This window comes from Anser cygnoides, chromosome 23 (assembly GCF_040182565.1).
Source record: "Anser cygnoides isolate HZ-2024a breed goose chromosome 23, Taihu_goose_T2T_genome, whole genome shotgun sequence".
NCBI lineage: Eukaryota > Metazoa > Chordata > Aves > Anseriformes > Anatidae > Anser > Anser cygnoides.
In genome coordinates, this window is record NC_089895.1 from 4,431,403 (window position 1) to 5,474,345 (window position 1,042,943).

General features: G+C 51.0%; 18 protein-coding genes and 4 long non-coding RNA genes across 76 annotated transcripts; 15 read left to right on the forward strand and 7 right to left on the reverse strand.

Annotated features, from left to right (window-relative positions):
• The first annotated feature begins 13,927 nt into the window (after positions 1 to 13,927).
• Positions 13,928 to 26,623, forward strand: GPR157 (G protein-coupled receptor 157). Of its 3 annotated transcripts, none has more exons than XM_048067335.2 (5): positions 13,947 to 14,633; positions 20,663 to 20,876; positions 22,617 to 22,808; positions 23,294 to 23,557; positions 25,148 to 25,745. In XM_048067335.2, exons 1-4 carry the CDS (start codon positions 14,257 to 14,259, stop codon positions 23,513 to 23,515), a joined length of 1,005 nt encoding a protein of 334 aa, XP_047923292.2. In that variant the 5' UTR covers positions 13,947 to 14,256; the 3' UTR covers positions 23,516 to 23,557; positions 25,148 to 25,745. The 3 variants fall into 3 exon arrangements, with proteins under 3 accessions (XP_047923293.2, XP_047923292.2, XP_047923291.2); XM_048067334.2 differs by lacking the exon at positions 25,148 to 25,745 and adding an exon at positions 25,753 to 26,623 and having other exon boundaries at positions 13,958 to 14,633; XM_048067336.2 differs by lacking the exons at positions 22,617 to 22,808; positions 25,148 to 25,745 and adding an exon at positions 25,753 to 26,623 and having other exon boundaries at positions 13,928 to 14,633.
• On the forward strand, positions 26,569 to 48,787 carry LOC106044298 (solute carrier family 2, facilitated glucose transporter member 5). Of its 7 annotated transcripts, none has more exons than XR_010826362.1 (14): positions 33,396 to 33,910; positions 35,470 to 35,568; positions 36,044 to 36,204; positions 36,699 to 36,823; positions 38,825 to 38,977; positions 39,065 to 39,190; positions 39,468 to 39,655; positions 40,034 to 40,144; positions 40,346 to 40,447; positions 40,849 to 40,924; positions 42,035 to 42,162; positions 42,811 to 46,230; positions 47,051 to 47,158; positions 47,448 to 48,787. XR_010826362.1 is itself a non-coding variant. In XM_066982208.1 (12 exons), exons 1-12 carry the CDS (start codon positions 26,676 to 26,678, stop codon positions 43,045 to 43,047), a joined length of 1,524 nt encoding a protein of 507 aa, XP_066838309.1. In that variant the 5' UTR covers positions 26,569 to 26,675; the 3' UTR covers positions 43,048 to 48,787. The 7 variants fall into 7 exon arrangements, 2 of the variants coding, with proteins under 2 accessions (XP_066838309.1, XP_013049699.2); XR_010826363.1 differs by having other exon boundaries at positions 47,056 to 47,158; XR_010826361.1 differs by having other exon boundaries at positions 42,811 to 47,158.
• Positions 45,119 to 54,148, reverse strand: CA6 (carbonic anhydrase 6). The gene is made up of 9 exons (XM_048067637.2): positions 53,248 to 54,148; positions 51,712 to 51,894; positions 48,508 to 48,656; positions 48,281 to 48,376; positions 48,030 to 48,096; positions 47,630 to 47,787; positions 46,615 to 46,738; positions 46,265 to 46,363; positions 45,119 to 45,732 (listed from the first exon to the last, which is right to left on the reverse strand). The coding sequence occupies exons 1-9, from the start codon at positions 53,327 to 53,329 to the stop codon at positions 45,119 to 45,121; spliced, it is 1,572 nt and encodes a 523-aa protein (XP_047923594.1). The 5' UTR covers positions 53,330 to 54,148.
• Positions 54,149 to 60,465: 6,317 nt separating this feature from the next.
• ENO1 (enolase 1) lies at positions 60,466 to 73,234 on the forward strand. 3 transcript variants are annotated; one of them, XM_048067332.2, is made up of 12 exons: positions 60,466 to 60,583; positions 63,561 to 63,654; positions 64,831 to 64,926; positions 67,439 to 67,497; positions 68,361 to 68,430; positions 68,643 to 68,776; positions 68,919 to 69,141; positions 70,648 to 70,845; positions 71,082 to 71,283; positions 71,675 to 71,783; positions 72,213 to 72,271; positions 72,769 to 73,234. In XM_048067332.2, exons 2-12 carry the CDS (start codon positions 63,570 to 63,572, stop codon positions 72,836 to 72,838), a joined length of 1,305 nt encoding a protein of 434 aa, XP_047923289.1. In that variant the 5' UTR covers positions 60,466 to 60,583; positions 63,561 to 63,569; the 3' UTR covers positions 72,839 to 73,234. The 3 variants fall into 3 exon arrangements, with proteins under 3 accessions (XP_047923289.1, XP_066838311.1, XP_066838310.1); XM_066982210.1 differs by lacking the exon at positions 60,466 to 60,583 and adding an exon at positions 60,762 to 60,785; XM_066982209.1 differs by lacking the exons at positions 60,466 to 60,583; positions 67,439 to 67,497 and adding an exon at positions 67,093 to 67,151.
• A 14,468-nt stretch (positions 73,235 to 87,702) lies between these two features.
• Positions 87,703 to 320,284, forward strand: RERE (arginine-glutamic acid dipeptide repeats). Of its 11 annotated transcripts, none has more exons than XM_066982188.1 (23): positions 87,703 to 87,842; positions 160,658 to 161,128; positions 178,858 to 178,928; positions 207,413 to 207,518; positions 208,976 to 209,072; positions 212,635 to 212,739; positions 228,189 to 228,237; positions 231,977 to 232,101; positions 232,803 to 232,902; positions 245,022 to 245,120; positions 269,973 to 270,053; positions 302,708 to 302,870; positions 305,000 to 305,092; positions 305,854 to 306,053; positions 307,209 to 307,370; positions 308,788 to 308,901; positions 309,545 to 310,615; positions 310,736 to 310,929; positions 311,732 to 311,954; positions 313,125 to 313,848; positions 315,561 to 315,707; positions 315,962 to 316,142; positions 317,215 to 320,284. In XM_066982188.1, the coding sequence occupies exons 2-23, from the start codon at positions 160,804 to 160,806 to the stop codon at positions 317,246 to 317,248; spliced, it is 4,464 nt and encodes a 1,487-aa protein (XP_066838289.1). In that variant the 5' UTR covers positions 87,703 to 87,842; positions 160,658 to 160,803; the 3' UTR covers positions 317,249 to 320,284. The 11 variants fall into 11 exon arrangements, with proteins under 11 accessions (XP_066838289.1, XP_047923270.1, XP_047923274.1 ...); XM_066982185.1 differs by lacking the exon at positions 87,703 to 87,842 and adding exons at positions 136,971 to 137,128; positions 137,484 to 137,620 and having other exon boundaries at positions 309,545 to 310,929; XM_048067313.2 differs by having other exon boundaries at positions 309,545 to 310,929.
• Positions 320,285 to 320,598: 314 nt separating this feature from the next.
• SAMD11 (sterile alpha motif domain containing 11) lies at positions 320,599 to 542,506 on the forward strand. Of its 16 annotated transcripts, XM_066982196.1 has the most exons (28): positions 320,599 to 322,878; positions 323,180 to 323,263; positions 369,122 to 369,241; positions 369,881 to 369,982; positions 370,177 to 370,300; positions 371,265 to 371,306; positions 373,105 to 373,401; positions 374,341 to 374,538; positions 375,711 to 375,795; positions 377,434 to 377,519; positions 378,749 to 378,835; positions 381,959 to 382,066; positions 403,991 to 404,085; positions 428,087 to 428,128; positions 429,433 to 430,241; positions 431,836 to 431,927; positions 468,103 to 468,281; positions 477,784 to 477,834; positions 497,145 to 497,269; positions 511,304 to 511,396; positions 516,827 to 516,991; positions 521,545 to 521,689; positions 528,997 to 529,112; positions 529,430 to 529,508; positions 529,755 to 530,461; positions 535,443 to 535,567; positions 539,330 to 539,440; positions 542,072 to 542,506. In XM_066982196.1, exons 15-28 carry the CDS (start codon positions 429,449 to 429,451, stop codon positions 542,318 to 542,320), a joined length of 3,030 nt encoding a protein of 1,009 aa, XP_066838297.1. In that variant the 5' UTR covers positions 320,599 to 322,878; positions 323,180 to 323,263; positions 369,122 to 369,241; positions 369,881 to 369,982; positions 370,177 to 370,300; positions 371,265 to 371,306; positions 373,105 to 373,401; positions 374,341 to 374,538; positions 375,711 to 375,795; positions 377,434 to 377,519; positions 378,749 to 378,835; positions 381,959 to 382,066; positions 403,991 to 404,085; positions 428,087 to 428,128; positions 429,433 to 429,448; the 3' UTR covers positions 542,321 to 542,506. The 16 variants fall into 16 exon arrangements, with proteins under 16 accessions (XP_066838297.1, XP_066838295.1, XP_066838296.1 ...); XM_066982194.1 differs by having other exon boundaries at positions 320,599 to 323,263; XM_066982198.1 differs by lacking the exons at positions 320,599 to 322,878; positions 323,180 to 323,263 and adding an exon at positions 362,510 to 362,673.
• LOC136786871 (uncharacterized) lies at positions 422,357 to 430,145 on the reverse strand. The gene is made up of 3 exons (XR_010826364.1): positions 430,004 to 430,145; positions 426,784 to 426,867; positions 422,357 to 425,101 (listed from the first exon to the last, which is right to left on the reverse strand). It is a non-coding gene; the product is annotated as an uncharacterized lncRNA (long non-coding RNA).
• NOC2L (NOC2 like nucleolar associated transcriptional repressor) lies at positions 542,490 to 588,835 on the reverse strand. Its single transcript, XM_066982207.1, has 19 exons — positions 588,705 to 588,835; positions 588,466 to 588,612; positions 587,739 to 587,910; positions 587,042 to 587,170; positions 586,314 to 586,434; positions 585,380 to 585,470; positions 584,012 to 584,090; positions 582,378 to 582,488; positions 581,748 to 581,861; positions 580,893 to 581,081; positions 578,517 to 578,656; positions 573,564 to 573,675; positions 567,721 to 567,834; positions 567,438 to 567,539; positions 562,902 to 563,045; positions 556,691 to 556,804; positions 552,448 to 552,583; positions 547,968 to 548,111; positions 542,490 to 546,047 (listed from the first exon to the last, which is right to left on the reverse strand). The coding sequence occupies exons 1-19, from the start codon at positions 588,722 to 588,724 to the stop codon at positions 545,917 to 545,919; spliced, it is 2,310 nt and encodes a 769-aa protein (XP_066838308.1). The 5' UTR covers positions 588,725 to 588,835; the 3' UTR covers positions 542,490 to 545,916.
• Positions 588,836 to 589,053: 218 nt separating this feature from the next.
• Positions 589,054 to 608,698, forward strand: KLHL17 (kelch like family member 17). Of its 8 annotated transcripts, none has more exons than XM_066981997.1 (12): positions 589,054 to 589,155; positions 591,642 to 591,855; positions 597,908 to 598,153; positions 598,522 to 598,643; positions 599,090 to 599,311; positions 600,125 to 600,241; positions 600,768 to 600,981; positions 601,049 to 601,238; positions 601,417 to 601,584; positions 601,928 to 602,016; positions 604,610 to 604,791; positions 605,360 to 608,698. In XM_066981997.1, exons 3-12 carry the CDS (start codon positions 597,943 to 597,945, stop codon positions 606,068 to 606,070), a joined length of 2,226 nt encoding a protein of 741 aa, XP_066838098.1. In that variant the 5' UTR covers positions 589,054 to 589,155; positions 591,642 to 591,855; positions 597,908 to 597,942; the 3' UTR covers positions 606,071 to 608,698. The 8 variants fall into 8 exon arrangements, with proteins under 8 accessions (XP_066838098.1, XP_066838097.1, XP_013049733.2 ...); XM_013194279.3 differs by lacking the exon at positions 589,054 to 589,155 and adding an exon at positions 591,952 to 592,127 and having other exon boundaries at positions 589,473 to 591,855; XM_066981996.1 differs by lacking the exon at positions 591,642 to 591,855.
• Positions 608,699 to 611,256: 2,558 nt separating this feature from the next.
• PLEKHN1 (pleckstrin homology domain containing N1) lies at positions 611,257 to 630,857 on the forward strand. 3 transcript variants are annotated; one of them, XM_048067341.2, is made up of 15 exons: positions 611,257 to 611,574; positions 612,858 to 612,957; positions 617,289 to 617,435; positions 617,598 to 617,678; positions 618,521 to 618,608; positions 621,390 to 621,514; positions 622,260 to 622,427; positions 622,723 to 622,803; positions 625,645 to 625,714; positions 626,026 to 626,180; positions 626,918 to 627,112; positions 627,488 to 627,724; positions 628,770 to 628,880; positions 628,996 to 629,044; positions 629,234 to 630,857. In XM_048067341.2, exons 1-15 carry the CDS (start codon positions 611,495 to 611,497, stop codon positions 629,422 to 629,424), a joined length of 1,878 nt encoding a protein of 625 aa, XP_047923298.2. In that variant the 5' UTR covers positions 611,257 to 611,494; the 3' UTR covers positions 629,425 to 630,857. The 3 variants fall into 3 exon arrangements, with proteins under 3 accessions (XP_047923298.2, XP_066838100.1, XP_047923299.2); XM_048067342.2 differs by having other exon boundaries at positions 611,263 to 611,574; positions 622,278 to 622,427; XM_066981999.1 differs by lacking the exon at positions 622,260 to 622,427 and having other exon boundaries at positions 611,258 to 611,574.
• Positions 630,858 to 634,774: 3,917 nt separating this feature from the next.
• Positions 634,775 to 641,473, reverse strand: PERM1 (PPARGC1 and ESRR induced regulator, muscle 1). Its single transcript, XM_066982000.1, has 4 exons — positions 641,327 to 641,473; positions 638,947 to 640,842; positions 638,039 to 638,155; positions 634,775 to 636,095 (listed from the first exon to the last, which is right to left on the reverse strand). Exons 2-4 carry the CDS (start codon positions 640,838 to 640,840, stop codon positions 636,016 to 636,018), a joined length of 2,091 nt encoding a protein of 696 aa, XP_066838101.1. The 5' UTR covers positions 640,841 to 640,842; positions 641,327 to 641,473; the 3' UTR covers positions 634,775 to 636,015.
• Positions 641,474 to 704,430: 62,957 nt separating this feature from the next.
• Positions 704,431 to 705,817, reverse strand: HES4 (hes family bHLH transcription factor 4). Its single transcript, XM_048067760.2, is given in 6 exon segments — positions 704,431 to 704,516; positions 704,518 to 704,586; positions 704,589 to 705,040; positions 705,188 to 705,275; positions 705,378 to 705,473; positions 705,632 to 705,817. Coding segments are annotated over 6 exon segments (885 nt in total). The 5' UTR covers positions 705,743 to 705,817; the 3' UTR covers positions 704,431 to 704,447.
• A 29,907-nt stretch (positions 705,818 to 735,724) lies between these two features.
• On the forward strand, positions 735,725 to 741,454 carry LOC136786882 (uncharacterized). The gene is made up of 3 exons (XR_010826420.1): positions 735,725 to 735,998; positions 736,095 to 736,142; positions 740,424 to 741,454. It is a non-coding gene; the product is annotated as an uncharacterized lncRNA (long non-coding RNA).
• An 8,116-nt stretch (positions 741,455 to 749,570) lies between these two features.
• On the forward strand, positions 749,571 to 830,841 carry AGRN (agrin). Of its 6 annotated transcripts, XM_066982315.1 has the most exons (38): positions 749,571 to 749,789; positions 756,077 to 756,338; positions 782,354 to 782,374; positions 789,887 to 789,934; positions 798,226 to 798,441; positions 799,360 to 799,584; positions 800,485 to 800,709; positions 800,814 to 801,020; positions 804,829 to 805,050; positions 806,272 to 806,466; positions 807,073 to 807,273; positions 808,536 to 808,681; positions 808,811 to 808,916; positions 809,129 to 809,242; positions 810,527 to 810,691; positions 811,239 to 811,382; positions 811,556 to 811,680; positions 811,965 to 812,070; positions 812,249 to 812,635; positions 812,724 to 812,858; positions 814,052 to 814,179; positions 815,837 to 815,951; positions 816,258 to 816,377; positions 816,620 to 816,964; positions 817,884 to 818,076; positions 818,567 to 818,782; positions 819,042 to 819,271; positions 819,745 to 819,879; positions 819,994 to 820,090; positions 820,353 to 820,517; positions 820,679 to 820,790; positions 821,487 to 821,498; positions 822,416 to 822,532; positions 822,705 to 822,894; positions 823,331 to 823,418; positions 826,167 to 826,391; positions 826,989 to 827,092; positions 827,734 to 830,841. In XM_066982315.1, exons 1-38 carry the CDS (start codon positions 749,604 to 749,606, stop codon positions 827,889 to 827,891), a joined length of 6,186 nt encoding a protein of 2,061 aa, XP_066838416.1. In that variant the 5' UTR covers positions 749,571 to 749,603; the 3' UTR covers positions 827,892 to 830,841. The 6 variants fall into 6 exon arrangements, with proteins under 6 accessions (XP_066838416.1, XP_066838417.1, XP_066838418.1 ...); XM_066982316.1 differs by lacking the exon at positions 821,487 to 821,498; XM_066982317.1 differs by lacking the exon at positions 782,354 to 782,374.
• A 1,375-nt stretch (positions 830,842 to 832,216) lies between these two features.
• LOC136786885 (uncharacterized) lies at positions 832,217 to 837,955 on the forward strand. The gene is made up of 2 exons (XR_010826430.1): positions 832,217 to 833,833; positions 837,567 to 837,955. It is a non-coding gene; the product is annotated as an uncharacterized lncRNA (long non-coding RNA).
• Positions 837,956 to 846,314: 8,359 nt separating this feature from the next.
• Positions 846,315 to 877,208, forward strand: LOC106044308 (tyrosine-protein phosphatase non-receptor type 11-like). The gene is made up of 16 exons (XM_048067327.2): positions 846,315 to 846,349; positions 857,878 to 858,000; positions 865,985 to 866,179; positions 867,611 to 867,803; positions 867,892 to 868,011; positions 868,266 to 868,379; positions 868,789 to 868,885; positions 869,430 to 869,509; positions 870,198 to 870,353; positions 871,060 to 871,191; positions 871,364 to 871,518; positions 871,837 to 871,904; positions 872,472 to 872,623; positions 872,846 to 872,946; positions 874,046 to 874,164; positions 874,558 to 877,208. The coding sequence occupies exons 1-15, from the start codon at positions 846,330 to 846,332 to the stop codon at positions 874,128 to 874,130; spliced, it is 1,791 nt and encodes a 596-aa protein (XP_047923284.1). The 5' UTR covers positions 846,315 to 846,329; the 3' UTR covers positions 874,131 to 874,164; positions 874,558 to 877,208.
• A 485-nt stretch (positions 877,209 to 877,693) lies between these two features.
• RNF223 (ring finger protein 223) lies at positions 877,694 to 882,023 on the reverse strand. 2 transcript variants are annotated; one of them, XM_013194262.3, is made up of 3 exons: positions 881,733 to 882,023; positions 879,270 to 879,401; positions 877,694 to 878,935 (listed from the first exon to the last, which is right to left on the reverse strand). In XM_013194262.3, the coding sequence occupies exons 2-3, from the start codon at positions 879,319 to 879,321 to the stop codon at positions 878,088 to 878,090; spliced, it is 900 nt and encodes a 299-aa protein (XP_013049716.1). In that variant the 5' UTR covers positions 879,322 to 879,401; positions 881,733 to 882,023; the 3' UTR covers positions 877,694 to 878,087. The 2 variants fall into 2 exon arrangements, with proteins under 2 accessions (XP_013049716.1, XP_066838422.1); XM_066982321.1 differs by lacking the exon at positions 879,270 to 879,401 and having other exon boundaries at positions 881,733 to 882,014.
• Positions 882,024 to 901,582: 19,559 nt separating this feature from the next.
• C23H1orf159 (chromosome 23 C1orf159 homolog) lies at positions 901,583 to 920,142 on the forward strand. 4 transcript variants are annotated; one of them, XM_013194283.3, is made up of 11 exons: positions 901,583 to 901,686; positions 903,324 to 903,440; positions 907,047 to 907,202; positions 907,348 to 907,438; positions 909,497 to 909,572; positions 911,491 to 911,595; positions 912,498 to 912,563; positions 913,908 to 914,042; positions 916,049 to 916,074; positions 916,395 to 916,425; positions 917,330 to 920,142. In XM_013194283.3, the coding sequence occupies exons 4-11, from the start codon at positions 907,367 to 907,369 to the stop codon at positions 917,425 to 917,427; spliced, it is 609 nt and encodes a 202-aa protein (XP_013049737.3). In that variant the 5' UTR covers positions 901,583 to 901,686; positions 903,324 to 903,440; positions 907,047 to 907,202; positions 907,348 to 907,366; the 3' UTR covers positions 917,428 to 920,142. The 4 variants fall into 4 exon arrangements, with proteins under 4 accessions (XP_013049737.3, XP_047923583.1, XP_047923581.2 ...); XM_048067624.2 differs by lacking the exon at positions 901,583 to 901,686 and adding an exon at positions 901,732 to 901,880; XM_048067626.2 differs by lacking the exons at positions 901,583 to 901,686; positions 912,498 to 912,563 and adding an exon at positions 901,731 to 901,880.
• A 15,831-nt stretch (positions 920,143 to 935,973) lies between these two features.
• On the forward strand, positions 935,974 to 973,286 carry LOC136786859 (uncharacterized). Its single transcript, XR_010826330.1, has 5 exons — positions 935,974 to 936,176; positions 963,755 to 963,978; positions 966,612 to 966,718; positions 967,467 to 967,546; positions 970,043 to 973,286. It is a non-coding gene; the product is annotated as an uncharacterized lncRNA (long non-coding RNA).
• Positions 973,287 to 1,004,511: 31,225 nt separating this feature from the next.
• Positions 1,004,512 to 1,022,576, forward strand: TTLL10 (tubulin tyrosine ligase like 10). The gene is given in 14 exon segments (XM_013194268.3): positions 1,004,512 to 1,005,854; positions 1,005,977 to 1,006,080; positions 1,006,489 to 1,006,595; positions 1,009,294 to 1,009,459; positions 1,010,363 to 1,010,481; positions 1,011,215 to 1,011,335; positions 1,011,982 to 1,012,067; positions 1,012,291 to 1,012,462; positions 1,013,304 to 1,013,475; positions 1,014,883 to 1,015,023; positions 1,015,895 to 1,016,011; positions 1,020,255 to 1,020,348; positions 1,021,373 to 1,021,596; positions 1,021,598 to 1,022,576. Coding segments are annotated over 14 exon segments (1,929 nt in total). The 5' UTR covers positions 1,004,512 to 1,005,692; the 3' UTR covers positions 1,021,742 to 1,022,576.
• Positions 1,022,436 to 1,031,759, forward strand: LOC106044313 (probable pleckstrin homology domain-containing family N member 1). Of its 2 annotated transcripts, none has more exons than XR_010826332.1 (11): positions 1,022,436 to 1,022,576; positions 1,023,778 to 1,023,856; positions 1,024,387 to 1,024,533; positions 1,025,343 to 1,025,429; positions 1,026,595 to 1,026,667; positions 1,027,302 to 1,027,438; positions 1,028,751 to 1,028,897; positions 1,029,558 to 1,029,702; positions 1,029,791 to 1,029,866; positions 1,030,439 to 1,030,515; positions 1,031,220 to 1,031,279. XR_010826332.1 is itself a non-coding variant. In XM_013194266.3 (11 exons), the coding sequence occupies exons 1-11, from the start codon at positions 1,022,488 to 1,022,490 to the stop codon at positions 1,031,292 to 1,031,294; spliced, it is 1,074 nt and encodes a 357-aa protein (XP_013049720.2). In that variant the 5' UTR covers positions 1,022,436 to 1,022,487; the 3' UTR covers positions 1,031,295 to 1,031,759. The 2 variants fall into 2 exon arrangements, 1 of the variants encoding a protein (XP_013049720.2); XM_013194266.3 differs by having other exon boundaries at positions 1,029,558 to 1,029,644; positions 1,031,220 to 1,031,759.
• Positions 1,031,760 to 1,034,003: 2,244 nt separating this feature from the next.
• On the reverse strand, positions 1,034,004 to 1,040,503 carry TNFRSF18 (TNF receptor superfamily member 18). The gene is made up of 6 exons (XM_013194291.3): positions 1,040,201 to 1,040,503; positions 1,038,457 to 1,038,588; positions 1,038,054 to 1,038,141; positions 1,037,466 to 1,037,551; positions 1,036,396 to 1,036,524; positions 1,034,004 to 1,036,199 (listed from the first exon to the last, which is right to left on the reverse strand). The coding sequence occupies exons 1-6, from the start codon at positions 1,040,373 to 1,040,375 to the stop codon at positions 1,036,048 to 1,036,050; spliced, it is 762 nt and encodes a 253-aa protein (XP_013049745.3). The 5' UTR covers positions 1,040,376 to 1,040,503; the 3' UTR covers positions 1,034,004 to 1,036,047.
• Between the last annotated feature and the right edge of the window lie 2,440 nt (positions 1,040,504 to 1,042,943).

Genomic DNA, 1,042,943 nt, shown 5'->3' on the forward strand with positions numbered 1-1,042,943 from the left:
TGTTACTGAGGGTGATAATTGACTTCAAAACTTTTATGTTAGGTGGTTTTTAATTTTTTTCCTAAGTAGACTAGAGATAAGGATTATTTTTCAGGACCTGAAAGTAAACACGCAATATTTGGTTATGATTGCCATTCTTTTCTAGTGACTGCTCTGCTTCTTACACTGGCAACCAGTAATGTTAAAGATGAATCATCCCAGCAAAGTTAGTTTGCGTGCAGACTAACGTACGCAGGCAGGCAACTGCAGGGAGCTTCAGATTGGTCCCTGTAACCCTCTGACACTGGCAGTACTGGTGGGGATGTTGGTGAGACATAATCCATGCAGCTCTCCTGTTTCTTCAGGAGCTTGTAGTTGAGCAGTATAATATATCTCGGGAGGGGGGAATCTAGGGCTCTGCTTCAAGCCTAGCAAAGCCACATGCACTGTGAAACTGTGTTGGCTTTGTGAATTGACCTACTCAGCCTAAATCCCAAATGGGGCAGTGGCAAAGGACTCTTAAATAGTAGGAGGCTCCTTTTCTCTCGGCCACTTGCTGCCTCTGCACCTGACCCAAGGATGCTGAGTGCAGAGAGCTCTAGTGGCCACGCTTCACTCTAGTCATTTCAGTGGCTTGTCAGCAAGAGAAAGCTGGTTCCCTTATTTCAAGTAGCTTCAGAAAGCTGAGGCACCAAGGAAAAGAACAATTGAGGGATGAATGATGTTGGAGCAGTAACATGAGGTTAAAAGCACTGCCTGGGAAACTGCACTGACTTCGATGGAGAAATGCGAGGGATGCTTATTGCTTTGTCCTTTTGACTTCAGATGGAGATTCTCTAGAACTAGTTTTGTGGGTTTGTGGGACTCTTTACCATTCTTCACTTAGTCTGACAGAGATATCTGTGTAGACACAGAACTACAGATAGGCTTTAGGTAGGGAGTTTGAAACTATGAAAAATCTCTCCTTATCTATTCTGATAAAACTCATTTGGAAACAATAGCTTATGAATTGTCTATTGCTGCTAACTGACCAGTTGTGTTCTCTAGTACTCTGTTCTGTTTTGAACTCTTTTGTATCATGGAGGATGGACAAGCTTGTAATGCAAGTGACAGGATCATACTGTCAATGAGAAGAGAATGGGATGTCAACAGGCCAGGCCAGAAAAACAGCACATATTTTCTTGTTTTGAAGCATGGGGGAACTAGAGAATTTGCTTTTAGTATAGATTTTGAAAAATCTTTTCCTTGCACTCACTCTTGCATTGGTTAAATGAGAAATAAAACTGCTTTCTTGGTGAGATTTCAACCCTCCTTTGTATTAAAACAAGGTTATTTCTATCTGCTCTCTACAGCTGGATGGAGAAGACTTCTCAGCAGGATTCCTTGTGTGACTGGGGATCTTTTTGAGTATATGAAGAAACTTGCTAGTCCATTATATAGGCACATCACTTTTTTCTTGAGTTTGGAAGGTAGAATACCAGTAATCTTCCAGTGACTGGTACAGACCATCTCTTACTGGAAACAAATTAATAACACACGAGCCATTGTCTGTTTCCAGAGAGACTCAGTTGAAGGGGCTTACACAACTGTGGGGCTCTAATCCCAGCCTTTAGTTTATGTGCTTTTTTTCTATTTGCGTTTGAATGTGTTGTAGGAGCAGTGACCAGACATCAAAACTAAACCCAGTCTATCTGAAGCCATTTTCTGCCTGAAACAAGATTCCTTTACCCAGATAACAAGACAAGGCTTAGGTAAGAATTACTGTACACAATTTTGCACCTGAACAACAATAACGGCAATATATTGCTGAAAAGTGAGTCTGAATCTTTCACTGGAGCCTTTCTGTAGGTGTTCTCTGTTAGTGATATGTGTCTGGTGTTATTTCCTTTACAAGGGAAGCAGCTGAGATGCAAGACTCATACCTTGAACAGAACATTGCAGTGCATTCATGATTGACATGCGTCTTACAAGGGATGATGGTCTTTAGTGCAACTGTGTTAATTCCAGATAGTCCATGCCAAGTGCTGCTAAATGCAGGCTATATTTATCTCAGAAGCCACCTGAGGACGAAGCTCGATGCAGGAGCAGTGTCTGGCACTGCTTCAGTGCCTTTAAGCCCTGGGTGGAGGAAATGTGGGGCGGGAGGATGTGCTGCTGGGGAGCATGCTGAGGGTAACTGCCCTTTCACCAGCCTTGGTGTCAGCATGCATCTCATCTGCTTGTGCAGATGGGAGGGCCAGAAAATGTGCTGAATATAATCCTGAAATTCACATCTTCTTCCCCTCTGCCCCCCATGCTTTGGCGGTGCGTGGGGAACACCTCTCAGCACAGAGGATGATGGCAAAAGCAGCCAGTGCGTGGGACTCTTCTGGAGTCCTCTGGCTGTTGTGGTGAGAAGCTGACTGGCCATGCTCATCAAAATCTGAATTTCCCTAATGTGGCTGGGCAAGGTGAGAAGCAGTGCGGGCAGCAGACCTTGTTCTGACACTCAGCATCTTGCCCTGAGGCAAAGATACACAAATCCCTGCCTAGACCTGAAGAAAGTAAAAAGGCAAGTCCAGAAGGAGTTTCTTTAAAGATCCATCAAAATCCTGATAGAGGAGGAGCTTAACAAGCAAGAAAGGCAGAACTGCTGTGACAGTAAAATCTGCTATGAATCATGCTGGCAGTGTCCCCTCTGTCCCAGCAGATTGAATTGCAGAGGAGGGGCAGGTCAGGAAGTTCTTGGGTTCAATAACCTCGTCTTTCCCAGGCCCATCTGGGCTGTAAAGCCACAGGCTTTTTTGCGTGGCAGTGCTGGGGTAGACATGGGGCTGCAGATGGCTGTTGACTCCAGGTTTATGATCTATGGCTAATGTTTGTGCACTGCTTGGTTAATGACTCATGCATACATGCTTAGGTGTGGCGTACAGTCCTGAGAGCTGCGGTGCACTGGACTCTGCCCAGGTTTCTCCTGCGGTACTGAATCAGCAAGACCCCTGAACAGCCTGCTATGCTTAGCTGCTGCAGAATGGAGCCAGTTAGGGAAAGGAATAACCTCGCTTCCAGGAGCTATGGCAGCGTTGGACAGAGCTATTTTGTCCAAGTCACCATCGAACACCTTCTGTGGCATGTCTCCACAGAGATTAATGCGGCTCATGTAGATGTGGGAGCTGACACAGCTGCTAGCAGAGCTGTGAACTGTTTGTGTAAGCTCCAGAATGACAACTTCTTAAAGCCCTTCTCGAAGATGCTAGACAGGGAGAACTGATGTTAATTGCATTTGACAAATGACTGCAGAGCAGGTTTAACAGAACACTTCTGCCGTTAACAGTGCTTCTGCTTAAGCCTTTGGGTGATGAGGTTCAATTTGTAAGGGTTTTGTTTAAGTTAGATAAGCTTTGGGGGGAGCATTGTTTAAAGGAAAGCAGTCAGATAATATGCAGAAAGTTTAATGAGTGAAACACGAAGGTGCATCTGCTCTTCTCGTAACAATTGCTAGCTGCTCTTCTGACCGGTGAGGCTGGACTGCCTTGAAGAGGTTGCAGTCAAAGCTAAGCTGTGGCTGTTGCTCATCTCTGAGCTTGTTTGGGAAAGAGGAGGTGGGGAAAAAAGGTAATGAAAGCTTCATTAAACGTTATTTGCGGGGGGAAGAACAGGATATACTAGAAGGCAGAAATCAGTGAGCTTTTTTGCTTCATGTAAAGATTGAAATCAAAGGGAAGCTGTAATCAGTCACAGAGTGGTTTGGCTTGGAAGGAACCTTAAAGCCCATCCAGTTCAATGGGCAGGGACCCCTCCAACTAAACCAGGTTCCTCAAAGCACCGTCCAGCCTGGCCTTGGGCACTGCCAGGGATGGGGCACCCACAGCTTCTCTGGGTAACCTGTTCTAGTGCTTCACCACCCTCTGAGTGAATAATTTCTTCCTAATATTTAATCTAAACTTACCTGTTACGAGATTAAAACTGTTACCCTTTGCCCCATCACTACACTCCCTGATAAAGGGTCCCTCTCCAACTTCCTTGTAGGCCCCCTTTAGGTACCAGAAGGCTGCTATAAGGTCTGTCTTTAAGCAAAGAATGAATTGTTTGCCTCTGTTGTGAAGGAAGGCACAAGTCTACGGTATTGCGTGCGGATAGGGTGAGAGGGGTTCCACTGCACAGTATGTAGAAAAATTCAGTAAGTGAGGTATGTGTTAATTCCACGGCTTTATCTTGTTTTGATGTGAAGGTTTAATATTGCATGAGCCAGTGGGATTAGCCAGGCCCGGTGAGAACTGCAAATAAAGATTCATTTGGGTGAGATGTGGTAGATTTTAAATGTCATGTTTCTTAAGGTGTGGGAGGAGATGGTTACTACTAGATTTTCTTCAGAGTATCCTTAACTGCACTGTGTTTTACAGCATTTGTGTCTGTATTTCTTGATGGATGAGGTGATTTTGGCCGACAGACGCAGCTGTCCTGTAGGTCTTGGTAATGTAATAACCTGGACTGCTGCCTCAATTTTCCCTGCTATATGTGAGAGTTTTCGTACTTCTTGGAGTGCAGAGAGGTTTGTGGAAAGGAGATGCTGAGAGCAGATCTGGCTTCTGTCTGCAACGTGATCCCGGGGCTACAAAGCTACTGCTTTTCCACTTGTCATCTGCAGTAAGGCCAAGCCTGCAACCCTAAAAACTGTTCCTCTGAGCTGAAATTAGGAGGGTCAGGCATGCAGCAGGCTCGGACTACTTTATTCCTGTCACTTTATCTGTTGCTTACCTATCTTGTGCAATTTTTGCCCGTCCTATTGTGTTTTACAGAAGGGAGCTGGTAGTGTTTGCCTCTTCTTTTTCCCTTAGTTCTGCTTTCTTTCAGACAGCTCGTGACTCACTGCAGAGGTATTGTCCCATGTCTTTATTAGCAGCGAGGCTGGCCTGCAGGAGTGGTGGCAGGAGGTGGGGTGGAGTCGCAGCTATATCAGAAAGCCGGAACTGTCGGAGTTTGCAGCGAGTCGGAATTATGAAGCAGGTGCTTGCACCTCCCTGGGACCTGTGCTCACCATGCCTGCGGTGTACCAGCCCCGGCATCGGGAAGCTGGGGTCACTCGGGAGCTCGGATGGACTGTGGGTGCCACTGCCAGCTGGACCACCTACTGCAGCACTGCAAGGAGTCGGTAAATCTCTCTCCTACCTAGGGTCCTATCAGTGCATTTCATAAGGAAAGTTTTTGCTCTGTGTCGTTTTTTTTTTAAAGGCAAATGGTGGTTGTTACGCAGTTTTTGTACTTGGGAGATTAGCTTCCTATGGGGTGTTTGAGGATGGGAGGAGAAGGAAGTGACAGGAAATGTATGATAATGCTGAATAAGCATTGTGGGGACTCCGTCTAGAACCCTTTTCTGGCCAACTTATTGGCATACCCCAGGTGTTGCAGTAGGAGATAAGATAATCAACAGTAGTTTGGAAAATTTGACACTAACCCAAAAGCCAGGATCTGCATATTGTAGGACACAAATCAGACTGAATTTATCAAATGTGTTATCTTAAAAAGGGAAAACCTTTAGGTTACAAGTCAGGAAAACTACTTGGAGAAGCAAGATACTTCCTCCCGTACCTGAAGATTCGTAGTAAGAAATCCAAACAGCTTTGGGAGAAAGGAGAGAAATTGTTTTTGTTCTGCAGCCACTGCTATAGTGCTTTATATATAGCTTTAAGATTTTTCTCTGGCATGCCAGTTCACCCGAGTAAGCAGAGCAGACTCAGCTAGACATAACTTATGATTCTGTGGTGTAGAAACGGGCAAGGTTGATTAGAAGAGCCTGCACAAAAGTGAGCATCCTGATCTAGTTTTAACTTAGCCTTTCTTTAAATAGGCAGCTGAACTGGCTGATATCCAGGAGTGTCTTCTAACCTAAATCTTTTTGAAGTTTGGAAACTGTCATTTAATCTTTTTTTTTTTTTCCTGTTGCTGGGTTTCACCCACCAATTTCGCAGACGAAGCTTCAGCTGTGCTTTGCCTTAAAACAAGAAGCACTTGAATCCCCCAGTGATAGGATCTGCTTGCATCAGGCTTCCAGCAGGAGAGGTTTCAAACTTCAGAGAAACCTTGTGTAGTTCTTCACGTAGTAGCTCAAGGCTTGTGAGTGGGTCAGTTGCTGCTTAGAACTCCCCTTGACAAAAGGATGACAATGCTGGGAGTGAACGTGAAATAAATGTGCCTGGTGAAACGCAGCTTATGGTATCACATAGTTCAGTGATGACAATGATTTCTGCAGATCTTACCTGACAGGACTCTTTACCTTTCTTGGAATGCAGTATTTCCGTAACAGGAGAGAATTTCTGTCCTCCCCACCCATCAGCTTGTTTTTATAGCAGAGCTTTCTGTGTGGGCTAACTCCGTGTACTGTTATGTGATCCACCAAACTCATTTCCTGCTGCTTTGTCACCCGCATGGTGACAGTGAGATCACTGTGAACTGAAACAGGTCTTGTGTTATCTTCTCTAAAGGGAAAAACCCCTTAGGAGAAGCTGGAGATAGCAGGACAACCCCCGGCTGAGATCTCTGGGTGCCAGGAGCAGGACTCAGTGGGTTAGACCTGAGAAATTTGTGTCTAAGATGCTGGCCCCAAAGCATCTTTCACTGGCCCTGTTGTGCTTAATTTTTAGTGGCTGAAAAGGGTTTTACAGTCCCCGGATCAGGTAATTCTGCAGTCTCATTTCTCCCCGGAGGAGGATGAGATGTGGTATCTTCCTCTTCTGTACCTGATTGCTTTGGTCTCCTGTAGCTGTGCTTGTCCCTGACCTGGTAATTGCCTTTGAGATAGTCTGGTTTGTTCTGATCCTGGTGGGAAATGTTGGAGGGACGATTAGGTTATTGTTTAAACAAGATAGCTAGTTCCAGAGTGGGACGGATGTGTTTTCAGGGCAAGAAGGTAGGGACTGCTGTCAACTCTTGATTTTGATGTTTTAGAATTGTTTGCTTTTTTCCTCAGGGTTAAAAGGTTTACAGTCAAGAAGTGATTTGTTAATTAATCGTTGCCATCTCCTGGGAAGCAGGGAACGGAGCCCTTGTTCTGTTATCACGATGCCTGGTGGGTATCTGTTCTCTGCCGTGGTGTTTGATTGGTGTGCAGTTACTGCACTTCATTTCACCTTTGTTGGTCATCTCTGATAGCATATAGAGGGCTTGAGCTCTCCGTTACCTCCACTGCTGTACTCTACAACAGAAGCCACTGAACTTCATCCAGCGACTCTTGCAATAAACCCAACTGGTCTGTCCTGAGTTACTGTATGCTTTCCTGGAAGACCATGTGTTGCAAATGCTGGCCATTCTGGAGACTCAGTAATAGCCAGGAGTTCAGGGTTTTAACGTCTGTTTCTCACTTGGAAGCATTTCTGATCCTTGCCTTTCAGCTGATGCTGCCTCCCTTTGCAAGATGGCAGCTTTGTGATAGCTGTTGGAAGATGAAATGAGAACAAGACAGAATTTAGTTTCTTGGTGCTCTATCTTGCTATCCAAACACAAACCTGTCCTGTTTGAATTTCTGGTGTTCCTAACCAGATACATTAGGAAGGAGGGAAGGCTTAGATGTCTTGGACCATGTTAGAGGCTGATGAAAGCCAGTGAGCTTCTAGTCATGCAGCATGCTTTACCTTTATATTGCAGTGTTGCACAAGAGACCCTAGGAGTAATAACGTGCTTTTGAGGCTATGATGCAAGAGTTGAGGAATTGCTTTGCCCTGAAGGCTGCCTTCCAACATGTTCACATGTTTCCAGGAACTGAGGACTGCAGGAATGCTAGATAACACCACGTCTGGTGCATCTCAGGCTGTTCCACATGTATAATAGGAAAGTCAAATGGCTTTAATACAAGTGAGTATTGGTTCCCTTTTTTCTTTTGTTTTGCAGATGGTTTTGTTTCCAGAGAATTCTTCCCCTAATACCATGCATGACCTAAGAGCAGAGCTGTGCATTCAGGTGAACCCACCTAGAGCTTAAGCAGTCCTGTGTCCCTAAACTATTAAGCATCTGGAAACACTCTAGTGGTCCATTGTCTTGCCTGAACAGTGTTGTGTGAAACTTGGGAACTATTTGAGATAAAGAAAGCAGACACGTAAGCTGGGTTTATCTTGTTAATATTTGTAATGCTCAGAGGTTTTAATCGAGACTGTGGTTAAAGAACAGGGTATCTGTCAATTCATGGTTTTGAGACTCTTCTCCCTGGAGAGCTGTTTCCTTTAGTACTGCTGCAGTTACCTCATTGACTCCTTGTTTGTCCCCAGACTCTTGCCTTCTGTGAATGAGAAGAAAGGAGGAGACAGAACAGCCCACCCTAACTTCTCTCCTTGTGTGATGCCAGCTGTGAGTGTTTCTTTGGCAGTGTCTTAGCTGGTTGTTGTGAGCAATAGTTAAGGAAGCAATCAGCAAGTATACTGCCCTAGAAGTGCTACACATTGTTGGGCCTGCTTCATATCTCCCTGGCTTGCGAGGTGGATGGGGATCCGGGCTGGGATGCTGCCCAGATGTACTGTGTTGCATTGGAGCTTGGGTTGTCTGATGGAGCAAAGAGCTAACATGAAAAATGCTGCGGGATGCTTAATGTGGTGACTGCATCAGAGATGAGATGAAGAAAAGAAGATAAACATGTTGCAAGTTGCTTTTTTCTTCCTTTGTCCTTTCCACATGTATTTTCTTTAAATAAAATTCCAACTGTCATTAGTAATGCTGCAGAAATACAACATTAGGTACTGGGAGAAGAGCCTGCTTATAGGAAGAACTCATCTGAGTAATGACAAGCTGGCTTTAAGCCCAGCTTGGGGAAAACTCACCTGTCGTCACTTTCTCCTGGCTGCTGGTCGGCAGCTGTGTTGCAAGTACATGCATTCAGGAGCCCAGAAATGTAGCTGATCTTTCTGGGGAAGAGTTAATTAGGTTTTAATGATGCAATGAGACATTTGATCTTGCATCCTCTGAGTAGGAGGGAGAGAAGGAGGATTTATGAGGGGAGGAAAAAGCGAATCTAGAATATCTGATCAGTTCTGTAGAAGGGAATGTAAGAGCACATCCACCTTGGAAGAGGGAAAGATCTCACCCAAACCTTGTTTTAAAATTCCAGTATTCATGTAGAGGATAAGCTTTCATTAGTTTTGATTAAATTAGGTTGGCTTTGTTTTATGCTCTGTGGCCCTCACTGACTTGCCTGAGTGTCGTGATCCAGGGGCATCGCAACTACAGCCCTTCTTAAAACACTGACTTTGCCCACGCTTCTGTATACCTTTTTTTTTTTTCCAGACACAAACATAATTGCACCGGTTGCAGGGAGTTATGGAAATCTATGAACTGTCTGGCAAAGCTCTGCACTCAGAAGATAATGGATGGCCAGAAGGGAGCAGAGCATCCTTCTGTTGCAAGTCTTCTGAAACTTCATCTCAGGCCTTTGTAGGGTATTTGTCATGAGACAAATGTTTTGAGCAAGTACATCAGCTTTCCTGATTAAACTACTATTTTTGATGGCTTTTCACTTCTAGGTTTATTCTTCATAGAGCAAAGGTAGCCATCAGCCCTAGGATTTTTGGGAGAATAAGAGGGTTGTTTTGCTTTTTAACTTAACTCATTACAGGTAATAAGAACAGCTTTAAACAAACAAAAACAAACAAACAAACAAAAAACAAGTACTGAAGGATTGCGATGAAGGTTGCTGCAAAGAGTTCCTCTCAGTACCCTGCTCAAGTGCCCTGTCCCAAAGTGTCACTGCTCCTTATTGTCTGAGCTGGGTGTTGGCTGGGTGGCAGTGATGCAATGAGTGGCTGGAATGTGGCTGGGTCAAATACATGGTCCTCGACCTGTCTCACCATATAATTCCTGAGCAACTTCACTTGTGTTAATAAAGTCAGCGGGCTTGAATTCCTGTCTATTGCAATGTTCTGTATATAACCTTGGTGTGCCAGGGCTAAAACCAGGATGGGTAGCAGTGATTGTCAGAAAATGTGGGCCTTGTATTTCAAATAGTTCTGTTAAATGTGCTCTTTGCTACCTGGGAAAGAACCATATGATGCAAACAACGCAACGCCAAGTGACACCAGCGGGGATGTGGCCATGGCTGACCCCTTGGTTGGGCAAATTGTAGTAGCTGTGCACAAGTCTGCTGGGACCTGAGCAGTCAGCATCTGCACGTGGAGAGAGAATTCGTGAATTGTTTAAATGCAGACATTTTGTCTGTACTCACTGAGGGAGGGTGAAGTGTATGGCGTGGTGTTTTACTGCACGTTTTCAGGGTGATCTTTGGTTTCTGGACATCAGGTGTTAAGTGTCCTCATATCAATGAAAGAATTAATCTCTTGGGCTCTGTTACACCCTTTCCAGGAAGGAGAATTGTCTCTGCTGCTGTGCACTTCATCTGTTTCAAATGACTTGTGTGAAAACGTGAGGTTTCTGGCTCAGTGACCAGGGAAGCCAGCAAACTTCATGACTTCTCCTGCTCGAGGGGTCTCATTATTAGCTTTTATGTTCCTGTCTCATCTGCGTTAAAACTGTGGGATGTAGGCAGAGCTTTCTGTTGCAAAGTACAGTGTAAAAGCTGCACCCCAAAATACAATTATTTGGCCTATTTTCCTGTTGCTAACTGTGAGAGATGCAGTCCCTACATTTTTCTTAGACCAGATCTTAAATGTAGCATTGTTTGCAGCATACTGTTCAACTGTGAACGCATAATATTAATACCTTTATTTTAATCTGTGCAACCACAGCGTGAAGGAACATCCCATATTAATCTCCTAATTTAAATTTGAAATGAAAAAAACTATCCCAACGCTGGGAACATAATTCATTGATTGTGCTGGCTGGATTCCAGCAGTGTAACTAATTACATTCTGTCTGCATTACATTCTCCTTGCTGCTGGTGGCTTTTTTTTTGTGGGTTGTTGGCTCGAATTCTTGTGCGGGCTCCGCAGCCTGACTACGCGTTTTTAATGCAAGTGGAAAACTGCTAGAAATGACTAAGCATCTCTCCCCAGTGAAGGGAAAGCCGTGGGGTTGCTGGTTAGACCCAGTACAGCATGATGTGGGTGGGTAACAGGTGTGCCCTGTTTCAGCAGTTGTGTGCACGCTCCTTGCTATCTCCTCTCCCAGCTGCAGGGCTGTTTTTGGGGTGCGGGTGGCAGCCTGCTGGGGCTGGAGCCCCAGAGCTGCAGCCATGGGGGGAGCATCTGTTAGATGGTGGCGGTGGCGATAGGAAAACTTCTCTGCCTGGACCAGCAGTGACCTCTTGTGGGTGGCAGGGCTGCCTGGGTGTCAGCAGCCAGTTCTCTGTTGTAATGAATGCAAAGGTGGGGAAGGGAGTTTGGATTTTGTTGTCTGGGTGTTGGAAACGCGCAGCTATACCTGGTGTCAGGCTCTTGCCGTGCTGAAGCTGTGATGTGGTGGTGTCTGAATGGTTGTGGAGCGATTCAGACTGTTCTCTCCCCTTGGTGAACCCACAGCTGGCTTCTGAACCCACCAGAGGAGCAGGAAGGAGTGAGAGCAGGACTTGTGCGCAGGTACCTTTTCCATGACATCTCCTTGTTTCTGCCAAAAGCTGTCTCACTGCTCTGGCACAAAATTGAGAGTTATGAAGTACTATGCCAGCATCGTGGTTGTGGTATGCAAGAAGGGCTGGGGGGTCTCAGCCCCTAGTAATCACTTAAAAACCCTGAGGCATAAAACAGGTTCCCAGTTATTAGAGGACTATGCCTCAGCCCACCTTCCTGGCCAGCTGCAAAGGCAAAGTTAAAACAAAAACTAAAATCTTGTTGAAGCCTTTTTTGCAAATGTCAGTACACTACGTCTTGGTTAGTGGAAGTGAATTTGGCATTACAGCTCAATTGATGTTTTATAAGATGCAGGGGGCAGCCTGTGTGTCAGAAAGCTTTCTAAGTAGCTAAAAAAAAAAAAAAAAGAAATTGCCCTTCCACCAAGTAGCAGATTACTTCACCACCCTGTGACTTTGACTTCTCCCTGCTCTGAGCTACACACAATACTTTCTTAGAATTGTCATGTATTTTTAGGCAGTTTGCAAATCTTTCTGTTCTCTGGACAGCTGCGGATTCCCTGAGACTGACAGGCAGACAGCTGCACCGCTGCCCTGCGATTAAAGGTAACGACACCAAGATTACAGGAATGCCACAGAGATGCTGGCGGTGGATGGATGCCTTGCACATGCAGAAGTCAAAAAATAGAAGGTAGTCCAAGTCTTGAAGTTATCTGCCTTTTATTACTCAGTTTTGCAGCATTATCTCTGCATGCCCTGCTGCTGAATGATGACTTGTGTGTGCAAATTAACCATATTCCTATTTTCAGGAAGCAGGAAGAGATCCTGTGCCTGTCCTATTAATTTCTGATTGCCAAGGGCAAAATACATCTCTGTAAAACTGGACAACACCAAAATTTGCAGCTCTGCTAACTTGTGGTTGCAAGTCAGGTATTCCCTGCTATCCAATTCTAAACGAGTTTAAGTCAGGCCATAAGCTGTGGAAATAAATTGTCTTGCAAGGCTTCAGAATTGAGCTGTATTGTAGAGCTACATCAGTCACACACACACCCTCCCTCCCTCCCTCCCTCCCTCCCTCCCAAAAAGCAACTTTCAGGATCCAGGGCTGGAGATGAAGTGGTTTGTCCGGATGTTTGTGCTAGGTGGGTGAGCCTGTCTCTTTTCTTTTGTGCTATAAAAGTGGGGGAAGGGAAACCAAGGAACAAGGAAGAAGCCAAGAACAGAAGAGTGAGCACTGGGAATGCAGCCTTGACCCAAAAAAAAAAAAATTTTTTTTTTTGGAAGGTCAGATGGTAGCTAAAGCAGGCCTGGAATAATGAGTAGTTAGTGCTATTAGTGTCAGATTGTGTGCAGGGGAAACACAAGTTGCTGCAGCTTCCTTTTTCTATAAAGAACATACAGAAGGCATCAGGCGCCACAATAAACTTCTAAATGTACTTCTAAATGTAGAAGCCTGCTTGATGGAAGTTAACTGAGTGTTAAAGGTCAGAAAGGTACGTAGAAAGATCTTGTTTCTAAACAGTGACTTTTAACACAGAGCAAATGACAGATGCATCAAAGTGAACAAGAAGTATGCCAAGCCTGTATATTGCAGGAGAATCAGCAAATTGAATTTTAAAATGTGCTGAAGTTCCATCCAGTAACTCCTTGGAAAGTGCTGGTGTGGCTTGTACTTGGATGTGGATCTGGGGCAGAAGGGATGGGTTTGGACAGCACAGGAGAAGCAGCTTCGAGATGGTTTCCAGTAAAATGGTAATAGTGGAAAAAAGTAGAGTTAAGTACTGGTTATCCTGAAAAACTTGGTTGTAAACTGGTGTGTTCTTAGTGTAAGGTGGCAAAAATACGTGATTTAAAATGTTGAGGACCCCCTTCTCCATTTGGAAGATGGGGATGTAAAACTGAAACAGCATCGTGGCAAAAAGCACTGTGTAAATAGAAGACGTTTGTTAGAAATGGGGTTTCTGGGGTGTGTTGGATGGCTTCAGGTTCCTAGGAGAAGGTAAGGTGTGGGATAAGGCACCTGGCTTTGTGGGTCAGATAAACCTTGCTAAAATCTGAGCTCAGCTGGGATCCTCTGTTGCTCCTGCTGGGGGAAGGATTAAGCTGTTTTAGGGTGAACAAGAAGGATTAAGCTGTTTTAGGGAATGAGACACCTGAACCAACAACAAACTCCACTGGAAACTGAGCACATCGGTACCAGAATCAAAGCTGAGAGATACGAGTTACCTGCGGGGAGGCCAAGGAAGTATCAGCAAAGCGAACAAGGACACCGTTCATTAACGACAGAAATACGAAATGTGCTTAACGTGGTAGTGAACCCCCTTTTAGTGCCTGCTTAGGGGTGTCTGCCTTGCAGGTCCCCAAGCTACGGTGTGAGTCGAGGGTGCTGTGGAGCGAGGAAAAGGTAAAGATGGGGAAAGCAAAAAGGGGTCGGGGGGCTCCCGCTGAGTTTGGGGGGCTCTGCCTGGGCTGCGGGCGAGCTGCGCGCTCTGCTTGCAGAGGAAAGGAAGCAAGCATGGCTTCGGGACGACGGTTTAAAATAAAAAAAATATAGAGAAAATAAATCGAAGGGCATCGAGCCGGCCCTTCCCCTTCCCTGCCGGCAGCTGTGCTCCTCTCCCTGCGAGCAGAGCCGGCTGCGGGCTGGGGGGGCGCCGCCGGGGTGTCCGGGGCGGGGCGGCGGCAGCGGGGCTGCGGAGGGAGCTCCGCCGCTCCCGGCCCTTCCCTTCCCTTCTTTTCCCATCCCTTCCCTTCCCCTCCGACCCTTTGCCGGCTCGGTGCTCGCCTGGCTCCCCGCAATGCCCCGGCCGCTGCCCCCCACGGAGCTGTACGCGGCGGAGCGGGCGGTGGTGCTGGCCTCCTGCCTGCTGTCCTGCCTGGGCTCCAGCCTCCTGCTCTGCACCCATGCCCTGTGGCCGGAGCTGCGGACTCGTCCCAGGCAGCTCCTGCTCTACCTCTCCTTGGCCGACCTCCTCTCAGCCCTCTCCTACTTCTACGGGGTGCTGCAGGACTTCGACAGGACGTCGTGGGACTGCGTGCTGCAGGGCGCCCTGTCCACCTTCGCCAACACCAGCTCCTTCTTCTGGACCATGGCCATTGCCCTCTACCTCTACCTCACCATCGTGAGGGGCTCGCCCACGGGGGCCGGCTTGCTCTGCTGCTTCCACGCGGTGAGGTGGGTGCCGCCGGCCGCCCCGGCGAGGCGCGGAGCCCGTGGGTGCCCCCCGTGCGGCACGCTGCGCTCACGGTGCCCGCTCGCTCCTTGGGGATGCCGTGCCCTTCTCGAGTTGCTTGAGACCAGGGGTTTTGCTGCTTTGGGACTAACCAGCCCTGCTTGTTCCCCCCCCCCCCCCTCGCCGCGCCCTTGAGAAGAAATAGAGACGTGGAAAAGTTAAAACGGGTTGCTTAAGTTGCAAAAAGAAATGTGCCGGTGACTCAAAATCCTGCCTTCTCCCCCTCCGCAGCCTGCTCTGACATCCTAGCAATAATAACCCGAAAACTTGCGTTTGCACTCCCTGCCTGCTGCTGCCCAAGCTCCCGTGTTTGGGATCCGTTTCCCAGATTTCCCGTGTCAGCCGGGTCTGTTTGTCCTACCGTTTCTTAGCAGGTTGCTGTAACCCAGCGCTCCTAGGGGAACCCAGACCACAAGCGAGGAGGCTGCGAGAAAAGCGCTCTGAAGGTTGTTTTGGCATGTTTGACTGAAAGCGAGACAAAGCAGCCCACAGTGTAGCTCGATGTCTTGGTTGCTGCTGGTTAGTGAGCTGATTTTCCACATCATGTTTAGTAAAAGCCTTCATTATGCAATTTGAGCTTGTGTGATCATGTGCTACCTCCACGCCGAGCAAAACAGTGATCCCTTAGTGCTCTGGGCTGCCAGGCTTTTGTACTAAATTATATGAGGAATGATTTCTTAAAAAAAAAAAAAAAAAAAAAGCATTAGGGCAAGCAAAGGAATGGTTTTTATTCGGTCTGTTTCTCAGTGAAATATTTGTCACCTCTTACTGTCGACAGCGTGACTTGGGAGATGATTGAATTAGAGCTAAGTAAAGATGGGGCAGTGAAAGACATTAAAGTTAAGAGGGAATCAGGGAGGACAGGAATCCTGCCCCACCTCTTTTAATTGCTGCTCGATGGCCAGGTCTGCCTGCGAGCAAGCCCGAGGTGCCTGCACATGTGGCTGGCTGCACCAGCACCAGGTGCAGGAGATGAAGTGAAATGCAATGAGACAGGAGGCAGCTTGTTTTCTTTTTTTTCCTTTCAGTTGAGGATGATGTTGCACTGGGTGACTTGTGAAGAGGAATTGCTGGTGAAGAGCTGCTGGGGCTGAGGGAACAGAAACAAGGAGCCTGACTTCTTCACGGGCATGCTGTTTGCATCAGGCTGCATCAAAGAGCTGCTGCAAACCTGCCCCACTTGTAATTTCCCTGTCTGCTAATTGCTCTGAGCGTGAGCTGGGTCTGTACTTAAACATCTCTGCCTGGTTTAACGCTGCTCAGCCTCATCAGATACAGGGTGCAGAAGGAAGCTCGGGGAGGCTCAGCGAAGTGCTGCTGGCCCTAATCTGTGCGCTCCTTCACAGCAGTCAAATCCCGAGAGCACCGTGGCGCTGCGAGAGAGGAAGGGAGTGTTCAAACTCAACTTCCTCCGGGTGAATTTGCTAGGTTTATTTGCAGGGCTCTGCAGTCAAAATCAAATGCCATCTTCTGCTCTAGGTGTTGCTCAGCTCTGCTTGCCCTGTTTAAAGGGCAGCGTAGATAGCTTTCATCCAAGTCCTATTTCCAGGTTCTGCTTCATAAGTGGTGACTCCCATTCTGTGCTCAAAGCGTCTTCTTGCTTTACAACCTGTGTGCAAAGCAGGGAAAACAAGTGAGGACCTGTCCTCCGCCCAGCCCCTCCTGACACGTCCTCCTTCCCTGCATTTCTGTCGCTACCTGAGAACTCCATCATAAGCACAAGTTCTGGACCTTGTGCTTGGCAGGGGCTCCCCCCAACACTTTTCAGTGCTTCAGAGTCCTTCTGGCTGTCTGTTGTGCTTTGGCCAGAAAAATCTTGTGCCATACATGTAGGAATTTTTGCAACTAGTATGGAAAGATCCCAGTGTGTGCATTAGCTGCAGGGGATGGGTGAGGGAGAGCAGCTGGGGGCAAAATAAAAGGGGGCAAAAGACAGGTAATGCTCTAAGGATTTAGAGATAAGTTTACGTATTTTTGTCTAGGCAAGAACCTGGGGCTTCTTTTTTTTCCTTTTATCACTTCACAGGTTGCTGACACGGTCATGCAGTGACCGCCATGCGAAGAGCTGTGCTGAGATGCGCATCTGGCAGGGATGGAAGGCAGGACGGGGTTTGGTCGTGCACGAGTTTTCCAGCCCTCTCAAGCAGCTGCTCATCCGGGGTGAGTGTTTGTAGCAACGCATACTCCTTTAACATTGAGCATAACCAGAGACTCTGTTCCTTAGCTGGGGAGAGCTGGCTAAGCCCATGTTGGAAGTTACTACCTGGAATTTTGTTTTTAGGGAAATCAGGACGTTGCAGGGGATGAAACCTGATGAACGGGTTTGTTCCTCATCGAGTTGAGTCATGGTAACACATGCACCTCTTTTAGAGCTAGACTGGGCAACTGTGGGCCCTGGTTTGTTTCTAAATGTTTGTTGAGCTCAGATGAGCTTTGAAAAGAAGCTTGCAGCTAGCTTCGAAAATATTTGTAGTACTTGTAAGCTGCAAGTTCTGGCATTGGGAGTGTACGTTTCCAGGCTACCTCACTTGTTCTGGGTTTCTAAATGTCAAGCATCGTTTGGTCAGGCAATGGCTTCTTTGCTCTGAGAGCAGCTGATCCAAACTCAGGGCAAGAAGTGGGCCAGATCCCACCAAGGGGTTGCTTCTTGCTTTGTATTTGATAGTGGTTGATGTTGACCTCTGAAGTGTTTGCATTTCATGAAAGGGCTGTGCAGATGTTTGTAAGTATATATATATATATGTATATATATGGAATATAAGCATATATATATGGAATACGTGAGACCCTTTCATGTACTATTTATTGTATTGTGCATCTGAGACTGAAGTACATCTGTACTGTCACGACTGTGCCAGTGATGCACTTCAGAACTGGACAGTCGAAGTCCCTAAGCCTTGCCTGTGAGGTGCAGGGATCTCCTGGATGTGGCTGTGGCTTTACCTCTCTGTTCAGAAAAGGCTGTAGGTCAGGCCAAGCCAAGGGAAACTGCCTGGCTGCCGGCGTCTCAGCTTTTAAATTCTCTGGGAGGAATCTCTGTGTGGTACCAGCAGCTTGGTGCTTGGGTACTGCAGACTCGGTTAATGTTTGGGTAAGAAAATGCAGAAATTAAACTGGGAGTAGATTTGGTCTGGAGTTCTGCTTACGGCATGTGCTTGAAACAAGTTGGCTTGGATCTCCAGAAGCCTGATATTTCTCTTGAAGAGTAAAAATTCCAGTTCCCATCAGGAAGCAGCTGCAGGTTGCTGTAGGATGGCTGCTTGTCTGACCTGTGCAGGCCAACAACTGCGAATCTTCCCTGCTCGCAGGAGCCAGTGGGGGAGGAAGCACCTGTCCAGAGTAAATCAAAGTGTGGTGGTAAGCAATCCGACCTCAGGCACGCTGAGGACAAGAAAACCAGCACAGCATGAGTCCTCGCCTCACCTCATATAAATGCAGCACTTGTGTTAATCTGGAGTGATGTGCTGGATTGGATAAATTTGTATTAATGGATTGCTGGGTGCTCTATTAGGGAAATAAGTGCAGTTGTATCTGCCTGAGGGATGGGATTGCCTCCTTTTATCTCCTGCACTGATGGCATTTAGATCTGAGAGGCCCAACCTACATAATTACACTGTGGGGCTCAAAGGAAAATTTCTGCCTCTTCGTGCTATCTTGGATCCCTTTTATTCCAGTCTTCAAACTTGCTTTGGGTGTGTATAACGTATTATTTTCTGGCTCTTCTAGATAAGTATGAAGCATTGGTATTTTCCAGTCCTTGGTAATCTGTTCTCTAGGGGGTTCTTAAAAATAATTTAATCATAAGTCTCAGTTCTCCTTTCCCCTTTTCTAAAACATTTTCAAATAAGCTGGAACTGATGAAGTTCCTTGAAATGTCTGATTATTTTCTAGATTCCTTCCAATTTCACTTTGGGTTTGTAATCCTTTGTGCTTAATGTTAGTTGTGATAACCTTCTGATCGCAATACACTCTTTCTGTGAAAATTGAAGCATAAATTAGGCTCCTGATGAGTGGCAGTTTTCTTCCCCATTCTTTCTTTTATTGGTTAGGTACTGGAAGATTGCTTTTTTTTCTGTCCCTTGCTAGTGAGCTGTTAGTTCATACTGTAGCCTCTCCTTGTGTGTCTGTATGTCCTCACACTGTTCTTTTATATTTATAACTAGTAATTTGACCCAGTTTGATCTTCTCGTATCATTCTCTTTCAGTTTCAGGTCACCATGGAGATCATTATTTAGGCAAATTAGTTCCTTAATACACTTCCTTTGTCCTGCTGCTGGACTCATTTGTGCTTATGTCCTTTAATATGGTTTCTTAAGGAAGGGCCAGTTCTCTTGAGCGCTTATCCTTACCTTAGTGGTCAGTTCTTCCAGGCATTGAAATGTGAACCTCTGAGCCTAAAATCCTTGTTCTTGGGCCACTTCGCCATTTTTACCAGAATGAGAAGGTTTTGAGAGGCGTAGTAGGAATTTTCATGGTGGCGGTGATGCCTGGTGTGTGTTCAGAAGGCTCTGATAACAGCACAAGGAGGACTCCCTGCAGCAGAACTGCCCTTAAACACCACCGCCAGCTTGGGTTAGCACCAGCCATTCTGAACACAAGAGGGCAACAGGATGTTCCAGGTGAAAAAGCTGGAAAAAAAAGCTGAAAATTTGACTCCGAATTTCTTATACCCTTCCATTTACTTTCGTTTTGTGTATGTGTAACTGATGTTAGGAGCACGATCCTGTCCACGTTCCCTGCAGCTCCTCCAGGCCACCAGCAATATAAGTATGAACCAGGAAGGTGATGAGACCGGTACAGTAGCAGCTGTGTTTTCTTCGCATCTGGAGAGAGCAGGGCGTTCATGCTGGAAGCTCAATCTCGGCTCCCTGAGGCATTTGTCATTTTTAGAGGAACTGTCCCTTGTAAGCTTCCTCAGAAACATTTTCTGAGGGTGGATGTGGGAAGGGCAAGTGATGTGTTTAGCTCCAGTGTTTCAGCCACGGAGTGACGTGTGAGCTGTACAGCGTGGGCTGGGGCAGCTCTGTGAAGTCCTGGGTATTCACAGCCAACGGGAAGGGGCTGGGTGTTTTTACATCTGGGTTGGGGGAATCTTTCGGTTCTTGCTCATGGCTTTTTGTGGGCAGCCCGAGCTGCTGAATGACTTAGTCCATGTGTGTCACCGCAGTTATTTTTCTGCTAGGTGCTTCCCTATATCTGCCTCTGCTGCAGGACAGAAGCTGAAGTCAAAACACAGCTCCAAATGATGTGAAACTGACTCCTCTTTGCTTCCCCAGTTTTAATGCTGTTACCACCAGTGCTTTTCCTTGGGAAGAAACTTTCCCTTGGTCCTTGAGAAATGACTCTTGCTCCCCAAATATTGACTACATCTCCATCAAAACAACAAAAAAAGCAAACCACCACTACTACTAGCACCACCTTCAACTACAAAAACAGAAATGATGCAATGAAATTATGGATTTCTTTGTGTCACCTGTGCAAAGTGTCACGTAGGAATCAGTGTGAGGGTTTGGCTGCGTGTGTTTTGAAAGCTGTGAACGGGCCAGCCTGCTCTCGAATGGCTGGCTCCTGCAGGATGGGCACGTTGTACCCTGCTTTTCCTGCCACATCCTGGACCTCTCCTGCTAGGTGTGCAGGCCAGGTTCCAGTTCTGTGCTCAGGCTGGCGCATCATTATGTGTCTGTCCTTTGTGTGTCCTCCAGGCCTGAGGTCCCAAGTTCCTAGAGTGGATCCCTGGGAATTGAAGTGGGGTCTGCCTGGGTTTGTGTTCCCCACGGGGTGCTGTCAGAGGCCTGCCTGTCACAGCCGCTTCCCTTAGGGCTGGTACAGGAGTGCTGGCATCCTGCAGGAGGAATTGGCATCCTGTGTAATGAAGGATCCCTTCATCTGTCACACATTTCTCCCAGGGAGTTGGGGGGACTAAACTGAGCGTGTTCTCAGCTTAAACTTGCTTCTTTCGTTCTTTCCTCAGCTGGGGAGTCCCCCTTTGCATTACGGTTGCGGCTGTTGCTCTGAAGAAGATTGGCTACGATGCCTCCAATGTTTCTGTGGGCTGGTGCTGGGTCAACTTGGATGCAGAGGATCGGCTCTTGTGGATGCTGCTAACGGGGAAGGTTTGGGAGATCCTGGCCTATGTGACTTTGCCGGTGCTCTACATCCTCATCAAGAAGCACATTAACAGAGCGGTGAGTACTTTGCTGCTTTCAGATCACATTACAGGCTTGCTGTGTGATTGTATCCTCCCACTCTCTGAAGATTTCGCTGTGTATTAGCAGCTACACAGGCAAGAATTGCTTCATAAACTGCTGAAATACGTCCAACTGCTGGGAGAAGCAGTACCGCTGAGTCAGCAGCCCGTAGCATCATTGCACAATGACTTAGCACCAGAAGAATGTGAAAGCCTCTTGAAAACTTAAGGGGTTACGAGATGAAATGTGAGTCCTGCACTAGGAATTGAGACAGTGTGTGAAGGACAGAATTCAGCTTTTATCAGTCATCCATACAGTTCCACTTGTACCAAGCCTGAATTTGCCCTCTGGTCTGACTTACCTAACCACAGTCATTTTAGGATCGCTAATGACAGCTTGTGTCTGAGTCCCTATTTGTACTTGCAGGCTTCAGAGGTTTCTTTGCTGCTGTTTATGGTGAACACAAAGAATCCAGACGTATTGGACAATACTTGCATAATAGAAATGAAATCTAAGTTATGAGATTGGCAGAAAGAACAACACCTAGTTAGTTGCATTAGAAAAAGAAATCCGGATAAATGTCCTTCTGGAAAGTGTTGCCGTGCACACCTGCTTGCTGTGGTGAAGCTATGGCAGTAGTAGTAGTGGATAAACACAACTCTGGTGAGGGCAAGGTTTCCCAGATGAGCTGGAAGAACAGCACAGTCCGTACAAGTCCCAAGGGACCTGGGGAAGGGAAGCTGGGAAGGGTTTGCTCGTGCCAGTCACCGCTACGGACACAAGGCAGACAGGACTCAATGTTCCAGCAGCTGTTGAAGATAGCAACGTGACTGCCTGGAAAGCCGATCCCCCTCCTGCTCTGCCAGGGACACGTGGCTGCTCTGCTCTCCCGTCCTGCTGAGAGCCACTCGATGCTCGTAGCAGGGTCGGAGGAGCGGCATGTGGGGCTGGGTGCATGCGAGGGTCTTCCTAAATGAGAGCTGAGGAGTCAGGGCTGGGAGTACCGGAGCACAGGAGGACACTGCATGAAAGATGTGTGTGCTCAGTAGCCCTGATGGCAGGAGAAATAGTTTTCAGCAGGACAGCTGTCCTGAGTTTTAATCTCTTCACCTACATTGCCATCCTGGTATTCATGATCATGTGTCCCCGCAGGTGCTCCATGGGTTGTGGTGACCTGCTCTCCCCCATCCAGGCTGCTGCGTCCATCCAGCAGCTTCCAGCATGGAAAGGTCCCGGGGCCTTGTACCTCCAACCGCCCTTATCCAGGGCATAGATCCCAGAAACTTTTTTCTGCCTGTAGTGTTACAGAGGCTCGCCGGCTTGTTAAACCTATAGAAGACCATTGCTAACAGTATGCTGTCAGAACTCAAGCACCAGGTCCCTCACAGGGACTGCTGGAGGCTGGTGGGATTGCTGGATCTGTAAAAGTGCCCAGCCAGGCACCGGGAGAGCAGGTTCCTGCAGCAGTGATTTGTTTGTCTGACCCAGCAATGTAGGGCATAATAAAGCTCTAAGAAGGGCTGGATCTCCTTTATTCGCAACTCCTTGGCTTTAGCAGGAATGTTTGCAATAGTGAGGGCAGAATGTGTCTCAAGACCAGCGCTGTGTAACTGTGTCCATCAACTGCCCACAGGATGCAAAAACTGGGTTGGCTTTGGAAAGAATTCCCAGAGCTCAATGTCCGGAGTGTGTAGCCTTTTTGTTCACATTTTTGTCTCTCCTCCATCTCCATGGAAGCATGCAGCGCTCTCAGAGTATCGCCCCATTCTCTCAAGAACACCGCTTCAGCCCCGGACTTCCATAGCAGATAAAAAGCTGATTCTCATCCCTGTCATCTTCATCATCCTCCGCATCTGGAGCACTGTGCGATTCATTCTGACGCTCTGCAACTCCCCTGCAGTGCAAAACTCAGTCCTGGTTGTCCTGCATGTAAGTATTGGCCAGGCAGTGCGTTAGAAGGAAGGTCTGGAAGGGAGACGGAGCCTTGTTGCTCTCAACATCACTTTCTGTGCCAGGATGCAGCTCAGGCTGGCACAGTACATGCGCCTTGCAAGAGCATCGGCTCCCTGGGATGCTCAGCAGTGCTGTTCCAGCATCATCTAGCGGACACTGAGAATAACTGCAGTGGGAGTGCTGGCTACAGGCAAGCTGCTTGTAGGAGAAGCTGGGTGCCTGTCCTGGAGCAGGGTCAGCCTGCTGCACACCCAGACCAGGCTGCAGGAGTGGCACAACAGCAGCCTGTGCCGTTTTGGGGTGTGAGACTGGTTTTTCCTCTGTTTTCCTCACTTAGGTGGGAGTTGCTGACAGCACTCCCTGACTTGATGTGACTTGGTCTGACTTGATGTTTGCTGGTTTGGGTGTGGGGGGTGTCGGTACAAACAGCACTGGTTAATTCCTTTCTTGCCCCCTTGCAGGGAATCGGTAACACGTTCCAAGGAGGTGCCAACTGCATTATGTTTGTCCTCTGTACGCGCGTGGTCCGGGCTCGGCTGCTCTCCTCTCTGTGCTGTTACCGCTATGATGACTCGGGTTGGCCTTCACCAAGGTCGAGCAGCAACAGGCAGCGCCCAGACCCCGCTGAGAGCGACAACGTGCCAGACCCCGAGCGGACGAAACCTCTGCTTTCCAGCACCTGAGCCTGCGCTGCCCACGGCTCTGCACTGACTTCATCTCTCTGGGTAAACTGCCTGGCTTCGTGACCCACTGCCAGAACTGGGGAGCTGCAGCTGGGGAGGACTGGGGGGGAAGGGCTCCCCTGTGGGGTAGGGTTCTGCTCCTGCTGTGTGTGTTCCCTGCCTGACTGCAGGGATGACATGTACATCTCTTCGGTACTGCACAGTTCAGATGCATTTAGTGCCCAAAGTGTTCCTCGTATCGTAATGCAGCCCCTGCTGCCATTTGTCACAACAGGCGCCTGGGGGTTGGTGACTCGTGCAGGTTTATGTAGGAAATCTGCAGGAGGCCAAGCTTGGCATCAGTTCTTTGTGGCTTCAGGTACAAGGTTTGACACTGGATGATGTACTTGATTTCATCTGTGTAAGTGTCTTGATTCCTTGGGCTTGACCTAATGAGTGATAATTGCAGAACATGCGGGAGTTTTGGATTTAATCCATGCAGGAGCCCCTGGGGCTGGGGCTCTGTGTGGGCTTCTGCCTGCAGATTCTGATAGCGCTCTTGTGTAGCTGAAGGTAGTCAAAGCCCAGCTGTCCTGGCAGCTTAGGTTAATGTAAATGTGCTGGGAACTGCAGTCTCTCCAGGAAGGGTATGAAGCCCCGTGTCCTCCCACAGTTGTGCTTAGCCTGCAGGCCATGCTGAGTGAAAGGGCCAAGCCTGGGAGGCAGCGAGCTGCTCTGGGGCGTGGGCTGCAGCAGGGGCTGAACAGCTTGGAGAGGAGGCTTAGGGGGATGTACTGAAGGTCTTTGTGCCTCTCTCATGTACTTCTGGTTTGGTCTTCCCAGATCACAAAGCCTGAAGGGGGGAAAAAAAAAAAAGGCAGATTTTTTTTAAATCAATAAACAATTCTTTTTAATCTGTATAACAAGCTTTTGCAGAAAGAGCAGAAGGCTCAGGAATTGCTCGGGGAGAGAGGGCAGCTGTCAGGCTCCCACTGCTCCAGGCACCCAGCTGTTCCAAACCTGCTCGTACTACTTTAATTTTAGTCACCTTAACAACACGCAGAACAAACTGCATGGTACGGTGACCTCACGGGACTAGGCAGAGGCGAGTCCTCTTAATGCCAAGTCTTCACTTCAGGGAATAACTTTATTAAGATATTAATACATCTAAGCCCTCTTGTACAAGAGCTGTGTAGGCTTGGGAAGGTGGAGTCCTCAAGGGCTCATTAACCCATTTCATGGGGCTGGAAAGGGGCTCAGTTCTTTAGCATCCCCAGAGCCTTTGAAGGATAGATGCAAGCATCTTTTATCTCTGGTATAGATGACTTCAAGAAGTTTTGCCTGCTTTCAGAAGTTGTTTTTTTTTTCTCTTTTAAAACTTCTAACAGCTAAGTAGCAACCTTGGTAGCTCAACCTTGTGTTAACCCCACGTGGCTTTAAAAGAGGAGCTATATTAAAAACTGTTCTTGCAGAAAGGCAGGATAGTAAATCTTAAATGTTACAAGACTTAGAATTGTGCTGTGTTCACTTTTTTAGAGCCAGCCCTGAAGAGACAGTAGAATTGTCACCAACTTGGCTAAAGGAGCAGGGGAAAGCAAAGCAAACAAAATCAAAAAAGACTCCTTGTTCTCAATTTCCCTTTTTCCATAACAGCAGAGTGCTGAGAAATGCTTTTGGAACAATGTGCAGCTTGACAGAATAACATTCCCTGCTCCTCGGGGTTCGGGGAAGCATGCTGGTTCGTGAAGATCAGCTATTGGCAGCAGCACCTGTGCTGATACAAGTGGAAAATCTCTGATGACAGAAGCCTTCATGCAGGCAAGGCCAGGGAAGTAAAAATGGCCAACAGAGAAGTTCCTAGAAGTGTCTTTAGTTTCTAACGCTGCAGCTGATCACAGCCTAAGTAGTCGCAGGGATGGGATAATGGGAGAGGAAGGGTCTGTGATGGGCTGCAGAAATGTGTGGCTGCTCCCGGCAGGTCCCCTTCAGTCTCTGGCACGAAGTGCAGGAGCACAGTGCTCCCTGCAGCATCAGCTGTCTGTGAAGATGTCTGAAGTCTTCCGTGTCAGGCACGGGCTGGAGCAGTTGGACTCTGAGCCTGTTTTCCCCCCCATGCCTCTTTCCAGCTTCTGCAGGGTGATGCCCCCTGCAGCTCAGGCTTCAGCAGGCCTCTTGTCCTGTCCCAGAGCAAACCCGTGCGCCCTGGTGCAGGAAGAGGGGACGGTTCGGGATTTTTAACTGTGCTTCATGTTGTGCAGGTGCAGGATCATCCCAGAGTCCCACAGAGGGAGCTAAAGGCCGGGGAGAAGCACCGCTGGAGTGGCCGAGGAAAATGAAGGTGTCCCAGTCCTGGGCGTGCAGATCCCAGCTGCGGTGGTCATGAACTTTGCTCAGGACCTTCTGGAAGATACTGTTTGGCTGCGCTCCAGCCTCTTGGGTTTCTTCCCTCCTTCTCCTCTCCTTCCACCATAAATTTTAAAATTGTTTGGGGTTTTGCTTTTCTGTCTGACAGGGCAAAGATGTTGTTGTGAGTTCTGGGGTCAACAAATATGGGGATAGGGAAACTTTAGTAGCAGCTGGATAGGACTGTCCTGGGCATGGGTTTCAGTCCTGAGGTGTGAGGTCTCCCGGGGAGCTCTGGCCTGGCTCCCGTTCTTCACTGGAATACGGACAACAGTGTGCAGACACACTTGTTTGGTGGCGAGGGATGGTTCCTCTTCACGTTTTATTCCTCCTTGGTGGTCAGGGGTCATCATCATCCTCAGGGTGCGTGGTGGCTGCATGCTTATTGCCTCCTGGGGATATCTCAACTCCGCAGACTCCCGGTGCTGAGGGGCACCTGGGCTCACCAGCCCGGCCTTTAGCAAGGCCAGCCCTCGCCGTCCGCAGGAGGACGCCTGGCACGTGCTGGCCTCGTGCTGGCCTCCAGCCAGCCTCTGCCAAAGCACAGCCCATGGCCTGCTCCTGTCCTGGGAGTGTTTGTCCCGGGAGTGTTGTATCAGGGCTGGGGAGGGGACAGTTTGTTGGTTGGAGATACTGTGTTAATTTATTTACAGCTCCTCACTTGCTTGTGTTTTTTTTTAATATTTTCTCCAACTTCTACAAAATAAAGTTCTGTTTCTTTACCGAGATGTTGTTCAAGCATGTTGTGACGGGCCCGTTGGCACCTTGAAGAATTTGGATGGGGAACTGTTGCGAGGTCAGTCTTCAGGTTTCTTGTGTGTCTGGCGTAAAGACTGGCCAAGGCATGTGCCAGAAGACAAATCTCTTCTACTGATACGTAGATTAATATCTCTTCCTATCATTTTATATATATAGAAATGTAAACTTTTGATGAGTTCGAGCAAATCTGTTCACCGGTTTGCGTTATTATGTCTAGTTCCCCCTGGCCTATTGCTATGATCTGTGAAAAGAGCAGTGTGTGGGGCTTGTTCCTCATAGGTTCTGTTGACCTTATGGACTGTGGTGCCTCAGCTGTGTGAGATTACAAATGTTGCCTAATCGTGAGATTACCAATTGAATTTTCTCCAGATGAGGCCACGCTGTAAGGTAGGTGGGACTAATTCTGGGCAGAGCTGGAGCTTTCCCAGGGCTTGCCCAAATAGAGAAAATTCAAGTCTTTATGGAAAAAATGGGCAGGGTGACAACAGAGTAGTGCTGTGTAAGGTGCCGTGCATTCACAGTTGTGAATGAACTTTACTCAGATTAAAACTTTGGCCATTTTACAGGGCTAGAAGCAGCCGGGGCCCTGGAGCAAGAAGTGGTGCTGGCCCATGGTTATATTCAGAACTGATTGAGCAACAGTGTCTGTTACTGATTGCACAAGGCTTCCCATGTGAGATATCTGCTTTTCTGTGGCTTATAACTGTGCCCCATATTTAAGTGGTTGATCCTAAAATGTTCTCTGCTGGAGGCCAGCTGCACCGCAGGCGAGGAAATGAGCCTGGATGCTGCAGAGAGCAAGCAGAGGGAAAGGTGTTTGTTCTGCAGTGTTAGAAGTGACTGAAAGCCCCTTGAGGTATTTTGGCTGCTCTGTCAGGGGGCTTTGCATCAATGCCCTGCCTTGTGTCTGCATTACAAGCCTTTGAAAAAAAGTTATCTTGTATGTCAAGGGTTGTCTTTTAGTTTATCCTATATACTGCGATGTCTTTTTGCACCTTGGAGCTCCTGTGCTCAGTGTGCTCCCGTGCATGGACCTGGGGTTGTGGCAGAATGAAGGGCAGGAGCTGTGTGCTGGCTTCCAGCAACCATCCTGGGGGGTCTTTGAAGCTCACAGAGGTTCGAAGGATATCAAGATGGAAAGAGCTGTGCTCAAGATGGGTGCTGGCTGCCTGTTACGGACTGTAAGAGGGGAGCCAGAGGAGGGGAAGAAAGAAAAGTTGGGGCTGCAAAGAGCAGAGCTTGTTAGACCGACAGAGCTGAAGGGCAACCAGGCAGGAAAGATGAAAGTGACTTGAGGTGGTTGGAAGGGGAGGACAAAAAGCTCTTAACAAAACGTTAAGACTAACTGGTTAGAAAAGGACTAGCCTGCAATGAACCCTCAGTGTGGAGGAGAGTGGTCTGTGTGGAGGAGGCAGGCGTGGGATGCAGGGACAGATCGGGTGGAATGAGAGAGCAAGCTTTGAAATGAGGGCAATAAAGAGCAAAAGGCTGTAGTGGCTGCAGGGTGCTTGCCCACACTGTTTCCTGAGGCAGGAGTGAGTTAGAACTTGGTGAATTCACCCCTCACCGTTACATTCATCTGCTGATACTGGTTTGGTCACTGCAAAATACCATTCCTCCTTTTATTTTTCTTCTTTTCGCGAGACTTGAGTCTATCAGCGCAAGGTGATCCCTGGCTCCAGGAGTGAGCCAGGGCTCTGTAGTGTGGGAGGATTTAGGCGGTCTTTTACTTTGTGAAACGTGGAGCTTGTGGGTTTAACGAACCATCTGCTTGCAAGAAGAGGATGAATCCTCTTGTTGCCGAAAGCAGAAGAGCTTGGAAAACTAATTTCTGGCTGTGTCACTATTATCTCCTCTCCTCAAGAGGAAGAACTGTTCTGGAGATGAGACCAGAGTGCTCTAATGCTGCCAAACCGAACATTTGTATTGTACAAATCACTTCTGCTACTCAGAAGCAGCAAGAATGTCTCTTGTGCTGTGCTGTATTCCCCAAGTCTTGTAGCCCGTGCAAACACAGAGGGAACCACAGAAAAGGATGCAGGGTGGCATGAGCTGGTAAAAGTCAGGTCTTGGCTGGGATAGTCAGTACTTCTGGATGGAAAAGTGAACCCAGTGAGGTCCAAGAGGGCAGTGTGGGTATTTTGAATGGTCGGGTGCTTCTGCTGAACAAAGTGCAGATGGAGCTTTAATGTCCGAGCATTCCAACGCTTCCCGAAGCATCTGCTGCATCACACAACCATGCCAATGGAGAAAGGACCGGACAGTTCCCGGCCCAACTTATCAGGGCGTGATATGGTAAGTTTACAGACCTGCCTGCTTATCTGGGGGATGTGTGTGTGACTGCAGCTTTTCTGGGATGGTCTTTGACAGTAGCTGTGGAAAAGGAAGAAGGATGCTACCCAGTATTGCCTTTGTGCAGCAAAACCAGGGTCTTGATGACCTCTGAGTAGCAGAGCTTCTTGTGTGTCCATGTTTATCTGCAAGATGTGCCTGTTTAATCCAGCACCCCCATCTACTCTGGGTAGGCATTCAGGCTGCCATGTCTGCCTCTTGCTTAATTGCCTGGAAGCCACTGATGCAGCTAATAAAGCAGTGCCTGTATACATCTCGTTTGCAGGCAAATCACTTGTTACCTAAATTACGGTCTCACCAGTGGTAGCTCAGGGCTGCGTTTGGTATTGATTTAGCCTTGCTACACATGCAGTTCCTTCCCAAGTTGCAGGTGAAAAGGCTGCCAGTGTCAGTCCCTGGACGTGTTGTGCTGCGGGGTGTCTGCTAATGAGTCTCCTTACCGCAGGCATTGCCACCAGCATCACCGCCAGCCCCTAACCTAACCACAGCTTTTCCACTGCTCGCTGCTGATGATCTCAGCTGCATCTGTCTCCAGCAGATTTACCCTCCTGGAAACAAAGCCTCACCTCTAAATTATCCTTGCCCCCTCTTGCCAGAGATGGTAGGGCTCTGTAGGATCCAGGTTTGAGCACAGACAGTTGAGCTGGTCGTAAATACTTCTCTGCGTACTTGCATGGGAACTCATCGTGCAGTGGACAAGTGCAGAGGAGAGAAGATAACAAAGCTGGGTTAATGTCTCCAGGCAAACACACTCCGTGCTCTAGCAGATGTAAGAAGCTTAATATGTGCTGCAGCTGAAATGAGAAAAGTGCCTGTAAAATTCCTGTGAAGTTGGCTCTGCTCTTTGCTCAAGTCCAACGGGATCTGAGCAATTGGAGGCAATAGTTATTCCCCTGCAATTACTGCGAAAGTTCAAGGAGAAGTTTGTTCACAGTCCTGTCATCCTTCATTGATATCTCCCAAGCTCAGGGCCAATTACCACCTTAGGGAGGTTGTTGCCAGACTCTTGCTGCGATTGGCAAATATTCAAAGTGTTCTACTGTCATAAGCAAATATTTGTTCTCTGATGAAGGATTTCTGATGGCAAATATGTGTCCTGTTTGATTTCTGTCTATAACAAGGTTATTTCTTCAAACTCAGGGAAAGAGTTTATAAACCGTGACAGATGTCTTCTTTCTTATGATTACTGAATATTGGAGTGGCTGCCTGCCTGCCAAGAGCTCCCGGAAGAATGACACTGGCTTCAAAAAGCAGGGATTTTTCATGAGAAGCTTGTCCTTTAGAATTCCCCACCTGTGGGGCAGAGCAAGTCACGTATGAAGCTTTTTCCCTCTTCTGACCCAAGATCTATGAGTGAGCTATAACCTGTCCCATTTATTTTGGGGTACTTTGAAGGGTTTTGAAGGCAACGTGAAAAGCTGAGTTAGCTCCAAGTGCCTCTGTTGGTGCCAGCTAGCTGCAATCCCTCAACGGGAATGCTGAGGTAGGGTGAGGGTTTTTGAGCTAATGAATATTCTGGTTTGCATCTCTGTTCAGTTAAGACCCCAAGGGATATGTAGGGCCATGATGCAGGAGCAACCTTTTGGGAGACACGGGATGTGAGCCACTGAAATAGTTTCCACGAGAAAACTACTGAGTGGGTTGTGTGAGTCCTGTAGGTTCCAATTCGTCACAATATCCAAGCAAACAGTGTCTTTGAGGTGGTTGGCTTACACCAAATCCAGGAAGGGACAAATGACGAGACTAGGGACCAAGTCGCACTGCCCTGAAGCAGCAGGGCTCTGTTCCCCTTCCTATTTTTAGGGCAGGCTCTCTTCCCAATTTGTCTTATGACAGGCTTTGCAAGCTGTGCTTGCAGTTTGAGCTGGCACCTAGTTAGTGTGTCCGCCCCTGCAAATGGCTGCACAGATCAATTCCTGCTGCCAACAGCATCGTAGCTTTCACATAAGTAGCTGTAGCAAGTAGTTGTGGAAGCCCGCAGTGGGAACCTGGCCAGCATCATCTGAGCAGCTGGACCATTCCTGACCAGCGCTTTCTGCTCTGATTCATCTCATCTTTTACAACACCTCATATAAAAAAAGTGAAAGACATTCAAGGACTTAAAAAAAAAACCAACAAAATGCTGAGCGCAGGATGACTTCACCACACAGGAGGGAGGCTGCGGCCACTCGAGGCATGCGTGCAGGTCGCGTGAACACCTCTGACTCAAGGGATGCGTTTTTTAAGCTGGGTGCTGAAGACAGACCAATAACAATGCGGTTTCGTTCTAGTTGTTCCTGCTGCCAGAGGTATCTCTGAACTTTGCATTTTGCTGATAAACTCTAGGAATTGTAGTTAATTGTTAACTAAGTCCTGTGCTGTTCGAAGTAGCCTCCTCGTGTAGGTGGTTAATACTTAGCTGGCAGCACGGTACACCGTGTGTGGAAAGAAAACTAGTATCATTTGCTGTAAAAATGACATGTTCTGTGCACTGTCAGAAATAAACCTGAGAAGGAAGAACCTGCAATCTGCTCTTTTGGCCATAGGGAGAGGGAAAAAAAAGAAGAAAAAGTATGTGTTTAGCTGCCTTTGATTTCTCTTGCCCCAGCAAAAAAGTATGAAATAATATATGTAAATAGCAGCCAGTACTATTCAGCCACTGTTCAGTGGTAATGGGTTGTTCTGTTTTTATAAGGGCTATGTGTGATTTTCACTGGAATCAGTCAAGGTTTGTGTAAAACTGAATGTTCCTGATGTCAGTGCCTGGCGGCGTTCTTAGCCCTCACTGAGCGGGCGTTGCCCTGGCTGCCTTGCTGGGTGCGGAGCTCCTGGAAGACAAAACTTTTGGGCTCGAGGCAGGGCAGTACACCTGGTGGCATCCACATAACTTGGTGTAACTGCAAAAACGGGACGTCTGCGTGAGCCTGTCAGGGCAGACATCCTTCCCATAGGGACCTCCTGTGTAATCCAGTAATGCGGAGAAGAAGCCCTTGTGCTCTCCTCTCATATACACGGTGCCCACAAATCCAGGTTTTAATGTGGAATTCATCAATGTTTTCTCTCGTCTTGTTCTCTAATGAGCCAAAGCAATTACCAGCCCTGGCCAACCTCGATGTTATTCACCGGGGTGCTTTATTATGCTCACTCTGGCTCAGTGAGCGGTGTTTGCACTTTCAAAATCGCACACTTAAAGGTGTTCCTTAAAGGTGTTCTGGTTTTGGTCCTGACCAGGATTCCTCTGGCGGAGGTGGATGTGAGCTGCAGGTTCTTGTGATGCTCAACGAGAACCTGCAGCATTTTTCTCTCTGAATCCATTCCTGCTCTCCACTCTGGTCTCTGCATTAATCAGTTGCTGAAGGTATCTTTTTCCATCTCTCCTTCAATCCTTGTTTCTCCCTGATTTATTTTTATTTTTTTTAAATATTATTTGCATTGTGGCTCATAAATTGGATTACTTTACTGAATTTCACCTATCAGTGTTATAGCTGATCAACACTAAAGGCGTTTGATAGAACTGCTTGTGAAGCACTTGGCTTTTGGGTGTTAAGCTCTTACTGCATTTACTTTCTTTGAGGCCATGACTTAGATTAATTGGGAAGAATTTCGGAGTAAATAATAACAAAGGGATTTTGAAAGCAAAAGATGATCCCCTGAGGTTAGGGGGGGAGGATGTGGAACAAGCAAAATCTATCAGCAGCTGTCACCTTGCTGTTCTATTTCTATCGAATGGTCTTTGTCCTGCAAAACTTCTTCCTGGGTAAAATTACTAATGGGTGCAAAAAGACATTCAAGGACACGCAAAAGAGAAAAAAAAATGCTGAGTGTAGGTTCTGTGTGTGATGACTTCACCGCACCGGAGGGAGGCTGCAGCCACACGAGGCATGCATGCAGGTCGCATGAACACCATGGACTCAAGAGATGCATTATTTTTTTTAAGCTGGGTGCTGAAGACAGCCAGGCCAATAACAGTGCAGTTTGGTTCCAGTTGCTCTGGCTGCCAGGGGTATCTGTGAACTTTGCATTTTGCTGATCAACTATAGAAACTGTAGTTAATCATTAATTAAGTCCTGTGCTGTTCGAAGCAGCCTCCTCGTGTAGGTGGTTAATACTAAGCCGGCAGCGTGTACACCTTGTGTGTAGAAAGAAAACTGATAGGCTTTGCTATACAAACAGCGTTTTCTGTACACAGTCAGAAATAAAACCAAGAAACAAGATCCTGCAACCTGCAGGAGTGCCCCGAGGGAGCTGGGCTGGGTGGGGTGGGACCAGGCGTGGTGTTTCTGCTCAGGGGTAGATGTGCAATTGTGGCTGCAGGAGGGCTCGTGCAGTCCAGGTTTATCACTGTCCTATGGCAAAAGCCCTCTCTGGGGGCCCTGCTCCCATGGAACACCGATTTTTTTTTATGGAACACACTGGTCACCAGGCAGTGGTGTGGCTACAACAGTGCTGGAGCTGTAGCGTGGAGCAGCAGCGGCTCTCCTGCCACAGCCCCATCTGTTCCACATACCTGCGCTGCAGCGAACAGCTCCTCTAGCAGCTTTGGCGATAAGCCTGCTCCTCCTCATTGGGCAGATGAGGATGTTTCCCCTGTAGCTGGGCTCTATTTTGAGTCTGGAGTTGGCACAGGAGCACCTGAGAGTGGTGACAGACTTGAACGAGGGAAGGGAGAGGAGACAGAAAGGAGACGCGCAGGATTGGAAACCCAGCAGTCAGCTCGGACTTGGGCTGGTGTTGCTGGCCGTGGATTGGGTACTTCCTTGAAAGTCACGGGAGCGATTTTCTGTCCAGGCAGGGCGTTTCCATCCCCTGTGTCATCTGTTTTGACTATAAAAGTCCGTACTCAGCATCTGTGGTTCAAAGCCCAACATGGAGCCGAGCAAAGATAAGCAGGAGAGCTCCGACTCGGAGGGAGGCTCGAAGGGGGTAAGTGAGCGGACTCTGCTTCCACTGCTGCCTCCCCTGGAGATGCAGAGCGGGTTTGGAGAAGTGAGGGTTTGTGGTGGAAGGAGAAGACCGGGATCTGTTGGGCTACATATCCACAGCTGGTCTCAGAGGGAGAGCAGGGATGTTTGTGTTCCCGAACCCAGTTTGTCTGCAGCGTAGCACTGCTCCCCTGACTCGCTCATTGCAGCTGACCTACTGTGCAACTTCGGGGTGAAATTCCCTTTCTGTGTGCAACTTTTCTATCCTACTTTTGCAAGTTTTCTATCCTACTTTCCGATCGCTTTCAGGCTGCGGATGTTTCTGCGTAGGGCTGCCTCCCGCAGCAGCGTGTCTGTGGGTTCTTGCACAACACGGTGCTCCTGCGTGCCAGGGGCTTTCCTAAAAGTGCTGCATGTGTATAATTAACACCAGTGGCTCTTCCAAGCTCTGGGGATTTGTTTAACGACAGCAAGGCAATCTGCTTTTCATTGCTGTTGCAAGAGTGTCAACAGTCTGGTACTAGAAAGTGTTGCTGGAAGCCTCAGCTTTCTCCTGATCCTGACTTGAATTTCAGTCTCCTGCAGTCCCTTAACATGCAGATCTCTGCAGGGGAGCTGCTAGAGCTTCTGGAGAATTTGGGGGCTATAAGGAGTACCGGCAGCTATTTGGACATAGCTGTCATGGTTAGAGCCATGTCAGATCCCCCATGTCGGAGCCGGGCTGAGTGCTGGGACATTTAAAAACCTGCAAGTGTTGCCAGAAAATTGTATGCGTCTGAACGAAAAGCAGTTTTATTGCTGCAGCAGATATGAGACACATTAGTGAGCTATAAAACAAAAAAAACCAGCTTAGTCAATAAAGTAGGGCCAGCTCCAGCCCAAGGATGGAATTACAACTAAATTGCTGCAGAAAGCTCGCACGGCTTGTAACCCTGAGGACCGTGTGTCTACAGATGTGACTGGTGTGCAATTCTGCTCGGGGTGGCGATTTCGTCCTTCTGTTTGGCTGCCAAGCCCTCACCGAGCTACTTGGCCAAGTTGTCATTGGCTTCAGTGGCGGCTGGATAACCAGCTCGATCCTGACACATGGCGGGCAGAGCAATCCAGCGTGTGAAAGCAGAGCAAATGACCAGGAAAGGGATTTTTGCCACTTCATGCGAAACCCCACCTTTTTAAAGCTTTCCTGAGCCAGCATCCTGCTTTATGTCACTAACCAATTTGCATGTTGCAAACAAGAATAATTGCATGCAATTTCTTTTTTTCCCTGCGGGGTGGTATTTTAAGCACGATAACATCAAAATTATTTATCATCCAAATGATCCATCAATGCCGGGAAAGAGCGGTAGAATGAATTACTGTAATGACTATGTGCAAATCAAGCAGAACAAAGTGAGTTATAACAAAAACAACCCATTGGGCTTTCTTTGAATGGTAACACGAAGCCAAAAACACAGAAGGCGGGTCTGAAGGTATTGCTGTATGTTTACAGGGGGACATTTATGCCTGAAAGCCAAACCTGATTCTGAGGTGCTGTGCGTGCGTTCTCTTGTCTCTCTACAGAAAATGACACTTTCACTTGCGCTGGTAACGCTGATCTCTGCCTTCGGATCATCTTTCCAGTACGGCTACAACGTGTCTGTGATCAATTCTCCAGCCCCGGTAGGTTGGACTGCGGACCATGGCCTAGGAGGTTTATAAACAGCAAAGTGGAAGAGGAACTAGATTACAGGTGTTTTGTGGGCAAATGCCCAATGTCTAAGGTGCTCACGCTTCTCCACATGTTGAACCACCTGGAGGTGGGTGTGTTAAGGCTGTAACGTGGCTGGTAGGGCTCCGTGCCCAGCAGTGATGGGGCATGAGGAGTGTCTTCCCTTCTAGGAAGCAGACAAATCCAATCAGGCAGGTTAATTTGTCTAAAATCTAATAAGGCAGGATAACTTGCGTTAACTTTTATCTAATCTAGGCTTCTCCGTTGCAACACTCTCTTGCATTTGTTTTCCAGCTCAGCCTTTCTGGTTTTATCAAGACATTTGTTTAAGGCTTTATGGCATTGATTGTTTGACATTGATTGATCTGTGCTTTTACAACACGGATGTTTTGCATACTGCTAAATATGCTCTGTATTTCGTTCCAGTACATGCAAGATTTCTACAACAAAACGTACACAGACAGGCATGGCGTCTTTATGGACAAGAACTTCCAGACGCTGCTCTGGTCTCTCACCGTGTCCATGTTCCCTCTGGGTGGCTTCTTCGGGTCCCTCATGGTGGGGCCTCTGGTCAACAACTGCGGCCGGTACGTGACGGAGCTGGGGAACGTCCTCCCCGGGCAGCGCGCTGGGTTCAGATAAGGCTCGTCTCACCGGTCACTCCAGCTCGCTGAGCTCATCAGAAGCTCAGCTGCATCACGCCACTCCGGTCCTAAAGCAGATGGGCTGGTGATTAGCAGCTTGGGAACGTGCTGTCTCACGTGTAGAAGAACTGATATGGTTTGGGGATGGTCAAGGCCACGCTGGGACCTGAGCCAGGTGGACAGCCACAGGGAAAGCCCTGGGAGCTGGGTGCAGCTGGGTGCAAGTCCAGCCCCGGCTGCTCAGGTTTCCTGAGCTTGTTCTTCATTCCCTGCAGGGCAAATGAGACAATCCCCATTTTCCCCTTGCCTACTCTTTAGGATGGCAAGTCCTTTGAGTTTTGGGCAGCGTAACCCAGGGGAGGGTCTATCTGCTATTGGCCCGGCAGCTTCCGTAGAAAAATAAACTGATTTCTGTCTCTGTCTCCATGACTTTGCAGAAAGGGCACCCTGCTGATAAACAACCTCTTCTCCATTGTTGCTGCAGTCCTTATGGGAACCTCAGAGATAGCGAAAACCTTTGAAGTAATCATCCTTTCACGTGTTATCATGGGGATTTATGCTGGTAAGTGAGAGGTTGGACAGCGAAAGGAGAGCAACAAATATGATATTCTTGGCTATGTAAAGGGTTTTTTCCCAACAGATGGCTTCACAGGTAGCATATTTTAGCCATACAGTTGCATAGCAGTTCTGTACTTGCTTGAATAATGGTTCTCATCTGCGTGTTGCAGAAGTATCAGAGATCTCTAATAGGCAAGGGCAGTGGGACTGGGGTTTGGGCTGCACAGAGGAGGTGTCTGTAGCTGCAGCTGCCCTCCACAGTCAGCGTCTGCTTGGCTCCGGGGCACCATCAGCCAGGAAACCTGCTGCTGATAATCTGTTTTCCCAGACATCTTAAAGCAGATAGGCTGGCACTTTTTTTTCTTTTCAAACATAATAGAAAACAGAGTAATCCTTCCAAACCCAAGTCATTGAAGACAATGCCAGATCCATTCCTGGAACTGGTTGTCCTTCCTGCAGGAGAAAAGAAATATTTGGGGGAGGGTAAAGGGTGCAGGGCCACAGGATTTACTGCAAGGCTCCTGGGGAGCCAAGAGGAGGGCTGTGAGGTGCTGGAGCTGCGGTAACGTGGACCAAAGAAGTGCCAAAGGCCTGGTGCCCCACACGCTGCTGTGCTGGGCTCCTGCCAAGGCAGGCTGATAAGTGTCCTGACAACATTCAGACCCGAGTAATTGGCTTTGGCTTAGCAAGACTGACGTGCTCCATGATTTATTAGTGAGTTCGGATATCCTGTGTGGATAAAGTGAGAAAACAAACTGGCACAGGAAAACAATGCTATCTATAACACGCGATTGCAACCGGTGAGGTAAGGCAGGAAATGTCTGGTCTGGTTGGTTTTGTTTTGACTTCTTGCTCTCGTAAGCCGGACAGCTGCTTTTAGCATTGCTTTTCCAAGTTGCTACAGAGGGATCTGCAAAGAGGGATCCCTCCTTTCAGCTATTTATTGCTGACAGAAGAGTTAGGACTGGCTGTCCTGATCTGTGCTTTGCAGCCTTGCACTGTGGAGGATGCATATGGAGAGGGAAGGGAAGCTGCTGGGCCAAGCCAGCTTCGGGCTCTGTCAGGATCCAGGCACGGTTCCTCCCAGCAAAAGGTGCAGCTCTGGTGCTGGGAGCACCATCGAGAGCCCCTCTGTGGCAGGGCTTGATCAGCATAGGTCTGAACACTTAGAAAGCCACCATTAATTGAATGCACCAGACTACAAGTCACTGCTAGCATGTTTTATTTTATTATTTTTTTTAGGGAATTTAAAAGGATGGTTGTAGTGCCAACATCAAACACTACACCTCGTGAAGTCAGTTTTACAATGTTTTCTACCTGCATTAATATTTCTTTCTATGACTTTTGGCCTTCAGATAACATCTTGATCTCCTTTATAACCCAAAGTGTGTGAATGCTAGGAACTTTGTTAGCAATGTAAGATAAGAGTGGTTTGGTCATTTGACTTCTGGAGTTTGGGGTTTGCATGCCAAGATTTACAGCCTAAGTATGGGAACTGGCAGCTTGCAGGGGTTACTGGAGCTAACAGTGCTGTGTTCCATAAAACAACCGGTCCTCAGTGTGCTGGTAGACTAGAAATACTCCAACATGCTACCGGTAAGAGAAATCTCAGCCCATCAATGCTCTCTGCAAACTGATACAGAGCGATTAATGGAGTAGTGAATTTCTAGGAGCAAGTGAGAGTCCCATCCCTCTACCATCAGCTTGTTTGAGTACTGATTTCTTACTGAAAGGAAGTAGAAATTCCTCCCTTACCTTTTGACTTTGTTTCCAAATGGGAAGCAGCACACACAGTTTCTCTGCATGTCTTCTATGGAAGTCCTTTGCACCCCGTGTTGGGAGGGAGCTGCTTTGAGGAAGGTGAAGAATGGACACTGAGGGCCCACAAATTGTCTGCCAGCTCTGCAGGCGAGCTCCTGCCAGCCTTCTCAGGCTCCTAAAAACACTTTGCTCAGTGTGCTAAGGTCGGGCAGCTGCATGACTAACATTGCTCTCTAACTACCAGGTCTGGCCTCCAACGTGGTTCCCATGTTCCTGGGAGAAATGGCCCCCAAAAATCTGAGAGGTGCCATTGGGGTAGTGCCCCAGCTTTTCATCACCATTGGGATCCTCATAGCTCAGATCCTTGGTCTCAACAGCATCCTTGGGAATGTTGAAGGTAAAGCCCTGGCTTGGGAAGTTTTCTGTGGGCTCCGCTGGGGAAAGATTTCTCCCAGTCATCGTCATCTTGTCACCTTTGTTGCAGGCTGGCCTGTGCTACTGGGGCTCACTGGGATCCCATCAGTAATTCAGCTCCTCACATTGCCATTTTTCCCTGAAAGTCCCAGATATCTGCTGATACAGAAGGGCAATGAAGATCAAGCACGACAAGGTATAGCACCATCCTTTCCTGGAAGGGGAGGTGGAATGGGATAGGTCTGGCTGTGGGATGTGGCTGGCAGCAGCCAACAATGAAGCAAGAGAGTGTGAAATTATTCACTGATGTGTTGCTGGTGGATGGGATTCTTGCTCCTGTCTCTGCTTGTGTGAATCCCTAACTTCCTATCCTGGGAGCACTGCTACTGCCCATGGTTTGCATGGTGGTGTGTCTTGCTTGGAAGCAGGAGAGCTTTCTGGGGGTCCGTAACTCACCTTCCTCTCCCTACTAGCTCTGCAGAGACTGAGAGGCTGGGATGATGTGGATGATGAGATAGAAGAAATGCGCCTAGAAGACCAGTCAGAAAAGGAAGAAGGACAGCTGTCTGTACTCACCCTCTGCACCTTCAGGGGCTTGCGGTGGCAGCTCATCTCTATTGTTGTCATGATGATGGGCCAGCAGCTCTCGGGGGTTAACGCGGTGAGTGGGAAGGCAGTGGGGTGAGCAGTAACGAGATGGGGCATGGATGATGTGGGACAGCACTGACATGGGAGCTAGAACCTGGGAGACACGAGTCTCCCTTCATCAGGGACATCGGTTCTGTAAGATGTTACGGGAAGTTCACCCTGGCCAGTACCAAACCAAGTACACACATGGTCCAGAGTCCAGCATCCTGCAAGGATGGTTTGGACATTTTTGGAGTAAGATGCATGTGCCTGGATCTAAACACCAACATCTTCAGTACTGAAATAATGTGGGAGTTCCTGTGCACCAGTTCCAGGAGGTAGAAGCAGCCAAAATGGGGTTCCTGTGCTCTGCCTTTGGCCACATACAAACACAGCTGTGGTTTTGCTGCAGGTCTTCTACTACGCGGACAGGATCTTCCAGTCAGCAGGTGTGGAAACCAATAACGTGCAGTACGTCACCGTGTCGATAGGTGCCATCAACGTCGTCATGACTTGCCTCGCTGTAAGTTGCTGTTGGGGCTCTTTGAGTTCTCACTCGTCTGTTCTCACTACGTGTGACCCAGGTTGTCACTTACACCGCGAGATGCTTTGGGCAGTACATGTTCTGCACTGTCCCTTGCTAAATACCACCTTAATAGAATTTGCTGGAATGAAGTGCTGTGCCCCGGGGATCTGGTCTCTCACCCCCTCCTGTCTCTTTCAGGTTTTCATCGTGGAGTCCTTAGGGAGGAGAATCCTGCTCCTCGCCGGCTTTGGCTTGTGCTGTGGTTCCTGTGCGGTGCTGACCTTGGCCCTCAACCTCCAGGTGTGTGGCTGGGTGTCTCGGTGGGCCTGGCCAGGGACTTTCTGGGGAACAGGCCCTTGGTGTGTTTTGAACTGGTTTCTGCACTCTGGGAGGGGGGCAGTACGGAAGATCTCAGTACTTGAAGATCTACCTAAAGTAAACCCAGCAAGAGCTACAGTCCTGCTTGGCTGGGTACCTCTCCCAGCACGTTGTGTTCGTACCTGTTGCACCCATTTGTTGGAAGCAAATATTCTACACAGACTATGTGCTATGTGGCTAGGTACGTCTGCCTGGACGTAGCTGGGAACAGAGGAGGACACTGCTTTAAAAAATCCCTCAAATCTCACCGTGAATAGTGCCTTGAGTGTGTTGCTGACTTCCAGGCAGGAACCAGCTCTAACCTGTGATTAAATTCTTTGCAGAACACCGTCTCCTGGATGTCTTACCTCAGCATAGTGTGTGTCATTCTTTACATCATCGGGCACGCTATTGGAGCCAGTAAGTACACATAATTTTGTCCGGTCTCCTCCGCAAGTTGGGTAAAGCCAAGTATTATGCTGAACTTCTCATCAAAAGCTTTGTGGGGCTGATCCAAGGAGATTGCATTTCCCCTGTGCAGCCATGCACCTTGCTGACTGTCAGCTAGGTTTATGCTCCAGTGGGCCCTGTCCACGGGTAGGGGAGCATCCAGCTTTCAAGAGGAAAAACCAAAAGCACGATTGTGCTCATCATACCTGGGATGCACCCAGTAAGACCTGGAGCAAAGCTGTGCTGAGATGCTGAGCCCTAGCGGCTGGGCAGAGATTCTGCATGCTTGCATTTATGGGCAACAAATCAAATTAGGAACAACTCGAAGTACATGTGTGGCACTACAGATCACTTTGCAGACAGGAGTTGGTATTGCAGATAGATGAGGATATTGGAAAGGCTGTTGCCTGACCCGGCAGCTTCTTAGAGCGATTGAATTGCCTGCTTAGTGTGGAAAGCCCAGCCAAACCCTTGGTGGATGCAGCAATGCAGTTTTGAGACTCCTGTCAAGGTTTCACTGGCAGATGGAATTACATTTAACCTCTTTTTTCTCCATGTATGCCGTCAGGCAGACTGAAGTGCCCACAGGAGGGATGTTGCTGGAGGGAGAACACCAGGCCAGCTGGAAATGTGGCCTGACCCCTGTTGTGATAACGTTTTCTGTATCTGCTTCATCACCTCACAGAGGGGGCAGTGCTGTGAAGGAGCCTGGTGGCTTGGTCCACCAGCACCTGTTTTCCCAGCACCTGCATATGTTGTATTTTTTTCTATTTTTAAGAAGCGATGCTTTGCTTAGATGCTGCTTGTAGGATGCTCTCTGGAGATGCATTTCACATTTATCAGTCTTGACAATCTTTTTGTGGTTAAAGTACAGCCATAGGAGAGGGAAGAGGCTGATTGCTGTGTGTGAGCTTAGGCAAGTCAGTCAGTTGCCCAGTTTTTTGTTTCATTTCCCTCTTGGATTTATCAGACGTTTCTAAACACAAGTTGTTTAATAAGCTACTGAAATAAGCGATGTAACCTAGGAATTTAGAGTGAGGGATTGCCTTTGGGGTTTACAAACGTGTGACTCTCTTCCAGGCCCGATCCCCTTTGTGATGATCACCGAGATGTTCCTGCAGTCGTCCCGGCCTGCTGCCTTCATGGTCGGTGGGTCCGTGCACTGGCTGTGCAACTTCGCCGTGGGGCTTCTGTTCCTCTACATGGAGGTAAGAGCAGGGGATGGGGCAGGCCTTCAGCTTAAAATCAGTACCTTCACCCCTGTGTTCCTGCAGAGAGCCTTTTTAAGCCTGGTCACTGTACCTGCCCAGGTTGGTTGCCGGTACCTGCGAGCAGGATTACAGATATTACAGATAAAGGGCAACAAACTGATGTTAATCAGCAGTTCTCTGATCACATCTGTTGTGCAATAGTTTGAAATAGTTATTTTTCCATATGAACGTCTGATTCTCAATTCAGGGCCATAGAAAAGACAGCAAATTCCCCATCTTCCATAGTGGGGTGGATGTCTCAGGGAGCCAGCTTTAGCTTTTGACCGACAGGTCACCAGTTCAAACTGATCCCAAGTAGTAGTGACCCATAAATTGATAGAGTTTAGCCTGAGCAGGGGGAGCTGGTGAGTTTACTTTGACTTGTGTAACAGACCCTCATGCACCTTTTCCATTAAATCCATGGTGGTGATATCAGAAGACAGAATCTAGAACCACCCCTGGCTTCCAATTGCTCAACTTAAAGTACATGCACACCACTGTGGTCGCCTTTCATAGATGATACAGGGTTCAGCATGTCCAAATCATATAATGTATACATCTGGGGTATTGCCCTGGCCTTTGCTCACTCTTCTTTTCTTGCTCCAGGCTGGACTGGGAGCCTACAGCTTCCTCATTTTCTGTGCCATATGCCTCATCACCATGGTTTACATCTTCTTTGTTGTTCCTGAGACGAAGAACAAAACCTTCATGGAAATCAACAGGATCATGGCCAAGAGGAACAAGGTGGAGATTCAGACAGAGAAAGAAGAGCTCATGGATATCCACACTATCCCAGCTGGGCAGGCAGAGAAGAAGAAAGAAATCTCCAACAGCGATCTGTGAACACAAACTAATGTTTGGTCTGGCCCAGGCACTTTTCAGGATCTGCTCAGTGGGAGAACGTGGCTTGATACTGATCTTTCATCCAGACTTTCTGCACACTTCCCACAGCAAGAGTTTCTAAATAAGCCATTATTGTGTCTTAAGAGTGTTCTCATTGTGAGTGATTAGCAGGACCGCTCTGCTTCACGGCCCAGCACTGCTGAGGAAAATTCCCCATTCCTGGTTATTTGTCACAAGGAAAGGGCAATGCCCGCAGCCAGCTCAGTTCCTGCCATCAAGGAACTGATGTCACAGTGTGATGCATGTCCCTCACGTCCTGACACATCTCAGCTGACACAAACCAGCACCGGGGCTGGGTTTTGGTCAGTCACGTGCAAGGAGTGCGCCATATTCCTCCTTCACGTAGCCGAGGGTCCAGCATGAGTGATGGCAGCTCTTCGGTGCTTGGTGTTCTCTGAGTGGAGAGGAGCAGTTGTGCTGAGATGTCTTGTTAGATGGGTTGATAGCAGTGTTTATCCTGTCCCCTACTGTCCTTCTGTGTGCTTCAAAGGACCGTAAAAGTGGAAATACACATCACTCAATCTCACCCCTGCCCTGCTTACCAGACTCTCCCTTACATCTCAGCCCTCAGCTGTTGCTGATGAGTCCTTCCAGAGCCTTATTCTTGAGGTTAGGAGTCCTCCAGCGGTCTCGTGCTTATTCACGGATGGTTGATAACCATTTGTTCCAGCGGCACTCCAGTCTTTGGAAGTAGCTCACTTCACTCTCTGGTGCTTACACTTCAGTTGCCCAAGGGTGGCAGTCTCTCTCTTAATCCTTTAATAATCCCCAGATCCATGCTGTGTATGCATGAGCCAGGTGCACCTTGTTCACTCCCCAGAGGTGGTCCTGAGCTCAGTGAGAACCTCGGTGCTGTGCTCCTGGGGTCAGACTCAGGCCGATGGATGCCTGCGCAATGACTGTAGGGCAGGGTCTGCTTCCAAGCACGGCCAAACCTGTCTTTAAGCAACTCAATGCGAGAAGCTAAAGTTAGTTTTCCAAAAAAATTCATCTCTCGGGTACCTGAACCTTCTTGAAGAAGTCTTCAAAGGGTTTAGAGCTTGGTCCTACTACTGGTTTCTTTCTGTTGTTTTCCCTAAGGGCACAGCTCCACCTGAAGGCTAAAATGGTTTGCAAAAAGCTGAGTCTGAAGGACTGGTGCTGGCCCGCAGAAGAAAGCAAATTGCACGCTGATAAAAATGGAGGATTTCTTAAGGTGTTTATTTAAGGGGTTTAACGGTTAATTGCTGCATAACTTAACATGTGGAAATTCACACAATTGTTGTGCAAGGTTGCTGCCCTCCGTATGGAAAAAAACAGAATTGTTCAGCAGCCTGGCACGGACTTGGTGTTGATGCTGGCAATAGTCCTTCACGTGACGTACGTCTTTAACCCCAGGAGACGAGTGTCCTACATGCCCTCAGTCTTGTCTTGTGATGTGTACGTGTCAAAAAAGAAGCTGCTTCCAAGCTCAGTCTCACCATCCATTTACAGAAAGGACACGTCACCGAGCAAAGCGCAACGACTGCGTAGGAGCCGCGCTGTCCTTTGTGTACCCTTTACTGTCTGATACATCTGCAGCGGAAGGGGTGGTGATTTGACGGTGAAAATAGGAATAAAGGATGCGTGCAGGGAAGACGGCGAGACATGGAGGTGAGGTGAAGGATGTGAGAATAGTTTTACCTGAGAAAGGGGTTCTTTTAACCAAAGAGTGGCACTTTGGCATATGAGAAGAAAGTCTGTGTATGGGGACCTAAACCAAACTCCTAGGAGGGATGTGAAGATGCAAGGCATTGGACTGCCCTGAGTTGTTCTCTGGTTTTTGCCTCTATCTGAGCGATTGATAGAGGCTTTGCCCCTATACGCTTACTTGGAAAAACTAAGCAAGGTGCCTAGTGAACCTATAGCAAGCAGGAGAAACAAGCAATCTAAAACAATAAATGGAGCAAACTTCCTTTCTCATTTTCCCCAGAAAGTGGTTTGGATTCTTTTGTTTGTTTGTTTTTTAAAAAGGGGGGGGGGGGGGGGGGGGTCACTGACAGCTGGTGTCAGACTCCAGAACCACCCCTCCCAAGAGGGTCATGGAGGTTTCTCCCCATGCTACGATATCTCCCTTGGGGTGCCCTGCTCTGCACAGCGCAAGTGCCCGAATGTCTGCGGGACTGAGGACTTGGCTCCACAGGTTCACGTGCGTCATCCACCCTGCAAATCCATTGGAGAAGGCCCCGAGAAGAGTGTCTCTGTCTTTCCCAAGGACAAGCGTCCCTCCAGCCTGGCTCATGTACCCTTTCTGGATGCTCTTTGCTTTACTGGCGGCTCCATTGAGCCATAAATTTGCCATTCCAGACTGGGAGGCCCACGTCATGCAGAAGTGCAGCCAGTCCTGTGCCTTGTGGTACAGGGGGAAGCTGATGAAGTGGCCTCCTATCCACAGCCCCACATCTGTGCCCACGGTCAGCACTAGCTCGTTATCCCTCTCCTGCGTGGAGTAGGAGAGAACGGTCTGACTGCCAGCGTGCTGGGCTTTTGTCCAGAAGCATAAGGTGAAGGCTTGGAGAGACATATCATGGAGGGGATGAACAGTCACAAAGCTCTCAATGTTTTCCACGGGGAAGTAGAAAGCTGGGAAAGAGCTGGATTTAATACCTGAAATAACCAAAAAGCCAGCTGTTACGTTTTTTACTTGTTTATAAATCAGCCCAAACCCTACAGAGTGCACCCATGGGAGCTGGCAGGGCTGTTGCAGCTTTGGCTGTCTCGAGCCACAGTTACTGGCACGTTGTACCAACAGCAGAGGGGATTGAACTGATGAAAACTCAGCTCCCACACCAAACTGTTTTGGGAAAACCACTTTTTCCCCCTTTCTTTTTTCTCGTCTTTTGTAAAATGGAGACATTTATACTGGGGGAACAGTGAGCTTGAAATCCTCCCCGTTTTTAAAAACGTGCTTACATGTTGCAGGACAAAAATGCGGTTGCTGTGAGAGTAAATAGATTTGGGCTGGATGTAATGATATTGTAGCTCATGGAACTTCTCCAGTTGGCCTTGATATGGAACAAAATTCTACTTTTATACATCAGCAGCAAACCTGTTAATGATTTAGGCCATGGAGAACAGCAGGCATGGGCTCTTCATCCTTGGAAGGTAAGCTGGACCTGGGAATAGACGTTTTTCTTACCCACGTGGCTCACTCCATTCAGCAACTCTTTCTTCATGTCCTGGAGCTGCGTCTGGATCTGTTCCAGTCTGAGGCTGAGCTCTTCTGGCTGGCATTGTTCTAGAGCAATCAGACAGCTGGACTTACCGAAGGCCAGGACCTGCATGTGGCAGCTCCCCTGCTTTCTGGCTTGTAGGAGGTTTGGGGAAAAGCTTTGTTTTAAAACGTGGTGTATCTCAGTACACCAACACAGGGGGCTGGTGCATGACCTACAGCCACCGTGCTCCATGAGAAGCAGGATGTGTTGGCAGGATACAGATCTCCTGCCCCCTGGGGAAGGTTTGGGGGTCCTGCCTGCTGACCCCCGTTACCTGGGGTGGGTTTGGCTCGGAAGGAGGCCTCCACCAGCCGGCCGTGCAGGGGCTGAGCGTGCCGGTAGTCGTTGCGCAGCGTCTGGTTGTGCCAGTCCAGCAAGGTGTTCTCCAGGAGGCTGATCTGCGAGCAACGCAGCCGTGTTAGGGAGGGCAGCAGGGTCAGTGCTTTGGCCTGGTAGTGCTTGGGGTTAAACCCAGCAGCTTGTGACAGGGGGACCCTGCAGGGTGTCTCGCTGAGCATTAGCAAGGGAAGGGAAGAGCCTGTCGAGGCTCTTATCAGCTAAGTCATGGTGAAGATATTTTGCCTGAAGGAAGTTATTTTAACTCTGACCCCCTGGTATGCATAGATGTAAGTGTTCTGTGGCTTGCTGCTTTCTCACAAGCGCCCACTAGTGCCTTCCCACCAAAAAGTATACTTTTTTTCCAATGCAAGCACAGTGATCCTGTACTGCTGTAATCTCCGCTTGACCGTGTTCTCATGGAAGGAAAGTTTGTGGTTCTTTTTGGTTATGGAAGATGAACTACTCTGCAAGATTCACCGGTAAGCTGATTTTACTAGTGTTATGGAGCATGGCTGAGCCCTCTGCCACGCAGCCAAACAGCAAAAAAAAAACCACCACAAACCACTTTTCTAAAAATCTGCCAAATATTCTGTAATGATTTTAACACTATGAATGGCTCTTTTATGTCTTTTTTTTTTTCTTCGTCTTCTTGACTCTCTCTTTGTGGTAGTTTTTGTGTTCTTGACTCTGGCTGGTCTCTTTTTCTTTATGTAGTGCTTCTGTATGGTTGAGTTTAACTGAGCAGAGAGCTTTGTTATTGCTTGCCAGAGCTCAGGTCCTACAGCCACCGGTAGCTGCTGTTGCTCTGGAGTCTGTTTGAGAAATGCCCCGGTGGCAGTTCTGCCGGGCTGTTCTCCAAATCACTGGAGATTGGAAAAGGAAACGGGTGTGGAAGGACAGCATGAAGGAAAGAAGCTGCTGTGGCCGGTGAAGAGCCACCACGTGCGTACCTGCGTGTGCGACAGGACAATGGGAGAGTCGAAGATGGTCCAGGTCACGCTCTCGGAGCAGGGTGGGGTGGTGAGCGAGCCCTGGTACCTGTAGAAGTGCAAGAGGTTTTCTGGCAGCATGGCTTGGACGTCCAGAGAAGTGAGCTTTGTCGATTGACCTCAAAAAGAAACAGAGGCAGTGTTAACAGCTCACGGTGACCAAAGAGAAGGGGTGTCCTGCACCCCACCCTGCCCTGGGGGCTGCTGCTGTACGGGCAGGGACAGCATGATGTGAGTCGCTGAGGATGCCTGGCCACGTAGCTGCAAGCAAAGCAGTGGCAAAAAGGCTGAACCTAGACCCAGGACATGTGTACAGGCTTTGGGAAGATCAAGGGTGGAGAAAAGCATCCCCAGGACTTACCTGCAAACTTGATCTTTGCCAGTTTGGAAATGAATTCACTGTAGTACGTGTTTTCAAAGTGCCCCTCCTAAACACAGCACAGAGAGTAGAAAAAAGGTCGGTGACCTGCCTGTCCTTCTGCAGCACTGGTCAGCCTGGGACTGACTGAGCCTCGTTACCCTGTAGGCTGGACGTGCAGCCCTAGACGGGACCAGAGTACGGCTGTGGGACAAACTGACCACGCACTGGCCTTGCTCGGAGGTAAAACCTACCGCATACAAGAATGCAAGCACAGCCAGTCCATTCGGCTTGTCTTTTGCATCTTCAAATCTCGAGTACTCGGCAGAGTTGTAATGGACAATGTGCAGCTGCCGGGAGAGAGACAGGGCCATTGAGCGAGAGGTGACAAGTGCCTTCCTCACCCTCAGCACCCTAAAGGACTTAACTCCAGCTGAAGGCAGAGTCCCCCTTCCTCCCTCCAGCCCGCCTTTGCAGGTACCTCTGCAACGTATCTCATCCCGTCCAGTGTGTGCTCAGAGCCGCTGGTCTCCAGGTCCAGGCCCCCCCAGTGCAGATGCATCTGCACCGCCGTGTAGAGGCTTGGGAGCCCTCGGGCGATGCGCAGGGTGGGTGGCAAATCGATCTGGACTGAAAAAAAGCAGGATTGGAGACAGCAGTGAGTGCAGAGCTGATTGTGCTAGCACTGTCTGTAGCGTTTTTCCCAGCTGGGCAGCTCTGGCTTTTTCCTTAGGCACCAATAAAAATGGTTTAATGCTTGTGCCTGGCACCGCACATCACATCTTGCAGGGCTCTGCATGCATTTGTTCATCTCGTTATTCCCAGGGAGAAAAGGAGGGGGTCAGAAATAATGAAGTGGCTAGCCTCACCTAACTCTTCACCATTATTTTCCATGTTCTGGGCTCTGTGGCTGCGAGGGATGGGCGTGCTGGGCCAGAGCCCTGCAAATCTGAAATGGCTGCGTTTGTGCTGGGGGGGCTGAGAGACAGAGCCCTTTGTCTTGCTTTGCTGGTAGCATTCACACCAGGGCAATGAAACATGGGTCCTCCTGCTGGTGTACTGCCACAGATTATATATTAGGGTAGTAAATATGCTGAATTTAGGGCTTAAAATGGAGAATTGCTTCATCCTAGTGAAAGCCCAGAGCATGTTGTAAAATAAAATAGCAACTCTCATTGCTAAAGGTAGCACCGTGTGTGATTCATTAGTCAGAGCTTGGGTTAGAGGAGAGAGTTTCTTTTGTTTGTAAAGTGTTGACAGCCAGACAAGATGAGAACATGTTTCCTTGTGATATCCCAAAGCGTCTACAGTGGGAAATAAACACCTACCTTACTTTTTATGTAAGATCCCTGCTGACTGCCTTCCATAATTAGGATTATTTGCCTCAAGTACCTCATTATGGCCTCTACCTTCTGCAAAACACAGCCAGCGAGCTGTGTTCTGAGTCTAGGGGAAGGTTAAATCTTCCGAAAGGCATTTTGTGTAATTGCTTTGCTGCTAACAGCCCAGCTTCTTTCTGCTTCTTGCCCTGGATCTCCAGGTAAAGGGGGAGAGAGTTACTGCTCTGAGCTGGACCTGTCTTGTGGCCCCACAATGTGGGTTCTGCAAGGGAACAACAGCACACGGGGCCGGGGTCTTCTCCCACCTCTGGCCTCCAAGGGGTTGAGGTAAGTAGTTAATGGAGGCTGTACATCAGGTGCCAAAAGTGCGGCTGGTTTCTTAGGTGAGAAACTGGTTCTTCAGCACCTGAGAGCCCGAGCAGAGATTCCTGTGGATTAATCCATTTGCTGTGCCTTTCACATAGGCTAACCTCCTTTAGATGTGGCGCAGTGGGAGATTTTCCTCGTGGGGTATTGGCACCCTGTGCCAGCCCCCTGAAATCAGTGGGAAAACTGCGCCTGTCTTCGCAGGAGCTGTGAATGCAGGCTGTCGTTTTGCCTTTGTGCTTTATTAAAATACCCCGCGTTAGAGCATCGCTGTTTTGATGTTGACAAGAGAATAGGGAAAGGCACACGTGCAGAGATGTGAAAGCTAAACCTGCAGGAATTGGTGTGCAGGCTGTCGGGGTGGCAGCGCTGATATGACAGCTTCCAGCTGAACGTCAGGCTTACGTGGGGGACAAACAGGAGTGCTTATTCATGATGATTTTTAGAAATACAATCACAGCACTCTCTCTCTGAAGACAGCGTGTTTCTCATCGCTTCAGTTCCTTGTTCTTGCTCTATATTCTTTTCTCTCTGCTGCAGAGAGACGAAAGGACTGGTGTGGGGGATTAGAGAGCAACCAGGCTCTTCGTGTTCAAAATGCCTTGAAAATACTCATCCCCCTGCAGCAGTTATTGGGAAATTCTTCTCTTGCTGCTCATCTGTAGTCTACAAGCGTTATCCCAGCAGCACCAGCTGATGAATTATTTAGATAATGAATTACACTGCAGCAGGAGCATCCAGGACCTCCTAAAGGAGAAGCCTTGCTCTGAGGCTGTGCAGCCAAAGGCAAGGCGTTTAACTCAGGCTGTGCTTCAGCTTTCCTTCCTGAGGGCTGTAAGGAGGGCTCATCCTCTGCCTTGTGTGACTACGGCTAACCAACCATCGGCTGCCAGCTCACTGCTGAGCTACAATTCTCCCATCCCATCACTTCTGGTTCTCACTGCACAGGGTCAAAAGATGCATTTTGTGAATGCGGAGACGAGTCAGTATGCCTCAAACGTCACTTGCTCCTAAGGTCCTGCAGTTGTCAAGTACGCTGAAAAAGGAGCCAATCTGTCATGCTCCTGCTGCCTTTCATCCCTTTTCAATGTCTAACAGAGAAAATATCTTGCAGAAATGTAACTAATTCTTATTTTTCTGGTTTACATATAGGTTTCTGAAAAGCCTTTCTGTGTGATTGGGGAAATCAGCACAACCAGGAGAGCAGAATGAAGTGAGATGGCAAAGCAAAGTGTGTCAAGTTAGGAAAATAAAAAGGACATTGTCTGTGAACAGCATTTCAATCAGCTAAACCCAATAATCTATTCCTGCCATGGCATGAGTTTGACATCCTCTCAGGGCAACTGCTCAGCCAGGGAAGAAGAAAACTTTCTACCCCTAAGGCAATGCTGGCTCATTCACCCCCACTGGTGGCACTGGCCTTGACTTGGTGGAGGGGTATGTGATAATGGCAGAGTGCAGAGGTGGACACGTGGGAGGCATTCCTGTACCCTGCGTGTGCTGGGAAAATACATACCTGAACTCATAAAGTCTCCTTTGTACTCCGGTAATGAGTGCATGCTGCGCTGCCCAGACAAACCCTCCAGAAGACAGACCACAGCCTGCTTTACAGCTTAAAAGCAGGATGCTCTCAGGTTTTTATTACTCCACTGAATGCACTGTGGGTTGGTGCAGGGTGCTAACAAAGAGGCATGGACAAAAGGCTGGGGTTTCAGGCCAGACCTACCATTACCAACATCTGCACTTCAAAAATGTGAGGCTTGGCTTTGCTGCCAGCATTGCCCGTGGTCATGGCAGCAGTGCGTGGGGTCCTGATGCTGCATGAGCAAGGATGGTGCATGCACCGTGCCGTGGGTCAGGGGCCACTGAAGCCTGCAAAATGGGGCTGAAGGGGGCTGTATGAGCTGTATGTCTGCTCCTTTGCCAGCAATGAGCTCTTCTTTTTAGGCAGGAGATGAGCAGGCTCCCCCCAGCCTTACCTGAATGGCCGTTGTTGGTCATCGTGAAGTCCCCCTGCAAGGGCTCGTCGTAGCCACTCAGCTCCAGCTGCAGCAGCTGGGGGTTGTGCACCACTTTTTTCCTCTGGATGTCAATGGGAGACTGGCGCTTGCCAGCGCAGGCAGCAAAGTGCTGCCCCCAGTGCTCTTCATCCAGCTCGCCCTCTGTGCGGAGGAGAAGCAAACCAGGTCATTAGGATGGGGCGGGAGCTGCTGCTAGCTCAGCAGCCAGAAAATATACATTATTTTGTCTGCAGGACAACTGTGCTGCAAAACATGAGACCTGCATTGCAGTAATAGCCCACTGCATTCACCTCCTGCGCCTGTCTGTGGAGGAAGCAAATGCAGAGGACAGCTGGCATGCTGGATGCTGTCCTTTTTCCAATGGCTTTAAACCACTTAACTCCAATTTGAATCTTTCCTGCAGAGGTCTGAGTGCTCCTGAAACTGCTAATTGCTGCTTGAACCCATCAAGGCTATTTGCACTCTCCCTAGTGCTATATTTACGACTTTAAGGCTAAGTAGAAATTTTGATGCCATCTCTGTCATGGCTGTGACTGACAGTCTCCATGGAAACCTTTTCTTCTCTTTACATTCCCCTCAAACTGCAATATATTGATCAACAGAGACTTGTCTGCCTGAGACAAACAAAGCTAGAGCTGAGGAATAACCAGCACGTGACTGTTGCACTTGCTGAGTGCAAGCCCTGCGGAGATGGTTTGGAAGGAGAGGTGAGCGTTTTAAAAAGAAAGTAGATCAAAGCTATTTCATCAGCCCCCTAATTTTCTAATTACTATAATCACAGCCACAGCTGGGGATTTGTTACCATTTGCCAATTCTTTTTATTTTATTTAAGAAATGAAAGTTTGCAGGAATTTTGTTTCCTGACATTGATTAAATATGGAGGGCTTAGGCGAGGCAGAAGGAAATCCAGCAAGGAGTTCTGCAAACAGCTTGGTGGGCTAATTGCAGGATTGCATCCACTCAGCCACAGCCTTTCCTTCAGCCTGAGTCCCAGCCCACTGAAGAGTGTACAAGGACTGCCATTTACTTCAGCAAGTTCTGCAAACAAGCTCCTGAAACAATTACAAATCAAATAAAGTTTCATGGGATCTATAAATACATAGATGAGCACTTTTTTTCGTGACCTGTTCTGAATAGGATGCAACAATAAAGCAATGGACAAGCAGTATTTAAAGCTTTTCCTTTCAGGATCATCCAAAGGGCAGCTTTTATTCTAAGACATTGCAAAGATTTTCCCCATTGTTCAAACCTTTTGGGTCTGCCAGCCCTGACAATGCGTCCTCACTGCACAGGGGAGCACAAAGGGGTGGCATTGGGGAAAACCATTTCCAAGATACGCAGCCATCAATAAAGGGGAATAAATCAGCTGCTCGCTGGAGACCTCTCACTAACAAAAGCAGTGTCCAACTGAGTGTTGCCTCTGCAGCACAGAAAGAATGCGTCTCAGCAACTTGGCAGGCAGCAGTGATCCCAAAGCAGCCTCATTTTTGTTACCTTTGTATGTCCAGTGCACGGTGTGAGAGCAGCTCAGCTGCAGCAGCAGCAGCAGGCGCAGTGGGGCAGCCGGGACGCGCATCTCTCACTGCACCTGCAGGACCAAAGCAGGGAGCACATTTCTTTAAAAACCCTCAGGAGGCATGAATACCACTTTTCTCTTGGTCTGGTCTCTCCAGCACCCGTCCTGCCCTGCTCTTCACCCATCAAAACTATACCTAACAATGCCACAGGGATATTTTGTGTGGGCGCTCTGCTCTATGCACAAATGAGCCAAGGCACACAGTGTTTAGGGACCAGTTTTCCAAAGTGCTGAGCTTTCCCAGTCTTATTAGAAGTCAGAACTGTAGACACTTGGCTCCTTTGAAAGTCAGGCTTCTGAGGCCAGATTTCAAGAAGCTCCACACCCACTGGTCTAGGATTTCAAGGTGTTTTGCTTCCAACACCTTCCCTCATCTCTGAAAACCTGGGTTTGGGTGTGAGATTTGAAACCTTTGGAAAAATCAGAGCTCTGAAAAGCTATTTACTCTGCTGAAAGACGCAGGCAGGATGCAAGATCCTGAAGCCCTAATTTTTAGAAAACTTACAGGAATTCACTTCAGAGCTAAGAGGTGTCAGATGTCTGAAGGCTCTCGTGGGTTTCTGTAGCTGCTCTATACATCATCAGACACTTGATTTCCTTGAAAATGTGTCCCAATCTATGAATTGGCCAAGAAATACCAGCCTTAGAAGGCCTTTCCTGGTTTGTTGTTTTGTGCAGTGTGTGTTTAATGTTTGGGAACTGCTGTAATATGGAGTTAATTAAGCAAATGCATATTTCTCCTTCTCTCGCCCAGAGAAGTCATTTATCCTGACAGCTGCACTGAACTGTGGCAGGACTGAGCTAACCAAACATGCCCTGCAATGCACTCCATAATCCGTGTGGATCCAGTTGGGTAAATAAGCCTTGAAATTAGCTGAGGGAGAAATTTTGGGGGTTTAGAGCTGTTTGCACACCCGGATTCCAGACAGCAGCACACGAGGGTGTGAACAGGCGTCAGGAACCGATGGTGGCCCCTGCAGCCGCCTGTCACCCTGCCCGCATGGGTGGCATTGGGGACAGGCTTTGTCCCTTGCCTGCACTTCAATCGCATCAGCCTGTGCTAAGGGGTTGAAATAAAACCCTCCTGATAGCGTGCTGGTGCCAGCGAGATGGAGATGGCAATGAATTAATTTTTAATGGAGCCTTTGCGACACGCTGCAATTAGGACATTTCACTTGACATCAGCAGGGGCTGCGGGTGCTCAGCACATCCCCACACCACATCTCTGTTATCTCAGATTAGGCATCACGGGAGTCGGAGGCAGAAAAGCCGGGATCCCTTTTCTCCACACGCTCCCTCGAGGCCTCGTTCCTCTCGTACAACATTTCGGTGTGCTTGGCGAAACCCGCCTTTCTCCAGCATCCATCCGGGCACGCTGGCTGCTTCTGCTGAAGCTCTGTGACAGAAACGGGCTTTGAGGTGGCCAGAGGTCCCCACCTGAGCTCCTCAAAGTGGGGTCTGTCACTTAAAGAGCAGACAGGGCTCCATTTCATGGCCTAACAGCTCTCGGCACTACCTGCAGTTCATTCAGCCTAAATTTTCTTTTGTTCACCAAATTACTCTTAGCTGTAGTCTTTGTGTTATCTTGAAATACTTTCTCCTTTTCAGTGTCCAGTGTTGGATCTTCCCTCTGCCTTTAGTGGGAGGCAGGCAGGGACATGACCTGGGCACAGGCCTGAAGGGTGCTGGCAGGAGCGTTTCCATCGCACCAGGGCCCGTGGCACAGCCCGACGGAGTCAGCGTCAGGCCTCCAGCAAGGCACACAAAGGTGCTGTGGGTGGGATAAAGAAGGAACCATTGGGTGACAAGACAGCTTGGCAGTGTGTGCAAATGCCTGCTCATCTTCAGAGACGCTGCGTTATTAATATTTTATATGTATCTGCACCTCCTTCCTTAAAAACACTGGCTGTGCTCCTGATTTCCTGATGTTATACCATGCAGAGGAAGCACGTTTGCTGCTCGGTCTCTCTGGAAATCAATATTAGTGTGGTGTAGACACTCGCAAAACCCCCGAGCCCCTTAAAAAAGCACTCTCCATGGAGCAGCTCTGGCAAGGCGGCCGCTGCCCATCGCTGTGCAAGCACTTTTCCTTCCTCCTTTCCGCTGCATGGTGCATTGAGCAGCTGTGACATCCAGCGGCCAAACACAATACGGTGGGGTTTGGTGCAGAGCCTATCCTGCACAGCAAGAAAAACAGAGCCCCTTCACGTCTTCAAAGGGCTGTGCAAACATTAATTCGTTAACCCTGCACGGCTCAGCGGGGCAGATGAATGTAGTGATGCCGACAGCACACGCGAGAAGGGGAAACATCACTCTATCCATAAGCAATAACGAAGCATGGAAATCAGCTGGCCAGCTCTCCAGGGAGGGGATGAGCCCACCCTAAGGCTTGAGTGCAGGACCCTCAGCACCAGCTGTGGTGGGGCCATCAGGAAGCTGCAACTCATTCGGCCTCTGATGGTGAGGCCACAGCTGAGGGCTGTGCTCGTCCTCCCCAGGGCAGAATGGCTGTGGTCAGGGGTTGGGGAGCCGTATGGGAGGGCACAGCGGAACCAGAGCTGGTCTGGAGATGTTTCATCAGAGCCTGGCTAAAGGAAAAGGCTTCAGGGGGATTTTCTGAAGTTGCGGGAAGCCTTTGTTGGTAGATGTGAAAGGTAAGGAAGGCAGCATGGATGTGGATTTGGGTTATGAAGTACAGGGGTGAAATCAGAGAAACAGGACTGTAATGATGTCCTCTGAGTAAACGGACTCCAGCAGTTAACTGGGATTGCTGTTGCTGTGATAGGTGAACAGGGAGATAGAGGAAACTAGAGAACCAAGGGGTGAGAACGGGGAGCTGGGGCTTCCCCGTGGAGCAGCACACGGAAGCTGGCAAACCTCTGTTCCAGGAGAAAAGAAAGAAACAGACCAAGAGAGGGGTTTTCCACAGCTTCACATTAACGGGGAGGAACTGTGGGCATGAAGTCTCCAACAGAGGCTTAGTCACAGCGGTGAGCGCATTTCAGGCTTGCTCAGCGTGCTGCCTGCACAGAGGCACAGGAGGGAGGGCAGAGTGCATCTGCCGAGGGACTCGGAGCTGCACAATTGCTGCTGTCCAAACTGCTCCATGTGAGCAACAACCAATGCTTCCAGCCCACGGGAGCTTGTTTTTAGTGGGAGTTATGGCTGCAGCTACTCCATATGCCATAGGGTATAGGATCCAGGAGGACAAGCTGTGTGTCTACGTGTGAATTCATCGCCTTAAGCTTCCTTTCCAGCCCCTGCAGTGAAGCAGCCTTGATGTAGCTGCTGCATGTTGTATGGGTATCGTTGAGATCAGTCGTGCAGGGATGCTCAGCAAGAGCAAGACCACATGCACCGCAGGGGGCAGGAGTAGGAGCTGAAAGTGTTTCCCACGAGAACAAAGTTGATTTTTAGGGCAGGAAGACAACAAGAAGGAAACATAAAACCCTGCTGTCTGTGCCGTACCTGTTCTGCGGCAAGAGAAGCCTGCTTGATAGCCCTCGTGCTTTGCATAAGTCTTATTCACTCGTTAAGAAAACAAACGAGTCATTATTTGTTTCACCCCTGTTTTTTGGTTTCTATTCTCAACCCCCCTAACTACCAAACGTAATTTCTGGATGGCTGGCTGACCGCTCGCCCTGCTAGCAATGCGTCCAAGCGAGGGGGTGAGGCCTGCTCGGCACGGAGGCACCGCGAGGCCCACAGGCCTCCATGAAGGGGGGTTACTTCACGGTTTGGGCGAGCAGCAATGGCCACAGAGCTTGGCAATTAATATCCAGCTGCATTAAAAGCTTTCGGTTTCCCCTCGGATCACGGTAGCTGTTGCGAAAGGCGCTCTTTGGTAGCAGCAGCCTGCCTCGCGTGTTGGTCCACATCCAAATAAACCTCTACCACCACCTGGAAGTGGATGCGGTGGTTTGCAGGCAGGTTGGCATCTACAGTAGTTAAAAAACAGTATGTATTTTCCCTGTTTCAGCCATTCTATATGTGTTTTTTTTTTTTGATGTTGTCATGGTTGTTGTAGAGTGATGTATTTTAAATATAATCTGTTCAGAGCATTACGTGCCTGACACACTCCTGTGCGCTCCTGGGGGCTGATGATGGATCCACGCCACGTTACACAGCTCCACACAACCCAGTGCCCACAGCATCCCTCCCTCAGACACCGGCAGTCGGTCTAACATTACCCATACCTTCAGCAGCCGTGACACCTCCTTGGGACTGCACAGTCGCCAAGCACCCTTCCAGAGACCACCAGGTACGCAGAACCATGCCTGAGACCCGCTGGGGTTGGAGAACGTCTAAAGGCGGATGGCTTAGATAGTTTCCAGGACACTAACCAGATGGGAGAATTAGGAGAAGAGGAGGAAGCTACAAGCTTTGAGAAAGCCATCAGGTCTGTCAACTCCAGTCATTTCATCATTCCCATGCCTAAAATCTGTGGTGTTCAGTCACACAGAGGCCGCAAGCCAAAAGGGGGCTGAGAAGCTTGGAAAATCAGAGGAAGTTTTGATTGCCTGGAAGAGAACATCCTACAAAGGCATGCAACAATTGTAATAGGTGCCCAGAGACAGCGTTAGTCAGGCTCTGCCGTTACCTTTCCAAGGACCGTTCCTCAAAGCCACCAGGACCTGCAGAGCCCACGGGGAGAAGTGGGAATGTCTCCTGCCTCTGACCTTCCCCGGAGCCCTCGCCGCGGTCAGAAGCCTCCGTCACGAAGCCACTCGTGCTCAGGACTGCTTTTCGGAGGAAACCCGTGGAAATAAGGAACCCGTGGAAAAGGCTGGCTTGCAGGAGCTGCGGGACTGAGCAGAGGTGAGTGGTGCGCAGCCAGCACCAGACACTTGCTCTTCAGCTGTGCTCTGGGGAAGGAAGAGAAATCCCTGCAGCCTTAAGGAAATGCATGCACAGAGCAAAAGCGCACGCCCTGGAAGGCAGCCTGCTCTGCCCCGTGGTTTTTAGGTGTTTTAATGCCCTGGTGAACAAGTCCTGATCTGCAGAGGCTCTGCTCCCCTGGCATCCTTGGTGGTTTGAACCAGCAGCTTCACACCGCTCATGAGTTATTGCAAGCAATGAAACGAGCTGCATGGAGCACACTTTTAATTTTACCATGACCAGCAAAGCACAGGGCACGAGCAGGCCTTGCAATGGAAGGTGGGCTTTGCTTTCTGCTGCTGGCTGGGGGTGCCATGTCCGTGGTTTTTTTCTCCAGCTGCTCCATCAGTGTGCTGCACCGATGTGTTTGTGTGGCTCTCTGGGCTGTCAAACCGGATTACAGCTGCAGCGGCTTTATGCTTCCTGAAACTCTCTGTTCCCAGTGTCTGCCCCATTAGCCACATGCCCCCCTGCCAAAAATTATATTTGAGTATTTGATTAACTGGTAACAAGCCCAGACTCCCACAGGAACTCGTGCCAGCCAGATATCTCATAGCCTCAGGGATGCTCAACTTTTTCTTTAAAGAAAGAGAGGATGAAAAGACACACGAGTGAGCAGGGGCACTCTTCATACCAGCTCGGACTTCTGTTTGATTCCTTGTGGCACAGAACAACTTGAAAAAATCTGCTGACCCAGGGAAGGCTATACCAACACCTGAACAGTGCCAGGCCAGTGCCGCCTCCAGCTACTGCACAAAGGGGATGCTGTGCTAAGCTTGTTGCTTGCACGCTGCTGGGGTCAATTTGCCTGCTTTGCACGGGTTTTGCATTTGCAAGGAAAGAAGGGCCTGGCCACAGGACGAGTGGCAGAGCTCTGTCTTTTGGCAGGGTTTGGGTGCACAGGGGGTGCAGGAGGGTTTGCTTTTCTGCATGCCCCAGGCTAATCACGACCTCTCCTGCTATGTCTTTACTTCCAGAGAGCCCCTGCCATGCTCCGCTGTCAGGCTCAGCTACTGCAATGCTGAATTTCCCTTGCTTTTAGGATTAGGATTCCCTGTGCTCCGGCTCTATTACAACACTCAGCATGATTTTCAAGGCACTTTTACAAAGTCACTCAGGAGCTTTTTTGCAAGGACTTCTACCCTCCTGCACCCAGCACCAGGCAGGATAAGGCCTCGGGGTGGTCAGTTGCTGCTGCCGTGACCCCCAACACAAGGGCAATAACACACAGGTTTGGGGGATCGGCACCCCAAAGAAAGACTTACCTATAAAGCAAGTTAACACCTCACTGCAACGCAGCAGCCTAAATAATTATCAGTGACTAATCTGATGCTTTTTTCTTTGCAGATCACCCGTGGAAAGACTGGAGCTTTTCAGGAGCATGCATCGCAGCACCCATTTGGGAAAATAACGTTGTGGCCAGCTGCTGAGCTCCGATTTTTTTATTTATATATATTTTAGATGCAACGTGGTCTTCAAGCACGTGCCTTGGGGCACCAGTTCCCTTGTGCAGAGCTGAGCTGAAAAGCTTTTGTTCGGAGCTGGTACCCGAGGAGTGGTACCGGTGGCATCAGTGCTCCTGCCGCCGCTTCCCCCCGGAAATCTGAAGGGCCTTCACTTAAAAACCCAATAAAATTTTATTGTACGTGTGACTGATCGTACCCTAATAAAAATTCCCTTCTGCCCAGCCCTCCCCGTGTCCACCACGTGCTGCTGCTTGCTGCTTTTTGTTGCTGCTTGCTGCTTTATTTTTTTTCTGCTTTTTTTTTTTGCATTTTGCTGCTTTTGCCTTTTTTGCTTATTTTTTGCTTTTTGCTGCTTTTCTTTTTTTTTTCTGCTTTTTTTTACATTTTGCTGCTTTTGGGTTTTTTGCTGCTTTTTTGCTCTTTGCTGCTCTTTGCTGCAAAGCTGCAAAGAAAGGGAAGGAATCCCTTGCCTTGCACGCCCGCACAAGCAGAAAAGCCCTGTGGCTGACCTGCAAGGCTCTCCTACAGGAGGACACCAAAACCCCGGGGTCTCGCCCCAAAACTGGGGCTCGTTCCGTTCCCCCCCCGCAGCCCCGCGTGGTTTGCTCCGCGCTTCCCCCCTCCCCGCAGCCCTCAGTGGTTCGCTCCGCGCGGCCCCGCCCCCCTCGCCGCGGGATTTTCCATCCGTCCGCGGCACGTAGCGCACGCGCCCGGCGCCGCCGCTGGCGCGAGGCGGTGCCAGCCAATGGACGAGCGGCTCGGCAGCGCGGCGGCCAATGGGAAGTGGGTGGGCGGCAAAACTGGCGAATGGGGGGCGAGGGGAGGGAGGAGCAGTGGCACGGAGGCTATATAAGGGGGCGGCGGAGGAACGGTCCCTTCCCAGTCAACGGCGGAGCGGAAAGGGTGCGGGGTGAGTGAGGCGGCGGCGGCAGTACCTCACGGGACCCCCCCCCCCCCCCCCCCGCTCCCTCTAAGGGGGTCCCCGGTCTTGTGGGGGCTCGGGCAGCCGCGGCGGGGCCTGGGCAGGGTTTAACGTGGGTGTTTGTATCGTTACACAGCCGCCGGGCCGGGTTTGGGCCTTCCCAGCGGCGGCAGCGGGCGGCGTCCGTCAGGTTCGGGGGGAAATGTTGGGTGTTCGGGGTCAGCGCTGGGAGCTGGGTGCTCTCGGTCCCCCGGCGGGGTTAAATTGTGGCTTTATTGAGGGAGAGCGGGCGGGGAGCAGCCCCCCGTGGCTCACTGCGCACCTCGGGGGGGGGGTGAAGTGGGGGAAAAAATGGATTTTTAGGTGGCTGGTCTCGCGTGGGGCCGCGTGGAGGCTGTGGGTGCCCCGCCGTGCCGCTACACGCTGCTGAGTCACAGGGCTGGGGCTCGGGAGCCTGGCAGGAAGCGGCGGAGTTGGTCACCCGAGCCCCGGGCGGAGGCGAGGCGGTGCGAGGCCTCCTCCATCTTGCTGGAGAAGGAGAGGGAAAGCGGCGCAGCGCGCCCCGGCCTTGTTTCACACGCCGTGCTGCCTGTGCTTCGTGCTGCGGGGCACGGGCGTGAGTTAACACCACGTGGAGCACCGAGGGGGAGAGCAGGAGGTGCCTCTGGTGGTCCACACGTGCCTGGTTTTTAGGTGTGCTTCCCCACTATGTTAGGAGCTGATGCAGTGAAGTCAAGGTCTGAGGTTATTTTTCCAGCGTGGTAATGGTCCGAGACTTAGTCTTACAGCGTATCACTGCTAGCTGTATGAAAACCATGTGGGTAATAAGACCTCTCAACTAACCGGGGTAGTTCTTTCTGGCCAAACTACTGCTGGTTTTTATTCTCTATTCCAACCCTCTTAACACGTGGCTAAGAGAAGTGCGGCTGCAAAATACCTCCTTTGAGTTCAGCTTTTGCATTGCTAGTGCTGTGTTCCCTGCGCGGAGCACAGCATCAGGTAGGAGTGGATTTCTTGGGCCCGAGTTGATAGTGAAGGCAGTTCTCAGATTTGGGAGTGGTGCTGCAGGCTGTAGCTTAGCCTTGCGGTAGGTAACAGCGTGGGCGCCCTTGGGAAGGGCAGGGAGCTGGTGTGCGTGGCTCCTCACCCAAAAGGAGACACTGACCTTGCCAGCAGACTAGCACAAAACAGGGTTTGAGGCAGTACGTGCATAAAATACCCCGCTCGTATTTGCTTGTGTTTGGCTTGCTCCATCACAAAGTACAAAGGTCTGGGGCAGGCAGTGCTACTGATGAGCTCTTTTCAAGCTTGTGTACAGTTAGCACTTCCACAGCCAGACCTGTGCAGGGGCAGCTCTTGCTTTAGAGCTGAGCTGTCTGCAGAGAGGGAGGCAGAACACTCCTCGCTCAGCCTGTGAGGAGCTAAACGCCATCAGGTTTAGGAATTACTCAGTGGGAAAACTGTTTCTCGAACACAGAAGGGAGGGGGCTTGCAAAATGAGCCAAGAGAAGTGTGAGGAATTTCTGGAACAGTGTAGTGCTGTGAAATGCCTCCCCCTAAAGAAAAGGGGAGGGACTGTGGGGGAGGTCGTTTGTCAAGGACACTTGGGTAGTGTCAGACCTGGGGTACGGATGGAAGCTCCAGCAGTGTGTGCTGCTGGAGTGACCCCTGTATGAAGGTGAGGAAACATGACTGCATTGTGCTAAGCCTTCCTAGGGAGCTGCCTGTGCTCTCAGAGTAGTGCAGCTCATGCTTTGTAGCAAATCTGTGGCTCTGAAAAGGAAAGTGAGGCGTAAGTGCCAGCCTAAAAAGCTGTGAAAGCCCTCTTCAGATAAACTGAAGGCTGTTCATACTGGGCGTTGCTTGGAGCAAGTGCAGAGATGTCTGCGTGGATGGGACTGATAACGGGGGAGTTGCAGGGATTTATTGCGAGCTTGTGTATTCCCCAATTAAAGCAGCGGCAGCACGGAGGCCAGGTTGAACTGGCTTACTCTGCTTCTTGTGGCAGTCATATCATCTGTCAGCACGTGGGTCTTACAGTAAAGCAGATGATACCTAAAATACATGAACTGCCTTGCGTGATCTGCTGCGAAGAGGCACTTTGAATCCAAGGGGGCGAACAAATGGCTGCCCGAGCCTTTAACGTGGGGAGAGGACTTTGCAGCGCAGCAGGAATGAGGGTAGGAAGCTGGCCCTGTGCAAGCAGCAGGCTTTCTGAGAGGCTCTCATCGGAACTTCTCAGTAATGAGTGATTCGTGGCCGTTCCCGTATGCAGGGTTTCCACCCACACGGGCTTGCCAGAAGCCAGCTTCCAGATGGTTCTGCTTCTGAGGCTGAGCTCGCTTCTCTGCGGATGAACTAGTTTGGTGCTAGTCCATGGCTTACAGGCATTTGTCTGACTTGATTTTTAAAATGTAGCTGAGCTTACATAAGGCGTTCCTTACTGCACTTTTATTAAGTAAAAATATATAGGTGGGGGGGAGGGAGGGTGGCATTCAAAGGACTGTGGTGACTTTTTCTTCTCTTTAAGAGGAAAGGCTATTCCTGTAGATGTTCTTCTCAAGAAAGGGCATAACTTGCTGCTTAGTTAGAGCTGTGGCCGTCTGTTGCTATTTCAAGATAGGTTACATTCGGCTCTGAACAGCTGCTGTGCATACTAAGAGCTGTTGCCCTCGAGTCTTTTATCAAAAAGAATTCTAACTAGCTGCAGAAATTTCCTGTGTTGGGATTACTTGGCTGCTTTTATATGGTAAGCGGTGGCATTTCTTTAAGACTCTGGAAACAAGGCTTCTGCTTTTTGATGGCTCTTCCTGCCCAGGTTGAGATTCCTGTCCTCCTAATGAGAGACTCCAATCAAGTATTAAAAGTTTTCCTATTTGAAATAGTGTGAAGTGAAGTTTCTGACCTGTTCTCATAACTACAGATGATGCTGCAGAATATAAATTAATACTGCACTCTTTTTCAGGTGTTCAAGATGTCCATTCTCAAGATCCATGCCCGTGAAATCTTTGATTCCCGTGGGAATCCCACTGTTGAGGTAGACCTCTACACCAACAAAGGTGAGTCCTTAGCTCTAAATCGTTTTGGTTTCTGTTCCAGACAGAACTGGAGAGGCAGTTTCACAATGGAATGATTTTTAAGTGTGCTGCTTTTTGCAGTCTAAACTGTAAAAGTATTAATCCAAACAGTGCAACGTGCCTTCTTTCCCTTGTCCTGAGCTCAAACTGGGATAGCACTGGCATACTCGGGGTTAACAAGGCCTTGGTTCCTGTTCTTAAGTAACTGCTAATTGACTTAGTTTTTCTGTGATCACGAAACCCTGTATGACTGCACTTGAGGAAGCTGAATTTCTCAAGCGGTCGCTTTGTGTAATCAAACAGTCCTCTGCTGCAGAGCTGAATCCTGGGTAGGGGTTTCTTCTCTGCATAGGTAATCAGGCATGACTGAACAACTTGTCTAATTGGGTTTTCCCATATAACATCTTACATTTCTAATTTTTGTAGGACTTTCCTTTGGTTTTTGTTAGTTGTTCATCCCATATCTGATGGGATCTGACAAAGGCATTGTACAAACACATACCAGTGTGGTTTGGTGGAATGAGCACACACAATAGCTGTCATACACTAACTAAATAGCTGATCTTTCTGCCTCAGAAGATTAATGCAGTCATTTAATGAGATTGCCCCCACTAAGCTCTTTGCTGTCGTGAGATAAGGGAAAGGCTGGAGATTGAAGTTGGCATCTTGAACCACAGGCAGCGTACCAATTTGTTCTTAAAGTTCAGCACCCTTGACTGGAAAAATGGGTTGTCCAAAGGGCTCAGAGCTCAGATGGACAAAACAGGCCTCTGAATTGTCCCTTGTGTGCCTTTACCTTGCAAGAACCTAGAAGCTCACCTGCTAGATAAATGGGGCTGAAAAGCAGATGCACTGAATAAAGCTACCTTTTAGGAAGGAGAATGGATGGCTTTCCAAGCTTACACTTGAAATGTGGATTGGAAGAGAGGCATATTCCTGTGAGCGAGTCAAAACCTGCTGTAGGGAGATGCTGCTGTGTTGGTGACACTGTAATGGAGCAAACAGCTCACTCAGGGTCACTAAGTGACCAGAGGTTTGGTTTAGAGCTTACCTCTCCCATCTCTAGGGGTGGAAGTATGTGGTAGGCTGGGGTTGTGTGAGCGGGGAATGCTTTGCAGGTTAGAATGTGCTAAGAGAATTCTTTTTCTGTTTAAACAGGTCTGTTCAGAGCTGCTGTTCCCAGCGGTGCCTCAACTGGAATTTATGAAGCTCTGGAACTTCGTGATAATGACAAGACACGCTACATGGGGAAAGGTAAACCTGAGATTCGGTGCCTGGCTTCTTAACAGTGGCTGTGTCTCTGCAGATGGCTATGCTAGTTAGCGTTAGAGGAGACATGGGCTTTTTTTTTACTGCCTCCCGTAGTCTGTACAAGGCGTGGCAATTAAACAGAAGGGGTGAAGGTGAACAGTGAAATGGTAGTGCCCTACCCACGTGTAAGCTGTGTGGTGGTGGAGGTGCGGCACGCTGCTGGGTTTTCCAAGGGACACTGAGGAGAGGGACTGCCTCCAGCATCGCATTGTGTGCGGGGCTCAGGCACGCCGGCTGGCTGACCCTGTCCTAGTGCAGTGTGCTGAAACACGCTTTGTTATTCCACTTCTGTTGCCCTGTACGTGGTGCATGTGAGAGTAGGGTGTCCTAAGAGCATCTGAACTACCTGTTCCAAAAGGCTTGGTGATGCTGCAGCTAGTCACAAGATCTCTCTTGTAGCCCAAATTTGTCCAAGAACTATTAAGTGCATCTGCTGTGGCACTGTACGCTGCTCAGCTCACAGCATGTTAAGTCCTGAGCTTGAGGTTTATGCCAGCTGCTGACCACAGGTAACATGCAACTACACTAGTAGCAGTCACTGAAATGTTTTCATTTCAGGCTGCATTGTAGCTAAAGGCACTTGGTCTTTGTCTTTCATTGCAGATGGTCCTAATACGTAAGTTTGTGTTAGTGGCATACTATCTTAATTGTCTGTGGACTGATTCTAAGTCCTGAAAGGCAACTTGGCAGTAGTCATGAGACTGGCTTGGAAACAAGCATGGAAGAAAATGAATAGCCGCATACAAGATGCCATTAACTAATAAACACCCTAATAGCAATTCTTAAAACTACTCTGGGAGCTTGGACAGTAGGTCCAAGAGCTTTTTAACTTGCTGCTGTAAAACCACTGGTGGCGCTTTCCAAGTACGCGCGATCAATTCACCTTTCAGCTGAGAGAAGCAATTTTGTCAGTACTCCAAACTTTTGTCAGTCAGATGAAAGGAAGCTGAAATATTTTGTGCCTATTGAGAAAGTGGTCAGAGTGGATAGCTGCTGAACTGAACTTGCAGAGAGAGCCATGTCTGAGAAAATTCACGGTGGTTATTACTTCGATACAAAATAAACCTCAGATTACTCAGTATCCCAAAGAACAGAAGATCTTAGGCTATCCACTTAGGGCGCTTTTCCTTGAGAAGAGTAAAAGTGTTCTTAGCTCTGTGTGCTAAATAGGTTTGTGTGCTTAGACCTGCGAAGTCTGATCCTGTAGACAGTTAACCGGACAGTAGCCTAAGCTTCTGCAACAGGCTATTACAGCTGAAGGTTTTTATCACCCAGCAAATAACATGAGTCAAAAAAATCACCGCATGGGATGAGTTGCAGATAGCTGGAAGGCCTTTTGTAATTTAAATCTGCTGACTTAGACTATTTGAAAGGCAATTAATGTGGTTCAGGGTGCACTTAATTAGCATTCACCAGGTTCTGAAGCCTAGGTCTTGGGAGACATTTAAAAGCTCTGCAGGGATGACAGCATTCCTGAGGCTAATGGTGTAGCTGGCTAATGATGGCCTCTGCTGATGGGGAAGAAGCGAGTTCTTAGTGCAGCTCCTGGTTTACCTGGTGGTGGGCCACACAGATTAAACAGGGCGCTGTGTTCACACGCATTTCCCTATGTGAGGCAACATTCAACTTGAACACATGCGTCCAGGTACGGGGCAGCGTGTAGGCTTTTTGCACTATATTGAGTGTCAAACATACTCTAAGGTGATGCTTTAGTAGTGTTACAGAATGACAGCGTAGTGAAATGCCAGAGCTGCTGCATGCTTAACTAGCAGGGAAGCCTTTTTCTTTCCCCCTACTCATCCATTCTATGAGCAGATAGAAGTAGCATATCCTAAAACCTTTATTCAGCCACTAAAGGTTTGGGTCCACAGTTTTGCAGCATGAAACCAGGGTGGAAAGAACAAACACAGCCTGGCTGGCAGCTGCACAATTTTTCTCTACCCTTTGAACCCTTTTGTTTCTGGTCTACAGCTCAGTATCAGACACTTGCTAACCCGTAGGTCTGTTGCCCTACTTGTGTCCTTTTCTTGTCCTTGCATGACTGATTTTGTCTTTGGCTGTGAGCCTTCATCTCTTCCTTGATTCTCTTGTCCATTTCGCTTCTGTCAGGTGTATCCAGAGCTGTTAAATATGTTAACGAGTTCCTGGCGACAGCATTGTGTACACAGGTAATGGATGTGCTTTCAGTGCAACCTTGTCACTTGGACAAACTTCTCCAGTGCATGGTCTTGCAAACTAACATTGCAGCAGGCATTCCTAGATGATGCTTATTTCATGCAACTTCCACTCAGCTGGGACAGGGTCTGTAAGTGTTCAGATCTAGCAGTAAGCTCAGGTTGGATTGGGGTTTGAGTAGCATGAGGTGGTATTTTTGAGGTTTAGTTGTTACTGAGATCTACTAATGCCTGCGTAACAAGTGTGGTTGACCAGTGTCTGATTTGCTTGTTCCTTCCAGGTGTCTCAAAAGCTGTTGAGCACGTCAATAAAACAATTGCACCCGCACTGATTAGCAAGGTAGGAGTGATCTGTCTTCTGCTAACATCAGCTAATGCCAGTCCAGTGCATCCTAGCTGATGTTTGTCTCTAGAGACAGTTACAGGAACCGTGTTACGTGGGGGATGCTAGCATGTGTACCGGAGTGCATGAGAACAAACTGACTTACAGTAATTGCTTCCCTTAATGACTGCGTATCTAACACTTAATCAAAACAGTCTCCAGCAGCCTTAAGCACCTGGGAACCTCAGTGGAATGCAGCTAAGATGCAAGCTGCCTTATGCTTAAAAGGGTGGCTGAATGGTAGGGGGGGACTGGCTAATCTGGGGGGAATCTTAGGGGAACATTAGGTAAGTTGGCTTGAGTGAGATTCCTGTGCCATCCGTGGGCACTGAGCACTAGAAAGGATGGGGCAAGGCAGTGATAATACCTAAAGTGACGGCACATTCTTAGCCATGATTGCAAACATTGTGTGCTGAGCTATAAATGGGTTTGTGATCTGAGCATGCTGGTTGTCTTGAAGCTTGAAGTGAAGGAGCAGGGGGTGTAAATTGGAGCTTTCTTCCATGTCAGGCTGAGAGCAGCGTAACTGGCCCCATAGTCAGGGAGCTAAAGGACGTGGCAGCCTTACAGCTCTGTCCGAATGTCTTCTGTCTGAAGAACAAAACAAGCTTTTGGTGTGCCCAACTTACGTCAGCCTTGGGGAAGTGACCAGAAGATGCTGCTGTTTGATAATGGCCAGAAGTAGTCGGCTCTGCTGTTGGGTAGTTGAGTTGCACTTAAGCAATTCCTGGTGCCTGCCAGCGAAATAAAGATGCAGTGGGTAGGTGAGAGTTCTTAGAGCCATGTTTTGCTTCATCAACGTTTTGCTTCTTTCTCTGCAGAATGTCAATGTAGTGGAGCAAGAAAAGATTGACAAACTGATGCTGGACATGGATGGATCGGAGAACAAATGTAAGTGGGCTCTGTTGTGGTAGGCACGAAGAGATAAAGGTTGTTTTTACAGAAGTCTTGTTTACCTTATCAGAAACACTGTGTACTGCAAACAGTGTGCAGCGCACGGCTTAGGCTGTGCGCTTACATAACTGAGACCATAATAGTGCTGGTACTGCTGAATCTCTTCAGGAAAATTCAGCATTTCTGTAAACAACTTCTTCCTATTTCAGCTAAATTTGGTGCCAATGCCATCTTGGGTGTATCTCTGGCTGTATGCAAAGCTGGTGCTGCTGAAAAGGGTGTCCCCTTGTACCGTCACATTGCTGACCTCGCTGGAAACCCAGAAGTCATCCTGCCTGTTCCTGTAAGTCTCCTGATAAGGCTAGCTTGATCTGGCCAGGTGCTTCACAATGTATCCTGGTCTCGGATCAAGCTTTCTTGATAGCGGAGTGTCTCTTGCTGTTGTCCGCCTACACTGAAACACTTCTCTTTCTGGTTACTCCAAGGCTTTCAACGTGATCAACGGCGGCTCCCATGCTGGCAATAAGCTGGCTATGCAGGAGTTCATGATCCTCCCTGTGGGTGCTGACAGTTTCAAGGAGGCGATGCGCATTGGTGCAGAGGTCTATCACAACCTAAAGAACGTCATCAAGGAGAAGTATGGGAAGGATGCAACCAACGTGGGTGATGAGGGTGGCTTTGCCCCCAACATCCTTGAAAACAAAGAAGGTAAAAATAAGCTTAGTGGGGTGGGAGGTATAACTGATCACCTGTTTCTTTGCTCTCCTTCTGTCCTGACAAGCTTTCTAAGATCCTGTTGTGATGCGGTGCAGTGTAGAGCTACTCTCCTCGAAATCAATTTATGTAGCTTGACGGGATAGCTTTCACTTCAGTGCCTCATCAGTACTTTGCTTCTGAACCGCTCTGAGGGAATCTTACCACCTGCCAGTTAAAGGGGTGGTCTGGGCATGTCTATGCATCTTGGGCTTCCTAGAAGTCAGCGGTCGAAGTTTAGTGGACTTATTTTTCTGCTGACAAAGGAAGAAAACAGTTTGCACTGTGCCTGCTGATGTGTGGGAGTGCGTGTGGGCCAGCCTGGGACACAGAGGCACTTGCTGTCTCCACAGCCCAACAGTTCTGTTCAGAAGGCTGCAGGGGAAGGGGGGCACAGTCTGTCTTGTGGAAAGTGAAATGCTTGTTCCTACAAAAATGATCTGTACCCAGAAGGGCTGTTTTATGGCCTTTTTGTGCAGAAATGGAGCTGGTAATAAGCCAGTACAGTGCTACACTCAGGTTGCTTGCATCCTTGAAAGCAGCTAGTTACAGTATTGTTGAAGTTGGCCTCTGAACTGAAGCTGCCTTTTCTGATACTGAGGCTAGTATCTTTTCTGATAATGAGCCAGCAGTGGAAATCCACGTGTTCCCTGTATCCCACGGTTAAATGCAGATTTTGCTAGGTCTGTACCCCGAGACATCAACGGAGATGACCTTGGGTGACTATTACAGTCCGAGGAATCTGTGTTGCTGGTAGCAGCTGCTCTTGCAGTTTGTACAACATGAGCATCTTTAAAAAAACACTTTATGTAAGCTTCCTACTGTAAATAGCCTGGCTGACCTGGCTGGTTGGCTTGGAGTCAAGGATGCTTGAGGGAGTCTTCCTGGCTGTGAACGGACTGAGTTTCCTTGTTCGGACTCTGCCAAACAGTAGCATAGTGGGTAGTATCCCAAGACTCCTACTGAGCAGTTAAATTCTCTCTTCTCTAAATAAACGTGCAAGAGGAGAACAGGTAGATGGAAAGAGAGGGTGTCTTGTGCAGTAGCAGGTTGTGTATCATTGCATGTCAGGATTTTGGTGTTCACTTCTGTCATGGTCAGCACCTGATCTGGAGCTGAAAGGGATTGATGTGTGGTCACTTTCCTGCCCGTGTTCATAAAGCAGCAAGAAGTTGTAGTATCACCTTGTCTCAAGCTTGCTGGCTGACCTGTAGTCCTGCCTGAAGAGATCAGAAATGCCATAGAGGTGTCTCAGGGGTATTACAATCCAAAAGCAGTATTGAAGTAGTAGACTGTTTAAATTAGTGTAGAAGCTGCAGCGTTAACATTTTGTGTGGCCTTTGGGCTTTCTATAGGGGGTAACGGAGATTCCTGGCCGAGTGAATATACTGTTGTTGGTAACTGATTAGCTTCGTGTTGAGGTGTTGAGCAGGAACTCACCAATGCCTAACTGTGTTTCAGCCCTGGAGCTGCTGAAGACTGCCATCGGTAAGGCTGGCTACTCTGACAAGGTTGTCATTGGCATGGATGTGGCTGCCTCAGAGTTCTACCGTGATGGAAAGTACGACCTGGACTTCAAATCCCCCGATGATCCCAGCAGATACATTTCTCCTGACCAGCTGGCTGACCTGTACAAGGGCTTTGTGAAGAACTACCCAGGTAAGTCCTTCAACCAGGAAGCAAAATAGTTGTGGAGAAATAGGGGTTGATTGAAATAATTTAGGATGCAGCCTCCCTTGTCTGCAGATCACAAGCAGAACAAACCAGCTTTCTAGGAGTTGTAGCCATGTTTTTTTGGGGTGGGTAATGCTTGTTTGAAAGCAGGGTTAGCAACGTGCTGCAGGCCTGACCTTTCATGGTGGTATTTTGTTAAATCTCCTTCTGTCTTCCTCTAGTGGTGTCCATCGAGGACCCATTTGACCAGGATGACTGGGCTGCCTGGAAGAAGTTCACTGGCAGCGTTGGCATCCAAGTGGTTGGTGATGATCTGACTGTGACCAACCCGAAGCGTATTGCCAAGGCAGTGGAGGAGAAATCCTGCAACTGCCTCCTCCTCAAGGTCAACCAGATCGGATCGGTGACAGAGTCCCTACAAGCGTAAGTTGTTCTCCCTTCTTAGCCATGTCACGGAGGGGGATCCTTGAGTGCATGAGAGGGGGACTGTGTAATTGAGGGGGATGAACGTAGAGAACAGTGCAATAGAAATCTGATCGGACATTAGTGAGGCGACTAAAAGGTAACTCATAGAGGCTATTGGCAAGCAAGCCTGTACCTTCATGGCCTTGAAGTCACATGGGCGCGTCGAACACTGCTTAAGCATGTGTAAAAGCAGCTTGTTATCACTGTTTTCACGTGATTCTAGCCCTGACATACCAAAGGGCAGTTCTGTCTTGCCAAAGCAGAGAATACCTGGTGCTTGGCAGCAGCATTAGAGCGAAGGTCGCTATGCAAATAGGGTGGTGTGACGCTTTGCCTGTCTTTCTTCCAGCTGCAAGCTTGCCCAGTCCAATGGCTGGGGCGTGATGGTGAGTCACCGCTCTGGAGAAACAGAAGATACCTTCATTGCTGACCTGGTGGTCGGCCTCTGCACTGGTCAGGTTGGTGTCTGTACCTGCTGTAGTTCGCTTCCTTGTCTGATTAGACAGTGCCATGGTGCATAGCAGGTGGGGTCTGCTGTGACTTAAGGCATGAAGACTTCCTGCTCCTATGTACAGGAAGCTGATCTGCCTAATGGGACTGTGACATGGGAGCATGTTATCTTGTGTAAACTCACCTTTAGCCATCAATTAAACTTCTGAAAGTGAACTCCATTGGGTGTGTCAGGATTTGATACGGAAGCTGTTCCAAAGTGAACATTCCTTATTGCTCCTGAGCACTATCATGTTTGAGTGTACGGGTATTCAAAGCCTGGTGCTGAAATCAAGCTTGTAATTGCGCTTATTACTCTAAATAGAGTAGTTTTGTAATTGCATTCATGGCCTTACTTCTGCTATAGTTCCTGACCAACCTTCTGATTTCCCTTCCAGATCAAAACTGGTGCCCCCTGCCGATCTGAGCGCCTAGCCAAGTACAACCAGCTGCTGAGGTGAGACTTGAGATGGGCAAAGGGATAAGGGCTAGGCCTGACATAAAATGGATGCTCCACTAATGCATTCAGGGCACAGCTTGCTCTTCTGTGCAGCTTAAGGACAAACTGATGCTAGTAGAAATGCTTTTGGGCTGGTGCCCTGCCTGCAGAGCTGGCAGTGGGATGAATGATGAGTTGAATGGGTTATGGTCATAATGGAGACACAAAAGGGGAGCCTCGCACAGTGTTCAGTGACGTTGTCTCTGTGAAGTTGTCCTTCTGACTGCATGATGCAGTTGCCTTGGGCAAGCGTTTCAAATGTCTGAGCAGAGTTGGGTAAGGTGAGGGTTACTGACCAGGGCAGCTAAATGTGTGATTGTTCAAGTTGCTTGGGGAAACTGACTGGTGACCCTGATGGTACCCTCAGTGCCTCTTAGATCAGGTGGTTTGGTGTAAGGTCAGCGGCTGTGCCAATGCAGTTCTGCTCACTCAGCTTTTTCTTCCCTTGTCTTCAGAATTGAAGAGGAGCTTGGCAGCAAGGCCCGCTTTGCTGGAAGAAACTTCAGGAACCCTCGCATCAACTAAGCTGCGTGGATCAGACACCCCTGTTCTGGTTTAAAGCACTAGTCACCTACTTAGATCACAATTACCCGTATTAGAAAGATGAGGGCAGCTGAAGGAAAAAGACCGGTTTGCAGGTCCTCTCCCTCCCTAGATGACTCCTTCACCTAGTGTTTCCACCAGCTCTGATCTGTTACTTGTAACAATCTGCTTTTGTAGAACAATCCCAGTGAGGTTTTGTGTTAAACATGCTCCGGAACCATGACCCGTTGACGCTGGGCATAAGCAATTCCCTTCTCTGCCTGTCTGGTCTTTGATGTTTGGAGCTGTTTGACTTGCAGGACAGCAAGAGGTACCTACAAACAGAGATAGTAGTGTTTTTACATGTGATAAATAAAAAGCATCAAACAACCCAACAAAGTGTGGCTTTGAGTTGCTTTGGGGGGGGTGAGGAAGAGGGGTACCTGTGTCTGCATAAGTGTGTCCTGTTTCAGGGTGCAGAGTGAGAGTTGGACTAATCACTGTGCTTTGGGGGTGGACTTAAATTGCTTTGTGACAAATACACGAATAATTAGCTGTAAGTACGTGCCTGCAATCAAAAAGTGGCCTTCAAGGATGTTTTTTGTGAAGGTGGGATGAGACATAGGTTTTGAACTATGAGATCAGTTACAATCCCTGAGGGAAAGAGAGAAGCTCAGGGCCTCCTTAATTCAGCAAAGGTAAGCTGTGTCTGGGCGAGTGCTGTGATTGTTTATCGTAGACCATTGCAGATCTCTGCTCTGTCTTTTTATAGCATTACTGGGGGGGGGGAAGCAGTGCTGGCCTTGGTGTATAGCAAGAAGCTGACAGTTAACCATCTTGAAGGTAATTTGCAGCCTCCCTCTTGATCTGCTGCTGCTATATGGTGTACTTCAACAGGACGTGAGCTGTGGGACAGTACTGCTCCCAAACCCTTCTGCTCGGAAGAGGAAACTCAGGGGAAGCCCCTGAAATCTGTTGTAACAGCGATTCTAGGAGGCTGTGATATTTTTCATAGAGACTTTTATGTAACAGCGCAGGGAACCCTGGTATGAGTGGGATGCCATGTTGAATTAAAACCAAAACCTTAATTAAAAACTGCTGTATTTGTTTTATCATCACTAATAGCACTCTTAATACAAGGTGTAATTGAAAGTTGCTCTGATAGCTGCACTTAATTTTTGCCCTATTAGTAACCAGGTACTGTATTTCACAGAGGGGGAAGAAGAGACTTCAGGGGCTTTCCAGCTGTGTGAGAACAGATGGCCATAAACAAAAGGCATATGAGCAAATATTAGTTTTTTTTCCAAAAGCCTTTATTCTGTTCAGGTTGCAGCTCTGCTAGGAAGGGAAGGCGGTAAGCGCAAAGCGGCTCGTTCCTGGTCACTGCTGATGCTCTTGAAGGTGAGGAAAGAAGAACCCCTTGGCCTGGGGACCAGCAGGAGCCATGTTCGGGGTTCTGCCCCCAGCACCGTGGGGTTGCTGTCAGAGCAGCAGCATCTAAAGGGCAGCAGAGGTGTGATGTTAGATGCTTGCCAAGCAGGGAGAAACGAATTATTGCACAATTGAGGGAGGGGTTGTTTAAGCCAATTCCTACTGCTTATGGTTTTTTTCCCCATAATGGCTGCTTTGTGAGAAAAAGATGAATTCCTGATTCACTTCAGTGGCTGTTCTGCTAGTCTTTCGATACCAGGAGATTAAAATATCCACGGCTGGAAATTGGTAGTGTGAGGAGCACAGCAGTGCCCCGCTGTGGCTGTTGCTTGTTTTGCAATGGTTCCTTGCATTGTAAATCGATTTTGTATTTGCTATGGTTTAAAATCAGTAAGCAGGAAATTAAGGCCAGTGATGCTGCAGAGTGTGCTTTAAGATTTTATTAAAATCAAATTTTTCAGTTTTAGACTGAAAAAACCCCCACAAACTTCAAAAGTCCCTATTTAAAAAATACAATGCTGTAACAGAGTAGTGTGAGGACTGAGTCATATCCCTAAATAAATCTGTGCATCAGAGGTTGAGGTGGGATCGTGCCCTGGGAGGAGTGAAGCCACAAGAGAGGCTGTGAGCCACTGGGAGGTGCTGGGGCTGCCTCATGCGAGCGTGAGCAATAGCTGTGAAAGGCTTCAGCACACAGGGCCCTGTTCACGGGGACGCCTGGCTTCTGTGGTCTCCCTTGATGGATGTGTTTGAACTAGAAAGGCTCAGCTGCTGTTGGCATTTCTGAAATACCTCGTCTCATAAAACGACTGGGGAAAGTGCACCACCCAGACTGCCAAACACCCCTCACGGGGGCAGGGAGTTCTCGGTGTCTGTGCTCCAACACGGATCTACAGAGGGAGGAAAATAACAGGTCGTATATGCCGCAGTGTATTTCTGATGCGAGTAGCCCCTGTGCAAAAGGCTAAAGCCCATCTCAGGGACAGTGGCCACGGCCCTCTTCATGCACGGGCATTCAATGGAGTTACGCGGAGCTCCCCTGGCCCAGGCTGTGTTTGTTTGGAGCCAGCACTGTGTTTTGCAGCATCCAAATGGCCCAGCACCCGTCGGGGTGAGGTGAATTCAGCCCCCAGCCGTGGCTTCGGCTCCTCGGCCCCGCAGCCAGCTCAGCAGATGGGGTCTGAAAGCAAATGCAGGCACAGCTGGCTGCTGGAACAAACCTCCCTGCAAAGACAATAACTGGTGCAATGAAACCATTCCTGCTTTGTTGGGCAGCTGGCAACTGCTTCTCCTTATGAGATTTATCTCCTCTGTCAAGCCCTTCTTAAGAAGAGCTTTGCTATAAATACCAAATTTACCAGCCCCAGCTCAGCCCGTGGTAAATGCTTCCTCTCGCACAAATTTGTCCTTTCATGAGGCATTGGCCTAAGCTGGTTGCACTCCGTGCAAATTTGAAACCTGGTGCAGTTTTCACACATAGCTGATCTCTGAATTAGACCTGTTAAATGAATAAACCAGCTAATTACACACAAATCCTATCAAGGGATTTTTCTTCTGTCAAAGAGGCAGGCCTGTAATGTATGCAAAATGGTTTGGAAAGCTTTCTGTAGCAGAACTGTGTCAGGAAGCAAGAGCCACGGTTGGTTTTCACCTGGTGCTTCAGCAAGTGAAGGCTGGATTCTCAACCCACCTTACCTGGGCGGGTAAGGCTGTGTTGACACCTGGAGGTTTTCTTTTAGTAAGCAGAAGAAGGGCAGGAAGGAGCTGGAAAGCAGATCACCGGCCGCTCTAAGGTGACAAAGCCCTGCCTGGCTGTGACACGGGGACGTGCACCAGCAGGGGCTGGCACCAGGACCGGTGTCCTGGTGTGCGGTTACAAACTGGGGGGAGAAAGAGGGGGAGTTCACCGAGCTGGAGTCCTCTCTACGGGTGAATAGGTTGGTCCCAGCTCTGACAAAAAAGCTTTCTGTTAGCAAAGCCCAGGTAATAATAATTCATTATCATTCACACCTTGTTGTCGGTGTGTGACGGAGAGCTGCCATGGGTACAGTTACAGACATAGTGTGTCTTACAAAAATTGCACATAAAATGGCAAGGTTAGAAGAAAATCAGTCGGGTTCTGAAGCCAGAAGCTGTTCAGTCAGATGCTGTCGGGTTGTACGTGCCTGCCTGCACCAGCGATACTGCCCCACGGTGTCGGGCTGTGCTCACCCCGTCCCATCAAACCAGAGCTATGTAAAGCTTTCAAGTGAAATCACAGAGAGTATTTGGGCCAGATCAGCGAGGTGCTTCCAGCTGCAGACAATTCAGGCTCCACCTAATGAGGCTGCAGTGTTGAAAGGAGTTCCTCGCAAAGGAAGAAAGGAGACTGGAATAGGTAAGTGCCGAAACGCGGGGCCCTGGTTTGTAGATAAGAATGTAAAGTGCGTTAGAGGAACGGGAACGATCAGTAATTTCGTGCGTGTGTTTGGAGTGAGGGGAATAAGCGAACAGGGAACACGATTTGATTGCAGAAAATCAAAACCTAAACCCGCGGCGCTGGAGAGGCGGAGAGCTGTGTCTGCTCCTTAATCAGGGCTCGAGTCCTGCTGCACGGCTCCTCACCTCTCTGCGCTGTCCCCACGGAGCTGCTGCTCGAAAGGCTGTGCTTTATACCGGAGTGCAAATGTAGCACAGCCAGTGTCTTTATTACTGTAATAATTTGCAGGGCTGGCACTCTTTGGAGTAGAAGGAGGTGTCAGCTTAGCAAACATGGATTGGGAGGCTATTCTGAGAATAGCAGGCAGCCTTAAAAGCAGAGCTGAAGCGAGAAGCAGGCAGAGGAGATGACTGATGAGCAGAGAGGAGAGGCAGGTGGCACTTCGGGGAGCTATTCAGGTAACAGGATACATAATGGAGTGATGCAAAGGACTGGAGAGGGAGAGCTCTCCCATTACCCGCTGGCTCTATTTCCAGGTTCCTGGAGGTAGCTGCTTGGCCCTGTAGCCCAGCCCGCTCTTAGCGTTCGTTTCCCACCAATATCTTGACTTTTGGCTCTTGTACTGGCCCCATCTCAAAGAGCTCCTTTGGGCAGGAGGGAACGGTGCCATCCTGCTCTAATTGTCGAGAGGCCAAACGCGTTAAGGGTTGGCTTTCTCCCTAGACATCAGCCCCTCTAGGGAGCCAGCACAACACTCAGAAATAGAAGCTGTTAGAGCCAGGCATGGCTTCTGCTCCTCTGGTTACTGAGTTTCCAGTTTTGTGGCGTCAGAACGGGGCCCTAACTGCCAGCTGCAGCACCAGCGTCAGGCCCAGCAGCGCTGCTGTAACCTTCCTGCTCCTGCTCGGCATCTAAATTCATCCAGCAATCACGGCGTCGCTTCTGGTGCGGCTGCTGCTGGGTGCTGACTGCCCGACCCCCTGCCTGGTGGGGACAGCAGGGGATGTCACTGGCTTTACGCATGTCCATGACACACAAAATCTCAGAATATGGAAGGGACGCACAAGGCTCATCGAGTCCAACTCCTGCGTCCCTAAAGCACCAGCCAAAAAATCAGACCATGTATCTGAGAGCGTTGTACAAAGGCTTCTTGAACTCTGGCAGGCTCGGTGCTGTGCCCACCGCCCTGGGGAGCCAGTTCTGGTGCCCGACCACCCCCTGGGTGAGGAACCGTTCCCTAACACCCGGCCCGACCCTCCCCTGTCGCAGCTTCAAGCATTTCCTCGGGGCCCAAGGACACGGTGCTGGCCGGGGTGATGCTCTGGATTGCTCAGTGCCCCTGCTTCATCCCAGTCACTTTTACTCCCCAGTTTTTGTGCCATTCCAAAATGTCAGAGAGATTTTCCTCCCAGACAATTGATTTTAAAAAGAAACAAAACTGCAATTGAGCAGCACATCGATCTCGCTCCCTGCAGGAGCTGCTTGGCTCAGTGAAATCCTGAGACTCACTCTGATTTTACCACCTCTAGCATGGGTGAATGTGGTTTTTTTGTTGTTGTTGTTTGTTTTTTTTTGCCTCCTGCTTGCACCTGGCAGGCCCTCACGCAATGCTGTCCCTGTCTCGTCCTGTACACCCAGCTGCAGCCCGAGCATCCCGGGGGAGCCTGTGGCAAGCGCTGCCTGTGCCGTGCCCTCCGGTGTCCCCATTAAGGGACCTCGGCCAGCCCTGCCACGTCTTTGTGGCTGCATGCAGGAGCTGCAGGAGCTCGCAGACACAGAGATGTGTGTCAGCAGCCACGGAGACGCGTGTCAGCGTCCTCGCCAGCCGGCGGCTGTGGGAGAAGCCCCGCTGCAGCGCGAAGGAGCAGCAGGAGCAGGTGATGGGAGCACAGCGGCCACTTTTTCCCCATCAGGAGGGTGTTCGGCTCGCCCTGCACACCGGTCAGGCTTCCCCAGGGCGGCTGGTGGATGCGGGGAGAGGATCCCAGCGGGCGGCCGGCCAGCCCTGCCTGCCCTGCAGCGGCAGCTCGGGCTGCAGCCTCGTGCTCCCTTTCACGGCGGGGTTTAAAGAACCGTGCCAGGCACCGGCTCGGTCCCACCGCTCCCTCCGAAGCGTTCGTCACTGCTCTCTTTGTATCGCTGGGCAGAATGATTTCCTTGTGGAGGCGAGCTGGGGGCGGCTGCGAGAACAAAATGCGAGGAGCCTTCCCGCCCGCGCTCCTCTCTGAGCAGGTGGGGACCGCAAGGCAGGAAAGCACCAGGTCCTGGTCACCTCCTCGTGCCGGCCTCATTTTTGTAGCGCCTGTGGGGAAAATCTCCTGCCTCTAATACAATGCACAGGTTCAGCTCTGTCTAGAAACGCGTTTAACCATCCGGGTTGGCATTTACAGGCTGAAGGTACGGGGGAGAAAACGAGACAGCCCTCGTTACACCCCAGCCACCCAAAGAGGCCGGGGAGTCCCACAGTGGGGGTGCAGCCCGCCCGCTGACAGCAGCCGCGGGAGCACCCGGGCTGGTGCCTTTCATGAGAAGACGAGGGCTCTGCGTGGTGTCTCTGCCCCACGAGGGCCGTGTCCCCTCATGTCACCCCGTGTCACCCCGTGCTGCCCAGAGAGGGGCTTTTGGGGAGCAAAGGGCTCCTTCCCTGCCTGCTGCTGCCCTTTGGGTGGCTCAGCTCCTGCCGGCAGCGGAGGATGGCAGAGCTCCTCTCTGCCCACCTGGAACTGGTTACGAACTTGGCAAAAACGCTTTGAGCTCGAAATATTAGTTCCGTGCTGGTGTGTTTTGTTTCAGCCTTTAGAGAACAAAACGCTTGCCCTAACTTGGTTTGCTTTGAAGGGATGTTGCTTTTGAAAACTCCTTAATAAAGCTTTCAAAACAAACTAACAAGGAAACCAAACACTTCCTGCCAGACAAAACATTTTCTTTGCTGATGTTCCACATTGCTGCATGTCTTGGTTTCAGGGTGACCCAGCACAAGACGTGCATGGGCAGAGGGACAGGAACGGGGATTTTGTGTGCATTTAACTGCAGCACGGGAGTTGCCTGACGCCCTCAGCCCACAAAACCCACTCACGCCCCTGTTGTTGGGTCTCTTTTCCATAGCGTGTGTTTTATGACGGGTTTTAAGCCTACAGCTCATCCAAACCCACCAGCTGACTCCTGCTTTGCTTACAACACGCCCGTGAACAGCGTCGCTCAGCGAGGCACCGAGGTCCTGCAGCAGCTAAATTACTCAAAGCAAAGGGCACGGAGAACTTCGTACGTCCAGGTGCCGATGTGCCTCGGCTGCTGGCTGTGGGCATCATCCGTGTCTCGTTGTACGTGCGTGTCCTATCTCCCTGAAATTTTGCAGAAGGGTCTTGAATAATATATATCGCATTAGGCAGGCGCTGAAAGATGAGGACTGACGCTGCTTATTCAGCTAGCTATGCGGGTATTAGACCGAGATGCAGCTGAGACATTTGTGTTGCCTTTCTCTTCCTTCTCACTGTGACCAGAGTCCTGGCGGTGTCTGAGGCGGTGCCTGGAGGATGTGCACATGCAGCCCTGCCTTGGTCCTGCACAATGTGCTGGGGATTTTTGTGTCAGAAGCCTACTGCACACGGGGCAAGGTTGGCATTGTTGTGAGTTTTTGTGCAAAACCAAACAGATACCAAACAAAAAGCAATATATGCCAAAGCTCCCAAGCCAGTGCCTTGGTGGGTAGGTGACAAATCCTGCTCACTGAGCAGAGCCTCTTGTGGAGGCAGGTTCCAGGCTGCGCTCCTGCCTCCACGCTATTTTAGTTTTTATTTGTCTCATTGTTGCGGGTCTGCGAACACCAGCTGGGGAAGAAAAGCTCCTAGGCTGCAAAGCCTGGTGCCTTTTGCTGCAGTTCCTCAGCTAAGTCCTTGCCTGGGGGGTTTGTGCTTTGCTGTCAGGTTCTGCTCCTGTCTGCTGCAATAAGCAGTGACTGGAAGATGCACGTGGTGGCTTCTCTACGGGCTATAAAGCCACTGGCAGTGAGAACAGCTGAATTTGGGGCTAAAAAGTGCACTGTCGCATCAAAACCCAGAGAGCAGGTGGTGCGAGGTACCTGCAGCCTGAACCCATCTCCAGCCTGAGCAGGAGAGGTGCCTGTCCACAGGAAGGCGGCTTCTTTATTAATTAACAAAACCTGGCAGCCTCTTGTCCGGTGGCATGGGGTAAAGGTGGGTGTTGAGAGCAGGGCTGCGGTCCCACGTGGGTGCTGATCCTCGTGGACCTGTGCTGGGACCTCGGGTTTGTCACCTCTCCATCGCTCACCTGTCCCGGGTGGGCACCACGGAGCAGTGAGCCGGGGCAGGATTCGTTCCTCCATTTTCTGCAGCGCTTTGAAGACATCGAACGCTGAGGGGAAAAGGGGGTGGAAGCAGGAACGGTGCTTGAAATGGAAATTTTCCCTTTTCCGTCACTATTTTTTTTTCTCTGCCTTTAGAAAAGCACATTGAAACGTGCCATCAAAGGTAACGGCCCCGCAACGCCAGGGAAGGAGCAGCCACAACGGGGAGGCGAGAGCCGGAGCCTCCTCCTGGAGGAGCGCGTCTGCAGAGGGAAGGGCGAAAATGCAAATCTGAAATCAATCCATCTCCCTCTGCCTCGCACGCTTTGGCCATCTATAACAGTTTAAAGTGAAGTCAGTGGCTGAGGACAAGAAGGGAAGCTTGTAAATCCATTTACTACTTTCTGCACTGAAGGAGAAGCAGCGAATTTATAGTGGAAACGCAGGGAGGGCACGGATGAGGTGTTCCACATCAGCGGTAGAGGATGGCTCAAAAATATCGGAGCAAACCTTTGAACAAACAGAAAGCCTCGGGATGCGGAGGCATCGAGCAGCTTTGTGGGCCCTTCCTCCCTCCCTGCCCTGGCTCTGAGGGTTTTTTTAGAGGCACAGAGGTGTCTGCACCACGGCTCCCCGGGGTTCCCCCTTTGCCTGTGGTCCCGTTGTGCTGACCTTGTGCCAAACGGGCACTTTCCTGGTGGAAAGAAGAGGGCGAGCATGCCTCTGTCCTTCCTGCCTGGGGCTGGAGAAGTGGATCTAAACATGCCCAAGCCTGATTTGTGGATCCTTTTTTGTGGATCCTATTTAGGATCCTTTTTGCAGCATTCTGCTTGAAAGGACCGCTTCCAGGGCGGGATGCTATTTAAAAGCTCTTTGGCGTGAAGAGTAAGTTTGTTATATTTCCTTTATTTACCAGGTTTTGTAAAAGCAGTAAATCATGGAACAGATTGCCCTGTAACTGTCCCCAGGTGTAAGGAGGACACAGCAACAAGCCCCGAGGGGCGACGCGATTAATCCCGCTCCGGAGGAAAGGCTGCCATTAGTCATCCGCAGCTCCGGCACCGGTGACTTTCAAGGTGTACAAATCTCTCGTTAGATACATCCCATGTTCTGCAGATGGCCATTTTGTCTTCTCGCTGCATGCACTGGAACATGCCCAAGTGTACAAAAATGAGAGGAGAGATTGTTAGGGCTGAATTTTTTTTTTGTTCGTTTTCAATGGGATTTTTTCCCCTTTGCATGGCGCACATCCTGGGCTTTGATAAATGAGTCTCACCAGACACTGTGGTAAGCCAACCTCTGCTAATATTCATTATGCAGAACCCACCAGGAAATGGTCTGAGTCAGGGAAATGGAAAAGCTTTAACAGATAAAAAGAAATATATATATATATTTTGTTCCCCGAGGAAACTAATTTATAACACTTAACATTTCTGGGATGTTTCAGAATATTTAAAACCAGGCGTTTCAGAGCCGTGTGTGCTATCAACGCTTCCAAAACTTCACAGCAAAGACACAGCGACTGAGCCACGTGCAGAGATACAGACAGGGTGCTTTTCGTGGATCACAGGAGAGGTGTTCAGGGGAGGCTTTGGAGCCCGGTGTTAAAGAATCGGAAGGAAGCCGCCAAGGTGGATGCAGGCTGGGAACGTGCTGCGTGCCACCGCGGCCGTGATCTGCGGGGGGAACGATTTGCTCCTGTGATAACGGACTGGCAGCTTCCTTCTCTTCCAGCGTCCCTGAAGGCACCAAGAGCATCCTCCCCGTGGTCCCCAGCGGCGTGTGGCCACTCGCTTCTCCAGCCCTTCCGAACGCATCCCCTGGCTCAGGCATCCGTGCGGGTAGAGGCCCTTAGGAAACAGACCTGGGTTGGCCAGCAAGGAGTTGTGCGGAGCGCCGGCTTCAAAGGCACGCGAGGAGAGCTCAGTGGGAAGCACGGAGTTGGAGTGGTTTGTTTTCAACTCTTTATTTTTCTAACAGGCAAATATTTTGGAAACACTTTGTCAGTTGTTACAGTAGTAAGTGCTCCAACAAAGGCCGCGCAGGACACAGACCCCGATTCAGCAGTTCATCCATATTCAGCGGGTTTTTTTTTTCTGAATTGGAGCTATAGTTCCTGCCCCAAAGAGCTTGTACCCAGGGGACAGAAGATAGCTGGCACGGGCTGCGCACATATTGCTCCCTCCCACAAACAACTGCAAACTCTGACAGTCACAACCCATTTCTGTAAAGTTTTATCAGATTAATGAATAAAATGATTCTTTTTAACAGATGTTGTCGAGCTGCTGGAATTTTATGTGTGTTCAAACGTGTGGGAATGTGCTCAGATTGATTTAAATCTCATTTACTTTGCTTCTGCTTTCATTGCAACCCATGCAGGCAGTTTTAAGTAGAGGTGACTGCTTGGAAGGGGTTCCCACCCATCCACCCTTCGAGCACTACGAGGCTTCCTAAAAGTTCTCTGCTAATATAAATGAAAATGGGATCTGAAATTCCTGAGATTTCTACAGTAAACAAAACAAAACAGAAAAAGCCCCAAAACAAATAGTTTTCATTTAAAGGGCAGGTTTTCAGATATTACAAAAGGGAAAGAAAGAATCTAATCCTGTTTTGCGAGTGGAGTTAGGTCATCTGTGAAAGCCTCTCAGAATATTATCTTCCAAGCTAATCGCTGTATTGACATTTGCCTGTTTCATTAGAGCTGGGTTTTTACTGCATTGCTGAGGTTAGAACCTGACTCATCTGTCATGGTCAAGGACTGGTTTGTAATTTCATGACTGTGGAATAAAAAAAAAATCTCCTCCTCTCTCGCTTGTTTTAACTGGCTGGGTTGAAAGGGTGGTGACAGATTTCTCAGGATTGGTATTTTTTTGACTCGATTGTTCCTAGTCAGAGTTTTTTTTTCTCATAGATTTTTGTTTCATTCAGTTGGCAAATAGTTTTTTTTTTTTTTTAAAAAAGAGCCACGTTAGAACACACATGTAAAGAGATACTTTTAAAAAGTTAAATATATCACATATAACAGACGCAAGACTAACAAAGGGAGAAGGAAAGAAATGTTATCTAAACCTGCAAGGAAAAAACAATCCAGGCCAGAACTAAGTCAATTATCCATGTAATAAACCTCTGTGGCTACTGACTGAACAGATAAGTTCAGACTCTCTGTAATACGCTGACAGTAAACTTTGCAGCAAAAGGGAAGTGTCAGAAAAGTTTTATGCACACGCAGGAAACAGATCAGCATCTGAAAGGAGACAAAAGTGTCTGTGGAATCCTCCTTTACCCAGAGTAAGAGTTCTTCTTGCATCACCCTAATAAATCCAGAAATGCTTCGCATCATTATTATGTAAATGTATTTATTCCCTCCCAGAGTGTTTCTAAGGTTTGCTGGCTGCACTACAGATACTTCTCTCCACCCACATGAATGTTATCTGGATTTGGCAGCAAAGTTGTCATGAAACACTTTAACTCTTCACGCATTGATGACCTATTTTGTCTGAAAGTGATTTTCCTTTTGCATCAGTGCCTGCTTTCTGCCCCTTTGCGAAGAGGTATTTTGCCACTGGCTCTTTTTTATTTTTCTTTCCTAATGAAGAAGATGTTTGTTTAGGATCATGGAAAAGTAACAGACAAAGCAGAGCATGTTTTTTTCCATAACATAAGACTGACAATGCTAAACATCTGTAGTTTCCACCGTGCCTTTGCCTCAGTAGAAGCCGAAGGCACGACCGGCGGAGCACGACTCCGCATTGAGAGGCCCGAAGGGGAGCTGGCAGGATGGATTGGGACAGGTCTGTGGGAGCGTGGAAGATGGGAAAGCAGCAGATGAGGAAGGAGCAACACTATTTATTTTCTGCCAACCCCAAGGCACACTGCAGCCTTCTCCTGGCACACCTAGAAGCGTGCTTTTGGCTAAATGACCTCCACAACGCGGCGGCTGCGTGGATGGATCCCTGTGTGTGCAGCGGGGACACGCGGCCCTGCCATTGTTTTGGGAATAGCGATGGGGCTGTGGTGTGACCCTGCCTGTGGCCAAGACAGAAACATTTCCAGTTGGCTGCAGAAGCAGTGTTTCGCATCCAGAGTACTCAGCAGAAATGTTGCTGCATCAGATCTTTGGAAATGTCCAGGGGTAAGGAACAGGATTTTGAGGATTAACGTTTTCTGTGTAGGTACCTTCTGTAGCACGTTGGAATTTAAGTCTCTTTGTGGATTTAGCCAATTAACCTTCCTCTGCGTCAGCACTCCTGTACCTCCCAGGAAGGCTGGGGGACAGACACATGAAACATCACAAGGATGTCAGAAAATGCCTTGCTAAAGACCTGCTAGGATCTCACGTAGACAATCCATATGTATATAAAATATTTTACTTGTAGAACATGCCCAGTCATTTCACCATCCCTCTCCCTCCAGCAGGATGTGAACCGTGAATGTCTGCAGTCCCCAGATAGGGGGACAATGATCTCTCGCTGCAGCTTTTGGGTCTTCCTTGATCTCCCCTGTGTTGACTCAACCTCATGCTACTTTAGCTGGTAGAAGATTACAGGACAAGGTCTGTGGCTTTGTTTATTATTGTCCACAGGGAGGGCTGCCTCTCTGCCAAAGAAAACGCTTCAAGTGCTATTCCTGCAACAATCCTATGGTTAAGAAGCAAACTTATAATTGGATCACTTGTGCGTGGTATGAGGATGTGGGGCTGCCTGCTGTCACTGGCTGTGAGTAATCACCTGCTTCTGCACTTCAGCCGGCTGTGCAGATTTCAGGAGGTACATAGATGTTAGTTACGCGGCGTAAGAGGAAATCCCCCACAAATGGACTTGTTCTTTGTTAATGACAAAATACAGCATCAAAACGTCGCGAATAAATGCTTCTAATGCTCGTGGGGTGACGTGGAGGTTAGCGGAAGGGGAGAGGGAGAGACAGAGGGGGGCTGCTGTGGAGAATTTTTGCCATCACAGGGATGGAGACTGGAGAAAGCTGAAGGCACGCCCGCGTTGTGGCAATTTGTACAGTTTTTAAGGCATACGTCCAGAGACCGAGGAACGTGAAATTGTAATTAGCAGAGAAAATAGGAGAGATGGAATCAGACTCTATCAAGGACAGCTAAAGTATAGCCTCCAAAATGGCTGTGTCAGACATTTAACTGATGTGCATTTTTAGACGCTTATCTAAATTAGTTATTAGAACACAATCAACTCTGTGTCTCAACCTCTGGTGATAATGTCCCTGAAGTTATGCTAGGGATAAATTTGTCCTGCATGCTCAGGGTAAAGAACTAAATTCCTCTGATGTGCAGACCTCAAATCTCCTTGTGTGTGCCTTTCTCTTCAGTGAAAACAGTTCCCACTTCCCTCTGCTAAAGGCAATAATGTTAACAGCCTCAAATGTATCTCCTGCGATACCGCTGGAATCAGCCATGAAGGCAGTTTATAGAGACAGCAAACAGTTGGGGTTACACAAGTGTAATTGAGGGCAAAATCTGTCCTGACAGATCCTAGTGCTTTTTCAAAAAGGAGATGTAATTCCACACGAAATTTCTCAGATCCCCAGGAAGAATGTGTGACTTTCTTTACGGCCATGTGATTTATTTTGCTGGCCCGTGTTCTGCAGATGAAAGCTAAGGTTAAGGTTAAATAACAAGTTTGCTCTATTTATGGCGCAGGTACCTCCGTGCTATCTTTCGTAACTGCGTGATAGCTCAGGGCTGAAGGAGCTTGAAAAGCTCCTAAGTGACCCAGCGCTTTATTAATTGCCACCCAGTAATTGGGAATTCTGCTGTTGTGACAACATCCTCACCGCACCGAGCGATAAGCAGCAGCCTCAGCTTTTTATCTAGCCTTGCACTTACACATAATCCCAACTTTCTGCGCCAGCCCAGCGGCTCGACGTGAGCACCGTGGCCTGAGAGCTCTGAGGTGCCCGAGCCTCGGCGCAGACAAAGGCACAGCTGTAAAATTTTGCTCCGCGTCGCTTTAGCGCCTGCTGAGGAGACTCGAAAAGCGTTTATGTGGTGACGCTGATACACGTTTATTTATTGATGAGAACAAAACGCGGCGGAGGGGCTGTGGGAGGGCACCGTGGCCTGGGTGGCTGGGGGGCTCCGGGGGGGGGGGGGGGGTGGATTCAGAACGGGTGGGGGGCTCCAGGGTGGCTTGGGGGGGCTCCAGGACGGGTGGGGGGACGGAGGATGGGTAGGGACTCCCCCAAATCCTCTGCCCACCGCTGCCCCCCGAGGGGACACCCAATGGCAGCTCCCCCGTGGCATCATCTGGAGCCACCCCCGGGGCTGCTGCGGCGGGGCCGGGCCCCACACACCCCAGAGGGGCAGGAGAGAGCCCCCCCCAGGGCCGGGGGTCGCAGCGGGGCGCCCCGGGGCCGGGCGCTTTTTGTGCCAACCCCCCCGCCTCAGGCGGGCCGGGCCTTGCCCAGCCCTGCCCGTCCCCCCCGCTCCGCCTTCCCCTTCTTCTTTTAAATCACTTCCATCCGCTCCTCCCATTGGTCCCGGCCTCCTGCCGGGTCACGGGGCGCGGCTCCTCCTCCAATCGGCGCGCCGGATACTGGCAGGCGGCGGCTCCGGCCTGGCTGCGTTGCTGGGTGCCCGCTCGCTGCGTGCTCCGTGTGTGTGTGTGTGTGTGTGAGGGCAGGGAGGAGGCAGCGCCCGGCCGCTGCGCCCCACAGCCCCCGGCCCCGCTCCTTCCCCTCCCCGCCGCCGCCGCCGCCATGCCCCTGGGCCGCCGCTGAGGCACCGCGAGGGGATCTCCGCCGCCAGGCAGCCCGAGGGGAGCCGCTCCCCGCCGCCGCTTTGTCCCGGCTGCGAGAACGGAGCCGCCGCGGATGCTGTGAGCGCCGCCGAGGTACGGGGGGGAGCCCGGGGGAATGAGGGGGAGGGGGGGAGGCCCTTTCCGCCCTGCCTGGCCGCGATATGTCGCGACGAGCCGACAGGGGAGCCCCCCGGGGAGCGGGGGGGGGGAGCGGTGGGATGGTGGGGCTGTAAAGCCGGGGGTTGTGTGTGGGGGGAGAGGCTCCGCTCGGCCGCTTTTTGCCCTTATTTTAATTATTATTTGCTCTCCGTCCGCACGCCGAGCCCGTATTTTGGTTTGCCAGCGAGTGGAGGAAGGGCGCTGAGAGAGCTGTGGCTGGAGAAGGAGGGCAGGGAGCGCTGAGCCCGCCCGGGTACACAAAGGAAACTGCCTCGGGGGGTAGGTGCGGAGCCACGGAGCGGGGGCACCGCGCACCCCGACCCCGTCACGACATCCCCAGTGCCGCGGGGAAGCCTTTTCTTCCCTTTATTTTTATTTTTATTGATTTTTTTTTCGTTTCTCAAGCGCGAAAGGAGACGCTCGCGATCGGAGAAGTGGTGGGAGGCAGGCAGCGGTCGAGGTGTCGCCGCCGAAACTGGCTGCTCAAGAAATCGCTGGGAAGAAAACAATGTGATTCATTGTTGGAGCGCCTTTCCCCTCAGACTTATTTTCGCACGCTGGCTGCAGTTATTTTTGATTTACTGACTTCTTATGCGGAGTTTTTCCTGGAAGCGGCGATGTTCTTGGGGGCGAGGAGCTCGGAATATTTTTATGCAGTCAGCGGGCTAAGGTCTGAGGTCTGTTTACTCCTGAGTTTCACTGACCAGTTACTGAAAGCAACGGTGTTATTTTGCGTGCGCAGGGGTGTAACTGAAACGAGAAGCCTCATCCAGCAGTCCTTAATGCTATAATTCGGTAAGAATGATGGCTCTCTCGGAACAAACCTGAAGTGACACAATTCCCGTAGCATGCCCCCTCTTAAATGCAAATTTTTAACCAGATAAAAACAAACGTTGTGTCAAAAGGAGTACGGATTGTAAAAGGCGTATGCCAAATATTCAGATTAATGGGTGATGTATGGTGGTTTTTGTAGCCCTAGTATTACCAGGCAAACATTTGTTTTGTGTACGCTGCTCCCTTAGAACTGAGAAATCCATGGTGGCTGCGAGGGGTGGCAGCATCTCTGTGATAATAAAAGCACTTCTGGTAAACGCATCTTATCTTGCCTTTCCTCCCTGAGCTCGTCCTGTAAAATTAGGAACCGGGGCTGGATTCGGTGGCCTGGTTTGGATGAGTGGCGATTGGGGAGATTTGTCTGGTTGGTTGGTGAGGTCTGGAGGGGAGAGAGGGAGGTGGATGCACACAATGCCCAGGCTTGCGAGCTCATTGTTCTTGCCGTATACTCTGCTGTGTTTGGGACTCTGCTCTCACGCAAACACTATCTCTTTTTCCTTGGGCAGTGAAAGGCAGGGAACGGGAGGCATTTTCTACCTTTCCTCCTTCTCCGGAGTGGCCTTTTGGTAACCTCGTGGAAAGCCAAAATAGTAAATTAGAAGCTAAAGGATGCCAAAACGTTCTGTACGTTCTTCCCTCCTCCCCTCCCAGCGCTGGCTCGGCTTCTTTCTCTGTAAGTGAATGTATAAAGAAAGAGGGAGCACATGAGGTGAGACTCTGAAGCACACTCTTTTGAACCCCTCTCAACTTTCTTTCATGTTCTGCCTTCTCCCCCCACCCCCGGTGAAAAGCCTAGCTAGCCTGCAATAAAAATCCTTCCTCATGAGGTCTGTGTGTTGGCTTTGGGATGTTTGGTCTGGGGGCACGTGTAAAGGGAGACCGCTGCCAAGGGAGAAGGCTTTAGAGAAATGCGTTGGGATGATGAAAGTAAAAGGAAGCGTACAGAGCCTGGAAGGTGATTTCAGTGTAGACATAGTTTCCTTTCTTGATGATCATTTAATGACTTTTGTTTTTACAGCAGCATCTGTAAAAACAAAAACAATTACGGTGTGTACTGAAGCTGTGAAAAGCGACTGCTGCGCGAGGGCTTGAGCTGCTCCACAGATCATGTTATCAAGCCTCATGTAAAGCCTCCCCCGGCTTCCCGATAACTTTAACTGGCTGATGATATCGAGGTATGCAGAAGAGGGAAAGAAATAGCATGTGGGTGTGAGGAATAGATGCCAGTGTGTTAGATCCCTTGGAAAAAGTGTACTGAGAGTAGGCAGCAGTGACTGTCATAGCTTAACGGAGCATTGACTGAACGGTGAAGCTTCTAAGTTGTTTCTGACTCTTTAGCAGGCTTTGTTGTCTGACTGGGGTAAACGGCTTCTTTCTTCTGCTTCCTTACCCAAATAAAGCGTGCTGATTGCCCCTGGGTTGAGGGCACTTCTTTTTATTGTTCTGCCACTCGCGTAGCTTTGGTTGTGGCTACAGCATGGTTGTAGGTCATTGTCTGCGCCGATGCTATGGCTTGAGCTCAGGGAGAGGTCCAGTGGCATACTCGTGTTGCCTCTCCGGCTTTATGATTCCTTTGGCATGTGGATTTATGCTCTGGAGCGACCGAGAGGGGGATAACTCTCCGTCTGGACAAAGCCCTTGATAGCCCTACGCGAAATGGCATGCGTTTCTCGGGCAGAAAAGGTGAGTGGAGCTGGGAGAGACAGACCTGCCTTAAGCAGTAATTATTTAGCTGGGTTAAAAAATGGTGATTTCATTGAATCTGGGAGTTCATTTTACTGTAGTGGGGTTTTTTGTATGCATGCAGAAGTCTGTCTGGTGGAGTTGTGGGTAGAGGCTCTGTGCTGCCGCAGCACAGGGCTAATAATCAACAACAGTCACGGTTGCGAAGAGCTGTGCTATGTTTAATTCTTGATGCTGATTACAGCTTAGGTGAGAAAAATGATATTCTGCCGTTGCTATTTTACTAATCGGTATTTTAAATAACGTGCTGTTTGTAAACTTACTGTCATAGCCACAAAATGCGTCTCTCTGTCCTAGCCATACTGGGTGGTTGGTGTGCCCATAAAGAAGTTATTTTACTTTTGGGAGTGGGAGGGGGAAAATTGTGCCATGAGCATATAGAATTTTGCAAGCCCGTGTTACTGGCTGTGTAATAGCACAGCAGAACCTGTGTTATCTTCTCAGCAGAGCTGTTCATACATTAAGATTGCCCGAGGGTAGCTTTGATTTCATTACCTGCCGTATTTAAGGACACTGTAAGCTTCAGTGACACGCTGTGCTCCGTGGTGTTGGCATGTGAACGCGGTGCTGGATTTGTAGTTAATTTCTGATTTATAAGAAATGAGGATGATTGGGAAACAGTTAGGATGTTATACTGACACGAGTGAGCATCTGCACACATCTAAAAAAATAAAAGACAGTTCCCTAACTTTGTGATGTCCATTTTCATTTATTTATTAGGCTGGTGGCCTGGTTAGGCTGGCTATTTTTAAGTTTCAGCTATTTTTCACTCCGGTTCTGCTATGGAAATGTATTGTAATTGGTTCAGTTGCGTGAAGTCCACACAAATCATCTTTCTTGACTTAAAAGGGGTAAGTGGTATCTGACGGCAGCTGAGATTTAAATCAATAGGCTCAAAAGAAGGCATGTATAAATCAAAACAAAACATCAACACCAAACTATCTTGTAACTCAGAGCACAAACAGTTCATCTGAGATCTGTTTGTTTAGTCTGTGTGTGTGTGTTCGGAGCTGCTTGAAACGAGCCTTGTGTCCCACTAATGTGGAGTTGGTCTGTTGCACCGGGGCAGTAGGAAAATACGTGAGGCTGGCACTGGTGCAGAAGGCATCACGAGGAGGTCTGCTTGTGGTTACGTGGGCTTTGGAGGTGATGTTGCTAGGAAGGAAACGGAGCCCCTTCGTGGGGCGATGGGAGGCGTTGGGGAGCAGGAGCCACAACGCGGTATTGTGCTCTTTCTGTTGGGCTGCCAGCAGCATTTTACACAAGCTTTTATAACGCTGGTAGCTGTGCCCAACTGCTCTTTTCAGAGGGCCTGATGTATGAACAAAGGAGCAAACAAGATATGAATACTGCGCTGGCTCCTTTTGATTTCAGAGTCTACTGAGGCAGAGAATTGCTGTAAGTGTCTGAAAAAACAAACAGATTGAAATATTAGCGACTATTCCCATTTCAGTAGGTTTTTTTAAAACAAATGTCTGTGCAGTTAGTTCACTGAGCATCCAGAATAGCGCGCTGACCTGGGGAAAAGTGAAACTAGCGTGGGTGCAAACATCAGTTTTCTCTCGGTGCCTAACGGGGACGGTGATGGCCCTTTTTTGGGGGGAATTCTTAGAAAAGTGTGCATGAAATGCACTGTATCGGAGCTGGTGGTGCTTCTCTGAAACGGATGCATGAAGGGTTGTATGCATAAAGGATTTTTGGCACCTTAATTCTGGTAAAAGTGCAGCTCTGAAAGTATAGAGCAACATAAGTAGTGCATGCATTTGTTAAATTCAAAAGTGAATTTTACAAGTGAGTTACTGAAAACCAGGTAATTCTTTGAACACGTGCGTTGTCTTTTGTTCCTACAGAGCATGAATGAGAGGTTAGTTAACTGTTGGAAAACTGAAGGTAAATGGAAGAAAATGAGGGCTTGTTAATTCTGAGGTCTTAGTTGCTTTAAGTATTCTACTTGAGTATATTTAAAAAAAAAAACCTGTTACTGTGGTGTTATTTATCCCCGATACTGAGTCAGTTTTGGCCTGTTTCAGCTACGTAGCGAGATTTCTTTCACAATTGTGGCTGCGATGTGGTGTTTTCTAGCGCGTGCACCGAAGGTTGCAGTGTAAATTTATTTCCCTGACCGGCAGTACTAATGGTGCTCGTGTCCTAGTAATTCTTCTTAGGAGGCAGAGCTTGCAAGTCCTGAGGCTTGCCCCCTCCATCACCAGTTCCTTCTTCTCTCTCCCCGTCCTTTGTAACAGCTGAAGGGGCCAACGGCCTCGATGTGCTGTGTACTGAGTAGTGAAGCTTAAAATGCCGGGTTCAGTCTGGGCCATGCCTTAGCGGGGATGTAATTAGAGATTTGTTTTCCCTATCAATTTGCTGGTTTGCACAAAACTTTGGGGAATGTCGGTTATTGCTGGGATGACTGTCATGGCAGGCTTGGTTGAAATTTATCGTGCACAAAAGTTACTTGCACGGAACGGGAGGATAAGGGCTTGAGGAGGGGGAGGAAATGAGGGGATTATAGAGGTTTTTTTCCTCCAAGGGACCAGAAAGAAAGAGAAAGGAAGTTGTCTCACCTCATGCTCATAAATATTTCTGTCCATGGCAGTTTCTCATTTACGCTCATCTTTTCTGATAGTCAACCATTTTGGGGTGGAAACAGCCAAGTTCTTGGGCACTTTGGCCCATCTTCCTGCAGATGGAAGTATTCTTAGTGAGCAGCTGGTCTGGGAGCAGGCATCTCGTACAAATGATGATTGAGATACGTGGGGGGAACGTTCATGTTATATTACGCTAAAAAATAATGGAAATGATAGGGAGCAGAATTTCTTACTAGTGAGAAATCACTGTTAAAATCTCAGAAAAGCAAGCTTTTGTTTGGTTTGACGTGGCTCTGGGTGTGTTTTTATACCAACTCTCCAACAAATGACTTATTGTGAGCCTGACGCAGCTGAGGGGACAGAAGAATGAAGAGCTGCTAGATCCTGTTTGATCTCGGTTGTCTTGTAAGTGATATTTAATAAAATTCTTAAGCAGATATTATGCGTTGAGCTCTTGATCCTACAGACAGATCTCTGTACATGGAGTCCTGCCAGTCCGAATGTGTGTAGGGGAATGGATGGCGGGAATCTCTGCCTGGGGGGACTGATGATCATGCGTGCTGTACGTTTAACCTGTATCTATTTGTGCCCAAGACCTGGTAAGGGCTCATTAAGGAGCTCGCGCAGAATAAGTTGCAGTGGAACTTAATGAATGTTCGCAGCTCTACAGCAAGCGCTGGCTCCTAATGGCAGCATCCGTGAGGTGCCATTTATCTTTCCCTGAAGGACAGGTAACTTCAGGCAGCCCTGTTTACTTCTTTCCTTCAGTAAATGGCTCTGGGCACTTAGCACAGAGTGGCTGTGACCCGTGGGACCTTGTCTGTGCCTTTATGCCTTGAGTCAGCAGTCTGTGTCATACTGCTCACACGTAACCACCTACGTGCTACGTGAATTGCCACATTATCTTGTTTTGGGTAGTATCCTGACAAAAGGTGATTGTCGTTTTGGCAACAGAAGCTCTAGAGGAGAGAAGTTTTAAGTTCCTTTAAGTGAGAAGCTGTTCAAAGCGTGTGTAGGCTGCGGGAGAGCTGCGATGTGTTGTGGCTGGTAACCTCGTGGTGTTCGAGCCGCTGCTGGAGGCGTTGAGGCAGACCTGTGATGCCAGAGATCGGTCGCTTCAGTGCTGCCTGTGAAATCGCTGCGGTCTAGCAGGAGCTTGTAAGACTACATAATACCCTGCTTTAAACCTCAGTACTTCTTATAGCTATGTGGCTGTGTCGCAATATAAAGCGGGATGAGCTAGGCTTGGGAATACCGGCGTGGTGGAATAGGCAATTGAACCAGTCTGATGGTCCCCGTAAGAAGCTCAGCGTTTTAAGCAACAAGTTTATTCCCTGGTTTGAAGAGGGATGGCAAGTTCAGTTAGTTATTAACTACGTGTTATAGTATATTGAGGTATCAGAAGGTTAGTGCTGGATGTCAACATTAGTAAATATTTAGGAATTTTGAATCTTCAAAAAAAAAAGGTATGTGTGACATTAACCTGCGAACACCAGCAACCACGAGGGGCTGGAATACATGGTGTCGTTGTGAAAACACCTCTTTATTTCTTCCTTGATTTAGGAGTCTTCATCCATTCACGCACGTTAACCTGAAAAGTGGCATGAACGTGAAAGAAGAAAGCGACAGCACATCATAGAATTTCAAGTGCCATAAGGGCTGTGTTTCTTCAAGACACTCTGCCCCACGAAAAAGAAAATCCTGGAGCATAGGCAGCCAGGGCCTTCAGCTTCGCTTAGAATTCAGAATTCTGGGCATGTGAGAAGGTTCTGCAGAGCAAATGTTTCATGGTGATAGTGTGGACATGCACAGTTAGGGCTTTTTCCCACACCTCTGACTAAAGAGTGGCTCAGAGCTTGGAGTTGAACTGAACTGCTTTTCTGTTAAGCTTTTCTGCTGTGTGTGGGGTTTTCTTGTTTGTTGGAAATAATGGTGCTCATCTGTTCTTTGGAAGGTTCTCACCCACAACGATGGCTTAACCTGTTTCTTGCAATTCTCCCCGTGTTGCTTTATAATTCTTCTGTTGATTTTCTGTCTACAGTAGCCTTAAAGCAGATACTTCACTCCTTGTTCAGGTGCATCAGCTTCACTGGGATCATAATTTAATGTAATTTAGAACTTTAGCGTGAACTTCTGCTTCATAGGAGAACTTAGATGGGTGAAGTTGCTTAAAATTTACCTGGTTAAAGCTCAATATCTGACAAGATTCTGCAAAAGAAAGCTTTGCCTCTCTCCTTATTGTTAGTTCATTTTAAAATGGGGGAAAGACGACAGGTTCTTAAGGGGAACAAAACACACCCGACAGTAGTTCAGCCACCAACTCTTCTGGTACGTGTCTCTGTGCCAGAATGATACATCTTACGTAAAAATGAATGCAGTGCCTCCATTAGAGATCTTCTAATGAGGTCGGTGCAGGAAACTTAAACACTTAATCCTCATTTTTACAAACTGGGAGAGAGATGCAGAAATCTAATTTATGTCTCCAAGGTCATTCATTTTCACTTCACAAAGCTTAATAGACCTGCCTTTGACCATTGAATTATGGTGCTTGCCCTCTAACACGAACCTTTAAGATGAGAAACTTTACTTGATAAAAGATGAACTTAAAGGTACCTGTACTCCTGAAGATTTCTGAGAGTCAAATGCCCAGCTAGTGAGTGCCATCAGGGGATAAAACGGCTTACCTTAGGGCTGTTTTGAGCTGTGCTTTTAATTTTTGATGTATATTGTTTCTTGAGACTTCAGCTACAGACTTATTATCACACACAAGTTTATTTGATATTACTGGGAACAAAATCCAAATGGTCAAGTGTTTAGTGAAGTAAAACCCAATTTTTTTGATAACTTGCTGTGATTTGACCCTGGTGTCTGTGGTTAATCAAGGTAATCTTCTCCCTTCTTGTTCTTCAGAGCAGTTTCCATGGTAAATTTTATATTCCCTGATTGATTCAACTGAACCCTGTGCAGAAGCTCTGGAAGGCTTTCAGATGATGACAGTAGAGACACGGTTTATGGCTGATCTTGTGTTGGCTGGCCAAAGCTCGAGCAGGATATTGTTCCAGAGGTTAAGCTCTAAATCAAAGGGATTGAGAGAGAAGGACAAAATGTGGATAACCCACTGAAGGAAGAAATGTGGGTGGAGTGCGGTAATGCAAGTGGTTCTCCTAAGCCACAGAGGAAAATAAAACAGCATAACGTCTGAATAAAGGGAATATGGATTTAGGGCTTTTGTTCGTACACAGTGTCGTGGTGTAGGGGGGATTTTGCAATGCATGCTTCTGGATGATGGTCTGAATAATGTTGGGATTAGAAGAGGGCTAGTCAACTGCTACCATATGCTCTTGAAAGAGAAGTTAGGCCGCATCCAGGTCCTCTTCTGACCTGCTGAAATGCTTGTGGCTACTGTTCAAATGCTTTCATCAAAGCTTTGAGGCCCTGTACAAGCTGCTAGTAGTGGCAAATCAACTTTCTTAATGGTAGAAATGCGTAGGGAGGAGCTAGAACCATCAGTGACACTTTGCTGGATACCAAATGCCCATTAGCAATTGGTATGGTTTGCAATATATTTGTTTTTATGGCTTTTATTCTTTCATAATTATGCCAATTTCCATGCTGTGGACTTTGGGATTCTAGCTGCTGTTAGTGTTTTTTGGCCGTTAGTGTGTTTGAGGACACGCTCCTTTTCCATCAGTCTGAGTCACTGTTACTGCTCTTACTGCTACCTTCGGCGGCTGGCGTTGTTAGGTGCAGCTCTGTGAGCAGCGTATCTGCTCGTTTTTCTGCTCGGAAAAAGTCATTTGATTCTTATTTCCTGCTTCTCCTCGTGTTGAATAGACTTAGTCTTTTATTGTTGAATTTTATTGTCTAACGGCATGCCTCTCTTTCCACGTCTGTAATATACGAAACAAATGGAACTGGCTCCACTTGTACTCGCATTGTATGTCGCTGCTCTCCACGCAGGCTTACTGCAATTCATGAGAGCCCTGTTCTCTTTCCTAATTATTCATCAAATAACTACTTGCATAGCTTTTTGTCCCAAAGTACAAGTTTAGGAAGTATTATGTGGAAGGTAATTACTTTTGTGTATGTATAGTGAAGCCTTCTGAGTCCTGATAAATTATATTCACGTTTTTCCTTGCTGGGATTTTTCTGAGGCCCTAGTACACGTGTTGGAAATAGAAAGAAAGGCTGGGAGGGCTTGTTAATGAATGAGGCCTCTTGTTTGTAACATCCTGTTGGAAATTTAACGTGTTTCCTGTATTAAATTCCACAGATATTTTAATAAGGTCACATATTTAATTCCTGGAGATGGTAAATGGCCGTGCTGCAAGTCGACAGTGAGAGAGGCTGGGAAGATTGCACGTTGTTCATCCACAGCAAGGATTTAGATGGTGTTGGTATTGCAGTATTTGGGTTGTGCTCCTGGCACTTCGAATAACTTGTTGCATGACCTTGAGCTCAACTCACAGCGCTTGTTTTTATTTTCTGCTTCTGAAATAGGTGTGATGATACACGGTCAGTGTTACCAGGAGGTTTTAGAGATGCTGAGCAGTAGGAAAAGGCTTGGCTTGATATTTCAGAAACGAGCAAATCTGTGCTGTGGCAAACCTTTAGCTTTCTGCCTATGGTATATAGTTTTTTTTTTTTAGGACTAGAAAGCTTTGAAATGATGAAATATGCGGGGAGTTACCTTTTCTTGCATTTGTTGCATCTTGGTGCATCATTGTTACCTACTGATACTTGTCTGTTTCAAAGCAGTGGAGGATCTCCTGATAACAGGAGCTGAAGAAAACACCTGGTTCTCTCTTCTTGAAGGGAAGTTATTCTCCCTGGTTTATAAATGACTGTTCTGCTAGCTGCCAGATTTTAATTGTTTTAAAATTTCTAGCTGAGGCTCTCAGAAGTGTTTTAGACCACAAATCTTTTCCTGATAAAGTTGGCATTTAAAATAAGCTTTGTATGGATTACTGTAACTTCGTACTCCCTGGCTTATTTATTTGGTTTTTTAGCAGAAAATACAGGCCTTGATGCTTTGTAAGAGCAGGATGTCTCTCAGGTATTGCTAATGGGGAGCTCCTCTCCTTAGTCTCCCTCTTGTTGCTAATTGACTCTTTGCTCGTTCTGAATCAATACTGGAAATACGTTCTGAGTAACGTTCCCTCCACCTCCTTCAAGCATATGAAATTGGGATTTTGCTTTCAGGTGTACAGAGGTGGAGATATAAATGTTGGATGAGTTTTCTGAGATGGAAAGAGGTGAAGTCGCCCATTAGTAAGCTAAGGAAAGCCAGGAGGTTGTTCTCTACGTACGTTTGCTTTTGATGAAGGTGTTTTTTCGAAACGAGTTTAGTAGGAAGGCAAGCTCAATCTCATTTAAATGTGGTTCTTGAAAATCAGTATGTGGTTCAGTGGGTGTGTGGAAAAGCCTGAAATTCTCATTCTCTAGCCCTTTTTGATGGGGAAGGTGAAGAGGAGGGAAGGGCTCCAGAGAGGAGACTGAAGGAGGCGAGATGCTTGCAGTGCAGAAAACAGATCCTTCTGTGATCTGGGCAGCTTTCTGTCTGAGGTGCAGCCAGGCCTGTTCTCTGGCTGGGTGTGTGGCCTTGAGCTCACGGAGCCTTTCTCTCCAGTCTGTGCTTAGGAGAAGAGGTGGTGGTGGTGATCAGCTGGTGACAACTAAACATGCAATACTCGTTAAAAGAAAACTCGATGCCATACAAGCAGTTATCATGGAGCATGTCTGAGGGATGGGGAGAGGGTTTCTTTCTCTTTCCCTCATTTTCTGAAAGTATTAGGCATGCGTAGGCATGAGCTGTCGAATGTGGTTTTTCTCTGCTAGCGTCCACTGAAAGAAAAGGAAGATGATGTCCGTTGTGTTTGTGTTCCGTACTACAACAATGCAGAATGACACCAGACTTTACAAGATGCCTTAAAACTACCACTTGGCTGTGGCAGCACAGCCCTTAGTTTCCTTTTGTACTTGGACTTGGTCTGATGCTTTCCTGTCTAAACTTTATGCTGTAACTAAAGAGCTGTTTGATTTCATTTAAACTTATTTTTTTCTGCACTCTGCTGTGCCTGGCTTCTACTATGTCTTAGCTGTATTTTTTTCTGTGCTTACTTTTCAGTGATTTTTTTTGGGGTATGTGTGTGTTACTGGCTTTTATTTGCTTTCTCTCTGTTTGTTTTGTTCCAGAAGACTTTATGAAACTTGAGGGTTTTCCTGTAACTTGCGATTCCATTTAGGGTTGTTGCTTTGCAGCCGTTGTCGCCGTGTATTGCCCGTACAAGATCTGAAGACTCTGAGAGCTTCCTAGTTTGTTGTGTAATAGCGAGAGAAGGACCACTGAAAGTCATCTTCGTTGATGCATTTCAGTACAGCTAGTTGCCCATTAAAATTATCTCCCTTGGAATCTTGTTTTTAGCTGCTCCCTTCCTGACATGCTTTAAAAAAAAAAAAGGGAAGGATTTGAATGGCAGCAAGGGTTGAAGATAATTGATAAGCCAGTGTGTTGCCTTTGTCCTCATTGTGTACCTTTGGTACTGGCTGCGGTCCATTTCAAATCTGTCTTTTAAGAAATCATCACAAAATCTTAATCTCAAATATATCAAATTATGTCATTGAGGAAAAAAATATTTAACCGATCAGCTTGGCTGAGCCCCCTGATGTTTGATACTCTGCTCTTTGCTTTCTTCTCTACTGATGAAAATGTAGCAGTAGAAGGCTTTGGGTCTAGACTTTATTTTTAAAACCTTAACAGAAAGGTTTCCTTGAAAGCATCAGAACTTACCCTGAACGTGTGGTGGGGTCTGGACACATGAGGCTCTCTGTATCAGTAAAACCTTGTCCTACACCCCCGACTACTGTATGTATTTTGTATCCAAAATGCTTTACTCTGTAAGAATGATGCGGGGCAAGGAGAGTCGATCAACAAACGCGGCACTGGGAAGAGCCCCAGGGCTGAGCTGAGGCACCTGAACAACTTACGGACCAGCTGTCGAGAGGCCTTGGGGGAAGGACTGCTTCCTCCCCTCCAGCGGTTGTGTTCAGGCAAACATCTTCGTATAAAAGGTATTTGAAATTGAGAAAGTAATGGGTTTCTGTGAGAAGACCTCTCTGGGTAGTGTCACTTACACGTCCCTTTGAGATCGTTGCCCGCTTAGTTCCTTGATGCTAACAATTCTCAGGATCATCAGTTCCTGCCTGCCGAAATGGGACTTCAGGGGCCAGTCATCCATAGCACAGTCTGATTCCTGGAGCCGTGGAAAAATGTCTTCTGTTTCAAAGGACTGCAGACGCTAAAAGTGTTTGTCAGAAAGAGCTTGCAGAGCGTGGCATGTGGCTGATATGCTTGCTCTACTGATTTGATTACCTATGAATTTGGACTGTAGATAAATTGGCTGTCAGGGTGGGCTGTAAGTGCTGTCTCTATAGCACAGTACAATTATATTCCTTTTTTTTTTAAACCACTGGTATCAAAACAAACCTCTGCTTCTCTGGGGACTGAACATTGCCGAAGCTTGTATTGGAGGTTTTCACATTAGTGCGAAACTGCTCAGAGATAAGGGTGTGCAAAATGTCTGACATTAGGGGGTAGCACTGGGCAATGAAATGGAGCAAATCATTTAAGAGGAGTGATAGCTGAGATGGGCTATTGCAGTGCAGCGTGTGGAGAACTTCCTACCAGCTACAGCGCCCCTCCCAAGCCCTTCAGGAGCTGTGTATCCATCCCAGTTACACTTGTCTGTTATCATTTGTTGACTATATTCCTGAAAAGGCAGAGCCTTTCAGTAAGGTTTGCTTTTTTTGACAGCGCTGGTGCCCACATTTCTCTGTATTGGTAACTTGTATCTGAAAATTGATGATCTCGTGTAGGAGGGGAAAAATATTTGCTATGCATTTAATTCTCAGTGAAATGTCACAGATGAAACACACTTGAAGAAGTCTGCGTTAGATCGCAAGGTTTAATTTTGCTAGCTTGTGTACGTACACTTTTTTCTTCAGCACGGGATTTCTCGCTGTTTTCTCAGTGTGAAAAGATCCCATGCAGTGCCTTTTGTCAGGGCACAGTCTAATCCAAAAGGAGGTTGTATGAAAAACTTGGTGGTTTGGGCAGCATGCTTCTCAACAAGAATGTCACTGCTCACCTACGTGAGATGTTATTCTCTGTGTTAGGTTTATTCAGTATAGATTTTTTTTACTTTTGTGTTCAAGAGCATTTCTGTTGTGATTTTGAATAACGAGGAAGCTAAGAATTAGCTGAAATCTTTTGAGATGAGAAATTATATCGGGTTTGGGATTCAGTTGGGTGCCCCTTGGGTACCAGTGAGAGGCTCGATTGCTAGCACCACGTAAGATGCTAGGCTGAAATCTTGGCTTTATTTTACCTTCTTCTAAACCCCGTTTGAACTGTGGCGATGATTACTAGGGGAGCGTTGTGTATTTATGGAAAAGAACCAACACTTCAACAAAACCGTATGGACCTGTCTTCTGATCAGGTTTTTAATGTGAAAAGAGCTCCCCTTGAATTACAGGGCTCTGGTTAAACGATCGCATGAGGTGTGTTTAAAAATAGCAAATGCATTTTATGTCTGGTCAAATAAGGTTCTTGGCATTCAAAACTCGAATGAAATCTATGCTGACTTGGGTCTGACAGCTCAAATTCTATGCTTCTTGGGAAGGAAAATTGCTTTCCCTCCTCCCCCCGTTAATTCCGTGGTGGCCTGTAACAATGAATAATCTGGTAGTGGATTTTCCTTAAAAGACTGGGATCTATAACTCCGTAAGCGTACTTCAGTTCAGCAATTTAAAAATAGTTTCTCTAGTGCTCAAGTTAAGGCAAATGATAATTTGTGGAAACTAATTTTTCAGTGTGAAATGGTCTGTTGAATGCTTCTTTGCCGCGTTTCTGTGCACTTCACTTTGCCAGATTAACAGAGCTATTAATAATAGCTGCTCTTGCCTTTTCAGCATGACAGAGTTGGTAAGCATGGAGCTATATGTAGTTTGTATTTTTAATTAAACTTGTACTGGGATTATCTTGTATTACCAGTTACCTTCGAGAAGATTATGTTCATAAAAGGTTCATCAGTGGTTAAGTGGAAGAGATTAAAGTGATTGTTGGCATGTTAGTTGAATTATTTGTTGCCTACGCAGCATTTGTTCTTAACTTTAATTTGCCAGTAATGGCAGACGAGTAAAATGCAAGCGTCTGAATTTTAAGTCTACTGTAGCTGAGAAAAGAGAGCTGTGTTTTTGGAGTGATCGTCTATTTCATTTTTTTATGTGATGTTTAGAAAAATTGAGGGGGAAAATATGCTTGTTTTTGGTGTTTCCATACAGTTGCTTTGCAGTGATAGTCTTAATGGCGTGATCAGGAAAGTATTTTATTAAAGAATAGGAAACCTTGCCCTGCTTAAAGCATGGAGGGCACAAACGGTCATAAAGAACTAATGAGCATGTTCTGGAGAAGATTGCTTCAATTATAGCGGGCTTGTAAATCCTTGCTGCTTGGGTCAGTCAATGTAGGGAAGGCAGAAGGAATCCTGTGCTTAGATAATGTGTTGAAATAGGATGCTTAGTATGATTGTACGCATCTAGATCTGTTTAGTATTAACTGTGAAATGTGTTGCGGCAGTAATAATGAATGCAGTGGGTGCCTCTGCTGTTATCAAAACGCATTAACAAGTTTTGCTGTGCTTGAATGCCTTTCATTGTTACGGTTTCTGGTTCATCCTAAAGCAGTAGAAGTAAAAGGCATCCATTCTGTGCCGATATAAACAGCTCCTAGATGCTAGACAAACAGGGACGTTAGTGTGAGTAAACATCTGTTTAGCTTTTAATAATGAATACCAGGCAGGTTGTAGAACTTCCAGCTACAGTCGCATGTTTTTAGCTACAACAAGGAAAAAAAATAGGGGAGATGATCTAGCAAGGTTTTATAGCCTCTGATTGCACACACACATAAAGGTAATGTGTGAGATGAATTTTGGTGTCGAGCAAGTTGTTAATGGCTATCTCCAAATCAGGTTCCTCTGTGTTCTGTGATGCTACAGAAATGCATTGCACTGTTCTGCTCTGTGTATCTTAAAACAAAAAACCTCCCATTTTGACTTAGAACTTCCCTTGTAGCTCTTTGGGTTTGCGGGGGCGAAGGCAGGCCTAGCTGTGCATGGATAGATTGGAGTCAGTGCATCAGTGCTCACGCCAGCAGTGTGAGCTGCCAGCTGTAGGCCTGCTGCTTCAAAATGATGATGATTCTGAAACTGGACATCAGCACTAGCTCTTCCATGTGCTAATACACTTATCTCAAATTTGGAGACATTTACGACGATCAGGAATTCTAATCTTAATCAATATTAGGTTGCCAAAAGTGTATTCTGTTAGCAGTACATCCAGTTCATCTTCATCTGATTTCCTGTTTGCCCCATGATGATGGCTGAAGTTTCTTATGTGCTGGGCTGACTGAATTTAGAGGCTGCTGGTTTGTGTTGTGGCCGTATTTAGAGGCCATGTATTGAGTGAGATGTGTGTGGCCTTACTTTGGAAACTTCATAAGGCACTGATTATTCGTAGTCTTCTGCTTTGAGCTGTGAAAACACAATTCCTGTTTAAAAAAACAAAACCCCTCCAAAACCAGGCTTTCGCTACAGAACTTCTGATGAATGTGTCACCGTGTTTAGAACCATAACTTTTTTCCCTTGTTCTTACAGCTGGGATATATATATACGTATACACATGCTAGCTAGTCACCACGTGGTGGCAATTTCCTCTGTACAGGAATTTGTGTGGATGGAAAATGTGAACTTTCTTTACTCAAACATGAAGACCGCAAGCGTGCTTTAACTTAGGCGTATCGATTGTATTGATCGTTCCGTTTTCCAAATGGAGCAAGTTTGAGAAGAGGCATATATCAGAAGGGAATATAAAAAATTAGCATCAGCTGTCTTTTGGCTTGAGTATATCGTGAATTTCCAGCCTGTAAAATGTTAAATGTGATTTTTCAATTACAAAGGTTTAGCAAGGCTTAGAGATTATTTTCTGAGATTCTGAAATACGTACTATATTTAATACATAATGCAAAAGGAAAATCTGTTTTCTTAATGTAGGGACATGAAAATGGAAGCGGCTGCAACATTATGCTGCCCTGATGCAGCGCTGATGCTAAACTTTTAGCAGCAGATTAAAAATTGATACCTCTTCCTATTCTTCATCCTCCAGTACACTCTTAAAACTTCTGCAGTTTTAAAAAAGTTTCTTATAGAACTGTTCAAGCTTCTATACGTATATATTTTTGTGTGTAGATTTTTATGGAATATTAAGAGTTTGTGGTTTAGGTAGGCGAAAAATGTGTGAGCAGTTTTCTTCTATAAATGGGTGAGTCTGTGAACAAGAGCACTGTGCAAGTTCAGAGGCTCAAATGAAATCTTTGATAAGGAGCGTGACGTCCCTTGGCTGCAGCAAAACCATACCTAGGATCAAGTAAACAATATATGAAATTAATCTAGTAAAATGGGAAGTAAATGTGTAATTATATCTCAAACGAAAGACAGATGTTGGGAACCCAGGGATTATCAGGGCTGGTATGAAAAGCATGTAACAGTCTGATGCTTGTTTGAACCATATGTTAGCTCTCAAATGTGAGTTATATACCACTGAAACGGTTCAGGATACTAAAAAAACATGTTCTTATACTTTCTCCTGAGGATTAGGAAAGTAGAGAGGTTAAGAGGAGATTTATAAGGCTGTCAGAATATCCTGCTAGGACTGGAAACATTTGAATTCAGTGGGACAATGAGCAGCTGACTACAGAAAATCCGTCTGCTCCGATGGCAGAGTGCAGGCAGTGCCTGGCCGTGGTGGCGAGGTGACAGAGGGTTCGTACTTCGTCACTGTTGGCTTCTGAGACTAAGCAGCTCTGTGCAGCTCTTGGAATGAGCTCAGCCATCCCCAAATATCTCGCACCTAGGTGCTAACGTGTATTTACGGAGTGCATTCAGTAAACGCTCTTGCCTCGTGATCCAAGAAGCTGAAATTTTAAATTCCTTAACAGAGGCTTTTCAGTGGGCTGAAGGTGGCCCTGTGCAGCACTCACCAAAGGGGGGAGTTGGAGCATCACTCACAGTGGGATTAGGTCCAGCCATAAACTCTAGTTTTTGTATATGAAATACTTTTTTCTGCTAAATTCTGAAGTTCTTGAGTTCTTCTTGCAGTAGAATTAAATCAGTAGGAAATGTGTTTTAGGACTGGTCCGTGCTGACCAAAAATAACCCCAGCAAACCGTTTTTTTGGTCTGAGTTATATTGCCTTGCTTTTTATTTTTGTAGAAAATGCTGTAGCAAACCTAATGCTTGAGTTGTCAACCCCAGGTTAAACAGACACGCTAAGATGACAACTGAAAGCTCAGCGCTTTCTCTTCTGGCGTGGTGTTTGCTCTCGGATGTATGCGTAGTTGTGTTTTTGCAGCTTTGTCTCTCAGCGAACAGTCAAGGTTCAAGGTTTGAGATGCACAGAAGGTTGCTCATTCTGTGCGCGTTGTAGCATATTGTAACTCAGAGACAGCAGTGAATTGAGTGATAGGAGATATTTGGTCTGTTGTGAAACATTTCTCCCTTTCTACCTTGTTGTTCTGCTCACTTTGTATCATGCGGTGGGGAAAGTGGGTATTGGAGAACTCAGCTGCAGTTAGGGTTTGCTCGAGTGCCTTTAAGCTTCGCTGGATAGATAGAGGCCAAACCAAGAGCAATGCTGGAGAACATGGTTCTTTTTTTTTAGAGTGGTTTATCTACCTGGCTAGATTGCACCAAGGAGAGGTGGGATGCAGATTTAAATACCTGCAGTAATAGTGACATTATTTCCATGTAAGGCCATAGTTCCAAAACAAATTGCTCGCGTATTGCGGAACCTAGTAATAGTGCTTGAACTTCGGTGTCGAGCGCTGAAAAGCCGCTCAGCAGGGAGGGCTCTTCTGATTTGTGGCTGTTGATCTTTCTGCTTAGTTTGTTTGCTGTTCTGCAAGCAGCTTGTACAAAAAATATCAATAGTTTTTCTTGGGTTTGATTTGATGCAAGCTTCCCCATCTGTCTTCCTAGTTTTTTGTTAGTTTGTGGTATAGAAAGATGGGCAAATACTTCTGGGTGGTCAGCTATTGAGTAGAAACTGAGTTATATTTTTGTCATGTACTTTGGGATTTTGAGAACTTTAACTTTTTCACTGATGTAGCGTTGTTTGAGAGCAGAACTCAGTTGTGAAGGTCTACATTTAAGCCTGCTGGCAGAACTCAGAGCAGTTTAGGAGTTGTTCTGTGTTGTTGAAAGGTCAGGGCTTCTTGCGGTGCAATCCGTGCACCTTTGAAAATGTGATAGGTCCTGTTTCATGAATATGAATTGATCGAATGCCCTTTTTAATCCTGCACAAAGTTAGTTTGAGCAAATATCTTGATCATTAGGTGTGTAAAAGGTAGGGTTATATTAAACGTGAATAGATGAGTTGCCTGCTATTTGAATATTTGGTGAGTACATAAAAGATTGTTTGTATATACGCACGTGTGTGTGTAATCCCCAACCAGCCAAAGAAACTTCCTTATTAGAATAATTAGAGATCTGGAAAAAAGAGACAGTTTGCCTAAGGAAAATGAATTAAAAGATGTCTTTTTAAAGCGAAAGGACTGGCCTGATGACTGTGATTACAGATTGACTGTCTCTTAAAGCAAATTTTGAGATAGCTATGTTGCCTTAAAAGGTCTAATAACGTTAGTGGGCCTTGAAGACGGAACATCTATTTAAAAAAAAAAAGGAAGGAAGAAAGAGTACCCATCTGGTCCTCTCTTCAGTTGTGTTTTGATACCATTATCTCGTGAATTGCACTGTAGGAAATGGCTGCAATGCAACCTAGTGTGTGTTGGCTGGCCTCCCACACACCCCTTTGAGGGATGCAAATGGAAGGCTTGTGAGCATTTTAACATTACTGTCTTGTGTCCCTGTGATAGGTTTGACTGGGGCTCGTGGTATAAAAGCAAGTGGCCTTACTCTGAACTGAAACTGGCCGCTTCTAAAAGCGTACTGAGAACTCCTGGTTGGAGGAGTTCTGTGGCTTTGTCCATTGGTTTTAGCCCAGTGGTGGGACACTGAAGTCAGTGATTCCCGTGGTGTGGTCATCTTGTGCACTGCTGTTAGTCCCTGTTAAAAACCGTGCACATGCTTTTTTCCCTTTCCCTAGGTCTAATCTTCGTTGAGACTGGGGATTGGTGCATAATTACTGCAGTTATAACGTGGTAACACAGCTAGCAGTTCTTAATGCAAGGAGCAACAACTTTTAAAGCTGTGGAGGTGTTGGAAGTACTGGGTAATTCCCATAAAACTTAGCAGGTTTTGCAGTGACAGCCAGACTTCGTGCCTGGAGCCTTTCACGTTTATACAATTGCCAGCACTAAGTCTTCTGACCATCTTTTTCTAAAGGACCACAAACATTTGCGTGGTGCACAGGGCACTTCCTGTAAGGGTGGCTTGTTATCTCCAGCTGGCTTAAGGTTTCCTGGTTTCTCAGGTGCTCTTAGTGGATAATGTGAAACCCCACGTGTGGTGGGGAAGAGTATCCCCCAGATTCGCTGGGATAGAGGAGGGTGGTGTGCTGTTGGAAGCGAACAAGTCTCTAAAGAAGCAGGGAAGGAAATAAATGCGAAGCCGCTGCGTGTGGTGCCAGCTCCATGATGGAATGCTCTGTTCTGGAGCATCGCAAGGAGAAAATGGTCACAGCCTGACAGCAGCATCAATGGGGCCTCGGTGGAAACGAATGAGGACTTGTATCTCTCGAGGCTATTGTTGAGGGCAGACTGAAGGAAATGTTTAATGGGTTCATGCTTTTGAAATAATTCTATAACTGTAAGGGAGAGGAACGCGCTTTTAAAAATGGAGTGAGCAATTATGAAAAGGAGGTTAGTCACCACTTCTGTAAGTGGTTCCTTTTGTCAGAGAGTTGAGTATGTAGCGTTTGAAGAAGCATTGGGGAGTCAGGAGTCACGGTAATCGTGGGATTCCTGTTCATTTATTTATTTTGTGATTTCAGATGTGGTGCGTCTCTGAACGGCTGTGAAATGTGGATATTTGCCCTGAAGAAAGCTTAACATACGCGTAGGGGTAGAATTTCTGGTTTTAAAGGGATTACCTCTGCAAAATTGAACTTCGTACAGATATTGTGTACCGTCATCTCTCTTGTTCTTGGATTTTGGTGCTTGGGTTGGACAAGCGTGCAATTATCAATGTGTTCATCATAACGGCAGCTGTACTGGGCTGGCCCCCTGCAGTCTGGAACCCGTGGTCAACTGCAGAGGGGTCTGTAAATATTCAGGAGGAGAAATGGTAACTTGGATCACCTAAAACACAGTGGTGCATGGGACTAGCAAGAAAAGGGTTGCTCCAGGCCTTCCAAGTGCAGTACCTGGCGTCTCCTGGTGCAAAGCAGGTGAAACAAGAACAAATGATTGAGCAGAACAACATTCGCATGCATGAGGCATTATTGTAAACAGGCTTTAAATATTGGAAAACTGTGATATTTCTGGCAGTTTATGAAGCTCTTGAGGGTTTTGTTTAGTACAGAAACTTGGGATGCGTGGATGTTCAGTTCGGTACTTTTGACAGAACAGTTCTGGATAAGATGGTTATACTGGTAGGCACGTGGCTCAAACTGTGGAAGAAGTGGGATTGTTTCTTGCTCATAAAATGTGTGTACGCTGTCACCCCCCACCTTTCATATACGTGTGTGTTTTATGGAAAAAGGAAAAATGAGTACTCGCTGAACTACTAAGAATTGCGTGCTGTAGCAATGTATCCTAACCAACTAAAATTCTTGAGGTAAAGATGGGAAGTGTTTACTTACATCACTTGCCAAGTTTGGTACTGTTTTCTGCTCTTTTTAAAATGCTTTGAGTAGTAAAAGCCTTCGTTTCCTCCGCACTCCCATTACCGTATTGGGAGCTGGGAAAAAAAAAGGCATTTTCTTAAATTAATAGAGTAGGTTGAGTTCCAGAAATACTAAGCTGAAGTGATTTTTTTTCCCCTTTTACCTTGTCAAATTAACATGATTGCATGTTTCACTTTTTATGCTAAAGAGATTCTGATCTTCAAAGACAACTTTCAAAAAGACATGCTGGTTCAGCCAAGCAGACTAATATTTTAGAAGGAATATTACCGGTAATAAAAAAGACAGAGTTATGATAGTTTGATGCATTAATTTTAATAACTTTTTGTACAGCTCTTGAGTCAAGATGTGTGAAATTGAAGGGAAACATGGCTCTTGGTTTGACTGCAGTGTATTTATACCTGATGTACAGCTTTGTCTTGCTGAGACGTAAAAAGGCTGGGTAAAGGCTGCTGTAACAGAGGTGGGAGGTCATTATCTAATCATTGTTTAGGAATTGCATGACCTTATATCAGTATTTCTCCTGTTTGTGAACTCTGCCCTTCAAACGGGGCAAATCACAGTAAAAATTATCTTAAATTCCATTTTCTCAGCTAACCCCAATGCTATTGTGATAGGACGGAGGAAGCCTGTGGTCTGTGGGGCTGTACTTGTCCTTGCCAGCAGAGGTTGGGAAAGGCTTCCAGGCCTCTTCCATGGTGAAATTCATTCACCAGATCAGGAATATCTGCCTTGTACTGTACAGGAGCGTGGCTGACATCAGGTGCTTTCAGTTGTACATCAAATGCTGGTTGTACCAGCAGCTCAGTGGGAGCAGTCGGCTGAGCAAGGTCAGCTCCCTTGGCCGTAGGAGGGCAGGGACCATCCACAGCTTGTCCTCTGGTGGGCTGCTGCAGGAGCTGATGGGGTCTTGCTTCTGTTGGGATTCAGTGCAGGTGGGTATGAAAACTCGTGAGTCTTGATTTTTCTCAGGTTAAGACAATAATAAGTAAACGTGCTGGGCTCTGAGTTCTTCGGAGATTCCAGTTTTCCTCAGAATGGCTTAGGAGATGGTGAATGTAGCAGGCCTAACTAGGTGCATACAAATGGTATTACTGAGTTAACCTCGAGTGAAAGCTTGTCTTGCTTCTGTCTTGGTAACCTAGCTTACAGGTTTTCTACAGTACTGCAAAGAGAAAGTAAAGGAGAAAAAAAGTCAGGACTTCAAAAAACAAATAAAAAAATATATTTTCCTTTTCCTGAAGAGACTGTTACTGAAATTGAGTATGAGAAAGAAAGAAACGCATCTGTCTTGCCATCTAATCTCTCCCATAAGAGTTCCAGCTCTTTGATGAAATATCAGGGCGCCTCCCTCCACCTTTTAGTGATGTGAATGTAACGGCTTGTAGCTGGTGAGCAAGAGGGGAAGAAATGGAAAGCTGTCCCACTGCTTCCCTCTGCCCCATACGTAAAGCTGCATGGATTTCTTTTGTGTTCTGTTTAGCAGTGAGAGTTCCTGCTACGTGTTCCTGCCTCTTCTTCAGCAGATCTCAGCCACCCAATGCACGTGTTCAAAAGAGATGTGAAAATCAGCAACAAATGCAGGTCTTCCACTTTGTAAATATGGGGTATAAATAGGATATCTAACATGTTCCTGGGAAATGTCAAACTTCATTTATCATGATAACCATCAATAATGCACCAGATGTTTTGACTGCATTTAGGTTTATATTAAATTAAGCATAAGCAGGGGTGCATGAAGTCCATCTGTAAAGCTGCCAAAGCTGGCACCATTGACAACTGCTTTTTGCGTTCTGTGGTTTTCATTTTTTTCAATTTTTTTTCTTGCATTGATTGTAACTGTGCTTGTGTGGCCTGTGTGTCCGTTCACGTGTATTTGTAGGAGGTGCCTTGCTTATAATAACAAGTTGTTCTAAAATTAGTTGGCTTCCTTCAGATAAGCTGATACTCTTAAGTTAATACTGCTTTGATCAAGAATTTTTGGTTCCTTCATGTCAATCAGTTCTTGTCTTAATAGTTTAATAAGTAATTACACTACCTCTGTCCATTTTATTTGGTGGAATGCAGCAAACTTAGAAATGGTAAGAATTAGATGTAATAATTCTGCTTATAAGAAGACTTGAGCTGGATTGTGTTTTGCAGTTAATAATATCTTTGCCTTAAGTGTGGTCCGCAATGATTTGTTGGTGTGTAATACACAGACTCTGTAACTGCTGAACTCGTGCACGTAGAGTTCGTACTCCTAGGAGCTGGTACCAACTATGCTGTGGCTGTTGAGCGAAGTGCATCTGCAGCGTGGTTCTTAGCTCCGTGTGGAAGCAGCAGGGTAATTAAGATGGAAAACCTTGGAGATCTAACATCCCCTCCCTCCTTCCTTAGAAAATCAGCTGCATCATTGAAAAAAAGGCTTGAAAAGCATGCTCTAAAGCCAGAACAAACACCCTGAAATTTTTATCGTAATGTTGCTTTTAAAAGTCCTAAATGTCCTCTATTTAAAATGAAATTCTTTTGTATTAACCTGCTTTCATATGCTAGCTTTCACCAGACTGCAGAATTGCCTGATTTGACTTTCTAATGTAACTGTAATGAATCTTCTGGGAAATGGAGCGATTGAATGCATATACTCTGCAACTCCATTGTAAAATATTCTGTCAGAACTGGCTATATTTCTATTTTTTATTTATTTTTATTTTTTTAAGGGGAGGGGGTGTCCCTGTCAGGTATTAAAGCCTAAACCAAACGTCTTCTCTGGGGAACTTGAGGAGTGTAGGCGCTACAGTGTGTAATATCACCTTGATTAAATATATTTCCAGCATCATATCCGTAAATATGCTGGGTGAGGGTAGCACAGTTATATTAAACTCAGATGTGCTTTTGGAGAGAGAAGAATAAAGACGAAAATTATTGGCCGATAGTCTTGTAATGGGCACAAACAGAGCCGCCGTGTGTTATGCATGAGCAGATAGCAAGGTGAAATATCTGTTAGCCAGATAAAGGCTGTATGCATCTGTGTATAATAGACCATAAGGACACTTCTTCTATAGCCATGATTGTAATGTAAGCATTATATTCTCTGCTTTACTGTAGCAGCTGGTGAGCTTTTTGAAGGGGATTTCTGCGACTGGAGTATTTTTGTAACTGGTCTATCCATAGTGTTTGTAATTGTTATAATGTAATGGTGTTTTATCCGTGCGAAGGAGGAAATTGAACACTGGAGTTTAATAATTTAAAAATTTATTAGTTAAAACCTCATGTTATAATTAGCCAGATGCTGCTATTTTGAAATGGTTAGCCGCAATTAGCGTTTTTAAATAGAAGGGTCTCGCATTTAATGCTGCCTGGCTTTGACTTTGAAGATCTCATTCTTTAGGACCTACTGAAGTCCAATGTTGAAGGTAGATTTTCTTTTTATTCTAAGCAAAGGCAGAAACCCTACTGAAATTTCAAGCTAGGTAAGTGAATTTGAACTATTTGATTTTTTTTTAACAGGTCTGAGGGTGGAGTGTGGTTGTGTGGTTTTGGGGTGTTTTTAATAATTTTTTTAAGCAAAATATGTTTCCTATATGCAATGTGTCTGTAGGGGCTTTTGTATCGCGGTGAGTTTTCTGTTTGTTTGGGTATTTCAAAGGTAGTAAAAGGAGAGCTGTGGCTGCATCGATTGTTCCTTTTCAACCACAGAACACAAGCAAATAGGCAGCCATCTGGTAATAGAGATGTGGGACATGTGTAGGTAACTGGCACTAAGAATGTGCGGGACAAGATTTAAAAAAAATTTATTAGTTTTTGTCACGGGCAAGCTTTTTTAATAATAGCAGCCTGAGTGGTGCGTTGAAGCATCTGATGGGCCCTCCCGAGAGAGGATGATTATACTGGAGAGATATCAAACTATGAATCATTTACACTAACCTCTTGTGAAGCACAGCTTGCATTTTTAATGAAGGATGATTGCATTTCATAAACAGACCTTTAAAAATTAAAATAATATTGATCTTCTTTCACTTAGCTCTATTAAAACAGTAAGCTATGCATCTCCTAATAGCTACAGGACAGATGATTTTTTTTAAAAATAAAATATATTATACCAAAGTATGCCCAAGCCTCTACAGAGGGTATGTTTTTGTGCTTAAATGCTGCCTTATCCTGCAGCTGTACTTGCACAGGGTCTGACCTGCGAACAAAAGACCATCTGAGAAGTATTGCACACAATGTATGTGAAGGGGAGGGGGACTCCAAGTCCCTGGTACTCAGCTTGGCACCTCGCAGCCATTCCTTTCATACTTCATTTCAGGTCTGAAATGCCTTTTACTTGTGCTCCCAGGGATGGCCGTACCCACATACTATTGTGTATTGTCTGTGTTGATACCGTTAAAGGTGGTATGTGTAATCTTGATTTTTTGGGTCATAGCTGTAAAATACCCATCTTTGGGCTGCGTGCGTCTTCAGGACGGCTGTTGAGATAGGGGGAGATGGCCAGCTGTGTTCTCGGTCTGTTCTGAGCGCCACAATGTGCAGCTATCTCTTTGGGCTGTCACAATTTTGTTTAATTATGTACGTTTCTAGGTCAAAGTTATTTTAAAACCGTAGACTGATCTGGTACTGTCTATAAAATCCAGGAGAAGCGCTAGCCAGCACCATGTTAGCTCTTCATAGTAAGTGACATCAATTTTAGCTGTCCACGAGCTTACGAAATAGTTCCATATCCAGTAAGTCTGCTTGTAGTTGTTTGGAAGAAAGGCTCTTTCTAAGAAAAACTCTGGCTTCCAGATAACACAAGAGGGGAACTTGATTTAGCTGGAGCTCTCCGTTGTTGGCATTTCAGATCATCTTCTTCCCAAGCTTGGAAGTTTCCCATGTCGTTCTTCTAGGAACTGAGGCAGGCTGAATCCATCGATGGTGGCAGAAGTTTTTATTAACTGTGAAGTATTCTCCAAGTGGTAAAAGGTAGAGGTTAATTTCAGGCAGAATTGAAAATGCAGATCTCTTGATTGCAGAAATATTAGGAAGTTTAAACCGAGGAAGTGGAAATACTCCTCTCCCCTTCTGTAAGGTAACTGAAAGGGCAGCCTTGCATCAGAAGAAGCAAAAGCAATGATGCTAATCTGAATAAAATATTGCTTTTTTGTTGGTACACATGGAAAATCCTATATATCTCTTATATATATATATCTCTTCATGCATATGTTACCATTTTCTGAATAGTACAAAGCTACCGAAACCAGAGCTAGTCTGTTCTGCTGCTCTGCTCTGTTTATAAACTGGGAAGTTCACTGGAAGCATTGTAGAGATGTAAACTCTGATTGCTTCGAAGTCAGAGGTGGAATTTGTGAAATATTTTTGTTTGCTTTAAAATCCATGTTGTGTTTTCCAAGTTGAAGACAAATGAACACAAAGAAGGTTCTCAAGTCCTGGAAGATGCGGAGAAAATGGGCTGTAGGTCAGCTGGAGTCTTATTTTGGACTTCTGTTTTTCATGTAAATAACCCTTTTTTCTGCTGTCAGTCAAGTTGGGCAATTGAAATACAGGCTGACGCTGCACAGAGACGATGTTCTGTGGACTTATCCCCACATCGTGCCAGTGTTTTTTCTTCTTTCCCCTTTCTGGTTTCCTGCCATTCCTCGGTCCATTTCAGCAGACTGACGTGCATCTTCCTGTCTCTGAAACCAGTTAAAGCAAACCAGCCTTTTGTCAGGGCATTAGGGAAAAGCAGTCTTCGTTTTGAGTCAAAGGCTTTAAAACCTGCGTGTGTTACTGCTTCAGCATCTAGAATTTATTGTACATGTTCCTGTGTGGCGAGCGTACGTGCCGTGTTTATCTGGAAACGAAATTTTCCTGCCAGTTGTTGCCATTTTGCATTCTGCTTTTGTAATCGTCTTTTATAAAATGGCTTTATTGTTCACTGATCAGGTGCATCCTGACATAAATAAAACATTGGCAGTAATTGGCTGTGACAGATTTTCAGCACTCCCTCTTCTGCGGTGCGTGCAGCCTCTGACAGTTACAGAAGGCTGCTACAGAGCCCAGTCCTCACACAGGGAAGTCCCTGGGGTAATTGGCTTTGACGGGTACTGGTTGCTGCAATAATACTGATCCATGAGCTTGTGTGAGCTGCATAATGCCTGAAGGATTTTGTACCCATCAATACGTCCTCAGCTTGAATCATTTTTTTTCATACTCTTTCCGTGGCAGTTTATTAAAAGAAATACTTGCTACATTTACAGTGTATTTGGTATCTACACAACCTCAGCTGTCATGGTAGATGAAAACACTATCCTGCAATTCTGTGCATAACACCACTGTGTGTCTGCAGCTGATACAAAGAAAATTCTGCCTGCAATTGCTGGAAGAGGCTTGCAGTTCAAGCCTCTTATTTGCGTAGGTACCTCGATGTTTTAAAACAATCTGTGGCAATAAAACGTGATAGCAGTCGTGCTCTTGCCAGCGGACTTTTGCTTGCTAAACTGGAGCCGTGTGAGCAACCCCCAGAATATGAGAAGGCAGAGATGTAGATGTTAGAAATGTGAGGGCTGACGGTTTGCAGGTTACCACAGCTGAAGGCATGATAATCTATGGTTTTTAGGGAACCAGCTTTAAAAGGTTCCAGTGGTATTTTGGGAAGCCCTGTGCAGCAGACCAAGGCTGCGATAGCTGAGCAGTACCTGTCCCTGAACTGGATCCTGCTGCTTGCCTAAAGTAAAATCCTGTTGGTGTGCACCAAACATCTCACCCATGCAATGGAATCCGCTTGAACAATGCATCTTTAAGAAGGGCAGAAATTCAGGGACTTCTGGCTCCGTTTTGTGCCAGGCTCTAACTCAGAAGAAGTAGTTGTTCAGATGTGACTGGGATAATTGTCCCTTTTGTGTAGGTTTGTAGTCGTGCAGTACCGGTGTGTTGATGACTCTCCTGGGGAAATGGCAGATAACTGATGGTAAGGGGATATTCTGCATCTCTATTTTTAGAAGGAAAACAGTGGAACGAACCCCCTGGCTTACTTGTCAGCACGGGAAGGTCTGGCAAATTTGAAGCTCCTTGCTTCATGGATCCAGCTCTGTCTTGTTACTGAAAATGAAGTTGTATATCTAATTACATATTATGGAGAAGCAGCTCGTAATCAGTGCCAGGCTGGGTGTTTGCCTTTGGTTCAGTTTTCCATGAGAACAACAAGTCCAATTTAGCACAGATTTTGAGGTGTGTGTGTGTGTGGTGTTTTTAAACCATCAATCTGTCCTGAGCCTGTTAGGCCAAAATCCTGAAGCAAGGCGTTCCTCACTGTATGGTCTTCCTCTTGGTGCTTTGAAGGAAAAAGCACCGAAATGTCATTCTTTTCACTAGATGAGCACAAAATGCAAATCGAAATTTCTGATATTGTATTTCCTTTGTTTTTTTTTTTTGGTTTCTCTCTCCTGGAAATTACAGTAATTATTTGGGAAGAAACCTTTCAGAGGCGGAAAGCTCACTTTCCTTCACAAGTGTTCTCAAACTAGTAGGATTTTATCCTTTTGCCCTTTCAAGCTGTTCACACCGTGGCCGGTCGCACAAATTCTGCCCCATTGTGATGGGTAAAGCATCCCACGCTGAAAGTCTCGTCCTGTGCTCAGCTCTCCTACTGGCCTCCCATTTTGAGGCCAACTTGCTGCTTCAGTGTCATGGCAGAATCACTTTCAGTTGCCTCATTGTGTTTTCCAGGTAGGCTTTAATTTGAAAACACATTGATATTTAAAATAATTCAGACTCTTTCGTAGTGCTATTGATTCTTATTTTTTTTCTCCTTCCAGGAACCAAAGCCAGGGAGTATCAGATTTTCAAATTCACGCAGCTAAGCCTTGCGAGTCAAAAATTAAATTGTGGAATGCAATTCCAGGGTAATTGATTAATGTAATTACATGTATATTTGACTAAAATTGGGTTCTGCAACATTAGCAATTTAATTACAAAATGCATTATGATTGTAAACCCAGCAAAAAGTATTCTGTTGATAAATGTAGCTGCTGGTTCATATCCTGTTGGTTAGGGCTGGTCAGTTGGATTTCAACATCAACTAGTTTCAGCGGTTAGTGTGTGAACAAGTGAAGTACTCAAATTTGCATCAAAATGAAGCTTGCTCTGGAAATATGAGCACAGTGCAAAATTGCTTAAAATTAGACTCAAGCAAAGTAACTTTAATCCTCATGGCTTTAGACTCTTGCATGCAAATTAGATTTTAAACGTTGTGTCTTGTGCCAGCTAGTGAGTTTTCTTTATCTTGGATGTCATTTGGGAATGTTGAAGCTATTTTGGAGGAAGCATTTTAGCCTGCTATGTTTTTTCTCTCTCTCTGCTTCCACATCTGGTTTAGGTCAGTCTTTCACGAGTGTAGAGTGAGAATCTCAGGGCAAGTCAGTTCAGCAGCTGACTCTGCCTCAGTAATTTTTTAAAGCTATTTCTGAACTTGCTTTTACAGGCAAAAACCCTTGACTTCCAACTAAAGCAACTAAAATTCTAGTAAGAGCATCAATTGCCTGTTGGCACAGCTGAAGACCTTTGTACGTCAGAAGGGAAGGGCTGCACGCAGGATGGAGAAGACCAGTTACCAGGCTGTGCTGCTTCTGACTCCGGTGGTTTTTCGTTTGGGGAGTTGGGTGGGGGATTTCAGAAGTGCAAACACTTTAGAGCAGAACAGTTGCCTAAAGATAGGTGTCTGAGATAGGGTGGGTTGGCTTTTAGGTCTTGGGAAGAGGCGTGGATGTATTTAGAGGCAGTTTCATTGACTAAAGCAGCCCGTTGACCACTGCCAGCTTTTGAGCTTTGTTTGGCTGCGTGATCAGGCCAGTGGGGTGCCTTGCCTTCCCTCTTCTTGCTCAAGCGGTTAAGAATTTGTTTCCTGGGAAAGCTCTAGTGAGGTAAACCCAAGGGGGGGTTAGATTGCACTATTATGGTGTGTATTTTTATGAAGGGCGCTTCGTGTGCTGTTATCCCAATCCACCCAGAAGCAGATCAGGTTAACTGGGTATTCCTTCTTATTTCTTTTTAATCCCATGCTGCTGCAGTGTTATTCCAAATGATTTGTCCATACAGATAAGCCAAACGTTTTAATCTGTTTTGGCTCCGTTCCTTTTTCTGCTTCCCTACATGAGAAAATTATCATTCTGCCTTCTGCCAGTCGCAGCGGCAATGAGGTGTGCTTCTAACTTTTAAAAAACCTCCTTCAAATTCCCAAAGCGAATGGCTTGTCTCCTCTGTCGTCTTACATCTGAGGGCTGACAAGTCCAAACCATATTTCCTAATGCCGAAGTTCTCGTAAATCAAGGTGTAAATCAAACTGACTTTGCATTCTGTACGTAAGTGCAGTTTTATTCCTGTTTGTGTGTGCGTGTGTGTGTATATATAGGTGTATGTATTTTTAGCTTTGAGTTCAAGAAGGGTAATGCTCTCATGCTCGTACCAGCCACCCACTGCTGAATTGTTTTAGCTAGAGGGAATTTCCTCCGCTATTGGTGTGTGTTTGAAGAGACGTGATTTAATCAGAAGCGCTCACGTTCTGCTCAGAATTACAGAAAGCCCCGTCAGTATCTTGAAGAAACTACACAGTGACTCCAAAACCTTGTTTGCTCTGTCCTCTAAAGGAGGTGCAGCACAGCAGGACCCCTGAAGTAAGGGTTTGTTTGGTGAAGGCAGCTTTTGGTGTAATTTGCTGTTGTTGTACAGGCAATGTAAATAATTGCTGGGCTTGATTCGTGTACTTTTTGATGCAAGCAAGAAACGAGCAGTGACAGGCAGGGGAAGCTAATCTGCATGGTATCTGTACCGCAGAGCATAAATGTGGAGGATTGTTGCACTGGCCAACGCTCCAGCATTTAATATTAGTTATAATAACTGTCAGTAGAGGTCACAGTCTTGCTGATCCAATGTGAAAGCCACACAATCTTGTTAGCGGATACTGCAGCACAGGAAAGAGGATTACATAGCAGCTATAGTTCATAGTGTATCTCTTCATTGCTCTCCGAAGATGGTTGATTTATTTTTCAGGTATATGAATGACAAAATACGGAACTTGAGTTAACTTAATTTCTTCATAATATGTACCATGTAATACTTCAAATGTGCTCTTCTAAATAACCTCATAATGATCCACAAGCTTGTCTTGACTTAAGAAGATTAAGGAATTAATGTCAAATTACAGACATAACTGCAAATAGTATTTACTGTGCAGCATGCGGGAGAGGTGGACAGTTGACAAACACTGAGTATTTTCCAGATCCTTTTTTCTCTTTAAAGGACGAAGCACAGCTGTCACGGCTTCGCGTTGGTATGCCCTGAGCGTGCATGGGAAAGAAGATTGTACTGGCCAGTGAGCCTGTGGTTCTGTTTCGTAGAAGGTTCGGCTGAAAATATGGGCAGATCTGCTTTGAAGGGGAGGTGTCGGTTTAGTTCTACACCAGACATTTTTTTTGGTAGGTCAGCAAAGTCCAGAAAGGCAGCAGTTTTTACAGGCAGAGCGTACGTGTGCAGCGCGCTGGTTTTGGTGCGAGATAGTGATGAAATGCCTAAGGAGATTGTCTGTTACATAATGCTAATGGAATTATGGTTGGATAAACACTTTAATATGAAGGAGGGAGAAGATGCACAGACTTCAGCTGTGGGAGGCATAAATGTTGCTGCTGAAAGCTGTGGCGGAATTTCTGAATACATCTTTAATTTCAGTGTAGCTAGTTAAAAATAACATGTAATAAGTCTTAGTCTTCCTGGCTGTAAATGGCTTGCCTTAGCTGTTCACTTTTGGTCAGGTGAAAGGGAAAAACGAGGTCTGGGAAATGCTCTCTTGCAAAAGAGGGGGAAGCTACCAGGATTACGTTTGAGTTGCAGGTATTGTGTTTTTATCTGTGCGCTGGTTTGCTTATTTTCAGAACCAGAACAGTAGTGGCTCTATAGGAAAATAGTAATAATAGAAAAAAGCTTTATGCTAAAAACTGTGGCCAGACTATTGATCCTTTTTGAGAAAGAAATCAGCACTGAGAGATGTAGTAAAGATTTGTAGTTATTTAAGACTCTAGATGTCTCTTTCAATAGATGCTATTGTTAGCCACTGGTCACAAGCTCTGAATCACTTCTTGTGCTAACGACTATTATAAAACTGCAAATCCTGTGTGTGTACAAGTTTGGAGCTGTGAACAGGAAGTCCAGTAGGTATGTGAGCTGTAAATGACATTTAATTTAGATCTTAAAGCTGGTTTTACAGTTGTCGTGGCTCAAAAGCCAGGTTCTTTAGAAATGAAATGATTAATCCGGAAATGTGTTAGGTAGTCTGGCACTTGTTTCCATCAGAATATTGGTAGAGATGGCATTCAGAATGATGGTATTAAATAATAAGCTTGGGAACTTAGCTTTAACCAGCGTAAAGAAACTGCTTTTGTTGTATATCATGGTTGCCCGCTGAGTAGTACGGTCCTGCTTTTAAGAAACATATCGGGCACTTGCTGTTTTGATTATCTTGATCAAAACCAAGAAAAAAGATGCGTGTAGAGTTTTGAAGGAAGACAGAGTCCTCTTCAGATTACACGAAACACCTTAGGGTGTTGGAGTGATGTGTCTTGCAGTCCAAGTAGCTTAGCCCAGTTTTGTTAGCGACGAGGTGGCTGTGAAGTTGATTTGCACTTGCATTTCTTAGGCAGTGGCAGGAGCAGCTGCTACTTTTGAACGCTTCTCTTCCAACTAGTATTTCTAGGGAAGATTACCTGTGATGGAAGTCTACTATATCCTTTCTGCAGGCTGCTTCTCTATGTTCCTGTTGGGGAAGGGAGAAAATCCCCCGTTTGTTTTCCTGGCAATGACTGCGTGTGTGGGAGAGACAAACCATTTTCTTCTGCCTCTTTGGCTTTGTTGAGCTTGTTCAAAAAACCTTGTTTTAACTCCTCGTTTCTCTTGTGATTTGTTTTAAAGGAAATGGTTGTTTGAAGATAGCCTTGAATTCTTACAGCCCTTAGAGTTCTTACACTTACTGCCTGTGTCCAAAAGCAGGGTCTTCAAGAGATCTTTTTGAATCCCCTTAGATGAAGGATGAATATCCTCTTCAAAGAAAGATTAGAAGGATAATCATAGATTTTCTGAAACAGAAGATATGTCTGCTGTATGAGATATGTGAGTAAAGCTCAAGAGCATGACCTTGCGTGTTTACCTGCTTCTCTGTTGGAGAAAATGTGGTGCGTGGCCTGAAGAATGGAGTGGGGGGTTATGAACTGTGGTTATGAACTGAGATTACTTTTGGAGCTCCCTAGAAATTGCTTGCATTGTGTAGCTTGCTTGCTATCCTCAGTCATCAGTTGAGTGTCTAGCAGCAACAGCTTAATCTGTAGCATTAAAACAAAAAGGCATTATTAAATTCTGCAGCCTGTTTTGTTTTGTCGTGTCCCCCTGCTACCCTGGGCTCAGATTTGCATGCAATAAGACACTAATAATTGTGCATTGATTAATAGTTGCTTATTAGATGCTCTCTGCGTAGCTCCTTTCTTGTATCAGTGTTATCATTTGCATGTACCTGCTTTAAGCAAATCCTTAGAATCAATGAGCAAGGATTTAATGATGTATTTCACACAACAATAACTTATACTCATTTGAGATTCAATTGGGCTTTCTAATAGTAGTTTAATAACCAAGTGGATTTTTAATTAAGTAACTGACGTCCTACGCATTAGAATCTTTCACTTAAAAATAGTAATTAAAAACTCCAGCTCTTATGAGTGAGAGGTAATCTCACAGATGTGACCAATGTTAAGCAGAGCAAGAACGGCTCCTTCACTCCACAGTCGGGCTGATGGAGTAAATCGGAGCAATAGCAGCTTCCCTGCTCACTTCATTAGGTCGCGACACATGAAGTCTTTGAAAACAAAATGTAATCTTTACTCAACGTGAGCTAGTTAGCTATCTTTCCGAGTGACAGGGAAGCAGCAGTTTTTTGAATAGCTTTGTATGGTAATTGGAGGTAGTATCTTACTTTGTCCTATCAGCGTGCTGATAGCAGATTTTTGGGGGGAGATTTTTTGCTGACATTTTAACGTTCTCCTGAATACCTAATAGCTTTATTCACTTCACGATGAAGGAGGCAGCCAGAGCTGCCAACAGTATGGGGCCAGTAATGAGAGGATCAATTTCTTGCTATTAATTGAGGGAATGGTAGCATATCTATTCAACTTTCCTATCTGAGAAAGAACTGTTCTGACATGGACGCCTGCATCACTTGATAAAATCAAAAGATTTAATGCTGCTTAGGTCTTTAAAGGGTAGGCAGGAGTCACCTGAGAGCCAGAAGAAACAACATCCAGAAGTACATGCAGAGTGTTCCTGCATGCCTTCTTTCAAAAGGGTTCATACCTAGGAAAAGAGATGGCGATGCTCATTTCCTTGAAGTTTCAGGTAAGAAACTCATGTTCGGAAGTATACACCCTTCTATGAATTCTTCAGTGCTTTGGGGCATCAAAATTAGTAGCTCCTGTCATTATGTATTTTTGGTAAAAGGCTTATCTGGATGGAAAAAGCCATGCCTCTTTAAGTGATGAAAAGTGAGTCCTAAAAACAGTTGTTCTCCAGGATTGATTTATGCTTAAGGTAATTCTAAGAGCTAACCACATCAAATAGTTGACTTATTGGAATTTGTACTGAAAGGGGCATGTGTTAGGCTGTGTTCCTTTGTAAGACACTTCTCTTTTTGTTAAGTTTTTTTGTGCCTGTCAGTAGATAAGATGATGTGTTTGTCTGCAAACATGAACAATTATTTAGATGAGCTATAGAAATGCAGGAAACAAATATGCAAGTGACATGAAAAATTCAACATTGTTTTAGTAAAGTATGTTGGTAGCTTTCATTAATATGAATTATGTTGTTGATAGGAATTTTGTTATGACATGAATATACAATTTATTCTGGGCTGTGCATATGTGGATGGGGGAGACGTTTCTGTTGTTTTAAAAACACACAAAACCCCAAACCAACCCCCAACACACCACAACTTTGTTCCCACAACAGTGGGGCAGGAAATAAAAGAAGGGAGGTGCTAACTCCAACCTAAGAAAAAACCTTGGTTAAGCTTTTCCTGGTCTGTGACAGGCTTCCCAATGACGAAATTGACTTGAGTACAGCGCAGTGCAGTTCTTAGCTTTGCCAGTCCTTTTCCCTATCCGTTGAATTTTCATGGTAGAAAAAATTGTCAGAAGTGGAAGTAGTCGCAAGCCCTCTGGTAGAGGAAGGCATCTCTGGGAGCTGGGCTGGGCAGGCTGTTGCGACGTGGTGGTCCTCTATACACTGAGTAGTTCAGAGGGGGGAGTTTGAGAGGGGCGTTTGGAAATGAGACGTGTCAGCTGGGATGATTTTGGAGTTTGGTTAGCACTAGAAGGCTTTGTAACACTGGTCTCTGCTTTATGCATCCCAAGCATTCTCCTGGGTGTTGGTATTCCAGAGGAAAAGTAACGGCTTTTGCTGGGGAGAAAATGCTTAATCCAAACACCAGCAATGGGTGGAAGACGAGGTACAAGTGTATGTGCATACTGAGCGAGAAGCTTCGCTGCTCGGTGTCTGTTGTTGAGCAATATTTAGACCAGAAGCTCTTCTAAACGCTCGTTACAAGGAAAACTGTAAAATTTTACAGGCTGAGCGTCCTTCCAGTGGACATTGTACTCTTCAAAAAGATTTCCTGTGTGTTGTAAAAGCACCACTCTTTCATAACTGAACTTTCTCCGAGTTTAATTTATGTCTTATTGCCAAACGGCAGAAGGTGGTTGATAATTGTGTTAATGAGAAGTGTCAGCGTGCACAGCTCAGCCCGGTGATGGTTTGGGTTTCTGAGCATCTTTCTGAGCTCTGTAAGAGGCATCCAGACCTCAGCATCCCTGCGCATCGCTGTGTTCGCTGCTGTCTGTATCCGCTGGTTAGATCGGGGCATGTTTCAAACCTATTGACGTTTGGCTCTGGCTTTCTAGTGGGCAGAAAGGAGTCTTTATTTCCTCTTCATCCAGTTTCATTTAAATTCTTTCTGCTTCAGACCCACCTCACAGTGCATACAGCTTGTGGGTATGTCAGATGTATTTTCATAGGAATGGGAAAACTTGTAAGTGAAGTTATGGCTTAAAAACAAAGCCACGTGCATGCCTGGTGACATAAAAACAATTGAAGGGATGTATTGCCTCTGGGAAAGGGGTGGAATTATTGTGGGGGTTAAACGACGGCACGGAGGTATAATATTGAACAAGAGCAGACTGAATAATGCCCGCAGAACTACTAAAAACCTGCTCAAAGGTGACAAAACAATTTCAAAAGGTCGTTCAGAATTGCAAAAAGAGCTGGATGCAATGAGACACCCTCTGCCCGTGCTCATTCGCTCACCTCCCTTCCACCTGGAGCGGTGGTGGATATCTAAGTGATGTATACGCTTTAGGTAAGTTCAGTAAATAGTGCGTGTCCCATGACATCTGAAAAAATGGTTCTGTGTTTAATGGCTGTTATCAGCCGTTGTGTAAAAAAAAAAAAAATTAAAAAAAAAAAGGAATCTTACTAATTTTTAGAAACCCGTGGTTAGTCATTGGGGTGTGAATTCCGGGAGCTAATGAGGATGGTGTTGGTGACTTGCTGTCACTAAGGAGGAGCCGACTCCAGAGGGCGCTCGGAATCAGCAGTGCTCTCCGTCCTTCCAACGTGCCAAGACCACATTTCACTGAAAAAAGCAATAAAAGTCGCCGTGCTTCCCTTTTGTCTTTCTCCGCACCACCGCGTGACATCTCGGCGTGCTGGAAGCGTGAGTATTGGCTTGGGCTGGAGACTCAGAGAGGCCGATGCATCTGAATTGCTCAGCTCTGGGGGATTCCTCCTCGAGGCTTCCAAGGCACAGTGAGCTCCAGCATCCTGCCCATCGCTGTCGTGCTGGCTTAAATCATTGGGATGTTTGAAGTAGCTTTTCAGGCCTTTATAGAGCATAAATAAAAGGATGGATGGTTCCAACTTGACGGCGTTTTTTTCCCTGCCTTGGACAGGAGGTAAAATACTGCATTTTTGCCTCGAGATATTCAAAAAGCAAGAAGAGGTGGTTTGACCTGCTGTGATTTTTCAATACTCCTTTTTAACAACTAATAATAACTGGTAATAAAACATGTAATGTGCAAATCCCACACTGAGATATCATGTAGGGATTTTTTTCTGCTGTTTATAACTGCCCCTGTAATATTTTTTTTTCTTTCCATAGTCCTGCAACCCTTCCCGAAACAATTCAGTAACTGTTCTTGGGAGGTTGCTTCCTACCTGAAGCTTGCAAAGCCTGAAGTTGTGAAAGTGAATGCCCTTAGTTGTAGGGCAGCAGCTTCCATCTCAATTTCCTTTCGGTTTTGGCAGTTGCTGAGGAATGTATATCCACGGGCCCGCTGTACGTGACTGAGGCCAAGTATTGGAAGTGCTGTGGCATTTCAGAGAGAATCTGTGTTGCTATTCTCAGTTACGGCTCTGACTTTTAGAGTAACTTCCTAAATTAAAAGTTGAGCTCCTGAGAAGTATTTTAAAAACTGAAAACATAATGTTGGCAATAATTACATAATAGAGCATATACTTCCAAGTAGCAGGTAGCTTTTCAGCAGATCTTCTCTGAGCATTTTCCTCTAATAACTAAGTATATGTATGAATCACTCTAATTTCAGGTCTTATATCAGGTTGTAGTTCAGGTTCTTGGCTGGAGAATATTTACATTGCAAATGTGCTGTCTGTTCTGATTGTTTTCCCTTTGTTGCTGTGTGACAAGAACGATGTGTTTCTCTTGCTCCTTAACAGGAAGTCTTGATAGCTTGGAATTAGGGAGCGAGGTGGTTGGCCATCCTGTATTTTCACGTTCTGAGTGTGCTTCACCTGTTTCCTATGGAAAAGAAAAAATGGCTCCCCTGAATATACATTCAGGTATACAAAACTGGTAATTTTGCTTCCAACTTGTGTGGTTATGAGCATAGTAATTGTTTCAGGCTGATGGAAGATTAAAACTTGTCTCCCATGTCAGTTATTAAATGTGGGAATAGCTGCGGTCTGTGGAATAAAATATTTGATTTACAGTGCAACTCTGTGAAAGGCTGTAATGCAAGAACTGTTTAGGTTTGTTTGGTATAAAAGCTTCATTTAAGAGGAGAAGAAAAAGCAGCCTACTAGAGCGTTTCTGGTTGTGATTTCTATTTTAGTAGGCTGAAGCCCAACGTGGTGATTTGTGTGGTATAATGATGGTAATTCAGAACTGGAAGACGAGCCGTCTGTAATTTTTGAGCCTTTCTAAGTGTTACAGCTCCTTATCAGCAGAGCTAACAGGAGCTGAAGAGTCTGTAATGCGGGGAGCTTTCCTTCCTTCTCAAGTGCTAAGGTTAAAGTTATTATAAGCATGTTTGTTAGCTTTTGTTGGTATAGAAGAGTGCTTTGGACACTTGCATGTTGTTGCCGGGGATGTATTTTTCTAGTTAACGTGGTGAGCAGTTGCTTAATTTGCAAAGCTGTTACTTCTCTTGATCCTGACTATAGTAAAAATCAATGTGCTCTCTGCAGTCTGAACTAATAGGAATCAAACTCATTGAAGCATGAAAATGGTTTAATCAACAGAGAGCAATCTTAAAGGTTACTTTAAAAAGAGAAAAAGGAAGAAAAAAGAAAAACCGCCACCACCCAAGCTCAGAAACTAAAGAGCAAAGCACGGCACCTCATGCCGTAAGGTAGATTAATGGAAGGAAGACTGAAAAAGGTTTAATTTGAAATAGTGATATTCTTAGGAGCTACTGGATTTCCAAGTCTTTTTAACAACCCCATCCAGCTGCTTATTATCTCTGGTCTTTGAATAAACTGACAAAACTGAGAAATAACTATCGGTTTCTTGGTGCCATGAAAGGCACTCGGTGAGTTCATTCCAGGGCCTGAGTCCAACAGGACACTCAGGCTTGCTCTTGACCTCATTTAAATAAGCAGGCATCAGTGAACAAAACCAATCTATGGCATATCTGGTTATTGGTATCCCAAAGTACAGATTTTATTGAGAAGGAAGAAGGGAAGAGGAACAGCGTTAAGTGACAACAGTGTTTTGTCGTCCACTCCTCCGGAAAAAAATCCGGATAGTGTTGGGGGTGGAATTTAAAATGTTCTGCTTTTGCTGTCTTGTGACCCTGTAAATTGGGTAATGGACGAAGCAGCTATTCCTACACACCTGTAAGGGGAGGCTAGGGAGTAAACTTGCATTTTGCTTTCTTGAAATTGCCTTCGCTGTTAATATTTAACCACTACTAACAACTGTGCTTTACCACTGAGACTGCAAATAGAGGCTCAGATTGTAGCCTAGCTCTCTGGTTCCCTCTCCTCTAAACTTTAGTTGATGGTTTTCTGCTCGCTTCTGACAATTCCCTGTTGAATACACTTTCCAGCCATGCCTCGTGCTGCTGTACACTGGCATCCTCGTGGAAATGAAACAGCAGCGTGACCCTTTTCACACGTGGCTTGAGCGCTTTCACGCTGGAACGATGACTGGAGGTTATAAAGAGGGAAGGGATGGATAACCGGGTGCGTGTTCTGCTTAATGATTCTTTAGGGAAACTGAAATAGCAAGTGTAACCTTTAAATTATGTTTTCACATCTTGATATGCCACCTTTGGCACATTCAGATCTTAAAGTAAAGAAATAAAGTTTATTTCATGAGGAAGTTGCCTGCCAAGCTTTAATGCCAGTTGTCTTAATGGATTATTAATGAACTCGTGAGGTGTACGTGTATCCTTGTTACTGATAAAACACTAGCATTAAAATTCAGCAGTCCCTATCGCTACCCTAATCAAAGGCTAGATGTTATGTTCAGAAGAGAATGAAATTATAGCTCAGAGGCCAAAGAAAGAACACCTTTGACATGCGATACGTGATATGTTAGAGGACCTGCCTGTGCTCCTCTGGATTTTCGTGTGCTTTGCACGCTTTTTTTGTTGCTCTTTAGTTCGTGTCGGGATGAATTGAGTTGTTAGCTGGAGTGGAAACCACGTATTTTAACTTCCAGTGGTGTTGCTTACATTCATGCCCTGTTTTTTCTTTGTGCTTGCAGTTGCGCTGCTGTCAGCACTCAAGGGGAAAACTGAAGGCTTAAAATTTACAACTGCAAAATCAAGTCTGGACGTGGTCTTTGTGGCTTACTTGAATTTGCAGCGTTTCGGTGTTTGGTTTCAAATACCATTTGTTTTAGGAGTCTGACACTAGGTGGCATGCTGCAGCTTGACCATGCTGGTGATGAGCTGATTAAAAAAAAATGGTCCTGGATTACTTCTGGGCCCTTTTTGTTGAAGGTTTCTTATGTTTCTATGCAGTGGCTCTAAAGCTGCTTATTTATTGTTACCTGGGAAGCCCGCCTCACATCACGTGAAACTCTTGCATTCCTTTTGTCCAGAAACATTAGCTGGTCATGTAAATTCAATGTAGAACATGTAAATATTTTCTTAAGTGAATGTTTGTTTTTTGGAAGTGTCCTTTGATAGGTACATATGCGTGTGTTTCAGTTAGGGTTTGATTTGCGATCTGCATGCAGTTGATTTCATCAAAGCTGTCATTTTTGGAACACAATTTGGAGGGGGAGGGAAGGGTACTTTGATGTTTGCAGTTTTCTGCAAGTACTTTGAAGAAATTATGTAGATAGCTCTCACTTACATCTGTCTTACCAACTTGCCTTGAAATTATTTGTTTGCCCAAGTCTCGGGATTACGTCTTCCAAGCTTTTTAGTCTTGGCTTCTGTGATGTCTTTCCATGCTGTATGAAGAGACCCCAAAATAGGAGACCTGGGATGCCTCTTCTGTTAAACTCTTTGTTAATTCTGGGCCATTGAAAGCACAGCAGCAGGGAAAAGCTGGCGTGTTGCCTTGAGAGCCTTCCTTGAAATGAGGCTGATGTGGGTGTTTCTGGAGGAGCTGCCCTGCACAGGAAAAACCAAGGGTGCCAGGGGGCCACGACCGATGTGCTTTTGCTTGAAGGAAGTTCAAGTCAGAATCCAGTCATGTGAATGGGATTTTTTAAGCCCTTGTGTGATTTGTGTTAAATCCTGGTAGGAAAACATGCCTTGTTTTGACAAGTAGCCCAGAACTGATTTACATTAAAATTTCCAGCAGGCTCTGTTATTTTCAGCGGAGGGTGTTTAACAAGTTAGTGTAAAGCGTGCTTAACTCGTTGCCACCTCTTCATCTATGGTATGGGAAATATTGTGAGAATAATTTTGAAAGGCCCTTTCGGCTGTTAATTGGCTGATAAAGGCTATCAAAAAATCTGCTGCTCCGCTTTGTTCGCTTGAAGCCTCTGTGTAGGTGGCTGAAGGCTGCTGCGGGAGAGGTGTTCCTCCTTCAGCTAATCCCGCTCTGTTTGAAAAACAAATCAAAACGAGCTGAGTGCGGCAAGCTGCTTATTGAATTTGCGTGCTGTAAGGCAGCTCATGTTCCTCTCTAAGCAGTACGGCTTTAAATTGGTCTTTATCAAGTCTTGCAAAGCGGAGGGAGACCTTTCTCAGTGGGACAAAAGGTCTCATTTCCTAGGATAGCAAACGGTCGCGTGGAGAAGATGGACACGTGCTAACACTGGGTTGCAGTTCTTACCCTAGTATAATTTTTTAATGCTCGTAGCAAGTGGATGGGCATGTGGTTGGGAAAAGAATTGATTTTCAACCAAAATAATATTGCTTCCTATGAGACAGAAGTTGTCTTCGTTTGCTCTTGTAAATGAGTACGTAAAGGGAATAGAAAAGGAATAAACTCGGTCCCTTCTCATCATTCCATGTTACGGGGGATTTTGGAGGGGCGCGGTGCCTGGATGAGTTCCCTACTTGGTATCTTCTCCCATAGGTTTGGGAAATCAAGTGTTTCTTCTCCATCTAATGGAGCTGGAGTCGTGTGGTTCCAAACTGCTAACATATTTTCAAGATTATAGTAGAAACTTCCTGTTTTTAGAGCTTATCTGACCGTCTGGAGGGAAAGATTATTATAGCTATGGTCACATCCTGTGGTTATTGTCACTTAGAGAGGGGGAAAAAAAGGCCTATTGAATTTTCTGAAGCTTTTTAATGTGAAAGTGATTATTATACAAAAAACGTTGAGAGCTGTAGTCACGTTTTCTATCTCCACTGTGACTTCAACAAAAGACCATAAATCCACAGCAAACTTTACGTGTCGGTTAGCTCAGTGTCTGCTGTACTTGGGGTGTTGAGAAAATCTCTTGGTAAAGAATCTGTCTTATTCTGGAGAGATTGTAAAGGAAGCATTTGGCAGTCATTTCCTTTAGCTCGTGAGTATAAGCATGCTTTATATTATAATAGTTTAAACATACCACAGCCTGTTGATAGAGGTATCAAATTTTCCATTCCCAAAGTTACTTTTAGTTGAAACTGGAGGGAAGAACGGGCAAGCTTCCATTGTTTTACAACTGCTTTGATAGAGTTGAAAAAGATGTTTGCTTACTTCTTCCTTCCCTGCTTTTCTTTAGCCTCACAGCCCCCACCACGGGTTTTTGTATAAAAAACAGCACTAACTACTTCTACCTACTGAGGGTTTTATTTTCTTTGGTTTTACATACAGCTGAGAATAAATGTTTTCCTGCTTTGTTGATCCATTTCTTAAATTTTCATATATGTTAATTTTTCCTTTTACATACGGCCCTTTCTTGACAAAAACCTTTTGTTCTCGTTATTTTAAGATATCCTCTAAACTACATTGTATATCACTTTGTAGTTAAATTCAAGGAGTTGCTGAACAGGTTGATGTATTGCTGTATGTGTACTGCAAGCTGGCAGACGCTATTGGCATTAGCTTTAATATTCTTGGTTTACCTTACGTTAGTCTGTAACTTGGAGTTTTTCAGGACAGGGATTTTCTGCGCCCCTCCTCTCCCCTAACAAAAAAAAGAAAAAGAATTCTTGGTTATAAAGAATAAGAGAAAACAGAGTAGAGAAAAAATACTGGAAAAAGTGATTTCTGTGATTAGCAGACACGCTCCTTTTCTGCTTAACTTTCCGCCTTGCCTGGTTTGTTTCGATTTCCTGATGTGAAAGCCGTAGCCGGGTTTCAAGTTACTTGTCTCGCTGCTCGCTCCTTAGTAGCATGGTCGCAGTATCCCAGCTGAACTTATTACGTTTTGTACTTACATACTTATCTAAGTACATAAAAGCTTTTATTGTAAACATCCTGCCAAGTCGCTGGGTTCCTCAGCTCGTTCATCCATATGACCTTTTTTCATTTTTCACTCGGCTCTTCCCAAAGCAAGCATGCCGTCCTGCTGGAATTTCCTCCTCTCGGAGGTGCAGCTCCTTTGGAGCGCCGTCCTTGAGTTAAGCTTCAACTGTAAAGAGAAAACGCTGTCCCCCTCCTCTGCCTCGTCCTCGTCTTCATTTTCTCTCTTCGTTAGGCACGTGGAAGCCACAGAATCAGGAGGGACAAGACTCCACAGCCCCTCTGGGGGCCTGTACAGTGAAGCAGTGTTCCCTGGTGTTTGGGGGGAGCCTCCTGTGCTCCAGCATGCGCCCGTTGCCTCTTTGTACCTTCCCTTCAGGTATTTATAGGCACTGATGACACTGCCCTGAGCCGTCTCCTCAGGCTCAGCAGCCCCCCATCTCTCTCTGATGGTCCTGAACCAGACCCAGCGCTCCAGGTGCGGACCCAGTGGTGCTGAGCCGAGGGAAGGATCTGCTCTCCACCTGCTGTCTGGCTTGCAGCGTTGATGTAGCTGGTGAACCGAGTCCTCAGCATTTGAAAGGGGAGAATAGGGAGGAGGGCACGGGCTGACACTGTTGTGATCACTCACTTAATTGTGTGGAGACTTGAGATCGCAAAGAGCTCCTAGTGGGCTCCACAACAACTGTTTATTTTTTCTTTTTTTTTTCCTCGACACTTCTTCAGCTAGGCCTTTCTGTAAAATGCTGAGATTTCCAGCATGTGAAATTGCTTTAGCAGTCTTCACAGCTCCCTGGGGGAACAACTTTTGTTTTCTCTCTTCCCTACTGTGACAGAAATGCTGCATGCATCCAAGATGGTGTATAAAAATAACCGAGCAGATTTTTTTCAGGCGTGCAGAATGGAGTTATGCAGGACTTTCTGTATGTCCTTGAAGTCTCTATCACCATTCTGCAGCTGAGGTGATGCACTGACTGTACCAACAGTAATTTTTTGGCTGCCTCACAGATTCTGGATGTGCTGAGAAAGAACCCGAGGCGACTTGTGATTTTTGCCTAATAACAAGCAGTAAGTACTGCCAGTGCGCGGGTTTTGAGGGCTAATTTATTTCTTGTTCTTCAGAGGATTTTGTCTGCGCTTGTGCTTTGCTCTTGACATCAAGAGAATTGTGGCCCAAAGGTGTCACCTGGTTCCGGGCACCCTGTCTGGGGTGCAGAAGGGGACGGATGATGCGGTTGCTGGTGACAGTTACAGCAAGGGCAGTACTGGAATTCTGGGGGCCGGGCGTTGGGGTGGTTGGAGGGGTTGGAGTTGGGGTTGGGGTTCCTCAGCCCTCGCTGTGCCTGGGGGGTCCTCCTCCAGAGCATTGAGGTGGGGTTGGATTTTGACACTGACTTGTAAGGGCTTGAGATGTGACTTGAGGTCATATGAAATATGAATCTGAATGCTACGTAAGTACGGAAAAGAAATCCTAGTTGTTGAGCCATAAAACACGTGATAGAGAAGCCGTTCGCTTCAGCGGGATCCAGGTTAGATGCTGCATACCTACAGGCTTAAACCACAACCTACAAAAAAACCCTCCTGAACGCTCTGAAGTTCCATGGCCCATAAAGAGTACAGATTCCGTTTGGGGGATTTAGAAGAGGCAAAAAAAAGATTGATCCAAATTTCAGCAGTTACACAGCAAATTAAAATAATTCTTCATCTTCTGGTTTGTTAGGACTATCGCATGCTGTGTATGTAAACTTGTGGGAGAGGAAGTGGGCAAGACTCTAATTGTGTTTAACTCGGCTGAGTTTACATTCTCCTTAGGCTTGGATTACAGAATGAAATGCCCTTTTGATGATGTTGAAGCAATAGTAATATTACACTGAATTTCCTCTTAGAGATGGCTTTTCGGGAGTGCGGAAGAGTGCCCCCATCTAATTGAGGAACGAGCTGTAGCTGAATCAGAGCTGGGGCACGAAGGTGCTTAGGACTTGATCGATGTTTCCCTTGGGGTGTTCAGGTGTACTCACAGGCCTCGGGAGTTTAAATTGTCTGCTTCAGGCTGCTTATTTCCATGAGGTGCCATTGCTGTCTTGGCTGGGAATAAATGCACTGTCAGTGGCAGTCTGGAAACTTTTGATGAGGACTGGAATTAGTGACAGAAAAGCGAAGCGGAGCTGTGATGCTATGAAGCTGTTAGCTGGTTCTCCTTGAACCTATTCCCTTCCTCTTCTCCCCACCCCATTGCCAAATCCGAAGGGAGAGCCTGATTTCCATGAGAACAGTGTTAAATCCCCTTTTAAAAATAGGTTCGGCTTAGCAGGGGTTTAATGTGTTACACTTCCCAGCTTAGGCAGGCAATGCTATATTAGCTTTTAGAAAGCACTTGTCATAATCACGTCTGCATGTGTTCTTAAAAGTGAATTTAAGGCATTTTACGTCTTGGCTATGGTTTGTGCAAGGCGGGCAGTGTGCTTGAGTCTGCTTTGGCAGAAGTTAACCGGGTGGTAACTCTGAGCTGCTCTCAAGTGTTTGTGGGACGGGACCTCTTTGTCTTGGTTGTCTTAAAAAATAAGAAATAAATTGCCTGTTTAATCTGTCTAATCTCATTAAGTCTGTTTACAGTCAGCCTGTATTTCCAGTGTATACATATCTGGTAGACCTCGGTCTGCTCCTTCGGAGCAGTTTGTCTCGTGGGTGAAATATTTGTGTGCTTAATGGCTGATCCTGTTGGAGGAAGCGGAGAACGCTGCTGGTGGATAGATCCTGTGGCTTGGAGGGAGTTATAGCAGCGTCCTAGTCTTCAGCTTAGTGTATCTGTGTGTGACAGTCTTCAGATTTGGTAGAACTTGTGAGAAGCTATGAGCGATTGCGCTGCGGGTGGCATGTCTAGAAAGCAGCACACTTTGCAGCCCTTTGAGGATGCGCTGTCACTTCTCGGTGCTCAATCTTTCTTAAGCTGACGTGCGTAGGTACGGTGTACAAAGCGTTAGGTTGTTCACGGGAAGCACTGAAACAGCAAACTGCGAGTTAATGGGTGCTTCCCAGCTCTTTGCGTAAGGAGAGGTGTGTGTGGGTGTGTGTGTGTGTACGTGCTTTTAAGCAGTGTCAAGAGTTACTGACAGCGAGTCAAAACCTTATTTTTTTCCACACTTTCAGCTTTTATCGTTGATTATCCTCACCTCCAGGTGCCCTGTGTAACTAGTGCCCGTAGTGGACTTAATGGCAACTCCTGGGCCACATGTCGAGGCCCATGGCATACGGAGCTCCTCCGATTGCACATCGCCTGTCTCCTCTCATTACCTGCTCACTGTGACAGTGAGAAACACGGGCTGGAGCTGCCATGCTCGGAGTGTGCCCCGATAACCAGCACATGGCAAGCGCGATGCGCTGCTAGCACTTGTTCCAAAGCTGCCTTTGGGTGAAGCTCCGATCGAGCCCGCTCTAGGTCTTTGTGTGACTAGCTGGGATGGTTTTTGTGTGAGTAGTTGGGACGGGTTGTGTGCGCACCTAACTCGGGGCTCGTCCCTTTCTCAGACATGTGTGCTATTAGCGCTGATGATAAAAGAAATGCTTTTGTGAGTTTATAATGCTGTGACTAGCAAAGGTGTATTTAATGACCAAGAAAAGAGTTTCATCTTTTATAATCCATTTTCAAAAGGAAAGATGAAAAGTCTCCGTTGCAAAATGGAGCTGGAGGCTGCGCTCAGTGCATGGGTTTTTTTGAATTTAACTCTGTGAAACGGGGGCAGATCTACATATCTCGCAGGAAAGCCAATTAGTGAACTTTGAGTTGCTTCTGATGTCAGTGATTGAATGCCGGAGCTGTTGTGTTCATTCAAGGATCTCAGATGTGCTGTACAAAACCAGGTGGGACCTCAGATGGCTGCACTGCCACCTACCACGCTGCCAAACCCTGACGTTGGTTTGCCCTGGCTTTGCGAGGCAGCGTCTGAGGCTCGAATCCAGTCCTGCTGTGCTCAGACTGCTGGATGTTATTGCACTTTGCACTGTTGAACAACTTTAATTGTAATGGGATATAAAAAAATTCTACAGATTCATATTTCTTTAATTTGAGTGCACTTTACCAAAATACACTGACTTCTAGGATTAGCAGTTCGAAGTGGCAGGGAACTCTGTCCTAAAGTGATAACGTGTTTTTGAACAAATCCCATCAAACGGTATTTTTTTTAAATACATGGAACTTGGCCTGAATGAACTTACTGCTGGAAAGCTCTTGGAAGTCATTGGAAGTAAATACTTCCTCAAATGCACACTGGAGCAGTAAGTTCCTTTCCATGGCTTGCCAGATGTCAGGCCATATTTGATTAGAAAATTGAAGTGAGGATAAATGCAGTGGTTGCTTTGTGCTGACTTGAGGATTGAATTTCAGCTCTGGCAGGTTTGGAGCTATCACACAGCTACTTGGTTATGAGGCTTATTTTGAAGCCGCTCGCCTTTCCAGCACAGGCTCCAGCTGAGAAGCTGTTGTACAATGGATATTGCGGGAGCAGAGCTCGTGCTGCACACCATTTTCAATTTGTATCGATCATAGCAGTCTTGCAAGGTGGCAAGGGCATTAGAATTAATCAGCTACTTGTGCTTCAGCTGTGTTAGTGGTTTTAGGTAGCAATTTCCAGAAAGTACAGCATAATTTTGAAGCTGGACCTTTGTCTCCTGAAGGACTCCTTGTACAAAACAGGAGGCATACCTATGGATAAAGGGAGGGGAAACACGCAGCTACAAATAACAAACAGCGTCAGGAAAAAAATCACTTAGCAGACAGTACTTGAGGGTGTTGCTCAAATTAAGTGGTTCTGTGAACCTTGGTTCTCCCTTTCTGTAAGTTAAAATACTACTGTGGGACTGGGAAGTGGATGCGCTCGGCAGGGCAGCAGCGTGCCCTGGTTCATTCATTACCCTCAGGTAATAAATCACATCGATGGCTTGTTTTGCGTTTTCCTCCGCGATGGAAATAGCAAAGCTTTGCTCTAAACCGGGGCTGGCGCTACCAGCCGAAAGGCTCCTTGGTGTCGTTCAGGCAGCCTCCACATCCGCGGGCAGACACGCGGCTAGAGGTAAATACCCGTTATTTAAAAAAAAATAATAATAAAATATGGCCGATTAAGTACAATTAAAAGGAAGAGGTTTTGCTGAGCAGACAAATTCCTCTTGCTGCTGGGGAGCGGGGAGGGCTGGAGGGAGGAAGGCTCCTCAGGAAAACGGCTCGCTGCTCCAGCAAACCTGTGTGAGGGGGGCCTGGGCGAGGCACCTCTGCTCGTTGGGGGACCCCTCTGGACCCCCCCCAAGACCCCCACTTTGTCCCCTCCCAGACCTCCACTACACTCTCCTACTCCCCCTTAGACCCCCGCTGTACCCCCTATGCCCCCCCAGACCCCTCCTACAACCTCCTAGGCCCCCCTAGCCCCCTCCAGACCCCCACTACAACCTCTTATGCCCCCTAATTCCCCTTAGACCGTCACCTCAGGCTCCCCCCTGACCCTCTTAGGCTCCCTCCTGACACCCCTACACCTCCTTAGACCCCTACTACACCCCCCTAGCTCCTCCTAGACCCCCCTTAGACCTCCCCCTAGCCCCCCGTAAACCCCCCACCCCCTCCTAGCCCCCTCTACCCCCCATCCCCTCGCTCCCCCCGGCTCCCTGCCGCCTCCTCCATCCCCGGGGCCCCGCCGGGTGGCCTCGGGCCGGGCTCCGCGCCGGGTTTTCCCCCGCTCCGCCTGCCGGGGCCGTGCCCGCCTCCTGCTGCCGCCGCCGAGCGGGGGCCGGGCCCGGTGGCGGCGGCGGCGGCGGCAGCGCCGTGAGGGGGCGGCTGAGGGAAGGAAGGGGGGGACCCGGCGGGGGGCCCGGGGGGCGCCGCTCCTCGCTCCGAGCCCCGGCCCCGCAGCTGGGCGGCGAGGAGGAGGGGGCCTCCTTTTGTTCGCCGGCTGCGGCTGCTCCTCGCTGCCTCCTCCTCCTCCTCTTCTTCGTCTCGACCCCGCCGCTGAGGTGAGTGAGGGGCTGGGGGCGGCTGCGCCCCGAGTGCTGCTCGGGGGGGGTTCGCCCAGCTCACGTCCTCGCTGCCAGCACCTGGCGCGAGAGCTGGCCCCTGCTCCTGGTCTCCTTTCCCTCTTGGTAGTTCTCATGTGGGTTTCAGTGCTTTTGTTGTTACGGGTTTGGGATTTGGGGGTGTTTTCTTGCCTGCTCCAGAAAAAGTTGCGCCAAGTCGGTAGGTGAGGCCGGCCGGAGGAGTTGGGGATGCGTTCGGACACAGGGCAGCTCTCCATAACAAATGCTTTGCTTCTGTGCCCTAAATATAAACAGGCTAAACAGCTGTACTGCGCTTAATTTTTACTTCGAGCAGACGCGGTAAGAAGATAAAGAATCACATTTGGCTCATCTGGACAGACAGCTCACCCCACGGAGTGCCTGCCCATCACCGAGGGCTTCAGCGCAGGCTGTGACTTCTCCACCGGCGCTTTGAGGTGCTGCGAGGCCACGGTGGGTACCCTGCGTGGCAGCGGCCGGTCCCGCTCTGCGTGGCTGGGTTCGGGCTCCTCTGGAGACCCATCGGCCTCCTCCCAGCCTCCTTTACGTGTCTGGAAGCGCCTCCGGGCGAGGAGAAGCTCAAAATCAGCGTTCGGCGTGAAAAAGAGGAAAGTTGAGAAGAGAAAGGCGGCGTGGTGTAGCCTGAAACGTTCCGTGCTCCACCAGTATGGTTCTTCTGGGAACTCCAAGTTGAAAGTAAACAGGATTTAAAGCCCTACAGACAGAGGAACACTATTCCAATGTAAAGCCATTAATCTGCAGGCAATTAGTTCCAGACGCGCAACCAACTCTGCATTTTTGTCAGTTTTTGTTCTTACAGGCGATTGCATTTTTGAGTACTTATAGTGCCTAGTAAATATCACAAGACAGACATTTTAGATGCTTAACAGCAAGTTGAGAATTGTGTGGGAGCAGCGTTTAAATGCTTTTATTTGTTTTTCCAACCCGGTAATTTAGTAGTGTTTAAGCTATTTTTATAAAGATCTCTGGGAGCAGTGAAAGGTGGTTTTGAGTGTGGAGCACTTGAGCGCTTGTTGTGCTCTGGCAGGCTGGTGCTTGGCAGGCACTTCTCCAAGTGCTATTTGATCTGGCTGCAGGATAGAATGGACTAGGATTACACCATTTTTCCCCCCCTGTGGCTGTTTGAAAGTGATGCATCAGCGAGCGGTGGTCAATAGCGTATTTCAGGACTTAAACCGTGTGTATTCTCCCGAAGCAGGTTTCCAGAGAAAGGTAGTTAAGATTTTGTCTTGTTTTGCGGTCAGGATTTATGAATTGAGGCGAGGACTGACGTAATCTATCCTACCGCTTCCTTTGTGTGTTTTATAGTTGATAGTGCTTTGTTTTACTTAAAATAGCCCCGGCTGTTTCTCAAGTGCTTTCTATCTCCTTTGTGCTGCGGCCTTTGCTAGAAGCTGGCAACTTGTTCAAGTTGTGTGTGATTGTGCCTCCGTGAGGAAATGGTTCCTTCGCTTTGTCACTGAGGTTCAGGGAATTGCTTGTATGTTAAGTGGATGAGCCTTTAATTTTAATTACCATAATGCTGTACACAGCTGTTCTGTCAGAAAGCGGTGCCTGTCGGCAGTTTTACTACAGGTTGCAGAGTCTCTTGGTGCATCTCCCAACCCCTCTTTGGCTTTCTTTTATTTATGTAGCTGTGACGAGATGGGGCTTTTGTTTCCTGATGGGAGTGGGTAATAGCTCATCTGTGAGAGGGCTTTTGTTTTGATTTTGCATGTGAGGAAAGGAAAACAAGCTATTTATTATTAAACTGATGCTAAGCCTCCTTGTGGTTAGGTAGTGTGACCTTCCTCAGCCCATCGCGTGGCCAGGGGCAGTGCTGACCGTCATCTCGCAGGGCCAGCGTGGGCTTCTTGGGGTTTGTACTGTGAGTTGCTGCCATGGGGAGTGACCTCCACGGAGGTGAAGCACTTAAAGGGTTGCTGTGCTCTCCATCTGGAAAAAAAAACAGTAGAAACAAAGCCAGTCCCCTTTGGCACCTGAGATTAGTCTCCTACTGCTGCAGCTTAGACCTCTGCAGATTGTGGAGTTACCCTGGCTCTGACTGCAAATCCAGGCTGACGCACAGCCTGTAGTCCAGCCAGCCGGTGTTGATGGCCTAGATGAGCGGCCAGCCGGTGTTGATGGCCTAGATGAGCGGCTTAGGTTAGATGTGGTTGAGGTTTATGGGTACAAAAAGCCCTGTTCGAGTAACTTTGTTTCATCTTGGTCACAGGGTGCTGCAGCTTTTTAGGAAAGGTCTCTTTCAGAGATCTGATGTTTGCCTCTGTAAAAAGCAGGGAGCTTTATGGGTTTGCCCCTGGATGTTAGGTCAGAGTGTGTAAGCTGGGCGGTCCTGGTTCTGGGACTTTGAGCAGGTACAGAGAAGTTGTGCTAATGCTCTGTTTGCTGAATGAGGAGTAAAATCAGCCTGTAAAACACTGAAAACCAGTAGTTCTGACGTTTGTTGGTACACACTGCCAGCGTACACCTGACATCCACTCGCTGGTTTCAAAACACCAAAACAATAATGAAGACAGAGGGTGCAGAAATAGATACCGTGTTGAGATGATCATCATGCATTCAGTGCTGTTTTCCCCTAAGGGGTTTTCAAATTAAGGATATTCCTTTGCAGCATTAGCCCAGCCTCTGACAGCCGAGTGGATTAAAACACGACGGCTGGAGTTGTTACAGTCCCAGCTGTTGGCCTTATTTCTCTGGTGGTCATCGTTATGCTCAGCCCCCCAGAAGGATTATCTAGATTGTAAGTGGGACATGGTTTTGACCCACCATGGTTTGGTTAAGTAATAATTCTAGTTGAGTTGAATACACTCTGCAGAAAGCAGAAGCAGCTCAGGAGGGAAGGTACAAGTGCACCAGGCAATTCTCTTTTAGGTGTGTGAGGGTTGCAGGGACTTGGCTTCCTTGGCTCCTAGCGAGGAGCTCCAGAGGAGCAGGTAGAACTGGCACCGCCGCCTCTGCGTTAGGGAGCAGAAACTGCGTACAACCGGTGGGGTAAGGCTCAGATCGGTAAATGACTGTAGGAACATTGAATTGCCCTTTTTTTCATTTAAAGTGTAAATAAGAGATGCTATCATAATCACTGTTCCTAAATTAGAAGGCTTCCCGATAATCTGATGTGAATCTCTAATGTTCAGTTGCATGGATCTGCTTCATGTAGTCCATCTTTGCCTGCAGAGCATGGTGTGTGGCTCTGCAAGTGTTTGCTCCGAGGGGCAGCGAGAGCGGCTCTGGTGCATGAACAGAAGTTGTGTGGGTCCCTGATTCCACGTCACACTGGGTTGCACACAGCACGTGGTGCAGTGAAGATGCCCAAACTGAGCTGGATAGGCCTCTTCTCAGGGTAATTTATCAGCCACTGCTAAAGAAAGCAACAGCCCACATCGGTGTAATACACTGAATTAGGTAATAGAGGAATAGGACCCATGAAAAACTTCTTATAAGCTAGTTAGCTCTGTTTATGAAAAGTGTCGTGAAACATCTTGAAAAGGATCAGAGGGAAATGTGTTTTTTATACTTCAACTTTCCTAACAAAGGTGAAATCCTTTCCAGAAGAAAGGACAAAAATAATATTTATTCCAAAGTTAGCCTGGGGTGGTGGTTTGAGTTGTGACCTTTGGATGCAAAGTGAGAACAAATAGCGGTGAAAAATGTAAATGATTAAAACAAGCTGGCCTTCTTTAGGAAATGGTTTTGGTCAAGTTTTGCCAAGAAAAGGCTGTAGTGATAGGATAAACACTCGGCTACTGGAATAAATAATATTTGATTGCGATGTGTAAGTTTTCTTATAACCACGTGGTTTTTGTGTGGTGGTGGGTTTGCAGTTCTGGCTTTCCCTGATGTTAGCAAAAGCATGAAATTAACGGTGGCTGTGAAGGCAGTGCTGACAGCGGAGCTGTATGCTTGCTCTTGGGGAAGTAACAGCAAATTTTGAAAGAGACTTGGCTTGATTGGGTAATAGCAAGTGTGGAATAGCAAATCTGGAATGCAGTAATATTTGTTCCTAGTTAAATATATGCAGGTTTTCTAGTTAGTCTTATTTTAAAATAACTTCACTGAAAAGCTGTTTGATAGGTAAACCTTTCATTAAACCCACCCAAACTTGGCATAGCTGCACTGTTGCATCTGTAGCACCAGTTCTGTACACGCAATGCGTCTTTTTCTTAGGTGCTGATTTGAATTTTCTCAGAACATTCAAAACCGAAGATGCTTTGGTTTTGGCAATGTTTTCTTTGTGAACTTGCTTGTTTAGAGAGATCAAAATGATCTGCTTTTGAGATAAAGCTGAGATTCTCTTAATAGGCAGTAACTGTTTCTGCAGCCTCTGGGGTCTGACAAACTTCTGTTCTGTGTATACGGTTAAAATTTCAAGCCTTTCATGGTGGGAATGTCAGGTTTTGTGCATGTGCTAATCTTGTTTCAGGAGGTCAGGGCCTCTGTGTTTTGATAGTTGTTGGGAACTGGCGAAAGTGCAGAGTGTAGCCATTGCACTGGATGTTTTAATCCATAGTTCTGTCATTCCTCATCCATCTAGGTAGTAAAAAGCAGTAAAATGTTCAGAAATGTAACACTGGCAGTGTAGCTCTAGGTTCTCTCCTTCCTGACTGTGGACGTTTCAGTCTCCTAATCTTATCGTCTGCAAAATTAATCTATTTACCTCGGGCAGAGCCGATCTGTTACTTCCGCTGACCTTGGGAGGTTCACAGCCTTTTGCTCCTGCCAGCTTCCCTCCCTGGGGTGCGTGGCTTGGGAAGGCACCCGGCGGGGAGGAGGCGTTTAAACCCGAGCACGGGTTGGAGCCGGGAGCTCAGCTCATTGCATCTTTCCGTGTCGTGCAGTTTCTGGGGTTTAGTCAGTGGCTGGTGACTAAAAGTGGCCTCAGCAGGTGGCTCAATTGCAAGATGATATGGAAATGACTGAGCCAGAGCACGACTCGGTTCAGCTCGGGCATTTGGAAGAAAAAAAAGCCTCCATCCTTACGGGATGTGGTAACAGCCCCCTGTAGAATTGGCTTTTCGCAGGCACTCAAAACATAGTGTATTTGCTCAGTTTCCTATTGAAATCTAACAAAGGAGCCAAAAATCAGATTTCCCTTTCCTGATAATAAAGCTATTCCTTCGAGATCAGAGCTGGGAATGGATTTTTTTGCTGCAGCAGTTGCTGCTTATTAACGGAATGCTCCCAGGTAATCTCGTATGCTGGCTTGGCGGAGCGGGTGTGAGGAGGAACACGTCGAACCCGCGTGCTTAATATTCGAGTATTGTAATTGACTTCAAGCTGGAGACCCAGCCTGTTTGTAGTTAAGACTGATATAAAAGAGTTAAGAGCAGCCCAAGGTTATTAGATCATTTGGAAACTGATTACCCTTTCACAGTGTAATAAAGTAATTATGAATAGTGTATGAAAATTGGTTGCAGTCTGTTTCAACATTATGACTGCCTGTCTTTAAAAGGAATTGCATTGTCCTCTTTTGTGTTGTTCTTATAATTTACATATTCAAAGCACGTTAGATATTTGTCACTTCCAGCTGTAAATGCTAAATAGCATTTAAAAAAACAAATTATGCCATCTGTTTGTGTAGGTTTCTGTGAGGTTTCTCAGTTCTTGATAATATTTCACCTTGGGTCTGTTCTCTTTACAGTAGTACGTGCCGCTGTTGCTAAGGGAATACGAAGCGCGTCCTGGTCGGAATTGAAAGAGGCCTTTCACGCGTGGAGCTGGTGGGTGCGACCGAGCAGAGCTCTGGCAGCTGGTGGTGGGGCATTGCCCTGCAGCCCCGACCTAGGGAGAGGTGGGGGTTGGAAGGAAGCCTTTGTGATGCTCTGTTTTTGATTTAGATAGCCCGTGATCAAATGCTCCCATATCAAGCTGAATTTTTCAGATTTTTTAAAACGTAGCCTAATGTGATTTGTGTGCAAATGAAACTGGCAGCTTTGAGCAATAGAATTTATGACTAAAATATTGTTAATGTTGAAATAGGCAGAGCTGTGATCTCTAAGGCACAGCTAGGAATGACTTGCCATGGGATTGCGTGTGTTGCCTGTGCACCTTTTACCAGTCCCCTCTTTGCCAGGGGGCCGGTTCAGCTCCTGGTGGGGCTGCTGCTGATTTCTTGGCATCTAACAGCACGCCCTGAGTACTGGCACTGCTTGGGGTTGTCTTCCCTGAGGGTGGTAACGAGGGTGGGCAAGTGCTAGTGGTAATCTCCTGCACTGTGTCCCCCTGTCTGCTGGTCCAGAGCCTGTATCTGGGGGCCAGGAGGATGTGCAGTTTCCCCTAAAAAGATGTGTGACCTCTGCGGGGTTGGTAAAAGCAGTCCTGGTGGGTTTTAAAACATGGAGACAGCGCTGTAAATCGGAACAGTGCAGGGATGTATGTTTAGCTTACCGAGTTTGACTTTTTTTTTTCCAAATGCTGCTGTATAAAGTTATACTTTGTCATAATGTTTTATGGAATCCATGCTTAGGGCTGAGTGGTTTCCTTCTGAAGACATGCTGTGGTATCTGAGATGCCAGAGGTGAAGGAACAAGATAGTTATATTTATGCTCGTGTGGGAATTCAGCAGCGGATTAGAATTTCAAGAGCACTACAACACTTCTGACAGCAGAACCTTTGCTCGGTACTTATCTCTCTGCTCATTTCAATAGAGGGAGTTGTTGGGGACAACTTACAAACGCTGTCTGTCAGGTTAATGAAATCCTGAGGCCGTTTTCCTCTCCATGCGACCTGTGCAGCGCTGTGGGGCGATTTGGTGCTGACCTCAGGTTCCTGGGCACTGCGGTGGTCACGGGAGCATCCTGCTGGATCTCAGCATCATGCAGGTGCCGCAGCGTGTCCAAAACGGTGCACAAGGGCTCTCTGATAGCACAGCGCCATGGCTTTAAGCTAAATTGATATCTTAGGCTTCAGTTGCATGCTTTTATTGAAGTTGAAAAATGGAGTCCTTACCGGGCTGCTTCAGAACACTTCAGCTGGCAGCTGAATAACTGAAGAGCACGCTGGACACAAGGCTACCTTTTTGTGTGCTCTTACATCTTTATGAAGGTTCCTGAAGACTGCTGATGCGGCTGAAATACCCCTTGAAAATATTAAACGTGAGATTCTGCGATGTGGTTTGTGCATTGCTGTCACGGATATCTGAGTTCGAGGGGCCTCCAACCAGGCCAGGCATGCTTCATAACCACTGGTGTCATTTGCTTCAAAACCGAATTTGTAATGCACTCTGTGTGTTTGAAATGTGCCAGTAGCTCCAGATTGGTTTGAGTATCTTCCGTGGAAGTTCTGCAGTATGTTATCTGCTTTTCTTCAGTAGATAAACAAGCGATCGAGTCCTGTGTGGATAGATGATGAGTAAGAAGAACTTTCCCCATGGTTATCTTGTTTAAAACCTTTTCCTGTCTCTTACGGCCTAAATTGTGCATGTGATTTCTTCAGTTGATTTTTATATCGGAACATAGGTCTCAATATGCGAGGAAAACAGTTTTGTCTGGAATTTATAGTGTTTTTCCCTCTCTGAGTTCTTGCTTTGTTTTTTTTTTTTTTGTTTTGTTTTGGGAGAGAGTACATGGTTTTTGTTTTCCCCAAAAGGCCAGTCCTTTCTGGAGCTTTTAAAACTCTGAACAGCATGAATTAAGTTATACCTTAACAGTTACCTTAAGTTATACCATTAAGTTATACCCATCCAGGAAGTAAAAAAGAAAGAAGTATGCACGGCGCCACTGTAAAATCCTGAAAAGGTTTTCACTTCCCCCCTTGGGTGAGGGCTTGATGAACGTCCTTCTGTAGGAGTTTCTCTTGCTCTTTCTTGGCCTATCAGTGCATTCGATGCTAAAATGCTGTCCACAAAAACTCGTTTCAGATTCTTTATTCAGAATAGGTGCAGAAGAGCTCTCGAAATGCCTGCTAGTACCAGGACTCATTCTGATTCACGGGCCAGACGATAATTCAGTGCGTGTTGGGAGCTAGTTGGCAGGTAATAAATCTCACCTAAGCTGTATTTGTTATCCCCTGGGAGAGGCTGCAGGACTGCTGGAGAAAACAGGCTGATCCCCGAGGTGCTGGATGAATTTAATTGGGTCCCAATTGCTGGCGCTTGGTGCGACTGCTTCTGCAGTGTTCTGTAAGTGTGGCTCTGAAGCCAGCTCCTGGCTAGGTCGGTGTTGCAGGAGAGCACTTTGGGACGTGGAACATGGTTTCTGAGCTCCTGCTTGTCGGGCTGCTGGCTGCTCAGCGGCACTGAGTGATGGAAGCTTCAGAGGTGCAAGTCCCCCAAGGTCACAAATAAAACTTGGTTTTGTAACGTTTGTAATAAATACCGTGATTTGGGAACCAAGGATGGTACAGCAAAGGATCACCAAGTTTTTGTTTGGAAGAACAAGGAGAATATGGTGCTCCTGGTTTGTTACTGTGGAATAAATAAGGTCTAAAAAAGCATGCCCTGGTCACAGATGGATTAAACACTGCTGTGAGCAGCTTAGGGCGCTCTGTGCAGCCTAGCGTCCTGTCCAGCACAGGCTGCAGATGGACAGTTTGTAACCTGATGTTTTGGAGCTGTTAATGGCGTCTAACCTTAAAACTTCACCCTGAAAATAGAGTTGGGAATTTCATACCTTTTCGTTTGGAGGGGAAAAAAACAACCTCTATTTTGCAAGTGTTTTCGGTATGATGCATGGCTTGTGTGGTCTTAATTTACATGTCATGGGGTGTTAGCATATAATTATGGAGTTTTTTTAATTTTCACATCCTCGTTCTTCTCTTTCAGTGTTTCTGGACTCTTATTTTCGTGAGACTGTTGTTCAGTACGCGAAGGATGAGTACCTCCAGATTTAGGGAGGGCGTTATCTGCCACCTCCCGACTGCTGGTGGTGGCAAATGATGAGATGTGGTGGTAATGTAATGTGAACGAGGCCAACAAATTCTTGTGTGGCTTAATAAGGGTTTGCTTCAGTTATTCTACACTTAATGGTTTATGGTCTAATTTTGCAAATCACTGTGCTCAGCAGCTTACAAGATCAGACCTAAATACATTAATCCAACTATATTGCCTCATCCTGTTACATTAGATGCCATCACTTCAGTCATACAATAGTTAAGAGTCTGCACTGAGAGCACTGGAAGTAGAAATTAATGTCTAAAGCATGACCAAAGTCAGAAGTTATTTCACGCAGCCTTAAAACACTTCCTCTTGTTTTAATTAGAAGCAGGCTAATCACTCGGAGTGTTTCTTAATATTTTCATCCTTTTCTCATGAAAGATGCAGGCAGTTATGAACTGCTTTTCAAGTGGATTTATTAGCGGTGGCCAGCAGACTGCTGATGCAATCCTTCGTGCAGCAAGGGGAGGCTGCTGTTAATTTGAACCATAATGCATCGCACTGAACGTGTGGTGCTTCGGATCTAAGGAGAAATCCAATTGCCCAGGAGCAGGAACAGGGTTACAGAGAAAGTGAATTTTTCTGTTGCGTTTGATGCTGTGTATACATAAAGGAGGAGGTTTGAAGGGGGGGGGGGGGGAAGCAGACAAGCTCGCTCACCAACTTCCAGAAATGCGAGTAAGACTTGAGGGAAAAACCACCTGCGAGCTTGCAGGGTGAGAAGTCGTATCGGATGCTGTTGAGTAAATAGAAACCTGGTAGTGGTGTGCAGTGCGAAACCGGCAGGAGCAGCGGTAGGTCGGAGCTCTCCGGGCTGCCGAACGCGGTCTGCAAGCAGCCTGGGTTTGCCTGTGTGGACGTGCCGAGAAGCGCGTGGCGGTGCAGGTGGTAGCTGCTGCTGCACCTGCACGTCGGGCTCAGCCTTGCCCAAGCTCACCAGAGACGGCGTGGGCATTGTGGGGTCCTGTGCACACCGGCGTTTTCACTGACTGCACCGCAGTGGGGTGATGCTGGTGAGAAATACTGGAAGAAGGAGCCTGCGACTGCAGGACTGCTGCTGTTCCCTTACTGTGGTTTTCGGGGGTGAAATGAGCTCGGTGGCTGTTTTAGCAGCCCCTTTGTTAAACTAAATGCAGATGAGAATGGATGCTGCTCCGTAGCAATAAAGTTGCTGCTGGGAAGAAAATACCTAATAGAGAATTTGAAAGGTTTTAAAAAAAATTCAATAATTGACTCATAATCAGTTCATTTACTGCAGGTTATAGGTCTGTAAGGTACTGCTGCCTGCTGCTGTCTCTGGAGTATGCTGAATTCAGAGAACTAATCTCAAGGCTTTGAAACGCTTTGGAAAAGCAGGTTCAGAAGTTGGCTGACCTTTCGAATATCCTGCTTGTGTAATTTCTGGTATTCGGTGAATATAACTAAAAACAATCTTACTGTAGTCTGTCTGAAGAATACAAAAATAATGTGTAATTGTGGTGTCAGTAGTGGATTCTCCTTCTCTGTTGTGCTTGCATGTTGGTGGCTGGAGCTGCCGGCTGTGCGAGGGCAGTTGAAGCAGGAGCTGCCGGTGCTGGAGGAAGCACTGCTCCTTCCTAACTTACCATCCGAAAATGACTACAGGCAATGGGCTTTGTTTGCTGATCTGTTCTACCTGATGGCCCTGCGTTCAGGCAACCTACGTCTGCTAATTTTCCTTGCTGTTAGTCAAGATCCGTGGGATTTGTGCGGTTCCTGTCTTGCGTTAAAGCCTCGCGATGGACTGTTGCGTAATTAGCTGGTCACTGCCATTACTATCGTACATGTTCAGCCTTGGCTGATGGCGGTGTGGGAGGAAGCTGGCCCTTTGATTAAAATGAAATCATTACAATTGTACATTACATGTTGAACAAGGGAATCGTGCCTTAATATTAAGGGGTGATTCGAGTTCTTACTATTTGAAGAGGCAAGAAGATAAAGGCAGGGACTTGGGATGCTGACAGTGTTTGCTGTGATAGGCCTGTAGGCACAGGCAGTGTAGGGTTTGTGTTTTAAAGGGTAGTGATGCAGTTGAGGGGAGGAGGTGGGTGTATGCTTTGTTTTTCTGGGTCTCTGGGGTATAGTCTGCACCAGAGGCTACTGCAGACCTGCCAGGGCCGGGTGTGAGCTGGGGCAAGCTCAGCTGGCCGTCTTTAGGGATGTCTACAAGGTTTTGGGGTGCAGCTGTGCTGGAAGTCAGACGCCAACATGGCCAGCTTTGGTTCTTTATCGCTTAAAACTTTACCATACGACCTCTGAGATGCAGACCCCCTTGGCAAATAGCTTTTAACACGTGGTTTGAGATCTTTAGCGTGGGATATGGAAAGGTGATGAACTGTTGCACTGGCTTACTGCAGGTGAGCTTGTATTTAAACAGCCCACCTGTCTCCCAACTGTCTGTGCTTGCACTTGTTCGCTCTTGCACGCCGCGCTGTGTTTGCTCTTGCGGTGCTGTTGCTGCTGCCTCATAGCAGAACCTGCTGGTGGAGTCCACGAGCGGAGATCGAAGGTCACGCTTCCGCTAGGAAGGTTTTACTACTTTAAATACTAAGCGTTTGTTACCGTGTTCCGTAAATGCACTAAAGGAAGTGAGATGTAATTTAATACATTGCAGTTGTTAAGTATTACGAAATGATGAGGAATATGCTGACCGTTTGCTGGAGGCAGCCTCTAATACGGGGCAGAGATCAAGCCTGCATTTCACACACGAATAAGCACTCTTAAGCTCCTGATTACAACAGTGCTTCTGTGCTGGGAGGAGAGGCTTTGCCGGGAAGAAAATTCAGATGTCTGTGCTGTCATTAAGCAAAATAAGCTGCTGCTCAGAGAAAACGAGACTGTCTGAAATGAAAGACAGTTTCTCTTGACAGAAAGCTCATTTGTCTAGATGCCTACGTAAAAGTGTTTTAAAACAGTGGGCAGCCAAACACGTGGCCTGCTAATGCTTATTGCGCTTTGTGATAACTTTGTACAATTTCCCCCCTTGTTTTGAGACGGAAAGAGCAGAATATCCCTGCAATTCCAGTGTTGTGGAACTTGGTGGGGCTTTATTTAGTCCTATAGACGGTCTCCGCAGCTCTCAGGGTGCTGCTTTCTTTAGATGGAAATCGCTTTAATTACGGGCGCGATTCAGTGGAAACGTCTGGTCAGTCAGCCCACCCTGCAGTTACTCTTCCATTTTGAGTAATTCAGCTAAGCAGTTGTGTGGAGTGCAGTGAAACAGCTAATGTGGCCCGAGACCACAATTTTTGCCTTTGATCGCCACTCAAAGAAAGGTTTTTCCAAAAATAACCTGCTCTAGTTTTAGTTTGAGTGGTTTAAATGAAGATATTTTGGAGGCTTTTTAGAAGATGAAAGGCTTGGGGAAGGGCAGAGGTTTGGAGAGGGGAAAAGGATCCCATGGAGAAGAGGCAGGGCGGTGTATGGTGAGAATGCAACACTGGAACGAGTATCTACCAAATTGTCAGGGAGGAAGGTACCAAAATAAAAACCAGGATGGAAATTTAAGTTAATTAGTTTGGGGTATGTAGAGATCTACGTGCAGTTACCTTTGTTGTTATGGTCTCACTCAAATCTGTACACCCCAGTGAACGTTTTCAGTATCGTGCCATCGTATTTTTCTTAAAAGAAATGACTTTGCAGGAAGGCGGAGGTGTGTGATGCACTGGCAACTCCGACAGTCACGTGTTCCTTTTAAAATTAGAGCTATTATAAAATGGGGGTGTGATTCCACTTCATGGAAGTGTTCTTCAGTGGTGCTGTTGTGTGCCAGGAATTTCTCTGTATGCTTTGATTTCTGTCTTGGTGCTTCCCTGCTCTGAATTTACAGCATTTGTAAGTGCTTGTATTTTACCTATTGTAGTAAACACACTAGAGATTTCTTTTTTTTTTTCCTGAGTTGCCTCACAAGGAATCCAAATGAATGGCATTCAAGTTCTGTCCTTCTTTTTCCTTCTGAGAATCTGTTGTCTTGTTCCAAAACCTCTCATCAATTTAATTTTCCTACAGTACGCAATGGTTTATCAGGAGGAGGTGTGGTGTACTTCTTGGTGCATGGCTCAATCCCATGGCTAGTGTGACGTGATGGCAGATGCCTGCTGCTGCTTCTGGTCCAGGTTTGCCACCCTGGTCCCACTTTTTGTCTCGTTTAGTTTATATTTTGCTGGCTGGCTGGTTATTCTACAAACCCACTTCTGGCTTGGTTGCTGGAAGGCAAGTAGAGCAACTGTGGCTGATAAAACCAGAGTGTTCCCCCAAATCTGCTCTGTTTCCCAGCAAATTCTTTTCAACTTTTCTTTTTTAAATATTGTTAAGCAGCCTTACAATGCAGATGTTTTCTTGGCTCCAGACGACACTGCGTTCCCCGGATAATAGTTCTTGTTACAGCAGCAGCTCTTTACGGGTCCCCTGGGCCTTTTCTCCCCTGAACAGCCCTTTAAAGTGAGGGAGCACGTTGTATTGTAGGAACACTTCAAGAAGTCCTATTTTTTTAAATGATGTTATGGGACTCCTACTTTGCATTACTCAGACCTGTATTGTAATAATCATTTACATTAGCCTGAATGACTTTGGAGAAAGGGAAGCAATACGTGGTTTTGTATTTACTGTCTGTTGATCATTGTTTATTCCCATGTATTACACCTGTAGAAGCCATTCCAGCACCTTTTTGAATTGCCAGAGGAGTTCTGAGCATCGCGGCTTGGTAGAGTGGATCAAAGCAGAGGGCTGGGACCTGGATTTTGGCACCCGAGGGTTCCCCGTCTGCTCAGCTCTGCTGCTGCTTGCTGTGGGTGTGAGGTGACCGGGGGTAGATGCTGGGGGGCTCACTTTAGCGGTTTGGACATCACGGGCTGAGCTTTTCACTGGTGGCAGCCTCACAGCGTGGGGTCTGCAGGCAGCTGAACGGCCCTAAATTAAAGAGGGTAGAAAGTTGAGCTCATTTATCTGAGCCTGGGAGATGTTACTGGGAGTACAGAAACTTTCTAACACTATCGATTTGAGGTTGTAGCTCTTAAAGAAATCGCATTTCTCCCCGGAATTATGTGGAATTGCATTACTTTCATGGAAGCCTGTGTGTAAAACTGTCGATGTTTTCAGAAGGCCTTTCTCAGTCCGCTGTTGCGAATATGGGGCAGCAGCTGGGGAGGTAGGAGCAGTGACTTACCCGCCAGGTATCATTATATTTCCCCCGGTCCTTCAGTCCGCCTCTGTGGTCAAAGCTGACTGTCTTATAAAAATGTTGCTCTTACTACTAACTGAATTCAGGACCTCTTGCAGGTAGATAATTGTTCTGCCTGTCCTGTGCCATTTAGAATCACAAAGTGAAATTTCCTTTTCCTCTCCTAAACCTTCACTGCTCCGGCCTTTAAAAAGCCTCACAGTTGCCAGGGGATGCTGGCCGTTTTCTGCAGGGGGGTTTTAAGGTACCTGAAATGTTCTTGAGTTAAATGAAGTGAAATGTGTTCCTCCTCTGCAAGCGCGGGTCTGAAGCTATGTAGAGTAGACTATCACTTTCTGTTGCTAAATAGAGAACTAACGTGCTAGTCGCATGAAATCTTGCTTTGTTTTGGGGAAGAATCTCCTTCACTCTTCCTTCTTTTTTCCTCCCACTCCTTTAAGTTTTGGAGCATCAGCAGTCGTGTTGAGAAGACAGGGACCTGGGCTCTTACCTAAGCTGTAACTCGCCCGTCACACAGCCCCTCGCCCAGGATCTCAGGACGATGCTGCAGAACCTCGGTCGTGTTGGTGTGAGGTGGGGTGTGCGGGGGGAGCGCTGCAGCGTGGCGCTGCACAGCCTCTGATCTCAGAGCTGTGAGCACAGCCGATGGAAGGCACAGCTCAGAGACGCCTTCAGAGAGCTTTTGTTCTCCTTTTCGCAGGTCAAGTCTGGCAAATAGCGAGGGGGGAAATGAGGCCGTTGCCTGCGGTGAGGAGCACCTTGGGTTTCTGCCCTTCCTCCAGTGGCGACTGCTGCTCAGCCACGAGCTGCTGCTGAAGGCAGTGCCTGTTTGTTTCTCTGCATGCTGGCTTCCTCGGCCATTTGGGGATGATTAGTGGCGAGCAGTTCAAAGTGAACAAACACGCTTTTAATTGCATGCACTTACAAGAGCTCTGAACTGTAAATATGTAACTCATAATGACCATTCCTGGCCAAAGTGTTCCAGAGCTGTGTTTGTATTGTAAACTCAAAGCGCAGTGAAGGAGATAGGGAAGACAACTGATAAGAGGCATATCATTCATTGGAGAAGGACTCAGAAGAGCTCCTGAAAAGGCCTGTAGCAGGCTTGCTTCCAGGCAGGAGGGTGCAGGCTGGTCCCATGGGCATTCGGGAGCGGGCAGCGAACCCCTTGTCACCCACCCTGCTGTAAAGCTGGTAAGGCAGCGGCGTTGGCAGGGCCCTTGGAGGAGAGGGCCTTGGAGGACAAGGTATGTGGTGGGGGTACCAAAAACCTGACCATCCCTCTGGTTAGCAGTGTTGTGTGCTTTTCTGTGTCCTTTCTGGCAGAGCAGGGTGACCTAAGGTTGTACCACTGACGTGTCGCACTTGGGGTGCTGGGGTGGAGAAACACGTTCCCTGTGGGCTAAGGTACAGGCTGACTCCTCTGTATGGTCTGTAGCCGTGCTGAAATTATTACAGAAATTGGTAATGTGGAGGTTGTCAGAGGCATAGAAGAAGCCTGCATAGCTGTACCCAAGAGATTTCTCATCTGGATCACAGAATATAGACGACGAGTGCTCTGCCTTGCACGTTCTCCCACAGAAGGTAGGTCTGCTGCAGGTGCTGCTGCTGCTTGGGGTAGCCGGACAGATGTTAGCTATCTAAACATTGTTTTACTTTCAGTAACATCAGCCAGGAAGAGTTCTGCTGGTTCAGGGCTGCCTGAGTTGCTTGGATTTTTCTTTTTTGATTTGATGTTAGAACAGGACTCGAAGTGACACGGCTGTGTTTACTTTAATAACCGGGTCTTCCTTAACATCTTTTGAAACTGCTTCCAGATTGTTTTCTCAAACTACTGGTTGAAAAAAAAGTCACTGTGCACCATGCCAGAAGAATTTTTAGTGAAATAACCTTTTCTCAACTCGATCCCTGCCAAGCTTTCATGTTTCAATTTTTCAGGAGTAATTATCAGGAACAGAAGAAATGTTGAGCCTCAAAGTAAAGGGTTAACAGAGCAGCGGTATTACACCAGCACAACAGCTAGTGCAGCAGTAGTAAGGACTGCTTGAATCCCAATTTTTTTTGGCAGCCCATCTGTGTTTGGGCTCGGGATGTGGCAGCTGACGGGAAATGCTGTAGGTGAACTCAGCGGGATCTGCATTACAAGACTTGGGGCAAGTATCTTTGGGGAAAACGTCTCCTCTGGAAAACCTCCATGAAATGCTGCGTGGTTATAATGGTAGAGAGCTCTTGCTGCATCTTTTCTTTTCCTTCTCTCCTTCCTATGCTGGCATCTCATTGAGTTTGACTTGAGTTTGCAACCCGTGCGGTGTTGTCGCAGGGCTGCTGGCTCTGGCTCTCCAACTTGAGCTTACAAAGGATCGTGAGGGTGGGGGAATGCTTGTTCTGAGGGGTATCTGGAATGAACTCTTAAAATACTTTGTCACCTCAGTGTCTGCAACTCCTATTTTCAACAGCAAATAGAAGATAAGGGAAGAATGCGGGAGAAAGTTGATAACAGATGTGCTTGGCCTTTTCTGGAGCTTAAAGGTTAAACTTGTGTGCTTCCATGGGGAGGCTGAGCCCATGCAGTTAATTAGCTTTATCACCAAAGGTGGGATCTTGAAGTTTGAGCTGTATACAGGCGACTGTGGGTGCTTGGCTTGGCTGTTGCAGCTGAGATTTCCTTTTCCCAGTGCTGCCTCGTCAGGCTCCCTTTTCACAAATGATCCTGAACATTTTTTCTTAAAGCAGTCCTTCAAACCTACTGAATGTACGGGGGAGTCTTTGTGGGCTGATTCTTATTTATTTAGTCCTTTGCACCAAAAAAAGTGTATAAACTTGAAAAATTCTTCCTTGAAGAAAATCCGAACAAGTCCGTGGAAGGAGCTCTTGTTCCAGCGATTGCAGCACATAGTTCCTTTAATCTGGCATTTGCTGAACACAGTGCCTTTTTATCTTGCAATACGAGACTGAAGGCTTCCAGAAGAATGGTCCTGTTGTGTTTGTTAAGACCGCCGACACATGACCAAACAAATCTTGTTAAAAGACTGGTCTGTCTGGCTGCCTTAAACAAGAGGAGCTCTCCTCCATGGTTTTCCTTCCCCTGTGTACTCCGTTGCCTTTTTATTTCACTCTCACAGCGTTTCTGTTGGACTTGCTTTCACATTATCTTTAAAACCTGACTCTTTAAGTATTTAAACCTCTTAAGTGGTATTAATGTGCAAAGAGGTGCTATGTATGCCCGTTTCTCTGGCAGTGGTCTCCAGGTGTGTAGAGCTGCCTGTAGTGGGTGGCTGCAGATCTGGCTGGGATAATTCGATTCTTGGGGGCAGTGCTGTCCTGGCTCGGGTGGGAGGCCGTGGAGGCGTTTGTGTCTTGACAGATAGTGGAGCTTGGATTAGAAAGATTTAAAATGCTGGAAAAACTCGACCAGGTGCTTTTGTGGTAGTGGTCACGTGAAAATTAAGAACAACTGCACTTGAGATCTTTAAATGAAGGCTAAATCGGGCCTGCTTGACTTCCTGTAAGATTCTCTGGCAATAACTCTCATTCAGTTTGTGTGTTTGTATAGTGTGAGTGCACACCCACTGAGTTTGGTACTATTTATGTTGTGTCTTGGCTCTGTAGAGCCACAAGCTTGGCACGCTGGCCAGAGCAGGAAACGCTTTCATCCAGTTTGCTTCTGGATTCTGCTAGAGCTAAAGGAGACTTTCCGAGACACATCTGTCCTCCCTTGTCAAGTTCCAAATCTGTTAGTTTATGCTCAAGATAGGAATTCAAGCTCTTCCTCCTATGCTGGGAGTATTCAGGTCAGCCTTCAAATACATTGAAGTGACAACGGTGGTGCATTTCTCCCCACCTCTGCACTGCAGCCTTGCTCTTGAACTCGTGCAGGCAGAGGAGTCATCCTGGAGACTTGGAACAATTTTAACTGGTCTGAAAAACCAGCGTGGTGTTAAACACCTTTTCTATAGAAAAAGTGTTTGGGATACCAAACCAAGTAGCAAAATGCCGTAGGGGCAGCGCTGTGACTTGCTGAAGCAGCTGCTTTTGGACTTCTCTGGGCTTGGGGTGCTTACTGCCACCTTCCCTCATCGTGTCTGGCGCCCGTAAAGCTCCTGTCTCCTACCAGCACCCTGGTTTCTCTGTTAGTTTCTGGAGGACTGCACATTTTAACAGTCAGGGCACTTGGATGTGATCTGAAATTGTGGGTGTCTGCATTGCTGCTGGAGAGCAGAGAGCAGAAGTCTGCTGCCAACGGCTCTGCAAGCACACTTCTGGCGTGTGTTTGAGTTCTGAGCAGTTGAAGATAACAAGGACCTTTAATGTTTGAATTCAGGTGTAGGCTGGGTCAGGGTTGTGTTAAATGGAGCCCGGACACTTTGTGGAGGAAGGAAGGCACTGCGCGTTGAAACAGCTTCTCTTTCTGGTGGAAGGAGTTCTTTCAGGACAAGGAGTTTTAAGACTTGCTGCACAGTAATGACTTGTGAGCTCTCAGAGAATTTCCCCCTCTTCATCTTACTAGTTTTTAGATTGGCCTGAATGCGTGCCTTCTGCTTGCATTTTGTTGTATTTTCCAAGTGTTTCTCGTGTGCTTTATGGTGCCTGAACCAAAGAGCAGTAAGGATTTAGGGGCATTGCTGCCAGAAGGAAACAAGGAAATAAAATTCTCCAGTAGTGCTTGAGTGCTTATCGTGGTTGTTCTTGCACAGATATTTTATGGAAATGACACTCTCTAAGCTGATGGTATCTTGAATGAGTTGTCAGTTGGACATTATTTAATAACTGGAATCAGAGAAACGAGCTGTTAGGAAGGGTTTCCTCTACTTCAGGACTTGCTTCTTATTTCTCTTGTCATTGCTCTTAAATGCTTACATGCTGTTGCTTGTCATGCGGCATCTTCTGTAAATGTAGAACAGATTAGGAGAGCTTTTTCTTCTGTGAAACAACTGGTGGCATACTAGATGGAGACGGTTATCCCATGGCATACATAATAAAGTTGGATAAATGGATGAATCTCAAGATTATTTAAAAAATATATTAAAGTACAGTGTGATTGCAGTGAGGCTAACATTATTTCCTGAGGTTTTACTGTATTAACTGAGGGGCCAGGGCTGTTCTGCCATTCCTTTGTATACCAGTCTCAGCCACTGAGAAGTGAATGTTTCTCTAAGCTAAATTATTTCTTTCCTTCAAAATTTATCTCTAAGAAATTCCCTATGGATGAAGCAGTAAACCAGTATCAAAGGCAGTTAATAATCTTCAACCTGTGGGGCTGTAATTTGATTTTTTTTCTGCAGCACGATGACAGCAGCAGCTACTTTGGTGGTTGTTTGGTACAGTGTGAACGAAGAGCTGCCAAGGAGTAAAATTACTGCAAAACCCAAGCTACCGAACTTGCCAAGAACCACTGAGATTCTCAATGTATTTCCTTCTAATGGCCTGATCCAGATTTAAACATCTGTGTAATTACTGTATTTGGCAGTATACATGATGTATTGTCCCAGTTTACTTTAGAAAACAAAAAGCAAGGCTCAAAATATTTTCCTAGTTTCTTGTAACGGCGTTAGTTTTATGGGCCCCATCTCATTCGTGTATAATTATGCGTAGAAGGATAAAAGTCCTTAACCCTCCCCAGCGTGTGTAATTTCTGAAGGATGCTGAGCCAGCAGGTAAGCGTGCACAGCATTTACAGTTTGGGTAGGGGTGATCAGGCAGCAGGATAGCTTTTAAATGCGGAGATCATCTCCGTATTGATGCCTGCTTCTGTCCGCCGGGTTGGTGTTCTCGGGTCTGGGGTTAGTGGATAAAAAGTGGGCAGGCAGGAGTGGGAAATGATGCGTGTCACTGGGGAGGCAAAATATGTCCAGAAATCTTTAAAGCGTGTTTGGGTCACTGTTTAAATGATAAATTATTGAATGCTGGTGTGGTAACGATGTCTTAATTAGTGGTTGCTGCTAAAACAGTTTTTCTTTGCTCTTCTGGCAGTCCTGCTACGTGGTTGAGGTTTTCCTAGTGGTTGTGCAACTGCTCCTAGGGTTCGATGGCTGCTCTCTTCTTAGAGAGGCAAAAATAGTCGCTGTTCCATGATGACGGTGGTTTAATCCTGTCATGTTTTTGAAAACGGAGGGTTTTTAATAAAGTATATCGCATTTCCTAGACTCTTTCTGTAGGGAAGTTGAGCCATGCTTGTGATGAGATTTCACAAGCGTGGTGTTAGGTCTGTGTATTCGGTGTCACTCTTCCGTGCAGAACTTGGTTGTGCAAAAAAAAAACAAAACACCCAAAGCATAGTAATTGGACAAGTAATAAAAACACTGAAGTACTTAGAATTTAATCTGAGAGAAACAGCAAGGACTGAAGTCTACGTGGAGAGCTGTTAGCTGCTGCAGGTCGCTTTGTTCTTGCCTTTACTGGTGGGAGCTGGAAATTGTCCCCCTGCCGCCTCTGACCCCTGGCACTGGAGGCTTCTCCATGGCACTTGGCCCGGCGCGTTGTGCAGGGCTGTTCCTCCTGCCAGCAGCTTGCCTTCGCCTATGCCCACAAAAAGCGATGCTGAAGATGGGGAGAAGAGCAAGGGGAAGTGCACTTGGTGTGCTATTTCTGGAAGTGATTTGCCTGCCAGCCAGACGCAGCTCAGGGTGCAGTCGGGGCGCGTTGGCCCACGGACGGACTCTGCTCCTGTACAGAGGTTTGCTTAAAATTTTCTTCTAGAGCCAAGGCTGGCAGGGGTAGCTTGCAAGGAAGTTGTCTGCTTTTCCCAAATCCTTCACACAGCTACTTCTGGTTCCTCGGGACGTAAAGCAAGAAGGACCTCAGGATGTTCAAGATGCGGATAAAATTAACACGGGTGAATTGTCTGTCAGTTACCATCAGCTTTATTTTACTTTTGTTCTTGATTTCACTGAACACAAAACACAAGGACTAGCTCCTTGGCTTCTTTCTCTCTTAAGTTCTCCAAAATTACCAAAACTAGAATATTACATGTTAAACAGGAGACAGCAGTGATATACTGCAAGAAAGATGAGAGGCGATGGGAACAGCTCTGCAAAGGAGAACTTCCTGTTAGGCTCCAGATTCTCGTTTTTCTGCCTAACTCACAAATGGAGTCTTTGGGAATTGGAGCAAGTATCTGAGAGTGGCTGTAAGTGCCTGCATCTTATCCATCCGTGGAGGTCACTGAAATAACCTAATAGGTGTATCCTGTAGCCTTCAGTTCCTAGGCTCTACAGACGGCACAAAGATCTTGTGTACATAGGTTGAGACACCACTACTTGTAATTTTAGATTGCCTCGGGGAAGTAATTAGCTTTCATTCACAATATTTATTTATTCTCTAAAGTGAATTTTGTTGTATCTACAACAGGGGAAAAAAATACGCTTGCTATTGGGGAATTTCGTAGCCTCTAGAAATTTAAGGCACTTCTTATTGCGTCCCTGTAGACCGGCGCTATCACTGTTATCTGCAGCTTCTCCGGCAATTGACAGGTTCATTGTGGGCTTCTCTCCTGGAGCCGCAGTGGGCTCCCCTTGTGTGTTACCGGGACGATGGCAGCTGCTATGAGGAGGAAAGAAAATAGAATCATTTCTTACCTGGATGATTGGTTCGTTCGGGAAATGCCTGAGAGATTTGAGCCCCGGCCCGAGCTGTGCCAGCAGAAGCAATTTGTCTCTCTGGCTATTGCCATTGCTGGAGGTAGGAGTCAGCAGGGACAGGAATATATCGTAGCCTGGGATTCGGGTAGCACCGAAGGAAATTTCAAATACACAGGTTCACTGACTTCTCGGCTGACTTATTAAAAATCAAAGTAGTCTTTTTCTTCTGGAATGTGGTTTCAAATACTTAATGGATGAGCATTCAACCTCCTTAGGTTCCTGACTTCTGCGCTGGGAAGTGCTCTAGCGTTCTGCCCAGTGGAGTAATTTCCAGTTACAAGAGCTCGTTCAGGTTCCTGCAAAGTTGCACGTTGGCAGTGAAATGGGGTTTGTACTTCTGTATGTGAATTCAGAGGCTGCCTATATAGTGGCTGTGCTTTTACTGATGGTATAGAATCCATGGTGTAAGATGGGGCTGAATTATCCTAATGATTCTGGTCTGTACTCCTCCGAGGATCTCATCAGTAAATAGTAATGGGGTCTCTTGGAAAATATAGGTACAAGATAGAGCTTTGGTGCTCTATTCTAGAATATCGGGATATCCAACGTCTTTTCTGAAGGGGTGTGTGACCGGCTTCCTGCGAGCCCTGCCAGGGTTTTAGGATTTTTTAAAAAAAAAAAAAGGAGGGGGTGGAAGTGAGGGGGGGAAAAATAACTATAGAGTACTTCTCTCTTTGGTCATACTTAATTTATTTTTTCTCCTGCTGAAAGCCGAGTGATGGGTTGCCCAGTTCTTACCCTGAATTGATTTAGGCCAAATCGATCTCTTACCTGTTAGAGACCTTGCTGGAAAAGGTTCCCAAAATGTTTGTGTTGCTGGCTGGCGTGCAAAGATGCAGCATGCAGCCTGTCAGTCCAGATCAGCTTGATCCGAGCACCAAAAGGACATTTTAAGGAAACTCCCTTTTGAGCCAAAGGAAAAATGGGGCTGGTACTTTTGAACCTTTTTGTTTGAACTCAACAGGGGGGTCTCCTGGGGGCTGGGTCCAGGGATCTGGGGCAGGGAGACGGGCAGGCACCTGTTCTGGGCACTGGGCTGTGGTTCGGGGATCCCGGCCCACATGTCTAAGCTTGCAAATGCTCTTGCAATGGCAAGTCCAATTTTCTAAAACTTGCATTGAAGGCAAAAATAATGCAGTTGACGTTATGAGTATTGATTAAACGATCAAGGAGGTAAAAGCACAGGATTATCTCTTCCCATTCTGTTCCCCAGCAGGAAACTGAATGTGCAAAGTTGATGGGTTATAAAATCCACCTCCGTGTGCTCTGTCATTGGTAAAGCAAGCATGAAAGTTGTCTTTGATATGCGGAAAAACAAATTTTGTGAGTGCATTTGTAACTGCTGGGTGATTTATTTCCATTTCATTCATTGCTGTAATCTCTGGATTACAGGTTAGCGCTGTTTTTGGAAAAGCATCTGGGGTCGAGGGAGGACTTCCTAGCTGCTTGTGCCGCCTCTGTAGGAAATGATTATCTTTCTGGAGGGAACAAAAGAATTTGTAAATTTCTAAGAAGCCGGGAGATCTTTTTGAGGATGGAGATAACTTGTGAAGTATCTGTAAATTATTTGGAGCTATCAAGCTATCATTTATGCATATGCTTCAGAAGGGCTATCTTGTATTTCGCAGTCTGGTGTTTTCCCTGCTGAATTGCTTTAGGATGTGGGGTTTTCTGTGTTTTAATTTTTGTTTTCAGAAATTAAAAGTATGTTGAGTATTAACATGGGCTTTTTTCCCCTCTTTCCTCCCCCTTCCTCCTTCAAGAACCTTTTTAAAACGCTGGGGTTGTTGGAGTGGTTGAATTTTTCCTGGATTTGAGTGAGAAATTCAGAAGACTGAAGCCCAGGCTCACTGTCTACCTTTCACGGAGGCCCAGCCGTGAGAGGACAGAAGAAGGCACGTGGCGAATCATGACAGCGGACAAAGAAAAAGACAAAGACAAAGAGAAGGACAGGGATAGAGACCGGGACAAGGAGCGAGACAAGAGAGACAAGGTGAGGGAGAGTGAGAACTCGCGTCCTCGGCGGAGCTGTACGTTGGAAGGAGGTGCCAAGAATTATGCAGAGAGCGACCACAGCGAAGACGAGGACAATGACAACAACAGCGCCACCACGGAGGAGTCCACGAAGAAAAGCAAGAAGAAACCACCCAAGAAGAAGTCCCGATACGAGAGAACCGACAACGGTGAAATAACGTCTTTCATCACCGAGGATGACGTTGTGTACAGGCCCGGAGGTAAGAAACTCCTACGTTATGTTTCATTTTGAAAGTAATTGTGCACCTGAGCTACCAGTTAGCTGGCTTCAGCAGACAGTGCGATGTGCTAGCTGTTAATCTAAGTTGGGATTGTACTGGGGGCAGGCTGCCCCATTTCCGTCGGAGACAAATGTGGATACACATGCAAGACTTTGTGTGTGTAAAATCCCATTTATTGGAATGAATTTAGGTCCTCCTTTAAAAATGAGCTGCCCTTTTTTCTTTCTATTTGTTATCTGTGTGTTGTATGGGATCTGTGTCCAACAATTAATTCCAAAATGAAGCTGGACAAAGCTCTGAGCACCTTGGTCTGAATTTGAAGCTAGACCTGATCTCTGCTAGAGATTAGACTCGGTGGCGCATAGATTTATCTTCCCACCTTTCTGATCAGTTCTTCTGTAAATCTGATTTATTTGCAGAGCTCCTCTCCTGTCTTCTCCTTGTGCAATGTGAATCAGGTGACTTAAGATACCTGGTATCTCATTAATCCCCCCTGACCCCCAACAGCCAGCTAACGCCTGTGCCCAGCAGCTTATGTGTTGGTCAGAACCAGCAGGGTCGGTGTCAGCAAGTATCTGGGTCTTTTGAGGACAGGAGCAGAAGCTTGCGGTGTCCTCTGGGCGTCTCGGATGTGCCACTTAATTACTGCAAAGTTCACATAAGGTTTTTAGTCTTGTGTAAGGTTTCAAGGTCTGACCTGCAGCTGCTGCCAGCTAAGTCCTGCCTCAAAATGAAGCTGTACTTGAAAATTGCAGAGATGATTCAGCTGGCTGTAGTCTTTATTCTTGCGTAGAAATTTCTAGGTTTGTTTATGCCGTATCTTAACGGAGTTAATTGCAGTTGTTTGTTCCACCACAACACACAGTTTTCTTTGCCTTCACTGTTCAAAGCACTGGCTTAGGGACTGTGGTAGTTCCATATTACTTTGTAAATGATCACTGTGGTATAGTAATGTTGCTGAAGTGAAACAGAGATGAATTCCAAATAAAAACCATGGAAACTAAAGAGGTAAAATCTTGTCTGATTTTCTTTGAGGTGCTGCATATCTCAAGTACTAAAATTTCATTGTGTTGGTACAGATGTAAATGTTTTAAGTGCTCTCTCCAGGTGTAGGTTCTCTAAAATGCTACTTGTACGTGTGGGCAGCTGCAGCTGGGTGGTATGTACCCAGGCTGGGCTGAAATAATGCTGCTCCATCCTTGTTCTCCTGGGCAGAAGGTGTAGTCTGCTTTCGCACAGAAGGACAGGCATTTGTCACAACAGCTCACCTATTGAAATGCTTCAGATGGATCTTTTGAACGGTTTGAAGCGGTATTTTCCTCGTGTTCAGGACTTGTAGCTAAGTAATATTAGTTGCTTGAGCAGCAGCAACAGGGAGCCTGCCTAAGGATCAGATTTGGAGCAATTTTACTGCCAGTGTCAGGAGATGAAAAATAGGATTATGTTAGGAACAGCTGTTGTGTGGGCCCAGCAGTACAATGCGATACGCTGGCTCCCACTGCAGAAAGACTTGGCTGAAAATTAAGATGGAAAATCACTGTGGTCTCAAGTTCCTTCTGGAGCAGAATGGGGAGGAATTGGCTTTTTTCTCCCGTAGCTGCGGTGCTTGGAGTAGCGGTGGTGTAGCGGCACCTGGGTAGAGGTAGGTTTGCAGAGCAGCAGGAGTCACTCCTGCGGCTTTATCCAGAACCTGCACCTTTGCTAGAGAGTTGACAAAGGAGTTGATAAATGCTGCTAACATGGGGAGAGCTTCAGCAACTGTGATTTATCTCCCCATGAGAGATTGCATTCAGGAGAGAAGGCTTTACGCACAGACGGTGGTGGCAGGAGCTCCAGCAGCGGCTCACAACTTCTGCTCACCAGCGATCCTGCTCCGGGCGGCTCCGTTTAAGCACTGCAGAGCAAGGTGAAATCTCACATCCTGCTGCAGCAGGAGCTGCTGAGCACTGGCCCAGCATCTCTCGGGCCTCCTTAGGCTGCGAGGAGCGCGTGTGGGTGATGCTGAGGGAGAGCAGCCTCCTCTCAAAGCTTTGTTGTGGCTGTGGCAGACCCAAAACTGAAGGAGCTAGCTGCTTGGGGAAGCACGTGTCCATATATCAGCGCTGCTTGGTGGGGTCAGGAGGGGGCTGTAGGGTCTGGGAACGAGTTTGGGAGCTGGGCTGCCCAGCCTCGACTGAGGGTGGTGCTGGCCACAGGCAGCTGCCTCTTCCTTGCCCATCTTCAGCTCTGGTTTTTCAAACGAAACAACAAAGGTGGTTGTATCTACGTCTGTGCATATCGAGTGAAGGGCGAGGAAAGCCACAGAAGCACTAATTGGAGAGGTTTTACACCTTTCTGTCACTTAAAAATCTGCTTACTGAATTTTATGGGTTTTGGTAGGAACTAGCATGAGATGTACCATTAAAATTTCACTTCTGCTTGCTTTTGGTGCTTTTAAAAAAAAAAATCTTGCACCTGTCTCTTGTCTTAAACTGCAGAGAGCAATGAGAACATGTATTCTTGGTTAGCTAATTGTTGGAGGGATGGGAGCCTAGATGAGAACTTAATTGACTGGCTTGATTTTTTTAGTACTTTGTTTTTAATTGAAAACGTTATTTCTTAACAGGAGTGAGCTCTCGAATTCACACTCCGGTGCATAATGTGTTCTAAAGGAATTACAGTACGTATTGCAGAAGAAAATGTTAACTTCTGTCTTTTGGCTAGGTTAGATATAGGGAGATTTATTTGTAGCTAAGGGTATAAATTACAAAAATTTTAAGAGGGATTAAGAGTTTAAATTAATGAGACTCGCCCAGCAAGGATTAGGAAGATGAAAGTTGAAGGTGTGTGCAGAACGGATAGCTGTCTTCGGCTCACATCTCTTAGGCCTTAAGGAAAGGAAATCCTTTCCATTTGTCTGATTCTGTCTGTTAAATACTTTTATCTGATGTGGATGGATGTTAAAGGTCTGCATTTCCTTTCTGTGAAGTTCTTGGTTAAAATCTTCCTCTGTCCCATTGCTGTGCAGCACTTAATCCAAGACTGGATTTTCTTTGTGCCGAGCTCAGCAGTTATTTGAGTAACAGTAACTGTAAATAAATAGATAAGCGAGATCCTTGGATTTCTCTCAAATGAAAGGTTATGCTGTATTGTTCCTGTATAAATACTGTTCCTATTAATTTACATAGATATAATGAATGTATGCGGAGCTTTAAACCATGCATTTAATTTAAATCTGAGTAGAGCTCCGAGACAACGCTCTGCAATTAATCTTCTCGACTGCGTTGGAAAGCACACAGACCTAAAACCTCTTGGCCCACTTCCCCATCTGTCCTCTCCATTTTGACAGCCTCCCTTCCAGTTGCTTTCATGTCCATTCTGTTTTCAATTTTGTCTCACAGTTCTTGTTATCAAAATGGTTATGATAAATGACTTCTTTGCACAATGTGCGTTCACATTTGCTTATAGGTTTCTTTAGCATGAGGTCATGATAGTATAGGATCGTTGCATCCAGGCAGATTTGTTTTTCCTCCTTTTAGATTACCTAATACTGACATTCCTTCTATTTCCAGTGCAGATTGACTCCCCCCGATGCTCCCAGCTTTCGCCAGACTATGGCGTGGTTCGAAAGGCTTGCTTTCCCATGCAGCTCGTATCCGCACGCCGTGTGGGGAACACATGGCTGCTGGCTGTGTGGGTGTACTCCAGGGCTGCGTGGTTTTGTTGTGTAGGGTTTTCTGCAGTTCCCCCTACGTGATTGGCAGCCTGTAAGCAAATTTGAATACTTTGCTACTCTGCTGTGCAAATCAGACCTTATAACTACATCTGTTGTTTGGGTTAGGCAGTTGGTCTCTGTAGGATTTGCTGTATAGAGGAACATATTGAAGTGCCTCTGATGGCTGTCAACCTATCACACTGGACTTCGGCGGCGGAGGAGCTCGTAGAACAACTGTCCAGGCTTTTTCCAGGAGCCCTGCTGCTCCAAACACATCTGAGAGTGGATTTCCTGGAGACCCTGCGTCTGATAGCTGGTCGAGGGACTGATTTGGCTGGCTGAAAGAGGGAGCTATGTGCTGGAAAACAAATAGCAGGGGCAGTAACTCTCGTGATGCTGCCCAGAAATGGAAAGACAAAAGCACAGAGATGCTGCTGGTCTTGGGAACCTTTTTTCCTTCTTCTTATGCAAGGCAACAGCATGCTTAGTCTTATAAGGACCCTGGTGTGCGGAGGTATTTTTATCATTTATCTTCGGCTCGTTTTTAAACATAGGCGTCTTCAATTTCCAATAAATTGTCCTTATGAAGTAAATGGGTTAAGGTTTCAGAAAACAGACACAGCAAGAAAATCCGCATCAAAAGACCAGCTGGTTCTGTGGCTGCTTTCATTGCCCCCTTCCTTTTTGTTCTCCCATCTCTTGTGTGCCTTTCTGGGGGGAGGAAGCTATGTGGTCCCTGTCCCTGTTGAGTCAGGAAGGGGCCTGGCTGTGTCAGAGCCATGGAAGATCCTCAGAGCTTGGTTCTGGGGTCGTGGTGCTGCTGAGCACGCTGCTGTGATGGCCCCTGGACTGGAAAACTCAGCTGGGTGGAAGTTGAAGTTGATTTGGAAAAAAGCTGACTTGCTCTGTCACCTGGGGATGAGGACAGCGCTGTTTGCTCTGCCTACATAGAAACATTTAAAAGGATCTGCAGGGATTAAAAGGATTTCTGCAGCTCTGTTTCTACGATGACATCGGTAGCTATATAAACAGCACATCAGCAAGAGGAGTCAGTGCCAGGTGAGGGGAGGTGAAATGCCTCTGCTGGGAGAGCGCATGAGAGGATTTTTATCTTTTTCTAGCCCTCTGGCAAAGGGCTTTGCAAGGAGTTAGGCGAGAGCCTCTGCCCTAGGTGGTGAGAGGTGGACACAAAGCTGGGCTGGAGGTGCTGGGAATGGGACAGGCAGCGATGCTGTGCGGGGGCAGGCACACCAGGCACACCTCGCTGTCTTCATTAGCTTCCAAGAAGGACGAGAGACTTCTGTCTCAGGATATTATGCCTTCGTATCATCCATCTGGGGTTTGGCCATATGCTTCTCCACATGGGCTGGCTGTAGTCAGGCATCTGCTCTTAGGTCCAGTTCGAATATGCAGCTCGGCAGCTCAGCGTAGCCATAATGCAGTATCACGGGTTTCAGCATTCATTTAGTCTTTTAAATGGCTTCAGCAGTCAGGAGGTTTTTGATTTCCGTAAATCACAAAGGACAGCAGTATGTTGGCCTCTGTTAATGAGCAGAAAGTGTCTTAAAAACCTGTGAGTGTTGCTGTCGTGACAGCGCCTGGGTTCTGTGCTTTGGTTTTGGGAAGTGCCTGTCTAAACACCGAGCACTTCCTACCTTTGATGCGTAAAAACGAATTGAAGCAAAGGACCCTGAAGTGCTTCCTTTTGCCTGCTGAGGATGGTGGGTAGTTACCATATCCTTCTCAAATATCCTTTTGTATTTGGAAGGGTGAAGTAGAAGCAAGCTAGATATTCTCCTTTTGTCTGGGATAGCTTTTCTGAGCTTCTCTAAGGAGATGTCTGGGTGTTTCTAGGTGGGTGCAGTCTAACGTTTGGGACAAGTCCTAGGACTGTTAGCAGTGATAATAGTTGTGCCATCTTTCTGCTCCTTACCTGGCTTGCCTTGTGTCCCGGTAGTGCAGGTGCTGCCAGAGGGAAGCCACGGGAGCGCAGGAAGACTGATTTAGGTCCCTATTTCTTCTGATAATGATACTGAGATCTTCATCTTACCGTAACAAAACTGTGAGCTGTCTTTGAGATCTAAAAACCAGCTGCTGCTGCTGCTCTGGGTGGTGTGCAGTGCAATGGCAGTGCAGCTCCTTCTCTCCCCTAAAGTAGCATTAAGTGGATCCTGGCACGCCTGGCCCAGCACACACACAAAGGGAACGTGTCTTGGAGATGGTGCGGACAATCCCCGGGAAAGCTATTGGACTATTTCTGTTTTTATTAAGGCATGCAAAATCACTGTTACTGGACTGAAAATGAGATATAGCTACCAGAAAATACAACTTGAGTACCGACTGTTCTGGAGGTGTGGCTTGATGTCACCAGTTCTGTTGGATTTCTGTCCCCAGAGCTGTTCAGGAAGCACAACTGCAACCGAGCAAACTGCTGACACAGCTGTTTTCATCTGGAAAACCCCCAGCAGCTTTATAAAAACCAAACAAAAAAAGCTAACCAAGTAAACAGAGGGAGGAAGCACTTTTGTTTTAAGTGGTACGTTGGTATTTGGGTTGGAGAACGTCAGTGGAATTGCAGTGCAGGCGTTTGGCTCGCTCCCTGACAGTGATTGGCTTCTATTTGACATTGACTCATGTGTTTGTCAGCCTTCCAGATGCTGCCTTCTATTTATTCTGACAGCTTCAGCAGCTGAGAGAGGCGGGCACGCCAGAATTAAAATACACAAATACATGTATGAATTATGTATTTGCTATCAACCTTGAAGTTCTGGCGAGTTTTTTTAGATCTGCTAAAATGCTGGAAAAAAAAGTAATTCTGGGAAATCTTAAAAATCTGAGTTTTACACTAGGACAGAAGGAAGAAATAGAATGGAAGTACTTGGTTCAGCTGTGCGTTGTGATTTTGGGAGGTCTGTGAGCAGCCTGCTTTCCTGTCTGTTGTGTGGATTGGCCTGGTTTGCATGGAGGTGTGCTGCTGAACGCCTGCGTGCGTGCTCGGCGCCTTTGCCACCATCTGCTTGCCTCGGAAGCTTTGGAGCTGAAGTGAGCGCATATTTGGGCATGGTGCACGACGTATTTCCCTCTTCGTTTGCAAATGTGTTACTGTGATGAAGCTAGAGCACCGAAATAACCAGGTATTTGGTGACAGACTTTGAGCTGCTGCGAGTAGGAATAACCTGAAGAGCTGCGCTGCTTAGCGTGCTTAGAAGAGTTCCCCTGTTTTGCACACTGGTGCCGCTGTGTTTGCAACCTTGCTGCATATGGGAACGGTGATGAAGAAAGCTCCTAACAACCTGCCAGAACAAGAGATTGTCTTTGACTGCTGTTTTAGTGGAAACAAATGCAGCAGTAGTTAAAAGACAGAAAAACTAGAGCAAAGACCTGGAGTAGTAGTTGGTCAGACATAAAACATCAGGAAGGTTAACAAAGTGTGTAAAAGCATCACAGGAACTTTTTCTTTTGAAGTTGAAATCCATAGAGAACAGTTTCCACGTGCAGCTGAAACTTGTGCTATTCTTGTTTTTCACTACTGGATTCTTTTATTTATAACAGCCGCTATAATTTGTTTTCATTCTCAAAATTTGAGATTTTATTTTCCAAAAAGAAGTTTTGTAAAGATAGAGTAGGTGAATAATAGTATTCCTAGAAAATAATTAGGCTTACGTGGCAAAATGTTTGCTACTTAATTGCTTTTAACTAATTCTTTTGTATACAGGCTGTTAGCAGAAAACAAGCTGAACTGAATAGTAAGACACTGTTATTGTGTTCTTGTCTGCTGCGGTATCATCACTGACTCCTCGAACAAAATACTATTCAAGGTAACACGTGAGCTCACTGCAATGTGTGCTGTGTGCAGTGATCTCCGTAACGTGCTCCCTGAGGAGCTTGTAATGAAAACCAAACCAGTTTGGTAAAGCAGGGGTGCTGCGGAGCTGTTGCAGAGTGGAGGAGGAACTTCCCTTGACGGCCTTGCTGGTAAGGTGGTTATTTGTGTCTGCCACTGCCGCTCTAATGAAAGCTTGAGCTTTAATTACCGTGGGTAATTGTAGGACACGTATCCAAGAAGTTCTGCAGGCTGGCTTAGGGAATTATTTTTGCAGAGGGCGAATGTGGGAGGATGGCGACTGACCATAGAGGAACGCTGTAGGGGAAGGAAGGCAGCGTGCTGTTCCAAAGTTAGGCAAATGGCAATCTGGAAATAAAAACACGGTGTGGGAAGCAACAGGGGGAAGTGCGACTGAGGGAAGGGATTCCTTGAAGTCGTGGTTTTCAAGGAGGGAAAGTGAGTCTGTGGCTGCAGTAATTGCTCATGGCCTGTCCTCAATGTATTTCACTTAAGAGTTTGAACTTCTCCTGTATTAATTTACCAGCTGCATTTCCTGCTTTTGCCCAGTGGAAGTTGCCACGTATTCTGTTGACCACCGGATAAATAGTAAGAGCGTGGCCAGCTCTGGTGGCAGTACCTGTGCCAGGTGTGCTCCTAATGCTCCTCATAACATCTGTGCTGGGAGCGATGCAGCTCGCTTCGTGCTCCAAGCAGAAGGTTGCTTAGACATTTTATTTGCATTGTTTGCTTAGGAAAGGAATATACCTAAATGTAGAAATGATTTTCATTTTCTTTGGTTTAAAATGAAGTTATGCTTGTGTTTTTACTGAGGTAATTGTACTCTTCTTTCCTTAATAGCAAGGAAATCTTTTTTTTCTCCCTGAAGTGGGCATTTCTTGTTGAAGCAGCTGTCTAGCATACTAGCTTAATTATTTTGCTTTAAAACGAAGGAAGAAAATGTAACATCACCACGTCGACACAACGTGAATACTCTTCTGCTGTAGGATCGGCCTTACAGCTGCTGCACTAATTTATTCTGTTAAAGGCATCTCGGAGCGGTTCACAAATTTAAACAATAGGAGAATAATTTCAGAAAATGTGTTATTTGATTGTTTTTTAAATACAGATGTCTTCTTCAGTGTTGCCAGTCTTGATTTAAAAAAAAAAAAAAGGAAAAAAAGAGCAGGTAGCTGAGCATCAGTTTAGCAGCCAACAGGGAGCACATCACTGAAGCTTCCTCACCTGGCTGTCAGCGTGTGCATCGCAGCAGGCCTGAGGCAAGGGACTGCGGGGCTTTGAACACAGAATGATGTGAAAATACCCGCACCCACTGGCACCTCTTCTTGGCACAGGTGTTCCTGCTCAGGGCTGCACCAGCAGCTCATAAAATGGATTACTTTCTGCCCGTTTGTTTGGGAAGACAATTGGTTGGGCCAGTGCTAGGGAAATGATAAGGGCTGTATTTTTTTTTCCAGTTGAGGGTTGCATGAATAAAGCCCGTAGGTATCTTTGTGAGGTGGTGTAGTGTGTTGGGCTATAATTAGCAAAAGGGTGGCTAAGGGGGAGATGTTCAGCAACCAGTTAGTGTTTGTGGCAGGCATGGGAATAGATGGGTTTTCTCTTCCAAGCCGTCCTGGTGTGCTTGCTTAGCACATAAGAGCAGGGTTATAATTATGCAGGGTCCAGCAGAACAATTTCATGAGCTCAGAGCCATGTCAAGACGGCTTGGAAACGAGGGAGTGGAAGGGGCACGAGAGCATCCCAGCCCGCATCTGTGATACAGAGCCTCTGTCCCCAAACCTCTGGAGGTTTTTGTGCCCATCAGGCAGTTGCGTGCTGAGCCCTGGGATGTTGGCGGACATTGGTCAGATGGTTTGGGGAGACCTTAACGTCTGTGTTGGTTTTGTGTTACTCAATGCTTGCATCTCAGGTGTCGGAGAGATCCTCCACGGCGATCGTTCTTCCTTAGGAGTGTGGTGTATGTTGCACGCTGAGGCTTTTAATTGGAAACAAATGAGGATATCTGAAAAAAATAGAAATAAAAACTGGAGTCACGTAGCTGTGTGGTACATTTGTGGTGCTGCTCGTGTTTTGTCTTGCACAGTGCTTTATAAATAGGTGGCCGTGAGGAGCTGTTGACATGCATCCAGTCGGGGCTGCGAGACAGGTGTGTGGCCAGGTAGGCATTTGGAAGACAGCAGCGAGAAGTGTTAGGAGCAAATGTTGTGTCGTTATCAAAAGTGCTCAGAGCAGAAGAGACTGTTTTAAATGGGATGTGAGCAGTAAACCTTATCTGCTGCTAAAGAAGCAGCTCTTAGGCTGGATGGCTGTTTTGGAAATTACTTTCCTTTTTTAGTGGCCTGCGCTATTAATGCCACCATTCTTTCTTTCAACGTATTTAATTGAAAAAGAAAACCTACTCTAAGACAGGAGCATCTCCTACAATGAATTAGTGGCCGAGCCCCTCCAACGAAGGGCTGAGCCCTTCTGTTGTGGCGTGTTTTGGCAGCAGCAGCACGCATCTTGCAGGAGGAGCTGTGCACGGTGTCGTGGGCGTGCGTGGCAAGTGTGGAAAAATAATTGGTGTGGGAAATGCTGGAGCTTGGTGCCTGAGCTGCAGAACAGTTGCTTTTGTAAAATTGGGAGCTGCAGACTACAATTAACTGTCATTAATTTTGTTGAATAGAAATATGTTCCATTTATTGTACAATCAGGAGCTAGGCTTGAATGAGTTTAAATAGATGAAATCTAAATTATACTGACAGTCCATTAAACAGCAGCAGAAACCCTTTAAAGAAAATGGATTCACTATGATACCAGTTTATAATAAAATCATTTGCCAAATAAGAACTACAGTCCAGGCATCGGGAATACTCCTGTGAGTTTCAAATGAACACAGTAAATTGCTTGAACCATTTATTGCAGAACAGGGCTCGAGCACATTGTTTCCTGACAAGGAGCCAGCAGCGTTGCTTGAAATCTGCTCAGCAGGCAGTGACACCGACAGATCAGCCCAGCAATTTGTTTGTTGTCAGCCGTGGAGGGGGAAGAGGTAACGGCACAGCTCCCTACCTGCCAGCAGGAATATTTTGCTAGGTAAATCCACGCATCTAGGGGTCCCGATGCGCTCCTCCTCGTGTTCAAGTGTGGTATTAAAGCACCGAGCCGGATGTGTTGCTGGGGTTAGAGGTCTGCTTCCAGCGCTCACCTGCCTTTGCAGGGGTTTGGGGTTTGGTTTCTGGAACACCGGCAAATTCAGATCTCAGCGCTTAGAGCTTGCTGAATGGTGAGAATTGTTATTCTGAGCCCGTCTAAGGTAGCACTTGGCTGTTAATGACCCGTGTCTGCTAATGTCCTTCTCTTAATTGTATTTATTCAACTTTCTGGGTGGCCGTGAAGGGTTGGGGCAGGTAAGTACTGTGACACTGAGTCTGGCTGCGGCAGAGAATTTGGGGGAACCATTGGGGTGGAACCACTCCTCACTAGGGGTGAGGGCAGCTGAGCTCTTTGTTTCAGGCACCTCTATTATGGGATGTAAATACCTTTTACGTATTTGTCTCCCAAAGGGTTGGGGACCATCTCGATGATGGTTTTCCTTTTTCTATTTTTTTAACCCGGGGTGGTAGTGGTGGAGCAAGCACGGGGCTTGCCTGGACACTTCCCTTTAGTTTCTCAAATGCATCACAGGGATTTCTGCTGCGCGCACCTGAATCTGTAGATTTAGAGGAAGTGGGATAAGTGCTTGTTTAAAAAAAAAAAAAAGGAAAAAAGAAAAAAAGAAAAAAGGCTATCCTGCCCATCTCTACATTAAGGTAGAAGCACTGGATGTGGTACAGGCAGGGTAAGCATTCACAGAGCATGGTTTGAGCACACTGGCCGAATAGGAGCCGGCAATAGTACTGGCTACATGAGCCTGCTTGGCTGCGACAGCGCAAGAATTGTGCGCGAGCTGTTTGAACTCGCCATCTGCTGAGCCCTGTCCTCATTTCACCGCTGTACCTGACTGGTTCAGAAGTGACCATTTGCACGTCCGGCAGGCGTACCATTTGTCAGGACATCTAACTCTGATGTAGAATATCCGAATAGGAAGAAAATGAGGGAGAGAATGTAAGGTACTGGGAAATGTGCTGAACCGCTGGTTGCTTGCAGCTGGGCCCTGAGGTCTGGCAGGGTTCAGGCAGCTCCTTGTCAGTGGCTTTCAAGGAACATCTTGGAAGTGAGCGCTGTGCAGAGCGCCCGAGGCCTTGTTGCTTGGGTGATGCAAGTGTTGACTCATTAGCTAAAACCCCAAAGGATTAATGGGGAAGATGGTTACCAAATAAACTGCTTTCTTTAAGCTGATGAAGGTTTGTGTGCTCGGTGAGGTCGTGGCTTGTTTTACCAAAAGATCTTGAAGCCCCTGTGTGTGTGAGCTCTAATTTTAAAAGCAGCTCTCTGTGTGGGCACGCTGATGTAACCCTTCAAACCAGGGCACTTGTGGTGAGCATCGAAGCCCGAAAGAACCATGGCTCCGTACCACGTGCCCTAGAAATACTTTGGACTCCAGGGGAACGTTTTACATGAATAGGAAAGAAAGCGAATGTACTCAGGGTGGAGAATGCAGTGAGTGTGTGCGGGGAACATAGATTTCTTTATATTGCCATTAGAGCGGTGAAGGTTATGGGGAGCTGGGTTTTTCGTTGTTTTTTTTCCACGTCGGAGAGTTTGGGTTATCAGCAAGCTCTGTGGTGCAACAGGTTGGGGCTGAGGAGGCTTTGGAAGCTGTTACTTGCTGTGGAGGAAGGCAGTTTGTGGGTTTGTAGCACAGCCCATTCCCTGGGTGCTTGCTGGCCTCACGCTTCCCCTACTTGCTCATCAGCGCAGGATGCTGACAGTCCTTCAGCACAAGCAGGGAACCTGTCCTGCACCTGCTCTGCTGATGTTCAGAGCAACGTTTTTTTGCTTTCTGTAGCTGATCGTGTAGCTTACCTTGCAGCAATTTCCTTTTCGCACGGTGGTGCTGATGCAGGGTACGTAGAATCTGTTCCCCAGTCGCAGGGGACGCTGTCCCCAGCGGTGCCGAGTGGCTGTGGGTGCTGTTCTACTCATGCCAGTGGTGTGAGTGCTTCGCTGGAGGGTCCTGAGCCATGCCCAGCAAGCGACATCCCCGTGTTCACTGCTGAAGGAGTCCTTGCAGAGGCGAAGCAGCCAGCACGGGCGGTGGCAGCGGTTGATGGAGCTGTAACGGGGTAGGAAAGAGCAAACGACTGGGAAGGGAAGGTCCACTTGCGTGGACGTGACACCAAACCGTGTTTAAGTAAGAAATGTACAGAAAAGCATTTCTAGTCAGTCTGGGTTTTGTTGGGCTTTTTGAAGTGGAGAGGATTGACCGGTGGATGAAGTGAATATTAATATTGCAGGAGCAAGTAGATGGCTGAAACACACCTGTGCTGTGGTTCCCTTTCAAGAATAATAGATGTTGAAACAACTGCCCAGAATTTCTTTGGGCTGTCTGAAGGGAGAGTGCATTTGGGTCCATCGTGTTTTAGGCTGACAAACAGCCTCGGGCTTCAGCCTTCCATTTAGCACACGGAGTACGTGTCACTCAAGCTACATAAAACTGCTGAGCAGTAAAAATTCAGAAGCAAGTGAACTTGTCTGTGTGAGGAGCATCTTTATTTCGGGACTTCTTTTTTTTAAGCTGTTTCTTTTTGAGGGATGGGGCATCTTCTGCAGTCGGCACGCAGTGGCGGTAGATGCTCAGAGACAGAGCAGCCCGCACAACAGCGCTGAGAATCGACTGAAGTTGTCAAAGTCTATGCAAAAGCTCTCTGCAGCCACATACAGCTGAAATGTTGCACAAGTATGTGATCGGGGGAAAAAAAGGGTGCAACAGCACATTCCAGTCTCCAGTAGCCACTCCTGTAGACTCACTTTCCTTTTTTTTCATGGGCATAAGCCTTATCAGTGTAGGTTTGCATTTGGAAAACAATGCACAGTTGTGTTTTGTCACCTGGGTCCACGTAGCTGTTCCTCAAGATGATGTATTTGCATTTAGGATCTCTGGTAAATGAAAGTAATTGCTTTTTATGGTGGGTTTTGAGCGGCTAATGTGGCTGCATCCATAACTGTTCCTCCTTCTGGCGGTTTTCCAGTTTCTATCTCTCTCGGCATTTCCTTGCACCCGAATTAACTTGTTTTCTTATCTCTTCGGCCTCCATTGCTTTGCAGTCGCCTTAACTGGATGTCATCTTTGTTTTTCGCGTTGGCAGGCAGCCAGGTGTGCCTTTCCCTGCTGCGACAAACCAGCGAGTCGACGTGTTTGCTATATCCATGGTAGCTGCCAGATTCCGTTTCTTTGCTTTTGTCTGCGCTGTTTCAGGCGGATGCTCAGCCGTTTGTTCAGCGTGCTGCCTGAGAGCACCCAGACAGGGAGGCTTGAGGAACTGAGGCATTAAGGGAAAAGAATTGCTAAAGTTGGTCCCTGTATCTGAAATCTCGTAGCTTTTTATCCAGACTCCCCAGCGCATCCTGAAAAATTTCTCCCGCATGGGTGAGAACCCGTTCCAGCAGGTAACTGCACCAGCCAGGACCCTGAGCAGCTGGTTGGAGTGAGCAGAGGGCTGTCAAAATGGAAAGATTGGGCAAGGAAACCCAGGATAACAGGAAAAAAGGTCAGGAAAACATGGATTTCATGTGGCTCAGGTGCTGTGGCTGCTGAGTAACTACACTGAAGCACGCCCATCAAGGTGAAGAGGCAAGGAGGATGCGTTTGGTGCTTACCTCCCAAGGGAGTCACTGACAAATTCTGTAGGATTTTGAGGATTTGAGATGAAAAGTACTGTATGAGTTACAAGCCGAGTAGATTACAGTTCTTCTGGTGTTGATGGTTGATTACATATATGATATTTCAAGCTTTTAAAATGCACATATGCATGCTGTTGCGACAGCTGCTGCGATCCGAGCTAGGAAATATGGAATTTGAAATTGGTCATTTGGGAAAGGCAAATTGGGCTCAATCTGAATGGAAGTAATTCTGCATAATTCTACGGAGATACCGGGGGTTGTTACATAGGAATGCTTGTAATAATTTTCTTATTAAAAAAGCAAAAACATCGTAGTGTGGTTCACATCCATCAGACTTCTTTTGAGCCTGTTGCTGCAAGGCATTTGGTTTGTCACATCACTGATAGGAAAAACAAGCCGCAGAAAACTTTAAACTGGTGCTGCTTCTGTGGGTACCTGCGTAGCCTTGCTGTCTAGCATAGTTTCCTGGGACCCCGTAATTAATAGAGGTTAATTTAGTAAATCCTTGGGTTGCTCTAGCATTGTGTTCTCCTGACTGTGTCTCCTCCTCTGCTCCAGTGGTGGTGGTGTAAAGGACTTGCAATAAATTCTGCATGAGTTAACTCTTCCCTGAACCCTTCCCTGCCATCTCCTTTTACTGCCAGAATTCTTTGCTCTAAAACTTAACCTTATTTAGTACTTAAAATGCATTTTTTCCAAGCACCTGCCTTTCTGGTGCTGATTGTTTCACTCTGCAGTCGGTTGCGTTATCCTTCTGCCTGTCAGCATTGCCTCCAAACGTAGTTGGGGTTCAGTTCCCTTCGGGTTGCCACCTGGTAAGCAGGTGACAGCCACGTTGAAGCAGAATTCTTTGTTTTGTTGGCATTGTTGTGCCATGCAGAAGTTCCCAAAACAGGCCAGGCCCCATATGGACTGTAACCGACAGATTCTAATCCTGGGTCTTTGATTCCTGCAATGAAATAAGCAATGTATTTCCAGCTCAAATCCATTTTGTCAGGCTTGTTGGACCTCACAAATGCTGTTGTGAAGCGATTAGCAGCACGTTTTGTGATGGCTGGGGGCTGTTTGGGTGGAGGAGCCTGTTTTATAACGAATGGTGTAAGTGGAAATCTGACCCTCGGCTTTTTGGGCATCGCTTGGGCGGTGGCTGCTGGACAAGCCGGCAGGAGGCGGCCACTTGGGCTGTGACAGCGCAGGGGCACGGAGGAGGAGGAGGAAGGTGCTGTCCCTGGACAAGGCAGGGGTGATGATGATGAGGAGGAGGAAGATGCTATCCCAGGAGCTCCCTGTGCTGTCACTTTGCCCTCGGTTTCACGACTCCTGCACGCACTCATGAGACACCCCTTTGATCCGTCCTGTGAACCTGTGCTCCGTGGGTTTAGGTTTTTTAATTCAAGGAATTGCCCGATGTGTTCACCACGAAGTAGCAGCTGTGCTAAACGGATTTTCTTTTGAAGAGGAGGAGGGTCTGGGTAACCTTTTCCCGTTTCTCTTTTAAAAGCCCCTGCTACTTGAGCTCTCCTAGCAAGGCTCTGGTGACAGTTGAAGCGATTGCTTTTAGCTGTTTGCCAGCTCTCATGTTCTCTGGGGACGTGGGCCGCGGCGAGCTGTGCTTGTCAGCTGGAGAGCTCCTTTCTGCAGGAGTCAGGGTGACCTTCTGCCTGACTTTGATACTTACGTGCTCTGGCACCAACCTGATTTGTAACCTCCTGAAGACCAGCATCTTTTCCAGTCTAGATTGAAATGCTGGTCGGTAAAACTGAGAAATACCTTTGTCTTCGAATTGCTGCCACTGAATGTGCAACTTCAGCTGTCCTCACCAGCAGACTCGAATTGAGGCTGTACGTACGGGTTATTTTCTGATCTACAGGGAAAAGAGGCGCTGCTGCTCTGATTGCATGGCTTTGCAATTAAAGGAAGTGTTAATTTGGTGGGTAGCGTCTATAATGATGATGGAAGTGAACAGTTTGGACGTGAAACACGGCATGCCTGGCTTCCAGGTGTAATGCTTCTGGGACTGCTCGTTTTTTAGAGACCTGGGCTAAAATGCCTTGACGTGCTGCTGACACGGGGCAATCCAGGCAGCGCAGGCCGACTGGCAAATTCCTGGAGACGATCGGGAACAGTACTCAGGAAGGTAAAGGTATAGAAAATGAGGATGAAGGAAAAGAAGTGATTTCAGTTTGATTTTAAGTGATTGATAGGAAAGCTGGAATTATTGCCTGCTTTTCTCCTTCTGGTCTCACTACTGAGATGGGAACAAACATCTTCTGGTTATGGCGTGAGGTATTGGAGGGTAACTCCAAGCTTCATCTCCTTGCTTTGCCCCAAAAAAACGTCAAAACCAACAACCAAACAACAACAAAAACATCCCCGAAAACAGGGGGTGAAACACAAATGATGCTGCATCCTGAGGAGCGTAAGAACTAGAAACTGCTTGTTTTGAGTAGCTTCGGGGATTTCCAAGGCAGGAAGCAGGGCTTCAGTTGCGTTTTGAACGTGCCTTACAAAAATCTCTGACTTCGTTTATTTTTTATTTTTTTAGAAATTGTGGGTAGGTTCATGGAGAATCGTGCACAGAATATCTGGTGTTCTTTGTGTCTTCTGTCTTTAAACAGCAGTTAGCTCTCCAAAAAACAGGAGAACACAATGATTGTCCCTTCAATACCTGCTTGGCTTTGGGAGCAGCCTCTCTGCCTTCTAGCAAGCTGTGTGTGGACGTGGTGATATCTAGGGGCATCATCATTAATCAGGCAGTTCCTCCCCATCTGTGCTGTAATTTTATTCCGAAGCACTGCTTTTGTTGCAATTATTGCCGAGACTGTTTTTAATACAACAAACCTTATTTTACAGCAACCTTGTAGAGTCCAGTTGTCAAAAGCAAACCAAAATAATTACTCTGTCTCTGTCATGTCAAATGTAATTTGAGAAAGCACAGCTCTTCCCTGCGGTAAATCTAATTTAGTTTGCTGTATTTCATCTGTGATTGGTTGCCTTGGTTTTCTTTACAATTAGAAGAGAAAATATGTTAGTGCTAGGTTCCTAATACCAACTTAACCACAAAAGATTTGATTAGTTTCCTGTCTTATTTTGATCTGGTTCATAGGTTGTGACCTGGTCGTTCTATTAACTGCTTTCACAGTGGGCTGCTATGACTTCCTTTGTTTTTCTAGCAAAATGTCTATTCAAATCAAAATTATTTTATGCTGCTAATTCCCTTATTTATCATCATAAAGCATCTAGTTGCTATTTTTAGATCACACTTGGAATAAATTACATGGTATGCAAATGAAATGGTGGCTCTTTCTAAGCATAGGCTGTTTTTAATTTATCCTGTTTTTGTGGTCTTTCTTTGAGGCACAGAAGTTAATTTCCATTATTTTAAAATCTTGTTTTTTAAAGATTGCGTATATATTGAAAGTCGCCGGCCGAATACGCCGTATTTCATCTGCAGCATTCAAGACTTCAAACTGGTAAGAAAAATTTTCACATCTCCTCCTTCTCCTTTTCCCCGCCCCGTTCTCCAGTGAGATGGCAATGTTTGAGCCTGCATCTCGTCCCGTAGCTCCCGAGTAGTCCTCCTAGCTTCTGAAATAGCAGGAGTTTTGCTGCTAAGACCGAGATCTCTGCTTGTATAGATGAAGTTGATTGACTAGGCTGTAGAGTTGGAATTGCGGGCTGCTTTGTTATAAATCCCCAGGGGAATGAGCCTGGAGTTGGGCACGCTGGGGCTCCAAGCTCATGTTTTTTCCTGGGCAGTTTGCCCTGGCTGTGCCTGTGGCTGCAGGTCAGATAGCCCAGCTGGGGGAGCAAAGCTTGGGGGCTGGCTTCTGGTTCATCTCAGCTCATCGACGGACTGCGTGGAGACGCAAAGAGACGCTAGGCCAGTGTGACAGCGTCTGTTGATGAGAAATAACGTAACGTTTAAGAACCGTGTAGTGCTTTCTTCTCTTAAAAGCAGAAAGCTGGGGACCTGTGCCAGAACAAAGAGTTGGAGTTGCGGTTTGCCCCTTTCTATCCCAATCTGTACATTAAAACATGAAACATTTCCTTCTCGGTGTGCAGGAGCTGCACAGAGGAGCCCTTGCTTGGGGTGCCGAGCAGGAAGCCGCCACCTGTTGGACAGGCATGGCCCCTCTGCTTCCTTTGGCCTGTGCCCTGCTGGAGCAGGGTGTTTGATAAAAGCAACCTACTGCTCATCTTGTGGGGAGCCCGGAATATGTAGTAAGCTGTCGTGCCATCCATGTGTAGTTACAGGTGTAGGTCTACTATCTGTTGTCTTCAGAATTCAGCTTCTTCCAGGCTTTCTTACTCAGATTTTCCATTTCAATCCTTAGAAGTTGATTTTTTTGTGAGACCACAGTGGAGCAGAACATGCAGGCTTTCTTTGGTGTTGATGTCCTTGCTACTGGTTGGCACCTGGGGGCTCCCTCCTGTGCACGTCTCTCTGCTCTCCCTCCCTCTCGTTTTTTAAGGAGATGTTGGCTTTTTAGTTAATGTAGCCTCAGTTGTTGGAACACTGTACTGCTCTTGCCCATCAGCTGGTGCTTTTGTGTTTGAAAGGAATTCCAAGGTGCTAGTTGCCATTCGGGGCAGAAGGTCCCGCTGAGCTGCAGTGCTTGCCCAGGGCGTTAACAGCACCAACAGCTGAAGCTTCTCTTGTCAGCATTGGTCTAATGCAATGTGTTAAAGCTTACTGCAAAACTCTGTGGGAAGGGCATCGCATGATGTTTTAGTGCCTTTAAAAAAAAAAAAAATAGCGGGGTTTCTCTTTTCTCATGTTTTCAGTGTGCAAAGGATATGACATCAGTGTTGCTGGCAATTTTCTGTATTTTGAAATGGAAATAGTACCGTTGCTTTGTGTTTACTTTTGCCTGCTCTGAGGTCTTTATTTTTTTTTCTGCTGGATTTTTCTTGCTGACATAATGCATAAAAGAAACTTGTAGAGATGACAGAACCAAAAAAAACCACCAAAAAACCTTTGATGCTGATTATGCTTGCAAAGATGAATTTTCAGTGCATTTGTCACTGTTGATTTTTCTGCTGGGAAAAGGAAAGATGTACAGTGGAAAGGACACTTGATTTCTCCTCTCCTAGTGCCAGATACCAACAGGAAAACAGTCTTGTTTTGCCTTCAGCTGAACATGTCAAGTGAAGCAGGGAAGAAAAAGTCAACAGCTTTGAAATGTCGCCTACTAATTAAGTACATTATCATTTTGGTTATCATAAATACAAGGTTTGGGCTGCACGTATGAGTCTTAGCCTACACTTCCCAGTGCTCTAGGTGCAGTTCAGACACAAAAGTGGAGTTTTATTTTTATTTTTAACCGCTAAAAAGGTGCGGGGAGGAGTTGAGATGACAACTGCTGTCTGATATATACGCACAGTTTCTTGCAGGGTAAAAAGGGTCAGTCCTGAGAAGAGGCTCGAGTGCTGTTCAGTTGTGTTCTTCAAGTAAATTGGAGTTCAACTTGCTCTTTCCAGTAAGACCTTAAATCATAGTTGGATGAGTTTAAGTTTATTGCAGAGCTAGGAACTGGTTTTATGACGCCTACGTAGTGTTTAAGCTTCCTACATTTGACGAACAGGTCGAAGGAGGCAAAGGAAGCAGAAGGAGATACTGAAATAATGCTATATTGCCTCTGAATGGGCTTGTTCCCTCTCACGTTATTAGTTGTATTAGAAAGCGCATCTCTTTTAAGAGCTGTTTTGCCTGCTTCACTTCTACAAATAGCAGAGTGATTTAGGAAAATGGGGGAGAAGTTACTTGTGGAGCAGTACAACCTCAAGTTACAAGTGCAGGTGCTACAAATGTCGGAGCAGCTTGTATTCCAGTGGCTAGATCTGGTGGCACCGAGGAGCCAGTAAGTGGTTTTCTCATGTGCTCTGTGCAGTTTCAGCAATTATTGCAGGTACAATGGCATACTTCCATGCATTAGTTCATACTTCCATCCCTGGTTTCTCTTGACATTAAGATGAATCCAGCCTACTAAAACTGATACTAGAGGAGCAGCTCTTTTGCTTTCCTGAAGAACGATTGCGCTTCACCAGTGGCCATAAAATCCTCATGATGAAGCTTTACTTTTTACTTACTGCTATTTGTCAGCTGTCTCTACTGCCGTCCTGCTTTTTGTTGTTCCGTGCAGCTTCGTGTGAAGCAGAGCTGTGATGCTGCCGAGGTTGGTCGTTCCCTTTGAGTTACCGGCTCTTGTTTTAGGATAAGCCGGGGCTGGGAGGAGGAGCAGCAGATTTGGTTCCCAAACTCGTTGGGGACAACCGGAGGACCGAAGCAAGTCTTGTAGGTCTGCCTCCTGAGTCAGGAAATCAAGTGGTTTGTGTGTGGGAAGAAGTTCAGTGATTTGATCAGCTCGGCTTAACCGGGTTAGGAGCTGTCAGGGGTAACATTTATCCTCCTTTGTCTTCCCCAGTTCTGTTCCTGGGCTCCTTCCAGCTTGCTGGGATTCGTATAAACAGCTGGGTGGAATTGAGAAGTAAAATACGATTAACTAGAAGTGTTGTCTTAGGGAAGCTGTCAGCAAAAGTGGCACTGTAAGTAATTGCTGTGTCCCTTCTGGGCTGCCAGTGCCGCAGGAGCTCCGTCAGGCAGGTTTCCGTGTGGGATGAACGTCATCGCGAGCACTTGGACAACGCGTTCATCGTCTCCTGTGTTCCTGGGGAGCTGCCTAACACCAGGTCTGATAGCAGAACTGCTCTGCTGGGAGAACTTCTTGGCACGCTTTTAAGGCGTGCCGTAACTACTCAGGTGTCACGCTGAAAAGGAGTTGATTTGAAGCCTGGGGAAGCCCAGGGAGCGCTGCTGGGGAGCAAAGATGAAGGCAGAAGAGACATCGCCTGTTCCTTCACTTCTTTCCCCCTCTGATTTTGTAGTGCTTGCAGAGGCTTGGACCAGGCATGGACCTTGTGGCTCAGTGTGAACGCTCCCAGTAAGACGTTTGTAAGGGTGGTTTGCAGACCCACTGGTTGCTCGCAGCTTCCATGGAGCTCAGACATGGGGCAGGCGTCAGCGGCTGCAGGGACAGCTCCCGAGCACCCTGCCTGGGTGGGAGTCACGGGGCTAAGATTGAGAAATGCAGTTAATGCAAGCAGGAGGGCTTGTTACTGATGGTGGTATGGTAAATAAGAACGGAAAGTACTTCAGTAGCCGGTGGCAATTCCCTGATGTTTTGCTACAGCACTGTGTGCCACTTGTAGCATTGCCAAGTACCTGGAACTCATTTTACTGGTGCATTTTAAAAAAACGAGTCAAATTTTCAGGTCCCTTTGTTGTTTAGAGTGGCATATGATATGAAAGATACTGCAAGGTACAAACCGGTGTGTTTTTAGGGAAGCTTTCATTTGTGCCTTTTGCGGTGGAAGATGCCACGGCAAGTACAAATGCACTTGCACTTGGCCTGGCCACAAAACGACGATTGCTCTGAAAAGCTCCTCTTCTAAATAGACACAGTTCCTTTCTAGTGGGGTATTATTTTAGGATCCAAGCAAATGTAGTGCTTGTTTAGGACCCAAGCAAAGGGTTGGGAGTCACGAGTGAGGTAAGTGTTTTTAAGGCACGATGTCTTGGATCTCTCCTGTTATTTTTATCTGTCTGAGCATTGCTTTAAAAAGCTGATGGCATGCAGGAGCCGGGAGGGAGTGAAAACTCACTTGCACGTTTCAGCTGCTGGCGGCATGCTGAGATCTGAGTGCTGGGTTCAAAAACCAGCTGCCCATTGTAGGAGCCTTTTAGCTTCAAAAGTTGGTAGGATGTCGGGATGGATGGGGGAAGGGATAGCAGGGAAAACATGCAGAGATTTGTCTCGCTCCATTTTTGACAAATTAGAAGAGTAGGATTGGTCTGGTTCCTATTGAACCCTGTGTGCTTCCTTACTCCATTCAATAAATAAAGTAAAATCTGTTTTCATAGCTCATATTTTCCTCCTTTTGTCTTCTAATCTGTTTTGTCTTCGCATAATTGAGATTTTTGCTCCAATTTCTCCATCTTCGGTTGTCACTAGCTGGGGTCTGTTGAATTGATAGCGAATTTTAGTGACTGCATTAACTTTGACAAACTTTCTCGCTGCGTTCGTTCGGTGTGACAGCATCCCTGGGACTGATTACTGGTATCTGTCAGGTGCTGATGGAGGCACGGGGATGTAAACGTAAGGGTGATTGGTAGCCCTGTGACAAACCATCTCGGCTGTGCCTGAAAGGTATGCTATAGGAAGTCTGTAAATCTGGCAGGCAGCAGAACTTAGCATGAAGGTAATTTTATTGATTGCTCTTCAGAGGCGGAGAGCGCTGCCAAACCCACTGTAGCCTGATCTGAACCAGATCTAGTTGGCAAAGCTTCCTCTGTGCAGAGATCTATTAAATTCCAGAGACGCGCAGATCTAATACAGTGCAGTAATGGAGCTGCTGCAAGAAACAAAACAGCCACAGGTTTCCAGACAGTGCCATTACTTGAACTTCTTTTTAACTCTACCAGATGTCTTCACTAATAGCCTTTTTTTTTCCTTGCTAATACAGCTTTGATAAGGTAGCGCTGGTTACAATGTGATTTAAGTTTAATCCTGGAAATATTCAGGTGCGTGTTTGGCACGGATGTTGTGCACTGATGACAACAGACCTCGTGTGCTAGGAACACGTGTGTTTTCACTTAAAAACCTGAGCGTAGCATCATGTTTTCACTAGAAGGCTTGATTTCTGCAGTAGCATTCAGTAACCTGGTTGGTTAACCTTTTTGTTGAAGGGAAACAGCAGGAGGTGGTGGAAGAGCCTTGACAGAGGAGCAGAAAGTGTTTCCTGTGAGTCTCGTCTTGCTTGGACAAGGACGATTTTTTTCAGCTCCTTACAGAGCCAAGTTGCTTAAATACAAATTACGCGGCACTGGAGCAGACACGCTCTCCAAAGCAAAACGATGTGCGGTGCTTAGAGACAATGTGAATTGTCTTTGTGACGGATGCTGCGCCGTGCCACAGCACCTGTGCCGCTCACCCAGGACTGTGCTGTGGATAAATGTTAGGAGGAGCAAGATCTTTGGAAATCTACTGATGTATTTTTTTCCCCCCTCAATTTCCCATTTACTATACTTGGAGGTACTGACTCTTAAAACACAGCTTTTGCCTCCTCCTTTCCTTGGAGAACGTGATGGGGTGTCAGGTTGTGCCTAAGGAGGCGATATGCTATAGATGCTTCCTGTTTGCTTTGGTTCGTCCCTGTTGAGTGATTGAACTTCAGTTTTAAAACTGGGATTTCCTTAGTCCGTCAAAAAGTATGAGATGGTTGACTGTACTTAAACCAAAATAAGTCATCAGTGTTTTTCCCTCTCTACTGACTGGGTTATTTTGTGCAATTACTGATGTGAAACACCATCTTAACCTCTCTTAGCATTAATTCCTTCCTTGGGAAACACTCCCTTACCCTTTCACTGTTAAGCTTCTCTTGGCCATCTTATGGTGTCAGTTACTTTGCAGATACTTTTCATGAGAAACAGCAAAGTACAACTGGAAAGCTGGACTGCATGGATACAGCTTGGAAAAGGGCACGGGAGTGTGGCTTTAATGCACCACTGACGTAATTTGGACAGCTTTAAGGAGGAAAGTGGTGGAAGGTAGCACAGTATAAAAAAAGAAAAGGATCCATTAACATTTAATTCAGGGTTCATTTACCAATTTTTGTTTTAGAACAGTCATACAGCTTGGAGCTTAAGTCACATGTGCAGGTCAATAAAATAGAAGCAATTAATGCTGAGGTGCGTGTTTTAAAACATCTTTCCCCCATGTTTTACTGATAAGTTTTTCCTTCTGTGTGAAAACCACAATCGAGGCTGTGTGCGCTGAGATGTCCCCTGTACGGCAGCCTGCTGCTTTTGACTGAACTCTGCAATAGTTCAGTTGAATTCTTAACGATGCAGCTGTTTCAAAAGCAGCCCATTGCTGTCATAAACACAGATTTTCTGGTCATCACAAAGTTATGAAAGGGCTTGGATAAGGGGAAGATGCTCTCTCTTCCAGCATACTTCTTGTTTGGTTTAATTTGGCTCAGGTCAAAAATGTTAAAAAAAAAAAATAAAAAAATAATAATCTACAGCCTTCTCAGACAACTTCTTAAACATGCTTCGGTTTTACAAATAGACAGCAGAATAACAACTGGATTGTGTTTTAGTTGGTAATGCAGAGTAAGTGAACAGAGATGATTTGTCTTCAGACCCTAAGGTTTTGAACTTCAGTGGTTCTGAAATAAGTAGCTGGGAGTCAAATGTTGCTTCGTCGCACAAATGCTAGTTTTCCAAAACTGATACAGTCTCTTCAGTCACTTCATGCAGTCCTTCAGATTTAAGCCTGATTTCAGTTACTTATCCTATAAAAGATCTTAATACTATTGTGGTCCAGGAATTGAAGTCTAAGCTCTGCCAAGCAAGTCAGACCTGGCCCAGATCCATTTGATCTCCTTGTTCTGAGTTTCTGGCAGAAGAACATTATCCTGAATTCCTTGTGCACATAGCTAAGGATCTGCTCAGGCACTCATGTTTCTCTTTCATGCACCAATATTTTTGGCTTCTTCACCCCCTACTCCCCCACCATGGCCTTTAAAGATGTTTTTCTTTTTTAATTAAAGGCTATGGTTTGAAAATAGACTTTCTCCCTGAATTCCCTTTGGATAAGGCCATTTGACGAAATGGGTTTGGCTTCTCGACAGATTGAGGATATAGCTTCATAGTTGTAGTTTTTAATGAAATAGTATTTAATGGTTTTCTTCTTTGTATTATAATCTTTCTAAAGTGAAGTTTCTCTTAATCTTCGTTAATGGTAACAAGTCCTAAAATTCAGTCCGTTCCCTTTATCTTAATTAAAATGTTGATTGTGATTACTTCCAGATGATACGAATACATGACTAAAACCTAGATGACTGACTTGTGGAAGAAAATCCAATTAATATGCAGGCACTCAATTAATATGCGTGCACGGTGGTCATTGAGATGGCTTTTGATGCTCAGCACTAGGACCTCGGTGAGCTGGAAGGATGCTCCGTCCAACCCTGCCGACTGAAGGGAGGAGGCGATGCGTGGTGCTAGCCAGCAGCTTGTAACTGGTGCAGAATCTCCAGAAAAGCAAAGCTTTGTTTCGGCATGGATCAGTGGCTTACAGGAAAGGCAAAGGAAATCAGGAATTTGAGGTTGATGAAGGGTAAGAACCCAGCTCTGCTGCTGCTGAAAGGATTGCTTCCAGAAGTGAGTCTTGGTAAAGGCAGAAATCAATCCTGCGAGTATCAGTGGGCATGCAGATGGCTTGCCTTCAGCAGTACGAGCAGCAGCAGTTTCCTCTATTCTCTCAGGAGTTTAGGGGAAGAGGAGGGTTTGTTTTTGGCTTTGTTTTCACCTTCCAGAAAGCCAGTGGCTTCCAGTAGCAAGGATGTTCGGGCTGGCTGCAGGACTGGTGCCCAGGATATGCTGGCAGGGCTGGCCAGCTGCAGTAATTTGCCCTTTGTGTCCCGTGGGTCTGCCAGAGAGGCAGGAGGAGGCATTTTAGAAATTCCCAAGGAGTTATTTGAGGTGGAAACCTCTGCCGTTGTAGAGCCAAGGATCTTGTGCCCGGCTCTTCGTTAGGTAACCATGTCATAGCAAATGTCCCTCCCAGTTACATGAACTCGCCTGCTTTAGGGAGAGCGCTGGGAGGTTACGAGAGTGAGAAATCCCGCAGGAGTTTTGCTTTCGAGCCCAGCAGAACTTCCAAAGCAAACGTTTGGTGCTGTGTGTGGAGGAGCAGAGGTGCAGGTGGCTTGCACCAAGCTCTCGATCTGCCCAGTGGTGTGAGCCGCCTGCTCAGCGGGGCGTCAAAGCTGCTCCAGTGGGTTATGGCCAAAAGGCGAGGTGGTTCTGGGTTAGGAGGTGCCTTCGTTCCCGAATAACCAGCTGTTGGCTTAAATACGACACAACAGTGGTAGGTGCATTTAAAATATGAATGCTTTAATTATGTGGTGCACCTAAAAGCGTGTGTACCCAGCTTTGATTACTACGTCTGCACTGAAATTGAGTCAGGCAAGGAGCGTTGGATGCTGGAAATGCTTTTCTGTATGCCGAGATCACCGGTGAAATGAGATGACCGAATACTAGTATTTTGGGAGAAAGAAGCAAAACAGAATGAGAAACTGCCTCAATTTCAACTTCCAGCCCCAGTAAGAGCACTGGTGATCACAGGATGTTATATTTACAAGTGTTCTGATTAAAATTTAATTAATTTACTGAAACAAAGGCAATTGCAGCTTACTTTCTAAGTTGAAAGGGAAGAAAGCCACATCCAAAAAGAAGGGGAAAGCGGATCTGACAGGCGAGTAGTTTGTGCTTTTTCTCTGCAATAACAGTTGGAGGTGAGGCGAGAAGTTGGGTGAACAACCAGAAATACCAGAGCGTGGTCGCTGCCAGCCGGCACCGCCGCGTGGCTGTTGGTGTTCCCAGCGAGCTCGCTGCCCATGATCCACGCTAACGTGTGCAAATAAAACACACCTTGCCTCCAGTAGTGGTAATAAGAAATCTGCCTTCTAATCCTGTCCCATTTAAACCTTTATTGATATGAATTTCCAGCGTTTGATAAATGAGTCCAGATTTCCTTTTTAAGGTTTTTCCTTTTTTCCCTCAGAGGGAGAACCCAAGCAGCAAATGGATTCTAGCAGCATGCCTCTGATTTATCGTGTTTCGACTTAATTTGGTGTCACATTTAAAATGCTAATGGGCTACACTTTGAATCTGAGCATCAGAGAGAAACTTGCGGTGCTTTTAAAACAGAAAAACGGTGCATTTGCCCTATAAAAGAAAACATTATTAGTCGTGATGCAGTTGCCCTTTGTGCCTGTATGTTTACTTGATTGAAGCATCTTGACTGTGGTGCTTTCTCCTTGAAGCCTGATTTGAATGGAGTATACAGCTGGATTGCCCCAGGGCCTTGTAACAATTTATAGTCTGGATGGAAAGGCAGAAGTGCATAAAAAGACAGTTGTGAAATGCCGCTAGTGCCCTGTAATAGAAAATCTGTGTATGGTGACCTTGTCTGGGAGGGCCTGTGGGATCATTTTACTGTGATCCAAAGGGTTATAAAATGGAAAGCATTGCGTCTCCCTGGGAATTAGGAGGGAAAAATTAAGAGATCTGTTTTTCTAAATTATGCAGCGCATGCTTCCTCTCCTTTGTATTCTTCCCGCATGCAGCCTCGTGTTTTAGGAAACATGTTAAAACGAGGATCTGCTATTCCCTGCGCTTTCATAGGAGCTGATGCTTTTGAATGCAAATCTCTGGGTGAGGTTTCTGTAGCCACAAGCATTTATGTATTTAAAAGCCTCGTTCTGTTTGTAGATGAATTGATGTTCTGTTCCTGAACTGCAGCTGAATTAATTTGTGGCTAATTTTTCCTGGCCGGTTATGAGGCAGCTTGACCTTTCCATTTTGGTGTGGAAAAAACGCTGATTAATAGAGATCCTGGCTTCTCCAGCTTCGTCTCCCCTTTGCGGCCAAGAAAGGCTGAAAGATTTCCTTTCTGCTCCAACCCTTTGCTCGAGCCGCCGCCGTCCTGCGATCGCACAAGGCTGCCTTCAGCCCAGCTCCGCTGGCCATTAGGATCCCGAGCCGACTCGCTAATAAGAGGGAGACGAACGAGACGTTTGAAGGAGCGCTGAATTATTTAAAATCAAAAATTTAGCCTGCAAATGAGATTGGCTGTTAGGTCTAATGCGAAGCAGATTGAAATGCCGCCGCGATTACGGTGGGGCACGCGTGGGGCAGGGGATTAGTATGAAAATGTGGGCAGAGAGGGGTTTGGAGGGAAGTGGCAGGGATGATGAAGAATCAGAGGTGACAGTTTAAGGATTGCATGGCAGGAGCTGCACGGTGATTAAATTCACTGATGCTGTCATCGAGCTGTAAGGCTGAAGATAACATTCTCTCCCTGCGCTGAAAACAAGAATCAATACAAACTCCTTGACAGGGGCTAAATTATTAAATAGAGCCTCTCTTACAATGTTTCATTAGCTGGGATTTACCTCAGCTGGTGATTTGTCAGCAGCGCAGGGAGATTTGCCGGGCGCATTTTGTATTAAAATCATTCCAGATGCATATGAATCCATGTTGATAATTCCCTTCCCTTTCACAAGGCTCCTCGATAGATTTGTGATTTCCTTCTGCCCAGATGACACTTTGAGTTTTCACGCAGACGTGAAGCTGTGGTGCGCGGTGGGGTTAGGGCTTCGCACGTACGTGGAACAAAAAAAATCCTTCTGTGCTAACAGGCTGCTCTGCAAGCGCTGAATTGATTTGCTTGCCTTTGGTGTGTTAAATTAGCAAGCGATGTGGAATGTCTTTCAGATGAGAGATCACAGTTGCAGAGAGAGGACTGAGCCTGCTCTGGATTTCTGGGTTAACGTGGGTGTTGGAGTTTGGCTCAACTTGGTGTAAAATAAAGCAATATTCGTCTAATTTTGTCGTATTTCTTCTGAAGGCAGGGACAAAAAGCATCAAGCCCGAAGCAGCCAGCGCAGCGTATCTCACACACCCAGGGCTGCGTGGAGGTGCAGTCAGACCTGGCCGGCGCTGGCAGAGATCCGTAACTCCATCCGTGACATTATTTTGTCAAGTAAAGAGCGTTCAGGATTTCTGTGGGCTTTCTTCGGTTTGTTTTTTCTGAGTAGCTTTCACAGCGTAACGCAGCGGCGCGACCAGCCGAATCCGTACGGAGCTGAGGTGTCGCAATAGCGCCTCGCCTTTTGCAGACGGAGACAACGTTCGTATTTGGGGGTTTAAAACAGATGGCAGCATTGTTAAGAACAGGGATTAAACAGCTGGGAGTTAGGACGATATGTACATCATTTTAGGGCTCGAATCCAGCTCTTCCTCCATGTGCCCTAGATTTGTACAACCGAAGCCCAGACCGTACGATTTATGGGTTACATCTGGGGGAAAGAAGGGAGCAGACACCCCACAGAACACTCCACAATTTCATTTTTCCATGCGATCGCCCCGTTTGTTTTTGCAGCGCTGGGCGTTTGGAGCGACCGGAGTTCGCAGGGCTGGCTTCCTGCCACCTGGGAAGCGGCCGCCTGTCCGCGGGCTGGCGGGGATTCACCCAGCGGAGGCTCTGGGAGCCCTTCGCTGCCTCCTGTGTGAGGCTGCTGAAGCCCTTCCTGGAGCAGCAGAGCCCTTTGCTCGTCCTGCACCGCTGGCACCAGGCTGGTCTGCGTGCGCACGCCTTACGTGCCCCCCAAAAAACGCCATGGCAGGCAGTGCTTTCCAGGGAGTTGCTGATGCTTGTCAGCTTGATTTAGATCAGTGAATCGCTCCCTTTCCTTGTGAAGCTGTTTGCTTTTGAGAGCCAACTCGTGTGTAAAACAGGAAAGGGAATTCTGAGAATTGCGGGGACAAAAATAGGACGCTGTGAAATCCCAGGCTCGTTTTTTGCAGAATTGCTATTGTGTTATTTTTTCCTAATTTAAAAAAAAAGAAAGGAGGAAGGAGCAATTGAAACAAATCCCATTAATGCTCTCCCCACCCCTGTTCCTGTCTGCAAGCCAAGGACAAAAGCAGATATTCTGCAAATGGGGAAAACATGAATATACCACTCGTGGTGGTATGTAATCAGGATTGCTTTTCACATTGTGCCTCGCCAAGAGGGACATACGTGGCTGATAATTTGTACGCGGGAACTTCTGCGGACGTAGTACAATAGCAGGGGCTTGACTGGAGATACAGGAACCACTTGCATCCTTCTGTACATTTGATTCACCCATATTTTTAGATTTTTAAGGCATTTGTCATGGCAGTGCGGTCTTTAGCACCTTTTGAATTTTTTTTTGCTTTTGTATTGTCTTGTTTCCTTTTAGCAAAGTAAACCTGGCTCTTTCCGGCACCTGGGGTTGAGATAATTGACTGCTAAATAAATCAGTAGCTGTCATCTTGGAAACAGAGAGAAGAAAAAATATTATTTCTAGTTTTTTAAAATATGCATTAAATGGTACATTTGCTGCTTTACATGTAGCAAGAGAAAATGGAGCTGGAACAGATTTAGCCATGTCCTCCGGTGTTGAATAGTGAGGGCATCTGTCATGTTTAATAATGCTTCTGACCTTTAGGATTATTGAAGTTGAAATTTTCTCTCTGGTCATCTGGGGGTACTTGAGCACTGTCAGATTTCCTGCGTCTGTGCGAAGTCTCCGAAGATACATTGTTATGCTTCATAAGCCGGTGGAGATAATTCATTAAGGAAATTTGTTTTCCCACTTTCAAAATGGTTTTCCTTAAGGAAAGTGAGATGTCGTTACGATCACTAAGTCGTAGCGTGGCCCATCCCTCCCCATTTGCTTGCCTGCCTTTTGCCGGGGTAGGGCCACCTCTGGCCTGCTTCGCTCTGCTCCTGCAGGCAGCAGCGAGGCTCTGAACACGCTCGGCGTAGCCTGCAGGGACAGAGGATGTGAAGAAGGTCCCACCACCAGCTGCTGACCCTGACGTGGATGGGGAGGTACCACCCTGCTTGGTCTTGTCCCAGCTGTGAAAACCGTCCCCGTAGCTGTGGTTAGGAAGCACAGGGATCTTTCTAAGCTAAGAAGTCCTATAAGTATGCTTGGACGTAAGCCGTGGGCAGAAAAGAGTCATGCAAAATGTAAAATAAACATTTTCCTTTTTTTCCAGCTACTCTGGGGGAAGCACGATGGAGTTGCAGTGGGGTTCAGTCACAGAAACGTCACTGACGCTGCCTAATTAAAGGTTTTGTCCTAACTGCTCTAGATTTGCAGTTGTTTCCAGCAGTGCAAGGCTGACAGGGGAGGTGGCAAGCGTCGGTGATCTTGGCGGAGAAATCTCTCCACCTGAACCCATGCAGAGACACGAGCGTTGTCAGAAGCCGCTGCTCGGCCTTCCCTGCTCCACATCAGCTTGGCTGGGCTCCTCCTTCCCTCTTCCATGGCCATTTCCTGATATTCAGGACTTGGGGACTGAAAGCCCCAAGGTTACTGGCACGCGTGCTCATCTCCAGTTCTGGGTGACCTCCCTTGCATGTGTGGTCTTGAAGGCGGAGATTATTTGGGCTCTCTCCTGTACATTTCAGGCTGGCCATGCTGTGTCACGGCGTGGTGATTTAGTGCAGAAAAAACAAATTTCCAGGGAAGATGGCTCTTCTAAAACCGGCCTGGCTGCGGGTGAGAGGTGCAGAAATAGTGGTATGTGGAAGGGAAATGCAGGAGATGCTCTGAGTGCCCCTGGGACGCGTGCTGTGCTCCAGCAGCAGGAGAGGCAGGATCGGTCCTGTAGGGCAGGGGCTGAGCCTGCAAGGGTGATGCTGAGCATCAGCTGCACCTGGTGACGGTCTGACGGAGCTTCAGGTCTTCTGCAAATCCTGCCCAGAAGGCAGGCGTGAGGTCTGCGTGCTGCTCAGGGCTTGTTCGGAGGCATAAATGGGGCTTGGGGGCTGGCTGCCTGCCTGGTGGCGCCAGCCTGAGAGTCTGGTGTGCTGCATAAAGGAGATAACCCCGTTCTTCTCCCGGCTTGGGACTCGGAGCGAGGAGGGAGCAGGGATGTGATGGATGTGCGTTTTTGACTCTGTAGTCGCTGAACGCCAATCCATGGAGAATTTGAACTTGTAATTTTGATTAAAATGATTGATTTTAAATCAGCCTGCGTTCGTTTTGGGCCATTAGAGGGTATTTAAAAGGAAAATAACTCTTTAATTAAATTAGTAGTGCATAAGTATCCTCCTCGGCTTTCTAAGCAGAACTTCTGGTTGTTGGTAGGGTTTTTTTTGGCTTATTCCTTTTAGGGCCTTGTTTCTTGGCACATCTTAAGGTTAAAAGCAACACAATTATTAAAAACAAGTTTTATGCTGAGCCAACTTTCAATTTTATTTGAGATCTTTTTCCTTTTGGAAAATCCATTACCTGTGGTGTTCTGTAAAACGTCTGATCCACGCACCTGTAGGTACTGTTGATACAACTCAGGGATGCTGTACAGAGCTGCACTTTCCTTTTATTTGTAAAACATCTTTTTTTTTTATAGCAGTAAAATGCTGCTTGTAATTACAGCACCAAACATAAAGCAGAAATCCATCTAAATGCAAGGATCCCCAGAGGTAAGGTTCTGGCACCAGGAGCTCGAGGAGCGATGCTCTGAAAGTTGTTTTTCAGCAGTTGAAATTTTCCTGACGTGGAGGCAATGAGGGAGGACTTGGGAGCTCCTGCGGGCACTGGATCGGGCTTCCTGACGTGGTGTCTGCTCCTGCTGCTGTGATTTGCAGCGAGTTCCTTGAGATGGGAGTGCTCCTTGGCTTTGTTACTGAATTAAACAATGGCAATGCCTTCGCAGCAGTCTCTAGATAAGAGCACGTTAGGCGAGATATACAGCTCGTGTTTCTACTGAATTTCTATAATAAAATGATCTACTGAGTGACGCAATTAAACCATTACAAGAGAACACCTTAAAAAGCATGCTGGGGTACAAAGCCTAATTACAGGTGCCAAGATTGGAAGGATTCATCTTGTCTTTCCGAATGCTTTCTGTTGTCAAACCCATCTCCTTAGCAGCGTACTGCTTACACACAGCTGGGACGAGACGTTGGCGGTTTCTCTCTTGTTATCAGTACGCGTTCTGTGATTTTCTTAACCTGTCTTGCAGTTGTATGAATATGTGAATCTTCCTGGCTCTGCTTAACTTTTCCTTCCTTAGGTCAGTGAACTTGTTCGAGGTGTCTGAAGGAGGGAGAGAGGTGAAAGAAGCACCCTAAGTTCAGCCGAATGTCCTGGAGGTCTTCAGAAACTCTTGGAGCTCTAAGGACAAGATGAGAGTTGGAGCTTCAGGGCAAAACCCTGGGTAGAGCAAATGCCCGAATCTTAGGGTGCACATGGGATCTTCGTGGGGACATACACTGTAAATGAGATTTGACTGACTGTAAGGAAGGCTGTTCTGTTTACAAATCCCTTTCCTTTTCTATCAGGCCTATCCCCCAGGGCTGATGAACGCTTGGGTCTTGCTCTTGCAAATTTCGTAGCTAATTATCTGCATGGTGCTGTTCTCTTTTAGAGTTAAGATGTGCATGAAGTGGATTCATTACTAGTCACAGCCAGCGTGAGGGTTTTGGCAGGTCAAATAACAAATTTAGTTCCTTACAACGCTGAATTTTAAAGGTGCTGCTGCTGGCCATGTCTCATACTGATGATGACTGTGAGGGGAAAATGATTCATCCCTTCTGCAGTGGCTTGCAGCTGAGAATTCCAGTGGATGTGATTCGGACGGACTTGCGTCACACAGCTAACCCCACAGTGCCTGCACTTGGCCCTTTGTGCTCTGTATCCTCACTTCACTGGGAAAGCTGGCTACTGCTTTGCAGTGAAATAGCCTGGGAGGCGTGCGTGTACCCCGTGCGTATGAGGTAGTGTAATGTGCATCTTGGTGAAATGCTCGGAGTGTCTGAGAAGTGCCAGAGTAGCTCTGTCTGTTGCATAAAACATTTGCAACTTGATCTGTATCATCTGTACAGGCCATGCTTTCATGTATGGGAAGGATTCTTGATTAGAGGAAGGCCACTTGACACTTCACCAGTTTTTTTTTAATGTGCAACAGGAGCAGCAATGAAGGTGGCACTTGGGTGTTTGTCACTTTATCTATCCATAAAAGAAGATGGGAGGGAATGGTTAAGATGAGGCTTGCACAAAACCTTGCAGAAAGGAAGGGAGATGGAACATGAATGCTTTCGAGAAGGGAACCGCAGCTGTTTACACCCTACTGGCTGCAAACATGTCTGGAATATTTGATTTATAGAAAGAATCAAGTAATTAAGATAAAAGAATATACATGATTCACGACTGTGAAATATTAAGACATAATTTATGCTCTGTATCTGCTGTAGTTATGATTAGTGACCTAAGGCTGTTGAACTTCCTCTTTATGGATTGCCAAAATGCTGTGACAATTTTCAAGGGAATTACTCTCTTTGAGTTTAAAGAGATGAAAATGGGCCTGCTAACAAGGACCAGCTTCAGTATCTGCTTTCATATTCTTCATGTTTAAAGGAAAAAAAAAAAGGAAGAAAAAAAGAAAAAAGAGGCAATTAGGTCCTTTAGGTGCTTTGATATGTTTGAACCTTAGGACCTGGTGAGACAGAAAGAAGGTGCATAATGTATAATATGGCACAGTGAGAGCAATGCATAGCGAGAAACCTGCAGAAAGGCATTCCCTCGGATGCTTTTCAGAGCGTCTGTTGCTGAAAAGATTGAGAAATAGGCTTTCAAAAAAAGGAAGCTATTATTTCAAGGCGTTGGTTTTCTGGTCCCGATGTGTTGTGGTGTTTTGCATATTTGTATTGCAAAATTGCTCGTAAACATAAGAATTCTTGCTCCCCGCGCTGTGCTCATGATCAAAGGATATTATTATGGTCTGTGTAGACTGTGATTGAGTGCTTCCCTGCTTTAGTTAAAGCAAATTGTAAGGAAATCTGTGAAAATTGTATACCGATTTCAGACGTGGTTTGTGTGTGCTTGTCTGAGCCCACAGAGCATCTTTCCGGACGGGCGGTGGCGGACCAGGAAAATGAGCAGCTGAGGGAGTAGCTGGAGCATGCCTACATTTGAAATATGCTAATGGCATCGTAAATATTTAAATTTGAGCTAATATTGCATCATATTAAAGATTCATTTATTACTGCACTCATCGGGAATCACTTGGAGGACAAGTGCTATAGCTCACAGTAATGTAAGTGCTGGGAAATGGCTCGTCGCGGGGTAGCTGGTGCCAGGGCATGAATATTTGATTTCCCTTCGAAGGTAAGGAGTGCTCAGGTGGCTGCACACCTTTGGGGTCAGGCTCCCGGAGAGCCGGGGCTCTTCTTTCTTCTGTTCCCAGGAGCATTCCTGCAGCTCTCCAAGTGTTAGAGCGTGCAACACGTGCCTTGTGTCAGCCTGGGCAGGCAAACGGCGAGGTGCTGCGGCCAAAACTGGAGGAAAGTGCCTGAGCTTCTCAAACATGTGCTTCAATATTGATTTTAAGTAGGCTCTGCTCTCTAATGTATGCCTCAAAGAGGGGGAGAGCAGCAAGTTGTGCTATATAATCTCTTAAGGGATTGGGGATTTTTCATAACAATTTTGTAAGTCATGCTGAGAAAATTGTGTTTGATAAAAGGAAAGTCATCTAAATAACGAGAGTAATCTAAATAAGCTATCTCTAAAACAGTCAAATAAGGTTTTGCACAAATTTCCTTACGTTTTAGTAACACTTGGTTAGGGTGTTTTGTTTTTATGCGATTTTTTTTCTTCTTGTAAGGTACTCTGCCAGGTTCTGCAGTTACAGGTAATGGTTGCATACAGAATCCGTTATCAGGTGGCCTGTTGTTTTCCATGTCTTTTAAAAGGAATTGGCTAGGATGACATGCTTCATATTAAGCCTTGTGCCCAGAAAAAATGAGGCAGGTGCAAACATCCAGTACCACCAGTACATGCTGACTTGAGTTGAACGTTTGCATTTGGCAGAGATGGGCTCCTTCCAGTGCCTCCGGTAACGAAGTAAATTAATGGGAATTCTATAGGAGGACTGTATTTGTGGAACTTGTTCCTCCCAAAGCATTTTCCTTCTGAAATAATGCCTGGACTGCTTGAAAAAGGCAGCTATTAGCAGCTTCATTTAGTCACGTTGTAGTGCTGTGAGCGGGGTACTGCCCAAGACAAACGATTAGCCCTAGATTTGCAGAGTGCCTGGCTGCGTTCACTCCAGTCGTAACTCAAATGGGGGTGCTGCTGGTGTCCCTGCTATGCGTACCGTATGTTTAAAAAGAATTGTGTGCTTTTGTTTCTGATGACTCCTGTCTTGTGCTTCATCTCGGTCCTCTGTCTGGTCGCCCATGACTTCCAGCACCTGCGGGAGGGTTTTCTCCTTTGTATCCCCCTCCTAAATTCTCGTTTGAGCCTTTTCCCTTTATAGCTGGTAAACACGTCCGTTTTGTTCTCCAGTGTAGTTATTTGTGACTTCAGCATTTTCAATATCGGGCTATTTCCAGATGAATGGAGGACATCTTTCCAATCTCTTGGTTTAGATGAGATTGCAGCCTGTGGGCCTGGGTTGGGGTATATTTATTTAGTGCTGATTTACATATAAATACAAAGAAAAAAAATCACGTCCTGTGTTGCTAATGCTAGGTACTGAGACGGTGGCAGACAGCAACTGTCTGTATTACAACCCCTGTGTAGTAAGCTACAGTGCTGTCTTCTACAACTTGAATATTTTTAAGGCTGCTCCTCTGTTGCCTTGACTTGCTGCTCTGCTTTCTTTCACGATAATTCCTGACAGCGTGGTTTTTAATAAGGCTGTGCCACGGCCGTGTTTAGCAGCCAATCCCTGAGCGCTGTTCTATGAGATGAGTGGAAAACGTTTTTTTTTTTCTGTTTAAGATGTTAGCTTTTTCTCTAGCAGCACGTGCTGGCGGCGGTTTCCTAGAGGATGCAAACATTCCGGTTAGCGACGGTTTCGCAGGCAAATGTTACATCCTCTGAGAAGCTGCCCGAGGAAACATTTACCTTCCAGCTATTTATCTTCCAGGTACGCTTGGCTTTCTCACAGTAACAGCGTTTGATTGTGTGCTCAAGTAGTCAAGCCGCAGTAATTAGGTGCTCAGTCTCTTCTGCTGTCTCTTCTATCCTTTTAAAACCCAGCCTGCAACCCAAGTGGGCCAGTTTGCGGGGGTGCTTTAATTTTTCCTCTGGCATAACGTTCCCCAGACGACGAGGTGATATTTTACCAGCCCGGTGACCCTTCCAGCCCCGTGCTGGGTTTGCAGAGTAAACTGTCTGCTGATTGTTTTATCCTCCCAGCTCTCGGTATCTCTTCGTTAAAGGCAGCCCCCTTAGTGAGATGTTCAAGAAAACGCGGCCCCTCGGTATTTAAAAGGTGAGAAATCTGTTTAAGCTGTGTATGATGACATCAAATGGCCCCACTGCTGTGTGCCGCTTGTTTTAGTAGAAGGGACGGATGCTGCTGCTGGTGGTGCTGAGCAGTTCCATGTGAGCTGGTTGCTATCAGTGACACTTCATGGCAAGTGTCAGGCGTGGTCTGAACGGTGGCTTCGTTTCACCATTGCTCCTCTTTAGGCTAATGCTCCAAAAAAAAACCACCAAACCTTAATGGAATTTAATTACCAGAGCATATATTCAATGATTAGCTAAATGCATCTGTAATACCATTAGTTGTTAGGGAGCTGTTGCCTTATTACGCTTGACACGGGGCGCGTTTGATGTACGACGTGTCTGCGTGGCGCAGCACCAGCCGTGCTGTCGGGCAGCGTGTTCAGGAGGGTCGCAGCCATCCTGCCAAATGTTTTATGCATGGGGCTGCCATGCTACCAGTACAAATGGTGGTGGAGAGGGGATATCTCCATTGCTTTGGTGGTGGCTGGGTGCAGCCGCGCCATGCCCTGGGCATCGCCGAGTCCTTCGGCGCAGCTCCTGCGCCCCAGGCAGGCTGGGACTCGCAGGAGCGGCACGGGTGGCTGCTTGTTTTCCCCAAAAAGGAGCATTTGGCATGGAGGGGAAGGTTTGTGAACCCAAGAGGGTTTTCTAAAGGGGGTGAGGTGGGTGGGCACGCCGCCTTCCAGCCCCAGCAGCTACGCTGAAGCAGGCTTGCTCGTGGGAGTTGTGCGCCGAGGCACTGCGGTTACTCTGACACCGTGAACTGCAGATGGGATTCAAAGAACATAAAAGGGAAACGGAGCAGAAAGATACCACAGAGGGCTTAAATGAGATAGTAAGCAATGACCCAGAACCTTCGTCAAAGATCTTATGATAGTTTGATTTTAAGCAAGTCAGTTTTTAAGCATAACTGCTTTTTTTTTTTCCATGAGATGAGATTATCTCGTGTCAGTTAGAATTGCAGAGGAGTTACAAGGGTGGTGGTGTGCTTAGGTGCATTTCGTTTATATGTAAACAGGGAACTTGCTGGGTCTTGCCACAGAAAGCAGCTTTGTTTCTAGTAAAGCTAAAAAGTTTATGGTAGAAATACTGCCGTTTGTTTTAAATGCACAAATCTCTTGTGGTCATTACCTAAAATAAGTCATGTCCTTTTTTTCTCCTTGAAAACCTGGATGAGGCTGGGTTCAGTGCAGCTTTCTGGGTTGTTCAACTGCTGAAGGCCTGTGACTGAATATGTTTAATCTCCGATATTTGATGTATTGTGAGGTTTAGGTGGCTCTGGTCCTCCGTTTCTGCCACCAGCTACAAGCAGGGAATGTGGGATTCTCTTTGAGTGTCGTAGGTGAGGAAGAAATTGGCTCAGGAATTTGGGTTGAAAACACAAATAACTTGGGGAAAGACTGCATGGAGTCATTTCTCTCTTGGTCCCAGCTGGCCTTGTATATAATCTCAGGGAGGATGGTGTTGGTTTGCTGGGGAGTGGGATCGCAAGGACATAGGGAACAAGGAGCTGTGGTTGTCTGTTCTTCAGGCTCAGCAGGCAGCAGGGGGCTTTGTGCTATGTTTTAATGGCCCTGTGCCATGAAGAAACATGGTACAAGGACAAGACTTCAGATAGTTACCTGTTCTTTAAAAACATTTCAAATAAAACCTTAAAATGCCATTTCAGCATACTATTTCTCAGTTGCTTTCTAGATTTTTTTTCCCAGGTGCAAGCAGGCGTAACTTGGTGGCTTGTGGCAAGCGGCTTGTTACAGCTGTTCTCTGGGGCTGAGGTCCTGGCGAGGAAGGGCTCCTTGCCTCGTGCTATGTTCATTTGTTCCTCGTGTTTCCCTTTCATATGGTGCCTAACCCACAGATTGATAGCCTGTCACTGGCATTCAGCACGAGCATTGTTGGCCTCTGTGTGTCGGGGGGAGCTGCCGACACGCACCCCTCTGCGGCTCGCTTGGAAGCAGATGACGAGAGGATGTGGATCTCAAAAGAGTGAGAAAAGAATGAGCAGAAAGCGGGATGGAGGGACTGAAAGAGCATGGTCTGCAGGTCTGCAGCCAGCTCCTGGAGCCGGCGTGGTAGCGAGGGTTATCCTTTCTGAGGTCTGGCTATTGGAGAGCCCAGCCTGCCTCCTTCTTGACCCTTCTCCTCCCTTCTTGACCCTCTGCAGCGCTGTTTGGCCACGTAGAGCATCACCAATGTGCCCCATCTCCCAGCTAGGGTCATATCCAGGCTGTGAGCACGTAGCTGGTGCCTGCAGGAGGCGAGCCGACTGCACGGGGGGAGCCTCCTGATGCAGCCAGGCCCCGGGGTGGAGTGGTGCGGGTCGCCTTTTGGTTTGAATTAACGGCATATCGGCTCTGGGGTGACCGGGGTTGGTTTGGGCTGAATTATTTCCGGATGTTTTGGACATCTGGAAAGCAGAGAGTGTGGGGGGAGGGAAGACTTATGAGTGGCACTAAAAACAAAAAAGCACGAGTTGGTTGGTAACTCTTATTCTGTATTGATTTTTGTAGGATTTTTTTGGGGGCGGCAGGGCTGTGAGGAGCAGACAGGAGAGGGAAGAGGAAATGCATTCAGCTCAGTTTGTTGAGCTTTTGTCTTAAAAGCACATCTAGCTGGAGCACAACGAAATCCCGTGCTGACCTACATCCTTCCGAGGCAGCCTTAATTCGCTAAGGCCGATGCCAACCCCTAGCGCTGTTTGTGGGCTGTTTCTGGTGGATCTTCCTCATCTTACTGGGCCATACGTGCCCTGGTGTTGCTGCCCTGTGACTGTAAAAGCCATCGCACCAGAACCCATCGTGTCCCTAAGGTGGGTATTACAGCGGGATTCGATAGCGTGCCTCTTCTGATCTCAAGTCTAGGTTTTTTTTCTAAGACCGTCTAGCAACTCTAATGCCAAACCACCCACGCTAGGAGACAACATATGGCAGCTCCCGTGAATTAACATGCGGCTAAGTAACACATCACCTGGTGTTTTTAAAAAGGCTTCAGCCTCGGTAGCTGGATTTGGAGTTCCTGGCGACGCATCCGTCTCCCCTCGGCGCACAAAACACAACCGTGCAGTAAGGAGTTGTGTTTTAGGGCCTTGCAGAGGAAGGTCCGTGCCGAACAAGTGCTAAAAGGTGCAGGCAGGCAGATGGCAGCTTCGTACTCGCACGTGGGTACGTGGGGCTGACTTACAGGTGTGTTTGTAGGGCTTTCTGCCTTTCCCTTCTCCTTCTGCAGGAAGCAACTGTCTGCAAATAACCTGGCCGTACCGCTTAGCGTGTTTGCAAACAGTTCTGCCTCAAATGTTGAAGAAGAAATAATGTTCTGGGGAAAGCAGAGCAGCTCGGAGCCCAGGCACCACCGCGCTCCTTGCAGAGCCCCCGGGAGCGGTGCGTCCCCGAAGGCGCAGGGGTGTGGGTGGGCAGTTCAGAGGAAGGCGAGCCAGAACCCTGTTCTACATCCCGGAGTTATTTGTACACGAGGCTGAATTAATTTCCAGCACACGGAGGTGACTTCGTGAATCCCGGAAGCCGTTTCATCCGTTCAACGTGTGAAGAAAAGGGGCACAAGAGAAATTCCTGCTGTAAACAATCGCAAAATGTCAAGAGCAAGACACGGTGAAAAAAAATCCTATATTGTTTTGTCAATAAATTATTCTTTCTCCTACATAGATCACAGAAATGGGACTTTACCCTGGAAACAGCAATATTTGATACCCCAGGCAGCTTATTCCCAGCTCAGCTCACACTTGACTGAATACACTGATCGATTATCCGCGGCTTAACCAAGCCTTCTCATTTCCTGCCTGCCATTACTGCGCTCAATCAAGCCGAGGGAGCTTTGTGGCCTGCCTTGTGCGCCGAGATAAGCCATCAAGGCATGTTTCTATTAGAAAAGCTCTTGTAGCTGGAACAGTCATTAGATAACGCTGCTAACGGGTGGAAAGGTTGCGGGCTTTGTGTCAGTCCGGGTTAAGAGGGCAGGAGCCGAGCGGGGCTGCCTCTTCGGCTCCTTGTGTTGGAGGGGATTAAAGAGCACATCGCCCTGCTCTTGTGCCACGTTTGGGTTTCCTGCTGCGCGTCGATGGCTCGCACTTTTGGACAGTGCTCCCCTTCGCAAGAAGTACTTCAGATAGCTGTTAATATGCATGCAGCTAAATGAAATAATCAGGCTGCAAAAATAACATTCGGTTGTAGTAATGACCTCTGCGTTTCCAAGCTGGATTTCCTTGGCTTCGGCAGCTGTTCAGATTTCTTCTTATTTAATTAGAAAGCAGCCCAGAAGAAGATATCCTGAGAGCATGAAATTACACGTGCTGCAGCGAAGTGGAAGAAGTGACCCTTGCTGTGTTGCTGGGGCTCCTGGTTTCCAAACGGTCTCACGGGTGTCCCCTCGCCTTTTATTTCCCGGGGGATCTTGTGTGGCTGCTCTTGATCCCCTCCCCGCCCCGATAATAAATGTCAGGAGTGAGTGAGCGGTAGAAATACAGGTAGCAATTCAGCAGGGAAGGCTGAGGGGATCGATAACCGGAGCGAGTCACATTACTGCTGGCATTGGAGGCAGGCTGCTGCAGTGTCACGGAGCGTCATTAGGGCTGTTTGCATGCAGGAAAATAATTTTTGGGGAGGACAAATGCTGTCCCAAAGGAGCAGGTTAATTTGTAGCGTTAAAAATGAAATATCTCCATTTGAACTGGCTTTGTGGGGCTGGAGTTTCTGTGCGTGTGAGGCATTTATTTTGAGCAGTGGAGTCACTGTTAAAATATTTAACATCTATTAAAATAATGCAAAGAGCCCTGGTAGCTTAGAATTAATCACGCCATTTTTTTTTCCTGATAGGGGAAAAAATGATTTTTTTCTGATTAAAAAAATTCATTGTTGAAAACACGTTTGAAAGGAAAGATGTTCTTTTCTGTGTTTCCATTTTGCTGTTTGTTTCTTTGAAGCAGCCACCGTTCGCCCACTCCAGCGTGCCCATCTGTCATCGGCAGCATTTGGTGCGTTGCTTCCCCAGCTAGCTGTGATTGAACAGGGGATCTAAATAGGGCGAGTAATGAAGGATGCTGCTGAAAGCCCTCTGCGAGAAGCTGCAGGACATCTGTGACCATGTGCACGATGTGGTTAGTCATAACCCTGGGAAGAGAACGGGCAAGCTCTTCAGAGGGGAATCGTAATGTGCTGTAGCTCTGTTTTCCGGTGCTTTAGAAGGAAATTGGCACCTTGGAGTTGTCAAAAATGCTGTACAGAGGTAGCTTGGAAGAGAACCCGCAGGCCTTTTCCCCCCCACTTCCTTTTAATTTTCCCCCCTTCCTTTTAAAGAAGTTCATTTTGAAATGGGTGGCCAGGTGTTGGCCGACTGGGATGCTTTAATCCATTTACAGGTTTTATCTTGTTGAATGTCCAAAACTGGTTCATGCTTTAAAAAAAATAAAAGTGTTGGGGGGGAGCAAGAGCATCAACCACCCCTCCAAGTGCGTACTTTGTGAGCACTGCAGTGACAGACAGTGTTTTTATTTATGGGGAGAATGGAGTTTTGTAGCACCAGGGATCTATTTAGAGCTGAAAGACACTTTAAAGCACTTGTCATTTCTGTGATTTCTGCAAGTCTGAATTTGACATGCGACTATCTGCAGTCTCCGCGTGTAATGGTGTTAAAAAAAAAAATATAGTAACACTTTATAAACTAGAGGACACTTGCTCTTTTGTGTTCGTGTCGCTCTAAAATAACTAGTCTATCACAGAAGTTGGCGTCCTGACACCTCTGAGGGTAGTCTGCTCTGTAAATGACATACATATTTAGAGAGTTGGCTGACAAAATAGCATGTCTAGGAATGCAAGGAAGGATGTAAATGTGAAGCACAAGATTCTGACAGACGTTCTGTGTTTTTAGGGAAATTGAAAGTTTGGGTTAAAAACCCACTATTGTGCATGGCGGATAGTAGAGAAAATACTTTTCAAAATGAAGCTTTCAAATTAATTGGACAAAAAGCAGCAATCATGGTAAAAAGAGGTATTTAGGAAGGAGCTTTGATTGCGTAACGAACTGCCCCAAACAAATCAAATGAAAAACCCAACAAAAACCCTCACCACCCAGCTGCCCCAACCGATACCAGCAGAGCACAAAGCAGCGTGTTACTTTGGCAGCGTATTTTTAGTTCTGTCAGTCTAGAGATTTTTGTTTTTAAAAAAGCCAAAGGTTTCCTTGCACACCTCAGTTGCAGGTGGTGTTTGTGCTGCTGCCAGGTGTGTGCCGTACACGTGCCATCGGTGATGGAGATGGTGAGAAGCAGCCAGCGCTGCGGGGTGTGCTGCCTTCTGTTTCGAAGGGTATTAATCTGATGGTTTTTAATCTGATAATTTAACATGTGCACATTTGGATGGGCCGTGTTCATCTTCCCTTGTAACTTTTAATTCATTTAAAACACCTGCTTCACAAACTTTATATTTGATAAGTTACAAGCATAGGAGGTTGCTACATACAGTGACCAGTGTCTTCAGCAGCCACCAAACCCTTTTCTCTTTGTGTTGATGAAGAACTGGGAGGTTCTCGTGGGAAGAGGGGTGAGAATGAGGTGGGCCTTGTGGCAGCAAGAGGAGAAGCCTGCTTCAGCCAGGCGTTTCTTTTCTCTGAGTTTATCGGGATGCTTTGTAAGTGCGGGCCGTAGCCTCATCCCCGAGCTGCTCAGAGCCCTGTGCTCTTCTGTGACATACCAAGAAACCAAGACGGGGAAGTCGAGTGATTGCAGCGCCATCTCCTTTACAGCCTTGGCCTAATCCAAAGTAAAGCCGTGACCTCCCGTCTCGTAGTTGTGTATGGGATGTCAGGATGATGAAAGCCTCCGACAGTTTTGATCTCTCCCTCGCTCCTTCCCTTTGCTGTAACGTGTTCTCACATATTTTAAGTGAAGGATGTGCCTTCACACGACATTGTCACTCTTCTGTTTTTTCCCCCAAACCATTCTCTTGTAGCAGAATCACCGTAAGGGTACATCAGACGCTGAAGCCATTCATTCACCACTCTCTACCTTTTGTTCTCTTCATGACCAGCTCTTGTTGGCCAGGATGTGGTGGTGTCTTCTTTCCCTCAGCTCACACCTCTCTTGTTGCGTGCTGGTTGTTGCTTAGGCTTGTGGTGATTCAGTTTGTAGATAAGCATCAGTACGTGCTGTCCCTGCCAGAGTGCAGTGTAGAGCTCTGGTCCTTCTCTTCTCTCCTCTGAAGATTTCCCATTCAAAAACACCACTGCAAAAATGAAGTCATGTAATTTGTTGTCTTCCTTCTTCATGGCTGCTTACACGTAGACGCTTAGTTCCCCTTTACCGTGCTCCTTGGAGTGTTGTGCTGTCCAAGAGGACCAAAGCTTTAGCTCTTGGTGCTTGTCGCAAGCTGTCCCCACGCACCCAACGGGTTGCTTTTAGAGCCCCGAAGTGATGGCTGGTGAGTGCTCCCGTGGCTTTGTGTAGCACGCTTTGGGTGCTCTTCCTCAGCTGGGAAACAAAGAGAGAATTTGCAGAGCAAAGCTAATGCTGAGATAATGCTTCCTGTCTTTGTAACACGCAGCCCTCGTTAGCACTAATGCAATTTATGAACTCGTAGCAAGAGGGTAACAAAACATCCACTTGGATTTTTTTTTCCTGCCTTCAGAATTCGGAGGCTGTTCCTAGAGGTGGTGACGCACAGACCCTCGTTCAGCAGCCGCCTTCTCGTACAGCAGGCAGCACAATTCCTTGTTACCTCCCAGACTTGCCCATTTGATTTCTTCCATGCATTAGACAAGTTTGTCATCTCTAACTGCAAATGTGTTACTTAAAAAAAACAAAAAAAGAAAATGGGGTTTCTTCCCTACGGTGCAAATATACTTAGTGTGGCCTGGAGTGGTTTTTGAGGCGTTCTCTGCACAGCACATGTGGTCGTGCTGGGTTAGTTAGGAAACTTTTTTCTGGCACAATGCTGCCACTAGCAGTTTTTTTGTGGTATTACGTGTGGTTTTAGTCAAAGGCTTCAAGAACTGCCTTTAATGGGAGGATTTTCATGTTTTCTACTGAGCATAAATGGTGGAAATTGTTGTAATAACCAGACTGATGTGGCCAGAAGAGACGATAAGAGCTCTCTGGTCCAATAACCTGTGATTTAACTGTTAAATGGGAGTGTTAAGGCTGGTCTTAGAAGGATGCAGAGAACCACGGCCCAGAAACCCAGCGGTGCTGGCAGTTGCATCACCCCGAAGGAATGCTCGTTTCCCTTTCGGCCTTCCTCCCATTCTTGGGGGAAGAATCAGAGGAACTCTGAGTGTTTGGGTAGGAGGAAGAGTCAGCTACCACAAGTTTCAAAGATAAACCGATGCAGATTCTGTAATAACTGGATCTAAAAATTATTTTCAATTGGTATTTATGTTCTGGTTTCCTTCTAAGAACAACAAACTGGTAGCTGGGTTTTCAAATAGAGGAGGAGCCCTTGAGGGAGATAGCTTTGTGTAAATCTTGCTGTTGGCTTGGAGGGGTATGTAAGCAGTCAGAGCCTGTAATTATTGGGATTGAAGTGCAGCATCCTCCTCTTTTGTATAAGAGGGCGTAATAAGGAACTTTTACAATCATGTCTGAAACCATCTGTCCTTGGTTTCTGCTGGTTACAACGGTTAAGAGTGATGACATTGAATTATGCTGGTGTTGGTGTTCTTTTTCCTGTGTTTGGCACTAAATTAGTTGTATATGTAGAAATTAGCCAACTAAGATAATGCATGAGGCCAAAAATTCCAGTCCTTTTCTGATCCCTTCCTCTTCTTTTCTTGGTTTGTTTTCTGTGAGTGAATCCCTTATATTTGCTGGTCAGGTACAGAGATAAAGCTGCACGAAAACGGAGTAGATCGCTGTTGTCTCTAAGGTTGAAAGTCAATTTGTCTCATTAGCACGCTGCCCTTGGTTCATTGCCACAGAAATCTGCTTTCCTCCCTTCTGGGTCTCACCTCAGATTTTCTTCTGTGATTTTGTTCTGTGGAAGATTGTGTCAGCTGTGGTCTGATTTCCTTTTTAGTAATGCCTTTAGACCTTCTTTTTCAGAGTAAACGGGACCATCTCCTTATGAATGTCAAATGGTACTATCGCCAGTCTGAAGTCCCAGATTCAGTCTATCAGCATTTGGTTCAGGACAGACACAATGAGAATGGTAAGTTAGGCTCTCTAGAGGAAGGCCTTCTTTACTTGTACTCTGAATCTTGAGTTTTAACAGCCCAGAAAGCAAAAACTCGCGCATAGGGTTGTGAAGCAAGGACTGTTGCTGAGAACAATGCATCAGAAGATGGATGATAGTGTTTGCTTTGTCCTAACCAGTCTTATTTCCTGTAACCATAGCTATTATCAGATGTTTCAGGTATGATTTAAATCTGTGTAGTATTATACTAATGTTTTAGAGAAAACAGAAAAGAAAAATAACGTTGAATGCTTTGTAGCCCTTCTGGACAGTGTACTAATACCTAACCGTCTGGAGACAAGTTGTCTAAAGAAATTGTGAATCTCTTCTCTTGATTCTGCTGTACTGTCATGAGAACTCCTTTTGAAGCTTTACCTTGCACGTATGAATGCTCATTTTCATAATATTGCAGTAAGTGATGTAACTGAAGCACCTTAGCTGAGTTTCCCCCTTTTCTCTTTAAAAAAAAAAACAAGCATAGTCTTGGGTTTAATAGCAGCAGAGGAGGAAACTTCAGTACATATTCCAGCGTCATTTATCTCCTGCCTCTAGGGGAGACATAACATTTCTTCTGTTATTGGGGAATTTCCTTGAGGCAACTGTTAAGATTCTGAAGATGCTCAAAGGTGAACTGCGGTGGCAAAAGTTGATGCTTAACATAGGCAACACAGCAGCTTTTTGGTACATGACAGTACAAAGCTGGGCATACCGTCTTGTTTTTGGAGACATGATGGGCGTTTTGCCTGTGTCTTTAGCAAAAGCTGCACAGAAATAACATTTTGCTAATTTATTTGAGAGTATTAACAAATATGTTATAGGCGCAATGTCAAAAAGTGCACATCTATTGATAATGTGGCTGCTTTTTTATGTGGTGCCCTTGTAGATGAGGAAAAATATTTCTGTGCCTTCGTCAACGGTATCATTAAGGAAGTAATGGAAAAAAGTTGTCTTCTAGTTTTTATTTAGTGCTGAGAACTAATTTTCTTTATTTGACCATGAATGCTAATATTTATCTGTCAGAGCGCTAAGCAGTGCCGTCAAGATTTAGTTGAAGATTGGAAATAAAATATGCAAACCAAAACCTTAACCCAGAAACCAAAAGTCAGTGGTAAATTTGCTAAGCTCTTCCCACGTAGGACTGGAAGTTTACTGGTCAGTGCATAAGGTGCTATCCAGTGCCCCTAAGGCACCTTGCCTTCAGATACGGCAGGCGAATTCCCATGTAAAAATTATGGGAAATAACCGCGTTGTTTCCGTACCCTACAGGCCACGTAAGCAGTTTGAGCGTTTGCCATTGTAACGCTGAGCAATGCGTGTTTGAGAAACATCCTCCCACTTCGACCTGTAAGAAATACCTGCAAGATGGCAAAGGAGGATGCTTTCAGACTGCAGCTAACATGTTGGTGGGGTTTTGTGTTTTTGCTTTCTGGCAGACTCTGGACGAGAGCTTGTTATTACAGACCCAGTTATCAAGAATCGAGAGCTCTTCATTTCAGATTATGTCGACACTTACCACGCTGCTGCCCTCAGGTAAGCTCCAGAGGATGTGGTGCAGCGTCTCTGAGATGGATGAGAACAGAGCGAGGTGCCTTTTCTCTGGTTTTGTTGGGGATCATTAGCATACTGCTCAGCTTTCTCCTCGCCTCCTGCAGTAATTAACTTGTGTTATCTGTTCTCGTTCAAAAAGGAGCTGTAATTCTGCAATCTCATTTTAATCTCAGTTAATCAATGTTGCTCAGAAGATATTGTTTCCCATCATTGCCAATTTAGATTATTGCTAGTTCCTGCAGAAATACTACCCTTCCCTCCTCTGTGTTTGATTTCGCCATTAACAATAGCGTCTCTTTGCAAAGTGACTGTTAGTATGCAGCCCTGATAAATTGCATTAAAGACTTTGCTCTGAGGCACTTGTCATTGTTGAAGCTCAGCTGAGAGCTCCATTAAAAGCTGGCTGTGCAGACAGGAGGTAATGGGCTCCCCGTATTGTTCTCTGGACTGTCTGCCCTTCCCTGGGGGCTGCCGCTCTCTTTGCCCGCTAAGGTCTTAACTGAAGTTGCTAACCTTTGGCCAGGCAGAGGGGATGCACCGTGACTTCATGTTTTAAAATAGGCACAGCGAGGCATTATTTTTTAGCAGGTTTTCAACATGCCATACATGCGAGGAGATTGTCAAAATGCGAATTGAATAATCTCCCCGCTAATAATGCTCAGATGGTGTTTCGCCAGAACCATCTGGAGACGTTTTCTTTGTTCAGAGTCACTTTGCTGAAGCCACTCGAAGACAAACTAGCTGCCACTTCTGTTACAAGGGTGGGAGAAAAGTCTTTGATTTGCATATTAGAGGGTTTGTGATAAACTTGAAAAATTCCAGTGGTGTACTGTAATCCTGTGAAATTCCACAGCGCCCTTTTTTCTGTTGCAGAAGGTAGCCAGCGTTAAGGAACAAGCTAACGGAGGTGGGCTGGCCTGACGGAGCCGCTCTGAAATCAAATTGTCCTCTTAAACGGGGGGAATTTGAACTCTGGGTGTGGAATTTTCATGGGAATATTTTATGTTCTCTTTCTTAAAGAAAAGATTCAAATGGAAATTTGCATGTACCAAGCAGACTTGAAAAATAACATTCTCTTATTCCCTTCTAAAAGGAGTGAAGGCTGCTGACATCCTAACCTGGTCACCTTCTCAACCTTTCTTTGGTTTTATCTATCTTTTTTGTTTGGAAATGCATACCATAGGCACCTCTCAGAAGACTCATTTTATTTTTCTTTTTTGACATAAGGTTTCACTGTTTTGGATTTTTCATACTTTTGATAATTCTTACAGGCTTGTATATGGTATCTAAAGATGCTGATAATTGGGAGGATGCACTTTTGCAGGATAAAGATTTGATTTTGCTGCATGTTTTTAGCAAATTGTGATTAATGCTACCAAGTAATTTTTAGTGTACAAGACATAAGGGTAACTGTACGTGGTGTTCTTCCAGTCTGAGAACACGCAGTAGGCAAAATACATTGTGATGCCTGAAAGAAAGGTTAACTTGAAATTCTAATTTCCTAGAAAATGAGATTATTTCTTTGCCCTCCGCAAACAAATGGCTCTGGTCACACAATGAGTTGATGACAAACTAGGAAATAAAACCAGTGACTGTAACTTCCAATCTTCTGCTCTAACCAGTGGAAAAATGTAACGTGAGGATACTTGTGGATTCCTGTGGAAACGTGTAATAAAAGTTACGGCCTTTTTACCTACATGGTGAAGCTTTGTAGTAATCTCTAGTGCTATTTTTCTGAAAAGGTGTGTATTGCTTTCATGAAAATAGCTAGTACAAGCTTACCTGGACAAGAGTTGTTATTGACTGTCAGATGAATTATTGGAAGGAAGCTAAATCTTTTTATCCCAGAATTCTTCTAAAATGAGAATTTCATGTGAACTGTCAAAACAAATATCCCTTTTCTTTCGAAGTGAGCAAACTAGGAAGCTAGGTTTAGGACACCAAGGGAAAATAACACTAGCAAATAAGTTTGTTTTTCAGGATTTCCCTGTGTGAGGTCTCAATTACAGACCTTGTTAATGTCCCATTCCAACCTGGTGTGACCTGTGCGCAATTCAGTGTTGCTCTTGTTTGCCAGGAAGGCAACTGGCTGGGAATTAGGCAATCACAGGGACGGTTATGTAGCCCCAGCTCTCAGGATAGCCAGATTGATTTGGTCTTAAAATGGACAGCAATTTGCTCACCTTCCCTGTCCTCCTAGTGCCTTTCCCTCCCTTGCAGTAGGTGATGATGTGCACAAGGGCTCATGATGTGGAGCCAAGCTGTCCTTAGCCACTGCTGATGGGAAGCTTTTCCAAAGGTTAGGAATGGAAGCAAGCTTAGCATCTTGACCAACCTTCTAGGGCAGGTTTTCACATATACAGTACTGAAATATGCTTCTCTGTTGAGAAGAGTAGGCAAACAGATCCACTGTTATTACAGGTAAAATAATTATTCACCTTGTGTTGGTGGCAGTAGCATTTTTCAGCTATAACCAAGAGAGGCAAACCTTTTTACAATGTTTAATAAGCCCCACAACAGCTTATGTATAATTGCAAACACTATCCAGTAAATGCAGGTGAAAAAGATGCTATCTGTATTAATACCAGAAAGCTTGACATGCTCAAACAGAACAAAATCTTGTACTTTATTGCACTGAATCAAGTTCAGATAAAAAGCACAAAGTCTTGGGCTTGTGCACATTTGTTTCTGCTCTCCTCTGATCTGGTTTACTTGGCTACAGTGAATTGCAGTGCGGTGGGTGACGGAACATGGGCAGCTCTTGCATCCCGACAGCCCAGCAAACCCTTGTGGAAGTCAGATGCAACTTCTTGCAGCTAATATTCATGCTCAACCTCAAGGATAATGTCTCTATCATGCTATATTAAAAAAGAATTATTAGCGGTCTGTTACAGAACAAGCTAATAAATTCCTATTCTCTTTCTCTCTCTCTCTCTCTCATTTTGGAAGTGTTTCATGTATTATAGAAAACCAAGTAGAAGGAAAAAACTCATATTTGCTGTTCCGTGTTTGGAATTTCCATCATTAGGACTGTAGTCTAGCTTAATGCATAGCATGGCTTTGTTTTCTGTATTTGAAAGCATCAAAACTTTCTAAACTACAGTTTTGTATAGCTTTATAAATAAAAAGCTGGCTTCCCGAGTGAAATAAATAGTAGAATTTTTTGAAGTTTCCTTAAAGCTTTAATTGTAAAAAAGCTATAAATTGTATAAACCTTGAAAAAAAGGTATTTTCAGGATTCTAGGGCAGATACTGTTTGTTAGTCTACCTGATTAATTTGGGGCTCCTTAGGACTGTGTGCTGGCTGAGTAAGAATTAATGAATGTCTGTAGAATATAATCTGAGACACTAACTGTATCTTCTTCCCTTGCTACCATGGGAAGAATCTATATGGATGTTTGTTAGAACAGGCTTGTATTTATGACATCTTATACATTTACAAGAACATAAGGATCTCTGTTTTATAAACAGATTGCAGTGGTGTTTAATTAAAATAGCTGTTATTCGGGATAGAATTCTAATAACCATTTTTCCTTTCTTTCAGAGGGAAGTGTAATATCTCCCATTTCTCTGACATATTTGCTGCTAGAGAGTTTAAAGCTCGAGTGGATTCATTTTTCTACATACTGGGCTATAATCCAGAGACAAGGTAAGCGAAGCGGCTTTTAAAGACAACCTTTATGACACATTTGAGCCTGTAGAAACAGAAAAACTTTGGAAGGGAAGAAAAGCTAAAATCAAGTATGATGCTGATAAGAAGGCAGGGTGGAAGGGAATCTGAAGGGGAAGCTGCCAGTTCCCACAAAGTGTATATACAGGAGAAAGAGATGACAATTCTGCAGCAGGTCATGATATTCAGTTGCATTTCTGGGTAAATAGCTTACTGTTTCCAAACAGATATTTCAAGATGTGATTTTTTTCTTTTGTTTTAGAAGTTACAGGCATTAGCAGGGATTCTTAGGGGTGTCATTGATTAAATGCACACCTTGGAAAATACTTTGTAAAATACATACACATCTTCTAGTAAATGATGTCGAAACTTTGACAGTTAAGAAATAGTATTGAAAACTTCTAAGTGTGGAAGTTCATGTTCTCATGTGTAAACGCCCATACCAGTCTTCAATCAGCTCTGCAGTGCAAACCCAGCTGATACTAGACTACCTTCATTATTTTTCAAGTCCAGATGCCAACCTTTTCATTTATGTAGCTCTATAAACACAGAGAAGAAGCCTTACAAATACTGTCCTGAAGAGTTTGCAGTCTAGGGGCGTAGTTCTGTGAACACTCGAGTAAAAGCTGAGTAGGGCTCAGCAAGGACTGTGGCTGAATGCAGAATTGTTTCTTTCAATAGCGAAAACGTAATTAGCTTGTGGACCTTTGATTTTTAGAGATGCTGTTGAACTAGTGTTATTTTAAGTGGGGATTAGATAGGCATACAAATAATAACTATATTAATTGTTACATTGGAGATGAACAGTTTTTAATACAGATATAAATCTTCATGCTTCAGGGCGTAGGCAACCACTAACTGCTTGCAGTTACGAAGAAACTGTGTGGGCATATGTAATTGCTTGGTTCTCAGGTTTCCTGTACCTTATTCTGAAGTGTTTTACATGTCTGTATGTTTGAGACAGGATATTGGATTTAAGTAAACTCTTTTAATTGATTCAGACTACATCGATAGCAAGTTATGTCAGCATAGGTCCCTAGGATTGTCTAGGAGGCAATCTTGCTAGTGCATGCTGCTGAGCTCTGGGGGGGCTGAAAATACCACGAAATCCTATAATATTTGAAAATACATTATGTTCAAGTGGTTTTTTTGTAACAACATCTGTGTTTTCCTGGAGCAGTCCAACCAGGTGAGGCAAAGATGAAGTTTGGCTCTCTGATACTCAGCATCACACCTGACCCCTGTTTTAACTTTGTCACTTTTCTCTGATGCGTTTGGATTTTGAGAGAATGTTAAATGAACTCTTCGTACTGCTGTTCAAGTTGCTTTTTAATGAAGGACTTCTTTGTGAAATGCCATTTATGCTGGAGTTGTTGGCACTTTTAAACCAACATTTTGTGTAGAAGTAGCTGTTAATTCTCCTGTCTATTAGAAGGTGACTGAGCCTGAAAAGATCAATGAAATGACAAAGCACAGCACTGAGTGATCAGCTAATTGCTCAGAGTAGCCAGCTCTCAAAACGTAGGCTTTTCTTCAGTTGGTTACAGCCACTTTTTCTTGATTTTTAGCTCTTGTTTTGTCTTGAGTAGGGTAGGTTTTGAAAAAGGACCCGAGCTTAGGCTGCTTGATTAATGATGACCTGTGTGTTTGCTACTGCATTGCAATGCTTGCTTCCTTGACTCCCTACTTAAGATTTATTTGGCTTTTGGAAGTAAAAGTATTGTACCACGTTTCAGGATGACCTGCTAATGGCTTGCCTATAAAAACTAAAGTTTGTCTTGAACTCGATCTGACTTTGTAGTTTAGTGTTTTGTTTCACATAGAAAGGATGGAAAATGTTTAAGGTTTACAATCCTGTGTTACAGGTATCGCCTCGGACCCCCTCAGTTGGCCTGTAGAAATGTGGGGTAGGATTTGTTCTTGGAGCAAACAGCCTTGAGCTGTGCATTGTGCCTACAAAGATGTATTTCTATTTGAGTGCTTTTAATTTGTGTTCACTGCAAGATGCTCGTGTGCTTTGCCAGGACTCTCAAATGCAGCTTAGTGTGTTGGGAATCCAACCATTTTCATTTTTCCTGGGTTCTATTTAAACAAATAGAACCAAATCCCCAAACCCTGGTGTGCTGCAAGTGTAATGAAGGAGGTCCCTTTGTTCTGGATGCGTAAAGGAGAGCATGCTTTGTCCTTTATTTTCTGTTTGAAAGCTTGTTGACTGCGGGTTTAGCCCAGGAAATACCTGCCGTGATCCTGTTGGTGATGGTTCCGCGGTCCGGAGGCGTCTGTACGACCTGTGTGCTTTGGGATAACTTTGGTCTTCACAGCGTATGTGAAGCTGGTTTTGTTTTGCGGATTTTGGGGAAAGATTGCGTGCTACGTTTCAGTAATTCTTGCATCAGTGAGAAAAATCTGATAGATGAACATAAAAAACAATCTTCAAGCTAGACACTGAGCGTTGTCACCTTGAATTGAGTGTTACTCAAGCTAGTAAGCAGAATGGAAATAGTTCTTGGGTCTCCAGAATATGGAATATATCCACCGAACACGTGTAGCCAGCTGAGAAAGAACACTCATTTTATGATGAGTACGTTAAAAATAAGTAGTGTTTGCTGGGCGAGGGATATATTAGAGAAGGGAGCTGAGTGCGGGGACCTGTAAATCTGACAATGACTTATTCCACAAACAGGGAATCCCACAAAACTTCTGGTTCTCCAAATGGCAGGAGGAGACCAATACTTTGTCGGAGAAGAAATGGTTTCTTAGGTTTCTTAGCATTCTAATAATTATGTTCCATAATTGATGTGTTATTTTTAGTGGTGTTGGAGGTTATATTCGATTTGGCTGAGAAGTTGTTTTTATTAATGTCTTACTTTTGGTTTCCCATCCTTGTACAAACGTACCTTGGAATATGGAGAGCAATAATGCAGTGTAGATACCTAAAGCTAGGTTGGGGGGGAATTAAAGTTATCGATAACTTAGCAAGAGGTACGTTTATGTCATTACTCTTCTGTGTGTATTTTCCTTTTCTGGTTTTGAAAACAGGATGATGGATAAAAACGAACGCCAGCTGTTCTTTCTGAACCTCCCCTTTACTTTATCAGGACTTGGATGCTTGGGCTGCAGGCTGGGAAGGTAGCAGAGCTGGCCCTTAGTGTCGGGGAGCTCAGGTGGGTTTAGAAGCATTTTGAGGCATACAGCGTTGCCGTTGAGAGGCATTCATGGCCAAAAGACAACAGCCCTATGTATCACATCAGAAAACCAGTAACCACAGCAGCTTGCAAGCTGTTGGTTTTGGCTCCTGAGTCAGAAATGAGCTCTGCCTGTTGAAAGAGAGCAGCAAGGCTGTGGAGCACTGTCTCTGCCCTTCACCGGCTCACATCTTATCCCCCTCCTTCGCTACAGCCACGGTATCTTGTCCCAGTGTAGTGCCAGAGGGTGCAGATGCTGGCAGGAACTTTTTCTCGTCTTCCTTTTGTGCTGTGACATCCCGCATGGACTGAGAGGAGCAGCTCTGAGCTTTCTGGCTCGCGGGTAGAGGCACGCCACCTGCCAGCATTCGTTCCGCTCTCGTGGCGTGCTGGCCTGTGGCAGGCCGTCAGCTGCATTCGGGAGTGAATGAACACGGTACGGGCTTCGTCTGACATGGGCATCCTTAAATAGGCATGGATTTTAATGCTCCTGAATTTTGCTTGGAACTAGAGGTAATCAGATATTTTTCTACAAACACCATTCCTGTAGGTCTAGGAACAGGTACGAACAGTGTATGTTAGCAAGTCAAGAAGCCAGGGTGGAGTTGTGTGTTAGTAGGGTTTGCAAAACTTCCTCCTGAAATTGTCTCTTTTGGAAAAATAAATGTAATTAAGAAATTGATACCTACAACCAAAATGTGAACAGAGTCTCGGTAGGACTGCAGAGCTCTATTTTTCCACTGGATCCTTTTGCCTTGGTACTTTTCAGCAGTCAAAATATTCTGGTTCCGTGCACATTACAGCACCTAGGGCAGTGATAGAGGGGGAAATAATCATTGAAATGTACCCTTATGTCTCAAAGCAGAGCCTTAAATGAGTTCCCATTATGCTTGGTAGGACATTATGGCAGTTTGGGTCGTGGTTTATTTAAAAAAGACAATTCCTGCAGCATATCGTAAGTCCCATTAAAAAAATGAAAGTGGTTAGCAATTTTAAATGCTATCAGGAAGATATATAAAATGGGGGGCTCTGTGTGCAGGGTGCAGATGCCTTCTATATGTCTTAAGAAATTAGGGCCAAGTTGTTTCATGCCAGCCTTGTGTAATAGACCCAGGACAGAATGAGGGAGGTGCTGAGCTCCCTTGCATCACGCTGGTGGGTGCAGTCAGCTGTAGAAGTGCCTGGCAGTGGAGTCCTCTTAAACAGACACAGGACCCTCAAAAACTGCGTTTAGGTAAATCACTGTGCGCCTTCCTTGGGTTGTGCTTGTGGCTGCTGTCACACGTACTGATGTCACTGGCAGCACGTGATTCCTGTACATCCATATTTCAACTAACCCCTGAACTGGAGGGTAGCAAAAGCTGAGGACTTCTTCTCAGGTGTGTGTTGTGACCTCACGAAAACAAAAAGTGATCTGCAACAAGAAGAAATGAATCCCCAAGTGCATTTCAGCTGTAGTCAAAATGAAGGCCAAATACTTTTGTACAGATGAGCGTTCTCACTGAAAAGTGGTCAGCTGGTAAAGGCTGTGCAAAACCTTTTGGGTTTTTCCTAGGTGGTAATTGGGTAAAACTTGATCAGACAGTCTCGTTCATTTGTTGCCCTCCTCTCTTGCCTCTAGAGTTCGGTAATATTTCTATAACAGAAGTGTATCAGTAGAATGTTGTGCTTTTTTTTAAAGCAACTTATGAAACCTAATTGTGTTTCCAGAAACTAGAAATAAATGGTCTTGCTTAATATTAAAAACTACAGGAAATTTTAAATCTTTTTTTTTGGCAGAAAAACAAAGTGAGCCAGGCCCCTCTTCCCTGTGTATCGGGGATCAGCTCCTTTAAAGGGCTGATAAATGAGCTTTGGTAGCATCAGACGGTTTCAGCAGAGCCTTGGTAGCTGAAACACTTGTGATGCTGATGTTTAAATTATGTTTGCAGGCCCCGGGAAGGAGCCTGACTGTCATTGAAGGCTCCCAGGAGGGGCCGGGGGCATGCGGTGGGCAATGGGAATCCTTGAGAGTGGCACTGGGATGGTTTGAAGGGTATCCGCCTGTGTTAGGGTAACGCTTTCTCACCAGATCGCTGCCTGAGAGAGAGAATTTGGGATTGTTCTGTGGCCTGGTCTGTTCTGCTTAGCCTTTGTTAGTTTTTTAAAATTCAAAATATAAGAAACTTTTTGGGCCTTTGTAGCCTCGCAGTGAATGCAGGCATCTGCTCCGAAATAGCGGCAGGGATCCTAAGGGAAGCGCTTTATACTGCAAGGCACAGGGACGTTACTCAAAGACACGCAGCTACGAATTTGGCAGAAAGTGGCACTAATAAAGAGCAATGCCCAAGGTGCAGGATGTGACAAGCGAGGCGGGTTTGGCCTCCCCTGCCTTCACCGTGGCGGTGCCGCGGCGCTGCTGATCCGCACCCTCTCCGGCCGGGTGGAGGTGAGGAAAACCGCTGGGTGCTGCTCCCCTTCCCTGCAAACCCACCGGGACACCAAAACACCAAGCTCCCCGTCGCTTTGCACCTGCAGAACCCCCCAGAGCCTTGTGATCGGCGTTACTTCTCGAGAAGCCGATTGCAAACTCAGGGTTAAAAACCAGAAAGCTTTTGCAGGGTGCGTCTTCGGCTCGGAGGAGGGCTCGGAGGAGCGGCGGCGCGGCCGCGTTGGCTGTCCCAGAGCCCCTGGCGAAGGCCCCACTTCCCTGCACACTAGCTTGGCTGGCGGGAGCCGCGGCGGCGCCCGTCCCCGCGCCGTGTTTACGGAACCAGCGGGCTCGAGCCTGCTTGCGTGGGGAGGCGGCGTGCGGCCGAGGGAGGGTCACAGCACATGCTCAGTCCTGGCAGTCCGAGGGCGAAGTTTCTGCGTTCTGCGTGCGGGCTTAGGTCATAGCACAAGCTCAGTGAAAGCTCGCTGAGGTCTCTCAGCCTGCATGTGCCTCCATTTTGAGTTGGTAGAGTGGAAAAGGCAGAGTTTGAGCTCTTGACTAGGGGGTTCGGGAATACAGCTAAGCCCACCAGAGCCTGTCATAGTCATGGATGATCCATTCAGCCCCTGCAGGTAGGCTGCATCGCTCTGGCCTCCCCTAAGCAAACGATGATTTTTTTTGCTGTTGTTTGTGACTTCTGCGATGTTTATGGAATCATGTCATTGCTCGTGCATGTTCCCCAGGACCCTGTAATCCCACCGGCTTCGCCGCGCAGCTGTTCGTGCGGTGCATGAGGGCGCTGAGCAGGGGATCCGCTGGCGCAGGGGGTGCATGTAGCAAAACGCTGAAGCTCTCCGGGCTGACGGTTTTATTTTTATTTTTTTTCCCCCCCTCCCTTCGTGGTGCAGTTTTGATTTCGGTCGTGCTGTCTGCATGCCAACCTTGTGGCAGGGCTGGAGGGAGCTGCAGAAGCAGCCTGCAGGATGCAGCGTTACAGAAGCAGCTGCCGGGGAGCGCTTGGGCCCGCAGCAGCCGGTGCGGGGAACGTTTCGGGAGGCTCAGAGCCCGGCTGGTCATGGGTGTGTGGTTCTGGGCACGGCTGAGGGGCAGCAAACAGTCGGTTTTTCCTGAAGAATTAAAAATCCAGGTCGCCAGCATAGTTCTCCTTGCTTGTCAGTCGCATGCAAATAGGACTCGTGCATCTCTGCCTGGAGAGGCTTCTCGCAGGGCAGCTGGGGAAGCTGCAGCCACAGCTGCCTTACCAGGCCAGCGAAATGGCTTGCTAAAATGTTTTTAGCCTGCTGCTGAGCAGGATGAGGACTCTGTTTTGTGTAATGATAGCACGGCTGCAGCTGGCCTGAGGTCCTTGTGGGCTAGCTACAGCCGGCAGTGACTTGTTGCTGCTGAGTGTCTTGGTTGGAGAGGGCTGGGCATTGTTAATGAGCAGGAGCCAGATCAACTCCGCAGCGCGTTCCCCTGCCCCGACCTTGTGTGTGATGGGATGCTGTAACCTGCCCCACGGGGTGCTTGGGGCAGGGGGCTTGTTCTCCTGGTACGGGGGCGCATCCAGTACGGAGGTGTCAGGCTGGTCCCTGCTGAGCGCGGTGACATCTCCGGAACCAAGCAGCCACGGTGGACCTGTTGCTGCTTCACCCGCGCGGTGTGTGTCACCGGGCCACCCCTCCTGCCCTTGTCAGAGCAGGTGATGAACCAGGCTGCTTAATTGCACCCACATCAGTGCTGTGTCGGTACCTGAAATAGCGTTCCCTTTTCCATTTGTATGCAGAGAGCCTAAAGAGCCAGGACGCTTGTTCAGCGTGGGTCGCTGCTGAGTTTTGGCAGTGGTTGGAGCGAAGTGGTGCCCAGTGCCCCTAAACTTGTCTGGCTGAATCGCTTGGTAGTTAAGTGCTGTCTCCGTAGGCCGAGGCCGGGAAGCATTCTTATTCCTAATAAAGGAGCTGCTGGAGTGCCTACGGGAGCATGCTGCTGCTGTGCAGGAACACGGGGGTATGAGAACTGATGTCTTTAACATCTTATTCGTTCACTTACAAGCAGGAGTGAATGCATACGGGGGGCGTACAAAGCAGTCTGCGTAGTGCTGGTCCTCAGCTATCATTTGTGCACACCTTTAAAAAGGATTTGAAGAAAAAACGCCCCTTGTAACTTGAAAAGAAAATTTGTTCACTCATATTTTTGAAGAGTATGAGGTGAAGTTAAATTGGCACAGGTGGGCAAAACTGGAAACACCTCCAGGTTGTTACGAAATGTGTTTGTCAAACCCAAGTAGTGCATTTGGCACAGCAAATCCTGCTGGAACGATAGGCCAAATGCGGCGTCCTTTGCTTAATCACTTGCACATGAGAGCTTGTGGATGCAGCCTTGGCTGTGTCAGCTCCCGGAGCTCCCCGCTGAACGGTGCCCCTGGTGCCAGCCCTGGGTTGGTGTGGAACTGGGAGGTCCCTGCCCCCAGTGGATGTATAGAGGTGTTTTTTCCTTGTGCTCTGCTTGCTGCAGATCATTGGCGTTTCTGAAATCTTGTTTTTTCCTTTCCCTTCCACGTGCTTCAACACAAATGTCTTCCACCAGTCGTGCCGCTCGTGGGGCTGGTCAGCCAGCGGAGAGTCAAAGCAGCTCCTTAGGTCTGTGCCTGCTGTGCGGGGCTGTACGAGGGCGTACTTGGGTTAAAAAAACACCACCACCAAAAACTAGCAGGCAGCCTACTTCTACCTAAGTTACCAGAGGTGCTGGCAAAGTGTTCAGTGTGCTGCAGAGACCCCTGTCCTTGCTCAGTGCGTGGGATTGCCCTGCAGCTCCTGCTCACGGTGAATTTTTGGGCTGTGGGTGCCCAAAGGATTTTCTCCAGCTGGGAGCCTGGTGGTGGGAGCTGCTTGGAGCTGCAGCTCTCTCACCACACCCTGGTCGAAGATGTAAATTTATGAGGGGAAGTACTTGTATTCTGTCCTTTGGATAAAGAAATGCTGGCCGGGTACTTGATAGCCTGAACTCTTTTTTTCTGGCTTCATTTTTGCTTCTTTCAAGGCTGTAGATCAGTAAGATGATCTCTCCCCCCTTCCTTCCAGTTCTCTAGGCAGTGATTTGTTTTAATTAGAGCTTTGTATTTCCAGGTCAGCAAGGCAGAATTAGAGCTATCTTCAAGCTTGCTTTGTGCTTTGCGTTCTTCATGCTCAGCACCTTTAACCTGTGCTGTTGCTTCCTTGTGTGACTGCTGTGCAAAGAAGCTGGACCCCGGTGTTGCCCAGCAAGCTGAGAGACTGAGCAGTAGGTCTGGCCTCGGCGAAGCTTCGTGGAAAGAAATAAAACTGGCAGATTGCTGCCTGGTCCCACTGTCCTGCATATACACTGCCTGTGCTGCAGGAGTGATGCTGATGCAGTATTTAGCATGATCCAGTGGCAATTACTTGCTGTGGGAAGTGCAAAGGTATTGCCCTGCCATTTTAGAAACTGTTCAAGGTAAACACTGCAAGCAACGTGATTTCATGTTGAACTCATTTACATACTTATTTGTTCTGCGTAAGTGTTGCTTGTAAGCCAGTACCATTCTGGTGACTCAGAACTCTGCATGAGGCTTTAGAAATTATGAAAACAAACCAAAATGTTAGAAATGAAATTTTAAAAATCTCGTACAGAACAGCTAAAAGAGAACCTCAGATCCTGCAGGGGTTTCTACTAACTCATCCTTTTGGCTCTGTGCTCAAAGCACAATGTTACCCACGCAGGTAACCCCTCGATGGAGAGAATGCTCGTGTCCTTGCAAGAACCCGTTGTCACTATGGCTCTGCCCTGACTGCTTCCATCGTGCCTTTTCAGCAGAGGAGAAGAGTTGGGAGGAGCGGGTAGTCTCACTTCTCAAATTGAAACCCATTGCAAAAATAACATTATCTTGAAAAAGCTTTCCCTGTCTGACTCAAACTTCTGCAAGTACTTCCTTCCTCAAACAGCAGCGTGGATGCAGAAAGCCCAGTCCTCCGCTTCCTTCAGGTCTGCCTCTGCAATCAGCCGGCAGGTTGGAGCTTGTGCTGGGGATGGAAGTGTTGGGACACGTTGATTCATTCCTGCTTTAGATTAAGCAATCTCGAGAGATGTTCCCACATGAGTTTATTTGGCAGAAATACAGGTTGAATTTTTTTTCACTCGGAACACAAAATTGCTTCTGCATTTTTTTATTATAACCCATTACTGTACAATAGGTTATAAATGAAACATGCTTACTAGAGGCTGAGTGCTAACAAGAATATTTTCTGAGCACTAAGATGTCTAGAAAAGGGATTTTTAAATCTTGATAAAACTGTGTTAAGACACAGGTGCAAGCTGGGCACATGTTTAACTTCAGGTGAGATTTCTGATGGTAGGAAGTAATTGTTGGGACAAGTTAGCGAGCTGTTTAATTTACAGGTTGAGATACTGTGTACCCACGTAACGAGGGCAAAATCATGTGCCTAATCTTTAAGCGGGACTTGCTGCTTGTTTAGAAGGAGGAAAGAAAAAGCCACCCCTGTTATTCTCAGGCATCCAGCTTACAGGTTTGTGGTTCTTTGGTTAACGTTTGAATGTTGCGAACTTGGTTGTTCCATGTGTATTTTCACTGCGTGGCATGAGCACGTAGCTGGCGGAGGAGCCCGCCTGGGTCGGAGCGAGGATCCGTGCGGTTCAGGGGCCGTGCGCAGGTGCCCAGGAAAGCAGGAAGAGGGCCGTGAGATGCTGCCCACAAACACGGCGCAGCTCTAATTTCTGCTTTGCATCACTGCGCTGAGGCGTTAGAGTGGTTCAGTGCTGCAGAGAAGCAAATGTTGGTGAGCTCTGTGTCTTTAAAGACAGAGCCTGCGTGCTGCCGTGTGAGGGAGGAGCGTGGCGAGGCGAGCTCAGTTTTGTCGTGGGGATGCACAGAATAAAATGAAACAACGTCCAGCCGAGTGAGCTCTTCAGTGGGATGCCAGGCAGCCTCGCAAGCCCCGCTAAGCTCTTTTATAACCAGCTGAAGTTGGCCTGCAGTAACTTCCTTCTCTCTGGTTTTGTCCCCCTAGAGATGGAGCAGAATGATCCTTGCCAGATGTTTTTAAAACTGCTTCTGAAGACTGTTTTTTTCATCTGGTGTGTAGGAGCATTTGCTTGAAAGGTTTTAAACAAACAAAGAAACAAACAAAAAACTTAAGACTTTCATAACGACTTCAAACTTTTACTTACTCTACAGAAACCACAAATATCCGGGAGTTGCCTTCTTGTGTCTAACTTGAGTTTATGTAACTGGTTATCTTGCCAGTGACTTTTTGGTTACATCAGTGTAAAGTGTGTGATTGCAATTTATAATTAATCTGTCTGAAATAGATGTAATCTAATCTGGCTCTGAATTTTAGTAAGTAATTTTTTTTTTTGCTGAGCTTAATAACTAAACCAAAATCTCCTAAGACTCAGTAGTTAGTGCTAAATATTTGTATTCCTTACCAAAAAAAAAGACCACACACAAGCCAACAAAAAAAATCTGCATATCCTACTTTTAAGCTGTTTTTCCTGCTGCAAAGAGGATGGGAAAAGCTTCTTGGGAGGTCATTTGTGGCTGAGCATTTCTGCTTGTTTATAAACAGCTTTCTGCTGAAGCATCCCGCTAGCTTAATTACAGATCACCTCGTATACAGAATCGGGAATGGTTATGCCAAGAGTGGTTGAAGAGGTAGCACAGAATGCTGTCCTACATGTGCAGTTCGGGCTGATTTTTACTTTATTTTTTTAAATAACAGTAATATCAAGCTGTTTTCACGTTCTCTGAGCTGCGGCCGGCTGGTGGCAGGTGTTTCAGAGAGGCGGTGGAAGCACAGTGCATGGCGAGGAGCAGCGAGTGCGTGGTGGCCGCAGCAAAGTGCATCTGAGCCATGGACCATGAGCGGGTGAAAGCAGCTGGGGAGGTCCTGGAGAGGTCCTGGGGAGGACTGCAGATGGTTTGGTGTGGCTCTGCGGCACTACCACCTCTCTCACCCCGTCTCGGGCCTGTTTCTCAGCATCAAAACCGTGCAATTACTGCATAGCTTGTGTCTTGCTGAACTTCGGTGGTTTAAAAAAAAAGGGAAGCATGAAAGAAGCAGTAGCTCAATTTCGGAGGTTGCACCTTGTGCCCTTGATCCCTGACCTGGCAGGTCCACCTTCGGCACGCCCCCTGCCTGCTGCCTTTCAGAAGCCTGCCTTCCCGACAGGAGCTGTCACCGAGCCTGCTGGCTTCAAGGGCTGCCCTGGAGCCACGTCAGGGGCAGCACAAAGGTAGGGCGGTGCAGAGGGGCACTGCTCGCAGGTCTGCAAACACATCGAAACCACCTCTGAACTCCGCAGAGCTTTGCTGGGAATTTCCAGCCTGGAATTCAGCACGGCTCTGGGGACAGCGTGAGAGCAGTTGGTGCTGCAGATCCTGATCCTGAGTCGTCTCAAAGCCGACCTCAAGTGTTTCGTGGTAGCTCAGTCCCTCTCCCTTGCCTGTTGGGAGCAGGGGCTGAGCCAGCTCCGGTGCATGCGATGCCTGGCACAGGCAGGAAGGCGGGTGACTAACGGGGGGGCTAAGCTTGTTTCTCTCCTGGAAGCCACACAGGAGCTGGTGTTGGCAGCCTCCTGTCCTCCTCCTTTCTGCAACCGGTAAATGAAAGCCCTGTGCTGCCTCCTGTTCCTTTCCCTTCCTCACCTCTGAACCACCATCTCTCAGCAGCGCTGCTTTTTGCCTCGAACTGCCATCCTCCCCCGATGCTTCGGATCAGGCTCAAGCATTCCTGAGCTCAGCATCCCTGAGCTTTGCCCCGCTGCTCTGCTCCGGAGGCTCCTCGCCTTCTTGATATGCAGTCGCAGGCTTCCATCTCCTCTCCGAGCAGCCCCTGTTTACTTTGCAGAGCACAACGTTGCCATGGCAGCGGGTTACTTTTCAAAGGGAACATCTTGTCATTATATTTAATCCACTGCAGCTGAAGAGGACTGAAATATTAAGTTGTTGTTGCCATGGATACTGCTTTGTTACATCCGTTCCTTTTGTGTCAGATTTCATACTCGGCGTTGGGTCCTCTTTTTTCTTCCCCGCCGAATAAACACGGGGCGCCTCTCCATTATTCTCGTAATTGCGCGCCAGCAAGATAATTTAGCTTCCAAGTCTACGGTGCGTTTTAGTTTCCAGAGGGAGAAATTTCTTTCCATTTGCAAACCCATTCCTGGGGAGGTGGAAGCTGCCTGCACAGTGCTCTACAGGTCGCGCGCCCTCGCCGAGCCATCGGCTCCGTGCCCTCGGGAAGCGCGGGGCAGCGTGGTCCAAGCGAGCTCCCTGCACAGCAGCTCAGTCCATACCTCGGGGGGCAACTTTGGGGCAGGAATATAATCAGGAAATTTGAAACAAGCGGTAAAAAGGCACACCCAACTGTTTCTCTCCTGACACGTTACCCGCACTTGAAGAATCGCGGTCAGACAGCCGCGAGTTTTCCCAGCGAACTCCACACGAGCGCCGTTACGAGCACGGGTCCCATCCAAGGTTTTGCTTTTATCTTTGCAGCTACTAACAGGATGCTACAGCATGTGCGGTCTTGATTCTCAGATCCTTTATTATTCATATTCAGTGTGATGCAAATGAAGGAAATGGAAGTTAGGGAATATTTAGATTTTTTTTTTCCCTACCTACCCAGAAAGCGGCTTTACCTTTCTGGTAAAACGCCCAACCGATTTGTGCAGAGCTTGGCTCGTGCGAGGCACTGTAGCTGCACGGACATGTTTCAGGTTTGACTTGCACTGACTAGTAGAGAGGTGCACGGCTGTAAAATGGATTCTGGGAATCGAGGAAGAGCATCAGCATTTTCGTGGCAGCTTCCCCTTTGTTCCTTACAGGGACAAATCCTGACACCCTGTAGCTGTAAAAAAAAAAAAAAAAAAAAAAAAGGTGCATCAGAGTATTTCATTTATAACTTAGTTGTAGGTACAAAATGGGGTTTCTGGGTGAGTCATTTCTCTGCATAACCTGGAAGCCAGAGGATGGTGTCAGCTCGACGTGCAGAAGCATCCATGGGAGGAAAGGACTTTGACACGTTCTCCCTTTTGGGAGAGTTTGGCACGTGCAGCTGCAGCGTAGATCGGCTTCCCAGGAAGGCGGCGTTGTGTAGGCATCGGGACATCAGCCCGGGTATCACAGAACCTGTTCAGAGTCCTGTCTGACAGGCCCCGCTGTCACCTTGCCTTGGCTAAGGTCCGTTCAGATCTGCTGCTGCAGTTTCCCCACTCGTGAATAAAATTTCACAGTGCTCAGCACGGTCAAGTTCAGTTTAATAAACATTTGCAACGTAGTTTGATGTGTTGAGATGAAAATGTTTGTAAAGATATGCAAACGGGCATGTCAGAAAATCCTCTGGTTTTATCTTGTGATGATACTCGCTGCTTTGCTTGGTAGCTTGGCACAGGGCCGGCAGTTTCTGGTGGTGGTTCTAATTTCTGTGTTTTAAAGAAATGTGGTTTCCTTGATGGCTTGCAATCACCATGAGCGTAGCGGGGCGAATATGAAATCCTGCAGGGCAGCAGCTTGCTTGTCAAATGATGTCGTTATTCCTAAAACAGCAAATTGCAAGATGAACTCAAGTTTGCTGTGCCAGATGAAGGATAATTTTTAGGCTTCTGCATACCTTCTTCCTTGCCAGTGGGTTAAAACTTGTAAATGGAAGATGTCTGTTTAAATACACGCAACCTGGAGGCGAAGAACAATGTTGGTCTTGACACCGAATTTCTTCAGGTTTGGTTCTGGTCCTTAATACTTATTTTACAGGCATCTGGGAGGGTGACGGAGCTTTCTTGACGGTAGCTGTGTTCAGTACCCCGAGTACTGGTGCTGAGGCACAGATGCCGTTGTGGACTGGTGAGGTGGCTCTTGCCAAGAGCTGGGTGAGGAAGGAGATGGCAGCAAACGAGCGCCATGGCTTAAAATAGCCACTGGGAAAGGAGTATGCCAGTAAATAATTTTGTTGGTGTGCCTTGCTGATTATATGGTAATTCTTTTTATAAAGAAAAAGGGTCAAAGGGCAGGCCTTAGTGATAAAGAAGCTTTATTTATCCTTGGTTAGTCAAAATCTCATAGGAAAGATAGCTTCAGCCATGTCAGATAGCCTGGAAGAAATGGCATTATTGCTGCAGATTCTGGTAACACGAGGCTTTCTGTTCAAACGTTAATAACACATATTTTTTCTTCAAAATATTTTCTTTTTCCAAATGAAAATGCCCATCAAGGTGTCCATAAGGAACATGTTATTTCCCTCGTATTTTTCTGTAGCTTAGTGCTTTGCGTGTTGCGTGCGTTATTTTAGATCTGGTGTTGAAATAAGCAATTAATGGATCTTCGCCCTCGTAAAAGTCAGATGGATGCTCGCTGGAAGGCGATGCTCTGCAGAGCAGGCTTTAGAGCTGGCTGACTCAAGCACTGAGCAGTTCAGAGCTGTAGAGAACTGTAAAAGGGCTTTTAAAGGATCTCGATTAGAAGCCAGCATTATTTCTGTATTGCGTGGCATCTAAGCTTCAAAAGGAGCACGATGTGCATCCCTTCATCAGCTGCCTGGTGCTTCCTGCTGCTGTGACTTCAGACCACACCAGGGAATTACTCTTGGCTCCAACAGTGTGACTAAAACCTTCCAGACTTGTCCCATTGGTTTTTATCATTTGCAGTGTGGCCTGTAATATCCTGAGTGTTTCTTTTTTTTTAAAAATAATTTTTGCTTCTCTTCCATTTGCATTGCAAATGCAATGACAAAAAACGCAGACCATAAGCCTGAGTTTCATTAATCATACTTCGTTCTCATTACTGGTTTTTCTTTTTATATTAGGAGGCTAAACAGTACCCAAGGTGAAATCAGAGTTGGACCCAGTCATCAGGTAAGGGATTCTGTTTGTACTTTAATAGCTAGAGGACGTGGTTCTCGGCATTTGATCTGTTCAGAGGACACTTATTTAAAATTGTATCAAATAGTGCTCAAATTGCTCAAATACTGTGAATTTCTGAGAGTAATCACGAGTTCCCTAGAACTCCTTAGCTTAGTTAATGAGATTAATCTGTCAAATGTTGATATTTGAATGGTTTTTGCTAGTGAAAGTGCTATGGGATCGATTCTAGAATTGGATGGCTATATATATTCATATAGGAATATGAATAACTGCTGGAAATTGAGGAAAAAAACCCAGCTGTTGTTGGGCACATTCTCTGGAGTTAAAAATGAATGCATGCTTAGCTGATTTTTACCAAACAGTATGTTAATTGACTATATAAAAACACAAAGAAACAAAACACAACTTAGTTTGGTATTGTTTTCCAGTTATAGTCAAAGTAGATGTTTTAACTTCCCTTTTTATGGTAAAATTGTCAAGTTGGTAGTATGTTACCTATGGCATTTGAAGTCCTTTTCATTAATCAATGTTTGAACAAAATGAAGTTCTCTTAGGAGTAAAAAGGCAGCAGGTTTCCAAGAAAAAAAGATGGCAAACTTACAAGGTAGGGGAACTTTAAACCTGCAAAAGATTTTCCTGACCAGCAAGTATGTTGAGATACACCTGTATTTTTATGCACGTGCTCATCTCTCAATCCAGGACATGGTGCGTTTAAGTGCGCCCATTGTTACGGCTGTCACCAATTCAGAATTTGCTGTGAATTTGTTTTCCCTCTTCCATTTGTGACTGTGCTCTTTCTGGTGTCACGTCTGTGGCTCTGCATTTCCTCCCTGACCCACGCTTTCATTTGCAGCCTGTACATGCTCTCTTCATATTTTTACATGTTAAACAGAGTTTGGGCAACGGTGGCACTTGAGCGTAAGAGTCAGTGGGGCCGTTGTGTATTTACTCTTTTGTCACTTGTCTTAAAATGAAAGCAGTGTTTGTAATAAGAGCAATTTTGGCAGCTGCTAGGGATGGACCTTTTTCTAAATGCCCTCTTTGTGCCCTGCCATGTTCTAACAGCACCATGACGTAGTCTCCTACTGTCAGGAAGGGGTTAGCTGGTCCTCGCCCTTTTGTCCTGCATAATTTTGACACAGAACAGCTTAAATTCTTTTTGAATGGGAGGCACGGTAATGCTGGAGGATTATTATTGAAATATTATTATTATTGAAATATATCTCTTACATCCATACACTATGGAAGTCATGGCATAAGATTTTATTTGTATTTCCCAGGAAGCTTTTAATGTAATTATAAAAAAAACACTTTCTGATGCTGTAAAGAGAGGATAAACTTCAATTTTAAAGATGGGAGAGCTCAGCAATGTTGTTTGTTTGTCTCTGAGAAGTAAAAAGAATTGCAAGGTCTTAAAACCAGTGCCTTAATTCATTTGGGCTGTTAAAATTTGAGAAATCATACAGAATGTGTTCAAGTAGTGGGAAATAGAAGATATTCCTTCTGTCTTTCATGAGTGTGGGAAATAATCTGCTCTTACAACATTAACAACTGTTCTGGTGGATCTTTGGTGGATAGCTGGCTTGTAAGGCCAGGGCTGGCACTGGGAACAGTCTCCTCTGCCTCTGGGGCTGCCTTTGTACCATCCCACCGCTGGATTTTTTTGCATCCACGTGATAAATATTCATTCAGACTCCTTTTTCAGTCTTGTTTAACAACTGGTGATAGTCAACGTTTGTATAATTTAATCCTCGAGGTTGCTTTGTATTGAGAGGAAAAAGTTCTTGTCAATTAAACCTGTATTATTCTTTCTGTTAGTCATAATAAGAGTACTGTAAGTGATACTTCCAAAACAACCTTCATTTCAAATTGTCATGTAATGTTTTGGCAGGTAGTAATCAGCTGTGCTGGAAGATAAAATTGCCAGGTGCAAGTATGGATGGAGAAAAATAGAATGAAGGAAGGTCCACAGTTACCGAACACTGCTAATTTTTGCTGGCTCACTAGTTCAGTGTTTTAAAGTTGCACAGTTCTTTTATTATATGCCGAGCATCTGTGGTTCTGGCTAGTGTCACCTCCGACAAGATGTGTTCTCATCCTGTTAATTAGTGTAAGGTTTAATCTCACGAGATACGAATGGTGGGTTGCAGGTTTTGGCTGAGGTAGGAAGTCACACTGAAGATTTTTGCCGCGTTGTGTTGCAGTCCCATTCATTCAATGGGAGGTGTGTGAGCAGCCCCCTCTACGCACAGCTCTCTGTTAGCTCCGGGTATGGGCACGCTTCTGCCTTCCTGAGAATGAGTTATATGCACGAGAATCCAGAAACACACCCATAACTACCCTGAGGTCCCACTGGTGTTTTCTGATGATTTCTGCTGCCTTCCTTTTCCTTGAATTATTTGTTGCAGAGGGTACAGGACTGCTGTTTGTTTTGTGTGTATGCAGATGTCAAACTACTGCTTGTGTTTTAACAGGGAGTGGGGATGTGAGTGGAGCTAAATGCTTTGGAGAATTGCAGTTATCAAAGTTCATGTATGGAGGAGGAGAGGGATAGCAGGCCTCTACTAAATGTTCTCCTCTGGAAACTTCTGGCTAGCAGCTGACCAGAGGTGTTCAAGAGGAAGTTGCTCTTAGGAGGAACTCAAGTAATGCTGAGCTTGTTCCTGGGGCACGCAAGGCTGAGCATTGGTTTGTGAAAGCCCCTTGGCTGCTAGGAGGAGGTCGGTAGCATGCAGAGCTCGCACAGAAATCGATGTCCTCGTGGTGTGATGCTTGCTTATCCTTTTCCCAAAGAGAAGCTCAATGACAGAGCCGCTTTCCCAGGGAAGAAGTAAAATAAAGTACAGATTAAAGAGCAGAACATGAAAGACATCTGAACCTGCGACTTGTAATTACTGGTTATGTATAAACGTTGCCTCTCAAATATGTTTAGCGTTGTAAGTATAGGAGGTAATTATAGGGCTTAAAAGCTGTTTCCGAAGAGGCTCTCAGCTATCTCATCCCATTGCAGTAGATGACTAAAGATGCTAATTGAGTCTCTGGATACAGTGCAATGCTTCCTTAGAGGCAGGGTTCATTTCACTGAGCTATCTCACTTTCAGGAAATTTCTTTTCCTCTTCGGATTCTTAATAATTTACAGAGGATTTTGTTAAAACTTAATGTCAAATGTATATTTTTTTTTTTACTGAGGTATCAAAATAAAACACATGCTAGCCATATTCTTGTTGTCTTTTATCGTTATAGCAGTATGTTTTAGCCTGGCAAGCAGGAGTTGTAACAGCATCTTTTTGACAAATGAAATCTATCTTTCACAGTAGATTGTCCAGCAGTATTTGATTTTAGTATAGGTGAGGAGTATATGTGTGGTTCAAAATGGCTTAATTCCACACTGGCATTTCTGCAGGCAGGATTGCACATGGTATAAATATAGAAGGGCTTCACGAAGCTGGTGGACTGGGAAGTGGTTTTAATCCCGCATGACTGGCAGACAATGAACTGCCCTTTTAAAAGGACTGCTGGATAAAGTGGATAGATCTTCATGACTCAGTTTCTCCATAAATTTCAAAAATGTGGATCTAATCTCTTCGTCATCTGTTGCGTGAACATCTTCCATCTATGAGTTGGGATTATTCCAGAGAGTTTACAGACTTTGGTAGTAGTAACGCTTGTGCATCCTCCTAACATTGACAACTGCAATGTCCATATGAACTCTTCTTTTTTTTTTTCTAGGCAAAGCTTCCTGATCTGCAGCCATTTCCTTCCCCAGATGGTGACACGGTGACACAGCATGAAGAGCTTGTGTGGATGCCGGGGGTCAACGACTGTGACTTACTCATGTACCTCCGGGCAGCAAGGTAATTACAGCCAGGCCACTCCCCACATCTTCAGAGTGCCCTAGCAGACATGTGGGCTTCCCCCTTGTGCAACAGTTGGCTATGGTCACTCCTTTAGTATTTTTTTGGTTTAGCTGGGTAAACTGAAACGTATAGTCCAATACACGGATGTGCTGGTTTGATGATGCTGGGCGAGCACAATCGCTTTTCAGTTATATACAGAATTTTAGTATGCTTGCTAGATTAATTAGATTAAGAAATATCAGGCTTTTACACTAGTGGGCCTCATAATTCAGAATGTGAGTAAATGAATTAATTCTAGCTTGCAACAATTCAGAGATGTTGGGAATCTGCAGTTTAAGCCAGCTTTGTAACGTAATTAAACTAAATTTGCAATAACAAGTTTGCTGTCTCTGGCAAGACTGTGCTCTTGTGCCTGTAGGTTACATCTCCCATAGTCCCAATCACGCTATGGTACTACCGCAGTGCAAATTTTTAATTAATACAATCCACTTTACATTGGAATTATTTCATATGTCGAGGTGACACAGGTCTGTAGAAAATGGCAGCGTTCATGCGGTGCCTCATTTTACTTATTTCTGCAGTTTGCAAGGCCCTGAAATTCGTTATTTAAGGTGTAAATGTGCTATTTCTGTATTGCATGATGTGTGCATCAAACAGAAGCTGAAGGATTTAAACTTTTTTCCCCTCAAACTCTGAAGGAGCATGGCAGCTTTTGCAGGCATGTGTGATGGAGGATCCACAGAAGACGGTTGTGTTGCAGCCTCCCGTGATGACACTACACTTAATGCACTCAATACAGTAAGTATACGGAGCTGCTGTATGGATGAACTTGTTACATTTAATTCTTGGCTGCTTTAAACCGGAAATGCATAAAATATTTAGGAGGTAAAACTGATTTTGGGATGACACCATGAGTAAGTCAGTAGCCTAGTCTATAACAACTTTGCTTCAAAGTTGTTCAACTTTGCTTCACCTAGGATTCAAAGACCTAAACCTGTAGTGTTCACTCTAAGTTCACTAAAAATTTAACAACAACACTTTTGGGTGATGCCTTTAAGATTTGAGCATGTGCGAATGTTCAGTGTAGCAAGCTGCTCAGGTCAAGCCCACCAGCTTAGAAGGGTTGCTCACCCAGCTGACACCTGCCCTGGCCACAGGTGCTTTCATTCAGTCCAGCTAGCTACTGTGTGTAGGAAAGCAATCTTTATTTCATCTCAGGGCACTGAGTTTTCCTTCTCTATATAGCGTTCTGTACGTGGTAATGACCATCTGAAGTTTTTCCCATGTGTAATTCAGTCTTCATTATTAGTATTTGGCTGCGTGTATGTGCAGTTCTCTTGCGTAAACATAATTTGTGTAAATAAAGTGTTACCGAGTGGTTATATAGGTGTGAGTGTATGTTCAGATGTTCACACGCTTGCAGCGCAGCCACAGTAACTGTTTTGGGAAGGGTGGGGGTCACTAACACCAGTAAATCATGATACATGGAATGGTAATTCAAGGCTCAAGCTGAAACAACCTGTCTGTCATCCCGTGTTTCTCAGTAGCAGAGTGAAATCTCTTGGCTTTGTATTCCCCGGAGCCCTGTGTACAGGTTCTGGGGAGTTGTGGTGGTAGTGACTGTAAGCTGACCTTTGCATCTTCATTGTTTCCTTCCTGAAATATAATAAAAGGAATTAAGTATAAATGGTCATCTGCTACACTGAAAAAATACATGGACAGATCTGCTGACTGTACTAACAGTTTTTGTTCTGCCTCTTTTTAAGCCACCTTTTATGCACAAAACATATCTCAGGGGCTTGAACAGTTGAGTTCAGGAGCTAAGTGATGATTATCGCAACAAAGAGCGGGTCCTCTGTTTAGAGGTAGTACTGTAGGCACGTTGGTCTTTGGTTTTATTAAAGTGAGAGGAACTGACCTTATCAAATTAATCACATCTATTAAAAATCCTTTACTGATTCTTTACTCTCAGTAAATCATCTCATTGCAGGGAACTTTTAAATGCTTCAGAACATTAAAAGAAGGTCTCTGCAAGCTATAGACCAGTTTGTAACGGGTCCAGTCTGTGATTAGGTATATATAACTCAATATCCACACTAAAGTTAAAATTCTTGTATTCTTAATGGGAAAATCGTTACTGATGTGAGATTAGTTTACCAAAAGCACTTGCCTTTTGTTTTTGCTTCCATTTCTGCCTGATTACACGCCTTCCAAGGAGCGCATCACTTTTTGTCTGGTTTCCTGCAGCACAGGAGTAGAATAGGATTAAGACCTAAAATATGCCCCTATAGTATTTATAAAATAAATGGCAATAGCACTTTCATTCTGCAAAATGATTGAGATATAGTCAATACACTCACATATTTAACCAGCTGAAATCCAAGATGAAATTTTGTACCCAAATTAAATGCTTGTTCTCACTTCCAGATCTGCAAAGTCAAGTGTTATTTCTCAGTTAGCTTTGCAGCATACTTCAGAACCGAGATGAATACATAAATCTTACTCCTTTGCTCCCTTTACTTAAGACAAACCAGCGTGTTAAAGATTTTTATGCTGTTAAAGAATTGCAGTTAAGTCTGTATTGCACATCCGCTTCGGTTTCTCATCTGTTTTACATGTTATTTCCTTCCTTTCCCTTGGGATGAATGCCATCTGGTTCTGGTGCCTACCACTCTGGAGTATTCTAAGTTGTTCCCTGACATCCTTCTTAGAGACTCAAATCTCTGCTAAGACCAATAATCATCAAAGAGGAGCTTTTGGAATTGGAATTTCTTTCCTCTTGTCATCTATAATAAAAGACTACTGCAGAAAATTCATTTAATTTCACTGCTTTGCTATCGACTTTAATTAGCCCCTTTAATCCCTTGGGAGTTTATGGAGCCTGTAGTTGCACTTGTAGGCTTCTTGCATCCAAGACTTTGCTTCATCCTGATATATTTTTTCTGTTCTTCCGTTTCTTTTTGTATTTCTGGTGCACATCTATTTTAGAAAATCGGCGCTGATTCATTTTCTGAATGGGGGAGGTTTTCACACTTGTGAAATAAAAGCACTATGCAAACTCTTAATGCAACCCATTGAAGAAGCTGGATTGTTTTTGTGTCAAAAATACTTCTGTTGTTGTCATGGCTCCCGCCACGTATCACATCTTAATGTGTAACAGCAACTGGTGTTCTTACAGTCAGCTCCTGTTAACCTTGCCGCCTTCTTCCAAGTTTCTCTTGGAAGTCTGGTGGTTCACGTCCTCTCTGTTCCCCTCTAGGCTACTTTTTCTCCCTGTATTGATACCGAGTAGTTCCCACTGAGCAGAGCTCCTGAATGTGGAGTGTTGGATGATCTTGGACGTACCATCTGGAAGGTTTGACCTGAACAGAAAAGTCCTTAGACTTCTATGATGTTTATTTTATTCCTGCTGCAAAGCTCTCTGTGCGCTGCAATTGGGGATCTCAACTTTTCAAAAGCAGTGGAAATACTTGATTTGCTCACTTTGAATTTTTTCTAGAGAAGTGTTTTCTTACGACCAACAGTTCTCTCAGGCAGGATGTTTTAAGAAAGTTACTTATTTCTGACCCTACCCTTTTTGACTAATTTAACAGTTTAGATGGGTGATTTGTTGTCCTGACAAAAGGTGCTCTTCTAAATCTTTGTGTTCACAGTGTATTTAAAACAGATATCAGGTTTATCTGATAAATAACTTCTGAGAACATTACCCTGCCCTGAGTTGTGTTTTTGTTTAGAAATTATGGTATGTAACCCAGAAAATTAATGGAAGAGAATTGATACGGTGTGATTTCTTATTATGGAAATCCAATAAACTTCAGAGCAGCACTTCATATAAATCAGTCTTGACAAGCTCCTTTGGTAGTGCTTTATTTATGTAATAACAGATGCTGCAGCCCCCAAATGATTTATTGTTAATTACAGCAGATAGAAATGAAGATCATGGAAGGCCCAATGCAACATATATATCAGCTCCTTGAGGTGATCGTTCACTTACTGTTACAGGTACACCTCAATTCCTGCTCCTTGGTTGGGCTCTTGAGATTTTGTGCCATGTTTTTAGTTGCAGCCCTTAAAATTGCATTAGACCTTAAAATACTGGTCAGGTAAAGTGAAAATATGCGTATTTCTGGGTCCCTTCCAACTCGGATATTCTATGATATTTAGTAGGCTTTTGGTTTACCGGTTTCAGAAGTGGACTAGAGTGTGTGAAGCCGTTTGACTGGTGAAATGGTAGGTGATGGTAACAATTTCTTTTATAGCTGCTCAGTTCCTCTTACCTTGTGAGCTGCAGAATCACATCTCTTCAAGTCAGAACCCTTCTAAGTGTGAAGGGAAATACAAATGTTAATTTGAGTTAGTCCCAAACCTTGTTTTGGGTCACTGTGGACAACGTTACTGCCTTCGGAGAGCCAACATGGTTAGCCCGCTTTTGTAATTAATCCTCTGTAGCAATGCACTTTGCCCTCTTTAGCCCTTCTGGGCTTTGAGCGTGGATAGGCTTCGCTTCTTAATAATCACAAAACCACCAAAAAGCCTCCAAAAAGACTATATGCACAGGATATCTGTGGAGATCCTTAGTTTGAAAATCATGCAGGAGGGTCAGGACTTAATTAGCCAATATTTTTTTGCCTGTTCCAAGCTAATTGAAATTTGGAAATCCTTAGAAATCATTCCCTTTCCAAGTCAGGCCAGCTTAATTAACTGTCTTATTTTGCTCACCATTCTTTACTTGCAAGCTCATTGCCCACTCTAATGACATGTTCAGTGTGGGAAAGCATCTGACACGCTGCTTTCTTCTATTCCATAGAAGGAAGGAAAAAATCCCGTGGAATTATTTTTAAAAATGGCCAGTTGTGGTGCCAGTAAGTTTTACTTGTGGATAAATTTCTTTGTAACACGTGCATTGGTGTGTAGCCTGGCCCATCTGTAATACAGATGTGGAGCTGGGGGGGAAGAGTTCTGGTTTTCAGATGACAATAAATCCTGCACTGAAATGTGGCAGGGTCAAATTGGTGCGTGTTCAGACAAGCAGGTGAAACTGCATTTATATTCCTACGTGTGTGTCCTTGTCCTCCTGTATAGCTGTAGAGGTTCCAAATCTGTCATCACATTATGCAGAACTCCTCTTAGGAATCTCAGCACTTGGGTATTTCTTCACTGTGGGACTGAGAACTCTTCGGAGGCACGACCCTGTGTTTGGTTATGGAGAACGTCCTTTTTGTCCTCTCTTCAGCTAGCAAACAGCGTCAAAACATTTAAGCAGGTTATTGCACTGTGGCTTGCCATGTCAGACAACTCAGGGTAAGGTTTTCCCATGTGATTTTGTATTGCCATAAGAAAAAAAAGTAATAGAAGTTTAAATATTCCTATAAAAGGGCCTCAGAAGCAGAAATGACATTGTGTTTTGCTTTTACAACTCTCACATCATGTGAGGCATTAAAGAACATGTTAAAGAACATCATTAGAAGAATGTGTGAGAGTGGCTGGTGTCCCAGGGAGCTCTATGGGAAGTTTTGCAGAAGCTCATTGAGACGGAGCTGTGTGTAGGAAGGAGGAGTTGCTAGGGATTTCTTCCCCTGTCCTCATCTCACCACAAGGGTGATGTCAGACCTGCACTGAAATCATGGCTTCATCTTCCCTAAATCATGGCTTCATCTTCCCTAAATCATGGCTTCATCTTCCCTAAATCATGGCTTCATCTTCCCTAGATGAGTAAGCAAAAACTAGCAAGGCTGTTGGGTTGTCGTACTTAGGATGGAGGTATCCAAAGGCTGGAAGAAATGACTTTTAAATGTCTTAATGTGTTGAGGTGTTACAGGAATTGGAAGATCCTGCAGATCTGAACCATCAAAGGAAGCGTTTGATGCTACAACAGAAGATAATACCGCTTAAGCTAGCGTACTGCTGCACGGAAGGAAGAGGAAAAAGTCATATGCTAATACTGTACAAATCTCTCCTTACTAATAGCGTTGTTCTGACTTCTCGTAACACACTGTTACACGGGAGCACGTCATTATGAGTGACAAATGTGACAGCGTAATATCAGTTTAAGGAAATTCAGTTCGAAGTAACATGTCACCCAGACAAATTACTCCCTGTTTTAACTTGCCCTTGGACAAGATTTTCTTGTTCATTAACTACAGACAGGGTTGAAAGCATTAAAAATTATTTAAATATATGTTAGCATTTCTTATTATTACTAGTTTTCCTTTTGGATGAGTCTTCATTAACAGCTACTCTCATGGTTCAAATGAGGTAGCACAGCACTTCAGGGGCCATCGCTGTCTGCCTGGGCGTGTTGGAGAATGAAGCCACTTCAAGTCCATGAGACAGTTTTGCCACTTTCAATTTTCACTCATCCTTATCCTTGCTCTTAGGGGGGAAAAAAACTTCCGTGCTCTATTTGTAAGATGAGTCAGGAGATCTTTCAAAAGAAACTACTGAAAGGGCTGTGAAAATGACTGCCACGGGTACTTCCAGAAATCATTCTGGAATATATAAAATATTCAACTTTTGGAAAGTATTTCTTTAAAATGCTCTTGCATTTAACGTTGCTACTTCTGTGGGTAACTTGCAGGGTCTTGCCCTTGTGCAGTGCTAGCAATGCTGTTGTGCTGACCCAGGAAGGAGCTGCCCCAAGGAGCTCCCTCTGCTGTTCTGCATTTTGTGTCTGTGCCTTGAGCTGTTCGCGGTGGCCTGGCAGTACCCAGTGTGACGAGGGGATGCAACACAAGCATCTGGCTTTTTAATCTGCATCATTAGCATCTAGATCACTCTGTAGCAATTAGAGCTATATAGAGGCTTAAAATAGATGAGAACTAGGGGTAAGAGATAGAAGTTGCTGCATTTTTAATTTTTTTTCCAAAGTAGCGAGGGCTGATTTCTGTATTTTCCAAGCTGACAGATGCCACAAATCAGATATTTAAAAACCAGAGCTAGCAATAATTCTCTTCTGAAGCAGCTGTATTGATTTCTGTCACCTCCTGAACTTTTTTTGTTAGTTTCAAATTTTGTTGCAGGCCAAGCTGTTAGACAACTAGTTATAAATCAGCGCTTACCAGCGAGCTCGTTGGTGAAACAAGGCTGTCAGGCAGAGGCTTTTTGTTGGATAGCTTGGGTTCTTGATTGCTTCAAGATTTTGTTGTCCTTGGGCACCAGAGGGAGCCCAGCAAAATAGTTTCCTTGTCCAAAAAGGCAGTGTTTTTTCTCTGATCCAGATTGTTCAGTGTGCGTGCAGCAGGTGGGGAGGAGTTAAAATTTAAAAAAAAACGGGGGTGGATCCATGGCATTAAGGAGCATTTGGGGCCAGCCTCTCGTTGGGCACTGGGCATGGCTGATAAAAATCAGACCTTGCCGTTTCGGAGGATGAGCATTTTAAAGAAGGCTACACATTTGGAAATAGGCTTTGCTCTTTCACCTAGTGCGGTGTTTGCTGGGGAGCACATTCCACTTGCAGAGCAGCAGAGACAAGTCCCCCTGCTAGCGACCGGCCGGGGCTGCCAGGAGGGCTTGCTTCAAACTGAAACCGCTCGGCTGCGCTCCCAAAAGCAGCCGGCTGAATTACATTTCATATTAAATTAGCTATCTGGATTAGCGTAATTATGCCACCAGAACTAGCTACTCGAGCCACGTGGCAGTAATTCTCTCTCCTCTTTTCATTTTCCTTGTCTTCTTCTCCCTCCTCTCTATTTTCTACCTTGTTAAGCAGGCTGCAGTTTTACAGAGCCGCTGTCTATCTCGACCGTTGTTGGCTTCAGTGAGAGGAGCAAATCCCTTGCTAATAATCAGTGTTCTTAGGCCTGCGTAGATTACAATAAATAGAGCTTAAATGGGGGTGTTATGTAAACCTTTTCTGTGCGGTACCAGGCAAATTCCAGCCTCTTTTACAATTCACTGCAGCATCCCGCTTGACAGCAGTGAAAAATGTCTTTTGACTCTGCTGTATTACTCGAGGCTTAAAACGCTCTCGCAGTACCGGTGGTATTTACCTCGTGTTGGGCAGGGCAGGCTCTCTATCTCTGCGCCCTGACGAGTGACATGATGTGTTCGTGACCGGTGGTGGTCCAGGGGAAGAGCCAGCACTTGACCTGGAGGGCTCCCGGCTCCCAGCGCTGTCCTACGGACGCCGGACACGTCCGTGTCCCCACGAAAGCACAGCCTGGCTGAAAATCCCTTCTGCTTTTATTGGCTTTTCTGGGTAGGTTTCAAAGCAGTTGAGCAATGCTCTATTACAGTGCGGTTGCAATTTTTCCTCGGAGAAAAGGACTCTGGAATCTAGCAGCGTTCTTAATGAACTGCAATTATTTAATACTGTAGCGTGAATGCAGCCTAACTCAGCCAGGCTTTTCAGCGGGGATCGTAATGACTGTAATTGCGAAAGGATACCTCGCTGAAGGAGAAGCTGCCAGATGCAATGCCGTTCTGATCGAAAAAGGTCACGGTAAAAGGGACATTTAAATTAAGTTATAAATTACAGTTGAAGAACAATATTTTGATGAGCGAGACCAGGGATGTCAGAGCTGCAAGATGTAATTCATGGGTTCATTACTGAGCAGAGGTGCCTGACAGCTGAGCCATGCCAAAAGGAGAATTTATTTGCAACATCACGCAGACAGAAAATGGCAGCTCGGCTGAGAAGCTGTGGTGGAAACTTGAAACCTTGTGGTAATGTGCAGACTTTATGCTAATAAGGCTTTCCTGTGATCTAGAGTTGTTTAATGACTGTTGTAATATAAATGAGCTTTTTGGATACGTGCATATTGAGAATTCTTCTTTAATCTAAAATCCGACCCAGTGATGCACAAGTTGCTTTATTTTCTGATTCCAGGTTTGCAAACAACTGCAACAAACGTACTTACACGTTATGTCACAGCAGTTCAAAATTTAGATGCTAGAGTTAACGTTAAAAACAATAATTCTCTAGGTGACAGGACGGTAATCTGGTGTTTATAGCAATACCTTGAAAAGTTCAACCAGAAGTTAATTAAACCATAGGCAGTCATCATTAGCTATTATTTATATGTTCAAGTTGCTTGCCAATAAAGTGCTTATATATATTAAATGACCAAAAGCAATAAGCAGAGAATGATCCATCAGCCAGATTGAAAGAAGCAGATTGAACTCGGGCACTTACACACAAATACATTTTTCCTTTTGCTGCATTATCCTGCTCCTGGCACTTAGAAAAGCATTTTGTCCCTTGATCAAAGTCACGTTTTTCAGGAGGCTCCAAACCCGGGCAAGTTCTCTTGTTTTCACTTCTGTTTGTTTTCTCTTACATGACTTCTTCCTTCTGTCTGTGCTCATGGGTTTTGTGGTTTGAATGTAACCACTTGGTCAGAAGCTACTGCTCCTATCGTCTGGTGGTGGTTTGGGGCAGTTCTGGCAGCCTGGAAACATGGAAATTTTTCGGTAACCGGCGGAGTTGCCTGTTAGCCCAGTCCTTTCTTTCTCTGTCTGAGTATCTGCAGACCGAGAGGTTTGGGCAATAGGGCAGCCAGGGGAAAAAAACAACACTTGTTGTTCCTTGAGGCAAAATACAGGTTCCCTCGACCTTACAAAGGGGCTTTGGCATGGCTGCGTGTTTTGGGAGGGAGCAAGGAGGGAGAAGGAACAGAAGCTCTATTCTCTTCACGCTGTCAAATTTCCAAAATGAAAAATCTTTTAGGTGGTAGCACACACAGAAAAAAGCATTTGCAAGGTGAGCTGGCAAAACAAACAGTCCTTTTTACTTGAAGATGGATGTGTTCCCAGTTCTGGAGAGCAAACAAGGAGAAAAACCTCTGTGTGCCCAGTAGAAAAGACATCTTATTTTCCTGCCTTTAAGTAGGTATTGCATACCAGAGGAGGCTTAAAAAAACAAGTTACGAAAGCTGTTTAAAGGCAGTCGCGTTGTTTGAGTGTTGGCACTGAGCACTGGCACTGCAAGTCTGCCTTTCGGCTCTTATCGTTTGGCTTGTGGGAGGTGGGCTGAGAGCACTGCTCCTCCTGCGTGGAGCTGCGGTCCTGGGAGCTGGCACTGACGTGGGCAACAAGGCTGGTTTGGGAGCTGGTTTGTAAGCTGATGCTCTGCTCCACGTCAGGAAATTTCACCTGTGGCGAGGCGTTTGGAAGCAGTGAGTCCTATGAAGTCATCTCGGGTGATGCATCGCGCTGACTTAGAGCAGCGTGAGGTGCTGCGATGGCCCTGATGTGTTAGTGCGTCCTTTGCAGCAGCCTGCGGAGATGGGAGCTGGGACAGGGGTTGGGGAAGAGATGACTTTTTGCAAGCTGGTTGCTCAGTGAAAGTCCAGATAGTTGTAGTTACTGCACACGGTCTCTGTAACTCTCTTGTAGGCGCCACGTAGAAAGCTGAATAGAAAACGATCCTGGCTTAGAGTTTTCTCTCTTGTTCCCATTATATTAGCCAAGCACTTGTTTTATTGCAGTAACACCCTGTACGCGATTGTTACTTCAGCTGGTGGTAAGGGAAAAAATGTTCAGGCATGCAATTAAGGCAACGCTGGTGATTGTTCTAAATCCCCATCCCAGGCTCTGATCAGAGGTCTTTGTTCAGCAGTGACCTTTTCTTCTTAGAAGTCCTTAACTTTCTCTAAAAGACGTCCCTCGAACACAAACAAATCCTGGATGCCCCAGTGACTTGGGGCAAGAGGTAGAAGAGCACCTTCATCAGTTCAAGGCCTGCTCGTACTGTTCCTGGAAGATTTGAGACAATTTGTACCAAGTGTTACCTGTAACGTGCTAATTTCTCCTCTAACACAGCCGATGACATCTCCGTGCCTACCAGCAGGAGGTATGCAGCGCAGCTCTAGAGGGCTGTGCACTTGGGCTTTCACAGCTAACTTCAGTCCTCGGTGGTTTTGGACCTCCCAGGTGTTCAATAGCGATTGTTTATCAAATTGTTTTCTGGAAACTCAGCTATTCAGGTGTTACAAAGGAGGCTCCAAATTACTTGGAACTGAAATTTCACCAGTAAATAGAATAAATTAGCTGTTACTTTCAACACGTTTAGGGACGTCACTAAGGAAAGTAATTCCTAGCATGCTCTGCACTGCGGGTGGATGGGCTTTGCAGGCTGTCACAGTCTGTTCTGTGGCATCCATGACCAGAAAGATGCGATGTTAATAAAATAATTGGGAAGATTGCATGCTGTGATACATGGTACCCCAATTCCACCACTTTGTGAAGTGCCCCAGTATGATGGGCAATGGTGCCTTGTGTGAGCTCGGCACTCTGTCCTGGGAAATTTCCTACCCACTTATGATATTATTGAAAAAGTGAGCCCTGTTTTATTTAAAAAAAAAAAAAAAAAAAAGGTAGTGTGTGTACAGATTCACCAGCTATTTAAAACCTGCAAAGGCCCGAGTCGACAAAAGCCAGGACGTAAAAGTGAGGGCCATACAGATGTGCGTTGCTCTCACAGCTGCATGAGCCCTGCTGGTGGTGCAGGGCTTTGCTTCCACCTTGCCAGCCTTCACCATGGTCTGCAGTGGCCCTTGCAGACCTGTTGAATGTTCTGCCCTATCGTTCACAGAAATAATTTCACTTTTGACATAAGAAAAATGAGATTTTTTTCCCATCCTCCTGTAATCAGGTTTGGTATAACCATATTAATAGAGACAAAGTAGTTAGTACCTTGTTGCTGTGCAGGAATTGTATCTGTATCCCTGTTCAGTTCAGCAGACTGGGACAAGTTCAAGAATTGGAGTACTCATTGAAATGTTTTTGGAGAGGGATGGGCCGTAGGGCTGGCAGCACAGATGCTTCTGGAGGGTGGGATGCAGAGAGCTTGGGATATGTTCAGGGCAGGAAAGAAAAGCAGGAGATAACGTATGGAATTACAGTTTGGTTATTGCTATTATAAAGAAAATTTTTAGGATCTATAAAAATCTGTGATGTTAGTCAATAGCTGTGGTGTCCTTAGCACCTTGTTTAGCAAACTCGCTCTTGTCTGTGCAGGGAAGTCTGCATGCAAATCCTTCTCCCTTCTGGGTATGGGAAGATAATTCAGTTTCTGTCACCCCAGCAATATGTCTCTTTCTTTTAGATCACTTTCCGAAGATATAGAGCAGGCTCCTGACTAGTCCTCCAGTTCTTAAAATCCCACTGTACTTTGAAGATAGGACAGGCGATAAATCTACAGCGTGCTAAATGTTTTCTATCAAGAGTTAAGAGCTGGAGATTCTCCTGGGCTCATTGCTGAATGTTTTTCTCAGTGTAGTTGTTTTTCTACCTCACCCTGATTCAAATGTCTACTTCAGACAGCTTTTGATCATATACTTACCTACTTTTATGGTAGAAAATAAGGTACGGTGTAGGCTGTGACCATCTGAAACAGTAATGTCAATGTAGACGTTCCTACTTGCCTTTATGTACTCCTCTTTGTGGAGTCTTTGTGTTTCTTTTCCGTATTTGTTTTTCAATAACACGTTGATCTTTGCAATGCAGTAAGAATCCTGTAAAAAGAAATTTCTGGGTGGTAAATCTGACATCCCATAGCTTGTAATCGCTCCTGTATGTTAGGTTTTTCTGGTTGGCTATACTAATTGGAACAAAGTATTGCTGTGTAAAATACAACTTGTTTGAAAAATGCTTTGGAGCTTTTTACAAATTTCCTTGGAGTTTATAATGTAAAAGATGTATTTTTAAAATATAACCAAAAATATTCAGTGCTTTATGGCCTCAAACATCATCTGGGAGAAATCCAGGAAGGAGGGGGAAAACCATACTTGTTTTAATGCTGTCTCTGCTACTAATAAAATTCCAATTACCTTCAGGTTGTTTAAATTCCACTTCATATATCAAGAGTAGAAATAATTAGGTGTAGAGCATCTCATGTGGCCCCCTTTAGTTTTTTCTCCAATATCGGATCACTGCTAATTCCATTGAATGTTCTATTTGTCTTCTTTATTTTTTAGCTACACGAAAGTAACTATGATGCTGGAAAAGCCCTGCAGCGGTTGGTGAAGAAGCCCGTGCCCAAGCTGATTGAGAAGTGTTGGACTGAAGATGAAGTGGTAGGGAAATGAATTATTCCCTTGAGCCTTATAGTTCATGTTGCTTCTCTCATTCATTTTATTTTTTTCCTAAAGAGGTTATTTTTATGGGAAAGAAAAGACGCAAATAATTTATTGCACAGGATACATCTTTGCACACTCCTAAGTTAGTGGGCTCTCATTCAGGGTACAGAACTTTATTAGGCTATTTTTCTAATAAAGAATGAGAGGAGAGGATCAAGTGACTGTTGTTGAGAGGACTCCGTAGAGCAGATGAACAGCTGGAAAACCTCTGGGCTCTAAATTTCACTTCTGCTTTCACCTCCAGGCAGGCTGGCCCCATCCATTAATTGGAGTAGGACAGGATGTAAAAAGGCACATGAAATATTGTCCTGGATTTGTACCTGCTGGTGTAGGAGGAGGCTCCCAGCGTCAGCACAAGTCGGCTAATGGGAAGCTAGATAGCAGTGTTTTCTCCTAAACCGAGTTTTAAGTCTCTTTTTCCCTTCATACGGGGTATTAGAAATTGCTTGCTGGCATTGTTCTTGATGGATGAGTCTTTGACAAAGAGCAGACCAAAAGGAGATAATAGGGAAGCTGGGATTTAGCCACGCCATCTGCATGCACGCTCAAGTATGCAGGACTCGTCAGGCTCCAAAACCGTGCTGAAAACAGCGCATCCATCTTAAACAAAGCTCCCAAAATAATGTATGGACATGATGAATGTGGGGCGTACAGTAAATATACAGCACAGCATCATGTCCTCACTGTTATGGAACTTGGATTTGGGTCCATACAGTTTAACATCCTGGTACTCTGCAAGCCTCATCCACACGCACAGCCTAAGGAGGAACCGGCACGGTGATTTCTCTGGCGTGTGCAGGTAGTTACAGACCTCTAGGGTATCTGGTTGGGGCCGTAGTGCCAGAGGTGAAGGAACATGTCAGCATGTCATTCATTCCTTCCTTCAGCCAGAGGTTGAGGTTTTTGGTCTATATGGCTTCAGATGGAAATTCCTGCTATTGATATTAGCCTACTAAAAGAGTAAGTGGTAGCCTATTAAAAGATTCTGCAGTCTGATGGGGGGGGGAACAACTTCTGACCTGAGAAAGACACCTTTTCAGAAAAGCTCTAATTGCCAGAGAAGGTGCTGGGAAAGCACTCCACACTCCCAGTCAAATGGACCACATTTTGTATTCTGGTGTCTTCTTGCAGGATTTGGGGGAGATGATATCTGTGCAAGAATTAAAAAGGCAAAGGTTTCTCCTTGTGGTTTGTTTGTTCTGCAGTTTAATTGCTGCAATTGTGAGATTGCTGCTGGCTTAATTTTTATGTGTATGACATAATGCAACTGCGCTTATTAAAGTGTTTTGTAGGGTTATAAATCACACGAAGTTGGGAGCAAATTCTAGGTTCTTAATTTGCTGACAGCTAGTAAACAAGCAGATTCTTATTCTTTCTGAATAAATAGCAATATTTGTTGCATTCAGCACAAAAGTTGCATTTTCTGGCAGCATGTGGAAACCAAATGCTGTTGTTACAACCCTTTGTTTGTCAGACCTTGCAGCTTGAGCTCACACAGAAGTACTTGACTGCAAACAGGGAGACACTTGTGCATTTTCACTATGTGGGAGAAGAGAAGTGCTGAACGAGTTCACTTGGATTAAGTCCTAAAAATATTTTGCATTTTAATGCTGCTGTTAAATGCACTTAACAAAATAGATTTATGTGAGATGTAATGTGTAAGAAGATGGTGCCTCCTTAGCAAGCTGACTAGGTATGTCTGGGTTGGTGAAAATGGAAAAAGGTTATTTCCTAGCTCAATAATTAGGTGGTGGTGTGCACTAAAATAGAAAATCAGATGGCTGAAATTTAGCTATGATAAAATATTTATCGAAGAAGAACCTCAGACTCGCTTGTGGTTTTTACCTTTCACTGTCCAAAAAGCTGCTTCTCTCATGTATGTTAATAAATATGGTCTAAATGGAAGTAGAAATTCAACTCGTCACGTGTACCTACCAGGTGTCTAAATGAAAAATCTGATTCGGGGCAAGACAACATGGTTCACGTAAAAGAGATGAGCAGTTTTGTGGATTGCTGGTTTTTTTTGGAATGAATGAAGTTTTAAGGTAGCTAATTGGTAGAGTAAAAGTACATTTGAAAACATAAATAAAAATACAATTTGTGTTCTTTTGTTAAGTAATTAAACTGGCATTGGTGCTGTAAAATAGAGCTGGTAATAGGTGGTGTTTTTATGGGCTCTTAACACTTTTTAATTATTCAGACGGTGGCTGGAGAGACTTTTTTTAAGCTCTAGTTTATCTAAAAGCCTTTCAAGGATTTATTCCAATGAATTGCGTGTACTTGCTCTCTCCTCATCCATACCCTTGTGCAAGAGCTAGATTAGGGCAGGCCAGGCTGTGTAAACCTGTGTTCAGGTCGGCTTTATTCAGAAGCCCAACAAAGAACCTTTGTGGTAAGGAGGGTGCCTGAAGTGGTAGGGTGGAAGAAGATCATGCGCTAGCACGGCAGCAAGGCGAGCAGAGGGTGAGTAAAAAGCCTAGAACGTGCTTTCCTAATACGGTTTTCGGCGATCTCGTCACAAAAGGGCATTTTGTTTGGGGCGCTGGCTGTTGGAACAAATGCTTCAAGTGCCTCGTGCTCGCTGTGTTTGTCCTCACGCTGTCATTACCTCCGTTTTCTCTGCCTACATTCTTTCTGTAGAATGGTTAAATTGAACGCTGCCAACTCCTCTTCTTCTGTGCTGAGGGTTTTTTTTTCATTCTCCTTGTTTTTTCCATCAGCTGCACTATGCTGAGAATGCCAGAGCTGCTGCAGCTCGGGGTTTTTGATCAGCAGTCCGTGTTAAATGGTAGAGAACAGAGCCTTGCGAGCAAGAAAAAGCAAAATTTACTGAAAAGTGAAACATTACTCCAAAAGTGCAGCCCCTGTGAGTGCAGACTAATGATCGTTAACTCTATAAATCATTGTCAGTCTCTGCTCGTTTTATCATATTTGTTCCTGTTCTGTTCCATCCAAGTTTCCAGAAACACTTGGCAGCCCTCCAGCCTCGGCAGAGCCAAAGATCAAACTGTGCTCTTATTTATAGACAGCTAAGCTCCACCTGCAGAACTTCATAGCTTGTTTGTCTCCGGCAGCTTGTAGAAAACTCCAGATTAAAGCAGCTGCACTGCACTCCTGAGCCTTTCTGGGGCTTGCAAGGCAAAGTTTCCTTCTCGTTGGCTCCGCAAACCTGCAGCAAACTCCTCCTGCGCCGTACGTAGGGTGCTGCAGCTGCACGGGAGCTCCACAACCACGTGTTTTTCAGAGGAAAAGACTGTGTCAAACCCCAAATCTGGCCAAAATAATTAAATTTCAGGGAGAACATTAGTGTTAAGTGTGTCCCCCCCATGTTGTGATGGGAAGCAATGAGAAGGAGGGAGCCTCAGGTGATGTGTGGTGGTGACCTGAGAGTGGCACTAGTGAGGGAGGTGGAAGACCTGGGTCCAAACCATGTCCCCGTTTGTGCTGGGCTTCATCTCCTCTTGCAGCCCAGCAAATACCTACCGAGTTATTTTTATAACTCATATGAATAGGCAGGTGCCACACCAGGCACTAAGCTCTGCTTAGTTAACCCCCTGAACTGGGAAAGGCTCTGTAAATGACCAGCTCCATCCCGGAATGGCTGAGGCTGGAGGCACCTCTGGGACCACCTGGTCCAACCCCTGCCCAAGCAGGGCCACGTAGAGCAGGTTGGACAGGACCACAACCAGAAAATAATTAATAAAACTAAGTCACAGCTTCCCTTGTCTCGTTTTTTTCCGCTCCTGCGATTCTGATCCTATAATATTCTCCTTCCCCCTTGTAGACCCCACAACAACACGCTCCCCCTTTTGTTATTATGAGTTAATTTTCTGCCAGCCCTGTAAGGTCAGTGTCCGAAAAGCTTTGCTGTAAGAAGAGGTGAGGTTGTATGGCCGGGCAGAGGGAAAGGAGCACCGGGGCAATGTCAGGTTAGCAGGTGGCAAAAGCAACCGAAGGGGAAGTGTGGGCACACTGATGGAGGGAAACAACTGGCTCGGTCCAAAAGTCAGTCTTCAAATGCTGTGCTTCCTTAGGTCAAAAATCCTCCGAGTTGGTTGGTGTGTTACTTGCATGAGTGTTTTGAGTGAGTTCCTACTGTGCCGGGGTGGTTACTGTAGTTCCTTCCTCTGTGTCTATGACAGCCAGGCTTTGTCCAGCACAGATCTCTGCAGCTTTCAGGAGGATTTGTGATCTGATGCTGTGTGAATAGCTCAAATTTATTGTAGTTAGCATTTAACTCTTTCTGCGGACTATCCGTTGCCCAAAGATTAAGCCTTTTTTGTTAATTAAAAGCACTTTGCTGCCTGTGACTGATCTATCCGGTAGGAGTTGCCTTGCAGTGATCAGAACTGATTAAAATAAAGGATGGAGGTTATTTTTACTACTGATGAAGTGGTTACAGAGGTTTAGATCAAATTAAATAGAGGATAAAATTTACCACTGATTGAATTAAACGGAAGGCTCTGTAAATATGAAGATGGAGGTTTGCTGTCTCCCTGGTGTTTCTAAACCCATGGCTATTTTTAAACCTTTCTCATTCCAGTACGTATATTCGGGGGCACACTGAAAACCACAGTCTTCCCTCCTGCCTAATAAAACCAGCTGAAGCAGCTCCTTCACTGATGCATCTAGAGGCAGCTCTAAGAGCAGCTGCTTCCTGTTTATAAAGGCTGCTGCTCCACCTGACAGCATCAATCTCCAGCGTGACTTGGTGAGCAGGGCTTGGTTTCTCTTGCCATGCTGACAAATTTACTCCTGCAGACAAATTCATCGAGCAGTTGTGGTGCAGAACGCCGCATCGAAGCGCTTTCCAAGCAAGCACCCCGCAGACCAACGTTGTGCAGCATCACCTGGTGGGATCCTGCTTGTTAGAGCTGGGCTGCAGCGCCAGCCAGAAAGCAGCAGTGAGGTTCCAGGTGGACGCTTGGTTTGGGAAGAAGCCACGCAGCGTGCTGTTAGGACAGAGCAGGTTGTTTTGACCACGAATGCCATGCCTGACGTGAATGGCATGATGCTGGGGCAGGGGGACCGACCTCACCCCTTGTGCACTTGACAGGCCGATGTCCTTCACCAATGCAAGGTTAGAGTAGCCCCATTTCCCTTCCTTTTCTTCAGCTGTGTTCTCTAATCCCCAGGACCTGGTAGCACGTGGGCTCTGTGACGCTCCGGTCTGCTCATCCTGCGTGCAGCCATGGGCTGTGGCATAGGCAGGACGTAGCGTTTGCCTTTCAGTGCACTGAGACAACAAAAAAGCTTTGCTGGAGCTCAGCCAGGATTTTTGGAGGGGAAGAGAAGTAATCTGTTCTGCATCTCCTGGCCACCTCTAAAAGTGGCTCTTTGTGTCTCTGACAGTACGGGCAGTTTTGATGCAACAGTCAGCGATCCCTATTAGGGGTGTGGTGGTGCTGGTCAATTAACCTTCTCCAGATGGAATTATTTCAAAAATTACGTTGAAATTGTAGTTTGAAACCTACTGACTTAGAGCTTTTTGTCTATCGGGAATGACTGCAACTAACCCCATTTGTGAGCACCTGAATTTGAACTCTGGAGCCTGTCTTGAGGATGTGCCGCTTCGCTTTCCCCATGTGCCAGACCCAGAGCAATGATCTTGAGCTGCTTTCAGTTTAGTTTGACTTGAAACACCCCCATTTTCTGCTGTGGTTTCAGTGGAAATATTTCCCAATAAAAATTGTCCTAATGGGATTTCCATTCTCTTGGGACAAGACATGCTCTGAAAGCAGCTTTTATAATTTCAGTGATGTTCAGAACAATTCCGAGCTTACGCTTGCTCCTGGTCCCAAAATGAGCTGTATCTGCACACTTCCATTTCAGATAAATAACCTATCAAATGACTGTCATTTACAACGGATACGATGTTCATCTGAAGTTTTAATTTAATGAAATAGTTTTCAATTCCGGCGTGCCCAATGTATTGGGAACAGTGAAGGAAATAGTCCAGTTCTAGCTGTTCTTCGCAGAACAGTTCTCTTTTTTTTGTCTCTGTTCAGTACATGCTTTTTTTCTGTCTTTTTATCAAAAGTACCACCAAAATCAATACAGCTTACAGGAGAGAGAAATACAAATCAGAACTAAAAGAGAACCTCTAGTTTATTAGGTTTTTAATTAAACATGATGAACACATTTTAAATAACACAAAGGCCTCAGGCAGAGCTGCATCTAATCGAAACAGATTAAGTCACCCGTCCACACTTGGGTAGTTATTAATTCTGTTTATTTATGCATGCTTGCTGAAGGCAGAGTTCACTGCTGCTGTGTTGCAGTTTATTGCACAGGGAGGCTTTTGCTGCATGGAATTGTGCTCCTAATTAGCATTCAGATGTTGATTATGAAGAACACTGGTGAGGCTAATTGAACCACCTCTAAAATTCAGGGCTGCCTTCCAAAGTTAAGAGAATCAGGGTGAAGCAGTAGTTTCTGCATTATTTCTTGGACTCTTCCTCCTTTTTCTCCTCCCATTTGTCCCATCTTTCAAGAGATGTTAAAATTCTCAAGAAGAAAATGTAAAATGTTCCTTAGGAAGGAGGTTTTACTCGTGCATCTCCGTGCAGAATTGCTGATGACACACTGTGACATCCTTGATAACTAGCTTTTATCATGAAATATGCTGCCCTTTAAATATTTTACATTGCTTTTGATGTAGAGTAGTTGAGGTAAACAACCTAGATTCAAACAACCTCTTAAATTTATGTGCAGGGATAGTTAATCCTTGCTGGCGATAAACCTTAATTGGCCATGTACATGGATTTACAAGTTCATAAATTTTAAAATATCCACACCTGGCTTCAGCTTAAAGCTCATTTGTCATAAAATACAAGTGGAGATCTGTCTGCCAAAAATGACAAGATACAGCAAACTAATTCCCTAACGTGTTTACGAGTGTTTGTAATCCAGTGTAGCTGGTCAAGAAATTACTTATGCAAAACACACGTACTTATTTGCCTGGCTTTTCTGCCTGGAATCATCTTCAAATGTCTCTCATCTGCCCTTTTTGGAATATCTGCTCATGAAAACATTGTTTTCATTGCTCATTCCTTTGAAGCCAGCCTTTTCAGTTATGCTGGAAGACAGAGCTGCTTACTGGGGCAAAAATACCATGAATTTTATTTACTGTTTATATGGCAGCTATAGAAAATGTGATTCATAGCAAAATTGAAACACAGCCTCTCGAACGGTGAGAAGGGAAAAAAAAAAATCATCAAGGGATATTTGAAAAGGAGGCTGGCATTGCAAGGCTGCGTTTGAGTAATTGAGTGGGCTTAGAAGGTTAAGATATCACTTGCTGCTTGGTTTTAATTTTTTTATCCATAAAAAGTAAACATTACAGCTTCTTAGCAGAGTACCAGTTCCTGTTAATGTTTTCTGGACTTCAGGAATTAAGCCGTCCAATGCTGTTTGCAAGTGCATTAGTCAAAAACAGCTGAAAATTAACTGAGGACTGAAAGAAAAACAAGCCATGGTCTAGTAAGTCCTCTATTTTAATAAGAATAAATCAAGTTTTAGTTTAAGAATAAAGGTGGAAATGTACAGTCCAGACTGTGGCATATTCTAAGAACTTAGGCTGTAAAAAAAAAAAAAAACCATCAGTCCTCATGGTAAAAAGTAACTGATGACGGATGAGAGTCGTCTGCTTGGGGGAAAAAAAAAAACAAAAATCAATTATTTAATAGTTGCATAAAACTCCAGTTACTTAGCAGTTGACAGATACACGAAATTATGAGGTGTAATACAGCCAGAAAATATAATGTATAATCTGGCTAGGAAAGGTGAATTTAGTTTAAATACAGGTTTTTAGACAAAAGATATCCATCTTTAGGGTTGTGATTAACTTGCATCAGTCTTTGATCCAAGCCCTTGTTTAAAGGGATCAATATTGCACATACAGCACTGAGTTTATTGTCAAGTCCTTTTGGAAATGAGACAGTGAATTAAAAATCAATTATACGTGCAGAAAAGTTTGTGTAGGGCAATCAATTTTGTCCTTTTAGTTTGCAGAAAGATTCCATTGTTTAACCAGCTGTGAAGAGGAATGAATTTTAAAAGCCTCCAGCAAATGAGATAGCCCAAATGGGGTGGGGGTAGATTCAAAAAAAATTATTTCAGCATTTCATGTTCAGCAAAGGCTGCCTTCAGGGATAAATCTATAAATCCTGTCAGTGACCTTGGCTTCAAAATGGGTGATTTCACTGCTTTCGTTAATCTTGATCTTTCCACAGCTGCCAGATAAGTTAGCCTTTTCTTAACAATATCATTATAGTTTTTGTTTGCTTTGTTTAACTGCCATATGTTTCTTGATTCATCGTCTTTTCTGCCTTCATGTGGAATATTTTTATCTATTAAGTACTTACCATATTGCTGATCCCCCAAAATAATACAACAAATATTTACACTGGCCAGTTGCCACGGCTCAGAGGGCTATTTCTGCGCGGGGCCGGGAAGCTAAACTCCGAGCTGAACTCCTCTATAAACTAAATAATTTGTAGGTGCTTTCACAAGTTGGGCTTTGGTTTTGTTTCCTAAAAAAAATAGCTTTGTAATAGGGAGACAGAAGCACAGTTCGCTGTTGCCAGAGGGAAGGAATCTGCTGCCTGGAAGATTAATAAATGCTCTAGCAGTTGATTGTTGAAACCATGTTTTTCATCTCATTTTCAAGGGCGTCTTAAAAATGGAGATCGCTTACACTTCGTAGCGTTCTCGATCATCTTTCCGTGTTCATTTCAAAACGAGAACAAGACACTGGGGGACTTGAGAGATTGCGTCTGTTCTCCCATCGGGCAGAGTGGTTATTTTATAAATGAAGAGGGCCAAAAAAGCTGTCCTTCGTAGTTTCTTAGCAACAGAGCCGGAGTCGGGTTTAACGTCCGCGCGTACCGTACAAGTGCTATGTATAGCAGCACGAGCTGTGCAGCTCGGCAGCGTGGCGGCTGAAACAAAGGGCACTCACCCAGCCCTTGGGCAGGGGAAGAAAATCAGCCCAGCGCACCCATACGATGCACGGGCTCGTCGTCTTCCTCCTCTCGCTGTCAGATGATGTTCTGGGCAGGGGCACAGTGCCTGTCTGCACTGCTCAGACAGCTAATTCAGATTTTTGTCTGCTAAGAGATCTGGAATCTGATTTAAATGTAATACCTTCTGTCCCGTTCCTCTCCAAAAGGAAACTGAGTCACGGCATTAACAGTAGGAGCATCAGGCGAGCGCAGGGATTGTCCTAATTTCCTAATTATGGCAGCTTCTAGGGTTAATGCTTTTGCCACAGCGAGCAGAACCTAAGGAGCCATTGCAAGTGTTCGTGTTGTAATCACGGTAAAACTAACCCTCCCATCAGTTTCTTAATTTTTTAAATTTAATTTTGAAAGGATACCATGTATCAAAGCTGTCTTGCTTACATTCCACTGACCTATTCACTCTCCGTTTTTGTACATGTTTAATTCCCAAATTCAAAATTTTGTAAAGATCCATATTTGTTAATACTATGACGGACTTCTGAGTCTGATAAATTTCATAGGGTATACTTGTCATGGTTTGCTTCCCCTTCTGAACACACATTTAGTAAATGGCCTTCCATAGGTTTTCTGGCTTGCGTTCCTTGATGTACATTGACCCAAAGTCTAGGATTGCGTGAGGGTTTTCATGGTTTTGAAAACAGTTCTTAAATTTAAATACAATAGTGTTTAGCTCTCTGTTTTCAGAAGATTTTTGATTGTTTTGGAAATGCTCTAAAGAGTGTGATTTAAATTTTACCTTTCCTAATGGTCTAGAAGGGGGACATCCACATGGACTGGGAGTGACATCCACAGTTCTTGGTTTGATTTCAGATGTTGTCAGTTGCCCCGGCATGTTTCAGTAGTTGGAGTTTATCTGTCTTGCAGGAATTAAGGAATTCGCATCAGTCTAAAGACCCTATCTCCATAATACCTAAAAGTGCAATTTTAATATAGTAATAAGTAATGGTGAAGTGCTGTGTTGTTTTCCATGTCAAGTGTACAATAGAAATGCCCAGCATCTTTCCGAGTAATTTTGGCTTAGTCTAAGTTGATACAGGTGCAGAGTGCACAGTTACCCGTGTCAGAGTTGCTGCAGTCAACGCACGGAGCCCAGGAATGGGTTACTTGCTACAGCAAGCCCCTGCTTTGCGCTGGTTGCGACCTAAACCATGGGAAATTGTATTATTTTTTTCTGCTAGCCTATTCCTGTTGAGACCTGGGAAGGTAGTCTTAGCCGTGACTCGCACCACATGAAAAGCTCTTCAGCTCGCTGTGTCCGGGGTGGTGCTTCTTGCTGTAAAGGGTGCAGAAGATTTCAGGCACAGTTCCTTTGTCTTTGCCATTGCACCCGAGGAATGCTATCCTTGCAGAAGGATGTTCCATGCCCTCTTTGCATTTCTGGGAATATTTATTCCAGTTTGTCCGTGTCGTTTGTTTTCTCTAGTGAGGTGAGAGTCTCATGGTCTCAAGAAATTGCCAGGCTTTTACCGAACTCAGAGAGTTTCTTTTTGTAGAGGCACCTTGGTTGGGCCGTGCTGCCAGCGAGAGCCATCGTGAGCTACAGGCGTAGGAAATAAAAGCTATCTGTTTTGCTGCCTTGCAAGTGGTAATTCAATATTTTAGATTGTTTGGGCAGCGAAGGGTAGGGTAGCGCTGTTGAACTGCTTAAGCCTGATGGATGGAGAAGAAACACGTTTTCAGGATTGCAATGCATAACCCAGATGGAGCGGCGTGACGCAGGGGAGGCTGGCAGCTCCGGCTAAGGAATGGGAGTCTGAGGCTGAACCCTTACTGGTTTAGGCACCTGTAGATAAATAAACCATCTTCAGGAATTGTGGTGGGGGAACAGCAGAAGCACTGTCCGGGATGCTGGGGACTTGGCATCCAGATGAACCTCGGCGACAGCCAACTTGAGCTCCATGGCAGAGAGCTTCGCAGAAGGAGAGCGATACCGAACCAAACGATGACGGCATCTGGAAAATGGGAGTTGTAGTATAATTAAGGTTATTTCTGAAATACGGCACTCTTAAAGTTTTGATTTTAATGTCAGTAAATGCTCATTTTGAACGGGTATGTGATTTTTCTAATAGCTATGAGGAGAAAAACCAAGACAAAACAAAAGTAACTTTTTCAAATGCCACTGGATTTGCTGTGATCCTGCCTGACAGCTCATCTGAGACTTATTTACTATGGACCAGGGGATGTTACAGCAGAAAATGACAAAATTCCTCTTTGAATTGGTATAGTGACATAGTTCTTATTTAAGAAACTCTGATTACTGTCACAACATGGATGCTCTGTGTGCTTTAGCGCTCAGGACTTATCTTTCCTGCACAAGTGTAAGCAGTCTGAATGCCAAGCTACACCTCATTTGCAAGTTCTGTTTGCATGATAAATTTTATTTTTCTAATCTTCCCTATCAACAGCGCTGATTTTTTTTAATCTTTCAGATGACATAAAATGCATTTTAATGAAGCAAATTATATAGCTTTGTCTCCTTTTGTGCACAAGCGGGGCGGCCATATTCAATTAGGCTGAAAAATGATCATTTGTTCTATTACAGGCTGTAACAGAGCGAGAGAGAAAACTGTGATCCATCACCAGTTGCTCAGCTTTATGTTACTTAAATCACTTGCCATTCTGTCAGCAGCTCCGAACCCTCTATGGGAGCCATTATTTAATTTAAGTTTGTGGAGGTGTCACTTGTTTGATAATAGGCTGCTTCTGTAGTAGACGCGGAGCGACTAAATATTAATCATTTTCTGCATCCATCCAAGATTCCTAATTAGTTAGAAGGGTAACAGCGCCAGTAAAGCTAATGATTATGCTGCCATAAAAAGAATGTGACAGCAAATAAGGACTCGATCCAGCGAGATGCTGAGTGCCTGCCAGTGCTGGGGAGCCTGCGGGAGCTGGGGACACCGAGCGGTGTGCGGGGCAAATTGGGGGGCTTGGGGCGACCGCCGGGGGGGGGATCCCATGGATTTGGGAGTGCAGATGCCACCTTGGAAGGATCCTGTTTCCTGTTTTGTAGCAGCCAAGCAGCTCGGCTTTCAATCTTTTTTGAAAAGTTCGTTGTCAGCACAGAGGAAGCTCCCCCGGACAGCCCGTAAATAAGCTGAGCCGCTGCAGAGCTCCGCTGGAAGGGGCGTGCGGTTAGGTCTGCTCTTCCTTCCTCCTCGCTCGGGGTTGTGTAAAGGCTCTGCCCTGCTGCTCAGGGTGCAATCAAAAACAACCACTTGGTGCTCCGTGTCTGATGCTGCTTTTGTGCTTTTGTGTGCTGTGGTTTTGAAGATACAAAGTGCACATCGCTCCTGGGTTTGTGGTTTCGCTTCAGCTTTTACTACCCTCTGATATCTCGCTCGCTCCCCTATCCACTTGTGCACGATCCACCACGTTTTCTTCCTTGTTTTTTTTCTTTGTGCCCTTCCTCTTCTCCCTTACCCCCCCCATTCATATTATCCTCTCAGATTTATACAGCTCATAGGCTATATGGGGAGATGGGTCAGACAGGGGCTTATGCATTTAGAGGACCCAAATAAGCATCCCAGCATATTTCTCTCGCCTGGATTGGAGTAATTTCAAGCACTCAGATCAACCATTCCAGTTCTTACAAATTGGAGAATGCAAAAGAAGGCACCTCTGGTTTATTAGGGTGCTTATTATACAAAGGAGTTTACCTTCTACGGAGGACACTGTCTGGGTCTGTAGGTCTGGGGAGGCGATTTCAGAGTCTCAGCACCACTTCTTCCCCGAATACGCACCTTTCACATTCCCTTTGCCACCGCTCTCCTTTGTTATACGTGCATTTCTGGGCCTCCGTTTCCGATTCTTTTTTTCCCCTCTTCTATTCATGGCTCACTTTTTCATATTTGGCACCCTCTCCCCCCCCCCCCGCCCCTTGACTAGATGTTTTGATTCAGAGGCCCTTACACAAAAGAAAAGGGAACTTATGAATCATCTGCTTCTTTTTAAAGCTACTTTTATGCGTTGCTGCCAAGATCACCGTATGAGCCAACGTCTTCCTCGGTAATTGGATGGCGGCGTTGCGGAAGTGCATCAGTCACTCGCTGTGATCTTACGTTCGCGGGACAAAAAAGCAGCGGATAATTGAACAATGCAGGTTGTAGCGTGGGTCCCCGTGTCACGGGAGCTTGCAAGGAACCGAAACCTCGCGCAGTAGAAATTAGTTTTAAAGGGGGGGGGGGGGGGGGAATCAGAGCTGATAATTATCAGCCAGCTCAGCTGACGGCGTGTCCACTCTGCTGTAAGCACTCCGCTTGCAGATTTTGGTGCTCGGGCACGAGCTGCACAGTGAGCAGCCCCGTTCCAGCTCTGCCAAGGGAGCCGAGGGGCTTGCTGACATGCCGTCTGCTGTCTCTTGGTGAGGACAGCTCACGGATTTCTCATCGCTAACTTTTTTTTGATTGGCAGGGCTTTGATATAATAAAAGCACTGGTGATGGTCAGCAAACCCGGGTTCAAAAACGGGTGGCAACCTTGGGCAGTGTGGCACTGAAGATGGCTTTCTGAAGGGCTGTAGGAGATCTGGAGCATTGTGAATGTGCTTGTGTCAGTCTCAAGTGTCGAAGGCTTTCTGATACTGTGTCACACAAGGTGGAAATGGAAGCTGTCTACTTTCATTTCTCTAACTGCAAGGTTAGAAATTCTTGAACCATCAGAACACCCCCTTTTTGTTGTGAACACTTCAGCAGGATGGAGAACTCCTGCCTTACAGGACAGAGCTTGCTTTCTGCTTGGTGCAGGTCTCACGCTGAGCCTAAGTCTCTTAGCTTGGGATTTATTTTGTCACCGATGTATTTCTTAAATCCAGATGTGCTGTCTCAGGTATCTCTTCACTGCGCTGCAGAGTGGCAGGTGAATCCTGAGACACGTTGAGGAAGCTTGTGGGGGTTGTTACATGCCTTTTTAGTAAGGGTCACAAACTAGGATTTTTATCTTGGTGCTTGAACTTAAACGTGGGCACTGTAACTGCAAACAGCCCCGCTGTTTAATTATTTACTCGGCGGAGTCACCTGCAGAAATATTTGCCTCTCTATGTGGATAATTTCCTTGGGGATTCTTGCCACCATTTTGTCTCATTATTCTCGGATCTGTTCGTTGCTCTAAAGCATGGGAGCTCTTGAAGTGGTTTTGTTCATTTCCTTCTGTCATTTGCAGCAAGTCACTGTTTGACGGCAGAAATACAGCCTCCAGAATAATTGACAATAATGGCTGAAATCCCAGAGGAACAATATTTCCGCAATAGGGAACTTCCACTAGAAATACAGCGTTCGGGTCTTGAAAGGATCGTACAGTACATTTCAAGTAGTCTGAGTGCAGCTTTTTGTCTGCAGTGTTACAAATCGAGTGAAAGGACAAAAAATGGCACTGAAAGAGGAGAACTTCGGGCCTGCATAATGGTGTTAAACTTGAGCAAATTGACGTGTATTTTTGCAACTCTGTATGAGCCACGTAACACAAAGATAAGTCTTTTCTGGGGGGAAAAAAACGAAGGAAATGGAAATGTTTGGGTGTTTAAGTAGAAAGCTCAAGTTGGAGGCTTATCTTATGCTAAGCCTCAGGTTAGTTATTACCTGGTGGTCTGATCGTGCTGAGCTGCAGCTCCGGGCTGGGACGGGTGCGTGTCTGTGCTCACCCAGTGCCTACAGCCGGAGTTTTACTATTGATAACTTCATGGAGATCTGCTCTGTGGGAGCAGCGAGGTGTTCCCTACAGTGTTCCGAGCTCTGTAAACGTCACGGTAAGAAAAACACTAAGAGGAGAATGAAATTCAGAAGGAAGCTAATACACGGTGTTTTCCTCTGGGCTCGTTTCTGCCTAATAAAGGTGACGAAACGCAACGTCTTCAGCCCCGTGGATGGCGGTGCGCGTTCCGGTGTTGGCATTACTCAAGGAAATATTCACAACTTGAAGAACGTGCTGGCGTTGTGGGTTTTGGTATGGGTGTTTGAGGTGTGGAGAATGGGAGGCAGGGAAGGTTAATATTCTGAACCGATGCATGAGGAAATGTTGTGTAGTAGGGCACTTCATGTTCCACGTAAGGGCGGCTTTTGCATTTTGTTTCATGTTGCACGTGTTGCTTATACGTATTATTTTGTGTATGCTTTTGGATTCTCCACTTCAACTATTTTCATCCTGTTAAAAATAATAATAATTGAACTGTTAATTTTAGATTTAAGTGTTTTTCACCAATTCTGGATGAGCATTAGTCTAAGAAACAAAAAGCAAATAGCTTTTTACTCCTGGAAGTTTGCAATTTAAGAGCTGAATTTCTGCTGCTTACCCATGTTAAAGGGAGATCCTTTCAGATGTCATAAGGGAAAGGAAGTGTGTCCTTGGAAAGAGATATTGTCCAACTTTTTTTTACTTGCTGTTTAGTTTTGATATACCAGAAGGCTTTTTTTGTATGCTAACTTTTTAACAGCAGTTCAAAATAATCAGAAGTGAATCTGTGTATAGAAAAAGATAATCTGAAGTAGAATCAAAAGCTCGATGTTGTCTCTTGGCAGCAGCAAATTGTTTTGTTTTTCTGGGTCACAAATGTGCCAGACCTTTTTTCTCTTTTAACTCTGCAAATGCCTCTAAAAAAAAATCACTTAGGTGAAAACGCACTGAAATCTTTCAGCTTTGTTTGCGGTGGTGAGAAACTGTTGATTGCAGGAGACGACAAAGTTCAGGTGCTGGGAATAGATAGCGAGCTTGGGTGGTTTTGTTTTGTTTTTTTTTTTTTTTAAGCCCACAGAAAGGGCTGGGCTCAGAAGCCTGGTTCATGGACACGTGCAGAGAGAAATAGTTCGGTGGAGATGACGGAGGCTGCGGGAGGTTTTGTGGGTCCCGGAGAGCTGCACAGGTCTGGAGCCGGCGTCGTGCCGGGTAGGTGGGTGTCTGCCGGCAGAAGGCCTGCCACGGGCATTTAAATACAAATGTGGGCAAGCTGGCCTACCCAGTTCCTTGCGGATGGAAATGACTATGTTTAGTAGCATGGGGAAATGCCTGCAGTGTGTGTGTGTACCGTGGGCCTGGGTGCTTGCAGCTGTCGGGTGGCTCAGGCTCGCTGCGCTGGGGAAGCTCTGCCTGCAGCGGGACCCGGTGCTGCCGGGGTTCTGTGGCCTGCCCGGGGTATGGGGGACACCACATCTTGTCCCCTGGCTTTACTGGGGGTGAGCTGTGAAAGGAACAGCCCTCAACTCAGTTCTCGTGTGTGCCTGCAGCTCGCCTTGCTGTCGGACGTGTCGCAGGCACCGCCGTGGCATTACAATGGATCCTAACGCTTGAGATAATCCGGGAATTGCATTGCCAGCGAGGCAAAGCTGTTTATCAAATACCCTTTCTAGAGCTCGGGAAAAGTAAAGTCAGTTTTCTTTTTTTCCTCCTCCTGCTGCTGCTTTAATATCCAGCCCTTTTTTGATCTGTGCACCAGCATCTGATGTGCCACTGCAGGCTGTCCTTAGATCAGGTTTCTTGGCGCGCTGTTGACTTTATCTCGTTTACCGGATCACATTTCTGTTGCCATACGCCGTGTGATTGCAGCCTCCCCGCAGCTCTTCAACAATTAGCGACCGAGCAGGAAGCGTGTGTTCATTACAATAGCCTTTTGATTCTGGTTTTGCGATCCTGTGGCGGGGCGGCGGCACCGCTCGGCTCTGACAACCAACTTCCCCCGGCTCGGGCTGCAGCGATCCCGGTCGGATCTGGCCACGTTCTGGCACGGGGAGGGGTGTTGGTAGGGCCATGAGCTTCCAGCATCATGGGAGCGTCGTCTGGGGACGTGTGGTGAAACGCCCAGACCTGATAAACAAGGAGGCCGCGCTCAGAGCAAAACTGAATGCTCCTCATTTAGGGGTAATTGATTTTTATTTTCTGTCTGTTTTCTTTCCTCTTGTCTAGGCTCTTGCCCAGAAACAGGTACAACATTCACCAGCAAATAAAAGCCTTGCGAACTGCTTTGGGTGAATCTGAAATCTGTCTCTCTACAAAAATAGCTCTGTTGCAATACAGATGGTGAAAGAAAGCAGGGGTTAGAGCGTGAGGTTAGCAGCATCCTGACAGCTCGGAGCCCGGGGTGAAGGAATGGTTGATTTCTGCCCTGGCTCTGGAAACGCCTGGGAGCTGTTGTGTCACCTTCGATAGCGCGCTGCCTTTGATGCAGGTTTCTGCATTGATCCTTGGCATGAAGCTGAGAAAGGAAAGAAGAGATGGAGAAACTGACAATTGGGCTGTAGTTCGCACTGTGCTGCGATTTAGAACTCTTCCCCCCTTAAAGCATCATCCCCGATAAAAATAAATAGAAATGAATTTGGGAAACCTTGAGGTGAGCACCCGGGCTGTTCCTGCAGCTAGCAGGAGCTAAGGGAGCCCTTTTCCCAGACCAGGTGTGGTTCGGGGTCAGAGGCACGCGGCTGGTACCACGGCGAGAGCGTTTCTGCATTCTCGTAGGAAGGGAGAGAGGAGAGAAGGGATGATGAATCCACTCTGACCTCTGGAATGGCAGTATAAATACGTTATTGAAAATTCTAAATAAATGTGTTTGTAACCAGTAATCCTGCTCTGCATGCAGTCTCATTTAGCCAACTGTGTATGCAAATGTGCTATTAATGTGTTTGCATCCAGTATAAATATACAAATCTAATCTGTTTATATATGTAATTTACACACAGCTGTGCTCATGCTCACTTAACACCAGTATTTTCAGCGAGCGAGAGGTATCATGGGAGATCTATTGTTCAAAACAAAAGCTACCAGTGCAGCACCATGGCAGGGGGATCATTATCATTTCAGGATCTTTTGGCATTCCCTTGAGGGAGGCTGCTTAATGACTCTCCGTCTGTGTGCGCGGCTCTGGGTATCCGGAACGGGCTCCGGTGGTGCTGCGCGCCTCCGCATCGCTGCTAGGCTTCGGGGCTGAGCCCCTGGTGCTCAGGTTGAGATGTAGGGTGTAATTTTGCAGGAATACAAAGTGACCCCAAGGGGAGGGAGAGCTAATTGCTCAGCACCTTTTAGGCCTTGCCGCTGATACATTTCTTGTCTTTTTCAGTTTGTAAAGGACAGGTGATCTTACAGGCATATGGCCTGGGGGTGTATGGATTTATGGCATGTAGATGACCAGCAATGCACTCTGAAGAGCTGCATTGAAAATCCGATGAGAATGTTGGTTCCCTTAAATATAGATGGGTATTTAATGAACACCATTAAAATGTTGTTTGTGGTTTTTTTTTTCCATATTATCTTTGAGTTAAAGGCCTTGGTGAAAAAAGAACTTGATTTTCAGAATATGAAACTCAAAGGAGAATTTTGCCTGGAGAAAAAAGAAAAAGATTAATTGTAACAAATGCACAAGAAAAATAAGCAGGCTGCTATCTATTAAGGGTGAATTTGGTTTTAGTATGTGTTGTGAACTAAGGTCGCAATCTGCATAATGAAGAAAATAATCACGTATATTTTGGAGGTAAAGGATGCTTTTAACAACAACAAAAAGTACCCAAAGACATAGAAGATTCTCCTCTTCCAGCACTTCTGTGCAGAGCAATCACCTGCACGTGCCTTTCCTCTTGGCCTGGCAGTCTGGAAGCACATTTGTGTCCCAATTTACGAAGCATTTACCTGTTCAGAGTCACGGAAGGGGCACATGAAAAAAAAGCAAACAACACAACCCCCCAACAACAACTGCCACTTCTCCCAAAACGTGTCATTTCAAGGCATGTAGCTGGTGATCGAGCAACAGCAGCTGGCGTTGAGGGGGTGGCTGGCAGGTATGAGGGCTAGTGCTTCGCTGCTGCTGTGCGCTGCTGCTCAGAAGTAGGGTGAAGCATCGCTGCACCGCTGCTCCACGACCTTCTGCAGGCCAGATGGATCCGGGAAGCACTTGTGTGTACAGCAGTCATGGAGCACAGGCCATCTCACTACAGCACAGGGTTGCAGACCTCTTCAAGCAGTTGCTGGAACCACCCTGTGAGCAATTTCTCCTACCTTCGATTGTGTTAGGGAAGAGCAATGAGGCCCTGTAATCACGACCTCTGCCTTGGTGCAGTCTCCTCGGGAGAAGACTCAAACGTGTGGGTCAGTGACGGCCCTGCATGCTGCAGGGGACAGAGAAGTGCTGTGGTGGAGGTGGGACAGAGCAGTCCCATCCCCAACCTGAGACATGCTGTAGGCTAAAGGCAGATGGCCCTAAGCAAGCAGCAGAGGCACAGATATTTCTCCAAAGATTTACTACAGCTTCCACTTACGTGCATGAGATGTGCTCGCACCTCTCCGATGCGGTGTCTCCAATGCTGAGGCCAGGGCAGCGGCATGCAGAGATGCTTAGGGAAGTATTACGGGGCCTCCGCATTAAACAAGTTTGCCAGCTGGGTGATTTTTGCAAGCTTGCTGTTAACTGATGTAACGAGCGCTGGATACTCGTGCTGCTGCGAAGGGTAAAATTGCTGGCTACTTCAAAATTAAATTTAAAAAACATAAAGCAGAGTTACGGTAGTGACAGGAAACAATAAAACAAAGGAAGTTCAGATGAGGTTGAAGCATATCCTGTTCTCCCAGCAGCAGGCCATATTAAAGGAACATAGTAGAGGCCTGAATATAGATTTTTCTTGACAGTTCCTTTCCCAGCAGACTGATTTTAGAGGTTTCGGGTGAGCTTTGCTGGGTCACGATGCTCGTTCCGTACTCTACTGTTGTAACCTAGAATATCCTCTTACCTCGGGACCAGTCCCCTTCGTGGCCCAAGGATGGGCGTCCTGAGGCTGAGAAATTCCTCTGGAGTCTCCCTCCAGCCCTCTCCCGTGATGCTAGAAATTTTTTTTTCTCCCTCTTTTCTTCTGTAGCTTTCTGTCCTCTTCGTGTGGTGGGATTTGAGTCTCTTAGTGTTGTGCTCTGGAAGCGTTTGACTCAGTGACCAGACAATGTCTGTCCATCTCTCCGTCTGCATCACCATTGTGCAGCTGCCAGGTGCCAGGCTGCGTTCCCTGTAACATAAAACACCTTTTTTGGTTCTTGCTGGAATCATTTGCTGAGCAGTACTTGGTCCTATCTGCTACTGGGCATACACAACTCCTCTGAGGTAATGATACAGTAAATATTAGCATCATTTTCTGCTATAGCCAGGTGTAATTTGGTGGGACAATAACTGTGAATAAGGGAAGTTACGTTCTGTAGGAGATACCTGGCGTCTTCAGGTTAACCTGTCTCCTTGTCTTAAGGCAACTGTCAGGATACTTCTGTTCCTGGAGGACAGTATGTATCATTTAACCTTATCAGCAAATGCCTTTATTTGCACTGTACACACATAAGCGAAATATAATGTTAAAAACCAGCCAAGCTTTTAATAAAATGTACTCTGCGTGCTGAAATCCAGCCAATGTGCGTATACTATGTCTGCATGCTAAAAATTGTTTGGGGCGATCTATAAATGTGCTGAACATTTAAGAGTTTTGCAGATACAACCAAATCTCATTTTCTTTCCAGAATAACTGCCATAATTTTTCATCCTGTGAAATTTAAGAAATAAAGATGCTTTTACGCATTTAGTGTTTATTTGCTGTTAACTATTAAAGCCCTGTAAATCTTCTTAGCACATTTACTATAAAACTTAATAAGGTGCATTAAACTTGGAAGATGGTGACAACTTCAGCTGGCATCTGCCTAGCAAATCTCAGGCCTTTCAAAACGTGCACTGTACCTATTGCTTTCATGATCATAAAATCTGTATTGGAAAAAAAATCATACGGTGTTTCCCACTCTAACTTCCCTTTTTTATACACTCATAATTTAAGGAAATGTTTGAGAGAAGAACTTGTTGTTCTTGGACATGGTCTAAAGAGGGGATTTTTTTTCTTTTAGAAAAATTGAGGAAAAATCCTTATTCGTTGGATTAAGAAGGAACAGAAAAGCCTCTGTATTTGTGTGTTTGCAAATGTATTGCATTACAACATGTTTTTCATTAATTAACCAGGTGGGAGTCGTGGGAAGGGAAAGAAATAACACATGGCTTCTCTTAAAGAAAATACATTTGATCTAAACCCGATTGAAGCATCACCTCAGAAGAGACATATTAGTAGGAGTTACAAATTTGCAGTTTTATCACTCGTCCTGCCTTTCTGAAGCCCATGAGGTTTCCGTTTGAAATTCTTAAATTGATTAAACAGGTTATTTTTTACTAGATGTTATTCTTGTGTGCTTTTAGAGCCAGCCGTATCTTCGATTTGTGCAGTAAACAAGATGAAAAGTGAACTGGGAGCCTCAGTTCCCAGTTAAAACCTGGGGTGCTGAATTTCAGCATGCAGCAGCAAATTTTTCCTGCCAAGCTGTAGTCTCTTGATAATAGAAACCCTGACGCATAACCTTAACTACAGCTTTGCAATGGCATTATCATCACATTGATAAACATGCCATCTGAGCTCTGTTAGTCAGAACATAATGGCTTTGTGTATCTTGTCATGATATTTGTTTCTCGGGATAAAATATGGGACCTGCAAGGAACACATATGCAAACATTAACATGCTTGTTCCTTGTTCTTCCTTGGTTATTTATAGCTCCCTGTTTACACATTGGAGCAGGATACTGTAGAACCTAATAAATTTTACTGGGGAAGCTCAAATTATAAAATGGCATTAGGAGATCTTGTGTTCTGGCTGGTCAATAGCCATGGTAACCACTTCATAAAATATCTCTGACTGTCAATATTGACTGACCTAGCAAGCCATGGGATTTCCTAATGCTGCTTCACAACAATAATTACCCGTAGTATTTTTGTCAGCTGTGTTACAGTTTGTCTTCGGTGACAGTACAAACAATAATGCTGACAGTCCTGTCATATGTCTAACTTTAAAACATTACTTAAGTGGTAAAATTGGAATGTTTATCTTAATTTTTCAAAATACAGAATTTGGATTTTCAAACCATTGTGCTCTAGAGCCACTTGTTTTTTTTTGCCAGAGCTCCGTTCTCATGCATCCATGGGTTTAAGGCTCGTTGTACTGCAAGGCTACTTTAATTCGTCGGCTGTCGTTTGCTGATACCTTCTGCGAGTGCCACGTCTCCTGCACTGTTAAAATGCAGCCTTAAAATTTGTTGCATGTCATTTGTGAGGAGAGAGAATTCAAACTGTGTTAGGCAGCCTGTTTTATGACAGACAGAAGAACAACAGGTCGCTTCTGATTTGGTGTGTGACTATTTGGTTCTCAATATTTAAATGCGTTTAGGAGAGGTCTCTTGTGCTGGACTTGGAGAAAAGCGGTAGCTGGTTTTGTTGTGGGCTGAGCGAGAGCTGAACATAATGCCTGAATTAATGGAAGAACGGGAAGGAAAATGTGGAAGAGAAAACGTTTAAAAAAAAAAACAAAACCACAAAAACCCAAGCCTTAAGTTTCAGATTTTCTATCTAAGTTTATTGAACTGCTTTTTATGTGTGGTTGTTGAGAAGAGTGGCTGTCTCGTGCCTTTGAGTAGACACAACTATTTTATAGCTTCTTGCACTGCCTCAGTGGCCTGGTGCTCATTTTATACGACACTGATAAAGGTGGCAGTATAATTGCCCGGGGTTTCGGAGCGCCAGAAGGACGGCCTTCAGTCACGTTTGGAAACCTGGGGCGGCGTTTCAGGCTCCCTCAGACAGGCTCTGCTAGGCTGATGTTCCCGGTAGGGATTTTTGACGTCTCCTGAGTCAAATGGAAAACAGTTTGTCATAGCTGGTTGGTTGGTTTGGTTGGTTTTGTTTGCTTTAGTTTTTGATAGTTGAATAAGAATACGAAGCAAATGTAAAAGAGTTTGGTTAGAAACCTTCTGAAGAAGATGAATAGACTTCTCCCCTGAGAATTCAGGTACATCGTAGTAAGTGTTAGGTAAAATGAGGAATAGGAAACCAGGCCTTTCCTCTTTATGGGGACCACGTTGTGCTCTCCTGTTCCCCGTGCCTTTCACCCATGGCTGGAGTGTCACAGCTCTGATTTCTCCTCCTTCCCCCCAGCTTTTCATGTCAAGTTCTCCCATATGCTGTTAGCTGATGCCGCAGAAGTGCCGTACTGCTGATAGCGCCCAGGAGGCAGTGGTGTGAACAGTCCGAGCTCCCTTTGGATTGCCTGCTCTTAAATCCTCCTGCATGTAGTTGGTTTTCATTCTTTGCCATAAGCTGTAGACAGGACTGGCGCTGCTCTTTCGGGATGCCGGGCCTGGCTGGAGGAGGATGGTGCCACTGCCATCTTTTCTAGCCCAGAAACACAAGGTGGCAGAGGTGTGTACATGGTGCCCCCCCCCTCGGTGTAATTAAAATTCCTCGCCATTCACATGGTAAACAGCCAGAGGTATGCATGCGGATCAGCGCACAGGCTGTGGGCAGCTTGGTATCTGGTGATCTTTGGGTGTGCAGGGCTGGGACCGTGCCATTAATCCAAGGGGCCCGGTGTGGGATCACGAGCGCCCCAGGTGCTGAACTCAACTCCTGTCGACTCCTGCGTGCTGGGTACCCTGATTTAGGGGGAGTGGGTGTAGGTTTGAACCCCACAGGGTTGAGATCTCAGAGCATGGACCAGGGGGTGTTTGGTCATGTCCCTGTGCCCCCGGCTGTCTCCATGGGAACCCTGGTGGTCTTATGGTTTGGAGGGTCGCGGTGAGGTGAGGAAATAGTTCTGTGATTCTATGAAAGATCTCCTCGGGTGGGAGCAGGTGTGCCCAGTGATCTGCCGGAGGCTCGGTGTTGTGGTGGGCACTTGTGGGGCGTGCAGAGTGCTGGTGTGGCAGAAAATTGATTGCCCTTCCTCAAATTCCCTGGCCACCACAGTGTGGAAGCCCCACGTCGGTGTCTGCAAGAAGACTTAGCCCAGAAGGCATTAAGCCAGCCTGCTGGGTGCGTTTGTACTGGGGGAGCTGCTGCTGCTCCTCTCCTCTGTGCCCTGCTCCCCTTCCCTCACAGGCAGCGCTCGGTTCGTGCCCTGGGGGCTCGGGCCTTCGTCTCCCCGCCGCCGTACCGGGAAGGGGGGGGACAGCCGCGGGGGGCAGCCGGGGGCTCCGGGGGGGTTTTGTGGGGTTGTGTTTTGTGGGGTTGTGTGCGTGTGGGGCGATCCAGGCCGCCTTTTGCGGCGCGCCCGCGGCGCCCAGCCCCGCCGCCATCACACGCTGGGCGGCCGCCGCCTCCCGCCCGGCCCCCGGCTCGCCTCAGCTCCCGGCGGCTGCTCCGCGCCGCTCCGCCCGGCCCCCGCCGCCCTTCTCCCCGCTGCCAGCGGCCCCCGGAGCCGGGGTCGAGTCCCGGGGGGACCCCGGAGCTTCCCCGCAGAGCCCCCCGGCCCCCCTCAGCGGCTGCGGAGCCGGCGGAGGGAAGCGGCCGAGCCGCCGGGGGGAGCTTCCCCGGGAGCGGGCGTCAGGAAGGGCGAAGCCGGGGGGAACGCGTTGAGCCCCCCGGCACCTCCTGCGGAGCCTCCTCCTCCTCTTCCTCCTCCTCCTCTCCGCCGCCTTCCTCCCGGTCGGGCAGCAGCGCTGAGGGACGCGCGGCGAAGATTGCGGCCGTGGCGGAGAAGGAGCGGCTGCGGTACTGACTTTCTTCTTCTAAAGCTTCAAACGCTGGAAGTTTGACATAGGAAGGGATCTGGCTTGATTTTTTTCTCTCTTTTTCGGGGGCTTTTCGAAGCCTTTTCTGCCTGCTCCGTCGCTGCGTACGTGTGCGTTTCCTTCCATCGGCAGTCCTTGCGCTCTGAACAGTTTGGCAGTTGTGCTGATTACCGAGATCTTTTTGTTTTCCCCTCTGCTGACATGCTATTTTTGTTATCTTTTATCGCAGAAACGTTTTATTAAGGGGTTGAGGCAGTACGGCAAGAACTTCTTCAGGATCCGAAAGGAGTTGCTTCCGAATAAGGAGACTGTGAGTACATTCGGACTTTATGTAATTTGCTTTTTCTCCTGCTGCTTCAGTGTTTGATCTCGCAGAACTGTTTCCTTTTCACCCCGAATTTGATCCCTTTCGGATTAATGCAAGAGAAAACGTACAGCCGGAAAAGGTGGCTGTAATTTTTAGTGCAGTTTTTAGGTCTTAGCGTGAAAGCTGTTACATAAAATCGGCGTCGTTGCTGGACCGAGTCATTAAGGTTGGATGAAGTGTATTTCTGGGGGGCTAAATCTAATTTTAAATTCTGACATTGCGATGGGATAATACATTTATGTCACCAAGTTGGGCTCGAATGGCAGCGGGTAATTAAAGAAAGCCGAAAACAAAACAGAATCTAATTGAACGTGGAAGGAGGAGGAGGTATGTGCCGCTGCTCTCCGACCTGCACCATCCGTGGTGGCGTTTTTAACTCCTCGCTTCCTGAAGCGTGCGGACAGCAGAGGTGGAACTTGAGTTTCTGAATCGATCTGAACTTCATCAGGCTGCCTAACTGTCAAATTCTATTAAAAACCCTGGCAAGTGCTTAGGAGGAGGGCGGGCAGGGAGGAGTGGTTGACTTCTTCAAAGGAAAGAAGGGTTGGGAAGCCTTGGGAATCTAGTTAGTTTTCCATTAGTCCTAATTGCCGAGCCTCTCTAGAAGCTTCGGTTTCCATTCTGCAGGTGTCATTTAACTGCTGGGAGGGCGGTTTTAGAAAGCAGCGTTCGTGTTTGTTCTGAATTTAGAAGGGGGGATAACTCCATGAAAAGTGAGGCAGAGTAACTGGTTTTTAGCATTTTCAGTGTGCTTGCATTAATGGTTCTGAAAATATTTATTTAAAGCATAACCAAGAAGAGGTCGTTTAGACTTTTTGTTTGTTTGTGTGGAACTTGGATGAAAGGAGGAGCACTGCTGTGAAAATATTTTACAACCTGTAAAACCTGCGTACTGTAAGATGCTTCCTTTCTCCCCTTCTGAGATGTTCTTGTGACGTGACCCTGTGATATCAGTCTTTCATCAGTAAATAGCTAATAAGTGTGTGAGTCAAATAGGAAGGGGAGGGTGAAGCGATTCCTGGGGTGCCTCAGCCAGCGTCTCTGTTCACCGATTGCCTTGAGAACGACAGGAAAACTTAGTTACCGAGCAAGTGTAGGTAGACCTTGCTTTGGTATTTAGTTGGATTTTGAGGCACAATTTTGAGGCCCAATGTTGGAAAGATGGCAGCTTAGAAGGAATGCTGAAAGAGTGTGCTCCTAGCAGCACATAGTCAGCTTCAGCAGCCCTTTCGTCTCCGCTTTAGAGCAACTCCTAGCAATGCATTTAGGACAGATTTGGGTTTACTTTAGAATGCATTCTGGTGATAGTGAAGTTACCAAGAGGCAAAAGTACTCTTTTAAAGTTTGAATTACAGTGAGTATGAAATACAGCTTTAAATAAAACATGTCTCTTTGTGCTAGAGAAAAAGAGTTTGCAGGAGAAAAGAAAAACTAAAGACCTGAGAGCTGGGGGCATGTGCCTGACCCTGTTTCTGCTACTTGACTTCTGCTGTTTGCGTTTGGATATCAGGCCGAAGGCTCTGTAAAAGGTTTGCAAGTGGTGTGAAATTCGATACAGGCTATTATTGTGCAAGTGGTAGATTTTTGTTTCATTAGGTCTGAATTTTTACTGTCGGGAAGACTAACTACTAAGTTTGAGCAACTGGAAGCCGTGTGTTCGTGGTTTTGAGCAGGCTGTTTTAGCCTCTAGTGGTAACTGATCTACAAGTAACCTTTGACCGACAACAGATTGTTTAATCTCTGTTTCCTATTTTTGCCCACAGGTCTCCCTTCTGCTCTCTTTTAATTCCCACTCTGTTTTCAGACAAAATTTGCAGCAGTTTTGCTGTAGTAAGACCCACAGGATAAAGGCTGTAGTAAATAGTATCTGCCTATCCAGTTTTGCTTTTCCTCCTTAGAGTGGTATGAGGAATATTGCAAATTACAAGGTTCTGGAATTAATTTGTGTATTTTTAGGTCATCAGAATAACTTCAGAGACTTTGCTTGTCATTCTTCTATTGCGATGTGAAGTAACCCCCTAGCAATTCCAGAAATGCTAGAAAACAGGCCTTATTTTCCTGTTTAGCCACCATATTAACATGAGGTAGAACTCTAAAAGCCTTTATAGGCACACAAGGGAACTACAGCAACTCCCAAGTCCTGCAAAAGCTGCTTGAAAATGAGACAGGGACATTCTTGAAGTGACTTGCCCTAAATGGAAACCAGGTTATAGGTCAGTACAGCCTACACACTTCTTATTTATTAGGAGTTTACCTAACCAGTCGCTGAAGTCTGTGGCGAGGGGAGGCAGGCTTTTTTCTTCTCTGGAAAACCCACTTAAAGTTAAATCTCCTTATTTTCCTTGCTTTTTGTATAATGCATGCCTTTTCTAGATACTTAGGCTGCTTTCTCTGGGAAAGAACTCCTAATGCCTCCTTAAGCCCTGCAGTTGGAACATTGCAGCGGTGGAAGATAAGTAATACAATAGAAATACCAAATTACTGTGAAGACTAGGCCTATTTTATATTAAATCGAGCTGATGCTACTGTAAAGGAAGTCAGAAGTTAGAGGTTCATGTGACACTTTCTTTTATAATATTGGAAGGTGTACAGTGGCCATGGAGAGGTGAGAATTGAGCCATACTGTAGGAAGTTTTCACAAGCATGTTAAGAAATGCCCTATCTGAGTTGTGCCTTTGCTTTTTTTTCTCTCTCTGCAGTTCATGTGAGCTGTTAAGAAACCCCTGTGCTCCTCAGTGAATGTTTTAACTAATGTAACACGTTTTTTTCAACGTTTTTAACGTAGTTACTTCTGAATGAATAACCAGCCAGAAAAGATCTTTATGAAAGAAAATATTGACTTCATATCAAAGCAGTGTTTTTGTTTAGGTCTTCCCTCATCCAGTTTATTTCAAAGCAATTATGTCTAAGAGAGGTTCCCAGTGGGCACGAGCGTAAATAGCTGTAGCATTCTTTCTCTTCAGGCTTTTATGAGCAAGAGACACGGGAACTAAACCAGCTCTTATCTGAGCATGCCCCCTGCCGAAACGGGAGTGCTGAGGTTGATTAAGGAAAGCCAGTGGCTTTAAGGCTGGATCAGCGTTAACCGTGTGATGCTCTGGAGAAAAATTGCCTCCATGTAGATGGGCTTAAATAGAGCTTCTGAAACTTCCTTGGGTTTCTGCTCAACTGTATGTATCTGTCCCTCCATTCTCTTGTGTCCTTCCTTTCCCCTTCCTCTTGAGTAGCTCTCTCTTGTCGCCCAGTTTGGGAAGTACTCTTGTGTCCTTTGGGTCATGCTTACATTTTGGATTCTTCCCCATGGTAAGCCACGAACTTTTAGAGACATCTTTGTGACACGACCAGTTTTCGTGAATAACTTCCATTTAAATTCCTGTGTTGTGAGATGCAAGATAAACAGCTAGCAGCAAGGTTTCGTAATTATCTGATTTGGCTTTGTCAGTGCTTTTTTCTTCCTGTTTTGGGTTAATTCGCTAAAACTTGGTGATATACAGGATTCTCAAAGCGTTAATGATTCCCACTCCGAATTCTTCAGGTGATTACACTGAGCTACTTGAATTGGAGAGTTTCAGAAGTACCAGCATCGATGGGCACATGATAAATGGACTTAAATGCCTGCAAGATCAGGGCATGATTTTCTGTGTTCTCGTAAATAGCTTAGCTCTGTGTCAGTGATGTGCAAAAGGTAAATAGAGACACAAGTCCAGGAGGAGGACATCACGTCACGGTGTCAGCTTGCTCGCATTCAGAGCTGGGTCTTCTTCCACTGGAGCTCCCGCAGCCCTCTTTGTATTAAATGTGTTGTCTGACCAGCGGAACTCCAACGTGTTGGCCACTAGAAGTGGAGGGGACGTTTGTGATTTTCCTGCTGGTAGGTCTGCTTAGGCTTAAGCCTAATAACACGTGTTAGTCACTGGCCACCACATTTGCTGCAGTTGAATTCAGGCTTTGGAAATACCTTCCATGGGAATAGGCCCAAGTACTTATTACTTCTTCTGCCTCTTTTTAAAAGTGGGGCTGACACCTCCCTGAATGCTTTGAGGTTCTCAAATGACTCCTCGTGCATTCATCAGAGGAGTTTATGGTGCACGGATTGTGGCCGTGGTCTAATTGTCTGCTCGTCTCTTCCCCTGGTGAGCCTTGTGGAGCTGCTTGCTGAGGGAGAAGTCTAAAAACAGAACAGTGAACCTTTGTGGAGACTTGCAGGCTTTGGTCTAATTTTGTTTTGAATTTCTCCGTTAAGCACATAGGCATCTCTGCTGTGTATGATTTTTGGTTTGGCTGCTTGGCAAGAGACAGCAGAGTGTGATCTGAAGGTCTTACCTCTGGGTGGATGCTTCTGTATTTAGCTTTAAAACACAGTGTAAATAAAAGTAATGAATATCAACTGCCTCCCTTAGATCAAAATACCTGCAGGGTGCTTTCTCATGTGCCTGCAGACTAAACGTGCACCGATTTCTTCTTTAGGAAAAATATTCTCTGTTATGGTAGTAAAAATCCTGCCCAACTGAACGCTGTTTGGGATTTATCCCTGAGACTAAATAAGCTGTCCTCTGTTAATGTTAGGAGACAACACGAGCGCAATGTGAGCTTTCAGCATAAACTTCTGTTTAATTTTAGATTGGAGTTTAGATAAACAATTTTATTCTTGCCTCATTAATGCTTAATCTTGTGTTACATAATACACAATATTGGCTTCCTGAGTAGCTCTTAAATATAGCACAAATGTGCGGCGGCTGAAAGGTCACGGCGGTTGCCATATGTGGAGCCTGGCAAGGTGTTTGTCCTCCGACCGACGCGGCTCTGTGCTGTGCTGGTCGGGTCAGCAAACAGCCCGGCAGTGCTAGTGCAAAATGCCCCGGGGCACGCGGGTGGCAACCGTCCTCCTGCAGCATAATTGCTCAAATTGCAGCTTTCCTTTGATAAAGAGGGGGATAATTAGGTGAATATCTGTAGGTCCCTCACTAAAAAGTGATTAGTTAGCCCTACGTTGACTTTTTAATATTTACACGTAGTGGTGTAACTTACTTTTACCGGTAGCTGAATTGGATTGTGGCTGCAGCCCGGGCGTTATCGCTGCTCTCCCTTCCCAGAAGAACTAGGTTTTGTTTGATGGTGTATTTCCCTAATGAGAGCATATTAATACGCTGCGTGGTCCAGCCCTATTATTTCCTGACTTGTCTTTGCTGCAGGAGCGTTCAGAAAGGGACGAGCTACGCAAGCCTTTTCTGTTTGAAAGCTGAACCTTTTTCCTTAATAACTTGCTGTAGCCTCGATGCAGGCCGAGCTGAAATTTTCCATTAGGGTTTGAAGTGACTGCCAACATAAACAGCCACTGCTTTTCATTTCAGCTCTGCTCGCTGCTGCTAGTGCTTCCATCGCACGGCTGTTACACTCGGAGGGTTTTGTTCTTGGTAAAACAGGGACTGGGCTTCACGTTTTAAGAACGATAGCCTAGGACTTTTTTTTTTTTCTTTAGTCACAGCAGATATCCTACTGGGCCTCAGCCAGCTCTGAAAGCAGGCCGGGGCATCGGTTGGTTGCTTTTCCTGTCTTAAGTGAAACCATCGGGTCGTTTGCATAACAAACTTCTGTAGGGAACATGTTGCCATTTTTATTTTTTTGCCCTTTTTTTAATGAGTGACTAGCTGAGCTGATTGAGGGGGGGACTCTAAACGGGAATGTTTGGCTTTAAGATAAAGCAGGGTACCGAGGAGGCATACAGTAATCCAGTTCATGCTTCTCACCAGGAGCAGAATAAGCAAGCCAGAGAATTTTATGAAATGCTGAAAAAGCTGATTTTCTGAGAAGCTGAGCTCAGATGGAGGTATTCCTAGATTTAAGTGGCGCCGAGCCTAAAGCTGTTCACAATGACCAGATCATCTGAGGGGAGCTGGGGATGTGTGCTCAGTGCGATTCGGCTCGTTTCTGTGAGTTTAACTGTTAAACCTATTGCAAATGTCATCATTTTATTGGATAATAGAACTGAAGGTTTCTAAAGGTCCTAAAGAGACGTGAAAGTTGCGGTTTACCTCGGGTGTACACCGTGTTGTCTTCATCTCCAGAGCTGATCTCGGTCTTGGAGGTGAGTAGAGCTGCCAGCTGCGTGCTTTGGGCAGGTGGCGGTTCCTACCCCGTGGTTTACATGTTGCTGTCCCTTTTCTTTCCTCTTCACAAGTTTCTTCTTTAAACATAGCATATCCTGGAGTATCTTGCTTCTCTCTAAACCCTCGCACTGTGAGCTGCCTTCTTACATCGACTGCTGCCTGCTCACCCAGGGCCACCGATCACGGACTGGGGTTCCATTGTCCAAAGCCCCAAAACCCTTTTGCATACCTCTGTGGCTCTCAATTTCACAGCAAGGAAAGCCAGAGATAGAAAGTACCTGCTGTGCTTTGTTTTTATTTGGTTTAAATCTCTTAAGCTCGCTTTCTTCATTTTCTATTGCGTTTTACTTTTGTGCTGTGAAGGTAATTTACAGCGTCATCAGCTCAGAAACTGGGCTGCTTATTTGTGTTTCTCACTAAGAAACCTTTGTAGGTGAAGAGCATAAAAATAGAAGGTGCATTCACTGTGCCAACTGGACTCTAGAATTGCATTTAGTATGGATAATAAATCAACTCTGTTTGCACTCTGTTTTTTTTTTATTTTACTTTACAAGATTGAAACCCATTGTTTATTTTTCTCTGAAGGTTTAGAGGTAGGTGGAGGTAAAATATTGTTGCAAGCAAAAGAAGGCCATTAGGCAATTGCATTGTGTTCTGTCAGAGAGCCAAAAAGGACAATTTCTGCTTTGTAGGGAAAAGTATGTATTTGAAGATCTAAACCAAGATTATTTGGGAAATTGATACAATATTGTCCGAGTCTTTCTCTCCACAAGTGAGAGAGAACAATGCTTCCGTGACTCCTCGTAATCCTGTTACACCGCATTTTCCTTACCTTCTGTTTATAATTCACCAAAGTAAGGCATTTTATTGTTTTGTTTATTTTCTTACTGTGAATTCTCTTTTTTTTTTTTATCGACGCTGAAGGGAACGTTTCTGTTCATCACCAACTGTGTACTTTTTATTCTGCATTTTTCTTTCCCTGCGAGGAAAGGTGTTGGCTTTTCTTCTTTTTCAGCAGTTGTCAGATTGCATCAAATCTGCAGACATCAATCCTAAGGTCCTGTGAATCTCAGATACATAAAATAGGTATCTGTTTGAGAAATTGTACTGTTTATTTTCAGGATGGAGTCTTTTATCCTGGCAAGATTCTTTTCCACGGATGCTGTGCACCAAACAAACTCTTGTTTGTTTCCCATCCAGGCAGTGACTGAAGATACTAAAACTTCGAGATGGCTTTCAGAAGGGCAAAAATAGACGAGTCATTTGAAACAACAGTGATATTTGTGGAACATCCTGTCCTAGAACAGTGTTAGTGTTACAAAATTTGGGTAACTGCAGGAAGAGATTTGTATAATCCTGCCCAGTGTCTGATTTTTGAAATGGCTTGGTAGAGAAAGATTCTAGAAGTATCCTCTTGGGGTGCTAGCTTTATATACCCCCAAGTGACACCTAAGGATCTCAGGATCTTTAGTCTTGCACCTAAAAGGCAGCGCTGTTGGGTTTTTGCAGGTGAGGAGCTGAGGCAGAAGCCAACCTAGTGACCTGCTCAGGGAAACAGAACACATCTGTGGCAAAGCAGGAAGATATGCCCTGATGTCCTTAATGCTATTTATACCATTTATATTTATACTGTATTATTGGTATAAAAGTGTTGTTGAACAAATCGTGTCCTATAAGTACTTGATTTAGTCACTGGAAGATGTGTATGGCTCAGTGGCTTTGTTTTATGGCAAGTTAGATTTTTAAGCATTAATGTGGTATTCTAAGATGATGATGTCCATTTTTTGGGGGAAAAAAAGCCCTGAAGGGGAGAACACAATGTAGGCCTCAAGTTGGAATAGCATCGTATTGGTGCTGCAGATGATATCTGCCTGGTGCTGGGTAGGCCCTTTGTCTTACCTAAGCTAACTTGTTAAAAAAAAAAAAAATTCTGTATGGAGCAGATGCAGGAATTTTTAGAAGGGGCTTCCAGATACGGAAGATGTGGAGTTGGGTTGAGAAACGGTAAGTTTTATGGTAATTACTCAGGTCTGGTTTGTTGACAAACTGCAATGAAACCCAAGCAGTTTTTGCAGCTCGTTCAACTTGTGTGTTTAAACTTAAAAGTTTATGGCCTTTGTGAAATTGGGGTTTGTGTATTTGCGTACTTGGACCAAATTTTATCCTTATTTTCTGCTGGAGGCCAGTGCAGACTGCTCGAGGACAATTTTTGCCAGAGAGGTGGCTTGCTTATGTTTGAGGAACAAGCTCTCTGTCTTGCAGCTTGAGTTTTTCCTCCTTGTCACCCTCATTACTTTCTTATCCTAGTTAGGGATAACAAAGTTTAATTCCTAATATGCCATTGATGAACGAGGGAGCAGAAATCAGATTGTAGCTGACGTAACGGGATGACACCCACCTAGCTCAGGGTTTTTGGAAGAGCTACCCAGGTGTTGTCTCAAGTGTGTATTCACCATCTGAGGGAGAGATTACCGTTTCAAAAGGTATTGCAGCAGTTTTCTTTGAATGTTCCAGCTCAAGAAGTAAGTAAATGTGAGTAGTTTTGGCCTGCTGTGAGGTTTGTGCTTACAGGGGAGTCGAGGCAATGTGGAGCTGCTGGTGGTGCAACACAGCTGGTGGTTCCTTAACTTGGGCACCCAGAAAGTTGTGGACCAGGATGCTTGGCTCAACACAGCACACACACACCTTTGGGGGCAAACAATTGCCCCAGAAGAAGCCATCAGGTGTTGGCAGAGAGTAAACTCTACTTCTTAATGCGTCTTCCCTGTCCCGCTGGGCATGAAATTCGCTTTCCCCTTATACAACAGATCATCGGCCTTAATCGTTGCTTCCTGCCCCAGATGGCACTGTAAGAACTGTATGTATCTGGTGTTCTCTTGGCGTAAAATCAGCCCCCAAATACATTATTCAGTCGTAAATATCCTGTAATATGCTGCTATAACTGTACTGAGAGCAAGACAACAATAACTTGGGCAGACAGATGCACTCATTTTGTCAGTTTTGTTTCAAGCCAGCTGTAAAAAAGAAGCAGTGCTTGATTGCTGGATTGCTGGGGTTTGTTTTTTGTTTTTTTCCTTGCCAAGGAAAACTCCCTGGAATTATACAGATTGTGGAATAAACTGAGAACAGGGAGTTAAGAATAGTGGCTTTTGTTTCAAGGGGCTGTGGCGCAGGGGAAACCAAGGCGGTCTGGGGCGATAACAGGTCATTTAACATCAGAAGCTGAAATCCCATGTATTGCCATTTCCCCTTCATATTTCCGAAAGAAAAATGCTTATCAGGCCCCCAGACCGCTACTGGTTTCTTAGGGGTGGTGGTGTTATTCTTTTGGGTAAACACCTGGTTTTGTCCCGGCAGCGTGTCCCTGAGGGAAGCAATGTGTTCTGCCGGGTGGTCGGCTCGGTCTGCAGGGTGGGAGGAAGGCTGCAAATCCGACCCCAGCCACAGAGTGCCATCAGACATCGAGTAGCCAAAGCAGCTTCCACAGAAAGCCTTTTTCTTTTTACATCCTATATGTTAAAAAACCTTAGAATGTCGGAGGGAGTTCCTTCTGGGTTGTATCTGTCAAGATGAAAGTTTTCAATTCCTCTTTTCTTCGCAAACATGAAGTTAGAAACTTGCAGGAGATGTAAGTGGGCGAGGGCGTTCCCATGTAATCACGGGGTTTAAGAACTTGGGGTCTTCAGAAATGGACCAAGTGCCCTGAGATTAATGACGAAATCGAACATACTGACGGTTGGGAAGTCCTTACTGGTTCTGGTCACCCGATAAATCGAAAATTGGCAGGGAATGCTGTTTCTTTTTACGCTCCCAAATTCCTGTGCAGCAGTAAGAGAAATCTGCCGTTCAGGAGGTGCTGAGAAGTACTCGGGCTGCCGTGACGAGCCGCATCGTTCTCGCTGGATGGAACAGTTTGTCTCAGTCCTCTCCTCCCTCCCCCAGACATCCTCTCTGCGCTCCTTTTTCCCTGCCTCCGAATTTGCCTGACACAGGCTGAATTATTTCGTAGGATGTCTCTAGATCCTAACCTTTAAAGAAAGGGAGAGTGCATTCCAGGTTAGAAACCAGCTCGTTCCTCATGCAATTTGAGAAGTCCTCCCTGTTGTTTAATTCTTGAGCCTGCTTTGTGCCTGGTGCCTCTTGTTGTGTAAGCACTAGCACGTCCCACAGGAACTCCTGATTTATTTTGCTAACTCTGCCCTTCTCTCTGTGGTTCAGAAACCTCTAATGATCTGTGAAGCTCCAAGATTTCTGAGTCGAACAGTAGTAGTTTTAAGAACCTCCTCTACTACATAAAAGTCTTAACACTTTCCACATGCTGCGTTTTTGACCTTCTGAAAAGCTGACCTCACACAAACCTAGTCTGTAGAGGAGCTGGGCGCCCCGGGCTGGGGCTTGTTAGTGCTATTGTGAAATTCGGGGGGGAATGAAAACTCTGGGCTTTTGGCCAGCAAGAAAGATGTGATACAGTCAACGTGTTTGTGTTGCCCTTTGTTACTGTTAGAGTTTGATTAGCTTTGTTTCCGGTAAGCTTAATTACGGTTCTTTTTTTCTTTTCTTTTTCTTTATGGCTCAGAAAGCGATCCTTGCCAAAGCCTGAATTTTTCATTACCTGAATTGCCCGTAGGAGGGAACTGCAGAAATACATCATGCCAACCCCCAAAAATACAAACCGCCAAACACAAAACAGAAAACCCATTAAACTGTAAAACCAACCCTTTTCTTTTTCTTGTTCCTACAGCCCTACCGCTGCTGCTTTTCGTACGTTCCTTTTTCTTCCCTGAAGTCTCTTTTAGGCCTTTAGTGTTGATAATGAATTCAGAAAACGTGCAGGGCTAACTGCATTGCTTGGCTTTCCTAAGCCAGGGCATGCTTGGCTATCGTGATCTTGGAGTCACTGCAGCTGGACCGCATAGCACAGGGAGCTGGGAACGACCTAGGGAGGACTGTGGGGGACTCAAGGAGAAAATACAGTGCAGATATTCCATACACCACCACCAATTAAATCTCACATTCTGGAATCACTCCCAGCCCTGCCAGTGCTTTAATGCAAGACGAACTTGTGCTAATTTTAGTGCATTGCTTTCTTTGTGGTTGTCTTTGTACCTTAATGTTGGCCTGTCTTGTTACAGGTTTTGCTTACCAATAGTTTTGATGCTCGGGGGTGATACTTCTCAACTGAGCAGCCCAAGATAAGGAGAGGGAGGCTTTGCCATTATAAATGCGCGCTTATTAATTTTGAAAGCCCCAAATGCACAGCGTGTGTTGCCTCTGGAGGAGAGGGTGCGTCCTGTAAGCATCATTACCCCATCAGAGATTGTGCACTTGCTTGGGGTGCAGCTTTCTTGCCTGTACAGCATTCTTCGCATTCGATCGTTGTATTTCACTGGAGCTTGACTTCTCTGCAACCTGGATGTGAGTGAGGACTAGGCTTCCTGCTTAGGTTTCCTTTCGCCATCCTAGAGCAGAAAAGTTGCAGTGTATAATGTCTTAGATACTGGAAGAAGGTAATTTGCAAAAGTGAGTGTCTTTTGGTTTTGACCCTGGTTTTGTTCTGCAGAATTTAATAATTTGCAGGTTCAGGTGTGATTAAAAATGAGCCATAAACCGTGCACGCTCTGGATGCTCAAAGAGCATGTGGAAAAGCGCATTCATCCCAGTCCCCACTGTTGCATCAGATCCAGCAGGTAGAATAACTCTGTGGGTTGCGTATCTGGACTTTCACCTTGGTATGATGAAGTGACATGGACAAAGGCCTTCCACCTTCAATGCTGTGTTAAAGTTGTATTGATTTAACAATTCCAGCTCATGTTCTTATTCTGTGCTATTTGATGTGATGGATTTTTGTTGCCTGGCTTTAGAACAGTCTTTTGTTGTGAGCATAAGAGCTTCTAAAAAGAATTTGTCTGCTCACCGTGGGCACACAGGTCTCCTCTCTGTCCTTCCATTATTTATATTCTTGTAAGGTGAGTAATGTTTTTGTTTCTGAGAAATCTGTATGTTTCTTACACTTGTAAGCCTTTCAGAAATGCTACAAATGGTTTTCAGCTAAAGGATGAAAAGGAAGAAGCTGAAGTCTTGGTTAGGTTTGAACAACCAGAGAGTTTTAACCTGTAGCTGTCCAAAATATGTTTGGGAAAAATGCGTTTAATTTTGGCAAGTTTTATTTAATAGTTGTGTATCTACTGTAGGGAGATGGAGATTATTATAAGCTGCTGGTCATGGTCATTATGAACGACCCCACTTGCCCCACGGTGACTTCTGAATGTTTTTCCTTGGAGCATATCGATAGCGCTGCCGAAGACAAATGAACGGGGTTGTTAAGCATTTAAGTGAAAATTGCCCTACCATTTTCCCTCCTCCTCCATTTACTCTTTCCTAGTGCTTATCCCGTGTTTACACAATCTTGAGTCATCGCTCTTCAAAAAAAAACACACCATGCTGACATTTAGAAATTGTGCTTGTACACGTTTTCATTGCTCCGGCAATTAAATAGTGTGCAACAAATTCACGTAAACTCCCACTGAATACTTCTTACATATTTATATATTTCCGTCTTTGCCAAGCCAGCGTTAACCTTTTGTCCTTTCGAGTTACTGAAGCACAGCTTTAACCTTTTCAAGTCACCTTACGTAGAAGAGAGAGGGAACTTTTCAAACTTCGGGCTTCACGTTGTGTTTGATTTCTCTAGTTGTCACCTCGCAGCTGAAGGTGGCTGTGATGCTGCAGGCTGTAGATAAACAGCCTTTCTGGTGTACTGCTTGGTCCTGCTTCGTCGTTCCATAAAGGTCACGTTAAAACAGGAGGAAAAACCAGGCTAGCTGGGACTTCTTATCTTAGGAGTAAGAAGTTCTTTGGACTGCTGATTTTTGGATATTCTTGCTTCATTCTCTCTCCAGGAATACATCATCTTTTCTCCCTCGCTGAAAAGAGCCCGTTGTGTAACCTCCCTCCCAAACAGCCTGCTCATCACCCTCCAGCCTTTGCAACTTCCCTGTAGCTGTAGCCCTCCGTTGGCAAAAGCAAGGCTAATGAGAAGAGGTAGTTCCTTTAGTTGGATGAACATCTGTCAGGGTCTTTACAGATGGAGCAGTGCAGGGGAAAAACAGTGAGGAGGAAGCTGGTGGCTGGATAGACGGCTCTTGGTGGGCGTGCTTTGCTCTGGCACTGCCGTGAGACCTGTCCAGGTCAGCAAGTGGAAGGACGGGGCTGAGTTCAGCTGGCCTTCGAGGTACCGACCATCCCGAGAGCCCCCATCTGCTTTTATTCCTCCTCTCCCTCACTCCCCAAGGTCGCTTTCATCTGCAATTCATAGTGGGGCTTTGCATTTTGTTTCATTAGAAGAGTTCTTGTTGAAGGGCAGCGGGAAAGTTAAGTTAGATGCTGCCAAGGCTTTCTTGCCTCTGCCTTATTTTGCCTCATCTCTGCCATAATTAAAGCTGACGTTGCCTGCTCGAAGGCTGCAGGGTTCCTGGCAGCTCTGCTGCCCGGCTCCACATGGGATCCGTTAGCCACGGGGTGCGCGCCCTCTGCGACGCAGACACCAAGAAAATCAGTTGCAGGTACCCACATCTTTTACAAACAGAACCAGCGCACGCCCATCCCTTAATTAAATCCTTAAAAGCTCTTTTGTAGGAAGCTTGTCCTTCTCTGCCCAGGCCCTCGGAAGGAGAGCAGCTCGGTGCAGGGTCCTTGCTGGCTGTGCACCTGCCCTGGGTCCCCACGGGTGGCGCGGGTTTCTCTGAGCCTAGTGAGTGAGCAAACCCCGCTGAGAAGCGGCTGGGGAACCACAGAAAAGGCTTTGTTCGCGTATTTGACAATTGGAGTGGTTTCAGTGAGGAGACTGCTGCGCGGTAGCATGCGTGTGATGAGTTAGGGAAACGTGAGTCATGGAAAACCTGTCCTGCTGCTCGCTGCCTTGCAGCTCTGCTGGGAAGGGAGGCTGTCTGATGAGTAGCAGCAGCTTTCTTCTGCAGAGGGAATGCAAGTGGAAGGCCTTTAGTGCTTTGGGGGAAGAAAATAACCCACGTGAACACACACAGCCAGTATAAGAAGCCATTGTTTGAATTTGGTGTTACACGACAAAGCCCTCAGATACTTTTTGGAAATCTGAATTTGAAAGTTTGCTGTGGGAATTTGTGCCTAGTCGAGCTCTCCCTATGGGTGTTCCTGCACTCAAGGTAATCTGCTCGGAGTGACTGTAAGGACGTAATCTGTGGTAATTGTGGGTTTGTTAGGCTTTGCTGCTGGTTTTTTTATTTTTAATTTCCAGAGCACTGGGTATAGAACAGGTGGGACTGTAACATCGATCATAACGAGTAACTCAGGCTGGATCTTGCAATGCTTTAGCCTTTTCCCACATTTAATCTATTCAGTAATTCAAATATCCTCAGAAGTCTCTGTGCCTGTACAGCAAATAACTTTTTTTTTGAAGCTAGCACCTCCATCTAAAGCCGGAAAGGAAATTGACATTTTTCTGCATTGCTAGATACAATTCTTTGTTGTGTTGACTGTCTTCTCTCATGGTAAATGAAAATACGCAGACATCCATAAACATAGTACCTGGAGGATGTCCTAGTTCAGGCAGCAGCCTGGATGTTGTCCCTCCCGCGGCTGCACTCTTGTTTGCTGAGTCCTCGCAGGTAAGAGTCACACAAAATGACCGTATAAATGGACGTATTACTGATCAACGTAGTCCAGAAATATTGTAATAAAGCTTCCTCCCTCTTGGCTACTCAGGAGTCCAAGGCTAACTATTGTACTGAAAGCCCCCTGGCTCTTTCTGTTGCTGTGTCTTGTTCCACTAACTTAAGAAGAAGACGAGAAGGTCACTTGGTTTCCAAGATCTCTTGCTTTTTCCTCCCTAGACCACCAGCACTGGCTGCCACGTAGGATAGTTAGAGCTGGTGGGGCTCACGTATCTGATAATACAGTTGCTTACCCTTCAAAAACTCAATTAATGTTAACAAGCCCATCTCCTAGGATACAACACTACCATCCAGTTAATGACTTGGGGTTGGGGGAGAGGTCTGTGTTTCACGTTACTCCTAATTTCTGGCACTGCTCGTACCAGTGCGTGTCTATTCTCCAGTGGAAAGCAGTGATATGCATGGGTGTCTCTTTGCAGCGTTAAAATTGCAATGAATTGTGCTTTTAAGCAGTGTGGTCTCACTCTCAGCTTGTCCACATAGGAAAATTGGCTAGCACGCTTGTACAGCAACAGTGTAATTTTATTAGAAAGCATTAACCTCGTTCCAGGATAAAGTGACTGTACTTGGACGTGGCCGGTACATTATCGGTGTGTTCTCTGGTTCCCTCGCCCTGGGAGGCTACGAAGAGTTGATTGGAAGGAACAAGAGCAGTGCAAGAAAGCTGCCTTGGTGGTTTTAAACAACAACAAGCAAATCAAAACTCCCACAAAGCAAAATTATAACAACAGTCAAAACACGTGAAAAGCCCATCGCTCCAAATCCATCGCCTGAGCCTCGTGAAACTACAAGCAGGCGTTGGGGCGGAGGTTCCAAACACAAAGGGTCTCGCAGCCTTGCAACAGCTCTGCTGCTCCTGAAAGTTCGTTCTCAAAGGTAATTCACAGCTAATGTCAGCCTTTTTGGAGATTATACCCTAAATACCCTAATGCACTACGGGCAGCCCAGTTCCTTTTATCCTGAAGGGCGCTGCTTTTAATGCTGAAAGTACGGAGGCAATTATCTTGGGGTTACGTGGCAGTTGGGTTTGCTCTGGCTTGTGCCTTGAGAGTCCTGTGCTGTGATTCTCCTTCTCTTTCTATCTCTTTATAGGCAAACCTGCCTTGGTTCAAATCCTTATTTGTGGTGTTGCTATTGAAGATAACAATTTGCTTAAGGGTATTGCCTGGTGAAGTGAGCAGTCCTTGAAAAGCTTGGCATGCTATTAAAACACAAAAAAGCTATTGTGATAATAGGGCAAAAGATGAATTACTGATGTGCATGGGCAGATATGTTGGGCTGTGGCAAAGTCTTGAAAACTTCCTTTGAGTGCAGAGCACCAGGTTAGTGTGTTTATCCAGTAGTGCCAAACAGAAAGGTGTTCCCTTTCTGAGAAGTTTCTCTGTATTGAACAATAAGTGAGGTCTTCCAAGCTCTCTCCACCCTGCACGGAAAAATTATTTAGGAAGGTTATTTAGGAAGGGATTTTTGTTTGTTTGTTTTTCAATTTTCACAGGTTGATGGTGCCTTTCTGAAGCACACGAAATGGAAAACAAAAACGGTGTGTTTATCAGACCCTGTGCAGTGCATACTTTCAGGCCACGCCAATTGGAAATTGTTGTGTGGGTCCTTGTGAAATAGAAATGCTGGAGGAGGCCAGTTGAAGTGCTGCATTATATTCATACCAGCAGCATTATTCTGTGTCACTTGCATCAGTCAGACGGCTGCTTTGCGAGTGGCTGAAACTTTAATAGCAAACATCCCTCCAGGGTTTGTAATTTCCCAGACAAGATGGCTGAGCTGATAGAAACATTTCCACCGCAGCCTTGCAGCAGATGTTTGCCCCGGTGCTGGCTGAACAAACGCCGAGCGTAATTCGTTCCTGCCTCCTCATCCTCCTTCGGAGGACCTCTTAGCTGGCACGGCGTATAAATCGATACGTGGTGCTGGGTGGAAGCGAAAGCTCCTGAAAGGGAGGGTCGGTGGTTCCCACCGTGGCCTGCTGTGGGTGTGCAATTTCATAAGGAGCTCTGGACAGGCAATTAACAGGATGAATTGGTTATTTGTATCTTCAAATGTGGATATTTGTTTGCTTGCCTGGGCTTTTCAGGAGCATGGAATTGGCAGAGGATGTTTTTCTGCTCCTGCTCATATATTTTTTGTTATTTAGGTCTTCTCTAGCTCCAAGTCTAGGTCGCAGTCACCCATTTCACAGGAGGCTGGAGCTTTGCTGTGTTGCTGCCCCTCATCGCCCTGCAGAGAGGGGAACCTGAAGCAGCTCGGAGCTTACACAAAGTCCAGATCAATCTCTGGTTATTTTTCTCTCGCAGTGTTTTCTGTGTCCTGCGTGCCAAAAGGCGGGGAGTAGATTCAGACTCCTTCAAATATTCTGATCCCTCAAGATGCTTGTTGGCTTCTTGGGAACGCTGCCGGGTGTTTGGTTACTGTCACCAGTGCTGCAGGTCGAATTTGAACCGGGGGGTTGGAAGAATTGCAAATCTTACTGCTGCTGAGCCCCTCGCCTGCTCTGGAGACGTGAGCGTGTAGCAGTCACCTGCTGCTTGCAGCTTGGCGTTCTTGGACGCTGAGCGCTTGCTGTTATTTTTACACGGTATAAAATAAGCAATGTAAAAATCCGTACACGCCTGAGTTAAATGTCAGGTGTTCGTTGGGCCTCTTGTGTGTGTTTGTGTATGAAAGATTCATGAAATGTTTTAAAGAGATGCTAATAGCACTGCTGTGAAACCGCCACAGAAAAATCCAGTAAGTGATTCCGTTTTTACAGGGCTTCGTTTTCTGTATTTTCTCTCCTTTTTATCGTTAGCACCATTTGCACGAAAACAACATCTGTATTTGTCTTAATTTGCTGCTTTTGTTTTATTCGCACCTGAAGACACCGCTTCTTGTCCTGCTGTTGGTAGCAGCGAGCTGCAGCAGCGTGGAGTCCTGGGGGATCCTCGCTGGGCTCACCCCTGCGGGAACGGCCCGAAGCCCAGGCAGGGACTTCAGCTGACACCTAGGCAATAGGAACGTACAGATAGGTGGAGAAATCATGCTGCTATTTTACAAGCAGTACCTGCAAGGATGGACCAAAAATAAACGATAAGACTTAGGGGTGTTACTGTGATTAGTTTAATGTGGGGGAGAAATGAGAGTTGGAGTGATGAGGGATGACTTACAAAATGATGCTCGAGAAACTCAAAACACGCTCTTAATGTATGTCATTAGATCCAGCATGGTAAAGTGGTTTTTAACTGAGAAAACAGCGCTTGTGGTCTCCGTGATGTCTTTTCCAGAGTTGGATGATGTGTCAAATCTCAGTTATTGCAAGATTGCTGCGCTACTCGTGTCAGCTGGCTGGGTGGTTGAACACACTCATAATCAGGAAGGAGCTCGCACCTCAAGTGCGTGGTTTTCTGTTAGAATTGCCCCAAACCTGGTTGCAGTTGGTAGAGCAGGATGCTGCCAACCCCAGAACTGGACAAACAGGTAGGGAAGAGTTAAGCTGAACAGAAAGGCTGTTGGGAGGTAATAACGTTGCCGTTGAATAACTTGAGGTGATGAATTGTTTGAAGCAGCAGATGCATTTAAGAGCTGAGATGGCTGTCACTGCTGTGATTTGCTCCTAATTAATGGAGAACTGCACATAAAGCTGAGAGCATTCTTAGGCTATTGAATATTTCATATGGAAAACACGGGGATTCTGCATTTAGAGAGGCTGCGGAGATGTCAACCACCAAGAACCTTCCTCTAACACATCGCTTTGGAAAGTACTTCTCCTTCGTGCCTGCTGGACCAAAGCGACCGAGTGCGTCTCAGCGAAGCCTGTTTGTAACCTCTCCCGAAAGCAGCTACCTACTGCAGCAGGAAAACCCTCACACCTCACTGTTTTCTTTGACTGTCACTTACAGGTGAAGGAAGCTTGTTAAAAGGAGGTTTCTTTTTGAAGCTGGGAGATAAAACGCTGCGGTCGTGGTGGTCTGAAGAACGTGGAGGTCTAACGTGGGCATGTGTAAAATGTTTTTCTTTGCGTCCTTTGGCTGAAGTTCAGTTTTCTGTCTTAGGAAATCAGTATTAGTCTAAATTAAAACAGGTTTTATGAGGGTAAGATCGGTGCTTTATCCCAGCTGCTTCACTCCCTTTGGACACCAGAGCACTCAGACCGGAAGAGTTCCCTGTGTCGAGCAGAGCTGTGCTTCTCCTTCCTAGCAAATACTGCCTGTCAACATTGCCCAGCGAGTAAATTCTGTTAGTGCCACGCCGGTGAGATTTCCTCTGACACGCCGCTATGATCTTGCGCTGCTGAGGAGTTGACAGGAGCAGCGTGTTACAGCAGTGGTACTTAAACAGCCTGGGTAGCATCTCTTCATCTCTTCATCTGTGTTCCCTCATCACCCAGACCCTGCCAAGGAGACCTGCAGGCTCCTCGTCGTGCAGCCGCTGCCCCTTGCAGGCATCCCTCCCCTTCTGATGCCAGAGGGATCGCAGGGAGGGACGAAAGGCAGAGCAGAAGGATGGTTTGACAAGCCCTGTGAAGGGAGGACTGACTTCATCTCGTGCGCCTTCTCTTCTGGGGTGACCAGGCTCTCCCCAGCTTCTGTAAAATGGGAGGTCTCAGCCTATCCCGTAACCGTGCTGTTGAAAATCAAGCACTCAAGATTTTGAGAGATTGTTCCAAAGTTTGGCTGCAGGAGAGGCTTTGTAAGCACCGGAGAGGCCAGGGAAAGAAAAAAAGAACAAGATAAGAGCCGGAGGGTTGCCAGGCTGCTTTGCCACGTGATGGCAGCGTGGCCTTCCCACCGCAGGCTGCATGCGAAGGGGCAGTGTGCAGAGAAACCCTGTGCAGAAGTTGCAAGTGTTTGGTGTCTGCAGGAAGCGTTAGCTTGTGCGATACATGTGGTCGTTTGCTGAGCTTGGCCCCGAGCCCAAGCGCTGCTAAATACCAGCCTTGCTTCACAAAGGGAAATCGTCCCCAGCTGGAAGGAGAGATGGGAACGTGTCCCCAACATGGAGCCGCTCGGCTTTCCCCTCGTCCAGCTCGCACGTGCGGAGGAGTCAGCACGCTCAACATCCACCAGCAGCTTTTTTGGCACTGCGCTGTGTCGCTGGGTCTCTTCTCTTCCTGAAGGATTTTTTTATAGTGCAGTATTTGGCTGTCATAAACCCAATGCTCAACGCACATAAACCAAATGCAGAATGCAATGCAGCTCAGTCACGTAGGAGGTGACGTTGCTTTGAATGCTGTGTCTAGAGCCACGGGTTTAGTTTTGGGGTAAAAAGTCTGTTCTTCCATTCTTTTGGGGGAAACTAGTTGTTAAGCTAGCCCAGCTACCACCAGGTTCAGCACAGCACTTCTTGCTGCTGCCACCTTGGTACTTCTCTTCGGGTGTTTCTAAATTCTGTCTGTGACGCTTTTCAGACTGATGATGGAAATGCTAACAAACCTTTAAGTGGAGCCTCTTGTGTGGCACCCTGTAATTAAGGGTACGTGTACCAAGTGCCAGCGCTTGTTGGAAATGTAGAATGCTTCTGTAGTGTGTGGGGGTGTTGTTTGTTGTTGGTGGGTTTTTTTTTAATGGTATAGTATATAGTTTGCCTTTCGATAAACTTACAACAATTCATATTCCAGCAATTTGGGAAACTTCGTGGCCAGAGCTTACCAGTTACCAGTCGAGTACCCTTTTAGAGTGTGCTTAAGAACCAATATATTCCAGTAGGCTTCATTTTCTCGAAGGAGGCCGGCAAGTATTGTTATAACCTCTTTGTTGCTGTTGTTCTTTTGAAGTTCTCAATTATAAGTGCTTCTCCTCTGGTTCCTGACACCTCGGTTGCTGTGCGAACACAAGCCGCTAATTAAACTGATCACTCACGCTGCCTAGTGGCGAGCATCGCCGCGCTGTGCCTGTTAGACACGTTAGCAGGGAACAAATGGCGAAACGCTCGGCGCGTTTGGGATGCCTGATCAGGGCCTCGTGGGGTGCCCGAGGTGTGTTGGCACAGCCCGAGTGCCGCAGCGGAGGATTTTTGGGGCCACACCATCTCCCTGGGGGCCACCTGCGTGCGGAGCCGCAGTTCTCTGGAACAGGTCTTGTGCAGAGCCAGCGGCATGAAGGTGCCTCTTCCAGCGCTGCAGCTGCTCTGTGGCAGCCACGGGGTTCATCAGAAGATGAGCCTGCCTGCTGGTGGGAATCTCGGCTTTTATTCCTGGTTCTGATGGCAGTTAATTCGGGGGTTGATGAAAATCGTTGCCTCAACTAACTTGTTCCGGTGTAATTCTTTTCTGTCCTGCACCGCCAGCTCTCTCAGAGGTGAGCATCCCTGCAGTGGAGATGGCAGCAACGTGAAAGGAGCCCGCTGTTTCACCACGACCGAGCTGAAAGGAGTGAGGTTTTGGGTTGGCACGCTCCGTGGAGTTGTGTGGGTGGGCTCTGGCCCTGCGCGGGGAGGACAGGACTGGCAGCAGCAGCCACATCTCAGCTCTGGACTCACTGTAGCGTGATTTGCAAGACCGCATGAGTCAGAGCCCTAAGTCGTACCACAAATTAATGGCTTTGGGGTTTTGGTCTTTTTTCTTATCCCTAGTTGTGAAGTCGGGATCAAATTCACTTTCCAAGGGAGCAGCAAGGCTTAATGCTCGCTGGAGACAGCGGGGCAGAGCAGAACTGTTAGGAATTAGCAATTTCTTTCACTTTTGAGCTCACTGCATAGGCATTATAGTAAGCTGCAGTGAATTGGGCTTTTTAATATTGCTTTACAGCTCTTACCATTGTCTTTTAGTTAAGTTTTGCTTGCTAAGGAATTTTTTTTTCTTGAAAGAAAGAATTTGAGACTGGAAGGAGCAACAATAACTGAGAGATAAGCTGCTTATGTGGCAGCCCTTTTTGTGTGCGTGTGTTTGATGTCCTGCCTCAAGATTCATCTCCTCACATATCGCTCTGGTAAACAGGAAAACGCTTGGAGTGCCCCCCAGCCCTCCGCACTTAATCTAGAAAATCTACTGATTCAGAGAAACGTTCTTTGAGAGCAGTAAAAGGAAAACAGCTGTTCAGGGATCAGATCCAAGAGAAACCAAGTCTGCTTAAAATCACGGCTTAACGACAGGGATGTCTGTCTGAGAGAGCTTTTGTTTGCAAGACGTTTGGTACTTTTGTCCTGGCTCAGCCCGAAGAGGAGGGCAGGAACCTGCCCGTCTCACACCGCTGTGCTGGGATAAAGTTTTTGGTGATAGGCTTGGTGGTCCGGGACAGTTTATTCGATGCTTTCCAGGTGTAAAAGGGGTGGCTGTGTTCCTCCGCCTGGCTTGGTCAGGTGTCGGGCATCCTGCAACAGAGGTTTTTATTAAGAGGTCAGATTTGGGCTGTCTGCAGCCTGGAATCGGGGCTCCGGCAGTTCTCCCCGTGGACTAGCCCGTCGTGAGGATAGCTGCAGGAAAAAAGGGCAGGCACATTCTTCTGTTCCCAGGTGACTGCGTATACACTTTCCTCATTAGCAGGCAGGATTATTTTGTGTAATTTGTTGCCTCCTGTGTCATTTTTTGGTGTTTTCTGAGTGCCGTCGGTTTAAATACGACTTCAATAAACCGTCCAAACTCAGCAGCTCCCCTATGGGTCACGAGCTGCAAAGGGAGGAAGCTGTATGTCAGTGGAGATAACGCTCACGTTTGACAAGCCAAGCCTTGTGTGATTCATCACAGATGTGTTTGGGAAACCTAAAACATCTGTTACACGGAGATGTGGAACGCAGGTCAGCGTGCAGACACATCAGCCTCTGAAACCATGCTGCTGCGGCAGGGTTGCCTTGCTGGGGATCCTCAGAACCAAGCGGGCCTTTGGTTCTTATTTCTGTATTTAAACGAAAGCAGAATTACGGAGTGTGACATTCGAAACACAAGTGGCTCATGCTTGATTTACCGTTCAGCTCTTCTTGCACTGTTAAAGCAGGAAAATCTCACCAAACGTTCAGAATTCCCTTTTTTTTTTTTTTTTTTTTGCTTTGGATGGTTTTGTTTCCTTGCTTTTCTGGTTCACATCTTGTCAGTGACCGCTGCCTGCCCAAGGGAGCAGTGGGGCTGGCAGTGCAAGCGGTCTGTGATCTCTACTTGGAGGCAAAACACACGTTCTCTAGAGAAATAAGGGGAAAAACTGTCCACATCATGGGGAAGCACCGCACCTGAGTGGTGTCGGAGTCTGGTCACGGAGCATGGAATAGAGGCAGGCTGGTTTCTAAGCCTGATAGTTGTGAATTAACCCAGGGAAGGCACGGGAGGCCTGGAGGTACCAGCTGTGACCAAGGGGCCAGTCCTTGGGGCCCATAAGAAGTCATCGGGCTCACCCGTCTTGACTCGTACGGAGAAGCTGCAGGGAACCCCCAGGAACCGAAGATTACTCTCCAGACCATCCAGGGTGCCCCGAAAGTGCTGAGCAACATCACCCATTCAGCCTGAAAAGCTCACGGACAAGCTGGTGAGGACTGGCAGGCAGCTGGAACTTCCCTGGGACGTGGCCCGGGCTCCAGGGGCTACTCAGGTGAGGCGAGCCAGGAACTTGCACCGAGATGTAAGCACTTCTCCATTTAAAGCCATCTTTTTAGATGAGTAAAATGACATCCCCCCTACCTCTGTGTAAATATCCAGCTGACCACGAGAGGAATGTGTTTGATTATGGAACGCGTGTCTGCTGCAGCTAACGAGGGTGTGGGGTTTTAGTGCCCCTCTCTTGTATTCTAGTGAGAGAAAACCTTTCTTGTTCCAAGCAGCCCAAACCCAATATTTTCTGGTGGCCCTTGGGCTGTGGCAGCAGCGCTCCGGTGAGCCTGAGGCATCCAGTGGGGTGTTGCAGTAACGCAGGGTATTGATCGGAGGGGACAATTAGCTGGGAGTGGTTTGCTTTTAGACACACATTTGTGGTAGTCGCTCTGAAGTAGTCAACCACCAGAAGGAGTAGACCTAAAAATCATGGCAGGGCTTGGTTCTGTTGGTGCAATCGTCATCATGCAGTAATAATAATAAAAAAGACACGAAAATAGCACGTGAATACCTTTCTGAGATTCAGGATTGAGTTCTTGGCGGAGTATTAGAGTTATTTTTTTAATACTTTGCTAAAAGAAAATTAAGGAATTTCAAACTGCTGCTGTCCCTTCATTTTGGCTGTCACTTTGCGCACGCCCATTTGCAAATTGATCTTTGGTTTGAATTAATGGAAGTTGACACGCGAACCACAACAGAAAGCAGCCTGGTTTGAGATAAAATTACCCACGTCTGTCTGTATTTTGGGGTTGCTTTGAATAGCTCGTTGTGCCTGATAATTTTCAGCCTGCACAGAAGCCATAAACCAGCAGCACCGCTGTGGTCGGAGGAACCTTTTTCATTCTCCGGCAGCCATTACGTGCTGCCAGTACAAAAACATTTTTTCTTAACAGTCTTTTTCCTAAGCTCAAAAATGGATTTCCCTCCAGCCACTGTCATTCAATTATCACCTCAGGAAATGCATAGATATAACTGATGATCCCTTTAAACCATCCTGCAGTATTCCTCCCCTCCCATCCTTCATTTCTCTCCTCGCTCCAGTCATTAAATGTAACATTGCCGATGTATATTTTATAGGGTGACCCTGACGGCTGTCGCTTTGAGGATGTGCAGAGATAATAAGATTGTGCATGTAATGAAGGGCAGATAAATAGAAAAATGTTTACGGGAGGGAGTGTGGCCGTTTTAACGGCTTTATGGCTTGCTTATGCACGCTTGTTCTCCCCCCTGTGCACAGCCACGTGAAGCACCACCGGTCCCTTTGCTTGAGACGGTGGAAATGTGAAGTGTTAGAGGCATCGAGGAGAGGTGGTTTTCTTCCAACACCTGAAGCCTGGCAGCACACAACCACGCAACGTAATTATTGAGCTGCTGGGAAAAGAAAGGCCAGGTAAAGGGTTGACGTATCGGTGCCTGGCACCTTCACCGAGGAAACCCATTCCTTGCGTTGTACTGTCAGCTTTTCGAGGTCAGTAGGGCTGGAAAAGTGCGTGAAGGGGGAAATACAGGACCTAGGGTAAGCTCTGCTCCAAAAGCTTTTCCGAATACCCTGCGTTTAATTCATCTGGGCGTTTCTCCCACCCTCCTGATGGTGCAAGCAGTGATATTGAGGGCTTCTGGCTAAGCAGGGCAAGGTGCCACTTGGGACAGCCCTGGGCTCTGGGCTTTGTGGGTTGGAAGATGGAAAGAAAACTGCTGGCTCAAGAAAACAGCAACTTCTCCCACCTTTGCTTTGCGAAAGCAACTCATCCCTGTTCCGTGGAACTGTGCTGGACATAGTTCACCTGGCCCGGGTGCAGTTGTTAGGGGTGGCGCTTTGAGCATCAGGGTAGGGAAAAAGGGAAAAAATAATAATATTTGCATTTGCTAGGGGAAAATGGGCTCTGCAGGATGGGACACCCTCGGTGCTGCATGGGGAAACGCGAGGGATGGGGTTGGTGAGGAGAGGAGGGGCAGAAATGGAATGGCTGGAGCTCAAAGGGGTCAAACCAACGAGGACTTCCAGAAGCTTTGGTGCTATGAACCGCAAAGGGGCGCTGAGTAGAAAGGAAATCCTTGACTGATGTGTATAAGGCAAGCAGGTGCTTAACTCTTTCACTGTTTTGATAACCTCTTAATTGATCAAGTTCCAGAGCATACCTGGTGATGCCGGCAGCAGCTACGCGGTCCTGGAGAGCTGTAGCTGACGCTATCGCGGAGAGGATCTAATAATTAGTAATGGATGCAGCCAGCAGCCTGCGAGCTCCTCTGGGGATTAGGGACTCTGTTGATTAACAAAGAGGAGTCTCTGGAGGAAGAAGCTGTAATTGCAAAAGCTTTCTTTTCATTCTGGTGTGATGTACAGCTGGAGAGGGTCAGCAGCTTTCGCCTGCAGCCGAGGTTTAAAACAATGCACCAGCTTGCTCTGCACTTGGTTTTGCAGAACTGCTAAAGCTGGTACTTAAAGCCCTAAAAAAAGAGAATTGGTCACCTAGAACAGGTAGCGAGGGTACGTTCCTTAATATGCTAATTATTGTATTTCCTGCTGGTGTGTACAACCTTAATTGCAAACACTGGGAAAAGTTAGCAAATGAGCTACGTGAAAACCGTGAGTTAGATGTGGCACAGAAGTGTGGCACCGACGTTTTTTTCAGGCTTCGGGCAGTAACATTTAGGTTTCTCTGGGGTTTGCCAAAACAACAATCAAGGGGTAGGAAATACCAGATGGAAAGAAAAGGCAGCTTGTAGTGAGGGCAGGAGGAAAGCTGAGCTCCGGAGGAGCAGCCTGCCAGGACTGTGCTTCGTAAGGATGAATTTAGCCCAATTAGCCTGGTTTTGGGTTTTGAAGGACTTTAGAGCCCGACGGTCACTGCTGGACTCTTCATGTGGCATGAGGCCCGATCGGTTGTACTTCCCACAAAGGATTGATCTTGGCCTGTTTATTAATCTTCTGTCTCTTTGTTTGCTTACCCTCTGTTACAAAAGGGTGTGCTGAGACGTAATTTGTAGGTACTTCGTTGGTTTGTCACCGAAGGGAGGATGCTCTACACTGCTGGAGTCTTGCTGTGTTACTGAAGATAAATGCTGTTTGTTTCTGTTTTCCAGTGAGAGATTATTTACATCCTACCAGGTGTATTTCTTTCTGTTGCTTTTCCCTAATTTGCAGTCCCTGTTCACTGCCTCCTTTCTACTTTCGCTTCAATTACTCTTTGTCCATTCCCGTGCATAATTTTATTGTAGGAGTTGGGTTTAGTTTGCCCTCTCCTGTTAGCCTGAGTGTTTTTTTTTTTTTAATTATAATTTGTTAATGAGGGGAAGTATATTCTCTTGGGAGAATTTCTGTGTGTTTAGGTAAAGCGAAAAACGAAATTATTTTAGTCTCTTGGCTGTTTCGGGAACTCTGGAGCGAAATGTTGAGGTTGAAACATGTTTCAGTGCTACCAGGAGCGGCACAGTGCTGCAGTGCCCTGTTGTGTCGTAGGCCTGCGTCAGCTGCCTGAAGAAAAGCCAAATTTGTGGGAGATGGAAGCTCTGTCTGTTCCCGGCCTGTAGAGGACTAAGCAAGGTAGCGGTGCTCAGCTAGCAGGAACAATTGGAAAGCACAAAGCTGTATAGGATTGCAGGTTTTTTCCACAACAAAATGAAACCCAGAAGCTACAGATGGAGCCTCAGCTGGGTTCCCAAGGAAGTCTGTGGCTGTTCCTCTATTTGGGGTGAATTGACAGTTTGGCAAAAAATCCCAAAGACTTATCCTGGGTTTCTTATACACCGATATCCTCTGTTGCTTCCCACTTGGCCAGACAGTTTTTTCAGGAGTTTGAAATCCAAAAGGAACTGAAGGAGCTTATCTTGCTGTTCGCAGAACAAGAAGCAGATTATTAGGACGGCCGATCTTCTCCTAAAACTGTAGGTAGAGCTCTTAGCAGAGACCAGGCAGAGCCAGCTGCATTGCCGTCCAAAAGATAAAACACCAAGCTGCAGATAAAATACCGAGGCTTTCAAAATGTGCGAGAGAACCGAGACCTGCGGGATGTTCCTTCGAAAGCACCACGCGATTTTTAATACGTGCTTTGTAGCGTCGGTAAAATACTGCTTGGGTTTTAAAAGTCCCTCTTAAAATTCAGTAATGTTTCAGAGGATGCAGTGCTCCTGTGCACCGAAGGTGGGCATTAATCAGTGCTACTGAACAAGCTGCTGAGACTTATTGCTTAATTAGAACATATGCAAACCCATTTGTCACAGCTGACAGAGGCACCCAGACCGAGCGCACAGCTGTAAAAACGCCGAGGTTCGACCCTCCTGAACTGCACCTCGGCGGTGCGCTTCCTCGTCCCTGCTGCTGTTTTTCTGTACTCGAGCTCCTCTAATCCTCGCAGCTTTGGGGCACGGGGATGTGTGTGATGGTGGGACCGATCCCTCCTGGGCTGGGTCAGGGGTCAGGAAGCAGCAGGACGCTGGGCTGGGCTGCAGGTGCCTGCTAGGAAGCTGCCATTTCGCAGATTTGGGCATGGGTAGCCCCTTGTCTCGATTTGCCCCCCCATCTCGATTTGCCCCCCCGTCTCGATTTGCCCCCTGGCACACAGACACTTGAGCAGATGCTCTCACCGGCGCTGGTCAAGCCCGGGGGCTCACTGCACGAGGAAGGTGCTGGAGACTCTTCTCACCACGGGACCTGTGTTGAAGTGGCCTGAGTGAATAAAATCTCGCTGCATTCCGGGAAGATGGTGAATTCATTAAGACCACAGCTGGACAATCTGTTCCCCTCCGCTCTGCCTGCCTGCCGGTAGGGCCACTGAAAGGAGTTGTTGTTTACCTCTTCTGTTTAATTACAGGCAAGCTATCCCCCCCCGATTTTTTTTTTACTCCTCCTGACAGTGCTAGGCTCTGGGGAAATTAACCAGCAATTATTATGTTTGCTCACTCCGTTCTACCAGAACAGATACTTGAAGGTAAGTTGATGCATTCGTGCGATCGCTCCGTAGGAGCAGGCTGCTGCAGCGGGGCTGCCGGGGCCTCTCACAGCAGCAGTGAGCACACAGTGTTAATCCTTTGTTTACCTAAGGCAAGACTAAACACAAACACAGGGCACAGCTTGTACTGTGTATTTTACATTTGAAAACTGCTGATAAGAAGTGAGAAAGCAGGGCAGGCCGCACTCTGCCTGCTGGCAGTTTGCGGAAGGTGGGGAAGAGTTAACAAGGGCTGCCCTGGTGTCCTGCAACGTGGCTGCAGAGCTGGGCTGAGCTGCTAAAAAATTTTAGCAAGGGTGAGGGCAGGGGATGAAACTGGTGGGAGAGGTCAGAAGGGTGCCCCCGTGCCAAGGAATTAACCCTGGCTCCAGTGCCGGACTGCAGAGGAAGCTGTGCCGCTGCTGGAGAGGATCTGAACCGTTCCTTTCTCTTTACAAATAATCCCCAGCACAGATGTAAAGGGAGATGAAGCATGACTTTCTTCTGTGTACCTACAACGTGGGGTGAAATGGCCTTGGCAGGAGAAGGCAGGAGATTTGAGGAGCTGTGAGCTCCCGATGGGTTTCAAAATTGGTGAAAGCTGAACCTGGCGAGGAGCATATCCCCTCCGTCGGGAGCCTTCGGGAGCTGGAGGGTGGCCGTCCTGGAGGGAAGGTAGTGATAAAGTCCTGAGTGAGGCTTCCCACGTTGCTTTATGTGGGTTCGATAAACCACTTGGGACATTTAATCAGACCTCAAAGCCAAAAAATGGAGTTGCGTTGGCTGGAAAGATGCGGAGCTGCTCGTCTGAGGAGTGGTGCTGAAGCAGGCTAACAGGGCACTCGGTGGTGGTTTTCCTTCTGGATACCGGCTCAGTACCTAGAAGGGATGCCGGGACACGGGACCCCTTCCTGCAGAGCCCTTGTGTCTCAGCACCAACACCGGGAGCGTTGCTGGAGGAAAGGTTTGGGGGTGCTTTGAGGGGCCCTTCGGTGAGCGCTGGTGTTGCTCATTTACACCTGTGTCGAGGGTTGCTTTAGTGTGCTGTTGGTCCCAGAGCTTGATGCAGCAGGGGCACGTGTTGGTTGCAGGCAGGAGAAGAGGGCACTGGAAGCAATCAGACAGTCCTTCTTGCAAAAGCGGTCTCCTCTGGCCAGTCTGCGCCCTTCAGGCTGCTGGAGTGGGCCAGGGGACGGCCCTCAGGGTCGCTGCTTTGAGCAGCGGGTGCAGCCCTCCCCAGCCTCCCGTGCAAGTCGTGTCCCTCCTCCTCCATCAGCCAAGAGACCGCACCACAGGTAGCAGTCTTGGTGGTCTCCTCCCTTCCTTAATCTCTCTCCAGAATTTGGAAACGGGGAGCAAGTCAGGCAGACGTACTGGTGCAGCGGAGATGGTTTGGTGCACTTTAACCTCATGTGGTTTTAGCACGCTGCGAGGTGCTGAACGTATCGGCCGCGAGACCTCGCGGAGAGGTGAGGGGAGCTCGCCAGGAGCCAAATGATCATTACAGGCCATTCATGTCAGCAGCGTTTATGCTCCTCTGTTTGCTTGCAAGCAAAAACAGCAGCTAATTTGCAAGGCTGCCTTTTGTAAAAGGGCCTTTTGATCAATGCTCGCCTGTGTTAATGTTTCAGTAGGCTATTGATTTCTGCAGCAGCTTTTGTTCCCTGAATTTATGTGCGATGGGTTTCGGCGGCGCACGCTCTGCATGTTTGATTAACGTTCATTTGACTTCCCTTGCAGCGAAGCTGGAAGCTGTTTTCCTCCCTGTTTGGAGAACCAAAGCTCTCCCGACACAGCCCTTTGTGCTCGAGCTGCTGCCACCCATGCAGTCACCAGGACGCGTTTCTAATCCTTCCAGGCTCGCTCCACTCCAGCCTTTAATCCCGTAGGTAGACAATGTAGTACCAGATAGCCAGGCAGCTAAGAAGAGCTGGCGTGGAGTTTTTTCAGCGTAGCACGTCTGCCCTGTGTGTATCACTCTGCCATTTTCTCTCCGTGCTTCCTCTTCGGCTTCTCCTCCTCCGGCTTTGTCAGAAAGTTGAGTCATTCACTGACTCACGTTGCTGCAGCAGTCTGATAATAAATTTAATATTCTCTGGTCATTTAGCGGGTCCAGATTTCGTAGATGTAGCAAAATTAATTGTTGAATTCAACTTTTGTTTCAGCTTTGTCGGCGTGGTTGTGAGTGCTGTTTTGAGAGGGTCTCGGGGGAGAAAAGTGTTGTGATGATGAAACTAGCATTTTTCATAAATATACACAATTTCTTTTTCTCTTTTTTTTTAAAGCTTGTTTTATGATGCAGCGCATGCGTAAGTTGTTAAACTCCCCTTGGGACCTGATGGGTTTGCGATGTGTAAATAGAGCTCCAGTAGGTTCCCACTTCCTATTTTATGATGGGAAGAAAACAGATTGGCTTGCACTCTGCCGTTGCCATATGTCAGAGGACACGTTAATTCACTGACATACAGACAGGGGATTTACTGACTTGTTCCTTGGTGCTGACACCTGAGATTTGACAGAAATGGACGGATGGATAAACTGGCTGCTGTCGTTTCCAAGAGACTTTCTACCGCCGAAAATCACCGTGTGAGCTTTTCTGCAGAGCTCCGCCTGCCTCCCGGCACAGGTCGTCGCCTCAGTTTGACAAACAGTTGTGCTGGTGGACTTTGAGCCCACTCTTAATGAAGCAAAATGGCATTTCTAAAGCAAACACACGGGGCTGAGCACGCAGCAGCACAGCACGGTGCTGCGTGTCAGGACTCTGCGTTCCTCCTCGATCTGCCACGGCTTGAGTGCTTGTCGCCAGCCGGAGCCTTTGAACATCTGCAGCCTGTACCCATTTCCCTCCTCGGTTTTAGAGTATCTTCAGAAAAAGATGGATTTTTTCGTTAGGGTTTTTGTCCTTCAGAGTGTAGAACTGGGTGTAACGATTCGTTTTCATCACTTATTCCTCCCCGCCAAGCACCACTCTGGGTAGGATTTGGTGTGAATATCACTCAGGGTCTGCGGTGGAGAGCAGCAGCATCAGTCCCGGTCTGTGGCAGAGCAGATTAAAAATGCATCTCTCTGCCTTTTGCCAGAAATCAGAACTGCGGTTGTGTTCTTTCCTGGTGCTTCTATTTTTAAATTAGGCATTGATAAAACTCTTTAAGTGTCTCAAATGTCAGCAGTTAACGTCTAGAACAACATCCTTCTTTTGTCTTACAAGTGTTTCGGTGTTACAGATGTTAGTTATGGCTGTAATTGCTTGTTTGAGGCCCTTGGGAGAGTTTGGATTAAGGGTGTGTCTTTATTAGAGTCAACTTGAGTGATCTGCCCAGAGTAAAGGCTGCAGGATTTCCCCACAGAGAGCGGGCTGAGGTTATGTTATTAGATCACATAAAATGCAGTTCAAAGGCACCCTTTTTGTGGGCAATTCAGGTATGTTTGTTCTGATGTTGATTTTCAAGGGGCTGGTTAGAACTTCTCCATTTCCTCTTGCGACTTGAAAGAAACAACACCTTTTTACCTTAGAGGCAGACAAGTCGCCAGGAAATGATGGGGTTTCAAAGTAAGAGAAAAGAGATTAAAACCACATGCTGTTCTTTAGTTCGGCGTCGCATCCGCTAGTTTGAATGGCAGCCGCTCCAGTTTTTGAATGTAAGCCAGGTTCATTATGCTATGGAATTATCGCTCATTTCTCTAGGTGAGCTCTTTTAACTGCTTAATTAATTTAGATGTGGGCATATATATTCAAATTAAAACACGATTTGCTGTGGTATGGTTGAGTGTTATGGTTATAGACTTCTGTTGAACGTGTTTTTATTCTAACTTTCAGCTTCTTAAGCAGCAATCTGTTAAAATACCTGTATGTAGGATGTAGGTTGGCAAAATGGCCGCGTCTGTTTGCATCAGTCCTTACTCTTTCTGTAAATACCAGAGAATTCGTAGTAGTCATCAGGGTTTTGTTCTGACAGCTACTGAAGGATGGTACCAGTGTGGACGCAGAGCCTCCCGCGTGTGCAGGATGCTGCAGCAAAGCAAGGGCACCCCCTTCTGAACTGCTGAGCCCAGCAGTGCCAGCAGCATCCAGGGCAGGCTGGAGAGCTGGACCAGCACCCTGTCTTTTCTAGTAGAGGAGGAGGAGGTAGAGGGGGGTGAGGAGGTACTTGCTTACTTCTGTTCCTCCCCTGCCAAAAGCAAGCAAAAAACATTGAGAGGTTTTCTGTTGGATCTAAAGAATTCTTTTGTCTGGCTGAAATGCATCGTGAAATACAAAACTACACGTGCACGTCCATAGAGCGAAAGGAAGGAAAAAAGCTGACAAGTCAGGCTTGCATGCCCCTCTAACATATTCCTTCTGTATTTGCAGGGAGAACTAATCACCTTCTATTACTATTGGAAGAAAACCCCTGAAGCAGCAAGTTCTCGAGCCCACCGTAGGCATCGAAGACAGGCTGTGTTTCGGAGAATTAAAACTCGAACTGCTTCCACTCCTGTCAACACTCCCTCCAGGCCCCCCTCCAGCGAATTCTGTAAGTGGAAGCTAAAAGCAATGCATTTATCTTTGTTTAGATGCAGGGAGCAACAGCAATGTAATGGTGCTGTACCTTCGAGTGAACGCAGCAAGGAAATGGAGTTCAGGCAGCTGCTCTCTCCTGTTCCTATACGATTATGCTAGAATGTGGTAGGCGGCTTTGATCAGCAAGTGCTGTGTATTGAATTGTCTTGGCATTGTGTTGCACCTTCTCCAGGCCTATTACAGTAATGGGAATGAGAAAATGTGAAAAGAAGGAAGTCCTATCCCTTTCCATCCTTACTTGGTGACCCGTACCTTCTGCTTCATCGTGGTCTGTGCTGCAGTCAGCACTCCTGTATCGTAATGTCTGAGAAGTACTTTGGCCTTGATTGAAGCAGAAGGTTCTAAACAAAGAATAATTACCCAAACCGGTGAAATGTGCTGTGTTGCAGAGGATTATGATTAGTAATGTCCATATGGATATATCAACCTCCACCCTTAGGTAAAAGGGTGCGGTTAGCTCGTGATTTCTAAGGCTTTCTGTGAACTAAACCCAGCAGCTTCTAAAGAAAAGGGACTATCTGGAAGTCTGGAGTTGGCCCAATCTTGTTAATAGGGGAGGCAGAGGATGTGGTGAGTAAGGCAGGACAGAGAATTGTGGGGAGGGTAGTAGTGAGGTAGTAAGAGACAGCTATTAGCTGCTCTGTGCTGAAGGTGATAGGATTTATTGCTGCTTTCTGTGCACACAAGTGCGGATCTTGACTCTTACCAGCTCGATCCAAGACACTCAGCACTTCATGTGGCTGAAAGGTCCCATCCGTATGCAGCTGACTGCAGAATGAGAATAAAAGTGAATTTAGTAAAAGAAACCAAGTTCCAGCCTGATGCTAATTTTGGAGTCAAGGTTTAAACACTTGTGAGAATGAATGTAGAAATTGTGGTAGTGCCAGCAGCTGCTGTTATTAAATGGACCTTGCGTTGATTAGAAGGGTAATGAGTTGATGACAAGCACTGGTGGCAAGTACTATAACTCCCTGTAATGTGCATGTATGACAAAATATCCTCTCAAAACCTTTGGAAAAACACTATTCTTGCATCAAGGACTTCATTCCTAATTAAAGATGCGAACAAAAGAAGCCACACATCAGAATGATATCCTAGACAGGGTGTTGTACTTGTGAGAAATTATAGATCCATTACATTGTGAATTTATAGCAAGTGGCTAGAAGAAGGCAGTACTCTCAGTAAGGAAGGATTTCGTTGTGAGTTGTTTTAGAAGATGAGGAAGGGTGCAGTTTTTGTGGTGACTGCAGATTTTCAGTGGTTTAAGTGATGCTTTTTAGCTCACAGCATTGTAGTCAGATAATGTATTGTATGCTGCTTGCCACAAAGGAAGGTGGCCCTGGCCATATTCTCCACTTCTTCAAAACACAACATTCTTGAAATGTAATTTTGCCACTGGTTACAACTCTCAAGGAGGCTTGCAGTAAGAATTGGAAAGCTGGTAGTATCCTTATGGTACCTCTCATCCAAAGGAATCACAATATGTTTTGCAAACTGGTACGTTATATGCAAGCATCATCTCATCCACGCACTAAACACATCGAGTTCTTGGGTCAAATATAGTCGCTGTGTAAGAGAGTACAACAGCAGTCCCCATCTGATTTAGAAGATGAAGTTTAAAAACAAAATAAAAAACAGAAAGGCAGCCACAGTCTCTGTCCAAGAAATCTAATAAGCTATGAGTTAGATATAGAATATTGTGTGGTTGTAGATTTGACTGGTTTTAGGTGCAAACCTCCTTTCTCTCATAAACTGTGCTTTAAGAACACAGCTTCCCCCAGCAGCACGAACAGTATTTGAACAAGTAATTGGAAAAGTATCATATAGTGAATCAAAAGTTCTGTGAATTGTATCGTTTGGTGCGTTCCTGGAATGCCTTTTTAATCTGTAGGCTGACCAGCCCTGGCCTTGTTAGTTTGCAGAATCCGATAGGATGGTCATCCAAGGCAGGATGCTTGTAGGAAGTCACAGACTTTATGTAAGAACTGTCATTTTATTAATGGTTATTTCAGCCAGGTAGGCAGAAACAGAAGATCATGCTGAATTTTTTCCCTCTTCTCCCCTTTTTATTTACTTACTCAGTGGACTTGAGCTCGGCCAGCGAAGATGACTTCGACAGCGAGGACAGCGAGCAGGAGCTGAAGGGCTACGCCTGCCGCCACTGCTTCACAACCAGTACGCACCTGACTCGTTGCTCTATTTCCCTCCCCTCTGCTACTGCCTATCTAACCCAGGTTCATCCAAGCCAGAGCCGTTCTTGTACATGTACAGATGTTCAAAAAATGGGGTTGAATCAGCTAAAATAGGCAGCATTCATAGCAGAGTTAATCATGATTTACTATTGCAGTGACAGAGGAGAGTCTTGGGAAGTAGCCATTTTGACAGTAAAATCTACTACTATATAATCCGTTTGTGATAAGCAAATGGACATTGAACTGTGAGTGTCACATACAAAAGTTAATAACACTGCACTAGTGCTCCTCTGCAGTGGCTTCATTCCTGTAAGTATTCCTGATGTTTGGGCACATGCACGGCGTGGTGAAAGCCCCAGTGTAAAGGAAGGAAACAAGAAGTTCACAGCTCAGTTCTCTTTCAGAAGCCACAGCTTTGGAGAATAGTAGCTGTCTGTTAGTTCCCAGGTAGAGCAGATGAGACTTCTCTTTGTTATTGTCAAAGTTGCAGTTGCTTAAGTAACCAAATAGTTTTTAAATGGAGCACTGAAGGAGATATGTGCTGGAAGACAGACTAAGCCTGCAATAGCTCAAAGTTTACTGGAGGTTTCCAGGGCGTAGCTGCTTGTAGAAAAGCAGATGCTTTTCTAATTGTTGTGTGCCTTTTTTTCTTTTCTGTTTTTTTTCCTTCTAATAATGTAATTTGCTTGTGCTGAATATCTAGTAGATAGCGTATATCTAATCTGTCGCTTTTCCTGTCCCAAGCCTCCAAGGACTGGCACCACGGCGGTCGAGAAAACATCTTACTGTGCACCGATTGTCGCATTCACTTCAAAAAATACGGAGAGCTGCCACCTATTGAGAAACCCGTAGACCCTCCACCCTTTATGTTTAAGCCTGTCAAAGAGGAAGATGATGGACTTAGTGGAAAGCATAGCATGAGGACAAGGCGGAGTCGAGGCTCGGTAGGCTTAACACTCTTGGTTCCTTCGCATTTCAGCTTCTTCTGTAAAGAGGGGGTGTTGGCTGGAGAAAGGTGGTCTGAAATGACCCTTGTTTCCTCTTTTGTGCCTGTTTGCCATGGCACGTGCCTGCTGCTGGGTTTGTGTATGTGAGGGTGGGATTTGCTCACAGGATGAGGCCGAGGCTTTCGTTACAGATTTTGTACTAGTTTACCCTTCCAGCTGCGTCCTGTCAGAGGTAAACCCTTGGGCTTATTTTAAAGGAAGAGCTTAAAAAACTTCAGTGCTATTCATGTGGTCCCGCTGGAGTTAGTCGGTTGCCTGCAAAAAGCTGACGTTGGCTCCTGTGGTTATTGTGCTCTCACAGCGGTTTTACTCGCTGTGAAATGCCAAGATCCTTCCTGTGTGCAAGTCACTTGTGAGAACTTGGATGGCAACTCTGGCTAATTTAATGTTTGCTTTGGGTTTGTGGTGATGGCTTTTGTTCCTTGCCCTCCCCTCTCCATTGTTCTGATCTTGCTGATATGACCATTGCTTCTAAATACCTTGTGAGGCTACACGATCAGGTAAGGTTGGCTTCATTGGTTTTATGGTAGCCTGTCATCCAAAAAACTGCTACACTGGGAGGGAAACAGCATTAATTACTGGAACATACTCACCTGTGATTCCTATGGACCTGACAGGTCCATTGCATAGCAGGGACAAAATGAAACAAGTTGGTTTTAGCAACTGGTCTTGACTGTTTGAATGCCAACAGATGGACTTCTTTTATGGAACGTTAGGGTCACCTCCCACCTCATCCTGTGTGTGTATGCACACTTACAAACCTGTGTGCGCATTTTATGAAGAAAATTCAGCATGCCAACAGCAGCATCTGTGGGAACATCCCTAGACTGTTCTCATTTCTAGCAGACACTACTAAATAAAATAACCAGCATTTAATGTCTTAGTGGAGGCATATTAAGGATTTGCCTCTTCTACTTTGAAGCCCAGATGAACTTTCAGCGAAAAACTGTAGAAAGGTTCACTGCTCTTGGTTTTTCATCTTTCAAATTCTTACCAGGTGTGCTCCATCCATGTCCTTTCTGAAAGACAGGAGAAAATGAGAAGTTGGCAAGTGTTAACTTGGATAAACTTTTATTCTTGTTGCACAAATAGATGTCTACACTACGTAGTGGTCGTAAAAAGCAGCCAGCCAGCCCTGATGGTAGAGCCTCACCTATTAATGAAGACATCCGCTCCAGTGGCCGCAACTCTCCTAGCGCTGCCAGCACCTCCAGTAATGACAGCAAAGCAGATTCGGTGAAGAAGTCCACCAAGGTAAAATTTCCCCCTTCTTTTGCGTTAGGACCGGACACCTGAGGCCCCTTCAACTGGCTAAATACGATGCAGATTCTAGGGGGCCAGGGAATCTGTCAGTGACCTAGAAATTCCTACTTCTGTACATAAGCAAAAGATGTAATGGTACATCTGACTGATGCTTTGTTCCCGTGCTTATGGATGTGTAGCGATAAAAGCTGTTGAAGTATCCCCACGTAACCTTACTGCTCTCATGATAAACTAATCCTTCATTTTCAGATGCAAATGCAAGCATTAGGCTCATGGAGGTAATACAGATCAGAAGTGCTATATCTGAGACAAGTAGACAGTTTTGTGTTTTTTTTAAGCAGTACTTAATCTTTATTTATAAAGGAATATGAATATGTAGTAATTGAGACTACTTCTGGTACTGTTTTTCTGTATGCAATTTGCTTGATTTTCAGAGCAGGCTGACAGTTCAGCCTCTTTCAATAAGTGCCTTTCTGAGAGAGTACTGAAGAAACGCGGCTAGATGAGGAGGGAAGCTTGCATTAAGCACTGTAAATTAAAAAGTAGCAAGTTAAATATTTGTTTAAAAAAAAAAAAAGGAGCGTGGGGCAAGTTGTCACTTGACAATACTGAGAACTTAGCAAATATGAAGGAAGGTTAGGTAATTGCAAGGTTTGTAAACGCATCCCAGGCCATTAAAGAAGGCAGGAATCTTGTAATAGATACTCCCTGGTAGCCCTGTGCTGGGGGGTTAAACCTCTCAGAGTATCAGGAGTAAAGACCCTCATTTAGTAGAAGGAGGCTTACCTGGTGCCTGTCTGCTGCAGAAATTCTTGCTCCATCCTCTGTTAACTGCTGGTGTTGGTCTCCTTTACAGTATACTGGGCTAGTTTATCTGATACAAGTTCTTGATGGACTCGATTCTGCAAAGCTAAAGGTGGAAAGACAACTGTTTTGTTTAAAAAAAATACTTCCTCTCACTCGCTGCTTGAGACAGCAGCAGTGTGATGAGGAATGCTTTACATGTTACTTGTTCCTGCTAGTTTGTGTCAGAAACGTCTGCAGCCCAAACTGTCCCCTGGGTTTCTGCCTGCAGAAGTGAAATTGTAGCCTTGTTTTGAGTCCTGGCTTAAGTTTGACCTCCAGAGGGAGTGGTTAGAGCATAATGTAGGTGAAGGGCTTCTGGGAGCTGCTGCTGGCAGATGAGGGAAAGCAGCAGCAGCAGCTCCAGGACAGCTTCCCCTGCAGCCCGTAATTGGACAGAGGTTAGGTTGGTGTCACATACTGACGATCCCAACTTCTGATCAGTTGTGCTCCCTAGGAGCCCTTCTCACTTATTTGTACTAAACATGATAGCGCTGGCTTGCATTCAATTTACTTTTGCACTTCCATTACTGGTAACTGCTCTGTTCTGCTTCATTTGTGGCAGAAAATCAAGGAAGAGGTATCTTCTCCCCTCAAGAATTCTAAGAGGCAGCGGGAGAAGGCAGCGTCTGACACAGAGGAGCCGGACAGGTCCAGTGCCAAAAAATCCAAAACTCAAGTGAGTCCCACAGAAGAGTATTTTCACTTTGGGGAACAGTTTCAGAGTGGGAGGGAGTGCAAAGCCACCAACAAACCAAAAACAGAAAATCAATTTAAGCCACAGCAAATTTTAACTTAATCTGTGGCTGGAAAGCAACCCGTATTGTAACGTGTTCCTTCTGCTGGAAAACTGTGGAACAACACAGGGTAAGTTCAGGAGTCTTTGTGCTCGTTTGTTTTAGGATCAGCCATATAGGCACATAGGTGGTTTATTTCTACACACACACCCCTCAGTTGTTGTTTTTTTTAATTGGCATTTGTCTTTGCCTCTTCTGTGATGAGTTAGAAAAAAGAGCACTGGAGTTCTTTTAATTTAATGGTATCAGTGCTCAGCTGAATTACTTTTAGGTTGCCTTTTCAACACTTAGCTGACAAGGTTCACTCCATGGATAGGAGTATGTCCGCACACTCCAGTCTGTCCATCTCTCTCCTGTGCTGGGGAGCCCAGAACTGACAGAGTACTGTAGTGGCATTGCCTCTGCTGCTTTAAGTCCTGTGAGATTCCAAGGGCGGTACTTGCTCTTTAGCATAGATCACAGGCTGGTCGTGCTCTGTGTGCAGCTTTCTCACGCGCGCTGGTCTCTCTTCCCTCTCTCCTGCAGGAGATCAGCCGGCCAAACTCTCCCTCGGAGGGCGAGGGCGAAGGCGAGAGCTCTGACAGCCGCAGCGTCAATGACGAGGGGAGCAGCGATCCCAAGGACATTGACCAGGACAACCGGAGCACGTCACCCAGCATCCCCAGCCCTCAAGACAATGAGAGCGACTCGGATTCATCCGCTCAGCAGCAAGTGCTGCAGGCGCAGCCCCAAGTGCTCCAGGCGCAGAGCAGCTCTGGCCAGGCTCCTCCTCCCACGCCACCGATATCAGCCCAGCTACCAGCAGCGCTGCCAGCAGCCTCGAGTGCTGCTGCAGCTCCGCCGCAGGTCTCGCCATCGGCATCCCAGCCCCCCAGCCAGCCCCAGGCCCCCGCACCACCACCTCCTCATTCTCACATCCAGCAAGCCCCAGCTTTGCACCCGCAGAGACTGCCGTCACCCCACCCGCCCCTGCAGCCTTTGAGCGTGTCTCAGAGCCAGCCTCCTCCTGCCTCCTCGCAGCCCCACTCGCAGCCGCCGCTCCACGGTCAGGCGCAGCCCACCCCTCACAGCCTGCAGGCCCAGCCCCTCCTGCCTCATCCCGTGCCTCCCCAGCCGTTTTCGCTCCCCACTCAGTCGTCGCAGTCTCAGGTTCCCCTCCAGACCCAAGCGCCGTCTCACTCGCACTCCGCTCTCCAGGTCCAGGTGGCGCAGCCCGCCCTGCCGGCCGCGACCCCGCTGCAGCAGGCTCAGCCTCCGCGGGAGCAGCCGCTGCCCCCCGCCCCCATGGCCATGCCTCACATCAAACCTCCCCCTACCACCCCAATCCCTCAGCTTCCCACTCCTCCGTCCCACAAGCACCCGCCTCATCTCTCCGGCCCTTCTCCGTTCTCCATGAACTCCAACCTGCCTCCGCCACCTGCTCTGAAACCCCTCAGCTCCCTCTCAACTCATCACCCTCCATCCGCACACCCGCCGCCGTTGCAGCTGATGCCTCAGAGCCAGCCGCTGCAGTCGTCACAAGCCCAGCCTCCTGTCCTGACGCAGAGTCAGAGCCTTCCCCCATCTGCCAGCCACCCCCCCTCCGGACTCCACCAGGTATCTTCCCAGCCGCCCTTTTCTCAGCACCCGTTTGTCCCCGGGGGCCCGCCTTCCATCACCCCTCCTTCTTGCCCCTCCACCTCCACGCCGCCTGCTGTGCCCGGCATCCCGCTGCAGACTTCCATCTCCACGTCAGCAGCGTCTAGTGGAAACGTGCCAGTGGTGACATCCTGCACGCTGCCACCCATTCAGATCAAGGAAGAAGTCCCGGATGAGGCTGAGGAACCGGAGAGCCCTCCTCCTCCACCCCGCAGTCCATCACCGGAGCCTACCGTGGTGGATACGCCGAGTCACGCCAGTCAGTCGGCCAGGTATGGAGGTTGTCAGCAACCTTCTTAATTCCTTCCTTAATGCGCCGTCTTTCCTTGTACATACGCTTTTGGGTCCTTGTACGGCCATGTCTCTCTTGCTTGGTGTTCCAGTGAAGTTCAGGTATCACTAACCTTGACCTGGAAGCAGACCCCACATTTAATTGCCTTTCTTTTGGGCAAGAAAATAGTTTTTTAAAGGCTTCCTTCTACTGTACAGACTCTGCATTAAGCAGTGACTGTGTTCCCTGCCACCCTTCCCAAAGATAGCTAAGATCAGAGGATTCAGATACACCAACCTTCCTGCCTCCCATGCGTATTTTTTGCAATAACGCTTCCTGAGTTCCATGAGGGGAGATTTTGCATGGTTAAATTCTCCTTTGTCTACTAGTTGCTGTCCTTTGGTTTGCTGATCAGTTTTTTATTGGAAATCAACCAAAATCTTGGCTATTTACGCTGTGGGAGAAACATTTTAAATGCGTGTGAGAAATGAGCTTCTGTGAGAGTTGAGTGTATTTTACACGTGCATCTTGGTAGCCCTTGTTTTGAGCATGATTTTGCTGTTTTTCTGGAAAGGTGCTGCTTCAGCCAGCGTATTCAGACAGGGTAGCACAGGTTGTACTTGTGAGAGGGGCTTTATACTCTATGTAGTAATATAGTACAATTAATTTCTGTTGTGGCTTTCAGGTAGTGCTCTTGTAAGCATAGGGTGATAACTTTTTTCCCCTCTGTGACATAAAGCTCTTAAACCTGAGATTCTTCTACCCTTGCCAGAGTTAAACTCTTCCTGTTTTGTTTCTCTCAGGTTCTATAAGCACCTGGACCGTGGCTACAACTCATGCTCAAGAACAGATTTGTACTTCATGCCTCTGGCAGGATCCAAACTGGCCAAGAAACGAGAAGAGGCCATTGAAAAGGCCAAAAGGGAAGCAGAGCAGAAAGCGAGAGAAGAACGGGAAAGAGAGAAAGAAAAGGAGAAGGAAAGAGAGAGAGAGCGGGAGCGAGAAAGAGAAGCGGAAAGAGCTGCGGTGAGTTTATTTGGTAGCTGTTGGAGGGGGTTGGCATGGTGGCATCTGATCTGGATGGTCACTTTCTTCTCTTTAAAGGAAACGGTGAGTTTCTACTCTGCATCCATTCTTGGCGTGCGGGAAGCCAGTGCAGCTGGTTATAGCTGGGCCAAGCGTCTACATCACTTGCAGTGCGAGTTGGGATACGAAAAGCCAGCCCTCCGCATGTGCAGATCTAATGAATTCTTTTGTGTAACTTCCGCTACCTTTGCAGTGCAGGCACAAGATTGCTGTCTGCTGAAAAGGGATCTGAAAGCTTTTTAAATTTGAAGTAAACTTGATTAAAGGCACATCAGTTCTTTATCCTGGGAAGACCCAAACTCCAGTCTCGGTCTAAAAAGCCAGTGCAGCTAATCCTTTTTTTTTTCTGTGGCTTGTTGGAAAGGAATGATTACATCTGGGCCTGCAGAATTGGGAGGTTGGTAATGCATTACTGATGCTGAAAAACAAGGTGCTGCAATCTTCCCAAGTGCTTTTCAGAGATCTGAATCATAGCTGTGTGTCTCTGTAGAATCGTAAAAGTGAGGATGTAGCATCTGTCCATTAAGGGATATGTCACGTATGGGAACCTGGCTTTATTTAGGGGATACAGATCCTTGGACGGCTGCAGGGGTAAACTGTGCTTATTGCCCTCCGCAGAAGCGCTGTGCTGCCCTTGTACATGTGGGGAGAGCAGGATGCAGAGGAATTCCCGTAGAAGGAGTGGAATTTGTTGTGCTGCACATCGTGGAGATGAGTTTCCTTGGGTTTAGTAAGTTTTGGGATACAAGCGGGTCTGGAGAGCAGAGGAAGAACACGCTGCAAACAAGACAGGCCGTGTGCAGTGCCACGCAGCAGGCAGCCTTTGCCCAAAGCTGTGACACGTACCGTCGAGCTGCTTCTCTGCTAACTGTAAGGCAGTTAGTGAGCTTTGAGGCTGCCACTCCAAAGTAGCTATCTTATGGCCTTACAGGCTAGACAGAATCCATTTCTTCTCCAAACCACAGGGGAGTGAGCACATGTAACAGGAGTCAGAAGGCTCAGCAGGCTGAACTTGGCCCCTCCTGGAGCTCGAAGCACAACAAGGGAAGTGCATGCTTGTGTTCTTAAGCCCGGTGTGTTGAACTAAAAATCTCTTTTTTTAAAAATCAGCAGAAGGTGTCCAGCTCTTCCCATGAAGGCCGTCTTGGGGAGTCTCAGCTCAGTGGGCCAGCACATATGAGACCTTCATTTGAACCTCCACCGACGACCATCGCTGCCGTGCCACCATACATCGGTCCAGATACACCTGCTTTACGAACACTGAGTGAATACGCCCGTCCTCACGTCATGTCACCAACAAACCGTAATCATCCCTTCTTTGTCCCCCTGAACCCCACCGATCCGCTTTTGGCCTACCACATGCCTGGCCTCTACAACGTGGACCCCACCATCCGGGAACGAGAGCTGCGAGAGCGGGAGATCCGGGAGCGAGAAATCCGGGAAAGGGAGTTGAGAGAGAGGATGAAACCTGGCTTTGAGGTGAAGCCCCCAGAGCTTGACGCGCTGCACCCAGCAACTAACCCCATGGAGCATTTTGCCAGGCATGGTGCACTGACTATTCCCCCAACGGCAGGACCTCACCCGTTTGCTTCCTTCCACCCGGGTTTGAACCCGCTGGAAAGAGAGAGACTTGCACTGGCAGGCCCGCAGTTACGGCCTGAAATGAGCTACCCTGACAGACTGGCAGCAGAGAGAATACACGCCGAGCGGATGGCATCGCTGACAAATGACCCATTGGCACGGCTCCAGATGTTCAACGTTACGCCTCACCATCACCAACACTCACACATACATTCGCATTTACACCTACATCAGCAGGATCCTTTACATCAAGGTGAGCCCCGGGACCTGGGCTGAGCAGGTTCCTAGGGAGCCTCTCGTGAGCAGTAGAATTGGAATTTCATGTAACATAATCTCTTTTTATTTTTCGATATGACGTGACTTTTGAACAGTATAAGGTTGTGATACCTGAAATGCAAACCATTGTTTTTTGGAAGGGTGCAGGGCAATAACACAGTGATGAAGTAACTGATGGTAACGGTACAATGGTCTTCATGGAGACTGCATGGCCACTGTAAAAGGCTTGGTGTTTAGGAGCTTTTAAAAACACAGTGAGAAGAGACTTCATCTCTAGCCATTTGACATGCCAACCACGTAGCCTTAGTTAATTTGAAATTGCCTGTCACAATTTTCAGAACCATCTAAATTTATGGGTTGGCATCTTTTAGTTACAGTGCATACTTACGTGTAGAGAAGTTTTTCCCAAGGTATTTAGTGGTGTCAAAAATGAATTGGTGCCTTGTTCATTTCTAAAGTAAGCTACATGGTTATTCCTCTGAGCATGTCAAGAGTCTGGCACTAAGCAGAATTTCTCTGGTTTTCTGGTAGTAGACTGGAGAGAACATAGCAAGCAAGGCATCAGGTGCAGTAGCAGCCAAGTAAGAAAATGAAGGAAGTCCAAGTACTCAGAGTGCAGCTCCTGGTGCAGCTGGGTACAAACGTACTGTCTGTGCAATAAATATAGCATGCTTTGCCTTGGAGCATATGCATTGAACATGGCTGGGATGTCTGCTTTTTGGAGTAGGGAAGGAATTTGAGTGCTGGTGCAGAACCTGAGTTGTACAGCAAGGCCATCAGCGGTGTCTTGTGAGATGAAGTGGTGGGAGGGTTACAGGTGGGAGATGATAGCTGTGAGGATCAGCCTTCTTAAAGCCATCAGCTGTGGACTTTGGTTGGGCCTGTGCAAATTATGGACTGGCACGGTTTCAGGCAGGTTTCTGTACCCCCTTGGTAGCAGAAGAAATTTGTCATAGATCGTGTCTCTGGAAGGATCCTGTTGTCGGGTAAGTCATTTAACGCCTCTCTGCAGGTAGGTCTAGATATTGCCCAGTTACTTGTTCTGAAACAATCCAGTGGTAGGTAGAGAGAATAAGAAGGGGCTGAGAGGTAAAGACTGAAGAGCAGATTGTTTTTTCAGAGACATAGTCAGCCTAAGGTGTTTGCCAAAAACCACTCTGAGCATATGGGGAAAATATAACTATGGTAAGCAATGTAAAAAAATTGTACAGGGGACAGATCTTGCAAGACCAAATAAAGGTAAGAGCAGACCTTTTTAAGTCTTCAATATTGAACAAATTTCACTGCAACATCTCAATTTGCCTTTGTTAGTCAGAGCAGGTCTCATCACAACCACTGCTGCAGTGTGTATAGGGACAGCAGAAGCAATGTCTGAAAGTGAGAGCTTAGATGGTTTTTCTCTTTGATTTTTCTCCTGTCACTTGGTGGATTTCTTTTTGTTGTTGTTGAAATTGAAAGCCCTGTGTTGTTGCTTTGACAATTAAGACTGTTTGGCAAGCAGATGTCACTTCAAACACTTCAAGATAGAAAAGTGGGTTTCGAATTGGATGGAGCTAAGCTCCTGGTAATTACACGCCAATTAGGCCAAATGCTGATCCAGCTCAAGTGGTAACAGGGCTTTTGATCTCCCAACAGTAAGTGTTGCTTCCCCAAGCAGTTGATTGCTTTCTTTCTTTGCTTCTTCTAAAGGTTCAGCAGGACCTGTTCACCCGCTGGTGGATCCTTTAGCAGCTGGACCCCATTTGGCACGCTTTCCCTACCCACCTGGGACCATCCCCAACCCATTGCTAGGGCAGCCACCTCATGAGCATGAAATGCTCCGACATCCAGTCTTTGGTGAGAGCATTTTATGGTCCTTCTCGGATCTCTTGATCTGACCTGTCATCTTTTCCTCTGGGTCTTAGCGTTTCCTGGGAGGGGGAGTTGGTGGAGTTGAGCTGTAACCTCGGGTACAGCTGAAGTTGGGTTTTGTTTTGGTGTGTTGGTTTGGGGGGAGAGGGTGGCTTTGTGGGACAGCTCTGCAGACCTCATAGCAAAAAATAAATAAATAAAAAAAAATGTTGGAAAGCACGCAGCTCTCTCTGTTTCAGGTACCCCTTACCCACGGGATCTGCCTGGTGCCATTCCACCTCCGATGTCAGCAGCCCACCAACTGCAGGCCATGCACGCCCAGTCAGCAGAGCTGCAAAGACTGGCAATGGAGCAGCAGTGGTTGCACGGGCATCCTCACATGCACGGTGGTCATCTACCAAGTCAGGAAGATTATTACAGGTGAGAGGTGCCACGAAGGCTTTTGGAGACTAAGAGGTGCTACGGCTTCCTTCACGTTTCTCCACATTCCTTCTTTTTCTTTTCTTCCTGAATTACTTCTTTTCTTACTGTGTGCTGAGGTATTGTCCTGATGCATGCGGGGAGGATGGTGAAGCTGCAGTAAAACCTAATTTGGGCACAGATGTCAGGGCAGATTGAAAGCTAGGCCCAAATTATTGGCACAGTACTTGAGCAGTTGAGTCGTTTATTGCAGGATTACCTCCGAGTGGTTTTAGTATGATTGCTGCCTCTACATTGCTGTCTCTTCTTGAGAGCAGTGCAGGAGGAAGGTGGGTAAAAGTTTTATGATTGAGAAGCAGTGAGGAATTTCTTAAATCTGTAAATTTTAAGAAATGACTAAAGGCAAAAGGAGATTGAAATCTGTGAATAAAATCCTGAATTAACAGCTGAGAATGCCTAGGTGAATCACGCGAGTACTTTCTACCTAGAATGCTACACAGTGTTGATAGCAGAGTGGTTCTCTTGGCCTGCCTTATCTGAGACCACCTTATTTCCTGGTGGGCAATGGCCGGTGAATGATACGTCAGCTAAGAAGAAAAAGCCTTCAGCACCTAGCAAAGGTCATTCCGCATGTCTGTGGGCTGTAAGGATATACAGGAAACAGCATATTAAATACCTGCCTTGCACTGCCTCGCTCTGATGTTTCCGTCCTTGCTTCTGCTCTCCAAAATTACCTGCTGGCCTTGCGCCGTGGGGGCAGCCAGCCTGCCTGAAGCTGACTGACATTTCGCTTGCAACTGCAGATAAAGCCAAAGCTTGATGAGCTGGCACTAGTGATCTGGCTCACATGTAAGGAGCGCTTCGGTAGCGAAAGGTCATCGCTTCCTCCCACAGCAGACAGTGTTATCGCTGCTGTTACAGCGGTTCTCATTTTGTGCTGAAAGCTCAGAAGTCCTCTTGCAACCTCTGTTCCCTTCAGGGCACCCAGGTGAGGTTAGCAGGAAGACGAGCTGTCACTGAAGTGTCATGACACCTCCTTCGTTTGTTAAAATGAGTTTTCTTTCTTTTTCAGTCGACTGAAGAAAGAAGGCGACAAACAGTTGTAATAAATTATTTATTTGTAATGCTGGCTATGGAAACCCCAGTCCTTGGGAAGGAGTGGAACATTTTTACATACAATAAGAGCTACAAAAGGAAAAGAATATCTTATAAAGATTTCTTTATATATTTAAAGCAGAAACAACCACCCAACAAGTAGAGACTTATCAGCATAGCATTCATTTGTAGAGAAGATTTCTCAAGACTGGTGTGGGTCTCCCTGCATGACAACGTATTCAGAAGCCTATTGAAAATACAGGACTGTGTGGAATATTCAGAGAACTTCCTGCAATCTTGGTTTTTTTCTTACTAGTTTGTTTTGAGTAGGTGCTAGAATCAGGTTCACAACACAAGTCACTGTGCGTGAAGAGACACTCAATGCATCTATAGCTATTTTAAAAAAAAAACAAGGATTGCAAGTAGGTGACATAACAAGCTCTGAATCCAAGTGCTATAATAATAAAAATCTACTTTTATTTTAATACATTGTAGGAAATCTTCATAATTTTAAAGAGAGCTCAGTTCTGCAGCATGGCTTTTTAAGTCTGTAAATAACTTTTTTGGGTAGAGGGGAGAAACAAAACAAAACAAAACTCCAGAAACGTTTATCTTGATTTTCAGTAACATCACAAGTTGTGAATTCCTACCTGGTATTGACAGAATACAGAGCTGATTTTTTAATAAAAAAATATATATAGTTATCCCTTTAATTAAAGGGAGTGATGGGTATCAATAATTTCAAATGGGTAAAAGCTTGAAATTTGGTTTGCTATCAACAATAAGCATTAAAGGGAGTTGCAGGGATAATGTTGCAAATGACTGTTTCTGTTCTTGGTTTTTGTTTTTTGTTTTTGTTAGTGTTACATCTCTCTGTTTTGCAGATGATTTCTGTTGAGTTGGGTTTCTCAGCAGTACAGGTGTCCCTTGGAACCAGCTTACCCTTTCGATGCCTACTTCAAGGGTTCATTTTCAGTGTGGCCATAATAAACCTCTTTCCTATTACCTTTTTGACACGTAGTCTAACTACATTGGTTTTAGATTATCCCTTATAGGATAAGCAAAAGTTCAAAGAAATAATCTGTTCTAAAATCTTTTTTAAAATGCTCCATGGCACAAACTAGTACAGCCAGAATTTTGTATGCATGTGCATATTTTTGGAGGATTTGCTCTTTCTGGCCTCTTGTGTTTGATATACTCTTAAGAAAAGAGGACTAGGCAACTCAGTGTTCTTAAAGTTGTTTTGCAGAGACCAGTCTGCATTTCTCTGACTGTTGAAATTTTGTTTTTTTGTAAGCAAAAACTTTTTAACTGCCACCAGTTTTCTGTATCTCAGGAACTTATTAATGAAAATTAATCAAAAACATGGACAGTAACATTTACTGACTCCCAACCCTACGGGTTCATGCAGAATAACTCCTGTTGGCTAGTTCCCATGGGGGTGGTGAAAGGAGAGGAGCACACAGAAGGCCAGTGAGCATTATTTTGGAAACAGCTCTGCTTACTGTCTAGGCAGAAAGGTTTTGTTTGGTTTTGTTTGGTTGGTTTTTACTGTTTTGCCACTCTTTTTTTTTTTTCTCCAGAGCAGAGGGTGATGCAACCAATGGACATCTGAATCTGTTGGCCATGTTTTCTGCTGGTGCATAACTTCCCCCATTCCCTCTCTCAACTCATGAGCACTCTATCTCTGCCGTCGTAGACTGTTAAATGTGATGGTTGTGTCATAGGACTGTACTGAGCCATGTTTGATAAAATTGTAGTTAATCATACGCTCTAATGGAAGGCATGGCACGCACAGTGCATGGGTCTCGATCCAGAGCTGGTGTTAGTGCCCAAAGGTTATTGTTGGGCATTACAGTAACATCAATTTACGAATTAAAACCTTGCATCAGGGTGTTCTAAGCCCATTTTAAATCGAGAGCATATGAGAGAGGGAGAGGAGGATTTTTTCCATTGATGCTGACCTTTGTTTTCTCCATTCCAGATTTCTCAGTGCTCAGGAACTGCAGTAGCATTTAATCAGTTCCACCTGCTGTGTGTGAACTCTCTGAAGGCGTTAGCAGGAACAGCTAGTATTTCTGACATTAGGAAGCCATGAGGTCAGTCTAGAGCCAAGGATGGTGAAGTTTTCTTCAGTCAATGCCTTTAGTTTGTGTCTGCAGTGATCAGGTGAATTAGGAACTAGTTTTCTTCTGAATAACGTTTTTAACTTTTGCTAAGGGGAGCAGCCAGTAAGATGGGTTTGCTCAGCAGACAGCAGCACGCCTTGGTTGATTTTAAAGGTCTAATTAGGCATATTTCAGATAGTTCTCCCCTCCCTGTTTTTACTGTGTGGAATTTGGGAGGTTGGGGGCATACAGCCATTTCTTCTGAATCTTTTCTTCTGCTGTTATTTTTAGCTACAGTTATTCTTAAGAAAAATTTGCTAATTCCTTCTACTGCTCCCTCCTCTCTCTGTATTTTTTTTTTCCAAATGAAGCGTTGCTTTGCAATCTGAGTTCAAAAGCTATTCATCGATCTCGCTTATTTGTTTCCAGATAAATATTTTGATATTTTGGGGAATTTTTTTTGCGTCATTCAGCCAATAAGCACTGAAATTCTTCCATTTTAGACCTGTGATTAACTACAACTTTACTTGCAGTGGCTTTTGAAGCCATCTTGCTGTTCGATGCCCTGTTAAAAACAACCCAGACCTTTTGATTTTCTTTAAGAAATCTCTCTTGTTTTTCCTCAGTTTTAAAAGTTTATTTTTCAATTTTGCTTTAGTGTTTTTGAAACGTCTCTCTTGTTCTATGTCGTCATGGTTGAGCTTGTTTCACTGCACCGTTAAAGCAGAGTGTACATTCTGACTGCTACATTTATATATATCTTGAAGCTTAATGTATATATGAGTAGTTTGCCATGGGATAACACAGTGTAAACAGAGTAGAAACCCAGAAATCGTGACTTCTGTGTTCTCTCCATTTGAGTATTTTGTAATTTTTTTGAAATATTTGTGGACATAAATAAAACCAAGCTACACTACAGCAGCCAGGTTTTGCCTGCAAGCGAAATGTGTCTGTTGATTGTTGTTAGTGGGAAAAGAGTATTTTCATCTGGGGCAATATGGGATGCTGGCACAGCCATCTTCTCAGTTTCAAAGCTTGTCTTGTCTCTTTCTTGGCTTTACTTTTCCTTCTGTGAGGTTATTTCATTTTTAATATACAGTACACAGAACACCAACATCATGTCCACCTTTGGAGTGTATTTTGCCTACCCGAGGCTCGTTTATGCTCTAGGGCCATACTGTGCAACTTCAGCATTTTTTTCCCTTAAGTTGAGAAGTCGAACTGAAAAGAATGAATTTGTAAGGATGTTTTGGTTGTCATGACTTCAGGGGGTTTCTGTGTACAATGGTAATGTGTTGTAGCCACTGATCTGTTTGAGCACAAACAAGTAGTTAAAATGAAGTGTGTGGAGAAGGTCTCACTGCATCAACCAGTGAAGAGTAGAAAAGCAGGACAGTTCCCTCAATTCTATTCTATTGAAACAGCGTAGATGCTGTCATTTTCCTTTATTTTTGCTTATGAACCAAAGGTGTTGGAAAAACATACAAGGGAAAATGAGTCTTGATGACTCACGAGGGTTAACCTTCAAATTAAATTAACAATATGCTATAGATGATCCAGTAGCTGAAATTTTTTGTGCCTCTTATTTTCTAAGAGATGTTACTTTGTGCCAGTGAAGTCTTCTTGAATATGACTGATACCGGGCTCGTGAGAGATGCATTCCAAAGTGATGATAATTGTGGAGAGGAGGGTGCACAATAACTCATTGTCTATTCATTGCTTGCTGAAAAGCTAAAATTTGCTTTCAAATTGCATACACTTCTGTGTTTGTGTACATTTGTAATGGCTCCTTGCCCTCTGTCTATCAAGGATTATAATGTGTTTGTATGAGCTAGCTGTTTGGGTGTTCCGTATTTGCAGTTCGTGATAATCGGTGTCTCCAAAGCTTAGGAAAACGTCGTGCTGCTGCAGAGAGAGGTGGTGAGTATCTTTACAGAATAAATGTTTGGTCAAAAGGGAGACAGTAAGGCTGCGTTCTGGATCTGTTCCTCCTTTGTGTTTGATAAATGATTTTTCAGAAATAGTGAGGTGTCCTGACTCCAGTTCAAGCTAATGAGTGTTCTCAGCGTGGTAAGAAAAGAGAGCCCTGTTGTTTGAGCGCGCTTGGAGCAGACGGAGCAGTTGCAGACAAATTGCAAAGGAGTTTGGAGCTGCATATTTCAAGAGTCTGCTCTATTTATACCCTGTGGCATTTTGTAAGGGGAAGGTCAATTCTGTCTACTGGAAATAGCTTCTGAAAGTGCTTTCTCTAAGCCTGGCTTGAACATGTGCCATGGTATTTATTTTGACATATTTTATTTATTTCTTTTTTTAATTTCTTGTACTTAACATAGAACTTGAATGGGCTGAGGCTGCCCTCCCTTGCTATAGGTTGTTGAGTTTCCAGACTTGAAACGTTGAACCCTACAGGGACAAGGCCAAAGAGGATTTTTATTACTGCATAAATTGAATGATATAGTTCCTATTGCAGTGTTGGTCTTGTAATGCCAAGGCATCATTAACACAAGGCTGAAGGCTAGAGAGCCGTCCATCACGTGGCTGTGTTACAGGTACATTACCAGACTTCATTCTAATGGCATGTCAGCTGTAAAAAGTAACATGGGCAGCGAGGTTTCAGGCCTGTCTAGGCCGTGGGTAGCTTTTTATAACATATATTCGTTTAGGTCTGAGGAGAAAAGGTGAAGCCTGGTGTTTTGTTTGGGAATTTGATTGTTCTGTTCTTTGAACATGGGAAAAAAGGTAGCTTGTGTTGCCTGGCGTGAGATTTCTGTTCTTTGTAGGAGTTTCTGTGCATTGGGTTTGGTCCCTGAAGATGTTAATTTGTTTTAGGCAGTAGTAGCAGGAGGCGGAAAGGAGAGCAAGGGGAGGGAAAGCAGAACAGCTCTTTACATGTGTATGCAGTATTAAATATTTGGTTTGCTATAATCACTCTAGTAAACAGCAGCAAAATCTGCACTCTAGGCAAGTGATTAAGTTCTCAGTTTTCCTTTACTTTTGATGATGGCGGAAATGAATGCATTGAATGTTTGAAAAAGTTTGTTTACAGTCATCAAAATGGCTGAGGAAGGCACACTCGCCTGTCCTGTGGCACGTCCTGCCCTCAGTGGTGGAGCAGTGAGCTTATTTGCCTTATTTATTCCTCTCAAAGCCTGAGACTAAGCCTGGTTTATGCTGAAATATTAAACTGAATTTGTTATTCCCAGCCCGGCACCTAGAAGGACTTTTGCCTGGGCCCTAAAGCTCTTTGTGCTTAGAGGTCTGAACTGAGGCGTAGCAAGAAACTGGTCCTAAAGCTCTTTGTGCTTAGGGGTCTGAACTGGGGCACGGCATGGGTGGCATAAAAGTGATATTTTGGGAGCTGTATCTACGCCAGGTGGGACACTTTGGGGCTGGGGAGGGGATTTTTCCTCACAGGGTGATGCCCAGCTCGCAGCTGGGGCCATGCAGGCTGTGAGGACCTGACGAGCCACACCTGGGCCTGGGCCCGGAAGGTTCCAGAAGGAGCTGGGAGCCCTCAGCATGGTGGTGTGCAGGTAGGAGCTGTGCCCCGCTGTGGCAGGGAGAAGGGTGACAGAAAGGTGGTGGAGGGAGCCTCAAGGCCCAGCCTCTTTCCTGAGGGCAGCGCTGGCTGGCTGCCTGTGGAGGGAAGTGAGAGCCTGAGGGAAATGTGTCGCCCTGTGACCCTCCGGGTGGTGCCCCTGTGCCCCCCGGCAGTGTCCCTCAGCCTGGAGCTGGGTCCCCCCCAGGCTCCCCAGGTAGTGTCCCCTTTTTCCCTGAGGCAGCAGCCCCTTGGCTTGTTCTGTGCGCTCAGTCCAGGCCGTGTTGCTGTGACAGGCACCCCTCCAGATGTCCCGGTCACCTCCGTCGCCATCTTGGACGTTTCTCCTGCCTTGCTGCCTTGCTCTCCACGTGTGTGAGGTAAGCTTGAGAAAGTTTTGCTGGTGGTTTTTTTTGTTTGTTTGTTTTGTCTTTTTTTTTTATTTTATTTTATTTTTACAAATGACTGTTCTGTTGTTTCACCCTTCAATGCAAGATAATTATCCATGATTTTTCTTAAGGGTGTTGACTTTGCAAAAATCAAACTGGAGCAACAGGTAAAAACAAACGTAATGCAAACCGTACATCCCAAGTGGACAGCTTGCCTGGGCTATTTTTTGTTCTTTACAAATGCTCATCTCTGTAGAAGTAGTAACTTTCCCCTGCAAAATCAGCTATTTCTGTATATGTAAAAAAATGTCCTTCCTCCCTGCCCTGTTCCTAATCACCATCCTCTTTCCACAAGTTCCCTGCATAAACTCTTAGCATAACTCAGAAGTACAGTTGTAAAAGTGAAAGACCCGGAAAAAGATTTATTTTTGCATCTTATTTCCATTCTTTTACTCTGAATGACTTTGTTGGGTCTTTCCAGCTTCTGAAATCCCATATTGCAGTTTTATCTCATTATTTGCTAGCTCTTTAAATATTTGTCCAGCGTTTTTACCTGTGGCAATGTCACCAGGAGGAGCCAGGCTCTGCGAAGAACTCACTTAGCTTATAAACGCTCTTGTCCCTTGCTATAGCCCCAAGGCTGAGTTCCTGCACCAGGGAACATGTGTACGGGAGAGAAATTACGGAGTAAATTGATGCACTGGCCTTGGAAAATAGCTGTGCATGATGTCAGTGGAGCTGCATTTCACTTTGCCTGGGGACTTGGTTTTCCTGGAACAGGCTATTAATCGGATCTGCTAGATGGATTTTTCTTCTGGTGTTGTAGCTTGTTTGAATGAACCCTAATTACAAAGTCTAGGCAATTACAAGTAAAGGAATCCAGTATTCACGGCCTAGTAACTTGGTTGAATGTACGCCTTCAAAACACACAGCCACAGCTACATAAGGGGTTTTCCTCCCTCCGTGTTGGATTGTTTTATTGTCATTTAACCATCATTGTTTTATCCTTCTTTTGGCTTCTCTCCAGTCTTCTTCACCACTTAATGCTTTTTCTGCAGTAGCAAATAAAATGGGTATTAATAACAATATTTTATGAAACGCAAGAGGATGCTCGGTAGCAAAGGAGTAAAGGAACATGCTACTTGGCTTCTCCCAGAAGCTCCAGTGAGCTTCAGCACTTCGTAATAGTGAGGTTTTTGTTTGTCACTGTGACAATTTATTGCAAGTGGGGGGAGAGGATTAACAAAGGGAATTTAACAGGCAAAGTGTCCATTTTGAAATACGGGAGTTCTCCAGGTGCTCTTATTTTAACCTGTGAAAGGGTCCACTCAGCCTTAAATCTTGTAGTGCGCAAAACGGCACCATGTCCAGTGCGTCTCCAGTGAGGCATTTTCATGTTGCAAATGTTCCTCCAGCCATTCCTTGAGGGAGTGGAAACATAAGGTGAAGTGAGGGTCACCGTTTGGATTTATTGACGCTGCGTAGGTACGTGGCCACCAAAGATGTGTGCTGGGGGACAGGGAAATCTCCCTCCTAGCTGAGGTGTCAGGCAGGGCGATGAGCTTGAGAAGCATGTCAGAAGGAAGGCTGGAGAGTGGCAAGAGTTGTGACAGCCTGCGGAGCTACACCTTGGGTATTTTGAAGGGTTTCTCTGCAGCCCATATGCAGATCCCTGTAACGCACTGTGGTTTGGTGCCAGTACATTTCTCGCTTGGCACATCTTTAGTTCAGCTCCGAGCGCTACCATGTTAGTTCTTGAGAGGAGAAAACGAATATAGTGCTGATCTCGTAGGAGAAGCAGCTGCACGTTTGCGACTGCTGTCACAGTTTGAGGAGCATGCAAGTGCCTTGTGCTACAGAACTGAAAGGGTTTGTAAAATGCTAGGGCTGACACAGGGCCGCTGTGAAGTGTCTCCCCACTTGAAATGAAACAGCGTTTAATTAAAGGTTCCATTACGTGCACGTTTGGTGCTGACGTGCGGGGACCCTCCAGGTGCAGGCACGCCGGCAGGAGAGCAGACAGGTTTGTCTGCAGCTACCTCAGCACATAGGGGAAGCTCTGTCTGCGTTTGTGTAGGCTGAAACTTGTTCTGAGTTGACCTCAGACTTGGAATCTGAGCAGAGGCTTCAGTCCCTAGGATGGCACCGAGCTGCAAGTACTGACTCATGCAGATGACAACACTTAAATAATCCTGACTATATCCAGTCTCAGAATCTGTGGCTTATCTCTTCATCACGTTGAAACTATAGGGTTTATTCAGTTTCTTGCCCCTTCCGATCTACTTTTTTTGGCACGTAGAGGGTTTGTAATCTTTGTCTGTCCTTCATCTGTCAAACTGCTGCATTAAAGCCTGGCCTGTGCTGGGTTTTACTGTAGGTGGTATTGATCAGGGAGGTGAAAATCATTCCTTTTCTTCCTTGGTGTAGTTCTAGCGGTTCAGTTTCCAACTGTGGAAATAGCTGTACTGGAATGAAGCTAGCTGATTGCAAAATATTTATTTCTTTCTGATAGGTAAGACAGTAACGCATAATTTTATTGGTAATACCTGAATCCATTGCTTTTACTCTTTCAACTATTGTGTTACGAGACAAATTTCAATCATAAACAAGCCTCTCAGTGACAGCAGCAAAAAGACGCAGGTTGGTTATTGCGCACTGAGATTTCTCTAGTTGGGGATGCTGAGGGCAGTGAAAATCCTTGTGGGATCTGTGCTCCCCGGGGAAAAAAGCCCCTAAAAACAGGTACCTATGCAAAGCACTCCCTCGCCATCAGTATTGAAGCCACGTACCCTGCATTTCATTTGTCAGGTGTCTTGAAGACTTAGAGTGTAATGAACTGAGGAAGGGCTGGAGGTTAAGCCTACACGGTGTAAATTTGTGGTGGTGCTACGGTGTTTTACAGCAGCATTGAATCTAGTCCACTGCCAGCGGGTAAGGGGACGGTTCTGAGCCTGGTGATAGCAGCCTCGCTAACTGCTCTGTACACCTAATGCAGGGCATTTTAACAGAGTTTGTGCTGGAAAAGTCAGTTTCAAGATGTAAGATCCTTGCTGCTGCTCCCTGAGGTGATGATACCACTGTCCTTTCACCTGTTGCCATTGCTTTGCCACAGACGGTGTGACTACAGACACAGGGTGCATGCAGCGGGGCTGTAGCAATATTTTCTTTCCTTTTCCTTGGGTGTTGTTTAAAGCAGAGCTGCCTGGCTTTACTAATTTCTTGTGGAGACAATACCTGGGGCCAGGAGCTGTTGGGGGAGACACTGTGACAGAAACACCTTCATCTAAATGTAAATGCTGCTTCCCTGCCTCAGGCTGCCTTTAAGAGGCTTTTTCTGGGGGAAGTGGCTACAAGGTAATGGTCCCAATCAATTTATTCATGTCAAGAAATGGTCTTTTATATGCTTATTTGAAATGTATTGTTCTGGGGTGATAGGACCACATTTGTTTTTTAAGCAGGTGACTCAAATGGAATGAGAATCAGGGAGCATAAAGGAAAGGGAAAAGAAATCGTGTAAGGCTCCGTGCAGTTCGGGGAGGGCTCTGCTCGGACTCCTGAGTGCAAATGGTAGGAACTAACAGGACATGGGGCAACGGGTGCTGGGCATAACCAGGACACGACTGCCCCTGTGCTCCTCTGTGGGCACTGGGGCAGGGGCAGTCTCGTCTGCTTTGGGTTTTGGGTTGAGAAAGGGAGTTCAGCAGAGTCCCAGCATGGACGGGAGGATTTCCTGAGCCACTCAGTCTGACCGTGAAGCAGCATCTGCTTGTAGCTGACCGTCTTGGGCAAAGTCAGCTTGAAATTCTCCAGCATACCCACTCTTGTCCTGGCTTAAAGGGAAAGCAGGTAAAGGGGTGCCAGACCAAAGAGGAAAACAAAACTCTTTCTTTATGTATTTCACATTCCACAGCAGAGTGTGAATTCTGTGTGTGTTACCTGCCAGCAGCCATACAAGCGGTGCCTTTTATGCATGGCATTTCATTGTCCTTTGGCTTGGACTTCAGTTCGAGGTAACCTCACCGTGCTGTTCTGACAGCAGGAGGCTCACGGGCACAGGCAGGTGCTGACGGTGAGGCAGCCTGCTCTGCCAGGGGCTCCCAGTCACTCCGGTCCCCTCTGCAACTCCAGGCTGCTATTTCTCAAACTGCATTTTGGCATTCGTGCCAAATTACTTAACAGCCCGTTGAAAGATGCATCTGCTCCGCAGGGCCTGGGTCCGCGGTTTGCCCGGTCTGTCCAGCTTCTGTTTGGCTCTGCCACACATCCCAGCGGTGGCACGCTGTGTCTCGGTGTCCCTCTGATAAAACGGAGAGGGAGATACTGACTTGCTACAAGTCATGTTTTGCTCTTTCAAAAGAGTGGTGAGCAGGTGGATTTCTAATACTCATGCAACATGGATGCAAGTGGACTTAGCTTTGGAGACCCTTGAATCCTAATGGCTGCGGAAGAATTCATGATTGCAGTCAGAAAATATTACCAGATAGGGTTTGAGCATAGGTTGCTGGGGTTGCGTACATCTTCTAATCTGCTAATAAGTGCCTGTACTTACGTGGTGTGGATCTGGCCCCTGAGGCCCTGGAGCCGGCAGTAAAGTAAGGCTTCGGTCTTTGTTGGTCTTCCCTAGTGCTCCTGACGAGTCGTGGTTTGGAGCAGAGGCGGCTTTTTGAAGTGGTGCATCGAGAGCTGGTAGTTACAGCACCACACAGTAAGAGAGATGCTGTTGTTCAGCTAGATTTCCATGGAGTAATTGTGAGCAGGGCTTGCGATATTCTGCCTACGTGTGTAATCCCTGTGGGACAGCTGCTGCTTGCCCAGTCGTGTGCTGCCGTGCCCAGTGGTGTGCTAGCTCTGAACACTGGGACGGGACGCTCCAGAGGATGAGCTTGCCTTGCTTCCCTTGCTGCAGCCTTTGGGAAGCGGAGATTTGGTTGTTCCTTGTGGTGTCGAAGCCATTGCAGTGCATAAGGTCTGCCTCCTAAGCAGATGGCTGGCTCGTCTTGCTGCCCGAGGAGCAGCAACTTCCAGGCCCCTGGCTCTGTCCCCTCGGAGCCTCTCGGTATGTGGCTGCTTCCTTTTTTACCACCAGCCTCGCATGGCGCCGAGCAGCGTTCCTGCCCGCTGCAGGCCCTGTGCATTTCTGCGGGTGCCAGCCTCAGCTCGGAGTCATGCAGCACTCCCGGATGGTGGGGGGCCTTGGCTGTTTCTGCCCGGGCCCCCGGGGGCTCTCGGCTGGCTGATTTTTGTTTACAAGATGGCAAATAAGAAAACACGAGCAGTTGGCCGCCGTCCCTGGCATGCCTCGCTGTGCCCAGCTGGGCGGCGGGGATACGGGTGGCCGCTGGAGCGCTGGCCTGGGGTGGGGAAGCTCCCTGGGAGGGCGGCCTGAAGGACTGGGGGCGATGGATTTGGGGGCAAGTGCCTGCTTCGGGTTCTGGCTGGGCTCCCGTGGCCCTGGCCAGGCTGCAGGTTGCCACCGGGGATGTTTCTCAGCCACGGGTGCCTTTGCAGCGCTTGCCACCGGATGGCAGCAGATGCTCGGGAAAAGGATTTCAGCCCTCGAGTGCTTCCAGGAAAACTTGAGGATCTCACAGCAGCTGCTGGACCAGAGTCCTGGGCAGCAAGCAAGCCCTCCACCAACACTGCGGCGTGCCCGTGAGGCCCAGCACCACCTGTGCCACGCAGCACTGCGTGCCCGTGGCTTTCCTCGGGGTTCGTTGGCTTTGCAAAAACAAGTTTCTGCCACCCGAATTTCCCAGCTGCCGCTTTTACTCCCGTCCTTGTGCAAGCTGCTGTGCGCCTTTTGGCTTTGTCTGTGAAGAGCAGTTCTTTTGCTGTGCTTGTTACCCATCAGAGGCTGGGAGACACAGACCCGTCTTTAAGCGAGTCGCTCTGCGTGTGTACGTATTTACAGCGTGGCAGGGGACTGCCTCGGATTCCTCGTCCGGACTCTCGACCAGCTGTGTGGCCCCACACGCGTCCCACCACCTCCGGGTGCCCTGGTTTCCCTCCTCGCGAGCTGTGCTTTTGATGCCCTTGTAGGGAAACGGGGACGTAAACACGAGGCAGCTGCCCGGAGAGGATTTGTTTCTTTTAGGTGGCCTCTACTCTGGACTCACTCTTGAACTGGAAAAATACACAAGCCATGAAATAATATTTAATGTATCAACCCCAGCTAGCACCAGCCCTCTTCCACACCATGCAGCAGCTGGGAGGTGACACGAGGGGTTTTCTTATAGACTTTCTTTGGCTTCCTTGCTCTGAATGTCACAGCCTCGAGAGCTAGTGTTTGCCCGGAGGGCAGAGCGGCGTGCTGTCAGGTGCTGCCGAAGATAAATGCCAGTGAGGTGTGCTGCGGTGATCAATGGCTCCCGTCAGGCAGTACCGGTCTGGTAAGGACCGGCCTTTATTGTATCGGTAAAGGATGCCCTGCGTGAAATGCTCCTGACCTTATTGATTCCGCACGCGGCGCCTGCCCACCGCGGGGCTTGTCTGGAGCCGTCTCGGGGAGCGGGGCTGGCTGCAGGCGCTGCTCGCAGCGGTCCCGGCGCGGGCGGTGTGTGCGCTCCCTCCCCGGCCGTCTGCAGGGCGAAGAGGCAGTAAAGGAGGTCAGGGCGCCGAGGCTGTTTGATCAGACAGGGCGTTTGTTTGCTGGGCTGGCTGCTCCCGTCAGTGGCTCCGACGTTTTCTGCTGGGGTCGATGTCCACCTCCGCGGAAAGTCTCTGGGTGGCAGATACCGCGGAGTGAAAGCAGAGGCCAGCGGGCTGCAGTGCGACGAGGTTGAAAAGCAGTCAGGCGGGCAGGCAGGAAGAGGACAGCAGATACTTAGTGAAAAATCAATTTTAAAAGACAGAAGATGATAGCAGGGGCCTGCTCGGACAGTTCCTGCCATCTCCCCCATTCCTTCCCTGCCCTCACGACGTTGCAGAGCTCCCCAAAAGCTGGCCGTCCCTCAAGGCTGGAAGCCGGGACACGGTCCTCTACCAGGATCAAGTGTTTCAGTTCGGGGTGTGGGCACCTGCTCTAACGTGAGCCGTGCTGCTCCTCATCCACAGTGGAGAATATCTGAGGGCACGACGTGGTCGCAGAAGCCACGGAGCTCTCCTGGGGCATTTTGTTGCAAATCGCAGCCCGAGGTCTTTGCTGCCTCCGCTCCGTGCGTGGTGCTGGGGTCGGGCCGTGGCGTCAGCTCGGCCTGCGCTGGTAACCGAATTTCCTGGCCGCAGACGATGCCTGTGTGCCTGCACGCGAAATGGGCAGCGGTACCTCGTGTGGCTCTCCTTTGTGTACAGATTGCGAAGAGATTGCGGCGAGCTGACGATACCTAAGAATTATTTAAAGTAAATTAATTAAGGCGGTAATTAGCAATGTTAGGCAATAGCTCTAATTACTGGTGGCGAGCTCTTTGGGGGTAGGAGCGGTGTCTTGCCCGTGCTGAGAGCACCAGCAGCACTTCGTCAGTGTTCAGAAAACAGTCGGGGATTGAGCAGGGCCTCGGAGCACCCAAGTGTTGCTGGAGGTCCCCGGGCGAGGCGTGGGGAGCTGACAGCAGGCGCCCAGCTCCTGCCTCCCTCAGTGGCCTGTGTTTCTGTATCAATGTGGGGAGCGTGTGTGTATTTATCTGTGTGCTGAATTTGTGTGTGTGTGTTTGTGTGCCACGCTGCTTGGGCACGCAAACCTGCCAGCAAAACGTGCATGGGATCTGCTCTGGGTGGTGGTTCCAAGCATGGAAATGCCTTTTCTTTTTGCCCCTTTTTATTGTCCTACCTCTCAGCTTATTCAGACAGAGGGCTGTGCTGCTTTCGCCAGCCCCTGATGCTGGGTTTCCAAGGCGGGCAGGATCTGTCCCCCCGGGTGGGGGAGTGCTGTTGCAACCTGCTTGGCACCTTTCCCGGGGACCTGGGCGCTGACCCTCTGCAAGCAGTGTCGCAATTCTTTGAGGCTGATGGCTTTTTAATTTCTTCCAACTCGTCTGTGTAGATGTCGTTCGCTGCGGTGTCTCCAGGCCTGGCTCTTCATATGGAAGTGTTTCGTGACGGTTCCCCGTGCACTTATTTCTGGGGGGTTTCTCCAGGATCTTCTGCAGCGCGCTCTCCCAAGTGCTGTTTAATACTGACGGGCCTCATGAAGGCCAAGGCAAGCTCCAGGTGGTTTTTGTTTCAGCCACTGCTGGAGCTGTTGCTGGGGCTCCTGTGAGATGAAGGGCGCGAGGAAATCACATCCCAAACCTCCCTTCCAAGGGGAGAAAGGCAGCCTGTGCTGCCTCAGTGAAATACCCGTCAGCACCCCCTGAAGGGAGGGAGAAAAATGTTCCAAGCCTAAAGGCAAGGTGAAATGTTCTGCGGCTGAGCTGCACTCAAAGAAGCTGAGCCCAGTGAGCCTCTAACCTCGGCTGAAGTGCTCGGTGTCTGCTTTTGTAGCTGCTAAGGCCAGCTTTACAGCCAGTCTGGTCGTGCTCATACCTTGCATAGTGTAAGAGTGTAGAAGCATTTGGGTGTCTTAGGTGCTTAGAGATGCGAAATAACCCAGCTATCGAGTGCCAGAAGTGTCTCTTAGGTCTTAGAGCAACTTGCTGTGAGGTTTAGGGCTCCGCAGCAGGATCCGGAATTGGTCACCAGCTCTGGCTGCTTCTAGCCTGCTGTGGCTCAAAATCAAGGAGGCAGCCTCTGCCCCATTTCAAAGTACATTCCTGCTAAAAACAGCCCCTCTGGAGCAGTGGTCGGGGTGTTTTGCAGCAGTTTGGGAGGGGTGGACATCTACACCTCCTCCGCTTGAACCTGTATGTGGTTTGTGGCCAGCGGGCACTGACAGCCCTGGAGGTAGCTCTGGCGATGCTCATCAGCGTGGCGGAAGGAGAGGAAGGCGCAGACGGATGTGGAGAGGCCGAGACCATGTCACTCGCCCCTTGTTTCTGTCGCTGCCTGGCCCAGACAGTCCCTGGCATGCACGTGATTTGCACCTGCTTGGCTTCTGGAATGCTCAAACCCGTGACTTATTCCAGCTGAATCGCGTGAGCACGGAATACCAGAACTTCAGCAGAAGGCATAAAAACGTATGTGCTGGGATGTGGGAAGAGATCTCGTGGACCTGCTTTGCAGTTGCAGAACCATCTGTGTGCAGGGTCCTTCTGCAAAGGTGTCCTCAGGCCTGGGGCAAGGAGTGGGAAGGCCGCAGGGCCGCTGTGTGCGTTGGCGTGGCCTGTCTGACTGCCTGAGTCCCAGCCAGGTGTGAGCAGTGAAAAGTGGCCAAAAGTAAGCCACCTGATGGCCCCAGGGGCGAGCTTGGAATGGACCAGCGTGTTGCTGAGAGAGCCTTCTTTGGCTCGCTTGTCCTCCTCGCAGCCAGGTGTAAACCCTCTGCCCGTCAGCCCTGCCAAGTACGCGGGGCAGTTTAAGCCGTGCCCTTTGATATTTAGCATCTCCTGTGCCTGGGATCTATATTTGTCAAGTGAGAAAGAGCGAGGCCCTTGGCCTGCTGCCCAGCATGTGCCTGGCATCCAGCTGGTGACTTTTCAGCTTTTATTTTTAATACGATATTTGGTGAGGAGGGAAGTGACAGCACCCCATTCCGCCATGCACACAGGAGCACGTTTCCCTCTGTTTCTTCCCTTAACTAGCCGTGGTTTTTTTGGTGGCAGAAGCAGATTTGACCGGAAGCAGACCCCCAGATGACTCACTTGTTGTTTCCAGCGAAGAACCGCTCTGTGGGGTCTGCTCAGGAGTCCCTCCCGCATCCCACCTGCCCAGCTCCTCGTCTTTTGCAGCATTGCTGGTGGGGAACAGCTCTTTCGTGTCACTCTGAATGCCTCTGGAGGAACGGCAAGATTAATGACCACCTCCCCTGCTCCCCATCCACCTCTACCGTTTTCCTTCCCCCCTCCGCCTTCCCGGAGCTGCTAGGTCAGAAGTTTAAATCCTGCTTTGAGCAACTCCTGACTTGCTACCGGCTCCTACACAGAACTTGTAGTGGTTGGATTTTAATAATTCCCCTGGAAACGGGCCTGCTTAACATCGCATTACTTTCTGGTGTATCCGTATATAAAAAAAAACATGCTTAGAAGGGCCTCCTTTGAGTTGCTCTTTCTGTGTTGATCCATGGAGTTGTCCAAAGTATTCTTGCCTTCTGCTGCAATGGATGAGAAATGGCTGCTGTTAATTCTGGGTAGTGACTGATTTCACTAGATTAAATATATAGCTCTTTATTAACTTTATTTTTCACTTGTCTAAGATCTGCTGTATCGTAAATACCTTTTTCAGTGTGAAAGTCCCTTCTGCTACCTCTGATGTCCCTGGTCCAATACTAATAGTGATTTCATATGTACAGGGAACAGGATTTGCAGTTTATTTTCTGGAGAAAACTCCTTGGACTGCAGTTCCATCTTTCTACCTTCCAGAAATGCTCTTTCATTTCGCTTTTGCTGCCAAGCCCCCAGCCACTATCTAACTCCTTGTAAGTCCCCCCGAGTCCACATTCACAGCTTTATCTCATCTTCTCTTTTGTCTTGAAGACGCAAAAGGAGAGTGCCAACCATGGATTCGCTCTGAAAATGAAATTCCAAGTCTGCCTTTTTGGGTGGGAGGGCTTCTTGACTGCATCTAAGGCAGAGGTGAGACCTTGAGATCAACAGGGTTCATCCCAGAGCCTGTGACCAGCTTTCTGGAACAGGCCAGAGCCGGGGGAAGAGAAGTAGCTACCTTTAGAAGGTCTCTCACTGGAGCTGCTTTTGCCTCATCAGTACCCAGGGCTCGCCAATCTTTTGTTACCCTCCCCTGATTTCAGTGAAATGCAATATTAGTTTTGCTTGCAGATGCCTGGACGTGCGGGGTGAAATATATCCAAGTGTTACAGTCCTTGGTCAATCTGTATGGCTGCTGAATGCTTCCTATGAATTGCAAAGCACATCTGTGTTCTGTCCGCATCCACGTGCACACCATCTCTGGAGAGCCACCCAATCTAATTAGTAGCCATTGGGGAAGAAGCTCACTTGTTAGGACCGAGATACAATAAATAAAATATTAGCTAGAGGAGGTGGTGAGCCAGGAGATACAAACAGGGCTGTGCAAAAGCTTTTTTTTTTTTTTTAAAAAAAAGAAACACTGTGGGGAGCCCACAGTGAAAGGCGAGACTGTCAGAAATGCGCACGGTACGATGCTCGCTGCCTGCCCCTGCGGAATGCCTGGAAATATGCAGACACGGGCTTCTGGGAAATCAATCCCATGCACATGACTGTGCTGCTCTTTTCCCAATAGCAAAGAAGGATTTCAGCACATGCTAGGGAAAAGACAGGAGAATCCTTTCTCTGTGGCTTGTGTTTCGGCATTGGTGCCATTCATTAAGTTAGCCCTGTAAGGATACCTGTACGGGGTGTTAATGGTTCAATGAACAGTGCGCTTCTTCTGAGAAGGCTTTCCTACCATTGCCTGCTCAGTCTTTTTCAGTGTTTCACCTTCCTATTCTGTAGACTCGTGAATAGTATGAAGCTTGAATTGCTGCTTGTTAAATGCGCTGAGATACGGAGCAAAAATCTGCTGGCGGGGCTCGACATGACGTTGGGAAGCCACGGCGAGAACAGCCTGTCCGTCTGTCCTAAGTGAAAGATGTGCTGGATTTTGCTTTGCTTTCTAGCAGCTTGGGCAAGAGTAAATAAATGTTGAGGAGGCTCGGCCTAAAGAAAAGCTCATTAGTTAAAATGGGTCCTTGGAACCCACTCTCTCCACGTGTAAAACCTCAGTGGTTGGTTTTGCCTCCGAGTGGTGTGTGCTGGCAGCAGCACTACCGCTGGTGCGGCAGGTACCCCTCGTGCCTGTCGTGCTGAAAGCCGCCGCTGTGCTAGCGGGTTTGTTGTGGGCAGGCTGGCCACTGATGCAGGACCGTCAGAAAAAGCCCCGGTAAGGAATTCGTAGTAGAGGGTGAGAAGGGGGAAAGCTTTGTCTTGATTTTCAATTTGTAGGTTAAAAACACGCGGTTCAGGGGAAGGAAAAACTCTCCGTGGGAAGTGGAGACGTTGAGGTGGGACGGTGTCGTAGCGCGCGGCCGTTTGGAGGTGTGGGGTCTCTTGTGCAGGCTGGTTGCGTGGAGCTCCTAGGAGGAGAACCGCTAGGTGGGGCAAAGCAAGGTCAAACGAGTCCTTCTAGGGCAAAAGAGCAGTTAAAAAATCATTTTGGTTCTTAACAGGAAGGCAGCGAAGCGACTAAAAAGTGGGTGTGATATGTTGAGATAATCTAATATACGAAAGTACCCTGGAGGCAGAAGAAGCCATGTTTAAAACCATCAGCAGCCACTGGAAAGCCTTATCAAGAACAGCAGGAAGATGGAATAATCAATCCTAGAAGGAACGCAGCTCATTGCTGCAGCAGGTAGTGCTATAAAATATTTCACAGCTTAGCAATGTGACTTGGATCGGCCAAAACCCAGCAGCTGGGTAAGGCGTGAAAAGGGAAATTTTGGCTTTCTGCTGTCAGGAAGGGTCGCGTGACACTTTTTGCAGGAGACCTCTGGTTCCAAGTGCTGGGAGGTGAAGACGCGTTCCTCTGCCAGGCAGGGAGCTTTGCAATTTAACTGGGTAGCGCGTCTTCCATGCATCGTGTTAAACTGGCACAAAATGCCGAGCTTCTCTGTTAAAAACTGTCATAGCTACTGCTGTAGCTGTGCAGTGGTCTTTTTCCTGTAGATTGCTTTGAGATGTATGAGGGTGGGCTCTTGTTAATTGGTTTGTTCAGACCCGAGACTGACAACTTCATGACGATTTCCCAGCTCCCTAGTGAAGTCTAGCCGGTGGCCGTTGAAGTCACAGAGGAACTTAATTTTCTGCTTCTGCCCTTACTGTTAATTTCAAGGATTAAAATGATTGAAAATAGCCATGGTATTTCTGGGGCAAAATCCAGCAGCTGGGGACTCCCTGACTTGGAATCTGAAGCAGAGCAAGTCAGAACAGGCCTGTGTCATTGCAGCTTGGACTTCCTGGGGCTCCTGAGGGTTTGTGCCTTAATCTGAATCTTTTTTTGTTCTAAGCTGACCTTCCTTCGAATGCTGTGTAGTCTTTGGGGAGAGGATTCCTCTCTTGGTACTAAGAGCACCTGGCTTAGGCCTCTCGATACCTACTGAAGTGAGGGGTGTTGGTGCTCTGCGTTGCTCTGGAGCACTTTTATCTGGTTGTGTTCCTTGGCACGTAAGCACTGCCCTTGTTCGTTTTCACAAGCCTCAGCCCTGTATGCATGTTTATATACATAGGTCCGTACATAAATACGGATACTTTATGTTGGTACCTATCTATCCTCACAACAAAAACACACAGAAGAGAGAGCTGCTCTCTCACTCAGCAGGTTTTTGAAGTCAGCCAAGGCAGGGAGGATCTGGCTGTGCAGCGCAGAGGCGAAAGGAGCCTTTCCAGGCATGCTAGAGGAAGCAGATAAGACAAACCACCAACTTTGGAGCCCGAAAAGGCAGCGAGCGCTGGCACATCTGAGCTTCCAGCCAGTGCTCTGATCGTGGCATGACGGAAATGGGACAGAAGTTCAGTATTACCACTGGCTGAGCACAGGATAATGAGGGCACAGACAACCATGGCTGGGCTCATTAGCCATTCTGCTGCCCAATTAGGCTAGGAGCTAATTGCTCATTAACGAGCCCGTACCTGCTGAGGCAGCTGGGCTTCCCTAGAATTCGCGGCTGGAGCCACAGCAGAGACCGGGGAGAACAGAGGCACGATTTGAAACCAAGGAAATGGAAAAACTCGGCTGCCACCGAGGAAGGGTTTTGCTGCCTCTGCCGCCGCTCCCCGGGGACGGCGGTTCGATTCCTGGCACCGCTGCTGCCTGAAAGGCATGTCAATTAGCCCCTGGCTCCCTCTGAAGCCTTCCTCTGCTCCTGGCATCCTACAGCCCCGCGGCTAACGACGTGGAAAAGGACCGGCGGAGGAGAAGATGCTGGGGAGCTTAAGGTGGAGGGTTGTTCTGACCTGTATGTCTCTCCTGAGCGTCCTCTGGAAAGAAGCCAAGGTCCTGACGGGGAGGAGGAGGGCGCGTGGTGGTTTGAAACACAACAATCGCAGACAAGGGGGTGGCAACAGGATCCTGGAGAAACCAAAGCGCAGCGCTCCTGCAGGGTATGGGCTGTGGCAGCCCCAGCTCCTGGAAAAGGGGAGGTGGAAGCACCCATGTGCTTCACAGCACACGCCTCAGCTGTCCTGGGACACAGACTTGTTCTATTTAGCAGTGAAAGCACAGAGACCGTGTCGAGAATGAACTCCTGTGTGCGTCCCGAGGTTATCTACAGCACAGATAAGCGTGACAGTCTGTTGCCCACACCCTGCTTGACATGTGGGGTGAGGAGTTCCTGCCTAAGACTGGAGAAAAAGCTTGTATTGACACTGAGGAGTGTTCTGCACGTGCCCCGATGTCCCGTGTGGAGCTGTGGGTTGGGTTTAGTTACCAGTTTGCTGCTTTCCCTTTATTCCATTTCCCACTGTTCTGTATGGCTGCTTTGATAACTTAGGCTTTTTTTCTTGGCTTTTTTCCCCACACTAAAACAAAATACGGGAGAATGGTTTGGTGTGGTTCCAGCTGTAGGTGATGGTGGAACCAACGCGAATTTCATTTTTACCTGGCCGTGACTGGCATGTAAATACTGAACAAGGACCTGTATTGCCTGCGTTAGCAGGCCTCTTCTGCGCTCTTCTCTAGTCTGGATCTTACTGGAAAGAGTGCGCTGGGCTCTGGTAGAATACTGGGCTAAGACTCTGCATTAGTTTCAGTGTATATGGGTCAAATCCGAAAGCAAACGCAGGTGGGTTTGTGCTGTGAATGTGTGCGGGACGCTAGCTGGCCAGAGAGCAGAAGGTAAAATTCCCCAGGTGCAGGCGTATCAGGGCGGAGGCGTTCAGCAGTTCCCAAGCTTGGTGATTCCATTTTAAATCTCCAAGAACGATTCTCTTACTGCTCTTTTTACTAAGACAGAAAGTATTGCTGTCCCCTATCAGTAAATAGCTGAGGAGCTTGAGGCGTGGAGTCAGGAAAGCATCCCGTGCAGCGCTCGACGCAGCTCGGAGACCCAGGTGTCACAAAGACCCATCATATTGTAAAGACCCAGGCCTGCACTGTAAGCCGTAACTGAATAGCTTCCTTTTCTCCGTGGCTGGATTAAAACCAGACGGTTTTATTTAATCAAAATGAGCTGAATAGTGTCTGAGGCTTTTTTTTTATTTACAGAGTATCTCTCCAAAAACCTCCATGCAGAGCCATCCACCGGGCAGCTCCATAGTGACACTGGCAAGGGACGGATGCTCTCGAGAGGCACGAGGAGGGAATGGTGTAAGAGCAAATTTGGGAAGGTGTTTTGGAGCTGCAGGGGAGAGTGCTTGTTTATTTATGGTAGTACGGTGTGCGGCTCTGAAGGTGGATGAATGAGCAGAGGTGAGACAGGGAGTGATTTTTTTCAGGTGGCTAAATTCCACTTTTGGAAGATTTTGCTTAAAAATCATCAGAAGTCAGTGCTGTTCAGTCCCTCAAGTGCCATGTTTCTTTGAGAAATGGGATTTCAGCCTCACAAACACTTCGCTGCCGTTGAATTATTACTTCAGGTCTATTAGGTCAGTGTACTGGAAGCCCGTGGAGTGGTTTTGAGAGCCAGGAGAGCAGTAATTGGGCTGGCTCCTGCAATAGCTGAGGAGCCAACGGCGCTGCTCAGGCGTCGGAAGGGGATGGGTGCCCAGCCCCTCCGTGCAGCTGTACGGCCCTTTGTCCATTCAGCACAATTTGGTATTTTCCATTCACCCCGAGCTGTGCCTGGTGGGGGCTGGAGGCCATCCGAGAGCAGCAGCGGGATTACTGCACAAACATCTTATTTTAGTTCGCAGACTCCATGTCTCGCAGGGAAGCAGAGGAGCCCTGGATTAGGCTTCACACTCCCGCGTCTTTTGGAGCTGGCCCCATACGCCTTTTCTGTGACGAGGTGGCTGCAGGAGAGGGACCGGGGAGGGAAGGAATGCATTTCTCATTATGAGCTGCAGCCTCTCTGCTCTGGCAGCCTGGGAAGAGAAATTTTACCTCCCTCCCCAGGCCCTCTGCCCCCTGCAGCTCGCTGATTATTTTTGGCTGAGGTGGAAAGCACAGCCCTAGCATTTTTCCCATAGGGGAGTGACCCGGGCGGGAGGGGAGCGAAGCCTGAGCCGTTCTCTTTGTGCTCTTTCAATTAAAAGCCACGCTTTGCATGTCTATAGCCCCTTTCCTCCCAGCACACCAAGGGGCTTGGAGAGCCTACAGGCTCTGCCAGCCCCCTGCCTTCCCCTCACCCCTGCTGGGCGGAAGGGGGGGAAACTGAGGCACGGAGGAGGTCACGCAGGGAGGCTGCGACCTGCCTGCCGCTTGGCCTGGGCTTTTTTCCTGTGGCTCTTTGCTGCCGAAGGCCCTTACACCCCGCTCTGCCCTGCCCCGAGCTTCCCCCGGCTGTTGGAGCCGCAGCTCCTGGCTGGGTTGGCGTCTCTGGGTCGCGCTCTCTCAAAATCCTTCTTGGAAAGCCGGCACTGCCAGGCGGAGGGCTGGAGCTTTTGAGGAACGTGGGAGCCGGGCAGGCTGCGGGACATCCTCCGAAGGCGCGTTTGGGACGCCGAGTGGAGGGACAGGCTGTGGGGCCGAGGGCCCTGTGCCTGGTGGCTGCTCCCGCTCGGGGAAAGCGGCGCCTGGTGCGTGGGGTTAACGCGCCGCCGGGTTTCCCAGGTTCCCCCCCCTCCCCTTGCACTCCCCCACGCTCGGCAGCAGCCCGGCTTGTTTTCTCAGCTAATAGAAAGCACATGAGCAGCGCAGCCAGGCACGGCGACAGCTGTTGGGAATGATTCGCTTGGGATGCAAACAGGAACCGAACGCTGGCTGATCCCTCGGCACAGCCCGGCCGCTGCTCCGGGCCTTTCCAGGGGGGCTGCGAACCCCCCCCCAGCCCCGGCCGTGACTCACTTCCTCCGGCCTTGGCGGCAGCGCTGCGCAGGGAGGGCTGGCGGAGATGCTTTGGGGCATGAAACCTCCTCCCGGGCCTCTTCTTCCCTCTCCCCTGCCCCTTGTGAACCTGGCTCGCTCTGCTCCGAGGGCATCGCTGAGCTCAGCGCCGTGTGTCGTGGGGAGATGGCTGCTGATCGTGCACCCTGCTTTAGGGGGGTGATTTACTGTTTGCTCATGTCCCTTGTTGTCCCCTGTTAATTTTCTGCTGCCACCCAGGGCTGATACCTAGCCGATGAGGGCTGTCTGCGGGATGGCTTGCGTTGGGCTTTACTTTTCCTTATGGTTTGTCTAACAGATTTAGAGCTTGTTTTGAGGTCTGGTGTGCTGTGATGGAGCAAAGTCGAGAAGGGCAAGGCTGGAGCGTCTCAGGGCATCGGGAGTCCTGGCTTTCCGTGGAAGGCAAACTGCCCTTCCCAGCTGGATCCAGAGGTCCCGGGGCGTGGTTTGTGCGTGGCACAAGCTGTCTGCACCCTGCGCACGCAGAGCTGCTGGGTCTGACCCGGCCAGCCCTCTGCTGCTCCAGCCCTTGCTGCTCCCGGCGTGCGGGCAGGCGTGGGAATTACTGGAGCAGAAGAGACAGGCGGAGGTGCCACGGCTCTGGCAGCAGCAGACAGAGCGAGCGAGAAAGGAGATGAGGAGAGAGAGAGCCTGATCCTCTCAGCCTCTCCGAAGGCTTGGCAGTAAAGCAGACGGTTGGAAGGGCCCCTGGCTCCAGGCGCCGTGGCTTTTTCAAGCAGGAGGGCCCCGTTTTAGGACTACGGGCTGTGATTGCAGCAAACCCGGGGAGCTTGGGGGGAGCGCGGCGACACCTGCTCCGCTCTCGGGCCGCCCCAGCCGCCGTGGCTGCGCTCCAGAGCCGGGTGTCACCCATGGGAATTTGGGCCGCGGGACGCCAAGCCTGGATGGCGCCGCCGCGGCCCCGGCCTGGGGACAAGCTCTGAAATCGGACCCGGCTCCCCCCGTGCTCCAGCAGGGCGTCCTGGCTGCGCCGCTGGGCCTCCACGTCTCTTCCCCTGCTCTCTGTACCCCCTCCCGCCGTCCTCCCCCTGCTCCTTCCCCCGTCCTTGCCCTTTTGCACCGACGCTGCCCTTGGAAGCGGGCCTGGCAGGTGGGATGTTGTCACCGGGGCTGGCGCAATATGGCACGGTTGAAAAGCACTCGGCATCTTCCCTCCTTCCCTAAACCCCCCGCATTCCTCCCGCGGCCTCCGGGCTGCCTGGATACCACCCTCAGCTGTCACGGGATAATAGCCGCCGAGTCCTAATTACAAATCTCCCCGGCTCGATCAGAGGGCGGCTGGGCGGCTCCATCTGGATAGTCTCTCTGGGACTGCACCCGGGGGCGGGGGGGGACCAAAAGGGGAGGGAGCGTCGGGGAAATGCTGCACAAATGTCGTGGTGCTCAGAAGCCTCCAGGCCTCCGGCCCCAGCCAAAAATAATCAGCCAGCTCCGGGGGGGCACGGGGCTGCGGGGAGGGCGGCTGGAGCAGAGGCTGTGCAGCAGAGCACAATGAGACGTGTGCGCGCCTCGCCCAGCCCAGCACGCTCCGCACGGGAGAGGGCAGATGGACCTGACCCCAAAGCATCTCCCGGGGTCCATCCATCAATCCCTCTCGTGCCCCCCCCCCCCCCCATCTTGGGCTGCCTGCGGTGAGGGGGAGAAGCTGAAGAGGTTTCATCAGCTGCAGCATTTCCAGCGGAGACGTTGGAGACCTGCAGAATTTCCATGACAAAGCACAGTCGTGCACAAAGGCACCTGCAGCCTCCCCGCTGCCTCCCCGCAGCCAGCTGACTCCTGAGGCCGCCAGGCTGTGCGCTGCCCGCCCTCCCCGCTGGCTGGGCTATGGCACACTGCTCAGGAAAGCCCCTGGAGGAAGGTGCCTCCCAAGTGCAGCATCCTGAAGTGCTGAGTCTGGTTTAGACTTCCCCGTCCCCAAGAGGAAGGAGCTCTCCTCTTAGAGGATGTGGAAGCACCGCAGGATCAGGCCTCCTGGTGTTTCTGCCGGATATCAGGAGATAACCGTGGGTGGGGAAGGAGGTAATAGAGCACGGATGGAAACAGGGACTGAGAATACAGCAGGGACAGGTACCCTGAGGGCTGAGCCTGGCCGCAGGGCACGCTGGAAAAGGGTGGAGGCGCAGCTTTGTGCGCCAGGGGCGAGGTGGACCCTTACTGCCAAAAGCTCGTGTTTAAGGAGCAGGGCCAGCACTGGGAGGAGTGCTCCAGCGCTACCCCACGAGATGCCATTTTCTCGCTGCTCAGACTCCCCTTTCAAACCCAGGCAAGAACATTACGTGCTGCTCCCAGGAGGCATCGGAGCGTCTGGAGCTAAAACCCGCCGGCGCTGGCAGGGAGCGCTCCGTCCCCCGGCAGTCCCCCCGCGGGGCAGCAGCCCCCCGCTCGCCTTCCCGCTCTGCGCCGCCTCTTCCCCGACTCCCTGCAGGGGCTCCTCTTCCCGGGAGTTATCTGAGGCCAGCAACGTGCCAGCCGCCGCCGCTCCTGCTCCTCTTCCGCCGGGTTTAACCCAAGGTCAGGCAGCATCGTGGCATTCGCAGCCCCGGGAGCTCTTGAGAGATTTAATTTTCAAAGCGCTCCCGACGTCCCCCGGGACGGACCTTGGCGGAGGTCCAAGGCCCGTGACCGCCAAAAAGCACCGCGCTCGGCCAGACCGGCAGTAACAGCTCGCCCGCTCTGTTCCAGCAAAGGAAAGCAGCAGCGTGGTGGGAAAGGGGAGGTGGGGGGGACGGACCCGAGGCCCTTTTGGCCTTCAGCAGGCTCAGCGGTGCCTGCAGCAGCGCGTAACCTCCAGTTGACACGCCGATAAAGCACACGAGGCGGAGCTGCGTGTGTGCAGGGGCTTGTCCCCTGAAGGCAGCTGCTGGAAAGCTGCTGCCCGCCGCAGACAGAGGGGTCTGTGTGTGCCTCTGCAGGAGGAGAGGGTTTCCAGGGATCTTTTTTTTTTTTTCTCCTGGAAAACAGGGCAGGGGCTGCCTGGTGCCGAGGGAAGCGGGGGGCTCAGCAGCGTGGCTCTGGCCGCGGAGCTCGTAGAGGAGCACTGGAGACACTTTTATCCCCAGTCAGCCCGCGGGCTTTGCCAGCAACCTCAGTCCTGACCGTAACGGCGGCTGCTGTTCCAGCCGCCAGCTCCACCAAACACAAACCTTTTGAAATGCTTCCAACCTGGTCTGCTCCCCCGGCTCCTCCAGGCCGACGAGACGGCTCGGCCCCGATGCGCGCTTCCTGCTGCTCCCACCCTGGCTTCCCCCCCCCTCTCCTGACGGACCCCCTGGGTTTCTTGCAGGGAATCCGCTTCGGTTTCTGGGTGTCTGTAACCTTCCCTCACTCATTCCTGGGTTCTCGCAGCCCTTCCTCGCTGCTGCTTCTTGGTCCAGGGCAGCATCAGCAGTGCAAAGGCGGCCAAGGGGGGTCAGCCCTACAGGTGTGCCTTTCTGGGGGGGACTGTAGGCTTAGTAAGGACATATGAAGAAAGTGAGGGATGTTCTAGGGTTTAGGATTACCTTTGTAGATCATCATGACTTTTGTAGAACCAAACCCTGTTGTGAATTCACTCTGGCCTGTCTGGGATGAGCTGGGCAGAGCCGTGTTTGCCTTTCTCATCACCGTCCTGGGCTGGACCGTGCTAGGCCAGCAGGGGACTGAGAACGGCCTTGGTCTACCCGCTTTTATTTTCATTCTCTTAGCAGTTGTAGAGGCAAGACAGAAATCAGGGGAGGAGGAGAGGGTTATTTTAACACTGCCAGTCACAAGCCAGCGAGCTGGGAAGGCAGGGGATGTGGGGTGTGTGCAGGGGGAAGCAGGGGGGTTGCGAAGTCTGAAATCCTCTCGTGTTTCTGTAGGCAGGAATGCAAAACCCAAACCAGAGGTGGTTTTGGTTTTGACCTTGTAAAACGAAAACATGACGGCTGAGCTGGTGCCAAACCCCATCGCCAGCAGATGCACTCTGGTCCTTCGCCCTGCTGCCCATACAGGGAGCAGGAGCCCTGCTCCTTCCTGGGTGGCTCCGACCATCGGGGGGCTCCGACATGCCAGAACCATCAATAAATCGCCGTGGATCGATAAATAGCACGGGCGTACAGCCTAATTGCTAGGTGAACTGAATAGCCAGTTCCCGGCCATGTAAGTAGAACGGAGAGGTGTCTGAAAGTCAGCGTGTGTGTCTGCAGGAGGCAGGGTGCTGTAGGGCAGGGCCAGGTAAGTGTCCTGTCCTTTCCCGGGTCCCCGCTGGGCAGCGGGGCAAGGTTTCCGGCCGCGGGGCTGGGGCCGTGCCCGTGGTGCGGGAGGTCAGGGCCCATCTTGCCCAGCTCTGCCCTCAGCCCTCGGGGTTTGCCTTTCACGGGGATGGAATTTCCCGCTGAACGCGTTAACGGCACGCTTGGGCAAGGCGACCGCTGGGTGTGACGCTAGAAACGCGTCTGTTCGGGATTTTTGGTGTCCGCACATAATGCCCCTTTTGCAGGCACGGGGAGGCCTGGGCTCTGCGCAGGGCTAAGAGCAGCCGTGAATAACTTGGTGGCGCAGCTACCGTGTGCAGCCAGAGCGGCTGCTGGGTTTCCTGAGGGCTGCGGCAAGTGGTAGTTTAAAAAAAAAAAATCAGGGGAAGGGGGAATAGTCTTCCAAAATATGGAACACCTCATAAAGCTGGGGAGGTAGGAAGCAAGTCAGGCAGTCCCAGCCGTGGTTTAAGCTCACAGGAGGCATACTGTACAGTACATAAAGCCCAGGGAATCAGCTCAGGATGCCGACTAATGAGCTTTTTAATTAGCTGCAATTGCAGGCAAGGTTTAAAACCCAAATAAATAAGTAAATTAAAGATTTAAAAGGCTGAACGCAATCAATGAGGGGTCAGCGCTTAAAATATTAAAATGCTAAGGCAGTTAACTTTGCAGTAAGTTTGCAGCGCTGAAGCCGAGCTGCCCCTTTAAGGAAGCAGGAGGCGCTCATTTTTCTGGTCTGAAGCCCTCTGGCTGGAACATGCCATCTGCAAGGAGCCATAAATCATCCTGCGCTCGGCAGTCTGGAGTCCAGCAGGGTCTCCGTGTGTCCCGGCCCTCGCTTGGAACCTGCAGGGCGTTCGCTGCGAGCCCGGGGTCCTGGCCAGGCGCTGCTTTTGGCTGCCACCCAGGTGTGTTTCTCCCTGGCCGCGTCCCGCGATGGACGGGGAGCCACGGCCAGGAAACTTGCAGTCAGCTTGGAGGCCTTCGCCCCGCTGCTCTGCCGCCGCAAAGGGTCTGGGTGCAGCGGGACTCCCCGGCTGTGAGCGCTCAAGAGATCCCAACTGCGTTGTGGTGGGGCGGGCGGGTTGTCGCCCCCCTCCCCAGCTGCCTTCCCTCTTCCATCGGGGCGCAGGACTCCTTCCGAGCTTGTCTTTCTGTTTCACTGCCACCGTTCTGCCGTGGCAGCCCCTTGCCCCCAGCCTTTATCCTCGTGCAGTGCCCAGGTTCCTCCCGCTGTAGGTCTCAGCTGCAGTTCGACTGCTGGCACCTCCCCGGCCTTCCCCTGCTGGCAGCCAGACCTTCCTCGCTCCCAGCACCGGCAGCGAACTGCGAGGGCAGTGATCTGCAGAGCCCGAACTCGAACTGCCTCAACCCCCCAGATGTCTCCCAGCTCCCCTTCATGGCGGGGATCTGAGAATTTGAGCATCCGCACTTAGTGGCTCCTTCCTTGGTGTAACTGGGGTGCAAATAACGAGGATGTGATCCGTCGTCGGGGATGGTGAGAAACTGAAGGGCACGGCTCATCTGCGGCGTTAGGACCGTGCAGTTGCTTTGCCAGCAGCCTCGCGCTTCGCTCATCAGAAACGCAGGGCATGATTTCTCTAATACCTTTAGCAATTTTGGTGTCTCGTGTCACGGTTCGGAGGGCAGCAAAATTTATTTAAAAGTAAAAAAAAAAGGCACTGAAAAATTCCAGTTTTTTTAAGGGCCACTTTGTTTTTAAGCTTGCGCAGCTCTGAGCACGTAATTCACTTTGCTGGCTCGCGGGTGGAATTTAAAGCCGCTTTCGGGTGGCGGCAGCCTGTTGTTTTGGGGTGCCGGAGCAGCCCGCGGCGCGCTACGGCGCGTGGCGTTCAGGAGTTTGTCACCGGGGATCTCAGTGCGGCTGCACACACCTTGTGGGGGGGCTGTGCAGGGACCCGGGCGCCTGCCTTCTCCACCACCACGGGGCACTGAGGTGCGTTGGAGGGGGCGCAGGGGAATGGGGCATTGCCGGCAGCACGCCGCCGCCTTTTTCACGTCCTGCGTGTGTCAGAAGCAATTCACAATCAACTGGGATGTCCCCTTGTGCCTTTGCGAGGAGGCAGAGCAGGAGGAGAAGCTGCTGTTCATTATGCTGACGCCCCTGGCTGCCTTCAGGATCGGAGAATGCTAAACAGGCTCAGACCCCCCAGGTACGAGGGGCTTTGGAGAGCCAGGCGAGCCCTGGAAGAGGAGGGCTGGCTCCGGCTCCCTCTCTAAGTTGCGCTGGCACAAGGACGACAATCACGTCCTAGCGTATGGGAGCAGCAGGAAAAGCACTTGTCTGGGCGCACGGTGCTTCGCTGGGGCCTGTTGTTGGAGGATCTCCAACAGCCTTGTGCTTATCAATCGGTAAAGCCTCGCCTCGCGCTCCCAGGGAGATAAATGCTGTTGTCCTGGGGGGGGTGGAGGCACAAAGAGGTGAAGGGAGAGGTGGGCATCGGTTTGGGGGTGGCTGGCACCCTCTGCCCGGATGTCAGCTGGCAGAGAGCCCACCTGAAAGGAGTCTGATATTAATTGCAGAGGGCTGGGGGCAAGGTGGTTGGTGTGCAGTAAGCGCAGAATGGAGCACGTTTTGCCCTGCTTTGTCAGCTGTGGTTTCGTTTGTCAGTGTCCTGCCTTACTGCATCCTCTGCGATTCCATTCTTGAGACTACCCCAGATAGGAAGCTGCTGTTTTGATGAGTGTGTTCCTCTGTGGTTCCTCTCAATGCCATTATACACGAAAAATCCCTAGGGACACCACCTGAGCTTGCACCCAGGCTTTAGAGGTATCAGGAGGGCCAAAAGGGAACCTCTAGTGAGCCACTCTGGTGGAAGGCCTCGTTGTTTTTTGCAAGAGCAAGACAATAAAGCACAAATTCAGAGCTGTTGGCATTTGGATATGCAGTAGGGGCCAAATGGGTTTGTTCAAATGATGATTTACTGAGACTTGTGTAAAAGAGGGGGACAGAGGAACCAGAGAGGCGGGAGGCAAAGAAGAATCCAGCCCCCAGTGGCCTTGAAAGCGATCCGCAAGCGCCTGCTGTCTCCATGCTGATGGATTTGCTGTCACCTCTCCCTGGCATGAGGTGACAGATTTCTCTGTCGGATGAAGCCAGAACCAATAGCCATCCATCACCGTGAGGACGGACGGGAGCAGGAGGGAGGCATAGCGAGGGGGGAAGCAAGCCTTGGCAAAATGTTTCCCTGCCCTCCTTCCTTGTCAGCGCCGGGTCATGGGGAATAGGTCCTGTGCGTGCACACGCCGGTGTGGGAGTGCTGCTGCTTGTCACCCGAAGCACGGGGGGATCCGAGTCCGGGCACAGGAGCGCAGGGGCATGGGGGGAGCCGTCTTCGGAAGGGGATGATATCTACTTGGGAGACTTTCCTTGGGGTTTTTATTACCGTGTTATATCATACCGCGTCGTGCTATCCAGTCACGGGGGAACGGCTCCTGGAGCTGCCGGCGTTTTTGGCCTGTCCTTTGCAAACGCTCGCAGCGAGCAGATGGAAGGGCAGGTCACTGCTGTGCTGCAGCTGGGCCAAGGCTCTGCCGGAAGGCTTGCCAGCTCTGCCTCCCTCCATGCACGAGCAGCGGAGCCAGAGCCCGGGAAGTCTCTGGGGCACCCTGCGTGCAGGAGACTTCTGCTCCTTCTGTCTCGGTGTGAGACAAAGCGCCGTGGTTAGAGCTCCCGGCCCTGCCTTTTTACTCCTCCGGAGCTGAACCCAAGACAAAGGCAATGCTCTGCCCACCCAGACCTGTGTTGTTGGGCAGAAAAATAATGCTCTCTCCGCTCCTGCAGGCTCCCCGCTGGCAGGCAGTCGCCTTGGTTGCTCCATCCCCGGGGCGTGACGCGTGCTGCGTCAGAGCTCAGGTGGGTTATCCTGCGGGGTGCAGTGCTAGGCAGGACCTCGGGCTCGGTGGTTGCATCCCCAGCTGTGCTTAGTGCCTCCAGAGCCGCTCCAGCCTCTCCCTGGGCTCTCTCTGTGCTGTTTCCAGCCCCGGGCTGTGACAGCGCCTGCTGCCCACCTTCATCTCGTGGTGCGTTGGTGCCTTTGCAGCCACGTTTTGTTTTGCATTAAAATCTTCCTGCCCTGTCCTGTTGATCAGTGCCTTCTGATGGGTGCCCTGCAATGAAATGATTTAGTTAGTTCTCACAGCCAGAATGGAAGAGCAAATGTAAGGAAACGACCCGTAGAAGCTGTGTTCATTTAGTGCATCCTTAAAAAATGTGTTTCTGGTGCAGGGAGAAAGGATGGCTGACCACCAGAGAGAGACCAGGTACGTGGAAGTGTTTCTATACACCTAACCATCCCACAAAGCCAAAAGGAGTAGGGCACTTCATTCGTTATAGATGTTCTTCTTAAATCCTTTGAAGCATATTTCTCAGTCCTTTTGCCCTCTAAATAACTTTGGAAATCTGGACCAAAACTCTATACACGCTGCTTATTTCTAAGTTGCTCCTACAAGGAGCTTGGGGGGGAGAAGCCCTACCTGTTTGCTGAAAAGCAAAGAGCCTGAGCGTTCCCTTAAACTGAATTAGCACGCAGAAAGCTTGGGCTGCTGCTGAAGCTTTGCTGCTCCCAGGCCTCAGACTTTGCATCTGGTTTTTCATTTGCAGTAGGCTAATATGCTTTGACACTGCACCCCTCTGGGAAGCTGTCGACGGGCAGTGTCAATATTTCCTTCTGAAAAAAAAAAAAAGAAAAAAAAAAGAAAAAAACCAACCCCCCATCCTCTAAAGCGTTGCTTTACAATGTGCTTTTCCGAATTAAATTACGGAGCGCGCAGGCTGGAAGTCTCCACCTGAAGAAAACATTCCCAATACCTGTGCATTCCCTGCATCCCTGGAGTCCATTTGTTTTTTGTTGTCCTTTCTTTTCCATCCCCTCCTCTTTAGAAAAAGAAGGGAAATGCGAATATTTGCTGTCATTGTGGCAGCTTCTGGACTAGGTTCTGTCGGTGTCTAAGCCTGGATCTGTGCTGTCAACTGGAAGCGCTCCAGTTTTCAGGAGTCAGGCACCCAAAACTTGGAGATTAGCATGAAAGTCAGGAAAATCAAATACAGGTGTGTGGGGGCAGTATTTCCTCTTTGTTTTCTTACCTTGTTTCATTGTTTTACTTCTTGGTTTTGATGCTCTAGCTTTTATCCTTTCACATTTTTCTAAAAACTCACGAGGGCTAGAGGAATTCTCCTTTAAAGGTATGGGTCATGGGCATAAGCACTCGACTCTGGGACTGAAGGCTTCATAAAACCCACTAAATATCAGAAGACCTGTGGGATTAAATTGCAGGCGTTGACAGCAGCCGAGGTGTGTTCTCCCCGGGGCTCTGGCAGTGCTGCTGGGGAAGGCGAAACTCACACTGCTGTTTTCCTTTCCAGCTGGACAATTCTGTCCGTGGGAGGAAAGCAAGGAGGGATGCAAACCCGTCCTGACTGCCACCGGTGCCTGGCGTACACTGTTAGCATTGTCTGGGGGGCTGCTCCTTGCCAGCCCTGCTCCGATACCTGTCAGGTTCCTTGGCAGGCCTTTTCACTCCGTTCCTATAACCCCGATCTCGTAAGCTAACTGAAAACACACCCTTCCTATTCTCCCTTTTATTTTGGCTGCGTATGGAATTTGAATTCACCATTTTGTAAAGGGCCAAGGTGAAGTTCCTGAACTTATACAACTCCTAGAGAACTTTAAATAGTGCATTGTCTAGCTGTGAACCGTTTACCTTGAAGAAGTCTCGCTGAACTAGCAGCACTGCGTTATCCGACTGTTGTGCCGTTTTACCCTTAAACAGACTTCCAATAAGCCGACCGAAGTCAACCTTGCGAGGTTTAATGGCTGGTATTTGGGGACTATGCAGGGAGATTGTAAAGACCAGCACCACTTTGCTGACTTTATAGCCTCCAGCAGCAGTTACTGTGAAGCGGTGTCGCTAGTCCATCACCGGAGGCTTTATTCCCTTCTGAGCTTGCAGCTGAATACCATCTGGCCCCGGTGATTTAGTGCCCCTGAGTTCCCCCGCTCGGTCATAACTTCCTCCTCGGAGATTTTGGTGTCTGCTAAGGCCACGTCCTGATTTCCTGTGAGAAGGGCTCTCGGAATAGGAATCTCTCCATTGTCCTCTATGGGGAAGGAAAAGACAAGGCGTACAATTAACTTTCCTACTACTTTCTTTTAAGTGGAATGAGGGCTTATAATCATGCGTACATCCTTCTTGCTGCTTATTTATGTATCCTTCTGGCTTAAGAGAGTATTGTTAGATGTATTTCATAGAATCATTCAGGAATATTCTTCTAATATTTTCTTATTATTGACTCCGATTTCCTATTTGAGCTACTTGTGGTGTGGATTGAATTCTGTGGCCCGTATCTTAAGAGGGGCAATTGTCTTTCTCAAGGATGCTGAGGAAATTTTGTACTTGTTTTCTGAACTGTCCTGATTTTATTCTACCTGCCTTGAATCCCATTCACTCAAGCTCTGTCGCAGTGCCCAAAGTGGCTCGCCAATCAATGTGATGGTTTTGGATTTTCTTTCTTCCTTCCTTTTACTTTTAAGTAGTCGACTGAGGATCTAAAAGGACCTTAAATAAATAAAGAAACCCTGTGGCTGCTGCAGCTGTAAGTTGTTCCCTTCTAAACAATCCTGGCGTCTTATCTCCCCCTGTTTTTATTTATGTTGGCTGGGCTAAGTGTGCCCATCCAGTGCCTGCACCAAACAGAATAACAACAACCAGAAACAGAAAATAAAACCACGCGGATTTCTGTCTGTGAAGAGCAACCAAGGACCTTCTTGGTCACGCATGGCCCAGCGCTTCCATGGCAGCTCCTGCGGGAACACCTAAAAGGTCGGGTCTGGATGCGCCGTGTGATGGTCGCTGCTGTGCTGTGGGTGGGAGACCCGCCTCTGAGTGAGCTAATCCTGACCTGGAAGAGAGAGGGAGCCCGCTAGAGAGAGTCTCCACCCCAGATAATTACCTAATTACCTGAAAAGTAGGGTTAATTAACCTGGGCGGATGGCCACAGTCATGACTGTGCAGCTTCTGGGCACGGAGCTGGGCTCGGGGTGTGCTTTGTGCTGTGCGGGCGGAGAGCTCGTGGGGCCAGCCCTGGGATTTCTATTCAGATGTGCTCTGCGATCCCCTTAATGTATCAGAACCTCATGAATGCTGAATTAATTAACTTTCACTGTGATTTCATGGCTATTTAATGATCTCTTTGTTACGGGTGGAGAACTGAGGCAGAGAGCAATTAGGGACTCTCTGAAGGTCACCCAGGAATTCTCTGGGAGAGCTGGAGACCGAAGCCAGCGTTTCCTGCCGGTGGTTCAGCCACACGCAGCACTGCTTTCTCTTCTGTGGACAGGTGCGTCGGCTCGGAAGCTGCATCCCCGGGATGACCGGCTGCAAGTTGTTGTGTGCACGGTGTCGGGCGGTTAACTCTTGAGAACTGTGGGTTCATTCAAAGGTTTTTAGATAAACCCTCGCTATGGCATCCCGGCTCTGTTCAAACGCGGGAAGGAGATTAAAGGTGAAGTTTCAGCGCAGAGCTCATCCTCAGGCAGGACAGAAAATAGAAGCGAGTGAGTTCTCTGGGCTTTTCCCCCAGCCTGGCGATGCTCCGCTGGCCAGAATGTCATTTCTGATTTCGTCTCTGCTGTTCTCTCGTCCGTTCTCATTAACCCCTTCCCCTGTGTGAACCCTGCAGCCTGCACGGCGCTCTGCCCTGCAGCCAACATGACTGCTGAGAGAATCTTTCTGCCTCTCTGAGCAGGACTCCCCAGTCTGTGGATTTCCTGCTCTTCTCTTGGGGCTCTCCTCTAGTCTTGCCTGCTTTATATTCTTTGCATTTTAACTGTTTTGTGGCTCTCCTTTCTCCCTTGCCACGTCCAAGTCTATGCCACCTCTCCCTTTGCTAACAAAATATTCTTCTTCCCTACGAGACCTCCTTAACACCCAGGAGCTGGCAGAGCTGTGTGTCAGCTCAGTAGCTCTCGCTGTGTATTTTGACTAGGAGAGTTTTGTCTTCCTACCTGCCTCTTGCGAAGTCTGCCAAGGTGAAACTCCGAAAGCTGCTCATTGAGGATCCAACATTCAGCGTCTCACCACTGCTCACCGACTCCGCTTTCCCATGACTGCTCCGTAGCAGTGGCTGCCTGCCATGCTGTGTGGTCTTGTCAGATTTTTGGTAATGCCTCTCTCTGCCTCCGAGTAGGTTTTGGGTAAATCTTCTGTTTTATCTTCAAAGCACTTTGCAAATGTGAACCCATTTGCATGCCATCCCTCTAAGGCACATGGCATTGTAGGTCTTTAACAGAAAAGGAGAGGAAGCCATAGAGGAAGCTCATTAATTTACTCCTAATGTTACACCCTAACATCTGTTCTGAGAGCTACAAAGTGGACGTGTATTTGCCCAGAATTTATCTTTATCTGCCATTTTATCTGGTAGCCAATTATTTAGAAAAAGGTTGCTGTCTAGATCTGCACTACACAAATGATGTCTCATTTTTTATGCATCGTATTATCAATAATATCTCATTTTATAAGACTTCCTCCTTCCTTTCCCCATTCTGTGCCAGGGATGTGTTCATTCAGTCACCAGATCCTAACGATTTTCAACACGCTCAGCTCCCCAGGTACCTTTCAGGAAACGTCCCTAAGCCTCTTTGCACCTTGGTTCCTCAACTGTGCAACCGCTAATCTGGGTCCCTTAACCCTGGAAGGTCTCCTGCTTTATTGGCTTAGTAGAGATCTGATAAGTGTTCGGTTCTGGCGTTGGGAATCCAAGAATGGCACACAATGAAACGTAAGGCTCCTGCAGAATTAGTGTTGTGTCGGTCAAGTGAAGTGTCTGAGGACTTCAGAGCTTGCCCTTCCCTGTAACTTTCATCTCAAGAGAGCTACCACGGAGTGTACTGATGGCTCTGCTGCTAGGCATCACCAGGGCTGGCAGCAAAAAGTGTGAGACACCGAGAATTACAATAGGTTTTAGTAAAGGATAGCATATGCTTCAGTAGAAGAAAGGGAAAAGGGAAAGTATGCCGGAATATATTCATGAAGAGGGACTCATTTGTTCCCTGTGCTGTTTTATTAATGCAGTGGACCCGCTCCAGAAGGCTACACCCTGTCTTACCTTTCATTTCAGACCCAATTGGGTGAATCAGAGGCCTCCTCTGTGTGAGGGTTGCATGAAAAGCACGAGAGACGTTCTGTGAAAAATGTGTTTAACAGGAGCAGAGCCATTGCTCTTTCCCCACCTCTGGCGTGAAGCAGGTGCTATGGATAGGGCATGCTGAAAGCTTTGTAAATGGGGTCTGGATGGTCACGAGGCGGAATTTGCTGCTGTCCAAACAGGAATTCCCAGTTTCAGACCTCACAAGATTATTAGTGAATAAACACTGGAATGCTTTGGAGCGATGACATAGGCTAGTCCTATGTCCATGGAGGCAGAAATCCCATTGCCGTGGAGAAGGGGAGGCAGGAAACCTCCCGGTATCGGGGTTTTGTTTAAGTGTAAAGGGAGGGAGAGTCTCCTCTGTGAGATCTCTCTCATCTTGTAGTTCTCATTTGTGGTGGGAGGAATGGCGTTTTGGAGGTGTCTCCAACAAATAAGCTAGCCCAGGTTTGCTTGTGCAGCTCTGACTTGTGACTACTCGTTCCCAAGGTGGCCATGAGGGGCACTGCAGGGTAAGGAATGGGGCCAGCCACACTGGTCCCAAAGTAAATTTGGTTTCAGAGGACACCACAGGGCATAACCAGTAATCCCCAGTGAGGCTGAAGGGCTGCCTGCATTTAGGGTTTACGTAGTGTGGCACAAACAGGGACGGTGCTCCCATCCGTGTCCATAAAGCCTTAAAGGTTGAACGCTGGGTGGGGGCAAAGGAAGAGCATGGGTGCACACACTTCTAGGGTAAAGGTGTGAGGGTCTGGCTGCCCCTGAAAAATGCATGAAAATGATCAGTGGTGAACATGTGGCACTGTAGGTGGGAGAGGAGAGCCTACTGTGGGGTCAGAGGAGAGGGGTTTGGAGCTTAGGCTGTGGGTGACGTTGCTGTCCATGCTACCAGTTCCCTGTCTGACCCTAGACGAGACCCTTTAAAAATTATTTGCAGCAGTTTCCTCACCTGTAAAATGGGGCAGCACTCGCCTGCCTGCGGGTGAGTTAGATAAATGTCTCACTGCCCATGCCTTGTGGATGTGAGGCGTGACATGAGCTGGGTTAGGACAGGTTTGTGTGCTGCGTTGGGTGCAGAGGGAATCTGAGAAGAGCTTTGCAACCGAGGCATGTCTCTGTCACTTACTCACTGCCATCATTCTTGTCTCCCGAACAGACTTTTGAGAGGCAGATGTCTGTCGGATGACAACGTACCGAGAATTCTGTGGCGTAAAAGCTGTGAAGCATAAAGCAAATGAGAGGATGTGGATGTCTAGATTAATGGGAATGGCTCTCTGAAGGTGTGGTGTGTATTTGTGTGTGCGTTACACACATCTGTATTGCCTTACCTCTGTGCGTCTGGCACAATCGCATGTAAGTGTGTGTACTCACCCCTGCGTGTATGATCGGGTGCCTAAGTACACGTAAGAGTGCCTCTGAACGTGTTTAGGGACCCCTACGTGCATTTTGGAGTGTCCGTGATCACTCTGGCGCAGATACCTCTGTGTGCAGTCAAACAAGACCTTTTAAATGTTAGGCAGTAGGGCGGGCAACCTCCTTTGGCAACCGTAACTGAAATGCATGGTCCAAGGCATGGCCTTAAAAGGGTTTTAAAAAAGCTGAATGCATCATTATTGACGTTTTGATTCCAGAATACATAGGGTCTTGCTGCAGAGGCGATGTTTTCTCCTTGGAATATCATTCAGGTTGAAGAGGGCAGTCAGGTTGGTTAATTTGGTTTGAATGAGCACTCTCTAGAGGCTACAGGACTAGCTGCTATTATAAGCACCTGCTACGGCTCACCTGCATGGGGTAGCGTACCGAGTGACTGCCTGAGATAACCGGTTGATGAATGGCATCTATACGTGGTATCAAACAGTACCAAACGCTTTCAGCACAGTCCTGGCTAAGTGCTCGTTGGATGCAGCATATCTCCTTAGAAGGAACGAGGTTAATTTTTTTTTGTTGATGAGAACAGGTGGCGAGAAGCACAGAAAGCAACCTAAGGCCGCCTGAGCCAGGCTGTGCCCAAGCAGCGCTCTGGGATGAGATATCGATGAGCTAGGGTGCTGTGAGGATAACACGCGGTGCTGGGGGGCGAGGAGGGCTTCCTTCCTGCGCCAGATCATTTTGAGCAGGCAGGGCCCGTGCCAACTCCAGTTTCATGTTGACTTCTCTCGAATACAATGCCTCATTGTTCAGGGGAGACCACTTCATCATTTTGTCAGTGCCATCGTTTACTATCTTAATTCTCTGGGGAGAAGGCGAGAGGAGGGAGCAAGGGGGTTGGTTACTGAATCTTAGAATTTCAGACCTGGTGTTCGCATTGTTCCTGCCCACACCAGCCTCTTGCTTCACGGCGAGCTTGGACGGAATTTTTTGCTTTGTTTGTGTTTTTTTTTTAATCGTTGCCTCCCATGTGCAATGAGAGATCAATGCTGCATTAATGGAGCAGCCTCACCGCTCTGTGCTGACGATGCACGGAGAGCAGGGGGTGTAGACAGCAGCATAGTTTTCATGCACAAACTTCTGTTTGTTTCTAATACCTTTCATAAATAGCCCCTTTAAAGTCAAACTATGGATATGCACTCACAAGCCTGAGTGCCTAGAGTTCAGGCTGCTTTCCTGTAGTTAAGCACGGGTGAACCGAAAGGCCCCACAAAACTAAGGTATGCTGACAGCTGTAAGGGCCTTTGGAAAGGCAATTCAAGCCACCTTGCTGCAGGCTGAAGCAACTTGTTTTTCCCCATTATCTGCTGCAGCGAGGGCACCTTTGGTTTGTGTGTGGGTAAGCTGGCCCTCTGGCAGTGTTGTTACCTGTTGGCTAGCGAGGTGGCAACTGAAATGGCTGCTCCATGGCTCCCCGCAGGGGAACCCCGCTTGAGAGCAGCAGCGGATCTCCTGGTGCAACCTGGCAGGCTGCACTTTGTCAGGAGGGGGAGCAAGGGGGGAAGTCAAGCCTGGGCTCTCACCTGCTCGTGCTCTCATCTATCACCTTGAATTGTGTTGCAGGATAAAATTACTCATCCAAACCTAATGATAAATTAAATCAAGCCCGGAGTAAAGAGGATTAATGGGCTGTGCACGCACGTGCACGCGCTTGGCAAAGCGGCCGTGACCCAAGCAAAATTTGAAATGCCTGCTGGAAACGATGAAGCCGGTCACAAGGTGGGCTAGGGAATGCTGTGAGGCTCCTGCGTCCCTTCACAGAAATACAGCAGGCTATGGGAACAGCTTCCACCCCGTGAAAGCGGAGAGGACTCCTGGAGGAGCCATCTGAGCTGTGTAAGGGTTTCTCCATGCAGGAGGAGTCTCTTTCCTGCGATAAGGGCCTCGTGTAGGTGGGGCGAGCCATGGGAGAGGCAGGCTTTTAGCAAACGACTGTATAAGCCGTAAACATATTTGATGAAGGCCAACAGCACCTGTGTTGTTCCTGGAGAAACAGCGGGCTGTGTAAGAGCAGGGACTTGGAGTATGAACTGAGTGGGAGCGTTTAGCTGCTGCACACGGCTGCTGTCAAAGCCCGGGACAAAGCAACTCTCGAAGCTTCTGTTTGCATGCCTGCCGTAAAATGCAGCGTGCTTTTGGGGCTGGGAGCTGGGAAGTTTAGGTCCTCTTTCCTGCTCTGCTCACTTTGGGAGGAGCTCTGTGGGGTCAGTGTCGTCGCTCACGCTAAGCCCGCCTGAGAAAGCAGTCCTCGGGATGCCCTTCAGCCTTGCAATCCACGAGCGTTACTGGCCTGCACCACCGAGGAGCTGGGAGTCTTTGATTTCTGTGCCTGCTGATTAATTCAGGGTTGTGAGCACTACAAATCCTTAGCATCCCTTTGTGTGTGAAGCACCTTACAGAGGCCTGGCACGCCGCGGTGACAGGCACCAGCCGGCCCTTAGCAGGGGGCACTGAGGCACAGCGTGCTCCAAGTGACTGCGGGTGCCAGGTGCTCTGCCTGTGCCCTCGCCGGCCTCCCTCCCACTCAAACCGCCAGCTCACATTGCCTTATCATCACCTGACAATGTTTTTCAAAATCAACAGCCTCGTAAAGCTTTTCCTAATCTACAGCAGATGCCGTCAAGAGGCCAGTTATTAGCTTCACGGGGGGGAAAAAAAGAATAACAAACCCCAAACCCAACCTTCCCCCGGCCCACCGCACAAAGCCTCCCTAACAAATAAAGTAAATACGTCGGGGGGGTGGGTGGTTCATCCCCAAAGCAAACAGGGTATTTCGCTCCCTCTCTCGGGTTTGGCTAAAAAAAGCAAATAAACCACAGAGGAAGCGCGTCATGGTGCAAACCGTAACCAGATGGCGCGGGTGCGAGCGTGGGAGGGGAGAGGGGGTTTCTCCGAACGGAACATGCGTGTCGAGGAGGAGAGCTCCGGGCAGGGGCAGGCAGCGGCGGGCTCCTGGTTGTGCGGGTCGCCCCCAGCCGCAGCTGGGACCCTGGGGTGGGCTGGGGAAAGGGGGAAAGCCTGTGACTGAAACCGAGACTGCTGGGGGCCGCGCGTGGAACATGAAATCGAGTAGGGCAGGACTCCCCGGTATCGGCAGCAGCCAGCACAACGTCTCGCTCAGCTCCTTTCTTTTTCTGTTTCGTTGCCGCGTGCTGCTGCCCTCCGTCAGGTGCTGCTGCCTCTTCTCTCCCACCTTCTGAGGGTCTCAGAAATCGGTCGTGGGCCTCCCCTTCTCCCTGGGCCTGTCCACCCTGGTGAAAGGGGCCTGGCTGGGGGCATCCCAGGAGCCAGCACGGCTCGTGCCTTCCACCTCTGCTTCTGCCTCCTGAGGCTGCCCAGAGACCGTTCCCCCTACAGCTGAGAGGTGGGCATGGGTGCTGGCTCCTCAGACGAGTCTTGAGCCTCTGATGCACGGAGATGAGCTGCGTCTGCGTGCCCTGTGCTTGGTTCCTCTCTCGTTAGCAGCACCCCTGCTTTGTGTTACGAGAACGTGGTTATGTGGGGTGGTTTGCAGTGGTGGGGCGAGCAAGAGCATTTGGGAGGGGGGCATTACTTCTGACTCTGTAAAATGTAAATCCCCTCTTGCAAGGGAGTCAGAGTTCTTATTAGGCCCCTTTCTGAAAGTCCCCCCCGCGCTACCACAAAACCTCCAGCTGGGGTGGTGCTCGCCGTGTCCCTGGGTAGAAGGTCTCCTCTTCTTCCTCTGCTTTGGTTTGGTTTGGTCTCGTCAGTGTGCAAGTGAAGTTTTGGTTTAGGGGCTCAACCAACAGACAATTATGAAAGGCACTGGGGCACAGCCTCGGAGACCCGGTTCAGCTGTGATGCTTTGTGCGTGTGCTGCCTGCTCTGGGTGTCAGTGGCAGTGCACGAGGGAGGTGCTCACACTCAAGGACTGTCACACAGAGGACAAGCCGAGCCGCAAGGATGCTGGTCTTAGTTCTTGAGAATATCCAGTTTCCATGTGCTACTTGGCCCTAATTTTCCCAAAAGGCATCAGGGCTAGAAACTGCAAATAATAGTTTGAAAAATGGCCTAGAGCACCTCCAAGTATTAACTTGTGTTCTGCCTTAGGCCGGAGTGATGATCGTTGGCATTTTCAATGGGGAAACCAGGGCACAAGGAAGAGATTTGCCTTGGCAGTGAGCTGATGTCAATACTGGGAGAAGAATCTGGGGGGTTCTGGTTCCCAGTCTGGGACCTGGCCTCAAGACAACTTCCTATTTTCCTTCCAACTTTTTTCTCCCTTCCCTTCCTCCCTCCCCTCTCCTCTCCTTACCCTCTCCAAATGCAGACTTCTGGTCTGAAGCTTGCTCCCATAGCGATAGCCTTTGGTGAATTTGGGAAGACGACTGACTTGTTTAGCTGTGATACGCTTTTTCTGCGAGTGATGCGGTACCCGGAGTTTGGATCAGTAGGGGCAGCGACGGCTTGGCCCCACAACCTGAGCCCTACACGTGGGAAGTTGTGTGGGTTTGTATAAGGCACATGCAGGGGAAGGCAGTCAGCTAGGGAGGGAAAAGAGGGAAGAAAAGGGAGAAGGCTTTTAATTAGGGTGATGGAATGAGCATGGGCAGGAAGGGTCGTGGGTAAGGTATGGCGGGGCTGGTGGATACGGACCCGAGGAGGAGAGCGGTGTCTGAATGACATGTGGGGTGACAAGGTGCAAAGAAAGAGGTCTGTGGGACGTGGCGCATGGAAATAAAAGACGGAGAAAGGAGAACGGTGGTGGCGAGGTTGCAGAGTGGGGTCTGCCAGGAGCGACTGGGGCGCGTTTGGAGAGAGCTGGGAAGAGCCCTGAAGGTGGGGATGAAGGCAGGCCCGGGGGCAGCTTGTGCGAGGCGGGAGGCAGCTTTCCTTGAGGGCTGGGGAGGGAGAGGGTGAGCGTGCAGGGTTTGGACGGGTTGGTGCTCGGAGGGTTTTGGCTCGCGCGGTGCATTAGCAGCAGAGAGCCCGCAGCGCTGTCCTGTCGGCACGGCTGCTGCGGCTCCAGACGGTGTGCTGCGAGCTGGGGGGCTTCGCCCGGGGGCAGAACCAAGTTATGCCTTTTCCACCCACGGAGTGTTTGAGGAAAGGGCTGCTGCTGCAGCTCCTCTGGCAAGAGGGAGGTTTGGGCAGACCAGCTTCGCCAGCCAGAATGAAAAGGGAAGGATAGAGGGGAAAAAAACCCGGCAGACAAATAAAAAGCCGTCTGTTTGCTCCCCCAAAGGAGAGGCAGGCGTTAGCACCACCCCCCAGTGACTCCTGGATAATTAGCATGTCTATAGAGCAGAGCCTCTGGCTCTAGGCATGCAACAATATTTTTCAATGAAGCAAAATGCAGATTTTTCCTAGTAAATCCCGTGTTAGCTCCTGCCTCCCTTCCCGTTTCCCACCCCGGCAATGCACAAGCAGCTCCCGTCCCCTGAACGTTCAACCACTGCTGCTGCAGGCTCCGGGGGACACGGCGAGAGCTGCGGGGGCAGGGGGGCACAGGAGGAGATGAACACCAGCGGCACAGTCAGGATCCGAGAGCCATGCTGCCGGAGCAGAGGGACTTCTCTCTGCCTTAACCATCTTCCCCTGGTGCCGCTGGGACGAGCTGGAGGCAGCCGTGGACGCGCTGGTAGCTGTAGGGCTCCCTGCGCCGCCCGCTAGGAGCAGCGAGGAGTGCCAGGAGGGTCTGCAGGTCCTGGGGGTGAGATGCGACCGCAGCAGGTAACAGAGGTAACCTCATGTTCCAGCTCTAAATGAGGGTACGGGCTGCGGCCAGGGCTGGGCTCTGGGATTTCAGGAGCCTGCGTGTGCAAGTGGAACAGGAGAACAGTTTGTCTTTGCCAGCTGAGGCGGTGATAGAAACACGTGGCGTGTGATGTTTTGTCCTTTGGGGCGAAGACAGGGTCTGAAAGGAGCCCCTTGAACTGAGACCTCAAAGGTGAAGGAACAGAAGTTTTCCAGGGAAACTGAGGCACGGGGAAATAGGAATGGTGCGGGTTCATGAAGAGAAATGGTGCCAGAGCTCCCGACTGAGCTCCCAAAGCAGCTCCTGCAGGTTAGGGCATCGAATTGCCATTGCTCGCACCCCAAATACACCCCTGCTCCGGCAGGTGAGGGTAGAAGCGAAGAGCTACGTTTCCACCTGAAGCCAGCTCCAGGGGTGGCGACGTGCTGCTGCTTCGCAGGTGACTGCGTTGTTCATGAGCGCTCCGAGCAGGTAACCCCAGCGACAGACACCAGGCAGCTGATGGATTTAATGGCTCTGTTTCTGTGGACAGCTGCTTTTGCATGGCAAGCAGGGCGGTGCGCTGCCAGCCTCGGGATTACGGTGCCACGCTCCATGCAGCGGGCTCCTGATCTCCGCAAGCGTCCCTCCGACAGAGACAAGAAGCCAACTGTAATGAAATGAATGCCACTCTGCTAGGAGCTCTGACCCCACGTCTTATGCAAACTTTTCCTCTGGCCTCTCTTAACTCCGCGTGTGTTGCTTAATCTCTAAAACGGGGACAAAGACCGCGATCCGCTTGCGGAGTTGATAGCAAGGAGGAACGTGGCCCTCAGCCTCTAATCCCGCAGAAATGCATCTCCTCAGGGGGCATTCATCTTCAAATCCAGCCTTTGTGGCTTGGGCTAATTGCTGGTCAGCGCTAGCAAAGAACACTGACGTGACACGGTGCTGACAGGCACTAAACCATAGCTGCGACATGAAGGGATGGGTCGGGGGGCTTTCCCCGCCCGGCCGAGGCTGTTAACTGCAGCTTGTTCTGCAGTCGTTTACCTCGGTGAACTTTCCATGTCTCTAATGGATAAGCGGGATTTTTCCGCATTTAAATGTTTGTTTGTGTTAGGAATCGCTTCTTGATATCGACGTTAAATCTTCCTCATCCTGAATTTCCCCACCTTTGCCATGTCCCTGCGAGGTAGGGTGAGAGTTGGCTGCCGCGGTGAGTGCTGTTTCTCCTGCTCCGAGCAGGGCGTTTGTGTCTGAGCGCTGCTGGCACGCATCCGTTGGCTGGTACTAGAAAGCAGCAACATGGGGCTAGAATTAGAAATCACATTAGCCCTCCCATCCCTCCCTCTTGGCAAAGGGTGGGGCAGGAGAGAGGGTGGGAGTTTTAGACGGCGGTTCTGATGAAATCCATCTCCCTTTCCCGGCCCTCTGCATGGAAGCAATCCCAGCAAAACAGAGATGCAGATGGTCTCACCCCTGGAGCCAACGCCTGTGTCAAGAGCCTTGGAAATGTGAGACCATACCACCAATGAAGTTCAAACGGCATTGAATATCTGCTGTCAACGCTGAGTAGATTCCCCCACCCTTCTTTTCCTTTTTTTTTTTTTTTTGTAGTTGCTGATGCCTTTCTTGTTCTGTTTCTTTTTATTTTTGTTTTTGTGTGTTTTGTTTTCTGTTTTTAAGCCTTCTTGGGGGCCTAAAGAAAGGCTGATGAAAAACAATCACCCCTGCTTGGACGGCTTGGCTAAGGGTTTGATATCCCACCGTGCGATCCCATCTGGAAGGGTATTTTCCAGGTATATCGCTGCGTCTCCTGCGTTCGTTCACCTCCCTCCAGCATTACCACACGTCAGAGTTTCAGTGGCAGCATTAATACCAGGTACGACGGGCCCACAGCCAGCCCCACGGGTCGCGGTCCAACGTCTGACTTGCACAAACGGAGGCGACCTTCAGGTCGTGGCCTCCTGTACCTGCAGGGACCGCCTGCCCTGCTCGCTGCTCTCTGCGGGGAGCGCAGCCTCGGTGCTTGTGGTCCTCCAGCACCCGCCTTGCCTTTTTGGCACGGCCACTGCTCCATCCCGCTGGGTCCTCAGCGCAAGCTCTCTTGCCGTGAGGATGCCATCCTCTGACTTAGTGTAGGTTTTGTTCTCGCTGAGCCTTCTGTTTTGGTAGAGTGGAAGCTAGACGGCCTGCGCACACTGATTGCATTTCAAGCCCTGCTGATTCATGAGGTACCACGCGTTACTTTTGCCGTTGGTCCCTCCAACAAAGTGAAAAGGCCAGGGCAGATGGGTCAGGATGCTTCCAGGGCTGGGGCTTGCCAAGCCTGCTGGACCAACATGCCTCGTCCTCATGGGTTTGGGCACAGGGTGGCCGTTTGGGCACCGTTATCGTGTGGGCTCTGTGGGATTAGGGAAGTGCTGCTGACGTTCTGGGCTGTTCTTCACAAGTTAGATCACAAATCAGGTTTCATCAGAGTCTATGAGAAAAATTTGCGTGCAAGCCTGGCTTGCGTCCCCCGTGGTACACGTTACAGGGCTGGGATAAACTTGTGTCCGTCTGTCCCAGGTAGGTGCAAGTCATGGGCTTCTTGGGAGGATGCTGCAAAGAGCTACAAACTGAAGGACCAGCCCCTGACCTTCCTTTGAGAAAGTTAGTAACAGTACATGGAGCTACTCAAAGCAAGGCATAGCAGAGGAGAAAGTATTGAGAAGCTGTTTGGTACTGGCTGTTTCAGAGTGAATTAGTTTGACGTTAAGAATTTCTTTCCAGGTGTCACTCTTATTGCATCTTTTCTCCGCTTTCAGTCTTTCATAACTTGCTGTTTTTTCCTTCTAGTCCTAATTTTTCAGGGGACTGACCCAGACAGCTGACTAGCCCTCTCACTTCTCCGAGCTTTTTCTTTCTGTAATAAGTGGCAGGGATCAAAATAAATCAGTACATGTCTGCAAGAATCCAGAGCATGTGGACATGCAACAATTCACTGAATATTCAGAAAGAAAGGTAGAGAATTAATCAGATCTGCAAGGCAACTATGAATCTAAAGGAAATATAACCATGATAAAATTCCCAGTGCTGGAGCAGCGTGGAGTTTAATCATTGGAGACGGTGAAAAGCTTGTGAATGTTTTGAGGCATTTTTATTCTTTCAGTCATGTCTTTTGAGATAAAAAGTAATAAGCTAATTAAAATGTACCCAAGCGTGGCTATGAGTAATAAGGTGAGAGTATGGACATAAAATAAACAAAACCCAGCAAACACACAAACAAATATACATACAGTCCTTTTGTCTGGTGCAGGCTGTATGGTCATGTTTTAGCTTTCTGAGCACAAGTGATATCAGAGGGCATACGGGCCGCGTTACGTGCTCGGGCAGCTCGTTCGTTAACGGGTCTGACGGGGGGTCGGAGCGGCCCTGTTTTGCCCTTGCACTGGTAAAAAGCTTGTTTGAGAAGCAGAGGAGAAACAGTGCTGTAAGGGATGAGGAAATGAAGTCCTGGTCAAGCCAAAGCTGCAAAATTACTTTTATCAGCGGTTGTTTCAGAAGAAGGCAGCAAGTCCGGAGGAGTGATGTTTGTGAACATGCACGGCACAGGCATTACGATAAAAAGGATGCCTCTACTTGCCAGAAGGGGCTGGATGCCACTTGTTTGTCTGTGCGTTCTGGTTTTGACTGAAGAAGGGAGTCTGAAAGGCATTTATTATTTAACTTGCTGATTTGGGAGAGGCGTGGAAGAAGCACCGCTACTGACCTTCAGGTGAGCTGCGGGCTGGAGCTTCTGGGCCATGTTCAGTGCTGCTGGGCCCACGGAGATGAAACTCAGGGCAGACCCGGACCTTTGTTGGAATGGTGGTGTAGTTTTGTGTGTTTTCTGTTGCTGCAGCTACAAATTTGGGAAAAGGACGGGAAGGCATTTGAGCGAAGGGCTTGAATGTGAGGAGGTAGCAGGGCTCTGTTTGATAGGCCTCTTCTTTGAATTCCGCTTCAAAAGTCTGAGGGAATGGTGGTGTGCGTCCATTACTTATTTATTTCTTCCTTCAGATTTCCAAGCAGGACTGTAGGTGTGCACCTCTCCCATAAATTAAACATCACAACGTAAACAAAGGGCTGCTCATAAATATCTCCACCTCAACCCGTCCTTATCAGAAGTCTTGGAGGGAAGGAGGTGGGCTCTGTACCATGAAGCGGAGACTTCCTCGCTCATCCTTTAGCCAGAGAAGGTGCAAACAGATCTCTGTTAAGGCCCTAGCTCATGTTTGTTTGTTTTTTCTGCTGGAATTACACCCTGCTTTTCTTTCACCTGCGCTGTTACCTCAAGCTCAATTCAAACCCACTGATTATTTTCTGGTGCAAAAATTCTTCTCCTTCAGCTGATGATGCTGACAACGCACAGTATCTCTCTGCCCTAGCCTCGTGCCCTCTGCAAATGGATGTGTTTGCTGCGCCCAAGGTTAGTCCTAGCTTGTGCTGCCGTGAAGCCTTGTGTGCTGCCCCAATGGCTCTGCGGAAACGCAAGGCCCACTGGACCCACAGCACGAATGCTGAGCTGAAACCCGGTGAATCTGAGGTGAGATGTGACTTGCCCTTCAGCAACAACTTAGAATGTAAGCTGAGAAACCTGCCACCTGAATTTCTAGACCTTCTCCTGGTCTGCCTGCGGAGGAGCAGAGGCTTTGCAGGAGAGTGAAGTGGGTGCAGACCGCCCTGGTGTGCTCTGCCCCAGGCTGTGGGCATAGCCAGAGAGCACTGCCAGCAGCGTGGTACCCCCTGGTGTGTGCCCAGCACCGCCTGCAGCAGCTCTGAGGGAACCCCTGGGCTCCATACCTCCAGGGCAGACGTCAGAGGCAGAGAAACAGCCCTTGCTGTAGCAGCACAAGGACTCGAGGAGGCCGGGGGGAGCTTTTTCACACTTGACTCTCCTGCTGCTGCAGGCTGGGTGCAGCCAGCAGCTCCATCGCTCTGGTTCTTCCTGCCCAGAAAGCGCTGTTTCCATTTCCTGCCGCAGTGGTGAGAAAAGCCTTCACATTGCTGCCTTCTCCCTCGCCCTATCAACCCCCTCTCCCCAGTTGAGTCTGCTTTTTGACACGCAGCGTGCACAAAGGGGTACTCCCCTTCCCACACACCCGCTCACCGGGCGGGCAGCCCTCGGTAATCTCCTATGTCTCATTCACAGAAGTGCTTGCTCTTGAAAAGAAATGTCTGGTGGTTAACGTGGTTCCAGTAAAATACCTAGTGAGTAGGTAGCTAATTTCCATAATACAGAGAAGCATCAAGAAAAGAAATCTCCTGGGCTTGGTCTGCAGCAGAGCAATTGCCTCTCGCTGACAGCAGGCGTGCGTGCTGTGCTCAGGACTGGCTCAGGCTTGCTTAGTGCTAGCTTTCACCCTTGCCTACTTAGAGGCTACTGAATGCGGTTTAAACCACATGTGCTTGAACTGGTGTTGAACCTGTTAGGGAAAAAAAAAAAACAAAAAGGTGTTTTTCCAGTGTGGGATGGGGCCGAGTGGCCGTACAGAGAACTGCCGTCACTGCTGTGCTCAGCGAGGGAGCTGCACCCCACCAGCGCTGGTCCACCAGCCCTGGAGAACTCCGCTCCAGCTCAACATCTGGTTTTCTAAATGCCTCTGCAATGCTACTTTTTTTCTTTTTTTTTCCTCCCCAAATGCTTCTCGAGCTCTGTTGGCCGACTTGCATCTGGAGGTCAAGTGCCTTGCCCCCGTAGGTCATGCAGCAAGCGAGCCCTTTGATCCTTGTCCCGACAGACGAGAGCAGTCTGAGGCACTGCTGCTGCCGGGGCTCAGGTCTGAGCTTCAGGCGTTGGAGGCAGGGCCCGTGGGGGCTGCGAGCTCTGTTGGCTACAGACAGCGAAAGGAGTAGCTGTTTGCTTCAGATTTGACCCGGTCTCAGGCCTGAAAGCAGGAAGGTTGTTCTGTAAATGGCCTGAAGGTGTGAACCGCTTGTGTTACCACCCTGTTCTTTCACCTCGGGGAAAGTGAGATGCAGCATTGCATTTCAGCTGCGGTGGGCCACGCACCCCGAGGGGCCTGCTGGCTTTGATGGGGGTTGCCGAATGCTCCGCTCCTGGGATTTGCAGCCCCTGTTAATAAAAGTGTTTGGGCTCAAGCAGCACGCGAGCACAGCAAGAGGTCAGTCCCGGGGCCCTCAGGCAGCAGGGTGCAGCTTTTCTGGCTGCTCGCTCCCGCAGTGCATGCACAGCCGCATGCAAGCTCAGAGACGCGGTTGTATTTACATTGGGCAGGTTGGTTTTCTTCTCCTACCCTGATGCCTCCTCCGCTCTCTCGTGGAGGCCTCTGGTGCTCTGTGAGAGCCGGTCGGTGCAGGTGTCCTCTGTATCCATCATGTCCCAGCATCCCTGGAAACCTTGTCACCGTTACGAGGGCTGCATGAGAAGACAAAGCGCTGCCTGACCACCTGCCAGGAATATCTCAGTGCTTAAATCCTCCTTTTGTGAGTAGGCAGGCTCGCATGAAGCCGAAGGTATTCCAGCCTTCCTGTTCTCCCCCTTGCAGCCCTCTCCACCCTCCAGCAAGGGGAGCTGAGAACCTGCTCCCTTCTCCTCCATCGCAGCTGCACCCAGGCTGTCCCCAGGTAAGGGAGGCAACATCTCTGCGTCTCTTTACAACCTGCGAGGGCTGACTCCCATCCCACGACGTTTGTCTCTGGCCGGACTGGGATTCTGACTGGAAGCTCTTGGACAGGAGCCTGCGCCCCGCCAGCTGATGTGCTGAACAGCTGCTGCAGGAACGCGTTTCACAGCCACGCTTCGCCCTCTGACCGCTTGCTCTCTTCCCTGGGTCTTGGGAAGACCGCATGGTCAGGCTCTGTGCTCCTTCCTCAGCCTCCCCCGAGCGTGGCCGAGGAAAAGCCTGACCTTCCTCTCCTTGCTCTGCGGGGAGCTCCAGGTCTGCTGCTCAGCGCAATACCACCTTTAGCACAGGTCTGCTAGTCGTTTCAACAGGCGCGGGGCTAGGTTTTGGGTTAACGTGTCTGGGAGCCTGTGAAGGGCTCTGCGGGAAGAATTCTTCCCTCTAAGCTGTGTTTCTCTGTACCCGTAGGCTCAAGTTTTGTGTTCCTCTCCCAAGGTTTGTATCGGGGAGGGGAGGGAATGTGGTTGCACGTGGCGTTTCTGGCTCTCTGCATGGTATCAAAGCCATCTAAGTTGCCCCTGTGGTGCCCAGAAAGGAGGCAGATGCTAGTAAAGTCCTTTCTCAGTTTTTATTTGGGTTGGCTTCATTCTGGGGAAAGAGTTTCGTCCTTCTTCCTGCTTCCCCAGCCACCGTCAGGCAAAGGAGAGAGGCGTTGTGGATGTGAGGTCTGCCTAGCGGGTGATCCCAGAGTCACAGAGCACGGGGAGGAAGGCAATGAGGGGCTGTAAGCACATTAGTAGGAAATGCTTCTAAAACCATGTTAGAAAAGAACACGCAAAAAGGGAGCTAAAAATAGGCCCCATCTGACCAGCACCACTGCTCCCACCTTCCCTTGCTCTGGCTCCCCTTCGGACTGGGGAGACAAAAAAAACCATTTCTGCCTGCTTTGTTCGGTGCTTGTGGTGCTCAGCTTGGCAAGAAGGGACCCCCAGACACTTGCCTCTGTGCTTGGCTTTTACATCCATTTTAATATGCTCATTCTGACTGCTCTTTTCCATGCGTGTATGTGTGTATGCACACAGATACGCACACGATATATATATATACCCCCCTTCCACGCAGGCAATCCAGAAAATCTTTGCAAAAATGAGCCTTGAAACGATTTGAACTCTGTTGCACGCTTTGGGTCCCTCCTGGCAGCATGAAGCCCGCAGCTCTCAGCTTCCCCTGATTTCTCTGGTAGGTGAGGGCTCTGGTGGTGTTTTGGACCACACAGACACCGTGGCACGGGGACTCTGCCCGGGAAGATGATGCCGTTGCTACACAGGCAGCTGGAGCATTGTTACAGTTTAATGCAATTTTGAATGGCCTTGAGTCTGCCTCTTGTGTTTCCCATTTACATATTCACTCGGCATCAGAGGCTTGCAAAGTGTGCTGCCCGGCCCTCGGCCACACTCGGAGACCTGCACCCAGTGGAAAATGTCAGCCTTAAAGAACGTGAAATATTCTGAATTGTCCCAACATTGCACTCCAAATCTTAGGTATCTACTACCCCCTCCTTGCACAGACGGTGCAGCAACATCTTTTTATTTATTTCTTTATTTTTAAGCTGGAGCATTCAAGCCTGGTGTCTCCGTTCAGCTCTGATTGGCCGTAGTGTAAAATACGACGGTTGTTGTAGAGTCCCAGCTGGCAAGGTCCTCGCTAAATATTTTGCAGATCGGGAGACTGTTGAGCAGAGCAGCTAAATGACTCACTCAAGGTTCACACAAAAGTTCGGTGACAGCTGGAAGAATCAACCCCCGGATCCCCAGCTCCCCTTCGCCTGGCCAGCGGCAGGTATGAGATGTCAGGAAGGAGCACTGATTTCCCTGGGGCCCCGTGCCTGGCGGATACTGCCCATCATTTTCACCGCAGCACAACATAGCCACGTTGTCACCGCACGCGTCGAGCTCCGTGGCAGCTTGAAAAGAATGCCACTCATTCATAGGAAATCTCCTGAGTGCGATGACCGAAGCTGGGGAGAAAAAACTGTGGGGGCTTTGCACATGTTGTTGCTCCTTCCCTACCTCCATGCTTAAATTAAAAACAAAAACAACCCTCCCCCCTAAAAAATCCACCCAATTGAAAGCATTTGTCTCCCTTCGAAGCAGTCAAACATTGCAGAATGCAGAGGCATGAGTGTAGGCTTGCGCCTGTGAGCCTTTGCTGGCCAAGTTATGTGGCAGTGGGTGCTGGGGAGTCCACATGTGCAAGGAGAAGTGGGTCGAAAGGGGACAGAGCTGCTGCTATATAAGGCTTTTTTTCCCACTTCTTGCCAACATAATCAAAATAACTCACTTACACCTAATAAAATAAAATGCAGAATCCAAAAGCCTTCCTTCCCTCCAGCGGTTTGTCTGGATCCCATTCCTTGAAGCTGAGCTGAGAAAGCCACAGCGGGTTTTTATTATTATTATTTTCTGTTAATTTTTCTAGAATGAAAAATTCTAAGCGAGGCAGAAGGTGCGGCATATTTCTGGCACAGATGGAAGGCAAGTGCTCCTAAAGCTGATGGCATGATGGGGACCAAACTTCGCGGTAAGTTAATGTCTTTGTTTTTTTCTTTTTTCGTTTTTTTTCCCCTTTTTTCTCTCTCCCTCTCGGTTTAATTTAGTCCCTGCTTACCCACAGATAGGTGGGGTTTATCACCTCCTTGTCTGCTCGAAGCATATGTGTGTATGCTTTTTCAATTAGATCTGATATGCCCTTCCCTTCTGTCCGTTTCCATTTAGGATTGCTTTCCATCACAGCTGCAATTCTCCAAACTACCGGAGAATGAGTGTGGGAAGTATCAGCAGCCCTTTACAACGTGCCGGGAATGACCAGAGATGACAGTTGTAAAGGTGAAAGAGAAAGGTACTAAAACATAAAAGCAAGAAATTCCACATGGGTAGTGGCAATCTGACAAATTAATTAACTCTTCTGCATATGTAAATCATAACGGTGAAGGGGACTGCTCCTGTGGTGAACTCAAATGCAAAACTGATGGCCTAGTGGGTTGGAGATACAAAGCTGGGTGTTCTTGGAGGCTCTGAGTAAAGCTGATTGTGAAATGATCAACTGAAAGTGCAAGTCTGTCAAAAATTTTCTGAAAGAGTTTGCAGAAACATGTTGATTTTGATAAAAATTTTCAGGGGAAAGGCACCAAAAGAAATAGCCGTAGACTTCACCATTTCAGACCTCTCCTCTGACCCGGATGCGTCATCTTGAGTCAGGGTGTTGCAGGGGCAGATGCAGCGCAGCTGTGACCGCATCAGGGAGTGCGGGAGCACCCCCACCCACCCTGGTTGGCCGTGCCGTGGGGCACGTTGACCCCTCCAGCCTGACTCACGGGGTGGGCGAGGGACGGTGTCACCAGGCTGCAGCTGGGGGGTGCGCGTGGTCCTGCGAGCGTGTGGCCACCCCGCTCCAGGAGCCCCCCCGGGCAAGAGGCAGCACCCCAAGGCCAATTGCCAGAGCCTGCACGTTGCCAGCGTGGTGGGACATCTGGGCTGAAGGAGGCACCGAAGCTCCTTCACCTCTTCCAGTAAATCTTCGTCGTCGTTCCCACAGTGGGAGAAAGCGAGGCGCAGAAGTATGAACGTGACTCAGCGAGTCGATGGTGGAGTCGGTGACCGAGCCTGTAGACGCTAATCTCAGTGCTTGTTCTTTAGCTACAAGACTGTCTAGCGTAGAAGAGGGATTTATATTCATGTTCAATGTTTTCTTTTTGCTGTCATGCATATTTAATATGCATCTAATAAATGATTGACTTCCACAGCTTGTGCCGCTGCAGCTATGAAAATATACAATAACCTGGTGCCTCTTATCTTTGTTTCAGTTTCGGTTAATGACCGAGATGAAGCCCGTCTTTCAAACACAGGTAAGTGGTCTCTGCTGAAGTCACTGGGATCTAGGCACATGCTCGTGAAGGTGGAGGTTGCCCATCTTTATTACTCGCTAAGTTATGTCTTAGAAACTACCATGTCATTTCCGCTTGCATCAGGACTTAGAGGTTGCTGCATATTTAAAAAAACCCCAAAACCAAAAAACAACAACTTAAATCTACCAGACAATGGTGACTAGTCACGAATAAAAAAGAAAAAAATGCTTTACAGTGATATGAAGGTAAAGAAATGAGTTCCATATGGCTGTGTGTGTTTAAGAGCGCAGATTTAGTAGGGAGGCAATGGGGGCTGGGACCCTTTAATTTCTGCTACGCTCTGTGTCACAGTGACGAGGGAAAGTTATTGCTGTCACCAGCGGGTTGCACCTAGCCCTGCTATGAGATATCCACTCTCCTGTGTCCTGCCTGTCCCATCACGTACCTGCTCCGTCTTTCTCAGCCTCAGTAAATCATTTTTCACTCAGCTACCAAAGCTCTTGGTTTTTATGCTCGTGGTTTCCCAGAGTCAAATCCTTGGTGTTGGTCAGAAGATGTCACATATGTGCATGTCATTTACCTTGTAAACCACAACTTTTTAAAGAAGCAGATGCAAAGTACGTAGGAAAACTAAGAGCACTGACCCAATCACAACAGCAATCTCTTTTTAGATCGTTACAGTATGTAACATCTCTGAGTGAAATGGAGTTAATCATCCAAACCTGTAATTTTCAAGTAATCTCCAATCTGGATTGTTATGTTATTACCAGCAGTAGCCAGCATTTGAAAAGGAGGCAGCAGAGAGTTTCTGTTAAAATGAAATCAAAAATATTTTTTCAGTGGCATGTTTAAAAGCTGAAGCATCTGAATGCTTTTTTGCAATCTGTATCAGCGAGTCGTACCTGGTGAATCTCTGCCTAAATCAGTGGCGGCAGAGGGAGCGTGTAACAAAGAAGAGAAAAAATTGCACTGTGTAAGATTATGGAAATGCCATGCAAGAGGCATAACATGGTAATTTGCAGGTTGGGATGAGAAAACATTAATGCTCAATTTCTGCATATTGAGTTATTATGTGCAAGTTATTAACAGTGTAATTGTTCAGCTCAGATGCTGGTGGCAAGAGATTTCAGATGATAAATATGTCTCCGGCATAACTCAATTCTTTTCACTAGAGTTTGACTAAAGGACAAATTAGGTCCCTTATGTCCGGGAATGAATTTGGTGGAAGCAGCCTGTATCAAAGGGCCTGGGGATTTGAGATTGTAGGGTACAAGATGAACATAAATATTTCATAGTGGAGAATAGTCTTGACCCCTCACAGAAAACCTTCTGGTACAGGATTCAAATATGCAGCATCGCTGATTCTTTTTGCATGCACCATCCTCATGTAACATTGAAACTACCTGCTCTGTTTTCAGTTTTGAAAATAAGGAGTAATTGTCACTTCAAATTTGACCTGCTGGAGCAGACACAGTTCCATTAAGACACAATTCTTCAACCATTATCAACGCTCAGTACAAAAACTGTCCTCTTCCTCATTATTTCACAGCTAGATTGTTAAACATCTTAAGCCATTTTGGAGGAATAATAAAAACAAAAAGATATCAACAAATCAACTTTATCTCCCTAAAAAACAGGGAGGAATGAATTTCCCTAGTGCCTTCCACCATCATCTCTCTCTTATCACGAAGGAGGGACTGTGCTGGCTTGCTGAAAAGAAAAATGGGAGGGAGGAGAATGCAGCCACTGGGGAGGCTGGAGCTCCCTAAACGTAATTTCCATATCTTGTTATTTGCAGGCTGTGTCCTGATCGGGCCGAGTACCCTTTGGAGAAGTTTTGCTCCAGATGCATCAGCTCAGGGTGGCTGCTGCTAAGGAGTACCGAGATGCTCCGGCCTTATCCATGTACCACAGGGGACCTGCAGTGCACTCCAGGAGCAAAACGCGTGCCTCAGATCTCTGTTCCTCCAGCGGCTCGAGCTGCACACTGCTGGTAGCTCTGCATAACCAAACCTGTGACGGACCCAGAAAATACTCTCCTGTTCAGTGGCGGAGGAAGCACAAGCATACGTAGCTCTGCACGGCTACCCCACAGGTACGGCTCTCCAGCGCCTGTCCCATCTCCCTGGTGGCTTTCTGGGCTGCTTTGGGTACACCTGAGGAGCTCTGCTCTCTGCTCAGGGTTGCCACCAGGGCAGGCAACAGAGACCCTGCCAAAAGGTGCTCGATCCCCTTAGGGAAAAACCAAGCCGACCTCCCCAGCTCAGCCTCCTCTGCCTCCTGTTTGAACCCCACAAGGTCCAGCCCTGCACAAGGGACAGCAGAGCCACCGGTAGGTCTCCCAGCCCCCTGGGGGGGCGGCGGCGGAGCCTCCCCACCACCCCTGGGGCTCTGGCCGCCGGCGGCCACCCGCCACCCAGCCGCTTCCAGGAAGCCAGCCCCGTCGCGCCGTCTGGGGCCGCCGGCGGCTCCGCGGCCGTGCCCTTGGCTGCCGGCCACGGTGGGAGGCCCCTGCGGTTCTCCCAGCTTTGGGCGGCCGCCCGGGGGGGTCCCCGACGCCTCCCCTGCACGCCGGGGGGAGAGCGAGGAGGGGCTGGGGTGAAACCTTGAATTCACCCCCCCTGCCAGCCCCAGCTTTGAGCCCAGCGGGAGGAAAGAGGGGAGGCAGAGGGCTTGTTCTGCTCCGGCAGCGTTTCTCTAATGCGGTTACATGGGCTTGAAATGAGTGAGTGTTTACCGCTGGAAAACACTGCTGCTGGTACCTCTGCTCCTCTAGAGCGCCAGATCTGTGTGTTTAAAATGGCCAGGCCGCTGGAGGAGCAAAGACTCAAAAAAAAATAAAATCTAATTCTAAGAGCAAATCCTTTTATTGAGCATGTGTGTGGCTTTCTGTGGTGCTGGGAACCTACAGTTCCCATATAAAACTCAGCTCCTAATTCTTCCCTGTCTTTTCCCTTCCCCAGGCTCTGTCCATTGTTCTTGCTTGGCTCCGTCACTGAGTCCATGGCAAACTTTTGTCCATATGTCTCCCCAGGAGCCATCCGAGGTGTAGGTCGGGCTGTTATTATCCCTGCTTGGGAGAAAGGAAACTGAAACACGCCTCAGGTCACCCGAGGAAATCTGCGCTGGATTAGCACCTGAATCATTTGTTCTGGTCACAGAAATGCTAATTTCATTAGCATTTCAACATCTGAGCAGAGCCCCGAGTGATATGGCCGCGTGGAAGATGCAGGTATTTCCAGCACCAGCCCTACTCCACTAAGCTCAGCGGTGAATTTCTTTTGCAGTGGATTGAAATCTAACCAAATATTTTCTTTGGGCTTGGTTCTCCTTTCATAGCATTGTTTTATGCAGAACCAATGTAAGCAAGAGAAGAAATAATTATTTTTTTCTTTAATTCTTGTAGGAAATTTTTTTTGCTGTGGAATTATTCAACAAAAATCGTGATCGCTGGTAACACACTGGGATATCTCAAATGAATGTCATAAACTTTTTTTTTGGTGCAGTCCTTTATTTCTGCATTCTTTACAGCAGGAGTAGGAGATAATGGGGTTGGAATGTCCTTCTTGAATGTTCATTTTATTTTTTTTGTCAAGGAGGATAAAACTCCAGCTAATCCTGCCATAAATTTAGGTATTCCTAATGCTTCAGTATTCCCACTTTTCTTCAGGCATTAGGTATGTAATCAGTCCTGTGCCAAAAAGGGAAATAAAAGAAAAATTTGGGATTGTAAGCAGCTTAAAAAAAAAAAAAGAATAAAAAAAGTACAAGCTGCCCAGTATTGCTCAAGTTCAGATGGTTTTAATAGCTTTCCACTGTAACCTGTCTGGCTCTGCTGTCCCTCCACAGGAAAATTGAGATTTGGGAGCGTGCAGAATCTGTCTTGTGGCGATTTACATGGCTCAGTACTCTTAGGACAGCAGCACAGCGGTGCTTTGCCCTCTTACAGTAGTGTCCCATTAAAGGTTTACATCTCTGCTCCTCACAAACCCAGCAGAACTGAGCAACACCCCCTGCTAACGCATGGGGCTGGTAAGAAAGGGGCTAGCTGTGATGTTTGGAGTGTGACACGTGGCTGAGCGTGTCGGGGTCCGAACAGAAAGGAGGAACAGGACCAGGGGGGCCCTGACCAGCAGCGCAGCCGCGCAGGCGATGGCCCAGTTTGAAGGTGGGCTGTGCTTGTGTAAAGGCTGTCCCTGCTCCCCGTGGGGCAAGATGGGCATCTGCCCCACCGTGCTCCTGTGGGGTTGGGATCTGCTTTATGGGACCAGGGCGTCAGGAGCATGGAGCAGGGCAATGGGCAGAAGGAAGCAGGGCTCAGAGCAGCTTCTCCAAAATAAAGGAGGAACTAAAGCTGCTTTGGGGAGGGAAAATGCATACGAGGTGTCTGCTATTTCTGAGCAGAAGCTGCGTTCCTGTCAACCAGCACGGTGGTATTTCCCTGCGGTCTGCTCCACGGCTGCTGCACCGCCTTCCTGATGCCTTATCGGTAATTGGCGTTATATGATCCCTTGCAAAGTAACAGTTCTGCCTCCTTCCCCCTTCTTCCTAGCTTCTGTTGACTTTCTTTCCTTTGCTGCTTAGCCCATGGCTTATATTACAGATATATTTAAAGAAGTGGGTTCTTTTTTTAACTTTTCTAGGCCTTGTTTATTTCCTTAGGAGATATCAGTTTGAAGTATGTACATGTTAAGAGGTGCAAGAGGTGCTGTGCTTCTTGACCAGTCTTTTTTTTTTTTTTTTTGGTGGGGTTCTCTTACGCTTTCTGTGGCTTGAAAAGGCTTTGGTGAGAGAAGAAAGTTGATAGAAGGAAACCAACCTCAGCCTATGAAACTTTTCCAACACAGTGTACTTGTTGTTACGGCTAAATGGCCACTCTGCTCAATGATGGGCTGAGGATTGTCCAAGTCAGCAGTGGAAAACCAGGCTAGCTATCAGTATAGCAAATGGGTGGTCATTTTCATGACATCTACCCTTTCTCAGGTAGCTGGGTAAGAAGAGCATCCACATGGCTTCCATCAAAACCTGTCCTGCTGGCCTGTTTGCAGGCAGCCCGGGGAAGCACCTCTGTGCACTGCAGGCACAAGGCCTTGGCCTGGCCTTCCCACCAAGGGGTGCTTTCTCCGTGAGCCATGCAGCTGGTGATCTGGTGTGCCTTGCTGGCTGCTGGGGGGCTTTACAAACAGGCCAGCTGCTGTGAGGAGGCCACAGCCGTGCAGCTCCCAACTTTGGTTTTTATAAGCACCAAAATAGACAATGGGGAAAAAATCAGAAATAAGCAAGCTGGCTGTTTTCGATTAGGAGCAGCCCGACTTCAGTCTGCGCCACAGGCACTCGTGTTTGCTTAGCAGTACAAAGAATTATTCATACGAAAGTGGATTCCTGGAGCAGGATAAGATAGCAGGACCTTTTACTTGCTCCCGTGGGTCCATTTCTGGTGGGCTCCACTAGCATCTCGCTGGCATTTTGTGGGAGGTGAAGCCTGTGGAAATGCACAGGGGTCAGTGAAATGGTCCCTTTGTCACTAGGCAGCTCTGGATCAGGCCCGCTGTGTGAGTTTCCCTGTTGTCTCCAGCCTGTGGGGGTTTGCTCCCTTTTGTACTTGGGTGTTCCTAAACTAAGATTATGGGGCTGTCTGTAAAAGCATTGAACAAAACAACCGGCCTGACTGGCCTTGGGGCTGTGGTTTTAGGCCCTGATCTTATGGTTGATCCCTGGTTTTCACACCTGGCAGCAAAGCATCTCTTCTTGGCTTAGCAAACAGCGGTTATCTGGTGTAAAAAAAGTTATCTGCAGGTTGTATCGCGGACCTTTGAAGTCAGGGTTTCTTGACTGTATTCCCAGCTTCTCCACCAGCTCCCCATGGGCCTCAGTTTGTGCGCCTGCAGAGTGAGGATAACCATCCCTACCTGCCTTGCAGGAAGGAATATTTGATTGAGAGGTGCCTGCGCTATGAGATGCTCGGATGAAGGACGTAGCTGGGAACAGTTCTCACTGCTCTTATTAGGCCCTGCCAACAGAAGGGAGAAGAAGTTCTGTGCTGCCTTGCTTTAAATAGGGCACAGTGTGAGGCACAGATACAAATGAAAACCGTTCAGCTTGTTTCTTTTCTCTTCTCCCCCTGCAGAGAACCTGGCCCTGATTCTGCTGTCATGCTGGTGCAGAAGAGCAATTCAACTGGTGTCAGAAGATTTCCATTGACATAAATCTAGTGTAAGCAGGAGTATTGTGGGGCTCTATATTGGCCATTTTCCACTTTCCAGGGTGAATGTGTGGACTTTCCCTCAAGCAGACCAACCTCAGTAGGCATATTTTTTCCTCTTTGTCCTTGTCCTTATTTTTTCTTCTATTTGCTTGCGTTACTTAACTCCATAAAAAGCATCTTCCATAAATGCAAGTGGAGGTGGGCATTAAAATAAGACATAGCTAAATGTTTTAGAGAGACTTCTCCACTTGCCCCTGATACTCCCTTCCAAAGTGGCAATCATGTATGGATTTTGCTATCCTTAGGCAGGCAGCTTTGCTGATATTTTTCATGTTTATTGATGATTATTATTGATAAAATTTTATTGAAGAATTTTGTGTCTTGGCATTTTGAAGTGTTGCAAACTTCCTGCAGAACAAACAGGCCCCTATACTAAGGAACTTTTGAGGTAGCAAAAGGTATGTGTGATAAAGAGCGCCTGATCATTGAATCAGATTGAGATGTAAGGTCAAGCTTGCTGTTCTGCTTTCATGCAACTTCTCCAGAAATTCCCCTGGTAATAAATAATAATGATTACCTGATTATCTGTGAGGCATAATAGCAGCTTTCATCCAAGATCTTAAAAACTCTTTGAAAGGTGGATTTTGCAAACGCAGAACTGCAGCGCAGGGGATGAACAGCTTGATTTTTATCAGACAGCATTGAACTTGCCATAGGGGTGCACAGGGGAGCGCGTAGCAAAAAGGGATTGAATTCATGCTTCTTGCAGCTCTGTCCAGTGCCTCATTTTTGTGGCTGGTTGTGCCACACAGTTCACGCAGTCTCAAAACATCCTTCTGACAGTGTGCTTTCTTTTTTGCCTTTTTTTTTATCGGACCCTGAGCCCTGTGTATGGTCTTCCAGGCTTATCTTTGAGACAGGTACTCCTAGAAACTTAGATCTGGTTGTAGAGATTGGATGCTTCTGAGCAAGAGGGTTGTGTTCGCAGCTCCTAGGGAGCAGCCTTGCAAGGTGACCTTACACCTGAAAACTGCAGGATTGGAAGGGTTCTGAGCATGATGGAAATCCACTGCTCACACCGGGTCATGCATGCATGCAGGCGGGCAATGACGTGTAGAGCATCTTCCAACATTTGGGAGATTACAAGAAAATCTTTACTGCTGGCCCTGTTCTAACCCATTCTGTTTTTTAGAAAGATGTGGAAACAACTTATCTAATGTAAATGTATTTGTTTTAGGTTTTTCCTCCCCCTCACGATTTCTGCCAAAAGCTCTGGATCGCTGTGGTCAATGGCATCTCTGAAGGACACATGGGCTGACAGACAGTAAGTTTGCTACAGCAAATATTGCAGTCTTTTCCAACAAAGGCAAAACAAATCACATGTTGTCAGTGGTATTGCAGGTCAAGCATGAAGTTGTGCCATCTCCCACAGTCTGAGCAGAAAAAGAAATCTAAGCGGTGAAGGCAGACAGAAAAGATGGCTGGCTGACCCCCTCAGAGCTGCCTGTTTATTTTACTTATCTTTTTATGTCTTTTTCTGTAGTTTTTTTATTTCTTAACGCACTGAGCTCTCCAGTTTTCTGTTATTATAATGAGGAGTTTAATTCATTGCCCAGCACCAAAGCTCTCCTCATGGTGGTACAGATTGGACACCGGTTTTTTCCTGTCCTTCTTATCAGTTTATCAGAGATAACTCAGCTCAGTGCAGATTTGAAACATTTACCGTATGCTCAATGACTTCACCCTGTCTGGGAGGAGGGAAGGAGCGGGGAGCACCCTTAATCTGTCTTTCCCTTGGCCAAAAAGGTGGCAGAGGAGGGGCAGTGTAAAGGAGAAAGCTGGTGTCAGCTGAGAACCTTTTTTCCTTGCTTCATCTCTTCTTCCAGTATCTCCTCTCCCTTCCCTTCTGCTCTCTGCCCTGTGCTGTAGCATTGCTGGTGACCTTGCTGTCTTCTCCCCTGCCACTCCTCTCCATCAGACAAGGTGCTTGAGAGATCGGGGGCCCCATACAACTGAGGGAGAAGCCTTGTGGAGTCATTCCTCCCCCTTCCAGCCGTGAATATGGCCCAAGGGGCTTCTAATCACTTTCTTTCATTCTGCACACAATGAGTAGTGTAGCAAAAGCTCTCAACTGGGGAAGGAAAGGGAGAGAATTGCCAGAGGAAGAAAAGGATGGGAGGAGAGAGACGTTTCTCTCTTTATCCATAAAGCTGGAGACTTCCCTGTTCAGGAAATGAAGGTCCTCTGACCCCTGGAGTCTTTTTCCTACAGTTCAGACAATGTGCAGATGTTCTGCCAGGCCTTGCTGCACCCGTTTGATACCTATAAAGCTTTTACATTCAATTCTATCGGGTTGGCTCTTTCCCAAAGACATTAAATTCACATAAGAAATAAAAGCATTTTGCAGCACTGGAGGTATTCATACCTTGGGAAGTCCTAGAGCTTCGTGGGTGGAACTCAGAGAGAACCTTCCCAGCAAGGTGTCCTTCAGCACTTCAGGACACCGTTTCCTATAGGAAAGCCATTTGTCACCAAAATATCTGGGGCAGGAAAATGGATAACGATGGTATAGGGATGGCTGGCTTTGCTCTATCAGTGAAGAGCTGAGAACACAACATCCAGTAAGTGTGTGCATCTAGCAATGATGGGGTAAGAAAAAGGCAAATATTTTGCTGGCCTTATCTGGGGAAATTACTAGGACTATCCATGGAGGAGAAGGGTGGGGAGCAGCTGTAGAATCAACAAAGTGTACCTGGAACCTCACCTCTCCATTTTACAAGGAAGCAGCCCCTCTTAGAGGGGCTGTGCAAATGCTCCCAGCTTCTTTTTTGAGACCTTTCTGGGGGTGAAATCTCACGGTTGTGTTGCTAGCACCTGTCAGAGCCTGTAAGAGCTGCGTGTGTTAGATGTAAAGTTTTCAAAGTACAACAGGCCCAGAAACGCTTCCCTCCATGCATACATAAGATACTGTGATTAAAAATGCACCCACAGAGAGGAAAATAAAAACAACAGCCCAGAAACTCCTTGAAGAAAGATATTTATGTCCTAAGTTGTAAAACTAGCCAAGCTCCCCAAAGAAACAGCAGTAACAGAATTTAGCTGTTGGAACCCAGAGACGCATTGTTCTGATTTAATAATTAATGTGGAGTTAATTGAGGCTTTTACTGAACTGAAACAGGATAAAAGAAACCTGCCAGTCTGGACGCCATGCTTCTCTGAGAACAAGTTCATTCTGTTCCCCTGTGACCCCCTCCCCAGTCCCTCTGCCACACGCCGCCCCCCTTTCGTTTCCCCCAAAGGGGTGTGGAGCGTGACCACTTCTGTTCGGCGCACAAAACGAGAGGCAGGGAAGCAGGGAAGGTGACCACCGAGGCTGCTGGGTGTGGGGAAGGGGGAGCTGAGAGCAAGCCCAGTCTGGGGGTGAGCCGAGCTTTCCTCCTTCCCTCTCCTGGGCCATTGTTTGACAGCAATTTTCCACATATGCGCTGACTTGGGAATTACTGAGCCATGCAGCAGTCACAAAGGATGCCTCCGAAAGGCAGCAAAAACAGACAGAGAGAGACAGGGAGAAGCTGGCTCCGTGTTATCTTCAAGAAAGTAAATAATGACACGGGTTTATGGCTTAAAATGTAGTGCTTTAGAAATTAAGGGTTGCACAGAATGTATCCTGGACAAAGTGGCTTTTAACCCCTCGGAGCCTGTGCAATGTGAAGAAATACTTCTCAGGCTAGCTGGGAAAAATGGCCGAATTTTGGTGGCAGGGCTGTTGGTTACTAGAGAATGGGACGATAGGAGAACCTTTCAGAGTAGGGCATGGCTGCTGCACTAGATTTAGGTCCTCTGGAAGAGAGTTTGGAGTGGCCTTATACCAATTATACCAATATACCAATTATACCATTATACCAATTTCAAGGATCTTTGGATGAGAGTTTATCAGAATTTATCAATAATCATGAAGGAAAAGCTGTTTTTATAGAGTTTTTTTTTTTTTTCTGATCACGACAGTATCAGTGGAGCAGAAGGTGCTAAGATGTATGAGTCTTGGAGCAGATCTGCCCTGAATTCTGGCCCCTGCAGTCTCCTGCCTTGGGTCTTTGTTTTTTTGGAAAAATGCAGCCCACTGATATATTGTGGTGTGTTAGTGCAGAGGTGAGGGAGTTTTCCTCATATGGAAAGGGTAGAAGAGTTTCTGGGAAGGAACGGCTCCTCGATCTCAATTCTCCTTTCCTTCCTTTCACCCCCTCCTGTCGGGGAGAGCCCTGCTACTTTCATTCTCCTACCTAGAAACTGGAGCAAGAGCAACAACTGTTGAAAGTCCATGAGATTGTGACCACTTGCAGTTTGCAAGGGGGAAGGATCTCTGGACATCTTCCCATTTAGTAACTGCTCTTCAGCAATTGCCTCCAAAGAGGACCTTTTTATTTATGTTTTCCCTTTATTCTTCTAGGTTCACTGAACACAGTGAGAGGAAAACCCCAGCCGGGAGCACCAAAAACGTGCAAAGCAAAGCTCCTCTATGTTGCTGACAGTCACTGGGATCGTCAAAAGAAGTGAGGTACGCAACACTTCTTTCTCATTTGGGGTTCAGACTCTCTCTTTGGAAGCAGGAATGATAGAACATTGGGGTTTCTTCCGTCCAAATAAATAGGGTGACAGAAGAGATTACTAGGCTTGTAGGAAGTGCTTTTTCACCACCTTTAAGTCCACAGACCTGTATGTGGAGCCCTGAAAACCACCTAGGATGTCATCTGCAACGTATACGCTGTCCTTTGAACACTTCTCTCCAGATCGCCCTAGAGTCTTCATGCTGGAGACAGTTTCTAGCCACATCTGCTACACGTGAATTGCAAGGAGTTAGGAAGTGCTGCCAGTGACAGCACTTACAGAGGGGCGTGCTGCTGCATGCACTGCAGGTGTTTGGGTTCTGGGAGACATACACATTCCGGATACGAGATGGGGACTTTCTGGATAAAACTGCCCAGCTGGTCCGTGTACTATCTAAAAACTACTTTTATAACTTGAAGAGATCAGTGTCTGTCATTTGAGCTCTTACTTTAGAGTCTCATAGCTGGAGATTGAATCCCTTATTCCGAGAAATAATTATAGCTCATGTTAATGGGTTTGCCGGTGAGAGGGGGAGAGGGAGAGTTTTACCAATCTTAGTCTACAGTGATGTAAAATGAATGACGTAGTATTTTGCACGTATGGGAACAGTGGGGAGCATTATGCTTTTTCAGTGGTAATCTGTGAAACGTTCAGGTTTGGGCGCTGACTGAGGGCACAGCCCTTCTGGGGTTCCATCTACGTGTGATATCTGCGTCTGTGCCAGCCCCTTGCCGACCATAGGTTGGATGGCAGGACACGGGGCTTGCTGAAACCAGTACTGTAAAGGGTGGGCCCAGTTTAGAGCTGGGATCTGTTTTCAGACTCCACGGGTGGTTGCTGCTAGCCCACCTGACAACGTTTTGGTCAAGGAGACCGGAGCAGTAGTTTTGCCCACTGAACAGAAATGTGTCAGGTTTCAAGTTCCTTCATTTTTATCTGCTAAATGTGTTAGACATGGATTTCTGTGGGTTAAAACAAGAGAGTTTTGCAGGAATTGGTGATTTATTGTTCTTCATTGTGTACTAGCTGGGCCTGCAGGGGATCCTGCAGCACACATCTGATCTCTCAAAGGCCTTTCCTGCACTGGTGCTGGGTTGTTGCGGCATGCCAGGAAGTAGATGTGCAGCAACAGACCTGTGATTTTTCCTTCCTCTCACCTGACCGTGGGCAAACCCCACTGGGTAAACTTTGCAGCACAGAGCGCATCTCTGAGGGTGGGAGAGGGGATGCTGGGCACTTGGAGAATGAGGAGAAAGAGGGAAAGCTCTGAGGAAGGTAATCACACACTTCTCGAGGGTCATGTGAACACGGTATATATGTGCCTGTTGTGAGGTAGTGCTTTAGGTGCATCCCTGTTTATTAAAAAGGGATTTTTTTTTGCATCTGACTTTATTGATACACCGTGGTTCAAAGGAAATTAAGAAAAAAATACAGAATTGCAGCTGTGGAATATTATTATTTATGCGCAACCCCTTAGTAGTCAGAAGTTCCTCTGGAGATCTATTGATTCTGCGTGTGGGTGAGTTTTTGAACTGCAGCTGGTGCTGCTCTAGCTTTGTTGCCACTTAAGATAATAAGCTGGTCTAATTCTGTGCACGGCATCCTGGCTTCCACAAGAATGGAGTTATGCCAATATTGGTAGTTTGGGAAAATCACTTCGCAAGTGTGTGCCAAATCCCTGGAGGGTTTGCCGTTCAGAAACACAGAAATTAGAAGAAAAGAATGACTCCATTGATCCGGTTCCTAAACTGTTCATTGTATGACCTTAGGCAACTCATTTAATTTCTGAGTGCCACAGTTTATCTATCAATAAAATAGGGATAATATCTATTTATTTCTTACAATAGGTTGGGAAATCTAATAAGAAAAAATGTTGGCAATAAGCTTTTGATCCTGTAAAAGTAAGAGAGGACAGCAAAGGACAGTATTATTTACAAATTCATGTTTCATTTTTTCATGTAGTTGACAATTTTATTGTGCTGTTTGGAATTAAGCTGATGCTAAACAATTATCTGAAACAGAATTCAACAGATTTTTGATCCTGGCTTGTGGGAGGTTCCGATGTGACTCTAAATTTAGAGTTTCTCTTTAATTTGCTCAGGCAGTTGAATTCATGTTGGGTATTCAGCCCCAGACAGGACATGTACGCTGGCTCGCACAGCTTCCATGGATCACACCGACCTGTTGTACACCGTGCCATCGGTCTTCTCTGGTTTAGGCACGATAGGTACAGCCCTGGGGGCACAGGTAGGCTGACCGGGTGGTTTTTGGCTGTGTCCTCTGCCTTTCTGTGGTTATTCTGTGGTTTTGGCTGAGTCAGTGTAAGAGAAGGGCATTGACTGTGCTCTGCTTTTGTATGAAATCGGTCCATAAACAAAATAAATTGCAGGCCCAGCTGGAGCTGTGAAAGCAAGCAGCACTGAAAAATGAGCCTCGGATAGGGAGATTTATTGAAATGAGCCATACACTCACACCAATATGTATGTATATGTGTGCGTGCTCATCTGTATCTGTACGCGTGTCTGTTGGAAAGGTAGAAATCTAATGACTGTACAGTAACCATATAACGTCCTAGTGAAGAAACGAACATAAATGACAACAGAGGTATTTCTTTACCTAATGAGAAAATTGAAGAAGAGAGGAAAAAAAAGAGGAAAACACACACCAACATATTCTAGGAGGGGTTTATCATCAGCCAGACCTGAGGTGCAAACAGAAGGCCAGGCTTTCCCAGGACTGTGGCCTGCCATTCGCCTGTAACGTTGACCTGGATGAGGGGAGCAGACCCCAGATGAAGGCTCCTTCTCAAGGTCCCGCAGACCTTATGAAGAGCCCAGAGGGCACGTGTGCGTCGAAGAGAACCAGGCAGAATCACACCATACAGTGTAGGAGAATTTTATTCAGGCTTTGAAACACCCAAAAGGGGATTAATAACCGTAATTAAAAAAAGGAAAATAAATCTCCTGTCCATTAGACAGGAAAAATCCTTTGCCTCCCTGCAGGAGAGAGGAGACTGGGAGCTGAACAGAATGTAGGATGCAAGAGCAAACTGTAACCCAGTGAATTAGTCTTAACTATAGCGAAAACAGCGCTTGTGTAAATGAGGCCCCTAAGGGCCGATAACCAAGCAGTAAAATGTTACAGGAGGGAAGTAAGTCAGGGCTATAAACCTGGGAAGTCAGGACTGGGTAGCCAGGATCTGGAGCATAAAACAGGCGAGATTAAAGGATGACAGATGAGGGCTGGGAAGGATGCATGAATCCTTACTGGCCTAAGGATTCTAATTCCTCTGAAGGCAGGCTGGTTCCTCCGAGTACTGCCAGGCACCAGAAAATGACGGAGATGCCCACTGAGAACTTGTGAGGAGAGTGGAAGAGTGAGCGATGGATGATAAATAAAATAAGGGAACATAATCAAATCAACATTGAGTGTATTTGATTTAGGAGGACACCAATGAATAGAGAAGGGGAAGAAGGCGGCAGGGTGGGAGTTACTGTTGGATGAGACTGTGGCTTGAGTGAGATATAGTGCAAGCCCTAAATTATCATCATCATTATTTTTTGGCTGGGCTGTGTTGTGACATCAATACCAATTTACACTCTGGGTGAATAGCACTTACTACCTTCTTGTCTTCATAAATTGTGCATTGTCCTTATTTATTTGCTTCCCTGTCCCCTTCCTCTCCTCCTGCATTGCCTCCCTCCTCCCTTATGCACTGACGGGGATGGCGAATCCTTGCTATGTCCTTGAGGAGCTTGACATTTAACCCCAGTTCTGAGTCCCCAGCTCCACGCTCCCTTCTTCTGTGACAGGTATAGCAATGTTCCATTTATATTCTTTGTTGTGGGGAGGATGGGGTGTGCAAAAGGAGGCAAGGCTGGCATTACTTTTGATAGACCTGTTAGCAAGTGCACCTCTTTTCAGGCAGCTGGTATTTCCGTGATACCTGTGGTCCTCTTGTCTAGCTGTAAGTTGACGTGTTGAGTGTTCTGAGTCAAAGCCTTCTTCCTGACATCATGTGTTACACGCTCAAAGGTTGTAATTTTCATACTCGCTTTCTGTCCAAATTTAGTAAGCCATCTCATGTTGTGAAGGCCCACAAAAGCACTGCTGTGGCATCACAAGACATCTTCAAAACTACCCTCAAGCATGTGAAAAGCAGGTCACATCATGGCAACCCCAGCACTGCCTGGAAGCAGGTCAGCTATTTTTTATATGTCCGCAGAACGGAGCTGCTCCATCTCTCACTTGTGTGGACTAAGTTCTAATAAAAAAAATCATTCTGCAAGCCACTTGCCTTCCCAGGGCATCCATTTGATGCCTATTGTAATGTTAAAAAGGCACAGTCTATTGTTTTTCTTTGAGCGTAATATAGCAGCTGAGGGGAAAAAAAACCATCGTAACAGTGACCACATTATCTTAGGTAACTGCGAGATCTCTCTCTCTGCTGCTCAGAAGGAACATAGCTAGAGAGACAGAACCCATTCCATTTCATTTAAGAAAATACTTTTTTTTTTTTTTCTGCAAATTTGTGTTGGCATTTTCATCCTGCAGAAAATGAGGCATTGAGAAAGGTAGTGTAGGAGAAGCATTAAAGGACAATAAAATCAAGTATATCCCAAATACAAGACCAGTCTTGAACTATACATTTTATGGAACTTCTGCAGAAGGATAGGGAAGTAATCTGAATGTAGACAAAGAAGTGGACAGTTTGATTTTGGATCCTAAGTACAGTCTATCCCAGGTGAATGAACAGATCCCAGGTACAGTAAAGTTTTCAGAGATTGGTTGTGCATCCAGCCTCCTGTCACTCACCTCCTCCTTTCTCATCTTCTTTGATTGATTAGAAGATTTTCTTGCTTGCTCTTTTGATGTGAACAATCGAGGCCACCTGTCCTGAGAAGGGGAAGAAGATGACATTCAGTTACTACATTTCCTTGGGGGAGGAGGACTTTCACTCAGCTGATTAACTTCTGGAGTAAAGATGGAGATGGGGCAGTCATCTTTTTTTTTTCTCTCTACTCCTATGTACTCTTTTTTTTTTTTCTGTTGGTGTAGCAAAAAAGAGGATGAAACATCTATATCAGACAGATGCCGTGTAATTTACAAACCTTTTTTTATCCCTCAGCAAGTGCTAGGGGCTAAAGGATTCCCAGGTTCAACCTCCCTGCCCAGATAGCTAGAAAGGAGCCTAGCAGAAGGTATAATGCTCTTTATAGCACTTTGCCTCTTTTTTTTTTTTTAATATACTTTTTTTTTTAATACCTTTGAATACATACAGTTAAAAGGAACAAAAAGCATACCCAGGATAGTGGGGTACTTTATCTTACAGACTGTCAGGTGAAGCTTTTGCATACTGCTAATCATTGGTATAAAGGAGGATAGGACTGCAACTAGGGAAAAGAAAAACAACGTCCAGCTGGGTTGTGTTTCCAGTTCCTATTAGCCCTAGATCCAAAAGGGTACGAGGGGCTGAGCTGCACGTTGCTGGAGCGCGTGGGTCTATAAATGGTTAGCCATTCTTGCTCTAGGCTGAGATCTCGCTGCAGGATTTTTAGCTGATGTGACTTTTGATTTTTGACATTAATTCCCGCTATGTGACTTCGTAGGAGAAAAGGTGTCTGTAACCATTAACAAGAATAATTATGGAAGGAGAAGAAATCTTGAATTGGAAAGATGATAAACTATCATCTTGTGTCAGTCAGCAGAGATACACTGGTTTTCGCTGATAGTTTATGCTAAACCACTGCCTTTTACACTGAAACAGCTGAGTTGTGCACATGCTCTACTGTCCTGCCTTTGCGACTGGGTCAGTGATTAAGTGAATTAGACAAAGTCCATTTGGAAACTGAGTGTGTGCCAGCTTCCTTTTTCAGTTCCATTTGAAATTCTGATATAAACTAAAATAATTCTGGCTCAAAACTGGCAAGCTTTTTCAGTGGCTTAAAATCACACCTTAAATTGATCTGATACCCATCAACGTATGGGATAACTGGTGGTCTCCTCATAAACTGGTTTGCCTGTTGGAAGGGCAGATGGCAAAGCTGAAACTAACAGTTCTCAGAATTACGTCTTGGTGATGTTGTAGTGGATAACTCTTGGCTGTGGCATTGTTATTGAGCATGATGTTGCCCTCAACCCGTCCACATTGCTTCTCCCACAGCAGAACCTGAGGAAGAGGGTGATGGCACAACCGCAGCATGCGGGGCAATTGCTCTCACACGAAATCCCATTGACTTAAGAGGGAACTTCTACCTGCGTGAGCACCACCATTGCATGTAAGGGTGCAGAAAACCCAAAACTAGGTGCTTGGTGAACTCAGAAGGTAGACAAACAGAGAGTGGGAAGGCCTCGGTTCATGTGTCGTTTCATTTGGCACACAGGTGCCAGGCGATGGGCAATGTCACTATTGGAAAAAGGGCAGAGACTTTTCCTGTGCTAAAGGATTACAGATTTAATCTACAATAAATCCTGTCTCCTGTTTTCTAGTGGTATCTCCAGCTCACAGTCTCTCCTGTCATATTCCACACCCAACTGAATGTTTATTACTATATATATGGAAACACTAGGCCTCTTCCTGATTCCTGCATCACGATCAGTTCATGCTCTGATCTTTGCAGCCAACAGAACAGAAAGCTGGGAATTTGCCTACTTTTGAGAGTCTGCTTTGCTGAAAAGAAAATAGATTCAGATAATGTATGAAGCAGCCTGGAGCTGGTGCCTGCCCAGAGGAAACAGGCAAAAGAGGGATAGACTACTGAAAAAAAAAAACAACCTTATTTAGGGGTAGTAGATTTAATAATCTCTAATAGAATTACTAGTAAGGAATCTACATGCTCATCTCTTTCCTGTAAAGTTGTGGGTTTTTTCTTTTTTTTTTCTTTTTTTTTTTTCTCTCTCCCGTCTGTAGCCTGCCTTCTTCATCTGTAGGGAATCAGTATGTAGACATTCTCCTAGGACAGCAGCTGATGATGGTACCCGAGCTGCAAGGTCATGTCCTTGCATAATACATTAGGAGATGGTGGGTTTGAATATGCTTAACCCCGTACAGGTGCACAGGGAAGAAGATGGATGCAAAGAACTTTTTTTTTCCTGCTGCTTCTGTGCAGGGGGCAGGGCAGAGGTACCATCTCTGAAACTCCTCTTCCACACGTATGGTGCCGTGGGAATCCAGCCCAGACTAGAGTGGAGCCTAGCCCCAGGCACAGGGCCTTGGGGAACAGCTGCCAGCGTCGAGTTCTCCTTTAGCTTCCCTCCCCGCCCCTCATCAGCAGAGACTTGCAGGTGGAGCTGAGCTTTTCCTACTACACCGAGTTGCAATAATGCAAACTAATTGCCAGGGTGCAGCAAAGAAAGCTGAAACACCTGCCAAAAAGATAGAGCAGTTCCTTTACTTCCATTTTCTGCCTGTGTGAAAATAGAGTAAAAATTAAAATCCTGGGGAGCGCTCACACCCTCTCAGGCTGCAGCTGAATGATGGAAATATTTGGAACTTCACTGCTAGCCTCTGTGGTTTGTTTGATTTGGGGGATGCAGGAGATGTAGATGGCTCCCCAGTGCCCCATGCAGAATAACGTGCCTTCCCTTAGACACCACTTTAGTAAACATTCTGGGTAAATGTTGGGTAAGAACTGCCATGTTAGATTTTCTGCTTTTTTGTGCCTAGTCTTGGTGACAAGGGAATCTCCCTAAAGATAATGACTTGAGAGCAGTGTCATTTCAGTTTTTATTGATGCTGTGGTCTTGGACAAGTATGAAAGAATAACTTGGCAAGAGGTGGTGGGTTGGAGAGCAGTAGGTAACCCCCTCTAAAGAGAAAGGCATTAAAAAAAAAAAAAAGGCAGCATTAACTTTTAAGTTTGGATTTTCCAAGAATGAATGCTGGACAGATGTAAGCCCTGAAATATGTGATTAGTTCACTGTGTTAAAGGAGTGCAGCTCCTCTGGTTTGCTGGTAGTCTGCATCAGGAACTTATAAGACAATCAGCAACTTTCTTTGGGAGCCCTGTTCCACAGACCCTGGCCTCAGTGAAAGTGCACATCAGGCGGTGTTTACAGGGTCAGGACCCAGGGGACCTGTGATTTGCTCCATCAGTGCCACGGAGCACTCTTGTGACCTAGTAACACATTTCTGAGGAAGAATATAACTCCATAAATCCCAAAGCCAAACTTTTAATGTGAACATTGCAAATTCTTTTGCCTGAACTTCAAACGTGATCAGATTCATTGTTTAATTTTAATCAGTGTTACACAATAATCGCTCGCCCAATTTTATTTCCAAATCTCAATCCACCTAGCAGTTCTGTACACAAATGGCCCCTTTCTGTTCACGAGCATCAGTCGTTAGTAATTCTTAGCTGGATTAAATCATTAGGCCCTGATCCCGCAGACGGCGTTGGGTTATGGGTAATTGTACTCGGGGATTAGCTGGCTGAGTTTTCTGGTCTCATCTGGGTGGAGTTGTTTGTAAACCACAGGCGTTTGCGAGACTCGAGATATTAAAGAATTCTGTGGCATGGTTCATTTACTTTCATATTAAGCACGCCTATAATACCAAAAATTTTGGGCATTAAATGAGATAAGGAACATCTGAAAGGAGGAGATTTATTTGTACATATTTCATCATACAATTTTCTGTATGTGAAAGATGCCTAAAGCTACACTGTTTGAAGTCATTCTCTATGGCTAAAAGCGTTTAAGGACATTTGTTCCCTGGCTTATATTTATAATATTGTATAGGCAAGATCTGGTATTCAACACAGAAAAAACTGTCTGAATTTTGAATGTAGGAATTTCAGGATGGGGCCCAAAATTGGATGAGCTTTAGGACGTTGCCCTCCTTTGGGAGCACCCAGCACTGCCTGCAGGATGAAAGCTGGACTCCTTGGAGCAGTGACGTGATCTAGGGGCAAGTCTTCATCCCTCCACGATAAGCAAAGCAGAACTTTTAGACAGATGATAAACACCCAATAATCCGTGCTACTAATGGAAACGCCAACGATCCGTTAGCTCCTTGGCATCGTGGCCAACCGGTTAGCAGCAGCCACCAGGCTCATCCAGTTCCCAGCCACCCGTCCTGGTTGGGATTTCTGTGGTGCAATCAGCCTGGATCAGGGCACAGGAATTTGGGCCGTGTCCGCAGCTGACTTGCCCCAAGCAGTTCACCTGGGCTTCTCACGATCCTGCAGACACCGTTGCCTCACGCAGCACCCCTGGGCTCGATGGCTGAGATTACAGAGCTGTTACCTGGCTGGGCAGACGGGCCCGTGCCCCGAACACGCCGCCGCTGTGCTCCGCAGGATGAGGCTTTCTGCTGCTCCCCAGCCCTGGTGGACAAACTTCTCCCTCCTGCCCTCCTCCTGACCTCAACCTGATCTGGAGGAGCCGCTCCTCCTGAAGGTCAGAGATAATTCACGTGGTGTCGTGCTGTGTCATTCACGATGAGTGACCGCACTGGTATGATGAATGGGGAAGGGTCAGGCGGAGCGCTAACCCTAGGAACAAATCCGTGGGGCCGCCACCGGCATTTTATTTAGCGTCTACGCAGCGCCTTCCAGGCTTTCTCCCTCAGGAATGAGCAGCTCGCCCCTGAAAGGAACTCAGCATTTTCCTCGTTTTTCCCCCCCTGACTCCAGGAGAAGGAGAGGGTGAGAAGCATTTGCAATTCTGTAAAACTTACGAGCACAATGGGTAGCCCATCTAATTGATAAGCAGCTTTAAATCTCGTTTTTCAAGGGTTTGTATCGTGGCACTGAAAATTGCTGAAACTTGGCATTCAAAGCTCATCTGGGGAACAACTCTTTTCTTCCCATCTCTTTTTTTTTTTAAGAGATTGCGTTCTCGCATTATCTTGGATCTTTTCTGCTCCGCAGCCTCCCCTCCGACCCCCCTCTCCCGCCCAAGTTACAATTTCTGGCAGAGTTTCTCAGTGAGCAATTGCTCACGAGGGCTCCGAGCTCTGCCATTTTTCTCCCAGTGGGAGCTTCATCCCTGCATTTTTCTGGAATTAAAAAAAAAAAAAAGTCCATTTCTCAGGGTTTTGTTACCTGAAAGAAAGAACAAACGATGCAAAGGCCCGAACAGAAATTTCCGCAGTGCAATGCTCTTTGTACCTATGGCCTACGTGTTAGTTAAAATCATGTCTGCAGAGGGCCCACAAAAATGCCTTTAAGACAATTCATTTCCATTTTAGATCAGCAATGAACCCTGTTTACGTGAGGGTTTTACTCCACTGGCTATACCACTATAATTGAAGCCATATAATTTCTCTAAGCTGTGCTAAGATAAAGCACATATCACGACGGTGTAGAGCTGCATCCTTTTAAGGGTTGCACTCATAGAGCTTTTCTGATTAAGTCAAATTCTTCTCTCCCAAATACGATACCGGTATGCTGGAGAAAAGGCCATACCAGAGCTAAGAGATGAGCCTAGCCCTCACCTTCTGGTTTTCAGTGTTTCTGGACTACGGCAGCAAGGGAAAGGGTCGGATATAGGGGCTGATTTGCAACGAGCACACTTGGTATGCAGCACAGGGCTGAATTTGGGGGAACACTTCCCTGCCGTGTTATGGCCACCTCTGGAAAAGCCGTGGGATGGGCTGGGGAGCAGAATCCTGTGCGTTTGTTGTAGCATTATTTTCCTCTCCCAGTCAGCTTCTTGCCCCGGGAGCGTGCTAACAGCATGCTATCAGTGCCGAGAGGAGTCTCGGCTCCGATGTGACGGATGTGGCCCTTTGTACTGAGCAGGTGAGTTTCGTGATGAGGTGTGAGATTTGCCACCCCTCCTTAGGCAAGATTTTCATTGAAGTCGGCGAGACTTTTGCCAGATCTGCATTGTCAGGACTCCTTCCTGGCTCCTGCTTGCACAGCAGTATGACTAAAATGCTCCACTATCTCATTCCCACTTTTTTTTCATCACCTATTTTGGCAGGGCTAGCATCGTGTCCCTGGCCAACAGGTTCCTACACTGGGATGCACTCAGGTAAAATTACCACCAATTCTACTGGAAAGTTTGCCTGCCTCAGGTCTGCAGGCATGAACACAAAGCCTCTTTCTCCTGTTTCCATTATTCCAAAACAGCTTAAATTTTAGTAATAAAATATTGCAGGCATTTAGTCCATGATACGGATTAGGGACCCCTTGGCCACTTAGGAGTAGCAAACATAATTTAAATGGCAGATAGTTTTGTCATTTGAAAATTAGCTATTCTGTATCTGAAATAACCGTTTTTTGTGGTGGTTGGCATGGAAACAAGGAGAGCCTACAGGTCCTGCTCCAGACACCTTCGTAACCCCAGTAGAAGGCAATGGGAGCCTGTGGAAAGGCTCTGCAGCTCTGAAAATCTACGTAAAATATCTCGCTTTTATCCTCCCGAAAGACCTGATTTTGAAAATTAGCTTTATTCTGAAGTCTTTGCTGAAGTGGCGACTTGCAGCGGTCTGAGCTCAGGTTGTGTATTTGGAGTTAAGGTTAAATATTTCACGTGTAAGAGCTCCTTCCACACCGGCTGGTTCCTGTGCTCTGCAGAACAAGGACACAACAGGCGAGGGCCCTGCTGTAGTTAAGAGGACACAGCCCTGCTCCTGTCGGTGTCCTGTCCCTCCGTGCTAGAGCTGAACATCGCTGGTGGCATGCTGCTACTCTCAAGCCGTGCGGTATCAGGTAGAAAGGGTCTTTGGTAACTACGGCAAGTTTTGCCCCATTTTTGGATAGGTATTAGGCTGAGTCTTGTCGGTAATTTGTAGAGATCGCTATGCTTAATTTTCTCATCAATGCCATCTCAAGAGAGGAAAAAAAAAAGTCTTCGATATGACTTGATGAGATGGGGCAAAACATCACCGTTTAGTGATGAGAAGTGATGGCATTTCACTGAAATGTCATGGCTTCAGATACAATCTGTCTCTCCCATTCCAAAATGATTTCCAAGAAGGCAAAATTGAAAGTGGGACCATGATGATAAATGAGCGAGATTTTTAACTGTCTCGTTGAAATACAAAAAGCCCTTCGTCTTACATAGGAAGGTTTGTTTTTTTTTGGTGTTTGAAAATAAAGCCAGAAGGAGGACATTTCCTTCGGGACCTGTCGGGTCAGGCATGGTGGTGATTAAAACGCGGTCCTGGTCCTAACGCAGTTTTTAAAGTAGCTGCCTGATGTGGGGTTGTGTCAGATCCCCTGGTTGAGGGAAATGCTGACGGAAGGAAAAAGAAACACGGGGAAACAACCTGCATCGTCTTCATCACTCTCCCAGAAACTAAATGCATGTCCATGTGAGGGGGCAGGAGAACAAGGTGCTCACCCCAGTTTCTTCTCTTGTAGACCTCTTTCTCTTAAATATCCACCGTGCCGAGAGGGAGACGGGCAGGGGGTGCGAGGATTTGGAGCTGTGCTGCGCTGTGTCTGGTGCTGCAAAGCTTCTGCAGGGTGGCGGTGAGGCCTGGGACGGGTGGCTGTAATTTACAGCTGAGAACATGCTTTGTAGGACCGACTGGGGGAAAGCTGAATCTCGAAATGATTCGCTTAGAGCCGAAGCCTGCCTCCGTGGAAAGTCTCGCTAGGTGTGGAGGATTTTCTGGCAGACACAGCCCCAAGGGATGGGGCCGGGGGCGCGACTTCGCCTCTTCCTTGCACCACTGCTGCTTGGAGACCACCTCCGCTGGAGCGTGGCACTCGGTAACTTAGACTTTTCCTGTCTAACACCAGTGTCCAAGGGTCAAAACAGCCACAAAGACCTCAGCGTGGAAGCTGTTCATGGCTAAAACATCCCCAAAAGCACCGCAGCGGACGTGTAAAAGGCCAGTAGCGGTGCTCTGGTGTGCCTACGTTCGGTGGGCTGGTGCTGGCTGTATTTGCACGCGCGACTTCTGCGTTTTATTTTTGCTCTTTTAGGGGATTGTCGGTGAGCACTACAGCAGGACATCCGTGCTGTGGCCCCCCGGAGCTCATCGTTCCCCCCCCCCGCAGGGCGGGGACCCCCCGGGAGCCGCGGCTGTGCGGCTGCCTGGCTGCGTGCGGCCGCGCCTCCGCGTTCCTCTGCTATCAGCCCTGCTGGAAAAAAAAAAAAAAAAAAAAAAGAGAAAGAAAACAAGAAACCCTCATCCCCGGCCGCCCGGGGAGCGCGTAGGCGGCTGCGGGGCGTGCCGAGCCGAGCCGAGCCGTGCCGAGCCGCAGCGCCCCGGGGGAGGCAGCGGCCGGGGCCGCCCGGTTAATTGGGACCTGGCGGCGCCAGCTGGGGCCGGCCCCGGGCAGGGCTCCCAGGGCACCGCTCGGCCCCGTCCTTGCGTGGGGTTTGGGGTTTTTTGTGGTTTTTTAATCTCGGTTTCCTCCCGCCCCCGCCCCGCGGATGCCGGAGGCTCCGAGCCGCGGCTGGGGGCGGCCGCCGGGGCTGTGGGGTGGGAGCTGCGGCCAAGGGGGGTGGAGGGGATGGGGAGGCGGAGAAGACCCCTCGTCCCCTTCCCTGTCCCTGACCCCGTCCCACCTCCTCGTCCCTGTCCCTCTTCACCGTTCCCGTTCCCATCCCTGTCCCTGTTCCCCTTCCCAGCCCCTTCCCTGTCCCTCTTCACTGTTCCCGTTCCTATCCCTGTCCCCATTCCCATCCCTGTCCCCGTCGGTGTGAACTGATCCTGGTGACGCCAGGGCTGGGGGAAAGCCTCTGTCCCCAGCTGTGCCCATTTCCCAGACACAGTTTATTCACCAGGTCCCCTGATGCTGCCCATACTCACACAGTTTAATGAAGCTCTGTCCCCCTGTGCCTTCATGCACACTGCCGAACACCCGCCTTGACATGACACGTCTATGGCATGGTTTTTGGTACATTTATTTTTCTTTTTTTGCAACCAAACCGATTAGAAGAAAGCCTTTTATGAGGGACTTACAGCTGCGTGGGCCTGCATGTAAAGGATTTCCTTGGACGGTTTAGTTTTTATCCTTCACGTTGCGAGAGCAGTTAAACAGCCCGGTAGGTTCTCAGAGATAGATGCAACAGCTCCTGGACCAGACGTGTGCATGAGTCTTGCTGGTTGCAACGCTGAGCGTGTTCAAAGTGCTGTGGAGCCCAAGGAGGAAAATTGCAATGGGTTTTGTTTCCTCCTGCGGCATCGTACGGTGAAGGGGTTGCGGGGCGGTGGGTCCGTGTGGACCGTGGGCGTATCAGCAACTGGGGTTCTTGTTTGGCCTTTTCAGGCATACACGTGAAGGTTTTGTTGCCAGTTGAGTTCAGCTACTGGGAGAACTGGGAGAATGGGTTGTACTGGGTTGGGAGATAAAGCTTGCGTCAGCTTTGGCTGTTAACGTAAGGGGGAGACGCGGGTTTGGGGCTAATGAAACGTGAAAGTGGAAGGGGAGAGAGAAGTACAAGGCTTCGGATGCTGTCATAGTTATTGCTCTTTTTTAATAAGAGCCGCGGATGCTTATCATCTTGGTGAATCAGGTTGCGTTAGGTGCCAACACTGAGGCACCCACGTTTGAAAAGTGCCAGCTTGCTGGCAAGGTCACAACAACTTGGTGACAGATCTGGGAACAGCGGCCGGGTCCTCACCCCTCTGCCACCGCCTCGGGCAGGGCGGAGGGAACCAGGGAGCTGTAACTTAGGGAGAAAGAAGTACCGTAATGAAGATCCTGCAGGAGCCAGCTCAGATGCCTGGAAGGGAGAGGCACAAAGCTAGAACTGAAAAGATGAAGGACCTCATTGAACCTGAAGTGCCTCATTAAGTGCAGTACAGCCTGAGCGTGCACAATGGCAGATTTTTCGGGAGATATGTAGAGAGCTCAAACTGGGAGGGGTGGGAGAAACGGGGAAAACAGTTCCCTTCCAAAAATACTGAAGTTGAGTAGTATTAGATATAAGGAAGAAAATTAATTATTGTATGCTTACAAGGTAGTAACACACACCGTCCGTTTTAGCACAATCTGGTTATGTGGCGCTGCCTGTGTACGAGGAAACAGAGTTGTCTGCTGTTCCTGGCTCCTGATTCTGAAACGCCAAATGCTTGCTCTGTGCCTCATTTTTTCCACAGATGAGCCCAGGGTAATAAGTTGATATCTCTGAGTCTTTCTGCACAGAACTGTAAGGCAGTAAATATCCATTGGGTCTGAAGCAAAAGCAAAGAATAGATATACTCATAGGAAATTGATGTGGAAATTCAACCAAGTATTGAAATATTCAGGAATATTGAACAGCAAGTTGTTTGCATGCAGTTCTTAGTACTTGGGGATGCTGCTTCTGAAGCGTGGTTTATTTGGCGTTGCTGCTACATCAGGAATTGAACTAATATTTGCCCATGTTTGGTGATTCCCTGGCAGCCCCTGGTGCTACCGGGAGGCTGCGAAAGGAATGTTTGCCAAGCGCGTTGCAAGCTTTGGGTGATGGCTGCTATGGCTGTGCAAAGAATCACCATGAAATAAATCAATGGCTTGCTGGAAAAAAAAAGAAGAGAAAGGGATCTGGAGAAGGACAGCTGCTTGAAGAGCTGACCTCTTAGGAAGAGGGTGACTGAGGAACTCCTGCCAGTGTTGCTCTAGCGCTGGGATTCCAAGATGTGAAAATAGGAAGTGCGCTGTTTCTTTTCAAGGGTCTCAGCCACGCGCACTGCTCAATTTATCTTCCCGGCTGGACCTACGCTGATAGCATTTAGCCTTCCAGGGGCCATTTCTCTGTTATTATTCTGATTAAGCTGGCGAAGTTTGAGCGAATGATGCAGTGACTTGCTGTGACTTCCAGTGGCTTGCTGGAGAAAGGTTTGCAACTCGACTGCTCAGCTGAGGAATTGTCAGCCTGGTGTTAACTGGGCGCTGAAGTCAAATACCGCTTGAGGTATCTGTTGTATTTAAGCCCAGGGAAACTTTGCTGGACGGGTTCCTTTGTAACCTCCTCTCAACATCTTGTCATTGCGTCACCAGAAATTTCACACGCTTCCGCAGTTTGGTTTCATCTTTTGCATGGGAGGTGGTAGGCAGCCAGCCGTCGCGGCGAGGGATGTGACCAGGGAATCGGGGAGTGTGGAAGTGTCGCCAGGTGTGGGTCCTCCACCAGGCAGCATGGAGACAGTGTTTTGATAAAGTCCTGCCTGCGGCAGGCTGCCAAAGTCTTTTACAGAAAGCATGGCTTTTGCAGGTGTTGATGGCAGCAAAACGGGTTTGGAATGGGTTGCGATAAAGGGAGTTCTCCTGGGAGGTGGAAAAAGGAGCAGTAAATATCTGAAAACTGCTTGGTCACAGAAGGAGCGAAATGTGCTTGTTGGGACTGCCTTCTGTTGGACCAGACGAGGTAGACAATCTGGGGGCCTGGTCAAAGCCTGAGATTTCCATGAAGTACTTTCAATATTCTCTCCAAGGATAGGACTTTTTCTGACCCAAGGACTTAAACAAATTCCTCAGCATTTTGGTTCCCCAGGTCCCGAAGGGACAGACGCCCTTTCTTCTAAATGCAATGAATCAGAAGCCCTCGTTTCAGGTGCCCTCTTGGCTGATCCTGCTTTGAACCCGGTGTCTCTCTTTCATCCTTATTTCTGGGTCTTTCTGCATCCAAGTAACCCTCTGCTCACTCATCTCTCCAGTACCTGCCTCCAGTCATGATCCCAATCTTTGATTTCAAAGGAACTAGATGGATTTTCTAGCCTAGTCTGCAGCTTTAAACTGGAAAACGCAAACCGGGAGCTAGGAAACAAAGCAGAGCAGTGATGGGATGTGTGAGTCTGGTGGGGAGAGAATCAGGGAGAAGCCCAGGATTTGTGTCCAGTAACCAGGAAAACGTACACAGTACAAAATTATTGCTTTTGCTGATGTAAAGATTATATTTTATGTCCGTTAGTGCATTTCTGTGATAGACCTGAGAGGTTGCTGCCGTGATCTATAAATCTTTGTTCTGAAGGGGTTCTGTGTGCTGGTATCCCTGATGTCGAATTGTTTTAGGGACAGATCTGATAAGTGATAAAACATGCAATTACTTTGTGTACGTTCTCTTTTGTTTGTTTGTTTTAAATACGTGCATTACAGCCGTAACGTGACTGCAGCTATAGTCCCTCCCCGTTAACATTTTCAACGCAGGCTCACTTACCCTGGGTGGGGCTGAGCAGGAGTTTTCTAATCCAGGTACTCGGTGAGATAGCACTGGTGGGCTGGGGTTTTGTGTCGGCAGCACCTCAGTTTGATAGTGGTCTACAGGATGTCCAGCAGCACACAGGCTTCCCAAACTACCATGCAGTGGGCATCCTGCTACGCTCGGTGAGGATGGCGTGCTCCTCTGCAGCTCTGTTACGCGCTGGTGGCAGGTGGGATCCTGGCTGTGCCGTGGAGGAAAGGCTGCCCTGGTTCCGACAGCGATTAACCCAGCGACACAGAGCCCTGCTGACGGCGCTTCGGCAACTCAAAGGGATTCAGGATGGAGGTTTGGAGCACAGCGTGAACTGTGGACATGTTGGATGTTACCCTGTAGACACAAACACGGTTGTGAAATGATCAGTGAGTCACCAATGCAGTATAATCACCGGAGACGTGCCAAGCACTGGGCTGTCAATCACTCTCGAATTGACAACGCACCCTTAAGTGTGTGCTACGCCTGCCCAAGGCCCCGATATAAATCCTCTTGCAATGGGGGAACACGTGTTCCTTGTAACACAGGTATGTACACAGGGGTGCCCTAAGCACGTCACATCATTCTGTTATTGATGGGCACCTCCAGGCCTCCACAGGGCGGCTTGTGCTTAGCCCTAGCAGCAGGGGAAAACGCTGTAGAGCTGAATAATGCTTCCCAACCTGCGGCTCCTGTTGCACGTGTGTGCTTTGTAACAGACATCTCCAGTGCATGTGGTCACCCCTGCCTCCCACAACCCAGTTGATGCAGCAGGGATTCGGCACTGCGAGTGTGCAGCCTGGAAGGACTCCGGGAGGGAGAGCGGAGGGCTCTGGCTGTGAGCAGTAGCCGGGTTTGCCAGTGGCATGTTAAAGGAGAGGATAGAGCAATGTGGATACAAAGGTGACTCTAGAATGGGTGCTGCAGAGAAAAGCACTCCCCATCGGTGAGTGGCTGTCCTGCAGTGAAGACAAGGCAAAGCTAGCCCTGTGCCTCCTGACTGCGCTTATCTGTAGAGCTCTGGTGTGCGCAGCCCTTGGCAAGTAGGGTTGTAGATGCCAGACATGCTCCGTCGTCTGGATCTGTCAGCACTTCTTTTGAAGTTCTGCAGATGTTGGTGCAAACGTTCCTGACACGACTGAAAGAGACCCGTTGAATGGAGAAGACCATGAGGCTGACATATGGAAAGGTCCGAGAATTTTGGTGTGGTTTACAAGTGAGCTGCTGTATTGAACAAAACAATTAGCATCGCTGAAGAGCATTTCAGCACTGTGTCTGAGAAACGAGAAGGATGTTTTGATGTTTCCTCAGCTACATCCAAGGCAACTTCCTAGTCTGCAGCTGGAGATACGGCCATTGTGCACAGGATCCAATTCTGTGCCAGTACTTTCCTCCTGTCCTTTCAAGGCTGGCATCACTTCCACTCCTTTTATCCTCACCGTCTCTGTGCCGAGCAAGCACAGGGATAGCAGGATGCTTACACACACGACTTTCTTGCAGGTATTCCAGCCAGGTACCTGATAGACGCTGGCAGGGTGGTGCAAGCCTGGCGTTTCCTTGCTCTGGGTGTTGTCAAAAGCAAGTGCTTTCATTAGAAATGGAGCTGGCGAGTGGCAGAGTACCTGATATCTCGGCAGACTTTGGCATATGCGCAGACACAGTGTGGTGCACACACCTCCAGGATCCAGGTGCAGAGGGGGTTTGGGAGGAGAGGCAATACCAAGGCGAGTTTGTGTAATAAAAGATGGAATAACCATCTTTGCTGCCTTTCTCATGCAGCATAAAATAAGACTGAGACTGAGGGGCTGGCTTCTGGCGATCTAGCCGTGGCAGCATGAAAAATGAGGAGGAGTGTGATAAGAAACTAATAATTTATGTTCCAAGCACAGACTCACACCAGTGTGGAGGGAAATTTGTGCCAATAACTCCTACTAACTCAGAAAGGCACGCAATCTTTTATTGCACAAATTATTAACGACCAGAAAATAAATGACTCTGTAATCAGATTGGTGCTGCCGGCGCTTTTCGTTTCTCCTTTTATTTGTATAAATTCTGAAGCCAGTCCACCCCTGAAGCTGAGGCAACGGGAACTTTTCCTGGCCCGGCGCCATGCCTGACAACAGAACAGATTAAACGGCGAAACAGAAACGCCTCGCTATCTCATTGCCTATCAGAAATGGGCTTACCCGACAGATGTTTGCTGGCCCCTTCGGCACTAAGCAGCTTTGTAGGGATCCCTGGCTTGGGAGCGCATCGCGTGGTGACCGGGAGAGTCAAACAGCAGTGTATGGAAACGTAGGGGGAAATAACAGCTCTCCGTCATCTCTTGGCCGTGTCCCTTTTCAGGCTGCTTTCTTCACATCCTCGCTCTGTCCTCGGGGCTGTTTGTGTTGTGCTCCATATGCTCCTGCTCTAGTTTTTCAGCGTTAGTGCTTAACATTCAGCAGTGCTGGGCACCGACAGCAATTGCCAAAATACACCGGAGCTGTGGGTCCTCGATCCTCCTAAAATCATAAAATCAAGTCTTTGGGCCTCGGACTTGCCTGGTAAAAGGAGCATGAGGAGTTGGGTTTATTCAGACAGAGTCCATATGGAAACAAAGCGTGGAATATTTTCCCCACCAGCAAATGATTACATCCTGTGATCTTTCTTGAATTAAAATCTTTATATGATGCTAATGAAGAAAAGAGGCACCGACGGAAGACGAAACCTCGTAAAGAGGAGAGATGATGGCTTTTGGATTGGCTGCAGGCTCCCTTCTGTGTGTCTCCCGAAGGAGGGGGCGCAGTGTTCCTGCGGGAGGAGCGAGGAGCTTGGGTGTGATGCCAAAGCGAGCTGAGGAATGTGATCTGGGCTCGAGCTAGTCGCTATTTGCAGGAGGCGCAGAGCGAACCGGAGTGGTAGAAGCAAACAACTTTGAGCCCACAGGTAGCTTTGGATCGAGATCTAAGCTTCGCTTGAAAGTTATCTCGATAACACACTGAACCCGTATCTCGGGCGGGGTTCCAACCCCGGGGGATATCTCAGCCCGAACCTGACGTTTGCAGGACTCGCTGCGTCCCAGCCGTGGGCCAGAGCAGCCCTGCCCTGCCGCCCCGACCCCAGTGCCGACCCGCGGGGCTTTTTGGCCCCGGACCCAAGCCCAGCCACGGGGCCCAGCTCTGCAGCCAAGGGGGGTTTGCTCTGATTCAGGTGACCCACAGCGGCCTGACCCGGCTGGGCCTCATTTAAGCCCAATATTTAAGGTTTTTAGGGTGAGGTTTCTTTCATAAGCAGCGTCCCTTGAAGGCGAGGGAGTTGCTCCATATGCCGTTGGAGGCTGCTGGCCGTGTTAGGCCCGTGTATTTTTCGGTTGGTGGGGAACAGCCATCTGTACAGACTTACAATTACGGTGGTGCTCAGACATTCCTCTCCCCTCCCATTCCCCGTTCCCGTTTGGATTGTGTGAACCAGATGATAAGGAAGAAAAGTGTTTCTATTGTTAATCCAGCCCGTTCGTTATCAACGGCCCTATCTCCCCGATGGCTTCATCTGAATAGGGAGGAGGGGGAGAGTTGCTCTCCCTCTCTCTTTTTTTATATTGGCGAGGGGGTGTTGGTGAAGGTGACCACAGCCGGGCTGCAATAATGAATAATGTGCAGATTGTTCCCGGGGACTGCGAGTGTTTTATTAATGCAGGTTTTCTTAGACTGAATGCCCAATCACCACAGAACCATGAAACTCAAATTGCCTTACAGCTCTCTCATGAACATACTTTTAATCTCATTGACCTGTCGTTATACTGCAACACATAAATCCAGGTTTGGAGATCTTATGTCCAATCATAAATTGGGCTGGCAGACTTCCGATCAACAGAATAAAACTGTCTCCTGTGAGGTGGGTTTTTTATTTGTCAGCGCTGTTCCAGCAGACAGAGCGGAGGTGCAGTCAGCTTTTCTTAATAAAGTATTCTTTAAAAAAATGGGGGAAAATCGGAAACCCAGCAAGGAATTCACAGGAGAGAGAGAGAAAAAAAATAAGGTGACTTTTAAATAACATTAATGTTGGACGTAAACATAGAATGTGGAAAATTGTGAATTAAGGGGTGTTAGCTTCCACCATCGTAGAGAAATGATAGGAAAATAGAAGAGTTTGTGCAGTGGCGTTCAGACACACAATTTTGGCCATAATTCTGTGTGTTTTCTGGGGGCAGGAGAGCACTTGTACCAACTTTATAGAATTCTTTCCTCTTTTCTTATGTCTTTTTCTCCTTTTACTTAAACGAGCAGTCTTGAGGAAATCTAATTTCCCCCTCCTTCTTGTCATACAGTGCTTTATTTGGATGCAGCAGAGAATGAGGGATTTGAATTTTCTTTGGGTCGGTGGGAAGTTGAATATGCAGGGAGACTTTGCTGTGCTGCTATCAGGCTGGGGGTAGTCATGCAGAAGAATTTCCTTGTGTGAAGAAAGATTACAAGAGGGAAATCCTGCTGGGCGCTGAGCGTGTTCGGGGTGGTGCAGCAGGCCCCTGTGCGAGTGCTGTGGACAACGTCTGTTCTCCTCAGTACAAACGTGCCCTCCAAAATGCTGCTAGAACAGGTTTGCGTGTGCATTTTCTCTTGATAGATCACCGTAGAAGAAAGCCCTGTGATGGACTTCTCCAGTAGATCACACAACTCTCATTCATCCTCAGTGTTTCATTTACACAGACACCACCTTTTTAATGCTCCCCTGTCGTATGTGTTAGTCCATAAGATAATACACATGTTGAAAATAATAATTTCATACTCTCGCACTTGCTGAACCTATCTTTTGTCTTCATCTCCCAAAGGGCTCTAGCAGACAGCAGCGCAGGCTTCCCCGAACAGAGCTACCTCCGTCGTACTTTGCATCCTACCCGCCAGAACCCGCTCTGCTGTGGAGCAGGTAAGTCAGTAACGTGCACCACCGTTACACGTGGCTCTGCCAACCCGTGCTGAAGCCGAGCCGGTGGTCTGGAGGCAATGTGTCCTCTCCTGTGTGCGGCTTCTCTGAGGGCTTGTTGCTGCCAAGAATTCTCCCTAAAGAGCAGCTGAAGTTCCGTATTCCTCAAAACGTGGAGACCTTCTCCCAGGCTTTCGAGAAGAGTCTGGGGTAGGAGTGGCTCAGTTAAAGAGTTTCCTGGGCTTCTCAGTGTTCTTGGAGTGTTGGCAGGTGAGAGCACCACTAAAACCTGAAGAGCTCTTGCATTAACGTGTCCCAGGCACCTGCACCTCACTGCAGCCGCATGCTGGGCAGGCAGGCAGTGCCTCCAGGTAGCCCCACTGGTAGTTGTGTTGCTCTGAGGTAGCAAAGCTTTGGACAAAAGTGCAGTTTCTTGCAATTGCATCCCTCCGAGTGCTGTTCTGTGGCGTGGCAGCTGCCGCCAGCTCTGGCTCTGCTCCTCAGCATTCCAGCCTTGCCCCCATAACAATTCAGCAGCAGTCATCTGAGGAAACAAAGTACTTTGGACTCCCTCCTCTAGGGCTTTCTGTCCTCGTGGTATTTTGTTGAGGGCCTCTGTTTTCATAGCGCTGGGATAGATGGACTCCTAAAATATACAGCCAATTACACAGCAGAATTTATTAGACTTTATTCTGGTGCACGTTACGTGGTGGGGGTGGGGAGGAAAGCGCCAACTCTGGAAGGAAACCCATAGCAACTGAAACTGTAAGTGTGAGGATTAGAAGTCCCCATAAATATACCTGACTTTGCCATCACTGTTAATTAAATGCAAGTCATGAAACACGGGCCCAGAGCGCGTCGGTGACAGGGAGCAGCAGCGTTCAGAGGCAGGAAGGAAGAGTAAGCAGGGGAACGGCTCCATGGCCTGGGGCTGAGATGCAGAGCACAGCCAGGAGGGTTAAAGCCACGCAGGTGATTTAGAGCGAGCCCTCCCCAGCGAGGCAAAGGGGACTCTCCAATCAGTTATTAATGGTTCCTCTTTCATCTTCTCATCTTCGTGGGTTTAATTGTGAATTATCTGGCGTGCTGCGCTGCTCCGCTGTGTTTTCTTCTCCTGTCCCAGTGAGGTGATAGAGGAGGATGTGCTGATGCTAACAAGGAAGCCAGGCTCGGGGAAGGCCTGTCCCCTCTCAGCTTTGCCTCAGGGCTGTGCAGCTACGAACTGTGAAGCTCTCTGGGCCTCACGCTGTGATTTACTCAGCTTCTGAGGCCTTCTCCCCTCCAAATAATGTGCCAGGATTCGGCTTCTAGGAGCAGTGGTGCTCGGGTTCCCTCCAGATACGTGTGGCCCAGAGGGCCGTGTCTGAGAGACCAGGATGAGGTGCTGTGTTAATTCAGCTCTCCTGTAAACAGCTTCCTCATTTTCTCCCCCTTGTCGTTATTCAAGCATTTTTCCTTTCCCAGCCCTGTTTCGCCTTTGGTAATCTCCCCAGCATGTACTCCATCAGCACTCCTGTGGGGCTTCTGTGCCTAGGAAATAAAGCCCATAGTTCAGCACTATCCATCTAATATCTTCTGACTGGTTTTAATCATAGCATTTTCCATTTAATTGGGAAGGCAGGCACACTTTGCATATTAATACAGCACAGCCTGCACCTCCTGAGCATTAAAAGCATAGATGTCTGGGATGTGCTATGCAGCGGCTGTGAACCTGCTGGGCGTCTTTTAGCATCTCTGTGAATGGGATATTTTCAGCAGGGCTGGTTTTTGTCCTCCTGGTGGAAGTCCATTTGAAAAAAAAAAAAAAAGAAGAAAAAAAATTATTCCCTCAAAAAATTATATGGATTTCAGCCATTTAAATAATTGGTCTGTAGACAGTGCAGCCGTTGTTCTGTCTGTTGTGTCCATTGTCTTTCTTAGATCACAACGCTGCTGGTCCCATTGTCTATTGAGGACAGCCAAAGGGGAATATATCATCTTCCCTCCCTTCAGAACTGTTGGTCATGTAGCTCTTTCCCCTTCTGTGATCCATCTATTTTCATGAAAGACCCATTCTTTTTCTTCTTGGCTTCATACTGCCACCCATCACTGGAGCCTGTCTGTGCAAAACCAATAGTTTTGTCTTAATTTCACTGTGGTTTTCATGACTCTTTCTTCTCCTTGGTCAAAACTTTCCTTAGGACAGGCATATTGGTTTGGATTTGGAGGTGGTCTCAGTAGGTCTTTTACTTTCATGGTGAAAAAGCTTTTCTAGAGCATACTCATACGCACCTTGCCATGTGGAAGGCACGGAGGGCATTTCTTACTGTGATTTACTATCAGCATCAGCTGATGGTGCGTTAGATGCTGTCCAGAAAGACAGCAAATGTGCAGTTCTGTTAGAAAGAAGAGGTGTCTTTTTAGACTCCAGATAGGTCCTGCTTACGGTTTTCATATTCTCTTGTAGTCTCTCTATCCCCAAAGTTTATGGCATATGTGGTATACATCTTTAAGGTTCCCGTTCAAAGTCAGGAGAGAAAGAAAACTGATGAGCTGAGTCTGTTCTGACATTTGCATTTATTTCCATTATTCACAAGAACACAGATCTAGAGCCCTGCCATCTCTGAGAACAGTTGCCCATGGTTTTGTACGGCGTGGTGCGAAAAGAGAGGTGTGCATCAGGCAGTAACTTGCAGGCTGTGTGTGGCAGGGATTTTATCTTCCTTTCTGGTTGAGGCACACTGGCCACAGTGCTGGGTCTGTGTAATTTGTGTTGATTAGATAAGCCTCCCTGCTTTTCCATTATTCCTGTTGAAGCCTTCAGGAAGCACCTGGGTTATTCAGCACCAAAGTGGCTTCCACTTCTCCTGGAAGAAGTCTGGAGTGCTCGGGTGCTGCTGTAAAGCTCGTTAGGCTCCCAAGCGCTGGCTCACAGCTCCGCAGAAGCGCATAATGATGGCCCTGGGGGAATGGCGTTCTTAACTGGGGATTGTAGGGTACAATCTAACGCTTTGTCCTGTGTTGGTCATTGTGATCCCAGAGCGAGATCCACAGTACGCAGCGGGCACTTCTGTGGCTTCACCTCGTAGCTTGTGCTCAGGGCCGTGTCCCTGAGAAAGGGGTGAACCAGCGATGCTGTGCGGCCTCACCTGCTCTGATGCCACACAGAAGCCTGTTGGGTGGGCACTGAGAAATGCTTGTGTATTTAGCTTCCAAGCTTGGGAGGATAACACAGATGAGGCCAGATGAAAAATAGGTAGATAGATTGGTTTGGGTTATAGATTGTAACCGCCGCCAAGGCAATGCAGCATTTCAGCTTTCAGGAATACCACAGTGTCCGAGCCAATTCTGTCCTGGTTATCAATAGATTCAAGAGCTTATCAGCAACCACAAACACATTCTTTTGCTCTTTGTGTTTTTGCCATTCTTCAGTGTGACAGCAACCCCAGAAAGTTTTCAGGCATCATTGTACCAGGGACCTTCTGGAGGCTGGTCTCTTGTGAGCTGGCGTCGTGGGAGTTGTGACTGCTCCCGGCTCCAGTGTGTACCATGGAGAGGCGATCCAGCAGAGGCGCGCAGTTTAATTATAGAGGGAAGGCTAGGTCAGGAAATCTAGCTTTCCAGAAGTTGGTGGTATGATAGTAGAGGGTAAACAGAGCCAGATCTTGCATGCTGCATGTGTTTTCCTTGCTGATCTGTCATTGCTCCTGCAGCCTGTCAGTAGTCCTAGTCACTCCTGCTTTTCTGGTCTAGTAAGAGCTATGTCATTGCGTCTCTGTCTTGACCTACAGTTCCCTGTAGACTTCATAATTATGGCCTTCTTTAAAACAGACATCACTTACCATGCCAGAAATTGTCACGGCGTGGGGGAGTAGATCAAAATCCATTAGGGAACAAGAGGTGACTGGATTCATTTCCACCTGAAATTTCAATTAAGCATTTCAGCGTAAACCAAACCTAGACAGAATGACTCTGTTTTTTGGATTTCAGAATTGGTTTGTCAGGAAGAAGTAGATGGAGCTTTCCAGAGTTTAAAAGTGTACAGCAGCGCTACAGACAGCTAAGTAGAGCTATAGATAGCTGTAAGTATTTCAGATGTTGAAAGCCACAAATATGTAGAGGTTCTCCTCACGTTAATTTGTCTGCTGTGTCTGAAAGCTGGGTATCCCAATGGAAACAGTCAAAACAGATTCTTCTACTCATTGTTATTTCAACTAGAAACCCGGTCGTCTTTGCGTTTGTTGGAGCTTGCGCTAAGCTAGTTCCCAAGCTAATATTGTGGCACTTGTCTACTAGGTTCTGGTTCTCCAAAGCATCCAAGAGGATTAGTATCTGTAACAGCGTGCTCAAGGAACATGCATATGCATCTCTGGACCCTTTATTGAATATCTGATTGATACTGAACACCACGCAGGGAGGCAATTCCTACAGAGGAACCATGGCTCACCCATTACTGCTGTTCACTCTGTGCTTTCTTTTATGGAGAGGGGCCGATAGCCAGCCCCATCATCCATGTTGTTACAGACATTGTGGATAAGAGTTGTGCTGCGAAGCGCCTAACCCATTTCTGAACAGGGAGGCGGGCTCCTCCGTGCTTTGCTGTTTCTGTGAGTTGTGTTATTTCTGAAGTAGCAGCTAGCAGTTCTCCGGTGCCGACGGCATGGCTGCATCCCAGCGCCTGTTGGGCTAGAAAACTGGAGGCTTGAGCTGAAACCTGCCAGCTGATTGCCAGTACCTTTGGGGGGACAGCTGGCTCTCTGCGTCTTAACAGCAGCAGGCGGAGTGTACGGATACCGCGCCTCCAACCCTGGAAAGCATCTGCTTGCAGCACCGCTGTGGAAACAGAGGAATAATACTGCTGGCATTCTGCACCAGGCAGGAGCATAGAAAAGAGGAAATTTTGAAATGGCAGTTGATCTTTTTGTAAAGGAGCTTTGGGTTTCACTGCCTTTTTAAAATTTCTCTTTTTCTTTTTCTCCCCCCAGATATTTCACAGGTCTGGGCTATTTAACACTGACCCGTAGTGAGTGAGCTTCTCAGAGTAGTTTGGAGGTTTCTTTTGTTAAGTGATGTTAGCCAGAGAGGCCTTGCATGGCCTTTAGCATGCACTAACATTGAAGACAAGATGTGACACCCACGTCCTTTTTTCTTATACACAACACCTCCAGCCTTCCCCTGTTTCTGCCACTTTCTTTTTCCATATCCCCAGGAGACTTATTTAAACAATTTTCTTCGTCCGTCTGTAATAAAGCGCAATCACTGACCACCTATGTTGCATTGGAGTTGTGACACATAGTTATCAAGGACCTATATCAAGTTAGAGAAACATTACGTTTCTTATTCTCAATGGACAGAAAAGAAAGGAGGATCACAGAGGTTGTTTGTTTGTTTGTTTTTTATTTTTCTTATTTTCTATCTTATAGTGAGACCGTGAATTGCCCTGAAAGAGCACAAGAGGTTGTTCCTAAGGCTGGAAGGCATTAAAGAGTCGAGGGGGTTCTTGTCTTTAGCACAATATGGTTTTTGCAGTGGTTGTTGCTGCTTGAAAGAGGCCGGTAGGTACGTGGCGGTAGCAGACTGGCGTTTCTGGAAGGTCAGTGCTGGGAAGGGGGGCTACAGGCAGGATAGCAGAGATCTTTGGCATTTCCTGGGCTATGAAAATAGTTCTGAGTTCTGTTCTTTCGACTGGCGACAGGTGTAAGGTGCCTTCTTATTTACTAGAGACTCGTGAAGATGGTTGGGGGGAGAAAGCAAGGAGAGAGAATGGCTAGAAAGCAACCGAATCAGCAGCTTAATCAGCAGCTTGTTGCTGCGAAACACAAAAAGGATATCCCAAAAATTTAGGGACTGAGAAGCCACTGGGCTGCTTTGAGTCCTGGTGTTCTTATTTGACTGGAAGTCCCACGCTCCTGGCCCCTGCCGCGCACATCTTCCTGAACACGTCCTTCCACAGAGTTGGTGTGTGTCTGTGAAATGAGATGTGTGCTGTGTGTGTATACATCCACACGCACAGAGCCGTGTACAGAAGCCATGCAGATCTGGGGGACAGCCTCGGGAGTCCCCGGAGACCAGGCTGTTATGGCACTTATTTTGTGTCACCCTCATTTCTAATCAGACACACACACATGCACACACCTCTCACTGGCTCTCTTCAGCCCTGTATCTATTTTCTTTTATTATCCTGGCAGGAGACGAGCTTCATTAGGGGAGTGGAGTCTCTAACAAGGATGGGGAATGGCAACAACAAAAGGATGTAGCAATATAAAGTTATGTCAAAAAACCTTTACAAGAAAAACGGCTGACATTAGAAACAGTGTGCATTAAAAATTCAAGACGGTTGGAAGCAGGGGCAGGACTGGAGAGAGAGAAACAAATAAATACCCAGGCTTTAAACTAATAAATCCTTGTATTTGGGAAATGCATCAAACCCTGCATGCTATTAAAACCGGCTTTATTTCTATTATTGTTAATAACAATGATAAATATATTTTTTTCTTGGATCTCAGTGTGGGCTATCTGCATTTTAAATACACACTTAACTGGCTAAGCAATCTTTTCCTTGTACTGTTTGCTGCTAATATTCAGTGGCTGGGAAGGCTGCTTCATTGTGCCTGAAATGCAACTGGCTAACTGGGCCCGGCAAATCATTTTGGCTGTTCCTTGACCAGCAGCCCCAATTCAGTCAGCTCCGAAAAGTTACGCCAACCCATCCACCCTGGTTCTTTTGGCTGATCAGATAACGCTGTCGATCCGGCTATCCCTGGTTTTGGCTTTGTTTCTTTTTCACCGTCAGGCTCTTTGCGGAGAATCCGTTGACCCAAACACAAAACAGCCGTAGGCTAACCTGTGGGTAATAGTTTAATTTGTTTTTGCAGGGAACTGAGAAGTCCAAATCTATGTGCAAAGGGAGAAGGATTTGGAGAGGAAAAGTTAGACTGCTGTGCTCTTTAAGCATTAGAAAATTAGGATTTTATTCTTATCTTAGCATCCGGCCCTGAAGGTCTCTAACACATACTTGTTTCCCTCCTCCTCTGTGAACTGGCCAACACACCTGTACAGAATAAATCTGGGTCCTGAAGTCCAGTCCTGCAATTAGCAGAGGTTGGAATCAGAACTGCCACTTGTGTCACCTGCCTCTAGAGAGCTGAAGACCTGGGTGATGGGCAGCAAGCTTCTTTCTCACCGTCTGGCCGAGCCGCACACCTTCGTGGTGACGCCCTGAAGGCAGGGGTAGGTTTGCCGTGTTGTTCCCCTAATTCCGAGAATTCAAAAGAGGCCCTGGATTCTCCAGCCTGACCAGTCTACTCCTTCCCACCTGCTCTAAATTCATGCCGAAATTGCGATTGCTCCCCCCCAGCTCCTGAGCCTGAACTTGCAGTGGCAGACGAGCGTGCCCGATGTTTTCCAGGCGGAGGCAGAACCTCTCGTGGTGCTGCTTTATCTGCTTCTCGGGGTGTGTTAGCAGACGCCGATGGGTTGCAGCACCGCGTCTGGATTTCCTGCGGTGTGGGGACCTGGCTTCCCAGCCTCTCCTTTGTGTCAGGTTTCTCCCACTTTTTACGAGGCTCATTCATGCTGTTGTAATTACAGACTTTTATAGACTTTCACCAAACCAGTTCTACCCACCTTTGGTTTTAAATGCAGTTAAACAAAGCACGGCGATGCACAGAGGTTACCGGTGGTTCTTGGGAGTGTCGGAGGTTGGGCAGGGTGTGGGGGCAAAGGGTTCCCCTCGTCTGAGAGGACAGCTTGCTTTTGTTATTTCTGTACAGCCAGCATGAAAAAAGGGTGAGAAGAAAACTCCCAAACTGGGTGGCAGACTGTCACCCTCTCCTAAAGTCTGACAGCTTTAGATTTAAAAATAAAAAAAGTCCCAGAGAACAAAGGAGATGAAACGAGGAACCTGTTTCTTTGACACTTTCAGCTTTATTGCTTTAGACGTGGGAGCAGTAGAGCCATGCTTAATAAATCCTGGGATTTGGGAAGTATATCAAACTCTGCGTGGTATTAAAACTAGTTTAATGCCTAGTGCTACTGTCTGCTCTTCTTGCCGCTTTCCAAATGGCTCAAACAGTCTGCCAGGTGCTTTAGACAGGTCAGAAAAAGAGACTCCTACCCACAGCTCTCCCGGTAGCAGTCTCTGTCTGTCTTTACCTACTTGTCCTTCCTTGCTTCTAACCCAGCAGACAGACACGGGCTTGTCTTTCTGTCTCCATTATGTATAAATGTATTGGTTTTACATGAAGAATGGGATATTCTGCTGGACACGGAGGATTTTTTCCTGTTTTCTTGCTACAGATGTTACAGGTTCCTGGAGGTCTCTTTCTCCCCCTATTTGTGTCTCTTCTCCAGTTATCTTTCCTCAGCAGCACAAGGTGGGATATTGCCGAGTTCCCTGTCTTGCTCTGCTTGGTCAAGCAACAGAAAATCTCCCCCAGTTTCTTCTAGCCTTCAGGGAGCCGTATCGTGCCTCGACAGCCAAGCAGCCCACCACCAGGTTGGGATCCGTCGCCCTTCAAAGCCTGCTCTCTGTCGTGGCGGCGTGGCGAGGGAGTTATCCTGTTGTTTGGAAGTGTCAGTGGCAAGGGGCAGCTGTGTGTTGTGGTTCGCTTAACGCCTCCTCCTGGGTTTCTTCACGTGACATAATGCCACCCAAACCAGAGGGAAAAAAGCTTTGCGTGCAGGCAGACGGAGGAGCATGGGAGCCGGGTATTTTTCAGCTCCCTCTGTGATGTTAGTTCATGACCCTCTGTGTCGTATAATACCTGCGCATGTTTTTTCACTGCCCTTCCATGTGCAGCAGGGCAGGGAAGGGAGGGAAAGAAGGTGGTGAAAGGCAGCTGGGGTCAACCTGTTGACAGCAAAACATCCACTAAGAAAAAAATGTTCACTTTGAAATGCCGTAAAACAACCTTCGTTTCTGTATTTGTTTGTACAGTTGTGTGTACGTATGCATGCAGGCTCTCTGTCTCTCTCACAGCTCTCCTCTTAATATTATTCATCCTTATTACATATCATTATTCTTTATTATGATTTATCTGCCGTGCCACGACTTTATTATGATTTATACCCCTGCCCTCAAAAGAGCTTACAGAAGGCATCACATGGCGAGAAGATAGGCATCCCTGCACAGGGGAAGAAACGTGGCTTTCTCCCTGAGCAGTGAGTCGAACTTTTCTTCTGAGCTATAATGAACCTCAGTTCTTGGCTTCAGCGAAAGGCTTTTGGTTTGCTTGTACCAAGGCTACAAATCTAGCTTTCACCCAAGGTTATGGTCCCCAGTTCCTTTGCTGCTGAGCATGAATAACTGCCAGCAGTGCCAATGGGAGCTGCTTGCTGCTGGAAATGGGGGAATAATGTCCCTACCTTCTCCTGCTGCTTCTTCTAGATCTTGATTTTCATCTTGCCTATTAGAGAGATTCATTTAACGACTGCCCTTGCAGCAGGCTGATCCTTGTTCCGGGTGGGGAGGAAATTCCCTGGACTGCTCTATAACAGCTTCACTCTGTGCTGTGCTTAAAATGATTCACAATTTAGGGACGTTTCCACAGATCAAACCGTCCCAGGAGGCGGCATTACCTCTTGGGTACATACGTGTAAGCAACAGTGGCCCAGCAAATGATGCTTTCTGCGTGCCAGTAGCATTTCGGTGTTCACGTGAAGGAACCTTAACCTGTCAGCTGTTTGTGAGCAAAAAGGTGCCCTCTTTTGTCAGTTGTGCTGCTTTGTTGAAGGACCTGAAGGAGTGAATTGCCACGTCTCCGGAACCTGGAAATTTGCTCCTCTCTTTGGTAAGAGGGTGACTTAGCTCCCCAAACCAGAACACTGAAGGAAGGAACCTGCTCTGCAGGCTAACGCCAGAATCTTCAAAGCAATGTAAAGGAGACCAGGGCTGTCTCCGAAGGAGACTTTCAGAACTAAGTGTTTGGGGAGCACAAGGACTTGTGCTCTCCACGCCTTCAGACTTTTTCACTGGGAAAAAAAAAGGTGTATTTTTGCAATACAGGGACTCCATTTTTTTTATGGCCAAGGCCTTACTGCTTCATACACATTAAAAATAAATTTGGGCCAGACCTTGAGCTCCTTTGGAAAGGCCAGTCAAGACAGCAGCAGGTAACAGGGAGAAAAAAGAGGGAAGATGCGAGATCATAGGAATAAGAGAACCCCGGACCTTTCCTTAAGAGAATATTGCTGTTCCTTTTGAAGCGACTGAATCCTCTTGTGTGCCCCTATGTTTGCCTTCAGCATCTTACCGCGTCCATTCCATGCTCGGTGTGCAGGCTCTGCCACCCATAGAGCCCATCCCCAGCCGTGGCTGCATTCCCCCTGTCCTGCTCTCATCCCTCCCTCATTACCGTGCTCCTGTGACTTTCCTCTGAATGCACACAGGAAGTGGCAGAGCTGTCAGAAAATCTGGATTTCCCGGAGATGATGTTTTTCGTGGCAAAGAAGGTCAGATTTTTTGTGTGTGTGTTACGGGAAACCCATGACAACGATAAAAACAAAAATGCCCCACCCTCGTGCTTCGTTAATGGCCGTGATTTAAATGGTCCTGATGAGAGGGATAATCGCAGCCGGGGAAATGGGTCAAAGGCAGAAAGAGGAAAACCTTCGGAGAGCCGCTTTGGGGATGGGAATACAGCAGTGAAGTGCTGTTTGATGGCATGGATGCTCGCTTTCGGTATGGGTCGTGCATTGTAACCTGGCGTAAATAATCTCTGAGGGCGGTCAGAGCTGTGTGCAGCCCGGCGTGCCTTGTGGAGCCCCCTTGGCGGTGGGATGCCTGTGCGGGGTAAAGGAGGAGTCAACCAAAACCTTCGAACGCAACCAGCTCCCCTGTGGCAGAGCCGAGCTTAGGTTTCTGCACAGTGTTTGGGTTTTTTGATCTGGCATCCAGTTCGGATGCCTGAAGTTTCTAAAGCTGGCCTGGCGTGACTCTGATCCTATTTGAAACGTTGGCAAAACTCATGTGGAATTCAGCAATGCGAGAAAGAGCCGGGTTTTGGAGCGCATCAGCGGCTGGGGACAGGGACTGTCATTTGCCCTTTGTCTGTACGGCACCTAGCACGACACGGTCCTGGCGACAGGAGGCTCTGAGACATAATGGCAATGCAAACAGCAAATAACAACGTTTTGTGAGGTGAGCAGGGCTTAGGGCAAGCATATATGTATGTCGCATGCATGCATGTGTACGGGTAAGTGCCAGAGGCAGGGACTCGCAAATATTTAACCACAATAAACAGAGACACATTTTCTTCCCTTTTCCTGAGGAGCCGGTCATCCATCCAGCTATTTTATTTATTTATTAAATATCACTGGAGATAGTTGAGCAGCAGGGGCGCGCTGCTCTGTCTGCCGGCCGATGATTGCCATCGGGCTGGAGAAATCAGTCATTTCTGGCACGAAAAAAACCGTTCGGTGGGTTAATGATGCAGGGTAAATACTGACAGTGGCCAGTGGTCTGAGCACACCAGACATGACCTAAGGGAATCATAGATTCTGAGGGGGCTGCTGCTGCTGCTGCTTCTCCGTAATGTGATTGCCTCTTTATAATGGCCTCAACTTTTTTTTTTTTTTTTTTTTCTCCTTCCCCTTTATCATTATTGACCAAGGAGCATCAGTGAGGCCGGAGAACAAATAGTTCCCTGATGGTTAACAACAGGCCCTCCGCCGCTTGCAAAGGCGAGCCGGGCTCCCCGCTCCCTTTCTCCCCCATCGCGACAGAGCTCGACAGGAGGCTGCCCTGCGGCTGCGGGGCCAGGTGAGCGCGGGCTCCGGCACGGGCCAGGGGCGCAAACCCCGGCCCCACCGCTCCCCCCTCTCCATCCCCATCCCCGTCCCCGTCTCGGCGCTGCTGGCCGGGGCTGTTTGCACAGCCTCCCCCGGCTGGGGCTGGCTCCAGGCTCCCGGGGGCGGGAGGTGCCGCTTTTCCAGCGGGTATTTGTCGGGTCAGAGGCTGCGCCGCCCGCCGGGCTCCGCGCCTCGCTCCCCGGGTTATTTATTGCCTCGCTCCCCGGCGGCAGCGCTGCGGCTCCGGGGCTGCTGCCAGCAACCCGCGGCGGCGGCGGGGAACCCGTCGGGGGGGTTCCCGAGAAGCGACGGGGCCGTTTGTGCGCGTGTTTGTCCCCGAGCCCGGTCCCCGTCCCGCTGCCCCCCCGCTCCCGGAGCCGGAGGCTCGGCGCTCCCCCGGGGGCTGGTGCCGCCGGGGGGCGTCTGGTGGTCGTTGGGGGGGGGGGAAGGAGGGGAAAAAGGGGGGCGGGAGGCTTTTGTGGGGGTTGGTTGATTAAAAGCAGGCTGGAGCTGAGTTGGAGGGAAAGGAATCTAATCTATTTCTAATCGGGGTTTGATTTGGCGGAGCTGCAGGCAGGGTTAGGGCACAGCATCCCGACCTCCAGCGTGGTCCTTTGGCTGAAACTCCAGGCACCCCAACGGGCTCGTCCTCTCCTCCCTCCAGCACTAGGAAGTCCCAGCAGGGAAAATTTTGTCTTTCAGGCTTCTCAGTGCTTGCAGCCTTCACCAGGAGGTCGGGGAGGATGTGCAGCCACTGAGTGCGGCGACCCCGTGGGCCCTGGGGCTGGGCACAGCTGAGCTGGAAGGGGGACTGCCAAAGGACAGGGCTGTAGCTCACCTCAGCACTCGAACCCGAAGGTCAAAGGATGGGAGAGAAGGTGCAAACGTGCCCGTGATAGCCTTTGGAGAGCTGCAGGCGGTGTGCTTGGGCAGATAAGCTCAAGTAGTGGGCAGCCCGGCCTGGAGGACGGGGTTGGAGCTGTGTCAGCCGGGCATATATGCGTGCAACCACACACCGTGCTGCTTCTGGAACAGAATTACTCAAATTCCACATGACGACACTGTTAGGTGATTTCCATTGATATTTCTGTTGAGTCACTCTATGTAAAGTTGGAGTTTTAAGGTACAAATGAACGCAGTCCCTAGGCTGACCTTATCTGCTCTTACTGGCTGGGCTATGTTCCATGGGTACCTGTCATCTAACGATCTCCCAGTGCTATCCAGATCTTCATTAACATTTCACCCTTATTTCAGCTTGTTTATTTCTTTGCATGCAGATTTCCTGTGCTCCGAATTGGTTTGTTTCCCTTGCCAGCAGGCTGCGTGCGTGGGGTCCCTCCACAGCTTTCATCTTCGGGGTTGTGACGTGAGCCTGCTCTGAGCGGTGCGATGGGAACACCACAGCATCGGGGAGAGGCCCGACTTTGGTTGGCTTGCTGGAAGGAAATGCCCCTGCCTTGGGGAGGATTGCCATGGCTTATGGGGAAATGGTCTTGCTTCTAAGTTTGTGATGGGGATTCCAGTCCGAGCTTTACCATCCGTACCTTCTGCAGCAGTTGTCCCTCGGGTAGAGGAGGCGTGCTGGAAACTCTTCGAGAAAGGGCAGGCAACTCTAGGGTCCCCGCATGGGGCGGCCACGCAGCGTGCATTTCCCTTGCTAGGGCAAGCAGCTCACAATTCACTCTTGCTCCCGACGGCTTGACTCATTAAGGTGCCTTTCAGACCTGAAACTTCTGTCCCTGCTTGCAGTGTATCAGCCCGCTCAAAACATGTGGGAACTAGCGAGCAAATATTTCTCTCTCACGGTGAGCTCCATCTCTCTCATCCTGATACAAGTCCTTGGGCACAGGGGAATACAAGAAGCCAAGTACGTATCATTTTGTTATAGTTCAGCTGCATTTCTCTCCTGGTGTTACCTGCTTGTCTGCAGATGCACCAGGGTCCCCAGGGCTCCTGAACACTTCTTTTTATTTTTATTTTTATTTATTTTTATTTCCCCATCTGCTGCCCTCACGTTCACTCCTGGGCAGTGGAAATGTACCCCAAAAACCTTTGTCTGTGGTTAATGGGGAGAGGAGAAAAGAGACTGTTAGAAACTTCTGGGACGTGCCAGGACAGCTGTTGATATGGGCAGGTCAAAAGAGACATGCACGTGGAGGGAACTTTTTACTCTGGAGGCAAAGGGGACTGCCCATGCAGGTGAGAAGGCCAAGGAAAAATGCTAACGAGTGCGAGGTGGTTAGCAGCAGTCAGAAGCTGCTAATTATCCCACGCTCCGGCTTGTTCTCATGGGAGCTGGGAAACTCGCTCTTTGATCCGCCTGTAGTTCATTTTATAATTGGATGGGGGTTCCAGATGTTACCGCCGAGGGTTTTAGGGAGCTGGTGGGAAGAGAGAGTTGAATCAAGGGCCTCAGACGGTCACCAAGGTGTTCTCAGTGTTTTGCTAAACAAGAACTTTGAACATCTTTCACCTTCTTGTCCTTACGGAGTTACTGATGGGGCTCTTTTGTATCACCTCTTGAACGCTCTTTTCTTTACCATAGTCACCCTTAAGGTTCCACCCTTTTTCACTCCAGTTTCATGGAGAAGAGAGCTGAGTGTTTACTTCCTACTGCTTCCAAGAGGTTTGAATTGCATTAAGTTTGTACCACATTGCTGCAGTTCTCTCTGACTAGTCCAATAAATAGATTTACTGATTTAGTGGCATTTAGTGGTAGCTACTGCAGCAGCAAGGCTGGAGAGGACTCCAAGAACATGAGTGGAAAGGGAATTTTGAATTTGTCATTGCAGATGACAAATTTTGAAAGCCTAATTCTGGCAGTTAGATCATTTCATGAGCAGTGCATCCAACCTAAGCAAAACAACTGGAGATGTAAAGATGTAATTTTTGCACTAAGTTGCTCATGAATGGGCTACGGCTCAAGATATTAGCAGAAATCAGCAGGAGAGGAAGAGTCACGCTTCCTGTCTGCTCCACGAGGAGACGAGTCCGCTCCCAAAACGCCTGGTCTCCCAGGAGCTCTGATTACAGACTCTCACTGCACTGCGGGTTCCTGCGCTGTTTGCAGAAGAATTTCTCCTGTGGCAGACTGGAGACTGATAGGAACCGAGAAAGAAGGTCGGCCAGCTATAAAAGAAGTTGCAGAAGCACCGGTATAGTTAAAGTACCGTGGATATAACAGTGCGATCTCTGTTATTATTCCAAATAATGCCTTCTCTCATTGAGTAATACAAATAGGGTCAGAAAACTACCTCTCAGAACAGCTTCCAAAGCGGGAATTATGCAGTAAGCAACGGCTCGGTAATTGTATTGGTAAACTGCTGAGTGCAGGCAAACCCTGGCTCCAGTAGCAGTCCCAGGAAACATCACAGAGGAGGGCATCAGTGCTGCTAAAGGGCCAGTGGTTTTCTAAAGAAATGTTTTCCATAGCCAACTGTATAATCTGAAATTAGGCAATAGTGCCTAGAGACCACAGTGGCATACATGGATGGGAAGTAGGAACAACCTCTTGAGGACCTCCTTATGACTTAAGACGCCCAGCCACATGCACGCTGTGAGCGCTTACAGCTCCAGGTTGGACAAAAAGCTGCATTCACCCAGCACACACACTTGTCAGTCGTGCTTTGCTGTTGACCATGAGCCCTGCATGGAGTTGTGTCCCCTGCCAGCTGATAGAGAGGGGCATGCGACACGCAATCCCCATCCTCGATGGAGCCTAAAGGCTGGCTTATGGGACGATTATGGGAAGTGTGTTTTTCCACCACCAAAAGAGGAAGGTACTGCACAGCTTCCTCGTTGTTTGCGTGATGAGAATAGCTTGATTGAGGTCTGGCCATCCAAATGAAAGATGTCAGCCCTCCCAGAAGGACTCCAAGTTGCTGTTCCAGAGGTGGCCTGGAACCTTCTGGTATCTGGAGCCTCCTCCTGTTGTACTACACCACTTGTACACTACGTCCTGAGAGTGGAGTATTTCTTCTGTGAGGGTGGAAGTAAATGGCAGGGGCGTATGCAAACTGTGAGCAGCAGCCCTGGGGAATGGGAAACAGGAGATGGAGAAATGGGGAGGAAGAATGGGTGGTTCAGCCCAGAGTAATGCGGGTACAGCATCCCCAAGCACGTCCATTTATTGAGGTTTGCACCATGTCCCGGACTTCTCAAGGCTGACACTAAGAGGCTTGTATTTGTTTTATAAAGAGAGAAATGAATGGCTTAGATTGCACTGCTGTCTTTCAGGAAGCAAACTACAAGTCTGATCAGAGTGGGGTATAGCATTGTCCAGGTGTATATGGCCGGTGTGTCTGTATCTTCATGTGCGCATGTGTACAAACACACAGGTTACTTCTAGGAAGCACAACATGTTGTAGTCTGAAGATTAATCCAGATTAGGATTTGATTTCCGTATTCATTCAGTGAGAACATTATAATTTTGTAGTTCTAATGAAAATACTGTATATGTTGGAACAATGACCATTCTTGCAGCCAAACACAGCAGTCCCTGGTGAGTTATACTAGCTCTACTCTCTCAGGTATTAGCAGGGGGAGGGGGGAGAATCTTGCACTCAATAATATATGGATCCTTAAAGATTTTTTTGAGCAAGTAATAATTCTTTAGAAATTAAGGCTAATTAAAAGCAATACCTTACCTATAAATGCATTCAGTTACTTTGTCAAGATAATTTTATTTTTGTTTCCTGTGATGTTGCCTTGTGCATCCTAATCAGCGTTTTGCTGTAATTGTGATGGGAGGCCATACCACCGAGACAGGCTCCTTTAAAAACTGGAAGGAAGTAGCAAGCGGTTGGACGGTAATAGACTTGAGTGTCTTCTGGATATTTACAATGGATTAGGCTTTTTATTTTAGGGTCAGTGCAGCCTTAACCTGAATGCAGTGGTTTATGGCCAATGCCAGCATCGCTTCTGGGTGCAAAGCACATGTGAGAAATGCCTGTGTGCTTGATGTGCTTGAAAGGGGAAAGGGGAACTTAGAAAGATCTCTTCCCTCCACTGCTCACCCTCAGTCATTGATCCCAGCTTCCTCCTAAGTCTTTCCTGGGTAGTGAAAAATGAAATGTGTGATGGAACCCAGCTTTTTGCCCCTTCAGCTGTTGGCACATCTGTTATTCTGCTGAGGATGAGATGCAAGTTACCATACGGCTGAAATGTTAGTGACTGAAATTCTGGCGACTGCCCCCGAAAAGCGAAGCTAATATTTCAGCAGCTTGTCTCTTCCCGGTCGGTATGCAGAGAACCTCAGGTTTGATATTTTAGCCCTTCTTGTCTTTCTCGGAGCACAAAGCAAAGCAAAATTAACCCTCCTGCTTACCCAGAGTCTATTCTCTGCGTGCACACGCCTGTGCGTCGTTGCGTGCTGGTGTCTCACAGCTGGTGCCCCTTGGTACCAGGCTGTCCCAGCTCCCTTGGGCTGGTTGCTGCAGGACTGTACCTGCTCCCATCCTGTCCGAAACCGTTGCTAACTCCGTGCTGCAGACAGCCGAGGAGAGCAATAGCGTTTGTGAACGACACAGCGTTCAGAATGCCTTTTTATACTTTCCTACCAAAGCAAAACTTGAAACGTTGTGCCAGTGTACCGAGTAGTTTTTCAAGTGCGTGCTGACAATGTTATCTATTTGCATGTGTGTCTTCTGAATGCGAAGAGTGAGTGAGAATGGTTTGTGCCATGTGTGGATACAGATTAGTTTTGGCTAAGGCAAGGAAGATGTATGACAAATAAAATCCTTTTCTCCTGCTGTGAACAAAATAGTTATTTGTAAGTATTTGCCAAACAGTTTGGATGAGCAATTTTAAGTGTCAGGCATCAAAATTACTTGCAAACTGTTTGCTTTCTGCATGTGCCACTTGTGTTGTGTTGTGGTTCGTAATTACTTGTTTTTGCTCAGTGACTGAGTTATTGAACTTGAGAAAAAACAGAGATATAGAAATATATAGTATGGGATAGGGATGAATGAGGAGTGCAAACACCCGGTGAGTTGTGCTTCCCAGCTCTGCTTTATGGAGATGTTTTCTCTGTTTTACGAGCAGAGAACCTGAGCTTGGAGTTGCTAGGTGAATTGCTGCAGTCACAAAGTGAGGCAAAATAGGCAGAAATAGAAGCTGGAATGCCTGACTCCACATGTAGAAAAGTTCAAGTTTGGAAGTCTGACAAACAAATAAAACTCGGTGCTAACTAGTTGCAGCAGGCAGCTTCTCTTGTCCACAAGCATGCTGCATTTGCTATGAAGCAAGGCAAGAAGAGCAGAAGAGTTGCCCTTCTTCCAAATCACCATAAAGAGATTCAAATGTACAAATGCTTGTTTACATATTTTTTGAAATTCCCTTTGTTTTGTTTTTGTTATTTTTTTTATATCTTATCTAAGTTTTTGTTTGATTAAAGCACTCTGTTGCAGTGTAGTCATGGCAACAAGTTTACTTGAATGAGTCTCTTTTTCTAGGAATGTAAGATATAAAAGAAAAGAAAAACAAACCCAAACAAGACAGGCCTTCATGTGGTCCTGACCCAGCCTTTATTCATAATGATGGAGGCGAAGGGAGTAGTGAGTGAGGAGCGAGCACGGAGTTGTTTATGTGCATTTGACTCTGTGAGTTTGCTGGAGACTCTGCTTATGTCTGCGACTGTTCATACGAATGCCTTTGCATATCTTTTATTCAAATACAGCGTGCTTGTGCATGACCACATAAGAGCTTTGGTCGCAGTGACGACGAAGTCCTGACTGCCTCCCTGTACTGAGCTGGATTGTTCTGGTTACAATTTCAGAGAAAGCACAGCGGCACAGACTTTGGTGAGAATTCCCCGGAGAAGCGCCGGTCCACGTTGGTGCACCTCCTCTGTGATGTCTGCTTGGAATACCCTGTTAATTCATTAACATTTAGCTACAGCAGATGGATGGTTGCAGTCATATCTGGAACTGCAATAGAGACATCACCCAGACTAGGACCTATGCGTACGTAAAGTTTTACGGTGCTGTAACAATAATTGTTCAGAAATGTTCCCGGTGGAAGTTGCACAGCTGTCTGGTGGGGTGCGGCTGTGCTAGCGGAGAGGTGATGTATGCTAATCCCATAATTACTAGGGCATTGACTACACAACACCGATTTCTAGAAAGGAGGAGAATTAGAACAATACAAAACCTGTCTGCAGAGATGCCCAGTGATTTAAAGGCTTTCGAACATGTTAGCCCTAATTAATGTGAAAGCTGTAAGCCGGCTCAGGTAGTGTGTACTTCAGCACCTCCTAAATTGGTTAAGGCAGGTTCTACCTAGCCTTTAATTTGACCTCTCTAGCATGCATTAAAAGTAGTTACACCTTGATTACACTAGACTCTTGTGACACTTCACTTCCAAAGGATTAGCTAACAAAGTTCATCCGCCTAGTCTAAACAGCTGTGCTTTGTGCACACGTGTTTGTATACACTTGTGAATGAGGGGACAGGCCCTTGGCTGCTTCTTTTATAGCACTGTTTGATGCTGGGGTGGCACGCCAAATGTTATCTTCTTCTTGGTGGCCGCTGATTTTTTATTGTTTTAACCCAGCAACAGATTCCAGCCGTGCCCGGCTTCTTGGATAGCCAGTTTTTCAGTGTTTCTTTTTGTTACTATGATTGTAGGCGGGAGGGAAGGCAGGAAGTTGGAGAGTGGAGTAGCGCAGAGTGATCTACAAGTGCTGGGACACAGCCAAGCTTTAGATTAATACATCATGACCATCATTTCACCATCTTTTGATACAGTGAGTTTTTCTTAGCAATGGAGCAGATTAGAGTAGAAAAAAAAAACAAAACTAAAAACAAACTTTAAGGAAAAAGAGAATCTGGTGATGGCTTTCTTCTGCATTACAGCTTTGATATCTCAAGTCTTTCACAACAGCTACAAATTAGCAGTAAATAACATCCCAGGAGAGAGGAATAGGCGAGAGAGAAAGATGCGTTTTTAATTGCAATATGGGCAAAAAAAAAAAAAAGTATAGTTAATACAGAGAGAAACACGGGGAGGCTGTCCAACGGCTGGAACTGCAAAGAAGAAGGCACTTGCCTTAAAAGTAAAGGGTCAGAGAGAATTGTTAATATAACAGCAGCTTTGATACTTAAAGCCTTATTCCACTGGTGATTTCTGTAAGTGCTCTTTTTACATCACACAGGCACCAGTTGAGTGTAGCTAAATTTGTTGTTTTCCAAAACCTTTGTAGGGAAGGGCAATTTCCTGTGGGCCTTGAACACTGAAGTGTGAAGTCAGTAAAAAAATTTTCCATTGGTTTAAATGGAAATAGGAATCTGCCCTTTTAATTGAAACTTCTTGTTGCAGAGATCTCAAAGCTGATTCTGATCCGAATTTCCAGCATACCTGAACTCCAACCACTGAGGAAGGGAGATGAATCAGTACTTTTATCCTGTTAGGTTTTCCGGTGCCGTATCCTCTGTATTGAACTACGTAGATTGGTCTCACTGGTGCTCTGCTATATGGGGTACTTGTAGGGAAGGTGATTTGGAAGAGGTATTTCATGAAAATACTTGGATGAGAAGAGGTTTTTAACCCACACTGACTGTCCCGGGCCGTTCTCTTGGAAGCAGACAAAGGTAGGAGGTAGGGATGTATGCAATTGACAGCTCTGGTTTGTTGTGTAACCTCATACTACCCTAACCCTACTTCCAACAAAGAAACAAAATACCTCTTAGTGAGTTCTAGGGGGCTCCTTTTTCTCCCCAATAATTCAGTGTAAGTGGCAGTCTTCTGTATCAATGGGATTAAAAAGGGTACAGCCCAGCAGTTCCCGAGGAAGCCCTTTTTGAGAAGCAAACCCCTTTCCAGTGTCCTCCTTGCCAACCCTCCGCCCCTGAAGACCCTCGTGTGCCCTCTCTGCTGCTGCTCTTGCTGCTGGGCTGTCAAAATGTCTCTCGTAATGAAGCAGTCTGGCCTGAGGCTAGTATTACCTCCAGTACTGATCCTGCTGAGCGTGACTCTGGCAGCGTGGCTGGGCTGCTCACGTGCTGCAGCGAGCACAGAGCCCGGCCACACCTGGCAAGGAATAAAAGACAAAAAGCCGTGAATCCTGTCTGTTAGAGAGCCTTGATGTCCTCCGAGGCTCTAAAAGGGACTGGAGAAGGCATGAATTTGGCTGGCTCGGGAAGTGGTGGTGTGGCTGCTTGGTCTCCTGCCTTGTCTTTCGGTCAGCTTAGGGTGACTTGGTAGGGTCAGAGCTGTTGCTTTCCATCACGGGTGTGATCATGTCAGGCCAATTCTGGGGGAAAGATCGAGGAGAGGAGTGGGGAGAGGAGCTGTTAACTTGCAGTCATAAAGGGCTAAGCACCCCACCTTCATTCGGGGAAATGACAGGGCCCAGGGAGTACTGCCCCATTCGTTGAAGGACCTGCTTAATTACCTGAGCTCTCCTGGTGTGCAGGACACAACTTTGCTGGCATCGTTACTTTGGGGCTGTGAGAAACCCCTGGTACGGCACGGCCAGCCAGGGCTGTGCTCTAGGAGCACTCTGTGGAGTCGGTCTGCCCATTTTACTTGTGCCTGGGTGCCTCTTTCCTCCCAGCCTCAACCTGCCTTTCCTGTCAAGGGGCAGAGCCTGCACCTACAATGAGTTTTTAAAACACTCAGCACCAGGGACCTTTGATCTCAGTTAGAAACCCAGGTTTACTGTCACACGTAAATAACAAATTACATATAGGATGTTCCCTCTCCTTTTACGGGTAGAATAATGGAGGCCTCTCCAGGATAAGTAATTTGTCCACGAAACTGATGACAGAATAAGGAGGAAAATCCTTATCAGTTAACTTTCAGACCTGTGCTTGAAGCACCATCTCTTCTTGTAATACGCTTTACAGGACAGCTAGCTCTTGGCTGCTGTTGACACATTTGATCAGGAAGAAACAAAAGGTCCTGGTTTTGCTTCAATCCAAGATGATGTATTCCAGAAGTGAGGAACTAAACGTTAGAAAACGATCACTATTTATTACGCTTAGTGCGGTAGTGCCTCTCTGAGCAGATTAAGAATCATGCTTTCACTTTGCTAGGTGCACTGGAAACACGCTAAAAAAAGACGGTGATTTGCACCCCCAGACTTTAGCACACTCCAATTCCTTAGTCTGGCATTTGCAAAGCATACCTGGTTCTCTCTTCAACCACGTGTGCGTGGATTTGCTTAGATCTCTCTGATCTGCTCGCCAATGGTGAATCTGTTTACACTAATCCTGAGAGCTCGACTCTTAAGAGACTGGAGCTGAACAACTTGAGGCTCCTGCTGTTGGACTCAGACTTCCAGACAGAGCTCTAATGCTTTATTACAGTGAGGAGGGGTAGGGAGGACTTGGTAGTAAATTTTAGTACTTGTAAGAGACTGATGGCCTTGAATCTGTGCCTCTTGAATCCCTCCAAACTTTGCTGAGGTCTTCTGGAAAGCCTCGTGTGTGTGCAGGAAACGCAGCCTGGCCCAAGCCCTGCACCTCGTGTTGAGCCACCATCAGGAAGCCTCCCTCTGCCAGTGCTTGGCCAATGCACCTATGTCTTGACTGGCATCAAATACCCATTCTGGGGGGACCGAAGCGCAGCCAAGTAGATGCTGCCCTTCCAGAATGAAGTCAAAGCATATTCGCTTATGAGTAGGTTCAGATCTGAGCCCAGTTTCTTTAGAGATTGAAAGCAACTGAGCTGACATGCAGTGGGAAAACCCCACGGCAAGTCAGCTTTTCCTCTGAAAAGAGAAGGTAAATACAAGTCCTCTGGGTTAGGAAAGGTTTCATCACAGGTGGCTGATAGGGGCAGAGCGGACGCTAGGTGCTGTTAGGGGAGCTGAGGGAGCAGCCAACCCACGGGATCCGAGGGGCCTGGAAGTGCCACAGGAGGACGTGTTCCTACAGGGTGAAGGCCGTTCCTGCTCCTGTGAGCCCTCCTGGAGGAAGCCTTGAGACCCACCTTTGAAGACGGCCAAGCTGTCTGCACTTGGAGGTGAAGTTGCCATTGCGGATGGAGGTGGCAGAAGAACAGCAATCACTACGACTGTAAAAGAAAGCAAGCTTTGAGAGAAAATACTCATTCCCCTCTAAAAAATGAAAAGCAATCAGCCCCGTGAAGCCAAGTCACAAAGAAAATGGAGTCAAATGAAGTCTGAAGCAGCTCTGCGAGCCCTGCAGAGAGCTCGGGGCAGTTGTAGGTGTGCCAGGCGAGGAGGTTTTCTAGGAGGACAAGAGCAGTTCTGCTCACCCTACGGCCTCCTCACCTGAGCTCCATCCAGAATCATCGCACGCTTTTGCAGAGAATGCCTGTGTCTCCCAGAGCCTCTTCCAAGCATTGTTCTTGGTTCATTAGGTGATAATAGAAAGTAATTTTTCCCCTGTCATCTTGAGCAATCAGAGGCATTAAGAATAAGAGCCTAAGCCTGAAAGCCTAAATGAGAGGGCTTGATGGGTATGTATATCTGCCTCCTTCATTAGAGCAAGAAGTGAGAGGATTGCTCCCAGAGCTTGCATTCCTTGCGAATAAATAGGTGAGGAAGAGTCATGGTCAAACAGGGCCAGGAGATGAGATTTGGGGCTTCAGGTTCCATTCCCCGACCTGCAGAACCCCGGAGAGCCGTTTTCCTCCCCCTTTGCTGTGTGAACCAACAGCCTGTCCCACAAGGGGCCCATCAGAGGACACGGTGGAGAGAGGGGTTCCCATCAGCTGGGGGCTGCGGGGGGCAGAGAGCACCCGTGAGATCTCAGGCAAATCACTTGGTGCCCGAATGTGAGCTCCTCACCCCTATTAGCCTGTGTTCACTCATGGTGGGACTGAGTAGCTGCACGAGTAACTGCGTAAACCCAGCGTGCGTACGGCATTCACGCTCTGGATCTCAGCCTCTTTACCGCTAAAATGAAGCTTTTTAGCTTCCTCGTAAAGGTGCTGGGAGGTGGTGGGCCTTCTCATCTCTGCCCCGAGAGCATCAGAGAGAGGGCGCTGAAGGGGCAGGGGCTGGTTGGAAACTGCCCCGCTACCTCTGTCAGTGGCTACCAGAGCAGACGGGAGAGATGCAAGCGAATCCATTTCTCACTGTCCAGAAGGCAAGTTTAACTTGCCACCACCTCCCCTGTAAGAAAATATGTACTAAAGTGTGCACCTTGGAACAAAATCAAGAATTGTTGTTGTTTGGGATGGGATACCAATGCCACCTTGTAAGACCTGTGGAGCATATTTCTTGTACTGTGTTTCAGGGGATAATTTCTTTTTATTTCCCTTCCAGGTAGGATTCTTCCCACTCAGCCGATCCCAAGCAGCATTAAAGGTAGGGACCTCTCATCACCATCACAAATCTCCGTAACAACCACACAACTTAATTTTGGGCCGCGCCGTCCTCCTGGGTCTGCTCCGCGTGGCCGTCCACTGCGGCTCCTGACACAAAACCAAATTACAGCACACCCCCTACTTCTTCCTCCATCCCTAGGGGGGCAAAAGAGAAGGATCGAGCCCTCCTTCTCCGGGCTTTTCCCACCGGGAGCCTGCCAGGCAGAGCAGCGCATGCAGCCAGGCGTGCGGAGGGAGGCGAGCCCGGCTGGCAGGGGGCAAGCCCAGCCGCGCCAGCCGCCGGAGCCGGGCTGGCGGCTCCCCTGCGGCTCCGGAGTTGGCTCCGGAGCCGGATCCGGAGCTGGCCCCGGAGCTGGCCCCGCCGGCCGTCGCTCACCCCCTGTCTCCCCGCCGCCGCCGCCGCCGGCGCGGCGCTTGCAAGCGCCTCCGCTCTTTAAATGGGCCAAGTTAAGAGAAGCGGCGGCGGCGGAGGGAAAGCTTGTTTGGTCGGAGTCTGGGAAGTGCGCTGCGACTTCGGAGCGCAGATCAATATATGTCTGTCCCGGCTCGGGGGAGGGCCGGGGGGGCGAGCCGGCAGCCCGGCAGAGAGCGGCGTTCAGGGGCTGGGGGCGCCTGCGTGGGGAGCGCCCGGCGTGCAGGAAAGCACGAGCTGGCGGGGCTGTGCATGCGTGTGTATATATATATATAAATATGTAGATAAATATATATATGCACACACATATCTCTGTAACATAATACCGTGTTTGGTTTGTTTTTTTTTTTTTTTTTTTTTCCTTAAATTCCGCGCAGGAGTGGGAATTAAATATACCAACCGGCGGGGCTCCGGTGGGAGCGGGGCGAGGGCGCAGGGGTGCAGGTGGAGGGGGGGGAGAGGCCCCCGGGAAACTTCTCCGCCCGGCCGGCTGGCTGCAGCCCCCGGGCGCTGCGGGGCAGGGCAGGGGCGGCCGGCACCGGGCGGCCCCCGGGGGCCGGATCCTGCCCGCGCCCGGCGGGCGCCGGCGGCGGCGGCGGCGGCGGAGGGGAGGGAGGCGGGTGGCGGGGTGGCGGCGGCGGGGGCGCAGCGTTTCATTTTAATTATCGCTTAGAAATAAATAAACCAGGTGTCAGTTTAAAGGAAGGAGGGGAGGAAGAAGGGGGGGGGGGGGGAGGAGGGCGAAAGGGGGCCGGGTGGGCGGCGGGGAACCCTCCAGCCTGGTGAGAAGGTGGGTCGATCTGGGGGAATCAATAAGCGCTTTTTTTTTTTTTTTTTTTTTTTTTTTTAAACCAAAATAATGTCTACGGCAGCGGAGACCTCTCCGAGATGTCAGGTATTAGTCCGGAGGGGCAGATCTGCGAGCCACACGGCAGCTCCCGGGGCTACGGTACATTAGGCTCTCCGTGGGAGAGGGATCCCAGGGAGCTCCGCTGGGGAGCCAGCCCAGGAGATTTGTTCGCGGGCTGCTCCGGGGGATACCAGCCACCTCCGGCACCCGAGCGCCAAAGGTGCTCGTGTTCCTGCTGCTGCTGCTGCTGCTGCTGCTGGCGCATTTCATCCAAACTCCAGCCAGAGCGGGGGCAAGTTGAGCCGGAGACATCAGAGCCGCTGCGCTTCGGAGAGGCGAGGGCGCCCGGGGAGCGCAGCAGCACCATGCCTGCTATCAAGAAGGAGCGACTTGACAGGGAAGAGCTGGCCCTGGCAGCCTTCAACCAGCCCATGGAAACCCTACCTGACTATCTCGCCCCTCTGGCCGCCGCTGCCATGCCGGTGGTAGCCCCCCACCCGCCGGCGTACGAGCAGATCTTTGCCCACCGCGCGTACCTGGGCTTCCACGAGAGCCCCCACCCCTCCCACCCCCACCACCACCTCCCCGAGGACCTGATGCTGGAGAGGTTTTCCTCCATCCCGGATTTCCAGCCCTTCTTTGACAACGGCGAGCCTTGCATCGAGGTGGAGTGCGGGGAGAACAAGGCGCTGCTCTACATCAATAAGTTGTGCCAGGGGAGCAAGGGACCCTCTATCCGGTACCGGGGCGAGTGGCTCACCCCCAACGAGTTCCAGTTTGTCAGCGGCAGGGAGACGGCCAAGGACTGGAAGCGCAGCATCAGGCACAAAGGTAGGGGCGCTGCCCCCCCCCCTCCGCGCCCCAACAATTTTTGGGGGTCCCCAAAATTCTCCGCTCTTCCTCAGCATCCTCCCCCTCGCCCCCCCCCCCCCCCCAACGCTTCGGCGGCCGGATCCGGGTGGGGGGGGGGGGCTGTGTGGGTGTGTGTGTGTTGGGGGAAGCGGGGGGGGGGGGGCTCCCCGTTACCGGGGGGGGGAGCTCGGGACCTCGTTTTGCTTCCCCCCCCCCCCGGGGCTCTCCCCGCCGCCCCCCAGCCGGGCACCCCGGGAGCGCGCAGCGCGGCTGGAAGTTTTCCCAGCGATTTGGCAGCGCCGCCGGGGGGAGGAAGAAGAGGAGGAGGAAGAGAGGAGGTGGGGGGGGGGACACGAGTTGTGTTGGGGGGGGGGGGGGAGGCGTCTCCTCGCTGGGGGGGGGGGGGAGAAGTTTCGCTCCGTGCGGGCACACGGCGGGGGGCACCCCGGGGGCGGCGGTGGCGGCGGCGGCTTGGAGGGGGGGGGGGGGGGACAGGACGGGGGGGGGGGGCAGGGACTCGGCGCCACGGGGAGCGGCGGCTCCGTCGCGCCGGGGTGAGGACGAGGCAGCTCCGGGGCGGCGGGCGGGGCGCCGGGGGGGTGTTCCCCCGGCTGCTGGGTGGTGCGGGACCTCCGCCGTGCCGCCGGGGGGGGGAGCCGGTCCTCCCCCCCCCCCTTCCCTCCATCCCTCCCTCCCTCCCTCCCTCCTTCCTTCCCTCCCTCCTTCTCTCCCTCCCCGCCGCAGTCCCGGCGCCGGGGCCGGCGCGGCGGAGCTGCTGGTGCGGGCGGCAGGTGGAGGCAGAGCGGGGAGCCGCAGCCGGCCGGGGGGGGGTCGGGGGGGGGGAATGGGGAGGGGAAGGGGTACGGGGGGGGGTCAGGGGGCGAGGAGCGGAGCCACGCAATTAGCGAGAGCCGGGGGGGAAAGGGGGGGGGGGCTGGGGGGGCGGCTGACACCTCGCCCCGGTTATTGATCGCCGGGGGGGGGGGGGGGGGGGGGAAGGGGGGAGCAGCTTCGGGGGCTGCTCCGGTTGGCAGTGCCGCACGCCTTTCCAAGGGAAAAACCAACAGAACGGTTAAAAATCTTTTTTTTAAAAAAAAACCTTATTTTTAAAAAATTCTTAATTAAAAAATCTTAATTAAAAAATATTTATTAAAAATCTTTATTTAAAACTCCTTATTTAAAAATCTTAATTTAAAAAAAAAAACTTATTTTTTTTAAATCTTAATTTTTTTAAACCTTTTAAAAAATCTTAATTTTTATTATTATTTTTTTAATTCTTAATTTTTTATTTTTTTATTTTTATTTTCTCCCTGGCTGCCTTCAGGAAACCTCGGTTCCTCCGGGGTGAGTCAGGAGAGGCCCGAGGCTGAACTGGAGGAGCTGGGGGGGGGGGGGGGGGGGAAGGCTCCGGGCAGCTCGGGGAAGGAGCAGGCAGCCGCCGAGGCGGGTGGGTGCTGGTAGGCAGGGGAGGGTAGCGCCTGTCTCCCTGAATCCTGTCCTCCTGTGAAGGTGCTGATCTTTCTTCTTTTTTTTTTCTGCTTCTCCTCCTTGTTTCCTTCTCCTCTGCATCCAGGGAAAAGTTTGAAGACTCTTATGTCCAAAGGAATCTTACAGGTACATCCTCCAATCTGTGATTGCCCTGGGTGTCGAATTTCGTCTCCAGTGGTAAGATTACTGTTAAAATATGTGCTTTAGTTAAGACATCCCCCCTCTCCTCCGCCTCCTCCCCTTAAAAAAAAAAAAAAAAGAGCAAACCAAAAAAAAACCCACCAGCCCTTTGCTTCTGTGCTCAGCAGGGGTGGGAGCTGCCAGTCCCTGGGGCTGCCAGCGCTGCCTGCGGACAGAGCAGGTGGGGAGAGAGGTGTTTAACCCAAAGGCTGCGGCGCGATTGCGTGGCTTTCGGGGGGAGCCGGCTCCGTGCAAAGGGCCAGCAGCTTCGTCCTTATCCTCACTCTTTGATTTCTGTGTGTTTTGCAGAGGTGTAAAATGGATAAATAAAGCAGAAGGGAATTGCGAGTGCACCCGCGTGCTAGAGTCAGAACAGCCGCGGTTTACAAACCATTAATGATTTTTTTTTTAAGCTAAACTGAAGGAGGAACGGGCTCGTCTTAAACATTCACAAGTTTTACAACGTTCATCGCGTAGATCGCTACTTTTGTAGATCTTTACAGCACAACTTTTGGGTTCCTCTCTGCCTTTATCTTGAGAACTTTCAAAATCTCTATACGACATCAGCATTTTCATCCAAAAGATGCTGGTGCTGTAAATAAAAAAAAACCTACTGAAATCATGCTCAACTGAGGCATTAAAACCAGTTCTTCGTGTGCAGGAGTAACCATAAAATACAGAAATATCAAAAGGCGATGGCAAAGCTGTTGGTTCATGGAACTGAACCAGGTCTTGTTCTGAAAAGCCATCCGAGACTTAGAACATAGCTGTCAGTAGCACTGTGGGAGCAGCTGCCACTTGCGATTTGCTTCCTTTAATCCACTAAAATTAACCAGTTTTTTTTCTTTTATTGTCTCTATGAGATCCGAGGGACGTTCTCGTTCCACCCGCAGCATCTTGGTGATGCGGCACGATGGACTTGAGAACTGGAATGCTTTCTGCATGGCGTGTGTATGTGCATGCGGTGTACGTCTGCAGGCAGACACGGTCACAGCTGTGGGATCTGGGTCTGTGGGGTCAGGTTGGTGGAGCAGCCGTCCGGCCCCACCGGGCTCCCAGGTACAGCTACGCTGCCTGACGTGGTGTCCTAAACCCAGCAGGGCGGACGGACCAAAACCTGGCGTTTCCGAGGGACTGCTGTCGTTCCTCTGAGTTTGGGGGCAAAGTGGGATGCTGTGTGATAAGCTTGCTGCCGTGTTGAGTTCTGTGCATGCTTTAGCTACTAATCTGTACGGACTGGAGGCCAACGAGCAGTGATCTGAAGACCAAAGGGATTTGCAGCACTTGCTGCTGGGGCTGAGAAGTGTCTGGCCAGGTGATGCTGGCTGCTTGTCGTTTTCTGCGTAGCGAGTTGCGGGGAGTGGTGGCCAAAAGGCCACCTCGTACTTCCCTAGCAGCAGCATTTTTTAATAGATGCGCGGGGATGCTGTGCGTTTACAAAGGGAGGCAGCTGGGCATGGAACAAAGGCTATATTAAAGCGGCTTTTAAAATAGAACTGAATTTGAGAAGTTCAGACGGGAAAAGAAGGGTTCGTGTAGTTTTGGGAGAGGAGAAATGAATCCCCCCGGACTCGGCTCCTACTGCTTCCCCGCTTGTGTGAGCTGCTTGCAGGGGGTTTGATGTCAGAAAGCGCACAGCAGGGCCAAACCCCAGCGAGAGCTTTCATCCAAGCTGTGTTTCTCAGCGCGTACTGCATTTTCTGGGCTGTGATTAGGCCGTAGTCCTGACCGAGCGACAATTTCACGTTTGGAACCTGAAAGCTTTCGGTAGTGCCTGGTAGCAGCTGCGTGTGCTACACGTTCAGAACAGTGACACAAGAAAGGGGGTGCCCACCCCTCTCCACGTAGCGATCCCAGACGTAGGTACCACTGCCACCAAGGGCTGCTTCTCCCCAGGCGTGGAACCGCCTTGTGTTTTGTAGCGTGGATGAGTAGGGACGTTCAGGGCACCCTGGGTGCTTGCGTTCAGACGGAGGCACGGCGGTGGGCAGCCAGCTCCATCCTCTTCCTCCCAGAGCGAGGTCGGTCCCAGGAGAGCAGGACCCCCAGCCCCTGCGTCGCCTTGGCGTGGGGCTGGCTGGCTGTTGGCGGCTCTCCGCATCCTGCCCTTCTCGCTGCTGACGCCAGCAAGAAGAGGCAGCGCTGCAGGGCTCGGGTCGAAGCCCCCCGAGCTCGGGTCGGAGCCCCCAGCCCTGTCTGGCGCCACGCTGCTCCCCCCCCGCCCCTCCGCCTTTGGGGCCAGCCCTGCCGGGGGCTCCCCCACCGTGGCTGGGGAAAAAAAAAGTGGCGCCCGGCTCCGTCGCCCCCCGCCGCCCCGTCGCAGCTCGTTTGCTGCAGCTGCAGACAGCGGCCGGCGCCGGGGCCAGCTCCGCCACCGACCGCTGGTTTCCTGCGAGGCGGAGGGGGAGCAGCCGCGTCGCGCCGGCTGCACTGGCGCCTTCTCCCCCCGGGCAGCAGCTGCCCCCGTGCCGGCATCCATCCATCCGTCCATCCGTCCGTCCATCCATCCATCCATCTACCCACACATCCATCAGCGGGGGTCAGGGGGAGCCGCTGCCGCCCGGGAAGGCTGCGCGGAGGGGCTTGGGGGGCCCTCGGGTGGAAGAGGTTGGGGGGGGACAGGGGGGACCCCCGGGATGGGGGGGGAAAGGAGGGTGCCGAGGGGAGGGCAGGGATGCTCTGGGTGGACAGCGCGGCGTGTTCTTCCCCACAGCCCTGCCGAGAAGGGGAGTGGGGTGCTGCACGTCCCCCCACTGTGCCCTCCCGGAGGGCGGCGGTGCCCCCCGTCTTCCCATCCTGCTTTCCCCGTACCCAGCCTTTGCACCGGAGCTTTCCCAGATCGGGAGGGGAGACGCCGCGCAGGTCTCGGCCCCCGCAGTGTTTTTGGAGGCGCGGGATGCCAAGCGTCCCTACGAGAGGTTTTGAGGAGGGGCCTGCCCCCACGCGCGCACACGTCAGTTCTGGGCAGACACGGCTCGTCTCGCTTGGAGCCCTGGATGCCTTCCAGGCCATTCTGGTGAAACCCGTTCCCTGCAGGGTTCCCCCCCGTCCCCTGCGCGCCTCGCAGCGCTCCCCAGCACAACGTCTCCGCTTTCAGACCCCCGGCAGGGGCCGGGCTGGACGCTCCCTCTTGAACGTGACCTGTGGCTCGCTGGCGGCGGTCTGTGCGGCCGGGCGGAGGGGGGAGCCGAACGATTTTTGTCGAGAGCAGCACTAAAATCTTTACCGCTAAAACAGAGCGTCTTGGGTTTGCAAAGTCTGGCATCGCGTGTCCAGTGTAGCGGAGGGCGGGCGTTTCTTACGAGACTTTTACTTGGGTTGTTTCCCTTGTCAGCACGACCCTCACTGCGTGCTTGGTGCGAGCCATGCTGCCTCTGAAGGTGTGCTAGGGCTGGATGTCAAGGACTCCTCATCCTCTTTTCCGATGGAAAGAGAGGCTGAAAGGCTGCCCGCGGTGGGCTTTGAGGTTCAGGCCGCAGGTACAGAGGGCAGGCAGGCTTCTAAAAAGTCTTATTTATTTATTTTTAAATGTGCCGTAGCTGCATTCAAGCCAAACAGAAAGCACGATAGAATGTGTGGTTTTTTGTTTTTTTTTTTTCACTCTATTTCCTTCGTTGCATGTCAGGACACATGGTAATTGTGCATAACTTGGCCGATGACGATGGTAATTTGTTTGGTTACTGGGGTGGTGTTTTGCTCTTGATTTGATTTATACGTGCTTCTTTTTGTTTGCTGCTGCTTTGCTTTCTTGTTGTTGCTTTCTTTCAATGCCCCCGAAGATAAAGCATTAGTCCAAGACTTTGCCAAGGACAGGAGGAGTAAATATCTGCTTCTTTAAAACCGAGATGACAGCAATCAGCAAAGGCCCTGTTATTTAGCCCTAAGACCGCTGAGCGCCCTGCTGCCTGCCCGTTCGGAGGGGCTCTGCGCCTCCCTCCAGCGTGGCCGTGCCTGACTTCTCCTGGGGTCTGGCTGCAGCTGCAGGCGCTGCCCTGCCCCGGGGGTGCCCTCCTGCCACCGCTGCTCTGCGGCTTGCCAGAGAGCCAGGAGCAGATCTGCGTGGGGTAGGGACAGCGGTGCCACCGAGACCCCTGCGCGCTGGGACCCCAATTCAGAGGCTGCCCCCAAACGGGGACCGTGCCACGCTGGGCGTGAGTCTTGCGAGAGGATTTTGCTGCAAAAAGAGGACTTCGCCCGCTGCTGGAAAATTTAGTTGGCTGCCTGTAGAGGCAGGATTAAGTCTGAAAATTTACTTTTAACTGAATAGATTAGATTTAGGTTCCTTTCCGAGCTGCTGTGGCCTGAAGGATTGGAGCTGGAGAATCTCGGGGTTTATGTGAAGGGGGCTGTTCATAACTTTGCCTTCGCGTCTCTGGGGGCTGCCTTATGAACGTGCAAAAAGCCCCTCTGTAAAGCAGACTTATAAACCTTTTTATCCCCCCAAGGTCTTTGGCACAGTCTGTTGATTTTTATTTGTGGTTTCATGCTGATTTGGATTGTTGCTTTTAATCCAGCACATTTTAGTTTAGGTTAGCATTTGTTGGAGGCTTTTTTTTTTTCTTTTTTTTTTAAACAGACTTCACTCAGGTGATTTTTAGGGCATGTGTGCTGTACTGGAAACTTCTACCATAAATCCGAGCTCAAAAGTTTATCCAAAATCCATCAGGCACCAACTTCACAGAGAGACTGGGGATACGGCACGCTGTGCTTCTGAGTGGACAGACCGCAGCTCCCGTCCTTACTGGGAGAGGTGAGAGGCTGAGCGCACGGCCTCAGCTTGCAAGGTTTCCAAATCCAAAGGCAGCAGGAGCACGTTTGTGTGCTGCTCTCACAGGAGGGTCCCCGAAACCAGCCGTTCTTGGGCCATTCAGCACTGTGCAGGGGAAAACTGGCAGCTGGAACCGGGGATGGGTGCGGGTGAGAGGTGCTGCTGAAGGCATTCTGCGCTGGAAGTTATTCCTGCTGGTCCTCAGGCTCAGCTCGGGGACAGGGCACGCTGCCACTGCCTGGTGCTGTCCGGCGTCAGAGGTTTGGAGGGGGGGGTTGCTGAGAACAGCTAGTTATTATTTTACGCAGGGGCAGAACAAAACCAGATCAATGGGACTAAGAGTGCCAGCACAATACTGAAGGATTTAATTTTGTGGATTATTAAATACCCTCTGGAAAGGAAAATATTAATTGGATTGCAGTCTTGTGAGTGAACAGCAGAGACGTATAAGCAGCTATGGCTTAGGAAAATAATTTTATCTTCCTGTGGATTTTAAAGAGGTCCAAGTGGGGGAGGTCTACCGTAGTGCAAAAACAGTGGTGAAGATTTCTGCTTTTTGGTGAGCAACGAGGAGAAACTGGGTGCAAGAGGTCTCGTGTGATGGAAGGAGCGAGGAAGCTCCATCTGTGAGCTCAGGTTAGTGTCTGTGAAGTGTGTGAGCAATGGGCTGGGCTGACCCACCGACTTTTGGGGTGGTGTTGGTTCCTTGGGAGAGCCAAGGCAGAGCATCGCCTCTGCCGCTGCCTGTTGTGCCCTGCGGCGGGCTCAGGGTTTTACGCACGAAGGCAACGGAGGCAGGATGGGCTTTGCAGCCAGCACTGCTTGCCTGGCGAGCTGTTGGGTTTGTGTTCCACCAGGCCTGGAGAATCTACTGCAAGAAAGTTACACCTGGGAAGAAAGAAGGATAAATAAATATATAAAGCAGTGAAAGCAGCAGCATCTTGTTAGCGGTGTGTCAAGGGCAGTGTAAAGGTGAGATAGGATAAGTAATTTTGCTGTCAAAATTATTTAGAGATGTCATTAAACTGCTTAGGGCTGTCTCTGCTGCTTCAGGGCACAGACACCTGGTTTTAATTTGCAGTGGTCTATGTCCAAACCTGCTGGCCTTATTCAAAGGGATCAGTGCTAATTTGGAGCCTGGTGGCAAATGCCTTTCGTGAACACGGGATCTAAATGGCAGAGGTGACTAAAGGACCAGAATTAACTCCCTCATAAACTCTGTTCATTTTTCTTTTCCTGGGGTTGTAAAACTATAACGTAGTTAAGTTTGCAGAGCTGATGAACTTTTCAGATTGCTTGTTCTGGTTCAGCTCTGGGGAAAGAACAGAGAAGCAGTCTTGTATTGGCCCCAGACGTTGGCAAAGAGACCCACGCTGTTCCTAATGAAGTAATGCTTGGTCAGAATTTTGCACTTGCAGAATTACTTTGTTTTGTCTATAATTCTTTTTCCTCCCCCCCTTTCTCTCCCTCTCTCTCCTTCCCTCCTTTCTGGATTGTCTTGTTCTGTTCCTTATGCACAGTCTGTTTCCTTTCTCCGGAAAACTTCTTGCCACACAGCAGACACCGGTGCTGACTCTTGCTTAGCACCTCTGCCCTCTTCGCTCCCTTTTTCCTCCTCCAGATTGAAGTTCACCATCTTCACCAAGTCAGCAGCTGGAGAAACACCTTTCTCAGCATTTCGGGGCTCCTTTCTGCTTGGAGCTATTCAGCTTCCTCGCTTCTGGTAGTGAAAAACTCATTATCAGTCTCTGTGTCCCAAATTTGTGTTAAGGGTGATGAAAAGACATCTGAAGAGTTATTTATTGTTGCAGGGTTGTAAGTAAAACGGAGAGCATCCTCTTTAGCTTCCTTGCTTTGCTCTTATTCTGCTCCTGTCTGAAGGTAAATCTTCTGTGTGTGCCACCTCCACTGCTGGAGTAACAGTGCATTTCCTTTCTTTTACTTTTGCCTGTTATTTAAAACAAACAAACAAAAAACAGAACAGAGAGGAAATTACACGTTCCCCTGGGTCATAAATATAATCTGATGTGGGATTTTGTTGTAACAAGTCGGAGGAGGAGGAGGGATGGATGAAGGGAATTCCCAGGCTAGGAAGGTTCTTGTTCATTTATTGTAGCTCCACTCAGTGTGGAGCTTGTCCCTTCTCCTGATTTCGCTTTATTTTGCACAAGCACACAGAACTGCAAAATCCAGGAAAACCTTCAAGCCAAAATTTGCGCTTTTGACTTTCTGTATGAAAATCTTCCTGCACGCCAAATCCCTCTGTTTTAAAGCGTCGAGATCGCTTCAATCAGCGTGCAAAGTAGACTTTTTCAGTCTCCTGTATCTCCAGCGAGGCGGACACCCGCGCCTGCATCTTCCAGCACGCCACTCGCTGGAGGCAGCCTCCCTTGGTGCAACGCGTGCCGACGGCAGCGAGCGCTGACTGCCGTCCCCAGGGCTGCTCTGCTGCAGCATCAGAGCAGGGCCTCGTCCAAACCGCCGGGTTTTTTCCAGTGGGGCTCTTGCCAGAGAAAGGTGAACAGGATTTGACCCCAAGTTGCAGCTGGGAAAGGGAACGGTGAGATAAATGGGCGAGCAGCGGGCAGGGATGGAGGCTAAGTGTCCTGCCGCTCCTTGAGGGACTGAAGAGCTGAAAGCTCCCATTATTTTGCACACTAATTGTTCATCCGCATTTGTGCTGCCGCAGCAGCTCTTGCTAGTGGAGATCTCCCATATATTTGGCCAAAGGCGCTGTATTTATACCGGCACATGTCCGCTGCTCAGCTCTGCCGAAGTGGTGCTGGGGCAGTGACGTGGAGCAAGAGGCCTTGCCACGGCTCGGTTGTCTGAGAGCATCTTGGTGCTGCCTTGTGTTTTATCGCCTTGAAAACTGGGAGAAAAATGACTTTGGAATAAGGTTTCATTAGTACTTTGAAAAGTAACAGCATTTTCTGTCTTTAGATGTAAGTCGGTGGGCAGTACCCATGATTTTTGCATTGTGCTGGTCAGTTGGGGAGGTAGAACCTTTCTTGAGTAGCTTCCAGATCATTAAGAAGCAGGAAAACTTCAGAGCTTTTGATGATAGAAGAGATACTTGTCAGCCCTTTGGTCCAGGAAATACATCTGCTTCTAAACTATTTCTGATGATGGCGCTGCAACAAAGTCGTGTGTTGGCTCGTATCTGATTCCCGGTGTGGTGTCGGGAGGTGCGATCGCTTCGGATCGTGTAAGAAGCAGCTCGGGGATTTTAAACAGCTTCAGTGAACTTGGGCATCTTAACCACCGCAGCTTCTTCGTATGAAACTTTTCTCTTGACAGAAAGCAGACCACTCCGCCCCAGCCCGAGTGTCTCACCCCTAGGAGCTCGTGTTTATCGCCGCGTCCCTGGGGCCTCGCAAATTCAGCGTTACGAGTAGGTTCCTCTCCGACGGTAGCTACTGCTCTGCCTATCTCTGCCCATCAAATTGCAAAAACTCCCCCGTAACCCCATCCTTTCTTTTTATCAGGCGATGAATGCGATAGGTGGTACTCAGCTCGGCTGGAGCTGCTTTTGCCGTGTTGCTAGGGCAACCGGAGATAGCCCCCGAAGACAGGAAAGGGCAAGCATTCCTTTCTGCCACCGGCTGGAGCATCAGTGATTGAATGAGATTAGATGGAATTAGATAATCCTGAAATTCACAGTGATTTGACGCCAGGCCTTTATTAAATAAGTAAAAGTACCAGCCCTTATAGGAAAAACGAATTCTCGTAGATCAATAACTTTTCCCACCATTTGTCACAGCTGTGATTCTGAAGATCTCTGTTTCTGTGATATGGGGTGAACCACACAAACAACCCTTTTTTTTTTTTCTCTCTCCCAGAGGGAACTATGATATCAATCCCTCGTTTATATCCCCCTTGTGATTCACCCACTTAACCATAAAGTACACTTAGAAAGGAAAGCACTACAAGATTCTGTAGTGATGGTTCAATGAACTACGGCTTACAGGAGTTACTTAAAAATTGTACACTGGTACTCTTAACTATAACTGTGTTTTAGGGTCTTTTTTTTTTTTTTAAAGCTGTGTGTTTTGAACGGCAGTGTAGTTTTTTGTTCCTCGTGTGTTCAGTGCCTAAAACTGCTGGGACCTCATCTGTGCTTGGCATGTGCCTCGCTCAGCTGCAGTAGAGTTGATAACACTGTATTTTGATCGAAAGTAGATCTGGGTAAAGTGAGCATGGCCGTGTGAATGCAGGATTGGACTTTGATCACAATCAGTCTAGATTTACATCAGTTTGACTCTGTTGACTTCTTTTTCATCTTCGGACTGGCATGGCTTGCATCAAAACTTAGCCTGCATCAGAGGATACCCAGCAGAGCACGGAAAATTTGGTGTCTTCTGTCCCTCAAACAGTTTTGTTTCTTGTCAAGCTAAATTGGCTCTTTCTGAGCAGAGGGCTGATTTATTTATTTTTGCAGAGGGGGTGCTGTCTCTCGGGTGAAGCTCTGAACACCTCTGCAGGCATAGGGGACAGAACGTGGTCTCAAAGCCATCAGGAAGGAGCATATCCACAATGAGAAGGGCAGCCTGCCTACTCTCTATAAGGATGCTTTTCATTCTGAACAAAAATATATAATAAACTAGGCCTGTTTTTTTTGTTGTTTTTTTTTTGTTTTGTTTTGTTTTTTTTTTTTAAATAACAATGTGATTCCTTAAAACATTTTCGGCTAGAAATTCTTGAGCGGGTAAATCAGGGCTGTAAATCTGTGTAAGTCTATCTGCACTTGTTTGCACCAGCACCGTGGATCTGGTTTTCTGAAGTCTCACCTTACGTTGCTCTGCTGTATTTCTCAGAAATAAGTTCAATAAAAGTAAATCAGTGAGGCTGATAAGCATTGCTGTCCCCTTATGGGTGCAGAGGGCAAAAATCTTCCTCGCTTTGGGAGGATTTAGTTTCATTGACGTCTCTGCTATTGTCTTTAAAACATTATAGAATTTTTAAAAAGTATCTTAAAAGGATATTTGAAATTATATACTCTACAAGATACTGTGCTTTTCCTCTAGCAGTGCCGAAAAGCTAACTTACTGAGAAAAATCTCATTGTTTTGGTGGGACTCCTAATACCCTGGACTGTCTGTCACATCAGGGTCTAGAACTAAGGATACACAAGGATACAGGCAGTCTGAATTGTCGCCCCTGCCTTTATTTAGGATTCAAATGCACTGAAGAGGGCTGAGTGATGAGCTGTCACGTCCCACTAGGAAGCAAAGCCAGGGCTCCTCCAAAATACAGAAAAATCTGGGGTTTGGGTCTTTACCCCGTGACAGAAGATGATTCCTGCTGGTGATCAGGTTTCCCACCTCTCCTGCCGGCTGTTGGCTCTGGCTGCTTTGGGAAACGAAGCCCCACTGTGCGAGGCAGAGGAGCTGCTGCCGCTTCCATCCAGGGCAGAGTACCGCTGGAACTACTGGTACGTCCTACGGGAAGAGTAGGAAGCAGTAGGAAAGGAAATGAGCCAGCTGTTCATGTTTTCTTCAGGTGGCAGCTTCACCAGGGTTAATCGTGCCCTGTTGCCTAGAGGTTTGCCCACAGGACCCCCAACCCACTTTGGGGGAACCAGAATCCTTCCTGGGAAGAATCTGGCTTTGTAAGTGTAATAGCGGCGCAGTATAAAGACCACACATGTGTTCAATACATAATAAAGTCTAGGTATCGGTTGCTTCAGTGATTTCCCATGTTTGGAGACCAGCCTCCACCTGGGGAGGTCTCCCCGAGCTGACAAAGGAAAATCAACTGGAAACACACATGGTGCAGAATTCCTTGTGGTGAGGATTGCACTCCAGCTTGAAGTTGCTTGCATGTTTTAAATTGTACCCTGGAGAAGCTGCCCTTAATTTGTTGGAACTGTACTTTTCCTCTTATTTTTCAATGCCATCTCAGTGCATGATACTTTTTCTTAAATGCTGCGTTATGCGAAGGCTTCTTCTCTGTCTGGAGGGAGCTAGCTGACACCGAAGAACATAACAAACTTGGGTGTTCGAGGCTCTTCTGTGGGTTGGCGTTGGGGAGATGCCTGGTAACCATGCAAAGCACGGGGCATTTGGAGAGAAAGACTTTGCTTTGGCTGGTTGCTATTTATTACCACTGAATCCCAAAATAATAGACATCAGATTTTGAGATGTCAGTTGGCAGCGATCCTGCTGCGTGTTCCCATGGACAGACAGGCATGGAAAGCCAAAACAAAGCTACTCAGACTCGGTATTTGATGAAGAAAACCTGATCTGTAATGGCAGAACGAAACCCACAGCCTGCACCGCGGGACGGGCGTCCTACGAGTGCTGGCGCTGGCGGAGGGGAGCGGTGGGCGCTGTGGGCTGGCAGTCAGGTGTCTGCTGGGGATAACCCACCGTGCTTTCTCAAGCCTCTGTTTCCAAAAGCAGCTTTTTATCTGGGTTGTTGGACTTGGCTTACCAAGAAACGTACTTTTCTCAGGGCCTAAACACCTTTTATTCCCTTTCACATCACAGGGCTGTGCCGTGTTTGGTACCTTTGCACGGCCTTCGGAAATGTGGGCACTTTCCGTGATTCAGCTTCCCCATGTGCAAGCTGGGGAGAGCACCGCCAGTGCTGCTTATGGAAATCAAATATTTAGAAATATGGGTTAAAAGGACAAGAGACCACTGTTACCATCAAGTTTAAGGTCTGGTGCTATAATAAGAAATAGGACTTCCCCAAACCGGTTCCTCTTTATGGTGGCTTGTCTTTGCAGTTTTCTTTTTAAGGAAAGCATGCAGTTGTGATTAAAGGTCCGTTTGTGTATTTATCCTAATAAATAGTTTCAGTGGGTAGCTACTCACACTATTTAGGAAACATTGATGATATTGCTAGTTCGGGTTTGTTCCGTGTCACATTCCTGCCACTTGGTCCCCTTACAGCTTTGTATGTCCTTCAGAACTCCTTTTAGTACCCATCATGAAGCCACCTCTCAACCTTCTCCTTGGTGAGTTAAATGGAGCGAGGTTCTTCAGGCTGTCCGTGTAAGGAGGTGACACCAGACCTTTTGTCTGCATTACCGCTCTGTGAAACCTCGCACTGTACCAGCATCCGCCTTGAACTGCTGGCACTGAATTCAAGTGGTGTCAAGCACACGTGTGTGTGTATGCATGTGTCTGAGTGTATATATCCACATACACACACACGTATACGTGCACACGTGTCTGTGCACACTGTTAGCTTCCTGCTCTGGCATTTATATGTTCATGTCATTGATACTGCTATGGCGTAGCCCATGGTAAACCTCTTCACCTGAGTTCCACCCTGACCTTGCACCTTGTTCAGCATCCCTTTTTCCTGGGTAATGTTCCCAGATGTTTAAATGCCAGCTTCTCCCTCTGTTGTGTGTCTGTGACCCTGGGATTTCGATACTCGCCATTAACTCACACATTCGTGATAACCACCAAACACCAGTGATGACTCTCTTTTCCTCCTGGTTATCGAGAAAAATATTAGAGAGAATTGGTTACGTGCTTATATTCTGGGATCTTTTTATCACCTTTTAATCCAGTTAACTTGGGCTGTGTTGGCTGGTAGTGCTCTCATTTCTCATTCAAAAAGTTGTATGGTGTAAGATCAAATAACTTGCAGAAATCTAAGCACATTACACAAGTACAATGGTCTCAGCGAAGAAGGATACCGTATCAGTTTATCATCTTTTCCATGAACAAACTTTAATTTGCATAAATTATATCGCCCTCCTTTAATTTATTACCGCTTGTCCAGTTTCCTCTATTTCATTATTTCTCCTGGGGGTTATAAAATTACTTGGATTATCCTGTTTATGCTTTTTAAAACACAGGCCCAGCGCTATGTTTTCCCGTTTACCTTGGATTTCCTCATTGTTCTGAGACTCATTAAAGATCAAAGTCAAGTATATAAAGAACTTCCCTGGCTAAGTCCTGAAACTCTCCGAGTGCAAGTGATCCAAGTCTGCTGATTTAAAACTATATAACTTCAGAAGTTTCAGCTTGGAAGCCTCCTAATGTATTGCTGGAATGAAAAGTATTTCATTTTCGTACCAAGTTAGAGCTAGCTTTTACTCCCAGTGCAGAAATGAAATATTTATTGAACATTCTGATTTTTTCAGCGGTTCTGACAGTTCTACCATTCCCATCCAGTTACAGACTGAAACCATTAATACCTCCTCTGCTTAATAAACCAGTGTTTACAAACCAGTTTGGAATTCTCCAACGAAAGAAGGAATTATTAAAATTACAAGTGCAATTATTCAAGATTAGGATCTTTATAATGGGCGAGGAAGCAGAGGCCTTCCCCATTACAAAGGGCCCTTTACTGCGCGTTACGCTGATGAGATGTCCAACTGTCTTAACGTCTGTTACTCCTTAGTTTTTGGTTTATGTCTCCGGTGGGATTGCTGCCTTCTTTGCTTCCTGTTGTTCGGTGCTGGTTTAATCAGAAGCCTGGCGCGTGGCTCAGCTGGTGGAGCCTTAGGCTTCTGCGGAGGGCAGGATGCTTTCCCTTCCTCGGCTCAGCGCCGCTTGCCAGGCTGAGTGTTTACAGCCTGCGGGTTCGGGTAATGAATAGATGTGCCGGGCTTCAAAAACCCGACCTCTGTGGCTTTCTGATGAAAGCCAAGCCGTTCTCCCCCACCTGGATGCTGCTCTAGCTCACGCTCCTTTTCTGGCTGCTTCTGTTTTCTCCCGATCTTCCAATCAAGCCTTCCCGCTTGGTCGCCAGCTTACGAAGCAAGGCGGCGTTTGAATTATCCGAAGAAGCCCGCACCGTGTGTTTTGTCAGAGCTCGCTCCTCTTCAAACAAGCAGATCTGCCTTCCCTCGGTGTTTGCTTTAAATGCTCTCGGAAAGGTCTCGGCGCGGGGCTGTACGTGCAAGAGAAGAGGTGGGGATGTGATGAAGCCACAGCACAAAACTCCTCTGCTCCCGGGAGTACCCAGCGGGAGACGCCTCGCCGTGCACCTCCCTCTGCTCCAGGCCCGTGTTCTCCCAGCTCTGGCTGGCAGAGATGCTGTGCTGTTAGCCCGGGCTGGCGCAAAGCATCTTGATGCCCTGCGAGCTGTGAAACTCGACATATGCCGAGGCAGCAATAGGAGGAGGATCTCTCCTTAAAGCTTCCTGGGAATGTTCTGACAGTATTTCATCTGCCGGGGGCTGCGGTGTCACTCAGGCTGATCCCAGTAGGCCAAGGGCTTAGAATCAATAACGCCCTTGATCAGCAAATAATTCTACCTTGATCAGAGAATCCTGGTAATTAGAGCTAGAAAGGATGTATGGCATCACGCAGCCTGCTCCAGAGAGCCCCGTAGCACTCTGGCATCTGCGTGCGTGCTTCTTGGGGTTTTTTGGGCCGTTCTTGTAACATAGCGTTAGCCAGGCTGTGCATTGTTATTTTCAGGAAGTACCGTTACGGGATGCTCCGCTATTTTTCCTTGATATGAAAATATGAAAAAGCCTGTTTTAAAAATGGAAAAGATGAGGGAGAAGTGGGGCGCGAGGAGAGGAAATGACCCCTTCTGATCACCCGCGAGCAGAGCTGGAAATAGAGTTCAGTCCCTCAGCTCCCGTTCCCTCTCTGTGGACGCCCTGTTCAGCCTCAGACCTCGCTTGGGTCAGCCCCCAGCCTGGCTCCTCCGCTTCCCTGACCAGAAGGCATTGTTCCTGGGGGTGCTCGCTTTCCGTGGCTTGCTCCATCTTTGCCTGTCGGCTAAGACTGACCAAAAAGAGAGGCCCTGCAGCATTTTGGTGTGGTTCGACAGCCTGGTCCAAAGGATCACAGCCAAGCCACGGCAACAAGCAGGCAGCTACCTGGCAGTGCCACCCACGGCTGGCGATGCCGAGGTAGGTGGAAGTGGCTTCCCTTTCTCTTCCTTCACTGGTGTCTTCGTCTCTCCTTGGGTTGAAACTTTGTGTATTTGGGACAACCTTTTTGGGGCGAAATCGCGTCCGTGGGATTCAACTCGGGGCAGAGCTCAGTGGAAGGCAAAAAACGTGTTGGGTGGTGGCAAAGGACGGCGCTTTGTTTTACGCAGCTCTTTGGTGGGAGCTGCGAGCAGGTTTTCGGTGGCATGAAGCAGAGCAGCTGGGGGCTGGGTAAAGGCTTAAAAGGTTTATAAGTGAGCGTGTGGGAAATTGGTTGGAGTGTGCTGTGCCAGGGCCAAGTCTGCCCCGGAAGAGTTTAGTCATCGGCATGCAAAGCACCGAAAGGCAGGGTGTCACACGCCGCCGGGGCTGGTGCGGAGGGAAGGAGCTGTCACAGCAGTAGCTGCTCATTACAGAGCTCCGAAAATGAGGAAATAAAGATAGCTTTTCATTTTTTTTTGTGTGGCTGTCTGTGTGAGCCCATCAAACAGGAATATGGCCGCTTGCCTACAAACAGATTAGCTTTTTATTGCTTTTGCCACCTCTGTGATGCTGTAAGGCCTAGCTAGACCAGAGATAGCACGATAAATCTGGTTTATATCAACGTGAACTTTGATATATCTTATTAATATCACACTCATGATTTGAATATTTAAACATGGATGGCACACACGAAGACGTCATTTAGCTTATGCTTGCTTTATTTAATTATTTTAGATTTATACAACGCCTGTCATTGGCTCGCAAGTGCCATGCAATTAATTAAACCTACCAGTCACTCCAGGTGGAAAATGGGCTAGGAAAAAACCTCAGGAGCCTCGGCTGAAGCCATACAGGATGCCTCCGAGGGAAGCCTGCGTGGGTTAACGAGGGCAGGGATTGCACCGAAGTTTGCCTGGGCAGAAGGAGGAAGGGAAACGGGGGGGCTCACACAGCCACAGCAAAACATCTCGACCCAGAGGAAATGGGGGGGATGTTCAGAAACCCGCGTGGCCCAGAGCTTTGCTTACAGTCGGGCCTCTTTGCGAGCTGCTGTTTCAGCACCTCTTGCAGGGAGCCCGACAGAGCCACACCAGGCGGGGGGAGCAGTTCCTGCTGCCTCAGCTCCCACTGGGATGCCAGCAAGGTTTGGAAGTGGTTTTGCATTCAGTGTCTCAATTTTCCCCAGTTTCAGCCTTACTTTAACAAAAAACTGTCAAGAAACGGGCTGAGGGGCTGCTGGGGGCTTTCACGGCAGGGCTGGCTGGCTGCAGAGTCTGTGCTGGCTCCTCACTTCTCCTGCCCCTGCCTAGCCCCCAGACCACAGTTTTCATCAGAATTACACAAACAACATTATATTGATGATTATTTTGGGCTCATCTTGCCCACATACCCCACAGGAATTTGCAGCCCTTCTCAACGTTTTGCATATGCAAAATTTCTAAGAAAGGAAGAAGTTAATGAAAGGCAAGTTCTCGTAGGTGGGAGTCAGAAAGCACAGGGAGAGCCTTTCCCCAACTTGGATGAAGCACTCTTGACCAGAGCAGCCTGAAACGTGTTTGAGAGGATTCTCTTTCCCTTGGTACTGCTGAATTACCTCTTAATAGGCTGCAGAGAGCTGCAGCAGTGCAGCGTGAGCTCCCTTCCTGCACACTAAAGGTCAAGCGTAGCCCCTTGCTGTTGCAGGAGGTGACACGGCTGTTCTGAGTAATTAGTTTAAAAAAATGCATATGTATCTTTGTGGTACCAGAAATGCTGACTAAAATCCAGAAGGAAATAACAAAGCAGTTGCCCATATGCATCCGATAAAAATTGTTTGACTCTATGAAATATCTGCCGTGCCTTTGTAATAAAATTAGCAAGAAGGGAAAATGCCTGGTGAATACAAGGCTAAGAGGCTGTCACATGTTTTTTCCAAGTGTTGTCTTTAAACAGCAGCGATCTTGGGGGTCAGGATTGTTCCTTTGTTCTGTTTCTCCAGCCCCGAGCACGGTGGAGTCGTGCCTGGGGACTCGTAGCTGCTGCTGCAGCCCAGTATTTGGGGATACAGCGATTGGGATGCCGCGGTGCTCTCATGCTGGGATGTGGGTACCTGCAGTGATAAGGATCGCGTGGACCCGTGTAAAAGGGGCTGAAAAAATCCCACGTCTGGCAACGCCGAAGACAGAAACCAGGAGATGAGCTAATGGGCAAGAGAGATGGAGGACGCTTTGTAGAGGACTGGGAGACATCGTCTGAGCGCTAATGAGGTGTTTGAGTTTTGGCCAGGATTAGATGGGGGCATTCTGCGTTTGGCTTGACAAGTTCAGCTGGAGAAGGGCCAGAAGACTCAGAGCTTGGGTCCTGGAGACTCCAAGGGTGTATAACAAAGAGGAGAGCTACCTGCTGTCTCCTTGCTGTTCCCCTGCCTCGTGTGCACAATTTCCCTGCCAGCGAAAGGCCAGCAGCCCACAGGACCAGACAGAGCAACTCTTTGGACTTGTGCTTTGCTTCCTTGCAGATAAGATAGCAGATAACTTTATTTTCAGGAGAAAAACGAGGTGTGCTCCAAGCACGGATCGGCAGGTGAGGAAAGACAGGAATTTAAAGTAAGTAGAGGGTGGCTCTGAGGAGGAAATAGCAGGTGAGAGGCAATTGCTCAGGAGCTCACGCTACACGCTCCTGATTTAAAAAGCATATTCACTGCTTGCCTGGTTGCTCCAAGGTCAGGAAGGCGGCAAGAGTGGTGCCAGCACAACAGGTCTGCAGGAAAATAAGGCGCCCTTGTGTGGTATCCCCCCTCCAGGGGAGGTGGAGCTCCTCTAATCTCCTTCCTCTTATCCCTCTTCCAGCTGACCTCCTGGGCTCGGTAAATAACATTTCAGGAGCCGCAGGAACCAGTGAACAATGAGCGGCCTCCCAGGGAGCCAGAAATTCCTTCCACCTAAATAGCAAACTTTGCAGTCTTTGCTAAAGAATCCACAGTTATTATTCATTTAAGTGGTGGTTTGTGGTTTTTTTTCCCCCCGATATGTATATATATGCCATGCCTTGTCTGTCGTTTACCCTCCCACTTTAAATGTGATTCCAGAGGGGGTTTTTCTGGACCTCCAGCTGGCACCCAGTGGCTGAACAGACCCAGCCTTCTGCCCGTTGGAGTGCCTGGTGTTGGGTATTGCTTTCCTCTTCTCTTGCTGTTCTTGTTTAGGGATGGCTCACCTGCCTGATTACAGCGCAGAGGGAGATAGAGGGAGATTCGACTGAGCCTTTGGAAATGTCTGGAGGGATTTGTCCATCTGATCCCTATTTATTTTAATAGAGCATTCAGACCTCGAGAGCTGCCTGTCAGACCTGATTTTGTGTCTCCAGAACCAACGGGTGTAAGGTTTTGCTCACTTGATTAGCCCTTATCTTGGGTTTCTCCTTGTATCCATCAGCGTTTGGGTTTGTGTTGGTGTTTTGTGTGTTTTTTTTTTTTTTTCCCTGTGCAAAGACTGCATCCTAGAGTTGAAGTGATGCTGTTCTGGACCTCGGTACTTGTATTCTGCTTTTGTTTTGAGCTGGAGCGAAGGAAATCCAGAGGAACTGTTTATACCCGTGTGAAAGAGACAGCATTCCCCTCCTGCACGTGGGGCTCCCCGGCCGGGCTTGGTGGCTGAGGTTTGCAGCAGGGATCCCTGCGCCAGTAGCCCTGCATCCCTGCTCCCCTCCTCTTCCCTCGATCTCTGCCCCCTTGTTTCTCTCCCTTCCCTTGGCGAGTGCTGCCGCTTGCATCTTCTGCGTCTCCTCCACTGGCTGCTTCTCGCAGGGTGGGGTGAGGAAAGGGGGGGGTGGTGGAAATTCCTGCAGTGAGCCCCAACCCTTCCACCCCCACGCACTACCCTGGGAGAGACCCAGACAGGCGAGGTGACTCAGCTGGGGCTGGCTGCGGCCTGGGGCTGCCGGTGGGGAAATGAAAGGCCCCCAGGCAAGGCAGCCAGGCAGCTGGGGGTGGTGGCTGCCGCTTGCTTTGCTTCTCTCTTTTTTTTTTTTAAGCCCAGGGACCTCGCAGGGCGCAGGGGAGACGGCTGCTGCACGGGCTCCAAGAGCCTGTGGGAAGTAAAAAGGGAAAGCAAACCTGTTACCAGCAGGCTTCAGGTCAGTCTGCAAGGGTCCAGTCTTTCACCGAAAATCTTTAAGATTCAGCAAATGAGAAGCGATTGAAAAGCAGTGGCTGAACCTCCCAGGTTTTTTGCATCACGTAGGTGACTCTGGGGCAAGGTCCACCCGAGCAGAGGACCGGGAGCAAGATTCGGGCTGAATCTCTGCCTGGGGTGGTCTCCAGACGGGGATGGCATTGGCCTGCCTGCCTCTGGAGGTGGTGACCGTGGAGGGCAAAAGCCAGGTCTGCTGTCAGGATTTAAGGGGCTCTGAGCTGGGGTGGGATGAGCAGGATGAGTGCTGTAACGCCCCTCGTTTCCTACCCTTTCCCTGGGAAACGTGGGGAATTACTGGCTTTGAGCTGCTCCCCCTCCCGTGCCTTCTGGACATGCGGGCGCACAGGTGTGCCTGCAGAAATGTGTGAAGACATGTGCGTGCTAATGGCACCCAAATATAGCAGCTGCTCCTCGCTCCTGTTAACCTGTCAAGTGACTCCTCATTCTCCTCGGCTTTGTCAAGCCGTAGGTATTACTCATTTCCATGACTAATTCCCTACGGAGGGCCCCTAAAGAGGGTTAGAAAATGAGGCCTCCGTCGCTCTGGGGCACAAAACATCACGTCTTTTTTTTTTTTTTTTCCTCTGAATTTGGCTAATGAGAGGAGAAACTCCCATAGATAGACTCGAACTGCAGACAGGGAGTCCTCAGACAGGTTTTCTTCTCCATGGCAGCCGTCCTGGCGCCCTTCCGAGGAGGCGTGCACACCGCTTCTTGCAACACCCTGAAACCGGCCCTGGGTGTCTGCAGGAAAGCCCAAAGCTGCTAATTGGGGCCGGTGCTTTCTGCAGGAGGAAGACGTGATGGAAACGTGCTTAGGGTGGGATTTCACTTTCGCTTTCAGGGACTTCCTTTTCTCAAACGCAGACGCTCGCCGAGTAAAACCGAGCTGCTTAACAGCACACAAGAGGATCATGCGACCGCAGAGAAGTCTGTGTCTTCTTGGAGCGGCGGGGGGGGAATTAGGATTGGCAGAGTGTAATTGGTAAAGCTTGTATTTGGCTGGGGTTTTGGTTTTAACAGGCCCAGAAAAGCGCCAAGCAAATAATAAGAAGTTGGGACCTTAAATTTGCTCTCCAGCACCTCTGACGGCAAAGTATACCCGAGTACACTTATTCAAGAAGGAAGAGTGCCACCTATTGAGTCCCACATTTCCCCTCCTCGAGAAGGCCGAGCATCCCATCCAGGTACTTTCCAGGCACGGCTCCACACCACTCACGTGGTGGGAAGGAGCCACAGCCTGCGGTGCTGTACTCCTGCAAGGGGAAGCAAAGCGTGCCCATTAAAAGCCGGGTATTTTACGTTACTGCAGCTGTGCCGTGTGCTATAGAAGCAGATGTCAGTTGTTAGAAGTTGCCATCAGCAATCTTCCAAGCAGAGACCATTTCGTGGAGCAGGGTCTGTGTTTAACGTGAAGAAAACCCACAAGGCTTCCAAACGGTTCTGGGCGAGTTACGTTGGTGCTGCTTGACGTGCATCGGGCTCTTTGAGGAGCTGGGGAAAGACACGAGGGGACGTGGGTCCGGTAAGCGCTGGCTGCGTGGGCAGGGTTTGGTTCTCCACGTGGCCGTCGTGGAGCCTCTGCCCGTGGCCGAGGGGTCACCGGGAGCCACACAGGGCAGCCTAGCAGCAGACTTCAGTTCCCACCTCAGGGAAATGCTTAAATGCCTAAGAAGGGAGATAACGGGTACCCAGACAAAACGTTTCACCTTTAAAAACAAAAACACCCTCCTCCCCCCGGATTTCGTTCCTTTAATTTGGGTTCTGGTTTTCGCTCCCATGGGAAATGAAGGTTTTTTCCCCTGCTCAGAAAACTCTTCCCTTTGGTATTTTTTTTTCCCTTTGAGCTTCTTGGTTTTATTCTTTTGATGAATTATTTACCTCTCTTGGGTTTGGGGTTTTTTGTATTCTCTTTGTGTTTATCTTCAAAACATACAACTCCCAACACTCCCTAATAACATACCACCTCCTCACAGTCCCCACTTCCATTCAGCACACATCGCAAAGCCACTGTATTTGTTGGTCATTTGTCTCCCAGTGTTTCATTTATATATACGGGTGTGCTGTAAATCATGCGGTGTCGCCTCATGGCGTTCCAGATGTGCTGGGCCACCTGGTAGCGTATTTCTGTGAGTAGTTTTGGTTTATCCGTGGCTTTTGTTGGTGCATGCTGTCTGAGCAGAAGCTGTAGGGCTGGTGCTGAGTGACCCCTGTGGATGCTGAGCGTTGCCCCAGTGCTTGCAGAGCTCACCTAGGAGGGAATCATGCAGAGTGCAGGTAATTCCCAGCTAGGTTTCTTTCTCGGGGGCACGCTGGGGTCTGAGTGGTGGGAGCACCAGCCGTGGGGACAGGACCTTTCTGTCCCAGTCTTGCGTCTTCCACCAGTCCGCAGTGTGACAGCGAGCGAGTTGCCCCACCATAATACTTTTCCTTTGGTCTCACTTGTTTAAAAAATGGTATAAAAGTACTTTCAGGGACATAAAGCGAGAACTGCGTGCCCTCGTTGCAAAAGCTGCTGGCCTAGAAATGAAAGGCCACGGCGAGCTGGAGTGCTGTTACCGACACAATAGGGCTGGACTTCAATGCTTGCACATCTTGGCTGTTGAGTGAGAAGGACAGGATCCACGTTGTGTTTCCAGGAACTGCTCGTGGTGGAGCTGCTGCTCGGCTCCTTTCTGTCGCCATCGTCAGACCCACAGCGGTGCTGTCTGGCACCCCATTTTTCATACGAAGCAGCAGCGCCAGGGTGGGTTGTAGGAGATGCCTCTTTGCCTTGGCTAGCTCGTGTTAATCTGTGTGTCGTCCTCAGTAGTGACAAGCCTCCTCCTGCTGCTCCCGACCACGCTGCATTTTGATGGACTGAGGGCATGTCAGTCCTTAGCAAGGCCGAGGAGGAGGGAGGGAGTCCCTGGAGTGGCAGCAGCCACGCAGGAATTTGGCACGCTTTTTGCCTCATGCCTGCTGCTCTCCGACTCTTTCATTAATTCCACTCTGTGCCGCAGCTGAAGAGCACGTATTCAGACTCTAAGGAGGCATGTCTAGTAGTTGTTCAAAATCAGTTAATTTTTTATTGGATTTGAAGTCGGACTTCATGGGCCAAATCCACCCCTGGAGGGCCGAGGGTGGGGAACAGGAGGCAGCCTGGGCTTTCTCTGGGTAATTGACTTGCTCGATGGTGTCCACCCTCTCTCTCAGATTTGCACAAGAAACCTCCCCGCCTTTGCTTCTCCGCAGTGCTAGGGCTGAGAGGCCTTTGTCCCTGGCAGCCTCCGCCATCAAGATGCATTAAATTAAGCATACACACACACCGCAGCCCTGAGGCTATTACCCCCCCGTGCACACAAATAATCCGTCGTGGGCTAAGCAGAATAACTTATGTTTGGACCCTGCTCTCGTCCAATTCATTTCCACACCTGCGGGAGTGACCTTCAAAACTTGCTGGAGGCTCTGTCTCCAAAGTCGTTTTCTCATTAGTGGGAATGAAATGTACTGTGGGGCTGCTGCCGCGTCTCCGCATCTCCGGAGAGCCGAGCGCCGAGCGAGGCTTCCAGTCCCTGCCCTCGGATCATGCCAGGCCCTGTCAATCCCTGTCAGCTTTCCAGGCGCCCTGCTTCCCTGCCTGCTCCTCCTTTTCTCTCCGCAATAATGTAATTAAGATTAATGAGAGGTCCTTGCGGCACTGCCACAAAGGTTTGGGTGCGTGGGGGCTGCTGTTTCAGGTGCCTGGATGGATGTGCCGGAGAGCGGCGTCTGTGGTGCTGGCAGTTATTTGGTGCTCCCTGCCACCCCTGCTCGGAGGAATGTCTCTGCTCGCTCCCTCTGTCCTCCTGATGGCTGCACCTGGGGCTTTCGACCGGGACTGAGTGCCGGAGCCGCTGGTGAGACCTTGTGCAACGCAACCATTGTGCCTGGCATTGGCATTGATGTGAGTCATGCTTGGAGACCTTGGCTTGGACTCCTGGTTCAGGTGTTTTGTGGCTGACAGTCGCTGTTTTACACCATGAATACAGCCAGACCCTGCCCCAAAAGCATCCAAAATACAGAGGGGGCCAAGGCAGAATCAGCCCCTGGCCTTACCCGCGAGTAAGGAGACTGGAGGAGACCTCCCCTTGCTGAGCGGTGTCCTCATGATGGACACAGCAAATGTAGGGAATATCACTTGATATCTTGATCACTTGATCAAGTGATCACTTGATCACTTGAGGGACTCTTTTAAAACAATACGATTTATTTCCGTAGTGAACGTGGTCTGGTGGCAGTGTTTCCTTCATCTCGGGCGTGCCCTGGGCAGGTCTGTAGTGCTCTTAGAGAGTAAGGGGAGAAAAAGCCCAGACCCTCCCGTTGTGCTTCGGGTCCTTGCCATCCATCAACCAGGGGTCACAGCAACTGCAGATCATATGCTCGGGTCTCAAAACCTGCAGGAAATCAGTCTTTGTTACATGGAAAATAAAGCAGTCTATGGGGAAAATAACCATAAATGTTCATTATTTGTACAGGAAAATCAATTTGTAGGCCAATTGACCAAATAAAGTAATACAATTTGCTGGGAAATTCCCTAGGTGTGGCAGGCAAATCACGGAGTGGAAATGGCAGCGGTGGCTTTAGAGGTTGTCTGGTGGTTTGGGGGTGGGAGGGATCAGGGGAAGGGAGGTAAACCAGGGAAAATTAAGAAAAGACAACAGAAAAGACTGCTTTCTGCCCTTCTGCTGTGCAGCCAGCTGAAGGGAAGGTCCTAATGAAAGGAGAAGCGGAAACTGTTGGTTTTTTGTTTTTGATTTTGGTTTTGGTTTGTGTTTTTTTTGTTTTTTTTTTTAATATCACAGAGGGTGTTGGAAAAAAGGTAGCAGTGTCACCACGAGTGTGGCAGCACGGAGGGAGCTGTGAGAGGTGGCGCGGCCGTGGTGTGCAGGGGGTGACAGGGACACGACCTCCCTCGCTTCTCCCTCGTTTCGTGCCCAGCCCACCTTGGGCAAGTCAGTTGCAGCCTGTGTGCGTGGAGTAAAATCAGCTAATCACCCTGCAAGGGCTTTACGGTGGTCCCGGGAGTCTCGTGGCAGGGGTAAATGCCGTTTGCAGCCTTCAGTGCCGGGCCGAGCGTTTCTGAACGACGGCACCGGGGGTGGGCACCCCGCGGCTGGACAGCGATCTGTCCCAGGGGCGCGCTGACACCGGTCAGGTTTGAAACGGTGAGGATCGATTTGTCAGTCGGGCTCCTCCAATTATCCCAACCAGATCCTTTGTGCTCCCTGAACTGGGAGGCTGCGTGGGCGTGCGCGTGTGAAGGCGATGAGACTGGGAGGGAAAAGGACATCTTCATCCACGTTTGGCTTTAAGGGATGCTTTTTTGACCACAGCACTAGGAGGCATTGCTAAGGCGGTGCAGTCCAGCTCCTGTGACAGCTGGAAAGGCTCCCCCAGAGCTTCTGGTCAGCACTGGATGGGAATGTGTTGTCCTGGCTTTGGAAGAGCAGCAGAGCGCTCTCGGTTCGTTGCCTTGCATGCCTCCATCACGCTCTGCACCGCTGTGAAACGCACCCACCGCTCCTCGCCTGCCCCTTAACCACCAAAAGCTCCGTTGTGCTTTCCAAATGGTATCGCCTAACGGCAGCGTCACCACAGCAGGTAACAGGCAGTTTATTTGCTCAGATTTCACTTGCTTTTGGCTCTCCGTGTTGGGGAAGGGGCTCGGGGGAGGCCATGGCTTCGCGCCTGTGCAGCTCTGTAACAACAGGCTCCTTCCCAAGCCCCGAGTGGCACTGCAGAGCTTACCCTGCTTTGACAAACTCTGCCAGTCCCACCATGCCTGCACCTTTCTCTGCTTTGTTTTGGTATTGATAGTGTGAGAGTGAGATGTTTGCATAAACACCAGCCTTTTTTTTTTTTTTTTCCAAACGTGAAAGCAACACCCTAATGAATATTTGGAGTTTTCGTGTTTGCTTTGGATTTCCCAAGTTTGCTTGGCCGTCGGGAGGGTCGAGTCGATCTGAGGAAGCTTTGTGGGCAGACCTGGCTGCTGCTCGCTCACTAAGTGGCCGCCGTCTCCTCAGATTTCTCTGCTCCCTCCTTAGTGCTGGGGGAAGGCTCGAAACGCTAAGGTTTGGGTGGCTTTCAGTGCCTTTGCCGGCCTGGGGGATCTCTGGGCAGGTGCTACGTGCACTCGGATGCAACGCAGAGCTCTGGTTGTGCTGGGCGAAGCTGCTGCTGCTTCTCTGCTCTCAGCTGGGCTGCTTCAGTTCTGAGGGAAACTGCTTAGAAATCTTTTTTTTTTTTTTTTTAAGCTGGGAAAAAAATGTCCTCTTGTTCATTTCCATTTGGTTCTGGCCAGGACGTGAGTGGCGGAAAAGTCAGGAGGCTTTTCGGGTCGGTCTGACACCAGGGTGCGTGAGGGGAGGATGCCTCGGGTCGGGGACCCACAGTGCAGGAGCTCTCGCTTTTGTTCTTCCTCTCATGGCCCTGGTACATTATGTTTTCGGTCACCAGTGATTACGAGGCTCTTCTGTGTTTTGGAAGGCCAGCTTTTAAGATGTTTTTAGACCTGATTTTCCAAAGGAACCAGCTGTAGCTCTCAACAGGGAACAGCTCTCAATAGGTGCAGCAGCAGCAGCAGAATCTTCTTCCATGTGGACAGCAGAGCAGGCTGTAAGCCACGCTTGGAAATCTCAGGGATCTCAAAGAAATGCTTTAAGCACATGTCTCCAGAGCAGAATATAAGGATAAACCCCAGCTGAATTTCCCTCGCTGAATTATTTCAACTTTGCAGGGAAAGGCTGTGTTCTCTTGGACCTGATGAAATGAAACTTTGGAGTGAAGCGTTAATTCCTTGGGGGAATGATGGACAGTTATTTTGTTCTCTTGTCTTTCTCCTACCTGAAAGGTAGAGCAGTGAGGTGCGTGAGGAGAAGAGGAAATGTCTGAAAGCATCCGTGCCCTTTTGCTCCTTGTCTCTTCACCAGAGTGGAGGAGCAGGAAAGGAAAGAAAAAAGAGAAAAATGCGTGAGTTTTGCTTTTATTTAGGAGATAGCATCAGTGTACCACATCCTCAGTTGGTGTAAGTTGACTTTTACTCCATTAATGCTGACTTACATTGCCTGAGGACCTGGCTTCAAATCTCTGCTTCCTTCTTTTCAACCTCAGACTGAAATGGACAAAGTTATTTGATGTGGGACAGACACAGAAAACAAAGACCACACCACACCAAACTTCGGCCTTCTTCCAAGGAGTTTTTGAAAGCAGGTAGCTCCAAAAGGCTGATAGATTTTCTATCCTGGGGTATTTCCCTTCAAAGACTGGAAATTCCACTTGGCTTTTCCAGAAGAGCATAGCTCTGACTCTATTAACAAATTATCCTTTAGGCTTTATAATTCACTCAGAGGTAATAAATGGGAAGCGTTTCCTTCCGTTTACAGGTCTTGTTCATCTGTTTCTTTAGGGCTCCAGAAAATAATGTTGTTAACATTGATGGGAAGAGCTTCCCTCCTGTGTAACTTTTTTTTGGGGGTTTATAACATAAATAATTTCTCCAGTTATAATAGTACCTACAGTCATGTTGGTACTCTTCATCAGCGCGTCCTTCTCTGCTCCAAAATGCTTACAGTATAAATAAAGTAGAGAAACAAGGACGAGGGAAAGCGTTACTACTGGCTTTCTATAGCAGGGAGACCGAGCACAATGGGGTCAAGTGAGTTGCCTGAGATCACACAAGGAAGTTGTGGTTAAGAGCAGTCTTCTTCTTTGACTTCTTTACTCTCTCTCTTTCAAGAAAAGAATGAGATCCCCTAAAAAGGGGCCTGGACTGTCTGTACTGGAATTGATGGCTTAGTATAAAGAAGTTGGTGCAAGCAGCCCTGGATGGTTAAAGGGTTTAAGCAAAAAGACTCACAGCGTGCCTGATCATTTGTGTGTCTCTCATGTAACACAGCTGGGCTAGGCTGCAGGTCTAATGTGAGGAAGATTAACATCATTTTTTTTCCTGCCACATGTCTGGAACTACTTCTACTACACAGCAGCTGAGAAGAGATGTGGGGGAATCACTCTTGGTAGCACCTCAAGCTGTGGAAGACAGTGAGATATTTGTACTGGGGTACCCTGCAGAACAGCTGGTACCTTTGCACCTGGGAGTGCAGAAATCTTCCCTCCCTTTCAGTTAAGTTTCAGTGTCACTCCTCCAGCTCCAGGACGTGGAAGTGCAGCCTGGAGCATCAAAAACCCCTGATGTTAGAAGAAGCAACCTGCATCTCTCTGAGGACCAAGCAGTCCAGTTAATGGACCTCAAGAAAACACATGGATATTGACTAACGCTTGACCTTTCTTCTAAAGTGCTATTTAAACAGAAGGAGCCAATGCATGAAGTATATCCCCAGCTCAGAAGATGGAGTAACACTGGTTGTTTCCCTCTCCCATTTGCTCTCAGAAGAATAATTGCAATTTGCCGTCTAAGCATTTGCTTCGTCAGTTTTGCTGCAGCAAAGCCCAGTTGTCCACCTAGGACTGTGCCGTCTGACTTGGAGGTTTGCACCCTGAGATTTTTGGTGCCCTGAGGAAAACTTTGAGATTTCAGGGTTTTCATTATTCACATAACTCTTTTTGTTAAAGGAGCCCTTTATCACAAAGCACACCCTTACCAGAGCCCTCCAGGTGTTCAGCCATCCTGGGTTCGTTGTCAGTCTCCAGGAAAGCTTTTTGATACGAATCTTGGGAGTACCTTCCCCCTCTCAGGAGGAAGATTCCTCACACTTGGCCATCTCAAAATTCTTCCCACACACAGCGAGGGAAAGCCCTGCTGCAGGACGTTGTAACAGCTTCTTAGACCTGCTGCAGTCACAGCCTGGCTCTGAGTGCCCCATGGATAATGGGATCCTATAAGGTAACGAGGTAATGGGAGTTCTTTAACTCAGACTGTTACGAGCTCTCCTCTTAGGCTAGAGAGGACAATTTGAGAGCAATCTCTGCAAGTACTTAAATTGCTGCATGGAAACTGATTATTCTGACCTCTTCTCCGATTGGGGTTTAAGAGATCCTGGCTTGTTTGAGAAGAACATTGGATGCGAGTCTTCCCGGACAAGGAACCAGAAGAGAGAGGTTCATTGACAAAGAAGGGTGGTTGAACAGATTGACACCTTGCAGCATCAACTGGCGTGCAGTGAGGGCTGCCAGCAGTGATTTCAAAGCATTTTGCTACCTCTCAAACATCAACGATCTGTCAGGTATCCTGCTAGAAATCAACACAAAGGCTGCTGCGACCTGCGTAAAGTAACACACAGGCTGGCATCAGCCCAGTTTGTTGTTGTGGGCAGGTAGGAGGAAGACGACAGTAAAACCCACTGACATCCACATCTAAATCACTTATTAGACTGGTAAAACACCCAGGGCTTATCTTCTGGGAGGATGCACGCTGTGCCGTCAAGGTGGGTTTTTTTTCTCCCGTTGACCTAGGCCTCAGTAACTGTAGGGAAGCCAGTTTTGTTTCTACAGATCCAGCTACTCCAGGCATCACAACCCCAGAAAATGGATCCCAGTTTGGGATCTCACTGCAGGAATGCCGGTGCGGTGGTGGCGTCTTTGTGTTGAGCCACCCCTGTCTGCAGGAGGAAGCGTTCAGTTGTTGGGGCAGCGAGTGTTGTTTGGGCACCCATCCTGCACCTTTTCCAGAGAAACCGGATCAAGGACCTGGAAAAAATCCAGTGCATGGCAGGACCCTGGGAAGAAGGTCTGCCCTTGCAGCAGGATTTATTGGTGCCAGCTGGGACTCTTGCTCTGTTCCTTCCTGACACTCTCCAGTGAATGGCCTTTGGGATTTTTTGCTGAATCAGGTTTTGCAGAACACGTCAGTGAGCGGTTGGTGCTGGATCAGGCCTTGCCAGAATATGTCATTTCTCTTTCCTAACTGCTTCATTGCCTTTATTGCTTTATTTGTATACAACCTTAAGGGGGCAGGGACAGAACTGAGAAGCTCCTGCGTCAATGCTCTTCAGAGCCTCATATGAAGCAAACTTGTCCGAGCAGGCCAGCTTGCTCACATGATGGAAGAAAATATTCCAGGAAGAAAAGGGGAGTTTACTTTGACCTATTATAAACAATGGTGTAAAAAGAAATATTTTGCCCAAATTGAGACGTGTCTGTTTGAACAAAATATCCCTTTTTTGCAGAGTTGCTGGGCAGGATTGGCTGTTTGGGAATGATGGCTTGGCAATTACTTGTGAGTTCGGCTGCTTAACTGTAAATATTGCACTGAAAATGGTGGCCTAGGATGAATGAAAAAGAGAGGAAGAATAAGCTCGGTGGGATGCATTTGTCCTTGTTTTAATGCGTTCTACCTGTAAATGTCAGTGTTCTTTATCAAAGTGAGGAAGTGACACTCTTGCAGGAAGGGTAGCGGCGGCGTGCCGAGATGTGACTACCTGCGATTGTGCAGTAACCTGTGGGCAAAGCTGGGGCAGAAGCAAGGTTTTCAGATGTCATCTTCTTGAGGAGATTCAAAAACCAGGGGTGGGCTGCACCTTGGTCCTCTTCGTGTTTGGGGACTGTGAAACGGGGAACAGCAAAGGGACACACTGCTGATGGCTGTCACAAGACAGAAAGTAGAGGCAACCAACTTGTTTTCAGTAAAGGAAGAATTGATGACAACTCAGGACTTCTGGTGAGGAGACATCAGGTGTAGACACAGAGGGCTTGTTGGGGTGCCCAGGTGGATCCCCAGAATCTCTTGTCCCCTTGGCTAAGCTCTTAGAGCCGGCCATGCCAAGCTGCCTCTTCAACGGGCCTCTGCTCACTGCCAGGGCTTGTAAACTGCGTTCGTGAGACCCTACTGAAGAAAGTGACACGGTCCCCAGTCCTGGAAGAGCCTTTGTGGTCTGCACTGCCTTCGTTTCTGCGTGTCCCTTGCTGTCTGTACCTCGAGCCATCCCTCCTTTCCGTGCTGGACCAGCGTCCCGTCGGCGCTGCTGGAAAGGGATGCCGAACACCAAACCCCTCAGCCACCAGGTGAGGAGCTGCACCGCAGCTGGCGGGGAGGCAGGAAAACTGCTGCAGAGGAAGGCTGCTGGCTGTTGGTTTATTCATTTGTTCATTACCAAACAGGAGACGAGGGCCCGGGCGGCTCGTTGGGTCCGTGACCCCCCTTTTGGCGGAGGTGCAGGCGCTCCCGATTCCATCAGCCCGGTACGATGCTGGCCTCGGGCGCCTAATGAAGGCCCAGGGGAAGGCGGGGGATTAGCTGGGCAGGCACCTGGCCCTTTCCTGGGTGTTTAATCACGGCCGAAGGTAAACGCCAAGCCTGTCATTTAGCCAGCAAGGGGGTGTGTGGGCTCCACGGGTGTGTAATTTCCCTAATGAAAGCCATTTGACTGGGTTTATTATTTGAAAAAAAAAAAAAAAAGATTCCAGGCTCTCAGAACCTCCCCCTTTCCTTTTCCATATCTTTATTATCAATAAAAAGGGAGAGAAAATGCTGTCTGGACTCGAGGATTTCCTTCACATATGGAACAGATTTAGCATTCCTCAGCTCCCAGCGTTGGCAACGCACCAAGCTCCCCTCTTGCCTCCCCCCAGCATCCCCTGCCTGCTCCCCGTGTTTCCCAGACCTACGTATGCAGAAGGAATGCATATGCTGTTGTTTCTGCAGTTGTTGGTTTTCATTTTATTTTTTTCTATCCGATAGAAATCATATTTGCAGAGGGTTGAATCGCAGGCACGTGAATCGTCTCGCAGACAGCTCTGATGTTTTTATCGGTGCGCAAACTCTTGGGGCGTTTGCGTCTCTGCGCCTTTTTCTGGTGCTGATGTGGGTGCTGAGGGAGCGGTGTCCGTAGGGACTGCACCTGCTCGTCGGCTCGGGTCAGTTCCCAACGGGATCAGACATCCGGCGTTTGGCGGGCGGTTCCTGTGGACTGGCGAAAGCTTTGATTTCATGTGCATTTTTTTCCATGGCGTTTTTTTTGCCTTGCAGCTCTCCTCGCTGAGGCCTTTCCATTGCTGGGATCAATTAAATGCTCACCAGGGACTCTCGCTGCGAGGAATCTTTCCTTTTCTGGCTGCCTTTGAATGTCACACCAGGGCGTTCAGCTGTTTTGACCTTGTTGCAGTAGCTCCCAGGGCAGAAAACCTTTCCTAAATCCTCCCTTCCCTCCTCTCCCCCAAGCCCTGTGCTCTCCGCCCGCCGCTCCATCTGCGAGCTCTCCCAGGGCTCTTGTGCAACAGCTCGCTCGTGGTATTCTTGGCTGGGAGCGCGTGGCTCCAGGGGAGAGCTGCGAGGGGGTTGGATGGCTGGGTGGGGGGAGAAAGATTGCATTTTGTAACTCCTGACCTCTCCTAGCCACACAGGGCGGAATTTTCCCCTGCTCTCTGAAAGGGAAGAAATTCCACTACCTTTTTTTTTTTTTTTCCCCCCCATCTTTCTGATGGTCCCTTGCTTTCATGGCAGAACGAGCGGGCTTCTGGGCTTCACTCAGGTAACTTTCCACCGTTCCAGCATCATTGTTTTGTTGTTTTTTTTAATTGTAGCTGCATCTCTGTTTGACTGATCCGTAATTTTAAATTGTGTGTTGGTACCCCTCTGATTTTTTCCCGGGGAAAGGAAATATTCTTGCCTGTGATTTTTCAAAACCAAGCCAACCCCCCGCCCGGACAGTACTGTAAGAGAGGCAGTGAGAGCAGTCAGTGGTGTCAGAAGACCCCAGGAGGGTGAAGTGGTGAGTGACGGAGGGCTGGGCTGACGCAGGACCGGCTGGGGGGGGCGCAGGGGAGAGAGGGTCACGGGCTCCAGCTCCAGCTGTGTTGCGTTAGCTGGTATCATAACCCACGGAATTAATTGTGTGAAGGGGAGGGAATCCTAACGTGGGAGGCAGCTCTGCTCTGCCCCCAGCACTCACCCTTGCAAGAGCTTTGGAGAACTGCAGGAGTGTTTTACTCTCTGGCTAGGCTAATTAAGGCGAGGATAAACGATGTTCGTTCTGTTCTGTGCCCCCACTGCGTCCAAGGGGCAGGGGAAATCCCTGGGTTACGAAGGGAGGGTGCCAGCCCTGAAGGGGCAGAGCACAACTTTACCTTTCCCTCGTGTGGGTGAAAATGGAGTTATTTAACGGGGGAGCTTCGAGTGCCAGCTGGGAGGCTCATTTAGTGGTCACCTGCCCCTGCTAAAGGGGGCTCCAAGGAACTCCGCATTGTTCCGTGGTTTTTAGTTAAATCCTGCCTTGATTATTGGGCTCACGGAGGTGGTTTTTTTTCGTAACTGCTGAAAGTTTTTTCCTTTGCCTCACGTGCACGCTCCCAAGGGGCTGGAAGCTTTTCACGTGGTGCAGGGGTCAGTGTGTAGCAGGAAGGCTGGAAAGAGAGAAATTCTGGCAAATGTAATGCCTTGCTTTTCAACTTTGGGAGGCCCCCAGTGAGCTCTTAAATTTATGTTCATAACTGATAGTTTATTAGGGATCATTAAATAGGGTTAGTTTGGTAAGATCCAGCACAGGCCAAACCACGCAGTGCTTACAGTACAGGTTTTATCTTCTGCTGAGTGACATGGTTAAAAAGTTAAAAAGATCACATTTTCACGAATTTTAACTGATTTTAAGTTCATTTGCTTTTGAGATTAAAAGGTAGACAAAATTATTCCAATGGAAAGATGCACGTGTGAAATAGTTCAGGTTCAGCTGTGCTTGCGGGTGCCTTTCAGGGCAATCAGGTGCTTTCTCAGTTAAGCCAGGCTGCTAGCTTCATCTTTGTTGGGGCCGTGAATTAAAAACAATCCAGCCTTTCAGAGGACACGGACAGGGTTCTCTCTCAAGTGTCCGACCTCCATGTGAATACCAACAAATTGGGAGGCGGTTTTCTCTTTAAAATACTCAAACTTTATTAAAGGGTCATGGCTCAACACCAGCGTTCCTGTAACGTATGAGAGCCCTCTGTAATGACACTCACACAAACGCGAGCTTTTTTAATGCCAGATGATGGGGCTTACATCAAATACTATAAATCCCGACGTACCTCCCCATATACAGTGACCCCACTGCGGTCCCTGCCTGGATTCTTGCACGTCACGCTGCTCAATGTGCGTTTTGCTACCTGCCACCATGAGCAAAGTGACATTTGATAACTGAAGCAGTATGACCGCAGGTATCTCAATATCTTCACCTCTGCAGGTGGGTTCCTGTCCTGTCGTCTGTCTGCACGTGGCAGAGGACTTCAGCAAAAGCCAGAGTCGTAGGAACGGCTCCTTGGTGGATTGCTGCTCACAAACGAGTGTTTTTTATTTACGGCTTGGACCTCTGCCTTCCCAAGTCAATGGAAAGACAATTGATTGTAGCAGGTTCTGGACCAGCCTTCTGGCTACCTTTGTGCTTAATTTAAAAGTAATGTGTATCTACTGGTGAATGCCTCTAAACAGATTAAGAAAGTGCAATTGATTCAAAACTGACTATAGATGAACATAAAAGGCAAAATTGATTGTCTCGGTCTATTTTAATTTTCTGGGAATGCAGAAATGTTAACAAAAAAATGCCCCAAACCCAGTGGCATAAATACAAAGTACAAAATAAACACAGTTTAAAAAAAACACATTCCCAGGGCTGGACTGCAGGTGTTTGCAAGGGCGCTGGAACTGCTGTGGCCCTGTTCCCAGTGCTGTCCATTCGTGTTCATTCGTTTGTTTTTAGGGGAACAAGCTGGGTGATACCCACACAGATATGTATATATATTTGTATGCTATACGTACAAATTTGTACCTTATACATACAAATATATATGTGTATATATACGTATGTATGTATATTTATATATTTCAACTTTAGGTGTAAGGATATGATTTTTAGGAAGGCAAAGGACAAGCATTTTAAGGAGCAGGAGGAAGTGGGAACTGGTGCTCCGGGTCCGGTGGGCTGTTTCTGTAGGTTTAGTGCCTCCCTTTTTGCTGCACTCTCGCTCTTGTTAGGGCTGATGAGTCCCTGGGTAGTCACTGAGACCCGGTAACTGCTTGAAGGTACCATAATGGCCATAAAATGATTTTTAGTATCTGATCAGCGCTATTCTCTTTAGCCTGCAAAGTCACAGCAGAGAGCGAATTGCAATTATTTTGAAGCGGAAATTTGCACACCCTCCCTCCCCTCCCCCTTTAATTGTTATGATAAATTGCAACTTCAGGAAAATATATAAAGCTCTGGCGTGATAAAGCTCATGCTGATATCGAGTCCTGGCTTTTTGGCGTGACAGAACTGTGGTGCAAATCCTGCCCTCTCTTTGCATTTCCCTTCCTCCCCTCCCGTTTTCCCTTTCTCTTCTTTTTTCCCCGCTGTCCCTTAGCCACCGTGCAGCCCAGAGCTGCTTTAGGCAGAGGATGAGCTCTGTGCACGTTCCTCATTTGCACTGGAGCAGGAAAAGGGGGCAGGGGCAGAGATGGCCACGTATGCAAAAAGTGTTTAGGGGCATGAGACACAATTTATATCATGTCCCCCAGGCTGCAGGCAGCGAGAAATCTCTGCGAAGGGCCAGGTGAGTGGGGCTCTACTGCTGTCCAAGGGAGCCCGCAGGAGAAGGAGAGCATTGCAGGTTGTCACGTACGTGCGTTGGCCCCTGGCACCATCAGGATTCACCTGCTGCAGCTGGGTCTTGGAGAGCCACCAGCAGAAGTCACAGGAATGATTTCCCCGTGTCCAAGTCTGGGCATTTTCCCTCTTGCTCTTTTCCCAAGGATGCCCTTTTCTTCTTCACACTGCAAGAGCAAAGTGCACAAAACCTCATGAACAACAAATCCGGCTCAGAGGGTGTCTTTTTCCTTCTGTACATGACTTTTCCCATTTTGAAGCCAGCTTGGCCCACTGCTCCTCTCTCGCTGGCTGTCTGCAGTTCACAGGCAGCTGAGTTCTTGGCTTGGAAGTGCATCGGAATGGAAAAGCTAATGTGCCTCCTTGGGGCGATGCCTTCCAGATGGATTTAGCTAATTATCACAACGATTAGGGCTCCCCTTAATGACCACAACTGGAAATTTATTGACAGAGGTAAACAAGAAGTTTTCGTTTTGTCTTGGTGGAAAGTTCTTAATTTGTTTAATTAAAAAAACATGGGCTCTTCTGTCACTTAGGCTTGCTCCGCTCTCCCCTGCAGAGAGCCTGACTGGCTCTCCCACGACATTTCCATTTTGCCAGGTTTATTTGGAAAGTTGGAGTTGCTGTTGCAGAGAAAATGTTGTTAGTTAAGCATTGCCATGCACTTACTTGACCTGTTTCACACACCTTTCTTCGTTTTGTTCCAGTCCTTGCTAAAACCATAGTTCTTCTGTATCACTCATCTTATTGAAGGAAGTATACACAAACAGTATGCAAAACTGTTTTACCTCCCCTCACTGGTTCTCTGCCCAGTTTCATGCTCTTGTTTGTGATATTTTAAGTTCTGTGGGGCAGTGACATTGCAGGCTCTTTTCCTGGGTTTCTAATGTAGCGTCTTCCACTGCAAATGCTCCTGTTGTGGCTCCCTGGCTTGGTCGATCACAGATTAATACTTGGGGTGTTCAGCTCAGAAACGCGCTATCACAGCGAGAGCTAAAAACCCAACGAGCTCCAATTTAGACTGCACCAGGCTTGTATCCTCTTGTGGATCAGGCACAGAGGGTCCAGGGACAGGGTCATTTATCATGCGTTCTCCCTGCTGGCAGAAGATAGGAGGTTGGGACCAGGGTCATGCTGTGCTAGATTCTGTACACAAACACAGAGGCAGCGAAAAAGCAGCTTTTGCCCCCTGGGTGTTTTCCTCTGGTTTATTTGCGTCTTGTCAGAAGTGAATTGTTGGGGGCCAAACACTGCCAGGACCTCCCAGGGGAAGTCAGGACAAGGCAAGACCCACCAGATTCCTCTGGACATGCAAAAGAACAGTGAAAAGTAGCCTCAATAATTCAGGTTTAGATGGATGTGGACTATTCACTGGTATGGGAGACAAACCTGCTGGCTGGCAAAGGGAGAAGTGTTCTGGATTATCTGGGTCATGTCTTTGCTGCGCTACTGCCAAAGGTTGCATTTCACCTATTCTGCTGTGTTAATATGTGACATTTGGTGGGAAGTATTCAGGAGAGAGAGTCTGGAGCCTAACTGTGCTCCATCTTCCTTTCCTGTCGGTGTGAACGAGAGCCAAAGTAGGAACGGAGAGGTGGGGAGAGGCTGGAAGTGCATGGCTTGAGTGTTGGAACTGGAAGAGCTCGACAGAGACGTGCCTCTACTGAAAAGTCCTTTGCCAAGTGAGCATGGCCTTTGCCCACCCACCATGCCTGTGTGAACCTGTGTTTTTGAGACCTGGGCAACGTTGCTGTCCAGAGCTACCATTTGAGAGGAGCTTCTTGGTTCTGGATTGCCTAACGAAATTCTTGTTTTCTTCTTTTCCCCTTCTGCCCTTTCCTGTTGCAACTGATTCCACCCTGTGCCAGAACCGGGGTCGCCTGGCAGAGAAGAGGACGATCCCCCTGCCTCCAACCAGGATCCCGAAGAAAGAGCTGACCTCAATTTTCTCGCATAGTGACGACAGTGAAGAGAGTGACAAGGGCAATGGTCAACACCCCGAAGTAAAGCAGGAGGAGGATCTCCATATCAGTATCATGAAAAGAAGGTACTTTCCTGCCAGGGAGTGCTGGCATTGCAAGAGCAAAGACAGAGAAAACTGGGCAGCAGGTGACCACCCTTTCTGGGTCAATACTGCCCGGGCTGCCCGATGGAGTCACCTCCAGGGCCTGAAATTCAAGTGCAAATGACCCATTATAGTTCAGGAAGAGCAGCTGGATACTCTCCTGTGCTTACTCACTCCTGTTTGGGGCGAGCAGGGCTCTAAGAGGCCTTGTATCATGGGTCTTGTGTTTGCACTAAAGGCATCTGCGTTTGCAGATGGTGATTTTTGTTCCATCCTCTGCCCAGCATTCTGCGTCTTTGTGCCTGGGGAGCCAATGAATCGCATGACCAAGAATCTATGGGCCTTTTACACAGCCATCTGAGAATCCACAGAAATGTATGGGTCAGAAGGCCTGTCTTTTGCTCTCGTTTGCCCAGAAGTTCTGATGTAATAGAAACTGGATAATTTAATGTTGGTGAGCAAAGTTTGGGGTGGAGATAGCAATGATGGTGGTAGTGACGTGTTCCTGATTGCATGTCAAAGAGCATAGCCACATCTCCCTGGTCCTCTGTAGTACAAAAGGAGACGTAATGGAGTTGCAGGAGGCAGAGTCACTCAGGGTTACCTCAGCACTTAATATTTTGGTTACGTCTTGTTCAGTACCATAGACGTTCACACAGGAGCTCACGCAGGGTTAAAGGAGGAGGAGGAGGGATTGCTTTGAGTTACGTTCAAGTAACTGTCAGCTGGGCTCTCATGTAAGGCCTTACTGCCAATAATATTCAGCTGCAAAATTTTGGGTTCTCTTATCCTTCACAAGAAATACGGTGTTTAGAAGACCTGTAACTACAGGAAAATAAATACCTAAAGGTGATGTGTCTCAGCCTCCCATGCATATCATTGCAACTCATCTTGATTGTCATCTCTCTCTGATGCATAAAATCACTCAGATCCTAAGACAAGCCCTATAAAAACAGAGGAGTGGAAACCGAAGGCATGTAATTGCTTTTCTTATGTTTTATGTGTTTCTCGCTCCTGAGTAGATGAGCTATTTCCCCTCTTGCCTTCCAGCGGACGCTGGTACATTCAGCAACAGAGAGCTCGAAAGTCGGGAGACAGAACAGTAGCCAGCTCTTCTCATAAAACCCACCTGTAATTAAAGTCAGGGTTTATCATTGCAGCTGTCCGATGGCTGTGGCCGAGGGTTATCGCTCGGAAATGAAAAGGTGGTCGGGGAAAGCATCTGCCCTGTCTGTGCAGGCAGGAGCCGCGGAGGGGAGGGAACCCTCCTCATCAGTTTGGGGAAAGTGCCCTTCTTCTCCACCCCCCTTTAATTATGCTCTTAATTCTGCAAAATTACAGCGCTAGATTGTTCTCATTAGGAGGGAGAACGTAATGAATGTTTAATTGATACGCTGGGCCCCCAAAATATAAAGTGCTCTTATCCTAAATCTTTAATTACTGTAATTGCTCTGCCTTGTTTATTAGGAAGTGAAGAAAAAAAATACTCGGTAGTTATTAGCCAGTGGTCCCCCAGCTTATCGTGTCTGTGTTCTGCACTGCTTTGAGTCCGCTTCTCTGAAGGTCTCTTGCCTGAGCGTTGTCTCGATTCCTTAGAGCAGTGCGTGAGTCTAGCCAGGGAGGTTAGAGTCTCGTTGGTTTTGCACGGTTGTTCTCCTTTTCATTTTCCTGGGAGCTCAGATAAAGCATGGGGGGAAAAGCTAGAGCAGCCGAGGCCAACAGGGGCCAGGCACCACTCCGCCGGGTGCAGTAATAGCAGAAAAAAAGAGCGCGCGGCTTCAGCGCTTGCTGCCCTGGCAGGGAACATCTACCGCTCCCATCCCTCGGCGTTTCCAGCACTCTGACCCCTGCAAATAGACGGTCCCACAAAATCATCATCCTCTTGTCCCGGATGGGGGAGGACCGGCCGTTCCCACCTGTTTAAGGGTGAGGAATGGGAAGCAGCCTGACCCCGCTCCCCCGGGGGGGATGAAGGTGTGGTGGGGCTGGCTCTGGAGGCAGCAGCGTGACGGCCAGACAGCTCGCAGACATGACAGCTGGGGCCCGCCAGAGCCAGCGCCCCATCTGCCTTCTGCCTTTAATTCACCTGTTGTATCCTCCCCGCCTGGTGCTGGATTGGGCTGAGGTTTTATCGCCTCCCACTGAGAGGAAGAAATAGGTTAAACTGCGATAGCAGGAAAACAAGGTCAGGGCCTGAGCAAACCTGTGGTTTCCTCTCGTACCCCTGGATGGCCCTCACGCACATTTATTTTACAATTAGAGACAGCGGCATTATTGCTTTGGAGGTTGTTGCCTTTTTTTTTCCCCATTCTCTATTTCCTTAATATTGACTGTTTCCTTCCATCGTTGGCACAAGGGGATGCTTCCTGCTGCTTTGAGGTCTAGGCATCGGTAAAGAAAAGACCCAAAGGATTAGAACAGGAGCCAGAAGCTTAGTTTCTTGGTTAGTCTCTCATTCTAGCCTTTGACACTTACTTCATCCGTGACCTTAGGCATCTGCCTGTGGTGATGGCCTTCAGAGGAGGTCTGAGGACTAAAAGCCTGCCTCGCGGTGTTCTTGCAGCGTTGAAGTCGGTGCTTTTCATTGCGTGCCAACTTATTTCACTACCAAGCCCTTGCAAAACTGTGTCACTTTGCGGTCCTGCACGTGCGTAACGAGTTTTGCACTCTAATGAGCTTGGCTCATCTGCTTTGAAATCCAGGTGACCCAGGCTTAGAGGTGAATGTTTCTCAGCTCGTAGTGAGACCCCTTGAGTCCTCTTTAGCCTGCTTTGCAGGGTGTGCTAAGTAGCCTTTGTGTTATGCCTCCTGTCTGGAAAACAGGGGGCTTAAAATCTTGTCTCATATAACCAGAGGCGTCTGCTGAGCTTGATACCGTAGCTTGATACCCAGACTGTAAGCACTTAGGGAACAAGCTCTGGAGATTATTGGGACAGTGCTGCAGAAGAGTAATAGCCTTTCCTTTTGATCAGAACTCGGGTTCCAGAAATCTTGCTCTTCTACAACCTTCCTTAGTGCAACACTTGCATTGCCTTAATCGCTCCGGGGAGGTTCAGCTGTGCTGGCACCTGCTGAGGACGCTTGGCTGGCTATGAAGACAGTTCTTCCTTTATGGTGAAAGGAATGATAACAATAGGGCTTTTCTTTACTGATTGATGCACCTAGGTCACTGGTATAGTTACTAACTAGAAGTTATCCCAGTCTGTGGCTTAGTTCTCCCCTCTCTGCTTTATCCGAGACACAAAACGAAGCAACGTAGAGAGATTTGAGACTACAAATTCCATATTAACTTCCTTCGACTCATTGGGAAACTCTGACTGGTATTACTGGGAAACACATTACCTCTGCAAAAGCCTGGGAGCTTTTCATGTTGAGGTTGAAGCTGCCTTAAAGGAGTTCCATTACATTGTCCCAGGAAATCTCCAAACAGAGGAAGCTCAGAGTAGCTGAAGAATAAGGCTCAGCTTTAACAGCAAGATGCTGACATGCTGTTGGATTTAAGCCCAGCGTTGTCTTGTAGGTGCAAGAACATAATTTTTGCTGTTAAGACTGGCCTTTTTCATTAGTATGGGAGAGGAGGAAAAGAGGGAGGAGGGATGTAATGGTGGCATCTGAAATTTGCCACAATAGGTTGGGAACTGCTCATGAAACAGCTTTGGCTAACTCCCCAGCAAAATGCGACGGCGTGGCTAGCAGTAAGAGGCAGTAATGCTTAAGCACCTGTTAGAAATGGTGAAAGTTTTTGATCTGACCGACCATGAAGGCATCGAAGGAACCCTTATGGGATATTAAGTAAATATGTACATTGGACTAAGTAATGGGCAGGATAAGTACAAAAGGACCTGTATGGTGAAAATGCCTTTAAAGTTCTTTTATTTAAAAAAAAGTGGATTGGGAGAAAAAGTAGGAGCAGATTGTACGATGAGAGCACACAAGGGGCTGGGTTCCTTGCCAAATATTGCTCTGAAATTAAAGCAATTTTGAGGAGGAATAAGAGGATAACAAATGTTGTCCTGCAACAGCATGCTTGTGTGTGCACTGGGGAGGTTTCTGGAGAACCTCACACTGCCCTTAAGTCTTCCCTTAAGTCCCCGCGTGTTCTCTGGCTGGGGCAGCAGCGTGACCCCAATGCCCAGCACCTGCCGTGGGACTTGCGGTGCTTTTTCAAACCAGCACTTGAAGCAAAGGTGCTTATTCAAGGACTGGTGGGATGCTGCCGTGCATCACATACAGAGCCCAGAGGGGCAGGGTGCCTTCCCCTGCCCCCAGCATCCCCCACCTCTCAGCGTTCTCGCTCCGCATCCATTTTCTGATGGCAAAATTACTGACCTCCGCTCAGCCCTAATGGCTAGCGGCTGTCAGCCTTTCCACTGCCTGCCTTCCTAAGTGGAAAGCTATTTCTGATATCCCATAAGGCTGCTGCTCTTTGACTCCCTAATTGATTGAAGATCAAATCCAAGCACCCCCCGTTGTATTTGTCACACGCACCTGCTTGTAATTCAGGGCCGCGAGGTCCCAGCGCCTTCCCCATTGATGTGCAGGGTACACGGCACCGCCTCTGCCATCCTCGTCCTTCCCAAAACGCTCCCAGGCACTCCCCCCTGGCGCTGCCCTGGGGGGAGACCCTTGAGACGCCCCCCTCCCGGAGGAGCTCGGTGGATGGCGTGATGCTCACAGCGCTGATGATTTACCTGCTGCCAAGATCCCTGGGGTCTGGGCTGGGTGGGCAAGGCTCGTCCAGGTGGCGTAGGACTGAAGGGAGAGCGGACACGGGGCAGAGCAGGATGCTCTCTGGGCTCCAGCCATGAATCAGGCTCTTAGATTAGACTCAATATCCCTCCTCCTAATTGCCATGACTCGAAAGGAGGGAGCCAGGGCCCCTCTTAGAGCTGGAGAGAGATTTTAATGCTTCAGGACACTTTTCTTTCACAGCCTCCACTGGCTATTTTCTGTTAATTGGCAGGTCAAAGTCAATCCCTTCTTCCTTCCTCTGCAGCCCTTTATTTTCTCTTCTTCCTCTTTCCTCCCCCTTTCTCTCTTTTTCTCTGAACCATGCACCACTTAATAACAGCCCCCGTATTCAATAAATATATTAAAGATCCATCTGGGAAGCGAAGGCTGGACTTGGTCCAGAGTGCCAGGAAGCATGTCGTTGACCTAATGAGGACATATATTTGAGGTGGGGGGGAGAGAAGGACAATGGCTGCTTGTCAGGGGTGTTGCAGGATAAAATACAAGATACAGCAAGAAATCCCTTCTTGCCCAAGAAAGAGATAGGAGGCTGGAAAGAAAGACGAAGCATGAGAACGAAATCCAGTGAGTGCTCTTGGCTGCCTGCGGCTCCTTGTAGCTGACCCTTACAGCATCGCTTCCATGGCAGGGAATGACCAAGACACCCCAAGTCCAGGTCTCAGTCTTGCTGTAATCTTTAGGCCATTCTTCCAGCCGTCGTGTGTGGGCTTCCCTGGAAGAACTGCCCTGTTCAGTGCCTGCACGAGCTTCGCAGCGTTGGCTGCAGGTAGCGTGATGGGGCTGCAGGCAGGCTGTGGAAGCTGAGACCCTGTTAGGAGAACAACGAGCAGGTAGGAGGAAGGAGAAAAGAGCAGGTAGGAGGAAGGAGCTCGCTCTGACCACCCAGCCAAGCAGCCTGGGCAACGCCACCTGCAAGCATAGATCCTCCCAAACTGCTCACTGCGACGTGCATCGTGCCTACGCTCTGCGTTCCCATGCACGGTGCTGGCACCTAGAGCCTGCCCCAGGCACGCTGAATTCCCTCTGCCCGTGGTGGTGCTGGGCTGTGCCAGCTGGACAGACATCCGTAGTTCCCCCTTTCTCCAGCACTCTCCCTTCAGTGCACTCTCCTGCACCGGAGGACGTGGGGAAGCCTTGTCAGTGTTTTTCTCTCCCTGGCAGCTGGGACCCGTCGCTGTAGCTGGACGCTGCCCGGTGTTTTCCGCGCTTCCATGGCATGCGGAGAGCCAAAAGGCGCAGCACAAGGCGAGCTGGCCGCGGTGCAGGGGCTCAGCTGCAGGACGGGGCTGCTGCTGCTGCCCCTGGCGTGGCCGGGGACGCCTGGCTCCCTCCCTTGGCCTCTTCCGTGGTTGCCACTCCGGTGTTGGAAGCCCGCAGGGGCCTCTAGAGTAAAAAGAAATGACAGGGAAGGAAAAAAAACAACTTAAAAATTAAAAACTATCCCAGCTGCTCTCCCTTATTTTGCCAGCTCTGTCGCTTTCTTTTCTGGGCTGGCTTCTCATTCCAGTGCAGGCTCCAGAGATGACTCGAGCAGCCTCAGCCCTTCCTGTTAAATCCCTTTTTTTGGTTTCACGTACGTTTTTGAGTGATTTCACTCTTGGTACAGACCGAGCCCTGACACTCGGGTCCCTCCTTGCCGGGGTGCCTGACCCAGAGGTTTGTGAACCCCCTGCTTACATCCTCCGAGTGCCTTGGCCCTGCCTTTGTTGGGATCCTGCCCCTGCCTGCTGCCACGGGACCCAGCGGGGCATTTTTGTACTGGGCTCTTCTACCTGACCACACTACACCTGAAATCGTGGCTGGGTGAGGAGGTGGGAGAGATGGAAGTGGCCGTCCTGCCTGCCTGTTTTTAATTCCCCCCCCCTCCTTTTCTGTTATTAATTTGTAAGGAACCATCTCCCGCTCACCATTCTCTATACGACCCAAGGACGGGCTTGTGTAGCTGATAGCTTGCAAATTATTAGTAATTTGATTTCAATTGGATGAATAACCCGTTAAAGCAAAATGTACATTAGCCTCAGAAATCTAATTGGTGATAACGGCATAGAGACGTGGAAGGAGCGCTTGGTTCTGCTCCCCATCCCTCCCCCCGCCCCCCCCAAAAAGATAATTAGGATTTAATTTCATTCTCACCTATTCATTTGTCTAAATATGGGTGTTTAATTATCCATCTCGGCAGATAGCTGTCTCTGCCTCTGCGTGGATCTGAGCTGTGCCTTTCCTACCAGCCCGGCCCTCCCTGCTACTCACAGCTCTCTGAAGCGGTGTCCTTACACTTTGAAGCTGAGCTGGGCTAAGCCTCATTAGGAGCCCTGCCTTCCCCCGGCGCTCAGCACCGCTGGGCTCCATCCGGCCTGCTGCAGACCACGAGGAGCCTCGTTTTGTGGAGGGCTGCGAGCATCACTGCAGGGCCGGCCCCAGGACAAGAGCCCCGAGCCCGGGCGAGCTCCTGGTGGGCCTGAGCAGCTCGCTGGTGGCCCAGCACCCCCGAGCACTCCGTGGCCCACTGCTGGACCCCGAGCGGGGCTTGCGGGAGCGCTGCTGCCTTCAGAGCCCCGTGGGGCAGCTCACCGTAAAGCTGCCTTTCCGAATCGTCATTTTTTTCATCAGGAAAGGGACCGTGGAGTTTTAGCTAGACAAACACGGTGTTTAATCTACCTATAGCTCAGGGACAAACCCTCCAGCGGGATGATTGTTCCTTTTCTCTTGCCTTTTTTTTTTTTCTTTTTTGAGGGCACCGAGGAATGTTTTATAGACAGAAACAGGAGAAGCACGAGGTCCCTTGTCAGGCTCATGGTTCAATTTCCAGCAGTTCGTGGCTGGGTGGCGTTTGGAGCTCTCCCCACTTCCACTGTGCAGCTGCCAGGGTCTGCCTGGCACCGTGCAAGGTGCTGAGCTGGAATTAAAGGGGTCTCCTGGAGGTCTGTGTGTGCAAGAAGTCAGGGATTTTATGGAGCAGTGCAAAATCAGGCTTTCCATCCCCACCAACAGCACTCTCTTCTGGGCCAGAAGGACCAGGAGGGCTTGGGCTGGCTTCAGTTTGCTTTGGATTCACATCAGCTTACCTGGAAAGCCCAAATGTGTCCCGGTTTGACCAAACCTCTGCTCATGGAGATGTTACTCAATGCCCCAGTTTGGCCTGTGCTTTCCCAGAAGTTCTCAAATGTTGGCCGAATTTTAACTTTGAAGAGCAACTGTTACCTGCTGCAGGCTCAGTAGCTGGGATTCACCTTTTGCCACTTCTGTTTGCAAACAAAAAGCTGGGAAGGTGGAAAGCTGGGGTAGGTTTTCTAAACCATTGCATATGAGGAGAAGGTAGCATAGGAAAAACGAGGTACATGTGGAACTAATAAGTACAGTTCTGAGCACAGCTTTATTGGTGGAACTTAATATCTAATAAAATCTAACAACCCCCTAAAAGAAGTACTCACCCCTGAAAGAACCACTCGGAGAGCAGCCGGCCTCCCTTACTGAGCCAGTCCTGCAGGGAGAGCACAGAAGATAGGTATCGCATTAGTAAAACCTGCAGAAGCCTCGTGTCTCGGATGTGGAATTATTTCCGTGCTGAGCATTGCTTGCAGCTGATTTCTGAACCAGGCTGCAGCAGGGGCACCCGTTCAGGAAAGCACTCGAGCAGCCACTCAGACCTGGGTTATGTCCCATTGACTTCCCCGCTCATGCTTAAGTGCTTTCTGGCCCAATTCAGGGCACATTCAAACCAGAACAGGTCCCTTTTGCTTCAGCAGCCTTTGGATTAGGCTTTTTCTGCACTCTTCAGCTGCACGCTGCTGCTTTCCCTAGCTGGGGACAGGGGCAGGGGCGCCGTGGGGACGCTCAAAACGCGCAAAAACGCATTTGGCCTCGCGGCGTGCGATGTTTGCAGGCGCTTCTGTTCAGTGCTTTTGGGAACCCCGGGCTGCAGGAGCCGGTTTGTGCGCACAGCCAGGCGTGCTCGCAGGCAGACGCCGCGATGAGAGCGGCGTCGTGCGAGGAGCTGGGCTCGCGTGCCGGTTTGGTCTCAGCTGGCTGGGCTCCTCATCAATCACGCTGACGCGGAGAGCCACGGGTGGTCACAGCCCTCCCCTGGGTGCCAGGGGAGATCGCTGCCCCTGCTATCAAGTGGAGACGCCGGACCACAGAAGGTCGGCGTCTGCCTTAGCCCTCCGGGCGGGTGCAGATGCTGTCCTGTTGAAAAGGGTAGCAAAGAGGGGAAAAAAAAATCAAAAAAAGAACAAAACCAAACAACAAAACCCAGCCCCCTTGGCCGCCCTGTCTTAATTTAGGATGTTGTTCATCTCGGATCTGCTTTTCCTGCTTGTCAGCAGGCAGAGTGACAGAGTATGTGAAATTAATTTCCGAGGTGGGAAATTGCTAATAATTTATTTACAGCTGGGGCGGGCGTGGAGGAGGGAACGCAGCGCAGCCGTATTTGGGTTTTCTTCATAAAATGTCACTGCTTAGCCCTTTCTGCTCCCTGTGAACGTGCCCCATTAGTTGAGACAGCGTCTTGCCCCTGTGCCTGGTAGGGAGCTCACCTGCGGGTCTCATTTACAGCGCTGTGAGACCCCCTGGGGGTGCTCAGCCCCTCGCAGCACCCCGCAGAGGCTGTGGCGGAGGGGTTGGGGGCCCGAGAGGAGCGCGGGTGGGTTGTCGTGGTGGAGCTGCTCTTGTAAATGGCGAGCGATGCAGCATTCAGCCTGTGCCATTGACCTCTCTGTTTGTTTGTCAACAGGATACACACCCACTGGGATTTAAACATCTCCTTCCGAGAGACCTCTTGCAGGTACCATTTTGGGGCACCCTCTTTGTATGGTAGGCCAAGAGTTTCTGCTATGTTACTGGCGTGTGGATGCTGTTAGATGTAAATGAACATTTCTGATTGTTGGTGCCGGGGGGTTTTCCTCTTCCTTCTTTCTTCCTTTTTCTCCCCTTCCCAAATATCCTTCCTTTTGTTCTTTTATTTGGGGGAAAGTTGTCTTTGGGGGGAAACACTCATTTTTGTGTTGGAAGGGAGGATTGATTAGCCTTGTAAAGAAAGCCCATTACTGTTTTTGTAATATATAATATATGCATATAATATATGCTTACTCTAGTCCCTTTTTGGAAGAATGTGGGATTGGGGTGGCCCTAGATGTGTGTATTTCCTAGCTGACATGAGAGGCTGCATCTCATTTGCAAAAGTGATCCTTTGCACAAAAGGCTCATTGAAGGCCAAAGATACTCCCGAGTCACTCGGAAACTTAGCTTAAAGCATTGCAGCCTTAAAAGGTGGGCCTGTGACTGCAGGGAGCAAAACTCCCTGGATGGCAGTGCTTGGGTAACAATATGATAACGCTGAGACGCCCTGCTCCTGAAAATCTTATATATGTAGGCATCCAGCTGCCATGCGTAGAGGTCATACTCCAGTAGGAGCTTCTGGAGCCATCGGGGCTCTGCTTTTTGTAGGGTGAAGTCTGAGCTGGGTGAGCTGCAGCTGCAAAATGCAGTGCAAGAACATTTATGTGTTAGCTTGGGAGAAAGTGGACATTCAAAAAAATGACCAGTATTTTACAAAACATAAATAATAGAGATGATACTGAATTCTGAATTGTAAGAACAGAATCGTAAGAACAGAATTGTAAGAACAGATCGCCAAACCAATCTGGTCTGCTGGTTTTAAAGTCTGATTTCCTGCAGTAGCAGATGCCCCAACAAGGTAGAAGTTCCTGAATCAAAGATATCCAGTTACGAACATGAATATTCCTTTGTCACCTCTGATGTGGTCAGTTGATGCTCTGGGCGTAGTGTTCAATAGTGCGTTTTCTCTGTGTTGCTAGTAGTCATCAACTTTTCTAATGCTTTAAAAATCTAGCTTAAGATACTTGTCTCTTCATTCGAAAAAGAAAACTGGAATTTTGAAATTCCCTTTCTAAACTTGGTTGCCCCATTTGGGTGAAAAGGTTGAGCCTGGCAGGTGCTGCTTGTTTTCTAAAACAACGAAAAATGATTTGTGCAGCTGTGAAGCTTCTGGGGGCACACCAGGAGGTAGGTAGGGCCCAGAGCAGCCCAGACTCTGGTTCTGGATGCGCTAGAAATCAGAATGCTGGTCCGTTGGGTCTGCCTGCAAACAGCAGTTCGCTGATGACTTTTCTGTTGTGCTAGTAGTTTCTGATGCTTCGTGTAAACTTCCTGTTCAGTTACAGATTAAAAAGCAGTAGGAAAATATTACTGGTACTACTACTGCTGCTGGTACTGCTTGTGGAAGCACTCACTGCGTGCTAGGTATCTCACACGTGTAGGACTCGGTGCAGTAAATGCAGTGTTTGCTCAAGGGAACGGTGTTTGAGAGCTTCAGAACGACATCCATCCCCCTCGGTGTTGTGGCTGACGTGGGCATTTCTCTGTTTTACCTGCAAGCCTCAGAACATTTTGCAAATACAAGTACCAGAGGCAGGAGGAGAGTATCAGAGATGATTTCCAGCTCCATCACCTGCCCTTCAAACGCAGTGCTAACAGCTTCTACCTCTGTTCTGTGCGCTCCCAGCAAAAACTGCGGTACCACGGTGAAAGTGGGCAGCAAAGAAGTGAAGGACAGATGTTCTCTGTCATTTTAACCCATCAGCAGGTGCCCACACCCCAAAGTGAGGACAGTTTGGACTGTTCTGTTGACAGCACTCGTGTGTGAAGGTGATACCTGTGCACTTGGAGAGACAAGTCCATCCTATCTGAGTGCTGGGCGTGAATTACGTCCTGGCGCTCCCCTGAGGCTCAGTGGGGGTAGCAGGGAGTGCAGGGTGGGAAACGTGAACTGATTCATGTGCCAGTGGGGAATGGGCGAGGGCAGAGGGGTGGATTTGCTGGTATTTAAGTAAGCGCAGACTTTGTCCCTTAAGCACAAGAAACCATAATTCCTAAATTCTCAATGTTCAGCATATAAAAACCCCACCCTGATCAGTAAGCATCAAGGAGCCAGTCTAGAAGGCACATCTCACCCAGCACCCTATAAAAAACAGCTGAAAGGTTTTTTGTTGTGCTTTTTTTTTTTTGTATTGCTGACTTTAGAATAAAATTCCTGTTTTGTTGCTGTAAGCTTTTGGGACTCTAAAATACAAAAGAATGGATTCCTTCCAGGCAGACCCTTTCATGATAAATTTCAGCCTGGAGCAAAGTTTTATGGCTGAGTTATAAACTCCTAAAAGGCAGAGGTTTGTAATGGAAGTGCTGCCACAAGCCTTAATTAATAGCCATATGAACAACGATCCTGCAGGTTAATACAGCTGCAGCTAAGGGTGCAAACACCTTTGGAAATTAGACTCCCCATCTTAAAAGAAAATATTTCTGAACCTGCGATGCACAGAATAAAATAACGATCTGTCTTTTATGAAAGCAAATACACTTCTTGGGCTCCCCCAGCCTGTTTGCTCCCTTCAGCTTAGCTCTGGCCTGGTGGGAACATCGGTGGTTCCCCCTGGGAACACAAGTTTTGCCACTATGTATGGTTAGTCCGGCTGTCAGAAGCTGTGCCCATCTAGCTATTTCAGAAGAAAACAACCCGTGTTCTGCTATGAAGCAAAGGAAATAATTTGTGGGTTCTGTGTGTCAGTCCAGAAAAAAAAAAGTTGTATATGTTTAAGTGACCTAAGTTGCCATCACGCCTCTGTAAAACATCTGACATATCTGGAATACATCGTGGGGCGGCAAAAAGGTTTGGCTGACCTTCCTTCTCGGTGACCTGCATAATTCAGTGCCTGGCAGCTGCACAGGTCACCCCAAACCCATGCCAGGGAATCATAATGATGCACCACACCTGTATGAACCCCCCCTTGGCCACACTATGTTAAATGAAGAAGGTCCAAGAGCTGCCATCTTAATTTACCTGCCTCTTTGTCGTGCCTTTGATCTTCCTTTCCAAGCTGTCAGAGGGTACGCGGGTTATTGGGTTCAGCCACCGTGGAATTGCCGTCTGTGTTGCCCTGGATGAAGACACGTAATTGGGTGTAATTAGGTACAAGGCATTCGGTGCAGAGAACCAAAAGCTCGAGATAGGAGCATTGTCCTCAAAGGGGAGATTAGGATCTCTCCTTGTCTTGCCAGCTGCTTTGCTCCCTTCCCTTTCAAGCTTTGAAGATAACACTGGGTTTGAGGTTTTGTTTACAGATACCCTTCCTTTAAAATTGCCCGTTCGAGGTAGAATTCCCTTGCGTGGACATACTGTTCATTGAATAATTTGCTGAAATGTGTTAAAGTTGTTCAAAACGAGCCTGTCAAGTTCTAAAACAGCGAGCACGAGGTTAAAGCCTGCTCTTTGCTCTCCCGTGGGTTTCAGTGAGCCCCAGTTGCTCAGCACCACAGGCAGGATTACCTTGCTGAGGTTGGGGCATAGCACGGAAATAAATTGTAGAATAAAAAGGAGTTCCAGGGAGGAAAAGGATTTTCCTTCCATTTGTTGCCACTCGATATCTTGAGGGAGCTGCAGGGAGGTGAGTGAGAAATAGATAAGAGGCCGTGGGTGTTAACAGCACGCTGTGATGCAGCTCAGCATGGAGAAACTTGGTGCCCATCCGAGAATGTCAAGCTGCTGTCAGTGCAATTAAGCCAGCCCTGCTTGCAAGGACGTTGAGAGGTTGTTTAGTGTTGACCATGTTAAAGAACGGTAGGAAAGAAGACGCTAATTAATTTGGTGAAAGCTGCACGAACAGGCACGGAGCATAGCTGGGCATGGGGCTAGGCAGCGCGACGTTCAGCCACGTGCTCTCCTCTGGCTGCAAGGTGAGCAAACTCTGAGAGAAAACCCAAGGCAGCATTTAAGTCTTTAGAAACAAAGAACTTGTTGGACAGGTATAAAGCAGTGACAAAGAGGCAGGAGGAAGCAAGAAGAGTCTCTTGACTGCTGCATGAAGACAAAGCCACTTGGGGGGACACTCCAGGCTTTCTGCGCCTCCCAGGGGATAATTTCTTCCAGGTATACGCTGCATGAGGGCTGCATAAGGACATGGAAGGAAAACAAAGGCATCGTGTGCCCAGAGCAAATAAACTGCATGTAACAAGCACAGTTTAAACAAAGATTACAGTGGTATGCAGCCAGCCTTTCTGGATGGGCACGGACCAGATTAGAATATGTTTCAGGCAGGCAGACGTTTGGCCAAGAGCCTGTGCATCTCGTGTGTGTGTGTTTAAATCTGCCTGGAACGTACTTAGTGGGCCTTGCCATGTGAATTTCACCCTGCCATAAACCCTTACAGCCAGGGCTGAGTTGAAACAGCAGTGCTGTAACTGGATTGCCCCAGGTACATGTTTGGTCTGTGGGGTGCAGCTGTGTCCCGTTTAGAAAAGGGTATTTAAGGAGGAACGAAACACGTTAGTCAAGAAGGAAGAGAGCAGCAAACAAATCAGGCCAGGTGGAAGGAGCAGATGAAAAATATCTGGGAAATGGATCAGGAGAAAAGGAGATCCACTGATTTAGCTCATTCCTTTGGAAGATACTCCGGGAGAGAAAAGGAAAGCAGGGGAGAACAGAAATGCAGATGGTTCTGCCCACGTCAAGGCTGGTCCTGACTCAGCAGAAGGCATTGCTGAGCGATGCAGGTAATGGTATCAGGTGCCCGAGCATCCTGCTGCACTGCCCTCTGAGGATTGATACAAGCTGGCTTCTGGGCTGCCTGTTTATTTATTTATTTGCTTTTTTATGTTTCCTCATAAGCTTTTGCCTTCTAATCTGGAAGACCTGAAGTAGGGACTGAAAGGTCACAAGAAGCTTTTAGCAGCTGGGAGGTAGATGTGAGCCTTTAGTGCCCTGCAGTCTGTAGCATATGCTGCCAAAAGAGCTGATACTGGTCAGAAATGTTTATTCGTAAATGAAGTTACAGCAGAAAAAGCAAGCAGCTTCAGAGGAACAGGAGTGCCTTCAAATGGGGACCTGCCTGCACCTTCCTTGGTGGTCCCTGATTTCTTCCACAACACGTACGGAGCTGCTTCCACAACTCGCGCTGACTTTGGAGGACAGCTGTGGAGCTGACTCTTGACTGCATGCTGCAGAAAGCTTAAAAAGATCCCAGAGAAAGACCACTGAAGGCATTAACCGTGGCTTCTGGGTCGGTGTGGGGAGGACGTTTATGCATCACGATGCTGAATTTGGCCCTCGCAGCTTAGTTCTGCTGCGTCTGTGGGACGTAGACTGCCTCCGGAAATGTTTTAATCCTCATCCTGGCGGAATATACAAAGAGCTCTCACCTTTGTGGCTGTTTAAGTTAAAGCTCTGCACCAGGACGTGCTTCCTGAAGGCAAAGCCAATAAATACAAGGAAGCTCCTGGCTAATGCTGCTGCTGGCAGGCAAGGCCTGGCTGTGCGGACACAATATGTTGGAAGGAAAAGGCTTTCCAGGTGGGTGAGCGCGGTTTGTTCATCAAACAGGGACATACCTGTTTGGTTTTAGACAATAGCTGCCCAAGTAAATGGACGCGCTCTTTTGTTTAACTAGAAGACAAGAAATCAAGTAAATCCCTACCAAATCCGTGTAACTGACGGACGTTAACAGAACATGCCGCGTCAGAATGAAGAGCACGTGGGAAGGTTCGGCCAAGGAGCTAAGCCTCCAGGTCTGTAGGAAGGTACGAGCAACTTTTGCTTTGCTTGCCTGAGCCCCCACAAAGTGTCCGTGTGAGCACTGAGATACTGAGACAAAATGGGAGGAGCTGCCAAGTTTTTATTTGGAGCCTGATCCTCCATCGGCTGCTTCGTGAGGGCTTCAGACGGCAACGTTGCAGACTTCAGGCTGTGTGCTATAAGATATTTGCTTTCCCTTTTTTGCGAACCTAAAACCCGCAAAAGGCTGGCAGGGAACAAAGCCATTCCTGGACACCACCTCGCTGGAAGGCACTGGTGAAAATCAGCTCTGGAATTGGCTTGTGGTGGTGTGCCCTGCACTCCACGGAGGCTGCTGGCAGGATGCTCCCCAGGGCCCACGTGCGCGGTGAGTTAGGTCTGGGATTTCCAAGGAGCTGTGCAGAGCAGAATTACCCGGGTGGCTTTTGTTTCTCCCTTTCCTGTAGGTCTGGAGTTATCCGTGGCCTTCTTCGTGCAGGTTCTGGGATGAACATGCTTGTAGGGAAGAATGGATGAGCTGGGAGGAGAAAATTACTATATTGGCTTGCTGAAAAGCATTATTTCATTTGAAATAATTATTTCATTAGTGCTACTCTTTGCCCTTATATTCATTCACAGAATGCTTCATTTGGTGTTGGGGAAGGGAGACCATTTAGGTACTGGCAGAGATTCAGAGAAATGGTAAAGGTGGAGAGGTCTCTGATAAACCAGTTTTAGCCTTCATTTCAAAGCTAGAAGGATACGATTATATTTCACATAAGGTAGGTGAGAAAAGCTCTTAGATACCTGCAAAGCAAGGGAAAGAATCCTGGATAAACCAAACCTGTGAAGACATCCTAAGGCCTTGGGATAGTGTTGAGGTGTTGTACCCTTGGCTGCAGCTTTTGGGGAGCGTTCTTGGCGCATTTCAGCAGCGTACAGCAGTGTCCTCCTGCTTTTGCATTGCCTGTTGGATCAAAACTCCAAGGGCGTGTTTCTGGAATAGGAGGTTTTCTGACTGCCCTCCTCACACCCTACTGGGAAATTGAAAGGATTCCTATTTAAGTCTGCCTTGCCCTTAATACATTGGATATGTGAGTGATTCCTGTGGATCATCAGCTCCCACTGCTCATCGCCTAAACCTGTACCTTATCACCCGTTTAAAATCACTCATCTGAGTATTTTAATATTTCATCAGTTCAAAGCAAGCGGCTTAATGAATTGAGAGAATGAGTAGAATTTGGGATATTTAAGGGACCTTATATCCATTAGGCACACCAGCTGCATGTCAGTGACACGTTCTTTTTATTGGCTGAGCACAACATTTCTGTTTGTCCATTACTCAGTAACTTTGGAACGCGGCATCCAGACAAGTCCAAGGCTTTAGGGAATGCTCCGCACGTCAGCGGGACGAGCCCATTGATTTCGGTGCAAATCAGACCGGCCAAAAAAACCTGTCAGGAGAAAAATCAGGACCTCCAGGCTATCTGGTGCTGCAGGCAAAGGAATCTTTTAGCCCTTCGCTGCACTTGCATGCAGGCAGCAGGAGCTGCTGCGTGGCTCAGAGGGTGAGGTTGGGTGGGACTGGGATCTGACAAGGAACTGGGATTTCAGAAGTGCTGCTTATGGGACACGTTTGGAGATCCTGCAGGGGAGGCGTAGGATCTGAGGGAAATTTGGGGCAGATTTTGGGATGATCAGGTTGGCGCTAATGACGAACTGTGGGACTGAGCGAAGGATTTATAAATTAAATAAATAAACCACAGCAAGACCCTGGGAAATGAGGGATGGGAAAATGAAGAGATGGTGTGGTTCTGGGAGGAGGGAGGGATCCCATGCGAGGCAGGGAGTGGTGGAGGTTGTCTCGCAAGTTCTGTGTAGTGGAGAGGCAGGGAAGAGCAACACGGAGAGAGATTTTAGCCCCCAGAACTGCTTTTCTGATTGCTGTGGTTGCCTTCCTTCTTCTCCTAGTGGAACTTCTTTTACTAGTGGCCAAGGTGAGCTGCAGGCTGTGGTCAGGAGGGATCCATAGCACGGCCTTGATGGATGCTCAGAGGAAAGACGTACAGACGCCTGCACGCTCGTGGCAGGGCCGATGAAGATGGACGTTACGGAAAGTCCTGAGCTCTGGGGAGGCCGTGACGGGTGCTGTGCTGCCCAGCGGCTGTGTGCACTGCAGGCAGAGGTCAAAGATGTTTTTAAGGGACAAGTCGTGTGTTTGAGTGCCCAGAGATCTCATTATTTCTGATAGGCTTTGTGGCCCTCTCCCTTTCCCAGAAGTCACCGTGCCCCTTTGTCCCGCGGCACAGTAAGCTTTTTGGCTCCAAGGTTGCAACTCTGGTGGAAATACAGGACTCAAGATGCCTTAGGTCTGTCGGATAGTTTCTCAAACTCGGGAGCCCTATCTGCGTTACTGCAGGCAGGAAGGGAAATCCAAGGCTAAAATGCTGGGTGGGAATTCCCCTTGCCAAATGCTTTTGTGGCACCTTCACAGACGGGCACAAGTCAAACCGTCTGTCAGAGTCAGGTGCCATTAGTGACTGCCTCTGTGTCTCATCTCGGTGCTTTATCTCTTCACCATCTCCAGTCCAGCATCAGCGTGTAGTTCCATCTTCCTTTTATTTATGGGCTTGCGGAGAGCTGAATGACGAAGCAGGATTACAATAAAAACATCTTTAAACTTATTTCCACCTCATTTTGGAGTTGCCAGCTCTACTGATCATTTTTATGAACTGTCATGAACATTAATGAAATTTTATGAGCATTTTGCTCAGGACATTGCAAGATGATTTTTTTTTCCTGAGATAAGTCTGCAGGGAGAGTTAGGCCTGTGTCGCTTGGGGCTGGGGCTTTCAGGTGTCTCAGCTCCCTTTAGTTTGTAAAACTTGCTCACTTTCTTCTTGCCTCTTCCCCTTTCCTTCCCTTCTTGCCCATGCCCGATGGGTGGCATCTCACCAGAAGGAGGTGTGTGAGAAGCTGGGTGCTGGTAAATGTGTGAAGGTCCACGAAGACTGATGTCTAAGAAGGACAGAGAGTGACTGAGAGGTTTTTTTTTAAAATGGTGAAGTGTTAGAAGGCAACCAGAAGAGTGAGCAATAAAGATATAACCCAGGAGCGCATGGAAAGAAAGGCAACCGTGCCCTGAGCTTTGCTTGTTGGAAATCATGCCTCTGTCTTCAGCCTAGGGTGCAGAATTCTCCCCGGGTATGCCGTGCTCTCGGGGCCGTGGAGGCAGGGCGAGACTTTCTGTTCGCTTCAGCAGGCACCAGGCTGGGTTTGTGGACAGCCCAGTTGGGTTCTGCACGCGCAGGTGTCCTTGGACACATCGCTGGCCACCGACGTGTCGCCAGGTCTGGGCTTTGGCAGCAAATGGAGAAGGTGGAGATGAACGCGAGAATTAAGGAGAGGGAAGCAGGAAGCACATCACAAGCTCGCCTCCCAGCCGCTTGGCGCCTTGCACAGGGGCAGGGGTGGCACGGGGGGGGCGTGCAGGAGGCAGGCAGCCCCTCTGCTCCTCGGGGCCGCCCGTACAACGCTCGCTTGCCTCCAGCTTCCCCGCCTGGGGCTTATCTGCCTATCTCTGATGGAAAAGTGACAACACGGGCTGCCAGCGGGTCACGCTGCCTATTGTTCAACCGAGAAACAAACTCCGCTGCTCCCCCCCCCCCCGCCCCAGCCACTTCTTTATTAGTCGCCTGATCGCAGCCTTCAAATCCTTGACCCAAATCCTCCTGTGCCCAGCTTTTAGGTCTTATCCTGCTCTGGCTGCCGTGTCCGCCGTCGACCCGCGAGGGAAGGTATTGGCTGCGCGCCGCGCGATTAGGGGGCTGCTGCCGGGTGTTTTGTGCTGCGCACAAGGTGATAAGCGGGGAGAGGGGAGGGGAAGAGCCCCCCGGTCGGTCTGAGCCGCCAGCTTTCCCCGATCCCCAGCCCTCCCCTGCTCCTGCTGACTCAGGCACCCTGGGCTTAGCGCCCGGCACTGTCGGAGGCACTGACCTTGCCTGGCCGCGCGCGGCCCGCTGGCACTCAAAGGCCATGCCGGGGCACGGCGAGGGATGCCGAGGAGAAAGTCGGCGCGCTGGATTTCACAGCCCGAGGCGACTCCCAGCTCTGCTGGGTGGGAGGACGGTGACGCCTGCACTGCCCTGGTGCTGTGCGGGTGGCAGGGAGTCACAGCAGTCATCCTGCGAAACGCCCTTTATTTTTTTTCCCCCCTCTCGCTAGGGAAGTGGACACGCTGGTGAGGAAGAAACTGCAAGGATTCATTTTATCTTGTGAATCCGGAGTCTGCCTGGGGTTTGGAGGTGGAGGCTCTCTCTTTGCTTCCCGAGGGGCAGAGATTTTTTTATTACCTCTTACCTGGGCACCTGATTTTTTTATTACCCTCTTACGGGGTGGGCCTTCCTGGCAGGGTCTGTGCAGGAGGTTGGATGTGCCAGATATAACAGTTCCTTCCGGGGCTTAAACTCAATGAATCTGTGCTGAAACGGCCCTCAGAGGCTGGATGTTAAGGGGAAGGGAGTGATGCTGGTGGCGTTTTACGGGGGAGCTGCAGTCAGGTATTTCTCCAGCAGCAGTGCGGTGCGGGCAGTCCCCGGTCACCTCTGTGCTTCCAGCGAGCCCCAGGTCCACCTGCACACGGTAGGGAGGTAGAAGGTGATTTTTTATTTATTTATTTATTTTTGGAGTGTATTTGTTGCTTTGGAAATCAGAAATCAGTTTTGTTTTGGGTTTAAGAAAATACTAACCAAAAAAAGCAGGAGCCTCTGCGTGGTAATTTCCCACCAGCCCTGACATTGCATAGCCGTGCTGTTACATAAGGTTGTTTCTCGCTGCTGTAATGATGCAACAGTATTTATAGACCAATCTGGGTTTTCCTTTTAATGGCTTCCATAAAAAGCTCATTATTCCCCTCGCGCAGGCACGGGCTCATTTACATGCTCGTCCCGTCGTGGGCTGTGCTTCGGGCCACCCCTGCGGCTCGGCTGGTTGCTGACCGCCTCTGGCAGCGGTCCTGTCCCATCCCCGAACCAGGGTCTTGTCTTCTGGGGGGACGGAGAGTAGGGGGGAGGTTGGTGGGGAAGGAGAAAAATCACTTTGGTTGCTGCACGGTCTGGCAATATTGTTTTTTCCTCGGAGCTGCAAACTCGCGTCGCGCTGGCGAGGGACTTGGCCTGGCTCGGGCGGGTTTATGTGATACAGGGAGGGTGTCAGTGCAGAGCAAGCAGCGTGTGGCTCCGGTACCCGAGCCAGGGGGACCTCTGAAATAGGTCCCTGAACCGGACACAAATCCGGACGAGGATGGGGAAGGAACACCGTGCGTGCCCCCGCTGAGCCAGGAGGGCTGCGCGGAGGTGCTCGGCTCGTCCACCCCGGCTCCCCCTGCCTCAATCAATGTCCTCGCGTCTCTCCCTCTGCAGGCCCTGACATCCCTCCTTTTGCATATCGGATTTTTTTTTTCTTTATTGGAGGGAGGGGCAGAGGGTCGGGACAGTTTTATGGCAACGGTATCGATCAGTAAAATTTAATATAATCCCTGCAGTTACTGAGTGATCGTTAAGGGGATGGAGAGCTGGTGAAACATATTTAAAAAGAAATATTTTTCAGTTTTATTTCCTCCCGTGCTACTTTTCTGAGCCTCTCTTCTCTTCCAAACCTGGCATCAATCTCCTACTTTGCATCCCTTCAAACCCACCCATACATTTCTGACCGGGTTTTCACAGCTTGCCTTTGGGTTGATTAAATATTAGCAAAAGACTGATCCAGGCTGATCCCGGGCGACGTTCGTTTGCCATTTCCTCAGCAAAGCGCCTTGCCGCTTTTGGATCTAGGAAATTTTGTGTCTGCCGAGAGCATCACTCCCTCTTTTTATCTCAGCTCTATCTGCAGCTCCTGTTGCTGTAGTGCCAGGTTGCCTCTTGGTGTCTGATGCCTCCCACTCTCTCAGTGCCCACGTGCGTCCCTGTGCGGATGGGGAGCGGCGGCACGAGGTGGCGAAGCGACATGCCCAGCAGCAAATTGGAGCAGAAGAGAAACGACAGCTTGGGCTTCGAATGTGTGCTAAATACCCTAACCGCCGGAGCAGCCTCTTTGGGGCAGGGCTGAGCGGTGCTGAACCGCAGGTGAAAGAAATTCCCTCCCTGCAGTCACCGGTGCTTTTCTCTTGCCTGCCACCCAGCCCAGAAAGGCTGCTGTCAGCGATCGGAGCCCGACATACATCAGGCTGCTGGTGGGCGATCTCCAAAAGGCTCACGGGGCTTATCCTGGCCCACCCTGCGAGGAGAACGGGGCACGGCATTGGTAGTGAGGTTCCTGCTGCCTCCTTAGTTTGGAGAGAGGGCTGCAGCAAACCAGGAGGCAGCCGTTATTGGAAACGATCTGAATTTCGACCAGATTTTCCTCTTCCCCTCGCCCTCCCCCTCTGTGCAGTCACTCTTTGCAGTCACTTGGAGCAGCGTGTTGCGAGAATCGCCAGACCCTGCGGGCGCCTGGCTGCCTCTGCTAGCTGCAGAGACTCTGACACTGATTTATATTTTGGTTAATTGTCTCCATCCATTAGTCTCCTCATCCTTCTCCTTGTTAAAGATGCAGTCGCTGCTAATGTCTGTAAATGAAACACATTTAAAAGGCATTGCTCCCAGCCTGAATCCGGCTTGGGTTAATGATCAGCGGAAGCTGCCACCACCCTCGTGAGCATCTTGGGGTGGTGGTGTCTCCGTTCGGGTGCCCCCTGGGGCTGGGCAGCCCGGGCGTCCGTCAGCAGCTCTCTGCTTAGCCTGACTCAAGAGGACAAGAGATCGAGGGGCCTGCTCCATCCTTGTCTGCCTCCCTCCTTGACTCGCTCCCCACTGAATGTGCTGCCAGGGCTGGCTCCAGAAGATGCAAGGGGTCATCGGGCAGCAGGGAGAGGTGGCTGGGGTGAGGGTGCAAGGCAGGGTCCAAACGCTGCTCCGAATGGGGACCAGGGGACGAGGCAGGACCAGGAGGGGTCTCGGAGCAAGAGCTGCAGATGCTGCAGGTCAGGGGCTTCTGCTGTAGGTGCTGCTCAGAAGAAGCCCAGTCGTTCCCAGAAGTCAGCCACACGGGGTGGCTGCTTGTTTGGCCACCACAGCCTCCTCCTAATTCATCTGGGTGTCCCAAGGGACAGCCACACTCAGCAAATTTGCCAGTTCGGTGGCAGTCCCCGTGATGGACTCCTCCTCGGGCAGGCACTAGGGCTCATTACCCAGACGGGGTGATGCTGCCAAAAATGCAGATGAGTCCGCAGGTTTCAGTGGCAGCCTCTCCCAAACAGACAGCTCCTGTCGGGGTGCCATTTCCCCCAGCTGATGTGGCTCTCTGTCCCCTAGGGTGCCTTTTTCCTGCAAGCAGCGCAGCGATCGCATGGCTTTGGTGCACCATTATGCTGCCAGTACAGAAAGGCTCATCAGAGCAACCAGCGCTGGGGAGACAGAGGAGCAGCCGGTGCCATTAAACACAGACAGTGCAGCAGTCAGAGCGTTCGGAGAGACCATTAGCAACGCGGCTTTTTTTCCTCCAGTGGTAATTTTTGCAGCCATTAGTTATTAGTACGTCTCTCTGCTGCTTTGCAGAGGGGGCTTCTTGTGTCAGAGCACCGGGGAGTGACAGGAATTTTAGATTGTCAGCCCTGATGTGTGTCTGGGTGGTACAGTTATCCTTGTCCTGACTTTACTGCGACACTGCTCACTGGATTTGGTGAGAGGTCTGGGGAGAGGAAGATTTTTGTTGCTGTTTCCCATGCCTAGCATGGAACCTGCAGCATACAGCCCTTGCTGCACGTGTGCTCCCCTGCCCTTCTCTCGTTTTGTGCAACAGGTCATAGGTATAATGTTTTTAGAAACACCTTTAGAGGTCAGGTGGCCACTTTCTTAGAGAGCAGCTTTCATCTCATGCCATATCCAGGTAAAATCCAGGAGCCATTTGGTCTCGGCCCTTTAAGCTGCGTGGCGGCTGCTTGCACCACGCACAACGTGGGTTGCAGTGCGCTGGGGAGCTGCTCAGCTGCTTGTGGCTTAGGCACAACCTTCCTCACAGCTTTCCCGTGTTCCCGGTAAGTGGATCTGTTGCTCCTGTGCCTTGGCTTCATTACGACTTGAAAATTGCCCAAGCCATAATAATATCCAGCCACTTCTCCAACTGTTGCTTTTGGCAGCGAGGCAGAGCCCGGTGGCAGAGCGGGGATCCTGTTGGACGGCAAGCAGCCTGCAGAAGCCTCAGATATTCTTTTCAGGGGAGGGCTGGGCAGGGCAGAGGCAGAACAGACATATGGCACGGTGGTGGGATGGTTACCTCTCCGAGGCTTCTTGGAGCACGGTAGTAAAGAAGCACTCAACACATTGCCACTGCCAGTTTTGCGCCTGTGAGGCCAGGTTCATCACAGGGTCTGTGCCACTTGCAGCACTTCTCAGAGCTTCGGAGTTACCCCTGAGGGAAGTCCACGGTGCTGTTAGGTAGCTGCTGCCTTTCCTTTATTTATCAGAAGGGACATCTTTGTGAAGGTAAGCTCTCACTCCTTCATCAGCACCCACCTCTCGTTCGCCACACAAAATGCTCATCCTTTCTGAACGTTTACTGCTCTCCGCTGCTGCCAAGTTTGATGTCACAAAACCAGGCTGGTGGATTCAGGGAACGAGCAGCAGCACGTCAGCTGTAATTGTAAGCGACAAAAGGAGTTCAGCTTTACCGGGCACGTTTAGATGCCCTGTTCAGACACAGGTCTGGCCGAGGCTTGGTGTTCTGGATCGAGGTGCACGGGATTCGAAGTTGCCACTCAAGTCTGCTTGTGCTGCAAGTTCTCTGTAAAACTTGGCCCACCAAAATAGCAGAAATACCTGAGAAGCACGTCTTCTGACCAGAGCTCCAGTCATCCTGGGCCAGATACCAGAAGAAAGATCTTAAGGAAGGTTGTGTCCATAACACTGACCTGCTTCCCGGTCAGAAACAAACCTGGAGCCTGCTGGAATCCCTGGCACTAAGTGCTTGGTTTTCCACCCTTGGTTTCACTGCAAGAGCACAACTTGCTTCTGGGAGGTGGAACTGCCCAAGCAGCCATCCCTCAGCGCATGTGAAACACACCTGAATTACTGGGGGCCCCCCAACCATTAATTACCAAACCCCATGCAAACTGAGCATTGCCATGGCAACCTGCAGCCCTACAGAAGGCTATTTGTCTCCTCCTTGACCTTTCAGGAGATCTGTATCTTGCTCAAGCCCCCTTCCCTAATCCGGTTTTTAAAATATAATATTATGCTACTGGAAGGGATCAGACCTTTAATCTGATTGTGTGTGCATGTGTGTTTGTGCGTGTGGGGGGTGCCTGCATTAACAGGCACCCGGCAGCAACGGGGAGACGAGACAAAGGAAAAGCAGAGCGTGCCTGTGCCCTGCTGGGGCTGCAAGTGAGCACCTGGGAGGAATTTCTGCCTTCGGCACACCAAGGGGGAAATCCTCCGCATGGGCAGGACCTGCCCTCCCCAGTCCCCCTGGTGCAAGCTCCTTCCCTCTGGGGTCAGGCAAGAGTTGTGCTCTTGCTGCTGAGGACTGCGGATGCTCTCGCACCCCTGTTGGTTTTTCCTTCCGGGAAACTTCCATCCTTGTCTTCAGCTGCATTAATTTGTGGTGCAAGCACCCAGGTTTCTATGTGTCTGTTGGTATTCCTGAAGCATCTTAATTCTGCATCTTAATATCCCCCAAGCCAGACACTCTTTTTCCTCTTGCGTTCCCTCCGGGGGAGCGCTCTTCAGTCCTGTGTTGGCTCTGCCCGCTGGAGCCCTGAGCCCAAGAGTTTGTTTCCCATTCTGTGTACGCTGGGATTAATGTGAGCAATATAGGGGGTGCATAAAGACAGAGGAACAGCCAGCCTTTTCCCCAAGGGACTTTTGAAAACACCGTTCTTGTGCCTTGAGAGCAAACTGAACACCAGAGAGCACCCTGCGTCCTGGGTGCGGGAGGGGGCGTCAGTTCTGTGCCGTGCCAGCTGTTGAGGCAGCCCCAAAACCTGGGCACGTCCATGAGATGGGCTCAGACTGGGGGGCTTTTTTGCATGGGATGGGGGCACAAAAATCCAGCAGGAGTGGGGGTGAGGAATTGGGATCCAGGTGGTCGAAGGGAATTGGTGCAGGGCCATCATCGGCCACCTGGGAGCCAACGACTGCCCAGGTGCCCCTCGTTTTGCAGCGGTGCGGTGCTCGCTGGGGCAGCATGCTGCACAGGGCACGGTTTGCCTTCAGGAAAGGTAGGTGCTGGCTTGAATTTTTCCAGAAACTGTTTTCTGTCGAGAAACACACTAGGCTGTTTCTAGGAGTTGTATGGCAGACGGACAAGGCAGGGGGTGAGGCAGTGTGACCTCAGGGAAGGTGCAAAGGCAGTTGCAATCTTGGAGTCCAAGGTGGCGAGCGTGCAAAAGCAGGGTGACTTCTGAAACTGGCTGGTGGCTGGGCAGAGCCCTGCCTCCCGGCTAAGGGGGAGACCTGAGATTCTGTTAAAAAATTAAACTTTGACTAGTTGTTGTTTTTTTTTTAATGGTATTGGGATGAAAAGCAGTCAGTTGGGCTTCACTCTTTGGAGGCTCAGGAGGGTCTCTGGTAAAAACGAGGCTGGTTTGCTGTCTTGAGCAGGCACGGGTAAGGTGGAGGTGGCGGAGCTGTCTGCAGAGCTAAAGCTGGCTTGATTCTGTGCCCCCAGCATGGTGGTAGAGCCCCATGGGGTCCAAGCAGAGCCTTCCACAAGTACGTCCCTTGTTGGAGAGCCCACGCGGTCACTGGTGTCTGACTCCAGCTGCGTGGGGCCGTATTTGCAGGAGCCAGCTGGGCCTACAGGATTAAAAAAAATGCTTAAAATCTTGACCTAAGCAGCAAGGTATTTCAATTTTTCATGAGCTGATCTAGCCACCCCTCAGTGTTTCTTTTTTCCTGCTAAGACTGAGCCCCAGCTCCAAGCTGCCTCCCGTTGTTCCGGCTGTGGAAGAAGCCCAGAACAAAAAGGCAGCCTCTGCTTCAAGCCTCCCGTGCAGCGAGGCAGCAGAACAGCTCCTGGGGACAGGCTGATGTGTTAAAAGCTGCCCGAGCTGCAGTCCTTCTCCCCTTTCCTCTCAATGTCACCTTGGTGTTCGCTTTGCCTTCTGCAAAGGTGTTCCAGCAAAGTTGTGATTTCTGGGATCCTGTGTGGTTGTGTGGGTGGGCTGAGCCGGGTTCAAAGCCCGCTTGGGTTCCTGGTCCTGCGCGGAGTTAGGACTTGCAAATGCACCTTTTGATATTGTGACGATTTTTAAATTTAAGGTCATGGAAAATCTAAAAACGTCCGTTTCTTTTTGGAAGAACAATACCCGTTCTGGGGTCTGTCTGCTGGTTCTGGTTTCCAGCGGCTGCATCGCGTCTTGGAGGGTCGAGCCACGTTCAGGAGTTGCTGTGCCCTTTTCCAGAAAGAGAGGCAGCTGCGTTTTAGTGGTGGATAAAAACCCAATTCCTTTTCATAGCTCTCTTAATGTGTTTACGTATGAGAGGGGCTTTGGGCTCGTTTGGGATGCAAGACACTCTGCAAATGCAAAGATGTAATTATCCCATTTTTCTCTTCCTACTCCCTGCCTTCTCCCTCTGCACTTCTGGCTCATCTCCTCCGCCCTTTCCCAAGCGTTGTGCTGATGGCAGCGTTTATCTGCATTTGTCCTCTGTCCCTGACATCCAGTTATTGATTGGCATGATTAAAAAGAACTGATAATCACTTCACATTAATCCCATAAATGACTTAAGACACCCAAATATTTGCATAATGCATCTTAAAGGTGGCAGCTAAAAGAGGATAAGACCCAAAACTGCTTGGCGCAGGAGAAACGGGCTTCCCACTCACCTGTGGGCTTGCTTAAGTAATTAGCCTTCTGCTTGCATAAGGAGGAATCTGAACTGGTTTAGCGGAGGAAGATGCAGTGGGTGCTCAAAGGCTTTGGGATTTGAGCATCCAGCCCCGGCGCTGGGGCCGCGGGGGGAGCAGCAGGGAGCGGGGCAGCGGCTGCTGGAGCGGGAGCCCGGTCGCGTCTGCCGCATCTCGTGAAAATCTGGAGCCAGACGCCCGCTGAAAGTACCTCTGTCTAAAGACTTTCTGTCATAAACTTATCTGATTAGCGGGGAGCTAGACGACAGATTAGCCCCTGCTTCTGCACCGGGGCTGGGCTCCCCGGAGCATCTGAGCAGATCCGGGGCTGGTGCCCAGAGCCGCTGGCTGGGGGGGGGGCAGCAGGTGGGGAGGAGGTGGGGGGAGAGGAGGGGGATATTTAAGGGAAGACGATCGCGAGGTGGCTCCGCAGATAATGCACCCTCCGTGCTGTCCCGCGGGTCCCAGGTGAGGACGCTTTCTGCGGCCATGTGCTGCCTGTGGCAGCGGCACCAGGCGGGCGCGCTCCTCGTGTGAGTAGGGGCCGGGAGGGCAGCGGGGGCAAGGCTCCGCTCCCGGCGCGCGGGGTTTTGTAAGCGTCTCTGCTTCCTCTGCCCGTCGTCTTCCTTTTAGGAAGGGGAGAGGAAGGAAAAGAGCCACGTCTAGCTCGGAGCAAGCACCTCGTGCTGGAAGGTCGGGTGGTTTAACGTAGACGCAACCCAAAAGAGAAGGGAGACGATCCAGCGTTTCCATTTAGTATCACGTATAGGGTTGTTGGTTTTTTTTTCTGCTTGTTCTTCCTCTTCAGTGTTTGTGTATCGTTTATTGAGAAATATTTTGCAAGAGCTTTGCAAGCCAAAGCATTTGCCAGCTGAACTGCAGTATCTGCTACAGCGACTGTCTTTTCGTGTTTGTGCTCTCCCTCTCCATAGAAGGAGAAAAGAAAAAAGGCTGAAGTAGCCTACTTGACAGCAGCCTGATGCGAGGATAGCAGGCACAGTAATGCTGAACCACTCTAATGGGTGCTCTCATCCCAGAAGGAAGGGAGCATTATTTCAGGAGTGAAGAGTTGAAAATTAGTTTCGTAAATAAGTCTGAGCCGTGGGCTCGGAGTGATGCAGATGTCCAGGTTCACGGTGGGTTTCTCTCCAAGAAGAAAAACAATTCTTCAAGTAAATAAAGTAGGCTTGTGTTCCAGCAGTGACGGAATGGAAAAACTTTTTTTTGAGAATAGAAGGGTGGCAGCTGATAGAAGACTATCAGTTATTTCAGTTCAAGTTTCCTATTAATTCGGGAACAGATCTGCCAATTCGTGCGCTTTCAGTTTTTCCATCTGAGATGTAAGTTCTGGCCCACGCAAGTTATATCTGGCAGCACTGAAATCAGGAGCTCTGGCAGCTGCCGAGTACTTTATGGGAAATGAGAGGGCTGCTTGGGAAGTGCTTCGTGCTCGCTCTCCGCTCCCCAAAAGTAGAGGAGGTTACCTTGGAGCCTGGCGGCTGGGGGGGGAGAACCTTTCCTGCAAGGCGGCGATGTCAGGGGCAAACAAAAGCAGCTTGCGCACGCGTACGCACATACACACAGAAATCAATTACGTGGTGGCAAATAGGATTTCCTTAACTTGGTGCTTTTCTGCTCTGTTGCAGCCGTGATAACGACCTCTCCACTATCATCTCCAACCTGCATCAGAGCCGTCAGCTCGTTATGCCAGAGACCCAGAGCCGCTGTGAATTCAAGAGGAACAGCATCGACGTTGGCTTGGGAGCAGCAGGTAAGGGGCTGGAGCAGGTCCTGCTGGCTGGGGCTCAGTGACTTCCCTCCTCTCTCTTTCACCCCTCCATTTGTGCATTTTTTCAGCAGCTCCTTTCTTTTTTTTTCTTTTTTTTTTCCTGTGGCTCTTCGTGTTACACTTCAGAGTGAGCTACGTGAAGTCTCTTAATATTCTGGCCAGAGATTAACATGGGAAGGATTTCTTGGTGTTAAAGCGGTGCGGTCTTTTGAGATCTCAGCCCTGCTTTATTCTCAAATCTAGTGGTCTGTGTTAAACTACTGGCAAAGGAGCTTGCGCCAGCAAAGAAGTGAAATGTCCCCAGGGTTAGTGTCAAGTGAAGCAGAAAGGCCTTGCAGAGAGCACGGTTTGATTTGTAATTTCATTAATCAGAGGTTCCCCATGCTGCCTCTGTGCCTGCCAACTCCTTTGTGAGCGTGTTTGTTTGGTTTTGGACTGCTACCTGGCTTTTTTTCTTTCTCTTTTTTCTTTTCTTTTTTTTTTTTTTTGGAAGTTGAACTTCCTTGACGTGGTGAAAGCAGGAGTGCTGTGCCTGTCTGGATGTCAGAAAGGGAGCTCTGGGCAAGGGTGCTTTGATGGTGGATGTGCGTCAGCCAACAAGTGAGGCACTGGTAATAAACCAGAGCTCTGCTTGCTGCTTGCAGAGCCTACGGTTTGCTTTTGAGAATAATTAAAACTTGAGGAAAAAGTGGGAGTAATGCTGGTTTTTCTATTCTCTGTAGGGAAAACAGCAATCTTTGGTCTTCCAAATCAGACCCGGATCTCTCTGTGCATGTTAATGTAGGCCTTCCCTGAAAATCTGTGTGCGTGTGGTTTTGTTCATACTTGCCTGTAAGTCATTCTGTTGACCACGTAACTTAACCCGGGATCCAAAGGGAAGAACACCACATCTAGTGCTCTTTGGGAATGCCTTTGGAGGCACCTGGTTCGCCTTTTGCTGAGGCTTGACCCCTTTCCTCCTGCCTGCAGGGGCACCTGAGCTGGTGCAACCGCTTCTGCAGGGAGCGTTGGGTCCCACGTGTGTGTAGGGCTGAACTGGGGGATTTGGGCTGTCTGTAGGGCAGCCACGAGCAGCTCCCCCTCCTCGCTTGCACAGCTGAATCTCCTTTTTCTCTTCGTTACACAGCTCCAAGAGACAAACTGGCCAGAGAGATAAGTTGTTCTGTACGACGTTACTCGTGTCTGGATGTCTCAGCTGACCTCGCGTGTTACAATGGGTTTTAATAATGTTTGCTTCACAGGGAGGCTGCTGGGCTTTATCAGTGCTGCTGAAATTCTCCGAGATCCTTAACATTCCAGAAATGCAAAGTGCACTTTTCATTCCCGTCAGTGTTAAACAGGAGCAAAGATTAGATGGTGAGGTCCTCGTTTGTGCTTGCTAGAATTCGTGCTCGAGGTTCTCCGGTTAGCTTCTGAACCATAAGAAACGGCGAGAAATATAAAACACAGGCACCACACAGGGGTTGTAGCAGTGGGGACGGCAGCGCTTGGCTCTGATCCCAAGGAAAGGCTGAGCAATGAAAAAGAAGAGGGCTCGTTCACACGAGAGGCCACCAAGCAAGTGACAGAGCCTTTCAGGACGTGATAGATCTGGTGTGTCTAAAGAGAGCCGACCAGCAAAAGAGCAGCTGGGGGCATGGTGGGGATGTTGGGTATCCGAAGGGAGAGGGGCTTTGTCACATCTCCACGGGGATGGTTCAGCTCTTGCTTTGTCCCTGCTGCCAGGCAATAGCTCGCTCTCCATGGCTATTTGATCCAAGGAAGGCTCGTTTGCCAAAACCTCCCCAGAACCTGCCAGCTCTGGGTCTAGGTGTGCTGGTCTGGTACCTGCACCACCACCGCTGGAAGCCAAGGGAACAGAAACAAAATGTGCTGGGGTTTGTAGCTGCTGCCGATTACTGGATTTATGCCTTGTTTCTGTTTGTTTTTACTGGCATGAGTGGGAGGGGAGAACGCTAGAACTAATTGCTGCGTATATAATTTTAAGAGACTTAATGTTGGGTTAGTCTCAAAGACTGGCTGTTGTTTAAACCTCTTAGTAAGGGGAAAAGAAACGTGCCCGCAGCTGCCTGCCGTTTGCGCTGTATGCCTCTGAGAACAAGCACTGCGTGTTTGGGTTACGAGAATATCACAGAGCGGTGTTTGGAGATGGACGGCGCTGAATAAACGATGCTAATGCAGACCTCTGAAAAACTCCCGCGTCACCCGTGACCGTAAGCTGCGCTGCTCTAAAAGTAAGTCGGAATCCGATGCTCGAGTGTTCGCTGCTGCTGGGTTAGCATTTATGGTGTGCAGCGAGCGCACGGTCCCAGCCAGCAGGGGCCGAGCGCTCTGGAGGCTGAGCTGCAGCTCGGACCGAGGGTTGTGCACGCTCAGGACGAGGGGTGAGTGTCTGTGGATTTTTTGGCTATGGCTGTAAGCGGGGGAGTGAGAAACGGGGATAGCACGACTGGAAGAGATTTGTTTATTGCAGGGCCCCCGGGGCTAAGAGGGCTGAAGTTGGCAGGGTTGGTTGGTTTATGATTAATTCTGCGAGAGTCGCTTGATTTATAGTTAAGGCTAAGATTAGAGGCAGTGCGATAGTTTTGAACATGGACTGGAAAATTGGAATAATTACTGGATCTTGAGTGGTCTTTGAAATGATGGAAGGGGCTGGAACTACTGGAAACGGATGGCATGTAGGGCTCGGATGAGTTCTGGGGGGTAGGTGAGTCTGGAGTCAGGGTTCAAACCAGAGCTGGGCTGATGGTCAGGTCGAAAGGGACTGAGGAGAACATTGCTGGAACATAAAAGGCCTGTGGTTGGAAGAGCAGCACTGATATTAACATCCTTGGAAGGTCTGTGAATAACTTTTAAGTGAAACCAGGTCACTGTATATCAATGGTGATGGTTCAATTTGGGAACAGAGACTGAACAGCTCAGTTTGGGAAAGCAGAAGAACTTCCAAAATAATTGTGTCCTGAAAGACTCGGATAGGGTTTGGCCCTGGCCAGAAGAGGGGCTGATAACCCCTCGTGGTGGGTGCCGACTGGTTGGAGCAAGGAGCCTGGAGGAGGCGCAGTCTTAGGCCAGGGGCAGCTGGGACAAAAGAAGTCACTGTGTTTTGGGTCATGAGAGGCCCAAAGAGCTACAACGACTGTGGAGTCAGCACAGACAAGTGGCTGTGCTCCCCGTTGCATCGCTTACATGCGATTGAGACAAGTGTAGTGACTGTCACATGCTGGCAAGTTTAGCACCTACAGAAACCTGGGCTACCAAATCTGAGAGCTCCAGTGCTTTGAAAATAGATTGACCATCAAAAATGATAAGACCGTTACTGCTAATCTACAGAGATAATGGCAAAGGAGGGTAGTTGTGTTACCAGAGAGTGAAATTTTTTTGGACAAGATGCATAACGCCTTCCACCAGTCTCAGAGTACGTTGTAAGGATGCACGGGTCAACCAAGGCATGGAGAGGCAAATCTGCCCAAGGTGATAAAGCCAACAGCAGAGCTCTGTTTCCTGGCTTGTCCTCCCTGGCTTCTTTGCTAGACCTTTCTATCGTTATTCCACTGTGACAACAGGACAATTTGGATTAAAGCGTGCTCCTAGAGATTCCCCATGTGAGAGATTTTGGGTGCGGGGGGTGTTCCCCCTTGCTAGGATGTGTGCTGGAGGAAGAGCTCTGGATAGGAATGGCTGGCAGCCTCACTCATGTTCAAAGCATCCCCTGATACCGGGCCTTCAAAAGAAATAAAGAATGCCAAGAGCAAAAACCTACAGAAACAAACAAAAAAACCCAAACCCCCTGAATCCATGCTCCAGCCAGTGCTTCTCGGTACGGCGCCCGGAGAGCCGGCACCGGCAGGGGTAAGCGAGGCTTTTGCAAGGACAGCAGAAGTAGGTGGCCGAGAGGCGTGTCCCGATAAAATCTAATTGCCCTATCGATCGGCTCCGGAGCCGCGCTCGGCTGCGGGAATGATTGAGATATTCTTACGTGTTTGATGCATGGGAGCCGTATCTCACCGCCCGGGGCCCACTGGGGACCCGGGGGTGTTGCAGCGATCTCTTAATCACGGAGCAAACCCGCGCGTGTTGGGCCTGCTCTGCGGCACTGCAGATTTATTACAATTATTATCACTGATGCACTTGGATTTCCTTAGGTCCCAGGGGGTGCCGGGTTTCGGGGAAGAGCTGCCCTGCTCATAACTCTGAATTTTTAACTGGCTGAGGAAAACCATCTCAGTCCTAGGTTAGGAATTCACACATCTGCACCGTCGTATCCTTTGCTTTTCATGCCATCCTTCCTTCCGTCTCATCTGGGTTGGCTGTTGGCAGTGTCAGGTTCTCACGCTTTTAAGAACAGTAAATTTTCTGCTGCTTCTGCTTTCTCTTCCTCTCTTTGTGGCTGGGAGTGGAAGAGCTCGTGCTTGCAGGTTGAGAGCACTGGTTCGTACGGTCTCTGGGTAACGGCTGCTCACCAAACGGTTGTGCAAGTTTCAAGCGTGCAAATATTCATTGCTTCCAGCACAGACTGTGAATGTTCGTGGAGGATTGGGGAATGTGATGCAAGGGAAGGGTGTTGGCCCCTCTGCCAGCTCCAGTGCTCCCCATTGATCGCAGTGATATCCAGCTCCTCTTCTGAAGCCTAGGTTATATCTGCGCTGGGCTTCCACCCAGCTGCTGGGTTTAATCTCCTCCTCCTCTGAGCTGAACCTGACTTCATAAAGGTCAGTATTATTATTTAAAATTGGAGCTGGCTGATGCAGCTGCTGAGAGGGGAGGGCGGCGAGGTGCCCCCCTGTGCGGAGAGGAGAGGCGAGCTGCTCCCCTGGGGCTGGCAGTCTGCGGGAGGGCAGGGGAACACGCAGGGAGCCTGCCTGGAAAAATGGGCTTTGGCCATGCCCAGAGCTCCCGGGGCTGTTTACCTGCGCGAGGTCGCTGCTCACTCCTCCCTTGGCCCCGCAGACCTGATTTTCCGTTCGGTCCTTCTCTCGCGGTGGTGCTCTGCAGCGGGAAATGCCGGAGGATGCTTTCCTTGGTGCTAATTAAATTGCAGTCACGATGGGGATGTAATATGCCAAATGGAGGAAGAAAGGAAAAGTACCTATAATGGGGGCTGTACTTCCTTGGGAACACACGGAGACAGCCTGCGTTGGTGAGATTCAGTAAGAGGCTTAGCAACATCTGCAAAGGTAGAGCAAGTGTGCTGAAATGCCTCCGGGGGAGCGCGCGTGGGAGGGGAGGGCAGGCGGCGAGCCTAATGAGAATATAAAAGTCGTTTCCAAATGGATCAGATAAAGGCGAGGCAGCAGACAGGGTACAGCGGTGGCACTACAGAGGGGCTTACCTTGAGAGCGGATGATGGCACAAGGCACTTTTAATCTTAATTGAGAGAGAGAGGCACACACGGGGATGAGCAGAGCCGGGGCTGCTTGACAAAGGCGCGGCGGCAAAGCTGGCGGTTTGCACATCAAACACGGATTTAGAGCCCCTTTAAGCAGCTAGCGGTGTGCCTGTAAACAAGTCCAATCCCCTCTATCCCGTTTGGCTAATGCAGCCTGCCAGGGGAGGGCGGAGGAGCCCTCGTGGAGCTTCTGGGGCAGGCACCCGTGGCTCTCCCTTGCGTGGGCACACGCTGCTCGAGGAGGTGCACACGCGTTTTGCAGTCCTGGTCCCATGGCCCTGCCTCATTTCCCTCCTGCAGAACTCCTCTTTCTCCTCCTCTCCTAATTCCTCCTCTTTCTCACCAAACCCCTTCAGTTCTGCAGATTTCATGGCTTTCCATTTCCAGGAGGACTTTTGCACGGGTAGAAGCGGAGGCAGCAGGCTCGCTGGTGCTGGAGGAGGCGGTTGGATCTTCCCTCTCCTCCTGCCCCTCGTGGGGTCGGCTTGATGTCTGAACATGGTCTGAGAGGGCACTTCATGGGCACAGCAAGTCCTGGTGCTTTTTCTCTTGTGTCTCAAAAACATCCTGAAAGAGATCTCTCTCCCTCTCCAGGGTTGTTTGTTCTTCTGTATTAAGGCTCCCGTTTCCCATCTTTCCGCTTGATGCTCTGTTGACTAAGAGAAGGAGAAGGAGAAATTTCAGCAGTGAACTGCAGACAGCTTCCCGTGTCCGAAATCAGTCTTGGGACTTTCCTCTGCTAGGGAGGAGTTAATGTGGGGGCTGAGAAGGAACTGGGATCAGGGATGTCGTAGCTAATGATTAGAGACAGAGGCACAGCAAACGGCTGTTTTCTGAGCGTGTGATAATGAGGTAGGATGCAGGCATGTTTTCATTTAACAAAGCAAAACAATAACAAAAAAAAAAGCAGCAGCCTTTATTGAATTGCTGCCTTAAATTGAGCAGAAAATCAGCACCAAGAGGGCATCTGGGAGCTGTAAGCCCAGCCACCCTTGTTCGCATGTTTTTCCACGAAGGACAGTTGTTCGCCTAGGCAACGTGAGGGTCTAGGCTCTGTCGGTGCCGTTTGTCCACTTGGCTCGGATCTGGAGAATTGTCCTTTCTTTGTGCTCCATTTAAGTTAATTTTTATTTTTTTCTGAAGCCTGGCTGGAGGCAGCCAGCATCCTTCTGTAATCCAGATGGAGGTCTTGGGAGGTGAAGGAAAAATGGGAAAGCCAGACATGGAAGCACTCTGCATTCCCTTTTGCCGTGTCCTGCATAGGTCAGTGCAGTGCCTTTTGCTGGTGTCATCGTGAAGGTTCGGGCTTTGTCACTGCAGGAGGAGAAGGAAATAAGGTAGTTCAGTGCCCTGTGCTTGGAGCAAGCGGCTTGGCCTCCCCTGTGGCCGGTGTGCTCCGTGCAGCCCAGCACAGCAAGGACACAGCATCCGTGGCCCCGTCCGCTGGCTCAGCCTCCAGACTTAGGTTGGCACGCGTGGTGGCTTTGAAACGGAAATCAGCAGCGATTTTCTTCCTTTCCTTGCAGCTCTAGGAGGAGCAGGATTATCCTGCTTCCAAAAATAACCTCCTCCCTGCTCCCACCTCCTTTCCCAGGTGTCTCACAGGCGGCTCGCAAAGCGCTGAAAACGAATCGTCGGCACGGTGACACCTCCCTGATGTTAAATACAGAAATCCAGTACGGATCGTGGTCGGTACCTGACATGTCCCCTTCTGTGAGCCCCTGCCACGAGTCCGGGTGATGCTTCAGAGGCAGGGCTTTGGCAGTGCTCCTGCTCCGGCACACGAATTTGTCGTCAGGTTTGGATGCTGCGGGTTTGGTCCCGCAAACCTGAGCCTCCTGCTCTTGCTGCATGGCAGGTGTGACCCTGTTCCCCCCAGCCTGCTTGCCTGGAAAGCTTGCCCTGGGATTTGGTGCTCGGGTAGCAGGCATGGAGCTGCCGCCCCGCTCCTTGTTTCCTTGAAGCCGAAGCCCTGCCGGGGCAGGTCCTGCCTTCCAGCGCTGCTCCAGCACACGCACCCTTTGGCAAAGCATGCCCGAGGGCTTCTGGTGGAGGTGAGCCTCCCCGGTGCGAATCGAGAGCAGGAGATGGGAGGGGGTTCTCAAGGATGTGAGTGCGAGGAACCAGCTCCTAAATGAAATGAGATGATGCGCTCTCCCCGGGTGCAAACTTGTGGCATCAGACCTGGTCAGAGCAGCCAGCGGTGCCACGTGCTTTAGGTCAGGCATGAGTGGAGCTGGGAGCAGCTGTCCCAGGGTGGAGGCCTGGGGGTTGGAAAGATTTTATTAACCCTTTGCCATGAGCAAGAGGAGGGTCGCCTGCCTATCTCATTAATTTTTCAGCTCTGCACAAGCCTTTTGTTCCAATTCCTTTTCTTCTCTTTGCTCCTCTCCCATTTCCTGCTCTTTTCCCTCCTCCTTGCCTTTCCTTGGTTCTCAGACCCTTTTTTCCCTCCTTTTGCCTCCATCCTTACTCCTCATCCCACACGCGCGCCCTTCCTCCCTCCCATTCCTCTTCCTCCCTTCGGTTCCCGGGTCCTCCTCCCCGTTGGCCCTTCCCCACCCTCCCTCCATCGCCGAGCTCCTGGGGAAGAAGACAATTCGAAGGCTTTCCTCTGCTCTCAGCTGAGAGGCTCCTTCCCTCAAGCCAATCAATGGCAGCCTTTCAGCCCCAGTGGGGCTTGGCAAACATTAGATCAATAAGTTATTAGCACCATTCTGTCAGCTGTAATGTGGAGATTGATCGGGGCCGGGGCTCCTGCATGCTGCCTGGCACTTCCCCAGCCTGATAAAGATGACAGATTAAGGGAATAAGAAAAAGGAATTAAGGAGTCTGGCTGTCAAAGCTGTCACGGGTTGGAGGAGCGCTGTTTTTTTCCAGGGGCTGAATGAGTGCAATCGGACATTTAAATGGTGCGAAGGGCACAGCACCACCAGCAGCTCTGTTGGAAACTGTGATCTTGGGCGTTCGCTTTCATAAAGAGCTGCTAGGGGTGGAGGCAGCACCAGGGAGCTGGCGGGGACCATGCGCGGCAGAGCCAGGAGCCCCTGGGGAAACGCCAGCCCTGGCCCTGCCACACCGCCCCGTCTGCCTTTTGGGGTTGTGTCGTATTCCCCAGGACCCAGAGAGGTATCTGTGGCAGAGGACCGGTGCCAGGTTTCATAGCTTTTTATCACGGGTAGATAAATGGAGGCCAGACGACCGCTGCCTGGGAGGTTTGTGGTCCCTCAAGGAGACGCGGCGCGATCCTTATTGGAGCCGGGCTTAAGCCTTTTGATTTAACAAGCTTCCCCCTCCTCCCGTCCTGCCCACGAGAGCAGCTCCTTCCTAGAGCTGGCAGGATCCTGGACTTCCAGCCCAGCCTCCCTCCTTCAATCTTTTCTGAAACAGAGTGGGGATTCACAAGTTTGCAATCGCTAAAAAGCCTCTCTGCAGCATATAAAATGAATGCAGATCTCTCTCTTAAGTGCAGTATATCCTCTCCATGAGTGTTTTTCATACTATGAATATTTACCACCTTTTTATGGCTCGGCGCATGCTGTAAAAATGAATTTTGTAGGAAACTGGGCGACGAGGGGACGTTGGAGCACCTTCCCTAATAAACAGCCTCGTTACAGCCGGGTAGGAGGACGGCTCCAGCACGACCTGCACCTCGTTCCTGGGGAACTGAAATATTGGGCTGGCCTTTTAGGAGCTTGGCTCCAGCTAGCGAGCACGAGGAGGTGGGAAGAAGCAGGATACTGTTTGCCTGGTAGGAGGAAAGGCAGATGGCCCAGCGGTTGGAGCTGAGAAGGGGGATGCGGGCTCCTTCCCAAGGCTAGGAAAGGCTGGTTGATGTGTTGTACGTCGGGAATCCTTCTACGACACTCTTGTGTGCTCCTGCAGCCTGTTAGCTGGCATTTAGGGAGGAGTGGGTGACACCGGGGCTGCTCTCTGTATTTCACCAAGATCCATGAGTGACAGCCGCTGACCCTTGGCTGTTGGAGCCCTGCTCTGCTCCCGAGAGCGACCGGACACCTCTCTGCCAAAATTAAGTTCTCTCAAAGTGAGCAGGAGAGGAAAAAAACACCCTTTGGTTACTTGCTATTGCATCCTCCTTGCTCTGTAGTAAGGGACCGTTAGCGTGCCCCATTCCTCCCTCCATTTGGTTGCTTTTTTCTTCCTGTTTCCAAGAGCTTTTGCCCCGGGGATCTTGACGTGTGATGCTCAGGGGAAGTTTGCAGATACCTTGGTCTGGGTTCGGGACTGTCCTGAGCCAGGAGCGTGCTACTTGCCCTGCTCTTTCAAACCTTTGTGCTGTCGAGACTGGTACAGCAGCCAGCAAAAGGACGCTCTCTGCCCAGGAGGGCTTGTGATCTAAACCTAAATGACAACCAACAAATAGGTGCAGATGTGGAGAGATGAAGGAGCAAGGAGAGAACCTGATGCGATAGCTGAGGCTTGAAGCCTGCTGTCTGCCGTGTCCCTAAAGCCACCGAGCTGACCTGCTGGGCGGAGGCTGCTGCCTTTATTTTGCTGCTGCTCTGACATCCCCTTTGCAGTGACATCTTCCCCCTTCCTTGATAGACCCACCGCTGCCCCGTGAGCTGGCACGCGGCCGCATCGTCCGAGCATCCCAACTTGCAGAAACCCACCGCCTCCCTTCCCCCAGCTCCCCCAATATTTCCCCCCTCCCCGTTCTCGTTGCCCTCAGTTAAATTATGGCCCGTTATTCCCATGACCTTGTGCTTCGCTCTGCCTTTGTTCCATTGATTCCTGCTGGCAAGGGACGGGGCCGATGTGCCGCCAGGCTCCACGCTGCTCCGCGCAGCCTCCCGCCTGGCCCCTCGTCCTCCAGCCTTTGTTGTCAGCAGCCCTGCGACTTGGCGAGCCGGTGCTGCTTCTCGCCGGCAGGGCGCAAGCCCATCGAGGGGGGAAAAAAGTCTCTGGGGTCCCTGCAAACCTGTCACGTCGGGCACGGTAACAGGCTGAGCAGCGGGACTGGAGCACCAGAGCTGCCTGAGCGGAGCAGCTCCGCCGGTGCCAAAGGAGAGGGGAGAGCTGCGTGGAGTGGGATGCTGCCAAGGCATTTCAGGCCGGGCAGTGGGAATTGTCATCCCTGGGGTTTAAGGTTAACGGGGGGCTTAAAAGCAAGGGAAGATGTTTTCCTCCTCTAAAAACAGCGTGGAAGGGGGTGGATGAAAAGGGCTCTCTTCCCTTGTTAGATGTTGGCTATCAGAGCCTGGGTGGATTCCCATGTAGCCTGGCTCGCTTCTCTGTTTACTCAGGGCTTCTGGGGCCAAAAAGCTTTCACAGCAAACCCAGCGATATGGATAGGGAGCGTGAGATAGGGCTTGATCTCCTCCCGCGGCGTCTGTAGCACAACACAGGGCAGCAGCGCTTGGTGCAGTGCATCTTCCACTGTAGTCCACCCATTTCACAGTGTTGGGAGGGCAAAAATTTTGGGACCACCTCGAAGTTGTTCGTTTGGCCTTCTCCAGGTGAAACCTGTGGTCAGCTGTGGGGACAGGTTGGGTCCCCACCTTGCTTTGATGCAGTGTGCCCTCGGTGCGTCCTCTGTGCTGCAGACCCACTTGTAAAGGGTGGAGATAACGCGCCCCCCCCCACCACCACTTTGGGGAAACCTAGAGATAAGTTTTCTAATCTGCCCAGCTGACTTAGGCTCCCGAGTCCTCTCCTCAAAGCTGATAATGAGGCTGGGGATCCTCAGACGTGTTGGTGAGCGTGGCCGTTAAGTCACCCAGCTCCACGGAGGGCCGGGAGCCCGGGGATCAGCGGGACCCTGCCAGGTGACGTTCCCACCCGTGGCCTCTAATCGGCGGCCTCTAATTCCCTTCCCACAATGGGAAACAAAAAAATAAGCCATTTTGATTTCTAGATCTTGAGGGAAAATACCAGACTTGGTTTCCAAAAGCTCCCTGGATCGCCCTCTGTGCTGCCTCGTTGGGCCAGGAGCAGCTCCGAAGGCGGTGCAGGGTGTGGGGCCCGTGGGGTGCTGTTGGGTGCTCGTGGTCGGGGCTGTGCGGGCGATCAGTATGCCTGGGGCTTCCTCCGGCACTCCCCGCTTGTCATATCGCCTGGCCGAGCTTCATAACGGCGCCATTCTGCTGATAATGTCTTTCATTTTCAGCCGGAATATTAAAAAACTGCCCTGATTTGGCCGACTTGCTATTGAAATGCTTTGCGGAAGGCAGGGGAGCGGAGGCAAAAGCAGGGATTGGGAAAAACAACAGAAAATAAAAGCCCACGCGACTTTTGTCTGCCTCCCCATCTTCACCCAAGGGTGGTGTTCCCTTTTGCAGGGGCACGGCCTGGGCCGTGGAGTCGTGGAGAGGGCTAGGATTGGTGCTGTGCTATGATACATTGCCATTGAGGCTGTACCCCAGAACTGGTAACCTAAGTGGGCACCTGCCTCGTCCCTGCTCTGCAGATAAGGAGGATGAGGAGGGTCTGACCTCTGTAACGCTGGGCTGGGATGCAAAAGGCTAATCCTGTGGTCTCCTACTGATGCAGGAGGTCTGGGGCAGGTTGTTGGATCTTTGTGCTTCAATATCGGCTGCAAATGATCCCCTCTTCTTCGCTTAGCATGTGTCTTGTTGGGTTAGTTCCACTTCTGGGGGCAGAGGCATCTCTGGCACATCCCAGGACTTTGCCTTAAATGGAAAAAAATTTTCATTCTGTGGTGTGACTGCCATCAAAAGTGCTGGGGAGGAACCCAAATATAGCCTGGCTGCTTTGGTGCAAGGTGAACCTGAGGTGCGGATCATCTAAGAAGGTAATACATGAACATGGGGATGCCTCAAAATCGGGCTCAGATCCTTGGTAGTTGTGAATTCAAAGCATCTTCGCTGCTCTTGTTATAACTGCTCCACCACGTAACTGGTGCTTCCATCTCCTCTTCCATGGAGCCTCCCCTGCCCGAGGTGCGCCAGAACAAGCCCTGCTGGGTGTTGCTGCCCCCTGGCCAGGCTGGGAACAGTGAATTGTGAGCGGGGCACTGGGACTCGGTTCTTCCAGAGCCACAGGTCCCAGATGAGCTCCTGGGGAGGACATGCTGCAAAATCTCCGGCACTGAGGGGCTGCAGCGTCAGGGTGGCATCTCCAGGAAAATCACCACGAAGAAGGAAGAAATCCTTGTGGCTGCCTCTGTGCCCTGTGGCCGGGCGCTTCCTAGCTCTGACGCTGCCTTGGCAAGCTGCTGCAGCTTTGGGGAAGTTACTGGAAGGGGAAACTGAGGCAGGAGGAGGGCTGAAACGCACATCGTGCCGACAGGCTGACTCAACACCTGGAAAGGGAAGCGCCTGGGAAACTTGAGCGCTGCCACTGGCTGCCTCCATCCCTGCCCATCTGTTTTCCAGTCGCTGCTGTTTTGTTGCATTTACTTGGGGCTTCGGTTCCGGCTGGCTGCGAGCCTCCGCAATTGTCTCTGAGTGCCAGCTTTGTTACCGGGCTGGGAGACAGGGTCGGGCGAGATCAGATCGGCGGCAGCCCGTGCTGCGTAAAGCCGTGCAGTGCCACTTGTGGCTGTGCCGAGTGCCAGGAGTGCTCCCGGGATAAAGGGTGCAGATCCGCGCTCGGGCTCTCCCGGTAAATGCAGCGCCGAGGCAGGACCCCGGGCTTGCAGAGCCGGACCCGAAGTGGTGTGCAGTGATTCTGAGTACGAGGGGCGGTCGCTCGGCTCAAAATGTCACCTGCAACCGAAATCATTTCGCTGCTCTTATAAATAGCACCGAGGGGTTTTGTAACCTTTCTTAACTCAGACGCGCCGGGCAAATTGCAGAAGCTCTGCACGCATGTTGACTCACGGGCAGGTGCAGCGTGTGCTCACTCAGATACGGTGCTTGTTTGCGAGGTTTATTTATTATTATTTTTTAAGATGCTGCATCTTTAACAAGCGCTTGATAGATGAGAATTTGATGCGTGCAGTGACAAACAGTCTCTTCCTTCCTGCCCATATGCAACATCATGCTTTCAGTTTTCCCCAGCATTATTATGGGAGGATATTGATTTTAAATCTGTTCGGGGACGCTGTAATTGTATATTAGATATTTTGTGTTGGTTTGTAGGGCTGCACTAATGCAAAAGGCTTGAGCGTTTCCGTACAATCTAGAGGGGGAAGATTGCTAAGGACCTTGAGGTTTTGAAGAGGAGAGAGGGAGGGAGGGAGGGACGGGGGGAGAGAGAGAGAGAGATACTGTGGTAGGAAGATTCAGAGATCTGTTGTGCTTTTTTTGTTGTTGTTGTTTTTTTCCTCCCCTTTCTCTCCCCCAGTTGCTTTGCATCAGGGCATGAAAGGAGTGGAAACACCAGGGGGACAAAAGGCAACAGAACAAATGATGAAACTCAGTAAGGAAATCAACTGGATTCAGAATTTATGGCTCGAAAACGTTGCATTGATCAGAGTGCGAATAGTCATTATGTGCTTTCGGACTGCGTGATTAGGAAAGCAGATCAAGGCTCTCAAGATGATGATTTTTCTTACTTTCTTTTTTTTTTTTTCCTCTGCCTGTAATGCGTGTGTGTGTGTTTGTGTGTGCGAGAGGAGGAAAATACCAAAGTCTCGCTGGCTGATTCTGCAAAGAGGAAAGTACAGCCTTATCTGATGCTCAGGTCTCTCCTCTCTCTCCTAGATGAGATTTTAGGCAAGAGAAGAGTATGTTCTCCCAACAGCAGCAGTGAGTGTCCTTTAGAAAGCAAGAAAGCCCGAAGTGAGTCCCCAAAGGGTAAGTGCCGCTTCTCCCTCCCCCCATCCCCTTCCCCTTTCTTCTCCTTGCTTAAATGTGGAACTTAATTGAAATTAGGGAGGGAGGGAGGGCTGGAGAGGCTGCGGCGGGGTGCTGGAAGTCGCCAGCGCCGAGGGTGCCCGGGGAAGGCTAGCAGCGCTCTCTGCTTTCTTTATCTAATCGCAGGGAAGCTTGCGGCGCGAGAAGGGAATTGCCTCTTAATTAGAATAATTATTTTAGGGCTTAAAAAGCAAGCTGCAGCTTCTGCAGCGGATTTTAGGGGTGTTCCTACTTTTCAGGCGGCGTGCCTTGATTATGCGTTTAATATAAAAGATACGGAGAGGCTTATCGTGCTGGCATCTGCTCCTTTAAAGGGAAAAAAGAGGAGCTAGCAGGGAGGATAGGGCTGCCTGCTTGTTTCGTATGCATTTATGGCACTGTTCCTATAGAGATGGAATCCGCGGAAGGTTTGTCTTTTTTAGGGATTTTTTTAATCTCCCTATTTGTTTTAGGGCTCCTTTCTCTAAACGTGATTTTCAAACTTTCTTTACAAGCGGCGAAGCGGGGTGGGTAATGGAGCCTGCAGTTAATGAGTTTGTCTCCAGGTTGCGTAAATGAGGGCTTGCAGGCCGTTCACTTGAAGGCTTTGTTGTTAAGTTCAGACTAATTAGCTGTCAGTAATGCCCACCTCCATCACCGTGCCTAACCTGCACTCTTCTGGCTATTTAAAAAAGAAAAAGGCAGGCTGGCTGGCTGAAGCTAGGTCCTGTTTTGTGGGTTTGGAGGCCAGCAGCTGAGCCTCCTCAAGGTGTCCATCCTGAGTAACGAGTCCAGGGAATCTCAAGGGGGACTCGTACGCAGCAGTTTGTCCTGAAGCCTTCTGAAACCGAGTACTGTGTATGATGAGATGTAAAGATATATCACAGAGACTTGTACCACATCCTGATCTTGCATAACGTTCCCGTATATTGTCTCTTCCTGATACCTTGTCCCCAAATTATGATCCGAGAGGCAGCATATTTTGAGAGGCTGCCGAACGCTAGCGTCGCTTCATACAATAAAGCTAGCATTACCTAAGAACATCCTAAATCTCTTCTTTCACGTAAGCATCTCCTGTCTGCTAAGTCCTCATTCCAATTAAAGGCACCTTAGCTTTTTCCTGGGCTTCTCTGAAAGACAGAAAGATACACTGCTGCTCTTTGCTTGGTTTCCCTGCTTGGTTCGCCTGCCCTGCTCCTGTTAGCCCAGGAGTTTCTGGCCGCTGTGCAGGTAAGTTCCAGCAGGATGCTGCTGTGGATTCCGAAATGTGTTTGTTACATGGGAGCATGGGCTCCTGTGCCACAGCCGACAGACCTGCTGTCTGCTTTGCTCGTCTGCTGAGGCTGTGTCCTTCCCAATTCCAGGACCACGAGGCTTAGAAAATGAGCCCAGGTAACAGCAGCCTCTGTGGCCTGGCTGAGAACGGGCTAAACTCCAATCAAGCCATCTGAAACCGAGCTGCTGCATTTGGATTCACCCTAGGAAAGCGCCTGAACCTGCAGAGATGGAGGTTTTGGCCTTTGGAGCAGCCTGGTCAGGCCATCCCATGCTGTTCCCTTCCTCTGCCTTTCTCTTCGCCTGCGTGGGCTGAGCGTGCACTAAGCTAAATCCCGCTCCCTAACTCCGGGTGACTCAGTTTGGGATTCCCCCCGCTCGCTTAGAGCGGGGTGCCCAGGAAGCCCCGCACACCAGCAAATTTTGAGTTTCCACTCCCACTTTTTTCTCAGAAAGCCTTCCCCGCCCTTTACAGCGGTGCAAGGCGGAGTGGAAACTCTGAGCTGGGCCTTTTGCTAATCCCCCACATTACCTGTTTTTTATTGCATCCGATCACAGGGGACTCCCCTGCTCTCTCCAGCACCGCGCAGGCATTTTAAGCCTAGGCTGTGCTGATGCTAGCACACCGTTAGAATAGCTGGGGGGAATAGGAACAGAGTCTTTGGTGCTTTTAGGGCCTTTATTTGCCCACTCCCTGCAAGGCAGAGGGAATAAAGGCGGGGTAGAGCTGGTGTTTCTGTTTCCTGTGCCCCGGACAGTGAGAGCAGCTTGCAGCTGGGAGCTTCCAGACTTGCCGTGCCACTGGCAGTCAGAAGGATGCGTGCTGTGCGTGGGCCCCAGGGGCTGGTTATTTGGGATTTGGGACCCACTGCTGCAGAGTGGATCCCAGCTGTGCTTGGTGGGGACAAGAAGTGAATTCAGCCTGAGATTTAGGGGTGGGAGATGGGGGTGACCGGTGGGATTTTGCAGCATCCTCGCCAGGTCTGCGCTGCGCTCCGGTCTGCGCCCGTCCTTTCCCCTTGTGCCCCATGCGGGTGCTGCAATCCTGGGGGTGCACAGTGCTTGGTGCCCCTTGCCTTACAGCCCTGATGCAGCCCTGGCACTGCGGCCCCATCTCCCAGCCAGCTTTTTGGAAAGAAGTGACCCCATGCCTGCCACACATCTTGGGGACAAGGCCAGGAGAACAGGGGCAGGCGGGGAAATCACCGCCTCTCCCTCCCCGAGCGAAAAACCACCTGTGGGGCTGGAAGCCCTTCCAGCAGGGCAGCAGCAGCCCTCCCTTCCCCCTCGGCGATGCTCGCCGCCGCGCGCACGCCAGAGATCAAAAGCGAGCCCTATCTCGGTGGAAACGGGGCCGCGGCGGCGCGGCTGTCAAACAGAGCAGAACGTTCTCGCGTCTCGTATGGAAATGCGAGCGGATCAGAGGCTCGGCGCGAGGGCTGCGCTGGCAGGTCACGGAGGAAGCTTTCTCCCCGGGAGACAATTCCCCAAGCGAAGCCCTGGCTCCCGAGGCAACGGCGTGGCTGGAGATGTGCTTCCCCCGCGCCTCGAGACGTGCGGTGAAACGGGGTGATGGCAGGAAAGGGGGGGGGGAAATGGGGAGGAACGTTTCGGTTCCCCTTCGGGCTGCTGTGAAATAAATCTGGTGTGAGTCTCGTCATTTGGGAGGGTTTCAAACCAGGCTGGACCAAGTGCTGGAAAATCCAGCAGGAGGAATGTTGTGCTCACCCCCCGGGGCGGGCTGGTGGCCTCACGCGCTGCTCTTTCTGCCACTCTCTTTCCTTTGCTCTTGGAGGTGATTCAAAGCAAAACAAAACCTTACTGCATCCTTGGTTAAGGAAGTAGACGGGAGCTGGATCACAGCTGCGCAGTTCAGATCCAGCTCTGACAATTTGTTCCTTTATTTCTTATTTTTTTCTGCGGGGGGGGAAATCCACACGTTGTCTGATCTGGCTCCAGCCTTGCCCGGTTGTCGTAGCACAGGAGGGGCAGGCTGGGTGCTCCTGGCCACCCCTGGGGCTGTGACGAGGTGGTGCAGCACCTCCACATCCACCACACCAGCCCACATCGTCCAGGAGCTGGTTTTTGGGGGGGCTGGCGGTGGGGAGAGGGGGTCCCCGTGGCTGGGGTGCAGGGGGGGATGCTCGGGAGGCGCTGCCTGGCTCTGCCTGCCCGGCGGCAGTGCCAGAGTCCGTTTCACACCTGGCAGCTGGAGGAGATTTGGCGAGATCAGTCTCTCCCGCATTACCCCCCGGTAATGACAAAAGCAGACAGCAAAGCTTCAGCAGGGCTGGAATTATCGCTGGCTGAGTCATGTGAAATCTTGGAGTTTTCAGCGTGGAAAGCTCAGCCTTTCCCTGGGCTCCTCCTTCCTCCTCGCCGCCCCCCCTTGCACCTGAAATCTGCTCTGGGGCTGATCGGATGGAGTTTATGGTAATTAAGTGCTATTAACTCCCCTTCTCCCTCCTTTTTTTCCTCTAATGACACAGCTGTGTAAAAAAAAAAAAAAAATCAGTGATTTCCCTAAAGCAGGTCTGCGGCGCGCGGCCTTGCTCCTTAGACCTTTGCTTAAGAGCATCAGAAGGGAGCAGGAAGAGTTTGGTGCACTTGTGTGTCCCCAGGGAGGTGGCAGGGGAGATGGGGATGGGAATTGGGTCGCTGTCCCCATCCCCGTGCTCCTTCCACCGGTGCCCTGCAGGTTTGGGTACCTGCAGGTGCGGATGTCTCTTCTTTTGGGGCAGGGTTTTGCGTGTGGTGCAGGGTGGGGATGAACTCCTGGTACCCGCCAGCTCGAAGAGGGTCCCAGACCCACGCTTTGCGCAGGAAGCCTGTGGTCCCCGAGGTGCAGGTACCTCTGCTGGGGGGGGAGATGGGTGGTTGCAGGTTTGGCCCCAAGTCGCAACGCTGGGTGAGAACCCGTGCTGAGCGGGGCGCTGACCTGAGCCGGAGCGGGCTGGAGATTGCCCTTTTTGAAGTGTGGTTTGGGAGCTTGGGATGCAACAACCCCTTTTAACTGAAGTTGTGCACAGATTTTTTTCTTTATTATTTGTATATTTTTATGTATATATTTCCCCTGCCGTGCCGTGGCGGGGGAGGAGGTGGTCGCATTGCTACCTGAAAGCTGCACCCCCGGGTGCGAGCCCCTGCACGCTCGGCCGTGCAGTGGTTTGGTGGCAGGCAGCACGTACCGCCTGGTTTGTGGTGCTGAGCGCCCCAGGCGCGAGTGAACCAGCCCCCCCGCTGCCGCGGCAGGGTCCCTTTTTGGAAGCATCTCTTCCCTCGGGCTGCACCGGGTTGCCCCAGGCTTTCTCATCAGAGAGCAGCCTTAGGAGCCTTTCTCTCACCTGATGGACATCCACAGCTCTTTTCCCAGCAAGGTGCCCGGTGCCTGCATGGCTGTTACAGCACCGCCACCGGCGTAAAATAAGCGTCCTGCTTTCGGAGCCACCACCCTGAAGGGGATCTGGAAGCACGGCCGCCTGCCACGGGCCCTGGGGGACCCGGTGTGGGACGCAGGAGGCAGGAGCTGGGGCAGGCAGTAGGGTGGTCTCATCATTCACCCAGCGCAGTGGGGGTCCTGCCTGCGCCCCCGTCCCTCCTGCCTCTTCCCCTCGCTGCTGGGAGTTCCTGGGCGAGTAATGAAAAGGTTTTGCCCCTGGGGAAGATCCGAGATAAAACAGCCTGAGAGCAGCCACCGCCAAGGCAGAGAACGGTAATTACTCGGAGCTGTGCTTACAGTAAACACAAAGCCTCTGCGGTTTCAGCTCCCTGGCTGTCAGGCTGGGATCCCTGCTGCCCAGGGAGCAGGCAGGGCCCTCCTCAAAGCTCGCAGGCGTTTCGGGCAGGGGCAGAGGTAGGCGTGCTGGGCCACGTGTAGGCTTTTCTGAGTGTGAGGCTGAGCAAGCCGTAGCGACTGCACGTGGTGCTACGTCTCGGGGCGCGAGGACAGCTTGCGAGGTTGAGTTTGGTGTGTGCTAGGGTCGTGGAAATTGTCCTAACACCCCCCCACCCACCTTGCTCTTTCCTTTGCCCCATCCCTGTACTCAACGTGGTTTTTCCACCGTGTTTTAGTATGGAAAAAAATAAAATAAAAGCCCAAATCTCTCTGCTCTTCAGAAAACTCCCACACGCCTCTGCTGGAGGACGCGGTGACTCAGATGACCCCGGAGGAGCACTACAGGCGCATGATGTCAGCGCTGAACGAGCACGGCACGTTCGAGGAACAGCAGCAGCAGCGGCTCTACCAGCTGGCCAACAGCATGGCAGTGCCCAGCCACGGAGGTACGGGCACGGCGGGGACACCGGGGCTTGGGTTTTCCAACGGTTATGGCTCGTAAGACGTTACGGTACATGGCTATCATGCAATGAATACAGGCGGTGCTAAAGAGGATCCTCTGGACCCTTTTTCCCCCATCTCTCAGGAGGTGGCTACTCTCAGCCATCTGTAAGTGCTAACACCTTCTGGAGCGACCTGTATCTGGAGGAGATGAGCCACCACATCGCTGCCGTGTATTTTGCAGGGCGGTGAGGGGTTTCCTTCTGTTCCTTTGTTTCAAGAGCTTGTGTCAAGCCGTATATTCAGAATCCATGGTGCAAGTCTTACGTGGTCATGGTGCAGAGCAAGGGGGACGAGTGCTGGGGTGAGGCAGGGGGCTGTGGCAGCTCCAGATGCCCCTGGCATTTCGTGATGGGGTCTGAAGCAGCAAGATGATGTCGCAGGATTTAGCTAAGCGTTGATAATGCCAGGCTTAGAAAGTTTGTGGAGTAGTTGCTGCCCACAGACGTAGCATAAATTGGTGTTAATGACCTTTTGCCTTAATGAGAATTAGATATCCTATGATTTTACGGACAATTAAAATATGCAGATGAAGCTACGTCGCAGTGAAGGCAGCTCAGCAGGCAAACGCTGAAGTCAGGGGGACAGGTTCAGCCATGGTGTCATCTTTTGAAAGCAATCGTGTTTGCATCACCAAGGATTATTGTGGTCCTTCGCTAGCCGAAACCAGATCTGCTGTGAAGTGAGGGGGTGCTGCAGGGACAGAACCTCCCCTATACCCCACCTGCTGAGGGCTTCATCAGGGCATGGCTGTAAGGACCACGTAGCCTGAAGCTTCCAGCACGAAGGAATTGTCCCCAGACCTTCCCAGGTCCCCTGAGGTTGAGCTGGGAACGGCTGAGGGACCCCCCCAGCCCCTCTTTATTTGCTGCCTGCCGTGTGCTGCTCGTTGTGCTGCTCTACGATGCCCGCCTGGCTGCTGGCTCGAGGCTGGAGCAGTACAGGAGTATTTCTGCACCAATATTAGTGTTGAAGAGAAGATGCTGCCGCTCTGCTCTTCAAAACAAGCTGGTGCTTGTAGTTACGGGAGGGGAAATCCAAAGCCTGGCTCCAAAACGCATCAACAGGTACCGCCGTGTGCTGCCGCCCTGCTCTGCGCAGGTGCCAGCACCTAACGGGGGCTGCGGGAAGGGAAGGGAAAGGAAAGGAAAGGGTCTCTGGAGGCTTTGGCCTTCAGCTGGGGAAGAAGCCGCCCGACTGCAGCTGGGCTGCGGGATGCCGAGCTGTGCCTAAAGGGGGCACCAGGCGGTTGCAGGTTGCGCCCTGGGAAGCGCTCGGCAGAGCGCGGGGGCGCGACGTCCCCGCACCGCTGCAGGGTGCTGGGCCCGCGGGGCGCCTCGGCCGCCTCCTTGGCCCAGGGGGAGGCTGTGCGGGGTCCCGGCGGGGTGAGCCAGCTCTCTGCATCCCTCGGCACGGGGGAGGGGGGAGAGATGCCTCCGCTCCAGCGCGGGGAGCAGAGCTGAGGAGTGGTGCTGTGCGAGGAGCCAGGGCGCGGGGGCTGGCACGCGCTGCCGGGGGGGTCCGGGGGAGCGCGAGCAGCGTCCGTGAAGCATCCAGCAGGAGCTGGAGGAGAATCTCCAGTCTGGAGTGCAAATCCCCGGGGCTCCTTGTTAGGTTAATGAAGAGGCTGTCTTCTTTTCCACTCTGTTTGATTTGATTGGCTTCTCTGGGGGCAGGAAGGCGATTCCTTTTGCTGCGGAGTAAGAATTTGCTCATCAGCAAAGGCAGGGGCACAAGGCTGTGCTTAGACGAACGGTGGCGAACACGGCACGTGCCTCGGTGTTCGGCTGTCCCCTGCGTTTACAAGAGGTGCAGGGCTCCTGCAAGCACAATAGTTTTGGGGCAAAACCATGCGCTGTGGGGCTGGAGTGGTCGCCCTGTGAACACAAGCGTGCGAAAGCACCGGAGGTCGTGCACAAAGGGACAGCACGTCCAGACGCTCAGGTCTGCCTTGACCGTGCTGAATACATGCTCTGTAATATTCAGCACCAAACGGGGTGCGTGCACACCTGTATCTAACAGGAGAGCCCCCTTGCCCTGGGCACCTGCTGGTGCCAGACACAGACCACACGCAGCGGGTGCCACCCCCTTCTCCCCCCACGTCACGAGGAAAGTAGCTCATTCCATTAAAAGCCTGACGCTTTATTTATTATTTTTTTATGATTACGATTAAATCGTCTCCTCAGCCTTTGCGGGATGAGGGGTCACCCTGAGGTTTTGGGGTGGGCAGGGGAGAAGAGGAGCCGGCACCGAGGGGCTCTCCGGTACCGCTGCCGAGACAAAACTTGGTGAATTTTGGATCGGCTCCGCGCCACGGGGCTCTGGTCGGGCCATAAATTATTCGTGCCACTACAAAGCGCAGTTTATCTGCGGGCTCGCACGGAGGCACCAATAACATTAATAATTTAAAAAATGTTAATAATTTAGAGATCTTTTTTTTTTTTTTTAATTGCTTTTCTCCCCCCCCTCCCTCCCCCTCCGCCCCCGTTCTCCCAGCGGCATTCATCCGGCATTCTGAATTCAGGCTGTCTCCGTGCCTGGCTCCTCCATCCGCCGGCGTCCCCCTGTCAATCACTCTGATTTCCCAACTGTCAGAGTGCAGGATTGTAAATAACAGATCCTCGGGGGGGCCGGGAGAGGGGCAGGGGCATGGGGGGGGGGTGGAGAAGGAAAGGAGGGAGAGCAAGAGGAGAAGGGAGGGCGGGCGTGCGGGGGGTTGCTGCGGTCATTCGGGATCAGTGCGGCTCCTGGAGCTGGCCGCGCGCCAGCCTTCTAAATTACAGGCGCTGTGGCAATCAGGAGCGACCTGGGCTTTGCAGATAATTAATTTATAAACATTGGAGGTGCGCCGTCCCCGGCTCGGAGAATTCTCTCGGCTTTTTTTTTTTTTTTTAAACGCCATCCGATGGGGTTTTTGGTGCTCCGCTCTTCCCTTAGGTGTTTCTGCAGCTGGAAATTTGTAGGGCGTTTGAGTGTCTGTCCCCTCGTTTGGGGAGGGCTGTGAGTGCATGAACGTGGCTGGAACCAGCCAGGTACCCGTGTGCTGCTTGTTCCCAGCCCCAGCTTGCACACGCTTTGAGCCCTGACCATGGCAAAAATACTCGATGGGGCTCGGGCACAGGACGCGTGGATGCTGCAACCCCCAAGACCAAAAAAAAAAAAACACAACGTGCTGGTGGAGGAGAGCAAGGAGAGGGAAAGGGTAGCGTGGCCAAGGTTGCGCAGCACGCTCGCATTAACTTTGCTTTATTAATCGGTTGTGGGAAGAGGGCTGATGCACGCTGCTTTGTGGGGAGGGCTTGGAAATCGCAGGCTGCTCCCGAGCAGGGTGTGTTCATTAAGATAAATTCTCCTCTCCTCCTCTCCCCAGCTGTGTTTTGGTTTCCTTTCGCAGAGTGGCACGCCTGAGTGTGCGAAGGAGGTTTCCTGTAAGCGTGCATCCGTGTGCGCGCGTTTCCTGCGTGTCATGTGAATGGCAGCAGAGGGTTTTGTTGTGGGTTAGAAGCGAGCCGCGTGTAGGAACGAGGTGCTCCTGGTGCTGAGCTGTGAGAGCAGCTGCACAAAAAGCCTCGGTCGGTGCAGCTGGTGCCCGCGCCCCTTGCCCTTCTCGGAGGTTTGTCCACCTGTGGCGGTCCCCGAGGAGGAAAGCAGGGCGGAAAGCTGTTGCCCGGGCATCTCCTGGTGCTCCCCAGCAGCCCGTGGCTCCCCGCTAGCCGTGGCCGTGTCGCCCATCGCGTGGCACTTGGGTGTGTGGCCGGGCCACCCGCGCTGGGGGTGACAGCGTGCGACGTGCCACCGCCTGGGCGATGGGGAGGTGGGGGGGAGCTTGAACGAGGGGTGCGTTTTTGCATTTCTCTCGGGCTGATGAAGGCGCCGAGCCCAGGGCTGGAAGTTGGGGGGGGGGGAGCCCCTCGCCGTGCCCCAGCCCTCTCCCTGCAGCAAAACCGCGCCGGGCGCGCCCCAACCTGCGCGAGGGGCCCCGCAGCGCTTTGGGGGGGGGGCTCCGGGTGCTGCTGGGGCTACTCCCGGAGCTTTTTTTTTTTTTTTTTTTTTTGGGGGGGGGGGGGTGGATTTTGGGGAAGCAGCCCCCCCTCCCCGGCCCGGGTCCGAACAGCTCCCGCTCCCTGGTGCCCCCTCCCCGCCTGCCTCCTCCCCTCCCTCCGCCAGGCAGGCAATTAAGCAGCAATCCGCCCCCCTCCCTCCCTCCCTCCCCTCCCGGAGTTGCACAATTTCCTCCGCTGCCCAACTCCCTCGGCGGCGGAGGCGGCTCCGGCTCCGAGCCCCCCGCTCTGCAGGGTGAGCACCCGGGGGGGGCCGGGGGCTGCGGGAGGGATGGAGGGAGCGGGGGGGGACCCGCTGTCCCCAGCTGGGGAGCCGGCAGCAGCCGGGTTGGGAGCTGGGGGGGGGGGCCTCCGGGCAAAAGGAGGGTGGCGTGGTGGTGTTTGTTTTTTTTTTTTTGGGGTGGGGGGGTCGCGGCTGATCCCTTCCCTCTCCCCAGATCTGCTCCGGGCTCGGCAAGAGGTGGCGGCGGCGGCGCGCAACCCCGGCGCGATGGAAGCGCACATCCCCTCGGGCAGCAACTCGTCCAGCCAGCGGAGGAAGCAGGGGCTGCCCCAGCACAGGGACACCCACTTCCCCGAGAGGTACCCGCGGGGGGGGGACACGGCTCTGCCAGGCCGGTGGGGAGGGCTGGCCGCGGTTCCCCCCCCCCCCCCTCTCCGCCCCCGGGGCGGGGTTAGCTCCGGGCACGGCTTGGGAAAGGGGCTGCGCTTTTTTGGGGAAGGGCTTTGGGGGTTGGGGGGGGGGCTCCAAGAGGCCCTGGGGGACCCAAGGGGCAGCGCACCCCTGGATGAGAGGGCACGGAGGGTGGGCTGCCCCTGTGTCGCCTCCTGCGGGCGTGGGGGGTTTGGGGGTTTGGGGGTGGGAGAGGGAGGGGGCGATGGGGGCTCGCGCGCTGCCTGCCTGCTGGGAGCCGTCCCAGCCCTGCCTGGGATCCCTTACCCCAGCCCGTCCTTCGGCACAGAGCAAGTTCAGGTGTTGAAGGTGGGGTTTTAGAGCTCCCCCAGATAACGAGAGAGAAGGAATGCACTGGGGTAGAATAAAAAGAGAAGAAATTTCCCTTCCTTCTAGAGGAAGAAGGAGGCGAGGCTTCCTTTTTCCACTGACAGGAGTGCTGGAAAGCTGATTTCCCTCCCTCCCAAGAAATTCTAGCTCATTTATCTTGCTCTGTGCCACAAGCCATTCCCTCCGCAATCAGGAACTTCAGAGGGAAATTAAATTAAAGCTGCGTGAGCTCCTGACAAGGATCGCAGAGGTGGGGATGCAAAGACTTTGGGTATCACGGGACAAGCAGTGGAAAGCTCCAGCATCTAGCCTCGTCTGGCTTTCATCTCGGGGTGGGGGCGGCTGGATCTACGGATTATATAGTGTGCGTATTAACCCACTGCATTTAGAGTCCCCCCCTTCGTTAGGGCCTCGGGGATCCCGTCTGTTTTTCCCTCTCTCTGAGCAAGGAGGCTGGGCGCAGACCTTCCTCCTGCAGGGTGCACTTTGGCTAACCCGCCCCACGAAACCCCAACCCAGGCCACGTGGATCGCAGGAAGACCTGCGAGGAATGCAGGGATAGAGGAGCTTCAGCGCAGCCAGGCATGGGGGAAATTTTCTCCAGCTATGTGTGGCCTGGAGAAGCGCCAGGCCAGCCGGAGGGCTGCCTGGAAGAGCCCCCGCGGAAGGGTGGAGGCGGCGTGCGGGGAGGCGCTGCACGCAGGGGGGGCAAACTGCAAAGGAGGGAGATGCGTATCGCGCCCGGAGGTGCTCTGCTGCCGGGCAGGTGTTGTGACGGAGCTGGGCAGGGCCAGGAAGCGTTAAATTGGTTGGGAAGAGGGCAGGGAGGCAGCCAGCAGCCTCGGCAGGGGCTGGAGCTAGGAGCTGTGTTCCTCCCCGCACTGCTTCTATTCGTGATCCCGTAGCCCTACAAGCTGGCACACGTGAGACGGAGATCCCGGCAAGGTGAGGAGGGGAGAAGAGCACGCAGGGCCCCAGCCTGGCGTGGATATTGAGAGAAGTTCCTGCAGGCCCTGGGGTTCAGTTTGCAGGGGTCACCCCGTGCCTCAGTTTCCCTTCACGCACTGCGATGGGGCCCTGGTTTTAGGGATTTTCCTGGGGTTTTAGGGATGCCAGGAGAAGCCACGGCCATGCGTTGCAAAGCAGAAAAGCACCATGTGGGTTAAATCCTGCCTTCTGTTCTCCCTGTTGATCTTAGCTTTGGGTTTTGCTCTTGGCTGCCGTGGTCTCTGTCAACCAGGTAAATCACAGCAGCCTTTCTGCACCTTATTGTGCAGGTGTAGACGTTGTAAAGGGTTCAGGTAGGCACTGACAAAGGAGGCGGCGATGGAGGAAGCGGGCTCACGTGCGTAGGCAAACCGTAGGTAGATTTATGGCATCTCCTTTCCCAGGAGCAGAAGTAATAATGCATGATGCGGGGGGATGCGAGCTGTTTGGCGCGGCGTTAAAATTCCATTTCAGCTTCCTATCGGGAGATCTGCGGGGATCAGGTCAGCTCTCAAGCGTGGCAGCAGCGTGGGCAGGAATAATTAGCCACTCCAGGCGTTAACGTCTGGCAAAGCGAGGGGGGGAAAACCCACGCAGGTGACCCGGTTCTGCTTAGCAGGGCAGCGCAGCGGCTCTCGCGGAGGCAGCGGTGCGGGGACCTTTGCTAGCAGGAGCTACCTACTCAGTGCTCTGCTTCCCGGGTGTGAGGAGGGTGGGAGGCGAGGAGTCTGAGCCGGGGAACGTCTGTGAAGGGAGGTGTGTGTCCGTCTTTTTGGGTAGGTGTAACGAAGCACACGGTAGGAAGATGGGTGCTGGCTCTGCAGAGGATGATACGCCTGTGTGCGCTCCTAAAAACACTAAATGGGCATTTTTTGGGACCAGATCCGAGGTCCTTTTAGCAGAGCGGTGTTCCCTTCACCTCTCCAGCTTTCCCAGCTGTCGGAGGCAGTTCGTAAAAGCTGTGCCTCTCACAGTGTCCGTGGCCAGACCTGGAGCTGGGCTGCTGCTTGAGAACCCGTTTGGTTTCGGTTTCCTAAATCCTTCTCGAGATCGGTTCAGCCTCGGCTTACGGAGCGCCAAGACCCGGTGGTTTGTTTGAAAGGGCTGTTGAGTTAGCTCGGAGTTATAAAAAGACTTGGAAGAGGAAAGGGTACAGCTCGAAGGTGTCACTGTAACTGCTCCAGCCTGGAGAACTTCCCATCTCCAAGCTGCTCCGGCTCCTGCAGAACCGGCAGGTGGCTGCGCCCCGCAGGGACTGGGCTGCTGGGATCCCGCTACCTCCCGAACTTTTTGGCAACGTGCTGGCTTTGCTGCCTTGTTTGGCCTGGCAGGTTCTTAGCCAGGGTGCTCGGCTCCGGGTATGTGGTGCAGGACCTGCTCCTGGGCTGTGCTCCGGCCCTGGAGCTGGGCAGACCCCGCTTCTCACCAGGGCAGGGTGCTGAGCACCAGCACTCACCTCCTCGAGGGGAAAACTCCTGGGCCCTGCAGGCGCTCAGGCTGGGCTGGGCCAGCTGTGGTCACCGTGGTGGGACTCGGCTCAACACGACGTGGCAGGAGGGCATTTGGAGATGCCAGGAGCCTGTTCGTGTGCCCACGGTGGGTGTCCGGGGGAGCCAGCCCTGCTCAGGACAGGAGAGGGCAGGCAGGGACAGGGCAGGTGTTGGGGCAGATATTTGTAAGAGCATCCAGCTGCCTCTGGTCCCATCCACGTGAAGCGTTAGGGACACAACTCGGGCAGGAGGAGTGCCAAGGAGCGAGAAATGCTGCCTGCATGAGATGCCATCAGCGTCCTGATCGGCCGGGGCTGGGTGCTGAGCCCTTCGGCTGGAGCTTGGTGGGTGCGGGAGCCCCAGGGCTGGGGGACCTGCCCCGTGCCCTTCCCTTACACTCTGCATCCTTCAGAGGCCTTCCCCCGTGCCCGAAATACCCAGCGAGGATGGGGTTCTTTCCTGCTGCCGTTGATTCTTTCACCACCTGCGTCCTTCCCCCTGCACTGGGGGGTTTCCCTTTCCCCCCCGTGCTCCCTGCTGCCCTCCTGCTCTCACCTTGGCCTGCCCTGCATCCCCCTCTCCACTCCGAACGCTGCATGTGCCTTCCTCCCACTTCTGCACCTCCTCGCCTGGGCGAGGGGCAGCGCCGAAAGGCCACGGAGCTCGACCTGCCGTAGGGAATTTGGCTTTAGCACCGCTTTGCATTTTGAGAGCATGATTCCCCCAGCCAGCCCCTCCACGCCTAGGACAGCAGAGGTACGTGTCCCTTTCTATCTGGAAAACCCAAGCACCGTTTTTTTAGAAGCCTTTTCGTTTCATTCAGTTTCCCTTCCTGGCACTGGCAGCGTCTGTGGATGGCGAACGAGCCAGGAGCTGCGCGCTGCCTGCCTATTACCTCAGGTTTAAAGTGTCTCTCCCCATCAAATGCAAAGCAGAAGCAAGCAGGGCTCTCATGCATTTTTTTTTCCCTCCTTCTTCCATCCGTTCTAAATTTATTTCCATGCCTTGCCGGTTTCAATCTGCATTTCCTGACCCCCTCACGTCTCCAGCCGCAGCCTCTGCTCAGAGCCTGCCGGGGGGAGCAGGAGAGCTCGGGAGGCTGCGAGGGGGTTAAGGCGAGAGGCTTGGCTTTACCAGTATAATGTGTAACCCCGTAATGACTTTAAATATTGATTATTTGAAGGCCATTAGTGCTTATTGTTAAAGAAAAGTCAATACTTTTTAAGCCTCGCGAACCATTTGTCTCCTGTTAAAGGACATATCAAATTTAGCAGCATGCAGCGCAAATCCCCTAATACCCTGCTCCCAAGCCTCCAGCTGGCATATTAGGGGAAAGAAAGGGGCTGGGGGGAGGACTGGGCAGCACCAAGGAGCTGCTCTCCGCAAGGCAGGGACCAGGCTCATCGGGTGGGATTGCCAAGGGCTAAATTCACGTCCTCGGGGCCCGGGGCTGTAACTCAGCCCTCGCTCTGGGAGGAGGAAGAAGAGGAGGAAGGAAACGAACGGGGCTGGTACCTGCGTGGGAAAGGATGCGAGGATTTGCATTTCGGTCTGCCTGAAAGCATGCGGCAGCCGTGGCTCAGGTCTCGGGGGCCTTTTTCTCAGGGGCTGCCTTTTTCTCAGGGGTTGGCTGTTTCCAGGCTTGCCGGGAAGCAGTCGGCCGGACCCGTGCAGGAGGGAATCAGGCTCCCCAGCTCCGCACCGGGGCCCTGCTCCCTCCTCCTGCCCCCGTCCCCGTGCCAAGGGCCAGGTTCGGGGGGGCAGCAGCATCTTCCCTGTCTGCATGGCCCCAGGCTGGGTGGGAGGCAGGCAGGCCTTGTCCTTGCGGTGGGGAGCATCAGTCTGCCAGCAGGGAGCAGGTCCCTCATCCCCCGGGGATTTCTGGGGTCGCCTGCTTGTCCCACGTGTGTTTGGGGGGAGCTCCAGTCCTGCCCAGCAGACAGCCCGGGGGGCTTGGGGTGACCCCCGTCGGGCAGGTGCAGATGCATCCCCCTGAATTTTCTAAACCCAGCTCATCCCCAGCACGGGCAGTGCGTGTGCAGCGTAGGGACTGATACGTTCCCCGCAGCCCCACCAGAACCAGCGTGGGCTGCCGGTGCTGGCCGTGTGTGTGGCAGCAGGATCAGGCCCCCATCTCCCTCCCTCCCCAGCTGGAGCATCGCTCGCTCTCTGGTCCGTGCCGCGAGCTGATCCCTGCTGTGCTGGGGAGCTGCGGGGCTCTGCTGGGAGCCGGAGGGACTGGCCGTGAGCAGCCGTGAATTCCTTTGGGATCGCGGTGAGCGCAGCATTAAGGCGTAAGAACAACCTCTGATTAACGCTGTGCTGCCACCAAAGGGGGAAATGTCCTTTTTTCCCCTGCCCAGCCCCGATCCCCATCACACAGCGTTGCTTCCTGGGTCTCCCCGCGGCTAAAACCCAGAGCCTCTCCTCATTTTTTAGCATCTCCCTATAGGTCCTGTGCCTTGGGCCGCTGCGCACTGCTCCCAGCACCAAATCCCCTTCCCTGTGTTTGCAGAGGCAGGGAGGACGCATCCACCGCTTGCCTGGCCGCGGAACGGTTAAAAGCGACTTGATTTCCTAAATTGCTTCTTATAAAACGACCAGCACGTCTGCCAGCCTCGTCTCCCCATGATTACAGCTAATTACGATCGAGCGGACACCTCCTAGCCCCCGTCATGCCGCTTTAATTGTCCGTTATTCATCTGCAGGCTGTCCGGGGTGGCAAAGCACTTGGCAGCCCAGCGACCGAGGCCTCGGCTAATTGTGAGGCCTCGGGGATTAGGGCAGGTGATTACACACTTCATGGTGTAATTACATAAGCATCGCTTGGCTGCTGCCCCGGCTCGGAGCCGAAGGTCACGCGCTGCGTTACCTGAGATTAATTGGAGCTGCCACCGGAGTGCGAGGTGCTGGCGGAGCGGTTATACGATTAGCATTAACATTTCAGCAGCGACGGATCGATCCGTGGCTCTCCTCCAGACACAGCGAGCTGTGCAATTAGTTTAGAGGAGAGCTAGGGGAGGAAGGAGGAGGAAAGGAGAGACGGGGAGACAGGCGGAGGAGAAGGGGGGGAGGCAGGGAGGAGGAGGAGGAATTTCAGAGGGGGCTCGCAGCCCGCCCGGTGCTGCCCATCAGCCTCTTGCAGCGTTTCGTGGTGATTTTCAGGGATTGCTGCACGGAACGAGGAGGAAACAACAACGGGAAGACCTAGGGAAAGGGCAGGCAGCGTTTCCTTGCGGTGTTCATTGGAAAGCTGGTGCTGCAGGGAGCCGTCTGCCCGCCTCACCCCCAGGTCTCACCCCCGAATTCTTCTCAGCTGGCTTTTCACGAGCCCTGGGGGCAATCCGTCCCGAGCTGGGACGCTCACCTTAGCACCCCTCAGCCCCACGGAAAGGGGGGGCGCTCCTTGCCGTGAAGTCGCCCGCGCCACCCCATTCCCTTTCTCTCGCCCTCCAGTCTCTCCCGAAGCAGACTTTATAGGGAGGCGTTGTAAAATGAAAATAAACGGCGCAGCACTTGGCTTTGCCTCTAGATGCCCTGGTGAAGGTAATAATGTTGTAAGTGGCCATCAAAAGGAATTAAGAGACATGCAGCCGGAAAGCAGAGATTTGCTTGCAGGCTCCCAGGACAGATTTGACTAATGGAAGAGACCTTGGCTCCTATTCCCTTCCTGCGTATTCTGTTTTTTTTTTTCCCCCTCCTATTTTTTTCTGCAACAAGCAAGCAGGCTCTACCTGCCTTGCTTCTGGGCATTGTCCTCTTCCCCACCCTCAAACCTGCCTCTTCCAGCTTGCCGGTCACTTTCCACCTTCCCCAGCTCCCAAAATACTCCTTCCCGCAGACCCCATGGCACTTTGAGCTCACGTCCCTCTCCCCAGCTCCCCTCTCTCCGCCTCACATCCCGCTTTTCTTGCCAGAACGGGGGATCATCCCTCATCCCAGCCAGGACAGAGATATCTGCGAGACATCCCCGTGATGCCTTCAGATCTTCACAGCCCCAGCTCCTCAGATCTAGAAGGACTTTTTGGTTGTAAGGGAGCTGAGACAGAAACCCAAGCTTGATGGGAGGCTTGATGAAAGGCAAGCACAACATCCTCAGCGTTGCGTTTGCCAGCTCTGGGCAGCCAGGGATGCTTTGAGCACCCAGCTGAGAGGAAATGTACTGGAGCAGGAGGGTGGGAGGCAGGTAGGACCTAGGGAGTTTTGGCTGATTTCTGCCCCATCTGGTTCTGCTTTTCTTTATTTACTATTTTCTCCCTCTTTTCAAGTTTTGCGTGTGGGAAATGGGCACCTTTCTTCTCTCAGTCCAGCCCCAAAAAAAGGGATGCTCTTCCTGAGCCAGGGTCCTCCTGTCGCTGCCGATGGAGCCTCCAGCTTTTCAACGTGGATTTCTTTTCTGATCCCCGCAGGGAGATATCCCACCCGCCGCCGCTGCTGTCGCCCCAGAACGCGCCCCATATCGCCCTGGGGCCCCACTTGAGACCTCCTTTCCTCGGGGTGCCTTCGGCCCTGTGCCAGACACCAGGTGAGTGCAGGAGGTGCCTGCGGTCAGCCAGGGAGGTGGGCAGGGTGACGGTGCTGGCTCTGGCAAGCTGTCCCTTAGCACAGGCACGTTTTCTGTGTTTCCCTGCTCTGTTCTGGCTGCCGTGCAGTGATGGGAGCAGGTTGCCTTCCTCTTTTACTGCCCCCCCACCCTCCCTGGCCCCGTGTTTCAGCACAGGGTTGGGAATGGGTTGGGTTTTGGAAGCTCTCCTGCTCAGCCCTTTGGAGAGCTCGCCCCGAGTGAGCAGGGAGTCAATGCTGGGCTGAATAACCCCGTATCGTTGTCCTCCCTGTCCCCAGGTTACGGGTTCCTACAGCCGGCACAAGCAGAGATGTTTGCACGGCAGCAAGAGATGCTACGAAAGCAAAACCTGGCAAGGTAAAGAGCGCGGAGGGCGAGCCCTGCCCTTCTTTCCCTGCTAGCAGGCAGAGGGCTGCGGGGTGCTGGGCTGGGGGACCTGTGCACAAGCAGCAGAGCGACATCCAGACGATCCCAATGGATCTGAGGGTGTGCGGACCGCTCTTGGAGATCCCCCAGGCTCTGCTTCAGCCGGGCTGCGGGTTAGCAAGTTCCTCCTGGAGCCCCCCCACCAGCGACCGTCCCCCTCTGCCTCTCCCCGCGCAGGTTGGAGATGTCGGCCGAGATCATCCGCCAGAAGGAGCTGGAGAACCTCCACAGGCAGCGGCTGCTGGCCGGCGACCCTCTGAGCCTCCACCCGGGCTTGCCCCCGGACCACCCGGCCCTGCGCAACGTGCACGACATCCCCGAGGGCCACCCGCTGCGGGAGGAGCTGTCCCGGCGCAACGCCATGCTGGTGCTGCGGCACAACAACGCGCCCCTGCTGTCCCTCAACCCCGGCGTCCCCAGCAGCGCCACGCCGCCCAAGGAGCAGCCGCGGCGGGGCAGCAGGAAGGCGGCTCAGCACCGCGCCGAGCCGCAGGGGCCGAGCGAGGCCAAGGAGCCGGCGGAGCCCCGCGGGGCGCGGGACGGGGCGCCGGACTGTAACGACGAGGAGATGAAGGACTCGGAGAGCGACGCGGACGTGAGCGACGAGAAGCCCGAGAGCCTGAAGGCGGAGAGCAGCGGCTCGGCCGCGGAGCTGAAGGAGTGCAAGGAGACGGGCAAGGGCTGCGAAGGGGCCAAGGAGCTGGGGGAAGGGGCCGCCGGCCCAACCGCGCCCTGCAGCTCGTCGAGCGCCGAGTCCCCCAGCCACTTGCTTGGGCCGGGCATCAACAAAAGTGAGGTGAAATACCTGCCGCCAGCCTCCATCCCGCCGCCCCAGCCGCTGCCCTTCGGGTTTCCCTACACGATGAGCCCGTACTTCCACGCAGGTGGGTGTGCCGAGCGGCCGCGGGGCTCGCTGAACGCGGGGCTCGTCCCCTTGCCGTCCTGCAGCACGCTCGTGGTGGCTCTTCTGCATCTTTTAATTAGAGGAGAGGCCCCCCCTTTGCACCAGAGCAAGTCAAGGGTGACAACGAGCACCAGCAGGGATGAAGCAAGGCCCAAGCACGTGAAAAAGGCGAGGGCGATGTGATGGGTTAAGGGACCTTGCAATTTCAGGGACCTTCTCCAGGAGCCATGGTTAGGAGAGATGTAAAGGCAGCTTCAGGGAGAGGTGACACAGATGACTGGCGGCAAGGTGCTGCCCTACAAAGGGACGGGTCAGAGGTTTTGTGCCTGGAAGGGAGGCCGGAAAATCAGGAAAGGCTGTTGGGCTGCGCTCGTCTGGTGTTTAGCCAAAATCGTTCCTTCCCCTGCAGCGACTTGCCCATCGGATGGGACAGGCAGGCAGGGAAACCACGACCAGCTCTCCATCATCCCCAGCCAAAAGCCAAAGCCCGCTTCGGCTAATAATAATTAGCGGAGCAATTAGCAGGAGGCAGGAGCACGCGGAGGGAGACCGGGGGGCACGGCACGCGGGGCGCCGAGCCTGCCTCCTCTCCATGCAGAGAGCCGCGGCGGCGGGGAGCGCGGCTGCCCGGCGCTCATTAGAGCTGCCTTCCAGCCAGGAAGGAGGAAGCGATTTTTCGATGACAGGCAGGTGGCCGGCGTGATAAATATTCCTGCTGCCAGGGGCTGCCGAGGCGTCCTCGCAGGAGCCCTTCTCTCCCGGCCATTAAGGGAAGAAGCACGGCTCCGGCGCGCGTCGCCCGCGCGAGGCTCCTCGGGGAGGCCGGGCTGTGCGCGGGCTCGCTCCCTCCCCCAGCAAGGCACGGGTTCCTGTAATAGCCCATTTATTATTATCACTTCGACTTTATATCACGAGCGTGTCTGGAGGCCTTGGCAGAGATGAGCATTTCTGATTTTGCTCCTGATTTGTGGAGCCCGCTCCAGGTCTCTTCCTGAGGGCGGTTTTGCTTTTGGCGAGCTTCGCTCGCGGTCGTGGCTGCTAAAATCCTGCCTGCTTGCAGGAGGGCAGCACCGGGCTCGGGCTCCCGTGTGCCAGGTGCCGTGTGGTGCCAGGAAAAGCTCCTGGTTTGGGATGAGGGCGCATCCCCTGCAGGTGGGGGAGCCGGGAGGAGAGCTCAGCCGCTGAAATACCGAGGGCTGCATTGATCCAAGCGCTGCAGGGACCCTGGGCCGTGCCAGGGTAATGTGCAGCAACAACAAAAAAAAACAACAAAAAAAAAAGGGTTTTGGCCCTTGAGGAGTGGCTCTTGGAGACAGGCAGGCAGGCAGAGCTGCACCAACCTCCCCCCTTGTGCCAAATAAATCCCCAAATACTTTGGAGGGCTGCTCTGCTCCTTTGGCCTGGCTGGTCCCGGCGTTGCGCCGCTGGTGTCAGAGAGTGCTGGCTTTGTGGCGTGAGACAGGTAACGCGGCCGTGGGCTGGGAGGCAGAGCGGGGAGAGCAGCAGCTGGCTGGAAATGACGGCCGAGCCACGGCGGCTCCTCCGGGCCTGCAGCAAGGGAGCTCCTGCTGCGGAGGCAGGGAGCCGCTCGGCGTCCCCGCTGGGAGGAATATTGACGGCAGGCAGAGCCGGGTCGATTCCCGCAGCCGCCTTCTGGGGACCTGGCGGCTGCCGCCTGACCTCATCTCGCCAAGGTTTCAGCAGCCCTGCTCCCCTCCTCCTCCTCCTCCTCCTCCTCCTCCTCCTCCTCCCGACGTCGACGAGGTGAAGGATGGAGCGTGCAGGAGGCTAAAATCCTCGCATCGATCCGGAGGCTGGAGAGCAATTAACGGGAGGCTGCCGGTGCTGCGCCGTGACCCGCACCCAGGGTGTGTAGGAAGGGGGTGCAGGGGTGGGTTTGGAGGGGGAGCAGTGCAGATCGAACAGCACAAACCCCCCCAAAGGGGGCTGCCCCCCCAGCGGGTCAGCTTTGCGCACCGGTCCCCCGCTGGCACCCGAATCACCTCCTGCAGCGCCGGGGGCAAAAACTTGTCCCCGCAGCTCTCCCTCACCCGTTCTGCCTTCGGCTTCTCTTCCAAAGCAGCTGGACGTCAGGAGGAGGGAGAAAAATTATAAATGGATTGCGGCCGAGGCGGCGAGGGCTTGTACGTGGACACCTGCCCACGAGCCCGGGCCGATGAATCCTTCCCGCTGCCTCCACGCCGGGCCCCATCTGGAGAGCTGCTCTGCAATCCATTAGCAGCCTCCCAGCCCGTCATTTATCACGGGGCGAGGCGGGGGGGGCCTGGCAGGGAGTAGCTGCTGCCCTTTCTGCGTGCTGGCGGGCCGGCAGGCCCCGGTGACATGTCATTATGGCACCAGACGGCGCGTCCCCTCGAGCCGCTGGGCACCCATTTGTTCTCATTCTCCGAGCTGCCGGAGCGGGGGGCAGCCCTCGGTGGGGGCAGGATGGGACCCCCCCGAGCAGCAAGCTCCAGAGCCCCGGCTTGGGGTGCTGAGTACCTGGGGTGCGATGGAGCCTGCTGCAGCCACGGGGAGCCTCGGGGCTTTCCTGCAGGGAGTGGGGCTGGTTTCCCACTGGTTTCACTGGGAAGAGGCGTCCTCCGTCCGGCTTTTAGGTTCCACACTGCAGGAATTGCTCGCAGGGCAGAGCCCGGAGCGTGGCTCTTTGCCTTCCCCTCCCACCAATATTTCCATCAGTCGGTGCCTGTGTTTTCCCGGTATAAACGGGAAGGGAAAACAAACTGAGATAAATCGTATTTCTCTGCGTGGGTACATGGAAAATCTTTCTTATTCCCACCCATTCCCTGTCTTGCCCTCGCTCTGTCGCTGTGCCATATGCCTGCATGCATCTCGACCTCCCCCTTGCTTTCATCTGGGGGGAAACGGGGGCAAAGGAAGGAAAACCAGAGAGGAGAGGGCTCGTGGGGGGGCTGCACTTGCACCAACCCAGCCCTGCGGGTGACGGCGGTGGCCCTGCACAGCACCCTGCCCCGGTGCGCGCTCAGCGCCGTGGGTACATGGCTGCGTCCCTGGGGGGGCTCCCGGCCGGGGGGCACTGCCCGGCCCCCTCCCCGGCTGCCTGCAGGGCTCGTTCCCGAGCACCGGGCGGCTGCGCTGCGATCCCTGGCTGGCTTTTGGAGCACGGAAGTGCCTCGTTTTGGAGGAGCTGGCTGTTACGGGCAGGTCCCCTCGGAGACGCTCGCTCTGGCTGCGGCCGGAGGCGTCTCGCCCCAGCGCTGCCCGTGCCTGGAACAACTGAGTGCGGCTGTGCTGCTGTGAGTGCGGCTCCAGTTCCTGCCCTCACCAAGCCGCGGCCGCCCTTCCAAAAAGCAGAAAGAGGATTGCCCTGCCCCGGGAAAGAGCAGCCCGAAACGGCAAAAGAAGCGGCGGGGGGAAAGCCCTCAGCCCTGTGGGTGTTTTGTGAATTTTAACAATGCTCGTCTCCCAGTCCGAGGAGCACCCGGAGCTGCCTGGACACCGGCGGGGTCCCGGCCGAGCCGTGGGCGCAGCGGGATCGAGCACCTTCCACGCTCGGGGTGGGGACAGGAGAGGGGCCGAGGGGTGCTGGTGCCCCCCGTGCGCCGGAGGCGGTGCCGGCAGCGGGAAGCTCGGGGCAGAAGGGCGCTGGAAGCGGTGAGGTGGCGTCTGCCGGCGCCTTGTGCGGGCTGCTGCTGGGTGGAAAGCGTCGTCCTGGCACGGGAGCACGCTCTGCGAGTCCTCTCCTTTCCAAGGTCCACCCTGGACCTCGGTGGCTTTGCCAGGCAGCTGCTGGAGCCCCCGTTTGGGGTTCCCCGGTTTGTGGCTCTGCCGTTTGCGCTCCCCACCAGGACTTTCTGGGTGCCGCTGTGCCCTCGGGCTGCTGCCGGAGGTGCCGACGGGCGCCGAGGAGCCGCAGCGAGGGGCCGTGTTCCTGGTGCTGCTCCAGAGCCTGGGGGACAAAACACAAACCTACAAAAAGGATCATTTTGTCAGGATAAACCCCCGGGAGAAGTATTTTTTGGGGTAATTTGTTGCTTCGTGCCCTGACGTGTAGCATTTATGTCCCTTGTAAACTTTCACCCTGCCCAGCACAGCTCAGGTCCTTGTCAATGACCCAGCTGACGCCGTGCAGCGGCGAGTTCCTCACGTTAATAACGCTTTATTTTTTTCCCCCCAAAGTGGCATTTCCTGGAAATGGGTTTCTTCGGTGCTTGTGTGCGTGTCCTTCCGTGTGCTGTGGGAGACGGGAGGAACCTGGCTGGCTCTTCCCTCCCTCCCTCCTTATTCCTGTGCCTCTCTCTCGGCTCTGTTGCGATGCCCCTGGGGGTGTCAGGAGCCGGGGGCACCCGCAGCGCTTCTCCCGTTGCCCCCGTGCCGCTGACACGGCTGGGACCCAAACACGCTTCGCAGCGCTGCCGTCTCGGCCAGCCAGGGCCGGTGGGACGGACGGACGGACGGACGGACGGACGGACACACAGGCGGGTGTCGGGCTGGGGACGTCTCCGTGCCGTGGGGCCGGGGCCGGTTGGCATTCGGAGCACGTAGGCAGGAGCGGGGCTGGGGGAGAGAAGCCCCCGGGGCAGGCGGTGTTCCGCTTTGCGGCGTGTGCAGAAACGCTCCTCGGGGGGTTGTTTTTTTGTTGTTTTTTTTTTCCTTCCTTCTTTTCGCCGCCCTCCCCCCCCCCATCTCTTCCCTGCAGCTGAAGAGCATTAAGCACATGAAATGCATTAGCTGGGATTTTTCCTTCCCCCTTGCCCGCCCCACCCCCCTTTCCAAGCTGGGGACCTCCAGGAGGAAGAGGCCTATGAATTGACCCTGCCCAGCGCTTTAATTGACAGGTCATTAAAGATGAATGTGCGGCTAGAGAAAAATATTCAGATTGCAGGCTAGTTGTTGTCCGTGTGGGATTTTAATGATTTATGTTTCTTTCTCCTCCCCTCCTTCCCCCCCCCCCCCCCCCCCAACTCCGAACGCTGCAGGCACCATGGGAGGTCTGTTTCTGGATGGCGAGGAGAGCCCCGCGCTGGAAGACATCAGCAAATGGACAGTGGAGGACGTGTGCAGCTTCGTGTCCAACTTGTCCGGCTGCACCGAGTACACTCAGGTAAAGCACCCTCCAGCCCCAGCAGCCTCCCGGCCGTGCCTCTTTCTCCTCGCGCTGCCCGTCCCCATGGGTGTACGTCCCGGAGCCCCGCGCTCCCCGTAGCTCGTGTTTCTGGCGGATCGCTAAATAACTCCTTGCTGCCGGTGCCGGCCCCAGAAGCAGCGGTGGGCGTTGGGGGTGGACAGCGGTGGGACACTGAGGAGGGAGAGGGTGGGAGCAGGGTAAAGCTGGGAGCTTTGAGCTCTCCTCCCGCGCCCAGAGCGCCGTGGGGCAGAGCAGGGACAGGCCCTGGTGTCACAAGCATCCCCGTAACCTCCGTGCTCACGCTTCGGAGTGATGCTGATGGTGATTTTTTTTAAGCTCATCCTAGAATTGCTGTTGCTATTCCATCAGCGCTGGGGGGGCTTCGTGAAGCCCGCTCGGTGTGAGGTCGCGAAGTGCAGTACAAAAACCAGCCCCGTGTTTTTGGCTTCCGCATCTGCTGGAGCCCATTATCAATGCCCCATTGAGAGCGCACCGACGGCGAGGGCGCAGATTCCTGAGCTGTCTGGGACAGCCTCGTAAAGGGGGTCCAGTGTGCTTGGAGGGGGTGGGGGGAGAAAGCAGCAGATAGAGAGGCAAAGGGCCAGCGCCGAGGACAATCCTGCCTTTCAGCAGAGACGCATCCGAGGCTGAGAACGGATCTCAGCAGGGAGGAAGGAGCAGGATTGGGCTTTCCGGACACGCAGCTCCAAGAGGAGCTTCCCCGACTGGCAGCAAGGGAGGGCAAAGCTCTCCTTGGGCATCCTGGCTGGTTGGAAGTTGGTTGCCAAAAAACCCCGTCCTCCAAAAAAAAACCCTTGCCTCTTTAGTGCGTCAGGCAGAAGTTGTGCCCCCCACGAGCCCTTCTGAGAAGGGTAAGGCTCAGCACCCAGCTCCTGCTAGGGCTGCGGCGTGCGTATGGGGCTCTACACGAGAGATTCCCTTTAGGTCCTGCTGGTGTTGGCGTGTGCCCTGCAGAGAGGTGCATGCACCTCGCCCCGAGGGGACGGGGAAGCTGGGACACAGCCTTTTATTTTCCATATGGAAACCTGGAATTGCCCCACAGCTCCCTTTAACTCCCAGGTGATGGGAGAACGTGCTTTCACTCCCCAATCTCTTTCCTCGCCCCCTAAACCCTGACGTTAATCCCATCACTACGTGCTTTGTTACCACCACCTGTAAACCAGGGCTGCTTCGGAGCAAACACCTGTGCGTGCATCCAGAGGCAGGAGTTAGGAAGGGGAACGCTTCTCATGGAGGTGCAGTACACACAGTGTTCCCTAGGAGGAAGGAGAGGGGTTTGGGCTCCCCGTGGCTCAAGGTGTCTGGCTCAAGGTTTTGGCTGGCTGGGGGCCTGCAGGGCGAGAGGCAGTGGGTCTGTGCGTGGAGGGGAGCTCGGGGACTGCTGCTGGTGGGGACGGCGAGGGATGGGGTCAGCACGTACCCGTGTGCTGATTGTTTGCGGGGCAGGGACGTGAGCCCAGAGGAAGGCTCCCGACCCAGGCACGCAGCTGCCCACACCAAGGGAGCGCCCTCGGCGCGGCGGCACTGCGCCCTGCCTGCGGGGCGCAGGCATTCCCAACCCCTGCGGGGATGGGAATAGGGGATGGGAAGTGAAGTCGCCTGGGAGCCGGTGGGAGGCGTGCAGGGATCCTTCACGCAGCCACCTCGCAGGAGGCTCATCCATCCAGTTCCTCCTTGCGTGCCAGCCCCTGGTGCACCGGCGGGGAGAAATCAATCGCTCGCCGAGACAAAGGTTCGGCGAGCTCGGCGCGCCGCGAAAATGTTTCACGATAACGGGGGTGGCTCTAAACAGCCTCGTGTCGTGCCCTCGCTACGTTGCGTTTTGCTGGGGGTGCGTGGTTTAAAGGGGTGGGTTTTTATGCGCCGCGGTTTTACGCTCAGCAGGTTTTTTACTCTGTGAAAACGCCGGCGTTTGGGGGGACCCAGCTCCGGGGCTGCGCGTTGCAGAGCCGCTTGTTCCCGTCTCCAAAGCCACAGCTGCCGGGGAGGTCTGGCACCGGCCTGCAGGCTGCTCCTGCCAGGAAAAGCCAGCGAGAGCATGGTGGTATGCGGTGCGCGTAGAGCCGCGGCGCAGGCAAACAGGAAAACTTGAGCAGAAAAAAACAAAAGTCGCCGTTTCTGCTCCCGGCCCCCACCGATCTTCGGCTTTGTCCCCGCCGCGGGTCGGGACCTGCGGGGCACCCGAGAGCGACGCTGTTCTCAAGCCGAGGCTTTTCGTGCCGGGTTTTAGCGCCGAGCGGAGGGAGGCGGTTGGCTCCCAGCCACGCTGGCTTCGCAGGAAGGAGAAGAAATGGGTATATTAAGTTTCGTGAGGTCAAGGAGCAGAAACACGCGCTGCAGTCAGGAGCGGCTTTGCTGGTGGAGTCCAGCAATAAAAAAAAAATAAAAGGTTCGCAGCAGCTCAGCTGCCGCTCCGAAGGGATGGCTCTGGGCTAGGGGCTGCTGAGAACGAAGCCGTTAGAGGAAGATGAAAATTCCCCTCGCCACTGTGCTCAGTGAGGGCACGGCTGTGCAAAACCACCACGCGGCGAGGCGGCAGGATCGGGCCCCGCAGGCGGCTCGTTTGGGCAAGCCTCCAGCGCGAGCCGGGCTGTGAGAACCGCTGCGGAGCGGAGGTGGGGTTGGGTTAAAAAAAACCTAAAAGCACAACAAAACAGGCCCTGAGCTGACATCCCCCGAATGCTGGCAGCTTCTGCTCGCACCGTGGAGCCCGGGCGTCCGGAACAAGCCCCGGGGGAGCCGGGTGCAAGCACAGCCCTGCTCTGCCTACAAGGACCGGGGCAGTACGCTCACGTAGCCAGCCCTTAACCTTTACAGCACCTACTAGGTGGAAAACTCCAGCACGACCCTGTCAGTTGAGACAGATGGAGGCAAAATAGGACTTTTTTTTCCTCCCCCCGGCTGTAAGACTGCGTTCAAATGGTGCGGTTTTGCACGGCCGGGTGCGTTGGGATGCCTTGCTATGAAATTGCCCTTTTTATGGAGTAGCCTGGCTGCCGTGGCTGTGAGGTGTGTGGCTGCCCTGCACCCGCTCTGCTTCGCTCAGCTGCCGCGGCGCTGCAGGGGGGATCTAAGCCTAACTGCAGGGGTAACCAGCAGCGTGTGCCCCACAGCGCTGGTGGCGTTTTGTCTGGCGATTTTTTTTGGAAAACGAGCAGCTTTGAGCAGGAAATGCGTGACCAAGAAGTTTCTCCTCCTCACCTGCATAGACCTCACTGCAATGCTGTTGGGCTGCTGGGGCAGCTTTTTCCAAATAGCCACGAAAAAAAAGGTGTGTGATGTAGGATGTGTCAAAAATTTAGCTTCGTATGGTGTCGTCTGTCCTTCTTCTGGAGTTGGGATAGGGCCTGGGACGTGTCTCATCTGTTTCTCACCCAGGATCATACGCGGTCAGCTGGGCTTACTCATCGAGGTGCTCTTACACATGGCTGGGTGCTGACGTGGGGGAATGCTCCTGAGCGAAAAGGGGAAAAAAATATCACCTCCCAGCCCAATATTTGAAAAAAAATGTTATTGGTTTATTAAAACTAGCCCACCCAACAACCTTCATGCACCTTGCCACGTCTCCATTTATGCGTTGGCTCCGGGCTGTGGATTCAGGATGTTTAATACGGGTGTGGTGAGGGATCTTCTGTCCCAGCTGTGGTGCAGCAGGCGGGGGGGAGCCCCTCGGCCAGCTCCCTGCCACTGCTGAGCCTGGCCCCTGGTTTCCCGCAGGTATTCCGCGAGCAAGCGATCGACGGCGAGACCCTGCCCCTCCTGACGGAAGAGCACTTGCTGAACAACATGGGGCTGAAGCTCGGCCCCGCGCTGAAGATCCGCTCACAGGTAGGACCGGTCCCACCGCCGGGCGGTACCAAGTGGCACAATTTAAGGTCGTCCCCAGCTGGAGCAGCGCCGTCGGGGGCCCTGGTTTAGTGACTCCCATTTTCCAAGCAATAATTGTTTAGTTATTTCATTTGGGTTTCGGGAGCGCTTGCGCTGGCCGCCAGAAATGGTGCATGTGCTCATCAGTCACGCAGCGCTTCCGAGGCAGACAGCACGGGCAGCGTGCTGCAAATAGCTCGGGACGGGGATGCAGAGGGAGCCTAAATCGGCCCCGCTGCGGCGAGGCGAGGTGCTTGTGGCTGGCCCCACAGCCGCGGCCCGGAGGGAGAGCAGCTGCAGCCAGACCGGGGAGGCAGGGGATGCCAAATCAGCTCCACCTGAAAATAGCCTGCAGGGACTTAACCGGGTGAAGCCATTTCGGGAAACGTGTTTTTGTTCTAGACTGACTGCAGGGCCTTCTGCTGCTTGTCTCCCTTGTGTCCCAGTGGCTCTGGGCAGCTCCCTTTTTGGGAGCTGGAGGCACCAAGGCATTTAGCAGGCTCAGCATCAGCTGGTGAGCGCTTTCCCTCCCCGGTGAGTAACGAACAGCCAGCTCTGCCCCTCCTCGGCTGCGCTAGCAAGCGCCTGCTGAACGTTTCTGTCCCGGGCTAGGCAGAGCTCACCGGGCTCGCTGCTGGCCGGGGGCCGTGCTTGTGGTGTTCACTTGCGCTGTGACACATGGGCAGTAGGAGCTGCGTTTGCCTCTGTTGCTTTAACCAAGTTCTAGGGGAACTGTATTTCCTTCCCAACAGACCAGTTTGCTCCTGTAGCACTATTACTTTAAAGAAATGCCAATCCTCCCCAAAACACCTTTATTTATTTATTTATTTATTTTTTCCTGACTTGGCTCCCAGCTGACCGTGGAGGTTTGCTTTCCTTCAGTCGGGTCACCACGACCCAGTACAGTTGTCTCCAACTGGAGCGTCTTTTGGCCACAAAGCTGGCCGAGCAGCTCTGCTACAGCTGCTTTTTGTTTTTTCCCCATCCATCCAACAAGCGGCAAACAGCTTCTGACACCCGGCAGGACCGGGCTGGGCTGTGGGGTGCCAGCATGCAGCTGGTTGTGCCAGCGCCACGCGTGTGCACGTCCCTGGGCTGCACGCGGAGCGTCACTGCCCTGGCGTAGCTGCCCTGATCCACGAGCTGCGCGTTTGTTAGATTATGTTAAAAACAATAAGAGAACCTTTACTGCTTTCCCTACAGCCCTCACTGTTTATGAGGGGGCTAATAAAAAGGTTCTGTGGGCAATTGTTCCCCGTGGGTCAATTCAGTAGGAAATAAAACTCTTATGTTTCTTAAAAACCAGAGAATGCCAAATAGCTCACAGACATACTTAGATTGGCTTTGGCTTTGCTGGGGGGGGGGGGGGGGGGGGGGGGGGGGAGGATATGAGATATGGGCTGAAGCTCGAAAAAGCCTGCTTCGATTTAATCAATAGTGTTTAAAGGTCTCTAATAAGGCAGGGGCTGGGGGGGGGGGAGTAAGTGGGGGAGCAGAGTCCTGATGTTGCTAACTGAATAATGCCCCAGTTGTCTGGTTTGAGCACAAGCCTGTGTTTTTGTTTAAGCCTAAATGTGAACCAGCTGTGTAGGTGCTGGAAAGTTGTGAGGCCTTTGGCCCTTGCTGGGAGGCAAGAACTGCTGCAGGAGAGCTTTCTCCGGAGCTGCAGAAGGGAGAGGCTGCAGGCTTACAGCTTCCTGCGCTGCTAACAGAAGCCACCCTGTAGCCAGATTTTTTTTTTTTTTTCCCCTCTCCCCCTCTTCCCATTAGAGCAATTCCTGCTCTTCAGAAGTGGGCACCATGTGCTGGCCTGCAGACAGCTTACTGGTGGTGTGGGGCTAGCAGAAGCGTTGTGTTCGATCAGTGGTGCCTGCTAATGGGCTCACCGACGAGGCAGGTAGTGCCAGCTGGCCTCACCCCGTACTCGAGGCAGCTGCCCACGGGGTGCCCCCAAAGCCTGGTGCCGCAGGGCGCACAGGGACGGACGCTTCCCACCGCTGCGTTTCAGCTGGGGGCCACGCAGAGCACCGTCACTTGGCCCTGCAGCCTTACCTAGGTATGGGCTCCAAGCGCTCCAGGTTTCCACAGCCCCTTTCTGAGACCCCCGAGCATTTCAGGGGCTGGATTGGGGTCAGCAGTGGGGGTTCAGGCTTGCTTGCAGCCTGGAACTCAGCAAGGCCTCCAGTGCTGGACACACGCAAACCACATCGCAGGGGGAGGTCCTGCGCTGCCCATCCCAGCACGTCTTTAGCCTGTGAGAGGTGAGCAGGGCTCCAGCTGCACATTGGTGCTCTTTATGAGCCATGCACCAAAGCGCCCAGCACAACACGGAGCACGCCGGCACAACAGAGCCCTTTAGAAAAAGGGAGGGGGGAAGAAATCTTCCCTGGTCTTCTCCAGTATTTCACCAAGGGGGTTTTGGTGCATCAGGAGTAGCAGCTCTTCATTCAGATGGCGTAACCTAGCCTTTCTTTTTTGGATTACAGCCCCTGGGACGCGGCAGGACGGTGCAGCCCCTGCGGCTTCCTGAAGCCGGGTTGCACGCACTCAGCCCTTTAACCCCTGCGTTTACTTTCTGTTTTTTTTCGCTAGGTCGCCAAGAGAGTGGGCAGAGTGCTGTACATGGCAGGCTTCCCCATGGCTTTCCCTCTGCAACCCCCCGGTTTGAGGCCTCCGGAGCGGGACCTGCCCCCCGCCGACCTGCGGCCGTCCTCCACGGGCAGCGTGGCCTCGCCCTTCAGCAGCGGGCTGCCCTCCGCCAGCCGCATCTCACCAAAGCAGGAGAACGGCAACCCCGCCATCCTCGCCGGGCTCAACGACACCACGAAACCTCCCTCCTAACTGCAGGCCGGCTCGGGGCTGCTGCTGGAACTGAGCTTCAGTGGGGGAAAGCGAAGGGACCGCGGTGCGAGAGCAGGAGAGCCTCCCTCAGTGCGCGACGCGGGAGCGAGGAAGGGAGGTTTTTACTTCTTTTTTTTTTTTTTGGATGCATTTGCTTTTTTGTTTAAAAAAAAAAAAAACAACAAACACGGACGTTTTAAAAACTGTAAAAAAGGGAAGGAAAGAAAACTATCCAAAGACGTATCGAGACGACACGAGTGAAGAGGAAGATGATGCTGGAGGCCAGCAGCGGTTCCCCTTCCCTTCCACACCCCTTCGCGCTCACCAGGCTGATGGGGAGCTGGGGCCGGGGAGGAGCGCTCCTCTTCGCCTTCCGAGCCACACGGCTTTCAGGAACTCCTGGCAGTGACTCCGAGCAGGGCCAGGGACCGGGCACTGCTCCTCCCAAAGGTACTCTGCGCCCCCGAGCGAAAAGCAACCCACGGAAACGGCAAGCACCCGCCTTCCCGAGCAGCTCCTCCTCCCTGGAAACTGTACTCAGTTCCTCATTCAGGTGTCTATGCATCTCTAGCGACTTTTAAAACAATACCAAAGACAGACAAAAAAAGAAAAAAAAAATAGAAAAAAAAAAAACCTAAAAGGCAAGTTCCGGTCCATGTTTACTTCAGTGTGGATGGTACGGCACAGGCGGCTCGCTGCCGTCCCTCGGCTGGGGGCTGCCCTCTCCCCGGCGCCTTTTCCTTGCAGCACACACCCGGGAGGACTCTGCCCGCGCTCCAGCCCCGCAGAGCTGCTTTTTTTTTCCTTCGTTTTGTTTTAAATAAGAAAAAAAAAAGTGTGTGTGTGCTTAGGTGGGACGAAGGGTCACAGGCCTCACTCCAGCGTGGCCCTCTCCCTCTGTCGCGTGTACTACGGACTCGTTTCTACATTTGGTTTATTTTTTTTTTTGTTTGTTTGTAGGGTTGGTTTTGTTCCTTTTAAAGCCTTGTTACAGAGGTGGATGTAGTTGCACATTCTGGCCTGCTGTGGACCATGAGACGGATACCTGTGCGTTCCCAGAGGAGGGGGAGGGATGCTGGGGGTGGGGGGGGGGGTCAGGCTAAAAACCAAGGGGCAGAGTTTTTACTACTGTGAATGAGATGGTAACTCCTGGGGGTGACCCCCTGTGACTTGTACAGTTGTGAGCAACAATCACATGTGGTACTTTTCTCTCTCTCTCCTCTTTTTTTTGTTTAAACGTTGCACGTGCTGCCGTTTTTTTCTTACAAAATAGCTTGGTGGTACATTAGCTTCTTTATATTGTAAAAAAAAAAAAAATTGTCATTATCCATCACATCACGATAAAAATGCTTTCCAGCAATCAGTTTAAATAAAAAAGAAAAACACTTAATTTACAAATGGTACCTGGCTTCCTGAGCCCCTCGTGGATGGCTGCTTTACCCAAGAAGCCTCCTTTGTTGTGTGCACGCTTACCTGAGCCGTACGCATCACTGCCGGGGGTGGGAACTTGGTGTTAAATGGCAAAAAACTCCTTGCCCAGCTAAGTTAAGGGAAATGAGGAAGAAACAACCTCTTTCTTTTGGAGGAGAAGGTAAGTTAAACCTTTTTCTTGTAGTTCGGGCCCTACAAGCCTCATCCCCGCAGCCACATCGCGGGCTCCCAGCTGTCAGTGCCCGGGGACACCGGCTGCGTTACCAGGTAGGGAACCTCACTCTGGAGCAATCCTGCCCCCTGCTAAAGCAGCAGGTGCTCAGCCCCCCCCTCAGGGCGCTCTAAATAATAAATAAATAATAATAAATTATTAATTTCTGAAGATCCTTCCTCCTCCTTACGGGACAAAGGGTATCTGGGTGCATGTTTAGGGAGGACAGGACTAATAATTATTGTAACTACAGCTGGGGGAAGAAAGAAACCACACCGCCTTTTCTACCCCTAAGCTCCAAAAACCATAATGAACTGTGAAGGAAACAGAACCAGTTCCCCCACAAGGCTACTACAGCAGTGATTTACCTGTTTACCTGCATAGCAGTGACGTTTGAAAGCAGAACAGGAGCAGCACTGGGTGCAGGGCAGGAAGAGCGTAATTACAGCTTCACGTACACCGAGCTGTTATCACTTACGGGTGGGGTGAACGGGAGAACACCAGCCAGGCTACAAGACACGTGGCTTGACTGCTCCTTTTTATCTGCAATAAGGGAACGTTTCTGAGCTGTGGTTAGTCCTGCGCCATGAAAATAGAACTTTAAAAAAAATATATTTTAAATGTTTTAAAAAAAAAAACAAAACGTCTTCTTGTGGTGTGCCTGGAGGGGAACACGTAGGCAGTGCAGCAGGCAGCGATGAACAGGCCCGTGCAGGCAGCTTGGCCACCCCAGCGCTGACAGCTAGCTAGTGGCCTCACTGAACGGGGACAGAGGAATACAGATAGCATTTAGTCCTGCCCCCCCATCTTCCTTTCAAAAAAAAATAATAATCTGCATTAAGGAAAAAATGCTCTTGAAAGGCACGGTTAATTTTCAGGAGTGATTTTGTCAGATACACTGAGAACACTTAAACTTCTACCACTCAGCAAATCCCCCTATTTCCAGTTTACCTGCCAAAGAAACGTTTCCGAGCTGCCAGTCCTGCAAACTCCGGCCTCGAGAGAGCTGTTTCCGTTTTCCCAGCAGAACACGACCTGGAGCTGCGCGGTGCCCTCCCTCGAGCACCCCTCCTGCAGGAAGACCCAGACCGAGCTGCTCCCCGCTGCCGTGGGCGGCCGGTTTGGAGGGTGGGAGCGAGGCAGGCTGCCCGAGGCGTGCTGCGGTCCGACCGCTGTTTGCAGGGCTCACAGCCAGCAGCCGGGCGCGTTCGCCGTGCTACGGTGCCACCGCGGGCGACAGCGGGACTGTCACAAAGCACAGGAGCAGCCTGGGTGCCCCTTGGCTCACCAAGCACGCGGATCCTGGGTATATCCAACAAATCCTGGGCAAATCCTACATTTTTTTTCTGATGTGAAAAGCCTATTTCCTACGTTATTAGCTTTGCCTCTTGCTCCACGCTGCTCGCGCACCCTCCCTTCTCCGCCCACATCCCAAGGCTTATTATTTCAGGTTACCGTACACTTGGTATCCTTACAGCCTGCCTGATCTGACCGAGCTGCCTCTGACGTTGCCGGTAAAAGCTTTCCGCTTGCAGCGAGGACACAAAGCCCTAAACGCTCTGCGCACTCCTTGAGGACCCTTGGCTAAAGAGAGGGTTTGGGGCAAGGGCCCGGAGCAAAACGGGGGGGCTGAACAGGCAGGAGGCCCCTCAGACACAGGGTCTGCTCCTTCCCCTGGCCAGCAGAAGCTGAAATGGGACCCTACGTTATTTAAAGCAGGAGATTTAAATGAGGGCTTTTTATTACCTACGCCGAGAAGTTTTACTGGCTTTGAAGTGCCCAAAAACGTTACCAAAAATATATAGTCGGTAGAAAAAGCTTGAAAAGTCCAAGCAGCTGCTTTGCCGTGTCACCGTTAACAGTCCTTGGTGGCACCTGGGGCTGGGTCCCCCCCTTACCACCTCCTGGAGACCAGCTGGGGGGGTCCGGCGGGGCTGTAAGGGCCAAGAGGTGCTCAGTCCTCATCGGAGAACGCCAGGTCCTCCACAACGTCCTCGTCGCCTTGGGCCAGCTGCTGGAGGTCAGCCCGCGACAGCCCCCGGGGGCCGGGCCTCTGCTTCTGCTTGCCCTCCGTGCTGTCGTCCTCTGCGGGTGGAAAGAGAGAGAGAGCGCGAGGTGTAAATCCTGCTTTACTGGGGGGCAGGTGGAGGCAACTCATCGCTAATTAAGCCCAGACACTCGTTAATTTATTGGCAGCGCTGCAGCTCCCTGATAGCGGTAGGTGAGCGCTGCAGGGCGCAGCACCGGCAGTGAGGAGCTCGGGGAGGGAGGGGACGAGGCAGGCAGTGCCCCCAGCCCTCTGAGCAGCCTTCCCCCTTCGGAGATCCCCCTGGGGGGGCGAGGAGCTGACAGAAAGGAGCTGTCGCAGGTACCTGCAAGACTCCCAGATGTGAACCTGGCCCCGAGCTCCCTCCTTTTGGAGCGGTGTTTTTAATAAACACAGCGGAGAGCTGGTTTCTGGGGGCTGTGCAGGACTCTACACGTTCCCCTTCCCGGGGCAACCTCCCAGAAGCGGGGCTGGAGCTCCCCTGGCCCTGCGGACCATCCCGCTGAGCCCCTGCCGGCACCGTGCTGGCTCAGCGCTGCTCCCTCGGAGCCTCTTGCTCTCCCAAAAGGACAAAAAGCCACCTCCGGCTACCCGGACCGGGCTGGGTGCTCAGGACAGCTCACGGTGAAAACCCCACCGGTGGCACCAAAGCACCAGGTCTCCCAGCCCCCAAGGGAGGCTGCTTTTCCCCAAGCGTGCCTGCGTGCAGCGGTGGGCAGGGAGGAGCAGCGCTGCCTCGTTCTCCTTGCCAGCGCTGTCGGAACTCGCGCCGAGCCCCCATCTATTCCGGGCGACGCGGCTGGGCTGTGCGTGCCAAGCCACAGCCATCTGCCACGCTAAATCAGGCAGGTTTTGCTCTCACTTGGCCTCTTTCCCCCTTCCTGCTCTCGTCGCTCCCCAAACTGGTTAAAAACAACAAAAAAAAAACCAGGCTGCACACGGGAGCTTTTTGCGGCTGTTCCCCGCAACCGCGCATCACACCCAAAGGCAGGCAGGGGCGCAGAGGCTTGGTCCTATAAATCCCAGGCCTAGGCAATGGCAAAAAAAAGAAAAAAAAAAAAAAGGAAAAAAGAAAAACGGCAAAGGAACAGCAGAGCAGGCAGAGGAGCCCTGGCAGGCCCAGCTCCCGTCTGCTCGCGTGGCAGCGACTTGGCAGAGGCAGGCAGGAGCGAGCCCAGCGCGGGCCCTGCGCCCTGCCGGGGTGCAGGCGGGCTCACGAGCCGGCTGCGGCTCTGTGCGAGGGACAGGAGGGGCTGACACAGCTGCAGCAAAGCCTCCAGCCCCCCTGGTGACACAGCTGCTGCTCGGTAGCCTTTAAAAATACCACCCTGGGCTGGCGGCCTCATGCTGACACCCACCCCTGCTGCTTCTCTGGGTGGAAGTGGCCAGGCAAGGAGCAAAGCCAGCGGATCGAGCAGAATGCGTAGTGTACGCTGGGAATAGCACTCACCTTCAGCACAAAAACCCCAGGTGAACGCAGGATTTGGGACGGGAGCCCCTACCTGTCCTGTCCCGGTAGGAGCTGCTGAGAGGCAGCAAGCACCGCGTTAGCCCTGCGCAGCGCCCCGCAGCCCCGAGGAGGAGCACGCCCTCCGCACCCCGGCGCCTGCAGAGAGCCTTGAAGCGAGGTTTCTGCGCCCCGTGGGGCTGCGCTGTACTTGCCGAGTCTGTTTGAGCCTCTCCGCAGGAGGCCCCTGCGAGGAGATGAAAGGGGCTGGTGGCTTGTGAGAGCAAGGGCTGCGCAGCCCTTAACCCCTTCGCTCGGCGCGCGCTCAGAGCTGGCGGGTCTCCCCGCGCGCGTGCCGAAATCCCTCCTGCCACCCCGCAGCTCGCGAGGGCAGCACAGCGAGGGCAGGGGAGGCAGCTCCTTCGTAGGAGAGCCCCCGCGATGCAAAGGAGCCTGCGGCTGCCAGCGCTGTCAGCAACGCCCTTCCCCTTTTCCTAGGAGCACTACTCACCATCGGAGTCGCCGTCGTCTTCCAAATCTTCCTCGTCCTCCTCGACTTCATACTCGCCCTCGTCATCGTCATCGTCCTCACCGAAGTCCTCCTTGCTGCTTGCTTCGGAGCTGTCATCTGAGGCCGCTTTGGCTTTGGATTTCCCTGCAGGTATTTTTACAGGGTAAACGGAAAATCGAGGGCAGCACAGGGCTGTGTGCAGGCAGGGCAAAGCACCACCACCCCGACACGTGCTAAAGGGGAAGTTCACCACTCGATTTCTCCTGCCACATCTCCCCAAAAGCCTTTTTGGCTTACACCGGAGCCCAGAGGAGGATGCACAGCACTTCAGAGGCCCCTGCTAGAGGTCAGGATGGCCGGGACACAAAAAGGCAGAGAAATCACCCCGGAAGCCCCAGGCTCTGCGGCTCCCTCCTATTTATTGAGCACCGCGGGCGCAGCACCCAGCGCTGGTCATGAAAACGCCTTTCTGCCCTGCTGGGGGGGGGGGCGTGAAAGGTAGGAGAGGAAGACGGACAGAAAAACATGAAGAGAGAAGTGGGCCTACTGAAGAGACTTGAAAAAGAAGAAATAAGCGACGAAGAAGGTCTGGTTCCTTCACCTGCACCCCTCAGTGGTTATTTGCCACTGCAAATGGGCAGACCCCGATTCAGGGCATCCTTTTACACCCCTTTTAGCCCTGTTCCCCCTGACAGTCACAAGGAAAAGGTGCAGGACCGGACGCCCCTGCAAACCCCCTCTGCAGGTGGCTGGGAGGGAGCACGCAGAGCCTCGGGGCCTCGGGAAGCGGGCTGCTTTCCTCCCCCTCTCTCCCTCCTCTGGACAGGGATTTCACCACGCATTTCAGTGCCAGCAGACACCGACATGTGTCCCCAGGGAGCAGAACCTCCAGCCACCGCCGAGCTAAGCCCTGCTCGCCTGCCTGCATCCCAACCTGCCTGGGCAGCCGCTTGCTCCCATTTCAGCCCCTCCGCCAGGCAGGCGGCGCGCATCCTTCTCCCGCCGCGCTGCTCGGCATCTGGTTTTTTGCCCCGTCCTCCCTCCTCCAGCAGCTGACCCGTGCCGCTCGCTGAGCCGGGTACGGAGCCATCAATAAGCTCCCTGCCATTGCCGCGCTGCCACCCATCCGTCAGCCCTGCCGGCGGCCCCCCGGCCCCCCCCCCCGGGAGCTGGACGGCAGCGCTGCTCGCCGCGCCGCGGCTTATCGATGGGCACCTGAGCGGCTCCGGCGAGGGGAGCGCGCTCATCCATCACCCGGAGCCTGCGACGGCACCGCCGGCTCGGCTGGGAGCACGGAGAGAAACCAGGGGCGGGCAGGAATCGGTGTCGGGCTGTTCCTGAAGGCTGGGACGCAGGCAGAGGTCGCTACGAGGGGATTTACTGAGCTGCAGCCTCCTGCGCCCCTCCAGCGAGCTGGGATCCTGCCGCCCTTTCCACCAAGGTGCGCAGGTCCCAGGGTAGAAGTCAAGAGTTGGGTTGGTGGAGGCAGGAGCACATCCAGGAGACGGTGTCGCGCGATGTTTAGGGCGCTGCAGGGCTCCCCTCTTCCTCCAGATCCTCCAGCTGAGGGCACGAAGCAGGAATTTTGCCACCGAGTGGTTCTCCTGCCAGCAGATGGGAACGCCTGGCCTCTCCCTACACACCCCCGGCCCCCAGCAGCCCGGCATGAAATCGATGTAACGTGATTACGTGCGGAATAAATGAAGAAACCCGCCCCAGTTCATTAGAGGCACGCCGACACCTAATGCGGGCAGGTCCCGGGGAGACGCCGCGGCCACGCCGCCTCCTCGCCTTTAATTGCCTCGTGCCGAGGCCGCCCAGCGCCTCTGCCCAAGCCGTTAGGAATTTCCAGGAGCCTTTCCTCCCGGAGAGCCGTCAGCTGGTAAATGAGAGCAACGCAGGAACCCCCCCGCCCCCGGCACGCCGCGCAGATGGAGCAAACCCACGCTCCTTCCTCCCCGCCGCCTGCCTCGTCCCACCCTTGCACGCTCGGAGGGCCCTAAAAACGTGCAAACCCGTTTCTCTCCCATCCTTGGACCTTGCAGAGACCCAAGCCAAGGGTTTTTCTCCTGCCTGCCAAGATGCTTTCTCCCTCCCGAAGGGCAGCTTGTCTTGGTTTTGTGTTTGCCACCACCCTGCCCCCTCGGGGGGGGTGCTGGGGGTGTCCTTCAGCTCCGCCTGCACAGAGCGCGAGGCGAGAGCGGGGGGAATCTCCCCTCAGCCCCGCCAGATTTAAAACACAACTGCAAATTCATTGCTCTCCTTCCTTCCCCGCCACGCAGCCGTGCCCGCTGCACGCACCAGTTCGCTGCCTGCCGTTTATTCCCACCCGGTTCCCAGCCCGGTGCGGAGCGAAAGAAAGCAGCCGGAAGCCCCTGAAATAAGCAGGAGTGCTGGTACTGATGGAGCAGGAGCTCAAACCGCGATGAAAACCATTAAAAATGCTCCGTACACTTCTTAGCAGGGACCCACAGATCCCCGAGGCTCTGGAACTGGCTCCTTCCAGCAAGGACTCCGACCAGAGCCTCGCGTGCTGCTGCCAAGCCTCGCTAACAACGAGCGTGGACGCGGCTGGGGATGTTCGACCTGTCAAGGGAGACCCCCGTTCTTCTCCCCATCAGCCCTGGGACCCCCGAGGCGTGCCCTTGCTCCCATCCCCGGGGCAGGGAGGCTGCGGCTCACCAGCCCCGTCTCTTCCTGCCCCCGGCTGGAAGCGGCGCTGCCTCAGGAGGGCTGGTCTGCTCCCACCGCTTCCCAGATGCCCCCCAGCGCACCAGTGTCACGGTTTCACAGCCCCGGCATCTCTCCTTCTCGCTTCTCAAGGCCGGCATGGCCAGCAGCCCCAGCTACGTTCCTTGTTTCCTCCCCCTGAAGACCCATCCAGGGCGGCCTTCTCTTCCTGCTGCTCGACGTGTCTCTCTTGGGAACAGCTGGAAGCCGATTCAAGGCGACCCCAAGTCCCTCTCCACGACTTCCCCTTCGCCTCGTTTGAGGCTCGGAGGCTGTTCCGCACCCCACGCGGGGCAGGAACGAGAGCTCATTGCGCGCTTCTCCCCAGACGTGGGCGCTTTTCCCCACCTCTCCGTCCTCTGCCCCCTTCCCAGCGAGGAGGCACGCCGCTGCCCGGAGGGGACGGGGACGTCGCCCTGCGCCGCAGCACAGCCCTGCTGCTCCGCTCTTTCTCCACCCAGCGCCTCCGGACTCGTGGCGGGGACCCCGGCACGGTGGCTCCTTGAGATGGAAGATGCCCCCCCCGGGGGCCCGTTCCCTCCCAGCAGAAAACTCCCCGCTACGAGCAAAGACTGCGGGGAGGCGGCTGGGCCAGGAACGCTGGGCACTGCTGGCACTGCCGCGCTGCCACACGAGGTGTCACAGCGGTGCACTGCCTTTTTAGAAGCCACTGGGGCTTCTCCAGATTCTTCAGAGGCACCCATTTGTTTGGCAGGCAGGACAATGCCACATCTCAAGGACGTATCTCAGCAAACCGCCCTGATGTCACACTGATCCCTTAGACTTGCCCGTTCTTTGCTGGGGCACCGACAAAAATCCACTGACTTCAACCTCAGCGCGAGTTTTCTGACCGTTTCTTCCTCCTGTATCACAGAAAGCTGCGAGGTGGTCACTGGTCCTGTGCTAAGGCTCAAGACTTGTGCTCACGCCCCACAACACGTGCCACGGACTAGGACTTTGTCTGCAGATCCCATCTCCAAAAAGGAAAGCCCCGTGTTCCTGCGAGCCTCCCTGCTGTCCAAATGGCAATGCATTTCGAAAACCCGCGCTATCCCAAACTTCCCGAATCGCAAACGGGACGTCCAAGTTTTCCTCAAGCCATGTGGGCAACTTTTTAGGCAGGTTCCACAATTTGCTACGGCCCCCTCGTGGTCAGAGCCAGTGAGTGGCACCGCTCCATTTTCTCCAGAGGCTCCAGACTTTCTTGGCTCACCAAGAATACTTTGCAATGTCACCTGCTGGAAAATAAACTCACCCAAAGTGCATGCAAAGAGAGGATAACCGCTCTTCCATCAAAGGTTCTCGTTCCGGTAACCAGCCCCTGGGATAGCTGCTGTTTGCAGTCATGTATACAATGAAAATCAAGCACGCTGCCAGGTAGGACAATGTCCTTACTCCTCTTTTACACGTGGGGAACAACAGATGGATTTCTGCACCTCCGCCCACCGTGCAAAAAAGGCAGCAAACACTCCGATGTTCTCCAAGGTTTTGGGTCAGGTATGGAAAAAAAAAGGACTAATGCAGAACCCATGGGTTTAAAATGAGCTGGAGCGACAAAGTGGGAGAGAAAAGCCTCCCAGCTGCCTTCTGTCGCTCTGAAAAGCCACCATCGTGCTGTGCTCCCTCTCCACGTCAGCCTACCTTTCGAATTGAACATGGCTAGCACGCGTCTCCCCTAGGGCAGAGCTGTACTGCCCCACGTCACAGAGAAACCCGGACAGGAGAGGCGTGCCCAGCCCTGGAGCCGTACCTTTGACAGCAATCCCAGTGTTCTCCTCATCAGAGTCAGTGTCCAGCTCAAACAGCTCCTTGAATTCCTTCTTATCTTCCTCCTTCCTTTCCTCTTGCTTCTTGCGTTTAATTTGTGGGAAGTTCAAGTCTTCAAGCTGGAAAAAAAAAAAAAAAGAAAACAAAACCAACGGTAAGAACGACCTTAATTTGTACTTTTGAACACAAAACGCTGAGCGCAAAGGCAGGAACTTGGCCTTGCCCTGTCTGTGGAAGCCACGCAGCCAAGAGCAGTTGGGTCTGCCTGCTGCCAGCCAGGAGGCAGATCTGTGAGTCCATCACAAAGCCGAGCGCAAAGCACCGCTGCTCCCTTGATCTTTACCCAACAAACCACTCGTGCTACGGGCCGCTGGTACCTCGGCACGGTCACGATGCACGGCACCCCTGCCAAGCTGCCCGTCCTGGGGCTCAGCACGGAAAGCCCGGAGGGATACAGGAAGGGATACCTCCGAAGAAGCAGTTTTCCACCAGTGCCGAAAGCCGTGGCAGCTCTAGCAGGCTGTCTTCTTGGCTCTAGACTTCAGCCCGGCTGAATAGCAAGGTGCTGAAGGTGCTCAAGGTCTGCCTCCGCCACGGCTTGCCCTGTTGCTAGCCCTTCTGGAGATCAACGGGCCAAGCCTTGCTGCTGCAGCCACGGCCAATATCAATGCCATTAAGTACTTGCAATTGACACCACCTCGCTGCTCTTTACACCTCTCCGGAGGGGGATTAGGGGGAGGATTTACTCGCCAGGGCTCAGGCCAGCAGGGCGAAGATAATCAGAATGCAAATTCGATCCTGAGTGCTCTCCGAACATCAGCTGCCCGCTGCCTGTGCCTGGCTGCACACCTCCTGGGGAGCACTCATGCATTAGCACACATTAGCTTGCTTGGAAACATTCGCCCTGCGAGTAATAACTCATTTGCTCTCTCCCACCCGTCCCTCCACCCCTCGACGCTCTCCTCCCCGGCCACAGCCGCTTCTCCACCCCTCCCAGGAGCCTCCCCTGGCGGGAGAGGCAGCGAGCGAGCTCCGCGCAGCTCTCGGGAGGGCGAAGGAGGCAGGCGTTTGTTCCTGCAGACAATCCCAGCAATTTCTCCCAACCCGTTTCATGGTTACGGTCCCCAGCTGGGCAATATCGGATGCCGGGAGCCGAGCGCTTACAAGCAGTAACCTGCAGCACCAGGATGGAGACTCAGAGGCTGCCCGGAGAAGGGGAGAGGGGAGCAAAGCAGGCTCCTAATTTTCAATCATCTTCCCACCCGCTCTTTTCCGCTACCAGAGACTTCTCCTTCCACTGGCCCTGCAGAGACCTCGGTGCTGGGAGGACACGTGGAAAGAACACAACCCGAGGGTGCTGGGGGCTGCACCCCGTGGCACACGGTCACCACGCTGCCCTGATGCTGGCAGCCACAGGCAGCACCTTGGGGCTCTCTCTGCCACGAGCCACGCTCGCTGCAGTCCTTGTCTGGCAGCTATCACTCCTCAGCAGCTCCTGTTTTTAATAGCAGGAGCCACCCAGCAGACAGTTGAGGCTGAAAGTGTCACCATCCCGTTAAACATCAAACAAACAGGAGGAGAAACCCTACAACAAACCGCTTGCATCGACCGCCCGGGTCCCTGTTCCTCAGTCCTGTTCTCCACGAGCCTGGTCGCTGCTGCTCCTCCGGCAGCAAATGAAATGCAAAAACCTTGCAGGGTCTCATTTTCCCCCTGCAATGCCTTCTGAGGGTTTCCCCGCAGCACGTCACGCAGGTTTCGAAGTGGGGCTGGAGCTGTGTAACAAGCCAAACGTTTCGTGCACGTGATGGGGAAGTCTCCTCCGGTTCTCCGAGCTCCTCCAGTTCAAGGCGGCAAAGGGGAGAGATTTCTGTCCCCACTGAGAAAGGCTTCTCCAGCACCCCGTGCAGGGCACGCACAGCAAGCAGCAGAGACTCTCAGGTGGGACTTCCCAGGCAGCACGAAAACGCAACCAAGGGCCCCCATTTCCGAAGGCGGACTGGCTTTGGGTGGCATGCACACCGGCTGAACTCCATCGGAGTGTATTACAAGGGACCTGGGGCTGGATCACGCCGAGCTGTACCACCTCTGACTGTCCCAAGCTCCACGGGAGTGCCTTCAGGTCCGACACCTCAAAACGAAGGCACCAGAGCTCCCTACTGGCTGCACAGCGACCACAAAGCAAGGGAACGAGGACCTGCACGGAGCCACCCCTCGCAGATACAGCCCGCGTTCATCACACAGGGGCAGTAATTAGGTAATTTGGGGGCCAGTCTTTTAATCCCCAGCTGGAAGGTCACTACAGACCGAGCCTCACGAAGCCGATTAGTCTGCATCCCATTAAAAACCTTTGGGAAAAGCAAAGGGAACGGGCAGACGGGGTCAGCGTTGTTATATAAGGCGAGCTGCAGCTCGGAGCAGCTGAGAGCCGGGCTGATTTTTTTTCTCTGTTATTATTTTTCCCCCCAATGGCTGCTAATGGGACATGGATTTTCCCAGCCCTAATGGGCCTCATGGCGTTCACTCTCCTGCTGGGGCTCACAATGCTGCATCATTAAGCTAGCGGTCCCCACCGAGAGAGACAACAGCCCCATTCACCAAGCAGAGATGTCAGGCAGCCTCAGAGCCTTCTGAAAGCTAACTCCGAAATCTCTCTCCACCGTTTATCTGCTCAGCCCGCTTCCTCCAGCGGGGAACAAGACCCTGGCCATGCCCTCAAACTTCCCCTGGTTTCCGAAGTCATCCTCCCGAGCCTCGCTCTGCCAAAGCAACCCCCCTCCAAAGGGAGCTCCTCTCCCTTTCAGCTGTGGCCACCCCACACTGCTCCGGCTCACCTCCAGCCTTTCCCACGAGACGGGGGCCTGCCTACCCACAGCTTATCTCCTGTCCCCTTGCGACAGCTGCTTCGGTACCAGGAAAAGTCGTGGCTCGCACCAGCAGGGCCAGTTTGGGGCCAGGTTAGCCCCGCTCCCAGCCATCACTTCTTGCTGTCTCTCAGCCCCAAGCACGCAGTTTCATTTCTGCAAGGGCCACCTCCTCCTGCTGGGCTTGCACGGAAAACAAGAGGTTCTTTTTGTTCCCTCTGCACAGCTGCCCCGGGGGAATTTCTTATTCCCCCTGTCCTTATCTCGGGGCTGGTGCACGGTGCTGAGCATTTCTAGGGTCTCGCAGGTCTCGTAGCACGCTCTGGGGCTTGGCTCAGAGCCAGCCATGCTCCCGTCCCATCGATTATTTTAATTGTTCCCCACCATACGCTGGAGACACCAATTATATCTATTTCCTGCTCCCTGGCCAAGCAGCCTAGCTCAGCCACTTTCATTGCATTAGCATCGAGACAGCTTTCCTTTAGGCTCCTGATGTGAGCACAGCTCCCTCCCCCTGCTGCATCCCAGAGCGCGGTGCCCCGAGGAGCGGCCGGGGAGCCTTCCCTTGGGCAGCAGATGTGGGAAACGGCAGGCTGAGCTCTTCTGTCCAGACAGCAAGTCCCACCTCGCAGCCAGCCACCCGCGTGGGAGAAATAAAATGCAAACCAGAACTCATCTCTGATATTCCCCTTGCGAAGACGAGAGTCGTCTTCCCCTCCCTGATTTCTCGCAAGGCTGGGCTCCAGCGATCCAGCCACGCTCCGCAGGGCTGGACAAAGAGCACAACCCTTTGTTTTCCTGTTAGGAGAGCACCCTGAAACGATGCGGGCTGCCCAGAGCAACGTGAGAAGTGGGGACGAACACGCAGAATGGGCATCGTGTGTGTGTGTGTGTGTGCCCCGAGTGCTCCAGCACAATGGGATCTGTTACCCAACCCACCTCTGTGGTACGCTATTTCTGCAGACAATTGCTCTATTGTTACTGTCTTCAGCTCCCCGTCCTCAAATTACAAAGGCTACCGGGCCAATCCATCCTGAACAGCGTGAGCCTGAACAGGGACAGAGAGAAATCTACCCTGGCACTACTTCACCCGTCTCACCTAGGGCTCCATCGGGCAAACAGGGTACAGGCAGGGGACACAGACTCCTAGAGAGCCCAGCGAGACAAATCCCCAGGGGGCTGAAGACACTGCTGTCCAGCCACAGCCACGCTCCTCCCCAGAGTGCCCGGTCCTCACAGCCAGAAAGCTCAAGCCCCTTTCAGCCTGAGCTGGCTTTCATCAGCCACCCCCCTGCTGCCAGGACAGGGCTCTCCCTTCCTGCCCCGGCACAGGTGATGTGCACTGAGTCAGGCGTTTCTTACCCTTTCTTTGCCGGTGATTTCCAGCTGAATCTCCTTCTCTCTCAGCTTCTTCCACTGAGCGTAGTACTTGGTCAGAGGCGTCCCCTCCTCTTTGACCTGCTTCTCCCACTGCTCCTGTGGAGAGAGAGAGGGGTGCAAATTTAAGGGAGGTTTGCAAAGCAGTTCTGCAACAGTACCCTGGCAAGTGCAGAGAGTTAGGAGCAGAGTGAAACCGTTAGGAGCAGAGTGAAACCACCTTTCTGCAGCTTCTGGGTAGGAAGCTGGCAAACACGACTACGAATGCGAGCAGGATGGATGTGAACGCAGGCACAGGCACTCAAGCAACCACCGAGTGAGGAGCGGTGCGAGTGATGACTCTCGTGAGGTCGAGCAGTGCCTGGGCACTGCAGGGAGATTAAAGAAACCCAAGGATGAAATCAGAGGGCTAGCCAACGCAACAGCTCACTCAGTAGCCCAGGACACCCATGGCACAGGTTTCTAACCACCACGGAGGCGCAGCTGACAGACAGCAGGGTGTGAAGTCCTCCGAAGGGGGGTGGCGCGTGAGACGCTTTAGCTCCTGGAGGACCACCAAGGTTTCCAAGCATGCTGGCCTGAAATGTGGGTTCCCAGATCCCTGCTCTTCCCTTGGGGCAGAGGCCTGGTTCTCAGAAGTGCTGAGAACTCGCAACAGCTCTTCCAGACCAGCTCCATGCCTTCTGGGACCCACTGGTACTATCCTGGCCTCGGATGCTCGCTTCTCTCTAGCTGTAGGGAGAAGACACCGGTACAGCAGTCAGGGCAGACAACGCAGCCTGCTGTGAAGGTAAAGGAATTACTTCAGCTCAAAGCTGAAGGCAGGAATCACAGGGATACATCAGAGGATCTATCAGGGCAAAATCCGCCCCCTGCTCTTGCAACGGAGACATTTGATCGCCTGCTAAGTTCTTTTTTTAATTCAGGAAAACCTCATGCAAGCATTTACAAGACCTAAACACAAAAGGAGTTGGATTGCCTCTTCCCCCTGTTCTGTGGCCAAGTGTTTATTTTTGCAACAAACATTCCCCCGCGGGGGCTTGGCCTCATCCCAGCCTTGGGAGAGCAGAGCACGAAGAAACGCCGCGCCTGCTTCCGCTGTCCAAGCAGGGGGAGTACGGAGGTGTAAGCGCTGGGAATAGTGGGAAGCAAACGGGATGGTTACAAGGGGTTTTTTGGGGCATGTTAGTGCTGAAGGGGGTGGGGGGCAGCACGCCAAATTAAAGCACACTCTTTTTAACCTGCCAGGGTCCCTTAAATTCAAACCCGCAGAGAATTGTACCTGGTAGCTGGATTGCCACCGTGCCCAGAGGCGTTGCGCTATCCCACAGGAAAAAGTCAATTTTATATTTTATATAAGCACGGCCATGACGCACAAGTAGGAATTTAACAGGCAAAGGAGCAAGGGAACGAGCAGCAGGAGGGGTTAGTTTAGATACACTCGTAGGCTAGCACAGGTCCAAAAAGATTATCCCGAATCCAGGGCTGAGAACAAACCCAGAGCTCTGCGTCGGTACCTGGGGTACACGGTGCTGCTGCTGGGGGGGGGAACAAGCGGCCAGACCATCTCCGTAGCACAAAGCACAGCAGCAGCTCTAACACTCTTACCCTGAGCCCGAATGGGCTCTGCTTCTGGGGAGCTGAGCCTCAAAACTCAGGGGTTACGGTGTGTTCACTGCAGCCTGTGAGCCGAGGCGCAGGGAGGAGCGTAAAGAGGAACAAGACGGAGAGAGCGGACCTGCGACGGGCAGAGCGAGGCAAACAAGCAGCGCAGACGGTGAAATACATCAGCCTCCGCCAGCTCCTGATCTGGCCCGTCACCGGGAGGGAAGTGGAGACGATCTGCGGCCTCCGCGGCCGGCACCAGGCGCTGACCCTGGGCAATTAGGGGGCGAGCAGCCTCCGTCACCCGCCCTCTAACGGCGCAGCCTGCCCGCGCACCCCGCACCAGGCGCGTAGCGATACCGCAGCCAGCCGAACGGCCCCTTGCTGGTAATCCCCGGTCCCAGGCTCACGGCTCCCACGGGACCCTTTGTAACACGGCTCCAGCTCTGCACCGGAGCCCGTGGCTGCTCCCCAGCCTCCTCCCGGCGGGCTGGCAGCAGGGCTGATGGACCTCTGGCTCCGGCAGCGCCGGCTGGAGGAGACGCCAGCCGGCAGACGGCGCGGCTCTCCTGGCGGTCTGGCCCACCGCTGCGGCACGAGGAGTAATTCCTGAGGAGCACAGAGTCACCCCCTTTATGGACCAGGCTCCCATCAGGCTGCCAGCTGCAGGCAGGCAATTTGTTGATGCTGCTCGGTGCGGAGAGCTTCTGAGAAAGGCTCTTCTTAGGGAAGGCAAACGTCTGTTTGCTCTGACGCGGCTCTTTTAAAGTGTGCTGGATCCAGAGATTAAAAAATAAAAATAAAACAATCCCATCTTTCTAGTCAGCATGCCTAAATGGGAATTTTGAGAGCGGATGCTACCATACCCACCTCAACCGTTTGCAATTCTCCTTTTTATTACTGCCTCTGCATCACTGCGCTGCCAGGGGACAGCCAGCACGGATCAGCCCCCAGTGCCAGGGCTGTACGAACCTAACAGAGATCACTGAGATGGGGATGGAGGCAAATCTGGAAATCCCACGGAAACGAGGCAATGCCTTCCGTCATCTCCTTCCCTCCCTGGGCTGGGCTGGTCTCAAATGCAGGACCCCCAGAGCCCTGCGTGGAGCCCCCGAGCTGTGCCACGGCGCGTGCTGCAGGTCCCGGCGAGCTCTTCTCCTCCCCTGCATTGTCCCCTGCCAGGCCAGGGCCCGGGTGGGTGCTGAAGAACCTCAAGTCAGAGGTGCCCATCGCACATCTGGACCCAACAAACAAATCAAGGAAAGGAAATTCAAGTTCTCAGCCTGAAAATGCTGTGGGAGCATCAGGCTGAACGCAGCTGGTGTGCCCAGCCCTCTGCTCCGCAGTGCCTGGGATACCCGAGGGCTCCCCGCACAGCCCCTCCACCTTAAGTCAAAAGATGTAGAAAAAAAATAACATAGACCCTTAGGTAAAACAGCGAGCTTTCTGAAGTCCTCCCACTACTCAGGAGTGCAGAACCGATGGCACTCATACCGTTTATTCCCCTCCCTTAAACCTATTGCTCTGCAACTCCCCGCGATGAACGCTGCATTTCAGCACGCTGCGTGCAAGAACGGGCTCCGAACCTGGGCTCCGCTCCTTGGAGTGGGGCAGGCACAAATGCAGGGATGCGAATACCAGAGAGCATTTGCTTTCAATTGCTCTTGCTGGCAAGGGGGACACGCAAATACTTTTGGCCTCTCTTCTTTCCCTCCCTTCCCTTTTCTGGCAGTGTTTGCTTTCGCACAAGTGCCAATGCCCCGCGTACGTTGGAGACAGCCTGGCAAACTCAACCCAGACTTCGAGGGACACTCCAAGCCGTTCTGGGAAGCCCGGTCTCTGCGGGAGCTTTGGCCCTTTTTGGAAATCTACACCATCTGTTTGCACAGGAGCAGGGGGAAAGCGCAGGGTCACCAGCCACCAAACTCGTCCCAAGGCACGGAAGATAAGCCAGGATCTTCCACGCCACAGAAGCGCCGAGCTGGCTGCTTCCCTCGCTCCCGGGAGCACTGGGAGCCCGTTAACCCCTGGAAGAGAAGGGCTCCCTTCTCTCACAGGGCAGCAAAGTGCAAAAATACAGATGGCACTGGCAATCTAGGCATCCCCTCCGAGCAGCACGCCACGCTGCTGCTGGATCCCCTTAAAGGGCAGGAGGAGAACCCGTCCCCAAACAGGCTGGGCAAAACAGAGCTTGTTTCCCCAGACCAGCCCCAACGTTACCTGCAGCAGGCTGCCCCTTGGGAGCCAGCCCCGTCTGCCCCACGCTATGCAGCCACCCGGGTGCGATGCTCCTAAGAAAGCAGGTGCACCAGCATCAGCTAGGAGCTGTGCAGGCAGCAAGATGTTAAAAAAAAAATCACTTAGTCCTTAAAAAAAAAAAGGGGCTGCTGCCAGGGTTGCTGGGAAAAGCAGACAGCGGCAGAGTTGTTGGAAACCCGTTTTTTCTTTTCAGCCAACGATCTTCCCCAGCCCATCATTCCACGGAGCCCTAGGGGCTGAAATCTCTACCTCTGCGGAGTGGGTGGGTGGTCACAGCGCTGTCTGTCCGCAAAAGCTACAGAACAACAAAACCCTAACCACTGCGCTCCAGACGGGAAGCGCAATTCCTCTGGCAAAGCAGTCCGAGCCAGAACGGCGTTTACAGAACCCAGGACTACTCAGTCTCTTCAAAACCAGCTCCCTCAACCCCTTAATCCCGGAACGGCAGTGCCGTGTCCAGGCACTGACATGCCAGGATTTCAAAGGGTAATTTTCCTGCAGTTCCTGCCCCTCGGTATCTGACGATGAATTAGTCTGCGCTGCAACCCCTGCTCCATGCCCAGCTCCTCGCTAACACGTGGAGCTTTCGGTGGTGCAGACCTCCAGCCCTCCCAACGATACCATGTGGCCACAGAGCCATCACTTTGATCCCATCAATTACCTCCCAGACACAGATATTTTCTCCTCTCTCCTGCCAGGCAAGGAATTATCGGACTCACCGCCGACTCTCACGCAGAGGCGTGCACGCACAGTCCACCTGCAGAGGTTGCTGCGCCGGATAAATGCAAAGCTCCCCGTCCCAAAGGAAAAAGCAAACAAAGCTTCATTAACAAGGCTTCCCTTCGGCTTCGTTTACATAGGGCCTGCATTTCAAATACCTCGGAGCTGAGCAGGTCAGCAGGTCCCAAATAAGGAGGAAGCAAAGCAAAGGAAACAAAGCTTCAAGCGGGGACGGTGAATGGGCTCTCCATCCCTGGGAGGGCGTAGCTCAGAGCAAGCAGACTCCTGGAGTAGGGGAAGTGATGAGAGAGGCGGCCTCTCCAGCTGCGCACAAGCCAAGTGGCTTCCTAACAAGGGTGAGGAATCAATGGTGTGTCTTGTAAGACAGGAAGGTAACGGTACAGGAGTACAGTCCCCTTGGAGGCAAGGAAACGAGCACGAGCAGGTTACCCTCCTACCCCAGGCCTGTAGAGAACAGCACAACAGAATGAAGACCAGACAGTTGCTTCTGGAGCGTTTTAACAGCTCCCTGCTTCGAGCTGAAACCAGCAGCTTCCAGCGCCTCCATCTGAATCCAGCTGGCTGCGGCAGCTTCCTTACGGAGAGGCCCTGGAGACCAGCACCTCTTGGCACGCCTCCACAGGCAGCTCGTCTCCGCCTGCTCCTGTCACGGTGCCTTACCTCCGGACCCTTCCCAGCCAGGGGAACACCCCTAGCCACGACAGGGTTTTTCCAGGAAGACAGCATCTCAGTCTGTTAGTCAGATGCACCCTTCAAATATACTGTTTTCTACCTGTGCTACAGTTCAGTTCCTAATATAAAAGGAAAGGATCTTTACCCTAGCTGCTCTCCACCTCATCAGCGAGGCAGAACTGCCCTGAGATTCAGCTCAACACCACTACGGGCCCTACGAGCCGCCCAGGGCCACTGCAAATTTTCTAGGCATTGAATGTGCTCAGCATTTCCTCAGCAGGACGGATGGTTACTTAGGCTGCAGACAGAAGAACACGCCAGCATCTCTCCTGAGGGGCAGCTACAGTGCCCAGGATACCTGCTCACAGTTCTCAGGGCTCGTAACTTTAGTTGTCCTACAGTTCTGTCTACACAGGAGAGCAGGAAAACGGGGAAAGGTTTGGCTCAGGATTCCGAACGGTCCCGTAGCAGTCAGCTGGTGGCTTGGTTCTACGCTGCTGGAGAGGTGTCTCCACAGACCAGGAGGAAACAACGTGGTTACAGGGGAGGCAGAATCCCCCCCTTCACCTTAGGCACGAACTGGCACCGGTGTATCGGCAGTGGGATGATGAAAAGCAAGAAATTTCCCAGCAGGGGATATGCCCCAGCAAGGCGAGGCGCTTCCATAGATGTGCGTGTGTTATAAATAAGAGAAGGGTGTAATTTATGGCCTGAGTTTTCCATGAGGCTCTTGGCTGCAGAGCCCTGCCAGCTACAGCATCAGAGCCCTGCCGAGCCCGGTTGTTTGTGAGCGTCTGCCGCACCCCACAGCCCCGTTTCCATGAGCTCGTCCTCCCTCCTCCCCCTGCCACCCGCTCGGCCCCGGCAGCCGGAGCCTGACTGTCTTTCCAGGAAGCCCAAATGGAAGCAGCAGACTCACCACAGACTCCCTGCTGGCCACACCGAAGGTAGCTTTCTGACGCCTGCTGGCGATGTAGGCAGAATTTTCCTGCAGTTTCTCCAGGAGCTGCCGGATAGGCTTGCAGTAGTTGGCAATCTTGCATTCCTTCAGGAAAGATTTTAGCTGGGAGGAGGGAAAGAAGAAGAATGAAAGCCACGTAACAGTTTCCACAAACAGACCCCATCGGCAAAAAAACCATCTCCCCGCCCTCGGTGAGGGACAGCACGGGGCGCCTGCTCCCTTCGGTTCATACCCCGGACCAGCATCCTGCCACCCTGGGCTGGGAGGATGCAAAGAGATACAAATATCTGCACGCAATCTGGCTGTGGGGCTCGCTCAGGAACAGCTCTCCGCACCCTTTAACTCGAGCTCTTTCTGAAAGGACGTATCGCTGGGGTTCGAGCAGCACAGCGACGGATATTGGGATGGGAATCCCAGAGAGGCGAGGCTGTGGATTGAGACCAGAGGCTGGGGTTGAAGGCAGAGATTGAGAAAAGACTGCACATGGGGGTGAAAGGGTCTGTGGACCGGGGCTGAAGGTCTTTGCGTGGCTCGGTGGGAAAACTCGGGGCTGTCGGAGCTGCAGGGCCGTGGGTCAGGCCAGCTGGCCACGTGCAGGGTCATACGGGGTGAAGTTTGCTTCCCGTCTGACTCCCAGCCCAGCTCCAACGGGAACCTCCTGTTTTTCAAGGGCACAAACCCACGCAGGCACCACACAAAAATGCACAGAGCAACCCTCGCTGCGGACAACCCCCACGAGCATGTGCCTAGATAATTCGGTCTTTTAAGACCCAAGGGCTTAGGTGGGACGGCTGGGACGAGAGCCAGTCTGCCAGGAAACCACAAACCCTGCTGCTGCCCAAAAGGGCCCGGTCCATCCTACCTGCAGGGAACCGGCCCCTGCCCTCCCTCTGCGCAGGAAACGCACTTCAGTGCCCCCAGACAATGAGACCGTCTCACTGCAAACACCACGTTTTTGTGGGGTTTTCTTTTTTTTTTTCTATCTCAGCAGCGGTGTCCTCAAGCAAACCCCCTCTCCTCCCCAGCAAAGATTTCCCCCACCAGTCCAAACCACCACGCGCGGCTCTGACACAGCGGTGAGGCAGCCGAGGATGCTCTCGACAGGGGGAGAGGTGGGAGCGTCCGGATTGACCCAGGGCTTCAATTTCCATTTCGGCACACTGCCTGCTAAGTTTTCACCAGCCCCAAGACAGCTCTCCAAATTCAACCTTCTCGCTAGAGCCGTGCACACACCAGCCAGACACTTCGATTTAGGGAAAGGGACCCAACGGGGCAGAAGAAAATGGTTAACCACGAGGGAGCCTCCATCTCAGCTGGGACCTGCAGATGCTATCACGATGGAGATAACGGGCTTCAAGTCAGCAAATGCGGTAGTGCCTCCTCCTCCCCTTACAGCTTCAAAAGTTCTGCCTCAAAAGAGAGAGATGGGTAAAGGAGGAGGACGTCTCCCGCCTGTCAAGCCTGCGGGTTGGCTTGATCTTACACGCCGAGCGGGGAGGAATTAAACGTTAACCGAGGGACGACGGTCCCACCCAGCCCCTCTCCGTCAGCACACCGCTCTCCTGGCGGGGCCTGCCCCACGCAGGGGGAACGTGCCCCGTTAGCTAGCGGCAGGGGCTGCTCTCGCCCCTTTATCCACCTGTCTGCACTCGGCCAACTCGAAAAACGGGAGTTAAAGGCAACACCTCGCCCCCTTTCCGCCGAGCAAACAGCCCGTCCAACACGTACAAAGAAACCGTCACCAAGCGCTGCTGCTGCTGGCCAGGCCCGTCCTATTCTCACCCTTCCTTTCTAAAATATTTATTTTTCATGGGCGCTGCATATTTATCTCCGCTGAGAGATGCATTTGTCATCCCATTTATCTCCCTTGATCCCCCCGGCTGCAGCCCCAGATCCATTTCATCCGCTGCCACATACATTATCATTTTTCTTCCGCTGCAGAGGTGTCACCTGAAATCCTGCAAGATCTCGGGCTCTATCTGTGCGGTTTGGCGGCGTGTGCTCACGCTCGGGGCCGTACGCTTCGTTTCTCCTTCGCCCCTCCTCTCCCCGACCCAGGCAATCCCTCACAGCCCCACTGCTACCTGCCACGGATATTAACGGAAGGTAATGAGATCTCAGCCCTGCGTTAGGAGGCAGGGAACAGCCACGGCAGTGAAAGATAGAGGGGAGAGAGAGAGAGAGACAGGAACTCTCTGCGTGCCTTTTTCCCCTCTGCCAAGCACAACAACCACAGCTTTCCAGAATAAAAGCGAGCGGAACATGTGTTTGTGTGTGCGTGCACGTCGTTAACATCTCTTCCCAGCTAAGCAGCTCTGTGATTAGCGGGGTTGATCCTGTCCCACTGCCAGCCTCAAACACCGAGGGTTTATACCAGCGGAGACCGCAGCAAAAGCCCGGCTCCTCTTACAGTAAACGACACAGGCGACTATAAATGATCCGCTGCAGCTGGGCTCGCGTGTTCCAGGGGAACCCAAAGCAACCCCGATCCCCGGCTCTCGGACAGCAGAGGCAACATCCAGCCGGGAGCAGAGCGAGCAGGAGGAAGGGCCCTGCCCAGACCGTGCCACCTCCTGCCCCCTCCCAGCAGCACCACCCCCTATCCAAACCCCTCCGGTTTTCCCCTTTAACCTCCCACCTCCGCTCCGTGCTGCCCCGAAGGACCCTACAGAAGAGGGATTCTCTTCCAGGCCCCCAGACGCACGCCCTGAGCTCCTCACCAGCCTGCGGAAGCGGCAACGGACCCGGGGGTCGTCCCAGCGGCCGGGCAGCAGGGAAGCCTTTGAACCGCCTCCCTCCCCTGCTGGCTCTGCTTTCCTTTGATCCGCCCGGCTGCTTCCTGCCTTCCAGGCAAGGAGGCTTCCCGCGTGCGGCCTTCAGGCCGTTCAGCCCAGCTTCTCCCAAAGCCGCTGACCAGAAGCCGAGCGTGCGGCGCAGCCCCCGCCAGCTGGAAGCCAGCCCCCGCGACGCGGCACCGAGCGCAGCGTGAGCTCGTCGGGAGAGAGAGAGGAAGGATCGGGGCAGATGGATTTTTATAGTTAACTGGAAGGGTGCCAGGGGAAAAGCCTTCCCCCCCCACGCACTTTCCCGAAGGCTCCGAGATTTTGGGAAGCTAACCTCAGCATCCCGGGCCCAGCAGACGCCACGAGGCTGCGGTTAGCGGCAGCCGAACAGGAATCCGATAGCACGAATTCTCTGCAGAAAGCCGGGCTGGTCCCGGGGTGTGTTTGGAAGCCACGGGGCACTCGGTGCCGGAGGGCCGTCAGCCGCTCCTCCTTCCAGCTACAACATCGGCTCCGACAGCTTCGCTGCTCCCAACAGCCGCTGGCTGAGACCAAGGGGCTTTGTTCGCCGCTGATAAGCGAGAAGCGAAAGGAGAGCAGGCACGGGAGCCGCTCTGCGAGCGGGGAGGCTGCCTGTCAGCTCGCATTAACCAGGGCAGCCGGCTGGCAGCTAGGCAATGCCTCTGCCAGGCTGCAGGGGCACAGCCAAGAGGCACGTGCCCCGCAGCTGCCAGCCCGCCACAGACAGCAGAAGGAGCAAGATTTGCCTCCCGAGCAGCCTGTGGGACCCGGCGAGACGTTGCTGCCGCATCGACCAGAGGCAGGGCAGCAGCAACGTGGGCAGGCACGCCGGCTCGTGGCATCGGAGCAGAAGCGTGTCCCCCCACAGAGGATTCAAGAGCAGCCCTCTGCCAAACTCGTATGGCACCTGCCGCCTGTGAGTTAAAAAAAGAGAGGAATGGGAGGATGCGAAGGAACAAGCTCCAGCTCGTTTGCACTGAGCAATCCTCCTGTGCAAAGCAGAGAGGTCGCTGCTCATTCGAAACAAGCCACCCAGCTTCAGCCCCCAGCATTAGGGGAGGATTACGCTTCATACACCCAGATACAGCCCCGTTAGGCTGCCTTATTGCAGAGAAAGAAGTACGTAAACATGAAGTGGCGAGGAAGAACTGCCTGCCATGGAGTGCCAGGGCAGAGGGAAAGGAGAGCACTTTGCAGCAATGCTGTGAGGTGCGTTGAGGAAGATGGACAGAGACGGGAATTGGTCTTAGGGAGAAAGTGCCGCAGCTGGGGGGGACACAGGCTGGGAGGGAGGATTGCCGTCTTGTGGAGAGCACGCGAGAAAGGCCCTAAGGCAAGGAGAAACACGAGCTCTGAGAGCACAGGTACTGCGGTGAGGTAGCACAGCAAATCTGGACAACTCTGAATCGCCAAGAACTGCATTCACTGGTCAAAAACCCATCTCTACAGCCCTTCATTCCACTTTGTCTCCCAAAAGAGTGGCTCACACTAAAGCCACTTTCACCTACCTTCAGCCTCCTGTTAGATGTGATGCCTCCGTTCCTCCCTAAGAATCCCTTAAACACAAACTGTGACTAGGAAAAGGTGAACAGCTCTCCCCTCACACTATCAGGACCATCTAAAGTTCCCTGCTAAGTTAAAGGACCTTATCCCACTCCGGGGGCATTCCACGGGGTGTCCTATACCTTACCTGGATGACAGTGGGGAGAACCAACTCTGGGAACCCAATGCTGTGGGCTTGGCAGTGGAGATACTCAAGGATCAGGTCATAGAGCTGTTCGATGAGTCCATCCTGGGCAGAGGAAGCAGAAACAGAGGTATCAGATAGGAACTAAGCTCCTCAGCTCCCAGATTGGGAAATGAGCCTCTAACCTACAGGACAGGATCGCACAACGCACGGCTAGGGCAAGTCCTGTTTACAGAGCAGCTGTGTTTCCACGGATGTGCGCTGTCGGCAGCTGGGTTCCACTTACTCGGAAGGCTTTCTCCTGCAGGTTGGCGTTGGAAAGCTTCAGGATCACCGCGAAGTTTATAGGCTTAGCGCTCATGCGTCCTGGCCTCTTGTTGAAATCCACTTGCTGGAAAATCTGCAAGAGAAGAAACTGAGTGTAAAGACGATCACACCACGAAACAAACACGCACCAAATGACTCAACCAAGACCACGCAGTTGATGACAGAGCTGAGAAGACAATCCCAAAATCCTTGCTCCTGCCTGCTTGTTCTGATCACCGTCCAACAGCTCTTTTTAATGCCCTAGCAAAGGACAGCTTGGGAGCAAACACCAAGCATAGTCGAGGCTTTAGGGACCTGAGCATGAAAGATACCACAGAAGCGTGATGTAAAAGGGAACCAACACCAGCAACAGCACAAGGAGCTTGAGGTTTGCTCCTTGGACCTTGGTCAGAAGGGCAGCACTGCAAAGCTCGAGTGTACTTCGGAGCTGTCCCTGAAGACGAGGTGCTTTTCAACAGCAAGACTAAATGCTGCTTACACCAAACTATTACCCTTTTATTGTCATTGAAGTAACTGCCTGAAGTGTCCTAGGAAGCAGATGGAGCAGTAAGTCCTTTTCGCAAACACCCCTTGCCAGGCAAGGTTTCTGGTCTAATGCCTTTCCCACCAGTGTCCCTTGTACCAATTATAACTGAACAGACTTCGAATAAGCGCATATTATTCTCCACGGACACATTTCGCTTTATGGCAAGGGACATGGGGAAAAAACTGGCCCCCTTCCAGAGTCTGAGCAGAGACTACACACATAGCTCCTCAAAAAGAACCACAACGGGCACATACAACACCTAGGGTAAAGCTGGATGCCAAACACAACGGTGTATGTCAGATGGCAGACCTGCACCTTCGCTGTTACATTCTTCCAGAAATGGAAAACGATAATGCTTAATGATAACACTTAGGGAAAAGAATATTTCTTTCCCACAAAAGCCACCTTCAGCTGAAATCAGCTGCAGCCAGGATCTGCCTTCGTCCCTACCCTGGGTAGATATCAGAGAAGAGGGTAGGCTATCCAAAAAGACCCATGCACTGTGCTGCTTGCCTCTGAAGCTGTGACACACAGAGGAGGACAAGGTTTCTGGAATGACCAGCAGCACAAACCTGCCCTTTCCCAGCCTGGCAGAGGCAGACCTCGGCAGAAAGCTGAGAAGAGCTGCACAGACCACCCGAACCAGGGCACGTTCCCAGAGACTCCCATCGGGGGGTAACAAGGGGCGATCAAGGGAGGCGTTCACTAGTAACAGAGCTTCATTCCTAAATGCCAGCCCCAAATTACCAACCAGTAACCGTTTGCACGTCCGATGACAACCTCTGAGGGGACTGACAGGGGACGCATCCTGCCCGCCCATGCCTCTGAGCATCTACGAGCAGCCTGAGGTCCCTGCCTCCAAGGCGCTCAGACCCTAGAACCCGCAACGCTTCTAAATATCACTTTCGAGCAGGAAATAATTTCTATTCCCTCTACGCAGCGACGCATTCATCATCAGACCCCAAGCGGCCTGGCGATGCAGCACGCTGATTGCTAGAGGGTGACGTGGGGGAAAGGGAGGGCGCTCGGGTCACATTGGTGCCCCCGGGCCAGAAAAGCATGGAGACGACTATTGATTTTTTTTTTTACATTTTATTTGTCAATCCAGGTTATTTGGAAGGGAGGGACAAGCTTGGTGGCTTGTGAAAACAAAGAGCCCTAGCCTAGGGAATCGATGCTATAAACCTCGTTATGCACGGTTATTTCTTTGGCCAAAACAGCAGTATTGATCCCTGAGGTCAGACGCATTAAAGAAAAAGGCATCAGGCTCTGTGGGATCCTAACATGCCACTAGGCAAATGGGAAAATACAAGCAGAGGTTTTGAAACCCTCCCAGATGTGCTGGGGAAGCCGTCGGGACACGTGGAAAGGGGAAAAACGTGGTTCCCAGCCCCAGATTGTGCAGGACGGCTCAGACAGCAGCCAGGCTGAGAGAGAGGATGACTACGTCTAGGAATTCTGTGGCAAGGCAGAAAGGTGATAATGAGGGACTAGAGGGCCAGAGAATGTCCGAAGCCAAGGACTTGGCTCAAGTGATAACCACCAGCAGACAGAAAAAAGGACCGGAAAAAAAGGGATTTCCAGCAAGCTCTAGCTCACCGTTCTTACAGTGGTAGGGTGAAGGGTGCTCAGGTGTACAGCCTGCACCAGCAAAAAAACAAGTCCACAGCCCCAGCACCCTTACTTTATTACCCCCACCCCATCCCCACTTCTCTCTCAGGCTCCAGCAAAGCCTCCTGGCAGCTGCTTTGATCAGCCCGAGGCTGGCTGCCCCAGGCCAGCCCCCAGCAAGGAGGCAGAGCTCTGCAGGACCTGCCCGCAGCTTCCCCGCGGCTGCTCCAGCACCCTCCACCTCACCCAGGGCCCCCAGCTTATTATGGGGTTATTCCTCCCCCCCATACAGGACAGTTCACCTCCCTTGGTTGAACTAAGTGAGGTTTCTTGAACCTGCCAAGGTCCCTCTGAAGAGCAGGACGCTGGTGGTATATTAACTCTTCCCAGCTTTGCATCTTCTGCACACTTCTTGATGTCCTTGTCCCTCCATTCAAACCATCAATGATAACATCTCAGGCCCCTGACGAGCACGAGCCCAGCACCGCACCCCGCAGCCTGCTCCTCTAGCCCCCAGTTCATCAGCTTGCCTCTGAGGAACGTGTGGGAGACGGCATCCAAAGCCTTGATAAAGGGAAGATGAACACACTTGGCTCTCCCCTCATCCACCGAGCCAACCGTCTCTGTGTAGGAGTCTATTAGAGTGGTCAAGCGTCATTTCACTCAGACAAATCCTGGCACACGCGGGGTTGTGCAACTTAAAAGCTGCAGCGTAGTATTTGGAGGGAGGGGAATGACCAGGGTAAGGGACACATCTTCAGTTGGTGCAGAGGTTCAGCTTAGCGAGCCTAAAGTTGGTAGTTTTTCCTCTGCATAATAATGCAAAGAACCCACAGCTTGTAGAAAACTAACTCCAGACCCATGCTTAAATGCATGACAAGGTCCAGCATTATCAGTCCCCAACCTTTGCAGCAGGTGATTTCCTCAAACAAGCCACCACCCACGTACGTTGCTGGGCTTCAGACCCCCTGGGGACCTTCTCCAAAGCAAGCTGCACATCCAAAACAAAAACTCAAGCCATTTAAGTGTCAAAGCGAAAAACTCGCACCTGCCTAAGCACGTCAGGGTTAACCTCTTTCCCCGGTCCTCCACAGGGAAGCTAGTTTTAAATTGGCATGCCAAGCCTGCCTGGGGGGAGATTTCCACCGTGTTTATCCACACCTGCCTTCCAGCAGATGAGCCACCAATTCGCCTGCTGCAGAAACTAGTGCCTGTCACAAAATAATTGAAGTGCTGGAAGAAAAAAAATAGAAAGCCTGGGATCTCACAGGCCCTCCAAGGGTGGGAACAACACAAAAATAAAAGCCTGCCTGCTTTACGCTTTCTCTCAAGCCATCCCCTCTCATCGGAGAGGTAATTTTAGCAAGCTTCTTTCACTCCACCCTGAAAAAGCAGAGTCAAAAGAGGAGAGAGCCCTGGGTGCCCGTGCTGGGGAGCATCAGCCCCTGTCAGGCTGCATCAGGCAGCCAGCTCTCACTTCGACTGGCAGGGGCTTGGGGAATTCCCGTGCCTGTGGGAATTGCACAAACACTCAATCTGCCGTCTCCTGAAAGCACGGCAGCGACAGGGCTGAGACAAGAGGTAGCCAGGGCTGGTCTTCTTGATGGCGAGGGGGAAGGGAAACAATCGTGGTCCCTTCTTACAGAAGGGTTTTCAAAAATCAACACCGAGGCTATACAAAGCCCTCAAAAAAAAATGTGGCTGAGCTTTGTGCACATCTGGTGTCGCTAATTCCAGAGCCTTACTTCAGCTGCATCAGTGACTGACGGGGCAGCCTGCCGTCCTTCATGGCAAATGGAGCATGGGAAGGTTTCGATCTGCTCCCTGACCCCAGCCGTGCCCCTTAAACCTAGCGCTTAGTCCCAGCGCACTGCTCAGACCCTTCTACCCCACGACGGTTTGGATACCGGGTTTAAGATGTATTGTTTTGTGACACAGGCCTGCTGTCCACTGGCAGAGTCACTGCCAGATTTGTGAGCTGGTAGGACAGGCTCGTTGTTAGAGCACCAGGCTGTCAGAACATGTCTCCTCCTCCCAGCAGCACCAGACACCTTGGGACTTCGGGCAGGTGAGCTGTCCTCCGCGCACTGGGGCTTCCTGCCACCTCACCTGCTGCACACATCCTGGCCTGAAGACAGCTCGTGGTGCTGCACCAAGCTGTAGGAGCATTCAGAGACTTCTGAGAGAGCAGGAGGGAGCTCGGAAGAGATGGAGGGGCAGAGGGAACGGCTCCTGGGAACTCCAGAGGGATCCCTTGCAGGAGCTGGGAAGGACGAAGCGAAACGCTGGCAGCTGCTTGGAGATTTGAGTTTATCCCTGCCACCTTGGGTTAAAATTGGAAATTAAAGGAGTGTGGAAGCATGGGAGCAACACGCGTGCAGGCATTTACTCTGCCTCCGTCTCTCCTTTGTCACCAACACCTGGACAAGGCAGGCCCAGCAGCGCCTCGCACGCAGCGGGCTCGGATGTGGTCGGGGGCGCGCGGAAGCCGGGAGGAAGCTCAGCGTGCGGTGTGGTAACGTCTGGCTGGGGCCCGACACACGGATTGTAGCCGAGGTGTCGGGGCCAGAACGCGACGAGGGGGAGGCAGCCCCACGGGGAGGGAAGGTTCTCTCCCAGAGTTATTAAAAATAAAAAGCAGAGGAACCGTCCTCCCCCCAGGCTCTGCTACCGCGGAGCGGAGATGCCTCTATCGCTAAATCTGGCTGGCAGAATTTCAAGTGTGTGTGAACAAGAGGAAGGAAGCAGGCAAATGGCAAAGCCGCACAGGCCAGGGCCAGGGCGCAGCGGAGGGGGGCGGGAGAGCAGGAGGAGATTTATAAACATCGCTGGCTTCCACAGGCTCAGAGGATGTGGTTTGCAGAGGACGTTTACAACAACACAAAACCACAAATGCCTTTGCTGCAACAGAACTTGATTAGGAACGAGCCCAGCTGACTCAGGTCATTTGTTACAGAAGCCTCCCTCATTCTTCTCCAACATCCAGCCTCACGCTGACCTTCGGGGGCTTTGCATTCCTCACCTTGCCCCATTCTCCCACAGCAGTGCTTCTGCAAAGAAACAGGGCTGTACCACTTCTGTACTACCCTCTCACAGCAGCAAGGCTACGAAGCCCTACGTGGAGAGACATCAGAAATCTGATGTATGGAAAGCTGGATGGTCTCTGAGCCTTATCCTAAGGAAAACACAAGGCACCAGTATCTCAAACACACCGCGTTTCGCCAGGCTGCCTTCATGGGGATCTTTTGACCAAATTAATTCTTATTTCCTGAAGCGCCTTTTTCCTTCCATCTCCCTTTGTCTGCGGTTATGACAAACTCTTCCATTTGCTAAGACACAAACACATCAACGGGATTGAGTAACAGCGTGAGGACTTACTGCAGCCACTTGAGTCAAAGCTCTTCTTTGGAAATCCTTCGCCTATTCCAGTTGCATCAGCCAAACCACCTAGGAATGCCTTTTTGCACCCAGCTGATCTCAGACACCGGAGAATATAAATCTAATCCTATTTGCTAACCGCACAATACATAGTCTGATGGCGTTTGCCAGGGAGTTTAGGGTGTAAACAGGTCCCAGGGGGAGCTGTTGGTGGGTTACGGTAAATATGAACCTGTTCATTAGGTAGCAGGCATCAGCCATCCCTAAATCAGCAGGACCCAACTAACCTCCAGGATAAATGGCAGCACTGGGATGAAGGTCCTGGTGCTCTCGGACAGCAGCGTAAGGGCACGGATGCAGTGCATGCGCAGTGGGTAGAACCGAGCCGTGGGTACCAGCCTAGGGAGGAAAAAAGAAAGGGTATTAGGCCAGGTTAATGCAGGAGCTGCACTCACAGCTTCCAGCAACGTTTTAGAGCCCTTCCTACTCTGCAAAAGGAAGGGAGCTTTAGTATCGCACAGCAAACTGAGCTGCTGAAGCTATCCCATAGCGGGGAAAACTTCACGTGTGCTTAAAGCTGTAACACCAACAAGCAGGTTCCTGCAACCAGAGCACCAGGTTCTTCTGGGACAGGGGAGGGAAAGTGCTACAAGCCAGGAGCTTTGCAGACGAAGCTCGTCACTGATGCTCTTTCATCACGTTCAACACTTTCAGCTCTCGTGCCGCCAACACAGGGAGGTATACGAGGAGAAGTGGCAGGAACCAGCAGTGAAATGCTCAGCTGGAGCAGGAAATTTGACAGAGACGGGCTCCCCCAGCATACAAGAGGGACTACAAGGAGAAGGTGTTAACCAATTTCAGGCTACATACCCTCTGTGTGCCCCCAGAGCTCATGCTGTCACCTCAACAGCAACGCTTGTCACCTGGAACGTCACCAAGGCAGAAGGAGCTGGGCTAGCAGCGACCAGCGTGCCAGAAAGGACAGAGCAGGAACGAGAGGGGCCTCAGCAGATCTGCTCAGCCCTCTCCAACAGAGGGAGGAATCACTCAGGTGCTCCTCTTTCAGAGAGGAAACACAATTGAACTGCCAGTGATGAGCAGGGAGGGAAAGAGGCCACCTTTGACCACGCTTGAAGCTATTATGCCCTTGGATATTAAAGGGAACTGAGTACAGTCGGCTGCCTTTGTAAGGTGGGGCACAGCAGGGTCAGCTCCCCCCGTGCCACCTCAGCCAGCAGCAGAGAACACAGAGCCCATCATCAACCCCACGGCCACCCCTAAAAGACACCAAAGCTCGTTACCTTGCCACTCTACAGACCTCTTGCTATGCACGACTGTACTTGAAGACAGATGCCTCCGGCATTAACAAGGCGTTTTTCCATGGAATTCTCAGACAACAGCCCCACGCCCAATAACTACCTCCCTCCCCAACAAATACCTCCCTCCCCACCCAAAGAGAGCTTGCTGAGCGATCCGGGGGAGAACACACCTGACCTGGCACCGTAAATCACCTCCACCTTCCCCACACACTAAATAGTGAAATAATTATCACTGGATCCATTATAGGAATAAATCTACTTCACGCTCCTGATCTGGCAGCGCTAGAGATGACGAAAGCCATTCTCAGGAATTAATTGATCGAGGGATAAACCTGTTAAATGTATAGATTTACTGTAAACCAAGACCATTAATTTTAGAGGGCTCTGCGATGCAACAATCTGTTTAACTTCCCGATGGCTGGATGCACAGGGAATACAAAACACAGCTGGGCCTTGGCTCTGCTGAAGATCTGACCAGAGGTCACACCAGCAAGTTCAAATCCACTTGCTTTGGTTTACAGCTCAGGCATTTCATCTCAGAGGAGAGTGCTCTCTGTTGTCTTACCGTCACCATCTCCTGGAACACCTGCCCTGCTTCTCCTGTGCAGCAGGCTGCGATGCAGGGAACAGCCCCAAGGCATTTTGAGGCTTATTTTTACTAGATACAGTTCCTTCTGTTCTACTCCTGTCTGGCCACAGTCTTTTTCTGACTGGGGAGAACAGAGAAAGCTTCTTACAGCATCAGTCTCTGCCCCACCAAGAGGGGGCAGCCAAGGGAAGGAGTGCAAGGACGCCAAAGCTGTGCTTGCATCTGTACCTGCCTTCTCCCTGTACGTGCTGGGAGGCTGGAGACCAACCCTTACAGGGCATCACAAATCCTCATGTAACTACAAGCCAGGGAAGAACCTCACATTTACAGCCTGGAGTAAGAGCAAGGTAGGAAGCCAAGCAGACAAGGTCAGAAAAGCACTTCCCTTCATCCTGGAAAAAGGAACAACAGGAGCTCCTGCAACAACTCTGCCACAAAAAAAAAAAGCATGAAAGAGAAACGCAAGCATGCAGACCAGACTGAGAACTTTATGGACCACAGAAGCAGAGAAAGAAAAGCCGATAACGTCTCCTCCATGTTCTGTCTCTGGAATACCTACAGCAACAACCCAGCAGTCAAAGCAACTGCAACCTTTCAGCTGTTTGCAAGATCAACACCGCTGATTTTTACAAAGCAATGCCATTAGCAAACTCAGCAACGAGGCTTTTTCCAGCAGCACTGAAGTCAGAAGCGATCAATTCCAACATTTTTTCCATTCAGCAGTCTGCCTTCCCCAGATCACATCTGGGCATGCGCAGCTTGGACACGTTTCAGGAACGGACCCCATGTATTATTAAAAGTAGTTTCAGCGTGTTTTATATGCTGGAGAGCAGGGAGAGGGAGCAAGAAAACGAGGGAGCTGATTTTAATTTTAGCAGCAGCCCTCTGCTCCGAGTTACCGTATTTAATCACGTTTCCAATTCTGCCTCGGTCCCTGCCTAGAGCAAAAACAAACCGATGAGTGGCGGTTTCTCTGCAATCCCCTCCCGCAAGCCACCAGGGTGGCACAAGGAGCTGGTCCTGCAGACAGACAGACACCCTGCTCGCCGCCCTTTCGCTGGAGCAAGGCGCCACCTCCTGGTGCTGAAGGCACTTGGGGAAGGAGGATCTCCTCCAAGGGCTATTTATCCCCATCCAGATGCTCCCAGGAGGGCAAGTGAAAGGCTCTGCAGATGGAAAGGCTGCACGGCATCCTTCCCTACCACCCCATCGCACGCACCTGGGATCTATTTCTATCTTCCCCGTGCTAAAATTCATCTCTCAGGCTCCCAAACCTTTGACACCTTGTCAGATGGTGGCTGTACTCTGTGCCAAGTACCTCTGCGCAGCATCGCGGATGCGAACAAGTTTTATTTGCTGCTCTTGCTGAGACTCACCCAGTTCACCTTTCCTTGGCCCCAGCTCGCTGATTTATCTGCCTGGACAGGTAGAAAACTGCCTCGACTTGTCTGCAGGACACCTGGAGCTCTGCAACAGCAGCGGGAAGCAGCCTGTGCACATGGGGGATGGGGAGAAGGATGCATGCACACTAACGATCGTTTAAATCTGCTTATCTTCATCACCACTTGGGAGTTTTTCAAGACTAGGCGGGAGGGGTTTTAAAGCTGAGAATCTGGTTACAGAGCTAACAGGATTTCAGAGATCACCAGAGATTCAGAAATTCCCTCAACGCCCATTAACAACAGCTTCAAAGCAGAAAAAATTCAAACAGACTGATAGGGAAAAAAAATTCTTAGCAGAGACGTATGAGGAACAGTGAAGCTGCCCTTAGTCCTTCAAATTGTAACAAATACACAAAAAAACACATCTCCTAACTGTATTTACAGAGCAGGAGATGAGCACTTGACTCCGTACTTTGGCACTGTCTCCTGTCAGGCCCTGATGCAAGTCAGTACATTCTTTCCCTTGCCACTTTGTACAACTGGAAGGATAATCTGCCCAGGTTATTCACATTGCAACTCCCGCGGAGCAGAGCCATCATCTACCCTGCACACCACCTCAAAGAAGAGCCTTACTGCTGCACCAGTACTGACTGGTGTTAGGAGCTCATCTCCCTTGATTTCCCCATCACACACAACACTGGCACCCCACGATAACCCCTGGCAGAAACTCCAAGACAGTTCAGCTTCGCTAATGGAGCTAGAAGAACCTTCAGCTCAGACCACTAAACCTGGCTAATACCCTGGAAGTAAAAAAAACAACGAGAGAAGCTTTCATATTGCTCAAAATAAGCAAGCAGGCTTTTGTATTGGGGTGCCCAATTAAAAAAATAGGAGACTTAAGCACACTTGTGATTCCAAAGCCAAGTCCTCATCTCCTCCCTTCTTTCCACCCCCCCCCCAAGTAGCTCAGCTCCGAGACTATCAGAAACCGCTGAGCGCGGCGTGCTTGCACTTGGACAGCTCCACAGAAATACCCAGACAGATATAACTTCTTGGAAAGAGCTCTCAAGAACGGAATTCTGCCTGGTGCTGCCACTGCTCTACTTGTGACAACATTCCAACAGATATTAAAAAGGCAAAACTGTCCCATCTGGGTTAGTACTTCACAGGAATAGTTGCACCTACTTGGTTATTTTAAGCTTACCTTTCAGATAGCGGCCTCTTTCTTAAGGAATTCTCAGGGATATAATGCTCCAGCAGTTAAGGTATCACACTTCTTAGCAAAGCAGAATTGGACCAGGCACCAAAACTAATGGCACTGCTCTGGGTCTCCCCAGCTCCTCACCAGATGATAGCAAAAAGGGGTTCAAGTTGTTCAGAAATGTGCCCGGACTGCACAAACTCCACAAATACTCTGGAGCACGGGGAAAAGGAAGCTCGTACTATTTTCTGTCCTCACTGCTGTGCATCACATAGCTACTTTTGAGTTTAGTGGAGAAGTGGCTGCGTTTTGACAGTAAGCCACCAACTCTGGGGCCTTCTTTAAAGATGGGAGCTCATGAAAGGACCCGAGCTGGACACCAAGTCAGAGAGAAGAACTCAGAGCCCTTACGCACTGAAGTTGGTTGTGGTGCAGGTTATTCTCCCCTAGGCTCTCTCATCAGCTGAACACACGGGGGCCAAACTCGAGCCCAATCCTTCGTGCACAGCATCTGATTTCACACCCACTGAGCCCATGATCTCAGCTGGTGAAGCGGAGGTGCTGACTTCCTCCCGAGCAATCCTTTAATTCCTTCACACAACGTGCTCGCAACACGCCTGCGGCTGGAATACCTCAATCAAAAGCAGCTCTCAGGTTAAATCCAAATCACACAACACCAACACCCCTTAGTAATTGTTTTACCACATCCAACAAGAGAAGTACTGCCAGAAGAGACAAAAACTACTTACTTTATACAGCCAATGATGACCTGGGTCAGAGGATAGATCAAGGGCTCCATCACCTCACTGGGGTAGATCGTGCTGAGAACCCGACACCAGAAATAGAGGCAGTGGACGTACTGCCAGTTGTAGACAGACTGGAAGTTCTCCTGCAGAAAAGGGATGAACACAAAGACATGAAAACAGGGCACCTGAGAGGGGCTCGCTCTAATTTCTCTCCACAACTCATTTTATTTCTTTCTCCTACAGGACACCGTGCGCTGCCCAGAGGATAACTCACATTCTAGCTGTGGCTTCGATGCCGGTGGCTCATCCACCACCCAGCAGATTCAGATGCCTCACACCGTAATTTAGTACTGGTTAGTGCCTTGGAGGAAATAACGCGCAGCACAGCCTGCTTTTCTTCACAAGTACAGCTCATTTGAGAGGGATGATTTAATGACTCAGCTCACAGCAGATGGCGGGACGCGGCCAAGCATTAGGAAGCCTTTAACTGTTCCCTTCGCTCACAGTCCCGGGGACAGCCACCAGGAACAGCCCCCAGGAACCCACAGGTAGGGAGGCTGGAAAGCAGTACTGCTCTGACAGCCTTGTGAGTTGCCTTCTGGCCTCTGCAGACCACAAAGAGGAAAAAAAAAGCACGTAAACTGCTATAGTAGGAAATTCCTCTGGATTTCCCCTCTTTGTACGCAGACTCCCCTGGCTGTGATGTAGCAGCTTACCCTTCCCACTCAAGGCCTCCCTTCCCTCAGCTGGGTTAACTAAGCCCCCCTACCCCCCACCCCACCATCTCTGAAGCATAACGCCAGTGATGATTTTAAAGACATTTCTACGAGCATTCACTGTCAGAGCGAGCACCGAGTCACCAACCCACCACCACTTGCAGAACTCGGCACTCCTCCCTGCTTTTGGAGAAGACGCAGTCCAGGCCAGTTGAAGTTTTCGACTGCAGAGTAAAAACGACAGAGCTGGGAACAAACTTTTCAGCTCCGTTTCTAAGCCAGCCTTTACGGTTACCAGCAAAAACAATGCAAGAGGCCAGTGTGTCTGACAGGCCGTGACACCGAACCGGTGGTTTCAGGCTGGCTCAGACCAAGTCTTGCACAAATCCAAGACGCGTGGTTTTCCAAGAATGTTTGGGCAAGCCCCTACTCTTTCCTGCCATGTGCTGGAGCAGCCCCTAATGCCAGAGTAAACAGAAGCCCAGAAAGAGCGCAGAAGTCCCTTAAGGACACTCTTTCCAATGAGTTCTGCAGGCCCACATACTCCCCAGAACGCGCAGCATTGCGCCAAGATCTTCGGAGATAACATTTAAAATGTTCCTCAGCTCCAACCTGCTTCACACAGACTTTCAAGGCTCAGGTCACCTCTTTTGTACGGTGAAAGCAAGACGTGCAAAGTCCCAGAAAAAGGACAGAAGCCCTGAACTGCAACCACTGGCCCAAACCTTGTGACAGGAACTTCAGCTGGAAATGGCAGAGCTCTCACCAGCTCAGAGAGGTACCAAGGTCTGTTCTCAGCTTCTCCTGTAAACAGCGACCTGCTCCCGTAACCACCTTCCACAGCCACCCACTGCTCAATTTAAGTTAATTGGCTTACTGCTAGGATTTATACCTTTTGGCTGTGCTGATGTCATTTAAAGTTCCCGCAACCCTCCCCAGCTGTGAAAACAAGTGGATTTAGGTCTTGTCTGGGCCAGACTCAGTCTTACACTGAGTGTGTAAGAAGCCAACACAATCCAATTAGGGCATGCGTATACATCCCAGACTTCGTTTATCCCCATGTCTGAACAGCCAGGAGATTTAACCGGTCACCAATCCTGCAATGTTTGGGAGCAGCTCAAGCATTAATCTACAGGGATCCGTTTTGCTAACCGTGAACAAAGCCAGGATTAACAAGCTGACTCAGATTTGCTAGGTCAGACTGAAGGTGGCCCAAATCAGGGCTGTTCCCAAAAGGTCTGAGCTGCTTTGTTCAATGAAGCCTATATTGGATGGGCAGCACCAGCTGCTGATAAATTGGGCAGATGCACACACCAGGGTCACTCCTGGTCTTCTTTACCCTGGGCTTTTGCAACAGAGGCTGCAAACTGTAAATGCAGAAGAGGGAGAGTGCAAATTCTTGCAAGGTGAGGAGAGAGAAGTGACTCCCACCCTGCAGTGGCCTGTTCTCTCCTTCATTGCTAAAAACTGACACAGAAAAGAAGAATTCACAGACAGCTACTAATATTTCAAGCTCCCAGCCCCAGCAAATAATTCCTTGGCACATTATGAAACGGATCTGACAATTACTGACATTTCAGAGACATCACCAAAAGCCTGAAGTGGCTACAGGACCTCTCCCTCCCCACAGGAGGGTTCTCCTCCCACGCTGATGGGCACCTACCTTCTTCTTTATGGTCATAGCACTGCGCAAGTGAATGGCGAGCTGCCGGATATAGATGAAGGCATGCTGGTAGGAGATCTGGGTGTCCAGGGCATACATCTCCGTCAGCGTCCGCTGCATGAAGTTGATCATGGGCAGCACGTTGGGAGAAGTAAATCTCGAGTTCTTCACAAAGGAGATGTACATTTGCTGTTGGGGAAAGAGGACAACATACTGGTTGTCAGAACAAAACCAGTGTTTTACTAACCTTCCCCACCCAGGTGTTGCCAACCACCTGTGAAGTGTTCCTTTAAGGACAGCCACTTCAAAAAAATATTTGAAAAGGTAATTCAGCCTACTCCTTCTCCAAGAGTCAAAAATCTTCTCTCACCCATACATTGTTCAGCACAGAGCTTAGAAACGTCCCTGCCATGGCTCCTCCACAGGAGGAGGAAGGAGCTGCGGGATGGCTTTAAGCCATACAAGCTTAAGGCTGGTCACAGTGGTTAATGCAGCTCTCTGGTAACAAACAGTGGTAACAAAGCAAACTGCACTTGGGAGCCTCAGCTATTAGCTGAGAGCAGCACCAAGTAGTGTGTCAGCGCTTGAAGAAAGCCCTTGAGAGGCTGGAGGATGAGTGTTCATCCAGCAGACAGACAAGTACCAGAGGCATTCTCTGCTAAGACCAGGCCCACGTGCCTCTAGCAGGAACAGTAACAGCGAGCAGGACACCACTCTTTGACCTGCAGAATTTCTCCCATTTAATGTTGATGGGGAGCCAGCACCTTGCCCCGCCTCTGAGGCTGCAGTGTACGCCCTATGTTCTTTGCATTTGACTTCAGAAAAGCTACAAAGTAGAGGAACCACCAGGCTTACCTTCAGCAAGGTATGCAGGTACACGTCTTTCTTCTGGCGGCAGATCTTGTTCAGCACGAGGAAGGCCAGTACTCTCACGGTTTCCTCGCCCGTGCTCCACAAATGAACTGCTCGCTGGGAAGGAAAACACACAGATAAGCATCCCAGCCTCGCCCTGCTACAGCTTTTCATTTAAAAATCACCCTATTGCCCTCTTTCGCTCTTTTCCGCCTCCATTGTTGTTCTTAAGCACTCAGCAGTTGTGACTAAGTTTCTGCAAAAATATTCCACCCGCAGCTCTGGAGTGAAAAGCTATCGCAGACACACACAGACTCGGCACACAGGCAGCAAGCACTCCATCTGCGGCAGGCAAACAGCTTCCCCAGAACACCCCCACGTCACTTCGCGTAGGGACTCACGCTAAGCACACACACAGCATTGTGCTCACTCATCTTTCCCTGAAAGAGCTTCACGGCACTCACAAAGCCTGGAGGAGAGGCACGAGTCCCCTCCGGGACCAGACGAAAAGCAAGGAAGAGTCCAAGAGACCGGACTATCGTGGGATCCAGTCCAAATACCATGAGAGCCTCATTTGGAGGGGTAAAGAAAGTACTTGAGAGCTGAATGAAGCACCACAGCACACGGCCTTACCTTGAGAAGCATACGGCACTGCTTCGGGAAGGTCAGATAATAAGGCACTATGGCACTGACATGCTGAAGGACTGCTGCTCCAACAGAGGCTTCTGTTAAGCAAGACAGAAGCTACAGGAAAAAAAAAATCCTAGTTAGTACATAGTCCTCATCACCTCTTCCTTTACCATTTAGCATTTGTATTTCGCTGTTCCCAAGTAATTCTGTGTTCCAAAGGACTGGAAGAACAGCCTAGCAGGAAGCCCAAAAAACCCAAGCTGTATTAGGAATGGAGCAGGTCCACGGCAGGTTAAATAATTCCCCTGAAAGAATATCATCTTAGCAAACAGGAGCTCAGGCTATCGGCACCTGCCTTCATCACTTAAAAGCCTCACTCGGATATATTGCAACAACTCCATCTACATGAAGCTTACAACTTCCTACAGACAGCACAACACCGATGCCATTGTCATCTCACCACAGATGGCCGAGGCGTGATGAAGACGCTCTCAGTCTACACACAGCTTGCTTGGGAACAGACCATCTGAGCTGCCTCATGACTTACAGTGCTTCACCAGATTTTTTTTAAAATGGGAAGCAGGAATGCTACCGGGTATTTAGAGGTTAACTCGAGCTCAAGAAATAGGTTAGAACATCATCCTGGTATTTCTGGGTTATTCAGCTCAGTTCACCTGCAGCCAAACCCCAGTACAGAATTTTGTACTTTCTAATTTGTTAAGCTCGAAGTCATTTCAATTTCAAAGTTCTGCACGATGCAATATCCACTGTTGCCTGAAATTCCAATTGCTGTAAGCAGAGACGTTTTTCTAACTTCATTTTCTTTCTCATTCTCCTCCTTGCACTGCAAGGACTCTGCAGTGAACAAGTCTCCTGCAAAGTCCCTCACACAACAAAAAGAAAACACTTTTCAGAAACTATTATGCTGGAAAAACCCTGTCATGAAGCATGAGGACACTCAGAAGCAAGCACAGGACCAGGAATTACTTCCATGACTGGACTGCCAGCTCTTCCTTTTCTTCTGCAGTCTTTAGTTCTGCTGCTGGTGAGAAGCACCACAGCTTCAGGAAAAAGCTCTGCCGATCAAAATGCTGTTTCTGCTAAGTCATTCTGCCATCATCACCTCACAGCAAAAAGGCATCAGCACCTTATGTTCCCTTCCCTCAGCTTCTGAAAAATATTTCAGTGACACTGTTAGTTTTGTATTTTTATGTTCCATACTTGGGGATGTCGTATGTGCCGAGCAGAGCTTTTCACCCTCATATTTACTACAAGAAATGGCATGATCATAATACCAAAAAAATGCATTAGAAATTCAGAACAGCGCTGCAAACTACACAGACGTTAATTATTTTGGCAGACAAATTAAAGCAAAGAATGGCCAGAATGTTTAACTAGCCCTTCTTTACAGGCTACCTATTTTCAACCAGTTATTCTATGGAGCTCCATGCTATTTGTTAGACCAAAAACTTCCAAAAAAAAAGAGACACGTGCAGACTCACAGGTCACAAGTGCCCAAAGCTCCAAGACCCACTGAGACTGCAGTGGGCAGAAATAATCTCAGCAAATAAATTAATAAATAAGCTCACTGATGCACAGATCAACCCTGAGAACACAAACATGCTGGAATTTCTTACTTGGATTGTACAGGTCAGGTACATTCTTATGTCCAGTCGCAGCTTGCTCCAGATTGGGCTGCTGGAAGGGAGGACCATTCTGGAAGTGAAGAAGAGTTGAGTTTAGCTTTAAAAAAAACACAAATTAATGCTTCAGTAGCAGAACAGTGAGTTCACTTTCTTAGTATTGCCAATGAGTAAAAGCAACTGCTTGTAAAGCAAAAATAAAAAGTAATGATTTCGCCACAGACGCAGAGAAGTACTTCTCACGTCATTACAAAATTTGATTCAAGGCAGAGTTCAGCTTCCCAGCCAGGTACCCAGGTCTCAAACTGATTCAGGGAAACTAATGATAGCCAGGAAGTCTGACGGAGTCTCCCTGAATCCCTCACAATGTCATCTTCTGATCATTCTGCAGCCACTGCCTGAAACACGGAGTAGGCTGTCTTGTAGCAAGAAAGGTTATTTCTGGGATCAGTCTCTTCCAAGCTTTTGGCATCACACTTATGAAGTAGCAGCCTTAAGCCACCCCAGAATTCAAACACAGCCTACACCAGTCAGGCTTGTGCAGTGGAAATAAAGAACCAGAGTTTACTTCTCAGACTGGGCACTACTGACAGGAGGGAATACAGATTTTTAGCTCACCATTCCCATCATCCACAATACAGAAGGGAAAGTGACTGCCACATAAATTATCCTGGAGCTGAAACATTTCTGACAGATTCAATTCTCACTCTGCTCAACACTGGGAAAACGGAAGGGCTCAGGTTATGAAACCAGTAATTAAACAGTGTCCAGATGAAACTGCAGCTGGGAGTCACAGCTAAGTAAGGCTGCTCCAGCTTGAAGTTCCATACTGGGACTTACCTGGGACATGTACTTATATCAAGTATGATAGATGCATGGAACATACGTTGCCATTCTGGAAAAGTGGATAAATTGTACAACTCTTCGCCCCACTGCGTGCTCTTTTCCATTCTATGTTCTAACAGTGAGCAATCCAACTCTCAAGCCACCAGACTGCAGGGTTAATACAACTGCAAGCACTGGATTAAGTCACATACCTGCAATACTCTGCCTACACTGAACATAGAAGGGTTGGCTCCTTTTTCATTAAAATGCCTTCTTGAATACAAGCACATGCAATTCCAGATACCTTTCTGTTAAACCCTGTGCTCTCTGTAAACAGCTGGAATCTAATGTTAGAGAGGGCACTTCCTGGTGAAGAAAGGAAGAACCTGGCTAAGAAGTCTCTGAATACACTCAGGCAACTTTAAAATTGTTTGGAAAGAATTACCATCTTTTTCCAGCCTCAAAGCCAGGATGCAGTTCAGAAAAAGCCCTGCCAGCTTTCTCTCACCTGCAGTTCTCAGATCTCCTCAGACTTACTTTTGTTTGTTCTTCGGGGCTTTTATAAGCAGCAGCTCTTGCAGGCAGTTGAAGAGGTCCCGGACACAGAAGGACACAAGGGCATTGAACACTGTTTAGAAAAAAAGTCAAAAAAGCATTTGTAAGTGACTTTCTACATATTCCTGGATTCTCAGCAAACCTGAAAAGAGCTCTCTAAGGAGCTGAAGCCAACAGAACAGCAGAACTATGGAGTTTCCGTAAGCTTCTAGAAAACATCAGTTTACCTTGCCCTAGAATTCCTACTCAAATAGCAAGGCTGTAACTGACAGCCTTACGGCACAGGAGCCTTCTCTGCTCTCCACATGAGGAGCACCAAGCACAAAAGCAGCCTGATCCACCGCTAGTGGTCTATACTACCACCACTCTGCCCCCAAACATAACAGGGATTCAAAGATACTTTTTAAAGGGTCGCATTACAGAATGCTATGGGGTAAAAAGACAAAAACAGCTCAGTAAAATTAGTTCTAAGAGGCAACAGCAAGAAGCAGCAGCAAAAGTTGTCCAAAGAACTTCAGTGCGAGGATTTAAACAGTACCTTGCTCGAACTTCTAAGAAGTCTGACGAACAATAGGCGGTTCGGTGCCCCAGCTTTGTATGGAATACAGCAGTAACACTGACAAGTCTGGCAGCCAAAGAATTCTGTCCAATGTTACTACATGAAAATATACAAGTAGTTTCCTCAGCAGTCTTCAAGCCCCGGTGTTTCATGCTGACCAGAACACTTACAGGCTGGGACACCAGAAGAGACATCACTCCACACTCACTAACATGAAGATAAGCTATTTAAGTGAAACTTACCCTTCCACAGGCTTCGTTAACTCCTGCCAGTACTTATTCTTTTCTAATAGCTAAACTTTCCCTCCCAGAATGAGGTATGGGTATGCTTGGCACAGAAGTATGGCAATCAACTCACCTGCAGCATCAATGACTTGATACTTGCTAGGGTCAGCCCCACCATTATCTCCTTTGGTAGTTGCTACAGCTGCTTTGAATGCCTGAGTGATTTCATGGAAGAGTCTTGGTGTTAGCCGTCTCTGGGGAAAGGACAAAAGACAAGCAATAGTCAAACTCTGAAGCACTCTACTGGGACAGGAGTATTGGAATTACTGTAAGTTTGGTTGCAAAAATAGCTCCATCCTTTCACATGAAGAAAAGCGTGAAGACAGTTAACAAATGCTAGTGGCCTTCACTTGCTCTAAAATAGGTTTCTAGGACATTTAATTGGTTGGGGGTTGAGGAACAGAGACTTAGCTGCAAGCAATTATCCAGTCTGACCTTTCCCTCCCCCTCTTGGAGGCAGCAAGCTATTTTATCACTGCTCAAAATGGGACTTCAAAAAAGTTCTTGGAACTGTCACAGACACAATGGTTAGCAAGGCAACGAACAAGAATTAATCATTCTACCTATTTCTGAACCATTCCAGTTTCTCTAGCTTCCCCCCCATGAAGGAGTCAGAGTAACCTTGCAGACCAAGCAAAAATTGCAAAGACAAATCGTATTAAGAAATCTATGAGTAGGACTGTCACCATCTTCTCCGTACTTGTGAAAAACAAACAAAAGGTGGTCTTTTAGAGGTGGTGACATGTGGAAGAATATTAAAGGAGAACACTCCAGTGCCTTGCATTCTAACTCCCTGCTCACCTCTGCAGCTTTCTTCCATTCTTCAACCATCTTCAAGCTCACAGGAATGATATCAGCTTTCTTACGTTTGGCTGTTTTACGTTCTTCTTCATCTTCGTCGTCGTCATCATCATCTTCATCACTTGCTTCCTGGAAAAGTTTTTATGAAGACCGAGTAAATGCTTACAAACTTATTTTCTGGCCCTGCCTCTTTCGCTGAGCATCTGCTGAAGAGGAAAGCATGCAGCAGCAACCGTTATTAACGCTGTTATCAGCACTTTGTGTAAAGCAGTAACAAAATCAAGGTTACTACAAATTCCAAAAAAAGCTACTTAACCCAAAAAAAGCTACTTAAGTTTTACAGCTTTGCTACACAAGTACAATGTGCAGTAATTAAAGTCATCAGGAGAAAGCATGTTGCTTGCAGTAAAACAAACTCCCAGTTGGAAAGCAAACACAAATCCAAAGCCACAGGGAAGATATGCTTTAAGGCTCTGCTTTCACAAACTCCTCGTGCTCAGTTCAAATCCACAGCTGACTTCTGATTACAAACCCGTACAGCTGCAGCTGATCTTTGGGGAACCTCCTCCCTGGCCACCTGTGCCACCACAGGCCCCACTATACTTTGCCCCCGCACTGAAAGTCAAACACTTAACATGTACTTGATTGATTTCAGCTGGAATAACTGATTCCAGCCATCCAAATTAACGCCTGGTACCTCCAGTGTATGAGGGGGTACGTGCAACCTCTCGTCCTCCTCATCAGAGCTGTCTGAAGCATCGAAGTTCAGCAGAGTGCGGTCGTTTTCTTCCAAAAACTTGTAAAATTCAGGATCCTTTTCCTTCAGCCGGGAGAGCTGGTCTTTGTGCTCAGACGCCTTCCCCTTCTTTCTGTTAGGAGGGGATTAACGGGCGTTAATTCACCGCTCCAGCTCCTGCTGGGGCTGGAAGGAAAGCAGGCAGCCTGGGGGCAACGAGGTGCACCTGGGACTAATGGGAACAGTGAGGGGTTTACCGGGGCTGGGCTCCCCTCCTGGAACCCTTTTAATACCCATCCTGGAGGGCTTGCCAGAGAGTGTTTTAATGGGGGATTAAAGAAAGTTGAAGTTTAATGGAGGACTAAGAACAGCTGAACCTCGTGGCAGACCGTGAAGTTGTGCTGGGCATATAGAGGTACTGGCCAGAGGTTCTGAAGAGCAGCCTATGAAGGAAAAAGTCAGGTTTTTTTTTTTTTAAGTTTCTCAGGTTTATTTTTGCAAACTTTTTAAGTAAAAAGCATTGAAACGTTGACATTTAATACTGAAGAACGCAGAAACCTATCCCACGTGAGAAACCCGATGACAGACACTCAGTAAAGCCCCACCTGACACAAAATCACTCATTTTCCACTTATTTCAGCTTCTGGGCCAACAAGGCCCGAGCTGGGCCCCGCAGCCCGGCCCTCACCTGGCGGCCGCCTGGGGCCGGGGCCGGGGCCGCTCCCGCTGCTTCGGCTTCGGCCTCGCCTCCTCCTCCTGCTCCTCCTCGTCGCCGTCGGGCTCCGACTCGAAGCCGGCCGTGAGGAACTCGTCCACGCTCAGCTCCGCCAGGCTCCTGCGGGCCGGGAAGGAAGGGGTTAAAGGGGGGGGGGAGGCCCCGGGCCGGGCCTGGGCCCCTCCCGGTTCCCGCCCCCCCCCGCCGCTCACCTCCGCCCGGTGCCCGCCATGCTGCCGCCCGCGCCGCTTCCGCTCCCACAATGCCGCGGGGCGGGGAGGGGCGGGGCTAAGCCCTGCCGGGGGGGCGGAGCCACGCCCACTGACGGCGGAGCCACGCCCACTGAGCGCGAGGCCACGCCCACTGAACGCGAAGCCACGCCCACTATAAACGTAGCCACGCCCACTAATGTCTTAACCACGCCCACTGATGCCTTGGCCACGCCCACTGTCGTCTTAGCCACGCCCACCGAAACGGAGCCCCGCCCCCCCCGTGGGCGGAGCCCCCTCCCGGTCCCTCCGCAGCCCGGCGCCGAGCCCCGCCCCCAGCCCCGCCCCCAGCCCCGCCCCCAGCCCCGCCCCGGCGCGGGGCCGGCGCGGGCAGAGCGGAGCCCGCAGCACCGGGCACCGGCACCGGGAGCGCGGCGGGGCCGGACCGGGAGCCGTGAGTAGCACCGGGGGCCGCGGGGAGCGCCGGGACCGGCCCTGCTCCCCCGCACCGGGACCGGGAGGGGTATGGGGGGAGCCCCCCCCCCGGGGCCTGGCGGCGGCGGCTCCGTGCCCAGCCCGCAGCGGCCCCGGGGAACCGGCGGTGGCGGCGGGGCTGGGAGCTGGGGGTAATCCGGTGTGCCCCCGCCGGGTGCAGCCATCCCAGCTGTGCTCCCGGTAACCCACCGGCCTCTCATCACCGGGGGGGGGGGGGGGGTGAAGGGCACCGGGAGAAGCCCGGTACCTCGGGGGAACGGGGGGGGGGGGGGGGAGGCGTCGGGTTTGGGGATTTATTTATTTATTTTTTCCCTCTTGGCCTCTGCGGTGAGCGGCGGGAGCCGTCCTCCCTGCTACGGCATCCCCGGGCCTGGGGCAACCGCCGCTCGGTGCCGGGGTGGGGGGTGGGATTCGGCAGCCCCCCGGTAGTGTTCGGGGGCTGCCCCGCTCCCCGCATGGCCACGGTGCCGTGCGGGGTCAGGAAGGGGCACAAACGGTGGCCCGGCTTTTGGGGGGGGTCTCGGTGTCCCGGGGCAGTCCCCGGGAGGAGGCAGGGTGCTGCCGGGGTGATTCAGCACCGCGGGCATCCCGGGAGCACCGGGAGGGTGCCGGCGGCTGGCGGAGGTGAGCAGAACCATCGGCTGGAGGGAGCCTGGGGCGGGGGGGGGGGGAAGGGAGGAAGGATGGGGACCCCCCGACAGGTTTGTGGCAGCGTTCGGGTCCGTTACGATCCCGATTAGAAGGGGCTCGGGCCCCAGCGGGTATCGCGGCGCTGGTTTTAGGAACGATGGCTGTAAGGAAGGCGAGATGTTGTAGGCAACCTCACGTGCCTTCGGACTCTGGTTCCTCCGTGCTGCACGGACCCCACGTGGGAAGGTTATCCGCTATCTTAATTTTTTTGAGCTCAGGCAGGGTTTTCTTAAAAGTAACCCCGGCCGTCGCTTCTGCTGGCGGACAAGAAGGATGTTCGGAGGAGAACTTGCGCTGCTGGACAAGGACGGGGACATGGAGGTGCTGCAGGCACCCCGGCCCCGGTGTGCTGCCGTGGCACGAAGGCCTGGTGGTTAGGGGCGCTGCAGCCGAGCGATCACCTCCGTGGAAGTTTCCCTCCTGATCCGGGAGCATCCGGTGGAGGTGTCTTCAACGAGGCAGTGTCCTGGGTGTCTTGGGTGTAAAGATGTGAATTTCCTTCCTGAGAGCTCACCAGGCAAGCAGCATCCAAATCAGAGCAGAGCGGGAGCCGGCAGGGGTGACAGTAGCCCAGCCTCTCGGCTTGGTAGTCCAGGATCCGAATGGAGTCGCTCCTTCGTGCCTGGGGTTACCAGGAAGGTCCCTGGTCGTCCCTTCTGTCAGCCGAGGGCAGCTTGGTGGGCGAAGAAACCTCTCTTCCCAGCCCGCCTCGTGCCCTCCGTCCTTGCTGTCCTCAGCACCAGCCTGGGGCTCGAGGAGGCGTGCCCTGAAGGCCGCAGGTCCGCCGAGGGGCCTCTTCTGGTCTTGCTTCGGCGCACTGCAGGCCCAGCAGCCCCAAAATCACACAGCCTGGCTTAAGCCTGAGCTCTGGCTCCTGTATTTTCTCAGGTCCCGTCGCTTTGTCTCCAGCCCCAGAGGCAGGGGAGGCCTCCCCCTTTGTGTCCGGCCCGCAGGCCCCGCTGCCTGCCGTGCAGGGTGCGACCCCTCACGGGCAGGAATTTGAGCTTCTTCGGCTCCAGCTCCCAGCTTCTGGGACCCTGCGTGATGGCCGGTCCTTCACAGCTTCCCCAGCGAGTGGTTTTGGGGAGTTTTCCCTGGTCTCTACCTCAGACCTGACCTGGTTCGGTCAGAGATGGCTCCTCACCCGTGATGGCCGGTCTCCTGGCCTCTCCTGCATCCCCACCTTGCTTCCATCTCTCCCCGGCCCCGCTTTAGGCCGAACGTCCTCTGTCCCCCAAACGCCTGCCCAGGAGGAAGCATTTTGCGGCCCTCTCCCACAAGTGGCAAGGACACGAGGGCTCCAGAGGGCTGCGTCCGGGTGCCCCGAGCTCCGGTCTCGTCTCTGCTCACCTGCCTGAAAAGCGAGGTGGGGACGGAGATGTGCCTCACGGGGGAGGTCAGCAGTGCCACACTGATGGGCAGTGCTTAAGCAGCTGTTAATTAGTGCTCTTTGCTGCCTGGAGACTTGCTCCATGCCCACGTGTGGAGGTGTGACACTGCTTGGGCCGTGAACTAGCACCTGGTCCGACAGCGGCTTCTCTCCCTTTCCTGCTGCGGGGTGCTAGGAAGGGGCAATTAGGACGTTTCCAGCCCTTGGTGGAAGCTGAGGGCTTAGATTTTGTTTGGATTTTGGGATACTTTGCGCTGGGCTGTAGGAACTGCTGCCCGGCCTCGCTGCAGCTGGAGACCTGCGCATTTTGCTGAGCACCTCGAGGCATCTTTACAGTTGACTTTCCGTTTCTTGTTTCTTCCCAGTATGGGAAGCCAAAACTCCTCGGGTCCTGCCCCTCACACCCGATCGCTTGGTGTGACCCAAATGTCAGCACAGACGCCCCTACGTCCCTCAACCGCGCGGTCCTGCTTGGAGCTGCTGCCGTCCCCTCTCTGCAAGACGCCGAAGGCGAAGGCTGCAGTGGGAGCTGTCTGCGGGAGGAGTTGAAGAGGGTGCATGAGAAGGGCGTTTGCCCAGGTAGGCACTAGGCGAGCTGGGCTAAAAACCTTCCTCTTTTAGTTATGGGAATATCCTGGTGCTGAGGTTCTGCCTTGCACCCCCTTCTCTGAGCAGATTTGCTTCTGATGATGAACTGGGATAAACTGGGAGCAACTTGGTGCTGGGTTCCCGGACAAAACGCCCCCGGAGAAATGGGAAGAGAAGCTTCAATGAGAGGAGACCTCCAGCCTTCCGTGTGCACCAGAACCTATTGATTACAGCCCACTGAGCTGCTGAAAGGCACTGACTAGGTCAATGTGCTGAATGCCCTTCTTTGCCTGAAGCCAGCGCTCTGCCTGTGCTGGAGAGCTGGCAATCGTGCGCGCTTCTCCCCTGCCCTCCCCGCCCCCTTGCCAAGGCTCCACATCCTCTCTGGCAGCTTGTCACTTCTCTGCAGATGTCTAGACAGGAGGATTCAGTGCGTGTCAGTTATGCCTAATTCATTAAAAAAAGAAAAGAAAAAAAAAAAACACCCTACCGAGAGCTGGGGATTCTCAGCCCTGCAGACTCAGCGCTGCCTGTGGTGCCCCTGCAGGCCGGCTCTCGGCAGATTTATTCCACCGGTCGCGGGATCCACGGCGTGAGGGTTTGGGGGGACAGGAGGTGGACGCGCGTGTGTGTGCCGACAGCGGGTGCCACAGCCAGCCCCGGAGGGAGAGGAGGGGAGGGTGAAGGGATTGGGATTGATGTGCATGCTCATAGCAGCTGTCTGTCCTTGCGGTTTATCACAGCCCTGCGTTCTGGCCGTGCTCCTGCCCTCCACGGCGCTCATCGGGAGCCGGGAGAGGGGCACGAGGCATCCGAGCCCTCGGTCTGGCTGCCCGAACCCGCCAGCTTCCCCATCGCTGGTCCCTCCCGAGGCAGAGCTGGTGCCAGGAAGGCCAGCTCCTTGCCCCGTTAGGCCGTATTTCCGTCGGTAGTTGCAGTCCTGACCTCCGTGCGGGTTTATTTTGTAGGTATTTACTGCCGTAAATCAATCGCGGCGGCTGGATCCGCAGCTCGGAGCAGCTGGTGCTGAGCCGCCAGGGCCCTCTGCTTCCTCACCATCGTAACGTGGGCTCTGCTGGGCTGAGCACCCGGTTAACCTTGGGTAAAAGGACCGAGCACGAGCTGCTGCGTGCTCGCGGTGTCCGCTCAGGCTCCCGGGACGCAGGCGGAGGGTGGGAGGGAGGACGGAGTGAATTTCTAACCGAGGGCACGGGGGTTTCTGTCTGTGAAGGGACGGCCCTTTTTGGGGACAAGCGCCCAGGTTTAGTGCCTGCTTTGCCTCTCAGCCCCGGGTGTTTGACGACTGGAGGATTTCCAACCCGCTTCGGTTGTGTTTGTTGCAGAGAAGGGAGCGGGGGAGGTGGGCGTGCAGTTATATTCTGTAATCAGCCGCGCCAGGACCTCGGAAAGGAGCAGGAAATTTGGGATACCCGAGTTGGGGCAGGAAGGGCAGGGGGAGTCCGTCTGCTGTAGCTTGTGAAAACAGCCCCGGCGTCTCCGAGGTGCCTGCTGCAAGAGGATTACTGACGCAAAAAATACTGCTAGTCATCCTAAAGCTTCTCTTCAGAGGCTTCAGAGCCACGGAGGGGATTCTCCAAAAGGGCCGGCTCAGCGCGGAGGAGCCCTGCGCCTAACGGGACCTCCACAAAGCCCCGAGGAAGGGGAAAATTTGCCGGCGGGCCGGCAGCGTTCCCAGCTGGATGCCTGGGTGCTGGTCCGTGCCCCCGCGGTGCTCTCACTTTGCGGCAGCACAACGGCAGCTATTGTTACTGCCGGCTCAGCTGGTCGTGTCTTATGACTGCTGAAGGCAAGGAGCAGTCCCCGGGAGCACAGGAGCACATCCTCTCCCTGCTCCGGGAGGGGGGAAGAAGAAGCTGCTTGCGATGCTGTGCACACCCAGGGGTTCCCCGTGCCCCCTTTTTGGGGGTCCCTGATCCCTTTCCCCAAGTTTTACCACGTGCTGGGTGTCTGGGCTCCTTGCTGAGTGCTGCGTGCAGGAGGCTGCTGCTGGGAACAGCCTGGGAGCCCTCTCGGAGGGGCTACAAATAAAAATGCCGGGGGATGGTGTAGGGGAGAGGAGAGTGCACTCGGAAGCACCAATTCTTTCCTTTTTGACCCCGCCGCCAGCTCCTTCCTCCCCAGGGTCCGTGCCCTTGCCCTGGCCCAGGGCGAGCCTTGCTGCGCGTGCCCCAAAGCAGGGCTGTGGGGCTGGTTTCCCAGAAAAGGGGCACGGGGATATCAGGGACAGGGCACCCGTGGGAGGGATGGGTTTGGGCATAAAGTGCGTCAGGCCTTGGGGAATATCACGCCTTAGGGGAGGGTACGGCACCTTGTCCCCAGCACCCGGCCAGCTGCACAGGATGTCTCCTTGCTGGCCCGGCGCGCATAAAATCCCCATCCAGGGCCGCCAACAAAAAGCCTTTCTGCAGGGCCTTCCTGGGGAAAGGGCAGCCTCCGAGCCTCTCCCGGGAGGATGCTCTGTTCCCTGTTTATCGCTCAGCACGCTTCTTTTCACTCTCGGCAAAATATGTTTTTTGTTTTTTTGGTTTTTTTTGTGCGAAGAGAACAGGCCTCCCTTTGGGCAGGGATCATTTGCATTAATTAACGGAGCCGTTATGCACGGCCACGCTCTGTCGCATAGGAGCCAAACAAACGCCTTCTTTTTTTTTTATTTATTTTATTTTTTTTTTAATTCTGTCATAACCTAGGAGTTATTACAAGTCAGCCACCGCATCCGTTACAGCCGCTGCGGAACACGTGCGCCCAGGCCGCCGCGTGCTCCACAAAAGTGGGCTTGTGTTTCCTTCCCCCCGCCGGAGCCCTGGACACTGCCTCGCTGTCTCTCGCGGTCCAGGCGCCGTTCCCCGTTAATTATATCTTCGCCGGGCTCGCAGCCCTTCATTTCCTGGGAACGAGGCTTCACGAGGAAATGAGGAATAGTTAGCGCTGCCGGCGAGGCTGGGAGCTCGGCGAGCAGCGGGAGCAGCGGTGGGGCGTCCTCTCCCTTTTTCCCCCCACCGATTTTTATCCTGGCTGGTTAAAGCAGAGGAGCTCTGACGGGAACGAGCCGTTTCAGAGCAGAAGGAGGACAGGGGCCCTGTGCCCACTGCAAGCCTTAAGCCAGACCCGTGCCAGTGGCGTCCACGTTTTGGGATGGGGACCCTTCCCCACGGTGCCTGCGGGGCACAACCCGTGGAGCAGGGCATCAACTGCCAGCCTGCCTGCTTCAATAACCCTGCAGAGCTCGGCGTTTTTATCATGTAAGGTGGTCCTGGCTGGTGATTTTCTGGCATTTTAAATGCGAGTGTGAGCCTGTGCGGTGCTCCTAGGCACAGCACCTTGCTCGAGGGCCCCCCTGGCACAGCAAATCAGCCTCCTAGGGTTTGTCGTGATTCACCTCTGCGTGCGCTGATGCACGCAGCTGGGAGGCGGGGAGGCTCTGCAGGAGCTGTTTCCCTGTGCAAACGCTAAGGGAGGGACTGTCCCGTGGGCTGGGGATGCTCTTGGGATCCCGGTGGCACTGGGGTGGCTGGGATGGGGTCTCCCTCGGGCGCTGCTCCCTGCTCGGCGCTGCACGGGGCCGCAGGGGCGAGGGGGGCACCGGTGGGGCTTCGCTGAGCCCTTCGGAGGCTCACTGCAGGGAAAGATAACGTCCCCCTTGTCACGGCCTGCATTTGTACTTGCCCAAAGTCACGCAATGACTCAGTGGCAGGGCTGGGAAGAGAGCCCAGGACTTCCGACCCTCCTTGGAAATGCATCTGATGGCTGGAGCTGGAGATGCAGCGGCATCGCGGTGACCTTCAGCCCGCCGTGCCCTCTCTCCCCGCTGCTGGAGCCGCCTCGTGCGCTGCCCTCCAGCCTGCCTGGGGAGGCACAGCGTCCTCGCGAGCCTGCCAGCACGCCGAGCAGCAATCCCAGCTCCCTGCTCGCCTCTCCTCTCCTGCCCTGTGCCCTAGCGGTGCTCGGGGGGGGGGCTCTCGGTTACAGCCGGGGCACCGCTGCCGTAGCGATGGGGAGCAGTGTGCTCGGTGGGGCGTCATCGCACAGAGAATCAGGCTTGCGGCTAGGAAGGGGAATAAAGGAGAAGCGGTGTCTGTTCTCTGCCACTAAACCAGGTCTGGGAAGGGAGCTGCTGAGCCCGGAGAGATGCTGAAGTGCCTTCGTGCAGGCACCTCTCCCCGCGGTGCCCGCGCGCGTTACCCGGCGCAAATGGGGCGCCCCGGGGACGTCGCAGCTTTCTGAAAGCTCAGCTGAGGGGCTCGGGAGGGGAAGGCCAGTTAACGCTTGGGATCTTCTTCCCTTCCAAGGGCACAGCAGCATCCTGCTCTCACTGCTGGGAAGCATTCGCCGTGTGCCCGTGAGTCCTCCTCACTGTCACTGCGATGGGGAATCTCATATCGCACCGATGATGCGCGGAGAAGAGGGCATCGCAGGCCTCCCTCCTGCTCAGAAAAGCTGTTTATTCATCTTTTTCCCTCCCCCAGACTCTAGTACGTGATACAACTGCTATTTAAAAATGAATAGATGGCTGCTTTCGTGGCTGAGCAGGCACAGCGTGGTGGGCTTCTATTTTTAGGCCGAGCGCGGCTGGCGACGTGGAGGTGTCGCGAGGAGCAGGGAGGCGGAGGGGATTCTCTCGCCGCAGGGATGCGGGGGCAGGCGATGAGCGCAGCACGCTGGCTTTCTTCCTCCCAGCTGCCTTTTTTCTCCTGCTGCCTCCCCCGGCTCCCTCCTGCTGCTCTCTTCTTCCCTCCCCGCTCCCCCAGCTCGCCTTTGGGTGCCGCTGGCAGGGAGGCAGCCAAATGCCTTTCGAAACGCAGGCAGGAGCCTAGATGCTCACGGCAGGGAAAGGAGGAAAAAAAAAAGAAACATCTTTGCACAAATAAATGCCCTTGTTTAGGCATTTTTTTGTTTTCTGAGAGCTCAGCAAGCTCACGCTGCTGCTCCCCGCGTGCCCAGAGGCGTGCGCACAGGCTGAGCTCTGCATCGGGTCCTGGCCGCTCGGTCGGTGTCTCTGTCCTTTGCTGTCTGTCCGTCCCGTCCTCCTCGTCAAACAAGCACTGCCTGAAGCCCAGGGCCAGCTGCTGGAAGGACAACATCAGCCGGGGATGGTGCAGGGGGGCTCGGGGCTCTGCTTTGCCCCCGCTGCCCATTGGGACCGGAGCTGCGGCAGGATGGTCCGGGGCAGCCTTGGGGTTGGATGTGCCTGGTTAGAGGACACGTGGCGGGAGCGAGACCGGCATGTTAAAGCGTGTGTCCCCTGTTCCCGTAAAGGAAAGCTCAGTCTTTGTCCCAAAAGAGGCTTGAAATATAAAAAAGAGAGAACTGAACCCCAAATCTGCAGGGCTCTGTGCTGGGGCTGTGCCGCTCTGTGCTGCGATTGCCTTTGCCCTCTGCCTCGTCCTCCTGAATTGTTTTTGGGCAGCTCTTTGGGCTTACCTTCTGAAGGCAGATGCTGTGCAAACCTCCTGGCGTCTTCTGGAAGCAGGAAGAGATCAAGCACCGCTCAGAGGGCTGTGGTCCGTAATGCCCCCCTTGCATCTGGGACCGCGGCATTCCCTGGTTGTTACTTGTTCAGTCTGACCCAGGTTGTCGTGTTCGCTGTCTCGAGTGGCTTATTTAAAATGCGCTTGATCAACGCAAGGCTGGCAAGCCCTGGTGGCACTTCTGAGATCAGTGCTGCTGATGGGACGGAGATGCACACGGTCAGGCTGATTTGGAGGCGGTGTAGCTTCGTGGAAACCCAGCGGGATCACAAACACAGAGCAGTGCCCTCCTGGAGGCGGGGAGGAGGATATTGATCCAGAGATGAGCCCAGCAGGGAAGCGGTGGGTGTCAGCACTGCCACAGAGCAGCGAAGAGCCTCAGCGTCACCTTGCACAACTCGTGTCCCTCCAGGGACCGTCCCCTCCCCATTGCTCAGGAGCAGGGTGCTGTTTCCCTGCCAAGAGCTGGTCTTGCTTGGGGTCTTTGAGGAGGGACCCATGGGAATCGTCAGGGTCTAGAGCTGTTCTGGGTAATGCTTTGTTTCTCCCCCCATCAGCGACACCGAGAAGGGAGATCCCACCACCCGCAGCCATGGAAGGCGGCGTGCAGCTCCTCAACCGCGACGGCCACAGCATCTCGCACAACTCCAAGCGGCACTACCACGACGCCTTCGTGTGCATGAACCGCATGCGGCAGCGCGGGCTGCTCTGCGACATCGTGCTGCACGTGGGCACCAAGGAGATCAAGGCCCACAAGGTGGTGCTGGCGTCCTGCAGCCCGTACTTCCACGCCATGTTCACAAGCAAGTAGTCTTCCTCTCTTCTCCGTGGCACGGTATCCCAGCTCTTCAAACCATCTGTTTTCCACAATCCCCTTCCCTTTCTGCCCTGCTCCTGCCTTGTGGAAGGATGATGCCTGTGTATCATCTCGGTGAGCAAGTGCATTCCTCATTTGGCTCCCTTCCGTGCAGCGGTTTGCCCGTAATCCCCTTCCCAGGTACCTTGATGCCCATCCTGCAGACGTGGACCCCGTTCCCTGCTGCTTCTCCCCGCGGAGAAGTGGGCAGGAGACCTTCCGTGGCCGTGATGCCGGGCTGTGGATGTGGCTTGTTCCATATACAGCCAAGTCCGCTCCCTCCCGCTGAGGGACTTTGTTCGTGTGTTGCCCCAGATGAGATGAGTGAGAGCCGCCAGACCCACGTCACGCTGCACGACATCGACCCGCAGGCCCTGGAGCAGCTGGTGCAGTACGCTTACACGGCTGAGATCGTGGTGGGCGAGGGCAACGTGCAGGTAGGAGCCTCCCCAAATCCACCCTCTCCACAAAGCTTGTTTGAGGCTTACCTCTTGGGGATCTTCTCGCCCTCTGCTTGGGACTTTCAGCTGTCGTTCTGTGATGCCACCCGCGTTCAGCAGTGGTCAGGGAGTTCCTCTGCCCTCCTGAGCCCAGAGATGGGGTTTCTGCAACTGCTTCCTTAAAGCAATATGGCAACGGGCAGCTCTAGCCCCGAGCATCTGCCATTCTCCTGCCATTTCCTATCCCTCTGGGGTATCGTGGGTGTCCTTCTTGGCTCTTCTTAAACTCAGTCCTGTTGGAAACAGAGAATACTCTGTCCTCTATGTGCTTGTGTGCATGCTCAGTAAACCTGTTCTGCCATTGACCTGCAGTGGGACAAGGGTGAAAATGGTGTTTCCTTGCCCTGGAAACTCCCTTTTTCCCCATTCTTTTCCACTGCCAGACACTTCTTCCCGCTGCCAGCCTGCTTCAGCTCAATGGTGTGCGGGATGCTTGCTGCAAGTTCCTCCTGAGCCAGCTCGACCCATCCAACTGCCTGGGGATCCGGGGCTTTGCCGACACGCACTCCTGCAGCGACCTCCTCAAGTCTGCCCACAAGTACGTCCTCCAGCACTTCGTGGAGGTGTCCAAGACAGAGGAGTTCATGTTGCTGCCCCTCAAACAGGTGAGGTCCTGCTGGAGACGTGAAGGTGCGGGCCTGGCGAGGCTTTTCTTGCTCTGTCCTGGAAGGCACAGCCAGGAGCCCGAGGGGCCCACAGAGAGGGGACAGGGGTTTGGCGGGGAAATGTAGCCAGAATCCGTGCTTTGGTCCCTTCTGTTTGATGGGGAAACGATACGTGGAGGAGTGCTGTCAGAGAGCGAGCTTAATCCCCTGTGAAATAGGGATGGGAGGCTAGCAGGGAGGATAATTGCTGGTGCTGCTGCTCGCCACGTGAGCTCTGGGTGCGCTGCCCTCTGCCCGGGAGCACAAGGGGCACATCTCCCTCTGTCCGTCCTCGGGGCAGAGGGGAGGGAGCATTTCTCCACCTGCTCCAGCTCTGTCATCCTTTGGCAGGCGAAGCGAGCCTGCTGGGAACAGCCAGGGCACCTGGCTCCCTCCCATGAAATATTGAAGGGCCGCGTGCGGGCAGAGTCGTCTGCCTGAGCTCGCTGATGCTTATTGGAAGTGTCAGGCACTGCAGCAGCTTCAGACACAGGAACGGGGGGGGAACGAGCCAAGGAGGGTGGCCGAGGGCAGAGCTGGCTCCGCACCCGTGCTGCAAGGAGGGGGAGCTGCACCCGCCTGCCAGCGGGGACCCAGCTGCCCTGCGGATCCTTCCTCCAGTGGCCGTGCACCCCTCGGCCACCAGCACCTGCGGGAGGCTGCTCTCTGCCCCTGCCAGCGCTGTTCCGCTGGCCGCTCGCCTGCCTGTGGGGATAAATCCCTTGCTCCTGCGCTGCGCCAGCTGACACCTGCCTTTTCCGTCCCTCTCTGCAGGTGCTGGACCTCATTTCCAGTGACAGCCTCAACGTGCCGTCGGAGGAGGAGGTGTACCGGGCTGTGCTCAGCTGGGTCAAGCACGATGTGGACAGCAGAAGGCAGCACGTCCCCAGGGTGAGGGAGTCTGCTGGGTTCAACCCGCCAGCTCCCAGCGTCTGTCGGGGTGGGAACGCGGCTGGAGGACGCTGCGGGGTGGCCGGAGGGCAGGGTGGCCCCGGCACCGGGCAGGGTGTGGGCAGCAGAGGGGGGTCAGCCCCGCCTGCAGACTTCGTGAGCTTTCCCACGCGTTCTCAAACAAGAATCTCAGGCAAACGTAATCAGAGACTTCTTTCAACTCGTGCCTGTGTCTCTGCACCTTGGAGCCTCCCGCCATGGGCACGCTGGGTGCGGGAGGGCTCCGCAGCCCCATGGCGAGGATCACTGCTCACAGGATGAGTGCTGGAAGAGGATGAGGGACGTGTCCCGCTGGGCTGAGGGCTCCTAGCCCTGCAGGGGCATGAAGGCAGAATTGCTGGCTTTGTCACCAGCTGCCTGTTCTGCCAAGCGAGCAGGATGCCAGGGTTTTGTAGGGGTGGCATGGGGGCTACAGTAGCCAAATCCTTCCCGCCCCGCTGATGGGATGTGACCCCTCTCCCTTCAGCTCATGAAGTGCGTGCGGCTGCCCTTGCTGAGCCGCGACTTCCTGATGAGCAACGTGGACACGGAGCTGCTGGTGCGGCACCACTCGGAGTGCAAGGACCTGCTGATCGAAGCCCTCAAGTACCACCTCATGCCGGAGCAGCGAGGGGTCCTCAGCAACAGCAGGACGAGGCCACGGCGCTGCGAGGGGGCCAGCACCGTGCTGTTCGCTGTGGGTAAGGCACCACCGGGGAGGGGATCGCCCCTTCCGCGCGCGGATAGCCGTGCAAACCCGCTTCCCAGGGCCTTGGGACTGTTGTGTGCTCTGCTTTGCCGTCCCGTGCGCAGGTGGGGGGAGCCTGTTCGCCATCCACGGGGACTGCGAGGCCTACGACACGCGGACGGACCGGTGGCACATGGTGGCCTCCATGTCGACGCGCAGGGCCAGGGTCGGCGTGGCTGCCATCGGGAACAAGCTGTACGCCGTGGGCGGGTAAGGAGGGCGGGGGGACAAGGAGGGGGCTGTCACCACCTCTGCACAGAGCCGTCTGTGCTCTCAGCTTTGGAGGAAGCTGGGGTGGTGACGGGGATCCAGGCCCTGGGTTTCTCCAGCGCACACCCAGGCTTCCCAGCCTCTCACACGTCCTCTGTTTTTTTTTTTCCCCCTCCAGTTACGACGGGACCTCTGATCTGGCCACGGTGGAGTCCTACGACCCCGTCACCAATTCCTGGCAGCCCGAGGTGTCCATGGGCACCAGGAGGAGCTGCCTGGGCGTAGCGGCGCTTCACGGGCTTCTCTATGCTGCTGGGGGGTACGACGGGGCCTCGTGCCTGAACAGGTAGGGGATCGCCCTGCTGCGGGCTCCTCCGTTGCTCTTGCATGCACTGTCCGTGGCGCTGGGTGCCTGGGGAGCCCCCACTGTCTGCTCCTGACAGAAAGCCTGGCCCTGGCGTAGATTTCTTGCAATCCAGCTCTGCCTTCCAGTGCCTTTGGCCCAGGGGAAAAGCACCCCGTAGCCTTCTGCCACCACAGCCCGTGACCTTTGTTAGTTCTCCCCTCCGTTTTCCCCCTCCCTTTTTCCCAAGCTTTCTGGGGAGCTGCCCACGAGGCTGTGTCAAGGGGCTTTGACCCGGGCTTTGCCAGCGTCACACCTTGTGTTCCTGTGTCCCTGCCTGCTGCAGCGCAGAGCGGTACGACCCTCTGACAGGCACCTGGACATCCATCGCTGCCATGAGCACCAGGAGACGCTACGTCCGGGTGGCGACGCTAGGTGGGTGACGGCACGAGGACCTGGCTTCTGTGCAGACCGTCTCTTGCGTTTCTGGGTGGTTCCTTTTGATGTTCTTCTGTTCTAGTCGCTGCCTCGCCTTCCGCAGGTTCCCTGGCTGCGGGTGCGGGTAACCCAGCCGTCCCTCTGCTATGTCCTGACGCGCTCCCTGCCTTTGCCTTCCTCCTCAGCCTCCCTCGTAGCTGGGTTCCAGCACGTTCTGGCAGCTCCCCAGGGGACCCAGTGCCCCCACGACTTGTTCCTCGGCTCCTTTGTGCTCACTTCTGGCTTGGAGCACGAGGGCTGGCTGCGGACGATCCCCCATCCCTCGAAGGGAAGAGGACACCTTATGGGTTTTCCCTTTTGACAAGGGGGCAGTTCCCTTACTGACGATCCAAGCAGTAGCGCGGGGTCAAACCTGTCTCTGCTGGGGGTGCCACGCCACGATGTCTCATGACTCGGCCGAGTGACTTCTGTCCTTAGGGAGGATGTAGTGGGAGAAGCGGCCACCTCATTACTTCGTGCAGCTCTGGGGTTAATGCAAATATGACTCCCCCCCTGAGCTGGACCCCCCGTGGGGATGCCAGGGCAGCACTCTGCTCCCCTTTATCCCAGCATCTGCTGCGAGGCGTCCCCTGGCACCTCTCCCCTGACTCGTTCCCTGCTTCCAGCTCTCGGTGCTGACTCAGAGGTTCCCTCCCCTCCATCACCGGCTCGCACGCCGCCGGCCACGGCCTTTATTGGCTTTCCCCTGCTCCAGCCTCCGCTGCTAAAAATATCCCGTGGCTCTGGCGGGGAGCGCTCGCAGCTCCCCTAACGAGGAGCTCGGGAAGCAGCAGGCGGACGAGCTCTTTGGGAAGCTTGCGGCGGGGCTGAGAGATTGCCCGATGAATATTTCACAGGGCTCCGTGCCGCAGGGCAGGGGGGAGCCGTGCGAGCCCCCTGGGGAGCGGGGGGCACCCATGGGGGCACCCCACGCGGCGTTTGTGGGGGATTATGCGGGGACCGGGGGGCTTCAGCTGATTCCTGCGTGTGTCTGACTGTCTTTGCAGAAGGCAACCTCTATGCTGTTGGGGGATATGACAGCTCGTCCCACTTAGCCACGGTAGAAAAGTATGAGCCCCAGGTAAATCCGAGAGAAAGCGTGCCTGGCAACCTCTTTTCTTTCTCCCCTCGTGGTGGGTGTCTGACGGGGCCCTGCAGAAAGAGAAGGGCCACACGGGCTGCTGGAGGATGTAGTAGAAGGCGAGAGATCTGCTGCGCGTGGTTTTGGAGCAGATGGTTGCTGTAGTTTAAGATGTGACCACGTCCTAGCAAAGTATTGCAGCGAGAGGGGAGCAGAAGGGGTGCCCAGCTGAACCCGGGCAGCACAGACCTGCCCGCCTCCTTGGCGGCACGTCCCCGTGCGCAGCCGTGAAATGGGGCAGTAGCAACCCCTCGTCCAGCTCTTCCGCAGGGGCAGAGCATCCGTGGGGGCAGCCCAGAGCAAATGAGCCTGCACCCACCTCTGAGATCTCTCTTTGAGGTTTTTAACCACCAGATCCCTCCATATCCTCGGTGCCTGTAGGCCAGCTCGAATTCTCTAGGAAGAGCAGTTCTTGTTCACGTCTCCCACCTTCCAGCCCGAGGTGTTTGCTGCGTGCTCACCCAGGGCACGTAGCAGGGATCGCAGTCGGCTGGGGACACGTGCTGGGTCTGGGGGCTCACAGCTCCGTTACAGCAGGCTGCAGAGCTGCAAAAAGATCAAAGGGAAGGTCCTGGAGGTTTTCTGTGAGCCGTAAAGCCACAGCCGCGCCTCGTAGAGGTTTGAAATAGCCACAGCTCCGTCCCCGCGCCTGGGTCGGCTGTGACATGCCTGGTGGCCTGGCACAGGGCTCTGCTCGGGGGGTGGCAGGGCTCCTGCCGGCTGGGGCTGTGCTTTCCCGAGCCTGTCGGCAGAGGTCTCTCCTGGGGCCTCGCTCTTCTTCCTGCTGGAGATTTGTTTCATTTGCAAACTCTGGGTTTGTTTGATAGCTCCTCTGGAGCCGCAGGAATGTCCCAGAACCCTGCGCTCACAGTCCTCCCAGGTGCTTAGCTGGGAGAGGGGGAGAAAAACCTTCCCCCTGGGAGCTGTGAATAGCGATTAATTTGCCTCTCTCCTTCAGCAGGAGCAAACCAAACCCGTGCAGCGGAGATCTCCACTCTCCATCGTCCCATGGCATCTCTGCGATGCCCCCAGAATGGTTTTTGCAAGGGGAGGCTCACGGTTAGCTTGCAGCTCGTGCGGGCGGCGTGCTCTTGTCTGCCCGCCGCCGAGCTGGAGAGCCGGCTTGGCCCCGTGGGGCTGGGGCTGAGACGGCAGCCAGCGGTGCTGCAATCCAGTGCTGCTGCCGGGGCTGTGCGAGCAGCTCGTGGCCTCTGCTCCAAATAGCAGTGCTGGGAGGGCTGCTCCTCGCTCGCCCGTTGCCCTGGCCTCTTTGGATGAAGGGGAAAGAGCTGGGGTCCTGCCAAAAGCGTTTTCTGCGGGGAGGGCTGTTAGCTCAGCATGGGTAGAGCAGGGGGTGAGGGGAAGATGACTCGTACCGGTGGCTCACGAGCAAACATTTCCCCCTCCCAGATCAACACCTGGACGCCCATTGCCAACATGCTGAGCCGCCGGAGCAGCGCAGGGGTGGCCGTGCTGGAGGGGATGCTCTACGTGGCCGGCGGCAACGACGGGACCAGCTGCCTGAACTCCGTGGAGCGCTACAACCCCAAAACCAACACGTGGGAGAGCGTGGCGCCCATGAACATCCGCAGGTAAGGAGCTCGGGGCCAGGAGCTCGTCCCTCCGAGAGCTTTGCCGCACTTGGCACGGCGAGCGGCGCGCCGCAGAGCGTGCCCCAGGGGCTGGCCGGCCCTGCAGCTGGCTGGCTCCGTGCTTGCTGCACAAAGGCAACCCCCACGTCCTGCTGCTCTGCGGGGGATTTAGGGGTGTGCGTGTGTGCCAGGAGGGACATTCTGCAGCGGGCATTGTCTGCTGAGGGATTTATTCCCGGCTCTCTGCATGGCTGTACAGATTCAGGTGGTGCAGCTGGCTGAGGCCACGTAGATGTCGCTTGGCTGCGGGAGGATTTTAGGCTTGGAGGTCCAAGAATTTTAGGCTCCTGTTATTTAGAAATGGCACTTCTGCAGTGGGAATTGGATATGGGAGTGAGGGGAAAGACTCAAAGCTCTGCACTTCTCTCTGCCATGAGCGCACAGTTTCTTTTCATGGGGCGTTTGTGAGGCCGGGCACCCCCTTTTGTGGGGTGGCAGAGCTCCCCCGCACCCCGCGTGTGCTGCGCTGGAGCCTCACACCCCTGTGGTCTCTGCACGGTCCTTCCAGGAGCACCCACGACCTGGTGGCCATGGACGGCTGGCTGTACGCCGTGGGTGGCAACGACGGGAGCTCCAGCCTGAACTCCATCGAGAAGTACAACCCGCGCACCAACAAGTGGGTGGCAGCCTCCTGCATGTTCACCCGCCGGAGCAGCGTGGGGGTGGCGGTGCTGGAACTGCTCAACTTCCCACCCCCTTCCTCGCCCACCCTCTCGGTGTCTTCGACGAGCCTTTGACAAAGGATCAGGACCTGCCCTACCTCAAGGGGACAGGGGCGCCTGGCGGAGCACCCGGCCGCCGTGGCCCGCCCCGCGGGGCAGCCGGTCGTTATAGGAGGAGAGCGAAGGCACCGGGTGCCACCTCCAGCCCCGGCACCCCCAGGGACCCCGGAGCCATCCCCGCTCTCGGTGCACGCACGGGACCCTCACGGCGCTCAGAAATGTGCTTCCCGGGGGAGCACCCTCCTTCCGGGGGGCGAGGAGAGGGGGTGCTCTCCGCCCCGTCCACAGACTCATCTCACCGCCCTCCCGAGGGGTGTGTATTTTCCTTTGGGGAGGGGAATCTCGAAACCATTGCTGCTTCTCGGATTCAGACGATCCGGCCGGTGCCGCACGGGCGAGCACAGCCAGCCGTGGAGGCTCCCCAGAGTCCCGTGGGGTGCCAGAGGCGGGCGGCGCTCCTCCCAGGGCCACGGCCGGGTGTGCAAGCGCTCCTCTGAATGTCACTGTAGCCAAACTCTTTACCAAGCCTATCGTGCACTGTTAAAGACTCTGAGGCCACCGCATGGTTCTCAATGGTGTCTAATTGATGCCTTAAAATAAACGACTGAAGCCCAGCTGAGGGACAGGGCCCGGAGGAGGCGAAGTTTGGAGACAAAGCTGGATGCAGCATCCAGATCCCTCGGTGTTTCCAGGCTCAGCTGGCCCAACCTCATTCCCAAGGATCCCAACTGCCCGTCCCTTTGGGACGGCCCCAGACGGGTGGGTTGGACTTGTTTGCATCGTGCCCAGGTCGATGGCCCGGGTTCAAGCGGCCGCGTGGCTGCCTGCTCCCCGCACGTGCTCCTGGTGCACGGTCTGGTGGGAACAGATCGGCCTGGCTGCTGCTCCCCTCTCTGCAAAGCAGGTTCCGGGTTCGTGGGGAGGGTCTCGGTTCTTGAAGGAGAACGGTCCGGCCTTCTGAACGAGGAGGGTTGCCTGGTGTTACTTTTTTTGGGTGTTAATTTTTCACCTTTTTTTAATTTGAGTGCCAGTATTTTAATTTTAATTACTTCATATCCTTTTATTTTTACGCTCTCCCGGTATTCCCCATCCCATCTGCTTTTAAGGCAGCAGAAGGGATGCAATTACTTTTCTTAATTGTTGATGAGATGATGACTGTGTCCTGGAAGACGTTCTCTAAAGACGTGTGGGTGTGTGTGCATGTGTGAGATACCATATGTACAGCGAAAGCAGCATGGAAGGGACCATGTGCAATTAGCAACTCCCTGGCAATTAAGCAGCCACTTTAACTAAAGGTTGAATAAATTAGCCCTGCAAATCACAAGCCTGTCCTTCCAGACCCGCCTGTGCCGTGGGACCTCCTGGGTGGTTGCTTAGGGTGCGATTTCGACGCGTGTGCTGCAGGGTGTGCGCGTTACGGGGGAGAGACTCAACCCCTGGTACCTCAGCGGTGCTCGCATGGGGCACTGGAACATGCTCCGGCTGTTTGTTTGTTTTAGACTTAATGCCTTTACCCGCGTGCCCCCGCTCCTTCTTGTTCCCCGTTTACAGAACTCACAGCTCACTTGTGGTGGTGTCTGGCCTAAGTTTTCAAGCGGCGTGGGATTTCCTGCTTTCTCTTCTCCTTGGGGTGGAAAGAGAGCTTGAGACTCCCCAACTTAAGGCGATTTGTCCCGCGATCTGATTTCTCCTGGACAGGTGCCTGCATGTTTTACAAGCCCATTTACAGTGCCTAAAGTTGGACACCTGAAATTACCAGCTGCTCCTGAAAATCCAGACTGCTTCTCCCCCTGGCCTCTCCCCCAAGACAGTCTGGGCTTCTCGGGCTGAGGAGGACGTTTTGTTTCTCAGAACAGAATCGAAATCCGCCTTTTGTTCCCCTGCCACTTCCCAAGACTCTGCTGGAGCCAGCCCCAGCTCAGCAGCTCTCCCCTTCCTGGAGATTTGCACCCTGCAAGTGGCCAGGAGGCTCTCGCAGGTTGCCTCTTGGGCAGCACGGCGGTAGGGCTGCCAAAAGCGGTGGCATTAATCTGCTTTGTGTGCAGTGACGATGAACTAGTGAAATCCGCATTGGTGTGCGTGCGAGTGTGCGTGAGAGAGGCCTCGATCCTTTTCTTCCCGTTCCTGTAAGCAACATCAGGATTTTAGTCTTTTGCTGGGCTCGTTTCAGCCAGCGCATTCGAGGTGCCCTGGGCTTTAGGGTCCCCTATACAGGAGGGTCAGCCTGAAAGCCTCACGGTAGTCTCAGAAAGGGGCTGATGCTGGGACGCTGAGGCCAGCGTAAGGAATGGGATAAGGAGAGCTGCAATCCTTTGCAATTTACGCTAGAAAAGGTGTGCAATGCTGCCCTGCCTCCTGAGGGTCAGGGAAAGGGGCAGCGTGACTCCCGTCACCCTCCAGTTGGGTCCTGAGCAATACCACCCCGGAGCCTGCTGCGCCGGACCCTGGGGAGGAGGGAGCCTTTTGTGTCTGATGTCCTAACTATGCAGGTGCTCACGGCTTTCCCCTAACGGGAAACGGAGGAAGGAAAGGGCGAAATCGTTCCCCAGCAGCTTGCGGGGGTCCAGAGCACCCCAACCCACACTGTGTGGACACGAGGTGTCAGCATCTGCCCCGGGGCGATCCCGGGGCTGGAATTGGTGCTGCACACCCCTTGCCTCGGCGGGGATGTGCGTCTGTGTGTGTGTGTGTCCGTCTGTGCGTAGTACCCTGTCCGAGCCGGGAGGAGAACCGTCCCGACCCTCTGCCGGTTTTACTTCAGTGGTGTCTCGCCCCAAACGTCCCTCGTGCCATTTCCCACGTGAGTTTCCCCCGGCTGAGGGGCGGCTCCGGGCTGGGTGTGTTGATGTGCTTCACCCACCGACCCCCCCTCGGGTGTTGCAGGGGGATGGCCGGGGTGGTCGGAGCCCCGACCCCACACGGGGCAGGGGTTTGCTCGGCCACCCCGGTGGGCAGACCCCGTCTAGCCATGTCAACCCGTCGTCACTTTGATTTCTCTGTAAGTTATCTGACTTATTTATGTGGAACTCTGTTTCTCTGAATTTTTTGCACTACATGGGACTGGGGAGGGGATACAAGCAATACGAGCCAACATGTACAATAAAGATGTTTTCTTGAATACAGGATCCTGTCTTCTGCATCCGTTCTTCTCCCTTCCCTGGCCCCGCGAGCACGGAGACAGGTAGCATTGCCCCGTGCAGAGGGTGCAGGGCTGGGACTGTCCTCCCCCCAGCAAAACCAAGGCAAAGATGCTGGCGGTGCTGGAGCCCGCTGGGAAAAGCCCGGCCCGAGGCACGGGGGCTTTAAAAGACAGACTGATTTACACCCCTCTCTGCCTTTAAATTCCACTTGGGGCTCCCCAGGAGTCCCGATCTCCAGCGCTGCTGACAGCTTTCCCCTGCGGTGGAAATGAAAACCGGCCGAGAGCCACCCTCCCTTACCTCCAGCTGTCTCACGCCGCCTGCCCGGGGGGCAGGAGCTGCTGCCTGGCCCCATGCGGGCGGCGGGGAAGGCTCAGATCTGCCTCCACGAGCTGCTGCCACTCACTGCTGGCTAGGGGGGGGAAAATGCCAAACCCATTTCATGGCAGCCTGAGGAGTTGGGGGGGTGAAAAGGGCAAGGAGAAGCTGCGTGGCAAGGGGTAACCACATCCCGTGGGGGCCCGGAGGGGAATTTTCCCATGCGCGCGTGAGCCTACCCCTGCAGCAAAGCCCCGACGGTGCACAGCGGCCGCAGCACGCCTGGCTGCTGCCCTGCCCTCCTCCCCACCACTCTCTAGGCTCAGTCCTGGGCTTCTATAAATAACTGCGGTGCTGCAAAAGGCTGGAGCCCGGCTGCTTCTGCCCCTCCTGGGAGCAGAGCCCCGGGGGTTCGGGGAGCCGCCGGCCCCGTGCGCCCAGCGGGACGGGTGGCAGCAGGAGGGGGGGCAGCTGTAGGGTTTAGAGCTGTAAGGTTTGGAGCTGTAAGGTTTGGAGCTGTAAGGTTTGGAGCTGTAAGGTTTGGAGCTGTAAGGTTTTCTTTAGAGCAAACACGCCAGGGGGGAACGGCACGTTGCTGGTCACAGCGCCGATCGCGTTAGGCACGGCTCTTAGGAGGAATCCTAGTTTTTCCTGAAAAAAACACCAGTTGTTGCTGCTGGCTGTGATTCTGGGGGGCTGCCAGCAGTCACTGGGATGTGGCTTTGCTGTTGGAGAGGGAAGGGGACTTGCAGAAGTGCCCCTGCATAAAACGTTGGGGTTTTCTGGCAGGGGTCCCCAGAGGGATGCCCGGCTGCTTTGCCCAGCCGTGAAGGGTTAATGAACTCTGCAAGGAAGAGGCTGTTTTGAAAGTCAGCCGTGTGGAGGCCTTTGACAGGTTTTATGGCATGTCTGTTATCAGCGCCTGGCTGTACGACCGGCTCCGTGGGGCTGCGCTGCGTTTGTCCCCGCGGGGCTCCTCCGGCTCCCAGACGGGGCAGATGCAGAGCCCAACAAGCCCGGTGTGTCTGCAAGGTTTCACCTAGCAAACCCCACAGGACTCAGGCAGGTCTAGGAAAACATCCTCGGCCAGTTTTTGAAACCCCTTGTCCGAGGATCTCCCAGTCTGGGAGCTGCCCCAGCGAGAAATGACCTTTCCTGTTTAAAATACGCACGCTTTGGGTTAACCTTGTCCAGCTCCTCTGTCCCAGCATCGTTTCTTTTCGCCTCCTTGCCAGCTGCTTGCTGCGGGGCTGCTCCCCACAACAAGACGGAGCTGCTGGGCTGTCCCTCGGAGCAGCGGGGTGACAAATCTGCCCCCTGACAAACCCATAATTACGGGATCGGGCACCTTTACCCCCTGAGACGTTGCTGTCCCCGTCGGCTTCTTCCACTCCTGGCCGATGCCGTGGTCCTGCAAGACTCCCCGCAAGCAGACAGCGGCGATCCCAAAACCTTTCCTGCTCAGGGCTTGCAAAACTCACATGTGAATTCCCTGCGTGTTTTGTGCTTGCCTTTTTCACACGCACCTGCAGCACCAGGGGAGGAAAAAAGTTTCGTCGCTTGCTCTGACTGCGCTGCCTGGCTTTCCTCAATCCCTAAAACAGAAATATTTATTCTGCAGCTACCTTCTGCATTCCCATTGACGGCTCGCTATTAGCGTGACCACTTCCACGCAGCAAGGGGCTCACACCACAGTCAGGAAGCTCTGTCTGGATCCTTTTGAAGTGTTTCTTCTAAAAGTAACCCTGTAGTTTTGCTTATCATACACGTCTCCGTTTGGGATTCGCTTCCTTTGCCAATTTTCCATAATTCCTAGATTTTAACGTGTGTGTAACTTCAATATATATATTAGCTTTCCCACATTTATTTATTTTTCTGCTGTTAGTTATACTTCGAATCTATTACCGTATTTTTCTACCATGTGTTTCACTTCAAATCTAATCCAGGCTGCCCCTTTCCAGCTCATACAACCGTCCCGAGCTGCAGCCTCCTGAACACCCTAAGCAATAATCGTCGATATTTTCTTCCTGCTCCTTTTTTCCTTTTTTTTTTTCCCAGCCGAACCAAGCGGTGATTTATTCCCTTTAGGAAAAACGCTCCCGAGGAGCTCCTTAGGGGCTCCAGCCTCGTCCCGTCTGCCGAGCTTCGGTCTCCCCATGCCTCCTGGGAGCAGTGCCCATGCGTGCCAGGGCATCCATCCCTGCGGGTGCCGCGGTGCGCACGGGGCCGTGGCGCTGGAGCCGGCACCCAGCCCCTCCCCGCGGCACGCAGCGCGTCCTGGCCCCACGCGGGGAGGGAGGAGAAGCGGAGCAGCTGAGAAACCTCGGCCAAAAGTCTGTTTGCTCGCTGCTCACACCCACAAGAGTCACTGCAGACGGAAGCGGGGAATGGCTGCGTGACACACCGACCGCCCCGGCTCCGCGCGCCCGCTCGCTGCTCCCAGCTGCTCCCGCTGCCGCCGGCATGGGGAACATAACTTGTGTTCCCCAGGCACCTGGGAGGTTCAGGCACTCGTTCAGAAGGAAACCTTCGCTGAAGAAAGGGTGAGTACGCTCGTTTTTATTCGGGACGGTTTTTCCAGCTGCCCTGCTGACTGTCTCCATGCGGGACGGGGCTGAGCCCCGCTTGGGGAGCCCAGGAGTTGTTGGCAGGCCCGGCGAAGGAGGGCTCCTGGGGGGTTTTGGGTGGTGCTGGCAGTGCCAAACGTGATCGACTGGCTGCCAGCACCTGGGAGGTTATTGCGGGGCTGTGCTGGGGTACCCCAGCGAGGCTGCCCTGAGGAAAAACCTGATTTAGGTCATTTTGGGTTGAAAAATGGAAACTCCCCCCCCCCGTGGGGCAGATGGGGCGCAGGGCGAAATGCCTGACGTTCCTCCTCTACACCCACAGCCTTTTATACGTGACGCCCAGAGCTGTGGTGCCGTGGGGTGGAAAAGCAACCTTCACATCCCTTTAATTTCAGGTGGCCCCGAATCCCAGCACCCTGCCCCTTCAGGCCGATCCCTGCTTGTACCCCCGGAGGAAGAAAATACCTGTGAAATCCTCTCGGGGCTTTGGTGTCGGGTGCCCGGGACAGCACTCGGGTACCACAGTCCCAAAATAGAGCCCGGGAGGAGACGCTGCCACCGGTCCCGGGTCTCGGGGCTGCCCTAAACCAGGAGCAAGGCAGCAGGAGTCCGTGGGAGAAGGATCGGGGGATTGGGACCCCGAGGGCTGATACCGGTCCCGGCTCCCCGGGGAGGTGAGAGGCGAGGAAAGGTGCTGGGAAATCCCAGCGAAGCAGTCCCGGTGCTTCCAAACCGGTGCCTGCTCCTTACCGGTGTGCGCATCAGGAGGAGCTGGGGGCTCTGCTGGGAGCGGGAGGAAAGGGAGAGGAAAACCACAGAGCTCCCAATAAAACCTGGCTGTGTGCATGTGCGTGTGTAAGTGCCCACATCTCCGCGCCGGGGGGCTGACAGCAGCCTTCGGGGCTGGATGGGGCCTCTGCCTTCTGAGCAGAACATCCTTCCCTACTCCTTTGGAGGCTCGGCTGAGCCCGGCTGATCGTCTGGCTATGGGAAGAAATGATAAAAACAAAACAACAAACCGAAACAAAACCCAAACACCGACAGGTGCAGCACAAAACCCATTACAACCGTCCCAGGCTGTTTATCAGCCCATTAAAGGGCTGGGATGATTAGAAAGCCCATGACAAATTGCTTACTTAGCGTTCCGACTTCCTTATTTCTGGGAAGAAATGAGAATTCGCTACGCATCAGCCTAGCTCTGTGTTTACATGCGTGTTTTGTTTCAGTTTTTCTTTTTTTTTTTTCCCTCCCCTCCGTAGGCAAAATGGCAAGAAAAAACTGCCCAGCTTTTTCGGCATAGACGGAGGTGGGGAGAGAGATACAACCACAGACAAAATCCTGCAGTACATCCCGGGAAAGGCAAGTACCAACGCATCCTGCCCCCCTCCCCAGCCTTCCCAGGGTTTCTTCCCACCCATCCCAGGGCCAGATGTGTGCAAAAAGGGCCCCGAATGGGGTGGCGGCAGGTTTGTCTCCCACCCACCACCCGGGGGCTGAGCCCCCTGCCTCTCCTGGCAGCATCACCGACAGCTCGAGGTCCCTAAAGAGGGGTTGAGGGGACCTGCCGTGTCCCAAAATTCGTCTGATGGTTGTGGGGTGCTGAGGGCAAGGCAGGCAGCATGGTGGGAACATCCCCCCCACCCACACACACACCCCGTTCCTCTGCTCGTGGTTCTTTGTTTCTGGGTCGCCCCGTTGGAGGAAGGGAAAATGAGAGCGAGCGCTCCAAGGTGATTCATTCCCACGCTGGAATGAGACGGAGCAGGCGGCACGCTCGCGGGGAGCCTTGGGAAGATAATCAGGAAGGGCAGGTCTGCCCCGGGCACGTAGCAGCCCTGCGGCCGTATGGCCCGCTTCCCAGCCCCGCTCGGGGCACGCTGGGGCGCACCGACGAGCCCCGATGCGTTTGCCTGGCTTTTGGGGTTGCCCAGGGCCGCGGATGGAGCAGTCCCGGGCATGTGCCCCCCTCCCGTGTGGGTTTGGGGAAGGGGAAACTGAGGCAGGGGTCGCAGGACGGTGGCGGGACTTTGCCCCTTGGGTTTCTCAGCTGGTGCCGAGATGCTTTGTCGGGGGCTCGGTGTCCAGGCTCTAGGCAGTCCTCCAGCTCGGAGGGGTGGGTGCTGTCCCCTCTGTTTGGGGGCACCCTGGTCGGTGCAGGGGGAAGCTGTTTGGCTGCCCGTGACTTCTGGCTGAGGGCAGTTGGGGTGGGCACGGCTCCCTGCCTGCCCCCAGCGGGGCCGTGCAGCACCTCGGGGGGACCAGACGCCGCCTACGTCCCCCGGGAGAGCTGCGGTGGCAGCAGGTCCTGCAAAAGGAACCCCGCGAGCTGCCGGGAGAGAGGTGGCCGAGGATGATTCGCAGGGGAGCAGAAGTGCGGGATCCCCTCGGGGCAGGAAGGAGGGAGGAGCAGCGGGGTGGATGTTACCCCCGCCGGGGGCGGCTGGGATCCACGCTCCCTGCCCAGCCGCAAGCATCTTGTGCGGCCGGGAGACAGCCACGGTTTAGTCCTTTTCCCAACCCTCGTTTTTCAAGGAAAAAAAAAAACCAGCAGGAGGTGACCGGGTGCTGCGGGGCTTTGGAGGGACTCGAACATCCCCATCTCAGAGGCGATGGGGTCACCCGCGCTGTGCCCATGGCAAACAGCTTGGGATGAGGGCAAGAAACATCCCTGAAAACCTGTCCCCATGACCCCACCGTGGATATTGTCCCTGGCACGCCAAGCCAGCCCCCCAGCTCCCACCCAGCGCCTTTATTCCCACTTTCCCACACCTAAAATTTGGCGGGGGGGAGGACGGGGCAGAAGAGCAGCGCTTCTCCTCTGCCTGTTTTATCATCCGGCGGCAGCTTTCGGCGCCCCGGGGCAGCAGCAGCAGCAACCCTGCGAGGCTGAGCCCTTCCTGGGCCGGTGACTCAGCGGGGAGTCACCGGGGGCTGCAGGGGCTGGGGCAGGTTAATCAGCAACCGGCCCTACCTGCGGGATGAAGCAGCGGGGACGGAGGCGGGGAGCGAGGATGTGTCGGGGTGGTCACGCTGCTGCTCACCCGCTGCGTCGCCAAACCCCGGGAAAAATAAGATTTCCAGGGGTCCGTGCTGCCCGCGGCGCAAGGGGACAGCTGAGATGCCCCAAAAATGTGCTCCTTGGGCAGGGAGAGGGTTCGCCCCCAGCACGACCCAGCCAGGGGAGGGCTTCCAATCGCTGATTTCCTTTATTTTTGGCTGCGCGAGGTCGTTGTGGGGTTGCCGGTGCTGCTTTTTGGGGGATGGCTGGGTGCGGGCTGTAAACCTGTCCCCCAGTGGGCTGCCCCGGGGACGTCCGAGGTGTCTGCCTTCTGCAGGGCTGGGTTCACGCAGCCTGGAAACTGCCTTTGTACCCGGGCAGAGCATCAGGAGCTTGTGGGGAAGGGCATCGAGCAGGGGCTGAGCCCAGCCCAGGTGCTGGCCAAGCCACGGGTCCCTGGCAGGAGCAGCAGAGCCCATGCTTGGGACGCCTTGTTCGCATGGCCAACGCACCCGGAGCGCTGCGGGTCACCGCTGTGCCTGGTGGGGACCTGTTCTCCAGGGATCTTGGCGGAGGACCTGGTCCAGCTGCTGGGTTTGGAGGTGCCCAGCTCCCAGCGCCGCCCTCCTGAGATGCGGGCAGGGACCTGTGGAAAGCTGGGGGAAGCTCCCCGGTGCCTACTCAAAGGCTGTGTGCGGTTTGGGTTTAAAAGAGAAAAACAAACGGGTTAGAAAAGTCCAGGAGAGCCCTGCCGGGTAAAAAATTGACCAGAGCAGTCCCACTTCTTCCTGCAATACCTGATGAGGAACGATAAGACGGCTGGCGCTTGAAAGGCTTCTCAATTACATCTTTCTCAAGAGAGAAAAATCCTGCTCCCCCCCCTCTTTGACCCTGGCCGGGCGAGCAGCTGGGCTGTGCCCAAACTGCGCCGTCTGCCTCGCTGCAGCTCCGCAGCTGAGAGCTGGAGAGCTGAAGCTGGCCCCAAACTCCTCAGCAGGCTGTTTTTGTTAATGTTTCACTGTCTGTGCCCTGGTGTGGTGGCCTCGTCCCCATCGGGGCATCGCATCCCCCCTAAAGGTGGGATCTGGAGATGCTGCTGCCCTGCCCTGGGCTTGAAGGAAGGGACGGGGGTGTCGGGGGCACCTCACCCCTGCGGGGCTCTTTGCCAAAATCACTGCTGGCTTCCCGGCGTCCAGGCTGCTTTTGCATCCCGGGGCCTCACTTATTAGAGGGCAATTTCAGGCCGAGATCCGGCCAGCAGCATTGCTGGGGCAGCCTCGCTGCTCCTCTCTGCGTCCCTGCTCTCATTCCTGCGCCCCGCCTCACCCCGCTGCCAGGTTTTGTTATCGGTGCCCCCGCCGCCAGCCGATCGGCCGCTCCGTGTTCCGGCAGCAGCTTGCAGCACCAACGCAATCCTTTCCTATGCTTAATTGCCTCTCGGTGAGAGCGTTAATTGGCAGCCGGCGGGTTCCTACCTCCAGGGGAGGATCCGGGTGCATGTGCACGGGTACCCGCGTGGAACCGGCTGGAGGGAGACGTGGAGCAGAGAAAGGCTCAGCCTGCACCCCAAAAAGCCGCCTAAATCCACGAGGGTGCGGCGGGAGCTCCAGCCCTCGCGGGTGGAAGGCTCCTGGGAGGGGATGGGGGCCGGAGATGGGCAGGGTGATGGGTGAGGAGAGGGGTTAATGCCATTCCGCAGGGCTGAGTCACGGGGGCCCCAGCACGGATCTGGTGCGCGCTGCTGGCTCGCCATCCATCACGGGGCGCAGGCAGCTGTCTCGCTGGCCGCCGGCGGCGGGGGAGCGAGGGCTGCGCGGGGCGAGAGCTGTCACCCCATCCCCGTGCGCCCTGGCTCCCTGCTAGTTCCTGGAAATGCTGCTGCGACGAGCGGGGAGCCGCATGCCACCGCCAAGCCCTTTGGCATGGGACAAAACCCAGCCTGCAACGGGCAGAGCGGGGTCCCCCCAGGGTGGCTTCGCAGCCAGGGAAAGCTTGCATCTCCCACCTGCCTTTCTCTTTTTCTCTGGAATTAATATCCCGGAGTCCGTGGCGTGCCTAAGACTGATATTTAGGTCTCGGATGTGCACGCAGGGTGTGGGCCTGGGGGGATTCTGTGGTCTTGCTGGGATACAGCCCCTCCTTCACCCCAAAGAGTCAACCAGCCTCCAGGAAAAACCAAGACCGAAAAGAACATTCTCCCCAGAGAAACTGCAGGGAGAGCTTTTCACCCCCGGGCTTGGCGCAATACCCCACGGGCTTTCGGCAGCGCAGTGCAATAGGGGTGTGGGTTGGTGTCATTGCACAAGGGAGGGATTTCCATATAACCAGGGCTCAGGAAATAAGAGACTCCCTGCCTGGAAGGCAGACTGTGTTTGCTGAGCCTGGGTTGATCCTTGCTCCAGTGAATTTAATTAGGACGGCAGGGGGTCAGCTGTGGAGCTGGGCGACCCTAAATGTAGGATGTGCTTCTGCGCCCCCTCTTTCCCACCCCATAAAGCCTCCTTTTAGCTCCCTATCTCCCCAGGCCCGCCAGCAGCACCCGAAGACAGCACGCTGGCATGGAGACCCAGCAACAAACAGCAGGGGCTGGGCACCCTCCCAGGTCACCCTTTGGAGGACGGGTCATGCTGGGAACATCTCCTCCATCCAGCCCTCCCACCTCTGATTTGTTTCTCCTGAACCCTTTGTACAGCACATTCAGAACCAAGAAAACCAGAAAGAAAACCTGGACCAGAGGTTCCCCAGCCTATTCAAGAGGGGAAGGAGGAAAACGGTTGTCAGGAACCTGGGGAAAATCATCTATTACTCCAAGGTCAAGCTAAAGCTTCAGCACTGCCAGGTAAGTCACGGCACGGGCCTGCGGGCTCGGAGGGGCCCTGCAGGGCTGGGAAGAGACGAGCACTTTTGGGCAACGGGACCCATGGGGACCTCCTCCAGCTATGGCTGGTGTCCGTCAGAGCCCCCCAAAAATGTATTTTTATTTTTTTTTTATTTTCTGCAGGAGGTGAATGACTGCTACCTGGAGCTGTTCCAGTCTTACCTGTACTTCCAGTCCATGGGCTTCAACGGGCTCGCCTACCAGGTAGGGCATCTCCTGGGCAGCACGGCCAAACTGGGGGCACTGGGAGGACAGAACGGGACGGGACAGGACAGGCAAACCCCGCTCCTGGGGCTGTGCTGGCCGCCGCTGAGCAATCTTTTAACCTGGTGGTGCTGGTTAATTACAGGCAAAGGCTGTTTTGCCAAAAAAATCACAGCCGAGCAAAGCCTCAATGCACTCTTCCTCCACGGGAGTGAGTATCTGCAGCTGAGCGTTGCTGTTTTGGGGATGTTCGGAAAGTTCGTCCCTTTTAGAAATGATTTATTGTCTTCTAGGTCACTTGAGGTTAATGCGATGTGACAATGCAGTCTCTTGAGTCAGCCAGCAAGCCAGCCTTCAGCCGAAAAGACACATGTCAGAATATAAACAATATCACAAAATCCCCTGTCTGCCTTATAAACAGCCCCTCAGATTATTAATTCTAAAGGAATTAAAAAGAAATTAATGTGCCGGCAGTGGCCGCTGGACATTACGGCAATTTGCATCCTTTACAGCCCTTGTTCAGAGAGCCCAAGACAGGGAGCACAAACTTGTCATCTGTCCCCGTGCCTCGTTGCAGGAACCCGGCAGCCCAGTTTTGCTTTATGGGCATTTTCATCTGGTTTTCTTCGCTAAATCAGCATTGTTTCGTTGAGCTTTCTCTTAAAACCAAAAGATTTGAAGCGTACGGAGAGCATTCTGGCCAGCAGGGCTGTGGACATCCTGAATATTTCCAGATTTCTGCAGTCCAACCTGCTGGGGCCGGGGCTGGGCTCCCAGTCCCCCACGATACAGGGGTGCTCGTCGCCCGTCCCCCGAGATAACGGTGCATCCTTCTCGCGCAGGGACTGCTGCCTCTGAAAGAGCTGAACGTGTGTGAAATCGAGACTGGGAAGAGCCCGGGGCAGGAGGATCACGCCTTCCGCATCACAGGTCGGTGCCTCCGCGCTCGCTTCGGGAATGGGGAGCAAAGGGTGCGTTAGTCACATCTGCCTGCTCTTTGTCCCCCTCTGACCTAGTCCCAGAGGAAATCACACTGAGAGAGGAGACAGGGAGGTGATGCTCGTCCTCCCACCGTTTGCATCCTTCCCTCCGAGGCTCCGAAATCCCTGGCCACGGATGCCCAGGGCTGCAGGCAGGGAAGGGGCTGGGGGGGGAGCACAGGGGATGGGCCGATGGGGCACCTGGTGGTGGTTCCTGCAGGAGCTGTGCATGCTGATGTAGATTTGAATGCAAACTGCAGCAGTGCTGAGAGGTGAACGGCCCCACCAGTAACACCAGCTGGGTGCCATCGTAGCACAGCATCACTTCTTTGACTCTCCCCCAGCAGCACTCCTGCCTCCATGAGCCTTTTAGACTTTTCTCGGCGAGATCTTCCTTTATAAAACGTTTCCCGGGATCACAACCTGCTGCAGCATGGCCGGAGGCTTCTTTGGGCAAAGTCATTACAGAGCTGCAGCAGCCCCAAGCCCCCAAGAGGGGCAGTTACAGCTTGAAGTGCACAGAAATAAGCGGTTAACCCTGTAAAGACAGAGCCAAGGAAGCTCATTCGTGTCCTGTGCCCACTGCTAGAAAGCCGTGCAATGGCCACTGAAACAAAAAAAATAACCTATAAAAAGGAGCTGGGAAAAATGACCCACTAATTTTAAGGACTGCCGGGTTGTTGCATCATTGAGCTGCGTGGGGCAGGGCTCTCGAACCCTTTTTGGCAGCCGAAAAGACGAAGGAAATCTCCGCGCAGGGCTGGGCGGACGCGCTCTGATCGCGCTGAAACGCGGGCGAGCGCGGCTGGGTGGAAAATCGCCCCGAGCTGTGCTGGGTTTGGGTCCTGCTCAGGGGAAGAACAAACCGAGGCTCTTCTGGCAGAGGGAGGTGGTTAGGAAATAGTGACAAGGAGAGGCCGGGGAGGCAGCGGTGTTTAGGAAACCCGTGAGATCAGCGGAGCAGTTTTATTTCTCCGCTGGAGCGGGAGAAACCGAGGCGCAGCAGGAGCAGAGCCTGGTGTGTGGCCTCAGGGTGGGAGTCTTTTGTCTCATGACTTGGAGACAGAAGACACGAGCCCATCCTCTTGTGAAATCCTGCGGATTTTCCCCAGGAACTGTGCTTTCTGGGCAGCTCGGTGCCTTGGAAGGTGCCAGCACCGTCGCTGCTGATGCTGGCACCTTGGCTGCTCCAGGCTCTGGAGCATCCTGGTGCCCCTGCCCCAGCTGGGGGTGCTGCAGCAGCTTTTTGCTGGCTCCAGGCAGAGCTCTGGGTGGGAACGGGCTGCAGCCGCGCAGGGAAGTGGCTTCGTTGACCCCGACCTTCCCCTGGGAGCCTTCCCACGGAAAGGGGAAGCGCGGGGCAGACGAAGGGCGCACGAGGGCCGGCACAGGTTGCTCAGCCCCGCTGCGTCACGGCGCTGCCGCAGGCTGTGCTGCTGGAGTTCCTCTTCTCCTTTTTCCCCCCCTTAGCACCCCGTCGGATGTGGCGGCGAGGGGTGGCAGGGCACGCAGTGCCGTGCTGGAAAAGATTCCCGCTGCCTCTGCGATGGTCTGGGTGCTCCGAAAGGGCTCGGAGCTTCCCGAACATCTGGATAACGTTGTCACGTATGCACCCTCCCGGCTGCCCTGCACAGGGCAGGGAATCTCTTTATCTCCGCTGCAAGGGCAGGGAAATCAAGGCAGGGAAAGAGGCGAGAGCTCGGAGCCACGCGGGTCGATGGGCACACGGGTGCCCAGGGCTGCGTGCCACCGCAGTGCTGCGACGGGTCTGAGCACCGTGACTCACGGGCTGCCACTCAGCTGCCTCGGTTTCCCCACCTCTGTGTTTGTGTTAGTGCATTTCTGGACAGACGGAGGTGTCTCAGAGTCTTAATTAAGCGATAGTCGCAGATAATGCAGGAATTACGAGATGACAGGCGCTCCACAGGAGGGCAAAGTACCGTGTTTATGCCGTGCGCTCGTTATCTGAGTACCTCCAAGTCCCATGAATCCAGGCCTTATGAAGCATGCACCAAATATGGCTTTAATTGTGAGATCACGGGTAAATTATTAATCACAACGTCCATTCTGCAGCGTGCCAGAAATGATTATTAACGTCATTAGGTTGTCTCCGCAGTGAGTAGCAGGGGGTGTGTGAGACTGGGGCTTGTGCTACGAAGGGAACGATAGCCGGAGACGCTAAACCCAACGAGATGTAGGGCTGTTCCTCCCTCCCGGGCCACGTCTGAGAGCAGCTTCAGCTCGTCTGGCACAGGCCCTATCTGGCGAGGCAATAAACAGGCAGTATTGGGAAGCTGCTGCTGCTCCATGTGTTTGCAGCCGAAGCGAAACCAAGAGCACCACGATGGTTTGGCGAGGCGTCATGGATGCTTTCCGCAAGCCGACGGGGGCTTGCGGAGTTAAAAGCTGCCTGCTGTTCTCAGGCGTGACTTTTGGACTCTTGGACTTTTGCTCCTGACTTGGTTTTGGACAGAAAAAGGGCGGTCAGAGCTAGAGGTGACCGCAGGAGCTGAAGGTGCCGGCGAGGTTGCCTCCCGAGAGCTTCCCAGCAGCCCGTCCCATGCCAGGAAACGTGACGGAGATGGTGGCGGCGTGGGCTGGAGCTCGGTGGCCGGAGAGCAATGTCCCAGGCAGCCTGGGGTGCGATGTGCTGAGCCAGGACAGCCCCGGCCAGCTGATTGCCCTGTGATGCTCGTGCCCTTATCTGCTCGTCTCATCTCGTTTCTCCCAGGTCCTTTGCTGAATCCCCTTATCGTGTTCTGCCCGACTGAGTCAGAGCTCAAGCAGTGGCTTTACCACCTGGAGAAACAGATCCACCTGAACGGAGGGAGCCTGGGCCTGCCCTTCCTCTCTCAGGTGAGCGTCTTGGGCCGGTGAAGCTGTGTTAGAGGGGGACAACCCCTCCAGCCAGCCGCTCTCAGCATTTTCCAGCACCTTTTTCCGTCCTCCTTTGGGGCTCGGGGCTCCTCCAGCCTGCAGAGCGTGAGCAGAGGGCAGGGGGTGGAAAGGCAGCGGAGCTCTGGGTCCGCTTCCAAGCGCTCCCTGCTGTGCTCGCTGCTATTTCCAAATGCTGGGCGGAGACGTGGGGTTTAATCCGGGCCCGATCCCCTCTTCTCCAGGCTGGCTGCTTCCCTGCAGCAGCCAGGAGCCGCCCCTCCGGTTGGCGTGCAGGGGTCCGGCAGGGTGTGGGTGCCAAAAGGGAGCCCTGCCACCCAGGGGTGCCGCACCACGAGGTTTGGGGCTGCTTCGGAGAAATTCTCACCCAGCTGGCTGCTGGTGCAAATGTCCTGAGCTTGCAAAACATTTCGGAGGAGGAGGCTGGGAGCGGGGTCTAGCAAACAGGACCAGATTCAAGAGGCCTGCCTTCTCTTCCAAGCTTTAGGGGGTGTTCTCCTCCCCTCCTGCCTCTGTCTGCCCACGTGTGAAACGTGGATATTCCCCTCTGAATTCCCAAAACGTGCAGATGATGCTAGGCTGGAAAGCTGCCTCCTGCACAGGTTTATTTGATCTTTCCTGCCTCTGCCCCGCTTGAGAAGTGTCCTGCCGTGGGCCCTGTGCTGGCTTAGCGCTCAGGGGAGGACACAGCTTCCCTGCTCCTCAGCCCTGCTCCTGTCCCCAGGATGACTGGCAGCAGAGCTCCATGGGGAAGGAGGAGCTGCGGTGGTCCGTGCAGAACATGCCCGTCCAGGAGTGGAGAGGGACCCAGCGGGAATCCCTCGGCAACGTCCTCTGTGCTTCCAAAGTGAAGCTTCAGCACTTGCCTTTCCAGGTAGGACGCAGCCTCGGGTCGGCCAGGCCGATGGTGCAGAGCCCTGCCCAAGTGCTGCCAACCATCCAGGGGGTCCCCGAGGGCTCCTTTAACCCGCGCCCCTGTAAATGGGACAAGGTTTGTCACCGTTCCTCCAGCCCAGCTGCGGTGCCAGGGGACGGCACGTGTGCGCAACGAGCATTTGGAGGTCGGGGCTGGCAGCTGGAGCTGCAGGAGCCTCGCCGGGAGGCTGTGCCCCAGCAGCAGCTGGGCTCTGTCCCCGGGGCTGAGCCTTCCTCCTCTTTGCTTTTCCAAGGAACAGCACGACCGGCTGCTGGTGCTTTACCCTTCCACCCTGGTGATAGTGTCTGAAGAGCACAACACTTTCTACTTCAAGGTAAGTTCATTCGCAAGCCTCTTCTCCCTCCCTCCCCAACCCACCGCGGCGATTTCAGCGCGGCCCCAGCTCTTTGTTCCCCTCCACCCGGCTTTCCCTGCGCTCCCCGTCTTGGCAAGGGCTCTCCCTCCACGCTGCTCCCTTGCCAGCTGGCAGGCGAGCAGGCAGAGGGATGTTGCGAGCCATCTTCCCATGAGAAACACCTTGCCCTCCTACAAAAGCCCCGGGGGGAAGGAGGTGGCTGCCAAGGCTCTGGGAGGAGGAGGTTGGCGTGCTCCTGGGCGGCCGTGCCGGCGGCTTCCCGAGCCCCTTTCTGCGGCACTGCTTGGGAGCGAGGAGCACGGGAGCTGCATCTGCATGGCCTGCGGTGTGAGCCCTTAAGCCCCCTTGCCAGCATCCGTCCTAGACACGGCTGTGATGGCTGTTAACCAGCCCGGTGCTCCCCGACCCTGTTTTCTCGTGCTGCAACGAGTGTGCCGAGACAAGCCGCGCACTGCCCAGCTGGCAGGTGCAGCAGCACCGGGACGTGGCGGTGCTGAGCTCGGCGGTGTCCTTGTTAGCTGCTGAGACAGGAGCCAGGGACCAGGGACGAGGAAGCCCTGTGGAGGTGGAGGGCTTGTGAATTTGAGCGTGAACCCGCCGGGGTCCTTCGTGCTATTTCCCCATGCCCATGTCACCGCCCTGAGCGCTGCAGGCTGCTTGTAATTCAAGCGGGAAGACCTGCACGGGGCATCTCACTGGCTGCAGGAGGCCGTGCCCGCAGTGGGAAGGGGCACGAGGAGGGATGCACACCATTAAAAGCTCTCCTCTCTCAGCCACCCGGGTGTTTTCCAGCAGCTGGTGGCTCCTGCGACACGCCTCCGACTGCGCCTGCTTTCGGGAACGCGTACTTTGCAGCTCCTGGGAACGGGGCACCGCGCAAGGGGGGCCCTGGGCTGGGCTCCCGGATTAACTCATCCCTTTTGAAACCTTAAACCAGATTTGTCTTCCCCGGCCACGCAACGCTGCCTTCCCACGGTGCCGGAGCGTGGGTCCGCGGGCGCCTCGCTAGCGGTGCCGAGGGCAGGGCTGCGCGGCTGACTCACGGCCGGCTCCCTGCAGCACCAACCGGCTTTTCCACGGGCGTGCCGGGGCACAGCAGCCTTCTCCCAGGGCTTCTGCCAGCCGGCTTCCCTTCCTTCCCCGCGAGCAGACGCCGAGCCCTGCCTCTGGTGTGCGAGGGAAGAGCCTGGCCCTTTTGTTCTCCGGTTTTGGGCTGGTGCGCACGGGGCTGACCCGAAGCAGCCGGTTCTGGCGAACCGCTGGTGGGAAAATGCCCCCAGGCAAGGTGTCGAGGGGGCGCAGGGGGGCTTCTAGGAGGGGGGCCGTGCCCCAAAAAGGCTGGAGGGGCTGCACGGGCAGCGTGCATGCTGTTTGCAAGGGATGCTCCGCGCCTACCCCGCACCAGCCCCCACCCACGCACGGCACCCGTGTGAGCCGAAGCATCAAAGTCCACCTCTGACAGCAGCAGGGGAAACTGAGTCACGGCGCGGAGCTTTCCCTCCCACATTCATCCTCCTTGCGCTGCTCGGCCAGCAAATTCCTTGGCTGTGCAGGAGAAACACTGTTTTTTTAGAAAAAAACGTGTTTTGTTTTTTTTAAAAGGGAGCTGTGTGTGCCCCTGGGGGACTGCGGCGAGGCAGCCGCCCGCACAGGTCCCCGACACCTGCAGCCTGTGCAGCGGGGACAGTGAGGGCGTGATGAGTTGTGGGGTTTTTTTGCCAGAAACCTGATTTTTGCAGCTGGAGAACTCAGGGAAATGGATCCCAAGCGACTGCACCTTGTGCAAGGAGCTTAGGATCGGTGACAGGGCTTTGCTCCTGCTTTCGGTGCTTGGTGGGGGGCACGGTGAGGTGGGCGCTCGGGTTTTGGGCACTGCGCAGGTCCCGCGTGTGCCATCCCGGCCAAAATTGTCCCGGGGCCACTGCCAGCAGCAGGGGTACGGTGACCAAGGGAGGGGAGCAGGGGCTGCAGGGACCAAGGGACGATGTCCCGCTCAGCTCACAGAAAGGGAGAGAAATTAAAAATAAAGCAGGGAGCTCATCGGCGAGTGGTGTCCAGCGCAAAATCTGCTTCAGCTGCTCGCCCAGGGTGCTTCTTGCTCATCTGGGGAGCCCCAAAAAAAGAGATCCCGATGCTAATTCAGCGCTGCCAAGCCCTGGGCCCTTCTGCCAGGCTGCACAGGGAACCAAACTGTCACCGGTGGCACTTGGAGCAGTGAAACCCCCACAGGCCACCGGAGTGGCATCCACATCTGAGCCCCACGGCCCCGGAGCTCACGTTTCCCCCGCTGGCATTTACAGGGCTCAGCCCTGCCTTTGTGAGGCTTCGCAGGGTGCGGGTGCTGGGGATTCCTGGCTGCGAGGCTGGAAATCCCAGCCCGGCACGTTCAACCTCCTTCAGGACCACGTTTGCACAATTTTCTGGAGAAGTCAGCTGTTAAAGCGTGGGAAATGAAAGCAGGGAAAGGCATTTTTTCTGAGCTCACTTCTCAGGGAGGGCTTTGTAAGGACACCCACGGCTCGTGCAGCCCCGCTGCCTTCCCAGGCTTCTCCCCATACCCCGTGAAGATCCCCCAGCTCCCTCCAGCTCAGCCCGGTCCTCGCTGCCAGCACTGCTTCACGGCTCTTCTCCTGCTCCCAGCTGTGCTGGCAGAACCTCGCCGTCAGCTCCTGAAGCCTCTTGGCTTCCCTGGGGGGCAAAAATCTGGTGCAAGGGAGCGGAGCCAGCGGTGCCTGCTCGGGCGGGCGCACAGCCCCCGGCGCAGCCCGCGTGTGCTCAGCCTGCTTCTCTCTCCGCCAGGGCGAGCTGCCGCTCAACGCCATCCAGGTGTTTTTTGAAGAGAACGAGAAAACCTCCTTTTTGATAGAAGGTGCGTGTCCGCCGTGCCGAGGGCTGTGCCGGCAGCGGCTGCGGAGCTCGGGCTGGTTTCGCTGGGCTGCTGCGAGCATCCTGGCACCCAGACCTGGCGAACCGAGCCACGTGGGTGCCATCCTTTGGATCTGGGCCGCCTTTGTCCCCGTCCCACGAAGGCAGAGCATCCTCCCGCGGCTCCCGTGCTGCTCTGGATGCCCGCGGGACATGGGGAGGGACGGAGCAGGAGGGGTGCCCACGGGTTTTTGGAGGAATCGCCGCGGGCTGCGCTCGCCCCCAGTGCCAGCGGGACACGGTGCTGTTTTACAGGCCGGCTGATCAATTCGATCCGGGTGATCTGCCGCAGCTATGACGATTACCGGGAGTGGCTCGACTGCCTGAAAACAGCCCAGTTTCGAAACGCCGACTCCTCCCTGTCCGGATCAGAGAGCTTCTCGGGATCAAAGCAGCCACACCTCGGCCAGGTAACAGGCGCTGCGGGTTCGCGTGGCCCCCGATGGATGTCTCCGGGGGCTCTGCCTGTCCTGCCTTTGGCCAAGTGTGAACAGAATACTCTTGTGACACAGCAGGCTTTGCTTCAGGTGCCCCACTTGAAGGCTCGAGGTGTGCCAGGGGAGGTTTTGTGAAGGATTTCTTGCTGGAGAGGGCAGTTGGGCACTGGGACAGGCTGGTGTTGGAGCTCCCAGCCCTTGGGGGCATTTCAGAGAGGTGGGGACGCGGCACTAAGGGACGTGGCTCGGTGATGGGACACTGTAGGTCAGGCTGATGGCTGGACTTGGTGGTCTTGAAGGTCTTCTCCAGCCTCAATGGCTCCATCATTCTATGCCTCTAAGACTGTCATGAAGTTGCCGATCCCTGCAAACTAGCTTTGAAGCCCTACTTTGTACCATATAGGCTGATATTACACCGAATTCCCCCAAAAGCAGATCCCTGGCTGCAGCTCACAGCAGTGCCACGCAGTGAGGAGCTCCCAGCAGGACACCACCAGGGTCCTACAAGGAAAATCCCCCCGGTGGCATTGCAGGGGGATGGGGTCGGGGTGCCCGGGCACCCACCTCCCTGCTGCAAGCACCCCTGGGTGGGCTGGACCACGGAGCCACGGCTCCATCCTGCCCAGGCTCAGCCCCAGGGAGCAGCACAGAGGGCAGGGTGTGGGGATGCTCGGGGTGCTCTGACACACCCCCCTTCTCTCCCCCAACAGCTTGGTGGCAGCGGGAGAGGCTCGCTGGCCTCCGATGGCCGCACAAACTCCTGGGCATCCGGAGGGAAAGGGGCCACCTTGACGCACCTCTCCCAGAACAGCGGCTCCTTCCACGACGCACAGTCCTTCGTGCTGCTGTCGGAGGGCAGGGTGCTGGAGGACTCGTTCAGCTCCAGCTACTCCCAGCCTCTCCACGTAAGTGAACCCCCAAAACCCGGGACATTTGTGGGGTCAGAGCGATCCATCCAGGTGCCCGGGTGGGCTGAGCTCGCACGGTCTGTATTCGCGGCGCGGCGTTGCAAATCCGTGCTCGGAGCCTGTGTTTGTCCTGGCTCAGCTCTGTCACTGCTGATAAGGGAAAGGCTGATAAACACCCCCAGTTCTTAAATTTTTTTTGCATAAGGGTTGTAGGTACGGGTTGCAAAAGGCTGGAGGCGGCCACACGACCGTGGGGGTGTCCCAGCACGGAGTGGTGCCCGTGGCACCCCGAGCAGGGCAGCGATGGTGCATCGGCTGCGTGCATGCATGCCCAGGCTGTTGGAAAGAGCCCATTTCACCTTCTCCTCGCAGTGCCTGCCCCATGCCAACTGGCCGAGCACCGGGCTGCCCGCGCAGGAGCTGCGGAGGGGCGGCAGCGCCAGGAAATCCAAAGGCAGAAGCGGCCAGGATGCGGAGAGGACGGCGCGCGGCCTCATCCCCGAGCACACCGGCGGCGAGCTCGTGCCCGCAGCGTACAGCGAGCCCTACTCAGCAATTAACTCATGGCATCGCCCCACGGCCCCCCCGTCGCACCCGGAGCTGAGCAATGTAAGCGGCTGTGGGGTCTGGGGGCTGCCCTCCTGCCTGGGGTGGGTGTAACTGCAGGGATCTGGTGCCCGTTTCTCTCCGGTGCCTTGTGCTTTCCTCACCGGTGCTGTAAGGCAGCGGGGAAATCATTTCCACAGGGGCCAGCCCCCATCCCCTTTGTCTGAGAAACATTTGGGGTCATCACCCCGTTCCTGCCTCAGTTTCCCCACCTGGATGGAGCCTGGCGGGTGCTGCCCCCCCTGCACACCCGGCTCCCTCGGCACACGCAGCGCGGCCGGATCCGTCTGCCTGCGAGAGGCACCCCGTGCTGCTGCAGGTCGCCTCCCTGCCTCGGCACACAGCTTTTGGGCTCCCGAAATCATGCCCCCGGCCATTTCTTTTCCTGCTGTCTGCCTGAGCCCGAGCAGATGTGGCACTGCAGGACCGGCAGGGCGGCGGGCTGGGGCAGGGCACGGCACGGCTCGGTTCTCCTCCAGCCGGGACAGAGGCAGAGGGAACAGGTTTCCCCTTGCCTTATCGCTCGATGCCGGTATCACAGCAGCCCCGGGAAAAGCCAGAAGCCACGAAACAAAGGCCCAGGCTGAGATGTCGCCCAGCCTCCAGAAACCGGAGATGAGTCAGAGGCAGAGAGCGCCTGATCCACACCCCCCCGAATAACCGGGGGCCTGCTGGAGGCGATATTTCTAGTTCTGTGCATCCCTTAGCAGCCTTGGCTGGTGCCCCCCGTATCGCTGAGCCCCCTCTCCCCCTGGAGGGCTCCTCCTGACCCTGACCCTGAGCCGCCCGTGGGTTTCGCCCTCCTCCCTTCACACCTGGCCACCCTCCGTCACCCCTAGCGGGGTGCTGTGCGCGACCTGCACCCGTTCTTTCTTTCGCGGCGAGGGCTTTTGGCACTGGAATGTAGCAGAACTTGCAAGGCAGAGAGAAAAACCTTGTTTTGCCTAAGTCTGCAGCAACAATCTGCTCGCAGCAGGGCTGGTTCACAGTGTGGGGGAGCAGCCGGTCTCCACGGCAGGCATCAGCTCTGCAATTTGTTCTCTTTAAGGTCCTGCAGTGCCCGAAGACCTCCCAGCCCCTGCCCAGCAGGCACTGGAGGGAGATGCCCGGGGCGCAGAGACCTCCCCAGCCTCCTGCTGATGCTTCTTACCTTTCCAGCGTGAGTTGTGCGAGCAGCCCTGGCTCAGCCCGGTGCTGGGGTGCAGGGGTGGTGTGAAGCGCTCCGGGACTGCGTGGCTACGCCGTCCCCATCAGCACATTTTTTTCCTTCCCAGGTCTCATCCCTGCCAGAGGAACATCTGGGCCCCCTGCTGCAGCCACCAGGTGAGACCCTCGGGAGCTGCTGGGGTGCCGCAGCCCCCTCCGCTCCCCCAGCATCGCTCGGAGCAGGGCTGGGAGGGCACGTGGGGGGACTCGTGCACGTCCTCCCTCTTTTCTAACCCTGCCGGTGACGGAGCAGGCAGCCACGGGGCGCTCAGCAGCTCTCCGAGCTCCTCTTTTGCTTTCCTGCAGGTGACAGCAGCGGCGCTTACGACCTGCCCGAGGGCTGCTCGCGCCGCGGCTCCGCGGCCTACCACGACTACGCCGAGCTGCAGAGCTTCCAGAGCGACTTCAGCTACGACAACCTGTGGGAGGCCGAGGGGAGGGCGCCCAGCACCCCGCGGGGCTCCCCAACGCCCAGCCCGCAGTTCTACCAGGCCTGAGGAGGGGTCCCACGGCCAGGCACACAAAAGCCCCCGGGGCTCTTTTCCCCCCTGGGCTTCCCATCCCGGCGGGGTGCAGGGAGCAAAGGGAGGGGATCTGTGATGAATCCTACGAATTGCCGTTAAGCCAAACCTTCCCCCTTGAGCTCTGAGGTCTGGGAAGATGTAGGGGACGTGCCCGGCACAGCGCGTGGGGTCGGTAGCGATAGCTGTGCTCGTAGGGTTGTCCTCCTGCAGGATCGGAGCTGTCTGGCAGAGATGGAGAAAGAAAGCCAGGGTCTTTGGGGAAGTTCTTTCCATTTTATGCAAAAAAAAAATCCTTTCCTGACGGTGCTGGCTCCAAACCATAGCGCGACCTGCAATACTGAGAGCCTGACACCTCGGAGGTGGAATAAAGCAAGGTGCTGCCACAAAATAAGCCACAAAATAAGGCTCGTGTTTACCCAGGACTTCCCAGAAAGGATGCCCTAGGTTCCCCCTACGGGACCGCGTCCTCCCCTCCCACCTCTCCGCACATCGCTGGGCCCACACCAGAAGCTGCCTGGGGTTACTTGGGCAGGGAGGGAAGGAAAAAAAATCCTCTGCAGAGACCTGCGGCTCGCTCTGCCCCCCGCCACAGCAGCAGCAGGATTCAGGACACAAACAACAGGGGACAGAGTCTCGGTGCTATCTCTTTGCAGCCTCTTCAGCCAGATCCTTTAGCACATACAGGGCAGCAGCAAACCCGAATGTTTTTTTTTTACCTGAGGCTCCAAATTCTTAACCTTTGTTCCCTAAGGAGGCTGCAAGCCGAGCATAGTAGCAAAAAATCTCGATTTTCATTCTTTCACTGGTGCAAACAAAACAATCCAGGAGCTCTTTGTACTTGAATATCTATGCATTGTATCGTAGTGTTTTGTTACGGTTTGTTTTTCGGAAGGCAACCAGCCAAGTTTACATGTAAGGTTTGATTGTATTTTATGTATTTAATGTGTAAATGTGTCTGAGTTGTAGATCTATTTAATTTTGTAGCTGAGTTGTAGGCCTATTTAATTTTGTAGCCGTGGATGACCTTCAGTACTGTAGAACGGGCAGCTCTGTGCTCCTCCGTGTGTGTATGTGTCGGTTTGGGTCTTCTAGCTGTTATTGTTCTGTTTCAGGTTCACTTTCATGTTAGGAAGATTTGTCCCTAATAACTTAACCCCCAAGGACCTATTTATTCAGGACGGGATCTCAGCAGGGAGCGGCAAAGGCACGTGCTGTCCTGGCGGGGGCCGTGCTCGTGGGCTTTTAATGCACGTTGGCGTTAAAGCTGTCACCACGATCCTTTTAATTGTGTTTTTAACGGCGATGTCTGCGTTGTACCAAAGGGGGAAAAGCCCTCCCCGTTACTGTAAAAGTTCCCCGGTGGATCACTGTGAGCCCGTGCAAATACAACAAACCTTCTTCTGGAAGACTTTTGTTCTCTCTTTTTCCACCACCTGGCTTGGTGGCGGTGAATTTTCGCCCCTTGCTGCTGTAACAGACCCCTTCCTGCCCTGAGGACCTTGTGTCCCCGGGTCGGGGAGGATCCCCGGCGTGCTGACTCCCTGGGTCAGGGCAGGCACGTGCAAGCACCTAATCCCAGAGCAAAGTCTCCACCGCATGGCGGATTAATGCCAAAGCTCACCGGCCTCTGCTTTCCCCCGGAGTCCTGGGGGTCTCGGAAAGGAGCTCTCCAAGCTGCCTCCTGCACCCCTATCGATCAGCAATGGGTGGACACAGACGCAAGGGGCCCCCGACAGCAGGATCCTGACCCAAAGCGCCTGCCAGAGCTCGCAGAGCTCCCCCCAGCTACGTCGGGGCTAAATTTGTCCCTTCCAAGCGCTGCCCTTTGGACGTGCAGGCTGCTCATTTCTCACGCCTCCAGCGCCGCCCCCGTGCGCGGCCGCCGGGGTGTGCGCGGCTCCTATTTCGGGTCCTGGACTGTGTTCATGCCTCGGCACCTGAGGTATGGCCTGGCCCTGTCCCCGCCGTGCTGCCGGGCAGCGTTTTGGGGTGACAGGCGAGCCTGCCCTTAGCACACGGGCGCCGTCAGGGTTCGCACCGATGGAGAGCTGGGCTGGGGGTGTGGGCACGACCCAAGCGTCCCACCTTTGCCCAGCTGCTCAGGAAGACCTGCTCTCTGCTCTTTCTTTGCTGCTACCCCATAGCAACTAAGGATTATGATGGCAAACTGCCACTGAAATGCTTGTACAGCCCCTGCCTACAAGCAGCTAAAGGAGTTTGGCTTATTCCCCTTCCCAGCTGGGGTTGGGTCCCCTATAAGCAGCCCTTCTCCCTGGTCTCCCTCTATTTATCCCTGCTCGGAAGGTTGTACGGTTTTCCCAGGCTGGCACCATTAATACACAACAATTTATGTGCATATACAAGCCCTAAAGTGTTTCCAAACCAGCCTCCACGAGCATCAGACCGGTCAGGCCTCCCACCTGAGCTCCACAGCCCGCCTTCCCTGTCGAGTCATTGGGTTTGGTGGCCTTGGGTTTTCCTGAAGGTTTCCCATCGGGATGCTGACCCAGGAGCTGTGTCCACCTACACCTGCCTGGTGGCCGGGAAAACTTTCTCATGCTTTTTCTCTGATACTGTCTCAGCAGACAGAGGGTTTAGAAATAGATGGTTTGCTTAACGTGGCACCAGGTGTCTTGGTACAGGTAGAAAATGGAAACTGAAAATGGAAACTGTAGTACCTGTGAACGCGCGAAATACCTCCCTTTTCCTGGAAAATGCCTTCATCCACCCCAGCAGCAGCAGCACAGCCTGAGTGAGGCTGGGGGGCACATCCCGCGGCTCCGCGCGGTCACAGGACACCCGCCTCTATTCGCAGAGCAGGTGCACGGCACAAGGTGACATTCACTGCCAACAGTTCCCCCTGTGACAGATAATCTCGACTCCTTCGCTAGTGCTAAAAGCCATGAATTGGGTGTTGTGCCCCCTCGAGGTGTGGGAACCCCCGGGAAGAGCGCGCTGCCCCCGAGCAGGGACCTGGCGATGCGCAGGATGCAGCGGCTCGGCGATGCGCAGCTCCCTCGGGGATCCTCGCTGGGAGCCCACCCCGGTGCCTCGTCCTGGCCTTGCTGCCCCTGCGAGCAAGGAGGGGGCAAAAGGCAACGCCAGCCCCGCTGCAGCCATCCAGGGCTGGCACCAGCAGCCCTCAGACATCCCTCTGATGTCCCGCGAGAAGACGGCGATGACGCAGAAATGACCCAGCAGAAATGCCCGCAGGAAGCTTTGCTCTGATTTCATTACTGAGAAGGTGAGGCAAAAAATAAATAAATAAATAAATAAATAAATAACAGGAGCTGCTCTGGCGAAGCGGATTGCTGCAGGAGAGGGGGAGAGGCACAGAGCCGTGCCCGCCCCGGCTCCGGCGCGCATGGCAGGGCAGCGCGTGGTATGCCCCGGCGGCCCAGGAGCGTGCACCTGCCTGACTTTTTCATCTGCTTGGCACGACGAGGTGTCAGATGTGGGAGCTACGTGCGAGGCGAGGAAGCGGGGCGGGATGGCACGGCTCCCGCTGCCGGCCCTGACGTTTTCTTCAGCGAAGTGCAAACAGCCTCGCCGCCACCGCGAGGATGCTCCGAAAAGGTCGTTTCTATTGTGGTGGCCGGGGCTGTTGCAAAAGACGGTGAGCTTCTGGCTGCTCCCTCCGGGGACAGATACAAGCAGGCTGACCTGGCCGTGGAGAGAGGCGAGAGCTTAAAAGGTCAGAGAACAAACCAAGCGTTAAAACTGCAGGCAAGCCCGTGCTGGTTTCCTTGAAGGACACCGGAGACGCCGCTGCTTGAACGAGCACAGCAGACGCTCCCGGAGCTGCTACCAACGAGCTTCTTGCAGTATTTCCCGTTGCATCTGCAGTGGACTGAAAACATCCATCTTCTGAAATATTTATTTCATCTGCTTCTGCCAGCGGAGAACAAAAGGAGTGTGAAATGCACCTGTGACCTGGTGGATAATCTGGTGTCTTCGGTGACTTGTGCAGGGGGAGGTGCCAAAGCACATTTGTTTCTCCAAGCCCAAGCTCTGAAGGACCAGATCCCGACGGTCCCAGGCAGGCAAAGTGCTCTCACCGCAAAGCAGATGGGCGCCTCACGCTGCCCGTGGTGTAACGTGGTCCTGAGCTCTTCTGGGAAGAAAGCTGGCGCAGGTTTCACACCCTGGGATGGAGACATTGAGGCAGAGAGATGGACTCCTGGAATCAGAGTGGTTAGGGTTGGCAGGAGTTGGGGTGGGAGTTCAGGAAGACACAAACCAAGGGTGTTAGAAAGGATCAGGTGCGTGCCCCCATCCCAGAGCTCCTGGAGGAGCTGATGTCCTCAAAGGTGTCCTCAACACCGTGGCTTCTGGCCAGGAAGGCTCCCAGATCCACCGAGATCTCCAGGCCAACTTTGCACCACTGAGACAAACCAGGGCAGCTTTCCCAGCCATTTTGCCTGGGATTAAATTTGGTGATTTCTGGCACGAGCCTTTATTAGCTGCCAGCACTGCACCTGGGAGCGCTGCACAAGCTGGGAGGGAAACTAACTGTCCCTGCACCTGCAAAGCGAAGGGAAAAGGTTATTTCTTCCAGGCTTGTGTGGCAAGGCTAGAAAACACAAAAATCTGAAAAATTCAAAGCGAGGAAGAAGCCAGCAATGCTTGTTTGTGGTTCAGCTTCCGCTGGGATCTTCAGTCTGCAGGAGGAGCTGTGCAGGATGAGAGGAGGGCTGGCGGTCCCAGGGCCCCCTTCCTTTCAGCAAGCCTGTCTGCTGCCCTCCTCTGCCCTTTTTCTGCTTTGCTCAGCTCCGTGTCACTTGGTCTCCCAGGAAAGCCCTGCAGAATGAAATCGCCCGCTTCCTCCAGCTGTTCCCCCATTACCCACCCGCCACGCCGAGGCTGCCGCATTTCCACCTGCCGCTGAGCTCGCGGGGAGCGCTTAATGGATTATGGCTGGATAAACAGTAAAACTGAGCATATGTGAGCCTTTCCACCTCCCCTCTGCCTGCCGTGCTCCTGCGAGCGAGGTCTGCTCGGCAGGACTTCCAGGGCTGCAGTGCCAGGCTGTGCAGGGAAGGACGGAGCAGACCTGGGGGCTGCTTCCCTGCGCCCCCCCCCGTGCTCACCGCTGTGCTCGTGGGCACGGTGCGTGCTCAGGGACAGGCCCTGGGGATGCAGCCAAAGGGGAGGAAAAGCAGCCCAGAACCCTGGGTGCTCCGTCCTCTAGGGCTCCCCATCCTCTTCTATGCTTTTATACCAGCAGACCCAGTATAAATTGATTTCTCATCCTTTAAAACCCAACACTCGTTCAACAGCTCCACGCGTGGACGATGCAGACAGAGGAAGGCACGCAGAGGTGTTAAATGGGATAGATCTTTATTAGAAGCTTTCAGCATATTAAATATGTTCTCTTCCTTCACAAAACTCTTCCTACTGAACATACAGCTACTATAGTCCATATAGAGCCTGCACATCCCTCTTACCACCTACTGCTACGTGTCTCACTGTGCAACCACAGTGTGCTCTCTTATCTGCAATAATACACGGTCTTAAGTGCAACCCCACACACATTAAAATTACATGGCACTCTGCATTTCAAGGAAAGAGCCGAACCTCTCCTTCTGTTCCAGAAGACAAACCCTTACTGCTCCTACAAAGCTCATAGGCAGACCCACACAGGCATTTGGGGCACATTTCCCCCCGGTACCTTTGTGGATCTGGTCCCTAAGTGCTTAACAAATCTCACGTTTGTGCTGTCGCCAGACTTGGGAGTGCAGAAAACCCTCATGAATAATGCCCTTGGGTCCCAGGACGACACTCGAGACAGGGAAGAAACCGAACCACCTCCTTGGTGTTTTCCACCCCCTTTCCGTGCCGGGTCTCACCCCCTGCCCCACAAAGCCCCACGCTCACCCTCCATCCCCTCCCATTTCATGTTCCTAGGACGGGAGGCAGCTGAGGCCCCAAGTGGAACACCTAGACCCTTGGCTGGCCAAGTGCCTGCGCCCCGTGTCCTCTCCAACAAGCTCCTGTCCTTGCCAGGGCTCTTCCCTTCGTTCAGCCCCTCTTCCTGCTCTCCTCCGTCCCCTTGCTGTGGCATCTTCTTAGCAAAGCGCCATGCTGGGCAGAGACAGCTCTTCCCCAGCTCTCTCCTCTCTTCCCCCCAACCCTTTAGTAGGACACGAAGCCCTTTTCCTGGCTTCTTTGGCTCCCTCCTCCCTCTGCTGCTCCCTCCAGCGCCTTCCTTTGCCCCCAGCTGAGCTCAGCAGGGAGGACGGGCGAGCAGCGCCCTGGGTCAGACACCGTGACTACTCCTAGCAGATGGCACGAGGATGCAAGAAGTGTGCAAAGAAAGAACCGAGCCAGCCCACGCCGGGCTCCTCTTGTGTCCAGTACAGGTACAAACCGCCTACCGTATTGCCAACGACCGCCACGGGAAGGATCCTGCTTCCTGTGACACCCTGTCCCTTTTGGGGATGGGTCCAGAGAAGTCTCGGTGCTGGGATCCAGGCTTCCCACGCTGCCCAAGGACGAGGTGCCCGGCCCCTGCCTCCTCCGTCCTCGCCCGTCCCGGGGGAGCACCTCCTGCGTGCGCCGGGGCTAGGTCCGCGGGCGTCCTTCTCTGGCCTGCCGTCGGAAGTAGCGGATGGCGGACAGCGTGCCAAAGCTCGCCAGGAACACTGCAAAAAAAAACCCATCGTGGTCCCACGGTGAGCCTTCTTCCCAACCCAAAATATCCTTCTCTCAACGTGAGGGTCACAAGCCACTGACCATGCACCAAGACCCTCCTGCCCTCACTCCTTGTCCCCACCACGCTGAGTTGTTCCCAGCACATTCAGCCCCACACTGCCCACAGCTCGGCAGACCACATTTATTCCCGCAGTTTGGGCACGCCGTTTTCCCAAAAAAATAGCTGGTTTGGAGGGAAAGAGCACACAGACTTCACGGGCTGGCTGAGACGTGCGGGGAGTGAGCGCTAGGGAATCACACGAGGCATGGATCCAGTGCTGGTGGTTGCGTCTGGAGTGGCTTGTGGCCATTTGTGGATGGGATTATCAATAAAAAAGCACTTCTGGAAGAAAATCCCATCTCCTGGGGCCCGCTCTGCCGAGGTGTTCAAGGTGGCAGCCTTACCTTGGTGCTGGTCCTGCTGCGGGAGTTGTTGCTCACGCAGGACGCCCATCCCTCCCGAGCAGCTTTGCGTGCCCCGAGAGAGGCCAGCTGCCGGGTCGCTGGAGGGAAGGACCCTTTGGGAAGGGAGGACATTTTGGGAAGGGAAGGACCTTTTGGGAAGGGAGGACATTTTGGGAAGGGAGGACCTTCTGGGAAGTGAAGGACGTTTTGGGAAGGAAGGACCTTTTGGAAAGGAAGGAGATTTGGGGAAAGACCAGTGGAAATGGTGATGAAACATCTACGCTTGCCTGGCTGGGTGGTGGTCTACAGGCTATCGTGGAGATGTCTGATCTTGGATGAGAAGGTCACAGTAGGGAACCTGACCAGAGCTTCAGGACATTCCCTTCCTTTTCTACTGTTCAGACCAGGAAGATGCCAAGAAATCTTTTTTTCTTGTGGGCTGTCTGCGGATATTCTGATCCCAGCCCAAAGCAGAAAACACCCCAAACTCTGAATCAGAAAATGCAGAGCTACAAACAAGACCTCGGGGAGAATGCACACAGAACGAGGCCCTTCTCTGAGCCTCTGGTGCGGGTTTTCAGCTTGGTTCATAGGAGAGGTCAGCCTGCCCAGCTCTCTGCCCAGGCAAAGCCCCTTACACGCTGCCTTACGCAATCCCATGGCACGAGGCTGCGGCCTGCTTCCCGCACCCCCTCCGCCGCCTCTGCCTCGTACTAAGAAGGCAACGAAGAGCAGGCCAAGAGCTCCTTGTGATTGCTGCGCGGAGCAACCTTAGCTAACGGGCTATTCTCAGCCCCGGGGTGTCAGCTTCCTGCGTGACCTTCGTGGGGAACATTCCTCCCCGGAGAGCCCATGGGCGGCGCTGGCCCCGTGCCCTGCTCCTCGGTGCCACGTCCCGTGTGCTCCCCCTTCTTGCCTTGCCACCAGCTTGGCTGTGGCTGGAGAGGGGGACCGAGGGTTGTGCTTTGTGCAGGCTGTGTTTTGGGGCACGCGTGTTTTGGGGCACGCGTGGGGATGATGGAGGAGCTGGCAGGGTCAATGCGCCACCGGGGTGGTATTTAGGAAAAAGATTATCCCTTTGTGGCACATTATAAAAATGCATGTACTTGTTCCATCTGAGCTGAGGGAGGGTAAATGTGCACGCTTGAAGTCGTGGTGATGCTCCTTGAAAGCAGGGACCTTAAAAAAGCCTCTCCTATCCCCAAAACCCCATACTGGTCCCTAACTGAGGCTGGATGGAGCGGGGATAAAGCCAGGCTCAGCTGAAGGCAGCAGACACCGTGCAAAGAGAAAGACCCTAAGCAAGCAGGACTCAGGACTGACACTCCTACGGGACATGTTAAAAAGCAGCAGGACTCTACAAAAACAGGAAAGTGTCTGCATTTCCCTGCCAGCACCATGGGGTCCGTTAGCATCCCTGCCTCCCTCCCCGCCGGGTCCTCCCCCAGCCCCTGCCCGCCCCTCTCCCCCAGCCCCGCGCCGCACGCACTGGTTTTCCAGGCATCCGGAGCCTGCAGGTCGGAGGTTTTCACCGCCCAGGAGGCGAAGGCGCAGAAGACGAGACACATGTCCTTGTGGGTCAGCGGCAGCGGGGCCTCGGGTATCCCTGTGGGGACGAGAGCAAGCTTCAGGACACCTCGCAGAAGTAGGTTATTTTTGCTCCCGCGTTTATTTGATCAGGCGTTTAATTAAAGCCGGATTATTAATTAGCTACCACCGTGGCACAGGTTTTTCTTGTTTTTTTTTTTTCTCTGTGCAAACAGACTGGGAGCTCTGTTTTGAGGCGCCCCTTGGGATGAGTCACTCGGTGTTTGGTTTTAATATTAACGGGAGGCACTGCGGCTCTAAGCCCCGCGTAAGCTCTAAGACAAATACGCCGGCTGTCCTGGCGGTCAGACCCGCTCTGCCTTCTCCCCCCATCCCTCTGACCTGCCCCCGCGCTCTGGAAGCCTTTGGGGTCTCTGGATGGCGCTTTGCAAATCTCAGCCCGTGTTTTTAAGCCCCCCCTCACCTTCAGCTGGATGTGTTCCCCCCCCATGCACACTTTTTTCCCCCACTAATTCAAGATCAATCAGCAACCCAACCTCATCAGCCTGCGGCTCGGCAGCCGCTGCCTTATCTCAGGGGCCTGAGGGCTTTGATTTTGCTCTTTACCCTCCCATCCCCTCGCCAGAAACACAAGTACATGGTTCAGTGGGATGGCACGACTGCAGGGACAGCCACACCGGGTAGGACAGGGACTTGTGGCCAGCCCATCACCCCACTGCAAGCACGCTCAGAGCAAAGCCGGCCATGCCCAGACCTCCCCCGGGTCCCCGTCCTTCCCGCGGGGCCAGCAGCACCATGAGCATCACGAGCAGAGCCAGGGGTGCTGGGCACGGGGTCGCGGTGCTTTACCTCTCAGGGCAAGGGCCATGTCCAAAGCTTGGGGCTGCGCCTGGCCTCTTCCCAGCGGCACGAGGGCGAGCGGCTCTCCGGATCCTCTCCGCGCCAGAGCCGGCGGCACCGGCACTTGGCCTCTGCCAAGGTGAATCGGCCTCTGCAGGAAGGACCTCAAAGCCCCCACGGCTTTCTTCACCTCGGAGGCTGGCGTGGTGAAGAAAAGCCCCCGCCAGCCCCCCCTGTTCCAAGGCCCGTCGGGAAAGAAGTGTTCGTACAGCTCCGGGACCGTGGCAGCCTGGGGCTCTTTGACCAGCGCCAGGTCAGGTTCCTCTTTCTGCTGATCGCGGTCCAAGCTGCTCAACTTCTTTCGCTTCCTCTCTTTGCCCTTGACTTTTTTCCTGTTTCCTTCAGGTTCATTGAAAAAGTATTCATACAGTTCAGGCAAGGATATTTCCCTTTCCAAGGGTGTTTTCTCGCCCTCCACCGAGTTCACCATTGCTTCTTCTTCCCCTTGGGAGTCACAGAACAAATAGTCGTACATCTCGGGCCAAGTCACATCCAGCGAGTTTGCCCTTGCGCAGCCCCCGGCTGCAGAGCCTGGGGGGCTCACCTCCACGGGGGGCTCAGCTGCAGGCTCCCCAGGGCCCCCCCTGGCAGCATCCCCTGCAGGGACAGCCACGCTTTGGGGACGGAGAGCCTTCCCCTCCTGGCACGCCTCTCCCGGAGGGTCTGGGGCTGTGGTGGTAAGAATCACCGGCACATCGTCGCGCACGCCCGATCCCCCTGCCTGTCCTGCTCTGGGGAGCTTGGGGGCCCTCGTCTTCCCGGGGGATTGTGCCCCCGGCTCCTTCGCCTTCTGCTTCGGGGGGATGCTCGTGGGCACATCTCCCTCATCTGTTCCAGGGCTGGCTGCCGGCCGTTTGCTCTCCGCTGCCTCCTCGCTCCCCAGCCGCACGGGTGCCGGCTTGGCCGCCTTCTCCTTCCCTTTGCTCTTCCTCGAGGTCAGCGGGGAGGACGATGGTGCCCTGGTGGGCGCCCCGCTGCCCTGTGCTGGGGTCCCCGCTGGCTCCCTGTCCACCGGGGTCACCTCGGCAGCACCGGCTCCGCGCTGCTTACGGCTCTTCCTCATCTGCGCTGGCACCTTGGGTCTCACCACCTCTGGGGAGCTGGGCTCCGGCCCCGCTTTCTGCCCAGGGTCTGGGGGCCGAGCCGGGCAGCTGGGAGCAGCCTCCGGGGCAGGGCTGGGGGGGAGGTTGGGAGGGGGTCCCTGCACCCCAGGCTCCACGCAGGCAGCTGTGCTAAGACTTTTCCTCGCCGAAAAATCCGGGGAACCTATTTGTGCCACCACTGGGCTTCCACGGGGCTGCTCCCCCCCGGCATCCCCTCCGTGCACAGGGGCACGGGGTGCAGCGGGGTGGCCAGCAGGCTCCATGGCCCCACTGCTGCTGCTGCTGCTGGTCGTGGCTCCTTCCCCCGATGCCGTCTCCGGCGCTGCCACCTCGCATGCCGCGTCCTGCCCTGGGATGCTCTCGGCCGCGGGGGGACGGGGCGGCTGCGTCCCCTGCGCGCTGGGCATGGGAGCGGGCAGCGGGCAGCCGGGCTGGTCGCTCCCACGCAGAAAGCTGCTGGCCGAGCACGGGTCCGCTTCGTCCTCGTCCGCCCCGGGCACCCCACGTGGGGAGCAGCTCGCCCTGCCAGCCCCTGGCCCGCTGCCCGGCCTCGCTGCCAGCTCCCCGTCCGCGCTGGCGCTGCGCGGAGCGGGCACGCCGTCCCCTTGCTCAATGTCACTGAGACACTGCTCCTCCGCCGTGGCCAGGGAGGCCGGCGCTAGGTCGCATTCCTCGGCCGCCTGCAAGAATTCAGCCCAGTCCCTGTCGTTCAGCTGGATGCTGTACTCGAAGTTATCCATGCCTGCAGCGGCAAAGCAAGGGGAGGGGGCCGGAGAGAGCGGGGTGTGAGGAGGGGGCACCAGCATCCGCGGTGGTGCATGCCCCCTGCCCCTTGCCCCTGCCATCCATGGTTTTTTGGGTGAAATCGGTTGAAGGCGAGGGTGGCTCACGGCAGACCCAGTGGGACAGGTACTGCTGGGCTGGGTATTGCCATGACCACCCCACCCAGAGCTGTTTTGGGGATTGCCTCTGCTCAGCGCCACAGCAGCGTTGCATCTCGCACACCCTTTTTCCTGTAACCCAGGTGAAAAGTGGAGGATTTGTTCTCCTTCCTGCTGACCCGGTGACATGCACGAAGGTGGCAGGCAGCGCAGCCCACGCAAGATTTCAGCAAGCCCTTCCTTACCCCTGGGTTTTGGGGAGGGAGCTGCAGCAGAGCCCAAAGCCAGCAGGGGGGGACCCGGCAGCAGGAGGAGAAGCAGAAAGCCCCCAAAGCCGCATCCTACCTGTGCCACAACCTCAGCCGGTGGTGGAGCCATTCAAAGAGCCGCGCTGGAACCTCCTCCCGGCACAACATGATGCTGTACCCTTGACGGGGGCAGAGAGCTGGGCTTCAGCACAGCTCCATTCACCCGCTAAAAATAGCCCCGAGTGTCACCTGAGCCCCGAGTGTGATGGGTTCGGGGAGGGCAGACCCATATTTAGAAGCTGATGGGGCAGAGGCGAGGGTGGCAGCGGGCTCATTTCCACCCTGCACCCCCTGAAGTCCCCAGGACCACTCCTGATACCCGCACCGCATCTTCCTGGGGGTGCTCCGTGGGCTGAGCATCCCAGCAGGGGCACGGGAGCCTCGGTGGGATCCTGGGGGCGAGCACGGCATGGGGGAAAAACCACCCGTGGGTCAGCAACCGGAGCCAGAAATAGCTCCTGGAGCCAGAAATATCCCCCAGCTCCTGCCAGCCCCTGGTCCCAGGGGGCCAGAAATATCTGCCCTGCCCCAGCTGCCCGTCCCACGGGGAGGAAGCTCCCCTTCGTGGCTGCCGTCACGCACTGCACGGCCCCGCGGCGTGCCGGTGGCGCGCAGCCCTGCGGCGTTCCCAGCTGGAGCGCGCCGGGGGAGCCTCGACCGGGCCACGCTTCCTCTCCTTATCCTGCGGGCTGACGCACGCGGGGAGCTTGTCAAGCCGAGAAAATATGGAAGGGAAGAGCTCTGCTGTCTTCCCGTCCTATCTCGTTTCGGATCTGGCTACACCCTGCTCCCGCTCCCCCTCACACGCGCTCGCAGACGCAGGAGGGAAACCAACTGGCTTCCTTTTCTTGGCTGCAGCCGCTTCCTTCCCTTTGAGCCCAGCAGCCGGGGGTTAGTCAGAGAAACCTTTAAACTCTGCCTCGCAAACCGCAGCAGCGAACATGAAAGCGGCAGACGCAGCGAGACGGAACTGGAAGCCAGCAGCGGGCTGGCGGCCCGCGTTATCGGTGTCACATTGAAACCCAGCGCCGGGGCGGCCGCACACCAAACCCAACAGGAACTGCACACACCCCGCCACATGTTCCGCCCCGGCCTGGGAGACACAAACAAGCCTCCGCGCAAGAGGCATCCAAGTATTTATTTAGCTGGCCGGGCGAAGCCCACACACCGTCCTTAGGGGAATTACACATCTGCTAGCACTTCCCCGCCTTCCTCTGGGGCGACCCTAAAGGCGCAGCGGGGACCTCAAGGGCAAGGCAGGGGCCGTGCACGAAGGACGTCCAGCGGGACCGTCTCCAATTTCCTCCCGGCGCCGCGTGCCCGGCCCCGTGCCGCTCGGGTACGCCTGGCTCTGGGTCACCATGGGACGCGGGGATGCTGCAGGGGATGCTTGCACCTCCGGAGCAAGGCGCGCGGCGGATGCCACCTGCCGAGCCGCAGGCACGGCTGCCCTGGCGCTCCCAGCCTGCTTGGGCACTGAGGACGTTATATAAATAACTAATGTCAACTTGTAATTAGAGACGGGACTGAAATAAAGCAGCAGATGAGGCCCCTCTCTGCCTGGCGGCACAGGACGTAGCGTAGGAGAAGGAGCCAGGATCAAGGGCACGGAAAAGGGAGCTGGGCAAAGAAAGTGGGAGCATATAAAGCCCCCCTTTATGGCCCCCACGTTCGTTATTCCCAGCACAAAGGGAAAACTGGCAGGGGGAAAGGAGATATCGGAGCTGTACAGAATAATAGTCAAAGATAAGCAATTTCCTATCCAGCAAACTCCACTTGGGAAAATTCTACCTTCACAGGGCTCTTAAAATCAGCACTAACAAGTCACGAGTATCAGGTTTTTGGCAGAACGCGTTTCAGAGACAATGCAGCTGAGAAATGTGGGTTTGATTACAAACAAGCCCTCCCTGCCCTGATCGAGACCCATCACATGGTGTCTGCACGGGGAGGAAGAGAGCGATGAGTTTGCAGGAAGAGGGCTGGGGAATAAAAAAAGCACAGTGGAAAGAGAAATACATTTACAGCTTCAGGGGCAAGGCTGCGTCGTCCCGTGCTGCCTCCCACTGCCTGGGGCAGACTCGTGCCCACTTGGTCATGCCTTCTGCTTTAGCTGGATCAGCATCCTTCAGCCTCGGCCACTGCTCGTGGCTTTCTCTGCCCATCTCCAGCTGATCCCTGCGCCCCGGTCTTCTGCCCTGGCAGCGGCAGCCTTTCCATCTCGTGATGCCCGCCCCTCGATGCGTTTCTCCCCTTCCAGGAGCTCCCTGTGGGCCGTGCAGATGGTGGCAGGGAGCAGGGAGCGCCGTGAGCCCTCCCTCGGGATGGGGAGCGGGCAAACCCTGAATTCAGCCCCCCCCAGAAAGCCCGGAGCTTGCAGCCACTCGCGCCGAGGAAGGGGTTAAGCCTGCACTGAAACTTGGAGCGCAGCGGAGCTGCAACCACCAGGCTGGTTTTGCTGGTTTGGGGACAGGTGAACGCTAGGAATGATCACCCCCGAACCATAGGAGGTCTGCATTGTTTTTGCCTAAGCCCTTTAACGGTGTTATTTTTATTTTATTTTATTTATTTTTATTATTTTATTATTATTCTTTTTTGCCTGAAACTCTGTCCCCAGGCTCTCTTAAAATTCAAGCCCATGCTTCCCGGGAAGCCAGCAGTGGGCTCACTCAAAGGTCAGCCTCCGCTGCCTTGAAACTCAGCCCGCGCTTGCCTGAAACCCTGCCAAGCTCTTCCGAAAGGCTTGTATCCTGGCCTGAGTTTCGGGTTGCTAATCCAAGTCTCGCTGGGTTTCAGGTTTCCTTGCAAGCCTTGGCTCTGCTCGCCACCGGAGCAGCCTCAGGACACAGCTCCCGGCTGGCCGGGGCAGGGGGGCAGCAGGAGGACGGGTCCCCACGCCAAAACCAGGAGGGGACGAGCACGAAACCGCAGCAGCAGTCGGAGGGCAGCGAGCCCTGGACGGCCACAAAGCTTACTGAGCCCATTGCAGCACTTAAATCCGAATTACGGCGTGGTAAAGCCAGACCCGTGCGTGGGTTGTGGTGCTCGCAGGGTTTTTGGCTCGGGACCAGCAGCCACAAGCCAGGTGGCCACCGGCACGGCACGGCCACCCCGTAACTCACGGGGTGGTGCTGAGCTGAACCACGCTCCCTGTCACACCCAGACAGACACAGCCCCTGTGTCCTGCTGCACGAGAAGCTGCGGGGCTGAAGCTGCAGCCCTCGGGAATCCGAGTCTCATTGCTGAACCCGCCAGGAGCTGCATTTCACCTGGGGAGCATTTTTTTTTTTTTTTTCCTTCCGTTTCCACTAGATGTCACTTACAGCCAGAAAGTTACGGGTTTCCCTAGGTTTTTAAGCTCCTGATGCACAGGTTTCTGCTAATCCCAAAATGGGGGCTTCGATGCCCAGGGCATTGGGATCGGGATGGCGTTAGGGCAGGCGGGTAAGGAAGGGGAGGTGTGTGGGGGCAGCCAACATCTCCTTTTGGGATCAGGCTCCCTGCAAGACGTCACTGTGTCAGCTGCTTCCAGCGTGCCCCTAAAAGATTAACCAGTTATTTTGTCTGCGTTCAGAAAAAAAAAAAAAAGATATTTTGGGGAATCCCAGCTGGGGGTGAGGTGGTCCTCGGACCTGCGTGGTTTTTCTTCCTTCATGGTGTGAGGGAAAGGGCAACGGTAGCTGGAACTGCAGCCGCAGCTCCCTTTCTGTCCGAGCCGCTGATTAATTACGTTTGGGGTTGAAAGGGCCTCCCCTCCCACCCTCCCCTCCCACCCCAGCCCCAAATGCAAGCTGCTCCGCATCCGCGGAGCTCCCTCGAGGCCCCGCTGCCTCCGGCCCCGCGCTGGCCGCCCCCTGGCCAGGAGCTCCGGCGAGGGCAGGGCGGCCGAGTTATCCCAGCTCCCAGCAGGTTCCAGTTACTCCAGCTCCCAGCAGACTCCAGTTACCCCAGTTCCCAGCGGATCGGCAGCACCACTGACCCCAGCCCACCCACTGGCAGCAGCTCCAAAGGGCGAAGGAGAGGTCGGCTGCAGACACCGGTAGCTCCTTGCACGGGGCTGCTCCGCCAGGGCAGAGCAGGGGAGGCTGCCTCGGTGCAGCCTGGCTTGAATTAAATCAGCCTGGTGGCATTAACCCGCTGACGGCTGCAGGATGGGAATCCCCAGAGCCTCCTTTGCTACGGGGAGCTGTGCTCGGGGTGCCTGCAAAGCCGCTGCTGCTCCCTGACACGGCACTGGGGCCAGCTGGTGGGTGGTGGCGGACACGCATTGCTCTGCACAAGCTGATCCCCGAAACCTGAGAGTCTAAATATCAAAACAGGTAAAGCTCTCCGCGAGCTGAAGGCTCCCAAGGACCTGAGCACATCCTCCACCTGTGTTTTAAATACGCTGCCTCCGGTCCCCAGCGAATTAAACCTCCCCCTCCTCTGACCAGCTCCTCGCAGGGAGTTCATTTGTTTCCCTGTTTCGAATACAAAAGCCCCACGGAGGATCGTGGCCAGGAGGATGACAACCGGCGGTCCTCATCTCCTCGGCTTGAAGACTGTTAGAGAGGTTTCCGAGACAAAATCGGGATTAGAGCTGGGCCAACAACAGCCCTCGATTATTGACTCAGTGCCTCGGGCGCTGTGCGTGCTCGGAGGGAGGGCAGCAAGAGCAGAGCCTGAGCTGGGACAAAGCACGGGGCGGCGCTGCCATCCCAGTACCTCCCAGTGCCGCCCAGTACCACCCAGTGAGCCTGCCTGCCAGCATCTCTTGGGGAGAGGGCAGGCGAAGAGGAGATGCAAAAGGACGGGGCTGGGATGCGATGTTCCAGCATCACTCGTGCCCTGGTTTTGGTGGAGAAATCAGAAATCAGGGTCCCTCGGCGCACACACAGTGCTCCCAGCAGGACCCAACAAACCCACCTCTTCTACAAAAAAAAAAAAAAAAAAAATAAAGAGAGAAGTCTTTTGAGGAAATGATGTTGTTCCTGTCTTTGGAATAACTTCAGCAAAGCCCTTCCACCGCAGTGATTTCTTCCCATCTTCCTGTCTCCCTGTGCCACATCTGGGAATCCTATTTGAAGTGCACATTTTTTCCTCCCTTCCTTAACGAAAGTAAAATATTTCTTCCCCCTTTTCCTCGTGAGGAGGGGGGGGTGGATGTGTGGCTTGCATTTGTATTTGCATACCAGCTATTTGGGTTATTTCTGAGTGATTGCGTTCCTTTGCATGCTGCAAAAAAAAATTCTTGTGCTCCTTTTGAAAAGAACTCGAGGCAGCAAATCCTGGCCCGGGGTGGTAAGGACGGCTCGGTTTTTCAGCTCCAGTCGGGCTTTTTCCTGGCAAGGGCACGGAGAAGGCTGCGGGGTTGCACACCGATAGGGTCTGGGATGTGTTTTAGGTCACCCCAGCCCCGTGGTGTCACCGCGTTTGGGGCTCTCCTCGTGTTTCAGCGCCCTGGCCGTACACCAGGACGCAAGAGCTCAGCACAGCAGCTCCTGCTCTCCTCCTGTGCCAAGCACAGCCCCGTGCCACCCCGCGCTGGAGCCTCCAGGCGCTGCTGCAATAACGCTGCTAATAATAACGACGACAGCCCAGATGCTGACGGAAACCTCCGCGCTACCTGGCGCTGCCGGTGACTGATCTCTGCCCATTGATTTAAGCAGCTGAGGCCAAGCCGGAGAGACGACAGCAGCGGCAAAAAGGGCAGGAGCAGACAGCAGAGCTGCAGCTGGAAGGAGATGAAAGGCTGGGGAGGAGCGCGGTCTCTCCCTCCTCCCTTACCGCAGCGCGCGGGGGCTCCTCCGGGCTGCCGAGGCGATTGTGGGATCGCCTTCCCCCTGCGATGAGCAGCACCGAGGGGATGGGGTGGGCGAGGGGCCGCTGACCCCAGGGGCTGGGATGAGCCAGCAGCAGCCGACTGCTCGTGCACCTTCTCATTTCTCCCCCCACGGGGTGGGGGGGGGCTCGGCATGGGAGCAGGGCTCCCTTTGCTCCGGCATCTTAACAAGAAGCAGCTGCTGGAGGCAGAGCGAGGAATGGCCCAAGGAAAAGGCCCCGCTGCATTAATTAAAGGTCACGGGGCCATTCCAGAGGCTTCCCAATTACCTCTGGAAGAGTGTCGCTAATGTGAGATAATGATGTCATACGGCCACTAATGAGGCGGGTTAACCAAACCCCACCGCCCCCTCCCCAGAGGATGCGCCGGCACCAGCGGGGCGAACACGGCCACTCATCCCCCCCACCCCGTACCCCTCCACGTCCCCTTAATAAGGTGCCTCCCGGCGCCCCTTTGCCCATAAAGGAGCCAGGGGAGAAAGGAGGAGAGGCCAAGCCCCTCTTTGAGGTTTTTGTGCCCAGGAGAAGTCCCGGCGAGGCCCTTTCTCCCCTGTGCCCGTGAATTGCTCCTCGGGAGTGATGTCAACAGGATATTGTTCGGCCCTGACCCTGCTCCCTGCCTCGCTCAGACCAAATCCAGCCCCATTAGCGCTCCTTAATTGAGCGTAATTTGAAGCGAAAAATCTGCCTCCCAACGTGCCGGGGGGAGACGGAGCTCCCCGGGGCGGGGGGACGTGGTCCCGTCCTGGGGACAACCCCCAGGTCCCGGGGTAAAACCCTGACTGGTGGAGGGGTCCTGGGTCAGCGTGGGTTTGGGGACAGGCAGAAATCGGTGTTAAAATGTTAATTTCCATCCACCCTCTGCTGTTTGTCTCCAGTCCCAACGCCTGGGCAGGCCCACGGTGTAAACACCTCTTGGTCTTAGGGCTCGGGCACCGGGCAGGAGGGAAGGGGACAAAACGCTGTAACAGGGATTAAAGTAAGCCCCAAAATGATAAAAAAAATAAAATAATAGATAAAAATAAAAAATAAAAATAAAAATAAAATAAAAATAATAATAATAAAAATAAAATAAAAATAAAATAAAAATAAAAATAAATAAAATAAAAGCCATGGGGTCTTGAGTTCCCTGATTTGGAGGAGGGAAGGGGAGAGAGGGAGCGAAGAAGCACCAAAAATAAAGCAATGCTCACATCTGAAGCTGGTCGTTTTCCACCCAGCGCTTCAAAACTGATGGAGCAGGGCAAGCGGGGAGACCTCAGGGTCGTGCCCCTGCGGTGCTGTGCCCCGAGCAGGGCTTGGCAGGTCCCAGCCGAGCAGGATGGGTGCGGAGCCAGCCCTGCGGCATCCCTGGGGGCTGCTGCTGCTCGCGGTGCTTTGCCCCTTCCCGTGTGCGGGTGGCCAGGCTGCTGCAGGGGGGCGATGCCTGGGACTAATCCTGCTCCTGCTGGGTGCCAGCACGCCTGGACACCCGCTGCCTCGCCAGCGCAAGAGGACAGAGCTGGAGCCACCGCGCAGCCCCCGAGAGGCGACCCGGGGTTATCAGCAGCTTCTCCTTGGCCTCTCCCTGTTGTGTCTCCTGCTGGTTATTTGCTCAGGCAGCCGCTGCAGCAGCTCTGATTTGTGCCCTGCCTGAAGCACGTCCCGAGCCTCTTCCTTTAGGCCCTGCCTTTTGCCTTCCCAATCTCTCTTTCAAGGCACTTATTTCCAGTTTCCAGCAGGAAAGGCCAGGAGCTAGCTGTAGGAAAAAAGGGTCGACCTTGCCCTAAGCATGAAGGAGCCGCGGAGCTGCTGGGCACCACCTGGAAGGGGAGAGGAGAGGGAGGAGGAGAGGCTGCGGCCACCCTTAGGGCCGGCTCCGTGGGATGTCGGCTGTTTCACCGTGCCCTGCACGGCAGATCGCAGCCCGACCCACACCGAGGAGCTCGAAACGAGGGCTTGCTGCTGAGAAACCGTGACAACAGCCACCTCCAGAGGGGCTGACATCCATCCCCTGTCCCCGGCTCCAGCCGGATCCTTACCCGCATGCACACACGCACGAAACAAGCCAAGCCTGCTGGGGTGGGAGCTGCCAGCTGCAATTTATCAGGCGATGGGAAGAGACAGCACATGACTGGAAGTGAGGGAGCGTTTGCAGGGGGAGGCAGAGGTGGAGGGAGCAGGGATCTCTGAGTTCTCCCAGGAAGGCAGAGCTGAAAAGTGCTGGGGTTATTAATTATCTGCAGCTTTCATCCCTCCCACATTCTGCAAGGAGGAGGAAAAAAAAAAAAAAAAAAAGTTGTCAGGGCAAAATGGAAATGGGCGGGCGAGAGAAAAGAGATGAAAAGACTAACGGCAGAGAAAGGAGGAGCAGGGGGTAGGCTGGGACCGAGGCTTGCTGCAGAGAGGGTGCCAGGGCCGAGAAAACACGGCGCTCGCTGATAAGGAGCTTCCTCGCCCATAGGGATCCCATTAATTCCCCCAGCTCGCTGCGGTGGCCAAGGGGTGGGGTATTTTCCGTTCGCCAGCACGATTACATCTGCTCCAGGAATTCTGCTCCCATGGCTCCCCCAGGCTGGGTGGGATTTTTCCATGCGCTCGCAGATCGGGCTAAATCAACACAATTTTTTTTTCTAGCGTGGCCCTAACCTGCGGCAGAGGAAGAGGCTGGGAAGGGCTGGAGCAGTAATCCCTGACCTTTGCTAATCCACAGGCAATAACTCCAAGCAAGAGGCATGCTGCAGGCGACGGCAGACTTTGCTCTCCCCGTGGGCAACGTTTTTAACCTCAGCGGCAGACGGGTTTTGCTGGCAGCTCGTGGGTCAGGGAGCTGCAGGGGAGCCGTGAAGTTGTCAGGAGCCCCGGCTCGCTCCCGGGGTGGATCCTGAGGGCTCTGGTGGGAAGGCCACGGGGCTGGGAGCTTCGGGAAGGCTGAGATGTGCTGCTGGCCTCCCCGGAGACCTTATTCAAAACACAGCACCTCCCTTTGCTTACTTCTTCATTTCTAAAATGAGGATAATGAGCCTGAGACCTTGGAGATGGAGCTATAAAAAAAACAACCGCCGGGTAGCAACCGAGGGTGTTGCAGCCGGCTGGGAAGACGCTCCTGGTTCCAACCAAAATATAGATGTTCTGAGCAAATTCCTTTAACCATCCGTTAGCATCGGGATCCCGACCAGTGACCCGCGGCCCCATTTTTGGTTCAGGTCTTCTGGCCTCACGCATCCCTCCTCGGCCCTAATGCAAATAGAGGCTGCCACCAAGCACCACTTTTATGCAAAAAAACCAGCCCTTCGCGGCACACAAAATATTTCCCAGCTATAAAAAAAAAAAAAGCACATAGATAGCTGTGAAGATGAGCACCACCTGCATGCAAATCCATCCTCAGCCCCCTCTTTTGGCTACCACGGGGCTTTCTGCTGTCCTCGGGGAACATTGCCCAGCTCCATCGGGCTTGTTTTAACCATGCCTTGTGACTGCCACCTTGCAACCGGCACTGCTGCTCTTCACCCCCAGCTCCTGCCCCATCCAGGGCGAAGAAAATATCTCAAGCACAAGGAGCTGCTTCTCTGATGTCACTTTGTGCATGCCAGGAGCCGGCCTCCAGCTTTTAAAGCCTCCTGGCTCCTTTGTCCCGGCCATAAATCAGGGTGTCTTCCTTTGGAGCCTCGGCCCGACTTCTCCCGAAGCAGAAAATAAACAGCCAGGCTGTCGCCGCTGAGTTATGGGGGGAGTTTAGAGGCTGCGAGTGTGAAGAAGTTAATTGCCTGACACTCGAGTTAATCACCCTGAGACCGCAGCAGCAAGGCGCTGAGGTTCGGTGGCAGGGCTCAGCCACCCCAGGGCGGTGGCACTGTCCCCTGTCCCCATGGCACGGTGGGTGCTGATCCCAGGAGGCACCCCTGGGTGCTGCTGACCCCCCCCCCATGCCCGCTCTCGCTGGTGCAACCGCCCGGATTTTGCAATCCTGCTCCTCGCAGCTCAGCTGTGGGAGCTCGGAGGCGTTTGTGCTCACCTGGATGTGCGCGAGGAGGGGTGTGCTGGGGCGAAGCAGCACCCGGTGCCTTGCCCGGTGCTCCTTTGGGTATTAGCACAACCACGGGACCACTGCCAATGACCCCGGGGGCTGGCGTGGTGCCCCGAGCACAGGGACCTTCAGCCCAGGCAGCAAAAATCCAGCACTTGACAGCAGCGAGCAGCCCCGGGTGGATTTCCCCACCCCACACAACATTTTCCACGTGCCCCCATCCCCGTGCCCTCCTGGGACAGGCTCTGCAGGCAGGCACAGAGCGCTCTGGCCTCATTTATGAAGGCATTTTTGGCCTCTGACAGTGCCAGGGCCGTGCTTGGTCCTGTTTCACGCTAGGCTAATGGGATCCATGTGCCTCCGGGGGAGGAGAGCGTCTGCCCCGGGCTCGTCTCCACAAAGCGCCTTTGTGCGCTGCTGCTGTGGAGGGAAGGGGCTGAGCACCGCGCTTCTTCCCAGCACGCGAGCAGGAGCAGGTCCTCTGTGGACGTCAATAACCTCAAAGCAACGAGGTGGAGGCAGGAGAAATGCAAGGATTGAGGAGCATCGCTCCCACCAGGCTGCCAGCATCACCTGTGCACACAGTGGTGGTGGCACGCGGCGTTATCCTGCGCCCTCCTCTCCTCCCTGTCTGGCACTCCCGGCCCCACGCTGCTGGGGCCTCTCAGGCAGGGTGTGAAACCCTAATTGCTGTTGACAGCCGCCTGGCCGGGGTATTTACACCCGAACACCCAGGTGTTGGGTGCTGGGTGCTCCCTGCTGAGCTCAGGGCAGAGCCTGCCCTCCTGGACCCCCTCGCACCTCCTGGATCTTTTCCTCTGCACAGCACGTGGAGCTTCGGCTGGGCTTTTCCCTGCCCAAACATCTCCCAGGCTTGAGCCTTCCCCGGGGAGATTCCTCCTCCTCTGGCAGCACGGAGTGCCCCACAGTCCCCAGACAAAAAAGCCTTCCCCAGCCCTTTAAAGAGCCGCCAAGGGTGTCTGGAGGCAGCAACCGCAGCGCGAGGGTGGCTGTGCTCATTGTCTCCTTCCCAGACATTGTCCCCTCCTGCGGTCCCGGGAGGGGACATCGGGGCGGCCCCGAGGGATGCGTGCCCTCCTCGTCTGCCGGGCACGGAGGTGCCTTGAGGCCGTGGTCCCTGGGGGCTGGTGGTGGGCAAGGGGCAGCGCGGAGGGGAGAGGCAGCGGGGTCGGGCGAGCGGAGCATCCTCGGGGACCACCACCACTGTCCTGGTCCACCCGTGCCATGAACAAGGGGCGATTTCTCTGCCTATCCCCCCCCCCCAAGATCCTGCCCTCTGCCAGTCCCCGAAACGGTTAAGCCCCCGCAGATGAAAGGCATCCTGGGGATAGGCGAAGTGTTATAAACAAATAAATAAAATGTGTGCGCGCGCGGGGGGAAAGGGGAGGGGAAGGGGGCTCCCGGGGAACGAGGCAGGCTCGTAAAGCGATGACGCACGCACCGCCAGCCGTGGAATGATGCCAGGGGATCTGGAAAACAGGTTCGAGGGAATTGCAGGCTCCTGCCCGTTCCCCCTGCCCTGGGCGAGGAGCAGGAGTTGGAGGGGCACCGGCTGCCGTGCACAGCCCCCCGGTGATCCCCAGCCCTCCTCGGCTGCAATCTCCATCCCTCACCCACACAGCACCCAGAAAGTCCTCTTATAGGACCCGTCCTTTCTCCACGGGATGGGCCGAGCCCTTTTTCCACCCAGCTGTGCCCTCGGTGCTGAGGTGCTAATCCCCAAGCGCCCGATTAAACCTTGAGACAATGACGGTAATGGCTGCGACTTCCTTCCCACCATTGTCTCCCCGCCTGGGTATGGGGAAATCTTTGCTGGAATGCCTCTATAGGAGGTTTTTTCTTTATGGGGCTGCTGCTTTGTTTGGTGGTGGTGGTGGGGGGGGGGGTCTTCCAGCACGCTGAGCATCCCCAGGTCTGGGAGGGAGCAAAAAGCAGAGCAGGGAGGGTGCAAGGCCATGGGTCCGCCACCGCTGACCCCGCCTGGGACACAGCGAGGTGTCTGGCAGGAGAAATTTGATTTGGATGTGACCTGCGTGTGCAGAGCTGCGCACAGACGAGCCTGGCGCGTCCATCTCCCAGCCAAAATTAACAGAGCGAACGTCTGGTAGCTGGGTAATTGCTTCCATCGGAGCGGAGGAGGGAGAGAGGTCAGGGAATTGTCATGACACGCACGAAACTCGGTCACTCCTGGCGTGGCTGCTTTTCTCCTGGGTATAACAGCCCCGCGGCTCAGCTGGCGCAGGACCCAGCCGCCACGAGCAGGATCAGGCTGCAAGAAGGGTGCAGGCAAACCTCTGCCAGCAGCTACTGCGGGGAGAGGTTTCTTCCCGAGCCTCCCGAATGACTCCAGGGCTATCCATCAGCTCTGGCCCGGCACAGCGAGCCTGCCTGAAGGGCTGCAAGGCTCCAGCAAGCTCCTGATTCTCTGTGTTAGCACAGCCGAGCCTTGCCAGCTGCCTGCCCCGAGCTCAGCCCCGTCAGCCCGCCTTGGGTGCCGAGGAGGAGCACGCAGACGCCGGGTACGGGGCTCTGCTGAGCAGGACTCCAAAATCGAGGTGCCGATGACATGCACAAGGCTTTCCTCTTCCAGGATCCCAGGCTACGCAGAGGGAAGCACGCGGGCATCGCTCCAACCCTCATAGAAATGCAGGCTTCGGGGCTGGGATGCACCAATTTCATCAGTTTGGGCTCAGAGCAGGAGCTGGCTGGAGACGGAGCTGCCGGAGCGCCCGCGGTGGTCCCTGGTGCAAACCCCATCCTGGGGGCAGAGCCGGTTTTGTATGCAGCCCCCCCAGAGGCCTGGGTTTAATTCCCAGCCCTGATGCTGACTCACTACACGCCCCCGGGCGAGTCCCTCAGCACCTCACAATAAAATGAAAAAAAAAATGATCATTTGTGTGTCTGCATTGTCCGAGCTCCTCGGGACGGGGACGGGCAGAGCCAGGCACGACGGTGTTGGGTGGGTGCCTGTCATCCAAATAAATGCTGGGACGAGCTCCCAAAGCTCTGTCCCTGTGGCCCTGAGCTTCCAAGAGGCTGCGGCACTCCGAAATAGGATGACATTGATGGGGGGGTGTTATTCATTGTTATTTAATGAGGACATTAAACCGTGGTGTTCGGCCCTGCTCTGTGCATTGGATGAGTCTTTGGGGAGTAATTGTGCTGAGAAATGCCTGCTCCTAGGGACGGACGTTTGATGAATTAACTTTGGCAATACTTGCAAACCGTGTCATGCCAATAAGGCTATTGAGATTGAAAAAGAGCTGAACTGGAAAGGTGGGCGAGAGTGGCAAGTCCTGGAGAGAATTGACAGAGACAGGGCAGGGGCGAAGGTAGGGGCGATCCCTCACTCCTTCCAGCCGACACCACTTTAGGGCTTAAGGAAAGCTGACAGCCAGAAAAAAAAATAAAAAAAACCACTCTTCCCCCTCTTCAAACACCAGTGCCCTGAGAAATCCTGCAGAAAACCACACGGGCTGTAAAAGGCCCTCGTGCCAGCAGGGTCGGGCATCGGCAGCTCGGGTTTGGGGCCCAGCTGCCTGCCAGCGGTGGGGACAGGCAGGGGACAGCCCCATGGGGACGCTCCGGGGAACAGAAACCAGCTGCCATTTCACCCCTTATTTTAACCCCTATTTAAGCCAGCGCTTCCAAGCTTTCCAGTTCTCCCTGCAGGAGCCCAGCTGCTGGACACCCTCCCGGCGAGCCACCCCGGTGGGCAGGCACCGGTCCGCCCTGCCTCTCTGATTATTTTCATCACAAATTAGAAGTGGGTTAGCAAAACCCAGCCGTGTCCCCCTCGGAGAGCAGCAGCCTGTCCTCGCTGTTGATCTTGGCTGCCGCGGGGGCTGACGGTGTTTTTCCAGCTGCAGGGTTCGGGGTTTGCTCTTTCTTCCTTTCTTCCCTTTTTTTTTTTTTTTTTTTTCAAAAAAGGGTCCAGATCGAGTTGTGTTATTCTGCATGCGAAGTGTAAACACCGGCCCCGGGTGCCAGAGGCAACAGCGCACAGGCACGCACACGAGGAAATAGGGCAGAGCTGGCATGCACAGGAATGTGCGCCCCGGCTTCCCTCTGCTCCGGACATGAACTCCCCGACACGGAAACCCTGTCCTGCAGCTCTCCTCTTCCCTGCCCACTTCCCCATCCCCTGCGGATCACGGGGCGGTGAGGCACCGACCTGCTCCGGGCGGCACGAGTGCACCGGGGTTGTTGGCTCTGAAGCCTAAGGAGGGAGGCTGCGGGGCAGCTGGGATTAACCAGCGTGTTCCTGGGTGGGTGAGACATCAGCCCCCATGGTCACAGCGTTAATCTGGACCTCAAGGAAAGAGCTAAGGGCTGGGCTACATGCTCGGGTTCCACTTTTATAAAAGAATGAAGGAAAGACGCCGATATTTTGCATCCCTTCTTGAGCATCCCTGGCCACAGCTTGACTTCACAGCAGCAAAGCAAAAGCAAAGCAAAGCAAAGCAAAGCAAAAGCAAAGCAAAAGCAAAGCAAAGCAAAGCAAAGCAAAGAAAGGAAAAGAAAAGAAAAAAGAAAAGAAAAGAAAAGAAAAGAAAAGAAAAGAAAAGAAAAGAAAAGAAAAGAAAAGAAAAGAAAAGAAAAGAAAAGAAAAGAAAAGAAAAGAAAAGAAAAGAAAAGAAAAGAAAAGAAAAGAAAAGAAAAGAAAAGAAAAGAAAAGAAAAGAAAAGAAAAGAAAAGAAAAGAAAAGAAAAGAAAAGAAAAGAAAAGAAAAGAAAAGAAAAGAAAAGAAAAGAAAAGAAAAGAAAAGAAAAAAGAAAAGAAAAGAAAAAAAAGAAAAGAAAAGAAAAGAAAAGAAAAAAGAAAAGAAAACTGCAGCAATGCAGTGCAACGCAACGCAACACAAAGTGAAGCAAAACAAAGCAGGGAGCAGCCCGGAGCTGCAGCTCCCACGGCCGCCTCGCTGCCTGCCCCGCGCCCTGGCTGCTCCGCTTGCCTTCCTCCCACTAATCCCCCGCCGACCTGCCTCGTGGCACGCCAATTACAATAAATTAGCAACACCCGGCGCTGCGCACAGGGTGGAGCGTCCAGCCCTTGGGTGGATGCCTCGGAGACATCTCACCTCTCTTACTCCATCCTCCCCTCCTTCCCCTGGGACTCGGGGCAGGCCCCGATGAGCCACACGCATTTTTTTTCGAGCAGCTGCGTGGTTCAGAGACGTCTGGAGCCTGGACTTTGCCCAGAGCCCATTGAAGCCTCTCCACCGCCACCAGCGGCCCCGGGACCAGGGCCACGGGGCACGAGGCAGGAATCGTGCCTCATTTTCAGATCCCTGCTGACTCACCCCCCTGAGAAGGCTGCCGGCTGTGCAGACAGGGCGATCCTGTTCTTTTCTGGCTGATTCAGACCGGGGCCGCAAGTGGGGCCGAGTGGAAAAGCTGCACCTGAGCGACTCGAAGCGCACGGCCACTTCTGAGGTCTCGCACGGGCAATTCCGGTGTCTCCCCTCGCCGCGTGGCGTGGAGCTTTGCAGGCAGACGCTGCCCGTTTCGGTTCGCAGGGCACCTGAAGAAGGTGCAGGAGGGGAAAAGGGAGGCGCAGGGAGAAGGGTGGCTGCAGGACTGACCTGGCTTTCAGCTCAGGGTGGGTCATTTTTGGTTTCGGGTAGAGCTTCACTGCAGCATTTGGAAGCCTGAACCTTGGAGGAATTTTTGTTTGTTTCAGGTGGATTTACACAGTGATCAAAGGGTTCCAAAACCCTGTGGTTTTGGACGGAGCAGGTTCACATGAGCACCTTCTGCTCTGCACGAGTGCATCTTTGCCACGAGAAAAAGACCCGGGCACCCCGAATTCCCACTGCTGTGACAGAGCATCCGTGTGCAGCTCGGGGCTGTCGCTGCCCCTTCTCCACGCCTGGCTGTGAGCCTTCCTCCTGCCCCTTCCTCATTTCGGGTCAAACCCCCCCGGGGCTGGGGTTTGAGGGTGGATTTCCCTCCCTCTCCTCCCACGGTGCCAAGAACGGGGTTAGGCAACGCCTGCTCAGGGCCGGGCTGCTGATAAGAGCCAGCCCATAAAATGCGTGTGAGGGCTTCCCACACTCACCTCCCCAGCCCAGGCCCTTCCTTCCCCTCCCTGCCCCGTGCATAACTCATTAACCTTGCTGCCAGGGCTCGACACGGGGCCACGCCAACGCCTGGCGCTGGGCGAGGCTGGAGGCTTCCCACGGGTGGGGGGTCCAAGGCGGTGGAGCCCCACATCCATCCCCTTATCCATCCCCATATCCATCCCCACATCTATCTGGGGCATCCATCCCCACATCCATCTCTGTACCCATCCCCATGTCCATCCCAACATCCATCCCCACATCCCTACATCCATACCCTCGTCCATCCCTGCATCCCCACGTCCCCACATCCATCCCCAAATTCCCACATCCATCCCTACATCCCCACATCCATCTCCACATCCCTACATCCATCCCCACATCCCTGCATCCATCCCCACTTCCATCCCTGCATCCCTGTATCTATCCCCTCATCTATCCTCCATCCCCACATCCCTGCATCCATCCCCAAATCCCCACACCCATCCCTACATCCATCTTCACATCCCCACATCCATCCCTACATCCCCGCATCCATCCCCAAATCCCCACATCCATCCTGTGTCAGTTTCTGCCCCTCTCCAGTGGCACAGCCCCCTCTTTCACAGCTGGAGGACAATTGTTATTGGGGCACCCCATCAGCCCGGCAGAAAGGCGCTCTGTTCTGCACATCCTAGCCAAAATCACCAGAAAACCAAGCAGTTTCCTCCCGAAAGCAGCACCCAGGGTCCTGCGTGAACCGACGAGGCACGGTCCCGCACCCCTGCTCGGCAGCACGTACTGCAGGGGAAGGCTCGCCTCTTGCAGGAGTTAATTACTGTCACAACTAATAACCCCCACGGCTGCTGTTTCAGCTTTTCACCGCGTGGACCTGCTCGGCAGGGCCAAGCACCGGACGCAGGGCAGCAGCCGAGGTGCTCCTGGTTTCCTCCCAGCCCACAGCCACGCATCCCCGGTGTCTGCTGCAGGTTGCCGGCCCATTAGCAATCTCTCTAATTACTCGGTGACCTGCTCCAGAGTGCTCCAGCAGCCGGACTGCCAAGACCTGGAATATCAACGGTGGTTTTGGCAGCCAGGTAGGCTTTGAAGGAGAGAGCAGCACGTGGGAAACCCAGCGCCGTCACCTCCCATGGGGCCTTCCAGCACCCGGGGTGTTTGCAGTCATTATCAGCTTTGTTCTGAAAGAGGGCACTTCCACCTCGGTGCCTCTTATTTGTTTATATCCAGATAAACGCCTCCACACGGATGCATGCAAAGAGGCACGCCGCGCACTGCTTTTGCACGCCGCCGGGGCTGTGCATGCCGGTGGTGCGCACACCTGCAGGCACACTGCCCCTTGGGTGAATGCGTGCCGGAGAGGCAGGAATGCAGAATGGCCCCGGTTCAAGAAAGCACTTAAACAGGTGCCTAGCTTAAAACACGGTCTTAAGTGCTTTGTTGAATCTAAAAGCACTTAGGAAAATACTTAAATGCCATCTTAAAAGGAGGCTGCCTTCCAGAGCTGCAGACAAATGGCAGAGCCAGCAGAGAGGAAACTGGTGTGTTAATGTAGGAGCTGAATTATTTATTTTGTCTGACTTCAAATGCTTTCCTCTGCTCTAACATCTGAGGTACTGAGAGCAAAGATACTCTGACTTCCTGAGGATGCCAAACCCTTTTCTGTTTCTATCTGAAAAAAGCTAAGCTCCCATCCTCACCCCAGTCAATGGCATCTACAGAAAGGTCCATTGTTTGGTGCTGCACCTAAGTAATGGGGGGAAAACGAAGACTTCGGCACTTTCTGCTCATTTCAGAGCTCTGTCTTGCAGTCCCGTGCTCCAGCATGGTGCTTGCAGAGGTTGATGCCACCCAGGTGCTGCAAAGGGCTGCCCAGTGGTTTCCCTGCTTTGATTTATGTTGTCCCTAACTTGAGACAGATTGGTTTGGCTTGGTTTGGTTTGGTTTGGTTTGGTTTGGTTTGGTTTGGTTTGGTTTGGTGTGGTGTGGTGTGGTGTGGTGTGGTTTGGCTTGGCTTGGTTTGGTTTGGTTTGGTTTGGTTTGGTTTGGTTTGGTTTGGTTTGGTTTGGTTTGGTTTGGTTTGGTTTGGTTTGGTTTGGTTTGGTTTGGTTTGTCCAGCCCACGAGGGCTTTTTTTTTTTGGTTTGTCCAACCCACAAGGAGACCCCAGTGACAGGAGTTGTAGCCTTCGGTGCAGAAGTTTCCATTCGTGGGTTGAAACCCTCAGGGAAAAAAAAAAATGTAAGCATGAGGGATTTGGTGGTGATTTTCCTAACCTCAAGTGAGCTCTCAGGGTCTCCTGGGGTGCTGAGCAAGGAGTTAAATTGCCCAGAAGCCATCAGCAAACAAGCGGATAATGGTGGGCTTGGTTGGTGCGTCTCCCCTCCTTCCTCTCCGCCGCGAAGTGCTCCACCTGCTCGCTCCAGCCATAAAGTCATTCCCGGGGCCGCGAGGAGCACTTGTAAAATCAACAGGCCTTATCGGACCTAAACTTGGGTAAATACTCGGACAATCGCTCCCCTTGTGCTTTCATCCTGGGAGTGTGTTAGGAGCCGATAATGTGCCCGCGGAGATGGAGTCTCCCAGCGGCAGGATCCGTGTTCCCGAGGTCTCTGCTGCCTGCACCTCCCTGCTTTCAGCCTGGTGCCAATGCTGCTGCTTCGGGCAGACCCACAGCGGATGTGTCCCATGCCCCTTGGGGAATGGAGCGGGGTTGGGAAGGGGAAAGGTGCTGCTGGGTGCCCCCAGGACAGGATTGGGTGTGGGTGACGCGGGGCCAGCTGTGCCTGTGCCCCAGATTCCAGTGGGGCTCAGCTGCTTTGGCTGGGGGGGTGATGGGACCTGTACGGACCTCTCGCAGAGGTGACAGGGAGGGGACGTGGCCGTATGCTGCTCCTCTGGGAGCTGCTGCCTCTCAGCACAGCCCCGAATCCAGCCCCTGCACGCAGCCCGTGCGCTCGGCTGCCCAGCTTTCCGCACCTCCCGTGCCAGAGCTCGCGGCAGGACCCAAACATCTGCACTCGCTCGGCGAGTTATTCATGCCATGAGGGGATGCAGAGGATGGAAACATCTGGGGGGAGGATGGAGCGAGTCCACGGAGCCTGGAAAACGAGGAAGATGATGTGGAACAGATGCAGGGGATCCAGCAGAGCCTCTGGAAGGGCCGGGCGAGGGCTGCGTGCGTGCGCGCACATGTGCGCCACGGCTCTGCGGCCTCTCCCGCGGCACTGCCGGGAGGAAAAAGGCTTGTCTGATACCTGCCACCCAGCGAGGGAGCTGCCCCGCTGCCGAGAGCCGTGCCAGGCACTTATCCAGGAGCGGGGGCTCCTGGTTTTGCCAAGAGGGCACACGTTTCTCGGAGCAACTCGTGCCGCTGCTGGAGAAGGCGCACAGCTCGTGGATGAGCAGATGCCGCACGCGCCCGCCCCTGGAAAGCTGCAGGAGGACAGCTCTCCCCGGTCAAATCCAAGCTGCTGAAGGGAGGAGCTGCCTCCTGGCCACGGTTCCCTGGGCCTGAGGACGCTCTTCGCAGCTGGACGGCGTGCTCTGATGCCGGGCAGCAGTCATCTGATCCCTGACTCAACCGCAGCGGCGTCAGCGGGCGGAGAGCCGCACGCCCCGCGGCAGCCGGCGGCTGGGTTTGCACAACGCCGCCAGCTCTGGCTGGGGCTCCGGAAAGGAAGAGAGAGGGACAAAGGGAAGGACAAGGTGCCTCCTGCCCCGGTGGGATGCTCGCGGGGTTGGGGCATGCTTTTCTTGCAGGTCCCACCTGCGTTTCTGACTCTAACTAAAGGTTTTTAATCCTCCGTGCAATGCCTGTGCCTCCTGCACGGGTACGCATGGGTTTGCAATGCACCCAGTGCAGCTCTGCAGCCTCCTGGGGCATTCACCGCGGTCCCTGGGTGTATTTCCCATCAGCGCCACCCCCAGTAATTCCCCATTCCCCTGAGGTTTGCCATGATAGGAGCTGCAGTGCAGCTCGGGTTCCCAGAGGGTTTCTGCAGGCTGCCCTTTCCTGGGGGTGCTCGGCAGTGTGGAGACGTGTCCGAAGGACACTACGAGAAGAAGCACGTGCAGAGCAGCAGCACCCTTATGTCCCTCGGAGCAGGCTGGTGAGGGACACGGCCATCACCAGGCCAAGCAGGACCACCTCAGGACAAAACCACGTTCCTCGACTCGCAGGTGAAACTGCAGCTGTGGCAAAGGATCGACGTTGGGGTCAAAGAATATGGGTGAAGGCTCAGAGCTAAGGCTGTTCCAGGCTAAAAAAGCCAGCTTTCCTTCCCCAGCCAGGGCACCACCTGCAATTGCCATCCTGAAGGCAGCAACCAGCCGGCCCACGAAGCTCTGACACACCAGGGTCACATTTTCAGAGGAACATCTTCCTCCCTCTCCACCCAACCCAGGGCCAAACGCCAGAGCCAAGCGCGAGAGCGGCAGCCACCCAGCCCCGCGAATTTGCTCTCTGTTACAAATTACACACGCCCGAGCGAGGCAGGGCCTCCGCTCTTTGAAAACCTATCCCCGAGTGTTTATTATAGAAACCAGTCGCCCTCTTTGTTGACAGCCAAATTGCAAAGGCCCTGCTGGAACCGCAGCGCCCGCGCCGAGCCGCAGCCCCCCGGCACCCGGGGTTGCGCGGCGCTGCCTCGGTCCTGCTGGGATTTGGACCCCGAGCTTGGGAAAGCCACACCGCGGCCGGCGTGGGGCTGCCCCAGCCCCTCTCACTCTCACTGGGGGAAAAAAAAAAAAAAAAAAAAAGCTTTGTGTTCGCGTGTTCCCAACCGCTTGCAGTGCCAGAAAGAGCACAGACGGTAATAATTAAATAAGGGAGGCGATGCGAGGTCCCGTTTTATCCCAGTGCTAGCGAGACACATTTTTCTCTGCCTCTGCTGCCTTCAGGTAGCTGGCTGCCAAGGCTAGGAGATGCGTGGCTCTGCACAAGCCCGGAGGTTATCTCGGGAAAGGCTTTTTTTTTTTTTTTTTTTGCTAAAAGAGCAACCCAAGCCCTGGGCCGTGTGGTGAAGTGGCTCTGCAGCCAGGGCTTGCAGCAGGGAATGCCCCGTGTGCTGCTGGCTGGGCCGAGCCATAAAACCCCGGTTATCGCAGCCAGGCTCGGTTCCCGGCTGCGCGGCTGCCTCCGGGTGAGTCACTTCCCTTCTATCTCCTGCGTTTCCCATGGGTAAAGCAGGCCTGATAACCACAGGTGTGTTTAAGGGATTTAACCCCGGAGTGGCCACCCAGCGCAAAGCACAGCCCTGACGCTGCCCTGGGGTTCCTCCTTGCCTTTATATCGCAGGGTTTTGGTAAGGAAAGCAGCAAGGGGCGCCGAGGAGGGGGGGTCACTGGCCCCAAAACGGCACCGCTGGTGGTACAGGGATTCACTGCACGGCCCAGCCCCGCAGCAATGCCCTCGGGCAAGCCCTCCTGGGGCTTCCTCCCCCAGGAGCCGCGCTTTTCCCAGCACAGGCATTAAAAAACCACCCCAGAGCAACCCCGGCATCACGCTTCCTTTCTCGGCTTGGCCAGGGAATTCCCCCGAGCCTCCCAGCCCCAGGGCGGTGGCAGACGGGGAGGTGAAGCCTCCAGCAAGCCAGGGGCCGAGCCCCAGGGGTACCAGGATGCTGCCCCCCCCCCAGGGACCCTTCCCTCAGCCCCATCCCTCATCCCACCAGGAATTGTGCAAGGGGACGAAGTCAGCATGGTGCACACCTACAAAGAAACACCCTCACCCCACTACGGCCCCCCTGGGGGGAGCGGGTACCCCCCCCCACGGGGCTGCCCAGGCCAGGCACCGGGATTTCTTTTCCCTTTTTTTTATGTATTATATATATATTTTTTTATTTTTTTTTTTGACTCGGGAGCCTCTCTCCCCCGGCTTTGCTGGTGTCTGCCTGCTGACTGAAGCTGTCATTATCAGCTCAATAAATCTCTGGCGCGGGTTTTATTGAATCGCTGCCTGAGGGGGAACAAGCCTGTAAAGGTTGAGGAGAGCAGAGCTTTCCCACGCCTAAGACACGCTGCCGGAGCTCTTGCACACATTCCGGGCCTGCCAGCACTCCGCAAATGTTTGGACAGCCTTGAACAAATAACACACCTTTAAAGAGGCCAGCATGAAATTTTTCCTCACCCTCTGGCCACCCTCCCACCGCCGCGTCCCCCTCCGCCCTGCTTTTCCCCCCCTCCTCCTCCAAAAAAAAAAAAGAAACACCGCAGCGCCGCGTGTGCGCGCGCGGGTTTATTTTCGGCTCGCCTCCCCCTCAGCGTTCAGGGCTGGTGGCTGAGCTCCAAGGAGCGATTTTGGGGAGGAATCCTGGCGGTGGGGAGGCAGGGCTGGGGCAGAGCGTGGGGACGGGAGGAGGAGGTTTGGCTTTGCCTCCTGCCCCCGCTTCCCTCCGGCAGGTAGGAACCGGCCAGCGGGGATTTTCTGCTGACGCCGCGCCAGGCTTCGGTGGTAATCTGGGGATGCCAAGGCTTTTCCAGAGCGGCCCTGCTGCTTTTCACGGCCTTTGGCAAGCTCCCTTGGCCCGCAGAGCGGGGCTGCTGGTGCTGCTGGTGCTTCCCTGTGGTGGCGTCAAAGGGATGGAGCCGGGATGGGACCCGGGACCGTGCCTCCCGTGTGCCACCGGCGCAGCGGGAACGCGGCGGTGGGGCTGGAGAGAAACTTGGGAAGGATTAATAGAGCAGACAGCTGCCTGCCTGCTGAGTTCTGGGAATGTCAAACACTGCAGCCATCTCAACAGCTCCTAAAATTCCCCCTGCCTCGTTTCCTGTTGCTGCTTTCCCATTGCTGAAAGGCTCGGGCTCCCGTGGATAAAAAAAAAAAAAAAAAAAAAAATTGGAGAGGTTCCAGAATTTAGGTTTCTGCCTACTCCATCTTCCCTGTCAGCGGATCGTTAAATAAGAAGCAGAAATGTTGTATTCGCCATACGCTCCTCACCAAGGAGCTAAGCGAAAATCCTGCTTTAGGAAGCAAGTGACAATTAGGCTGATGGTTCCCCGCTCCTTAGGTTCTGTCGGCCGCCTGCACGGAGCCGTTGCGCACCCTGGGGCGGCTCAGCGCCCCTGCCATGCCCGAGCAGTGGGTGCAAGGAGCTGCGCAGGCAGAGATTTAGCTCCCGCTGGGGAAACAAAGGCACGCCTGGGACAAGGATGCTGCAAGCCCAAGTGGCAAGCAGCAAGCTGCTGCACGCACCAGCTGGCAACCCCACCTTGGGCAAGCTGGCGGAGGACCTGAAAGGCAGCAGGATAAACACAGGAGCGCAGAAAGTGCTTTAGGACGAGGAGAGCCAGGGCTGGAGGCAGGGGGTGAGATAATAGAGGCTGATCTGATGAGGACAGAGCCATGCAGGACACGCGGACGGGGCGATGCTCCACGGGGCTGGCCAGGAGCTGCAGGGCAGGGGCAGAACCAGGCGGGAGCGAAGGTTGAGGTGTGCCGGCACAGCGCGGCGCAGGGCTCGGTGCAAGGTTCATTGCCACCAGGCTCATAAAGTGCGGATAAGGAAGTCATTCCCGGCTGAGAAAAACCTCTCACGTTGATTTAGGGGCCACCCGAATGGCCTCAGGTTGGTCATGGGTTGCGCGGGCTTTCCCAACCCACATGCTGGGGACAAACCCAGGTGGATCAGAGCAAAGAGGAGGCTGTCCTCTGCTCCTCCCTGCCCTATAAATCTGGTGGGCGCTGGCCTTATGGCCCTGCACCGATGTTCTACCACTGCTTGGGTTTCTCCTCCGTAGAGGACAAGGCACACGCCATGCTGGGGTGAAGGGATTAACTCTTCCTTCATCATCACCAATTTTAAGTCGCTTTTGAGCGATGCCAGGCAGAGCTTGGGTTGCTCTCTTCCCTCTCAGCAACCCTCTGAGGGTTTGGAGCATCCCAAAAACCACCGTGGGCTCCAGCGTGCCCGGTTCAGACAAGGTCTCAGTCTGGCTAACCGGTGCAGCTGCCCCCAAAAAAAGCACAGGAACCACTGATTTACGGCAGGAGGCGGATAAAATCGCCTGTTTACTTTCAAGCCTTAAATTGTCTGTTGGCGAAGCGCAGACCACAAAATGGGTGGCCCCTTTCCTGGAGAAACTGTGAAAACCTGCTTAGTTCCTGCTCTCGCAAAGCAAACAAACAAACATGACCCGGAGTTGGGTTTCAGCGCGCCTTGTCGCTCACCGGCACATCAGAGCATCAGAAAACAAACCCAGAAAACCCTGCCTGGCTGATAAGAACCAGCCCCGGCAGCCACGGAGGGGACAACCCAGAGATGTAATTAGAAATGCGAAATGTTTGAAACAAAGGGCAAAAGCAATCAGCAAAAGGTAATTAAAACGGATTAAATGGAGCAAAAAACCATCTGAGCGAAACGCCGGGAAGTGGCCCAGCCGAGCAGGAGAGATAACCGCGAACCGCGGGCTCTGGGTCTGTGCATTAATGTTGCTTTGCACTCCTGCAAGTCTTTGAGGAGCTCGGCACGCTCTGCAAGCAATTAAACCTCACGGCACCCCGGGGAGGCAGAGGTTACGGCGCACACTTCCAAGGTGGCCGCGCCGAGGGTCAGCGGTGATTTATGCGGGACCCGCGCGGCAGGCTGGAGGCAGGAGGTCGCTGCTTTACCAGCGAGGCCGGGGCTGGTGCCACCCGAAGGGAGTCGTTTGGCTTCCACGGTAGTGAGAGCTCGTTCCTCTAAGCCGCCTTGTTTATTTTTAGCACCTAAGTTTATATCAGGAATGACAAATTTGGCGCTCGTGCTCGGATGTGGCCGGGACAGGAGCAGCTTGCAACAATAAAATCCTAAACACAGCAGGGCTGCCTCTTCCTCTCGGCGCATCGCGCGCTCCTGGAACAGGGCTGGCGTGGCCGTGGGAGTGCTGGGGAGCTGTGGGAAGCCCACCGGGGACACTTGCATGGGAAGCTTCTGCCTTCAACAATAACAGGCAGATATAAGTCAGGAGAGACACGTTTCACTTGTCCTTGGGCAAGAAAAATAAGCGTGCCTTGTATCTGTATTTAAAAAGCAAACTCACGGCGTTGGAAAACGAATCAGGTCTCTGGGATACTGGTGAATGCGATTGCTCCGAGCTTAAGTTAGAAAATAAAAGAAGGGATAGAAAAAGGAAAAAAAAATATAATAGCCCTCAAGACTTCCCTTCTCCCATGGGACAGCACTGAGCAAAGCACAAAGAGCTCTGCCTGCCGAGGTTCCTGGTTCTGCGTGGTCGTCCAGGGGCAGTGCTGGGAACCTCTCCTTTCCTGCAGGCCAGCTCGCCGGCTGCTTTTAAAAAGCCATTTCCTTCCCTGGTTGCGTTTTTATTTTAGCACCCTGCTGGTGCGGCGGGCTGGGCAGCGTCCTTTTAGCTGGGCAGGGTTTGTGCAGCTGCCCGGGCGCGAGGAGCTCCTGGCGCCGGGTCAGGGCTGGCGAGTTTCAGTTCCCCTTTCTCTGAGTACCCCGAGGGACGCCGAGATGCGAATCTCCCCTCCCTTTGAAGATAGCTGCTGCTATTTGCATCCAGCTCTTCCAAGAATCGCCCTCCCCTTGCCTGGACCTAGCGCGCCTCGTGTTCTCCGTGCAAATTGTGCATTTGGCCCCTGTTTCTTGCTCTCCAAGGCACAGCACACGAGCAGAGCAGTGCTGGATGGTGACCACCCTCACGCTGCACCCCACGTGTTCCCGGGTGCCTCCACGAGCCCACAGGGGCTCAGTTACACAGATCCGTACAGCGTTCCCGTGAGCTGACCCTTGGAGCATCCCAGAAACCACCGTGGGCTCCAGCTTGCGCGGTTCAGGCAAGGGTCTCAGTTTGGGAAGACTTCATCCAAAATCCAGGAATGGATGCACGACTTTAGGACGAATTTCCTTAACCCCCAGGGGATTCTCTGGCTGGGATTTCCACTTGGGATGCTCTCTGGCATGAGACAGGCAGGCAGCGAGCAGCTGGGATCAGAGAGAGGCTCAGGTGCCCACATGCAATCAGCAGGATGAGGCATTTGCCTGGATAACGAGGTAACCGCCGGCAGAGCATCACGCCTGGAGCACAAGCTAATCCCCGGCCGCCTGCGTGTGGGAAGGCTCTGCGTGGGGGCGGCAGGTTATCCCGAAGAAGGCTGGCGTTACGGAGGGGTGTTTTAGGGGCACGCCGCCCTCGGAGGCGACTTGGGCTGCTCGCTGCTGGAGATAGGAGGCTGCTCTGAGCAGACCATTAGCCTTATCCAGCCCGCCAGCCTCCCCATGTTTTGGCTGGAGCACGCAGATAGGAATTAGTGGCCGCGCGATGCTTGCTGCCGCGGAGCAGGAGGGGAGGCTGACAGCGAGCGAAACGCAGAGCGAAAATAACAAGGCAGGGAAGGAAGGAAGAGGAGGGGACGTGCGCGGGCATATAAACACACAGCGTGCTTTTGCACGACGGAGAAGCCCCCCCCCCCCCCCCCGCCCCATCCCCGCCGTTTTGGGGAGGAAGCAGCCCCGTGCCCCGGCGCGTGCTGCGGGCGCTGGCGAGGGCGCAGAGCAGGAGGGGGAGCGGGTGGCGGGCGAAGGCGCGCCTCCGACACACGACAGCGGCTCCGGCTGCGTGGGTGGCAGCACGGCTGCGTGCCTGGCTTGCCTTTCCCAGGCACGAAGCAGACAGCCTGGCGTGCAAAAGCCTGCGGTCGGTCCGGGGCCGGCACACGCAGCGCCCCGCCGAGCCGGCGCAGGCACCTCGCGGCGTGAGTTCAAAGCAGCGCAGGCTCCCCGGGTGCTCGCTGCAGGACGGGGCGGTGGATGGGCAGCCAGAGAAGTAAAGCAACAAAATTAATTCCCAGCGTGCTGTCGGGAGGCAGGCCAGCTCAGGGGAAAGGCATCGGGGCAGAACGCACGTTGCTCAGAGCGTCGGGGCTTTGCTTTGCTGCTTTCCCGCAGAGCGCAAACCGGTGTCACCTCGGCACCGTGGCACGAAGGTGAGGACAAGAAGTCCGAGCCAGGGGTAAACAGCGCGTCTGGCTGCCGGGACACTGCAGACAAATGTTTTCGGGACGGCGGGGTGAGCCTGTGTTAGTGCAGCGTGTGGGTTTTAAATAAACTTTGCCCTCCAGATTGCAGCCTGTCCATAACCGCCCAGCGTGGGTTCACCCTGGGTGAGGCGTTTCTCTTTTCTGCCCCGAAGTCACCTGCTGGCCACACGCACGGCATCGGGAGTGGGGTGCCCGGTGGCACGGTGGCTCTGAAAGGCTTGGATGTCTTTGCCAGCCTGGGGGAGAGCCCGCTGGAGGTATTGATCTGATAATATAGGTCAGCTCCAGTCATTATGCAGAGCTCTAAAAACAGGGGATCAATCACAGCAGCCAGGCTCAGCGAGACTTTAATCACTGTGACAAAATCAGGGGCGAGGGGGAGCTGGAGGTTGGTTTTGCCCTAGATTTTTATTATTATTATTATTATTTTATTTCCAACTCTGCTCCTGCCAGCTGGTGCACAGGATAGCAACATGCTTTGGGTTTCTAAATGACGTAGCACTGGGTGGACAGGGAAGGTCAAAAGACTCCTCCACAGCCTCTAAAACAACTCCCAGCCACTGCACGAGGATGCCCCGATTTTAAAAGAAAGGGATCACTCGAATTCCCTTATCTGTGCTGCTGCAGGGTGGCGATGCCACCTCCTTGTGCCCTGCAGGACGTGAGGACTTGGGGCTTGGGGAGGGCACTGTGCACATTGCGCCCCGGGTCCCCAGGGCTGCTCCTTTCATCACGCACTCCCCTTTGGTGAATTCAGAAGGTTGGGTTTTTTTTTTTTTTCCAAACCCTGAGTCCTGGAGACTCAGCTGCGGGGTCTTTCCCCCGTCCCCTACCCCGGTGAGCTCTGCCCCGAGGAGGAGGACGGGTGGAGGCCGGCACGTTTCCTTTCCACGGGGCTTATCATCCCCGCTGCCGGCCTGCCCCTCCCCGTCTGTCTGGCAGGCTACCTGGGCTGCGAGCAGAGATGCTATCAAAGAGGCAGCACTGATAAGGGCACCGGGGATGTGGCAAGCGCTGGGCAGAAACCTCGCCTCTAATGGGCTCCGGCAGGGCTGCCCGTGGCAAACAGACGGACGTGTTTCGCAGGCTCCCCCGCGCCCTCCTTCTGTCCCCGTTCGAGCCATCTCCTTTGGCAAGTCCCACGCGGGTGACTCACGCCATGTACCTTGGCTCCTCTTTCTGAACTGCCAGCACCGATCCTCTCTTTTTTTTTTTATTTATTCCCCCCCCCCTTTTTTTTTTTTCTCTTTTATGGCTGGAATTTGCCCCCTTGGCTTCGACCCTGGCGCCAACAAACAGCACCCCCGTGCCCCTGGCTTGCTGGTGATTTTTATGTGAGGTCGATACCTTTCTGCGTGCTTGGTGCACGGGTGAGGGGTGTGAACGTGGCTCCCAGGGGAAGCAGGCGGCAGCAGCAGCACCACGGCAGGACCAGGGCTTGCCCACGGCTCCTGCTCGCCCCAGGCGCGCACGGGATGGGGACGGGCACCTTGCAGCCCCTCTCCTGGTGGGCACCTGGTTTTCCGATTGGAAATGGGGAGCTCAGCGAGAGGTCCGGCTGAGGAGCCAAAGGCAAGGTTGTCGTCCCTGGAGGCGGCAGGGTTTGAGCAGGAAAAGCTTCTCCTCTGCCTTCATGGCTTGTTCTGGGCGCAAAGGGACAGCCTGGCTGCGTGGCACAGCTGCTCCAACACACCTCCCCGCTCCTCAGACAACGCTGCTCACAGCTCTTTTTTTTCTTTGTCTTCTTTTTACACTTTCACAAATAATACATTTCCCTATATTAGATCTGGAAGACAATTTGATGCCTGAATCTCCACTACCACCACTTTTGCCAGTCTCCTTTCACCGTATTTAATGTCCATTCACCGAGGGATCCCGGTAGACAGAGGGGCAAAACGCAGCTCCAACGAGCCACCGACTACTCCTGAGGCACCCCGCTTTCAGCAGCAGCTTGCTGATGGCCGCAGTTGTCGTGGGGCTCGCTTAGGAACTCTGAGAAATGAGCTCGATATTAATTGAAAGAACACATGCAGACCTAAAAACCGCTGCAATGCGAGCCTGCCTAGATTTATGGTCCCTCTTGCATTAGCTAGTTAAAAAAAAAAATAGTACAAACATTTAAACACCAGTGGCAGTAAAGATAAAAATGTAAGTTTGATTAGATAAAGAATAAAGATACGTATTTTATATTTACACCTGGACCATAACCTTTGTTTGCTTCAAGTTAAGGCTACTCAAGTGCACGAGCTTTAGGCAGAGATTTCCTGGGGGCCCAAACACCTCCCGGCAAAAACGAGGTTTTGGGGTGTGGGTGCACGAGCACTTTGAAAAAAAAAAAGTGTGGGTTTGTGGCTCCTGCACGGGCAGAGGGGCAGGAGGGGGTTGAGGGCTCTCCTTCGGGACAGATCAAAAATCTGGGTTTACCCAGAACCATTGGGTTTTTGGTGAAATCTGGGTTTACCCCAAATCAATGGGTTTTTGGTGAAATCTGGGTTTACCCCAAATCAATGGGTTTTCGGTGAAAACTGCGGGGTTTTGGCGAAATCTGCGGGGTTTTGGCTGGGAACTGCTGGGGAAGCAGCGAGGTGCATGGTGCTGGCTCTGGTGCCACGGCTGCATGGCCCTGGTGGGGGCAGGACGCGCAGGACCCCCCCCCTTGACAAGGGACACGTGTGTGCCACTTGTGCCGCTTGCGCCGCACAACTTTCGGGCCCTGCCCCGTGCTGGCACCGGGGTTACAACAGTGCAGCTCCGCGGACTCGGTGGCACTGCCCGCCTATGCGACACGTGTCAAGGGCACAGAGAAGCAGGCCGTGGGGACACGGTGGCACATGCCTCCCTCCTTTTTTTTTTTTTTCTCTTTTTTCTTTTTTTTTTTTTTTTTCTTTGCGCACGTCAACCGAGCAGATTCCATTTTAATGTCACGTCTGTGCGGTGGTGGTGCATTCCTTTGAGCGTTGCCATGTGAGGCCAGGATGGCGTTTGGCTGCGGTTAAAGAGCTTTATCAGTTTCTGAAGTCACTTTGTAAATAGCGGCAGCCAAGAAGCCGGAGCAGGGAAGGGGGGGGGGGGGGACGTTGGAGAGAAGAGAGAAAAAAAAATAAAAGCAGGAAGAAAAAGGGCTTTGTTAATTTTAATAGGGTGTGTTATGTTCCTCCTTCATCTCCCAGATATGCCACACTCGGCGATGACAACCCTGCTTTATGGAGACCTCGGTCTCCCCGAGCCCCCCCAGCCTAGTTAAAAATCCCCCACTGCACGGCAGAGAATAACTCGCATTGCGCTGCTGGCAGGCGAGCCTAAAACGCGGCTCTGTTTTCATCACGGAAAAGCCTCCGGGCGCATATTTTTGTAATTAGGCTTTTCTGCTCAGCAGTTTTTGCAGCTGTGATGACACTTGGGTGTCGCCCCCTGGTTTCTCACGCTCTCCCTGCCAAGGCGCCGAGCGCCTGGGCTGCAGCCAGCCCCCGGCCGGCCCCCGCTGCCTGCGCTCAGCCTGCCTGGGGGGCACCGGCCACGGCCCCCGCTCGGGGTCACGGTCTCCTTGTGCTGATGCCAGGGCCCGCCTGCAAGCAGGGAACGGGCAGAGAAACGCAGAATTATTAGGGCTCGAAGCCCCCTCCGGGATCATCCTGCCCAACCGCCCACCCCGGCCACCAACGTCACCCATCGACCCACGTCCCCCCCCCCAAGCACCACGTCCGCGGTTTTTGCCGCCCGCTCTGCTTCTCCTCTCCCTCCCGGCCAAAAAAACAAAAAAACCCTTCCCTTGGCTTTTCAGCAGCCTTGTCTGCGAGCCCCCTGGGGCTGCAGGAGGAGGAGGAGGAGGCGCAGCAGCCGCCGGGTTGCCCGCCCCAGGCGCACGCTGCACCCCAGGGCTCCGCGCGCCCCCGCAGCTGCCGGCCTCGAGCCCTCGCTCCAGCTGTGCCTTGTTAGAGCCGGAATGTCTCTGCGGGCCGCCGAGAGCCGCCAGGGTCATTAATAACAGCTAACGACGTTGCCTCGCGTGCCAGCCCGGGCCTGACGCCGCAGCTCCCACGCAGGAGGCGAGAAAAGCGTGCCCCCCCCCCGCCCCTCGCAGCGGCTGCACGCTGCGCCCGGGCACCCCCTTTTTGCCATTTTTCTCCCCTTCAGCACCCCATTTCTCCCCCTTCGAGGGGAAGACGGTGGACGTGGCACCCTCATTTGGGGTCCCCACGCTGCGTGTGTGCAGCTGTAGGGTGGGGGGTGACAAGCTGCGGCAGCCTGGCCCCCCCCTGCAATGCCCTGCCGTGGCGATGCTGGGCTGCGGGGCCGCAGGCGTTGTCGCCAGATGTATTTTTTTTTAACCTCAGAGCTGGGGCTCTGCGCTCGGATCTTCACCGACCAAAGGACAACAGGCGAGGGAATTCGCTCCTGGCCTCATTTTTTCCTCCACTGTTTATTTACTGATGCATCACTTGGAGGAGGGGCGGGGGGGGGGCGTCTGTCCGCATGCAGGGGCCCCGACGGCTCTCCTGTTCTTGGCCTCCATCAGAATTAACGTTTGGTGGTCGTAAATTTGGTAAATTTGTGTTTTTTTTTTTTTTTTTTTTCCTCCTCTCTGCGAGCTGGAAGTAGATCCTCGCTTCCCTGACTGCAGGCCCTGGCCCACAGCCAGTTCTCATGGAGGTGGAGGGAGGATGTCGTCCCGCCGAGGCCACTCAGCCCCACATTTCAGCACAAAAAACGGGCTGTCTGCCTGTAATTTGGTGTGCTGCTGGGCTGTCCCATTTTGGGAAAAAAAAAAAAGAAAAAAAGAAAAAAATGCAATGTGACATGTTGCCCGATGCTTCGCCACGTCCCTCGTCCCACAGTTGCCGTCGCCCCATCCAGCGCCGGTGGCAGCAGCGAAGGCTCGGATGGCAGAAGGGGCTTTGGGGACCGGGGTGATGTCTCCTCTTCCCACAGAGCTTTCATCCCTGAGAACTTTCCTCGTGGTCCGTCTGCTGTAGCAATGCCCATCTGTCACGTAGGAAAATGCAGGTTTTCATTTTACGCGGGACTTCAGTTCCAGTGTCTCTTGCACAGCCAGATGCACCAGGAAAGCACCTCAAAACCGCAGCATTTATAACAGGTCATCTCCCGAGCCCGGGCTATTTGTCCTAACAATGCAGGCTCCAGACATGCTTTATTTTTTATTTCCAATGAAAGCTGATTTCTTCTGCTGGGGTCACTTGACTCCAGGAGCTGCAACTGGGCGTAAAACCCCACTGCAGACTGCAAAACGCTCTGTGAACCAAGAGGACGCAGCAGGAGCGTGCTGCCCCCGAAAACCCAGGCTTCTGGTCATCAGGGAGAGGAAAGAAGCCAGCAGCTCTGACAGAGCTCGCTAAAAGTGCTCCCATTTATTCTTACTCCCAAGCCTTTGCCTGCCAGCATCCTTGTAAAACTCCTCTGTAAAAAGCATCTAGAAGGAAATCAGATTTTTTAAAAAAAGAGAAAACCCAGCCCTTTCGTACCAACGCACAAATCAGCTTGTTCTGAACCAGAGCAATGAGATGAGTCTCTGGCCTCGGTTCTGTGAAGTGACAGGGCGGCTTTATTTGGGGCAGAACAAATGGCAGAGCCTGCCCCTGGGGTGGAATTTGCGCTTGAGCTGTTGCTGGTGGCTGGATCTCGTGCTGTCCCTCGGCACGAGGGATTTCATCCCCCTGCTGCTTCCCCACATGCTTTGGCACGTTGCTCAACCCCGTACCCGTCGCATCCCCCGGGGCTGCTCCCGCACCCCAGAGACCTGCAGCAGAAGGGCCTTCGGCTGGGCTCTCCGTCGCTATTTCGGTCGACTGGCTGCGGCTGTGGGAGGAAATACTGCGTTGATTCAGCTGAAGGTTGCTTACGGTGGTTTGCGACAAAGCCACGAGCGTCTTCGGGCCCCAGCAGACCCCAAAGTGACAGCTCCCAGCCCCGACACAACCATGGAAAACGGCGCTCCTAATAAATTGGGGTGGGCGAGGATGGGGGATCAAGGAAGAGGAGATTTGGGGAAAGCCTGTATAATTGGCCTGGGCCTTTTGACCCCGTCTATTATGGAGGATCTGAGGCTCCTTCATTACCCGGCTCCACGTGCATTGTAAGTGTCAGCTCGCTCCGCGAGCAAAACTTCGGAGGCATTTGGAATCAGACAAGTGTAGAAAATCCCCCAGGCTCTCCCAGCTGAAATCCCGGGGGGCTTCAGGTCCTGCTCGTCCCGTTTGGCCTTTTTCTTTGGGCACACCAACCTCCCGGCAGCCGCTGACCCTTCACTAAAGCCTCGTCAGAGTTCACTGGAGGCGAAGGACGTGGCACGGCCGGCTTGCTGCTGCCGCCAGGGGAGGAGGGGAGACACCGGGGATTGTCCCTGGACAAAAGGAATAGTCGGCTGGTGCCGTTTATGTGAAATTCCTTTGCGTTTTGGGGGAGGCAGAGGGCAGCTTTTGGGGGCAGGGTGGTGCAGGGAGAGGTGGGGGCACGGAGCGGGGTCTGCTCCTGAGAAACACTCGCGGGGTTTGCAGGTGAGCCTGTCCCTAGGAGAGGATCACATCCAAGCACATCCCTTTGCCTATTTTGAAACATCCCCTGCCCATAAATTAATGGAAGTTACGGGTGTTTGGGGCGACCACGGGGCCACTCGATGATCCCTGTGGGTCCCTCCTGGCTCGGGATGTTCTGTGATTTTGTGATAACGTGACCAAAACGGAATAATATCACAGGATTCATTATGAAGCAAGAACCAGAAAGACCACCAATTTATTTCTTTATGAGCCCATTTCTTTAGATACTCTAGGATGCATTAAATCCATGCAGTGCAACAGACTCCTTGGGACGGTCTGCAGTAAGAAGCAGGTACAAGAGGTAACAGCAAGGATCAAAACTTAAACAGTTTGCTCGGGGTCCTTGCCCTGGGGTTTAGCATCCCTCCTGGCTTTCTGGTACCCAGGGGCACCCTCGTGCTCTGCTGGCAGGTGGGAGCTGACGTTTGGGAGCAGTGTTTAATTTCCTTCAGGCTTCTTCCCCTCTCTTGCAAAAACATTTCCAAGTGGTTTTTACAACCAACTGTCTGGTGCCATTTTTTTTAAAAAAATACCCTTTTTGTGCATCTAATCCTGCCTACTTTTGAGGCAATAAGTGACACAGACCTGTCTGCTCCCAGCTCGGAGTGTTTCTCCGAATTTCTAATAAATCAGCAATCCTGCTGCAGCTGACACAGTTTTAGCTCATTGCCAATTGGGGATGAATTATGATATATCCACTTTTAGAAAGAACTTTGAGATCTTCCAGTTACAAATAGCTCCCAGAGAAGGAAAAGGATTCGGTGAACCTGACAGGCGCTATTTATGAAGGTTACAGGAAAGTGCTATGGACTGATCTGGGCCATTTTTATCGTGGCTTATGTTTCCAGGGTCTCTGCTTTGCTCTTGCCAGCAATTGTTTAGGGGTTCCTTCTTTTGGTTTATTTTGATTTTTTTTCTTCTGCCTTTGCGCTGTGCCTCCCTGCCCTCGCTAGCTGCTGTGTTTATTCCTCATGGCTGAATTCTGCTTCAAACCGGGAACAGGATGACCAGAACGCCGCCGAAAGTTTCTTTGGATGCTGTGTATTGGAAAACATCTGTCTCGAGTACAATTGTGGAAAATCCCTTGCTTGAATCATTTAAAACTGGCGTGAAAAGAGGAGAAAATGTGGTACGGGCTAATCCCCCGAGCTCTGCGGTGGCGGACGGGGCGATCTCGCGGGAGCTCTCCATGCGCCGGCCCTGGGGGCACTGGAGAAGAATGGCACTGGTGTCCCCAGACACGCAGACAGTCACGAGCCAGCCCAAGGCGTGCACGAAGATCAGGAAATGAAATCTAAAATCGTGGCGACGAGGAAGAGGGAGAGAGGTGGGGTTCAGATGGCCTTGCAGCCTTTTAGCCTCCGGTGTTTCCTCAAATTGCATTGCGGAGCTTTCCTTCCTCTGTGACCGCAGGGGCTGCATTTTGATCGTTTTAACCAAAAAGCGAGATTCTCACGCCATCACGTGACCGCTGAAACCGTGTCTTTGCACAGAACAGAGCAAGAACTGGAGTGAAATGCAGGTTTCCATACCACGAGAGCTGCGGATTGTCGAGCGCTGAGCAGCAAGGACTGACTTAAATGTCTTGGAGGGATACTAGCAAGGCAGCTGAATGTGTCCTGGGAAATTTCGAATGCATTTCATTAAAATCCGAGCATGTGCTTGCAGCTGAACCTGCTGCAAAGTCACGACGGTCTTGCCAGGACCTGTTTGATCCCACAGGGGGGTCTTCCCATGTCAGACATGGGACCCAGTGTCAGCGTGGCAGTCCCCAAGGAGGAAAGCAGACAGCCCTTGTCCTTGGCTTCTAGGGGACCTGGGGAGTTTTAATCTTGCTCCCAAAGCCAGCTGCGAAGGGACAGCTTGGGAGTCGCACAAATCCCCATGTCCCCACCTCTGCAAGGTCCCCCGCCACCTGCGGAGGCTGCCGGGAGGCAGTGCCAGCTGCAGGACGAGGGCAGAGCCTCCAAGTACACTTCTGACGGCGAGCCCTTGGTTGCCCGTGGGTTTATTTGGTGATGCTTTGAGAACGTGCACGTGGAGGCCCGTCACCACCAGACGCTCGATACCGCCCGCCGTGGGTCCCTTTCCCAAGGTGAAACGCGACACGGCCTCGAAGGGTCAAGGCGGCGGGGGGACCCCGCGGGAAAGCACGGGTCAGAGGCCACGGCCATCCATATATTATGCAAATAAAGAGCAAACAGCCTGGGTTTTGGTGGGAGACCCAGCCCCAGCCCCACAACCCTCCCCACTGCTGATCCTCGGGGCTTGGAGGAGCGTTCCCCGTGCGATGTCCCAGGGGGCCCATGAATATCCCCTATGGGAAGGATGGGAGCTGGGGTGCTGGTGCTGCAGGACATGGGTGCCCTCCTCGCCCCATCCGCTCGCACCAGGGATGCTCGGGGTCCCCGCCTGCACCACGCCTGCATCCCAGGGAGACGGGGAAGAGGGGGGGGGGACAGCTAAATGTGTTTCTTCTGCAGCTCAGTTTCAAGGAAAATTTGCCCTTTCACAGTTGCTTAAGCAAAATGTCAGCGAATGCCAAATGCCCGGAGCCACATATGCTCTACACAAGAGAGGCTCCATAAATCAGGGAGCAGTTAGTGGGAAAAAATCAGGTTCCAAGGAGGAAAGCAGTGGGATACGCTTTTTTTTTTTCTTTTTTTCTTTTTTTTTTTTTTTTCCCCTCCTCAAGCTAGGGCAGCAGTGTTTCGGTTTATTATGCTGCCCAGCAGTGAAGGAATCCATCACATTGTCACCCCCCCTTCTTTTTTTTTTTTAACCGGGAAGGGAACACGAGGAGGGTTTGTGTGTGCGCGCGTCCGTGTGCGAGGCAGGGGGGGGGAACAAAGCTGCCGGGGGATGGACTGGGTATAAAATCGGCGCCGCGTCCCGCTCACAATGCGGGACAAAGGCTGGGGGGCTGGTGGCTCAGCTGGGAGCCCGGGCAGCACAGCTGTGACCAATGCCAACACAGTTCCCCTCAATATGGAGTGACCCCGGCCCTTTCTGCAACCTGCTTCCAGGCTCATCTCCAATAATTCTCACAAAGGACGGGAACAAACAAAACCTTTTGTCAGCACTTCCAAGACTTTCCCCTGGAAAATCTTAAATATTTCATTAGGCTCTTCTCGCCTCTTTCTTTCTCTTTCACCTGAGCCGGGCTTAAAAAAGCAAATGTGGACACTAAAACTCTGGGTCAACAAATGATTAAAGGACGGGCTTGAAAGGAGGAGGGCTGGGGTGAGTGGTGGGGGAAGCTGCTCCTACCGCTGTCCAGTGTGAAACAGCACAAAGGCAAGAAAGGAAAGAAAGAAACTCCCGTTTGTTAGTTAACACTCCAGGCAAGGACAGTATTATTATTTTTTTTTTCAACCTGTTTGCTTAGGGAGGCCAGGATTTGAATACTGTAGCCAGGGGCGAGGGGCTGGGGCTGGCTGGGATGGAGCACGGTTGGGGAAACCCGTCTCACGTTGCACCAGGGGAGGTTCAGAGCGGATATCAGGAAGGGTTTATTCCCAGAGAGGGTGGCTGGGGACTGGGACCAGGCAGTGGTGGAGCCCCCAGCCCTGAGGAGCATTTCAGAGAGGTGGGAACTGAGGGAAGTGGCTCGGTGATGGGGTACCGTAGGTCAGGTTGATGGATGGACTTGGTGGTCTTGAAGGTCTTCTCCAGCCTCAATGGTCCTTGGGTTCTGTAAAACCAGAATTTGGTTTGTCATTGTCGTGTGTCCTCTCAGACCTGCTTGCTTGCTGACACCAACCCAGGACATAACCAACGAAACGGTGCACCTGCAAACCATCCATAGCACGTAGGGAGATGAACCCCATAAAATTCTGGAAAATGTGAATATTTTTATTGCTTCTCTCCTCTGCGCTGAAGTGATCTGGGATGAGAGCGTGGGTCCAGACCAAGGCTCTGCTTGCAAATATTAAACACTTCTTAATAACTCTGATATAACTCAGTGCGTCCGTTCAGGTCCACTCGGTGACTCTGACCCGACTTTCTTCCTCCCCTGCTTCCCTCCTCCTGGTTTCCACCAGGCCCCGAGTGGTAGGAGCAGCACAATGGCATGGCTCTGCCTTTGTTTCAGCCTTGATTTAGCCACCCTTTTAAGGACCCCACTGAATAATTCAGTGTTATCATTCAGGATGACGCTGGATTATTACAAGGGTTTCTTCCCCCCCGCACACACCCCTCCCCATAACCTTTAAATTCTTTTCACACGTGAATGGGTTCAAAGGAAGTCGTGTAAGGAAAACACACAACGAGGAGGTTGCTGCTCTCCCCCTCCGCTGTCAGTTTGATAAATATAATGTGTCACCAATTAAAAACTCATTGCCATTCTCCTGCCGCAGCCACGGCCTCGTTAAGGTCCTCCTCCCGGGGTGGCTCCCAGGATCCGCTGCTATCATTGTCGATAACAGAGGGCCTGTTTTTTTTCCCATCCTGGGCCATTTCAGGGCTCCACATTGGCATGTAAATAAGTTATTCACTCAACATCACTTTCTGATAGAAAAATGACCATGAAACTCTTTGATTTTGGGTTTGCTCTTGTCGCGAGTGCACAATGAAATCAAGAGTTTCAGTTTTGTGTGTGTGGCTTGTGGAGGGCTTTTTTTTTTTTTTTTTTTTTTTAATTTGCCTTTTCTCTATTGCAGCAAATGCCCCTTCTCAGCATTTGTATGGAAATTGTCCCATCACACAATTTAATGCGGGCATGGATTGACCTGGTTGGTGTCCCGACTTCTACACAGCAGATTGTTGTTTATTTTTGCCCTCCCCAGGAACATTAAAAAACAATCTGGGTCATCAATAAAGACTTGTTTTCTTTCTTTTTCCTTTTCTTTCCTCTTTGCACCACTAATGCCTTTGAAGAAGAGTGGGGAGGCTGGCACCAGAGACCCCCCCGACTCTTTCCCATGGGGGACACATGGAAGGGACCCGGCTGGGGCTGTCCCACAGGGGAGCAAACTCCAGGGCAGGCTGGTGGTTATGGAGGGCAACAACCTCTCCTTGGACCATTAATACCTCCCTGCCTCTCTCCAGATGTTTTTTCCATAGATATCTGAAACCACATCTCCAGTCCTGTCCTTTTGGGATCCCGGCGTGCTCACCAAGCCTTATGTACAGCAGCTGGGCGAAGAGGATGGAGGCAATTTCTCAGGAGGCATTGAAACCCAGTCCTTCGAACGTCTCAGTCTGGCTGAAAAGTTTCCAAGCTTCTCTGTGGCAGAAGTTGGTGCTGCCACCAATATCCATCCCCGTGAGGCTGTGTTTGTGCTTGCTTCGAGGTCACCTCGACGTCTTTGCTCTTTTCTCACCGGGAAAGCTCTGCTGCCTGGTGTTCATGGCCATGCCTCTCATTGTTTTTCCCTTGCCTTGCCAATTTTTTGGCAAAAAGCTATTGATTTATTATTGGAAAACTGTCCACGAGAGTGGTAAATAACAAGGTCTGGGTCCTTGGCTGTTATTTCAGGCTGAGTGCTAGGGCTTTGGGGTGTTCAGCTGCTGAAACAAGGGCGTCTACGCAGCTCAGCTGTGGTCAGGGCTCTTCTTTTCATCACCTTGAGAGCTCCCATGCTTTGCTCACACATCACACTAACCTGGGATGGAACATTTCCAGGCAGGGAACACCATGACTAAGCTTTGGGGCTTCCTTTTTTGCTCTCTCTCAAGCTTCAGCAGAGATTCTGGAGAGAGATTTGAGAAGCTTTTATGCTGGGGAGCTGGGACACCAATTTTAGTAATAAGGATAATTCTGCGCCGCGTTTGAAGTGGAAATGCATGCAGATTTGAAGCGTGTACGCTCCCAGCAACGTTCTGCAAAGCCTTGGCTGCTCACACAATTTAATAAAGCGAAAAGAAAGCCATGACTCTCCCCCACGCCCCACGCCCCCACTTGCCTGTTCTCTCTCCTGTGTCAGCCTGCAATCTCTGCTGTGAATTCCCCCCTCATCTGCCAAGCACCACCTTCAAGTCGGGGAGTTCCCTGGAGCCCAAAGACAAAAGGGTTTGCAATCAAAGCCTAGGAATAGAAAAACAAACAACCAACAACAACAGCAACAAAGAAAACGCTGCAAAAAGGTGTTTTTTTTTTTTTTTTTTTCGTGTACAACCGTGCTCTCTGGGTATCGTGGGGCAGATCTGTGGTTTCTTCTCCCTGGTTGCAGTGGGGATCTGCAGGCACAGCCACGGCGCACCGCTGTCTCCCGTGACCAACAGAGCTACTAAGGCACACGAGTGCCGGCTGCCCACGTCTCTTATCTCTTTTTGTGGCCCAGTGATGGAAAGAGGACGATAAGGTTTCATCCTGTGGGGCATGAACTTGCCTTTCCATGCGCTGCTGTGCCTGATTGACTGCCAGGAGAACTTGTTCTCCGCAGTGCTGCAAAAGAAATAAGGGTCAGGCTCTGGGATGGAAGTGGAAAGGAGGGGACAAGGTGTAGGTACGGGGTGGGCTGCTCCTCTGGGACATGCCTCTGTAATCTCTGTACGAAATTTTTCTATTAAAGAGTGGTCTTCAATGAGCTACGGGACCTGGGTGCTGCTCAGCCTCCTTTCATCTCCCGTACAGCCAACTAATATTTTAGGGTCTTAGCCCCTTTGGAAAACTGGCCTGGGGTGACTGAGATGCCAAAGGCTCCTCGGAATTAAGTGCCAATAGCATACATACACTTTGGAAGTCATATCCTATATGCCCAGTCTAATTCTCCTTCCTAAATAAAATGATTTTTGAGAGTGCTGCGAAGTAAAAGCTCAATGGCAAAAGTCTGCCACCAAAGTAAATTGTCCTAAAAGCGAGGGGGGTGGTAACTATAGCTATAGGGGAAAGAGGAGAGAGGATGTAATGTGAGCAAAACAATTTGGAGATGAGTGGAGAGAGCAGGACAAGACTCGATTCCAACAGAGCAGCGTTGTGGTGGTGGGTCCATCCCCATCACCTTGCTGGGGAAGACCACGAAGCTCGGGGCCCTCACAGAACTGCTCGTGGGGGTGTCTCACAAAAGCACAGCCCTCCTGGCATCGCTAAAAACCCTTTACGAGGTTTTCCTCCGGGCGTGAAAGGAAGCGCTGATTGCTGACACAGCCGACCCGCCACCTCTGTCAGCAGCGCGCTGACTTTTGCCTTTTCTCCCTTCTGATATTATTTACCTCGCTCTTGGCTGGAAGCCCCCAGCGCCGGGACGAAGCCCCGGGTGTCCCCCCCCATCCCCTCCTCCTCCCTCGTTATTCTTTAACTTTCTAAGGCTACTGTCCTCTCTGTTTGCCCGGCTGCCCTGCCGAAGGCGCGGGTGCGCGGGGGCTGTTTGTCCGCTGTCACTCCGGCACGCAGCATCCCTCGCCCCCGAGGTCACCCGAGGGATTGACACCTTCACCCGGGGGCCTGGATCCCCCCCCTGCCCTCCTTAGAGATGCACCAGGCTGTCAGTAACGAGGCCGCAGGTTTATTCAGCGGAGATCCCCGGATCTCAAAAGATAATCTGGGAATAATTGGGATTTAAGGAACTTGTGGGAATCTGATTTTTCCGCGGCGCTGCCATTCATGAAACAGATGGACATCTTACTTCTCCCTAATTTGATGGGCTTTCTTGACAAAATGGCAGAGGTTGCACTTTGCTACAATAATAACCTGCCACTCAGACTTTGTGAGGGGTTTGTGTAGATTTCTTCTTAATTAGACCGTGTCTCGCTATCAGCGAGGGGATGCGTGCGTGTGCGCAGAGCGGGATGTTCGGAGCAGCCTCTCCGCATGACAGAGCCTAGGAAATAGCGGGGGAAAAATCAGGGGGCTTTCATGTTTGTGTCACTTTTTTTTTTTTTAGTCTCATTTGAAAAATAAAGATTGGGATGCGAGCTCATTGTCTAGATGATAATGTATTCATGGATTTGCTCCTGCTCGCCCTGCAACTAAACAACAGTGAGGGACAGCTTTCCCTGGGCTGGAGGGCGAGCCTGAAAGCACTGCAAACCTTGGGGATTACTCTCAGGTTTGCAAAACCCACTTTTCACTTGCAAAAAACTTCCCCATCCTGCCATTTAACCCCTGACCTTCTCTTCTGCTTCCCTTTCCCTCCTGGCCCCTGCCAAAGCGGATCCCCTGGCCAAGGGCTCTTCTCGAGCCCCCGGGTACGAGCCAGCGGCACGCTCGTCTTGCTATCCACCGTGCAAGTGAAAAGCAATTAGGAACTTTTTAATTACTCGGATGTTCTTGCCCCTTAATCAAGCTCCGAGCAGTGACGACGGGTTAAAGAACAAACCAGAACCACAAGGAGCCTGCAGCTTGTCGCTGCGGCCAGCTGACTGAGCAATTTACCTGCTGAAAGCATCCCCTGTGCGTGCGGCGGGACGTGGGAGGGATGCCCGTCACCGTGCGACGGTTCTGCTGCAAACCACGACCCGCTCTGCACGTGAGGGAGGGCAGCAGCTTCGTGCTCTGGGCTGGGGCGAGCGGAGCAGCTTGACAGCTTCATTAGCATCCCCCTGCCCTGGCGCACCGCGCGGCAGCAGAACGTGGCATTTACAGCACGCACCAGTCCCCGGGGAAGGAGGAGTCGATGCAGGGGACAGGTGGGTCTGACCGCACGCTCTGTCGGTAAAGCTGTGGCCTCTTTGCTCATTTTTCCCTTTATTTTGTCTCCTGCCCGCTTTTTCACCTGTCAGCACACCAGGCCCCATGCCCAGCAGGGTGGCTCCGTGCTTCTGCCTCCACAGCAAGGGTGGAGGGTTTTTGGAAGGCTGTGCATGCCCTGCGTGCTTTGCACTGATTTTTCAGAGAAGATGGCTCAGGCTGACTTCGGGAGACTCTGTCAGCCCCTGCTTCGAGGGAGCCGGTCCAGCAGGAGCTGCTGCTCACCGAAGGCTCATCCTCTCCCTCATTAGCAGCCATCAGGAATCAGCCCCCAGGCAGACCTTTGTGCAGGCTGTCCCTGCTCCAGCAGGAACTTTAACTCGGTGAGGGTAGCCGGGGCTGGGATAGGGCCCTTCTTCCCTTCCTCGGTGCATCTGTGCAGCAGACAGCACGGGGCTGGGAGCTGTGGCCAGCACTTGTGGCTTGCTTTCGTGACTGCCTGGCCCCCGGGCTCCTTCCCACGTGAGTTCCCCTCCCTAGCGGAGGGCGACGGAGGAAAGCTCGTAACGCTGAGCTGAGTCACCCTGTCTTCAGCTGCGTCTCCTACTGTCTGTCGCCAGGGCCCTGCTCATTTTTCTTCTTCCCAGAGCTTCTTCTGGCCGGGAGCTTCACCTGGGGGCATTCCTGGGGGGGCTCCGTGGATGGTGTGTCCCTCACCTGCTCGTGGCACAGCGTGCCAAGGATGCTGAGCCTGCGGGTTCACGGCCACGCCAGCAGACTCTGAGCCCGTAGGCAACTTGATTCAGGGCCAAATTCCCCACAAAAGCTATCCGAGGCAACGACCCCACTCCCTCTACTTGGATCGTTTCACTCAAATACATTTTTTCCCCTACTTTCCTCCCACTTGGGCTCAAGACGCTTCTTCCTCTGACCCTTAGCCCTCTGCAAGCTGTGCTCAAACAAACCCAGGGCTCCTCCGCGGAGCCGAGGAGCAGAAGTCTGAGAGGAGGTCAGGGTCACCGTGGCACCCTCTGCAAACACCCCTGGGACGTGCAGGAGCGGGGCAGAGCTGCCAGGAGCTCCCCGAGCCCTGCCAGGGCCTTTCCCCCGTGCGGGCACGGCCACGAGTACCCGGCCCTGATTTATCCCTCCCCAGCGATGAGGTGGCACGAAGGGTTTCGAGAAGCCCATCTAATGGAGTGCTGGAAATTATAAATCAGCGGGGCTTTGTCGGGGTTATTACTTTAAACAAAGAAGGGGCTGAATGGAGCCAATTAAACGGCACCTGAATTGATAAACAAACTGGTTATTGTCGGGGGCTATTCTGCAGCTCCGGCGGTCCCCCCCTCGCTCGGAGATGAATGCGGAGCAAGGCCTGGGGAGAAATTTACATCTGATTGGAGTTTAATGGGCCGCAACAGGCCTCCCTTCCCATCGCCATGGAAACCGGCCCTTTCTCAAGATTTTAAACAGTCTGAAATGTCCTTTTATTGTCTGCTTAAAATGTGTCATGTGAGCCCCGACGGGGTGGGCGCTTGTATGTATCAATTTGTTTCTGTCGGCCCCGCATGGCACTGGCGAGGCCATGAATATATCTGGGGGGACGCGGGGACAAAAGGGGCGGCCGATGGGGCTCCATGGAGACCCCGGCGCCCCGCGCGCAGGAATGGTGACATATGGTCCCTCCTGACCCCGACAGCCCCACAATGGGCAACCACGCCGCCCCGCAACGCCGCGCCGTCCCCCCTTTCTTGCTGCCTATTCATCCCGCGGCCAAGTCAACTCGCCGGTCCCTCTGCCCCGTTTGTTGTTTTTTCTCGCTTTCCTCTTTTTTTGGGGGGAAAAAAAAAAAAAAATCTCGGCCGTTGATCACTAGAGTCTGGCAAAAGAAAGAGGGAGAGGGAGAAAAGGACTAAAGAAGGGAAGAAAAGGCTCTCCATGTCCCAGAGATGTTTGCTTTCCACTTGATTGGGAATTGAATGGAGGTGAATATCGGAGCGGCACGGCCACGGGGCAGGAGCGGCGCCTGTGCTGGAGCAGCTGAGCTGTGCGCGACCGACGGGATCCTGTCCGGACTGTTCCTCTTGTGGACGTACCAAAACACCCACCAAGGACAAGGAACCTTAAGGAATATTCCCCTGCACACCCAGATTTGATTATCTCCAGGTGGCCTGTGCGTCTAACCAGGACGTTTTGCTTTTCCTTGAAAAAAAAAATAAATAGAATCAGGGAACGGCTTGTCTTGGAAGGGACCTCAGAGATCACCTAGCTCCAAACACAAGCCCTGTACCTCTGGAGCCTGTTTTCCCCCAAGCATCCCCCGCGAGCACTGCTCAGCTCCCGGTCCCACGAGCATTGTGCGACTCCCCACGCAAGCACCACTCGCAGGCAGGCACGAACCCAGCTCCCCCGTGCGATCCTCCCCCAGGAGCAGAGCATCGGGCCGGGCAAAGTCCACGGGCAGGGATAATTTCTAAACGTCTCCCTGAGCCAGGCGCACAGAGCTCGTCAGGGACAGGCGGCCACATCCCCGTCGTGTGTGTGCCAGCCGGGGAGCTGGCCGGGGACCAGGCGAGCGGCCGTGCCAAGTGCAGCCCGCCCATCAGCTCCGGCAGAAACACATGGGAACAAACAGGAGCTGGCAAAACGGGGGAGAAATACTTGCAAAATAATGAATCTACTGAAGAAAATCTTCCACCAGCAGGGAAAAGGGAAAAAAAAAATCTGTTCAGCCATTCACGGCAACGGGGTTGCCAAACCCGACGTAATGCTCGCAGTATAACGTGGTTACTGTTTGTTTCTCGAGAAAAGAATTTTTTCCAAATGTGACGACGAGACAGGATGCTGTCTGTGATATTAAAAGATCAGTCGGCTCTTCGCCGCTTTCCACCCCTCGCCTTTTTCTGCTTTCATAGCCATCCAGCATTCTGCTGCGGCCGTGAGGCTGGTGCTGGAGGCGGGCAGGGAAGAGCTGCATTCCTCCTTTCATCGCCGGGTGCGAGCCTGTCTACCACTGCACGGCGAGAGGAAGTGATTTCCAGCCTGCATGCACCAAGCCCATCCGATCAGAGAGCAAAAATCCCGCCGTACCTCTTGCCTGGGAAATCTTACAGCAGCCTGAGCATCAGCCCCGAGATGTCAGCCCAAGGGGCAGTGGGACGCACCCACCCCCCAGAACAGCTGGGCTTTTTCAGGGTCTGCTCCAAGCTGTACCGTAGGGGAGAGATTAATATCCTATAAGGAAAATTCCCATGGCACTACCCTTAATGCCACCTGATAATCACTGTAGGACATAGCATCTCCTGCGTGAGGTGCTGCACAAAGCGTGCCAGGGAGGGGATGCTCCTGTCCCAGTTTGCCCACTGGGGACAGAATGGGGGCTTTTTCCTCAAAATCACAGGTACTGTATTACTCCATCAAGGAGGAGAGAAAGTGGCTGGTCTTCCATACCAGATGCTCTCCCACAAATGGGCCTGTCAGCCTAATAAATTATTAGCAGGAGGTAATGTTGTAGCGAAAGGAAATGTAGTTATTTCTATCGATTATTAGAGTTCAATAGCTCCTCATTTCTAGTTTCTTTTGTCAGTGTGTTTTTCAACCTCTGTAACACGTAATGCTCTTAATTGTAATAGGAATGCTTTTAAAATGTAATACGTGCTGTATGTGAGAGGAGCCACACGCAGGCTGCGGCAGCGTTCGGCTGTATGTGACATGGGATTTAACTCCTTGGTGCTGGGAGGAAAAGGGCTCTCAGCTCTCGTTGCCAGTATTTCACCTCCTGGGTCCTGGTATTTGACACTTGTTTTCTCTCTCCGCACATAGCATCACCTATTGTCACCGCTCTGCCCCCAGAAATAGGACTTGAATCAGGGGGAAGCAGCACCCGGAGCAGTTACAGGTTTGCTGCTATTTTCAGCTGCGACTGACCTGCAAAACGTGTGTCGGGAGGCCAAAATGAAATGTTTAAAGGCTTTGACAGCAAACGCTGGCAGCTAGACAGGTCGCTGTCCCCGCGGCTGCTCTCGAGCCTGCACCTCTTGCAGCCATCATTGCCCCCACCAGCGACGAGGCTTTGAGCTAAATTGCTCATTTTTTGTGCTGATAACGGCTGTGATGAAGACACATCCCCAGTTCGGGGGAAGACGTGGTGAACTCAGCTTTAATGAGCGTGGGAGAGGCGCGTGCGATACCCAGGGGAATAACAGTGAGGATTAAAAGCCCCTGGGACTTGGGGAGGAGATGGGGAAGACCCCATAAAGGGGCTGTGGCACCAGGCTGTTATCCACGCCGGACACTTCCCTTGCAACCTGCTCTTTTTTTCTCACTCCAGCTGCTGCACCGTAGGGTCAGCTGCAGTAGGATGCTCCCAGCCTGAAACCTGAGGGTATGGGCCGACAACAAACCCGCTGATCACAGCTGGACCGAGCCATCCCGACACCTCATAAGCATGCATACAGCTAATTCACAGGGCTTAGCTCCCAAAAGTGGTAGCTCAGTAAGTTGCTCTGCCCTATTCCTTGCAGCCGTGCATGTCTGAGATGCCGGTACGTGGCTTTGCATCGGTGTAACCAGATGGTTTTAGAACTGGTGGAAATTGAGCCGTTGCAATCCCTTTAGTTTGAAAAATAAAGTAATAATAAAAAGGATTCTTCGGTCTCGCTTTTCATTAACGTGTTCCAGAGTTGAGCTTAGCGTGAGATTTAATGCCTTAGTTTGAAGGCTATCAGCTCCTCCTGGGGAAATCAGTTCTTATCCTTAGAAGACCTTCCTGAAAAGTCTTTATTCATGAAATCTATTAGCCCATTTTGATTTGACTTGATTTTTTTTTTTTTAAAATCCCTTTTTAAAGGATTCAGATCCTGCTCTTAATCCTGGATCCACGGAGGTCAGGCTGCCAGATACATCTGCCCACACCAGCCAGGCGCCTGCTCTTTTGCATGTACCGGGCTCACCATTTGCCTAGGAGTGATTTTCCTGCCAAGTTTATTGCCATTCCTTGCATTTGAAAGAAAATTGCTGTTATTTAGCTGGTGGCGTCCGCGCGGGAGAATAACATTAAGCAAAAGGGAAGGTTCAAATCTCGCAAGAGGCATTCACCTGTAAGATGAAACCGCAGCGTGATGGATTTATTTTCACATCCCAGCCCGCCAGTCCAAGGAGCTTCATTTTTAAACTGGATCTGGGTAATGCACCATGTCACCAGCCCTCTGCAGAATGATTTAATTGTGGGCTAAGGAGGAAAGGAAGGTTGCAAGGTGAGACTGGAAGAGGGGAAGTGACGCCAATACAACATCACATCCTGACCTTTAGCACGCCGCGCCGCTTCAAAGTTCAGGAATGGATCCTTCCCTCTTGCTAGCTAATTACCCAGGCTATTTCCAACATCCCCTCTTGCTAATCAGGAATAGTGCATGCTATAAATGTAGAAGGAGGAAACGGCTCGCATGCAACGTGCGGGAATTGCATAGTCTGGGCTTTCTTTGGTCTCTGGGATTGCTGCCTGAACGTGCAGAGGCGACAGCAGCCGGCTGGGCACGCTTCTTAAGGGATGGATGAGAGGAGATCTGATGGAAAAGGGGTGGAAATTTGCACGGTGAGGACGCTGTCATAAGAAACTCCTTCCTTGTGAAGCCTGATTTGCAAAGCCTCTGGAGAACGCTAAGCCTCAGTTCTTCCTTTGCAGGCTGGGTTACTGCTCAGTACCCTGGAGTTATAATCAAAGGAACAGGAATAAAACAGAAAAAAATGATCCTGCTTTACGGCATCCATTTGGCCCTTAATGGATTAATGTTCCCTGTGTTTCTCGCCGGCTTTAACATTTGTGCCTGTCGTAAACCGCATTTTTCCCTCTCCTGCTCTTGTTCGCCCTCCAAATGGCTGCTCCCAGCCTCCCACCCCGGGTCGCGGCCCCTCCAGAAGCCTCTTAGCAGAGCTGCTGCCCTGCGGACACCGAGCCTTGGCAGTGGCAGCAACGTTCAAACGCTGCCAAGGGGACGGAGAGGGGCTGCAGGACGTCCTCCCCACGGCCGGGCAGACAGAGCCTGACACTGATGCTGCCGAGGCTCACGGCTCAGGGATCAGGACGTGTTTATTTTACAGTCCGTGGGCAGCACCATGCCCCTGGGGGGCCGCAGGCTGCTGAACACATCTCCCCTCGTGGTGGGGAAAGTCGTCCTGCGCAGGGGTGACAACGCGGCCACACAGATGCTGTTCCCTCTGGGAGGTCCGCGTGCAGCCGGGCTCGGCTGAAAGCTGAAATCCATGCGGGGCTGCTGGCTTTTAAACACAGCCCTGGCCAGCTTTCCCTTCGTTTTGACATTGCAGCCCTTACCTGGGGCAGAAATGAAGCTTGGGTGCCTCCGTGGGCATCTCCCAAAGCCGCCTGGATGTGGTACTGGGCACCCTGCTCTACGCGGGTCTGCTGGGGCAGGGGTTGCACCGGGTGGACCCGGAGGTGCCTCCAACCCCAGCCATTCTGAGATTCGGGGATCCTGGGATCCTGAAGTGCCCTTGAATGCCAGAGCAGCCCCAATCCTCCCACAATATTGGGTCAAAAGCTTTGCCACGAGTGAACTCGTTGTTAAGCCTTGGTGGCTGTGGATTGCTGCTCACAGCAGTGACTCCACGGGGAGGACGGGCTGCTCCTGGTGCTTCTTCGGAGGGGTTTGCATGGCCGGGAGCATTGCAGCCCCTCTCCCCAACCCACAGCCCCATGCACCACAGCCTGGTGGAGCACGAATCGGGCCAGCTTGCTGTAAGTAGTGCCCGGGATGCTGCTCTGGGCACGGAGCCCTGTGCCGCACCGCTAGGATGCGAGGCGGAGGCAGATGCACAGACACATGTCAGATGGTGGAGAGCCTTTCCAGACCTCAGCTGGGGTGACGGGGTTCATTGCTATAAGGAGCGGGCCAATAAAAGTCGGATTCAAGCTTTTACAGCCAGCAGTGATGGTGACTGTGCTGGCAAAGAGCTTAAAACGCACGCCAGGAAGCGGCCTCAGCCCCGAAGGATGGACACGCAGGAGGAGAAGAAAGGGCTATTGAGAGAGAGAGCAGGATTCCTCTAAAGCAAACAGCGTGCACCTCCCCTCGCCAGCCCCGTTTTATGGCTTGGTGCTTCTGGTGGAAAGTCTTGCAAGTGAGAAACCAGCTGGGCTGGAGGCAGGAGAGCATCCTGCCGGGTTCTGCAGGGAGAGGGCGAAGGCGCAGGAGGGTCGGGGCACCACGGCCCTGGGTTCGTGCCCTGCTCCCAGCTCCCTGCAGGGCTGGGTGATGGGCTTGGGGTATAAAATGCAGGAAAAAAAAAAAAAAAAAGAGGTTCCTCTGGCTCAGCTCTCCACTCTGTGCTGAAGCCTGCGGCTGGTTCGTGAGCGATCAGCAGACTTTATTTTCCAGATCTCCGTCGCGCTGCTGATCCCCACCACGGTGTCACGTCGAGCCATTTCTTCCCTCAGCTGCCTGCCCAAACGCCCTTGGAGAGCCGCAGCGAGCTGGCTCGTGCACCAAGGATGAGCGGCAGGAAAATGTTGTTTCACTGAGCCTAAATCCTGGGTTTTATCCCCAGGAGCATCCTCCTCCTTGGAGCTTCAGCACAAAAAGTTGGCTATCTGCAGCAAACTTTAGGCACGTCCCCATCGCTCGTGCACCCCTCTAGTTTGAAAACACTGGGGAATCAAAAACGCAGAGCGAGTTTTTTGTGAAGTTTGAAGTAACCAGCAAGGCACAAACACTCTTTTGTTTCCCCAGAGGATGGCATGGTGCGGGGTTATTTTTTCCCCGGCGGCATGCGTAGGGGAGGTCCCAGCCCTTCTCGTTTGTCACGAGAAGGGGAGACGAAACAGGAAAACGGGGAAGAAAGCACACCCCGCGCCCTGGCATGTTTCCTTTAGGAAGATCTGAGCTGCCCTGGGAACGAAAAGCAGAGCCAGGCATCCCAGGCACCTCCCAGCGCCCACCGCATGGCTGCTCTCATTCAGGGACCCGTCCCTGCTCTTCACAGAGAGGCTCCCACCGTGTCGGATTCGGCCCCCAAGGTGGGCACAGGAAATTGGGGATGAGGCCAGGCAAGGCCTTGTCTGGAAAACTCATTTGTCTGGAAAACTCCCTAGCGGCTGCTGGACACGCTCCCATAGCCTTCACCCACACCCCTGGTTTGCGGGATTATGAACCTATGGATCCCACGGAAAATGCTTGGGTGTCTGGTTTGGGCTCTGAGCGAAGCAGAAATAATTTATTTCCCGGTGAAAATCAGCTCGATGCTGTTAAGAATATTGGCTTTTGCCTCTGAATCTCAGAGCTGTATTTTTTTTTTTAGGAATCTCCACCCTGCCTGCATGGAAAACGATTCTGCCTCGCGCTTTCTTTCTCGGACACACGCTGCTATCTCCACACCCATGTCGGAGCTTTACAGCCCAAGTATTTTTTATGTATACAGTGGGACAATTCCTATAGCGAGACGCTCTCTCCAACGAAAATATTTCCAGGATTCGGCCGTGAGATCACTGCGTGTGTGTCTGCTACAGGAAAAAGCAAATCCACATTTGTAAACAGATTGGCTTCCTAGCCTCTTCTGAGCACGCAGTAGTTGGGACCCAAATTTACTCTTGTTCCTAGAAAAATCCTTGTTAGCTTAACATATTTTAAACACAAGGAAAATACCAGCTTGCTTTTTCGGGGGGCTTGAGTGCCCCAGGAGGCTTTCCCAGGCTGGCCCCATGGTGTCCTGCCTTCGAGTTGCCTTTGCCTCGGAGAGGCAGAGCAAACTCCTCCAGGGGAGTTTCAGCTTCGATACCAGGAAGGATTTCTTCCCATACAGGGCACTGGGACGGGGCAGTGGTGGAGCCCCCAGCCCTGGAGGCATCTCGGAGAGGTGGGGAGGTGGCACTGAGGGACGTGGCCGCTGGGCAGTGATGGCACTGTCCTTGCCGCTGGCTGGGGGTCGGCTCGAGGCTCACCCCATCGGATGAACGGCATCAAGCATGAGCGCAGGAGGAGCCCCAGACTGCAAAACACAGATGTTCTCTGATGGCTCTGTTTTGTTTTGAGGCTTAGCCTGTGTTTATGTGGAATATAAGGTTTGGAAAAGCCATTTTTTTTTTAGCTCGGTGCTCCCTCCTGTCCCCATTTCCAACGAGACGGAGCCAGTTTTGAGTTAATACCTCTGGTGTTGTTCAAGTCCCATCCTTCCTCCCCAGTTTTCTCCTTCCCAACTCCAACCTCTCAGCTGCACGTCCACAGAGGGAAGCAGAAGGCACAAACCCGGAGCCTGCAGGCACCTGGGCTGTGCTCCGAGCAGGAGCTCAGCTTGCTCCGTCCTCGGGCAGCAGCAAGCAGCTCCCCTTGGGGCTGTCCCTGACCAGAAAACGCCGTGCCAGGAGCGCAGAGCCACACGCGCGGTGCTCCCGACGACGGCTTTGTTTCAGCGCTCCCTGAGCAAATAAATGCGGCCACACCTGAGCTGGGACTGGATGGGCGAGAGGAACAGGGCTGGGCACGAGTGAGTCAGGTCGGAGGGGTCGGGGTTTGGGCACCGGCGTCTCACCTCCACGGTGGGAGCAGGGCTGCAGGGAGCGACCCTGAAACACGACGGACCCAATCCCACCAGGGGAACCTCGCGGTTCCCAATTCTGCCCCGTACTTCTGCCCTCGGGTCCATCTGCAGGCTTCTGTGGTTTCACAAGTCAGCACGGAGCCTGCTCCAGCAGGAGCACAGCCCAAAAAACCCCTGGGGCCATGCAGCGATGCCCCTGGGGAGGAAAAGGGCTGGGGATCAGGCGCGAGGTCTGCATCGTTAATGGGATGCAACCTTTCTGCAGGAGGACGGCTGCTGCACAGCAGCATCTCTTCCCAACAGGCTGAAACCGTCCTTTCCCTCCTGCTGCCCTTCAAACAAGCCCCGTAGCTGCTTTGGGCGTTCTGTCTCAATGGCTCACACCAAGCGGGGAGGAAAACAAACCAGCGACAAGGGGAAAAGAAAGCCCTGGAAGGAGAACGGGGCGGCGTGTCGAGGAGACAGCGCAAGGGCAGCCGGCGACGGGCAGGAGAGCTCCTGCCACTTCCACTCATGTCGAGGCAGAGGAAAGCCGTGCAGGCAGGGCGCTGCTCGTCCTTAAAGTGCTCAGGTTAGGGATTACAGCTGGGCTGCGATCGTGGGAGCGTGGGCAGGGAGCTGAAGGGCCTGGCACGGCAGGCACGGCACGCACGCCTCCTGCGCCAAGGGCTCCAAGTCCCCTCCTTCACCACGCGAGGCTGAAGACCCCTGCGTTGCAATGGGAAAACCACTTATTCCCTGCAAATTAAGGGCTGGTTCCTGATTTCTATTTTATTTTATTTTTGAAGGGCTGGTTCCTGATTTTTTTTTTATTTATTTATTTGGAAGGGCTGGTTCCTGATTTTTATTCTTTTTTTTTTTTTTTTTTTTTTCTCAAAGGGCTGGTTTCCTGATTTTTATTTATTTATTTAGTGGAGAGAAAAAGAATAAAACGCCTTCTGAGTCACTCCTGGGAGAGGCACGAGCAAGGACTTGGTCCCGTGCCACCAGGCAGCAGGGAGCCGAGGTGCCCCCGCCGGCCCCGAGGTGGGACGGGGACCGGAGGAGACGTGGCTGGGGCAGGGCTGGAGCAGGGGGGGCCCTGCAGGGACGGCACCGAAGCACCGGGGACTGCTGCGAGAGCCCGGGGTCCGACCTGGGGGAGAGCCTCGGCCATCACATGCAAGCAATTTAGCTGGGGAAACGTGGTTTTATTGCCTGCCGAGTGCTTTTCCAAACGGGACCTGGAGCTTTCACACACTTCTCTGCCTCTTCTGCATTCTGTTATTCCTCAGAGGCATAAGGATTTTTATCTTCATCCAGCATTAAAAAAAATCCATAAAACCAGCTGCCTTAAAAAATAAAACCTCTTTCCGAGCCTATGCTAATAATTTACTATTATTCCAGGTTTTATTACAGGCTCTTTCAAGGGCTGCCCAGAGCCCCATCCGTAAATAGCACATAACTCAGGCCATGAGGATTTCCTCCCCGGTGGGACTTTTAATGTCTAAACCAGAGGTGTCAAACAAGCAGCTCAAAGACCAGTTGTGGCCCTGGAGAGCTCCACATCTGGACTATATCTCAGCGCTTAACACATTAGCTTTTGCCCCAAGCAGCTCCGGATTTCCCTCGTCGGTTTGCGCCGAACCTGAGTTAGGTTTGATTTAGGGGGGTAAGCGTTCAAAGGAAAAGCGAAGGAACCTGCTCGAGCGTTCAGAGTGCTGCCCCGAAGGCTAGCGGGGTTTTTGGGGCAGGGTGCAGGCGCGCCTCTCCCCCTGGAGCCACGCGCACCGCAGCGCTCGGGGTGCAGGAGGGTTGCAGGGCGCCCACGCACCCGCCGCTCTCTGCTTCTCCTCGCAAGCTCGAGGGGAGCTGCACTGGAAAATGGGGTCTGCCCCCATCCCGGCCCCAATTTCCCTGGGACATTGTGGTCAGTGTGGCCAGAAAGCAAAGCGGGTCGGGGAGAGAAGCGCTGCCGCCTGTGTCCTGGCACGGGTAGGGGCGCACGCCTGGCTCGGAGCCCTCTTTTCGTACGAGATGCAGCCTCGTGCCCCAGAGGGGGAATCTGGGAGGCTCCCTTCCTGCCTCCCCTGTCACCTCCGTGGGTGGCACGGAGCCATTTCCTCTTCTGCTTTCTCTCTCTTGCTCCGTCTCTGCCTTTTCCAAGGGGAGCGTGTTGGGGCCGGGACCGTCCCCTGCCTCTCCTCGCCTGCTGCAGCAGGGCTCTGAGCCCAGCCGGGACACTGGGGCAAAGCAGCGTGAGCCAGCACCACGTCCATGCACCACCTTGCTCCTCCTGCAGCAGCGTCTGTCCCCGATAAAAAGGCTATTGAGGCATTTTGGGACAAATTCCCTCCTGCAGCGCACCGCAGCTCCAGTCCCAAACTGGTCCGGATGATGACCAAAAGGGTGCTGGGGGGGGGAGAGGTGGGTGCTGGCCATACAGCTCAAGAAATGGCCATTTCGGGGGGGGGGGGCTCAGCCTAGGGTTTTGTCCCGTGCTGAGCTCTGGACGTGCAAGGGCCGTGCACAGGACCAGGCTCGGTGCACGCAGCGCCTGCTGCCATCCCCGTGGGGTCGGGGCCGATCCTGCTCACCCAGCCTGCAGGAGGCAGGGAGCTCTGCAAGCTCCCGGCGTCTCGCCGCCGCCTTTCCCTCGCCGCTCCTCTTTTCCTGCAGCAGGTTGATAGGTGAAACCTGCTGCTGGAAGTGTCGTAACGCCATTAACAACCCGCCACCGGCAAGTTTCCAGCGCGAGGCGCGCGGCCTCCGCTCCGAGCGTGCAATCTTGGCAGGCTGACACTTTCCCATGCCTTCTGCCCTCTGTCAGCGGGGAGGTGGGCCACTCCCAGCCTGACAGCTCCGGCAGGATACCTCCACAATGACTGCAATAATAGACCCAGCGATGGGAAAATGAGGCCAAGAAAACCCAAGGGTGAATTGCGAGATGAATAACTTCCCTGAAGCCACGTCCCAGAGCGTGCCTTGGCCTGCCGTTGATTCACCAGCTGACTTCCCCTCCTCTGCCTGCTCCGCCGCCCTGGGAGACAGACCTGTCTGGATTCCTGCGCTCGCCTAAAATAGCTGAGAGGGTTCAGGGAGGAGAGGAAAAGGGAGCGGGGAGGACAGGCAGAGAAAAGCAGAGGGCAAGCCCTGCCAAGCGGCACCTGCGTGCTGCAAGGGACGCCTCCCCGGGGGGCTAGCGAGCGGCTGGGGGTCCCCAGCAAAACTTGCAGGTGTTGCTTTCCCGTGCACACCACCTCCACCTTCCTCCAGATTTAGGCTCCCCAAAAGTTGGGCTGGAGATCCTGAGCTTTGCTCCCTCGTGCAGCGCTGTCAGCTTCGGGATTGAGTTGCTCTCCAGTTTGGGTACCCCTGTGCAGTGACCTCGGACCCGTTGCCTAAATGCATCCACGTGCGAAACGCGTGGCCACGTGCAGGAGGAAGCGTGGCAGCAGACCCCAGAGGGGTGCCCGGCTCCCTGCCGTGCAGACAGCCGGCTGCTGCCGTTTTCTTGGGAGCTGCTGGTCCTGGAGCTCGGCACCGGGAGCAGGAGGCGGCTCAGTATGGGGGGATCGGCACCTGCAGACCCGGCTGCACACCCGCAGCATCCTTTCCGTCAGGGTGCAGTTAGCCACGCCGAGGAAACGGCCCTAAAAAAGCGAGGAGCTGAGCGTTCCCCAGCAGGCAATCAAAGCGGACGCCAGCCCAGCGTCGTGGCGAGGCGATGCTTTCAAACCTGCTTGCTTTTTGCCCCGGGTTTTAAAATGCACAAGGGCCCTGTCCAGTTGGAGGCGAGTCCTGCTTCCCTTCACATTCCATATTCTGCAATTCGTAGCCGCGTCAATCAGAGGTGTTGTTAGCCACAGCTGTCACGTCAAGTCCACGTCTCACAACACGGGTGATTGACAGCAAAGTTTGTTATCTGCGAATGTGTCATCCCACCCGGCACCCAGCGCCGGAGCGCTGCCTGACAGGTCATCAGTGGGAGCCTTCCATCATCCATATATTATGAGGCGGTTCGAGGAAATCATTTTTTCAGCCAGTCGCAGGCGCAGGCACTCTCCTGCGTCCCCGCTAACCTGAGATATAGGATTTGACAGGGGAAGGGGGCGGAGAACGGTGGGCCTTGGCCGTGAATCCTGGAGGGTCAGCAAATAAGCACGGGCTCCATCCAGCCCGGTCCCTGCTCTTCTCCAGGAATTTGAGGCAGCAAAAAGGAGCGGAGGATGGGGAGCACAGCACAGCACGGAAGCAGACCTCCGGAGGCTTTTCATCAGAAAGCCCCAAGAAATGGTGATTTAGCCAATTTTTACACACTCTGAGAGCTCGGAAAAAGCTTTCTCCTTTAGCTTCTTGCTTTCTTATTTTCCACAAGAACCAGCCCAAGTCCTCCTTTGCAAAAAATAAAATGAAAAGTAATACTCCATGTGAACGCTTTAACGCTGAGAGGTAGCACAATGAGAGATCTTAGACAAAAAGATTGCATCCAAAGCAATATTTTTCACAAGTTTTTCTTGCCAAGGCCCTTTGGAAGTCCAGCCTTGTTCAGATTTGGAATTAAAATTACACCTAAAGTGTGGTAGAGGAGCTGCACGTCCCCCAGGATACGCACTGCATCCCCCAGGGAAGCACAGCCACCACACATTCACGGCCTGGACCCAGTCTGGCTGAGGAAGAGCTGGATCCCAGGCCCCCTGCAATCTTTCCTATCCTATTTCGAGTCTTGCTAACGCCAGTGAAGTGTTTGGACAAAGGTTTCCCAGCCTCTTGCACAGTACCTGGGAGGTATCTCTGTCTGCACCCCTGCAGAGAAGCGACGCACACACCTGGACTCCTTTGTGACCTGGGAATGGGATGGGGCCACGGAGATACCTTGGGAAGCCAAGCGTGTGTTATAATGCTGTAACAAGGAGAGATTAAAAGCAAATCACAGGAACAGCTTCCTTCATCCCACGCAACCCTCATGCTTTGATTCCCTGACCCAAAGGTTGGTTTGACTGTAATTAGTGAGGTTTGCACTCGTAGCCCCGTCACGGCACCTTCGTCTGGCTCGGGAGGAGTTTAAATGCAGCAAAAGCAGAATTAAATCCAGCGTTGGCTTCAGAACTCCCCTTGCAAATAACATTTGCAAGCCCTTTGTTACCTTTTCAAAGGTCCCAAATTTGGATATGTGGATTTCCAGCGAGGTGGAAGGGAGGAAAAAGCTCGTTTTTCCAACCACTGCAGTCAAGCCCCACGGAAGAGCGAATAGGGGGAGTTTTTATGAAAACCCATGTGCATTTGTATCCATACACAGTACCTAAATGCAGGTGGATGGGCGGCTGGCCAGCTGAGGAGACAAAGACAGACAGGAGCTGGGAAGGAGCAGCAAAGGGAATGAATCCTGAAGCCCCCCCTCTTGCATTTCTGGTCCCCGAGGGTGATGTGAGGGGGGGCTCTCGGTGCCCCTGCGTTGCACCCCATGCCCAACGTCTGCACAAACCAGGCCTGCTCTGACATCCCCCTGATCGTGCCCCGAGCGCTGGCTTAGCCTGGGGGGAACCTGCGCCTTTTACATTGCTGCAGGAGCATGAAAAGGCTCCCGAATCCACAGCCGTGTGGGGCTGGCAGACATCCCTTGTCACCTCCCTGCGGAGCCGTTTGCATGCCCTTGCCGACACCTCTGGCAAAGCACGCGTCCCCCCTCTTTGGTCTCCGAGTGGGGGCACCGGGCTGCTGCATTGATTTCGGCCCTCGCCGCTGCCAGCCTTACACTTTCCCCGCAAATTAAAACACCTTTGGTGAGAGGCAGCCCCCCCGGGACGCAGAAGGAGGCAGGCGGCCTTGCGGTGCAGGAGGCGAGGCGCTCAGCAGCTCAGCCTTTTGTGCAGGGCCCCACGTCCCGCCTGGCAAAGGGGCTGGAGCGGCAAGGGTGCAGAAGGCTCAAATCCAGACCAGATGTGGGTGGGCTCACGCTGCTGCTCTCGTGAAAAACGCCTCGATGCAGAGCGCATCACCTGGGTCAGGGCTGTGTGAGTCACGAGGAGAAGGTGGAAATCTGGTTGTTATCCTTCGTTTCCACCTTATAGGAGGGTATAGGTTTTAAAGACAATTCTATCAGCCCCAAGATCAAACTCAAGTACATCAACCCAAGCTCAGATCTCACCCTCCCCAGGCTGCTGTGGCTTTGTCCCCCCGGAAAAACCCTTTAGCAATTGCCCCCGTGGTAGCAAAATGCTTCGTGCTTGTTTTATCTGCTCCAGCTCCGGGGGTAGAAGAAAATCTCCAGACATGTAAACAGCCTTAATGAGAAAACTAGAAGCCGGGATCTGCCTGCTTGCAGAAGCGGAGTTAAATATAGCTCCTAAATGCTGCTAATTGATTTGAGATGTCTCGGGGAAGCTCTTGCCTTCACGCCATCCCACCCACGCCGCCCGACAATTCCTCACCTGCCCCTGTCGCTCCAGAAGGCCCGGGGAGCTGGTGGCAGAGCCCCTGCACGCGGTTTTTGTCGGCTGTTTTAACACCCAGAGGCTGTCAAAAAAAAAAAAACCACGGGCTGCTCAGAGACCCTGACTTTAAACCCTGGGCGGAACCGCCGCGTCTTCCCATGCCTTCCTTCCATCTGCCGCGGTCTGCTTTTTTACAGTTTGGCCTCAAAACTGTTCCCTTCCTCGTAGGGAACTGTTCACAAATATTAAAAAAAAAAAATATATATATATATATATATATATAAAAGTTACAAAACTGTTTGCAAATATTTGCCTCCCCGAGGTTCCAAGCAGGCAGCAAGGAGAGGCGCCCACCTCCGCGGGGACAGCCCAAAGGCGTGCGTCGGGTGCTGGTGCTCTGCTAGCTAGGATGAATTTTTTTCTGGACAAGGACACGAGCCCCTCATCGAGGGGTGACACTTCTCATGTCGCCATTCCGTTTAAGATGCCTTAAAGAGGCTGATTTTTACGGAGCAATCCTCGGCTGCTGTTGAACCCCAGACTTCCTTAAAAAGTGCCTCTTGGTTTTGGGGAGCCTGGCGGCAGCTGATAAACATCCCCATCTCCCCCTTGGCTGCTCCACACACGGCCCCTTGGGGCTGATCTCTGGGACTTTATGAATTTGAGACCAATTTGTAAATGGGAAAGGCCTGGGGGGGGGGTCAGCCCCCAGTAGAACCAAAGCCTGGGGGTTTCTTGCATGGCTTTGCCTGGAGATGCCACGGATGTAACTCGTGGCGCTGATCCAAGGATAAAAATCTTGGTGTGCAGCAAAATGAGACGCTGGCCCCACACATCTGGCAGAGTAAAGAAATGGGAAGAATTGCATTATTTGTGCACAGACAGAGGACATATCCTGCCTGCAGGACCGGAGGAGGAACGGGAGCAGTGCACGGATCGTGGGTGCTAATGGGGCGTGCTAACTGCTGGGCATCGCTCCTGGCACGTCCCTTTGGGGTGCGTGGGATCAGCCTTAGAGCCACCCCATAACAAAGCCAGAGTGATTTATCTGCGTAATACTCCTGAATCGCAATGAAAAAAACAACTTTATTTAACAACAGTTTGGGGTAACCTTATAATAACCTCCCCCACCTTCCCCAGAGAAATGCTTCTGCCAGATAAAGGAATTTGTTATCCGAGGACCGCCTTGGCGTGGCGGCCACCCTTCCCTCCCCACGCTTGGCACAACAGCAGCAGCATCGAGCTGGGGCTGAGTTATTATCATTATTATTATTTTTCCTAGTGGGCTGAGTTATCATCATCGTCATTATTTATTTTTTTCTCTAGTGGTTTCGGTCGCAGGAAGCCCACCTGAGCTGGCGGTGCGGGTTTTGTCGCAGGGTGATGGATGTGCTGCTTGAGCGCGGTGGAAGGGGCGAGATAGCGGAGCAGAAATTCGGCGCCGAGGCCCCGCTCCGAGGGGCTAAACGCCGAGATCTGATTAAGCGGCTCAGTGCCGTGACCCCGACCCCGACGAGCACGCCGGTTCTCCGGAGGGACTTCATTTCAATTAATCACCTTAACAGCCCGAGCGGCTCGCCGCCGGGTCCCGCACCCCGCCACCGCCGTGGGAAGCGGGCGGCCACGCGCGGCTGGGGGGCACGGGGGGACACGGGGGGACATGGGGGTCATAGGGGGACACAGGGGGACATGTGGGGACACCGTGCCGGGCCTGCTGCCGAGCAGCTGCCTTCCCCCTGATGGGCTGGGGGGGGCTGGGGGTTGGGTTTGCTTTGGTTTGTTCTGGTTTGGTTCATTTTGGGTGGGTTGGGTTGGGTTGGTTCCTATATTTTATATTTTATTTTATTTTATTTTATTTTATTTTAATTTTATTTTATTTTATTTTATTTTTTTATTTTATTTTATTTTATTTTATTTTATTTTATTTTATTTTATTTTATTTTATTTTATTTATATTTCATTTTATAGGTTATTTTACTCTATTTTATAGTTCATTTTATTCTATTTTATTGTATTTTGTTTTATTTTATATTTTATTTTTAATATAGTATAGTATGTCATTTATCTTATGTATCTCTCTCCTCTCCTCTCCTCTCCTCTCCTCTCCTCTCCTCTCCTCTCCTCTCCTCTCCTCTCCTCTCCTCTCCTCTCCTCTCCTCTCCTCTCCTCTCCTCTCCTCTCCTCTCCTCTCCTCTCCTCTCCTCTCCTCTCCTCTCCTCTCCTTCCCTTCCCTTCCCTTCCCTTCCCTTCCCTTCCCTTCCCTTCCCTTCCCTTCCCTTCCCTTCCCTTCCCTCCCTTCCCTTCCCTTCCCTTCCCTTCCCTTCCCTTCCCTTCCCTTCCCTTCCCTTCCCTTCCCTTCCCCCTTCCCTTCCCTTCCCTTCCCTTCCCTTCCCTTCCCTTCCCTTCCCTTCCCTTCCCTTCCCTTCCCTTCCCTTCCCTTCCCTTCTCTTTTCTCTGCCTTCCCTTGCCTTGCTTTCCCTTCCCAGACCCCATGGCCGTGCCCTGGCCTGGTTTCGCTGCCTCCCGTCGCGCCCGGCCCGTGGCTGGGTGCCCGCGGCTCCCGGCCGCCCCTTTGGACTTTCACCCGCCAGCAGCAGCAGCACACTTTGCTCTTTTATTGCCGCTCTAAAGGGATAAGGCCAGGTTCAGCACCCGAAAAACAAAATAAAAATAAAATAATTACAAAGAGCTACGTAGGGAGGCTTGACGAAGCACGGCATCCCCCCCGTTGGGGACAGGTAGAGTGGCGGAGCCCAAGGGGGTTGCAGAAATGTAGGGTCTGGGTGCACCTAAATTGTAAGTTTTCTGCCCAGTTTGGCGCTACGGGCAAACAAAACCCCTCGCTGCAGGATTTTGAGCTTCTGGCATGCGTTTTTATTGGTGTCATTCACCTCGTGTCCACCTCCTGCACCGCAGAAGCCAGGCACGGAGAGGTCCGTGACATGCCCAAGGCCAAAGAAAAAAAAAAAAAAGAAAAGAAAAAAGGTTAAAAAATGGCATGTGGCAGCTCCGGGCATAAAAATCAGAGCTCTGACCACAGGGTCCCTGCTCCCGGGGCATCATTTCGGAGCAGCGCCGTGTCCCCGCGGCACGTGTCACATTTGTAGGGCTGCAGTAATCCACAGAAAATAGGGTTTTATTTATTTTTTTATATATTTTTTTCCAATGCAGGAGCTCGGCAGCTCGGCCTCAAAGACATTTTCAGGGTGGATCCGGAGGGGAGCGGGCGTCGAGGGCTGGGTCCAGAGCCCCGGGGAGGTTTTTGGTTACGGGCAGGCGGCAGGCGGGCTTTCATCTGCTCCTCCGAGCCTTCCTCCGGCAGAAGAGGAGGGGTGGTAAAGGGCCGAGGGGGATAACATGATTTTGTGCCGGGGATTGCATAATAAAACCTCCCGGGAACCTCCGGGTTCGGACGGGTTCCTCCTCGTGACGGCGAGATGGAGGCAGGTCAGCGCGCGGCGATCGATGGCCCACGCGTAGGTGCACGGGGGTGGCCGGGTCGCGTCGGCACAAGGTTAATTGCAACCCGTGCTCCTGCACCAAACCCTTGCCAAAACCTCGTGCAAGGTGCACAGAAGTCCAGAGAGGGGGGGCGGTCTGCCCTACAGACCCCATATCCCACCCCGAATAAACCACAGCCCGATCGCCGCCAGCCCCAGACCTCGAAACACCAAATATCATTGGCATCCTAAAAAAAAATAAAACTAAAAAAAATAAAATAGGTTTGAACCCTAGGTTTGTGCAAATATTGGCTGCTGTGCAAGCATCGAGGCATTCCCTGAGAGCCAAGCAAAGCCCAAGGGGGGGTCCCAAGCATTGCCCCCCACCTGTGGGGTCCCAGGGGACGGAGGGAAGCCAGGCACGGGGGGCTCCGTGCATGTCACGTGCCGGCTTTGCTCTGCGAAATTACACGGTATCCTCGTCAATCCGGAGCAAAGCACACCAAAAAAATAAATTAAATTAGGTGCTTTCTCCGCACCTTATTAATTGGTGCCAATTGGAAGCGGTTAATTCCCTGCGCGCGAGGCTGCAATTGCTTCCACTTGGCCGGGATTCAAGTGCCGGGGGTGAGTCAGAATGGGTGGCAAAACTGTCTTTTCCTCGGTTCCCTTGCTTACTGGAAAAAAAAAAAAAAAAGAGAGAAAAAAGCCACAACCCCGAGTTATTCTCTTTTATGAGGTGGGCATTGTGAGGCCAGGCAATTGAATTTACAACAGCATTGAGTATCAGAGTCTATCTGGCCCTGTCAATGAGAGTGGAGAGAAAAAAAAAAGACACACATTAACCCTCAGCTCCGAGTTCCCAGGCGTTTCAATAGGGTTCCCAACTTCCCAAAGAGCCCGCTGCATACTCGATGAGACCCTTTATACCTTCTAATTACCCTCCTCACAATGGGGACAGACTCTCCTGCCTCTTTTGTGGGCGAGATAGTAACTTTTGCGCACCCCCCCCCCCCCCCCAATCCCTAAAAAGAGGTAACAGGAGCGAAGCCCTAAAAGCAGCAGCAAATCCTAAAAGCAGAGTTATTTCAGTAAGCGGTATTGGGGTCGTGCATTGCTCAGGTTCCAGGGGCAAATTTTTAGGAATTGTTTTTTTTTTTGAGCGGGAACAGGGCACTGCAAAGATCTCAGTGCTATTTCAGCAGGGCCAGACCCCCACCCCCCCTTGCCTCCCCTCTATCTGTTGCAGGAATCCCTTCCAGCAGCCTTACTTAAGGCCATAAAGTTTGCCCCTACTTTTTTCCCCCCCCCTCCTGAGGATTAGCTTTGTCCCTGCTAAATGAAAAGAAGAAAAAAAATCTATTTCAAAGAGTTTATTTAAACACCTGCATTTTTTTTTTTGGAAGTCTCCAACACAGGCACGCAACACACACACAGACAAACGGGATACAAACAACTTTGGCATTATACTTTTTGAATATTTGTTACAAAACTATTTCTCATTTATTTCTTTTTCTTAAAAAAAGTATCTCAAATAAAGGCATTTCAAAGGAGTAAAAATACAAGTTGAGATCCCAACCTCTGAAAATAATAAATAGCACGTTCATATCGAGGTCCTTTTTTTTTTTCCTTTTAAATCCTCCATTCTGCGTTTTTTTTTTTAAAAAAAAAAAAAGAAAAACCCGACCATAACAGGGCTCCTTACAACGGAGCCAAGCAGAGTTTCGTGCCTTTTTGCTCTGGGCAAGTCACCAAGGCCTCCAGACGGATTCACTGCGCTCTGCGACGGGGCTCCCCGCCTGGGACGCCGGCACAATGCTGCCCCCAAATGATGTCAAGCCCTGCACCGGGGACGCCGACGGGGTGGCGGATGCGTTCCCCGATCCTCCTCCTCCTCCTGCAGACACGGGGACGTTGGCGTTGGCGTAGAGGGGGATCACCGGTCCGGAGCCGGGCGGGAAGGCTGGGTTGGGGATGAGGAAGGCGAATTGGCCATCGGTGGCCGGGACGAGCTGGAAACCCCCATAAACCTTGGGGGACAAGGCTTCGGCGGGGTTCATCTTGCAGGGCACGGGCACGGCTCCGGCAGCGGGCGGCAGCTGGACGTGCAGCGGCTGTGCCAGATGCGCCGGCTGCCCGGCGGGCGGCGGAGGAGGAGGCGGCGGCGGGTAGTTCATGGCCACGATCTGCCCCAAGCAAGCCGAGAGGTGGCCGAGCAGGCGGGTGCGGACGTCGGCGTTGACCCCCTCGCAGGTGGAGAGGAACCTGGTCACCTCGTTCATGCACTCGTTGAAACCAGCCCGGTATTTGCCCAGCACCGTGGGGTCGGCGCTGAGGGCGGCTGCAAAGCGAAGGGCGGCGGGTGAGCGGCTGCGGGGTGGCGTGCGAGCGGCCACCCAGCCCCCCCCAAAAAAAACCCTGAAAAGGGATTTTTTTTTATTTTTTTCTTAAAGAGGATGATGAGAGGGATGCCGGGTTTCGTCCTTACCCGTCATCTGCGCCCGCTGCAGGTTCCGCAGGTGCTTCACCGTCATCTCCAGGATGTCCGCCTTCTCCAGCTTGGAGTGCCGCGAGCTCTGCGGGACGACAGCGGCCGTCAGCCTCCCCCCCACCTTCTTCCTCACCCCCCAGACCCCCCTCCGTTTCGCCTTCCCACCCCCAAAAACACCCCAACTCACGTCTTTTTTCAGCGCGTCCAGGATGAGCGTCTTCAGCTGCCCCAGGCTCTCGTTGATGCGCGCCCGGCGCCGCTTCTCCATGATGGGCTTGGAGGACTGCGGGGAGAGCCTCGGTTGGTCGCCGATCGCTTCCACACCCCCCCCCAAATTAATTTTTGATTTAATCTCCCCCCTCCCCATGCACCGACCTCAGCACGGCCGCCGGCTCGCCGCCATCCACCTCCGCCGCGCGCCGGCCGGGCCCCGCCATTTACCTTGCGGTGCTCGCTGGCGCTCCGGGGCTTGTCCGGCGTGTGGCTGGCGGTGGCCGGCGCCCCGGCGATGGGCGAGGCGGTGGGCTTCTCCGGGCCCGCGTCTGCGGGCATGGCGCTGCGAGCGGCGGCGGCGGCACCGCGGAGCTCCGGCGGCGGCAGCGGGGCCGGGAGTGGCGGCGGCCGGCTCCCCCCCTGCCTTTTATACCCGCCGCCCGCTCCCCATTCGTGGGAAACCGCCGCCGCGGCCGTTCCCACAGCGCCGCCGGCCAATGGCAGCGCGGATCGCCCCCCCCCCCCTCCCCGCCGCCCCGCAGCCCGCGCCGCGATTGGCGGGCCGGGGCGTCACGCGCGCGGGCGCGCGCGCGCGGCCCGCCCCCTCGCTCGCGCGCCCCGCGCCTCGCCCCGCCCGTCGGCGGGAGGCCGCCCGGCGCGCGCGGGGCCACGCGGGGACGGCGGCGGCGGGCGGCGGGCGGCCAATCGGCGGAGGGCGGGCGGCGGCGCCGGCGCCGATTGGCTGGCGGGGAGCCCGGCCGTCAATCAAGCGGGCGGCGCTCGGCCCCGCCCTCGGCCGCCCGGCGCCGGGAGCACGTGCCGCCGCGCGCCCGGCGGCCCGCGGGGGGAGGCCGCGCCCACTGGGGCGCGCGCCGGGCGCCGTGCGGAGAGCGGCGGGAGGCGTGCGGCGTGCAAGGGGCGCCGCGGGAGGGGCAGCGAGCAGCGTGCAAGGGTAACGGGCACCGTGCAGTGGGTAACGGGCACCGTGCAAGGGTAACGAGCAACGTGCAATGGGTAACGGGCACCGTGCAAGGGTAACGAGCACCGTGCAATGGGTAATGAGCACCGTGCAAGGGTAATGAGCAACGTGCAATGGGTAATGAGCAATGTGCAAGGGTAACGGGCACCGTGCAAGGGTAAAGGGCACTGTGCAAGGGTAACGAGCACCGTGCAAGCGGTAACGGGCACCGTGCAAGGGTAACGAGCACCGTGCAATGGGTAATGGGCACCGTGCAAGGGTAACGAGCACCGTGCAAGGGTAACGAGCACCATGCAAGGGGTAACGGGCAACGTGCAATGGGTAATGAGCACCGTGCAAGGGTAACGAGCACCGTGCAAGGGTAACGAGCAACGTGCAATGGGTAATGGGCACCGTGCAAGGGTAACGAGCACCGTGCAAGGGTAACGGGCACCGTGCAATGGGTAACGGGTACCGTGCAGTGGGTAACGAGCACCGTGCAAGGGTAACGAGCACCGTGCAAGGGGTAACGGGCACCGTGCAAGGGTAACGAGCACCGTGCAATGGGTAACAAGCAATGTGCAAGGGTAACGGGCACCGTGCAAGGGTAAAGGGCACCGTGCAAGGGTAACGAGCACCGTGCGATGGGTAACGGGCACCGTGCAAGGGTAACGAGCACCGTGCAAGGGTAACGGGCACCGTGCAAGGGTAACGGGCACCGTGCAAGGGTAACGGGCACCGTGCAAGGGTAACGAGCTATGTGCAAGAGTAACGAGCAACGTGCAATGGGTAACGAGCAATGTGCAAGGGTAACGGGCACCGTGCAAGGGTAAAGGGCACCGTGCAAGGGTAACGAGCACCGTGCAATGGGTAAGGGGCACCGTGCAAGGGTAACGAGCACCGTGCAAGGGTAACGAGCACCATGCAATGGGTAACGGGCACCGTGCAAGGGTAACGAGCAACGTGCAATGGGTAATGGGCACCGTGCAAGGGTAACGAGCAACGTGCAAGGGTAATGGGCACCATGCAAGGGGTAATGGGCACCATGCAAGGGGTAACGGGCACCGTGCAAGGGTAACGAGCACCGTGCAATGGGTAATGGGCACCGTGCAAGGGGTAACGGGCACCGTTCAAGGGTAACGAGCAACGTGCAATGGGTAATGGACACCGTGCAAGGGGTAACGGGCACCGTGCAAGGGTAACGAGCACCGTGCAAGGGGTAACAGGCAACGTGCAAGGGTAACAAGCACCGTGCAAGGGTAACGAGCACCGTGCAAGGGTAACGAGCACTGTGCAATGGGTAATGAGCACCGTGCAATCGGTAACAGGCATTGTGCACTGTGCAATAGGTAAAGAGCACCATGGAAGGGATAACGAGCACTGTGCAATGGGTAACGGGCACCGTGCAATAGGTAAAGAGCACCGTGCAATGTTCAATGGGTAACGAGCTCTGTGCAATGGGTAGAGAGCACCATGGACCGTGCAGGGGGTAATGAGCACTGGGCACAGGGCACTGGGGACCCGCAGGTACTTTTCCTGCCACTTGCATCCTTTTTTATGCCAGTTCTGTATTTTTTTATACCAGTTTCATGCTTTTTTTATGCAGTTTCCACCCCTTTTTATACCATTTTCATCCATTTTTACGCCATTTCCATCCCTTTTTTTGCCAGTTCCATCCTGTTTCCTGCCACTTCCAACCTCTTTTATACCAATTCCATCCTTTTTTATGCCATTTCCGTCCCTTCTTTACACTGTTTCCGTCCCTTTTTATACCATTTCCATCCCTTTTTTATGCCTCTTCCATCCCTTTTTACACCGTTTCCATCCCCCTTTTACAGCACTTCCACCCCCTATTTATACCACTTCCATCCTTTCTCCTACCACTTTCGTCCTTTTTATACCAGTTCCCTTTTTTATGCCAGTTCCACCCCCTTTTTATACCAGTCCCATCCTTTTTATGCCACTTCCATCCCGTTTTATACCAATTCCATCCCTTTTTACACCATTTCCGTCCCTTTTAATGCCATCCCTTTTTATGCCAGTTCCGTCCCTTTTTATACCATTTCCATCCCTTTTTTATGCCGCTTCCATCCCTTTTCCTACCACTTCCATCCCTTTCCTACCAGCCCCATCCTTTTTTGCACCAGCTCCATCCCCTTTCCCACCTGTTCCACGCAGGGGCAGCAGCATCGCCTGCTCTCACGTGAAACCACGCAAAAACTCCTGGAAACATTTCACTCCTCGCTGCCCATCCTCCCGCAGACAGCAAAGCTGCAGGGGGACCCATTTATTTCGGGCTTCTCCATCCAAGGTGCGTACAACCACAGCTCCTGGCTGAGTTTTGGGGTTGGGTTTGTGGAGGGATGGGTTTTTGGGGGGGGGGTTTGTGACCCCAGCACTATTTATCTTAGTGTCCACAAATTGCAGCCTGCTCCTTTGCAAAACCAGCGCACCGAGGCGCGTGTTGGCTTGCAGAAGCAGCCTTGCAAGTCGCATTGGAAAAGCTCAGGGATCTGCTTCCTTACGAGAGCAACAAAATAGAGCACAGCCCTCTGTGCAGCCTCCCTTGCTCGTGTAGGAATAGCGTGAGGAAATAACCGGTAATAAGAATAGTGCCCCTCCTTGGGCGGTTAATTCAGGGTGCGTTAATGGCATGATTGCAGTGAAAAAACCAACGTGAAACGAGTGGTTTTCCAGCAGAATCCACACCCAGTGCTGCAACCCCCAGGCCGGGAGCGGTGAATCCTTCGTGCGACACCTTAGGAGCATTTTTGTCTGCCCTGCCACCACGCCTTGCCTTTCTCCTCAAATTTCCAAAGTCTGGTATTTTGGAGGTATTTTCTTGCTTTGCACCACCTTTTGTTCCTACCGAAGTCAGCCTGTAGATAAAGTCGCGGTTACAAATTGGAGCCAAAGGTTGATTGCAAAAGCCTCCCGGAACGGGGAGGAAGCCGTTTGGGAGCTGGGTTCATCATCCCCTGACTATTGGGGGCAATAACGTGACCCGGCGCTGGGAGCAGCTGGGGCTGCTCCTTAATTAGGGTCCGGGGGGGAAAGCGAGCCCCCGGCCCGTCCCTTTGCACGCCGTGCAGCGTGGTGCATGCTCCGGTGGCTTGCAGAGGGCAGGGAGCTGGGTTTTTTTTTTCCCTGCAGGTCCCATTCTGCAGCATTTTACATCCCTCTAGCGGGAGCTCAGCCTGCGTGGGGTCGGGAGCAGGCGGCTGGGGGCCAGCCCTGGCCGTATCCTGCCCGGGCGGCTGCATCCAGCTGCTCAGCACCTCCCCGAAGCCAGCCCCGGGTGGGCGCAGAGCACTTGGAGGTGTTGTTTGCAGCCAGTTCGCTGCTCCCTGCTGCTCGGGGGTTGGAGCAATGCGGAGGGGAGGGCACGGAGACCCCTCCTCGTAAAGCCTCTCGCCTCCCCAGCGCCTCTGCTCCGGCTCAGGCCTTGCACACCTTGCTTGTGCAAAAATGTCTCGTGTGCAAGGTCTGTAGGAGGTGCTGGAGAAGCAGAAAGCAGGGCTGGGGATTGCAGAAATGGGAAATAAGGCAGAGGTGGTGCATATCGTGCTCAGCACCGCTCTGGCTTGCTGCGGTTTTGCTTTCCCAGTCTGCAGCACTGGCAGCCGGCCTCGAGCGCGCACTGGGAAAGCGAAAGCCTCGAAATCATCTCGGGACGGAGAACGGGGATTTTCCTTCCTAAAGCTGGGGCGAAAAGTCCGCGGGATCCCTCCCTGGGCACGGCCTGTAGGTTTAGCCTTGATCCCTCCAAAATCCGTACACGTTGTATTAGAAAAAAAAATTAAAAAGCAGCTCAAAGGCTCTTTCCGCCCTACACACCGGCATCGTGGGGCGGGTTATTAGCCCCGATCTTCGTGTTTGGCCGGGGCAGAGGGGGACACGCCGCTCGCACCTCCCCGCTCGCTCGCAGCCCGGATGCGCGCGGGATCTCCGGCCCCCTTTGATCCCTAAACCCGACTTTATTGCAGCCCGGCTCCTCGGATCTGGAAGCCCGGCTCAAAAGCTTGCAGCTGTGGGGTGGGGGGGGGAGAAAAAGGAAAAAAAAAACCAAGCTCATAAAAAGGCCCCCGGATGGCGGGGGGCTGAATGCAGGTTTTGTCTCCCGCTTGCAGCCCCGGCCCCGTTTGCTCGGGGCATTGTCGGGGCGGCCAGCTGGGGCTGGGGTCGGCCCCTCCGGCTCCTGTTTGCCCAGGGATCGGGCTCTAATCCTGCTGGATTTCCCCTCGATTTATCCCCGTGTGATCGTCCCCCTGTCGTACACGGCTTTGGGTAGCGGGGCGAAGGAGAAATGAAGACGTTAAGGGCTGGCGGGGCGCGAGGGGGTCCCTTGGCAGCCCCTAATGTGTAACAAATTGCAGCCTTCTGCCCCCAGCAGCCTTTTCAAACCTCGCCCGGCCTCTTTTGTCCCTCCGCAGCTCAGCCGAAATTAATTACCGGGCCTCGTAGGACTCGCCAAATCCCCCCAAACAGCCCCAAAAAAGGGAGCGGGGGGAAACCTCTGATTTGTGCCCGCCGCTCGCCGTGCGCAGCTCCCGCGCCGAGGAAAAGCTGGGGCTCTTCCAGCTCCAAGCAAGGATATTTCTAAGAAAATTAACGATTATTTTAACCATCGAGCACCGTGCATGCTGCTGTTGAGGACATCCTTTTGGGGGAAGGCAGCGGCGGGGATTTTTGCAGCCTTAGAAATGGAGATTTTTTTTCCCCGGGCCCTCTTTCACCACCAGGCAAAAATGGGTTTTAATTTCTTTTCTCGCCTCCCTTCCTCCTTCCCCGCCCTTGGAAATTTTAGCAAAAGGAAATTGCAAGCGTGCTCACAAAAACAAAAATCCTTTCTGGAGCCTTCGCCCTGGTTGCGGGAGCGCAGCGGCAGCGACACAACAGCCCAGCTGATGGAGACAGATGTTCCCTTCTCCAGCAAGTGCCAACGCTCCGCCCGAGCACGGAGATTTGCTGACTTACCCTCCGCTGGAAAACATCTTGAAAAGGCGGCGGAGATGAAAAGGGAGGGAGCGGAGCCGCGTTGTGTCCAGATTTAACACAGCCCGGCGCTCCATTCTCTGAGCCCGGCGCGGGCTGAAGAGGTCCCTTTCACCGGGTCCTGTTCATTTGTCGGCGGATAATAGGGGCTGAGCTGCGGCAATCCATGTGCAGAAAGCAGAAAATAGAGTCAATTACATCTGTATTAGGTGGCCTTGGGGAGAAAATCTCCTTACATGCCTTCCGCTGATACTGTTCTTAATTATACGGGCTGAGGAGCTGCCGACGGTAAACCCGAGCACAACACGAGCTGCTCCAAATATAGAGCCTCAAACATCTCCTGGGAAGGTAATGATGGTGACGTAGCTCTCCGACGGGACATTTAATTAGGGTTTTTGCTTTGCCCACAGTAAATATGTCAAAGCGAGGTGCTGCCTGGCCCTGCACAGCCCCAGGTGAAGCCAGGTCCGTGGGGCCGAGCCCTGTGGTGTGGCCAGGCAGGTGCAGCAGGACCGAAGGCTTGTGGGTTGGTCACATAGCCCGATGCTTTCCCAGGTCAAAAATTCAAGACTGAAGTCGCGGAGAAGTCTGGAGAGAAGGGGAGGGCAGGAAACCCTGGCAGGCAGGGGTTTCTTGGCTGCATCATGCAAGTGCGTCGTGCAAGAGACTCATGGAAATGCATTGTACAAGAGCATTGCGCAAGAGCATCGTGCAAGAGAATCATCCAAGTGCATTGTACAAGAGCATCGTGCAAGAGCATCGTGCAAGCGCATCGTGCAAATGCATCGTGCAAGAGCATCGTGCAAGTGCATCGTGCAAGAGCATCGTGCAAGTGTGTTGACTTCCATGCATCAGTGCACCATTGCTTAGGGCTGGAGGTTTTATGGCTCTGAGCCGCGTCAGAAGGTGGGTTTGTAAGGAGGTCGCTGCAAAACCTCAGTGCCTCTGCGTCGCCTGGTCCCCGAGGGGCAGCTCGGAACGGGTGGCGATGGAGCACGGACACGGGGCCTGCGTCGCTTCCCACCAGAGCTACCCTAAGGGACCTAGGAACATAAATGATATGCGTTAGGGCTTCCTATTCCTCCACATTTTATGCAGAGAAGGTGAACTTCCTGGGCCTGTGCCATCCCACCGGCCAGGACAATTACCCGTGCTATTCCGTGGCCCCTCTCATTTTGGTTTCCCTTAATCTCATTAAGTGTCTGTTCCCATACCTGGGGAAACAACGACACCGCCACCAACAAAAAGCCATCGATTACATTGGCTTTGCCTTTGCAAAGATTTGTCATTTTGCCATCTGTAGGCAAGCGTGCTCGGCGACAATGGGTTTTGTTTGACTTCGCTGGTAAAAAGGTGCCCGGTTTTCCTCCGGGGCTGTCCCCGGCCTGCTCTCCCCCCGCCTCGCTCCTTTCAGCGGGGCTGTTGATGAGCTTGGCCTAATCAGATTAACTCGGCCCAGACACAGCAGTGGCAGTTTATTCTCTTTTAAAAGGACTCCACGGTTTCCTACAAACTTTTTTGTAAACTCTTCATCTCCGGCTAAACTCTTTTGTAAGCTGTATCCAATGGACTCTTTGAGAGACCCACGCTCCCGGTCAATGAAGACCTGTTAGAATGGGTCACTAATCCAAAAGAGCGCAGAAATGCCTTTAAAGCCGTGCGCTGAGGCATTGGGAGCCCTGACCAGCACCCGCGGGAAGGGCGGGTCGAATTCCCGAAGAGCCGGAACGTTTCATTCGATTGCTAAAATCAATATTTGGGGGGAAAAAATAATAATAAAAAAAAATCTAGTTTGTTTACAAGGCTGACGAAATAAGGTGGGTGGGAAATAATAGGGCTCCGGGTGCCGGGACACGCTTTGGGGGCTGCTCCGAGCCCAGCCCACCCTCACCCTCCAACAAACCCACCAGGAGCTCGGGGCTGGCAGGAATCAAAGCGGCGTTCCCGTGATGGGTTTTTGTGGTGCTGGGCAGCATTTGGGCTGCTTCTCTTTTGGGGGAAAAAAAAAAAAATCCCCTTGGGACCTTCATGTGGTGCTCCTCTGGTCTGGGTGGGATGCTCCCCTGCCCCTCCGTGGGGCTCGTTATTATGTAAAGCTTTCCGATGCACCGTGGCTGGGAAAAAAAAAATTTCTCTGCTTGTTTCTTACGCAGTGCATAGGAATTTCAAATTTCTGTTAATGCAGAAGTAGCATTGCTTGCTTTTCGGTGAGGATTTTGTCAACCTGCCCATCTTCCCAGGTGTCCCGACAAGCGCAGGAGCGCAGCATCCTGCAAGGAGAGGAAGAGGAGGTGGAGGAGGGAGCCCTGGATCGGGCTCAGCAGGGTCTGGGCTGGCAGGGAGCTTGGTGGGAAGCCCTGCAGGAGGGGACAGAAGGGGAAAAGCAGCCTGTGCCCAGACCCAAGCACTTCTACTCCCAAAATCGAGCCGCGGAGGCACGATTTTGGCACCCAGCGAGCCTCCCTGCGGCCCCGCACCACCGGCTAAAGCAGCTCCCAAAAAACGCCCCGTTGTCTTCCAGCAGTAAGACTGTGATTTTTTGCGGTAGCAGCTTTATAGCAAAAATTGCTTGGGATGGCAAAAAAAAAAAAAAAAGAGTCTTAATCGGGTAGGAGTGACAGGACCCCCGTCCTGGCACACCTCAGGGCACGTTTCCTAAAATCCCAGCACCACCCAGGCTGGAAGGGACCTTCAGGATCATCAGGCACAGCGATTCCTTCCCTAGGAGCTGCAGAGGGGACGTCCCATCTCCAGACATTTTGCTTGAAGCTTTTTCTCCCCATACTTTGAACCCGGAGGCTCCAAACTCCCTCGGAGCAGGTGAGCCGCGAGCCCTCGCTCTGGTTCCCACCAGTTGTTCTTGCTGAAGATGTTATCGCTGGATGAAAGGCTGCTTGAAAAGGAGATGAGGAAAAAAAATGATGCTACGACTTCGATTTCTGAAGGAAGGAGAACTCCAGTGAATGATTCTCGTGCCTGCACCTGAATGAACTGGTTGAGGTGGGAGGAAGGAAAATGGACGGGCAGCCCAGGTCCTGGGGAGGCTTTCCCAAGGACAATTTTTTTCCAGCTTGCACGGACAATGTGGAAACATCTCTGAGCTGGTGATGGGGCAGGAAAGGAGCACGGTGCTCCAGTGCCGACCCGTGAAAGCCAGTCTGAGTGCTTGTAGGAGAACACTGACCCCTGAAAGCTGGTCTGAGGTTTGCCAAGTGCCCGTAGGAGAAGATTTTCAGCAGGAAGCATCCACGGCCACTTCTTGCCCCCAGACCCTACGTGCGTGGCGCGGGGCTGCCGTGTCCCCTGCTCCCCGTGCCTTCGTGCCACCAGCTCCTCCGTCGGCTCCTGCAGAGCACGCCGAGGTTTTCCTGCTTGCCCGCGCCGCCTGCCCCGAGCGATCCGTCCGTGCGGGTTCCTCTGCCCTTCCCGTGCCGCGTCCCCGCCGGCGTGCCCGGGCTGGGTGAGCGGGGAGGCGGCTCCCGGATTTGCATCCCGAGATGAAAGGGCTGGCAGAGCGGCTGCCCGGCCTGTTCACTCTCCTTTATCACCCTTTATGACAATCGGGTGCAAGTGATGAAAGGGGAACTGCTTAGCCCGATGAGGGCCCTTAAATGACCTTCTTCATCCTCCCCCCCCCGGAGCTGTGCCCAGCACCGTGGGCTCAGGACAGGGGCAAACCCCTCAACGGGGGCTGTATCCATAGGGCAGGGGTCCCACCGGCACCCCTCATCCTTCTGCTCCATCCATCCCTCCTCTGCCCCCTCTCCGCTCACCTGAGCTGCTTCTTACCCCGCAGTTTTTTCAGGGATCATTTTATTTAACAAGGGGTGTGTGGGGGGGAAGGAAATGAAAGGAGAGCGGGTGCCAGGCTGGCTCGGGAGAATCCGGTTTGGTGCCGACCTTATTATCTGCTAATTGGGATCTTAACAAAGATTGTCCTGTCACATGCAGGTGGCCGGTGACAACGTGTCTGTGACTGAAGAGCAAGTCCTGACATAAGGAGAGTCAGGGCGCTTGCTGGGAGCCAGCAATCCCTGTCTGATCTCCCGTGCGCCCGTCTGGCGCTCCGTGAATAATTAATAAATTAATGATACACCTCAGTGCTGCACGCGAAACGCGGCGGCAGCTTGAGCTGAAACCTGCTGCCTTGCAGAAACCTCCCCGTGCGCTCGGCTGTGGGCAAATCCCTTGGGTTTTTTTTGGGGGGGAGAAGCTGTCCCCGGAGCTGCGGCATGGCACCAGGGCGCACGGGACCCTGCCCGAGGATGGGCTTTGCAGGGGAAATGCCTGGCTTTGCAGTCCGATGGGAATGCTGGTCTAACAGCGGCCAAATCTGCGCTGGAGCCTTTCTAGCAGGGGGTTAGGAACTGTACTGGAAAATTATTGCGTGGCAAAGAGGGAGCCCTCGGTTAGGGCTCACGTGGCAGGAGGGAGATGCTGCGCTCAGCCCGCGTGGGCAGCCCCGTCCCAGCAATTTTGGGGATGCTGAAATCCGGGACGGCCCCCGTGCCCGGTGGACGTTTGCAGAGCTCCCGCTGGGCAAACCGCAGGAGCTGGACGGAAAACACAAGCTGGGCACGTGGGGAGAAGGCGGCCGACCTCCCGAAGGCAGCTCCGTGCCCTCCGGGTTCGCTCCGGGCATCGCCTTCCCCGCGGGAGCGGGCACCCGGCACGGAAAATTGCAGCTTGGGAGCTTCAAGTCTGGCAGAGCTGCAAGCAGAAAAACCTGAGGTCTGGTAGCAGGACGCTTCCAGCCAGCCCTACAGCAGGCAGCGTGCCCGGGACCCCGCGGGGATGCTCGTCCTTGGAAACCCACCCCGAGCAAAGGGAGCCCCCAGGGCTCGCTCCCACCAGGCAGCCCTGCTGCAGCCAGGCACGGGGTGCGTGTGCCCGGAGGTCTTCGCCCAGGAGAAATCCTCCTTCCCTTCCCGACGTGCCAGGCATGCAAACACGCCGTTCCCCCCCCCCCCGCCCCGGTTCCCCGCAGCAGCCTGCTGCATCGCAGGGGGAAAAAGGTTTAATGAAAAATTTAAAGGCCGGCGTCTTAAAATAAATTCCAATCCTGGCTGAAATTTCACAGCGGCTGCTAAATGTCTCTCGCTCTAGGACTTGTGTGCGGGAAGCGAAACAATTGCTGAATCCGAGAGGAAAACAAAAAATTATAAAAAAAAAAAAAAAAAAAAAAAGGGGGGGCCTTGTTCCCTTGCTGGGCTGGTGAGACAGGCAGCCAGCTCCACCGGAGGGGTGGGAGGTGATGGATGTAATTAAAAGCCCAGGGGGAGGGAGGAGGGCGAGAGGGAAGAACAATAAATGGAGGCAGCTTATCTCGCGGCTGAAAGCTGATCTTCCCGGACACGTAGCATATGGTATTTTCAATAATGGATAAACAGTTTAAAGGGGGGGACCTGCAAACGCCGGCTTTTAATGAGCTAGCAGCGGGGCTGTGCGCTGGGTGCCCCCAGCTCACCTTTTATCTTGCTCCGGGGGTCCCCCCCCCCGAGCAGCAGCCGGCCAGGCTCCCGCGGGGCTGCGTGGCCCCGGCGCGCACCGCATCGTGTCCCAGCTGCCACGGCCGTGGGGTCGAGGGGCTGAAAATAATTCCCTGGGGCTGGAGGGCGGCCAGGAGACTTGCATTGCTTTCTCTCAAACTGCTGCGGGGTTTTTAATTACCAGCACGGATCGGGACCCTTGGTTTTAGCAGCGTTTCGTCTCCGGGACAGCCTCGCTGGCTCTGAGCTGTGCCCGTCCCGCAGGTGCCGCCTCGAGCAAACGCGCGGAGGCTGCAAATCCCGCGAGCAGGCTCGAGGCTTCGGCTCAAGGCTCGAGGCTTTGGGGTTTTTTTTTGCTTTTTGGGTACCCGGAGGAGATGGGCTGGAGGTGGGTGCTCCGAGGCTGCCCCTGGAAGCTGCACGATGCGCTCCGGTTGTCACCGTGGCCAAAGACGCGTGGGTGCAAGGAAGCTCTCGTCCCAAAAAATAAGTTGCACGTGGAAATCAAGTCCTAGAACCCGGTGCCTGGGCCTCGGGGGATGCTGGGTGGCTGTACCTGCACCTCCGGCGCTGGCGGCACTTTTCGGGAGGGTTAAAGTGACTCCAGTTCTGTGGCTAAGCCCGCAGCTGGCGTTAATCTGTGCACATCCTTCGAAGCTCTGGCGCTTTACATCGGCTCAGGCCGCACGCAGCCCTGCTCCCCTTTCACGCTGTAATCCCTGCACGTGCTTAGTCCTGGAATTACCTTAATCCTTCGGCTGCCTCCAGTGCCCACCACCAGCCCCTCTCTCATCCACGTTGGCCTAAACCTCATGTTTCTGCTGGCCCGTGGCTGAGCTGAGAGGAGCCAAAGCATTTTAAAAGTCTCCTGCCCCATTTCCCCAAGCTGCTGAGCTTTTCCCACAGCATTTCCCAGAGCCTCCAGAGCCTCCGAGCCCCAAATTTCTCCTGGCACGCTTTCCTCGCCTTGGCTTCAGACCCTTCCCATCTCCCAGCCCTGGGAGCCGGGGGCATTTTTATTTTTTTTTTTTTAGTTCGCCAAAAATATACATGTGTTTTGGGAGCCATCTCCTTTTGTACCAGCTCATTAGGGGAAATAAATGGCCCCTGACCATCTGTCATCTCCGGGCAGGTACCTGGCAGAGAGGGGTGGGAAACGGCGCGGAGGATCCTTAATCCGCTCAGGCTGCGGCGAAGTGAGCGGTGCTTCCCACAGCATAATTACAGCAGTCCTGCTGCAAAGTGACAGACCTAGTGAGTGGAAATAGATGAATGTAATTAAAAGCCCAGGGAGAGAGCGACGGAGACGGGGGGCGCGCAGAAGAGCAGCGGAGGGAGGGAGCGGGGCGGCGGGCGAGGAACCGAGCCCAGGAGGCGGCTTGTCCTCGGGATAGGGACCATATGCTGGTTTCATTAGCCAAGAAAAAGGGTAAAAGTTTATTAGTGATTAATTCCCGTCCTTTCCTTCCGTCTAATTGCATTTTTTTTTCCCTGTTTAATTTAATGGATTTAAAGCCTGAAGGACAAGTGCATCCCTCCAGCCCGCCCTGGTGTGCAGCCCCAGCCCCAGTGGGATTTGCACCCAGACCTGGGGCTTTGCTTCTCCCCCTGCACTGCCCCACATCATTCCTCTCCTCCGACAGCCCCGGCAGCAGCAAGCCCAGATCTCGAGGGCTCTTCCAAAGCCAAAATTCGCTTTTGCCATCGTAACCCTGCAGGGACACCAAAGGAGGGGAGCTGGTGGCGACCGCTGGCTGCAAATCCAAGGCAAGATCGAAAAAGTCGTCTAATTTTGCTGGGTGCTGGAGAGACAAAACCCAAGGATCCCCCGTGCTGGGGTCCTGCCCAAGCTCCTGGGGCTGACACACAAAGCCCCGGGGTGCTGAGCGCCCCCGGAGGCTTGGTTTGTGCTGAGCTGGGACGTGCTCGGTGCTTGCTCGGTGCTCGCACGCCCGTGCTCTAAAGCAGCCGGCCAAAGCACCGTAATTGTATCGATCAGGAACGTTTTCCCTCTCCTTCCCTCTTTCAAATGCCCTTTTTTTCTTCCTGCCCTCCCTTTGATGTCTTTTAATTACCTTCCCCCTCCTCCGCACCCCCCTTTTAAAGGACTGGGAGAGGTGGGCGAGGTTCATTTATTGGCCTGGCCAGGGACCGAGGCTGGGCCTTGAGCAGGCTCGGGGTGAGCTGCCTGCAATAACCGGGGCTGGGGGCGGCTCTCGGGGGGGCTGAGAACCCCCCAATTGCTCCGAGCATCCCTTGTGCCCGCTGGGGCTCCCCAGAGGAGGATGCCCTGCCCCATAAACCCGCTGCCACCGGGGGCACGGCTCCCACACCACCCCTTAATCCCCCCCCCGGGCACGTTTCGTGCTGGGGAAGGATGCTCGCGGGGAGGGAGCCGATGGATCCCCTCCTCGAGGCCGTCCCCACCTCCAGGTGCTCGGGGCCGGGGGCCGGGAGCAGCAGTTTTGTCCCTCCCCGAGCATCGCCCTCTCTCCGCGGAGAGCCGCTCGCTCCCCATCCCCCCTTCGCCCACCCTCCCCTCGCCCCGGGACGGATGGGAAATTTGAGGAATGCTCAGATTTTACTCATTAGCCCAACCTCCCGCTGGCCCCGGTTTAAAACAACCTGCGGGGGCTTCCCTTGATCGCTGATGTATGAGTGGCAGCCGCGGGGTAAGGCAGACATCGAGCCTGGCTGGAGTCGGCCTGCCTCCCGTTCCGCCGTTAACTCGTCTGCTGTGACTGGACATAATTTAGCCTAATTGCCTTCATGTGGCTTGCTTTCATCGTGGCCACAGCCCGCTCTAGCCAGCGGCTAACGAGGACGTTTCGATGGCTCTCGGTCGAGCCCGTCCCTGCTTCTTCCTCCCTTCGTTTCCCAGGGCAGGGCTGGCGGCGGCTCCGAAGGGGAAGGGGGGATGCTCGGGGGCGAGCTGGGCTGAGCGGGGCACGGGGGTGGTGGTTGCCTCTGGTGGAGACCCCACAGCCGACCCCAAAGACCCCCCCCCAGGGGGCCAGGAGGATCCCGGGGAGCGGGTCCTGGCTCGCTGAGACCCTCCGGGACCCGCAGCCTTCACGCCCCTCCACACCCCACATCATTCCCCATCCTACCCCAGCCCCCAAAATGCCAAGCGCGAGGCACGCAGCTCCCATACGACCTGTCCCCAAAGCCGAAACGGGGCTGCCCTTGGGTAAAAAACCATTTTAGCCCCAACCTAACGGAAGCACGGAGAGCAGAGCTGGGTGGCTGGGGGCGGCGTGAGCCGCCCCCCCTGCCCCTGGGGACCCTCACGGGCGCTCCTGCAGGGTCCCGGCGGTGGCGGCAGCGTCCCCGAGCGTCCCTGGCTGCGTGCACGTCCCCGGCCGTACGGGGTGACCCGGGGGATGAAGCAGGCTGGGGAAAAGCGCCACGTGCTCGGGGTGCAGGCTCCTTTCTGAGCTCCTCGAGGGCTCGTGCAGCCACCCAGCCTTCGAGCCCTCACCCTTTTGTGGGGGATATTCGGGTTTGGGGCTTTCCGTTGTCGTTGGAGGGGGGGGAAGCCGTCGCGTTGGTTTTCTTGGAAGCCCGTCCCCAGCTTTTTTTTTTGACGGGAAGAAGCTGGCGTTTCATGAAAGCCTCTCCCTCGTTATTTAATGTGAAAGCACTTCAATTAGTTTCATTTGATTTACTTTGATGCTTTTGTTCCCCGAGGTTTCCAGCGCGCGGGGCTGCTCCGTCTCTCCGGGGCAGCCCCACTTTGATCTCGGCCCCCCCCCCCCCGGCCGCCCCCCAACCACCCCATGGGGACGGGGGCATCGGCCCCTCGTCCCCCCCCCGCATCTGCTCCAAAACCAATATTGACTCGGGAGCCGGGCAGCCCCCCGCCAGGCTGCTTTAATCAAAGCTTTCCCCCAGCAAATGAAGTTTTTACAAGAAGGGTCTCCAGGTGCTCCGTCCGGGGAGGGGGGGGGACACAATGGTTGTCCCCGGCAGGGGCTCGCTGCTATGGCAAAGGGGGGAAGCGGAGGGGCCGGGAGCCCCAGAGCTCCCCCAGGGTTCTGCTGTAGCTACAGGAGCCAGACAGGGGTTTGGACGGCGAGCCAAAACATTTAACATTGGCCAAGTAATTAAGCAGGGGAGAGAGGCGGGGAGGGCAGGGGGAGGCTTTGGGAATCGGTTCTCGTGGGAATGCTGCGGCGGGGCCCCCCCCGTGGGGCAGGTACCCTCGGTCATCTCCATGAACCCTTCCCTCTCCGACTGGAAACGGCTCTCCAGAGCTGCCTGGCTTCTTCTGAACCCCCCCCCGGGGGACATCCCAGATGGGTTTGGGGCCGTAGGGGCTCGCCAAAGGGATCTACGGGGGGGGGTTGGGCAATGCGCCCTCAGCGGTGCCCACGCACCCGAAGCTGTGCGAAGCAGGGCAGTGAGAACACCTTGGGGGGGGGTCGCATCCCACTTAGCCCTCTGCCCTGCTCCTATGGGGGATGGCACAGCCTAAAAAATCCACGGCAGGGTGCATCATCACCGCTGGGTGCATCGCCGCCGGGTGCATCGCCGCCGGGTGCATCACCACCTTGTTCCGTGACCCAGGGCGCAGCGGTGAGGTGGGATCAGACGTCCCCCAGGGCACCGAAGGGAAAGCTCAGGGCTTGCTGGAAAGGAAAAAAAAAAAAAACACCAAAAAAAAAAATCAAAACCCTACTAGCAATCTGTTCCAAACGCATCTATTCCAAACAAACAAACAGCTGGGAACAATGGGGGAGGGCAGGGAGAGGGGTTGGCTCAGGAGCCCCAGACGGAGCCGGGGGAGTGAAGGATTGCGCGCTGAAAGGCAGCATTTAGGAACAAAGCACGGCCTTCCACCACATTTCAGCTGCTTGCAGTGGGTCCCCTGCCACCGAGGTCGCTGCCCGAAGGCGGCTTTAGGTAGGGGCTGCGTGAGCAGGGGTTTGTGGTTAAAAGCTCAGCGCCTTGGTGGCAATTGGAAAACGCTACCAGGCTTCCCAGCCAGCCAAGCGCCTTTTATTCCCCCCACCCCTTGCTCTAAAGGGAATGTAATTAGTTTAAATCCAGCAGCAGGGAGGCACGACGGCTCCTTTGCCAGGGACAAAGGCAAAATAAGTGCATCAGCGCCCCGGCCAGCATATTTCGGTGTCCTGATGAGCCCAGCCGTGGCCTGGAGCCTCTCTTTTCCCCTGAGAACCGCCCCGGGCTGCGGCGCATTGTGCGCGTTTATTAACAGGCTGCCCGGTGGGGAAGGCTCGCGGGCAGCAGCACGCTTATTTTGTTCCCCGTGGTGTGCCCCATGCTGCCCTCCGACCATCACCGGGACCCGCAGGGACCTGGGGAAGGGCCCACAGATGGGGCACGGCTGTCCCAGCGCCCCGCGGTCACCGCCTCTGCAATAACTTACAGGGATTTTGCGGCGCTGCGCCACGTTGGTTTGGCTGCGGGATGGGCTCGGGGGTAAGGACGCTGGAGGGCAGCTTTGGAGCAGGGCCGGCGGCTTCGTGTGTGGCTGCGCGAAGGTGCCGGAGCTGCTGCAGGCTTTGCAGCCTCCTGCCCTGGGCTTCTCCTGGCCAGGCTGCACTCCCAACAGGGGCTCTCCGTAGGGTGGTGCGGGGAAAACGCAGCGCAAATAAAACCCGGAGGCGTGGGATGCTCTGTGTCGTGCCGGCAGTGGTGAGATCAGTGAGCCACTGGGTTTTTGCTGAGAAAGGAGCACATCCCGCGTGCTACAGATGCAGCAGGTTCCCTGTCCCCCTCTACCCTCCCCTTGTCCTCCCCGGGTCTCCAGGAGAGCTGCGCGGGCTCCAAACCTGCAGGAGGACCTACACGTTTGGCCACCTTGCAGCCACCTTTCGGCACGCCTGCGTGGCTGGATTTGGGAGCAAAACCGAAAGGCTTTCCACCCCAAACCTTCATCCCTGGGATAAAACCAAGGTTTCCATCCGCCAGCGGGGCAGGGCGCAGCCGGGGCCGTGCCTCCATCGCAGGCAGCTGGGCTCGGGATTATTTCCCCGTGGATAGGGTTCAGTGGGGCTGAAAGAGCCGCACGCCCTCCAGTAATTTGCAGCCTGGGGATGCCGGGCTGACATTTCACTGAACCCAGGGCAGCAGCAGGCAGCGCCGAGCGAGGCATCTCTCCCCTATTGTGGCTGCGGGGACGCTCGGGGCTTGGCTAATAGGGGACATTCTTTCCTCCCAGGGCTTCCTCCACCACTTTAATGCATTCAGGACCAGCCTGGGCTATTTAGACTCGTTAATGGCAGCGTTCGGGTGACCGTCTTCCCCATTTCCCCTAGCATGAATATTATCCCTATTTTGTTCTGCATTGTTCATAACCAGGGGGGACGATTAATCAGAGCAGAAAGGACTTTATTCAGCCGAAATTCCTTCCGTGGCTGCACCACTGAGAACAAATTAGCCGCTCGCACGTCGCAATTGGCCTTTTCCGTGGGCACCAGGCTTTGGGCTGAAGTCACCTTGCGGGTTCCCTGGGTGCTTAAACGCAAGTCTGCCCCCAGGTTGCAATCCCTGTCCTCGTCGCCTTGTCCTAACTGCTTTTTTTTGGTGGTAAATGGGCTCTGAGCCTGCTCCTCGCTGGTCTGCGGCGGTGCTTGTTCCTGCAAACGGCTGGGATAACGCCACGGGACTGATGGCCCACGTGCAGCGAAGATCTGCAGGCTCCTGCGCCGGGTCCCCAGTGATTAAAAGTGGGTGCCTTGTCCCTGCGGATGCCTCGGTGATGCTGAAAGCTGTGAATGTCCTAACCATGCTCCTCCCCACGAAACAGTGACCTGCAGCCACCGCTTCCCACCAGCTCCCCGCTGCAAACCACCTCCCAGCTGGAGGAGATGCTCCAAAGCCTCCTCGCTTTATTCTGCAGCCCACCTGCAACCTGCAGACCCTGCAGCACGGTTATAAAGTAAAACACAGCCATAAAATAAATCCAGAAAGCCTGTGAGGTCTGGGCACGTCCGAAGAGCCTGCTGCTGCTGAGGAGCGTGGCTGTCCCTCCCTGCTGACGGGCTTTGGGAAGGCTCTGCAAGCGTGCAGGAGACGTCTTGAAACAAAACCAGAATATTTTAGGGAGGATCAGGCAGAAAGCTGAGCGATGCCCGGGGGTGCTGAGCCACCCTGGGAGATGCAGGCATGGTGGAAGGGCAGGGGCAGCCCTCGTTGGCTCCGTGCTGCTCCCGGGGCAGCTGCACGAGGTCTGGGGAGGTTTTGCATCGCGTCCCTCTGCCTGCTGGCAGCAGGACCGGGGCTGTGTGGGAGCACGGCGCTCCCAGCCCACGGTGGCCGGATCAGCCGAGGTCACCAGAAGCAGCTGCCGCCACCGCCTGACATCTGGTTTCAGGGTGCTCACACGGAGAGACCTCGCCTTGTGCTGGTCAGGCAGAATAAATGCAGCCTGCAGCCCGCTTGGCTTTGTCAGCAGGGCTGGAAAGGAGCCCGGGGACTGGACGTGGCCTCGAGGACGGGGTCCTGGGAGGTGCTCCCGCGGCGGAGCAGCAGCGCTTCATCGGGAACGGGTCTGTGACGAGTTCGTTACCCTTCCCCTTCCCTTTCCCTTTCCCGTCCCCTTCCCCTCCCCTTCGCAGCCGTGTTGCTCACCACGAGCTCCCTGCAGACCGGCAGTCCCCAGCTGCCGTCCCCTGCTCCTGCACATCTGCGCCGCACTCCCCGCTCCCGACGCCTGCCCCGGGCCGCCAGACGCAGAACCGAGCCCTCCCCAATCTGCTTCGCGTTTCCCCGGTTTTTATCAGGCACGGATGCTTTGAGGTTTTTACAGACTCCTTTCCTGATGGCATCCGTGGCGGTTCGGGGCCGCAGAGCTTCTTTCCCCCCCCCTGGCAGAGGGGCTTTTTCCACCCGTGTTTTCCCAGAAGGCGGCCCAGGACCCACCACGGCCCCATCCTGCTGGTGCAGCATCTCCTCTGTCGGCGCGGCCGCTCGGCGGCTCCGGGAGGACCATTTCTGCTGCCTGCAGCAGGATCCGGCCCCACGCCGGAGCCGTCTAGCCCCGTGCCCTGTCTCTGGCTATCGATGAGGCTGCCGAGACGTCTCAGCGGAGCAGTAAATGAGCTGCTTGTGCTCAACGGGGGGGGAGATGAGCTCTGCCCTTCGGGCTCTGCGCCCTCCACGCTGATGCAGTGCCCCCAGGCTGCACATCCCGAGGTCCCCGGGGACACCGAGCTCCCGGGGACACCGTGCCCTGCCCGCGGCGCTGATTTGGCCGCTGGGGCTGAGGATGAGGGCAGCGGTCACCTCCAGGTTCATTTTCCCCGAGGACAATGAGCTCGGGATGCTCCGCCAGGCTCCGTCCCCGTGCCGCGGATGCGCTGCGGCAGGCACGAAGCGAGGAAGGAGTGATTCAGGTGCTGAGCCACGAGGGCTCGGCGGGTTTTGGTGGCGAGCAGGATGTGTCCCTGCCTGCCAGCTGCCGTGTCGGTGAGCCCTGGCAAGCCCCGGCTGACCCAGCCGGGACGAGGAGCTGCGCCCTTTCTGCTGGAGACCCAAGGGGTCCCATGGGAGAACCTCACGGGGTTCGGCTTCCACAGCAGCATCTCGCAGAGGGTGCTTCAGGAGGGATGGATGGGGCAAGGGCGATCCCAACACGGCAGCCTGGGGCATGCAGAGTGCTGGGGGGCTGGGGTTGCAGAGCAGGGCCGTGGGGCCGGGCTTCACGCCTGGGCTCCTGCAAGGACGCTTCTCTCCACCAGAAATGCATTAGGAAGGAATTGAGTTTGGCTGGCAGCCGTTCCCCAGATCGATGAGATGAAATTTGATAAGGGGAAGAGCAGGAACGTGCTCAGCACATGTGAAAATAAATAAATAAATAACTAAATAAAAATATCCTCAGATCTCGCCCTGTGGGAAACGGGGCAGGAGGGCTGGGGCTGTGAGCACCAGCCTTCCTGGAAGGCTTTTCTTGCTGATGTCTGCCCGGGGAATCCCGGGGGGGGGGGACGCATCTCAGGAGCCAGGCAGATGGACAGAAGGGCAGCGGAGGCTGGTGCCGGCACTGCCCCTTTGTGAGCAGGTGCAGGAAAACCCCGTTTCCCGGAAAATCTGGCCCTGCACCTGACCTGGCCCGCTTCCAGGCTGCTTGGCTCGTTGTAGGTGGCGGTGCCCGGGAGGGGGATCCCAGCCGGGGGGCTCCGTGCTGTCCCCGGAGCAGGGATCTCTGCGTGCCCCGAGCACACAAACCCAGCCTGGGAGGCAGGCGAAGGGCAGCCACGGGTCAAACGCATCGACCCCTTCAAACGGCGGTACCGGGGTGTTGGAAATGACGCGTAGGAGAGGCGCTGAGACCCTCCGAGACGCCCCGGGGGGCTGTGAATGTGTTGCGGAGCTGTTCAGCCTTCCCCGGGTGACAAATGTCACGCGGGGACACGCGCAGCCTCCCCGCCTCTGCTGCACGAGCGGAAAGAGGGAGGCGGCCGTGCGATCCCCGCGGCGCCTGCACTGCGGTCTGAAGGACGGGAGCGTGTCGGCAGCGATTGCCAAACGCCTCCGTCAGGCAGCCGCGCTCCCCTCGGCGGCGCACGGCGGCCGCGATAAATAAATGACATCGCCTCGTTTCCTGAAACGGGGGCAACCAGGGCCGGAACGCGCGGCAGGGAGCGTGCCCTCCTCCTGACGCGCCCCGTGAGTCACCGCGGCTCCCCCGGGGTATCAAGATCTGGAAGGCACCCAAGGCTGCAATCGAGCGCATCGGGGCCCGGCGGAGATAACGCGGCGCTATCGGGCTCCATCCAGCTGCTGAGTCAGCCCAGCGCGCCCTCCCCGCCTGGCAGGCAACCAGGGATGGAGCTGCTGGTGGTGAGACTGGGTTCAGGGCTCTTTGCAGAGCTGTGCAGCAGCCCCGGGGGCTGAGCATCCCCAGGATCTGAGCATCCCTCGGGGCTGAGCATCCCCAGGGTCTCAGCATCCCTGGGGGCTGAGCGTCACCGGGATCTGAGCAGCCCTGGGGGCTGAGCATCTCCAGCATCGCAGCAGCCCTGGGGGCTGAGCATCCCCGGGGGCTGAGCATCGCCAGCATCTCAGCAGCCCTGCAGGATGAGCATCCTCAGCATCTCAGAGCATCCCCAGCATCTGAGCATCCCTGGCATCTGAGCATCCCCATCTGTTCCGCAAAGCCACGCCGAGCACCCGCATGGAGCACAGCATCCAGGAGAATCCTGCTTAATTTCCAAGAGCATCCTGCTTAATTTCCAGGAGCATCCTGCTTAAATTCCAGAAGCATTGGGCTTAACATTTCCAGGAGCATCCTGCTTAATTTCCAGGAGCGTCCTGCTTAAATTCCAGAAGCATTGGGCTTAAAATTTCCAGGAGCATCCTGCTCAGTTTCCCCGCAGAGGTGCAGAGGGGCCGTGGCCATGCAGCCCTGAGATGAAGGGTGAGGGTGGACGGGTTGCTTTGGCCGCCAGCCGCGGGCTGTGAGGCAGAGCTGCAAATTCAGGGGCGGGTCCCAAGGGGCTGTGCCGTGGCGTCACCCTGCGGAGGCACCCTTGGGTGGTCACAGCTTCTCCAGGGAGCTGTGCGCTCCCAGATTAATGCAGGAGCTCCTGCCCTGGGCAGCTCCATGCTCCATCACCCCTGCGTCAATCAGGCGCGGCTCCATCCCAGCCGGCCCTTTCAGCTAGCCAACCTCTAATAAAAACCACCAGGGGAGCGTTTCCCTCTCCCTCTCTTCTCTCCAAAGGCCAGCCATGGCCCTGGCACTTTCTCCTGGCTGCTGCACCCCAGTTCCTCGGCTACTGGCAGGGATCACCCCGGGAATATCCCAGAGAGGGAGAAGGGAGAGCTCGGCGTGGTGATAACACAGGTGGGAGAGCTCTGAAAAAGCTGCTGGAGCCTCTGTGTGCTTTCCCATGGTTCGTGTCTCCATCTACATTACCGCCCTGTTTGTGTTACAGTTTATTATCGGGGACGTGCTCGCATGTTCCCATGTCCTAGAGTTTCAAAATCTCTCTTTGACTGTAATTTAGGGACCGCAACCAGCTGTGGTTTGGAGCTGAGGCAGGTCTGGGAGAGGCAGGATTTTTGCAGAGCCCAAACTTAGCTTTACAGCTCCGCTTGCTTCCTACTCAGCTTTCAAACCTCCGCAGGTTCTTCCCCACCAAGCTTTGCTCCGCGTCTCGCTTGTAGAGCTGTCACATTTCGCTCGCTTTAGCAACGAAACGAGAGACAGACCTGAGCGAGCAAACCCTGGGCCAGCATCTTTGCAGCATCTCTGCAGCTGGATCCATTAACTCGGGACCGGAGGGTGGAAATTCCCAGCACGTTCAGTGCACATGAGCCACACACTTCAGTGGAGAGGGGGGAAAAAAAAAATAAAAAAAATAAAAAATCCCAGCCAAAGAAACCAGTGGGAAAAGCACACGGGATGGTGAGAGGAGCCGGGGACTTAGTGCTGCTCATTCCAGGGGATCCCAGCCAGCACCTGCACGTCGTTCGTCTTCTTTTATTGCCCTTTCTCAGCTTCTTGCAGGGTTTTAGTGCAAAGCCTGATACCCCCTTTGGATAAAAAGACATTCTCCAGGCCTTCCCATGTGCTCGGGAATGCGGGGCTGCAGCCAGAGGAATCGGCAGAGCAAGAATTTGGGAGCAGGGCTGGGATGGAAGCATTTTTTTTTTTGGTTTTTTTTGCCATCAGAAGCAATGCCTGGGCCACCAGGTCCTGACCCAGCTTTTCCAGCAGCTGTGCCTGTGGTGCCATTCGGGGCAGTTTAGGTTAAAATCCCAGATGTTTCGGTCCTTCCAGGCCTCACCGTGAGTTTGGGGAAAGGTTGGTGCCGGGATAGCCTGGCCCAAAACCTCTTTTCCCATCGCCCAGCGTGGCCACCCTGGCACCCGGTGCCCTGTGCCACCAACCCCTGTGGCATTGCCCTGTGCTGTGCAGGATGGTGCTCAGCAAAACCTGCGGCTGGGGGAGGCAGGAGGAGGGGGACAGCACAACGGGGACCCCGCTCCTCGCCCCGGGCTGCCCGCAGCAGCAGGTGTGGAGGGACGTGTTCGCTCCAGGGCTAATCCCTTGTCCCTATTCTCCTCTCAGCATGGGAAGGCGAAACACCACGTTTAATCCCATTTTCCAGCTCCCACCCCAGAGGGGGCCCAGGCCCAGGTGAGATTCCCCTGTGGGTTTTACCCCCTGTCCTGCTGGCGGGGGTTTTCCCATGCACGGGACAGGAGGAACCTTCGGGGCCATGCGTGCACGGGCGCTGGGGGAGCGAGGATGATGGCACGGCAGGGAGCACAGGGGGGAAAGGGAGATGCACAGGGGGCTCTGGGCATGCCACGTCCATCTGTGACCTGGGCTTTCCCTCGCTGCCGTAGACCTCCAGGTGCTAAACCAGCCCCTTTGCCCTGCCCAAACCCCATGGCTCGCCCTCCGTCTGGCCCTGCTCCCCAGCCCAGCAGGATGGCTGAGCCAGGAGATGGAGGAGAGAAAAAACGTGAAACCCCGTCCAGCTTCCCGAGCTCTCCCCCTCCCTGGTACCCCCCCGGAGACCCCCGAGCATCTCCCTCCAGCTCCTCCCGGTGATGTCTCAGGGAGTCTGCCCACCGACTGCTTAACATCATCCTTCAAAACGTCCCTTATCATATCCCTTATCACATCCCTCGCCACATCCCTTATCACATCCCTCGCCATCCCGGCCCCGGGGGGGCTGCAGGGGGAGCAGGGGGGGGGGGTTAACAAGCAGCCAGACTTTTCCCGCTGAGCCCCAGCCCACAGAGCCCCACACGGCTGTGCTGGAGGCTGAAACGTGACTCGGAGCTGGTTTGTGGTAAGTGGGTGGGATGCGAGTTTCACGACCTGGATCCAGCAGAGGCGTGGGCAGCATCGCTAGCGTGATTAATGCTTGGGGGGGAGGCAGAGAGAGCCCTAGCAATGCGCTGATAAGCGAGGGCTGGCAGAGACGAACGACGCAAACAGAAAGGACCCAACTTGTCAGTCACCACCAGAAATCCCCCCCCCCACACACACACACACCTCCAGGAAATGATAAATCGTGCGTGCCGCCTGCTCCCACCTCTGCCGGCTCGACCCGTGGGGTACCTGGGAGGCCGGCATTCGCGCCGCCTGAGATTCCCAGCCTTATTTATTGCAGCTTGTAACTCAGATGAGAAAATGGAAAATATCAGGCGTCTCTCAGCCCAGCTGCCTCCCAGGCTGCCCTGCTTGCTGCTTTCGGCTCCCTCCCTCCCAGCTCCTGGCAGCCGAGAGGTGAAGTGCACGAGAATCCGGATGATCTCCAAAGCCTCGCTCCCCGCGGCTCCGGAGGGCTGGGTCCTCCCAAATCCTCTCCACAGCTGCCAGCGAGAGGGTGGAGGGCAGGAAAAGGGGCCATGGATGTGCGAGGAGGGATGAGGAACGTGCAGAAAGAGGAAGGGGTCTGGTTTGGAGAGGTACTGGGTTTGGAGAGGTACTCAGTGCTCAGTGCTGGCACTCAGGATTCTGCTGGGAGCTGCGCGGGTCCATCCCGAAAGCGTCTGGCAGCAGAATTAAGTGGTGTATTAGCAAGAAGTGGCCCTGCCCTTCCTATTACTGTTCATTACGGTGATGACTAGATGGCATTGCCTGCTGCAAGCCACCAACTGCTCCCAGCCCGAGCAGACCGGGACTCAGGAGCTCAGGTTCCCCCCGGGGTTTTACAGACCCGTCGGAGCCCTGCAGCGCGCGAGTGGCCCCGGTTCTGGGGTCGCCTTCCCGCTCCGGGCTGCGTGTGGGAGCAGGGGACGCAACCAGCTCCTCCAGACCACAGCAGGCAGCAGTAGCAGGGGGGGCTAGGATTAAAACCAGAGCTGCCCGAGGCCCCGGAATCACCGCGCTGAGCTCCGTGCGTGCCGGCCCACGGTCACGAAACCTTCGGGCTCTGGGTCGAGCCTCGCCGGCTCCAGGCTCTCCTCCATCCCCCGGTGGTGGTGGGGGGTTTGCAGCCCCCGGGACCCGGTTCCTGCAGCTTCCCCGACCCCCCAGGCCCGGTTCCCGCAGCTTTCCCGAGCTCCGAGGCTTTTCCGCAGGGGCTGAGGCGGTGCCGAGCCTGGGCGCGCTCTGCCCTCTGCTGGCACCGCACTGCGCCGGGCGCGCCGGGGGGACACCGGGGGGACACGGGGGGGACACGGGGGGGACACCCCGGGAACAGGGATCACTGGGGCAGAGCCACCCCACGGACCAGTCACCGGGGGCAGAGACACCCCAGGGACTGGAGGCACTGGGGGCAGAGCCACCCCAAGGACCGGGGTCACCCAGTTAGAGCCACCCCAGGGACATGGGGCACCGGGACAGAGCCACCCTAGGGACCAGGGGCACCGCGGGGCAGATGCCGCAGCTCAGGGGCAGATGTCTCCATGCCGTGCACCCCAAGCATTTGACAGATTTTTAACATTTGGGGGATAATTTGGGCTGGGCTGGGCTGGGCTGGGGATGGGGATGGGGATGGGAATGGGGATGGGGATGGGGATGGGGATGGGATGGGGATGGGATGGGGATAGGGATGGGAGGGGAGGGGAGGGAAGGAGAGGGGAGGGGAGGGGATGGGGATGGGATGGGATGGGGATGGAGATGGGGATGGGGATGGGAGGGGAGGGGATGGGAATGGGGATGGGGATGGGGATGGGATGGGAATGGGGATGGGAGTGGGATGGGATGGGGATGGGGTTGGGGATGGGGATTGGGATGGGATGGGATGGGATAATCCATTTGGAAGGGACCAACAAAGACCATTAAGTCCAACTGGCCCTGCAGCCAAGGATTCCCGGCGCACTTTGCCTCAAAATAAGGGGGCAAACGCCCCGTTTGGGAGGGCTGGTGGCTTCCATCGCGCCAGGCCGGCCGGCTGAGCCGCTAAAAGGCTTGCGCGGCGTGGCCCTGGCGGTGGTACAGCCCGGGAGGGTAATGGGTATTGGATTGCTCCCTTAGGTCTGTTCTTGAACCTAATCCTCATTAGACTGAAACCCATTTCAATTAAGACAGGCCGGGCTCCTCCTTTGTCTTTCTTTTAATTGGACCGTTCCTGCTGCTAAATGGGCAGCTTAAGCATCCCAAAGACCCTGAGAAAAGCCCGGCATGTCCCCTAATGGGGTTTGAAAGTGGAGAAATAACAGCATAATCAGTCTCTTCCTCTTTGTGTCAGCCCCCGATTCACACCGCCGCCCCCCTCCCCTGCGCACCCTTTCACTGAGGGGCTGCTGACAGATGGGAACAGGACCGCCGCTTCAATGGGGTCTGTCGGGGGCTTTCACGGGCCCTGTCGCCATTCTCTGGCCCTCTTCTTCTCCTGCTCTTGGCCTTTGTGCCAAGACTGGGAACAAGCTGGGAAAGCTGAGCCCGTCCTGTAAATACCTGCCTGCGCTGGATCAGCTCAGGGCTTAAAGGACACGGTAGGGAGCGTTTGGCACAGCTCTTCTTCCTTCCCTCTGCTGGCTCTCCTTGCCCTCCTCCTCCTCTCTTGCTCCTTTCCTATTATTTATTCCCATTTTCCTCCAAACTAAGGCACGAGCGGCTAGAGAAGCACATGCTTGGGGTGAACTAGCCCAAAAAGAGACTTGGCATGGCCAGTCCGAGGGCGAGCTGCTCACGTCTGCCCTCGCTGTGCAGCCCAGCTCTGCTCTAGGACCGGGGCAAGGCTGCTGAGGTCTGGGGTGCCCGAGGCCCCCAGTGCCTGCGGGGCTGAGCAGGGGGGGGAAGGTGGCTGGGGGCTTTCCCTGGTGTTAGCAGCAGCAGAGATGCTCGTTGGGCTTCGTTAGGGAAGAGATTTGATGAAAAACTTGCCCTATCCATCAGCATTTGATAAGCGAGAGGGTGCCCCTGATCAGTCTGTGCCACGGGTTTCTGCTGGGGAGGTGGGCCAAGGGGGTGGGCTTTTAGCTTGTATGGGCAATACCTCTGCCCTTCTTAATTCCAATTCCCCCGGCTGGTTTCTGAGCAGGTCTCCTCAGCTACCCATCCCCTTGTGCATCTCCTCCAGCACCCCCTGTGTCTCCTTGTGCGTCCCCTGCTGGGCGCCCTCCTGTCCCTGCAGGCACGCGAACCTGCCGGAGCAACGCTCGGCTGGATTCCTGCAGGAGATGGGGCACGGTGCTGGCTGCAGAGCTGCCTGGAAGAGGCTGTGATCAGCAGAAGGGCCAGCTCCCAGCCTCCTTAAAACCTGCCCCTGCTCACGTGGGAGCCAAATGGGTGCTCGGGTGCGCCCTAACCCAGCACTCGTGCGCCCGGTCATGCAGGCACGAACCGGGTGCTCCTGCAAGAGCTGCTTGGGTACTCATGCGGGGCGTAACAGGCGTGCCGTGAGCTCGTGCGTGGCTGAATTGCTGCTGCGAGCTCGTGCAGGGCTGAACTGGGTGCTCAGCTGTGCTGCAAAGCCGCACGCGTGCGCGCTCTGCTTGGAGCCGAGGCGCGAGCTCGCCGCTCGGATGGGAACCTGCCGGCTGCTCACGCGTGGCGCAAGCGAGCAAGCCAAGAGAAATTAATCGGGTGCTCATGCACGGACTAATCTGGTGCTTATGCGTGTGCTAATTGGGCCCTCATGCATAAATTAGCGGGGCGCTCATGCATGAGCTGATGGGGCTCTCATGCACGCACAGATGGGCGTGGGATGGGGTGGGGGGGACACGGGGCACGGTGGGTGCTGGGGGGGCCTGCAGGTGCCCCCCATGGGTTCCCCTCCGTGGTGTCCAGGCATGGGGATGCCCAGCTCTTAGGTGATGCAGAGAAAACCCGGTAAATAGCTCCTAATTTATGTATAATTAATGCACTTTCTGGATTTCTCTGTTTCCAGGCAGGGCCCTGGGTCTGGCTGCGTGCTCCCCGAAGACCCAGGGCTCGAACGTCGCGGGCAGGGAGGGGAAATGCCTTCACATCGCTGCTCCCTCGCCCAGCAGCTCTGTGCAGCCCTGGGGAAAAGTCCCTCGGAGCCACCAAGGGGGTGTTTGGGGTCAGGAGGGGATTTGTGCCAGCGCTCCCGGGCATCAGGCATTACACGGTTCTGGGGATACTTTGCGATGCATTTATTTTGTAAAGCAAAACTTTTCTGGAAGCGCTTTGCCTGTCTCTCTCACAGGGTGGGATCTGGTTTGCGGGGCGTTTTAATGACTTCACATCACAGCCGTGTGGCCCAGCCTCGGAAAAATGAAGGAATTATCAGGAAAAAAAAAAAAAAAAAGCATGGCCCCAGCTGATCGGCACGGAACTCCACCCGCTCCTGGCGCGGCACGAAGCCCACCTCCCCTTCCTTCCCCCCGCCGAACATTTCGCGGGCGCCGGGGGGGCTCTTTTCTCTCCCATATGGTGCCAAGCCCACCTTGGACCGGATCCCCTGGGAGAGCGCCTGGGGGACAGCTGGGAACAGAGGGAAAACAGCCGCCGCCGCTACGGCCACTTGCAAAGGGCCGCAGCGGGACGGGAGAGGGATGCGGCGGCGGAGCAGTCGTCCTGGAGACCGCCGTGCCGGAGACATAATGAGCAGCGTCCCTTCCCTTCCCTCCCACCGCTTTTTAATTCCTTCCTCGTCTTTTTTTTTTTTTTTTTTTCGCCGCCTGGGAGCGGGGAGGTGAGGGCATCCCCCTCGGCCCAGGCTTTTGTGGGTTTGTGGCAGCTCGGCTCGGGCGAGGAGGGTTTTAGGGCAGGTGCTGCCATGGGGTATCGGCACGTCTCCGCGGGGCTGGGGGTGTGCGGTGTGTCCCAGGAGGGACCTCAAAAAAACGTCAGAGGGGGGAAAAATGGGGGTTCCCCTCTCGTTTTGCTATTTTGCATGGCGTTGGTGTGATGTATTGAAGGCTGGGGCATCCTAATACCCTCTGAGAGAGGGCAGGGAGGTGGATTTGTACGTGCTGCCCCAAATCCCACGCGTTTGTGCGCTCTGAAGGCAGGTTGGGAAGGGGGTGACGGCTGGGACAGCCCCACGGCATCACCCCAAGGAGCTCAGCACTCCTGGCAACACGGGGCCGCAGGGCACCGCTCCCCATCCCTCCCCACCTCCCTTTTACCTCCCCTCCTTTCTCGCTATGTGAGAAACGAATTTATTATTGCGACGTTTATTTTACACGGAATCGGTTTTCCCTTTTCGGGGGGGGGGATTAAAGCCGTGGGCATTCAGGCTCGGGGCGCAGGAAACGGCGGCTTTTCTTCTGGTGCCGCTCGGGAAGACACGGCCCCTGTGTTCTGCTGAAAGGCCCCGGCGCTGAATGACCCGCGGGCCCTGAATGAAGTGCCTCTCAATTAAAAGTTTCCCATTGACGCTGCCTGAATGAGACCTTGCTGGGGAATTCACCCCGGCTGAATGGCCCGGGCCTTCATCAAATATTAAGGGGCCAATGGATTTCCCACAATATTTGTACACCTTCCTTTGTGGGGATTTCTCCCTCCGGTGAACCAGAAACCCTTAACACATCCGCTCCCGATGCGCCCCCTTCTGCTGCTCATTAGGGGCCGTGGCGGGGGGCGGCGGGGGGCTCCGTGACACCCCCTGCAAGCGTAGGGACAGCCACCTGCTTGTGGCGGTCCTCTGCCCAAAATCCCGCGGAAAAATGCAGGATGGGGGCACCCGAAACCCCCCCAGACCCCCGCTGCCGCTGCTCCGTCACCTGTCCAGAGGGGCCCTGGTGGCATCACCTCTCCTGGTGGTCCCAGGAATAATTTAGGGGGCTGAGGAGGGAAAGGAGAGCCTCCCCTCCTCTTCCCCTTGCCCGACACAAAAGGAAAGCGGTCTTAAGCCCCGGGCTCCCTTCTGCCCGGGGACAAAAGCCCCGGGCTACTTTCAGAGGAGCGAGGGGGCCTCGCTGACAGCTCCGATTGTTGCAGCCCCGCGGCAGCACGGCCGCCCCCACCCCTATTAATGATGCTAATTAGAAACCACGCAGGGCAGCCTCCCTGGGGGGGGGGGGGGAGTGAGGAGAGAGGGGTGGGCTCTGCATAATTTATTCTCCCTTAATCTCATTAAGGAGGGGAGAGAGCGCGTCAGGGAGAGTGTGGGAATGTGGTGTAGGGGGGATGCTGCCTGGTCCTTGCTCAGCACCCCTTGGGGGTCCAGGACCCTGCAGGGCTGAGGATGCTCAGCCCTGCAGGTAGGGGCAGGGAGGAGCTGGGAGCTGAGCCCTGAGCCCTGAGCCCTCCTTGCAGCTTCTCCTTATCCTGCTCGCCTTGGAGGTGGGGATTGAAGAGGTAAAAGTGCCCTGGTCCCATGGATACGGGTGTGGGGCAGGGGAATGGGCTCTGACCCGGTGCCAGCAGCAGCAATTTCTATCTCGGGCATTTCAGAAAGTGCCTGGTGCAACGTTACCAGCAGGTGCTCTGAGGAGAGTCAGGGTAAGAGCAGAGAGAAATGAGGAAAACGCATAATTCTTATTTTCGTCTTCGCTTTTTACCTTTTCTAAGAAAATTCCTTCTGCTCCTCGGCCCTGGCTGCCCGCTGTTCTGGGACGAGGGAATGTGATGCCCCCATGTCCCATCCCCATGGCAGCTGGGGGCAAGGCGTGCTGGGCTGGGCTGTCTTTTTGCATTGCACCCACGTTTCATCCGCCCTGACCCATGCAGCAGGGCTGCTGGTGCGGGGCACAGGGCAGGGGCAGGGACGCGGGGGGCTCCGGCCCCGCCGGCAGGGATATTACGGTGCTGTGAATCCCCCTCCTGGCCCGTGGAGGGGGCTGTGAGAACCGTATCCTCTGGAGCAGGAAAAAAATAATCGCCATTCCTCCCTTCCGCTGACCTGGAAATTGTGAACATGTTCCTGGGGCCCGTGGGTCGGCAGCAGCACCGCCTGGGTCGCCGTGCTGCGTTGTGCCAGAGGGGAATTAACCACCTGCTCCCAGCCCCGACCCCAAATGGGGGTGAGGGTGGCTCCTCTCCTCTCCCCGTGCCCCTGCTCCATGGGCAGGTAGCTGGGGACCGTGTGCGTGGTGCTGGGGCATGCTCCTCGTCTTGCTTTGCATCCTTTCCTTGCGCTGCTCGGTGTTTGCACCAAGGTATTTAGGAGAAGCGTGGACGTGGCACTAAGGGACGTGGCTTAGTGATGGGACCTGGTGATGGCTGGACATGGTGATCCTGAAGGTTTTTTCCAGGTGGTTCAGTCGGCAGGTCCAAAGCCTTTCTCTGTAAGAGAGGATGCTGCAAACCGGCTCCAGGTCCAGGCATGGACACCTCTGATTTCTCTTAGCCTGCTGCATGGCTTTCCCTGCTCTGGAGCCGCATGCCTGCGTGGCCACGGGGATGAGCGTCCTCCGAGCCCCAGGTCTGAAAGGGCTTCGGCAGGACAAAGCGCACAGCGAGGCGGATGGCTGAGTGGGAATCGGGCAGCTCCTTTGTGCGATAAAAACGAGCTGCGAGCTCCCTGCAGCCTCTGATGCTGAGCAAGGAGGCGTGGAGAGCCAGTGGCCTTGGCTCCACTCTGCAGGTCCCGCAGCAGCCCTGGCAGCGCTCCCTGGAGCTGGAGCCGTCCGTGGGGCAGCGTGTGCCACTTCCCCAGCTCTGCGTGCATCCGGAGCACGTGGAGGGGATGGCTCCGAAGCCAAGGGACGCCCCCGCAGCCCCCCAAAAGCAAGCAAAAATAATGTGTGTGCTGAAAAGCTTTAATCAGACCCCGTGCTTGCACGCTCAGGATAACCTCGGGCTATTTGATGCGGATGGGCTGGAACTTCGAGGGATCAGAGCTGCAGCTTCTCAGGAAGGCTCGAGGTTTTTTCTCAGGAAGGCTCGAGGTTTTCCTTGGTGGGTTTGTGTGTGCCACACACGCTGCCACCCTCAGCTGGATATCTGCAGGGGAGACGCAGTGCCCGCTCACGTCCAGGCGGTTTGGAGGCTCTCAGAAGCATCTCTTGCTCCTCCCAAGCTAGCACAGAGGCCAGCATGCACAGCTGGGGTGTCCGTCCGTTGCGTGGAGTGTCCGTGTGTCCCCAACAATTTGGTGTGTTCAGCCCAGAGGGGGCACGCAGGCTCCTGCTGCCTGGCACCAGCTCTGCAGCAGGGAGGCAGGTGAGGCCAGGAGCCCTCAGCTCTGGAAGGATTTGTGCACCGAACCCTTGAGCAGCTGCTGAAAACCACCCAGTGGGTTTGGGCCAAACGGGACTCTGGAGGAAGCTTGTGTGCCTGGGCACAGGGAAAGGGAGAGCCGCTGGGACAGCCAAGGCAGGAGTAGGGGACAACATCTGTGCGCGAGGGGCTGCCGCAGCTGCTGCCTCGCCCGTGAAAGAGCCCCGTGGCTCCATCTGGTTCGGGGACAAGCCCTGGTCTTATGGAAACACATGGCCGACATCTGGGGAAACAGGAAACGGTGGCGAGCGGTGTCCCAGCAACGCCGCGTCCCGCTGCCTGGTCCCCCACCGGCACGGCCATGGGATCGGCAGCTCGGGGAATTCAAAGCACAAGGCCAAGGCGACTGATGGATGGCTCGGGTTCAGTGGGGAGGGATATGATTAATAAGTGTTATGGCCCCTTTGTTCCCGCTGCGCGGCTGTCAGCGCGGGTTAGCTCTGACGGGCGCTTTGATGACTCTATGCCCATGAGCGAGCCACCGCCGTGATGAATCTCAGCCAGCAGAATAATATCTGCTCCGGACCCGTTCTTGTCTCCCGGGGACAATAGTGGGGCCAGGCTGCTTTGTGAGGGGTGTGGGATTTGGGGTTGGTAGCAGAGGGCTGATTTTCTCCTGCACGGGCAGCTCCACGCCACTCGCCTCCGTCTCGGGCATCGCCCCCCTCGTGGGACGGCCGAGTGTGCCAGGGAGGGGAGAAGGGTAAAGAATTGTGGCTTTTTCTTAGAAACGTGAACACGGGGGCTTTCAGGCTGGCACGTCACCATGGTCTGGAACTGACAGCAGAGCACTTTGTGCCAAATGCTGGCGTTTTGCAACCCAAAGCGCTCTCTTTGGGCACTGCGCACCCTTGCAAGGGGCAGGCACGCGCCGTGACGGTGCCTGGTGAGCTCTGCTGCTGGTTCCTTGGGGCTCTGCGGGGTAGATGTGTACCTTCCCTGTGCCTCAGGGTGTTTGGAGGTACTGGGCAGTTTTCGGGACAGGGCAATGCTGCTGGGGGTACTTTGGCTCCCCTCCGGGGGCTGCTACAACCTGCAGCAACCTTGCCAAAGCTGCGCCGTGACGAGCGCTTACCGCACCAGCAGGAACCTTCTTCCCAGAGCTCTGTCCCGCTGTTCAGGACAAAACGACTTCTGAAAGCGGAGCTCGGCTGCATTTTCCTTCTGCGCTGACCTGGATAAAGCAGGCTCCCTCCCTCCACAAAGCGGCGAGCAGCTCCGGCAGCGCAGAGGGAGGGGAGGCTCAGCCGGAGCTGTCCTAGCAGCATGACTCATTGCCTCCGCCAGGTTGCCTCCTGCTGCCTGTCTGTCTGTCTGTCCTTCCTGATGTTTTAATAACCCACCTCCGGAGCTTCCTCCGTGCACCAAGCCACCAAGTTCATTTCAGCAGAACCGCTTTTTATTGCCTTAAGGGGAGGAAAAAAAAAAAAAAAATAATCAACGCGCGCTCTGCCCGGAGGGATGCTCCAGGTGTCTACAGCCGATTCAAGGAAGGCCAGCTTCCAACCCAGCGGGGCTTTTAGCCCAGGGGACGGCTGGGGGATGCAGCCCCCCTGCCCGGAGGGGGCTCTGCAGCCCACGCGTGCCCTCTGCCGGGGCTGCTGCGGGCGCCGCAGGTCGCTGCACCGCGCCTCTCCTCCGCCAGGGGCCACTTTGCGCTACCGATTGGGGCTGCAGGGGATGGGAGCACTTGGGTGGGTGCGCTGGGGTGCCCGTCCCACGCGTGGACGTCCTGCTGCGGGGCTGGATTTGCTTTTCTGCCTGCCCCCAGCTCCTTCCCCACGCCTTGGCGCAAGCCAGCGAGCGATGGGGAAGGCGCCGTGCCACCTCCGGCGCGGGCAGTGCCTCTGCACCCCGGCAGCAGCACGGTGCCCTGCGGCATAAATCCACCTGGGGATGCTCGGACGTGTGCCAACCCCCACCTAGGAACACTTGGACACCTCTCCAACCCCATCACCAGTTTGGTTTTGAGCTTAGTGGGTGTCAAAGGGTGCACAGAGAACCGAAAATTGGAGCTGGGCCCCCAGCAGCTCTGGCTCTGCTACGGCTCTCTTCCAGCCCGATGTGAGCCCCGAAGGCTCACCCTATAACAGGGCAAAGGAGCTGGAAAAGCCCCCTCCTGCCTCATCTCTTTGGGAACCACAATCTGTGAGCAGCAGGCAGCTGGGCTGAGGTTTGCTTTGTGGCAGAGAGCCGTGCCCCAGCCCTCCCGGCTCCTAATTTCTCCTCCATCCTTTCCCCATGCCACCGAACAGCCCCGTTAATTACTCAGGACCCGATCGCCTCGGTCCTGCCACTACGGCCGCACTGCAATAGCCACTCAATAACTCAATCCGGGTGAGTAATATCTAAGTGCTGCGTCTTGGCACCGTTATGGTTCCCCACTTGGTCGAGGTTTATGGCATTTCATTTCATAGAAGCTTTCCCGCTGCCAGAGCCTCCAGCCAGCCTTTTACTTTAACTGTATTAATTCTCCCGGGCCGGCCCCGCTCATATTGTGTTTTTAATTGAACATTCTTTTCTTGTCTCACTTTTGCAAATTCAGCCTTGATTTCCTTCCAGGGTTGCGAGGAAGGAAAAGAACGAACGCGGCGGTGGCTGACCCAGGGCCGGCACCGGGCGAGGGTTTGGGGGAATGAACTGGAAGGTCCTGATGAGCACGAGTGGGAGGGAAATGTGGGGACTTTGCTTGCTGAGAGCTTTGTCTCCTCTTGTCCAGACAGAGGCAGGCTCGTGCCAAGTGCCCTGGGAGCCCAGCGCGATGGAGTTGCAGCTGCTTTTGGTTACAGCAGCTCCTTCTGGCTGGCCGCTGCGGGCAAAAACACGTACTCCTCCTGACCCAGCACCAGGACTGGGGTTGGTTTCCCTCCGAAGCATCTCCCCTGGCTTTGCCAGCTTGTCCCCCCTGCTGCTGGGAGGTGAGGGGTGGCAGACGTCACCTCCAGCCCCCGCGGCTCCTGGTCTTTCCTCTGAGCTGGGAGAGAAACGCAGCTCAGGATGCAAAATCAGTTTGGGTTAAAGCTCTTTGTGAACTGAAGTGCTGCGGTTTGAGGTCCTGTAACTGTGGTGGATCAGTGATGGGAGAGGATTTCTAAGACTTATAAGCCCTTTTCTCTGTGGTGGCTGGCTCCAGCGGGCCTGATTCGGATGTGCTTGCTATAATTAGCATAAACGCTATTAATACTAGGGCCTTGCCAGGGGGAAGTGGACGGGCCATGCCAGCCTTCCTCAGGCTGAGGTCAGCCCTGCCATTGCTTCTCCTGCATCCGTCAGCATCCACGACGGAGACGTTTCCTGCCTGCTGCAGGGAGATCCAGGGCACTGCTGGTTTCCAAAAGTGGATCTGACCAACTGAATTCAAAAGCCAAAACAGAAGAAATTGCTCGCAGCAAACCCTGCTCGAGGAGACGAGAAGCAAGCCCGGGGTAAATCCTTGGTCCCGGGTCTGAACTTTGAATTAAATGGATAAATCATGAGCAACTAGGCCAGTTAGCTTCCCTCACCTCCCCGCACCGAGCCTCTGGTCTTAAAACATCTGGCTCTGCTCCATTTCGGCCCTATTTTGGCAAGTTTAACTTTAATTGTGCCTTGTTTACCGCCCAGTAAATCAGCCGGGGTTAACCCCGGGTCTAACAGCACCTTGTTCCCAAGCCTCCTTATGGCTCTGGCAGGGGGTGGTGGGAGCCAGCAGCCCTCCCCTGCCCAGCCTGCCTCCCGTTTGGCAGTGCCCGCATCGATGGAGCCAGGACACGAGGAGCTGCTCAGCGCCGAGATCCTCATGCAGATCCGCTCGCCCTTGTGAGCGGCCTGGCTCCTCAGCCAGGATTATGTGTCTGAACAAGCCCTCAGCTCTGGGAGCAGCTGTTTTCCAGCTATTGCCTAACAAAGAAAACTTTTATGACTGCAGGAAAAAAAAAAAAAAAAAAGGGAAAAAAAAAAAAAAAAGCAGGACTCGGTTTCTCCGGAGCAGCCGTCTGGTTCGAGGGCGGCGGGGCTCAGCACCAGCGCCTCCGCAGCGCCCACCGCGGGGCTGGGCTGCTCCTCCCGGGGGGGGTCCTCTGCACGGTGGAGGAAATGATAATGCCTGCAAAGAGGGGACGGACAGCATCGCGGAGAGGGGCTGAGCTGGCTCCTGGGGGAGCCCCTTGGTGCCGTGAATTTCCTGAAGGCATCCCCCTGTTTTCCCACCGCCTCGAGCACTGCACCCACCTGCCCCAAGCCGCCTCTGCTGTCAGAGTGCTAAAACCACCTGCAAGGTTTGGTTCGTCACCGTGGGGTCATTGCTCTCCCCTTGCACAAACTTCAGCCTTTCCTCTCCCTTCCTGCTTTTTTTTTTTTTTTTTTTTTTTTAAAGAATCTAATTTCCCAAATGAAGTGCAGCGGAGAGCAGACAGTGCCTGAGTCAGATGAGCCTAATGGATGAGGCAGCAATTCACCCAGGCACTTTCTTTAATTGAAAGGCTCTGCCTGCGGCTGCCAAGGGGAGCAGGAATGTGGTTCCCCTGACGGGCCCTGGGTAGATGACACGGTGTGTGGCGGCTCCGTCCCCAGCCCTGCTCTGCTCGCTCCTTGGCTCGCCTCCTGAGCCCTGCAGCAAGCTGAGTGGCTCGGCAGGAAGGGAGTAGTCACCCCCAGCCTTTTGCTGCAGTGGCCTCAGGGCTGTGCATCCCCCTGTGCACCTCCATGTGCATCCACTTGTGCATCTCCATGTGCATCTCCCTGTGCATCCCCTTGTGCATCCCTTCGTGCATCCTCCGTGCTCTTGCTTTGCTGGTGAAGGGAGCTCAGCTCTCAAGTCTTGCAGTGCTGCAGGACCAGCGATTGCCCCGGCCAGGCTGGAGTACAAAAGCACCACGACAAGGCGTGCACAGGGGCCAGTCTCTGCTGCAGGTGGTGCTGGGGAGAGGAAGCTCGCTGCCGTGCCCATCCCTTGCTCCTGCTCCAGCCTGGTGCATCGCACGATGCTGCCTATCCCGTTTTGCTCAGGCTAATTTTTCCACCCTCCCCTTATCACTTTTTGGATGCCTCCCAGCCTCTCCATTTTCCCCCTGGGGAAGCATTAACGAGAAGGGCCGTGCCTTGCCTATGACCCAGGGGACGGGAGGCCAGGGAATCCTGTTTATTGCGGTGGGGGGGTCCTGCTCTGCCCCGCCAACATCCCCTCGCTTTGCCGTGGAAGAGCAGGAAGAGGTTAACTCAGCCTGAATCCCTGCTCCCCGTGCGTGTGCGCAGAATACCGAATGCAGAGGCGAGCGGCTGGGAGATGCAGCAGGGCAGCAGTGCCCTGTGCTGGCACCGACAGGCTGAAATATCTCCCCGGTATTCCATGGGTGTGCGCTCAGGAACTGATTTTGAGATAGAAAAAGAAATCTTTTAAGAGCTGATAATTTTAATGTCTTTTTTTTTTTTTTGCCTTTTTTTTGTCTCTTTTTTTTTTTTTTCTTTCTTTCTTTCTTTTGCCCACGCTAATGGCAAGAGCAGCAGCTGCATTAACTGTTTTGGATAAAATTCAACACAAAAGCCTCTATCTCCCCGAGTGTCTGGTCCAATAAATCCCGCCTCGAGCTATGAAATTGTTTTAGGGGAGTGGGAAACCGCAAGGCAGGAGGGCTCGGTCCCCCTCGCAGGTCCGTCAGCCCTCAGCCTTGCTGGGCACGATGCAGACGTGGGTGCTGGGTGCCCAGCACCCAGGGGACCGGAGCAGAAACCCCATCTGCCAGCAGCCCTGGAAAGGTTGCCAAGTGCCCTCCGACGGAGCTCTAAAACCTTGGATCCTCGCTCCTTGAAAAAAAAAAGAGGGGAAAAAAGGAAAAAAAGCCCCATATCCTGCATGCCCGGAATCTTAATCTCTTCTCTTTCAGCCCCGGCCCTGCTTCCCAGAGCCGTAATGGCTTTTTGGTGAAGGAGGGCTCCCCAAAGCTGCGTGGCTTTGTGGTGTCCCCGGGTTTTTCAGTGGCACGGGGAGGGCAGCGGGGTTACGGAGAGCAGCAGATGCGGTAGGAAATAGGAACGTCCTGGCTGCGGGAGGTGCCCGGTGCTTTTTGTTGGCAGGAGCTTGTTGCAGAAGGAAAAGGGGATATTTCCCTCGGACAGCATTTTGGGCACGTCATGGCTGGGTTATTAGCAAATATTTCTTGCACGAGGGGCTGAGCCAAACCTCACAGGGTCCCAAGGACCTGACCACCCCCCCAGGCACCCTGACATAGGGCAGCGGATCTGGACTGCAAAGCTGCTACCTGCAGCCCTGGAGAGGGGAAACTTGTGCTTTATAGGAACGGGGAAAAAAAAATGCTTGGGTTGCACTTTCTCTCCAGCTAATCCAATTTGTCTCCTTACTGCTTTCAAATGCCTTTTAAAGATTCCTAGCAATGTATTATAGGAATCCATTTGCCGAGATGCAGCGGAGAGGGGCATTTTTATTTTACAGTTATTAGCGAGTGACAAGGTAAGTAACTCGGAGGAGATTGATCACCCAACTAAGCATTTTTACTTTCCCAATTAATCCTGGCATGATCGTAATAAATCCGGGAGTGGGAGTAATTAGATGTGAGCGGACCTCGCTTCCTTTCGCTGCTGCGTGTCGGGGGTAATGGATAGAGACATCTTTCTCTGGGAAGTGGCCTAGGGAGACGTCCAGTTAGATGGGATTTCTGGAAAGAAAGATAGATGTCAGGGGCCAGCGTTCACTTTTTTTCCTCAATGGAGCACAGATTTATGCCATCAATCCACATTAAGAGGCCTTCATGGCTACACAGAAATCCAGCGAGCGTAATTCAATTAGCCCCGTGCACTTTTTAAAGATGGGATTTGATAATGGAGGATCATTTGCCCCGAAGTTCACACCGGATTTTCTTTCTGCTGCGTGTTTTTTCCCCCTTTTCGATTAAAAGAGTCGCTGTGGTTCACTGGATGCTTTCACCTCCCGGCTCAGAGCTTGCTGGGTGAAGCCCCCGAAATCGCGGCCACCGAAAAACTGGCTGCGATGCCACCTGCGTGCTCCTGCACGATGCTCGCTGGTTTTCCAACCCATCCTTGTGAGCACGGGGAAGCACAGAGCCAGCAGGCTGCTCCGGCATCCCCTTGACCAAAAAATGAGCAGCAGGGACTGGGGCTCTCCTCACCCTGCTCTCAGCCCCCAGCTCCAGCACCTTTGATGTATTTCCCCGGCTCGCAGCAGTGCCGAGCTCGCTGCAGATCCTGCAGGGCACAGCACGGCCCTGCACCTAAGGGTCAGCCTGGAGCAGCAGCTGCTTTCGGAGGGCATTGCGGTGTTGCAGGAGCGACGAGCTGCTGCTCTCAGCTGCTTTGCATGGGCACCAAGGGACGGATCCTGCGCGGCCGCAGCACCTCGTAAAGCAGGGTGCGGGCACCGCGTGTGCCGGGGCTGGCTTCCTCGGAACCTGTGATTACACCACAGCACCCATAGCATGCAGAGCTTTGGGTTTCGTGCTGTCTCCTGCAGTCATGTGAACTCATGCAAATCTCAGCATACCGCCCCGTGTCTAACATCAAAGATTTAGGGTCGTGTCGTTGAGAAAAGCGTGGATCCCAGTAGCTCCTAAGCCCTGGGACAAACCCGAAGGGTAGCTATGGAATAAATGACGTCCTGATGTGGCGAGGAGGGGACTGGCTTCTTGGATTCCCTCCTTGAAGAGGAAATCTTGGATCTGTCCCTTCCTAGCACAAGGGACAGATCCAAGTGTGCTCCCTCCCTTTCCCCTATAACGAAGGGGGAAGGACTGTGCGGGTCACTGCTGTGTATCCGTGCTGCACCCAGCGCTGCCACCGATCCGAGCAGCTCCTGTGCCCCACTGCCACCTGGGGACAGCAGCTCTGAGCCTCCCCGGTGATGCTGCAGCACCCACGGCACCCAAATCTCACCGGGCCAGGGGTGTCCGACACTGCTCCGCTCCCCCCCCCAGCCCTCATTAATAGATTTACTTATTTGGAAATCATTATCCAGGCAGACAGCCTTGTGGATGTGGGATCCCAGGGGCAACTTGTTAGCAGCTGCTCCGTAGCTACATCAAGAGGTTTTCTGACAGTACACAAAAGCCATTTGACAGTGTCAGGAACCACCGAGAGGGATTAACTTGAAAGAGAAAAGGGGAAAAAAAAAAAAAAAAAAAAAAAAAACACACATTAAAACATGTCTTAAAGCTTATCAGAGATGGAGAGCTTCAGAGCAGAAAAACCAGCTGGTGGGGGAGAAGAGCAGGGAAATCGGGGGGGAGCCCCAGCAGGATCAGGGCCACTCGCTCCCCTTGTTTAATGTCGGGGCTCTGTTTTGCTCAGCCAGGGTGTTCACGCAGCAATTTTATTTGCTTTTTGAAGGCTTGGCCTGAGATCTCGAGGGTTTCCTGCTCGGGTGAGCGTGCCCCACCGGTGAGAGGTAGAGACGTGAGCTGCTGATGCGTTTCCCCTGGGATTTTGGGTACCCGGGCTGCTGCAGCGTGCGCGCCCCGGCGCACCTCGGAGCACCTGCAGCAGCGCCGAGCACCTGCCCGCAGACACCGGGGCCCCGCCAAAGAATAAAGTCTTGGCTGAGAGCTGTGATAAAGAATATCTGGGAAGGGAAATGCTCCGGGGTCAACCAGCAGAGAGATGCCGGCGTAAAAGTGCTGAGCGCAGCAGGAGCGTCTGTACAGTCATCCCGGGGAGGCAATAACTTGCAATAAATGAGAGACCTTTGCGGAATTACTCAGCCCAGCCAAAAAGCAGCTCGTTTGCCTGCGCCGTGAGTTGTTAAAATTGGAAAAATCTTCAAAGGACACTGAAAAATTACAGTCCTGTCTCCGATGTGACAGCTGCTGCTGCTGGAGGGAGAAGCCCTGATCAGGCAGAGCCGTACCCAGGCACTTAACTTCAAATGCCTGAGAAAAATCCGGGGACATCACCAGGGCTGGAAGCTATACAGGTGAATAAAGGTCAGAGTTTGTACGTTCATCTGGTGCTAGCAATGGTCTCGGAACACCAGGGGTTTTTACAAAACTGCCGGCCTCCGTAACCACTGGACTGGGAGCATCACGGCGCTTTGGTTGCTTTGTTCTCCTCTCCCTCGCTGCTCGAGGCCCCTCCCGCAAGAAAACCGGGGAAATACAATGCAAATGCACGCCGAGGTGTCAGGCAGCAAACATGGCATTGAGTCCCTGCCAGTTTTCCAAGATCCCTTGCTATTTCGGAGGCTGAATGTGATACCTCAGTCGTAAGATCGGCTCAATGAAGTTTTTGCAAGCCCCAGGTTTACAATAGCTGTCTTGTAAAGAGCCCGGACAAACCCCAGTGATTTATTTACTTTTGTCAGTCGCACGGTTTATTTATCTTGTGCATTGATTTGCCAAATATTTTGTTTCAGTTTTCCCACAGTTGCTCGGCCGATCTCTCCTCTCGGCCGTGCGAGGCTTCGGCGCCCTGGGGGGAGCAGAAAAAGGGGGGAGCAGAGGGGCTGCAAGGGGTGCTCCCACCACGGGTGCTCTTCCCCTGGGATCCTGGAGCTGTCCTTCAAAAAGACGAGCTCACTTCTGCCTATGGACCTCATTAAAACTGTGTATTTACAGGACAGAGGAGGTCCCGGGGTGGCTTTCGTGGCAACTCCACCCGAAAGCCCACGAGCTCGAGGGGATCCACTTGAAAGAGCTGACCGCAGAGGGGCAAACGCACCAGAAAAGCTTGTTAAATCCATTTTTCTCTTCACAGCTCTGAAAGCAGATGGCGGGGTGGGGCTAGGAGGGAGCTAGCAAACAGCAAATAATACAAACAAAGCGTAAATAATTCTTCCCCTCTCTCCCCGCTCGGCGAAGTGTGGGAGCACGGTGCCGCGGCTGGTTTCTTCCACCTGGAGCTGGGGTGGTTTCTGCGATTTACTGCCGAGCGGCGCTCGAGGAAGACAATAAAAATTAATAATTAAAATAGCAAAAATAATCTGCCAGGCAGGGAAATATTTCTAGCTGGTTGCTTGTCGAGTTCAGAGCAGCAGCAGCGCAGTCACGGAGTCGTTTGGGCTCCGTGCTGCTTTTGGCTTACGGTGGGGTCTCGGTGCTGAGCACTGGTGTTGAGCCCCTCAGAAAATAACCACGCGTTTCCTGAAAACCGCATTTCCTGAAGACCTACATACGTTGTAGGCCGCTTTCTTCCAAAAATCATGGCTCTGAAGTCCTTGCCGAAGCGATAAAGCACGGCACGCTCCTGCACACGCGGCCTTCCTTAGGTGTCGAAGCATCGGCTCAGTTTTATGGGACAGAAATTGAGGTTTTGGGCAAAAGGAACCCGGGAGGGGTTCGGGAGGACAGCCCGCGTGCTGGGACCGAAGGCAGAGCTGAGATGGGAAGTGCGTGGTTTGAGGCAGAGGATATACGGTATGCCTCCCGTGTAAAAGCGCGGCACTTGTGCTATCTCCAGACAGATTTATGGGAGCTCTGGTGTTTTGTTCTCTCCAGGGGAGAAGGTAGGCTTGGACAGCATTTTGAGCACTCAATATGATTCATTTGTTCCTATCTTCGAGTTAATTTGTGTTTATGTTCCAGAGGAGAGAAGACAAAGGATTGGCACGTACCCGGCCGCGGGGGCAACCAGCATGAGGAGCCATCCCCAAAGCTCGGAGGGTGCTGTGCGCGGAGAAAGGTGCCCACCCACGAGGGACATCGGGGCACACACCGTGTCCTGCACCGGCTTCGTGGCCCTAGCGTGGCCAAACTCCACCTGCTCGGCCCCAGGTCACAAACGCGCCTTGTTTGGGGCCGCCGAGGAAAACAGCCTTGTAAAAACGCCTCCGGGGGCCGGCTAATTTATAGAGGGGCGAAACAATATCCCTCCCCTGGTGCCACTTAACTTTTCATTTCGCAGCGGCGGTAATCGCCCGCGACATCTGGAAAAATTGCCCTCCGCTCCCTATGGGGGAGGCCGGGGGCAGAAGGTCAGGGTGCTTTGGGGGCAGCCCCGAGCTGCTGCCCCCCCCCCCAACAAGGGGATCAAGCCCCAGGATCCGGCACCGCCCGCGGCCGGTGGCAGCGGCACCTCCGGGGGTCCCCGGGGGATAGCAGCCGAGCCTCAGTTTCCCCACGGGGAAAAGCGTCGGGGGGGGCACCCCGGGAGCGAGCCCCCCGCGGTGCCCGAGGTGCGGGAGGGTTGGAAGCGGGGTCCCCCCCCGCAGCTCTCCAGCCCTGCGCGCCCCAGCGCGGCCGCCCGGAGGAGGGGGACGCCGCCGAGGGGGCCCTGCCGGGGGGGCGGCAGGCTGTGTGCCGGGCTCCCTGCACCTTTAAAAGTCTCCTCACGTCGCCGTGCCGATTAGCCATTAACCTGCCGGCAGCTCCCTTGCCTGGGGGTGGCGCGCTCCCGGCGGCTCCGCGCTCCCGGCGGCTCCCTCCTCCCTCTCTCCCACCCCCCCCCCTTCCCTCTCCCCCCTTATCAGCAATTCAGATTGCATGCAAATCTCCAGGCTTTCTTACAGGGGCAAGGCAGGGGACAGAGCATTTCTCCCCGGCCTCGGCTTCGGGGGAAGAGAGAGAGAGAGAAGAGATATCTCCTCCTCCTTCTCCTCCTCCTCCTCCTCCTCCTCTCGGGATTTTCCTCCTTCCCCCTCCCCGCCTCCCTCCCTCTCTTTCTTTCCTCCTTTTCGCCTCCTGGAACAAAAGTAACCCCCTTTTTCTCGCTCCAGCCCTGCCTGCGAGCGGCCCCCGCTTTGTCTGGCCGTGCCGGGGGGCTAGGGGGCTTTGGGGGGGGGGTGGGTGGGGGGCGGCGGCGGCGATGGGGGGGCGAGGGGCGGCCGGAGCCCTGGCGCTGCTGGCGCTGGGGCTGGCGCTGGGCGGCGGCGGGGGGAGCTGCCCCGAGCGGGAGCTGGAGCGCAGGGAGGAGGAGGCCAACGTGGTGCTCACGGGCACGGTGGAGGAGATCATGAACGTGGACCCGGTGCACCACACCTATTCCTGCAAGGTGAGGGGGGCCGGGGGTGGGGGGGGGGCTCCTACGGGCTCGGGGGGCGCGCCCCCCAGCTTGGGCGCAGGGGGAAACTTCGCGCCCCGCCGGCGCGCGTGTGGGTTTTTTGGTTTTTATTTTTATTTTTATTGTCGAAACGGGAGGGCTTCGGTGGGTAATTAGGGTATTTTTAGACTGCGGAGGCTCGCCCCGTCGCTGCTCCGCCGCCTGGTTCGAGGGGGAACCTCTGGAGGTTGCTTTTTATGGGCATTTCCCCGCTTTGCGCCGCGCCGAGCCGATTCCCAACTTTGCGCTTCGGGAGGGCTCCGGGTGCTGCGGAAGGTGCTCGGAGCCGCTCGCTGGCTGCAGCCGCAGCTCCCTGTTTGCTTTAACAGCATCTTGAGTTCCTCTAGCTCGAGCTATTGTTTAACTACGAATCTGGCCTCTGGCTACGGTTTTTCCCCCCCCACCCCCTTAAGCTGCGAGACGGTGAAGTACCGAGCAACCTGAAATACCATCCGCCTGGTTGTCAGAAAACGTGCTGGCTGCCTTAACCCTTCCCAGGGCAGGAATCCTGCCTGCGAGGACTTGCTGCTGCCTCGCTCGCCTCTTCTCCCCATCCCCTTTTTCCCCCTCCTAAAGCACGCCGAGGTCCCTGACGGGTGCTGGTGCTGCAGGGGGCCTTTGGTGATGCCCAGCAGCGTGCTGGTGGGAAAGGTCTGCCCGGCCTTAATTTGAACCGTGGGGTTGTCCTCGCTTCTGGAGGACCTCTCGGCCCTAGAAACTAGTGGAAAAGCTCCCGTCTAGTCCAGCTGGTGCCTGCTGCTCCACGCCTGCTTCCCCTGCTCTGCCCCCCGCGCTACCGGAGGGTACAATCTGTACCCTGCTCGCGTAAATTAGATCGCGGCCCCTCCGGGCTGGTGCAGGGACCGTATGTTTGCGGCGTGTCTGGCACATCCTGGGTGCTACGTGGAAAACTAATAAGCCGCTGCGAGCAGCCGGTGTCGTCCTGTGGCAGCTTGGGGCACATATGGCTGGGCGCGGGCCGCCTGATGCTGGGGCAGGGCTGTAGTGCGAGGCGGGAGGTGTTCGTCTGAAAAAAAAAGTGGTCCTTTCCTCCTAGCTGGTGTAAAAATCCGTGCTTCATCCACGCAGGCTTTGGGTCAGGAAAAATGTTTTGTCCGTGCTCCTGCGGTGGTAAAGCTGCTTGCTCAGCAGCCCTGCCTCTGGGAGGGTGCCATCAAATACAAGTGGGAGCACCGTGGGGAGAGGAACCTGGTGTGGGGAAGCTTTATTTGAAACCCAGGTGGCATTGCTCAGCTCATGAAGATATTTTCCTGCTCCTCTTTCCTAAAGCTGTCCCAAGTGATGCTGCGGAGGTTTGTGCCACTTACTCCAGGGTTAACTGTAGGGCCCTTCTTCTTCTGAATTGGGTTGTGGCAGCTCCTGAAGGCCAGAACCTTCCCCTAGGGTTTCTTTCCAGTCCTTAAAAAGAAACTGAAAGGAGGAGAGCCTTATCTCCTGTCATCCGTGGCAGCGCCCATCCCATCCCGGTGGCATTTACTGCAACTTCCGTAACGCCTGGCTGCGGTGCTCCTCTCCAGGGACCTTTACGTGGTGTGCATAGAGGGTTTGGAAAGAAATGGGGTTTGAGGTGTCGTAAGGACCTGAAAAGGGATAAATCAAAATCTCTGCTAGCTGCGTGACGCCCGTGACTGGTGAAGGAGTAGTTCTGCAGCAGCAAAACCCTGTTTTTACTCTAAGATCTCCCCGAGCATTGGGAATTGCTGTGGATTTGAGGGCTGACAGCTGGCTCTGCTTCTTGCGCAGCACCTTGACCCCAAAAGGGGCACTTTTGGCATTAAACCTGGCCGCTGGCTCCTGCCCTGACCCCGGTGCTTTGCTGAGCCAGAATGAGTCAAGGCGCAGAAGCGATCCTGCTGGTGAGAAGACACGTGTGTGCTTCCCCCTCCAGCCCCCTGCTCGCTGCTCCTTACACCCCGAGGTTGCCTCCGAATGCCGCGCTTATCTCCCGACGGGTTCCTTATCTGCACGGGAAGCGCGAGGGCCAAGTGTGCGGGAGGAGTTGCCCCGAGCCCACCCCCAGAAGCGTTGCTGGTGCTGGGTGGTCCGCGGGTGGCTGCGTGCTGCAGCCCTGCATTGTTCTCCCCAGCTAAACCCGAAACCCTCCCCGCCGGGGCCTTTGATATCTGAAGAGGGAGCGCGATGGAAATGGGAGGCTGATGGGAGAGGAACACCCTGAAATAGCTACCAGCCGCTCGGTGCTACTGGAGGGGTTCATAATTAGGAGTTTTCTCGGTCTCCTCTTCCTCGAAGTGATGCTGATGTGCCCCTTCGCCCAGGGATGGACTTGGCTTGGGAACGAGGGCTTTGCTCCTTGCTGGGGCCCTGGACTTTTTGTTTTTTTTTTTTCGCTCTGCTCAGCCTATTTGCAGCCTGCTGCCGGCATTGTCCTTCCCTGCTCCTGAGCCCTGTGCCGTGCCTTGTTCTGCTCTGACCTGATATTTCTGGAGGGAGCTCCTATTTATAGGACAGATGCAGGTTCTATACGCGCTATAGGAAGCGTTGGGAAGGATGTGGATCCTGTTCCGAACAATGGAGCCCACGTTTTGGGGGAGAGCGGTGGAAAGGGCTGGGGGAGGCAGGCTTGGCGCTCTACTAACTCCTGCAGAAAGGGCTGCCGAGGTCTCCTGGCGACCTTTCCTACTCTGACCCAAGTGTCTGCCCTCTTCTGAGGGCTCTGCTCACCTTCCTGGGTACCCCACGAGCCCAAGGTTTGTGTCCCTAAAGCATCTTCCCAGCGCCGCCCGTGCAGGTGGTCCCGTTCCCCACTGCGCCGGACCCCCGAGGTGTGCTGGAAAATGCTTTTACTCTCCGGGTTTGCACCGCACTTAAAAGCTACTTCTGCGAGGTTCTGCCTAAATAAAGTCCTCACTGTTCTCGCTGCACCTTCCCGCAGCTGCCAGGAGCCTTGTAAAACAGCCTTAATCCAGTGTTTTATGTGCTCCGTGGTGAAAGAGTGAGCGAGGCTGCCATGGGGAAGGGACCTTCGGCAACCAGGCTCCTGATTTTTATTTTTATTTTTTTTTCTTTTTCTCTCTCCCTTTTCTTCCCCCATCCGTGCTGTAGCCAGTGAGTCACCAGTAACAAGGTCTTAATTGTGCGTGGTGATGAATGGGATGCCCTACAGGTAATCGCTCGGGCTTTGGTGCCTTCCCGGCCATTCATTATAGAGGATGAGGGTGGGGAGAAAGCTGGTGGACTCTGATGTTGCTTGTGAATGCTGTGGCCTGGCTCGGCGAGCTATGACTACAACAGCCCTGCTAATTAACTCAAATTACCATCTGCTTCAGGAGAGGGGCTAGGCTTCAGCCATTCTTCCCCCGAAGACCTAACTGTGAAAATGCCCCGACTGCTTCCTTCCAGCAGGACCCTCGGGGTGTTCTCCCCGCCTGCCTCTCTTGATTATTATTATTTTTTTCCCCCCCAACCCTTTTGTTCCCTTTGTGTTCTGGGTTCTGCTCCCGCACCTCACCTTGTTGCAGCCTGAGCGCTCGCCCTGCGGGGCCGCTGCCGAAGGAAGAGGAGGTGGGGCCGGTGCAGCCGAAGGAAGGTGTCTTGACTTGACTGCGGGGAGAAGCAGCACCCCGGGGAGCTGCCGGCAGTGCCGGCGAGGCAGGAGGCTCGCAGCGGAGCCGTGCGGGATGGGGTTCGTGGCGCTCGGCACCCCGGGGCGTCCTGCAGGCGGGTGTCCCCAAAGGGGCTCCTCGGTGCCGCGGGGAGCGGATGTCTCGGTGTGAGCGCTGGGATTCCCAGGAGATAGGAGGGAGGGAAGTTGCCTGTCGCAGCCCCCCTCCCTCGCCAGCTGAAGCTCCCTCTGGTTGCTGCTTGGCTGCCGGCGCCAAGACCAGAGCCATGGGTGCCGGGGCTGTGCGCGGCGCTTGGCTGTCGGGCGGGTAGCTTCAGGAGGCGTCGCTTCCCCGGCTCGTCTCACCCCAAGTTTGGGCTCTGTGGGGCAGGATGACAGCCTGACCATGAGTTATTCCTCGTCCTTTGGTTTCTCAGGGCATCCCCTTAGGTCCGAGGGGAGCTGGTTCCCTTCTTCCTTGGAGGCAGCTGTGCGCGAGCGCATGGGTACAGCACCTCCTGAGATCCTCACCGTGTGCCTCCTGGTCCCGTGGGGGCAGATTTTGATGTCCGCGGCCCCTGAAGCCTCCTGCTTGGGACTGAGGTAGCACTGAGCTTGTACCCCTGAAATTCTGGACTTACATCTTCAGAAAGTTGCGAGATCCGTTAAAGCTCATGAGACTCACGTTCCCCCAAGCCCCCAATGCTTTTTTGTAACCCTCATGTCTGAAACCTGCAGCGTCGGATTTTTGTGTGCATGTTCTGTAGTCACTGAGTAATGGGATGGAGGCATCTGGCAGGGAGTTGAGAGTCTTTTTTTTTTTTTTTTTTTTTCCCTCTGAACAGCCCCAAAGAAGTCTGTAGGGGAGCACAATGCGCGCGAAGGGCCGCGCGGGGCAGGGGCCAGCGAGCTGCGGTCGCGGAGAGCTGCAAGAATGGCTCATTCTGGAGGGGGATAATGTCTGCTCTGTGCTCTCCTCCTCATCTGCAGCAAGCCACAGAACTAAAATATGGCAAGAATAGGGTCTGCAGCGTGAACAACTGACTGCTGCCGCCCTGGTGTCCCCTGGGGTGGGAGAGACCTGCCCGCAACATCGCCTCTGCTCCCTGCGTTCCCTTTGTGGTTGCACTCCTAGGGCACACACCTGCGTGCTTCTTCCAGAGGGAGGCTCGAGAGCCTCCTTATCGCCGATCCTCCGCTTCCCCGGCCTCCTCGGTGCTTGGCACGGGGTGCTGAAGTGCTCTCTGGGCAGCAGAGACGGCTGGAGAATGCAGGGGACGAGGCCCTGGAGCTGGTGGAGGTGCCGGTGGAGGGGGAGATAAAGCACGCCCCGAGCACGTCGAGGCTTTCTGGCCCGTCAGGGGTGGCTGGGGATGTGTCTCTTATCACGTGAGCAATAAATCATTCATTTTAGGGCTGCTGCTTTCATCCTCTGTGGGTGTGTTTGGGGGTAGCGTGGTACCGGAGCGGGGCTGGCCAGCAGATTTTTGCGCAGCTCCCTTTTGGGGCAATGGGGAGGTCTGTGCCTGGTGGAGGTCCAGGGAGGCTGGCCTGGGAGCTGAGGAGAGGGAGGGAGGGACCGACTCTTGTGGCCAGGACCGATTTTTTTTTTTTTTTTTTTCTTCTTCCAGAAATTTGGATGATTTAGGGGAAGCCGGCTCCTACTGCCAATTCCTCTGTGTATTTTAGCAATTCCGGTCTGCTAACGCGCAGGTTGTCTGCAGTCATTTATAACAAAATAAATCTCCTTTGCCATTTCTGCGTGGAGTGCTATCCCCTCTGCCTTCTGTCTTCCCAAACCACCGGTGCCTTGCCAGAGCCAGAAGATCCCCTGGGAGTGGAGGGGGATCCCTCTGGCTGAGATCCGCGTGCTGCCTGGGGACCTGCCTTGGGGTCCCTGGGGACAGAGGCGATGCACGGGGGCGGGCAAGCTGGGTCTGCAAGCACCCAGCCCAGGAGAGAGCCTCCTGCTAGGGATTTGGGTTCCTTACCAGCAACGGGCAGCAGTTCTGATTGATTATTATTATTTTGCCCACCCTGGCTGCGTGCAGTGCCCGCTGCTGGAGAGCAGCATCCCTGCCTGAGCTGGTTGTGCAGCAGCCGAGATGGTTATTGTGGGTGTAAAGGCTAAAATAATAGTGGAGGGGAAGAAGTTGCTTAGAACATCTTTATTTTAGTAGTTTTCTGCAGCAGGTTTTTGCTCCGGCACAGGAAACCTTCCTGCCTGTCCCTGGGCACGAGGGCTTTCCCTGTACCAGCAGGGGAGGAGAGGCAGGAACAAAATGTGAACTTGGGGGCTTGAAAGGCAGTGATGTGTCCTGATGTGAATAGGGGAGCGAGTCCCTTGCTGGGAAAAACCCATGTGGCTGAGGGTGTTCCTCGCCCCTGCCATCTCCCGAGGGCTCCCAAGTGCCCGTGTTGGGGCGCTGGCTGCGATTCTGGCAGAAACGGTGCTCGCTGTAGCCTTGCCCACGCGTTTTGTGCTGTTAGAGGGCTGCCTAATGAAACGAGCTCTGCGGGGAGGCTCTGCCAGCCCGAGCTGCTCCCGAGCATTGTGTGACAGCACGGCTAGAAGCAAACGGGGCTGGAAGGCGCCTGCCGCCCCGGGTCGTGGCTGCGCGGAGCTCTCACCCTCTCCTTGTCCTTCTTGTCCCAGGTGCGAGTGTGGCGCTACCTGAAAGGCAAAGACATCGTCACCCACGAGATCCTCTTGGACGGCGGCAACAAGGTGGTCATCGGCGGCTTCGGGGACCCCCTGATCTGCGACAACCAAGTCTCGACGGGGGACACGCGGATTTTCTTCGTCAACCCGGCCCCGCAGTACATGTGGCCGGCCCACCGCAACGAGCTGATGCTCAACTCCAGCCTCATGCGGATAACGCTGCGCAACCTGGAGGACGTGGAGCACTGCGTGGAAGGTGAGCGGGGCGTGCTCGGGGCTTGCCATCGAGTTTTTGGCACGCGGTGCTGCTGGCCACGGGGCGGGCGCGCTTGTCCTGGCTGTGCTGGGGGCAGGGCCTGGCCGCTCTGTGGATTTGCTTATCGAAGGGATGGTGCCTGGCATTGCCCTCGTTAGAGGTGGTGATTGCAGCCAGGTGATGTTGGTTTGTGTTATTTTTTTGGTCCGGATTTATGCAGGTTCTCAGCCCCCTCTGCAAAGCATCTGATGGGGCTGGAGAGGTCCCGCTGCAAAGCCCTGTCCCGGCACCCCTGGGGAGTTCAGGCTCCTCACACCTGAGTTCCCTTTTTTTTTTTTTAGGTTTATTGCTGAAAAGTTAACGAGTTAACCCAGTGGTGAAGGCCTGTCCTTCATCACAGCGACTCCCAGCTCCCGCGCCTGCTAAGTCAGCCTTGCGGACTCGTGCAGGGACGCGAGAAGCCGGCTGAGCTCCCCTTGGGGGCAAAGCTTGCTTCCCCGGGGTGTAACCAGGTCGCAACCAAGCCGAGCGATTTAGGAATTTGGGGGGGATGAGCAGTGCTTTTGTGTCGTTGTGGTGAGCCTCGGTGTCCCTTGTGTGCGTCATCTTTTCCTCGGTGCCTTTGTGCCCGTACCCAAAAGTGTCGTGCAGGGAGGGTGGTCACGGTGTGCTGAGCTCGTGGAAGAAATGCACGCAGAGTTGGCTCGTGGTGCTCTTCTAGCTCCGCGGGACGGCTCCTGTGCCGAGGAGGTGGCTGAGATCCTGGCACCGTGGGTGCAACAACACAGCTGCTGGGAAATGGCGAGTGGGGGACAGCCCGTGCGCCCTCTTTAATGGGGTCCTGGACCTCCAGGCACGGAATAATGCCTCCGCGGAGAGCAGATCTGCAGAGGGTTGAGCTGGTTGCCCAACCACCGCGAAAACATACTTCTGCAATCCCTCACTCGCTGGCTTCTCGCTTCCTCCCTCTGCTCGTCCTGTTCCAGCAAGAGCTCCGGGCTCGTGGGGGAATGCGGTGCCCCAAAAGCCCTCTGTGGGGTCTGAGCACGTCCCGAGAGCAGATGAGTAAACAAGGGCAGGAATGCAGGAATTCTGCACAGGCAACAAACAAACACGCAGCGCGGCTCCCTCCTCCCCGCTGGATGTGCAGAGCAGAGGCCGTAACCCCGTTCTCCAGCTGTGAAGGCTGCCGGAGGTAAACGACCGAGCTCCAAGTCCTCCGGGGCTGGGAAAGTGCCAGCTCAGCACAGCGGCACCCGTCTCGAGTGGCTTTTGCAAGAGGGAGAGACACCGGAGGTTTCCTAGCAGATACGCACCCGTTTTGTACTGCGATCCAAAGGCATCGGCCCTATCGGAGGGGGGTGGGAGAAGGAGGAGGAGGAGGAGCGCAGTGTGGGTTTTTTGTTAAACCTGAGCAAACACTCGGAGGGATTCTGTCTTCGCCCAGCTTTGTGTTCCTTGGCACGCTCGCGTCGCGCGCGCTGGGCTGGCTGAGCTGGGTGGTTCCTGCTTGTGGTGAGGGAGGCTGTCCCTGGAGGCCCAGAGGAGATGGCGAGGGATCTGATTTTCGTCCTGTACCATAGATTTGACTCCGAATTTATGTGGGACCCGCGCCTGCTCCCCTATTCCACGGGGGAAATTCAAAACTGGTTTCTTTAGTGCGATGCTGATTAAAACCCCCGTGTGCAGCATCTGGCCGTGTTGGCCAGCTGGGCTGGGACGAGGAGCACCGAGCCCTGTCCCCACGGTGGGGACACATCCTGCAGCTCTTCCTACAGAGCATAACAGGGCTGTGGGGCTGTGCCCCGCGGCCCTACAGGCGTGCTGGTGCAAGCAGAGGTGCGTGGGGCCTGCGTGCTCTGGGCTGCAAGCAGCGTGTCCTCCCATAAGCACATCCTGCTGCGAAGGTTTTGCTCTGTGACCTCTCGTGCAAGGGAGCTGGAGGTGCCAGAGCTGGGCCTGTTTGCAATTTCTCTTTGCCCTGTGATTAAATCGCAGGTCCGTGGGTTTATTTTCCCTCCCTGCTTTGCTGACGCCCTCTCTTGATGTCAGGTAGCAGGCGATTCTTTGCGTCTCTCTCCTTTTTTCCAGTCGCTTTGCTCCCTTTAATTAAGGCCCTCATCCCGAGGGCTCCGCGGGACGCTGCGGGCACGCGGAGAGATGCCCAGGGCTTGGGGACAGCAGCGGGGACATGCGAGGGCTGGAAAACAGCCTGGGGGGAGCTGGCCGTGCGTGGTGGACCTGCCTTCTCCAGGCTGGTGACACCTGCCCGGACCCCTGCGGAGGAAAAAACAAAAACCAGGGAGCCCCGAGCTGCCAGTATCTCATCTCCAAGCGCTGCGCAGGGGAGGTGCAGCAGTTCTGTGCTGTTTCAGGCTGGTTTGGCAGCTCTTCCAGTGCCTTGATAAAGCCGCCTTCCTTGTCACATCCCCTGGACTTGTTTTCCCTTTTTATCCCTGTCTTGGAAGCCTGGTTGTTGTGTGCGCATCCTGCATGCTGGCTGCACCCCGGCACAGCTCCTCACCTCCAAAAATGAGGTTTCCTCCAGCTGTACCCAAACCTCACGCCTCTCCCGAGGTGTGCGTGAGCTCCGCTCGACTTGCCCAGCGTAGCTGAGGAGCTGGGCTCTGGGAGGCCGTGAAAAACCAGCCATGAGAACCTGCTCCTGCCGCCCTGGGAATCCTTTCTGAGCTCTGAGTCTGAGAATTTAGCTCCAGGACTTGTTTCCCATCAGCTCCCCACAGGAGGGTTCAAAGCGAAGCTGCCCAGGACGCTGCGCTCCGAGGTTAAAAACAAACCTTGGAGAGCTTTTGCAGAAGGAATTGGAAGAATGGTGGCAGCTGGATGGAAAAAACACGGATGTTTTGAGAATCTTCATCTCCTGTCGCTGCAGCTTGGAAAAATCCTAGAGACCAAAAACCTTTCCTGCCCTAAAAAGGGGAGGGGGGTTCAAACCAGGGCGAGTCTGTGAAACAGCTCAGGTTGGGGGTTGGAGCAGCGATCGGTTTGGTGATGTTTAATTGTGTTAAAAGAGCTCCGGCTGGCTGCAGCCGAAATGTAGGGCTTGAGCTAAGCCTGCGAGGGGGCTGCAGGAGCCCCCCGGGGACTGCAGGAGCCCCCCCGGGGCTGGGACGATGCTCGAAGGGGGATGCTCGCTCCTGCCTCTGCGGGAAGGCGCACGAGGGCTACCCTCGTGCAGGTTTCCCCTTGCTCTTTGGGACATCTGGATGAGGTTTTCCGGGAGAAGATTTACCCGGTGAAGCACAGCCTTGCTGGTTTGGTGCCTTTTAACCCTCGGTATTGCAAAAAGGGGGTCGGAGTCGCAGTGCTTCGGGTGTTTGAGGCTCCGTTCCCTGACAGCGCCATCGAGCACCCACTTCTGGAGCCCAGGAGATGTTCCCCGGGTGTGTCTGGCTCGTGTTTCCCTTTGATCGCGGCTCCACTCGGAGAAAATTGAGATTTTTGTGTGCGGTGTGGGAGGGGCAGGCGCTGACTCCAGCGTGAGCTGGCTGGGTGGAAGGAAGTTCAGCCGAAAGCCACGGCGGAGCCCTGGTTAATGAGAAGCCAGGGCTCCTTCCAGGCGTGATTTGCATGAACCCGGGTGCAACAGCCCCGGCTGAGATTGTTGTGCTGGCTGTGGGGATCGGGCTGGACTTTGAACCCCCTGGGAAAAGCCGTGCGTGAGCGCAGTGCGTGGGGAAACCCGACAGCCTCGGGCACGGGGTGCTGTGACTGCAGGCCCTGCCGGTGGCTCGAAGCCCCCATCCCAGGGCAGGACGCCTGCAAGAAGCTCCTTGCCTCGTGCTTTTTCACCTCAACTTCTCGGATGAGGTGGGAAACGGCGCAAAAAGTGGGGTTTTCTCTGAGCCTTTTGGCTGGGATGGATGCATCCTTCGTGGTGGGGCAGCCCGGGGGTGATGCTCTGCACCCCCACAGGGGTCTGTCCGGCGCTGGGAGAGGCATCCCTCGGTGTGCCCAGCCCTTCCCGAGCTTTTTGGGGCTCCTGGCCACCGGGCAGAGCTGCTGGGGTGCCTGCAGGTGCTGCCACGAGGACGCCAGCAGCCCTCGGGGACGCTTTCCCCCCGATAGATGCCCGGACTGAAGCTCTCGGCTCTGGCTGGCGTTCAAGATGCGCTGTGCTGCAGATGCTCCATACGTTTAAAAATGTCACTTAGCTCTCATTAAAATCCTTATTATAGCCAGTCCAGAACCCTCCTGACTCTTCATCTCTGTGGCAACCCTATTAATTACTCCCGTGGAAGAACCGCATCCAGCCTCGGCTCTCCCGTGTTTTCACCCAGGCAGATGGCACCCCCCTCTCCTCCAGCTCCCTCCTCTATAGGGTGAGCCCGATGGTTGCTGAAAAATCCCTCTTTCACCCCGTGCCCAAAGTTTTTTGGTGGACTTGGGAGCGGGATGGCTTTGAAAGCACCTCCAAGTGACGTTGCCCGCCCCGTTTCATCGTCTTCCTCTTCACTTTTATTCCCTCCTCCCTTTCCTTCGAGGTCCGTGCCTCTGCAGGACCGAGACGTTTTGTTCCTGTAAGCCAGCCCATGCAAAATTTCCTTTTCAGGCCCCTTCCAGGGGCTGTAGGAAATGCACAGTAGGCTCCTCTCAGCAAGGAAATCGCTGGCACGGGCTCGTGTTAGGTGATGCGGGCTGCGGTCACTTCCCATGGCCGGGTCTCTGCAGCCCTTCACCCCATAACGATTTCTTTTGAATCCATCCCTGGCAATTCTTTGTCTCTCCAAACAGGCAAGGGAGGGGGCTGGAAGGGTTGGTGCGTGGGTTTCTGCTTAAAGAAGGATTTTTTTTTTTCCATTTCTTTTTTTTTTTTTTTCCCCTCTCTTTTTTTCTTCTTCCTCTTCTTGGCTCTGTTTTGAATTGAAGATAATGAGAACAGCATCAACACCTCCGGCTCGGGAGGGCGAGAAAACCAGCCAGCAGCTGTAAAAATGTAGTAAACCCAGAGGGGGGAGCCCAGAGCTGCGAAATCCTGGGGGCCCCCTTCCTGCCCCCCAACCCTGGGGGGGGCAACTGAGTGCTGGGGCAGCCGGAGCTGGATGAGGCCCCGGTGCTGGGGATGCTGCAGAGCCTCCCTGTCCCCGTTTTAGCCCCGGCTGGGGCAGGGGGGAGCCCTGATTTTTGGGGGCCAGGCACAGGGGTCTGCTGCCCCCCCCCCCCCTTTCCCTCGCGTGGTGGTAATGCAAAACATCCCTCGGGTGTCGGGCAGTAGCTGAGGGAGTCGGCTTGTTTAGCAAATTCCTACGGAATTTTAATCTGGTGGGGGAGGCTGCTGCTCCGGGAAGGCTCCTTCGGCCCCGCGCCCAGCACGTCCCGCCCCGTTTCCCTGCGGGATCAGCTGGGGCTTCCCGGCCGGCATCCCCCTCCGTGGTGCTGGCTGCGCTCCTCTGGCGAGTGCTGGTCCCTGCCCGGGTGCTCGTGGCGCTGCTTTTCCCTTGTCCATCCCGTAGCGAGCCGCGGTCCTGCTCCAAGCGGTGCCAGCAGCCCCCACCCGCAGGCTCTGCGCTGCTGCCGCCTCCGGTGGGCTTTTATCCCTCCCTTCCTTAGGGACGTGGGGTGGGAAGGACAAGTGGAGAGGCAGGTATTACGAATTCCCATATGGGACCAGGCTGAAACGTGTCCCTGTCCCGCTCTTGGTCCCCGCAGCATCCTCTCTTTCTGCTCTGCGATGTTTGGGGCTCGGTAATATTGGCATGAGGGTATCTCAGGCTGCTGCAGGGAGCTGCCCCGTGGGCATGTGGAGCCTTTGGTGGCACGGGGGGCTGCAGGATTAAAGGGATCCCCCTTCCTGAGGGGCTGCAGGCAGCGGGTGCTGGTGGTGGGAGGCTTCCCGCGGGCTGTTCCCACCAAGGCTGGCTTCTCCTTCCCTCCGAGCGTCTCCAGCTGAGCTCCAGCAGGCTGGGGGCTGGCAGCAGCATCCCCTGCATCACCTGGCTCTGCAGAAGCGTTCGTCTCCTCGAGGTCCTGTAGCCAGGTGGGATTTTTTCCGCCTCATTGCGGTGTAAAATGGGGAGCTGTGTCCCCCCTCCAGCTGGGTCAGGGCTGGGGGCCTGCCCTACACCTCGTGTGCTCGGGGTCAGCGCTGCTGGTGCTGCAGGCGGTGCACCGAGCCCTTCTGCCCCGACCATTGCTTTTCGTTCCTGAATTTTGGCTCCGTGTCACCAGCTCAGGGTGACTGTAGGCTTAACAGGAGGTTAAACCTGCCCAATCCTTCCCTGCCCCTCCTTTCCCTGCCTGCTGCCTCCTTGCACAGCCCCGAACGCGCCCTGCTCCTGTCGCTTCCCGACCTGCTGCGAGCCCCAGTTTAACCGTGCAGGTTGGGCTGAGCCCGGCTACAAATCCGTCTCCTTTTACCTCTGCGACCAATTTGCAGCAGCCAAGCCCCGAGCAGCCCCATCCTTCTGGCAGGGGCAGAGCTCGGGTCTGGTTTTTCTCAGCCGCAACCCGCCGCCGCCCGCCCCAGGAGCCGCGCTCCCTTCGTGTCCCGGGCTTGCTGCCGTGCGTGGGCACCGGGAACAGCCAGGACACCCGCGGAAGGGACGCGTGGGGGCTTCCTCGGTTTCCAAAGGGCACACGCGGAGCTGTGCCGGGGCTCTGCCCCTCGGCCGGGGGCCGTCTGCTTGTCAGAGCCGCCGGCCGCACGCCCCTGCGCCCGCCCGGGCTTGCTGCTCGCTAATCCTCGCCCCGCAGCGCGGCTCTGCGCTGTTCGTCTTGCTGAGCGCTCCCCAGAGGTCCCGCATTCCTTCGGGGTGACTCCCAGCGGCCGGGGAGCTCTTTGATGGGGTGGGTGGGGGTGCTGGGGGGGCTCCTCTCCCCTCGGGGAGCGGGGGCTGCGCTCCGCGAGGGGCTCGAGCTGCTCCTTCCCCACAGAGGCTGTTCCAGCCGCGCGTTTTTCTTGGGGCAGCTGCTTCTGTCCTGCACTTCCAGCTCCCCGGGATCGTTTTCTTTGGTTGGTAAAGGAAACGGGACCCCAGTGCTTTCAGCAATTGACTCCCGATTTGGCTAATTTCAGTCTGGCTGCAGCACCGACTGCAAAACGAAGGAGAGGATGTGAGGCTTCGGACCACTTGTCCTTATTCACTTTGAATTTTTCCTCAATTTTTCCTCCCTTGGCTCTTCCCATGTCCCGTAGCCACTCGGAGCTCTGTCCGTCTGCCTCCCAAATCATGGCAAGCTTTAATGGCGTGGGGTGGCACAGGCTGGGTCCCTCCCTGGTCCTCCCCAAAGCCCATGCGCATCATTTTTTAAAATTTTTTACTCCAGGATCTCACTTCAGGAGAAGGGAAGCAGGCTAAAATGGCTCGGCAGGCCTCTCTTGCGTGACCGACGTCCCCTTCCCACCTCGTTTTTCGTTCCCTGCCCTGGCGGTGGAGGCTGGGAGGGAGCTCCGTGCTCCCGGAGGGCGCCGTGTCATCCTGACGGGCTCTAAGTGCGTTTTCTGGCTGATATCAGGAAATATTTCTGGCTGTGCTCTCCGTCTTGCAGGGATGCTAATCAGCTGCAGGGAGCTGCAGGCCTGGCTGCGCCCCTGCAGCTTCGATTTGGGGGTGATACCCACGTAAAACAAGGGGAGCAGAGGCTGAGGAGCTCTGGATCTCTGCAGTTGTGTGCCCCAGTCCTGGTCCTTGGTTCCCCGTTTGAGGCTCCTGCCTCTTTGGGTTGGACCCAGGGGCTTTGGGTTGGCCCTGGCCTCATCCAAACCGCTCGGGGCGAGCGCTTGGCACGGCAGCAGGAACACCAGAGCCCTGCTCCCAGCCGGGCTGCTGGCACCCGACGTGGGAGCAGAGCCGATGACAGCGAAATCTTCCTCCGGGGGCCGGCCGGCATCGCTGCTGCCACCTCCTCGAGCCACCCTCGATGCTTTTGTGTCACCTCTGGGTGCCCCGGGCACTGCTCCCCGCCAAGACCCAGCCCCGGGTGCCCTGGCAGCGGGGACGTGCTTTGGGCTCCTTCCTGCAGCCCGTTCCCGACTCCGGCGCCAGCAGCGGGGAGCCCGGAGCACGCTGATGGTGTGTGTGTGGTGCCGAGGGTGTGCTGCCAAGCGTGCTCGTGGCCTGTAAGCCTCGGGCTGCTCCTTTCCCAGCCCTGTGAACTGCTGGCATCCCAGCCGGCTGCAGGAGTAGGCGAAGAAAAGACGCGGTGGAATCGGGCTCCGTGATCTCCTTCACAACAGAGCAGGGCTGGAGCTGGTTTGTGTGTATTCCAGCGTAAATCCTACAAATGCAACTCATCCGTTCCTACAAAACGGAGGTGCTGGAGCTCCCCCTTCTTATTGCTCCCTGTCTTCAGAGCAGGCTCCAGTCCTCTGCAGCAAGCGCCCTCGGAAGGTGTGAGTAGCACAGGAAGGTGTGAGTAGCACAGGAAGGTGTGAGTAGCACAGGAAGGTGTGAGTAGCACCACCAGGCAGCGTAACACGGTGGGACGGGTCCGTGCTGGTGGTTATGGTCGTGCTGGTGGAAATAAAAAGGGGGCTGTGGGCTCTGCGGGGACCATAGGTGTGCTTTCACCGTGGGATGCTCCAGCTGGGTCTGGTTGTGGGGTCAGGGACCGGGAGGGATGCTCGGAGCCCCTTTGGCCTCGTGTGGGTGCTGCCTGGTGCCCAACGCAAGCACCCACCTGGGGCAAACGGGCCTTGGGGTTTCTTCCCAGCCTTTCGTGCTGGGGGTGTTTGTGGCAGGAGGAGGATCCCAGCCCAGATTTCAGCCTGGCTGGGTGTACGCGTGCTCCTACCAGGCCAGCCAGCTCCCCTAAGCAAAGGGTCGCCCGAGCTCAGGGTCCCCCTCAAGCCCCCAGGCAGCAGGAGGGGGGCCGGGGGGCAGTGTGGGATCGAGCAGGGCGCCGCTCCTCGCCAGCTCCCGCCCGGCTGCCAAGCTCTGACTGTCTTGGCTCTGGCACGGTTCTCCCCGGCCAAAAAGCACCGTATCTTGCTCGGTTTCTGGGGGAAAAAAAACAATACTCCGGGGCCTCGAGTCAGCTCAGGCCTTCAAGCGCCTCTGTAACGTGAAGGAGGAGTTGCTGTACGAAGGCAGTGTCGGTCCCAAAGCGGTGGTGGGGTGGCGTAGAAGAGGGTGGGACATCTCTGTCCCGGGGCCCTTCCCCTGCACCTTCCTGCTCAATAAACCTTAATCCGCTCCCGTGCTGGCGGGCGGGCGGCCAGGGCTGGCATTCCTCTCATAGCTCAGCCAGGTACGGCGCGGATAAGCCCCGCCGGGGCGCGATCTGCTGCCGGGGGAGCACGCGGGGTCACCCCCGTGGCGCTGGCGGCGGTGCCAGGGCGCTGCTGACCCTCTTCTGGCTCTTTGAAAAGCGAGAGGTGCCTCGTTCTGCCCCTCGGTGGCTGTCCCGGGAGGGGAAGGCACGGCTGGTGCTGGGATGCTCGTGCGGCTGGGGGACGTCTGGTGCCTGGCATCGTGTGGCATCGTTTTGGGACACACGAGCTCTCCAGTTTCCCAAAGGGAATTTTGTTTTCGTGCGGCTCCGCTGTGAGCGGTGGTGGGAGGCATCTGGAGGAGACACGGGGATCCCAAAGGGGGTACCGGTGCCACGGGCTCAGACTGGATGAGTTCTCAACCCGAGCAAATGGTTGCAGCAGAGTTTTGGGACCAGTCTGTGGGCTCTGGGCTTGGCGAGGGGCTGTGGCTCCGTTCGGGACAGCCGTGCTCCGTCCTGGGGAGCCAGCCTTAGAGAAAACAGGATCTGGCTGTGTTTGATGAGCCCAGCTCCTGCACGCAGCCGGCTTCCCTCGGCTCTGCTTGCTGCGCCGCGCTGCCTGTTCAGGCAGCGGTGAAATCCCTGAGCAAATTGTTCCAACTGATGCTGTTTATCCAAGAGATAAAGCAGGATCAGCGCCTGGCAGGGCCGGGGGGAAGCTCGGTGGCGGCGATCTGCGCGAGCCCCATCGGGGTGAGCATCTCCGCTGCTTCCCAGCACCGTTCCCTTCCAGCAAAAACCAGTCCCGGCGAGGAGAGGGGCACGGAGCAAGGCTCGGGCTGGGTGCTGGGGCTGCTTTCTGCCCCTGCTGCGCTCCGGGAGCAGCCGGGTCTGTTGTGGGTTTGTTTACCGGGAGCAGCTCTCTGCCCCAAGTGCTTCCCCCCAGCCCCCTGCTGCATTCCTGGGCAGTGAGGCTGCCTGCAAACGGCGGCACGGGGACGCTCGGGTGGCCCCGCCGGGGCTGGCACCTCTTCTCCGTAGGTTGCGTTGGTCACCGGGGCGTGTTCGTGTGGCCTTTGGGTAAGTCCCTGGCCCGGGTGCCAAATTCCTGCGGCCCACAAGCTTGGGAAGGGGGAGGGAAATTTCAGCTCGCCCCACAGCCAGCTCTGGGGACGCCTCTGGGGACATCGCTGTCCCCCGTGCGCACGGGGATGGCTTTGGCCACCGGCTCTGCTGCCTCGCTGAGAGGTCTCGTGTTTGGTGGCCTTGGGCACGAGGAAACGGGGAGGGAAGGTCCCCGTGGAGGCTGGGTGCTGTAAGAGCTGGACGAGATAAGGGGCTGGAAAGGGATTAGGCGAAATCAGGAGGGGTGTGGCTCCATCACTTGTTGGGCGGCTGTGTAAATGAAGCCCTTTCTGGCTGAGGAAGTCCTGAAGAGTGATGCCCAGGCCAGGGAGAGGTGTTCCTGGGGGCAAGCCCGCTCATTTCGGGCACTCTTCATTTAAGCATCCGCTGACGGCAGCAGCCGGGGGGCTGCGAACCGCGGTGTCCTCTTGGGCTGCTCCTGCAGCACCCCCCGAGGCGAGCTGGGCGCCCCTCGCACCCTGCTTTTGGGCTGTCCCCCAGGCCAAGGAGGTGGGTGCTGAGCCAGGAGGTGGGTGCTGAGCCAGGCTCCCGTCCCAGAGCTGCAGGGCTCCCCGTGCTGCCGGGATGGCCTCGTGTGCCCCGTGAGCCCGCGGAGGCTGCACGCCTGCTGCATGCTCGGGCGCTGGTTTTTTGCAGGGCGGGCACGTGGCTCCCCCAGCACAAGGCTGGGCAGGTCGCTGGGCTGCAGAAACATGCCTAATAACTGCTTTTCTTTTTTTTTTTTTTTTTTTGGGGGGGGGGGGAGCTGCTGGTGGGGTGGAGGGGACAGCGAGACCCTTCCCTAAAGCACTGGGGGGAGATGAGGAGGTGGAGAGGGGCTTTGTAGGCACAGGGGGGTGATGGGGAGACCCGGGGGGAGGTAAGGACCAAACACCGGCAGTGCCTGACCTCTCCTGCCTGCAGCTTTCCCTGCTGCACCATGCCAGCCCTGTGGGCACCTGCCTTCTCCCCTGAATTTACCCAAAAACGTGGGCTCGACCTCAAACAACCGGCGGGTTGCAGCGCTCCTTTTTGGCCGAGACAGGAGCCACCAATGCGTGGTGCCACAGCTGGGAAGCCAAAACCCTAGGTGCCAGGTGAACCTCCTCCTGGGGGCTTGCCCTCTGCCCTTTATCTCCTGTGGGAAGGAGGAGAGCCCTGCTGGGGACAGGGCCTCTCGGTCGCCTGCTGCGCCCGGGAGCAGGGGAAAGGCAGCAGGGGAGGAGAAAGCTGCGGGAGGCTGAGTGGCACAGATTGCCTCGCCTCCGGAAAAACCTCTCTTATCTACACAGCCAGGGCTATTTCGCAGCGTGTCAGTGAGTTTCCCTGGGCAGAAGCAGTGGGTAGTGCTCCATCCTCCATCCTCGGTGCACTTTCCCTGCCCTGCTCCATGCTGAGTCCCCCCGTGAGCGCGCATCCCAGCTCGTGGTGCCCAAAGTGGGGTGTTAATTGCTGGCAGACCCCCATCTGGGGTCGAGAGGTGAGGCTGGGTGAACCTCTTTCCTCCCTCTGCGCTGCTAGGACTGTTTTTTGGCAGAAGGGGGAAACCTTTTCGCTCGTCAGCGCTGAGCTGAAGAGGCTCGGAGCCCGCAGCAGGAGCCGCGAGGCCCCTTAAACGCGCAGGGGGAGGCGCAGCAGCCTCCTGCCCCGTGCTGCGCCCCGACGAAGCTCTGCGTGCTCCCCTCTGCAACCTGCCGTGGCATGCACACCCTGGTCAGGTGGATGGCGTGTGGCAGAGAGCTCTGCCAGCCTGGAATGCCAGCTATGCACCCCCCCGAGACGCAGGCGCCTGCGTGCGGAGGTGCTGGCGGCTTCCCCGCAGCGCTGGCGCCGCGCCGGGAGGGTTCGGACACCGCCGGAGCTTGTCGGAGGGTGTGGATGGGGAGGGCTCCGGAGGCGGCACCCCTGGTAGGGCGTGGGGAAGGCTGGTGCGAGGGCTGGGGCTGGTGGTTAGGGCGGGAGGCTGCCACGGAGAGCAGCTGGCATCCCTGCTTGGCTTCTTGTGGGGACTTGTGCAGGGAGCCTGGGCTGGGTGAACCCTCCCCGGGGAGGCTGCCGCGGTGCCGGGGTTTGCAGAGGGTTTGCCAGCAAGGAAAAGCAGCGCTGCCTGCCCGTGATCGCCACTGCAATGGGATGCTCGGTGCTGGGGAGAATGGGGTTCTGCCGTCCCGATGCCCCTGGCTTGGCAGCTCGTGCCTGGCGAGCCCAAGTGGGATGTCCCGTGCGCGCACGCTCCCCGCAGCATCCCCGTTCCCTCCTCCTGCAGCTCCTTGTAAATATAAAAAGGTTTTAATCTCCTTACGGGGAGAAGCGCTGGTTATTTTCCGATGGCACCAGGCGCGGCGCTTCGCTGTTCTCTGCAGGAAGCTGGGGATGAAACTCCTAATCTTTATATTTAAAAAAAAAAAAAAGGCGATTTTTCCATTTGAGGCAATGCTCTGCAATCCCCTGCTCGTCCTGTGCCCGCTCCGGAGCAGCAGGTTCCCAGCTCCTGGGGGGTACCAGGGCTGTGGTGGGCAGGAGGAAGCGAATTCCTGCGATGTGCTCATAGGCAGAGCAGTTATTCTTAGAGGGCTGGGCAAACCCCGTGATATTACCAGGGCTCCTGCAGCCCTATTGCCAGGGTTTGTCGGCATCCCGTAGGGACTGAGGCGTATATTTAGCTCTCGAGCAAGCCCCGTTCTGCTTGGTGGAAGTAGGATGGCTGGAGATGCTTCCCTTGGAGGACGGTTTTGGAGGATGCCCTGGAGGCGCTTCCCATGGAAAGCAGGTTTCTGCGTGGCTTTGCCAGCTCTGCTCCCAGCCCTGGCTCACCCCTTGGACCGAGTCCTTGAGGTTTGGCAGCCCAGGAGCTCACCCCAGGATAAGAGGGGTGCCAGCGGCACGAGTCCTGCTGCTTCTGGTAGCAGAGGCTTTTGTCCTTCCGTAATGCTTGTGGGAACCGTGGCCAAATAAACACCCTGCCCACCTCGCGTGGCCATCTAAAAAGCCAGGGGACAGCAGGTTCCTGGGGAGGTTCAGGTGTGGATCGTGGAGAGATTTGCACCCACCGGTCCCTCCCGTGTCTTGCTAAGCTGCTGTGCTCTTCTGGCACCGACCCTGCCTCCCAGAACCCACGTTAGCGATGGGTAAGGACTGGTTTTCAGACCGAATTTTTCCAGCCGCTCACTTGTGCCCGCTGCCTGTTGACCGTGCGAGCGAGCAGCTGGATGACGTCCAGCTGCGGACACCTGGGAAGGGCTCCGGCTGCCTGGGCAGCCTGAGATAAGGCCGTGGGGAAGCCGCCTCGCCCAGAAGCTGGGCGTGCTGGTAGGGAACAGCTTTATCAGGATGCTCTAATGCAGTTTTTGGGCAGCCCGTACCACCCAGCCTGCTGTGATGCCTGCGAAGGGCAGCGTGCGCCGGGCGTGGAAAACATCTGCCGTCGGTTATTCCACGGAGCGCGTGCAGCTCGTTCCATGGAAATGAAATTTTCCCGCTGTATCTGCCGGATGTGGCCCGTTGTGCAGCTTGTTTGTCGTCTTTTTTTTTTTTTTTTTTTTTTTATCTCCTGTAGTCCTTCTGTGTTTTGGAGCCGCTCGGTGGAACATCAAAGGCTGGGTGTTCCCACCCCCTTTACCCGGGGAAGTACGCGGCTGGCTGAGCCCAGAGTTTCGTGGCAGAAGGAGAGCCGGCACCCGCTGTCTGTGTGCTGCAGGAGAACCTGTGCGTGCCAAATCCCTCTTCCCATGCCTCCTGAGATGCCTCTGGGCAAAAACGATGGCAAAACCTTGGAGGGCTTTAAGGTCCCGGGTTGGTCCCTGCAGCTTCCCCGTCTCCGGAGAGAAACCGGGGCTCGGTTTTGGTGGAGCTGCTCGGAGCCAGGAGGCTCCGGGGTGCTGAGCTGCGGCTGGCTCTTTCAGCTGGGGGCTTCCAAAGCAGCAGGGAGCGTTACGTGGGGGCCTCCCCTGCCCTCCTCGGGTCCCGTGGATGCTGTCCCCGTGCGATGGGGATGTGCCAGGGAGCGCGGCGGCGTCTCTGGGACAGGTGGAAGCTGCGTTCCTGCTCGAAACGGCATCCCGCTGCCTGTCCCTGCTCGCTGGCCACCCTGGGTGCTGGGAGCTGGAAAAGCCTGAATGTTTTTTTGGCGAGGAAGGGCGCCGCGAAGGTCAGTGCTGTGAGATCAGGCTGGGAGGCCAAGCCAGGCTGCCTCGGACGGACACAGCTTGCTTTCCTCAAGCGCATCCCTGGGCCTGGAAGCCAGCCGCCGCAATGCTCGCACCGTGGGGTTTTTCTTTTCAGAAGAACTCGATTTTTATTTTTATTTTTTCCCCTCCTCAAGCATGCTGCATCTCTGTTCCTGGGGGGGGAAAGGAGCTGCCTTCCTCCCTCGTCCCTCCCTGCTGCGTCCTGCCACGAGTCCCCATCTCTGTCTGCAGGGTGTTTGGCCCCTCGGCAGGCTCGGATCTCTGGTGCTTGCTCGTGCTGCTGCACCCTGCTGGGAAATACCCGGACAGATGGGGTCGGACAGGATGAGACCCTTTCCTTCCCAGGCAGGAGCGATGCTGGGTATGGCTAGGAGCAGCTCAGATGTGCCAGCAGATGCAACCTTCGCCCAGCACCATCTCTGCTTTGGAGCCCGGCTGGGATTGCTCACACCAGCCCAGCGCCCTTGGGATGTCCTCAGGGTGGTGCTGAGCCCTGCTGGGATGGGGCTGGCTGTGGGGCCAGGACTGTGCGTGTCCCTCATCCTCCAACCTCAGCAGCTGAAGCCATGCGGGTACCTCTCGGGTAGCCATCACCTTTCCAGCAGCGCAGCGGGGAGCTCAGCCCCTCTGCCAGGGCTGCATCTCACCCCCTCCAGCACCATCCTGCTCCCCTGCCTGCCTCTGCACTTGCCTGGCACCGGCTTCATTCTGTCTCACAGCTTTAGGGTTAAAAGGACGGGGGGGGTTTTGAGCTGGAATCGCTGCATACGTGCAGCACGGTTCGGGAACCGAGGGATAACCGCTTTCCTTGGGAGGTCTGGCGAGGCTCAGAGCAGCTGCCCCGGCGCTGTGACGTGGTGCAGAGCTGCCGGGGCTGCAGCCTGTCTGCTGCGCTCCCCCGAAAGCCTGCCTTGGTCCCGAGCTGCCCGCCCGCACCAGCTGATGTGTTTCATGCTCTTCTGGCTCCTGAGAAACCTCGCCTGCTGAGCGCGGAGCTGCTGGCTGGGACCCAGTTCCCAAGCACTGAAACGGGAGGGGATCTAAAGAAACCCGGGCTGGAATTGTTTTTCTAGACTGATAATTTCTCCCAGACAGCTCCGGGAGGCTCCTGGCCAGCTGGACTTGCACTTTCTTTGCCCGAGGGAGTCTCTCCTGAACTCCACGAGGGCCTGGTGGAAGGGCAGCCGGGCTCCCCCCCCGGGGCTTTTGGTGGCATCCCCCGGCTCTGTGTGTGCTGGGACAGGGCTGGGAGCAGAATCTGCCTGTGCCGAGGTGATGGATGGCATCAGGAGCTCCACGGGCCGCGTGTCGGCATCACCCATCCCAGCACCGTCCCCTCGCTGGGGCTGGGCACCACCGCTGGGTGTTTGCGCCTTGCTTCTCACGCGTCTTGCTCTTGGTTCGTTAGTTAAGCCTCGTTAGGAGTGTGACGAGCTCTTCCCCCCCCCCGAGCCGGATGTTTGATGTCCCAGCAGAAGCGTGGGAACCCTTGGAAAAGTCCCCAGAAGTCCCCAGCTTTGTGCTGGCAGATGAAGGGAAGCGGCAGCGGGGGCTGGAGCCTCCGCCCCGTGACCCCGAGCAGCGCGAGCCCGGCCCCTGGGGACCCTGCATCCACCCCGACAGGAGCAGATACAGCAGCTCCTGTTTCCCTAGCAGGGTCCGGTGGCTGCCTGGCTCCTTCGCACATATCCAGGGCCTTTTTGCCCTGCTTTCCTGGGGGCCTTTCCCTCCAGCAGCCGTCGTGGCTGGGAACCTGCGCTGTGACGCTTTGCCCTCGCTCCTCCCCAGGGACAGCCCGGCCCCGAGCAGCGCCGCGATATTTGTATGGGACCAGGGTTGAAAGGAGCTGGCGCTCGCTCGAAGCCTGCCCGAGATTAAAGGCTTTCCCTTGGCAGTAAATCTCGCATGGCTTACATTTTAACACGGTGCATTTCTGCTCCGGAGCGGGGCTGGAAGCTGGCTGCTGTAAGGCTGAGCTCTTCGAGGGCTCGTGGGCGTTGTGCTGGATTGCTGCTCCTGTTCGGGGCGGGAATCGATTTGTTCCACGGCGTGGGGTTTGGGTCAGAGGGACAGGCTCAGGATTCGACCCCTGTGTGCCCTGAGGGGGCTCGGGGATGGCTTCAGGCTGCTCCTGGTGCCAGCTCTGCAGCCCCAGCTAACGGCGGCTCCGCGGCAGCCCTGCCGTTCAGACAGATGGTCGGACCACGCTCCGGGGGTGTCAAAACACAGGAAGAATTGTTTACAGGCAGAACGCTGCCTACATGGGAATCAACACTCGAAATCCGCTGGAAGTTTGCTCAGACGGAGCGTGTGACATCAGGCAGCAAAGCAAGGATGTGCGCGGGGGCTGCCTCCCCCCACAAGGGGCTGTCGGGGCGGCTTGAAAAGAGAGGAGGCTGGAGAGGGGGGGAGAAATGAGGAAATTACCTGGTGCTGAGCAAGCCGTGGAGTCCTGCCAGCCCGCTGGGCAGCATCCTCCAGCTCCCAAGAGCTGTTTCAGGGTGGCAAGAGCCCCGATTTGCGACGCTTTGGGGCGGCAGCTCGCTGCTCCTGGCGTGCCCCGTGCGGACCCCGGCTCCTGAGCCCCTTGGGGACGCGGCGGTGGCAGCGTGCCCTGCCCTGGCGGGGCGGCACGGGGGCACATTCCTCTGCCCTGACTTCAAAGCTTGTTGCTACATATACAGAGCCAGCCGCCTTGGCAACCCTGGCGGGCTGGAGCGGTGGCAGCAGCTGCCTTGCTCCCCGGCTCTGCCGGGCTCTCGCTGCCCTTTGGGCCGGGAGAAGTGCCCGTGTCCTCCATGGAGGAGCCAGGGTATGCGCTGGGGGCATGGGCTCCTCTTTCTGCTCGCCTGCTGCTCCTAAAGCCCTTCGTTCCTGCTTGTGCTCTGTGTCCATGCTGTGCCCTGCTCTGAAATTCGGTGCCCAGCTGTCCCTGTGGTGAGACACCTCGGAGCATCCTCAGATGAGACCCTCTGGTTCCTCGCTGGGGTTTCTGCCCTGGTTTAAGCCGAGCAGTCTCTGGGGAGCATGAGAGGGAGGGCTGGGCCACCCTGAGCGCTGGTGGAGCTTTTGGGGCTTTTCCAGCCCTGGCTGCTCGCCCAGCTCCCTCTGAGCCATCCAGGTGACTTCAGCTGCACAGCCCCGTCCCCACGCCGGGCGCATTGCTGCAGCCCAATTAGGAGATTAAAGCATGCCATTAGGAAATGAGACTGCTGCGGCATGGGCCAGCGCTGATTTCTGGCGTCCAGCTCCTCCAGCTGGTTGTGGGGCTGAGCCTCCCGCAGATCCCCCGAGCTTTGAGCCCGGTTGCAATAGTTGCGCTTTCCCCTCGGAGAATTTTGGGGCACGTCATTTAGGGCAGAGAATAGGAGGGAGCTGACTGTGCCGAGCAGACCAGATGTTGTGGAGAGGTTTGTGGAGGAAAAAGGAGGATGGGACAGCAGGCAAGAGCCTTTGGAGGTCCTGCTGGCGTTTGCCGTATGAGCTAGATGTCTGGTGCCCGTGGTGACGCGAGCCAGATGGGCCTGGGAAAGGCAGGGCAGGGGAGGCCGCCTCTTTGCTCGTTTCTTCCTCCTGCCTGCCAAGTCCCCGTGTCGGGCCCTGCCTGCTGAACTGCAGGGCGCCTGGCTCCAGCACGGAGCTCCGGGGCTTGTGGAAATCTGGCGCGAGGGGAGCCACCAGTACAGAGAAGTTGGAGGAGGAGGATGGCGAGCACCTCCTCGCCGTGTGCGCCCTCTTGGCGCTGCGTCCTGTGCCCTTGGCAATGCTCCTCCGTCCTGGAGAGCCCCAGATAAATGTCATTTGGGTGTTTTTTGGGCAGATAGGTCCTTTTCCCTTGAGGTGCGTGGCCCTTTTCCACGCTGCAGGGCCACCATGCCTCCTCCTGCCACCAGATCCGTTATTTTCATGGGTTTTCTGCGCATCCCTTTCCTGGTGTGCTTGGCTCCAGCCCTGCCCAGTCATCTCCCCTCCCCAGGGAAAGGCAGGCGCTCAAACCCTTGCCAGCAGCCTGGCAAGGAGCAGGATCAGCCCAGCAATGGGTTTGGCTGCTGCTCTGTGGGGCTGGGGGCTCTGGGGGTGAGGAGGGAGCCAGAACCAGCCCTCGCCCCCAGGGAGGAGCGGAGCAGCCCGGCGCCGCGCGGCGATCCTACGGGGGGCTTTGCTGGGGTCTCACCAACTCCTTTTGCTCTGTTTTCTTTTGCATGTGCTGTCCTCTCCCCCTGCGGCTTCTGGATTGTTCATTTCTAGGTAAGAGCAGCATTTATCTCCGTTCTTGAGCCGCGAGCTGGGCTGGGCGGGTTGGGGGGGGGCCGGGACACACAAGGATGCCTTGTGTGATGGGAACGTGCGCTCCGAGCGCGGGTGCGTGGGAGGTTTGTTCCTCGGAGCAGCCTGTTCTGGGCAGCAGCTCGCCCGGCCAGCGGTGGGCGTTTGCCCCGAGGGTTTTCCCGGCGTGGAAAGCTCTCCTGTGCAGGTGGCGGGCTGAGCAGCGAGGGGAGGGCTTGTCCCCTGCCCCTAAAAAAAAAATACAACCCCCTTTGTCCCGTTCTCCTTGCGCTGGAGGAGCGTGGATGGGAAATTTCAGGCGTGCGGAGGTGGGGTGGGGTGCGTCCGTCAGTGCCTGGGGGGGTGCAGATAAGGATAGCCGGGATGCTCTGAGCTGGGGGCTGCCTTCTTCTCCTGCACCAGTCGGTGGCGATGCTTTCCGTCCCTGTAGGGCGACAGGGCTGGCTCCTTTTGATGCTCCCGCGTTCCCACTGCATGGCTGGGACCCACACCGGGCATCCTGTGTGGATGCACCGAAGCTTTCTTCTCTATTCAGTTTTATTAAGAAGATGCAGTTTTTATTTTTTATAGCTGTGTGTGTATGCTGGCCTTCCCAGAAGAAGACCCCAGCTGGTCTTCCTTGGCCCTCTTGCAGGCAGAAATGATGCGGAGCCCTCCGGGCTTTGCAGAGGTCTGCAGAGGAGCTCACTGGGAAGGGAAGAGGAGCTGCTGGGGGCACTGGGTCCGTGCTCACCTCCATCCCCTGCAGGCAGTGGGGGGCTGGGAGCGGGGATGGGTGCCGAGGGGAGGAAGGGGTCGGCTCAGGCCTGGAGGAAAGCACGAGGTTAATGGCCAATTCCCTCCCAGAAGCCAAACCCACGTGGGTTTGGAAAAAAAAAATAATCAATGGGATTTACAGAGAATGCTGGAAATCCTCAGGGTCAGGTGGGGTAAACCGGGAGAGCGCCGGCGGTCGTAACCCCAAATTGGGAGCAGCGCCTGCTTACGGCAGAAAACAGCAAAAAAAAAAAAATCCAGCAGAAAAGCCCTACAGGTGGAATAGCCTCGGCACGGCTTTAAGAGCACCAGCACCAGCTTGAGCCTCTTTATTTTGATTTTATCTCGTCTCTGCTGCTTTCCTCGGGTGTGTTTTAGGCTGTCCGATGGCCTACCCCTCCTGCAGCGCTCTCGGGAGGCGCCTTTTTGCCTTTTGCAGAGAAAACGGCACTCTTGCCATTTGAAAATACGTATTTCTACAAGTGCTGCTCCTTGTCTCGGGCTCTGGGGATGCTTTCTCCGTGGCTAACTCGACGTGACAGTCCCTGCTACGAAGGAGCCGGGCTGAGGTTAATGGTTCGAGCTGGTCCTGCTCTGCTCCTGTGGGGTGCTGGGCTGGGAGCAGAAAAATGGAGCCTACAGCAGCTGGAGCAGAGAGGGTTAATGCAGGATTTGTGCCCGAAATCGGGAGGGAGCAGTGAAGGATGTTATTTCGGGGTCTCTATTAAACGATTAGGAGTGAGTTTTCTTTAGCCAGGGAGAGCAGAGTTAACTGCTGTGAATGGAGGCAGCTGCCTCTGCTGTCAGCCCTACGCGGGGCTCTGGCAATGACAATTCTCCGAAGGGAAAGGGAATGAATTTTAATGAAATCTTGAAAGACTTTAAATTTTCATGTTAACTTCAATTATTCAGGACAGCCGAAAAGCAACTTTAAAGCTTCAGGAAGGAGAAAAAAAAAAAAAAAAAAAGGAGAGGAAAATAAGAGGCCAGTTTGATATATATTTTTTCAGATTAATTGATTTGCGTTTTGTTCCACCGCGGTGAGACGCGGACGTTTGAAAGCCGCTGCCGTCGCTTATTGCACCTGACAGCAGTGCAGAGGAGCAGGGATGAATTATGTACTGCCTAGGGCTTGGCGGAGCCGTAAAAACCCCGGTGGGGCACGGTGCTGGGCTGTCAGGGCCGCGGCGGGCATCGCACCCTCTGGGGAGCTTGTGGGGTGGAGGGCTGACGGCTGCGCTGCTGCTCCAGCCAAAAAACTGCCCGCTCCGTGCCATGCCTCTGCTAGCAGCAAGCAGGAGAGGGGGGCTTTTTTCCCCCCTATCCAGCCCAAATCCTTCTGCACGGATGGCCCCGTGCAGCCATCCCCGTCCCCAAGGGGTCCCGGCTCCCCGTCCCCAAGGGGTCCTGGCTCCCCGTCCCCAAGGGGTCCTGGCACCCCGTCCCCAAGGGGTCCTGGCACCCCGTCCCCAAGGGGTCCTGGTGGTGCACAGCATGCTGTGGTGGGCACGGTGCTTTGTGTGCCCCGATGCCCAGAGCATCCTCGGCGCCCCGTGCGCTGCTCTCGTGGCGCAGGGGACGCCGAGCATCTGTGCCCGGGGTGCCGCCGGCGCTTTGAACAAGCGGCTTTTTTCTTCCATCCCCGTCCTTACGCCTTTCTCCCTCTCTCCTCTCGCACGGCCCAGGGCGTCTGTCTGCGTTTCTGTTTCCGATCCCCAGCAGGCTGATGCCTTGCCTCCCTCTGAGGGTGCCCCACTGGTGCGCAGGGGCCACGCGGCACAAATGGGGCTTTTATTCCCCGCTGCTGAGAGCTGCCAGGCCTGGCTCCCTTCCCAGAAAGCAGCCCTGCTTCAGAACATAAGCAGCTATTGTCTTAGCCGATGCGAGCTCTGCTGGAGCCGGGAAGGGGAGAGGGGCTAGGGCAGGCTGAGGGGGCTGCAGAAAGGAGCCCGAGGACGCAGGGAGATTTACAGCCTCCTCGCCGCGCTCGTCTCACCCAAAATCCGGGGCGCCCGCTGTTCCTTTGGCACTCGAGCACCCGAGGGATGTTGCCTTCGCTTTCTCTCCAGCAAAGAGCAGGTCCTTTGTCTTGCACGGGCTGGAAAAGGAGGAAGAGGAGTCGCGCAGCAAGGCGCTCCCACCGAGCCCCCCCTGCTTGGGGCTGTAGGGCCAGGGTGCTGGGACGGGGCAGGTGCCCCCCATCCATCCCCAAAATGCCTCGCTGCTGGTGTGTTGGGTGTGTGACATCCTCTGTGCAGCTTCGTGTCCTCGTGGCTTGCTCTCAATGGGATGCAGCTGGCGGGGTGGTTTTGTTGGGGGGTGATTTTGTCGTGGGGTTAGGGAGGGAAGGGGCTGGGAGCGGGGTGCCTCGCCCCCCGGGTCTCCTGCCCCGCCGTGGGGAGCAGGAGGAGCTCTGCGGTCCGGTGCGAGGTCCTGATGGAGCTGCTCTGCTTTGCCTTTGGTTTGCTGTGTGTTCGGCCCTGTAATCCAGGGAAAATCGCTCCACGGATAGATTTAGGAATGGGGATGGTTGGGCAAGGGATGAATAAAGCCCTGGCCGGCTCCTCATCAGGAGGCTGCCGCAGGAAGCCTTGGCTGTGCCGAGCAGGGTTTGGGATGCTCAGTTTTTTCAGCCTAATCCGCTGCAGCAGCGATCCTCTGCAGCCAGCCCCGTCTGAGTAAACTTTCCCTGGCTTCAATAAAAACGTTAGTGTAATCGAGGCTCTGCCCTCGGGTTTTTTTTTTTTTTTTTTTTTTTATTCCCTTTCCTTTCCTCCCCCCACCAGCGCGTCCCAGTGCCCGGCGCGCGGCAGCTCCTTAAAAGTGTGTTTGGTGGCGGCACGGAGGGGAAACCTCAAATCCTCGCAAAGCAATTACTGCTAATGAGACACTTCCTTCACATCTGGTTTCAATTCTGGCTCCGTTTTGGGGACTGTTCTTCCAGCTCGGCAGCAGAGGAAGGTGGGAAAATCCCCGCCGCCTCCCCTCCCCGCAGCACCCTCCTCCCAAGGTGCCACTTGGGCACCTCGTTAGTCCCCATCCGAGGGGAGACAATTAACCGAGGCAATTAACACACGATCCCACCTCTCTGGGGAGGCTGAATAGCAGCAGCAGTTATTGGGCTGCTGATCGCATGCCAATTGATTGATATGTTGGGGTTTTTTTTTGAGAGGGAGAGCGTAATGTGTTTAATTAGTGTGTAACTTCTGAGAGCAAGGAGAGCTGGATGCCCCAGACTTAGGAAAATCCTGCATTAACCAAAAAAAATGCAAAGATAAATTTTATTTATTCATTTATTTTGCAGCGTGAGATTGCTTGGGTTTCGTTTCTTTGTGTAGGGATTTGATGTGCGATGGATGGAAACTGTCCCCGGTGTTTGCTCCGCTGGTGGCACCTCTCCTGCCGTGTCCCTGCCCCGGGGCTGCTGCCGCCTCTCCGTGGGACCTGGGCACCAGGAGCTCCCCCAGAAGCTCCCACGCCGGCCTTACGGGGATGGGGAAAACCCAAGTGAAAGGGCTTCATCTCCACTTACTGACCATTCAAATCGGGTCTTTGTTCGCATGCAGATTTGTGTGGATCCTGGGCCCCTCTGGCTGCTGGTTTTGGCAGCCAAGTGCCTTGTTATCTCGGCGCAGAGCGCGGCCTTGGAGCAGGATACAGAGGAACAGTAGGGAGGGTCAGGGAGAGAGGGATTTCAGGAAGTCTGTGTTGCTTTTATGCGCTGAACAGCGGGAAGGTGGTGTGGGAACCCTTGGCTGGTTTCCTTGGGAATGAGGCGGCGCGACGCGGGGCTCCCCCGGCCGCCTTATCGGGGGGCAAAGCAAACATCACCTCCTTGGTTTCTTGGGATCTGCAGGTCCCTCCTGGCAGGGAGGATCCCTCCAGCCCCGCTCCCTGCCACCTGCAGGTGGTGGGACCTGGGTCTCCCCAGCAATATCCGTGCCCCCCTCGCCATTCCCTGGCACGCAGGGCGCTTACGGTGAAGGAAGGGGCACCCAAGAACCCCTCTGCTATGGACAGAGCCCCGGGGTTGGGTCATTATTCACCTGGGGGTCCTCCTGCAGGGTCAGCTGCACTTCAGGTGGCAGGGTTTTCCCAGAGGACATCCCCTCGGTGAGCCCATGCTGGCACCCCCGAGCATCTCCCCGTGCGCTCAGCTGAAGGGCGGAGCGGTCTGGCTGCACGTGGGGGTGCAACGGTGCCGAAACCCCTTGGTGGGTCCTGTGTGGAGCCAGGACAAGAGCTGCTGGCCCCTGTCCTTGGTGGCCCTTGGTCCTGGGGCAGGATCCGGGCTCAGACATTGCATCTGCTCCTGGCTGGGTGCATGGGGTGAGGGACACCGGCACCATCCTGCCCTTGCCAAGCCCCATCTGGGGGCTCGTGGGGCCCATCCACGTGTTTGGGACTTGTCCTGGAGAGGTGCCTCTGCTTGGTGCCAAGCCGTGGTTGCACGGCTGGCCACGCTCCCCAGACGTGACGTTCCCCCTCGGTGGTGCTCCTCTGCAGGACTCGGCTGTGTGCCCCTGCTCCGAGCGCCTTCCTGGCCGGGAAAACCTTCAGGAGGCAAGTGCCTGACCTTGGCGCAGAGCCTGCCGCCCTCCCGTCCTTTTGGGGTCATTTAATATATAGTAAAATAAACTCGCCTTCCCCTTCCCGATGCTGGCAGCCGCTTTGCGTAGCCGCAGCGTGACGAAGGGGGAAATGGAAGCCCAGTGAGATTTGCTGAGTTAAAAGGCTGGGCAGGCTCTGGGGACCCTCGCCTCAGTTTTTGCTCTAAGGAAGGGGCAAGGTGCGCGCCCTGGGGTGGGATTTGGACACGGAGCAGCCCCTGTGCCTCTGGTCCTGGTGCCCCAAAGCTTCCCTGCTCAACAGAAGAGCTCCCCAGGATGTGTAATACTCTTCCCTGCAGTAGCTGCACATCTTCCACACCGGGCATCCCCCTCCTTCCCCATGGGCAAGGCTGATCCATGGTCAGGCTGGATCCCCTAAAATGCAGCAGGCAGAGAGCTCGGCAGCATCCCCCGCCAGGCACAGCCCGTCCCCATCCGCACCAGAGCTGGCCGTGGGGCCTTGGCTCTCATTTCTGCCTTTTTTTTTTTTTTTTAAATAATAAATGAAAATCCCAAAATAACCGCGCTGCTCTGGGATATTTTTAAGCTGTTTTTTTTTCCCCTCTTCCTTTCTTCCCCGCATCTCCCAGCGGCTGGGAGCCGAGCGGGCTCCCCGTTGCCAGCGGAGAGGGCTGCACGTCACTTCCTTGGCACGGGGCCGTCCCCGGCCCTCAATGCTCACTTTGTTTTACCCTTCATCGCCTCGGCGAGCTGTCAGGGCTCCTCGCAGGGTCACATTACCCGTGTCCCACAGCCCATTGTGGGAGCTGCTGCTGCCGGCGGAGCTTTGGGGAGGTCCCCTCGCCCCTCGGGTCGGGTATCAGGCGGTGGGTGAGGCTCTGCTCCAGCTCCATCCTCGCTATATTTGCTCTGGGCCCCAATATTTTCCTTTTTTTCCCCTCCTCTGGGAGGATGCCACCTCCATCCCCTGCATCCCAGCCGTGCTTCCCCTGGGGCTCTGCATCCTCAGCGGGTGAGAGCCCGGGCTGAGCAAAGCACCACGGCCTCCAAACCTCGCCCCGCTCTCGGCTCTCCGGCGGACAGTTGGGTGTTTAAAGACGTGTAAATCGATGCTGGAATGGTTATGGGGCTTCTCTACTGCCTTAGGTTGTTTGCAAAATAATCTGTGCTCAATAACAATTGCTGAAATGCTCGGCTGGTTAACTGCTCGCTTTTTGGACTGTGCCCGCAGTCTGAATTCTGAGTTTTGGGTAGACCTGCGTGGAGCCCGGAGCTGGGCTCGATGATCCTTGTGGGTCCCTTCCAGCTCGGGATATTTTATGATTTTTTTTTCTTCCACCGTGTGTGCTGGGGACCTTGTTTCATCTTGTGCTTTGGTTTCCTGGACTTCGAAGGCTAATTCGGGCTCAGGTGTGATGCGTTTGGACAGGAGGCATCAAGCTACTAAAGGACGTGCTCCTTCCAGCCGAGTAAGAAGCAGCTGATCCTTGGTAGGGTCTGGTATGGGGAGGTTGATGTGGCTGTGGCTCGCCCCAGGCTGAACATTTCCAAAGCAGGAGCCTGGTTTCAGAAAAATCTTACATTGACAGGGCACACGGGTTGATGCTCCTCGTCTTCTGGGGCTCGCTACCTTCTGCAGGGCTTCCTTTAGCTGCCTTTGTAACGTTCTCCGTGGATCAAGGGACTGTCGAACCTCGTCCTGCGTGGCCGAGAGCCACCATCGGCCAGGGCTGAGGGTTTTCTTGTCGTTTGCATGTGGTCGGTGCTGGGGACGGGGACCCCCCTGGCAGGGGTTTGCGGGACGGGGCTGGAGGAGGGGACCCGGTGGGGGGGCCGGAGAGCGTTGGGTGGCTGCCTGTTGTCCTGTTCTAACTGTTTTGTTCTCTCCTTTTTCTCCTCCCCCCGCTTACTAAAGAACATAGGAAGCTTCTCGCTGGTAAGTGGTGGTGTGTCACGTAAAAAAAAAAAAATACCATTTATTATTTCCATCCACCATCAAACTCACCGGCTAGTGCCTCTCATGTTTCCATCCCCGCGGGACGTGCCGGAGCAATAGGACCCTTCGGGGGGCTGTGGGTGCAGGGACGCCCATCCCTGTGCGCTTGCCCCGGGGGGAGCTATTGCTTTTAGATCACAGTTTGAGGAGCTGCCTCCCTGCAAAGCTCTCCCTTCCTACTCCCTGCCCAGCCCGATGTTGTTCCCTGGGCTCGATTGGCTTGCCACCGACCTTGCCAAAAGCAAACGCTGCCTGCCGCGTCCCCAAGGGCTGCGAAACTGTGATCTAAGCACGGCCGCCTCTCACCTAGCGCTTGTCTCATGCCCCGCTTCATCTTTTCACTGTCACCACCTTCCCGGGCTGGCTGGGGGAAAGCCGCGGTGCCCAGCAGCTCTGCCTCGAGCTGCTCCTTTGGGTCCTGCTCATTAACACAACCCCTGCCTGTGCCCCGGGCTGGGAGCGGAGCGAAGGGCGTGCGGCGCGGCCGCGTGCCGCTGGCCGGGTGCCCGCTTCCCGGGGTTCCCCGGGGCTGGGAATGCCACCCTCCTCGTGGCCTGGAGGCCGGCTGCTTTGTTGGGGGGCTGAGAGGGTGGGAGGAAGGTGCTGGGCACGTGGCTGGGGCCGGCAGACTGCCTGGCATCCCACTGCCGCGTGCCCGAGCCTGACGGGCGCACGGAGCTGCGGGGCGCCGGCGTTGGGGTGGGATGTGGGGTGGCACGGAGGCGAGCAGCTCGGCCTTGGTGGGGGCGCTGAGGAAGTGTTTAAAGGCGGTTTTGCTCCTCTTCCTCCCCGTTCCCTGCCCCGCGTTAACGTGCGACGCGTAGGCTGTGTCGTGCAGATCCAGAGGTGTGCGTTGGAAACGCGCCCTTGTTGTGAAAGGCACCGAAGGGTGAGCGGGGGGGACGTAAAAGTTTTCTTGCGAGCCGCCTGCACCCAGCCTGCACCCTGCGCCTCTCTGGGCGCGGAGCAGTGAGGAGAGATGCTATCCGAGCCGACAGCATCCCCTGCTGGTTATCGCTCCCCCGGCCTCACAGCCGTGGGATGCTCGCACCCGGTGCTGCACGCTGCTGTTCATCCTATATCGCTGCTCATCCCATAGCTGGGACCCGCTCCCCACGGTGGGCTGGGTGCTACTCGCTGCTTGCAACCCGCTGTAAATTACTCAGAGCTGCGTGCGGCTGACAGCACGAGGGCTGGGTGCTGCTGGCTTTCGTCCCTGCTAGACAGAGGGGAAGAGGGTTCCTGGGGTCCCCCTCGGTGTGTGCCCACCAAAAACCCAAGCCCCCGAGCAGGACCTGTGCTTCTCAGAGGACAAGGGGCTGTTCCCTTGTGGGGTTTTGGGGCTCCCCGTGCCTTCCCAATCCTCTTGGAGCCTCCTGAGGGCATGTGTGAGCCAACACGCAGCTGGGCACGCATCCTTCCTCCTTTCCCGGGGTGTGCTCAACGCTTTCTTCTTTTCCCTTTGCTCTAACACCGCGTAGCTGGAGGGGGCTTTGCTCGCCCCAAGGAGACACCCTGCTCTGGGTTTGGCTGAGCACCACCACCAGGAACCTGGGCTGCACCCTCCCCCGCTGCCGCAGCTGGGCTTTGCTCCTGTGGTCTCAGGACCCTGAGCCCTCAGCGAGGTCGGCGCCGTACCCAAAATCCAGCCAGCGCTGCTCTTTTGGGTGAAATGTGCCCGAAGCGTGTCCCCGGCCGTGCTGCCGAGGGATGTCCCCCGCTGTCTGGAAGCACTCGGGTGGCAGCTGCTTCCTCTGCGGGGAGGTAGCCGGAGTGCCGGCAGTACCCACTAATTTTAGCCTCCCGGCTGTTCGCTCCAGAAAGCTGCTGGAGGTTTCTTTCTCCGTTTCGCTTTTTTTTTTTTTTTTTGCTGGTTATTTTCCCGTTTGTCGTGTTGCATCCCGGAGGACTTCAGCTTGACCAGTTCCTTCCCAGCCGCTCCGGCAGCCGGGCAGGGCTCTCCCACCGGGGAGGGAGCTGATGCTGTCCCGGGAAAGCAGCAGCAGCTTCTGGATGATGGGAATTCGGGGCAGGATGATGCTTCCAGAAGTGTTTGAACGCCCTGTTTGCCCCCCCGGCAAGGGGCAGGCTTCCTTTTCCTCACCGCCTCGTGCTGCTGTGAGATCACCCCCTGCATCCTGCCCCCTTGCCACATGGATCCGGGTGCAGCGAGCAGCCCCGGAGTGCTGTACCCGGCTTGGCCAAGGCTCCTTGCCTCCACGCACATCCCGAATTTGTGCGGCGAGAGCGGCAGGTGGCACTGTGAGACTGCGAGAGGAGCTGCCTGCTCTCGGGCTGGTGGTGCCCGGGGCGTGCTGGGGCTGGGTGCAGCTCGGGGAGGGGGGCTCCCAGACCCTTGGCCTCAATTAGGGTCAGGGCAGGCCCCCGTCCTCAATTAGGGTCAGGGGGCCGCGGCTCATCAGCCGGCCTCAGACCCCACTCTCCAGCCCAGGGGCCGATCTCGTGCGGGTCCCGCAGCAGGGAGCTGTCCCCGGGCAGAGCAGCGGGTGGATGCGGGGCTGTAGCACCGAGCCGCATCGCCTCCCTCCCCAGGACCATCCTGCTCTGCTCCGCACCCGCTCCGGGGCAGCAGCATCGGTGCTATAGCCGCCCTCGGGTTTCTGCGCGCGCGCCTCGTTTTATTGCATCTTTCTCTTTTGTTTTTAATTGTTGAGAGAGGTCGCGGGGACTCCATAAAACCCATTCCCTGTTGCGTACTGGGGCGAAGTGGAGGAGAGGTGGGCTCCCTGCTTTTGGGGGGGGGGGGGGGAGCACCGGTTAACGGAGGGGTGTGCAAGGATGGATGCTCGGAGCGTGGCCGGCGGGGCTGTGACCCGCTCCCCCCCCCTTCTCCCCTTGACAGGGTTTAAAAGCTCTTTATTTCCAAGCGCTGCTCAGCAGGAGCCGAGCCGGGTCCTGCCAAGTGTTAAATGAAATAATTAAAATCCCCACTTTCTCCCCCTCCCTCTCCCGTCTCGCCGTAATGCCGGTAATTAGCCTCTAAAACTGCAGGAGGGGATGGGGAAGGGAGGAAAGCGAGCGCCTTCCGCGGGCTCCCTCCTCCTCCTCCTCCCCAGGAGGGAGCGCGAAATGGCTCTCGAGGCGCTGGGTGCTGTCAGATAAATCCCAATTAGCTCGCTGCCAAACGGGATTAGCCAGAAGGGAGCCAGGTGGGGAATCAGCCTGGCAGGAGCCGGGGGCTTCGGCACGGGCTCCCTGCTTCGCTGGGGAGGGACGGACTGACAGCTGTCAGCCCGAGCCCCAAACTGCGCCGGGTTTGGGGATTTCGGGTCGGGAGCTGGCTTTCGGGATGGAGAAGGAGGGAGGTGAAGGGATTGAAACAGGTCCTGGTGGTCTCTCTTCCCAAGGAACCGCAGGGTTATGTCCCACCAGGTGCAGGTGAGCATCCTCCGGACGTGCAGGACAACCCGCGGGGGCCAGGACTGTCACCCCGAGCCCTGTGCTGCCCCAAAAATTGGGTTCGGAGCAGCAGGACCCTGCCGTCCCCACCCGGCGGCCGCCCCCTCCCAGCCCCCTCCTGCCCGCCTGCAGCATTTTTGGCAGCAGCTGTGACATCCTCGCTGTGAGAGCCCAGAAATAACCCCATTAGCGGCAGCAGCCTTTCAAGAGGCCGGTGGCCACGCGGAGGCCTTCGTGTGCCGAACGCTTTCATTAGGAGGCTGGGCTGGGCGGGGGGGGGGACAGGGATGAGCACCGAGATGACGTTTTCTCCCCCGTAACAGAGGGAGAACGGCTGTGCCCGAGGGGGGGCTGGCCGGGCGGCTCTTCTGGGACAAGCCAAGGGACCCCAGAGGGGCTTTGTCACCCTTTTAGCTGTTTTCGTGTCTGCTCCTTGTCTTGGCTGATCTGCGTGGGTAAAAACGCAGGGGGATGCAAAGGCAGGAGATTTTGGCACCTGCGCGCGCGGGAAGAGCAGAAGGATGCTGAGAGCGGGGCCAGGCTGCAGGGAGGTGACCCAGGGGAAAGAGCCAGGGCGCTCTGCCCCTTTTCGGGAAGGGCTCAGCCCCTTGTGTGCTGCCCCAGAAATTCCCAGAGGGGGATTTCTCTGTGATATCCAGAGCTGCTCCGTCGTGCGGGGGAGCTCAGCACCTTTGCTAAGGAGCACGGAGCCCTCGGCAGGTCGCGGCGCTCTGGGTGTGTGGTGCTGGGGGCTGTCCTGCCCTGCTTTTGCTTTTACCCCACTGCTGGACTCCAGAAACTCATCTCTTGGCCGTGCCCCCTGGCTCCCAGCCCTGTTTTTGTCCTCTGCGTCCCCTTGCTGGCTGCATCCTGCCCAGGGCAGGCGGTGACCGCGCGTCCCCGTCCCAGCACCTCCTTTTTCTCGTGCACCCTCTCCTCCACCCCACCCAGCTGGTGGACCCCGAGCGTGCACCGGGTCCCAGCTCCTGCCGGGTCCTTGCAGCCTTGGTGCTGTTCCCAAAAAACCCTGGGTGGTCACAGCGGGGCTGATCCCGCAGGGGCAGCATTTTGGCCACGTGTGGTCCCCCTCGTCCTTCCTTCCCCGTTTCGGAGCATTCCAGCGCGTATAATTCCACCTCTCTGGAATACACGTCTTAAAAATGCCTGATTTTTTTTTTTTTTTTCAATCACTGTTTTTTATTCTCTGCTCCTTTGGCCACTTCGCCCAAGTCCTGCTGCCGTCCTGGGGGTCGGGCGGAGCGGGGAGGGGGCGCGGGGCAGAGGCGCTGCCGGGGGAGGCATAATGAGTTTTGACAGCGCAGTCCCCGCCTCTCCCAACATCTTTAGTTCACGAATGAAAAGGCGAAGGGGGTGGGGGGAAAGAGGCGGAGGAGAGGGATTTTTTTTTATTATTTTTTTTCCCCTTCCCGTGCTCTCCCCGGGGAGCAGGGCGAGGAAGACCCCGCTCCATCTCCTGGGGGCGAGCAGCGGGATGCTCACAGGTGGCCGCGGAGCGGTGGCGGGGGGCGAGGACCCGAGCTGAGGTCCCCCGCGTCCTCCCCGCCGCCTTTGTGCTCCTGCCCACCGAGGAACCGCCGGGGCAGAACGCTGCCCGCAGCCTTTGTTCGAGCCTCCTGCTCTCAACCGCGGGCACGGGCGAGGCGAGCAGCCCGGCGTCCTTCCTCCTCGCCCTCCTCCTCTTCTTCCTCATCCCCCTTTGTCGGCGGCGCGACGCCAGGGAGGGACGGCTGCTCCTCTCCGGAGGGACTTGGGCTCGCAGGAGCGGAGCGAGGCGGAGAAACTTCAGGGCGTGGGGCAGGCGGGGACGCAGACTTGGCTTTTTTTTTTTTTTTTTTTTTATTCCCCTTGCTGTTTTATTGTCTGGCTCCGTGGATCGGGACCCCGAGCTGTCACAGCGCACACCGGGCACAGGCAGCCGCTGCTCGCCCCGGCAGCGCTCGGTGCTCTCTTGATGCCCGGCTCGGCGAGGGACGGGGACCTCTCCGCGATGGACTGGCATGTCACAGCGGCGTGAGCAGGGGAGCTGGCTCGCCCCGGCCACCTGGGAGGTGACAGCAGGCAGCGTGCTCCTTGCCGGCGAGGTGACAGCCCGCGGAGGGGGACCAGTGAGGCGGTGGCCCCTTCCTGCTCGCCGGAGGGCTGGGAGGGTGCCGGAGAGCTGGCGAGGCAGCGGGGGAGAGCTGAGCGCTGGCTGCTCCGTGAGAAAGCAGAGCCCAGCGGGGATGGATTTGCAGTCGCCGTGAAAGGAGCCGCAGCCTGCCGGGGTCCCCCCGAAACCCTCCCCGCGGGGTCGGGGATCGCGGGTGCGCCCGCCCCGAGGAGCTGCGGCTGCAGGAGGCGCCCGGACCGCGCACGGAGGAGCGGCGGCATCCCCGGAGCAAGCCCGGAGGCTGAGCCTCCCGTCGGGAGGACACGGAGGCTGAGAGGGGGGTCCCGTGCTGGTCCCCCCCCCGCTGCTCCTTTCCCAGCCCTGCTCACAGGCACCGGTGTGAGGGGGTGCCGCGGCGTGGCCCCCCGGTTCCCTCCTACCACCCCGTCCCGGCGGGCTCGGCAGCACAAGTTGAGCTCTTGGCGCTTCGTCTCCGAGCCGCTCAGCCTGCTGCTGCCCGTCGGCACCCGTGGATTGACGCCCCCCCGGCTGGAGGGGGGAGGATTGCTGAGCAGGGGGGCACAGGGCTCCCTCGGGAGCACCCTCGGAGCCGGGATGGCCGGCGCGGGGCCAAACGCTCGCTGCTGAAGGTGCTGCCAAGCCTCTTCGCCCTCCTGCTCCTGGAGGATGGGAACCTCTGGGGAAGCCTGGGGCTTGCAGCTGTCAAAGAATCGGGGCCGGAGGGCGTCCGCGTGAGCCTCGTGGCTGCTCTGCCTTGGATGGGTCGCCGGCGGGTCGAGCTTTGGCCCGCGGCGTGACGGCCCAGCATGACGGCTTGCCAGTACCCCATGGCACCGGGGGCCCTGGAGCGGGACCGGCTGTACCAGCACAAGGTCTCCCTGGTGGTGCGGTACTTCATGATCCCCTGCAACATCTGCCTCATCCTCCTGGCCACCTCCACGCTGGGATTTGCCGTGCTGCTCTTCCTCAATAACTGTAGGTGCCCCCCCCCGGCCGCGAGGGAGGGCAGGGCGAGGGAGGGCAGGAAGAATCAGCAGGAGGTTGGGGGCGAGATGGGGGGGGCTTTTTTTTCCCCGTGGTTAGGCTCTTGGTTTGCTCCCTGGCGTGGCCGAGCGCGTCGTGCACGCCCACGTGTTGCTGGCAGCTCCCGGTGCCGCGCTGTGGCCTCGTCCTGGCGCAGGTGGGTGCTCGCCCTCGGTGCCTTCGACCTCCCCGGTGCTGGAAAGCCCCCAGCACCCAGCTGGGATCTTCCAGCTTCGGGGCGCGTTCGTGATGGAAAAGTGGCAAAACGGATGGGTTTAAAAAGACCTGCCCGGAGCGGGGCGCAGGAGGTAGGAGGGAAACAGGGCGGTGAGGAGCCGTGCACCCTCTGCCACCGCCCGGCTTTGGCACCGTGAGCACAGCGCTTCCTACACGGCGCTTCGGCACGGGGTGGCAGGGTCTGTGGAGCCAGCTGCCCAAGAGAAACCCCTCTGGTTTCCCAAAAGCAGAGGGCTGGCCGACGGCGAGGCTGTGCCGCCTTGCTCCAGCCCCGTCCTTGGGCTATTTCACCTGCTGCTGCCCCTTTCTCCCCCCCCTTGCTCCCCCGCTGCTGTCCTTGCTCGACCCCAGCGCTTCACCGGTGCTCGGGCGGCACGGCCCAGCGGGGTTTGCGCTGCAGCCCTGGCCAAATGGCACCGAGGAGCGCTGCTGCCAGAGATGCTCCGCCGACGGCAGCGGGAGGGACGGGGCTCCTGGGGCTGCTCCTGCTGCTCCCTCCTTGCTGCAGGTGCTCCCTGCACGGGAGGGGTTGTTGGAGGGATGAAACCCCAGCCCCGAACCCACGAACAGAGGCTGGGGGGAGGAGGGCACTGCGTGCGCTAACCCCGCTGATAGCCCCCTGTTTTTTTTTTTCTTTGCAGACAAGCCCAATAGCTATTTTACCCAGACCCCGCCGACCCCACGAGATGGTAAGTACCCCTTCAGCTCCCTGGAGCTTGCTTCCCCTGGAAGCCAACGGAGCCTCTCGTGCTCCCCGCAGCTGCCGCGGAGGCTCCGTGACCCAGTGATCTATTTTGCAGCCTCTGTGCCCGGAGCAGAGCAGCTGACGATGCCGTGCTCCCTGCCCTCGCCCTCCCTGGGGATGTTTTTCCCCCTCGGGCCAGGAGGGATGGCAGATCCTCACTCCTTGCGCTGCTGCTTGCGCGACGCAGCAGCCCGTCCCGGAGGTGGGGAAGGGCTGGAGGAGGAGATGGGGTGGTCCGGGTGCTCCCAGCAGCTCTGCTGGTTTGTCTGCTGGGGCCGTGGGGACTGGGGAAAGGGGCCTTCACCTTGCCAAGCAGCGGCGCTGAGCTCTGGGGTTGCGCCGCACTCGTCCCCTCGGTGTCTTATTGGGTTTTATGCATGTGGCCAGGCAGCCACATCCTTCCCTGCCCCGAGACCCCTGCAGGACACGTGGGAAGGGATGCCCACCCCATGGGCGATGGGGACGTGGTGTTTCCCTGCGCACGGCCGCTGCTGGGCAGGTCCTGGTCTGGCTGGGAAGGGGTTGGGGTGGGTTGTGCAGGCTCGTGGCGGCAGGAGGTTACGCCTGAGCAGGCAGAAGTCACCCTGCACCGCGGGCTGTGGTTTGGGGAGCAGGGATTTCGGCGGTGCCAGCTTTTCCAGCACCAGGAGCAGAATGCAAAGCGGTGCTCAGCTGGGCACCCGCTACCTCCGCTGCCCTGGCCAGAAATGGTGAGGGCCCGTGCAAATTTTGGGGGACCGTAACACAGCTCCCCAGCCTTCCCATCCCCTCTTACCAGCACCGGGCAATCCTCCAGGTGCCGACCTTGCCCGGTGCGGTACGGCTCGCCAAAGCCCCCCAGATCCCCACACTCGTGGAGCTTTGCTCTCCAAGGCCACGCTGCCAGCATGTGCTCAGCTGATGGCACCGTACGAGCTGTGTTTTCTTTGAAAATCCGGCTTAAAGTGCCCTGCTTTCTGCTGGCAGGCTCCTCAGCCACCTCTTCCCCACCCTCCCTCGTTTCATGTGCCCAGATAAGAGCCCGGCAGAGAACTGCAGCCAATTAATAACCCGTTTGTTTCTCTCTTTTCCTTCGCCGATGGGGGCGGGGAAGGAGGCGGGGGAGAAACGGATGCGAGATAAAATGTGATTAATCTATAATTGGACCGGTGGAGACATCTAAAGCGAAAAATAAAAACGCACGTAGGTGTAACTCCTAGCTCGGGGCTCCAAAATATGAGCAGCCCGGCCCAGGCAGATGCCACGCTCCCAAAAATCTCTGGTCCCCAGTGGAGATGGGAAAGTGCTGCCTGGCCTGGTGAGGCGCATCCTTGTGCACCTCGTGGTCCTGGGGGGGCTTTTTTTTGGGGTAGGGGGGGCAAAGAGGAGACCTGGTAAGGTGCTGGTGGCTGACTTGGGTGCTGGTCGGAGCAGCCCGTGCTGGTTGATGCTCCTCCGTTCCCTGCACCAGGGGGAGCGGGGGCGGTGTTGGCTCAGCCGCAGCCCCCCCGGGGCTGGCTGTGTTTTTTTGGGGTTGGGGCAGGTGCAGTGTGGGGTGGCTGCGCCCTCCTGCACCCCCTGGGGCGAGGATCCGGAGGGTGCCACCCCTGCTCCTCGTTCCTCCAGCATCCGCGAGGAGAGGCTGGAGCCCTCTTTGCGGCATCCCTTGGTGGGGTCGCTTGCAGGAGATGAAATCATTTGGGGGATTTGCTCAGGGAGAGCAAATTCAGCTCCCACCGTGCCCTTGCACGGTCCTGTTCTTGGTGAGGATAAGCCAGAGCTTTCCTCTGGCTGGCATCCCTGGTGGATGGCTCGCTTGGGGGTTGCCACCTTCTGCTGGCATCCCCGCACCTCTGCAGGTGCCAGGCAGCTGTGGGAAAGGCTCAGGTCCCGTCTCGGTGGGTTTGGAAACATCGGAGAGGGCCGGACACCCATTTTTCTTCTGAGTGTGGACGGAGCGACGCCAGCCCAACGTGCTGTGCCAGGCCAGGGGCGCAGCGCTCGACGTGCTTACGGGGGCACGAGGTGGGGACATCTGACGGGGACGCCAGCACCGTGGTGACCCGAAACATTTGGCGTGTCCCCCCTGCGCACCCCAAATGCAGCCGGGGCTCCTGCTTCAGCCCAGCCAGGTCGGAGCAGCGCAGGTTTGCCCTGGGGAGAGGAGAGCCGGTAAACACAGCTCTTCAAACAGCTGAGCGGTAGGTGAGGCAGCAGCAGTTAAGGCACCACTTTTGATCTCTCGAGAGCGTTTTCTTCGCCATTCGCAGCAAAGTTTGAGCTTTCTCTTGGGGATCAATTTATGTGCTTTCACGCTGGGTGGCTTAAGCGCTGGAGGGGGAGCAGATGGGGGCACCGTAGCAGGTGCTGCCACTTCTCCCTAGGATTGCGATCCCTCAAACTTACATTGCTGTCCCCTTATCTCTGCCTCGCGTCTCCCAAGACGTGCCGTTTAGTCTCAGAGCCTCGCGACCAAGAAACAACACCAAGAAGAGCTCTGTCTTCTCTTCCCCTCGGTCTCCTTGTGCTGAGGTTGTTGCCGGCAGCTTGCCTCGCTGCCAGCTCCCGAGTTAGCGCGCGCGGCCGGGCTCTGCGCTCTGCGAGAGGGCGCCCTGACCAGCGAGCACTGCTTTTTTTTTTTTTTTTTGCAGGAGCATGTCCCCGGGTTGCGGTGACACAAACCTGTTTTGGTGAGGGGGAGACGTTGGCCGAGAGCAGGGGCTGTAGTTACACGTGGCCACGCGTTTTTGGGGTGCTGGGGGTGCCCGGTGCTGGGCTGGGGGGGAAAGGGGCAGCAGCCTGGGTGCAGCAAGCTGCGTGCAGACCTTGCGCAAGGGCTGGCCAGAGCCTGCAACCTTGGGAAAGGGCAGCAAAGGGCAGCAAAGGGCAGCGTGCTGCGCTGGCCCGGTGGCACAGATGGGGACAGGCTTTGGACCTGCTGCGGCTGGGGAGGAGCCGTCCTCCCTGCAGGCACCCAGCCGGCTGCAGCCCTCCTTGCCTCTCAGCTCCCTGCTTTGTAAACACCCGGTTCTGCTCGAGCGGGAGGGTGGGAGCACCTTGTAAACACCCCGTTCTGCCGGAGCAGGAGGGTGGGAGCAGCTTGGAGCCATCCCCGGGTGTTTTCCCCTCGCCTCCCCCGTGCGTCCCACCGGGGTGCACACCCGGTGCGCGGTGGGCTCTGAGTTTTGGTGCTGTGCAGCTCCCCGGGGGGGTTCCGTGTGCTGGGACGGGCAGGGCCCCGCTGCGGGGGCTCCTCCCAAACCTCCCCCCTCTGTGCTGATGAATCCTTCCAGCTGATTTGGAGCTGCTCTCGCAGCAGGGCTCGTGACAGATTAATGAGGGAGCCTTTTAAGATGGTGTTGGATTCGCGAGAGCGGCTTTGATGTTTCAGATCCCGAGGAGGCGAGGCTTTAACCTCCTCCCTGCCCTGCCCGCCCCCGGCACCACCTTCACCTTCCTCGCCGCCACCTCGCTGCCTCCAGCACGAAATTTCGCTTTCAGATCTCCCAAAAGCTCGTCGTCTCGCCACCCCCTCCTCTCTTAATTCCGGGAGCGTGCGGTCGGCTCTCCCCACCCCTCCTCTGCCCCGGGGGCCGGGCTGTTTGCTCCAGGTGGGGAGCTGGGGCTGCAGCGCTCAGCGCACGTTTTGGTGGCTCTCGGAAAGGGGAATTTCAGGTGCTGGGCTCCGAAAGGTTGGGGCTGGTGGGCACCAAGCTCCTGGGGTTCTGCTCAGGAGCGTGTTTGGAGGTGCTGAGCCCCCTGGCTGTGGTTCTGGAGGAGATGCTTGGCTTCCCCGAGCTCTGTTATGTCTGGAGCTGTGCAAGCACGCTCCTCGCGGAGCTGAGAGCATCGCAGGGCTTCCCAAACGGGATGCCTGCCGCTCTCCCTGCTTCTTTAGGACCTTCCCTTCTCAAAACACACCGGCTGGGAAACTTCGGGTGCTTCGGGGGGACTCGTTCTGGCGGCCGGGAGGGGACCATGGTATGGCAGCGGTGGCGTGGCCACGAAGACGTGCCCAGCGCCGCGAGCGCAGGGGAGCGCAGTCCTCCCCGTGCCGCCTCCCGGGGCCGTAATTAATATTGCTGGCGGGGAGGGGGGGCCCGGCGAGCAGTCGATGCGCACCAGATGAGCGGCGCGGCGGGAGCGCCAGCCTCGCCGATCTCCATGGCAACGTGCGCCGGGCTCATGCAGAATTAATGCCGGCCCTCGCCGCCCCGACACGCGCGCACCGCTCCGGCCCCGGCCTCCCTTCCCATCCCAGCGCCAGCTCTGTCCTGCTTTGGGCTTGCTCCCCCCCGTCCTGTGTTTTATTTTGTGCCGGTGATGTCCCCGTGCTGGACCGCGGCGGGTTTTTGCTCGCTGAAATCGCCTGGCGGAGCGTCCTCCCCTCTCCAAACAGAAGCCCCCAGGGATTTACGGCGCATCTGCTCTCGCCCTTTGCTGTTGCGCCTGCTGCCGCCGTGCTCGCGTTGGCAGCCCCTTCAAAGCAGATCCTCAACACACTGAAAGAATCACAGGGGCTGGAAAGGACCTTTCAGACCACCAAGTCCAGCCATCAGCCTGACCTACGGTGGCCCATCACCGAGCCACGTCCCTTAGTGCCGTGTCCCCGCCTCCCTGAAATGCCCCCGGGGCTGGGGGCTCCACCATCCCAGTGCCCGACCGCCCTCCCCAGGAGGAGATTCGCTCCAGGAGCGCTGTGAGCACTTCTCGCCTGCCCCATGAAGGCAGCCTCACCTCTGCCACGTAGGTATTTGGCAATGACAGCTGGTTTTGGGATGTGGCACGTCACCAGGGTGTCCCCACGATGGTGCTCGGTGGGGTGCAGCCTCCTGCACCTTTGCAGGCATCGCCCCGGGGATGTGGGAGGGACCTGGGTGTGCAGGAAACAATCCCCGCATGCTGCTGCTGTGGTGTTGGTTTCTTTTTCTTCTCTACTCGGTGGAAAAGAGCAATTTTGACATTAAAATGTTTCTCCACTTTAATAACAATAATCATAAATGTAATGCGAATGCTTGGGGCTTATTAGGTAGAGCTCTTCACCTCGAGATCTCAAAGCACTCGACGAAGGCAGCTTGCTATTTATCCCCACTACTGGTAGCGAGTTATTTACCTACTGACATCAGGGACTCGATGATTATTATTATCCACGTCTCTTTTTTTTTTTTGCAAATAGGAGAACCGAGGCGTTTCCACAGGCAGCTCTGTGTGTGTGCCCCCATCCTCCCTCGCCCCGGACCCCCCCGGGTGCCACCCCCTGCTCTGCACTGCTCGGAGCAAAGGGCAGATGCTTTGGCCCCGCTCCCCTTCCCCAATTAGCCAGCGGATGGAAAAACCCTCATTTTCCTCCGTGTGTCCGAGCGGAGCTCTGATCTCCTACAAACCCTTCCTGCTTCGCGCCCTGTCCTCCCGCGGGCACCACGCTGGTTGGGCCGGGCGCGCTTCGGCCTGCCTTATTTGTACCAAACACCTTCTGCTCTCCCACTCCTCTTCAGCAGGTGCACCTCTTATTATTGTTATTACGGCTATTGTTGTTATTGCTTATTATCCTATTTCTGCTCCGGTGCTGCTAAGAGACGGAGAGGGGCTTGGCTGCCGTTCGGCGCGGTTGCAGCGAGCCAAGCCCTGCCTTTTGTTCCGCACGGCTGAGCGGTGCAAAGACACCTCGCCGGGGCTGCTCCTCGCCCTCCTCGAAAGCTTCGAGGTGCTTGGGAAGGAGGAAAACCCCTCTGAATCCCAACCTCCCGCCCCACGGAAGGGGAATTGAGGCATTTTGGTTTATTCGGGCCGGTTCTGAGCTTGCGCCACCCGAGCGCATCGCTGTGTCGGGTGGGTGAGCTTTAAAAATCTCCTGCTGGGAATGACCAGGCTCCCTCACCAGAGGCACTGGTGATGATTAGAAGTGAAAGAAACCCAAACAGCCAATTTGCCCATCACAATTTGTTTCTGGTTTGAAGCATTTGTGTGTGTCTTGCTTTGTTTCTTGGCCCGAACGCAGAAAATCAGTGATGCGGGGTCCCCGTCCGCAGCGTGCCCTGGTGCTTGGCCCTGCTGCGCCCCACCGCCCCGTGCTGCCCTGGTGGCTTTGGGGACACCCAGGGCTTTGTCCCCAAGCGGTGAGTGCCTGGCAGCGTGGGGTGTGCAGTGATGGAGCTCACGGGAATGGGAATTACCTCCCTCTTAGGGCCAGGAGGTAAATAAATGCCCTTTATCACCTCTTTAGTTTGTATGTTGGGAACATGGTTCCAGGTGGAGGAATAGACAGAGACCTCGGTTCTGATAAACCATCCGCTTTCCTTCTGTGACCTGACCCGATTAACTTTGTGGCCTTTTTTGTCTTTTACCACTGCTTTTATCACTTCAAACCGAGACCTTAAATACCCGTGGGCGACCCATGTACAAAGCGGATTGCTCAGAGAGTTTGGCTCCAAATCCGAATTAACGACCCCTGAAGTTCCTTCGGAGAAGGGTCGAGGCCATTGGCGGTGGTTTAACCCCTCCAGAAGTCGCATCTGACGGGGACACCTTGCTGCTGGCACGGTGGGGACAGAGGGAGAGGCAGGAGGGATGTGTGAGCTGCGGGGAGAGGCAGCACCTGAAAACAGCACCAAGCCTGGTAGCACCGGGCTTCGGAAACGCTCGGGGCTGCCTTAAATTGGGCTCCACCGAAACTTCCTCCGATTCAGCGGGAGCAGAAGTAGGGCAGCTTTGGAAACCCTTCCTTCTTTGGAAGCCCTTCCCTCTCCTTTTTTAATGATCCGAGGTGAAAGGCAGGAGCAGAAGAGGTCAAGAAATTAGAGAGCTGCTGCTGCCACCTCCTTTAAGATTTTGGGCACCCTTCTCTTCTTGCTTTCCCGGTCTGTCTGTGTGATGCTGGAGCTGGTGCATCCCGAAAAGCCGGGCAGAGCATCCGTGGGCTCCTGCTATGTTTTTAATCCTGCTCCATCCCTCCGGAACAGCACCACGGTGCAAAGCACGTGGGGTTTTGCCCCGTGGGTTTAGCTATGAGGAGGCTCAGGGTCGGTTTGCCTTGCGTGGGGAGTTCTTTTAGTCGATGTAAGTGAAGGCTGCGTGACGCGTGTGTGTTTTAATGATTCCTTTATTGAGGATAAATGATGCTGGCGGGCACTGCGCCTTTGGGGCAGAAATCGAGGTACGGTGCGGGAAGGAGCCCTGCCCCTCCTGGGTCCCCAGCCTGTGCTGCCCGTGGGGTGCTTTGATGTCCCTGGGGCACATCTCCAAGCCCTCCAGCTGCCCTCCAGCTCCTCATATGGACACAGCAAAGCTTGGTCACACTCCTGCTCCGTGCTCCTGGTGCCGTGGGGAAGGGGACAGGATGGGTCCCCGCGTGTCCTGCCGCTCGCATCCCTCCCTGTCCTCCCCTGCACCTCCAGAGCTCAGAGCTCAACAGGCTTATCTGTATTTAAAAGAAAAAACAGAAGGGAGAGAGAAAGAGCAGCAATGGCAGGAGCGGGAGAGACTATCCAGAGCGCTTCATAAAAATGATAAATTGCTTTTAGATATTGGGCAAGAGAGAAAGAGAGTTCTTCTTTATTTGATGATATTAGTCTCTTAGTGGCGCATTGTTGCTGTGCATATGAGCTCAAAATCTCAAGGCGGTTGAAGGCAAATGCCCGGGAATTGAAGTGTAAATGAGCCACTGTCGAGCTCATTTTATTTTGCCTTTTACGACTCCTTGTTCTGCCATTATGTAGGTCAGGCTCCATCTCCAACGCAGGCTGTGCGCGAGGTGCGCGGCGCCGGCACCAGGCTCGGGTGTCCCTGGCTCCCTGTCTCACCTGCACCAGCTGGGTTTGGGGACACCCGTCCTCTCCCTCTCTTCCTCCCCCGAGCGTAAAAACGCCATTCCCTGCTGCATTTGCAATTCAGATGCTGAACTGGTCTGCGCTGCCTGCTCTGATTAGCGGAGGTGATAAGAAATTCGTGCCGCTCCTCTCGGAGAGACTCCAGCCACCGGCTTGAGCTGCTTTGCATGAGCGGCACCGAATAAAGCAGCGTGTGCGGGGCGGTGCGTCCCACGCGAGGATATTTTCCTTTCCATCCCTTGACGTTCCTTTTCCCCCTGGCTGTCGACGAGGTGACATTTGGAGATGGCACCCTCCTCCTCGCCCCGCGCCCAGAGCATCCTCTGCCATCCCCAACCCGGTCCCTGGTGGGCTGCAGCCCCCCCGAGCCGGGCTCTGCTCCACGTCTCGGGCGTGCTGTGCCTCAGGTGTCCCCCGTCTGTGTCCCCAGCCTGCCGAGGGATGCTGTGCGGGTTCGGGGCGGTGTGCGAGAGGAGCCCCGCCGACCCCTCCCAGGCCTCCTGCGTCTGCAAGAAGACCGCGTGCCCCGTGGTGGTGGCTCCCGTCTGCGGCTCCGACTACTCCACCTACAGCAACGAGTGCGAGCTGGAGAAAGCCCAGTGCAACCAGCAGAGGCGCATCAAGGTCATCAGCAAGGGACCCTGCGGTGAGCACCGCGCCGGGGCTGGGGCCGGGAGGTGAAGGGTGTGCAAGGCCGGCGATGCTTCCGACCCCATGGCCGTGCTCGGGTGCTGGGGATGCTCTTGGGTGGCTGGGCACGGACCCGCGGGGAAAAGACGAGGAGAGAAACACCAACAGGGTGTAAGAAGCAGGCACGCTGATGTCCCAGGGGCGTTCCGGAGATGCGGACCCGCTGGGAGCAGCCCCCTCGCAGCCGGCTCAGCCTCCCCGCCGCGCCTCAGCCCTGCGGCGGCGTGCGCACAGGCTGGGTGGGCTGATGAAAGCCCTTCCCCTGGCTGGCATTCACCAGCTGGGAGCAGAGAGCTGTGTAAATGAGACCCCAGCCTCCTCGTCTGCGAGTAAATTAACTTGACCTTTCTCGCACGCGGCGCGCTTGGCTTGCAATAAATCCGCACCCGGCTCCCCTGCTGGGGCGCTCGGTAGAGGAGGGGAGAGCACCGGGTGATTTATTTAAAATCATCATCATAAAAAAAGTGATGAATTTAAAAAAAAAAAGAGCTGGCAAACAAACTCTGGCAATCCCCTGGCGGGGAGGAAATTGCTCCTTAAGCTCTTCCTCTAATTACGGCTCACGGGAGGCGCCTCAAGGACCCTCGTGCTGGAGCAGGAGGCTCTCGGGGCTCGTGGAGGGCGAGGGGCTGGCGGTGAGGGGGCTGGGGGTGCGGCGAGCAGGGGCTGAGCTCCCTGTCCCTGCTTGCTGCGGGTCAGGACCAGTTCCCCAGCCTCAGCACCAGGGTGGATGCCGCAGCTCCAGGGACGGACGCCGGCTCCAGCATCCCCCGGATCCAAGCGAAGGATGCTGGGTCCGAGCTTTAATGCTCGGGGTTATCGAGGCAGGCGTGGGGGAAACATTGGCGACGCTCACGCCCCGTCCTCCCCCCAGGCTCCAAGGACCCCTGCGCCGAGGTGACGTGCAGCTTCGGCAGCACGTGCGTGCGCTCGGCCGACGGCCAGGGGGCCAAGTGCGTGTGCCCCGCGTCCTGCAGCGGCGTGGCCGAGAGCGTCGTCTGCGGCAGCGACGGCAAGGACTACCGCAGCGAGTGCGACCTCAACAAGCACGCCTGCGACAAGCAGGAGAACGTCTTCAAGAAGTTTGACGGAGCCTGCGGTGAGTCCCCAGCCCTTGGTGGGCATCGCGTGAAATTTTTTGGGTGTGCCAGGAGAAGTAGAGGCATGGTCGGGGGGGGAAATTCAGCGGTCCTGCCACTCCAAGGATGCTTCTTCCTCTTTGCCTAGCGATGGGTGCTCCTAATTAAAAGCAACTGTGCTCGTTAGGAAAGCCGTGAGATCACCAGGCCACGTGCCAGGCCCCGTTTGTCCCCCGGGGGAAGGTGTGGGAGTGTGCTGGGGCAGGCTGCAGACCTGAAATTCGCATCGATTGCTCAGCCCCAAGTAGGGCGACCGGGTGCGAGTGGGAGGCGCGACGGGGCTGGTGTCACCCTGGGTGCTCCCAGTTTGAGGGGCAGAGGGGAGGCTCGGAGCATCGCGGCTCCTTTCAGCTCCTCCTCGATTTTGTTGGCAGTCAGCAGAAATTCAGGTGGCCTGGGCTGGGCTGGAGGTCCTGCAGGTGTTTGGAGGAGCTTGGGGATGGGATGGGATGGGATGGGATGGGATGGGATGGGATGGGATGGGATGGGATGGGATGGGATGGGATGGGATGGGATGGGATGGGATGAGCTGTGTGGCACGAGGGTGCCCCGCAAGGTGGGGGAGAGAGTGGATAGGGCAGGTGATAAATTCGGGGCATTCATAGAATAGGATTAAAAGGTGGAAACACTCAAAAATTAAAAAGCTCATCCCATCCATGGTCACCTTGGGTAGGGTGCGTGTCCCCAGTGAGCAGCTCTGAGCGACACGAGCCCCCATAGACGTGGGTCCTGGGGGGGGGGGAGACCAGCACCCTGAAGGTGCGTGGGGATGGGGGGGCACTTCGGAAGCACCCCCCTGGGCAGGATTCGAGCATGCCTGACCGCCTGCTCTCCTTCTCCTCCTCCCCATCTCCGTGCAGACCCCTGCAAGGGCATCCTCAACGACATGAACCGCGTGTGCCGGGTGAACCCCCGCACCCGGAGGGCCGACCTGCTCCCCCGCCCCGAGAACTGTCCCCCGAAACGGGAGCCCGTGTGCGGGGACGACGGGGTGACGTACGACAACGAGTGCGTGATGGGGCGCTCGGGGGCCCTGCGGGGGCTGGACATCCAGAAGGTGCGATCGGGGCAGTGCCAGCACCAGGGTGAGTACCCCAGCCCCCTGGGGAACGGGAGCGCTCGTCCTCCTTCCTCTCCCCGTGCTCTCCGCCCTCGAGGCGAGCCCTGCAGCCCAATTCCCTTCTTGCAGACAAATGCAAGGACGAGTGCAAGTTCAACGGGGTCTGCCTGAACCGCCGCGGCGCCGCCCGCTGCTCCTGCGAGCGCCTCTCGTGCGACGGCGCCTACCGGCCGCTCTGCGCCCGCGACGGCCGCACCTACGGCAACGAGTGCGAGCGGCAGAAAGCCGAGTGCCAGCAGAAGGCCGCCATCCCCGTCAAGCACAGCGGACCCTGTGGTAAGCACCGGTGCCGCCGGGCCGCCCGCCCGCACCTCTCGTTCCCGTCCCAGCAGCCCCGTCCCGGGGCTGGTGCTGGGGCGCAGCAGGTAAGTGGTGTGGCTGGGTGCCCACCTCGGAGCGATGCCCTCGGTTTTACGGCCGGCCGGCCCCCAGTTATCGGCTCCTCGTGCTCTTTTTGCCTTCCAGCAGCCAAGTGTCCCGTGTCTGTGTGTGTTTCTGTGTTCCTCCTTGCTCTGTCTCTCTCCGCTGTGCTCGCTAGCGCGGGAGCACCCGAGCGATGTCCACCAGCTCCTCTCATCCGCCGCCTCCACCACCCACGGCCCCATCACCGGGCGGGTCCCGTGCAGCCCACCCCGCTCATTCCTCCCCCCCAGGGTAGTGCCAGACCCCGAGCTCCTGCCATGCTTCCCCTCCATGCCCACCTCTCTCGGCTCCAGGTCCTCTCCCGCAGGATCCGGCCCCAGCGCTCCCGCTCTCCGGAGGTCTCAGCGTGGCTCTGTCACATCTCTGGGAGAAGCTTTTGACCTTTCCAATGGAAACATTATCTTAGAGGAGGGGGTTTCAGGGCCCTAGGATGTTGGGAACATCGGATTTTAAAATTTTTGCATGGGAAAATGAAGAAGGTCGAACACCGGATTGGTTTGCATGAGTTCAAAGGACCGGTCGTTTCAGCCTGGCTTTGATTTTACCAGAGGTTCAGCACGTCGTTCTAAGCTGATGTTTTATAAGGGATCAGGCGCTTCAAACCTCCTGAAGCACTTGGAAATTCCGCCCGGTGTTTTGGGTCTGTTCTGCTGGCTTTGCGCTCCCGCGCTAGGTTTTAATCCTGCCAGGCCCAGCTGCTGGAAAATTGCTCGTCAGGCTCCCAAAATCCCGCTCAGTGTAATGACGGCTGTTATTTTTAATCACCCATTTCAGCGTGTTTCTGGCTTTCGGATGCTTCTGAGTCAGGTCCCCGGGTCCTGTGTACGAGGAGGGCAGCAAGGGCGTTTTTCTGCCTCCCCGTGTCCCTGGTGTGGGAGGAGGAGGAGGATGGGGACAAAGCAGGGTGCGAGGTGCCCACGGCCGGCGTTGGAGGAGCTGCTGTGTTCAGCTGGGCTTGCAAGGCACCCCATATTTCGGGGAAAAGCAGAGGGGGGATTGCTGGGAGTTGCCCTGCTCCCCGTCTGGCATCCTTTGCGCCACGTCTGCGGAGTGAGGCCAGCAGACAGCGGGATGCGGTCCCTGCGCATCCGTTTTTCCCCTCTCAGTTGTGTTCTCAGTTATTTAAGCCCTCCTCCCAGGTGCACACAGCCGGCAGCAGCTGTGTGCCGGTGGGGTGGGAGCCCTTGGTCCTTGGGATGCGGGGTCCTTGGGATTCGGGGTCCTTGGGATTCGGGGTCCTTGGGATGCCAGGGCAGGGCAGGACTCGAGGAAACTCGAGTCCTCGAGTTTCTCAGCGAGCAGGGCAGGCTGAGGATGCTGCCACCTCTGCCTTCATCCAGCACCCACAGAGGTGAACCCAGCCCAGGCGTCCGCAGCTCCTTTCTTTGAGGATGCAGGGGGCTGCCAGAGGGAATCGAAGCGCAGACCATTCATACGGCAGCAGTGTTTCAATCTCTCCCACACACCTCGTACACTCTGAGCCCGGCCGTTGTCTTTTCCAGCAGCAAGGCAAAGAGGCAAAGCCAAGCACAACAGCCCGGGCCCTGCTTTGGATCCTTCCCTGCTTTCACCCCGTGACGGGGCAGCTGGGGAAGGAGGGCTGGGACGAGGCCGGTGTGGACAGGAGGTGGAGGGAAGGTGTCTGGAGTTGCATCTGTCTTTTCCTCCCTGCCTCTTTTTGCTCTCTTTCCCCTCCGCTCTCTCTCTTTCCTCTTTCGTCTGTGTCTTGTGTTTTACAGCGTTGCCTGTTTGGAGGAAGGAACTGTGTCCTCGCAGCACCCTTCTGCTCCCTACCCGGACATCTCTGCTAGGAGGTCGGCTTTCTCCCCTTCTCTGTAGCCAGTGGCAGCCCTGGCCTCTCCCCGCTGCTCCCTTCCTCTCCAGTTTTGCTTAAGAGCCCCTGGGACGGAGAGGTTCCCCCGGTTTCGCCCCCATCCCCATGCCCCCCCGCACACCTCTCACCGGGACGGAGACACCCAGCGGGGGCTCGGCTGCTGCTGGCGGTGCCTTGACCCTTAGGGGCAAATGAGAGTGGGTTTGGCAAGAACCCCGTCCTCTGCAAGCCCCGCTCTGGCCGATCCATCCCTCTGGACTGCTCCTGGTTGATTTTCCCTCTCCTTTTGCCCCCCTTTTCCCTCCTGCTCCTTCCTGCGCTCGTCCCCTTGCTCCCCGCAGTGATTTGCGCTCGCCGGGGCGGCCCCGGGGCAGGGGCTGCGGCCCCCCAGCACCCAGCAAAGCACCGCGGGCCCCTTTTTGGCAGCACCGAGGAGCTGGCTGCGCTCACGTGTGGTTCTTCCCCAGGAAAACCCCATTACGGCCCCATAAAGCTGGTGATGGAGCCCGTTGGGTGTGACGCCAGGGGTTGTGCACAGCTTTGGAGCTGCTTACCTCTTCCCAGCCCCAGGCTCGCAGGGGGGCTGGGGGTCCCCAGCTACGGGGGCTTGGTTAGGGCTCTGCAAAGCTCGCCAGCAGCTATGGGATCGTGCCCTTGGGTGTGGAACTTGTGCTTTTGGGCTCTTTCTCCATACAAGCACGCTGGCTCTTGCGTGTTTGGGGGCTGTGCTTACGGTACGGGTGCTTTGTTTTGCTTTTAAACGGACCACAAGCAGGAGATGTGAGCAGCATCACAGCTCGTAAACCCCTCAGCCGCAGGGAAATGGAGGACAGGTGGAAAGGCAGGGTCCGAGCAGTGACCCCATGCCCGAATCATCCCCCTGCTCCTTTGCTCTAAGCTCTGACTTGGCAGGGACTGCCCAAAGAGAAAAAATTCAAGATCCCACATTGGGACTGACCGGTGCCCCCATTCCGAGCTGGTTTCTTGCTGGCTGACAGCACGCAGCCAAGCTCCAGAGGGCTCAAACCTTGGTCCTGCCCTGCAGCTGCATCCCCTTGTGCCCAACAGGGGAGGAAAACCAGCACCCCCGGGCCCTGCCGGCAGCTGGGGGGGCTCTGCCTGGCCCCCCACCCCCTGCCTGCCCCGCTGCTCCTCGCCACGGGGGCCGCGCCGCGTCTGCGCCTGCATCCATCTCACCCCTGTCTGTCCCCACATCCTTCCTCTCGCTGTGTCCTCGTTCAGTCCACGTCCTTCCCTCGCCCCGTGTCCTCGGGGATTTTCTCTTGGGTGCCGGGAAGGGGTCCCCAAGCAGCGCCGCCTCAGCCCTGGCACCGTCTCCAAACCTCCCCCGCTGCGCGGGGCGAGGGGTGCTGGCTGCTGGCAAAGGGGAGCCCGCAGCCTGTGCTGCCCCCCCCCCCCCCCCCCCGCAGAACGATGCCTCCCGATGCCAGGGAGACCCCAACATCGGGGGGGGGGGGGCTCAGAAAGCCATAAAAAATCTGTGGGGCTGATCAGAGCCTGGCTTCCTCCTCGAGGGGCGTGGGACGGAGGAGAGCAGCCGGGCGCGCGGGGGGAAGACCTCGTGCCTGCTTCCCACCCCAAACCTCTGCCGAGCATGGGGGGGATGCTGAGCCGGGCATGTCGGGGGGCACGGGAGGAGAGGGGGCTGCTGCGAGGCCAGGAGCTCTGCGCGATTGCCACGGCTTTTTGGGGAGGCGGGGGGGGGTTGCTGGAGGTGCTGGCATGCCTCGCCGTGCACCGTGCCCGGGGACGCTCGGCACGCAGCGGGCTGACCCCGGCGCCCCGTCTCTCCCGTCCCCTCTGCAGACCTGGGCACCCCCAGCCCCTGCGTGAGCGTGGAGTGCACCTTCGGGGCCACGTGCGTGGTGAAGAACCAGGAGCCCGTGTGCGAGTGCCAGCAGGTGTGCCAGGGCCGCTACGACCCCGTCTGCGGCAGCGACAACCGCACCTACGGCAACCCCTGCGAGCTCGACTCCATGGCCTGTGTCCTCAGGAGGGAGATCAGGGTGAAGCACAAGGGGCCCTGCGGTAAGGAGCCAGCCTCTTGGTGCTCCCGGCGGGGCTGCTTGGGTGCATCTGTGCTTTGGGTGCTGCTGTGCACGGGGAAAGGAGGGGAGGGTGGCATCGGTGTGCGTCCTCGCCCCTGGAGGACGCTGCTGGACGGTTCGGGGTGCAGTGAGCTCGCCCCTGGAGGGTGCAGGATCCGTCCTCTTTCGCAGCAAGAGCTCTCCTTGCGTGTGCAATCGAGACCCACGTGCAGCTCTTCCATCTGCGAGCTCTCTGCTCGTGCCAGCGCAGCTTTGCCAGGCAGAAAGTGTTTGCACACAGGCCCAGCGCTCAGCCCATCGCGCAATCTGCCGGGGGGCGCGGGCAGGGCTGGGCTCCTGAGCTTTTGTCAAAATCCTGCTGTTTTGCCCTCAATCTGCAGGGTGGGGGTCGGGAGCCCGGTCTTTGTGCCTGCAGCTCGGTGTGGCACAGCCGTGGCCCTGCCTTGGTGCCTTCAAGTCGTTTCCCCTTCCTGCTGGGTGAAAGGAAAATGAGAAAAAAAAAAAAAAAAGAATCTGCAGGATCTCGGACCTGCACACGGGGAGCCTGCGGTGGATTTTGGAGCCCAGCCTGGTCCTGGGCTGGGGCTGTTCCCTTCCCTGCGTGAAACCAGCCTCTGGATTTCCCCCCGTGGGGGTAGCAGGCGGTGGTGTCACCTTTGTGTCACGTCCCCAGGAGCGCAGGGAGGTCCCGCAGGGCGGCCGGGCGCACAGCCGCCCCAGGGTGCTGGGCGGGGAGGCAGCGGTGCCCCTGGGGAGCACCTGCACCCCATTTTGGGAAGCAAATTGGCTTCGGGGCTTGCAGCCAAACCTCCCACCCTGCTGCCTTCCCATGCTCGAGTCCTGCCCCCCGGGAGCCCGGGGGCTGCGCCCCGCACCCCACAGCCACCGCTAATTTATCAATCCCCTAATTGCGCTCGGCCCCGCGCCCTCTCCCGCCTCCTATTTAGCCGTAACAGCTTCCAGCGCTGGGGACGTTTCATCACGATTACTCCTGGCCCTGACGGCTTTTACCAGCAGTCCCCCCCCCCCTGCCTCCCCCAGCCTCACCTCCTGGCCCAGCGAGGACCTGCGCGGGCGAGGGGGCTGCAGCGGGGAGTTTATTTCAGCTCGGAGCTTCACCGGAGAGCGATGCCCTTGCCCTCCCCTCTGCTCTAACCTGCTTTTTGGTGTTTTTTTTTTTTTTCGCTCCTCGCCCGTGCAGACCGCTGTGGCAAGTGCCAGTTCGGGGCCATCTGCGAGGCGGAGACGGGGAGGTGCGTGTGCCCCACGGAGTGCGTGCCCTCCTCGCAGCCCGTCTGCGGCACGGACGGCAACACCTACGGCAGCGAGTGCGAGCTCCATGTCCGGGCGTGCACGCAGCAGAAGAACATCTTGGTGGCCGCCCAAGGCGACTGCAGTGAGTCTGGCAAGGTCCCCTTCGTCCCTCTTCTCGCTCCTTTCGGTGGCGTTTTGGGGAGAGGATGGTCAGACCCCCCCCCCTCCCCTTCCCTGCCCACCCGGGGTGCCTGGGCACGGTCACCCGAGGCTCCCCAGGGTGTTTGTGGCCCTGTGGGGAGGCACCAGAGATGCCCCGGGTTGGGGACGGGTGGCTTTCTGCTTTGTCTGAGCCGAGCAAGGAAATTGGGCTAAAAACACATCAATATGGGAAACCGAAATGGGAAGCACCAAGGGGCTGTTTGGTGGCACAGATTCCGGCAGCTTTCCCTTCCCTCCGTCCCTGGGGGTTAATTCCTCTCTGCCTGTGTGTTCCCTCCCTACTCCCCATCCCGGGGAGCCGCCTGTGCTAATTTCTTAATGAATTAAAAGCCTTGCCTCGCTTCTTCGTTAGAACAACGCGACACTTCGCTAAAAGCAGCGCTCCGAGCCCCATAAAACCCGCCCAGCCTGGCGCTGCGGGGCTGAGCGCACGGACCCTCTCCAAATCCCAGCGAGGAGACCGGCGGAGCCCGACCCCCCCCTCAAGCAGGGAATTAACCGGGATTTCTCACCTGTGTCCCCACAGAGTCCTGCGGCAGCATGGTGTGCTCCTTCGGCAGCACGTGTGTGGGGGGGCAGTGCGTGTGCCCCCGCTGCGAGGGGCAGCCCCTGGGCCAGGTGTGCGGCACCGACGGGCTCACCTACGGCAACCGCTGCGAGCTGCGGGCGGCCGCCTGCCAGCGCCAGCAGAGCATCGAGGTGGCCAGGACGGGGCCGTGCGAGGACGGTAGGTTGCCGCCCTGCCCCGGGGTGCCGCCGCGGAGATGCATGGCGGCTTTCATTTCGTGCTACCCTGGGTTTATTTTGAAGGAGAGGCAGCGTTTTGGGTGGCGGGGGCGCTGGGCTGCTGGCTCTGCACGGGGTTGCTCCGGGTGGGGACCCTCCTGCGGGGTGCTCGAGGTCGTTCCGCAATGCTCGTCACCCCCCCCCTTGGGGGATGATTTGTGCTCCCTGACGGTCCCAAATCCATTCCTCCACTGGGACCATCCCAGCTGGGTTTGGGCAGCTGGGGAAAATCCACCCCCAGGCTGCTTTTTCCGAGTCCTTCCCCAAAAAAAAAAAGCAGGGCAGAGCTGGGGAGGAGATCTGCTGTGGCATCCCCCATTGCTAGCCGTGATCCCGCTCCTTCAGCCCCGTCCTTTACCCATCTCTGGGTGCTTTGGGAAAAGCACAGCAGAACCCTGTAAAAGGAAGCTGGGAGCCCTCCGACTTGCTTTGCTGGCGCTCAGGACCTCCCGAGCGCCCCGTGGGGGTTAACGCTGGCTGAGAGCTTAAACCTCTCCTAAAGCTGGCTGCTGGGACGTGCCAGCCCGGCCAGCGGAGCTTCCCCAGCTCGTTGCGCTGGAAAAAAAAATCCTCAGAGCACGGCAGGGCTCGGGGAGACGGCGAGGCAGAGCACGGTGTTTGATCACGGCCCTCCTTCGGGAGCTGCAGGTTGATGTCCCCCTGGGAGAAGATCTTAAATAATTCTCTGTGTAATGCCAGCTCCCAGCCTTTGATCGCTCAATAAAAAGGGGCAGGTTTTCCTTTTTCGCTTTTTCGCTTCACTTTTTTTCCCCCCTCCTTTTCTTTTTTTTTTTTTTCTCCTTTTAATTAAAGAAACCTTTGAAATCAGCAACATCTCTATTCCCGCTGCCGGAGCTCTGAGCATCTTTCAGAGAGGCAGCCAGGCCAGGGACAGGGTTTTTATGTTGTTTGCCTGCCGAGCCAGGAATTTGTGCCTGACTGGCCGTCGGAGCCAGCCCAGACCCCATCCCTCCCTCTGCCCTGCGTGTTTGCGGTGGCGGCAGCAGTCTCCCCACTGAGCTGAGGGAACGAGATGATCTCCAAAGGTCCCTTCCAAACCGAACTCTTCTGTAATTCTGTGCCTTTGAGGAGGTTAAACCTGCTGTGATGGGGATGGAGGGGGCTTTGAGGGGACGTCTTTTTCCCCCCAGCCCTGCCCTGGTGGCCGGGACCCCCTCTCACCCCGAATTTCTTCCGCTCCAGAGTGCGGCTCGGGGGGCTCGGGCTCCGGCGACGGGAGCGAGTGCGAGCAGGAGCGGTGCCGGCAGTACGGGGGCTGGTGGGACGAGGACGCGGAGGACGACCGCTGCGTGTGCGACTTCACCTGCCTGGCGGTGCCGCGCAGCCCGGTGAGCACGCCGGGCATTTTGGGGCTCTCTCCACCCCGGTGGCCTCTCTCCACGTGCTTCCTGGGGCAGGAGAGGGGATCCTATGGACGGGGAACCTGCCCTGAGCAGCTCCCCGCTCTGTCCTGGCAGGTCTGTGGCTCTGACGGCGTGACCTATGCCAACGAGTGTGAGCTGAAGAAGACGCGGTGCGAAAAGCGCCAGGACCTCTACGTCACCAGCCAAGGAGCCTGCCGCGGTGAGACCCCGCAGCGGTGCCCTGGTGTCCCTGTTCTGTGCCCCCGTCCTTCCCCTGGCCAAAGCCAGGACCTCCCATCACCCCTTCCCCAGCATCCCCGCGAGGACCCCGTGGCTTTGCAGGGATGCTGCCGGCTGCTCGACGCGTGCGCTGGCTGCGCTGCCCCAGAGGCAGCCAAAATAACCCGCGTGCCTCTCTGCTTTCCTCCGCAGCCCTGGCCACCACCCCGCCGCCTCTCCTGGTGGTGCACTGCAGCCAGACCATCTATGGGTGCTGCCCGGACAACACCACCTTGGCGCTCGGCGTGGGCGCAGCAGGGTGCCCGAGTAAGTGACGGTCATTTTTGGGGGCACAGGGGGCCCTCAAGGGTGGATGGAAAGCAGAAGGGATGGCAGGGAGGGGGTCCCTGGGGTCCCATCCCAGGGAAAATGAAGAAAGGTTGGCCCTCCCCGTTCCTCAGCTAGCGAGGGACTTCCAAAGGCCCATAAAGCCTCCGTTTGTCCCCAGCTCCACAGGCAGCGTGTGCGCATGGAGGTGCGCGCGCACCCTTCGCCATCTCCTAGCGGTGACCTTCCAGGTCTAAGCCCCCTGTAATTCAGGAAGGTTGCTGAGGACTTGCCTGGTGCCGAGCCCGTGCTGGACGCAGCAGAAGGTGCCCCTGGGGCCAGGCCGTGCCCTTTTGTGCCTTCATCCCATCGCTGGAAGCTCGGGCTGAGCGGCACGAGCAATGCTGGGCTCCGCGCGCTGCAGCCTGAGCTGGGGCAGCGCCCTTAGGTTCCCCCGTGGACCTTCACCCCGGGACCTGTGGCTACTTGGTGACACCGTGCGGGGAGCTGAGCTGGCAAATGTTTCATTAATATTTATTAAATAATTACTGGAGTCAGGGCTTGAGCAGAAGGCCCGTTTTGAGAGGCATTAGCAAGCTGTTAACAGCTGAGGCTGCGACCGCCTGTCAGGGAAACCCATCACCCCGCGGAGACGTGACTCAAGCCATGCCTGGGCCTGGCTAATGCCTGCCCGACGAGGATGTAGCGCTGCTTAATGTACCAGATAATTTAAAAAGCAGCAGCGTTCAGCCGCTGTCTCTTCCTGGGGCCAGCCCAGACAGCGGGAGCAGGTCGGGAAGGAGACGGAGCGTCTCGCCTTCGGCATCGCCCTGGTGGCTCATAGTGATGCTCCTGTGCGTCCCTGGACGTCCTGTCCCCTGCCCTTCCACCCATGGGGACGGCTTCCCACCTCCCTTTCCACCCATACGGGATCCCACTGGTTTCTGCCCCACCTGTGTTGCTCTCCAGCTCTGTCCCGTGCCCCCTTTCCACCTCTCCCTGGGGATTAAGGGGGCGCCTCTCCGTCCATCTTCGGATCGCTTCCCTCCACCGAGTTCCCAATTAATGAATTAATAATAAACCCCTAAGAGCTTCCTCTCCCTTTGATGTCGAAGCGAGAGGAGCCGTAGATGAGAGCAAAGCAAGCGGGTCCCTCCCTGGAGGTCCTGCCCCTCGCAGCTGGAGCAGGAGGAGGCTTTCAGCAGCGCGGGTGGCTCCGTGCTCCCCGCGGTGGCTCCCCTCCTTGGCCGGGATTTATCCTCACGCCCTCTCTTTTGCTCGCAGGCACCTGCCAGTGCAACCCCTACGGCTCCTACGGGGGGGCCTGCGACCCCGCCACGGGGCAGTGCTCCTGCAAGCCGGGCGTGGGGGGCCTCAAGTGCGACCGCTGCGAGCCCGGCTTCTGGAATTTCCGCGGCATCGTCACCGACAGCAAGAGCGGCTGCACGCGTGAGTGCCGGCACACCTTGCCCTGGGTCTCCTGCTCTTGGCAAGGCTCTGGGCACTGTGGGGTCGTTGCGCCATTTAAAACTGGGAACCCTAACGCTGGTGCTGTGGAGCCGGCTGTTTCTGCAAAGAAACTCTCCGCAGGGACCGTGGTTTTGCCCATTTCTTGCTGAAATCGCGGGGAGCTGGGTGATGGACACGGTGCCGCTGTAGGGTAGGGAGGATGCTCAGGGCTCCAGGCAAGCTCCTGGCTTCCTCCCCAGCCCCAGGAGCACCGGCGCGCCAGGATTCAGTAGGTGATCGATGCCAGAAAGCTAAAGCTAGAAACAAGCAGGCTGCTTTGTACCTGCACTGCTGAAGCGGCTCCCCGAGCGCGTACCTCGTTCGCTCTTACCTGGAGCCTTTATATCCAAGCCTTTGGGTCAGTGAGCACAGGGTAGCAGCCGGCGTCGTGGTCGTCCCCGCATCCTTCTCATTTTTTGGAGGACTGACTGCTGCCAGCCCCCCAGCCCCACCAGAACAACCTTTTCTTTTTCCCCTCCCCGCCCAGCCTGTAACTGCGACCCGGTGGGCTCGGTGCGCGATGACTGCGAGCAGATGACGGGGCTGTGCTCCTGCAGGACGGGAATCACCGGCATGAAGTGCAACCAGTGCCCCAACGGCAGCAAGCTGGGCATGACCGGCTGCGAGAAAGGTGCGGGAGCCACGGGCCAGAGGGACACGTGGGGACAGAAGCGCTGCTCTGGCGAGTCCCTGGGAGGAGAGGGGGGGTTGGATCCAGCATAGCCTCTTGGCTTTGATTATTGGCTTGTTTTAAGATGGGCACACACTTTTTATCGTCCTTTCCTCCTTCTCTCCCTACCCCAGACCCATCGGCCCCCACATCCTGCGAGGAAATGAGCTGCGAGTTCGGCGCCTCCTGCGTGGAGGTGAACGGCTTTGCGCACTGCGAGTGCCCGTCCCCGCTCTGCTCCGAGGCCAACATGACCAAGGTTGGGGGCATCGCCGAGGGGCTCAGCTGGGCTGTGGGCGCAGGGACGCGTGGCTGGGTTGGTGGCGCCAGGCTCGGGACTTCGAGGTCTCCCCCTGCCCACCAGGAGCGGGCACCGTCCTCGCCGCGTGGTTTGGGGACGTGCCGGTCGTGGGCGTCCCCAGCACCGGGCGTCGGTAGCACCCCTGAGCTGCTCTGCTCCAGGGAATTCGGGGACGGGTTTATTTTGCCCAGGGTTTAGCAGAGAACAGACGCAGCTCACGCCTCGCTCCGTTGCCCTGCTAGGTGTGTGGCTCTGATGGTGTCACCTACGGGGACCAGTGCCAGCTGCAGACTATCGCGTGCCGGCAGGGGCAGCTCATCACGGTGAAGCACGCGGGGCAGTGCCACGGTGAGTGCCTGCTGTCCCCAGCGCCGGGACAGGGCCACCTCTGTGCCCTGAGGCTGCTCCCAGCCCCGGGGCTGCCTCCTCCTGCGCTGCCCCTGCTTTGCACCGTGCATCCCAGCGTCACGGACAGCATTTCCCAAACCTGCCCTTCCTCACCTCGTTCTCTCGCTGCTCCTCGCAGAGTCCATCACCCACACGAGCCACTCGGCGCCTCCCACGCCGCTGCCCACCGTGCCCTTGGACAAACTCATCCTTCCTCCGCCGCTGCAGCTGAGCACCCGGGCTCCAGAGCCCACCGAGCTGGCCAGCAGCCCCCCGCTGACGGAAGAAGCCAAGCCCACCCCAAGAGCTCACCCTACGACGAGGCGCATCACCACGGCCAGGCCGGCCACCACGCCCTGGATGACCCACGGGGCGGCGAAGACCACCGTCCGCCCTCTGGCCACTTCTCCGGTGGTCCTGGCCACCACCCAGCCTGCCTACGTGGAATCGGGCAGCGCCGAGGGCAGCGGGGACCAAGAGATGGGCACCAGCGGAGACCAGGAGGCCAGCGGGGCCGGCTCCGCTGGTGAGTGGGCGCTTCGGGGCTCGGGAGCTCAGCGTCCCCGTGGTTTAACAGATTTGAGGTCCTTAAGGTTCTCCTTCATGCCCTGCAGGGGAAGAGGAGGTGGAAGAAAGCCAGGTAACCCCCACGCCGGCCATTGAGAGGGCAACGTGCTACAACACCCCGCTCGGGTGCTGCTCCGACGGCAAGACGGCCGCCGCCGACGCAGAGGGGAGCAACTGTCCGGGTGAGTCGGTCCTCGGGGCTGGGCGCCCTTTGTGGGGCTTTGAGTCAGGCTGAGCTCTTCCAGGTCCCGAGCTGGTGCCGGCGGGGTTGTCCACGTGGATGTGCTGGAGCCGTGGTGGCCAGCAGGCGTTGTGTGCCCTGCCACGGTCCCCAGCGGCCAGCCACGTGTGCGCTCGGTGGTTTTCTTCATTTACATGAACTCTTTTTCCCTCGAATATCACAGCCTTTAAACTTTCACCAGTTTTTTTTTTTCTAGCCCAGGCTTCTGCGCATTCCTGGCGCGCAGGGGGATGAGGGAATTGGTTGGATTCCCGTTTTAGCTGGTGTGAGGGCTGCAGAGGGAACTGGGCTTAGCAGGACCAGCCCAGCGCCAGGCCAGGAGGGAGAGCCGCTGGGGTGCTGGTGACTGGTGCTGGGCTCCCCAGGGGTGTGCGCTGCTGCTCCACGGTGTCCATGGCAAGGAGACACAGAGACACCTGTGCTCCTATGGAGTATTGGCCCCCATGTTCATACATTTGCCCTAAAAATGCTGCATTGGGGCAATTTCCCAGGCGTCTCCTCTCTGAGGTCCTCCTAACCGGCCCTATACCCTTGGGCATCATCCCCTTTTCCTCTGGACCCCGCAGAAGGAGCTCTGAAACTCTTTATCCACTTCCCCCCCCCCCGGGCAGGGATCTCCTTGAGGCAGCTCCGCCAGCTTCCCAGGAAGGCGCCCGCACCTCGGGGAGCTTTTGAGGTTTCTCCAGGCTGGCCACAGCCTGCTGGCAGGGTCTCCCCGCGCCTCTCCCGGCCCAGAGCCCGCGTTTCGCCCCGCGTTGCATGCGCGCGTCCGATCCCGCCGCGTTGACCTGTGTGCTGCTCTGGCTAACGTCTTTCTCTTGTTACTCAGCCGGTGCAGGGGGGCTGCTGCTCTCTCCGGGCCGGAGCTCAGAGGAAACCGTATGGTAAAAGCTGCCATCTCCAGCCTGGTCTTTGCCATCCGCTCCAGCACCCTCTGATACTAATCCTCCATGGCGCTCTCCCAGACCCATCCAGACTAACCCCGACACTGGCACTACCCGCACACTGCCATCCCCTGTGCCCCCCCCCGCCCCCAGGGACTCGAAACGCTCCTCGCGGCTCTCAGCCCCACGCCTGCCCCCTCCCCGCGAGCCGGCTAAAGGGCTTTGTCTTGTCTGCCCTCCCTCCCCTTAGCTACCAAAGTCTTCCAAGGAGTGCTCATCTTGGAGGAGGTGGAAGGCCAGGAGCTCTTCTACACCCCTGAGATGGCTGACCCCAAGTCAGAGCTCTTCGGGGAGACGGCCAGGAGCATCGAGAGCGCGGTGAGTCCTCGGCGTGGGGTCAGAAGGCTGCCGAGGGCCTTTCCGGGCTTGGCAAGAGAAAAGAGGGCCCCGCAATTCGGGGCAGCCACCCCACGAAGGCAGGGGCCAGGCACTGCGCCCTGGGTGCGCCAGCATCACGCCCTGCTGCCCCGAGCGCAAAAACTGCTCCCCAGCTTCTCCTTTCTGTGCTCAGTGACTTCTTCGTTGTTCTCCGTCACACGAGAGCACAGAAACCTGTTTGCAGAAGGCTCCTTGGAGGAGCACCACCCCATGTGCTTTTATTTTTATTTTTTTTTTTAGATGAATTTAGCCTGCAGAGGCTGGGGGCGAGCACGGCTCCTCTCCAGGGTGTGCGCTTTCGTGGGGTGGGCACGTAAGAGTGTAAGGAGCTGGTACACAGCCCGGTTGTGCCCAGCAGGTACCCTCGGGGAATTTTATTATCAGCCTACGTGTATTATAGGCTCTACCACGTGCCGTGTTGGGGGCTTGCATCCTTCATCACGTGCTGGGTCCGAACTGCTCCTTTTTCAACTTGATCTCGGTGGGGGGGCTGTCCAAAAAAAAAGAGGTTCTGCCTAACACCCTGGATTTTCCAAAGCTTCTGTAACTCCACGAAAAGCCTGTAGACGAAAACACGTCCCCCGTCCCTTTGCCCTTCTGGTTCAGCTACGCAGCTTGGGATAAAAAAAAAAAAAAATCCAGTCTCCCACCTTTATAGAGCAGCCCCCCGCGTCTCCAGCTCCTGGAGCAGGGGGCTCGGAGCTCTGTGTGTCTCTGGGCACGCCGAGGAAGCCCTGGCTGGGGTAACAACATCACAGTGTAGCTTGCAGTGTGGTTCAGTAAACAATAAGCATCTCTGCGAGGAGATTTACATTTTTGGAGCTGCTTCCGTGCTGCACTGGAAGCTGGCAAGCCCCCAGCACAGCCATGTAGGCAGATGTGCGCCTGGCGTACGGACCATATGGTTCGTTCAGTTCTCTGTCACAAAATCAGCATTGCCCAACACAACGGCGCCTTTTATCCGAGGACCCAAACCTGCTCACAAAAGGCTTCGTTCCCCGGTTCATCCCCTTTCCCCTCCGAGGCCAGGGGAAGGCAGGGGTGGCCTCCTGCTGCGACGGGTGCCGGTGTCGCGCAGGGCTGGCAGGATTGCCCCAGGGGTGCTGGAGCCCTGACCTGCTGGGTGCTGTGACCTGCTGTCGCTGTCACCGTGTGCCGTCGGACAAACCCCGCAGCCTCTGAGAGCGGAGCCTTTTAGCAGGCGGGTGCTTAAAGATGCAGCAGGGCGCCCGGCGGGATTTTCCAAAGCGTCTAAGCAGGTTTACCCGGCTTTGGGAGAGCTCGGGAAGGCTCAGATGCCACGCAACAGAAAATCCCTGCACGAACTGCGAGGTGTCTCTGCTCCCACCTCCCCTGTGGGGTGCAGCTCGCTTTCCCCGTGCCGTGTCCTGGTCCTGTGCTAACCCTTTGACTCCGGGCCATAATGAACGGAGACCATCCCAAATCCCTCTTGCAACGGTTTTAATGCGACCCCAGCTGGGCTGAGGCCAAGAGGACTTGCTGAGACCCCAAATCTTTTGCTGGAGGAGCCTAAGCCCATGCCCTGGGTCTCCCCGTTGATCAGTCTGTCTCTCCTCCCTCCCCTCGCCTCCGTCAGCTGGATGAGCTGTTCCGCAGCTCCGACATCAAGAAGGATTTCAAGAGCATCCGTGTGCGGGACCTGGGGCAGAGCAGCGCTGTCCGTGTCATTGTGGAGTCCCACTTTGACCCAGGTAGGACCCTTCCTGGCAATGATTCCCCGTCAGCCTGGGGACGGGGTGTCACTCCCAGTGCCAGAAACCAACCTGAGCACCAAAAAGCCCCATAAAAATTAGCCGGGGGTGTGCCTTTTGTCCAGAAAATGAAGAGATGCTGGGAGGAGATGCACCCCAAGCGGGTGCCTGGAAGGCTGGAAGCATTTTTTTTAGGGCAAGGAACGGTTCAGGCACATCACGGGGAGGTCAGGAAGGGAAAGATGCTCTGGGTGGGCTCGCATCCTCACGCTTGTCCTCCTCTTTTCTCCTCCTGGCTGTGAGCAGCCACTTCCTACACGGCAGCGGATGTCCAGGCGGCCCTGCTGAAGCAGATCCGAGCTTCCAAGAAGAAAACCATCCTGGTGAAGAGGCCCCAGCAGGAGCACATCAAATTCATGGATTTCGGTGAGCCCCCAGCCCTCAGGTCGGGCACAGTGGGGACCCCCCCTCCCAGGGCAGAGCCCAGCCTCGCTGCGGGGTCTGGAGGGCAGAGGCCGGGGGCTCCCCTCCTTTGGTGCACACCGCGGCCGGCAGAGCCTCCAGCCAGCCTCCCCTCTGCCTCCTGCACCCCAAACCCGCCCTCCTTTCCCCCCTCCGGAGCATCTTGCAAAGCCCCAACCCCTTCCTTGCTCTTTGCTGCCTTCCAGACTGGATCCCCAGGCTCTTCACCACCACCGTCACCACCACCACGGCCACCACCATGGCCCCGGCCACCACCCGCAGGTACACCACGGCCTCCGCGGCCACCACGGCCCACGGCTTGCGCCAGGACGCCGCGGCTCGAGCCAGCACCAAGCTGCCCGGCCCCCTGAGCACCAGGAGACCCAGCTCCACGCTGCCCGCCGCCCCCCGCCGCAAGCCCCCCGGCACCAAGAAGCCGCCGCGCCCCTGCGACTCCCACCCCTGCCTGCACGGGGGCACCTGCGAGGACGACGGGCAGGACTTCACCTGCAGCTGCCCGGCGGGCAAAGGGGGGGCCGTCTGCGAGAAAAGTAGGTGAAAAGTAGGAGAAACGGGCAACAGCATCTTTTTTTTTTTTTTTTTTTTCTGGCAGAGCAGCCTTCGGGGCGTCAGCAGCGGGCGCGTGGCCGTGGGATGGTGAGGGACCGAAGTGGGGACAGCAAAGTCCCCCCCCTTAAAAAAGCAGGGGAGGGCTTCTCTTAGGGCTTTTTGTTCCAGAATTTGGGCTCCAAGGATGCAGAGAGGATACAGCTGGGAAAGTGCAGCTGTATGGTTGCCTGTTTCCTGGCACGCTCCCCCCAAGCATTTTGGGGCTGGTGCAGGGATGCTGCTCCAGCCTGCGCTGGCTGCTTGGGCATGGAGAGACCTGGGGCATCATCAAACCCAGCCCGTAATGAGTGCTGGTGCTTAAACCAGCTTTACCCCTACCCAAAGCAGGCTGTGCGAGCTGTAAGAGGCAAGGTTTTAAGGGGAGAAGGTGCCAGGAGCAATTTCTCTCTGGCTGTGCCAACGCAGTGCCCTGAGCACGGGGATGGTGAGCTCCGTGCCGGTCCTGTTAATTTTAACAGGGCTCGTCCTTCCAGATCCCTTTGAAAATCTCAGCTGCAATAAACAAAATCCCAGGGCACTGAGCATAAACCTGCCACGTGGGGTCCTGGGCGGGCAGAGAGAAGTGGTTGGGGAGCAGGGAAGGGGAGCCGCAAGGAGCAGCGGTGTGGAGCACGGGGATGTCCAGCAGGACGCCGGGCGCTTGGAGCTGGCGGGGGGACACCGCTGAAATATGGGGGAGGCAGTCCCATGAAGCCTGGGGGTGATCTTTTTGGGGATTTGCCATCACAAGAGGTGTTGGGGACCACCAGTCCCAGTGTCTGGGAGGCTTTATCCTCTCTCCATCCTCATTTTCATCCTCTGCTTCTTCCCCCTTTTCCTTCCCCCCCCGCCCCCCGGCAGCGATCCGGTACTTCATCCCCAGCTTCGGCGGCAAGTCCTACCTGGCCTTCAAGACGATGAAGGCGTACCACACCGTGCGCATCGCCGTCGAGTTCAGGACCGTGGAGCTCAGCGGGCTGCTGCTCTACAACGGGCAGAGCCGCGGCAAGGACTTCATCTCCCTGGCGCTGGTCGGTGGCTTCGTGGAGCTCCGGTGCGTGTCCTTGTCCCCCCGTCCCGGTGGCACAGGCTGCCAGGTTAAGGGAGGGTAGCATTAAATGGTCAGGAGGATGAACGTTTTCTTTTTTTTTCCCAGCGTATTAGGAATATTTAAGGGGATTCATCGCCTTCTGGCGCTTTTCAAGAGAATTAATTTGCTTGTTTCGGTTTGAATTTTGAAAAGCTGAAAGGCGTGGGAGGGTGGTTTCTGGGCAAGCGAGAGCTCTTTTTTGGCACCCTTCTGGCACCGGGAGAAGAAATTCAGGGAAAAAAAAAAGGTGGGGGGGGAGAAAAGCCCCAGGAATCCGAGCTGAATTTACATTTCCAGTTCCCAAAAGGCACGGATTTGAGGCGAGGTGAGGTGGAGGGAAGAGCTCCGGAGACCCCAAAATCCAGACAGGATTTTGGCAGATTTCTGGGGAGGAGGCTGCGTGCTCCCAGCACCTCCGGGCTGCGGCCACGAGCCTCCCCGTCCTCCCCTCCAGGTTTAACACCGGCTCCGGCACCGGCGTGGTGACCAGCAAGGTCCGCGTGGAGCCCGGCAAGTGGCACCAGCTGGTGGTGAACCGCAACCGGCGCAGCGGCGTGCTGGCCGTGGACGGCGAGCCCCACGTCAGCGGGGAGAGCCCGCCGGGCACCGACGGCCTCAACCTCGACACCGACCTCTTCGTCGGGGGAGCGCCCGAGGACCAAATGGCCGCGTGAGCAGGGGGACCGCTGCGGGGTGGGGGGCGTCCCGGGGGAGCATCCATGGTGGTGTGAAGCATCCATAGTGGGGTGCAGTATCCATGGTGTGGGGTACAGCATCACTAGTAGGGTGCAGCATCCCTAGTGGGGTACAGTGTCCTCCAAGAGGGGTTTCTCCGCTTATTCCCCTGGAAGCATCACCCAAGTGCATGCGGGGTCCCCCCCATATTTCCCCCCCAAGCCCCAGCCCACCGTGCGCTCTGTCCCCCTCAGGGTGGCGGAGCGCACGGCGGCTACGAGCGGCCTGAAGGGCTGCATCCGCCTCCTGGACGTGAACAACCAGCTGTACGACCTGCGGGAGAAAGGCAGCGACGTGCTCTACGGCAGCGGGGTGGGCGAGTGCGGCAACGACCCCTGCCACCCCAACCCCTGCCACCACGGCGGCGTCTGCCACGTCAAGGAGGCCGAGATGTTCCACTGCGAGTGTCTGCACACCTACACCGGTACAGGAAGGGGGGTTGCCGGGGGGTCCTGGTGCTGCTGGGTGGTCCTGAGGGGTCCCAGAGGTTTTGGGGTCACGGGGAGCAGCAGGGGGAGGAGGAGGATGTGGCGAAGTCTTGGCAGTGATTCCCAAAAGTGTAGGATAAAGTCATGTCCAACGGAGATGGAATCATTTTTGGGCATAGAGCTATCCAGATGTGGAGGAGGCAAGGGTCAGGATCTGTCCCCCAAAATTCCCCTGGTATTTTAAGGCAGTGCAGTGCACTGTGGCATGGGCCATACACCTCCCCTTTTGCGGGGTCATCTGCGGGGGGCTTCTTGGGCTGTGTGAACCCAACCTGGGATGGGACAAAAAGTTTGGCAGGGCCGCCAGGAGACCTCCCATCGTGTGCCCGCCCCAGAATTAGGGCCCAGAATCTGGCCATATCGTGCCCGCCGGCCGTTCGGGGTGCCGACGTGAGCCCTTATGCCGCAGGTCCAACGTGTGCCGACGAGCGGAACCCGTGCGAGCCTTCGCCGTGCCACGTCTCCGCCACCTGCCTGGTGCTGCCGGAGGGGGGATCCATGTGCGCCTGTCCCATGGGGCGCGAAGGGGACTTCTGCGAGCGAGGTGGGCCGGGGCCGGCGGGGCTGGGGCTCTGATTTTTCCCAAGCCGGGAGCCTTTGCTCGCTGGCTGAGGCTGCTCTGCCTCCTCTTCCTCACCATCCCCTCGCTTGTGCCCAGTGACGGAGCAGGACCTCACCATGCCCTTCCTCCCGGAGTTCAACGGCTTCTCCTACCTGGAGCTGAGCGGGCTGCAGACCTTCGTTCCCGACCTGCAGTAAGTGCTCAGCCGCGTGCCGACGGTGATGAAACCATCGGGGTTTTGTCCGCAGGACCCCCACATTGCCAGAATTGCTGTGCCGAGGTGTGGCGGGCTGGAGGAGCCAGCACTGCTGGCTGCCATCCTGAAGGTGGCAGAGGCACCTCCTGCGCGGCAGATCCTCCCGCGGGCTCGGACGGGTGGCAGACGCCTTTGGGGTGGAGGAAGGGAGCGCGTGGGTGGCTGGTTCGGAGGGTATCCGTCATCCTCCTGCCCCCAGGGACAAAATGTCCATGGAAGTGGTGTTCCTGGCCAAGAGCCCCAGCGGCATGATCTTCTACAACGGGCAGAAGACCGACGGCAAGGGGGACTTTGTGTCCCTGGCCTTACACGACGGCTACCTGGAGTACAGATACGACCTGGGCAAAGGGGCGGCCGTGCTCAGGTAAGGGGGGGCTGGGGGCAGCAGGCAGGAGAAGGGCCAGTGGGGGCTTCCCGTGGCCAGCACTGGCCCCGAGGGCTGAGCCCATCCCTGCGTGGATGCGATCCGGTGTTGGCTCACGGCAGAGCTCTCACCCATGTCGTTTCCTCCCTTCTCCCCACCAGGAGCAAGGAGCCAGTTCCCCTCAACACCTGGATAAGCGTTTTGTTGGAGAGGAACGGGCGCAAGGGGGTGATGAGGATCAACAACGGCGAGAGGGTGATGGGAGAGTCACCGGTACGTCCACGGGGCAGGGGGAGACGGTCGGAGCTCTCCGGGCTTCTAACCCAGCTCTGCACCCGCGTGAAACGAGCTGGGAAGTTCTCAGAGCCGTGGGCTTTTATCCCCGGAGGCGTGAGAAGGGCGGAGGAGGAGTTTGTGGAGGGGGAATTGGGGACCTGGGAGAGAAGGGTGCTGTGGGACAGCAGCCGTGCGCCTTTCCAGAGCCTCGTCCCTCCTTGTCCCGCCTCCACGCAGAGCTTTGCAGGGGACACGGCTGCCACGGCTCTCAGAGCCCGTTTTTACGACTCTTTGAGCCCTTTTTAATGACTCTCAGAGCCCCTTTTCATTTCATGACCCTTGGAGCCCCTTTGCACCGCTCTCGGAGCCCCTTTGCGTGCACGCAGGAAGAAGTCACCGAGCAGCGAAAACCCGACCACTCTCCTGCTGCCGAATCCCTCCTTCCCTGCTCTGTTCCCAAACCAGCAGCTTGCCTCCGACCTCTCACCATGCCCTGTCCCCTCCGTGCTCCTGTCCGTGCTCCCAATCCTCTGGGGATGCCGGCCCCGGCCACCCGCTGCCCCCCGCAGCCCCCTGCCCCCCGCCGGCGGCAGCCCTGCATGTTACGACGTTACCCACTGACCTCCCGTTTCTCTCTCTTTCTCTCTCTCCCTCTGATTTGTATTTTTCCCTCCCCTGCTGTCTGGATCCCAGAAATCCCGTAAGGTACAGATAAGTATCACCCGCCACCTCCATCCCATCTGCCATCGGCACGTCGCTCTCTTTCTGTTTTCCATCCAGACCCGTACCCCTGCTCCCTTCCCCTCGGACCGAGCATCTTTAGGACCCCCCGTAGCTTAGAGACACCCGTTCCCTCTCCCTTCATCCATTTCCAGCCAGTCGTTGCATTTCGTTGTTGTTATTTCGGAAGCATTTCAATTAATCCGGTCATGTTCCTCGCGTTAACTCCACGAAGCATTAGCTAGCGACTCACATAACCGCATCCCCGGACCCCTCCGGGGGGCACAGGAGGGGATGCGGCTCCTTCTGTGGGGCTGCAGGGTCTCTGTCCCCAAATCCAGGGGGGGTCTCTGTCCCCAAATCCAGGGGGGTCTCTGTCCCCAGATCCCAGCTGTTCACCGCAGGGGACCTGTGGCACGCGGGTCAATCCAAGCTGGATCCCTTTGGTCCGAGTTTGGGTCCAAGCAGCAGCCCCGGTGAGACAGGAGCAATATTTCTTCACCTGTCACACAAATCCCGAGACCTCCACGCCCGAGAGCATTCGAGCATCACCTCCCCGAATTAAATTCGCAGGAAAATCTTTCCCTGGCTCTCTTGCTGCCAGGCGAGACCTCGCAGCTGGAGGTTTTTTGGAGCTCCTCAGCCCCTTGGCAGCCTCCCCTGGTGCCAGATGTGCGGCGCTTGCCCGCTCCCCATGGTCTGTGGTGGCCCTTAGGTGGCCCACGGCTACTGGTGGCCAGCTGGGACGGGGCAGGGGCTGCACCTGAGAGCCCAGGGGCTTGGAGGTGGCTGCGGTGCTCTGGCCAGATGTGCCCGGGGATGCACCCTGGAGGGTGGAGGCCGTAGCGAGGCCGTCCCCCCGGTCTCGCATCTCCTCCCATCTCGCCGTGTCTCCTCGCCAGGTGCCCCACACCTTCCTGAACCTGAAGGAGCCGTTCTACGTGGGGGGAGCCCCCGATTTCAGCAAGCTGGCTCGAGCGGCTGCCATCTCCTCGGGCTTCAGCGGAGCCGTGCAGAGGGTAGGGCCCTGCCGGGCAGCTTGGTGCGGGTGTCTGGGTGCCGGGGGTGCCGTCCACGCGGGGGATTTGCGGGTCCCAGCGAGCACACCGGACTGGGAACGGCAGGAGGAGAGGCAGGGACGGGACGTGGGGACGCGGGGGCGAGGGCTGACCCTGTGCTTCCCCTTGGCAGATCTCCGTCAAGGGGGTGCCCGTGCTGAAGGAGCCCAACATCCGCAGCGCCATCGAGATCTCCCCCTTCCGAGCCCACCCCTGCACCCAGAAGCCCAACCCCTGCCAGAACGGGGGCACCTGCAGCCCCCGGCTGGAGAGCTACGAGTGTGCCTGCCAGAGGGGCTTCTCCGGGGCTCACTGCGAGAAAGGTGAGGCCGGAGGGGCTGGGACCCCCCCCCCCCCACGACCCCAAGGCTCCAGCGTGCTCCTGGGGAGTGCTGGTGGCAGCAGGATGCTAACCCCAGCTCCTGCTCCGTGCTCAGAGATTTGTGTTATGGCTCCTGGCCACAGGGGTCCCTTTTCCCTTCCCTCCCCGAGTCGTGCCCACCACCAAGCCCCCAGGTTCCTCCCCGATTTTAGCCAGGAAGCCACCAAAGCTGTGGTTTCGGGTCAGTTGGCTGCAAAAACAGGAACCTGCTGCGAGCTCGCCGGCTCTAAAGGCCCTATAAAACTTCTCCAGGGGCTGGCTCGGTGCTGGCACATGTCCCTGGGGACAGCAGGTCTGTGCCTGCCCTGGATAAAGGGGGGTTTTCCTGGCCTGGCCACGCTCTGTTCCATGACAGCTCCGCTTTTTCCCACCTCCAGTGCTCATCGAGAAGGCAGCTGGAGACGCCGAGGCCATCGCTTTTGACGGCAGGACGTACATGGAGTACCACAACGCCGTGACCAAGAGGTAACGCTGAGCCGAGCCACGGCCAGGCTGAGGAGTCGGGGTTTTGGCAGGAGCAACAACGGGGCTGAAGGATGCCCAAAAGCAGCGCCCAAAGCGGGGCGAGCCAAACCGGGGCTGGGACCAACCCCCCCCCCCCCCAATTCCAGCCGGTAAAAAGCTGCCCCGATGCCAGAGCAGCGCCTGGCCAACGTCAGGTCTGGGTGCTCTCCCTCCTTCTGGGGGGCACGCTCTGGTTTGGGGTGGGATGAGGCTGGACGTGGCCGATGCCCAGCCCCACGGTGCTGAGCGGGGGGCGGCTGCACTCCCTCCCTCGCCCCCCTGCGACCCTCCCCGCTCCGGCGCCGTGCCCGAGGGCAGCGTCTGCGTCCCGTCTGTCGCTCTGTCTGTCTGTCTGTCTCTTCTCAGTGTCCCTGTCTCTTTCATTTCCAAGCCACCTGACCAATGAGATCCCCGCGTAAGTACAGCCCGCGCCCCCCCCAGGCCCCCCGCCAGCACCCTGACCCCAGCCCACCCATGGGGCAGGCGTGGGGACACTCGCCGGGGGCTGCCGTGGGTGGGATCCCCGCTTCGGGGCAAGGACCTCGCAGCTCTGCTGGCTCTGCAGGGGCTGCAGGAGCTGTGCGATTCCCCTTTGCTGCGGGGAGATGTTGTCCCAGCTGCAATTCAGCCTTCAGAGGGGTGAGCACGGAGGAGGAAAGGTCCCAGGGTGAACCTCTCCCATCAGCAGCAAAGCGCTGGAGAGGGAAATGAGCGGGGCTCGTCCTGCCTTGGCTTCCCAGCATGAATTTTGATTATTATAGATGTTATATATTATTATAAAATCGATGCATCGAGCCTGGCCGTGCTGGGAAAACCTTCCTGAGTCCTTGGACGCGTGGTCCGTGCCACCCCTCGTGATGTGCAGCACAGCACAGGGGGCAGCAGGAGGGCTCGGGCAGGCAGACAGGGGGTTAGAGGGGCAGCACCGAGGAGCCACGAGCCTGCAGCCCAGCAGAAAGCCACTGCCTTTGCGTCCTGCTCCCCATGGGGAAGGTCGCCCTTCCCAGCCGCTCCCCACCTGAGCCAGCCTGTGCCCGTTTCGGCCGTGCATGCCCCGTCCTGCAAAGGGAGCTCAGCGCTTCTCCCCGGGTCCCGCAGCCGGGATTTTGGCAGCTGGGGCCCTGAAGGGCTCCTCTTGGGCTGCCCATAAAAAGTTATCCCTTCTTCCCGGGGACAGCCAGCGGGAGTGCCCGGGGCAGGATTAAGGCTCCAGTTGCTCCCCTGGGCGCTGCCGGCCGCGACATGCCTGTACATTTTGTCTCGAACACACATTTTTATCCACACGGATGGCTGGAGCTGGCTGCGGCGCTGGAGCCCCAAACGCCCGCGGGCAGTGCCAGCAGGACAGCTGTGGCTCTGGGTTTCCCCTTCTCCACGCACTGACTCAGAGCAGCCTTACGTGACCGTTCCTGTCCCGAAGAGCCAGCCGGGGGCTGCCCTTTTAGGGTGGTGGTCGCTCAGGACCCAGGGGTCCCTTCCCCAGCACCGCTTCCCGTCCCCTGCCCCATCCCTGGCCGCGCACCCCAGCGGCGCAGCGCGGGCGAGCTGGGCGACCCGGGGGGGCGTTTGCTTGGTGACATGATGGTGACATGCTAGCGCCCACCCCAGCTAAAGCAGCGACTTGCAAACCCCCCCGGCTGGCTTAAAGCTCAGCCCCGAGGACCGCGGGGGTCCGGGCTCCCCGCTGGTCGGTGCTGGGTGGGAGGGCAGGGTTCCCCCGCGCCGCCCCGCGCTTATGGCACGCTCCCCTTTCTTCCCGCATCTAAGTCCCGACGAGGACTACCCTGCCGAGCCCAGGTGAGTCCGTGCCAGGCTTCCAGCTCGTTCCCCGTGCTCCGCTGTCACCCTGCGTGTCTGTGTGTCTGTGCGTGCTCCGTGTGTCCCTGCTCTGGGCTTTTTATCCCTAAGGGATCCGGCTCCGAATACGATACGAACACGGAGGGAGCTCCAGCAGAGGAGCAGCAGCTCCAGCTCTGCCCCTTGCTCACGGGGGGATGTAGGAAGGCAAAAATGGGTGAGGGGGAGGCTGGGGCATGTGGTGCCCTTGTCCAGAAGTGTCCCTTGGGAATAAAAAGCCACCCGTGTTGCCTGTGTTGTCCTGTCCGTGTGCACGTGTCGGCGGCGTGGCGGAGCAGCCCCCAGGGGCAGATGGTGACTCCGTATGGCCACGTGGCCAGTGGCCAAAAGCCTTTTTTTGGCTGGTTCCAGAAGGGACTGAGCAAAGACGGGGAGGCCAGCGTGGGGAAAATCCTGTCCTTCATTCCTCCCTTGGAAAAAGGTGCTCTGTCCAGGGGGGGAAGGCTTTGCTGCCTCTGGACACTCTCCATCCCCTTGGGTTCCCATTGGGTTTTGGTCAAGCCAGCCTGGGGTGCCGCAGCTTCAGGGCTCGGTGCCTCCACAGAGGGCAAAATGGGGGCAGTAACCCCAGGCTGTGACTTGGGGGGTTCAATTTGGATTTTTTTTGGGGAAAAAAAAAAACTCTCAAGGGAACTGGGCAGCTCCTGCTCTGGTCTCTGCATCCCTGGTGCCTCCAGGCTCAGGAGGGCAGAGCCCAGGTGCCCCCACCTGTCTCTGGCACCAATTTGAGCTGGGAGCTGGGTTGGGGACCTCCAGGGGACCCTTTCTTGGACCCCACAGGCTCGTGCTCTGCCTCATGCTTTTGCAGCCGTGTTTTAACCCTTCTCCCTGTTCTCCCACCTCCCGGCGCAGCGAGAAGGCCCTGCAGTCCAACCGCTTCGAGCTGAGCATCAAGACGGAGGCCACGCAGGGCCTGATCCTGTGGAGCGGGAAGGGGCTGGAGCGCTCCGACTACATCGCCCTCGCCATCGTCGACGGCTACGTGCAGATGACCTATGACCTGGGCTCCAAGCCCGTCGTCCTACGCTCCACGGTCCCCGTCAACACCAACCGCTGGGTTCACATCAAAGCCTCCAGGTGGGAAGGGCGACGGGGCCACCACGGGTGGCTCCGGGACGGGCCAGCGGTGATTTAGGGTCAAGAGCCTGAGTCACGGCTCTGGCCCCGCTCCCGGGGGTCCCCGGGGGTCACTGCTCTCCTGGGATAAGAATAGAGGAGAGGCATGTGGGCAATGGGGCGCGTGCTGCGACACGCCTGCCCGAAATTCTGGGAAGTGCCAACGGGACGGGCTCGGGGGGGTGAGGAGGGTTCGTGCCTTCTCTTTGGGTTGGCGGAGGATCCGGCACGCTGCTCGGCCCCGCGCTCGGGTGGCATGGGGAGTGGTGGCTGGCTGGCGTGGTTGGCGTGCCGGGGATTTCTGCCCCTGGGGAGTGGATTTCTGCCCCTCAGGCGGGATTTCTGCCTCTTGGGAGGGGATTTGGGGGGGATTTTGGGGGTGTGTGGGGTGGCCGGGGTGCGCCGGAGCATCCTGTTGGGGTGCAGCAGCCCACAGAGATTTGCTCCGGGGTGGTGGCAGATCTTGCAGAAAGCCCACGGGTATTTTATTTTCTAGGGGTAATTTTTTTCCTCTGGGGTGGTTAATCTGTGTCTCTCCTTCCCTCCCCGCCGGAGCAGGGTGCAGAGGGAAGGTTCCCTGCAAGTCGGCAACGAAGCCCCCGTCTCTGGCTCCTCTCCGCTCGGCGCCACGCAGCTGGACACGGACGGGGCCCTGTGGCTGGGTACGTGGCGGGCATGCAGGGGGAGCCCCTTTGGCTGGGATTTGAGGCTCCCCGGCTTGTTCCGACGGGATCCTTGCCCCCCCCCCGGGTCGCTTTGCCACGTTTGACCTTCCAGAAGCGTCTCTTCTCCCAGTCTAAATTTGGAGCTTCAGGTCTAACGTGGCTTACAGAGAGTCCATACCCAAAAACGCAGCCTCGCCCCTGAGTAGGCAGCATCCCAGATGCTATTCCTAGTGCTGAAACCAGCCTAGAAGTCATGGGGAAAGCGTTTTTTTTTTTCCATGAGAAGCTTTGGCTTGGCTTCCCCACTGGCTCTACCGGAAAGCTTGGTGTTTGGTCAACCTCGACGTGAAGTCTTTTAGGTTGACCCGATATTTGAAAACGCACGTTACCATTTTAAGCGTCTTTAGGAAACCCGCATGTATTGGGTGGAACTGGCATTTACCCAATTAAAATAATAATAGTAACGATAATAATGATAAAGATGATGATGATGATGATAGTAATATATAATATAATAATTCCGGCCAGTTTTTTGAGGCCAGTTCCCAGGTGCGTGCTGCTGGCTGGGCAGGGTGCTGGGGCGCGGCGGCGTGCCCGCTGTCCTCGCACCCCCCAGCTCTGCTTTCTCTCTCTTGCAGGGGGGATGGAGAAGCTCAGCGTGGCCCACAAGCTGCCCAAGGCTTACAGCACCGGCTTTGTTGGCTGTATACGGGACGTGGTTGTCGACCGCCAAGAACTGCATCTGGTGGAGGACGCTTTAAACAACCCCACGATATTACACTGCTCAGCCAAATAGACCCCCAGGGACCCTTCCTTCTCCTTCCCTCCCTCCTGCCTATTGCTGTAATTATTTTCTATTTTTGTAAACTTATTGCTTTTTATATTTTTGGGGGGGAGGGGGGGAAAAGGGGGGGGAGGAAACACCTTTTTTTTGGGTTATTTGTTCGGTTGCAGTCTATCCAGGTCGGTCAGACTCTAAGCAAGCAGCAGCAACAAAGAACAAACCTTGAACCAAGTCTCCAAGAAGTGACAGAAGAACTTCCCCATTGCACCCGCATTGTAAATCTCATCCATACTTGAAGCTTCTTCTTTTTATTTTATTTTTTTTTCCCCTCCTTACTTGCGTTCTTGGGTCGTTGTTCACGCTGCGGGGGGGGAAAGGATGCTGGTGCTGGCAAGCCCTTGGTGGCTTGGCCACTTGCCTTTCTCAGGCCTGGCCCCAAAGCCCCTTTTTGTGTGCTGGCTGAGCTGGGACACGGCCATCAGGTGGGGATGGCCCCACTGCTCCGGGGTCTGGCTCTGGCGAGCCTTCTCCCGGCCCCGTGTTCGCCCCATCTCCCTCCTCCCCCCTTCCTCTCACTCTAATTTATGTGTGTAAGGATCTCAAGTGCTTTTCTCCTTTATGCTCTGTTCAAATCAGGGATGCCATGCACTGGAAGAGAGACCAAGGTCTGCTCTGAGCAGGCAGGAAAGCATTGCTCTTTGGTTGTCTTATGACTGTGTGCTGGACTGAGAAGGGGCTGCGAGAAATTCGGGTTTCTCTGTTGGCTCTCCTCCTCCTCCTCCTCTTCCTCTTGGACACGTGCAGAAGCAGCTGTGAAACCTCACTTCCACGCTTTGCCTTGATCCAGCCACGTCCTAACCTCCTGCTTGCCCTGGCTGCTCTTCCCAGAGCTGCCCTGTACCCAACGCTGCCCTCCCGTGTGCCGCTGAGCGCTTGCAGCACCTCTCCAGGAGCCAGGAGCGCTCTCCCTGCATCACAAACGGGCTGCGAGGGGATGGGATCTGGTCCCTTTCCACTAAAAAAAAATTTCTTGGACCTGTCCTTCCCTGGCCCCCATCCTTTTTGCATCTTGACCTGAAGCTTTTGCAACACCCAGTGCTATGCGGGGGCTTCCGCGCCGCGACTGAAGCCCCTCTGGATGCCACCAAACAGCAGCAGCAGCAGCAGCTCTGATGGAAACGGGCACGGCAAGCGGCTGGGCGGGAGAGTTTGGGAGGTTTTAAACTCGTCTTCCCCCATGAAAGTCCTAAAAGTGATGCCACGATACCAGCTGCACAGCCAGCGTGTGTGCTTGTGTGTGGATGGATGTTGTGAGTGCCTGTGAGCCTGCACACACGTGAGTGCAAACACCGGGTGTCCTCCGAGTGGGAGGAAAGCAAAGGGGTGGCGGATATGAAAGAAAGGCCCCCCTGCTCTCAGGTTCCTTCTCCATGGGAAGAAGTTCCTGCTGCTGCCTCGCCTCTGTGTCCCCTTGCCACCACGGTGTCCCCATCCCTGGCGTTGCTTTGTGCCCATCCTACTTCGTGGAGCGCACAGGATTAGGACCCTGTCGGCGATCGCGTGGCGCTGGGTGCCCCGGGGGTGATGGTTTTGCCGTTTTCCCACAAATTCCCAGCTCACCTTCTGGTTTCCCTTCCCTCTCCAAGCGTTGTTTCCGAGCACTGACCTTCGAGCCGTGAGAAGTCAGATCGCTTTTCTCAGGGCGAGCTCTGAACATGGACGTAATGAAGGGGAACAGCACGGCAGCGAACCACTCAGCCTGCTTTTTCTTTTTAATTTAAAGGCTGCCTGGGCTCCCTTTCAGAAGTCAGAACCATTCACCTGCAGGACATGTGCAAAAGATGTGCCCGGTGCCTCAACCATTCCTGTTCTGCAGTTCCCTTTCCAGGGGGCAGGATGATGCTTAGCGAGGCAGGGCTGCTGGTGGTCCTTGCCAGAGTTTCTTCTCTTCCTTCCTTCTTCCCAATTTTTTTTCCTTTATCTCCTCAGTTATCAATCAAAATCCTCACTTTCCTCGATCAATTCCTCTTGAAATTTTCCTGCCGCCCAAGAAAACCAAACCATAGCACCACCTGCCCCCATCCCAGCGAAACCTGGGTGAAATCTGCTTTAAGCTATTGTCATTCCTCTAAAATGGTGATTAAATGTTAGAAAGGGGATATGTTAGAGGGGATATCGTGCCCTTGGTGAGAAGAGGGCACCCGAATTTGTGTGTGTATCTGTGTGTGTGTGGCAATCCCACATTTTAAGTGGCTGCTGTATATAGACAGCGTGGGATGTATATAGGCAGGCCAGGATGGGGGGGGGAACATCTTGATCGGGATGTACAGAAAGCCAGGGGCTAACCGGGGGTGTCGGATGGGGCGGGAGGACTTGTGAGACCCTTGCGTGGTGTTTGGAGCACGGGGCTTGAGCTGGGAGATGCGACCGTGCCGGCTGGAGCTGGGGGCGCAGAGGGAGGGGAGCACGCACGGAGGAAGCTGCTGATTTTCCACAATGCCACTGAAATGAAGCCAGGGTCACTGCAAAAAAAAAAAAAAAATCGAAATGAAAATCAAAAAAAAAAAAAAAGCCAACACAAACTCTGTCTGCTTTTGCTGGGGCTTGGAAATGCCTTAAAACAGGACGTCGCGTCCTCGTGGTCGAGCATCTTGAACCAAGGTCAGATTCAGCAGTGCTCCCTAGGGGCCATGCACTTAACTTGGGCTTTATTTTTAATAGCATTTATATCATGTATGTACATAAAAAAAAAAAAAGACATTGAAGTTTGTTTTTTTTCCTTTTTTTTTTTTTTTTTATTTCGATGTCCACGTGGCTTCATTTATAGGGTAAATTAATGACCGTTGTGAACTGCTGTATGAATTCTGAAGGGCAATGCACAGTAGAGGAGCAGCATGATATAACCATTACTAACTTGTGTCTTTCGTCAATCACCATGAAATAAAGTTTGAGAACTATTAAAGATGTTTTTAAGGGGCTTGGTGCTTTTTTATTCTTCTCCGTGCGCCCCGCTTGCTCCCTGTCCGTGCAGGTACCTGCTGCGTTTGCTCCATCCTGTCTCTCAGCGGATACCACCCAGTGCTCGTAGCCAGAGATTTTGGGGCTTTGTCCTCCTCTCCAGCCACCTGATTTCACTCTGAATGTGTCCACCTGTCCAAATACACCCCAGCTTTTCCCTGCCGTGCATGCTTTTATTACCTCCTGGGCTGCAATTTCAGCAGAGGTTTGGCACGGCACCGTGCCCGCGCGACCCAAGCGCTGCTCCCGCAGCCTGCCCCTCTCCACCAGCCATCTCCCCTGGGGTTTTGCCCTCTGCAAGCCGAGGAGCCCTGGAAAGGCAGCCGCCAGCATAAATATATATATATATATATATGCAAGCAGGATGTGGTTTGAGACGTCCCAGCACCCAGGTTCCTGCTCCCAACAGGTCTCGGCGGGGCCTCTCCGGCCCTCGCTCTGCCCCTGGCGCTTCGCCGCGCTGCAAGGCCAGGAGCTCCGAGGAGCTTCGGCCCACCGAGGGCTCGTGCAAGGCGATGGGACGTGGGTGTCCTGCCGTGTGGGAGGCAGCTAATTTGGCACAGCGAGTCCTGGTATCCACCGACGATGCACATTTGATCGCCGTCTGCAGCGGCTCCGCAGGAACCGGCTTGTCGGCTCCCGACGGCAAACAATGGGGCCAGTGTTGGCGCAGCCACGGGGCTTGCACAACTCACCACCGGGGCCGCGTTTCGCTCCAGATCAGCCTCCCGGTGCCGCGTCTTCTCGACAATGACCTTATTATGCTCCAGCAGGCACGGGCTTGCAAAGTCAGTGCCTCTTTCCCAGGCTCGCCGCCAGCTCGCCGCGGAGCGGGAGGAGAAAAAGCTGGCGTTGTCTCGGCCAGAATGAAAAGCCGAGCTCCGACAGCTGGATGCGTGGCTTCTTTTTTTTTTTTTTTTTTAACTACACGCTGGAAAAAACCTTTGTGAGGGGAAAGAGGAAGGAAAGAAGGGGAAGAGCCACACTGGGGGCACGCTTGGGCAGGCAGCAGGCGTGACTCAGGGGAATGGTGCGGCCAGGCTTGCTGGCAGCCCTGGGCAGCCTGCTCAGCACCCTCAGGAGTGTGCATGGCAGGCCTGGCAGCCCGGGTCTGCTCTCCCTGGGGGCAAGGGGGCTTCAGGGATGAGAGGGCAGTTGGGTTTGGATGGTCCTGTCCACCCTGAGGGATGTATTTCCCTGCTCTGCTGCAACACAGCCTGGGCTGGCAGCTTCCCCCCTCGCGCTGCGTGCTGCCCACCTGCTGAAGCAGCCCAAAAAAAACCTCACAGCGACGCACCTCCACGTCTCCGACCGGGGAAACGGGATAAATCGGAGAGAAAAGGGGCTGCAGTGTTTGCAGGTGGACAACTTGAACCGTGAACAGGAGGTCCCTGCGATGCGCGGGTGCCCAGCCGGCCCTGCAGATGAGCAAACAAGGGGGGGTCATCCTGTGCCTGCGTCGGGGTTCAGGAGGGAGTTACAAATGATTTTCGGCAGCACTGGGCACTCTGGGTGACTGCCACAGCTTAAACAGGATCTACAGGAGCTGTCCTCACCGCAGGCACTGAAGGCACTCCCCCAGCCCAGGTGCACGCTCTGTAATTGCAAGACAACCACCGTGCATCCCAAGGAGCAGGTGCCCCCAGTGACCACCTGGCAGCCAGAAATGGGGCAGAAAACCCCTTTTTTGGGGGACGCAGAGCAGGGCGAGAGCCCGACCGGCCCCGAAGCCTCTCCCAGCCAGACACTGACCGAGACAGAGCCGGGGATGGAGCAGAGGGGTCACGCAGACAGAGCCGCAGTGTGGCCGCTCACAATGAGCTCTCAGTGCTGCGAAAGGAGCCCCCGGTCAGACAGAGGGGGGGGGAAATGGGGAAGGGGAGGGCGGGGGTCCTTGGTATCGGGATCTCTATTTGCCCCCTGTGCTCCTCGCTGCCCCGGGAGCCATCTGGAGGCACGCGGGGCAGGGATGCAGCCCGGCAGCCCGCTGCCAGCTCCCCGGGTATTCCCCGAATAGCCGCGGAATTCGCTGAGTCTTATTATAGTTAGAAATTGCTATTTTTGCCGCTACGGCCGGGCCGGGGGGGAGGTAGCTGCCCGTGCGCTGGCTTTTTTCTCCCTCTCGGACAGCTGGCTTTGTTTTCTCACCCGGCATTCGTGAAAGGCGCCAGATTCAGGGCATGCGTTTGGGGCAATTTCTGCCTTTTCCGCCGATTTGACGCGAGTTGGTTAAAAACGGCTGGATTTGCGTTTCCGATGGCAAAACGAGCCCTGTTTGCACAAACCCTCCCGCACGCCCAGCACCCTTGCCCCACCAGCAGCTTGGGGTCACCACCTCCACCCCCCCACCACCACCTTTGGGACCCCTCCTGGGACCACCGGGACACCAGGGCAGCCCCCGAGCTGGGGGGGGGGGGGGAGCGATGGGGGTAACGGCGAACGGCTCCGGGGCTCACCGGACGGTGCCCGGTGCCATTTTTTTGGCGCTTTTTCTTTTTTTTTTTTTTTTTTCTTGGTTTCGTATTATTTTTTTTCAGAGCCAAAACCAGGCTGCGGGGAGGAGGCCGGGGGTGGGCTGGGGGCTGGCCGGGAGGAGGCTGCGCCCCCCCGACGGGACACCTTGGGGGTGCCCAAATTACCCCCCGGGGGTGCCCAAATTATCCCCCGGCGGTGCCCAAATTACCCCTCGGGGGTGCCCAAACTGCCCCCGGGGGTGCCCAAACTGCCCCCGGGGGGTGTCTCTCCGTGTGTCCCCCCCCCCCCCTCCCGGGCAGGGGCGGGGCAGAGGGCGGGGATTCCCCCACGTCACAGGGAGGGGTTTCCCCGGAGCCCGGCTGCCCCGCCGGGGTGCGGCGGCGGCGGCAGCAGCGCGGTGCGGAGCGGTGCGGAGCGGTGCGGAGCGGTGCTGAGCCGTGCTGAGCCATGACCTCCCGCAGGTAAGGGGCTGGGGGCTGCCTCCACGCCTCCCCCCGGCTCCCCCCGCCCCGTACCTCTCCGGCTTCCCACGCGTGGCTCCCCTCCGAGCGTGGCTCCCCACGCGTGGGGGGGGCAAGGGAAATTTGGGGGGGGCGGAGGCGAAGCTGGGTCCCCTGCCCCAAAATCCTTACCCCCCCCCCCCGCCCCATTTCTGCTTCCCCCAGCCCCGCGCCTGCTTTGCGGAAGAGCTCCGTGAGCCTGCCCCCAAGCATCTCGTGATGCTCTACCTGCCCCTGTCCCCCCCCCAAAAAAAAAAAAAACCAAACAAACCACAGAGCAGGGGGTCCCCAGGGGGCCTCAGCTCGCTCGGAGCAGCTTTATGGGGGTGCGGGAGCGGGATGAGGCGCTTCGGTGCTCTCTGGCGTGGTGCTGCTGCCTGCCCCAGCTTCTGTTTCATGGCTTCAGTGTCTTTCTCGTGGGGTGGCAGCCGGAGCCCGTGGGATTTGGGGACGCCTTCCCTTCCCTGTCCTTCCTCCCCTGCGACGGTTTCGGGAGGGGAAGGCAGCTACCCGGTGGGCTCTCTTTTCGTGTCGGTTTTCGTCGAGGGCAGTAGGACAAACGCGCGCAGAGCTCCCCCGGGCCGTGTGGCGTCCCCAGAGAGGGTTTGGGGTTTGGGGTTTTTTCTCCGGCCTTCCTCCCGCCCAGCCTTGGGGTGACCTGCAAACGCCGCTGTTACTAGTAGAGGTCGGAAAGTGTTTTGAAAAACCCCCGGGGAGCTGACGGATGGGTGCTTCAGGCTGAGAAACGGGGTTGCTTACAGGGCAGAGGGCTCCTTTGGTGCTGGTACACGACGGGACGTGGGGCATGGGCCCCCTGGAGCACACGGTACCTCCAGATCCTCCTCACGGGCATTCCTGCAATGCCACCTTTGAGGGTTTGTGGGGTTTTGGGGTCTCTCTGCCATCCAGCACTCGCTGTGTCCCCTGTACAACAGGTGCCGAGCGGTGTTTTGTGAGCATCTGTGGTTCAAAGCACCCAGAAGTTTAGGAAGAGGTCGGGCTCTTCTATTTCTCCCCTATAAAAAATGCGTGCTGATGGGTGATGGAGTATAAACCTGGGGCTTGGGGCCCCTGGGTTTCGTTCTGGTAGCGCTCTCCGTGCCCACAGGCAAGTCAATATTTGCCTGCGGTGCCTCTACCCTGCTCACTCCACCCTCCAGGGCAGCAGGCTGCTGGAGACAGCAGGATGGATGTAAGGTGCCACCAGCTCAGCCCTTACAGGAGTCCCAAAAAACCTGGCATGTTAGTGGGGTTGGTGCGGAGAGGCTTTGTGCCGGGGGCTGGCCTTTTCTCCTAAAATGTAGGGTGTCCACTTGGTCGGGATGGCATCTTCCCCTTCTGCCTGCGTCCTGGGCGATGCTGCGCTCCCCCTGGTCGAGCCCAGGTGCACCCGCTGAGCTCAGCACCTGCCCCAAACGTCCCCCTGGCCGTGCCCGCGAGGTCGATGCTCTGGGGTGCTCAGCCAGGCTTTGGAGAGGGTCTGCTGGGACCAGTAACAGTGGTGCTGAGCACTGGGTGCTGCTTCCCACCTCCCCTCCTTGCACGGGAGCGCATCCAGGGGGGTCCGGGCGGAGATGCAGTGCCTCCCCAGCCGAAGGAACAGCTTTACCCCAGGATAGTGCCCACGAGTGCCAAATCTTTTCAAGGAGGCCACGTGGAGGGAGAAACAAACCCATTTCTGGGTGCTCAGCCCATCCGGGAAGCTGCCCTGGCAGCCGTGCCAAGGGCTGGGAGCCGCTGCTCGCGCTCCCCGTGCCCCGTGCTGGTGAGCGCAGGGCCTGGCCGGGGAGGCAGTGATGAAATGTCGGTGCACGTGGGTGACACGAGGGAGAACCGAGCCCTGCTGCGGGCAGAACGAGCTGGTTGCCGTCCGCCTAAACCACAGAGATGTTGCAAACCCCGCTCCGAGCTGCTGCCAGGGCCTGGCTGCGTTGGTTTTCAAAGCCTGAGGAAAGGACAACCATTTCTGTCCCCTCCCTGGCTTTGCTGGCACCACGCGCAGGGGGGTTTGGAGGTCAGGAGCCCCGCTGGGACCCCCGGCATCACCAGAGGTCCTGGTTCCCCTGGAGCACTGGGAACCTGGGAATCGTGCCGTGACTGCCCGCAGCCCTCTGTGCTTGTGTTTGTGTCCTCTCGGGCACGACGAGAGGCTTTCTGTCATGACGTGGAGATCCTGGTGGATGAACCTCGCCTCTCCCCTGCTTGCAGACCCCAGGTGTCGTGCTGCTTTCCCCAGAAGGGAGCTGCGTGCTGGCTGGGGTGTGTGCATGGTGGGCCACAGCTGCCTTGCGCCTTGCCCTGGCCTTCAGGGCCGGCTTTTTCTTCCCAGCCAGGTTCCCTGGGATGCTGTGGCGTCTGCACAGCGATGTTACAGCACACCATGGGTCGCTCTGACATCTCAGGTTGCTCATAGCTATTAACGAAGCAGGGCTGGCGGGTCAGGGTTGGCCACGATGTGGTCCTGTGCGCATCCTCCAGGGTGCCGCTGTGCGGTCCCCGTGCTCGTGGTGGCCGCGTTTCTGAGCACCCGAGGCACTGAACGCAGCTCAGCTGCGCCCCGAAACCTTTCTTGCTGCCCGGCCTCGGTGATCCGCCGCAGCAGCAGGAAACACAGCGCCAGTCCCCTGAGCGCCCGGCAGCCTCCAGTCTGCCGCTGCCTGGGCAGTGGGAAAACACGAGCTTCCTGCGCCGCATCCCAACGTAAACACTGGCCGGGAGGTTTGCAGGAGCTGCTCGCTTTGGCATCTTGGGCGCGGAGGTGGGGGGGAGGCGGTGATTTCTGGTGCGGGGAGCGAAAACAGGGCGGTGTTTTGGCATTTGGGGTATCCGTTAACAGCGCGTCGCGGGCAGAGCTTGGGGCCACGGTGGCTGGGATCAGGTGACTGGGGATCCCTGGAGAGGGGGAATCAAAGCGGGTGACTCGATGGGTGACCTCGGCTGTGTCCCCTCGCAGTTTTCCTTGCGTGCCATCCGCCTGCATCCCGCCGGGCTGTGCCAGCGGGAGCATCCCCCTGCAGCCCCGAGATGCCTCAGCTGAGCTCGGGGGCTTTCGTGCAAGGGAACTTGCGCAAATGTGTACGAAGCCTGCCTGGAAGGGAAGGTGAGGGGTGGGAGATGCTGGGCTAGCAGAAGCAGCAGCTGTGCTTTTTCTTTTTTCCCTGGGCTTTGCTCTGGTAAATGAGGATGGGAGCGCTGGCAGCCACTTGAGTTGCATTTCAGCTACGAGCTCCCAGTCCGCTGTTTATTTCCAGATAGGGCGAGTGCATTACTGCGGGTCACGAAATGCATAAATACACCACATCTGCCCTTCTCCAGGGAGGGAATGAGAACGGTTAATGGCCCAGCTCGGAGCAGGAAAGCTAACCTTGCCAAGGAGAGGGGTTTGGATCAGGCCCTCGGTGATTTTTCCAGTATCCTATGGTTTCCCCCAAGGCAGCGAGCTGCTCTTGTTATGGTCCCAAGACAAATGAAGCGCTCTCAGCCCTGGAACACGTTTCTGGGATGCAGCTGTATCTCTTTTGAGGGCTGCCAAGCAGAATTCCTCGCCGTCTGCAGCGGCAGTTGAAGGCAAGGCGCACCGGAGGGGAAGCCAGCCTCCCAGCGCCGCGCGCAGGGCGAGTTTCCTTTGTGGCTGGGTGGTGCCAGAGCTGCTTGCCGCTTCTTCCAGCAGGGTTTGCTTTATTCGGGTTTCTAGGAGATGGTTCTTCTCGGGAATTGAATGAATCAGAGCTCCGCAGAGCCGCGAGGGATCCCAGGTGTGCAGCGTGGGCCTGCGGAAAGGGAACCGCTCGGTGCCGCTGGCACTGCCGGGACCAGCTGGAGATGCTCCGTGGTGCACAAAACCCACTGAAAACTCATCCGAAAAGCACCAGGGCTGGCCAAAGGGCTCCTCCATCTCTGGTGCCGATCACCTTTTGCCTCCCCGTGAGCAACCCACCAGCCCGGCCCCTCTTCGGGAGGGTCCCATGGGTGCAGAGCCGCAGCCGAGGTGCTCCTGCTCCCCGCCAGGTCACCGGTGTGGGACCCATCCCCTGCTCACCCCCTGCCTCCACGGTGCCTTTGTGGTGCTCACCCTCCTGCCTGTGCCCTGTAGGTGCCCTTCAGCTCCCAAAAGGCTTGCTAAAAGCTGATTTCCCAAAAAATCTGACTTCCCAAATTTGGGTTCCCTCCCCATCCTGGGGCGCTAACAGAGCCAAAACCTATTTACAGTCCCCAAACAGCCCCACACCCTCTGGGCTGCCTGGGGGGAGAAGCGCTCTTACGGCTGCAGTTCTTTAAGCATCGCTTAAATCCTTTCATTTTATTTTTCCCTGCAGTAGGAATTGCTTTATTCTGTTGTTTTTTCGCTGCCCGTGACCGAAGGCGGAGGCTCGGGCAGGGCTGCACTTGCTGCCTCGTGGGATGCGCGCCGGGGAGGGATGGAAAGTGGCTCCCGCAGCCCCGCGCTGTTCCAGGAAACGTGCGTAGGACGGGGCTTAATCAGATTACGGGGCTGCTGTGTTTGCAGGCTTCCTGCGTGAGTCTGAAGGGAAGAAGGAAATTCTTCGCATTAAACCGAGCTGGAAATCGGGAACCGTGCGTTTCCTGTATATGCAATATTTTATTTATTTATTTATTTTTAAATTTTGCGCAAACAGCTCACGCCGCTGCTTGTAGCGGTGGTGCTCTGCAAAGACCTCTGCTTGTTTTCGGTGGCCGAGGGGGACGTTTGGAGGAGAGGTGTGTGCTTTGGGGTCTCCTCCTGGCCTTTCGCAGCTGCTGCTCCCCTGCAGCAGGAGCTGTCGCAGGTGTCCTGCGCAGCCCCCGCGTGCAAAGGGCACTGCTGGGGGCCAGCTGCAGGAGCAGCAACCCCCGGGGGGGCACAAGTGTCGGGCTCTGGTTGCAGGGGATTTCCTGCATCCACCCGCTGATGTTTGGGTAAGCTGTGGATGAGTCTCGTCTCCTGCTGCGTCGCCTTCAAAATGCCCTCGTGGTTGTTAGGATGGGGCAGGGTTCGGTGCGTCCGTGCTGCAGCCCAGCCCTGCTGCTCTGTCCGTCCGTCTGTCCCTGCAGGACAGGCTGTGGGGCTCCGGGGGGGCTGTGTCCGTGGGGCTCTGTTCCTCCCTGTCCCTGGGGGCAGCGAGTGGGAGCCCTGGGCAGTGACAGTCCCCCCCGTCCATCCGTGGCCGTGGCAGGAGCGTGCGTGCCCAGGGCGAATCACAGCAGCTCCCCATGCAAGATCTTGGGGCTGGGGCAGCCTCAGGGCGAGCAGAAATTACATTTATCTCGCTCGTTGCAGCGATGGGGAGGGGGGGAAAGGGTGAGCTGAGCTTGCTCGCGGGGCTGGGGCTCGCTGCGACTGCCCTGATTGTGTTATCAGGTGAGGAGCCGGCCTCTCTGCAAGTATCTGCTGGAGGCTTTCTGTGCCCCGCGCTGGGGTGGTGCCCGGCCCCTGGTGGCTCTTATCTTCCCGAGGGAGAAGCAGGCTCCTCTGTGGGCTGCTTGGTGGCCTGGGAGAAAAGGCACCAAGGCGGGGAGCGGGGAGAGGTGTCCCCCTCGGTGTGCGCCTCCATCCATGCAGTCCCTCTCCCGCACAGAGAGGGGCTTGCGCAGCTTCCCAGCATCTCTGGAGGTAAGCCGTGCTGCAGCAGGCATGGTTGTGGCTTCCCCCTGCGCTCCAGGCACCTCCGTGCCTCCCGTTGTGTCATCTGGGGGAGAAGATATCGGTCCCGTTGGTGCGTGAGGGTCCTTCGTGCAACCCAATCCGTTCCTCCTTCCTATCGGGCTCACCCGGATCCTGCCTTGTGACCTTGGGGTGTAAGGTCTGGAAATTGCTTACATTCCCAGTGCACGGTCATCGTACTGCTAGCACAGCGCTGTGACCCCATTTAGCAGCCCACCCACCTCCCGAGGCTGCTCCAGCAGAAGTTTTTCTCTTAAATAAATTTCAACCTCGCCATAACCCCCGCCGGAACGGGCGGATAGGAAGAAGGTCTCCCCGCCAGCAGCTGCAGCAAGCAGATGCTAAACAAGCGATTTACCCATCCGTGCTGGAGCAGGGGGCTGTGAGGGCACAGGACCAGCTGCCTGCCGCCGCAGGGGGCTCCCCCGAAGCCCCTCTGGTCCTGGCTCCGCTGCCCACGGGCTCCCCTTTGGTGCCCGACCCGGGAGCCCGGCCGCAAGCTGCAGTTCGCATCTGCGGTGCCAAAGCAAATGTGGCTTTTTTTTTTTTTTGGTCTTTTTTTTTTCCTTCCTCTCTCCAAAACAATGTGCTTGGAAGTTCCCTTTTCGGTGGGGTTGAGGCTCCAGTTGGCTTTCAAGGGAACTGCCGTGCCCCGGATGCTTTAACCCAGCTCGCCAGGGTGGCGGTTCCCTTCCCCTCCAGGGGCACACGGCTTCGGTCCCCTGTCCCCTCCCGAGTCCTTCCAGCTCTCTTCCTCATCCTCACTGGTGGGGAAGGCTGTGAGCCGGCAGGGATTGAGGAGCTGGGGCTCTTTGGGCACCCAGGTGGCTTGGAGGAGCTGGGCGCTGTGGGTGCTAAGAGGTGGTGGTTGGGTAGACGAAGCGTTGGAAAAGATGTGCCTTAATAAAAAATGTTTGATATTTTTATTATTATTTTTATTTTTTTATGGACATGGGCAAGAAAATGGGAACGTGCAGCTCCCCTCTGCTCCGACAAGCTTTTAAGTATTTTAAAAAGTATTTATTTTACAAAGTGGACGGGTTCTAGCTGGGGAAACGTCGGGAGGAGTGCGCGTGGTGACACGAGGCGCTGGGCAGTGCCACCTCTGCCAGCCGCCACCTCCGAGGGACCCGTGGCCCTGCAACCCCCGTGGCCTCCTCCAGCTTGTTTTTTTTTGTGTCCCCGCCAGAGCTGTCACACCGGGCGCATGTGACAAAGGGAAGCGGGGACAGCTGGGGCAGCCTGGGGGAGCTGCGGGTGCTTGGCACGGGCAGGGGACAGCCCTTCCCTCGGGACGTGCCGCCTGGCTGCGGGGATGTCAGGAGGGGTGGGACGCCCGACAGCGCAAGATTTGGTTTCACAACAACCGAAAATTCCCCTTCACGCCCTCGAGCAGCATCCCTTCCATGTAAGGGAGATGCCGGGGCTATCTTTGGCCTTGAATTTTTTTATTATTATTATTACAGATTTTATTTTTGTCTTTATTTCTCTTCCCCCCCACACACACCTCCTTCCTCCCACCCTCCTGAAATATTTCCATCAGTCTCCTCTCTAAGAAGTGTAACAAGCCCTGCCACTGATTAAATTCTAAATATAGCCCTGGTATTTTTTTTTCTCCCTCCAATTCTTCGTGATGTATCTAGGTAAAAAATAGCCTTGGCGACTCTTCAAAGGGGACGTGGGACTGTTACGGGCTATATTTTTGTCTTGTCACCCTGCCCGGGTCCAAAATAGCCCCCCTCGGTTTTAATTAGCTTGCCAGGTTATATAATCCTGAAAGCTGAGGATTTCTGGGCTCAGCAGGCCCACACGTGATGCCCTGGGCTCCGGCAGCCGGTGGCAGGCAGGGCGGTGGGGACGGCGCCGTGGGACCCTCCTGGTGCCACCTGGGGCAGCCACGGTGCCGTAGGTGACCCCGTCCCTGTCCCCCTAGGCTCTGCTCTTCCCTGTTTTGTTTTTTTCTTCCTTATTGCCTTTATCTCTTCGTTTTGTCCTGCGAGGAACCAGCTGAGTGGGGAAGGGGCCTGGAGAACTGAACCCCCCCCCTGAGCTCCTCGGCCGGCTGCATTGCCTTGGGGCTGGTTTTGGTTTTCTTCTGCTCCTGGGGGAAAGGCTCAGGGTGTTTCTGCCCTTGGCAGCACCCTGACAGTAAGTCTTGTGTTCCTGGCGGAATGGAGGACGTTTGTCTTCCCGTAGCCCAGGTCTGAGGGATTTAGCTTAGGAAAACATCCTAATTTCATTGCCTGCCAGGGAAGGTGGCTCCAGCTGGTGCCGCGGGGCTCTGCGCTGTGCCCAGCCTCTGGCCCTGCCACCGTGGCTTTGCTCGGTCTCAAAATTCATGTGCTTTGAGGATGGCCACGCTTGGGCTTTGTGTGAGGAACCCCAGATGCATCCAGGTTCACAAGAACCCTGTTGATCCAGCGTGGGGCAATCCAGTGGCCACCAGCTCCTCGGAGGAGGGGGCTCGCCCAGCTCTCCTGCCTGGTGCAGCGTGGCTCATCCCAGGCTTCTCTTCACCCACTCTGTTTGGACAGACCACGAGCAGGTCACACAAGGGAGCAAAGCTTTTAAAAGCTTTGCAGCCACCAGATGGAGCAAAGGAACTTAAAACAGCCCCGGCTGAGGTTTTGGCCGGGGTCTGCCACTGGGCAGGGAGGTGTCCCCAGCGCCACGCGGGCAGTGGTGGCACCCAGCGCCTTGCCGGGCTCTGTGCTGGTTCCTCCCCTCCAAACCCCTCCTGGTGAGCAGGGCTTGGGATGATCCTGGTGAGAGGGCAGGATTTTGGAGCTGTGTGGGTGTTGCAAGCCCGTTCCCTGCCCGCTGGCCGTGCGGATGGCAGCTCCTTGCGCCCTGGTGCGTTTTTATCAGGGCTTTGTGCAGCCCGTGCGAGGGGAGCTGTGCTGCGGCAGCGATGCCAGCTCGCACCAACCCACCTCCTGCCGTCACCTGCGGCTCGGACTGGGGTTTCGGTCCTGTTCTTGTGGGGGCTGGCGTCAGAATTTAATGCTGCTGCAGCAGCGGAAACTTTGGGTGCTGTCGTTTCGATGCTCAAAGCGGGCAGGAACTGGCGTGCTTCGAGAAGGGCAGTTAGGGAGGGAGGCGTAGTTCTGGAGAGGTTGGTTAGATTTTGGTGTCCCTCCTGATCTCTGGAAGGAGGATTAAATGGGTCTGGGATTTGAACAGGTTGGACTTGGATGCGAGGTTGGGTGAGGACAGGGAGAAGAGCCCTGCTGGTGGTCTATCCAACCACGTTTGGACAAGACCTACTGTGGAAAAGGACTTCCACGAAGGGCTAATACAACATAACCTGTTTTTTCCCTCCTTTCCACAGCTTTTATCTCCAGCATCTCCGATTCCTGCCCATCACTGGGGGCAGGGTTGTGGAAGGAGGGGAGTGCCGTGGGTTATAAAGCACCAGCTGGCCTGGGGGCGCAGGGGAGGGTCCTGATCTAGTGTTGCATTGCCGATGCCCTGGGCTGTAAGGTTGTGCTCCCCACCTCCTGCCGGGCCCAGCTGGGTGCTTTGGGTGCGATCCCGCCCAGCTGGGTGCTATCCCGGCCCTGCCTGGCATTTCCTCCCTGCCACCACCACCAGGGTTGGGCTGGAGCGCTGCGGTTGGGGCTGTTGTCATCTCCGTCTCCTCCGTGTGCCCCAGCTGCTCTGCTGGCACATTAAGGGCTAGCCACAAAGCAGCCCTAATTGCGCTGAGCGGCTGTGGGATAATGGGCTCAATGCTCAGGCAGAGGCAGCCGCACTCCCGGCCGTTTAATGCCTCGATGGACGCGTGTTTAGTTGTTTGCCAGCCCGCAGGACAGCCGAGGTCTCATTTCTCCTGCCCTAGGAAGCTGGTGATGCAAGGATGCTGAGGACGTGGGCAGGGGGAGGGTTTTTGTCCTGCCATGCAGTTTGTAGGGCTGTCGTGTTCCCAGGTTTTCTGGGACTGGGCTTGTGGTTCTCGTCCTGCAGGACTGAGGACACAAATCCCCTCTGCCCAGGGCTGGCCCGAGGCAAGGTCTGCGAGTCCCACTTAAATCGTCTCAGCTAATAAAAGGCATCACTTCTCCCTTTAAAAACTCACCGTCTCCTTAAGTTACACCCAGGACTGGCCGTGTTGGGGTGCTCGGGCTGTAACTGTGGGTACACACAGGAATAGGAGGCGCCTGTTTCTCTCCGGGACTAAACGCAGGGCTCCAGCCCGGGTGCCTCGGGGTCAATCCCACCTTGTGAATCCCACCTCGGAACTGAGTCAGGGATGGCTTCTTTAGCTTAAATTAGAAATCCCGCAAAGCAAAAGATTTTGGGGGAGCATCTGAACATCCTGAGACCCTTGTTCCTCCTGAGAGTGCGTGGCAGCCCTGTCCCTGGCAGGATCAGCCCCCATCTGGGAGTCGTGCGGAGCCGCTCGGTGCCGGGGCAGAAATCCCTCCTGCGGCTTTACCAGGAGGACCGAGATGTAATGGGGAGTGCTATCCAGATACAGGAGCTCCCAGGGATGCCACTTTGCCCATTAGCCTCCCTTTTTGCTCTCTGTTCCTGCCGTTCGGGCTGCCCCCGAGCCGACACACCCCAGGCGCGCGGCGCTTGCCCTCCCAGTCCCCACCAAACACCCGGCTCGCAGCTGCCGGGCTGGTGCCGATAAGAGGAGGAGATGACTTCCTTTTCTTCTCTCCTCCCCCTCTCCCGTCCAGAACAAGCTTTTTTTTTTTTTTTTTTTTTTTTTTTTTTTTTGGGTAAATAACTCGCTGTCACTTCTTCGCTCCACCACCTCGGCCAGCCCTGCTGAGGATGCTGGAGGCTGGGACGTCCTAACCAAGCTGTCCCCACCTCCCGCGTCCCTTTCGGCCTTTTCGAGCTCTCCTGTGGCTTCCGTGGACTAAGGAAATCTCTCCGCGGGGCCAGGAGCCTTGCCCAGTGATGGTGAGGTAGGATGTCTGCTCTGTGTGCTTCTGTTGCTGGCGGAGATGGGAGACCTGAGCGGGAGCAGGGCGACGGGGACAAGGCGCGGAGGTCATCCGCGGAGTTTAGGTCGCAAGAAAACTCTTCCACTGGTGCTGCGTGAAGACGTGAGCTACTGACAGAGTGTCTACAAAAGCGTGGGCACGGTGATTAACAGTGCTCGTTAGCTGGCAAGGTCTCTGCAGCTGCGTAAGATTCTCCAGTGGAAATTACCCCTCGTCACTCGGGTGCTGGTGGCTTTCTCCTCGTGCTGGCTCCAGCGCCGTGCAAGCGGTTTCATTAACGTGATCACCCCGATTATTAATACGGCTTGCTGATAAGGCTGCCGGCTGCAGCCCGGGAGAGGTTACCCCCGCAGCGAGCAGCGGCTTATTTATGGGTTGTTATTAGATCTGTATCTTGCATTGCATTGTTAGCAAGGCTGCCCGAATGCTCGCTCGCTTATCTCTTGGTTTGCCGTGCCTGCAGCTGAGCGTGCCTTTGTGTGCTGATGACTACCTTGTCTGCACGGGAGCACCGTCCTTCCAGGGGGCTGGACTCCTCTAGCTGAATTTTGCGGTTATAAAATGACCAGAATTTAGAGAGAAGGGCGTTTTGTGAAGCAGGGAGGGTTGTTCAGGGCATAAGAGGTGTAGAAGGCTCTGCTGGGGAAGGGGTGTGAACTGATTTCTTGGCCGGAGCATCCCGAGGCTTTCCTCCAGCCCCCTCGCCGTGCAGTCCTCTCCCACCTCGTACCAGTCACTGATTTCTCAGCTTCTCCTCTCTGCTCTGGGTGTGTTCTGCTTCGCTGGGTCATAGCGAAGAGCTAAACAAACTCTTTCCTGCTCCGGGAGGAAGGCTGTCACTCAGACAGCAGCTGGGCTGGTTTCGTTGCTGGCTGGTGAGATAGAGATGTGTATTTTTAATGCCCCAACAGTCTGGCAGGTGGGCCTGCAATTTAATTTTAGCTTGCTTTGTGAGAACAAAAACATCTGCAATAGGCAGGCCAGTAAACTTCCATGAACGGGGGAGCTCAAACAATATTTCTCCTCCTATCAGACCTTTTTAGACCAGCAGGTAATGCCTGGCTGAGGTTAAAGCATGTCACGTTTTTATGGTGGTCCTAACACTGAGCCTGATACCAACACAGTCTGAACTTCAATTTAGTTTTAATTTGGGGAGCTAATTCAGAAAATGTGGAAGCTACAGCTGAAAAGAATCACCTCCCACACCCCTGGGGCTGGTGCATCCAAAGCAGCTCGAGGAACAGAGCTACACCTTTTTTAATTAAGGGAGCCTGGGTGTAAATCCTCTGGGCGCCTTGGAGGAGCCCCAGCTCTCGGTTTGCTGCGGGTGCAGGTGGGTACAGCTGGGTGTGGAGGTGCACGGCGGCCAGATAGAGCAGGATCTGCCTCTCCCATCCCGTGGAAATGGAGAAGAGGCACGGTTTGTACCTTTTTCCCCCCAGCGGTTTCGGTCTCGTGTCGCCATCCCTCTCCTCTCCATCCGCACAGCGTGTGCCGAGCCCGGGGCGTGGAAAGCTTTGCGGTACCTGGCCCGAGTGCATCAGCTGGCAAGGCTTTACGTCAGCAGGGATAAAATGCACGGCGGATTTCAAACCAGCAGCCTTTCCCTGCCACGGAAAGCCTCCAAACATTTGGGATTGCCTTTTCTGTTCAGCACCAGCCTGCTCAGGCTGATGCAGCCCTTGCTGGTAAGAGGCAGGGAAGGACCAAAGGATTTGTCCCTCTGCGAGCGGAGGCAGCAGGGATGGAGTTAGCAGACCCGTGGCCGTGCACGGAGCTTGGCTGGGTTGCAGAGCTGGGCAGAAGGATCATTTTTGAGGAAACAGCCGGCTGAATGTCCGTGTTATTTCTGAGGTGAGCAAATATTTGGACTCCGAAGGGGGAAATTAGCACTGTGAGTATCCTGTGAGGGATTTTTCTGCTTTCTTTCAAAACAAACCCAAACTGTCTCAAGAAGAGACCGTGCCCTTGGGGCATTAGGCCCTCATCCCGCAGCTCGGTCGGCGGTGAGTTGTGCCAGCTGGAGCTGGGGAGAGGAGGATTGTGCTGCCCAAAGCACCCGCTGGTGCCTGCTCTGTGCAGGCAGCGGGGGGCTGCCAGAACAGCGGGTCCGTGGTGGGGGCAGCGCTAACGGGACCCCAATGTCCTCCTGCAGAGCTGCCAGGCGGCTGGGTGCCAGCATCCGTGGTGCTTGGTCTGGTCTGAAGTCGGTTCTTCACTGCAGGTGACCTGGAGATGTGCAGTTTTATCTCCCCGGCTATTTCAGACCTGGACTTAACCAGCTGTAAATTTCAGCCATGGGCTGAGAGCCAAATCCCTTCTGGTCCAAGTGATCTGAAGGAGGAGGTGGCAAGGGGACAAACTGTAAGATTTATCCTTTGTCACAGACCATCCTCTGAGGAGATGTGGGCAGGAGGCTTCCCCTGCAGCCTCTGCCCTGAGCCTCAGTTACACAGGTCGAACAATTTGAGTTAATTTAAGGTTTGCATGATGCCCTTCCACCCAAACGATGCGTGTCCTGCAAGCCTGACACACATCCTTGGAGCAAAGAGGGGCTGTGTCTGTGTACGTGGCTAGTTTTCCGAGCAGCCCAACTAATTTTGGAGTTGCCCGTTTGCTTATAGCCAATTTCTATTGCATCTAACTTCGTGCTCAGGAAGGGGAAACGTCACTGACAGATACACTCATGGAGGTGGCTGTTAACGTGCCACATCTGCTGCATCCTGAGATGCTCGGGTGCTTTTGCTCCAGCCAGGTTATGAATTTTGTGTTGCCGCGTCGGGGAAGCACGGGGGGTACGATGTAGTGCCCTACAGCAAGGGGGGTAAGGCTTTCCCTTCTGATCTGACGCCCTGAGGAGGAACAGGGGCTTGCTGTCTCCTCGAGGCGTCTCTCCCTGCAGCTGCAGAGGGGACCCGCCTTCAGCAAGGCTTGAGCCATGTCTGAGCCCTCGAGTCTTTGCGAGCTGTTGTGCTCAGGACCCGAGCTGCTAGGCCAAACGTCTGCAGAACTTTGGACCGCGGGCGATGGCAGACGCGGCCGTAACGCCTCTCGTTTCTTGTCCACGTGCACGAGGGCGCACAGCCCTTGTCTCCTGGGAGGAGATGACCCAGCGGGGCCAGGGCAGGTGCAGTGATGCTGCCGAAAGCCGCTCGCTGGAGCAGGACGAGGGGAAGACAGCAGGCAGGTGCCGTCTCTCTCACATCCTTTATGCAGCCGTGCAAGAGCGTGTCGCAGCTCAGCGTATCGCAGCAGAGGAAGGCCAGCTCGCATGCTCCAGCGCCTTGCTGTTCGCTCTGGTCCTGGGGAGCAAACTGTCATCCTTGTCCGCAAAGATGTATTTTTGTCCCTCCCCGATCTTAATTTTGCCAGCGGCTTTCCTCTCCTTGCCCCTTTATCTGCGGGGCGCAAGACGTGATGGTGGACGAGGTTTTCCATATCAGCGCTGTGGGATGGGCTGCGAGGAAGCCTCAGAGATAGGCAGAGCCTTCAAACGCCTTGTTCCTGCGTGTGCTGGTGTGGCTGCAGGCAGCCTGGCTGCCTTTGGGTATGGCCCAGCCTGGCTTTTGGTATGGCCCAGCCTGGATTTGGGGGCTGGAGGCAGCGATGCTCCGAAATCAGCCTCTCCTCCGAGCCACCCTCCAGGCGTGCGGCTGAACGGACATCAGAAATGGGGTGGTTTGTGTGCCAGAGACCCACGGCACAAAATCCTCCTAGCTGCTCCACCATGGCCCTGCTCTGGTGCAGTGGGGCAGCTGCAGGTGTCCGTGTCCGTGGCTGGTTGGGATGAGGAGCATCCGTGTGCTGCAGGAGCTTGCCATCAGCAGGAGGCTGCTGGTGGAGGTGTCTCAGCTCCGCCCGGCGAGTGCTGGCTTGGTCAAAGGGAAAAATATCAATATGACTGTTTTTTCCCCTTGTTTTCTGTCCCCATAGCAAGGCTGGCATAGTGACTATCTAGCAAGAAGCACGAGAACGTGACCTTTTGTCTGTAAAGTTCACCCCGGCTTCTTCAGCATACAGGACGAAAATGATGTGCCCTGCGCTGTGGACAGAAGCGCTCACCAGAAAGGGACTGCCTGCAGTTGCAGGTTTTTTTACATTCTTCTGGCTTTTCTTCTGGAAATGGCTATTTCTGAGCCGATGACCTGGGTAATAGCCTTGGATTTCTCCTGAGAGCTGACAGGTGACCGTGTGATTGCATTTTGACTCTTCGCATCACAGATCACAGCCCTGCAGAGGAGCCAGCTGGTGCTCACAGACTTAGCTTCTCCCCAGGCAGGCAGGCAGGCAGGGATGGAGGCCAGGCGTGGACGTTGTCACTATGTCAGCCTGCAAGTTTTGAGTCTTTGTAGGTTCCTCGAACCGTGTATTGTCCTTCCAGCCCTAATAGTCTGGCTTGGAGGTGGCGTTTAATAGGAGCATGAAGCACTGGGTGGGCTTCAGGCCATGCTATCCCCGGTCCTCTCCCACGTTCTTCTTTCCAGACTTGGTGTTGTAAGATCTGGTTGCAGAGACCACCCTCCAAGGCCTTTCTGCAATATCTGTGCCTTGGCTAAGTGGTGGTGAAAGGGGAGGTTGTTCCTGCACGCAGCTGGAGTAATGCTGTCCTCAGACAGCTGCTGGATCTCAGGGGTTTTGTGGCCAGCTGCTGGCTCCTGGTTTGGATGAGGGCACGTTATGGCTGTGAGCTTTGGTTCACGTTAGTGAGATATGGAAAATGCGGCTCTATTTCTGAAGTGGGGAGCTCATCAGTCAGTTGCTTCACATTAAAGCAGGGGAGCAGAGTGAGCCCTTGCAGCCTTCAGAAACCAGCAGGCCTCGGACCACGGAGATGTTTAAGGCTGGACTGGCTGATCTCAGAGGTCTTTTCCAACCTAAATGATTTGATTCTACGTGCCAGGTCCTCTGGAGGCTGAGTTTGCAGCTGCATCCATCGCAGGCAGAGGAACTGATGTGTACCTTTGACAGGCTGCTGGTTATGAGACAGGATTTTGTCGTGGCGTTTGTCCTTGGGGGGGATTTCTCTGCTCTGATGTCAGCCAGATCTAACGAGCTGCTTTTTCTTTGGAAAAACCATTGCTTTAGATGCCTAATTGCCTTGAAACCCTTTGCTAAGAGACTGTTGCAGATGGTGAGCGTGTTGCTGCTTTTAGGAGGTGGGGTGGATGGATCGGAAGGAGGAAGAATGGGACAGCGCATCAGAAGAGGAAGATGTGCCAGTGGCAAGCAGGGACTGGAATAATGTAGATAAAGGGGCTGAATCAGAGGGAGAAGATGAGCGCAGACTCCTGCGTGTGTCACGGAGATGGGACAGATGTGAATTTATATTAATTAACAGTGAATGCCAGCTGGGTTTCCGGAGCCGGTAAATCAACCTGTCTGCACCAGCTCGCTGCCAGGAGGGAGCCGCCTGCTGCTACACCTCCGCGAGGGCCGGAGGAGAGAGCTCGTGCCTGCTCCTGCTGCTGGGTCTGGGCTTTGCACGTGCGCTCTCCTGCAACCAGGACAACCAGGGAGCAGCTGCGATCTGTGCCCAGGTGCCCTCGTGCAGATACCCAGGACTGAAAGTGGATTGCACGACAAATTCCTGAAGCTGGTCCCGTGCCAAGGTGCCGCGACTCTCCAGCTAAACCCAGTCCCTGTGCCTGAAGGCGCTGTGCCTGGTGCGCTGCCTTGCAGGTGATGTTCGTGGCAAAGCTCTGAGGAGCTGCGTGTGGAAACTGTTCCTGGCTGTGCCGTTTGAGTTTCCAGCCGAAACGCGTGGGGTCGAGTTAAAAACCCTCTGAGCGTGCCGTGGAAGAGCTTTGCTTTTTCGTGGAGATCAGCTCGGAGCAGGCAGGGATGCGCCTGGGGTTTGCATCGCTGCAGGCCAGGGGCGTGCCCTGCCCCGTGGGGCATCCTGCAGCGGGGCTGGAGGTGCTCTCAAGAGGGTCCAGCCCCGTCTAGAGGCTGCTGAGTGCATTGGGGAAGCTGCTTGTGCCTCGGTGTTGAGTCCTGACACGGTCACTGGCTGGAGAAGCCACCCAAAGGTGCTAGGAGGGGAAGGGCAGCCTGGCTGCTTGTTCTTCAGGGCCGTTGAAACCAGCACCAGCAGCTTCACTGGGGCTGTGGTGCCCAAAACTAGGGCTTTGGGGTCATTTCCCTGGCTCTCCTGCTGCTTTGGAGCAGGGCGAGACCTCCTGTGACCCGAGCCACGTAATGAAGGTGGTTAGGCTAATTAGCATCCTCACGGTGCCAAGCTGGCCGTGCCCACCGCTGCCAGTCCCTCCTCTCCGACACCGTGTCTGCGTTGTTCTGCTGCTGTTTTCTCTGGGGAAGTCCCTCCGTTCACACACTCTCACTAACCATATGCCTTGAAATTGAACAGAAAGAAATTTAAAAAAAAAAAAGATGCTTAAGCCAGCCTTAAGTCTTTAAACATTGGGGTAATCCGTGCTGCTTGGAGAGGCGTGCTGGACCTGCTGCACAAATACACGGTTTGCTTTCAGCTGGTGCTGAGAATTTGGTTTGCACACAAGTTGGACTCCAATGAGCTCAAGGGATGTTAGGCATCTAGATTCTAGTGAAAATTGGTGAAAATTGAGTGTTATACCCCCTCGGAGAAATTATTCTTACCTGAGCCTGGGATCCATTAGGAAATGCTCTGGAAAAGACACGGGGAAGGCAGCAAGCAGCTTGCTGCTGCTGCACCCCGGAGAACGCAAGACCCTCGTGCACCTGCTTCGGAAACGGATGCGCCGATTTGGAAACGCAACGAGAATTTTTGGGGGTGGTTTTAAAGCTGTTCCCAGAAGTCTTGGGGGGATTTCAGGTGTTGCGCGGTGGCGTGATTAGCTGTCACGATGCTAATTGCTTTAGGAAAACGAAAATATTTACCTGTACGTGGAAGCGAGGGGATGCGTGCGGGGTGTATTTATTTAGCACGCTCCCCTGGGGCTCCGCTCGGTGTAACGAGGCTCCTGATGGGGTTTGAATTGAACCAGGCCGGAGACAACAAAGGAGGCTGCTGCGGCGCTGCTGGGTTTGCGAGATGCTTTGTATGCAGGCGTGCCCGTGGAGAGCAGCTTTCAATGAAGACGTGAACGCTAATAATTCGGTACGGAAACATCAGGGAAACAGCAGCATCAGTACCGCACGCCTCACTAAATTGAGCCATAATGGAGCAGGACGAGTACGACCTCTCCCAGCTAACGTGGAGCTGCTTGTTTTCATCTCTTTAGGAAGGGCTGTCATTTTTATTTTTATTTTTTAATTTTTTTCCAGACATCTGGGATGTGCCACGTCACCTTGCTGTAGGTTTTTGCCCATGGTCAATACTTTAGCATCTCACTCGGTGACTCCTCGCAGGGGAGCCAGCGTCAGCATCACCCTGTGGTGCTGGAGCTGCTGCTGAATGAGTCCCTGTCTGTCAAGCAAGTATTGGGATGTCTGTATTTCAGGCAGAGGAAACTTCCAGCCCTGGTGGATCCAGAGAAAAACTTGGGCAAGGTGACCATGAGCATCGTCTATGCGAGTGAAGTCTTGGCTTTGCTGTGGGTTTTGCACATCGGTCCCAAACTCAGATCCCACTGCCTTGATGCTGGAAGTCAGTACTGCTGATGCCCTCAATCCTTTCCATTTTGCATGGATCCCAGGTGGTTTCTAGGTGGCCTGCTCCTCCTCTTGCAACCTGGGGGCTCTGTAAACCAAAAACCTGCTGGCAGCATGAGGTCTGCTGGCCGTTTCTCACCCTACAAGCCTCCTTGTCCAGCTGGTGAAGGAGCAGCCCTGCTTGACCTCGGGTAATCCGTGAGCTCCCCAAAGCCAAGCGAATTTCTGCTGCTCTTTGGGGAGCTGCAAAGCCGTAGAGAGCAAACTGCTGTGCTGAGCCTCGCCGCTCCCAGAGACAGCAGGGCCTGGGGCAAGCCTCTGCAGATCTCCCTAAAAAAAAGAGTTATTGCTTGGTTCTCCAAGCCAGGGAAGTTCCTCGCCCTCCGCAGGGCTCTTGCAGGCACAGGACAGCACCATTCGCTCTGCCCAGACGTTTGCACCCCTTAGGACCATTGCAAGGATTAAAAACCTTGCAGAGAGTGAATTACTTCTGTGCCTGTCTCAGTTTCTCTACTGCTTAAACCGCGTGTTGAGAGCTTGCGCTGCGCGTCCCCTTCGTGTTTGGCACCGAAGGGAGCACCTCAGCTGCGCACAAACAGAAACCGACGGCTCTTTCTACTCCCTTTAAGCAGAAAATCAGCACTGGGATCCTTTAAGCAGCTCTGAAGTTTCCTTCCTAGCTGCTAAATAGGCAGCGGAGTCGATGCCCTCAGTTACGCCAGCTCTCCCCAACCCGCCTCCCTGTTCCTCTGCTGGCCTGGGGAACAGGGCCACCAGCAGCTGCTGGGGGGCAACCTGAGGGCTTTGGTCCCCTCGTCCCCCTCTGCCAACCCCTCGGCCGGCCGGGTCCCCGTTGCGTTCAGCCACAGGGTGCTAACCGCACGCAGCGCGTAGGCGGCGTCTCTTGAGCCACGTTTGCTTTGATCCTCTCCAAGCCTAGCAAAGAATGTGTTTAGAATACAGGGGTTCCCGGCAAGGCTTTTGAAAATGCCTCATTTTGTACATTTCTGAGGGCCTGACAGCGTTGTCAACTATCTGTTCCGCTTTATCCCGAGGCAGAGGCACCAGGATGCGCTCGCAGCAGAAAAAGCATGATGTATGTGGTCGGGAGGAAGTGAGTAACGCTGCATGGAACTCGTCAATAATGAAAGAGAAATTACGGGGGAATTTTAATGCGCAGGAAGGTTTCCTTCTCCACAGCCTCTGCTGAAGCCCTGCTCCCACCCCAGGGACTGCTGTGCCCCTCACCTCGGTGCCGTCGCATCAGTTGGTGTTGATTTACAATAAGTAATGCCTGGGTGGGGGCAGTCACCCATCGAGGGCTTGCCCTCTTGTTCTGGGGATAAACCCCAGCTGAAGAAGCTGTCCTGAGCCTACGCTTGCTCGTGTTGGTCTGAAATGGGAGCGCTTTGGGGGTGCTGGGCAGCCGTTACGAGCTGGAGCTGTGCTCTGGGGGTTCCCAGCAGGGGAGGGATGCTCCGAGCACGTCCCACCAGTGACCGGCACCCCTGCGGCGCCCGTACTCACGCCGGGCTTTTCATGTGGGCTTTGCTAGCATGCTCGTGGTTATCAGAACGTGCTTTCTGCTTCCGAACGCGCCGTGTGGCCTGCTGTTAGGCAGCCCGGGCTGATGTCTGAGCTCCCACCACGCGCTGGCAATTCCCATCTGAATCCCAGCCCCCGGGCAGCCTGGGCGATGTCCCTGCAGGCAGTCCTGGGCACCTAATGCTGTGTGCAAGCCTGCTTTCTGTCTTTATTTTAATACATTTTTTTATGTAGCTTTGGTTCCTGACAGGCACTTGATATATCTATATTTTTAATTCTAATTTTATTCTAGACGGCTTGGGGGATGGAAGGGAAATTCATTCCTCTGCTAGAAGGCAGCGCTGCCTGAAGTGGGCAGTGGGCATGTTGACTTGTAGCGGGAGGCATGAAAAGTTGTGAGATCCCCGTTTTTATTTAAAGCAATTCTCTCGGCGTGACTCAGCTCCACAAAACGGCTCACAAGCGAACGGCTGCCGGTACCCAACTGCACGATAACGCCTGTCATTAGCTGACATTGGTATTAATAATAAACCTTTTGCTCTCCTAGGCAGCTGGGGATCTGGTTTGGATCCTCTTTGTTGGCTTTCCTTCCCAAAAATATTGCAGCTCTGCCTATAAATACAAGAGGTCGGACTGAAAGCCCAGTGCTTGCTCTGTGCAGCGGGGGCTTTCGGGGGGGGGGGCTGTCTGCAGGTTTTGGTGCCCTCCCTCCTTGAGGGGCTTGTGGGTTGGTACTTTCTTCTCCCCTGCTGCACTGGGACTTGGTTTTGCTTACCAACAAATGTCCTTTGGTAAAAAAACATCATGAAAAACAGCTGTAAAGATGCTTTGTGCTGCGAGCACAGCTTGCTCCGGGTCAGGAGTGAAAGGAGCTGTGCTGATGAGAGCGCCTCAGGCTATCTGGTGGCACTTGTGACACCCCTCCTAGGATGAAGAGCAGAGAGCTGCTGAGCTCCTGGTGTGCAGGGAGTGCAGGACGCAGCAGCCTTTGCAAGGCAAAGAGCCTCAAATCCTGTTTTAGCTGGTCTTGCCCTCGGTTTTTAATCCGCTGTTTACAGGAGCAGGGCTGACAGCTGGGAATAGGTGTGCCAGAAGATCCTGGGAGGGGGAGAGGTGGATTTAAGTCATCTGTAGCTGCAGCAGGGGCGAGGATTTGCACTGGGGCAAACCTCGTGGTTTTTGCTAATTTCCATGTAATCTGGGCAGAAAAGCCTCCAGGGAGAAAGTGATGGCTTTCAGAGCTGGGATTCCCAAGCAGAGATGACCCTGAGTTTGAAACCATCCCTTTCCCCAGGTTTTCTTTCTTCTGCAGAGCCAGGGGAGAGGTACAAACCTATGTTTACAGAGATTTTTTTTTTTCCCCCCCAGTTTTTTGTTCCTCCTCCTTTCCGTTTTGCTTTGGGATTTGGAAGCTGCCTGTCTGCCTTCTCCTGCTTGCGAGGGCTGCGCAGATTTTCTCCCCAGCTCATTGTTTGTGCTTCTTGCGAGCTAAATAACAAGCGGCCTGTGTGTGCTTGTATGCTTTGGTTCCTGTCCAAGCAGTGGGAGTGATTAAGAGAAAAGGCGTTTAGCATTTAGGTTTCTGTTCGGTGGCACCCAGAGCACATCAAAGCCGACAGGCCCCCAAATCTGACCCCAAAGGCTCTCGTTGGGCAGTGCTGTCCTGCCCCTCGGTGTGCGCAGGGGGTCTGCGAGTCCCCTGCTATTCCCCTGCCGTATTTCACTGAGAAAAAGACGCTGAACGAGTCGATTTTGTAGTTCTAGTCCGAGCTGCCGTGATGGGGAAGGAAGAAGGTTGTGGGTGACTTTTCTTCCTCCCCAAACACCCATCCTTCTGTCTGGAGAGACGAACACGAGGTCCTGGTGCCCTCGGTGGGATCCGTGAGTGATACGGGGATGGGGACGGTGTGTGTAGGTGTGCGTGGTTCCCTTGGTGGCAACCCTTGAGCGCTGAGCACCCCTCCAGCACTCTGCTGTCACACCAACGGAGATATTTTCAGCCCTAGTGCATGCTTGCGGCTGCCGGTACGTGCCTGCCAGGGCTCTCCTCCTACGGCTTTACCCAAGATGTTGTCTTGGCTTTTTCCTGCCATGCTGCGCTGTTATTTTTGCCGTTCTGCATTGCCTTCGGCAACTCCGCCGTGTCCCCGAGCTCCATTAGAGGCTCCGTTCCTGTGCCAGCAGCAGTTTTTGCAGAGCGGTTAAGTGCTGGCCCTGTGCAGGGTGGGTTTATAAAAGGGTGTCGCTGGTGATGTCGGGAACACGAGGCTCGGAAGCGCCGGGATCCCTGTTTGCCATCTGTTTGCGTGGCCCTTTCCGAACGGCGCCGCCTTCCTCCAGAACTCAAGGATCTTTAATCAAAACTGTTTGGGTTGTGGTGTGAGGGAGGAAATCCCAAATTGTGGAGGAGACCGTGACATTTCTTGACCTTTTCTCTGTGTATCTCGGAGACAAACACACTCTAATGAGTGTGCTTATGTTTGTAGATCCAGTCTTGGGGTGTATTTCCCAAGGCAGGCGCTCGGCAAGATGCTTGGCTGCGCATTTCCCTGCAGCAATCGAGATAAACTCACAAACCCGTTGTGGGGACGGCGTGTCAGCTGCTCCGAGCCCCGGGACAGCTGTATACAAGAAGCTGGCTTACTCACTATTTCCAGAGATGCTTCTCTCGAGGGCCACGTTTCGCTTTGCTTGGAAAATTCAGCGCAGCGGTTTCGAGCCGCTGGGTTGAGAGGTGGTGCCGCAGACCTGTCCGCCTGTGCAGGAACTCGTACGATCTCGTCCTGTGCTCTGATGAGAGTCGAGAGTGACTGCAGCTTATTCTCCTGCAGCTGGTGCTGCCCAGAAGGGCTCAGAAAGCTCCGCTGCCGTAGCAGCGTCAGCTGGGGCTCATCTCCTCCTCTTTGCTCAGGAGAAATATCGCAGCGGTGCCACGCAGAAATGGCTGCCGGTGCATGAGCTGAAGCGGGAGAGAGTTTCAGAGTTGAGTGGCTATCAGCCCTTGTGTGAGATTCGTGAGATTACTCAAAAGAGCCTGGCATTTAGAAAGTGGATTTTCGGTGGTTTCTGAAAAATCGAGCCACGAAGCTGGTGCCACATGGGAAATCATTAACCCGCTATGCATATTTATCACGCATTAAAGCCTTGGGGAAACACCAGTTCATGTGATTCCATCAAGAGAACTCGATCGAGGGTGATAGCATCACAAGTGAGGTCAGTAGATGGTTTGATGACACTGAAAACACAAAGATTGCATTCAAGCAGCGTGCAATATAATGAAACATCTTTTCCCTGCGGGTCAGCTGCCTCTTTCCTTTCCTAGGACATCCCATTACGTACGTACACTAATGCTTTCCAGCCCCATGCAAAAACCCTGCTTCCCTGGGCTGTGCACGGGTCCCTTGCAGAGAATTGTGCTTTTTTGGCACAGCGGCTGCACGGTTTGGGTCATTTTTTCTCTGTGCTCATGGGAAAGGTGACTGCGTCACCACAGCCTGAACTACAGATATTTAGTGGTTGAGGAGCAGCTGCTTCATCTTGAGCTGAAGAGGCAAAGCTGCCTTGGATGAGATGCTGCAACCAACTCGCTGGGTTTGCTCCAGCAATTAAAATCCCTCTTGTAGCGTCAGGACTCGTCCCTGCCTCGTGTTGCGGTCCAGAGCACGGCTTTCTGTCTTGATGGGGTCTCAGTGGAGCCCCTTTCTTCTCCCCAGCTAGGGCATCCCCTCTTTGTAAGAGGATTTTAGTGGGGACACCGAAGGGCGGAGGCTTGGGTTCTTGCCTTGGGAGACTGAGAGGCTCAGCGCTCTTGATGGTGAAGCTTTTTTTTGCAGATCCTCTGCTGTAAAACACACCCAGCAGCCCTTAAAGAAATGCGAGTGCCCTCGGGGAGATGCAGGACTTTTCTTGGGGTCAGTCCATCTGCCAGCAAATTGATTCGAGCCTGGGTGGGACGCGGCCAGCTGGGATCAGATCTGGACCCAAAAAATCAAAACCATCTGGTGGCTTCCTATCGCGGGGTGCTGCAGAAAGCTTGCGGGGCTCCCGCTCTGAGGAAGAGGAGGGCAGAGCAAAGAGGTCTCTCCTAGTAGATATCTGAGGTTTTCTGCACTCTGACGCATGAGTGGGGGGCAGCTGCCACTGGGCTCTGGTGGGTGGAGGGACGGTGCCAGCCCCGCGGGCAGGAGGATGGCATCTGCCCCGCGGGCAGATACTCACGTATCTCATGTCACGTTGTCGCTTTGCAGGTGGTTTCATCCCAACATCAGCGGCATCGAGGCAGAGAAGCTGCTCCTGACCAGGGGCGTCCATGGCAGCTTTCTGGCTCGGCCCAGCAAGAGCAACCCCGGAGATTTCACCCTCTCCGTCAGGTAAGCAGCCGGCAGCAGATGAAGGTGGGAGGAAGGGGCTTCGGGAGCTTCCTGCATGCTCCACGAGTGTGCATACAGGGGGAGGCACAGCTTGGAGGGGGCCTCTCCACGGTGCCGGTTGTGGCATGTGCTTTTGGGGCCATCGGTGCCGGAGGAGGGAAGGTAACGTGCTGAAATTTTTGAGGAGAGCATCTTCGGTCCCAGCAGGAATGAATCATCTCGCTCCAACTTCAGGGGAGCTTCGCATAGCTGCCGTTGGGAGAGAGCTGATTTCTGTCCCCAAGGGGGTTCCCGTGCAGGCCCCCGTAAGGGAGCAGGACCGCACGGTGCGGTGTTCCCAGGGCTGTGCACGTCGCCTTGGAAGTGCTCAGATGTCCCGTGGGAGCAAGGCTCTTGCCAAAGGAGAGCTGCAGCTCTGCTGGTGGCCTTTGTGCAGGCGATGAGCAGGTAGAGCTGGCGGGGGGGACTGAAGGCAAAGAGCAGCACTGACCCAGCAAGTCCCCGAGACGGGAGGAGGAGGTTGTGGCCTGAGCTCTTTCCATCCAGCTGGGGCCTCGCAGGCAAATAGCTCTGCAGAGGTTCCTCCAGGCACTTGTATCTCTTTTTTTTGGTGGCTTCTGTTTAATTTAAACAACCCTCGTTTTGTTTAGCAAACTGCAGTGAGTTTATGCATCCTTCTACCACGCTGTGTGCAGAGGCTGTGCAAATGACAAAAGGGACGGAGCATTTCTTTCTTTTATTTCTTTCCCCTTCAAGTTATTTCCCCCTCTTCAAGTTTATTTCCCCCTCGCAGTCATCTCTGGACTAGAACCTGCCCTGTCTGCTCGGTGCAGTTATTTCTTAGCTTGGTGCGAGTTTGCAGCTGCCTTATTTTTTCCATGCTGCCTTTTTTTTTTATTTTTTAAGTCAGGGGAACGCACCCAGCCACTTCTCTCCTCTCTGGCCATCGGGGTACGGAGCATCACAGCGGGAAGGACCCAGCCCAGCTATTGTGGTCTGCTGCCAGGGGTGGGATCCGACCCCGCTGGCTCGCCCCCGAGCTTGCAATCAGAGGCGGCTGAGAGCTAATGAGAGAGACAGGAAACTGCGTAATTAGTATGGGAAATAAACTCGGTCACGGAGAGCTGCCTCGAGCCAGCAGGGGCAGCGAGGGAATACGTGTGAAGCAGGGGGTTGGCTTCACGTGAGCTCTTCTCTTGTAATTTTATGAGTCAGGGTGATGCCTGGCCATAAAGTGAGTCCTGACAGCGCCCGCTCAGCCGGGCGATGTGCAAGCAGACGCAGGTTTTGCCCTGTGCAGCAGTGTCGTGATGTGGCAAGATACCCAACCAGCAGCCTAATTACCCCAAATTAGCAGAGTAAATTGCTCTGCTGGGAGAGTCGTGCCCGTGCCTGCGTTACTGCGCCGGGGCCTTCTGCCGGGGAGTCACGCTACGGCTTGGCGGAGTTTCTGTCCCTGAGCTCCGTCCCGTGACTCAGGCGAAGACCACGCGCCTTGCTGCTGCTGTGGTTTGTCACCTTCCCCCCTGTCCCAGCCCGCTGCCTCCCCCGGGGAGCCCCAGAGCAGTTTTATTGGTGCTTTTATCTCTTTTAACCCCTCTCTGCAGCAGGTTACTGGAGGGGGGGGAGGGCTGGACCACTTCCTACCACCGGGTGATCCTTGTGTTGCAGTACATATTTAATGACAGTGTCATTTTGATCGTAAAATCTGCAGAGCTAATGCCCTTCAATCGCGAATAGCACGGGGCAGAGCAGCACGGCGTGCCCTAACGCCGTGCCACCGAACCGTAGCGCCCCAACCCACTCACGCTGTACCCCGGTGGAAAGTCTGACCGATTCTCACAGTTCTCGGTAAACCAAAGCCGTGACACGTACCGTGTTTCCAGGAAGGCACGTGAAACGTGACACAAAGCTTAGCGACATCGTGAATTGAAGACGAGGAAAGAATTTATTTTCATCGACTGCTTTTACCTACAAGTAAACCCCTCCCTGGCTCGTGCCATCTCTCTGTCCTGACACTTGAGGCAAGGGTTGTCCCACAGTCCTGGTTAGGGAGAGTGATTTTGCTTATAACTCATCTGAGCAACATGCTCTTGTCTCACTGAAATTGATGGTCCCAAGACATGTGCGTAGGTGTTGCAGCTCTAATTCCTAAAAGCATCTGATAGAGTACACAGCAAGTAGGTTTGTTGAGCTCAGAAAGCTGAAGACCCCTTCCCTGCACACAGACAGATGGGACAACGTGGTGTTATTCTCACCTAGAATTGCATCTGAACATGGCTATATATATATTCTTTTCAAAAAATGAAAGGTTTACCAAGGAACAATACAAATACCTTTGAAACGGCATCCAAAATAAAGCGTTGGTGGGTGAGAGTGCTTTTAGGAGAGCAAGCAAAACCTCTTCCTCTTCTCTCGCCCTCCTTCCAGCTTCTTCAAGGGTTTCTGAGAGGCAGTGAGGGGAAAGGCAGCTTAATTAGAGAGGACGTGGGCTGCAAAGAAAGCAGGCGCTGGAGTGTTGGCTGACCAGACCACCCACCAGCTGACCCGCGTGCTGGTGCGTATCCAGATACACGTCCCCGAAGAGGAGCTAGGGAATAACATTGCAGAAGTTGCGAGGAGGTTTCCGTGAAGTTCTGTGTCTCATTCTCCTTCCTTTCTTTACCCCTTTGTACCCTTTCAGCCTTTTCCATTACAGCAGCTGGTGCTCCCAAGGCTTTGTTTTTTTTTTTTTTTTTTTTCCTTGCAAACATGTGGAGCACATCAATAGGGAGGGAAGTGCTCTGGCAGCTTGGGCTGGAGGTGGAGATGATGGAGAAGTCATTCTGAGTACGGCAGCAGTAATAAGCACTGTGCCTACATGCAAGCTGTCTCGTTTTGTTCCCTGCAGCCACTGCAGCACTGCTCTCTGGAGGTATTTTGATGCTGCCTCAGCCCAGAAAATCAGACAGCTCTGTATCACCGCGTCGCTGGCTGGGGGGGATGCTCCTCACGGCAGGGGTTGGCTCCTGCAGAGGTTGCCAGCACCCCAACGCTTCGTGCTTTCCCTTCGTGGCTCACAAAACCTGTGCTGAGTGAGGATGTGGGCAGCAATGCCAGGAAAGCCTGAGATCCTGAGCCTGCGCTGGAGCTGGGCCTCTGAATTTGTATCCTGATTTTTGTGATTTTTTTTCCTGATTTTGAAAGTGGGGGCCATTGGAGGAGAAATGGGGGAGGCCACACAGGGAATGCCCCATGTCTCCAGCACTGCAGCACACGCCTGGATCTGCCAGGGCATGTTTGCAGAAGCCCAAATATTTAAACTGCTCCTGCAGAAAGTGAGCAGCTTCTTACAGACCTGGCCAGGGCTGGGTAAGGAACTCGAACAAAAGGAAAAGACGTCCTGAAATTTTGCCTGAGTGGTGCTTGGCCCGTGGCCACAACAGTGATGAGGATGCCAGGACATTTAGGAACCGTCTAGAGGAGACACTGCTCACTTGGTCACTGGGTTGTGTTTTATGGGAACAGTTCTCATCCTTGCTCATGGGATGCAGTGCAAAGTGCTTCTGGTAACAAAATCTTGTTAGAGCTGTGCTCTCCCAGAGCAGCTTCCCTATTAACACTTCCATTGAGCATTCTGACATTTAAATTGACTGGGTTTTGGTTTTTTTTTTTCTTTTTTCTTTCTTTTTTTTTTTTTCTTCTCAAAGGCATGTACAAACGCACTGTGGGTACAGGTTAAGACATGCAATCAAGGAAGATTTTTTGTCGTATTGAATATGTACTCCACAAAAAGGACTAAATCAATACCACAGGTGCATTGCTTGGTTGAGTCGCTGCCTGCAGACAATCCAGATGCAGCACAGGAAGAAGGCTGGGTCTGGAGAAAAATGGAAGGAGGCTTGCAAGAGGCTCTCTTCTAAAACACTTGTCCTTATGTCTCATCCTAACAGCACCGACCAACCCGATTAAGGCCCTGTAAGGCTGTACAAATATTTAGTGAGCGATAGGACCGATTCTGCTTTTTCCAGGCTAGGCCAGCCAGTGAAAGGAAGCGCTGGTCTTTATGTTACAGCTGGGAAAGACGTGATGGATCCTAACTCGCTTTGAAAGTCCTTGCTCAGGAGGTACTCGACAGCACCAGATCATTGCGTCTTAGCTGAGTGCTTTCATCACAAGGCCTCTCTTGTCTTAAGAAAGCATCTTCTCCTCTGACAGCTACATTGAGACTTTGTCTTGGAGTGGCTTGAATTTACCTGGAAGCAGATAGTTCAGTTTGGGCTTTTTTTGGGTTGCTTTTTGCATCTTGTCAGAGGGGTCATACATGTGTGCTGTGAAGCTCTAGGTTTTCTCTGTCTGACGCAGGCAGGAAAAGCACATGACTGAAAAAGACTCTTTGGGATGCAGAGAAATGTATTTCTGACGTTTGAGGTGGTTCTGCCTCCAGTGACAAAAAGGATCTGTTTGGTAGGGTTGGTTTGTTTTTGTTTTTGCAAGTCCTTTTTTTTTTATTGACTGTACTTTATTGTAAAGAAGAGCAGAGTGCATCTGCGCTGGTGGTCAGTGCAGTGTGGGCTGAAAACGTTAGACTCAGATTCACAAGTTGGAATATTTTGGATCAGGAAACTCCTGCATATCTAGGGAGGAGTTGTGCTGTTTGTGAAAAACTGGTCTTATTTGCACTGTGACAGGAATAACCACTCCACTGCTTATTGTAAACTAAAGGCAGCAATTCAACAAATGTTCTCATTTTGTATTTAAATTGCACATTGGATGGGTTTGGGAAACAGTTTTCATTTTAGAGCTCATAGCGTTGAGTGGCAGTGAATTATTTTTTCCAAATTATCCCGCATGTGGTGCCAACTCGCTCCTGAATACTAACAGGCACTTGAGTTCCCGCATTGAAGATGGCATAGAGTAGAGCTGGGGTGGAGGTGGCACACATTTCTTGTGCTGAGGGCCTGCCAGAGGGGTGAAGCAAGGCTGCAGGAAGATGCTGAAGCAAGGATGATCATCTTGTGGGCTGTGTGGGACTGGCAGGGGAATCTCAGCTTCTAGTTTTTCTATAACTTGCTGGGAGATTATGCACGAGCTCCTCTCTGGGTCACAGATTGCCTTTTGCATAGCAAAGGTGAAGATGCAACTGCTCAATTCCCTGCTCCTCTAGCACTAACACGGCTCTCTGCTGAAAGCCTGGAGAGGATGGCAATCCACTCTGATAGCATACAGAAGCTTCGCTGAGGACAGAGGCAGCTCTTGCTTGCCTCTGAAGCTGCCCAAGATGCTGGTGGCTGTGACCAAACAGCGCTGCATCCTTGTACGAAGCTGTTTGGAGCAGCCGAGCCCTCCGGCACAAGGCAGCCGGGTGCTCGGGTGTCTTTTTGTGCTTGCTTTCACCAGCCAGCACACTGAGGGCACAGCATCGTGGATGCTGCTGGTGTGGAGCTCAGTGCTGCCCCGTTTGGCGCTGCAGAGGTGACGTGAGGTCTACGAGAAGAAAAGGGGGGAGAGGGGAGTCGATGAATGCCCTTTGTGCTTAGCCTGACCTTGGGGGCTCATGGGATGAATGACCCTGATTATTTCCCTGCTTTTCATCCCCCAAATGCTCGAAGGCTGTGGGGGTGGCTCTGTGAACCGAGCCTTTGTAGGTCTGCGATGGGGCTGGGACACGGGGAACTGTGGAGCCTCAGGCCAAGAGGCACAAGCACAGCTTCGTCCAGGCCCCGCTGCTGGCCGAAGCCATGTGCCAGCTCCTCCTGCGGCCTCTGAATTTCACTGCCAGTTCTCGTTTCCATCTGGTAAGCTCTGCTTGTGCCCTAGATGCAAACGCTGCCAAGCTTTGGAGCCTACGACGGTGCAGCAGCTGGAAGCGAGGTGGTAGGCCGAGCTCGGGGCCGAGCTCAGCAGATGGGCCAGGACGAGATAACCATGTCTCACATGGTGCTTCCTGTCCTGCACGTGGCTTGGGCCTGTCTCCAAAGCTTTGCCACCAGGGGTGGAGTGCCTTTTCGAGACCCAGATGCCGATTTTTCACAGCTCAGGCCCCGTTCGTCAGCCCCTTGCTGGGTTTGCCCCGCGGCTGCTACGGGGTGATGGTAGCGCTGTGGAGGCGGTTTGTGCTCACACTCGGCTGGTCATTTCCCCTGGGTTGGTGCTAATTGGAAATCACCTCGATGCCCAACCCGAGCCAAACGAAGCATCCAAGAAGAGCTGTGTGAGCACAAAGTGCAATTAGGGGTTGCATGCTGACGAGGTCCTCTCTAGCAGCTGGGACGGAGCACATGGGGTTGAGGCCATCTGTCAGGGCAGCGTTTCGGGAGGGACCTTGTGACACTGTGCCTCGAACGTGGCTGGAGTGCTGCTGGCCTGAGGCCATGTCTCTGCAAAAGGCAGGCCCGGAAGATGGCACAAGGGGCTGCCAGCGCTTCTGTGGGCTCTGGGAGGCTCTGCACACAGAGACCCCATTGCCCAGCTCCACCTTGGCCTCTTCTTGTCTCGTCTGCTGCAGACTGGTAAGTTTGCTCTAAGACATCTCAGTGGACAGTCAGAGTTTAATCTGCTTGGCCCCACAACAAATAAGCCCCTCAAAAGGGGAAAGTGGTGGCTATTAAAATCCTCAAGGCAGGTGGAAGTTGCAGAATCCCTGGCAGGAGGAACCTAAAGGCAGCCGCAGCTCTGGGTGACATGAGTACATCCCAGGGATGCGCTGACCTTCTCGTCACTGTCAGGGCTGCTGTACCTTCACAAGTGTGCCCTTCACCAGCCGTCCCACCATCCTGCAGACCCATGGCTCGCTGGGCCTGTTGTCCTCTGCTGCCTGGCCTTTTGGGAGAGGGAGCTAATTGCAAAGCCCTCTCAGCGTGGGCTCTCGCTTTGCAGGGATCAAGGTGGTATTCAAGAGGAGGTATCGAGGGCAAGGTCGTTCCTCACCTTACCCGAGGACCAAACCTCCCTCTGAAATCAAGTGGTCCGGGCTCCGAGCTGGATGGTGCCTGCAGACCGAGGAAACGGAGCAGGAGGTGGTTTTGTGGAGCTGGGGCTAGCGTCCAGAAACCTGGGCTGCTGCTGCGCTGCCTGTCCTGCGTGGGGCTGTACCCTGCTGCAAAAACGGGGAGCGGTACCACAACTGGGAGCTCGTTCTTCGATTTAACCTTGTGCACAGACCACCGTAGCATTTCTAATTTCACACTTCATGAAATGGCTTTTCTGGCCGACCTAATAGGCTGCTCACACCACCTCGGGTCTCCTGCATCTCGCCGTCGTGGTTGCTTTGGCAACAAATTGAGAGAGGCTGGGAGCAGCTCGGCACAGTAAAGAAAATGAGAAATTTGCCCAGATTTACAAATCTCCCTGACCCGGCTCGTCCATCAAGCCACGGGCTTCCAGCTCTGGCTGCTGGGCTGGGGGGGGCTGCTGCTGATTGCATTTAAAATGCAATTACCCTGCTTCTCGGGAAGGTTGGGGTGGCCTTCTGAGGGGGGGAGGCTGGGCTCCGCTGGGGGAGGCTGATAAAGGCACCCCCCAGACCTCCCCATATTCCCTGAGGGGCATCACTGGAGAGAGGAAACATTAACCCTTTCTGTAGCTTGTAGGGTTTGTGAATACCAGGCCAAGCATGGGTGATTTCTTTTTTCTGCCTTTTATTTTCTTTAGAGCTAATTAGATGACAGCAAGTGCTCCCTTATGTGGAATATGGTTTGTCGTAATCAGAGCGAGGTGGCAGCCTCATCTGGCCAAGAGAATAAGTGGTGCAGGAAGCGGAGGGGAAGGCAGAGAATGAATTTTTCACCTCTTCTCTACAGGCTGGCTGGGAAGCAGATCAGGCTGGGAGTTTCGGAGGTGCTGAGTCCATCCTTGACTGAAAACCTTGGCTGAATATGAGGCCGAGGTGCTCCCGTACCTGTAGCAGCCGTGAGCAGGGAGTGCGTGGTGCAGCTGGAAGCCAGGCATTTCTCCTGGTTTCCATTCTGCCCTCCTTACAGACTTGTTTGCCTCCCTTCCTCAGGAGGAACGACGAGGTGACGCACATTAAGATCCAGAACACGGGGGATTACTATGACCTGTACGGAGGGGAGAAGTTTGCCACCCTTGCGGAGCTGGTGCAGTACTACACCGAGCAGCAGGGGCTGCTGCGGGAGAAGAACAGCAACGTCATCGAGCTGAAATACCCCCTGAACTGCCAGGACCCCACCTCGGAGAGGTAAGCTATGCTCTCTGACGAGAGCTGGGTCACTGGGAATCCCCTCCAGCTCATGGGGTTTTGCCACTAGTCCCAAATCCCGGTGGGCAGCGGCCGGGCAGCCGCTCGCATTAGCAGAAGCTGCGGAGAAGTGGAAAGCCCCTTCGGCTGGGTTTCCCCCTGCTCTGCCGCCAAGAAGAGGCTGGCTTGGCAAAGGAGCTCCAGAAAGGTCTGTGCTCCAGACCACACATCCAGCAGCACCGGGGAGAGGAGAGGGAAAAGGCTCCAAGCCCTCTAAATATAAGAAATGACGGTGGTGTCAGAATATAGCGGGATGCGTCAGGATCGTAGCATTTCCGAGACGTGGCCCTGAACAGCAGCAGTGCCATAAGCGGTACTGAGCTACCTCAGCGCTGCTCCGTCCTGCCCTCGTGCAGACCTCAAGCCTGCAGGAAGGGATTTTGCTCTTTAAAGGTCTTCCCAGCCAGGCTTGGCATGGCTGGGAGGGGGATTTGAAAGGCTCAGAATCGCTGACTGCCGTTCTGTAAACTTCATCCTGCGGGACAAAGTGGCCGAGACATCGCCTGATGCTATCGCATCCCTTGGAAGAGTTTTTGGAGCCTCTCTGAGTTCCTGGCAGCTTGGCTGGCAGGCCGGCAGCCAGCATCTTCAAAGGTAGCCTACATGTCACTGGGGCTGTGGTGTAAGTGTGTCAGCAGAGCAAGAGAGAGGATTAGGAGCGCTCAGAAGGAGGCCAGGGGCACGTGCACACAAGATGTGCGCAACCAGGAGAGTGAAGCAGCTCACTCCTGCTCACAGCAAGGCTCAGAGGAGCTGAGCACAGCCCCCTGCTCCCTCCTGGTGAGCTGGGAGGCATTGGCACTGACTGCAGCAAGGAAAACCCATGCAAAAATTGTTCCCAAACTGCATCAAAGTCTCTTGCTCCTGGTCAGCATTGGCTGTGCTGTCTGATACTGTTTGGTGTGGCCTATTGGCTCCAAGAATTCTGTTTTTATTCAATATTTAAAAAAAAAAATAAAGGAAAATTTAGCCACCTTCCAGTAAGAACTGCCAGAATCGCATTTCTTACTGCTCCGCTGCAAATCCTTACGTGACCTAGGTGAGGATGGATCCCTAGATCCCCAGTGCTCACTGTACATCATGCGGTGGTTCAACCCGCTGATGCCATTTCACGTTTGGCTGGAGGGCTGAGCAAAGTCCTGCCTCTTCCAGCCTCAGGCCAAGGTACTGATGTGACATTGCAAAATGTCAGAGGGACGTCACTTCTAAAATCACTCCATCTGGTGTCATGCCAGGGGGGAGAGCGGTCGGACCAGGAGCACAGAGGTGGTGTCCCACGAGCATCTTCCCAAGCAGCTGGTGCAGTTCGTGCCTAGAGGCGAGGTTCTGCACCTTCCCAGGCTGACCTTCCTCCCCACCGCTGCTCTCCAGGTGGTACCACGGGCACCTCACCGGCAAGGAGGCAGAGAAACTCCTGACGGAGAAAGGGAAGCCAGGCAGCTTTCTGGTGCGGGAGAGCCAGAGCAAACCGGGAGACTTTGTGCTGTCGGTGCTGACAAATGAGGATAAGATGGAGACGGGGGACAGGAAACCCCACGTCACCCACGTGATGATCCACTACCAGGTGGGTGATGTGCTGTCCTCCCCGGGTGGGTGACCCAGCTGGGGGCTGCACCTTCAAGTCTCACCGTGCTTCTGTCGCCCTCCTGCAGCCAGATGGGAAGTACGACGTGGGAGGAGGAGAGAGGTTTGACACGCTCACAGACCTGGTGGAGCACTATAAGAAGAACCCCATGGTGGAGAAATCTGGAGCTGTGGTTCATCTGAAGCAGGTAACAGTTGCTGTAGCACGTAGCTGTTGGTTTGGAGCTTGTGCAAGCTCCTGGGTGAGTGCATGTGTCTGCCCCAGCACCTTCTGCTGGCCACTTGTCCCTCTTGTCCAGGCTCACCACTGCCACAAAGGTCTTGGGGATGGACCCAGCTCCTGCCTGAATCCTCTGGGATTCAGGAACTGATTTTTCAAGGGACAAGATCTGTCTTTCTGTTCTTGAAAGTGATTTCTCTTCTGTCTCCATCTGTCTTTCAGCCATTCAATGCCACACGCATCAACGCGGCCAACATTGAAAACAGAGTGAAGGAGCTGAACAAAATGGCAGATCACAGCGAGAAGGCCAAGCAGGGGTTCTGGGAAGAGTTTGAGGTATGGGATGCTGCTGTGCTCTGTCCCACTTGTGCCTGCGAGTGAAGAATATCATCCCTGCATGGCAGTGCTGTGGTTCCCCAGCACTGAAGACCTCTTTGTGGTGCTGTTGCTCCTTTCCCTGTTTTCTGTGCTTAACTGAGTTGCTTCTTGGTCCTTTTTTTCCTTGCCTTTTCGATGTCTGAGGCAGTTTCTCCTTCCTCATCCTCCAGCTGTGTGCCTTTTGTTCCCTGCAGAGGTCTGTGCCTTCTCCCCCCCGTTAGCTCCCCCAGCAGGCTGCATCCTGGCTCCCTGCCCTCTCCTGCCAGCACTCTGCTCTTCATAGTATTGGGAAGCCAAGCAGTTAGCTGAGATCCTCCGAGCCCCTTTTCTACCCAGAACAGTTTGTTCTGTGTGCTTTGCCCCACAGATGCTGCAGCAACAGGAGTGCAAGCTCCTCTACCCTAGGAAGGAGGGACAGCGACCCGAGAACAAGGCGAAGAATCGCTACAAGAACATCCTTCCCTGTAAGGAGACGCTGAATATTGGTTTGGTTTTTTCTCACTGCAGCCTTCTCTGGGGCTAGTTAACCCTGCAGAGCTTTCTGATCGTGGCTGAGCTGGACAGAGGTGGGCTCTGTCCCGTGGGAGTGATCTGGGTAGCTCGTGGCCTTCTCCATCCCCTCTGTGACCTGGTCCTCCCCTTTTGCTTGGGAAATCGGTGCATCGCTATCCAATTTGTGCTGTGAGTCTCAGCTTGCTTCAGAGCTTAAGTGTAGCTCAAAAGTCACACGGAGCCAGACCCAGAGCCTCCAAAGTCGATGCTGGGGAACTTGAGCTCAGGTCAGCCAGCAGCACCGCCTGCCGCTAACACCCACCCAAATCACGGGCCTGGCACCGTAGCTGTGAACCAGGCAGTGTGGGCTGCTGCCGAGTGTCGTTAGGAGAGCATCGTGCGCCCTCTTTTGCAGTAGCTCCCACGTTACTTCATGGCAAGAGCCTGGTGGGAGCCACCCCGGGTGCCCTGGGAGGCTGCTGCGCTCCCTGCTCACTCTGGGCTCTTCTCCTTCAGTCGACACCACGCGGGTGGCGCTCCGAGACGTGGACGAGAGCGTGCCTGGGTCAGACTACATCAATGCCAACTACATCAAGGTACCCGGGGAGGGGAGGGCAGCACGGGGGGGCTTTCTGCAACCCACTGCTGGGTTGCTGGTGGGGGGATGCAGTAATGGTGTAAAGCTGGAGGGAACAGCTTGTCAGGAGCCATCTGCATCCCCAGGGTCGGGGTTTTTCTGCCACGTCCCCAAGGGATCTCACCATTCTACCATGTCTTACTTGCCCTGATCTAAGAGTTGATCTCGATCCCCTCCTTTCCTTACCTGCTCAGGAGGTCCTAGGGGACTGACCCAGACTCTGTCGCTGGCCATTATCTCTGAGGTCAAATTATAATTGTCAGCTGGAAGCTAAGAGCTGCCCAGAGGTGTATTTCCAGCAGCGCTGCTCTGGCATTTTAACACCAGCTTTAGGGAAACCTTTGTGGTCGCTTCATCCCAGCCAGCTTTTGCAGCTGCCAGGTGGTGTGAGTCCGTGCTCAGAAGCGTGTGTTACAGCTCAGTACCAGGCCCTGGTGGTGAGCTGACCGCTTTGTTGGTGACATCAGCTTCTGTCAAAGCTGACGGTGGGAGCGGTTCCTGTCCACGAAGGCAGTGAGTGGAGGAGAATCATCTAGCTCAGAAATCCTGCCCAGCAAGGTGTGCTGACTTTGCCACTAAACAATTCTCAATCCCTCACTCCGGTTTCGTTGGCTTTTTTTCCCCCCTCCCTCTCCTTTGCTCCTCAGAGCATCCCGGAGGATGGAAGGAACTCGGAGCACTGCAAGATCTACATAGCCACCCAGGGCTGCCTGCAGACAACCGTGAACGACTTCTGGACCATGGTGTACCAAGAGAACAGCCACGTCATCGTGATGACAACGAAGGAAGTGGAGCGGGGCAGGGTGAGCACGGTCACCAAGCCTGAATGTCACCTACGTTGCGTGCCAGCCTGTGAGGCTGGATGCAGGGAGTAGTCCCAAAGGCAGGCCTTCAGAGCCGAAAGGGTGGTGCAGAGCCAGGCTGGGTGGTTAGCAGGGGCTTGTGTTAACATGTGAAGGGGAATCGGTAACGAAATAATCCGGGGCGGTCAACCTGACTGTGTTATCCTGCCTGGACAGCTGCAGGTCCCTGCCTGTAATGATGGGGACCTCTTGCAGGGGAGGGTGTCACAGGCTGTGTGAGGGAGGAAAGTAGTTGTAGGACTTGTTTGGGCGGCCCCTGTGCATGCTTCGAGGCGAGTGGGTTGGTAGGGGCCCTTCCCTGGTGAAGAGCAGTGCTAACTGTGAGCAGGACCAGCGGTTTGGCTTAGGAACGAGGGCAGGCTGTGCTCTCAGCCGCCTAGTCCAGAAGTGAGCTCAAGACGTTGCCTCTCAAGCCCCGCTGGGATAGCTCCTCTCTTGCAAGCAGGGGAGAGGAATTCCATGAAGCACCACTTCTAGGACTGGCTCTTCCCAGCTCAGCTTGAGGAAATGCTCGGCGTGTGTGGTTCTCCTTAAAACCTTCACCCCAGGGCTGCTCGCCCTTGGAGCACAACAGCATCCTCGGCGAGGCGTTCAGGGGTCCATCCCCAGCTCCCCACTAACGAACATCTCTCCCGTGTTGCTGCAGAACAAATGTTTCCGCTACTGGCCAGACAAGGGCTGCGCCAAGGAGTACGGGTGCATCTGCGTGCGCAACGTGAGCGAGCGCGAGGCCCAGGGCTACTACCTGCGGGAGCTGGAGATCGTGCGCACGGACAGGGTGAGTCCCCTGCTGCTGCCTGCACGCTGTGGGAAAGGGCTGGAGCTGAGACCCTGGGGATTTTTATCCAGTGGTCCCACTGCTGAAGTTCTGGGCCGTTTTGCCCCGGTTTCGTTAACCAGAAAGGAAGGAGGGGTGTCCTGACCAGGCGGTGGGTCTCTGCTCCCCGCAGGACGAGCGTCCCCGGGTGGTGAAGCACTATCAGTATTTCAGCTGGCCAGACCACGGGGTGCCCAACGAGCCGGGAGGGGTTCTCAGCTTTCTGGACCAAGTGAACCGGGCACAGCGAAGCATTCCTGACACGGGGCCGATCATAGTGCACTGCAGGTACGAGCCAGCGGGGCAGCGCCGTGGGGATGGGGAACAGCAATGTGTCTCTTCCTTTTGTTACCTGCAGCTGAGTTATCACACAAACTGGTGGTGGGTTCATGTGGGGAACAGCAGCCCTGATCTGGAATTGCTAGTTCCGATGCAGCCTGCTAGACCCTTGTTTCCTGAAAAGCTCAGCTTTTGCCCAGGCTTGTTTTCTAGCAGCTATTCCAAATCCATCCGGGATGGACCAGGCATGCAGCTGAGTGTGGGAGCCGGGCTGATCAACAGGGCAAAGACTCCTCCTGCAGTGATTTTTTCCTTTTCTCTCTCCAGTGCTGGAATAGGACGCACAGGCACCATCATCGTGATAGACATTCTGGTGGATATTATCCACAGGCAAGGTACGGCCCCGTGCACACCTCGTGGCTTTCACTGTTTGCCTGACCCTGCCCGCTTATGGGATAACCCTGCTCTTGTGCAAGCAGTGGGTCCATGATCTCCCAGCAGTGGGTTTGACTTGTTTAGGACACAGGCTTGGTCTGCGTGTGGGATGAGAGAGGCTTTTGTAGCCTGTCCAGTCCCTCGCTTCTGTGCTTGCCAACAAATGTTGCTCCATCCCTGCAGTGATGAGCTGTGCCCCAGCCCCCAGTGGGTGTGCACATGGCCCATTGTTTTGGGAGAGTTTTCTTTTTGACATCAATGGGGCCAGCATTTCAAGGTTTCCTGGACAGCCCTCTCTTATTGTTGTGTAACTCCAGAAACCCTTTTGGAAAGGAGTCCCCTAAACCCTTCTGGGGGGAGGGCTGCCACCCTTACCTGAAGCTCCAGAGCTATCGCAGCACTCTCCGTGGTCAGCTCTGGGTCTGCTCCAGGGGCCATTAGGAGCCTATTTCTTAAACCACACAAGCATGAATAATTTTTCAACCCCATTGCCACTCCGTCAAATCTCCCCCTCTCACCTCGAGCAGGCTTGGACTGCGATATCGACATCCCCAAAACTATCCAGATGGTACGCAGGCAGCGCTCGGGCATGGTGCAGACGGAGGCACAGTACAAGTTTGTTTACATGGCTGTCCAGCAGTTCATTGAGGCTGAGCAGAAGCGGTTGGAAGAAGAACAGGTGAGTCCTGTTCAGCTTGGTTGGAAATCCAGGGGCAGACCGTGGTGCGCACCAGGCACCGCGACCACTTCCCCTGCCACCTTCGGACTGGGACAAAAATACTGCTCTGAGCACGTGGAAATAAACCCACGCCCACTGCTCCCTGCTGGCTTTGGGATGCTGCAGGGCTTTCTTCTGCGTCAGCTCTGACTGGGATTTTAATGTCTCTGCTTTCTCTTACAGAGGAATAAAAGGAAAGAGCGAGACTACTTGAATATCGGATACTCTCCTATGGAAAAGGGCCGAGCCAAAGGGCAGCCTCCTTCGCCACGGGCCCAGTCTGTGTAAGCTGGATGTCTGTGCCGGGACTAAAAATTCCTGTAGCAGCAGGAGAATAGCTGCAGCGTAGTCCCCAGTATCCACCCCTTGCCAGCCTGTTCCTGGCTGGCAGATGGCAATGCCTCAAAATAAGCAGGTGATCCCACTGCACTGTCAGCATGCTGATAGCAGCCCACCCGCCTCATGTGTTGGAGTTTTGCAGAGGCTTTGGAAAGGAAAGGGGGAAATGAACCCCAGCCTTCGATGCCTGGAGCCCCACAGCCTTGGCTCTGGGCTGCCAGGGAGGGCAGCCACAATAGCATCGCAGCCACAGGGGGAGTTTTACAGCAAAACCCGAAGGAAGAAAAGGGGAGTACTGTGTGTCCTGCTTCAAGTGTTTGGCTTTGAAACTGGAGCTCTGCATAAATGATGGCAGGGAGGAGTGTGAGGGATGGAGTTAACAAGCTCCAAACGGCCGGTCCTGCCAGCTCCAGACATCCCCTGAGTTGGGTGCTGGGTGTCAGATCGGCTCTAGAGGTGCTCAGATCTGCCCTTTGTAGTGTACCTTTCAGAGGATAACGGAATATCCTGAGCTGGAAGAGAGCCACAAGGATCATCAGATCCACCTCCTGGCTCCACGCAGGACCACGCAAAAATCAGACCGTGTGTCTGAGAGCATTGCCCAAACGCTTCTCAAACTCTGAAGGGCTCGGGGCCGTGACCACGTCCCTGTGCCAGTGCTCTCGGTGAAGAACCTTTTCCTAACATCCGGCCTGACACTTCCCTTCCGTTAGATTTTGGAAAATCTAAAGAAACGGGGTATGTAGAAAAAAAAAAGAATAGGGAAAAAACAGGAACTGTATGCACTGATCCTGCAGGAAGGTTGCATCCCTGAAAGGCTGGCACGCAGGGGAAGGCTTAAGGCTCTGTTCCCCAGATGGATTCACACCCCGGAGGGACAGCTCAGCTGGAGGGCGAGAGAACAGGGCCTGAGACCGGTGTCAGGGCCAGGGAGGGAGAAAGGGAGCTTGGCTGGGCCATTCCCCGCTTCCAAGACCGGCCGCTTGCCCCTGGGCAAAGATCCAGAGCCCAGGCCGTGCATAACAAGGCTTTGTGTCCTGACAGGGTGGATGATGAGTCAGCTTCCGTCTACGAGAACCTCAACATCAAAAGCCCAAAGGTTTCAGGGATGAGTAACACGGGGCGATAAAGAGTCGGAGGTGAGCTGTATGGAGGCTGTACAGGTAGGAATGCTTCCCTTGATTAACCGAGTGTCACCGCCGTCTGTTTACCTCGCCTCTGACCCCAGTCTTCAGCTCAGCACACGCACAGCTCCCTGTTCACATCAGGGAAGCCAAATGTGCTTTGATGAAACTTGACAGAGCCTAAAGATGCGGCTGTGGCCAGGGAGAAATGGGGTGATGAGCTCTCAATAGGGAAACATGCTCGTTTTAATAAAAAATACTACCTGTACTGCAAGGGAGAGGTCTGCTTTTCAGACTCAGGGAGCTGGCAGGCACTGAAAACAAGTCGGAGAGACTTTGCATGCCGAGAGTGTCTCAGCTCTGTGCCATACCCATCCACTTCCCTTGGTTATAAACCCTGCCCTCTTTCTTCCTTCTTGTCTTGGCCTGCAGGATTTACAGTGTTTACGTCCACCCTTTCCACGTGCTGCAACTGCGGACAATGGTTTTTTGCCCTTTTTGCCTTCCCCTAGCACCTTGGATTCAGCAAGGAGTTAAGAAGCTGGCTGTAAGAAGCAAGCAGAGTCTGCGCCTTAAGGACATGCCTTGACCTAACTTATTCTCGAGAAGGATCTTCTCCCGGTCTCCCCTGTATCAGTAGGTTGATATTTATGTGGAAGTGCCTCTGGACATTCATTGGGCGTCAAGGCTCAGTTTTAATTTTTTTTTTTTTTTTAATTTAAGATTCTTATTTTTTACATGCAAATTGTTAAAGGAATGGAAACGACTATTTGCTTAGGAGCTTTCCCAGGGTTGCCCATGTAGGGCGTTAGAAAAGTATTAGTGCACTCGGATGTTTTCATTAGGTCGATCATTTCCAAGCTAGAAGTGGTTTCTAGACTAATTCCCGGAGTAACTTCGCTGCCTGTGAAGGTGAGGAAGAGAGAGCACGGCCTGGCCCCAGGTGTACGTGCCTCTGATTCTCCTCCTCACGCTTCCTTTGGGTTGTCCCAGTTCTCGCTTTCTATGCAAGCCTGCCAACGCACACCGGGCAGTCCCTGCTGCCACCGTGCAGCAGGAGGGTGTGCGCGTGCCTGAGAGCCCGCAGAGCTCGGGGTCGGAGCAGAACTGGGGCCGGAGGGGGGCATCTCCACCCTGGTGCAGGTCTGAACGTTGAGCTACGGGAGACCCCACCTAGCTGAAGGGTGCTGAAGAGTAGGAAAGCAGCTTTGACTGTGCACTGTGCTTTTAGCCACCCCGAGCGAGTAACACGGCGTAGGATGCTAGACTTGAGCTGAACTTGTGGAGCTGGGCCCCTCTAAGCTTGACGCAGCTCTGCCGTTACCTTGCTGTATGAGCTCTTTTTTTCCCCCCTCGCAACTGTATGACGAGGCAAGTGCTGTGTCTGCTGAGTAGGGGTGCTGTAGGAGCGCTTGTGACTTGACCAGTGCCATGAAGACGTGTGTTATTGAGTGGAATATTCCAGCTCTGTTGATTAAGTCTTGACTTGTGACTCCCAGGGCCTCCTGCCGTTCCAGCCCTGAGGCCTGCAACTAGCCCTGCCAAAGAACCCCTTTTTGCGGGATACACCAGGGACTGAAAGTGCTCTCTCTGGGGAGTTTTGGGCCTGAGTGCCAGCGCCTGAAGCTCTGGAGCATGCGTGGGGATGATGCTGATGTCCTCCTAGGTGCCTGGACGAGGGCAGACGTGCAGCCCCCTGCGTGCTGGGGCACTGGTGCCCAGGGTGCTGGCTCCCAGCGCTGAGCAGAAGGGGTTGAACAAAAGCACAATGACATACCGTGGCTGTATTTTCCTGGCTGGTCTTCCTGGTCCCTCGTCACAGGGACGGGAGAACTGTTTATTTTTATTGCACTTTTAATAAATGTTGAATATTCTCAAGGCTTTTTATTTTTGATTTCTTTCTAAGTGGCTTGCTCTTTGGGAAAGTGATGGCGTGGCAATTAGTGTGGACGGTGGGGATGTCTCCTAACCCCAATGTTACTGCTTGGGGCCCTGTTTCCACTTGCTTTGATTCTTCCTTTTGACTATGCATGAGTGTGAGGTTCAGCTGCGTGTTAGCTAGACCTTCAGCCTTTCTTCCTCAGTAGGCGGTGCGAAGGGGAAGTGCAGAGGGACAGTCCCCGGAAGGATGCTGTGACAGACCGCTAGGAATAGCTGGAGCTGAGAGAACATCTCTGTGCTCAGTTTGCCACCACAACAGATTTTATGAGGCTGTTGAGCTGAAGATATTATTTCCCTCTCGCCTGCCCTCAGGTCTCATCAGCGGGACTGCGCGCTAACCAAGATGTGCATGGCAAAGCACTTCTGCTACTTAGCATCAATTTGCTGGGCTTTCAAATGCACCTTGTGTGAAATGGAAGTGCCTTCTCTGCCTTAAGTCTGCTTTTTCCAGGAACACGTTTAAGATGGTGCTGTGAAGATAGCCTTACAGTAGCAAGCACTGGGGAACGGGCAGGGAGAAGCCCTCTCAAGCCCAGTGCCTCTGGTGGCTGCTACAGTGCCTGGGGGGGGTTCTGCAGACGTGTGGCTGGCACAGATAATGCCACCTGCAGCCCAACAGCACCGCTGCTGCAGATACAGCACCCCCAGCAGAAGTTTTGCATAGCAACAGACTTGGTTACTTCTGCTGTTGCTTTGGCCTTTTTTTTTTTATTTCAAACCAGATTTGCTGCAAAGTGAGACTGGAAACATCTTTCATCCAGCTGGGAAGAAGCAAAAGATGAGCAGCCTTGGCAGCGTCTCCTTTTTCAGGTTAAATCAGGGAAATACAGGGGCAGCCGCATCTGGGACAACACCGCCTTGATGGCAGTAAGTATGAACTTCCAGAGGTGCCAGACCCGGCACTGCTGAGTGGGCACCTCCAACTGCAAGTAAGAGGGGAAAATGTGGAGTAAATGCTACAAGTTGACACCTCGCATCGTAGAAAACATAATTTAATACATACACGTATGGTACTTGCATACAATCCTGTCTTACATCCATGTGTTTGAATAAACAAGATTTAATTGTAAGCCGCCTTCTTCATGAAGACTTTTGTTAATCACTGTCGGAAAATCACCGCATTAAATAAAAATATCGTGTAAGCAACTGGCCCGTGTCTTAATACTGACACCTTTTGAGATTAGGAGGGTAAAGCTGTCAAAAGCTGGACCTTCTGTCATTTTGGCAATGATTTGCCTGGGAGAAGTGTGAGTGAAGCTCACCAAGGGGCAGCATCATGCTGGTGTGCCTAGCAGAGCTCACCCTGGGTGCACTCATCCTTCCAGGCAAGGGATGAGTGATTTTTAAGCACCTTCTTGGAGGAAAAAATAAATAAATAAATGCTACTCTCTTCTGTTCACAATTTCAGCAGTGCCTCAGCTCGTCACGGTGGTAACAGCTCTGGTGAGCAGCAGGGATGGATCTATGTTTTGTCAGCAGGAGGCAGCATTTAACACCTCCAGCACCGAATACACAACTGAAATGTTTCAAGCATGTGGGATACGGCTGCTTTTCACCTGCCTGTACAACTCTGACATGTCTTTACTCTCCCAAACCCAGCTCCTCGCAGGAATAACCATGTAGATCCTTCGGTTTGCAAAAAGAAACAGCCCTTTATTCCCCAAGGGAGGTGGAAGGAACTACACCCACTGTCATCTGGTATCCAGCCAAGGCCCGTGCGCCACTCCGGGCGAGCAGTCCTAGAAGTGAATCTGTCGCCCACCGCACCTTTGCAACAGCTTTCGAGGCTCTGGTTCCCATGGAGAGTTGGCAGAAGGATGCTGACAGCTCCTGGGAGCATTTCTGGGCTGGAGACAGCTTGGCAGGCACGGGTTTCAGCAGAGCTCCTGGAATCGGGTGCCCGCACCCAAGCGTGGCCGCAGAACGAGCGTGGGGACCTCGGGGTGTGCAGGCACGGCGAGGGATGCTGTCGGGCAGCGAGCCCTGCTCCTGCCTCCCCAAAGTGCCTCCTCCATGGGCTGCTACTGGAAAGGGATCTGCGTGACAGCTGGGGCTGCCGTGGTGTGTTTCGGGGGGAGGTATTCCGGCCTGCTCATTGCCACAGTCCTGGTGAAGCAGCGGAGGTTCCCCGTCTTCAGGGCGCACTGCACCGGCCACAGGATGATGCAGAAGAGGATGATGATGAGCGCCGAGAGGAGGACGATGCGCTTCCAGTCGTCGCACATGTCGCAGCGGGACAGCCTCCCCGCCAGCCCCGTCGGGGGAGCCTCCGGGCTTTCCGGCTTGCTCATGGCAACGTCGATGGAGATGCACGAGTCTGGGTTCTCGGGGTCGTTGGACGACCGGCGGCAGCAGAGCTTGGTCCCTTCCATCCAGAGCACCTTCTCCTGCTGGAGCTCAGGGGGCAGCGTGGCAAGGAGCTCCTTGCTGGTCTCGAGAGCTGGGACGCCTTCCAGAGGGATGCTGGTCAGCTGGCGGCAGAAGGGGCAGGGGAGCTGGTCCTCGGGGTGGTTTGGGGGCAGCCCTTTGCTCAGGCGAGCCACGCACTCCAGGCAGAAAACATGGGAGCATTGGAGCAGTTTGGGCGTCTTAAAGGTGTTGTCGTAGGTGTTGAAGCAAATGGAACATTCAACGGGGGAGGTCGGCTTCGGGGAGGTTGGGTTTGGAGAGCCTGGCTTGTCGGTGGGGGACCTCGCTTTCCTCTTGCTGTCCCCTGGGGAGGTGATAACGATGGGGCTGATGGGGATGGGGGCTTCATTTGGAGACGCAGGGACGGGGCTGGTGGGCGAGTCCGGGGTGCTCGAGTGCCACAGCTGGGTGAAACACGACATGACGGAGCCCGGGGAGATAACGAGAGCCCTGGGAGACTCTGGAAGAGAAGGAAAAACATCATTTTAATTTTAAACAATGCGAAGACACCCATCACCAGCCCTATCCTTAACCCCGTAAGAGGACCGAAGAGCAAGTTCACGGCTTCTGCTGCATCCTGAGCCTGGAAGAGACCCCTGCTAGAGGCGAGAACAACACGCAGCCTGTTGGAAGCTGCATGCCCAAGGCGAACAACCTGCCAAGAAGCAAGCAAGCAGCAGAGCTCCACCGTCCAGCCAAAGCCTTTCCACCAGAATCCCCCTGGCAGTAGAGACGGCTGCAGTCCTTCCCCAAAGGTGCCTCGCTCTGGGCAGAGAAAACGCACAAAAACCTACCCCAGCCGGTGCTCCCCGACACCTGGGCAGGGAGGAGAGCAGAGGACTCCATGAGGTCGAGCAGGGACCTCACGATAGCAGTCTACTAGGCTGGGAGGCACTCAGATATTATGGTGGCAGCATGAGCAAGGCCTAAGAGACAGATAACACTATTCAGTTGGGGGGGCAGAGGAGGGGTGATGCTCTCAGAGCGCTCAGACGGAGCTTTGGGTGCTGGATTGTGGCTTTCTGAGCAAGGCACCACCCAGCGATGCTGTGCTGGCGATGCACAGCGGGATCTGAAGTCTTCCAGGCAGCAGCAGGACCGAAGGGAAGGGAAGGGAAGAAATGTAATTTTGCAAGATTTGTCCCATCCTCTGTCACCGTGACGCAGCAAGAAAGGAACCGTTGGAGGAAATGGCCTCTGTGCCAGAGCAGGGGGAATTCTCTGGTGTTTCCTTGTTGCTCTATTTTCCCTAGGAAAGCGAATTTCTTCCCTGTCCTCAGCCCTGGGGGAGTGCCAGCGCAGCCCAAGCCCTGCCGTGTGCTGCCATCTGCTTTCTGCTCTCCGGTGGTGTGCAAGCAGGGGCGCTGAGCCGAGCAGCTCACACGCCAGTTGCAGCAAATTGATTTACAACCGAGTTACTCCAGCCCTTGCAGCGACCTAAGTACTGCCTTGGATTCCAGTTACCTCCGACCAGAAACGCAGCGTTGCCTACGTTCTGCTATCAGATACGTGGCCTTTCAGATACCGAGCCTGAAAGCAAGCGTTTTCGCTGGAGGAAATTCGCAGCGAGGGCCGCGGTGCTGCCTGCCTGCCTGCCCGGGGAGCATTTTCTGGGGCTGTGTCACTGAACTGGCTGGGCTTGATTCTTTGTCACTGGTAAATCTCCCAAGACAAGTCAGAGACGTTCAGATTGCTGCTGTAATTACAGCTCTCCGGTCGATCCAGCCAAGGCTTAGCGACACAAGGCTGCACGCTGTGTCTTGAGCAAAAAAAAAAAAAAAAAAAAAAAAAGGCTAATTCAAGGCATCAGCAAGACTGCATATTCCTACCACGGCACAGAAATATCTCCGTTATGTAAGAACGGAGGATTCTCACCTCTCCCATCACAGCTAGCGCTGCCAGAGCCAAACCAACTCTGTGTACCCAGACTACACCTATGGAAGAAAACTTTGCTTTAAGTTAAAGCCACTCTTCCCTTTTTTCCTTTTTCTCCCCTTCTAAATGAAGCCTCTCCTCAAGTTAAATTTTAAGAATATTTGTGTTTTTCAGCAGGTTGTAACATTTGTCCTAAATGTTTGGTTTTTGTTTTGTATTTTTACCTTTTTTTCCCTTGCTGTGGCTCACCATGCATTATTTTTTTTCAGCCCAATCTGCCAGATTCTGATGAATCACAAATCCAAACCCTGGCTGGTGCGGAGACCCAGGAAAGCCTCTGCTTTGTTTGTTGTTGCTGTCTGGGTTTTTACTAAAATCTTCTGTTGTGCAGCACTCCATCCCCTGTGCCCGGGTCTGTGCAGGCCCTCGGCGTGGAGAAATTACGAGCAGCAAGCCTGAGAGCAGAAGGTAACCTCACAAAAAGGGAGCCTTTGCTTACACACACTGCAATTTCATACTCTAGTCGAAAAAGGTGCTCAGTGGGGATTTTTGCTAAGGCAGCATCCTGGCAGTAAACTTGGGGACATTTGCTCCCCAGAGGCGCTCCTAAATGAAGACAGAAGCCTTTGCCCCTGCTTTTCCTTTGCTCAAGACGATCACGACACCGCAAATATGTGCTGGTTTTGATAAATTTAGAACCTGCTCGTGTTTATCTTGGTGTTGTGAGTCAACTTGATGAGACACGGCACAGGCAGTTGGCTTAAACTGGGGAAAAACGAAGAGCAGGGGACAGCAGAGAGAGGGGAAGGCAGTGCAAAGCCATCCCTGGGAAGCCTGCCTCTTTTGTCTGTCGGTGTGGTGCTGTAGCACCAATGCTCAGAAAATTAACTTGGGTTTGGGCAGCAGCTAGCACAGGAGCCACGATTTCTCCTGGACACCACTTCTGTGCTACTAAATCCTGGTTTTCTTTTCAGCTGGGCTTATTTATTTATTTATTTTTAACTAGACGATCACATGAATATTTTAACACAAGGCAATATCTTTAACTGCTCAGGCTTCCATGTCACGCTGCTCTTCCTCAGCTGTTTACACCGCTGACAACCTGGGCTTGCCAGAAACTTTGGGAACACCACCCAAAAAAACCTAAACCATTCAGGACAGCCACGCTTGCTCAGCTTCAGACCCGAGTAAAGTACTTTCCACCTCTCAGCAAGTTCGAGAAAAACTTCTTTCCGTGCCATAAAACCAGACAAAAGAGACCACGCGGCTCGGAGCGTGGCCAGCCCCGTCCTGTAACGTAAACCCCGATGGTATCTCCAATTCAGAGCTACCGAGCAGACAGCAAGCCGAGAGGCGTACGGCAGATTAAAGGCTATAAATACCTGGTCGGAGGGCAGTTCAGAAGGAGAAAAGCATGTTCTGGGCTCTTGCTTTCTACCCCTGAAGAGTCTTCTTTCCAGAGGACAGGCTTAGGCTCGGAGTCTTTTTATGTACAAGCCTTCTTCTGGCATTTGAGCTCCTGGCAGTTTTCCGATTTCTCTCCGAGCAGGGCAGGTCGGGCGAGAGCAGCGACCGACCCAGCTCCCTGCGCCCGAGTGGCCGCGCCGCTGCGATCCAAGTATCTTTTATACCTTCCTGCCTAGGGGTGACTTTACCTGCTCCACCTGCCTTTCCCAATTACCCCGAACCCGTCATTGGCTGCCAGGGCACTTCCACTCCGGGCCGGTTCCTGTGACAAACAGGGCAGGCAGGAATGCTCTCGATAAGGCGCCGCGGAGAGCGCGCTGGTGGCCAATGCCCCCGGGAAGTGCCGGGGAGAAATCTTTGTTTGTTCATCCTCTGTGCGCTGGGAAAGACCCTTCTTGCAAGTTCTTACAGCTCTTTGCCCGGTTCGGATGTTTTTTTTTTTTAGTTAATCTCTCCAGTTTTCAATGCCTTGGGATCCTGGGCATGTTTTTCGCAGGGCAGCAAATCACCTGAAGAAAAGCTTCGGGACACCTAAAATCAGCAGTTATTTTCCTTGTGTTTCTTTACAAAGGACAAATAATTTGGAAATGCCTTAGATTAATAGCAGAAACACGATTCTGACAGTCAAATTTCTTGTGATTGGTAGGAAAAAAAAAAGGTTGCAATAGAAAAATCCAGTAGAAATTTAAATGCACAAAAGCTGTTTATAAACTAATTGAAGCACTCTGTACAGTTCCACGTCTGCTTTCAAGCTCCTATAGAATCGTTCAAAATAACACTCTGTGGATTCTGGCAGAGAAGGAATTTTATTCTTTGCAGCTTTTGGCAGTTATTGACAGAGAAATATTATTCAACGTGCAAAGCTTTTGTAGTTCAAAGGGCATCAGTTCACGATCCAGATAAATGAACCAACAAATTTATACCCGCGTGCAGATAAGGAAACAGATGTGGGGGCAAGGAGGAATGGACAAACCTTCAAAATTTAGCCTAGTTCTCATTTGTTGCAAATAATTCTTTGCTTTGTTCAATTTCTCAAAAAGCAATACAAGATTGTGTGTGGTTTTGGTTTTTTTTAAATGTTGTCAGGAAGCCCTTTATGGATGAGAAACTTTGCTGTAAAATGCATGGAACTGTGTTTGTTTTTTGGGACAGAAACTGTCTAAATCCCCCAGTTTTTAGTGACGGTCAGAGACAACTCGCTTTGGCTTCTGAATTCCTCTACTCCAGGTCACACAGCTCAGCTCTAGCAAGCTGAAACCCTAAAGGAGGCCTTCAGGAATAAGAGAATGGTGAAACGACTCGAGGTTTAAGCAACCTTTAGGATTAAATCGAAGGTTACCTGATCCTCCCACAGCTGGAAGGACCTGGCCTAGGGCACGGTCCCTGCCGTGAGCTCCCACCGAGCTCCACGTGCAGACAAGTGCCTCAATGGAGAGGACAAATTAGGAGCAGCTTTCCCAGACCTGCATCAGTGGGGAACATCCCTCAGCAGGCTGTTTTGATAGCAGGGGAGATAGCAACAGCCCCCACAACTCAGCTGAGCGATGCTTCCCAGCGCCCCATCTATTTATACGGCTGCGCGGGGACGAGCGAGGCTGGGAGCAAACGGTGCGCGTGGCTGACAAAGCAGGTTGTTGGATGAGTGGCTGCAAGGCAGGATTTAAGCGTCTTGCCCACTTAGTCACTTGCATGAGCACTTTGGTAAATTGAGCTCAAAATGAGCGATGTTTGGGTAACGTTGCCGCGCGCCTGGGGATGCTGCTTTGGGTAGCACGCTTTGGGCACGGCTGAGATCCTCTCCCCGTGCAGTCAGTGGAGCAACACTGATCTTTTTATGATCGTCAGAAAGATGAGCCACGCTCTGAAGTCAGCCACAAGCACACTTTAAGCCTTTCATCCGTTTAGTCAGCCCAGAAGATGGGGAACTGGGGCAGACGCTTGCCCTCAGCCTCCTCCCCCCCGTGTGGAGGCTCCGGCTGTGCAAGCGCTGCGTGCACCCAGGTTTAGCACCGCGCTGGGAGGATGATGATGATGATTAAGGGGTTGGCTTCCAAAAGCGAGTGGGAGGCTGTCCCGCTGTTATTTCTGTCTTCTGCTTGGAGGAAGATGCTGAGTGTGTCAGGAGCTGCAGCTGGGCTGGGGGGGGATCCACGAGGACTGGGAGCAGCCAGCTGTGGGGGCACATCCCCGCACCTTGGCACTTCGAGATCCTATGGTGCTAAGCAGAAACAATTACTCTACACAGACCTCTATTCATTATTTCCAAAAATAAATTTAAAAACAGGGCTATAAGCCTTTTTTCATCATAATCTTTGCATTGTGTATTTGGGTGGGAACTGGCTCGCACAGGGCTGGTGGCAGTGGCCCCAGCCAGAGCCGTAACCATGCAGGACCCCACCTGCGGCAAATAACCCAGATTGAAACACTGAAGCCTTCAATTATTGCAGGCTATCCACCATCACCTCTCATTTCCCCAGCATCAGCAGCCCTTGTCATCTCATCTAGGACTGCGGGTGAAGTGATGAGATCTTCTAAAGGGTATGTGCTTTTTTTTTTTCCAGGGGCTTTAGGAAGGTTTGTAATGGAAAAGATTATTTCTAACAGCAGCTACCGGTTGGCTGAGGACGTGGCCATTTAAAAACCTGCAGGCTGGTCTCCTTAGTGTAAAAAGAAGTACGTATAGTACAGAGTAGTGAGAAGAGACTGCTGAGTGTGGTTTGAGCCAATTTTCTTGGCTGGTCTTTACCCCTGCTGCTGTTGCTCAAACATAACACCCTTCATTCTCTGTGTAGTCCATCTCAGTAGATAAACTAAAGCCACTAAATAAAGACAGCTGGCAAAACAAAGAAAATAAACGAAAAAGCACCAAGCTGCCTCCAACCTCTCTCTCCCTCCCTCTAAGGCTAGCTAGTTTCTCAGTATCGTGTGCCACACGCCTGGGGATGCTTCCTTTTGCTTAGGTTTCAGATACTGCCTACAGCTCCTTCCCTTCATTAGGATACAGCCTAGGGCTGTATAGAGCCTGGAAGGGCTCTGGAAGGTCTTGCATGAGGAGAGGAGCCTGAAGGAGCAGCTGATGAAGAAGCACAAAAGCATCACGAGCCGGCCTGCTTGGCCTCAGCTTTTGCAGGACAAAACCAGGCGAGAACAAGCCCATCTAAAACAAACCCCCTTGTGCAGCGTGGAACAGGGTCCTGCACGGGGTTAAACACTTGCAGCAGGGCGATGCTGCTTCGGGTATGTTTTCTATTAGCTCACGCACTTCTGTGCCTGCTCCCACGCTTCTGGAAGGCAGTGAAAACATTCCCCCCCCCCCCCCCAGCCTCTGAGGGTTTGGGCACGGGCCCAGCCCAGTAGCTGTGCTCTCCACCTTACGCTTTCATCTTAATCGGGGGGGTGAAGAAACGGTGAGAGCCAGTAGTGGGCTTTCCTGGCAATTTTTCGGCCTCAGGCTGGCATCCGTTTTTGATCCTCCAGTGTTTCTGAGAGTCAGAAGGCCTGACACTCCTGCAATTAATGCTCTGGAGCTGTAAACAGCATTACCAAGTGATGTTTCCCATGCTAACTCATGGGGCTCTTGTATTTGTCGGGCTCCACGTGCAGCTAGCTGCCGAGCCAGGTGTTGGCTGTGAAGCCTTATCATCCTCGCAGCAGTTTGTACCTGCGGCGAGACTGGGCTATTTAAATTCCAAAGCAGATATTGCGTACCGTCAGGAAAGAGCCTCCGTGAGTCATCAGCTAAGCTAGACGGGAACTCACCCTGGGACACTTCTAATATGATTATATTTTGCCCTGCCATAGCTGTTTGTATCAGACAATCTCCAGACACTTTACAGACATAATGAGCTATGTAACTTCCAGCAACTATGGTTATCGAGGACGTTATCTGACTTTATAGGAGGGGAAGTTTTGTGCTGCACAGGGAGGCAATGTTGAGAAATGCTCCGTGCAAGGAGCAAGGCCTGGGAAAGCTGTGCCCCGTAGCATGGCAGTGACCCTCCAGAGCAGAGGGAGAAGATTTTAAACAGGATTTGGAATGGGAAACACCACCAGAGTCACGCACTGCTGATAAACGTCCACTAAGGTAGCTTGACATGGATTTGGGGAGAAACTGTTCCTGTTAGAGCCATGGACTGAGCCCCTCAGGTGCCTCCTGCCCTATAAGCGATGCCCATCTTGTCTGACCCATCCAAACCCGAGTCCTGGGTCCTCAACACTTTACCTCATTCAAACTCCAGATCCACCTGGCGCCTACCTTAGCGCTGCCCTCCATTTCCTGTAGTCACCAGGAAAGCAGCACGATTAGATAATCATTACAAGGCACAGAGGCGATGCCGTAATTTTCCTGATACTCTGGAACTCGTGAGCGTGACTCTTCAGCAGCTTGAGGCTGCATGATTCAGCCACTCATGGCTGGCTTCTCAAATAGCAGGAATAGCATCCATTCCCTGCACATAAGGTCAGGTCTTTTTTTTTTTTTTTCCTAGTCCATTATTTCAGGAGTAAGTGACTTGGATCAATGGATACACCGTGGTTTATAAATCACTGGTGAGCTGTGATACCGAGCCTAGCAGACTGCTGGCTTCCCAAATTGTGCTGCTTCTACAGTGGTTTGCAAGGAAAGTTTGATATCACAGGCAGAGCTGCTCTAGATTTCACCAGTGTCTCCTGTTACATGCTACCATGGGCAGAAAACTGTATGCCCAGCTTACAAACGCTGAGATTTCAACCTCTACAATTTTTACTTTTTTCTACAGCCACAAACCTGTGCAGCCCGTCTTGTACAGCAGAGAGGAATCGCCTTACAATTTAGCAAAGTCTCCAGTATTTGCAAGAAGTGAGAGCTTCGTGGAACACTGCTGTGCATAAGCAGGCATAACAAATCTCAGAAGAACCATTGAAAATAAAAAATAAAAATTAAACACAGCTGCATACACAAGTCCCTTTCCGCAGAGAGTGTGTTGAGCCGCTTCTGAGGCTCTGCTAAGAAATACTGAATGATGGTATGGGATTAAGAACCACCATGGTATAGAGTTGAGTACCTAAAGAGGTGAATATACAAGGTTGTAGCTCAAGCTTTTCTTTTTTCTACCAGGACTTTTCCAGCCTAGAGCCTCAAACTCTTGTCTTCAAATTTGCTTATTAAATTTAATCAAATAGAGATATTTGATTAAAATACCTTCTTTTCGAAAGGATTATATTCATCAGCCTGGCAGATCTAACACGGCTCTTTGTGGAGCTTCTCACCTTTCTAGCAGGGCAGGTGGCTTTTCCAGGATGCCTGCTAATCAGGGACTGGCTCCGTGGACATCCTAACCCTGTGGCCACATTCATTAGCAAGAGGGGAAGGTCCTTGGTACTTCCAAAATTATGGACTAGAAGATCTTAGTGTTCCCAAGAACTGCAGTGCCAGCTCCCTTTGATGCTGTAAGTGGGTTTCAGATGGAGTACATGGCATCTGCGAGGGAACCACGGTAATCATCCTCCTGAAACAAAATGAGATGCTCTTCCCACGACCCAGCAAGGCGGCTGATGCTGTTGCAAGCATGACTGCAGAGGCAGCTGCAGCTCCAACACGTTGCTGGTGAGGGAGACCATCGGCAGGACTAGAGGGGTGGCAGGAGCCGCATTAACAGGCTCTCCCCAACAAGTTATTAATTGCTCTCATGATTGTCTCACAGAGGTCATGTTCCTGCGGTTACTCACTTCCCGGCCCTGTGCAGTGACATGATGAATTTGGGAAATGGGGTGTGATGTCAGTGAGGAGGCGATGTCTGCAGGGACATCTTGCTTCCCCAGCAACTTTTCTTATGTAATGAGCTGCCTGTCCTCCACTGCCTAAATCCTCCCCGTCCATGTTGCCTAAATCCTCCCGTTCTCCACTTAAACTCTGCTCGGCTTGACTTGCATCTATACGGCAGAACAGATGCTTCACCCCACAGTGGGTTTGTGTTCGCTCATCAGAGCACGTCCTACCAGGACGGAGGTGTTGGGCTGCTAATATATCTGACCAGCGATGTTTTCTGGTATGCCAGCCCTGAATTCCAGCACGTTGCTCCCCGTCAGACCACTACAGAAAGGATCTGATGGTGATGAGGGCCAGGCTCCTCCGCGGTGGCTGTGGTAAGCGCTCACACCCTGAGAGCTCTGTGCTAACACTGATGTTTTGGGTTTACAAACAGCACCGTATGGGTTGATCCCTTTTGCCTTCTTCAACCGGAAAGAGTCCACCAGCTTGAGGAGAGTCAAACATGCATCTTCCCAGCAATCTCCAACGACAAACATGAATCTAAGCCCTCTATTTCTCTGTCGTGTTCTCCCACTTCAGGATGAAGCAGCGATCTTCTTGCTCTCACCCCCACAGATGTAACCCCCAGTCCCTGTGTATGACCTGAGATGTCCACAGAGCTATCAAAGCGGGCAGAGTGGTGGACGTGGTAACCCCTAACTTCCAGCTGGGGGACAGACCGTCACACTTTGGTCCCAATGACACCACATTTCTGAGCAAGCACAGGACTCCACCTACTGTTTCCTTCCCTTTCCCATCCCAGAAGCTTAATGATAGCTCCCTGAGACGTATCATGGTCATAAAGCTCTGCAGGAGTGAAACGCCTCTAAAACCCCAGAGAGAAATTGTTCCTTCTCTGCCCTCTACCCACCCAACGCAGAAATGATGGGATGTGTCATCGCACACATCACTTCTGTATAAGGTCTCTGTGTTTGATTTGCACTCCTTCGGTATCTCAGCCATTGAAGGAGCTGATCTCCAAATGGTGGCTGAGTGTTTTTATGTGTGTGACACATCCGTAATGGCCAGTACTTAACTCGGAAGGATTCACAGGCTTAGTTCTTGTAATTGTATTTGCAGTTGGATATTCATTTGTGTTACTATCGTATGCAGTTAATCATTCAACTGCTTAAGGAAGTACAGGAGGAGTAGAGGATGATCTCCCAGGTACAAGATTGGTTCGAAGTACAGTAAGCAAAATATCTCAGTGCTTTTTCCATGTTGCAGAGAGCAGTTTGTACTTTGATCCCAAAGAATGCGGCGGGACAAGAATGCAAAACATGTCCTCATATGAATTTGTAAATCTAATAGTAGATGCGGAGATATATCCCAAGTCCCTGCGAGATAAGGCAAAGTGAACCACAGTCTGCGTCGGCACAAGGGTAAAACGCCCTTCTAGTGCATCACAAATTGTCACTATTACGTGTATATAGAGACATAAACAAAAAATGTGGGGGTGTTCTTTGTGTCTTCACTAAAGTTTAATTTATACTTTTATCCCTGGGTCTGATTCTGCCCCCAAACTCTTTGTGACATCTGGATCTGGGCCGGCAAGGTACCCTTATGCTTTGCATTCCAGTGAGAGGTGCCAGCTCAGTTAAGGATCCAAAGGGAAAGAGCAATCGGGAGCGATGTCCTTTTAATACCTCTCCACCATGTTCCACATGCATATTTATTGTGCTATTTTGGCAAACTAGGACACCAGAGCGCTTTGCAGCTCTCTCCTCGGGCTCTTGATGTTCACCCTAGGGACTGGCAGAGAGCTGGTGTTTCACGCTGTGACTAGGAGAACAAAACTAGGCGATATCTCACCAGATCCTCAGTGGATTCAAGTGGGTTTCACTCTGGAGCTCTCCAGTGTGCTCCTGGATGCTGAGGATCCAGGCCTCAGAGGAAGTAGGTTGGTACCTGAGCAGCCTTGGTGTCTCCTGCCCCCGGTGTGGCTGCACCTGCATGCACAGAGCAGCACAGATAAACGCTGCTCTCCTCCTGCTTACACCATCCTGCCTTGTTCTTTATTCGCCATATGCTCTAAGCCATATGCCCCAAATCTCTCCTTTGCTCAGCACTTTGTACAGCATAGGGCATCGTCACCTTGCATTGCCAGTGTAACAACAATATTCCAATAATATTACAATATTACTGGGCAGGAACTCTGCCCAGCCATGGGCTCTGCCCCAGCACAGCACAAGCAGGGACTCAGAAAAGCACGGTGGGACTCAGCCCCTACAAACAATGGAAATGCAGAGTCCCTTGTGCAGGTGATAAAACACGGAGTACGTTGCAGTATTTGTATTCACAATGCAACCCATTTTCCGTCTGTCAGTGCAGATACCGACTCGACTTTACATATAAAATGTAAAGTATTTTTTTACGCTCACTTTCAAGCGTAACCCAGTGCCACACAACTGCTTACACCAACTTCGGCAGAAAATGAAGGTGCTCGTCAGCTTCCAGGAACAGACCTTGGGCTCTAAGGAAAATTCAGCATATCGTGCCCTGCCTCTCATTCCGAGGAGAAAACTACCCGCAAACAGAGGAATGAAATCTTTTAAAGTTATAAAGAACTATAATTGCTGCGTATTCTCCAAAGAATACCCCCAGCTAGTTAGCAGGATGAAAGATTAAGTTCTAGATCGTGGGTCTGAGGGAGCAGTCCCCAGAGGCCTAGTTCTGAATTCACAGGCAGCGCTCAATTTTCAAGGCTGCCGTGTGGACACACGTTTCTTCAGATACTAAATGAACTGTATGCCCTAGAGATCCTTCCTATCGCTGCTCCATCTCTGTGAAAGACATCGGTGGAGCTATTTGAGCTCTCCTGCCTTGGTGAAGGGGAAATACCAGAACAGAGATGCTGAATGCTCTTAGGCCAGGGCAGGACTGGCCTCCAGCCTTCCCCACCTAATTCGTGCTGCAGGCTCCCGACCCCTCTGTCTGGGAATCCTTCCAGACCTAGAATTGCCCCAAAAGGAGAGCACGAGGAGCCCCAACACCCCCACCTCCCCTTGGAGACACCAGGCCTTCCTTTTAACTGCATTGCCCTCGCCCTGCAGAAGGAAAGTTAAATACTGAAAAGTCTGGCACCTCCAAAAGGAGGTGAGAAGCTGGGGGCTTTAGTCGCTCAAAAATAAGATTTGTCTCCCCGAGTCTGGCTTTATTGCTATTTTCTGTAATCAAGAATTCCACAACAAAATATATCGCATCAAATTTTTGCAAATATTTTTATTTCGTGCATCATTTACGTTTATTTTAAGAGTCTGTGAAACAAATGACATCCACCTGCCTTCCTCACCCCACACCACCTACTCCTTTGTGTTTCTCCCTGAGCTGAGGGGTGAATTACTGTCCTGGAAACAGACCGAAATGCCATAAAAATAAGGTCTTGTTGCCCGATTAGTGAGATAGCTGGTGCTGCACCGCTTACAGGCTGAACCACTTTAGAGCTTTTGCAGAAGAGACAGGTCATCTCCATGGTTTTTCTTTAAACTACAGAACATCCTACTTTGTCTTATTATTAGTAACGGAGAGAAAGTGCTGGAGTTCTGGTTTTGTAACTGTAGTGCTCAGAGGTGACGAGCTATAAGACATACAAGGAGCCTCGGCTCGTCCTTGTGGCATTCACAGTGAAGGAGAAAGGAAAAGAAAAGCTACTCTGTGTATAATCTGAGCGATCAAACGTGGCAGCTCCGCACATCTTTTATTTAGGGAATTCCTTTTCGTCTGAGCACGTGGATTCAGAGATTTTGATCCCCAAACCACCCACCCCGGGGAAACAAAAAGCCAGCTGGCTCCATCCTGCTTATTTGTTTATAACAAATATGAGTTTTAAGAGGTATCTTTATGCCAACGCAGCACGCCGAGGCAGTTTATGGCTGTCCGAAACGTGTCGCTGCGAGCGTGGTAGCCTCCAGCAGGTGAGAAATCACAAGTACCATATCCTAATGCTGTATAATAGAGATTTTATGGCCATGAGTGGATGTCAGGAAAATTGCTGGTTCCTCTGCTGGCTTCCTGCCCCTGCGAGGAGGTACATTACGTGCCAGCCTTGAAGCCCTGGCCAAACGTGCGCTGCCTCACCGCCGCCGTGCCCCCAGGTGGTGATGGAGGAACATCGTGTTGGGGAGCTAGGAGCACATCATTTAGGGCGCTCAGCACCCAGAAAGGCTAAAGAGGCACACCGGAGGGATGAGAACGAGCTGGCGGAAAGCCCACAAAGTGCTGAGGCCACGGCTGGACCTGGTGGCCTTGGGCACAGGAGAGCCGGTCACCGCCGAGATGAGAGTGTGCATTCCTCATCACTCATCCCCTGCTGAGGTCTAGAGGCAAAGTGCTCACAATTACGCGACGGTGAGCATGCTGTTTCATTGTCTGAAGGGTTAAAACGTATGTTTTCGTAAACATGCAGGTGAATTCCTTAAATTTTTATTGCTTTGCAATATGCTATGCTCTTGTCTAAGCTTTTTCCTGGGTCTAGTTGTTTACTTTTAATTGTATAATCATTATGAACATTCAAAAATTGATAGAACACCTTTTAAAATTATTTCCCTTATTTATTTGCGTTTACTGAGACCTACATAATATTTATAAAAATTCTGCATGTGAGGATGACACATTGCTTCTGGACCCAGAAAACTGGAGGTCTGAAATGACAGATTAATTAGCTGTTAAATAAAAGTGAAGGGGGAACAGGGAGAGAAATTGCCTTATCTTTTGCTTAACGTAAGGCAAGCATGGGGTTAAAATCACTCCAAACCAGAGATCTGATCAGCCAACTCCTGGAGGTGTGCCCGCTGAGGAGGTGTTAATTTGGGAGGAATGGAGCATAAATAGGCAAGCCCAAGCCTAGGAAGTTTTTTTTTTTTTCCTCCTTTTGTTGTGCCTTTTTCTTGGTGAGCTGAAGATAGAAAACTGCGAGTCGAGTCTTGGAGGATAAACTTGAAGAAAGTGAGCTATGATTACAAATTCGATGCCCACTGATGTCTCACCTGCGTGGCAGGTGGCAGTGATTTCCATTTTATGGAAGCTCTTTCACTTGGCGAGGCCTTCTGGAAGATAGTGCCGTGCTGTCGGGCCTGGCTCTTCAAAAAGTGTTTCCTACCCTCTGTGTGTAGCGGGCAGCTCAACCTAGCGAGCAGGTTATTTTCTGTAAGCCTCTCTTGCCATAAGCTGAACTAATTCAAATCAAAATATAAGTTTTAAAGCTAGCAATGGATTTCCTCTGTTATTCGAGATGACAGCTCAAAGCTGAATTTGTGGGCAAGTCTGGGAACACAAAAGCAAGGGTTTGTACAAAGAGGTAATAGCTTTTAGTAGACGAATCTGTTAAGCTTTCAGCTGTGAGAATGGCTGAAAGAAAATTGCCCTGAGCTTTAATGGAGAGATCCAGAGATAGGGATGTGAGGCTGGGGATCATGTGCTGCCAGCCTCCAAAACTATGGGAGCTATTTACCTTCATAAAAGCAATTTAAAAAAAAAAAAAAAAGACGCCAGGCTCCTTCCTCTTTCAGCAGCTACATGCGTGCCTTTTGAAGTATGCTGTGAATTTCCTGGATGTGAGAAAGGTATTTACAAAATTATCAACCTCTTGCTCAGGAACAGCAAACGTAAGCCCCCAGGGACAGCTTAATAAATGGCAGAAACCTCATTCTCGGTGCTGCTGTGAGCAGGAGAGCCATCAAACCTCCCAGTTTCGGGGGCTACAACAGAAGCCTCCTGGCAGGAAATCCTGTTGCGCAAATCTGTTTCCTTCTTGCTTCCTCTGCTGTAAAGTTTTTATTTTATTTTTTTTTCCAGAAACAATCCATCTCCTGAATGTCGTGGAGGGCTGAGGAAACTGATTTTGTTGTTTCTTGATTTATCCTTTGCTTGACTTTTTCTCTTAGGTCCCTTTGATAAATGCTAGAGCCAGGCTTGCTCTCTCCAAGGTGCTCTCGTGCTCTTTTCTTTTCACTTGGGGAAATCTGTAAGTGCTGAGCTGTGAGCTGGTTTTTCTGAGGCTCGGTGAGCCTCCTGTGAGCAGAGCACAGACATGAAAGAGGCCCTGACAAAAGAGGAACGCAGCGAACACTGACGGTGGGTAAGGCAGTGAGAAAATGCAGCAGTTCTCTCCAGTCCAGATAAAGAAGCTTTTCAGGGGGGAAAGCAAATTTCCCTCGCCGCTTCATAAATTGTGCTGCTCTGACAGTTGCTCAGGTGTGCCTGGCATGGCAGGGACTTCATTTTTGGTGCAAAAAGAAAGATGAGTTTTGGTCTCCGTATGTGACCATATACTTCACACATTGAAACGATTGTGGCCTTTGGTTTTGATATTTAATAGAGGGGCTGCAGAAATTATGGCACTATGTTTTGAAAATGCAGTTAACGATTCTGATTGCTCAAGAACATGATGCTCCTGCTCCTGCCCTCAACTTGGTACCAGCAGCCTTGCTCAGATATTGCTCCTTCCTTCCCAAACACATTCGAGTTGATTTTGTAGCAGGACTCGTGCCAGCATGTGTTGTGTTCGGGGACACCTGGGCAACACACTCGTCTCTTCAGACTGAGATGTGCCTTCACCGACACCAATTTTTGTGCTTATCAAGACAAATGAAAAAAATCCTACCAAAGCAGAATGCAATTTAGTTTTTAATAAAACTTAAATGGAAGTCAATATGTCACTGGGAATCTCTTTTCAATGTGATAGTAATTAAAGCTATATATAACTGGGATCATTAAAACTTTAATATACTCTCATGTTTATTTATATAGCTCATATTTAATCTTTGTACTCACACCGAGAGCCTCAGGAGTGATTTTGTTCCTCCTCACCTCTTTGCCCTCCCTCCCCTTCTCCCTGGTTGTGAAATGCATAGATAATGTTTACAAAGCCAAGGAAATTGGACAAGATTTAAACCTTATTAGGTGTAATTCATTTAATTATGCATATTTGGTAAATTTACCCTCAACTAAGCATGCGGAAATAAATGGTTCATTAAGAATGATGAATATTTATGCTTTTCCACTTCCTACCTTTGCGTGCTTGGCAAATATTTGCATGTGAAGACACTGCTTTGTTATATCACAAAGAAAGAACACCCAAGGAGAGAAGAAAACGTATAACACCACTACTACAATTTGCAGAGTGCTGTTTCTAGTGCTAGAAAGTTTAGCTAATAGAAACATAAATCACCCTGGTGCTCTTCCATGCCCGTATAGAAATCGTTTAATTTGAGTAGAGTGGAAGATTCTCCCAATGCTGGAAATCAGCAGATAGTTGGGCAAAAAATATATAATTTTGTTTAAACAGTGGGATCTAGAGAATTTTCAATCAGCGGTGTATTTATCTATTCAAATTGCTTAGTTGCACAGACTGTTGTGTACTTGGACAGTCCTTTTCAATACACTTTTCCAGGCAAGCTTTGCCTGTAATATTTAGCATCGGACAATCTGCTTTGGAGGTTGTAGTCCTCGCTTAGGTTACACATAGGTGCTTACGCTGATTAAACTGAATAATAGTTGTGGTCTTAAATTTCTAAGCTGAAATTAGTTCCTTACTAAAGGAAATATAAAAGTGTGCACCTGCCATGTGTTGCCTTACAATTATCAGGGTTTTTTTTAATGCATATAAAAGCTGCGTTTTGCGGTTCTCATTTATACAGCATCAACATTTCTGACCAAATGCTGATAAGCAAGCACATAAATCATTGTCTCGCAATGGGGAAGAAAGCATTTAAGAAAACTGCTAGAAATCTGTTCTAACATCTACGGTTCTGGCACAAACATCACCAAAGCTAACAAATAACGTTCTGGTTTGGAAAGGAGTGGCCCGTGACACTCGGGTTCCTCCCAGCACGGGTCCTGCTGCCAGGGCTGGATGCTGGGGGGAATCTGCAGCCTGACAGCCCTGCTCTGAGAGGGGGACGAGGCATGGGCCAGCGGTTGCAAAGGCATCTGTGCAAACAGCTGCCCTTGGCTCTCGCTAGCTCGCTGCAGGCACAGGGCGAAGGCGAGATAAAGATGATGAGCAATTTCAGCACGTCTGGCTTCCCGATGGAGCCGAGGAGGTTTCTAGTTTGCATGCCGTAACTCCGCCGACCTGCAACCGTCGCTTCGTGGCAGAACACCTGATGCGACCGAGGAGGAGTTGACTCAGAAATGTCATCTTTAAAAATAGAAGGCTCCGAAAGTCGTAGGACAGCCCTGCGGCTCGGGGAGGTCGGTCGTCGTCCTACACATGCAAAATAGCAACAGAATAAAGGGTGGGGAGCGGGCTGGGATGGAACAAAACGTGAGCCGTAATGACAAATGTCCCTTGCGGACTGAATTTGCTGTTGTTCCTATGGTTCCTAATCCCCGCTTTGCAGATATCTAGGAATGCGTAGATTACTTCAGAGAGATTTACATATTGGTGTTTAGCTAAGAAAAATAGCACTGTTTCCTCCTGCGCAGGAATCCTTCACAAAGGGCTCCACAGCTCCATTAAAAGAGAAAAAAAAGAAAGAAAGAAAGAAAACCAGAAATGGTTGAAAAGCACCATACAAAAGAGAAGTTTTCAAGCTTCTGTTCTTTATTGTATACTACAGTAGGAGCAGTGTAATTACGTAGGCAAAACAATTTTGTTGTCTGGTAAGCAGAACGCTTACAATGACTCCGAGCTTTTCACCGCTGTCTACAAAACCACAAGCGTGGTAGCAGATTGCCAGTGACAGCGTGGCAATATTCTTTATGGTAAACATAGTTACAGAGCATTGGTTTTCATGTTTTGAAGAGAAAGGAGGTTTATCATCAGGGACAAAATTTTATGCTTCTGAACTTACTGTTTTTTTGCTTTTCTAAACAGGAACAAGTCCAGTTTCAAAGCAATATTCTTATTAACACTTGATTGCATTTCCTTTAACTGCTTGTTTTTATGATGTGTTTTTATCTCCAGTCCTTTCTAGCTGGGTTTCCCAGGATAAAACTTGAATTTCAGCTGACATTTTAAATGTGGACTCCCAAAATATTTTAAACGGTAAGGTATTTCTAAGTTTGCACAGGTAGGAAGGTAACACAGGGTGATTCTAGCCTGAAAAGAAAAGGGCATGAGTTCTTCTATGATAATTTGTAGCAAGCTTGGACGTAAGAATCATCCCATTGTTTTTAGATGTCTTTTGTTCACTATCAGACTACATGTTGTCTGTGGAGTCCTTATCTCATAGCCTGCTATAAAACAAACAGCTATTATGCCCATCTGTTTTGTTCTTTTGAACTCTGGAAATATCTCCTGTGTGGATCAAGCCTGTGACTGCTTTTCTTTTATCTTCTATGCTAAAACTTGCAGGGTTTACCATAAAAAGCACTTGCAATTTAATTTTCCTTTCTAGAGCATTGCCTTAAGGGAAAAAAAATGTGTAAAGGAAACTTGTAATTAAAATAAAGTCAAGTGATATGCATGTTCTTTCTGGTGCTATTAAAAATCCCAGCTCAAAAGAAATAGTAGAACAAGTTGTTTTAGTGGTAGTACATTAGTTTCAAACTGTCCATGAAAATTGTTCTGGAATAGTCCCCTTCCCACCAGCACCCCTGGGCTTCTGCTTGATAGGAGCAGCACACGCGGCAGCAGACAGACCCATATGTTTTATTTCAAATGCCTAATATTTGAAATACCTTTTGGCTTTTTCCTGGTGTTTCTCAAGAAGGTCTTTCATTCCCATAACCCAGATAATGAGAAGCAAGGGAATCATCTTCATATTTCTCAATTAACAGTTAGGTATTCCCAGGATGCTAACTGTACAACCGCCTCAATCTATCCAATTACGCTGGTAATATAGTTCTCCTGAATGGTTGCTATATGTGTCACGAATATATCAGGATGTTTCCCCAGTCAACAGAAATATTGCCACTGGATTAGCAGACCATAAAACGATGTCAGTGCTAGCAGTGATTCTCTTGACAAGACAACTGATGTTTTTACTTCTGTTATGTAGGTCATATCTGCTTAAGAGCAATAACTTTCTGCTTGACTGCCTTGCTGTGTGTCATCCAGGTAATCTTCCAGGAAGAGTACAGGATGAGCAAATGTATTTGCGAAATGGAGTATCATTTACCATCTGGTATGCATTGAGTCTTGTTACAAATTTTACAAATATCTTGTATATTCTTCTTAAAAGCAGAAAGCTTTCAAGCTTAGACTTCTACCATTTAAAGCTGATATGGAAAAGAAAAGGCTTAAGCCTTCCTATTACTGCTTTGATCCAAACCAGACCTTCACAACTGTCAATATGAAATGAGCACTGCCTACTGAAGAGAAACCCTGGCTATTTGAGATGGGGTCATTTGGAGGCACTGGCTGGCAGGACAGACAGTCTAACAGAATTTCTGAGCAGGAGATTAAAGATCATGACTAATTTGGGGCAGTTTGAATAGGAGTGAGTACATATAAGAAGTAATGCTTTAATTAACTAGAAGTATAGTACATTGGATCTGGGAAAACTTGTCAGCATGGATACAGATTGTGTTATGCTCTGCAAATCAATTTTCCAAGTTTTTTCCTTAAGGATATGGCATTCACTGAAAATTGTCACTGGTCAAAGAAATAAGGAATAGACTACGCTCTGGGGATTCCAGCTTTCTACAATAACCTTTAGTCTCATCCCCATTACCAAATCTATCAAAGCATCCTTTCAGAGAGCAGCATCAGCAAGCAGTTGGGAATTTTCTGTGCCTTGGATGACAGCAATCAGGTTACACACGTGCGTGCCTTTAGCAGCCTTACAGAACATCTTTCTGGCAGGTTTCTGCAAGAGCAGTTGTGGCGTAGAACAGAAATCTCTGAAGAAAATCATTGCCCGGGTAACTGTGCACTGTATTTTCTGCTTTGATTCTGAGCTGCTATGTAATGTGCACGGTGACCAGTGTGTTTGCTTTGTTTGTTAGAGGAAATCTTGGTAACTGCCTCAACCGATAGCTGAAAGCCACAAATCAGGAAGCCATAAGTGACAGAAAGCATTAGGGGCAGTTGTGCACCGAGAGAGATGAGTCGGGAAGCCGAATACAGAAATCTAATGTAAGTGATACAGAAGTAAGGCTAGACTAAACTTGTGGGATGCTGAAGTATCCCTAAAGACAGCAGAGATGGGGCAGCTTCCTCGCAGCTATACGGATGTCTGGGGATGCCCACATGTCACGCAGATGTACTGGGGTAACCTGCAGAGAAAATAGATAACATGATCTGTAAGAGCTTTTTGTTTTCCTTTCTCACAGCCTCACAACAGAGTCGTGAGATCTAGCAGTTAAGCAACATGCAATAATGGTCTTGTTTATATTAAAGCAATTTATAACTCTCAGTCTACTGAAGAAATGCAGTTTTGACACATTTTCTACCAAGCACTCAAAAGAATACGCAACAGTTAAAAACACTGCAAAGTGATGTCTGCCAACATCATATGTTATGCGAGGAAAGCTTAATAAACAGAGCTGAACGGGATAAAATAATTCTTACTGTATTGAATTAAAAAGAGTATTGAGGAATAGTAGTCAGCCTTTGAAAAGACTTTATGAATCATGTATCTGGATGTAATTAATTGTCATAGTAGCTTGCATTTTTTTGCACAAACAATGAAACTTTCCATAATATCCCAATTTTTCCCCACGCTCAGATTGAAAGGTCACTGCAAAAAACTGCTTGAACCTTATGTCCCATTTACTTACTCATTTGTGTTGGTGAAATGTGTGTTCATGAGCAGGAACGTACTTTTGAAGAACTGCACTTTAGTTTTACTGCTGCAGTGGCAATAACTATGGGACTACCCAGAAAGACAAATATTTAGTGTATTCATTTGTTTTGTCAACGTCTGCATTTTTTCCAGCAATTTTATTTCACAGCAGTGCTGCCCTCTGAATTATGGAAAAGTAATAATAATAATAAAGAACTAGCCATGCCTGTCAGAGTGCAAAATTTTCTCCTGACTTATAAATTAAAGTGTTTGTTGACCCTAAATTCAAAACTCACAATTTCTACCTTTCCTGTCTCCATCCATAAGCTTTGAAGTAGCAAATCTTCCCCTGCACAGGCATATGTTGTACAGATACTGAGTTTTATGAAGTAACTCGTTATTCTAGTTATTGAGAAATGTAGTAAGTTTGGGTGTTAACTACTAAACTATTCATCAGATTTAAATCACAGCCTCTTACATGCATTGAATCTGTTAAGCAAAAAATAAAAATTAAAAAAAAAAAAAATCCAATCTCACTGTCACACTATTTGTTCAGCCAAGTGTCCTATTTTGTGAAATGTTGATAGAAGGCTGGAGAGAGAAGGGATTGCAAAAAGATTATGAAGCTTCAGAACAAATTCCTAGCGACATATTTACAAAGTAATGCAAACCACAATACGCAGCTAAGAAAGCAAGAAATACTTCTCCTGGCTGTGAAGTCATCGCAAGTTTTAGAACTAGCGAACAAGACAAAAAGCAGAAGGCTTAATTGTTGAAGAGAGAAGGATAAATCTGATATTGAGATGAAGAAGTGCTTTTAAGTCAAAATACTTTGTCCTACTATTTTATGTTTTCCCATCAAATAACTCACAGAATCCAAAGGTATTTGAGAACCTTTTTAACCGTTCCGCTAATGTGCAAATTATGCACCTCTGCAAGTTCTGTCTAACCACAAGTGAAACCAGTGATAATTTGTTTGCAGTTTCAGCCCTTCAGCTACCCTGTGTATTTCTTTATCAGAAGCTGAACTTCATGTGTCACGGGATGCTGTACACAGAAGAACAGAGAGCAAACAAGTCTGTCTCCCCGCTGTCCTCTTCATCTCTCTCAAGCAAGATGTACTACTTTATTATATAATAAGTTCACACTTTGTGGCAGAAACACTAGAACCGTTGTATCAAAAGTCAAGTGGAGGAGTTTTCCTACTCATTCATTTGACCTTACTCTCAAGTAGTGCACTTCAGCCTTTCTTGGAGATACTAGGTTCTGACCTGACTCATTGTACCTACTTTAAACAAATAAATAAAAAACAGTAAGTCGTGGTTCTTCTAAACTATCCAGATTACAGAATTTGTAAAGAGTGTCATTCGGTTTTCATGTTTCAGCAGTTATATAAATATTCAGTAAAACTGAATATGAACGTAATTGGTAAATATTTTTATTCTTTATTACACTCAAATAGGTAGCTTCTTAATGGAAAAATATTTTTTATACTGTCCAGAAATTTTCAAAGAGTTTAAATATTTTTGAATCTTTTATTAAAAAAATAAAGCGATAGAATGATTTCTGTCCCCATTTGGCATCGCCTATAAGCTTTATAATTCAGCCTTGTAACAAAATGTACTGTCCTATCAAACTTGGAACAACTTTTAGTTCACTCTTCAAGAGCTCAGTAACTTTCTCTGCAGGAAGCCTTAGATCAGAAGTACGGCTTTTATCTTGCCAGCTGTTTCAAGTCTGGGTTTTGCCAGGAGGCTCTGCCCTTTCCGCCACATTTCAGCGGTAATTAGTCAGGGCGAGACAGGACGATAGCAGCATGCTGAGGTGGGCAGCGGGTGTCATCCTGGAAAATGAGCGTTGCCCTGCGTTTCTCAAGGCTTCCTTTTACTTCCTTGCAAGCCCAGCGCTTATCAGGAGGGTGTCATCAGGATGATGCAAGGAGATGACATCAAGTTACTGGTGTGAGGTGGAGAGGCTGGGTTTGGCCACGCTGTAGCCTCTTTTTGTTCCTATTCTGGTAAGTGTTTAATGCAATATATAATCATTTTGTCACGATAACCCCTACTTAGTATAAGGCTCATGGGACGAGTGGACTCGCCCTTGCCTCTCACTTCAGCGCCTTTTCCCCCCAAATTGACGCTTTTCGCCTCTGCTCAGCTCCTGAGCTACCTGCAGCCCCCCCCCAACATCCCTCTGGGGCGTCTGCGTCGCCCAGCAACCCTCAAAATGGCCGCGGCCGCGCGGTGCACGCCGGGAGTTGTAGTGCCAGAACCCTCCCGTTCCTTTGCCTGTCTCCAGGCACGGGACTCGCTTTCCCATGAGGCATCGCGCGCAAGGGGAGCGGCGCCGGCGGAGGCGCCGAGGGAGAGGGCTGAAGGAGGGGATTTACCTGCGGGGAGGCGGACACAGGTAGGGCGCGGCGCGGGGCCTGCTGGGATTTGTAGTTCAGCGCGGCGAGCCGCTCGCTGGACAACGGGGCAGCGGGCCGGCGGAGAAACTACAACTCCCAGCGCGCCGCGAGAAGGAGCGGGCAGGGCGCCGCCTGAGGGCGGGGGGTACGAAAGGGAACCTGCCGCCGGTGCTCCCGGGGGTCGCCCCCTGAGGTGAGGGGACGGCGGGGGGCGAGGGGACGGGGGGCTTGGGGGCGAGCCCCGGGACTTTGCCTACGCTGTTGGGGGCCGGGGACGGGCAGGTGGGGGGCGAGGAGGCGGGGGGAGGCCGCAGGCCCGCTGCCGGTACCGGGCGCCCCCCTCAGGGCCGCTGTGCGCCTCCTGCCCCCGGCGTCGCCTCCTCCCCGCCGTGCCGGGGAAGTTAATTGGGGTGTGTTGTAATTAACTAGCGCGGCGGGTCGCGCTGCTGGCGGTCTGAGGCTGTCTGGGGTTCTGGGTGGGTTTTCGGTGTTTTGTTTTCATGGATAAACCTCGAGCACGTCTGGGCATCTCTAAGATATATATTTATTGGGCTGGTTTGCAGAGGGGAGCCAGCAAATTGGGCTGTGTGCACGTTGAGGTGGTGGCGTGCCCAAGGAGGCCAGCGGCACCCTGGTTGTGTCAGGAATAGAGCAGCCAGCAGGGCCAGAGAGGTGATCGTCCCCCTGGGCTCTGCTCTGGTGGGGCCGTACCTCGAGTGCTGGGTTCAGCTTTGGGCCCCTCACTTTGACATTGAGGCCCTGGAGTGTGCCCAGAGAAGGGCTACGAGGCTGGGGAAGGGCCTGGGACACAAGTCCTATGAGGAGCGGCTGGGGGAACTGGGGGTGTTTGGTCTGGGGAAGAGGAGGCTCAGGGGAGACCTCATTGCTCTCTGCAACTGCCTGAAAGGGAGGTGTGGGGGGCTAGGGGTCGGCCTCTTCTCACGGGTAACCCATGATAGGACTAGAGGGAATGGCCTCGAGTTGTGCCAGGGGAGATTCATGTAGGAAATGAGGAGACATTTCTTCTCAGAAAGAGCAGTCAGGCATTGGGACGGGGTGCCCAGGGAGGTCGTGGAGTCACTGAACCTGGGGGTGTTCAAGGAGAGGTTGGGTGTGGTGCTTAGGGACATGGTTTAGTGGGTGACATTGGTTAGTAGGATGATGGCTGGACCAGATGATCTTTGAAGGTCTTTTCCACCCTTAATGATTCCATGATTCACGTTTCCAGAAGATCGTCCCCTGCAGTGTATGGCTACACTATGGGCAACCAAATTACACCAGTGTTCATCTCTGCTCACGGTTCCAAAGACTGTTGTAACAGTAGGAGGTGTTACTGTGTGTTGACGGAGCAGCACATGTTGGTATTAACTACTGTCTCCTCTAGGCGCGTTCCAGGCACGTAACTGCTTTTGAAGCAAAGCCTAGCTCAGAGCAGATAACTTCATTGTCTTGTGCAGGTGTGTCGTCTTAATTGTTGGTTGCTGGCGCATTATACAAACATTTGGATGTGAGGGCAGGGATAGTAGGTCTTTTCACAGGTGCATGGTAAGGAAGCTGGAAAAACAAGTCCTGCTTCAGCTTTAATTTAGGAAGGATTGTTGTAAGCACAACCCACATCTGTTCTTCTACTGTGCAGGTTTATTGTGAAACACTTGCAGTGTCAATGAGAAATTAGCAGTCAGCCACATATTATCAGCCTTCAGCATTACCTGAGGAAGATGCAGTGTTCTAGAGCATGCCTCTGAAGGAGCTGGTAAGTGGGAGCTTAGGTTGGTTTGTGAGTCTGCATTTTGACTTTTCTAATACTCTGCTGTTTTATCACGGCTAATTCAAGGTCACATCAGAATTAAGAAGCACCTTGGCAGCACAATGAGGGTGATACTGTTTTAAACTCTGATTTGCTAAATGAATTGTAAAGCCACCTGAAATTTAGGCAATGTTTCTTTCTACTGCCGTTTTTTTCCCTGTACTTGAAAAAATTGCCTTGCTCATACAAAGCTCCTGCAGCACTTGAAGCAAGAGAGATACTGACAGTACAACAGAGATAATGGATGCACAGCTGTATGTATACAAGGTATAGACTTAAAGTTTAATTAAAGGACATTTGATTCCAGGAGTGGGAGGAAAAAGACTTTGAGTGCTTAGTATTCATCATGAATCGCTTCCATTTTTTAAAAGGCAACAAGAGGAAGAGTTTACTTAGTGAATCTTGACATACTTAGCTTATGTGTATTGTGGCACTTGAGATGCAAGTTGACAGTGATTTGAGATTTATTTCTAATGTGGAACTCTGGTGTGAAATACTAGTTTTAATTAAAATGTCTCTGTTCTCATAACTGTTGGCATCTCAAGCATAAATAGGTTCTAATTTGGGCTCCAGTTTGTGCATGACATTATCTTTTTTTTTTCCTTACTCCAAAGAGAAAACACTACCAAACATGAAACATTCTTAGAGCTTGAAAATTGTTTTCCTGCAAGTGTCAGATCCCGATCAAACTCTCGTGCTTAATTTAAATACTCAAACCTCATCTATCTCGTTTGAGGTGTAGTTAGTCTTCAGTGTGTACTGAACATCTTAGAGGCTCTAGGGTTTTTCACTTGCTAAAGTTAAAATTACGGTGAAAAACATCGTTCAGGTTGGCAATAGAGTGGTTCTGATTGACTTGTGGCTGGAAAGCAGTAAAATGGGCTATTATTTCTGTGGTTTTGCAAGGCGAGACCAATTAACAGTACAAATCCCTACCTGAAGTTGTCTTGTTTCAAAGTTCTGTGCTTGATTTATTCTTTGATGTGCAAGTCAGAAGCACTTTGCAGCCTTGCCAAGGTGCGGCACAACCATACTTTAGGAACACTGTATGTGTTTTTCATATTATTGCAAATAAAGAATATGGATGCTTAGTGCTGTCTGACACCTTTCACGGGCATTACCCTAAATGAAAAAGTAGCTGTCTAGTGCTGCCTTCATGGCCTGAATTCTCCCTCATTCAGGCAGATGTTATTTATATATTATCTTAAGGGCTCGTAATTTTTCCTGGCAGAAAGCGAATCCAGCAGGATGTGAAGAAGTGGTTCTGGGACCTGGAGTAAAATGTAAATTGAGTAAACCCAACATAAGTTTAATATGTTTGGGAGTTCTAAAGCAGTTTGTTCACGCCTGTCTTCCTTTTCCTGCATTCAAAGCTGGTTCAACAAACAATGTATATATAAAGCTTACATATTCTGTCTCTCACAGGGGAAAAAAATTTGATTTGAGAGCAAATAGATCTCATGGCCTATTTCTACTGGAACAGCTGCAGGACATGTGTTCTAGTTTGTTACAATCAGTAGTGGCTATGAACAAATATCTGCCTATAAATGCAGCAGGATTGTTGATTAGTATCTTAATTTATTTTCGGAGTGGAAGTGTAACCAATATTGAACTCCTGCTGTGCAGCTATTTTAATTTACAAACAGGAGGATCGGGCGCTTCGCAGTGGCTAGTTTCCCGAATGTTTTCTTGTTTCGCATGACTTGCTCCTGAAAATAAGTGGTTTTTCTAGGTAACAAGAATATACTTGTTTAAACAAATGTCTTTTTCATATTTGATTCTCTAGTATTTACAGATATTATAATAGTAATTGGGTATTGACAAAAATCTGTGCGTAGCTTCCAAAACAACAATTTATCAGCAAATGTCTTTACCAACTGTAGCTATTTACCCCAGAGGAAGTCTTTCTCAACCAAGAAGCGGTATCTCACTTTGAAGGTAGTGAACTGATAGGTAATCAGGCAAGCTTTAAAATCCATCCATCCGTATGCAAATCCTCAAGATTGTTTTAATGTTAATCTGCTGGAATGCCTTGAAAAAACCCTGAAGTTGTGTTACTTAACTTTTACTGCAGCAGAAGGGCATAAAAAAAAAACACCACATTTTTTAAAAGGTTAAATGCACGAGTTAAGGTTGCACCCATGTAATCTAAAACAGATTTATTCAGAGCATTTATATAAGTACTCTTATACTGCCGTGCACAAGGAAAGCTCTCTGTCAAACTCGATGAGTGCAGCGCGCCTGCATCAGCAGTCATTTACTGAGTCATAAGTAGCTTCTGTTCTGCCGAAATGTGCTCAAGAAGAAAGTGTTGCCTTCAAAGCTCTCAGCTAGGCGTTCGCGGCTTCTGGAGGTGTGCGCTGCGCTCCAGAGAGGTTGTCTCCTTTCATCTGCTGAGATGAGTTCACCTTTTTTGTTAAAACAGATGTTTGCATTTGAGGTATCTTGTCACCTCGGGTATTCCTTTTAAAAATTGCTTTTAAAAATATATATTTTCAGGCAGCGTTTTGTGAACCTAACTGTAGAATAGGTATGTGCATCACCATCCTTGCTATGTTTAAATCGAAAGGTATCGTGTCAGCGCAAGCCTTTCCTGCTCTCTTCAAATCCTCATTAGCTGTAGAAGTTACTTGTAGCAGTAAAACTGGAGTGTGGCTTTCGGGATTTTCAGTCCTTGATCATGAAGCTTTTAGCTGATTGCAGGGGATAATAAGGAGTTTTCCCACTGAGCTGGGCTAATCTTATTTTGAAGTTTAGGCACTGTCTGTTATACTTTAAGTGATTTTAAAAAAGCTGAATGGAAATTAATCATAGAAACTGTTCAATGACTTCTTCAGCTAAACAGCTTGCCAAGGGTTACGATGCATATTTGAGAGTAATTTGAAATTCATCCACTGGATTTTTATCTGACAAAAATAGTGACAAATGTCAGTCTGTGAAATGACTCACTAACGAGCTTTTCCCCACAGCTGAAGGCTGGCTTTCCTCTTATTAAGCTCCAGTTAGAGGAAGTTGCCTGTCCCGTGTTTTCTTTACAACAGGAAAACCTTTTTTGGGAGCTGCCAGGTATGCTAGCTGCGAGCGCTGGGTGTGGCATCCAACAGTGCATTCACCAGAGGCTGGGCAGGTACTGCGGTACTCCAGGAAGTGTCTGAACAATGCAGACCACGCGTGACGTAGCACTTCTTAGTTTAGGAGAACAATTTAACAAGTGTGGGCCTTCTCCAGGTTGTGTGGAGTTGTGTGTGAGAAGTGGAGGTGGGGAGCAAGGCTTGTAGCAGACAGTGTTCTCTTCCGCGTTAAGGAGGTCTGCGTTCAGGCAGTTGAGAAATACTGCTTATTAGCAGACAGACTTCATTAATGCTTCATGGCTGTGCTGTCATGGGAAAAATTAATTGCGGTATTGCCTTTTCAAAGTGGCATGTGCTCTCTGTCCTGATACAAATCCATCACAGTTCAATGCTGCAGCCAGAGGAGTCTGTATCTGCGGGGAGGCTTATCAGTGGTGGTGCCAGGCAGTAACTGTTCTATTGCAATCACATTGATTTTCAGATCCTGGGTGTGGAACAGTCTCTGCGTGGCCCAGTTTGGAGCAGACTGATAAGGCTCCTTGTTTCTTAGCAACCGCAGTCTGCCATAGCCAGAAATCTGCCCTTCTGCAGCTGGAGGGAAAACTCTGAATGTCTCAAATCTGTGTCTTGAACCAAGGTAAGTCATCCCCCCCAGCATATTTAATTTAAAGGCCTTTGCAGTCAAATAAAAGGAATGTGTTGGCAAAAGTTCCTTCGCAAAGGGAAAGCGTAACTTCTGTCATTAATAATTCATTCCAATTTCTTTCCTTGTTCTTGTGCAGACCTCTGTCTTTCCGGGGCATGGAGGTGCCATATGTCCTTCTCTTAACTAGACTTGTAGCAGAAGTTGCCAGCAAATCTACTGAAAGTTCGGTAGGTACTTGATGTTTTTGTCGTGCTGGGAGCTATATGCGAACAGAGGGATCAGATTGCTTTCTCCTCACGTTGCAGCTTATGGAGGCTTTCTGATTAAACAGAAATGAACTATACTAGCAGTCATTAACCGAAGCGTTTACACTGGGTGAATTTGCTATGAGGGCTGATTGCCTGCTAAAGCACTGAATTCATCCTAGTCATATGCTTGTAGGCTAACAGGGATGCAACTGGCAACACTTCACACCATGAAGAAAAAACAGCCTCGTGATCGAGAAAACACTTGTCAAGCTGCTTGGTAATTTTACTACAAACACTTAAAAGCACAGATACCAAAAAGTTAACTTTTCAATTGACTGAGGAGCTCTGAAGCTGATTTTGCTTCAAGTCACAGAAAAAGGTCAAATATAAAAATTCTGCTTTCAGGAGAATCTGACCAGCAAATTCTTAAGGTTTTAAGACTGTTATCTATAGGTCTTCCAGTTCTTTGCACTAGTCTACCTCCCCATGATGTGCTAACAGTGTGAAATCAGCCTTCTAATTTCAGTTTTGACTGTTCCAACTGTTTCTCCTGGTAGCTTTGATCTTCGTCACCGCTGGATTTGATGGATTTGGCTGATTAGCAGAATAATTCTGGCTGTTACATGTTGGGTACATCTAGGCTATGTATATGGCAGAATATAGATCAGTTCTTGCTACTTTTGTCTGAGAATACTTACTCCCTTTTTAAAACAGATTTGACTTAATATATTCTTTAGTGGAATGTACCTACAAAACTTAAAAAGACATAGTTTTGTAGTTTGTTTTGTACAAATTCAGAGGGAGGATATACCCAAGTCTATACAGGATGGTAGTGCTATCTGTCAGAAGAGCTACTCTGTTCTTAACAACCATTTATCTCAAAGCTTATGTCACAGCTTGTTGTAATTTGTAAATCATTTTGAAATTGGCTTTTATGTAAAGAAACAACAGAAGTAAGCTCTACGTGCCTTCAGGTTATGTGAAGTTACTCTTTTATGTTAAATGTTGAAGGAAGAAGCTTTTGCATCTCTGCTGGATTGCTTTGCCTTATGTAGATGTTATCATCAGTTGCAATATGGGTGTTCAATAAAAAGCGTTGTTTTTTTTTTTTGCCAGTCATTTTGCTAATAGTGTGTCCCTCTTTTGAGTTCACTTCTAAGTACTTCACACATGAAATTTCAACTACTGCTTTCTGAATAGTATTGGCATCCTAAGATTAATACAGTGTATTACCTATGTAAATCTACTGTAGTTTAAAATCCTTGTAATGCTCTAAAGAAGTTTTGTGAAAAGAGGCTTCAGTATAAAAGGAAAACTCTTCAAGATTAAGTGAGAGGAGACATAGTGTAGTTGCTCAGGGACTTTGTGCAAGTCTGGTCAACAAAGGGGAATGGGAGGACTTGAAAACTGTCAATCGAAATAATACCTGTCATCTCAATTTTTAGCATCATCGTCCCCTTTGTTTTCAGCACAAGGGCATCTTATTGGGTTATTGTGACCTGGGAAATATCTAAAAGTATCTTCAACTCTTATACGTTACCAGAAGGTACAATGGTCTCATGTGATTAGCTATGATGGAAGTACTTCACTATGAGTATTCCTCTTGTTCTGCTGATTCCTACCAACCCTGTGTCCTAGTGACTGTTTCAGGGCTTGTTTCATCAGTGTAGCAACCACAGTGTCTGCAGAGAAATGATTTCTGAGCACATCTGCTAGGGCGTCTGGTGCTGTGAGAAGGATAACTCCATGTCTGAACTGTGCTTCACTGAAGAATTTAGCAAATATATTTCTAAAGCAGTTTTTTGAGGCTTTGTCCAAAGACAACAGTAGTCCACACACTTGTTTTTGAAGCGTTAGTTTGGGCAGCAGCTGCTGTGTCAAAATCAGCTTAATGGTGCATCTAGCTTGTTTTCTCATAATGCTGCTTAATGCAAAAGGAAAAATGCTTAGTTCCCTATGTTCTTTGTAGATGTTCACTGAATAATTTTTGAGAAGTTGAGAACTGTGCGAAATGCATTGTGATCTTTTTTTCCTTAGGTTCCAGAAGCAGAATGTTGTGTGGATACGTTGGATTCAAACAGTTCCTGTCCAGTAACCAATCAGTGCAGTCCAGGTATAGTGTGTCATTGCTTAATTAAATTTCAGATTGTTTTTCACAGTTAAGACCAAAATACAGCACCTAACTTTGTTGGGAGAAGAAAGAATAGCTAGTTGAAGTTTCTGTTCTACTGTATATACAAGGTAATGCTGCTTATGACTCTCAAATGTTGTTCTCCTATGGTAAGGAGAATAGGTGGCTATTAATAAAGTTATATGCTTCATCTCTTTTTATTTAGCATGCAGTTGGATTATGTAAGAGCTATTGTAAGTACTTAAAAGTCCATAAAATGGGCATAAAGAGCAAAAATGCTGTAATGTATGTAAGAGAGCGGTAAGAATAGTTTCAATGTTGTCTTGTTAGCACAGAATGCCTCATTCTTCCTTGTGTAATTGAAGTAGAGGCTTTTTTTTTTCCTAAATGGAATTTAAAACTTTTTGTCATTCTTCAGCAATAGCAGAAGGATGATCTTTTTTTAATACTACTTTGTTTAAAATTGGAGTGTAAAAGCAGGAAAATGGCTTCAGAGCCCACAGTAACAAGAGTTAGTGGTTTAAAAACTGGGGCACGTTTCTGGGTTCAGTCGTTTCCTTGTGAAGGTTGTTAAAGCATTTTAAGCCTGTCTAATTTTGCTGCCTTGTTAGCTTTAACTGTTGCTTCATTACTGCATTCATTTCTGTTCCTAAATGATTTTAGACATGGTAAAAACAATTGCCTCCAAGTTACAGGAATGCATTCTCTTAAGTCTTACTGTAAACTGATAACCTACCAAAATCTTTGGTGTCAGACAAGGGCCTTGGTGCTTCCTTCCTATTACCGTAGAAAGTCTTTGCCCTTATATCGGGTCTGTTTGTGTTTAGATTAAATGTCAGATGTAATTTATTACTGTGGGCATCAAATGTGCCGCTTTCCTCTAAGGAAAATGTAGTAGCAGAGCTGTTTTCAAATCAGCACCTTACTAATGGTTTGCTTTATGGGATAATTGATACCAGTGTGGCTCAAGGCTCTAGAGAACTGGATTTTAGCCAGCACAGTAAGTTTTTTGCTTTAAAATGTTAGACTGTAATATGATCTAGTTGGAATATCTTTCTAATCTTCATGTCTTGAGTCTAAGCCTCAAGTGAAACCACCAAAGCTTTATTTTATTAAATGAAGTTGTTATTGAAGATGTGCCCTAACTTTTTTCTTATCAAAGAGGTAGCAGTATGTGCATTTAAACAGAAATTGAGACACTGGAACATGGAAGGCACTGAAGATGAAACTTTAATCAGTTTCCAGCCTATGTGGTAGGGTGACTGATATAAAACACTCGCCATCTGTCACAGAATAGTTTAAACAGGCTTGGGTTCTTCTTAAAGTGAAACAACTAGTACAATACTAGAGATCACTGAGGCACGGAAGAGTTTGCATCACGTGTCTTTAGTCTGCCACTTTTGAGTTGATTGACTGTGGGGACAGCAGCATCTTCTTTCATCCAGGTGTATGTTCCTTAGCATCTTTGTCCCTGCCTACTTCAGTTTTCACTCCTGTATATGACTGTTGAAACAGAACTTAATGCCACTGTGTATAACCTCTGAAAATAAACATCAAAGTGATGCTTTTTTAATGTTGTTGAAGGTAGTTGCAGATTGTTAGACACATCGCATCTTTCTCAAAACTAACGTGCATGAAGCAGTGAATGGAGCTATGTTAAAACTGCCTTCTGGGAAGTTTTTTTGCTTGTAACTTTCTCCATTTTGCCCCTTAAGTGGTTATATCTTTTCTGGAATAAACACTTTAAAATGAAACCTCTGAACTTGTGTAGCTGGAGATGTTTGTAACTGGTAGACCAAACTGATGGAATTTCTGTCACTTCCACCTCTCTCTAAAGATCAGGAAATATCTCTGCTGCTTTTGTTGTTTTCAAGCATCTGTACGTTTTATTCTTATGCAGGTTGTTACAGACGGTGGAACGAGGATGGGAGTAGCAGCTGCATTAAGTGCAAAAATGAATCTCTTCCTGTTGCATCTGCTCACAATCTGACTGATTGCAGAAATGGTGAGTCACTTACCTCGTTATTTTAATGGGTGTCTTTTGGTACTGAGGTCTCTTCTTGCATGTGTGGTCCAGCAAAGACTGTTCAAGAAGACATCAAGTGTTGCGAAGTCTTCCCCCCCCACCTCCCCTCTTGGAAAAGGAAGAATTTTCACAAAGTACTAATGTACATTGGAGGCTTTGAACATGCAGTAAAGCCTATACAAGCTTTGGAATTTAACTGTCAGAAACCATTCACTCTGGTGGAACCATTCCAGAATCTAGAAGGGAAGAGAATTCAAAAATGTTGTATATTAGGCTACCTCATCTGTGAAATTGAATGCAACATCTTAAGAAAAAGAAAAGATAATTAGGCCCAATGTAAGTTCTTAAAATAAAGTCCAGAACATCAAAATGATTAAAGTTACAAGCTAGGACCTGTATCAAATAAATACAGTGAACACTGAATTCTGTGCATGCTTTCATCTCTGCTGTCAGAAAAAGGCATTTGCTGTAGGCGTTTGCTAGGGACTTTTCCAGAGAACAAAATAGCTCAGGCAGTACTTTAGCTCCTTGAAAAATCTATATTGAGAAGGCCAGATTCGTTCTGTACGTGTGGTTTTTGAGAGGTGAGATCCATTCAGTTCCTTCTAAATTTTTTTAGTGCAAGAGATAAACTCGATCTAAGCCTCTGAGAAATGCACCAGTGAATTATTCTCTTTGGACAAATGGTGAATATGATGATGCCCATTTACTTTCTTGGAATTCTTAAAGGTGATGTTAAGAATGTTTGTGTTTTTAATGGGAGAAATCAGGATTCTTGTACAATTTCAAATAATTACTAAGAAATATAGCAGCCTTTCACTAAGTTTTTCAACAAATATGTAGCTTTTATCAGATTTTACTGTAAGAATTTTTTATTACAGCTGGTATCAGAGGGATGAATTTCCAAATGAATATAAGCACCGTAACTCCTTTCATACAGACCATAGGTGAGTGGCTAGAAATAATGATCAGATGCAGGCTTCGTAATTATTCACTTCATACCAGCAGTTTCATGACATGGCTTTTGGAACAAGTTGTAAAATATTTATTTCTGTAGGACAGGTTTTATTCCAAAGGTGGCAGCCATTCTTGCTTGTTCTGCCTTGCTTTCAACAGGAATCTTTTATTAAGTTTTAAAGCTCGATTTTGAAGTAACTGTATTTTACTGAATGTTTCTTTCATCCTGTCCTAGTGATTTTCAAGAGGCTTTCTGGTACAGATTGAGATGGTTATTTATGAAACCCTGTGACTTGAATTTTGAAGCTTATGCAGCAAGAGTTTTGTTTCTTTTAGGGATTAGACAACATGTAACACCTGCTAAGTGTCTTAAAAAAAAAAAAAAGACTAGCCTTTCTCTAGATTGATTTTTGTGTTTTTAAACTATTGCTGACCAGTCACTTCTATTTAATCTCCTAAAAATATTTCAACACTGGTAAGAGTAATGCAAGTTAGGAATACTTTAGATATCCTATTGAAGTGTGCAATGCTGCTATGTGATGCCAAATGATTTGCTATTACAGGGTGGGTGCTTACCACCAGCACTCTTAAAAAGGAAAGCTTAACAGCCATGTCAAACTCAGGTGCTGCTGATCCCTTTCAAATATTTGCCTTGTCATGTGCGTATACGTGACTTGAAGCATCTATTGCTGCTCAGACTGGACTTCTCAAGCAGAACTTGTCCAAGATCTATTTACTCAGTTTGCCTGCAACAAGATCATTAGCAACTTTTTTCTTAAAATACCTGCTCTTTTGGATAATAACCTTAAATAAACCAGCAGAAAAATGCACAGGCATTTTTTGAGGTAGGGAAGGGGGAATAGAGATAGAGGGGAGCACCTCTTGCTACCGTCTGCCTCCTTGGGATGGTTTCTATATCAGTCATTTGTGGAATACACAATGCCGTGTGTACTGTACTGGTTGCGTAATGTCTATTGACAAGTTCTGTCTTTATTCCTTAAGTGAAGTCCCCTAAAATAACAATAGTAATGTTGACTGCCTGCCAGCAGTGCTTGTGGAAGTTACATACAAGAAAGGGAATAATGGATTAAAAATATGTGGCTATCTTAAGGAAAGTAAAGACTAGGACACTTGTGGGGTTGGAATGAGGTTGGGGAAATTGTTCATATAATGAAATTAGCATTGGATATTTCAGTGAGATCTGTTTTTATTTAAAGAAAAAAACACACCACCTCTTCTGTAAATGTGAAGAAGTTGATCTGTATCTTCTGCTTAACTCTATTGTTAGAACAGATTTCTAGTGAGTAACAGTCTTTCCTCTAACTTTTTTTCAGGGGGCCCAGAAGTGGCAGCCTCTCTCATCTTAGGGACATTTTTCATCAGTTTATTCCTGATTCTGTCTGTTGCTTCTTTCTTCTACCTCAAACGTGCCAATAAACTTCCTAATGTTTTCTACAGAAGAAACAAAGGTAAAATACCTCTAAGTAATTGTGTATTTCATCTCAACAGTTCTGACCTTTGCTTAGTTTCTTAAAGCACTGACATGAAGTTTAAGGACCTTTTAATGTATGTAGCTACTATCATCTCTTGTTCATCTAAGACAATGTTAATTAATGAAACATTTTCCTTGCTATGTGCTTACAGGAATGCTATGTTTTCGTTGCAGTGCGGAGGATGTCTGTTCTCAGTCTAAGCGTGCTTAGGTGCATATTAGACACTATCTCTCACTAACCTAGCTGTCTTTTTGTAGCTTTCAAAGATTTGCTGGAGTACTATACTTGACATTAGTTGTCACTGAATGCTATCTGATTTTAAAAAAAGATATCTAGGCTTCTTGCTTACAGGGCATTTTCAGACAACTTGTGCATTTCAAGACACAAAGTGTCAGACACGTATAAGGCCTCACAAAAAGCTGTTTCTTGATTTAGAGCAAAGGAAACCGTAGCACTGAAGGGTATCATATTTACCAGAGATGTGTCAGCAGCAGGAGAAAGGGAACGGAGTTTGAGGTTCCTTATTATTGCACTACTCAGTCATCTGTGTTTGCCCTCTCAATGCAGGATCTTCTGGGACTTGGAAGAGGCAACTGCCTGACGTGGTGTTTTTTGTCTTTATTCTTCATTTCTTTTGTTCCTGTAACTGAGAAATGAAGCTATGTAACTAAAATGCAGAGAGCTGACTTCTTCATGCCAAAGTAATTTCAGAATAGATAGGGAAAGAACACCTGGGGTGTTCTTAGCCATAGGGCAGTAAGATTTTTATGCAGACAATTGGCTTTTTCAGATGCTTCAGTTTTAGTGAAGTGGTTCTGTGTGTCCACACTCATTTGGTCTTCAGTTCCTGGTAGCTGGTGAGCAAATCATGCAGAAGGTGATGTCTGCGTTTTGCCTGGTGTTTTGAATGAAACTGAGGCTCGTTTGAGTGTCCAATCTCACCCCTTCTACTCAATTTCTTTGAATCATTCCTATGACAACCTCCAGCACCGCATTTGCTGTGTTAGAGCTCCTTCTGTTGAACAGAAAGCTGTTCACTGGTTAGGCATACTAAACACAGACCTCCTGTTATTTTCATTGATGTCTTGCATGACAAGTCCAAGCTTGGCTATTCAAACAAAATCTTTTTTAAAAGAGGGGAAAAAAGCTGGGTGGAGCAATCAATTCCGTTGTTTGGCTAAGAATGTTGCATCTAGCCCTAGCAACCTAGTGGCATGCCACTGTGGTATCGCTTCATGTAGAAGTATGCAACAGTAGATACCTAACGTCTAAATTGATCAGGAGCTTTACAGGAGCTGCCAGTATCCTACTGACTGCCAAATTGAAAACTCTAGGTTGCTTTTGCATGTGTCTTCAAGTAAACTTAGCTGGGACAAGATTCTCCATCAGTTTTTAAGTGTGACACCAGAACTCTGAGGCTTCAGTGATACTAATCTGACTTCCTCGTTTTGTATTGATAGTTCACTTTGGTCCAGCAAGCCAAAGCATTCACATCCTTCTTTGAAGGAGAAGCATTAGAAGTATTTCTCTGGCTTGTTAACACATTAGCTTTTAATTCTGTCTAGGTGATTATTACCCTTGCCCCATAAAGGCAGCAACCTCTTATAGAAAAGGGCTGCATCTTTCACTGCTCAATCACTTTTTAAATTCTTTTTCTGGTAGCTCTCTTTTATTCCTACTTTCATTCCTACTGAAGCTTCTTCATATTGAAGAGGTACTGCTGTGGTTACTTTCTTAAAAAGCAAAATAATTTGTTCTTGGAGACCTTTGCAGCCCTTTATTTCTAATCTTGAAAAGAGTCCTACAGACAGTGTATCATACTAATGGGATTTCTGAGTGTTCTGATCTGTTTTGGTGGTCTTTAAAAAAAAAAAAAGTTTTGTCACAATAGAACTATTCTGTTGCACATATGTATTTTTTAAAAAAACTAGCAAGTCTAGCCTTCTAGATTAATGATGGTTATCTCTCTCTTTCTCTTTCAGCATCTGTTCTCCAGCCTAGTGAAACAGTAAGTAAAATCTCTCCTTCCAATAAGAACAAGCAAGCATAAAACATCAAGTAAACAGTAATGTGAGGTTGGAACAATTCATTAAGGAGCTACTTAATCTGATGTATGAGAAACAAGTGAAAATGAGATGTTTGGGGTAACTGGGAAAAAGCGTGAAAGATGAATACTCACCATATGGATTCTATTGAGTTACTTTTTCCAAGGAAGACCATGTAAACAGTAAATATCATTGGAACCCTAAAATGTTCCTGTATATTTTTTGAATAAAAGACTGAATAATAAGGTGCTTTCTTTGACATGATCATTCTTCTGTTATGCAGGCATCCATGATACCTCCCCCTGCTTCTTCAGGTGAGGAATTGTTCTCTGGGGCATGCTGCTATAAATATTTTACCTTTTAGCTTCCCTTTTGTGCATTTCATTACTGAAAAGCAGACAAACTGTGTCAAAATAATATGCTAAGAATGATATGCTTTCTACAGCAAGTGAAAGCGATTACTTGTAAGGCCTGGTATAGAGCTGTGTGGACTCTGTTGGGAGCACAGAAACCAAATGAAGTATGTCCAGTAGATCTTTTTGATGGGATTTATTGCTTTAATTAATGTAGGCATACAGCATTGATGGAGTACTTTACTTTAAAATAGAACTTCAACTTCTCTAGTCTAATAAAAGAAGTCTAACAAGTAGATGAAAAAATACTTCTTGAAAAGTATTGCAGTCTGGGACTTATTTTCAGGATTGGAATCTTCTTCACAATGCCAGGCTGGTACATTTTCAGGCTCACTGATTTGAAGCACCTCAATTTCTTGAAACAAGTGACACAGACTGTTTGGAGTATACTGTTTTTTGTGTTTATGGCACATGGGTTGTTTGTAGGTTGCTCTCTTTGAGAAGGTAAGTTTCTAATAAGCATGGAACTCTGTAAGAAATATATTTCTGCCTGAAAACTTAATCAGCAGCTTGTCTCAATTTTCTTCCCAAGTCTTCATAATTTCAACCGATAAATATTACTGGGAAGCTTGTACTCTAATGTACTGTTTTAGACCAGATCTTCGTAATCCAAAAGCAAAAAAAACTTGCTTTTTGGTGGGCTTTTGTGTGTATTACTTCTAGGTTGTCTTTTGTTTTTCTTTTTAAAGTGCAGAATGACTTTAGTCATTCAGGAATTGTTGGATGGCATGTGGTGGTATGAATTAATGATAAAGGCATGTTTTTGCAGCAGGTGCTAATGATGTTTCTGTGCCCACTGTTTTAGTTCGGAAGCCACGATATGTCAGACGAGAGCGGTCGCTAGTGACGTCTGCATCTGCTGCTATCATCTCTTCTTCTGAAACCAGGGTCAGCAATGTGTAGCATTCATTCTTGACTGTGGACTCTATAACTGCTCGCAGTGTCGAGAAGAAACCACTGAATCTACTGAAGTGCCAGGAAAATATCGCAAGCAGCTGACCTAAATGGAAGCCAAAATACTGTGTCGAAGGGTTTGTGCCAAATGTTAACAGAGAAATGAACTAATGCAAAGATACCGAAGGCAGGATACATCCAGTTCTATGAACTGCTTTGGTGATCTTGAAATGCACTATTCCAGCTCTGTGGTTTCATTTGTCTCCCACAGATGCTATGTTTAATCTTTAAAGAATCTGTCTGTCTTTGGTACGCTTTCAGTTTTGGCAAGTTCTTCCTGTGTTGTGATGTGTTCTGTGTCCCCAGAGCTGAGTGTCTCAGTGCTGCAGGCCAACACAAAATACTGGGAGTATTCAAGGATGTGGAGTTGTTTGAAGGACCTACTTGTAACAGTTAACACTAAGTGCCACTGCTTTCATGTTTTAGGACAATATAACAATACTTAACATGTAGGATCCTTTAGAAGCAAAAAAAAAAAAAAAAGCCTTCTGGAGCATCTTCTTCAGCCGATGACGTAGCTGACCCTGGTTTTTAACCGGGTTTTTAACCTGGTTTTTAACTGTGACTATAGACCTGCTATCCAGATACTGTTGTCCTTGGTACTTCTGAAAGCTGTGGTTGATATGGGCCTGTCGCAGCAAATTCTCACACTTTGGAGGCTTTTCAGATGACTTCACCTAAAATAAAGCCTAATAGGATAAAGAATCATTTGCTACGGCTTTGTAATTGATAGGCTGCTGTGCCTGTCCTGCAAAGACAGTCTCCGCTAATTTAGTTCCCTCAACACAGCAGTCGAAGGGAAACCAAAATTCCTGCAGGGTATCTGTGTAGCTATTAGACGCGTCACTGAGTATCAAGATGAACTGGAGAAGTCAGGTGAATTTCTCCCGATGCAATAAGGGGTTTCTTTTGTCAAGCCCTACATTAACATGCCTGACATCTGCAGGCCAGCACCTTATGGCAGAGTCCTTGTTGAAAGTGCCAGCTTAAATAGCCCCAGGTCTCAGGTGCTTGTTCTTGCCCATCTTATGCCAGCTGAGTAGTCATTTGATCAGGAAATTGAAGTAGCTGTAAAATAACTTTCTTGGCTAGGTTCTCTCACCAAATTGGTTCCTGGCATGGTTGAATCTGTTGGAATCTGTTGCCATGTGAACGCTTATATCAGCACAATGGGCACAGTAGTATGGGCATGAGAGTGGGTGACTGGGGAATGACTGAAAAACCTGAGGTTGCTAAATTGGTTGAAGCATCGCTGTTGCCATATGGGAAATGATTTCTAAGCAGCTTGTGCATTCCCACCTACCTGTGTTGCTGTTGCCTGTCTTGGTGTAGCAGGAGCTCTGTTATGGGTCTGTACTCCTAAAATAAATTATTTTGAAGCCTTTCATCATCAGCCACTGGCATGAACATAATGGTCAGAAACTGGAACAGTCAGTTCTCTTCAGAAAATGCGAACAGAACTGTCTTAAGCTGATGTGATACCCATATGGAGAGTGCAAACCTTGTGATCCAGTTCCTTCTATCTGAGGTTGAAAGCTTATTCAAAGACATAGGAACAGAACTGGGATGGGCAGGGATATGTTTCGTACTAGATAGACCCGTTTTTGTACAAATTTCTGTGCAGTTGTATGTACTTGCAGCTCTGCCCGTACAAGGCAACGAGAGCTCTTGTAGCATTAAACAAGCTAGGGCAAAGACTGGGGATAAAGAACAAGCCGTGAAGAGGCACCCCACCCCCAAGGAAGCAAGGGGTGAACAAACAAAATACCAACCAGCCCTGAATTGCTGTATGGAGAAACTGAAGATCACCTTTCTATCACAATGATGTTATCAAGGTTTTTGTTCTACTGGGCAAAACTAAAGACAGCAGACAATGCCATTTGAGACACTTGGCTTTCAATACGAAATGTGCTTAGAGTTCCTGCGTTCCCAGTTCAGGAAGTGGCAGTTTTGTCTCTGTAATTTTGATGTCTTTTTATCTTCGTGCTGCTGAGATTTTCCACAGGTAGAAATTGTTTGGAGGTCGTAGGTTTTTTCTTGAACTTAGTTGCTGAATATTTTCTTAACCTTTAAGGAAAAGGAGTAACTATGCAAATAATACAATGCCAAGAAACTGCACCTTTTGAAAGCAGGGAGGTTCTGCTTGCAAATCTGTCAATGATCGTGCATCCTTGTATTGCTCAGTTGCTAATGTATTCTTTCTCCACATAAATTATTGAAGAATCATTCATGTCATTGTACTGTCTGAGCTCTGTCTTATCATCAAGTGCGTATTGTAACTTAGTTTAAGGTCAAGTGTCTAATGCTCTAACTTCTGTGTGGTCAAGTCTTTCCTTAACGGTAGCATCTCTTCCCCTTTTTGTATTCCTTCCTCCAGCAACCTCCTTAAATGCAGCAGATACACTTTACTGTTTTTTGTTTTTGTTTCAGGAACTTTTCAGATTTTGTTCTTGCTGTCTGACACAGTGGACTTGCGATCTAAACAGTTTTTTACTCATTTGCACTGTCAGTTTAAATATATGATGTGTTTTGGTTTCCATCTCCCTCCAAAATAACATATAAAAATAACATATATAAAATTGGCTTTAATGAACCCTGATATTTAATGTATTTGTGTATTTTTAAATTGTGCCAAAATAAACATCTTTGAGCTTTTGTAATGACTGTGAAGGTCACTTGCGTTTCCTTTTCAAGCACAGAATGAAGGGAGCAAAATTTGCACCCAAAGCAGATCACTGTTTCAGCTCATATGGCATGTTACGTCCACCAGAAATGAAATTTCAAATACCAAAAAAGGGAGAGATGAGTCTGGATGATCCTGCCCAGTTCTACAGTAGGATAACCAGGCTGTTCATCTGCAGCTTGTCTCTTTGCACCTTGAAGTAATATTTTGAACAAGTATTTGTAATGGTATATGACAACATGACAAAAGCAACTCATAATTACCTGTAGTATGTCAAAATAACTCTTCAGCAGAGAAGGCAGCTTTAGTAAATTACTGATTTTTTTTGATGTTGAATATTTAAGAACACTGACAGATAGCAGGTGCAGCAAGAAAAGTCTAAAAGAGGAGGCTACTGAACAGTGCCAAATGTACCAGAAGTTGAGATCTTCAAGATAATAATGTATGAATTGAAGGGAAGGTTAGGGGGTTGGGAATTTTTGATTTTTTCCACATCTGTTCTCTGCTTTGGAAAAAAAGTGTTCTTTCTTCCTGCCCCTTCCCTATATGGGTACTTGGTACTGTTGTTGGACTTCTTTTACTTCCTTGCTTTTCATACTAATGTATCTTGTGTTCTTAACTGCAGTTGCCAAAACAATCTGCAATAACAAGAGCTGAGCCAAAGGAAACCGGGATGCTGAGCCATACAGTCTGAAACACGGGTAGTTAAATCTGGCAATACTCTTCCCTCGCAAAACTAGTTGAGTAGCCTCACGCGTGAGAAAGATGCTGCTTTTAGTGAGGCATGCTGATGGGGAAGGCTAAGCCAAGTGCTTTAATGACTACTGTGCATGCACTATGAAAAGTCTAATAAGCTTGGTTGTCAAAGCCAAGGTGACAGTGTAACACATGAGGAGAAATTGACCTGGAAAATTATCCCAGTGGGAGAAGACGACTTGAAAGTGGATTTGTCAGTTAAATGGACTCTGACCACCATGCACACCAAAATATAGCAGCCTTTGGGAAGAGGAAGTACTGAGTGTCCTTGCCTCCTTGCCATTAGTCACCTGACTGCATTCGATAGATGAAATTGGCAGCAAGTGAACTGGGGAGAACCGTAAGTGGCTGTACAGCACCAGGGAACAATTTGAGGCACATTTTGCACACCTGAGAGGAGCTGTCTCTCAGATATGACACTGTCTGAAGGTGAGTGCGCCATAGATGGAAGGCTGTGGCAATCATTTCTCAAAATCAGAAGTCTAAAACCTCGTGTTTCATTAAAGTCTGATATCCAGTTATAAACCCTCCAGCAGGCTGGCGTCACGTGCACGAAGAACAAAACAGGATGACATTGTATACAGATACTCTTAAGTATTTTGTCATACAGCTGATATGTACAAACTGTGTGAAGTATGCTAAATTAAGTGATAACACTATGTACAAACATAATAACTTAGGTCCAATCCACATTCATTTAGGTATTAACCAGATCTCATGGAATTTGTCCTGAGGTTTCCTCTTGTATCTTCCCATGCCTTTTTTTCTCTTCTCCTGCCCCCTGCTTCTGCCTCCATCCAAAGCTTATTGGCAGCATTGCATGGAAATACACCTGAGACTATGGGTTCAAGCCGGTAACTTTGTGTGAATAAGTTTTGAAGGCTGAAAGCTTTTAAACTACATAAGAAATTGAAGGGGAGCGGGGGAAAAAAGCGTGGGTGGGTGGTGAGATGGGGCTTAGGTGCTAATTGGGGGAAAAAGGAAGAAGATTTTTGCACTCTTTGTCCCTCTACGGTTACACAGGATGTGGTCTGACTTGCGTGGGCAAAGAGGATGTAAGAGTGAGAAAGAATACTTAAATTGCCACAAAAACTTGAGCCTCTTCACTTGAGATCTGTAGATATCTGGGTGGTGAGATCCAGCTCTGTGTGACTGTGTGGAAATGCTGTCTGCTACAAATGGCTGAGCTTAGCAGGAAAGCGTAGCTCTGCTGTGGCAAGCTAGTGCCTGCAATGATGTGATAGTAGCTTCAATTAAAAAAAAAAATCTGGTCCAAGTACAACTTTTTAATTTGGTTCTGTTATTTTACGTTGTTTGAAGGAACGCTCTTAAGATATAGTCAGTAGCTGAAGTGTGCTTGTGCTGCTCTTGCCACCAGCACGATGAGGTCCACTGACGTGTCTAAAAGCTGCTTTGCATTTTAGTCATTTATTTTTAATGTTTCCTGGTGAGAAAAAAAGGTGAAATGATATAGTGTTTGTTATTTTAATAGCCTTGCCATGTTTTTATTGTGAACAGTATTCACATAATTTCTGTTCCTTTAGCAAAGTGTTAAAAGCATTTTAAAAGCACGATTTCAATAAGAAGTGATGCAGCTCTGAGGTATTTGCTGCAAATGATTAGGTCTTTATCATTTAGGTGACTGTAGCAGGACTAATACAGACGGGTTTAGGCTTTAGATCTGTCATACTCATTTTAGGATGGCTGTCGTTTATAAATAAGTCATCTGTTTTGTTGCAATTTGACATCCATCGAAATAGAATATTCTCTTCTGCTTCACAATCCCCGTCCCCGCAGCAGTCAGTTGGAGCGCTCAGCTTCCTAAAACACTCGTGCTCTTCCAAAATGTTGCAGTATAGTTCATCAGCTTGTCAAGTTACTGTGACTTGATGTCAGTGCTCGTAAGACTTTGTCTCTGAATTTCTGATGGCAATTACTCCCCTTCAAATGCCAATACGGGACTGTTCTTTCCTAGAGCACGATCCCTTCTTACAAACTTAAGCCTCATTCTGCTACTTTTTGTTTGCAATCTCCAGTGTGTTCACGCTGCAGACTCCCAACATACAGCCTACTATGGACAGGAGGTAGCACCAACGTTTGCGTCCACTCCTTATGATACGAAGACTTCTTAAGCCTAAGTGAAATCTGAGCCTTTTATTTGAGATAAGGGAAAGGGAGACCCGCAAAGAGTTCATCTGAAATACATGTGCTTGTGTGTAAACTGGTGCTAACTTTAAATGGTGCTTAAACAATTTTTGGCACAGCTTAAAAAAAACCTGCAGAAATGTTTTCAGTAGTAATTATGCTGAAGGTAACAATTTGGGAATAGGTTAACTGTGGAGATACATCTTGTTTGCATACAACTTTACGAATTACTTAATGAACAGCTACTGTATAATGCATTGAGAAATGAGCCATGAGAGTCATGTTCGGGACCTTAGCTGGCTGAGGGCACTTGCCATTAGGTATTAGGGAAACTTTTAGGGAAAAAAAAAAGCTTTTCATCAGCACCTGCTGCTGATACGCGCGATGCCCAAATCACCGCTGATCCCAAGCTTGTGCTGTCTGATGTCTGGTGTGAAAGGAGCGTGCCAGTCCCCTTCGCAGCGTGACCGTGTCTCAGGCCTCCAGATCTGGGATGTTTGCTAATTTGGTTGCTGTTACCACCATGGGCCAAACTGCGGATGCTTATGTTGAAACTTTCCGGCTTGACCTCCTCTCCCGTGCCACAGGCTACCTGTTCATTGCCATAACTGCAGCAATCCTTGCCAAAGGACAACGATGCTGAAATACACCTTGAGGTTATTCCATCCTCAGAAACGGGAGCTATGTTATTTGGCAGCAGCTGTTTGCTTCCTCTTCTGCTTGCAATAATTTGTCCAAAAGGAGGACAGCAGTTTTTTTCAGCAGGCCAGGCCCCGTTTGGGTGAAACAGATGGAAGTCTAAAACAACTTGTAGACAAATAAATCACGCGGCGCAGCAAAGGGCTGCCTCGGATTTTGGAAGCATGGCTAACGGATGAGATAATGCTCGTAAACATGTAGTAGTCGATGTAAGGTATATATCCTCAGTAGTAAAGCCATCAGTTTTGTGTGCTAGGCTTACAGAAAAATGGGGTGTGTTTAAGTGCTCCTGCCTCGGAGCCAATGTGATATTACAGGGCTATGTCAGTTGAGAATTTCGTGTAGTGGCTCCATCACACAGTGAATCTGTGCTCTATCAGGTAGGGCTTTTTTTCCTTTGGCTTTCTGAATTTTTATCCTGACTTCTTCCATTTGTGCTGCAGCTAATAAACAGCACAGGTAAATGAAAATTAACATCTCCCGAAACACATAAAATAGTTCCTGTGAAGTGGGAAAGACTAGCTTGTGTTGTAGCACGCTTCCCTACCCGACCCAAGCCAAAAATCCTTTCCCTGTGTTGCATCCTAACACTGTCTGTATCCGAAGTCACCCCCGACAGTATTTTACAAGTACAGTTGGCATCGCAGCAGCTCTAGAGGCAGATGCTCTCAGCTAGCAGGGCTGGTGCTCAGCAGGAGCAGCCATTTCCTCTTCTGTGCCTGAGCTGATCTTAGGATGAGTATTTTCTGGAGATAATGCTCACTTCTGGTCCCACTCCTTAGGGTAAGGAGCATAAAGGAGGTAGAAGATGAGGAAAAATAAAGATAAAAGATAAGATCCCCCCTCAACAGCTTTTTTTTTGTTTTTTTTTCAGAGAAAGAGAAAAGCAAGTACGGATTTCCTGTCACTATTATCACAGGCTAGGTTGGCGGGTACATAGTTACTTGCAAAAATAATCACTAGAAGGTAACAGCAGTATGTGAATGCTCTGTGTTGTTGACCGTGATGCATATTCTTTGATTTTAAAGGGAAATAAAACCCCTGAGCTTCTCTTTTTAGGTCTTAGCTGATGGGGTGGGTGGGTTTTTTTCCTCTACTTTGAATTTGGAAACAAATGATGAGTCTTGTCCAGGAAGGCGTTTTTACGTATTTTTCAATTTGTGCCAGATATTAGCCTGCTGTAGACTAATACAGTCCCACCGAGAAAGACTTGGGAAAACAGATGCTTGTAATCCGCCCGTTCTGCTCTCTGTAGCACGCTGCTGCCCTGCTAAGAGGATTGCATCGTGTCTCTTGCATTCAAGAAAAAAAGGCGTGATTTGTGTTCCCCATCACCACCCCCCGTTTCTGTGTGAAAACTGAGCATACATCACAGCAGGCAAACAAGGAAAAAAAAACGTAGGAGAGACAAAAATGGCTGTTAGTCATATTTCAGTGGTGTTGGCTGGACCATGACCTTTAAAATTAGAACCAAAGCACGAATCAGGCACGGCAGCTCAGAAATTATGGATGAGACAAAAGATTCCCCAGGTCCTGGGACCCCTATCACCGCAGAATTATTTCTAGCACAACCTTCTCTGATAAGGGCAAGTTCACCCAGGTGCCACCAGGCCTTCAGCAGCCTTGCTGCCGTCCTTGCTCTAAGTCAGCAGGATTTGAAGAAAGCCTCCTTGAAAAACCCTGCACTATCCTCTCTCCGAGCCTTTAGCATCGTGCTGCCTTAGCTTGCTCTGTTGCTTGTGCCGCCAGACGAAGGAGATGGAAGCTGGGCGACAGCTGATGGGCCGGCTGATGCAAACCGGGACAATTTGTGTGTGTCTGCCATCAGCTGGGTGAAGCTAAACACTTTCTCTTCATTTTCAGGAGAATAGCTAGAGCCTGCAGCTCTAGTGGTTGAATAACCGACAAAAAGCCCAGAGCACCAGAGGTTAAGCATTACTTGAACCACAATGCCTGTTTGATGGGAGTTTAGGGTCTGTATCTTAATTAAGGAAGAGCTAAAGCAGGGAAGGATGGGGTTTTACTCGGGCCACAGGGTTACATTTCTACTGCTGCAGTGATAAAGGCAATTACCTAGATGGAGGGTGGTGCTGCACGCTGCAGGTCAGGAGGAGATTAAACCTCCTATCTTGACTTCGATTGTGCCCTGATTTCTCGGTCTGGTCCGTGTTCCTTACTGCCAGAGGCTGGTTCAGGTAAAACTGCTCTGGGTGTCCCCATGTCATCCTAGTGCTGGCGCAGGCTGTGGGCTCTGCTGGCGGTCCTGTGCGGCTCTGCATCACCTCCGATGAGTGGTGGTGGTACCTCCAGGGGCTGTGAACCTTTGTGCCCGTCCGTTTTCTTGTGTTAGCTCAATTTGTCAGCTTCTGCCCTGTGGGCCGAGCCTGCCTGTCTGCATTCCCTTGGTCTGGGCTTGCCTGGAGCCTTCCTTGGGCTCCTGCACAAACTGTTGTAGGTCATGGGGTGCTCTGAAGTCCGGGCAGACCTCAGTGTGGTGGGCAGCTCCGGGTGTAGCATGCTTCAATTTCCCTGGAGGCTTGCCGTGGGTGTCTTCGTGTTTTTTATGGCTTGTCTTGAAGCAAAGCAAGGCTGCCTGCTGGCTGCAGTGAGCTGTAAGGCAGGTGCTAAATCAATCCAGATAAAAATGCCTTTGAAAGTTAAGCGCTTCACCCATCCTTTCATATTTTTTTCTACCCAAAATAATTCAAACCCCCATTTTTCTTGCACTGAGCTTTGCCTCCAACCCTTTGTGCCTGCCCTTCCATCTCGTAGGGTGAGGGGGTGCGGAGCAAATGGTGAATGCCCAGCCCCGAGTAGTGCCGACGGGTGGCATCGGGCGAATTACTGCCGGGTGATGCCAGCCGAACACTCCGCTTTTCCTCTTGGCTGTGGATCTGTCTCCTGTTGGGTGGCGTCTTTGTGTGGGCCTGGCTTTATGAAGCACGGTTACTCCCGAGCAAAACGGCTCAGGGCTTTTTTCCAGCCTCGGGAGAGCACATCTTGCTGACTGCAGACCCTCTTCAACGTTATTTACTTTGGCAGACCCGAAGCTGAGAGGGTCGCTGTTTTGCAGTCAGGCTTCCTTTCTGGTTCACTTAATTAGGGAAACCAGTTTTATCGAAATAAAATAGGGTGATAGCTTCTTAAAGCTTTCTGGGAAGTTCGGTCAACTCAGTGCCAATGATTGTTTCGTGCTCCTGGTGGATGTTTGCCCGACGCACCGAAAGTAATGGTGCAATCCCGTGTCCAGGTTTAACGTCCTCAGTTTGGGAGGCAGGAAGCGAAAAAAGAGCACAAAGACTTAATGGGGAAGTATTTCCTCCTGCAGATATATAACTGCAGGAGAGCTTGCTTTTCATTTTCGCTGCCGAACTGCATTTTGGTCAGGCAGAAAACAGCTAAAGCCCCCGGTGCCAGGAGTTGTATCAGTCAGTTCTTCAGCCATCGATACTCCAGCTCTTCCAATTACACGAAGCTGAGGCCGTTAGTTAAGGGGAGTTAATTTAACGCTGTCTAATTCCAAAAGGGGGAGGAAAAAAAAAAAAAAAAGAGCTGATACCTGATGTGGGCGTCCTGGATTCAGCCCACAGCCAGGCAGTGCTGTCGTGACGTGTCGGGCAGGTTCTGCTAGTAATTTCTCCCTCTCCCAGGGGCATTTCATTGACAGTGTTGAAATCTCTGCCTTGCCCTTCTTCTCTGGAGTTTGTGATGAAGGTGCTGCTGGTGGTTCTGCCTGCCCAGCTGTACAGAAAGGAGCATCCACTGTGTTGTTTTTTTTTTTTATTATTAATTTATTTCCTGCAAATCACTGGCAGTGCTGGTTGGATTGAATTGCCAGTCCAAACCTTCCATTCTTTGCAGGCTGTCAATCATTCTGGCAGCTTTTAGCAGCTGTAAGTGAGCATCCGTTGTTAATTACTTTTTCATCAATTTCCAAGGAGGATGGCAAAGATCCTAACTAAGTTAATTGCATGATAGATTAGGGCGAGCTCTGAACCACACAGAGTATTTCACTGCTGACACCATTGGGAGCATTAGCTTTTTTTTTTTTTTTTAATGAAGTAAATTCAACTTCAATACAATCCAAGAGAGGCACTGTCCTTTAAAAAACAATAAAAAATATTAGCTACCCAGACAAACCAGGACTTTCCAAATGGAAGCTGATGTTCCCGTCTCAGTGTACTATTGCAGTGCTCCTTTCACAACGCGGGAGAGGTTTTGTTATCTCTTGAAAGGCACCAGCTGAAATCTGCTCGAAACAATACTTTGTTGTTACCGTTATCAGTTAATTGTTATCATTTCAACATCCTATTGCAGCATAGGGCAGGGGTTTAGGCTAAGCAAGAGACGTGGAAATACAGATCTACATCAGGCTTTCTGTACTCTCAGTGGCCTCGATACGAGCTTGCAGCAGCTTTCATCAGCTGGCGAATCTGGAGAGCGTTTACGAGCCTGCCGATACGAATATTGTCTCGAAACTATTGTTTGTGTTGTAACTGATGCCTGCAGGTCAGGGTTGGGAAACGTAGCCTGAAATTGTCACCCCTCTTTTCTTTCTCCCTCCCATTGTGCTCCAGAATTAGAATTTCCCCGTTATGCTCAGGGTGCCCAGAATGGAAGAGGCACGGCGAGCCGAGGGGTCGTGCTGCCACCGGGATGCGAGCGGCTTTCCTTTAGGCTTTGCTCGTTGACCTCGCGCGAGTTACTCGAGAACAAAAAGGCAGCATTATTTTCAGGCTTACTGGAGAGCACACGAAGGGCTGGAAATGCCCTTGTGCTAAGTGCGTGACATGATCTCCAGGCTTTCTAGCTATACGGTGCTAGAAAGCGCGATGCAAATGGGGAATTCAAGCACCACTTGAGAACTCGAGGAGTGAGAAGTAAATGGGAACAGCTTCAGACATATACGCTTACGAGCCTCGTCTCACAATAGCCCCGTTTGTGAGCCCGTGCCCCTGCCCTCCTCGACATATCCGAGTGCTGCTGTAACTGCAAAGGAATGCCGAAGGACTGGAGAGGAAAGAGAGCCAACAGGAAGATCTGCTGACACAAAGCCTGCTGAACCCAGGGCTAGGGCAACAGCAGAAGTCAGGGGAGCGGGATAGAAAAGCAATAGTTAAATACATCCACGGGGAGCCAGGTCACAAAGCTAACACCTATGGGAGACAGCATTTTCTGGGGGAGTTGTAGTTATGTATTACTCTCCGGCAGCTCTGCTTTGTGTCAGATTCTAGCTGGGTGGATGGACTCTGATGCTGATCTGAAAAATAGGTGAGGGAGCTGGGGAACGATACGGGGACTGCCTGGTGTACATCAGGCTCCTCAGACCCATGGGCTGCAGGTTTCAACCAGGACTTAGCCCGTGGTTATTTTGAGATACAAAGCAGATTTTTACTCTCCCACATGCTTTCACTTTCCCATTGTGTCTAAGGGGCAGAAAGCTGTATCCCCCTCTTAACAGACGCCCTAGCCCAAATTCTCAGTAGATCCTATGTGAGGGGACTGGGTGGCTTAGCACAGGGCTCAGCTTGGATGTGCCGGTTTTATCCTATGCCTTCAGCTCTCTGTGGACCTCCAAAACGAGAGGGATTGTTGCAGCACCTTTATAATATTGCTCTTTGTAGATTGCTTTGTTTGTTGCATTTCAAGCACCACCTGCATTCCCCTGGCTGCCTGTTCAAAGTTAGAACAAAGCACTTTTGTTGCTCTTGGCATTTAAAGCTTCTATCACTATAAATTAAGCACAACTACGCGATCTAGATTTATCAGCAGCCCTTAAAATCTCCTCTCATATCGCACCAAACAAGTGCTAATTAGTTTTTAAGGCTCACCACAAAGCAGGCTGCTGAACAGCACCTCCAGATTCATCTGATGTGACCCAGCTTCAGACACGGGGGTAGGGGATCAGGAGCAGACCCAGCCTTGTGAGGACAGTGTGATTTGGTGTATTTTAAAGCACAGCACACACAGAGAGGATTTCTCTAGCTCTCTATCGGATTTATGTGACTGAACTAAGACCTGCCCTGTAATGGCAGAAATGCCCTTGTGCATTTATCTATTTTATTGAGGCCAGGCGAGCTCAAGGAGAGAAGGGGATTTGTCCTTTCTATCCGTCTTTCTGGGCAAAGATTCTGCCTGTTGGTGTCTGGAAATAACCCGGTACCTCTGCTGATCTTCCCAGAATTTGGCAGGGAAAGCTGAAGAGTCCAAGCTGCTCTGTGCTGCTGGTTCCTGTAAGTGCGTATAATGACTCCAGAATAACAAGGAAAATGATGAAATAGGTTTATGTTTATGGTCTAGCTACAACCTGGGAGTCTTGCATGCCACTTATCAGCTTTCTAGCATTACACATCGCTGTCTGTCACTACGTATTAGGGTTATGACCAGCTGGTGCCTACACGCCCCAAAGGTCAGGTGTACGGAGGCCGCCGCTGGCTTTTCAGCCTTGCTGCTAACAAGGAGCTCTTTAATCTGCCGTGCCTTGCCCCGCCGCCCCTTTCTCGTACAATGCGGTTCCCGCTGCCTCGGGCACTATCTGTGAGGCCCGTCTGATTATTCGTGCTTTTACCAGCATCCCAGTAAATACTGCTCGAAGACAAGGCACATATATCGATGTGCTGGTTTACAGCACGCCACAAAGCTCTTTATTGCTGGGTGACACAAAGTCCAGGACCGTGACCTTTGGAAAGCTCTCACTCTCCCCTAAGGAATTTCATCAGTAAATCACTGCCTCTTTTCTTGCTGATAATTGTGGCTGAGCAGTGGGAATCAGGTCCCCTACCTTATTTGCTTTTTTTTATAGCGCTCTATACAGTGAAGCATCAAAAGAAGGGGCTAAAAAAGAAGGGGCTGTTACTTGATATGTGTCTCTAAAGTTTGATTTAAATATATATATATATATATCTTGATATCAGAGGCTTCCGTTTCCTTCAAAATACTTGGAGCAAGCGTCCAACTGTTTTAAGCTTGATTTGTGAAAAATCACGATTCATGCCAGCTACAAGACTCCCTTTATGCCTTGCGTACTTTCCATGTTTTAGCCATGCTTTGCTAAAAACGCACCTTGGGGAGACAAGGAGGGGAATGAGAATTCTGCCTCGCCACAACAAAACTTGGTTTTAAGTGTTATTGTGCAGGAGCAAATTGAAAACACTTAACTGAATGCTTGCTGGAAGCCAGTTTCTGTCCCTCCTAGAGGTAAGACTCTGCTCTGCTGTCACAATATCTAACTAGATATAGCTCAAAGCAAACGCTTGTCTTGCCTACAAGTGCTCTCACTCATGACCTGTTTCTAAGAATGCTCCTCTTGTTAAAAAAAAAAGCTAGATCGGTCTGCAAACAAGTTTTACAGCTAAATCCCAGGGAAGAGATGGCTGGAGATACTTGTTCTTGTTTACATTTCGAAGGCTGCAACTGCGTCAGTTCTTGAATGAATCTTCTTTGACAATGATGGCTTGAAGAGATAAGGGCCTTCTTTATAACCCATGATTTATACAAGTAAACAAGAAGCTGGTCATGACCAGTATGGAAACAGGACCCGTCCTGTCACGGCAAAAGCGAGTTCCATCTAGCTCTGCAGTTCTTGGGCTCTAGGAACAGCTTGCCCAAAAGGGAGGCTGGGCAGACACAGGGATTTTGTGTCTCTTTGTTCCCACCCACCCAAGGAGCAAGGGTTCTCAGGAGTTTCTGGTGCCGATGTTTACTGTAACTAAAAAGAAAAGGATCTTTTGTTATGTCCACATTACACGAAAAGCGTTGCAGGGCGGTGATGTTGGGTGGAAAAGCTGGGATGTGTGCAAGAAATTCGTTCCGGTGGGTTGCCGTTTGCACCACTTAATACTTGTATTTGTGTATAAATTTTCGTTGTGCCTGTCTTTTAAAGTAAGAGCTGGAGGCTGATGGGGATAGCCAGTTCTGTCTGTCTGTACAAACCTGCATTTCCGTGGGAGGCAGCACATCAGGTACCGAGGGCTTCGTGCAGCATATTTTGCTCCTTCAGCTCCAGGCGCCTTTCGCCAGGCCGTGAACACGAGCTAGTGCCCATTTTTACAGAGCAGGAGACTTTTATTCTGCACAAGCTGCCTGGGTTAGACCCTGGCAGTTTTGATTTCCGGCGTCTGTCCAGCAGAAGATGGGACGTGTGTTTGACACGCGAAGACCTCGGGGCTCCATCCTGCACCCCTTCCCAATTCAGCGGGAGCTGGGAGAGCTCGGGAGCGTTGCTTTCACCTCACAGGGCTCAAGTGTCTGGCATCAGTGCAGCAGGAGGTGGGGAGCATTGTGGAGGAGAGCTTGCTCCTTGCTCGATGTTCACATGGCTGCTGCTCCACCCCTTCCCCTTTGTTCCGCGGCACATAAGAGGCCTTTTCTGGTTCTCAGCTCCAGCCCCGGCTCGGAGGCCTCTGCTTTTCCTGGGAGGTGCAGAGTCCTGCCGTGGTATTTATAGGCAGGAAGAAAGGCAGGCCTGTGCGGTCGGACAAAGCTGGCATTGTGCTGTGTGCTCAAACAGAGGCTTCTCAAAGGCTTCGTGCACTAAACATCCCCGGGGCAGCGCTTGCTCGAAAACCCCAGGCTGAGCGGAGTGAAAGCGTGAGGATGCTTTGTGTGCAGGGGAAGGAGAAGGGCAGCCCCAAATCAGAGCTCAGCGCAACCTACAACCTGCTGGAGTTGGCATCTAAGGTATCTAAAGGGTGCCTCAAGAACACAAAGGAGGCTGTGATAGGAAGGAAATTGCACAGAAGCAGAGAAGGCAAGAGGGTGCTGCTCTGCTCCCACCGCTGGAGGCTCTGGGCAAGGGTTGGCAGGGGGTCCTGAGGCCCCCTCATGCATCGAGCTGAAAGGGATTTTTTCCTTTTCCCAGCTTCTTGCCTGGGTGATTGCCCAATGTATCTTGCTTAAAAAATACCTTCCGGGTAATCTTCTGCAGGAGTCTCTTGTAATTGGCATAGATTAGCTGTCAGAGGGCTTTCCTCTCAAAGAACCAGGCAGCTTCACCAGTTTTCACCCATTAGTGCAAACTGTACAATCTTAATGTATCCTTCTTTGGAGGAACAAATCAAACTTTCCTAGCAGAGGCTACTTGAGAGGAAGCAGTGCAGCATAGCACCTTCCTTCTATGCTCCTTTATGTTTATTTGCATCGTAACATTTGTTGGATATGTGAAACTTCGAAGCTTTTTCTGGAAGCTCAGGTTTCCATGTTTCTATAACGTCATTTTTCTTCTTTTTAATAAATAATACTACCGAAAACTTCCAATATTGTGGTTTTTTTTTTTTTTTTTTTTTTTTTTTTTTTTGGTGGGGATATGACAAAGTTTAACGTACTTCTGATAGCAGTCAAAAATTTCATGCCACACTTGGTTCAGAAAGCATTGGCGAATCAATCATCCAGTAAAACTATGACCCTTTACTTCATGTTCCGGACCACCATTCCCTAAAAAGCAGCTCGTCATCCAAATTTTGATCACCTTCCCTAAGAGGTGACTCCTGCAGCAGCACCCCGGGACTGTAAGTGGGATGGGAGTGACACCTTGTGGTGCCCGGCATAATCTCACGAAATGACACATTTGCGGGATGGATGCTGAACCCGTCTGCACGCTGTCCTTTTGTGGTTACGGCCAAAATTTCATTGCTTGTTTTCTCCTGTAAGGTCGAAGGAGTTGATGGAGTTTTGCCAGTGAAGAAGGAGTTTCCAAGAAAAAAAGGAGAGAGGGGAACCAAGCTTTTGGTTTGGAAGGTGCCAGCTGCCACTCCAGAGCTGAAGAGCTGATTCTTTGCATGTTGTAGCACCTCACAGCAGTGAAATGGCAAGGCACACGCTATTAAACATCAAAAAGAACCCAATCTTCCCGAGAAGCTGTCTCCGAGCTGCATTTTTTATTGAAGATCGGGAATCAGTACAGTGCAAGTATTTGACATTTTAATTGGCTTGGTTGTGAATAATTTTGAATATGTACACCACCTAAAATAATGGTGGCTGCCTTATTTTTTCATTAGAGATTATTTCCTCATTCTCTAATACAATTTCAGTGAGGAAATTTATTTCTGATTAAGAGGGAGAGTGAAAAATAGAATCTCATTATCTGTTGTGATGATAGGAGAAGGGCTTTATGTTGAATGAGGAAAGAAAAAGCCCTACCATCACATTTAATTTTAGTTTGCAACCTGCCAAAAATCTCCTGCTTCATGAAAAATTCTGAATCGGAAAACATAACAAAGAGGACAAGTGGGGAGATAATATTTGAAAATCTAATTCAAAGCATATGCTGCCCTCAGATAACGCAGCAAGAGGTAATCTGGTTCTCCAGGTAAATATCCCTTCAAGAGACTCAGAGCTGAACAGTGATTAAGATGAACAGAGCATGTAATTTCATGAATTATCTACATTCCCACTTCAGATTCAGCAGGGAGAGTGCTTTATCTCATCCCCCAACCAAAAGGGAGACGAGTGGTCTGAGCTGCTCTCCGAGGGATCCTTCATTATTTCCAATGTTGATTTTGTTTTTAAACAAATTTCGACTCTCAGTAACGGCGTTGGCTTGAAGGCTTCTGAATTTTGGCAGAGCCCTGAAAGTATGGTTGGTAACAGTGTAAGCATACCCATATGAATGTGTGTTTTAGCTTATGAGCCTGCGTTTTCATGTGGTTAGAGCATCTGCCCACCAGGACAAGAGGTCAATCAAACACAGCGAACACAAGCAAGTCACGGAGGAGTTGCTAGAACCGACTTTTTATCCAGCACAGAATGGGGATGAAAACAAATCACCCTAAGTGACATGAAATGCACCGAATTAAACTGCAAACAAAACAAAAAAGTGCATTTGGAAGAAAAAATATATATATTTTCTGAGCATGCTTTGCTGTGGAAAATGGGATTTTTCTAAACAAAAGGGGAGTTTCTCACTACCCAGCCTTTATAATGACTGCTACCTGTTCAACACCAACACAAAGCAGAAACCGCCCAGTGAAGTTTAGAGTCCAGTTCTAATACTGATGAGGATAGCAGTTAGAGCTGAACGAGAACGAAAAAGCTGATGTGGATGCAGGGCATCCCTAGAAGGAGCACTAATGAGCAGGTGAGGGATTAACACCTCTCCCCAAGTAAACTCCAGCGACTGTCAGGAGGCTGCAGTAATGTAGGGCTTGTAGTTCTTGTGGCGTGTGGGGTGGTTCAATTATGCAGTATACAGTACAATTAACTGCCTGCAATTAGAATGAGTGCCTTAATTACTATGTTTACATCTTGCAACCTCTCTGCTCTGATCAAACAAAGCCTTCTCTGCATATAAAGCTGGGCATAAACATTTTGCTTTTCACTCTTGTTTCCCCACCATATGCTAATTTAAAGAGCCAAGATTGAGTTTCAGCAGATGATTAGCTCCAATAACATAAAGGAGCAAAGGGAGCAGTTTTTACAGTTATTTTGGTCTGGATTTTTTGCCTTTATGCTTAATAGATATGGATGTTTACTAATCACTTCACATGCATTCATAATGAGTCCTCCCATTTGTAAGCAGACATAAAATGGACTTTAAAGCCTCTTAAAAGATGTTTTGTCTGGAGTTGTCTCTATTTCCCTAAGCATTTTGGTTAAACATGAGTCTTTGTCTGCTGTTGCAGGCAGAGGAGGATATTTTTCCCCTGTCCCAAGTGGCTTCTGTGTAAGGTTTGTTCCTGAGGTGTCAGAGAAGTTAACAACACAGTATCTTCAGCTCCTTCACGGTGTCAGGTTTGACTTTTGAAAGTCCTGCACTCCTACACTCTGTAAATTTGGCCAATTGGCTTGCATCGTAACTTCATCACCTAAACACGTACCATTTCTAATGTGAGATGCTGAGATATCTGTGCATCCACTGAAAGGACCCGAGTGCCCCAGGTTGCTGTATTGTAAAACAAATTGCTTATGTTGACTTCACCTGTGGAGCTGAGACAAACTCAGCTTACATAGTAAATCCAAAGCAACTGATAAAGCAGTCAGGGAGATCACAATACCTCTCCACTGCAAACACAGTAATGGAAAGGGCCACACTGGAGTTCAACATGACTCCTAAAGCACTCATAATTATTTAAATCTGCAGTATTTTCTGGTAACAGATCTGTACCCCACCAGTCCGCAGATGTTTTTTATAAGAACCTCTAAAGATGCTTCCATTTTCCATTAAATTCTGCTGCCTACAGGTGAGGAAATGAGGAACAGACCCAGAAGAAGGCTGGGCTAGGTGGTGTCTTGCTGGCTTGCAAACCTGAGGCTTGTAAACCTCACCACCAGGTGTCAGCAACTATTAATAATGCTAAAGCTGGAGGGGCTGGCCCTGGGCAGGGTGTTTAGCACCCAGGCCATCTCCTACTAGCCCAACGAGAAAGCCCAAGGTCTTGCAAAGTCCATGGAGAACGGTGAGTGGAAAATGGGTCTTCAGGTAGCTATTCTCTTGTCTTTTGTATAGAGCACTACTTTCTCTTTCTGACCCCAAAATTGCACCCTTAGGGATGGTTTTGGCCATAGGAGTGCCATTTGCTTAAAAAAATCACCCATGTGTTGTTTCTTTTCAAAAGGAACCATGTTTTTAAATGGCTATAATAAAAGAAGGTAGTTCTTGGTCTTCTTCCTGTCCTCCATAAGCCTCTGAAGGATTTTGTTCAGCACACACTGGGAAGAAGGGAAAAGTTGGTCTCTGCCAACCAGTTCACCTGTGAACATGCTGAAGTGCTAAGCTAACATATTGGGGTCATTTATCTTAGTAAAAAGATTGAAGCCTACTATTTTAGCTTTCATATCTGCTCAGCCTGTCTCATTTATAAGAAATGCTGATTCTTTGCTACTTGTAATTAACTCATTTTCTGTCTTCAACTTTCTCATGTGAACTTTCTGGAAAGTAACGGATATTAAAGTTGTGTGGTTGAGTTCAAGTCTGTGTTTGAATGAGAACTCTCATGCATTTTTTTTTTCTCTGGTTCCCCCTACTTCTGTGATAGAACATGCTCCAAAAATGTTTTAGCGCCATGGATGTTGCTGTTCTGAGAAGCAGGATGCCAATAATTGCAAATCGGTAGGTGTTATTGACTGTGCTTTGACCTGGAGAGCAGATGTGCAAGCTGGTATTGAAAAGCAGTGGAGGAGAGGCAGGCTCCAAGCCCAGCTCCTTGGCCTTGTGTTAATGACACTGGGATGGGTGGGCCAGCAGAGAGTGCAATCATCATCAGGAATGGGCTGCTCTTTGCTAAGATGTTCTGCTCCAACCATGAAATCACTTAAAGCTCAGGGGTATTTATGTCTAGGATTATTTTCAGGTTTGTGTCTGCTGTAGTTTTTAATTTTTTTTTTAATATTGCTTCTCTGTGTTCATTATTGTAAAAGCTCCACTGGCAACAGTGGTCTCTCTTGCCGTTCTTTCATCTTCAGCAGATAAATATAAATATGTGAGAGGCTGATAGGCAGGATGTACTGCAGCAGTTTCAGGATTTCAGGATTTTGGGAAGGAGAGGGAGAGCAGCCTGTGTAAAACGCATTTTACGGTCAAAGTATTAGGAACTAAATATTGGTACTGTTCTCATCAAAATGCAACAGGTGACAACCTGTGTCCCCTGACATACCAAAATTTCTATATGTACTTTGTCATCGTACCAAAAAAAAAAGAGCTTTTATTGGGATGCGTCTTCTTAGAAGACACCTGGCCTTGATTCTTAAGATTTCCCATGGGGGAATTCCCAATATCCTTAGGTAAGCTGCTCCTGTGCTTTAATTTCTCTTGTGATAACTTCTGCAATGCTTTTACGTCTGCAGACCACCCTCAGATTAAAGCAAGATGAAGAACGATCTGTTTTCTGGTGTCTTTTGTGTGCCATCCCTATGGTCTGGGCAATGGGAGCTACCACCGGGCAAATATTTACTTTACAAATTGGGTTAAACAGGATGGAGAGACCGAAGTATTTTGTGCTCTAATTGGAGTAAATTATCAGATTATGCAAGTAAACCTGTGTGGGAGAGGTGACTTATCTGTTTGCCTTATCTTAATGCACGCTCAAAAATAGGAAGGCAACGATAAGGATGGCTCGTGAAGGGAGGGAAAAGGCTGAAGGGGCAGAAGTCAGAGGGCAAAGGGATGAAAGTGAAGCAATTTACAAGTGAATGTCCCAAACCTCAAGGATTTAACTCCATGTTTTGTTGGTGGTGATAGAGGGGGCTCTGAGGCTGAGGGCTCGCATACTTGAGGGTAGGTGGAGCTGAAGGCTTGAGGTCACCTACCCCTGAGGGGTATGAGGCTCCATGCTCCAAAATAGTTAAAATTCTCTTCAGATCAAGTTCTTTCTTTTTAACGCTATTTCATATTTGGCAAGTTAATTGACGTGGTCTAATAATTCTGAAAATATAGGCCTGGATTTCCTCTCCTATAATAGCATCAAAGACAGCAGAAAATGTGTTACCTTTCCCATACTGTTCTCTTTGGTGATGTTATCTGTTCCAAAGATGCTTTTATTTCACTGGATATTAATGAGTCTTGAGAGGGAATGCAAAAATAGAAGCTGGTAGAGAGACGTGTGAGCAGATTGCAGGAGCTGCATTATTTGATCAGCTAGTACGGCGTGCATTCCTTCTGCTTTGCTGGTAAAGGACAAATATTTTGGGCAAACACACTGAGTGTGGCTAGGTAGTAAAGTTAGAAGGAGACTATTCTTGTTATTCTCTTCAGATAAAGGTCTGTGATTCCTGCAGCAGTTGCATGGTCTTTATGCTTACGTGGGGGCGGTTTGGGGGGATTTGGATGGGACGAGGGTCTCTGCCTGCTTCCTGCTGGATGTGTCCCTAGCTGAGTGCTGATGGAGCTGGAGAAGGCGAAATATTTTTAAGCCATAGGTTCGCTCTTCATGTATTTTTCACACCAGACAGGTATTTACATGTATAGTTGCTGATAAAAATGGGTGATAAATAGATGGATGCAGCAATACTCGTGTGTTCAGTGAGAAATACAGCACCCTCATCCATGAGGAACTGACCTTGTGGGATTCAGATTTGGGGGCTATTTGTTTAAATTGAGTCTCCCAGAGAAATGCATGGGAGACATGAGCTGTTTCTCTTCCTTGCTCCTCTCCCCATCAATTTTGGGGAATGTTTTAGCAGTTAATTACTATTTTTTTCCCGATTCACATATAATATCACATTGCTTTTGGAGTAAATTGATGTGGAGCTGCAGCTGTATTTACCTTCGCTGACTGCTTACAGTAATCCTTCACGTAGCTGTAGGTGGAACTGGACTAAATGTGGGGCTGCTGCTTTGCAGAGCTCCAAGTCCTGTGCTGTTTGCAGCCTAAAAGTGTCTTTGGCACATCGTGATGGCGAGCAGGCTCTGTGGGTTTCAGATGTCTCTGGTGAAACAGTCTGAGCTGTAATGCACACGACTGTCAGCCTTGATGAGCACTTTTGCTACGAAATCTAGTGTGCAGCTGAAGAGGAAACAAGAAGTAGCAGTCTGTTAAAATGGAGGTGGCTACGAAAAGTGGTGACCTCTTTGGAGAAGACTAAGCTGTGCTGGATGCATCTTCCCAGCCAGATGTCTGTGCTTCCCTTTGTTCTGCTCCGGAACAAACCTTGGTGGCTCCGTCTTCCCCTCTCCTCCTTTTTTCCTTTTCCTTTTGCAGCCACAGCGTGCTCTGCTGCAAAAGAGAATCATCTCAGCAAGAGAAATCAAACGTTTCTCCTGCTGCAAGGCTGGCTCTTTAAGCTCTGGCTTGCAGCATTAGCTAGTGTTGGGGTAAGAAAAAAAGGACTCCTCCACCTGGGCTGCAGCCAAGGCAATCCCTCCTCTTACTGGTGTCACGCCTGCCCCCGTCACTGGTCAGTGCTGTATGTGTGTCCCAGTGACTCCCAGTGCTGGCCAGTTCTCCGGGGACCTGCCGCCTTTCAGCTGGCTGTTTGGTCCCACTGCCTTCTCTTCTGTAGGCTGAAAATACCCAATTAACTTGGGTGCTGCTTCCATACCGTGTTCGTGCCCTCCTGGGAGACACAGGTACTACTTCAGGGCACTTCTACAGGAAAAAATAAACAAACAAAATCTGTCTCTGAAATAACTCCCATTAAACTTTGAACTAGAAATAGATATGGCTGGGTGGAGCCCAATGAGCTCTGCATCCTCATAGGAGCTTTTGAATATTTGAGGGTCGTAAAAGTAGTGGACTCCTTGAACACAGAAGTTATGTTGTAACCAACACTTCCATATAATCGCCATCCGCAGGTTAATCCTCCTCTCCCAACGCACACCTACTCCTGCAAGCTGTTCGTTTATACGGTTGCCTCTTTGCTAATAAGCTTTGAAAAGCAAGTTCGTTAATGTGCTGGCTGCCAGGCTGTGCTTTAATGAGCCTTTCTCAATGCCTCCTATCTTATCTTGAGCATGATAAGTACAAAACGTTCCTGTGACATTGCTATAAATCACATTTTATTGATGCATCTCAATACGGGCTGGCTGCTGCAGTTCGGTGGTGTCTGTTTGCCTTGGAAGCAGCAGTGCTGTACAAATACAGCGCTGTGAGGCTCTCTGGTGACACGGGGAAAGATTTTTCTTGAGGTACTCGGGAGGCTTTAGCATGCACTTGGAGGAGGAGGACGTTGCCAGCTGCCTTCCACATCAATCGTTTCTTGAAGCCTGCAAGGTTATTGTTAATTCCGGGCATTAATTTTGTGTGAAGTGAGGACTTCCTCCCCTCGTCCTGCACTACACAAAAACTCCTGGGCTGCCTACAACAGGTAGGCCTGTGATTCAGCCTGCCCATGGCTAAGTTAGGCATTTCTCCTCTGCTTTGCTGGCACGTGAAAGCATTTAAGGCGAAGGCAGAAACCGAGGAAGTACACATAACGAATAAGCTATGCTGCACAAAGCCAGTGGTTAATGGGAACTCGGCTCAGCGCGAGGAACCTACAGGCTTAAGCAACCTGTGCTGGGGCTGTTTGTTCCCCCTGGGGTTTCCAGCAGCCCCAGGACTGCCAGGACTCATGGCTGAGCCCTGCAGGAGGAGGTGGTGGCCAAGCATTGCCCCCGGGCTGCGCCTCCTGCCCCGCTGCGGGCAGGGAGGTGGAAGCTGCCTGCAGAAAAACCTGATTTAGCTGCTTTTTCCAGAGTAAACATCCCTTTTCTGCCGGTGTTCTGGGGCAAGAGAGTAAAAGAGAGTAAGCTCCTCTAACTAACCCTGTAAGCACAATTTGAAATACCTCCGTGTCTTCTGCATCCACAAAGGACAAACACCTTGTGCTTCCTACATCCCCAGCCAGGGTGGGAAACAAACCACGGCTTTGAACCCTGGCGATGGATGATGCTCAGCGATAGTTCCCCATTGCTATGGGCAGCATCTGCTGGAGAAACACCTGTGTGCGTGCCACCGAGGTGTCCCGAGCTGGGCGTGAGTGGGTTTGCTTTCAGCAGCGTCAGTCCCGGCTGTCCTGGAGGTTTTTTGTTTCAGCTGATGCACGGCGTTATTCACGCTGCTGTTTGTCTGCCTGAAAAACAGGCCAGCCGGTCTTTCAGCCCTTCCCCAGCAGGCTTTTTATTTCCAGTTGATGCAAATTTTTAATGGCTATCAGGAAGTTGAATTTGGGGAAGTTTATTGTTTCAGGATTTAAACAGTAAATCGTCGCAGTTTTCATTCAGCGTAACTGTGAGCATTTGCCTGTGCTTGCAGGTGAGAGTGTCTTTGAAGTCACGCTTCAATACTAACATAAAAAAAAATAAACGGTGTGAAAACTCTCTATAGGTTCATGTTTTGATGCTTCTGCTGTATTTGAGATGGAAAATATTTTTTTTAAACTTTTCTGTTTTCTTTGTGCCTTGGTCAAATCCAATTTCTGCATGTTATTTATCTGTAACTGTGGTGCCAAGTGGCTTGAAAACAATACTACCAATATCTTTGTGAGCCTCAAGGAGTCTTCCGAGGCATTTGAGAGTTGCATGACGCCTCCTGTTGCTTCCACTCTTTGCTGGAAAAGGTAAGCCCATGCCTGGGTTCAGAAGCCAGCCCTTCCACCACCCCTGCAAACACAAGAGCTGCAAGCTGCATCATCTGCAGCACATCCAATATCCACGTGTCTCCAACCATCCCTTTTCCAGACCTGCTTCGTCATCCACCTGGAAGGTTCCACATTTTTTTCATCCATGTTCTTGCTTTGTTTTTTTGCTTTTGGTGCAGGTAAACAAGGAAACGCATCGGTCTGTTATAACTGCACGCACGGCTGTTTGTACACCCCAGACAGGTGTTTGCTCAACTGTGTTGTGCAATAAATGATGTGTGTGACAATAGGCTACAGAAACGGTGCTGTGAGTTGAGTGTTGACAATTTCTTTTAAGAGAATGTGTTTCCCTCTTCTCTGAAATGTGTCTGGCTATGCTATATCTGGCTCCTTCCTGCTCGTGGATGAGGACAGACCCTTCAACGTACTGAATTAGACACGTTTGGAACAGAAAGCAAGGTGGGAACAAACCAGGGAATTCTGTTTCTCTGCTTCCCGACCAGCCCAGAGCCTTTATTTGACTGATTTTTCTGGTCCAACAACATGTAATCAACAGAGACAGCAACTTTAAATGTCTGTTTTAATGGAGCTGTAATTGTGCAGGTGCTCAGCAGCGCTATTACTAATTCCACAGCTTGCAGGGTGGAAGAGGGCAGCTGCTACCCTGTGCTGAAGAAAAACGATCAAACCTGGGTATAACAATATATAACTGGGTATAATGTGGTGCCTTATGCAAGGGCAGAGGAATTTAGAGTGGGACATTTCCAGGTCTAAGGTTTAGTGTGTCTGTGTGTGCGTCCTCCTGCAGGAGAGGAGGCGGCTTCTGTACTGGGCTTTGTCGTGAGAATTGATGTCTATTAACCCAAGGAAATGCCATCGATTCATGGCCTGGAACCTCAGCAGCTACAGAGGGTTTTGAAGAACACATCCTGCAGAGGGTTTTGCATGTGGGTCCACTTGTAAACCCGATCTTTAAACGTCTTGCTATTCAGGGAACCAGGCCTACTTCCAGTTCTCCCACTGGTTTGATGTATAACTTCTGGCAGAGCTGAGGTGACTTGTTTCTTTGTTTCTTGCCCCAGACTTTTGAATATTTATTCCGTGACTTAAGGTAGACCCTCCTAGTTCGTCCTGATAACACGCCTGGCACGGCGGGGCCTGAATCTCAGCAGGCCCTCTGCGGAGGTAAAGCAAGACAAATAGCAAACCTAATCAACGATATTGCTAACTGCTGTTGTTTTAGCAGTTCTGAGTGGATTAGGTGGTATTAGCTACAGATCAGTAAAATTATTTTTGAGGAAAAAAAGAAGTGAATTGGGAAATCATAGTCTGCAGTTCTTGAAGGAAACAGCCTCTCAACCGTGTGTCTCTCTTTGTTTTCCCAGAAAAGTTCACCAACTTTGCCCTAACCTCGTCCCCCTTCGCCCCCCACGACGGGGTAGTCCAGGGGTTGGTGCGTGTCCCCGTTCCCTACCTCCCCTGAAAATTAGGAGCTCTTGTTCCTGCTAAATAAATAAATAAAGCCCGAGCGAGCAGACAGAATGTGCGAGACCCTGTTTTGCCTCCCCGAGCTGAAGTTAAAAATTATTCAATGTAAAATTCCTGGCCTGTGAAACAGAGGCTCCGTACTGTACCAGGCAAAGATTTTCACCAGCATTCTCTTGCTTAGCCAAGGCGGAGATAACAGGCACTGCAAAGCACTGGGAATAAATCTGCTCCTCCGAGAGCCCGCTGGGGTGTTCATCTCCCACCTTGTTTTTCCTTTGCTTAATAAGGTACTGTGTGAACCTAGAGTTGAGATTTGACTTGACTTTTTTTTCTTGATGTGACCCAGGCTGAATGAAGTTTGATGGTGGTTTTTTTTTTTTGCATTTAAATGACAAGAACAACAGGAGAGAGCAAGTAAGTGATAGACTTTATCAAGTTTTCTCAAGGGATTATTATGATTGTGGTGTGCAGTCTTCTGAGGGAGTTTTGAAAGTGGGTTAGGAACAAAAGGGTAAAAATAACTGAACTTTCAGGCACTGGGGTCGACTGAAATGACGCTGAATGGCAGCAGTTCCTCCGGTCCAAGGTGACTTCTGGAGGCTGTGATTAGTAGCGGGGTGATTCTTGTTGCTGACCTTTGTGTGTTAAAAGATCCAGCTGCAAGTTACTTCCTAGCTTTCTGATCACTTCTGAAAATGCTCAGACACGGTTGCTTGAGAAACAGGAGAGAAATTACCAGTGCAGTAAAAAAAAAAAAGGCTTGGTTTCTAATTTTTTTTTTAAACGTGGGGATCTGGGCTGTTTACTTGGTGAGGTGAACTTCCAGTGCTGGCTTATTGCTGCTGTCACCGGCCACCCTGTGAAACCTGCCTCCTTTCCAGGGGGATCTGGGACCTGTTGTACCAGTGCTAGCGGTGGTACAACATTTCCACTGCTGGGCAGTTCTGGTGCAAAGAGATATGCAGAGAATCTTTTGCCAAAAGTACGTCTAATATCAAATTTGTGTTTTCTGATGAATGCTCAGCAAAGAAAAAGGCTACATGGAGGGGTACTGTTTCTGGACGAAAAATAAAATGCATGCAAAGGTTAAGCTGCAGGAGTACTTCCAGCCTGCTGTCTGAAAACTAAGTAACTAGGTACGCTTCTCATATTTTTTTGGAAGCTTTCTTACGTCTATGAACGTCCAACATCCATAGGGGAAGGAAATTATTCTTTTATAGAAAGGAAAGAAAATCTGAGCAAAACTAGATACTGTGAGTTGCAAATTCAGATTAATACTATAGCAGAGTGCAGGAGACAATGTGTGATTAGGCTTAAAATGAGACTACCTAAAGGAACGTAGCAAGAATAATTTGCAGCCCCTGCTGACGTGGTGCCAAGCATTCAGGGTGACTTGAAAAAAAACAAAGCCCTAAGGTCACCTCCAGGTGGCCTGGAGAATGCTGCAGGAGCAGCTGCCACCTATTTCAGTGGGGGATTTTCAGGCAACCAAGTGTCTGTCCCCTCCACTTTGGGATCTGTGCACACCTGTAAAAATTGTATGGACTTTTCTGAGATTTATTGAATAGGCTGATAGCACCCTTCTTATTGCGGTGCCTTTTACTTACGCTGGCAGGGAAGCTTCCTTTTGTCCCACGACAGGGAACAGGCACCGTGGAAGCATCAACAGGGCCAGGGCTCCTGAACAACCGTCTGCTTATTGCTAGTGATTGCATGCCTTTATCCTGAAAAGGAGGACATGTAAAAACGGTGTGCAGGACTTGTAGGATTTTCTTCATTTTCATTCTTTCCTAATGCTCCTGTGCGTCTGGCCCTGTGCTGCTGCTTCCTAATTCCTAACATCATTGCTAGGCAGGCTGTGCCCCAAGCTGCCCTCGAGCGTGGTGACCTTTTTCTCAGTGCCATGGCCTTCAGCTGAACTGGGGTGGCAGTGATGAAAGCCACACATCAGGGATGCGCTGTGACACCGGGCACCTTTGGATGTCTGGGGCCAGAGCCAGATGCAGGGGATAAAGCTTCACTTTGCCCTAATGAGGTTATCACCTCTCGAGATAAAATCACCCCCTAGGATTCTAGGCTATATGTAAATGTGTGTGTATATATGTTTATGGATGTGTATGTATAGCAGTCTAGGCTATATGTAATTAAAATTTCCTAAAAGCACATAGAGGACAACAGGAAACCTCTTATCAGCTTCCCTGGAATTTAGATCAGGATTTTGATGAATATCTGCTATCTCTTTTCTAACAAAAAATGCTTTTTGTGGTTTTTTTTCATTTTGGCTCAAGCAAAGAGGATAACTTTTGCTAATGATTTATAGAGCAGAGACAGGTGAAATGAGAACGCATTTCAAAAGAATGGCAAAATGTTTTCTTGGGAGAAACCACACTTCAGTAGCTTTCTGACCTCGCTGAGCAGCTGCTGGGGGGTGCACGGGGGGCTCCTTTTCCCTTCCTGTTGGACTGGCACGGGACTGAATTCAGGCAGTTAAACACTCAACCTGAAACAGTGCTGATAATATCGTGTCATTCCCCGTGATGGAATCTCAGTGCTATAAACCCCCAAGACACATCTGTTTCCTTTCCTGTTGCTGGGGAGCAGAATTTGGGATACGTGAATATAAACCGACTTTTGGCAGCGTGTGCCTCGTGAGCTGCGTGTCTCCAGGTCTGCCGACACAGGCAGCAATTTATTGCTCCTCTCTGCGTTCAGGTGAGCATGCTGCCTTGTCCACAGGGATCCTTGCTGCGATATGATCTACATCGTAATATTGCATATTCTGCAAAGGCGTTGTGAGACTCAGTGGTTTTGGAGATGTTTGTGTAGCTCAGAATGAGATCTGTGCTACGCTACCTTATATACTGCCTCCTACCAACATATAACAAGATGATTTAGTATACTGATTGAACAATAACAGGAGAATTAATGTATGCTGATAGGGACTGGAACCACAGCACTGCCTCCTGCATCAACGCCCGTACAAAAATAGAAAATCTTGTTATTCGTGTTGTAATTATACCCAACCTGAGCATAACGCAGCCTCAGCCTCACTTAGCACCCTCGGAGCTCGCTGACAGCCTTTCTGCTGACTTTGGGCTCCGATCTGGGTGCTCGATGGATACCTAAAAGTAATCAAAAGTAGGGCCTGAGGGGGAACAAGAAGCTCAGACGGAGCACAAAGCACTGCTGAGCCTTTGCAAGGCTGACACTTCCTGCCAGAATTCAGGAAGGGAGATCAGCTTTCCTGAGGGTTAATCCTACCGGGGAAGCAAAATGGTACGTCGAATGGATCCAGAAGAGTGTAACGTCAACACCTAAAGCTGTGTCTAAGCTTAAAGGCAACAGACGTGGTTCTGGGCCCATGGAGGCCAGCATCAGGGACCACAGTTAAGCAGCCAACCTGGGGCTGGGGACAGGATCTCCTGATCCTCAACTGCTAGCTGGAGCACAGTCTGGAGGTCACAAAAGGCTCCTGCTATGGCTACTGCCAGCTGATGTTGACAAGCCGAGGGGCGGTGGGAGAGACTTGACATGCTACAAAACATCCTGACCCGTCCTTGTGCTGCGGTGGCAGGGTATGCAGACGCATCCTTGCCACTTGTCCTGCAGGGGTTAATGAAACTAGGCAGGAAACCGCCTTAAAAACCTCCTCTGCTGTCTGTCAGACATTCCTCCGCCCTAGTTGATAACTCACTGGTGTCTTTGCTATTTCCAGTGGGCAGCCAATAGCCCGGGCGTGTGTGTGCTGTGAGTCAGCAGCTCCTGTGCGAAACCTGCTCCTGGCCTCCTGCCCTGCTGCTTTCCCTGTTTGCAACCCGGAGAGTTTCTCCAGTTGCACCTAAAGCAGGTGGAATAGTTGTAACTTCGCTTCTTGGCCAATGCAAATCCATGTACGAAGCCCCTCTGCCTTTAATTACGTGTAACAGCTACCCATTAAAGCTGCTACCAGCAGTCTCTCTGCCTTCCCAAGGAAAATGTTCCTATGCATTCCCTCCTATGCCTGGACTGTATTTTGGTTCCTTATTTTGGGAAACACCACCCAGCAGGTAGAAACAAGGCTTCAGAACAGAGGAACCGTGCTTGGAAAGAGCGTGTGTGGTTATTTTAAGCTGATACCGGCCTCTTCCAGGCAACACAACTGTGACAGATGCTCTGTGAAAAGAGAGGGGAATGTATCTTATGAAAGGTAACGCTGTGAAACTCCTCATCAGCTTAATCTAACCATCAAAAAAAAAAAAAAAGGCAAATAGAAATCAAATGAAAGTGAATGTCCAGAAAGAAAAGCATTAGAAGTTCCACTATGGAGCACTTTATCCACTTAGAAGTGCCTATTTTGTAAAATACTGCAACAGCATACAAAATGACTCTGGTCTGCACCCTAGTAATTAAAAGCAAATATTACTTTGAGCTTATAAAACCAAAGACTACAGTAAGGAGTGAGATGTAAGGGCATTTTTGCTTCTGAGATGTGATTAGATATAATAGGACGGTGTTTGCACTTACAAATAAATTCCACATCCTTCCCTATCTACGAGCACCTGTCTGCCAGCATATTATCCATTTTTTTTCCAAGATCTCATCAGCCTTTTAAAGGAATTTTGAATTCGAAACACCAACAAATAAGTTCATCTTTTTATGCTCTGTCCTTGAAAGACAAGGACACTGCAAAGGACAAGAATGATAAAAGCTGTAATATAAGGGGCAAGCCTGGAGCATATATAGGGGCTTCCCATTAATGTAAGACCTGGGATACAGAAAAATATAAATACCATGCATGTTGCATGCTTCCTGTTTCACAAACAAGTGTGGTATTATGAAACTAAGTAGTTATATAGGTTTTTTTCTGGAATTAAGTTTGCATGTGCTGCCAGTTGGGCCTAACTTCCTTTTCCCAGGAATTGTAGGTGGCATCAGAAGTTTTAAGCTCTCAGTTTTCTATCTATTGATCTGACCTTCGAGCAGCCCGCCTATGATACGAGTGCGGTGCTCTGTTGATGTGATAGCTCCTTACAGTAAATTCTTCCCAGTTTTCAAGTCATGTGGGTTGAGGGGGTGCTCTGTTTTCTAGACGAGGGACGATCAGAACTAGGGAGAAGTGGGACTGTGGGAATCGCTGATCTCGATCTCCGATGATTCATGGCAGGGATGTGCAATCCGAAGCATTAGCTCACCCGAATTCTTCTTCCTGGTGGCACAGACCTGCAGCCTGTCTGAGCTTACAGCATCGAGGTGGCTCTTGCATCATCCCGGTGGGACTAACCCTCCCGATAGATTGCAGTGACTCGCCTGAACTCTGCAGTGTTTGCATTTAGGGAACTGCGCAAATAAATGGTCTAAAGGCATCTTTTCCCCACCTTAGTGCCTGTTTTTAGGTTTGGACCTAGCAGCAGGACTGGGTTATGCAAGGACTTCGTCATGTAATTACTCCTCTACCTTTGGGATTGCTTTTTGGTGCAGCTTTCGGTGGAAGGAGCAAAACCACCTTAAGGGAAAATACACCGTAGGTTTGTTACAACATCCGATGGTGTTGAAAAGCCCCTAGACAACTGCTTTGTCTCTTGTCAGGCTGTTTTGAACCAGGTGTGTTTGTTAGTTGGAAAAAAAAAAAAGTTCAGCTAAACAAGGTAGTAGAAGCACTTTATTGATTCCTTGCAACCCATGATAATAATAGGGATGATCTTTGTCCTTTCTCATCAGCATACAGGGAAATCAGCTTTGGCTCAAACCTATGAGTACAGCATATATTTTTTTTTAGATTTATAGCTGAAATGGGAAAATATGCATTTTTTTTTTTTTTGCTAGCTGCTCTAATGGGGAGAGGTGTTCTGCAGGCCTTGCGGAGACAATCCGATGAGGAAGGCTTCTTCGCAGCTAATCTGTAAAGAAATCAGTGCTTAACCTCCTTGCCCTGCCCAGGATGGGCTGTTCGTTAATACCGATTCACTACTTAACGTGAAGTGCTGTCGAATGTGCAAATGAGCAGCACGAACAGAGTTCAAAAATGATGATAATGAAGTCCTTCAGATGAAACCTTTTGATTTTGCTACCATAATAATTCCCTAGATTTCTGTAAATATTCTAACTCATTAGGTGCATGTTTGATTTTTCCAGGCAATTGTTTTGCTTTGAATGTATGCGCTAATGATCTTAGTGGGTTAGGCTTTCAGAGGAGTTAATCATGTCAGACTTATTCACTCATTGGCCACCTACCTCAGCTCTTGTAGCATTGCTTTTTTTTGTGTGTGTACAGCGGATGCTGTAATCAGCCTCAGGTTGAACGTTTGGATCAATTAGCTGGGAAAGCTATATGCAATAAAAAGGCAAAAGCACAGGAGGAAAGGCTGAAGAGTGCCTTTCCAGTCTTTGTCACACTGTGCTTCCCTGCTGGAGCTGAGGCTGAAGCCGTCCTTACAAAACACGTAAGGAAAGTTTAGCAGAATGGGAGTTGTTGTACTACAAGCCACGCATTTGGTAATGACAGGAAACAGTTTTTTTCAGTGGTCATCATTGTGTGAATGCCCCTGTGATGTCTTTTTTCTAAGTTTTGTCCCAGAGTCTTCAAATACTAAAGATGCAGTCTTTCTGTGCTTACTGAATATGATCTCCAGCCAGTTCTGTTTTAAAACAATCTCTCTTCCTGCTCCTGCCTCTCCAGATCTACTAATTCATCGCTGCTCTGATCAGTCACGCCAGGAAATTTAACATCCAGTTTTCCACCTAGCTACAGGTTTGCTGGGATGTCTTCATCATGTTAGCATTACTTCTGCTGTCCTTAATAAAACACATCTGCCCTCTTCTTCCCGTGTCTTAGTTGAGCTCTGTGAAAGGGCTCTGCTGCGTGTCCGAAGTAGCTCTGCCTCCTCCTGCTGAACTTCAGGCACGTCCCTCAGTCTGAGGAACAGATGTTGCGTTTATCGTGTGCTATTCCTCCGTTTCTCCTTGACAGACACGGCCATCTTGTCAAAAGACTGGTGAAAATTGCAATATAAAAAATTTGAAATCCCACGCATAGCAGGTGAATGGCCAAAACTTTTGCAATACTGATTCAGGAAGGGCGGCGAAACATTTGAATGCAAACCTCGTATCAAGCAATGAAAGGTATCCAGTACAGATGGGAAATAGAGGAGTGTAAATCATCCTTTAGTAATTCGTGTATCCCTTTTCTGCTCGGGCTTCAGCTTTCATAAGGCTGTCTTTTGAATCATTAGTGAAATAGTTCATAGAGCCCAGGTGAGATGTCAGCTGCTTTAGCATCAGGTGAGAAAGGTTCCTGGGATTATCCAGACTGACTCTGGATGCAAGCCTAACCCTTGGTCCTTGTTATTATTTATCCAGTACAGCAAGCTGTAAACAATTAAGATAGTAAATGCTTTCAGTGGAGACGTGGCCAGTGGATATCATCGGTAATTGTAGGACAAATGCTTCAAAAGGGGTGAAACAGCAAAGTGAGGGGTTAATGTGCTGTAGGTCAATTTTTTTTTTCCAGTTCAACCCAAACTGCCAGTGGATCCGGTTCCAAAGCTTGGTTAAGTTCCTGCACAACCCCTGATTAAACAGGAAAAACCTGTGAATTGTTGGCTTTGAATCCTGGACTAGGGACAGAGTGCACTTGAGTAACATGCATGCTTCAGTGTTTCATTTAAATTTGTAAAGCCTTAGAGGAAAGGGAAGAAAATCAAGGTCTTTCTATAAGAGGGGGGGGAAAAGATCTAATCTGTTTACACCCTGCATTCCTTGCGTTCCTTTGATAGTCTGCTACTATAAAAGCCCTCAGTCCCACCTACAGCATGAGCTTAATGGAGCTGCAGCAAAGCTAAATCTCTATAAAGGCAGACGTGACATAATGTACCTGGAGGTCCTGGCTTATTTGGACCCCAGAGCATCTGAGCTGGGTGTAGTGCTCTCAACAGATCCTGGTTTTCCTTTGGAGGAGGAGACATGCTTACACCCACCTTATTTCAAAAAGGCTCCTTTTCCTGGTAACAACTGAAGTGTCCTGGTATGGGAATGCCCTTTTTGGAATATGAAATGCACTTTTCTTTTTTTTTTTCCCTCCTCCCCTGTGTTTGAACGTGATGACTCAAACTTGGTGCAAATCCAAGGCAAATAAAAGGTGCAGGCGCCTACAGTCGGTTAACTCCTGAGCTGCTGGGAGCAGGTCGTGAAGCAGACCCAAACCGCTTCCCATGGCGTGGGCTCCAGTGGGCTCCAGCCTTCTCCTCCCAGCCCCCTTCAGGATGCGGTGCTCTGGGCATTTCCCTGGTCGTGATGCTGAAGGAGTAGGTGGGAGATGAAGATTTTTTTGGTTAGTAAATCACTCCCTTTGCTGCAATTTGTTGCAGCAGCGGGGTTAACAGCACCTGGCTTACCGAGGTTTACTTTCCCATGTGTAGGTAGAGAGTGGGGCCAGGTGCTTGGCTACTTTTGCTCTCGTAGTGCCGTTGTGTAGGGCCATCGGAATCCACCAGCAGTGGTATGCCAACAGGAGAGGGGTCAGGACCTGTAAAGCACGAGCACGGAGCAATTTACTGGATCAGGAAGCCACAGAGTCCTTGGGGTGAAGGGTCTGGCTGAGGAGGGTGCTTGGCATGCTTTGGACCAGTTGGGGTAACAATGTTGAATTTCCCCAGCTGCAGTGGATGCTGGAGCACTGGTTCCTGAGATGGATTAGCTTCTTCCCCTCTTGGACCCAAGAGCACTAACAGCAAAAGGCTTTCCTTCAGGAGGGAAAGAGTACTCTAAAACCTTAATACCAATGCCATAAGTGCAGAGCTGAATGTCTCCAGGGGGTATAGCATAGCCCCAGCTTTCAGGTTCTGCAATATTTAACTCCTTGCTTTAAAAGTCATTTATTACATTTGGTCAGTCTTGAACTCACAGGGCAAAGAGATTAACTTTTACCTTCAATGAAAGGACTGGAATTCAATGCGTTTTAGTTATCTTCCTGTGAACATATTTCTCTAGCTTTGCTTTGAGAAGTCATTGAAGAAATCAGTGACTCTAATGCTGAGCATTGGAAATAAGGGCACGCTTTGCATAACTAAACAGTAATATCCTGTCAGGTGTCCCTGAAACAAAGACAGTGTGTGGAAAAAATGCCAACAGAATATCAACAGCTTCCATCAGAACTAATCTAGGCTCAGTGATCAGCATTTCATAACCAAAATGGGATTTGAATAGTGTAGCCTTGACTTGAATCACAGCTTCCTGCCTTGAATTACTGTCATTTTGATTTTTATTTGCAAATGAAGGTGTAAACAGCAATATTTGTTTAAATATTTAAATATTTCTGGAAAATAGTCTGAACGTAGTGGCACAAATCCTCAGGGTGTTCCAAATAAACAAAAGCAGCACAAACTATTTGATGTAAGATTGAGCCACAGAGAATTCAATTACAAGTCACGCATCTTTCTTCCTGTTACCTTTCCCTCTCCTCCTGCTGTCCCCCTTAAAAATAAAGATAGCATGCAGCCTTGCCTGGTCTGACATAGAAACTCTTGCTCTTTTTGTCCAAATCCTCACCAAAATCCAGCTGGGCCCCAGCATTGCTTTCAGTCCTACCAGAGTAGGGGGAAGACCACTAACTGGTGTCCTGTTGCAAGAGTTTTGTCTTCTGCTTCAGAAAGAAACTGAGCAAATCATTTTGAGCTATTACTGCAAGCAGAAGGATCAATCTCTGTTTCTATCTTGCTCTCCAGAATCTGGGAATTGGTTGTTCTGGACGGCTGTGCAGCTTTCCACGAGAGCGGGTGCAGAAGTGATTTCCTTTTGGAAGTTCTTCAGCAAGCTCTGGGAGCAGGTCAATCCTACAAAGAAGCATTTTAAGAACTCCTTTGCACACCACTAGCTTAGGAAGCACCTTGTCTATGGGGTTAAGTTTTGCACACAGGGCCACCGAGCGGAGCCCCAGAGGTGCTGGTGGGATGCTTCGGGCCAGGACCACCGCTGGCTTCCTGCAGCCTGGTGGGTGCTGCGGGAGAGCATGCTGCCTGGCGTTAGGGCAGCACGATAAGCTGCGTGTTAATGAATTACAGAGGCACTCAGGGTGATGCAACCAACCCTGCACAACTCCGCTTTGCTTCAGGAAATCTGGTTTTGGGTAGCCCTCAATAAAGCGATGCTCCCCAGAGCTCTTCATGTGCTCAAACCTCTCAAACTCATTGCATGTTGTTGGGGGACTTCCTATTTAATTTTTTTGCCAGGGATCTACATTTTTTTGTAGGTGATTCACAATATTGTCACCTGATACTTCCTCCTGTGGCTGAGGGCTTGCTGTTAACTGCCCATCCCTCCCACCATTTTAATTGGCCCTGGGCCTTTTCCATCCTACAAGGACTTAATGCCCCAACAGAGCACAGGAGCAGCAAATGATGGCAGTGTCGAGGCTGCCGGGGCCCCTTTCTGGTGACAGCATCCCCACTGGATATAGTCATCTGTAAAAAGGGAAATAGAGAAAGAACATCAAGCACCATACAAAGGTAAAAGCTAAGTGTACATACTTGAAGCAGGTAAAAGCATTTATTTCCAGTATGAATGCTTAGAAGGACTTCTCTACCAGGCTAGCTCTGCACAGAGAAGTAGATAAGGGCTGGGGTTTTGTTTTGTACATTAAATACTGCCTAACTTTTTTACAGCATTCTTTTTCGTTTCATCATTTGCATCCCTTGGCTTCCATTTGTCATTTGTTTTGCTGCTTCTGTTTCCCCCAAGGTACCTCATCTCTAAGGAATGAAATGTTTTGAGCCAATGCCTGGAGGCCCCATGTTAATTTGTTTTATGGCCCTTTTCTCCAAGCTCTTCCCTCCTATTTTCTGCAAGCAGAAATTCCTTTTTCATCTAGAGTAGCCATTTGAATCAGCAAGTTGAAAACATCATCATCAATCAAGTTCATGTTCCAGTCTAATTTTCAAGTGTCCAGGTGATTTAGAAACTAGATTTCTATTTGTAGAAGTGATCAAAGCCCATATGCCAAATTTGAAGGCATTTCAGTGTTTACATCCATTTATTTGAAGGAGAGCTCAGTTCCTAAACATGTGCCATAATGATTTTATGCCTTAGGGCAGCCGTCCTCAAAGGTATGTAGCTTTCTAGCATCTACTGAAATCATAGATGCTATAAGAAAAGAATTTAGGTGTTCCAAGGTACATTTTTCAATATTATGGTCTGAATTCAGAGACTGAGTCTTTTTTAATCCCAAGATCTACAGCTAAAAGACAAGCATTAGTGCAGACAAAGTCTGCATATCTTTCTCTGCTTTCAGTCTTTCTCCCCTCCTTCTCCCCCAGTTCTCCCCCAGCTTTCCTTGTTTTGGAAGGATTCAGATCTTGGGGTACATGGGGAAATACTGTCTCCTATGCTCTAACTTCAGGCATTAACTTGAATGGGCTTGTCTTTTTTGCTTGAAGCATGTGGACTCTGACAATCCAAGTCAACATCTGACCTCAAATCCTTCCAGAAATATATATATAAAATTGTCTTCAGCCATTCCTAGCGAACAAGGACAGCTCTATAGGTCTGATGCTGTGAGCCTCTTGGAACAGTTTCCTGCACAGCTTCCTTATGGCTTGTTGAGAGATGTTTTCTGCCTTCCAGATACAGATTTAATTAAGGGACAAGTTCATCTTGGTACAAATGGCTCAGCTGAATGATTTTCTTACAGTACACAGCACCGATTTTGGCTATAGTGCAACATGGGAACAAATCAAAGTCAATTGCTGTTGCAACACACTGATTTCTTATGCTGAAGCAAACATCTCTTCCCCTCGCTAGTGGGAGCGTAATGAAGGTCCAAATGAGGCTAGCATATTCAAAGTAATTCAAGGCCACTGGAGAAGCAGCTGTTCCAAAATTACAGTAAGTTAAATGATGTGGATTCCAATGACTTCACACCATCTGACCTCGGACCGCTGTGATAAGGAAAGCCTTAAATAATACTAAAACAGGCTTACGTACTTGGTGATGGCAGCTGCACTGAAGGCAGGAGAGGGAGCTCTGTTGGAACACCATTTTATATGTTATGTGCTGATGTCTTTCTGCAGCTTTTATCTGATAAGTGTAGTAGGATATTTAGTCATGTGCTTGCTTCCTCTTCTCCACAAATGTTAGTGCCAGGTGGGAGTCCAGCTGCAGGAGAATGGCAGCTACACGCCAATCTTCCTCTCCTTTAACAGAAGCCCTGTCTCTTATACTCAAAGACAAACAACTTTCTCATCTCGTATTATATTCCTTCTGCCCGTCCTTCCAGAAGACTCAAATCAGCTCTGCCATGGGGCAGATGAAAGTCCCAGCCTACATTTGTTTTTAGCAAACTTAGCTGTTAACAAACTGTTTACTGTGCTGCTTCTCCAGAGCAAAAGAAACAGCATCACCTATAGGCAGACATCAGCTGAATAGGCTTAGGGCCGCCATAGGGAATATGCCAAGCTGCTGACCTGGCTGTCTTGGCTATAGTCACATCAAGTTTGAATATTTGATCCATTAAAAAAAGATAGTGAATTCAACCGCAGTGAGCTGTAATCAGTCATGCCTCAAATGATTAATAGAATAAAGTACTCTCCTGCAGCTCTGAACTGCAGATTAGCTCATCTGTCACTCGAAGCTTCATTTTGTTTTTGTCAATAAGCTTTGGGTTAGAAGGAGGGGGTTTTGAACCTAGCAAAACCCTTCTATCTGGTATAAATAAGTCTTTAGCCCTTCCGGCAGAATGCAAATAAAGTGAAGAATAAATTGTTTTAAGAACTAATTTTCATTTTTCTTAAGCACTTAAAAAAAAAAAAGTGGTGTAACATTATTGGGATAACAGATTTCTTTAAAGAAGCATACGCCAGCTTTTTCAATGGATATACAATTTTAAGAATAAGGAACATGAGAATACATCTTGTCTTCTAAAAAAAATACACTGAAACTGTGTTATGGGGATCATTTTCCTCTTAGTGAAAACTATTAGCAATTCTTTAAAAAGAAAGAACAATTAGTTATGTTTTATTGATCCTTCTTCCTTTTGTTTCTTCTAAGATGACAAAGAATCAGGTGAGGCGGTGAAAGAGAAAATTATGTATTCCGTGCTGTTTTAATAATCTTGCAGCACGACCCTTAAGGAAAGGATTGCTTTACAAATAAAACATAATAATCCCAGTGCATTACAAATGAAACAGCCAGAGAAAGATGCGGTCCCCTTGGCGACCCCATTTACAGCTTCTGTTACAGTGGGAATTCTGCATGCTGCACAACGTTGAATTGCATTTGTTTTTTTTCGTGGCATGTTGCTGTAAGCAGCAGAAGAATTGTGGGGTAGTAAGTGGCATGATGAGTGATAGCTCTTGGCAAATTCATTCAACAGCAGCATTATTTCTCATTTATACGTTGCCATCAGCTAACACAGCAAAATACAGCAAGCAAAACGCCCCTTACAAATGATAGATTCTTTTCTTGAAAGGGTCAAGTCCACTGCTGCACTAAGCTCTTGCAAGCAGTTGGGGAAAATGATCGGAAGGCCATGGGTTCGGTGATGAAAAGGACAGAAGGACCTTGAGAGGCCACCTAGCCCCTTATCCTGGATGGGATGAACTCAAATCACCACCCCAGCAGCCTGTTGAAGCCATTAACGCCTTTCACTGTCAGGCATTTTGCAAGATCCTTTATGACCAGTGGAGTCGAGGCGTTTCCAGGGCAGGTGAGGTGTGAGGAATGCACAAAGGAATACTTGTACATCATCTGCAAGGCCGCTCCAGGTGTCCTGGAGGCCACTGGTCCTGAGGAATTCCAGGGAAAAGAAAAAGAAAATCTTTAGGCCAACACCTGGGGTTTTGTTCATGTTGGCATTGGATCTTCCTGGAGGATCTTACTACCGTTTTTTAAGATGCACAATGATTAATTTTGAGAAAGCCAGTTTAAAAGTTCCTTGGCTTTGTCAAACAGCTTGTCAAAGCTAGCAAAAGTTTAATAACACACTAGTCACATTTTCCATTTGATAGTTGGTAATTAACAATTATCAAGGCCAAGACATCTCAGATTAAGCAATGAAGAGGCCATAGAGAGAGATCTAGTTTCAGTCATTAACACTCTAGCTAATTTACTCACAAGTGAGAGAGCACTATTCCAAGTAATCCTAATCTGATACACAGACAGGAGGAGTGTTTGTAAGCACCATTCACATCAGTGTTAAGCAAATCAATGAATAAAACCGCTGTCATCCAGGGCTTAAATACTGCAAGCAAGAGAAGACACATATCCCAGACTTTTGAGGTTTTGAGCTTGAAGAAACTTGACCTAGTGGTGGAAGAACATCACCTATGGAATTTTTTCTTCCCTTAAATCTTTCTGTGCCCTCAAAATGTGGCAATTTTCATTCTAGACTGCTCTTTATATCCGAGTTCAATTAAGATATTTCTTCAGAGATCCTTGTGCTGCAGACAGCAGGGTATAACTACGTATATCAGCAGAAAAACCAGAATCTTTCCTTTGGGTTTAGCCTACTTATGCAAACACGCATCTGCTGAGGTTTTACGCAGAAGCGTTACTCAGTGGGCGGTTGCCTGTTTCCACCAATGCAGACAATTTTGGGCTACGCTAAATCTGAAAGTTGTCCATCAGCACCCGTGCCAGGGAAAGCTTATCTCCAAACTTGTGGGCTGGAGGTGACTTTACATCAATTCTGCAGTAAATCCCAAATGCTTGATTAGCAGGCGCTTCAGGGGTGGGGCTTTCTCCTGTATTTAAGTGTCACGTAGCATAAGAGCATCTGGTTCTGTAATCTGGAGATCCTTGAATAGTGGTTGGCTATATATTTATATGTATATACACACATATATATAGGAAAATAAACTAATAAGAAATCTTGTCCACAACCCCTAGTTATGTTTGAGTTTTATGGCTGAGTTTCATTGGATCTACTTACTGTGCTGATGTGTTCATATCAGTTCTTAAGATATGAAGACATGTTCACGTTTAGCCTGCAAATGCCAGGGCCCAGAGCATTAAGGCTAAGTGCCCCATGTTTGTAATGCTTGGTCTGCTTTGACATTGGCCTTGTGCCAGAGCAGGTGTGAAGTACGGTGACCTAAGTACGGTGACCTAAGACAAAGAGACGTTCATAGTAATCTCCAGCATTGTTTGGAGGAACTTTTCATCACCTGCTGTGTCCAAATTGCGATGGCTGAGATCGTTATCCTTAATCGGTGCTGCACTTTTCCACGTCTGCACAGCATGGGATGGAAGAGAGGGAGGCAGGTGGGTAATGCTAGTAGGAGGCGTTCTGTGTAAGCCAGGCTGCCAAAAAAAAAAAGGTAAGCAGATGCTTGCATGATCCTGAAAATGTAGGAGAAAAATTGTAGCGTGGGAAGTCACGGGGAAATTGGAAACTAAGTTAGTTTCTTACACCAATGTCCCATCAGGTCTACAAGGGCTGTGCCAGTGCGTCCAGGTTTAAAACTGGAAGTAGTTATGCTGGAAATCATAAAATATGTGGGGAAAACTGACTGATTTTGTCCACCTGGGTGGAAAAAGTTGGTTTTGCTTATAGCCTTCGTTCTTTTTATTGCAACACTTTTCATCGTAATGCTCCCTCTACTCTCTGAATGCAAGTAGCTGTCTCTTGGTGCTCAGCTTTAAAATCTCCGCCTTCGATTCGCTCAGTAGCTCCTGCCGTTAACAAACAGTTTTCGGCTAGAAGTAGGACGGGAGGAGGAACAGCACAGGCACGGAGCTAAGCGAGGCCACGCCAAGTTTCTCTAGGTACGGCCGCGTTTGGCCGTGCCTCACCCAGGGAGCTTCCTGGCCGCCAACACCCTTCCTGCTCGCTGTAGGGGTGACTCAGAGCACCCAGCGGCGCGGCTGGGAACGGTGCTCCCGTGCCCTTTCCATAGGGGTACCTCGGAGGGTGCCAAGAGGGAAAAAAGGCATGTTCTAACTGGCTGCTTCCCCGTGCGTGAGGCAACTTTTACATAGAGGTTGCTTTGTTCGGTGTTGGAAAGGAAAGCAGGAAATTCAGAGTTAAGGACTGCGCTTGGACTGTAGCTCCTAAATATCTGCTGGATGGCACCAAAACATTACCATTCCCGCTAGGTCCAGTGAAAATCTCTCCCATTTGCACAGCGTAGGTTGTCTTGGGTGGTTAGCTAGGTGATCCTAACTGGTCAAAGGAAGGAATGGGAAGTTTTTTTCCCCTCTCACTTCCCTTGGGTTCACACCGAACAGGCTCAGTGGCGCAGGGTCTGTCTGGACTTGCAGAGGGCAAACCTCACCTCAACCACTTCAAGTCTGTCCGTCTGACAGATACGGTGTAATTTAAGGGCAGGAGCACCTGACCTTTCGTCCAGAGGAGTCATTTCCTGCAGGAAAAATAGCAGTTTTAAGGCAAGCCTTTTTCATCCCAAGTAAACCTGAATGATGTTGTAAGGACGTAACGGTTGAGCACCATGGATGTCACCAAATTAAAGAAGAAACACAGGAAATGAACAGAATAGAAAATTATCTAGAAATACATCAGTGTTGGATTTTTTTTTTCTTTTTTTTTTTTTTCAGAACTGGACTGAAATGTCCCTTGGTCTACTGGCCCCAAATTCTTGGCTTCAGGAAATCAAATGAAGTATTTTTAGAAATCACTGGCCTTAACCATGGTGTTTTAAACCACAAAATCTGGACACAAACCTTCTTCCCTTCGGTTAACTGCCAATGGCTTTTCTCCCTTACATTTTTTTCCTGTTCGGTCATCTGTCAGATGTTTCAGGATTTAATTTCCTCGCACCTTTAGAAGACTAGAAGACTTACAATGTTTGCTGTGAGCATGTTTGCTGTGGCATTTGCTCATGCTACCTGTTTTACCAACTTGGCAACTAATGAAAATGTAGATTAAAAACTGAATATGTATCTTCACCTGGCCTGTGAACTGATTGATCCTATTCTACGTGCCTGAATTTATTTATTTATTTTTTCCTGGCTAGGGAATGTCTAGAGTTTCAGTACCATTGCAGTACTAATAATAATGTGTTTTGGATACCATTGCTATCCCTGGTTGTGTGCCTGCTCTGATCTAATTAAGACAGAAGGGAAAATGCACTCAATGGATGCACTTGTATTCTGGGAAATATGATAATGTTTATAAGAAATGACAAAAACTATTAACCTTAAATACTCCGCTTTTGTGAACAGACCTTTCATTACGTGTAGAAATAAGAAGTTGCCCTGAACAGTGAGACTACTGGCATAGTTTATTTAATTGATACTTGCATGGGCTGAACTCTAAGTACAGAGTAAAAGCCTACAGGCTATGAAACACCAGCTTCAACCAGAGGCTGATGTTTGCACATGTTCATGCACTGGCAGTGGTTTGGGTATAATGTGTGAACGAAATGGCAGGAAACAAAGACAGTCTTGAATCGAGTCCTCTTGCAAGCAAGGGCAGGACTGACCATGAAGGGTTTGGGAGCAGTTTTGGTGAGTGGTTCACAAGAAAGACAACATTCATGAAATTAATCCCTTCCCCTTTTTTTTCCCTCCAGGAAATAGTAATCTAAACACTTGCGTTTAGAGGGTTTTGCATCTCTGTGTTCTGGCTTGCTCCCTGTGGAGTATCTACGGGATCACTAGAAAATGGGGAGTTTCCAAGCAGCGCTTGCTATCTCTCTGTTTGCTATCAGCTGACTTTGGTTGCTCTTACTATAAAAGATTTTCCCCCCAAAAAAACTTTCAGGATGGAAATGCCCTGTCCGCTGCTGTACTTACTGGTATAGGGATACTAAAGACAAGTTAAGGCAACGAGTCTAGCTGCTTCTGAAAGCTTGATGGGGTTCTGTAGCTACACCAGGTAGCAAAGCTGGTCCCATACAGTTGTGTGCCTGCTGCAGCTTGTTGTCAGGAAAATAAGAGGCTGCATCGATAACCCTGGCTTCTCAAGTGGTTCTCGTAAAAAAAAGCTCAGCTCTGAGCAAGCAGCAGCATAAGGAAGGTTGTTTGTACCTCAATCAATGAGACTCAAAATGAGGTGGAAGCGGTAATTATTTGACAGGTGGAAAAAAAGATGCGTTGTGACTGATTGCTTCGGTTCTGCTGTTTTATTGACCTGTGCAGCTAATGTCCAGAACATCCTGTTTCAGCACGCTGGCATCATTTGGGGTTATACCACTGCCTACTTTTTGCCTATATTTTTTGTTGTTGTTTTTACACGAGAGTGCTGATGACTTAAGAAACACTTTATTTACCTCTTTTATTGGCAGAAGCTGCTGTGATATATGTTTGCGTGGGGCAGGCTGTGAAAGTAATGGTCGCCCCATCTGCTTGCTTTAAAAGAAAAAAAAAAAAGATTAAACCCCATCTGACAGCTGATGTAAGGCTCAGCCCTTCTCCCCTCCTCCTCTCCCTCCCCAGTAATCACGTTATTCACTGGGATGGAAAAAAGAGTCGGTGTTAATTTCCTCCATTCCCACACCTTGCAACCCAGCACAAGTCGCTGCCATTTCTTGTCCTTCAGAGACCAATTATTGCAGGTGAAGTCAGGCGCAGGAGCAGTGTTGCTAGGAGTGGGAAATGGGGACTGGGGCTTTACACAACGTTTTGAGCCCAGCAAGATGCAGAAATCTGGATGGGTCATGGGAAGGGAAGCCTTGTAGAATGGATATCTGGGGGCAATTTGAAAATGACCTGTATGGTGGCCACTGGGAAACATCCTGAGTCAGGTCTCATGTCTATGATTCCCATGCTGAGTCAGGTTTCATGTATATGATGTCCTGTAGATGTAAATTTGGAAGGACTGTGAGGGGTGATGTCTGGATGGGGTGCTCCATGTTCTATAATACGGCTTTGAGGAAGGATGCTGCGAAGGATTTGTGCAGCACCAAGGTCCTCTGTGCTTTATTCCTGTGGGCGTTCAGTATTCTTTCATGTCCGTAATGTGAAACCTGTCCGAATCCTACCTGTCATTGGAGTTAGACATAATAAAAGGTGTGCTTAAATACATGCATCAACCTCAGTGTGTTTAGACTTCAGCTGGCACAAGAAGACGTGCTTAAGGAGTGATGGAGTGGCTTGTATTCTCCTTCTCATGCCTCTGTCCCTTCCGTTCCCTCCGACGTAGAGAGAAAAATGAGCTATGTACAGTTTAAAAATGTCCAAAAAAAGCAAAAACAGCTACCATGGAGAAAGAGACACAGGATGTCACTGTATCTTTCCTGCTTCTTTATTTGTCTGGTTTTGTCTCTCTTCTCTCAGCTTCGATTGTGTGGGCACAGCTCCCACCGTCTGTAAACACATTTTGGATTTTGCTCGTGTGTCTGTATCACAACTTCTTCCTTGAGAAACAGCCCCCTTTGCAGCTTTGTTCCTGTAATTACAGTGCAGCACAGGATAGACTGGGAGAGAAGAGCCGTAATTAGGATTTTTTCAAAAAAACATTTCCTGTGCTGACTACTGATCTCCTGCCAGTCCTGCACTGCTGTCTCTTGAATAATACCTGCCTCCTTTCTGAATGTAATGCCGCTGATGAGGCCAGCTGTCACAAAGGCACAGTTTGCCTCCTTTTTGCTTTGTGGAAAGCTTCTTTTTTTTTCTTTTTTCCCCTGCCCCTTCCCCCGATGGTGTTGTCAAATGAAGCTCCCTGTAAAATGACAGTGCTCTGTGCTGCTGCAGCATTTTTCATCTCAAGCTTTCATGTTCCCTGCCAACAATCACATGAACTAGCTAGATTTTAATTTTTATTCATTTTATGGGTGGGCAGACTCATTTTTCTTAGATTTAAATTAGGGCTACGGATAATTTTGTCACTTTTATTTTTTTTTTTTCCTTTAGCTACAGATTTGGAGACTTTCGATGCATTTCTTTTTCTAAATAGCTACCACTTGGAGGAGGTTGGTGTAGAGAAATGTGATGTTTAGACCTTTTTGGAGTGTCCCAGTGCTAAAGAATTGTGGCAGCGCTACCTACCAGGAGATACTCCTTCCTGAAGGGATTTTCCGTGTTGGCAGACAGACAATCATTCTAGTTCCTGCAGCGATTTCCACGACAGTACAGAAGGCTTCCAGTGGAGTCTAGAACCAAGGCTACTATGTAGGTCTAAAGACAGCTCCTCTTCCAAATAGCCGTGTTCCAGAGTCCTAGAATGACAAGTCCAAGTCACAAGAAAAGTAGGTCAGGTTTTCCTTAAGTGCAATGTCTTTGGGGCAAGCTGACGTTTTGAGGTTTATAGAACTGAGATACCATTTCCCTTACAATAATAAATTGTTTTAATGGGAAAGAAAAATCAGCACCGGTCTCCTATTGTGCAGCTTTTGCTAAGCGCATCTCTGGTACTGAACATGCAATTTGTAAAATTAACTAGACCTCCAGCTTGTTGGAGCTTCGTTTTAGATTCTTATTGCTCTTATTAACCTAACATAAAAAATAATCCTTGTTATTTACTTTAATAGACGCTTTGGCTCTAGCCATACATAGACCACCAGGTCAGACGGTTCTTATTTCTTCATGATTCCTTGTACCGAGTGTTTGATTTTTCCCTGACTAGATTTTTTTTTTTTTTTTTTCCAGGAAGATACAGCCAAGATACTGGAGTTGCCCGTGGCTTTCCAGGAAGACCAGAAGGACTTGAGCTCTCCATCCAGATGGATTCCCGAGCTATCAGGAGGAGAGGTGTGCGGGGAGCAGCCGGGAGCGCAGCGTGCCCAGCTCCATGTGCCTCCCACCAGCAGCTCTCGCCTGCCCGGGCACGCATGGAGCACGCCGTGCTGCCTGATGGCATACGAAACCACCAGGTGTGTGCTCAGGACAACGTCTCCTGGTATCCCGGGTGCATTTTGGCTATGCCAGAAGCCCTACTTAGGGAATTACTGCCTTGTCTGGACAGTAAATATGGTCTTCAGCATGGCAGCGTGCGTTTCTCAAAGGTCTGCAGAGATGTAGCTGCAGCCTCCTCTTTGCTAATAATTTTCCTAGGTCTTATCAAGTTCTCGATGACCAGAGAAATGATGGGATATTAAGTCTCAGTGGGGATAGAGACCCTACAGTTAGGTACAAGCACATATTCCCCACTTGGAGCAGGAAAGAGAACCATCACTTCTGAAGCACAGAATTTGATTAAACACAAAGAAACCTTTTTTTCTAACCAACTTCACCATTAAACACTCAAGTAAGACCCTGTAGAAGGGTCACTGTGCATCAGGGTCCTATTGCTGAGTCACTGGTGATGACCTGCAGTATTTTTTCCTTTATAATTTCCCAGGATCTACCAGGTTAGGCTGGTTAGTTTGTGTTTTTATTGTCCTATTATTTGGCATTCAAATGCGTGCAGTCAGCGAAGCGCTGGTTGGTTTCCTCATTTGAATTATCCATGCAAAGTTGATCTCTGGTTTTTCAAACGCCAGTTTGCTCAGATGTTGGCTGCTAAGTTTCCAGAAGTTCGCATGGATCTGCAGTGCTGGGGAAGCTGTACCATGTGCTTTTTTCTTAGGCATCCTCCCCTCTTCACGCGGGGAGACAAAGCAGGAGGAGCTGCTCACCAAGTATAAATGTCTGTAGAGCAAGAACTGCTATTAGCGTGTCAGTTTTTGAAGTCTTGCTTTAATCAGTGTGCTTTTGTAGGGGCCTCAGAAACTGCTCATAGTCTTGGCATCTTCTGTTTTCCCTGCATAGCATGTTTGTATCTACAGTTGTGGTTTTCTTTCTAGTCCTTTTTTTTTTTTTTAACCATCCCTCTGAGGACAACCCTTGGTACTTCTTGCCCTGATGATGCACTCATCACCTTAAAGCTGTGTAAAACAGATCTAAAAGGCACCGTATCAGGTCGTGTGTTTGTCCTGTCGTGTCGCTGCCTTGCTAACACTGCTCGAAGTCAGCAGGCAGGTTGGCGTCAAGGATAAATTCTTAACATAATTGACCACGCATTCAATTTTTTTGGCGTTACTCCACATTTTAGGGTGGGCATTTGATCAGATCGGCTATTGTAGTTTGGATTATGTATTTTACTCTCCCTAATACTACTTTACATGCATCTAAGTCTGATCAGATTACGCTGATGTAAATTGCTTGAGTTGGGTGAATTTACTTCAGTTCTGCATGACAAATCAGAATGAGAATGGTATCCTCACTATTTTTATAATATCTGGGGTAGGAAGAAATAACTGGCAGCCCTTCCATGTGTCTCCTTAAACTTTCTCTTTGCTGCCATCTCTTCCCTCTAAGACCTAAAAAAGCACCACATTCACGTCGTCTTTCAGCCCCTTTTTCTCTCAGGTATGTGACTGTTCTGTTTGCTGTCTGTGAAATGGTTTGAGCTCGTCTAGGGAAGCCAAAGTATTTTTATTACAAATGTAGATGTCTGAATTCCAGCAAGGGCCTCAGCACTTTCCAGTACACTTGCAAAAAAAGGGATGGGATGGCAGGAAGGAAGCTCCATCACGGCCACCTTCCTTTTGTATCTGCTCACATCACCCTATAGTCACTCAGGCCCCGGCACCAACCTTTCCAACAGCTCCCATGTGTTGCTGCAAACGATGTGAGTGCTTGCAGGCACCGTGGCGTGCTTGGATACCTGTTCCCTGTCCTGTCCCCACCCTGGGGGATGCATCCAGTGAACAGTGTTCCTCTCTTGCAGTATTCCAAAATCAGCCGGACTTACCTAAGCCCACTGTATCTGCTGAAACAGGTGCGGTTGCCAGCAATGTGGACAGCGGCAGGTAAACAGGTGCAAGTATCACAGATTATAGGAAAGCTGCTTTAAATTTAATAGCCGAACAGTTGGTTAGGGTTGAAACAATCCCAACGGAAATAATCCTCCTACATGTAAACCAAGTCTACAAAGGAAAGCGTGATGTCGCTGCCGGCGGCCCCGGCAAGGCAGGGCGATGCTGAGGGTTTCTGGCCGAGCACTGGTTTGCCATGGAGGCTGCACGTCTGCAGCCGTGGCTGGGTCAGCCCCCCTGAGCCCTGCTGGTGGGAGACCTCTGCCCGTGCCAGCAGCAAAGCCGAGACGCCGAGAACTTTTATTCCCTGGAGCTCCTGAGAACCCAAGGCGCTTTGCATTTCATAAGAGCAAGGGTGTTAATTGTCGGATGCGTGCACGTGTCGCTCCTATCAGCAAGGGTCAGCCGCCCGTACCGTGGGCTTGTGCACCTAAAGGCATCCGATGCTTTGCTGTCACCCCCTGAAAATAAAAAAAAAAAAATAAAAGCGGAGCTCAAAGCTTTGCTAGCTGTGGTTGGGGTGCCCCAGTTTGCTGGCATGAGGTAATGCTGACACCTTGTCATTTGCATGCATGTTGTACTTTATGAGGTGGTAATGAGGCTTTGTACAGGCCTGGTGGCTCCTCTGCAGTTGTGCGCTTACCGTCACCCACATCCTTGCTGCTTGTGATTTGAATGAGTAATCCCTGACGTTTGTTTCCAAGCAGGTGGCTCCGGCACACCCTGACTCCTGCATTCAAATACAAGAGAGAGGTGCAGGAAGGGGTGCCGTGACCTCATTTCATGGAGCAGGATGGGACCATCGCTCCACCAGGTAAAGGCACAAGTGGCACCACATGAGCATGTCTCTGGTTGCTGTAGATGGAAGGGATGCATTCAACTGAAAAGATGGATTGCTGTGGGGAGATTAGGTGCTCCCTGAACTTCATTTTCGTATTAATGACAGGTTCAGACTGAAATTCACATCAGATTCTTGACAAACTGTTGGAAGTTTAGTCACCTGCCACAAAACAGCTTGATGTTCCCAGATATTCACGCCGTAAAACCTATTCCTTTGTCACACGAATGTAAAAGCTATGCGGCAACTTCAGGCTGGAGTTGTGTGCGACCTTCGGAACAATTCGGGCCCAAACTCTGCTGGGTCTCCTGAGCACACAAGTAGGTGACTGCGTGCTGCGAAGCTGAGCCGAGCTGCCCTGAGCAGGAGCAGGGCTGTGGGATGCTCTCGGGTCTAACAGACGCGCGTTCCTCCGAGCAAAATGCTGCTCAGAGTACGGCGACCCATGGCTGACCCTTCCAGACATTGTCTCTGTGCTGCATATTCATAGACTAATGTTGTTTAGAGATTGGCAAAGCTCATTAAGTAACCTAATTTTTACAGATGCTTTTGGGCTGCTGCGGGTGGTACTAGTCGGTTGTTTTTTTATGAATCGCTGCGTTACATCCTCCCGTCTCTGCCATGAAGCCTCCTTTTCAAAGGCCAGGCTCTCTGCACTGCTCCGGGGGTTCCCTTTCTGCCTGGGAGAGGTGGCGACTCGGCAGCTTTTTGTCTGCTCTTTCAGCTGAGAAAATGAACGTGGACCTGCCACGGACACGCGCTGGATTTTTCGTGGGGGGACGCTGTACCTGAGCCACAAGGCAGGTGAGTGCTGCAGCTCCTGGCCCAGCCCGAAGATGAGGAGGGATGCTGGTGCTAGGAAAACTCTGTCCTGGCTCAACAAAAGTCTGGAGGCTTGAATTAGGCCTGTTTTTACAGACTGGAGGGCTTAGCCAAAGCTAACTTAGGCAGAGAGCCTTTCCGCCCGCAGCATACAACCCCCAGCTCAGCACGGAGGCACCTGTCTTCACCCAAGGCTGGTAATCAAATAATCGATGTGCATATTCAGCCCAACCCAGAGCAATAATTTGCACAAAATAAAACAGCAGCATTGCATGTCCAATAAGGTAAAGCAGGTTGTTTGTTTCTTTTTTTTCCAAATTCTGAAGCGCTTCTTAGCAGTCAGTGCTAAACGCAGCTGATCTTTGCTGCTCAAAACAAGAGGTTAATCAGGGTGTTAGATCTGTTTTTGCTACACGGCGGTCTGTTGCTTTAAACAACAGGCCGTTGTATCAGACTCATGTGAAAAAAAAATACCAGGAAACAAGATTTTTAAAGCTGCTCATGAAGGCAGTATGTTTGCTCAGCACCGCATGGATTTGTATGTCAGAGGCGATGGTTGCATGCAGTAAGCCAGAAATCAGAGCAGTTTTCATTTCTTTTGCCTCATCATTTTATCATCGGTAAAACTTCAGAGCTTTGAAATCATTTTAGTTGCTTCTTTTTTGCAAGCACAGAAAGGAGGTGTGTGTCTGCCAGGTAATGTGACTGGTTTCTGCCTCTTCTAGCTGCGGCACTGGAAAATAAACGGCCAGCCGGGCAGGCACGGCCAGCAGTGATTGCCGGCGTGTGCTTTCCATGGTGCACGGCCACCCCGTGCAAAAGCAGCGCAGCCAAAATCTGCCATTCTGGCAACACAGAGCAGCAGCTTTGAGATAATCCTTAAGGGCCTGATCCGTCAATTTTTACTCCCAGTTTGCTTCTAAATATTTACAAGAAGAAAATACATCAGGAAGTGCTTATTTCCAATTTCAGTTGCCTCTGTTGTGGGTGTGAACCAAGGCTTAACTGTATCCAGGACATTTGCTTATCCAGGACTATCTGAATTGGGAAAAGAGCTCAGAATCAAGCTTGATAGATCTTCAAGTACCTGTCTCAGTTGTTCCAACAGTATGCTTATAGCTCAGTAGAGCTTTTGATGCTGAGATACGGCCCGTCTGAGTATTTGTCCTACCCCAGTTTCCAAACCAATAGGCTATATCAACATCAGCAAAAAATGAACGGAAGGAGTAGAAAAGCTCAAGTTGCTCATATATGTGTGTGTGTGTATAATTATGGTCATATATCAATATCAGAATGGGCGGGTGACCTCCTCTGTGCACCCTGCTGCTTTTGTTACGATAGAGCTGAACTTACACGGGAATGATGGATGTGAGGTGGGCAATGTCTTATGGATAACCTTGGAAGGAGAAAAGCACCACATGCTAAGGAAATATGAATAACTGTAGACAAAATGAGTTATTTCTGTGAGCGGATTGAACAAAGGTGGGCCTGTCCGTGGAGCAGAATGTGGTAGACTATATTCTCTGTCCTAAGGAAAGGAGGTGAGCAAGGCTGAAGTCAAGTCTCGGCATGGATATGCTGCATCAGTCCAAATGGTGTCTCTTCCTCTAAGAAGGCACAGGCTTTGAAAGTTTCATGGTGCAATATCTAGGAAAACAACGCAATCCCAGAGGCAGAAGTGGTCGGCTGCCAGGGTACTGCGCTTACAGATCTACCTTGCTCCAAACCGAGGGGAGAGAGCTGCTGTGTGTGGTGCTAGGAATTCTAGGAAGGCTCAACAAGGCTTTTAACTCTGTGGGAAAGATTAAAAAAAAAAAAAGGCTATGAAGGATTAAGCAATGCCATGGCTGCGTACCAAAGTTAAGTTTACTGGGACGAAAGCGGCCAGCCCAAGTTGTACCGAAGGTGGCTAACCCAGCTGGCCTAAAGGTGCTTTCCTGAAGCTGATGGCAAAATTCCTGCTGGTCCTCAATGCGAGCAGGGTTTGAATGTAATAATATAGCCAACATGGTCTGAAGTAAGCAAGCTTTCAGATGGGTGGATTTTTTTCCTCTGATCTAAACAGTGTATTGCTTTTTAGGGTCTTTTATGGTATGTTCTGGGTCTTGTAAGTTGTCTCTGAGTTGTAAGATTCTGTTCCCTCTGCTTGGTGTGTGCCTGCTTTTGCTATAATCTGGAGCTTGCATGCTCTGGGGAGTGAAAATTATGCCCATTGTTCTAGTTTTTGTGGGTATTTGTGCTGCAATTCACTGACTTGATCTGCAGCAAACCTGTTTTTAACTACAGATCTCATGTGGAAGATTGTTCAAAAGGCAAGGTGTGTCTCCCTGATTAGCCGAGCTGAAGTCACCTGACCCTGAACAAATAGTTCCTGACCCGAATTTTATGTTAACTTTATTTACTTAATATAGAAACGTTAAAATTGGGCTGCAGCGAACTGTGCCATTAACCGTTTCCTTTCTTTCATGTCATTTGTAGGTTTACGGAGGATCAGATTTAAGGATCATCACGAAGCTTGGCATCGTGCTGTGGATTTGGCGATTATGCTGCTGGGTCGTTTTTCCTCCGTGGCTTCGTCAGCTTGCCAAGTGCAGGGTTTCGAGAAAGCAGGTAGATGCAAAGCTGTTACAACACGCCGTGGAAGTGCGATGGGAGGGAGACGCTTACTCACGGAGCCGTGCCGTGGGCTGGTGATTCAGATGCCTGCATGCCATCGGCCCCACACCACGGGCTGTGCTGGGGAGGCACGAGCAGGAGGAGGGTGCTGCCGCTCCTGGTAGCGCTCACCCCTGGCACGAGGCAGTGGTGAAGTCAGGGCTGTATTTGCACTGTCACGCGATGCAATTAGGAAAGAGCTGCTCCGTTGGTGACTGCCGTCTGAACCGGCAAGCCTACATCAGAATTGAAACCATCTGTGCCTGGGCAGAGATGTTGACAGTGCCACTCGGTTGCCCAATAGGTTCCTGATTACAGATTAAGCTGGTCTGAAGGGAAAAGGAATACTGCTTGCCCTAATGAAAAGATGCGGTTTGTGGGCGAGGAGAAGAAAACTAGATCAATGTTCAGAGGTTCTTTGCTGGACTGTGTCAGCTGGGAAAGCTTAGCTGCTGCTGCTAATTCTTGACGGGCACGTGGAGATAAATGTATGTAAGCCATTCTTCTTCCTTGTGTGATCTTAGCTAATTGGCTTTTCCCTCAGCCTGCCTTTCTTTACCTATAGTAGATGCTATAGCGGTTGAAGAAGTTGGTCAATCATTCCAGCAAAATAGTGTGGGATTCTCAGCTATTGCCTGTGTTTAGGCTGTGGTACTGGGGTTATGTCTGCCTGACCTCTTGCAGGTTCATGACAGCCTTGACCCTGCTAACCCAGCAGCCCTGTTACAGCTCTGTTTCATGGTGACTTGGCCAGCCTGTGGTCTGGTACCAGCCTAACTGCCCTTACCACCAGCTGTGCTCATCTTCCAGCAGCTCTGAGCACAAGGATTTGGTTCACGCCAGACACCAAAGCATGTTGGGCCCTTAAAATCCAACACCCAGCATGAATCATGCCCACACACTAAAGCTGCACAGCTCTGAAAGAAGCAGTGCTTCTGCTCAGCTGTGAGCACGGGCTTTGTGCTCGTGGTCGTTCCACGGATTGATTAACTATCAGAGCTTTCCAAAGCAGCTCAACATCTCACTTGGTTTTAGAAATCCACATTTGAAGAACAAAGGTCTGTATAGAGATGAAGTGCGATGAGGGAGAGAATGTGAAATGAAACTGCATGCAAAGGGGAGAACATTTGTCAGGGCTGCTCTGCGGAGCCATTAACGCGACCACCAAGCTCCATTTACCTGTCTGGGACACGGGAGCAGTTGCTGGGCCTGTCTGAATGTACTAGAGATTAGCAGGGCAGGAAAACACCTGCTTCCACTTAACTGATCCGAGAGGAAACAAAGGGCAAGAAAAGCTACGGCCTGAACAACGCAGGATTGGATGAAAGCTAATATGCAGCTTCAGATTGGCAGTTGGCAGCCATAACCCTCAATTTAAAGCAGCTGAGAGCCCCAGCTCTTTAGATCTGAAATCTTGCTGCTATGAAGATGAAAGACTTTGTTTTCACTCCTTTTTTTTTTTTTCTTTCTTTCTTTCTTTTTCTTTTCATTCAACTGTGGCCAAATGGGGAGCAGGCAGATGGGAGTCCAGGCAAACCCAGGTGCTGAGTTGCTGCACTTGATAATAGGCAGCGAGGAGTGGCAGGCAACCCTGCCAGAAGGAAAGGCAGAAATGTTCAGATCCTTGTGCAGGAGCTCAGGGGCTCCCTTCAGTTTCCCTGGGGGAAAGATGAGGTTGATTGGGACTCACTGATGAGTACAGTATAGACTTTAGCGTAGATATGGGATTGACGTTCTGGTGGTGAAGAAGGGAATCCGGGGCTTCTCATTGACTTGGGTGGGTTTTGCTGCTTGGCGTCTCTGCAAGCCAGGCTTTGAGGAAGTTTTTATAAGTTGGATTCTCAAAAATAATGTATTGGATCAAAGAGCATTGAAAAAGTGAACAAAAAGGCTAGACACTTCTTATTCGAGGCTCAGCTCCATGGCCTGGCTCTGTGAGCTGCATTTCATTCACAACTTGGGCTCTGCATCGTTTGAAGTGTTCTGTCATTAGGCTCGTGTTTTAGCTCTGTTTGCTTTGATTGCAGCAGGAACGCTTCTGCTGGCTGTTAACAAACTGGTTATACCAGGGATACCCACCACAACGCCGCAGACGAGGCCCCTTGAAGGCTGCTGTGCAGTGATTAAAGGAAGGGCCCCTGGCCTCTCCTGGGGCTCTCTTCAGTGCCAGGTTAAAGGGTTTTTGTATGTGTGTGCAAGGTAGGGTAGGGAGGGTACCTTACCTATCCCTTGTTCACCAGCTTGTGCCCTATGGAAGCGTAATTTAAGTCTGTCAGATTGGATGTTTGGCTCTAAGTTAGTATGTTTGCAAAAAAGGGAAAAACAGAAGGCAAGGCTTGTAGGATCATAAAACTTTCTTTCCCTGTTCAAATAAACACGCGTTAGCCTGACTTGCCTGCCTACCACTTCTGTCATCTTCAGAGCAGTAAAGAAACAGTGAAACGTACCCGTGACCTTACACAGCACCACTGGCAAAACGTGTTTTAGCTGCAGAGTGTTTGATTGCATGCAAGCTGTCCCTCCAGGTTATTGTACCTCTCCGAAGGCTGTAAAGAGCAATACGCTACTCCCCTCCTCCTTTGCTTGCTTAACTTGTTAAGACATGGAAGGTTACTCCTGCTATGACTCCTATTCCTGACCTGACAGGTGGTGCCTTGCACTGAACTTTGCTCTCACAAACGCAGTTGGGTTTCACGTATCAGCCTCCCGTTTAGAGGACTCGCCCATCTGCACAGAACTCGGTAATTCAAGCAAGGTGTGCTGCTGCAGTCGTCCCTGGCGCTGGGCTGGGGAGCGCTGCTGAGCGCTTGCTGCACAAACAAACACGGGTTGGGGATGCCACGCATTTAATCTCACGCCTGTAGCTCTGTACATTGTGCAATGGGCTGCTGAGCGCAGGTACGAAGATGAAAGAGGTGGAGGTGATGCAGGAAGCGATACTGCTGTCTGCAGCCCGCAGATGAAAGGAGTGAGCACCTTTATGGATCTGCCCCAGCGTGACCCCTCGGTGCAGAGCTGTGCTAGGAACAAAAGAGCTGTAATATTGGATCAGAAGTCCAACGTGCTTGGCAGCCTGATTTCCAGAACTACATAATGGGAACTTACTGAAAAAAGATACACGAACTGCTAAGAGGAATGGCTGTGAGATAGTTTGGTGATGGGAGATGTTTATTTTTGACACAATAAATGCTACGTTTGAACTGTGTGGCAAGGAGCATTTGCCTCCTTTCTTTCTTTATCCCATCTAAAACCATGGGCGTGCTTCTATAGGCAGTGTTGGTGTGTTTTCATCTATCTGAGCATTTGCTTCCTACCAAACTTTTGGTGTCAGTGACATCCCGTGGTGTAGAATTACACGTAATTGGGGTGGTTTTTTGGGGCAAGATTCCTGTGTGCTTCAGCTTATCTGCATTTACCTGAGGAGGAATTATTAATGTGAGGATTTGGTTTGCTGTCAAGTGCTCGTGGCCCAGATGTAGCCCATTTGTTCTGATAACAACAGAAATGGACGTTGCAGTAGTAGGTGTAATAAGCTGCACGTCAATCTTGTTAAAGATGAAAAATATGTAATAAGGTCTTCTCTGGTGTACTTCATGGAGATTTATAAAGTACAGAACCAACACCTTCAGCATAAATACATCATTGCAGTGTGCCAGGAATTAAATCTTATTTCAAGGATAGTTTATATCTCTTGTTACAAATAAATAAAGTGGGCAAGTGTTTGTCCAGTCCAGTGTTGTTATCTGGCGTGTTGGTTATTACTGGTGTGATAGGGTCAAGCTTATAAGAGCAGGAGGAGCATTTGCATCCCTGGAGCACAAAGAAGGGGTTTTGCACGTATGGACTGGAGACTTGGGGAAAATGCTATTTGCACAAGCTCCAAATTAGTTAATTTATCTGTGTAGAAGTTTTGGACCTGCATTTGAATCTGTCGGAGTCTGACACGGGGTACCTGCTGCCGAGCTAGTTTCCTGGCCCATGGAATGATGGAAATCTCTCAGCAGCTTGGCTTTCAAAGATCATAAAGCCCTTGAGAAGCCTCACCTCAGCGTACAGGGGAAAAGACTCGTTTACTATTGCTGCATTAGAAGAGAATATGAGAGGCTCATTATAAAGCACCAGTAGGTCCTGTATGGCTTAGTCCTCTGCTGCATTATATGTATGCCACGAAATGCTGGTTCTGCTTAATGCGATAAATCATTTATTGAGAACTTGGGCACTTCTGAGTCCAGCTGACACAGGACTATCTCTGATCTAAACAGGCTGTTAAACAACTTTTGAAGAATATAAGTGAAAATTGTTTTTATTTTCACAGTCTTATGTGGCAGCATAGTCCACTGGCTGTCTATAGTTGTACCGGCTGAAATAGAAAGGTATGAGAAATCAAAGCAGTGGGCTGGAACATAACAGCTTGGATGTTCTGGCTCTACAACACATTTTTCTCTGTTATCTCAAGCAAGTCACTTCAGTTTTCTTAGTCTCTCTGGTTCAATTCCTCCGATATAAAACAACATCCTTTACAGATATGTTGAAGCTAACATCATGACTTTTGTAAGGTGTGCAGACAGCGCAGATGGGCTGAAAGATATCCAAGACACTAAGCCCAGACTCGTTCCACAGATGGATCAGTGGTCAGTTGCATTACCATATGTGGGGTTTTCAAGGGGGATCTTTTAGAGATGTCAAAGAATTTTGTAAACAAAATTAGCATAACTCTCTCATTACAGATGCTGGATAAGTCTCCCTGATCTGAAGCTTCTAGTGTGCTTGCAACAAGGTACAACAGCCACGTACAGATAGGACTGAGATGACAGAGACGTGTTTAGCGTTACCATCAAGCAAGTATGTCATATGTAAATAGTCTTCGTTTGCAAACAAATGGCCCTTGTGTACTAACCAAGGCCAGAGTGCAGTTTATTGCAGATAATAAGTAATTTCTTGTTGTGATAACAGAGAGGTTCATTTGCAGTCATTTCTTGTCTTTTTCTGCGGAAAGATATGGTTGCATTATTCCATCACAAAACTCAGTTCTCTGTTGCCTGGTCAAGGCCAGCCAGAAGCCAGCTACAAGCGAACAGGGGGCAGAAAAGAGCAGTTGTGGGGAGTTCCTAAGGATCCTGTCTCTTGGACTGGTGCTACGTGGAGAATAAAGACCATTGCTCAAACCTAGGGGTGGCTTAGACAGGTCATTGGAAAAAAAAAAAAATCAGAATGGGGGTGGGTCCTGGGCTGTAACTCCGTCAGGATGGAGATGTTGATGCTGTTTACAAAAGGAGGGGGAGGCTTGTGCAGTAAGGGGGGTAATTCATATATACTGATATAATTCATGTACCTAAGTCACGTACTGGCCATTTCCTGATGCTGGAGAAAATATGTCTGCTTGTGTGCCAGCTAAGATAATAATCTAAAACTCTGATGCTCACATAGGTTAAAATCTCAAATAAATGTTTAAGTGTCCAGATGGCCCAACGTGGAAGTAGGCTATATCTATATTGCCATACAGGATGGTGTTGCAGCATATGCTGACAGATTTGTGCTAGTTTTATTAATTTGGGTGTTGAATCGCTGTCAAGACAACTGAAAAGATCAAAGTGAACAAATCTTTTGAAACATGTAGGGCTCTGGCACCAGGATTTTACCACCTGTGTCGTGGCCAATGTCACTCCAGCATCACGCGTGTTAACAAGCACTGAGACGTGCCTCCACACACCCCTGCCCCACGTCATGGAGCATGTATCCCGTTGGGATATGTTTTTAGGAGGTTGGTAGCTTCCTATGGATTATAGATGCTATCTGTGCTAACTGCCGGCCAAAGAATTGGACACTGAAATCCTGTATTTGGAAAGCTATTTATTAACTTTGACTTTTAAATTCCTTTGAGGGTACACAAATGCAGATTGGGATGCTGCAGGCATAAGTTTCTTCTCCAAAATGCTGTGGGCTAGATTTGTCCCAGTCAAAAACATGTGTCTTGAAGCGACAGCTCCAGCAAGTGGGAGAAGAAAAGGAGAAAGCCAGCTTGCTCTGAAGCACAGCCGAGAGTATAATCAAACTGCAAATCGTATAACACCTTGCAGGAGAAATCAGTCTTTTGCAACTAAAGGTTTCCAAGGTTTCTCTTGAGTTAGCTGTGGGGATAAGTTGTGTCTTAGGGGAATTCTTCTGCCAGTTGGGCTAATTAACATGATAATTTGTTGTTTCATTAGCTACATCTTTCATGGGAAATGTGAGTGCATTTCCTTCATAACAAGAAGAAAACATTTCACTTGTTTTTCTTTTTTCCTGACACTGCTGAGAATTCGCTGAAAACTTCCTTGGAAAGGGCTGAAATTGGCGTAAAGAAAGCCACAGTCTGGCTTTGTTTTAAGTGCATTTATTAATCATAGTGAGGAGTGAACAGTGGTTCTGTATCAACCCCTTTCCTACATCCTTCAACACTTTCAAAACAAGGTTATCATGGAAGAGATTCCACTTGTCAGCATCCCAGAAGCATTTTGTACAGGGAAAGGAAAGTATGGCTCTGTTGATTGTAGCCTAAACAGGACCTTTTGTCAGCATTGAGAATGGAATTTCTACCTGGCTAAACTAGGAGTAAATACCACAGAGGTCTGAGCTGACGTGTGCTGTGGTCTTTGTAATTTCAGTCACGGTGCCTGTGACTGGATGTAGGAATCCAGTCGTAGGCCTCTGCTCTTGCTAGCTTGTGTATCAGTGGACTTGAGTTGTGGCTGGACTTTTTATCAGTTTCTGAAATTATTTTGGATGTCAAGACTAGATGGTGATGGGATTCAAGCTGCTCTTAAGATTTCAAAAAAATAAAATTATCAACTCTTGTGAATTTACCAGCAAAATTACGTGCAAGTCCTTCAGCAAGTCCTCGCATCTGTGCCTTAGGTCGCCCTTGTTTGGGAAAGCGATCATCAGCCCATCCATGTAATCGCTATTCCGTTGCAAATTGGGTGACCTAGGAGGGTTCCAGCTGAATAATCTGATTTCTAATTCAATGGGTGTCATATTCTGATCGACTGAAAATTAGTTGGTTTCTAAAGCATTTGAGCCGTCTCAGCAATATTGAATGCCACTTCCTCCTGAACCCTTGGGTGCCGGTAGACCTCTGTTCTTCTCCCACACATCTTAGGGGTGTCTAGAAGGGGTGCGAGACGTACTTTGGAGCAGCACCGCCAAATCCAAGCGTGAACTCGATAAATAGTTGAATCTTTGTTCACGGCAGCAGTGTGGAGACCCGCGTGCCCCCGGAGAGGCCAGTGTGTGCAAAGCAGGGCTGCAGCACGCCAGTCGGCCCGGCTCGGCCGCTCCCCGAGCGGAGGACACACCTGTTAATAGCTAGAGGCCATGAGATTGGTTGGACGCGAGGAATGCACCTGCGCAGGGAGGGGTGAAGGACTACATGTAAGACGAGCCCGTAGACACTCGCCGTCTCTTCTCAATTCCAGCTTAAACAAGCAACAGCGCTCTGGGCTGCGAAGAAAGCCATGCGTGGTTTCATCCTTTGCTTTCTTTTTTTATTTTATTTTTTATTTTTAAATTTTATTTCAATAGTCTGATACGATTTAGAAGTGTTGTTTTTTTCAGGTACAGTTGTATTTTATTTAAAAATTTTTTTTTTTTTTTTGTCTTCCTTCGTTTCGTGTGAATCTCGCTGCAAATGCCTCTCGCTCCGAGTTCGTCTTTTCCAGGACACGGAAAGATCAGGCGATGGAAACCCTGGCGTGCGCTCTCCTGACGGTCATTGCGTCCTTTTTGTTACCTCTCGAAGGCTGATGAGCTTGGTTTGGGAAAAGGTGGTTGTGCTTCCACGCTGAAGTTACTTGAATGTGTGTGTGTTCATGGTCCTGGTAAGCCTTAGAGTCCAGGTGCTGTGGTAAAAATGATCTGCCTAGCATGCAGCATGACTTCTTTGATGCCTTTCATGCCTACGTTCATCGAAATTCTCCTTTCAACTTCACTTTTTTTTTTAGGGCTCTGTCCTCTTTTCTCTTCCTCCTTTTCTCCCCAGGTAGATTAAAGAGGGTTTTGTTGTAGGGATCAGGTTTTGTCTGCTCAGTTCTGGGGGAGGGGGAAGCGGCGCATGAATTCGAACGTTCATTTTCCAACCAGCAAAACCAGTCAGGGCAGGTAGGAGCAGAACCAAGAAACTGAATAGGAGGGAGCCATGGGGGAAAGCCAGTTTCACTGAGGTGTCATGGAGAGCTTGGAAAAAAAGACACCTTCGGAGAAGTTTTATGGCGACTGAAACGAGATTAGTGTAAATTTTAAGAGATCTATGCAAAGAGAATTGTTGCATTTCAACAAGCACCTAGTTGGGTACTGCTAACAGTGACCCTTCAAAATGCAACATGCTATAGGTTCCTTTTCAATTTCTTTGTTGCGATTGCCACTTTTCAGTTAGTTTTTAAATTAACTGGCATTTTAATGTATTTTATTACATTTGCAAAATGCCCAACCCTCTAGTTTTAGACATACGCTCATTACTTCTGCTACTTTGGAGCCAGAATTAATTCCTCAGCTGCTGTGCTGGAAGTGAAGGAAATTGATTGGGAACTTTTCAGCCGCCGATGTTGTTCAGGTGGAAGGGGAGATCTCGTTCTGCTTCAGTCATCGGTTTCCGTTCATGGCACGGAGGAGCCATTTTGGGTTCGTTTTGTTTATTCTTTTCTTACCTGAGGCTTTTGTGTGTGTGTGTGCCTGACAAAACGAGCATAATTAAGTCTTCTCCCCGTTCTCGCGCTAGTTCGCTCTCGCTGCGGAGGGAGCAGTGCCAGCTGCGACTAGCCTTTACTTGCGCTGCCTGCTTGGACACCAAAGAGGCAGAAGACAAAACAAAGTGGTTTGCTGCGTTTTTGAAGTGTTGAAGTCTAGCAGCGGGCTGGAGGCCGTCGCTGCGCCGCTTTCTCAGATGGGCAGATCGAGTCGAGGTACCCAAAAAGCCCCTTCTCGGCTTCTCCGCTCGGGTCGGCAGCTGGAGGGTGATGCTGTTGACGTGGTAAATTTGGATGGAGGAGTAAGAGGTGTTTTGTAAGCAAGCAGGCTTCTTGTATAATGCATCTGCCCGGATTCAGGAAGAGGCTCTGGGCTGGCTTTGCAGACACTTTGCAGTCAGCAGAAAATGTTTGCTCACTCGTTCCCTCCACCCCTTTGGTAAAACAGCCTTCGAGAAAGTTCTGCGAGGCACCGAGCTGGGCCGAAATAACGCCAGGGGATCTGGCTTCTCAGAACCAGGGAGCTCGAGCTTGCCCTGATTTAAATGCTGTGTGATCTAGCTGATTTCAGGAAGAGCTTTAATGGCTTGTTTCTGAAAAATTTTGTCAGGATCGCGTGAAATACTGCTAAATTATGTACCCCTCTTTTCCAGTGCAGTTAATTCTTCATTTTTATTTTTAAGTATATTTTCTCCCTGTAATTGCAAGTATTTAAATTCAGATGACTTAACTTTTTCCTTGATAGAATCATGATTTAAAGACGCTTTTGCTTTGTTTTAGACTCCTCTGTAACAGAAGATTACTTTGCACTTGCGTGAATCTTAGAGAACAGCATTACTGTTGAAAAATGGCGTGCTGTTCCGTCGGTACACAAATAGCTAGCTAGGAGGTTTTATCCATTTAATTTTTACTTTGCAAATTTTGTACTGGTCTCAGTCTTTTTAATTGGCTTTGATCCCTTTTTTAATTTAACTTGCATTGCAGCTTGCAGATGTGGGTGTCTGAAGTTCGGTGCCTACACAGAGCTGGAGGTGTTACATGGAAGACTTTTGCACGCACCTTTGCTTGTGGGTGTCTAAAGGGCTCTCAAAATCAATTATTTTAATTATTGAATCATTGGTCATTACTAAGTGAGAAATTGAGCTGTTTAAAGACACTGTTTGGCATATGGGCAACTGAAGTTAAACAACCAAAATGTTACAGACTTGTAGAAAACCATAGGAATGCCAGGATTTTGGAAACTGTTAACTAAATACCAAATTCTGTCTCCTCTTCCCATTCTGCCCAGCAAGCAGTGATCGTGGTGAAGATTTCTCAGAAAAAATTAAATTACTAGCCGTGGTGTAATCATGAACCCAATCCTGGTTATTTTAGTACATTTCAGGAAAGCTAAAAATTACAGCTTCCAAGTCTGGCATCTTATAAAAGTTGCTGAGATCTGGCGATGACCAGCATCAAGCACCAGATGCCTGATACAGTGATGCTATTTGGTGTTCCCAACAGAGCAGGGGTTCAGTTCTTTTGGTCTGGAGCCTGCCCGTTAGCACCAAGGGAAATGTTGGTCTGTGCAGGGAATGAGTTCAGAGGAGTGTGGGTCCTGAAGCTGACCCACTGACACAGTTTTACTGATAAAAATGGAGTAAAACTTCTTTATTCTAGAAAGGAAAAAAAAAAATCCTCCGTGGAACAAAGATTTTAATTTAATCAGAATTGAAATGAATGAAAGGGCACATTAAAATATACTTCAGTTACGATATACCAGTTAATGATAGTGTTTGAAAATTGCTTCAATATGACATTCATTAAACTTTAAAAACCCTCCTAGGTTTCCCCTTTTGTGTGAATGTTTGCTCGTCTAAGAAATAGGGTTTTCTTAGTGTACTTAGTTGGAGGGAAAAAAAAGGGAGAAAAGCTGAAGTGCTTATTTTCTACATTCCTAATTAAAAAAAAAAAAAGGCATGTAATGAGATTTCAAATTACAAAAATGTAAATTGGACATAAAATATGAGTGCAATCAGATGTTAATTTGTTAGACATTTTGTTTGCAAAACAAGTTAATTAGAATGTTCTTACCATATTTTGGGCAGGGGAAAGTGGCCCGAGGAAATCACATTTCACAGTCGGGATGCACATTTCACTTTAATTAGTTTTGTTTTTTTTTTTAATGGCTCTGTCATTAGAGTCAGATAAGTCTGTTTTAGGGGCTTACTTTTTTTCTTTCCAGTCTTCGGTGGTGGCAGAAGTAATCCCGATCAATAAGCCATCCGAACTCCAGAAACAGGACTTGGTTTGCACTGATGCTTTTAAGCTTGCAGCTAAGCCTGGCTGTCCTTTCCAACTCCAGGTACAGCTTTTATCTGATGGAGCTCCGAGATATAAAGGCTTAAGTTTCACATGCTTTGTTCTTTTCATCGGGCCGTGCCTATTGATTAAGGCTCACCCTGCAGGTTAACCAACAAGTTATTTTTCCCCCCACTGGAGCTGCATTCCTTTCCAGACCTGCAGCTGCCTGGGCAAAGCCGGGCACCTCCGTGTCCCCCCTGGCATATCTGATACCCCATTAATTGATACCCGATTGTTTTAAGGCTGGGGGAACTTTGCCTACTTGAGAAGCGGGTGGGGGAGGCGGTAAGAAGTAGAAGAGGGGAGGAGAAAGAAAGGTAATATAGGTACAGAGCTCATTACTCACCATGTTTAAAGAAAAAAAAAAAAGGGGGTGGAGTTCATTTGAGTTCCTTGTTTTCCACTCCTCTTCAGTCATTCTTTCCTTTTTTCTCAAGGCCTGAACATTGGTAATAGTGGTGATGATTAACTAAATGAAGTTGGTAACCTGGGTGACCATTAGGGTGGTTTTATATTTCATGGGTACCGCATAGGCAGAGAAAGCACACCATTGAGGACTCGGAAAAATGAGATGGGGCGCTTGGGGTTTTTGGTGGTGGCTTGTTTTTTTGTTCTTTTTGGTTGTTGTTATTTATTAATTTATTTATTTTGTTGTTGTTTTGGTGGTGTTTTTTGCCTTTTTTTTTTAATTGTGTTTCTTTGTGTTTTGCGCCTGGGTGTTTCACAACGGTAAGGCTACAAGCACCTTCTTCCATGTTTCCCTTCTGCTCCAGTCTTTTTCGTTCCTTCTCTCCTTGATCTTTTGAAAGATCCTGTGTCTGACTGAATTGCAGTTTCCCCTTGTTTGCAGGCCCACCTGGAAAACACTATCTTGGGGAGTAGGAGGAAGGTGAAAAGGATTTATTTCTCAATTTATTAGATATATGCTAGATTAATTGGCTTGGAGATCTATCTTTTATGATGCATCTTAGATTTGTCCAGCTTTTGACATAATAACATAGTGCTATTCTCTCGAGACAAAGCATTTAATTTCGTGCTGTCACCACGCTTGTGTTGAGTGTACTAAAAGCAAGTGCAGGCTTCTGTGGAACAAGAAATTCTCAAAACTCTCAGGCCTCTGGTGGGCATGAATTGTTTGTTTCACTGGCAGCGGGAATGTAAGCAGCAAGCTGGTGCCATAGCTTACAACCTTTTTTTATTGGGGGGGGGAGGAGGGGGTAAATATTAATAATTTTTGTGCTTGGTAGATAATAAAAGTCTCACTCCAAACAGACAAGAAAAATAGGAGCTGAAGATTGTTAGCTTATTAGTCAAGTGAGGAATAAGCAGGCTATCGGTTTCTAACAAACTATTTTTATTCGGTGAACCAGACTGAAATAAACATGTTGGACTTAGTATTAAAAAAGAGAAAGATCCAGGGTTATGATTTGGTGTGAAATGAGGGTTCATCTGGGAAATGTGGGCTTTAGAAGTGAATGCTTCCATTTGACTTGTCTTCATGCAGACCATGCCGGTTAGTGAGACCCATAACTCGTTTGAAAGGTGGCCCATGCCTTTTTGGGGGCTTCTGTGTCTGAGAATTTGTCGTTGCAAGCATTGTGTTGGCTAGAGCAGGTGGCTGGGTGTGCTGATTGTACAGCATTGCCTGTGACTCCGAGTAACCTCCTTAGGGAACGCTCAGCAAAACATTCAAACCATGGCCAATTTTTGGTAGCTCTTGCAGGAAAAAGAAAGAATTATGAAGGTTCTTTCCATCCTGTGCACAGGGTTGCACATGATGAAGTGAAGATCAAAATATCACACAAAATTGCATGTAAACATTTAAGCTACTTTTTATAAAAATCATTTTCTGAACTCATACTAATTGATATTAGGTTTGGTGTTGGCCCTTTGGCTGCCAACAGAAAAAAAAATCACCTCATTTTTTACAAAGTATAAATTTCCTTTGATATTTTTTTCTGTTACTCACTTCTGAAATTTGTTTTGTATATGAAGCATCGCCTATGGTACTAAGGAGGAAAAGTTAAACAGATGTAGTGTTGTGCAGAAGATAACACAAAGGCTCTTTCTATTTTCTGTATTCCATTATTGACAGCAGTTAGGCAAACCAAACAGATTATTATTCATTCAGTGGATTAGCTCTAAAACAGTTCCAGAAAGCACACTGTAAGATTTTATGTCTTCCTGGAAACCGTTTCGCCGTTTTTGTTTGCTACAATGATAGATTTTTTTTCTTCTTCTTTTTTTTTCTTTCTTTTTTTTTCCTCCCCGCAGAAAACGCCATTTTCATTGCACAGTGCTGAGGGGTAGGCCACAAATGATATGAAATTTTGAACAGAAAATTTACCAGCCATTGTCTGCTTGAATAATGATTAACACAGGAGCAAGGAATGAGGGTTGTGTGTTAGAACTACATTATGCAGCTAAGAAATACGTGCCTTTGTAGTAGTCATCTTAGCGTGTTACTATGTACCAGCTTATACAGGAAACCCGTGCGGAGCTGCAGAATTTTTGTTTGTTTAACTACATTCTCCTCCTTGGCTTAATCTTCAGGTGTTTCTTTCTGGTGTAAGTCAATATAGGACAAGGCCCTAGGAGGAGTCTGATGAGGAAGTCGGTGTAGCACTGATGTATGGTTCTGATACTCCTTTGAGAAGGAGTTTCAACTCCTTTGCAAGTGCTGGGTTGACTTGGTGTGCCAACAACATACTCTCTTGGTACAATCTGCGCCAACAGAGTCCCTGTTTTCACTCAAAACTGATTTGGAGGACATTACAAAACACCCGTTTAATGCAAGGTCTTTCAGAAGCCCAATCTAGGGCCTCACCCAAGCACAGGACTCTCTTGAGAGCAGTTCTGTCAGAGACCAGAAGCGAAGGAAGCGTGCAGGAAGGGCTGGATGACTTGGCAGGTCTGCTCCAACCTGTGGTTGTATAATATTATACTATTGTCCCTTCATAATAATACACTGAGAGTCGAATCCTGCTCCAGGCTGCCATTCCTGACGTGCTGTGAATGGTTAGTAAAACGTGTTAGCAGAGGGCCTGGTATGTCAAAAGGATTTTAATTAAAAACATCTTTTTTCCATTGCTAAAAGGAGAAATAGGACTGAGGCCTTTCGCCCTTCCATGGTGAATTTAATCAAGACTGGTACTTTTTTTTTTATGTCTTTCAGCGTGTATGAAGGGAATTGGTCGATCCAATTTCATTTCTTTAGGAACAGGCAGACTGTAGCAGCACACCCCGTCATGGATTTCTTAGCCTTTTGTTCGCAATTGCAGAAGGGAGGGTGAGAAATGGCAGAGCTTTAAAGGCAGGTGGGCACCCGTGTTTCTCTTTGGGTCCTCGGAAAAGTGCCTGGACACCTGGGCTGAGGGTTGCCACATCCGACTGCTGTTTTGTGCTGGTTCAGCATGGTCATTGCACCCTTCCCGTGCCTTGGTTCTTCTGCACTGAACACATCCAAGGTATTTTTCTATCAAGAAATATGTCAAAGTCAGGAGGGTGAAAGAGTCTTTAAAGGAAAAAGCCCTGAAAAAAAAACTTATTTACTTTCCCTTCTGCCTTTTCCCTTTGTGTACACCTATTGTGGAAAGAAGCAAGGCTTTCCTATGCCACTGAAATATCTTCATTTTAGATGTTCTCCACCTCTTCTGGGTGGGAGAGATGTGAGAGCTGATGTAATACCACTGGCACTGATTTGTACATTCTGGATACAGAAAGATGTGTACCGTTGAATCTCTTGGCAAGATTTGGATTTTATACCTTTGAAGCATTAGTTCATGACATTTTGTGTATGCTTTCTGGCTTGAACATGTGTCTTGGTCCATATAACATCTCTGAGATTGTTGAATGGTTTCAGTAGTAAGAAATGGGCTTTGAGAAAGATCCACTGAGCCCAGGAGCAGTGAATTGTTAGCTTAGGGTATATTTCTCGTGCAGTTTTGCTCTTGTGCTCATGAAAGCAAGAGATGCTACCTTCTAGCTGGGCCACAGATGAAGGTGTTTTGGATCAGGCTGAAATATTCCTGCACCATCAGAAAACAGCAGGATCATGTTGTCTTTTCCTGCTGGGTTGATTCCCAGAGCATCGTAAATGAAATGGTGATTGCCTTGAACTCTCCTTATGGCGTCTTTGAGATGGCATCCGAAATGCTAGGTGGGGCTGCTAAGGGGCACGTAGTCTGATCCAAGGCTAGATGGGGTGGCTCAGCACCTTTTCCAGCTGAGCTCAGAAAATAGGCAAGGACGCAGGTTTCACAACCTCTCGTCTCACCCGAGCGGTGACACCGGTCTGTGACACACGCAGCGTCCTCCATCTCATCTCAGGAGAAGGTGGGGCAATGGCTGGGCGCTTGCATGCTAATGTAAAATGTTTATGCATTTCTCCCTTTGCTGTCACTATTTTTAAGTGGCAACACAGTTTCCTGGCAGCTTTCCAAGGTTACCGTGGTGTAAAATGTAAAGATTAAGCAAAGGCCCTGTTACAGCTTGAAGGGGACATCTTAAAAAAGATAAATCTCTGTGTTCTCTATGAGCACTGACATCTCAGGTGTTTTCTATTCCAAGTTCAACAGAGAAAAACATTTCCTGTGCACCTCCAGTTGTAGGAAGCTCTGGCGAACTCCATCCACACAGCAGCAAAGGCAATTCCATGTGGTTTCTGAGGGCAGAACTAGATGGGTGAAATCAAATTTGTGATCCCACGCTCACATATTACATGATAGCACACATTCAGCGGACTAAGTTTCATCCACAGTGACAACCTCTCAATGTGCAGTCGGTTGAGATTCTGGCCTGTGATTCTGCTCTTCTGGATGACCTTTTCTGTTGAAGGTCTGGTTTTATTCATTAGGACATTTAGGTTTGACCCAGGCCACTAACATGTGTCCATCACCTTCCCTCCCTGAGGAGTTTATGAAATCGATGCAATTCAACGTTTTCTCCCTAATTATAACTAAGTATCATGTTATTTTTTATAAACTGTGGTCAGTCAAGAAAACTATTGATCTAATATTAAACAAGCACAGTTTTGATACATATCAACCTGATCTGTTAACACAACCTGAGTTTTTTTGCATGGAAATCCTACATTCTTGCTATTCTAACTAACATGTATGCTACTGTAGACAAATAGCTATTGTTTATTTCTTCTTGTTGACTTCCTTCATTTGATGTTATTGATGTAGAAAAGACGCTTTCTGTTGTAATGGTGAAGTGGAGCATGTCTTTTTGTTAGCTGCCTCGGGAAGCTTTATCTTTCTTGACACTTACCTACTAGCAAGGGACTGGTGGTGTTCAGTGTCTTCTTGTTAACACCACCACAAAATGTAAAAGCAACCCCAACCCTTCCTCCACCCCTATGTTGTTTTTTTTCAGTGATCTATTTAGCTGTTCATAAGTTGGCCTTCTGAAACAGAAGGGGGAATCATGTGTATTTTTGTTCAAATGCAAGGGCATGGCACACAGTACAAGACTTGAAAAGCTGTGTGGGGTAGCCTCATGGAAGAGCTCTTGTAATGTGACTTGTTGGCACCGGAATTTGACTGGAATTGCTCTTAAGTGAATCTTGAGGAGGTGTTGTACAGTATAGTGACTAATCTAAAATATTGGGTAATGTAGAGAATGACATGACAGCTGAACATCTTAAACCAGTGGGATTCTAGTTGCAACAACAGCTTCATTTATCATTTCATCACATTTCTCTCCAGCTGTTTTTCACTTTATTTTTTCCACCTTTCTACTGAATGCAGTCCTGCTGTTCAAACAGTTGCTGTGCAGCTGAGAGTTTGAGAATAGCTTTCACCTTACTGCAGCTTAGAAGTCTTTATACAAGCAGTAAGGGTTGTTTTTGCTGTTGTAAATTAAAACACAAGCTCCCTTTGTTCAGGAATTTAGCTTTTTTGACTTGGAGTTATCTGGAACCAAACTAAAACGTCTCTTCCCCTGCTTTCAGCTGCACCTCTTGCCTCCCTGAATGTTGGAGGTCATTTTGTTGTTGCACCCCATCACGAACCACCCCGGTGTGGTTTTGGCTGAGAAACCTAGCAGCTGTGCAGGTAAAGAAGGAAATGGGCAGAGGGAGGGAATGACAAACCCCGTCCTGTACCCACGCTGTGGGTGGAAATGGAGATTTCCAGCAGGTTTTGGAATGCAATGGAAGGTGTGTTTGTCAGGTTACCAGTTCTGACTTCGTAAGGGTATTAAATGTCAACACTGAGCCTCTTTGTGCTGAAGAAACTGTAGTCATGCATTTAGGTGCTGCAGAGCTTTTTTGGAGGATTAGGTGTGTTTTTTTAATGTAATGCTTCAATATCATAAAAATCTACACGTACAAAAATATTGTGTACAATGAGAGGATCCAAGCCCTCTGTGTTTAAACACTCATTCCTTCTTTGTAACAACTGTGCAAAAAAAATAAACCTGATTAAAATATGACTGAAAGGATCAGCAAACTTTAATTGCTTAATAAAAGAATAGATAAAGCTTAAATGGTTGGAGGTACCAGAAGAAAGGTAAGAGTCATATGCCTAAGGCTTGCATTGCTTCCTGGATTTTGCATTCCCCCCCATTTTCATTTGACATTACCAGGTAGGGCATAAGGTTGGCTGTAATTGCCCATACCTCAAATACCATCTTGTTACAGTTTTCTGCTGGTGAGTGTGTTCCAGTAGGTGTAAATAGAAATGAGGACTCTCCTTGGTAAGTGACAGCTCTGAAGGTGTGCGTGGGGAGGCAGGGGATGGTGGGAAGAGGCAGGACCTGTGTGTATTGTGACCTGTACAAGTACTTTTGGGATAATTTTTCAGAATGTAGTTGCATCCTCCTCTCCCACATGAATAGTATTTGATAATTGTTGAAACCACAAAGGAGGGACAGCTGCAGGTGGTGTTTTTTTCCCCCCTCCTCTTTTTCCTTCTCCAAATGATGAGGCTTTCTTGCTTGTTCTATATCTACTGCTTGTAGACCATGATCCTGAGATGCCATTACCATCTTACTGGGCAGCATTGGATGTTTTCTGTTTTTCTAATACTGCCTGGTAATGATGATTATGGTGTTTCGTGTACAACGTGGAAAAGCTCAACAGCAAATTTGCAAGCAGAGGTTAGTGGCCAGTAGAGAAATCCATGCTTGATTGACTGTCCAGCCTCCCCAAGCATGATTAAATTTATAATGAAATGTTTCATGTTCTAGAATAAAGGATAAAAGCAAATATATGAAAATGTTGTCCTTACTGTAGAAATATGAAATAATTTTAGAATGAGCTTGTAAATAGAAAATCATGCAGAATATAAAGGATAGCATATGTTTGATGCTGCAATGATAAGAACACATTCAAATGAAAATGTTAAGTTTTGTAGCAAAGACGAATGCAAGTACTCTTCTCCAAATAGATTCTTTCTATTTACTTTCAAGATATAGTAGCTTTCAAGAGAATGAAAGTAAACATTTTACTGAAATTTAACATTTGAGTTTTCTAGCTCATAATTTTCTCTCAAAATCAAAATGTTCTTCTCACCTAAGTATAAGAAAATTGAAGAAACAAACACCTGAAATCGAAAGTGGAATTTACTTTTTCAGCTTTGCTATGGTAACTTACTCCTTCCTTTTCACATCAGTTCCTCTAGACTTCTGTCCTCCAGCAAGATGTTCTAATAGCAAAGCCATTTATTTTAAAACCTTGAAATTTTAAATAAGGTATACGTTATCTGTATTAAAATAAAATAAATATGTTTTTATTTCCATTTATTACTTTTTGGTGAGAGAGCGGGGGACACTTAACTTCCCTTCCCCGATTGTAGTCATTATTTTAGTGGATGGCCACTACAATATGCTTTAAGGTACAATGGACTTGATTCTTACTCTGTGAGGTTTCTTTCCATAAATCAGTGATACTGGTTAAAGTTACTTGGAAAAAGCTAGCTCAGCCTGGAAGGACTTAGTGTGAGAATGTTGTCTTCAGTGGTTCACAGATGCTTTTTGTTCTTTTCTGAGAATTAAAGCAATCCAGGAAGTTTAACTCCTCCAGTTATCAGATACTAGAGGTGCTGTATAATGGCTATCACCAAGAAAGGTTATTGTTGCTGATAGATGCTTTTATCGGCCTGGGCGTTATGGGCAGGTGTTTCAGCGTACCTGGCAGGTGTGAAGCACTCCAGGGCACAGCAGCAGCCCCCCTTCCCACCCAGGGTCTCTTACTGGCACACACTGTACTGCAGTGTTTAATTCCTCACGTGAAGGCTGGCTGGTCCTTGAAACCTGGTCAGAAGTTTAAAAAAAAAAATAAAAATCATGGACGTGTAGCCTGGATGAGCTGAGTTGTGTTACTGTTGAGTCTTATACAAAGCTTGCATATGCCCCGTGAAATACTGTGCTGGATCCACAAAGTGTCTTAGGGCTATGATAAATATCGCATGAAGCAGAACAGTGCCTATGCAGAGCAGCTCAGAGCAGAGCTCTCCTGCTACTGCACGATAGTACCTCGAGAGGTACAGCCAGCAACCAAGGGGCCAGGGAAAGGAGCTGAGCAAATCCTGGTACCCATCTCCTGCGTGTGCAGAGGGTCAGTGACAGCCAGAAATCCAGCATCCTTACAGTGGCACAGAGCTCTCAGATAAGGGACCCCTTCAGGCTGAGAACTGGGCTAGATTTCGACCTTCTCTGTTGCATGATGTGCTACAGCAAGCTTCCCCTCCTTTTAGGAAAAAAAAAAATAAAGCAGACAGCGACCCTGCATCTTTATCGTTACCATTCAGTACGCTTAATTACATTACCAACAACTGCACACCTAAGCCTCCTGTGACTTTGATTTAAGATTTAAATTTGTCTGTATCCCTTAAACCCAAGCAGTACAATAAAGTATTTGTTCTAAAAGCAATGACCTGTATTAAATGCTAGGCCATCTTTGTCACTTTTTGTGCCCTTCTTAGCACTGTTTTGTTTGTATGCCAGTTTTCAGTTTGTCCTTTTAATTGATTGGAAAGACTTGAAGCTGCTGGTACTTTTGTGATTCAAAAGGGAGGACAGAATGAGGAAAGAGAGAAACAAAACAAAGGAAATCTTCCTGCTTTTACGCTGTGTTGAAATGGAACTTAACCTTGTGTTTCTATTTTAGATCTTAAGTAAATCAACCTTCTATATCAACTTTGTCTTCTGAAATCCGCCGTGACTTTCACGTTATCTTTTAGTACCCAGTGTCTTCCTTCTGTCCACCACCTACCTGGTAAATTACTTACACGCTCAGTGATGCAAGGCAATCTTTCTCAAGCCATTTCCATTAGTTTTCATGGACCACTGACATCCCGAAGACTGTGGAATCATTAATAGCTGCTCCATTTCTCCAGCTGCTGGACAGACCATGGTCCTCTGTGGGCATCTTACTAGACAGTGCTGGATTTCTTGGATCTACTCTAACACTGTCTGGTAACGATGTTTAAAGGGTGAACCAAACAACAACATGCATCAGGAGGAGCTCTCACAGAAAGACATTGTGCCACAATTTAGGCCAAAGTGGAACATTTGGACCACAGGGTAAGGACGTTGGCTATTGTACTAATGAGTATTTTTAGATGTAGCTGCAATCATAAATACTTCCAACCACAGAGCTGCTGGAAATCACTCCGTTAGATGCTGTTAAGCCTTGTTATTGCTGTGGAGGAGGTGTGACAGCATACGTCGGCTCTAGCACACAAAATTCACGTCTCCACAGAGGCACAGTGCTGCAATCTTCTCTCCCAACAGCGGGGTTGGAGCCGTGATGTGTTTGCACAGCTCTAGGCCAGGAGGCTGAAAAGGCCAGGAGGCTGAAAGATTTGCTTGTAGCTCGCCCGTGAGAGGCGGTGCGGGCAGGATGCTGGCTGCAAAGGTCGTTCTTCCCAATTACAGTTCAATTACCTCCATGGTTGAACGGCCCCTGAACTTCCAGCCCTATAACCTGCCCTGTTGCAGGCAGTGCTTGCAGCTGGTAGGTTAATCACGCTAATCATTCCATTAAGAAACGAAGCAATTTAACCCAGGCAAGGAACAACTACTGAGTGCTCGCCCTGCTCTACCTAACCCATCAGAGGAACACGAAGAGCTTTGGCCTCACAAGAATTTATTCTGACTGGAGCAGCTCACGTGGAAATACATTGCTGCAGTGAGTGGGGGAATGGGTGAGGTGTTGCTTAGAAGCTGGTGCTCCCTCAGATGGCACAGAGGTCAGGTATAAACAATTTTTTGGGGGTGATAGAGGAGAAAGTGTGTGAGTGAGGGGCACTGCCTTCACTAGTAAAGGACCGAACAGGCCAGCTCTGTCGGCTTTAGAGAGGAAAGCTCCCAAATTCTGGAGCTTTCTGAACCTTATGTATGTTTCCCAGTTCCATCCCACATTTAAAGCACTGAGTCCCTTTACAAGATGATGATCTAGAGCAGTGGAGTTAATAAATCGATAATTTTGGCTTCACACAAATCCAGATGAAGACTTGGGCATGGTCTGCTTCCAGAGAATAAGAATTTGTGTAGAACTCATTAGCAGGCCCCTGTACGAGCTGAGATTCACCCTTACACAAGGGGTGTTCATAGTGCCTGCATTAGTGCATAAAATTTTGGGGTTCTTGGGGATCTGCCTTGGGGTGGGGTGGCGCACAGGCCTTGTACTGGGTTCTTCAGCGTTGTACCCCTTGGTTTTCAGCTTCTTTCTGTAAGAAACATAAGGCAATGGTACACACAATCCTTGCCCCAGATCTTTACACAGATTCCCAGGACTGGTCTGAGTTTGAACCACAGCACCAACGCATTTTCTTCATCCTCCACGTGGTGTTCATCCCCTCCCTCCCAAATAAACTGGGTACAGTAGCCCAGCACCATGCAAGCAAATTCTGCGCTCTGCCTGTGTCACTGGGAATTTCTACGTGTTTTTTTTCAACCCTTTCCAGTAGGCCGGGCGTCTGATGCCTTGCCAGAACTGCTGTGCAATACAGGAATTGTAGAAAAACGAACCAATGCCTGTTCCCTTAAAGCGGCTGCTTTAACTCCCTTGGTTGCCTGGAGCAAGCTCGGTTTTGTGTTTGCCCTTGCAGGTTGTAGCTCTCAGTAAAGCAGGAGAGGGAAGGAAGGAGCAGAGGAGAGTTCTTTGGTGATTAGCCTCTGTGTTACTTATTAACTGGTTCGCAAGGGATTGAGGAAATGGTGTGAAATTTGAGTGACTCTGCAAATTGGCTTTTAACAAGCATTTAAATGAGATGAATTGGAGCGCGCACCCACCCCCCATCCATCTTCTCTTCTTAAAACAAAATATGGGTACTAAGCTTGGATGGAGTTGAATAAATAAATAATAAAAAAGTAGATAACTAACTGGCCATCCATGGCATGCACAGGGATGTCACCTTAAGGAAAAAAAAAAAGAAAAAAAAAAGAAATGGAACCAGGGAAATTCCCCAGCCCTCCCCCATGATGATTTATGCCTAGGAAAGTGTCCGTTCAGTGTTATCTGAGAGAGAGACAGTGAGTCATGGGAGCCAGGAGTAACCCAGAGAAATCCCCTCGGCCTCAATATCTTTTCCTCCCTCCCCTTCTACCAATTTTCATCTCACTTAACTCAGTTTCACAGGAGAGCAATTCCACAGGCAGTACTGATCCTACCATCCTAGAAATAAGACCTGGTCTTCATTGGGCCTAATTTTGTCTGGGAGTTTTAATACCAACGAGGGCACAGCCCTTTAGGGTGCAGCTGAAACACGTGCGTCTGCACCCCGCTGTGCTACGGCTGCCGGAGCTGCACGAGATGGGCATGGTGAGCAAATTCGTAGCAACATGGATGCGCAGGACAGAGCCCTTGGTAAGTGAAGCAAGTTCCTTACAATATTTTTATTTATTCCTCATGCCAGTGAACTGGAAACGGTTGTGTTTTTGTGCCTATGCTGCCTGTAAGGTAAATATTTATTGGTTACCGATGCCTATGGGAGAGGCTCTCAGCCTTTCCCCTTCCTATCATTTTAGTCCTGGATCTGAAAAAATTGCTTTAATGTTGGTGGTTTCCTCTAGCCTGAGTGCCTGCTGATTGCTGTCTTACCAGGCAAAGTTAGATCTAGCTAGTTTTGTCTAATACTGTCTGGTAATGCCGTCAATCGCATCGGCAAAAATCTTCGTCTTGACGGAAACGTGGAGAACAAAATCTTGCCTTTTTCAGAAGAAGCAGTGAAGTTTGATGCCTGGGCCTTCTCGATGGAGTCCGGGCTTGTGCTGAAAGCTCCTCCAAGTGCAGTGGTCCTGTGCCTGCCTCGGTGACACCCGAGGTGTTCTGCAATGCACGCACAGGGACAGGGAGATGGGAAGTCAAGGGAACACAAGGGTGCATGTCCGTAACTCATAGGTAGGTCAGGGTATGGTTTTTTAACTTGTTTCCCTAAGAAACCAGGCTTCTGAACTCGCTAGTTGTACGTTAGTGACTTTTGGACCCATTATCAGATTTATTTGAAGTTTGATGGGCACAGTTGTAACAACCCAGTAGATCTGAGAAGGACTTCATAGAAATAAGTCCATTGCCCTGGCAATGTTTAGCCCAAAGAGCAAGCATGGATGAAAGGCAGAAACCTCCCAGCTCCACAGCGCAGGAAGCTGATAGTTCCTGAACCTTACCCTTCATCCTACAGAGTTATTCCTCTACTCAACAAAGAAAACACGGTGAAGGTTTTTTTGTTGTTGCTGTTTGAGACAGAGGGAATTTCTCCGGGTAAATTTGGGCCATTTTGCCATCTGAATTTTCTATCGGTTAAAGCAGCTGCTTCTGTTGGGAAATAATTTGTTAAATGAGCAAAACTTAACAATAGATTAGTATGTCCTGTTACTACACTGCGACTTCAGATAAGGGCTATTTCATTTCTACCCTGATAGAAAAGTACTTTGTAAAGTGTCATAAAATAAAAGGGTCTGAAAAGCCCTCAGCTCAGCAAACCTGTTTGGGACATAGTTAATTATGCAATAACGAAGGTGGACTTCCTGAGAAGTGCTCTGATTCCCCGCGTGCGTCTACCAGCTTAAATTTGTCCTCCCGTAGTGAGAAGCAGCAATGAGCTGTGCCAGCTGTTGGATTTCTTGTGCTGTCGGATTTTTTGTGCATCCAGCACCGTGGTTTGCAGGACGTGTTCCCGGCCTCACCTGCTGAGCACCCTGTGCCCCGAGGCACGGGAGCTAGGACAGCGCAGCCTCGCTGCATTGCCAGGAATTTCCCAGTTAGGAAATCTCCTTGCCCCAAACCGCTCAGGCGGTGAAGATGCTATCTGGGTCCTGCTTGAAAGTGAGTCATGCTGGCAAGTCTCATTTTGCAGGGTACAAGCAACATCCCTTTCCACAGCACAATTCTTTCATGGAAGGGTGCTACTTCCTCTGGTATACTGCGGTGTCCCGTCAATTTTATACATTTAATTGTGCTATACCTAAACTTCATCTGTTGAACTCCTTTCTCCCTTTTCTCTTTGTGCCTCTCCTTGCCCAACACTTTGGTATTTCACAGAAGCTGGAGTTTCTTCTTGGAAGTTTCCCTGTTTCTGTTTCTCTCTGCATGAGATGCTCACCATGATGTTCAAGTGGGTTTTTGGAGTCAAGGTGTTCCTCGAAATGAAATAAATCTGACCTTGCAGCAGCACTGCCCTTTGCTAGTTATTTTTAAAAGAAGTAAAAACAAGAACTACCTCCCTTTTAATAAAATGTCTTCTTGGGTAAGTTGGAAATAAAAAAAAAATCCAGTCCAATGTCCTGTGTAGTCAATTTTAAAGGGTAGGTATGTATAAAACATTCTTACAGAGACCAAAGGTATGACTGTAGTCTTTAATATTGCATTCACGTATTCTTTTACCAATTACTGTAATTATGATGACGAATATTTACTGTCACTGTATTTTATCATGTGTGGATAAACACAAAGATTTAAGTAGGAAAGATGGTTTCACAGGCTGTAGAAATGCATGTGTATATCTTACATATTAAACTTGCTGCTTCGCTGCTTTAGAGCTTGTTATAAATTTTAAGCATTTTAATTGTGTGTTTAATAAAACAGTTGAATCTCAACCCAGCTCTGTGTTGAATTTATTTTGAAACAATGCAGATTTCTGTGTGTTTAAACTAAAGAATATTCCCAAATGCATGAATTTAATCCAGTAAATGCTGTCCAAGAGCAGAAACTTGTGCACCTCGTGGTGCAGACCAGCTCGGCGTGGGGATGTTGCCAGCTCCTCAGCACAGTCTCCACTTTGATGCTTGAGGAGTAATCGTAAGAGCAAGGCAAGTGGATCTTCCAGGTCCTCATGATATCCTCAGCAATACTTAAAATGCTAAATAAATTTGAAATAGTGTACGCAGTGCTGTCTCTGGTTTCTAGGTAAGGGCACAACTTCTTAATACTTGCCTTGGAGACCAGTGTATTTAAAAAAAAAAAAAAGCTTTGTAAGCCAAATATTATATTGGAGAAAAAAAGTTTAACTTTCATTTCTGCCTGCTTTCCTTGTATTAATCTTAGACTTAAAATACTTTCATACTAAAAATTTTGAAAAACAGTGACAAATACTGCCCTTAAGACTGTAGAAATTATTTTTTTCAGCCTTACTGGTTCCTCCAAAACCCCAAAGCCCTCACTTGGATATGCTTAGCATTCTAAGGTGATCACAGGTTCTCCTGAAATTAAATTTAAATGAAATATCCTTTTACCAGCCTCCAGCTTGTGCTCTGGAATACAAAAAAGGGTCCTTGGGGTCTGTTGAGCTACGTTTTACACACCATATGTGAATCCATCCTCTATCATCAGGCAACAGCGCCTTATGCCTTTACATGATCAAGCCCAGCATGAGGCTGGGGACATCATTTTACTGAACATATCCCTCAACCATCTCCTGTTTGCTTGCCTCCCATTATACAAGGGGAACTGTTGATGCTTTAACACTGCTCGTCATCACATAAGGCTTCAGAACTGGCTTTGTTTGCTGTCATACTGCTGTAGTGTAATGTCACAGTCCATTAATGCTGCACCCTCCATCTCACGAGACCAACGTGCCCTTCTCCCCCACACTCCTTGCACACATTGCAATCAAAGTGCTGTGTGTTACCTGCATGTTAAATTGGGAAGGCTCAGGCGCACACACAAAATAACTTGTCCAGACAATTGCAGAAGAAAATAACCAAGAGACTTTGTTGTAGACTCCAAGTATTCAGGCTTCTCATTTGGCTTTAACTTACTAAGATTAATGTTTAACGTACTGCCACAGCCATGTATGGGTTTAAAAGAAAGTTCAGCATCTCCTTTCCTTGCCTACAATCAAGAATTTTAAAACCAAGCAAAAATAAAAAAGGAAATTCTAACATGTAGCTGAGCAAAGGCAAAGGAAAAGCATTCAATTTTCCTAGTATTTTGTATGAATCAAAACATCTAACCGGAAAAACAGCTTGAACCCTTCTAAATTCTTTATGACTCATCATGGAGCAATAAAAAGTTCAGTACGTTAAAAACAGCTCCTATCAACCTGAAGGCTGACGAAAGCACAAACACCACCAAGGCTCGTTCTCAGTGTGGTAGGGGCATTTACAGCTCCAGAATCTCAGCCCGAAATTCACTGTATTTGGCTATTCGGATACTTAGGTGGTGTTGAAAACACAATACTTTGCCCCCTTAGGAAACTGCTGCTCAGGAGAAGCTCTTTTCATATTCTTTTGTCAGTTTATTTTCGGCAAGGTAGGTGGAGCCAGCTCCCAGGGCAGTAAATTTAACAGGCACCTCCTGGCACAACTGTTACAACCCAAACGGATTCAAGAGCAAAGTTCAAGACATTCAGACCGCAGAGAACACGTCGTTTGGTTGTTTTACTCAACAGGAGTGGATTTAAGTATGGGACAAGTTGCTTAACGAATAATATATACTTTTATCAAACTACCTGCCTTTTTCAAAGCGTTTAATTTTTCCCAAATATCCTGAACTTGCTTTAAAAGTACGTGGCATCACACTTCCAAGTTCAAGTTTGTGCCGCTGCCCTGGGCCAGCAAAACGCCCCAGGGTGGGTCTGGGAGAACCAAAGGGCCCGATATTTGATAAAGGTACCCTTTTAATCTCGGTGTCCAAAGGCAAACCACTTAATGGACTACGTTAAACCATTTCCTCGGCCCCTGCAATTGGGAGCCAAAGCCAGGGAGAGGCTGAGCAAACACTCTGGGGAGAACCAGCCTCATTTGGATTGCTAATTTTATTTGCATACCAAACACCACTTTAAACAAACCCGTTTGGGTTTCTGAGCGGGAGCCTAACTCATTATTCACTATCTGCTATTTGATGACTGGGAGCCTATCCTTTCAATAACCACTCGCAGAGCCTCGGAAAGGCCTCAAATAGAGGGAAAGCAAAGTAGGACGCATTAAAAACGTGCAGCTCGGCGCTGCTGCCTCGTCTTTGGCTTTTATCCCCTCGGAGCAGGGCCTGAAATCAGGGCTGTCCCAGAACTGCTTGGGAACAAAGCAGTTGCTTTAACACAGCGAAAGACTACGGAGAATTTGGGCTGACTGCAGAAGTATGGCAAAAAAAAAAAAAAAGGAATTAGGCACAGCCTGCATTTAACACTTAGATTTTTTTAATTGCAATTCTTCTATAATCAGAGCTGAGAAGTTTTAGGCATGGCCATGGCGGGGCTGAGCAGTCTCCCATTCCTTGCTAATTAATATCCCATCTTCAGGAACTTCTGCACACAGCAGGGTGGGATAAAACCATGCACGTTGCTCACCCTGAAGCTGCTCGTGGCTTCTGAGCTGAGCCGTGTTCCCGGCCAGGACCTCAGGATTCCAGAAATGTGCTTTTTATAAACAATTTTGGAGGTGTTTTATGTTTTCAGTGGTAATTAAATCCTGGATGAGACGGAGCTGAGTTGATGGGTGCTAACTGAGCATCTCTACACGGAAGCCAAGTTGCAAGGGAACCACCTGGAGCTGTTAGGAGGCACTCTGAGCAGTCCACAAAAAGGCTGGCCCTGCCAAATAAATGCTCAGGTTTGCTGGGCTGCTCAGTGAGAAAATATAAATAGCATGGCTCCATGGGACGGTCCTGCTGGCTTATGCAAATCACGACTGACAACAGGCATCAAAATTTGGCCCTGGCTGATGGTGTGAGGCACACTCGGGAGTAACTCGCGGCAACAGATGGGGCCCTGTCAGGGATTGAAGAGCTCGCAAGAGAGGAATAACCGGGACGACACGCAGCCAACAGCAGCCTGGTGCTGAAAAAGGGTTTGCACGTCGAGCGACGAGAGCGTCCCAAAGCGGTGTGAGCCCAAAGAAAACACCGCAGCAGGTAATGCTGTGGAGCAGGAAATTCTCAGCCAGCATTTTTTGGGAAAGTCCAGGCAGCCAAGAGCCCAAATCAAACTCGGATTCTATGGGATTTGGGTGCCCGACGCCAGCTTTGAGGATGCCACAAATGATTTGAGAGCCTGCATCACACTGCTAGTGAATCAGCCCAGGTTGTTTTATCAGGGCTTCAGCCCCTAACGAGATGGCGTCGTACCCGTACCCTTCCTCTGGATTTTGACTGCATAAATCAAGTGAGCAGGGCAAGGAAAGGCCAGCGGAGGAGACTTCCAATAGATGGTGACCCTCTGCTCTGACAACAGGCAAAAGTTACACCTTGACAGGAGTTTATTCCTAAATAAATACATTAAATAAATTAAAAAATTAAATTAAATGAAATTAATAAATGAAATTAAATTAAATAAAAATAAAAAATTAAAATAAAATAAAATAAAAAATAAAAAGAAATAAAAAAAAAAAAAATAAAATAAAACAAAATAAAATAAAATAAAATAAATAAAATAAAATAAAATAAAATAAATAAAATAAAATAAAATAAATAAACAAACCACTCTTTTTCATTCTCTCCTCCCCATGCCCTTATTGAATTTCCTAGGAATTCTGCACGTTGGCCATCCTGGCAGTAAACCAGCATAGTTCTCCTGTAACTGGTTCCTCCAGCTCCTTGCTGGTTTTCGTAACTTATCGCCTTGCGTTGCTTCCTGGTTTTGACTCTGGCACAATATGACATGGGCAAGCAGGTGGGAGGTAAAGGGCTGGACTTTATTGGGCTACATGGTGTAGCACAGGCACAAAAGCTCATGTCCCTGTCTCATAGCAATGGCACCAAGCCCCGGGGCTTTCGGTGGCTGATTTGGCGTTTCTGGGAGATAGGAAGCTGAAAGATTAAATGCACGTGGATGAGGGGAAGGCAGAGTCTGGGGGAAGGCAGAGGATGGAGGCTGGCAGGTCAGCACTGCTTTGCTGTAACACCGAGGTGCTGGCTTGCTGGGACAGCCTCAGCAATGATGCGGAGCAGAAAGCAGATGTGTTAGCAGAGCCCTGCGAGCAGGAAAGAGAGCTGCTCCTCCTGCCTGAAGCATTCCTGCTTTTGTTAGAGAGAAACAAACATGCACAGGGCTTGCACGCAGCCTGGCACCACCGCTTTCCCATGGGCACCAAGCGCCGAGGTCCTGCATCATTACCAGCTGGTTCCCCCGAGCTGCAGAGCAAACATCCTGCGCTCGCCAAAGCACACTCCTCCTCGTTGTAAATGGCCCTCTGCTTTGTTCTCCACAAGGCCATCTGTTGCACGGAGACAGCTCCGACAGGAGTGGGTTTCGGTGCTCTTGAAGCTCAGCATTTCCCATGCCACTTGCAGCAAAGCACCTGCAGCAGCAAAGAGCCATCACGGCACTGCCAACTGGAAAAAAAAAAAAAATGCAATGGGGTCCTCGTACAAAGGAGCTGCCAAGCCTGGAGACCACGGCATTATCACAGGATCTCCCCTGGATGCTGAGAACAGGTCACTTCTTCAAATGGGAAAAGCCAGAGGAACAGGAGGGAAGGGAAGGAGCTCGGAAAAGGAGAGAGTATTTTTAGAAATAGCACAGAAAAACAAAAGCAAACACAGGCAGGGAGTATGACACCTTTCCTGCTGGTTCTGTTTTTCTTGAGGCGGTGCAGGTCCTGGTTGTGGGGTGGGCCAGCTCCTGTGATGTGGGGGACATCACAGCACTCAGCTCAGCCCGTGGGGTCACCGCTCCTCCTGGCTGAGAGCCTCTCCTTGCTTTTTCCAACCCACTGCCCCTGCCTTTGGTGCTCCAAAGCACTTCCCATTGTCGGGGATGAGCTACACGGGCGGGCTGCGCTTTACGCTCCCATGGGTGGGAGAAGGAAGGCTGCTGAGGTGGCAGGAGGTAAACGGCCAAAACGTGCTCAGGTGGAGCCCTTGGCCTGTTCGTGGGAGAGGAGAGCTGCTTGTCACCCCGTCCTCCCCCGTTAAGTGACCAAAGTCACGTACGAGAGCTGTTTGCTTTCTTCCTTGCTCGCCTTTCTTTCTGCCACCGCCACACCTCAGGCAGCACGTAACGTTACTCCAGCGCCTCGGCCCTCCCTAGGTGGCAGCCCCGAAGCGGAACGAGAGCAAAACACCAGGAAGGGCTCCCTACAAAAACAGAGCGGCAACAACAAAGTGTGTGTGTGGGGGGGAGCATTTTCCAAGAAATAGTCCCAGTTTCCTCAAAACGCTGATACAAGGCCAGCTGAAAACCATGGAAGTTTTTGCAGAGTTCCCTGGACTTCAGGCCAAAAGCCTGACCCCGAGCAGGGCTGCAGGTGCTCAGCAGTGCTGAAAACTGGTCCTGCTACAGAGTCACAGAATTAGCCTGGAAAAGACTCAAGCCCATTAAGTCTAACGCTATGATAAAGCTGGCTAGAGAAACCCCGGTGTGGAGGATTTGCCCTCCGACGATGCAGGTGTGATGAGGTGGTTTGGCTTGGCCTCGGAACAAGACAACCTCAGCAGCCAGCCAGAAAGCTTGGATTTCGGGTCTGAACCCGGCGGATTTGTCTTCTAACTCCACGGCTTTGTTTCAGGATTTCGGTCTGGGCTTAATCATTAATTTCCACGAGTCTGGGGCCCGCATGCCTGCTGTGCAGTGAGAGGTGGGAGCAGGGGCAGGCAGCTGCCTCCTCTTGCTCCTCCTCCGGCCCTGCGATACCTTACGATGGATACAAGCCATGCCTGCAACTTTCTTTAAGGTGGGAGGCACTAGGATGCATTATTTAATAAGCATATCCGAGTACTTTATAACTACCAATTATTGTTCAATTCCACAATACTTAAATACTTTTTTTTCCCCATCATATAGGTTAAGAAACAAAAACCTGGAAGAGTTTATGAGTTTCCCAACTCTCACAGTGGATTTCTTGCAGAACCAAGGGCAGTTCATGCTTTCTGACCCAACAGCGCTGCTGCACACAAGACAATACCTGCCCGTGGCCCCACGAGCCCTGCCTAGGTGGGCTTCCCCCTCCCTGATGGTGTTGTAGCCCCTTGGAAAAGCACATTCTGTGAAAAAACACCATTATTGCTAGGAAAAAGCAATGCAAAACTAAGTAAAGGAAAAAAAAAAAAAAAGGGCTTGACCTCTTCTCGGCTCCGCAGGTAGTTTGGGAATTATTTTGTGTGCCGGGGTGGGGGAGAGCAGCCGCCCAGCATTACTAAAACATTGTTTTGTGAGCGACACGCCGTTCTGACCCTCCAGTTCGCGGTGGAAAAGGGCACGGGGAGCACAGGCGGCAGCACATGAGTCACTCCCCAGGCATCTCTGAATGCAGGAGATCGGCCAGATAGCGCCCGCTCCCACGGCAGGAGGGTGGAAACCCACGGCCGGGGCTCCAGCCCCCAGCGCTCGCTGCGGCTCAGCAGCTTGCCAGTGGGAAAACCCTGCTCCCCGAGCACCGTGATGCTCAGGATCCGGGGGGGGGGAAGAGCTGCCAAGGCTTTGCTCACCAACCACCGGTAGTTTTCCATCCTCAAGTTGCATTGATTTATAGCAAGAAGCACCGAAAAGCATGATACTCCTACAGTAACGTGTTCTGCGGGCAGTCCAATTGTTTTCTCCAGCAAGAAAACACTGCCTTGTGTTCTTGCACCTTGCTTCCTTCTGTCATCTGCTCTGGGAAATAATTTGGTTACGGAGGAAGATGCAGCCCCTCCGAGCCCTGCTGCATGTGCTAGGGCCATGGGCTGTGAGCTCTCTGTTCCTGGTTGGTGAAGGGCAAGGCTCAGTGGTTTGCCTTGAGGTTCAGCATAAGAAATGACACAGAACATTTATTTTTCAAAGGAATTTTCTCCCATTTAGTATTCTAATTTTTACCGGGTTTAAATTTTGTCTTAGTACCACGCACCTTGCTTTTGTAGCTTGGATTTCATGAGAATTTTGGAAAAGAAATATAACCTTATTATTGTATCTGTATAACCGTATTATCGTATCTACTATAGTAGAAATATTTCTTATACAAATCTTGATATATTTCATAGCCAAGGGACTAGCTCCTTATACTTGAACCTCATATGGTTCCCACAGGATGGGAAACGTGGAATGCAAATGGGCCGATCGCACCGAAACAACCCGCCTTTACACACTAAACAGACAAAACGCAGCAGCAAGCTGCCCCACTGTGTGATTCCCGAAACAGATGACTCAAATGTTGTTTGTGCAGCAAATCATGTCACAGAAACCCTTCGGCAGAAGAACCACCTTGAATTAAACATGTGCTGTCTTAGCATATCTATAACTGCTTGTGCTGGCAGCACGCATTCTTTTCTATTGCACGGTATTTTTTTGGGCCTGGTTTTCCAGCATAATAAGGATTATACAATCACTCGGGCTGTTATTTCTTACTCTAATGACTTTTAAGCCTATTGGGCAAGTTCTATAAAACTCAGCAGATTTCGGAGGCCTCGCTGTGTTACATTCCTGCAGGTGGGTGGAAGGGGAATGGACGTCCCTTCCAAAGAAGTCACAGCCTTCTTAGAATTACAAGGTTAGCACATTATATATATATATATATATTCAAAAAGAAACAGGCATGAAACCAGGTGACCAAAGTACATGTAAAATCACCTGTGTTAGGATTAGAAAATACATAGTACAAATAAAAAACTAAATCTTTTCTGGTAATGAATGCACATTATTTATATATATATGTATATATATTCAAACAGAAACACGGAGGAAACCAGGTGTCCAAAGTCCATGTAAAATCGCCTGTGTTAGGATCACAAAAGACATAGCAGAAATAAATACTTAAACCATTTCTGGTAATGACTCTCCCCTTTCCTTGCGCCGCACTCAGAGGAAAACCGAGGCAGCCCACGTTTTGCTCCCTAACTGTCGGCCGCTCCCCTTCTGCAATTAGGCAACATTTCCTAGAGGGTGTAACGTTTACTGAAAGTATTTGCCGTGGTGCAGATTGCAACACGGCCGCCCTCCCACCCCACGCTGTTCTCTCTCTCGGTGTGACCAGGGAGATTAAGCCCGGGTTGGCCACCAGAGGTAATCCAGGAAGGTGGAAGGTAAGGCGAGGACAGGATCCTGCCCTGCGCTGCAGGAGCTGTTGGAGCTAATTGGGGCATTGTGCGGAACAGGCGGAGAATGTTCCTGAAGGTCACTGTGACACCGGGGAGGAGTGCCAGCGTATTCATGCTGCCTTGGCACGTCCACGTTGGAGGATGCTGGGCCAACGCGGAGCGGGATGGAAGCCGTGCCAAATCCCACCTGCCAGCAGCTTTTCCCATCCCTGCTTTTTTTGGGTCAGAGGGGCTGTTACTACATGAGAAATTTCAATACATATAATATATATATATATATTTTTTTAATTTTTTTTAGCTGGATTTTCACTCTTCCTCCCTGCGGGCTCAGTCATGAGGAGCTGCTCCATGGCCGGGGCTCCCCCTCCTCGCAGAGCAGATTTCAGCAGCTCAGGTGCTGCAGGCAGACGTGGCCGAAGTTCTCCGTGCAGACCAGTAACTGAGCTGCTGTGCCTGCAAACGAAAGTGTGAAAGCCTGGCAGTAAATGCAGACCTTTCCAGGCTTTATCTTCTGGTGTTAACCCTGGAGATGACCCAACTCTTCCTGCATACCTAGCCGAGGTCACACAAAAAGCTATTTTTTTGCTCCTACATCTGAAGGACAGAAAAATCTGTATTTAGAGAGGAATTTAAGGCTACTTAAATAGGCCTTTCTATCTTTATATTATTGACCGAGGCTCTGTTAAGTGTCAAAACCCTTCATTATTGCTAGTTTGGTAGCACACGACAGCTGCTAGAAAAAAAATCAAGGTCCCATTGTGTTAGCCACTTTCCACTGCATTCAGACAATTGACAGTTCAATATTAAAAAAAAAAAAAAAAAAAAGGGGGTAGTGGGGAGAGACTCCTGTAGAAACAGTAATTTGCCAAAGTCATATAATGGTTCATTTCATCACAAAACTAGCAATGGACGCACTCTGCTTGGTTAGGATTTTATTTTGGGGAAGGACCCAAAACCATGGAGTTGCTCCTTTCCCACACTTGTCCCAGCACCCTCAGACTCATTGACTCACACGTAGGAATTTATGAGGTTTGGGGTGAAGTGGGGAATTCTCCTCTTGCCTTCCCTTTCTTTTCCTTTACATCCAATTAATCCCTGATTATTGTAGGCTCAGCTCAGCAGTAGCTCAGTGGCACAGTAAAACTTTACAAGGGAATCAATAACCTAATTCCAGGAGAAATCTCCGTATTCATCAGTTAATTCACATTATGTATTTTTGTATCTATTTTATTTTTGTTTATTTTTTTACATATGTTTGAATTTAGGTCTTTTGTGCCTCAGCTTGCTCTGCCCACGTCCGGGGAGGTCTGATGGGTAGGATTCCCTCCGGCTGGGGCTGAGCCCCTTGCCCAGTCCCACCAGCACCGGGTGCCACTGCAGGATGATGCCAATCAATCATTGGCAATGCAGCACCCTCGCCTTTGGCACGCAGAGGATTTGGCTGGCTCTAGAGGGCTGCCGCATTCAGCATTTCACTTTTGGCCTCTGAGATGCTCTTCAGGAGCTTGCAGAAGGATTTGCCTCTAAAGGAGCAGGAGGATTTAGAGCACTAATTTTACCCCGTTAGCAACTCTTTCCCCCAGTACTGGACCGACTCCAGTACTCTGTCCAACAAAGTGCTGAGCTACGTGAACTGCCAGGAAAGCCACATTATGGATGAAGTATATATATTCTGGTATTTAAAGTCTATATATTCTGGTATTTAAAGTCTACATATTCTGATATTTAAAGTCTATATATTCTGGTATTTAACCCCTTGCCCTATCGGTGGTTGCGCAGTGGGGAGGATGAAACCAGCCTCCCCAGTTTGCTGTCTGGAGGTGGCACAAGAAGAGTGAAGCCTGAAGACCTTCAGAAGATCGAGGAGAGCCACAGAGGACCGAGCACAAGCGTGCCGGGCAGCAGCCGCTCGGGAGCAGAGCTGGCTTTGCTGGCTCCGTCACACAGCTCTGCTCCGCCACCCGCGCCGATTTGCTCAGCAGCTCTGCTGTTGGACGCCTTTATGTGAAACCACATGTGTTTGTGGAAATCCCGGCGCGTTTTTAGAGCCAGAACCCTCGGTGTGGTTACCGGCAGTAGCCAGGCAGCTGTTGCTAGGAGCTCGGCCCGTGGTCGGAGTGCCGAAGGCTGCCTGGACCTCCGCGATGGCATCTCGAGCTCCGCGGGGCGGCAGCAGGTTGGGTTTCTGAGCCGCCGCTCGCTGCCGCGGCTCCACCGCCCCTCAGTCAATGAAAGAAGGCAGGCTGCACTCTTCCGGAGCACGAACCTGCCCCACCACGGGACGTTTTTTTACTTTAGGAGCTGTTCGTGGCCTGTCTCGAAGCCAAGTGCAAGTTCTCCCAGCTGAAGGAAGGACGGGGAGTTAAAGCTCTCCAAAAGCATTTAGAAACTGCCAAGCAAAGGTTAGAATTCCCACTACTTTTTGTTAACAAAAAACACCGTGTCGGCCTGGAGGGAAGGGGCTGAAAGGCAAAAAGTCGTAGCTGTGCAGAATGCCTCTCTAATCTCAGCGGAGATACGGCACGGAGCAGTTTATCAGTAAGATGCTGAAACCTCTTCGTGTCATCTAATGGCAGCAGCGCCCAGCTATAAGCTCAACAGCCATTTTCATCTGTTTCATGGCGTTTGGAGTGAATGTTCGAGGCCTGTCCTCCAGACGTGACTTGGAAATCTGCCCCCTCCCCCCACCAGAAGCTGTACATAGAAACTAGACGCTACTGCATACAGGAATAAGGAGAGGGCCCCTTGCAGCCGTCCCAGACCCCCGGTGGCGCTGGCCAAGGGGCTGACCACGATCTTTCCTTCTGCAGACTGGGCCCCGAGATGGCCTCCGTGCCCCCCAAGAGGCAGAAGAACACCAGCCCTGCAGTACAGGGAAGGAACCAGCAACGTGCTCGGGCCTTATCAGCTGGCAGAGGTGATTCTTGCACCCCTGGTTCTATTAATTGTGCCAAATCCTGTGCCCAGGGTCTGGGCTGATACCAATATGAAGTGAGCTGCACCTTCCTACACCAACTAATGTGCTGGCCACTAACCCATGGCATGATTGCAGGCATACTGCACATAATTTATACCTTTGCAGATAAACCCTGTGAATATAAATCAGTCGCTTTGCTTCTAAAATAATTCAAGACTGAAATTATTAATATTGGCTGGCAAACATTAGTGAAATTAAAATATTTTATGCTTACCTTGTAATTGCTTTGTTGAAAACGTGAAGAAAAAAAAAAAACACAACCCATCCAGTATCAAACAGTTCATCTAAAAAAAAAAAATAAAGATTTTTTATTAAGAGATAATTTGGCTGTAATACCATAAATTTTACAATGACTAAAACAATATTATTGTTTTTCTGATGTATTTGTTGTTGAATTGAATTCCATGCATTGGCAGTAAAAATACGCTTTTTTTTTTTTTCCCAAATGAACACCTTTTTAATATAAAGGAAAGCTTTAGGATAGTGCTTGTCCGATGATGATTAGATGATGATTAGATGTAGCTTTACTGTGCTGATTGGGCATGCAGCCCGAGGTGAAATGGACAGGGCCAGGCAGTAGGAATGCCCCCTGCGTGCCTGGCTCTACTTACCTTGCTAGCAATTAGCTGTCTGAAGGTGCAAAACATGCAGATGAAGGCTGAAGGGATGCTAAAATAATACCTATCAACAGATTCAATGAACTGGAAGTTTGTCTTTAACACCGGGACATTATAATTAGACAGCAAAGAAGATAAAAGGCTCCCATCCCCTGGGACTCTATATAAAGATTAGAGAGGGAGAGACACGAACGTGTGCAGACTGATGGAGGAGCATCCTGGAGCACTGCGGTCGCTGCAGGATAGCTCGTGTGCCCGCGTCCCAGGATAAATGGGACTGCTTAAACCAGGTGATCTCCTAGTAATCCAAGCAAGGAGAGGGATGCTAAAAGAGACGTAAGCTCATACGGAAGGTGTGACCAAGCAATTAAATGTTAAAAATAGATAAATAAATATTCACATTCCCATCTTAAAGGGTAGCAAGAGCAGCACGGTACCCCACGGTGCTAAGGAGGGCAACAACCTCGGGTGGAAGATGCCAGCAGCTGGCGGGGAGGCACAACCTTCCACGTGCCGCAAGCAGCTGAGCTGTGCTGCTCTCCTGCATGCCACTTAATTGGCCTGAGACTTAGCATAATAATAGTATAATAGCATGGAGAATGCTGTAGTTTGCAACGCTAAGGGCTTTTACTGTCAGAGCCCCTTGGTGGCCAGTAGAAGCAGAAATTTCAAGTGGGTCCTGCCTCAAAGAGTTTGCAATAGACTTTGTGTATTCCAAAATAAACTGAGCCACGTGTGTGAGCCTGGTGGGAAACTGCATGGGCTGCACCTGGTGCACTCCATTCATAGCAGAGCTCAAAGAAGACATAAAAGAAACGCTTGTAAAACATGGGCGATAGCAACGCCCAATACCTTTGCTCCGCTTTAAAGGAGATTTGTCACTGAGTTAGTAGGTTTTACTCAAACAATCACGGGATGTAATACAGAAAATGATAAAAGAGCAGTCCAAAGGGTAGATAACTCCCGTCTTGTCATCTGCTGGCTTCCTGCTCCCTCCTTCCCTGCTACCGCCCCGTTCCAGGGGGAGCAGCACTAGGGTGGAGGAGACTTTTTTGTCTATTCCCAGGCTCTACTGCTCGCAAAGGTTTTGTGCACATGCAAGAGAAAATGGAGGCATAGCTTCTCAGCCCCTGGAAGTGTTAGGCCTTTAAATGTTTTTCGTAGATGTCTGGCCAGTGATCTGGGTCTCAGTAACCCAAATGTGAGTTATACAAGTAGTCATAAGCTGTTCATTTGCTGTGTATTATACAGGAAAAAAAATTTAAAGAGGAATATCTGCAACTGACGTTTTCAGCCTGGTTTATCATTCCTAGAAGGGCAACAAGTCAAAGTTTTTCACCACTTCTAAAGCCAGATACAAGCACTCTCACTCTCCTCCAGAAATGACACAGCAGCACTTTACAGATTAGGCAGATCCCATTAACTTCGTATCGAAAAAATGATTATGTCCCACATATTCATCAGCTACTGAGCCCTGGGAGCTGAGAATAAGCAACAGAACCATGGCAAGCTCTGACATGATTCGTTTCCAATTTGAAGCAGGGTGTTTTTCATTCCCACCCCTTCAGTCAGTGTCACCACAATTCACGTATGCCATTCCACTTTGTGGCTGCCTGTCGGGGACCTCAGAGCTGTCACATCCTGGGCTCGTCAAAATTCCTGTTGGCTTTAAAAAATTAAAGAAATCTGTTTCAATGTACAATGTATGGCTATCACTTTTCGGAAGGCTTTTCTTGCCCTTCTTTTTTTGCCCCCCACTCCAAGACCTGGCAGTCTGTAAGGCTTTCCTATAGCTGATTTCTGCTCAGTTTATGGCAGTTTTCCACCTAATATACCACCTGATTGCACCATCAGGTTACGTTCGCAATAATTTCTGAATTAAGACTGCCCCAGCTATGGCTATAAAGTCAATTTAAGTGATCCCTTACAGTATTTTATTCTGTAGCAGCTGCCTTTTTACATGTGCATTTTATGGAGAAGATCCCAGATCATCTGAAGTTTCTCAATTTTCATTTTTGCAGCTATTTCTACCACCTCTGAACTGGAGCTTGATGAAGCCAAGCCTCACGAGACCAGAATATGTGGTAAGGCATGCCCTCGAGAAATACAGCCAGAAGAAGCGATACGAGAGGTGCCAAAGGGACCAGGACCTTATTTTTATATCAGTGGATCCAATGGAGCTGGACTGTAAGTAGGTCCTCTCAGCAGATTCATATGAAGAATACTGTGACAATATATGAAAGCACGCAACATCAGCTATTAGCATCAAATCACTTCCTTTTTATTTGGTGTCTTTTTGGAGTGACACACACGAGCAATGGTTTAAAAATAATTCAAATGGAAAGTACCTACTGGAAGAATAGCTGTGGTAAAATAGCTAACTGCTATCTCTATGCAAAGAAACTAAATACTTCTGTTTATTTAATGAAAGTTTCTCTGTTTGGGCTGAACAAAAATCACTTAGCTACTCCACGTAGCAGATCTGCTAGCATCATCACCAGAGCTAGGCGCCACTGTTGTTGATCAACATTCTGTTGTGCTAAATGCAAAACAAGCAAAAAAATAAGAAGAGATTTCTACCCAAGGAAAATTGTCGGATCAGAAGTTTCATCTTTTCCTTTCCAGCGTACTGACACTCTTCTCTAGACGTTGTCAGCAGCAAGCAGCACAGAATGGCTGCTGTAAACAGCACGCTCCTTGCTGCATTTCCATAGCTTTGACTACAGACAGCTTTTTCTATTGCTACTTGTCATCTCTCCTTGTGCTGCTCAGCAGAGAGGTGCCTTACTAAGACTGGACCGCAATGCAAATCATTCCTATGCCACGGGTACCTCGCGCATCCTAATTGAAATAACCCTGCTGAAGTGGTGCAAGTTCTCATTAGTGCTGCAGAATCACAACGTCCTTAGCATACAGGCCCACTTGCAGCCGTCCTAATTAATGTTTCCCACCTTATCCCCCACCCAGGGGCTCCTGGGGGTGTTAGGTCAGGCTCCCAGGGAAAACTGGAAGGAGTTCAAGGGACAGGAGCTAAGCAAGTCTTTGTTACTGGAAGGGAGGCTACTTTGCTATTTTGTTTTCCATACGCAGTGTGAGCATCTATTGCCAGCGCAGAGGCTGGCAGCGTATCTATGACAACAGAAGACAGGATTACGCACTGAAATGGTGTGAGATCAAGTGCCGAGAGACCTATTACCATTTCAAAGAAGGTAGAGGTGCCACTGGGTCTTGAGTGGGAGAGGGCAGTGGGAAAAACTTGAGCATGCTGGACTTGTGACTCCCGGGGCGGAGGAGGTCACCTGCGGGGTAGGAGAAGCAGGTAACCTCAACTCGTTGGCAGACCTCGGCGGGGATATCGGAGCTGGATTGCCATGGTGATTAAAGAAAGGGTTTTAGACAAGAGAGCAGCTTTGGGAGAAGAGATACCATTGAAATGAATTAAACACAAAGCGTCATAATCACTTCTGAAAGGCGGCCCTCCCTCCGTGGATTCGAGCCCGCAGGCAGCAGTAGGGCCGAGGCTGCCCTGCAGCACCGGAGCAGCGAGCAGCCTGCTCTGGCACCTCGCAAAGCTCTGCATGCAGAGAGTGCCCCACGTCGAGGGGCAGCCACACGGCCTTTTCCAGGCGAGCAGAGAAAAGGAACGGTGCGTGTGTAGAAAGAGCAGCAGAGCTCAAGATGGGTCACCCCATACACCCCAGGCCTGGATATCTCTAGGGAGAGGAGAGTCCCTAAAAGCCAAACAGCTCTGCCGTGCTGACGTTCAGCTTTTTGAGCTGCTCTCTACCCTCGGTCCCATCAGTGCATCCTGACTTCCCAGGGCCCAGCCACCTCTCCCACCAGTAGTGAGAGTCAGCAGCGACCAGGTCAGCTTCATCCTCCACGTTCTCCTGCATGGGACAATGAGAACAAGCTTTTTTTTTTTTCTTTTTCCTCATACAGGTGAACAGCTTCTCTACCAGATTCCCAACAACAGAGTCCTCACCAGTAAGATAGGGCTTTTATCCTGCCTGAGAGAGCAAGAGCGGGTGATGAAAAAGGTTGGCAGGAGCTCTAATTCCAAGTAAGAACTCTCACTTAGTTGAACCTTGAGCAAAATCTTATGCCAAGCAAAAGTGAGTGCACATAAACAAAGGAACAGTTTCTTCTGGATGCATAAAAGTACAGGACACAAAGTATATGGTGTTTTATTTTCCTTATTGTCCAGAAAATCATCCTCCCCACCCTCCCCCCTACTCCTCCCATCTCCCCTCCTCCAAAGTACCTACATTAAATATTGAAATATCTGGAGTTGTACAAAGGCCAGGTCTCCAAAGATAGTGGTTGCAATAATTCCCCTCTTTTGGGTGCGTTCTCCTACTGGAAAGGTCACAACCTCTTGTGGCAGAGACACTGTAAATATAAAAGCAGTTTATTGCTATCTCTGGTCCTCTATTTTTGACATATCCATACAAAAAAAAAAAAAAAAGGCAATCCTATACCATGGTTACCTGCAGCCATCTCAGTTTTCAAAAGAAATGAGCATATGGAGAATGTCTTAAGGTTAAAATATATTCTTGAAAGTGTATGGAATGAGGTAGCTCAAGGAAAAAAAAATGTCTGCAAAGAAGGAAAAAAGCCTCAAGTGTCTTGCAAGTATCCTTTCAGAAAGTAACCACGGAATGAACATGTTGGATAGGGTTTTCAACTTGTATTTGATTTTCCCATAGGTTACTGAAGATGGAAGAATTCTTCCCAGAATCTTTTCGCCTGGACTTAAAAGATGAGAGAAATGCCTTTTTTGAGATTTGCAAAGGTGAATTGTCTTCATCATGGTAGCAACCAGTTTAAATAGCTATGTGTTCCTCTAAGAAGTTCGTTAATGTAGCCACAGTAATAACCACTGATGTCCGTCAGTGATGTTTGTGTGTGTGCAGATACACACGCTCGTTGAAGCGAGCAGTTTTCAGAGCCCACGAACTGGCATACCGGTGTTTCACACCCCCCAGGTCGCTCTAACAGACTCGTTCTCTCTGCAGAAGAACAGATTTGGATCTGCAAACCAAGCTGCTCTAACCAAGGTCGAGGAATTTTCCTCCTTAAAAATCCTGCTGCTGCCAACACCCTTCAAGCCAAGCTCCACAGCTCAGAGAGAGACCTGCCCAGCAAGAGGGTGCAGTGCAGGGCTCCCCAGGCGAGAATAGTGCAAAGGTAGAGATCGAAGCCTGGGAATCCACGTGTGAGTAGTGTGCTTAATCAAGCCATACTAGCCCCAGTGCATTATTTTGTTCCGTAGGTGTTTAATATATTTATACCACGTCTTCCCATCGACATACGGGATTTCATTTTGTGGGAGAGAGGCTGTTCCTCTGGTTAGTCCATCTTGCATCTGCACTTCAGTCATTTTAAGGCAGATCTTTGCCATCAGAAAGAGTTTGCCTTTGTCTGAAAATTTAAGCAGGGCTTCAAAAGGCCAGGTGCTACCTTTCTGTACATGACAAAAGCCTTGCATGAAGTTATTTAAACTAGGGACTAGTTTAAGCTACCCTACCTCAGTGCTCATCTTGATTTCTAATAGCAAGGAACTGGCTTAGGCTGTGAATAACGAGACTCCATGCACCTTTGAAAACTGTTTGCTAGCACTAATTGTTTTAACAGCATATTCTTGGTATTTGTGTGGGCATCCAGCAAGCTTTGATGATAAAAGGAAACAATTCCCAGATGACATCAGACTGGCAATAAAAGCAAGGGTGCTTCATGAAGGGTTCTTTGTGTTCAGACAAAATTTCTGTATTCTCCAGTAAATATTAGTAAATCTTTAATTACCTTCTGAGACTCAGCACGGCTTCTGTTCCTCCAGAATCCATTCCTAGCACTTCTGGCCTCTCTTCTGAGCGCCCTCTGCTGCCACTCACCTTAAGGAATATTGAAGCAAGGACAAACATCTTTGTTCTGCAGTGTAAAATGAACTGGCAGTGGGGTTTGGGGTGAGCTTTGAACTGCCGTGCATTACGGCTGCCTGTTGGTGACATGTCTTGCAATGGCCTCACAGGTACATCCACCAGCCTCTGCTCCTGGAAGGGAAGAAGTTCGATGTCCGGTCTTACCTCCTCATTGCCTGCACTGCACCCTACGTGCTGTTTTTTGCCCAGGGTTATGTCCGCCTGACCTGCACCAGTTACGACGCCATGTCTGACGATCTGACCGTTCATCTCACCAACCAGGTAAACCACGTGCATTTAGCTCAGAAGAAGGGGAGGAGGGACTACAGAGAAGGGAAGCAGAAAAAGCCTTGAAAGGCTGAAAATATGCCTCGTGCATGCAAAAGCTGTGCACCCATGAAATGGAGGCTGAACAGAAGTAGTACTCTCTGCCATGGACCAATTTTCTGCTTATGCTGACAATTTTTTTCCCTGGACATCTTCCTCCTGACATTTTTCTCCCATATATCTGTAGAGAAGAAGCCTTTGTGGCTACCTAGCACAAATGAGCCTTAGTCTTGGCTAAGGATTTTGCTGATCTTAAAGGATTTTGCTGTGCTTAATGTGATAATCATAATGATGTAAGATGCAGATGTGTTCTCCAAGAGCCATCATTCTTAAATCTCCACCTTGGCTTCTCAAATGAGGTTTACGCACCAAGACTGCTTTGGCACATATTCCCATCCCACCTCTTGCCATACGAAATAAAAGCCTTTCTTATTTAAAACTACCTGAGCTTTTTTTTCCTTCATATGAGCCACTTCAGTAGTTAGGACTGACCTTGGTGGAAGAGAATGAAAAGAATTGGAAGGGAGAAAACAGTCAGCTTTTAAAGCCCCTCTCCCTGTGTTCTGAAAATGGGCAAAATATGCATTAGGGAGCTATGAGAGAAGCCCACTTCAGTTCTTGTTGGAGTTTTACAGTTCCTGCAGGAGCACAGTTCAGGACAGCAGATTATAGCTGCTTCCTGCAATATATGCTGTTATCAGTATGCCGCTTGTTTTCCTGGAATAGTTTGTTTGCTCAGGTAGAGAGCTATCCACACGGGAATTCAGGTGCTTGGGTAGGATCCCATGGCACAAGCGATATTAAACAAAGGACAGGTGTTTATTAGCGGAACATAAATTACCTAGGTTCCTGCTGGGAGGAGGGAAACGAAATTTGCAGGAGCAGCTGGTAAAAGGCCAGGCTTCGAGTCACAGTTGATTCTGCCCTCGTTCCCCTCCTACCCCAGGAGTGATAAGCTCCAGCTGACCTAGGGGTTAATGAGACAGTGGAAGAGAGGAATCGTTTGGAACCAGGCTTAGTCCAAAGAATATCATGACTATGGTTTGAAAACACCTCTGCCCATCTGCCAAGCACTGATCCAGATACATCATACATGCACACAGAGAAAACACTGCTTTGACAGAGAGCTTGGATAGCTGTCTCCGTGCTGTCCGTGTGTCAGGCATGTCTCTGGGGCAGTGCTATAAGTGACTCCGAGTGTACTTGCTCAGATTTAGATCTGCTGGTGAGGGGCTGTCTTCCCTCCACGTCAATAACGTGATCCTGGGGTTCTTCCCACCTCCAGATCCTTGGAAAAACTCGGGGTGCTTTGATGTCTGCCAGAAACCTAACCCTCCCCTTGCTCTGTCCCCCGCCTCGCAGTACATGCAGAAGAAGAACTCCCTGTACAGCCAGCTGAAAGACGAGACGGTTTGGCGGATGGAGCACTTCAACAGCTACGTTAATGAGAAGTTCACGAAAACCGACGGCCTCCCCAAGGACTGGGTTTTCACCGTGTTTACTGTGAGTGCAAGCGAGTGTATGGTGTGAGAGTCTGCCTAATTAGGGTGACTGGAGCAGGGAGGAAAACCTTCAATTCAGTGGAGTCCCTAAGGAAACAGATGCACCGAGCGAGGAGGTATTGATGGTCCCATGGTAACCATTTGCCTGCAGATGATAAGCACAGAAATCAAGACACATAGAGTTTAATTTTAGTGGTTAATAAAATGGGTAAACTGCTGTTAAGGAGAGCGTGAATGTACATCCTGGCATAAAAACGCAATTCTGTCCTTCACATTCCTCACCCAATGCTGTGGTCCTGCGCTGAAAACCAAGGTACACACCAGAGAGACCTATTAGCCTGCAAAGGGACTACACTTACAGTGGTCTCCTCCCTGTCTGGCTTGGTCTCTCTCTTCACTTTTGACACAATTTTGCCACATGAAAAGCATATCAGGGCCTGAGCTCTCTCACGGAGGAGAGATGAAAGACTCAGCTGCCTTGATTTCTTACCATCTTCCTGTCTCACAGAGGAAACACAGCAAAGAAATTATCTGAGTTCATGAGACATCATCTCATCAGCCTGAGTCTAGCGATGCATCGCTAAAGATCATCACTAAAAACTGCACAAACAGCTCATTCTGAGTAAGGGACAAGGGCTGACATCCCTACAGGAACCAATTTCTGGAGAAACAATTTAAAGAGGGGACTTCATCAACTCAAAGTGGATGGGCATACAGTATTAAAACACAGCAGCCTTCCAAGTCTAGAGACGAGCGCTGCTAGAGGCAGGGGAAGAAAAAATGTCCCTAAACCGGGAGGACAGCAGCGATTTGCAGTCACTCCCGTGCCCTTGGCGTTGACTGATCAGTTATCCCCGCTCCCTGTCTTTCAGAAGAGGATGCAGCAGATCATGTTGCAGTGCTTCCTGGCGGCCAAGCACAAACTGGATCGCAAACTGGGCTACTTTGACCTCATTGGCTGCGACTTTTTAATCGATGAAAACTTTAAGGTATGACTAAAATATTGCCAAATACTAAGTATGATATTGGCCGGGTGTCTAATGCCAGCAGCATAGAATGGTTGACAAAGGCTCTGGCACTAGGAATTAAATAGAGCAGACATTCAGCCAGCTGTGAAGTGCAGGATTTATTTTTTTTTTCCCAATTCCATTGTCCAGCATCAAGACATGGCGCCTATACAGCCTGCACATCTACTGCACAGACAAACGCTGGCATTAACAGCTCAGGAGGGGAAGAAAAATATTTACTGCAGCAGAAACTGCTCTGTGCAGAATTTTCTTGGTAAAGCGGAGTTCACATTGAGAAGCACGGGCATCGTGAGGTCCACTCAGCTGATAGCAAACATATTGGAATTTTAATGCCCGCTCAGGTTGTTTCTCTCTCCAGAAACCAAACATGACAGGCAATCAGCCAGCATAAATGATTTTGTAATGCCGCTAATGTCACGTGGAGTATACTGATCTACACGAGCTGAGTATCCAGGAAAGGACTCGCCTTCGGCACACGGCAGAATCAGTCATTATCGATTCCATGTCAGCATCAGCACCTCCACGTTCATTGTGGGTTTAGCATTTAGCAATAGGTTAGCCCGCTGAGTCTATAAAACCTGCTAGAATTACAGCTCAAGCTCGTGAAGAGTGAATGAAAGTCAGGCAAGAAAAGCCAGAAGAAAGGGAAATGCTAAATACAGTGACTGAGCTGCTTTCAGAGCAGGCAGGCCTTCAAAACCCACCTGATCTAAACATAACAGAAAGCCATCTGGCAGATTCTGCTGTTGCTAAAGCAGAAAGGAACTCAAACATATTCCAGCAAAGGGCAGTGGGAACAGCAAACCCTATGAAAGAATGGAATTAATGTATGCAGCGCCCAGACAATAGCCTCCTTTGTCCGGGAAGTCAATGGCAAAGAGGAATAAATGGGAAAGACACAGAAAGTGGTGCTTCTCGAATTTCAGAGGCAATTGTCTTTTGCAATGTTGGCATGCAAAGTCCCGGCTGTGTAAACTTTAAGTAGAATAGAAGATCCAGTGTCACTCTATTGTGGCAATCCCTACCTGGCTAGTTAAAAACTTGAGTATTTAAAGATCATTACATCCCCATGCGTTTTACATAGGGAGAGATAAATAAAATATGTTTCTTGACAAGTACTATCCGTAAGAATGAGGAGGATTTCTGGATGCTTAGTGGTGATGGAGTCGGTTGGAACCTGGAACATGCATTTGAGAGTGGGTAAAGTGGAAATGTAGGCATTTATTTAAGCATAGCTTCGTCCATGTTCCACTGGGGAGCAATAAACCAACATTTTTATTTTTTAACACTGCTCTGTGCAGCGAACTCTCAGTCCTCTGTGGGTTACCATTACAATTCCTGGTCTGACATCCTGCCCTCTCCACCTGTAATACACAACAGCCGTATGCTCCCTGGCATCCTATTTGAGGACATGTGCAGAATTTGCTTTACATTGATTTAACGTGGTCTTGTGTTCTGTCCTAGAGCTCCTCACGCTCTTCCTTCTTCCTTATCTGAGATACAAATGCCCCCAGCATCACTCCTAATAATTCTTGAAGACTCTGCAGCATCCTGGCCCAGTCCTTGGAAAGTGCTTTCCTGCCTCAGAGTTCCCAGAAGCACAAATCATGAAAGCTGGGCCTGCAGAGAAACCACAGCTTTCTGTAGAGCTTTGCATGTTCGTATGAAGGCTGAGAAGAACAAAGTACTTTGAAGAGGAGAGAAAAAGTGATGGATGTGGTTTTACTGTTACCGTTTCTTTCTCTTTCTCTCTCTCTCTTTTTTTTTTTTTTTTTTGAGCTTCCTTGTTTTGTATTATAAATGCCCAAGCCCCTATACAACTACACAGCTTTGGACACTGTCATTTAAATGCCCAGGGAACCTGTTTTCAGAAAGCATTGCATCAGCAGTGCGAAAGGGCTTCTCCAAAGAAATGCTGGGAAGATAAGATGTGTAAATTTTTCATCAGCCATAAAGGGATTCAGCTATCCATCACGAAAGAACAGACAGAATATAGATAAGCCATTTGCCAATTTGTGATAGATGTACAGAAAACAAAGATAACTCTCAAATCCCTTGCTAAAGAAGGGCTGGTCCCTTGGCTTGGAATGACACCGCTTTTCATTCGCCCCGGTACCACAAGGATGCTGCAGAGCTGGATGTGCCTACTCCACACAGGGCGCAGAATAAGTTATTTTATTCCTGTTTCCGACTGGCATTTCTGTGCTGCTTAAAGCTCCAGCCAGAGGTCAGGCCCCCAGGACACCTGCTGCTAGAGGAACGCAGAACAAGGCAGCCCTGCTGCAGATAGCTTGGGGCTCTGAGCACGTTCCAGCCAACCTCTGCAGGAACTGCTCATGCTGCATCTGGCCCTACACAAAGAACAAGGAGTGAGACCTCAGATCCCGGTGCAATGCGCTTAGAGGCTGCAGCCGGCATGCTGCTTGAGGGCCTATGGAAAAATTCTACTATTTAAAGCTTTTAAGCCTCCCTGTGATGTCTTGAAGTGCAGTTGTGCTGGCGGGCTCCAGGGAGCGGGAACCTCATCACCACCAGAAGCATCCAGAGCAGCACTGCTTGCCCAAGCACCAATATTGCTCTCGTCACTTGGAAAGCCTAAAGAAAAAGGATAAAGTACGGTTAGGAGGTCAAGAGCAGATGTTCTACATTTTGGTTCCTTTGCCATGTGTTTGCTATTAAATTCGAAGCAAGGCACCTGCATACCAGATGCAGGGAGGGGGCTCAGGTGTTTTAATTGTACACAGCTCCCCATGAACATTGCAGGTAGTCACATGGATATGCTGGATCTTGGCTTTATTCTCTCTGCTTTCCCTAAAATAAAACAAAAAGCATTTCTTAACCTGTCCTGGTTGTTGAAAGCATTTTTAAAAACCTGTGAAACACTTACGTAGCACAATGTAAAAGATGCGCAGTCTGATAGATGCGAACACTTCCTCCTGCTCATAAGTTTTGTTTGTTTTGAAGGAGAGGGAACCAAAACCTAGTCAAGACAATTATAAAGGTTCATTGAGTTTGTCTGTCAGCAGAAAACCTTATGAACTTTTAATAGGAAAAAGGAAATTTACTCAGAAGAAAGTTTGCCAAGAAAAATGAATGTAACGTAGGTGCCCTCTGTTGGCATCTGCAGAGCAGGTTATTTTTGAGCGGCTGTCCCAGTTCCCCTCTGGAAAAAAAAACACAAGACATTTCACCACCCTCACTTATCAGTCTTTTCATTTGTTCCAATACAGTATTTCAAAGAAGCGAAAATTATTGTTGTATTTTATTCTCAGCAAAAACAAAGTGCCAAAGTGAAAGCTATCACGTTGCCAAAATCTACCACCCACATTCACAGCTACTTGCAGACAAACTCATTGCTGCTTTAGGGAAAAAAAAAAAAAAAGAAAAAAAAAAGGAAAAAAAAAGAGAATATATGTTTTAAAAATTCAATTAAAACAGCCTGGGGCTGTTGCATGATTAAATATCCTTCCTGAAAAAATGAATCAAGTAATTCCTATACGTCCTCTATACAAGATGCAGCACCATATGGCGAAGGCAGGAAGTGAACAGATGAGTTTCTTTCATGGCAGGGAAAAGAAATAGTAAACAGAATTACATTCAAGTCAACTGTTTGGTTTCACATAGACTTGTAACTGGACCATCACATTCGGCAGCTAGGAGCTGCATACTTTGCCATGTCAAAGGGAAATAGAGATGAAACTTGTGTAGATACACAAAATGAGTATCTTCTGTGGCTTTTACCTAAAACCAAAGCTTACCCAGGAAATCAAGTCCAAGCGCTGATTGAGAACTCAGTGCCGTTTGCTTGGTTCTGACCCCATTTCCACCCCAAATCAAAACACGATTCCTAGATTCCTTGTAACTTTCACATGACTCAAAAAACTCAACTCAAAACCACTACAGAAATTAGTATGTTAAGAGACACGGTGCCTCTGCACACCTATAGAGCAGGAGTTTAATCTAAAGACTATCAGCTGGAAACACAAAATAATATGTAGTGTTGTTCCCAAGTAACAAAATGTATGCAAAATTGAATTCAAGTCCTTCTGAAAATGCTGTCTTACCTGCACTCTGTGCCAGGAGATCTTGTTGGGATTTATTTGTATTCTTACATCTCCAGGCATTCGCTAAGTCAGTAAAATGGCATTGCTGTGACTCTGAGTGGATCCAGCCCGCTTTCCTGATTGACGTTCATCTTTCCTAGGTCTGGCTTCTGGAGATGAACACAAACCCCGCGTTGCACACCGACTGCAAAGTCCTGAGAGACATCATCCCCACTGTGCTCTACGAGAGTCTTGGTAAGCGAGGAAATCACAGGGTGGCCAGAGCAGATAATGATATCACTTTGCTGCTTGTCAGAGGAGATCCTTGTTGATATCAGCTGTAGCTGCGAAATAGCCTTGGAATAAAGATATCTTGCTGCTGAGTGCTTGTCATATGGAAAGCACTGAAATTTCTACACGGTGCAGACCCAGAAAATCTAAGCTCTCATTAGCCATGCTTCCATTAGAAAGAAATAAGTGGCTAATTTTTGTTGTTATAATTACTTTTAGAAATGCTTTCTTATATAAATATGTACAAAAGACTAACTCTTCATAAGTGACCCTGTAGGTGCACCTGCACATTTTCTCCATGCTTGTTGCTCTGCATGCACAGAACTGAGGTCAGTTTGTGCAACGTGCCTTACACAGCCGCAGCAGTGCTCAGTGCAGCTGTAGCTCTCCCACTGTGCCTCACCAATTCGGCTGACAACTGTTACATGAACTGTACGAAGACAGAAGAAACCCTTATGCAGCCCGATGTACCTTAACTACAACTGGTCCTGCCTGGAGGGGTGCACCAGGAGGCCCCTCAAGGTCCCTTTTGCCCCTGGTTTTTGGTGATAGCACCGTATGCATAAAGAGAAGCAGTAAAGGGAGCATCTCTCTCTGCATGACAAGTATTGGTGACAGTCTACTCATGCTTTCGTTCATAAATACAGTTACCTTGCTGTACATATCTCCATTTATTTTGGGGGGTTATTCATGTTCTGTATTGCACTGTCAACAGCTCTATAATATTTTCCCTACCATTTTCCTAAAGTTTTGCCAGTCGGGCTGAAGCGAATGCAAGAAAAGCATGGGGGCTGTGTCTTTATTTTCTTATTTTCATTGTCTTAATAATCCACGGAGGCCACAGATCACAGGCTGGAAACCACTTCCCCCCTGGCCCACACACACAGCTGCATCGTGCGCAGCTGCCTCGTGGGCAGACACGATGAGCTCGGGTGCACGTCGCCCCCGGGGTGCTCAGACCACCTCGTAACTGAGGCTTCTCTTCCAGATCTGGTTCTCGAGATCTTCAACAAGTGCCTGAAAGGCCGGAGCGTGCTGCCTTTGGAGACACGCTGCCACTTCGTGCTGCTCTACAACGAGGATGCCGCGGACCTCGGCCAGAAGCAACTCCTGAAGCTCAGACCCAGGCTGTGCATGGGACGGTACCTGCGGCCACACGCGGACAGTACCAGCTACTTTGGGCACAGCCCCACCAAAGAGATGGACGCCTCTTCCAAAAAACTCGGTTGCTCCAAAAGAAAAGTTGCCTTGTTGCCTAAAAAGACTTGCCAACAAACCATCTCCTAACCTAACACGTGCAGCTCTTCGACCACCGTGGATAAACACGCTGAGCCACTACAGAGCAAGAGGGTTTTGACAACTTCAAACATAAAAAGCAAATAAAAGCTAAACTTCTATGTGCTGTGCATGTCCTGCTCTTTTTTTTTCAGCTGGTATAAAGAGAAGGTGTGAACTGGAACACCAGCAATGATGCGTTTCGTTCTTCTGCAGAAAGCAGCCAGCCAGAAACTACAGAAAAATTACAGAAAATGAGACCACCGCTACCACATTAACAACCATCCCTTTTAAAAACAATGTTGATCTCACAGGTGCAAGCCAGAAACCGGCCAAGCTTTTTACAAAGTCATTCTCCAGAAAGGCAGGGAGATCAGCTGCAAAGACTAAACCCAGGGCTCAACAGCAGAACCCCCCCCACCGGTCCCATAACTCCCTCCCTCCCCAGCTGTGCCTTGCACATTTAACCGTGTTATATTAAGAGTCTCTTTCGTTTTTCATTTGGTTGAGGTGACAACCACAGAGCAGCACATGCTTATCACATCAAGGCCATCATCTCAGCAGGAAGCAATGACGCTTGGGGGACCAAGGAGACGAGGAGGGGGGCGAGAGGTTTAAAACCAACAGGAAATGCTTTCACATCTCAGATGCTGCTGCTGCTAACACAAGGAGAATGTAAATGAGCAGCAAGTGGAAGGGTGCATGCGTGCTTCCTTCCCCTCCTGTCGTTACTCTGACTGATGCCATTCAAGCACATTCATGCGATCCTCTGACTGCCAGCATCACGTTGAAGCCAGCACCTGGGGACGGGGGAGCCAGTGACCGAGGATGGGATGCTGCAGCCTGAGTGCCAGGCAGGCTGGGTCTGCAGGAGCAAGCCAGGACGAGGCGGAGCTATTGAAGACAGGCAGGACCAGGTAGGAAGCAGTTTTGGGGGTGTGAGAAGTGACAACCATCAAACAGAAAGGTGCTGACAACTGAAATCTGATGTCTGTGTTGGCTTGCCAAATGGCTCCCTTAAAAAAATAAATAAATAAAAGCAAAAAAAAAAAAAAAGAGCTTTTGCTTCTTCCCCTTTTCTAGATAGTATTTACAGTAACGCTAAATGTCAGGCACTTCTAACTAGAGCCTGCCTACTTCTCCTTAAGGTCCCCTTAGGTGTCACAGTCTCTTAAGGTAGAGGGTCGGCATTTGAGAACCTGCAGGTGGGGATATTCCCCCCTGCCAGGGATGTAACGCTCTTTCTGCTTGTGCAACAACCACAGCCAAGTCCTGGGGCTCTGGCGAGCACTGCTCTCGTCTCATCGGAAACAGAAGGTTTCACTCGGTGTCACACGCCGGAGGCAGCTGGAGGCCTGAGGAAGCTCAGGAGGCCCTTAGCCCTGCTCCCTCCTCTGGAGCAGCCTCAGCTCTTCCCAAATCTTGCTTGGCAGATGCTTGTCTAGCCTGTCCTTGAACACCTCGAGTGATGAAGGTTCGGCAGTGTCCCAGGCAAGCCATGGTTTCTCCCCAGTAGCTAACCTCTAATGCAGGTAAGGCCATTGTCTCTACCTTATCTACCACAAACAGAAGGAAAAAAATAAATCCCCTCCTCTTTCTGGTGGTCTTTTACATCTGTGAGGACTGTTATCATACCACCTAAGTGCTCTGTACTCCAGGCCAAGTGCTGAGCTACATTTCCTTCCATAATTTCACCAGAAGCCAGGAAACGGGGTCGTTCTTCCCTTGCCCATCCAGGCAGGCACACTGAGAGTGCCTTCATCATCCTTCCCACACAAAGCCAGCAGGAAACCAGGAGTCTAAGTGCTCTGATGAATTTAGGCCATAGTTTCTGTTTAATGTGAGGGGGCCTTCAGCATTATCTTTCCCAAAGGTTCCGCTTTGTTATTCCTTGACATGCCTGCTTTCTGATTCTGCATCTACTGCATTTTCCCCTAGAGTTCACTGAGCTGTTACCAGCCGGTCCTCAAGTCTTAAATAGAACATTTTAGCATACACAAAAATTATGTCAGAAATCCATAAATCGGTCTGCTGACTGAGCACAAATCCCTCTCTCTCTCTTTTAAACAACGCTTGCAAGTACCTTTCTATGCCTTTCCATCTTCTCTTCCATTTCAGAAAGTGGTCCATCTCAGACGGCCAAAGCGAGGGATCCCTCCAGCCTAAGGACCCTGCAACCCCCACGGAGACAGAAGAGGTATGAGCAGGGTCACGCAAGCAAAGATTCACATGCAGAACCAAGGAAGAAATCCGAGCCCCGTTTATCTCACCCACCACGGCTTTATCCTGATGCAGTGTCCTGTGTTACAGTAAAGTGCCAGATGCTGTAACATTCCCTTTGTTTTGAAAGCAAATAATCAGCAGTCCTGTCTGTTTTGAGGCCCACGCACAGTTTTCCAGCTTGCTTTCTACGACTCCACATGCATGAAAGTTTGTCAGCACAAGTCAGCTGGGGAATTTTTCCTGGGACCATGTTTTATCACCATTGCTGAGAACATGCCCAGAGAGAGAAGAAGAGATCTATGCAAATTCACACATACAAGTCAACATCCCAATCTCCCATGGTCTGGGCAGAAAAAGCACACCCCCTCCCTCTCTTTTAGCTAGTTAGTTATATATCAGCATCACTTGACTCTAGTTTCAATTTTCCCACCTCTAATTGTCTCACTTTTCAGGATATTCCTGGTAAGATTACAAGAAGCGCTTGTTGCTTTTGCTTTTTCCCAGGCAGAAGCACTGTGGGGAAGAACACGGGAGGAACTGCTGCACTTGTTGATCACCCAGCCCATCACTGGCTGGGAAGGGACGAACATCCACTCTCTCGGGGAAATTGTTTGGTCCTCCCGGGTTTTTCTGAGGAGTTACCACATGGAGGTAATCATCCTTGCACCACAACCACAGGGTAATACGCAGGGGATTTTTGCCTTGAGAAAGAAAAGATTGGCTAAATTTGGATTTCACAGGCCCCGTCCAAACTACTGTCAAATCTCAGTGCAACACCCAAGCCACAATTTGTCTTGACCTTTTTTTTCCCTGGAATTAATGCCAATAAGTTTAACTTTTTTTTCACCAGTGCCAGCAAGAGCTGAAAGGATTTCACAGCCGCTTCCTTGAGCAGCATGACTTTTTTTATAATTCATTCTGACAAAAACGCCCTTTTTTTTTGTCAGAGGTTTCTTTTACGCTTTTCCCCAAAGAGATAAGGTCACTACGGTTTCAAATTAGTCCATGTGACGATCAAGCCATCTCCACGGGTGCTAGTGGCAAGTGGTTAAGCCATCAGACTGTGACAGTCACTGCTGTGGTGGTGACGAAGTCAGGAGGAACCGAGACCTGTTCTAGCTCTGCCATGGACTCACGCCTCTCTAGCCACACAGCCCTGTTTATCTGACTGCATGCACACAGCAAAACCTCGCTGTCTCTCAGGAATGCCATGGTCTGGTTTGCCAGTTCTCAGAGAGCACCTCGAGGCAAGACGATGAAAAATGACAAATTAGTGACGTAAAGCTTCGGCCAAACTGTGACCGGGTGCCAGAGAGCCCAGCAGTTAAACACTGCAGAGCTCCTGAGCACGGACACCTGTCAGGCAGCAAGGGGAGGTGAAGAGGTTTGGAGAGATGTAATTTCCTTTTAGGAAACTGAAATGTTCCAGAGGAAAGATGTAACTGATCTTATTTCAACAGGAGATGTGTGAGCGCTACGTTGTGCTGGCCTCCTTACACTTGCTGATTCTTTCCGTGGATCACACAAAGAAGACATTTGTTTACGAGGTAAAGCATAAGAATCCCTTTGTGTCTGTGTATCTACGCTCATATTCCAGATTTCCTAAGTATCTCCTTGCTCATAGCTCTAGCATGTGCATGGCAAAAAGAGTGCTAACCCCTCGATGCCCTGCCAAGAGCAAGGCTCAAGATGGAGCAAAGATATCCTGACCCCACCAGCCAAGACAGGGACACTTCACTGATTTTACTGGGGCTTTGGCATATTTTCTAGCACAGTAGCTCACGATTCACCATGTTTTTTCAGCTTATTTTGAACAGGCCGCACCAGGGATTGAAAAAGAAGTGCCACTTTCTATTTATATTATATTCTGTAATTTTAGCCGGCCGCTTATCACGTCCCTGGTTTACCCAGGGACTGCAGCTCCCTACCAGTGAGCTGAGGCATCAGCCAGAAGGCATCCGAAGAAGGCGACAAGAACAGGAGGTGACAGGAGAGAGAGAGTTAGGGAAGGTGTAGGAGGGGGCAGGCACAGTGCACCAAGGAGACACGTCCAGGAGAGCTGCCCTCAGCACACCAACGTCTCCTGATGGCTCTCATACATGTCTGTGGCTCCCGAAAGTGAGAAAAAAAAGAGCCAAATTAAGAAACTTCCTCACTACAGAAAGATCCTTGAGCTGTATCACACCGGAGGTGATAAAAATCAAAGTCCCTCCATCAGCTCCATGGGTGGAGTAAGAGGAGGACACAGAAAAGAAGTCATCACTGTACGAAATACAGGATCCGAAATGCAGAGAGGCCCCTTTGTCCTTAATGTGAATGTCCTCTTCTGGCACGGCTGGGGGGCGTGGGGCAGGTGGTAAAGAGGGGGAGGCTGCAAGGCAGATGAAATTGTGTCTAGCTCATACAAACTGCTTTTCAGCACCGGTCTTGGTCTATTGGCGAAGCTCACCCCTGTAGCTCAGAGCATTTTATGAAGGAGGACAGTCATTTTATGAGTAGGGAAACAGGAATAAAACCTCCGATTTCCTATGTCTCCAGACAACAAGCTGAACATCATCTGTCCCAGACTTACTTAAGGTGAAAGGCTGAAAAGCTAGGAAATTCTTTAGCCGGCCTGCAGAAAAGCAATCTGCCGTGTGTCAGAGGGACTGCAGTGGGACAGAGAAGTTGTTCTTACCAGCTGACCCCTAACATCGTTCCTCACCATACCAGGGGCTCCTTCCTCTTGCTGGGATGCACCTGAGGCAGATTGTGAGTGCCATCAGCTACACGTTTGAGATTTCTGGTAAGCCTGTTGGGCAGTTCCTGGAGGGGCCTGGGGTAGTCGCAGAGCAGTGATACCCCTGCTCTGGGCTTCAAGGACTGGTGGTCTATGTGGGCACAAGATAAGGGGGCTATGCAGCCAGGTGGATGATTACTGAAGAAGATATTCCTCCCGGAGAATGTGCCATGCCTTGCTGGACTGGGCTCCCACATGCAGCACCTGCTATATTGCCAAGAGGGGCGGGACATATAGATGGAAGGAATTTGGAGTCTCAGTTTTTACGGGTGAACACAACTGCTGCACAACTTTGCACTCAAAATGCCGTAACTAGCATTCCTCAGAGGAAAGGCAATATAAGGTATACATTCCCCTTTACTCTAATTTTCTACCTAAACTAAACAGGAGGCAAATGAGGATGTCTTTGGACTTAGAACAAGGTAGCTGTCCAATTGTCCCAGTGCCAGCCCAGTATCTGCCACCAACAGCAACAAAGGCCAGACATGAGCATGTTCCACCACGAGATGCCAAAGTGCAGGTGGAGTCTGCCTACAGAGATGCTCTGTGGCACGGGGGAGGCAGAATTCACCCACTGGGCCCAAAGGCAGATCGCAACCACCCTTCCTCAGGCCCAGGCCATGTGTGTGTCTCTGCGCAGGGTCCATGATCGAATCCCGGCTCATTTGCTGCCAGAATTCAGCTGATTTTGACATGTGGATTCGACACCTCCAGCACCAAATCAAGATGGCAAATGCCAACTGCCCCATCAGTCCCATCAATAACATCTCTTTCCTGGTAAGTCAGAGGAGAACAGGTGTAAAGAAAATGGCACGGAAACAGAAAACAGTAGCAGCTCTGAAAATGGATAGGGTTTGGGGGGGATCTTTAGGAGACAGGCTGGAACTGGGCAGCAGGTTTACCTGAAGGTGCTGTAGATACTTTCTACGCTGAAGTAAACTTGCTCCCATCATTGCTTTATCGCTAAGCTCATGCGCTGTGCACACGAGAGGTTTTAGACAAATTACTGATTGCTTTTCTTCATGGGATGGAACTGTTACACTACTAAAAAAATTTAAATTTCCCATTAGTTACAGCCACAAAATAAAGACTTGCTCTTTGATACCTGCTGTCGCTCCAACTTAAAAATACGTAAGCTTACAAAACACACTGCAACATCCACAAGAGTCACAAGATGGCAGGATTACACTGACACTGAAAACACTCCTACCGCTGGGGCTTAGGGCACTCAGACACAGCAATGCAGTGAATCCTCCCAAAGCTTCTGCCCATGTCATTGTGCCCCCAGATTCCCAAAAGGTAAGAGTCAGCTGGACAGCCTGCTCCTATTTCCCCCCTCCCTAGTGCTATTCACTGTCAGTGTGCTTAAGGTCTCCCTTTCGTTACACATCCACCCAGCTGCCCTTGATGTCTAGCATGGTGTAAACTCTAGGGCAACCCTGTACCTTAGTCGTGTCTCACTGTCCTCAGTTTTGTGCTACCCAGAGCACCCATCAAGAGCCGCTGATGTCTGATGCTCCCTACAGGTCACATATTTTTTGTAGCTAGTGGATACCTGCTAACTTTGCAGGAGTTAGCCCAGGTGGTCTTGCACTAAGGATTCATTACAGACTGCAGAAATGCATCCAGGGCTGAGCACAGCCATGAATACCACGAGCACACCTTGATCCCCACTCTCCTGTTTGCTGGACAGCACTACTTTGGAGGAAAAGTAAAACATACCTAAAAAGTAAAAAGATAATCCCCTAATAAAAGGACTTAAATGCCAAGCCCAAAGTGCTTAGAATTACCATGACATTCCCACTCAAATCAAACCAACATCCTAAACAACCTCTTGTGAGGGGGAGAAGGAAAATGAGATTTTTCCCTTTAATATCTAAAGCTGTTTCGTTGTCTCAGCTGGTGCTCGTGAAACTACAGCACACAAGTTGGCAGAAAACTGCAGCAAACTAGGAACGTCATCAGAGGTGTCCCAGTTTCCAAGCATATCCTCTAATTACCTTTTTTCACCACACTTTAACCCTGAAAAACTTCATACCTTCAGTTTTATGACCTTTTGCTCTGTCCCCAAAAAAATAAAAAAATAAAGGTGCCATGTGATGAACAGTGGAAGAAAAAGGAGCTGATGAGACATCTCTTGTGCAACACCATTCTGAAATGGGAAGGAAAACCAATTCAGCATCTGGGAAGGATCCAGTATTTGACCATGGTGCAAGTGGCTACTGGCTGCACAGGGGTAACGTATACTGCTCGGATACGTGGGTGGCTTTGAACAGATTAAAATCAGTGTACCTTCAGGCTCACATGGAACAGTTGTTTAAAAAAAAAGGGGGGCGGGGGCTATAATGTGTATTTCCCCAAAACATGTGTTGCAGTTTTAATGACTATTGCTCATGTGTGTCATTATGCTACAGAAAAGGTAGCATGAGGATAATTATGTCAAAGTCCTACAGTGTTAAAGAGACAAAAGGAAATGCAGTGGGTTTTTCTTTTCTTCCCCTGAAAGCAACTTCTGAGAATGTGTCCAGACAGTTGCACTCAGCCTCCAAAGATGCTGGGAGGGAGCGTTCACCCCCTTCCTATTACACAGGAAGATCAACATTTTCTAAATATTCCATTGCAGATATGGGCCTAACCTATTCTTAACAACACCAACGACAAGTCATCCATCTATCCGTCTTGGGGTATCCTACCAGCTTTCTAAGCAATGAATATCCAAGCTGAATAAGAAATGCAAAGAACAGCATCCGTGGCTGGCACGGGCACTGCAGACAGCTCCAAGTTTTTCGTGTTGCCACAGCCATTAGCCTTCATATTCTGCCTTTGGCTGAGACATACCCACTGAGCAGAAGTTACTGAACATTTCTGCTGTCTCTAAAGTGCCTCTTTTCTACAGGACTCTAAGGAAAGGCTGCTGCTCCTGTTTCCAGAAGACCTGCTTTTCCTCTCTGTGGATAAGGAGAGAACTGCAATCACATACGAGGTAACAAGAAACAGTACAAATGGTCAGATAATTCAAGAACTAAGAGAAGCTGGATCTGGTGAGCAGCTTTGGGTGGTGAAAACGAATAGCGAGGAGAAAAGGGGAAAGCCTGAAGAAAAGCAATGTTTTCCTTTTCTTTTTTGAAGGGAAAACTCCCCCTGACTGGAATCCAGGCAAAGGAGAAATCCACTGTGCTGGGGAGGTTACAGTTTGAAATTACAGGTATGTAATTGAGGATAGATCATTTGGGAATTTCTCTTCCTGCAAGTGCATCCAGTTGCACAGAGTAGCTCAGGCTTGCAGGACCCCTTTGCAGCAGCAGTTTCTGGCAGGAAAAAAAACTGCTTTAATAAGAAACAAAGAGCCTTCCAATGCCCCGCAGATTCAGTACAGAATCCCTTTCACAGCCAGGACGTTTGAATCTACCACAAGAGACAGTATCTAGTTAAAATCAGATTTCATTTCTAGTTGCAATCTAAGGCGATCAAACAGATGCTCTTTAGGGGTTTCTTATGTTGCTGGCTGCTAAGTCTTAATAGCTTTCTGTGCTTCCCTGCTCGGTTCAACAGTCAGCCCAGTCCCAGTCCGCTATCGCTTCCATCACGGGGCAGCGCAGCCTTCCTGTGGTTAAAAGCAAAATCAAGCTGAAAGCCAGAGGCTGGCTGTAGGGAGAGGGTGCTAACCTCGTGTGGGGACAGTCCCTGTGGCTTTCCTTGCTCCGGGCTCACGCATGTGTCATGGCAAACTTTGCACACTTTTCCATCACCAAACTGTTCCCTGCTAATGTCTTGCAGGAAGCCTGACTGAACCAATCCTTATCACCTGTTCCACAGCAGAGGATTATGAAAAATTCCTCTTCCACCTACAGAAGGTATTTTTCAGAGAACTTTACTGCAGCAATCTCTCTTATCGAGCTGGAATTTTCCCAGTTATACATAGATTCATTCCTAAATTTTCTTTTCCTTTTCCACAAAAGAGTATGGAGTTGTCTTCAAGCCCATCTTTCTCCTGATAAGTCTCATACAGTAGGCCAGTAAATATCAATGTGTTTTTCTTTAAAAAAAAAAAATAAAAAATCTATTCTTTCTGCAGGAACTGAATTTGGGCCCTCTCATGCAAAAAAAAACTACTTTACCTACTCCAGGAGTGAAAGACTGATACCTGAGCACCTGATTTGCACAGATTTCAGTGGAAATTACATAGTGAAATAAGCAGAAGTGCTGAGGGCAAGGGGCTGTTTCGTGAAGTTTCAGAGGTGTGTTAAAAGTCACACCACCTCCTAAAACACCCATGTTTGTAGCTTTCAGAGTACACCCTGTACAGTGGGTAACCACATCTGGGCACGGAGGAGAGGAAGGTGCATCAGGAGCGGATGTCTTAAAAGTTGAAAAGATGCCGGGCCCAGAGTATTTATTAATCAATATGGTTATTCTTTCATTGAGCATGCCTGTGTTTGTCTAGGGTGTAAATTCTTGGCCAATAATACTAAAACAGCATGGGAATACTCTCTGCCAAGAAAATATTCATACGTTAAAATAGTATATCCACATGCTAAAAATATATTCTATTTTCCAGCCGGAGAAAAACCTTGACTCTCTGTCACTCCAGCCACCACCAAGCATCCCTAAGAAATCCTGGCAGCATCACTAGGACATCAGCAGGCACTGACAGGAAGAAGGTATGTTGAATATGATCCCAACAGAAAGTGAAGAAGCTGCACGAATGAGTAAGAATGGATTGGAAACTGGAAACCAAGCTTCTTTCAGACCGAGAGGTGAATAAGGATCTGCACATGAATTACTCTGCACTGGCTGCTGTTTTGAATGGACCATTGCAATCTGTGTGGGTCCCTGTTGCTCTGACCTCAGCTGTACATATGCCTTACAGAGAAATCTTTCTCAATTTGCTTCCTATATTTATTGCTTGATTCTTCTTGGGAAAAAAAGAAACACTGTAAAATACTGTGTAAATACTACAAATAAAACCCATAATCCTGAGCCTAAACTGTGCGTAGAAAAAAGCAGTCACGTTTAAAAAAAACTTTCCATCCTCATTTAGGTAGCCATTGGTTTGGAAAGCCATTGCCTTCCTTTGAAATGGCAGGCACAGTGCAGTTCTTCATGGTAAACAGCCCCTTTCCAATAGCTTTTCTTCCTTGCCTACATCAAGAATGTGTCCCCGTAATCCCTTTGCTGTCTTCTGCCCTCCAAGAGAAACAACCCAAACCCGTCCAGGTTGAATCAAATCTATTCATTCTGATGCTTTCAAAATATTTTCTTTTGGATTTATAACACCTTAAGAATCATTGTTACACTCAACATAAACGTAGCACTGAAAACGAAGCGTTGCTGCAAACCAGAACAATCAAGCATTTCATGACACACACAAATCCTCGGTTACCTGCAGGGCAATCATCCAGGTTGCATCCAGGTCGTCCGCAGTCACCTGAACAGGCTTAGTGTGGTCCCACGGTCCCTGTTTTATCCCAAGTTTTCGTCTATGAAGCCTACTCCGGCCACCTGTAAAACAAGAAAATGGAAAGCTGGGTATACTGTAAAAAAAAAATAAATATATCAACAGTTTTAGAAAAAATCCCACAAAAGTATGTCCATGAGCAAAATAAATTATGACTCTCTTTCCCTGAAGCTTTCCCAGCCTCTGCCAGGTTGAGCTGAACCTGGGCAATAAATTCAAAAGTTATTCAGAAAAGCAAGTATATAATCACACAATTGCTTAATTTCACTTTCCCTGAGAAAGGGGACTTTTTTTCTAAACAACAATAACAACAACAGGAAGTCCCGTGAAAATATATATTTTTTTTTAACCTTCTCCAGTTTCAAAACCCTAATAATTTGCAGAAAACACAGGCAGACATGGTAGCACAACAAAACACTGCCTGCACAAATCCTTAGGGACTTGGTTTGAGCAAAAGATCTAGTATGAGAAGGGCTGTTTCCATACCTCAGGCAATTCTTTTATCATGTTGCTTTTTCACTTTTTTTTTTTTTTTGCAGCTAAAATATGAAGAAATCCCCAGAAATCAATGGGGCCCAAAACACCTCTGATCATCGTTTATAATCAAATATTTTTGAGCCTGTATGTGTAATACAGAGCAGTTTGAGATTAAGCAGATGACTACAAAACGGGGTATTACCTTATTCTCCTAACTGCTACCCTGCATTTCCTAAAGCTGTGTGGGAAGGTCTTTATCTGATTATGAGTAGCAAGCCACTTCTAAGTATCAAACTTCTCTGTAATCAAAGTTTAAAACTTTTTTTATTTTCACATGGTGAAGTTTCTTTAACATTTACAAGTCCTGAAGAACTGTAGATTCAAGAAAAAAAAAAATTATAGACATTTCACTGGATGTTAATGATTTGAGGGAGTAGCTTCTTTTTAACCTACAGCCCATACACAGAGATCAAGCTGAAGTTCTAACTGGAACTAGGAAAAACTATAAGCTCTGGCATTTGAGCTGAAAATTCAGCCATGAATTAATTCAAATGTTGCAGAAATGCTGTAACTGTGCCCTGATAAAATAAAGCTATGGTTCTGCCTGAATGGAAACCGAAACCTAGTGTTTCCTTGGCAGCTGACTAGTCTGAGCTGATAGCTTTCATTTGCTTTGATGCAAAGTACGGCGCTTTTACTGAAACGCTCCAAGGCTTAAATGATTCACACGTTGGGTTTTTCCCTCTGAATCTCAGCTTTAAGAAGTCAGGAAATTGGTTGCTCTTCCCATCAATAAACAGCCCTAAAGTCAGGTGGTTAGGTAATTAGGAAGTAGAGCTGTTCTTCAAGGTAGGCATATAGAAACCTGAGAGGCCACTCTGCAAATTTCCAATGAATAATATGGCTCTGTTCATCATGTTTCAGTATTAACTGGCAGCATTGTTGGCTATTCAACACCCACAGCCCAGAAAGTCTTGCACACCTCACAAGATTTGCCCAACCTGTTGCCAGAGGCACAGACTTCCACTAGACACATCTTTCATCTCCCAAATAGTAAGAGATTCAAAACCTCTTGATTTTTTTTTCCCCCCCCAAAATGTTGCTGTTTCTCTGCCGCTGTGAGGAATGGAAAAAAGTGTCAGCCAGGGCTTCCTGCTTCTTTGGTAGAGCGTAGCTGAAACGCTGGCTTACCACCAGCCAGGAAACGTTAAGCCGCTTACTTAAAAAGGGGAAAAAATGCAAGTGCACCCGTCTGAAATACAACAGAAAAGTTTGGAGGTATATTGCTGAAACAGCCAAAGTACTCTAAGACAGGAAAAGTAAAACTTAATTGCTCTCAAGAACGCTGAGACAACCTAAAGATTAAAAGGTTTTCTTTCCAATTTGCTGAATCATGTCACGCAGGCACTTAATTAATTGTCAAGTTTATTTTGCCTTTACAAAAGGTCACAATCAGAAATCTCAATGAAAAACACATTACATTAAAAAATGAAAGACCAATATAGAGCAGAGAGTAAACATGGCCAACACAGAAGGAGCAGTAAGAACGGTCTTTACCAGCAGGTGTTTAGGTTTCTGAGTATATTAAATCCCACAGCGTACCTGCTTACAAGGCAGAGCCAGTCTTATACTTTAAGCTAAGTTACCCTATTTCATCCAGTCCAATGCTTGACACCCTTCCCTGGATGAATCCCAAGTTCACCTCCGTTAAGAATCTGCATATTTCTCAAAGCAATGGAAGAAAACACATTTGAAATGAATTTCACATAGGGATACCTACAGGAAAATTTATCAGAAACACAAGAATTAAAAGCAACAGGATGAGAGAAGGCAAAAATACATTGAAAATACCAATTATGTCTCACAACATGTTTCTGAGGTTGAGAATTATCAGTGTTTCCATCTTATATGATGGGGAAGCTAAACTATAGGGATGTTAGTGGTACAAAATGCAGTAACAGGGAAGCTGTAAGATTGAAACTGGAACTGTGATGGAATGAGTGGAGTGTGGGATATTTTTACACTTTTACACAAAGGCTGACTCAAAACTCATTTTTGCCCAGAGTTGGTTTAGTCATAAGAATCTGCTCCAAGCAGCTTTCTCCAGAAAGCCAAATCAGAAGACATCCAGGGCTTTGTACCTATAATTGCAATCCAATTACACAACAATAAGTATATAATATTATTAAAAAAATGAGAAATATATAATTATATAAAAAATGAGAAAAACATTTCAATTAGCTGAAGCCACAGACTGGATTCTTATCTGAAATCAGTGCCAACTGACAGAAACCAACCAACTGAAACACTCCCCCTTTAAATTGAGGCAAAAGGACAACTTCTAACCATGTCAGAGCCCTATGAAACTTGAGGAAACCTTAATAAAAAATCCTGCATTGTTCAATGTTCATTAAGGGGAATATCTTTCAGCTGATGATCAAGTCACTGGAGCTATGCTGGTACACATCAGCAGAAGACCCGGTTCCTTTTCTTCTGGAGTGGGAAGAAAAAGCATCAGGAACAAGTGGTTGGCTTCTCTCTGTTTTCCACATCCAGACGTATTAATTAAGACATCCATCTTTTCCTGCTCTATAAACCAGGTGAGAAGAGCGCGTTAAGTCCCGTGTCTTTCTCTAGATTGCATGATCCTTGAGTCTTTCTGAAATCTCTTGTATTTAATTCAGCATTCCAGGTACCAAAGATAGCTGAGTTGTGGAGGAGAACATGGATAAATGTCACCCCCTTCTTCTTCCAGTTTTTCTGGAAGGGATGACAGAGCTTGCATAGAAAAGTCCCTGCAAACACAAAGAACGTGGCCACAGCAGCCTCGGCTGGGCACCTCTGTGCACCGAGACTGGCCAGCAGGTGCTGTTGTGGTAGGAGAGCAGAGTAGTTCATGGATTAAAAGTAAAGGCCCTTTGCTGCCCAACTAAAAGGGCGACTTGGCAGGAATGCAAAGCCTGCCCAAAGAAGAGTAGTAGTTCTGGCTGCTCGGCACAGGTATTTCCATACCTCCTGCAGCCCTGGAGGGACTGATGGCAGGACACCGGCCTGCCAGGCACCAGTCAGGCTGGAGGAGCACCGCACAGACATGTGCAGAAGATGCAAAGTGGAATAATAACAAGAAGGGTCTCTTGTCCCAAACAATATTAAAAAGAGCATGAAAAACAACCAAATAACAACAAAAAAGCAGCCCACAACTCAGGAAAACCGCCTAAAGCAATGCAGCTGAATTGAATGTCAGACTGACTTAAGCAGCTCCTTTGTTTCTAAACACGAGTTTTGTTGAGAAGAAACAAAGCAAAACTCCCCCAAGCCCGTTCCTTATTGCTGTGTACATAATGATGCTTTATGCACCCAGTCCCTCCCTTTTTTTTTTTTTTAATTCTTATTTTTTTTGAAAGCTGAGCTCAGTTCCTCATTCTCATGGCGCTTTGCAGTTTATCTGTTTTCAGTGCGGACTCTGGGGGTGGAAATAGCCAGTCTTTTCTTCTGGTGTTTTGTCGCCATGTTCTTCTTCTGGAAACTGGCAGCTGTAAGTCTCCTCCCGGTGGTGTGGTGGTTGTGGAGCCAGCAGCAGCCTAGAGAAGTTATGTTCCACATCTGCAGTGAGAATAAGCAAAAGCACTGCACACGCATGTCTTCACAAGACCTTTCCCTACACAGAGCCACCAAATCATACAGCAAATCAGTTCGTACTCTATTTATTCGACTTAACGTACTCCATTCTGAGTCTGGAGCAATGGACACGTTGTTCTCCACTGAAAAGCCCCAGAGAAGCCCACAAAGGTGCACTTACTGTCAACCACGTGGTATTTTTCTTTCTTCAGTGACCAGATGCAGAAATGCAAGAAGAAGGTCAGCAAGATGAGAACAAATACAGCCACTGCAGTAAATATGGCCAAGATGGTGGTATACATAGAGTCATCTGTAACACGAGATGCAATACATACATTGAATAAAGATTAAGAAATCATATTATAATAAATATAATAATAAATATATAAAGAAATCATCATATACAATTGGCAAAGGAAAGGCAGTGCTTCCAAGGAAATCTTAAGGTTGATTTCCTCTTTCTGTGGCAATGGATAAGCCTGGCATAAAACCAGTGCAGATTATTTGCAATAAAACTGAGGTGCTCCCAGTCAAGAGTGCCAGTATCGCCATCTGTGGGTAAAGAGGCATTCATGCAAAAAGCAGCGCTATCATTTGATCTGTCTACTCTGCTTTGCTCTTTTGATGGATTTGGCTTCAATGCTTTCTTGAAAAGCACTACAACAAGCCAAATTTTCGCATTTGTGTCAGCCTCATGGAGGTTAAAAGCAGCACCTTTTTGCAGTTTGTCTCAGCACAACGACCAATTTCCCTCAACGAAGGGCCCAGATCTGAAAGGTGCCACTGCCCCATAGGGGCAAAGGGGAGGCAGAGGCAGGAGCAGTGCAACCTGCTCTCTTTGATACTCAATCATTCCTGTGCAATTAGATCCATGAAGAGACACGCGGTTTCAGCTGTGGGTGTCGTGGACTAAACGAATACTTGTAAAGGAAGAGGGTGACCTACCAAGCTATTGTCTTCCTGAGAAAATCTAGCAAAACAGCATGTTCAATGGAAAACGGATGGTTTGCAAACTGTGTGCTTTGTTCAAGGACATTGGCTGGGCTCCTCTCTTTATTGCTGACAGTGTTGGACTCTCTGCCTGGGTAAAAGATTCTACCTGTATTAATATTGCACGAAACACAAATGCCATTTTCAAAGCCATCTTGACTGATAGCAAGCTCTGGATGGTAACATTGCAGCAAATCCACAACTAAAGACGTGCAGAGATCAGGTAGAGGCCCAAGGAAACAAAGCATCGTGAGAAGGTACCTTGCTCCAAATTAACAGGGAAGCCACACACAACATTGTGTGTCCTGTTGCCTCGCTTCATTGTTAGAAACCCAGAACTTTCACAACTAAAAGAAGAAAGAGAGTCATGTTTAGAATTGTCCTGGCCTTTTCCTTCATTCCTCCCCAGCTTTTTTTCTCATCTCCCTTTCTTCCCTCCCTCAAGTCTTTCCGCAGCTTGTTTCCTTTGTTCCGTTTTATAGCAGTGCAGGTAAAATTAGAGTTGTTCCCCAAGAAAATAACACTCGATTACAATTGTTAACATGCACATTTTTTGAGTCTTTGTTACAAGTGATGTCCACATTTGGTATAATTTTGCATCAGTTTGTGCTGGACTTGAAAGCAGGATGAATACATCACAGTTTGTTTTAAGTCTTGCTTTCAGACAGACTACTTAAAAAGCCAGAGAAGAGAGAAATGTCTCTTGCTGAATCTAAAAAACTAATCATTCTAATAATCTAACCCCATTGGTGACCTTGCCTTTGATTCAATTTTCCAGTTTAAATATTTATCATTTGATAAATGTATCATGCATATTACCAAAGAAGAAAAGTATCAATAAATACGTACTCAGTCCAGTTTTGGCACCAGCTATTCTTAACATTCGAATAGGTTCCTATCTCACATGGTTTACATTTAAATGAGTAGTCAATAATGCCTATAAGAGAAGAGAACAGGAATTAACAGTGGTCAGTGCCTTTACTAGAAGATGGGGGTTATTAGAGGATGATGTGTTTCCTCTACACTCTTTCTGTAGTATGAATCACCCCCCTGGAGAAATACGTAAGCAGCTCTTGCCAGTTCTGCATTTTTGCAAACCTATGGGTGTTACCTGCTGAGGCCGTGGTATAAATGCCGTTTTCCTCCCTTGCATTGCAAGCCTTCCCAAGAGGGGATTATAGTAAGTGAACAGAACCGTCAGCAAGCTCCTTATATTGACTTCTGCCTTTTAGAGCCTGTTTTGTTTATTTACCATACTTAACCACCTCCTCGCCTTCTGCACATTCAGGCAGTTTTTGACAGGAGTCGCAGACCCGATTAGCACAGCTGTATCCCTGAGGACATCTGCAGTCCGTGTCCTCAATTTCTGCACATGGCTTGTTGCCTGTCAAGAAGAAAGAAAGAAGTTAGGCCTTTGCAACTGAGGCCAGAAATGGGTTTCACCATCAGTCCTACTGGCAGACTGATCCCATCACTATCAAGCAGTTCTTTTACCAGTTAGAGGAAAAATGCTATTCAACTAGGAAGTTTTGTGACCTTAAAGGAAAAAGAATGAGAGAGAAATGCTTAAAAACCCACAGTTAGTGGCAAAGATCAAGCAAAGATTATTTCCTGCGATTGATGATGGAATGTACAGGGCCACCAGGATGCTGCCCACATCTTCCTCTGCTCATTGCTGCATTGCTGGTCTCCTCTTATTGGTCTTCAAAACATAACAAGGGCAGCAAAAAAAAAAAAAAAAAGAAATAGCTTTGGGATGCTTCTCTCTATGTATTACTAGTAGATGAGTCTGGAGTTGATCTCACCAAGCAATGACTCTTCTACCTCGTGCTGACTGACCTGATCTCAGTGGGAAGGGGAATGCTGTGGGGTCTCCACAGTACTTCTGGCAAGTGCTAAATGAGAGGGAGTTGCCTTCCAGTTCATTTTAGCCTTTCTCATAGAGACTGGAACATAAAACGTGGATCAAGCAATCCTCCAGCTGCTGAACAGAGGCAGCCCATAGAGCAGTGGGGATCCCTCCCTCACCCTACAGGCACTGCCTCGTTTCACTTCTCCATGGTCACCACCAGCTCACCACCACCGTCCTACTCATCATGGTGAAATGGATACGGTGCCTCCTGCACACAAACCCTCCGCTGTACCACATGGAGGCCATGGGACCCTATTTTAGGACAGACAGAAGCGAAAGGTGCATTCTTCACTGTAGGACATGCAAACAGCTGAATGGTCCCTGCTATTGAGCTCTGGCTGCTGTTTTGGACAGCACTAGATGAGAACACTGTGATTGTTGCTGGGACCATGGAAGAGGCCATCAGAGTCACCAGTTCTGTCTTTCAGCCTAGCAGGCACAGGGATGTCACCCCGTCACCCCTGCAGCCAGCCTCCTCCACCTCCAGCGTCTTCGTTTGACTCAAAGTCACAGACAAGTGAGAATTCAGTACCATCGCATCACCACCCTAAGGTCAGGCAAGAATACAGGTTAGACGAGGCTGTGGAAACTAAAAATCATCTGAGACTTTTTCTGGGCATTTATTTCTTGGACAAGCGTACGTCAGAGGGATGGAGGGAATGAAATGGGATCTTCCCACTCTCAAAACCACAAAAGGCAACAGAGAGCATCACGCCCTGCATTCCCTCCAAGGTCTGAACGAGACAGACAATGCCCTGAGACCCTGTCTGAAGGGAGCAAGGGCTCAGGAGTTAAGTGAACATTTTTTCCCAAGTGAGCAAGGCCAACCCCCAGAAAACTAACTCTCCCTTTCTCGCTACAGAACAAGCATAGACATATAACCAACCTGAAACAGGAGTCCACCCTGACACGAAGGCACATCTTGAATTCAGGCAGACAGGAGGGAAGCCCTTGTGGTTTTGTTTTGCATACACAGCTACTCAAGATACATTTACACATGCACCTGCTCCCCACACTGCAATACCCTGGCTGACATAAATCACTAACGAAAAGCAGAAAGACAAAGGACACATCATTCCCTTACCTGTGCTTGAGACGCATTTAGGGCAGCATTTCTTTACGCCCTTACTGACCACTCTCATCTCGCTCCCCTGGCATGGTGTTGCCAGAGTTTGCTCTGTCCATTGGCACAGGCACAGCACCAGCAGCAAGCAAATCTGAGTCTTGAGGGGCCCAAATTCACTTTTCTGTTCAGGCATGTCTCAAGCTATGCAACCCCAAAGCGTGCTAAGGTGGGCTGGTATCAGGGCTTGCCCTGCAGAAGTCCTCCTTCCCCTGACACTGGGGGAAGGCAGCAGGCTTTTTGTAGTTGCGGCTGTGCTCTTCCTGTTCCTGTCCCTTTAGGGGCGGGGAAAATTTTTTATTTTACACCATTAGATGCTTACAGGGCTAAGCAATGATGCACCAGTGGCTCCATTAAGAGAGCAGCTGTTTAGGAGCAAGATGTAGCATCAATGGATTTTACAAGTTGATATACAATGGACAATTAATGCAAATTATTAAATCTGGGTGCGAACTGCAGTTCTCTCAGACTATTTCATTCTGACTTACAGCTCCTTTAGAAACCCTCAAGGATTTAACTATCAGATGTGCAGTGTATTGTAACTCCATTCACCCGCACAGATTTTCTGATTCTGTTCACTGATTTCAACTTCCTCACAATCTGGAGCAGCAGACTCCTGAATTATTTTCCAGAGCTGATATAACTCGATATAGATACCATGAAACCAACAAAAATAATGCTGCTGCAAGGTCAGCCCTGGTACCAAAACCGAGACCAGCCCCACAAGGCCCTCTAGGGACCCCTCTAGGGACCCGTGAAGCTCCTCTGCCCCCAGTTCCCTGGGATACAGGTAGCAAAAGACAGCTCCTCAGCGAAATTACACCAAAATTACACACAGGCACAGCCATGCTGCCTGTAATCATGACCTGCTGCTGGATTTCAATTCCACAGTCTTTTCCTATGCAAACACAGACACACACTTCAACCACTGCTTTGTTTAGCAGCTAACCATAAGCTTTTTTTATTATTTTTATTCTGTTTTTCTTTGCCCTCTTGCATTTCAACTGTACCCTAGTGTTTGCTTCTATCCGTGCAGCTTGTGGTTACTTTTATGTGTGCACGGCGAAGATAACGTTTAAAATCCAACCTAATTCTCATCTGAGCAGATGAATTCAGACACAGAAGCAGCTCTTAACGGATTCTTTTCCACACTGCATGTGATGACACATAGGTCAAGGCAAGGGAGAGTCAGACCTGTGAAGAGAGATGAGTGCATGTGGAAAATGCCATGCCTTGGCATTTGATGCTTGCTGCGTTATTTCCTTAGTTTAATACGCAGCCTATGAAGCCTAAACAAATTTTGCAGACAGATCCCAGACTTTGCTGTGTTCTATTCCTTCCTCCTGAAGATTCATCCACAGATCTCAAAGAAAAGGTCAGTTATCACACCCCTCACTTAGTCCTTGGTCAGGCAACTATTTACCTGTGTTCCTATCAGGAGCTGGAAGCAATTGGATAAATTTGGTACACAACAGACCCTTCTAGTTTTAAAAACATATGCTGCAAAACCTCTTGTACTGCTAAATGTGCTAGGTGAAACCTTGCTGCGAAAAGCTTGCATCCAAGCTAGCTGCAAGCAGGCTAAAGGCACAAGTCTCTGCGGTTTGTTTTCCCCACAAAATGCCCCTAGAAGGCCAGCAGCTAAGTTTCTGAAAACACAAGCCTCCTTCTTTGTACACCTACCACACAGGAGATCCCCTTCCCTTCCGTCACACGCTGCTCCTCACAGTTGTCACAGCATGGAGGAAACCCAGAGACAAGCGGAGGGCTACTGCTACTGCTGCTTCCCGGCTGGCCACCGAGGGCTGGAAGCCACTGGCCACCCTTTTTGGGCCCGGAGCCCCACCACAGGGTTCCGATCACCAGCTCTTGCAAACGGCAAAACCACAAGGCCTGGGCTCCACAGGAAAGGCTACGGAGTGCTTCCCTTCTACAGAAAGCGCGGTGCAATCAGCAGCCCCCTGAAGAGCGAGAGGGTTGTAGGAGGATTTTAAGACCCTGCTGAGTCTGATGATGAAGGCAGGGTGTTAGGCAAAAGCACCAAACCCTGCAGCAATATGCTCTGCAGACCGATCCGTGATGACCACGTCTGAACTGCGCGCAGGCCCTGACCAACTCTGAGGAGATTTTTATTATCCTCTTGTAAGAAGAGGTTGAGAATAAAGAGAATGTGTTTCAAAACGGCAACATTTATGTTCATCCCAGGGTTTTTTGACTGCAATACCATTGAAAATGCTCCTCCTTGCACAACAGGGCAAGGAATACCTAGGGGACACTAAGCCCTGCTGTGGCTGCAGCCAAAATGGGGACAGAGCACCCATACAGGCCTCGATAGCAAGCACTGCTGCTGCCCTCGTAAACAGCTTGCTACCAAACTCAGCCTCACACCTTCTCCTACCCTATGCCCCTTCCCCAGCAAAGGGAGGTTGGTGCAGTGTGGAAACTCAGCACCAGCACCTTCTAAATCCCCTTACGAGGTGTAAAACGTGGGACAGGAAGGGGTACACCTTCCCCAGTCGGCCCAGAACTTGCCTTGGCTCTGCAAGGCCTTGTCCAAGTCTCAAAAACACTGCTGGTCTCACAAGCTGGGAAGTGTTTGTCAGACTAGGAACCGATTTTCCCCCTATGTTTGGGAACAGATCACTCGTTTCCCTCTATGTTTGGGAATGTTGGTGCTTTCTGAACTGGTCTCTACATGTTTTTG

Excerpts from the sequence above, each read along its gene's own strand:
- GPR157 (XM_048067335.2), top strand. The coding sequence starts at position 14,257 with ATGCCCCGGCCGCTGCCCCCCACGGAGCTGTACGCGGCGGAGCGGGCG. Across the intron at positions 20,877-22,616 it reads AGAAGCACATTAACAGAGCG|CATGCAGCGCTCTCAGAGTA; the intron begins GTGAGTACTTTG and ends TCTCCATGGAAG. Across the intron at positions 22,809-23,293 it reads CAGTCCTGGTTGTCCTGCAT|GGAATCGGTAACACGTTCCA; the intron begins GTAAGTATTGGC and ends GCCCCCTTGCAG.
- LOC106044298 (XM_013194245.3), top strand. The coding sequence starts at position 33,854 with ATGGAGCCGAGCAAAGATAAGCAGGAGAGCTCCGACTCGGAGGGAGGC. Across the intron at positions 33,911-35,469 it reads CGGAGGGAGGCTCGAAGGGG|AAAATGACACTTTCACTTGC; the intron begins GTAAGTGAGCGG and ends GTCTCTCTACAG. Across the intron at positions 40,448-40,848 it reads CCTTGGCCCTCAACCTCCAG|AACACCGTCTCCTGGATGTC; the intron begins GTGTGTGGCTGG and ends AATTCTTTGCAG.
- CA6 (XM_048067637.2), bottom strand. The coding sequence starts at position 53,329 with ATGCGCGTCCCGGCTGCCCCACTGCGCCTGCTGCTGCTGCTGCAGCTG. Across the intron at positions 48,657-51,711 it reads GACCAACAACGGCCATTCAG|TCCAGATCGATTTGCCACCC; the intron begins GTAAGGCTGGGG and ends GCTTTTTTTCAG. Across the intron at positions 48,097-48,280 it reads TGCTTGCATTCTTGTATGCG|GAGGGGCACTTTGAAAACAC; the intron begins GTAGGTTTTACC and ends TGCTGTGTTTAG.
- ENO1 (XM_048067332.2), top strand. The coding sequence starts at position 63,570 with ATGTCCATTCTCAAGATCCATGCCCGTGAAATCTTTGATTCCCGTGGG. Across the intron at positions 68,777-68,918 it reads AAGTCATCCTGCCTGTTCCT|GCTTTCAACGTGATCAACGG; the intron begins GTAAGTCTCCTG and ends GGTTACTCCAAG. Across the intron at positions 70,846-71,081 it reads CTTTGTGAAGAACTACCCAG|TGGTGTCCATCGAGGACCCA; the intron begins GTAAGTCCTTCA and ends GTCTTCCTCTAG.
- RERE (XM_048067313.2), top strand. The coding sequence starts at position 160,804 with ATGACAGCGGACAAAGAAAAAGACAAAGACAAAGAGAAGGACAGGGAT. Across the intron at positions 306,054-307,208 it reads CAAGGCGGAGTCGAGGCTCG|ATGTCTACACTACGTAGTGG; the intron begins GTAGGCTTAACA and ends TTGCACAAATAG. Across the intron at positions 311,955-313,124 it reads GAGAAGCGGAAAGAGCTGCG|CAGAAGGTGTCCAGCTCTTC; the intron begins GTGAGTTTATTT and ends TTTAAAAATCAG.
- SAMD11 (XM_066982194.1), top strand. The coding sequence starts at position 429,449 with ATGTCAGGTATTAGTCCGGAGGGGCAGATCTGCGAGCCACACGGCAGC. Across the intron at positions 468,282-477,783 it reads ATCAGTATCATGAAAAGAAG|GATACACACCCACTGGGATT; the intron begins GTACTTTCCTGC and ends GTTTGTCAACAG. Across the intron at positions 511,397-516,826 it reads CCGAAGTGAGTCCCCAAAGG|AAAACTCCCACACGCCTCTG; the intron begins GTAAGTGCCGCT and ends TCTGCTCTTCAG.
- NOC2L (XM_066982207.1), bottom strand. The coding sequence starts at position 588,724 with ATGGCGGGCACCGGGCGGAG. Across the intron at positions 581,082-581,747 it reads ACCTGCATACCTTGCTGAAG|CAAATGTACATCTCCTTTGT; the intron begins GTAAGCCTGGTG and ends TTTCCCCAACAG. Across the intron at positions 578,657-580,892 it reads CTATGACCATAAAGAAGAAG|GAGAACTTCCAGTCTGTCTA; the intron begins GTAGGTGCCCAT and ends CCTTTTCTGCAG.
- KLHL17 (XM_066981995.1), top strand. The coding sequence starts at position 597,673 with ATGAGCCCAGCAGGGAAGCGGTGGGTGTCAGCACTGCCACAGAGCAGC. Across the intron at positions 598,154-598,521 it reads CTTCCACGCCATGTTCACAA|ATGAGATGAGTGAGAGCCGC; the intron begins GCAAGTAGTCTT and ends GTGTTGCCCCAG. Across the intron at positions 601,585-601,927 it reads GGGGCCTCGTGCCTGAACAG|CGCAGAGCGGTACGACCCTC; the intron begins GTAGGGGATCGC and ends TGCCTGCTGCAG.
- PLEKHN1 (XM_048067341.2), top strand. The coding sequence starts at position 611,495 with ATGGGGAACATAACTTGTGTTCCCCAGGCACCTGGGAGGTTCAGGCAC. Across the intron at positions 612,958-617,288 it reads TGCAGTACATCCCGGGAAAG|CACATTCAGAACCAAGAAAA; the intron begins GCAAGTACCAAC and ends CCCTTTGTACAG. Across the intron at positions 628,881-628,995 it reads ATGCTTCTTACCTTTCCAGC|GTCTCATCCCTGCCAGAGGA; the intron begins GTGAGTTGTGCG and ends TTTCCTTCCCAG.
- PERM1 (XM_066982000.1), bottom strand. The coding sequence starts at position 640,840 with ATGGATAACTTCGAGTACAGCATCCAGCTGAACGACAGGGACTGGGCT. Across the intron at positions 638,156-638,946 it reads CATGGCCCTTGCCCTGAGAG|GGATACCCGAGGCCCCGCTG; the intron begins GTAAAGCACCGC and ends TCGTCCCCACAG. Across the intron at positions 636,096-638,038 it reads TCCGGATGCCTGGAAAACCA|TGTTCCTGGCGAGCTTTGGC; the intron begins GTGCGTGCGGCG and ends TTTTTTTTGCAG.
- AGRN (XM_066982315.1), top strand. The coding sequence starts at position 749,604 with ATGGGGGGGCGAGGGGCGGCCGGAGCCCTGGCGCTGCTGGCGCTGGGG. Across the intron at positions 820,091-820,352 it reads ACCTTCGTTCCCGACCTGCA|GGACAAAATGTCCATGGAAG; the intron begins GTAAGTGCTCAG and ends TCCTGCCCCCAG. Across the intron at positions 827,093-827,733 it reads GGACGGGGCCCTGTGGCTGG|GGGGGATGGAGAAGCTCAGC; the intron begins GTACGTGGCGGG and ends TCTCTCTTGCAG.
- LOC106044308 (XM_048067327.2), top strand. The coding sequence starts at position 846,330 with ATGTCCGTGTTATTTCTGAG. Across the intron at positions 867,804-867,891 it reads ACGTGATGATCCACTACCAG|CCAGATGGGAAGTACGACGT; the intron begins GTGGGTGATGTG and ends GCCCTCCTGCAG. Across the intron at positions 871,519-871,836 it reads CCGATCATAGTGCACTGCAG|TGCTGGAATAGGACGCACAG; the intron begins GTACGAGCCAGC and ends TTCTCTCTCCAG.
- RNF223 (XM_013194262.3), bottom strand. The coding sequence starts at position 879,321 with ATGGAGTCCTCTGCTCTCCTCCCTGCCCAGGTGTCGGGGAGCACCGGC. Across the intron at positions 878,936-879,269 it reads GTCGGGGAGCACCGGCTGGG|AGTCTCCCAGGGCTCTCGTT; the intron begins GTAGGTTTTTGT and ends CTTCTCTTCCAG.
- C23H1orf159 (XM_013194283.3), top strand. The coding sequence starts at position 907,367 with ATGGAGGTGCCATATGTCCTTCTCTTAACTAGACTTGTAGCAGAAGTT. Across the intron at positions 912,564-913,907 it reads TCCTTTCATACAGACCATAG|GGGGCCCAGAAGTGGCAGCC; the intron begins GTGAGTGGCTAG and ends ACTTTTTTTCAG. Across the intron at positions 914,043-916,048 it reads TTTCTACAGAAGAAACAAAG|CATCTGTTCTCCAGCCTAGT; the intron begins GTAAAATACCTC and ends TTTCTCTTTCAG.
- LOC106044313 (XM_013194266.3), top strand. The coding sequence starts at position 1,022,488 with ATGGGATGCTGCAGCCTGAGTGCCAGGCAGGCTGGGTCTGCAGGAGCA. Across the intron at positions 1,028,898-1,029,557 it reads TGGCTACTGGCTGCACAGGG|GACTCTAAGGAAAGGCTGCT; the intron begins GTAACGTATACT and ends TCTTTTCTACAG. Across the intron at positions 1,029,645-1,029,790 it reads GAACTGCAATCACATACGAG|GGAAAACTCCCCCTGACTGG; the intron begins GTAACAAGAAAC and ends TCTTTTTTGAAG.
- TNFRSF18 (XM_013194291.3), bottom strand. The coding sequence starts at position 1,040,375 with ATGCCTGAACAGAAAAGTGAATTTGGGCCCCTCAAGACTCAGATTTGC. Across the intron at positions 1,038,589-1,040,200 it reads TAAATGCGTCTCAAGCACAG|GCAACAAGCCATGTGCAGAA; the intron begins GTAAGGGAATGA and ends TCTTCTTGACAG. Across the intron at positions 1,038,142-1,038,456 it reads CGAGGAGGTGGTTAAGTATG|GCATTATTGACTACTCATTT; the intron begins GTAAATAAACAA and ends CTTCTCTTATAG.